This window comes from Mustela nivalis, assembly GCF_964662115.1.
Source record: "Mustela nivalis genome assembly, chromosome: Y".
NCBI classification, from domain to species: Eukaryota; Metazoa; Chordata; class Mammalia; order Carnivora; family Mustelidae; genus Mustela; species Mustela nivalis.
Window position 1 is genome coordinate 31,598,270 of NC_139041.1, and position 1,153,433 is coordinate 32,751,702.

The 1,153,433-nt window shown below is 48.0% G+C and overlaps 5 protein-coding genes, 2 long non-coding RNA genes and 1 pseudogene across 26 annotated transcripts in view; 4 read left to right on the plus strand and 4 right to left on the minus strand.

The window, feature by feature from the left end:
• LOC309856939 (uncharacterized protein) overlaps positions 1-5,038 on the plus strand; it is a gene marked incomplete at its 3' end in the record, with an annotated part of 342,932 nt that extends 337,894 nt beyond the window's left edge. The window contains exon 5 of the mRNA XM_082718744.1: positions 4,997-5,038. Within this exon, the coding sequence (XP_082574870.1) occupies positions 4,997-5,038 (42 nt within the window). The remainder of the gene's footprint in view (positions 1-4,996) is intronic.
• Positions 5,039-33,956: 28,918 nt separating this feature from the next.
• On the minus strand, positions 33,957-38,315 carry LOC309856902. The gene is made up of 2 exons (XR_014307405.1): positions 36,276-38,315; positions 33,957-35,774 (listed from the first exon to the last, which is right to left on the minus strand). It is a non-coding gene; the product is annotated as an uncharacterized lncRNA (long non-coding RNA).
• Positions 38,316-38,425: 110 nt separating this feature from the next.
• Positions 38,426-210,048, plus strand: LOC309856863 (anosmin-1-like). Its single transcript, XM_082718627.1, has 14 exons — positions 38,426-38,768; positions 71,955-72,002; positions 135,397-135,459; positions 153,234-153,456; positions 161,710-161,894; positions 163,913-164,042; positions 173,189-173,394; positions 175,933-176,077; positions 184,058-184,204; positions 202,974-203,068; positions 205,105-205,276; positions 206,223-206,443; positions 207,676-207,817; positions 208,857-210,048. The coding sequence occupies exons 1-14, from the start codon at positions 38,562-38,564 to the stop codon at positions 208,913-208,915; spliced, it is 2,043 nt and encodes a 680-aa protein (XP_082574753.1). The 5' UTR covers positions 38,426-38,561; the 3' UTR covers positions 208,916-210,048.
• Positions 184,543-617,900, minus strand: LOC309856882 (uncharacterized protein). 5 transcript variants are annotated; one of them, XR_014307377.1, is made up of 6 exons: positions 616,717-617,900; positions 360,035-360,258; positions 286,320-286,450; positions 285,409-285,520; positions 201,833-201,929; positions 184,543-185,529 (listed from the first exon to the last, which is right to left on the minus strand). XR_014307377.1 is itself a non-coding variant. In XM_082718686.1 (3 exons), exons 1-3 carry the CDS (start codon positions 616,812-616,814, stop codon positions 350,956-350,958), a joined length of 381 nt encoding a protein of 126 aa, XP_082574812.1. In that variant the 5' UTR covers positions 616,815-617,387; the 3' UTR covers positions 350,933-350,955. The 5 variants fall into 5 exon arrangements, 2 of the variants coding, with proteins under 2 accessions (XP_082574812.1, XP_082574811.1); XR_014307379.1 differs by having other exon boundaries at positions 286,198-286,450; positions 616,717-617,387; XR_014307378.1 differs by lacking the exon at positions 201,833-201,929 and having other exon boundaries at positions 616,717-617,387.
• On the plus strand, positions 523,329-524,080 carry LOC309856906 (large ribosomal subunit protein uL30 pseudogene; annotated as a pseudogene). The gene has a single exon. The product of its transcript is annotated as a large ribosomal subunit protein uL30 pseudogene (transcript).
• Positions 617,859-644,544, plus strand: LOC309856876 (patatin-like phospholipase domain-containing protein 4). Of its 5 annotated transcripts, XM_082718671.1 has the most exons (8): positions 618,287-618,318; positions 619,459-621,888; positions 622,700-622,896; positions 623,236-623,330; positions 623,497-623,632; positions 634,143-634,208; positions 643,398-643,550; positions 644,267-644,544. In XM_082718671.1, the coding sequence occupies exons 3-8, from the start codon at positions 622,885-622,887 to the stop codon at positions 644,396-644,398; spliced, it is 594 nt and encodes a 197-aa protein (XP_082574797.1). In that variant the 5' UTR covers positions 618,287-618,318; positions 619,459-621,888; positions 622,700-622,884; the 3' UTR covers positions 644,399-644,544. The 5 variants fall into 5 exon arrangements, with proteins under 5 accessions (XP_082574799.1, XP_082574795.1, XP_082574798.1 ...); XM_082718673.1 differs by lacking the exons at positions 618,287-618,318; positions 622,700-622,896 and adding an exon at positions 617,859-617,966 and having other exon boundaries at positions 619,459-619,643; XM_082718669.1 differs by lacking the exon at positions 622,700-622,896 and having other exon boundaries at positions 618,237-618,318; positions 619,459-619,643.
• LOC309856901 lies at positions 635,568-653,387 on the minus strand. The gene is made up of 3 exons (XR_014307404.1): positions 653,231-653,387; positions 647,202-647,289; positions 635,568-636,223 (listed from the first exon to the last, which is right to left on the minus strand). It is a non-coding gene; the product is annotated as an uncharacterized lncRNA (long non-coding RNA).
• Positions 653,388-705,447: 52,060 nt separating this feature from the next.
• The window catches only part of LOC309856867 (steryl-sulfatase-like), a 490,902-nt gene continuing 42,916 nt past the window's right edge, over positions 705,448-1,153,433 (minus strand). For 3 of the 11 annotated variants that reach the window (XM_082718638.1, XM_082718635.1, XM_082718639.1), the window contains exons 2-10: positions 1,130,166-1,130,309; positions 1,127,345-1,127,466; positions 1,127,134-1,127,256; positions 1,124,464-1,124,887; positions 1,117,177-1,117,313; positions 1,092,658-1,092,795; positions 1,075,435-1,075,594; positions 1,070,346-1,070,467; positions 1,057,677-1,060,194 (exon numbers count right to left, since the gene is read on the minus strand). In XM_082718638.1, the coding sequence (XP_082574764.1) occupies positions 1,059,821-1,060,194; positions 1,070,346-1,070,467; positions 1,075,435-1,075,594; positions 1,092,658-1,092,795; positions 1,117,177-1,117,313; positions 1,124,464-1,124,887; positions 1,127,134-1,127,256; positions 1,127,345-1,127,466; positions 1,130,166-1,130,309 (1,744 nt within the window). In that variant the 3' untranslated portion in view covers positions 1,057,677-1,059,820. Of the gene's footprint in view, positions 705,465-764,537; positions 764,606-811,694; positions 811,754-873,482; positions 873,598-876,282; positions 876,301-920,008; positions 920,257-925,988; positions 926,075-1,057,676; positions 1,060,195-1,070,345; positions 1,070,468-1,075,434; positions 1,075,595-1,092,657; positions 1,092,796-1,117,176; positions 1,117,314-1,124,463; positions 1,124,888-1,127,133; positions 1,127,257-1,127,344; positions 1,127,467-1,130,165; positions 1,130,310-1,152,503; positions 1,152,577-1,152,615; positions 1,152,680-1,153,433 lie in introns of those variants that run through there. The other 8 variants (XM_082718637.1, XM_082718643.1, XM_082718644.1 and 5 more) reach the window with 8 other exon arrangements.

Genomic DNA, 1,153,433 nt, shown 5'->3' on the forward strand with positions numbered 1-1,153,433 from the left:
TTTTCCTTATCTTCATCTGTATCTTCCTCCAGCGATAATGCTTAAATCATGCTTCTGAGTCCTTAATGAGAAGCGTCATCATAGTAATCGTACTTATTTTACCTTATACCAACAGTTATTTAGGTTTATACAAGTCCATTCTCTACCTTTTTAAATATCTCTTCATGATTATGCTGGAACTTTCCTTTTCAGCCCTCAAAATATCTTTTCAAAAGTATCACGGTATGTCTTGAAACAAAGACCCTGCATTAGGTAGTTTTTGGCAATTACTAAAATTAATACTCATCTCATGAAGATGATTTCTGCATTCATGTGACAGAGGAAGCTTCAAAAATAGACCTAACTGTATTTTCAAATAAGTACTGGCGAGGCCATCTGCTAACAGAGATTGAAGTTTTTTTTTTTATTTTAAAACTACAGAATAAAATACCCTTTTTAAAATTTGAGATTGTCTAGGACATTCAAGGGAGAGGAGAGTGTGTCGATATTGGTTGCATTAAAGGAACCACAGATAGTGGAGCTAGGAATTCCTGACGGAAAGATTTGATATCTGACTCAAATACTCTGCCGTTCACAAATCAGAGACCTACATCTGCATGAGGTGGGGTGAGCCTTCTGCTTTCCCCTAATGAAGAACCAGAAAGGGCTTTCAGGTGATGACTGTGAACCAGCCCCGCCCCCCGCCCCAGTCTGACAGGTGCACCAATTGTTACTTGCACGGCCTTCTTTGGTTTTGGTTCCCTGGCTCCTGAAAAGCTGCGATGCTGTTGGGGAGAAAATCGTAAGTGAGCTTACATTTAAAAGCAAGAATGTTGCTTGTCTAGATTTTGTAGAATTAAAAAAAAAATAATTTTCAGTAATTTCATAAAAAGAGAAGACTAGGTCTGTGGAAAAGGGAGCCTTTATTAGGCAAACACAGCTCTCAGAAACAAACGAAAAAGTAACAATGGGAAATAAAGAAAAGGGTAGGAAATCATTCCTGTAATCTCCACATACGAACACCCTATTTTTTATAAAAAGATTTATTTATTTAAAAGAGAGGGAGCATAGGGAGGAGGGGCAGAGGGACAGGGAGAGAGAGACCCAATCTTAAGCAGACTCCGTGCTAAGCTGGGGGCCTATCAAGGGCTCGATCTCAAGACACTGAGATCGTAACCCAAGCAGAAACCAATAGTGGGGCGTTTAACCGATTGCACCACCCGGATTCCCTACAAACACCATATATTTTATACTGAAACATCTGACTACATGGCTGAGTTCAAAATACCTGAAGATGTTGCACAGAAAAATGTTTTGCAAATCTTAGGGAAATGAATAACCGAATAGAATTTTCTGCTCACCGTCATTTCTTACGTATCTTTGTAAAACATTTTTGTCTTGTAATGTGAATAACAGATCCCTTGTTCATGTTGTCAAAGGCGCTTGACCTTTAAGAAATCTTCCCAACACTGTTGAAGTTGTGCATGGGCTTTTACTATCCTTTACCAAAGATTGGTCTTACTTTGTGCCTGAAAACACTGAAACACGGCTCCAACAGGTATGGATGTAAAACACATATAATGCATTAACACTCCTTGTATTTCCCAATAAATCTTTCCAAACCAGAATATATATATGTTTATATTTATGTATATATATATATGTTTATATTTATGTATATATAAATTTATATAAATATATATATATATTACACATATTTGTAAACAGAATTGAATTTTAAGCAAGCATGGAGGAGAAATAAAAGTACATAGAGATTTCATTACCTCCTCAAATAGCCTTACTTGGAAAGACCATCATTCTATAATAAATCCTGAAATAACTGTGAGCTGGGTGTTTCCCATGACCATCAGCAAGCCAACATTAAGGCGACAAGAAGGAAGACCCAGGTCTCCTCTGGGATTCCTATGGCCAACTTCAGTGAGAAGTACCAGCAAGGAAGCTTTTTGAAGAAGAAATGGCAATGGTCTTCCAGTTTGGTACCTTTTAGTCATCCTTGCTCAGAAACAACTCCAGATCATATATTTGTATGAAGGAAAATAGATCTAGGGGCCTCTGGGTGGCTCAGTCAGTTAACTGCCTGCCGTTGGCTCAGGTCATGGTCCCAGGGTTCTGGGATCGAGTCCCGCATCGGGCTCCTTGCTCAGAGATGAGTCTTCTTCTCCCTCTCTCCACCCGTCTCCCCTCATGCACTCTCTCTCTCTCAAATAAATAAATAAAATCTTTAAAAATATATAGATTTATTGTGTACTTTGAAAGGGAGCTGGGCATTTAACAAGTAACAACACCGATCCCTAGAATTTGTCTAGTTTTTATATCGGGCAGCATTTAGTAGAAGTTACACGAGTATCCCACACAACACAGAGACGAGCAGAGGACTGGATGTTTCTATTCTATGCAAACCCATCATTCCTTAGTGAAAACCCTAAAATACACCTGCTAACTGCCCGCTAGGCTATCGCACGCTGCACCATTGCAGCATAGCCACGTGGTTGTGATTAGTGATGCATTCGGATCCAAAGAGGAGCCCGAGTTTCTTTACTTAATGATATATAGTAAGCATGTTACATAAATTAGTGGACTTTTTTGCATGTAAACTTTTCTTGTAATAACCCCTCACAGAGTAAGAACTTGAAAAGAATGAGAATTCAGTGTCTTTGCAGCTAAAAGGATTTTAATGGTATTTCTTGACATTTTGTTGGCTTGCAAGTGGGCCACGTCACCAAATGCAATGTAGACGGGGACATTCACTTGTCATAGCATCTTTGATGAGTGAAATTCCCCCATTAGACTAAAAATAAAAACAGCTGTGCAATGTCAGGCAAGTTGCATAAACTGAAGATGTCTCGAATTTAAAAATGAAACCGTTATTGTGGAATTAAACTCCTTCAGCTTTTAAATGTCATTATAGACAATTTAATAATGCAATTTAGACTAAACGTGGCTTTTTGCAGAAAAATAAGATTTAAAAAAAAAATAGGACCCTGAGGCTTCCAACTTCAACTTAGAAAATTGATTTTGTTGTGAATCCTTCCCAATTATCGTTATGAAACAAAACGCAAATATATAGATAAAAATTCCATCAATAAGATTATTAGACTACATATTTGATTAGAACTGTTTCAAATTTAGATCATAAATTAAGTGAGATTGAGAATACATTGAAAAGCCAAGTTTGAAAATGTTAGACAGTCTCTCGTGATTTAAAATAGAAGCCATTTGTGATTCAGAGCTCTCTACTGATGCTGTAAATATTTTATAAATGATACATAGTAGCTTAGTCTCCTGAGAGCTGAGCAAAACTGTCTTAAAAATCTGGGTGAATTAAGTGTCAGTCATTCAAATACAATGTAGGACTAGAGAGAATTCGTTACAGCAGCTTAAAAAAATGATATGTGTTCGAGGCAGGAGACATCCTCCAGTCGAGTCAAGGGATCCTGCAAAATAATATGTAGTTTTCTAATAAAGACCAGAAGGATATAATCCATGATATCATGAATTCATGGGACTTTTACGATTACATTAGTCAGTCTAGGCCCCTCCATGTAACAGAAAGTCCAGGGACTTCGTTATCCTGCCCAGAGTGGCAGAGCTCGTTAGCGTTAGACTCAAAACCAGTCTATTTGTTCTGTACCTGATTGATTTTACTGCACGATCAGAAAACATACATTGTAATGTGAAAGTTTCCCAAGACTTTTTATTGATCTGCCTGCAAAAGTTATATTTGGATTCCTGAAGATACCGCTCTCATTGTTCGGTTTTTACTCTAGATGTGTTTCCTTTACCTAACTGACGCCTTACTGAGTAGTCCCAGGTACTGTGGGAACTTCCGCTAAGTAGAACTGGGTAATTTGTGTATGGGTAATTTCGCCTGTTTCTAGATAGAGAAGTTACAGGAATTCTGGAGCATATACATAGAAAAGAGTTCTTTCTCATTTTGCCCCCAAAACTGCAGCTCCTGACGTAGTCCATAAAAATAGTAGAACACAGTTTTCGGGGATTTCCCGAGGCAGCCGACGGTGAGGCTGTTCATAGTCATTTGGTTCTCCGTGGTTGACACTGAAGATCATAAAAGTAGATCTGTCTCCTGTGTGTAGCACACAATACGTGTCCCCGTGCAGATGTCCCCTTGACCCCGTCTACAGAGCCTCATGTGTATGTCCTGCAGCTGGGAGAAAATCGACCAAGAGGAGGCCACGTTCATCCTTCGCGTAGAAGAAATGTCAATGGTTGGGTTATGCCCAACTGTAATAAATCATCCCTGCATTACAAGTGTCGGTACGTCTCCATGTGCAAAGGTAAAATTAAATCCAGCCACAAAATTATGTATAGACTTTGAGCCAAAAAAGTATAAACAAAAAGAAGATTCTCCTTTTGTTTTCATGTCAAGGTGAAATTAGAGAGGTAATTCTGCTGATGGCACAAAGTGGACACATTCAAGCTGTTGGGCATTTGAGCCAGAGAAGACACCGAAGGCAGGAATTCAGGGCTACTGACGCATTGCTTCTCTTTGTAATCGTCTTGTCAAGCATTTTAGAAACGCTTATCAGCTTCATCTTTATGATCAAGATTGATTTTTACCAAAGCCTTCAGGTAGATCAAATAGATAAGACAGTTGATTTTTTTTTTTCATTCATTTTTTACCGAGGGCTGTGTCAGGCATGGAGGACATTCACAGATGAAAGTCCTGTCTCTGTTTACTGAAGTCCATTAAAACCAGGAGCACGGTATTTGATGTCTCTTAAACCATAAAAAAGTGACAGATAGTCCTTTTGAGAATTCTTTTGATGTGCTAAACACTAATGGGGTCAGCCTCTGCTAGTTAACTGGACACACCACTTGGTTCTGGACAGAAGTATCACGAGGTATAATGCACTGGCCTACAGCAGACACATTAAGAGGGAGGAGCAATAATGGGATTCCAAAATCAGTGTGATTCTAGCCTCATACAAAGCTCAGCACAGTCCTTCTTTCTTGTCTGCGTCTCTCTCACCTCCAGGCCTTTCTGGAAGCCAGTGTGGGGAGAGGGACGCCACGTTGAACCTGCGGTGAGCTGCAGGTATGACGCTCCTGATCTCTGATCTACTCTGGGTCCACTTGTTTCACTTGAATTCATCTTGCCTCGTCCTCAGAGCTGGGGAAGTTGTGATAACTGGGACCTCTTTCTGTTCCTTCGAGGTGCGGAGCCTGGGTGGCTCAGGCGGTTTAACGCCCCACTCTTGGTTTCAGCTCAGGTCATGATCTCAGGGTCGTGAGATCAAACCCTGCATCGGGCTCCGAGCTCAGCACAGAGTCTGCTTGGGGCTCCCTCTCCCTCTGCCCCTCCTACTCGTGCTCTCCCGCTCTCCCAAATAAGGAAGTTTTCAAAGTCTGCAAATATATCTCCCTCTGAGGCATCAGCCCTCCACATCCCAATGGCTTGTGTCATAAATATTTACAAATCATCTTTTTGGTAACTGAGGGAAGTTTGCCACTGATTAACCCATGTAAAGGCTCACTGGGTCACTTGCTGTCCAACCTCCTCTGCTCCTCTGTGCCCATTTCTTGTGATCTCTGTCTGTCAAATAAATAAATAAGATCTTATTAAAAAAAAAAAAAAACAGTTCAGGTTTCCAAAATCAGACCAAAGGGCAAACAAGCATTTCCTTAGTAGTTCGCTTGTCACAACTTCAAGATCCTGCGTTGTCTTCCTGTTCTGCCCATTTTGCCAAGCCTAACCCTAGATCAGCACAGTTATCTGCTTTTTCTGATCTAGCATCAGACAACAATTGCCTCTTTTCCTGCTGAAGAAAACCTAATTGACCTACCAACTGGCCTCAGGGGCTGTGCCGTTGCGGGGGGTGGTGTGTGCCATGAATTCCAGTATTATCTGGCCCTGGTACCGCTTAGAGACGGCTTCATTTCACCCTGCAGCTTCCTCCAACATGACCCAGGGTGGTGATGCCACATTCTTTACTGCTCATCTAAGCCTCCTTTCCCATTTCTGCTTCCTTGGGTGGTTGGGTGATATGTTTCCTCTGTTTGCTAGACGGAAAAGAACAGTCAAGTCAGAGCGGAGTTCAGGTGGCTGCTCCATGAGCCAGCGAGCTTCCCCCGCCTTTTCCGTCTTCCTTCTGACCTGTCAGCATCCTCCCTTTGCCCAAGTCCACAGCCTGGTCCTCAGCACCCATTCTGAGCAGTTTCGCACCCCTTGTCCTCCACCTTCAGCTGCCTTCTCTACGGGCTCCTTGACTTCAACTCGCTAAAACCTATAAAACTTGTACAGTTATCCCCTTCCCAGGAAGAAAAATGTCTTCGCATCGCCTTACACCCACTGTCTCTCCTTACCCTTTCCTTTCGTAGCCATATTTTTGTTATGTGGGAAAGCACACAGAACATAAAACTGGCCATTTGAACCGTCTGAAAGTGGCATTTCACCGTGTTAAAGTGCACGCTTTGGTGGCATTTCATCCATGCACAGTGTAGGGGGACACTCACACTGTCCCATTCCAGAACGTTGTCCACACTTGAAAGGAAACCTTGTAACCACTAGTAGTCCCTCTCTCCCCTCGCCAAGCCCTGGTAGTCATCTGCTCTCTCTCCCTGGAGTTTCTGGTTCCGGAGACACACGTGAATTCAGAGCCATGCTTCTTGCAAAGATTGCCAAGAGCTGACAGCGTCCACAGTCTCACTACCCCGTGTCCTTCTCAAGCGCATCTAACCGAACCCCCAGGCACGTAAGAACCCTGGTCTGTGCCCCGAGCAGCTCTCTCGAAGACCTCACAGGACAATCCCAGTTGCCCTCCAAGGGCCCTAGAATCCTTTCCTCCTCCGCGCTTGTGAAACATTTCAAACACATCAGGAGGGTTCATTTGGGTTCCGACTTATGTTTCTTGTTCTCAACCAAGAGTACAAGACGTCCGCACCCACTCCTAACCTGGTGTCCGGTGGTGGGGAATTCACAAGCACCATAGACCTCGTGCCAGGTTTGCAGACTAGACTTTCACTTCTCTGCCCTTCTGGTTGACTCCCGAAAAGGCCTTCTTTGGATCATTTCCGTTTTAGATTTTTATTATCAATTTTGTTTTTGTATGTTAAGCCAAAGTAAGTATTTCACATTGTATCATTGCCTCCTGGTTTATATGTTCGAGGCTGGTGAGAGGTCTTAGAAGCTTCAGGTGCATAAGTACATGGTGAATTGGCCTAGATTTTCAGTTTTTATCAAGAATTGTGAAGTTTTGAGGAGCCCGGGTGGCTCAGCGGGTAAGCCTCTGCCTTTGGCTTGAGTCATGGTCCCGGGGGCCTGCCTTTGGCTCAGGTCATGGTCCCAGGGTCCTGGGATCGAGTCCTGCGTTGGGCTCCCTGCTCAGTGAGAAGCCTGTTTCTCCCTCTCCCCATTCCCCGCTCTTGCTCTCTCTCGCCATCTCTCTCTCTCAAACAAATAAATAAAATACTAAAAAAGAAAAAGACCTAGGTCTTCAGATGTCTTAGGGCCTACTTTATCAGGCATGTTTTCAAAAATACAATTTAAAATATATTCTCTCTGCATATAGAAAGCGTTTGTGGGACTATGACCTATCTACAGAAATGGGAAAATGTTTAAGACTCATTTTTGAAAATTCTACCAGATAGTAATATGGAAAAAATGTGGGTAGGTTGAGGAGAAGATTTGTTTTTACTTTTTTTTTTTTCCTCTCCCTAAAATGAGAGGGACTGTCACTGCCGTTCTGAAAGCTTACGCTGGAAATAATTCAGAGTTATCCAGGGACACCTTTGTTCTTGCTAGAAGTTGACATTTATAGATTTGCAGAAGGTCATCTTGTCCCTCAGGCAAGAAGACAGCATAACATTAATTTCCCTATTTAATTAAATCAACTCCAAAGGAACAGTGATCCAGGACTGTTGCCTAAAAATTATTACCCAGTTTGGAAGAGTAATGGAGTAAACAAGAGAACATTATTTGTTAATGTCAGTGAAATAATGAGATTGTGATTTTTGTTCCCACAAGACATCATTACCTAATAACACAGTCAGTGCTAGGTTTCCAGCGTCAAGCTAAGAAGCTTATGCTAAGGTCAGGAGACGAGGTTAAAAACATTTCTTAATTGTAGCGTGCGGGATGCCAGAGTTGCAATTTTCTCTATCATCGGTGTTTTTGGAAACCTTCTTTGTATGGAAAATGAAGTTCAGACTTAAAAAAAAATACTCTGTGCTGTATGGAATTAGTATTTTGATTGTTCAAGGGTTTTGGACCATACTATAGTTTAAAAAGTTCTTTCTCATCATCAACTCGATTGGATTTTTTTTCCCCGTTTACTTAAGCTGTATTTTAAGCCTATGATTAATTCAGAATTGAGTCGTGATTGCCCATCACTTCTAAACGTGCAGCTTTCTCGGTCTTTCAGAAATGAAAGGGATTGGGGTTTTGAGTGTTTATTGTTTACAGGGTGTGAGAAAGAGAGAGAGAGAGAGAGAGCTTGACAGAGAGACAGACAGAGACAGGGAGACAGTGCCCATTGTTTGTGGCGATGTGTGTGAGATACTGTCTACCAGGGAAACTCATTAAGGAATCGGGATCCACGGTTTTAACTAGGGGGTTGATGACATAGACACCCCCTGTCCAGCATGAACCCAAAATCCAGACTCTCAGAAGGAGAGCAGGTGTTCACCATAAACCACATTGTTCATACCAACAATTTAGCCCAGTGAGCCATTCTTACGAGAGAATGGGGACAGTATTCCTGAACTCCCAAGTTCCCAGATGCCAACCAAAGGCCAACTCGGCAAGCAGGAGATCTGGAGGAGAGTACTCTGAGGTCCCCTAGGTTAATACTTCCTGCGTGACCTTCATGCCTCTCGTGTCGGGCGGGTGCCCATATGTACCTCTAGGTCTGTCCCCGTCGTAGTATCTAATGTTTCATTCACAGGAGCCACTTCTGTTCCCTGAGAGGACTGTACTCTTTCCTGCCTGTGCACTGCCCCTTACTCCTCCTGCCAGCGATACTGTGGACGTGGCTTATACCTTGGTCGACCAACCGAAATACCGCAGCCGCACAAACATGAGTGAGTCAGCAAAAAGGCCAGTGTTTTGAACATTGATGTTTGGAACACTGATGTTTCTGGATATGAGGGTCCTGTGTTACGTGTTCGAAACAGGTGCTTTTTTTTTTTTTTTAATAGTTATGTTTTTATACAGGTTTTACTATCCCTCCGTTTTCATAGATGATGCCATTAGGATTTCCTTCTGAAGTTTGTTTCATTTTCTTCTGCTCATTCTTTTAAAAGGATGAATTGAAACATAGTTCTGTAATAACCAAGTATTGCTAGCAAATCTAAATTTTATATATTTCTTCTGATGAAGGAGATGTGCACTTCCTGAATTGCTACCATATTCAGGGTTTTTCCACTTATAATTGACATTCAACCATTAGCTTCTTTGTGTTACAGTAACTCCTGTCTTCATGAAATACTCATCAGTTATCCTCAGTGATATATTTCCCAAAGCCTAACAGAGTGACAAGTGTTGGAAACGATGTGAAGAATTTAGAGCCCTCAAACACAGCCTGTAGGAATGTAAGACAGAGCAGCTGCTTTGGAAAACCCTTTGGCCAGTCCTCAAAATGTTAGACACAGACTTAACATGTGACTCAGCATTTCCCCTCCTAGAAACATGCCCAAGAGAACTGAAAACATTTGTTCACAAACTTGACTGTGACTATTTGAGGCATCCTGTTCCTCCTAGCCAAAAAGTGGATACAACCCAAATGTCTACCAGCTGATGAACAGGGGGATGGAATGTGGCCTGTTCATACGAGGAAATATTATTCACCCATAAAAAGGAATGAAATCTCATTTCCTGCTTAAGTATCAATGATCTTTGAAGACATTTTACTAAGTACCAAAAGCCACACATGAAGTTGCATGGTATGTGACTCTACTTGCATTACGTATCCAGAATTGGCAACTCTGTAGAGACAGAAGGTAGATTTGTGCTTGGCAGGTGCTGAGAGCATGGGAGGGATGAAGAGTGCTCCTAATGGATACCGGGTTCCTCATTGGCGTGATGATGGTATTCTGGAATTACGTAGTAGTGATGCTCGCACAATCTTGTGACCACGGTAACATCACTGAACTCTGTGCTTTCCAAGGGGGGATTTTAGGGTGTGTCAATTATAGCTTGAAAAACAGGGCAAAAATCAAATTGAATTTCCATTTGAAAATAAAGTAAAACCTGTTTGAAGTTTCTCTGTGAAGCCCTTGAAAGAACTTTACAACAGAGGGCTTGATGAAAATTTTAAAGAGAATTGAGAACTGGAAACCAGTGTCAACCCCGCTTAATTCAATGGTCATGTGATTATTTGAAGAATCATTTGATTCAGCAATTAGTGTTTCCATCGTCAGAGTCCGCAGTCACAGAGTGTACAGTTTGTGATCCCGATAAAGTAAATAGCTTTCTTCGTGTGAGTCTTCAGTCTGCTTTGAAATACCACAGATTTTCTCACAGATGCACGAATGGCAGGAGGCAAAGACATATTGAGGGCATTTGGAAATTCTCACTTTCTCCTATCACTCCACCAATAAAAGTAAAAAATGTGAATGATGATGTATGCGAAAATCTCATGTCTTTCTCCTCACACTCAGTCGAAATGCTGTTACATTTTTCACTCTTGTTAGCTTTGGTAGCTTGTGCTAAAGCCAAAAACAATTGCTCAGAAAGAGGAAATACCTCAAGCAGTGCCATCGTTAAAACTGCATTTCCAGTTACTGCTTTTCCAAGTTTGACGATGTTCTTAGACCACGAGGCTACTTCCTCGGTGTTTATGCTACTTGAGGAAATAGAATCATACTTTCGTACTTTTCCGTGTTTGTGCTTTTAAAAAAATTTTTTTTTACCTTATTTACAATTCATGCTTAAGAGCTACTTTATCTTTGGTGCTGTGCTGTTTGATCAAGTAAAATTCCAACAAACTCCTTCACCAATATCAAGAGGGCGGTTAGCATACCTTGAATGTATAAACAGAGTACTGGTAGAGTAAATTAAATGCCCAAAAATGATGAGAGGTTTCGAAAGGTCCTTTTATTTGGGGTTTCTGCTTTTGTTAATGTGTTACAAAATTAGACATGGTCCTTACATGAGAGTAAGAAGAAATACTTATTCATCTGCTTAAGGAAAATTACTAAATATCTACCATCTGTCAGACTCGGGGAATAGGAGGTTGAATGGGGCATACAAAAGGAACTCTTAATGATGAAGGCGTCTGCTAGTGGGCCAGAGGGGTCCTCTGTCTGGTCAGTGGGTGCATCCTGGTTCCCCGAAGCAGATGATCAGGGACCTCCCCTTACTTTGGTTCTACTGCTCAAAGATCCCACAGTTTCACTTGACCCCAAGAACGAAGCCATGCGTGGGTGCCAGGAGTAAGACTTGTAAAAACCTAGCGATTGTATGCTCCCCATTTATTCATTACAATCCCATAAGATTGTAAATTTGGGAATACTTCGATAGAAACCCGAATCAAAGCATAAATCAACCTACTAGCGATGGGATTCGATCATAGTTCCTTCTCCCAAGAATCCCTTTCCAGTAAAAGACAAGGTAAAAAATGTTTCTAAAATGGTAAGAAATTCTAGAAGAGAAACATCAACGATGAGGTACATGTGCCTTCTCGAGAGCCATTTCACATGGCTTTGGATTGCTTCACGTAAATAACAAGAACAGAACTTTGATCTCCTGTTCCAGGTTGCTTAGAGTTAGTTGTGCTGTTCTGGGGAGAGGGTGGGGCACATGGACCCCATTTGTCCGCCAGGTACCGCAGAGGAAGGCGTGGGTACCCAGCTCATTGGAAGGTTCCATAGGATCAGCCTTTACTGGTCATGGTCTGAGTATTTAAGGTCTGTTGTCTCTGTGGATCCTTCTAATAGCCTGCAAATTAAATATTATTAATCTCTCTACAGATGTGAAAACCGACAGAGAGCTAAATACTTTGGCCAGGGAATAAAGAGCAAGTTATTGGTAATGGTGGTCACGGTTGAGGAGCTCAGTCACTTATCAGTCACTTAAACATCTGCCTTTGGTTCAGGTCATGATCTCAGGGTCTTGGGGTCGAGCCCCAAATTGGGTATCCTGCTCAGCAGGGAGCCTGCTGCTCCCTCTCCCTGCTCTTGCTCTGTCACTTGCTGTCTCTCCCTTTTCCTCCCTCTCAAATCAATAAATAAAATCTTTATTAAAAAAAGATAGACATGGTTGATATTGAATCCCCATGACTGGTCTGTCTTCTGTCTGGACTACACTTGGTTTCATCTCTGTATAGCAAACATCTGTTCTTTCATTTAAGACCCAAGTCACAGATCTGGGCTTCTCTAGAACACATCGTCTTTGGGTTCTCAAACACCCTTGTTCTTCTCTCTCCCGTGGTTCTATCCCTCTCCCATCACTGATGATGGCTGCTTACCTAACGGTTACCCTGAGAGGAGACGTTTTGTTCATATTCATGGTTTTATTCCGGAACCTGGCATAGTCCCAGGCATCCAGGAGTTGCTCAACAAACATGTACTAAAGAAATGGTCGACAGTTAAAGGAATACGTGTTGAATAAACAGGAATTCGCAATTCCCCATTTGGAGGCAAATACTAGAATTGAGGTCACTTAGTTAAAACATTGCCTTGAAGTTTATTCGGACTCCCCGTTTCTTACGAATTAACCAGAGCCCTTTGTTTTTAGATATTCACTAGTGAATAAGGGATGTCTCTTTTAAGTTAGATCCTTTCACAATGTGGAGTGGAACAGAAATCAGACAGGGCGGACAGTTGTCGTCTGTGTGAGGCCTGAAGCTCGCCCCACGTCCGGTCTCGCTTCTCACACACGCGCGTCCACGTCCACAGTGCACGGCAGGTGAACTCTCCTTCCCTGGCCTCCAAGTGTACCCGATTCAACAGGTGACTCAGGGATTATCTTCCACCCGGGATCAAGACAAAACATGGGCCAGACAAAGATGTCTCCCAGAGAGTCTCGAGACGGGCTAGTTATACATAAACAAATAAATTACCAGAGCAAATGCTCCGACCTTTTAGAAAGAGATTTGTTATAGGGGTTGAGAGTGAAGAAAATCGATTCTTGCTGAACTGATGAATGTCTCTTCTAGAAGGTTTACGTGGCCATTAAAGCACGAAGTTGCCATTTTTCTTTCTCTGACAGCTACTTATTTCCTGCACGAACTCGTCAGGCTTTCTAAATCATATCTGTTGGTCACTTGCCAAGTGCTTGGCTGTTGGGTACATATGGAATAAATTATCCAATGAAAAACATCTCGAAAATGTCCAGCTCTTTTATCAAGTGCACCTGTAAATCTTAAAATGCCCACAAAGACGTGTCTACCTAGTGCATTGGGCGCAAGATACGAAGATCCCACATAGGACAGTGATAACTCAACTTAGGAAACTTCAGTAGTTAGGGGGGTAAGTCCCCAAACCAAGTCTTGAAGTTCTAATAGATGGTAAGCACTATTTATACACACATGGATATAACTCTTCATCTTGGGAATTGCCCAGTGATAGAAGGGGAGGGATACCCGAGAGAAAAAAGAACCCTCGGTCTTTGAAGGCACCTGTTTTCCCAGCCATGAGAAAGGCGTGCCTTTTTGAGTTGCTCAAACCTGTGTGAAGTGTTCTCCCATAGACTGCTTGTCCAGGCTGCGTGTTTGGTGAAAGCTGTGTCCTCAGGTCCAGCATAATGGCAGGATATTGAATATTAACCAAACAAATGTATTCCATTGCTAATTAGTACCTTGGCACCTCCCCCTCGGAGCATTCTTTCTTGCGTGGGTCTCTCTCTCATCAATACCCCCGCCGGGGTTATCTACATACCTCAAAGGAAGGCCTTCTTTCCCTGGGGTACACTCTCAGAGCCTCCCTTGCAGCTTCCATGGGGGAAATCGCTCCATCTTTTCTTTGCTCTCAACCTTGCATGTTGGAAACCTTCCTGACGCCCGAGTCCCACGGCTTTGCTGTGTTGGACAGCACGTGCTTCTTGTGTGTCTGTTTGTCTTCCGAGGGTCTCGCACACAGTTTTGTTCACCAAGTACCAATGAATGAGTCGGTGAATGAGCAGATCAAGTAAGATACCCTTAGCTGCCTTCTCTCATCGAAGTACATACATCCTTGTTCTCTGTCTCTTCCAAAGAAGGGCAAGTTCACTGAGAAGAGGGTAGCCAGAGTTAGCAAAATTGAACAAAGTCTTACCGTATGACCCAGCAGTCGTGCTCCTTGGTATTGACCTAAATGAACTGATAAGTTGTGTTCACACAAAAACCGGTATGCAGATGTTTAAGCAGCTGTATTTGTCATCGGCCGAGCTTGGAAGCAACCACACTGTCTTTCACTGGGTGAATGGCTGAACTGTGTTCCTTCTAGGCACTGGTTGCCGGGGATCAGGTTGGAGGGAGGAGAAGGCTGAGTCAGCAGAGCACTTTGGATTTGTAGGGCGGTGAAGCCCTTCCAAATGATCCTGTAATGGTAGGTACTTTGCTATGATATTGCCGGCACCCATAGAACACACCCATGGTGACAGAAGTAGCAGCCCATGGGGACATGCTGATAGAAAGACTGGGCCTGTGTTGGGGAACGCGTGTAAGTGTATGGGGACTCGACGCGCTTTCCACTCAAGGTTGCTGTTACCCTAAAACAATTCTAGAAAATAAAGCCTGTGGACACGAAACCGTGGGGAACCCAACTAAATGGGAATTTCAGCTACAAAACCAATACCTTCTTAGGCTAACGATGGCCCACATAGAATGCGTGGTGTGTGTGCATACAGGAGACACTTGGGTTCTGCTGCCTTTTATTTGTTTGTTTTCATTGAGAGAGAACTTGGGGCCCCCGGCTGGCGCCGTTCAAAGGGCACGCAGCTCTAGCTTTCGGGGTCGTGAGTCCAAGCCCCATATTGGGTGTAGAGATTACTTTTAAAAAAATCAAGAGAGAAGTTTTATACCATGAAATTCACCACGAGGAGGTGTACAGCTTACGGAGTTTTGTTGGACCTCACAGAAGCATGTGAACATCACCCCTTGTAATGCCACTTGGTACCCCAAAAGGAAACCCTACACCCATGAGCACTCACTCCCCATTCCTCCCTGCCGGCCCGTGGCAACCACAGTTCTGCTCTCCGACTCTGTGGATTTGGGTTGCCATTGAAGGCCCCTTGGAACTGAGGCCCGGGCGGGGAGGTGTCTCTGCTTCTATGTCCCCTCACACAAATATAAGCGGGCTCTTCCCATAGGCAAAAGGCGGCTCCGTATTCCCGGAGTTTCTGCAGAACTCACCTTCGGGACGGAAGTAACTTCGAAGACCCTTAAATCTCATGTTGATATCGTGGCACCGTCTGTCCCAAGAATCCATACATTTTCACCATGTAACACACACACTGCTGAGTCGGGGACTTGAAGGAAATCCTTGAGTCACGATACAGACAATCACGTTTTACTTACGACTTTTAGTTCTGAAAAGAGGCAGCAGGAAACTCAAAGAGTTTGCACCAAAGCTCCTTGACCTCGCATGACTCGAGAAAATGTCCTTGGGCACAATCCTGACGAAGACCCGGGTGGGGTCCCCTTTGCTCTCTCAAGAGAGCCCAGCCTCTCTGACACCTGTGTGCCCGTTCTTTCGTTTGGCAGAGCATAAAAAGCTTGGCTGCCATCAGGCACCGCACAGCCCGAGACGTTGAGAATCAGATAAGTTTTATGAGAGAAGCATATTTAGGCAGTGATGAAGCAATGTGCCTTTTATTCCAAATGTATCACATCTGGATTATACTTTGCCAAAGTATAGTAATGTTATAATTAAGAATGAATTTGATTTCTTACAGAATTCAGAACGAACAAGAGCCGTGATTAAAAACAGATGCGAGTGCCAGTTCGCTGGAAAAAAAAAAAAAAAGAGCACTTTTATTTATTTTAAAACTATCCTAAGAAAAAGGCTTGTGGCCACAGTAAAATACTCTGCAGTTAGACTCAAATATGTTTCCTTTAACTCCGTTCCTGCTCCTCAGTCTGTTCAGAGGGCTTTCCAAGCATCCCGAGTAGAGGAGAGGTTCCTATCCTGTACATGACTAAGATCTGCCCTGGCCGGCTCACTCCGCGGAACATGCGACTCTTGATCTCAGGGCTGTGGGTTTGAGCCCCATGTTGAGTTTAGAGATTACTTAAAAAATAGAATCTTAAGAAAAATGCACTCTATGGTGAAATACAGCATATGAGTGGTGTGCAAAAAAAATTCAGGAACTTCCTTTTTCTTTCAGGCAGTATCTGTGCATTTTATATATTAGAGGATGGTCACAGGAACCTCCATGAACTGGGAGCAACGGGAGGCTGTAATAGCATCAACTGTTTCAGCCGGTAACTTCCTCACAGATGCCTTGCCACAGTGCTGGGGCTGCCCACGGGAGAACCCCGACCGGCAGACACGGCAGGGACGTGCGTAAACCACTGTGACATAGCAGGAAGCACTTGTGGCCGCATCGCTGCTCTATAATCCTGACGGATCCAGGTGCCCTGAGCCGCAGGGCCTCGAAACCCCCGCACGGGGCGCTGGAGCCCATTCGCAGAAGCAGATCCGGTGAGCAGAGAAAACGACGCTGTACGGTCACACGCTCACGAAGCAGCAGCATGGTGACTTCTGCTGATGTGGTTTGCCACTCTTCCACGGACTGGCCTGTAAGGAGACAGGGGCCCACACGGATATAGCCAGGGACGGGCAGCCAAAGGAAGGTCCTCATGACAGCCGCTGTCCACGACTTTCGTCATAAAGGACAACACAGAACCAAACAGGTTAGGGGACAGACACCACGCACTGGGTGACTGCGTGTAGTCCGTTGGAGGAGAGATGACCATAAAGCGGGACTGGGAGATGTCCGACAGCAGCTCCCCACCAGGGCGATCTCCCCTGGCCCCAGAAGGAATCATAGGATGTTCCAACCAGCCATGGGTCAGGGTGTGGTCAAGTTGGCCTGTGCGGGCCACGGGGAGACATGCCAAGGGCCAGGACACCAGAGTGTCAGAGTAGGGCCTCTGTGCCTCCATAAGCCATGCTGCACAGTGCGGCTCCTCTAGTCTACCAGAAGCATTGGCAGTCCTCATTCCACAAGGAGCCTCTGAAGCCGGCGTTGGCCCAGGGGGTATCAGGTTTGCAGGGAGCTCTTCGCTTATGAAAGCTGGAGCCAGAAATCATGGAATCTTGGCTCTCTGTCCCGGCGAGCCATTCAAGCCAGGCCACGGTAACAGCCTGCACGACAGGATACAATAGTTTTTGTCTTCTGCCCCTTCCCTCTCTGTAATGTCATCCTTACCATTTCTGTACTGTGCACTGAACACCAGCACCTCAGGGAAATGGCCTTCCGCACCAAGACCTGAGTTCTGAGTACTTCTCTCTCCCTGGCAAACATCCATCCGTCGGAGTTTCCTGTCGCAAGACGCCGAGACTGAGGAGAAGGCAATGGTGAGCGAGGCGGTTTGTGGAGGTTTGGGCGGCCAGGTGTCCTGAGATCCGACCAGAGGCGCCCTCCTCTCGGGACCCCCACATGGCTGTGCGGCTGCAGCCTTTCTGTGTGACCAACCAGGGGGGGTTTCTTCATTCACAGACTCATGAGTTGCCAGAATTTATTTTATAACATGGGAAGCCTGGTGTGCATGATTTTTAGTATTTTCAGTTCATGCATTTCATCATTAAATGAGCATTTATCAGGTAGCCGTTACGTTCCAGGCATTGAGCTGGCTGATGAGGACACAGAGATAAATTTAATGTGTCTCTTTACATAATTAAAATCTCTTGATAAATCACTTTGCCATATGTGACTGCCGATCTACTGTACGTGCGATTACAGCTGTTGTCTACAGTGAGTGATTTATAGTGCGTCTCCCGTATGCTAATGAAGAAAACCTATAAAACGAGAGTGTTTCGGCGAAACCTACTGAGCTGCTAAGTTACTTGGTTTCATTATGTGGATCGTCATGAGTGTGTCACTGCCCACCGAACTGCTTCACTTTCTCTGACCTGACATCCAAGTCCTCTGCTCAGAACCAAAAGAAATAGAATTGTGTATTTCCAGGTCTACTAGGAAAACAGAAACTACTCTAGGTGTTTGAACCAGTGGGAATTTAATTCAGGAAGTGGGTAGAAGGTGTTGGAAGTACTACAGCTAATACAGGATGGTCAAGCAAAGCAGAGAATGACCTCTACGGGCCAGTGTCACTCCCAGTGGAAGGAACAAGGGACGAGGCAGTGACCTCCAGATGCACGGTGTTGGAAACACGGCAGAAGCTGCAGTCCCATTGGTGTGTCTAGAGGCTCTAGATCCTGGATGCCCCTGTAGATCCCTCCCATTGGCCAAACCCCGCTGAAAGCCTGCGGTAGGAGAACCTGGGACCAGCTTTCGGGGATTGGCCCCGGGGGGTCGTGAGGGAAGGGGGTGCCGTAGACTGAATGTGTGTGTCCACCCAGAATCCGTATGCTGAAACCTGACTCCCGACATGAGAGTACTTCGAGTTGGGGTCTTTGGGAGGTAATAGGTCATGAGTGTGGATTCCTCAGGCACGGGGAATCTTACAAAAGAGAACCCAAAGAGTTCCCCCACCCCTTCTGCCATGTGAGGACGCAGAGAGAAGACAGCCATCGATGAACCGGAAAGTGGCCCTGGCCAGACACCACATCTTTTGGTGCCTTGCTCTCGGCCTTCGAGCTTCCCGAACTGGGAGACATGAATGCTTGTGTAAGCCACCGACCCGACGGCATGTCCGTCACGGCCGCCAGAACAGACCAAGATAGGCAGGTACGAGCCGTGGAGCAAATGCACAAAGATTTCTGCCCCTGTGGAGCTCATGTTTTAGGGAGACATCATCAACAGGAAGCACTGTATATCATTTATCGTTATATTTTACATGATTATTATATTCTCCATCAGGATAATTGGATGCTGCAGTGTTTTCATCTCGAAAAGAGTGGTGGGTCCCATGGGAGGAAAAAAGTAGTGGAGAGGAGGGGGATCATGAGTCTCAGGGTGGCAGCAGTTCCCGGCTTCAGATATGTGGGGCAAGGTCGGCTTAGCGGAGGAAAGTTGCATCTGAGCCAAGATGGGACCGGCGACACGCGGGTTATGTAAAATGCTGCTACCGGCGTGTTTTAGGCACTGGAAACTGCAAGAACAAAGATGCTAAGGCTGAGTACGCTGGGGTCGCAGATCCTTTTTTTTAAGTCTGAAAGGGGAAAAGCAGGATTAGGTAAGGTCAGAAAGGGAAGGGGCACCAGGTAACATGCCCTGGACCAGTTGGGTCCAAAAAATGTCAGCGCCATCAGCCTAATGGCAGGGTACAGGAATTAAACCATCGTATTTCATCTGTAAGCGTGAAGATCCATCCAATTTCCTGTTAATGCTTACTGAATGGTTAATAAGTATTCACTACTTGTTGCATTATGCTGCGTCAACAGCGGCAAATTGGATACATAAAACCCTGCTTTCGCGGAGCTTACATTCTAATTGAGATCCAGAACAAACAAGTCAATACAACAAAGGTATAAAGAAGTTCTACAATCTCAGGCAGAGGTGAGTGTTAGGAAGAAAATGAGGTCGGGTCTAGTGAGTGAGGGGAGTGGAGAGTATGTACAGTGCTAGAGATGGAGAAATCGGAAGAACCTGGTAAGAACATTCTTAACGCGTAAATCCATTTTGTAACTTTCTTTGGGTTATGCTGAGGATAGGGAAGTGAAAATCTAGTCACATACCATGTTCTATGTATTGAGAATTTTGAGGAAATTTGCTGTTGCTTCTTGCATGACAGTCAAAATGCAAAACTCACAAAGACTAAGAGTGTCGCTTCTGCAATTTGCGGCATTATTTTCCTTGGGGGCAAAGACCGACATGGTGACATTTAAGAGGAGAAATGGAGGGTGAAGGGAAGAAGCATATAAAAATGTCTTTGGCGTGGGCAGGAGCATTTGCTGATCCATTGGGGGGGGAACAGACTTGAACTCAGCAAGATGTGCTTTGGGGCTGGAGTGGACAGAACGAGGAGAAGGCAAGGTCGAAGAGGGAGGAGGCAGATCGGAAGAGAGAGAGAATTTAATCTTCAGGGATGGGAAGCCACGGAAGGGTGGGAGCGGAGGGGCAGGGAGTGTCATCGTCTTCTTTGCACTTTAAGGGCTCACTCCGCTGGCATTGGCCAACAGTGTGAAGGTCAGGTGTGAGGGAGAAGGACCCTCTAGACAGCTACTGAACTAGTAAACAGAAAGCGGTGTCGGAGATTGATGCAAAATGATATCGTTGGAAAAATTAGGGCGATGATAAGCCCACAAGAGGCAGACCGAGTGGTTTGGGGACACTAAGAACTCTATTTGCCCTTTTAGTTTTGTTGATTGTTTCCTTCATGGTGCAGAAGCTTTTTATTTTGAAATAGTCCCAATAGTTTCTTTTGCCTCAGGAGCTATATCTAGAAAAATGTCGCTATGGCTGTGTCAGGGGAATTACTGCCTGTGCTGTCTCCTAGGGTTTTTATGGTTTCAGGTCTCACATTGAGGTCTTTCACCCGTTCTGAGTTGATTTTAGTGTGTGGTGTAAGGAAGTGGTCTACTTTCATTCTTCTGCATGTACTTGACCAGCTGTCCCAACACCATTTATTGAAGACACTGTCTTTTTCCCATTGTATATTCATTCCTCCTTGGCTGAAGATTAGTTGATCATGGAGTTGTAGGTTTATTTCTGAGTTTTCTGTTCTGTTACATTGATCTATGTGTCTGCTTTTGTGCCAATACCGTACTATCTCGACGATCACAGCTTTGTAATAGAACTTGAAGTCTAGACTTGTGATACCTCCAGCTTTGTTTATCTTTTTCAAGATTGTTGTGGCTGTTTGGGGTCTTTTGTGGTCCCATACAAATTTTAGGATTGTTTGTTCTAGTTCTGTGAAAAATGCTTTTGGTATTTTGCTAGGGATTGCATTAAATCTGTAGATTGATTTTGGTAGTGTGGACATTTTAAGAAGGTTTGTTCTTCCAATCCATGAGCATGGAATGTCATTCCTTTTTTTTTTTTTTTTGGAAGAACAAACCAATCCATGAGCATGGAATGTCATTCCTTTTTTTTTTTTTCTTGTATCATCTCGACTTTCTTTCATCCATGTTTTATAGTTTCCAGTTCTTTCAGCTCTTTGATTTAGTTTATTCCTGTTTATTTGTTTTTGTTGCACTTGGAAATGGGATTATTTTCTTAATTTCACTTTCTGCCACTTTGTTATTGGTGTGTAGGAATGCCACAGATTTCTGTACATTGATTTTGTATCCTGTGACTTTACTGAATCCATTTATCAGTTCTGGTAGTTTTTTGGTGGAATCTTTAGAATTTTCTGTCTATAGTATGTGGAAGGCAACCTTTTGAATGGGAGAAGATATTTGCAAATGACATATCTTACAGAGTGTTAGTATCCAAAATCTATAAAGAACTTATACAACTCAATACCAAAACCCCCCACAAATAATCCATTTAAAAATGGACAGAAAACACAAACAGACGTTTCTCCAAAGAGGACCCAAAGATGGCCAACAAACACATGAAAAGATGCTCAACATTATTCTTCATCAGGGAAATGCAAATCAAAACCATGATGAGATACCTGTCTGGATGGCTAAGATCAACAACACAAGAAACCAGTGTTGTTGAGCATGTGGAGAAAAGGGAACACTTGTGCTCCCTTTTCTGGGAATGCAAAGTGGTGCAGCTGCTGTGGAAGACAGTATGGAGGTTCCTCAGAACGTTAAAAATAGAACTATTCTATCATCCATCACTTGTAGGTATTTATCCAAAAAATAAAAACTCTAATTCAAAGGGAGATATGCGGGGCATCTGGGTGGCTCAGTCAGTTAAGTGGCCGACTTCAGCTCAGGTTGTTATCTCAGGGTCCTGGGATTGAACCTTGCGTCAGGCTCCTTGCTCAGTGCAGAGTCTACTTCTCCCTCTTGCTCTGCCCTTCCCCCTTTGTGCGTGTTCTCTCTCTCTCAAATAAATAAAATCTTTAAAAACAAACAGACAAACAAAAAACACAAAGGATACATGCTCCCTGTTAGGGAAGCAACTCGAGTGTCCATCAGTTGATGAATGGATAAAGAAGACGTGGTATAGGTATCCAATGGAATACTATGCAGCCATAAAAAAGAAGGAACTCTCGCCATTTGCAATGACGTGGAGCTAGAGAGTATGATGCTGAGCAGAATAAGTCCGTCAGACAAAGACAGATACCATATGATTTCACTCATACATGGAATTGAAGAAAGAAGACAAATGAGCAGGGGAAAGAGAGAGATATAAACCAAGAAGCTGACTCTTAACTAGAGAGAACAAACTGGTGGTTCTTAGAAGGGAGGTGGGTGGGTGGGTTTGGGTTAAATAGGTGATGGGGATTGAAGAGTGCACTTGGATTGAGCACTGAGTGATGTGTGGAATGGTTGAATCACTATATTGTATACCTGAACATAATATAACACTGTAATGTTAACTATACTGAAATTAAAATGAAAACCTTTCAAAAAAACATGAAACGAACGGGCAGAACCAAAAAAGAAGAAGGAGAAGAAGAAGAGGAAAGAGGAGGCCATTTGGCTTACAGTTGGTCTGTGTTTCATTCCAGAGCTTGGGGAAAGGCCCAGGGAGTGAATATGTTAAGCTTGGTGGTCCTAAGGTCTCTGTTCCAACTACTCAAGGAGTCACGTAGGGTGAAGGCAGCGTAGATAATATGCAGATGTATGGTAGTGGCTGGGTTTTGATAAAACTTTATTTACAGAAACAGGGAGCAGGCAGGATATTTGGCCCTCGGGGAATAATTTGCTGACCCCTGGTTTAGACTCTGGGATCACCTGTGAAGTCTCCTGACCTCTGCTCCACAGACGAGCTTGTGGCCATAGGCGCCGGCCATCTGCCTGGCTGGGGTCCATGCTTCTAGACATGTGAAGCTGGTCATCAACCTCTCCTCTTGACTTCTGACCTGTAGTCACTCAATCTTCTGACTAATGTGATCCTTTCAGTTCACTGGGTTAATATTGTTCTGAGCGTTTACTTTTTACTTAAAAATCTTTTACATCTGTGTAAGATTTGAATGTTAGCCTTTAACTTCACGCCCTTACGAAGAATGCCATGGCGAATTTTCCTGCCTTTCCATTTATTTCATCCTTCCAAATCCTTTTGTTTGTTTTTGGGGTCCGGAAGGATGGTCGGACGCAAAATGCATGGGCTTTGGAGTAGCTGGACCTGGGTTTGGACAATTCCACACTTAGCGCTGTGTGCCCTGGGCAAATTGCTGAATTTCTCTGAGCCTTCCTTCCTTCCTCTGTAAGACTCAGAGAAGAATAGAAGAATTTCTTTTACAGACTAATTAATACTAAACGATAATCCTAAAGTACCAAGGAATATAACAACTTAGGTCTTCCTTCTTACAAAAATGAAGTCAAATGAGAGGGTGTCTGAGCCCCATGGAAAATGCTAAGATTGGTGGCACTTCCAGTTAATACTTTATTGCTATATATTTTCATAAAGTTTCAGTGGCTTTTTAATTTAGCTGTATTTGAACATTATGCAAATAAAACAAATAAAATATTAGTATATATTCAGAGAAGATAATTAACTACTTGATTATTCTCAGGGAGTACAACATACAAAGCAGGAAAACCGCATCTTTTTTTTTTTTTTAATTATGTTACGTTAGTCACCATCCCATACATCATTGGTTTTTGATGTAGTGTTTCATGATTCATTGTTTGTATATAACACCCAGGGCTCCATGCAATACGTGTCCTCCTAAATATCCACCACCGGGCTCACCCATTACCCACCCCCAAAACCACATCTTCTAAATTTTTCATCAAATGTCATATGGGGGGTGCCTGGGCCGTGCTGTCAGCTGAGCCTCTAACTCTTGGTTTTAGCTCACTTTGTGATGTCGGTGTCATGGGATCTGACTCCTTGTTCAGCATAAAGTCTGCAGGGTCCTGGGGTCGAGCCCTACATCACACTCACTGCTCAGCGGGGAGCCTGCTTTTCCCCCTCCCTCTGTTTCTCTCTCTCTCGCTCACTGTGTCCCTCTCTGTCTTTGTGTGTTATGGATAAATAAATAAAATCTTTTAAAAAAAAAAAGTCAGCCAATTTGGGGCAACTGGGTGGCTCAGTTTGTTGGGTGTCCAACTGAATTTCAGCCTGAGTCATCACCTCAGGGTCGTGGGATTGAGTCCCACCCTGGGCACGGAGCCTGCCTGGGATTTTCTCTCTTCCTCTTCCTCTGCTCCTCCCCATCCCCTATGCCAGCCACCCCTTGCGGACTCTCAAAAAAAGAAAAAGTCATACCAATTTATGGGGATGACAGAAAAAGTGACTAGCTCTCTAAGGACAGAGTTTTTTTTTTTTTTTAATTCTAAGTATTTATTTTAGAGAGAGAGAAAATGCTGGGGAGGAGCCTAGGGGAGGGAGAGGCACCAGCAGACTCCACACTGAGTGGGGAGCCTGATGTGGGGCTAGTTCTCACGACCCGAGCCAAAACCAAGAGTTGGTTGCTCAGCTAGTTGAGACCCCCAGGTTTCCCACGACACAGACTTTTAAGACAGTGAAATAGGTATCATTTACCAAGCTCAAACCATTTTAAGCCATCTTCTCGCACGTCGTACATAGATAGAAAGACAGGTCTCGCATTTTGCAGCGATTACCATGTACATTCTAATAACCTCATAAAAAGCAGCGCGCATTTTATTTTACGCTTTCCCAGTAGGCCCCGTTGATGGGCGTACAAGTCCCACAAACCCAGCTGGCAATGATCTTCATAGTTTCACTACTTTATTTTGAACCAACCATGGATGTTTCACTGAAATTTCCCATTTGCTAGGCTAGGCATTTTGGTACAAAAAATAAAAATCAATCCGGTCAGCCAGTGTCATTGGAAAGTCTGGGATGATGGTTCTAGAAGTGCTTCTCAGATATCTTCTGGAACTCTAGTACGATTGGAAGTCCATAATGGCGACACGCTCTGCCGAGAGACAGAAAGTCCATGCGAGTTGTGACCACGTGGCCGCTGTCGTCCTACCTGATCGCAGAGTAGAGGCAAGGAGCATTCGAATGTCAAGTTCAAAAGCGTTAGTGAGGACCCTGGTCAAGTTAGAAAGCCACACTGTGAGCATTTTGAGGAGAGTGCGTCTCTTAACTTGGTTTTGTCGCTTCTGCTTTATCTCACAGAGCTACGCGTTCCCTCCTTCATCTCCAACAGGATTTCAGCATCTGAAGACAAACGTGGGCTCCTTTCTTCTGTTTTCTCCCGTCTTTGTGGAAGGTGCCAGAGGGTAGGGGAATCACGCTGGCCCAGAGAAGACAGCACACAGCAGGCAGGAGACTGCTCCCACCCTGAACGTGATCGCGGCCCTCAGTCCCTTCCGGTGAACGTTCTGGATCGTTGGTACCATGCGTTGGTTGGCTCCGGTCACGGCGGAACGTGCCAACTCCCTCAGATTCTGCACATCTCCTGGACTGCCGTTCAGGCTTTGGGCTTTAATCTCTACGGAACTTTAGGCAGACTTTGAACAAAAGTTTCTCGACTTCCAAGAGTGTATAATTCGACTGACGAGGAGAGAGACAAGGAAACCTACAGCAGGTGCCGAATCAAATCGGTGAACATGCGCCAGGCACTTGGAAACCAAAGGACATGTGCTTTGCCTCCTGCGGCCGATCTGCTATCCCCGGGATTCCCTCCGCCCCTCAGCCTTGCCGCTGGAGCAGCAAGATCGTGAGGATTGGGACCAAGGTCTCCCTGTCCCCAAGCAGAACTGAAGACCAGGGGCATCTGTCCCGCTGGGCTGGGGAGCTCTGTGCAGGGGACAGAGTCATACGGTGATGGCTCAGTTGAATGTTGGCTCCCGAGGGACCATCCTCCCTGCTCCCCGGGGTGTGCAAGTGCCCACATCTCGCCGGGCTCTTGTCTAAACCAAACGCTGGGCTCTAGACGGTGTGTGACATTCCTGACCGATCTTCCCGTTCCAGCTGGGTCAGCTGTGACTCAGTGACCAACAAGGTGGGGAGCACCCACCAAGGCTCAGCTGTTTGAATGAAAGTGAGGTTCAGGAAGGCCGCTGACGTGGCTCTGGGGTGCCGCTGCTTCCCACAGTTGTAGCTCCCCCTTTGTGGAAAATGTTATCTCCCACTTGCCTGCCTGTTGGAAGGCCTCTGGCTCAGCCGTGCCCTTGGTTCCCAGAGGTCCTCCTAAATGCCAGGGCCCGGTTCACAAGTGGCTGGCCGAGAGGAAACCCAGCGGTGTTCCCGGGGCTGCTGTATATGTTCAGTCCCAGCCAGGCAGATCGCAAAGTGCGCAGAAATCCAGGCCGTTGTCACAGCTTCGGCCAAGACTCACCACGACGAATTCTGTGTCTAGAGCATTGCCTGAAACGTGGGAAGGGGCTCAGATAGTCCCTAGATGAACGGGTGTTCCTGAGCTTGTTGCCAGAGTGTGAAGCACACCGCCGTGGGCCAGCGGAGGGTAGCGAACGAGAAACACAGAAACCTTCTGCGTGGCAGGAGACAAGGCAGGCGCATGGACAACAATGCTACGTCCATTCCTCCCTCCTGGCTGGGCTTCCAGCAACTGACCGAGGTGAGCACGTCCGTACATTCGTTGGTCGGAAGGGGGCTGAGAACGCGATGCTGCGAGGGAGGGGCTAGCCTGCGAGCTCTTGACCACCTTCCTGAGGGAGAGAGGGACGAGGGGGCTTGTATGTCTTGACAAGACGTCTCTTTGAGGCCTGTGAAAAGAGAGCGGAGTGGAGGCGGCGTGGGGTGCAGACCCCCAAGTGCGAACTAGGAGAAATGGAAGACTTCCCCGTAGTGTGAGTTACAGACGCATCTAGAACCTCCCTGAAAGACCCGGCCTCTCTCTTGCTCCCTTTTCTGGGATTACGGATACACTGCTGCTTTCACTGAACAACATGTTTGTTCCTTTGGTCTTCTTAGAACGAAAGTACTCCTTAGATCTTGGAATGTGAGAATTGGTTACATCACTGGTTTTCAAGGGGAGCATTTTTGTCCCCTGAGGGAACATTGAGCAACATCTGAAGACATTTTTGGGTCCTGCCACCACATCTACAGTGCACAGGACAGCTTCTCCCACATCTAAGGATGATCTGTCCAAAACTTCAATGGTGTCGATGTTCCAAAATTGCGCGTTTCTCACCATTTTCAACAAATCCCCATTATTTTTCTTAAACACATAGTTTGAATTCAAGGACAAGCCTTCTTCTTAATTCTCAATTGTGGTGGCATCTGAATCACATAGATGATTTTAAAAAATAGCGATTGCATCTATATTCATGCTTGCTCCCGAGGCGATGTCCATCAGTCCGTGGCTGTGAATATCATCTGTATGTGACAATCGTCAAATCTTTACCTACCCGGAGCACGAAGAGCTGACAAGCAAAATGTCCCCTAGCAGGAGGCAGCCACGGGCCCATGGACCATGTGACTGACCGGGCATTCTCATGCTGGTTCTTTAAACCACGTCGCTCTCCTGTTTTCCCAGGAAGCCGGCACCCCCTCCCTTCTGCATTTTCCCTTCTAGTCTGTCGGACAGGGACCTGTTGTTTTCCTAGGGATTCGAAACCCTTGTTCCTCACCGTCAGCATCGAAACACTGCCTTCTCTTCCTTACGATTCCCGAAAACAATAACATTCAGTGACTAAACCCTTTTCTTCTCTGACTTCACACCCAGAAAAAACAGATTGCTTTCTGACTCATTCTTTCAACAAATAATTCATTTCATATTGTTATAGAGGCCTTGGATCCTGAATTATTGCTCAATTGAACACATTGTGTCCGGCACTTATTTTTACTTCATTATATTTTTTAATTAAATTTCAGGAACGCAGGGTTGGATAAATTAGAATTCCTGGTTCATCACGTTTTCACCATTGTTCAAAATATGGCCCATTTTACATGTTGAACGAGCTATTGAATTCGTTATTGTTAATAGTGTAATGGACAGCAGCAGATCCCATTCTGGGCAAGACAAGCTATATCGTTTATCATCAGCCAGTCCTCCTGCTTTGTCTACCATGACCCTGCAGTCTAGGTCAACTATTTCCTTTACTTTTTAAAATATATTTATTGCACAGATATGCTCACTGATCAATACAGTTTTGATTCTAGTCATCCTTTCACTACCAAGCAAGGATAACCCGCCGTATGCATTCTCTTGTAGTAGAACACTTCCTGTTCTACTACAATGGTGGATCTTTAACCACATACACCTCGGTAGCTGATTTATGCTGACAACTGGATACTACGTCCTATGAGATTACCTCGGAGTTTATGCATCTGCCCTCCCCCTGATGGATGTCTGTTGGTTCTAAGGTCTTGCCAACATGAGCTGTCCTGCTATGAACACGTCTGTCTACCGTGCATACGATGATGTGCAGTAGCTTCCCTTGGGTTGCGTGGAAGTGGGATTGAGGAATCAGTGGTCGTGGGATTGGACAGTCGTGTAGACATGATGCCTGGCCCTTTTCCAGAGTCAGGGCATCGGTTTCTGCCCCTGCCAGCAATGTATAAAAGCCACTATGGGGACTCCTACTCTCCAAGTTGGAGCATAGTCAGAGTTTCCACGGTACACAAGAAAAAGGGTAGAAAAGAACATCCCTTATTTTGCCCTTATTTTACGTATTCTTTTTCTGACCACCAGTGATGCTCAACCTTTCTTCCTACATCTTCTGGAAATCTGTGTCCCGTCATCTGTCCAAGCTTAGTCACAGCTTTTCCTTATTTTTCTCTTGATCTGTTTGTGTCCTCTTTTCCTGCTGATTTGTAGGAATTCCTGCGCTAGTCTTCTTTCCAACATCTTGTCCGTTGTCTGTGCCGTTAACATAGTTTCTCCTACTCTGGAAGGAGTCTCTTTTTTCTTTCTTTAAGATGTTTCCAAAGGACAACATGTCTTAATTTTAATGTAAGTGAATCAATCAATGTTTTGTTTCGGTGGTTAGCGAATGCATTCCGCGTTTTATTTAAGAAGTCTTTCTCTAGTCCTGGGTTCATCTTTGATCTGACTCCTGGTTTGTTCTCTCTTGTTAGATGACGCTTAGAGCCCTTCCTTTCTCGCTTCCCTGGGCCTCATTCAGGTTTTCCTGGGGGAGGGTGGGACAAGTCAGTATTGCTTTCTAGAGCTTTTAGCTACACGTTGCTTTGCCTGGGACAGCACGTCATGAGGCCCAGTTCCAGCTATCTTGAGTCTGGGGGCAAATGCTGGTGCTGCTCCCCCGCACCCTGCCCTTGGCTGCCCCTTGTAGGCAGCTGTAACCCAGCTTGCTGCATTCAGTCAGCCAGACTGCGAGCTGGGGAGCAGAGAGCTGAGTGTGGTGTGAAGGATTTCCATGTGTTGCAGGTTCCCGTAATTTAGATAGTCTTAGGCTGTTAGTGAACTTCCGTATCAGACTTTCAAAAACTTCAGGATGTATGGGTGGCTCTGTCGGTGAGGCGTCTGCCTTCAGCTCAGGTCATGATCCCAGCTGGGGATGGAGCCCCGTATCGGGCTCCCTGCTCAACTGGGAGTCTGCTTCTCCCTCTCTCTGCCCCTCCCTCTGCTCTGCTCGTGCTCTCTCTCACTATAATGCTCTTTCTAGAAAAAAACAAAAACGAAAACAAAAAACCTCTCAAAAATAAAGGAACCAATTATTCCTGCACCAAATACATTGAACTGGAAAGCATTACGCTAAATGCAAAAAAGCCAGACTCAAAGCTTCGTCCCATAGGATCCCATTTATAGAACATTCTGGAAGAGACAAACATGGAAGGACAAAAATCATATCACCGGTTGATGGAGGCTGGGGTGAGGGCAGAGGTTGGCACAGGCATGAGAAAACTGTCGACAGGGACAGAAATACTTTGTATCACAACTGTATCGGCTCCATAACTGCGTTCCTTGAGAGTCGAGTGTCCCTTTAAAATTTGCGGTTTTTTATCATGTCCCACTTAATTCTATTTTATGTATATTCACCTGAAAGCTGGCTAAGGAAGAATTTAGTAAGAAAAAAATGTATAATTCCACTCCCCACAAGGTCATTTCGTGTATCAAACACCGAGTCTTAAAAAAGATGTTGAAAATCAGGTTGAGTGTTTGACCAGGTGTCAAAAACGAGTCTGGCGTCCCCACCTGCTGTGTGAGTTCTCTCTGGGTAATATTCTAGGTGGAAACGCTTATCGTGAGTGCTCTGGGGAGGCAGATGGCAGTCGCCCGGGGCGTTTTCTTCTGTCATCATTTGTATCTCACCAATACCATTCCTGTCTCATAAGCTGTCTTGATAAATCATTTTGGAAAGGGGAGTCGGCTCTCATGTTCAGAAATGGACGTCTGCTTCAGAAGTCACTTAAGCATCATTCTTATCTTACCTTTCCTTTCATGGGGTCAGACTTCTACGTTAAGTCAAGTGGGTGGTTCTCCACTGCCAGCAGTTTTGCTGTCCCTCCGCACTGGACTCAGGGGACACATGGTTCTGCCTGAAACTAGAACAGATTGTTGGGGTGGGTGGGATGCTGCCGTTGATGTCCAGGGGGTGGGAGCCGGCTAAGCTCCCCCCGGGACAGGGCAGCTCCCCACTGCAAATCACCTGCCCAAAATGTCAGTAGTGCCGAGGTGGAGAAACCCTGATATAAAGTTTATACTAAATAAAAGAGGGCGCCTGGGCGCCTCAGTTGGTTAAGTCTCTGCCTTCGGCTCAGGTCATGATCTCAGGGTCCTGGGATCGAGCCCCACATTGGGCTCTCTGCTCAGCTGGGGAGCCTGCTTCTCTTTCTGTCCCTACCCCTGCTCATGCTCAGTCTCTGTCTCTCTCTCTCAAATAAATAAATAAAATCTTTTAAAAAAAATTTTAAAAACATACAAGAGTAGCTAAAAGCCAAAACAAAACTTATAAATTCGCGGGTTAATCCTGTAAATGCTCTATCTACCTTGCCTAGTTGGAGTACTCGGTCCTTGTTGAAGGACCCAACCTAGTCCTTTTGAAATACGGTATCTGGGGAGGTGGTTTCTACTGAGACCTCTGTTTTACAAGAGGCAGGTCTCGAGATGTAAACAAGTGAAGGAGTTTGCATAGGAGACCCGTTCCTTGGAGCACCTGGGGGGCTCAGTCCCCTAAGCGTCGGACTCTTGGTTTCGGCTCAGGTCGCGATCTCTGGGTGCCGAGATTGAGCCCCGGGCGTGCTCTGCGTCGGGTTCGGCGCTCAGCGTGGAGGCTGCCTGAGATTCTCTCCCTCGACCCCTCCTACTCATTCTCTTTCTCTCTCTCTCAAATAAATAAGTGTCTCTCAAATAAATAAGGGGCGGGGTGGAAGATACATACCTTGTTTCCGCAACTCAGGTTTAGTCGTGGGTTAATTCCAAACGGATACCGTTCACCCTTTTTCGTCTTCAAACAATATCCTTCCTCAAAATCCCTCCCTAACTGAAAACATTTTGCAGACATCATGGTAATTTCGCTTGATTTTTTGGGTGGAGGGTGGATAACACCTTTGTCAGGGGCAAAGAGTCTTCGATCTTAAATTAATGATACAAGCATGCACACAGTTGCTTGAAAACAGAAAGGACTGACTTCTTTCCTTTCTCCCCGGTGCCTGTGGCCAGGAAGCCGTCATTCCCGTGGTGACGCCCCGCTGGTGTGAGGGCGGAACCCGCTCTCCCGTTGTGCCTCTCGGCGTGACTCCCGGGCCTCGCCTGTCTCAGGGGTGCAGGAGCAGGGCACCTGTGAGGTTGTTCGCAACTGCACATCTCTCCCAGCACAGTCCGCACGTGCTGCATCTCAACATGTTGAAAACAAATCTCTCCCAGCTGAATGCTGGTCGACTGCCGCCTTCCAGAGGGGTGGCTTCTAACTATTTGCAGAAGACCCAGAAAGGGTTTGAACACAAGTCCGTTCCTTCGCTTAAGGTCTTTTTGGAGCACAGACGGTGTTATCATATCACGGAGTCCTTTCTCTATGTGGTGTGATATCCAGAAGGACCGCAGGAAGAACATTCGCGCGCGGAACCCCACTCAAGCACAGGGCGGTGCCGGTCACCGTCTCTGACCGCTGCCTGTTGTCCGTCTGGGTCCCGGGGAAGCTCGGATCCCTGAGCCCCTGGCATTCCTTCTCTGGAGCCGAAAGCCAACACTGTATGTGCAAGGGAGTGTGAGCGTGTGTGGAAGTGTGTGGGGGGGGCATTCCAAAGTACAGAAGCCCCCGGAGGGAGGAGAGGGAAGGGGATGACCTTTGACTTCCCACCCGCTGAAATGCCCCAAATTCAAGGAGACGGAGGATATTCTCCAGCGGGAGCCCCTTCGCCACTGCCGGAAATCCCGCAAATGGACCCAGACGTTTTGTTTTTGTTCCTTTTCGGTCCTACAAGACTCTGTTCTCCCTCCCACTCCCCCGTGGATTCAGAAGAGGAACATGCGTTCGTGACGTGGGTGCGTTCGTGGGTCTGTTCACAGGGTCGGAGTATCCCGGTGCTTCCTTCTCGTCCTTAAATGGGTTTATCTTCATGTCTGGACTCCAGGTTCACCTTGTATAAAGTGGCCCGTTTGCCGCTCAAAAGGCTCCCCCGTCCCCCGCCGCCTCCCAGCCCTGCAGATAACGCGTCTCCTTTCTGTGCATTAGTCTCCCCTGGCGGTGGATTTCATAGGGACAGTGGCACGTTTCGGGGACCCTTAAGAAGCAAGCGATGTGTAAGCTGCAGAGGTTTCTGAACAGAAGGTTCTTCGAACAAAACTCGCACACATTTGGCCCTTGTCGTTCGGTGCTGTAGCTAATAGGATGGCCGGGCCCGGGCCGGGAGGCTCAGTCAGCCAAGCCTCTGCCTCCAGCTCGGGTTATGATCCTGGGGTCGGGCTCCCTGCTCAGCGGGGAGTCTGATTCTCCCTCTCCCTGTGACCGCCCCCCCCCGCCACTCGTGCTCTCTCAAGTAAATAAATAAAAAACTTTTTTTAAAAAGTGTTCATAAGCGAAGAAAAAATTCATTTGGAGACTGCTGCGCTCATTTCCGTAATTTAGTTCAGTGGGACCGCATTAACACAGGAAAGCCTTTTGGTGCCTAAATCGACCCCGGCGTGAATCGCAGTAGTCTTTACTGAGAACGCGGCATGACTGTCCTCGTCAGATTCATGCGTTGGAGCTGACAGTTTCGTCCCACAATCAGGTCATCACAGAGGAAGGACTCTGAGGCCGCATTTTACGGACATGGCCAGCATGTGGCACTGTTTCCTGTGAAACGCTGCCTTGGTGCCTTCTCCCAGCTCTGCAAATCTGCCCTGGTGACAGTGGCTCAAGCTACATTTCACTGGGCTCGAAACATCAAAGAAGAAACAACCCACTTAAGTCTTTAAACAGAACAGAGTTTCAGTATTTCTGAAGAGCACCTGTAGGTTTCTTTGCACGTTGAGGAACGAACAGAATAAAAGAGTGATTGTTTATTAGAACGTCCTTTTAAGAAAGCTTTAAAAAGTGTGATTTCCACAACATTTTAAATATGAATTTCACTGAAATATTCCTGATGTAGTTCACATGAGAACTGGGCCCGTCGGAAGAGGGTAATGAGGTTTTTAAAAGTTATATTATTTAAGGTTCAGTAAAAATTATATGATTTCAGTTTATTTGAATGTGCTTAGGATTCTCAAAAATTTGCTGGGGGCAAACCAGTTATGATATTGGGGTCATGTCAAGAAGTGGAAACCCACGACTTACTTTTTCTATTTTAAATAGTTTCCTGCATTTGACGATTAAGTAGTACTTATTTGATGGCTCTGTGTTTTGGGTTTCCAAAACCCAATGTTCTGGCATCAGCCACTACGCTCAGTAAGACACTCAACTCGACAGGGGCCATGAAATGTGCTAAAGCTACAAATTTCTGGCAGTAGGTGCTGGGAGGGAAGAAGCATTCACAGTTGAATATCACACTCTCTTAGAACATGAACCATGCATATTGATACGTTTTATTTTTTAGTAGCTCTTCTCGTTTTAGTAATTATTGCAGTGACGGATTAAACCTTTAGGGATGACTTCATCTACAGTAGGTGTGCACAACGGGTGCCAAATTTAATTCTAACTGAAAGATTGATTGTAGCCTTGGGGGAGGAGAGACGAAACGGCATGAAAACAAGCAATAGCTTGAAATCATGTTATGTCACCATCCTTTCTGCCTTCTGTCCAGAAAAAATTGAAATTTCATTAGACTGTTCTTCAGCGCACAAAAGTAATAGCCGTTTTCTGACGCTTCCTAATAACATCTTCGTAAATAGCCAGTCCATTAATAACATCGATACCTCTAAGGCTATAAATGGAGCAGCTGAATTTTTATAATCTCGCTGCAAAGCGTGTCGTATGCTTACCTTATCCCCTGACAGGATATCTACAGTGCACAGTGATTAAAAAAAAAAATAAGGCAGATGATTGCAAAGGAATGTGAGGGTCCTTTTCTACAAAGCACAGCGTGTTCAATGGCCCTGTTGCATAAAGTTATCACTTTCATTTGCAGAAGGATAAAACTGGCTGGCAGGGGCCGGCGCAGTAAGCGGTACCAGAGAGGTTCACCCCATTCTTGCCCGAAATTCTCTTACAAAAGATGGAAATCTGATCCGTATCCATTCAGTTGTTAACTGCATCCCATACTCCCGTTTCTCTAAGTTTTCCTCTTAAGAGCTCTTGGTCACCTCCCCTTACGTCATTGTCTCCTATACCCAAAGACTGGGGACCTCATGAATGCCATCACATTTAAGTATTGGTCTTCCCCAATTTTAGGGGGAGTTCTCAATTTGCTTTTCCAAGGCGGTGGGGGGGGGATGTATCTGAGAAAGATTATGCTTGGTTCCTTCCTAGTTTATTCTTATCAACTGCAGCTGGGAAGCTTTTGAAAAGACCAGCTGCTCCTCTGGAAGAAGGAGTGTAACACTATGTCATTGGACTGGAAGGTACTGGGGAAAGTGGAGTGATGTGATCATGGAGAAATAGTTTGGTATGTCCAATCTAGATCAACAAGTACACCGAAAAAGTACTTCAAACAACGAGAAAGCCATAAATGCTACTGAAACCCACTTTCAGTGGGCTGTTTTCTGAACCAGTTGTCTGTCAAACTTGCCCCGGTTCAGTGGCTGAGGAGCACCAAGTGTTGTTTAAAAGTTGGGATTCCCGTGCCCTACCCACGTCCGCTGAGCCAGAGCCGGTGACCGTGGAGCTCTGGAGTGCATCTTCAGCAAACTTCTCAGGGGGTTCTTACTCTGTGCTCAATGCGGCCGGGCGGTGGGGTGGCGGAGAATAGGAGGGGCAGACGGAAGGGAAGGAAAGGAAGAAGAAACTTGTATCCTAAATAAATGGTAGGGAAGACTATAGCCAGCTTCTTGGATGAGGACCTTGTTTTGTGCGTTTCTTCTAGAACCTGACCAAGATGGGCCACACAGTTGGGTCTTTGTTCACACAGATAAAAGTTAAGAGACAGACAGTTAAGACCCTTTCCCACTGTCCTTGCTGGGTGGGTGTTTTGTTCATTTAAAGTCAAAGTGAACTCAACTTCTTTACACAAATTCAGACTGTGGGGTCCAAGTCGACCGTGAGCAAAGGCTTGCCAAGCTTTCTTGCAAAAGGTACCTGGACAATTGTCCCCCATCACTTTCCCCACCATTCCTTCTGGACACTACAGTTCTCCCATGTGGTGGATCTGCGTGATCTCAGAGATCTTCATGAACGTGGCCAGTCCTGTCGAAAGTTAGCTTCTGGGAGACAACTTCTAGGGCGAACTGCAGAATAAATTCGGCACATATAAGCAGAATAAAAAAACTCAGATTTCAACTGTTATTCTGACTTTACCAAAACGTTTTCCTTTTACAAGTTACTTCAAACTAAAATTAAAATAAATTAAAAAGGCCAGCGTAGTCACGGAAAATGTCTGTGATAATTCTAAAACAAGAAAGCCATATAATTTTAACATATGCATAAGGTGGCCCTATATGTTTAACCTGAAGCTCTCTGTTCAACAGGCTAGATGTTCACGTTTGTGATTTGTTATAAAATGCATTTATTCATGGAAGTGAATATGCTATAGAACCCATAAAAAAACACAGTGATTCCTTTGAACATTCAAGAGCTGTTTTTAAAAGCTCAGCGTGTTCGTCCCTATGATTTCACTTTCTAGAATATACATTTCATGATATGACACGCAACGTTATAAATCAAAGATACTAGGAAAATGTAGACGTGCATGATACCCTCATTTTCACCAAGGGCAGGTATCTGCTTACCTTCAAAAGTTAAATGCATTGGAAGCCTCCGCCGTAGCTTTTGGAAACGCTTTCGGTAATTCGCAGTGTGAGTGACAACGTTTCGCAGTCAGTTCCTCTGTGCGGACGTCCCTCCTCTAGTCACTGCTGGGAGGCCGTCGACACCTCCCCGCCTGGAGTCACCCTGGTTAGCTCCTTTGCTCTAGTCATTGTTAAGTGTTCAACAGACTTTTAAAAGATTGATTTATTTATTAGAGAGAGAGAAACAGCGAGAGAGGGAACACAAGCAGGGGGCGTGGGAGGGGCAGAGGGAGAGGGAGAAGCAAGCTTCCTGCTGAGCAGGGAGCCCAGTGTGAGGCTCGATCCCAGGACCCCGGGATCACCACCCGAGTCAAGGGCAGACGCTTAACGACGGAACCACCCAGGCGCCCCGTGTTTAACAGACTTGAAAAAGATTTCTGTGAACAGTTCTGAGCATCTGTTCAACGACTGAGCTCACGCCTAAATTTTTTCCGTTTCCCGCTCAAGGGCAGTGTGGTGTTGCTAACCTGCGCATGGAGCTGCCCCCATAACTCAAACCTCATTCAGAATTAAAAGCAAGATGGTGCCGGAAGAACGTTGAGCCAAGTGTGATCTTTCTGGGATGGGGCTCTGTACGCCCGGGCAGGGGGCACGCCCAGGAAGCCAGTTCTTTCTACAGAACCTTTTGAGTGAGACCATTCTGGTTTTTAAAGATTCACGGAGAAACAGACTAAGCCGTGAGTTCTGTGTGGCCTCACGGACTTCACTGTGGGAAGACACATGCACAGATGATGTCCTTGAGAAAGAATCCTGGGTGCAGCAGGACGGCTGTCGCTCCTTGTCCTTATCCTTTAGCAGGAAGAGCTCAGCATCCAGAGTGGAAAATGCGCGGGAGAATGGGGGGTGGGGAGAGGCTGGAAGCTGGAAAGAGCCTAAGCTCTGTGGGAGGAGGAACCCGCCCTGAGAAGAATCTCGGGGCAGGTCGAGTGCATCTCAGCACCAGCTGTGCTCAGTCGTGGGCTCATGGTCGGGCTGGGTTTGGACTCCAGAAGGCCACTCTGTAGGAGGATGTGGGGAGGGCTGGGCAGAGGTGTTTCTGTCCATCAGGTGGTCGGGGCCCGAGCACACGTGTGCACGGGGCTTTTCGACTCACCTGCGTTACCTACGTATCCCCGTGTCCCAAGCACGTTCTTCATGATCCCAGCTCTCTCTAGGGCTGCCGCCTCCCCGCTGTCACGTCCTGGTGGAACTCAGGGAAGCACAAAAGTGGTTACAGGTGGTGCACTATAAATGCTGCCCCGGCTCTTTCCGTGGCACGGTCCCCTGTGGGGACCCAGAGCAGGTCCCTAGAGGGGAAAGGGACATGGTGGGGCTGAACCGAGAGTCGTTGGGGGTGGGGCACACAGGAGGGGAAGATTTAGGGAAAGATTTGTTTTGGGGCCTCCTTGGAGAGAGTAGTGCTTCCCAGAAAATGGGACGCCCGAGGAAGCAAGTAGCGTGCGTCTGTGTCACAAACGGGGCTTGCTCTGTACCCAGATGGGTTTCCAGGTCATAACAGGGAGAGGAGGGAGGAGGAATGAAGGAAGGAATGCGGGAGGGAGAGAGGGAACTGTCAGTCCGGTGTCCCTGCGTGCCTTCCCGCTGCTCTCCAGACCAGTCGCGCCTTTGCTCTTTCCAGGACTTGGAAATAAAAGGAAATTCAAATACGCGAGAGTGGGAGCGAAGCTTTTTGACCCGGGGCAGAAACCGGGGAGGCAGCCTGCAACTTTGAGGCGCTGCGTCCTTCCTTAGGCAGGTTGGACGTCCTTGCGGGTGCCGAGGCCCTCCGTTCCGAGGGGGCACCTCCACCCCAGGCCGGGCTCGCTCACGCCCGACGTTCTCCTGGATGGTGGTAGTGGGCGCAGGATGCGGACTACTGGGGAGCCCGGCGCGCGAGACCGACCACCCAGAGCGGGGCGCACCGGGAAGCCCCGGGCGGCGCCGCCCTGCCTCGGAGCGCGGGGGCTCGCGGCCGGGTAGCCCAGCCCACGGCCCTCCGCCCGGCCGCCCTGTCACTCACTTCCCTCGCAGCCAATGGCGCGGCGGCCTGTCACCCTCACCCCACCCCTCGAGGCAGAGCCGGGAGGAGGTTGGCGGGGAGGGCGCGGGGCTGGAGTTGAATGATTGAACTTTCCAGCGGAGTTGCGGCCGCCGCGAGGTTCCGGGCAGTGCGGCCCCGGCGCGGAGCTGGGAGCCTCGGCCAGCGCCCGGCGCCCGCGCTCCACCCCCCGCCCCCGACCCGCAGCCATGGAGCCCGGGGCGTCCGGCGCGGCCCTGACCCTCTGCCTCTGGCTGCTGGCCTGCGGGGGCTGCCTGGCCGGCGGCCCCGGCGCCGCGGCGGCCCGGCGGCTGGACGAGTCCCTGTCGGCCGTGAGCGTCCAGCGCGCGCGCTGCTCGTCCAGGTGCCTCAGCCTGCAGATCACGCGCATCTCCGCCTTCTTCCAGCACTTCCAGGTAGGGGAGCCGCCGCCCGCCCGCGGCCGACCTGCGCTGCGGGCCGTGGCCGGGGGCGCGCGCGGCGCCTGCCTCCCGGCCTCGGCGCCCAAACTTCTCGCCGGCCTCGGCCGGCAGATCCCGCTCGCCTGCGGCGTGGATCTCACCCTCGGGGCGGTCGGACCCCCACCTCCCCCTTTCCGGCCGCCTCCTTGCTCCCGAAAGGAGAGAGAAGCGTGCACTTCAGTCCCCGACTCCCCTGTTCCCCGGTGGAAAGCCCAGTGGAGAGCCTCTTGCGGATTCCGCGGGTGGGTGTGTGCATTTCCTAGTTTCCCAGGACTTCGGCGCGCGGCACTCGGGGCTGGTGGCGGGTCCCGCGAACTCCCCCGCGCTCCCGGGCCTGCGGCGCCGCCAGCCCCGGGAGCGAGGCCGGGAAGCGCGCCCAGCTGCGCCCGGCCCCGCAGGTGCCCGCGGGTGGACACCTCCGTCTCCACTGAGCGCCGCGTTCACGTTCGGCGGGCGCGGGGCTCGCAGCCCACCCGTGGAGCCGCGGAGGCGGCGAGTCGTGTGTTCCAGAGTGTGTGTGTCGGGGAGGGTGCTGGCAGGGCGGCCGTGCGCGCTCGTTCGGAGCCCGGGAGCTTCTGAGTTCGTGCGTAGTGTGCGGAGTAAGCCTGGGGACGCGGGACTTGGAGGGCCACGTTGGGATGCTCCGACGAGAGTCCCGGGGTCACTCTCTGCCCCCAGCCCTCGCGGGTCCTTCCAGCTTGAGTGTGGGAGAGCGTGTGTGTGAGTGAGTGTGGATGTTGGAGGCTCAGTGGGTGGCACGCTTGGCGCTTGTGCATTGCCAGGTCCCTTGGGGGAAGCGACAGCGCCGAGGGTCCCCACAAGTCTTGCGTGGGAACCCGGGATGCTGGGGGCGCGTTCGCGCCGCTGGCGGGTTCTGCGGGGGCGCGTCCCCTGGCCTGCCCGCGCCGACGCGAGTGCGCGCTGTCCGAGCTCGTTCGCGCTCACGCCTTATTGCTCTCGAGGGCTCTGGGTCTCCGCTTGGCCGGCTCGCTCCTGGCCTTAGCGGCTCACCTGTTCCAAGACTCGGGTTCCGTCTCGCCGCAGGGAACAGTGCGGAGGCCAGGAGGAGACCCGGGGCCCTGCCGCGGGTTTTCGGTCTTAGGAACTAAACCGGGCAGGGTAAAGGGGGCTTCCAGAGGGGTCCTGGGTATTCAGCTGGGAGAGCAGGCGGTTCTGGTGACGGCGGAGTTTGGGGCGAATGTGCGCAGGCTTCGGGGTGTTCATCCTGGCCTGCGAGCTCATGAAAGCTGGCGCCCGGGGGCGCAGGCGCTCCCAGCTGGATCTTCGGAGCCCGCAGCCACTCGCGAAGTCTGCGTGTGCGGGGGTGCGCGCTCTCGGGGAAGCGACCTGTAGTGGGTTTCAGAGAAGCTGGCGCACTCCGCGTCCCTCCTGGTTTGGGCAAAGGGAAACCCGAGTGCTCGCGTCCTGTGCTGAAATGACGCCGACATCCCGGAGAGGGTTCCTCCCTGGCCACCTGGTTTCAAATCCGCCCTGCCCTGCCCTGCCCCGCCCTGCCCCGCCCCGCCCTGCCCTGCCAGGCCCTCTCCGGGGAAGATGCTGCACTATTGTTTCATCAACAGAAAGCAAAACAGAGCGACCCGTTCCTGGAGAGAAAGAGTATCTCTGCTTGCTTTCTCTCTTTCTTTCCTTTCCTTTCCTTTCTCTCTTTCTCTCTTTCTAATTGAACTGTCCTTCGCCGTAATTTATTTGTTTTACAGTTTAAGCGGCTAAAGAAGCAGTTTAGATCAAGCCAATTCCCATGAAAGGCTTTTCTTGTGGTCTCCTGGCACGATTTCTCTTCCGAAGAAAAACCGCTGACAGAATGCACATCGCCAGACAATCCTGATTACATTTTAATTAGCTGGGGTGGAAGAAGCTGCAAATTACTGTTAGGACTTAGGAACGGCTGTTTTTGCCATCAACTGCCAAGCCACTGGTGGAGGGTTAACCCTAACCTGGTAATGCCTTTCTGATTTACCCGAGTTGCAGGGATTATGTTTTCCTAAGATTTGAAAAGGCAGCAACACACTCTCCTTAGAAACCTAAGCTTCCCTGTCCCTCCCTCTTGCTAAATAATTGGGAGATGACAGAGGAGTCGGCTGCTGCCAACGCCTTACAGGGCGCGTGGTGTTTATTAAGAGGCTGGAGAGGCAGGGGGAGACGAAGCTTGCAGACGAGCCCCTTCTCTCCGGGTCACCCCACCCCCTTGTGCACAGAAGGCCCAGCAGAAGTCTCTTTTCAGAGCAGGTGGCCATTTTCAACTTCTGTCCCACAGCCCTGGGCCTCTTTTTAAGGACGGAAGGCCAGTCTCCATCCTTGAGACCAGCCTGGCGTGGGGACGCTTAGATGTGACAGCTGCCAGGGCTTGGCTGTGGAGACCCTAACCTGTGTGATGACGGTGTGGACAGAGGCTCAGAGCTGTGGGGAGCAGTGCCCTGCAGTGCCCCACAGGCTTGCAGAGGGACGCTTCATTCTCACAGTCTGTGCCCTAGCTACACGCGTTTGCCAGCCACCGGCCCCGAGCCGTGATGCTGCTCACCTGGGGCCGTTGCTTCTGCTGTCGGGGTGGGCTTCACCTGTCTGCCCTGCGGCCCGCAGCCAGGCCCGGGCGCCCAAGCTAACCACTACTGATGCGTGGGGATGGGAACGGTGACGGGGGATTCCTGAATTCTCTGGCCCAGCCCCTGACCTGGGAGAGTTCTGGATTTCATCACGGATGGTGAACGGCTTCACGTCCCGGCTAAATGCTGGCTCCGTTCGTGGAAAGAAACCGTGCAAGTCAGCACCTCCCAGGGTGTCTGTTCCCAACCCCGGGTGCCGGGCGCTGGCCACACTGCCCCTTCAGGTTAGCCCCTGCCCCCCACACAGCATCGTTAAAATCCCACTCACCAAGGGGGTTGCGAAGGACATCCTTCTGTCTGCGAACGAACAGGAGATCTGGGCTGTGGGGTCTGGAACGGGGCATGTGAGCTTTGGAACGAGGCCGATCTTGCTGCCGTGTGGGGGGTCACTTGGGCCGATTGCCTTCCTGAGCGTCCAGCCTCTCCTGTGTCCCATGGAGGACAAGAACTGCCCGGCAAGGTGGAGGTCGTAGCCGGTGTTTGGGTTACTGGAGTGATGGTGGCCAGGGAGCTAACTCTAACTGGGAGATTAGTCAGTACCGGCCTCTGTTCTAGGAGCCCGGCAAGGCTGTGTAAGGAAGGTACTGTTTGCTTCCCAGCTCACGAGCAAACACAGGTGCTGAGAAGGCAGGTTACTCGCACAGCGAAGAGACGGTGCAGCTGGGCTCCGAACGAGGGTGCCTGTTGGGTTTTTATTCTGTTCTCTCTAAGATTGTGTTGGTTAGCAGTTAATTTCCTTCAAGAAAGACTGCCTCATTTTCGGGACTGCGTGCAAAATGAAAACGTATGTCCAGTATTTCAGATGGCAAAAGAAAGGAGTGTTGTTAAAGAATCTAAAATGTAAAATGCTCTTCCTTCTTTGGTGGCACTTGCAGTGTGTCCTGGGGTTTCAGATGTGCTGTTCAAGGCTGTTCTCAGTAAGGAAAAGTGTAACAATTCAGTGACGAGTGTGGATTTACTCTTCCTCTTTATATTATTCCGTGCCAGTGCTACGTGCCAACATCGGAGCATTTCACTTGCATGTCGGCTCCGCGGCATTTCACAGTTTCTGTTTCCTGGCCTGGAGGGGGCCTTGAGACGGCTGGACACACGCACGAGACCCAGGAAGGTGGGGAGGGGGAAGAGCGAGCCCCCTCCCCCAAGGTGCACATGGTGTGGCGTGCCCAGCCCCACGACGGGGTCCTGCGGGATGTTCCTAGACCTCACCGGAGCCTGTGGTCTCCAGGTGCTTGGATGCTTGCCCAGGAAGAACACGTGCTTGGCACCCTCTTCTGCAAGCTTCTAGACGCGTGCCTTGTGCCTTGTTCAGGGTGTCGTGTTCAGGAGGTCGAGCTAGGGATCTCGCCGTCTTCCTGTTCACAGGACAGCAAGTGGGCAGCCCCAAGTCCAGCCTTCTCCCTGGCAGATCCCTGCCCCAGGGATGGGTTTGCTCCCCGGAAGCCCTGGACTCTGGCTGCCCGCCCACTAAAGACCCGGTGCTGTTTCCGGTGTGCGATGAGGGCGGCCTCATGCGTGCCTCGGACCGTCCTTGGACCCTGGACCAGGTCCCGGCAGCGCCTGGGGCATGATAGTCATTTTAGGGCAAGGAGTGGGGAGGGAGAGGCTGGCTGGAGACCGGGGTGCCAGGGACAAGGGAGTGGGGAGCCAAGAACCTTTCCTGAGGAGGGGCAAGAGCAGTGGCAGGCAGGATCCCGCATGGTCCAAGGCTCCAAGCCTCCAGAACAAGTTCTGGTTTTCCATCAGACTGCCCATGCGACACACCCGCCCAGGATACAGTCTTGGAGATCTCTGTGTGCTGGCCACAGAGCATTAAGCCCGGTCATTGGTCCCCCGAAGCGTGGACCCCATGCCTCGGTCCTATGTCCACGAAGCGGCCCTGGTGTGGATTTTGGTACCTCAAGGGTGCAGAACCCTTGGGAGGGCTTAAGCCCACTTGCTTAAGTGGGGGGTCCCTCATAGGGTTTTCCACCGTGTCCACGCTTACGACGCCCACCACCGTTCACTTGGGAATAACCTCTACCCCTTGTGTTTTCAGCCTCGTGGGGATATTAAAGAAGAGGGAACATTGTCTGAAATGAGCTCTCTCTTTCTCTTCACTTCACTTTCTCTTTCACTTCAGAGTGACTCCCTCGTACGCTAGGTGGGATCCGCCTTAGCAGAGACCACTCTCGTCTGCCCTGGTTCTGCTCATTGTGGCAACCATGCAGGCCAATCTAGAGCCTTCCAGATAGAGTCATGGCACTAAGCATTAGGAGACCCGGAACCTGTTCTTTCGGTGCCCGTGTTGTCTCCAAGGAGGCTCAGGAGAATAGGAGGTCATGTACAACACAGACATAGCTCGCGTACAGCAGATGAGCGGGGAGCATGTCTGCTTTTTCCTAGAATTCGGCACTGCTTGGGGGAAAGAGTCGATCTTCTTGGAAGATAAGTAGCAGGTTGCAGGCAGCCTGGGCCCTGTGGGTCTAGAATTTTATTAGTGCTAAGAGATTCTTGTTTAATGGGACATTATTCAGCCTATAAAATACCACGGGGAGACACGCTTAGGTAGCCGATGAGAGAGATCAGACGCTTCCCCTACAGTCATTGGAAGTTGTTTGTTTTGGCAAGGGGAGAACTAAGCTGGTGATTAGCTCCTTCTACTAGGAGGACCAGCATCTCCTCCAAGAAAAAGCAAATAAACAATGATCGCATCAAAACCCCTTAGCAGCCACACATCAGCCCAGGCCCAGGGACTTCTGGAAGGACACTTCCGTGGTCCTGGTGAGTTTACCCAGCCCTGGTGTGTCTCTTCACCCTGCAGGGAGACTGGGTTACTTGCCACAGTGGCCGAGGGTTTGGAGAGTTCCCGAAAGAAGGGCCGTCGTCCGCTCTGGCGTTTATATTGCCTGGTCTGGGTTCCCTGGATCGCTGGCTGTCTTTCTAAGAATTTCTGAATTTAACCAAAGCTAAGCATTAGGCTATTCAGGGCAAATTTTTCTGGTTTTAATGTAGTGGTTCTCCTTGAGTGTGGTTTAAAAGTTTATCTTATTGTGACTATTACAAACATTTCCAAAACACATTAAAGGGGCTCCTGGGTGGCTCTGTTGTTAAGCCTCTGCCTTCAGTTCAGGTCACGATCCCAGGGTCCTGGGATCGAGTCCCGCATTGGGCTCCCTGCTCCGTGGGAAGCCTGCTTCTGCCTCTCCCACTCCCCCGCCTGTGTTCCCTCTCTCACTCTGTCTCTGTGAAATAAATAAATCTCTTTAAAAAAAAAAAAGGCACTTTCTGACTTGTTCATTTCTTTGTGTACCGTATCGTTGAAGAAGAAATATATATGTATATGTCGATATGTTTATATTGTGTATACTCTTATACACCCGTATGTCGATATGTTTATATTGTATATACTCTTATACACCCGTATGTGGTTACCTATGATACCCTACATGCATGTGTGTGTGTTTGAAGGCGTAACTTGGAGTTGAAAGTTACTGTCGTGCAATGATTAAGCTCTCAGGTTATGATTCCTTGGAAATGATTGCAGTGTGTAACCTGTCTGCGTTTATTGCTGGCAGTGGGTATAACACTGTAGGGGCAGGCAATGCCTGGCTGGCTCAGTGGCAGGAGCTTGTGACTCTTGGTCTTGGGGTTGTGAGTTTGAGCCCCACGTTGGATGTAGAGATGACTTAAAAAAAAAAAAAATCCTTTAAGAAATAAAACCGGAGTTGGACAAGCTGATGAAGGGGTTAGTGGGCTCTGCTTGTATTGATTCAGGCGTGAGAGGTTCCTTTGCACAACGTGGCAGTGCTTTACAGAATTCCACACAGTTTGGAGGGTGAGGGCTTGGACCACAGTCCGGTCAGCACATTGATAGGATCAGAATGCATTTTCTCGATGAAACACAGGGCCAGGAGATCGCAGATGTCCCCATCGCCGTGCCCTTGTGCAAATGACTGCATACGTCAGCCTCGGGAAGACGCGTCCGAGCTCACAGGCCTTTCGAGTTCCAGCTTCCGCTGCCTCGCACACGTCTGTTCACGGGCTCGGGACCCCGTAGTGTGCAAGCGTGTAGTCTGTCAACATATGGCATTGATTCAGGATGACCTAGTTTCTCCTCTTTTCATTAATCAAAGAGACCCCCAACTCTTTCAAGCTTCGCATCAGCAGGAGGTGGCCCGTCGGACCGAGCGGAGCGATAAAGACGTCTTCCTGACCTTTTAGTTACCTGGGGACCGTCATCTGAGAAGATGTGCAATTCCTTTTGGATTCTCTGAAATTCTGAAAACAGGTCATAGACCTCTTCCTTCTCAGGAGATGCGGTTGGTGACCTGTCCCTCCCCTCCTTAACCCCCAGCTTCTGTATCAGCGGCTGATGGCTTCCAGCGGCTCCCCCTTAGAGACGAACCTTTCTCCGATGGGCGCCATCTTGCCGGCGAAGCAGTGATGAGGCCATTGGCAAGATCTGGAGGCCACAGGAGGCCAGCCTCCTGCGGGAATAATTCTTGGGCTGTTTGTGCTCCCCCTCATGGGACAAAACCTCTGCAGGTCTCCAGCTGACATCCCTTCCCCGTTTCGCTCCTTCTCCGGCTTCCTTCTCTGTTGCACCGAGGGCTTCTCCCAAGATAGCACATACGCAGGACGCCCCTTTTCCGCCTCTGCTTCTCGGAAACCCAGTCTCGGACACCCGCCGGAAGAGTTCAGCTGATCTAAGTCAGCACCGTTGGGTCTTAGATTGGACGGCTCGGTGCTTTTAGAAATGACTCGTTCAAGCACATGCAGATGGTAGCGGGACGCAGAGAAGAAGCAGCAGCTTTCAGAACCCTCAGGTGTTTTCCCTCTATCCCGGAAAAAAAATCCCGAGATTTTATGCAAATTAAAAAAACTTTCTAGATGAAGAAGCCCTTGGAGTCTGAACATTTTCTGCTACTTGGATTTAGTTTGTGTCTCCCGATGATTTCAGTAAAAAAAGTTCAAGAGCCGCTTGAATCTGTTCCGTTCGTTTCTGTGAATACAGGTGGGTTCCTGCGCTTTCGAAGATCGACTCTAAGTAAGGTTCCTGCTCACGGGGATCGTAGAGTCCATAGGGGCTCAGCCTGGGAAGCAGCTTCAGTCCGCACGTGACTGCAAGGGGGGTTATTCGTATGAGATCTCTGGGGAAGGAGCGTAGCCCTGTCGGGAAAGCGTCCTAAGGGAGGTGACTCTCGGGCTGACCCGCAAACGCTGGCTTCCTCACGGCCAGAGCAACCAGCATAGCATGAGTCCACACAGAGTCTCGCCACAGTTTGGTCTGTGTGTCGGGGGCTCTGAGGGCTCCTCCTGGACGGGACAGAGGGGCAGTTCCTCAGCAAGCAGCCAGCATTGGGGAACTCATCCCCGGGAGCTGGAACAGAGCTCACGTCCCTTGTTGTGCAGGTCAGGGTAGGAACGTGCCCCGGCCATGGCACTTGGAGGTGTGTGCACAGATCTTCTCCCGGGTCCCCTGCCGGTCTCGGCTACGCTCCTGGCAGGTGCAGTGGTCTTCATCGGATCTTCCCAGCGCTCCCGCCCGCCCCTGAGAAGGAGCCTCACAGGAGCGTAAGAAGTTGCCTTTTCCATGGCCTCCCCATCATGCCTACGGCAGGACCCCAGCCCGACCTCGTGGGGGTGGCCCCAGAGGAAGAAACTCTCCCGAATTACGGAGCCGCAGGTTAGAACGGATTCAGCATTGCGTTGCACAGCGTCTTGGTGTTGACAGAACAGTGTCTCATGAAATATCTGTTTGACCGTCCGTAGCAGCTCTGTGAGGTCACGAGCGCTGTTTCTCTTTCAGAGATAATAAAACCGAGGTCTGCAAGTGAGGTAGCCAAGGCTTCACAGCCACATCCCATCACCCGTCGTCATCTTCCCAAATATTTACACGAAACGACCCTGTTCTCAGGTTATTAACAGTGAGAGAAGACAGAGTGGAAATACCAACTGTGATGTAATTGAGAATCATGCAGTTTTGGGGGGAAACACCCCTCCGTTTCTCGTTGGCTCGTGGAGGCACAGTTGTGCTTAATGGAAAGAGTAATGATGTGGTGGAAAAAGCCTTAAAAAATTCCTGTCCATCAACACCCATTCCGTGTGCATTTAACCATGCACATTTTTCTTCCAGCCAATATGAATGAGTCAGAGACCATCCCCTTTCAAGGATCTTGGGTTCTAGAGAACCCAGCACAAGCGAGATGGGTCTCCTGCCCTCCAAAGCATCATTTTCTGCTCGTGAGAGAGACAGACGTCGAAGCAAAAAGCTGTAGAGAGTTCTGAACTGAGGAAAGAAACGATTATAATCATCATACATGATGGTTTAGTGTGCAGTGACCATCTCCTAGACGAAGCATTGTTTTTGTCCCGCGAGTGAATTTTGTGTCTGTCCACCACCCTGCGACACGGCAGAGCACCACTGTGGTCCTTGCTCTTTGGAACTCGCTGGGCTCCTCCGTGCCGCAGGGTCTGAGGTTGCATTCCGGGAGGCCCAGGGGTCTGGGGACTTGTGCCTTTGCTCTTGTTTCCTGCTTCCGAATGGCGGCGGAACACGTTTGCGGTATTTGCAAGTGGCGACTGTCGCTGGTGTGTACTGTGGTACTTCCAGGACCTCGCGGTGCCCTCCATGCTGGCTGTCTTTGCTTTCGTCTTAGTTCCGGGAGTGTGTTTATGCTTGACGGTTCTTTCCAACCTCCCTGTAAGACACCAGATTGCACGGTGAGGACGGCTGCCCGTGAGAAGAACAGGGTGACAAATTGGCATTCTTTCCTACCCTGAGGGCTCAAATCTATCCTGAGGGGAGCCCGAGAAACCGTAGCCTATCCAGAGAGGGAACCTTTAAATTTGCATGGTATTTACCTTTTTTGTTTGAAATTGTAACGTTTTTCCCTTGAAATGATTTTTATTCTCCAACTTAATATCTGGTCAACTTGAGAAAGCGTTGTTACAATGACCTCACAAGTACATAATTTTGTTTCTCATATTGCCTTCTTTCTTTGAAAAGTAAGGTGGATAGGTTGTCACCACGTAGATTGTATCATGTAGAGTGACTCGAATCTTTATCTTGGGGAAGGGCGTTTTCCTTACGTGGTTCGCCCAGGATCTCAGGTGACCTCCAGCCAACAAAAATCCTCATTTCCCCTAATTTAGCATCTAATCGTCATGGATGGTGTTTAAAATTTCATAGTTAATGTCTACTGTGTCCCAAGAAGTGATGAGTGTACGAGTCCAGAAATAAAAATCCAAGAGTCCCTCTAATGAAAGAAAAGACATTAGTTTTGCAAAGCAATGCGTCACTTTCCAAAAATGTCATTAATCATACCGGCACGTGGGGTCAGAGGAATATTGGGAATTCACTGACTTACAAACTTCAGAGGCTTTTTTTCCTCTTATTTCTACACTTTTTTAAAATCCACTCTGATATTATAACGCATTAATAATTTGTATGTTTGAAACCCATAAAATTATTTTTGGTGCTCCTCACTCCCGGCAATGCCAGCAACGTGCTTATCTAGAAACAACCCAGATGGCTTCCGTTCTTAGCTGGGAGGTTCCTTACTGACAGCTCCTCTGAAAGAAAGGCTAAAACAGTTGAGAAACTCTAAATGCAAACAAAATTCAGGCTTTCAGGTTCAAGGTGGTTTTACCTACTCCCTGCATTCCTGCCGGAGCAGCGTCATTATTCATGCCGTGGATGTGCCTCGACTCTTGTTTAATTTTCTAGTAACACATAACTGAGAAACAGCCCTTTTTTAGACTTAAATAAATGTCTCCGCTCCTGTGTTGCATTGCCTACCCCACTGCTAGGCAGGGCACTCTTGAAATGTATACTGATACCCTTTGTGGACTGCAGAGAAAATTGAGAAAGAGACGTGCAAACGTGCAATGCCAGGAGAGATTTAAAAGAGGGCACATACCGTATGCTGATCTGTTGCCTGTGCCCCGGGCACGTTCCCCGCGTGCTGGTGTAAGAAACCAGATCTGCAGAGAAGCTTGGCATTCCAGGACCATTAGCTGGCATTGCAGCCGATGGGCAGCTTTGTACAATGTGGATACCGAGCCCCTTGATAATCACGAGGGAATAATAATAATAATAATATCCCCCACATTTGGAAATGTAGAAATGTTTCCCAACAAACCTCCACGCAAGTTTCTTTTGCATTAACTCAGATTTCCACCCGCTTTCCTCCACGGCGAGCCCTTACTGGATGGCCATTTCCCCCAGGGAGCAGTGTTTTGCACCCAGTAGGGGAACAGCCTTTTATGAAGGGAGCAGAAGTCCACGCCAGCTACACGGAGCGCCAGTGGTGTCCAGGCCCTGGGGCTGAAAACCAGCGTTGCCCAACAGACCTGCTCTGGGGGCGAGTCAGGTAAAGGGAAAGCTAGGGATTGCATCACAGCACAAACTGGGTGCTTGCTGCTTGGAGGTATATAGCCTGTTAATTAGGAGAATGCTCACTTTATACCGAAGTTACTGATGACTTTTTTTAAAAAGATCTATCTATTTGCGAGAGAGCGAGAGGGAGCACAGTGTTGGTGGGGGACGGGTTACAGGGAGACGGGGAGAATCTCGAGCCGACTCTGCACTGAGCGTGGATCCCGACCCAGGGCTCAGTCCCACGACTGGAGCAAAAACCAGCCGTCGGATGCCCGACGGCCTGTCTCATCCGGCAATCCTGATTCCTTTCTGAAAGAACGAGACAAAACTTGGAGCGGGGTGGGGGGTTGCTGTGCTGTGTATGGTCCCCGTGGTTGCTTCACGTTTCTTCAGTGGCAAGACTTGCAGAGAAATCAGCCGAGATCTTGTCCGCCATGAGGAGCGGTCCTTGTTGGAAGGTGGGCATTTTCTCTCCCATTTTGGCTTCTGTGTTTCGGGCTGTCGCAGCCCTTTGGAACAGGAACCGCGCCCTTACGGTTTTAACGCATGCACCCTGCAGTTCCTTTCTTATTTCCTGGGCCATGGGGGGCCCTCAGCAGAGGTTTGGTGAATCTGTACAGCACATCTCTGACGAGAAATGCATTTTCCTTTTCTGTTCCCCACCACCTCCCCCTCTTTTTATTTTGACACTTGGCTGTACCACTTGGAAAGCAGCACAACCAAACCCCATTTGCTGATCATTCCAGAAATGGCCTACATCTGGGAAGTTATTTTCCCCTTGGGCCAGAATCTCAAAGAAAGTGGGGAGCTTCTTTCCTGTGTTGTTGTTGTGTGCACATTTTTGTATCCGGGATTATGAGATCATGTCCTCACAGCTGCAGAGAAATTAAACAAATTCTGGACGGAATGGATTCACTTGTTAAATGTTGCGCTGACCGCAGGAAAACCTATTTGGAGGTGAGACCACCTTACAAAAGACATCCATTTGTATTTCGATCGATTATTCAAGAGCCGTGGTCTTGTGTCATATTTGGAACCTATTTTTTAGGAGGGCAAGGTTTGTATGGTTTAGTCCTATCACGTACTCTACAATTTCAGAAAAAAAATAAAGAGACTCCTTTTGAGTCTCTTCATATGGGCTCCTTTTGAGCCCATATGAAATTAGGGCTGAAAGTTTTGTTGGTTATGCACGTGGGGCTCCTGGCTGGCTCATTTGGTAAAGTGTGTGACTCTTGATCTCGGGGTTGTACGGTCTAGCCCCACGTTGGGTGTAGAGATTACGTAAAATGTTTTTATTTGCATATACATGTCTGTCGGTGTAGTACACATCCGTGCCTAGCTCAGGCTTTCTCAGGACGTGCCGAGGGGCAACATCACCCCTCCTGACCTAGGGTAGCTCTTTCTACTTCACATTTCTCTGGATCTGGATGTGTCTCTCCATCCGTGTCTGTATTTAGGTAGGCGAGTCGCAATCTGGAGACACATACATATACACACACACGTACACGTGAGTCTTTTGTTACATATTCCTGTGTCCTGGGTCGAGAAAGAAACTCGGAGCCAGAAACGGACAAGCGGATTGCATTCACCATGTTCTACGTACAACGTGGGAGTTGGAAAGGTGCTCATTTATGCCTCCACTGGAGAACTTAGAGAAGAAAAGGCACTTGTTTCTAGGAAATGCGATTCGAAGGAAAAAATGCCGCCCTTCCATTCTACGGCAGACTTTCTTCTGAAAGGACACAACTGCGTCTCTCTCTAATAATGCTCATTCCGCACTGAATTTTGCTCCAGAAACCAATATTGCTGTGTATGTTAACTACCTAAAATTTAAATTAAAAAAAAAAAAAAGTAATCATGCTCATTCTGAGGATAGGTCCTAGAAATTCTGGATGTAAACCTTTAAGAAAAGACAGGGTTTTATTTTTTTTCTTCAAATACCTGGTAATTTAAAATTTTGTTATTTTTGTTATTTTTTTTTTAATTTTGTGAGCTGGTCCTAAAGTCTGCTTCTCTTGGATCTTCTTTGCAAGTAAACTGCTCTTCCTTTTGAAGAAGTTCTGTCTTTGAACCTTCTCTGAGACCATTTCACTGCCGTTTGCTCAATTTCCTGACCTCGAACATGGGGGCAGTGAGTGGGTCGAAGTGCTTCACTGGGTCTCACTACGATGGAACTGAGTGCGAGCAGGACCTTTCAGGGCAGTGGCTTCCCAGCAGTTTCGACTGTTGCTGTTAAGATGAGTGGGGCGGGCACCTGGGGTGCCTGCGTGGCTCAGTGGGTTAAGGGTCTGCCTTCGTTGGGCTCAGATCATGATCTGAAAGTCCTGGGATGGAGCCCCACATCGGGCTCTCTGCACAGCAAAGAGCCTGCTTCCCCCCCTCCCTCTGCCTGTCTCTCTGCCTACCTGTGATCTCTGTCTCTGTCAAATAAATCCAATAAAATCTTAAAAAAAAAAAAAAAAAAAAGAGCGGGGCACCAAATGCGTGCCTGGTGCCAAAGATCTGGGGATTTGACAATAAGTAGTGTGTCCCCTTGAACCTTGGTGCTGCACGGTCTGGTCCAGGAACCAAATTTAAACAACCTGAAACCTCAACAGACCCCTCCCCAGAGGAAGCATACCGGGGGCAAACAAGCATATGAAAAGATGCGTTCCGTGCCCGAGGTCCTTGGGAGATGCCCCTGAAAAGAACGATGAGATACTGCTCCGTGCTTGCCAGCACGGTCCTGATCTGGAACACGTCGGACACCAGCCAGGCTGCCGGGGACGTGGAGCAACAGGAACTCCCGTTCACGGCCAGGAGGAACGCAAAATGGTGCAGCCGCTTTGGAAGACAGGCGGGCCGTGTGTGTTAAAAGAAGGAGACCATCCGAGACAGCAAGTCCCAAATGAGAGTCATTTGTCCTCCCGGACAGCAGACCACAGGCTCACGTACCGTTTCAACCTGCCCCAGGAATGGCGGCTTTTAGCAGTTGGGCCTGAAATTTCCTGATCTGCTCTCGCGATGGAATCTCCACGGCACAAATCCCTCCCACCCTTTTCCTTTGAGAACCTGCCATTTCGCGCCGCCCGTCAGAGCGTCTCCCTTCTTACCAGATGGTGTGCTGCCTGCGTTCACGAACTGCTTGATAAACCCAATTAGATCTTAAATTTACTCTGTCAAGTCTTATTTCTGAACATGACACGAGACATACTGTTCTCATACAATCCGCTAATTGTGCTCTTTGGTATTTACCCAAACGAATCGAGGATTCATGTTTCTAAGAAACTTGGCATGGATGTTTAGACAGCTTTCTTCATAATTACCAAAATTAGGAAGCAACCAAGATGCCTTTAGTAGGTGAATGGATCAACAAACTGGGGTCCACCCAGATAATCAGATACTCCTCAGTGCTCAGACAGGATGAGTTACCAAGCCACAGACAGACGTGAAGAAACTGAAATGCCTGTTATTAAGGGAAAGAAGCCGATCTGAAAACCCTCAATACAGTGATTCCAAATATATGACATTCTTGAAAAAGCAGAACTTGGGAGACAAGTGTTTGCCGGTTTGCGATGGGAGAAGGATGTTCGGGGCCGGGAGCCTACTACTTATGTGCTGTTGTGATGGTGGATCCTTGTCTTCGTACATCGGCTCAAACCCACAGAACACCCAACACCCAGCGTGAACCTGAGCGTCAACTACGGACCCTTGCTGAAGAGGCTGTGTCCGCGGACGCTCACCAGTAGTGACAAGTGTACCCTCTGCTCGGGGGTGTTGATGACCGCAGCGGCCGTGCAGGTGTAGGGACAGAGGACGTGGGAAGTCTCACCACCGTTCTTGTCCTTTTGGTACACACTTAAAACTATTCTAAAAATTAAAATTTATTTTAGGAAAAAGTAAATAAAATATTTTTCAGTTTTCAGTTTCAGAAACTTACCCTCTGAAATGTCTTTGACCATGCTTAGTTCTGTGGAAAGAGAATGGAATTCAGATGTCTTACATGCATTCGTCACTTAGAGATTTTCTATTCTCTTATGAGGCCGAAGAATAGATTCGGTAGGATTTTTACGTGAAATTTGAAATCCTGGATAAGTATTGTGTAAGGACAAAAGGGCATTGAATTTTAGGTCATCTAGTCTATTATGAAAACATACCTGACTTCCCAGATGCTGGGTGCTTAGAATTCTGCAGGTAACACACATTTTTCCTAGAATTGATTTTTTGGGAACGTGCAGTCTCTTCTTGGGGTTATTTCTGTTCGTCTTGTATCACATTTAATTCATCATGTTTTCTCAAGTGGTCTCTCATTAAAGCATGCTGTCTTTTGAAGTTCATATTAAAATAACCCAGAATCTTGATGAATGGGTTAGACTCTCCTATAAGTCAGGGTATAATTGACTACAAGGTGCTTGATTTTAGTTTGATTAATTATTCTGCACTTTCTAATGAATAACACATAACTTAGCACCATGAAAAACATATATCCCAAGCAAACAATGTGACAAAAATCTGACTTCAAGTCCATTTGAATGGGAAAAACATGTAGTTCTAGTATTTTTTTTCTTTTCTGTTTAGGTTTTCCCCGCTACAAATAGAAGTCAACTAAATCCTGACTCTTCTGGCCTGTAACTGTATAACAAGGTGGTAGATTTTGCTTTCGTATTAGAATAAGTACTTTTAGGACTCGATGTATTATGAAACCTGTTATTAAAATACTCTGTACCAATGCAAATGGAAAAATCATTCTCCTTTCCGAAGCACGGAATGTTTGTGCAAGTAGAAATTTTCAAACCGTTCTTGCTGTTATAGCAGGAGAATTCAGCTCCTACTCTCTGCAAACAGCTTCTCTCTGGCTGCTGTTTGTAAGTCATTAGCTCGATCACTTGAAATTAATCCTCCGCTGGTCAACTTGCCAGAAGCTCGGCGTTAATGTGCCTTGCGGGAACTGCTTATTAGGAACAACAGATCACACCTGTCAAGCCTCACATCTGTCCAGCCTCTATCGTGAAAAATACGGAGACTGGAGAGTGCCTTTAAACTCCTTTTTCTTTTTGTCCTCACTGTTACCCTGAGCAAGACATAACCTCTTCCCGGGGTTGTTTCTTACAAAGAGGCTCGTAGGCAGAGGTGAGACCGAACCAGAGCGGAGGCCACACTGGCCCGGTCTGTGCGGGGCGTCCTCGCCTTGACCAACCCGTGCAGACACAGGCTAGAGCCCATGCGTGTGCGCGCACTCATCCAGAGGTTGGCTTATTGCCGGATGTAGAACACGGTTTCAATAACTGGGATGCAGGGAGACATCCGGACGCTGGGCCCAGGACTCCGTCGACTTGGCACACGTGGAGAGAGAGGAGAAAGAACCAGTTGGAGGGATTTTTCATGGAGTCGGAGGCAGCCAAGTAAGGGAAATTGTTCTTTCATCCCTGAGGTTCTGCAGCTAGAGCAAAGGTCCTAGTCGCCCAGCAGGCCTATCATAGATGCAGCTCCTGGACCCGCCCCGGTGCTTCTGATGCTGCAGGTCTGCCGTGAGACCCCAGCACTTGCCTGTCTGACAAGCATCCGACCCATGATTCTGGTCTCGGGGCCCCACTTTGAGAACCATTGATGTCACCTTCTCTACGCCCTGGCTTTCTCTCTGGTGCCTCTCTTTGCTCGGTAAGACGTGCCCGGTTCTTGCACTCGGTCCTCCGTTCTCTGACTCTTGGACCCACATTCTTCTTCCAACCCGCCGTCCCTCATTCGGGGTCCTTCTTAAGGTCTGGCTTACGAAACAGGAGTCCGCGGTGGCTCCCACGGCAGAAACGTAACTGAGGACATAGTCGCTTTCACTGCAATTATGTGTCCAAGGAGAGGGTTGGAACCGTTGTTTTCTCTTTTGAAACCTCGGTTGTGGTTCCAGGTCGGTGGGGGAAGGAGCCCATGGGTGCCTCCTCTGACCACGTGTGTTCAGGGATGGAGGTCTAGGATGAAGACTCCTCCAGGGGAACCTTAGAGAGGACAGTTCATAAGTAGTCAAGGTCCAGTTATGGAACAAAAATAAAGCAGATCAGGTTGAGGACATGGACATAGCGTAGAAAGAACAGGCTGGGAAGAGTCTTATTCTGTTGCACAAGAACCCTCTCATCATGAATGTGTGGCTGTTCCACACTTCCTTAAGCTATTCGTTTTCACCCAGCGCTGGCCTGTTGGATCGGAAACGGGTCTATGCTACGGTGAACAAGTGCCACCTTAGGATGCAAACATGCTCTAAGAATTAAGTGCTCTCTGTAAAGACAGACAAGGGATGAGTCGTTGTCAGCAAGATGGAGAAGATGGGTCAGAGTGAGACACTGTGCTCTGCCGTATGCCTGGACGTGGCCGGCAGTCCGAAGTTAAGGAACAAACACTGACAGTGATTTTTGAAGCCAATGGGCAACATCCGTGAAGATATTAAGGCAGCGATTTCCAACTGGGTGCTGTTGGGGTGTGGTTCAAACCACATAGCATTTGCCTCAGGGCTTTATTTTTGCCGCTGTTCAGGGTTGACTTGTGTCCCCCATGGCCTAGATCTGTGAGTCGATGGCCGAACCTTCAGTACCTCCAAAAATGACCTTATGAGGAAAAGATTTGTGGAGATGGACTTAGTTAAGATGAGGTCAGACCTGAGCAGGCTGAGCCCTTGAAGCAGTATGACTGTGTCCTTACGAAAAGGGGGAATTTGGACACAGATGCTCGTAGGCGTGAGGACACAAGTAGAAGGCCACGTGAAGGTGAGACTGGCCGCCATGAGCCAAAGAAACACGGGAAGTGAAGAGAAAGACGTGGAAGGAATTGTTTCCTGGAGCTCTCAGCAGGAGCATGGACTTCTTGACACATTGTTCGAGGACCTCCAGCTTCTAGAATTGTGACAGTCACTTTCTGTGGTCTCAGCCACCGAGCTTGTGGTCCTTCCTTGTAGCAGCCCGAGGAAACTGGGTCACTATGTTTCCTTTTGAATTTTAAATAATATGAAGAATGCTGGACATTGTGGTTCATAAGGAATATATATCTGGTAATTCAGGTGACCAAACTAGATTTTTCATGTATTTGGTTTTCTTGCACTGGTTCCTGGCTCGAACTCCTTGAAATTTCCTGTGATGTTGATGTAGTGATGGAGGTGTCTTCTGCTATGTTCATGAGGGGACTTTTTTGGAAAGTCCTGAAGTAACCTAAGGGTGGGGGCAGGTCGCTAGTGGCACCAGCCTGTGAACAGAGGGTTGGGACTTCCAACTGTCCCCCTCCATCCAAAAGGGGAGAGGTGCTTCAGGTTGACTCAGTTACCCGTGGCCAACGATTTAATCCGTCATGCCTGTGTCATGAAGCACCAGAAAAACCCAGCAGAGGAGGGTCTAGAGAGCTCCCGGGCTGGTGAGCACATAGCAGTGAGGAGCCTGGAGAGGGCCTGAAAGCTCCATCCTCTTTCCCCATACCTTGCCCGAAGTATCTCTTCTATCTGGTTATTCTGACAGTACAACCTTTTATTCAAAATCAGTTGCCTAGTAAAATGTTTCTCTGAGTTCTGTGAGCTGCTCTAGAAAATCAGTCAAACCCAAGGAGGGGGTTGTTGGAAACTTGAGTCTTTGGCCTGGTGGTCAGAAGCACAGGTAGGAATCTGTATGGGGCGATTGGTGGGCTGGGTGCGGTGTGGGGCAGTCCTGGAGGCCTGAGCCCTTTGCCTGTGGAATCTGAATTGAGGTAAATTCTTCCACACCGTTTTGAGGTCTGGGAGCTGTTTGGTGGAGTGTAGGGAATCCCACAGCCCATCCTCCATTGGAACTGAGTGCAGGAACCCAAAAGAAATAGTCTTTGATGTTATTGGATTCATGTTCCCCAAAAGGGGGTTATGGCTTGTGGGTTATGAATTCAGTTTAGTGCAGCCCCGTGTTAAAGAACTATGCAATCTTTATGCTTTACGTGGATAGTGGGCCATTGGAAAGTCTTGAAACAACCAAATAATGTAGAAATTCATAAGATTGATCTTACTCATAAGCAATGGAAAACTATTTTTTTTTTCTTATTATATCAGAACTTCTTAAGGGCTCTTGGAATTCTGACTTCTCCATAGTTAATTGCATGAGCCACCCAGGACCCTAGACCTCTCGGATTCCTTCTACATTATTAATGGTCACCTTTTACGTGCAAATCATTCATATTGATGGATTCTGCCTCTTGCCAGTTTGACTACCACTTTGACTTGAAATGATCACAGATGGTCTTCATAAATATCTGTGACCGCCTTACAAAAATACTCTTCTTGTCTTTTTAGAAAAGAAGAAATGGATTTTTTTTTTTTCAAAAGCTTGCATTTTTGTGATAAGGGACCAGGTTCTGGTGACTCCAAGTTGAGGTATATTCTTTCTGTTTGAATCAGCCATGGGTTGCCCATTTTTAGCCTCTGGGGGCTCTAGTGTCTTGAGAACATTGGGCTCGAGTCTCTATTTAAACTCTCGCAATTCTCATAATGATCTAGAATGTTCTCCAGAGTCTTGTGTCGCCAGTATTGCTGACCGCTTTCACATGTGATTCAAAGCCACAACAGGGAGTAACCTCGTGTGTCCAGAGAGCCTAGGCGGGGTGGTTTTGAGGGTTCATGCCATTGCGGGATGCTTAGCTCCTCCCTTCCAAAGGGCACTCTGCACCTGCCCTTCTCCTCAGACATTGCTGAGCAGTGTTCAGAAAGGTCCCCATGTCACGTTCACGTCCAAGGTGTGGGTTGTTGGCATCATCCTCTGGGTCGTACCCCCTGAGTGTTATGGAAATGAATAATGTCTGTGTGATCTTCCTTCTTCACGCTCAGGCAGGATGAACCCCATGTTGTGTCCTCATCTGGTCTGGACCTTTTGCTAAGGCATTGTACGTTGTACATTGTGTTTGGGAGAGTGATGAGAGCGTTTTGTTAAGCACAGAAGAGGGTATCAGCAGGCGGGAAGTCTGACCTTCAATAACTCCTCACCCCTGTTGCCCCGAATGCGTTTCAACAGGAATTCAGGAACGGAAAACTCAATGAGAACAGGGTAGCATGTTACCGAGATGCTGAAACTCTTTCCCTTGGAAAGTGGCTTGTGTTATGAGACAATTACATGTCATTAACGAGTTAGATTTGTCTTGTTTTCAGCAAGAAGATGGATTACATGAACCTCCAAGGTCTTCGCTGATTTGTAATTATATGGTATCATCTGAGTCAGAATTCTGCAGTTTACAAACATCTTGAGTGGGTATTTAGAAACACATTTTGAGTCCCTTTTCTTGTCCCGGTTGCTTTTAGAGAACAGCTTGGCCGTGTTTGGATAGACTTGTGGACTCTCCCAGAGAGGAGTGACCAACACGCCCACTGATGGGAACGCCTTGCACAGAGGTGATGTTCGTCATGATGCAGAAAGTCCCAGAGAGGTCTGGAATCCTACCCGGCTTAGCTGATTACTTGCGGCAGAGGCAGAATTCTAAATGCCCTCACAACACTTGATAGGATAATAAATTGGCTTTCAGTTGCTATGAATAAGGGCAGCATTTGCACACTCCCAGGTGGAACAGGGCTGAACCCTGATGTAACTCAGAGAGCTGATGACATCATTGTTTAAGTGGCTGGCTGCATGCTTTCCTATTTTGCTAGAATTCCTCTTGACGAATTTTTCTGTTTTGTTCATGTTAAAGACAGCGTAGGATAGAAAGAAATACAGCAGCAGCAACAAGAATTAGGGAAAGAAGGGACCAAAGAAGCCTCCTAAACATTGCTAGTCATTAAAGTATACTTTGAGCGAGTTGTAAATTTGCATTCCATCCTAACCTTTCCGGGGAGCTCGAACAAAGGATGTAATTAAGAATTGTTGTGTGTTTACATTGTTTTTCCGCATTGTTCTTGCATTTTTTTTCCTGCTTTGATAATGACTTTAATTCTTCTCAGGAACTTTGGAATGGTGCTGACATGTATTTTAAGGAAAGGACTTCTCTTGTTTTCTCAGTGGTTGGGTCCACAGCCTCACAACAAAGTTGCTTTTAAATGCACAAATGAAAAATAGCCACAGATAACAAGTTGAAACAACACTACGTTATTCTTTGGTGAACACATTCATGAGAATACAGTTCTCTTAGTTTTAGGAGGTGAATTGTCATGCGTCCTTAAGCTAGCTTGGCCCACCGAGGAAGACCTTGTGGGGCGTAGTGAGATCTGTCCTTGGGCGAGAATGTTCCCGGCTCACCTGCTGTTTCCCGTGGTTCCACTTCCATCTTTGGCACTGGAAGGGCGCCCTTCTGCCTGCCACCACTTGGTTCACTCCTTCAACACCCTCACCTTTTGCAAGAGAGAATGCTTCCTGTCCCCTTGGCTTTATTGTAACTTGGATTTTTCCAAAAGTCTCTGTGTTGGAGAAAACTCTTTCCTCCTGGATGTAGTGATGGGGAGGCACAGTTGTTATTCATGGAGCACATTCTGAGCTTTTGAGATGTGAGCTCAGAACCTGGCTGGGCGATGTTCTCAGGATCAGTCCCCGAGGGGGAGTGAAGGACGCAGCGTCGGGCAGGAGTTGGGCTGGTGTGGTACCACAGCACCATCTGAAGCTGCGCCTGCCAGCTTACCCTGCCTGGGACAGGGAGCTTGGTCCTTTGTCCCACAGCATCTGCCAGACCGTCGTCCCTCCATGTGGACTTCTTCTACCTGGGGTGTGGCCTGGTTCATGATCCTCTCTTCCACTGAGTACAGTTTCCAGGTGGGGAGAGGTAGAGTTTGGCCGTGAACTGTCTGAGCTCAACACCCTCAGTAGGAACGTCCATTTCAGCCATGGACGCATGGGGACATCTGGGTGGCATGTGACAGGATTCACTACCTGTCATTACTCTTTTTTTTTTTTAAATATTTTATTTATTTATTTGATAGATCACAAGCAGGCAGAGAGGCAGGCAGAGAGAGAGGGGGAATCAGACTGCCTGCTGAGCAGAGAGCCCAATGCGGTGCTCGATCCCAGGACCCTGAGATCATGACCTGAGCTAAAGGCAGAGGCTTTAACCCACTGAGGCACCCAGGCACCCCCCCGACCATTACTCTGGTGCACCCTGTGGGGTGGAAGTGGTTCCAACTGTTGGCACTGCAGGGACCTATCATCCGCCGGAACTCTTCTCCCTCACACTTTTTAAACCGCACTTTTCCACCCTGACCATAAACACTTAACCATTTTCATGCTTTAATTCGCTCTTTACAACCACTCTGTATCGTTCATCGCTAGACCTTCACTCCGTAATCCTTCAGAGTTCTCAGTCTGTTGTCCTAGAGTTACCACAAGTGTCACAGTGTAAGCAACATGTAGGACATCTGTCCGTCCACAGATTCCGGGGTCAGATCTCGATCCAGAGAACCTCAGTGTGTAACAGATTCCGCATGTGGTTCTTTGAACCCCTAGCGTGGGAAGCACTGTGACACAGGCCCTTCCACTTTTAATTTCCTGTGGCGTGCTGTCTGCAGCCTACGATGTATCATTTTAATTTTGGCTTTTTTGGTCAATAGCTTTCCTTTTTTTTTTTTTGCCCTTTGGCTAATCTCTGACTGCAGATTTCTGACTCTGAATCCATCAAGCCCTAAAGCTGCCTACTTGGGTGTGTCATTTCAAGATGAGTCATTTCAGGGGTGGGTCCTGCTGGAGAAACTCACACAGTCTGGGGCGCATGGGTGGCCCCGTCAGTTGGGTGTCTGACCTTGGCTCAGGTCATGATCCCCGGGTCTTAGGATCAGGCGCTGCACTTGGTGGGGAGACAAGCTTGATCTGCTTGTCCTCTGCCTTGCTCTCTCTCAAATCAATAAATGAAATATTTTTTAAAAATGACCCAATCACGTGGAACGGTGTTCCTATGAATCTGCGTAGCTCACGACCTCAGGTAAACATGTGTACCGTCCACCCATCCTGCCAGTGTAGTTCTACTCGCTTCAGCTCGCACGTTCCTTCAGCAACTAACCCGGATGTTCACACTCTCGTCCAAGCCCCCTCCATGGCTCACTCCTTTTGGAAACTGACATTGGTCCTAATTTCATTGAGAAGAACAGACAGCACAATTCACGTCTCTAGAAGTTCTGTATGCACGTGCGATGTTCGAGGTTATCGAAAGTCACACTGAGTTTATCTTTTCATGGTGTGGACAGACCTCCATGTAGCACTGAGAATAATCCTTCACTGCCTATAACCACAGGCTCACTTTCTGTGACACACGGGTCCGTTTAAGAAGTCGCTGTTCGTTTCTTGAATGCAGCAGGTTGGGGAACGGAGGGGCTGCCCCGAAAGAGGGACTCTCACGACGTGTCCTTATGGGAAAGATAGGGTTTGTCGAGAGCCACCATGAATTTGTAGAAGAGATTTTCATGAATCTAAGAACCCACGGGTGCAACATTCATTTTTATGCAACCCTAAGAAATGAAAAAAAAAAATTACTGTAAAATCAGGACACAAGCTCAGTGATGGTCTTTCATACAGGAAGTATCATTTGGGGGGTGCCTGGGGGGCTCCGTCGGTGAAGCAGCTGCCTTCGGCTCAGGTCAGGATCTCAGGATCCTGGGATCAAGTCCAGCCTTGAGCTCCCTGCTCAGCAGATAGCCTGCTTCTCCCTCTTAGCTCCCCGCTGCTTGTGCTGTCAAATAAATAAATAAAATCTTTTTTTTTTTTTTTTTTGGTAAGAAACATCATTTAGTTCCACGAATATCTTGTTTTGTAATACCTTTTATTTGGTCCAGGAGTTTTGGTGATTTCTTTTGCGTTTCATTTGCATTTTGTGACTGCTTTTGTTCATACAACATTCATCACACGACACAGCGTCATCTGCTGTGTCCTATTGCTTGCTTGCATCCTGTACGGTATTGGCTAAATACGAAAGTTCAGGTTTGTGGCAGTGTTGGCCACACTTTTTCATTTCTTCATTTGCATGTCTGCATACACCACAGTTTCCCCTTTCAATGCCAAACCATTGTCTCATTATATCAATCACTTTTTTTTTTATTAAAAAATTTTTTTGAAGGTTTTATTTATTTATTAGAGACAGAAAAAGAGAGAGGAAAGGAGCAGAGGTGAGGGCAGAGGGAGAGGGAGAAGCAGACTCTCCGCTGAGCAGGGAGCCCCACGCAGGGCTAAATTCCAGGACTCTGGGATCCTGACCCGAGCCAAAGGCGGGCTGCCGATGACGGAGTCACCCAGGGGCCCCTGCACGGATCACATTTTATTTATTTTATTTTTATTTTATTTTTTTAAAGATTTATTTATTCGAGAGACAGAGAAAGAGAGAGAGCAGGAGAGGAGAGAGGTCAGCAGGAGAAGCAGACTCCCCACGGGGCAGGGAGCCCGATGCGGGACTCGATCCTGGGACTCCAGGATCATGACCTGACCCAAAGGCATCCCACTGATCACATTTTAAATGGCAGTGAAACCCGCCCTGTGTGGAAGCAACAAGGTACACACCTTCGTTTCACTGGTGAGGGCACGCACAGCGGTGACCGAGTCCTCGTGCGTGAAATGTTGGCCACGGTGACCGGTCAGCAGTCATGGTGTCACGTTCACCGCCGTCGGGGAAAGATGACGGTCCGGTTGTGTGTCTCCGTGAACCACAGTGTCTCACAGTTTTGCCCACGGCTGCTGAAAGGACGCACTCTGTGTCCCGGAAGTGGATCCCGGGCCTTCACTCTCGTTTCCAGAACTCCACGCCCCTCTCATTTCCGCCAGGCTTTTCTCCTGTGCTTCGGGTCTCATTACTGTGGATTACAGCGGGTGTAGCGGGGCTGCTCACGTGTTAGGGGGGACCCCCTCCCCCAGATCGGACAGTCCTGAGGGTTGCCGAGGAGGCTGAGCTGAAGCTCCGTAGCCCCCCGTAGCATCCGAGGCGCAGACCGTGCCGGAGGGCCGACGGACGGCCAGCGCCATGTAAGCCGGGCCGCAGCGATCCGAAACCCTGCGGATTTCCCTGTGCCTCTCGATGTCACAGACAAAATCTGCTTTTATATTCCAATCTGCTCTTCCATTTGTGTGCGGCTTGATGTCTCACGCTTATGCCCATAGACCCAACGTGCCCTTTCCCCCAGACTGTGCGGACACTTTTTCTCTTCCCTGTTCTGTCTGCTTCTCCGACTGCTCCTTCTTCTCCCTTCTTCCCAGTCTTGTCTTTGTCAACATCACTTAGACACAAATTATTCAGGTCAGGAAAGCGTCCCAGAAAGGCTTGGGGACAGACGTAGGTGTGTCTGACTACAGTACCCCCACCGGGGAAGCGGGTGTCCTTCCTACTCAATGAACCCAAAGTCTCTGCCCTGCGGGACTGGCCGCGTGAGTCCCCAAGCGTATGTTTACTGTGTAGACACGTCGAGAAGGCCACGGGCGAGTGGTTCCTGTGATCGGAAGAACTCGCACACAACCGGCGCGTGAAGTACACGTTTCAGAGTGAGGAATGGGAAGCCGTGAAAGAGACTGACATGGACAGGGACGTTTCTTTGTTGTTCAGGTTTTCTATAAGCATTTCCGTAGCTGTCGGGTCGGATTTCTAGTAGGTGTTCTTCTTCTCGCGCTTCCCCTGGTACAATGAGTCATTCACTCACTTCTAGTTACGACCCTGTGCTCCCGCTAACCCGGCTTCAGGCTAGAATTATTTCAGCACAAATCAGGGATTTTTCAGCACAAATCGGGAAATTTTCGGGGTTTTATGTGATTCTGTGGGATGGCCCACCTTTCTGGAGTTGTCTCCTGAAAATACACATTGGAATGCCAAACACGGCTTAGGGAATCTGTATCAGAAGTCCTAGCTGGCAAGAATGATTCTGGGACCAGCAGGCCCTCCTGGACGGGACTGACGTGGGAGAGCGTTGCTTGAGGCATCCTAAGAGAAGCTGCTGCTTCTGATCCTCTGTTGGGTCCCGCCCTCCTCACAGGGACCCTAAGGAGTCAAACTTCTGTCCTGATCTAATGCTCTCCCCCATGTAGAACTCATTAGAATATTCCTTGTCAAAATCCATAGTAGTATGTTAATAAAATGTAATGTTTTCCCATATGGCATAGTCTGGCACTTGCTGTGCTATAAATTTTCTTTAGATAACTTTAATTATGTGCATCTGTAAAGAGATAATTAGCATGATCATTTCTAAAATAATTTGTATTTGATTCTGAAGGCAAGCTTTTTTTGTTCCATTTTTGATATTGCGATGCTGAATCTCTTGAGCTCTATAGGGAACAAAATAATGAACCTACTTGCTCAAAGCTCCTCTCAGAGAAAATGAACGGTTTGCACACCTCAGTCTACTGAATTTCATTCTTTTCAGGTCCTTATGACCGAGTGATTAAAGTGTAAATTTCTCGTATGACTTCCGATTCCCTTTCATTCATTATTTAATTAATAATATTTCTTAATAATATTTCTTAAGCTCTAGCATGGAGCTTGCTAGAGTTTGTGTCACCGGGCATCTGGGATGTCACCAGGGATCTGGGATAGGGTGCAGGGGTCATGGACGCCTTCCCCAAAGTAGTGGCATTTTCTGTGACCTGAAGGACGCACGGGACCTGGCCTGCTGGGGGCACATGTCCTGGTTGGAAGGACAGGGCTTGCAAAGGCTTTTGTTCCCAACGAGCTGCTGGGCGCGAAGACGTGAAGCAAAGACACTGTGGCCGGGTGTGCATTCCGGCACTGGCCACGGGGAAGGGCTGGGCATCCGCGGAGACGGACATGTGGATGGCCGACGTTGCTTGAAAATTCAGTTCAGTGTAACGTTGGTGGAATCAGGATTTTCTCTGACAGAGAGTAGGGGCTGGACGGCCGTTTATTTAAGGAGGGCGCCCATATCATCCAAAAGAAGTCCTACTTACGATCAACAAATACACACACAGTTTGCTTTCTTTCCCCTCTCGACACTGTGATGTGGGTTTTGTTTTTTATAGTTTCCCATCAAAACCGAGTAGAAGGTACACTGTTCTAGAGACTCCCTGTTCCCACACATGCACAGCCCCCCCCCCCCGGGATGAACGCCCCTCACTCATGGTCCGTGGGCTGTGTCTGTGAACCTTCCGTGACACACCGTTATCCCCCGAGGTCACAGTTCATGTTAGGGTTCCCTCCTGGTGCTATACTTGACAAATGGACAAGGACATGGAGCCACTGTTCTGCCATCAGAGTGTTTTCACTGCCTTAACAATCCCTTCTGTCCTGCCCTCCTCTGCCCTGCCCCTCCCCCCGCCCTGCCTGCCTGCCAACGATCTTTCCCCCATCTCCTTAGTTTTGCCTTTTTGGGAAGCTTGCATATTTGAAATCCTACAGCACAGAGCCTTTCCAGAAGAGTTTCTTGCACTTAGGGATGTACATAGAAGCGTCCCGAGAAATATGGTGAACAAAATCCGTAGTCAAAATGATCACTGGCAAAGATTCATTTGGAAAAAAAAAAAAAATGTCCGAGCGACAGAAATGCCTCCTCATAATGTCCTTCTCCTTCACTGTCTTTTCGCTGCTGTGGAATCCGGGGGAGATTCCAAGTGTATTGACAGTAGACAAGCACATCCTGTTAATAATAAATGCAATGAAGTTTATTATTCCGTGGTTCCAAAGTAATAGGAAAATATTCTGGATGCAAATGAATTCCTAAATTTTAATCCATACCTTCATTTTCCTTTTTTGATTTTTTATTTAAGTTTTATTCAAGTAATGGGGCTTGAACTCAGCACCCTGAGATCAACAGTCAGACGGTCTTTGACCGAGCCACGCAAGTACCCATCCATGGCTTCGTTTAAAAAAACCTTACATTTATTTTTACTTTTTATTTCTAAAAAGATTTTTTTTTTTAAGGTTGTTTTTTTTTAAATTTGACAGAGATCACTAGTAGGCAGAGAGGCAGGCAGAGAGTGAGAGGGGGAAGCAGGCTCCCCGCCGAACAGAGAGCCCGATGGGGGGCTCGATCCCAGAACCCTGGGATCATGACCTGAGCTGAAGGCAGAGGCTTAACCCACTGAGCCACCCAGGTGCCCCCCAAAACTTGAATTTAATATGAGATGAGAATTGTCAACGGACAGTCAAAGCTGATGACTTGTAGCTTCACAGGGTTGGATGGTAAACATTTGGTCTATGTGGGTTTTCCGGGACGGTTTCTGTTCTCTCTTCTCTGTTTGCAAAAGCTTCTATCTAGATAGCTAGTTCTCATTGATCTTTATCCTTTCCTGTGGGTTGTCTTGGAGTAAATGAAGTGTTTTCCTTTACTCGAAGCTTTTGGAGAATTATTTTTCTTTAAGGAAGAAGGAAATCAAAAAGCTGGAAATGGAGAGACTTTGAACATGTCATGGAAGTAATGTCCGGGTGCAGCTGATTGAACTTACGTAAACTCTTTGAAAGGTGGACTGACTAGCACTCACGTTTGATCTAGTTAAACCAGTAAAATACAGGGTATAATCCTTACCCCAGCCCCCATGTCTGATCCTACCTGGAGGTACAATAATGATTCAACAGGCAATCGTCCTGTGAGTCTTTGTCTTTGCTGGCTTGAAGCCAGCAGGAGGCTTGCTTGCAAATACGGGATTTTGTTTGTGTTCTCCAGTGGCTTCATGGGCGAAGGCTATTGTAATCTGACTAAGAACTTCCCCCAGGGGCGGGATGTTGAAATGTACTGAATTCTTGTGTTTTTCCATGGCTCCTCTGCTTCCAGAACATGACAGGTGAGCAGTGGGGCTGGACGGTTCGCTGTGTGTGCACCTGGCGTTAATCGGGGGGCGGGGGGGGTTTACCAGCATCCCTGATGCCATTAGGCAGGGTTCTTAGAAGTTCTTTGTGGAGGTAAATAGAATGGCGGATGCTGATTGATAAAAGGGAAAAGCAAAGAACAGCTGCAAAACCTTGCCGTGGGGCGATTGTTTTAAGAAAAACGGGAAACCTAAAATCCAAAAAGGAAATGCAGACGGACCTATCTATGAACGTCTGTGTGTATGTGTGTGTGTGTGTGTGTGTGTGTGTGTGGTTGTGTGTGTATAGAAATTTCTGCACAGAGAGAAAACACAAATAAATCCAAAAGCCGAATGACAGTGGAAATGTTTACAACACCTGCTATACACAAATGACTTTGAAATCTAGTCGGCACCCATCGCGGCCAGCGTCGGTAAGGTTAAAGAATCCAGAATGGAAACGGTAAAATGCAGACGGTTCGCGCGAAAGGAAATACACGTGCCTGAAGGAAATCAAACCGAAAATAATACCGTTGCCCGTTCCTATTGGCAAACTGTCAAGATTGTTACCCTCCAGGAGAAAAACGTGCGCTCCCTTTCCTGAGCCTCAGGAAGAAGATTGGACTCCATGATGCATAGGAACCGGGGGTTTTGAGTACAGGGTTACCCCCTCACTCCTGAAAACAGTCATAACGGCAAAGTAATGCCAGTCATAATGGACTTTTTCTGACCTCTAACTCCGTTGCAGACATTTTGCTAAATACCTTACGAGGATTATGCGTTTAATCCTCCCGAGCGTTCTGGAACGTACCGTACCGTCGTCGGTAAGACCAACAACAACAGCAAACCCGATTACCGCCGTAATCATCTTCCTGGCTTGCTTGCTGTGGCCCCCAATATTTCTCCATAATGACAGTGTCTCATTTTATGATTAGTGGGAAATTTTGCTTAACATGAAAATGTTCTGGCCGAGGAAAAGCCCTGATGTTAATTCCCCTCGAAAAGCGTGCAGCTTGATGAAGAGGCCACAGCTGTTGGTTTGATGGGTCTCGGGGCCCTGGGTTTGCGCATGGCGGGGTAGAGGGTGCCTTTGCTGGGGTGCTGAAGGCCCTCTGTGCTCCATTCTTGGTGTTTTCTTGTCAAGCTTTGTCCATTTTATCGATAGTCAAAGGAAGCAAGAGGGAGCTAAATCAAGGTGTGTCAGATATGTCACTCTTCCTAGCTTCTATTTGTTTTTTTTTGTTTTTATCCTCTGAGATTTAGTACATACACATTTTATTTCTAGCAATCAGTCCAAATTGACTCTCATCTGCTTTCTGTCTGTGCATGCGCCTTCCTCTCCTGGTCTCTGTTCCAACCCATCAGTCTGATCTGCTGCTTCCTGAGCCCATGACACTTAGGACCATATAAGCAACCTTCCCCCCTCCCAGGATCCTGACTCTGCAGATTCCTGCAAGACCCACCGGCGGGCTCACCCCTTGTTCCTTGGAGCCGTTACTCACGGTGGTGTTCGCGCTGTGCTTGGCCATTTGCTTCATGACTCTGGCTCCTTCACTTGGCTTCTGGGAGTCCCTGTTTCTCAGCTGTGAAACAGGTCGATGAAGTTGGTGGTCACGGCGTGGGGTGTGCGAGCAACCTGAGTGTGAGAGCGCCAAGCACAGGCTCACCATGAAGATGTGGGCAATAGTGCAACCACAGTCCCGATGGAAAAGAGTCCCGGCAAAGGCATAGCCCCACCCCCCTTTAGTAATACTTCATTGGTCCTCGCTCGAGACCAGCAGCAACTGCCGTGTCTACTCTGCAGCCCCTGGGGGCCTCCTGGGGCCGGTGACAGAAGCCACCTCTATGAAAGCCAGGAGCTGGGCTGCTGTCCTGGGAGGCATTCCAGGACAGAGGGGGAAGGCGCTCCTGTCGCCGAGCTGACTTAAGTAAAAGAAAGTCTATCCCAAGCCCAGAGACCGGGGGTGGGGGGTGCATGTCTCCAGAGCAGCGCGGCAAGGACAGAGGCCGTTAGGGCACCGCGATGTCCTCCAGAGGCCTGTCCATCTGTCCAGGGCCGGGAGGATGGGGAGGGAACAGGGCAGAAGCTGGGCCATGTGTAGCTTCCCTGCACAAGGAGCAGGACCTTCTGACCACGGTCCTCAGACCGTGACCCCGAGAAAGAGGCTGTGTTGGTGCAGGCACTGGCCTTGACCCCGTCTCCAACATCCAGGTTCACTCATTTCAGCCCGCAGTCCCTTGGGAAGGGACCTCACCGCGGTCTGTCACTGGGCGCTGAGCATGGGGCACTCGGGCTGGGGTCCGGGGCGCCCCGATGGGTGTGGTCCTGGAAGGTCCCCGCAGGAGCCCGCCCCGCGCAGCGCCGGGAGGAAGGGCCGTCCCCGGCAGGACGGTGAGGCGGGCTTCTCCTAGAGGCTCACCGAGGGCGCCTTGGAGGCCGCTCTCCGCTTTTCTGTGATGCGCCTCTCTGCGTCTGACCTCTGCCTTTTGCCGTGGTCGCCCTGTGCCTGGGCAACCATGCCGCAGCCTGCCGGATCCTCCTGTGAGCTCCGAGTGTGTCACCGCGCCAGGGGCTCCCCTGATGCGTGTCCGTCTACGCGTGGTGCTTTCTCGCGCCGTTTCTACGACCCCTTCCTTCCCGGGAATTAAACCACGGCCACCATTTGTCTTGCCTTGGCCTCCACCCAGTCTGAGTATTTTTCTGATAAAGACCCTGCCAAAAATCACACTTTTCCTCCTCCCCGACTGTTTCTGTCCTTGCCCGGCTCCGGTCCGGCCAGTCCGGCCAGTGGACCTTGAGAAACAGCGAGAGATGTGGGCGCGCTGAGGGCGTGCAGAGGTCGGCGGGGGTCGGGGAGGTTGATACCAGATTAGCTGACGTTGTGGGTCTGCCTGACGGGTCTGGGGCTGCGGGGCTGCAAAGGAGAGTTACGGCCTCGTGGTAGATCTCACGGTTAAAGCTTTGACATGGGGCTGTGGCCTTCCAGCCCGGCCATCGCGGTCCAGCGGAGGAAACTTTCTGACTCTATGCAGTTGAGGTTATTCCAGTGGGAATCCCGTATTAGGACAGTGTGTTATTGGACGTGGGGTATGTTTAGGTAGATTCTTGGGAACAGAAGAGAGAAATAGGATCTTTCCATACAACGCAGGCGGACAAAACGGTAGGAAGTGTTGGTTTTTGCAGCAGTATTGGCAGAGCAGAATACTCTACCGTTCAGCCAGCTGAGAACCATGGTGCCGCGTGGCAGAATGTAGACACAAAAGGCCACCTGTTCTACAGTTCCATTTGCATGAAATTTCCAGAATCGGTCAACTCTACAGAGAAGGAGAGTAGGTCGGTAGTTGCCAGGCGCTCGAGGGAGGGAGTTGGGAGCATGACCGCTGACGGGTCCGAGTTTCATTCTGGGGTTGGTGTTTGACGATTCGATGGTGGTGGCAGTTGCACAGCCGTGTCAGTGCCCTTCTCGGTCTTCAGAATGGACTTCTTAGTACAAACCGTTGGTGTGTACACTTCGGATGATGTACGCTTTGTGTGCATGAATTATATCTCCATGAACTTGCTGTAAAAATATTTTTAAAAAGATATATTGGTTCAGTTTTCTTTTCTGTGCATGGGGAACAAAAGTAATACTACTATTCTTTGGGTAGAAGATGATGTACTCAAAATGCAAAGTTTAGAGATTCAGACAGAGGAACAGGCCAGTATATGTCCTACCCAATCCTGAACGTCAGCGAACCGGGGGCCACAGCATCCAAATTATGGCTTGATTGCTTTTACCGTCTCTACCAACCACGGCAACCTCACACATTCTGACATAGCGTATCCCAGCCAAGGGAGAAATCACGACCAAGACGTTAGTCATGGGGGATGAGAGGTTTCCCAGCAGAAATGTGGATGGTAGATAGAGTAAACCATAGTTCTGGTATTTCTTCCATGCTGAGTTATCAAGCCATGCTACGTGGTGTAGGTGTACTATTTCCTGATGCCGGCAACATCAGGCATGAGATAGTATAGTGTTCCCTTTTACAGACGGATAAACTTCAGGTATAAAGATAGCAAGTCCGTTGTCCACACTCACACATCCACCCGGTGACTTGTCAGTAACCGCTGACTCCCAGGCGCAAACTCGGAGACTGTGAATGGCTTGAGATGGAAACCCCTGACTTGTAAATTTACCAAAACTGCTTACTACTGGACCGATGCCTCGTGTTCATTTCCCTACGGGTCTGCATTTCACGGCTCAGCACGCCAGGAGAGGTGGCTTGGACCCTTTTCTTCTCAGGCAACTTGAAATCTTTCTTAGTTTCTACATCTGTGTTTCGATGAGGTCATGAGGTCAAGGATGAAACTGGAACTTACGTTACAAACACATTTTCGGTTTTGGGAAGAGAGAACGTCAGGATGGCGAAATTGCTGTTCTGTTGAGGATGATATGGAAAAACGATATTCACAGTGTACGGTTATCAGTTAGAAAATTATTTAATGAGACAATGTTTCTTTCTCTTTTTGCAGAACAACGGTTCCCTGGTTTGGTGCCGGAATCACAAGCAATGTTCTAAGGTAGGTTCCCTACCACTGCGTCAGTATTTCTAAAAACCTGTCATTTTGAGATAATTCTAGAGTCACACCAGGTTGCAGAGACGGCAGAGAGATTACACATATCCCTTATGCAGTTTCCACTGAAAGTGGCACTTCACATATTTGTAGGACAATGTCAAAAGCAGAACGTTGACATCGGTGCAATGTACGGGTATCATCATACGCAGTTCGTGACTTGTAGGCTCAATTAGCCACCGCTACAATCAAGACACACATACCAGTTTTCCCCTACGTTACCTTATTTCTCTCCCTGTAATTTTTTTTTTTTTTTAAATCCAAAAACACGTTAAGGACAAAACGTCTTCCGGTTGCCCAGAAGATTCGCTGCATTCTACACACACTTAAGCTATTTTGTATGTAGTTTTGTTGGCAGGAAGTTGCGATATTGTGATTTGTGGGACATGTGTGGTTGGTCATACAGATGACCAGAATATCTTCTTCATGTATTTGGTCTTCCTCCACCGTTCTCGGCTCACAGCTCCCCAAACCCTTGGGACTTTCTGAGCAACAAGAACACTGGGACCATCTTCTGGGCTACTTGGTCTCTTGTCCTTGGTTTCTAAAATCCCTCCGGAGTCCCAGAGGTAAACAAGTGTCTTGTTATTCCTAACAAGCCCCTCTCCACCGCAGAGGGGTTTAGTGAACGAGGGGACTTTTGGAACACAGCTAAGGAAGGGGGCCGTTGCTACGCAAACCAACCCTGAACAGAGGGTTGGGACTTTCAGGCCCACTCTCTGATTTCCAGGGACAGGAGAGAGCAGGAGGTTGATGCAATCACCAGCAGCCAATAATTTAGTCAATCATGCCTAGATAATGAAGCCTCCTTTTAAAGCGGAACCAAAAGGGAGAGGGTCTGGAGCGCTCCCGCATGTGACACGTGTGCAGATGCAGACGGGACAGGTGGGGTCCGTGGAAGCTCCCCACCAGTGCCCCGTGCCTGGCCCTGTGCGTCTCTCCTCCCTGTCTTCTCCTGAGCTGATATCCTCTCATAATCAACCCATCGAAAGTGAGCGGCTCAGTGAAGTTTTTGGTTGCGTGTTCTGCTGAGCTGCCCTAGTGGATGATTGGAAGCCAGCTAGGGGGTCAGTGGGACCCCGCCATCTGCAGCGGGTCAGGCAGAAGCGCAGGTGACATCTGGGATTTGTGATGGGCACTGAGGTGGGCGTGAGGCACGGGGGTCATGGCAGAGGGGTGGGGAGCAGCCTGTGCGACCGAGCCCTTACACCCTGAGACACGGACACTGTCACCAGGTACGCAGTGTCAGAAGTGAGTTAACGTGTAGGACTCTCAGCCGATGCTGGAGGGCTGGTGGGCATTTCTAGAAGCTGCACCCGCCCACCCACACACAAGTTGGAATTGGGTACAGAACTTCTAGAATTGCTGGTTAAAGGATTTGACTGCTTAAAAAGCCTCTTTTCCGTTTCTGAGTCACCCTGGCCGTGCACACACACTCGAAAGTTGTCATTGTATTGATTTCTGCAGTGAAATGCGTATGTTTTACCTCAGTTCCCAAACATGGCAAAATACACATGCACATCGGTATACATTTGTAGTATGTACTGTACGAATACAGTTTACCGCTGGCTGAAGATATCGGCAACTCTGGGATCCTGGTAGTGTTTGATGAGCTTTATTTCATCCGCATTCCTATTAGAGTTAAAATTCAAACAGCCCTTCATTTTATAAGTAAAATGTTAGCTGGGCAGCACATCGTACTAATTGCTTGTTTATGAAGAATATTATTATTTTGAAGGGCCTTCCAAACCCGTTTTCTCCCAGTGACTGTAGACTCATATCCCTACACCACGTGATCCGTTCCAGCGTCCGTGCACACAGGACGACGTCTAATGCACACGGATTCTATTAAAAGTAGCATTCGTAGGTGAAATGTAGAATAATGATGGAAGTAAGCTTCGGTTAGCTCTGACTTGCTCAGTTTGGGGCAGAAATGAAATGCCTGGTTTACGGTTTACTTTTTTATGTAATAACTTCAGCATGTGCTCTGGCGAGAGGTTTCCTAGGCTCTCTGACATTGTTCTTCCGCTGGCGTGTTGGGTAACTCGTGTATGTCATCAACGCAGGAAGGGGTGTGTACACAGACCGAGAGAACAGGACACGAGGCTGATGAGATTCCCCGAGTAGCGTTTCTGCCCCGATTTCTATTAGTTGAATGTTTCAGGAATTATCAGTATTATCTCTCATTTAAACGATGCCCTTTCTCCTTACTCCATTAAAAAATTCTTTTTTTTATCCCTTTAAAAGAAATTCAAATGGAAAAGTTTCTTGTGAACTGGGTCTTTAAGTATCCTAATTAAAGAACTGCCTCCCCCCAACACCACCCATCGGAACGATGGGTTGTTAAACCATATCTTCTCGTGAATGATCAAGGCAGACGCGAGAGACCGCATTTCACAAGAAAAGTAATCCATTCCCTTTGCCTAAAAGCAAGGAACGCATTAATAAGTGACAGCTCACCCCACGAGAAACTTTGGAATACAGTACAAAGCGGACATCAGTCTAAAGGGTTGGCTTCAGTCTGAATCTTTGGGACTGAATCTTACGTCCTAATCCAAGCTATTGCCTTTGGATCTTATCACCACCGGCTACGTTTGCAGCGAATTACGGTTTGCGTTTCTTTTCAGATCTGTGGAACCCATAGAGTCTTCTTGCTCTTCGTCTTTAGGGTAATGCGGGGAAGCGTGAGCATTAGGGACTCCGTTTTACAGGTGGGGACACTCGGGCACGTGCCTATTCGGTAACAGTCCTGGAGTCACCCGGCAGAGGGGTGGAGGGGTCCCAGACTTCGGAGCTCCGCCTTCTCCGTTGTGCTGCCCAGAGATCCACAGCTTGAAAACCCGTTGTGAATAAATATTGGGACAGCCGAGGAGCAGATCAAACCTGCGAGTAATCATGACGTAACTTTCTGAATATGTTTTGAAAGCTAGGGATCGTGGAATGTTTCGTAGAAGCCAGGCTCGCTCGGCATTCGTGGCAGCCATCCACGAACATGACCCCTTCCTCCGGTCCTCCTGCACCCGCCCCGCCCCCGCCCCTTGTCCAGCCTCTCTGCCTGGGCCGTCCACGAGCGTCGTGTGGAGGCTCCCAGCTGCGGCTTTTGCCCCAAACCATGCGGTCCGCACAGAGCTGCTGGAATGACCTCCTAGATGTAAAAGCTGAATCGTGCTGTCCGCCCCACCTCTGTCGCTCTCTCTCCATCTTGCTCAGACCCAAACGCCGGCCCCGTGTCTCCCCTTCTTTCTCTCTCCTACTCCATCTCCTCCTCCTTTTGGCCCTTGGAGGCTGCTCTTCTCCCCACCCAGAACTGGGTGTCTGTCCCCCTGCCCTCACGCCCGTCCCAGCACACGTGCACCTTCTCCGCCTCGCCTTCCCCGACCGCCCCCTCCCCTTCATGGCACACTTCCGTTACACCCTGACGTGCGGTTATAGAGGTCTTGTTTTCTCTCTCACACTCGGTCTCCTCGACCAGAAAGTAAGCTCTTGGCAGAAGCCGACTCTGTCTCCTTTGTTGACCGTGGTGTTCCCCACTGTCCTCGCGTACGATGCTGGGGGGCAGCTACCCAGCTGCTCAACACATATTTCTGATGAAGTCACCAACCAGTAAGACTGGTGTGTTACATTCTTCCTCCCCAGAGTACATCTTTAGTGCATTACCTTTATAAGAAAGTAACAATACAGTCCATTTTGTATCCATGTAGCTTAGCAAGATTATTTGTTACTCAGAGAATCTACACCTTTGTCCTCTACTCTGCTGTCCGTAACGAAGTCAGCACTTTTACCTTGTAGGTCATGTGGAGGAGAGACTGATTGTCCCGTGTAGGTTTACGCGGTAGTTCTCAACCTGGGGTGATTTTGCTCCCAAGAGCACAAGTAGCAATGGCTAGGGACACTCTTGGTTGTCTCAGGTGGTGGTGGAAGCCACAGGCAGCAGGTGCCTGGAGGTCGGGGATGCTGCCGGCAACCGGCAGTGCCCAGGACCCCCCCGTACAGCAAGAGTCACCTGCTCTACGTGTCCGTAGTGTCGAGGTGGAGAACCCTGGTCCGTGCATTTTGGCAGCTATAAAAGAAATGAAGAACACAGCTCTAGTCTCCCCAGTTTTACTTTCTGATGTGATAGAAAAATAAGTGTGTCATTTACTGGGCATGTGGTATGCGTGGAACGCCTTCAGGGGTTTGGCACCTGTAGAAATTCTCATTCTCCCCGTAGACTCTCTAATGTCCGGTGGGTGGCTCTGCCTTCTCACCCAGTTTCTGTTCAAACTAAAACCTGCCTCCTCACCAGCTAGAATTAGGCATCTACATTTCCCAAATCTTCTTTGCTGTTCAGTGTGGCCATTTATCTTATTTCTAGCCCACGGAATGCAGTTGGGATCATTGTGAAGGACTTTTGAGATGCCTCTGTAAAAAGGAACTGGTTTAGCTAGAAAACATCCTTGTTGGGTCTTTCTTCCCCTGTTCTGTCCTCTGCTGTGGAGGACGCAGACAGACCTCAGGGGCTCCAGCAGCTGTCTTACTCGAAGACTCAGCCTTAACGACGGAGGCAAGTGTGAGAATAACCAGTAAGAAAGGTAGAAGGTGTCTGGGTCTTTCATTGCACGGAGCCCCCATTTTCAGTCTTGGACCTCTCAAATTATGTGCATATGGAAGACAGATAACTTTCTATGTTAGGTAAAGTAGATTTTTTTTTAACTTTGTTTTTGTTGTTGTGTAAAGATGAACCGAATCTTGACTTTCTAATTGGCGTGACCATCTCTGTTTCACAGATGCTTGGGAGGGTTTCATGACCTTTGTGCGATGTCACTTGGCTACTGAGTACTAGGACGTGGCAGAGATGGAATTTGAACGAGTTCTGATGGAATCCAAAGCTTGTGGTTTCCCCATTAGACACCCTACGCATTTGAAGTATAGAAGCACGAGAATATTCTGAAAGGTCTTCTGCTCAGTGTAGCCGTTGATTCTCCTGGTGCTTTGGGTTCTTCCCGAACCATCTTAGGGTTGCTATGAAAGGTACTACTTCCGGGAAACACTGTGGCCCAACTCTAGGGAAGGAATCATGTCTTCTCCATCTCCATTGTCCGGTGCAGGGGTAGCAAGGTGCTGTCTCAAGGTGACCCTCTCTCTTGGTTCCGCTTCATTCAGGGATCACAGCAAGTGCCTGGAGAAATGGGTGCCTTAGAAATTCCTCCATGAGGGTCATTGCTCCCTTTGAGATGAACTCAGAACCCAGGAGACCGTGGTTTGCTGCCTTGCACTGCAAAATAAGCTGCAGAATTCCAATCTGAACTCAGTGTCAGTCTGGGGTGATTTGGAGCGGACTTTCTACATATAACCAAATCTGGTTATCTTTTAGAATGACTTTGAGAACTTCACTTTTAGAAATAACTAAATCGTACGATCATCTGGGACGCAAACCATAAGACACTCTTCATATTAGGGAACAAACTGAGGGTCGCTAGAGGGAAGGGGGTGGGTGGGGAAATGGGGTAAGAAGTGGGGGATGGGCTTCAAGAGGGCCCGTGATGTGATGGGCACTGAGTGTTACACGCAACTGGCGAATCACTGAATTCTACCCCAGCAACTCATAATATACTCTGTTAGCTAACTTGAATTTAAATAAAATCTAAAAAAAAAAAAAGAAAAAAAGAAGACCATCTGTTTCTAATTAAGACTGTAAACCTATGCCTTTGGCATAAAAGAAAGAGGCATTTTTGTATTCTATCTAAATGGTCTTTGTAATCAATTTTTTTTGGTCACCAATTTTTATCTTAATGTTTTCATCCAAGCAATCCTAAATACTTTTGGGGATGAGATATTACTGCGGTGCTATAAAAACCTAATAAAATATCCAAATAAAAAGTTCAGTTTAATTGTTTTAAGAACTTCTTTTAACTAATCTGTCTCTTAAATAATACATTTTTTATACCAAATACTATTTCCTGATTTTTTTCCCCCCATACACCACGATGGATGGCCATTCAGGCATCGTATTTATGTTTTTATTTTAACATTTTCTTGAAATAAATTTCATTTACTTGAGGCAAGAGAGTTTGATTATTTCAGTTTCAACAACTGCTCATTGACCGTGTCCTCCTGTGTCCTGGGCCCGTGTGATTAAGTAATACAATAGCCTCTTTGGTCTTGGCTCTTACTTTGTACCTGTCTGGCTTGCTGAGCAAATCCACTTTTTAACAACCTTCATTCCTTTTAAAAAATTGGCCCAGGATCCCTTAAGAGTCCCCAGGATGGTGTGGACGGGCCCGTAGGCCGCCGCCTTCTTACCTCGCCAGCTGGCGTATTTGTGTCTTTTTAGGATCCGTCCCTCCTTTGCTCTCTGCTGATTCCGTTTCGTTCTTCCCCAATGCCCCCTCTCCCTCCTTTCTGCCACTCAGAGTTTCCTCTGAACTCATCCATTAACTAGTTGTTATGCAAGTGAGTGCGTCTCTGCCCTCTTCTTGGGGGTCTCTCCTAGCCCATGACTCAGGACTCACCTGGGGGCAAATATTTGGCGATCAAGGACAGAACTGTTGGGGTGTTGGAGTGTTGGGACTTGGGTTCTGGGTGTTAGGACTGTGGTAGGAGTTAGCTGGGGGGCTGGGGCGGGGCGGGTGGACGGTGAGGGATGCTCACTGCGATCCCTCTTACCGGAAAGACAGGAGAATTCCGAAGCTAGGAAGACTGTAGGCATTCATTCATAGTGCCCTTGGGAATCGGACCTCAAAGCAGAGTTATATCTTGACAAAGGCAACTGCCACCCCAGGGGAGGCGGGCTCCCCGCTCCCCGGAGAGCCCAGCGCGGGGCTCGATCCCAGGATCCTGACATCATGCCCTGAGCCGAAGCCGCGTCACCGACTGAGCCCCCCAGGCGTCCCTCAGTGAGACATGGTTTTAAGCACTGTGCTATGATACTGTGATTTGTAATACATGCGTATCTGGTCTTCGTCCCCATTTCTGGCACAGAGCTCCTAAAACCCTTGACTTTCCCTAAATGGAGAGAACAGTAAGATGTCTTTTGTTCCATGAATGAGGTGACACTTGGAAACCATCCGAGAACGGAGTGTGGTTCTCCGTGCCGCCAACCACGAGGTTAGAGTTGTTGGGACCCCCCCGTTCCATCCGGGACCTCCAGGGAGGGGAGAAGGGCAGGAGTTTGGTCTTCCATGGCCGGAGATTTCACCCATCGTGCCTAGGTAATGAAGCCCCAGCAGAAACTCAAAAGGAGGGTTTAGGAAGGCTTCCAGGTTGGTGGACACATCGGGGTGCTGGGGGAGCAGACACAGAGAGGACTCGGAAGCACCACGTTCCCTGCGCATCTCCTCCGTCCGGCTCTTCCTGACTGACATCCCTTAAAACCACCTGCTGACCCAGGAAGGACCGTGTTTCTCTGAGTTCCGTGAGCCACTCTAGGAAATTCCTGGAACTCAAGGAAGGGGTGGTGGGAATCTCCGAGTGACAGCCAGTCATCGGAAGCACAGAGGACGGGCTGAGGGGGTGGGAGGAACACAGCCTTCCAGGACGGAGCCCTCCGTGATGGGATGGGGCGCCGTCTGCGGGTGGATGCGGTCGGAACAGAGCAGGAGGGCTTGCTGGCGTAGGGAAGCTCATTGTCGACACACACACGTAGTTACTGTCTCGTACCTTATGCCGGGGGTCAGCACTAAAGGCCGGATGGTAAATATTTTCATCTTTCGCAGATCCTACGATTGCTCTGGCAACCATCCACTCTGCCGTTGTAGCACGAGATCAGTGACCGATAAGACAGCCACAGATGAGTCTGGCCATGTTCCAATAAAACTTTATTTATAGGCACTGAAACTTGAATTTCATGTCATTTTCACATGTCATGAAATTTCATTTTTTTACCCCAAGTTAGCATTTACGAATGCAAAAACAGTTCTTAGCTCACCAGCTGTACAGAAAACAGGTGCCGGGCTGCATTCGGGCCTTTGCGGTAGCTCGTCCGTCTGTTCTCTGCCGCTGCGTTCACGTACGTGAAGCCAAACGGACACAAAACAATAAAATGCTTTCTTCTCCGCACACAAAGACATATCTGGATGTATTCAAACTCAAACAAAAATGGACAGTTTCTCCCATCACTTATGGATCATTGTTGGTTCGTGTGTGAGGAATTTTTGAATGAGTGCATGATAAACAATAGTAAGACAACGTCGAAGAAATCACAGCTTTTGAAAATTCAGTGTTGAAATGGGGCTATTAGAGCCGGCAGAAATGGTGAAGCACTTCAGATCGTCCGAGTGCATGTCCTCTGTCAGACCCGTCCAGGTTACCTCCATTGTTCATTGTCTTTCCGCTGTTTTCTTAGTCTGCAAATGGTAGAAAGCTGTCCATAATGCAGATGAGTCTTGTCCATGGAAATGCAAATGGGCCGTGGCCAGAGGAATGCCATTGATGCTGGCCCCGTGAATAGGCCCTTTGGCATCTATCTGTAAATCTGGTCCAGCCCGTCTTGCTGTATGGGAATGTCTTGCTGTATGGGAATGTCTTGCTGTATGGGAATATATGTTTATATTTTTTTGGATGTCTCCTTTGAACCAAATGTAACCTATGCTTGATCCTTGCAGTGTTTCATGCTGGAATCTAATCGTGGACACACGGTCATGTTGTGTTCGCACGAGAGTCATGCATTGGCTTTCTAAAAGATCTATAATTCGCTTTCATATTTATGCTCTGTGGCCTGGTACCTGGACACCTTGCTCTCGGTGACAAGCCTCCTCTCTCTGTGGGAAGCGGGTTGCTTCTCCTTATGGGTGTTGTAACTCACTCCCTTGACTTGTTTCCCATGTGGTGCTGAGGCTGTGTGTTGAAAAGGGGTAATTTAGGGCCCCGTCTCCGTGCCTTGGCATGCTGCTTTGATCTCCGTGGGAGTTCCGTTCTTCTAAGGGCTCCAACTCCAGATTCTTAGTCATGTTCCAGGTTGATTCAGAGCCAAATTTAGAGGTGAGGAATATTGGTTTTGCTTGTACGAACATCCAAACATCTGGACGGCTTCATGTGACATCTGTGAAATTTATTGGAGAAGGGTCAAACCTCTGAAACACCGCAGAATGCGGCGGTGGAAGGTTTTTGTTTTGTGTTAGATGTTTGGTGAGTCCATAGAGCCCAAGGAAAACATAGCTTAAGGAGGAAAATGAAAAGCCTGGGCCCCCATGGAAATGCACTGTGTCCCAATAGCCAAGAACAACCTCGACTCCTTTGCAACCCTAACGAGCAGTGGATGAAAAGTTTTTTTTATGTTTTACAAAGTTTAGAACATTTAAATCCTATGGTAATACTTCCTGATAATTCTGTTGTTTTCCCTGACTTTATACCACTAGCTTCAGGACAAAGTGGATGTATTTAGAATATCTCTTACGTAACCCACGGCTGTCTCTTGGGAATTACCCGCTCTTTGACCGGCGAAGCCACCACGGATAGCGATTGTCAAAGAATTACAGGTTTGGACCCCTAGGAGAGAGAGCTTCTTCTAGAAACCGCCCCAAGAGGAACGATTCATTCCCTTTATTGTGCTCCCCGTGCTGTTTCCATAAGTGAACATCATGACCTCATTTCTGGGGAAAATCAATGGGATCTCACGCTCTGAGAAGAGAGGCTCTTCTGTTCCTTTAACCAGTGGGATGCATATGAGAAGGGTTTCAGGGACCGCGGGGTCCGTGGACTTCCCAGTCTGAGTCCAGCAACCAGCCAGCCTGGGGGAGGGCTCCTCACACAGCATCCTTCTCAAGGACTGCAGTGTCGTGCGGGAACGCGCACGAGGCTGTCCTCTGTGACGTACAGGCCACGCTGGGGAGAACAGAGAGAAAGGACAGAATCTGAGGCACACAAAAGCAGAAATAACTTAGACATGGGCTCACGGAGCATCTGGAGGCAACACTTCATCTCGGAAGCTGTGAGGCAGCAGAGCGGAGCTGCGTGAGAAAGGCTGGCGGCCTCCGGCACTGTCCCTGCAACCGTCATGCAGGTGGGTCGAGGCGTTAACGGCCAAAGCAATGATGAGATCTGAGCCTGTCACCCCAGCACCCCCCATCCCAGAGTGACCCCACTCCCCCCAGGGTCTAATTGCCACCTCTTGCAGGGAAGAGGCCCAGGCTTGGAGCCTCCATCTGCTCCTCCGCCCGGGTCATTCTTATGGTAAGTGTTCCCTGTGCTCAAGCTGGGAACTTTTATCCAACATATTGGTGTGCTTGGGGGGGTGGATCTGTAGCCTGCAGGAGCTGGAACATTCCATGCTTTTTGGACCTGGAAACTAGCCTGACAGAACACGCACCTCCTGCCGGACCCACAGTCACCGTGTGTGCAAGGGAGCAGGTTCTCCTTTAGATTCAAGTCCAGCACGTGGCACGGGAACGGCCCGATGTGGTTCCGATTTTCCGTGCCCGCTTTTCATGGGGGTGAGCGATGCTTCCACCTGCCGGACAGTCCAAAGCCAAGACCCGCAGGAGGGAACAGCCCACCTCCGTGGGAGTCTTTCTTCGCACCCTTGCGCCTTGGACTGTTAGTTTCTCCTCCCGTCCCACGAAGGACGCCGCCGGCAAAGTCTCCGGTTCGGCTCCCAGTTGAAGACGAGCTCCCGAGAGCCGGCTTTGGAAGAGCGTGTGTTTGACCACGGGAAGAGCGTCTCCCCCAGGAGGCATCGCACGGTGAATGCGGTGTGACAGCTGTGCCGACCTGAGACGGGTCCATCCGGAGGCGCTCGCCACGTGGGTGAGCCCCGACGGCTTGAAGATGCTGCGGTCTGACCTGGCTGGTAGGCAGATTTGGGGGCGTCACACGTGGGATTGTCCCTTGTCGCCCAACTTCCCCCAAGAAGGGTCCTTGTCAAAGTAGCCTCGGACACTAGAGGGGTGGGGCAAGAGCACTCACGGGATGGGACCCGCCTTTGCTTAGCTCTGGGCCTCATGTGGACCCCGTCCGGTCGGCCGTCCCTGACGTGAGCATCAGGTCTCGGTGTCTTACCTATTCATGCACAGGACCTCCTCTTAGAGGACCTCCCCTTAGAAATCTCATTCGTGTCGTGCCTCCTCTGCCTTGGAAACATGACTTCCTCACTGCAAGAAATAAATCTAGGTTTTATTTTATTTCTTTTATTTATTGGTTAGTAATCACTACACCCAGCGTGGAGCTCGAACTCACGACCCTGAGAGTCCCGTGTTTTACTGACGGAGCCAGTCAGGCACCTGAAATCTAGGTGTAATTTAATTTAATTTACTTATTTGTGAAATGTAGGTTTTAATTCCAATTCTGTTTTTTTTTTTTTTTAATTTATTTGCTTAACAGAGACAGAGAGATCACAAGTAGACAGGCAGGCAGAGGGAGGGGAAGAAGCAGGCTCTGTGCTGAGCAGAGAGCCTGATGCGGGGCTCGATCCCAGGACCCTGAGATCATGACCTGAGCTGAAGGCAGAGGCTTAACCCACTGAGCCACCCAGGCGCCCCCCAACTCTGTTTTGATTAGCTGAGGGAACAAGGACACACTCTTGCTGTCTCTCTCACCTGAAAAAATACAGGCTGATTTCCTCAAACTAATTTTCCTTTCTCAAACGTTCTTGTCTTTGACCTATTTGATTCAGAAGAATTTCCATCGCCCTGTAAGCAAAGACGTGCAACTCCTTGGCTTTATTCATTTTGCAACTTGTTTAGGGCGGAGAGCGCCCTTGTAAGATTCATTGCTCAAAGGGTGTTGTTCTTTGGGTGATTTGAGGTGTGTGTGGGTGTGTGTGTGCACATGCCGACTAACCTGGACATTTGTTTTAAATTCCTTTTCAGCCTACAATTAAATTATTGTGGCTGTACTCTATGGGATGTACTACTGAGGTCCTCCTTCTATTTTCTTCTGGGTTGAAAGAGAAAATAATTTTATTTTTTTTTTTAAAGGAAGATCTTTGTCGCATGTTCCCTTTACCTCCAATGCCTGCCTACGCCGGGACTGCATTGCACGTTTACTCCAACATCTTTGTTAGGCTCTTTGATTTCCACAGCTCATAGCAGGCAGACAAAAGTTCTGCTGCTCTGAAATGACGGCCACACGTGCACACAGCCGCCGTGCTCCTGGGACTCGCCAAGGAGCAGGCTGTCACACGCTCCGCAAGCTCGTGCCGCCAGAACTCAGCAGGGAGAAACCGTCCGCAGACCAGCCTGGTGCATCCATCATTTCCAGATTTTCTGCAGTCTTGGCCTCCGTTACAGACCTGAGACTTTCTGCCGTCCCCATCTCAAGACTGTCCTGTAACCAATGGTTATTATTCAGTGCGTGTTGCTACAGGGTGATAGGTGGCATATTCTCAGAGACTGTGTCCCAGTCCCAGCCTTTGGGACCACCCTGAGAAGCCTCGGAACATGGGACGATCATCCCATGCCGTCCTTAGAAGGAGGGTTTTGAAGGCATCCATCCTGTTGGCATCATCAGTACTAAGTAGGTTTCCCCTAGAGGTTGGTAGGATTTTCTCCCCCTCCTGTGGATGCTGTGTACCTTAGCCAGTAGTGTTTTCCCCTTGCATGGGCGCTCAGAAAGCTAAAAGATCAGTAAAATGCCCTATTCCTAACACAGGTGCTGAAATGAATCTCACGTATTTTGGAAACTAGTCTTATCCTGACTCCATCTATTTGTTCATTATCTTTGTTTTTTGTCTCCCTTTCTCTTGTTCTTCCCACACACTTAAGATCTGTTTTTTGGCTATGTCCCATGGCTATGTCTCGGTGCATTGTTTCTGAATGCCTTTAACAGGGAAAAGGGCTGTTGATAAATTCATAAGCCCACGGAACAAGGAATGACTAAAAAGTTGCCGTATCGCAGCTGCGACGGGTCCGACGAGCCGGGGCCATTTCATCCACGGTGTCACGGTGAGCCGAGATGAGGGGACAAGACATCTGTGTTCCCAGCAGCAGACTTGCGACAGGGCAGTGACGATTATGCCATCATACTTGGAAAGGAGAATGGTTGCCACTTGTCGATGAGGTAAGGGCTGTAACTGGCCAAAAGAGACAAGAAAAAGCCGTGTGGAATGACCAACGCGGAGGGAGAGCGGGAGGAACGCGTTCTGATGGGAAATGACATCACTGGACCCAAGGTGGAAGCCTTTTGTTCGTGTGCACCCTTCGGAACCAAAGGGCTGCGGCCCCGTCTTCACAGATCTGAAGTCACAAATAGCAGAGGTCAAAGAATAGTCTTTAAAAGTACACAATAAAGAAAGGCCTCCTCTCAACGGGCCCCATTCAGAGCAGAGCTGCCCATGTGGGTGAGTTCATTTTCCGTTTGTGTGGAGGCAGAAAATGACTTAAAGTGTGCACTTTGTAAAGATGTCTTTCTTGCTCGCTCGCTTGCTCCTTTCCGTTGGTCGTTGTCATCATCGTAGTACTGGTTTGTGTCGATTGCTGTGAAGATCTTTCTCCATCTGCCGTAGGCTCTGGGGGTCCACACGGACAATTTTAAGCAGGGAGAAAGGCATGGAGATAAACGGGGCTTTGGCCTTCTCGTACCTGCCGTGGAAACTCCACTCGAGCGACCGTGGGACTCACGACGTGGCCTTCACGGGAGCAAGAGCTCGGTGCGCGTCTGTCCGCGCAGCTCTTCCTGTCGGGAGCCAGGCTGGGGATAAGGCAGACGTGACAGGGAGGCATGAGCTGATGGTTACAAAAATGGGATCCCATGGCCTTGCCTCATCAAACAATACGCATTTCAAGTCCTTGCAAGTGACTAATTCTGTGTCAGGTCGCAGAGAAGGAAGCCTGTGGGCAGGAGGAACCTCGGAACGCTGCTGGGGCCGGGACGGGCCTTGCACCGGGCAAGCAGAGGTCCCGTTGAGCGCTCAGCAGCCTGCGGACACAGCCCGCGTCAGCCTTCCGCAGACCTTTCTCATGTGCCTTGATAGCAGCATTGCTGAGAGTGCAAGGGAGGCCGCCCAGCGCCGCCTGGGGACACGGCCCGTCCTGGGCCCTGCTTGCTGATGAAGGTAGGGCTTTGATGCCCGTGCAGCTCCCGGTTCTCACCGCTGAAAGGTTGAACTGGGGCGGTTGCAGATCAATGAGCTGCGTTTCCCAAGAGAAAGTGCACAATGGCTCCGGGACCATTAAGCTGTGAAGATTCATGCCTTGGCGTTTGGGAGTGTGTGTTCAGCAAGTTTTCCTTGGGGTGGGGCGGGGGCCTGTGCGGTTTGGCTTTTTACATCCAACTGTATGCACATTTTCCCTTTTTGTACGGGGACATAATGCCTACACTGAGGATAGCCCTCCCCTCCTCCTAAATCCTTCCACAAAAAGATACTTATTAAGGCCGGTATTCTGAAGAACTAAATGCTTCTTTAACTTTGCTTTATCTGCTTCAGTGAGCACAGTGTACGGAGTCCGGGGAATTCACAGAACGGCCGCGAGCGGCCCTCCCTATTCTCTGGGGCTCTTTGGGCACAGAAATAATCCCTTCCTAGGATCTTTTGAGAAAGCCACTCAACGATGCACGCAAATCAACTGTAAATCGTGGCCAGCTCGAGAAGGGCTGCACAAACCAGCACCGGAAAGTGTTCTGATCGCCAGAAAGCCCCGTCGCTCCACACACAGACCTGCGTTCCAAGACCCGGGAATGCAGGGGAGGCAGATGCTCTTCCTCGCTGTGTTTTAAAGCCCCGGGACGCTGCTCTGCTGCGTCCGGATCCATCCCCACTTTTGTCCGGAGCTCTCTGTGTCTGTTTCCCTGTTTCGCTTCTTTGTCATTTTCAGACAAAAAGGCAGGGAGACCCCTTGCAACTTTTGTTTTCCAAGCGGTAATGGAGAACATGTAAGGAGGCGTGAACTCGGGCGGCCTGCGAAACTGCGTGCGCAGGGAAGGCCTTCTGGGCTGCGGCCTCACCATTTTCGGCCCCACCCGGGTGCAGTCTCTGGCCGGAGAGAATCATCCCTGTGCTGGGAGAGTCACGTGTCCACGCGTGTGTGGGCCGCTCTGCTGGGAGGCCCCGACGCAGTACCGTTCGCTGGCGTGCTCTGGGAAGGCCGTGTCTGGATCGGGAGTCCGACGTCACCAGCTTCCCTGCGTTCCCCCTGGCTTGCCGGGTCATGTCGGTGATGCATTTATAATCGCAGAAGTTCGGTATTAAGACGCTTGAAGAACAGACTAGAAGACTCTCTTTCGGACTCAGCAGACTCTAACAGCCATGGGACCACGGCGTTTGCTCTCTGGTATTGGGAAGGCAGAGTGGGAAGTCCGTGTTGGCCAGCTGCGTGTCCCTTCCGTCCCTGCGGTGTGCTGCCTGCCATTGCTTCATCTGTGCAGACGCAAACCACTGCGGGATCTCTGTGCACGGCTGAGGATCGGGTTCCGTGCTGCTCATTTCCGGCTGACGGCCCCATAGAAAGTCTTGGAGTTATGGTGTCTTCATGACAACGTGCTTCCTCTGCTGCTGGTGGGAGAGGGAGCGGCAAGCTCCAGGGGCCGGTCTGTGGGTTCCGGGCCTGACAGTGGGACTCGCTGGCTTGGTGACTAGGACTGAGTTGTTTCTGTGCCATCTGCAGGCCTCTCTCTCCCCTTGGTTGCCCGGTATTAATGAAAAACGTGAATATTCACTCCATCACGCAAGCTAAAAGCCTTCTTCTCCTTAACCTTCATGTCCGTCCTTCCGTAAAGCTTTTCACGATCATCTCTCGGACTGTTTTGCCATCCCTGCTGCCGTAACTCAAGCATGCTCTGTCCAGAAATACCCTCGTTTGAACACGCTTATCGATGGAGAGCCAGAAAAGTAAAAATCTTTATTTTATCTAAGCACGTTCCTTCTTTGATGTTCTTCCCTTCTTTAAGATTTTCCTTATTCATTAGAGAGAGAGAGAGAGAGTAGCGGAGGGGAGGGACAGAGAAGAGAGAGAAGCAGACACCTCGCTGAGCAGGGAGCCCAATGCGGGACTTGATCCCACGACTCCAGGATCATGACCTGAGCTGAAGTCAGACGCTAAACCCACCGACCACCCACGCACCCCTGATGTTCTTTCCTCCTTTACTTAGCGCCGAGTTCCGGACCTATATGATTTCTCTTCTCTCTAAGAACTTTCTCACATTTCTTGCAAGGCAGATCTTTTAGCAACAAATTCCCTCCATTTTCTCTGTCTGAGAAAGCCTTGATTTCTCCTTCTCTTTTGAAAGGTAATGTTATAGGTACGGAATTCCAGTTGGTGTTTTTTTTTGTTTTGTTTTGTTTTTTTAACCTCCATAGTTTAAATATTTCTGTCCACTGTTCTTGCTGGCACAGTTTCTGAGAAGTCGGATGTAATTCTTACCTTTGTCAATCTTTAAGTAGATTCCCCCCCCCCTTAGTATTTTCAGGATATTTTTTTATAATCCTCCATTTTCTGTACTTTGAAGGTGATATGGTAAGGTAGAGTTTTTTGACCTGCCCCTTGATCACTGAGTTCCAGGATCTGTAGTTTGGGGTCTGATACCTAGTAACAGAGCATTTCTCTCTGTTACTAGAGTTTTCTTTGTTGATGTGTTGCTCGTTTTTGTTGTAGTTGTTGTATTGCCAGCAGAATTTCTTTTTTGATTCTTTCTTGGAATATTCTATCTTTCTCCTGACATCACCCATCTTTTGGTTCTTCCATGTTGTCTACTTTTTCCAGCAGAGCCATTAGTAGGTGAATCTAGTCAGTGTAATAATTCTTACATCCCTGCCATGTCTGGTTCTCACGCTTGCTTTTCCTTTTTGGATTCTGTTTTCTGCCTTTTGGTGTGCCTTGTAATTTTTTCTTGGTAGCCAGATCTGACCCACCAGGTAAAAGAAACTGCTGGACATTGGGTTTTAGTACATGGTGGTGAGCTGTGTGCGGGGGCTTCAGTGTTCTGAAGCTCATGATGAGGTCTTGGTGTTTTGGTGAGCCCTGGCTCTGGGCTGTGAACTTGAAAAGAGTTCTCCTCCGCAAGGTGGGACAGAAAGGCTAAAGCCAGCTGCCACTGGGTGTTAACCTGTCCCAGGTCAGTGAGGCCATGGTAACCGTCCGGCAGGGGAGACTCTACTTACCTGGGTTTCCAGAACGCAGGCGCTTCCCGTAAGAACAGGCTGCTCTGGCCCATTTCAAAGCTGCTCCTTTACCTCTCTGCCTGCCAGACTCTCGGGAGGGTTTTTCTCCAGTGTTTGCTGTGCTCATTTGGCTGAGCTCCTGGAGGTACATCTCATAGTATTGTGGGGTTCCCTAATCACTGGGTCCCCCTGATGTTTTTCACTCCCAGACTTGCCACACTGAGCCTCCAGGCAATTGGGCAATCCCAGTTCAGGCTTTCCTCCACGGGCCTGGTTCCTGTGACGCTTCCTACCCTTGGTACAGCGTGACTCTGTGCGTTCACTTGCTCTGCTCTCCACTCTTGGGATCAGCGCCTCCTTCCGTGTTCCCCCTTGTGTGACGGATCTGAAAAGACTCATGTTTCACTCTGTTCAGCTTTTTACTTGCGGTTAAGATGGAGCGGTGACGTTCACGGTCCTTCAGGCAGAGCTGGAAGCTGGGTGTGTCCATTTCGTGTATGTCTGCTGTGGGTCTTTTCCTCTGCAGGTCCGATGTAGAGTCTTTCTTACATGCACCCTTCCACGACCTTCATGCTTCTTCAGTCTGAGGACCAATCCATCAGTCGGTCCTGTGGGCTAACAAGACGCTGTGGTTACATTCACACGCATTGTCATCTTGTAGGGTTTTGTTTCTGTGGGTTTGCATGAGGGACCTCGTCACTGGCATCCCCCTTGATTGTGCCTTCTGTTTCTGAGCCTACTCGACGCTCGTTAGGTCTTAATTACGGACCATCCAAGTGCCTGACCCGATGCTTGTGGAGACTTCACTAGGGTGAGGGGATAGGGTGTGGGTTGGATGAAAATTTACTAGTCGGAATCAGAATTCTGAGGTTCTGTGCTCTCAAGGAGGATCCTGTGATCAGGATGAGTCCCTCATGTCCTCTGCTTACACGAGTGCTAATTTGACATTTTTATTGCTTCTAGATGCTTTCTGAAATGCGTTGATAGCAACTTTGACTTGATCTTCACTTATGAAGTTAATATCTTCCATTCGCTTAAGATTTATCGTTTGCAGACGTCTTTGCATAAATTAATACCATTTGCTTTTCAAGACTTCTTTCTGAGAAGGGAAGGGAAAACACTAACTTTCTTCGGCTATTGTGCAAGACACGCTGTAGAGAGTAGCCTCTTGAAAGTCCCGTGGCTAATGAGATGTCAGGACAGTGAGATGGACCCCAGTATCCACAGTAACTTTGAAGGAAGGGGTGTGGGGGAGCCTGGAGGACAGGAACCTAACTTCATGTTAGTTGAAGAAAATGTGGAAAAAGAAAAATTAGATTGAAGTTATGGCAGCCCCTCCTTTTGGTAGTTTGGGTGTCAAGAGAAGAGAATAAAGAGGGAGGTCAGGGTTTTGAGAGGCTGGATGATCTGTCAAACAATAGACTTTTGCTATATTCTCTGGCACGCTTCATAGATAAATATTCCTCTTCATAATGCACTAGTTAGTACTGATACTGGTTTTCGTTGCCCCGTAGAGAATTGATGGGGGAGTCGACCTGTGTAGGCAGGGAAGACTTTTCCTCTACCCTCTTCTGTTCTTTAGCTTGGCCTCCTGGCTCACATTTATGGTAGTTTTGAGGCTGGACTTAACATGACATGGATGCTAGTTTTGAGGCACGGGTTTAAAAAAAAAAAAAAAAAAAAGGAAGACCCTTGGGATGGCTCTTAGAACTCTTGCTCCAAGCGACACTTGCCACATCTCACTTCACAGCCCACTGGCCAAGCAAGCCACAGTGCCCATAGTGACATCAATGGACCACCGTCTTCTAGAAGGGACATTTGGGATCAGCATGCAGTCTGCCTTGCTAGGAAAATCACTTAGAATGATGAAATATTAGTTTTATTCATTAGGCATTTCTCAGATCTGCACACAATGGCAGTACTAGGAAATACTTCAATTCATTTATGTTTTCAAAATCTACAATGAAAATGTACGGGTAGGAGAAGTGATTTTTAGCATCACACCTAAGCCCTCAGGTATCTAGCTATCAGGGAAAACGGTGCCCTCTTGTACTTCCATGGCGGTGAAACTTTTAGTGCTTTTAGTGCTACTCACCTGGATGAAATAGTGTAAATTTTTTAATGTGTGAAATTTCAGGCCCAATAAATGTGTGTATTTATTTAATACACACATTTGCATAATGCTCTGCTGGAAATTCTTTTTCTGCCAGTTAAAATTTTTAAATTATTTTACACGTTATTCTGCTTATTGCCTTGGCATAAGCAGGGGTGCCGCCAGGCAACGCTCTGACATGGGCTGCATCTTCTCTCCTCACCCCACTTCCTTTTCCAGTCAAGGAAGCTTATAAAGATGCAAACCTGTGAGATTTGCATTTTAAAGGAATAATCTAGGATCTGTCCTTGTTTACTTATTTGACATTTAATGACTCTTCTTGGCACGAGAGGTTACACGTTACTGGAGCCATATCATGCGACATGTTACTAAGCACATTTGCATCAAACCCCAACTTTGGGGACGCTCCTCTAGACCAGGTTTTTTCAAACTTTCAAGGGCATCACCTAGAGATCTTGTCCAACTGTAGATAAGTATTCAGCAGGTCTGGGTGCAGCTTGAGGTTTTGCATTTCCTAGGTCCTGGGTCGTGCCGATATGCTGGTCCATAGCCTACATTTTGCCTAATGAGTGTGTAACCTACTAAATGGGGAATGCAGCAGCCCGTGGGGGTAGCAGCACATCTAGAATCCTTTTCCTAATTAGTGGCAACCGTTACTACATGTGGTTGAGTGAACTTTCCATTTTACTGTGTGTTACTCTCCTTTTTATTTTTTATTTTTTTCTTCATCCTGATGGAAATTATTGTGTGGCTCCAAGCCATTAGTTAATTTTATTTCACCACAAACTAAAATCCGTTCAGACAAGCTGAGTTCCAGGAACTTTGATTGCCATTATTTTTAAAAGGAGATACTGTGCCTAAGAGACGAGTTCCTTTTATGTGGAGGGAAAGAGTGTCTCATTGTTAGCCGTCTGCTCATCGACCAGAAAAGCTGCTTTGACGTGACTACAAGGCAAATGGAACACTTTACGCCGCAGGATGTGAGCGCAGGGCAGGAGAAGGGACTGGGTTTAAGCATGAGATCCACAGCTATCCACAGGGAGGGAAGTGCTAGCCCTTGGCTCGTGTTCTTGCCCTAGCACGGCTTCTGCAGCTCTGCCCAAGCACAGACGCGGGACAGTGGTCCATTTCTACGGCTGCTCGTCTTCTGTTAGGGGGGTGCATGGTGGGTGTTGTCCTGCGGCTCCTGTTGTCTCAACGCAGAGGTTTGCACAGGTGTGAAGTGTGCACGTGCAGGTGTGGGCATGCCTCGTGCCTAGCACAGCCGCATAACCATGCTGTTCATCTGTTCTTTTTACCATGAGAAGATACACGGAAGATTAAACAGTTACTGTTTGAGGGGCGTCTGGCTGGCTCAGCTGGTAAAGCATGTGACTCTTCATCTCAGGGTCATGAGTTTGAGCCCCATATTGTGCATAGAGCTTTTCTTTTCTTTTCTGTTTTAAGATTTTATTTATTTATCTGACAGAGAGAGAGTGAGGGAGCATACGCCAGGGGAGCAGCAGAAGGAAGAAGAGAAGCAGGCTATTATGTCCTCTGCTGAGCAGAGCAGGGAGCCCGACGTGGGGCTTGATCCTGGGACCCTGGCATCATGACCTGAGCCAAAGGCAGATGCTCAACTGACTGAGCCACCCAGGTGCTCCCCACTTCTTTATTTTTTTTAAAAAAATATTTTATTTATTGGAGAGAGTGAGCGAGAGTGTGCACAGGCGGGGGGAGGGGCAGAGAGCAAGGGAGAAGCCGGCTCCCCACTAAGCAGGGAGCCCCACATGGGACTCTGTCCCAGGACCTTCGATCATGACCTGAGCCGAAGGCAGACGCGTCACCAGCTGAGCCACCCAGGCGCCCAGCACTGGGTCGTCTTTTCAAGCCAAGTTTTTATTCGGTTAATTATTATTTTGTACTCTCAGTTGTTGAACGAAAGGCCGGCGGGCCAGTGTTGTCATGCCATCTCTAGGACTCTTGAGAGGAATACGGGCTCCGTGAATCAGTGCTTTTTGAACTCTTTGTCCATTGGAAAAAGCCCTTGAACCTAACAGATGCCTGACAGTTTTTGTGTCACAATTCAAGAGAGTTGTTTGTTTTGGTCTTTTGGTCTCTGTTCACTCAGAGGGGCCTTCCCTCTCCAGATTATATGACCCGTGGAGTCCCAGTTGCTCCCGCGGTAAGTGCTGTGTTTCCGTCGGGCACTTGCATCTGCTTTGGTGTTTATGTGTCTGTCTCCTTAGACGGATGGGCGTCTCCTTGAGAGGACTGATTGAGCTCACCACCTCTTGGGCGGGGAGCTTTTTGAAAGGGGGAGGGGCAGCCTCACTCCAAGATCGGCCGCTCCATAAAGCAGGGTAGAGGCTTAGAGAAGGTGCGTTGGGAAGCCTAAACGGGTTGGTACACTCTGAAAGATGTCCTTTCAATTTGTGCAATAAGCCAGGAAGGTCATTCTGATGTTCCCCATCAGAATAGCTGAGTCCGGTTGGAACGAGTCTTGTCCAAGATTCCTGACATTGGCCAGTTGTGAGCAAAACGGCAGGACGCTGTCTCTGGAGCCCACAATCTTTCTTTGTACTTTAAATGACTGTTCCTGGCCCCAGAGTCTGTTCATAGATTCCCCGTCCAAGAAGTTGGAGGGGAAATAGACAATTTTAGTGTATTTCATCATCCTGAGTACTGTTTCTCTCCAGCGATATCTGTCCATTTCTTGAAACGTAGATCTGGAAAGTCACACATGCGTGTCTCTAGGCACTTGGGGCTCTGCCGCCGTTGGGATTTCAGAAGGACCGTTTCTTTCGTGCAGTATTGCCTTTGAACTTGGACTCATTTTGGAACTCTCTAGTCATTGACAGGATTCTCTAACCTACACAGTGATCTCATTTGGAGACTGTTGTTTTCACTCCTCAGAGGAGGGCCTCGTTTCTGAACTTACCAGAGTACTGATAAAGCCTTGGAATCCCACCGTCCGGGGCCTGGGCTTGGCCGAGCCCAGCCACAGACACGAGGGGCGACCACCGCAGGTCCGCAGGGCAGCGCGTGAGGTCAGCTCCCCGCGGCTGCCCAGAACCACCAGTCCTGCTCCCGCATGCTGTGCGTGCTCTGTGGCACGAGGCCTGCAGGCGCACGAACAGCTTGGGGTGGTTACGGCTGTTACTTTTGCCTTTGCTTCTGGACCTGCTGCGAGGACAGAGCTGTGTGTCTCATTATTCCCTCCCTGGGTGGCAGGTATGGAGAGACGACCCCTGCGGTGATTTCCTTTTTTTTTGTCGTTGTTGTTTCCTTTCATTCTTAGTTTTGTAGCTTTCGTACACATGGCCGAGTTCGGATCCCCCCACTGCTCTGAGCTGAAGGCAGCAAATACACAATGATGCGTTAATAAATCAAAAGTTTAATCATTCCGCCCATCCTCTGCCCTTGTGGGAAAAAACAACCCAGACTTCCCAACAGATTTGTCAACAGTCAGTCTGGATTTTTACAATCATCTCAGAAGCGGTAAGACCACGCAGCCCGGCCTACTGTTCACGGACCACGCTGGCTAGTTACATTAACGTACATCGGATGCTATTAGAAATTGAGCTCCTCAGTCACATAGCCCCGTGGTTTCCCACCAGAAATAATTTGGCCGCTGCCAGGTGACATTCAGGCACGTCTCGGGACGTGATGGTTGGGAATGTCTGAGAACGTGCTTGGTGGCTCCCTGTGGGATAGGAGGCGCCGGTGGGGAAGACAGTTTCTCATCGGGTCGGTTCTTTGAACGAGCGTCCGCAGACTCTCGAGCCCTGCACGGACCGTCTGCTGCCGTTTGTTCCAGACCCCGTTCTCCCGGGGTCACGGTGCTGGCGAGGTTACGACGGGTGCTCTGTGGGTGTAGGGCTCCTCACGGAGTGTCTGCACACCCTGCCACGCAGGAGCTCCCCATCTGACGGAAGCCTGAGAACCAGAGGCCGCTGGCGCACTCGGCCTGCTCACGGTGGCAGGGAACGAGTGGCTTCCAGAAGCAAGCCGGCTTCCCCGTGCCCCTGCTGCCCGAGCGCAGCCCGGGTCTCTTGGCTTCGGAGCGCGAGCCCTTTCCACCCTGTCCTGACTGCCTTCACTGGCAAAGTCGTTAAGGACTGAGGGGGTCCGTGGACAACAGGAGACCAGGCCGACCCGCAGAACCGAGAATGGTCATTCCGTCTCCACTCTCCATGCCGCTCTCGACGGGAAAGCCAGCGAGGGAGGAAATGCGATTCTTTGTCGCCCGTTGTGCAAGTCTGAGGCAGTTAAGGGTCTGTCCGAGGGGACCGCTCATGGTTCCCTGAACGCCTTCTTCCTGGAAGATCTCCTTAAAGGAGAGAAGGCCTCTCCCCGCTCCCTGCGCTGATTCACTGGGATTTATGGACAAGTGGTGCACCATTTGAGAAAGAGTTTCTAGTCATACTATTTCTCATATGTGCAAAGGCCATTTCTCCGAACTGATTTGTGCATACAAGGTAGCATGTCGCATGTGCCTCTGGGACCTTGCACTTGCAAAAGACAAGTTGTGCGTGTCATTCGGCACTTACTGTTAGGTGTTTCAACCGAAGGAATGATTTTGGAGCGGAAATCCAAGCGTATTCTGCTGAGTACTGGGGAACTCAGTACTCAACTTTAGCTGCTTTGATGTTGCAGTTAAGTTAAAAAAACAAAACACAAAAAACGGTCAAACAGGATTTTGGTTGCAACAGCAAGGGCTATCTGTTAGGATACCAAGGACAGAGTCCTCTTAACTGTTTCTGAATGGGACTGTGGAGCTAGAAAGGTTTGATGGTAGAGACGGAGGGTCAGGCTTATGGTGTTTGAGCATCCCGACCGTTGCGCTCTGCCGGAGGCGAAGAGGCCAGGCTGTTTTGGTCTCTGCCTCCAGGCACCGATTCCAGTCATCGCCACTTGCTCCGGCTCAGGCGAGTGGGTGGACCGTCTGTGCCCAGCACCCCAGAGGGAAAGATTTCTGCCGAGGTGAGGACCGTGCCTTTCTGGGCGAGGCCGCGTCTCTTGCTTTGAGACCCGCAGGCAGCATACGACCAGCTTATGTATTTATGTATCACCACATGTTTTGGCCTAAAAATGCTGCCTGTGAAAATGTGGAATCGTTATGCAACAAAATACTCGGGAGCTTCTCTTTGGAAAGGAGATTTGTGTGAGTCAGGGGTGCCAAATTCGCAGCTCTGGGGCTTGAACAGTTCCTTTCTTGACTAGGAGGTAGGGCGGTCCCTGCGCGCTAGACTCCGTTTCTGTGCTTCCTCGTGGGGCCCACGGAGGCATTGCAGATCCGTCTGGGGAGGAGTGACCCCCCACGGTTGAGAACGGGCTGAGGGAAGGACGAGGTGCTGTCCCGTGCCACGGAGGTGACAGGCCGAGGGGGCCTGGCAGGGACGTGAAGTGTGCAGACCCCGTACTTTGCCGGAGAAGATCTGGTCAGCGTTTCAGGGGCGGCTGGAGGTTTCCATGTGGGAATGGTGACTTTCCCGTGGATGAGGCCTGTGCATTTTACTGTGACCTTCAGGCTTCGACGGCTGCGCACCCCATTAGATCTATGTCTCGAGGACCTTAAGAAGTCCATGAGGCCCCGCCACCCCTCGGCGAGGAACACTTGTGAGTTTAAGGCAGGATTTTTGCTTTTACTGGAGAAACTTGTCGATTTTATAAGTCTGATTTTGCTGGATCGCAGACACGCTACCATAATTAATAAAACAGACCCAGTGGCCTTTTCCCCCCATTTCTACACAACAAAAAAAATTAACAAGAATCATTTTCTTCAGACGCAGAGATGGGTTGAGACGTTGAGGATGTGCTTTCTGAACAGATTTGTGTGTTGATTCCGGGTCTCGCTTTTCTGTCCCAGGGAAGGGAAGGGGCCTGACGGATTCTTCCCGTGTTAGAAAGAAAATCGATCCGGACCATGAGTTTCTCATTAGAAAGTGCAGAGAGGAGCCAAAAGGTCCTTCCATTTGGTTTATGGGGCTGTTCTTGGAAGCTCGCGAAGTTTCCTGCTGCGGTCTGGGGCTTGAGGACAAAGCGAGCACATGGACCGGCTGACACGCTGGGCAGAGAGCGGCAGAGATCGTGCCGTGGGTGGGAAGCCGCTCTGGTCGGGGCCGGCCTGCCTGGAGGGTGCCAAGCTCATGGTAACCCCCTCCGCTCTGCCTTCACCCCTGCCGGTCGCTTCTGCTCACCTCTGCGCGTCTGGTCCTTCCGTCTCACTGACCGTTGAGTGCTCTCAGCCTAGGACGGGAATCAAGCGTTGGTTCCGCAGCCATTCCGGGCAACGCACCTGCCGGCGAGCTCTGAAAAGTACGAGTTCGCTGAGCTTTCCTTTTTTTTTTTAAAGATTTTATTTATTTATTTCACAGACAGAGGTCCCAAGTCAGACAGACATCACCAGCAGGCAGAGAGGCAGGCAGAGAGAGAGGAGGAAGCAGGCTCCCTGCCGAGCAGAGAGTCTGATGTGGGGCTCGATCCCAGGACCCTGGGACTATGACCTGAGCCAAGGCAGAGGCTCAACGACTGAACCCCCTCAGGGTACTGTTTTTGACAGAGACTCTCGAGCTCTGACAGAGACCCCGCTTTTGCGTGGAGTCTGTAACAACGGCAAACAGAAGCGGGTCGAGCTGCCCAAGTTCGTTATTGTGAACGGTCGTGAAGCATCGTCACGCCCTCTGCAAGCCCTCGTCTTCCTGTGAAAACAACAGAACGTCGGTCCTGATGACATCCGTGAAGACAGCCAAGAGCCGGATTTGGTGTCTCCTGGCCGTTTCCCAAACACCGTGGACGAGCGGGAGCTCGCCAGCCACAGCGCTGTGGGTAGCGTTTTCCGAGTTAACGTCGAAAAGGTGAAAAGCCACGTTTTACAAGTGGGCTTTATCTGAAAAGCGGGGGACCACACCTTCCTATTTTCAAGTTAAAAGACACCTAATGTGACACCTGACGACAACGCAGCGAACGGTCGCGAGCTGTGTTCTGGGCCGCGGTCTGCCCGCGGTGCACGCGTGCCCGGTACAGCCGTCGTGCGGGTGTCCCGTGCGCTACCCCCACAGCCGGCTCGCGTCTTGTCTCCTGCTCGGTGCCCTACGCTACCAGACCTTACCGGCCCTAGAGCGCCGCAGCAGATGCCTCCCAGTCTCCCCACTGCTCGGTGAGGCCGTGTCCCCTCAGACCCATGACCTTTCCGACGACCGGCTCGACGTGACTGGGCTGCTGCACTAACAGGTCTGCAGATGCCTTCCGGGGCCACTGACATGCGGAGGGCGTCTCCGGCAGAGCTCCCGGACCGAGGACGGGAGACCAGCCCCCGGCCCCGAGCTCCTGGTTCTCCCACACGCAGCGCGGCTCGTTAGCTGTGAAAGACTCACGCGGCGAGCGGAGGCACCCCTGCCCCCGACACAGATTAGCACACTGACCTCCGGTCACTTGACAAGCGAACACTGTGGCGTGGCTCGACGTCCCACTGCTTCCAGCCAAGCCGAAATAGACGGTTCACGGGCAACGGGGCTGACAGAGGAGGGATTTCTATGCACGGATCGGGCAGGAGCAGCGGGATTTCTTCCAGGGAAAGCTCTCCGGGCGGAGGCCTTCGGGGACTGGCATTTCCCGTCTATAAAAGTAGGTTTGTAAACTCTCATCGGCATGACAGATGGGCTCAAGTTTTCATTCTCTCTAATGTCAAAGGAGCCATGGAAGTAAACAGAACTGTGTGTCGGGGCGGGGGCAGTCTACGTCTCTGACTTCTCTGGGATAGTGATTTTTGCACACAATTTAAGGAAATTGACTCCGATCATTGTATTTTTTTGGCGAATGCTGTTCTGCACGCACGTAGTAGTCCTACACAAACCATGTTGCATCACGAATACAAAATATAAACTAACCTTGCTCTTTCTTTGACAAAACATTGGTTTTTAATAAGCGTGGACAAATACTTCTTAAGGCATAAAGCACGTTATGACTTGCGATGGCTCTGGACATTTGGTTGGGTTTACATTTCTCCTCAAAACTGAGGCTTCTTCTCTCTCTCTCTCTCTCTCTCGGTTGAAATCAGCAGGAAATTACTATTCCGAAGATTAATTTAGCACCGTGTCCCTCAGCAACAACCAGAAAGGAAATGTAATTTGCACCTTTCTACAAATACCCTCTTATCTCATGTTTCACACGCCTTGACCCACTTTTCTGGAAAAACATATTTGAACGTGGAATATTTAAATAAAGCACTTTTCCTTCATGGACAGGAAAACATCTTTCCTAAAAGTAAGTCATCTAACCTTTTATGAATACCCCATGAGATGAAAAGTGGCAGTGATCGCGAGAATCTCACCGTTCCCCTCTCTCTACTGGAAGTGAGGTTTCCTGCGACGTAACAGGCACCGCGATGTCATGTAGTGAATGACAGATCGTATGGGAAGGACTTTCCCCTTCCTGTGATGAAATGAATGTGGAGATGGTAAATAACTTAGTAAATGAATGAATTCCAATATCCTATTCCTCATGTTTACTTTCCAATAATTCATTTATTCACTTATTTAAAATACTCATTTTCTACCTCTTATGTACCGTACCCTTGTTGAAGAAAGATTCTGTTTATTTATTAGAGAGAGCACAGGCAGAGGGAGGGTCAGAAGGAGAGGGAGAAGCAGACTCCCACTGTGCAGGGAGCCTGATGCAGGGCTCGATCCCAGGACCGTGAGATCATGACCTGAGCTGACGGTAGACGCTTACTCCGCTGAGCCACCCAGGTGTCCCTGTACCGTACCCTTTCTGTGCTAGTAGCATATAGGCATAGACTGTGTGTTCATGAAGCAGAATTGGTATTACAGACACAGAAGAAAAGCAAGGCCACAATTTTAAGAAGGAATAGACATTGCATCAAATATCTTGAAAAAACATAGGATACTATAATAGGAAAGTTAAGAGAATGTTTTCTGAGGATGAAATTTCTCTGAAATTTGGAAGAGTAGGGTTCATACCATGTGCAAAGGCCCTGGGGCAGGAAAAAAATTAGGTATCTGTAGAGAATTTTAAGAAGCCGTTCCTTGGTGGCTGAGACCTGGCAAAGTAGGCAGCGTCTCACCTCTGCAGGGCGTCACAGGAGCAAGCATTCTACACTCTGTAGGAAGGAGAAGACGCTGAGGCGTCCTACGCGTGGGCATGTGATAGGGTACAACTTACATTTGGGGAAGATTAATGGGGCTGAAAATGGAAACTGGGGACCCATTCACAAGAAACGTGTGTGCAGAGTCAGGCAGAATTGTGAGACTCTGGAGAAGGCAGGGTGAAGTAGATGGATTTTGGTTTAAAACCAAGCAGAATTGGCCGGGCTTGGACATGGGGTGTGAGGGGAGGCAAGCCTCCATATTCCAGGGCCGGGGATTCTTGGGAGGTCGGGAGAAGCATGGGTCAGTCAATGCGGTGGAGAGCAGTGGAGGGGCTCGGATTTTCTTGGTGTGGAGGAGTCACGCCAACATTCCCCCTTGGACGTGATAAATTTCAGTGTGAGATCATCGGGGGTAACTGGGGTCTTTATTTCACAAACACAGAGCAGGAAATAGACATTTGAGCGGTCCCCGTTTGCGTGATGTTTATGGCCACCTAATGCTTGGGTGAGGCCAGTGTCTGTCGGGAGTACCGGTCATTGCTTCCCTCCGGGGTAATTCAACAAGCATTGGCGTGTCGATGGCATTGGCGTGGCCTGGAACGTTGGCATAATGGCAGACAGAGCAGTGCCTCCAACCTCCAGAAGCAGAGGCCGGGGCCGTGGAGGCTCTGCTGCCCGCCGTGTGGCCCTAGACCCCCTTCCTCTCCTGCCTTTTGCTCCCCCAAAATGAAGACTGTGAAATTCACGCGTAAAAATCACTCTGCCGCTTCACAGAGCGTCCAGCACCCGGGGAAGTCACGATTTATGCACTTTTCCCAGCACATCTCAGGGGCCGGGTGCTGACGGATGCCTTGTCCGCTCACCGCAAGAAGGGAGCCACGAGCCCAGACGCCGGTGATGGCGGCCCGTGCCCGACACGCTTTCAGTCCCCAAGCCCAGTCGCGCCCCTGTTTAGGCAGAGGCTGAATATCCCACTTTTGGTCACATCCTGGATGCGCAGTGGCAATACCGATTTCTGCGGGACATTTTTGGATCTAGAAAGGACCTTTTTTTTTTTTTTTGGTCATCTCTTCACTCCTTTCAGTCCTTATCTATGTGATAAGCTACCTTTATGTCTCCTGCATTTTTATGAGAGATACTTCGTACTATATGCAGACTGGCATTTTCACCAGTTTTGCTGGTAAAATCATTAAATCATTAATCGTGTGTGTGCCTGGAAACAATTCTGTGTAGAATTCTGGGTTGCGTTCCCTGCGTCGTGTCCCACAGCAGCTGCGTCGGCCCTCCCACGTTGAGGGGGCGTCTGTTTCAACCTAGTATTTGTACTTTCAATAGGTTTGTTCCTGGAGGGATCATCCTTACTTCACGGCCCTAGGTATCGCGCTCTTCAGACATCTTGGATTTCTTAAATTAATAGACGTTTTGGTGTTTTTTTCCAGTACTTTCAGGTGGATAGAGAAATGAGCAGAAAATGCAGTGCACTCGTGACAGTGTCCCTGTCATTCACCTCTTGCTTTAGGGCAGCCCATATGTTATAAAGGATGACCCCGTATCAGTCCGTTATTGCTTGCTACAGTCTGTCATTTACCTTGGGCTGGGCGCTTGGGGCGTCCATGGATTTGAGCAAACACACAACGTCCTGTGCTCTGTGACAGGATCACACACCCCGTTCTCTGCCCTGAAACCCCGTCGTCCTCCACCTACTCGTCCCGCCCTCCCTGCAAACTCCTGACAACCACAGATCTTTTCATTGTCGCCAGAAAACGCTCTGGATTTTCACCCTCATTTTGCTTTTGGCGGTTAGTGGTCTGTGTCGCCACAATGAAAGAACTCGCTGTGAGACCTCTGAGGGATGCAGGCGCTGCCGAGCGCCCCCTCTGAACTTCCCACACACGGATTCACACGTCTCCAGTTACCGAGAGGCAGGTCCTGCTCCGCTGACCCCCAGGGAAGAAGCTGTCCGGAGACAAAGAAAGGCCACCGAGAAGCAAGGAGAAGCACGAGAGACACAGTGACAGGGGACTGACTTGTTACGGGTCCCAAGCCTGGATGTTTTGCCCGCCAGCTTCGTGGAGATGTCATCGACATGAACCCTGTGTCCGCTGAAGTGTCCAGTGGGACAATGTAGTACAGAGATGGTCTGTGGGGAGATGTTCCCCACAGCAGCTGACACGTGGTTCCCGTTGGTGTGTGTGGTGAGGACACTGTGGACCTGTTCCGTTCGCCCCTTCGGGTGTGCAGGACCGTAGCATTAGCCGTACGTATCCCGCGGAACCGTCAGAACTTACGTGTCTCACACCGGGAAGTATGTACCCTGGGACCACCCTTCCCCATGTCCTGCTCTTACCTTTCCCCCCAGCTGGGTCTTTTATTTTTTATTATGATTATTCAAGTAGTCTCCATGCCCAGCAGGGAGCCCAGTGCACGGCCTGAACCGAGGTCGCTGAGATCAAGACCTGAGCTGAGATTAGGACTCTGCCACTGAACCCGACGGCGCCACCCAGTCACCGCCCAGTCACCGCCCAGTCGCCGCCCACCCCCCTAACCCCAGCCACACCTTTTTGGTGCTGTGCTGCTCCTGCCTCAACCCAGAGCTCTCGGACGCCAATGTTGGAACCCAGCCAGCGGAAAGTTCCCACAAAGTTGATTCACCTTCTGTGGGTTGGTGTTGCTCTAGAAGCTGACGTCCTGCACCTTGGCGGATAATACCCGTTCTGCTGCCAGGGACATGGACTCTCTGATCGTTATGGTTCCGGTAACTCCGTAGCCCTGACGGTGCGCCTGGCGGCTGCGGGCGCTTTGCAGGGATCAACCCTCTCGGACCCCGTTACAGTCCACCGCGGAAGTTCCTCTTCTTTCCCTCGTGCCGCGCGCAGGGAATCTAGGAGGGACGGAGTCTGGACCCAGGACCCCCGTCTCCACAGGGCATGCTCTTACCTTCCACCCACCCCTGTTCTCCTGTCCCCTGTCTTCCTCTTCCTTCTTACCTCAGTCTTGTCCCACCAGCCCAGACCACACTCCGGGGACGGCCTTTAATAACTGGCTGGTCCTTTCTGGTCATTCGCAACTAAATCCCTTCACTTGCTCCCCCGCCCGCCACCTAGAAACCCCGCATTTCCCTAATGATGCTGTGTCAGCCTGACCTCATGGTGCACTGACGTGGACGAGGGTAGGGACCTCTGTGTCTCCCGCTTGCTGGGTAAGCCCCGTCCTGCGGTCTTGTCCATGCTCCAGAACTCTCATTTTCTGTTTGAAAAGTGAAGTGATTGGATGAGAAGCTCTCCTGGGTTTTTCTCTAAGGCGAAGGGTGACTGATGTTCTTCTAAGACCTGCGTGACATTAGAGAGGAGTTTCATTAGTGCGGCGCGGGGAGGCTTGACTCTCCTGTAAAGTAAATGTGAACTCATTTTTCTCCCCACTGTAGACTTGAATTTTGTTCGCTGCGTCCTAGAATTTTAAGGGTAGGTTTCAGCAACACGGACCCATAGGACAACGGGGTAGGGCTGGGTGACGGGCTGTGGACGCAGTTGATAATTTCTGCACTATTTCTGCAGTGTTTGGCCCAAGGCCATCGGTGAGGGCTGGGCTCTCTGTTCTCAAGAGTCCACTTGGCCTCGAGTAGGATGGGTTTTGTCCCAGATGGCTCCTGCTGCTGGCACTCGGCACGATTGTTTGGGGTGGGGAGAGCGAGCGTGGTTTGCTCGCATGAGGCCAGGCTGTCAGCTGTCGGGTATCCCTGGACCTCATCCCAGGGCCCATGAGGTGAACTGAGTGGGGGCGAGACTCGAATTTTCCAGCTATCAAGAAGTCCGGATACTGGGAGGAGATACAAACTTTTCACAAGTGATGTCAATCTCCCTGTCCTCGGTACACACTGCCGTTTAGCTGAGCACAAAACCGGTTTTTCCTCTTCTGCTTCTTGGACATTGGAGAATATCGAGTGTTTCCTTTGAAGGGTCTTAACCGGTCATAGATTCTATCTTTTGCATTTGGGATATAGAAATTCAGCCTTCCTAAATTCCACCGTGACCAACTGGAATGAGGCAATAAGACGCTAAGAGTTAAAACTTGAAAATTTTTTGAACTCCATTGTGTGTGTGTGTGTGTGTGTGTGTGTGTGTGTGTCTGTGTATGAGAGAGAGACAGACAGAAACAGGGAAACAATTTCCCCTTGGGTCACAGTAGCAGCTTTATTTAGTTTTTGTTGTTGTTGTTTTTGTTTTAATCAAAGCATGTTTGATGCAGGCAAACATCCCCTAATACTGGTTTGAAGCTCACTGAAAAATAACTTTCTCAGCCTTTCCTGATTTCCTTTGCGTCCGTATATTCTGCATTTTAATCTTGAAGGTTGGTTGAATGGGAGGGCGCCTGGCTGGCCCGGCTGGTGGAGCGTAGGACTCGATCTTGAGGCTGTGAGCCAGCTCCACAGCCATGCTGGCTGTGGAGATGACTTAAAATATTTTTTAGAAGTAAAATCTGTTAAATAGGAACCAATACTTGTTTAGGACATCTCAGAGTCTACCTCGAGTTTGAATTTGGGGATCTTTTTTCCGTGGTGCCTGCCTGCCTGGGTGCCCGACCTCCCTCCGATACATCCTTCCTTCATTCGTCTCTCTCTGTTTCTCTCTCTCTTTGTCACTTTTTGTGGAATGTGTTTGCGTGTGTTGGATAAAAGGAATGTCAGTGTTTTCAAGGTTAAGGATTATCATCAAAAGTCATCAGCTTTCCCAGAATCAGCGCAGTAAATTTTGCCACAGTTGCCTACCTGCTTCAATATTTTGAGGGTCCAATTAAGCGACCGCTTCATTTTCTAATACTGGTAACTCCGAGGATCGTGTTTTTTAAACATTTACATGAATGGGCTTCCCAGACCTTCAGGACCTCAGATATCCACATCCTTTTTGGGTAGGTTCAAGAAGGCATAATTCAGGAGGCGCCTGGGTGGCTCAGTGGGTTAAAGCCTCTGCCTTCGGCTCAGGTCATGGTCCCAGGGTCCTGGAATCAAGCCCTGCATCAGGCTCTCTGCACAGCAGGGAACCTGCTTCCTCCTCTCTCTCTGCCTGCCTCTCTGTCTACTTGTGATCTCTCTCTGTCAAATAAATAAATAAAATTAAAAAAAAAAAAGGCATTCAGTGTTTCAAAGTTCAATAGTTGCCCTAGTGAGTGCATAGTAGAAAAAATGCTACTTCCCTGATCAAGACAATACACACCCCTTCAGAAATATGTGTGTGTGGGGGGGCGGTGGGCTCTGTCTGTGGAGCATGCGACCCTTGATCTCGGGGTTCTGAGTTCCAGCCCAGTGGTGGGTACAGATGTCTTAAAATGATCATTAAAGAGATACGTACAGAAAGGGAACAAAAACTGCCACCCCTCGTTGAGCTAGTCCCGTGTTGACATTTGGTGGCATCTCCTTCCAGTCTTTTCCCAGGAACAGGAAACTCTTTGTTAGGAGGAAAACTTGGCAGTGGTGCTTGGGATGTACCTGGGACTGGGACTAGCTCCTGTGCAGGTGCAGCTGTGGGCGGGGCCAACCGTGGGCGGGGCCAACCGTGGGCGGGGCCAGCCCGCCGGTCCCTCCCATGTTCTTGTTCATAGTATCAGGGTGGGCTCAAGATAAGTCTGACTTATTTTGCAAAGAACCCCGGAGCCTGACCAGAGCGCGGGAAAAAGTACTTTCCATGGGCCACTGTTGCACTGGGGGAAAGCGAGCTCAACGTAGAGTGGCGCTCGCCTCAGAACCCCGCCGGGATGAGTGGGGGTTTACAGCCAAGGAGCAGGACGGGGGTCCGTGGAAGGAAAATGGCCGAGAGCAAACCTCAGCCCTGGAGGGGGACCCTGGCTACCTCCACGTGACAGGATTCTTGCTGAAGGCTGGTAGGGTGATCAGATATCTCCCGGGGTCGGGGTGGTGGGTGGGTAGGGGGCTGGAGGAACTGGACCAGTTATTGAAGGCGACCAGATGGCCAGTGCAGGTTCTGCTACACTGACCCGGCAGGATTCTTGCTAAGATGGGCTGTTGGGGACAGGCCCGGGAATGGGACCTCGTCAAGAGAGAGCGCGGTGGAGCCTGTCTAGAGTTTGGTCCAGGAGAGGGAGTTGGAGCGTCTTCAGCCCCATTCTACATCCTTCTGACTTGCGCTGGAATGTTTTGGGCCCTTCTGAAATTTCTGGCCCAGAAAGATGTCCCAGGCCCCCGTTCTTATCGCTTTGCCCCGTATCTGCAAGCGGGCATCTCTCCAAGAAGCCCCGCGAACATGCCCTTCCTCGGTTCATGTTGTCGCTGGTGTGGCAGTTACCAGAAAGGACGATGTCAGACAGCATGCCTAAAAATACTTGCCTACGTCGTCTTGGAGAATGTGTCCCCAGAGTGACAGACGTGGAGTTTTGTGCAGAGGTAGACGGTGCTGGAGAAGAACAGAAAGGGAATAAGCCTGTGAGAGCATCACAGAAGAAGGCCAGCGCCTGCTTTCCTTGGGGTGCTCTCACCTGCCGAGAATTTACCATCTGGGAGAGCTTCTCCGGACACACCAGGAGATACCTCCGGGGGCAGCAGGCTTGACGTTCAGCTTACGCTTTAAAAATTGACGCTGTAAATGAAGGTGGTTGGAGTAGGGTGACTCTGTTTACGAATGAAGCCCTATCGGAAAGGGTGATGGGCGTGTGTGTACGTGCACGCTTTGGCGCAAATGTATTCTCCGTGGCTACAGTTTCTGTATTGTTGCCTGAGAAATGACTAACAACTACTTTAAAAAAATCCCTGGAGAATGTTTGCTGGGATACTGCTCCACAAATCCCATTGTGGGGACAGAATTCTCTGGTAAGCGTGTGGGTCTCCTTCCCCAAACCAGGACTCTGTGTGATTGTTTCCCGAGGGACATGGTTCTGTATTTGGTGATCCCACATCCACGTATCTCCCCAAGGCATTGTGCTAGTTTGTGGCCATAAACTCATGCAGATATTGATAGATTTAAATGCCTTATATACATACTTACCGATTGCCAGTTGTATGGGGAAAGTCCAAGTGAAATAACCCATCACTAATGGGGGTACAAATATGTTTGAACATGGCAAGTATTTAAAAAAAAAAACACAACTCACCGTGCATTGCATCAGCAATTAGGATATTGGATTTATTTATTTTGATCTTTTTGAAAGATTTTATTTATTTATTTGAGAGAGAGAGTGAGAGACAGAACACAAGCCAGGTGGACAGGAGGGGGAGAGGCTGTTGGAGACATAGAGGGAGAGGGAAAAGCAGGCTTCCTGCTGTGTAGAGACCCCAATGTGGGGCTCATCCCAGGGCCCAGGGACCATGACCTGAGCCAAAAGCAGACACTTAACCGACTGAGTCACCCAGGTACCCCCTGGATTTATTTTTTAACATAGAAAGGAGAATCCCTCACTTGAGGATTATAGTAGGGCCTGGTGCAAAACGGGAATGAAGGCCTTTTTAAAAACTGACAACTTCAAGATGGTGCCAGCAAAGCACTACATCACAGGTGGTGCCTTCCACACCCGGGCCCCGTGTCGGCCGCAGAGACCGCACACTCACGAAGCCACCAGCTGAAACGATCGACTGGCCATTTGCAGACAAAAAAAATCCTGTGATCCCGGCTTCAGTTGCAGAGCCGGGAGTGGAGTCTTGGGCCCTGAGGGCCTCTGCCCACCCCAGAAACACAGATGCATCTGCCTTGAACATAATCAAAAGCCACGGGCACACAAGGTTCCTGTGATTCACCAAAAATGAAGGGTCGCTTAGCGCTTGTTTATGGTGTTGGCTTCATTGATTTGTCTTCGCTCAGCATGGCTTTTACGTTGCCTCCCGTCTGCTCCATTTCCGATGACTGCTTTGAACTGTCACGGAGCTTCTCCAAGAGGGTCTGCCCCTTTCCTGATGTGCGACCCCTCGGAATGGGACGGTCCTTTCTCTCCGCTGCAGGGGGCGGCCTGGAGCCCGGATGTGCCAGTCTGTGCTGCTCTCTGAGGCAGCCCTGCTGATGGGGTGGTGGCCCGTTGTGTCCAAGCCTGAGCAGTCTGCTGAGGTCGGGCGCGCTGGCCACGTGGGGGCTGTGGGGACGAGGCTTTTATTACCTTCACTGGGGCAGCGGCCACTCCTGGTTCATGCCGGCTTTTCAACTTATGGTCACGTCAAAAACCGACGTCTGTGCTTCGGAGCCAAAGTAGAATGCGAAGACAGAGTGTGGGATAATGAGGAATAATTGGTTTATCGCTTTGCCCAGCAAGGGAGGCTGCAGCAGGCACAGCCTTCCAAAAACCGCAGGCCTTCCTGGAGGAAGGGGCTGCGGTGTTTTATAGGGAAATACAGGAGCTAGCCGATGGCCGTCAGCCTCCTTCCCCGTGTTTTCAGGGTGCTGCTGGGTTCCTGAAGCTGAAGACTAAGACAGAGGGGAGAGGTTTGTGGAACAGACATAAAGGTTACTTTAAGATTTCATTTTTTATTTAAAAAACTTTAAAAAGATTTTATTTATTGTCAGAGAGTGAGAGAGAGAAAGCATACGCACAAGCAGGGGGAGCAGCAGGCAGAGGGAGAAGCAGGCTCCCCGCGGAGCAGGGAGCAGACATGGACCTCAATCCCAGGACCCCAGGATCCTATCCTGAGCCAAAGGCAGATGCTTCACCGACAGAGCCCCCCAGACATCCCTAAGATTTTATTTTTAATTAATCTCTCCATCCATTGTGGAGCTCGAACTTAACAACCCCGAGATCCAGCATTGCACGCTCTCCCGACAGAGACAGCAGGCCGCCCCCGAAAGGTTACTTTCATATCAAGCTTTGCGGGAGCGTCAGTGCGGTCGTTCTGATTTGTGCTCAACTTCGTGCTGTTGAAGTGTTTTCAGTCAGAGCCAATCCTTTATTAAAGTCAAGCCAGTAGTAGAAATCCCAAAATTCTACTGCCTGGGCTGAACTGTGCCCTCCGTGTGGTTTACAGTCTGAAGCGGTCACCGTCCGCAGCTCAGAAAGTGACTGTTTGGACTCCAGGTCACTCAAGGGATACGTAAGGTAGAATCGGGCCGTTCGGATGGGCCGTGATCCCGAGGGACGGCTGCAGTCTCCCCAGAGCCCCGTTGCCGTTGAGCTGGTTTTATGCTTCCTAAACCTTTGCATGAACGCCGACCTCGTCTGGGGAGGAGATGGAGGCCCAGGCACGGTCAGAGGGACGACCTTCGAGGGCACAGCGAGAGACTGTGTCTATGCACCGAGGACAGAGCTGAGACAGAGCACGTGTCTGTTGTTCCCGCGGTCTGGTCTGTGGCTCTTGGTCTTGGCAGCCCGAGGAAACAAGATCTATCTGGTTCCTTCCAGTTTCTCGCCAGGGTGGTCCGTCCAGTACTTTCACAGGCTCTTTTGAGATGCTTTTCATGTGTGGGAGCCTGGTGGCAGGGCCCTGGATGACGGAGCTGGCTCTTGGTTTTGGCTCCGGTCATGGTCTCGGAGCTGTGGGATCAAGCCCCGAGTCAGGTTCCACACTTGGTACAGAGTCTTCTTGACACTCCCTCTCCCTCGGTCCCTCCTGCTCATGCTCGCAAACAAATAAATCTTTATAAAAAAAATGCTTTTAACTTGCTGTACACCAAATCTCGTGTCTGCTCTGCCCACTCTGGCACATATCCCTCTCCAGGCCTTCGAAGTCCGGCGGTTTTGACAAATACAGAGTGAGGGCCGACCGTTGAAGAGCCACTGTCCTCTGCGCTGCCGTGTGTACATATGGAGTCAACACACGGTTTGTGTCCTCAGCACGACTGGAATACAGTTGTGGGTTAAGGGTGCCTGTTTTCCACGGCGTTCCGCTGCGTGCCTCTTTACCCACAAGACAACGTGGAGGAGGTCGGTATCTCCTGACGTCCTCTTAGGGCTTGTAAACATACTGAGGCCGTGAATATGCAGTTTGCTACTGGACATGTGCATAACGTTTAATTTCTAAAAATCTCCTCCAATTCCTACACTGGGTGTATTCAGTGGAGATACCGGGAAGCATCAGAAAATGTAAAATCTTGTCGGATGAATAAGAACTTTTTTTTTTAGTCCCCATCATGGCACGTCCTTACCCAAAGATCAGAAATAACTTTTGGTTGCAGGGGTAAATATCTCTTCGCATACATGGAATAAAAGTAGACCTTCAACAAGACCACAGTTTATTGGCTTTTTCGTGGAACTAACAATTCCTAGTCATCGAGCCCAGACTTATTTTGAGGAGGGAAGGGGGTTGTGTTGAATGTCATTGACTGCCCTTGGATATAAATACGGTCTGTGAATAGAGATGTACCGCAGCGGTAGGCTGTCGTCAGCGGCGGAGGGAAGTCATCCACCAAGGGAAGACAAGACACAGGGTCCAGCTCCAAGGACGAGGGGCGTGATGTGGGCAGCAGAGCAATGAGCTCTGGCTGAGGCTGCGTGGCTAGGAGACAAAGTGAGGTCAGAGACAAGGTCTGAGCTGAAGCTGACCTGGAAAGCCACGACTTTCATCCCACTCAGTGTCCGAGCCAGAGGAGTTAGCTGGAAAATGCCCCGAGGGCTACAGCCGTGTCTATTTTGGTCACCTCTGAATCCTTGGCACCTGGCACCGTGCTTGTGACCGTGCTTGTACAGCTAGAAAACAAGGACGCTGGTCTCCTATCTACAGCCACGTGTACATTTTCTACCTAGTTCTCCCGCTCACTCTTCACGAGGGCATGGAACATTTCTTGACTACCTATTGGGTGCCAAAGCCCGGTATGGACTCCAGGCATACCAAAATGAAAAAGTAGACCCATTTCAGGTCCTTGTAGAACTACATTCTAGTGTAGGCAATGCACGAAGACACAGGAACCAATTTTCTTTCTCTCTTTTTTTTTTTAATATTTTACTTATGTATTTGAGAGGGAGCAAGAGAAAGCAGAAGCAGGGGAAGCAGCAGAGGGAAAGGGAGAAGCAGGCTCAGTAGCAGGATCGTGAGCTGAGCCGCCGGCTGATGCTTAACCTACTGAGCCATCCCGGAGCCCCTCTAGAGGGTCATCTCTGAAATGCACTAGTTGCCAAGGAGGGCCAAGGGGAACAAAGGAGGCACGCGAGGGGCGAGGTGGGCTTGGGAAAGAGGTTTCTTTTTGCAAAAGGCCACCGCTCAGCATCTTGTGTATTCGCAACACGTAGCCGTGATCTGGGGGAGACAGTAAGGGTCTCCGCGGGCACTTCCTCTCCATCCCCGGAGGGTGGCATCCCGGCAGCGTGACGGTGCGTTTGCAGACGTCCACTCGGGGCTAGCCATCGGCTGAGCCGTTTCTTCTCTCTTCCACCTCAGAATCACCAAACTTAACAACCCGTACAACGCCCAGAGGAGCCCGTGAGAAAGATCAGCCTGACAGAAACAAACTAGCGTCACGTACCCCGAGTGTTCTCAGTGGGCCGAAGGCTGGCCACATCCAGCCGGGCAAAGGACAGGTTACGCCCTCCTAGACTGTGGGTCCTTCAGAATTGAGGGTGTTGAGTGTGCTTTGCTGAGATGCTACCCTTGCGTGCAACATGCCTCCCAAAGGGGCCCTGGGAATCCTGCGAACCCCTTCACCGCGAAGTCACTCTTGAGTCCGCTCCATTAGTAGAACGTGGTTTTTCTGAGCTTGGGAAGTGGATTGTCTTTGCTATTTGTGTTAGGAAGCTTTGGTTCCCCAGAGACGTCCTTGCCTTTCACGGACGTATCCTTGAGTTGTGCGGACGGAGGAAGCTCTTCTGCGGGCTAGATCGCGCAGACCAGGACTCGTGGTCTCCTTCCAGTGAGGGCCGAGGCCAGTGGGCAGCACAGTTTGATAGACGTATCATGGATTTCCCTCATTTCTTCTCATTGACTCCCAGTTCAGGTTATTTCCCTATGTTTTTATGTACACGTGTGTCATTTTCCGTCATTCCTAAACACAGAAGTCAAAGACTGACTGCGCTCAGGACCTCCCATTCTCTCGAGCTGCCGTGCAAACGGCGTGCCCTGGGAAGGAGTTTCATCCTGCGACAGGACCTCTGATCCCTGTGGTCGGTCCCGGTGATGGAAACGGCAGGGACAAAGTGGGGTTCCAGCCAACCCACGGGTTCGACAGGCGTTTGCTGGACGCAGGCACGAAAGCCAGCGGTCGGCCTCGTTGTGTGTGCACGGCTTCCCACTTGTGTCCCGTTGTGTGGCTTTGTGGAAGCTGGTGGAGAAGTCGCAATTCAGGGACTTGTTTCTTGATTTAATATCCTCTTAAATGGTTTTTAGTGCACTCGCTGGAGAATTCCGCAAAGCAGAGGCGCTTCCGTTCTAAATCCCGTGAAAACATCGGGGTTGATCCCCCTGGCTGCCCGTTGCATGAGAATATTGCTCTGAAATGAGCCTTCTCTGTGATTTTCCTCCATCTTTTCTTTCCCTCATCAACGAGGTGATAGGTCCCTTCCTCTGCCAGTCTCCGGCTACTTCTTTTGAAGGTTTTCTACCCAGTTCTTTGGGGCCTTAACATATTCTGCTTCCTTTTCATGCATGGGGCGTTAGCGAGTGCCGGGAGTCTATTTGCATTGGTTTTAAGAGGAGGGCCTGGGAAGGCCATCTGCTTGGGAGCAGGGCATGCGTTCCGTGGCCTGCAAGGTGTGGGGCCAGCAAGGTGCCCTGTCTGAGTCCCCGGACAGGCGGGGACGCGGCCCTGCTCTCTGCGGCTGGGCCGTCCCGCGCACGCGGCCCGGCCGTTCCCAGGGTCTCGGGCGCAGGGCCCCGTGTTCTCCCAGGCCCCGTTCCTTCCCAGTCTCTGTCCCGCCGGCAGACACTGTGCGCTTTCTTTCAGGTGTCAGCGTGGATCAAAGCCACCCAAAGAGCATTTGCATGAGAATCTGTAGAATGATTAATTAGCAATGGGCATTAGTAATTTTTCTTTAAGGCTTTGAAACGTCTTTCATTGATAAACTAGTTCTGTCCAGCCTGGACTCCTTTTGAGACGGGGTTCGCGCAGTTCTCCCTCCGGGACTGCAAATGGGGTCCCTCCCCCTGTCTACACCCCTCCTGCAACGCCGAGTCTGCGGCCTGCTCCAGCCTGGTTACGCAAAGGACAGCTTCCCGGTGTGTTAGGCCCCACCGCTGGCCTGCCGCGTGGCAGTGTGTCCCCCACCCCCGGGTTCTGCTCTCTGCTTGGTCATCCCTGCGCTGGTTCTGGTTCCATGCGGCTCTAAATTCTGACCAGGCTTTTCCCTCGAATGCAAGCGGTTTACACTGTCTGATTCACACTCGCCTTTCCCTGGCGACCCGACAGGCCTGTAGGGCTGTGCTCCTAAGGGGCCCCCGGAAGCCCACCCGCAGACACAACCTGGCGCGTCACGAGGCCACAAGGTCGCAGGGTCCCTGTAGCCGCCCGGAGAGCGCCTAGGGGCGACCTGGCACACCCGCAGCCTCTGGGGAACGGCGCGGCCTGCACAAGGGGCTGCAGCCTGCCCAGGCAGCGGCCGAACCCAACACTCGGCCGACCCTTTGCCAGAAACGAAGCCTGTTTGCATTGGTTTTAAGAAGCGTGTGGCTGAGGCGTGTTGAGCAGAAACGTACCTCCGTAAGGAAAGCGGCGGAAGTGAAGCTGCTGGTTCTGTCCCTGAGCATCTTGCGAGGACGTCCTTCGGGGCCTGCACTCCCTGCCCAACCGGCTCCCCGGGGAGCTCTATCCGCCTGCGGGGAGGCCGGCTGCGGGGGGAAGGTGCGGCTGCTGGGGCTCCCGGGGCGCCGTCGTCTGGCAGACCTCGGCGGGGCCGTTCTTGGCCAGGACGGGTTCTAGCTTGCGGACTTGGGCTCGTACAGCCGGAGGAGGGTGGCGTGGGACCGCCATGCTCCCTCCTCAAGGGCCTCCCTCCCGGGCAGGCTGTCCCCGAGGGCGTCGCGTGGACAGAGTCTGGGCTTGGTGTGGGCGAGAGCAGGGGGCCGGAGGGCTATGGCACAGACGGGCTGGGGGAGGCGGCGGGGCTCTGGCAGATGTGCTCTCATGGGGCCAGGAAGACCCCGGGACCGGAGGGGGCGTGCGCGGGGCTCGGCCGAGTGCGGCGGCCACGTGCTGGGCTGTGTCTTCGGTCCGGCTGTCGTGTGATGCACACGTGCTGCCCTCAGGCCACCGTGCAGGCCGCCCCGGCCGCAGCGTCCCCGGCAAGACACGGCCTCCTGCAGGCCCTCCCGACGCTTGCTCCCGGCTGCCCGGTGCTTGCGTTTTGTCTTCTCTGTGCTGGTCCCAGAGACCCGCCTGGATCTGCCTCTTCCCCTGAGAGATGCGGGGACCGTTTCGGTTTTGCACTTCACGACGTGTCTTGGAGCGACAGACGCGCCCGTTTGTGGACACTCCGGGCGCTGACGGACTTCAGGGGTCCCCCCGCGGAGCGCAGGGAGCGCAGGGAGCCCAGGGCAGGGGGGTGCTCGCCTCACGGGGGCTCGCGTCCTGAAACCTTCCTGCACCACAGCCGTCACAGCACACGTCCGCGCCGCCGTGGGGCTGCCACCTCTGCGTCACCTCTCCGCGCTGAAGATGCAACAGCAACGGTCCATGTCCCTGACCCTCTCCGCGTGGGGCCCCTGGGCGTTCCGTATGCGCACGTCCTCCACCGCAGCCTCCAGAGAAAGAACAGACACACAAGACATTAAAAAGGAAACGAGCTTATAGATGTCAAAACTGTTTACTAACGTATCTGGACTTTGCAGAGTCATTGTAATATTTTTAAAAATAATATGGTTACTGAATATAAGTAGAGGAACAAATGTCTCTGGTTCTTTCGTTTTATGAAGGGACCATCTTTGGTCAAAATATAAAGAATGTAGTTATGTATTAGTGAATTTTTATTCTTGCGCTTGGTTAGGTGTAGCATCATTGTTAAAAATGGGCCTATTTTGAAAAAAATATTGGCCTATTTTGAGTTATTCTGCTTATTTTAGATTCCAGAATTATGGCTAAATTACTTATTCTGAATGCTTATTGGGTTGTTTCTTTTTAGCGGGTAATCTGATTAAATTCATTTTATTTGTTATAAATGATCTTTTTTTATAATTATTCTGTTTTTATGTACTATCTGGTGTACGTTAGAGGCATATAAATTATGTTTCACTGTGAGGATTGATCTGAGAAGAATTTTAATTGTCCCATCTCTCAGTGTGTCACATCATTACAACCTGATGAGCTTCTCTGGGTGTCGGATGCTTTATGGGAAGTTTTGGTATTTGCTGTTCCCACTGAGACGGCTCAGCTGAGAAGAGCGGGCCCCAGTGTTTGAAATGTGATAAAGTCAAAATGTATGCATTGAAGGGGCTCATTTGGCTCAGAAGAGTTTAACCAGGACGCCTGGGTGGCTCAGTGGGTTAAGTTGCTGCCTTCGGCTCAGGTCATGATCTCAGGGTCCTGGGATCGAGCCCCGCATCGGGCTCTCTGCTCGCGGGGCGTCTGCTTCCTCCTCTCTCTCTGCCTGCTTCTCTGCCTACTTGTGATCTCTGTCTGTCAAATAAATAAATCTTAAAAAAAAAAAAAAAGAGAGAGTTTAACGAGAGAATTTCAGTCGTGAGATAATTCATTCTCTCCTCTGTCATTCATCTTCTTGGAAGCCTTGATTTTTCCTCAAGGAGGTTGAACACAGTATTTCTATTTGCCGACTGTTTAGATCTGAGAGAGAAAGTACCTCTAAAATAGCTTCTAGCTAGAGACATCCTGTTCGCTAAAGAGCTAACAGATTTGAGTTGTTTTTGCAGGAATATTGCGAAACTCCCACAGAAATAGCGTTCAAAGCCATGTTGATTTGTGGACATACTTTGGAAACCCTAAAGTATTTTCAAGTCTTATAATTCTTATTTGTTTTACTTCCTCTTTTCTCTCATCCTTTGAACCATTGTAATGAATGACTTCTGTTCTGGCCTCTCGTTTTAGCCTCATGGCCCCGTGTTAGTCTGGATTCCATTACAGAGAAACCCACATCATGGACACAAGGGCTCTGATTCAGCCTCGGCACAGCGGCCCTGAGTCTCTTCCCGGCTGGTGACGGTTTCCCACTTATTTATCATGTTCAGGGTCTTGTCCTGTTTCACTGGTTCCTAACTGGGGACGTTTGGCCATGTTTGGGGACATGCCCATTCTCGGGGGGATGGCGAGGCCACCGGTGTTCATGAGGGAGAGGCTGAGTATGCCACTAACATCTACAACACACGGGACCGTTCCTGAACAGATTTATCCCACCCCAGACGTCACTAGGGTCATGGCTGAGAACCCCCGGCTGTTTCCGCGAGGCACACAGTGCCTTTCTTACCAGCGGCCCACTCAGACCGCCTCTCGTGCTGGAACGGCTTTCTCTGTACGGCCGGTGGTGCCCCGTGGGGCTCAGGCCCTCGGCCTCGACCTCGTTAGAGTCTGCCAATGCTGTGCGAAATAGTCTCTTAAAAGTATGATGCAACCTACGAAAGATACAAAGTTTTTATGGTAGCCAAGTATAGATGGAAAATGTGTCTTGGGGCTCCCGTTTGTGTGCGTGCTGAGCAGTGGGACGTCTCTCTAAGTCGGAAAGTACTGGAGACCCCAGCAGCAGCTTTCCAACTCAGGAGGCCTACGAAACTCACGTGCACGGGTCTGGAGATGGCTTCCTTGAGTGTCCCGTGCTTATTAGTGTGGTTCCTGAACTCGCCAGCATTTCCTTTCTGCTTTATTATTAACTTCAAAAAATACAGAACCTTTTATCCATTTCGAGTCTATCTTTGTGTATGGTGTAAGAGAATGGTCGAGTTTCATTCTTCTACATATAGCTGTCCAGTTTTCCCAGCACCATTTATTGAAGAGACTGTCTTTTCTCCACTATGTATTTTTCCTGCTTTGTCGAAGATTATTTGACCATAGAGTTGAGGGTCCATATCTGGGCTCTCTACTCTGTTCCCCTGGTCTATGTGTCTGTTTTTATGCCAGTACCATGCTGTCTTGGTGATCACAGCTTTGGAGTAAACCTTGAAATCAGGCAACGTGATGCCCTAGTTTTGTTTTTCTTTTTCAACATTTCCTTAGCAATTCGGGGTCTCTTCTGATTCCATACAAATTTTAGGATTATTTGCTCCAGCTCTCTGAAAAATACCGGTGGAATTTTGATCAGAATGGCATTAAAAGTATAGATTGCTCTCGGCAGTATAGACATTTAAAAAAAAAATACAGAATCTGTGATAGACATGGTTGTTTGCTTTTCTCCCACAGGAGAAGATTGTCCTAACACTAAGTGCCTAACCACAGCCAGAGATACTCTGGTCTCTTTGGAAACAGGAAATCACAGAGAGTTTTAAAACTACCTCTTTTCCCGAATCAGAGACCGTCTCTGTGTCTCTGTATAGCCCCTCAGCCCCCGTCTTCTTGTATAAGAAGAAAAAACGTACACAGAACAGGTAGACCCGACTTTCTGGTTTTAGGCAGAGCTTGACTTTGTGTCTTCACTTCCAAGTGAAGGATGAGACGGACTATAAAATGAATGGAACAAAAGAGCTTAAGGATAACACGTTCAGAAGGCGAGTGAAGACATATATAAAAAAAAGGCAGGGACAGTAAAAGCAGGAAGTGCAGTCCCACGAATCTAGGCCTGTATCGGTCAGGCAAGGTCGCTGATTAACACAGACCTAACTGGACGCTCTGCTCGTCCCGCTCGTGCAATCTGAGGGTCCACACGGGAAGTCTTTCTTTAGGAAAGCCCACAGTCCAGATCCGAGTCCGCATCTGCGCAGCGCTTGTTTGGTTCACCTTTCGGATTCCGGGAGCACGGACATTCCTCCTGCGGCTGGACGGCCGGACACGTTGGCTCCCCTCCACTGACACGAGGTGGCCCGTCCCTCCCTATCACAGTTCTGTCCCGTTGCACTTCTGGAGCAACCTTGACTTGCACGTGGAGGAGTGTGATGTTTTCTGGTGAAAGCATTGCATTTCAAAAGTATGTGTGAGGGGCGCCTGGGTGGCTCAGTGGGTTAAGCCTCTACCTTCGGCTCAGCTCATGGTCTCAGGGTCCTGGGATCGAGCCCCGCATCAGGCTCTCTGCTCGGCGGGGAGCCTGCATCCCCCTTTTTTCTCTTCCTGTCTCTCTGCCTGCTTGCAATCTCTGCCTGTCAAATAAATAAATAAAATCTTAAAAAAAAAAAAAAGGACACATGGGAAACCCATCTAATATAACGTTAAGACCAAAAGGTACTCTACATGGTCCTGTTCTGGTCCACCTAAGTGTTACGCAGAAGCCGAACAAAGTGACAACATGACTTGGAATAGAAGGGTGCTGTTCGTTTGTGCAACGTTGGATTTAAGCTTCCCATGGTGGTGGCCGGTATCTGGGGTGGAGCTATCATTTTCACACATTGGCTCATTAGCTAAAGGTCCATGGATGCAAGTTGTATAAAGACACCTTCCCCCGCCTCCCCAGCGTAAAGACGTTGTGTGGATCACAGAGCACGTTGGGAATCCATAAATGGAAGTATCAACCCTGCATACGCAGGTCTAGCATTTATTTTAAAAAGATGGTTGGAATTATTGCATCTGTCTGTGGAAAAGAAAACAACAGGATCACAAGAAACAAGTTTAAGGAAAAGATTAGGGTGAAGGTGGCTCTTTTATTTCATTGAACACTTTGCCGACAGCCTCTTTGTTCTTCATTCCCAACGTCTGATTATTCCCTCACTTACCAATGATGAACTGTTTAGTTGGCAGCATATTGCTTTTTTATTTGGGGGGTGTGTGTGTGTGTGTGCATATCTGCGTCTGCCTCTATCCGATGATGTTTGCACTGACTTCAGATCCATAAAATGTCTTACTTCTCCTGGCTTCGTCCCCTGAAAAATTCCTTCCTCCGTGGGCATCCCATCTGTGTGAGGATCCGACTTATTTTCATGGCATTAAAATGCTTCTTCTGCAAATGGGCTGAGCTTCTGAAGTAAATATCTCATCTGGGAACAGCATCCGAGAGGGAAATATAATCCTGCTGCAATGAGGAATGGCGTTGTTGTGTCAGTTACAATTACGTTAGAAGACCCTCTCTGTTTTCCAACTGCTGATGTGGGTCATACCCAATGACCTAAGATTTTTAGGGGCCGTGTCTGTCCGTCGGTTTCCTTCTAGAGCAGAAACCGTCACGGTCGCTTACAGAAATGATCGACCTTAATCACGTGCTGTAAAGCTTTTCCTCGTGGAGACCGGTCTTAGAATGAGCCCTTTATTAAGCTTGAATAGCCATGTCTGCTAAGGCTGTGACAGGTTTCCCGTATCGGGAGGCATTAATTCCAAAATTCTCTGGTTTTATTGCAAGTGGGGGAGGGGAAGATCCAAGAAACCTATCTTTTTAGTATTTCCAATACCATTTTATTTTTTTAGATTCTTTTGGACGAAAACATCTAAGCCAAAGGTTGTGCTTTTTTTTTTTTTTCTCCTCTTTGTAAAGCAACAAGTGAACTCAGCCTGCAAGAAAGAGAAAGCTCTGTCCCTGCGGCTTCATGAAATTGATTTGTCAGGGCTCCTGTGCGGTGGCCAGTGGACTCCCTTTGGCCTGATTTCTGTCAAGCGGCAGAGGGGGAACGTGCCTCGCTTCTCTTCCTCTCCCCCTCCCGTTAGAGGACCCACCGGCTGCCCAGATGCAGGACTTAACCTCACCCTCCCCCGTGCTCACAAAGGAGGGTTTTTAGGTCCCGAGGGAAACAGCCCCTGCGTTTTATTACGCCGTGAAATTCGGAATGAAAAGCCCCATATCTCTGGCTGCTTAGCCATGCACGGCGGTGGTGCTGGCGGGGCTGGGGGGGCCTGGGGAGCGAGCGAGGAAATAGTAACCCCGGCACAAAGGCAGCCTCTCCCCCCTTCTTTGACTGTTAGGTGGTCTGTAAGACCCCTGAGGAGTAGCCGACCCGGGGCACAAGAGCACTGTGTCGCCCCCAGTACCTGGTCTTCTGGGTGGGGACCGGCCGCAGAACGTGCCAGAGACGGAGCCCCCTGGGCGCTCCCACCGCTGCTCCTGCAGCAAACAGCAACGCACCTTCCCGGGCAGAATAAACACGTGGGAGAGAGAAGAGCTCTCCGCTTCGTAGCAAGGACTGACTGGCCTCGTTGGACAAGTCTTGGCTCTCTAAAGATGTTTCGTAGCGCTGTTTCCTACAGAGGAGGCCGCTCCCATGCTTTGTCCTTGTGATAGGGTCTTTGCACGAGTCCATCACATTTCCTGTTGAGAGTTAATACCCTGGTAGGAGTCCCGATGTTTGGAATCCGCACAGAGACTGGATAGTATGTTAAGACATAGAAGACATAGAGATAGAGGTAGATAGAAGACAGGGCTACAAGCAATAGAGGTAGAAGAGATAGAAGCCCAGCACTGGGCAGCACGTGACAGTGGCCTCAGCAACAAAGCATGGATGGTTGGCAGTCAGCGATGCAGCCCGGTCGTGACCAGGGAGCGGCGTCTTGGTTGAGTCTGGCTGCTGCGCGATTGTGCGGTTGCACCGTGTCTCAGGTCACTCTCGTGAACTGAAACGTGGGCTGAACAAACCCAACGGGGAAGCGAGCCATGAAACGTGTGACAGAAATACCGTGTACTGTCTGTTCCGCGCGCCACCAGCCAGTTAGACTGGTCAACGCGGCAGCCCCGAGTGACGTGAAGCTCCTGGTTCAGATTTAGGGGATTTGTAGGTGCCGCCTGGATTTCCTGAATCGTTTTACGTGTGAGTGAGACCGTGTTTCAGCTCCCGTCCCCCCACGTGGAAGCAGGCGGTCCAGAGCAGCGCGAGCCACACGTGACTGTTGCACGACAGCTACTCGTCATTTTCCAGGGCGAGGAGTCTTCCTCAGGGAACTTCAGCATTGCATCAAGCAGACCCCTCTGGGCTGTGTTTACGAGGTGATTAAAGGATGGCCTCTACAAAGGGTCCCGGGTGTTTGGGGAAACGGAAACTCGATCCCTTGTCTCTGATAAAGGGAACATACATTTCTTGAGAAACAGTGGTTTTCTTTCCTCCTTTCTGCATTTCGACATCAGGCCTGCTATGCTGCTAGAAGCACATCCAGCCATGTCCGTAAGGATCGCAAAGTTCTCAGCTTCCATTTGCTCACAAGCTGAAGTTTACTGCGAGTAGCCCGTGTGTCATAAATCACAGACATGTCTCATCTCAGCCCGGCAGACACCTGTCGGGCGGCTCTGTGTCCCTGAAGGTTACGGCTCTATTTCCGCACCTCCAAACACCAGACCTGACAGCAGCACGATCTTCTGTCCGCATTCTGCTGCTGCTCCTTCTTTTCTGGCATGGTTCTGTTTTCTGCCTAGCACGGGTGCCCCGGGGAGCTCTGCCCGGCTCCAGCGCTGTGTCTCTCTGCTCTTCTTCCGTGGCGCTGACCTGCTGCGGTGGACGCTGTCCTTAAGTCTGTCCCTCTGCTGGACTTCAGGTCGGAGCTGACCGACTTCGATGGGCACGCGTCTTCCCCGTGCCTCGCAGAGCGCCGGGCACATCCGTGTGTATGTGGGAGAGGGACGGACGGAAGGAGCATAGCAGGGGGAGGACATTACTTTCTTTTGTTTGCTCCAACGTGAGGGGGTCCTGGGCTTACGGACGAGCACTGCTGACCCAGCACACAGTCAGAGGAGCCGTATCCATGTTCTCTGCCTTTCTGAGGGCGTCCGTGGTAGACGTCAGCGCAGCGCTGGCTCTTCGTCGCTGGTATTGGGCGGCGACAGTGAAGAAGACCAACCGCGCTAGGTCTGTCCGCAGGAAGGAACTGTCACGGGCGATGAGGCGCTTCGTAGGTGATTGGAAGTGTGTAGGGAAGGACGGGCTATGTGCCCAGGGTCCAGAGAGCACGGGTCATGCTCGCACAGAGCGGACCGTGCTGCTTGCATGGAGGCTTCTGCAGAACATCGCCCTCCGAGTCAAGGGTCCTCCCCCCAGGAAGCCTCTCTAGACATGTGACAAGCTGAAGAAGAAAAGTGACGATGACCGTAGAAACCGTGCACAGAGCAGAGGCAAGAAAATACCTTCTGCTTCATTTCTGCCTCCTAGTGCTGCGTGAGTGCGCTAATTAGCACAGCCTCATGGATTCAGATTCTCAGTGGCAAGGTCATCTGGGAAATGCAGTTTTTAACTTCCTCTCCCCGTAGAAAAGAGTAGTGGATGCTGAATGCACACCTTTGTACTTTTCTAATGCTCACTTTGTCTTCCCCAATATGGTGGCTGCTAGCCACATGTGGCTGTCTACACTGATGTGAATTAAGATGACGTGTTTGGTTGCACTGGCCACATTTCAAGCACTTGGTAGCTTTATGTGGCCGATGGCTGCCTTTTTGGACTGTGTGCACACGGAGCATTTCCACCATTGCAGCATGTTGGATAGCCCATGATTCGAGCGGCCTTCTTTTCCTAGACCTTTTGGTTCAGCAAATGCACGAGTGGGTAAAGGAGTCAAGAGAGTATGCACAGAGTTAATTAAACTGTCAAATTTGCGAATTAAGCACAGAACAACAAAATTAGACCTCTGAGGTTGGATTCCCAACTCTGTGTTTCAGGCCAAGGGAGGTTTGCGGGAAAGTAGCATGAGAAACCTGTATGAGCATCGCAGACAGTGTAGAGAAGGCCATTCGAAACCCGGTGCAAAATTTCCTGGAAAGCTACGAAGCGTGAAACAGACGTCCGCTGTGACCCGTCCTTACCGAGTTTGCACTTGGTGCTAGTTTGGGTTCGCAAGTAGCTTTAATTGTCCTCTTACTCTAATGGCATCCCCTTAGACCCAGGAAACTCAGTATCAGCCTTTTGGGGGTGAGGGCAAAACCAAAGTAAAGATCCCGAAGAGACGGTGCGCGTTCTGAGTTTGGGTGAAAGGTCACATAGGTTCTGTATAAATAGGGCTTCCCACCCATAACTGATACAAATAAACCCTCAGTGACAGTGTTTTCTTTTCAGCTTCTGCAAAGTTATGAACATTGGGACTCACTCATTAATTTCGAGCAGACCTACCGCATAACGCCGAGTTGAATGGGTTTGCTCAGGGATACGCTAATGTCTTGGAGGCGCTTTCATGTTGACAAAGCTGGGGTGATTTGATCTGGCAAGAGAGACAGGAAGCATGAAAGTCCTTCTGAGTTTCGGTCCCCTGGTCCTTTCAAGAGCGCACCATGGCTTCCTTGAGCTTGACATGTCAGACAGCCAAACCACACAGATAAGATATTAAGCCGTCAATGTTATAGACCGTTTCTATCTCAAAAGGATTAGTGTTGACACTCGTGCTAATCCACCCAGCAGAGAAGGACTTGCCTCGTTTTTAGGTTGTCTCTTAGAACCTACGACAGTCACTCACCTCTCCGACAAACAGATTCAATTTCTCGGAAATCATACGCTGACAAGCGTGTATCTACCTAAGCCATTCTTACATACTGCTGGTAGAAACCATCTAATTAACCCGCAGCCCATGGAAGCTATTGAAAAGTAGCTCTCGGAGATTTAACAAAGGAGCAAATAGAAAAATCCAATTCCTCCCGTGACATGCGCAACATTTCATGAGGCCAGTGGCCCAGGGAAGAAGGACACCAGGCCACCCAGCTTGGGAATACGATTGACATGGTTCTTCAGCACTACTAATTATAGGATTTCTTAGGAATTGAGTGTTGCTAGGAAAACGTGTAGAAAACATACATACGAAGATAAGCATCAATGCCAGACTTGCATAAGCTTTTAAACGTAGCATGAAGTGATGGAAATCCTAATCTCCATTCAACTCGAAGCATGTCACGGAGGAGTTCTTTAACCTGGGGGCTCCGTGGTGTCAAAAGCATGCTGTGCAGACTCCATTCTGGCTTTCACTCAGGAGATGGGGTCTGGCTGTTTAAGCCTGCGGGATGCCGTGACTGGTGATGCCAGGCCATGCAGAATCCGATCTAGCGAAAGCTTGAGATTCTGGGTACCCAAGAGGGTTCTCCGTAATTCAGCCTCCAAGATCCGACTCACAGCGGGGATCAGTTTCTTGAGTCACTGATTCCTGGGGGTCAGTATTGGAGAAAGGTGAGCGGTTGAGTGGATGGTCTGCCAAAGGACACAGATGCCGATGATGAAGGTATAATTTAAAAAATGTGGCCTGTGTGTGTGTTTATCCTTTCTGGGTTTGGAACGACACACAGAGATAATATTTTCTAGCTGTTGTTGAATTTTCGAGCACTCTGATTACATACAAATGCTTTACTTTTCCCAGCGGAGAGGCTGACTTGGCAGGTACATCTGCTTCTTCGATGAATACGTTTCCTACCGAGGGTCGGTCCTTACGTGTCTCCAGGAAACTGTTCGCGTTTGGGCGTCAGGTTCTTCGCTTGAGGAAAGGGCACCCACCTCTCCTTACTTCCCTGCCTTGGCCAAGCACCAGCATCCGTTTTTCCCTCGTTGGACTTGTAATAAACATGACATCTACTGATTCTGGAATTTATGTGTGAATCTCGGCAGGAAGTGCAAATACTGGTGAAAGCTAATAATTATTCAGGACGTGTCACGGAGTGGCCCACAACTGCGAAAGGAGTAGGTTTGACTCATTTCCTCTTTTCATCGTGAGGAATCTTTTGCTTTGATGTTGTAAGAAGGGTTTATTTAGGACAGAGGCGGGAGGGCCGCTTTCGAAGCGTGAACTTGCTTCCTGTGTTTTGGCGTTAGAAACCAAGACAAAGTGAGGACGACAGGGTTCATCGCACAGCCACCTGAGTGAATTCTCCAGGGTGAGTCTGCCACCCCTGTACCCCCTTACTGCAGGGTTCCCGAGGCTGTGGTGAAACCATCCTGTTGATGGTCCCTATTGGGTCTAACTTTACGGAGCCCGGAGGCTGTCTCACAGTTCTGTGAGAGGATGTACCATCCAGTCTCCACAGGTCTCAGACCTGAAGCATTTGTCTGTGAATCTGCGCCCTTATCTCGAAAAGCTCGCTGAGAGCTGCTGTAGGATTTCCCATCCTCTTTTGCTCATAGATCTATGTCCCTTGTAGCTTTTTAATGATGCCAGATGAAGAAAATTTGTGATTTTGAGATTTGGGGTAATTTTAAATGGACTTTACATATTTTTTAAATTTTTTTTCATTTCTTTTTTTAAAGATTTATTTATTGTAGCGAGAGAGGGGGTGAGCTCACGGGGAGGGGCAGAGGGAGAGAATCTTAAAGCAGACTCCCTACTGCTGGGCTTGATTTTGTGATTCATGAGATCGTGACCTGAGCCAAAACCAAGAGTCAGACACTCAACAAGCTGAGCCACTCAGGTGCCCCTACTTTATATAGTTTAAATGTTTAAGTTGATCATTAAAAATTCAGAGAAATTATGAGAAGAGTACAAAGGACTTCCATATACCATACATCTAAATCCGGGTACGGCAAACTTCCTACGAAAGACCATACATCTAAATCCGGGTACGGCAAACTTCCTACGAAAGACGAGTAAATATTTTTTGGTTTCTTGGACATAAGGTGTGTCACACCTAGTGGGACAGAAACGGGTGTGGCTGTGTTGCGATAACTTTTCTTTACCAAAACGGCGGTGTGGGCCCAGTTCGGTCCCTGGCTTCCCGTCGCTGACCCCAATCTAGATTTACCGATTGTTAACCTTTGTGCGCATGCCTTATCTGCTTTATCACATTCTCTTTGTGTCTGCGTAGCAAAAAATCGGGCATACGCTTGTCCTTAGAGGTGTTATTTTGTTTCCAGCCATTGGAGAATGAGTTGCAGGCTTCGCGTCTGTTTTATCCCTAAATGCTGTAGCATGCATCTCCTAAGTGACCACTGTGCAATTACCAAATTCAGGGAAATGAACACTGACGTAACACCTTTACCCCAGGTAGAGTCTGCATTTAAAGGCTCGCCCTTGTGCCAGTCATGCCCTTTGTAACCTTGTTTAGTCTGAGTTGCTGCGGATCTCTAGTCCCCCTTGAGTTTGGAAGCATTCCTCATTCTTTCTTGGTCTTCCACAACATTGGTATTTTTTAAGACTAGAGGCTTGTGGCTCCGGGGAAGGCTTTGTCTGCTCTTTTCTTGTGGTTCAGGGCGAGTTCTGCCTTTTGGGCGGGGATCGTGCCTTGGGGATGTTGTTGCTTCTCCCCGTCCTGGAAGATGGGATTTGGTCACGTAGTTCAAGTACTCTTTGTCTGGTTTCTCCACCGTGAAGTTGTGACTTTCCCTTTGTAATTAATAGCTTTTTTAATCTGAGAACTAACCGTGAGAATATTATTTGGAACTGCCACAGTATGCTAAAATTCCACGGCAGAAGATCAGGCGGAAAATCTGGATGTGAAGAAACGTGTGTGGTCTTCAGTGAAACAGAATTCCCGACTTCATGCTACGCGCAAGGACATGGTTTAGGTGAGGAAGAACGACCTCGAGAGAGTGGTTTTCTGGTAGCAACTATCTTGATGAATCTTGTTTTTCCACTTGACTTGTTTTCTCTTTATTTCTAAACACCTTCACTGACATTAAAAGAGCTCCTAAAGTCAGAGTTCCCTGGATTGTGAGAAACAGTTGTGATAAAAGGGGGCCCGGATTTGTAGATAAACATCATGGTGGGAAAGGAATTACCCTTTGATCAGTTCAGAGAAAGTTGACTTGTGATATGAAGTGTCTAAGGCGTAATGTTGTTGTGCGGAGTTGGCACGCCAACCCTCTGCGGTTTCGGGTCTGATGATTGTTCAACTGTACTTCCACAGGACGGCTGCCAAAAGATTTCATTATTTTGGCAAGAGACAGTGCACTTTTCGACACACAGGATTGTAACAATTTCTATACCAATTTAGAGCTGGAGAGAGTCCATGAATACTTCTAAAGGCAGTAGGGCGCACAATATATTTAGGAAATATTTTGAAAAAAATTCCACTTTCATCTAAAAACCAGATCTATGGTTTCCCAGAGAAATTGCTGCCATTAATTTAGAAAACAGAAATGGTCTTTGGAAACTTCTGTTGATGGCATTAATATTACCTGTATGAAATGTGAAGTTGGATTTTTTTTTTTTTTTTTTTTTTTTGGTGAGACCCAAAGCTTTTTCTTCATATCCAGCCAACCATAAAGACAAAAATTAAATATAAATCATTATTTGCTTTCTTATTATTCAACAGAAAATTTTTTTTGTGAAAGCCTACCTTGTGTTCTATGAAATGTGCAGTGCCCTGGTCTCTGATTTTTTTCCTTCTGATTCCATCTTCTGGACACACACAAGAATAAAGCCACCCCAACCAAACACAGCTGTTGGGCAAAAAAAAAAAAAAAAAAAGGCAGTTTTAAAACAATTATTGCAACATGCTTGAGAGACGGGAATGATAAGAAATTCTATTGTCTTCTTTGGTTCAAAGAAAAAAAGTAGTTATCAGGGAAATAGGAAAGAATGAAAGCGAATTCTTTCTCTTGGTCCTTTAGAAAGGGCAGGGCACCACACTCACCACATTCACGGAGCACCTCCTTTTGTGTAGGTACTTTAAAAGGTTGTCTTTATAAAATTTATTTCAAAACGATCCTCTGGCAAATATTATTCTTTTCTTTTATGTGGTAGAAACCTAGGGTTCGGAGAGGTTGAGATACAGCTAGAGTAGGGAAAAACCAGTCAGCAGGTGGTGGATAAGGAATGGTCGGTCCTTCAGGCTGATCCACCTCCAAGGATCTGCGGTCGGTCTCTTGTCCTGAGGGAGTCCAGGAATCACCCCCTTCTGTGTGCCCTCATCTGTCTTACCCATCGACTCAACACCTCTCACGCTCAGCCACCAGAACTCCACCCAGAAGGGCACACGCGTCTGATCGTCTTCTCACTGTATGGGGAGACTCTCGCTGGAACAGTGGTGCTTCTCCTGACCATTGTTTTATATCTCCACATCCAAATTCTTACCTCCTCTAAGTTGAACCATGAAGTTCTATGGCCTGTGCCCAATCATAGATGGAGCCATGGGTGGAAGTCCTGCTAACCAGCCGTTGCCTCTATGAAAATGTTTTAGTTCCTGAGCCTAGAGGGTGTCGGGTTGGGCTAGACGGCATCACAGATTCCTTGCCTCTCTAAAATTCTGTGTTTCCGTGCTGTAGCCTGTGCAACATTCTCTGGGACCTCGATCTGTTGATTATTTCCTGTTTCTCCTCCATCTGCAGTCAGACCCCCTCCCCCCAACCCTTCCTTCTCTTCACCAGCATGGTCCAGCATTGGTGTCTCCCCGAGTTCCAGCATCCTGTGCACAAACACAAAAAGGAGGACCAAAACCGTTTTTGCCGAGCAAAGAGATCTCCTCACTGTTGCCATTCTAGCTCTTGAACATCCCAACTCTCCAAATCCTTCTATTTTCTGTCCTTTCTCACGTGTAGCCTGGACTTTTGCTTATCAACAAACACGGCTTATTTTTTTTTAAACCTTTCTAGATGGTATAGAACTTGGAGGCATTCTTTTTGTGTAGTTCAAGGATTTAGCAGACCTGTCACCTAGCATGATGCTGTGGTAATGGAATTCTGCAAATATATATAAAAGGAACGAATGAATGAATGAATGATGTGGAGAGGAAGAGCAGAGGTTATAAAGGCTCCTCGTTTCTGCAACTTTCTCCAGAACTCCGTGTCCGCCTTACCAGTAGCTTGTCGGGCCTGCCTTCACGTACGACCACCGGAAGCTTCAAACTCGTCACGTTAGAGTCTCCGTTGCACAGCCTGCCCGACGTTAGTTTCTCCCCAACCCTCCGTCTTAGGGACCCCATGGGTTCCTGTCAGATCGAGGTTGGAGATTTCGGTGTGCTTTCTTTTTCTCATTTCCCCCTCCTTCCCGTCCTTGATAGGAGCTGTGTCCGGCATCGGATCCCGCAGGACCTGTAAGACTGTCCCCTGGACCCCGACTTCATGGGCCAGTGTCACATACAGACCAGACTGGAAGTCCCCATGACTCCCTCCTAAGATTCGATTAACTTTCTAGAGCAGCTCGCAGAACCCAGGGAAACACTCAGCATTAACTGGTGTATTAAAAGATACGGCACAGAACACAAATCAACAGGCAGGTGAAGAGATACCGAAGGCAGGATCCCCAACAAAGGAGCTTCTGTCCTCTTGGAGCTTGGGGCCCAGCTCTGTGGCACATGGAAGTGTTCTGGTTGCCCAAGCGTGAAAAATGTCTGGAAGGGATCAGAAGACCAGTCCCCTTGTGGGTTTTGCTTTCCAGGATACTTTCATATATGTATAAAGCCATCTGTGTTAAGTTATATACTTCACATATGTATAGTGTATATAACAACGTAGATTGCTTCATTAATATACCAGAACACTATATATACACTATGTATATAATGTATATAAAGTATGCATATAAAGTACTGTGTGTATACATAGTGTACTTATATATTACAACATAATTTGGACAAGTGTGTGTGTATAGTACACATATAGTAATGTACATATATTAATAAATTCATCTCTACACCCCACATGGGGCTTGAACTCAAAGATCCCAAGATCGGGAATTGGGGGTACTTCCAACTGAGCCAGCCCGGTGCTCTGGTTTTGGTGCATTTTTATGAAAACTGTACGACCTCGCGAGGATTGACTATTAGCTGATTCAGTCTCCAGCCCGTCTCCCCTCCCCACAAGTCAGGGGGTGGGGTTGCGAGTTCACATCATTAGTCCTCCCGTCAACCAGCCCGTGCCCTTTGGTGAGGGTAGGGGCGAGCCCTAAAGTCACGTTTCTTGGTAGCAAGACACCCCATGTCACCTTCACAGCTCTGAAACATTTTCAGGAGCAGTGGATGTGAAGATTACTAAATGTGTTTGAGAAATACATTTTGGTTATTTAAATGACCAAATATATGTAGTTTTTACAAATCATTCTATTGCAGCAACACTCAGGCTGTTCTAGGACCGTCAGTGGCTCGTCCCTGAATCCCGAGGGCCGTGTTTCTAGCCTCGGCCCCCTGCGTCTGCTCTCAGCTGTCCTGTACCATATCAGCCCGCATACCTCATCCAGGCCCCAGATCGGCTAAAGCTGGTCCAGTCCCCCTTCTCCTAAGTTAACTCACGAGTTCTCAGTTCTGTGCAGGCTTTTCCTGTTGTCCTGTATGGAAACGTGCATCACTACCGCAGGCTCTTGTGACATCTTCTTCTCTCGGTTGTCTGACGCCTCACCACCTTGCACTTATGCCCGTGCTTTCTCCCGTGCACATTATAGATTGCTTTAAGGCAGAATGACTGCCCGTTCCCGCCACCTTGGAGACTCGATAAATACATCGCACGTAAGAACTACTCATCTTTATTTGTTGATTTATCAGCTGTTAATTGGAACAAGTTGGAATGTGCAGAATGTTGGGTGCTTTGCTTTAATGGCTTCTATTTATTTAATGTAATGTAATTATGGGTTCTGTTTCCCAATTATTGGATGTGTGTGAAAATTTGAATTTTTAAGGAAACTCTTATGCTTCAGAATTTATGGTAATTGGTGTTTAGGTAATAGAATTTCCTTTGCTGGTAATGCGATATAAGGCAGTATACTTTCCTTTTATGGAAGTGTGTGGTTCAGTGTAAGATATGGACGCTTGTGCTCATTGTCCAGACGGTGGTTCACCAAAGCGATATCTACAGTTTCACTCTTTGTCAGTAGTTCGGCTCTGAACGGTTGCATCCCTTTGTCTGTGAGATGAAATAGTCAGTCCTGTTGGTTATGATTTCATAAGTACCTTGGAATCTGGAACACCTACCTAGGGCATTTTGGAGCTGAATCCTTTCCGAGATCATAGCGATTCAGGAATCTCAGAGATTAGCAAAGTACTTTTCAGTTTCCAAATGCCTTTCACGTGTATCACCGCATTAAGGCTTTGCAGCACGTGGCAGAAACAGAGCAACGTTCTGTATTGGGAAGAACATTCTTTTGTGTGTGCCAGAGCATGGGTCCAACTTCCAGTTCCTGAAGTCTCGACCATAGTCCCTTGCTTTGTTCAGTCAACCTCTGTACTCTGACATTTCCTCCCTCTTAAAGGTGAGAATGATGGTAGCCAACTTTACAGACCTCTGTCGATCTGGTTTTATGGGGCTCCACTGAGTAAATAATTTTCAGAGTGCTCTATTAAGCCATACAAGTTCTGGTACGGTTTGAAAAATTCAACTTTTCACGAGTTAATATGAACGACTGTTTTCTCGTATTTGAGTTAGCAAATGGAGGCTGAGTAATTATGTGATTTTCTCACAGTCGTGGGTTAGATGCATTGCAGAGATGGGGTTCACACCCAGGCGGGCTGTGTCTCCATTCTGCACCGGCTGCGTGGCCACAGCCCATGGGATGGTCCCGAGAATCTGGCCTGTCGTTGGCCTGCTTAGCATGCCTCCTGCTAAAATAGTAAAGTCAGTTACTTTTTTTGGTGGGTTTCTCTCTCTCTGTCTCTCTCTCTCTTTTTTGTTTTTCTTTTTTGTAATTTGATCAGAGCACTTACAGTTGTGATATGTAGTACATTCCAAAACAGTTGTCTCCATGTAGTATTTTTCTTACGGAAATGAGATTTGCGTCTGCCCTCTTTGGACAAAATCCTTCCCCCTTTTTTTAATCTGGAAAAACAAGATGCTCTTTCATTTTGCTTGAAGGATGAGAGACATGGTTGGGCTTTTTTACCTGCCCGGCTTTTACTGCAATCATTTTACCTGGCTATGGATCCTGCAAAGATTTACTCGTATTTCCATATCCAGGCGTTTCCTGTCAGATAGTTTTCACAGAGGGAATATTAAAAGAAAATATTGGCTGTCATTCGTAACGTTTTGTGATGTATCTTCAGACACGGATGATGACTGGTTATTGGAAAGGCGGCAGGCGTGCCAGTGAAGTAGAACTTGAAGTAGACGGCATCTCGTGACACTGGCCTTGGCGGAGAGCGGTGCTAGATTAACAAGAAGACAAGTGTGTCGTGCCTTGCTTCCGTTAGCGTCTCACAAGTGTGTCTCTTTTTGTAAGTGGTGTTTGTTTTATATAAAGTATTTGATCCCCAGCCTGGCAGGAGTAGGCTCACAAAGAATTGTGGAGCTCTCCCAGGACCGACGCTCTTTAATGCCCCGATGTCTTGGGTTGTGACAAGGCCGCTGAGCACGTGTGCAATTGGCCTGTGTCACAACCTACATTCTCAGCGACGATCCAAAGCAATGTGAACTTTGCTTAGACACCGTCAGCCACATCGCACTGAGCGGTTTCATATGGAAGGAATGTTTGTTGGATGATTCCTGAGCAAAATGATAAGGACTTCAGGCGTCAGTAGCTGAGCTTGTGTCCATGAAAAATCCCCCAGTGTTATGGAGGGGGTCCTCCCTCATTGTAGGACGTGTCTCCAAAGGAACAAAATCTCCAAGTATTCTGAGGAGTGCCAGTAATTCACTTTAAATGGTCTCGAGAAGGAATGTGGTCTAGATAGACTTATTAAGTGACCATTAGACTTTTTTGGCTCAGAGCCAAAGTCTTAAAACAAACACAGAGAAGTCTGAGGATAAGGAATCAGACATACCTTTCGACCTTTAGGAAACAAAACTAACTCTTGAAGGAATTCATAAAATATGTGAGGGAGAATGTTTGGGTTTTTTTTTTTTTTTAAGATTTTATTTATTTGAGATACAGAGCACTCACACACGCGTGCCTGTGTGCATACAGGAACAGGTGGGGGGGGCGTAGGGAGAGGGAGAAGCAGTCTCCCCGCTGAGCAGGGAGCGCCTGCAGAACTCCATCCCAGGACCCCGAAACCATGACCTGAGCCGAAGGCAGATGCTTAACTGACAGCCACTCAGGGACACCGAGAGACAAGTTTTCAAAGTGACTTCATTGCTCTTAAAAAGATGGTGTTCTTTTACAATTGTTATATTGCAAAAAACTGTGCATTTGTTTTAACATGCTTGGGAGAGGTGCACACCGGCAAGTTTGGGAGAAGCTTGTGTAGCTCTTGGAAAAGTATCATGGAAAAGCTCAACTTTTTAAAAATTAAAATAACTAAAAAATGAGTTGTTCATATGCAACATTAAAGCATATAAAATGTAAAATATTCTTACAAGAAATAGATCAGGTCTTACGTAGTGAGAAATAAAATAAAGGAACAATATTGACTCTCTTTGTTTGATTTGGAGAGGGAGAGAGAGGGTCTTAAGCAGGCTCCGTATTCAGTGTGGAGCCTGAGTTGACCTCACAACCTGGGACCATGATCTGACCTGAAATCGACAGTCACTCAAGGAGCTGAGCCACCCAGGTGGCCCTATGGACTCCCCCTCCCCCCATCAAATCTTGTAGCACTTCTTCCTGCTCCCCTAGCTTTACTGAGATATAATTCGCAACCTTGTTTCACTTAAGTTGTACCTTGATACAAGTATATATTGGGAAATGTTTACTGCAATCAGGAGGTTCTTTTCAAAGTTTAGCAAGCGTCAGAGTTTCTTGGAGAACTTGCTAACAGAGACTCCTGGGTCCCAATCCCAGAGATTCTGACTCTAGGGCTGGGGGCAGGCCATGAGCTTGCATTTCTGATCACCTGCTGGGAAAGATTCATACTGTTTGTCATCGACCGCACCGTGAGCAGCGCTGCTGTGACAGGCAGCTGACGCGTGGACAGCAGAGCGCCTTAGACCTTAAACTCTATTTTAAAACACAGGGGGAGTTGGCTACCAAGTGGAGTAAAAAAATAATGGGAAAAAAAAAAAACTTATTTATAGATCCCGAATTCTAGGGTATACTTATCTGGAATTTAACTGAGAACGTTGATCCTAATTGGAAAATTTATCAAGAATGAAATAAAAATCATATAGATCAAATAATAATGGCCTGATCGGAGCCAGCAGTAAGCCAGTGTTTAGAGAACTGACATTTAACTGTATGGGAATATTCATTTTTACTCATTAAAATATAAAATTGAGAATCAAATCTCTATTCATATTAATGTAACATTTTAATTTCAACCATGAGGACTGGCTGTGATCTCTTATTTATTACTACATGTTGTTTATAGTATATATGGTACTATATATTACATAAGCTTACTGTATTTTATGTAGTATATATAGTATATGCAGAATATGTAATGCTGTGGTGTACATATATATGTGTATATACAGAGTTCCATGGTGTATATGTAACATATACAGTATGTATATAGTATAGATATGATATGTAATCATTATATTTTATACATTATACAAGTACTATATAGAGTAATAAATTATATAAACAGCTACACATACTAGTACTATAGATCCTACTATATATAGCTGAAAAGTATATATACGTGTATATATACTTTTTTCAACAATACTCTTTGTTATTACATATATAATGCATATACATTTAATTAGATAACATACTATTATGTATACTATACATTATTATTAACTATCATTATGATTGTTAATGAATAATGGAGCCTAGTTATTGACTTTGATTTGTTACTGTATGGGATAATAACATTTTAAACACATATTCAGACTTTACTCTCTGTTCTGAAACTCATGTCAGAGAGTTTATTCTGTATATTTCAGTAGATTTAATATATTCTATATTTATTTGGTACATTTTACATTATGATGCATTTAATGTATTCTAATAGAGTAATTAAACTGGGTGTGTATTAATGCTGTGAGACCCACTGAGCTAAAGATTAGTTAACAGTGATGATGGATATGGATATTTAATACGAATTAACTTCACCCAATTCCCTGCAGACTTTATAGAGAACACTCCTACGTTGAAATTGTAAAGCACGTCCATGTTAAAGTTTCTGAAAAAACAAAATTCGTCTGTGACAACCACCTTTAGAAAACATTTTTTTTAAAGATTTTATTTTGAAGTCCTCTCTGTTCGAGTCGGGCTCGAACTCTCGGTCCCGAGATGGAGAGCTGTGCCCCACTCACCCAGCAGCCGGGCGCCCCTAGGAAACATTTCTTACCGAATGCAGAGACTCTCATTCACGTGGTTCTGCCTGGTGGTGTGTCCGAGGGTGAACGCCGTGTCCCGCGTCCCCTGCAGGCTCTTGCGGTCGCGTGGACACAGACGTGTGTTGTGTTGTGTCGTGAGGCTCTCACTCAGGTGCTCATCCCGCCCCACGCCGGGGATGCCCCGAGCAGCGGCCCTGCCCAAAGCCGCAGCAGAAGCAGGCAGGGCAGGGGCAGGGGGGCAGGTGCTTCTCCCTGGGCTGTGTCTCACCCGTGCTTTCTGTCCTTTTGCTTTTCCCCCAGTGCCTGGAGCCGTGCAGGGAGTCGTGGGACCCGCGGAAGCAGCAGTGCCAGAGCTTCTGTGAGGTAAGGGGACCCCCCGCGTGGCCCGAGGTCCCCCGGCCACCCGACAGCGCGCCACCCGGGCCAGTGGCACCGAGGGCCGCCGCCTTCTGCCGCGGGCCGGACCTCCGTGGACTGCAGGGGGGTGGCCGTGCGGGTCTTGAGACGCCACTCATGGGAAGAGGAGGAACGTCGTTGCTGCCTTAAAGCCGAGCCCCCCAGCGCTTCTGTCACTGGAAGCAACTTTAGGACATAAACACAGAGACGGGGACCGTCTTCGAGGTAGAAACTGCGCCTGTCCCCCTTCTCCCCGTCCTGGCTGTCGTCCGAGTCCCTGTCAGCGTGGTGTTGACGCTCTCGTGCTGTCTGCGAGGAGCGGGTTCTCAGCCTTGTCGGCTCACCGTCCCCCCCCGCGGGCCCATGTGCTGGGTGGGGGGCTCTACGCGGGGGCGTTTGCAGGCCCAGAATAGAGGGGGTGACTGTCCTGCACACCGGCCGCCTGGACCCCCGTGCTGCCGCGGAGGGCGGAAGCCGCTGTGGGACCCGTTTCCTCCAGGGCAAGTCTGGGGTCCGCCGGGATGCAGTCAGGAGGACATGGGCTGGCCCGTCGCCGCCCGCCGGCCACGCAGAGGAGGGAGAGCAGGACTGTCCCCTCCGGACCTGTGGAGAGCAGCGGTGGGAGAGCCCCTCCAGACACCAGGGCGGCTGTGTCCAGGCCTGGGAGAGCGAGGGGAAGGCCTGTGGCACGGCCCAGAGTGCTGCGCCTCTGAAGGGACCAGGAGGCCGGCGGGAGCCCTGCCAAGTCCCCTGTGCACAGCCCACGGGAGCCCGCCTCTCCCCGGCACGAGGAGCTCCTGGGGCCCCGCAGCCTGCGTTTCAACCCGGAGGGTGCGCAGGGCCTTGCCCGAGTGTCCGAATGCAGAGCCGGGGTGACAGGAGCTGCATCCGTGTGTAGGACGCAGGTACCCGCGGGCCGGACACCGCTCACCGTCCCCACACGCGGGGAAGAGCAAAGCACGTGGCGCGTGGGCGACAGTGCCGTGGGGATGTGTGGAGGCCTGGGCGGGGGGAGCCCGTCGCATCCGCCGGCCGCACCCTAGGCAGACGGACCCAGGCTGAAACGGTAGCGCCGGCCGCACCCCTTCCCTGCGTCCCGGCACGCTGGGACTCGACGTCCCTCGGACAGTGGCGGGGGTGCATGGCATGCCTGGGTTCTCGAAGCGAAGTGTTTGGCGCGGCTGCAGAGCTGAGTGCGGTGTGGGGGGCTTCTCAGGGTGCAGGTTCGGTGCGGGATTGTCCTAGTCTCGCTTTTACTCGGCTCTGCAGGTTCTGCTCAGCACGTGGTGGCGGGCGCTGGCAGGTGGTGCTCTGCACGCGCTTGGTGATGAGTCCGTGCTGCTGGGAGCGCGTCGGACCTGAGGGCTACCGGCGCTGCAGTCGTTGCGAGCATTTCCTAGTGGCGAACACTGGATGCCTCCAGGGCTACCGAGGACTGGCCGAGAGTCCTAGTTCTTTACCCAGTTGCTCTGCAAGGACACTCACTGCTGGGCTCAGGGTTGGGTGTGAACGCCCAGAGGGGAAGAGCCTTCCTGTGGCTTTGTCTCCAGCCCTTCTGGGTGCTGGGGGTGGGCCACTGGCCTCGGTCATGGTTTCTGTCTTCCCTCAAGGGACCTGACGCATCATCCATCCCTTCTCGCCAGAACAGTTTGGCTTCTGCAGGGGTTCCGTCCAGACTTTTCCAGGAAACATATACTGATCCCGCCTTCAATTTCATGTGTCTTTATATTAGTTATCTCTGGCTGCCTAACACATGATCCCAAGCTTTGGGGCTTAAAACAACACAAGTTCCTCCCTCCCTTCCTCCACCCCCCACCCCCCACTTTCTTTATTTTATGTCGCCATAAAATACATCATCAGTTTCTGTTGCAGTATTCCAAGATTCACTGTCTATGCAGCACACCCAGTGCTCCATGCAATCCGTGCCCTCCTCAATACCCACCACCAGGCCCTCCCATCCCCCCATCCCCGTCCCCTCCAAAACCCTCAGTTCCTCAGAGCCCATAGTCTCTCATGGTTCACCTCCCCTTCCAATTTCCCTCAACTCCCTTCTCCTCTCCATCTCCCCTTGTCCTCCATGCTATTTGTTATGCTCCACAAATAAGTGAAACCATATGATAATTGACTCTCTCTGCTTGACTTATTTCACTCAGCAGAATCTCTTCCAGTCCCATCCATGTTGCTACAAAAGTTGGGTATTAGTCCTTTCTGATGGAGGCATCATACTCCATAGTGTCTATGGACCACATCTTCCTGATCCATTCGTCCTTTGAAGGGCATCTTGGTTCTTTCCACAGTTTGGCGACCGTGGCCATTGCTGCTGTAAATATTGGGGTACAGATGGCCCTTCTTTTCATGACATCTGTATCTTTGGGGGTAAATACCCCAGGAATGCAATTGCAGGGTTATAGGGTAGCTCTATTTTTAATTTCTTGAGAAACCTCTGCACTGTTTTCCACAGTGGCTGCACCAGTGTGCATTCCCACCAACAGTGTAAGAGGGTTCCCCTTTCTCCACATCCTCTTCAACACACATTGTTTCCTGTCTTGCTAATGTTGGCCATTCTAACTGGTGTAAGGTGGTATCTCAGTGTGATTGTGATTTGAATCTCCCTGATGGCCAGTGATGATGAACATTTTTTCACATGTCTGTTAGGCATCTGTATGTCTTCATTGGAGAAGTGTCTGTTCGTGTCTTCGGCCCACTATTTGATGTGATTATCTGTTTTTTGAATGTTGAGTTTGAGGAGTTCTTTATAGATCTTGATGTCAGCCCTTGTCTATACTGTCATTTGCGAATATCTTCTCCCATTCCACGGACAAGATGTTTCTTACCTCACAGTTTCTGTGCAATGGGAGTTTGGACATGACTTCAAGGTGATCTTTGTGTCAGGGTCTCATGATGGCGTCATCAGGGTGTCTGCCGGGCTAGCTTTCTTGTCTGCGGGCTCAGCTGCTTCTGCTCATGGTCGGCCTCCAGGCTCATGGCGGTCGCTGGCAGAATGCAGCCCTTACGATTGTGGAAATGAGGTCCCATTCCCTCGGTGGCTGTTGGCTGGAGGCCACTCTCACATCTGAAGGTTGCCTGTCGTTCCTCACCACATACCCTCCCCGCCAGGCTGGTCTCAACATGGCTAGTTACTTTTTCAAGGCCAGCAAGAGCTCTCGACCCGTAGTCTGCTAAGACCAACCTTTCCATAATACAACAGTCTCCGGAGGGACCTCTCTTCCCCTTTGCCAGATTCTACTGGTTGGAAGCAAGTCACTACGGCCACCAACACGCATGCACACACACGCATGCACACACACACACGGACACACGCCAAGGGAGGTGAAGACACCAGGGGCGGTTGTGACTCAGTGGCGCTCGCTCTGAACTGTGTCTGCTACAAAGAGCCAATAAAAAGCGGTGGTTCATGCCCCGTGCGGCATTGACCAGAGCCAGAGTCGTCAGAAATAGAGCAGAACCGGTGTATCGGTGCAGGTGTTATGTGTTCTGTAACTCGCCCTCCTGGTCCTATCTTGCATTCTGTGCTCTACGCACGCCGTCCATCCGTGTGAATTAAAATAAGCTGTCATAGGATCTGGAGGAACAAGGTGGACCATGGTGTTGGCTGCATAAACACATGGTCCCTTAAGATCCGTAATGCTGGGCAGATGATGTGACATCTGAAGGACGGTGTCATGAAGGTCATCCGAAACCTCTCTCGCTAGCAGTGTCAAATGTGACAGCGCACTCCCGTGATAGCTCTTCTCTCTGAAACAGCCGTGAGGGCTGCGGAACCCAATGCAGCTGATAGAAATGGGACTCATGGACCCATGGTGACTCCTGCTCCGGCAGGAGAGGTGAGCTGGACCGGAGAGCTGGGACAAGTCGAGGCCGGTTCACAGACCTCAGCCCGCTGGTCCCACCACTCGAGCTCCTGTTCCCCGTCAGTTCCTCTCGGCCGCCTTCATCTCCGTGTCTTGTTTCCTTCCGTGTTGCGTTCCCGTCTGCATCCCACGTTGACGGAGACCGAGTCCTGCAGGACCGATTCCCGTTTCAGCGTTCGGAGGCTGATCGTTCCGAGGCAGCCCTAAGACAATCCCGTCTGCCTCTCGCTTCCCCCGTCACTGCTCGCGTGCCTACAGGATCCCTGTTTTCGCGAACCTGCCACGCTTTCCCTTCGTAAACGTTTACACCCAGAAGGACTCTACAGGTCATTCCTCTCCCAGTGGAACAGCTGAACCATTGGGTTGGACCAGTGTGTTGATTTGCAAGACACTCTGAGCTTTATTTGTCTTTGAAGGCACGGTTTGCCTCCCGTTCTTACAAGTGAAGGTGTGTAGGAACTCGGCCTCGCCGGCTCACGGGGCTTCTGTCGCAGGCCGCGTCGGGGCCTCACGGCAGCAGAGCTGAGGACCTGTGATGGGTCCGGAGGTGCACGAGGCTGAGGCTGCTTACTGCGGCGCCTGCGGAGTTTTCGACCTCCTGCCCTACGCAATGAAGCGGTCCTAATCCTGCCAGGACCCTGCCGGACCCTTCAGAACGTTGTTGCTTCCTGACCTGTACGCCCAGCACCTGTTTCTAAACAAAGCTCCATTGTTCTTGCTATTTTAGTCACGAAATCAGTTTCCCTCCGTAGGAGAGGTCTTTGGAGGCGTGGTCACGATCACTCCCCTAGAGTGGGTCTGTGGCTGCTGCACACACTGATCTCCTAGACTTCATGTCTGATGCTGTCTACAGTTCAAGCTGCTGCTGGAGTTAAGGATGTTATCCCTTAGATGAAAAAGTTGACTGTGTCAGAGTCGGAATCATGCAGGATGCCTTCTTCGGATCACATGGGAGAATTTTCCCCATGTTGGGTTTTGGAGGAGGGTGGGTCATGCTTTACTGTTTCAGTTTAGTCATTAAACATGATCTCCATCTCACTATTTTTTTTTTAAAGATTTAAAAATCATCATCAACCATTTTTCTTCCTGATCATAAAATGCACATTTCTTCACGTTTAAATGTTCCCTTCTTATAACCGCAGGCATCTAACTTATCAAGGACACTACTCTTTTCCTTTCTTGATGGTATAAAATCAAATTTTGTCTTAAAATTGCCTTTGTCGGAGTTTTAAGGGAATTTTTTTGTTGTTGTTTTGTTTTTTCCCTTTTCAAAATGTTTTCCAAGCTTCTTATATTGGATTTTCACAATGATTCTTATAAGAAGTTAAGCCTGAGTTTTACTGGGTGAACTTACGGGACAACAGGACTGACATACAAGGGGGAAATGGTGTTATCTGCCCAAGATCCCATGTTTAACGGCTTCTTCCAGAAGATCTGGAATCCAGGTGTGCCCCTCCTAAGTCTGCTCTGTGTCCCAGGACAGAGTGGAGGGGGAAGCCATACTACCCGCCCCCCCACGGGAAATGAATCTGAGCCTGGGTCTAATGTAATGTTGTTGGCCAGCCCTCTGGGCTTAAACACCCTTGAAGTACAAAGAGAGGTTTGGTTATGCAAAATTCTGGTTAATTAAGGGCACTTCAAGGAACTGAAGGAACAATAAGGCTCCTTAGGACTTTGGATGCCCAGGGCCATAGATAATTCCAGTCCTCCTGACAGCACAGGTCAGAAACTAAAGCTGTTGGGGTTTACCATGCTCCTGCGGGGGCTTTTTCTTACACTCAAAACTTATTATCCTTCCAGTGCTCCAGAACCCAGCGCACGCAGTAAATGCCTCCCTTCAGGAATGGAAGCTGCACCTTCTGGTGTCTGGGACAGCAGTCCAAGGGTTAAATGTATGGGAAGAAGTTGAATGCCGAACAAGAAAACAGTGTCATATGCCCAGGAGGGCATGTCGGCGAGGGGGTGGTAGACACAAGACTCCGCACAGGTGTGTTAGGGTGTCAGTTAGGAATTTGCGGAAGGTTTCTTCTGAAACCTCCACGTTCCGTGCTGAAATCCCGTGCGTGGCCAGGAGTGGTCGTAAGATGGGGTGCAGGTACAGGGCACCTGCACGGAGCTCATTTTCAAAAAACGGTGGCTTTTACTATTATACATAGGAAACCTTTATTTTTTAAAAATGATAAGCCTTTACCTTTTACATTTTTGTAACACATCAAAGTGTTCCTTGTATTTCTGGATTGTGATCTTTGGGTGGTGGTGGTGGCATGTGCAGACTCTGTCCTGGTTTCCCCTCAATGTAGCAGATAGTGGGCGTCATGGAATGAAACACTCCAAGCGATGCTTATGAAGTTTTATAATTATTGTGAGATTTCCTTTACCTGCATCTTGGAAAGGAAGTTATCCTCATTATGTCAAATGTTATAGCCCTGCAGAATGACAAAATCAAGCCTACTGAGTGACTTCTTAACGTTGTTCGGTAATTTATTGGCTAGACAGGACGTGTTCTCCGTGCAATGGAGGCTTTTTGCCCTCACTTTTTGAAATAGGGAGACTCCATTTTCATTAAATTTTTATATGACGCCAGGGGAATATAGAATCATAGGAGATTCAACTAGAGGACACTTGATGCGTTTTGCAAGTTGATTAAAAAAAAAAAAAAACCCAACCCTGAATATTGGAGATTATTCTGAATGATTTGAAGACATATCTGGATGGGAAAGAGGGACAGAGCAGGTAGAAAGAGTTAAGGGAATGGGCTGGAAATCGTAAGAGCATCGAATTTAAGTAAAATGAACATAAGCAAATAAATAAAATAAGTAAAATAAAAATCTCATGAAAGATGCTTGTACAACACTTAACCAGTGTCTGAACAGGGGAAACATGGAGTGAATATTAGCCATTTTTACTCTGAAGGGAAAGGCAAGGTTAACATTTTTGAATTCTGTGATAGGTCAGTGAGGTAGAGGCTGAAGAGGAGTTTTGTCCTGATGAGGTGACTAGAAGCAGGTCAGAGGGTTTCCGTGGAGGAGGAGTCAGCAACGTCTCCAACTCTTGGTTGTCAGATAGAAAGTACGGGGAGAAATGCAGACCCAATACACACAACTGTTTGTGTATGTTTAGGTTCCTTCACCAAGATCACGAGTGTGGGAGAAGGGGAGAGAAGGGGCCGTGGCCAGGGGCTCACCGTCTGAGGACATGAGTTGTGAGTACCTTTCCTTTGGGAAGACTTGACTCCATTTGTGTGCTCGGGGAAATGAGTCCTGTGAGGCATGTGAAGTCAGAGAGTGGGTCAGCGTGGGTCAGAAGCCCAGAGTTCTGGAGTGTGAAAGCAGGGATCAGTCACAGGGACACCCACTGCCCCTGCAAAAGCCTAGTCCAGCATCCAGGATGGCCCAGACCCCACTGTGCGCACAGATCACCTGGGTGTGGTTTAGACGGGCACATTCCGACTCAGTGGGTGTGGGCTGTGGGCCCCCAGAGCCTGCATTTCCCATGGACAGTGCTGAGGCCGCGGGCCCAGGGGCTGCCCTGTACAGCAAGAGCATGGATCTCTCTCTACGGTGTTGGGGCTCCCTGCCAAGCGCTCACTTACACTTGCCTGCGAATTCTGTGATGCAGTCACTCGTAAGGACTGAAAATAAACAGATGAGGATGGTGTTGAGAGGAAAAGGCCCCACGTTTCTAATCACTCAAATTGCAGAACTTTACTTGTGGGTTTGTCTCCATCCCTTCATGAAAGGTATTTGACTAGGTATAGAATTCTAGGTTGACTTTTTTTTTTTTTTAATTAGTAGTTTAAAAAATCTCTCTTCATTTTCTTGTCTTGTATGTTTTCAGAAAAATCTCTTGACATTCTCATTTTCTTGTTGTGTATAAAATGCCCTTGTATTTCCCGGTCTGCTTTGAGGATTTTCTTGCTGTATTTGGTTTTAAGCAGTAAGATGATGGAGTTGTGACTGGGTAGTCTTTCTACTTCTTGGGCTTGGGGGGGAGATGCTTCTAATTTTAATTGGGCTTATAGTTTTAATAAATTTTTTTATATATCAGCCAATATTCATTTCTTCTTTCTTCCTTTCTTTCTTTCTTTCTTTCTTTCTTTCTTTCTTTCTTTCTTTCTTTCTTTCAGAAAGACTGTGCATGAGTGGGTTGGGGGTGAGAGTCGGGGAGAGAGAGAGAGTGCATCTCAAGCAGACTCCATACCCAGCACAGAGCCCAACATGGGGGTCAATCTCATGACCCTGAGATCATGACCTGAGCTGAAATCAAGAGTTGGCTGCTTAACTGACTGAGCCAGCCAGGTGGTCCTGTATATGAGCCAATATTTTTTTCTATCCCATTCTCTGTATCCCCTCCTTCTGGGACTCTAGTTATACATGATAGACTTTGTATTATGACCTGGGTCACTGAGTGTTCTGATCGTGTTTTTTCTTCATTCCCCACCCCCTGCTTTATTTTGCTAATTTTCACCACTGTGTCTTCAAGTTCCCTTCTTTGCAGAGTGCCTGACATTCTTAAGATGCTCTTGGTCATAGTTTTCATTTCTTCGTGTTTACTTCTGGAAGTTCCGTGCAGGTCTTTCTGTGTCTTTCTCCCACATTCCTAGGCAGACAGAGCACATTTATAATGACTTTTAAAATGTCCGTTTCTGCTAACTCTGTCATCTCTATCATTTCTGGTTTTGTTTCTTTAGATTTCCTTTTTCTCTTTTACCTTTTGGACTTGCAACTGGTCTCTGAAGGGAGAGGATGTGGTCTTGTGGGACTGAGCCCATCCTTGTGGGATCTGAAGTTGTTTGCGAGTAGATGGTGTCAGAACTGAGTTGAATTGTAGGACACGCAGCTTGTGTGTGGAACCACCGTACCAGCATTGAAATTGGGGACATAGAACTTTTCAGTGTGTAAGAGGGTAAAGTGTGTATCTATTCTAAAGTATGATTCTACTTGTACCTTGAATGGGTGCGATGGTTTTGCAAGTGTTTGCAAAACTCTTTGAGATGGAAGACTTTTAGAAGCTTAAAAACATAATAAAAGAATAAATGGCTACATTTCACAAGTTCAGAATTTGTTCCCCTTTTTCTTCTTCTTCTTTTTAATTTTAATGTTGGACATGGAGCTTGAACTCATGACCCTGAGATCAGGGGTCACATGCTCTACCAACAGAGCCAGCTACATGGCCCTAGAATTCATTCCTCTTTGTGAGTAATTAGGGATATGGGGATTTTAGGCAATTAACCTGTACTGTTTCCCATTGTTTTGTTTTTTTTTTTTTGTAGGATTTATAGAACTATGTTTAAAAATTCTGATACTCATGTTAATGGCTAACACTGATTTTAACTTTATGATGTTCCACAATCTTGCTAATTTTTTGCATACTTAATACTTAGGGTAATAGTACACAATAGTCATAATTATCCCCCTTTTGTATTTGGAGATACTAAGACTTGTAAAATTAGATTTGCCTCCAAATCCTATGGCTCTTGCCTGACTGATGTATTTGCTATTCTCTTCTTCTAGAATATTCCTCTGTCCTTTACATCATATTCTGTATTCACATCATTCTAAATATTGATGACTTACCTTTTTTTTTTAAAGATTTATTTATTTATTTATTTGTTTGACAGAGAGAGAGAGAGATCACAAGTAGGCAGAGAGGAAGGCAAAGAAAGAGGGAGAAACAGGCTCCCTGCGGAGTAGAGAACCCAAGGCGGGGCTCGATCCCAGGACGCCGAGATCCCAACTTCTCTTTTTTAAGGGCTTTCTCTTTGTCTAATCCTTTTTAAGAGGGTTATTTACCGTTTTTTTAAATTGCAGGATGGTTGACACAGTGTGACATTAGTTTCGGGAGTATCCGTAGTGACTCCGGTTCTGTGCACTCTGTGCTGTGCCCCCGTCTGTCAGCACACAATAATATTAGAGTGCCACGGGCTGTCTTCCCTACGCTGCATCTCTTACCCTCGTGACTGTTCATTCCCTTGGGCTAATCCTCTGTTGGCCTCCTGTACTTTCACGACTTGCTGTGTCTGCCTTATTTTACTACACATTAAACTCCTTGACGACTTACCTGCTTGCTGCTGACCGTAGAAGCGGTAAGCAGAGCAGAGCACCATTTCCACACGTTCTTTTGCTCGCCATCCACGCCTACCTCCTAGGACGGCAGTTTGGCTTATGAATTAGTATATACATCCTGTCACAGGGTGATTGCTTCGTAGGCGCGCCTGGTCATTCCAGGTAACAACATACAGGCCGAAGGGGAGAGAAGGACATGAGAGTTTAACTGGAGGGCCCTCGCTGTCCCTGGCTCCCGAGGAGTTTTTAAATTTCTGGAATCACATATGTGCCTAGGGATCGTCCAAAGATCTTCCAGCGAGATTTCAGAGTCTTGCTCCCAGTGGAAAAACTGACCACGGATCTCTCCATACAAGGTGGCACATTTGCCTTCCAAACAAATAGAAAAGCAGGTCAACGAAGAGGAGGTTGAAATCAGTGTAAGTAAAGATGACTGTCATCTGTCATCTGTCAAAAGGGACACATCCTCATTGGAAGAGACTTGCCTAATACGCATGTTTCTGATTTTCTTCTATTTTATATTATTCATGGCTAAGGTGTATAATTTGCCCCAGAACTAAATGGATTGTAATCCCATCTAATAAATTAGTGTGTATAATTGAGTTTCCAGGCAAATCATAATTGCATTTACAAGAACAAATTTGAAACATTTGAATGGAGAATGCTTTTTTCCTATTTCATGCATACTTAGTATTTAAATTCTTTCTTTGAAAGATGCAACTGGCAGTTTTGGTTTTTTTTTTTAAACACTATGTTTTTGGGGTGCCTGGGTGGCTCAGTGCGTTAGAGCCTCTGCCTTCGGCTCAGGGCGTGATCCCAGGGTCCTGGGATCGAGCCCCACATTAGGCTCTCTGCTCTGCAGGGAGCCTGCTTCCTCTTCTCTCTCTCTGCCTGCCTCTCTGCCTACTTGCGATCTCTGTCTGTCAAATAAATAAATAAAAATCTTTTTAAAAAAACACTGTGTTTTTATTATTTTGTAGAAATGATATATGCACATTGAAAACTTCATATAAACACCGGGGAATTTTAAGACCAACCCGTGACTCCAAATTCTGCCATCCAGAAGAGCCATGCTTACCTGGGCAGAAAAGTTACCGTAGGAAACCTAAGACTGCTCTCTTTACAAATTCCTGATTAAAACGTTGGCCTTTGGCCAGCATGTGGGAACTGAGGTCTGGGGAGGGTTCTCATCATTCCCTAACCGACAAGAGGTGCTCCCTGGTCTTAAACTGTCCACTCAGGGATGTGGTTTATAATGGGCACCTGTTTCCTCCTAGGAGTCTGGATTTTGGTGACGTGCTAGGCAGCAGGTTCCTTTGTGCCCAGCCTCAGTAAAAACTGTGGACACAGAGTCTCTGCTGAACTTGTCTGGTGACAGCATCTCTCATGTGGTGTCACAAGTCTTGCAGGAGGCATCGAGCACATCCTGTGTGACGGCCCCTGTGAGAGGACTCCCGGAAGCTCGTTCCTGGTTTGCTCCGGACTTGCCTCCATGCATGTTTCCCTGTTCCTGACTGTGCTGTAGCAAATCCGAGCCCACAATATGACTATATGCTGAGTCCTGTGAGTCCCTGTTGTGAATTATCAGACCTGGGGGCGGTCTTGGGGACCTTGTTACGTTACCATTGAGCAGACCCCGTACCTGACATTTCTACGCATGCTGTCTTTTAATGATGCTTGATGCTTAATACTATTTGAGTATAGCAGAAGAAACAGAAACCCCCACATATCAGGGAGAAAGAGATCATGAAAAATATTATGAAATCAAAAGCATTATTTTAAAAATTCTATATTTGCCTGATTGTTGATGGATGCCCTCAAGTTTAGTTCAGTGTAAGTTACTTAGATGTTCCCCACACCACACCAATTTTTCTGACATTATTTCCTAATTCTTAGTTTTATTATATCGAATACTTTTCCTGGACCACAATTCCTACTTTTTTCCATTTTCATTTTATACTTACTGGGTGATAAAATGATTGAGTCTATAATGCTAATTTCTTTATACCTGGCTTCTAAATTTGATCACATCTTGGGGCACCTGGCTGGCTTAATCAGTGCGGCGTGTGACTCTGGATCTTGGGGCTGTGAGTTCAAGCCCCATGCTGGGTGTAGAGAGGACTTAAAATCTTTTTTAAAAATTCTGATCATATCTTACTTTGCTTTTAGAAAGAATCCATAGATACCATTTTTTTTGAAACCACTCACAACAAACTTTGCCCCCCATTACACATGAAGTCCAAATTGAATTGCGCAGACTTCTCCTCATATAAGTATAGGCATGAGTACTTTGGGTACTGAGTATTGTAGTAACCCATGTATTCTTGCCGCCTGCCTATCTTTAGAACAGCTGAATGTGGCACTGCATTGTTTAGCAAGAAAGGCCCATGGGTGCCTTATAGTCCCTGAGTTTATTCCAGTCTTTGAGACTGTTTCTGTCGCATATACTTTTGAATGACAGCTGATTTTTTATATATGTAAACAGATATGATTATATATATAAACTATAGATAATATGATTTTATGTGTATAAACTATATATATATATATTTTTATTTTACTTATTGTTATAGAGCTATTTCTGTATTGGCTCCAGACATTAATAAATTTTGTAAAGAGAAATTGATTTGGAGGAAACCATATTTTCTCTATCGGAATCCACCTGATGTTTCTACCTGGATGTCTGAAAAGTTCTATTTTCGTCCTTGAAGTTCAGTAACACAAGCTATATTTCAGTGTTGCTTGTTTTTCAGTATTCCTGGATAAGATTTCTGTCCTTTTGATTTACATATATATCATTTACACGTGTGTGTGTGTGTGTGTATGGGAAATACATAAAATATATACATTTATGTGTGTGTGTATATATCAATCATCCAGATGATTTCCATATATTATGTATTTAAGAACCTATCTGCAGTGCGTTCCCTCTCTTTGTGGGTATTTCAAGAGTTACAGGCTCCCGGTGCTGCTCGTAGGAATGCAAGTGGACAGCGGCTGGCTTAGCCGTCTCCCTAGTTCACCCTGAGATATGGTGTGGTCTTCAGAAAGCCATCGGTGGACATCGTGGCTCACATGCGTCCTTGTCTTGTGAGTTGGGATAAATAATAATCTCCCCAAGCTTCTGTTTCATCATTTGTAAGACGGAAGTCATAATGGTTATGGGGGTTGAGGGGCGTCCGTGAGATGAGCCAGCAGACGGCGCGCAGGAGGGATTCTCTGTGCGAGGCTGCCTTTGCTTTTTAGCTGGGGCAGGAAAACCCACTCAAGGCCCTGGCTTTCAGCAAAGGCTGTGACATTTGATGCATGATATGGTTCTGTTGGATTGAATTAAATACCGAGGGCAATGTTCTATCCATACCTGAGGCCTCATATATATATGGTTTCTAACATAGGAAGATGACTTACGAACTTGCTGTTTTTATGTTCTTCATTCCATGGTCGCGGCATGAGTTATTTCGTTGTATGGTCCTTGCATTTTATACCACACAAACAAAACAAAGTTAATAGTGTCTTTTCACTAACACGTCCGGGAACTATTAACCTACTCTTTGTTGTTAGGATTTGACTTTATGTCTGTCATTTGCCAGGCACGTTGAGATTAGCATGTTGCCCACATACGGCCCTAAGAAACACAGTTTAGTCTTTAATCAAAGAGATGCGGTGTAGGAGAGATTTATAAGAATCAACTAATATGTAACAGTCCACAAACTATGAAGTTTTCCACCTAATCCCCTCCCCGGAGTGTTTTCATTTACTTCATACTCTGCTTTATCCCACCCTTCTTTGGAAGCATGTTGACATCCACAAGATAGCGAAGACTCTAGAAAAATGCAGGATCCTGGAAGGGCAGTGATTCTTATGAGTAATTTTATAGAGGCGTTGTAGGTACCTTAATTTTACAATGAATAGTTTGCCTCAACGGCTGGATATATTTTTATAAAGAAGTAGTACAACATTTTGCATCTGCTCTCATTCACCATGGAGCTGATGGCCATCCTAGTCCTCGTGATTTGGATTACTCACCCGTTTCCTATTTTTCACATCCCTCTTGCCAGGTCTACCAATAATTAACTCGGAATATCACAAGACGTAGAAGGTGCTTACTGGTCAGAAGTGTCTTCACTGACACCGAATGACCTTTGTTCCCCAGGACTTAAACTGGCCATTAGTAGAGCAATTGACACATTGTCTTTAGATCTAGAGTATTAATACCCACACATCATTTTTCCTGACGTGCACTCATCTCGGTCCTGATTCTGTTCAACGAGAACATTCCCAGTAAGCTACGCTCGAAGGCATTGTGAGAGACCTGTGTAGGGAAACCACACATTCTCCAGTTTATAGTCAGACCACTCATGGTTTTTCAGCCTAATCCAAGATACCGATCCAAGATAACGGATAGAGAGCCTCCAGATTTGCCTTCCACTGACATAAACAGCAGAACAGGCGTGCCGGTTTCCGTGCTGACTGGGCAGCAGTGCGCTGGAAACGTGTGGATGGTCACTGCAGAGGAAGCAGGCCAGCTTTCCGTCTGTGGATCTTCAGACGTTTTGGTCAGAATCACAGAAGCATTTGGAAATGTTCGACAGTAAACGTGTAGCATGGGAAAAGAAAGGAGACAGCCATGACCCCAGTGCTGTGGAGCTCCCATTGTGGGCCGGCTCCGCAAAACAGAGCTCGGTTCTTTGTGCACCACCTCATGTAATATTCATAACACTGTCTGTGCTCTTGCAGGCTCATGGGTCAGTCTCGAAAGCTCTGGTGCGAAGATGAACTTTTTTTTCTTCCCACATTTGTTTCCATGGTTCTCGAAACAATCACACACGCACCCCCCCCCACACACACACACAAGTCCACATTTTCGAAGCCATCCCCAAAAGGAGGGCTGTTGAATAAACGTACACAACACCTCTCACATCCACCGGGACATCTGAACGGTCGCGCTCCTTACGACCCTCCTTGGGTTCATCACGATCCAGTGTTTCCCGTTTGGGTTGGCGGCTGTTTTTGTCTCTCATTCTGCCCCATTAGCTCCGTCAGGAAATTATTATTTTTTTTATAATTATTTTTATAAACATATAATGTGTGGTTACGTCAGTAAATTATTATTAAGGTGAGGAGACACGGTCTCTGCGTTCCGCCGCTCAGGGTTCAAGGGCGCGGCTTCGGCACACAGGTCGTTCGGGTAGCAGGGGCAGGCGGCCCCGCGCTTTGTTACCTGAATGGCGAGTCCGACCCTGCGTTCACATGGGACTCTGGAAGGGAGCTGATTGAATTATCCCATGGCACAGACTCAGTCCCGGTGACTTCCTAGTGAGCGAGCGGTCAGCACTTGCCAGGTTTAGTAAAATTATTTCTACTTGGAAATTTCAGCCCGTGTGGGCCAAGGAATTCTGGTAACTAAGTCCTTGCAGCGCCGGGTCCCGTGTGCCTTCTGGTGGAGCAGGAGGACTGGCAAACCGCCGCCATTCCGGCTGCAGGTCCCTCACACCCTGCTTGGACTCCCAAGTTTGGCTTGGACCTACATGGACAGATTCAAAAGCGAGCAAAGGAGAGCACATCTAGCCGCTCCCAGAAAAATGAGCTGTGCAATCGACCAAGGGAGACGAGCTTTTGTGTTACCGAAGTGATGCTTTTGTGTTACCGAAGTGTTTAAAAAATTAACTGGCTACAGATGTGTGACTGAAGTGTCCGTCCTGAAACCGTGACCTTCCTTGTAAGTTGTACCTGGGAAGTTCTTAGATCGAGACCCTCTTTTGACCGAGGGTGAATAATTTATTTGATGTCCCCGATTGCGGACGTTTAAACGTTGGGGTTGCACTTTTTCTAGGTAGCGTTTCCAGTTTTTCCACCTTGTGTTAGAGTGTGCGCTCTTCCCTCGTATTTAATGGTCACACGGAGTTGGCTCCTCAGGAACATTAAACTGACACTTTCAGAAGGACCCCGTGTCTATCAGGGAGCATCTGTGTCGGGCACGGGACGCACATGTTTCTCGCTCTGATGTAGATTTTCGTTTAATTCCGTTAAAATGCACATGGTGTAGCATTTGCCATCATAACTCATATACAGACTTTTAATTTTTATTTCTTAAGATTTAGGTACTTTAGAGAGAGAGAGAGAGAGAGCACACAGGAACAGGGGGAGGGGCAGAGGCAGAGGCAGAGGATCTTCAAGCAGACTCCCCGCTGAGCTCAGAGTCCGACCCCGGGCTCCATCCCAGGACCCTGAGACCGGGACCTGAGCCGCAAGCAAGAGCTGGACGCTTACTGTCTGAGCCCCCTAGGCACCCCCATAGGCAGATTTGGTGCAGCATCATTTGGGGGAAGGAGGCAGGAGAAGCACAGTGGAACATTTTGCGTTGGCGACGGGGTTAGCCGGGGCTCCCGACATAGGTCCTCGAGCTGAAGTTACCACGCTTGGGCTTTTCAAGGAGATTTCTGGTCACCATCAACATGCAAAATAGCAGCCTCTAATTAACCCTCTACCTTGAAGTGAGTCAGAGACCTTCCTTTGTCTCCTCCCTTAAATCAGGGAGTTGGGCTATGGGGAGGGTTTTCCTTTCCTTTTAACCCCTTGTTAACATAGGTCTCCCACTGCGTGAGACCCTCTCTGGCTGACGGTCCCCTGCCGGCCTCCCTGGGGATGACGTATCTGGCTGGAGGTCAGACTTCCCACTGGGGGCCAGGTGAGCTATCAGGGCAGGAGGAGGGGTAGGCTGAAAGTTAGGGTGATCGTGATGTCTGATGGTCAGCCACCATCCATCAGCAACAGGAGGGCCACCGTGGGAGGCCTCTGTCCCTGGGGGTGGGGCTCCTTTTAGGGACCCTCAGAAGCTCCCATGGGAATGGCAGAAAGAAGCCCTGATTGCTTCTCATGTTTGAGTGGTCACCGAATGCTGTCCTGAACCGTTTTTCCGAAGGACAAAGCTACATTTGGTCACGGGTTCTTGCCACTCCTCGCGCTTTTTCCTTATTGTGAGTCTTTCAAAAAATCGGGGAATCCTTGTCGTCCCGAGTGTGTGATTGATTCTGGGCGGCCCTGAAATGCCGTCGGCCAGATGCTCTCCAGAACCGGGCTGTGTCCCACACGTAACCCTGACCCACATAGTCCCACGGCGTCCCTGACCGGTAATTCCATCGCGATACGAGGTCCCGGGTGCAGAGTAGAAGCCGGATATTACTAAAACCGGTTCAGGGAACGGAGGCTTAGAGCAGCTTTTGACAAGACGGCAGCCGGCGTCACTGCTGTGAGAACCGCCCCGTTTCCGGAGACGCACAGCAAAGGGCTCGTGATTACCATTGACCACACGGAACGAGTGACTCCGTAGAGAATGACAGTCCGCGTGGGCGTTCCGTAGTCCCAGAGCGGCCCTCGATGGTTCCGAGATGCTTTACGAATACGACCAGCTGTGTGAGCCCTGAGCACTCCCGTGCGTGTCCCTGAGTATCTGTCCGGTGCGTACAAAGTTACCACCCGCGGGCTGGATTCCTTTCCGAGATTAGCCTAAGATATTACTTCTTTAGGGAGGAAAGAAAACAAATCGTTTATTTTGTTAGACATTCCAAGGACATTTTCACCAAATAAGAATGCTCACCTTCCTTTCTGATGTCTTGGGAATCGGGCGTCCTGTGTCTTCAATAAGAGAACTTTCTTTTACGGGGCTCCGGGCTGGCTCCGTCGGGAGAACGTGTGACTCTTGATCCTGGGGTTGCACATGCGGAGCTCCACGTTGGGTGTGGAGGTTGAGTAAAAAAAAAAATAAAATCCTTAAAAAAGAGAATTTTTCCTCTTCTGTCGTCAGCCTCTGTTCCCCAAGAAGAACTACGAATGCTTGACGAGCTGTGAGTTCCTCAAGTACGTCCTGTCGGTGAAGCAGGGGGACTGCCCGGCCCCTGAGAAGGCCAGCGGGTTCGCCGCCGCCTGCGTGGAGAGCTGTGAAGCCGACAAGGAGTGCTCCGGGGTGAAGAAATGTTGTTCGAACGGGTGTGGACACACCTGCCAGGTGCCCAAGACCCTGTACAAAGGTAAGGGGCAGAGCCCACGTGAAGGGAACGTCATTAACTCACAGGGGGCAAGCGCTGCATGCACGGGGAAAGGGCCAGAGATGGGGGTGTGTGTGCGTGGGGATGGGGGTCAGTCCAGAAAGGCACCGCTGCAAGAGAAGAGGAACGATCAGAAAATGCCCCTTGCACCACGCAGACCATCTGCCAGTGTCAGTGGATCCGCCCGATCAGCCCCGGGGAACTCCTTCCAGGGCAGAACAGGTCATTCTTCTTCAGTGGGCCATGTAGGAAGCAAACTTCAGTCCAGTACCGGTCCTTTGGTCCACGAAGAGTAAGTCAGGGAAGCGGCCCTGGGGACACGGGAGCAAATCGACGGAAATCCCTGGGAAGTAGAAGCACCCTGGAGACCTCACGCAAAGGCGTGGGCGTCGTGGTTCTGCTGCTGGCTCCGCGCAAGGCCAGCAGGGTCACTGCGCGCACTTTCCATACTGCGGTTGGTTAGTGTCTTGCGAGCCCAGATGGAGGAATCGCTCTCTTCCCAAGATGGGGACTCCGTCTACCCAACCATTGAGCAGACGTTAGAGTTGATGTTCCTAGGCAGTTTCCAGAGCACTTAACTCCGGTGCTAAGGGACACTTGCCTCTGCCGGTAACGGCGACCCCGTTCTTTTAAGCCAAGCGGCTTCTGTTGTGCTCTGGCCCGTTTTGGGTACGCTCAGAATATCCCAGGACACAACATGGTGCTGCTTTTTGGCATCTCGTATGAAGAGTCCAATAGAATTCATCACTGGGCGCCGTTCACGGCAAGTACAAAGAGGGACGTTCTCCTCCTCTCTCTGACTCACAGCAAACATACATGATGTCCACATACAGGTCGGTTATTTTAAACCGTGAAACCGCATGGGCGCAGCGAGGCCCGCGTTGAATCACGTGCTGGCTGGCGTCCGACGTCTGCTCTCATTGGCACAATGCCTCCCGTCTCCCAGAACGCGCGTCCCTGCCCTTGCCCTCAGGCGCTCCCTTAGGAATTAGTCTCGTCTCAAACCTGGGTAGTCCGTCCAGTTTTCCTGGTTTCTGCACAAGAGCTGGGGACACCTGGTTCAAGGATGATGTCTCCAGTTCAAAGGATCTGCCGCTTTCCCCTTCTTGCCGGGTGATGTTTCTTTAACGGATTTGAAGTTTCATCGTGTTCACGCCTCTCATTATAAACGACGTAAAATCACTTTTGCAAAACCGAGCCCCTTTTAAGTTTTCTAAAGTCTATTATTAGGAAGCCCTTTCTGTTATTACAGATCATTTAGTATGTTTAGCATTTACCATAAAAATAGGATGCTTTTAGAAGGATTGTTGAAAAGGCATTGGTAAAACCCTTAGTGTTGTAAAGAGGCAGTATAAATTAAAAGATGCTTTTTATTTAAAAGTGCTGAAGAGTCAGTATGAATTTCAGGTAAGTCTGGTTCATTAGGAATAAGGGAGATATTCTACAAAGGGCCTGCATCAATGATTAATTATTAAGAGACTTGCAATTTAAACCTCCACTTAGCTAAATAATGATTTTTTTTTTTTAAGCCCTGAAGCCCCTGTTCTATAGAGTAGCTCTTAACTTGGGTTCTTTGCGGAGACAGGCCGTTCTTGGAGAACTGACTAGAAGTAGAACAAACAGACCTGACATTGACCTGACGATGCCTTTTGGGTAGTGAGCCTTGCATCGTAGCACTGGTGTTTTGAAAATGCATATATATAGGTCCGCGGTGATGTCTCCCCCTTGCCCTGTGGGGCAGTCCCTGAAGGAAGGCTGGTCTCCGTGTCTGGGCGGCGTCAGACAGTGCCCCTGGCTAGGCGTGTATGAGTGAGCACGGGGCCCGCCACAGCCTGCGTGATGGTCACGGCCACGTCGCAGGTCACGAACCCCCGGCAGAGTCCCCTCACGGTCCTGCCCAGGACTCACACTGCGTGCTCACTCTCAGGAGAGGGCTGTGGCAGTGATGGCTCGTGTCTCTCAAGGAGAGGGTCCTTCGGGACCCAGGCCTTGGCCTTGCAGGGACAAACATGCTTCCCCAGCCAGCCGTTGTGCACACACGTCCCTCTGAGCAGTTTGCGGAGGACCGGCCGTCACTGTCCTAGCCCGTGCCTTCCCCTGTCACTGCCCTGAGCCACCCCTGGGAGATCTGCTAGCCCTCCTCTCTCTGCTCCTGCGAGGCCTGTGCCACCTTTTTCCTTAGGAAGGAGTGCCCTGTCCCCGGTGGGGATGACTGGGTCCCACTCCCAGGCCACGAGGGCTGAGGCTGAGGTTACAAGCCGTTGCTCGGGTGAAACGTGTGTCTCCGGCTCCCAGCTGGGCCCACTCTCCTCCTGCTTTCATTTTGAGCCTATCCAACGGTTCTATTGGACCCTAAATCATGGATTTGCTATAGTATAGGTCAATCAAAAGATGAATTTGTGTCGACTACTTTGTCCTGATAAAATCACTCACCTGTCAGTGGTTACGTAGATCAGGTCCGTCCTCACCAAGCTGGCCATGCACGCAACGCTCGTTTGGGCCCAAATAAGGATCCCAACTTTTGCAATAAATTGGTATGTGCCCACCCCCATCCTGTTTTTTCTTGTATTGCCTATTGGGTTAGTTAAAATTTTTACAGAATATAGAAACACAAGCTTCGTGTTAGACCTCCTGTGTTTGTGTATGGAAGATGGCGGACGTACCCGATCTATGTCCTTGAGCTTTTTTTAAAAAAAAGTATTTATTTATTTGAGAGAGAGAGGAGGAGGGTGGCAGGAACGGGCCGAGGGAGTGGGAGAGAGAGCTCTAAGCCGACTCCACACTGAGCACAGGGCCCCACGCAGGGCTGGATCTCACGACCCTGAGATCATGACCTGAACTGACATCACACCCAACCAACCGGGACACCCAGATGTCCCAAACTTAGCTTTTAAAAACTAGGCCTATTTAGAAAAGACGTTCCATGGAACACATCCTGTTGGAGCATTTAATTTGGTTTATGCTGCAACAATTGTCCGTACCTGATGCCCCTCAGTGAACCGTCCTCGGTGTCCGAGTTTAAAACAAAGGAATGCAGCGCAGAGTTTTCACTTCGGACTTCAAGTAAAATCATTAGCAGCTTCCTGCAAGACGTGTGAACGGCAGCCTGGGTAAAAGCCACCCGAGCTGCCAGCTCCCGGCGACGTGGGGACTCAGCGTCATTGCGGGAAGTTTAAGAGGCTGCTTCTCCGCAGGCGTAGGACAGAGAACGATGCTTGTCCGGACGCTTGTGTTCCCTTTGATGCTCCCCCGGCCTGCTGGTGGGCTGGTTCGCAGTCAACTCGCCTCCGTCCCGAAGACGACGCATTATTTTACGGCCCAGACTTCGGTTTCTCCTGACCCCAGCCAAGGCACTTGCTTAGATAGGGTAGGGCAGGAGAGAAGCTGCACCTGTTTTCCGCAGGTGAAGACCGAGAGTCATCTGTGGCTCTCTCATCTCCCTTCCTCCCTATACTGTGCGTAGACCAAAACGAATCCCCTATCAGTCGGTCGCCAAATGAACTGGAAAATCTGATCATGTTGTAGACATAATATTTGTGTGAATAACTTCATATTTGAAATATTGAAACTTTAGGTCTCTAGACATGAACTCATCCCACTACTCAGAAATCTGGTTTTTTTGTTTTTTGTTTTTTGTTTTTTTAAGCATTTTGCCTACAGTGACCCAGTACCTTATTGGGATAGGAACAGAAATCCCAGAGAACTGGTGGCCTCTAGCAGAGACTCTGACTGGTGCTTAATTACTGAGTCATTGGAACGCTGTGTCTTGCTACATTTGCATAGCATTTAGACTTAGGACAAACTTTTTTTAAAATAGATTTTATTTATCTGTTTGACACAGAGAGAGAGATCACAAGTAGGCAGAGAGGCCGACAGAGAGAGAGGAGGAAGCAGGCTCCCCGCTAAGCAGAGAGCCCGATGTAGGGCTCGATCCCAGGACCCTGAGATCATGACCTGAACCGAAGGCAGAGGCTTAACCCACTGAGTCACCCAGGTGCCCCCTGACAAACATTTTTATGGGAATAATCAGATCTCATGATTTACAACTGCTGATTCTGATCATCGACTTTTCTATCACTATATTTTTCCAGATTTTTTAAATCACCGACTTTCACCACAGTCCTTGTGATGGTGTAGACCATGCACCCATATTGCCACGTATCGCGGGATGTTATAGGATCCCATTTTTGACAGAACAGCGTGGATTTCAGATGACTCCTTTGTTCCAAAATAACTCCCAGAACAAAAAGTCTAGTCATTTCCATGAGAAAGAACGCACCCAGGAGCTGTGGGTTCTGCACATCTGGTTATGCAACTGGGGTGCTGGGTGAGCTCCCAGCTCTGTGCAGAAGGCCTGGCAGTGGGGGCTGGGGGTCCTGGGGGCTGGGGAGGCCAAGCCCCATCTGCTCACAATTACAGCCGAGCGCTGGACTTACTTCCAATCAACGCAGCCAGCTGACCCTGATGCAAAGCAGATGGACCATTTCTCAACATGCAAATCGTAAGACTGTTGCACATAATAACATGCAAATCGTAAGATTGTTGTACATAATAACTGAAGAGGTTGTTAAAGGAAGAAGTGCGAACTGACATCTCATCGTGTTCCATTAAGGCTCTCCGTAGTTGAAGATGTTCAGGATTCAACCTTTGTGGTAGCAAGGGGTTCCGAGGCTCGCTCTGCTGCTGCTGAGTTCAGGGTACTTCAGCGGCACGAGCATTTCTGGGGGCTGGATTTACACAAGGGGATTCCGCCCAGGAGAGCCAAGGAGAAGCGGGCACTGGAAATCTCAGAGAATGTGCTCGATGACTTTAGAGAACGGACCAGCCATCTTCTCTTTACTGTGCACAGAGAAACCCCGTGAATCACGAAGCGTTCTCCGAAGCCGTGCTCTCTCCAGATACGCCCTCGGTAGAAAGCGTGTCTAGGTCCCTCCTGGAAGGCAGACGCGACACAAAGCAATCGTTTTGTTGAGATTGGTTTTTCTTCCCTCGGAGCAAACTTTGGTATCTTTTATCCTTTTTTTATTTTTTTAAGGATTTTATTTATTTATTTGACAGAGAAAGAGCACACATAAGTAGGCAGAGAGGCGGGAGAGGGAGAAGCAGGTTCTCCAGTGAGCAGGGAGCCGGATGTGAGACTCGATCCCAGGACCCTGAGATCATAACCTGAGCTGAAGGCAGCTGCTTAACCGACTGAGCCACCCAGGTGCCCCGGTACCTGTTTTGCTCCATCTAAGTCTTTAGAGAGCTACGTCTGGATGAAAACTCGTCAGCATACGTTGAGATTCCCATCCTATTAGGAATTGTCAGGAATTGGTCTTTCTTTAAAAAAAAACTAGGAAAATTCTGACGATGCAAATAAAACTATTGATTCCATCTTGTAAACTTACAAATGGAGTTTTATCGTATTATTATTTAGTATTTGCTTTTTAAAAATGTAAGAGTAAGCGCGTACCTGTGCTAAGTGTTCTCCTGTCCCTAAGGCGAGTGCCCGCCCGCAGGGAGGGCGTGACCACTGGGGCAGAGATTGGGTCAGTGTTTCTGTACCCTCTTATTTCCGCAGATATGTTCTCGAGTACGGGGTGGAACGGCGGGTTAGGCTGTAGTACTTCAGCAGACATTTCCTGAGCATGTACTCTCGCAACATGTGCTGTCCTGGGCCACTGTGAGGCCTGGGAAGGAAGGAGACCTGTTCCTTGAGGGCTACGACCCCGTGCTTCCTGGGGAGGACCGATACCGTCCAAGGAGCTTCTGCTGTAAGAGGCGGCTCGACGCACATTTGAGCAGTTACAGGCTAAGGTTCCGAAGAGGGGGCAGGAGAATGCACGGTTGATTTCCACTGTGGGAGGTTTGGGGTACGTAGCTCTGAGCAGTGGCCGTCAGTCTGAACCTGGACGTGGTCACGTGTCTGTAGTCAGAAAGTAGGGGGAAAGCCATTTTGGACTGAAAACAGCTAGCATTAGCCAGAAGTACCTGGCGTTGGGTTTCTAGAAAAGGGGGTTTAAAAGCAGGTTGTGTGACACACACGTGCCATGTACCTGAGTGCAGGGATCTCCGGTGGTCGGTCATCAAGGTGGTCTGATGAGATAACGCGGGACGTGACAAGTGTTCATCCCACAGGAAACGGGGTGCACGTCCGTAGTCAGAGACGGTGCGGGAGACCGTCTGTCCCCTAGTTCAGGAAAATCATCATCACAGAAGACCGTGAAGAGGGAGCTAGAGAAAAAGATGAGCCTGTGGGAACATGGGATGTGAGGCTGCCCGGAACGGCCGTCTGCAGGCCAGCAAAGAGATGCCGGGGGTCCAGGAGCGAGTCGGAAGGTCTCTTAGCTATCCACAAGCATGGAGCGGTCGTGAAGATTTCACCAGGGGAGGGGGCATCCGCAGGACGGCCACTTCAGTCTGGATTTGCGTGGAGAAGTCCTTTCGGCAGTGCGGCCCGCGGCGTCGGTGGGCACTGGGGACAGACCTGAGAACCCCTCGCTTAGCAGAACTACTCCAGGCGTGAGAGTAAACGGGTCCTCGTGTAAGGCTGTACCCTGGGAAGAAAAGTTTATGACTCGAACTTAGAAGAACCCTCACGCCATGGCAAAAAGGGAGACCCACACCACGCCAAGCAGGGTCATCAAAGACACTGGGATCGGAATCTCTCAAGGATGCATAGAGCTGTGACAACCGCCTCTCCTCTCTACTTTTCGGAGTGGCTCTTCCTAATTCAAAATGTCGAAGGCAACGGGAAACTCGGAGAAACCCGAGACCAGGTCATGGCTCCTGGTGACTTCATTTTCCCAGACTCAGTTACTCGATGTCCCACATGCAGACCAGTAACCCTTCCCCCTCAGCACAGACTCACAGGGAAGGTTCCTTGAAGCACCAGCGTTCTAGGAAAGGACCAAGTAGAGGCACGACCCGTCAGCAAATCGAAGCAGTGCAGTGTGGCGGGGAGAGCGTCTTCTAGAAAGAATTGTGTAGACCTCACTGACCTCTGACCTGCAGCTTCCCCCACCTACATGTGTAAGGGCTTGAGAATCTCCCCCAGACAAGACTTGGCGTGATGAAGACTCAGGCAGAAATCAGAGTTGACCCTCAGTGACATCACGAACCGACGTCCGATCGTGTCTACATTTTGATTTTGCACATTGTTCAGCCTCCTTTCTGCTTACCTGGAAGGCATGGGGAAAGCAGTAGAGCGTGGTCAAAGGCCGTGTGCAAGTGAGTAGTCAGTGCGTCGGGCAGAGGTGCCGCGCATCGTCAGGAGGAACGGGTATTAGCGGCGGCTGGCGTTGCGGGTTCTGATGGCCCCGGGCTTCATGGTACCATGGCCTCTACCTAATCCATCCGCTCTCCATCCACACGCGTGTAGAACTCTGTTTTAAGTTTCCCTTTCCATAATGGCCATGATTTCGGATGCTGGTTCTTAGGGCCGTCTGTCGCCAGGCCACTGGCCTGCACCATAGGGGGAGAAGATCAGGACGATGAACTACTTTCACATGAGACCGTGAGGGACGTCTAAAGCAAGGCGGTCCCTCGTGCCACAACCAAACAGTATAAATTTTATCATTTTCCACATTTAAACCCTAAAGTCTATAGGAGTCAGTCTCTCAATCAGTTGGGGAATGAAAAAAATCCGTGCTTTGGAAATCATTCTTGTAAGGTCTGACCGCAGGAGAGCATGTAGCCTTATGATTTTTTTCCCTTGGCTGTTTGGAGATGCCGAGGAATGAACCCGGGACGATTTTTTTCCCTTAAAAGGCAAACTTTCTGAGGCAGGAGAGGTGAGCAACCCGGGGAGGCCCGTTACGATGACGTTAGATGCTCCCCGTAGACACAGCGCGTGTCGAATGGGGACAGGATCCTCAGAGCTTCCCGACTGTGCCCTCCTGTGAATTCCTAGTTAACCTCCAGTCACGTAACTGCCTAACATTGTTTATTCCAAAGAATGCTTGTAATAGAATTGCTCTCGAGATGATCGGGGAAAAAAATATTCTTGTTCCAAACTGTGACCCGACGTAGAGCCTCTTTAGAAACAGGGAAAGCTAAAAGCAAAGGAGCTGATGCGCTTGGAAGGCGGTGGGGGCTGACCTTGCCCTGGCAGGGACGAGCCACTTTTCTGGAGGGAAATTGGGGATCTGTGGTCCTGACATGAGAATGGCCCTTTCTAGAGCTTTTCTTCCTCCGCGTGACCTGCCCTGGCATCCCACGCTGATTGTTCTAATGGCCGTGCTTCTGTTTCAGGGGTCCCCCTGAAGCCCAGAAAAGAGTTGCGATTTGCAGAACTACAGTCTGGACAGCTGGAGGTCAAGTGGTCCTCGAAATTCAACATTTCCATCGAGCCCGTGATCTACGTAGTGCAAAGGAGGTGGAATTATGGAATCCATCCCAGCGAAGACGACGCCACGCAGTGGGAGACGGTGGCCCAGGTAAGTGGGACCCCCGTCCTTGACGTCACGCCCACCGCACACCCACACAGCCTTGACGCGCAGCCAGCGTTGCCTCCGCCGGAAGAGGCCGCCTGCCCAAACGACGCGGGCGTCGACGTCCTGGCCCGCGTGTCTGCAGAAGGCAGGATGCGCTCCGGAGGGAGGCGCCGGCGCAGCTGGAACTTGACTCGTGGCTTCCTTTGCTTGAAAGACGTGTGCCAGGGAGATAGTTCTGTGAGGGGCCCCACTGATTTCCTTCCAGAAGAGTATTTCCTTGAGATAAATGTAAAACCCACCTGAGGAAGAGAAATGCGCCGGCCCTGGGGCACGGTCGTGTGACACCGGATCGCCTAAGCGATTCTGGTTGTCCTACACGGAGGCCTCTCTTCCGCACAAGGACGTGAGCAGCACAGAGTGAGACAAGTGTCATGCAGGTCTGGGCAGACACGACCGGCCGCTCCTCGCCCTGTGGACTACGAGCTGCAAGAAACCGACAGGGTTTTAGAGAAAGAGCAGATTCTCCATGATACGCGGCCTCGTGCCCTCAGTGTGTGTCTCCACGTGTGTCTGCGGGCAGAGACCCTGACCGGGCGGGGGGCCGGGCTTCGTGCTGGCAGACTCCTGTTGGTCTTCTCAGGAAACACAAAATAAATTTCAGGACGCAGGTGTTGCAGGAGGACTTCGGTGCTTTACGAATAGTCGTGTCTGAGAGAGGAGACACATTGAAAATGATTTACAGACTCCAAAGGAAATGAGCAATTCGAGGTACAAAAAACAAATTAGTGGGAAAAAAAAAAGAAACCTGGTCAAATAAATTTAGTGATTGTATTTCATTAGTATTCTGTTTTAAAAAAAAAAAAAGTGTGCCTTCCAAAAACCTGAAGATGTCTGGCATACAGCCTAAAAGTCTCTGATTTACGTGGTGTGCTTCCTTAATGGTACAATCTCACTTGTAAGTTTTCCAGATTGTTTCAAGATTTATGACAGCCACTCACAATGAGATCAGCTCCTTTCTCCCTGCTGCTCTGCAGAGAGGGAGGGTCTTGAATCACGTTCATTATTTTCCTGGCTCACGTCGTCCTTTGACGTCCTCTGCCCCTTCTTTCCTACCCGCCGTGGGGCTCGTGCTGACGGCGGGTTTTTAAATTCGAGGCCAGTAAGAGTGACTGTGGAAGCCGGGGAGATAGTCCCCTTGCATTCCACGAAAGGAGGCCCCACAGAGGAGTTCACAGCCTCCGCTTTCAGATACGAGAGCAGAGGTGACGGCCCCTTTCAAGAGGTTATTACGGAGTCGGGTTTGGGAGGGTTTCCGTTCAGTCTCACTTGCCCGTGCCCATCCCCGGAGCACGGGCTGAGTCAGCCTCGCGACTCCAGCAGGAGAGGCAGCCAACGAGGCACCTTCCCCGGTGTCCGGTATTTTCCTGTCAACATTGTCTCGGACGGAGAGATCTCCGCACACGTCCCTTAGAAGACCACGACCAGGTCCTTGCACTCTTACCCATTTACTCAAACCAGGAGGAAAGGCTTGGGGTGCAACGTACTACTCCAAATGGTCAGCGTCCTTTAACGCGCGTGGGTCCTCCTCCTGACTTCCAGGACGGTCGTTAGCAAGCACGTTCAAGAGGCATTTTCTTTCCTCCTCTTGCCTACCATGCAAGGAGTAGCTCACGCATGTATCCGCTCAGAGGCGTAACTGAGACGGAACCCCTCGCGGGTTTAAAGCTATGTGAAGTCACCAGACATAAGCAGCCCAGGCACATTCATAACGTGGGCTCCAGAAATCTTTAAGTCTTTGGGGTGAGCTTCCTAGCAGTGGAGTTAAACACCTGAAATGCCCTAGAAATTCCCTGCCCACCCAGCTCTTCTCATAAGGGAGCACAATGACTGCACTTACCCCAAATGCACAGGGAGCTCAGGGCCACCTTGCGTGGGCTGAGACCATGGTGTTCTTTTAAGGCCCACCCGACTGACCCGTCTGGGTAAGACGGCTGACTGTGCTCTGCGATGTTTCTCTGCAGACCACCGACGAGCGGGTCCACCTGACCGACATTCGACCCGGACGGTGGTACCAGTTCCGAGTGGCAGCTGTCAACGTGCACGGGACCCGGGGCTTCACGGCCCCCAGCAAACACTTCCGCTCCTCCAAAGGTCAGTCTCGCCACGCAGACCCCAGGCTCACCTTCCTGCCGGACACCCCTGGGTGCAGAGCTGTGCTGTCTGTACGGTTGGTCGGCGGGTGGTTCTTCTTGAAACAGTGGTTGCCCCGAGTGTGAATTAATCTGTTAAGCTTCTTAACATCCAGAGTTTAAACCCGGGCTCCCTGTGCCATTGCTGTAATATTGTTCCGTTCTTATCTTGTCGCTGTTGGGAAAGCCTCTGCAGTCCGGCTAATACGAAAGCTGTGACCCGTCTGTCAGGTGAGTGTCGTGGGTGCGGGGGAAGGACGACCCAGGACTCGGTACGGATCGTGCCTCCCTGCGTGCTTTCTCTAGCTGTGCTTAGTGCGCTGTGCGTCCTCTCTGTGCACTACGTCTGCTGTAGCATCCCGGGTCGCGGCGTGGGGCTAGTGAGCCCCTTCCCGGACCCCCCCCCACCGTGCTCCTCCTCCGTGGAAAGTGGTTGAGGTGGATTTCAGACAAAACGCTTGTGATATTAGTGAACGATGTAAGACGTGTCTCCTCTGTCCCGTGTCTTTCGTCACGGGACGGTCGGAACTTTCTGCTCTCACCTGCCCTGTCTCTTGTCGCCTTTCTATGTCATTTTGCAACCCTTTGTCGATGACGTCGCTGGCCTCGGAAGTGGAAAGCTTGCAACAGAAGCCATTTAATATTTGGATTCTATTATTACACCTCACGTTGTACACTTTTAACTCTTTTCTAAAAAGACCTTTTAGGAAAGGAAAGGTGCATTTTTTCCCCTCCACAGACGCAAACACACGGAGCAAATCTGAAAGTGCCACCAGAGACGTCAATCCTTGTTTGAGATCGTGTGTCCAGTTGGTCTGACAACTTAGAGAGGCGAGGAAGAGAAATCACAGCAGTGGGTTCAGAGGTGAAGCTCCGTCAGAGGCCCGAGAACTCTTCGCCTTGGTTTCAGGGTTCAGATGCGATGCAGGCATGTTGTGGTCAAATAGGTTCCCATCTGTTTGGTTGCCTGGTGCCGTGTTTTCAGGTCGCGGCTGCAGAAACGGACAGCAGACAGAAGCCGCTGCTGGCCTTTGGAGACAGATGCGGAAGACTTTAAGGGGATCTGGGCAGAGCCCTGCTGACAGTTCCCAGGGTCAGTCATGCGGCTGCCAGCTGCCCCAGAGGCTTCTATTCTGAGCAAGTCACAAAGCCTTGCTGTCCCGATGCCTCCGGTATATCTGCGCACCTGAATGGTCCAGAACTAGAGCGGCACCCCTCAAGTTTAGAGGGGCTTCTGTTGAACGAGACAGCACCGTGCTGGGGAAGCCCAGCATTCGCCGTGACACTCTGTTTGATTTCCTCCCTTCCCAAACACGCCCAACACCGAGCCTTCCAGACTCTCTTCCTTGCTCTTTTTCCAAACCCAAAATGTCTGCGCAGAATTCACAGGAGAGCTCTACGCTTTTGCCCATGAAGAGACATCATGGAATTGTGGGAATGGAAGAGATCCGGGCAATGAGGACATTTCCTCCAGGATTTGTCGGAAGCAGCCTTGACCGTTGAGAAGATGGCACCACATCCTTCGTGACCTTACTCAGATCTCGTTATATGGAGAAATGGGCCTCATTAGGGAAACAGTGTTTGACAGCATTACTGAAATAGAATGATCGTGCCATTAAATTCATTCCTCTTACGTGTACAGCCCACGCTGTACGTTTCCGCTGCACGTGGACGTGTAAACTACCGCCGTCCGCTCCTAGAACCCACCAGGAGCCTTCATGCCTTCCTGGGGGAACTTGAAAGTAGAAACAAAGTTCGTTTGAGTCATCTCCTTCTCATCACTCATGTGTCATTCCCTTTGTATTAAACGAACATTTGTTGAGTGCTTATGTGTGTCAGGCACTGGTCTAGGCACAGGGGATAAGGAATGAACAAAAGGACAAAAGTGTCTGCTTTTCTGGAACACACACACACACTTGGGCCAATCGGGGGTATGAGGAAACAGTCAGCAAGATTAATGAGTAAAATACTGCTGTATGGTAGGGGAGGTAGCGACAACTCATGATAAAAAGAAAGAACAGGACACAGGAGATGTTGCGGGGGTGTATTTTGTTGTTAGTTTTAGGGAGGCTGGACGGAGGTTTTGGTGAGAAAGCGATGCTGTGGAAAGGAGGGGAAGAGTAAGCCTCATGAAAGAAGAGCCTTTCGGTTCCTGGAAGCAGTTGGTGCAAAGGTCCTGAGGCAGGAAGGAGCTTGCCGTGTTTGTTGAAGCCTTGAGCAGCGGAATGGGGGCAGGGGAGCTGGAGATGGAGCCTGAGAGGAAGGAAGGTGTTGGGTTTGTCGGGTCTTCATCGCCACTGCAGAGAGCACAGCTGTTCTGCTGTGGGAGGGACAAGGAACCGCTGAGAGATGCTGAGCAAAGAAGACGGTGTGACTGAGCGTTTAGTGGGGCCTCCCCAGCTGTTGTATGAACAGGAGAGAAGAGGCAAGACGACACGGAATCAGGGATACAGCAGAGGCCTCTGCAGCGTTCCCGGTCGAAGGTGGTGGCCATTTGGATGAAGTCAGGTGTGAGCCATGCGGGGGACACACGTGGGGGAGGGTACAGTGGACAGCACCTGAGACGTCGCCCATGGCTCGCAGGACACGCGGAGGATGCAGACGGGCTGTAGGGCTGCCTTGTTGCAAACTCCTGGAGGAGTCGCGCTGCTGACGATTGAGATGGAGATCTAGGGGGAAGAGAGAGCAGGAGAGCAAGACCCCGTGATGCAGAAGGGGCGCGATCCCCTCCAGGTCACTGTGACTGCTGTCTTGGGCTCCTCCTGCAGACGGCCTTTTCTCAGGAGCAGAGGCACTCAGCGGAGGGACGTGCGGAGAGGGTTGCAGCCGAGAAGCACGAGCGAACCAGCTCTGGAGGTGAAGGCACAAACACGACGTGCCTTCTAGCATAACCTTTCTCCAGTCACGCACGAAGACGCTTACTGAGCGGGTGGGACCATTCTAGAAGGGGGTGACCTGGGCTGCCCAGCTCAGAAGATTCTGCAAGTCATTGCACTGTCCATTTAATGTGAGAGAGTTTTACGGAATGGAAGTTAAGTCCCAATAAAGTCGCTTCGACAGTTTTCCCCCAGGAAGCTGACGAGCTTGAGTAAGTGGGGAACGACACGGTGCCGTCTCGCGAGTGGTCACCTACCCTTTACACAAGTCGTGCGGGAAGTTTTCCACCGTCGAGCAGAATTGTGCTTGTCCCACCACGCCATGACGCATCTTGGCCGGACCCGTAGCAGAACCTCTTAGGAATTCTGCACCGGCATGTCCGGTTGGCAAGGCCACGAAACCGGCCGTCTAGCACGCGGCTCACACGGAGATGTGCGGGAGTCCGGACACGGGGCGTATTTGTAGAACCAGGAATAGAACTCTGTACCAGAGGCCGTCCTGTTTCCAAAAATGGCGCATTTTCATTTCATAAAAGCCCATTGATCCCTGCCGTGCCCCAGACCTGAAACCATTCTGTGAGTCCTCTAGTGGCTTACAATGGCTTTGAGAAGGACCGATTGCTTCTCAGATAACAGCCTGTGCGACCGGTACGGGTGTTTGAGTTAGCTGGAGGGCCGGCCGTGGTGATTTAAGTCTGGGTCAGGGGAAAGGGGAAGAGATTTTTTCCATCTACAGTAAACCCTTCTCAAAATAAAAGGAAAATCAAATAGAGAAATAAATGAAGACAGGCGTGACTATAAAATGGAGATAATCAGTCATTCCTGCTGGTAGCAGAAAGCCCAAAATACAGGTTCGGATCATCCCTGTATTTACTTATTTAAATTTTCTACTACTGTTCCCCCAGGACTTAAGAAGGAAAGTCAACGTTAAGAATCAAAATTAGGAGTAAGTCCGTATCCTAATGTCTCTTTCTGGTTTTCGTCTCTTTCTTTGGAAACTGTAAGAGGTAACGCTTCCCAAAGGAGAATTACCTTCCCAGGCCACTGCTGGCTACCGAGCCGCCCGATCGGACGGTCTCCCCAAACTCTTTCCTGCTCCTGCACTGAACAAAGCGTAGGAGGCATGGGACCCGCGCACGTTTCCTGCGGCGATGGGGCTCCTCCAGACGGCGCGCGAGTGAAAGCTTTGGGTGGAGGTGGCTTATTTCGGAGGAAATCCGGGAAACCGGGTAGGTACGAGGTGAAGGAAGACGAGACAGAAGAAGAGGATGAAAAGCTGTGTTGTCCTCCTGGCTGCCGCCGTGGGCGACCACAGCTCCTTCCCGTGGGGACGCGGGAGCACACGCAGGCCGTCTCCCGGCACATCGGTCCTGCAGGGGGACCGAGCCCGCTCGGGGCCGGCGAAGGCGCAGGGAAGGGGCTGGCAGGCAGAAGTTGAGCTGTGCGTGTCCTGCAATAGGGCAGTGCAGATTTGGGACCCTGGGGGGTCGGCAGTGGGTTTAGTCCACAGCCGCAGCATTCCAGTTACAGACGGATCTAGGACAGTTTCAGTCGTGGTTTAAAATCAATATATGACCCCTACATGAAAGGAATGCCCACATGAGTGCATTCTGGTCCCCTTCCTGTGTCCCAAGTCGGTGTTTCAGCTTTCCTTGATCAGGTCGATACTAACCAGTGAAAGGATGTGTATGTATTGTGCAGTGTTGTGACTGTGACTATACATTGCTAAGTCTTCATACCTGTGCCAAAACACTCCTTACAAGTCGGCCGAATTGGGGACAAAGTGTGTCTGCCTTTCGGCGTGACTTCCATACGTCAACATACAGTGACAGAAAAAAGACTTCTAATTTTCTACGTGGTACAAAGGAAAATAGGCTTTTTTTTTTTTTTCGTAGCTCAAAGCCGCCAACATTTGTTTGGATGTTTGCGACCAGTCAGTATCCATTTAGCTTTCTGAAATCACAAACGTTAAAGGGAACCTAGAAGGAAGAATGTCAAAATCCACGTTGCGTTGTCATTGACCTAATACACCGTCTTTAGTGATGATACTCACTTCCCTCCCGGTTCAAGGTTCCTTCTCCATCTCTCGTCTCCGTTTCCTCATGGGCACAGGATCCATTCACCAGGAAAAGCAGCAGACAGCACTGTTTTCCTAGTGCAAGAGTCCCGCACGGGCTGGTGTCGCATGCATACGGTGCACAGGGTCGGTAAACCTAAAGCGATGTCCCTTGGGGTCATAAAGCTCCCTGCTGTGGCGTGGGGACTCTTGACGTCACTCCCTGTGGCTGTGTGAGCGCCCTTTCCACTGCGTTGGACTCCTGCAAACTGTCGCGTACCTGGAAACCCACCGCCCACAGTGTAGCCTCCGCAGCATTTCATACACTGATGAGCTGTGTGTCTGGATGCTACAGGGTGATTCCTGTTTTTTGAATGAGGGAAGCAAAATGATCCCAACTGCTGAGTCCAGACAGGAAAAGAAAGCGAAGTATTCAAACTAGCCCTCTAATTTAGTTGTTGAATGTGTGAGTAGTTCTACCGCTGCTTTACAAATGTATGTGTATGGGATGATTCACTCATCATCTCTGTCTTGCTGTTTGCATACTGGTTGCATAGTCCACTGAATGTTCAGGAAAGAATGAAACCTCAACCTCCCCAGAGGAAACCCAAATATTCCGTCTTCCGTGGCGAGAAGCACCCCGTGTGATCGTTAATAAAAGGAACTATTTTTGTCCCACACGAACATTGGGTGTTCACGCTCCGTGATTGATAGAGCTCACACTGGCCATTGTAGACCAGTAGGAAAAGCTCGCACGGCCTTCCCAGGCCAGTTTCTTCGGAAGCGCGTTTCCTGTCTGCGTTCTGAGATGTGCGTCCATAGATACTTGGGGAGGTCACCCAGAGGGAGTGCAGAGCGGCAGAAAGGGTATTGACATGGGCGGGACGTGCTCTGCTTCCAGCTTGAGCCGGAGGGCTTGGACAGCGTTGGTCCACGCTCTAGAACATTCAACCCTCGTGCTCAGTTTCCCCATCGGAAACAGGGGAGCGAAACTCCCAACATTTCTGCCACAAAGTACAAGCACACATTTATAGCATTCCGAGACGGTGTCTATGTCAAGTTTCAGGAGCCAGGGGTATCCCTGCTTTTGGAAGACCGGCTCAGGAATAGGCACTGTATGGCCCATCATCCAAATCTGGCGCTGCTTGCTTTTATGGATAACGTGTTCTTGGCCCACAGCTCATTTGTAGACGTCTTTTCCCTGGCTGCTTCTGAGCCACCGTTGCAAAGTCAGGCGGTTGCCACAGAGACTGTATGGTCTGCAAATCTGGAAGCTGACTTGACTCAGCCCCCGACCAAAAGACATTGTCACTCTGCACTAGACCATTACGATGGACACTTTCTGCACGGAAGGGCTTTGTGTATTTTCCTTCTGTAGGCCCTCTGGCCCGTGGTCGTGATGAAGACCTAGAGCATGGCTGGATGTGTGCAGGCTTCTTTGTAGAATCTCAACTTTCTCTCCCCACCCTCTTTTTCAGTCTCCCGACTGCCGCCACCCTTGACTTGAATGACCTTGAGAGAGTCACTCTGCGTCTCTAACCTGAAGACCTTGCCCAGTTGCTTTAAAAAAGTGCCAAGTAAATAAATTGTAGAATCCCTTAGGGATTTATTAAAATGTAGCTTCTTCACATCTAGATATATATATATATTTTTTTTTTTTTTCCACAAGCAGACTTCCAAGTAGACATGTCAAAATTTGAATGCAATGAAGACATCATGCCCACTGATAGAAAGGGTTTCGTGTGATTCAGCAAAGGGACTGTATTTTGCTTTGTGATGCAGGGAGCCATCCCACAAAGCAAGCCATGGCTTGACTATGGGAATTTTCAGACTGACCATGAAATCCCTCCAGATTAGAGAAATAGGGCAGGCAGCTGCTCTCCCGATGTCCACAGCCCATGAGCGGACGAGTGAATATTTGGTTTACGGACGACAGTCAGGCCAGTAACCAGGGTCTGCTGTTGTCTTTTGCTTTGTAACTTGAATTGCGATAGTTCGGGGGTGTCTGGGTTACAGGTGGAGTCTTACCGCAATGCGGAGGAAGGGGGATGGCCTGGGGTCTCTTATTTCAAGCCCGAAAGAGGCTCCCCTCGGATTTCGCCGTTCACTTTTCGGTCTTGCTAGGATTCACCCACTCTGGCTGGTGGGATTCCAACCTGGCAGTGGAATCTTATTCGCCTTACAAATGAATGCTGACGGTTTGGAAATGTTTTATCCACTCTTCTACGTGTTCGGCGCCCGTTTCCCAAGTGCCCACTACGTGGGCTGGGCCCTCTTCTCAACGCTGGGACTACAGAAGTGAACAAAACGGATGAAACAAGAAGTCTTCTCCTCATGGAGCTTTCGTTATCGGGAGCGGAGTCAGACAGCAAGGAAGCACATAATCAGTCCGTTGCCGGAAGGGCTGTGAGCACAAGGACGCAGAGGGGAGGGCCGAGAGGAGCTCCCACGTCCCGCAGGACCGAAGGGACGTGCAGCGGAGCGGGGTCGAGCGGCGGCCGGGAGCCGTGGAGAAGGCAGGGCGGGTGGACGGCAGGAGCGGGGCTGCTCCTCGGCCTCCTGTGTCCAGGCCGAGGGAGACCCGCGTCTTCCAGCTCGTGCAGAAGGGAGTCAGGTGCGCGCCGCCTGCTTTCCGGCCACCGGGCGCGATGCTGTCCCAGGACTGGCCTGCCGAGAGATCCCCTACTTCACAACGGCGCGAGTCTTTTACATCGAGAATAGCTTACATAAAACCTATAAGTACATATTTATATAACGACAGGAAGTACACGCATGCAGGACTCCCCGTATGCGCTCGTCCCGGTGCACGTCTTGGGCGCTCTCAGAAGGTTCCTGACCCAGACTGCATCAGAACCCCCCACCCCGGTGGAGTGCGTCCCAAAACGTGCTCGGGATAACGCACTCCCCTGAGAGAGCAACTGTGAAACGTTCTTGTTTTTAGAACACGGAGCAGTCAGCCAAACCTCTGGTCCTTCCTTACCCATCACAGAGAAAAGCAAGACATTTTTAATAATAATCCATATTTTCATCATTCGCAGACCAGGAACGACCCCGACAGGAAGAACATGCGTATTTTTCCCTCGGCCGTTTTCGTTGCTATCAAGTTAGATACGACTTCCTTGCGCTTGTGACGCAGATGGTATTATAATTCCATTTATGGGCAGTATCTCTCCGGGAGGGCGTTTTAAAAGGAGACCATCTGCATGTGATTTGCAGTGAGCGGCATCTACACGTGCTCCCTTGGTGGCGGAGCAGGAAGGAACGACCGTCTAGCTTTGGCGTATTTTGTCGTCTTCGTGTATGTATGTAAAATGCGGATTTGTAGAGTCGTTGTTCCAGACCCTCGTCTGTCTCTTGACGGCCGGGAAGGCTTCGGTTCCTGTGACGAGCCAGAAATGGTGACATGACAAAGATGGGTGTTCTCCATACGTCATCCAATTGGTCATGTAGATGTAGCAAAAACACTTTATTTTTGCTGATCTCCCTTTGGGGCTTTGGTGGAATCAAGGACCAAAAGCTCCAGGACCACTAAGATGAAAGCGGTTACTGGTGCGAGCTACATTCCTGTCTTTGTCTCCCCAAAGTTTTCCCAGATGGGTCTTCTTTGCTGACCTATTTCATGTCAACCCGCCTAAATGGAATTTCACCATGTTTTAGAAATGATCTTATTTAGCTGAGAGCGTTGTGAACAAGCTGAGAGCATTGTGAACGGGAACGGGCAGTGGAAGAGGGACCGGGAGGGAGAACTTCACGCAGACTCCGTGCCGAGCGCAGAGCCCAGCGCGGGCTGGATCTCTTGACCGTGGGACCGTGGCCTGAGCCACAACCGAGAGTCAGACGCTCGACAGACTGAGCCACACAGGTGCCCTCAATGTTACCATGTCCTATCTAGATGCATCAATTCTGGTACAACAGAAATTCAGCCGGGTAATCGTTGTATAGAAATGCCTACAAGAAGCCTTCTGGATTACAGATGTGGCCCAGAGAAGTGTATCTTAACTGTTTTGTGTCCGTGTTTTCAGGAGAGGCTTACAGAGGGGTTGTATGTGTTTGCAGCTTTTCTCCGCGGAAAGGGCAGTGCTCACCTGTTGGCCACGGTGTCCTTAGCCATCTGAGGGTACGGGTTCTGCTGTCGTCTTGGTGTTTGAGTCGCTTTGTCTTTCTCCTGCATTTCAGACCCGTCTGCACCCCCCGCCCCGGCCAACCTCCGGCTTGCGAATGCCACCATAAACGGTGACAACACCGTGACCGTGGCCGTGGTTTGGGATCTCCCCGAGGAACCGGACATCCCCGTGCACCACTACAAGGTGTTTTGGAGCTGGACAGTCAGCAGCAAATCCCTTGTCCCCACGAAAAAGAAGCGGAGGAAGACCACGGAGGGGGTAAGTGGGCGTGAGAAGGAAGAGTGGCCTCTCCTGGCGCCGTGTCCTTGAACTCGGGGCCGCGGATCGGAGGGTGGGCTCTGCTGAGCTCAGGGAAGGCACGGGTGAAGGAAAGCTTCCTGTCCCTCTCGTCTGGGCCGAGGAAGGGCAGAGAATGGAGGGCCAGCCCAGAAGTGTGGCCTTGGACATTTTTGGTGAAAACAGCCGAATTAAGCTCATTGAGCGCCTCCTATCCAGATGGTAGCTGCAACTCCATAGAGACAAGAAACAGAAGCCATGTGGTCTTGACTGTCCAGTCAAAGAAAATGATAGAACTCAAGACGTCCTTTACCTTTAGGTTTTTCTTTGAGATCCTTATAAGTCGACGAGCAGAAGTCCGCGTCTTTCCTGTCCTAGCCGATTTTCTTCTGTAAGCTACGGCGCTCAGAAAACACACGTTTGACAATATATCGCTCTCGTCGATTAAAAGAGCTTGGAAGGGTTTATTTTTCCAGAGGCCAAGAAGTAAAGTCTCCACTGAACCGTTTTCTGAAATGAGATTTCTATGAGAGTGAACATTTGGCATGAGGGAATAACTGAAATTCTTAGTGCACGGAAGGGAGTCCCTTGGTTTCCTTTATTGTTGTTAGAAAACTTACATGAACAACTTCCCCCTTATGTAAGTTAGAAAACTTACATAACCTTGAATTTATAAAGCTGATTTCTATAAAAAATACATTTGAAAGTATTTTTTAAAAAAGATAACAAGACTTTTTTTTTTTTTCCCCAGCAGTGAAGATTCCAGTTTCTATGCCATTTAGAATTATAAAACATGTGTCCAAAACTTGGCATCCTCAGGATCTAGCTGATGCCTATTTTGGTTTTATTTTTAAGAAACTTTCTGACAGTTCTGTCCTTTATTTTGAAGGACTTCTCAGTAAGAGGCCGTTGGCAGTGCATGTTTATCTCATAGGACAACTTAGGGAACTCACGTTGTGGGATCACAGGGGTGTGAAGCACAATGTGACCTGTGCAGGGCTTAAGGTGTCCACGTGCATATGCACACACGTGTGCACACGGGCACACACGCAGACACCATCAGTCAGCAAACAGCTTCATAGGTTGCTAGGAAACTTTGCCATTTATTTCTATTCTATATCAATTAGATAAATAAAATGTGAACAGCAAAGTTGACATCATTAATAGGCCAGAGTAGCCAAAACTGTAGGTCACTATCTTATCAGTGACTTTCATTTTTGGATCGAATGAAGGCAAGCTCCAGGTCCAATGGAACCCTCAATTCTCAGTGTTAAAATCTATCCAGTTTACGTTAGGATTGGAAACGGGGAAAATCCAAAAGAACACAAGGAATTATGACATTTTCCTTTTGGGGATTTGTGGATTCCCTTTACCTGAGATGCCATCACAATATCCTTGGTAAATAAGGAGAAAGGGGGATTTTTTTCAAGGTGATGTTCTTTCAAAAGTGCATTTTTGTTTTACCCTGGAGATGAGTTCAGGGAGAGAGGAGCGCATTCCGACAGGAAACCCTCTTTAGAAGAAAGTGAGAATCAGTAGTTGATGCAGATACACTGTGGGTTGGAGAGGGAGACCGTCCCCCACGAGGCCCCGAGGGGGCTTTTCTCATTGGCAGGATCAGGGGCAGAGCCCGGGCCCCGCGGAGTTCCGACCCGTCTCCCCTCGAAGGCCCGAGCCGTGGCGCGAAGCCTGTCATTTTCGGCGGGTGATACGCGCACGATCCTAGCCAGCCCACGGAAAGCCCATTCTCTCGCTGAAAAGAGATCTCACAAGACCCGAAATCATGGTCAGGATGCTAAAAGTCGACTGTGCGATTTAAACACAAGAGTTTCTAACGTGACTCTGTCTGACGGTCTGCAGCTGCACCGTCCGGCCGCCAGCGCCCTACGCGCAGAACACGGGAGCCTCTCCGCCGGGACGTGCCGGCTGCAGGGCCTGCCTCGGAGGACGCTTCCTGTCCCTCCTAAATGTCACTTTACCTCATAATTCCGAATGTCCTTACACACAGACACTTGGATGAGGGCTTCATCCTAACAACGATGATGACCAATAAGTCTTCAAGCATTTTCTTAGGATGATTTTTCTCCCTTTTGAAATCCCCTCAGAGAAGATTTAAAAGAAAAACTAAAGAAACAGGGAATGTCGGCTTATAATTTTTCCAGGTGTGCGCCAACATGAGCTCGGTCACCATGTCACAAACCTGTCTCTTTCCTCTGGGGGGTGGTGTCTAGGGAGGGAGGCGACAGAATTATTCATTCCTAAGGTATCGGAGAGGATCCAGGAATCCGAGAAGGAACCATATCCCGAAAAAGAGGTTCGGCCCTTCTGTGCAATGTGTTTGGATGCCGAGTAAAACCGCATTTTCAGACGCTCAGGGGGGAGGGACGGTGCAGCCTTAGGGAGCGAGGCCTCCGGCGGGTGCCGATGGCCGCGCTTCTCGAGGGGCCGCCGGTCCCTGGGACGGAGAGGCCGGGCTGGGCAGGCTCGTAACGGGCTTCGCGCCTCTTGTCTCCTCCGCAGTCCCGGAATTCCGTGCTCCTGGACCGCCTGCAGCCGGACTGCGGCTACACCGTGGAGCTTCAGGCCATCGCGTACTGGGGGCAGACCCGCCTGAAGGGGGCCAAGGCCTCCCTGCACTTCACGCCCGCGCGCGCCGCCGGCCACAGTAAGTGCCGCGAGCTTGTCGCCGTCGGGCGAGCACGGGAGCTGGGACTCCCCCGGAGCGGGGTAGAGAGAGGGACAGAGAGGTTTCCTGAGCCGGGAATGTTGCAGGCGGCAAAGCCACAGTGCCGAGCTAGGTGACCGCTGGGGTGACCGTGTCAGACAGGGTCACCCTGGAAGCTTCTCTTTCAGTTATGTACTGAATATGCAATGTATTGGTGTCGTGATGGAACTCTAACAAGAAAACGTAGGTCTCCTAAAAACGTGGCAGGCAGCACGACACACCATTTCCGCGGCTGCTCCCCGGCGCTCCCCCTCCCTTCTGGAGAGGCCGTTACGTATCCCAGGATCTGCGTTATTCCCCTGCACAGTTTCCTGGTTTCCGCTTTTCCTAAACGGGTATGTCGGCCCCACACGGTGCAAAGAACAAGGAGAGCCCCACGTGGCACGCGTATCGGAGCCAGAAAGTAAGTGACTTTCCTGTGTCCGGCTTTGCTCACGAGAGGGGACAGGTTAGGGCCGCAGCGCAGAAGCGCCCGGCAAGGTTTCCGAGAACCGGGGCACATGACAGGAGCGTGTGATGTCGGTTCCCCTGGGAGCAGAGCCCGGTGCTGTCCGCCTTTCATCCTGGGTCTGGCGCGGAGGGTAGCAGAGCGGGCAGGAAGCTGGTCTGAATCTCGGAAAGACGAGCCCGGCTCTGCGGAGTGAGACGCAGTCATCGCCTGCGATCCTCTTCCCCGGCCTGCGAAACATCGGATCGAACCAGCAGCTGTTTGATAGGAGGCTTTCAAAAAAGTTCAGGACACAGAGCTTCCTCGCTGCTTGAGCAACCAGGTCTTTGGAGATTAGATGTGTTTGAAACCGTCTGCGGTTTCTCTGTATGGCTCGGGGCATAACACCACTTTTACCTGGAACTTCTCATAGAAACTTTTCTATGTGTTTAGCAACTGAGGCTGGTATTTTCCAGCCCTGTCATCTCTCCGCTCCTCTCCCTGAAGCGCTTGGCTACGAATTGCATGACTGTGTCTGGTGATGGGGAGGCCGACGTGCTAGACTCTTACGTGAGGAACACAGCTGCGCTAGAGAGTGTACCGTGCACAGATCAGGAGGGCACGTCTAGTGTATCATGCATTCCTGTACATGTGCTTGTGCATGCACACACACACACACCCCACACATGCACACACATACACACGCACACACACAGAGACAGAGACACATGCATATGCATGGACACACATGTGCACGCCCATAACTGCAACACTAGATGCATTCCGAGCTTTGCCTCATGCTGACTTTGGAAGATAACCGTGCCCACAGGATCACGGGAGCCTCCATCCGTTGCACACGGAGCCGTGGGGACCCATGGACGCAGAAGCCACGAAGGTGGTGGTGGGAAAGGAGAGCCAGGAAGAGCAGGGAGGGCGCCGTGGGCCCCCGAGGCACGGGCATCAGCCCGTAGGAGTGTGGAGTGCGTGTGAGTGCCGAGACCAGAAAGAGCACCGAGCGTGCTGAGAGGTCACAGTCCTCCCGTCGGGGAGAAGGAAGGAACGGGAAGTGGGAGGCAGGGCTGTCTCTGAGTCACATCCGTCAGTCGCATGGACTCGGCCACCATCTGTGTACTGCTGAGTCCCCATGTCTGCTGGCCGGACCACAGCCTGAGTGCCTAAGCCCCGTACTCAGCTGTTAGCTCGGCACCTGCACTTGGGGGGTGGACAGACAGGTGCACAGACAGCCCACCTGCTCCTCTCCTGGGCTCACCTGTGGTTAACAGGTGCTCAGACTAATAGGTGCTCAGCACACCTGCTCCTCTCCCGGGTTCTCTGCAGTTAACAGGTGCTCAGACTAACAGGTGCTCAGCACACCTGCTCCTCTCCTGGGCTCTCCTCTGGTTAACAGGTGCTCAGACTAACAGGTACTTAGCACACCTGCTCCTCTCCTGGGCTCTCCTCTGGTTAACAGGTGCTCAGACTAACAGGTGCTCAGCACACCTGCTCCTCTCCTGGGCTCTCCTGCAGTTAACAGGTGCTCAGACTAACAGGTGCTCAGAGAGCACACCTGCATGTCCCCCGGGCTCTCCTGCTACAGATGGCTTCACCCTTCACCCTTCTGTTCACACCAGAGCCCAAGACACCTTCTTCAGGATTCTCTTTCCTTTTTCTCCAGAAATTCCATTCTTTAAAAAGCCGTTCTGTCTCTAATGTCAGATTGTCCGTGGGATCTGTGAAATTCTTTGCCATGTTTAGGCCATTCCCACCTCTTGCTTAGAATTAAAATACTGTCCTGATGTGTATTTGTCTCCGCTCTTTCTTAACTACCCGTTTTGTAGATGGCGGCCAACTCGTGCTTTAGAAATGCGCGCCGCGTAACGGGTCTCTCCCCCTTCTGCCTTCTGTCGCTCTTCGTCTTCTCCCCAGAGTTCGTCCTTCACTGCTTCCCCCTGTCCCTCCCCAGCTTCCTCCTCAGACCCAAATCCTTCAGACCTTTTGTTCGTCCTGGTGGGGACTCCATCCGTCGTGTAAAGTAAGTTTGCCTTTTAGTGTCCTGGTTGTTCCGGAAAACAACAGTCCTTCCCCGGGAGAAACCGGCGTGGGCCTGCAGACTGCCGCGACGCGCGTGCGCTCCCACAGCCGAGAACACGGAGGGAAAGACTCCGAGCTCCGCGTCCCCTCCTAGAGGGCTCTTCGGGGTGCTCCTCACCGGGCTCGCGCCTGGAGGGAGCTGCGTGGGGGGCTCTGGGGCCCCGCAGAGGCGCATCTGGGCTTCCCCACTCTGCCTGCTGCAGCCCCCACAAGCTGGCCGGGTCAGTGAGTTGCTCTTCCACTAGCTTTGTCTCCCACTCTCTCCAGGAGGGTGTAGACCTGCCTCTGTCACGCCTTCAGCCATATGGCACAGAGAGTCCGCTTCCTCGGTCCCGGAAAGACACGTGGTTCCCCGTAAGCAGGAGCACATCACGTCTCTGTTCCCCGTCCTCTGTAGTGTGAGGCAGAAACCTCCTTCCCTGTGCCTACGGCAGACTCCACCGTGGGTCGAAGCCCACCGCTTTCTGACTCGGCAAACAACATCCACCGAACTAAGCTCTCATGTAGGTCACGGAGCACAGAAGTGTCCGGGGCTGTTCCCCACGTGCACACGCACCGAACAGTGTCGCTCCGTAAGCAGGAATCCCTCTGTGACCCGCAGCCAGAGTCAGCCTTCATTGGACAGGCTGACTCTGAGCGCTAATGTCACTTTCTAGTCACCTTGTAAAATTCGATAATGTTTCCCCTGGTCAGTGAAGAGTTACCACAGTGAACCCCTCAGAGGCCACTTTATTCCGAGGATTAGCTGATGCCTCTCCATTGGCTTCCGAAAGGTGACAGAGGAGAAGGAAGATGCGAATCGTTCAGATGACCTGGCCTGACGCATGTCGTTCGGTCTCAGAGTGTCCTGTGGAAGAGACAGGCTTCATCAAGGACTGTGAGGGACATAGCTGAATGTTTGTCAGGATGTCCCATGCTCGTGTTGAAATGCAATCTCATGAAGGTTACGATAGGACTGTTCTTCCTTTTAAAAATATTTCTTGATTTGACCGAGAAAGAGAGAATGAAGCAGAGGGAGCTGCAGAGGCAGAGGGAGAAGCAGGCTCCCCGCTGACCAGGGAGACTGATGTGGGACTCGATCCCGGGGCCCTGAGATCATGACCTGAGCTGAAGGCAAACGATTTGGACTGAGCCACCCAGGTGCCCCTAGCGTATGACTTTTATAAGAATACTGTGAATTTCATCGCAGACCAACGAGAAGTAAAGAGTAATTACAACTTTTTGGTATAAGCCAGGGGAATGACATCTTATAGGAAAGAGAGTAGTAAATGCCAGCATGTCGATTACTTTGTGAGGGACCTTTTCCCGGGTCTGCGGGCCACTAGGCGTTTCAGTGACAAAAATCTCCACGGAAGCAGAAGCGGACTGCTCACGTCGTACCAGAAAAGGGCCCCTGAGGAGGAAGGAACCGACACGCGTGCCTGGAAATGCAGCTTGCTTTTTGGAGGCAGGAGGACCTTTTCCACGGTCGACAGATTGCACAGGTTTTTCCAGCTGCGTGAGACAACTGGGGTTTTCTTCTAGTTTTTCATAACAAAAATGGAGCCGAGAGGAAATACGCTGAGGCTCTTGATCTGTAAAATTAATCAGAATTTTGACATTGGGAAAAATAGCGAACTCGTTCCGTTGTCTCACTTTTGGGACTGATAGAGTATCCGTCAGACCTCCGATCTTTTCACAACACGTAGACATGATTTTAGTGCATTTGGATTTGATAGTGACAGAGCAGGACTGGCGCTCAGAACCAGGGCCACGCTCCTAGCACGGAGCCCCTGCCTCTGTCCTTTCCGAGTGGCGTGGGGCTCGGCAACCCTACGTGTCTGTGCCTCTCAGTAAAGCAACCACATTTCCATCTTGAGATACAGAAACCTGCATCCTTACGTGTAGGTAATGGAAAACAAAACTGTGTGTAGGACATAGTAAAGTACAAAGGCAAAATTCACGTAGAGATTAGCCACAGTATCGACACATTTGCTTATTCTCTGGCAAATGCCCAAAGTCACAGATTACTAAAGGGGTTTCACAAACCATAAGTTCATTTGTGAAAATCGTTAAGTCCTTAGTTACGAGTTAACAGATACTTTTGCTGTGACCAGCAGGATTCTTGATGAACGTGGTAATCAGGAAAGGGATGAGTTTTGCCCGAGAGCCCTGTAGGTTCTCTGTCTGGGCCCAGTCCGTGTGTGTGCTCCAAGCTCTCTGCGCTGCTGGTTCTCACTGGGGGGTGACCCAGCGCCTCTCACGAGGGAGCCGGTGAGGTTGTGGTTTGTATTAAACAGAATGAGTTTGGTCCTCAGCGGGCGCGGAAGCCCTTCTCCCGGACCTGACGGCATCTCCTCACCGGGCTCATCCTGACGTACAGCTTTTTATAATCAACTGGGAGGTAACGTAGTGAGGAAATGTTTCAGAGTTCGGTGAGCCACTCTAGCAAAGTAATCGAGCCCACGGAGTTGGTGGTTGAAACCTCCACTCGATAGCAGGTAGTGAGAGTCACAGGTGACAACCTAGAATGGTGACGAGTGTCTGAAGTGCGGCACAGTCCTATAGGACCGAGCCCTTATTCGGGAAGAGCTGGTGCCATCTACACCTAGGTGGTGTAGACGGTGTCAGAGGGGGACACCTCCTGATTTGGACGGTGTCTGTAGGCAATCAGATGTTGTCTTAGGGCACACGGGTTCAGAGGGGGACACCCCCCCACACGGGGACGGTGTCCATAGGGATCCGATGTCATGTGCAGGTAGATGGTGTAGATGGTGTCAGAGGGGGAAACCCCCCACCGACGTGGACGGTGTCTGTACGGGATCTGATGCTGTCTTAGGGTACACAGTGTCAGACCTGAGCTGAACTGTAGGACACCCTGCGGGGGTCTGAGCCTGGTCAGTGATGTGATAAACCCCCACTATACACACTGGATTTGGGTGCAGAAGACTAGAGCCTCACAAATGTTCTTGGGAATGCAAATATTTATTTCAACTGTCTAAAGCACAACGTGGTATGTTAGAACCTGAGTAGCGTAAGTGTCCCTTCCCTTTGAATCGTGTAGGTGATCCTGTGCGTGTACTGGTGTGAGGAGTGGTGGGCGGTCAGTGCAGGTTCCCCGCACCTTCCCCGGGCTCCTGTCTTCCCTCACGGACCTGTCGGGAAAGGTTCCTTTCGGTGGACATTACGTGCTGGGACTCAGAAAGCAGAAAGTTTGGTGGAGTTTCTAACCATGCTGCTTCCCAAACTAGGCATTGGGTAAAGGAGAGTTGTGAGGTCAGTGGGGAGTTCTGAGATCCTTATTACAAAACCCTGTAGCTAATGGCCTGGCTCCGTGAACGGAAGTGGCCCATGATGCACGGAGAGCAGGAACCTGATGGAAGACGGCACTGGGGTTACAGCTCACTGTTGCCGCGGCCGCACCTGCGTGGAACTGGACACTCTTCTTAGTGTTTTTGAACCCCATGGTTTTTGTTTTGAATATGTGCAGGCTGACGTCACTTTCTTGGGGGTCTGCGCACGGTGGCCCGTGGGCCACATCTGGCCCACCGCCTGGTTTTGTAAATAAGACGGTAGCGGCCCACGGCCACACCCCGTGTTTGCAGATCATCTGTGACTGCTTTTGAGCCATCGGGAGAGCTGAGGACTGGGGTAGGACTGCACAGGCCCCGAAGCCAAAATGTTCGCCATCCAGCCCTCAGCTCACAGCTGGTTGACCCTGCTCCGTTTCGTAGGACGACGGTAAGAATAGAGATAGTCATGCAGAGCAGACAGGTGGGGACGACGGACGGACAGAGTGTCGTACCCCACACGGACAAGGAGAGCCAGCCAGTGCATTCTGAGCGAACGGGGTCTGGAACCTAGTGACGAAGGAGCCTGACATACTGTAGGAATTAAGAATGGCACAGACCTGCGACTGCATCAAAACAGGAAAACGAAAAGAACGGGAAAAGCAGAGCCGGTTGCGCCATGAAACCGTGACGGGGAAGAAGTGGCCTGGCCTAGGGTGGTAGAAATCACACTTTGAATCACCTCATTCAGAGGAATGTTTCCTGGTGTCTTGTTTGATTAGAGACTTTCTCTGGGTGCCACTGCATGTGGGACATCTGAGCTTGGGGTCATTCTGAATCACGTTTACATCGTCGTTGCTTTGCAACAAGTACACGGTAAACGCAGTGTTACACTGACAGTGGGGAAAGTCATGTTAAGAAATAGCGGTGAATACCGTACGTGAATAGCGTACGGACCCAATCTCATCTTTCCTAAAGCATTCTACTGCAGCCGTCCGAGCCTCTTCTTGTAACTCGTTTCCACAAACACCCTTTGGCTGCTTTTCCAAAGCATAGGCACCAGCTGCTTGTGAGATGCAAACACCACCTTCTCTCCTCCCTGTGCTCCCGCCTGACTATGCCCCGCCCTGTGCGTGAGCCTTTGGGAACACCCTCTACTGTGTGTGGGATCACTCGCACGTGTGTCCACTCCCGAAGCACAAGCTTTGTATCTGCAGTCTCTGGCTCACTGCCAGACACTTGGGAAGTGGTCACTAAGTACTGACAAGAAACAAGGAGCGAATGGATGAACGGATGAATGCACCCTTCAGCTCCACTCCCCGTCTGAGGTGTCATTGCATTGCATTTGCTGACCCTTAGTATTTCATGTAAAAAGTCGATTGAACATGTAGGGCCTGTCTGGGCATTGATATATAATGCTGGTATGTCCAGGAAGAGCTCTCTGTATTGTTCTCAGGCTACGTGGGTTTTTTTTTTATTATTATTAACATAGAACATATCACTTGTTTCAGGGGTACAGGTCTGTGAATCATCAGGCTTACACACTTCACAGCACTCACCATAGCACATACCTCCCCAATGTCCATAATCCCACCACCCTCTCCTTCCCCACTCCCCCCAGCAACCCTCCATTTGTTTTGTGAGATTAACAGTCTCTTATGGTTTGTTTCCGTCTCTGGTTTTGTCTTGTTTCCTTTTTTCCTCTCTTCCCCTATGATCCTCTGTCTTGTTTCTCAAATTCCTCATATCGGTGAGATCATAGCATAATTTCTTTCTCTGACTGACTCATTTTGCTTAGCATAATACCCTCTAGTTCCATCCACGTCATTGCAAACGGCAAGATTTCATTTCTTTAGATGGCTGCATAGTATTCCATTGTGTATATATACCACATTTTCTTATCCAGTCATCTGTTGATGGACATCTAGGCTCTTTCTACAGTTTGGCTATTGAGACCACGTGGTATTTTCATAGTATTTCACTTATTTTCTTTACAACTACAAAAAAATGCATAAAAGGAGAAATACCATTCACATCTCTTTTTTAAGTCAGAGCAGCTGTCCCACCCGGCGACTGTGTACTGGTAACAGATTACTTTTGACCAGGAAATCACAGTGTTCTACTCTGTTGCAGAAGAGCAACTTGGGAAAATGGGAAAGAGCGGGACACACGTGCAGCCGCCTTTCCAACGACGACGGCCCACGCGGCTCCTGGAAATCGGAGCCCCCTTCTATCAAGACAACCAACTTCAGGTGAAGGTCTACTGGAAAAAGACCGAAGGTATGCAAATGCTCTCTGACAACTTGTTATCTGTGTAAGAGGCCCCGTGACACCAGAGGGCTAGTGAAAGATTCAGGGTTGAACCATGGTGTGAATAGTTTTTGTTTTTTGTTTTTTTAAGATTTACTTATTTTACAGAGAGAACATGAGGCAGGGGAGGGCAGAGAGAGAGAGAGAATCTCAAGCAGATTCCATGCTGAGGACAGAGCCCGGTGTGGGGGTGGATCTCACGACCTTAAGATCATGACCTGAGCTGAAACCAAGAGGCAAATGCTTCACTGACTGAGCCACCCAGGCGCCCTGCCATGGGGGTGACATTAAGGGAAACAGAAACCCAAACAGAATATTTAGATCCTTTTTATTATTATTATTTATTTATTTTAAATTCCTGCTGCTGTGAAGTCTAAGTGAGCTGCTGCTTCTCTCCCAGGAACCCATACCGTGTTTAGAAATCAGCACCGTTAGTCAGCTGGTTGCATTTTCTCATCTCAGGGATGTTAGCCTGGCTTCGCTGCTTTCCCAGAAGGCCAGTCCTGTCTCCAAGACACTCAAAACACTCATTATTCTGCTCTATAAAGTTTTGTTCTAAATGAGTTTGTTGTTTAAAAAAAGACACACAACCCAAATAATTTGGGAAATAGAGAAAGAAGTCACTTATTTCAGTCTGGTCTCCTAGAAACAGTATTTTGGCAGATGTCTTTTCAAAATTTTCCTACACTTCTGTTCTTCCTTCAGTTGTTTTATACACACACACACAGGTCCATATATGTATGTAAAAAGTACACATTTTCATATAATGTAGGAGCATTCTGCACTATCCTGTATTTCTGTTCCCTGTTTAACTCACTTCTGTGTACGGACACACCACAATATCCTAACACACCATCATCCCACTACAGCAGAACTCCCGGATGTCTTCAGAATTGCCATTTTACAATTAATACTGCAAGCCAGATTTACCCTTGGAATTAATTCTGTTTTGAGTTTGTATTTGAATAGCTGTCTTTAGGATAAATTCATTTTCTTTGGTTTTCTTTATTCGTAAGATTTTTGTGTGTATTATCGAACTAGTATTTTTGGAATTATTTGATGTTCATTTCCATGTCTACCACTCGTATGCCTTTGGAAACACAGGAAAGACCGATTGTTTCAAGAGTTCACTTTTAACAGTTCTTCCGAAGAACACTGTTACACAGAGCGTTGGTGTTGGAGGGCCACCTGGGTGGCTCAGTTGGTTGAGCGTCTGACTCTTGATCTCAGCTCAGGTCTTGGTCTCAGGGTTGTGAATTCAAGCCCCACGTTGGGATCCATGCTGATCATGGAACCTACATGAGCAAAAAAAAAGGGAATATTGGTGCTGGAGTTCTTTTTGTTCCAGAATTTTTTCTAAGCTGCTGACATCCATTCTGTAGCCAAAATAATATTACAATTAATATTAATGTCTTATTACTCTCCTACGTTAATTAAAACTAAATTCCATTTATTCAGTATTATTTATTAAAAGTTATTCATTCATGTATATCCCTATTTGTAAACATAATAAGTTTTAGGATAATTATTAAATTACAAAATTTATTTGATCTATTATGTTTACTGACTTTAGATTAGAACTGTATCAGTCGTAAAACATTAATATTGAAACTATAAATATATAATGAAATACAAATGTACGCATTGAGAATACTTCTTAAGCATACAAGAGCATGAAAACATGAACGTATAATGAAATACAACCATAAGCATTGAGAATACTTCTTAACCATACAAGAGCAACCATTGCTGTTGTGACTTGTAAACTTGAAGATCTGTCTTGCTGATATTTGAAATGTTTATCACTCAGAACCATACCGTGCACGCTGGGCCTCTCGGGTGCATGAGATCCAGGGAGCGGGAAACGACCTCATTCTGTTGGGGAAGCCGTACTTCATGCAGGGCTGGTCTGCCCTTGCTCCGTGTGGAGCTCCACCGATGGCTGTTTTTAGCCAGGGCTGGGGATTTGGTTTGCCCCGGTGGGGGCCTCTGCAGCACAGGGCTGCCGTGAACACAGGTCTTTGATGCACGTGTTCTCCCGGACGAGGGGGACCCTGGGTGATTGGAGCATGCAGAGCTTTGGAAGACCTGACACTTTCTCACAGAGGTTGCAGCTTCCATTCCCACTCTCGGGGCACGATCGTCCCCAGTGGACCCCCCTCTCTCTGCCGCGTGGAGTTTCCATCTTTTTGAGTTGAGCAGTTCTGGGACCTGTGTCTCGATGGCTCCGTACTGTCTGATTGCGTTTTTAAGCTCTTCAGCCGCGCTGTTTGTCCTGCAAGAGGCCTTTACATGTTGAGTATAGGTGTCACCTGCCGGTTCCCTGGTTTCAGCGTTTTCTCCTTGCGTGACCGATCCATCCTTCCTTCCTTCCTCAGTGCTTCTGTGTTGTAGAGGGGACCCATTCATCATTTTGTTTCTCTGGGTGAGAGACCCTGGTTGAGGATCTTTGCTTACACAGGGTCACACAGATCCTCCCCTCACGTCCTGGAACTTGGACCGCTTCCCCCTTCTCTCTGGGGCTGTCTTCCTCCTGGAACTGAGTTTACGTGTGGAGCTCACTGCTCCTTTACGCTTCCGGCCCTCCGGAGCTGCAGCAGAGCTGACCGAGCAGCCTTTGTTGAACTGCGGGCTGCTGCCCCGGCCCTACCTCCCACGTATGGGCATCTTATCTGTTCGACTTTCTCTGGAGTCATTTGGCGTTTCCCCCTCTGCAACTTTCTGGCATTGCCACGTTGTCTTAACTACTGTGAATCTGTAAATATTTTTAATCATAGTTCTGCAGTTTTTACTTCATTATCAAGTTGTCTTGACTGTTTTCGGTCCTTTGTGCTTTTATATCAGTGTTTATATTAATTTGTCAGTGCCCACAGAAACCTTGTGAGATCTCTGTTGAGATTACAGTCAACATATGGTCACGACTGAGAATTCACATCTTAAAAATCCCGACACTTGACGTATCACTTTCTTCCGTTTTTTAAAGTTTTCTCTTAACAGTGATTTATAATGTGTAATGCAGAGGCTATAATAGTTCTATTAGGATTATTCTAAGGTGTTTGTGTTTATTGTGATCCCACTCCATACATGTGTACTTTTCCTCAGTTTTGTCTCCTAACTGTGGCTGTCCTACAGACATAGACATCCTCTTTCAATGTCTTGATGGTGAATCGGACTCTCTTGTTCTATTCCCTTGCTCACTGCATTTCCTGTGATGATTCTTTCCCATTTTTCCATAAAAGCTACCGTGTAGCATGTGCATAAGGAGAATGTGATATTTTCCTGCCCAGACCTGGACCTTTCCTTCTGTCCCTTGCTGTAACGCCGGCTGTGATGTTCAGTGCGGGACGCCGTAGGAGTGATCCCTGCAGGGGTGACGTTTGTTTTTTATTTTTGATTCCTCATTTGTGTTTGTTCAAAGCGGAGATGAAGCAGAAGTGCTGCTTTCTTTTCTTCCTCTTGGTTACGTGGTTGAAGATTTACTAGTCCTTCTGATTACATGGAAACAGGTTAATGGTATTGATGGTTGAGGCAAGTCAGTTTTCTAAATATCTGTTAGGAATTATATGTAAAACACTGCATGCTTGTAAACTACTATTTGAGCCACAATAACATGGAGTTTAAGAACACGGTCTTTACACTGAGATATATTTTGTGTAAAAGCCCAGGCGAACCACTCACCAACGTGTGGTGTCGGGCAAATCACTCACCAGGCAGCACATCAGTTTCTCATCTGTAAAGAGGGAGTAACGGTGCCCATCTCACGGGGGTGGTGAGTGATGTCATGGGACCTGTGTGCGTGTGAGCATGAACACAACGTGTGCAAGTGGACATAACAGATTTTATGTCCATATACAAGTATCTGCTGCTTTTACCTTCCCCAGCTTTATGGACTAGAATTGCTCTAGAACATGGTGCATATTGGAGGTGCCCAGCGTGACGACTGGATGTACATCTCTACCATGATTGGATTTGCACAATAAGGTCATGGGGCACACTAACCCCAGGCATGATGTCTGATGTAAGATTTCAGGAGACATACTTCACCAGATGAACAACATCCCCTACTGCTTTTGCTTTTTTTAAGATTTTATTTATTTCAGAGAGAGAGTATGTGTGAGTCAGGGAGGGGCAGAGGGAGAAGCAGACTCCCAGCTGAACATGGAGCCCAGCGCGGGGCTCAGTCCGAGGACCCTGGGATCATGACGTGAGCTGAAGGCAGACGCTGAACCGACTGCGCCCCCAGATGCCCCATCCCACTGTTAGCTGCAGTGTTTTTCTCACGGATTCATGTGCAGTTTTATCACATATTCTTCTTGAAAGTAATGAGAAGGTCAAGGACTTTTTCTTCTTTATTGTATTAACATGATGATCTAAAGGGAAAGTGATAGACTGTGTCGTAGGTTTGTTGTGGGAATTAAATGGCAGTACACATACCGAGTGCTTGGGGACAGTGCCCAGCACAAAGTAATCACCCCAGAAATGTCAGGGTTCTTACGGGGTTTCCTGTAGGTGGAGCCCTGAAGGCTGGCCCGCGAGCAGAGGGGAAACAGGACGGTGAGCGCCTCTGAGCTAGGCACTTCTTGGGGCTTTAGGACCAGCTCCGTTTTCCTCCTTTGCAGACAAGGAGGTATGATGCTTTCACAAACGGTCTCGTGATTGATTTGCAACCCAAATGCGAGGAGTTCTAAGCATTCCTAAGCATTCCACCTGGCAGATGAAGTGGGATTAACCACCACTGCCCTCTGTCTGCGGCAGGAAATGGTTAATACTCCCATACAGCTCAGGACTTCGTTCTGTGGTCGGCTCGTGGGTTGAACTGGAACGCCTGCCGGGGCGGCAGTGACTTTGCCGTTGGCGTCTGCCCGGGGAGGTCGCTTTCCACGTAGGTTACACGGCCCCTTAGGGACCGAGAACAAGTCACGCCATCCCTAGAGATGTCTTTTTTTCTAATAAGCCCTTTTCCTTAAATTCTATCCATCCTATGTCCCTTCGGATGGTAATGTGAAAGCCAAATGCACGTCTAAAAGCCAGCGGGGGACACAGCAGGAGTTCCAGACTCTCGCCCATCTGTTCTCTTCCAGAAGCCCGTTGGGCAGGCACCATAGGACCTACAGTATCCCAAACCCGAGTTTCCCGAAACAGTGACGGAGCATGTGCTGTTCATAACGACTGCACACGTAGGAGACGAGACCCCTTTTAAGTCAACAGATGGTCCCACTGTTCACGAATTCTGGGTACAATATGAATGTGAGATCTTTCTCTGTCCTGGAAAAGGACCCTGTGGCTGGCTTTTCTGGACTTTTTGACTCCGTAAAATCATAACACTGTGGGCCTCTTATGCAACTTGCAAGACCCATCTCAAATGCTTTTTGAACACTACCTCGAAACCTAATGATGTACTGTACGTTGGCTAACTGATCATAATAAAAATAAAAGTGAAAAACAATATTAAAATAGGAAAAAAAATTCTGAGAATATTCTTGAATCATAACTAATTTCCACCAGTGGATCCACTGGGTTGAAAACCTTAAAAAACCTGAATGCTTGTGACAGATCAGAGTAGATGAGAATCTTGTTCACTAGTCAAGATAAAACTGTAAGTAGAAATGGGTTTCTAGATATCTGTCACATTTCCTAAAAAAGCGAAGCTGGCCAGCATGTTGGTTTTGGACTTGGAGCTAGGAACTCACAAGCACAAATCTGTTCAGTTTCCTTGAAATTTCCCAAAGGGAGAGCGTCCTTTTTTATTATTATTATTATTTATGATGACAGAGCATATTATTTCTAAGGGAAATGACTCAAACATCATGTGTTAGCCCAACAGAGTGCCTGTGTCGCTGGGGTGTAACAGTGAATGCTCTCGAAGGAAAGACGTACCCTCAAGAATGAATCTGCAGCCCTAAAAGGAATAAAAAATTGGCTACTTTTATTAATTAGCAATTTTATTATTCTTCAGACAACAGTTCCGTTTTACTGTGTGGCAACAAAATCCACACTTGATTCTCTCAGGCTCCTTGGTTTAGACTTCGTGTTTGCACTCCAGAAATGTGAAAAATTAGCTCAAAAAGAGAGAGAAAACATTCCTACTTCTACTTTGAGTAGAAATGCCTTCTGCCAAGTAGGTGTTTGAGTTTTCTCTTTTACAAAATTGTACAAAATCCGAAAGTCTGTCGGACGAAAGCATTTTTACAAACGAAGAGAGAACAAGACATTAGTTTGTGAAAGGATGTCATTCCGCTGATACTGATTGAGCACCTACTGCATACCGGGTGCTATTTCCGGTGTCGGAGATGCTGCAAAGAACGGAAATCCCTGCCCCGGGGAAGTGGCGTTTTCCGATGCGTTCCCGAGTGCTGTGCGGGGCTGCCGGTGCTGGGACTTCCCTTCTTCACTGTGGCGGCTATCCTGCGGCGCTCCCCGATGGCCTCCCTCTCTCAGAGCTCTGATTTCAACCACCCAGCACGCTTCATCATTCGACTTTTGGAATTTAGAGATGAACATTCCATTAAAAAATGTACAGCCTTATATAGCACCTGGACCATGCAGTCAGTCGGGCCTCCGACTCCTGGTTTGGACTCGGGTCATGATCTCAGGGTCCGGGGACTGAGCCCCATTGTCAGGCTCAGCTCCCACGGGGAGTGGGGAGTCCTCCTGCGATTCTCTCTTCCTCTCCCCTCTGCCCCTTTCGCTCATGCCCCCTCGTTCTCAGTTTCCCTCTCTATAATAAATCAATCCTTGAAAATATTTTTGGGCAGCCTTGCATGTACGCCGGACACTGTGAGTTAATTATCTTTGAGAAACAGATGAGATACATCTAGTTTTCGAATCACAGTTGAGGCACACCGAAAGCAGATTTCCATATTTAAAAACTTCTCAAGTGCGTTATGATTCATCTGCGGAAGGAAGAACTTCAGTTCGAGAACCACAGCAACACAGGCACTTAGCAGAGAATTTTCGTATGTATCCCCCGAGGAAACGTTTGACTTGAAGATGCTGTTTTTCATATTCTGGTCATAGATGGGGTCCTGAAGTCATCTCCTAAATACGGACTTGCAGGGTTTTCATAATTGCCCAGATGAAGCTAAGGAGGACAGGACATTTGTATAAATGAGTTACACGGATATTTGTATAGATACACGGATATTTGTATAGATACACGGATATTTGTATAAATACACGGATATTTGCAGAAAGGAGAGTTAGAACCCAACTAACACGAGGGTGGGCATTTTGTGGTCTGCATTTGGAAAAAGAATCCAGTATAATGAACATACGGTGCCCTACCCTTCCAGGGGTACAACTGAGTGATTTAACAGTTCTTTCGGGGTGCACGTATCGTCCTGAATTAGCGTTTTTGTATTTTATTTTCATTCCGGTGCCGTTAGCGGGCAGTGTCATGTTAGGCTCTGACGACAGTGCAGTGGTCCAACAATCCCGTGTACTACTCAGTGTTCACCATGAGTGTCGTGTCCGTCGCCTTCCCATATTTTACAACACCCCACTCCCTCCTCTGGGAACCACCGGTTCTCCAGAGTTGAGTCTGTGTCATGGTTTTGTCTCTTCTTCCCTTTGCTTCTTTCTCTTGACTTTTAAATCCCCCATCGCGTGAGTGAAATCATATGGTATTTTGTCTTTCTCTGACAACTCACAGAGCATCATACTCTATAGATCCATGGTTGGTGTTGCAAACGCCAGCATTTCCTTCTTTTCTGCGGCTGAATAATATTCCATTGTGTGTAGACACCACATCTTCTTTATCCGGTCATTGACGGATGGACACTTGGGCGGCTTCCAGAATTGGGCTGTTGTAAATAACGCTGCTGCAAACGTAGGGGCGCATATGGCTTTCTGAATCCGTGTCTTGGTGTTCTTTGGGTAAATACCCAGCACTGAAATGACTGGATCATGAGGTAATTCTAATTATTTGAGGAGCCTCCGTCCTGTTTTCCACAGTGGTTGCACCAGTTTGCATTCCCACCAACAGTACATGAGAGTTCCTTTTTCTCCAATCCTTGCCAACACTTGTTTCCTCTGGTTTTTATCTTAGCCATTCTGACAGGTACGAGGTGGGAGCTCACAGTTAGTTCTGATTTGTATTACCCTGATGCTGAGCCTCTTTCCATGGGTCTGTCGGCCATCTGTAGGTTTTCTTTGGAGAAATGTCTCTTTATATGTTCTGCCTATTTTTTAATTGAGCTCTTGGGGCTTGGGGTGTTCAGTTTGATAAGTTTTTAATATATTTTGGAGATTAACCCTTTATTGGATATATCATTTGTAAACATCTTCTCCCATTCAGTAGGCTGTGTTTTAGTTCCGGTGACTGATTTCCTTCGCTGTGCAGAAACCTTAATTTTGATAAAATCCCAATAATTTATTTTTGCTTTTGTTTACCTTGCCTCAGAAGTTGTATTCAGGAAAAACGCTGCTAGGGCTGAGGTCAGAGAAATTACTGCCTGTGCTCCTTGGAGGAGTTCTACGGTTTTGGGTCTTACATGTAGGTCTTTGATCCATTTTGGACTTCTATTTGTGCAGGATATAAGAAAGCGGTCCTGTTTCTTTTGTGTGTGTCCCTGTTCAGTTCTCTCAGAACCGTCTGTTGAAGACACATCTTCCCATTGTATATTCTTGCCTCCTTTGTGAAAGAGGAATGACCATCATCGTGGGTTCATTTCTGGGTTCTCCCCATTCTGTTCCTCTCATCTTTGTGTCTGTTTTTATGGCCAGAACCATACTGTGTTGATTACTATAGCTTTCAGGGGTGACTTGATATCTGAGATTGAGATACCTCCAGTTGTGCTCAAGATGGCTTTGGCCACTCAGACTCTTTTGTGGTTCCATACAAACTTTAGGATTGTTTGTTTTAGCTCTGTGAAAAATGTTCTTTTGAGCATTTTTTGGAAAACATGCTACTTTGATAGGGATTGATTTGAATGTGTATTTGCTCTGGGTACAATGGGCATTTTAATAATATGTTTAAATATTATAGGAATATTTAATATTTAAGTATTTTAGTATTTAATTTAGATACACGGGAATAGCCTTCCATCTGTTTGTGTCCTCTATGGTTTTTTCTTTGTTTCTCTCTTTCTCTGTCTCCTTCTTTCTAACATTGGGTTTGACAGTAAAATCAGGAGTCACATGCTCTACCATGCTCATCCTAGCACTCCTTCAATTTCTCTCATCAGTGTTCTATAGTTTTCCAAGTACAGGTCTTTTACTTCCTTAAGTTTATTCTTAGGTATTTTATTATTTTGGATACAATTGTTCATAGGATTGTTTTCTTAATTTCTCTGCTATGGTGGTATTGGTGTATGGAAATGCAACAGATTTTAAGATATTGGTTTCATATCCTGTGATTTTACTGAACTGATCAGTTCTATTAGTTTTGGGGGGAAATTTTAGGTTTATCTATAGTATCCTGTCATCTGCAAATAGTGAAAGTTTTACTTGTTTCTTACAGTGTGGGTGCATTTTATTTCTTTTTCTTGTCTGACTGCTGTGGCTTTGACTTCCACTATCATGTTGAGTAAAAGTGATGAGAGTGGACATCCTTGTCTTATTTCTGACCTTAGGAGAAAAGCTCTCAGTTTTCCACCAGCGAGTGTAGTGCTAGCTGTGTGTTTTTCATAGATGGCCTGTAATATGTTCAGGTATGTTCACTCTAAACCTACTTTGTTGGGGGTTTTTACTGTAAACAGATGTTGTACTTTATCAGCTGCTTTTTTTACATCTCTTGAAATGATCATATGGTTTCTGTCCTTTCTCTTGTTGATGTATCATATCACACAATATGACTGACCTGCAAATACTGAACCACCCTTGCGTCCCAGGAGTAAATCCTATACGATGATGGAGAATGACTTTGTTAAGCATTATTGTTGAATTTCATTTGTTGATATTTTGCTGAGGATTTTTACATCTGTCTTCATCAGGGATATTGGTCTGTAGTTCCTTTTTTTTTTTTTTTTTTTTGGTAGTTTCTTTATCTGGTTTTGGTATCAGGGCAGTGCTGGCATTATACAATGAATTTGGAAGGTTTCCTCCTATCTTTTGGAATAGTTTCAGAAGAATAGGTATTAACTCCTCTTCTTTAAATGTTTAGTAAAATTTGCCTGTGAAGCTGTCTGGACCTGGACTTGTGTTCGTTGGGACTTTTTTTGTTACTATTATTACTGATAACCAGTCTGTTCATATTTTCTCTTCCTTCCTGATTCAGTTTTGGGAGGTATATGTTTTGAGGAATTTATCTATTTCTTTTAAGTTGTCTAATTTGTTGGCATTTAATTTTCCATAATATTCTCTGATAATCCTCTGTAGCTGTGGATTTGGTTCCTATGACGCTCGTTTTGTATCTGACTTTGTTTGAGCCCCCCACCCCACCCCTGTCTCTCTCCTGACTCTGGCTAAAGGTGTATCAGTTCTGTTGCTACTTACAGAGAACCAGCTTCTGGTTTCATTGATCTGTTGTATTATTTTTGGTTTCTCGTTCACTTATTTCTGCTCTGATCTTTATTACTGCATTCTTAAAACAGTTTGGGTTTTGTTTGTTCTTCTTTTAGCTTCTTCAGGTGTAAGGTTGGTCAGATTTTTCTTGATTCTTGAGGTAGGCCTCTGCTGCTATAAGCTTCCCTCTTAAAACAGCTTTTAATGGATTCCAAAGATTCTGAGCCTTGTATTTCCATTTTCACATGTCTCCATGTATTTTTTTTTATTTTCTCTTCGATTTTTGGGGTGACCCAGTCATTATTCAGTAGCATGTTATGTGATGTACATGTATTTGTATTTTTTATAGACTTTTTCTTGTGGTTGATTTCTAGTTTCCGAGTGTTGTGGTTCGGATAGTTGCATAGTAGGACTTAACCTTTTTTAATTTGTTGAGACTAATATTGTGGCATAAGAAGTGATCTGTTCTGGAGACGGTCCCATGTGCACTTGAGGAGAATGTATATTCTGCTGTTGTAGGGTGGAAAGTTCTGAGTATATCAGATCTTTCTGGTCTGATGTCTCATTCAGAGCCACTGTTTCCTTGCTGATTTCCTGCGTCGGTGATCGGTCCGTTGATGCGGTGCGGCGGTCAAGTCCCCTGCTGTTGTGTTATCATAGATTACTTCCTTTTTGCTTGTTATTAACTGCTTTTATGGAGTTGTACGCTCCCACACGGGTGCGTAAGTATTTACACGTGTTAGATCTTGTCGGACTGCTCCCATTATGATTACGTAGTGTCCTTCCCGGTCTCCTGCGACGGTCTGTGTTTTAAAGTCCCGTCTGTCTGATTTCAGTGTTGTCACGAGGCTTTCCTGTCACTTCCATTTGCCTGATAAATGCTTTTCCATCCCGTCATGCTCAGTCTGCAGGTGTCTTTAGGTCTGAAATGAGTCTCTCTAGGCCGCATGGAGCTGGGTCTTGCTTTTTTATCCATTCCCTCGCCCTGTGTCTTTAGATCGGGGCATTTAGTCTATTTACGTTCAAAGTAACTTTTGACAGGTGTGTGCTTGTTGTCATTTAGTTACTTGTTTTACAGTTGTTTTTGTAGTTCTTTTTTCTTCTCTTGTCCTCTGCTCTACATAGCACGGGCAGGGACTGGTCCCCATGGTGCTGACGGGCCAGTGCGGGGCCCCGCTGCACCTGAGCGGGTGACACCTGGCGTCGGGCAGAGCTGGAGGAGCTCCCACCCCTAGGGCACGCGCTCCCAGTCATCTGGGGGTGGGTGGAGCCCCCAGGCTGCCACGGGGGCTGCGGCCAGACAGCACGTTGGCCCTCTGCCCCTCTCCCCAAGGCATCACCTTGGGGGTGGTGCTGGCACAGTGCCAGGCCCGTGGCCCCGCTCTCCGTGGGCTGGCCCAAACGGTGTGGGAGGGGGTGGGCGGCTCAGGAGCACACGAGGGCAGGACGTGTGCCGGCAGCAGGGCTCCTGAGGGCCTCCTGGCAGGGAGGCCTGCAGCCGAGGCCTGGCTCTGGGAGCCACATCTGCAGAGGAGCACTGTTGGCACAGAGTCTGTGCTGCCCACCCTCGTTTGTTCTCGGACTCATGTCCCACACATCCCTGCCAGGCCCACACATTCTGAGCTTAGGGAACAAATGTCCTTGCCGGGGACCCCCCGTGTGCTGCACGCTGCTGCTTCTCAGCTGCTGCTCTGCACGCCAGCTGTTGTGCAGTCTCTTGGCAGGGGAGGAACTCCACATCTGCGCACCGCCTCCCCACACCTCCCCCACCACCGCCCAGTTCCCCAGAGTCTCGCCCAGTGAGGGTCAAAGTTCCAGCTGTTCAGCTGCCCTGATGGAATTCTGCCCTCTGCTTTTCAGAGTGTAGACAGCCATGGGCACTGTCGTTGGCCGTGGGCAGACCTGGCACTGGTGAGGGTAGTGTATATGGCCGTGGGCGGTCTAGATGGCCGTGTGCACTGAAGATGGCCATGGGCAGGCCTCGTGCTGTGGTGGGTAGTGTAGATGGCCATGGGCACTGCAGATGGCTGTGGCGGTGTAGACTACCGTGAGCAAGTCTGGTGCTGGTGTGGGCAGTGCAGATGGCCGTGGGCAATGCAGATGGCTGTAAGCAGGCCTGGCACTGGTGCGGCCACTGTAAATGGCCATGGGCAGGCCTGGTTCTGCCATGGGTAGTGTCGATGTCTGTGGATAGTGTAGATGGCCGTGTGTAAGCTAGACTGACTGTGGGCAGTGTAGATGGCCATGAGTAGTGTACAGGGCCGAGGGCAGTGTAGATGTGCATAAGCAGGCCTGACACTGGTGTGGGTAATGTAGATGGCCGTGGGCAGGCCTGGCGAGGGCAGTGTAGATAACGTGGACAGTATAGATGGCCGTGGGTAGTGTACATGACTGTGGGCAGTGCAGATGGCCGTGGGCAGGCCTGGCGCTGGCATGGGTAGTTTGGATGACTATGGGTAGTGTAGATGGTCATGGGTAGTCTAGATGGCTGTGGGCAGGCCTGGCGCTGGCAAGGGCACCAGAGTTGACCATGGGCAGTATAGGTGGCCGTGGGCACCGTAGATGGCTTTGGGCAGGCCTGGCACAGGTAAGGGTAGTGTATATGGCCATGGGCAGTGTAGTGTATATGGCCATAGGCACGTAGATGGCCGTGGGCAGGCCTGGCACTAGTGAGGGTAGTGTAGATGGCCGTAGACAATGTCACCATCCCTAGGCCTGCCCACGGCCACCTACACTGCCCACAGTCATCTAAACTACCCACAACCATCTACACTGCCCATGCCCATCTACACGGCTCAGTCCACCACCAGGCCTGCCCATGGCCATCTACACTGCCCACAGCCATTTACACCGCCCACAGCCATCTAGAGTGCCCACGGCCATCTACACTACTCACATTACCACCAGGCCTGACCACAGCTATGTACACTACCCATGGCATTCAACACTGAAAAAACAGTAAGTACGTGGCTGTGAGCAGGCCTGGTGCTGGCGTGCGCAGTGTACGTGGCCGTGGGTAGTGTAGATAACTGTGGACAGTGTAGATTGCCATGAGCAGGCATGGCGCTGGTGTGGGTAGTGTAGACGGCCGTGAGCACTGTAGACGGCCGTGGGCAGACCTGGAGCTGGCGTGGGTAGTGTAGATGGCTATGAACAGTGTAGATGGCCATGGTAAGGCTGGGCAGTGGTGTGGGTAGTGCAGATGGCCATGGGGCATGTAGATGACCTGAGGCAGTGTAGATGGCCGTGGGCAGGCCTAACACTGGTGTGGGCAGCGTAGATGACATTAGCACTGTAGATGTCCATGGGCAGTGTAGATGTCCGTGGGTATAGATAGCCGTCGGCAGGCCTGGCGATGGTGTGGGCAATTTAGATGGCCGTGGGCAGTGTAGATGGCTTTTGGCCAGCCTGGCGCTCTTGTTTTCAGTGTTGGTGGCCATGGGCAGTGTGGATGACAGTGGGCAGGCCTGGGTAGTGTGGAAGGTTGTGGGCAGTGCAGATGGCTGCGGGCATTGTAGATGGCCGAGGTTAGTGTGGATGGCTGGGGGTAGTATGGATGGCCACGGACAGTGTAGATGCTGTGGGCAGGCCGGGTACTGGTGTGAGCAGTGTAGATGGCCGTAGATAGTTTGCTGGCTATGGGCCGTGTACATGGCCATGAGCTGGCCTGGCTGCCCACGGCCATCTACACTACCCCCACCAGCGCCAGGCCTGCCTATGGCCATCTACAGTACCCATGGTCATCTATACTGTCCTTGCCGTCACCAGGCCTGCCCACGGCCATCTACACAGCCCACAGTCATCCCCCGGCCATCTACATTATCCACAGCCATCTACACTGCCCACAGCCATCTACACTGCCCACAGCCACCAACACTGCCCACAGCCACCAACACTGCCTACAGTCATCTACACTTCCCACAGCCACCAACACTGCCCACAGTCATCTACACTGCCCACAGCCACCAACACTGCCCATGGCCATCAACACTGCCCACAGTCATCTACACTGCCCACAGCCACCAACACTGCCCACAGCCACCAACACTGCCCACAGCCACCAACACTGCCCATGGCCATCAACACTGCCCACAGTCATCTACACTGCCCACAGCCACCAACACTGCCCACAGTCATCTACAATGCCCACAGCCACCAACACTGCCCATGGCCATCAACACTGCCCACAGTCATCTACACTGCCCACAGCCACCAACACTGCCCACAGCCACCAACACTGCCCACAGTCATCTACACTGCCCACAGCCACCAACACTGCCCACAGTCATCTACACTGCCCACGGCCACCAACACTGCCCACAGTCATCTACAATGCCCACGGCCACCAACACTGCCCATGGCCATCAACACTGCCCATGGCCATCAACACTGCCCACAGTCATCTACACTGCCCACAGCCACCAACACTGCCCACAGCCACCAACACTGCCCACAGCCACCAACACTGCCCACAGTCATCTACAATGCCCACAGCCACCAACACTGCCCATGGCCATCAACACTGCCCACAGTCATCTACACTGCCCACAGCCACCAACACTGCCCACAGCCACCAACACTGCCCACAGTCATCTACACTGCCCACAGCCACCAACACTGCCCATGGCCATCAACACTGCCCACAGTCATTTACAATGCTGTTGCAATCACCAGGCCTGCCCACGGCCATCTACACTGCCCAGTCATCTACACGACCCATGGCCATCTACACTGCCCATGGCCATCCAAGCTATCCACATCCATTGACACTACCCACACCAATGCCAAGTCTGCCCACAGCCATCTATGCTATCCATGCCAGCGCCAGGTCTGCCCAAGGCCATCTACACTCTACATTCCCCCATGGCCATCTACACTACCCACACCACTGCCTGGCCTACCACGGCCATCTACACTGCCCACAGTCATCTATACTACCCACAGTTATCTACACTGCCCATGGCCATCTACACTACCCACACCACTGCCTGGCCTACCACGGCCATCTACACTGCTCACAGTCATCTATACTACCCACAGTTATCTACACTGCCCATGGCCATCTACACTACCCACACCACTGCCTGGCCTACCACGGCCATCTACACTGCCCACAGTCATCTATACTACCCACAGTTATCTACACTGCCCATGGCCATCTACACTACCCACACCACTGCCTGGCCTACCACGGCCATCTACACTGCCCACAGTCATCTATACTACCCACAGTTATCTACACTGCCCATGGCCATCTACACTACCCACACCACTGCCTGGCCTACCACGGCCATCTACACTGCCCACAGTCATCTATACAACCCACAGTTATCTACACTGCCCATGGCCATCTACACTACCCACACCACTGCCTGGCCTACCACGGCCATCTACACTGCTCACAGTCATCTATACTACCCACAGTTATCTACACTGCCCATGGCCATCTACACTACCCACACCACTGCCTGGCCTACCACGGCCATCTACACTGCTCACAGTCATCTATACTACCCACGGCCATCTACACTACCCATGCCAGGGCCAGGCCTCCCCACAGCCATCTACACTGCCCGCTGTCATATACACTGCCCACAGCCCTCTGCACTGCCCACAGCCATCTACACTGCTTAAGGCCATCTACACTAATCACAGCAGAGCCACGCTTGCTCACAGCAATCTACACTGCCCACGGCCATCTACACTACCCACACCAGCGCCAGGGCTGCCCACGGCCATTTACAGTACCCACGGCCATCTAGACTGCCCATGGCCATCGACACTATGCACACCAGTGCTAGGCCCACTCAGGACCATGTAGCTGCCTATAGCCATGTATATTACCCATGGTCATCTAAACTATCCATGGCCATCTAGACTGCCCACAGTCATCTAGACTTCCCAAGGTCATCTGGACTGCCCACGGCCATCTAGACTGCCCACGGTATCTACACTGACCATGGCCATCTACACTATATAGGCTGGTGCCAGGGCTGCCCACAACCATCTACACTGCCCACGGCAGCACCGGGCCTGCCCACGGCCATCTCCACGGCCCATGGCCATCTGCAATACCCACGGCCATCTACACTGACCAAGCAGTACCAGGCCTTCCCATGGCCAATTACACTGCCCACAGTCATCTACACTGCTTACGCCAGCGCCAGGCCTGCCCATGCTGTCTACAATGCCCACAGTCATCTACACTACCCATGCCAGTGCCAGGCCTGCCCACAGCCGTCTACACTGCCCACGGCTATGTACAGAGACCATGCCAGTGCCAGGCCTTCCAATGGCCATCTACGCTGCCCATGGTCATGTTCACTACCCATGCCAGCTCCAGGCCTGCCCCTGGCCATCTACACTGCCCTCACCAGTCCCGGTTCTGCCCACGGTCATGTACACTGCCATTACCAGGCCTGCCCACAACAATCTAGACTCCCCACGATATCTACGCTGCGCACAATCATCTATACTGCCCATGGCCATCTACACTACCCACACCAGCGCCAGGCCTGCCCACAGCCGTCTACACTGCCCACGGCTGTCTATCCTACCCATGCCAGCACCAACCTGTCCATGGCCATCTTCACTGCCCACAATCATCTACACAATCCACAGCCATCTACACTGCTTACAGCCATCGACACTACCCATGCCAGCACCAGGCCTACTCATGGACATGTACACTGCCATGGCCATCTACACTGCCCACACGGATGCCAGGCCTGCCCAGGGCCATCGACACTGCCCACGCCAGCGCCAGTCCTGCTCATGGGCATCTACACTGTCCACAGCCATGAACACTGCCCACGACCATGTACACCGCCCACGGCCATCTACACTGCCTTCCGCCATCTATACTGTCCACCACTATTTACACCGCCCATGGACATCTAAACTTCCCACGGACATCTGCACTGGCCACAGCTTTACAGACGACCCAGGACCACCCGCACTACCAGGAACGTGTATACACTGGCCCGCGCCCACCAGCAGGCCTGATCCGTGTCACCCTTGAGAGCTCGATCTCCGAGGAACACTGCAGCCACTGTCGGCACAGTTGTACGTCTTGGCTGTGCACCGGCCCCTCCCCTCTGTACTGATCCGCGTGAACCTACACACCCCCTCTAGCCTCAGGTGGACCGTACGCACCTGCCTTGTTCACTGTTTCCCTCGCCCGTCGGTGCCTAAGGTCCCGAGAGCAGCTGTTTCGGAGTGGTTGGTGCCTTCTGTGCCCCGACCAGCAGCACTGCAACGGAAGCAGAGGCAGTCACTCGCCGACCTCACGCTTGTGTAGAACGTCCCGTTCTTTCCCTCAAAAAAGCCCCGCAACCTGCTGCGTGCCTCGCACAGCATCTGGTCGGGGGTTCCCCTTGTAAGCAAACACCCAGGGCACCTGCTTGACCCCTGCTCAGCCTCTCAGACCCAAGGTCTCTTCTCATTCCAAAGTGCTCAAACCGGCTTCCCCTGGGGTCCTCCAGTGCCATTGAGCGTTTTCCCCTCAGCAAAGCCCCATCCAGCACTTGGGCACCGGGATGAGGCGCTGGTTGGTGGCAGAGGCACCCGTTCCCACCCTCGGGCCCACGGGTGGGCGACTGACCCGACACAGGCCAGACCTCCCTCCCCACACTGGGCGAGGGGCTCGTCGTGGGTTTGTCCTTTCCCTGAGCGATGGCCCAGAGTCCAGCACTGGGCAGAGAACACGCTGCTCAGCCCAGGCAGGACGGGCTTGCGGGCTCTGTGCTCTCACGGGCACCCTGAGCGGCTCAGGGTTTGGGGGACCACATGCAAGGAGTACACGGGGAGCTGCTGTCCCGGGCCGCGGGCTGCGGGAACGGTCATGCGCACTGGGGACCGCATAGCGACCCTCGGGGCTCCCGCTGCGAGGAGGTGCTGTTCAGGTGGCCCGGGTTGCACGGGCCCTCGGCTTTCCCGGAAGGGTCGGAGCCGCACCTGTGCTGACGGTTCCCCGCTGCAGGAATGAGGCCTCCTGGGCCGAGGGCCGCCCTCTCGTGTGGGGGTGCACTTGGTCCACAAACCAGGGTGAGGTCCCCCTCCGCACCTCGTGGCCATGCTGCCAGGCCTGTCCTGTACTTTCTGGCCTCTTCCCTGGGTTTCTCCTGGACTCTCCTCCCGGCGACAGTCCAGGTTCTGCAGACCGGCTCCCTGCCTTGTCCCGTGTGCGCTTTCGGACGCCTGCAGCACATGCGCGCGCCCCTCCCGCTGCGCCCCAGTCTGGGAGCCGCGGCCGATGGGGACTGTGGCTGCAGCCTGTGTTCCTCTGACCTTGCAGATCCTGGCGTCAGTCGCTACCATGTGCAGTGGCTCCCAGAGGCCTGTGCCCAGAACCGGAGCAGCGCGGCCGAGGCCTCCTCCGACATCACCCAGGTGAGAGGCGTCACGCGGCTCGCGGCTCGCGCGTGTCTGGCTCCCTGGGGTCTGGGTAGCAGCTGTGCAGAGAGATGGGTGAAGGGCGCTCCCCCCGGCCCCCAAGAGCTCGTTGTCCCCCGGTGGCTGCCGAATAGTAATGAGGGACACGGGCCACACAAAGGTGCTCTCGTGCTCCGTCCTTGCTCACAACCTCCCTGGGGACTCGAGCCCATCGGCTCAGGGCAGCTCACAGAACACAGGGTTAAAGACGCGCTTCCTCGGGACTCCGGGGACAGAGGGGACCTGGTTCCAGGTTGCTGTGCGTCTGCCTTTTGTTGGACGAAAGCTTTGCCTCCTTTTCTGGATCTTGGCGGCACGATGTAAGGGGTTACTGTCCCCGTCAACTTCTGACGACCATTCGGTGCCTTGCTTTGCCGCCACCCTGCCCAGCACCCCGTCGCTCAGTGCGCAGAGCTGTTGTCTGCGCCCCAGACGGAGCCCCGACGCTTTCCCGACTTAATTTGGAAAGAACGTCAACGCCCTGGGGACCGTCACCAGATCAGTGTTACCGCACGAGCTCTTCCAAACACGGGGGCGACGCATGAATTCGAGAGGAGCTTTGAGCACTCAGCGGAGAGTGCCAGGAGGGCGACGGCGCAGGGACCCAGCGGCGGGCGTGGGACGCAGCAGCGCGGTTCACAACACCCACAGGCAGCGCCAGCCATCGGAGGGGCTGATACCCGATCGACAAGGGGAACAGTTTTCTTCTGCATATTTTCTAAAGCAGCAAATACAGTATGTTTAGAATCCAATCGGATCACATGACTTTAAGATAAAGTGAGATAACACAAGTCAGCGGATCTGCAGAAATATAGATTTTTACCAGATTTGACTTGTCCCAAAGCACGCCCGTGGTAGGCTGCTTCCAAAGTTTGGGGCCCGGGGTAACAGAGAAAGAATGGCATCGGTCCAAGGGAAGCCTACTCGGACCGCAGGGAGGCAGGACCGAAGCAGGGTCTGTTCCTGTTCTTGTGCGCACCGGCGAGGCTTTCCCTAGTGTTCCCGGTGCGCCTTGCCGTGGTCGGGGATCTGCCTTGTTCCCTGGGTGCAGCCAAGCTTGCCTTCTCCCCTCCGCAAACCCCAAAGGGAAGACGGACCTGGACCTGGACGTGTGTCCCAGAGAAGTGGGCATCACGCTGCCGCCTGCTAGACGCTGCCGCTGGCCTCCGCCGTCTGTAAACAGCTTGTAGGCGCCTGGTTTGCAGTTAGGAGGGGGCGGCCGGGAGTCCACCTCGTGCTCTCGAGGTCTGCCTCCCACGCCCGCTGGAAGCGTTCCGAAAGAGCTGCCCAGCGCTGACCTTGGCGGGTCGGGACTGCAGCGTGTTCCCAGGGAGGGTGCGATCCCACTCCCGCAGGAAAGCATTTCTGTCCCCCACGACGCCGCAGGCCTGCGAAGCCCCCTGCTACTCTGCAGGTGCGCGGGGCCCTGAATTCCGGGGTGCGCACTGCCCCGCGATCAGGGCCAGCCCCTCCCCTCCCCCGTCGTGCGCACCCCACTCCGTGCGCACCCCGGGGCTCCTGGACTCGGGACTCCGCGAGGGGCGGAGTGGGCGGAGCCTCGGCTTGTCCCGCCCTCCCGGGGTGCGCGCCCGCCTGGCCCACGCGGCTCTCGCAGGGCCGGTCCTGCACGCCCGGACAGGGGTCGCGTCTGCGTCTTTCCCTCGAGGGCATCGGGCTCGGATCCCAGAGAAGCCCGAGTTCCCCGTTCCGTCCTGTTCCAACCACGGACACTGGTGCTTGCGGTTGCGTCAGGCCTGCTCGGAAGGCGCCGCGGTCCTGCCCAAGTCCAGGGGTGTCTTCCATGCCCGAGGTGGAGGGGGCGGTGGGCCTTCGTCCCAACGGGGACCCGGCCGCTTCTCTGCTGTGTGTAAAAGCCACATCGCGCACGCTGCGTGCAGAGGACGTCGCCCTTGTCGCTCTAGGGTTTCAGCTCCTGCCGGGCGTGTGTCCCCAAGGAGACTTCTTGCAGCATCTTCTCTTTCTCCTGCTCTTAGGACAATTACATCATTCTTCAAGATCTGTCGTTCTCCTGCAAATACAAGGTGACCGTGCAGCCCACGCGACCCGCCGGCCGCCTGAAGGCAGAGACGGTGTTCTTTACGACGCCGCCCTGCTCCGCCCTGAAGGGGAAGAGCCACAAGCCCGTTAGCTGCCCCGGAGAGCCAGGTGCGTCTCTCGCCCCCCTCAGCTGCCCCGGAGACCCGGTGCGTCTCTTTCTGTCCCTTCCCTGCCCCCCATGTTAGCTGCCCAGAGACCCAGATACACCCCGTCCCCGCCAGTACCTGCCCCGGAGAGCCAGACGCGTCTCCTGCCCCCCACTCAGCTGCCCCGGACAGCCGGCGCGTCTCCCCCCAGCTTCCAGGCGCGCTCTAGGATGCTGGCGGCACTCAGAACACTATCGCGAACCGGTTCTGCGGGCCGCACCCGCCGAAAGCTGCCGTCTTCCGGATGGCCGTCCGGTGGCCCCATTCAGGCGCTGATGTGCTCACAGCTAGACACGTCATGGTTCCGTTGTCCCAGGCCTGGGACGAGGTCCCACACTCGCGGCCCTGCCCGCTGGGAACGAAGGAAAGTTTCCCGTACCGCGGGCTTCGGCGACACCGCACTATTCCGTTTCTCTCCCGGCCCCTTGCCGCACCAGCTGCCTTTACGCCCTGTGCCCGGCCACGCACCAAACCCCGAGTCTGCGCACATCCCTCCCGGCAGCCGCACCGCTCCCTGGCGGCCCCCTGAGCTCCCCCGAGCGACGCGGCACGACGTCCCATCATCACTTCACTGTCTGCCCTTGTCGCCGTGGTCACCTCCGCTCTCGGAGCGGCAGCCGGGCCACACCACACGGCAGAATTCCCTCGTCCGCCCCCAAAGCAGGGCTCAGGAAAGACTTCCCAAAGCTCCAGCACGCAGCTGCAGGGAAAGAGCGACTCTGACTCACAGACCGTCCCCGGAGGGCAAAAAAGGTGGTTTCCAGAAGCCGTGCGTGGAGGCCCAGCTCAGCCTGCCTGTGCCTCCTTTTGGGTTCGCCGCCCGCAGGGCCCGCGGTGTGTGCAGATGGGCCCTGTTGTCCGTGTCCGTCCGGCAGCCTCACGCGGGCCCCCTCTCCCCCTCTCCCCAGGTCACGTGACGGCCAAAGTGCTCGCCAAGCCCGAAAACCTCTCTGCCTCCTTCGTCGTCCAGGACGCCAACATCACGGCCCACTTCTCCTGGAAGATGGCCAAGGCCAACCTCTACCAGCCCATGACCGGCTTCCAAGTGACCTGGGCCGAGGTCACGACCGAGAGCAGACAGAACAGCTTACCCAACAGCATCATCTCCCGCTCGCAGATCCTGCCTTCGGTAGGTGCCCGCTCTGCTCCCCGTGTCGCCGCCGGCCCCGTCCTGCCGGCCGCCCGCGGGGTCCTGCCGCCAGGCCGCCTGCCGGCCACCGAGCCTCCCTGCCGCGCCTTCCCCCGCGGGCCGGAGGAGGGTGCTGGAGGGGGTCAGGACAAGGGGCCGCCGGGAGCAGGGCCAGCCGTCCGGTCCGTGAGCCCTGAGCCTCGGCAGCCCCGGCCTGGGTCGTAGGCAAGTGACTGAACAGTCTGTGAACCCATGTCGCTGCGGTCCGAGCGGACGTGCGCTGTTTGAAGTGTTAAACGGGGGGGAAACCAGCTAGAGGAAGCCTGTTGTTTCTCCCCCTTTCCCGGTTCACATTTGGCTCGAGCCCATAAAGCGCTGGCCTGTCTTCCAGGCCACTTAATTCCTTGGCTTGGGAAAAAAAACCCATGTGTGGGCTTTCACTCCCTCCAAAAATGCCCTTAGGATATCCAACTCTGGCTCCCAAAAGAAAGAAAGAAAAAACCTTAAGTCCGGAAGGAAAAATTCCTTGGAATTAGAAAGTAGTTATTCTATGAATGTATTAGGTTTTATTGAATTTTGAGAAGAATGTGTTGGCATAAAAATAAACATTTTCAGTCATGGGCACTGTGTGTTGAGGGAAACCGTTGGCTCGTTCCCTGAAATTTGGATTATCAGGAATTCACACCACAAGACGGGCAGAAGACCACTTTCAACCATGGGAAAGTCTTACGTTAAGGAGGAAAAAATGAAATCCCAAGGGCGAGCCTGAGAACCGGCCCCTCCCCACGGCCCTTCCCGGCCAAGCGTGGGGCTGCCCAGCCCGGGGCGTGGGGGGGAGACGCGGCAGACGGCTCCACGGGCACGGGGGGCAGCAGACGCAACGGCCACCCGTGCCTGTGCTCACCCTGCCACTCTCCTCTCTGGGCACTCCCCCCTGCCGCTCTACCCTCCCCCCGCTCCCCCCTGCCCCTGTCCGTGCCTCCCCTCTGTCCCTCTCCGCACCCCCACGCCTGCCCTTGTCCCTGGGCTCACACGTGCCCTTCTCTGCACAGCCACCCCCGCCCCCTCCGAGCGCCCACCTCTGCCCTTCTCTGCGCGCTCACGCCCGCCCCTCTCCACGCACGCACCCCTGCCTGCTCTCCGCCGGGGAGGAGCCGCTCAGAGGACGCGTGTCCCCGTGCCTGTTCTGGAACGGTCTCACTGACGAGCGTCTCGTTTCGTGTGGCTCCCAGGACCATTACGTCCTCGCGGTGCCCAACCTGAGACCGTCCACGCTGTACCGACTGGAAGTGCAGGTGCTGACCGCGGGAGGCGAAGGCCCGGCCACCATCAAAACCTTCTGGACGCCCGACCTCACGCCGCCCTCCGCGCACAGTGAGTCGGGGACACGCACGGGCCACGGTCTGCAGGAGACACTAAGCTTGGCGCCGGTCCCCGGGCTCTGGGTTCTCCGGACCCGGAACCGTCTCCCACGAGTGTCTGCGGGCCGGACGCCGTCGCACGGTGCTGGCGCGGGTGTGCGGCTGCGGCTTCTGCGCTCGCTCCCGGCCCGCCGCGCTTTCCTCCTGGGGCCTGCCCTGGTCTCCACACGTCACGCTTCTTCCCTGTCACCCCGTGAGTACGTCCAGGGGAAGAACGTCTGTCACCCTCTGTGATCCGGGAATATTTTTCAAATTTAACATTTAAAATTTAAATTTTTAAATTTTAAAAAATGAAGATTTTCCAATCTGGCGGTCTAGGAAGTGAATCTGGGGAGGACGACGGTAGTACACAGGTCTGCCCGGACACACTCCGTGAGCTTGCTTCACCGTACGACCCACATGGATCCGAGTCGGCTCCGGGTTAAGGAGAAAACCGTCACCCACTGTTTCGAGACAGTGAGGCTCTTGCCGACTTTTCAATCACGTGCGTCATCGTCCCCAGCTGCACATAAAAGCGGGACCCAAAGGTCTGTGTGTTGGGAAGAGAACGGAGATGCACTCCTGCCTCTGCCTTTAGGACCGCAGAAGCACGAGTGCGTCCGTCACTGGGCACACCTGCGGGGACGCGGACCGCGCTGAGGACGGGCGAGCAGAGCGGCCCTGCCCTGTGCCGTCGGGCCGTGCTGTCCCACGGCTCCTCCTCCGACACTGGGTCTCGGACGGAAGCGGTGACGTGTTTCTGTCCTGAGGACCGGGAAGGACCGGGCTGGCTTCTGAACTGAGACGCAGGAAGCGGGCTTGTCCCGTTCCTCCCGGGATCTTACGGACATCGGGGCGGAAGGCAGGAGGGAAGGGGCGGCAGGGGCGTCCGAGTCCGAGCAGGAGAGACGCGGCTGCAGGCGGGAGCTCTCTGGGGGTCGGACGCTGTCCCCGCCAGCCCCTGCTTCCCGTAGCGCACCATGACTGACCCGTGTGTCCTGTCCCCCCTCCAGGACCCCATCTGAGAGCTCGGCATCCCCACCACCACCCGCCTTCTCCAGAAAGACACTAAACGGTTCCAACAGCGTCTGAGAATCACGGAACGAGCCGGCGGGTGGAGCTGCGCGGCGTCGACGCACGGCTGCAAGGGCCGCGGGCGCCCCGCATGACCTCCCTCTCCCGTGTGACCTTGTGCCCTGGGTCCCTCTGCCCATCTCTACGCAGGTGGAAAGGAGTGACGCACGGCCACCGGTGGGGGTGGACACCACTTCCCGGCATGGAGGAAATGGCGAGGCCCCCACGCAGGACATCCCCGCACCCCCATCGGCGCACACACCGTCGGGATCTCCACGGGACGGCCGCACAGCGAGAGCTCCCGGACCCGGAGCCGCGCATGCCCGGAACACATCCGTGTAACACACATGCAGGGCACACTCGTACCGAGCGTGACGTCCATCAATAAAACGTTTTTAAAAGTTCAATGATTGCTTTGATTTGCAAAATCACGTAAGGGGACGCCGTCTGCAAGCCCGACGTAGTCACAGCGCTTCTCCGACGATTCGAACCGCGGGACTTCCTCCCAACCTCCAGTACACAGCGGTCAGTTCCGGCCACCACCGTCCACACCCGCAGCCCAGGCCCCGTTCGCACCAGGCCAAACGAGCGGCGCGTGTGCGACCCGTGTCTCACGAGGGGCTCTGGAGCAGGCCGCGTCCAGCGAGTTCGCTGCTGTCCGTCGCCCGTGGAGCAATCAGAATCCTTTCCTGGGGATGCGTTTTCCTGCTTCCTCCTAGAACAGGACAGGCCTCCCGGATACATTTTCTTAGTTCCAATTTCCCTTCCCTCCGCGCAGAAAGGAGCTGCCGCGCTCCTTTGTTTCACCGCGTCGTGCATCTCAAGATGTACGAAAGCTCCCGCTTCAAGAGAGAATCCCAGCTGTGGAGTGTCGTGCGCTCTTTCCCCAGATTCGCCTTTCCTTCATCCCAGGAAGCGAAGCGAACGCTGGAACATTCTCGGTAACGTGGGACAGGGCCGGTCGGGGAGAGGAGAGCGCTTCACCTGCCTTTATTCTTCCGAATCCGTCCCGTGGCGCCACCTGGCTCCAAACCAGCCTTCCCAGCGCGGGTCAGCGAGCACCGGCGCAGCCTTCGACCCCGAAATGCTGAGTCTCATCCAGGCTCTCCTTGAGGGAACGTCCGCACATGCCATGTGTGTGTGTGTGTGTGTGTGTGCGTGCGTGCAAGCGTGCACAGACACACACACACACACCTTCACTGTGACAGCTCCCTGTGGTGCAGACAGACCCGGTTCTCGTAACTAGGAGGGTCCCGTGGGGTCCGGTGTCTGCCGCCGGCGCTCACTCCGGGAGGAAAGTGCAGCGTAGCCACCTCCCGGCGTCTTGCAGGAAGGGCTTCCTCCTCCCTCTGCGCATCCCCGTGGCCGGGGAGAGCTCTCGGGCCGCACTCCTGGGCTGTGCGCCTGGCACCGGGTACTTGTGGGCTTCTGGAAGCGCGCGGACGCAGGGACGGCTCGGAACTCCTCCACCCGTGAGTTCTGAAGGCAAACGTGCTAGAAAACCGAGACGGAGTGTTTTTATGATCAGAAGGATGCGAATGTTTGGGAAACGCGGTCTGTCCGCATGGACATGTGGAAACAGAGTAGAAACGGTCTGCTGTGCAGCCAAGACTTCCGGCAAGGACGCACGCGGTGTTCTGCAGCTCCGCACCAGGGACGCCCGTGGGAAAGGCCTGCCCGAAGGTGTCCGGGCTTCCCGGTGCTCCAGCACGGCTCCTGACGCAGCCGGGACGGGCCGCACGACGTGCCCCGAAGTCGCCTGCTTCCCCACGGAACGAACAGGAGCACCGCTTGTTTCCAACCGCCTGAGCAGGAACCAGCCGCACAGGGACCTTCACGGAAGCCAGGACTCAGCCAGTGCCAGGAGCCGCATCTGAATGTCCAGTTCTCAAATTTTCACCAACAAAGACATCGAATATTGGCCACAAGGTTATCTTTACCCTGAACTTGTCATGAACAAATCCAGTATTTGTGTCCCCAAATGTTTGTGCCGTTGTATCGTTCAAAACTCTGTAAGCTTGAGTTTATGAAGTTTCGTTATCTGTCTCTTGGGCAATAGACAATGAGAAAACACATTTTCAGTCTGGAAGATTCTAAAGCTTGGAGCCTCCTTTAAACTTGAAAGCCTCTCCTGTGAGCATCGGACTTTGCGATAACAAAATTTTAATTTTTCACATTATTGGGAAAAAATATTAATTAGATGATCAAGGACACAGGAGTTTATGAATTCCAGTGACCTTCAATAATATGCACGTTGGCCATGATATAATTACATTTTTTTCTTTGATTTTAAAAATTTGAGCGCCCTAACGAAAAGAATACACACTATGCGTTGTTTTCTCTAAACACTGTTCGTGGCCCGTCTCCAATACGTCTTATGAAAACGAAACGCGTCTCTCTCATAGGAGAAAAAATACATTCGGGGAGAATACTTAGTCTTAACAATTGAGCCCATTGAGAATGCCACGTGCTGAGATCCCAGGGGTTAAGTCCATACTCACCACAGTTCCTCCCTGTCTGCCTGCCGCCCGCGGTCTCTCTGGGGAAGGGACCCGCTCCCTGCCCTTCCAGCGGGGGCTCCGCACGTGCCTCTTACGGGAGCGTGTGCCCTTTCGAGTCCTTCGTGGTGTCACTGGGTCATATTAGAGACGGTGAAAGACGATTAAGCAAAGTTCAAGTGTAAAGACGCGCCCATAATGCTGGGAACCTAGATGAACCTGTAAGTGTGCAGAAAAGTCTGTGTCCAGGGCACCATGAGCCCCGTAGAGCACCGAGTGGTGGCCCTGGACTCACCCACCATGTGCCGAGAGCACCCTCCCGTGTTGCGACCATCCACCATTCACACGCTGCCCACATGCCCCTGGGGGATGAGGTCCCCCGTCCCCGCTGAGAATCCGTGCACCAGAGACGGGGTGCAATTTACTAAACTCGGGAGAACCTGCCTTGTCTGCAGGACCCAGGAGCCCAGGAGTCTGTCCCGGGAGCCAGGCTGGGAACTGGACTGCAAAGCCCTGAATTATGTCTCTGAACCACGTCCCTGAAAAACCTGATGGGTAGACCGAGTGCGCACGTGTCTGTCTGTCACCCGAGCATAGATATTTAATCCATCCTATCGGTCGGCATCTCTAACGATAATGACTTATTTATTTAATGCCCTTTCCTACGCCGTGGGCCATGGATTGACTAACGACTCATTCCCATGATTGCAAATAGTTCTGCCTCGTTACACAAACTCTCGCGCTGTCGCCAGCACACGAAGCCTAAATACGTGTTGCATGTACTTACAGTTCACTTAAAGTAATAGCTGCGTGACGACGCTGACGCTTACCTACGGTTGTGCATGGCCGGACTCCGTGTCTCCCCTGTCCTGAGTCTTGTAGCAAGTTACACCATTTACAGAGTGATTAACCGAGGTCTGTCTGTAACGGACCGCTACTTCCTTCGTTAACGATGCTGTCGCGTACGGCTGACGCAGCAGCTACCTTCTCATCCCCATGGCCTGGAGAGACCTCGTCTCTTCTATTGGTCATGTCAAGTCAATATTTATTTATCGCTGTAATAAAAAAAAAAAAAAAAGTTCGATTTTTGTGTGTGTCTGTCGTGCTATTCAGAGAGAAGTAATCTTGTAAAAAATTTTGTAAAAACGGAAAAGTATTGTACATAGTCTGCTACCCTGTGACTCATTGTTTTCACGTGAGGGTTTTCTGTACATACTGATTCAGTAATAAAGGATCCTTAAACCCGCCCAGTGGACTGGACTCATTTCTTTATGGAAAAAAAAAAAAGAAAAGAAAAGACTTTTACTTTCCACATTTGCCCTGCATTCCCAGGGAGACTCAACAAGTCGGTAGGAACGGACGGTGGGGGCGGTGCGTGCCCTCCTCGCGAACGTGCGTGCGCCCTGAGAATCACCACGGGGGCGACCTTCCATCTGATTCACCGAGGGCTGGTATTGCTGATGGCTTCCGTGGGGTTTTTAAAAAGATTGGTCTGAGAGAATGTGCCCGCTCGGGCAGGAGTCGGGGGAGGGCTAGAGGGAGACAGAATCAAGCCAAGTCCCTGCAGAGCCCGACGCGGGGCTCCATCTCACGACCCTGAGGTCACGACCCGAGCAGAAACCACCCGTCAGATGCTTAGCAGACGGAGCCCCCCAGCCCACTCCCCCCCCAGGAGTTCCTGCTTTGCCGCTGGGGCATCAGCGAGGAATGAGCCGGACGCCGCCCCAGAAACCTGAGGAGCCCCAGGGGGTGACCCCGGGGAGGTGGGACCTGCTCTCCCCTGCACAGTCCCCCACATGATTGTACATTTCCGAGAGCCACGTCTCCGGTTCCGCCGGGCACCTGGTCCCGTTCCGGGGGGCACCTGCCCGCAGAGGGAAAGCCCCTGTTGCAATGGTTCTCATCCTACAAGGCGGACACGGGACCGGCAGACGCAGCGACCGGACAACAGAAGGCGGTAAGTGGAGACCGTGAGACGCGGGGAGCCAGGGCCACGAGCCAGGGTCAGAGGGTGCGGGCGGGCCCCACGCAGGGTCACACACGTGCTCACATTTCCCCGTGGCAGCCTCATCACACCTATCCTCACCGGCACGTGGGCCTGTTTGCGCCACGTGAATCCATGCGATTCATCACATCAACAAAATAAAGTGTAAAAACCATAAGGTCATTTCAATAGATGCATAAAAAGCATTTGACAAAGTACAACCTCCACTCACTACAAAACCCCTCAACAAAGCAGGTTTAGAGAGCACGTACCTGAACATAATAAAGGCCATCTATGGAAATCCCACAGCTAACATTACACTCAATGGGAAAAACCAGAGAGCTTCTCCCCTAAGATCAGGAATAATACAAGAATGCTCACTCTTACCACCTTTCTCCAACACAGTATTAGAAGTCCTGGCCACAGCAACCAGTCAAGAGAAATAATAGCCCAACTGTGGAAGGAACCAAGATGCCCTTCAACAGATGAATGGATAAAGAAGATGTGGTCCATCTACACTATGGAATATTACTCAGCCATCAAAAAGGATGAACACCCACCATTTGCACTGATGTGGACGGGACTGGAGGAGATCATGCTGAGTGAAATAAGTCAAGCAGAGAAAGACCATTATCATATGGTTTCACTCATGTGTGGAACATTAGGAATAGTGCAGAGGACCACAGGAGAAGGGAGGAAAAACTGAATGGGAAGAAATCAGAGAAGGAGACAAACCATGAGAGACTCTGGACTCTTGGGAACCAGAATGAGGGTTCCAGAAGGGAGGGTTGGGGATGGGTCACCGGGTGATGGGTGCTCAGGAGAGCAGCTGTGGTGATGCGTACTGGGTGTTACACGCAGCTAACGAACTGTTGAACGCTACAGCAAAAACTAACGATGTACTCTATGTTGGCTCATCGAACATAATAATAAATTTATAAAAAAGAAAAAGAAATAAAAGATATCTGGATTGGTAAGAAAGAAGTAAAACTTTAAAAAATATATTCACTTATATATTTGAGAGAGAGAGACAGAGGGAGAGCCCGGTGGGAGGGGCAGATAGGAAGACAGTCTGAAGCCGACTCCCCACTGAGCACACAGCCCAGTCTGGAGCTTGACCTCAGGACCCTGAGATGATGACCTCAGCCAAAATCAACCCTAGCCCTAACCCTAACCGACGGAGCCCCCCAGGCACCCGAGGAAGAAGTCAAACGTTCCCCACCTGCAGACGACATGATGCTGTATCGAGAGAACCGTAAAGAATCCTCCAAAAAACTACTAGAACTGAGAAGAGAATTCAGTAAGATCGTAGGGTACAAAGTCAATATACAGAAATCCTTTTCAGGTCTGTGCATTAATAATGAAATAGCAGAAAGAGGAATTAAGAGAACAATCCCATTTACGAGTGCACCAAAAATATAAAACGCCGGGAATAAACTGAAGCAACAGAGAACGGTCTGTACTCTGCAAAGTATAAAACTCTGATGAAAGAAATTGAAGAGAGCCACAGACAAATGGGAAGATACTCCATGTTCATGGGTTGTAAGAACAAACACTGTGAAGCTAGCCACACTCTCCAAAGCAATCTGCAGAGTTAATGCAATCCCTACCAAAATGCCAACAGCATTTTTCAGAGTTAGAACAATCCTATGGTTTTTTACGAAACCAACAAAAGATCCTGAATAGCGAAAGCCATCTTGAAAAGGAAGAACACAACTGGAGGTATCATGATCCCAGATTTCTAGACTACAAAGCTGTAGTCACCAAAACTATGTGATACCGGCACAGAAACACACACAGAGAAGAACAGAACAGAGTGCCCAGAAATGAACCCACAACTGTATACTCATCACCTTCGACAAAGAAGGCGAGAACGTGCAATGGGAAAAGGGCCGTCTCTTCCACCAGTGGTGCTGGGAAAACTGGCCGGCAGAACAATGGGGCTTGCAGAAGAATGCTCCTGGACACGATCTTACAGATCAATGCAGAACAATGAACCTGCACCACGATCTTACGCCAGACACGAAATACACTCACGGTGGGTTAAGGATCTATATGGCAGCCCTGGAACCGTAACAATCCTAGAACAGAGCACTGGCCGTCATCTCTCTGCCATTGGCAGTCGTGACATTTTTCTAGGCAGGTCTCCCGAGGCGAAGGAAACGAAACCAAAAATAAACTACTGGGACATCAGCCAAATAAACAGCTTCTACAGAGCAAAGGAAACCACCAACAAAACTAGAAGGCCACCCACGGGATGGGAGAAAATACTCGCAAATGACATACTGGATAAAGGGTTAGGATCCAAAATATATAAATAACATATAACCAAACATTGACACCCCCCCCCAAATTCTCCACTTAAAAATGCACAGAAGACAAGAACAGACCTTTCCTCCAAGAAAACATCCAGACGGCCGACAGACACAGGCAAAGATGCTCAATGTCACTTGGCGTCAGGGAAATGCAAATCAAACCATGAAGACATACGACCTCACACTTGTCAGAGTGGCTGAAACCAACAACGGGGGAGACAGCAGGTGTCGGCGAGCGTGCAGGGAAAGGGGAGCTCGTGCACTGCTGGTGGGTTGCAACCTGGCACAGCTGCTGCAGAGAACAGTATGGAGGTTCCTCCCCAAAAACCTAAAAATGGAACTACCATCTGATGCAGCCCTTGCACTAATGGGCATGCACCAAAAGAATTCAGAAACGGTAATTGAAAAGCAGATGCGCCTGCGTGTTTAATGCAGCAGTACCGACAGCAGCCATTGATGGGAACAAGTCCTATGTCCACGGGTATGATGCACAGAGAAAGAAGATGGGGAGTCTGTATACCGTACAACATTATTCACCATAACGACAAACAAAATCACACCATTTGCAAAGACATGGGTGGATCTAGAGGGTACAGCGCTGGGGAGAGTACGTCAGAGAAAGACAAATATCATCACAAAGTTTCACACAGGTGCAGTCTGAAAAACAGAATAAATGAACACGCAAACCAACCAACCACAACCAGACTCTTGACTCTTCAGAGGGAAATGTTGATCCGGTTTTCCCCAAACACACTATCTTGTGCCCAACTCCAACACATTCATTTGTGTCCCAGTCGACCTCTCCTTAAAAAACCCACTCACACAGCCCTAACTATCAACAGGACACCCTTGTCGGTGTTTAAACCGGCACCGCCCAAAGCACCAACAGAGTCAAACACAAAGCCCCAAAGGGCAAGTCCTCCTCGGGACAGAGACAGGGAGCGAAGAGGAAGTCACGGTCCACCACGTTCAAAAGAACTCTGAGGACACCACAGCCGGGCTCCCCATCCCTTACGGACGCCATGTTCCTCTTTATCCCACCACCAGTGGAAGGAACAGAAAGATGGGCCACCAAGGGCCAGCGCTGTGGCTGCACAGCGCAAACCAGGAGTGAGCCACGGCGGCGAGCAGACAGAGAGGATCTTACTACTGCTTTCTGGAGCTTTCCAGGACGGCCCCCTTCGAGTTACGTGGTGGTGTGCCACGGTGCTCTCGACACCCCGTGCTTCCCCTAACGACCCTCAAGTGTCTTTGATCAGAACGGGGAACTCATCTGGGGGAAAGCAGACAACCCGAGGGTTCTCAGGGCCATGAGCCCTCTTGCCTCGTCTGCCGTGACCCTCTTCCCCGTCCCCTCGGTGCCTGGGAAAAAAGGAAATAGGAAGATGCCTGGGCAGGGAGTTGAGCAGCGCTCCCATGCATCGAACACTGGTGTTTTCTGGCGACATGCACAGGGACTGGGCGTGGCAGAGAGCCCAGGAACGGGAAAAAATACGCTATCTGGAACTGTGTCGAGTTCAGACATTGATTCTGGAACTGTACCGAGTTCAGACATTGGTTCTGGAACTGTACCGAGTTCAGACATTGGTTCTGGAACTGTACCGAGTTCAGACATTGGTTCTGGAACTGTGTTGAGTTCAGACATTGATTCTGGAACTGTATCGAGTTCAGACATTGATTCTGGAACTGTATCGAGTTCAGACATTGATTCTGGAACTGTGTTGAGTTCAGACATTGATTCTGGAACTGTATCCAGTTCAGACATTGGTTCTGGAACTGTACCGAGTTCAGACATTGATTCTGGAACTGTGTCGAGTTCAGACATTGATTCTGGAACTGTACCGAGTTCAGACATTGATTCTGGAACTGTATCCAGTTCAGACATTGGTTCTGGAACTGTACCGAGTTCAGACATTGATTCTGGAACTGTACCGAGTTCAGACATTGATTCTGGAACTGTACCGAGTTCAGACATTGATTCTGGAACTGTATCGAGTTCAGACATTGATTCTGGAACTGTGTTGAGTTCAGACATTGATTCTGGAACTGTATCCAGTTCAGACATTGGTTCTGGAACTGTACCGAGTTCAGACATTGATTCTGGAACTGTACCGAGTTCAGACATTGATTCTGGAACTGTACCGAGTTCAGACATTGATTCTGGAACTGTGTCGAGTTCAGACATTGATTCTGGAACTGTACCGAGTTCAGACATTGATTCTGGAACTGTATCCAGTTCAGACATTGGTTCTGGAACTGTACCGAGTTCAGACATTGATTCTGGAACTGTACCGAGTTCAGACATTGATTCTGGAACTGTACCGAGTTCAGACATTGATTCTGGAACTGTACCGAGTTCAGACATTGATTCTGGAACTGTACCGAGTTCAGACATTGGTTCTGGAACTGTACCGAGTTCAGACATTGATTCTGGAACTGTATCCAGTTCAGACATTGATTCTGGAACTGTACCGAGTTCAGACATTGATTCCGAAGCATCATTTCCCCCGATCCTCTCACTGAGGAGTATTTATTAAGGACATGGCTCTTTCCTCCAACATGAAACAAAGTTCCCGAACTTATATTTTCCATCTAAATGTTCACAAGTTAATACAGAATCTATAAAAGTGTAGTTCTATAGAAACGCTAGACTGTACTATATAAACACTATATATTATAAAATAAATGTATAGTGACTAAAAAAGAAAAATAAATAGTGGTATACAATATATATTACAGTGGGTTTCTCTACATCATTCTGTAGTTTCTGCTCTTAAGAAATAAACATATTTTTTCTAATTTCCTACTGGATATGGCTAGAATAGGGAAAAAGTTGTTATATATGACTTGTACTTTTTACCTTACTAATTTATCTTGTGAATTCTTTATTATGTTTCATTTTTTTTAGACATGTAGTGTAAGCATCTACACACTACGCATTCTGTAACTTCAGAACAATACACGTGCAATGATCATTTAATTTCTTTGGTCTTTGTGCTTTCGTGACAACTTCTAAATCAATGTTAAATATGAGGGAGGTTGGTGTGTACCTCTGCATCTTCCTTGATTCTAATACAGATAGTTCATGGCGGGGGCACCGGGGTGGCTCAGCTGGTTAAGCATCCGCCTTAGGCTCGGGTCATGATTTCCAGGGTCCTGGGGTCCAGTCCCGCAGGGGGAATCCCTGCTCAGCAAGGAATCTGCTTCTCCCTCTCCCTCTGCCCCTGCCCCCCAACTCATGCTCTCTTAAATGAATACATAAAATAAAAAAAAAGTTCATCAGTTCTTTGTCTTGATAATTGCTGGTAACCAGGCCATTTCATGATTACCTCGTTTTGCTCTAGCTCTTAGACCCTTTCCGGAGTAGCTGCTGAATTCGCCTTTCCATCACCAGCCACCATGAATATAAACAGGTGGTTTTCTCCTTCAATGGGTCAGAACAAAATATCTTCAATCATCGTGCATCGTGGAGTAAAACTATCAGCCACCTTGACCATGTTAGAATTTACTGACTAAAAAGCAATTTAGAATTTTTGCATCTCGTTATATGTGATAATCATATACAATCATTCTATATTTTGTCAATTACTCTGTACCTTAACAGGTTTCAGCACTAAAATTAAGCTAACATCATGAAAGTGGGCCGTTTTCCAGCTTTTTTCTGTAGCCTAGATAAGGTTTTCTTTCACAGAAATGATCTGTACCTTAAAGCCCAAATAAACCTCAGCTGTAAAGCCCAAGGTATATTATCACATCTGAGCCAGAGGTATTTTATTTTGTAACCTAGCATCTCCTTAAATTGGCTTTTCAACACCTTCCTTAATGATCTGCAGATTCAGTTTTCTGCCTCTTTGGAAAGCAGGGTTGGATTTTTTGCAGGAAATCAACCACTCCAGTGAGAATTCTCAATAGCAGCGCAGCAAATGTGCTCTCGCAATTCTTTTAATCCCTTTACTGTCTGTGATCACATTGTTATTTTTATCCAGAATCTCATCTTTGGTTTCCTCTCATTTTCCCTATCCATCTTTCTAGAAATACACATATACTTCTATCCATCACAATAACTACATAATATATATTCATTTATAAGTTGATTTTATGTCATTATAAATATGTATCACTATAAACATACATACAGTTGTGATCTAGATATCATACATCATTGTAAATGTATATATGGTTGTAACTATATGCAGTTAATTTCAAGGAAAGGTTTAGATAGATTTATCATGTATGCTATTTCGATCTTGATTCTTTTATTTTGCTTTTTTATAAACATTCTTCAAGTTGAGGAGGCTTCCCCCTATTTCTACCATACTGAGGTACCATACCATACCCTATTCCTACCGTACACTTACTAGGAGAAAGTGTTGGATTTTCTTGAATGGCGTCTCTGTGTCTGTGGGTATGATTATGTGATTCTTCTTTGTTAGCCTGCTGATGGGCTGGATTTCAGAGTGCGGAAACAGCACTGGACTCAGCGCTGGGGTGTGTCCAACTGGGTCACAGTATACAATTCTCTTCATGCTTTTTTGGACTTGATTTCCTAGTATGTCCTTACGGATTTTTGCATCTATGTTCATGAGAGACATTTGTCTGTAGTTTCCTTTTAATACCTTTGCCTAGTTGTGATAAGGGGGTAATGTGGGCCTCAGAATGAGTTGGGAAGTATTTCTTCCGCTTCTATCCTCTGAAAGAGATTGTAGGAAGTTGCTATAACTCCTTGATGAAATGTTTGGTAGAATTCACCAACGAACCCATCTGGGCCTGGTGTTTTCTGTTTTGGAAGGTTGTTAATTTACTTATTCAGCGTCTTTAACAGTTTTCGGCTGATTCAGATCACCTCTTTCTTCCTGTGCCAGTTTTGGCAAATTGTGTCTTTCAAAGAATTGTTCCATTTCATGTAGGTTCTCACATCTGTGAACACAGAACCATTCATAGTGTACTTTCATTAGCCTTTCAAGGTTCATGGGATCTGTAGTGATGTCCCCTTCTGACATCACTGGTTTGTATCCCATCTCTTTTTTCCTTAGCCTGGCTAGAAGCTTGCTGCTTTTATTTATATTTTTGAAGAACCAGATTTTAGTTGCAGTAATTTTCTCTACTGATTTCATTGATTTCTTCTCCAGTTTTTTTTTTTTTTTCTGCTCACATTGGATTTAATCTGCTCTTCTTTTTCTAGTTTCCTAATGTGAAACTTAGAAACTAAGATTGATTTTCAATCTTTCTTCTTTCCTAATATTTGCACCCATTGCTATATGTTTTCCTCTAAGCACTGTCTGCACTGCATCCCACATGTTTGGGAAGTTGTGTTTTCATTTTTATTGAGTTCAAAATATTCTGTAATTTCTTTGACCAACTGTGTTATTTAGACATGGGCTGTTTAATGTCCATGTGCTTTGAAATTTTCCAGGAATTTTTTTATAATTGATTTCTAGTTTAATTGTATTGTGGTCTGAGAGAATACATGGTATGGTTTGTACTTTTTTAAAAACAATTTGTAATGGTGTGTTTTATGGCCCATAATGTTGACTCTCTTGGGGAACACTGTGTGTGAGCTTAAGAAGAATGTGTGTTCTCTCTTTTTTGGACAGAGTAGCTCATAGACATCAATTATATCTAGCTGACTCAGGATGCTGAACTCCCTCTCCCCTTCTACTGGAATCAGGAGGAAATTTTCCGCCACTATCTACCATGAGAACCTAGTCATGCTCCTAAGTCACAGAAGTTTAGGATCCCCCAGTCCGCTGGGAATTTTAGCTCTCGGACTCGATTACACAGAGTTGGTTTACACTGAATCTCTATGAGTTACAGCCCAGGTTTTCCTACTGTGACACAGGTTCTTTGCATTTCTGCTCTGGTTAGACAGGACTGCGTGGGTTTGCTTGTCCGTATCTCCAATCATGGGGGCAGCTTTGTCCTCTGTCTTCCCTTCTCTTATGGATCTAAGAAGAGTTGATTTTTCTCCTTATCCAAGAAACCAGTAATCTTGCTTTTCCTTTTATTATCTTCTCTCCCAGAGAGAGAGCACGTGTGTGCACAAGCAGGGACTGGGGGAGCAGGGGGAGAGGGAGAGAGAGAGAGAATCGTAAGCAGGTTCCATGCTCAGAGCAGAGCCTGATGTGGGGCTTGATCTCAGGAACCTGAGATCATGACTTGAGCCAAAATCAAGAGTTGGATGCTTAACCAACTGAGTCACCAGGGGCTCCTTATTTTCCCTTTTTAAATTATATTTTATCTATTTTCTTATATTAAAGATGTAATTCATTTATATTCAGTCTTTTCCATTTTATTTTATTTTTGTGTTTTTCTGAAGATTTAAAAAAATTTTTTTAATTTAAATTTTTTTCAGTGTTCCAAGATTCATTGTTGATGCACCACACCTAGAGCTGCATGAAATCCGACTCCTCCTTATTACCCACCACCAGGCTCCCCCCCCACACCCCGTCCCATCCAAAACCCTCAGTTTGTTTCTCAGAGTCCACACTCTAGAACAAAGAAAGCTTAGGTGGGTGTAAATAAGTCTGTCACAGGCTTTGACATGCGGAATTAACTTTGTTACTTGCTAAACGACTGACAGCTCTGGTGTGATTTTCCCATTGGTCTGGGTATTGTTTCATACATTACTTTTTATAAATTGTTGTTCAGTTCCCACAGAAATCTATCAACCTACAAACTATTAGGTTTGGGGGCTCATTTTGTATTGTTGATATGTAACTCTGTTTATCCAAGTGTTTTGTAAAGTCTGGCTGGTTTAGACGTGATAGGGATTTCCGTTTCACAAAGTCACAGCCAGTATGTAGATAACCATACGCACACAGATGTGTTATCTAGAGATAGAAACACACAGATGTCGGTACAAGTGCACATCCCGCTATGGCTCTGGACAGGGATAGAGTGTACAGAGACATCCTAAAGTACGTGACATAGATCCAGACACACGGACATACATACAGATACAAACAGGGAGATACACAGATATCCTGCCCATATTCACTAAGCCCTCATGATTTTCAGCCACCCTGCTCTGGTCTGTTTTCCAGGGTCTCAGCTCCCAGCAACTGTGTGTCCTTGGCTGGGGCCTCCAGGCGACCGGCGCCTGCTTCGGCTGAGCACACGCGTGCCGGAAGGGCCAGGGGATTAATGCCTCCCACCAGGGGCCCCGCCCAAGGACTGCTGGGCACTGACGGCCAACAGCATCAGCCCTGTTCTCGTGGGAGGGAGAGCTCCAAAGCCCATGTTCACCACTGCCGCCCAGACACCCTCAGGGGAATTATGCTGCACTTGTCCACCCGGAGCCTGCTGGAAAAACACACCCTTTCTTGGCTGCTTCCCTCACCCTACTTCCCCTGATGGTTCTCAAGACCACATCCCACATCAATTGCTCACATTCCAATCTCTTTCTCAACAGTAGCTCCTGTAATGGGGACACACACACACACACACACACACACACAACATGGTGGGAAATAAGTTTTCTTCTTTGCTATACTCACGTCCAGGGGCAGCTAATCTTAATAGGACGAGGACAGAAGGATTTGGCGTGTTCTGGTAACAGTCTTTGGCGGGTAATACACATATTATAGAATTTAAGATCTCTCTTCTAATTCAGATTGCAACCTGTTGTCTTTACTGAAGTGATGGGACATGGACCCATGGCATGCTATAGGCAAAACGGCTTGGCCCTGTTATGCACGCAGCTGCAGATGGGGTCACTTTTTGTCTGATCATGGCTTCTCCAAGCTTCGGTCGGCAGGTCTTAGGGGTCCCCTGTTTCAAGAGGATGATGACTGAGACCTGGCTAGAAGTTGAGTTTATTTTAGTTTAGTATCTTCTCCCTGAATAACAACAGAAGCCCAAGTTGGGACAACCCAAGTTAGCATTTGAGCAACGTCTCTTTGGAGGAAAAAGCCCAGCATTAAAAGTCTGGCGTATCCCGCAGTATTGGGTATGCTTAGTCCTGGTCAACGTGCAGTTGCCAGTTTGAGAAAAAGCCTGACTAAAACAAAGCCTGTCCATATGATGTGTGCTACTGGATTACAGTCTTGCAGTCACTTCTAACTAGACGAAGCTCCAGTGGGCGGACAGCCATCCGTGGTCCATCACTCCAGCCTACGCCAACAGATGGCAACTTGAGGGGTTCCTGAATTATCATCCTTGGTATGGTTGTCAAGTAACAGTGTAGGTCCTGCTGTGATAAGCCAGAGACAGTTTACGAGAGGATGCGGACATTATCCCTCCATCTCCTCGGCAGGATCTCCTCACACAAACCCTACGTCCACTGATGCAGGACGTGATCTCGGAGATCGGATGCTTAGAAAGGAAGGAGATACGGACAGAGACGAAACCCACATGATACTCTCCGGTCTTCCTCCAACGGTCTTTGAAAGGATGACAAGAGCGTCTCTACATGAAATCATCAAAGCCCTTTCAGGCTAGTTTGGTCATCCAGTGTGGGTACACACGGTTTCCAGAAAGTTCTTCATCAAGAATGGCTTCAAGAGGTCATGAGTTTGCCTGTACGTTGACCTCTGCGCTATGACAGAGTTACTCACTGGATCTGCTCGATTCCATGAGAATTATTCAAAATTATCAATTCGCCTTACTCTTTAGGGTCATGTCGGTGTTTAAAACATTTAAAGTCTTTTGCTTATCCAACGGAAGAGTTTCCAAATCAGTTTGTCCTTACGGAGACAAAATCAACGATCTGTCTTTAAACGCTGAGTCGGCCTGAAAACGTTACATGCTTTATTTATAGAGCCGTGAGCTTTCACGTGTTTGCTGTTGTCGATGGCCCGGTTCTGGGTGATGCACTTCTTTCTTCTCTCTCTCTCTCTCTCTGCTTCGTGTTTTTGTGGTACTAGCTCCGTAACAAATGACGTAACCAGGGCTTGGCTGCGTAAGTAACCCTTGCCTTAAAGAAAGAGCTCAAACAGAACCATTACTTGGTCCAAACTGCAGGTGTTAGCACCCACCCAAGTCCCCACGTGAGGAACACGTCTTCAGCCACAGCCCTGACCAAGCGGGAGGAGAGAGAGAGAGAGAGAGAGAGAGCGAGTGAGCCCAGGCAGTTCCTTATACACAAACTCCCAAACCATCATTTGGAAATCTTGGTAAAGGGGAAAGCCACTGTGTTGGAGACACGGGAAAATGGAACAGAGTGACCAGAAGCAAATTAGTGAAATCCCGTAACTGGAGAGCCAGGAGAGGAACAAGGACGTGGCTGGTCAGAATGGCATGTAACTCCTTTTCTGCCCAGTTCTGGCCTTGTTTGGGCGCGGTGCTTCCAGGGCACCTCCAGGGGCCATCGCAGCTGAAGAGCTCTGCGGCCCGGCGGCCTCCTGCCGGACGTTCTGCAGGCTCGACCCTCTCCCGTGTAGTCTCGTTGTTGGAAGTAAACGGAGGGTCTCTCTGTGTTTAAAGCTGGGAAAACCTAGTTCCCACGCTGGTCAAGAGTAGGTAGCCTGGTCAAGTTGCTGGCGCTCTCCCTCCGTGAATGCTGATGCCAGATCATGTGTTCCTGCACACACCATTCAAGACTCTGACACAGAGAGAAGGCCCTGAGGGCTGCTGCACGGAGGTGGGTGGGGGGCGAGCTAGACGGGGGATGGGCAGGAGGGAGGGCACGTGGGATGAGCAGTGCGCGCTGTGCAAAAGCGAACCACTGGATTCTACTCCCCAAACCCATACTGCAGCCGTAGGCTAACGGACTAGATTGAAACATTGAAGACAAAGAGAAGAAACATGGAAGAACTCCCCTGCAAGCTCACACAGCCCTCCGGTTGCTCTGGAAATCTCGGCGTCTGGAATTGCCACCGTCAGCGACGTAAGCATGAGTCTCGGTTGGCGGTGCTGGGCGGGGTTCCAGTGTCCGAGCGTCTGGGCAGTCCCAGGCCCTGTCCTGTGTGCGGGGGCACAAAGACACTGCACCCGTTCCCCCAGTGTCTGTCAGACATACAGACACACAGCATAGTTCCAACGAAGACTGTCCATGCTCGGACACACATGCTCCATGCGGAGGAGCTGTGGAGAAGGACGCAGGGACCACCTCTCGGGACTCACAAGACTTAAATAAGTGACTTAAATAATGAATTAAAGAGAGAAAAAAGGGCCCAGGTTTCCTTCTGTCTTTCAGCCTAGTGCATTTACACTGGCTTCCTTAGGGTGAGTATCCGGGACCGTAAAACACACAGAAGGAGCCCAAAGTGCATTGTTATGACCAACTCTTGTATCCATGGCAGAGAGAAAAAACAAAGAAGGGAAAAGTAGGAAGAGGTTTGTTCAGAGGGACAGACAGGAGGTGAAAACAGGTGCCTTGCTGGAGCGCAGCGCCCCCGGCTCCGTGTGGCACCTGTGTCTGAACTGATTGCGTCTCTCACACGGTAGGGAGGCACCTTCAAAGACATCCCCAGATGCACTGAAGTTACACAGAGGCCAGCTTCTCATTATCTGACTTTCAGGACCATCCATGCCCCCAAACTATTCTTTCCCAACAGCACGGAAATAAAAGCTCCAAAGATTCAAACTGAACTTGACAAGGGTGCTCTTTAAAAGGTAGAATCACAACATTCGTCCTAACACCATTTAAAGCACGGAGCTAAAAGATGAATGTTTTCCATTTAAAATGAAATTTCATAACCTGCGGAAAAGTAATCCGTACATGAACGGTTCAGAAGCATAAACGGTAAAAGATAATGAGGCTCTTGTCTTTGTAACATGACTCAAAGTCAGAATATTTTAAAAAGGATCTTATGAGCCTCGGTTCTGTCACCATTCGTGTGTGGTTTCTAGGCTGATCTTAGGGAAAACCTCAGGGGGACATATTTTAAAACTTTCTAGTCTAATATTCTTTGTCACTCAAGAAAAGGGACTTTTCCCATAGTTGAACATAAAGTCTGAATTGTGCCGTGTTAAAATATAACGCTAGGTGGTTTATTTTTTCATATTACTTTCTACACACACACACACACACACACACACACACACACACGTTTCACATTTATTTAAAGCTCTCAGAGGGGCAGGTCAGGACTAATGTCAGCCCTCTCACACGGCTGGCCTCTCAACAGTGGCGGGCCAGCACACAAAGTGCGTACTTGATTTACATAATGCCCAGGTTTATAGTCAATGTCCAAAAAAAAAAAAAAAAACCCCAGACCTTGCAAGGAACATGCTTGTGTATTATTGGAAGGTATTTATGGAACTGTGCCTGAGAGGCGCCCTTTCCTGTTGCCAACTGGGGGTCAGATGGAATTACAACGGGAAGACATTCACTCCCGTCTTTCCTATATGGTCCATTGTCATTGTCCTGTCCCAAGCCCTCCCTTGTCACATTCACAGTTGCAAGCAGCCTTCTGAGATGACCACCGGGGACCCCTACGTCCTCGCCTTCATGCCCGTGTCACCCCTCCTGCTGAGCATGGGTGAGAAGGGACTCCTCACTCTGAAGGAATAGCCCTGACGGGTGTCAACACCTTGGAGATGGTTACTCTAAGAGACTGACTTCTATTTTCACGGACCCTCTCTGTCTGGCTGTCGTCAGTTGTTTCAGTGATGTAACTTGTGACGGCCCCACGGAGAAAGCCATACGCCCAGGAACAAAGGACGGCTTCCTGCCAACCACCGACAAAGCACTGAGATCTTCCGTGCAAGGGCACATGAGAAGCTGAGAAGGATCAGCTCGGCCCGATGGGCAAGGCGACCGCGGCCTCATGAGAGAGCGCCCGCCAGAGAAGCCAGCCAGGATTCCCAACCTGCAGGAACGGCGAGGCAGGCGCTGCCGCCGTCCGCCAGTACAGTTGGGGACAATCTGTTACCCAGCACCGGTGACTGACGCGTCACTGTGCCATCTCTGATAGAGAAACTTCATAATAACTCCTTCACCAGATCCACCAGGAGCGAGTAAATACAAAACGTGGTGTCCTATCCTTCCCTACGCTGCAAACTAACTAGATATTCCCCAAATACTGGTCGAAATGGCCTTAATCTCGGATGGAACACAGGTGAGTTCCCGAGGAGACGAAGATGAACATACAAGATCCGTGACAGCCGTGGGGACGTCTCCTCTATGATTCTCGGCAGAATCGGTTTTGAGCCGGAAATCAACAATGCATTTGTGGTACGATCTCGAGCGGGTGACGTGGTCTTTCTGAGTCTGTGTCTCATTAACCAAATGGAAATGATAAAGCCCATTATGGAGCATTCTCATGAGGCTAAAATCACGTGTGTGGGGGATTTGACGTTTAAAGGGACTTAATCCAACAGAAATACTTTTCATGTCCCCAATCACCAAAGAGCTCTTACTTTAATAAGGAAGGCAGAACTGGTTACAGAAAAATGTGTTTTAATCGAGGGAGAGTCAATATAAATGAGAATATAAGATAAATGTTTAATATCTACATATTAAAAACATCCTGGGGCACCTGCGTGGCTCAGTCATTTAAGCATCCGACGCTTGATTTCAGCTCGGGTCATGATCTCGGGGGCAGGAGACCAAGCCCTGCTCTAGCTCTGAGCTGGGCATGGAGTCCTTTCGTGATTCACTCCTGCCTCTTTCTCTGCTCCTCCCCCTCCTCTTAAGAATAAAAAAACCCAAACAAACAAAAAAAACCCAAACAGTAACAGCATCCTTAGTTGATTGTCTCTGAATATAGGAAATTAAAAAATGGATAAAACTATGACTTTTTCCCCGTTAGCAAGAGTTCACGAGCTAACTCTGAAGGTGAGGCCAGCCTTATCAAGCCGGTGCGGGTTTCCCGAGTCAGAAGGAGGAGGATATCGAACACCAAGGTCAACGACAAGCCCCGTGAAGACTTTACTTGAAATACGTCCACATCAATATCCACACACGCAGACCTGTCCTACTGAATGACGGACCTTACTTCACTGCCCAGCGCCCCGTCTCTGATAATACATGTCAGGTCTGCCGAGTGTAAAAGCCTTCCTTAACTGTGTCTTCAGAACCGCCTTCAGGAAATGAGGATTTGGATAAGGCATGAAACCCCCAGAAAGACGTGGAACTGCAAAGCACTTCATCTTAAGGCTCAGGTAGCAGGTGCTGAGCCGGATGCACTCAGCTGCCCTGGGCGCCTGGAGCTCCTCCCGGAAGGGGCTGCACCTAAACCCATGGCACGTACAGTGGCGAAATGGACCTTTGTCTCTGCTCGTGGTCCGGCCGCTGCCCTGTTTGTCTAAGTGAACACAGAGCTTCTCCCGAACACCGAGAGGAACCAGTAGATCTCGTGAGCAGCTCGTTCAGAGAGCAGGGCACCTGCGGGAGCGGGGTGAGCGTCCGCTTCCTCCCGGGCTCTCTGCATGGGGGAGGGAGGCGGCAGCCGCCGCCTCTGGTGTGAAGCAGAACCGTAAGGTCACTCGGATGCTGAGCCGGTCTTGTCATCCCTCGGGATGCGAACGGACCGACGTGCCCTCCGAGGAGTGCTGTTCCTTTGTGCGCTGCTGCTCCTGTGTCTGTTACCGTCCGTTCACCTCTGTCGGAATCGCGCGGCGTCACGAGGCAGCGTTCGGTCGGCCCAGGCCTCCTGCAGGCCGCGGGAGGGCCACCGAGACGAGGCAAGTGTTCATCGTTTCGGGTAGAATTCACATCACGGCAGAAGGCACGCAGCCTGGGCAGACGATCTCTAGAGGCTTTTCTCTATTCTATAAAGTGTATTGGAATTCTGACGATTTTTCTAAAATCATCATGAATATTTTTAATTAAAAATCCGTGGCCAACGGTGAAAAGATGCATTTCCCCATCTTTAGGAAGACAGGGTTCTCGGGACGAGGACGAAGACGTTCTCCTGAGTCAAATGCTTTATGGGATCAGATGACTTGGGAGGTGCTGAAATGAGCCCCTGGTTTGATCTGCGGAAACCGGAGCTGTCCTGCTTTCCCCCTCCGCAATGTCCACCTGGATTTTCTACCTTGTAGCCGGCTTTCTCTTCCAACCGTCACCATCTCGGGCCACGGGGCTGTGATGGTTCCAGCTTCCTATGTTTTCTGAAGCATTTTCAAAGGCCTCGAAAAAGGAATGCTCACTTCCTGAATCAGAGAATTCGCCCCTGAAAGATGGTTCCTGTGAGCTTAAGTGCTTACAATGCTACAGTTTGCTATGTTCCCCCCAAAACTGCCTTCATTCACGGGACAGGCCGGAGAAGCCCGTGGAAGGAAAAAGAAGCCGGTGTTTCAGGACAGCACACTTTCATGAAACATGTTATTAGCACAGTAGAATTGTTTCACATCTCCTGCTAGGTAAGCATAAGCTAAAGATTCAATGTGTAAGCACAGCTTTCCCCTTGAAAATCCTGACATATTTTCCTATGTTTGAACACACTCAAAATAATTCTCCTACGAACGAAAGCAAATTCAATTCTCACCCATCCCGCAGTGCTGCCTGGTCGTGCTGTTGGAGCTGCAGAGAGGGCTGACCTGGCCTCCCTCATTATGGTCATCCCCATCTCGCCCGGTGGGGAGGTTTGCCAAGCCTCCCAGCCACAGATACATGATATACTAAGCCATGATCCCATGATTTACGGGGAAATAGAAAGCTCTGACCTTTTCATCGACTACCAATTTGTTCTACGCTAACAACGAGATAAAATTTAACGACGTTTAGAAATTGGCATATTAGAAGAGTAATTTCATTTCGTGTAGACTGTCAAGTATGCTCCCAAGGTTAGGCCACATCTAAGTATCATACGTAAGCATAGTCACGGTTCACCATATAGCATGGGAAAGAAAAGCAATGGTCTTCCCTGGGGTCCGGCAGACTGCAACGACCGAAGGGCCTGAGCGCGATCTTTCTTTTCTCAACCACAGTGGTCCAGGTAGTCGTAGTAATTGACTGGAATTGGTACCTTTGTAACACAGACTGCACAGACCGGGCTGAGTAGAGCGAATCAATAGGGAAACTGCGTCTTTGAGAACAGAGGTGGGAGAGAGGACTGTTTAGCTGAGAATGACAGATCTAAGAGAGCAAGGGCACTCCCTTCGGAGACGTCAGGGCGGCTGTACGAAGACGAAGAAGAGGCACTGTTACCGTTCTTTAAGCCAAAACAGGGCACAGTGCAGACGATTTCAGGAAGGGCCCCTACTCATAATGTAGAGCAAACACCAACTAGAGAAATTAGCGAAGGAATGGCTGTTAAGAGAGAACAGGTGCTCTTGAGAACGTCCGAAGAAGACAGTGGAGTAGAAAGACCCTCGGTCAACCTGTCCCTCAGGTACACTGAGAAAATGCCCACATCGACATCAATAACCCAGAAAATGACCTGGAGACCGGCAGAAGAGACTCTCCGCAGTTCAACGTAGAGAAGAAGCCACATCGAAGACAGTAGGAAGGGTGGAGACGGGCTCTGGAGCCAAGCACGCCTGCAGGACTGTCCTGGAGAGGAGGACACTGCAAGCAGGGAGGAGGGAGAGGAGAGCCCTCACCCTGGGCATCCCAGGCATCTGACTGGGAAGTAAGTGCTGATAGCATTTGGCATTGAAAACTGGAGGGGCTTAGTATTGCCACTTCTTACCATCAGTGGGATGTAACACATGGGACTTTAAAACCCAGTGGGCGCAGGGCACCTGGGGCGCTCAGTCGGTTAAGCACCTGCCTACGGCTCAGCTCATGATGCCAGGGGCCTGGGATGGAGCCCGCATCAGGCTCTCTGCTCAATGCAGAGTCCACTTCTCCCTCTCCTTCTGCCCCTCCCCTGCTCATGCTCTCTATCTCTCACTCTCTCTCATATAGATAGATAAAATCTTTAAAAAAATAACAGTGGGCTCAGCTCTGGGAGAGCCAGAGAGCAAGAGGACACTGAGAGTCCCTGTCCTTAAACAGATAGTATAACACACAGCCCCCCACCCCCGAGATGCAGGACAGGGGCAGAGAATGCCTGGGGTACCCGGAAAGGAGGTTCATCTATTCATCTCAGAGCTGGAAGGACAGGGGATCTTTGGGAGACATCTCCCAGAAATCAGAGCTGGCGGGCACCACTTCCTGCTAGATACGTGGGCAGCTGCTGGAACCCGCGCGGTGTGAACACTCTCCCCCGGCTCGCTCATGGCTAGTCACAAACCACCAGCACCCTGCGGGGCACGGACCCCTCCAACATATCCTTGGGAGGAGTCCACCCCAAGTGATGCCACAAGGAAGGCCTTGGACACACAGCCCTGAGATGGGCCAGCCTCGCTCCAAAGTGCCTCTTGCCCTGGGGAGAGGGAACCATGACCACACACGGCCGTCTGACTGTGGCTGCGGCTGTGGGCTGAAGGCAGAAACCTGCTGTGACTGCCGTCTCTGCCCGCAAATGAAAGCCCCTCAGGGGACAAGCAGGGAGCGTACTCTAGAGCTGAGTGCTGAGGCAGCTCTGGCCGATGCCTGCTCTACCTCCAGGAGCTGGAAAAAGAACAGACAAAATCCCAACTCAAGCCCAAGGCAGCCCCAGGCTGTCCCACTAACAACACGGTGACCAAACCCTGCACACAACAAGCCAAGGGAGCCGCTGCAGAGGACTGGACGGAAGCACGTGACACTCAACCCAGTGGCAGGGCACATGCAACACACACAGGCATCACCGTGAGCACCAGATTCTCGTCACCAGGGGACGGTGCCCAGCAGGACTCTACAGGGTCTCCTCCTCAAGAGCAGCAGATGTAGCAGACTTTCCTAATGCACGGCACCAGACCAGAGCCACACAAAACGAGGACACACAGTGGTAAGTGCAGGACCTCAGGGGAACCCTTAACAACGAGACAGAAGACCTCAAAAAGAACAATGCCAGATGGAGAACCCAACAACTGAAATTTTTTTAAAAAATCCCTGGATGGAATAAACAGTAGGGGAAGCAGAGAAATGGCTCAGCGACCAGGAGGACAGAGTGATAAGAAGCAGTTGAGAGAAAAGTAAAAATAGTAAATGAAAACAGATTAAAAGATGTTAGTGACATCATCAACTGTAGTAAATTTGTTATAGGGATCCCAGAAGAAGAAGAAAAAGAGAGAAAAGGGGGAAAATGTATTTAAGAGAAAGAAGTATGTTAGTATGTAAATGGAAGAAGAGAAAATGTATTTAAAGAAATGACAGTGGAGAACTTTCTACATCTGGGGAAGAAAAAGAAATCAGATTCAAGAGGCACAGAGAGTCCCCAACAAAATCAATAAAATCGACACCAAGATCCACAATGACTAAAATCGCAAGAAGCAGTGATAAAGAGAGAATGTTGGAAGCACCAAGAAAAAGAAAACAGTCACATAGGAGAGAAACCCCATAAGGCTAGATGCTGTTTTTTTTTTTCAGCAAAATGTTGCAGGCCAGAAGGAATTGGCATGATATAACCAAAATGCTAAAAGAAAACCCCAAGCCAAGAATACTGTATCTGGCAAGGTTATTATTCAAAATAGAAGGAGAGATAAAGACTTTCCCAGACAAACAAAAACTAAAGGAATTCATCACCACTAAACCAGCCCTACGAGAAATATTAAAGGGGGCTTTCTGAGTGGAAAAAGACCATAGACATGAGTAAGAAAAGTAGGAAGCACAAAGGCAATAAAATTAAGTTATATAAAAATCAGCCAAAGGATTCACAAGATAAAAATGTATGATTCCATATACCGAAAATGTGGGAGGAAACGAGTAAAAATTTAGTGCTTTTAGAATGGTTTTAAACTTAAGCAAGCATCAGTTAAATGCAGACTGCTATGTGCATTAGATATTCTATGCAAACCTATTCGTAACCACAATCAAAAACCACTCACAGACATGCAAAAGAGCAAGAGAGAGAGAGAGGGAGAGAGAGATGAGCCCAAGTTTATCACAAAAGAAAGCCAGCAAACCATGAAAGAAAACAGCCAGAGAAGAAATGATCAGAGAAGAACTAGAAAAACAATGATAAAATAAGTGATAAAAGGCAGAACGTACACACCTAACAAAAATTACTTTGAATATAAATGGACTAAATGCTCTGATCAAATGACACATGGTGACCGAATGGATTAAAAAAAAGCAAGGGGGTGGGATTATGGACATTGGGGAGGGTATGTGCTTTGGTGAGTGCTGTGAAGTGTGTAAACCTGGTGATTCACAGACCTGTACCCCTGGGGATAAAAATATATGTTTATAAAAAATAAAAAGTTAAAAAAAAAAAAAAAGCAAGACCCATCTATATGCTGCGTACAAGAGACTCATTTCAGACCTAAAGACACCCGCAGATTACAAGTGAGGGGAAGGGAAAGCATTTATCAGGCAAATGGAAGTGAAATGAAAGCTGGGTAGCAGAATTGTAATGGACAAAATGGATCCAAAACAAAGACCATAACAAGAGACAGAGGAGGACACTACAAAACCATAATGGGAACAGTCCAACAAGATCTAACAATTGTAAATAGTTCTGCACCCGTGTGGGAGCGTACAACTACATAAAAAGAGTTAATAACAAACAAAAAGATAGTCATCGGTAGTAATACAATACTAGTAGGGGACTTTAACACCTCACTACATTAATGGATAGGTCACCCAGAACAGACAATCAACAAGGAACAGTGGCTTGGAATGACACTGGGCCAGACAGATAGAACAAGTATATTCAGAACACTCCATCCTAAGACAGCAGAAGACAAGATTCCTATCAGCTGCACATGGAGCATTCTCCAAGTGAATCACATATGTCACAAAACAAGTTTCAACAGATTAAAAAAGATTCAAGTCATAACATGCATCTTTTTTGACCATAACACGATGGAACTACAAATCAACCACCAGAAAAGATATGGAAAGAAAAACAATACACAGAGATTAAATAACAGGCTACTAAAAAATGAAATCCAAGAGACAAATGAAAATGAAACACAATGATCTAAAATCTTTGGGATGCAGCCAAAGCTGTTCTAAGAGGGAAATTTATAATAATATAGGCCTTTCTCAAGGAGAAAGAAAAATATGAGATAAATAACCTAGCCTTATACCTCCAGGAGCTAGAAAAAGAATGAACAGAATTCCAAGCCAGTAGAAGGAAGGAAATATTGTAGATTAGAGCAGGAATAAATGAAACCGGAAGTAAAAGCATTGTAGAACAGATCCATGAAGTTGGGATCTGGTTCTCTGAAACAATCAATGAAAGTGTTAAGTCTTTAGTCTGATACATCGAGGGAGAGAGAGAGAGGAAGAGAGGGAAAGTGAGAGAGAAAGAAAGAACTGAAATGAAATCCGAATGAGAAGAAATGACAACCAATACCACAGAAACCCAAAGGATTATCAGACAATATGATGAACAATTATAGGCCAACAAATTGGGTCAGCCTAGAAGAAATGGATAAATTCCTAGAAATCTGTAACTTCCAAAAGCTGAAACAAAGAAACTGAAAGTCTAAATAGTCCTATTACCAGCCATGAATAGAACCTGTCATTACAAAACTCTCAACAAAATTCCAGGACCAGATAGCCTCACAGGGGAATTCTGCCAAACACTTCAAGAAGAGTTAATATCTATTCCTCTCAAGCTATTCCAAAAATCAGAAGAGGGAAGAAAGATTCCAAATTCAATCTATGAGGCCAGCCTTGTCCTGATACCAAAATCAGAGAAAAACACTAGAAAAAAGAACTACAGATCACTATCTCTGATGAACATAGATGAAAAATCCTCAAACAAACAAAAAAAAATCAGCACACCAAATCCAACAATACATTTAAAAAAATCATTCACCACAATCAAGTGGGATTTATTTCTGGGTTTCAAGGGTGGTTCGATATTCACAAATCAATCACAAATCATATGGACAAGAGAAAGGATAGAAACCATAACAATTATTTCAATCGATGCAGAAAACCCGCTGACAAAGTAGCACGTGCATTCGTGATAAAAATCCACAACCAAGCGGGCGTAGAGGGAACATTACTCTACCTGATAAAGGTCAGCGATGAGAAACCCACACCTAACGTTACACTCAATGACAAAAACTAGGAGTTTTCCCCCTAAGATCAGGAACAAGAAAAAGATGTCCGCTCTCACCACTTTTAGAGACAGATAAGACAGAGAAAGAATGAAGAAAAAGAGACAGGAGGAAGGAAGAAAGGGGGAGAGAGAAACAGAGAGAAGAAGACAGACAGATGAGAGAAAGAAGAAAGGAAAAGAGTCTCCATCTCTTTTCCTTTCTTCTTTCTCTATCTGGAGAAGAAGGAAGAAAGGGGGAGAGGGAGAGAGAGGCAGACAGAGACGGATGGGAAGAAGGAAGAAATCAGGAAAGAAAAGGAAAGAAGAAGGAAGGAAAATAGAGCAAAGAAAATGTGGCAAACAGCCTGTCCTGAACTGGGTCACAGCTTTCAGTCAATTTTATACTAAGACATTTTCCGTATGCTGGAAAATACATCAAAATAAAAAGTGACACAAAGATCCACACGGATGAAAATCAGAATTAAAAATAAATCAAATCGTATGCTAAATGCACTCGGTAATAACATTTTCATAAACTCTAATTACACATCTGTGTGTAACTTGCATGCCCGCACGTTCCGACTCAACTCTGGGATGAACGGAGTTTCGCGGTGGGTCTTGTTCCCGGAAAGCAGAAACGAGGAAACGAGTGCTTACAGTCCACTTGAACGACAACACCCGTTGACAGTCTCTTTAAGCAGAATGCCTCGTAACATGGAGTGCACTGAAACTTAATGTGTTTAACCAGAACCATGCCTACTAATACTCGGGTATCTCATGCTGTTGGAGAGTACACTACTTGAGCCCACGTAATGTCTGGGAGGCTTTTTAACACCAACTGCGAAATTGGTGCAAAGCCTCAGGCCGACTGTAAAAGCTGGAAACGATCATGCTTTTTTAGATTTGAATTTAATTTTATTATTTATGTGTTTATTTATGGATGTGTTTATTTATGGATGGTGAACTATAATACAATGTGGTTGTCAGTTTCATGCCGTGGCTTTCCAATTTTATGTAAAATGTTCTCAGAAATGACATTATTAAATGAAATGTGAAAAAAAAAAGGATTCATCCAAACAGCTTCCTGTGACAGAATCCAAGTTTAGTTATACGTATACAATTCGCTCAGACTATTCATAGAGTTCAAGGCCCTCGGTGATGTACATATTTGAGGAATTTAGGCTAGAAATATTTGGTGCCAATTATCTATGTGGAAAATGGATCTTCTAGTTCCCCGGTGAATGAGAGGACTTGAGCGAGAGAATTTGCAGAATATTACAAATAGTGACCAAGTCCATTATTTGTTTTTCTGAATGGGTCTTAAGGATATTATAAGTTCGGGTCCATTCACAGACAAATGGAAAAACAAGGCACGTGGTAGTTACACACAAAGGAATATTACTCGGGCAGGAAAAAGGATGAAATCTTGCCATCTGCAGTGACGTGGATGGGTCTAGAGGGTATCGTGCTCAGTGAAATCAGTCAGTCCCAGAAACGCAAATTCGACATGGTTTCACTCACATGCGGAATTTAACATGCAAAATAAATGAAAGAAACCGGAAAGGAGACAAGTGAAAAAAACAGAGTCTTCCCGAGAAAACACACCGATGTCTACCAGAGGGGCAGTGGGGGCGTCGGGGGGAACCGGTAATGGAGATGGATGAAGGCATGAGCTTATGACGAGCCCTGAAGGATGCATAGCATGGGGGAGTCAGTACACTGAACACCTAAAACCCCTCTGATATTGTACATTAATTACACTTTTAAAGACATGGTGAGTAGTTCTGCTCATTCCTTGAGAAGAGCAGATGTCAAAGTGTCCAGCGACAAACCACTCTAGTATCTGACGCTCTGTCCGGGACGGTTTCTGCTTCTCTCCCGGACAGAAGCAGAAGGCCTGGTGCCACGCAGCCCCGACCCTTTGACAAAAACCCAGCAGGAAGCATGCGGCCAAGGGGGTTTCAGCTACAGCGCTAGGCCATGTTCTTCCTCGGTGTCTGACACGGAACCCAAGCCTCCCCACGACGGGAAGTCACATCTGGAAGAGCTCTGCACCACGGCAGCTCTCACGGAAACGGCAGCCCCCGGGACCCCGCAGGGCGAGCTATTTCACATGTGCTACCACGAAGGAGGAAATGGTGCTTCCTCCCAGCGGCACGTTACTGGGGGTCTCCCAGACGCACCTGGCGTTCCAAGCCTGCTCCCAGAAAACACGCAGCCCACTGTGGACCGTGCGTATGCAGGGGACACGGCGGCTGTTCCTGTGGGAAGGTCACCTCCGTCATGACCCGCTCCGTCCAGCCTTGGGCACGGACGGCCGCCCACGCGTCAGTCTTGCGGAAAGGAAGACACCCACGCAGTCCCATTATCTTCTCGGCGCGACCGATTCCCTGATCGCCGCCTCAAACCCACGCTCCCTTCTGCAAGCGAGGGCCAGATTTTAAAAGCGGCAGGTCAGGACCTAATTTCCTTTTCAGTTAGGAAGCTCACTTGTTCATGGAGGCCTGACCACATGCGTGCTGAGCGCTCTTCAACTAAATTCATTGTCCCCGAAATCTAAGCCACTGAGGGTCAACATTAGAACAAACTTCGGAGATGCTAAATTCCCATTGGAGCAGGGTTTTTTTTTTTTTTTTTTTTTAAGGTTTTTATTTGAGAGACAGCAAGAGAGAGAGAGAGAGTTTGAGCAGGGGGAGGGGCAGATGCAGGGGGAAGCAGACTCAGGGAGCCCGATGCAGGGAGGACAGACACATCCCTACATAACCCCGAAAATGTGGTTCCCGAAGGGACACTGGACAAGGGGGACCAGAATGTGCTTCTGCGTCCTTCCCCCACATGTGGTTTCAACGCTGCAGGCCTGGCAGCCCTTGGCGCCTGCAAACAAGACAGCTCACCTGGCGTCGTCTTACCCACGTCCCCGGAGCAGGAAGGGCTGTCTGGCCGTCTTGGGATGCGGGAGCCATAAATCTCGAGCGAGCTGCGACGGCTTGCGCGGAGATTTCATGAGCGGTGGGCGTTCTCGGGGTCTGTTTGCGCCATCAGACATCTGTGCGATAGCTCACGAGGGCGTGCGGGCCGTGTTACAAGCCACACGATACCACATTCCCCCAGGACCAGCCAGGAAAGAGACCGTGCCTCCGGTCCCCGCCGCTTCCTGTGACACTTTCGGCAAACGCGTCCACGTGAATTCACGTACGCGTGGCATTTGCTTTTTCATCTGAGCCAAATATCTGTTTTCTATCAGTTGTAACTTTAGCAAAAAAAAAAAAAAAAAAAAAGTAAAGAAAAAGAAAAAAGACAATTGCCTTTGTGGAAAAAAAGAAGGTCAATGTTTGCACTATCAGTATAAATTATATCCGTTTACCGAGCTTGGGACTATAAGAACGTCTGGAAAACCCTTCAGTTTTTTAAAAAACTGAAACGTTCCTTCAGCAGGAATTCAAAAAGATGGGGAAAAAAAAAAAGATTCATTCGATTTGGGTGATTCTCTGTGGAGATGCAGATAAGAAAATCGCGATGAAAGAAGACGGAAATCACCACCCAAACCAACAAACGAACACTGTGATTTGTGGGAGTCGCACTTCCAAAGCGTCTCAAGAGACTCATTCAGGATTTTTGGAAAAACTTCATGACAATTTCGTCTCAGACAAATCCCTTCTCTTTTTGACTCACATAGAGTGACAGAAATCCAAGTATTTCCAATAAGGGCACCTTCCCGACTCAACCCTGACAGCGAGCGGCATGTGGACAAGAAAATTATGTGTCTTGGCTGCGTGATTATTTTCTGGATAATCACGGTCCAAAAGTACCGTACTCACCTTGGTACTCTTATTTCTAACCATACGAAGGCACCTTTTCAACAAATGTTGGAAGTAGTATCTGGTGTATTTTCTTCTTCTCGGTCGTGTTTGGTCTTCTGAAGATCCTCACCCCTGCAATGAGCCATAGGGCGGAAGCTTACTGAGCACACAGGAGGACAGGAAGGTCGGAGTCACATTTGTGGCTTTGAGCGGCAAACCTGAGCTTTCCGTGCACAGCCGCAATACGGGTCCTGAGAGCAAAGCACTTCTTCCAAGAAAGTGGTGCTTGAAACACTCATTTTTTCTTAAACTCCAAATATGTCATTTAAATACTGACAGGTCCTTGGAGAAGGGCAAACCATACGGGGACGGCTTTCACCGCCTGCAGTGAGAGAAACGTCGCCCTATGAGAGCAGCATCTCCCCAAGCACTGGAAGGCAGAGTCCCGAGAGAAAGGGGCCCGTGATGAGAAGCCACAGTGGCAGGCTGCTGGCCGGGGCGCATGGCTGCCTCATATCAGGAAGCAGGTGAAACATCAAGACAGGTTTATGGGCCCTTCCCACGCCTGAACCTCTTGCAGGAGGCAATCCGTTCCTCCAAAGGGCGGATAATAACAAAGAGAGATAGAGGCATTCACCTGAGTCACAGCCACATATCCGGGGGACCTTTGGAACCCAAGGCGTGTGAGGGGCTGAGGGGCCCCGAAATATTCAGCTGAAAAGAGCAGGTGACCTCCTGGAAATGAAGACCCTTCTGAGACAAAGGAGTTCAAAAGACAGAGAAATGCACTGGCCCATTCACCTTCAGGGACAGCCAGCCTTGGGGTCCGTGCGACGCAGGGTGGGGAGCTAAGCTATAGCCACGTACAGAGACAAAAAGAACCTGTACATCCCTCCATCTCTGTGTCCGCTTTTAACTCGCTATTAGTGACATAAAGAAGAAACAAACTGACGTCTCAGAAATTAGCTTCCTTGAAGCAAAAGCAGGGATCAAGTAACACCCCACTTTTAAGGTCGCAGGTAGGATCTGAGGTCATTACGCAGCAAACACACACAGCACGCGTTCAGTAAGTCGTAGGTAATGTCACAACTGCTATCGTTATAATTCTCAGGAAAAATAAGTCTGTCATGGAGGTCATTCACTATGATCGCCGTGTCTGAATTTAATTGGATGCAAATAATTTGTGCCTGTCTTCTTCCCCGATGAGCATTTAGCAATTATTACACAAAACAAATAACAAAACATCCCAGAGCATTTCCAGGAACAACGTTAATTTCCGATAGATGATTCTGTCGTGGCAGACACAAAGGTCATGACGACACAAGACAAATCATTCCAAGTGGCCCATGATGTATCCAATGAAGAAACCCCTTCACGACAAATTTGTGTAAGAAATGGGACTCGTGCGTCTCCTGATGGAGGTCTTATCCGTGGTGCCAAGGGTTGTGTGACTGAGTGTTCCAGGGAAAGTCACCAGGGCCAGTTCTGAGATGGTGTGAGCAAAACGGATCAGACACCGTTTAGATTAGTTGCCCCAAGCGTGGCCCACGGACCAGTGTGTGAACATCACTGGGACACGGAGGGAAATGCAAGATCCCAGGTCTGCACCCAGTCCTGCTGAATCACCGCGTGCATCGTGACAGATGCCAGGTACGTTTCGGGTCCATCAAAGTTGAGAAGCGCTGGCCTGCACCGATCTCCACGTTAACACTGCAGAATTAGTGTTAGTCTAAGTAGGAGAAATTCTGAATAGCGTCTCGGAAGGAAACTTATTTTTGTGGACTACAACACGCACAGATCAGAGATAGACGAATGTAGAGCAGGACGAACAATCATAGAAACAGAGAAATGAGTACATACTTCTGAACAGTTATTATCAGGACGACGTGAAATTTATGTGCCGCCAACGTTTGTTTTTTGTTCGAAATGATGATGTTGCTTTCAGACATGGTGAGATTAAGGACACGGTTCTGAGAATAAAATGCCTGCGCTCCTTTCTCTTGTCAATCTTTACATAATTACATGCCATAGATGTCCTTTCGTCACCAAGCGTAGACGCTGTGAGTTATAACCTCTCCTGAAAAATCACAGGCACGCCTTCCAGTTTAGGATAACGAAGACAAGTTTGTATGTAAGTAATTGCAGCATCCACACATACATTCTCTTAAACAGAATGAGAGTCACTGCGTGATCGCGAACCCGACCCTCGTCCAAGAGATGAGGACTTGAATGCGTCCCCTGCGAAGGCATTAAGAAAAGACTGCAGAGAACCGCACGCCAGTGACCGCACACCCTCGTGTCTGCTTCCTGCACCTGCAGGGGAGCGTGTGTTCTGCCCTCTGTGAACCCACAGCACCCTCCCCTTTGTCTGCCACACCGTGGATGCTCTGTCGACGTTACTGAATCAAGAGGGCACGGTTCCGGCAAACGCCACGTGCTTTTCTGCCCTTCCGGTACCTTTGGTACGGGCTGTCACCACTCACGTCACATCAGCTGCTCACAAAGGTGAACGTTTCCAGAATTCAGCGCATTGTCCTTTGTTTCACTTTCATTAATGTCATGCAATGCTGGTTGAATTCCGTTGCCGCGCAGCTGGGTGTCGCACGGTCTTGCGGGAATTCTGAAGCCGTAGAGAGGCTGGCGGTGGCTACGCGCTCTGAGAGAGGACACAGCAGCCAGGCTCGGTCCCAGCCTCGATCAGCAGGGAGGCCGCCTCGGGCTCAAGCACTGGGGAACCCCTGGTCCCAGCCTGTGGCCCTGCTTCCTGCAGCCCAGGCCGCTTACAACTGGTCACTAACCACACCCTCCTTAGCACCTGCCTGCCCTTAAGCACACTGCAAAGTCAATCTGGAACGAAACCGCGCTCCCTTCTGCATTCCAAGGAAAGCATTTCTAGGAGGCAAGCACGGTGACCGGTACTGGACGTGGTACGGGTGTCTTTCATCTCGCTTTCTTCCCTGGGGAGAAATCCACAATGTCTGTGTGCCCAGGATTTGTCACGGCTTCACAGTCCACCAGCCTCCCCTGTTGGTAGTTTGATTTTTCATCCCGTGTCTTCGAAGATTTAATGTTTCATAATTTACAAATTAGCACTTGTAAATTTATCTTTTACCTTTGATAATAGGGGAGATTTTACCATGACAACGCAAGACACATAAAACCAAGACAAAGACTTTCTGTTTAGTATGGAATTCATTTGTGACTTTAAATAAATTTCACACATTACTCCTGCAATGTCAGTGCTCCCCATGAGATAAAAGCTACATAAAAAAGTAGAAGAACCAAGCAACCAGATTACACGCACCCTTTCCTCTCCGACACAAACAGGTCAACGGTCCCCCAGCCGATTCTGTGTTACTGAATGGAGACAAAATGAAGAGTCTGGTGTTTGCCTCGGATTGACCCTGTGGAACGTGACTTCCAGAAGTGAAAATTGCCATTAAAATGTGAAAGTCTTCACGGCCAATACTGGCAATACAAACCTATGACACACATTTCATCAATGCTATTTTTAAGAGTGTGTGCATAGAATGCTAGAAAAAAAAAATCAGCGGCTTCCAGCAAATTAGTTGTTTGTCCATTTAAATAAAACAAAAATAGGGGGAGGGGGGCTCAGTGGGTTAAGTGTCTGCCTTTGGCTCAGATCATGATCCCAGAGTCCTGGGATCAAGTCCTGCACCGGGCTCCTTGCTAATCAGAAAGGCTGCTTCTCCCTCTGCCTGCTGCTCCCCCTGCTTGTGTGCTCTCTCTCTCTCTGTGTCAAGTAAAAATAAAATCTTAAAAGAAAACAGGACCAGACACAGTGCGTAAGTGCACCTTTGTGAGCTTCTTACATTATTTGAAGGTTGTACACTAGTAACTGAAGGTGTTAAAGATGCATTATAATTACTTGCATCTCCATTATAAGATTTTTTTTTTATTATAGAGAGGCATATCTATAATTTAGTGGTTGAGTTCAACAGGACTCCACAAAATGAAATTTTAGTTTGTACATATAAACAAGAACTTTTACTTTATCTTATATAATACTTAAAATTCGAATCCCAATAATAAGCCCAAACCAGATTGACTATGGTAATCTCAAGATTTCTAGGGAGATGAAAGGTGTATGCTGACTTCATTCAAGAGTTTCAAATGCATGAACTGTAATTTTCTTAAATTCAGTTACCGGCCTCTCAAAAATGCCAAATTAAACATTCTGCATTATGCGCTAAGTAACTTTAGCACCGTGGTCATCACGACGCTTGCCTCCTCTTTCCCCCACAGTGTACACCCCACCCCCCGCCCACTAGGTAGCCCACCCAGCTTGGGGGTGGGCCCTGATTTCCACCGCACCCACCAATCAGGCAAATCCCGCTCTCTTTGCCTCAGCGGCTGACTGAGTGCTCCAGATAGAGGAAGACAAGAGCTCTTTTCCCCTGGCCTTGAGCTGACCCACAGAGGATACCATCCACACCAGTGCCTGTCTACATGCTGGAAATTTCTAGACACGGAGTTCATGTGCTGTGCAGGCAAGAGGTCAGGGCAGATGCCAGAATAAGGGGGATGAAGGTCGGGAAAACCAACAACAGCATGGCACACGACCAGATCCAGGGCCCTCACTTTCCCATCAGAGAAGCTGCAAACAGGTCTATGGGACATCAAAGATTTAATACTTAGGACAGTGGTGGATGGATCTTTTGTTACTTCTGGTATCCAGTCTGCCATGAATGCCTCAAAATACTTTAATGAAAATTCTGGAGAGGATATATGACTAAAACCAGGAAACAAATGATCCTAAAATTAACATTAACAAATGAAGAATCGATAGCAAAATATTGACCCTAAACTGTGCGCAAGGCTCAGCTCACAGTTCGACGGGGATTCTAAGGAAAGAAGAAAGGTCAGTCACTGGTCTTAATTCACGACCAACCAGTGGGAGATACAGAAGTTATTATCCATGAGAAGCACCGAAACAACAAGGGACATATGGGAGCCCCATTTGCTAGTGTCTACTTCAACTGAGAAAAGGACCAAGCCGAGATCCCTCTTGCATGCAACATAAGCTCCGAAGTCTTCTTCCAGGAAGTGAGCTTAACAGGGTTTGAAAGGATCGAACTTAATGGAAAATGGGAGAAGACCCAAGTGTGGAATTGTGGGGGAAAGGGGACAGAGGAAACCATGCATAAAACGTAAGTCAAAGGAAGGGAAGCCAGCCTTTTGCGTGGATAAACATATTGGAACGATTCCATGACTCCAATCACAGGCTGTTCATCAAATGGATCCCTTAGTCATTCTTTCCACACATTTTCCCTGAGATGTCATAGCCCTCACTTTGTGTCTCCCTTGGATTTCAAATGAATACAGTCAGAACTGAAATATTACAGGAAGTGACGAAATCTCCACCAAAAAACCCCACTCGCTGTTAACGGCGTATTTCCGCACATACGCTTTATAGATCACGTACTGTAGACAGACGCAGCGGTAGATGCTAAGATGAGACACAGTCCCTGCCCTCAAACAGCTTATTATCTAAAGACTAACACCCACGCACATGTGTGATTGTATCAGGAAGCAGGTTACGCCAACAGCAGTAACACAGTAGATTCAGAAAAGAGGTTACCACTCCCTGCTATGGACACGATCTAAACTATGGTGCAGTATTAGTTAGTATGAGTTAGCTACAGCGAAGCAGTTAGTATGAGTCTGCTACAGCTGCCATAACAAAATGCCATAGGCAACATTGATTTTTTCCACAGTTGTGAGGTTGGGAAGTCCAAGATGAAGGTGCCAGCGAGGTGGGTTTTACTCTGAGCTTGTCTTCTCTTGGGTTGCAGCTGGCCGCCATCTTGCTGTGTGTTCACATGGCCTCTTTGTGTGTGCTTGCTCTCTGGTGTCTGTCCTGTAAGCGCACTGAGGCTATCACAGGCCCCAACCTCACGACTCCAACTAACTCTTGTTCCTTCCCAGGGGCCTCACCTGCAAAATCCAACACCCTGCGGGGCACGGCTTCAGCATATGAAATCTGGGACAACACACATTCCATCCGTAAGAGTGATGGGTTTTGAAAGCTGAGAGAGTTGTTGAGATGAAGACGGTAGAGCGGGGGACCTCAGAAAGGAGTGAGAAAGGTCAGAAGGGGAGGGGACACACGTGCTTCCTGCACTCAGACCCTCGGATTAGAAACCCACGTCTGTGTTGTTGAAGCCAGAGGCTACAACGATCATGATGATGTTAGTTCAAGAGACTCAAGGTAAAAGGCCTGATTGAGCTGATGGCAACAGCTGGAGACGAGCAAACTCCCCAAGCAAAGCAGGGTAGGAGGCTATCACGCCAGGAGACAGAGGGACATGTCCTTGTCGTCTCGCCCAAGGAAGCCTTTCCTTTGACACAAACCCTGCAGCTGGGACGGCCACGGATGGCTCTGGTTTCCGTGCTCCTCGCTGGGGACCCGTGATGGAACCCCATGCTGGCCACGACGGGGAGGTGTCCTGAGACAGTGCTGATGGGAGTCCTGCAGTTTGCTGACGTTCAGAGGAGGCAAGGGAGCCAAATGGGAGAAAGAAAAAGACAAAGAGAAAAAGAATAGTAGGAGACACTTTCCAAGGGTCCCAAGAAAGGAAACCAGGTTGCGTCTGAATGTCTTCCTGTCGCCTGCACACGTTGGCACGGACCTGCTTCACGGTTTCAGTTTCGCCCTCCCGGGAACCTGGGAAGACAAGACAATGCAAACACAGGGGAATATTGTTTCCTGACCCTTTCTTGTTAAAGTGGAGCAATAGCGTAGTTTGGGAAAGACTGGACGTGTATGAGGCTTTCGCATTTTGCGGTTGCCGCTGAACCCCACATACTTTTTTTGGCGGGGGGAATGTCATTTGCTCTCTTTGATGATTACTGCAAAGGTCGTCAGTGTTACAAACAAGTGCATGCTTTCTTCCCACAGGTTTGCTCTGTTATGTGGCCTCGGTGGATAACTGAACAGCCCACATTTGTTCTAGTCGGGCAGAGGAAGCACTGCTGTCTGCACACATGGAAGGTTCTTTCTTCTCTTGCCGTTCGTGTGGTCGCTGACGTGAGTGCTGGATGCAGAAATGTGACTGTTCACAGTGGTGCATGTACTGCCGTGGAACTGTTTGCTGGTGACAGACGACAGTCAGACTGAAGTTATCGTCACGATGGAAAGTCTACTTCTCAGACAGAGTCATTGAAACTGCACGAGGCACTGAATAAATGTCTTCACTCAGTAGTCGTACTGGAGCTGTGAGCAGGAGGCAGATGCCCGGAGGCGCTGGTACTTTAAGTCCTGGGTTCGGGGGCACTGCTGGTAGAGAAGGCCATGGCCAGAGGAAGAGCTGCTTCTCCCGCAAACCAGCAGGCCATTTCACTGCATTCCATCCCTCGCCACAGGCAAGTAGCATGATGACTCCCGCTCGGCCCCGTCTGCCCACTTTCTGTCCCACGCGTCATGCTCTCAAGGACACAGGAGACATACCTGCCTCCCTCTGCCTCAAGCAGGGTCCTGAACTGTGCCGGCATGAGCTGGAACACAGTCCTAGCCGGGCCTAGGCCACACCATGCCCCTTGATGTAAATCACAGCGTTCTGTTTGAAAGGAAAACGTTGTCTCCGAAAAGTCCAAGGTTTCCCACTAAAGCCATCCATCAGCAGATAGCCGGCGTCACAAAGCTGTCCGCCGCAGAGGAAGACAAGACGACACGCAGGGTTGTGCCAAGGACGGACACGGTGTCGGGCTAGCCGAGGATGTGAACAAGAAGAGACCCCAGGAAAATCGGACGGACATCTCCTGATGAGATTCACACTTAGATGACGCCTCCGCACGGCTGTTGAACGGACTCCTGGGGGCGTGCTCTGGGCCAGGGCCTCGGTGACTGCTACTTCCTGCTCGGGGCAAAGTCGCATCTCGGCAGAGACAACGGCCCGTCGCCCACACCATAATGCAATGAGCTGACCCGTAGCTGTAAACAGTTAAGCCTAACGTTGCTGTTCTGGACAGGAGAACCCCTCTCACTCCCCTCTGGCACACGGCTTCAGTAAGAACTGGAACAGATCCCCAGTGGATGCACCAAGCCCGGGATCTCTGAGACACTTGCTCTTTCTGCTCCTGTTCTCACCGGAAGATCAGCCATGCTCGTGTGGGACTTCCTGAGTGTCCGTGGCCAGGCAAAGGCCGGGCTGAAGAACACCACGCAGAAGCAGCCGGAGCTCGGGGGGCGGCCCTCGGCTCTCACTAAAGACCCAGACAAGCGCCTGGAGGGTTCTGGTCAGATGCAAGGAGCGCAGACGAGCGGCACTAGAACCCTCCCGGCTGGGGCGGCCCATGGCTCAGCCAGTACTCGGACAAGGTGGCAGGACAGGAGCGTGCCTCGGTGCTTCCTGCTGCTGGAGAGGAGCCCACTGTGGGCGTCCCCCAGGGAGGGTGAGCCGAGCACAGTGAGAGGAGGAGGAGTGGAAGCGTCCCACCCGCTCCTAGAGGGAGGGGCACCGCGGATCTGCTGCGGGGCACCCCCCAGCCCGCAAGACCACAGTCTCTACGGCCCAAGTCCTTTCCAGAGGCACATGAAAGCCTTTGCCCCGAAGCAAACCAAAACAAAACCAAAAAGAAAACAAAAGCCAACGTTGATTTCCCATTAAGACAGCTCAGGATGAGGAACCCCTCTGTCTCCAACAGGCAGCAGTGTAGACAGACACCAACAGACCTCATTATCACTGGGTCTAGCTGGGGTGTCTGCCGACGGGGTTCGAGGTCTGCTGGGGGTCTGTCTGCACGGACCGAGCAAGGACTGCATGTCCCCAGCCGAGGACGGGGGGCTGGAGCCAGGTTCACGTCCACAAAACCGAGGACCGGGACCAGGAAGCTTTCTGTGTCCAGCCTGGTGGCTCTACCTTTCTGTAAAGCCGAGGCTTGGGGCCCCAGCTAGGGCAGACACAGTACCCAGTAACTCAAAAGAAGGCCTACGAACCATGTCACGGGCTTAGTAACTATTCTGGTTCCCCCAAAAGAGTAGATAAAAGTCAAATATTAACAAAGAGAAATTTTTAAAGCCAGATATAGATCAAAAATGGATTTGAAGAGATAATGGAAAACACTGAAGCTTGGAGGAAAAAAAAGAAAACATATTTTCCAAAATGAAAAAAAAAATCTTAATGGGCTAGGATAAACAGCAGACTTCAAAATCTAAAAAGAGAGTTTGTCTCTGGGAAGACCGTGAGTACGAATTTATTCCAAGTCAGCACAGACAGAGAAAGAGGACAGAAACATGAGACAAGTTAAACCGTTTGGAGAATGGATTGAGAAGCTACTACATACATTTAATTAAAGTTCCAGAAGAAGCAAACATTTTAAGAAAAAAATAGCATTACAGAACCCTAGAGAAATGAAGAAAGACAAGAGTCATCCAGTGAAACGTGCCATCCAGTACGAAGCAGGATCAGTAAAACCAGCAAACCCTAGACAATCCCAGGGAGACGGCGCCCTTCCCAGGATAGAGATGAAACGACAGTGCGTCCCAAACAAGGGGCACAATTCGGCAGGAGTGAGTAGCAACTACAGTGCCGGCAGATAGGACACATGCGAGAACAGGTCAGGACGGAAGAAAGGGGAAAATATGCAACCGACACCCCCGTCCTCTGCAGAATTGTTAGGGAATTTAGACAAAACAAGTTGCGAAGGACACGGAGGATCTAACACTCTCAGGGACGTGACCGAACTGACTGCTGTTTGTAGGACCGTCCACCAACTGCGGCACAGTGTATGTCCTTTTAGACGGACACGTGCAATGATTCCTACACGGGATATCTGCAGGGTCAAAAAACACCTCGCTTTAAAAGGACTGAATATCTACAGACATATTCAGCATTTAGAAGACCATTAGAAATAAGGAACAAAGCTATCTAGGAAATCCCAATAGATACATTAATATCAATAAATATAAATAAAAATCCAATACATGTATTTGAAAATTAAGCAGCACGTTTCTAGGACAAGAAAGATATGACAACAGCAGCCAGAAAACGGGTAAACCTCAACGATAAGGAAGACACCACGTACTGGAAAGTTGATGACTCCCAAGGCTTTTCTTAGAAACGACACTTTCAAATCGGACACACTGAGCTTCCTCTTAAGCTAGAAATAAAAGTGCAAATTAATCCCAAATTAAATTAAAAAAAAAAAGGCAACAAGAAATATCCAAGATTATAATGTACTGAACTAGAAAGAGAAGCAGTGATGACGAACGTCAGCCCAACCCCGGTACGGTACACGGGAAGAATTTCAAGAGCAACGGACAACCTGACCCAGTGTGGTGGGGGCAGCCGAGGAAGAAGCGGGGTACACCGTGACTGCTGGTGTTCCTAAAGAGATTAAAGGGGCATCTCACCACATGAAGTTAGGAGGTGCTATGAGAAACTTCATGCCCAGAAAATTAAACACTTGGACAAAGCTGACATTAAAAAACCCCTACATTCGTAGAGCACACAGACAAACGCAGAAAAAAAAAAAATCCAGAATAGGTCTGACTTTCAATTTATAACGAAAACCATCCTCTCCAAAGAAAATTTGAGGTCCAGTCACTCAGTTGATGAATTCTAGGCAACATGAAAGGAAGAATTCATAGGAAAACTAGACAAACTCCTTCAGAAAAAACCAGAAGGCACAATACGTAGGACTGAATAAAGCCTAAGCCTGATGCCAAAACCAAGTAAGACTAGTAAGAGAAGTAAAACATAATCACAACAATCCTGAACAAAATAACGTTCAGCAATCATTAGGGATAAAAGGTTAATCCGTTACGGCCAAAGGAGCTTCATTCCGTAAATGCAAGGCTGCATTTTACCACGTACGAACCAAAGAACGTGATTCTATGAGTGTCAGAGAGAAATACGGTACATGGAGAAGCAGAACGGACTTGTGACGGAATTTCAGCCCCAGTTCCGACTGCGGGAGTCTGACACTGAAAGATGAAACACTTCCCACTAAACTGCAGTTTAAAAAAAAAAAAAAAAAAAGCGTATTTATTCTCATTTTATTCTCTGTTGTACTGAAGGTCCCAGAGCAATAATACAGTGATTACTTTATCCTGGGACCATGGGGTTTGATCTGGGCGGGTCCACCGTACAGTAAAGTGCTGTTGGGCATTTTCTCTTCCTTGTGAATTTTCGTAATCGCACCTTTTTTTCCCCTAGCTTCCTTTATTCTGAGAACAGACCACGGAAGGCACACGACATACAACATATGTGATGATCGACTGTTGTTGTCGGTAAGCCTTTCGGTCAACCGTAGGCCCTTACTAGTTAACTTTGGGGGGGAATTAGACATTATAGGCAGATTTTGGACTGTGCAGGGGGTTGGCCCCCAAACCGCAGTTGTGTTCACGCGTCAACTGTAAACTGCATTATATAAAGTGATGGTATGGAAAAGGTAGCAGGATCAAAATAGACCCTAAACCTATCACAGGCCTTTCTCCTTCTAGTCTCCAGCCTGACCATATTCTCTCCTCTTTTTTTTTTTTTTCCCTATTCCCAAACAACGTATCAATTCCTTTTCCTTACAATCTTTTTAAAATTTTCCCCTTTCCAATCATATTCCATCCTTTTACCGTGTTTACCCTTATTTCTGTATATATGTAAGTCTTTTACTTTGGGGAGGCCGTTTCTTCTAAGAGACCAGAACGCAGCCAAGATCAAGGGGGTGGCTCTGTTCTATCAACCAGTCCAGTGTGCGTGCGTGTGTGTGTGTTTCCTACACATAATTTTGTGTGCAAAAACGAGTATAAAAGAATATAGAAAATATGCCATTTACATAACGAGCACCCATGGTTTACAGATGCACATGGAGGCCTAATACAAGTACAGGAGCTTGAACGAGGATAATAAAAACCAAGTAAGGATTAGTAATTACGTCTGGGATGCGAAGGACAGACGGGATACAGAGCAGTACCGGTGGTCGATGATTCTAATAGTTAAAAAAAAATCTGAACTAAATAACGCAGAGTAAGTTATGCAAAGTGCAAAACCGTTCATTAGCACATTCTCTATGTGTGTTTAAGAAAATATCTTATGGGGCCCTGGGTGACCCAGGGCAGCTGAGCCTCTGACCTGTGCTTTCGGCTCAGGTGATGATCTCAGGGTCGTGACATCGAGCCCCACGTGGGACTCTGGGCTCAGAGTGGAGTCTGCTTGGCTTTCTGCCTCCCTGTTCCTAGACCCCTCCCTACCTGATGCCGTGCTCTGTCTCTGTCTCAAATAAATAAATTTTTAAAAAATATTCTACGATCGGAAAGCATTTTGAATAAACACGAATAAAAACCTAGCCCCCCAGAAAGTGACAGAACTAAGATACATACCCAGGTTTTCCACCCAACCAGTATTACTATGATTAAAATTTTTCTTTTTTTTCTTAAGACCTAATGTTACATTTTCAACACGTCTTCCTCCTCCCTGACTTACTACAATTCCTTCCTTCTCCAACATTCCGCTTTGTGATGAACACACTCAGCTGTATGAAGCCAGGAAGGACGTCGCAGACACGATTTAACCCGACGTGTTTTCCGTATGGCTCACTCCTCTCTTGGGAGAAACGCACAGGCTCGGACCGCGCCTTACTGCCCACACAGAACACGCGAGCGCCGTGTTGGGACCTGCTAGACTCGTCATCGCCTCCAGACCCTAACTCCCCAGCATGATGAGGTGTGAGCGGAGCACAGAGAGCTTCATGGCTATGTAACTGCCAGGGTCACTGGCTGTTTCCAACGAAAGCTTTCCCAAAGCAGACCCTCGGCTTCCCAATAGGTTTAGAAAGGATCAGGCTTCACCATGGAATGGAATTCTCTTTCCGGAACTCAACACGCCGTTTAAGGAACTGATAAAAGCCTCGCCTTGTTCTTTCTTGTTTGGAAACGGCGCCCTGAGCTGTCAGGCTCCTTGCACAGCATACGGAGACAGCCGCGGAGGTGTGGGAAGAGGGCTGGCATCAAAACCTGTCCCGGAACAGCAGCTACCCCTCAGCACAGAGGAGGCGCGGTTACTTCACACCGGGACACCGAGTGAGGACGGTGGTTGATGCTGTGCTCGGAGGACACAGGTGCCTCCCACGGTCCCTCTGGAGCTGACGTACATCCGAAACAAGCCCTGTGCAGGACTCAGGTGACGGGTGTGCGCGGGGCAGGAGGCACTGTTGGATACCTTCCCAGTGATGTGAGCACACTCGTCGCCCGCACAATTCCTCCGGGGAATGACTCACGGATGCGTGGGCTCCTGGTGCATCGGGGATTCCTTGCAGGGGAAATGAATCCTACGTGCCCGTCACGAGACCACATTCAAAGGGACGTACCATTTGAAGGAATCCCAGGTGTGAGATTGGCACTCGTAGCCCTGTCCGTGACCTGAGAGGAATGTGAAGCTAGAAATGTTAATTTTCATCCATTTCCACAGCTCGGGTGGGGTGAACCCTACCTCCAAGTAGCCTGTTTCTCCAGCTCACGCCTCTCCTTCTCCTCGGTGCCACTGTTTGTCCAGTGCTCTCCCAGCTCCTCTTCGTGGACCACAGCACAAGCTTCTCTACTCTCCCCAACTGCTCCTCAGACCCCACAGGACAGGCTTCTCCACTCTCCCCAGCTGCTCCTCAGACCCCACAGCACAGGCTTCTCCATTCTCCCAGCTGCTCCTCACCCAGCTGCTCCTCAGACCCCATAAAATAAGCTTCTCCACTCTCCCCAGCTGCTCCTCAGACACCACAGCACAGGCTTCTCCATTCTCCCAGCTGCTCCTCAGACCCCATAAAATATGCTTCTCCACTCTCCCAGCTGCTCCTCAGACCCCACAGCACAGGCTTCTCCAATCTCCCCAGCTACTCCTCAGACCCCATAAAATATGCTTCTCCACTCTCCCAGCTGCTCCTCAGACCCCACAGCACAGGCTTCTCCATTCTCCCAGCTGCTCCTCGGACCCCATAAAATATGCTTCTCCACTCTCCACAGCTGCTCCTCAGACCCCACAGGACAGGCTTCTCCATTCTCCCAGCTGCTCCTCAGACCCCATAAAATATGCTTCTCCACTCTCCCCAGCTGCTCCTCAGACCCCACAGCACAGGCTTCTCCACTCTCCCAGCTGCTCCTTGGACCCCACAGCACAGGCTTCTCCACTCTCCCCAGCTGCTCCTCGGACCACACAGCACAGGCTTCTCCAATCTCCCCAGCTGCTCCTTGGACCCCACAGCACAGGCTTCTCCACTCTCCCAGCTGCTCCTCAGACCACATAAAATATGCTTCTCCACTCTCCCCAGCTGCTCCTCAGACCCCACAGGACAGGCTTCTCCATTCTCCCAGCTGCTCCTCAGACCCCATAAAATATGCTTCTCCACTCTCCCCAGCTGCTCCTCAGACCCCACAGCACAGGCTTCTCCACTCTCCCAGTTGCTCCTTGGACCCCAAAGCACAGGCTTCTCCACTCTCCCCAGCTGCTCCTCGGACCCCACAGCACAGGCTTCTCCATTCTCCCAGCTGCTCCTCGGACCCCATAAAATATGCGTCTCCACTCTCCCAGCTCCTTGGACCCCACAGCACAGGCTTCTCCAATCTCCCCAGCTGCTCCTCGGACCCCAGACCACAGGCTTCTCCACTCTCCCCAGCTGCTCCTCAGACACCACAGCACAGGCTTCTCCATTCTCCCAGCTGCTCCTCAGACCCCATAAAATATGCTTCTCCACTCTCCCAGCTGCTCCTCAGACCCCACAGCACAGGCTTCTCCAATCTCCCCAGCTACTCCTCAGACCCCATAAAATAAGCTTCTCCACTCTCCCCAGCTGCTCCTCAGACCCCACAGGACAGGCTTCTCCATTCTCCCAGCTGCTCCTCAGACCCCATAAAATAAGCTTCTCCACTCTCCCAGCTGCTCCTCAGACCCCACAGCACAGGCTTCTCCACTCTCCCAACTGCTTCTTGGACCCCACAGCACAGGCTTCTCCACTCTCCCCAGCTGCTCCTCGGACCCCACAGCACAGGCTTCTCCAATCTCCCCAGCTGCTCCTCGGACCCCACAGCACAGGCTTCTCCAATCTCCCCAGCTGCTCCTCGGACCCCATAAAATATGCTTCTCCACTCTCCCAGCTCCTTGGACCCCACAGCACAGGCTTCTCCACTCTCCTAGCTGCTCCTCGGACCCCAGACCACAGGCTTCTCCACTCTCCCCAGCTGCTCCTCGGATCCCACAGCACAGGCTTCTCCATTCTCCCAGCTGCTCCTCAGACCCCATAAAATATGCTTCTCCACTCTCCCAACTGCTCCTCAGACCCCACAGCACAGGCTTCTCCACTCTCCCAGCTGTTCCTTGGACCCCACAGCACAGGCTTCTCCACTCTCCCAGCTCCTTGGACCCCACAGCACAGGCTTCTCCACTCTCCTAGCTGCTCCTCGGACCCCATAAAATATGCTTCTCCATTCTCCCCAGCTGCTCCTCGGATCCCACAGCACAGGCTTCTCCATTCTCCCAGCTGCTCCTCAGACCCCATAAAATATGCTTCTCCACTCTCCCAACTGCTCCTCAGACCCCACAGCACAGGCTTCTCCACTCTCCCAGCTGTTCCTTGGACCCCACAGCACAGGCTTCTCCACTCTCCCCAGCTGCTCCTCGGACCCCACAGCACAGGCTTCTCCAATCTCCCCAGCTGCTCCTCGGACCCCATAAAATATGCTTCTCCATTCTCCCAGCTGCTCCTCAGACCCCACAGCACAGGCTTCTCCACTCTCCCAACTGCTTCTTGGACCCCACAGCACAGGCTTCTCCACTCTCCCCAGCTGCTCCTCGGACCCCACAGCACAGGCTTCTCCACTCTCCCCAGCTGCTCCTCGACCCCACAGCACAGGCTTCTCCAATCTCCCCAGGCTTCTCCAATCTCCCCAGCTGCTCCTCGGACCCCAGACCACAGGCTTCTCCACTTTCCCCAGCTGCTCCTCGGACCCGAGACCACAGGCTTCTCCACTTTCCCCAGCTGCTCCTCGGACCCCACAGGACAGGCTTCTCCATTCTCCCAGCTGCTCCTCGGACCCCATAGCACAGTCTTCTCCACTCTCCCCAGCTGCTCCTCGGACCCCACAGGACAGGCTTCTCCACTCTCCCAACTGCTTCTCAGACCCCACAGCACAGGCTTCTCCACTCTCCCAACTGCTCCTCAGACCCCACAGCACAGGCTTCTCTACTCTCCCAGCTGCTCCTTGGACCCCACAGCACAGGCTTCTCCACTCTCCCAGCTGCTCCTTGGACCCCACAGCACAGGCTTCTCCACTTTCCCCAGCTGCTCCTCAGACCCCACAGCACAGGCTTCTCCACTCTTCCAGCTGCTCCTCGGACCCCACAGCACAGGCTTCTCCACTCTCCCCAGCTGCTCCTCGGACCCCACAGCACAGGCTTCTCCGTGGTGCCCAACTGCTGTATCTTCTCCCCATTTGATGCCCGTCCACAAAGCTGGTTCTTTTCTGGGAATAGGTAGACATCCTCTTGATCCTCTTCATCTCTTCTCCTGTGTCCTACGTTTTTGCGCCAAACCTGCGCTGAGTGGAAATGGGGGCTTTTACGTGGACAGACAGGGAATCAAAGTCATGTCTGCTGCAGGCAGTGGTGTGACATGGGGTGAGCGGCTGAGCTCCTGTACCCTTAGGTTTCTTCACGTCCGACAGCACCGACTTCCGACACGGGGCGCCGTACGCGGAGCACGGAGTGACAGCGGCACCGTGGCGGGCTTCCGTGGCTCTCCTGCTCCGCTGTTGGCCTTCCCTCCTAACGCTTCCCGCCAGGAGGGCATCTTCTGGGCCTCCCACTTGCAAGTCAGACTCAGGAGGAGCTATGGCACGGCCGCCCCGTTCATGCGTTTGGAATTTAACACTTCCACACGTCCAAGTCTTTTGAGGACGTCACTGTCTTTAAATACACCTCGTGTTTGTGAATCACCCTGCATGTTCGGAAAGACGGAAGCAGCGGAGAGAGCTCCTGTGTGCCTCTGAGATGGCCTCATCTTCAACGACCACAGGACGTTCGCAATGACGAAGAGATGAACGTAGCCTCTGCAGTATAAGCTGCACTCCATGCCGGGGTTGGGTTTCTTCAGTTCTCCGGGGACAACTCCCTCCTCCCGTCCCAGATGCCGGGAGGGGCCCCCCGTGCGGTCATCCCCGGGTCTCCTTAGTGCCACACTGTATGGCATTTTGTGCTTCCTTGTTTCTCGCCACCCTGACCATACCGAGCTGTGCTGGTCGGGAACCTTCCAGAACGCCTGTCCCTGGGGTTTGGCTGATTTTACGAGCATCAGCCTGGGCGTACGGGTTTGGGGGATGAGCCCCATGGCAGTAAACTGTCCTCAACACACCACACCGGGCGGGCACGATCAGGGCCCAAGTCAAGCATCCTGGAGCAACGGTATTAACTCAGAAGGTGTGCCCGATGCTCTGGAAGTGCCTGGAAAGCTCCCAGACTCCACGAGCATGTGTTTACAATGCCTCTGCCCTGGACGCCTTGCTGGGCACAGCAGCCTCGGCTGTGTCCGGGTCGTGGGCCGTCGTGTGCTTCCAGCAAGCAGGAGCGAGGACGGGGCCCCGTACGCACCGAGCGCGTGGGCACACCACCAGCAAGCAAGGAATGACGCATGAGGGCAGTGGTTGGTCTGGAACATGCTCCCTGGCTCTGCTGCTGTAGGAACCGAGTGGCCAGCCTGACTCTGTTCCCTCCCGTCTGCGGTAAACAGCGGCCCGGTTCCACAGACACGGCCCCCTCGCGGGAGGCCCACGCAAGCAGTGGTCTTGGCATCTGTGCTCCGTGTGTGACCCGGCGCCGCCTGGGACCTGGGCCTACAAACCGGGGTAATTCTTCCCACGTTGCGAGGGAATTCGTCGATGTGAACTTCGGCTCGGCGGACGGGACACACGCAATGCCCGCGCTTCCGGCCTGCGAAGTCCGTCCAGCGAGTACCGCGGCGGGGGGCGGGGAGTGTCTAGGGGCAGGGGCGCTGGCGGGCGGAGCTGAGGCTTGCACGGAGCAGAAACACACACAGACGCCCCCTCTTCCTTGCCTGTGTTCCCTTTCCTGCCTCGGCCCACAAAGTGCAGCTGAGTGCCCGGTCAGCGGCTGAGCCCAGGCAGCGAGGGCCAGAGCCGGTGTGGGTTGCGGCGGCTGGGGGCTGGGGGCTGCCCGACCGCATGGGGCGGCGGGGACGGGAGGCTGCCCCCCAGCCCACAGCGCGCAGGACGCCCCTCGTCGGAGGCCCCTGAGGCCCGCGGCCGGCAGCGCGGAGGTCAGGAAACCCGGCCGCACGCCCGTGTCCTGTCTGGCCGAGCCTCCCGCCCGCACCGCTTGGAGCACGACACAGCCGGGCCCGTTTCTCCTTCCCCGAAGCCTCCTTCACGCTCCTGGACGTGGAGATGCTGCTGTCTCCCCTGCAGTCGGAGTCTACACTGCTCTCATTCCCCGTGATGTCTGTCCGGGTAGCGGCGTGCCGGCTCCGTCGGCCTGCGGGGCCCCTGCCCCTCCTGGGCACGCTGCTCTGGGGTACCCGAAACCCCCGCCCGCCCCAACCCCCGGTGCTGGTCCGTGTGAGCTCCCTCTTCTCGGGGCCTCGGCCCGTCTGGAGGAGCTGCCTCGGTGGGTCCCAGCTCGGACCCCTCCCCGCGTCTGCCCGGGCTTAGACACCAGCCAGCCACGTCCGGACACAAACCGCTTCCCCGCTCCCGTATTCTCGCCACTTTGACCCTGAAAACCACGTTTCTCCTCCGTCAGCTCCGAACCGCGGCTGTCCTTAATCACGTCGGCCCCATCGGTGGGGGGCCGTCCTGCCGCCACCGTGCGTCCCCCCTTCCCCAGTTATCTCGATCCTCTCTGGCACCCCCGATCCCGTCCAGGTGAAAGCAAACCAACCAACCCAGGAACGTCTCATTGTGGAACAGCCTGGGACTTAGAGAAAAGTGGCCAAGGTACTGCCTGTTGGGAAAGAGGCCAGGCCGCCCGCCGCCGCCGCCCTCCGAGGGCTCACGCTTCGCGTCAGCACAGTCCTCGTGCTCTCCCGGGGGACCAGGCGGGCCCAGCCCCAGCACCTCGCAGCTCAAACCCTCCCCGTCACGCGGCACCGCACCGGACACCACCAGCCCCTCCGCTCCAGCAGGCACGTGGCCATCACGTGAGCCGACTGCTCAGGACGCCTCTGCAGACAGTGCCCCCTGCCTCTGGCTCTCCGGAGACCCCCCGACTTGGGCACCCGGGAGACGGAACCATAGCTGCATCCTGAATGCCGTGGAGGGCTTGCGTCCCTGTGACGCAGACGCATCTCCTGCATGCCACTCAGGACTTTTGTCATTCTCTGGCCACTCCTCGTCTGTGTTCCAGGACTTCTTGCGTTTTGACAACAGGGGTCCTGTGTGGTGCAAAACCGAGTCCATCACAGACACTCTTGCTGAGGGAAACGAGCGGCCCATTCACGGGCTGCTCGTGTTCGTAGTCTCTACGCACAGTATCGGATTTCTCGCACCAAATCAGGACGAGTGTGGGTTTAATGAAGACAAGGCTGACGTGCTCGGGGCTGCAAAGCTGGAAGGGGCTCCCCAGGGCACAGTCTCAAACAGGCGCCCGACGCACAATATACAGGTGTGTCTTCCTTCTCCGAAAATCCATCCCAGGAGCACGAAGGCCTTGGTTTCCAGAGCAGGGGAGCGGTTCAGACACACTGATAGTGGTTTAATAAACACCAGAGGTGGTGTGGCAGGAACTCCAAAGGCACCCAGCGGACCAGGCTCGACCTCCATTCCTCCAGAAGGTCCTCTTTCCTGTCTGAGCCGGGGAGCAAGCTCCCCCTGCACGGAAACCTTGCAGACATCTGTCCGCATGTTCCCTTGGACTTCTCCTGCGGGTCCAGCCCAGACGGCTGTTTGGCACGGAATACACTCGTGAGGCTTCTCTTTGCCTCGTGTCTCGAAAGGACCCTCTCCCTGGCGAGGCCCCCCCTCCACGTGCGCGTTTTCCCTGCTGTGACTGACTCACGGGCGCGACTCTACGGCAAGACACCCCGGGAGTTGCAGCGGACACACGTTCGTTTCTCTTCCATGCACACGAGATCCCGGTCTGGAAGGTTTAGGGAGAAACACCCACAGCTGCTTCTCTTCTTGGGAACGAGACGGGAACAGCTCGCACACAGCTCATTTACTAAAAGCAAGGAACAGTCCTCAGTATCCAAACGTTTGTTCTCAAAAGACACGTCCTGCTGGCTACAAAGATAGGCGTTCTGAACTGAATTCACGATAGAGCCTTAACCCGAAGGGTGTGTGTCCGTGCCTCTGGGCCGCCTGGTGAGTTCCCCTGTGGGGTGCGCGTCCCCCCCACCGTGTTCCTCCACGGCTCACGCCCATTCCACACCATCCTGCCCTGCCGCCTTGGGACTTCCCAGGAGCAACAGTGACACTCAACAGAAATCTTGGTCCCGTGAAAGCTCCGCATCTCCCAGACCTTCACTGGTGTATTTCTTGGCAATAGCTCCACGAATCATGAAAACTACCAGAAACATTTCCAGGTTTGTTACTCAAAATCAAACAGAGAACATGTGCCGTGTTTGGAGCATGTGCCAAAGTCGGCTTTCTTTACACCGTGACCTCGATACTGGCCTCCCTGAAGGCAGAATCCAAGCGTATTTTAGTGCAACCATGGCCATTCACGCTGCACGATTCGATGACCTGTTGCATGATCTCAAAGACCAGCTGTGTTCCCTGTTCCGTCTCCTTCGACTGGCTCTTCCGGTTTCTGCCTCCTGCTTTTCCAGGCTTCCTTCCGTAGAAATCCTCTGGGCCTGTGTCATCGAATTGCACGATACGGACGTGTCCACAACAAGAAGGCAGCCCTTGCCTAAATTCACCTTGTTGGCTTGTAGGGGGGCGGGTTCCGTCCCACTCAGAACGGAAAGTCATGGTGAGTCAGCGGAGCTGTCACACGACCTCTTGTCCGAGGGACAAGGCCCGCGATCGCCACTGTCCCAATTCCATGTGGGCTCGCGGTGCCCATGCTGGTGCGAACGCCTCGTCGGAATCCATCCGTCGCCAAGAAGCTTGGGATGCAGAGGGCCCTGATTTTCCTTGTCGTTGCGATTTGTGTGTCTTTCACATCCAACGGTCTATGGACCACGACGTGGACGACTGAGGCAAAAACTCAGATCATTAAAAAAAAAAAAAAAAGACTTAATTTTTATCAGATGAGTGAGGAAATGAATGTCTGAAAACATACAGAGATTTCAGTCTTTGAAGTGGGCAGTGAGGGACGTGACGGACTATGGAAAGGTAATTTGCTCGTATTTAAAAGGTCAACATTTCCCTTTAATATTTTAAATACAGTGAAGGGGAGACAGGATATAAATATCGCAGAAACCTTGTGTATAACTTGCGTGTGAGTCACAGGGCAGCCGAACACTATTTGACCAGCGTTAATGGACATCAAAGGTCTTGAGGTAATGAATGTGACCAAGACCTACTTCCGGATTTTCAGAAATGGGGTCTGCCTCGGAGAGAACGTATTTTATTCCTTTCAGCACAAGGTTAACCCTCTGAGCCGCGGACTGACGGGCTGTCCTTAAGGCACACTCGGCCGACATCCACCAGCAAACGGGCCGCCCGGCTTCCTTCTGCCACTGGCGAACACGTCCCCACCACTGTAGGACGTGGGGCTCCCATCGAGCCTGTGAAGAATGGAGGCGGCCAGAGAGGCCGCGAGGGCGAGCACACGCTCAGCAGAGGCCGCGGGACAGTCCGTGCCCACGCCCCAGCCCGGCGGTCCTCGACACCCGACTGGGAGCCTACGTGACCCAGGGTGAAATCAAATGCTCATAAAGCCGACAAGGACAGTAAGACGTCAGCCCGTGAGTGAAGCCGCCCCTATGGGACAAGTTTCGGGAGCTTCTCAGAGCAACATTTCTCTGCCACGTCGAGAGAAGACTGCTTGGTGGCAAGTTCCCATCCTGGGTCAGTCTGGTCCGCGGCCTCCCGGGGACGCGGACGGAACCGCAGGACTCCTTCCTCGGCCGGGCCTGTCTGGCTTTCTGGCCCTCAGCCTCGTCAATGCGGTTTTCCTTAGGAACATGTTTCATTACTCGATCTCTACTGCCCAGATTCTGAAACGGACAGAACCGTCACTGCCTTTCGGGGTTCGGGTCACGTCCTAGGGGTACTCACGTCTTTGGGATTTTACAAGAATCTCAGAAGACATCTTTTTGCAAAACTCAAGGTGTTCGGCTAATAACACATATGAACATAGCTCCTTTGGTTTTTTTTTCTTTTAAGATTTTTATTTATTTATTTGAGATAGAGAGAGACACGAGATAGAGAGAGAAAACACAAGCAGGGAAGAGACGTTTCGAAAAGCAGGTTCCCCGCTGAGCAGGGAGCCCAACGCAGGGTTCGATATCAGGAACCTGGGAGCAGGACCTGAGCTAAAGGCAGGCTTCACCCACAGAGCCAGAGGAGCCCCTACAGTCATCTTTCTGAACCACGATGGGTAGTGTGCCTTGCTCTGCTATGTCTGTAGGACTTTACTCATCAATGAGGACACATAAAATTTTCCAGAAAACCATCCATTTGTGTGTGTGTGTGTGTGTGTGTGTGTGTGCGCGCGCGCGCGCAGGGATACACAGAAACCTGCCATCTGAGAGACATTTAATTTTAAAGGAGGAAACCTGCATTTCTGAGACATAACAGAAATGTAACAAGGACATAATTACACTGAACCTTGGGGCAGCAGGGCAGCCCGTGAGTCCATTTAAGAGGACAGCAGTGACTAAAACATCAGGAGTGATGCTCAAGTGATGTCAGGTTAATTAAAACAGGGCTTGACCTAATCGCCCTCCGGACCTCTAGTAGCTGCGGTGACCTAGGTCACACGGTTCCCTCGTGGCCGGGCTTGTCGATACGCCAGCCAGAGGGCTGCTGTCTTCATTTCCTAAACTAAAGCCTGTGCTTTAAAAATCAATGTCAAATTAACGGGTCCATAACCACACGGAAAGGTTAGCCTTGCGTCACCCACACCAGATTGCAGGACGAAAGCCCAGTGTCATAAGCACTGACCGATCCGTGTCACCGCTGTCCTCGCTCAGACCACGTCTCTATGCTCCAGAAGCTAATTCTCTAAATTAAGTTAAATACAAAGGATCCGTTAACCCATGACATTAAATGATCTGCCCCTTGATGCAGGATGTCATCTACTTATTCCTGGGTGACTCCTGATGTCGTGCCTATGTTGACGGTTCCCCATGCATCCTCCTAGCCAAGATGTGTGCGTTAATCGTGACCAGACACACGAAACAGCACCATACAGAGCTCCCATGCAGAAGCACGGCGGGACAGAACAGGATGTTCGCAGGTTTGGAATGCGAAGCCGTACACACCATGAGGTCCGAAAAGGGAACGGCACTTAAACAGAAACATAACTGAGTATTACTGTTTTTTTAAACTAAAGCCGTCTACGTCCTTGGTCCCCTGCCACCCAGAACACGGTCCGAGGATGTGCCCTCGGCTCGGTCAAGACGCGACGGACGGGTCCAGCGGCCTGGGGCTGAGGAGCGAGGGGACAGCTACGGGACAAGATGCGGTGCCCGTTGAGGGACATGCCAACGGGGCTCCTGCGGGTACGGGGAACGGGCCGGCAGCTGTGTTTGGCCGCCTGTGCACAGAACCCATGTCGTCATTCGGCAGGTGCCCCGCGGATAGGAGCGCATGGATGAACGGACGGCTGATTTGAGGAACACCACAAACTCCCCGGTCATCGGTCTCAGTAACCGGGGCGGTACCTTCCCTCAGGGTGGTCTCCGGCGCGGCCCTCACCTCGGCATCTCTCCGTTCTCCTTCTACCCCGGATCATCACTGCTGTTATCCCTTCCAGGCCGAGGCCCCTCCAAGGAGGACAAGAGTGAAAAAGGGCTCCTCTTACTTCTCAGACCATCTCGAGATCCTGGGGATGTCATGGGGGCCCCTCCCCTGGCCGCCTCCGAGACACCAAACCTCTAAGCACTTACACATTTCTGCACACAACGTGGTCTGCCTTCCCACAACCCTGAGACCTTTTTCCCAGTTCCACCAAATGGATTTGTAAGTCACCACACTGTGGTTCTTGATTATCTGTAAAACATTTTTTTTTTCTTATAAGATAAAACACGGTACATCCTAAGTAAAAATAAAATTACACTTAGAAAAAAATGACGGTTACTTTACATTAAAAACGAAAACCTTCTCAGAGATTCCCAGCAGGTTTCACTGAAGCTGAACGAGTCTAGTTCTGTTTGGGTTGTTTATTCTCGTAGGAAAGAGGCTAAGTTTGTGACATCTGTATTTCAACGCCCTCTCTCCCTCAAATGTTCATTCCACTCTTCTTGTTCATGGTGTTTTTGACATTTTTATTTTTATTTGGTGTACAGTGAACACCAGGGGATACAGCCTCTGCCATAAAGGGCCAGGCAGTGAACATTTTAGGATTCGTGGCCAGACTAATCTCAGTCTTTACATGCGGAAAACAGGTGCAGCTTCTCTCCTGCCCTACCCTATCTAAGCAAGTGCCTTGGCCGGGGTCAGGAGAAACAGAAGTCTGGGCCGTAAAATAATGCATCGTCTTCGAGACGGAGGAGAGTTGACTGCGAACCAGCCCACCAGCAGGCCGGGGGAGCGTCAAAGGGAGCACAAGCGTCCGGACAAGCATCGTTCTCTGTCCTACGCCTGCGGAGAAGCAGCTTCTTAAACTTCCCGCAATGACGCTGAGTCCCCACGTCGCCGGGAGCTGGCAGCTCGGGTGGCTTTTACCCAGGCTGCCGTTCACGTGTCTTGCAGGAAGCTGCTAATGATTTTATTTGAAGTCCGAAGTGAAAAACTCTGCGTTGCGTTCCTTTGTTTTAAACTTTGACACTGAGGACGGTTCACTGAGGGGCATCAGGTACGGACAATTGTTGCAGCATAGACCAAATTAAATGCTCCAACAGGATGTGTTCCATGGAACATCTTTTTAAAATAGGCCTAGTTTTTAAAAGCTAAGTTTGGGACATCTGGGTGGTCCAGTTGGTTGGGTGTGATGTCAGTTCAGGTCATAACCTCAGGGTCATGAGATCCAGCCCTACGTGTTCTCTCTCTTTCAAGTAAATAAAATATTTCTAAAATTGCGTTAACACAGGAGACACCATAAAATCCAGCTTGAAGAAAATCAGCCTACACAGGTACTGGGAAATACTGGACATGGTGGGGACACGGGCATCTTATGCACCATTCGTGGGAGTGCAAAGTGACATGGCATTCACGGAGGGCACGTCCAGACAGTACTCATTGTAAATGCGCATCCCTGGGATTGAAGGACTCCATGGCTGCTTTCCAGAGATCTCAACCACAATCACACAAGGCAAACATACAGAAATTCTTTCAACACTGTTTTGTAAAAGTATAATAATCAACTTCGTAAAATGGCAACAGGGTGGTTAAAGAAGTCTATGTTCGCATGAGGAGCTACTGAGAATGGGCAACTCGGGGATACGGCGTCCTTGCTCAGAGAAAGCAGTTTAAAAGCAAGTAGCAGAGAAAACACGTACGTCTAATGCCAGCACGGGTTTCAGTCTATGGGTAAATATGCCTCACATTACGTGTGCCAGGCTCTGCACAGTTTATTGTAGGGCACACGGATGAATGGGGGTGACAGGGGTACAGAGGCCAATTGGGCTCAACGCTCTGTAGTTCGGAGTAATTGAACGTACAAATTCCTAAGAAAATACAAACCATATGGCGTCTTCTGTATTTCTGTGAAGACCATGAAATCGTACAAACCTCCCACGTGCCCTCTTAGCCCTCTAAAACTGTGAAAAAGAGAGACCAATGTCACCGTGTCCCTGGAAAACCCAAACAACATAACGTGGCAGTAACGTTCAGGTTTCAAGCTAGAACACAAATGTCATGCTGTACGACTGTCAGTCTTAGTCTTCATGTATTCACGCACCGTAACTCAACAAAGTCCTGTTTAACTCCGTTAAACGTGAGACCGGTGCCCCTCGAAATATTCTGAAGAAACGCGATTCTGAAAGCTGGAACCAAAGGACTCGCAAATGTGCCTTCAAGTAGATTGAGCCTAGGCAGGGGTGAGTCTCCAGGGACACAGTTTCCCCGTGTTTCCTCCCCTTCCTTCGGGGCAGTAAAGAGGAGACACCCCGTTTCCCATCGCTAGTCTGATACTCGGGCTTTACGCCGTCCTCGTCCGAGGTTGAGACTCGGTCCTCCTGCGGTAGCAGCGCACTCAGCAACACGGCTCCGTCACCAACACCCAACTCCAAAGGGAGGAAAGGACAAAGCTTGCTTGAATTCATCCACTGCACAACCACACCCTTCGTAAGCTCAAGGACTGATCCGTCCGCTGGGTGAAGTGAACGGACTCCGACCAGGTTAGGGTTGGTTTCCAAGCAACTGGAGAAAAGCTTGTTAGATGGTTTCTCCCTCATCTTCTGGGTGGCTTCTGGGTTGTCTCACCGGCCTGTGGAGCACGACTCACTGATCTCCATTAAAAAGAGAGTGACAGAAACAAATGCAGTAGAAAGCTGGAGGTCGGCCTGGACTCCCGTGTGGGTTATGAATCGGGGCTGAGGGCCAACGTCCCAGCAGACTCCTGGCCACACAAAAAGTCTACAGCAGTGTTGGAAAGGCAGACGTGGTTTGAGACAGGGCCTGTTTCTACATGAAGTGGATTTAATGGTGCTGCGTGATAAAATTAATGCATATTACGTATAAGCGATTTTGAAAAGCTGGTCCGCTAGCTGTTGACGGTAATTACAAACGGCCTTCCATAGCTACTAATTTTTCTTCTGTGTATTTGTTCCGTATTGATCAGAACCCTGCTTTATAGTTTTCAGTTTCTGTTACTGTGTCCATGACAAACATTTTAATAATTGCATTACAGACTGTCTTAGGTTTTTACTTACACACTTTTCTGCTGCTAGAGATTTTTCTCCTTTGGCTAATATTTACTATTTTGACTAAGGCCTCCGCAGATTTTTTGGATGTTTGTTGATATGTGTTCATTGTGACACGATGATAGCTTTTTGTGTTTTGTATCCTTAGAATACATTTCCAAATGAGGAACTGCTGTACAAGGAGTGTGTGATCCCTGAAGACTAGACTATCGCTGAGAGCTTGCCAAGTTTCAGTTAAGATCCCCTGGACGCACTCAGACAGCGGACAGTCTGAGTTTCTCAAAAGTTTTGTGACTTGCACAAACTGAAAGCCTTGTGTTCCTCTGTCTTCCTCCCTGCCTCTCTGCCTCCGTCTCTCTCTCTCCTGCCTCCCTTCCTTCCCCTCCTCTTTCAGTAGCGAGACTGTTTCCCCAAACATTTTAAAACCCACCCTCTTGAGATGTGATTGATATAGAAAGTGGCAGAGGTTTACTGTGTGCACGTCAGTGAGTTTGGGAGTAAGCAAACATCTGTGAAAACATCCCCACGATCAAGGACAGAAGTGTGTCCATCACGTCCCCAAGTGTTCTCCCACATTCTCCATCGTCATCATCATTACGTTACCTTGGTATGGTATGAATTCTTCAGATCTATGCTTTGAGCAGATTCTGTGTTAGTGTTTGGAGCTCACCTAGACTCATAGAATCCTAGAAGTTTAGAACTGGAAAGCACCAGATTCTGCTGCTCAAGTCCCTTATTTTATTTTTTAAATTTGAATTCAGTTAGCCAGTTTATAGTACTTTAGTGTCAGATGTAGTGTTCAATAATTTATCAGTTGCATATAATACTGAACGCTCATCACATCACGTGTCCTCCTTAAAGGCCGTCACCCACTTACCCCATCCCCCACACACCAGCACTCCAGCAAGATATATGAAGAACTTATACAACTCAACATCCAAAAAACAAATAATCTAATTAAAAATTGGCAGAAGACCTGAAATGGGAATAGACATTATGTAAAGAAGACACAGTTGGCCAACAGGCACATGAAAAGATGCTTGATACCACTCATCCTCAGAGAAATGCCGATCAAAACTACAATGAGATACCACCTCCCACCTGTCAGAAACGCTAAAATCAGTAACACAAGAAACAACAGGTGTTGGCAAGGATGTGGAGGGAGAGGAACCCTTGAGCACTGTCGGTGGGAATGTGAGCTGGTGCGGCCACTCTGCAGAACAGTGTGGACGTTCCTCAAAAAATTAAAAATAGAACCATGACAGGATCCAGTACTTCCACTACTGGGTATTTTACCCCAAAATATGAAACCATGAATTTGAAAAGCTCTATGGACCCCCGTGTTTATTGCAACAGTATTTATGAAAGCCAAGATATGGAAGCAGCCCAAGAGTCTATCAGTAGTGGAATGGATAAAAAAAGAATGTAGAATACATCTACAATGGAATATTACTCAGCCATAAAAAGAACAAAGTCTTGCCCCATTTGATGACGTGCATGGATCCAGAGGATATAATGCTAAGTGAAACAAGTCCGAGAATGACAAACATCATGACTTCACTCATGTGGAACTTAAGAAACAAAACCAACCAACAAAGGGGGAAAAAATGAGAGATCTAGAAAGAAACAGGCTCGTAGCTACAGAGAAGAAACTGGTGGTTGCCACTGGAGAGTTGGTGGGGGGTGGGGCAACAGGTGATGGGATGAGGAGGACAGTTGTTCAGGATGAGCACTGAGTCAAACATGGATTGTTGGATCACTGTATTGTACACCTGAGATTAATATAAACTGTATACGTTAACTCTACGGCAATTAAAAACATATCTATATTAAAAAGTCTGTTCTGGAGCGCCTAGGTGGCTCAGTGGATTAAGGCCTCTGCCTTCAGCTCAGGTCATGATCCGGTCCTGGGATCAAGCCCCACATCGGGCTTTCTGCTCAGTGGTGACCCTGCTTCCCTCTCTCACTCTGCCTGCCTCTCTGCTTACTTGTGATCTATCTCTGTCAAATGAATTTTAAAAAAAAAGTCTCTTCTAAATAGATTGCACAACTATGTAATATACAATGCCTTTCAGAATCGCCCTCTATTCATGAGTAGCCCTGTAATTAACACTGATTGATGAAATATTAGCCATTTTGTTACTAATATCTTTTCACTTATTAATAATAGTTTTTATGAACCTTACTAGGTCATTCCATTTTTTGTAAGCAAATTTTACATAGATTATCATTTAGGAAATGATAGTATTAGAATAATGTCAGTTTTTTAAAAAGGTGTTGATTTGGGGGACCATAGAAATGTCTTAGAATATCAAAGAAATCAGAGCAGGTTTGTAGCCAAATCTAGACTTGACATATTTGTATTTATCATTCACTATGCCTCATTCATTAGGCTTGTTTCCCACAATTACGTAATTTTTTGATTTAACCGAGCCTCATCTTTGACATTGCAGAATTGAGCCACAAGTGCTTAGTTTACTTATAATATTTGAGATCTCTAGCAGTTTCAATCCTTCTGCAGAAAACCAGGGATAGGGCAGTAAAATGTGAGCAGGAGGCATTAAAAAAAGAAGAGGAAGACAAAAAGGCAAGGACACACAGGGAGAGCCGGCTCAAGATTCGGGACATTACCAAAGGCTTGAATCTCACCCTTGGAGTAAAGAGAATCATAGAAACGGTTGCCAAATGTTGAGTGTAGAGAACAGAGGAAGTCCATCAGCTAATTTTCCCACACTGGAACATAAGTACCTGGGTTTATAAATGAATGGTGCAAGGCCTGGTGTACTCTTGAACCACACCTGCACAGCAGCGTATCATCATCTTAGTGTTTTCAACTGCAACCACAATCTCCTTTTGTTAGCGCAACACAAAACCAACGATCTGTTCGGGATATAGCTAAGACATCCTTCTCCAAATGGGACGTATTTAACAGATGAAAACTGAGTTGGGTAGCCGTTATATATGGGTGTCGTGAAACCGTGTCCGTGGAGTCTGTCAGCACTCCAGTGATCTCGTAAGAGGCAGGTCATCTTCTGGGACCAGATGCTTTGGTTTCCTAATTTCCGAAATGAGCGCATCGCATCAGCAGAAGACTTCAATGGATTTCTGCGTACAGATGTTCTTCGGCACACCACCCATGCCGATTACTTGGGGTTGAGCCAGCTTTGTCTCCGTCAGTGCCTGGTGGGGTGATCTCAGCTTCACCCGGGTGATTTCTGTTCGCATAAATGAAGTGCAAGGGAAATTGAATCTGTTTGGACTCTAGATGGTTTAAGCAGGTGTACTGTTTTGGGGGATAGGCTTGGGTCTTCTTGCTGTGGATTGCACAAAGCTCAGAGGTCATGTGTCAAGAGCAAGATTGTGGATGCCTGGGAAACCTCAGCAGCTTTTGGTGGGGACGGGAGGAAAAAGACCACATTCTCTGTGAATTTATGGACTGCAAAGATATCTGCATACGCATCTGTTTTCTCTTATTGAAAACATGTGAAAGCTGTTGCTAGAAAGGAAAATTCAGCTCTCTAGTTCCTGAAAGTGAGCCACTGCAGGAAGGTCAAGGGGACCTGGGACACATCAGGCACGTACAAAGTCATCAGGAGACCGCACTGACGCTGCCCTTGGGACCACCACCAGAGGGACACCCTCAGGGAGGGTCCTGAGCTCCTGAGCGTGAACTACCACGAGAACCAACAAGTCCAAATTTGAGTGGGCGCTGTACGGGAAATACATGACGTGAGCCAGAAGGCTTCCCAGTGTTTCAGGCGTGCTCATCCAGAAAGTTCTCTCTTAACTAAACATCCCAGGATAAATCAAAGTTTACCAATCGGAGGTTACACGCTAAGTAGCAGTGATTAGTATGGCACAGTTCAGGTTGACAGGAGGACTTAGTTGGGATTTAAAACCAGTCCTGGCGTTTCCAGTATCGAGCTGTACGCACACTTTGAGACCTGCACTGCCCAAGACGGCTGGCACCTCCTGCTGATGAAGAAGAAGAATGGTTCACCTCATCCCCCTCATGGACAGGGACATGTTTTCATTTAGAAATAAATTTCACTAAAAAATAAGTATGACTTGTATGCTGAACATGACAAATATTCCCAAGGAAAAAAAAATATTAAAGAAGTTTCAGGTAAAATAAGAGCATTAAATCATGTTAATGGATTGAAAGGTTCAAAGCGTTAAATTGTCAATTTCCTAAATTACTTAAGGATTCATCACTGTTTTAATAAAAATCCCCAAATGCTTCTTATTAAAAATGACACATATCCTCTTACACTGTTGGTGGGCATGCAAGTTGGTGCAGCCACTTTGGAGAACAGTGTGGAGATTCCTCAAGAAATTAAAAATAGAGCTTCCCTATGACCCTGCCATTGCACTCCTGGATATTTACCCCAAAGATTCAGATGTCGTGAAAAGAAGGGCCATCTGTACCCCAATGTTTATAGCAACAATGGCCACGGTCGCCAAACTGTGGAAAGAACCAAGATGCCCTTCAACGGACGAATGGATAAGGAAGATGTGGTCCATATACCCTATGGAGTATTATGCCTCCGTCAGAAAGGATGAATACCCAACTTTTGTAGCAACATGGATGGGACTGGAAGAGATCATGCTGAGTGAAATCAGTCAAGCAGAGAGAGACAATGATCATATGGTTTCACTTATTTGTGGCGCATAACAAATAGCATGGAGGACAAGGGGAGATGGAGAGGAGAAGGGAGTTGAGGGAAACTGGAAGGGGAGGTGAACCATGAGAGACTATGGACTCTGAAAAACAATCTGAGGGTTTTGAAGGGGCGGGGGGTGGGAGGTTGGGGTAACAGGTGGTGGGTATTATAGAGGGCACGGATTGCATGGAGCACTGGGTGTGGTGCATAAATAATGAATTCTGTTACGCTGAAAAGAAATAAAATTTAAAAAAAAAAAGGAATGAATAAAAACAGTACCATAAGTATGTCCATAAGTGATGGACACACTTATGTCCTTGATAGTGGGGATGTTTTCACAGACGTTTGCCCAAACTCACTGACGTGCACACTTTAAACCTGTACCACTTTCTATATCAATCACATCTCAAGAGAGTGGGTTTTAAAATGTTTGGGGAAACAGTCTCGCTACTGAAAGAGGAGGGGAAGGAAGGGAGGCAGGAGAGAGAGAGACGGAGGCAGAGAGGCAGAGAGGAAGACAGAGGAACACAAGGCTTTCAGTTTGTGCAAGTCACAAAACTTTTGAGAAACTCAGACTGTCCGCTGTCTGAGTGCATCCAGGGATATTAACTGAAACTTGGCAACCTCTCAGCAATAGGAGTCTAGTCTTCAGGGATCACACACTCCTTGTACGGCAGTTCCTCATTTGGAAATGTATTCTAAGGATACGAAACACAAAAAGCTATCATTGTGTCACAATGAACACATATCAACAAACATCCAAAAAATCTGCGAAGGCCTTAGTCAAAATAGTAAATATTAGCCAAAGGAGAAAAATCTCTAGCAGCAGAAAAGTGTGTAAGTAAAAACCTAAGACAGTCTGTCATGCAATTATTAAAATGTTTGTCATGGACACGGTAACAGAAACTGAAAACTATAAAGCAGGGTTCTGATCAATACGGAACAAATACACAGAAGAAAAATTAGTAGCTATGGAAGGCCGTTTGCAATAACCGTCAACAGCTAGCGGACCAGCTTTTCAAAATCGCTTATACGTAATATGCATTAATTTTATCACGCAGCACCATTAAATCCACTTCATGTAGAAACAGGCCCTGTCTCAAACCACGTCTGCCTTTCCAACACTGCTGTAGACTTTTTGTGTGGCCAGGAGTCTGCTGGGACGCTGGCCCTCAGCCCCGATTCATAACCCACACGGGGGTCCAGGCCGACCTCCAGCTTTCTACTGCATCTGTTTCTGTCACTCTCTTTTTAATGGAGATCAGTGAGTCGTGCTCCACAGGCCGGTGAGACAACCCAGAAGCCACCCAGAAGATGAGGGAGAAACCATCTAACAAGCTTTTCTCCAGTTGCTTGGAAACCAGCCCTAACCTGGTTGGAGTCCATTCACTTCACCCAGTGGACGAATCAGTCCTTGAACTCGTGAAGGGTGTGGTTGCACTGTGGGGCAAATTCAACAGGCTTTGTCCTTTCCTCCCTTGGGTGTTGGTAATGGAGCCGTGTTGCCGAGTGCGCTGCTACCGCAGGAGGACCGAGTCTCAAACTGTAATCCGTCCCCACGGCTGGTGTCAGACGAGAACGTTGTAAAGCCCGAGTACCAGACTAGCGACGGGAAACGGGGTGTCTCCTCTTTACTGCCCCGAAGGAAGTGAAGGAAACACGGGGAAACTGTGTCCCTGAGGACTGACCCCTGCCTAGGCTCAATCTATTTTAAGGCACATTTGCAAGGACTTTGGTTCCAGCTTTCAAAATCGTGTTTCTTCAGAATATTTCGAGGGGCACCGGTCTCACGTTTTACGGAGTTAAATGCAACTCTGTTGAGTTACGGCGCGTGAATAAATGAAGACTAAGACTGACAGTCGTACAGCATGACATTTGTGTCCTAGCTTAAAATTTGAACGTTACTGCCACGTTATGTTGTTTGGGTTTTCCAGGGACACGGTGACGTTGGTCTCTCACTTCCACAGTTTTACAGGGCAGAGAGGGCACGCGGGAGGTTTGTACGATTTCGTGTGCTTTGTGGAAACACAGAAGACGCCATATGCCTTCTATTTTCTTAGGAATTCGTATGTTCAATTACTCCAAACTACAGAGCGTCGAGCCCAATTGGCCTCTGTACCCCTGTCACCCCCATTCATCTGTGTGTCCTACAATAAACTGTGCAGAGCCTGGCACACGTAATGTGGGGCATGTTTATCCACAGACTGAAACCCGTGCTGGCATTCGACGTATGTGTTTTCTCTGCTACTTGGTATTAAACCATCTTCTCTGAGCAATGATGCCGTATCCCCGTGTTGCCCGTTCTCAGTAGCTCTTCACACAGATATAGATTTCTTTACCCAGAGCTGCCGTGTCATTTTACGAAGTTGATTATTATACTTTTACAAAACAGTGTTGAAAGAATTTCTGTACGTTTGCCTTGTGTGATTGTGGTTGAGATCTCTGGAAAGCAGCCATGGAGGTCTTCAATCCCAGGCATGCGCATTTACAATGAGTACTGTCCGGACGTGCCCTCCGTGAATGCCATGTCACTTGGCACTCCTGCGAATGGTGCGTAAGATGCCCATGTCCCCACCATGTCCAGAACCTGTGTAGGCTGATTTTCTTCAAGCTGGATTTTATGGTGTCTCCTGTGTTAATGCAGTTTCAGAAATATTTTATTTATTTGAAAGAGTGAGAACCCGCACTCTCGAGGAGTGGAAATGGCAGAGAGAGAAGCAGACTCCCCACTGAGCACGGACTCAATCCCAGGGCCCCAGGATCGTGACCTGAGCTAAAGGCAGACACTTACCAAATAAACCACCAGGCGCCCTATGTTAACGTATTTTTAATTCTACTCATTTTGTTGTTGTTTAACCATATCTTCCATAAGTATTCTTTAAAGAATACTTTATTTTTATGTAATTTCTACACTCAGTCTGAGGCTTCAACCCACAACCTCGTGATCACGAGTCACACTGTCCCCTGACTGAGCCAACCAGGTTCCCCTTCAGGAACTATGCCATACGCAATTTGTAATTTTGCAAATTGTCTCTTGCATCCCCCCTTTCCTTTTTTTAGAGGGTTCATCTTTTTCCTACAGATGTATAAAATCTTCTATACAAAGGTATGTGCCAGAATGAAATTCCAAATTTGATACTCGTAATTACCATCTGCCTTGCATATCCCTTATGGTCATGTTATCATAAGAGAAGGGGAAAGGATGAATTTCTATATACTTAAAATCTACCCAATGCATGGTAATTTTAATTTATAGAATGATCAGAGAAAATCCCAAAGACACTTATCAAAATATGGTTTGCAAAGTCTCAGACAGAGACATAGTTTTAGGGACAAGTTAGTTTTCCCTACTGTCTTGTGTGGCCAACCGATAATCAACTCATCATGCTAAACAAACTCAGTAACACCAATTTGTTAACTAATGAAAAAGAAGTAGTCCAACTATTTCTAGAAAGAGAAAACTACTAGTAAGTCACGTTTTCCCACTTTCTAAACCAATATTGCTCATATTTACAAAAAATAGGTACAGTGGAGGATACATTTTTGAAAATAAATCTGGGGTTGGGGCGCCTGGGGGGCCCAGTCAGTTGAGTGTCTGACTCTTCGAGTTGGGTCACGATCTCATGGATTGTGAGATGGAGCGCCACAGTAGCCTCTGTGCCAAGAGTCTGCTTGAGATTCTCTCCCTTTCCCTCTTCCTCTGCCCCTCTCCTAGCTGGTGTGCACGCGCACGCTTTCTTTCTCTCAAATAAATACATCTTAAAAGAAAATATGATCTGATGGAGGCATAATACTCCATAGTGTATATGGACCACATCTTCCTTATCCATTCATCCGTTGAAGGGTATCTTGGTTCTTTCCACAGTTTGGCGACTGTGGCCATTGCCGCTATAAACATTGGGGTACAGATGGCCCTTCTTTTCACTACATCTGTATCTCTGGGGTAAATACCCAGAAGTGCAATGGCAGGATCATAGGGAAGCTCTATTTTTAATTTCTTGAGGAATCTCCAGACTGTTTTCCAAAGTGGCTGCACCAACTTGCATTTCCACCAACAGTGTAAGAGGGTTCCCCTTTCTCCACATCCTCTCCAACACATGTTGTTTCCTGTCTTGCTAATTTTGGCCATTCTAACTGGTGTAAGGTGATATCTCAATGTGGTTTTAATTTGAATCTCCCTGATGGCTAGTGATGATGGACATTTTTTCATGTGTCTGATAGCCATTTGTATGTCTTCATTGGAGAAGTGTCTGTCCATATCTTCTGCCCATTTTTTGATATGATTGTCTGGGTTTTGTGTGTGTTGAGTTTGAGGAGGTCTTTATAGATCCTGACCACTGAAATTAATATTTGAGTCTCAAATGCAGGCTTTCATTAGCAACACCTAACCTGGGCATGACAGTTTGCAAATGCTCTCACACTGCCGGGCCCGCACGACAGCTCAAACAACAGGCTCCCAGCCTCTCATATCAACCAACAAGCAAGATCTCTCTGTGAAGGCATTTCTTTAATGTCATCAGAAATGGCGGTCCCTGCCTTAGTTTTATCGGCTTTAAGGGGGCAACTTGCAATGTATTTTTCATGGAAAAGACAGAAAATGTATTCCTGCTGTGATTACAAAAGCCACTGCTTATAACACATGTCATGCCCGTTATTTTCCCTGCACGGCGTTTGGTTCATGCTCCCAGACATCTATCTGAACACAACAGAGAGGCACGGGGATCATCAGACAGGTCTGAGATTTACAAGGGCATCCAACATGTCTGGTGTGATTGATCCAAATTGAATGGAGTTAAATGGGGAAAAAATCTAAAAGCCTTCCCATTTTTCCAATTTATTTAAACGGAACAACAGGAAACTCCAAGCAAACAAGTTCAAAGCTGTGACGTCATGTACCACGTTAGCTCTATGCTTTGCTACAGCCACCAGCATGCAGGAAAATGATGAAACAACTCACTCTGCAGTTACAGGAACTGACTTTGAATCATCTAGATTGTTCTCCACGTACTACGGAATTTCCCTGAATAAACACATCCGAGTGGAATCAGTCATTCCTTGAAACACGGTCTCAACCACTGCAAATCACAAAGCCTACATCCTTGTGCTACGGTGTGTCAGCCATTGTCAAAAGTAGTGAAACTTGTGTGTAAGGATTTGCTTCTTTTCGGGGTATGTGGAACACTTGCTGTGATAGAAATGACCAGGGCCAAGTAAATGGTTTGATTCTTGTTACCCAGGTCAATTCATTTGCTGATGTGATGCCGTTTTCCGGCTGACCTAGAAAGACCGATTTCTGCCTAGCTGCAAACGTGTGAAAACGGACAGTGAGAATTCTTGATTGAGAGGAATGGACACTCCATCCGTCTAGCTCACACAAGGCAGAAGGTGGTATTAACAAATTTCATGGGAATCCAGAAAAAAACTGAACAGTCTGTACTCGGAAAACTTAGGTACTGAAGGAAAGAAACATGTACTCACTCATCTGTCCCTGCCAACCACACCTCAGCTCTTGGAAAGATCTGCTGTATTTTTTTCCAGATTGGGAACCTTCTCAAAGTCAACCTGCTCCTGGTGCTAGGAAGACCATACACAGTCTCACCATAGTCCAACCTTAAGTCAGAAGCCAAATTGCCGAGATGTGTTTTTCAACATGACAGAAAGATTATGACCAGTTCTTGAAGACTTCCCCCAGACCATGTATACACATACACACACACACACACACACCCAACATGGGGCTTAAACTCACAATCCCAAGTTCAAGAGTCACATGAGCCACACACTAAGCCAGCCAGGCATCCTTCTGTTGTCATGTTTTTATGGCAAGAATATTAATACAAAATAGCATGTATTGGGGGAAAACACACGTCAATCTCCTTATCCCATAAGATAATTTATGAAGGCAGAGGGTGTAAATCATTCCTCTTCTGGACCAGAAAAGAGGACTGGTTTTCAAGGGATACTATATTTTCTTCTCCAGCACAGTGATCCCAACATATGGGGAGAAACACAACACAACTGCAAGATGTTAGAAAATGGAGGCTGATTTTCTCACCATGAGGGAGACATCTCTTATATTTCAACTAAAGAGCATGTGTTTTTGAGAGACTGTGGACTCTGAGAAACAAACGGAGGGTTTTGGAGGGGAGGAGGTGGGGGGTTGGGTGAGCCTGGTGGTGGGTATTATGGAGGGCCGGAGGGCACGTATTGAGTGGAGCACTGGGTGTGGTGCATAAACAATGACTTTTAGAACACTAAAAAGAAATAAAATAGGAAAAAATAAAGAGCATGTGTTTTTTACTCTTCTGGACTCAACTTAAAAATTCTTTTCTAAGAATTCGTTGCTTCTTTTGCTCACACAAACCTTGCCTCCCCAATGACTACAGAATAGATGATTTTCTTATTCAGATACTTTCACCTGAACCATGACTATTATTACTTCTTTTTCTTGTCCTCAAAGAAATAGACATATATGTAAAGACAAGTTTTTAAAAATTCTAAGTATGCACTCATATTCCCCCATAATTTTTCCTCCCAGATAGAGACCCAGAATATGTCGTCAATGTCGATCTGTGACACTGAATCTCATTATACATTCTCCTAACGATACACTATCCATATCTTTCCATAGCATCTTTCATTTTCACGGCACTACCTCAAAGTTCGGGCACTGTTCTATGGGATGAATATAAAATAAGTTATTGAATAATACTCTATTGTGAACAATTATGGCTTTGCTTTTTTGCTGTATAAACAGCTGGATTTGTGTGTCTTACATATTTTACCTATTCTTACCTTCTAGATAGCTGTATCTTTGGGCATTTTTGCAAATATTTTTAAAACTAGCTCATTTGAAACAAATCACAATATCAAGAACTATATACACTTTCATATACTTTGTGTATATGTATATATATATATGTATATATATATATATTTATATGACAGAAATTTGACTATATTCATAAACTTAACCCAAGATTGTATAAACTTTTCCATTTTCCCCAGGTTTTTTTTTTTTTTTTAAGAAAAATCATGTTACTACTACTACTTTGTTGATTTTTTGCTAAAACAATAGGAGAAAAGTAAAATCTTACAAAATTATTTTCTGGCAGGAGGGACAGTAGTGAGTTTGTTTTTAAAAAATGTTTATTAGTTAATTTCCTTCTCTTTTTCTGGAAATTGCCTGTTCACAAATTTGCTCATTTTTGTTTGGCTGACTGTGAAGGAGTCGTTTTTGTTTGTCTGACTGTGGGGTAAATAAGAGATATCAACTTTTTGGTTTTTGACATAGGACCATTTGTTTCCAGGTAATTGTCTGATTTGATTTTTACAGCATTTATTTTGCATGTAGAATAAATAAAATATCCAGGTTTTTCTGACACTTTCATTTCTAATTGCCATGCCTAGAAATGCCTTCCTCAGCAGAATATTACCAAAGAGTCAGCCATAATTTCTTTTTGTACTGGTGCAGTTTTGTTTACCACATGTAATTTTTAAAAACCTCTAATTTGCTTTGTTGGGTGAAGTGAGATAGGAAACCAATTTTCTTGAGAATAATCCATCTTTTTGTGACAGATTTGGAGTACTAGCTTTATGAGATGCCCCTTCTATTTATCTGTTACTATATTCTTGTTTTTGTGATCTATTCTAGCTTATGTTTATTATTGCTTCAATTTTATGGTCCTGTATGCTTCAATGCCCCATAATTTCTATTTTCAGGGTGTTTCTGGCTATTCTGCTCTAGATGAATTTTAAAAGTCGACAAAAGGAAACGGGCTGGGGTTCTTTGAATTTTTATCAATTAATTTAGAGAAACCAACATTTCTACAATATTGAGGCATCTCAGTGACAGTTTATGCCTCTGAAGCACTACAATTTTCTTTAGCTTTTTGGCTTTAATAACACTTGGTGGAGTTTACTCCTGGGAGTATAATTATTTTGTTTGCTACTGTGAATACAATATTTCATACATGCTATTTTTTGACTGTCATTTGGGAATAGAAACGTTTCCATACAAGCACCTTTCATAAATGAATTCTTGAAATGTGTGGGTTTTTTTTTTTTTCCCCTAATTCCTTGTCAAACTCTTTGAAAAGGTTTTTAGTTACTAGCCCTTTTCAGGGGATTGTGTAAACATTTTGGTGATAACAGAACACTTCTCTTTATTTCCATCATGCTTAGAAAGATGACCACGTCTCACTGCCTGGCATGAGGGTGTAATATGCCCCTTGTCATCTCTCCGATTAAGAAAGTAGCAAGCTCTTCTGACTTAACTGAGGAATTTTGTTGAATGTTAACTTTTTTTTCAGAAGTCTATTTCTGGGCAGCAGCAACAGAATCTTATTGCTTTGACTTTGTCATTATGACCAATGTCATCGTGTTTACTAGCGTTAGCCTGGACGGGTTCTCTGATACCTGGAATGGAACACTGTCGTGACATGCTCTTTTTAAAAAGTATAGACTGTGCATGATTTCCGTGAATGCGTGATGAGAAGGATCTTGCTTGGAGCCAGCACAAGCACTCTGAGTTGCGAATGGGTTTGGCCTCTTCCATGAGCAAGAGGAGCGTGAGTTCGGTGGCGGGTTACTGAGCAGTGCTGGATTTACCATCCCACGAATGAATCTTAGCAAGGCACCTTTTAAAACATCACACCTAAATTCAGGTTTTTGTTATTTTATATTCTTCCTACAAATAGTTCTTTGAGCTTCAGATGCCAAGAAGCCTGTATAAGCGTCTGCGCATAGCTAAGAGCTTGAAGATCAGTTCCGATTAGCGGATGGCCGGATGACACGGACGACTCAAGACTTTCCTTGACGGATAACGGATGGCTGATAAACAAGGGAGTGGGTTGAGTAAAGATATATGTACTCTTACTTAGTTAGTAAATATATGTAAGTGTATATTCTTAACTATATCCGTGCACACATAGATTTCATAGACTATTTTTAAAGCAGTTTTAGGTTCGCAGACAAATTGAGGGAGGCAGGTTAAGAGATTCCCCGTTCTTCAGTGTCCACGTTCCCACTAGAGGGGGACACTTGTTACAACGGACGGGCAGGCACTGATACATCATAACCGCCCCGAGTCCAGAGTCTGTGTGATGGTTCCCCCGAGGGTCTCCCCTCGTGGGTTTAGATGAACGTATAATGCTGGGTATTCATCAGTCTTGTGTCGCCGAGTCATTCTCCCGCCCAAACGGTGCTCTGTGCTCTGCCTAGCCATCCCTCCCTCCTCGTGACTTATATTTTAGAAAGATCATTCTGGCTGCCGGTCAGATAATTTATTATACGAAGGGGACATTGGAAGAAGGAGACATGCTTCTATGAGGTGGTATTTTGGTTTGTTCCTTGCCTTACTATTAAAAAGATAAAATCAATATGATTTTTTAGGGGGGGTTAGATTTGACACTTCGAATACTTCCAAAGGAGGGAATTTTAAACCCTTCCTCCAAAAGAAGGCTACGTCTGTGTGAAATCTTGGGCATCACAGTATTCAAGACAGTGTTTCCAATCTCCTCTCTATTGTTCAGCTTCAGCGGACCTGCAGTAACCAGACGGTGGTGACTGTCCGTGTCCCCTCTCAGCAGGCAGACGTGCGAGCCAGAGGGAGGCCGTGCTCCCCAGATGAAACAGACGGCGGTTCCGCCGCTGGGTGTGGATGTGACGGAGAGCTATGCAGGGCCCTGACCATGCCCTTCCTTTCCCAGGTGGGGCTATTTCGTGTGCTCCTGTGCTATGTACGCACACTTCCAGCGGGATAGTCCCATACATGAAGATGCATACGCACACAGAAATGCTCATATACGTATATCCTCACACACACACACACACACACACACACAGTCAGTTCTTATTATCTGTGGCACTCATGCTCTATACATCAGCAAGCACACTGAATTTGCTAATCCTGAGCCATTGCTCCTAAGGGAAGTGCGGGGGGGGTAGGGGGAGCCCCCAGCCTCCGGTCATGTTCATCAGCATCAATACATCTCCTTGTTTTACGTGTCTTCCTGCTTCAACGTTCCTTACTGAGGGGCATGGGCGGGCTGAGTAGGTGCAGCCTGCGGCTCCTGATCTCAGGATCATGAGTTTGAACCTCATGCTGGGTATAGAGATTACTTTAAAAAAAGGGGAAAAAGGGGTAAAAAGAAACAAGACATTTAAAAACAACAGATTCCTTATGGAATGTCTCATGTTGCCTCATCCACACGGAACGCACATCGCTGAGCCCCGCATAATGCACACCTGAACCAAACTTACGTCACACCTGTTCTCCCGTGAAGGCCCATCGCGGCCGCCCTACACGCGGGAAGGCCGGGCAGCCTGGCAGCACGGCGCTCGGGTCCCTGTAAACCCCGCAGTCACCAACCAAAGACACGAAGCCGAGAACGACCTCAGACCGCACAAAGGACACCCGCTGACAGTACAAGAGCGGAAAGACAAAGACAACGCCCACGCTGGTTCCCACTGGGCTGGGAGTGTGGGTGTTTGTCGATGACAAACGTTCATGGCTCGCCGTGTCCACGCGTGACTCCAAGGGCACTGCAGGTGTCAGTCTGGGGGTCGCAACGAAACACCAGCGAGTAAGCAGACGTGCGCGCACGAGCTCCACAACAGCGAGGACACACGGAGCGTCTGTTCTGCAGCGTCCCGTGGGCTTTCCGAGGGCAGGGAGCACACAACACCGTCCTACCCTGTTCCCCGCCAACAGCCTCATGCCTTACCCCGGCTCACCCGCAGACGGACCCGTTTTCACTCAGGCGCCAATTACAGACACTGAATGCTGAAACTGAATAGAACAAAGTGATAAAAGTTGGTTTTCTCTGCTCGATTTCTGTCCTTCTCCGTGCCCTCTGGGAGGGCATCACGAATAGTACGAGACATGACTGCAAAGACAAGCACCGGCACTCTAGAAATCACGCCGTTCCGATCGGAATCTTGGCGCCGTGCGTGCCTCCTGACCCACAGGGGCTCTTGCAGTAGAAGAGAAGGATATTTCCTCTCCTGGAAAACGGGGGATCAGACACCACATCCAGCTCCCAGCGACGTGCCAGTCCGGAGCTGTCTGTACCGCAGGACTGTCTCACCGCAACTGCCGGAACCGCAGGACGGTCTCCCCGCAACTGTACCTTGTACACTCGGTGTTTCAAATGCTCCTTTTCCCGACAAGAACCACTGGGTCGAATGGCCTCCTGGACGTGAGTCGTCTCTGCTCGCAGTGGAGCCCAGTTAGGGAGACGTGACCCCACACCACCAGTTAAGACGTGTGATCGAGAGGGAGCGGCGGGGAAACCTGCCGCAAACGCAGCCATCTGCGTGGGAGGTCCGCTGGAGCGTTTTCAACACGGTTTTGTGTTATAACTCACCCCGTGAGAAGTTATACAAGGACTGTGCTGACACAACTTGAGGTTTGATAACATAACATGAAGCAAAATTGGACCTTCATCTCTGTCAACACCGAGTCCATGAAGTTTTCAACATACTCCGTCCGCGCGTCTGGCGGGCCAGCAGGGCGCCGCCGCCAACAGCCCCCACGGCTCTGCCAGCGCTGCGTCTCCCTGCCTGGGAGGGCTGTGCTAGAAACTGCTCCACAGATCCCGGGGCTCCAGCAACTGCGGCCACACGGCCCTTCCCAGAGCCAACGTTCTGGAAGCTGTGCCGACAAAGACACTGTGACTCCAAGAGCCGCGGTCACCCAACGTGCTCATGCTTCCATCCCCTCCAAACCCACATGAGGAAGCGTCTGGGGCTTCCTGCCCTGCAAACTCGAGGGCTCACAGGTTCTTAAAGAGATGATCCTAAGAGAAATGTTCACAACGAAGGAGCCAACCGGGAAGGCCAGGAGAGGTGGACGGCCCAGTGGCCGGGAGAGGCAGCGCGTGCTCCATCCCGTTACGGACGGGCTCAGAGCAGAAGGCCCGTCCACAGCTGGGGGCTGGGGGCCATCTGCGCCCTGGGACAGGCGTCCGCTGGAGGGATCACGGCAGACCCTTACGGTCCCTGCAGCGAGACACATTCCACATCTCAAGTGTGGGCAGGGCTGGGCTTCCCCATGCCGGGAGCCATAAGCAGGACTGGCCCCGGCCTCAGGCGGGGCTGAGTTTGCCCCAGGCCGGAGCTGGACAGCATGGGAAGCTGCTCAGGACCGACGACGACACAGAAGTCAACTGTGCCCCTGCTTTGGTCCCTCACAGGACTTGCCTTTGTTCCTGTTTGAGGGGACATCAACTGGCTTCCTAGAAAAGTACTCTAGATACACAGTCGCTCTAGGACTCAAAACGAATGCTCTTCGAACTAGGCGAATTCTGGCACTCACACAGTCACCTACGGCGACTCTGTTTTTGACATGATTACAGCGCATCGGGACCCAGACACAGTGTTGCTAAGAAGAAATACCAATGAGATGCTCGCCGTCCATTGCCCAGGCCGTCCACGATCACCTTAACGTTAGCTGACAGTAAACTTCCACCTGGGCGAAAATAATTACATACACTGAAAATGTCAGTCCAGAACCAAGAAAATTAGGACTTTGCTTCCTCTTCATTCTCTAGTCTTAAACAGTTCCTTGTGGCAGAGAAGGACGGGGCAGACTAACCTATCGGTCCTTTGTTTTTTACTTTCCAAATTCCACTAACTTGACCATTTATAAGGCTATATGGATCAAACACAGCATTTAAAATTTTGTTTTTAAGAATTTTAGTTTTTATCATTCAAATTTATTTTTATTTCTGAGGTAGACCCATAACTCCTTTCCCTAAAGTCCCCTAAACATCTGATACATGAACTAGTGCCGAAATCTCGAGTGCTGTACTTTGTTTTCTCAAATGCTCTATCTCGTGAATGATAGGGTTAATGAAGAAGATTTCTTTCCTGTTTTGTTTTGCTTTCTGTAAATCTCAAGGCTTAGACTCCTAATAATTTTGCCACAGAGGCATGTTTTGCTAATAAATCTCTAGATATATCTGTCTTTGTTCTTGTTAGGGGGCAAAAAAACCCCAGCTATGACACATTTCTCAGCATTTTTTCTAAAATGTGTTTGGAGAGGTCAGAGTCATATGGAATTGTGATGTTCTTGCATCATACACGTTTTCTGGTGCTATTTTAACAGGATAGATTTGAATGATATAAAATAAGATAATATTATAATAATATAAAATAATAATATAAAATGAGAGCTATTTGGGGGTTAATTGAGTTTGATTAAATAATAATTTACTTCTGTCAAATGACAAACGCACATATATAAATGACATCCCTACAAAAGAAAGCTGAATGAAATCCCCCAAATGTAAGTCAAAGATGCTGCAAATTATTAAACCACCTTAGAGTTTTTTCTTAAGTCAATGAGCAGAGAACATGTGGTATGATGGGTACTGAGATCTTAGTCCACTAGGTGACTAAGCACAGCACCACCGGGCTATATTTCCTAGGATCAAGAGTATTTGAGGCACTGCCTTAGGTGACCTTGTCTTGACATAGAAATTTTCACTTGACTCCGTCTGATCTCCACTCAACGTTACTCCCACAGAACCTGATTCATTGATTCCCAAACGCATGCCCCCCAAATTACCCCATCTTGTCACGGAATGGACACATAATTCACATTTTAAAAATCATTCGCTTAACCTTTGATTGACCAAGAGGCTATACATTCCATGATGCAGAAAATGGGACGTTTGTTTGGATTTTTGGTTTTGCTCCCTCTCTTCTCCTCAAAGCTTCCTCCTTGGTACATAGTAAGTGCTTGACCAATACTCACGGTAAAACGGCCCAGTGAATGGTGAGTGAAAGAAGACTCCCGGTGGACAACAGCGGTTCCATTTTTATGCTGAGGAAGAAACGTTAAGCAGTTTTTAAATCTCTTTCTCTAGGACTACCTTTGTATCTGTTATTTTAAGGAGCCAATAACCCTCAACAGTTTGCTTCTTGCGAATGGGGGTGCATAACAGGTTTTCTGGATGAATGCCTTCCTGGGTTCCTTATCATCTGAAACACCAAAAGGGATGGAGCCAATCTCCTTGGTCTGAGATCACCGATTTCACCCTGGCCTTGGAACTCTCCTGGTCCTTACCTTGGGGGTGATTCATGTAACACGGACCGAGGCTCACTGCCCCATCGTGTTTACATCGACTCTCCATGCTGTCTGTCTCACAGTGTGTCTACGCCTACCAGCACGGTAACGGGATAACTCAAAGGATTGGATTTTCAAAACCCCATCTCTAAGTGTTACTGCCACCTGCCCTGTCGCCTTTCATGTGTTGAAACGGTGAGCCCTACCGTTAGAGACGAGGTCCTCTGGGGGATGACTATGTCGGGGGTTGCACCCTAGTCAATGGCACTAGCACCTTTCTCAAGGAGACCCCAGAGAGCTCCCTCGTACCTTCCTCCGTGCGAGGACACCAGGAGAAGACGGCTGTCCTTGACCCGGGGAGCTGGCCTTCACCCGATTCTGAGTATGCCGGTGTCATGATGGAGGACATTTGGCCTCCAGCCTGTGGGAAAGAAATGTCTGTTGTTTATAAGCCCCCCCCAGTCTGCGGAGTTCTGTGGGAGCTGCCCTGACAGACTCAGGCAGTAGCACACTATCATCACTCAGAGCGGTCCCCGGCAGAGACAGAGGCAGACTCGGACCAATAACCTCCTGACACGCACCACATCGTGGGGCTGCGGGAGAAAACGAAAACAGAGAGAAGAGGACCCCTTCCTATCTTGGTCGTTCATCAAACTGTTGTATCCAAAAGAGTATTTCTCACTGACAGCATTCTCTAAATTTAAGGCAAAATGACTATCCAAAAACAAAAACCCGACAGAACAATAACAAATCACCAGGCAATTCTTTGCAACCACCTTCCCGAACAATAATTTAAAATGTCAAGTGGCAATGCAGCCCCAGTGTTTAAAAGCACTGGAACCACTAGCTTTCCATGCTCAACGGCCATTTCAGCCATTCTTGGGACTGCCCTGATTCAAGCCTTTGAAACTTGCCTTTACTTTTTTTGAATATTCTTGTCTCAAGGTCAGCATTTTTATGATTGCTGTTACAAAGCTCCTTTCTCTGAGTTTTAATGAAGTCCCTGGGTTTGCAACCATGAAAACCTGGCTTCTATTAATCTTCCTTCTTTCTATTCCTCGTTAACTCACACCCCGAGAGAGGCGATCACAGGCTCACCCACACTCTGGAAGACATTTCCTTGCGTCCAGTGTGAGGGATGTGGCTGAGCCATGTCCGAGAACTAAGCCTGCAGGAAGACAGCCACAGTCACAGAGAATGACCTTTGCAGATGCACTCACGTCCGTTGGACACGTCGGCCTCCTGGTCCTTCAGTGAGGTGGTGGAGACAGAGACAGAGCTGGCTTCTTACAATAACTATCTTGCCTTCTGAGAGTCATTGCTCTTCTGTTGTATCTGTTTTGCTGGTTCCCTGAAATAAAATAATAGATGACATCATATATCACCATATATAGAGATTATAAATATGTAATATTAGATATTATAAAATGTGTATGTAATAAAGTCATATAGATTTGCGTACAATCCACGTACACATTTGGTATCTAATGTTACTTATACAAGAATACAACTACTGCCCAAATCTTGTTTTTTGTATACTTGGCTCTTGATTGTAATATTTTATTTTGTTTTTAAGTTTATGCATTTTTTTTTATAGCAATGTCTATACCCAGTGTTGGCATTCACGACCCTGAGATCAACAGTGTGATGCTTTTCCAACGGAGTCAGCCAGGTGCCCCTTGATTGTACTATTTTACAGTAACAAACAAAACCCTATTCGAATGAAATCATGGTGTCCAAGGTCCCTTGGAATGCTCTGACCCTTGCCTCAGTCTAACAAGGAAATGTTTCCATGGGACGAAAACCTAAGTGTTTCGTGTTTCTGAGTGACTAAAACGATGTGGAGCATTTGATAAAAACCTACCAAATCATATATTGTTTATGATGAATATTTACTCCAACCCGCACGGTATGAGGTGGCAGAATACGCAAGAGAAGATGACGTTTGTGAGCCTGGGTTTACTTCACACGAGAGCACCGCCTACATCTCCGTGCAGGAAAAAGAAGCTCTTTTTTTTTGTTTTTTTTTAATTAAATTTATTTATGTTCAGCGTAACAGTATTCCTTGTTTTTGCACCACACCCAGTGTTCCATGCAATCCGTGCCCTCTCTAATACCCACCACCTGGTTCCCCCAACCTCCCACCCCCCGCCCCTTCAAAACCCTCAGGTTGTTTTTCAGAGTCCATAGTTTCTCATGGTTCACCTCCCCTTCCAATTTCCCCCAACTCTCTTCTCCTCTCTAACTCCCCATGTCCTCCATGATGTTAGAATAATTTTTTAATGTATCCTTAGGTTTTAGGGACAGAGCAGAGTCAAATATGACCCACACTGCATTTGCTAAGGTCACATGTTGGTGTCAAATCTTCTGTGAAAAGAGAAAAATGCAGCTTATTTCCTGAAATCACGGGGTTTCGAAGGGGACTTGTTACTCCGAGATAAGAATGAATGCTTTCTATTCCAAAGCAGATAAGGCTCAGGGATTTTCACTGTTCACAGATGAATCATGACTCTATAAACTGGGAGCGCTCCTGGAGACAATCTCAGGGGCATCTGGGTGGCTCAGTGAGTTAAGCGTCTGCCTTTGGCTCAGGTCATGATCCTGGGGTCCTGGGATCGAGCCCCGCGTCGGGCTCCCTGCTCAGCGGGGAGTCTGCTTCTCCCACCCTGTGTACTGTCTCCCCATGCTCTCTCTCTCTCTCTCTCAAATAAATAAATAAGATCTTAGGAAGAAAAGAAAATCTCACTCAATTCTTTTAATTACAGGACCTGAGACCTCCTGAAATTGGAGCCTCGTCATGGAACGCGATCCCCAGCCAACGGATGTCAAAGGGAACGCCGAGAAGCTTACAGACCACCTTAGCCAGGTGCTGGTCCTCGCTGTGCCTCTGAAATGTCCCCACGCCGCCCAGTGGCGCAGCCCTCGAGTTCACCCTCCTCCAACCAGCCTTTCCTATACTTGCTGTTGGCACAGGAATCCCAGGAACTTCAAGCCTGTTGCAAACACTAGTGACAGGCAAGCATGTGCAGCAGGTAAGGGGCATAACTTGAAGAAGGACAACGTTAGCTCCACTTGGCCTGATGTCCAATAAGGTAGGCGCTGCCCAAGCTCATTCCAGGGCTGTGGAACCGGGGACCGTCCGCAGACTCCAGCAGCGACGGGAAGCACACCCCTCCGGGCTTCCCTCACGACCCTGCCGAGGAGCTACGACAACGTCTGTGGGTGTTCTGGACCCCGACACCCAGCGAGACCGTAACACGCCGCTGAGCAGTGAGACGCCCCAGAACCGTCCCGAGTCGGGTCGAGTCGGAGTCAGGCTGCGCCCTAGTAACACATACAGCTCAGCTGGCCGCAAACGAGGAGCGGGGACCGCCCGTCCTCGGCGGACGTGCTGAGACACAGAGAGAGCTGCCGGACGTCTCCCGTGGCTTCATGTGCTTGAGGGGGCGCCCAGGGCGAACTACAGAACCTGAATAAGGAAAACCCAACACACGTATAGGACTATGACCTAGGACAAGCCCTATCTACATTAGCCATTGTGAACCACAAAGAACAAACCACGGGGGTTCTGGGGCGCTTGGTCGGTTAAGTGTTGCCTTCGGCTCAGGTCATGATCTCAGGGTCCTGGGATCGAGCCCTGCGTCGGGCTGCATGCTCAGCGGGGAGCCTGCTTCCTCCTTGCTCTCTGACCCTCCTCCCCTGCTCATTCTGTCTCCCACTCCCTCTCTGTCTCTCCCTCTTAAATAAATACACAAATTCTTTAAGAAAACCAAGAGCAAGCCATCGCTGCTGTCCTTCAGGGGCTTGCATCTAAGTAAGCACAATGAGCCTCCGGAGACCAAAGAGGTTTTCAGAAACAAGCTGGACAGGACCCAAGAACAGATTTTAGTCGGTCTATGGGGGGCTCCGGGTCACGGGACAAGGAACACAGAGTGTCTAAGCCTCGGTGTTCTGCAGACCGAACTAGACTGGATACGTGACAACAGCGGCCCCGCTGATCTTCGTTCATCTGAACAGTCACGGGAAGCCGACGGACTGTCAGGAATAGCTCGTGTCCCCTCCAAGAACACCTGTGAGAGTTCTGTCCCCAGAACTGCATCGTCCGTGAAGCCGAAAGGGGGAAGACATCCCCTCTGAGGCTCAGCCCCGTCAAATTCCTGCTCCCGGTTCTCATGTCTCATTGCCCTTAGACCTGCGTGTCTCAATGCCCATGGGGGACAGGGAGCCCCTCTGTCCCCGGAAGGCATGCCTCCCGCTACACTGGGCTCCGGGGGGGCTCTGCTTCTGGTCCCGATGGACGGGTTTCCTCTCAACACCAGAACTGGCTCCCTATTCATTCACGCTGGCCTGTTCGCTTATTGAGTATGCACAGATGCTTAAGAGAAAAAGCTCATTCCCGACACAGGATTCTACAGATACGATGCTGCGCAACACAGGCGGGGCTCCTGCCCTTCCAGGTTTTGGTGCGGCCTCTGCCGGCTTTCCAAAGAGCAAAGGTGTGGGTGCCGCGGTCTTTAACCAGTGCAAACGGCGCAGTCCAGACCCTTACCTCCACACGTCTCTCTCAAGTCCTCGCTCGTGGAAATGACGGTTGGCACTGGGACACACACAGCTGGACTAAGACTGCGAAACACCGGTCATCTTTCGTCATCACGGCTTTTCTAAGCACTTAGAGAGAAAGCATCATCCTTCTGAGAAAGACACGCACGTTCCATGGCCTTGATTCAACCACCGACTTGCGTCAGGGCGAATCTTATCTTCTGGGCCTCGCCCCCTCCAGACTAGGAAATAGTCCCAGAACTGCTTTCGGGAAAGGGCGAAGCGCTGGGGAAGTGTCCTTCTGCCCTGACGTGAGCCTGGCGCCATCGTGGTTGGGGGTCTCCTAGAGGCAAAGAGGAGGCTGCTGTTCTGCGCGGGGAGGAGTCAGCGGGGGTGGGTGCCGTGCAGGGGTGCGGCTGGTCGCGTGGGGCATGTGGCAGGAGAGGATGTGCTCCAGAGTCGGGACCAGGCTCACCAACAGTCCGTGCGCGGGGAGAAGCGCTAGCAGGTGACAGTACACCCCAAGGCTCGACCAAACGAAGTCCTGAAAGTCAGACCCCCTTTCTTTGCTTTTCACTTCTCCCCCAGCGCCCTGCAGTCTTGCGTCTCGAGTGCAAGGGTGTGGGTTTCTTCCAGAGAGCCTGAGGATGCACAAAGACTGCCACGAAGCCACCCAAGTGTCCGCTCGGGAAGGACGTGCCTGTGTGCTGTCACCTGTGGGGTTTCCAGGACCACCCGAAAAGGCCGTGGCCTCGTGTTCCGTGCACCGGCCCGTGTCCCGGGTTGCTGGCCTTTCCCCACCCTGTTTCCTTTGGACACACAGCAACCTGCGGGCATCGGTCTGCTGCAACCTCCTGGTTGGGGAAGAAATCCTGAGCAAGGTGTTTCAGGCCCAGAGCAAGGGCATTCTGACAGGTGCTTTACTGGAAGGGCCCGTTGCCCGCTGCCGCAAGGTGGTGAACAAAACAGGTCAGGCCCACGCGGACATCCAGGGATGGAGAACATCGCGGGGACTGTCTGTGTCCACACAATGACACAGTCACTGAGGACTCTTCTTGATTTGACACTGTGTTACCTAGGACGGTGGCAGCTCCTGTCATAAACCTCTTCTTCATCTTTCTGCCCCCGGAGACACCCGTCAGCCATCAAGTGAAATGCGGAAATCCCACAGCCGCTGGAAATCCCTCCTCCGCTGACCGTGTTTTGCGGAGACACTGGGCTCATCGGGCAGGAAGGGAAGGGCAGCCTACAGCTGCTGAGCACCAAGGTCAGGTACAAGTAATTGTCTCTAAGTGTGTGTGTGTGTGTGTGTGTAAGTCATTTCACAGGTCAACGAGACCCAGTGCTTGAAGTCTTAACAGGTGAGCTCTCGGGGTGCAGGAGTGCAGGAGAGACGTGTGCACACCACCTCCCCGTGCCAGGGCTCAGGCTGGGCAGGCCGAGGACCACCTTCCTAGCTGGACGGTGACTATGCCCTCCAGTCTGGCTCGCTTACAAAACAAAGACCTTTTGAATTGCAAATTTGGAGGTAGACTCCGGGCTCAGGAGAATGTTCCACCACATTATTTGCAACCTGGGATCTAAAAATATGCAGCAAAGTCTAGACCTGTTCTGTTTACTTTTTTTGCGGCTGCAGAGAAAAAAAAATTTTTTTTTCTTTTCTCTCTTTCTTGTCTTCCCCCTTAGAAGAAAGTGACGGGGCTGGCACGTTCCTCAAAGCAACTTTGCGAGAAGGCGCTTTGACAGACTGCATTAACAATGTTGACTTGTGAAAACAAAGGAGTTTTTTATAATGCCCACAAATTATATGCTTTTAAAAAAACGGAAGGTTCGGAATTCTTTAACGATACTCAAGCAGCCCAGAATGGAGGTTTGCCTAATTTTCATCTTAGCACTTCAAAAGATTTTTTTTTTTTTTAAGGATGCCACGGCTGACAAAACTCAAACAAAAAAGCATAGCACATTACGGTTTCCTATTTGCACTTATTAAAATTTAAGTCAACACATATTTATTAAGCATCACCTGTGAGCCCAAGACTGTTGCTGCGTATACTCGGCGTACACGGATGGACCCCACGGTGTGAGGTCCCACGAGGAGTCTACGTGACCCAATGACACACGTAAACTAGACGACTCGGAAAAAAAAATTTTTTTTAAGATTTTATTTCCTTATTTGAGGAATGGTTGTACAGAGAGAGTAAGAGGGGGAAGCAGACTCCCCGCTGAGCAGGGAGCCGGGTGCCGGGCTCGATCCCAGGACCCTCAGATCACGACCGGAGCCGCAGGCAGAGGTTTAACCTATTGAGGCCCGAGGCACCCCTGACTTGGGAAAGGATTGCACGATTTCAAAGAAGCGCTTGATGGTATCTGGTTGAGAGGTCACAAGTTTGCTCAGGACCAAGCTGTGATCTACCCATTTCCTCGGGCGCGGGGACCAACGAAGCCGATACAGAGAGAGACTCCAGAAGCACCATCGGCGAGAACCAAGGGCACGTCCGAGCCGCGGTGGGGCGGACGTCCCGGTTTCGTGTCTACAGCACAATTAGAGGAAGCGGCAGCGACAGAGCTGAGATCAAGGGCGGGGACGAACATGCCAGCATGCCGTGAAGAGCTGGTCAGGAGACGCTACGGTCGGAGCTGGGCTTCCGAGCAACTACAAGAACCGTGCGTGGCCCGACTGCGGTGCGACAGGACGAGCTCCACCCGGGGCAAGGTCCGACAGTTCTCTCAGGATTTAAGAACGTGAAGATGTGGGGTGCCTGGGTGGCTCAGTGGGTTAAAGCCTCTGCCTTCGGCTCAGGTCATCGTCCCAGGGTTCTGGGATCGAGCCCCACATCGGGCTCTCTGCTCAGCGGGGAGCCTGCTTCCTCCTCTCTCTTTGCCTGCTTCTCGGCCTACTTGGGATCTCTGTCTGTCAAATAAATAAATAAAATCTTAAAAAAAACCAAAAACAAAAACGGGAAGATGCTACAGACCACAGTGAACTTGAAACGGACAAAACAGTGATTTCTGATTTCTGGTTTCTGGTTCTTGTGTGCTAGAATCCCACGCACATACACATTTTCATTTTCACAGACTGTGCATTACAACAAAACGATGGAAAGGAAATACGTTCTCTTCACTTTATTGGAAAAAAGGGGGCTCGGAGGCTATTAGGGGTTGTGACGGTCGCTGAAATGAGTGGATGCGTGAAATGAAACTATCCCTTTTTGTAAAAACGATTGCCCCGATCCTAGGATATATTGGTATCTCCAAAGAAATGTTACCCCAAAGAATTAGATCGTACCTGGCCATTCACAGCCCTCATATTATCTCACATACATCTTAAAGTCATCCCTGGAAAGAAAATGGCCCTTGGGTAACGAATGTGACATCATGTGCTCAATTTGCAACGACGGGCAATTCTGACTGGAATAAATTCATAAGAGCAGTAATCGCTTTCAAACAGGTAGGCCAATATTCACGTCACATGCCTTCCCCTCACTCCTGGGCACATAAAGACATTTATGGAAGACTTCACGGCGGGTCGCAAGGCTCCCACGCGACAGTGGTTCCGATTCCACGGATTTTAACACACGTAAGGGATGATGGAGAACGCAGTCGCATCTCCGGAAACGTCCTGTTGGCCAGGAGTTTCGGGGTCTGCGGGATTTTCAGTACATTTCTATAAGGCTCTGGCCACCGAGAGACATCATCGGAGGCTATTTTTTTTTATCAAGCTTTTTGTTTTATTTCCGGTACTGTGACCACCCTGCGTCGAATCAGTCTCAGGGGTCCGCCATAGTGATGCAAGAACTCATCGTGGTCCGGGCGCTCTTAATCCCCGTCCCGGGTTCCCGCGTCTCTCCCCGCTCTGGCGTCCACCGTCTCACTCTCTGCAGGGAAGCGTCTGTTTCTCGATTTCCTCGCCCCGCCAGCCCCCCACTTCTCTTCCCACCGCTCATTGGTTTTGTTCCCTAAATGGCACATCGGAGTGAAATCGTACGGTATTTCTGTCTCATTGACTCCACACCGCGTCCCGCGCTGTAGATCCAACCGCGTGGCTGAGAATGGCCATCTCAGGATAGGTGCATAAAAATGATTTCAGATGAACAGAAACAAACAGTACTGGAGGGCTCGCCACGTGCAGGCCCGTCAGCCAAGGGGACGACAGGTCCGTAGGTGCTAGGAAGAAGAGCATCGTTTCTGGGAACGTGGGCAGATCTCAACCTGGCTCCTCGTATAAAACAGGCCATGGTCATTCTCAGGAGTTATCCTGAGAGTCGGGTGGCATAACACGCGGCAAGTCGGCGGCCCAGTGTCCTGCCTCGCTCATTAGCCCATTATGTTTGGGTGGGGGCAAGTCTTCTGTGCCCCCAGAGGGCCTGTCTCGGTGGGCACACATTTCTGGTGTCTTTCTGTGTGTCCTGATCGCTTCTTAGAAGGACGCTAGTCGTGCAGGATGCATTCTACTCTCATGGTCTTGTTTTAATTTACCCCTTTAAAGACCCTGTCCCCCCTAGGCCCGACAGCAAGCACACTCTGAAATACTAGCAATTTTAAGGGGACGCAGAGAGAAATTAGGGACTGCATAGGGACAGCAGGCTTAGGAGAGAAGCAGCTTAGGTGCTCTGTGTCACAGAGTGTGGTGAGTCCCTTCTGATAAAGGGACACTTGGTCCCAGATCTGTAGGAAGCTCGGGTTGGTCACAAAACAGTGAGGGTGGCACGTGGCTGAGCCGAGCGCGAAGCTGGTGTCCTGGACGCCTGTCGTGCATCTGGGCTTCAGCATCCATCTGTGGAAACATCACCACTACCAGGGACGGCCGCGTTCACTGGCCTCCACGTGCCCCAGGGAGGACAGAGCCCGGTGTCGCTAACTTCCTAGGACACGGAGGGAAACCAAGTCTTTCACTTGAGGCCACCATATGATTTCTTACTATCCTCTCTGTTGGTTTCGTTGTTTTAACCAAACCAATGATTGGGTCTTCCAATAACCTCGCACCGCCGTATTTTACGATATGCAGGAGGTATCTCGTAAGCGGATCCCTGCATTTCGGCTGGCCAACGCAGAAAGCACGGTGTTTCCATGGGCCAGTGTACGTCCGAGGGTAAAATGTATCTGTACTTAGCAAGACGAGACCTGCCCTACCAGGCCAGAAAGTGTTACTGCTCGGTGATGTCTACAAGAGATCTGAATTACAGTGTTGCATTACTGAAAACCCGGCCGACGTCGACTTCAGTGATTCTCTCCCCTAAAATATGGCTGATTGTCAGTACAGCTGGTTCTCTATAGAGGAGCTATATTTCTCTTGAAACAGTGTGTCCCAGGAGCTTACTGGACGGCGTACTGGTCGGCGTAACGGGTGAGACTCACCATTTCCTTTTCCTTCGAGTAGTGTGGCAGGCAATTCACCGGCACATCGCTGCGATCAGTAAGTCTCCTTTTATACTATGCTCCTGAAATTAGTGGGGCCTGCGTAAGGTGTTTCAAGCCATGAGAATAACAGAGATGTTGGAAAAGAGGCTACATCAAGGCTGGGTATCACCACCATGAAATTATGTACGGCATTACCGGATTCTCTTGTAAGCTTCTTCTCTAGCATTCTTTGGAGGAAGGAACCAGTGCTTCCATCACAGATCCAACATTTTCCCCGCACTCGCTGACACAGCGTATCAGCGACCCTGATCACATTCAAGAGACCTAGGGAGACTTTGGGTTTCATCGTGTTTGCAAGACGTCACTCGGAGAGCAAAATGCCCACTAGCATAGCCGTAGCTTTGCACTTTCAGAATCTGCAGTTGGCAAGCTTTCCGCTCAAGTTCCATCTGCACCCACCAGTCTACGTGGACAGATATCGTGCTCTATCCTCAGAGAGACTGTATGTGGAGCGCGGGCCCGTGGGGAGGCAATGCAGCGTCAGTGGGGTCCTGTGGGTTGACGCTCATCGGACGGGGCCGGCGCCACGCCAGGAAGAACAAGAGACCGCAGTCCCTCCGCGCCCGAGTCGGGACTTTCTGAGAAGCGGCCAGCGCCAGCCCGAAGGAGTGCACTCACACAGCAGACCACGGCCAACCTCCACCTCGGACCTTCCAGCACCCAGATCTGCGTGGAAGTCAGTTTGTTCTTCAGGCCAGGAGGTGTGTGCTGTTTTGTTACGGCAGCCGGAGCTCGCTCATATGCACGCACTGGTACCATTTCAAACCTGTGCGCTGTGTCCTCACAAGGGAAAGTCACGCGTTGTTATCGCATCTATCAGACACACACACATGTGTAATGTGTATAATCAACACACACACGTGCATGTGTGCACACACACCCACGGAGTCGACGTAGGCAAAAGAACAGCCTCCAGAAATGACCATGTCCTAATCCCCAGGGCCTGTCACTATGCCACCTTCTGTGGAAACCAGACGCTGCAGGTGTGACCCTGCGAAGAACCTTGAGACACGGAGAGCGTCCGGGGGCTCCTCACAACAGGGAGGCAGGAGGACAGGAATCGGACAAGGACGCGTGACAGCAGGACCGCAGGCTAGTGTCGGCTGAAGAAACAAGACCTCACTGCTGCCCCGGCCTCCGGAGGGAAGGCAGCCCTTTCTCTCTCTAATAAAATCATTAAAAAAACAAAGAAAAGGAACTTCTGGGTGCAGACGTATTGAAATAAAATGCTAAAAAGTAAACTGAATTCAGAACCACCATTAAGGCTGGAGGAGGAGCTGTGGGCAAGCGTCACCTACAAAGAATCGGGCGTCCGCCGGTTTTCAAGGGTAAGTGAAAAAAAAAAAAAAAGATGCAAACCGTCACCGCACGCTCCCAGGTCTCTGCAGAAACCAACAGCTCGAACCTTCAAAGCCGCACTCTGTGTTTCGGTAGCATCGGGAGACGCCGTGGCCACACGCAGGGACGTGTGCTAGGGCGGAAGGCACAGCAGTTGAGGCAAACCCGGATGGCCGGACCTCCGCAGGGCTGCGACCAAGGACCCAAGCGTGGCCTCCTCGGTCACACACAGAGCCTCTCTGTTGCTGCTTCGCGTGGCTGAAGAGGGAGAGACGCCCCTTCCGGATCATTCTGGAAAGCCGGCCCACCGCGAGGTCACCATTTGTCTGAGTCTTGCCCTTGGCGGAACGTTTAAAGTCAGCAGGACGCGGTGCGAGAGGAAACACGGCACTTTTAACACTCCAGGTGATCTTTCCAACCTTGAAACCCTCACGCCAGTGAGATCAAGGCCTTTGGAGGAGAAGAGAGAGCAACGGGCGCCGTCCCCTATGGCAGACGGGAAGAAGAGGGTCCTCAGAAAGCAAAGGTCAGACGTCACAGACTTTCAGCCCTGACCCTGAACTCTGCCTCTCTGTGTCCGAGACTCTGCCCGGACCCACCGTTACTCCACGCTCCTGCGGTCGTGACCTCCTCCGTGATGGCTCAGGCCTTGGGGATCCTTCAGTCGTGACAGCCCACTGCCTTGCGGTGACCAGTTCCGAGTCCGTCCCCCTCATTGGCCGGTTCGTAAACCAATGGCCTTTAGGGAACAGGGTCTGCGTCTGAATTCTGCAGGGTTTTCCCCATGTCTGTCCGTGGCACGTGTGTGTGCAGTATTTGGAATACAGCAGGACTCGACAGGGCCACTCTTTATCTGCTGTTCCTGCTCCCCGCACTGCTCACTGCCCGGGAGCCCCTCCCCAACCTTTCTCCTGGGACCTTTGTGCCCACATAAGCGGAGGCACCAAGCTTCTCCTGCATCAGAACCAGAGGTCCTGGGAGGGACCCAATCCTGGTCCTGCCGCCGTGCTGTGCTTGGACTCGGAACACACTACTCCATAGTACCCGCCTTCAGTCCAAGGCTTCGAATTTCCAGCTTTTCCCCTCACTCTGGTGCCTTCCAATTAGATCATTCCGTTAGATCCCCGAAACAAGACCCCAGCCCTCACAAAGACGGTGTTGGGGATAGCACGCTGTCCACGCAGACACTGAAAGACACCGAAGACGCACCCAACCTCCCTCCCTTCCTACGACGCGCATCTGTGAAGCGTGGTGGCCGGGGAATCCCCATCACGGGAAGCGCGACAGGCAGGCTTTGGGGAGACGGCAGGGTAACAGGGTCCCGACCTGGGAGAAGTCTTACAGTTCCTGGTTGCCGGGGGGCTGGGCCACCTGGTCACACTGTGGAGCAGAGTTGTGGGGATGCGGGGGAGGCAGCCCCAAGGGACGGGGGACCCTGCTTGGGGCACACCGGTCCACACAGCAGGAATCTTCTAGACTGAGAAGAAATATGCCAGTGACCTTGGGAGTTCAAATACAGGAATTCAGAAATAAGCGTTACAAACAGAAGCTCCTCAGAAGAGCCCTGCTTGATCCTCAGCTGGCCACTGCCAAGGGCAGGGACAGAAGCCACCACTGGTGTGCTCAGGACTTTTTTGAGGACCAAACGCTCTCCAGATTGTTGTCCGTGTTGGTGCCCAAACTTGTTGGTGCCCAAAAACTGTGGGTGCACTTTCCCATGCCGGCAACTGTTCTTGCGTGGAAACGCCCCTCCGCTTCACCTGTCACCGTGCAGGTGATCCAACGCTTCCAGCTCTAAACGTCTGAAAGGGACCATTTCTAACGTTTAACAAACACATTTCCTTTTTCCAGAATAGTCTAACATCATCATTTCTTGGCCTTTTGGCTAAGATCAACTATAGAATAGTCTAACATCACCATGCTTATCAGTTGATGATTTAATACCCTGTTAGACCTTCATAAGGTAAAGTTTCATTTACTGAACTTTATAAATGCATTTAAAAATACTGAGAAATCACAAATTTGGAAATGCATCTGATCATTCATTCCCCCCCCCCAAATTTTAATGCAGGTTTGTTTTTGTTGTTGTTGTTTTTTCTTGTTAACATAGTCTCTACACCCAACATGGGGCTTGAACCCAAACTTGAGGTCAAGAGTCGCATGTTCTAACAACTGAGTCAGCCGGGCACCACCCAATCGTTCATTTTAAAACTTGAAAGAAGTTCGACAAAGTAAGAGAGAAGATCTAATGAAAGGAGTCTCTTCAACAAATGCTGTTGGGACGACTAAACAACCACATGCAGAAGAAGGAAACTGGACCATTCTCTTACACTTTTATACACAACAATAAGGTCAGAATGGAGGAAAGATCTCTTATGAGACAGGAATCCACCAAAATCCTACAACAGAACATAGGCAGCAACCAGTTTGATATCGGCTTTTTAGCAACTTTTTACTAGCCATGTCTCCTGAGGCAAGGGAGACAAAAGCAAAAATAAACCATTGGGACTTCATCAAGATAAAAAGCTCCTGCACAGTGAAGGAAATGACCAAATCTACAAGGCAGCCTACAGAATGGGGAAGATATTTGCAAATGACGTATCTCACAAAGGGTTAGTCTCCAAAATATAAAGGACTTATACAAGTCAACACTCCAAAAAGCAAATAATCTAGATAAAAAAATGGGCAGAAGACATGAACAGGCATTTCTCCAAAGAAGACATCCAGTTACCAAACAGACACGTGAAAAGATGCTCCACATCACTCATCGTCAGGGAAATTAAAATCAAAACCACAATGAGACACCACCTCACATCTGCTAGTATGCCTAAAATTAACAGCACAGGAGATGACAAATGTTGGCGAGGCTATAGAGAAAGGGGAGCCCTCCTACACTGTTGGTGGGAACTCAAGCTGGTGTAGCCACTCTGGAAACAGTATGGGGGTTCCTCAAAAAGTTAAAAATCATCCTTTGATGCAGGAAATGCACTAGTAGGTATTTACCCAAAGGATTTAAAAATACTAATTTGAAGGGACATATGGACCCTGATATTTTTAGCAGCACTATGGACAATAGCCAAACTATGGAAAGAGCCCAAATGTCCATCGACGGATGAAGATGTGTGTGTACACACCGGAACACGTCTCAGCCATCAGAAACGATGAAATCTGCCATGGGCCACAGCAGGGATAGATAGTACAATGCTCAGCTAAAGCAGTCAGAGAAAGGTAAACATCCTACGATGTCACTCCTACGTGGAATTTAAGACACAAAACAGAGGAACACAGGGAAAAACAAGAGAGGCAGGCCATCAAATGCATTCGTAAGTCTCGAGAACACAGTGACGGTGACCAGAGGGGAAGTGGGTGGAGGGGTGTTAAGGGGTATCCTTGTTGTGACGGATGTTGGGCATTAAGGAGAGCATCTGTGATGAGCACTGGGTGTGTATGGAAGTGATGAATTACTCAATTCTACTCCTTGAAAAAAAAAAAAAAAGAAGAAACGAAAAACCCACACTTGACAGAAGTCAACATCTTTAAATGGAAATTTCCACTGTACTCCTAATTATTCACAGTATTTGTGATTATTTATTTATATTTGTATTTTCACCGAGTTTAAAATCTTTTATTAATTGTAGTTTCTCGGCAGGTGGGCTCGTACATTTCTCTGAAGTGCTGGGAAAACGAATAAGAATTCTGTATAAAACGAATGTAAAGCCATTTTAACACTTATAACAATGTAATGATAAATAGTATAACAACTACTGCAACAGCCCTGCTCACTGCTTGCGTCCTCACACTGGACACGTGAGCTGAGCCATCCTGAAGCCACAGGTGGGCATGACCTTTCTGCGGGGAAGGAATGATGTTTCTAGTGAGTCACCGAACATGCACTCGACACACTCAGGTGACACACTGAACTCGGTGGACCACTGCAGCGGGTCAGGTCTCGGCCGTCCCCTTTCAGCCCAGACTCGTGGAAAGAGCAGGTGCCTGCCTTCTTGGGGTCTCTTCGTACAAACACAGGGGAGCTGGCGTGGAAGCCCTCTAGTAGACCTCGCCCCCTCCGCATGGGAAAGCCTGCAGAGGAAAAAAAGATCGAAGATCCAAGACACCCCAGAGTGGAAGCAAAGCTTGGTGGCCAGGCTGTGAGGCGTCCCTCAACATTACTAGGTCCGGGGGTCCATTGCAACCGCTTCTCCACCCGACCCCGCTCTGATTTTCACGGTTTGACGTCAAACTTGATTAGCATCTCACCCAACAGCGGGTTTCTCCAGACACTACAAAGACAGCCGTCACCGATACTTTTGATCGGCTCACGAGCCCGATTCCGGCTTCCACTGTTGTGCAAGAAAGGCGACCGGGAGCCTCAGGATTCCACGTGCGAGCCGGCACGAACAGCAAGGGCAGCTGCTGGTGGTCTCTGTTCCGTCCAGACGCAACACGGAGGGTCTGTGTGTCTGTGTCGGCGGAGGACACCCCGGAGACATTCCTCTTCATGGTCATAATCGCATCCTGGGTATTTGAGCTCGGTCTTTAGTAACACACCGCCCTGCTCAGCCTTTCTTCAGAAGGTCTGCTGCTCCTTCTTGGGACCCTAGAGGTCACAGCCACCTGCCCCACCTGCCTGCCCTCCGTGGACAATGTTCAGGCCCGGCGTCTTCCCGCTCTCCTCCTGCATCCCTGCACACAGCTTCTCTCGCTGCACTTTTTACGGCACAAGCAACTGCAGGGAAGGATGCAGAGATCTCAAGTCCCCGTCACCACTGCCCCCACGGTAACACCTTGCAGGACTGCAGCCCGAACCCCCACCCCCCAGGGGACTGCCGACCACCCCCTCACGCATGCTTCCTGGCACCCCACGTGGCCAGCTGTGTGCTGTGTGCCGTGCAACGCCGTTTTCCGCTTCCTCCCGAAACCTGCGGCCCTCGTTCACTGACCACTCACTTGCAGTGCCTCGACATTCCCCGTTGTCAGAATCTCCCCAAACTCTCAGGGACCCGATGCTTCTCTGTCCCCAATGTGTATCCCTCTGGAGGTGGACAGGAGTATTTTCGGACCCTGGAATCCTTTTCAGTGGACCCGCAGTCATTTGCTGAGCAGCATTCCCTGAGGAGGATGCAGACACTCACCTACCCCGATTTCTCAACTGTCACTCACCGTGACCCACTCTAGCGTTTTTTTAAAACTCGGCCACGGTCGGGTTTTGGACCGCGAAACCCGCATATGCAGGTACAGCAAAGTGTTGATAACCGAGGACAAACGTTCAGAAGTTGGGGAAGGAGACTCCTCCCTATTGGTTTCAAAGCCCCAGATTGTGACCGGGACAAGCTCTATGATGGGAAAAGTTCTAAAGAGACCATTTCAGATTCGCCCCGGAGCGCGAGACGCATTCTGCGGGTGCAAAGAAACACGCACACGGGATTCCATCTGCCCTCCCGGCAGGACATGTCCCGGATGTGCCACAGCGAGCACAGACTCACACAGAAGACACACCCCCTGCGTTGGGACAGTTGTTAAGTCGTAATAAACTGCACCTAGGAGGTGGGGGTACATTTGTGGGAAGTGAGTGATGCCTTCCTCTACCGCTGACAGGTTAAGATCTCCCCGGCGACACACAGGGGCTCTGGAAAGCTCCGTCTCCCGAGAAGAGGGGAGACGCACAGGCCCAGCCGCACCCTGGGGGTCGGCACAGACTAGCCCTGCTCCCCGGGGTTGAACAGCAGACGTGGCACGGAGTGACCCACAGTAACAACACTTCTCCGCTTGTTTTTTGTTGCAGACGGCCGTGCTCACCCCCTCCCGGCCAGCCTGAGCTCGAACGGCGTCCTGACGCAGCCAGGGGATTTTGGCAGAGTCGGTCCCTTCCCACAGGTGTCCGACCCTGGGTCAGTCCAGTGCACGGAGGGCCGGAGAAGCGAGCGCCGGGGTCTGCCTGGGCGTGAGGGCCGTCAGGACGGGGGCGCTGGGACGATTCACCTGCTGCTCTCTTCATACGAAGGACTATCACAAAATACTCTATTTTCAAGAATACATACCTCGGGCACAAGATAATTATTAAAGCAAGCACAGCCACGACAGAAACCAGTGCTACGTTTTCACGGTTTCAGTGGAACCATGTGGATCAGGAGTCTAAATTTCTGAGAACGACTCCTCTGATGGAGGGGAAAAAAAAACAAAAACAAACAAACAAGGAAAGACAGAATCAAGGATAATCTTTACGGACAGCACATACACTGGATGCAAATGATCTTAACTCTGCAGGTCCTTGACTCCCGAACCCTCTACATAATGACGTCCCCCTGTGACCTCAAGATACCCGCCTCCCTCGGTGAGGCTCTCTAGAGAAATAACAGCTCGGACATCCTGTAGCACAGCGTTACAGGAGGGCAAAGACCATTCTGGATTTCCCTTCCACCCGGCCGCGACACGAGCACTCCACAAACTTCTCTGCACACACAAGGAGCAAAAAACGTCTTGCCAAAGGACCTGGATTGGCTACGCCCGTTGCGGGCAGAGCCGAGGGGTAGGTGATCCTTACGCTGAGGCTCCGGACACAGGACAGACGTGTCCTTTCTTCCGTGTATGGTGTTTGCCCTTGGGGACGGATACAATTCGTCCCTGCCTTACAGGGACATTGGTGTTCCCTATCAGACGGTGGGAACCCAGCTGCCGCGGTGCCCACCTAGGGAGCCCCATCCAAACAGAAGGCAGGGATGCTTACTTTCCCCGGCAGGCCCTCTGGAACTTGGAGAAGGTGGTCAATGAGAACTCGCCAAGCTGTGACGCGTAATTTGAGAACGTCCCTAACGGCCAGCATTTTGGTCACTGTGACCCCAGAGGCAGCCAGCAAGCAACGGACACATTTTTCTTCGGGGTGAGTCTCACGTTCTCACCTTACAGGCAGGGCGGAGCTGGCTCCCACCCCATGTTATCAAGAGGCTCGACACACTGGGACACATTCTTAGGTGTATTCTTGGCACAGGGGCCCGGAATACTTTGGCCTCCTAATCTCCGTTCCCTTTCAGCTCAGCAAACAGAGGCAGCGGCTTCAAGAGTGAGGCTCTGCCTGGCCATACGGCTCTGCAGATCACACTGCCGGGCAGATGAGAATCACAGGGTACAGATGAAGTTACATCAGGACACACATTTTTGTACACTGTAGGCCTGGCAGGCTGAGAAGGAGACAATTTGAGAACAAGAACCTGGGAAACTTTTTTTTTTCTTCTTGCCAAAATAATACTTGTTTCGGAGGCTACGTCTTCCAGTTATGTTTAGGGAAAGATTTTTATGGAGAAGGACACTCCTTTTAAATATTTCCCAGGAGACACAGAAGCATGGGTTTGTGATTTCGAGAACACCTTAGGGGATGCTGCCCCACATTTGGGGATTTTTCGGGCACGGAGCCACCGGCTTAGTTTCTTAGAGAATGGGGCCTCTCTTAGAGCAACAGAAAGAGAGCAAGTAGAAGGTGGTTTTGTTACTAAGCCAGAAAAAGGGGTGTTTTAAGGATAACTTTGACTAAGAGGTTCTTTAAATGGTTTCAGGAAATGAAAGAGGCCTGTTTGCGGAGTTGAAAGAAAACCCCTCCTCCACCTCCACAAATGTGGGGTTTTGCCCATTTCGGGAAGGTGGCCCCGGAACATGGAATCATTCCCTGGTATGAATGAAAGATGGTGTCCAGGTAGGGTAAAGAAGAACGATGAAAAGAAACACAGGGTCTGGGCAGGTTAATTTTCTGCAGATAAACTTAGCTGTTGGAAGAGGCGCCATCGTGGTCAGAGGATGCGTCTTTGCACCGGAACCCCAAGACACAGACTCCTCGTGGATACCAATGTCACGATGAGACAGGGTCCACGTGGGCTCTCCTAACCTCATCCACACTTTGGGGAACCCCAGACTGACGAACAAAGCCATTCCAAGCGGTGACTGATGCCAAGACAACTGCCTGGCCTGTAAAGGGTGTGGATGTCCCCAAGCCACGGGCATCTGGGCCCTACAGAGTGAAACATTCCAATTATTTTAGGTGCCCTACAATGGGCCTTGGTGTAGGCATTCGGTTCAGTCCTGGACAATTTTAATAGCTCCAGTTTGGGATAATTTCAGAAGGTTGTTTTTCCTTTGCTTTCCTTACCTAACAGCCTGAAGGAGGTCTTTGCTTACATTTGCTTACCTCATATTTTAGGTTAAAATCTTTATTCATACGCTGGTCCAGGGGTTTTTGTGCAGAATATTCCTGCAAAATGCTAGATAATAAATAGTTTAGGGCTGGAAGAGCAGCTACTTGGCTCTGTCCTTCTAGCACGACAACAGCTGAAACAATGCACAGAGCAATGACCATGGCCGTGTCTCAATAAAACTTTATTTAGTGAAACAAGGGGTGGGCCAGACTTGGCTCACAGACTACAGCCTATTGTTCCTTGCTGTAGAAGCAGATATTTTCCAGGTGTCCTGAGACCGGGGTCCTGAGCACCGGGATCATAGCTTCTGGTGGGAGTGGGTCAACTATGACCCGCCGGCCAAATGTTACCAGTTTACGACGAGCAGAATTAATGAGCTACGGTCCATCACAGCAATGTGCAATACCTGAGAAACTTGGTACTAAAGGGAACAATTAAGTCACTACACACTGCATCCATGGGGTACCGGTGTTTTGTTTTGTGTTTATAAAGCACAAACACACGTGATCTGTTGCGGTGTTGTCACACGTCAGTTCCCCTCGACACTGCAGGTTTGGGTCTAGCGTGACCACGGCGGCCATGACATTTGCGTGGGCATCTTTGTGCGGACCGGGATGTCACCATCTCTCAGGGAAATCAGGAGAGGACTCTGGAAGGCACGGCGGGGGAGCGCGACACGTAGCACGACTTTTTAAGAAAACGCCAAGTTGTTTTTCAAAGTGGTTGTGACAATTCTCATCCCTGCCCACCATGCGAGGGGACCCGCTGCTCTAAATGTTCACCGGGGCCTGCCGTGGTCAGTCTTTTCAATTCTAATCATTTGGGTCGGGGGGTACGGATATCTCACTGGCATTTACATGTGCTTTTTCCAATGATTAATGAGAATGAGAATTTACAGTCAACGGTCTCTGGGAGGTAAGAGCGCAATGTTGGCTATTACTCCTAAAGGAGGAGGAAGTAACATTTCGGGGTGATGGATAGAAATATGCTCACGGCACATTACGGTGGTCGTTACCAGTACATACTAATGAACTAAATAAAAAATAGATGCATCTCGTTATACATGAAATAACCTCCACGACACCAGTACCAATATATGAAAGTGAGTTGGAAAGCCCACAAAACAAAATCTAATCAGGGACAAATGTACACATAATAAAACTCTATTAAAAAACACCCAAGATAATAAAAAGCACCAAAACTCACTGCAGAGTCTGTCGCTAGGAACAGGAAAGATGATATGAGAGAAAAGGAATTTAGTTGCACAGGTGTTTGGAGGGTTCAGAGGCGTTCCTTTTATTCTTATGGCTCGTAACTTATACAGATGGAACCCATATGTTTTTTGGAGCCATGGAACACTGCATAGTAAATTGTACTTATAAAAACAAACCCTTCTTAGCATTTGGGTTAGAATCTTACAAATGGTGCAGTCCAACTCATTTTTGTAAATCCCACATCTATGTGATGCGGGACACACTGTGGTGGCCAATGGCGTTGGGGTCTTTCCCGCAGGATACGCTGGACCAGAAAATATGTTGGAAGACGCTGAGGACACACTAGTCAGTTTTCAGTGGGAGCAAGTCAGTAATTTAAAATTGAAGGGGGTCATGGCACCTGATCCATGTATTTAAAAGATCACTAGGGACACGGAGGAAATTTAAATACTATTGCTAAGTGAAAGAAACTAGTTTCAAAAGGCGACCGGCGTTCTGTGGGACTCCCCGTATAGGACGCACTGGAGAAGGCAAAACTATGGAGATGGAAAGAAAAAAAAACCAAGTCGCTGTAGGAGTTGAAGGGGAGACAGACATGAACAGAACACAGAGGGTTTTAGAGCAGTGGAAATACTGCGCAGGAATGCACGATACGACGATGCCCATATGCCATCGCACATTTATCCAAATCCACAGAACATACACCACCTCGCGTGAACCCTAGGGTCAACTATGGCCTCTGGGCGAGGACGACGTGTCAACATGGCTTCACCCTCCACAAAAAAAATGCCTGGTGACTGGTGACTGGTGTGGACCACGCGGGAAGGAGGGACGTGTGGGTGGTCGGCAGCGTGTGGGAAACCTCCGTGTCTTCTTCCAGTTTTACTAAAAGCCTGAACCTGTTCTAAAAAAAAAAAAAAAAATGGGCACCTGCGTGGTTCCGTGGGTTAAGCCTCTGCCTTCGGCTCAGGTCATGATCCCAGCGTCCTGGGATCGAGCCCCGCATCGGGCTCTCTGCTCGGCGGGGAGCCTGCTTCCTCCTCTCTCTCTCTGCCTGCCTCTCTGCCTACTTGTGATCTCTGTCTGTCAAATAAATAAATGAAATCTTTAAAAAAAAATGGTTTACAGAATCACGAGAACTGTCCAGTTGTGACTGGGCACAGCCGAATCCGAGAAGTTGTTCAGGTGTCTCCCGTGCTGTGCCCTTGAAATGGGTGGGGGACGTGAGGCCAGAGAAAGGGAGGTGGACCTCGGTCAGCACTGCAGAGTGGAAAGTGTCAGGCTGTGTGGATGCCAGAATATGACTTTAAAACCCCTCTCCTATGATCCACCTTGCCCTATCAAGCCTCTGTGCAATGTTTGACTTTGGTCCGAACCCACTGGCGGGCGGGCTAGGTCGCTGCAAGGAATTCCTAAGAGTCGCCTCTGTTTTCTATCAGTATGCGATTGCGAGTGCAGACTCGACAGCTGACAGGCAGAAATAATAACCACGTGCCAGTTTGCGGTTTCTCCCGGACATTCACCTTCTGGGTCTCCTAAACCAGGGACAGGCGACAGATGGCCGGCTAGTGAGGAGGGACTCCCTTCCCATCGCTCAAAAATAAGAACCTCGAGCTCCACCTCTAGAGGCCCTGCTAGGCTCAACGGGAAGCGGATGGTCTTAAAATGTGAACTTTGCATGTTGTAGCACCGCGTGTCGTCATAAAAAATGTCTTGTTCCAACGCTCTGGGGCCAGCACAGCGGTTTTAAAATGAGGGCTTCAACACGCATTAGTACAGGGCAGGAAGAATGACGCTCTGACACTTTCCATGCCCCCGGCCCCGGGCCCGCTGACTCCAGCTGCCGTGCCCTCCGGCCCCCGCGCCACACTGGAGTAGGCTGCGCCGTCTGGTCCCCACGGGAGGTGGACGGTTATGGAGGTCCACGCTCCGGTCGTGCCTTCTAGGTGTTTACGTGGGTCTCGGACTCGGATGCTCAGGCCCCCAACTTTCCTGCACTGCCTCTGGCCCTGGCACTGCCTCTGGCTCTGGCCAAGGGCTCCGCGTTTGGGGAATGCAGGGAGGACACGGGACGTTTCCCCAGAAGCACCACTTTCCATTCAGTAAGTCACGACCTTCAGGAAGCGAGTGTTTTCTTGCAAGGACGCTTCCGTTTCGGACTGAGGCCCACAGCCTCCAGGGGCGCCCCGAGCACGAGGGTCCCCCCGAGAGGGGAGTCAGCCCCCGCGCACAGTCGCGCTGCCGGAATCAGGGGCGGGCGGACGTCACCGAGCCCCGCGGCCGCGCTCCCAGGCGCGCGTGCTACGCTCTGTGGGTGAGGAACATGCCGCGTGAAGAGGGACGGACGTTTGCTGACTTCGCTGTGTGGAAACCACTCGGGCGCGTTCGGATCTCTTGCCCACCAGCGGCTACGGCTGGGCGGCGGGCAGGGAACGCATCGTCCACCCGCGGCGCAGACCGGACGCCGACGAAGCCCCCCGGCCCGGCAGGGGACGGTGAACACCGCGTCTGCCTGAGCACACGGAGGGTTAAGGAAACAGTGGCCAGCAAAGCAGGACGCGTGTCTGCGCTAGGCCGTCCGGGAACCTACATGGCCGTCTCCAGCTACCCTGGCATGCATTCCTCTGGCCTCTTGCTCGGTGGCCTGCACCGCCCACTCCGACAGACAGAAACAGGCTCCCGCCGCACAGCGGCCATGTACTTTGCGGCTCAGTTCCAAGACACGCCTCTCGTGGTATCACAACCTTCCCCTGTACGCTTGCACAGAGAGCTGTCCATGCCCAGGAGAGTGCCGTTTCTCTTGCCTTTAGCTCGGAACCTCTCCTCCTTTCCAAAGTGACCGACGTGAGCACCTCGGTCCCTTCCCCGAGGTCAGGTGGTTTCTCAAACATGTAACGCACTCAGGGAGTGTTGTTCTCAGTTTTCTATCCTGAACCTTCCCAATGTCCCGTGACTTCGGGAAACGTGGCAGATAGCCAAGTGCACTGTGTGCTGCCACATTCTGTGGGTTGTGTCAAATACGAGGCGGCACATACCCCCGTGACTTACAGGATCCGCACCTTACCCGTCGGTCCCTCCCTGCACTGCACAGATGCTCTCCTGTGTCTGCGACGTTCCCTTTCCCAGAACACCCTGGGAAGGATAAACACAGGATGCTTCCTTTCAACCCCGGCTTTCCCCCCGGCAACATACATCTCAGATTCACCCATGTTCTTTGGTGGCTCGACGGCTCGGTCTCTGTTTTTCAAGCTCCAAAGGACGTACCCCGGTCTCGACAGACCGACGTTGGCTCGGCATTCACATACTCAAGGGCATCTCGGTCCCTTCCACTCACTTTGGACGATGAAGACTAAAGCTGCTATGAACATTTACGGGCAGGTTTTCGTGTGCACCTGTTTTTCAAATGGGTTGCGTAAATATTTAGGGGCGTGGTTCCCAGGCTGGACAGTCATCCGATGTGTCATTTGCGCGGGCCTCGTCACGGGGCGGGCCTCACCACAGCCCCCCACGCCCAGGTTTCCCGCTTCCCTTTGTGGGCGAGTCTAGCATGAATGTGTTTGAGCTCCCTTCCTGTCCTGGCCTCCTGCCTTCTAACCAAAAAGGATGAAGAACAATGAAAATTAACTTCCCGTCGTCTGTGTGGTCCAGACTGACGCCCTCTGCACAAAACAGAGAGCTGGAAGCCGTCTCTTTCGCGCGATCAGGTTAAAGAAGCCACGACTCTCCACCCAACTTTTCTTTCCGGAGACGGGTCTTGCCACGGAAACCGCAGCCACGCAGTGTTGGGGGTGAAGTCTGGGAACACGGGACACGCTACGGGGGTTCCGCTCAAAACAGCTTTCAACAGAACATCGGCGCCCGGAAATCGTGTGTCACCCAACGCCTTACTGTGGCTGATGCGAATATCATTAAACTTCCTGACAGAGTTTTGTGCCAAGAGTGCACGGAAGTCACAATCTACGACTTTTTGAAAGATGTCCCACCATGCTAATGCTTTATTATGCACAACGGCACCGAGCTTGCGTTGCTGCATGCGTGGACTAGCAGAGGACCGTCTCCACGCGATGGTCATTCCCCCTTTCCCCAATATGGGACCAAGGCCGTCATGTTGACATGGCCGAGGGCGTGCATCTCTCTTCAGCGAGAGAAGCCAGAATCCTAGTTCCCGTCAGAGGGGCTGCAACACACCGTCCGACCCACACGGGGCGGCTGCACTGCAGAGTCCTTCCCTGACGGAGAGATGTCAGCATCTCCACAGATCGGAGGAGAGTGTCCTAAATTACCCAAAGCCCCACTAGGGGGACGTGAGAACAGAAGGGTCGAAGCCACCTCCACCGGGTGGGTCTACTTTTCAACGGACCATTCCCCCAGCCGAAACAGGTTCGAGGACGCCTTGCTCTGGTCTCTCGTCCAGCTCAAGAAGACAAGTACAGTCGACAGAGACACACGCAGACCCCCTCCAGGTGTTGGTGAATAAGGCACGTGTCCAGGACACGGCAGAAAAGCAATTTCCAGGAGGTGGTAAGACCGGTGTGGGAGAGCAAACATATATATATTCAAACTGCACGCTGCCGGTCGGAAGAAAATGTTTTTAAAGATATGTCTTAAGTAGCCAACTGAAAAGAAATTCACCTTCACGGGCCTTTTCTATGTTTTCAGGAATAACTCGCTCTCTCTTGGGACCAACAGACGTTCAGAACAGTGACATTACAAAGTCTGTCTCTGTGGTCCAACACGGACAAAGTAGGAGAGAGTTGCAAAGAGCAGCGTAATTTATTACCATATTAACGTACTGGTGGGTTTCACTTCCAGCCGGGGAATAAGGTTAAAAACCTTCGTGGCGACCTTGGTATAAAAATGACGCCAACACGTATTACCTAGGATCCGTATCATACTGATGGGAGGTAAGCTTTCGACTTGACGATGAAAATAATGTCCCCGATATGTAAAACCGAGTAGTTTTCACCTGCTGGGAAGAATATTATTAGTGCTGAAAATCCGGTATCGTGGGGAGCCTGCAAGTCTTCTCCTATCCTCAAGGATAATGAAATCCAGCAGGAGAGGGTCTTAGTCATTCACCTAGTAAGCAAATAAAGCCGGCACTTAAAATTTAGTGTCCTTGTAAAAAGGAGACTTACTTCTGGGCTTAATTCTTCCTGCCACCCCCTAAAATGTATATAACCTTTTACTGTCTCAAACAAATGAGATTTTCTTTATTACCAGTTTGATGATAAGCAAGTTGGCCGGACGTAATTTGCCACAGCAAAATGGAAAGACAGGGGTCTCCTGAATGAATAGCGTCAAGAGAATGTTCGATCAAAGGGGAGAAAAGATAAGGCAGCCTCTACTCGCCAACGAGCTCCCAGAAACTTGGAGCTATGCGGAGGCCCCTGGGTGTGAAGTCACAGACGCCACATTCGGGATGCGTCCTTGACGTGCTCGGTGCACGCACACTTGCTGGAAACCAGGACTGGTGGACACCACCGGAGGTCATGTATCACAGCCGTGTCTACTGGACCACGGACACTTTTCCGGTGGCCACCATGGAAACGGCAGCGAGAATTAAGCAAGCTGACTTCAAAGGCACCTAAGAACCAGGCATTGGTGGTTCAGTGGTAGAATTCTCGCCTGCCAAAGGCACCTAAGAACTGTCCCATGGATTTGAAGTCCAGAAGACCACGGATACATTCATTTCCACAAAGTAGACATTTAGGGGAAAAGGCTACTTTTCATTCCCCTGCCCAGCAGAAAGTATGATCTTGAGGATTCTGAGCTACAGCAGGACTTTTAGGCCATATTTACCAAAGTGCTAGCAAGTAAAATACTTCTGCGGGAGGTTGCTGCGAACAGGGGAATTAGGCGATTCTGAGGGACTTATTTCTAGACAGAAACCTACGATCTTCCTCTTGATTGTTTCTCCTGAGGAAATATTGTTGGTGCACCTGTGTGTTCACATGTCCCCAGCGTGATAAGCAGAAAAGATCAAAGGCACCCGATAGGTTGTACGAGGCACTGCTCTCTGACATTTTTAAATCAGACGCAAAACACGTAAGCGGACGGCGTTTCGAACACCGAACCTTCCCACACTGTCTCTACGCAAGGACAAGGCGGATCAGTCACTCTATTTTGCGGGGGAGGGTAGGAAAAAACCCTTTTTCAGAAGACGCGTTTTCTCTTTGCCTTTTTTGTCTGCACACAGTCACCGACGTTTAACCCGTAGAGTAGGGATCCGAGACTTTGACCCCTGATCTGGAACAGGACCGCTGTATGGGAACGAGCCATTCTGTGACACAGAACACGGCGACGGGAGCTCATCACTTCCATGGGGGGCGCAGACCCAACGCAGCCCGAGGAGGGAGAGGCGTGGACAGGAAGGTGAGCCCCGGGGAAGCAGGCGGCGTCAGCGCCACCGAGAAGATGCTACATTCTGTAAAGTACAGACCAGTCATCTTGACTTAAAACCTTGCACTTATTTCATACGAGCCCAAATTCACATTTTCCCTTGGGATGGAAAGAACTAGAATTTGTGGATGAAAAAAGCGATGGTTTTAAGGCTTGTGTGTGTGTGGGCGGTGGGGGCGGGGGGGACCATTATGTCTTCGGCTCAAGTAAGAGTGCAAATTCTCTTAGAAATATGTTTGGTCCTGCCAACTTGGAGATGTGTTGTGCCAAAGTCAAAATTCCTCTCACTTCCAACTCTAGAGAATTCTCAGGAAATTTGCACCCCATGGCTATTGTTCATTCCTTTGTCAACTCATCAAATATTTTCCTTGAAAAGCTCCTTAATGTCCAAAAATTATTCACATCGGATTTCTCACAGACAGAGGGCCATGTCTGCCAGGAATATATCAAGCTGTACACACAGAATTGGGGGTTTGGTTTCCATTTCCTACCTGCTCAGAGAGTTGGATGTTGGCCCTACACTATTTGTTTACAATTCTGCTTCTCTTCAAACCCTTTCTAGATATCTAGATGTCTGTTCTTGTTATCCACAACTTATGTAAAAAACACCAGCAAAATAGAAACAGAAGCACAATACCCAAATCAGTCCAGAAGCACAAGTCCCTGAGAAAATAAAATACGAGGAAGGAAAAACCCAAATAGATGGGCTATCTTTTAGAAGCCACCCTCAAGGATGCCCATGATGTCTCCTTTCCTTGTCTGAAGGACCTAAATGCTGAACCTTTCCATCTCGTATTTGCATGTATATAATGAGGAATCTTTTCTCAAAGCCAGGAAATTGCACCGCAGAACCCTTGTCAGCCCTCTCTAATAACTGCTTATACATTGTTTGATTCTTGCCCTACCTTGGAAGAACTCTGAAATTCCATTAAGAGGCCCCCATGATCCACAAAGAAGGAAATTAGATCCAAGAGGAACACGGCCTGGTTCTTGGGAGTCTGAGCTCCAGAAAGTTGGAACAAGACTTCAGAGCATTAGACCCACACCCCCATCAGCAAAGCCCTCTTTAGGAGAGGACTGTGGAACCAGACCTGCATTTTAACCACGGATCTGCAGTTGCGCAGTTGCGGATTCTCATTAACATCTTTAAAATACTGTTTTCTACATCTACGATAATAGGAGTAGCTAACACGTCCCCATCACGCACTACATGACATCAACTGACCCGTTAACCTCTCGTTTCAGATGCTTCTCACAACAATGCCTCACGTGGGGTACTGTCATCCTCCGCACGTTACAAATAAGAACATCGAGGCACAGAGAGGTTAAGAAACTTCCTTGTGGGGGCACCTGGATGGATCGATGGTTAAAGCCTCTGCCTTCGGCTCGGGTCATGATCCCGGGGTCCTGGGATCGAGCCTCGCATCGGGGTCTCTGCTCAGCAGGGAGCCTGCTTCCTCCTCTCTCTCTGCCTGCCTCTCTGCCTATTTGTGATCTTTGTCAAATAAATTAATAAAATCTTTAAAAAAAAAAAAAAAGAAAGAAACTTCCTTGTGGTTGCTCGGTGGATAAGAAGTGAATACAGTGTCATCCCACAGTTGATGCTGCCAGCTGGTATACCCGTGTCCCTTCCTTTTGATCCAGGACAGAGTTGTTGGAGAGTTAAAACACGGAAGGAGTTATCTGTGGGCCATTTCTTCCTTCCTTAAGAGTGAAGCCCTCGGGCTAATGGGACATACAAAGATGTCCCTCAACCCATACCATCAGGAACACTAAGTCACAGAGACACACGCAGCCCGCGTCTACGGCAGCGTTATGTTCAACAGCCCAACGACGGAAGCAGCTGTGCCCGTCGACAGACGGATGGATGAATGGGAGGGGCGTCTTTCTAGGCAATGGAGTACTACTCAGCCATGAACAAGAAAAAGGAAGGAAATCTTGGCATTTGGGATGGCACGGATGGAGCTGGAGAGGATCCTGCTGAGATCAGTACGTCGGTCGGAGGCACAGCAACACCACGTGATCTCACGCATATGTGGGATGTAAGAAACAAAACCAATGAGCAAAGGGACAAAGAGAAAGAAGCAAGAAACAGATTCCTAACTCTAGAGAACACAGGGACACGAGCCGCGGGGGAGTTGGGTGCGGGACGGGGGACACAGGTGACGGGGACCAAGGAGGCCACTTTCTGGGATGGGCCGCGGGTGTCGCAGGAAGGTGCTGAGTCGCTCTCTCTCGTACACCTGAAACGGATACAACGCCATCTGTGAAGTCGCTGCAGTTACAAATGGAAACAAAGAAACAAAGAAAAGGCACCCAGAACCAACAAGAGGTTAAGCAACGAGATGTGAGCGTTGCGATGTCACTGTGTCCGTCTGTCCACGCGCACCTGGATCGACTCTTCCGTCCGACGGCGTCGCCCACGCGGGGACGCCACGCACACGGGTCCACAAAATGGGAAAGGAAAGTCTGATCCCCTGCTACCGACAGACACCAGATATTCAGAGGGGTTTGTGAGAGTTGCCTTTTCTGGAAGGCATCAAAGCCGCAAAGCAAACCAATACACAAGCTCTTTCAATGAAAGAAAAGATAGGTCCAGGTAGGTCAAGGCCTTTCAAGCTCTCAAGGTGAAAACGTCGTCTGCTTAGCCCTACCAATACCCATGAGGAAGTTACCAGAACCCCAGTTCCCTTCCAGCATACGCTGGCTCGCTCTACACCAGAGTAAAGACAAACCAAACACACCGTTGGTAATCAACGGCGTTTACGTCCCAGGACACAGAAGGGCTCATCACCACATTTCCTTATTTGGGGACTGGCTGTACACATCGCGCTGCCCACTGAAGACTTCATATTTGCCACAAGTGGTTGGTTTGTTGGTTTGGTTTGGTTTGGTTTTTTCCCACAGAGTCAGAATTTTGACCAGGGAGAGGATGTCAGTTTTGTTCAACCCCCCGTCCCGCATCTCTCTGGCTCCCTCTTGGACCTGGAATACCGCCGCCTCACCAGGGGATCCAAGCTCCTCCCGGAGGAGAGGCTGTGACAGGACAAGGCACCTGGCCTGGGCGAGGGCTGTGTCCGTGCAAAGGCACTGCACGCCACAACACCAAGGACCTTGGCTGTCCGTCTCCAAAGCAGATTAAGGACAAAGTTCACAACCTACGGCGCTGACAGCCCCCGAGCCCGACCTGGACTGACTATGACAAGTCTGCGTTATTAAAAAGTCCACAGTGGTTTGCCCACACGGTACCTTCAGTGGCATGGACCGTGGAATTTGTCGTTCTGCAAGAGCATCTTTCCGGAGGAAGCTTAGGTGGGAAGTGCATACCCTGGCCTGGCCCCTGCTTCTTGTAGGAACTTCTGCTTGACGGTTGAGCTCCGCTGGCCTTTCCACGGGGGAGCCTGTACCCGTTTGACAGAGCTGCAGGAGGCATACAAGGGTTGTGCAGAGGAGTCGGTATTTTACTGATTTTTAAATGACACCTTTATTTAGGACTCATTGTTCGGAGCTGACACGTCACGCGAAGAAAGCTAGCGGCTCCGGTAGACCTGACGGAGGAGACACACCGGCACGTTGTCTCCGCAGCTCTGCAGCGGCTGTAGGTTTGCGGTGTGACTCGCTGAGCCGTTAAAAAAGAAAAAAAAAAAAAGTGAGTATTCCAGGAAATAATGTCAGGGAAGTTTTATAAAGAATAATATTCTAGGTCCTGAGGCTTTAAAGTATAATCCTTTAATTTTTTCCTGCTGTATTTTTCATAACTTTGATAGCTTTATTCATTTCTCCCCCCTGACGAATGCGCTCTATTCTGACAAAATGACGTGAGGGCAATTCTGGCCTGTCCGTGACGTCCTCTGCACGGCCTTCATCCTCTCGGCACCAGGAAGAACCGAGATGACATTTAATCGAATGCGACTGACTTTAAGGCAAAGCTCCGTTTGAGGACTAAACAAAGAGATTAACTCTTGATGTCGCTATGAAGTTCCTGACGGTGTTTTTCACTGTCTGGAATTCAGCCTCCGGGCAAAAACTCTGGCTGAAGTAGAAGCATTAGAAGGAGGAGGAGGAGGAGGAGGAAGAGGAGGAACAGCAGGAGGGAAGGGGAAGGGGCAGCCTGGGCTGCCACCGCAGCGTGGGGAAGTGACCGCATGGAGCCCGGCTCGGGAGAGAAGCTGTCGTCAGTCAGCGCCCTCGGCCACGTCCCGACCCCCACAGCGGACCTGGTGGCCGCCACACCACATCAGGTTCTCCCAGGGCCTCTGCTGTCCCTGAGCCCTCGGTGGAGGGACACAGTGCTCTGGGAGACATCAGTTCTCTTTGGGACCCATGTCAGTGAGGCCGGGGACCAGGGAGCCCCTCAGGGTGAGCAGATGACTAGAGGAGCACATCTGGGGACCTTTCAAGAGCATCAGTGGGAGCGGGTGTTTCTGAGAATTCTTAGAAAGTGTCTTTGAAAAACTCCATTCTGAGGCATGACTTAAAGCAAACTGAGTCTGCGCAGAAAAGGAGGGTCGGCGACACCCAGTACTACAGCAGCACAAGAACGTTTTCTGCTTTAGGAACTCTTCCAAACGACTCGAACCTGAAAGCTCCGTCTCAGACATGAACTCATCAGTCCACGGATACACGCGGAGCGGAACTTTGGCCAAACTTTCCCGGCAGGGAGCATAGCTGTTCCGGTTACCCCTGGTTGTAGAACAACACACAGTGTCCCCCAAACACTGGCTTCGCACCAGAAGAGTGTTTTTGCTCAGATGGTTGGCTGGCCAGGAGGATCTGGTCAGGTAGGCTTTTGTCCCCAGGGCTGTGGTCCTGCAGCCGCTGTCCCACCGGGGCTGGGGCCAGGCCACCCACGGGTCCGTCCCTGTCGGTGTGGGTGTAGTCGGGGATGACTCAAGCAGCAGGGCTAGCACAGCCGGGACGCCTCACCAGCTCCCTGTCCTGCTCTCGTCTCTGCCCGTGGTTTCTCCGCACAGTGACCTCTGCAGACCAGACCCCTTACACGACGACGCAGAGCTCCAGGAGCCCCTGTCCCAGAGAGCCCTGCAGCAACGCACTGACTCGTGTAACCGGGCCTCAGAAGCAAAGCGCTGAAGGTTCGGCTGCACCCCATTTCTCGACGGTGTCCCCAAAGCCCGTCCAGGCTCAGCCCGGCTAGCTCACAGGCACCATCCCTCACGCCCCACCTTCTGGACGGGAAGGGGTCAGAAGTCTGTGGACATTTGTTAAAGCAGCAGGCTCTGCTCCTCAGGGACCCACTATTTCTATTCTTCATGTCACGTTCCTTTTACGTACCGTTCTAGGTTGACTTCTCCCTTCTCAAAACCCTGCAGGGGTCCCGTCTCCTAGGGCAGCCAGTGCACATTCAAGGTCCACACTGCCGGTGTGGAAACATCAGCTGCAGAGTCGCCTTTTGATCCGAGGATCTGCGACACAGATCAACTCGCTGTCACAACACGGCGAGAGCCTCTCACGTGCGGGAGTGCAGAGAGAGAGCCAGGCTGACGGAGCAGGCCTGTGGGGCTGTCCCTCCGGAGTACGGACAGTCCAGGTGTGTGTATGCAGGACATCTGTGGAGATACGGTGCAAAGACGTGTAGCTAGATACACACCTGCACACATAGCCGTGCTTTGATATGTGTGTGTGTGTATATATGGAGACACACACATGCGTGCACAGATGCATGTGTACATACGTGCATACAAGAGACGGCACCACGTGTGCACGAGGAGGCTGCACAGTGAGGAAAAGTGACTGTCTCCCCCCGTACACGGTACCAGGCTCTAAAATAATTCATGGAACAACCTGCTTTGCTCACTCGCTCCCTTCCCTTTCCCAGTTCTGTGCAGGTCGAGGCTTGTGTTTTCGGTGAGTACAGCAACTTTCCAGGACTTGGTGCAGCTGTCCGCGTGCGGCTCCTGGAGACATGCGGCGACAGGCGTCCAGTGCTGCCTCGGTGGGCAACAGTGCTCACTCCACGGGGGCTGCCTCGGGGTGGCCCGTGCGACCGCCGGTCCCCTGCGGTTCAGGGGGGCTGCAGGCCAGCCCACCTGCCACGGACGGCTGTGAACCACCGCACCTCCAGCTGGGCCGCGGGGCAGGGTGCCCCGTTCGCTCGCACGGAAGCCGGGATGGCGGGAAGGGTGCGTCCTTGGAGGAGAGCCCCTGACTCCTGCCGAGAGCCGCCGGCGGACGGGACGTGATGGAGATCTTGAACGTGACAGAGAGCGGATGCCTTCACTACATGAGCGCAGAGCTTGATCTCTGCGCGGGCGAAGGCGTCCGTGAAATCTGGAGAACCTGGACGACTTCAACGGTCATAAACAACGGCTGACAAAGCTGTCCCTCCACCCACGAATATACACAGTTGCTTTACAGACCGTGTCTGGATCCCCCTCCCAGACCATGACATCAGCGTCCATGTGTCATCTGCATTTGCCGGCCAAACACCGTCATGTGTTGCTAAAGAGGAAATATGTCCCCGGTGGAAGGGGAGGTCACGGGGCAGATTTGTCATTGTTATTTTAATGGCAAGAAATATGCCAGCTGTCAGGAAAACAGTATTTATTGGCTGTGCCCGGGGTCACGGGATACAAGAATTCAATAGTTATCCATCCGTTACCGATGGAGACAAAACAACAGGCAATTTCAGGACGTTCCTTGGTTTCTTTCTGAATGTGACCTCACGTGTCCAGTATTCTTTCCGTTGGGAACAGCTGTCTGTACTCTACGCCCGTTCGGAAGGGACAGATAGAAATGGACGGGTCTATTCAAGCCGCAAGGACCTGACTCCCCCAAGCCAGGTGAAGAGACAAATTCTGCCATAACTCTAAGTAAGTTCTAAAAAGCGGTGTTCAGTTCCTCAAATGTCTCTACGGATTCCCATTTCACACCCCTTGCTGGTCCAGCCTACGGCTCCGCACCGTAAATCCAGCCCCTCCATGCTCCATGCTCCGCCTTGGCCGAGTCTACACCCAGCGAGAGAGGCCGGCGGCGGCTGCGACGCGCCGAGGGCTGCAGATGAGCAAACGGGCAGGTCTGTGCTCATCCGACGGTCTGAGCGGCAGGAACGTGGACGTGGGGGGCGGGAGGAGCAGCTCGGGGGGTCGGAGATGAAAGCCAGGAGCGGCATGTCGTCAGCCTGGCCCCCATCCGTCGTCCTCTGGCTAGGTCCTCCGCAAACCCCCGCACGGGAAGAGAAGCCGGAACCAGTCGCCGGAGTCCGGATGCCGATCGCCATCACTGCAGCTTCCTTCCTCCTCCGACGCGCGCCCCCTCTGCCTCGCCCCCGCTCGGTGCCAAACACGCGACGGCGGCAAAACGCTGTGGACCCGTCACAGCTCTTCTCCCTCTGCCCGCCACGTTCTAGGGGCCATAAACCTACTTCTTAAAAGGACGGCCCCTTCATGCACGAGCGATACATGTGGCTAATAATGTGTTCTTCCCACCCGGACCCCGTGTTGGAATTTAAAACTCTGGAACAGAATTTTACTGCTACATTGTTACGAGCATCTCCGCTCCTTCTCGTAAGGGACACGGAGTTAAAGGGAACGGCAGACGGAGGCAAGGAACCAGCACGTACGGAGAGCCGGTCCCACGCCCAGCTCCCCACGCACCACCTCGTGGAACCCTCACGACAAGCCTTGGAGGCGGGGATCCGTTCGCAGTGTGGCCAGCCGAGGCTCAGGGACAATGACAGCCCCTTTGCAGCTTGTGCCAAAAGGGGTAGGAGGTCCCCCTGTCATGTTAATCATCTGAAAATATATGTGAGATATAAAGCTCAAATCCTTAGGCGTGTTGCTGGGTGGCCCGTGAGTTTGAGCATCCCCAGGACTCGGCGGTGACGCGCCCGCAGCAGCAGGGAGTAACACGCTGTGCTACGCGCTCCCCCGAGAACACAGGCGGCGCCTGCCGCAGGCTCACAGAAGCTCCCTTCCCGCGCTCGTTCCCAGCATCCTTGACGCCGCGGAACTGCTGCTCACCATCCGCGTGAGAACGACAACTCTTCGGATCTGCTCTGCCAGGGAACCTCGTTTCGCCCGCAGTCCCGTGTCTCTCTGCGAACACCGCGCAGGCAACCCGAGATCCCAGTGCAAGTCTACACGCCTACGGCGTCTCCCGTCTCCGGGAAGGACTTTACAAACGGCCAGTGCTTCCAAACAAGAGCGGAGTGAAAACACAGCCGCGCCCCCGTGTCCGGTCAGGCGGCCCCGGGGAGAAACGGGCTGCACTCGGGTGGCTTCCCGGCGCAGACTTCTGGGGCCGAGTTGGCCCGACGTCAGACACGCGCTCTGGGGCCGCGCAGGGCATCTCTTGCTACGGCCTAGCCGAAGAGCAGGAGGGTCTGGACCCACACAGGCCTCTTTCCAGGAAGGCTGGGGACCAAGTCCCCAGGGAAGTGGTCCCTCGCCAGTGAAAACTCAAAGCCTCAAGAGATGAAAACCAGCCTACCTCTGGCCTTGGGTTTCTCATCCTTGAGCAGTTGCTTGAGCAGAACCCCCGCTCCCTCGGAGCACAATGTCTCCAAACGTGGTCCCCTGGGAGGGGCCTTAGGTCACCCCCAGCTGGGAACCTCTGCTTGAAGCAAACAGATTAATTCTATTCTCGGTGCCCACAGAATTACAATATAATGATCGAGCACATATGGGATCACAGCAGCTAAGGAAGGTGAGAACTTGAGAAGTTTGCTGGGATTCTGCAAGATAAGATTTTCCTACACTGGCCACACCTCACGGTCCTTTTAGACTGCTTCCGTGACTCTAAAGACAGAGCCAGGAAACAAGCTTCCCGATCGTGGCTACGAGTTCGCTCTCCTCACGGGTTTGCGGTTCAAAGTGCAGACTCGCTTTGCTGCAAAGTGTGCAAGCCTGACAATTCACAGAACTGTACCCCTGGGGCAAATAATACATTCTGGGTTAACAAAAAAATAAATTAATTAAAATAAATTAAAAAAAAAAAGTGGAGACTCGCTTATGGATGTTCTAGGGAGGAACCGACCATGAGTGAGAACCAGAGACTACGCAACGTCCACATTTCTCCGCAGCATCCTTCAGAGGAATTCCGTTTTATTTTCCAGAATTAACTGCTTTAGCAGATAGGCTCCTGTCTTCCTTGTAACGAGGGTTATTCTCTTGGCCCATATCCTCGGCTCCAAACTGGGCAGCCTGAGTTCACGTGTCTCTGTGCTACGTTCCCACCAGAAGCCTGGACCTCGATAAAGACGGATTGTGAGGACATGAGTCTTGGTCCTTGGGACACCAGAATCATATTTCCTCGCATTCACTGTCCACATAACCAGGAAAGCCTTTACACGTCCTTTGCTTGGGGAATGTCAACTCATTAAGTCTTAACTATTCCCGTGCACATCTTTCATGTTATTTTAGGAAAATGGGAAGCAGTTTGGTGTATCTTGTGTTCTATTCAAAATTTTCCAAAGCAAAAAAAAAAAAAAAAAATTTCCAAAGCAGGACACAAAAGCAACACGGAAAGGAGGTTATTTTGAATAGCTTACTTTAGATGAGGTTACGATGATCTCAAACTGTCACGTTGAAATTGCAGTTACATTCTGATCCTTGTTGGACCTGCTCCTAAAATCCGTACATTTCTTTCTAAACTTATTCCCACATCGATAAATGCAGATCGCAAGTATGTGACGGCGTGTTAAAATATTCAATTATGCTTGAGAGTCTATTTAAAATAGACTGAATCCCAGAGATGTGGGTTTTTATTAATAGGATTTGCCTCCTAGCTCGTAACCGCCGGATGCTATTTTCGGAGTGAGGATTGAAAGTTCGTGTTCAAGAGAGAGAAGGGAAAGTATCTGTCTCCAGCACAGTCATGGTATGGGCGGACAGAAACTGGGGGTTGGAGGATTTCTCTAAAGTCATGAAGTTAGAGGTGGCAGAATCTGACCATATTTAGAAAAAACAGAGAGAGAACGAGGGGAATCCAGTCACTACGCACTTGATTCGCATCCAATAGCTTACTTACCGACGAAGCATGAATATCGACACGGATGACCTTCAGGATAAGTACGCACCTTGCACTGGATTCTGTACTTCAAACCCTTTCCCCCTGAGCAGCTGACCTTGGGTGTTTGGCTGTGGAGCAGTTTCCAGCCTTTTGCGCTAAGAGGGACAAGGAAGCGTGGTCTTCTGCCCAGAAACTTTCCCACATGGCGTGTCACAAGCACACAAGCTTCAGACCGGCGTCGGCCGAGCACGCAGAATCCCCCAGGCAGATTGTGGTAGCAGCTCGGGACTCAAAGCCATTCTTGGCCACCAAGATTCCCCTCCAGCCAGACACCAGGACTGTTGGGGTAGGAGCGCACCAGGGAGCAGAGGACCCAGAAACAAAGGGCTGTTCCGACCCAAGGACAGAGCTGCGGGCTGCGGGCTGCGTGGGGGCTGGCTGTTCCCCTGCGGCCGGCCTGGCACGCCTGCCCCGGCTGTCCTAACCAACACCATCGTGCTCTTGCTGTGTTTCTGCTATGGCCAATGCTCTTTAACAGACTAACCGCTATGGTTTTAAATACTGTTCAGTCGCAACACGTAGGTGTAAGGAACCAGGTCTGCCCCGTGGCCTCCCTATGGGGGCCTCCTGCGGCCACCGACCTCCGATCGGGGTCGTGAGCTTGGCTGATGAGAGTCCTTCGGACGTGAATTAACCATCCCTGAGATACAGAGTGACTGAGTTTTTTACAGAAAATTATAGACAATAGAACATTGCTTCTTCCTGTACAACAGACACAGTCCTAAGACCCCAGTGGAAGTCCCTATTTCTATAAATGGGTCACTTAAAACTGGCAGTCAGAAATCAGAGTGCGCGGCACACGGCCTTTCCCCGTGTTCAATCCATGTCTCAGAGCGTCCCGTCCAAGCGCACCGCTGTGCCGGCTGGGGTAGCGGAGCGCTGGTAGCCACATCATAACCGCGCAGGGAAAGCTGAGGACGTGTCTGTAAAAGGCGGGATTTCCGGCCATCAAACAGGAGCCACGGCTGAGCCCAAAGATAAAAAGAAGATGGACAAAACGATTCAAGGGGAAAAGAATCTCAAAACGGCACATGTTTTGGCGGAGGCAGGAGAGCCAAAGAGATGCAGGCATCGGCAGAGTCGTCACTTTTCAAGTTCTGCCTCTTTACCTACTTTGAACTCACGCACAACGTGCTGCAACGTTCTCAGCTTTGTTTTTAGTCTGGGAATCGTTACGGACACGGTCCTTCTATCTCATGTTAATGACTGTAGACTAGTAAAGTAGAACAGAGAGGACTTCCTCAGGACACGTACGATTGGTGATGTGCGGGTACTGAGCGCATTTAAGGTCCTGTGTGAAGACGGAAACCCGAACCAACGGTTGTGCGGGGGGAAAACGGAGCAGAGGATGAGAAAACAGATTCGCATAACTTCAGTGAAAAAAAATCATTCCTGGAGGAGTTGAGACCCCACACTGGTTACAGCTCTGGGAGAAAACTTTAGTTATCGCATGAAAACATCTAAGGAAAAAAATGGTTTTTCCTCCGAAAAAGGGGCAGATGACCGTGTCCACTACGATTACAACGGACAGAGTTCTATAAACAGGCGCACCGAGGGCCATGGAGTAGATCCCTCGAAGACTGTCACACACCCCCAGTCCTCAGACTCATGAGTCCGGGCGGACCGACATCTGTCCCGTGCAGTCGAGTTAGAATGGCTTCAGTAAGCAGAAGCTGCTTGCAAATAGGAAAAAAAATTTGGTGGTGATGCAGTTTAAATGAATATGGTTTCCTAACAATGCGTCCCCACGCGGCCCCTGCCTGGGAAAGGGTGAACAGGACGTCCATGGGACACAGATGTTCCCGGCCTCAGGTGATCTGAGTCCTCTGTGGTTTCTTCCCGTTTCTAAACCATTGGCGAGCTGGGTGACCTTTCTGCCTCTGTCACGGATCCTGAGTAAACAGAGTCACCAAGAAGCACCATTAACACGGAGCCCACGTGTTTACGAATCTCTCACGCCGACTCATACCGCGGGGACCGTTCAAGCTCTGTTCCTAAGGAACATCCAATACTTCAACAGGCACCGGAGCTTGCCCTTCCCTTTACGGAGGCGCATAGAATGGCGCTGGGTCGCATCTTCACGACGTTGACCGAGAGGGATAAACCCCGGCTGTCCACACACACGTGTCCACTTCCACACAAGAGGGAGCCTTCAGAATTCAGAGAGCTCCCCACTTTATGGGACTTCAGGGTGCGACGGACGTCCAAGAGCGCTCCCTGGAAGACTGGCTCCTGGGGCGGTGCCGGGCAGGCGCCGTCCTGTCCCTGTCTTCCTTGCACACTGCAGCCTGCCGGCAACGGAACTCACGAGGAAGTGCGGCTTAAACACCAACAGTACTGTGCTCGCTTCGGCAGCACACACACTAAAACTGGAACGATAAACACGAAAGTAGCTTTGGTATTTCGTACGAAATACATTGTTTACTTTCATAAACAATGAAAGTAGCTTCCAGCAAGTACAAACATCAACACTGCCCTGACGGGGGTGTGATCGTTTCTTAGATCCGTGATTCCCAAACTGTGGTCCCTGGACGAGCATCACTGACGGACCTTTCACGGCCGCCACAATCCTGGTGCCCAGCCCGGCCTTTGGCCGCAGGGCGTGTGTGCGGGCAGTGGGGCAGGTTCGTTCAAGATGTACGGCTAGAGACAAGTGTGGGACAAAGTTTAAGAACTGCTGTTCTCCGTGCGCATCGGGATTGTAGGTCTTAAGGAAAGGACCCTCCGGGAGGCACCCGAGGGCTCACTTGGGTAAGCGGCTGACACTGGACTGAAGCTTAGCTCATGGCGCGGGTCCGGCCCTGCCCCGTGGCGGGCTCTGTGCCGAGTGTGGAGCCTGCCTGGGGTTCTCTCTCCTTCTGTCTCCCAAACCCGCTCACGGCTTCTCTCTCTCTAGGGCTGAGAAAGAAAGACCCTGCATGGCAATACAACGTTTTCCGAGACACGCAGTGAGATTTCTGCATGTTTAATTCACACCTGAGTCTCCTTTTCTGTAAAAGAGACGGCGTGTTTCTACACGTAACGCTGACGTGACTGTCCTGAGAAGAACGGACAAGATCTGCTGCGTCAGAAACCAGGGGGTGAGCCCAGGACCTGTGCCGTGCGCGACGCTGGGTCCCCGCGCTGTGGCCCCGCAGAAAGCCTGGGAGACAGAGACTCACACGCCTTGCATCGGACAGGGAAGACGTGAGCTGCCGCGGGGTTACGGATCCCGCCCAAGGACGCACGGCCAGCCCGCAGCCTTCACAGCCCAGGCCCGAAAGCCCAGGCGTTCCCCCTCTGTAGCTGCCCCATTCAGGAACAGAACGACCGTCACCTTCTTTCCGCTTTAAGGTCACGATTCTTTTGTCCCCCCCTGACCCCATCTGGAAAAGGTCGGCCCCGCTGTCCCCGTTCTGACTGAAAGCGCTGGGACCAGAAGCCCAGTGGGGCTTTCCGGCAGCACTCAAGGGTACGGTTTCGATGTGAAAAGAGGTTCCTGTAAACTAGGGCAAAGCACGCGGGGAGGTGAGGACGGGGGGTTCGTCCTCCCTCTGCGCTGCGTGGGGCAGCGCGTGTATGCCCCCTTCGGTCCCACGATGCTCTTCGCGTGCTCTGGCTGGGAAGGCGGCTTCTCTCGGAGGCGGCATCGACTCTAAGATGTCCCCTCTCCCAGCCGCCTGCCCGTACCTTAACCTCCAATGACAGCCTCATGCACTTTCTGGGAGGGAGGAAGGTTCCTCCCCCGCTGGGAAGTACTTCCCTCCCCGAGTTTAGGTTGCGTTATATTTGAAAACTGTTGTTGATCCGGGAAAAAGTGTGCGTATATGTGCACACCCTGCTCGTGCCCGATCCTTCACTGTCTAACAATTATCCTCTTGAAGATCCAGAAGGTCCAAGAGCTGCGTCTTCCCCTCCGGGGACCCAGAGACCATCCCAGGGACTTAGCCATGGAGCATGTCAGCACTTCCTGGAGCTGTCCTGTGCAGTCTCACCTCCCGCAAGCGGCAACTTGTACTCAAACTAATTCCGCTGGAACAGAACGAGAAGTCCAGTTCTGTCAGGCCGGCCACACTCCAGCGGCTCAGCAGCCGCGGGACGGCCGTGGCTCCCACGCGGCACTGCACGGGGCTCTACAGCGTGGCCGTCGCCGTAAACACCTCCGCCGGGCCGTGTGCTCCTGGACCGGTCTCGGGGGCGGGATGCCCTGCCCCTTCTGCTGTCTTCGGCACAACCCGGTAACTCAAGGCTTTGCAAAAGGGAATACATTCCACACACTGCACTTAAAGCAACGGGGACAGGTTCAAGGTGAGAGCAAGGCTGGGAACGACGCAGGGCTGCAGGGCTGCTGTGTCCACGCTGAGCTGAGGGGCGACCCGCAAAGGAGGGCTGACGTGTCTCTGTCATCTCTCTATCTCTGCCATCTCTCTCCGCCACCGTCTTGCTCTCTTATCGTTCCTCTGTCTCCTCAGTTCCTACCTCGAGGTTTCACCTGCCGTCTTTGACGTGGTCTCTTGCGCAATGTAAAGAAAACACAGGTAATCTCTGGGCTCACTACACGGGGTTAGAACGGGAATATAGCAAACACTGATGTCCCATAGTTTTGTTTTCTTTCGTTTCTTTTCCTCGGGGCAGAAGCACACAGCACGCAATCACAGGGAAGGCTTGTGGACCTTTTCAGTCACTAAAAGGAGCCCTCGATATTCCCAAGTCTCTTTTACACAACTACGCAGGGACACAGAGGGAGGAAGTGTGACGTAGCACCCCGTGCTCCGGAGGTGAACAGTGATGGCTCCAACAGAACCAAGAGAGAACAGTGGTCTGTGAGCGTTCAGCCGCACGAGGTATGTTTAGACTATGATTTCTGGAGGAGGAGTTGGGATGCAATTTTCTATTTTATACAGTTGTCAATGTTATTTCAAAACAAATATACCGGGCTCAGGCTTTTCTTGTTCACGGTCATTACCGAAAGAATGGAAGGAGGAAGAGTGACCTGTGCTGACTTCAAATTTTCTTCAATGTATCCCACTTGTTCGGAAAACCTTTAATGAGACTCACTCTTGGAATAAGACCCTCGCTCTATCTTCTTTCTTTTATTCTTATTCGAAAGAATTTAGAAGGAGACATTTCCAAAACTTTTGTTGGAGGATACAAGTTAGAGGAGATTTTACTCCCCCCAAATGTTTTCATGATCCATTAGTTATGACTAGATCCCGAACTCCTCAAAGATGAGGAATGGTCAGAATCACGTTGTGGATCTCTGTGTTAGGGTCACACAAATCAGAATCAGGTTTTGTGCCTGTTTGTTTGAGGCATAAACTGCCGCGCAGCAGACGTCCGAGGCTGGTTCCTCTCTTCCTCTTGGACCCTCCGTCCTCTCTTGGGCCGACGGAGAGCCAATCTCCCCCGTCGGCCTCGCTCTTTCCCTAGCTGGGAACATGAAGCCGCGGCAATCTCACTCACTGGTGCGCCCATACGGTTGTGGCCCGTCTCACCTTCAAGAATTCCGGTCGCACTGTGTTCCCACACATTTTAACATCCGATATTTGGAATCAGCAATCCTTTGGGTATCTCTTCAGTATTCTTTTCTATACCTAAATTTAAGAAAAATGCATTCACTCATTTTCTATCTGTATCTCTGTCTTGTTGCGGACCATCGTGTGCCCGTGTTGAGCCAAGTCTGGAAGGATTTTCCCTACACACTGCCATGGACTGGGTCTGAGATGAATTTTGGGTGCATCACTGTAACATTTTACTCCCCCAGTACTAAAAAACTCACAGAACTACATAAGTTTTATACAAACAATAGAGCTGTATGATGTGATTTATTTTACTTGACTTACCTTTTTTTAAAATGACAAATCCTATGCAGAGAACATCTTTGCATTTAAATCTTGGTCTACATTGTTGTTTAATTGCCTGAAAAGCCAGATTCCTAGGTACGGAATCCCAAGGGCACATACAGAATTCACTTAAGGTACAGGCAACGCTCTTTTCCACAAAAGTGCCTTCCTCACTGTACTCCTGTGTCCTTTGACTCGGGAGCTATTGATCTAAATCTTTCTCCTAAAGTAATAATGCTGCTTGAATCAGATGACAAAACAGGCAAAATATAACTTTCTTTCATGTTTTGGTTTTCTAAAGATGCGCTGGTGATGTGACCTTCCCCCCCTTACCTGGAAAGCCAGGTAAGGGGGCAAAGCATGCTTTTCGGTACTCCGGCCAGAGTGGGGACATGTCTCTGAACTACGGACCCCAGGTCCCCAAGGTCATTACTTTAGCACCTTCCCAAAGACTGCTTCTGCCTCAACAACATACAGAAACATGTGGAGCTCACACTGTCTTAAAACATCACCACTTAAAATATAACCATACTGGACTACCCAGTAGGTACCCAAAGTGTCCTTTTTCAGTGTTACAACATCAAAATCCTATATTCACACAGTGGGGAATCTTCTGTCTAAATCCCTGCCAAGTTCAATGTAAAGATTTGCCGTGGAACACTGAAGACTGTAATTTTACTGAAGCGACCCCTAAGGAGTAGGGAAATATCTAAATAAATAACGGATCCCTAAAAAACAAAGACCTCCAAAGCCTTTACAGTAAGTGATGTAGACGTTCATAATTACTCAGAAGAGACGGCGCTATTTTCCAATCAGCACCGGATTGCCACTAACACCCACATTTTATTGAGGCGATTGTTGTCACTGGTGGTGTTAATTTTACGGAGGCTCCATCCCGGTGTGGAGCCCAACCCAGGGCGTGAACCCATGACCTGAGATCAATCCGTGAGCTGAGATCAAGAGTCAGATACTCGCCTGCCTGAGCCCCCCAGGCGCTCCGAAACCCACATGTTACATTTAACTATTTTCACATTTCTAAGACTGTATCAAATCCACAGGACATGGAAAAGGATCATATTCAAATGACATACCGTGAGGTGACAAGTTAGTGACATAAAATGATACTCTTTCTTGCGATTTGACAGATCTGTCTGTAAATGCAGAGTTACGGAAAGCAGATGGAGACTTGTAAACCGCAAGAGCATGCTGAGGGCTGCCAGGGTGGGTAAGGGGCAAGACGGGTGCCGGTGGGTGGGAAGACCAGGCTTGCGGTTACGGAGCAAACACGGCACGGGAGCCAATGGCCCGGCATCGGGAGCACAGCCAATGGTGTCGCAAGACTGCCGTAGGCGGACAGCCGGGGGTAGACGTTCGGGGAGCACGGCGTGCGCGTACACACTTGTCAAATCACTACCGTGTACACCCGGGACTGATGTAACTTCGCGTGTCAACTATGCCCAAAATTAAAGAAATGAATGTAGCATCACAATAACCCGCTCTGCTCTTACTAAGGATTACCATGTTGCCAACGATCTCCAGTTGCATTGGCTTTTGGACATAGGGAAGCCCAAAGGGCCACAGCACAGGCACGTTTCTTTGCGTTCTCTGCTCTCCTTGAGAATGGGCACAATCCACCACCAGAAGCAATCTCACGGGAGCCATGTCCACCACCACGAAGCTTTCTGTCTCCCCGTGCGGACTTGGCGTCGGACCCTGGGACAGGCTACAAATCAGGGCAGGATTGCAAGGAAAAGTCAGGGCGCCTGGGCGGCTCCGTCAGTGATGGCTCTGACTCCTGACTTTGGCTCGGGCCATGAATTTGGGGCTGTGAGGTCTGGCCTCACGACATGTCTGGGTCTGCGATCAGCATGGAGTCGGCTTCACATTCTCTCTCCTGCGCCGTCTGCTCCTCCCCTACCCTGATGCATGTTCTCGTCAAAAATTTTTTTTAACAATTCAAAAAAGAAAAAAAAAAGTAAACAGTTTCCAATGTATGTGCCTTTTTAAAAAAACCTACAACCCTGATGAGCCCATCATGGTCACCTCCCCAGTACTATTGCGGGGCGGCACGGAGGGGGCTTGTGATCAGAGCGTCTCGGCAACATCCAACGTGATCAAAAAAGTTTTCTTTAGTTTTTTCCTCTCATCTGAGTCTTGTCGAAGCCAGTTAAGTCTCTCCAGACCGACGAGGCGGGTTGGCCGTGCACGCCAAGAGACTGGGTGGGGGTTCAAAGCGTTAGGTTGCGCGTGGAGAGCCAGAGGTCTTCCGGCAGAATTTGAACCTCACCGAACTGCCTGAGTTTCAACCACCCTGGAGGGAAAACAGGAAACCTGTACCACAGCCAGGGAGAGATTCCTGGAATTCCAAACGGACTCAGAGGATTCCTCCATTCCTTGAAGCGGTGCGGGGCCCACATGCGCCGCCTAGAAATTAGCGATTCAATGTTGTTTCTGGACCGACAGACGAATTAGGTCTAACGCTCCTACCCCACAAAAAGAAAGAATGGACTGTGGTATGAAAAGACACAAACTCAAACTGTCATTTGGCTCAAACTTTTCTTCACGTTCGGTTATTGGAGGTTATGTGAAGTCTTTCTGGAAACAGAGTCTGCTGCCGCCTGGGGTCCCCGGGAAAGTGAGAGTTTGAGCTCCTGAACGCCGCCGCCAAGCCACCCCCGGGAGCACGGTCATCAGCGCAGCCCAGAGGAAACTGCCCCCTTCAACTCCGGGTAAGGAGGTGAACAAAATAACAGACGAGGCTTAGCCCTCGCTTCTGAACAGTGGACACAGCTCCTAGGCTTTCCCTCCGTCTTCCTTTTTGCCTTCAGTACTCGGAACGTTCAGTAAGATACACTAGAACGGGACCATTGGAAAAGAACGGAACACGTGCAGGTCGGGGGTACGGAGAAGCCAGAGCCCGCATCTGCTGCTGGGAGGTAAATACCGGCGGCCGCTGCACATAGGACTTTGCCAGCTTCTTAAAGATTCCACATCCCATGTGCCCAGCAATTCAGCTCCTAAAGGTCCCCCAGAAGACACGAAGGCACGTGTCCACACAGAGACTTGCACACCAACGTTCACTGCCGCATTTTCCCAAAAGCCCAGCCGAAGGAAACAACGCAAGGAGCCCACCCACTGAAGAGCGCATAAACAGTACTGGCTGCGCCCGTCCAACACAATCGTCCAGCAGTCTGGGCCCATCCGGACACGGGAAGCATGCAGTAGGTCGGGCAGGGCAAGTTTAATGCAACAAATTCTCAGCCAGGACAGACGAGGGGCGAGCAGACATACGGACACGCTACACGGTGCTCCCGGCCTCGAGGAGAGCTCCCAAGCAAAGGCGGACGGGGAAAGGGTTTAGAACTTCTTGGAGGGAGCACGGCTCGCTGACCAGCGTGTGAACACGCATGCTGCTTTGATCAGGCCGCAGCTGGTGTGCAGCCCACTTCTCCTGGCCATGTGAGATAACTTGCCACGGCATCACGTGCCACGGAGAGCTGCTCAAAGCGATTCCGCGGCTCACGGCGGAGTCTGCACGGAGGGAGGGGCACACCATGGGCAGAGAGGCCGTCGAGAATGGACGGACAAAAGCTGTATCCAGCAGTGAAGACCAACGCAGCTGGTACTTCCTCAAATATGGATGAAATGCAAAAACACGCCGCATGAAAGAAGCCGCTCACCAAAAACCACGTATCCTGTAACCCGATTTGCATAAAGTGTCCAGGACAGGCAAACGCATAGAGACAGAGAGTGCACGAGGGTTGGCCATGGGCCGGGAGGAGGCACGACAGGGGTGACCACTAAAAGCTACCGGTTGTTTCACGGGTGATGAACATATTCCAAAATTAGACTATGATACAAAATACCAAATGGTACACTTCAAAGTGAATGTTATGGTGCGTAAACACATCTCAGGGGCGCCATTCCAGAAATAGCACCATGCGCCTGGGAAAAAGGCTTGGAGGAGACCTGCGTTAGCTATGTCATGTTGTGCTTAACCCGATCAAAGGAGTGTTGGTGGCAACATGGAAACATTCTTTAATTAGTGTTCGGAATCCTGTGTGAGCCGGTCCTGGCTAATTAGAATGGTTTCGAAAACCCTGATGACTTGATCGTTCCCCGCATGTTTATGATGTAGGCGTAGCCGGCTATAATCCTGCTTCCCCTTGTCTCTCCCTTTGTGCTGTTACCACCTTTCAACCGGGACATAGTTACAGGACACCGATCTCTAGACGCCACATGTTAGCTGACAAGAAGTCATCTTCATTCCTGGGGACTTTCTGCGTGTCAGCCACTAGCGCACACTGCACAGAGCGGACAGAAGACCTCGTTCGCTGACGTTATCAGGAGAAAAGACAGTGAAGGCGTCTGGCGCTTACAGCTCTCCGTTCATCAGCGGCGGCAGGACAGGAAGGTTCTCCTTCCCTCAGGCCACCCGAGTATCGGTCGTGGCATGTGAGCCCGGGGTCCGCATCTGGAGGGCCAAGACTTACGCACAGAGGAAGAACAGCACAGATTTGAGAAAGACTTATTAAAAAAAAAGAGAAGGAAGAAGAAAAGGCTGCTTTTATCCAAAGAAGATGATGTGAGAATATGCCCGGAAACTCAGAAAGTCCCGACACAGGCCTTCTGACTCGAGCCGAAGGCAAAGACGCTATGGCCTGACCAGGCCTCGTCACGACAGAGGCCGGCTCCCAACAGATGAGGGGCACTACGCGTGTCGACGGAGAGGGGAGAAGACACGTCAGGGAGCTGTCGTTCCGGAACCAGCAAACGGGCACTTAGTGGCGTGGAGAGGACCTGCACTTCCTTTCTTTCCAGGTGCGTGCACACACACGGCAGACCACTCTCGCGTCCTCTGGGCCCCCCAGAAACCTGCCAGTACATGCAGTCCAGGGCTCATTGGGTTACGGTCTCACCTGCTCTACAGCCAGACGTACTATGGAACAAGGACCTTCAAACCCCCCATTCTTTTGTCCAGGGAATGACTCGGGTTCGTGGGGGGAGAACTTCATGCCCGAGCAGGACAGAGAGAAACACGCTTGGGAGCAGACGGACCTCTTCCAAAGACGAATTATAAATAGAACCAGAAGAATGCCAATCTGTCATCTCCGTGGACCACAGTAATAGCATCCGAGTCACCCAACTCTGTCCGGGCCATCTGGACTTGATTCTCATCGTTCGAAATCCTGTGGGAGCTATTTTGGTTCTGCTTGGGAAAGTTTCGGTTGAGCCGCACGCAGGACGAGAACGCACTCCCGTCGCTGAAACAGAAAGGTCTCCCTTCTCGTCTCCACCCGTCCCTCTTAGTGTGAGAAAACTGGTTTTGGGGATAATGTAGAAGATGCTACACATGGATGTAGGATGCTACACATGGCACCGGCTCTCCGCGTGGAGCTCACACAAGCGACCACCACGTCCGCACACGGCACACTATCCCCTCCGCATCAGAAGACGCCCCGTTTCCCAGACCGCGGACTTTTCTGCGACTCCTTACCTCATGCGTCTTTGGATACGTTTCCTCTGCCTTCCTAAGAATGTTCTGGAAGACGACACAGGATCTATGGCGACGGACTCAGAGTGAAAGAAAACCGTGTCTCTCTCCTCTCTCTGTGGGACTCTGTTCCGTCCTGGTTCTCCAACTTTGGGGAAGCTCCCGACATAGTCACAGATGTAACAAACACATTTTCTTTTAAAACTCGCACACACGCTTTTATAACATCCACACATGACTTCGGAAGGAAAAAAAAATACCATCTACTGTCTTCCTACTCTAACACATTTTTCCTTAAAAAAGAAAAGAAACCATCTTGGTTTTGTCCCTGTGGATACATACTTCTTAACCCAGTTCGATTATAGTGTAACACAAAGTAGGAGCTGATTCATTCCTTTGTTTGTTTTAAGGAATTCCTTTGACTTGACTTGGCCTCTGGCGGAACTGGAATTTTTGCTCAAGTTGTTTTGTAAGATCCAAGGAATCCACTCATATTCCCCTAATGCCCCCTAGGAAGATCCGTGTACCTAAACATCGGGAAAGAACAGACCTTTGAAATGCGTCTTTAAGGAGGAAACAGTTTTAAGGTTCTAGGAGGCATTTCGATGTTAACACGAAAGTCTGGCGTCACGCTCGAGTTTCTGAAAATACGTTCCACGTAGAGTCGTTTCCTCACTGCACAGGAGGGTGCGGCCCTTCCACCGCAGCTTCTATCGCTCTGCAAACTGAAGAGGCGACTTTGGTCTGTAGAGACTGATGCAGGTCCCTAGCAGCATACGAGTGAATGACCAGCGGGGCACGGATCTTGTAAACTACCGTCCTTGGATGAACCGCAGCCCCGAGTTGGGCAGGTAGGTGGCCCTCGCCGCGGACCCGGAGCGCTGGTGGTCCTGCGTCTACCTGTCTTTCCCGCTGAGCGCATCGAGGGCTGGAGCCCAGACAGACATCTGTCCGCGTGGATCGTGGACGTGTGTTTGTTCGTGGCCCTGCTTTTCTCTACAGTCTCCCACAAGGCCTGCTAACCGGGCTCTGATTTTTTTGGGGGGTGGGGGGCAACTGACTCCTACTTCTTAACACACAATGTGCTCTGGGAGGCTGCAGTAGCCCTGAAGGGCCTTCGGCCACCCACAGACCCGGTGATACTAACCGCCGTGGCCAGTCCCAGGATGGGCCGGCTACCCGATGCGGGACACAGAGGCAGAACGGGTGTCAAACAGCATCTGAGACCCTGAGCTACGTGAGACCCTCATTCTTACCATGACTGGTGGATGGTTATGGCGGATGTGGGGGCCGCTCAGGGACGCTAGTATAGACCTGGCGGACTCAGCAGCCACGTGTTAGTGCCTCCTGTTTACAGCAGCACCGGAAGAGGCAGAGCAGCGAGACAGACATGTCCCGAGTGACTGGGCTGACCTGAGCCTCTTGGTCAGGTCTGCGGTGGTGAGAGAGATCACTGGGGTTTTCTCCCTCCATCCGCCTCAGTTCCCACGCGTTCAGTGTGGCTCACCGACGGTCCCGTGCGCCGAGCACGAAATACAGACTGGATGCCAGACACCATAAAACAAATGCTTCCGTACCGACTATGGGTTGAAATCATACTATCTTAGATGAACTGGGGCAGGGAGCTGTGCTGTTCAACTTACTTTCACCGGTTTCTCCTAGAAAACGTACAGTTATGTAAGCGGCCTGTCTGCGTGCCTCTCGGCATATTGGACAGCACTGGTTTAAGCCTCTTGCAATCGCTCTCTGATAGCAAACGTGAGGCCTCTTTACGAGCACCGTAACTTATCTCTGAAAAGTCAGGTGCACTAAGCAAGCCCGTCCTTCATCCTTGAAAACCACTTGGGAGTTAGCGGTGATGCGGACGGTTACTGGTGATGTGGGCAGTTAGTGGTGATGAGGACAGTTAGCAGTGATGCAGACAGCGAGTGGAGATGCGGACAGTTAGTGGTGATGCGGACAGTTAGTGGTGATGCGGACAGTTCGTGGTGATGCGGCAGCTAGCGGTGATGCGGGCAGTTAGTGGTGATGCAGACAGCGAGTGGAGATGCGGACAGTTAGTGGTGATGCGGACAGCGAGTGGAGATGCGGACAGTTAGTGGTGATGCGGGCAGTTAGCGGTGATGCGGGCAGTTAGCAGTGATGCAGACAGCGAGTGGTGATGCGGGCAGTTAGCGGTGATGCGGACAGTTAGTGGTGATGCGGACAGCGAGTGGAGATGCGGACAGTTAGTGGTGATGCGGACAGTTAGCGGTGATGCGGGCAGTTAGCGGTGATGCGGAAGCTAGCGGTGATGCGGGCAGTTAGCGGTGATGCGGGCAGTTAGCGGTGATGCGGACAGCGAGTGGAGATGCGGACAGTGAGTGGAGATGCGGACAGTTAGTGGAGATGCGGACAGTTAGCGGTGATGCAATTCTTTCCCGTCTGGTACTAAGACAGCTTCCAAGAAAGCCCCCAGCGATCCCTCCGGCTTGGTGTCCGTGTCCCTGCAGCGTCCCCTGCCTTGCCGGGTAGGGCTGGCTTGCATTAGCCACACTGTACAGATGACGGCACGCGACCGTCCAGCCTTGGGTGGAGGGCACTGTAGTCTCCCTTCCACATTCTGCTGGATCTCTCGCTTGGGAGGACGCTGGGGGCCACGCAGGTCCGATGGGGAAACCCACGCAACGAGAAACCGGGGACTAAGCCATCAGCCACAGAAGCTGAGCGCCGTCTTCCAGAGCCGTCAGAGACTACGGCCTTGACCGGCGACTCGGATTCACGGTCCCCAGACACTTCCAGCCTGAACCACATGGCCGTGTCACTTGCAAACTCTGGGTGCACAGACTACGACTGTGCACTCCTAGCAACACCGGTATATAAAAATACGTACCCACATCCACGTCACATGCGTTGACTGCTTCCTGCAAAGTGCTAGGATCATCGGCTACACAGTGACATGCACTACAGCCCATTTTTTACTAGAGTGAGACATCCCGTAAGCGATTGCCGGTTTTCAAGCACAATCCTCAAAGTCGTGGGCCCCTTTCCCAAGCCACCTACCTCCTCCTGTCCCCTGCCTCTGCGTGAAATTCCGTCACCCTAGATGTGTGACTACATACAGGCTCTAGACTTCAGAGAGGTCTGGGCTACTGAGAAGCTGTTCCAAAGAGCCAGATACCGTATCTCTGTATGCTTTCATGGGACTGGAACTGGGGACAAATTATTTTAGACTTTAATGATCTCTTAGTGGCGAGTGAGTCCACTGAGCCCCTTCCAGATGCCTGGAAATCATCATTATTTCTTCCAGGGGTCACTCGGGCTGTGGTTAAGTAGCCGTTAGGGTCTCTGCGCCTCGCACAGCAGCCTTGTTTACGTGTGGAGTGGTCTAAGTGGGCACACATGCTGGCTGACCAGGCGTCCTTGAAGCGTGCGGAAATAGACTTGAAGCCTCCCCCGGCCCCGTTAAGATGGCACCTTCATGCTGTGAGATTGGGCTCGTGGGAGTTTTTCGTGGACGTGCTTTCCCAGTTCCTGAGATGATCGAGTGCTTTAAGCACCGACCTCCAGGAAGCGATTGCATACATGAAGTTAAAACCAGTTCTGCTACTTTTATATAGGAGGGCTTCATGTTCCTTAGAGAGACACATATAAGAATCATTAATCATAGTGATGACGAGGATAGCCCAAATCCTGCTGGCCTTGCCTGGTTCCCACACCCTTCTCTCCTCCCGTTAGAGATGTTTGCGTCACCTCCGTGCCCAGCTGTCCTGGGGTCTCGCGCCCATCGAGACCTCCGACTAAGGGACTGGAGGGCCCAACCCAGCACGCAGAGGAGGTCACTCCACGGCTACAGGGGATCCCATGCTGACCCTTTCCGGGACCACCGCCTTTTACGCTAGACCAGATGACTGCCCTATCGGGTCCAAGTGCTTGTCTTGGACTATTCCTGACCCCACAGTCCTCATAATATCTGTTCAGCTTGCTCTAGTCGGTCACCAGCCACGCCCCGTGGCCCCGTGGCCCTGTGGCCCAGCCGGGGATTCCATCTGAAGATGAGAACCCCGCTTCCTGCGGACATGTTTTGCTGGTGTACACTTCTGCCTGCTTTAACTAGTAGTTCCTTCAGTTTCTTAAGGTGACCCTACGCACCTCCCATTATCTTCCAACGGGAATGGGAGACTGGACCGGATTCCCTTCCCTGGTCCTTCAATTTGTTTAATCACACTGCCGATCCCGGGCCTCCCACCCCCGCGGACGTGACGCTGACCCTGCCACACAGACTCCTGAGCAGACACGGTACAATTCTTAACGACCGTTTGAACATAATCATGGACGAAGGAGAGCAAATCATTAACGTCATCACCATAGCTAGCAAAAAAAGGCTGGCGTAGATGACTTTTGCGATTTTCTTCAAAACTCTAAATGTCTAGACTCTTCCCCAATTTTTCCACTGATCTCTTCCGCCATTATTCTGCCTGCCCTGTCTTGTTCACACTTCCCTTTCTGAGAAAACAAAGTAGGTCGCAACAGTAAATGACAGTGCTAAGTAGGCTGTATTTTGTACCAATGCAGTCCCTTCGCCGTGGTAGGTCTGCTTGCTAATTCCTTATGACAATGCTCTATTTACCTCCGTGATGCACGCGTGCTCGTCACATACTCTTAGTTAGGACTCGAGTGAAAATAACTTGGCATCCATTCCCTGTCAGGTTCGTACGAAGCTTGTCTAGTCTCGCGGCAGTCCAACTGAGAAACAAATAATTATATTGGGTTTGAGAGACAAACTAGGTACTATTTAAATACACCCTGAAGACAGCGTTTTATCTACCGTGTACTAAATAAGATTAAAATGGTCCCGGATCTTAGCAGGACATACTGGGTTGATTATAGTCCTTAGTCCCAAAGGCCTATCATTACTGATCCTTTCACGGCCACCTTTCAGGGTCGTTATTTTTCCTTTTATTAATGCAAAGAACGTCCACATCTGGTATTGTGAGCAGGCATTATTTAGGTGAAAGTTGAGGTGCACGGAGAAAGCAGCTGAAAGCCAACGTACACCATAGGGACTAACATAACACAAAGCAACGTGAAAACGAACAGAACTACTGGGGCCGAAACCCCAAACACGTGAAAATACACTCCCTAAACTTCAACACGTGGCAAAGAAGAGAGAAGCGTCCAATGAACTCAAGTGTCAAAAGCATGTGATATCAGTACCTTCGCTTCTCGAAAGTATCAGAAATCATGGAGCTTGGAAATGAAGAGCAGGTCGAGAATTAGCAGATCCACCGAGTTCTTGGCAAAGGTGATGAAAATGCACGTATGTGCTCTACGAAGCTTTTTAAAATGAAGTAGAAAGGAACGCAGTCCTCAAACGCCAAGGGAACCCGTTGAAGGCGGTGTGGGATGAAGCAGATTATCTCGGTGGAAAGGACCACCAGTGAGTGCCGGAAGACACAGAGCCCACGCCGTCAGGACTGCGACAGGAGGACGTTACGCCATCACGGTACGTGTGTGTGCACACAAGGGAGACACGCCAGCCTGGAGGAGACCACGACGCGGTGTGTTTCATCCACGAGGACGCACCCACTTGTCCTCTCTGCACACGTGTTTACCGAGCACCTGTTCTGGATGTGACACCTGAGCTACAGCACAGGAACACGACCCACTGACCAGGGGGCAGGCAACAACCAATCAGGAACCAGTTAGTTCTACTTCCCATTATGAAAAGTGCTGGCAAGAAGCAAGTCGTACGGTGGGGGTTAGCGACGGCCATGGACGGGAGTATGGTGTGCGTCCAAGGGAACACTAATTGCTTCCTGCTGACACGGGACGCATGGAATGCTCTTCCCAGACACTGACTGCAGTGCTCGGGCAGGAAGCGGCCATTCAGTGAAGTGTCCCGTGCAGACGAGGTACCGTTCGGAAAGGGGAGGCTGATGCAGTGTGATCTCTAGCAAGAGCCTAGAGAACTGGAGGTCCAGGTTCTTGAAAGCTTAGAGACCGTGAGGGAGGCTGAGATTCACCCGAGAAACTCCAGAACGTCTCAGACGACTTCTCGCCACTGCAGCGACCAGATGTGTCTTGTGTGTCTAGTGGATCTGCCTGGCGAGCGGACCATGGGTTGAGGAGTGCAGACAACAGCGGGAGACCAGTGAGGAGGGGGCACAGGAGCTGTCGTCAAATGGACAGGAGCAGGGCTCCCAGGGGGCAGGTGCACAGTCCCGGAATGAAGAGGAGGAGGCGTCCTATCACCCCAGTGAGCACGCTGAGTCATGAGGAGAGTCTGCAGCGGGGATACCGGTGGACACACGGCCTTGCGGACACACTCGCTCACTCGGTTCCCACGGCAGAGCAGCAGCATGTGAACGCAGTCCTCTGCACTCTTCACCTTGGGGTGTCGGGGTCGAGCAGAGGGCCAGACGGTGAGCTCCGTTTGTTGGCTGCCTGCTGATTCACTCCACAAGCAGTCACCTAGCCGTCGGACCCTCGTCCGTAGGTTTCCATATTGACCCCCGAGCCCCACCTGTACGTCGAAGGTGCGAGACAAATCCTCCCAGAACACGCACGCAAGCACATGCACAGGCAGGCACGCACGCACGGCTCTGTGTACGCAGGTCCACATCCTGCTCCGTGACGGCGGCGGACAGGAGCAGTGTTCTCAAGAAGCTTCCACGGGACAGACCGGGGAAGACAGTGCCACGCGCCGCACGGGGAGAGGCGAGCGGCAGAGAGCGGGGGCACGGCAAGCAGGCGGGCGGTCGGCGAGCTTTCTCGTCCCCGCCCAGCCTTACGGTGGGGCTCTGGGGGGACAGAGGAGTTCAGTAGAGAAGTGAGGGGGCAGGAGGAAAGGCCCTTCATGGGGGTCTGGAGGGGTTCATGGGCACAAGGGAGAAGCCGGTGGTGTGGTTTTCCTCATGCGGAAAAAAAGTAGCAGACGCGGACGTTAGACCCCATGGGTGGCGGGGGCGTCAGGACCTGACCCTGACACAGCACTGAGCTTCCGAGAGGGAGTGGAGCGCGGCAGAGAGCCGCGGTGAGGGGACGCGGTCTCCTGGTCTGGGGCCTGCGTAGACACCTGCGGTCCGTGCACCAGCCTCACTGAGCCTCCTGTTCACGCTGTGCTCTTTCCGCACCGCCTTCCAGGAACACGTTCCAACAGGCAGGCACGCTGGAGCGCGCATCCCGTGGGGGGCCCGGGTGGGCGAAGCACGTAGAGGTTCGTGCTGTGCGCAGACGGCCCGACGGCAGGCTGGAGAGTGCACGGGAAGGCTGCTAGGAAAGCCCCGTGTGTGTCTGCAGCGGGGGTGGGGAAGGGGGACAGGGGCCTGGACCGCTGGACAGCAGGGGTGCTGGGGGGAGGCCGGTGGGACTGAAAGACGTGGTTCCGAGCACAGACGCGGACACCATTTGGCCACACGGCCCCGTCCGGAACGAGTGTCTCCCTGTGCGTGTGACTACGACCGGCGTGGAGCATGCGTGGGGTCAATCTGTCCCTGTCGAGTTTAGCTGGCGGAGCTTGCCGTCCTAGAGCGGTTAACACAATCTGCCGGGGCGGCGGGTTAAACATCCGTAGGACGCGCACACACATGTACAGATGCAAACGTGTGTGTGTGTGTGTGTGTGTGTACAGGCACGATGCGCAGCGGCAAGAACACACACCGCTCCGACACGCTCACGCTCAGGGGATCCCACGTTTGTTCGTATGACCGTCCCACTGCGACAGTGAGCAGGTACTGTGTTCTGCACGAGCTGACCTGCTCCTTCTCGGAGGATGTCTGTCTGGGACCGCCCCATGGCGAGGGGCTCCCGGCACAGGAGGCCCCCAGACTCATGCTCCAAGGCACCATCTAGGGATGCTTCAGACTCAGGCTTACGTGCGGGGGTCGCACAGGAGAACGTGGCACGCACAGCAAACAGCCGTGCCCCTCGAGTCTGAGCGGGGCCCGGCGGGCTACAGCAGGTGTGGACAGGGGACAGGCAGCGGGACAAGGAACGCTGCCGACGTGAAGAGACGCTGACTCTGGGCAGCCCGTGGGAGGCCGACTCCGCACCTGGGCGGCAGCGCCGTCAGGAGAACAGGGATGTCGTCCTGCGGCCACCAGAGCCCAGCTCCGGCTGTCGAGAGAGAGAACACTGCAAGCCCTCTGAGACGGCCTCTCTAACAACGAAAGGACGACATCACTGTGCGACAAAGCGACAGCAAACACTATAGCCACCAAAGACACACCCTTCCGCCAGGGTCCGCCGGTGTCCTGCTGCGTGGAACCGTCACCCCCGCCCCCAATCCGTGCTTACCTGGACCCTCAGAGTCCCATCTCCAGCACAGCAGCTCCATTTTTGAGGTGTCGCACACCCCCTGGGGAACAGAGGTAAGGGTTTAACCACTAACGCGTGCACGTCGCACGCCACCAAGCCTGCGAACTACGTGCCACCAACCTACCCAACACAACAGCTGTGACTTCATGAGGAAGACAGCATGACGGGGATTTCTTATTCTGAGAAATTTCTTGCTCCCTTTTCAACCAAAGCTCAAAAACACCATTTCTCCTCCTTTCTGTGAATTCCTTTGTGATTATGCTCTGCGTCAAGCATCATCTCTATGCATGTGAGTGAGAGCATGAGGAAAATCTCCAAGTTCATCATTTCTGGAAACAACTGGATGTGGGAAATCTGAATGTTGCCAAAGCGTTTCTAAGTGAGGTCTGCATAAAGCAGAACATAGAGCTTAAAAGCTTCCTGTGTTGGGGTACTCTCTTCAACACCCCGAATCACTAGGAAGGCTAAAATGCTTTAATCAGTCAATACATATTCTCTTCATGGAGGATGCGTGGTTGTTTTGTTTTTGTTTTTGTTTTTGCTGGGGGTGCAGTGGGCTGAGAAAGATAAGGGAGTTAATATTTTTATCATTTTTTTTTAAGAAAAAAAAAAGCCATCAAACTTCCTACTCTAGTATGTTAGTGGGCTACAATGATATTATTCAAAGGGTCAAGAAAAACAGTGATGAGGTACACGAATTCTATATTAGGGCCACTCAGGAAGGGAAGACGCTTCAGACAAGATGATGCTTCTTTACCCTCTGAGATGACCAGCGACAGTAATGTGGTAGAAATCCACGGGAAGACGTGTCCCGACCCCCACATCCATCCCAAGTTTATGTAGGGAAACAACCCCACGTTCACCGGGTCCCGGGGAAGAGCAGAATTAACCTGTGCCTTTTAAAAAGTCACCCCTGGGGCACCTGGGTGGCTCAGTGGGTTAAAGCCGCTGCCTTCAGCTCAGGTCATGATCTCAAGGTCCTGGGATCGAGCCCCGCATCAGGCTCTCTGCTCAGCGGGGAGCCTGCTTCCTTTCCTCTCTCTCTGCCTGCCTCGCTGCCTACTTGTGATCTCTCTCTCTGTGTCACATAAAAAAAAAGTCACCCTTGTCATGGGTAAAGGTACGGAGACCATCGCTATAGAAACACGCGGCTCGATGTCCAGGGAAAGCAGTACAAGATTTAGTACGAGATTCCGGAGTCAAGTAACTAAGCTGTACACAAACAGAGTGTTTTGGAACTATTCAAAATGGAAACACCTCTAACCTCGTGAGCATAAACAGGCACATGGTCCGCAAACCTCTCTGCGCAAGAGGGTAAGGGGTCGTTACGCACCGTCGTGCAAATGTGTCCATTTTCAGCAGATTACTGAACCCGAGAAGGCCTGTCCTCCTGTGGGCGGCTGAACACTGGCTGTGGAAGAGAGATCCCTTGCTCTCAAATTCCAGCTCCGCACGCTTGGCGGGGCAACCTGAAGTTGGCCGTTCAACTCGGAGGCCTCAGTTTCCTTACTGGTACGGTTGGGAAAATAAAAACTGGCATTCCCCTGACAGTGTCGTTAGGATCGGGCACATACTAATACCTGATGAAAATAGTTATGTTTACAATCATTCCAAAATGCTCTGTTTCTCTCTGATTTAAAAATGAAACACATTTGGTGGTTCCTCAAAAAGCTGAAAATAGAGCGACTCTGTGACCCAGCAATCACTCTACTGGGTATTTACCCCAAAGGTACAGATGTAGTAATCCGAAGGGGCATGTGCACCCCAATGTTTATAGCAAGCATGTCCACAATAGCCAAATATGGAAAGAACCTAGATGTCCATCAGCAGATGAATGGTTAAGAAGATGTGGTATATATACACAATGGAATACTATGCAGCTATCAACAGAAATGAGATCTTCCCATCTGCAACCACGTGGATGGAACTAGAGGGTATTATGCTGAGCAAAATAAGTCAATCAGAGAAACACAATTATCATATGCTCTCCCTGATATGAGGAATTTGAGAAACAAGACAGAGGATCATAGGGAAAGGAACAGAAAAATGAAATGAGACAAAACCAGAGAGGGAGACACACCATAAGAGACTCTTAATCTCAGGAAACAAACTGAGGGTTGCTGGGGGGAGAAGGGGGTAGGTAGGGGGCAGGGGTCCTGAGATTCCTTCTTGCATCAGGATCCCTGCTTAGCAGGGAAAACGCTTCTCCCTCTGCGTGCCTCTCCCCGTGCTTTTGCCCACCCCCCGTCAAATAAATAAATCAATCTTTAAAAAAGAAAAAAACAAAACAAAACACAGGACAAAGGGACAGTTGGCTGAGTTCCTAGTTGTTCCAGACCAGGGCCAAGCACTCTACCCATATCACTGGGGTCTCACCACGGTCCAACCGCTGAACAATCATTTCGTGGTACAGACAGGTAACATAAAATTTCTCCATTTCAAAGTGTGCATCAGAAATTTAACTTGGATAGCTTCCTACATTACTTGACGCAAGGAGGTAGTGCACGTGGTCTATGCATTCCAGAGATTATTTTAATTTCATTCACGCAACTGGGTGGGTCACTACCCAGACACCATGCACGTTACGTGGCTCACATCATTCTCCCACAGAAAAGCCTTCGCAGAGCTGTAATTCATCACCATGCTTTGACTTTAACAGACAGCTGTCTTAGTCCGGGATTCCCCAAAGGAGACCCCGTGTCCAGGACACAAGAGCAGACCGTTTACTTGGAAAGGCCTCCTGGGAGGTACTGTTGAGGAAGCGAGAAGGTCAAACACAAAAGGAAGCAGAGCTACAAAACACTCTTACCCTCAGGATAGAGAGTTTCCTCCAGCTGAAGACTGTCCGGAACACTCAGAATCGTCCCACTGAGGGTTACCTAAAGCCCTGGGGGCGGCTTCAGGGGAGCTCACTCCTCTCCGCTTCCTATTCGCAACTGCCTAGGGTAGATCGGGCTCTAGTGAGCCCAGGGAGAATCCCTTCTGCACAACAGAAAAGTAACCCAAGACTGAGCAGAGTATCAGCTTCCTAGACGCCGAGCTCACAGTCAACTCCTACGACATCAAGAGCTTCAGGATACGAACGCAAGGAAGCCAACACTATGCTGTGTTTGGAAACACCACCATTGACCAGATCATCTCTGCCAAGCTTCCATGAAGTATGTGCCATATATACCGCTCAGATCCAGATTTGAGATGCATCACTGAAAACCAGCACTTTCAACTCATTCTTTCTCTCCTTGCCGTGGCTCCCAGAAACTCAGGGTTAAGGTTCCAGCGGCCCTGCAGTAACTTACAGGTCCTTGACATTTCCCCGTAATTACGATGTGGACGTCTTGCCTGCATGTTCTAGATTGTCTATGTCATCTTGGGACTTATCTATTGCCTCAACTACCCTGAGAAAAGACAGCTGGATTAGGAGTCATAAATCAAAGGGCAATAGGAAAAGAAGTAATTTACTACGTATTTTATAGGAGTCAAGAGAGTTCAGTCGAAATGGAAAATAGTTGTGTCACGTCCATACTTTGTTCAAGGCGTGACACATTATGTTTCCCTTAAACCCCATGTCTTCCTGGTGCAGATGAGGAACTCGAGGTCCAGGGGCTCAGAACTGCCCACCCTGAAGTTTACCATCTGGTGGATGGAGAGCTAAGACAGGACGACGAGTCCTTCTGGCTCTGTCTGCTTCATGCTATGACCTACAAATCACTGAAGATGGGATCAGGTGACGGCTACTAAAGGAGAGATGTAAAATCCGTACCTAATAGCTCCCTGCCTACTTTTCTTTCTCCTTTCCTTCCGGCGTTGGAATTTCTCCTAACATCACAGAGATGGCGGGGAATGAAAGCTTCAGTCTGGAGTCAACATTGCAGCTGCTCTGGAAAGGCTTCTAGAGCTCATGGATCATTGTGAGATGGTACACCACCCAGTTTCTCATACTTTGAACAGCTTTCGTAGGCTGTATATATTACTGAATATAAACATTTAGAGGCGGTGGCAAATGATTTAGAATATCCATCATTTTAATCTCATGCTATTTATATTGGAAAGCAGATTCATGATGGTGGAGTGCGTATGAATTTCAACTAACATTTGCTTGCGTTTTGGGGAATTTGGCTCCTGCCCAGGCTCGTCAAAGGGAGAAACAATCCCGAAGAAATCACTGCTTCCCACTGACCTGCACCATTTGTCCCGAATAATGCTCAGGCGAGGGGGCCGCCCTTCTCGAAACTGAACATCGCCAACTCCCACGACGTCCCAGCCCGGGCTTCACAGTGAGTATTAGCAGATTTCGATCTCATAAGCCCGTTTCGTGGAGGCTCCCAGGTCTTGATGTTCAGACGATAAAGTTCCTCCGTTTGTTGGAAATGGATGTTACTGGGTCAAGAGCTGCCTGTGAAGCATCGGTCGGTTCCAAAAGACGCTTCTGTCTCAGTTACTCAGGGTACGCAGGTTGGCAAATATTTATTCTGGACTCGAGGCGCTCGCGGCGGAGCTGGGAAAGTCTGTGTGAGAACGAGACGTGGAAAGCCGCACCAAGAGCCAGGGGTGACGTCGACTATCGGGGAAGTGAGAGATTCAAGGCATGCAGGGATCATGATGGCGTGGGCTTGAGCACCACGGCCTGCAGGACAGACCAAAGCGACACCCGTACCCACAGAAGCAGCAGGGACAGCCGCGGAGGAAGCACAGCACAGACCCCTCCTCTCACGCTGGATTCCACAGAACTCACAGAGGCAGAGGGGTTCAAATCCGTGACTCAAAGCCCCAACAGGAAGTGTGGCCTGGACACGCTCCCGCGTCCACACTGGACTGAGGTGTGGAACGTGCAGACCCGCTGCCGTGCGGTCACCCAGGGCCGCGGTTCGCCCAGCTCGGGCAGAACCCCGCGGGCCTGGGAGGGGCAGCGCCCGACCATGCGTCGGGTCCTCCATTACTTCAGAACACCCAACATGGGTTAGAGACCAGCAAAGGCGTCTCCCAGACACAAGCTCAGCGTCCAGCTTCACGGATTAGGGCAGTTGCCGCTCCCGGCTGCTGGCTGTGCCCGCGGTGGACGGCTGACCCACGGGGCTAAGCTCAGCGCTCGTCCCCGCGGGGGGAAGGGGACAAAGCTCACACCCGAGTCCACAACGTGAAGCTGCCGTCGGACAAGAACTGCCGACCCACCGTTCAGCAGAGGCCGGGGACACAGATGACGCCGCGTCCCGCTCTAGCTATAGTCGGTGTTGGCGGCATTTGGTCCTACGTCCGGAGACAGCAACCACGGGGGCCTTAACGCGATCGCGGCATCCACGGAGGAGGGACACGAGGCAATCCTATGCGTCCAGACCGCACAGCGGTGCGCGGTCGTCCTGTTCGGAGAGGGACACAGAGTCGAATTTCTACACGTTTGCGTCGAGAAACTAATGCCAATAGCTGTTAGGATGCCGGGGAGCTGCACGGAGAGGGCAGGGGTGGGCGTCACGCCGTCCACAAACCTCTTTATCAATAACTTCGATCAATCTGTGTTCCTTCCTGTCGAGGGCTTCCCAGGCACACAGTCCCTCCCCTCCAGGTGCTGCTTCCCGGACAGTACGTCTCGGGGAAACGCTGCTCAGACGTTTGGCCCGAAGGCTCCACCAGTTATGGGAGCCCCAGTGCAGGGGTGTGTGTGTGTGTGTGTGTGTGTGTGCACGGACTGGACACTCCTCTTCCAACACGAGGCTGTGAGCCCCTGGACGAGGGGTCATGGCTTCTGCCATCTCACGGCGGACTCTCCAGCACTCGGCACCGGGTCTGAGTCTGAGTGGCTTCCCTGTCCCACCTCTCTGTCCTACGGACAAGCAGCGCCGCATTCGCACGTCCCAACACAGACACGCCGTCACGGCTTACCCGTATGTGCCTCTTTAACCGGAAAACCAGAGGACGCACGGAGAGCCACAGAAAACTCTTCAGAAATACGTACTCATCACTGTCCTTTCGTGTCCCCAATTTTTATCGATACGGTTCTGCATATGTACCTCGTTATTTAGAAAACTAACCTGTTTTATTGTATTATGAAGTTTTCAAGTGGTTCCAGAGAATAGGCTTCCCATAATCCCTTCTTAAATGTTTAATTTTCCCTGTTACTACCTTAATTTTATATCAAATTTCGGATTTGTACTTTGGACAACTTTTAAATCATATTATCTACTGACTTTGTGTTACTTATTTTCCCAAGGAGACAACACTGGGTTTTATTTATCATTTGTCTGTTTCCTAATATTATTTTCATTTTACTTCTTCATTTGTTGTCTTTTCTTTTTTAAAATTCAGAAGTATTTTAGTTTAAGGGTCACAGCAAAATCAGAGGAATAACAAATTTGCATTTAAAGTGTGTGAATCTACTTTTCCAACTGCAAAATTTATGAAATCTAAATACAGATTAAGCATTTTTGATGAAAATTTACTGTTCACATTGAGCTATGTTGTGCTTTCTATATTTATACACACACACACACCAGATTTTGAAGACTTAGTACCAATAAAAGAATGTAAAACAAAACAAAAATAAAAACCAAACAAAAAAAAAATCTAAAAGTATTAGTTTTATTTTCAACTAACTTTAGTTGAATTTCTTCACCCATTCCCTTTCCTATTTGCTAACTATTGAAAGTTATGAATTTCTTCTGAGCATGTTTTAGCCACCCACAATAAAATGTGCTATTTTCTGTATATTTTGAGTTTTTATTTCCTCTTTTATTCTGCAGTTAATTAGTTTGACTTCATTGTAGTTTTCATTTTTCCGGTATTTTTAAAACTTGCCGTTTTGTACTTGATTTCTCATTTTCCTGTTTGTGAAGCTATGGTAGCACTTACTGTTTCTGCTCTCTGAAATCTTTCATTTTGTGTGTGCATGTGTGTGTGTGTATGCGTGCGTCTAGGTGCCAGGAGCTTTTGTTTTGGATATGTGGATAAATTTATCTCATGCACATTTATTGCTGTGACGCACATTAGCTATTTTTCTATATTTTATTTTTGAGTTTTTGCTCCTTAAACTTTTTTCACTACACACACACACAGACACACACACACATTTAATAGACTTTTGACAATGGTAATAAAAAGAAAGGCGTTCTGGAAGTGTTTTCAGTAAGAAAGGGGGAAAAAAGCTGCTATTGTGCCCCTCTAATAAAACAGAGCTAGAAAGTAGAACTCAAATGCATTGCAAGGAAACTTCAGAAACTATTTGGAAAGGAGGCTAATTTGCATTTTTCTTTTGTTCTTGATATTCTACTTCTTTTCAAGGCAAACATCAGGAAGGGTGAACCTCTTCTCTTATGTAAAGGAGACAGGAGTCATACTGGCTTTTGATCTTGACTATAATCCACAGATTTCAGAAGGAAATTACTTGTATGAGATAGCTTCTGAGTTTTTAGGAATAGCTTCCTGTTTAAGGGAAAACAATTTAGTTTTTTTAAAGTTGCTTATCACTCTACCCAGACGGGCATAATTGATTTCTCAAAGGAACATTCTTTCTTTCTACCCGAGACGACCTGAAATGTGCAACCTAAGAAATTCTGTACGAAAATTCACTGTCTTTGGCAGAACTGTACACTGTTTCTTCTATCATGATGGCGCATCACCTTCTTGTCTGTATCAGTTGTTTTGCCATCCAATTATTCTGCCTAAATATCTCCTTTATATTGAAATTCCCTAAACATACAACTTGTCTAGCATTACATTATGCTCCATTGAACCCACTGTGTTTAATTCATTTTTCATTATTACTTTTCCGAGGCAGGTAAAAAAGCAGAAGAAACGAAGCTGAGGGTCCTGTATTTAAGTCTGCATTTAAACCCACATTGTTCTTAGAGGCGTCCATTCTTACAGAAAACTTTCAATAAATTTCATCCTAAGACTTAAAAAAAAAAATCAGTATTTCAGAGACTCCTCTGACTTACGGATTAAAAATATTTAAAAGGGGGTGCCTGGGTGGCTCAGTGGGTTAAAGCCTCTGCCTTCGGCTCAGGTCGTGATCTCAGGGTCCTGGGATCGAGCCCCGCCTCGGGCTCTCTGCCCGCTGGGGAGCCTGCTTCCCCCTCTCTCTCTGCCTGCCGCTATTTGCTTGTGATCTGTCTGTCAAGTAAATAAATAAAATCTTTAAAAAAATATATTTAAAAGGATCTCTGGGGGGGTGGGGTTATGGACATTGGGGAGGGTATATGCTTTGGTGAGTGCTGTGAAGTGTATAAACCTGGCGATTCACAGAACTGTACCCCTGGGGATAAAAATATATGTTTATAAAAAGTAAAAAATTTAAAAAAAATTTAAAAAAAAAAAGGATCTCTGATGTTGAATATGTGTTTTAAAGCGTTTGCTAAAAGACAGGTAGCTTATATTATGAAAACAGCAACCAGTCAAAGGCTAACAATAACCCATGGCATACCCACGGCCGGTTTCCTGACTCTGTACGTTAACAGTTTCGGGCAATGGTTTCCTTGGTCTCTAACGGTTTAAGGGGAACAGACCGTGACTCTCCGTGCTACGCCTGTGGGGTGTAAGGATGACCTTGAGGCTGGTAACAGTTAAGAAACAGCACACTCAGGAGCTCTGAAAACCCAGCAGAAGCTGTCCTTTTGTAAGAGAAATTTGCATGTAACTAGAGGCATGTCCCTTTGTCGGGAGGTCTCTCTCTCTCCGCAGCAGGACCAGAAGGAGGACTCAAGCTTTCTAGAGACTGTGATGAGCGGAGAAGACAGAAATATCGTCAGACAGTAAGTCGCAAGCAGGTGGAGATATTACTTCACGGGCATCTAAAGGGAAAAAATCACTTTCCATTATGGCCATTGACCATACGCATTAGGATAACAGAGGTGAACATGAAGACGGCATAATTTATGGTGCAGGCACGGACCGTTCCCAAACCTGGTTAGCAGGCCCCCTGAAGTCACAGCGAAAATCTTCACAGCGAGGATTCACCGTGCTACGTTGCTGCCGACACACCGTTGAAATCTGTGGACATATCCCCAAATCCAGAGATGGGGAGTGATTCGCTCCATAAAGAAGGAAACAGTGTTCTGAGTGTGAATACAATGATTTTTTCCTTCGAGGCCGAGGCCCAGGGGCGGCAGTCGTGCGTATGTCGCGGGGCGCTGCCGTTACACACGACGCCGGAGCGTCCCTGGGACCCAAGGAAGAACCCAAACACCGAGACCCGCTGTGGGATGAGAAAAAGAAGCCGTGGGATGATCAGGGGAAAGTATCACATCGTAGAATTTAACAAAATCCCAAATTAAAGAATTTTTACTTTGCCACGTTTGTTAAAAACATTTCCCCCCCTTAGGGACGTTCTCAGCATCCTTGGGATTTGGCCGGAAGGATAAAAATCGCGAGGTGTTTTAAAACTTGCTGATGTTTTTATAAAAAATGGCTTCCTTTCATGAAATGTGTTTTCCTAACCAACACACTATGAATAATTCAATATCACCTCTGGGCGACGCTTCATTTAAGATATTAATTGCAAAGCAACGGGCTTCCAGAGGTCTGTGTGTGAGCTGTGGCTCTCAGAACGGGAGCACGCGGGAGAGGCGTGCTCTAACGGGGGCGAGCTTTCCGCACACACACGCTTCTCCAAGTGTGCACAGTGCTTGTGCGGGGTAAGCGAGTGACCGGAAGAGAACACGAGACTGAGCTCATGAAAAACGGACCAACCGCGGGAGTGAAACACGTTGCAGTTCCAGGATAAAACGAAACGATGGGAATCGGCAGCACGGAAATGGTGCCTTCTGCATGACGTCGGAAAATGCGTCATTTTTACCAACGTTTTAATTCCTTCGAGTGGCTACAGGTACAATCGTGCGGACTGCAGCGACACAGGATTATCAGCCCTTCTCAGAGATTCGTGTATCTCGGGAAGGAGCTCTTCAGCTGAATTTAATGATTGGTTTACACACGGCTTTGGACAGACTGAAGAAATTAATGGTCTTTAAGCTCGTCTAAAAAAAAAAATCCCTTTCCCTACACCTGCCATTATGTACGCCACTCCAAGGATCAAATACGATGAAAAATTAATATTTTTAATTAATCTACAATTCTGTCCCACTAGCTCTAAACATGTGTATATATAGAGCTATTTGTTGATTTATGATCTTGACATCCACGTTATTAGCGTCTACGTTTTCCGGCTTCCTTATGTCGCCCCCTCTTCTGTCCGACAATCCTGCAATTTAGTCAACTCCAGAATTACAGTGAGTTATCGGTCTAAATTCCCGCCGCTATGGGAATCCATACAGAGAACGACTTGTAACGGCCACTGCCACAGCTACGCACGCTGGTAAAGTCATTCCTTTCCCTTCTTGGCTGACCTCCACCCCCTACCTAAAAGAGTCCTGTGCTTTCTTGAACCCGCTGACTGGAATCCAGTCAATGTTTACACCATTTATGTTTATTTCTGTATATAATTATTCTGTATATAATTCTATAATTATATTTATACATATTACTTATATTTATAGATAATAATTCTATAATTCTATTTTCTGTGCTTCCTATGTAGGTTGATTTTATATACGGAAAAAAAATCAGTCAACATGACTAACATTAGCATTATAAAGGTCACTGTCGCATTTCTGGTACAAGTGTAATAAATTCAATAAATAGTACACTGTAGATTCATAGTATTTAAAGACTTGAACAATATATTTAATTATATTGTTTCTTTTTGTAGAATGCATTTATTACTTGTATTTTTATTTATTTTTTAAAAGATTTTATTTATTTATTTGACAGAGATCACACGTAGGCAGAGAGGCAGGCAGAGAGAGACAGAGAGGAGGAAGCCGGTTCCCCGCTGAGCAGAGAGCCCGATGCGGGCCTCGATCCCAGGACCCTGAGATCATGACCTGAGCCAAAGGTAGAGGCACCCAGGCACCCCAGCATTTCGTATTTTTAGGTTCGTAATTGTCTTTCCTTTCTCCTTCGTTTCAGTGTATTAATCATATTTTAAAATTCTTCCATGTTTCCCAATTACATACAAAAAAGCACATGGCATTTTTTTTTTTTTAAATAAACGAAACTCGCCCTTGCTGGAGACCACCGCGCTCTGCTCCAACCACCGCTTGTCAAGGGCATGAACGTCCTAGAATGTCTCACCGTGGCTCTTCCGTTTCCTTAGAGTAAGAGGCTCCTTTTCTCCCCGACTGCGTCATATTAGTGAATGCAGATCTGGAAAGGATGGACGGCAGGTGGTCTGGTCACCTATCTTTGCAACTACAATGAGCACCGGACGTCAGCGGGGTTCCCCAACGAGGACGTCACACGGCGTGTGAGGTCAAGCACGCGAGCAGCTTCGCTGGGCCATTCTGGCCCGGGGTGTCCGCTGCCGCTGCCTGTGAGCGGTCGGCCGGGACCATGGTCACCCGAAGCTCCTGTGAAGGCTCACTCACTGGGCGGCCAACAGGACGGCTCTGTCCCGCGCTGGCTGGTGGCAGACGGCTGTCCGTCGTTCCTCACCCCCACGGCTCCTCCTACCCCAGGGCTGCTTCAGGACATGACACCTGACTTCCTTCAAGATGAGGGATCCCCGAGAATCGAGAACCCGCACTGCTTTCCTATGAGCGAGACTCAGAACGCACACACCATCCCCTCTGCCTTCGGTCCTGCACGTGAGGCAAGCCATTCAGAACAGCCCCGGCTCAGAGGACAGGATCAAGCTCTGGCTTCAGTGACCTCATGAACATCATGTTAAAGCCACCTGACCCATTCCTCTGGTCCAGGTTGAAGAGGATCCTGAGTGGGTCCTGACATGACAATCTGAGCATCACACTCACCCAGAACATGGCAGGTTCCGCCCCACAGTGCTTTTGGATGAAGCTATGCCCAAGGAAAGTTGAAGTATGTAAGACATGAACAGACATTTCTGCAAAGAAGACATCCAGATGGCCAACAGACACATGAAAAAGTGCTCCATATCCCTCGGCATCAGGGAAATACAAATCAAAACCACAATGAGATATCACCTCACACCAGTCAGAATGGCTAAAATCAACAAGTCAGGAAATGACAGATGCTGGCGAGGATGCGGAGAAAGGGGAACCCTCCTACACTGTTGGTGGGAATGCAAGCTGGTGCAACCACTCTGGAAAACAGCATGGAGGTTCCTCAAAATGTTGAAAATAGAACTGCCCTATGACCCAGCAACTGCACTACTGGATATTTACCCTAAAGATACAAACGTACTGATTGAAGGGGCACGTGCACCCAAATGTTTGTAGCAGCAATGTCCACAATAGCCAAACTATGGAAAGAACCTAGATGTCCATCAACAGATGAATGGATCAAGAAGATGTGGTATATATACACAATGGAATACTATGCAGCCATCAAAAGAAATGAAATCTTGCCATTTGCGTCAACGTGGATGGAACTAGAGGGTATTGTGCTGAGCAAAATAAGTCGGTCAGAGAAAGATCATTATCATATGACCTCACTGATAGGGAGGAACTTGAGAAACAAGACAGTATCATAGCGGAAAGGAAGGAAAAAGTGAACAAGATGAAAGCAGCGAGGGAGACAAACCGTAAGAGACTCTCAATCTACAAAACAAACTGAGGGTGGTGGGGAGGAGGGATGGGATTTCAGGGTGACGGACACTGGAGAGGGCGTGTGCTATGGTGAGTGCTATGCAGTGTGTAAGCCTGATGATGCACAGACCTGTACCCCTGGGGCAAATAATACATTCTATGTTAATAAGAAAAAAACAATTCTTGTAAGTTTTGTTTTGTTTCTCAGTTTTCTTCCTGTCTGGATTTAGGATACACACGCAGTCAAGTCTCATGATTCACGGTTGTGGGGTTCCATACTCTGTCTGTGAACGCAGACTTGCAAATCCCCAAAAGTGGCTTGCACGGGGAAACATTGTGTCCGCTCTCCGTGGGCCCCTGACCACTGTATTTTCATCAGCCGGACGATACAGAGCCTTGTCTTACGCGCCTTCCTGTTGACGCACACCTCACTCGGGACGTATTGTTGGTGCAGGAATGTGGACCGCACAGCCAGCAGCACGGTGACGGCCGAGGGAGGCCGAGGGAGCACGGTCGGCCGCTCGCGCTCAGGAACGCTGCCCAGCTCATCGGCCCTGCATCCTGGGGCCGCCCCCCATGGCAGGATCACGGCAGCAGAGCGCCGAAGCGCAGGAACCCGGTGTTGCCGCAGGCAGATGGGCAGGCACCGACCACGGCACAGACGCGGCCACGGGACGGTGGACACTTGCCTCGCCTGATCTCAGCTGGGCCAAGTGTGAATCACATGATACAGACTTTTCCCACCGCGGTCATCTGCAGGGAACGAACTGGAGGGATCTGCGGTGCTGGTGCGCAGCAGCTGCACAGTGACCGCACCAGCTGCGTCTGTACCTGGTGACACGGGTCTTTGCTTCCTCCCCCAAGGGCCTACCTTCAGGTTCATCTCCCTGTCCCTGTCACATCCGTCCTTCCATCGATGAGCCCTGACCTCCACCTGGACCCCCAACAGCTGTGCCACACGCGTCACACCCCACATCGGACCTCCCTTCGCAGCCGGTCCCCGCAGCACGCACACCGCCCTCCCCTGCTCCCCAGCTGGGTCAGGAAAGGGAAGCACTTGGGTTGTCTCATGATGCCTGGCCGGCATCGCGGACGTGCACGTCATCCCAGCGCCTACCACGTCACCACACTCCGCATGCATTTGGTCACCGAGTCCTGGGAGTTAGGCCAGAACGCAGACATAAGGGAGCACTTCGGGATTTTACAGTGGAGGCCACTGTGCGTGCTCTCACCCCTGCGTGCGCAGAGTCCTCGTAGCTGCCTCTTTCCTGCCCTGCAGGTCCCGCAGGTGTCCTGCCTCTTTCTCCGGCGCATCCTCTGCACCGTTCATAAAAGAGCCGCGCGCGTCCGTGAGGAGGACTGAGCTGGACTCTGCTTCACGAGTCTGCAGCGGCTGAGGCCTGGCAAGCAAGATCCCGCGCACGGAGATGTCTGCGGCACAGCCTGTCTTTCACGGACTGGCCTTACCGAGGAACTTCTCTTGCTTGCCGCGTGCGGCCCTGTGTTCCGTGCCACACCTGCACTGAGCTACAGCCACGCACCCAGTGCTAGAAATACACCCCCAGGCCATGGAGGCACAGCTTTGCCATCTTAAATCCCAACTCCCCTGGCCAACTTTCTCTATTTCAGGCTTGGCTCAAAACCATTCCTTCTGGAACGCCTCGGTGGCTCAGTGGGTTAAAGCCTCTGCCTTCGGCTCAGGTCATGGTCTCAGGGTCCTGGGATCGAGCCCCGCATCAGGCTCTCTGCTCGGCAGGGAGCCTGCTTCCTCCTCTCTTTCTCTCTGCCTGCCTCTCTGACTACTTCTGATCTTTCAAATAAATAAATAAAAATCATTAATTAAAAAAAAATTTTTAAAAATACTTAAAAAAAAAACATTCCTTTTGGGGCGCCTGGGTGGCTCAATGGGTTAAAGTTTCTGCCTTCGGCTCAGGTCATGATCTCAGGGTCCTGGGATCGAGCCCCACGTTGGGCTCTCTGCTCAGCGGGGAGCCTGCTTCCTCCTCCCTCTCTGCCTGCTTCTCTGCCTACTTGTGATCTCTGTCTGTCAAATAAATAAAGTCTTTAAAACAAAACAAAAACAAAAAACCATTCCTTTTTCTTTTTTCTTGAGATTTTACTTATTTATTTCAGAGAGAGCTACAGAGCACAAGCAGCAGGAGCAGCACAGGGAGAGGGAGAAGCAGGGTCCCCACTGAGCAGGGAGCCCGATGCACAGCTTGATCCCAGGATGCTGGGATCATGACCTGAGGCGAAGGCAGACGCCTAACTGACTCAGCCACCCTGATGGCCCTTCAAAACCATTTCTGAAGTCAGTTTCTCTGTGAATACGGACCTGTCTGGGTCTCCTCTTCACCTTAAGCACAGCGCATGGAGTGATGATCCCTTCGGCTCTGTTTGCTTGCCTGAACCAGCCCGCGGAGGACGGCCGTCCACGCAGAAGGAGCCTTCTGTATGTCGGGCCCCTTTCCGTCTTGAGAGAGCCGAGCACACGCCTACTACTGTCTCAGAGGGTCAGAAGGGATTTAGATTCCACATTATCTGGAATTTTCTTCCCTTCACCTCGAACTCCCCTCCTATCTGGAAAACCAACAGAGAAGTCGGCCTCACTGATCACAGAAATACCTTGAATCACGGAAGGTATTTCTGCGGACGGAAGCTCACGCCGTGTGCGCTCCTCCTCCTGTACCGCAGGTCCAAGGCCTAACGCTCATCGACACGCCGTGAGCAGGATCTACCGTGGCCTCTGCAGGCCCACCGTGTCCCAGCGTGACAGAGTCCACCTGGTCCGGCCCAAATCCACGATTCACATCCGCGGCCCTGAGCCCTCGGCCGCCCTTGCTCCTACGACACGCGCTACGGGGCCTGTCCTAGGGTCGCGCCGAGGACTGAGTGGGCGGCGCAGCGACACGGCCACGCCTCACCCCGCACTTCCCAAGCACTGACGGAATGAGGACAGCATGAGCGCCACTTAGCCGAGCTTGGGAAAGATCGTGGGCTACCGAGAACCCTGGGCTCTCAGCCGATCGACGCAGACGCTGAAAGCAGTAATCGGGGAGAAGGAGCCCCGTTATCTGAAACCCATGAGGAGGGACCAGGGAAGGGAGACGAAGGGACCGGTGGCGCCACCCCACGTCTGCACGCGGAGGGCGACGGGACTGGGCTTCCTCCTGACGGGCAGCCCTCATCGGATCGACGCGAGCATCAGGCACTGGCAGCATCAGGCCCCTCAGCCGGAGGGCAGGCTCCCCGGCACCGCAGCAGGGGGACCTCTGGGACAGAGCACAGTGTCAGCTGCAACCCCATCACTCACTGCCCGGTTCTCGGCCGGGAAGGTTCGTGTTGCTGCAAAAGCTTAAACCTCGAATGCGTAACGTGTGCGCAGGAACGCGGCTAACCGAAATTCCTCGCTGAAGGACGTGACTTCACACAACTGCGTGTGTTCACGTGACAGGGGGCTGCAGAGCGACCGCTTCTGAGCACCAACACTGTGGACAGCTGCGACGCTCGTTCTTCTTGCCCGAAGCCGGCAGGCACGAAACATCTCTCCTCCTCTCCTCGCAGGACTTGGCTCCCAGTGGCAGCCCCTGCTCAGGGCTCTGGCTTCTGGGTCTGACTCCCTCTCCCTGCGCTTGCCATCAGCACCCATCCTCCTGGGGCCGCACTCTCTGACTTCTCCAGGGATCATACCCGAAGGCCTCCTTCCTCCCAGAAAACCACCACGCCGCCCTGCCTTGCGGGCACTTTTGAACAGGATAACGCACGTCTGACACAACAAGACCAACCTTGTCGTGCAGCACGGTGACGGCAGAGACGCGTCAAGGAGATCTTCCATTCTGGAAGGAAGGGAGCAGAGCCCTTGTTCCCGGGCAGCACGGTGCAAAGACGGGAACCGTGCCCAGATCGGAGGACAGAAACACAAGTGTTCTCCGTTACACAGAAATCGTGGTATCACGTCAGGGATAGGGACTACGACACGACCCCCCTCAAACTGTGTGAGTAAAACTGTACTAGCACACAGGCATCCTGAAGTTTCCTTTCATGCAGTTGGTACGTCCGCAAGCTCACCTACTAGGGCGGCGGAGACCACCCTTGGGCAGAAAGCCCCAGCTGTTGCCTCCCTGACCCTTGGCACGAACAGCCGACGGACCCCTGCCCCGGTTTTGGAACCAGCGAGGACCCCGCTGTGGCAAGAACGTGACCTTGTACGGTGGAATTTCTGACTGGACCCGAAGAGACAGAACTAGACCCAGCCCACAGCACGGAAGCGGCTCTCCGAATGACAATTATTTCCCATCCCTTACGCAGATGATTTAACAAACAGTAAATCATGGTTCTGTACCTTCGACAGTAGCTGTTGACTTCACGGAAAAGAAAACACAGAAAGAGACGTCGCTCGTCAGGGTCCTTCTGCATCAGTCAAACACTTATTTTCTCCGTCCGGTTCCCTGAACGGACGTCCGGCTGGGAATTTCCCAATTATCCCGTTGTTTACGACGTTCGACCATCAGCATAGTCAGGCACTGCATTTCCCGGTCATTTCTGCAGGGAAGCGTCCTGTCCGTGGGATCCCACATGCAGGGGAAGGTTGACTGGAGCGTCACGCTGGAGGACGCCGCTGCTGTCCCGGCGAACGGGATCCTGACAACGTCGTCGGGGCAGAGCACCCGGGAGCCTGGTCTCTGGTGTTAAACTGTAACGCACAATGTCAGGGGAGTCAGGGGACTGTGTGCTTGGGACACGGGAGCACTGAGAAGCGGAAATGACTAGTCACCAGAGGGGACACTGGAGAGAAAGTCGCACGGAACACGTGGCTGGCGTTGCTAGGACGTGGATTCTGCGCGATGGGCCAGCCACAGCGGCAGCTCCCGGACCAGCAGCTCCGGACACAGCCCCCAGCGGCACGGCTAGGGTGACACAGCCCCCCAGCGGCACGGCTAGGGTGACACAGCCCCCCAGCGGCACGGCTAGGGTGACACAGCCCCACAGCGGCACGGCTAGGGTGACACATGGGGCTCTTTGTTGCCTCCCCCGAGCGACTGTGTCTCAGCGGGGACGCCCCGAAGGTGACCTGCCACGGGCACACCGCAGTGCACATCCTGAAGCCGCCTCACGCCTGGGGCACTGCGCTGCTTCCCCACCCGGCGCATCTGCAGCCGCACCCCCCTCGTGGGCGCCGGTTCTGTCCCCCCTGCCCATGGGCAGTGACGCGCACTGGCCTGAGCTTCATCCTCACGGCCAGGGAAGGGGACACTTCTCCAGAACGGGTATTCAAACGGCCCCGGAGCCCTAGGAAGGGCTGCCAGGCCGGGGACACAGGGCTTATTCAGGATGGCTGGCAGGGAGAATGCGGACGGCTAGAGCTCCGTCTGCAAGGACACTGCGGGCCACGGCTCCTGGCGGGGACTCGGGGACTCCGTGTGAGGGACTGTCAAGCTTGGCAGCAGCCCCGCCCTAGGGGAGCCAACAGGACCTCCTGGGCCGGGTAGGCCGTGTCTGTCCGCTGGAGGCACTCCAGCAGGACGAGACAAGCGTCGTGCCACGAAGTGCTCACTGGGACTTGGGACTTGGAACAGAGACGGGGCTACGGGAGCACGGGCGGACGTGCCGGGCGGGAACATGTGTCCGAGCCCCACTTTTCCGCGTCCACACTCACCGGAGAGTGGCTGGCCGAGCCGTCGGCGATGGAGGCATCTGTCCTGGCTTCGGTTTCGCAAGCGTGGACTCTCTCCGGCGATGAAGGGGCTGGGCTGTTTACGTGTCAGGCCCCTCGGCCGGGGTGGGGACACAGGACCGCACTGTGGGCAGCGGACAGAAGGCGCCCAGCCAGGCAGAGTTTCCAAAGACTGGGGGCACAGAACGCGCTTCACGCCGGAATACCTGAAAAACAGGAAAACGGAAGAAAAAAAACCGCACACTTAGCATTTTACATGTGTTCATTTTAGGTGAAGGACCAAGACGTGTGTGTAAGCCTCCTTCAACGTTTACGCCGGAGAATGTGTCACGGCGCCGGGACTCCCGCCCTGAAAAGACGCGCTCGCGCAGGCCTGTTTGAGCGCGGCCTCTCCCATGCCCAAGCGCGGGCAGATCGGGTGTGACTGGCGAGAACTCCGGAGAGACCGCACTCAGGGCCCGCCAAGGGCTCCCTTCTGTTGCGAGCCGCACAGAGCCCGTTGCCGAGTGGACCTCACTCGCCGTCCTGGGAGGCATTGTCCACGGCCGCGCGGGGTGACAGCAGTGTGACTACTCTGTCTAGGCTCCTTTCTTTTCTCCCTTTTTTTCTTTCCACCAGAAAGAGGAGAATCACTTTTTAGTTGCAAGCAAAATGTCTTTTTCACTAAAGAAAATGTTTCCCTTCGGAGCATCTGTCACAATTATATCTCCTGAAAATGACACTTTTTGGTGGCCTTTGTCAACTTCCTGAAATAGCCGACACATACAGTTTGCTATGAAATAAGTATCTAAGAGGCGCCGGGGTGGCTCAGTCCTTAAGCATCTGCCTTGGGTCCTGGGAGCCCTGCATCGGGCTCCCTGCTCAGCGGGACGCCTGCTTCTCCCTCTCCCACTCCCCCTGCTTGTGTTCCCTTTCTCGCTATCTCTGTCAAATAAATAAAATACAATCTTTAAAAAAAAAAAAAAAAAAGAAAGAATGAATCAAGAAAAAGGAACCGATGCAAATCACCTTCCCAGGACCCCTCTTGTTCCAGAAGACCTTGTGCGGGGAGACGCAGAGGCTCCCCCGGTGAACACGGGTCACCATCACGAAAGGTCGGCATTTCGACACGCTAGAACAGCATTCTGCTTCTTCAAGAACGGAGCCCCCGGGATAACGTGTTGTGGTCGGTTTCGGCAGGAAGGAGCGTCTGAAGCAGTTCCGACGGGGTAAGCTGTTGTCGCGACTAAGACATCAAGAGATGAAGGAGACTCACCTCTTCTCCAGGACGAGGGAACGGATAATGCCACATTTGGAATTAATGCACGGAGTGTACTCCTAGTCCGTGAGGGAGAGCAAAAGGCCGGGTCCGCAGAGAACTCCTGTCTCGGAGAACCACCGTGGGGCACAGGGAACAGCTCCGCTTTAGGGAACGGGAGGTGCGGCAGGAGCCCCGCGTGAAGGCGCACTATGTGCACGGAGCTACGCCCGGGAACTCACCTCTCTGTCTTGCAGCAGGGAGATCTGAGCAGTGACCCAAACTCAACCCATTTTTTCCTCTGGAAGCTTTCCAGCCACCAACATCATCATCATCATCATAATAATAATAACACCAAGCTGCTCTCTTTCAAAAGAAACAAGCGATGCTCTGTGCAGAAGAAAGCTGACCCATGCTGCATGACCGGCAAACTCAGGAACAAGAATCGGATGCACAAACGCAACCCAACAGAACACCACACCGAAGGGTATAAAGGGAAAACAGGATCCAAGCGGCACATCTGGGACTGGACGACCCGTGGTAGGGTTTGGGGACCCCGAGGAAAGCTCTCTGCGAAGATCTCCCGGACGACGCGCCTCGCGTCTGCCGCTCGGGTGTCCTTGCTGGGACTGGAGCCTCGGGCCGCACCGACCTCTCAGAGCGGGTCTGCAGCTCCCAGAGCGCGGCGGCTTCTGGAAGAGGCCGTAACTTGGGAGGATCCTCTGTGCACAAGTTTAAAGACTGTTGTGCAAACTGCAGGTCTCTGGGGGCCCCGAGGGGCAGGACCCGTCCAGGACAGCTGTGTTCCCCGTCCCGGGAGAGCTGAGGCTGGGCACAGGCGAGGCGGCCGCCCCAGAAGACGGGCTGCAGGAGCCGAGAGGGGCCGGCTTGTTACGGAGACGCTGGCCAGAAGGGGAAGGGGTAGCACCAGGGTTCTAAGACCAACACGCCGAAGCTCGTGACCGGCTTTATGCCGCGTAGCGGCAGTTCTGCTTCTGCTTCCTGGCTCTGTCCCGCGGAATCCTAACGCACGGTGTGTGACAAACGGAGCATTTTTCCTTCCCTTGAAAAAGACGCACCTGATACGTTAAATGACTTAAATTTACTCAGTTAGGGTGTAGCTGAATTTTATTACACGGATTTAGAATTTATTACATCTAAGAAGTCAAATGCTTCCAGGTGGCGTTAAGGAAGGGTTTAAAACACTGGGTTTTAAAATTCAGAGAGAAGTCCTTCGGCCTAAATAATTAAATGAGAGTAAAAAAATATTCCCGTTAATGTAGTTAAATGCCTTCCCCCAAACCTTGCCATGAAGAACAGGCCTCGGCAAGAGGCCAGCTTTGCTGTATCGGCCAGCCCCAGTGCGGCTGAGCGCGGCAGTCGGGAAGGACACGTTCACGAGAGAAACACGTTGCTTCGTTCCTTATCATAAAGACGGCACCTCTGCGACTTCCTCCCACGCACCCACCTCTCGCCCATAAAAAAGAGAAAATTGGGAATTCAAGGGAATCTGGTGACCGCCGTGAGCGTCTGCTTGTAACGGGTTACCCCCCCTCAAGGGATAGTTTGTGGCACTAGGTAGGGAGGACAGTGTCTCTATGACGGTGACTCAAAAAACTTAGGGACCGAGGGATGACAGGTCTGCCGCGTCTTAGCTGCGTGCCTGCTGACGTGCAGAACGTGACTTCTTCTCCCGCCCCGTGCGCATGGCCACGTGTGTCGAAAGGGCTCGGGAGCCTCGCCGCTGTCGCTGAGAGTTTAGGGTCTACACGAACACGGGGAGGGCTGCCTGCTGACGAACCGGGAAATCCTGGGGGCCCCAGCGGCTCCGGATAGCGACAGCAAGGGCAGACGGCCTGGTGGGGGTTGCCCACGTCCCCTCAACTGGGTGAGATGAACAGGCCTTTCCTTAGTTACCAGGACAGTGAGAAAGGGCACCCGTGTCTGCTCTGTCCCGACGCACATACGCTCAGGTGGCGCAAACCCGCAGCGCTCCAGCGGTCAGCGCCTGCAAGGGGAGCTGAAGGAGCGTGAACGGTCAACGGGAAGCCAGCCTTGTCGGGAACAGGGCACCTGCGCAGCGCTGAGGACCACACGCGTCCCTCCAAGAACTCCCGCTGGCCACTCTGGAGCAGACCGGCACTCCCGGCTCAAACACCTGTCACAGGGGCGCGCGGATGGCTCAGTGGGTCCAGCGTCTGCCTTGGGCTCAGGTCATGACCTCAGAGTCCTGCGATCGAGCCCCGCATCGAGCTCTACACCGGGCAGTCAGCCTCCTTCTCCCTCTCCCTCTCGCCTCCCCGCACTCATGCACATGCTCGCTCTCTCTGCCAAAAAACCAAATAAAATCTTTCAAAGACAAACAAAAAAACCACCTGCCACGAAGTCAGCGCTGACCACCAGCCAACGTGAGGGAAGAGAGCCCTGAAACAGCCAGCCCGGTTGGGTGAACCTGTATCTCCACATTCCGTAAGTTCTTGTGTCCCCTGCTCTCGATCTGTAAGAGGCAAAGTGGGAAAGGAGGCGGGAAAGTCAACCATGGACACTTTCTCTTCTGCCCATCCGTGCCCTAAAGGCGGCGTGAGGAACCGAAGCTCAATATCCTTCCAAAGGCGAAAGTGGATGAGGTTTTTTCAGGCCAGCAAACGAGACCTGATGGTAAAAAATGAGACATTTTCTCAGAACCGGAAATGTCTAGAAAGCAACAGGACAGGGTCAAGGTGTGTTTAAGGGTAAGGACAAGGTCTGTAAGACGAACCGTGCTGCAGGAGATGTTAAAGGCAAACACAGCTGTTAGTACAGACGGGCTCAAGTCACTCCTTGTCTAGCAGACCCACGGGGCATTTCCTCTCTCTGGTGTCTCCATGAAGCCAACATTTCCAAACGGGGTTTTCTCGCTGTCCTTCACCTTCTGGGCAGTCAAGCTTCATGTATCAGGCAGAGTCTTTCTGTTTCTTCATTACCACTTTCCAAGAAGACGTTAGAAACATTGTTTCCTAATCAACACCCCATGAGATTTTCATACCAGGATGTATTGATCTCTGTTTGTACATTGTATCATATCTTGCTTCCTATGTGTATACAGCGAGATTTTTGGAGAACGCCTGCGGCAAATAACTCACTCACTCCCACCTTGGGTAAAATGAAGACGTGCGTCTGGACTCCGTGGTTTCCACAGGGTTGCACCGCGTTGTCTCCAGGAACACCCAGCGGGGTGAGGGCCAAGCCAAGAGCGAGTGCCATTTTATACATCACACAGAGGGCCCCATGCATACAGTCCTCTACGTGAGGACAACGGGCAGCTCCTGCGATTCCACACGACCAGCTTTGTTTTTATATGTCCGTCCAATGGGGTTTTACCCAATATGCCACTGTATACCAAAGCTTCAGGATTTAAGATGAAAGTGAAAACATCCTAGTCTCCATGAGCCAAAACGTCCTCTCCACGATCCGCGTCTGGCCCTGTGGTTAAGGAGCCCATCACGTGTACTGGAATTTTAACAGAAAGGCCAGTACGTAGTCAGGAAGACTCAAAAATGTCTGTGGGATTTCACCCGACAAGGAAAACGATTATTTTATGGAGATGGTTCTGTGTGCCCCTTGAAACAGTCCCCATGGCCGTTTGCTGAGAAGTCTGACTCCATTAATTTATGAGCGAGTCCTCCAGGGACATAAATTCATAGCTTTTTGGTTTTTTTAAAAGGAAAAGAAAAAGGAAATGAAACCTATAGTAGAGCATGTAACTTTTGGAGGCTGTTAGTTTATTCGACGCAACATCATGAGGTTCATTGAAGTTAAAATAGGACAGTACACTGGGCTTTCTTTCATGGTGAGAAAAGCTCTGTACAAGAGGTCAAGATGACATTAACGTTTAGTGCTCTGCCCACGTGGGTCGCTTGCAGCCTGATGATCCGACCAACCACATCATCCAGTCTGTGACACAGAACCAAAACGGCGGGAGACACAGATACAGCGTATGAGTCCCGCTGACGTGCTTGCCCTGCTGTGACATGCTACCACGTAAGGAAGGAAAGAGTCTCTCGTTAACAGAGGAAACGTTACGGACTGAGGGGACCGTGAGTAACGGGGCTGAAAGGCGCTTCCAACAAGGTCAGGTGACCTTGAGCTGGGTCTGGTCTTGCCCAGAAGAAAATGGAGTCAGATCCCAGATACGGGAAACCACTTGACAAACGTGTCTCAGGAGTGCTCTCGTGCTTGCGATTTCCACCTTGTTCTTGGCTTCCAAGGGTGGAGGCGATAGGAGCCTCGGCAAGAACAGTGGCGGCTGGGGGAGGTCCTGCTGGACACAAGAAATCGGTACACACGTGACTTCCCACATGACGCCAGCATGGCAGAGAGTGCCCCGGCCATGGTGGCAAGTGCCGGAAAGGCTCAGGCAGGGGACAGAGCTGTTCCTCTCTCTTCCACCGGCACGTCCGAGTTATGCACAAGAAAGAACATGCAGAGAAGAGAGGAGACACAGTGGGGCTGTGTCACGGTGCGAGGCGGCGATTCCTAGATCCTGGGGGCAAGGTTATGCGCACGTTCAGGCCACTAAACCGAGTCTTACCGCGATTTCTGTTGACAATAAGAGAATTCAGTTTTGCCTGTAATAAAGTCATTTGAAACTGTTTAGATGTGAGTTACCCAATGTCTGGTTTAATGTGCTGCTTTGTGCACAGACACATGCATATAGACACAGGTGTAAACCAACAGCTCAGAGACAGAGGAAGAGAGGGTTAACATATAGATATCTATCTATAGATAGATTTTTTTAAAAAATTATTAAGATTTTTAATTTATGTCACAGAGAGAGAAAGATCACAAGCAGGCAGAGAGGCAGGCAGAGAGAGAGGGGGAAGCAGGCTCCCCACTGAGCAGAGAGCCCGGTGCGGGGCTCGATCCCAGGACCCTGAGATCATGACCTGAGCCGAAGGCAGAGGCTTTAACCCACTGAGTCACTCAGGTGCCCCTAGATAGACAGATTTTAAAAACAACTGATTTTACGCTATTTTACTTTACTGATAGGTCTTCAAGTAAGAAGTTTTGAATTCTGTATTAACCCACAGAATTTAAATCCCAAATGCACTGAAATATCAAATGTAAAAAGACTTCAGGCAGAGTCCTATAGTTCAAACTTAGAGTTACAGAAAGAAAAAAAAAAAAAGCAACCTTCTTAGTGAAGATCGGACAACTACCAAGTGTATTTTCCAAGGAGGCCAGTATGAGACTGCATCATTATGAACACAAGGATACAGCCAATGCACGAGCTGTCTCAGTTTCTCTTGCTCGGATGAGGACGGCAGGAACGGGGATTGTGCTCTACCCTCACTTTGTGCCGGCTAGCCAACCCACAGTCCTCTTACTCTCTCTGGATGGTAATAAAACAAGCCTATGAATCAGTGCTACGCACCCACGTTAGTAGCCAACAGACGCGACCTGGGATGTATTCCGTTGGGCAGGACACATCTCAGGATGGCTGTAAATCTAATTCCTGCATGAGTAACACACTCTGTGCTGAAAAGTTCTGAGCTGTTGCCAGGCCACTGCCGATAACAGTGTATTTATTTTACACGTTCGTAGGTAAGACCTGTTCCCAGACAAACGCGTGTGAACATTTTCCAAATAGAGGCCTGATGGCAGGTGTACAGGTGAGGTGTGGAGGGAAAGTCTCCAGGGTCAGGACTTCTATCTACAAGCTCCATTACCCTCTCGACTGAGCAACTACCACTGCTCTCTCGTCTTTAAAATGATTCCCTCTTGACAAACAAAAGACAGCTTTGTTTCTTTGCCATCTCTAGCAAAGTGAAAGTAGTGATTCTTCCAAAAGGAAAATGATTTTGAGCTAAATTTCCAAGTGAAATGAATGTCTGAAGTGGTTCTTTCTTAAGAAAATAAGACACAGGAGTACAAATGAAGTTTACTGGAAATGAGAGAGATGATTGACAGAAAAGAATGGGTTCTTCCGGCATGGGAACGAGTCCCAGCAGGGTCCCTGGACATAGAGAAGCTGCCTAGTGCCCTGACGTACAGAGAGAGCCTTGCACTCTGTTGTCAAGTAAGTAACTTGCACGTAAATGCAAAATCTCGTTTCCACCAAAACTATAACAGCCTGTAGCATTTCCCACTTTTAGTGTTTGTCCACATCGACTGGGAATGAGTATTATGACCCCCAGCTGCTTATGACCTTCTACGGTGAAGATAGCTCCAGAGAACCCATCTCAAAGGTACCCCAGGGTGGCGCAATCCACGGTTTGAAGAAACGGCTTGTAGGCCGGAAGGAGCTCCAAACCTGGAGTCTCCGCCTTACGTCCCTCTCACGAGTCTTGAGGCTGGAGTTTCTGTCCAAGATGTCACAGACCGCGGCTCCCTGTCCAACCACTGTAACCAGAAGAGACAAAGCTGTAGCGATGTCTAAGACGGGACCGTAGGCTCCTTATATGGAACGGGATGTTATTCTCTTGAGGAGCTTATGGACATAACATCGCATACAGAGAGATGCCAAGCATCACCTCATTTGACTCGCATTTGGCGGACACTCCACGTCGACACTAGAGGTACCAGGCACGCAGCTCGTCGTCCCAAGAAAAAAATCAAACTGAAAAAGTCATCTCGTGTGTATCAGTTTGTGAAAGTACAAGCAGCAAAGAAATCTGCAGCACTATTGTTATGAAAATAACACAGGATTGTGTTTGGAGGAGGGAACCCAGGACAGGTGTTCATGGCTCACCTTTGCCCGTGAACAGCTTCCAGGGTAAGGTGGGGCAGACACAGGACCTTGTCCCATGACGCTTTTCTCGCCCTGTTGCTTTAAACAGCAGCTGTTTATTACATCTGGACTCAGAGTTCTGTCTCACAGAGGTTCTGCCATTGACCTTTGGCCCCTCAACCCACTCAGATCTCCCAATTACAATGCGCATGTCATCTTCCTTGAAAGACAGAGAAATTTCGTGCCTCCGGTCAGGCTGCTGTAGGAGAATGCCACAGGCCGGGAAGCTCATATGAGCAAACGGGCCCTTCTTCCACTCCGGTTCCGGACGCCGGAAGTCTGAGCTAAGGATCCCACCACGGTTGGGTTCCGGTGCGGGCCACCTTGGGTGTCCTCAACGGCGGAAGGGCAAGCGAGCCCTCTGGGGCCTCTTTTAGAAACGCACTAATCCATTCATGGGGGCTTCTCCCTTATGACCTGATCACCTCCCAAAGACTCCAGCCCCACACACCATCGTACTGGGGGCTAAGTTTTAACATATGAATTTGGTGGGGGGGGCATAAATATTTCATCTGTAACACGCGGCCTTTAACAAACTTTCATAGCTAAAAGAAGAATCGATGAGAAGTCATCGAGTTTTTTGCTCACTCGTATAAAACTGCCTTTAGTACACCAGCAGTCCTTGAAAATGACTCCGCAGAGGTGTGTGTCTCTGTCATTCTGCTCGCAGATGACAGATCACACCGCGGATTCTCTAGAGAGAGAGGGAGAGAGACAGAGCGAGAGGAGGAGGAGGAGCGGAGCAGGAGGCAGCCAGGGCGGGCATCGAAGAAGGACCCGATGGACACCAGATCGTCCCTGCTGCTCATCCCTTCTGGACTCGCACGCATGCTCCCTGGGGTCCTACCAAGCACAGGCTGAGAAGGGCCGAGGTAGAACACCTAAGAGGAACACCGTGCCCTGGGCGGGAGACGCTGTCGGGCAGAGTGTACGACCCCTTGGAGGAGCTGCAGCCCACAGTGTCGGCACAGCTCCCAGGTAAGGTCAGAGCTCGTGCGGCTGCCCACAGGAGGGCGGGGAACAGCAGGTACCGGAGTGGACAGTTCTGGGTTTCTCTCGACAGCGGCGCTCGCGAGAGGACTTCAGGCTGAAGAGCATTTCTTCACAAGCGTCGTTCGCAGAAGGAGATGCCCCGCTCCCCCTGCGGAGGGCAAAGGTCAGGGGCATTTGGGGAAGAGTTCCTGGGCTATTAGTGCTAAGCCATGGCCATCAGCACCAAGAAAAGTAGGTGAAATATATGCTCTCCTGGTCCTTAAAACAGACAAAAATGTTCAGTATTATTGATCTGCATCATAAATACATGAACTCATCAGGGATAACCTATGCCGTGTTCGGACACTGGTAACACGTTGGTCACGTCATTTTTAAGACAAGGAAAGGACGCAGAAAGATCACTGGTCGGCCTCGAAATTTAGTATTCCAACAGAAACCGAAGCGTACCATGTTCCTACTAGGCTCCACCAACAGCAGGCGGGACCGACACAAGTTCGCTGCTGCCAGAAAACAGGAAGATGACTCACATTCTCCCAAAGTTCAAGATTTATTCTCAGGAGCCCAGAATAATAAGTCAGTCACAGACAGACAAACACCGTGGGACGCCCCTCAGATGGGGAATGTGAAGAAACAAAGCACATGGACAAACTTTAACAAGATGAACCGAGAAACAGACTCTTGACGACAGAAAACCCAGGGCTGGTGGCCAGAGCGGAGCTGGGGGTGGAAATGGGGGTAGGAGGTGGTGGGGAAGAAGAAGGGCGTCTGGGATGACCACTGAGTCAACAGAGAACTGTTAAATGTCTGGGATGACCACTGAGTCAACAGAGAACTGCTAAACGTCTGGGATGACCACTGAGTCAACAGAGAACTGTTAAATGTCTGGGATGACCACTGAGTCAACACAAAACTCTTAAACGTCTGTGCTGTGTGCCTGAACCCGGCAGCATGCGCTCTGCTAATGATACTGCATTTAAAATTTAAAAAATAAAAATAAAATCTATGGGAAACAAACAAAAAATAATAAAATTAGGTTTTGGTTCTTAGTAAGGTTCTGGGGCCACACGAATCCAGGTCGTGGATACATTGGTCGAGCCATCATGAAAAATGTGTCGAAGGGACGAAAATCAGTAAAAGCCAGAGTCCTGGTACTGTGTCATCTGTATTTTCAAAAGACTGGCACAATATAAAATTAGCTTGTATATTTATATGCATTTATCATAAAATCTGAACATCTGCTCTTCAGTGAAATTCAAAAACAAATCACAGTGTTCCTGTCGGAAGCTCTTGCCTGTCAATGTGCAAGGATTTGAGGGGCAGGCAATTGTCTTGGAAGAGACGACTCAATAATTCTGCCTTGTAGCAAAAAAATGTGAAAAACGACTTCAGTTTGGGGGTTCTGGATGGTTGAAATTCATGTTCGGAGCCCATAGAACCATCATGTTCAATGTCTGTAACAAACAGGTTATAAAAAACCTTAATTATGGTTCCTTGTTCATTCAGTCCATCCATCCATGGGCTCTGGGCATTTAGACTGACGTTTCCTTAAATGGGCCGGCGGGCCCTGTGGGCACTGCTGAAGCGCCCCCGGGGACGGGCTGCCCTCAGGCACTACTTTCAGGGACAGAAGAGCATCTGTGTTCTGGTAACATCGAGGGACTCCTACAGAACACAGGCCCCAGGCACACACTTGCCTCCCGCGAAGTACCCAGTGGGGTTCTCTGTGTTTGCCTTTGTAAGAGGCTTTGCAGGCCTCTTACCGAGGTCCCCCGGTTTCCCAGGTGCGACTCAGGGCTGAACAGGACATCTGATCCATGCCAGGAGTGTCCACCTGTTGGAACACGGTTTCTCAGTTCTCCGCGGATTGGAAAACGCACGGCCACTGTCTTAGTCGGGCTTTTTTTTCCCTCCGAAGCGCTTCTTGGAATAAAGCTGTGAAGGCAGGCTGTTCCCCGGAGGTGATCACACGTGTGGGGGCAGAGCAGTGACCTAAGACAGAGAAGGACTGTGGCTGGTCACGAAGTTGGTTCACGAAGGTCCAGGACGATTTGTCCAGCACCAGAGCAGGGCTGGGCAGAGCTGGGCAGGGCTACCGTCCCCGGCACATGCACGGGCCCGGCAGGCGTCAGCAGCCGCAGAAGGGCCTGGGCTGGGGAGACGCGTGCGCGGGGGCTTGGAAGCTGGGCGCGGGCCGAGAGCCGGGGCACCCGGCGGCCCAGACGGCTGGAGACAGGACTTGCCGGAGACCCGTCGCGGGCTCCGCGGACTAACCAGTGCGCGGTCAGCATGTCCTGGATGGCCGGGCCTCTGCCGCGGCGGGACACGAGAGGAAACAGACAGCTTCATTCTGTTCCTCCCCTCCTGGCAAGTTTCTGATGTTCTGAATGAAAAATATTCTTCCTCTGTCCCGTCTTTTCCCACTGTCCAAATGTAGGACACTCAACCTTCTGTGTCCTATAGCATTTCTGCCCCATAACTAAAAGGGTAGGAGCCATGTCCCGTGTCCAACGTTCAACATGTTTTTTGAACTAACGAGTGACCTGTGCCCATTTTCTATCCCTGCTGTAACTAATTACCACACACGGAGTGGCCCCAAAGCCCCAAACATTTCACCTTCACAGTCCTGAAGGTCAGAGAAGGCCGACACAGGCCTCGTGGGCTCCAGGCGAGCTGTGGGCAGGGCCGTGCTGCTCTGGAGGCTCGAGGCGAGGGTCTGTCCCTGCGCCGCCGGCTGCCGGAGGCTGGCTGCACCCGAGCTGCACGACCCCCTCCCCCCATCATACAAGCAGCGATGTTGCACGTCCCTGACCATCTCTGCCCAAATCTCATCTCCTCTCGGACTACGGTTCCACGGCGTTCCAGACTGCCTGCCGGGAGACACGTGGAATTCACGAATCCCAGGTTTTATGCACTTCCAGAAAGTCCATGATTCTGTTCTTTGGGCAAAGGGGTGCCACGCACAGCACACGGCGGTTCCCGCTTGCGGGAAAAGGAGGCAACCACGACTCCTGGCTTCTCACGTCTCTTCCTTCATGCTGTTCTGCTGAAAGAGGACCATGACGATAATGCCTTCTTCGTAGTTTACAGCGCCTCGGAGGATTCCTTCCTGCTGCTCATTCCGATTCTGTCTGCTCCGGTGCGACACCGCTTCAGGGGCGCCGAGGGAAGAGCAGGGACACAGCAGGTCGGAGACCATTTGCTTGTAACAGGTTGTACTGAAGGGGTGCGGTTCTCATGAGTCCCGACGACCGCCTCTTAGGGAAGACGGGATCCAGGAACAGCAGTAAAGTAGGGACGCGCTCCGGGCTGTAAAGCAGTTCCCACCGTATCTCCTGACTCTGCCCCCACGTGATTCATGTGCCACTGCTCAGTTATCACTCGTGTTAGAAAGAGACCAAACACACAGATTAAACACACACGGACACACCATGAGGCGAAGGTATGACATTTAGTGTAATATTTTTCATTCTGCAAGGAGTGATAATGTCATGTTAAGAAATTAAATGAAATATGTTGCAACTGCAATATCAAATGTGAAGTAATATTCTTTTAAAACATTAGTATGCATTAGAATAAAAACATTAGATATGAAACATTTTGTAAGAGGAATTATAAATTGTGACGATAGGAAACTTAGCAATGGGTATCTTATAATCAAACATTTAATTCAAAGGGTCATTAACTGAAACTAATACTTTATGTGTATTATTTACTACCTCGATGTCACACTTCTTCAAGCTAGCTTCCCATCATAATGGATGTGAAGCTGGAGACAGAGAAGTTAAGAAGCGTACCAACGGTCACATAATAACCAACTCCCCCAGCTGTATGTATGTATATATATTTATTAAAAAGTTTTATTTATTTATTTGAGAGCAGGAGACCGCGCGCGAGAGAGAAAGAGAGCGAGCGAGCCTGAGAATGATCAAGGGGAGCTCCTTGAGGGAGGGAGAAGCAGGGAGCCTAATGCGGGATTTGATCCCAGGACTCCAGGACCATGACTTAAGCTTAAGGCCGATGCTTCACTGACTGAACCACCCAGGTGCCCCCCTCCAGCTGTATTTAAAAGGACCCGAAGAGACTGAATCAGTTCATTAAATTTTAATAGATGTTAATGATGGCAAAGGACTATGAACCATAATAAAGACTCTTTCTTTTTTAAAAACAGACCTCATTTTTTGGAGCTGTATTAAATTCACTGCACAACTCGGCAACAGGCACTCAGAGTTCTCATGTTCGTCCAGCCCCCACACCCCCACAGCCCTCTCTGTCAACACCCTCCACCTGAGTGGTGACTTGTACCATCGCCAGCTGACCGTCAATAACCTGTCACTGGCACATCAGCGTCACCCTGAGTCCCCAGGCTTCATCAGGGCTCGCTCCGGTGCTGACATCACATGCACTCCGACAGATGGGTAATGACACACATCCACCACTCGGGGACAATGAAGAACATTCTGAGGAAGATGGGCAAGTGGGAGGCTCCTAGGCACACCCCATCCCGTGGCTTTGTCTAGATGACACCCCGTCAGTGTAAATAACCCGGAGAATGACCCCAACACTGGTACCACACACCCTCTGCAGCCTATCCCAGCCAAGAGGCCACACTGAGAATGGTAGGAACGGTGGAAACATGGTCCGGAACCAAAGCAAGCAGCAGGACGCACCGCACGAGGGAGGGACTCCACAAACACAGAGAAAGGAGAGTGGGAGAGGAATGGACCCCACACCAGACACTCCAGGCTCCAGGACTCGCTGGGGAAGATGAATTCCCCAGTAACAACTGGCTTTGAAAAGCAGAGGGGGTTAACACTGCAAGGGGATTAGCACTGCTAGTTTTTACAATCAGTGGGGAGAGCTGGGGGGCCCAGGACACTGAAGCCCCATCCTTAAAGAGACAGCATACCAAGCCACCCTGCTGACACACAGCACAGAAGCAGCACTTTGAAAAATGCCTGGGGTGTCCTGGAGGGAGATTCATTCACTCACCTCAGGGTGTACGCTGGAGGAGCAGGGATCATTAGCAGACTTCTCCAAGAAAAAAAAGAACTGGTGGGTACCATCTGCAGCCTAGGTACACCAATACCAGCAGGAGCCAGCACAAACACTGTCTGCCTCACTTGCCAACAGCATGCCCCTGCGTGCTAACAGCGTGCCCCTGCACGAGGCTGTCCTGTGCACCCTCTCCATCTAGACTGTGTGCAGCAGAAATCCCTCCAGAGCCACTCCACGTCCCTCCCACAGCACACCCGAGTTCTCAAAAGCAGCACCAAAATAATGGCACTGCACAAGCAGCCACAAAAAGGGGCAGCACCACTCCAAAGTGACTCCTGCCTGGGGAGAGAGAAAGATCACTGCACGCACCAGCCAATGAAAGCTTCTCAGGGGAAAACACAGGGACAGCGCCCCACAGTCTGGTGCTACCACCGCTGTGGCAAATGCCTGACTTGACCCGACTCAAGCCCACAGCAGCCCCAGACTGGTCCACTAACAACACAGGGACCAAAACCTGCCCATAGCAGCCAACACAGCCATTGGAGATGAGACTGGACTGAAAACCAACTCAGATCAACAACAATAGCAGGGCTCACGCAAGACACCTAGGGGACACCCCTGACGTGCCCAACTCTGGTAAACAGGGCCACTACAGGAATGCTTCTTCAACAGGCTACTATTTTTCAGAGCAGGAGATGCAGCTGACTTTCCTAGTACATAGAGAAGACAAAGTTAGACAAAATGAGGACGTAAAAGGAAATATCCCAAATGAAAGAATGGGACAAAATCACAGCAAGGGAGCTAAAGGAAACAGAGATAAGTAACATGCCTGATGAAGAATTTGAAATAATGGTCATAAAGATACTCACTGGACTTAAGGGAAGAGTGGAGGATGTCGGTAGGACCCTCCACAGCAAAGTAGAAAATATAAGTAATAATCAGAGATGAAGACATCATTAAGAGAAATTAAAAATACAATAGAGGGAATGAATAGTAGGCTTGAGAAATCAGAGGAAGGAATCAGTGACCCAGAGCACAGAATAATGGAAAGCGATGAACACAGCCGGAGAACTAAATAAGAATTACAAAAATGAAAACAGACTTAGGGAACTCAGTGACACCATCAAGTCTAATAACATTTGTATTACAGGAATCCCAGAAAGAGAAAAGAGAGAAGAGTGTGCAGAGAATTTATTTAAAGAAATAACAGCTGAAAACGTCCCTAGTCTGGGGAAGGAAACAGAAATCCAGATCCAGGAGGTACAGAAAGCTCCCAACACAGTCAGCCCCTGGGAGGACCACACCAAGATGCACAGTAATTAAAATGGCAACAGGCAGTGACAAAGAGAGAATTTTAAAAGCACCAAGAGAAGAGAGTTACATATTAGGAAAACACACAAGGCTATTAGCTGATTTTTCAGAAGAAACTTGGCAGGCCAGAAGAAATTGGCATGATATATTCAAAGTGCTAAAGACAAAAAACCTACAGCCAAGAATTCTCTACCCAGCAAAGCTTTCATTCAAAACAGGAGGAGAGTTTTCCAGGCAAACATAAGTTAAAGGAATTCATCACCACAAAACCAGACTCACTAGGAATGTTAAAGGGGATTCTCTGAGTGGAAATGAAAGACCATAAGCAGAAATAAGAAAAGAAGGAATCACAAAAGCAGCTGTCTTTTAAAATATCTCTTTTAAAAAAGAGATACAAAGTATCTCTTTAAAAAAATCAGTCAAGGGATTGACAAAATAAAGGATGTAAGGTTTTACACCATATGCCTATAATGTGGGAGGGAAGAGAGTAAAAATTTAGTGACCACCAACTTAATATAGACTGCTATATAAATAAGATGCCATATACAAACCCAATGTGAGGCTACAAAGCAAGCCTCAACAAATTCAGAAAGACCAAAGTCATAGCACCAACCTTCTCCAACCACAACCCTACGCTATTAGAAATCAGCCCCAAGAAAAGAATCTGGAAAGAACACAAATCCAAGGAGTTTAGTAATACACCACTAAACACGAATGGTCAATAAAGAAATCAAAGATGAAATTAAAAAATCAAATGAAGACAAATGAAAACGAAAATACTGGCCAAAATCTGTGGGATAGAGCAAAACGGTTCTAAGAGGGAGTTTTAGAGCAATACAAGCCTACTTCAAGAAGAAAAAGTTCACATAAACAACCTAAGCTTACATCTAAAGGAGCCAGAAAAAGATGAACCAAAAAAAAACCCCCCCAAAACAAAAAAAGGGGTGCCTGGGTGGCTCAATGGGTTAAAGCCTCAGCCTTTGGATCAGGTCATGATCTCAGGATCCTGGAATCAAGTCCCGCATCAGGCTCTCTGCTCAGCAGGGAGCCTGCTTCCTCCTCTCTCTCTGCCTACTTATGATCTCTGTCTGTCAAATAAATAAATAAAATCTTAAAAAAAAAAAAAAACCCAAAACCAGTAGAAGGAAGTAAATAAAACAGAGCAAAAAGACATGAAATAGAAACTAATAAATATATAAATAAACAAACAAACAAAACAGAAAACCCAATAGAACAGATCAAAGGAACCAGGATCTGGATCTTTGACAAGAGAAACAAAATTGATAAAACTCTACAAAGCCATGAGAGAGAGAGAGAGAGAGAGAGAACTCAAATAAAATCAGAAATGAAAGAGGAGAATTAACCACCCCACCACAGAAATACACAGGATTATCAGAGAATATTATGAAAAATTACACGCCAATAAACAGGACAACCTGAAAGAAATGGGAAAAATTCCTAAAAACATATAAGCTACCAAAACGGAATCAGGAAGAAATAGAAAATTTGAACAGGACACTTAGGAGCAATAAAATTAATAACTTCCAGGGGCACGTGGGTGGCTCCGTTGGTTAAGCAGCTGCCTTCAGCTCGGGTCATGATTCCAGGGTTCTGGGATTGAGCCCTGCATTGGGCTGTCTGATCAGTGGGGAGTCTGCTTCTCCCTCTCCCTCTGCTGCTCCCCCTACTTCTGCTCTCTTGCTCATGCTCTCCCTGTCAAATAAATAAAATCTTAAAAAAAAAAAAAAGAAATTAAAAACTCCCAACAAATAAAACTCGAGGACCACATGGCTTTATAGGTAAATTCTATCAAATACTTAAGGAAGAGCTGATAATTATTCTTCTCAAACTATTCCAAAGAATAGAAGAGGAAGTAAAACTTCCAAATACATTCTATGAGGCCAGCACGACTATGAAACCCAAACCAGAACAAGGCATTACAAAAAAGGGGTCCTGCAGAAATTCCTAACAAAATACTAGCAAACTGAATGCAACACAGATTTAAAAAAAAAAAAAAATCATTCACCACAATCAAGTGGGATTTACTCTTGTCATGCAAGGGTGGTTCAATATTTGCAAATCGATGAACATAATACATCACATAAGCAAGAGAAAGGATACAAACCATACAATCATTTAAATAAATGTGCAAAAAGCATTTCACCAAGTACAACATCTGTTTGTGATAAAGACCTCAACAAAACTGGTTTAGAGAGAACACACCTCAACATATTAAAGGCCACATATGAAACAACTAACAACTAACATCATACTCAATAATTAAAAACTGGGCTTGTCCCCAAAGATCAGGAACAGGACAAGGATGTCCCACCACTTTTATTCAGCAAAGAACTTAAGTCCTAGCCACAGAAATCAGAAGAGCAATACATAAAAGACATCCAAGTTGGTACGGAAGAAGTAAAACTTTCACTATTTGCAGATTACACAATACTCCATATAGAGAGTCGTAAAGACTCCACCAAACAGGGGCGCCGGGGTGGCTCAGTGGGTTGGACGACTGCCTTCGGCTCGGGTCGTGATCCTGGAGTCCTGGGTTCGAGTCCCGCATCGGGCTCCCAGCTCCATGGGGAGTCTGCTTCTCTCTCTGACCTTCTCCTCGTTCATGCTCTCTCTCACTGTCTCTCTCTCAAGTAAATAAATAAAATCTTTAAAAAAAAAAAAAAGACTCCACCAAACAACTCTAAGAATTGATAAATGAATTCATAATGTTGTAGGATACAAAATCCATATACAGAATTTTTCCTCCATTTCTACACACCAACAATGAAGTAGCAGAAAGAGAAATGAAGAAAATATCATCATTTACAATTACACCAAAAATAAAAAGACACCTAAGCGTAAATGTAACCAAGCAGATGAAAGGCCTCTACTCTAAAAACTTTACGATACTGATGAAAGAACTTGAAGATGGCACAAATGGAAAGACATTCCGTGCTCACGGATTAAAGAACAGAGAGTAAAATGTTCATGCTACCCAAAGCAATGTCCAGATTTAACGCAATCCCTGAATAGCCAAGGCCATCTTGAAAAACAGGAACAAAACTGGAGGTATCATCATCCACAATTTCAAGATATACTACAAAGCAGTAGCGATCAGAAACAGTATGATACAAAAGCAGATGCACACATCAACAGAACAGAACGGAGTGTCCAGAAAGTAACCTGCAATTATATAGTCACTTCATAAATAACAAAGTCAGCATGGACATGTAAAAAAGTCCTTTCAACAAATGGTATTGGGGAAAATCGGACAGGTACACACAGAAGAAGGAACCTGGGCTACTTTCTCACACCATACACAAAAATCATGTGAAACCTGAAACAATAAAAATTCTACAAGAGAGCCCAGGCAGTAATTTCTCTGACATCAGCTGCTGCAACATTTTTCTAGAGACGTCTCCTGAGGCAAGGGAGACAAAACCAAAAATAAACTACGGGGACTGTATGAAAAGAAAAAGCTTCTGCACAGCAAAGGAAATGATCAGCAGAACTATAACATAACTCACAGCATAGGAGATATTTGCAAATGACATATCTGATAAACAGTATCCGAAACATCCAAAGAACTTATATTACTGAACACACAGAAAATCCCAAGTCATTCAGTTAAAAATAGGTAAAAGAGAGTGTCAGCCTGAAGATTCAGACCTGTACCCCTGGGGCAAATAATACATTATATGTTAATAAAAGTAACATATAAAAATAGGTAAAGGACCTGAACAGACATTTCTGCAAAGAAGATATCCAGGTAGCCAACACACACATGAGAAAGAGCTCAGTATCGCTCATCCTCAGGGAAATGCAAACCAAAACCTCGTGAGATATTATCTCACACCTGTTCGAAGGGCTAAAGTAAAAACAAGACGTGTTGGCCAGAATGTGCGGAAAAAGGAACCCTCGTGCCCTGTTGCTGGGAAAGCAAACCGGCGCAGCCACTGTGGAAAACAGTATTAGAGGTTCCTCCAAGAAATAAAAATAGAGCCATGCTATCATCTACCACTGCAGTGAATACTGCGTATTAATGCAAAGAATACAAAAACACTGATTTGAAAGGACACATGCAGCCCTATGTTTATAGCAGCACTGTCTATACCAGCGACCATACGGAAAGGGCCTGAGTGTGCACCAACTGTGAATGGACAGAGAAGAGGGGGCACACACACACACAGACACGCACACACGCAGTGGAATACTACTACGCAGCCGTCCAGAAGAAAGAACTCTCACCATCTGCAATGACACGGATGGGCCCAGAGAGTATCACGGTAAGTGACCGACGTCAGACAAATATAAATACCGTCTGATTTCACTCACGTGGAATTTAAGAAACAACACCCACTAGGAGGAAAGATGCCTAATAATCAACATGCATGAGAAATAAACACAAAACGGAGACGGAACACGGTCATAAACATGAAAAGGAATACACGGGAAATCAGACGCTTCGCTATAGGGAACAAACTGGTGGCACCAGCCGGGAGTGGGGTGAGGAAGGAGGGGGCGCGGGTGCCGGAGAGTAAGACGATACTTACCGTGAGGAGCTCCGAGTCACGTGGAGAGCTGCCCAAGCGCTACACTGCACACCTGACACGAACAGGACACAGCATGTTAATCATACCGGAATTTTAGAAAGTAATGAAAAACGGAAAAGAAAATACAGTATCACGCGGAACAGTACCACTGCTCGGAAACGCCTGCACTCAGCCTAGGCCCGTGTATTCCCTCCCAAATGTTCTCTCCTATAGCGCGTTGTAAAACATCTTAGACGGCCGTTCCCTCAACTGTAAAAGGAGGACTCAAACTACACCATCCCCCGGCTTCCTGTGAAGATACCGCGCATGTATTTCCAAGTGGAAAAAAATGCATCTCATCTGTAAGGTTTTCAAGAAGATGGGGGTATGTCTCCTTTCCTTTCACAGAAATTACTCGGTAAAGCTATGGACACATCTTGTTTACTCTCACAGAAATTGTTTGGTATCGGCTCCGGCTCTGTGGTCAGAGGCTCAGGCTCACTGGTCTCGGACAGGCCGAGATGGGAGCGGAGCCCAGCCACGGACAGCGTGTCCAGTCCGTCAGTCCAGCACGAGTGACGGCACCTGCTGAAGACACCAGACTCCTGCAACGTCTCAAATCATGTATCGGTGCCGACACGGACCTGACTGAAGACAGCATTAGTTACGGGAAAATCAATCGTTTTATAGCATGGAGTTAGTAACACGGCCAGAGGGAGCTGCGGCTAATGGGTTTTTCGTAGTCAACCCAACCACAATCTACCGAGTGAGCGGTATGCAAGGCAAGTGGGAAAATACGAAAACGGGAAAATGGAGACTTTAACTAAAGTACAGTCCACACACTTAAAGAACAAAGTCAAGAAATACAGATGCACTTCATTCAAGGATGTCAAGCTTCAAACAGATCGTGTTGGTTCAAGAAAAATGCTTGTAACAAGCAATTTTTTCCTTCAGTGTGCCATGGAGCACTTTGGTTTGGAAGCTGGGTGCTTCCAAATAACACGGCCAATGGCGTCCGGTTCATGCCTAGCCCCGAAGCAACTCAGTAACACTACAGGTATCATCTCAAAACGGGCCATGGAATGATCATGCGCACGAAGCCAGAAAACCTCTCCCGCTTCCTGTCCTGTGGTTGTACAGTGTCTGAATTTCCTTCCATGAACTTGTTTTGAGGCAAGTCAGTGACATTTGGAGGAGGATTAAACTCATGAGAACACGATTAATTATCCAAATCAGTATAGGGCTCCATGGTCGGTTCTATTAAGCAAAGAAAATCACTGAGGACAATGGTATTTGGAAGAATCACGGTGGTCCCCCTGGCTGATTCAACGTAGATCATTTTGGCGGGGCCATTTCGTTCTAGGTAGAGGGCATAAGTTGCTGCTTCTTCAACTTCTTTTCACCATCACTTTCCTAAGGATCCCTGCTAGGCATTCTTTTCTCTACTTGCCATTCCCAATGGAATTTTAACCCCTCCGATAGTCTGTATATTTATTTATGTATTGTAGGTACACCTGGATTTTACCTATAAAAGAGTGAGAATTTTTTTTTTTTTTTTTACCCACAAGAACAGACTCGTACCCCATCGGTGATGATATTGGTTCTGCTGAGAATGCGTGGCATGGGCGAACCACCCAACAGCCACGGAGAAAGCAGACACCACGCAGAAGTCTTCTTCAATGTCTACAGCACTTGCGTATACTTACTATGATGTGAATGACTCAACCACCGAGACAGATGGACGAGTGAGTAACCGACCTAACAGGACACAGAACAGCTTTTACACAGCTCACTCACCCCTGGGAAGGGAGAAGATAGGACTGTGTGTTGGTAGGAAGGAACATCTATCGAACTGTATACCCCAGGACTCAGTAACAGAGCATTTCTAAAGCAGATTGCGTGCTGGGCTACACTAGACGGGCAACCAAAGTCGGTGTGGTCAGAGGAGTGTATGTGATGCAAAATCGTTCTTTTCGTGCACATGACCCCGAGCGATTCCCAAGCACCAATGCTGCCTCTTTCGCCTGATGAGCTTATTAGAACTCACTTTCGAAAGATATTATTATTTCTCTATTTTATAGACCTGAGTTTTTAGAGCCGTCTTAGGTTCCTGACAAATGAGCATGAGGAACAGAGAATTCCCATACGTGCCCGCCCCAACTCACGCATAGCCAGTCCTGGTAGCAACACCCCTGCAAAACACCTTCATGATGTGCCTATAGACCTTCACGGACACATCATCGTCCCCAAAGTCCACAGGGACCCTGAGGTGCTCTCCTGCTGCTGCACACTCTGTGGGTTGGGACAAGGGTAGAACGTCATGTAGCCAACATGACAGCATCATACGGAATGGTTTCATGACCCGGGTGACCCTCTGTGTGCTGCCTGTCCATCCTTCCCTGCCCGCAGTGCTGGGCTACTACTGACCCTGTCCATCATCTCCTACACAACACAGAGCTGGAGACATACAGTATGCGGGCTTTTTACACTGCCCTTCTTCACCTATAACAGTCACTGGAGTTTTCTCCCGATGTGTTCACGGCTTGGTAGCTCATCTCCTCTTAGTGCTATATAACATTGCATTGTCTGAATGTATCAGTTCATCCATTCGGCTACCCAGGGGCATCTCGGTTCTTTCCCAGTTTTGGCAAGTATACATAAAGCAGATAATAATACCCACATACAGATTTCTGTATGGACACAGGGCAGATGCACGAACCGTGAAATCAAGCAATATTGTGCTTTGGTTGTTTTGGCAGAGTTTTGAGGCACTTACCAAAGTCATAACCCTAGTATCAAAAATATATGTAACACACACACACACACACACACACACCCCCAAACATGACACACACACACTTAGTTTTGCCATATAAATGTTTGTATTTCATTTAGTTTGTATTTCTCGCTGGAAGGAACAGATTGTCACAAAGTATATGTTTTCTCTATCTTTGGGAAATAAATGAAAGCCTGTTAAAAGTTACTAGGATTCCCCTTTCCTAGGGTGTGTCTTTAAAGTCGTACTATATTTTCAGGTCAAGAAAATTGTTAGGCAAAAATGGTCTTATTTTAAAATACCTAGTGTTTCTAGAGTCAAGACAGACTACGAAAATTCTATTAAAATGCAAATTTTCCACAATAAAATCACAGATTTTTGTTGGGGTTTAGGTTCCCTGGTAATTCAAAATGCTGTCATTTTAGAGCCCTGGTGTGTTGGTTTTTTGGATAAATATCAGACAGTGCTGTAAATATATTTCCTCTACCTTGTGAATTTCTTAATCATACCGTTTTTAGGTTACTTTATTATAAGAATGCAGCATATAATATACATATATCATTAAAAAAATGCAATAATCTGGGGCGCCTGCGTGCCTCAGTCATTAAGCATCTGCCTCCGTTCAGGTCATGATCCCAGGGTCCTGGGTTCGAGCCCCACATGGCGGGAGCCCCGCTTCTCCCTCTCCCCCTGCTTGTGTTCCTTCTCTCACCGTGTCTCTCTCAGTTAAATAAAATCTCTAAAAAAACAATGTACTAATCTACTGTTATTGTTATAGGTCAGATTCCCATCCACCGCAGGCTATTAGGAAAGCTTTCAGAGAGTCAAAAGTTATCTGTAGATTTTCAGCGGCACAGGGGATCCGAACAACAACTTCTGCATTCTTTAAGGGTCAAGTGCCACTGTCCTTGCACACAAAGAGGTCAGAAGAAACTTACCTTCTCTCATCAGGAGAATTTAAAAAGAAATCCTCTTTTACAAATGGAAACTAGCACGAGGTGAACAAATGTTCGCATATCAACTGATCCAAAAATAAAAGGGACTCTTTTTTTAAGATTTTATTTATTTCTTTGACAGTGAAAGAGGAAACACAAGCAGGGGAAGTAGGAAAAGGAGAAGCAGGCTCCCCGCTGAGCAGGGAGCCTGACCCGGGACTTGATCTCGGGACCCTGGGATCACGACCTGAGCCAAAGGCGAATGCTTCAAGGACTGCGCCACCCAGGTGCCCCAAAGATAAAACTTATTTTTTAATATTTGTGACTTTCCCTTAACCTCTTTGAAGGAGCTGTAAAACATATTATTCCATGTCCCTTTTTTGGAATGTACATAAAACAAGGGACTTCCTATCTTTGTAAGTATTTTTTACAGAATACCGTTTTATAGTAAAAGAGGAAACAGGTTAATACGGCTTCTATTTAACCTTAAAGCTCTCTGAAATTAAGTATGACTTAAAATGGAACATAAAATAATGTCTCAAAAGCACTGTGAATTTGGAATTTCATGAAGAAAACTAATACAAAATTAAATTGACTCGATCATTCCATATGGTGTCAAATAAATTGAATCCTTTTTTTCTTTTTTGTGACTCATTACCTCCTGCCTCTGCCATCACAAATGAGACTGTCAATTGCTATTTTTGGAATTATGTTAATGATCAGAATGGTATTTGCTGGTATTAAAACTTCCTCAGAAGACCACAGAATTAGGAAAAATACTATGACAGTAAAGATTTCCAGAGCAGACATCTGATGAGGAAACAGATTATAGGCGTGCACGTTCCGTTCGGAATTCCAAGTCCTCAATGCAATAACTGTCGGATGATACAAGCTTCAAGCGGGAGGCAACCTTTCCGACCCTTTCACATCCCAGAACCAGCAACAGTTTAAAAACTGATTTTTAAACTGAAAGGTACTTCCCGGAGGAAAATAAACAGTCGTGATTATCGGGAAAGGAATTCTTCTGCAGAGCATCTTCTTATCCTGCACTTTTCTGGGTTTCGTTTTCCCTCCTTTTGGGGAGTTCGCAAGTTGTTTTAACCTACGCCACGCGGCGCCTTCTGAAACCCAGCGGGAGAGACGTGTGAACGTGACGAGACAGGGAGGCAGCCCTGCTTCCGAGGGAGTTATTCACGGGCAAAGACCGGGTTCTGTGTCTTGGGTCTGACTGTGCATCCTACGAAGGAATGACAAGGGTGAGAAGGATCCACTGCCCCCTCCTACACTGGGTGGAAGATGGGGGAAACGTGTTTTTGTAGACAGAAACCTGAGGAGCCAAGGGAAACGGAAATTACTGACGAAGGCACACAGGACGGGAAACGGAGCGCGCCTGTCCCCCGTCAGGGCCCCTCCCCAGCACCTCCACCACCGCACCCTGAGTCTCTCCTTTATCCCAGATTTCCCCCTGGCATGAACTGCTGGCCAGTCCCTTCATGAAGAGTGGAAGCCCTCCAACGGCAGGGCCACGAAAAGAAGAAATCAAGTCCAGCTTCATCACCTAGGATCTGCGTAACCCGGCCCCAACCATCCCACAGCGGCTCTGAAGACGAAGGAAGCACGAGTTCTGAGAGTGCCCCAAGGACCGGCCGAACCCCACGTTCAGACAAGGGGCGTTCGTATGCAGGTTCCATGACAAGTGGCTGGCATTATCAGTGGACAAGATTGATCCATCACATGAAAACATGATTTATTGTCTCATGGTTAAAGAGACTGTCTCTTCTCACGGCCCTGCAGAGCCACGGTAAGTTTAGCATTAAGAAAGCACTGGTTCCTGAGACTGGGGTGTCTGCTTCTTGGCAAGAGCTCGTGCGTCCTACAATCTCTTCTGAACATTCCCTGAAGGCTGAGTCATTTCAGCCGTTCCCTAGGGTGTGCGAGCCAGGGCCACCGTCACTACCGCTGACCGCTGCATCAAGGGAATACGGTGTCCAGCGCTAGGAGACCTCTGAATGACCAGTCAGAGCATTCCAAAACGTGTTTCCCTGCCCCACCACCAACCAAAGAAGGCTATCCCAAGAGAAAATGGCCAAATTTCTTGTGGGTATTTCCTGATCATTTTAATTGATTTAAAAAAATTTTTTTAAAGATTTTATTTATTTGCCAGAGAGCAAGAGCACACGCAGGGGGAGCAGCAGGCAGAGGGAGAAGCAGGCTCCCACTCAGCAGGAAGCCTGAGGTGGGGGCTCGATCCTGGGACCCTGGGATCATGACCAGAGCCAAAGGCAGACGCTTCACCGACTGAGCCACCCAGGTGCCCCCTTTCGTGATCATTTTTAAATTCACCCACTTGAGGGTCCCATGAAACTATGACAATGATTTCTTTAAATTCTTAAGATGCAAACCTTAACGGAGGTGAATATTTTAGATAAGAATATTCCCTCAAAATCATCCAGAAACCCTAGGCAGAATGTTTTCACTTTCTCTTCACTCATTTTATGCTTTCATAAAGCATAATTTCATAAAGCTTAAGGCAGTAATTAATTTTTGAATAGATTATACCTGGTTATCAACAAGACAATTATACTGAAATATTCTTATTACCCAAATTTACGAGACATAGTCGTCTGACCATCCCAACAGTGGAAGTCCTAATGTTTTCAGGCAAACCTGGCACAAGAGAGCTGTAGCTAACTTCACAGCAAGATGGATTTGTCCACAAAGCGACTGTATTTGAATCTGTCCATAAAGCGATTGTGTTTGATGATATTTTGTTAACAGAAAAGGAGAAACTGGAATATTTCAATTTGAATGTTTAACCACTTAGAGTGTCTTTTTCTTCATTTGCAGAGCACAGAAAATAATAGTTCTCTCATCTGACATACTGCCTGTGAAATTCTCTGGGACTTATTTCCAACAGTCTCTGGAACAAATCTTTCCAATGACGATCAGCCCATCTTTCCCAGCAGAGGACCCCTAAGGTGGCTCTGACACCAATTCAAAAAATAAACAAAAAAGCTTTCAAGAGTGCTTGGAGCCATGATCACGTTTTTGGAATCCACGCGTCCAAAGAAAGTACTCGTTCGCAGGTGCAAGTTCTCACATACCTTGTGAACAGTCATCTCGGCAGGCGGACTGCATTCCAGAAGCCCTTGTTTGTAGACGTGAGACTGAGCGGTGCTTGGTATTCAGGGCGCACAAAGGGAAGGGTCTGAGAGGTCAAACCTTTCTGCCATTCCTCATTCTCACTCTCCTGAAACACGTCAGGCATGGGGAGGTTTAAGGACCGACCAAACCTAGGAATGCCTTCCCTCCTGGAAGGACCTTGAACTTTTGACATGGACGTGTGGCTACCAAGAGCGTTTGTGCAGACTCCGTGTGCGTGAAGGGATCAGGACTTGGAACCTGGCGGCGTCCAGATTCCTTCCCCAGGTGAGCGTCTGCTGCCGGAATGGTCCGGGCCCCGCAGGAAGGAATGTTTCACGGGGAGCGTGTCTGCACGTGACATGACCTCCACGGGAACACTGCGAAGATGCTTGTCATCCTACGCAGGGAGCAAACTTCCTCTGTTCTCCAATACGGCCATGACACAGCAAGTACGCGTCCTCTGGGAACCGGACGTCTCCTGCCCCGGCCACACTGCTGTACACGTTCTCTCTCCTTGTTGCACGTTCTCCTTCTTCCTCTGTTTTGTAGAAAAAGACACACAAATCCTCGGAGTAGCTTGCTACGGCAATTCCATCTGCCGCACGAAGGAAGGACAGGAAAACAACACCATGGCGTACGCCGCAGCAGACTTCAGACGTTGTCCCGGGAACGACCGGTAGCAGCAAAGAACTCTGAGTCGCTCAACAGACTGTTCTGATTTAAATGTCCCAATTGTAGTTATGCTCGTATTTATGGTCGTTGGAGAAATGGTTCGGTTGCATTTTTACCTGAGATTGTTCTATTTACATGAGCGGCTTTCGGACACTTTAATCCCTCCCCCCCTCACCCCACCAAGAACAAGTTCTGTGCAAAGACACACCCCAGGGATTATCTTTTTCATAACACTAGACCTGGCCTTATTTAGCCTTGTGTTTCTTTCATTGTTGCCGGGTTTTTCCGGGGAACTGACTGTTTATGGAATGCACTTTGGTGACGAACTCTTGCTTATTTCGTCCTTGGCTTTCAGAATGTCGTGAGCGTGACTCTGCGTCTGCTGCTTCTGGCACGGCCTTCCCGCTTTATGCCGGCCTCCCGCAAGCTGGCGCACACCTGTCTTTCTCACCTTTCTTCCCGTCTAGTGTTAGACGTGACTTTTGGACCCGAGGAGCAGGGCCGGGCTCAGTACGTTAGCCTCCTCCGAGTGGCCCGTCTCTGGACCGGACGCTGCCCTGTGTTCACATGAAGACCGATCACCGAGATATGTGCTTTCCTCCTCTTCATCTCATTTTATAGTTTTCTGCACGCGTGCGTTTTTGGCGAGGCACCGTTTACAAGCAGCGGAATGCACAAATCGTGTGTGTGATGGTCCGTGAACCCTCGGGGAGAAGCGCACTCCAGGAGCTGTGAGCCAGATCAAGATGCAGAGGACACGAACCTCTGGTGGCCCCACGTGCTCAGCATCCCCCTCTCTGCCGCTACCAGCAGTGTGAGCCGTGTCTCCACAAGTTTGCACAGAACGTGCTGTGGGAGTTTATCACACACCGTGTGGTCTGCGGTGGCATCCGGGTTCCCTCAGAGCGTGACTGTCGGCATTGCTTGGTTCCCCTTGGTCTCTATGCACGACGCCGCTGTAGGAAGGCAGGGCAGCTCCTCCTTCTGCGGGGAATGGCCACTCCACTCGTTTCTGTTTCGGAATCAGAGGCTTCTCTCTAGATTCTCTCTAGATTCCCGTTCTGTGGAGGACGGCATTCATTTATTTCGGGTACCCACTTAGGAGCGGAATAGCCAGACTGTTTAGTGAGCAAATACTGACAGACAGACTGTCAAGTAATTGCCCAAATTGTATCATTGTATACTCCCAGCAGCAAAACCCAAGAGGTCCACTTTCTCTGGATCTTCCCCAATACTTCATATTGTCAGGTTTGGTGTTTTTCTGTTTTGTTTTGTTTTTGATTTTTAAAAAAGGAGGCACAGCGAGAGAGGGAGCGCAAGCAGGGAGAGTGGGAGAGGGAGAAGCAGGCTTCCCGCTGAGCAGGTCCTTTTCCTCCAGCATGGGCGGACACTCTCCATCCATTGGGAGCGCCAGTACAAAAACAGGGTACTGGGGGAGGGACAGATGTGCTCTCTGTTCAACCAGAGACTTTCCCTCTCCTGCCTCTCAGGCCTCTGGGTTTGGAACCACCCATCACTCACCTCTCCTGGGCCTCCAGCTTGCACAGGTCTCATCACAGGACTCGGGCTCTAGAACCACAGGAGCCAGTCCCTCGTAACACATCTCTTTCTCTGCATTCCCAATCTCCTGTTGGCTCTGTTTCTAGGGAGAACCCTGACAAACGCATTACCTTTTCCAGTTCCCTAGTTTTCTTTTTCGCTGTGTCACGTCTGCTATATATCCTGTCCACTGAGCTTTTCTAAATTTCAGGAATCCCAGTTTAATTTAGAGGAGCTCTTTTCTTAGTATTCAAATGTTTGTTCTCAGGCCTAACAATCTCTAGTTCCATTCATACGTATGTGAACTGTTTTTCTGACTTCTCTACACATCTTCTACCCATCCGTTCTATATTTGATATCTAAAGGTTATATGATCTAGAAGAAATCTCTCTGTGAACTCCCACCTTCCTGGGCACCCAGTAATCTCAAAGTGTGAGCTCACTGCTGATCTCAATCATTAGAATTTCTGTGGGCCTAATCTGAAATACATTTTTTCAAAATTCCATAGCCACTTGTGAGAACAGGTATATTCTTTTTCCATTATTTTTGCACCATTCAATTTTGGTTCTGAAATGAAAAAATATGTAATCATATTGCAACATTATATATCACATTGCACATGATAAGTAGGGAACTACAGCCCATTATAATGTCATACTTAAGACTGTATCTATTACAAGGCACCTATTAGATAGCACCTATGTTAAATTGGAATCATTTTAAACTTTACTTTCTTTTCTTGCATTGTTTTTCCTGTATCATAGTTTCTATGATGACAGAACACCCTATCAATTTTCTTCTTCAATTCCTAGAAATAAGCACAATGCTATATCACAACAAAAAATGTATTTTAAAATGAAATGTTTGAACTTGTGATGCATTTTTTCATTCTAAAATTGTATACGTTTATGAAATATTTATCAACATTCTGATGGTCTTAGTGCTCAACTTTCCTTTACTCATTCTATTAGGATAAACTTCTCTGGTGGGTGGATTGGGGGGACTTGATAATAAAATTATCACTTGGGGTAAAAGTTAAAAGAAAAAGTTTTTTCTCTTTTCCTTTAGGCATTTATGGAGTGGTTTGAATTTGTACTTAACTGGAACAATGTATAAAGGACATCTCCTGATTTAAGCCAGGAGTTTTAACAACCAGCACCCAAGCAGACATGACAGCTCTTTGTTTTGTCAGGTCCACTTAACACAGCCCGAAGGGAGAACTACTGTGGATCACTTTGAAGTGCCCTCAACGTTTAATCTTCCAAAAATGGAATGGACACCGAACTTATTATGTAACCCCAAATATCAGAATGCCACTGCTTCTACACAATTTTTATCGTAACGCCTTCAAAAACATCTTCATTTTATCATCCTCAATGTCTGGATTATTTCTATTATCAGCAATATTTCATTCATGGCAGGGCTTAAAGTCTATTATCCAGGAAATACAAGTCTACACAATCTGTCACTCAAGAACACTTGTGGATAAGTTAGATAGAAAGTGAAAATGATAAAAACTGTGTAAGAAAATCAAATCTGGCTCTTCTCATTTGGCATCATGTTCATTTTCTTCACAACAAGGTCTGCCTTTTTAAAAGCGTAAGTACTAGCTTTCCAGTGAAAATGATACTTCGACAATATACAGTGTGGAACAAACAATGCAAATAAGCAGCTTTACAAATGTTTAAAAAAATCATTGGAATTGAATTTTGTATAAATTTATAGGCAAAAAAATAGACCTATGGAGTTTTTCATGAAGTAAAACAGTGAAAAATGACCAAAATAGAGTCTTCTTATTGATTACGATTTTCCTAAAATTTTCATCTCTCGTTGTTTAAGCGGCAAACACTGAAATGTTCCATCATTCAGTTTTAGGTTGTGATATGAGCTGTCTAACGTATTATACAAATTCTGCTGGCAAGTTCTTTCTATCTGGGTTAACTGCTCATCTACTCAATTTCTTCATGACAGTGTTGTTCTGAAAGCATCTTTTTTTTTTTTTCTTTAAGATTTTATTTATTTATTTGAGAGGGAGAGCATTAGAGAGATAGACCACGAGCAGAGGGAGGAGCAGAGGGCGAGGAGGATGCAGACTTCCTGCCGAGCAGGGAGCCCAGTGTGGGGCTCGATCCCAGGATCCTGGGATCACGACCTGAGCTGAAGGCAGATGCTTAACTCACTGAGCCACCCAAGAACACCTCCCTCTCTTTCATTTATAAGAGGGAGATTTCATAAGGTTTCCAAGGCTCATCTGCTTTTGGTTCTAATCTCATAAACTCACCTGTGCATGCTGTGCAAACATTTGGAACCATGCTCTAAATACTGGTGTCTCCTTAACACCAAGAAGGCTGGTTCATCTTGCAGGCTGGCTATTTTGAGCCAACAAAACATTAAACTCAGAACAGGAAACAGCAAAACTTATACACGGCCTTTCAAAATATTTCTTCATATTTGTGCAAATGTCCCAAGATTCTTTTATGAGAGATTACGGATTTTCCGTTTCAGCCTCCAGATCTTTCCTCCAACACATGTCTGAAATGGCTCTTATAGCTGGCAGGAGAACAAGACGATACACCAGCCAGAACTTCCATATCCCCGCCACCCTATGCACAGAGACGTGAAACTCTTTGTGGCTGCGGAGGGATTATACCACCTGCAAAACCACACAGCATGTTCTTCAGGCTCACATGTATACCTGTGCGGCAGCCCAGGTCCCTCAGGAGCACGGCTCACACATGCAGGACCCCCCCACCCTCACCTGCTGTGCCCTGACTGCGAGACCCATCTCGGGCCGGTGCAGGTCTTCCTGAGCTCACTGGTCTCCTCCTTCACTAAACCTAAAGGACATTGTCCCGACCTCATCTGGTCTTACTTTTTAACAGAACCATCCCTGTTGGGTGACATTTCCTTCTTGAAAGATTGATTACTCTTCTTCCATGTGTTGGGACGGATAATTTGGGAACAATAAGGCTGCTGTGGGCATGTATAAAATATCCTTAAACTCTCAAAATGTTGAATTGATTGAAGGCCACCAACCATACTCGTTCCCCATTTCAACTGCCTTTCATGAATTATTCAGTCATTTCTACAGAGTAAAGTGACGTTATTCTCAATCTCAGGACTTAATCTTAAATCAAGGAGAGTAATTAATCCATGGTTTCATCTAAGCATTCATTGAAAACCTATCCTTAGGACAGTATCTAGCACATAATAGCTTCTTCATAATTATGATGTCCATTTACTGATCATACTTTAAAGACGCTGTTGAAAGACCCTATTCCTGGCAATGGAGAGATGAATCAGATATGAATACTGAACTCAAAAGAGTAATGTCTAATAAAGAAATTGAAACATATATGACAAAAAGCGTTCATTCCTATACTACACACACATGTGCAAGCATGCACACACACAATTTATAAAGATAAATAGCACCTATAACATGGCAGGTCCTGTCCTAAAAACAGACATAGATCATGTGTCTATGGTCCCTACAATAAACTGGGGCAAACAACTTAATAAAACCAGGCTAACACATACGAAGTTACAACTCTGATGAATTCCCTGCCATGGCAGGTGCATGGTGCTTTGATAGCTCGCATGGGAGCTTAACAGGAGCATCCTTTTAAGAAGGGACACTGATTTGGTCTCTAGTGTCTGACTAAGAGGTAATGAGGGGTGGAGGGGAGGTGAGAACAAGAATGGATTTAGAAGACATGACATGGTACAAGAGAAGCACAAGAAAAGCATGACTGACTCATAATAAATCAGCCAGCCAGAGATACAGAATCAACAGAATGTATGTATATATATGGAGAGGCAGAGAGAGAGAGAGATTGTAAGGACATAGTTCCCCTGATTGTGGGAATCAGAAAGTCTGATCTCTAAAGCAAGGCTGGAACCAACCCCCAGACAAACACGAAAGAGTGTTGGGTCCGAATCTGGAGGGATGACTGGCATTTGAACAGAATGGTTTTGGGGTGTGAGCAGAGGAATATACTCCCACTATTCCAGGGGAGTAAATTGGGGGTACACAGGAGGCACAGAAAGCATCCAAACCAAGAGTGTGTGAGTCAGTCTTGGGAGGTGAGAATGGAAAAACATGAGGGGCCAGAATGAGGTTAAGGAGTTTGGATTAATTCTGTAGGCAGAATTAAATAAATAATATTTAAATAAATTTAAATAATTAAAATAATTTAAAAATATATATAATATATATAAATATGTAAAAAATTTTAATCTTTCAAAATAATATATATATTATTATATATAATTATATAATATATAATATAATATTATATAATTATATAATATATAATATATATTTTACATATTTATATTATATATATTTATTTTTATTTTATTTTATTTTTATTTTATTTTATCATTCATTTTATTATTATATATTTATGTTATATATTTATTTTATATAATATATGTAATATATATTATATATAATATATACATATAAATTTATAATATATAATTTTATAATATATAAATTTATATATATATAATTATATATGTATATATATATATATTTTTTTTAAATAGGAGAGTGACATTGCCAGAGAGATGAAGTTCTGTGCAGAAGATGTATTTAGATAAAAAACAGTGACTGAAGATAACTCATCAATATATGTATTATTTAAGAAATAGAAAGAAATTTATTGCACCTTATATACCTTTCCAATTTACTAGGTAACTCAACATCTCTTTCCAAAACGCAATTATTAATTTATTTCCCTCAACAATGGTGTCTCATCCTTCCATGTCCTCTCATACTTATGAGACATTTAGATTTCAGCCAATCAGTATTTCAGCATAGCTTAATTTGCATTTCCCCCATTAATAATGCAAATGAACATCTTTCCTTATTTTTGTTGGCAATCTGTCTTTCTTCTATGAAACACTTTCCATTTTTTCCTATTTTTCCTTTGACTTGTATGAATGTTCCTTATTGACGTGCAGACATTATTTAGCCATCTTGAAGAAAAATTCTTCCATTGGCAATACGTTTTGCCAATATTTCTTCTCAGCTGTGACTTTTTTTTTTCTCTTGTGGTACCATTTTCATAAACTGAATCATGCCTTATGAACAATAAAATCCACTCATCTCAAGTGCCACGTTCAGAGAAGTTTGACAGATACCTCCAACCCAGTAAACCATTTATATTTAATGTGGTAACTGAAGTAACCATTTATACTTAATGGGATAACTGATACGTTGCGGTGTAAGGGTCCCATCCTGCTACTTGTTGTCTATCTGCCTATTCCTTATGACTTCTTCCTCTTTACCCTTTTTCTTTTGGCTTGTTTCTATGATTCCATTTTCTCCTCTTTTTAGGGTATTAGCTATAACTTTTCTTTCCCTGAGGGTTACTGCCAGATTCGTACGACGGTTCATTAACTTATCATTCTCTACCTTCAATGCTATTATGCCTCTTCACATTTAGTATAAAAACCTTAAAATAGTTTACTACTTTATTCCTCATCCTAGAATTCATACTGATTTTGTGCGTTTTACTTTTACAGGGGTTAAAAACTCACAAGATATTCTTATTAACTTAGGTAATACAATCGACTGTATTATAAAGATACTTAAACAATTAAAAAAATCATACATTTACTGGCATAATTGCTATTTCCAGTGCTTTTCATTCCTTTGTTTAGATGCACGTATTATTCCGATAACCGACCTACACCATACCAGCTTGGGCCTAATACCACACTAACTGTCTGTGACTTCTCTTTGTTTCCCCCAGTTCTGTTTTTCTTGCCTCCTGATCTTTCCTTGTATCTCATTAATGTTCTTTTACTAGTTATTTTATGGGACTTAACTTACAAGTTTACCTTAACAAAGCCTGGAGTTAATGATTATCTTCACTTTTATTCTACCTGACCTGTTCTAAAATCATACGCATAATATCTTTCAAGAGCTAAAATTTAAGAAAAACCATGAGAGACTATGGACTCTGAGAAACAAACGGAGGGTTTTGGAGGTGAGGGGGGTGGGGTGGGGTTTGCATGAGCCTGGTGGTGGGTATTAAGGAGGGCACGTATTGCATGGAGCACTGGGTGTGGTGTGTAAAGAATGAATTTTGGAACACTGAAAAAAATAAATTAAAAAAAGAGAGCTAAAATTTAATAAACAAAAGAGTATAGTGGGAAGATTGACTAAAATCAGATAGTCCTGCTTTTTAAAAACACTTATTTATTTTAGAGAGACAGAGAGTACATGAGTGCAGGGGAGGGGCAGAGGGAGAGGGTGAGAAAGACGCCAACAGACTCTGCATTGAGTGTGGAGCCTGGTGTGGGGCTCAGTCTTATCACCCTGAGATCATAACCTGAGCTGAAATCAAGAATCATTTGCTCAACCAATTGTGCCCGCCAGGCACCCCAGATAGCTCTGATTTTTAATCCAAGATTCCTCTTTTCTTGACTAGAAACTTGTGTAAATAAGCTCTCTTCTTTGAGACTTGGTCTTCTGATATATAAAAGTGGGACATAATATTTAATTGCATAATTTACAGGATAGGATTAAAAGGCATACAGCAAGTGCTCATAAGTGTTACTGACTGTCCCTTTTCTACAAAATTTAATGAGGCAGATTTTAATAAGGGGATTCTATCCACCCAATTTGAAATACTCAAGGTAATACTGAAACACATTTCTAACAGCCCATGATATAATGTGAAACTGACATCATGGCTACACAGAGAAGAAAATACAAAAACAGTGCTTCAGTGAATTTAAGAATGAATGAATACACAGCATTTTAAGTACCAATAACCTACCATCCTTTAAAACGAGAGACAGGATCATGGAAATGAGTCTATTTTCAACTTGTTTGTTGGATTATCACACCCTTGCCTTTATTTCAATTGGATTCAGTTCCTTAGCCTATGAAATGCAAATACTGCATTATGATACCTTTCATATAATGTGGATTTCTAAATTTGGGGAATACTCTAATTTGAGTTGATAATTTGGAAAAGTAAACTATATATCTCATTGTTCATGAGAGAAAGCATGAACTTGTCAAACATGTCTATCCATAATATAAACCCACAGATGTAATTTTAGAAATGATGTTACTATAAAGGAATATTTTATACAAATACAATTACTCCATGTGTTTTAACTATTTTTTTTCAGTAGAAATCAGTAGCTTCCTGCTTAGGATCTGTGAGCACCCTACTTACTGCGCTCTGATGTCTTACAAAAACAGGTTTTACTGATGTATGTTACATGGCTGTGAAGTTGCCTCTTTCAAACAGAAAACTGCACACTTGGATGAATATTTGTTATTTCTCTTCAGAATGCCAGTGCAGTGAGGCCTCTTCTAGCTGACAGTGCGCCGGGCTGTGCCTTATTAATTGCTCGCCCACGTTAGGTTTACATGGTGTCGGACATTACTGATTTCCTTCCTGATGAGAGGTTGAACCCATTACCATGCTAACGCATGATGATTTCTGTAGATTAGCAACTACGAATCAAAGTAGGTTGCTACCAGTTGACTGAATGCCTCAGAATATGACACATTTTTAACATCCAAGTAAAATCACTTTATCTGGTTCTTTTTCCAAAAACGCATACTGTCTGAACACCTTATTACAGAGACTGTGCCAGTTTGCCCTCCTATGGCTGGCTCTTAACCACACCAAGTGGAATAAACTCATAATGTCCCCAAAGACATTTTTGGCCAGCACATACCTGTACGACCAGACTAAAGCTTCAGTTGAGTTTGTTGTTTTGCTGTTTTGGATTTGATGTTTTAAAACTTGTTTTATGGCATAATAATGAATAATTTTTTACCACTGAAGAATGAATGATGAATCAATAGCAGAATGCTAATTCACTGATACTCAGGTTTGTGTACAAAACGAATTCTATTTTTATAGAATTCCCATTGCTAACTTCCCCCAGATTTGAAGATATGCTCAACTTCTCTGCATTGAGGGAACCCACTTCAATTCCTTTTCTTACATATTTCAGGAAAATAATAAAATTGTGAAATCGCATTCTAATGTCAGCAAAGCTGTGCTTTCCCCTTTTCAACACTGTTAGCTTTCTGCAATACAAAGTCCTCCTCTACTGTAAAGCTGAAACTGTTTCTGGAGTTTGCTTTACAAGATGATTTTTTTTTTTTAACCCTTCAATGCTAGACCTCATCAGTTTGGCGCATTGGAGACCACGGACTACGCTTCTCTTTGATTTCTGCTCTCCTCCAGTCTCCTGCCGTCTGTCATTCTCTGTGACCGCGCTTTCTAAATCTTTCCAGCTGGTTCCTCTCTCTTCCACCCACACCTTCCCCTTAATGTTGACGCGGATTCAGGATTTATCACCAGTCATCCTCCTTCTCTCTAAATTCTTGGCAGTGTCCCCTACCTCCAGGGCTACACCTCCATCTCCAGGCCAGTGGCTTCCTCTCCTAAGTCTCAGATTTTCCTTCCAGACTCCTCTTTCCCAGCTGCCTGCTTTCTCAACTGCCTCCATCCGCATCAGGCTGTGCCCGCCATGACCATACTGCATTCTGCTGAGGAGAGAATTCCTATGCACCTGTCCACACATACTCCCCTTCCTGGAGTGTGCCTTGATTACGGGCACCACTGAACACCCTCTAGCCCTGAAGAGATGCAAGCTTGCGTTCCTCTGAGGCTCTTTTGAGGCCTAAGGAGCCAGCTGTGACTCGGTCTCCATGCTCCCATCTCGCTCCCCATCCTCCCTAACAGCACTTGTCTGGGACTCACTACCTGCTCTCTGGACTTCTCATTTATCTGTTTATTCATCCACAGGCATGAAATGAGAGCCAACAAGGGGATTTGTATCAGTGCACACTCTACATAGAGAAGAACTTTAGGGGGTAAGAGAAAAGAAGAGATAAATGCAAGTAAACACACAATTATAAACACCAGTGTCAATGCTTGGAGGAGGCATGTGTAGGGCAATGGTGGTACAAGTATGGAACCAGTGTGTATACCCAAGAACGCTAGCCAGGGAGGTAAGATTTAAGAAGAGATTTAAGGATGAGCATAGATAGGTAGAGAGGGAGACTGCGGGTCCTTGGGAAGGACCAGCAGGGCCTCTGGGTTGCACTGTCCGTTAGGTGTCTGACTTCTGGTTTTGGCTCAGGTCATGATCTCAGAGTCATGATTTCAGGCTCATAAGACTAAGCCCCACATTGGCTGTGCTCAGCATGGAGTCTGTTAAGGATTTTCTCACCCTCAGCCACTCCCTGTGCAGGTACGTTCTCTCTCTTGCTCTAAGATGAATAAAATGTGTAAAACAAAACAAACAAACAAACAAAAACCAGACCAGAACACCCAGCTATGGAGGGCAGAGTGGGATAGGTAGAACTTTATAGGTTGTCAGGGACAGGATTATAAAACTTCTTTTCTGGGGTGCCTGGGTGTCAGCCTTCAGCTCAGGTCATGATCTCGGGGTCCCAGAATCAAGCCCTGCGTTGGGGTTCCTGCTCAGCAAGAAGCCTGCTTCTCCCACCCACTTCCCCTGCCGTGTTCCTTATCTTGCTATCTCTGTGTCAAATAAGTATTTAAAATATTTTTAAAAAATTCCTTTAAAAACAAAAGTTCTTTTCCAACTATGTTAAAGAAGTAGGATTTTATCTTAAAGTCAATAAGGAACCACTGAAAGAACTGAACAAAGGGATTTATGTAAGATTTCTTTTTGCTGCTCACTCCAATAGCTGCCTGGAGTATGATTTGGTGTGGGAATAGTTGAAAGATAGAAAGACATAATTTGGAGTGTGTTACAATAATCAAAATTTAAAAACTGACAGCTGGTGCAATGCAGAGGTAGCTTGGAGAAATAAAAAGCAGACAGAATCTTGGGACTTAGAAAGAGATGAAACATCAATTTATTAAATGTAAGGAGGAAGACAGAAGGTGCAGATTTGAAGGAAATAATAAACTGGTTTTGAGAATCTGTAATTCAAGGGACTCTTGGTAAAACCACAGGAAAAGTCTAACAGTTTCTGGGTTATAAAGATGAGTACGTTAGAGGGTTTCATGACAGGACTAAATATTTGGGACTTTTCCAATCAGTGCTCTATCTATGTGCTACTGGGAACTGTGAGGTTTGGGGAGAAAGTTTCCATTACTGGAAAAATATGGAGTGCTTCTCAGTCTTAAGGGTAAAAGTACAGCTGAGAACACCACTCTGCTGAAAGCACGATTTACAGGACTTTGTAAGGAAGTACATCTTGAAAAGAAAATTGAGATGGAAGAGCCAAAGAAGTAGAAGGAGAAAAAAGCCATCACAGAAAATGGGAGTAGGGTCACCGGGAAGAGGTCAAGAAACCGGAGCCCGGGCAGCCTTCCCCTCTGACTCGGATCTGCCTGCCTCCGCATCTCCATCAGAGCCACCCCCGTCATCCGCTGCCCCAAGCCAGTCTAAACAATCCCACAGAGATCCTCTTCCTCCAGCGGAGGGCTCTGCATCGTACCCTATCGTACGAACCGTAATACGGTTCTTGCAAAGTTCGGGAATTGGCTGGGATCGAGAAACTCCTTAAGTCAATATGCAAAGCCTCTAAACACTTGGCCCCGACTGATTTGTACGTCTTGTAAAAAAGCAATCCACCTTGCCCCTTTCCTCTCCTGTGCAGGCAGGTCTGTGGGGACACTCGGACGGAACTAACAGTTTTATAAGCCACTGTGTCCAGATGCATCTGTGAGTACTTCTCTCTGCTCCACTGGAGACTGGAGTGTGGTGTTTTTGCACCTAATAAGTAGAGTAATTACTGTCAATTTTATCGTTTTAAGCAGTGAATCCCACCCGTTAGAATTGCAGAAATTTTAAAAGGCAAAGGACTTTAGAGACTCTTTAGCTCAAGAAGCTCATTTTCCAGACAAAACCAAGGCCCAAAAGTTAGACATAAGCACCAGCTCCCGATGTGGTACAAAATGGAAGTAAAAATTATTTCAACTCCTGTGATTACTGTGATTTTGGTAAAATTTGTACGGAGAAATCTCAGATAAAGTGTCATAAAGTACAATACGTACGAAAGCCTTTTGACGGAAATGTACTGAGAATTGTCTGTCGTACAGAATAGAGTGTGTTACTTAGACGTATAAAATTTATTATGATTAGCTTGCAAACCAGACCTTACAGGTTAGAAAAATATAAGCTTCTGGTTTAACTTTTGTCTAATTTTAGGGATTTGTAATTGCATTTACAAAGTGCCTGGTTTCACCCTGTATCTTAAAAACATATTTGAATTACGACTTCAGGTTCTTAAAGGACTGACAAAGGTCAGTGATATGTGTCAACATTGATAAAGAAATTAGTTCCAAACCGCACAATTTGCCTGCAAGAGAAACAGCTAGTTCTTGCAAAGTGGAAGAAAGATAGTGCTAGGCGTTAAACCACCATTGCCTTTTTAAAATATCGCTGCCTCTCGGAAAACATCACTATACTGCAAAAACCATACCCACGAGTCAGTGTGGGTCCCCGAGACATTCTGTAACTCTCACATGTGGAGGACTTCTTTCTGAGTCAGTTGTTTTATCCTGGATGCTCTTTAAAGCCATAATCCTGCATGTGGAAATGATGTAGGACTTTTTATTACACTTATGGCCAATTTGCTGATACATAGATTGTATCCAACGGTCTCCTTTCTTGAGAAGAAAGCCCTACTTTCAATTTGCATGTTTAGAAAGGTATGTGCTTGAAGTTTTAAATCCTGTGGTTTTACAACTTCAGCTAGTGAGTTCCATGGAATCTTGTGAGGGAGAAAAAGTCGTATTTTAATGTAAATGTAACTTCAGGGCCCCCGCTGTCATCTTGGGTTTTGCAAAACAGAAAATGAGTTCCTGTTTTTAATTTACCTCCGGGCAGTCTCTCGCTCACGTTCATGCTGATGGTCTCTAGAGAGAAAGGGGAGGCCTTCAAGTAGGCGGGCTGTCTGCAACCTATTAGGTCTAGAGCGGAGTGTCGACGCTCGGCTGCCTACTTACAGCAGAGAAGAAGGTAATTACCTAGTTAACAGGAAAAATAAAATTTGACCCAAATTATCAAAGCGACTGCTTTGTTTGAAAGAGGAGACCAGGCTGGTATGTATAGGACATGGAAAGACTGAGACATAAAAGTCAGGGGAGCAGATCGGGTAACAGCACCATGCGAGGACATCCCCTCCTTGCTCCCGGGACAAAGTCCCTTACAACACTCTGCCAACAAGGTCAAGGGTGGGTCAGAAACCCCCCGTGGGAGGCTAACCGTGCTCTGACCCTCGCCACACGTTGCACGTTTGATTTCAGCTGTTTCACAAGTCACTACCGGAGAAAGCGATTCTTCACGACAGGAAAACAAGTATTACTCAGGTAGGCACAGGTACGTTACTGCGAAAAGGTAGACGTGGCTTTACCATATAAGCGCAGGTAACTGGGACATAAATTATGAAATCATTCCATGGCCACGGACAGTCTCCTCCAGACGGATACTGTGTGAAGACGGTCCTTCAGTCGGCTCTCTGCTGGGCTGCCCACGGACACCCACTTAAAACCCTATGTTTTTGTCTCCAGGCGCACAGACTTCAAGAACGTGACGACTTGGGGCTGCCTGGGTGGCTCAGTGGGTTAAAGCCTCTGCCTTCACCTCAGGTCATGATCTCAGGGTCCTGGGATCGAGTCCCACATCGGGCTCTCTGCTCAGCGGGGAACCTGCTTCCTCTTCTCTCTCTCTCTCTCTCTCTCTCTGCTTGCCTGTCTGCCTACTTGTGATTTCTCTCTGTCAAATAAATAAAATCTTTGGGGGAAAAAAAAAAAAAGAACGTGACGACGTGGCCCTCTGTGTCAGTCAGGGAAGTGACCCAGACCGGCCTTTCATCGAGAACGTGCGACACTCCAAACTCCTCCCTGCGCAGCAGCTCACAGCGTCTTTGTGCCGCGCAGGTATCCCCGAGCCAGGCTGGGGACCGTCACGGTCGCCCAGTTCTCCTCTAAGCCAGGTTGGAGACTGTCATTATTGTGGAGAAGGGCTCGAAGGACACGGGGGTTTCCTGAGCTTCTTAGGTCACCCCCGGCTCCTGCCTTTAGAAGCAGCATTCCACATGCAGCTTCTGTCACAGCGAGCATTGAGCTCCTCCTAACCTCACTTTCCCTTATTTCAATTATTTTCCGAGGCCATTGTAAATGTTTCTGCAAGTTACCGCTAACTGTATGAGGGTGAGGTAAGCCTCGTAAGCCCAACTGAGTACATGGGTTCAAACCAGTAAGGAAAGGAACTGCATACACAGCGCCCTTTGGGAACCAGGAAGACCAACTTATCCATCCTTTCCTTTCCTGCTGCTCTGCCTCTGAGAGCACAGGGACACAAGAACACTGGTTACTTAAGACGCAGTGCAATGCACCTTGGAAAGGTTTCAAACACACTGACCCTGACGGTGGAAAAGCTGGGGCGGGGGGCAATGCTGGCATTCTCACTGTCAGCGGCCCTGCCCCCTGCAGGAGCCCGGCACAGCTCTGAGTGCTGGGAAAGAGATGCTATACGCCACTGGTGCGCATCCACACTGTAGCCCCAAGACCATGTCCTCCACTTCACACGACTGCATCAAGGGGGAAGGCCAAGTGTCCTTAAAAGAATTCCCCCGTTGCGGAAGTTGACGTGATAGGAAGATATTAATTGCTCCTTTAATACTACTGTTTCCAAACACACCGGCTACCGGAATAGCACAGGGAGGAACCCTTCCAGGGGTTGTCCAACGGAAATCTCTACAGTGATGGCAGTATTTTATCACCGCACTCTCCAAGGTGGAATCACATTGGGAAAGGCAGCTAGTACTCCTGAGGAACTGATTTTTAAATTTTACTTCATCTTGAATAATGCAAAGGTGGTCCCAGGTGGCTAGTGGCTAGCACAGCGGACAGCACAGGGCGACACTCTAGACGCACAAACGTGGACAGCCCAGTGTGACATCTGACTGCTTCCGGCGGCGACTCGTCCTTGCTATCTTGTCTAGTTATTTAGTAGTGAATTGGATTAATAAAATTCTCCAGTCCTGTATTCTTTTTTTTTAAATTATTCAATTCATTTCTAGAGAGAGAAGAGAGAGGGACAGAGCAGGGGCCGGGCAGAGGAAGACGGAGAACCCCAAGCACAGTCTGTACTGAGCGCGGGGCCTGACTCAGGGCTTGATCTCACCACCCTGACATCACGACCTGAACCGAAACCAGGAGTCGGGAGCTCAACTGACTGAGCCACCCCGGGCACCCCATCCAGTTCTGTATTCTCCGTGCCTGAAAGCATCGCATCTGCAAACCCAAAATGTGTGAAGCTCACGTGGTATCCTAAAACGGAAATCATGCACTGATCCCCTCAAACTCCCTTCAGGCAAGCCAGGTAATTTAAGCTCCAAGATCAAGTCCACTACACCTATGTGGTTGGTTCACACAGATTTGAAAACAGAAAGTACCTGAAGCTATTTCAAGACGGCAACCGGTGCCTGAAGACCGCGCCTCTCACTTTACAAATATAAAAATGCACACGACGACGAAAATGTCTCCCTGCTACACACCTCGGCGCAGGCTGCGTTCTGGGAGGCCACTTCCCTTCCACGTGCACGGCGCACTAATGCAGTTTGTGACAAGCTCATGTGGTCCTGGTTTCGACGACTCTGGAGGATCCCTGAGATGCGGCTGACGGCGCTCACGAGCTATATGGTGGCGTCCGGCTCCTCAGCTCTGGCTTTGACCGAAAACTGGAATTAACAGTCCTGGGGTTACTGACGACTTTCCTAAATGGGGTTAGGGTGTGGCGGCTTTTCTACAGATCCAGCCTAGAAACTGGAAAGCCATTTGACTCACATTTCACGTTTCCCCTCGCCCCACGAGTCCACACGCCCGTCAAGTCCTCCCCAGTCACTGGGGTCTGCACCGCCCCCTTCCCGGAGCCCTTGCTGTGCTTCGGTCCCAGCACGGATTGTTTACGCCTCCTCGGCACCAGCCAGCCCCTGCTCCCGCCGTCCGTAGGACCGTCGCCCAGAGTTACTGTCGCTTCCTCAAGGAACCGCCATACCGTCATCTACCCCGTTAAAAAGTGAACAAAACGAAACACACACAAACTTTACTTCCAGAATAAAATACAAAATTCCTCTTTAGCTTAATATTTACTATCCTCCAACACACTAATGATTCATTAACTCCTTCTAACAACAACTTTGCGTATAAACATAATTCGTAGAACATGGGATAATCATAATGAGAATAAATGCTAAGGAAAATAATAAGAAAATTTAAAGAAGTTTAGGGACTTTCTTAAATAGCACACAGGAAACTGAACAGTGTTGGCAAAAACCGAGCAGCCTCATGGCTGAATGTAGGAGCTCAGAAAGTCCTTTATGGAACCTGACCTTAGAATGCAGATCTCATGGATGCACAAGCAGTCTTGGAGAAGAAAAAGAGGGAGAAGATTTCAGGGGTAGGAACAGTGTTTCTGGGCAAAGGGGTTTAGCCGGAGGAAGCAGGGTGTGCTCAAGAAAGTGAAAAAAAAAAATCTATGTTGTTGTCGTCCTGAGAGAAAGACCAGAACATCGTACCCAATGAGCCTGGAGCGGTCGCTGGGAGTGAGAGCCTCCGCCAGGGTGTAGGGGCGGTGTGCGAGATGAAGGGCTTTTCCGGCAGACATGGGAGAGGGGTGGGGTATCCTCGCCCCTGCAGTGATCACGGTTTCTGCGGGACTGAGAAAGGACTGATCGGTGGTGTCCAGAGGAAGGGCCTCCCAGGAAACGCTTCATGGCAATGAGTGACACACTCGCGGACATGGGGTAGCAGGTGGGCCTGCGAGGTATTTGAAGGGTAAAACTGGCAGGACTAGCAGACGGATGCAAGGTGACCAGCAGGAAGTGGGGGGAGATAGGGAGTTTATCGAGGTCAAGTACTGGTTCACTCAGTCATGTTCATGTGCCAGCTGCCGCAGAGACACCCACGGAGAGATGTGAGGGGCACGGGAGGAAAGGAGAAAGCACAGCGCAGATGTCCACATGTGGACAGCAGCTGAAGCCTCGGGCCTGGAGGACACTGCTGGGAAGAGCGTACGGCACGGGGACGAGCTCGAGTCCCGAGCCCGGCTTTCAGAAGGTGAAAGTGGCATCTGTGGTCGGGGAGGGTGACTTCCATCTGCTCCATAGGTCTGCTTTCTGGCCACTAAGCCATTATAAAGTATGATTTTGCTTTCGATTAGCTTTGGATGGGCCCCCAAATTCCCAGTCTCCGTGGCTACTTCACCAGCTCCCCGTTTTGCTACCTCCCTGACCCTAGAGGTTGGCATTCACCTTTCAACTTTCGCTTTTAATCGCCATCACCTAATGGTTCAAGAACATCTCATCCGACCGTCTTTCTTTGCTTGTCTCGGGTTCTACCGCCATGTGCCGGAACTTATACTTTCCTGAGCACAGGCGAGGTTTCCTGATCCTTCGCTCTGTCCATGTCAGATGTCTCCTTTCCCATCTTCCTATCCTGGACACCTCCCTTCTGCTTCAAGACTCCGATGACTGCATCTTTTCTCTTAAGACTCATTGCACTCCCGTCTGAGTCAGAACGTTCCTTGTCCTCCTGTCCCACGGCCGTCTGCCCTTATTTTGTATTTACCTAATCATACGTTTTTGTGGACATGCGTGTTTCACGCACTGTGAAGCAGAGTGTACCAAGGGAACAGGGAGGTGTCTGAGCCAAAAAGTCCTTCACAGCACTCGCGTAACGTTAGGCTCAGGACTCAGCAGCTGTGCACTCATTCAGCTTTGCGGCAACTACTGGAAACCCTAGGTTCCTGAGTCCTGCCTTTGTGTCTCGGGACAAAGAGCAGAAATGACAGTGATCGAGGCGTGGTCCCTGAATGCTTTCACGCTCCTCATCTGGAAAAGGGGGACTTGGAATTATCCTGGTGGCTCCTAACTTTGCCAGTGCGCCGAAGTCTCGTGAGAGCTGGCGTGTGTTTTCTCTTAAAATATAGACTGTTAGGAATAGTGTAAGATTCCGCAAATGTGGAATTTAAGAAACAAATGAACCAAGGGGACAGAGACAAACTAAGAAACAAACCCTTAACTCTAGAGAGTGCGCGGAGGGTCACCTGGGGCGAGGTGAGGGGGCAGATGCGGGACACAGGGACGGGAAGGAGAGAGCACTTGTGATGAGCTCCGGGGGACGGACCCAGGTACTGAATCGCCACCTCGTACACCCGAAGCTAATACGACACTGTACGTCAGCTCACCGGAATTAAATAAGAAATACAGATTGTTAGGCTCCATCTTGGACTTTCTACATCAGAGCATCCAGGGTTATGTCCTGGGAAGCTGCATTTTCAAAGAGCCTCTGCAGGATCATACTATGGGGGGGGGCAGTGGTAGTTCTGCTTTGTAAGGCCTTCCTTGCACAATTTTTAAACTATCCATCTATTCATACTCTAGCCTCCTTATGTATATTTTTAAATAAGATTTTAATTATTTACTTGAGAGACAGCACGACAGCAAGAGCATGAACGCAGAGGCAGACGGGGAAGCAGACCCCCGCTGAGCAGAGAGCCCGACATGGGACTTGATCCCAGGACCCCAAGATGATGACCTGAGCCGAAGACCGATGCTTAACCCACTGAGCCACCCAGGAGCCCCATCCTCTTCTTTTTTTTTTCCAATAAATCATTTTCATCATATACTCAAGACAGACAAGGGTAGTGTTAGACAACTACTCTTGGCTATTTCTCCTTTCCTAAAGAAAAGCTGTATATTCTAGAATTTATAACCAACCAAATATTACTCAGGATTTTATATTTAACACTTTTTTTTTCTCCTCTTCCCCACAGATTTAAAAACACAGACTATCTCCTTTTAATCAGTCAAGCTACAGTATTGCATGCACGGCCTTGAAAGAAAAAGAATCCGTATGAAGATATTAAGAGAAACACGTAGGAATCATTCCAATTCCAAGTAATATTTATCATATGGAAACCATAGATTCATAATAAAGACTGATATAAACGGCTTCATTCATTTCAAAAGTGTACAAGTCTAAATTGGATCTTATTCCTGGCCATACCCTTGGTTACACTGGGTTAACATTATGAGCTAGGAAGGAAGCAATCAAGAAATATTCCTTTAGCTAAAGACTCAAAGGCACAAACATGATTTCTCCCAGGGTGCTTTGTCCATGAAAAATATATCTGAGATTTCCTTGCAGTTCCGTACGATTCGAGCAGGATCGTTCTGCTTTTAGTTACACTCTTTTAGTCCTTGTTGTGCTAGGATTTTGATGTGCTTTCTTGGGTTTCCACGGAGTCTCCAGTGAGTTGGATGAGTTTTATTTCTGGGTTCCCATGGCTGGCGATTAAGGGGATTGACAAGTGTTTGCCGAGAGGCTGCTGTGTGCCCAGGAGCTTGGCATAAGGACCGAGAAACAAGAGACAGCCTCTTTCCACGAGGAGACTCACAGATCCGTGCCCGAACCGCAGCGCAAATACTTACTGGGACCACTTGTGCTGAGGCCAGGTAGGACTACTGTGTTCTAACTGAATTATTCGGTCCAAGAGATATGGAAGGGACGGGGAGCACAGGCGAAGACATGCCGAAGACATGTCCTCATGGGCACGGCCGGCCGTCCTCCGCAGCCGCTGTGTGAAAATGCAGCAGTGCCGAGCGCTCTTACCCGAGGAAGGGCTCCCTTGTGGATGTCACCATTTGTTTTGTTTCCAAACTTAAAAAGAAAATTTCAGGGGTGGAAGAAAGTGCACAAACCTAAAATACAGGGCAGGGGAAACCCTGACTTTAACGCTACAGTAGTAACAAGCAGGCCGAGATTCGTGAACGTGACACCGTAAGCTGATACACAGATGCGTGAACAAGAAAGAGTTCTCTCTCAAGATAAGAGATTCTGAGGGCTTCCAATTTCTCCCGGGATTTCACTAGGTCTCATGTCATTATTGATTATATACTAAAAAAAAAAAAAAAAAAAAGTAGTAAGTGTTTGTGGCAGTTCACTGCAGCCCAACTGCCCGTGAGGCATTTGTTGACAATTGTCTTTGTCAATGGGCCCCCCTTTATAATGGATGTACAGTGGACACACAATGGTCTATTAGTTTCAGGCGTACGACCGAGTGGGCTGACGACGTGGTATGTGATGCTGTACGCACAAGTGTAGCTCTCCCTCACCTGCCACCCCCCACGCCATCACTGCCCTACAGACCCCGTGCTCTGTGCTGATCCTGTATCCCTGAGACGTGTTCGCGCCACGCCTGAAGTCCGTACCTGTCACCCCTTCAGCCGTTCTGCTCACCCCCCAATGCCCGCCCGTCTGGCCATCATCAGTTTGTTCCTTGCATTTATGGGTCTGTTTTTGCTTTTTGTTTGCTTGTTCATTTGGTTTGTTTTCTGGGTTCTACATATAAGTGACATCTTATAGCATTTGTGTCTCTTATTTCACTTAGCATAACACCCTGTCATTGCAAATGGAAGGGTTTCATTCCTTTCGATGGCCGAGTAATATCCCATTCTAGACATACACACCCCCTCTTCCTTGTCCGGCCATCAGAGGACGGACACGTGGGTTGCTTCCCTCTCCTGGCCACTGTAACTAATTCTGCAAGAAACACGGGGGTGCTCCTACTGCCGCGCACATCCTTTCCTACAGGTCCCCTGGAGTATCTATCGGGTCCCTTTAAAGGATTGTGATTTTTCTGCCCCTGTATCTGAGGTTTTCCAAGATAGAAATCATGCCTTAGTCATTTCTTCCTTGGTGTTTGACTCTGGGCCTTTGGTTTAACTCATCATTACTCTTACGAGGAGTCCAAACTCCTCCGGTGGCCAAAAGGCCATTTCTGGTCTGCCCGTCGTCTTCTTCCTCACTCTCACTGGTCATGAATCCTTCCCAGCTCAGCCCCTTTCTACTCCAAAAAGCCAACAATGCAGTAACTGTTCCTTTGTACGACCCCAGCCACACACATGTCACCAGGGACGCACCCCTCACTCTCCACGGCCCCATTTAGACATTACGGCTTCGGACAGTGCTCCCCATCTCTGACGGGGATACTTACTATAGCCCACAACAACACATCATGACACAGGACGCTGTGTAACGTCTCCTCACAGCGCTCAACTACACATGGAGGTCAGCGAGAAAGGTCATATCTCTTTCTCCAAAGTAACTGAAGGTTCCGTATGCATGGCCGTATTTCTCGCATATGTTTTTATTTTGAACCCTCAAGCAGAGTGAATGGGCAGAGGAGGTGTTCAGGACATGTTTCTAACTGAGGATGAGCATCTATAATATCACAAGTTTTGTATGAACTGATGGCACATCTGCTCCTTCACAGTGAACTTCCAGACTCGAATTTAAGTGCCCCTGGGACAACGACAAACCAACTTACAACTCTGACGGAACGGAACTCGTATGCACCTCGGCAGTTCTCTGCACTTACTAAGAAATATCCACAAGAAAAACTGAAAGCACGCCTTCTCAAAGTGATCAAGAGTGTCACTTCAGATTCTAAAATCTTTAATTAATAGGCAAATTATCAGGAATTTCAGGAAATGTTTGTCTTCATTCATTTGTGATCAAGATTAGGCACTGAGGGGCGCCTGGGTGGCTCAGTGGGTTAAAGCCTCTGCCTTCGGCTCGGGTCATGATCCCAGCTGGGTCCTGGGATCGAGCCCCGCATTGGGCTCTCTGCTCGGCGGGGAGCCTGCTTCCTCCTCTCTCTCTCTGCCTGCCTCTTTGCCTACTTGTAATCTCTGTTACATAAATAAATAAAATATTTATAAGAAAAGATTAGGCACTGAAATTACACCAGACTGGCATAAGCTATCTTCAACTTTTAGTTGAACAAAAAAAATTTTTTTAAATAACTTCATTTTATATAAAAATAAGTGAAAAATTATATATGCAAAACTCTGTGGAATTTTCTTTCTGTCAGTGATTGTTATAGAGCACGCTGGAATACATTAATTACTTAATCTATCTATATAACTATACCCTAGAAGCATGTGAGGAACCTGGCCAGGCTGAGCCTCGGGCTGCTAAAATGCAAATCTCTGGAAGATGTGACCTGGGCACCTGCGCTCTGAGAACGTGTAGGGCGAGTCCCGTGTGCAGCTGGGGTGAGAAGCGTGGGACTTGGTCTCACACTTCCATGTGCTCACACGTCCCCCAGGCAACTGGCTGAAATGCGGATTTCATATTGGGGTGCAGCCCGAGAATGTGCATCTTCATGAGCTCCAGGGGATGCACAGCCTCCACTGTGAGGAGCAGGGGCCAGGGGGTCCTAACGGGGGGGAGATGGTCTCATTCCGGGCACATGGAGAACGAGTGCTTCCTTTTTGGGGGGAGGGCACGTATGATTGATGACCAACCTACTTTAGGAAGGAGCTTCCAGGAGGGAGGTGTGCACTGTCAAACTGTATCACGCCACGTGAGAGGCTGGAACACAGGTGTGGTAAGCCAACTGGAAATACAGCCCCCTCGTGACTCTCACCTGCGGCGTTCAGGCCTCCGTGTCATCCCCTTCTGCTGCGTGGCCTTGACCGGTGACCGGAACAGGGCGAAGGCCACTTCTCCAACAAGGCTACCCAACACCGTGGCCTCCACCTTCCGAACACACACTCTGCCCTATGTTCTAGGACTGCAGACTTCGCTAAAGTAAGGCGCCATGTTCGAGAGGCCCACAGGGCAAGGAATGGGGGCAGCATTCAGACACCGTCTAGCAAAGAACTGACACTCGCAGCCCAACACAGGGTGAGGACGTGAAGCCTGCCGACAGTCACCTGCGCTTAGAATCAAATCTTTGGCACTCAAGCCCCGAGACGACGGCCCTCGCAGACATGAGAAACCCCAGAGCCAACGACCAGCCATTCACACGTGCGTGGGGGGTGGGGGCGGTTAAAAAATTTTAAAAAGATTTATTTGATGGGGGTGGGGGAAGTAGCGGGAGAGAGAATCTTATTTATTTATTTATTATTTATTTATTTGTCAGAGAGAGAGAGAGATATCAAGACCACAAGTAGGCAGAGAGGCAAGCAGAGAGAGAGGGGGAAGCAGGCTCCCTGCTTGGTGGGGAGCAGGGAGCCCGAGGCGGGGCTCGATTCCAGGACTCTGAGATCATGACCTGAGCCGAAAGCAGAGGCTTAACCCACTGAGCCACCCAGGCGCCCTCCGGGAGAGAGAATCTTAAGCAGATTCCCTGCTCAGTATGGAGGCCAAAGTCGGAGGCTTGAGGACCTGAGGCACCATCTCAAGATCCTGAGATCATGACCTCAGCTGAGATCGAGTCGGGCACTTAACCTACTGCGGCACCCGGGGAGCCCACTGGGTGCTGTTTTAAACACGGTGATGTTTGTGGTCATTTGGCACACAGCAACAGAGCCCAGGTACGACGGGCAACATATACGGTATGAGAGACGCATCAGGACAAAGTCTCGGGAAAGAGGCAGTGGTCTGTTCAGAAACGGAGCTTGCATTAATCTGATACACTAGGCACGCTCGTCGGCCCTACTCCTGCCGAAACGACAAAGACAAATGATGAAACAGTTCCTTTTGTGAAAAAAATACAGTAGTATTATCTTGAACTCATGACCCTGAGATCAAGACCTGAACTGCAATGTAGAGTCGGATGTTTGACGGACTGAGCCACCCAGGTACCCCCTCAGCTTAGTTTTAAAACCATAAACAGTGATGCTGTAATTGACTTGGTACTACCAGACATTCAGGTCATAAAGTGTCTTTCAAAGATTGTATTTTAAACACTTCTTATTTAAAGATATTCCCTATGACCCTGCAATTGCACTACTGGGTATTAACCCCAGAAATACAGATGGAGTGAAAAGAAGGTCCATCTGTACCCCAGTGTTTATAGCAGCAATGGCCACGGTCGCCAAAGTATGGACAGTACCAAGATGCCCTTCAACGGATGAATGGATAAGGAGGATGTGCTCCATATACACTATGGAGTATGATGCCTCCATCAGAAAGGATGAAGACCCAACTTTTGTAGCAGCATGGATGGGACTGGAAGAGATGATGCTGAGTGAAATAAGTCAAGCAGAGAGAGTCCATTATCATATGGTTTCACTTATTTGCGGAGCATAACAAATAACATGGAGGACATGGGGAGATGGAGAGGAGAAGGGAGGTGGGGGAAATTGGAAGGGGAGGTGAACCATGAGAGACTATGGACTCTGAAAAACAATCTCAGGGGTTTGAAGGGGCGGGGGGGGTGGGAGGTTGGGGGAACCAGGTGGTGGGTATTAGGGAAGGCAGGAATTGCATGGAGCACTAGGTGTGGTGCATAAACAATGAATTCTGTTATACTGAAATGAAATAAATATAAATAAATAAATAAAGATATTGTTCTCGGGGTGCCTGGGTGGCTCAATTGTTAAGCATCTGCCTTTGGCTCAGGTCATGATCCTGGGGTCCCGGGTTCGAGCCCTGCACCGGGGCAGGAAGCTTGCTTCTTCCTCTCGCACTCCCTCTGCAGTGTTCCCTCTCTCGCTGTGCCTCTCTCTGTCAAATAAATAAAATCTTTAAAAAAGAATTTAAAAACGAAGATATCGTTCCCTCTCTCACAATGCATGCCAGTAATTCTAAGAATCTGAAACATCTTTCTTGAGATCTACATCCTGCCCAATGGCTCACTCCTGAGGGTGACACTCTGAAGATATTAAGAGCAAACAAACAAACAAGGAAAATCTTAAGACCAACCTGAGAGATCCAAAACGCAAACGGGTCGGTGAATCGACAATCACCAAGAGTCAAAGTGGTTTTCAAACCGCAAAAATGGTGTCTTATGACTCATTATAATTGACTTGTGGGTGTGAAAGTGTGACTGTGCCCAAGAATTTCTAAGGCCTCGCTTTCCTACGTACACGGTAGAGCTGTCTGGTGGCGAGTGTATGAAAGCGCCCCAGTCTCCCCGTTTAGGTCTTGGCCGCCGCCACGTTTGCAGGACATAAACCAAACCTGGGCTCTGTCCAGTCTCCTGTGGTGCTGATCGTCACCAGGATGGCCACACTCCCCCACCTCTCCCATTTCCAAATACTGCCTGTCCTGTGTGTCCTGAGCTCAGCTCCTATGGGCCACTCCCACCCAGGAAAAAGCATAATCGAGCCTCATCTCTACCAAGACACATTTCACTTCACTTTAAGAAAAAAGAAATAGTCTCTGGAATTGGGAACTGGTGCATGGGACTTTGCAGGTCTAAGACATGTGGAAAAGGAAGAGGTTTCGTTTTCTTTGGGGGTAAATCATTTCTGAAACAGTATTTGGCCACTGATTAGTCATTCCACACTGCCCTCTTCATTCTCACTCCTCTGTTTTTTTTTTTTCTACCAACCAGAAGCATCCAAGCATGGATTCCAGGGCATTCCAAAGCTCTGAGCCGGCTTCTCTCTGGGCACGGAGATAGACTTCTTGGGTCCACAAGTTATCCATATTTTAGTTCTAGAAAACTAAGACGACCACTAGCTAGAGGCTACATTTAAAGTTTTAAAGTTTCCTTTGGGAAAATGTAGGCAAATAACCCTACACACATCTTTCCCTTTCCCACAAGTAAAACAGGGCCTACATTCCAAAGTGATTTTCCCTTGGGCCAAGCACAAAATGTGAAACACACAATGGGAAATGCTTCAACTTTAATATTGTGATCTTATTCCAAATCCAAACGCACAACAACTAAGAAATGTCATATGGTACTGTGCTTACAACATGTACCAAAGGCCACTTTTATGCCATCATCTTTGAATTACTTAGACATGATAAAATATGTATATTTAAATAATTTACCTCTTCAAATTCAATTACATACCTAATGCCTAAAAAAAGATTTGAGACAAGCACGATGTGATTTGAATTTAAAATGATATAATTCTATTAATTGTATCACATTCGCATATTAAAGAGAGTAGACTCTGAAACTACCTCTTAGTTTAAAAAAAAGAACTTCACTCCATTGTATACATCTGTGACATCTGTCTCCCATGTAAGAAAATTCATACTTCTCAAAAGTGTCTTTCACATTCACATGGCTTTTTAGTGTCTCAGTGCCAGGAGCCTGGGATCATGACCTGAGCCGAAGGCAGAGGCCTTAACCCACTGAGCCACCCAGGCGCCCCAAGCGTCTCAGTCTCGATACAGGTTTCCAGTGAGCTAAGTTTAAAAACATAAACAATGGTTCTGTAGCTACAGAGAGGTCTATTATTAATACCATAACTGTAATTTTTAAGACCATGAGCAGATCTGAGACACGCGAGTCGTAGAGAGGCAGCACTTCTGCAGTTATGATAAGCAGGGCTCATAAAAGCCAGACCTGCCGTGAAAGAAGGAGCCCCACAGGGAATATGTTGAAGATAAATATATGCTGATCTGTTGAAGAACTCTCAGAGATTTCATAGAAACGTGTGACCAAGGCTGAAGATTCTATGACCGTTTTCAAACACCTAGAAAATCTAAACAATTAAATGGTAAAGAGTTTTGTTTTTTTTTTTTTAAGAGATGGCAGAACATGTGGAGAGAAAGATGGGGAAGAGAATAAAAGCAAATTCGGAACCAAAAACGTGTGCTTTCCGATGTGTCTTGATGTCACTGGGGAGCCCCACTGGCTGTCTCATCAGATAACGGTCTTTGTAGCATTGGCTCCGATGTCACAAGTCACCATTACAACGTGATCTTATAGCATTAAAGTAAAAAAAAAAACAACTGGAAAGAACAAGTCCCATTAGAAATTCTATTTCCGTTCAATATGAGTCCCGTTTCGGACTCTACTCCTTTTGCTTTCCTCAATAGAGAGCCAGGCTGATTCCCCATGGGGGAATTCACTTGGGGGATTCCTCAACGGGAGCGGAAGAGACGGGAAGACACGATGCAGTCTGCCGCCCCGTCCGCACAGACAGAGACAGACGGCGGCGAAGACTACGAGTTTCCGTCCACCTCTCGGAGATAGGAGACTCTAACTGCCACACACACCCAGATAGCAGAACTTCACATTTGCAACTGTTATCCATGTCAAAAGACTGCCTTTTTTTTTTTTTTTTTTTAAATACTGCAGTCATAAAATAAGCACTTGGAATTCTCAGGTTGAGCTGGCCAGTTCTGACATCTTCCACATTTATAATTCTCTATTTTTATCACATGCCCGCGACCCAGTTCGTAGCCTCGTGGCCGATGCGGCCCGACGCTTGCGCTGGCACATGCCGACTGGCGACAGACGCCATCAGCTCTAAGCATCCTCCCAGCCCGAGAAGCCCGATCCTCTGCCGACTCACAGCACATGCGCTGAGCCCACACTTTTCCGAGAGAGCACTATTTTAGGACAGCACTTTTGCCTGATTACAGCTCTTTATCTCACCTGTGCATTTCCTTTGCCTTTGTTTCCAGAGTGAACATGTAAAAGGCAACAAATGGCACAGCTTGCGTGAAGGAGAACGCAGCACGGGTGCACACGGCTCCCGCGGGAGTCATTCCTTCAGAGGCTGTGGCGGGCGGTGCGGAGACACGGCCGGACCATGACCGTCCCTGCTCAGATGCCCGGAACCCCAAATGTACGCGTTCACAACCCATCCAGAAAGATGGAAGACATACAACTGACCACTGGGTTTTGAGATAAGTAAAAGGGACGTCATCCCAGGAGATACCCGGTCCTGTCACAGGAGTCCGTCATACGCAGGGCATTTGCTCAGCGGCAGGGGAAGCCACCGGCATCCCAGCAGGAGAAGGCGCCCGTGCATTGTGGCTGACTCTGAAGACAGAGCGGGCCACACGTGCGGACAGCTCAGAGGGGCCCTTGCCCAACATCCAGCCACAAAGCGAGGCCTTCTGTCCTACCAGGAGCTGGGACCTCCAAGCCTGGTCTTGGGCGGTACTCTGGAGACGTCTCTCCTCCAGACCCTGAAGGTCAGGGCCTACCCTTGCCTGGCCCTGTGACGTGGGCGTTCTAAGACCTTCAGTAGAGAAGGCAGCCAGATGTTGCTGCATTTCTGACCTCCGGCACTGTGAGCTAGTAAGCAGGCGTTGTTTGAAGTCCCCCAGATTTGTGGTAATGTGATACACCATGATTAAAACTAAGACCAGTGTCTTCTATTAAAACTCGGGCTCTACTGTTTGCAGAGCAAGCATCTACCTGAGCATTTATTTCTTCAGCATTTCACTTGTCATCAGAAGTCGTTTGGCCTTCATCACCTACACATTTCTCAAATGCTCCCTTTCTGACCTGCAGCCTCAACTCCATTTAGACTTCTGGAAGTCAGCCCCACCGCCAACTCCTCACCTGCAGCCTCTGCCCTGAGCTCCCTCATATCCTCCGCCACTAGAGTCACCTTCCAGAAACCCAACTGGGACCACACAACCCTGAGGACTGGAAGCTTTTCATGAATCACTACCAGACACTTTATTCCTGGTAACTCCTTCCTGAGGGGACTCGAACCCTCCCCGACCCGTCGGCTGTCCATCGCACGCTGCTTGCCCCATGCAAACGGATGCGCTTCTCTTCTTCCAGCGCGATCTAAGTTGCGCCCGCCCTCAGGGAGGCACTGGAAGCACACGCCAGGGTCGTTCTTCCCACGGCGTTCGGATGTGCGTAGCACACGCAGACCTCTCACGTAATACAAGTGTGTCTTCCACTTCCGGTTTCCACGGTGCAAGAACGTGGCCCTGGGAAGTCTAGGCCTCACGGTCTAGCGTCCTTGTAGTCCTTCTAAGCTTGTAAAAGGCAAAATCTAGATGGTACTTATCCGTGTGTCCCTCTGAGCACTTGGTTGAGCAGAGGCCCCAACATGACAAGTCTCCGGAGTACCTACGGATGTCAGGGTCTCCTCCAAATACGTCCACGATACGCATCTAAATGGAAACACGCCACATGACAGGGCATCGCATACCAATGATTGAGGTTTTTGTCGTGGTGGTGGTTCTCTGTTTGTTGAGTTTTCAAAGACAGGATCAAAGGAAAAGAGGAAAGGAAGACTGGACCGCAGGGGCATAGAGATACCACAGGCTAAGGGCGGCTGCTTCCTAGCAGTGAGATGAAAGGAAACCTAAAACACCTTGCTTTCACCAGGCACAGAGCTCACAAATTAAGTCTCCAAGGTTCTTTCACAGATTAGGCCTGTTTCTAGGAGTGACTCCAGGCTGCTGATGGGTCCCAGGTCCCGACGCCGGTGGATGCCTTCTCTGCTGTTTTGCTCAAACTTTCAAAAATGTGCGGTCCTTTGCTTTGGGCATCCTCTGTTCCTTAATTTCCAATCGGATTTAGGCAAATGGTAGGGCTCCGGTGTAAACTAAACCTGATGAGTGCAAGATGGATACAAACTCCAAAATCTAAGAGTCCTTACTCGGAAGGCATTTTTCTTTTCTCTTTTGTTTTTTAAAGATTTTTATCTATTTATTTGACACATCACAAGTAGGCAGAGAGGCAGGCAGAGAAAGAGAGAGAGGGGGAGGCAGGCTCCCCGCTGAGCAGAGAGCCCGATGCGGGACTCGAACCCAGGACCCTGAGATCATGACCTGAGCCGAAGGCAGAAGCTTAACCTACTGAGCCACCCAGGCATCCCGGAAGGCATTTTCTTTGCTTTCATCTGCAGAGAGAGAAGACTTCATTCTGCAGCCTTAGTTCATCACGCAGACTCCCAACGTCCATTCTCATCATTCCAGGAAAAAGTGAAAACAAGACAACTGAGATTTAAAATAAACCGGCTGGAAAAGCGTTTGAGATGTGCATTCATATTTAAGAAAATAAAAATATTTTCGTTAAAATTCATACAAAAAGTGTTTATGTTCTGTGCTTTCAGAACGTTCTCTTTTTATTTATGAAAGTTACTTCCAATAAAATAAGGTCAAGTTATAAATGATTAGTGTAAATGTCATATAAAATGGAAACATTTCATAGGAAAAGGTTACCATTAGTAACTGTGTCTCTTTGTGAATCAAATTTCAGAAAGGGCATATTTTATTTAAGTGTTTTAAATGTTTCCTTATACTATGTTACGAGGGCAGGACAAGAAACATCAGTGCGGAAGAAATGTTACAGAAGATCTGTCCATTCCCTTCACCTCATGGGAGAAGAAAAACAAAGTTCACAGAGTGTGGCTTTATTGTGCAAACTGTTCTGCGTGTCTCTGGTCTGAATCATCAAACCGCACTGCACGTACGGGGGTGTGGTCACGGACGCACGGTTCTGTAAGTTCCGTGATGTACAGAAACTCGTGGGATCTTCTGGTCCCACATGGTGGGTGGAGAGCAAGGAGAGGCCCCTCTTCCCTCTGAGATGCCCATGTAGGAAGAACAACAGCGCCCAGGAGGAGCAGATGGTCGGCAGGAAACGTAGAAGGTCAGCTCTGAACAACAGATACCTACAGGTTTCTGGAAGGACGCTCTGTGGACCCAGCTTCCAGAACACGTGTTGGATTATGTACGGACATTCAGACTCAGAGAACAAGCGGCAGAGGCCACAGGACAGGAGCAGGAGCTGGGTGATGACAGCTGACCAGCACAGACTTCCTAGGCAGTCTGTCTAGCTGCCTTCCTCAAGCCTGCACAGAACAAACACCCAAGGGTTCTTGTCTTCCAAAGCTGAAAGCACGCCTGGAGAAAATAAATAAGCAGGCTGAGTTCTGGTGTCCCGGGATACAGAGTATCCTTATTCTACCATTGAGGAGCTCTGTGATATGAGTCCAGCCCCGAAAAGCTCCATCCTATAAACCCTTGCAAGTCCACAATGCTCGTCTGCAGTGGATACTGGATGGGTTTCACGTTCACTGGGGGAAAGCAGTGGGAAAATGGAATGTTACAAAACCACAGGAGAAAGAACTCACAGCAACCACTTGGTACAATCAACCCCATCGCCTGAAAACCCCAAGTCATGAGTAAGAAGTGAGTTGGGGGAAAACAGAGGGGGACAAATCATGAGAGACTGTGGACTCTGAGAAACAAACTGAGGGTTTTGGAGGGGAGAGGGGTAGGCGAGCTTGGTGGTGGGTATTGTGGAGGGCACGGATTGCATGGAGCTGTAGGTGTGGTGCATCAACAATGAATCCCGGAACACTAAAAAGAAATAAAATTTTTAAAAAAGAAGTTATGTAGAAGGTAAGGTAAAAAACAAAAAGCAAAAACCCCTGTACATTAAAGATAAAACTGATCTCAAAGAAAACAGATGTTTTAGGGAGGAGAATGTGTCTCACACACACACACATACACACACACTCACACTGACCCTGCCCTCAACAGCATTCAAATCATTTTGCATCCATTAACAAAAATTAGATTTATATGAAAAGATTGGTATGAAGTCATGGGGAAGCCAGAAAGAATACTTGCAAATTAACCACGTAAGGATGGAAATAATGCACTATAAGGCTGGAAGGTCACGTAAGGAAACTCCTACAACATTGAGCTAAAAGATAAACACATACGGTATGAGACATAAACGACTTAGGTGGCATCAAGAGCTTAGATCACAGCAGCACAGCTTACACAAAAAGCAAACAAAGGGAACAAATTACTTTTAAAACTATAAAGTCAGAAACGCACGCTTTTAGGTCAACGCTGGTATGAATGAATGAGAACGCACATCCTTGTGAAATTTCCCAAGGTCAAGTAGGAGGTGAAGCTCAGAGAGAGCAGAGCGTCTAAACGGCCCAGGTCATGCACAAGCGAATGAGATTAAGACTGACTTTAGACCTTTCACACGGGAGTGCAGTTATAGAACCAAGAATAATAACTCCGGGTTCTTAGGAAAAAACGGAATGAACCCAGTCCAACTATTAATCAAGTCTGAAGAAGGAAAGCATGAACCCATTCAGGCTTCTAAAGTCTGTGTCCCGCACGGTCTCCCGGATGACACAAATGGAAGACGTGATTCAGGAAAATATAAAAAAGAGAACGTCTGCGTCTCAAGAAATGGTTGAAGTCGCCCAGGAGGGGGGCACGGAAGGGAGAGTCAGGAGGGAGCCAAGGTAGGGAAGCGGCAAGAAGCCAGCCAGGGCGCCGGCAAGCAGCGGCCAAGAGCCATCCTGGAAGCGAATATCCCAAAGGTTGCAACATTGCCGGGCCTTTCAGCAAAAACAGCAGCAATGACTAAACGAAAGTAAATGGGACGGGGTCCACCAACGTGCTCGCAGGTCGGGACACGTACGGAAGTCCGTTGACGCTTCAGGAAGCACGCGCTTGTGCCCGCAAGGCCCCGACCGCGAGACACGTCCACAAAGAGGGCCGCCGCCGGCTGGGGACGGGCCGTCGGGACGGTCGTGGGTCAGACCGGAGGGGGACCGGAGTCGAGCGCGGACTGAAGACGGAAGAGGCACCCGTCCATCCGTGTGGGACGCGAACGCCCGCCGCCTGTCACGGGGGACGCTGGGCACACCCGCGAGAAGCCCAAGCGAGCCGTGTCTTCCGAGATGTGTGCCCCATCACAAGGCCACAGCGGGAGTTAGAGCTCAGCCGAGGGCGGGCGCACTGCCCGCGGCACGCCCAGCATTTTCAGGAACCCACAAACACGCACCGATTTAATATCAGAAGGAAGAAACCACACAGTGGGCTCCAGGGAAAGGTTTTCGTTTGATTTTTCTCTCTCACGTCTGCAGATACGCACACAACTAACTGGCTGCCTTCATACATTTCTAGGGCTGCCTGCGGGGGGGGGGGGCGTCTCTCCCTACGTGAGGACCAGTGCCTCCCGGGCCCGGGGCTGCCGTGGCTGCAGATCTGGTATCTGCCCCTCCAGGATCCCCTGTCCACGGTCCATTTACAGCTGCCCTCCCGGTGGGTTTCTGCACGTTACCACTGCCGGACCTCCGGCATCGCCGGGGACACTCTTTACAACCAGCTGAAGGCGACAGAGACAAGACGCCCCTTTCGGTATTTTTTTTTCAGACACATTGTTGAACTGTTTTCGGCTCTTGAGTATTTATACATTCCGGGACTGTTACACGGCAGAGGGATGGTTTCTTAATATCCCTGAAATTTCCCATCGCTGCAGCTCCAAACCGCACACGGGCCCCTTCACGAGAAACAAAAATCAAGCAGTTGATGTGCTGCGTTCAAGCCAGTCCTGGGCATTCTGCGATCCCATGGCCACCTTTTATTAATTTCAAGCGGGGAACCTGAGACATTTTCCTCCAGACTATTCATGTGGGCCACTCCTCAGGGGAAACACTCCTCTAGAACGCATTCCGAGCGCATTCGGACATTCCACGGCAACACGCCAAGGTATCTCTGAAACGTATTGCAAGGGGACAGTTTATTTCTAGCGACGGCCCCAGCAGCTCTCGCGGGCCTCACCCCGTTTATGATCCGGGCCCTCCTCTCTGCCCCAGACGCGCCTTCAAACCAACTCTCAAAATTGAGCTCAAAAAGAACAGAGGCATTTCCCACCCGCTTCCTACGCTGTCACCGCACACTTAGAACCCAAACCAGCATTTTCACAAACACGTGTCTTGTTGGCCTTACCGTGCAACAGCACAGAGGGGAAAAAAAATCAAAATGAAGCAACAAAGTTACTTACCCGCACCCATGTGATACCTTGTCTAACGCACGTAAAGATCTGCTGGCTGTCAGCCATCGTCCCTGGAACCCTGCAATGACGCACGCCTCCTTACGTCCTCCGGCGAAGGCTGCCCCTCACCTGCGACGTCTTGCCTTTAACGCGCCACGGGCTCCATGAGTGTCACAGACATCACTAAGTCCAGCTCTAAAGTCCAGCTCTAAAGCCCATCACCTAACAGCCGTGTCAGGCCTATTTACAAACCGTAAGGTTGGGTCTCCCTAAGAACACCGTGAAGCTGAAATGAGACACACTAATTCATGTGGTTGAGGCTGAGTGGCACTATAATGGTTTTAAAAATACCTCATTCCGTTAAAAGCTCATGGAACTGTATCCCTTTTGAACTCATTTTCCAAATCAATTGCCCATCCTCTTTAATCAATAGAGTCAAACAAGCATCACAAATCAGGAAAGTTGATTTCCAAACAGAAGACCTTGTCAACACCTGGTTCAATCCCATTTTTCCCCAGTTTTAGTCTGTATGGCCTCCAAAGACTTGATTATTGTCTGGATTTTAGAACACGGTTCTCCGTGTAAAAGGACCCTTTACACGGCCGCATTTTACAGACGTTCTAGTGTATGCTGCTGATTTAACTGGGTGACTTTCCCTCTCTCTCCTCACGGGCATAGTTTCAGATTATGCAGATTTTCAAACACCTGATTAGCTCTGGGTCCCAATCTTATTAGCTTCATTAGAATACAGTGAAAGCAAGCATTCCATTGCCCCTGGAAAGATCATGGGAGTCTTTCTCGCTTATTCTTCCATTTCCTCCCTCGTTCACACTGCGATGTAGTAGTAAAAAATCATTTCGTAGAACTTAACCATCTTTCAGTGAATGACAGTAATACATGGTGGCCACGTGATCTGACCTGAGGATTTCTAGAGTCTGTGCCTCTGCAATTTACCAATCTTCATTCTATGAATCTTAGATGCCTGAGACCCGCCGTTAGGCACCGTGCAAAGGAAGACTGACGGATACGGGGATCCCAAGGTTTAGCAGCACTGTTCATAATATCCAAGTTATAAATCTTCCTTTGCAATTTTTGTGGCATTCTATTTCTTGTCACTTCGTTTCCAATTTGTATTTAATTCTATTAAAGGAGCACAGGAATATGCATCCACCCAAAAGGCACTGCTGAGGAAGAAAAATGACTGTGTTCACAAGCATCTTGAGGAAGAATTTATTTTTTTTTCTTATTGCAAGTTAACACCATACACATTTGTGTATTCTTACACAAGTAAGGAGAAGGGAGGTAGGTAATTATTCATTTGACGGCTGACTTGAGTTTTCTGCTTCGCATTTCTACAAAGTACTAAAGTCTGTATCTTTTCGAAACAAAATGACTATGAAAAGGGCACATTGCATTAGATACATTAAAATATATTAAAACAGTCTCAGTGGACCATGGAAAGGATGACAAATGACACTTTTACAAGTGAAGTCAGTGCATACTTATGTGTGACCTTACCCTCTGTATGCATCTCTAAACACATAAACATATTTTCCTCACATTCTCATGGGAAAATAAATCAAGAGAAACAAGCACAAAGAAAACCAGTTACAACGCCTACCATTTTATTTTCTGCACTTAAGGCACTATTGGACTCGCTAGCGGTTTATGTGAAAGCCATCCTCGCGCGGCTCAGAGACGCAGGCCTGGCTGTGACCGCACCGCGTGAAAACGGGAGCCCGTGTTTCCAAAGCCGGTGCATGTATAAAAGAGCGCAGAAAGTGTTCACAGAGTCGGAAAACGTCAAGGGCACAGATGATTTTCGATTCTACTCTTTTTCTGGTTTTCATCATCCTGTGTGACTTTTCATGAAAAACAGTGTTTTTTCAAAAGCGTTAGGTTAGGGAGTGCAGGACATGGACAGCACACGGAGGATGTCACGGAGGGCCATGAAGCTCACGTGTGAGACATGATCATGGGGCACACAGCATTGTACGTTTGTCCCAAACGGCTGCACGTACGTACGTACGTACCGCCCCCACGGCGGGCCCTCTGGGAAGCTGCGGGTGCTGGGTGACCGCGACGGGTCAACGTAGGCGCACCTTCGGTAAAAAGTGCGCCATTCTGGGAAAGGATGCTGATCCCGGGGAAGGCCGTGCCGCTCCCATGTGAGGGAGCAGGAGCTGCATGAGAAACCTCTGCACCTCCCTCCCAATTTGGTTATAAACCTAAAGTTGCCCTAAAAATAATAAAACATTAGAAAATCACAAGGAATGGTGGCTCTGAGTTCAAAGACAGTACAGTCCGATGCAGGACATCAGCATCATCTACTGGTCCGTTACTCCTGAAAGTGGTTCTCTACACGGAGCCCCATGGCCCTGGAAACAGTCGTGGTCTCTCTCAAAACCTCAGAATGCAGGCAGTACGGTGCCCCCCCAACCCACCCCCCAGCATTACGGGGTCTCCAGCTCTCTTCAAATGCCAGGGAGAATCCCAAATCTCTCCTCAGATGTCCCGGATTTGCCTTTGTTGTTCTGGGTTCTCAAGGCCTAGGATGCAGTATTCTATGTTCACATGTTTACAGAAACCGTTTGTGGGCTCGGATTCTCATGGCCACTAAAGTCTGATAAACATTCATGACAATATCATCTGTCAATTCATGCGATGGACAGTTTCTTTACCCGTTACTTTTTTCGTATAACACAATAACTATTTGATTCACTTAAGAAGGACAAAACCAGAGAAAATTAGAGAAATCAAAATCAGAGCAAAGTTACGATATAAACATAGGCCCAATATATAAACCACAGATGTTAAAAAGAGAGGGACCCCAGGCAGATGGTGGGAAAGGAAAGTATCATAAAACTCTGGAAAAGGATATTATAAGGCCCATGAAGAAAATATTAAACATCATGAATTGAGCACTTAGCTATTTTACCACTGGATGGAATAGGTCATATGTTAACCATCCCGACCAGATTCCTGTCGGAAACGTGTGTCTACGCTCATCTCCTAAGAAGAAAACCGCGGTTCCAAAGTTTCGGTACTTGCTAAGGTCCCACGACTGTTCAAGGACAGGACAGAACTCACTCAACGGCCTCAGCTGACCTCCCAACTCTTGGGTCTGGATTGCTGTGCTTTCATTCATTCTCGAAACAGTCGTCCCAATAACCTCCTTTCCAAATCTTTACCAAAGGAAACTGTTTTAATGAATCCAAGGTTATGTGATGAAATATGCCGGGCAGTAAAAATGGTGAAATGGCCACAACAGAGATTAGTAGACAAGGTTTGGTATCTCGACCAAAAGACACCCATTATAATCCTGAAACACATTTGGGTCTATGGAAAACCACGCTGATAAAGTGTTAAAACAGAAAGCACAGTAAAACACCTTGGGAAGAACCTAACTTCTCACAGAGAAAACCCAACTCTAAGACAACATTTAAAAACCATTTAAAAATTTCTGTGTTTTAAGCAGGTTAGAATTCTGACGCTTTTAAATTTGAATACTCTATAGCTTTTGACACTGATAAAATATTAGTGTGAGTTGGGTGTAACCTGAACTTAAAGAAATTCTTTAAAGAGTGTAATTTGTATCACAAAGCAGACCCATTGAGCCTGCAGCTTTAGAGCCAAAGGAAAAACCTAAGGGCACTGATAGAGCTGTGGCCCTTTGCAGTGGCCGAGCTGCAGAAAGCCTGAGCTGCCTTCCTCCAGAAACAGCCTGGCGTCTTGGGATGGTTGCCGCCAGCTCTGGTATATGTCCAATAGCTGCCGCCTACGGCCTAGGAAGAAAATGCAAAACAAGAAGCAAAGTCATCGGCCTGGCAGTGCACGTCAGTAATTCTGCAACAGGGAGCTGAGACAACCCGAAACAATGACATTGCAAACAGCTACGGATCCGTTAATGTTCCCGGGCCAATTGCCAGGAGGTCCTAGCAAGGTTGGCCGGGCTCTGATAGACACAGCAGGTTGAACAGGTGACCCTGAGGGCTACATTTGCATGCAAACACTGGTGTCAGAGTTTCCCTCGGACAGGACTGCCTGTGACACTCCTGAGCTCCGAGGCACACACAGAAGGGTCGGGGCTCCCCGTGCTTCATGCTGGGGACTGGTCTGTGTGGGGGGAGGCGGGGAGAGTGATGTACAGATGCTGCTGGCCGCAAGGCTGGAACCATCACAGTGCTGGAGAGACCCCTGCACCTTGCTGCCTGTCTTCCCTGTCCCCCCAACATTCCATGTCCAATAGGTCACCCACAACTCAAGGATACGGCTCTCAGTTCACCCACATAAGCCCATCCTCGGGGTTTACTGGCTCCGATGATTCCTGCTGTCCCCCTGACACATGAAAGGCAGGTCTTCAGGGGCGCCTGGGTGGCTCAGTGGGTTAAAGCCTCTGCCTTCGGCTCCGGTCATGATCCCAGGGTCCTGGGATCGAGCCCCGCATGGGAACTCTGCTCAGCGGGGAGCCTGCTTCCTCCTCTCTCTCTGCCTGCCTACTTATGATTTGTCTGTCAAATATATAAATTAAAAAAAAAAATCTTAAAAATAAAAAGGCAGGCCTTCACATTCTCGTAGGTTTATTGTCAGACCGCCGAGAATCACACGTGGGATGCGTGCTGTAAGGTGTTCGCTGTAATTATCCACGGCCCAGGTCCATCAACATAACACAATGTATTTTTCTATTCATGGGTATTGGGGCAGTCTCTAGTTCGGGGGCTGGAACCCAAAAATTCAAAGAGAAACTTCAACTTCCTGGGTGTACATCTTGCCTGATTTAACAACACAAGCACGTGATGTAGCAAATGATGCCCCGCCAAGTAATACATGATGGGATGCGGTCATGCACGATGAATTGTTTCAAACCTTCTCGGCTATCTTGAGCCCTCTACCTCTGCCATGAGTTACATATTCAAATGCTCTGAAAGCGGGGTAGAGTCAACAGCCTGTGCTGCAGTTGTGTGATGCCACAATCCCAGCTTCTACGAGAATCTCTCACTGGATGAGCTCTGCTCTTTTCTGTCTTGCTTGAGGGTTAAGGGCTCTCTTCCAGCCTGGCTCGTTTACGGTGCAAATGGTGCCGTCTACACAGCACCCGTGTCTCCCAGCGAACACCAGGAGCTTCTACAGACAGGTGAAAGCCATCCTAATATCCCGATCACACTCCCGGACACACGTGAAAGAAGGAACATCCTATATTTTGCCACAGAAGCCTAGAAGAAGAGTAATTCCGGAATCCGGGGTTTGTGCAGTGGCCTAGTTGGAAATGTCTTTCTAAGTGATCGAATTTCATCTTGTCTGAAAACTAAAATAACAGGAAATAACTCCAGAGGCCCAGAAATGAATTTATAACACGATAACTTATACAAGTTTTACATAAACACTTTGAAGAATGCAGTACGATTTTTAAGTGGCTCCAATAATACTTGAAAACCAAACAGATACTAGGGTTTTGTAGCAGCAAACTGAGGCAAAGAAGACTATGACAGCAGATATCCTTAATTTCAAGTCGGTCCCGCAATCTGCCTACTTAGGAACTCTGATCTACTGTATGTAGAATATTTGCACTGATACCACCACGTCCAAAAACGTAAAATGATCACCACGGTCAACCTCTTTAATTCAGTTTAATTATTTACTATATTCTCTTCCTCTTACCCTTCTCCAGGGTACCATCAGGAAAATCCCCATTTTTACTCTTTCTTTAAGCAAATATTCCCTGAGGACATGGTATATCCCTACCTCTGAGCTAGGAAGCTAGGAAAAGTGTGTATCACAGCGGGGACAGAGACGTATGAAGTTTTGGGATTTTTTTTTTTTTTTAAGTGAAAAAGCACCTGTAAAGATTTCACCTCTTTTCAGGTTTTCAGATGAGGACATGCTTAAGGTGTTTCTGTTTAAAGACTTTGAAATCCTTCCTATATCCCTAAAAGCCTCTAAATGAGTATCTTTATGCCACAGTTGGAAGCCCACAGCCATTGTCTTTGTAACTGAAGGGCGCGGTGACTTTCTATCTTTGCTCTAACATTCACTGCCCTTTTTTTCCATCTTCAGACTCTGCTTTCTTGGTGTGGTTTTCAGCTGACTTATCTACAAAGAATTCACTCTCAACGTCATCAATCGGTTCACTGCTTGAATGCTCTCTTGAACGTTTCCAAATATCAAGAAAATTCCACGACTGGTGTTGGATTAACACTGACCCTCTTGTTGTGGCCATAAGAACTTCAAATAATTTAATTTGAAAAAAAATTACATGAATTGACACAAAGTTCACATAATTTATCTCCTGATGTATTTGTGCCTGAAAACCGAAAGGCAAGATACTCTTTTTCAAACGACAATCATCCGTATCTTTGTAGACAGCTCTATTTTTTTTAGCCTCTCATAAGGATAGTTTTCCAGGGCTTGGAACATCCTCATTCCGGAAGGTGTTCAAACGCAGCTGGGGGCCCGCGTAACAGGATTTCATAGGAAGCACCAAACAGTGCTGTGAACTTAATCTAGAAAACGCCCAACTTCCCTTCCAATGCTCATCTATCCCGAGGTCCTGGGAGGCCATGGATCTGTGTTTTTGACCAATTTATATTTTTTAATGATTTTATTTATTTGACAGAGATCACAAGTAGGCAGAGAGGCAGGCAGAGAGAGAGGAGGAAGCAGGCTCCCTGCTGAGCAGAGAGCCCGATGCGGGACTCGATCCCAGGACCCTGAGATCACGACCTAAGCTGAAGGCAGAGGCTTTAACCACTGAGCCACTCAGGTGCCCCTTGCCTGATTTATATTTTGAATCCTCCTTGGGGAATACAAGTCTTCTTTTCTGGGGATCCGTTAAATACAGAAGGACCCAATATGTTGATGACATTTTACTGAGGCAGAACTATGAGCTGCATAATATACACCGACTCAAGCATCGTTATTTAAGGGGCTGATGATTTTCCACCGCATTGATCTTTTTTTGTAGGCTTCCTGCCCAAGGCGGGGCTTGAACTCATGATCCTAGATCAAGAAGTGCGTGCTCCAACAGCCGAGCCATCTAGGCACCCCTATTTCTGTTTGTTTTTAAATGATGGAAAATGTTGGATTTTTTTTAAAAAATTAAGTAATGTCCATGCCCTACATGGGGCTCAAACTCCTAACCCCGAAGTCAAGAGTCCCACGCTCTACTGACTGAGGCAGCCGGGCACCCCGAATCCCCGACTTTTACTTTTGCAAATGCAAAGGAGCCAGAGGCAAGCCCGTTCCGTCATTTCTTGCACTTTGTTACTGAACTATCTCCATGTGATAAGGCTTAACTTTGTTATTTCTTAAGCAGTCCGTTGTCGCTGGCCAGCACACAGGAAGAGGAGAACAGACCAGCAGTCAGCCCGCTGGCTTCAGAAGATGTTAAGAAAACGTATGGTTCCCACATGCCAGCGTTTTCTCCCAGACACAACTAAGAGGGATGTTCAAGACGAACCGATTTCAATAATCAAATATAAACGTTGGACGGATGGGGTATTTAGTACACTTACAACATGCATTGGAAACGGAGTGATGCCTACCATGTTGGTTTTGTGTTTCTCCTTCACGAAACCCCCATAAAGGTTCTAAACAAGTCTGGAAACAAAGTTTATCCATTCCGTCATCAAAAGCTGTTCCGAGTACCTATGCGGTGGGAACACTGAGGCTTTAATCAAGAGCGAGCGTGCCAGACCTTCCTTCAGGTCACTGCGTCTCGTTGGATCTACTACCCATGCCCCTCTGCCATCTGTCTGCCTCCGTACCTGTCTACCTGGTTACATGGAGGACAAGAGGGTGGCAAAGGCACAGAGGGAAGTCACTGGTCTCTGGGGAGGTCGGGGTAGGCTTCAGCACAGTACCGATAGGCAGGCTTGCCCTGCCCAAAGAAGGGAGTAGTTCACAGAGGGAACAGCATCTGCAAAGCTAGCCAGGAACAGATGCCGTGAGGTCTGCCGTCCGTATTATGTGATCTGGCTGCGACTACCGTCCCCGTAAGTACGGCTCTGTCCCTGCCATGTTACAATTGATCCTAACGCTTGGTATTTTACTGGAACAATGATTGTATTCTCTGTAGTTTTTATTTATTCTCAACCAGTAGTTTGGTTTCTTTTTTTTTTTTTCCCCCCAGAGTACTGGATTTGACCTTGTCCCCAGAATTTTAACTTCTCTGCATCCATTCGTCTTACTGTAGTGCCTTAAATATGCGGCCAGGAGGGACCCAAGGACATGGGCAACCATCTGCATGAAGCTATCTCTAAAATTGCTATCTTCCAAAATTGCCAGAAACAACACCGGTCCCGATATCTGTGAGAAGGCCTGCACACTCACAATTGTTTCCAGCAACCCAGAGCAGTTCCCCTGACATGTTTAGAGCCCCTGCGTTTTCACAGACCCTTGGTTTCAGGTTCCCTCTTGACCACACCCACAAGGTCTGACCCTCCGCAGAGACGTTACTTTGACGGATACAGCACAAACCCACACTTCTCCACACTATTTCCCTTGTTTCTGGTAACGAGCGTGACTTAAATACCAAGTTGTCTGGAGGCCCTGTATTGGAGAAGGGTTAGTTTGTAGTCTTCTGGGGACACGGGACATGCCATTCTTTGGGTGATCAACCTTGGCTCTTTGGACTTTTCTGTAGGGGATGGATTTACTCCCGGAAGATGCTTCTCGCAGGCATCTGGTTCTCCTCTGAGTTCAGCTTCAAACCCTGAAGGCTTTTTCCTTCCATCACAGTCGGCTTGGATCTCCTGCTGACCAAGGTCAACGGCACCACTGAAACCACTTCCATGCACCGTGCGGACAATGAAGGGACGAGCCAGAGCTGGAAGCTGGCCCCGGCTTTCGGTCTCTGACGATGGGGAAGGACACGCCCTGTGGGCTCTCCGGGTGGCCCGACTCACATAGCAGATTTTGAACGATTTGATTTCTCTCTACCCCTCTTCTTCCCTATGTTCCTGGTATTTAGAAAATCCAGGGAAAGAAAAGAAAGACAGTTTGTTCCTGTTCCATATTTTCATCATAGCCCGTATTCTACTGGTCTTCTCACGTCTTCGATGGCATGAGGATCTTCAGAAAGCGGTTCCTTTCCGTGGAAGATTTCCTCCACTCCATCTTGGGCCCAATTCTTCATCTATCCTGATGCCATTCTTCCCAGCTGAGGGGTAACAGGTTGAGATTCACCAACGTCTCTCCTTATAGAGATTCGAAAGAGAGAGGAAACCAGGCTTCACAGCAAGCTGGTCATAAATCCACTCCTTTGTCTGAACGCTGCTGGTGTTGGGGAGTCCCCTGGTTAGTGTCTGCTTTGTGCGTTTCCAGATTTTGGTCTTGCTAAGTCTATCCCACTTTTCCATAACCGTTTATCTGTTGTGAAGCCGGGGCTGTTTGGATCATAGTGTTTCCCTCCATGTGAGTATTTATTGCCCACTGCCTACAGATGTTGTCGCTAAACAAGTTGTTGTGTTTTCTGCTTTCCTGGATTGTCAGCTCAGTTCCGGGGCTCGATCGAAGTCAGATTGGACCCGTTTGGCGAGACCATTGCTGGCACTAAATTTTTCAACAGGATGTAAATATTTTCTGGCTTTTGCTCTCTCTCTCTCTCTCTTTTTTTTTTTTTTTTTAATATTATCAGCACAGAGTGTTCAGGGCCTATACCCATTAATTCACTGAGGGCCAAAAGTGGTGATGTTCTAATTTGATCATTTATTCATTTATTTAACTGTAGTAACTGCAATTCTCAGCGAACATTCTGTTGCTGACACAGAAAACGCGAGACGCATGTTAGATTTTCATGTAATAAACTGTCTACCTCTCCTCTCCACAACGTGACCAACCAGTTTATTTTTAAACATCTTCATGAACTCATGGATGTCGGTGTATTTGACGGGTTCCAATTCATTACCAACGTCACGCTCAGGAAAGCTCTGTTTCAGCTTTGGCCACGTCGAGTTCCATCAGGTTGGCCGCAGAGGCCTTCTGACCTAACCCTACCGGGCTCTGACAATGCTGTTCTTCAGATTTGTTCTGATGTTCTAGTCTTATCTTCTGCATCCCCTGCCCCAGGGCAAGAAGCAGCCACTTCTCCAAGGAACTCAAGCTTCACGGTATACCGAAACCAAAATCTGGCTCCTAGGAATGCCTCTGCTACTGACTCGGTCCTTGTTTCTAAGAATCTTCAACGTAGTTGTGAGAAGTATATAAGAAAGTCCGTATTTCCGATGCACATTCAGGATGACGAGGTTTTAAAATTTCTTCCCTATCACATCTTTGTTCCACACGGCAAATCTTCATGCTCAGGAACACCGGGGGACGGAATGAAAACATCTTACAAATATTCATGTACGGTATCCCCACGTCGCAAACACAACAGCACCAACACAATGGGGTCGTACCAAGACCCATGATCATTGCTAAAAACACTTCAATGATTTACACATGGTCTTGCCATTATCTCTCATTTTCAATCACGATACTGTCTCCAGGGTGTCAGAGTACAGGCAACTGTACTAATTCTCTCCGCTTTAACCTATATTATGTCTTCATCTTATAATGTGCCTATAATTAGTGGTGAACAGTATTCTTAAGGTGAGGTCTCTAGTAACTTCTACTGTTTCCCAAGACTAAAGACCGTTTAAGTAGTTTCCTAAGGAAAAAGGTATGGGAACAATGTTCCTTGAGTTCTGGAGTATTTATAAGAATCTGCGCTATTACATATGAAATATTAAACTCTGTTATAAATTCAATGCGATTTAACTACAGGAAACTACATGTATATGTCTATTTTCTAAAAGGCTACTGTATTTAACATCCTTATGTTTTCTGTTAGTTTATTATTATTATTCTTTTGACTTTCCCATCTTCAGTGTTCATTTTGATTTCCAAAATTTTAAATAATTGTGTTGGCTAATCCTTCCACACTGACGTTAATAAGAAAAATGACTGGCACCCTTCTTTCTTTTTCTGTTTTTATTTAACATATAGTACATACAGTTAACATACAGTGTAGTATAAGTTTCAGGTATACAACATAGTGATTGAACAACTCCATACAACACTCAATGCTCAGCACGACAAGGGTCCCCCTGAACCCCCATCACTGACGTAACCCATCCCCAAACCCACCTCCCGTCCAGGGACCCTCAGTCTGTTCCCTAGAGTTAAGAGTGCACTTCTTGGTTTGCCTCTCTTTCCCCCCTGCTTTGCTCATATGTTTTGTTTTTTTAATTTCAAATGTGAGTGAAATCATATGGTATTTGTCTATCTCTGACTTGTTTCATTTGGCATAATACCCTCTCGTTGCATCCACACTGTTGCAAATGGCAAGATTGCATTCTTTTTTATAACTAAGTAATATGCCATTGTGTATATAAACCCCATCTTTTATTAATTTTTTTTGTAGTTTAAGTAATCTCCTCACTCAAATTGGGGCTCAAACTCAAGATCCCAAGATTAAGAGTCACAGGCTCTTCCAAATGAGCCCAGCAGGCGCCCCATACCTCATCTTCTTTATCCGTCCCTCAATCGATGGACACTTGGTCTGCTTCCACATCTTGCTAGCGTAACAAACGCTGCTATAAACATCGGGATGCATGTATGCCCCTGATTTAAGCATTTTTCTATTTTTTGACTAGATACCTAGTAGCACGATTGCTGGGTTAAATGGTAGTCCTGTTTTATTAAAGATATTATTTATTTTTGAGAGAGAGAGAGTGCACAAGCAGGGGAAAGGGCAGAGGCTGATGGAGACGCAGACTCCCCATTGAGCAGAGAGCCCGATGCAGGACTCCATCCCAGGACCCTGAGATCATGACTTGAGCAAAGGCAGGTGCTTAATGGACTAAGACACCTGGGCACCTGACAGTTCTCTTTTTAACTTTTTTTTTAAAGGATTTATTTATTTGAAGAGAGAGTACACAGACGCATGAGTGGGGGGAGGGTCAGAGGGAGAGACCCTCTCAGCAGACTCCCCCCTGAATGCGGAGTCTGGCACAGGGCTCAATCTCAGAACCCAAGAGATGATAGTCTGAGCCAAAACCAACAGTCAGACACTCTACTGACTAAGCTACCCAAGCCACCCTAATTTTAACTTTTGAGGACCCTCCATGCTGTTTTCCAGAGTGGCTGCACCAGCTTGCGTTCCCACCAACAGTGCGCGAGGGCTCCCCGTTCTCCGCATCCTCGCCAACACATGACGTCTCAAGTGTCGCTGACTTCAGCCATCCCGACAGTTTGATGTGTCTTTCCCTGGTGATCAGTGCTGTGGAGCATCTTTTCCAGTGTCTGATGGCCATGTGGAGGTCTTCTTTGGAAAACTGTCTGTTCCTATCCTCTGTGCATTTTTTAAACCGGATTATTTGTGTTTTGGGCATTGGCTTTCGTAAGTTCTCCATCTATTTTGGATACTCACCCTTTATCGGGTTTGTCATTTGTAAAGATCTTCCGCCATTCCGTAAGATGCGTTTCAGTTTTGTTGATGGTTTTCTTCACGGTGCAGAAGCTTTTTATTTGGATGAAGTCCCAGGAATTTATTTTTGCTTTTGTTGGCCGTACCTCCGGAGACATACCTAGAAAAATGTCACTACAGCTGATGTCAGAGGAATGACATCTCTATGGCTTCAGGTATCAGATTTAGGTATTCAATCCATTTTTAGTTTGTTTTTTTTCTTTCTTATTGACTCCAATGGGATATCTCAGCATCAAAGCATATTTGGCTGAATTTACTTTTATTACTCTCATTTCTATTCTGCTTAGACTTTTAATCTGAAATAACTGTTGGGTTGTATGAAATTACTTGTGATTTACTGAAACAGGAAAGTTATTTCTTCCATTTAACTTAATAACGTCATGAATTACATTAATAGATTTCTTCATATTGAATCACTCCAGAATTCCTAAAATAGATACTAACTTCATGGTGGGGTATTACTTCCTAATAGATGGCTAGTTTAAATGCCCACTTAAAGAGTTTGCATTAATATTTATTGTAATTGAGATGACAGATATATACGCACATAACTGTCTTATTTTCTGATCTCGCTCAGATTTTAATATCCCTGTTAATCTACCTTTATAATATCTAATACACGTATGCCTTCCTTTTTATGGTCTTGGTCAGTTTTAGTACCCTGGGGATAAATTGTTCCTTTAAAGTTTAATAGCATAGAAATTTCGCTGTCTTTATATCCTGGGCTAAGATTCCCTATGTAATAAGCTTCATCTGTCACTTCCTAGGTAGAGAGAGTTGGAGCCTCTTTGGTATCTTTCCTCAATGGAGACCACGACTCTCACAGAATGTTTCCTAAAATCCCACCAAGAAAAAGGTCTTCCTCAAGCGTTCTACCATTTTCCCCTGTACATGCCCATTTTACGTTCTTAATTTTCCACTACACTTCTTCTTTCTCCCGGATTCCCTCTCTTTCTTTCCTCTGTCCTTTCTTCGCTGAGACCAGCAGACACAGTATTTTCTCTGTAGGTGTGCGGTGTGCACCTTGCCTTCAGAAATGAAACCCTATGAGTAACTGTCAAGGCTGTTTCTAGACCACACGGCCCGTTCTGAGGCAGCAAATGTAAACCTGGGCTCCGTCTGCAACCTTCTCCTGACCCTTGGCTTATCCGTCATTGCACCGAGAACCTCCCAGGAACCGACATGAGACCGTCCCTAAAGCCAACATGGTCACGTCATCATGGAATGAGACAAGGAGAAGAAGCAAGCTTCCAAACCCAACGACGAGAAGCAAGGAAGACAAACACAGAGCCCTCTGCGGGACAAAGGCTGCTGCAGGGACATGTCTGCTTTGTCATCTGATGGCTGCGTCCGGACCTGACTCTGCTCTGAGTCCCTACGCACGCGGGTCTGAAGCGGGTGCCCCGCTGCCAGCAAGCCGGCGTCACACTCGTGTCCTCTGCCAGCCACGGGCACCCCACATTCAGCCCAGCACAGGGATGGAAACTGACGCTGTCCCTCGGGTCTACCTGGTCTTGCTCTTTCTTCTGCCGCTAAATAAGTGTCTGCAAAGAGGGGATCCCTTAACATAGTCTACTCCGCTCACGTACAGGTGCTGGGCAAGCCGGACCGGTCTAAGGCAGTCCTACAGGTGGCGAGACAATCCTTCCTGAGTCCCTGGAACTAGATGCAGGACCTGTTCGCTGCTGAGAAGCTCCCAGCATGGGCCAGGTGAAGCCATACGGAGCCCAATCAAATTCCGGGACTGCAGGGAAACGTTATAGCTCCCACGCTCTTTAAATTAGGCCGAAATACTTGCCATTTAAAGGGACCTGAGTTTTGGAACAGAGGAATGCAGATAAGCCTTCAGCGTCGTCTGAACTTGTGCCTACCGCCTCTCACCAGCACTTCCTGTTCTGGTGGCACGTGTCCCGCTCCCCACGTCCGGGTCCTTCTCTCTCAAGACCGCCGGAGTGGACGGGAATAACAATCCTCACAGGTTGACGTTGTACACGCTGCCCGTGTGCTCTGAGAATCCACTGGTGCTTATTCATAAATCTCACGCACTCTCCTCCCTTCCAACTACTGTCTTGTTGTTAGTTATATTAATGTCTCCCTTCTCCTCCTTCTAGGGTTGTCTAGTTCAGTTATTGTAAGGTTCACACTTTATTTTATTGGGTTTGAAATGAAAACATCAGATAGTGTGAAGTTTCTTCTAAGAACATCTTGAACTGGGCTTCCTGTCTGTCGTGGGCTCCAGGCGGCGCCCAGTGACTCGCTCCTTTTCAGGAGTCTGGGAGCTGCTGCTCAACACTGTCACTAGCAGAAAGGATGTCACGGAAACATACTTGAATTACACGATACAAAGCAAGACAAAACAGAAAATCACATTCTATAAAACAAAATTGTACTAAAACCATAGCAATACCTAGCCAATCCTACGATTCGCTCATCGTCTTATTTTTTTCATGACGTAGCATGTCTGCTTGAGGTTATGTACGCCTCCGGCAGCAAGGTTAAACAGCGCCGGGTCCCGCAGACCTCTCCCCATTTCCGTGCACAGTGACCACACTGGTAGCCGGGAATGGGCTGCGGCGGGAGGATTTGCACCCCAGAAGGCAGACAGGGCTACAAAGCAGGACTGAAGCCAACCGCTTGGGGTATTTTCTTTCGACGTAAGAAAATGCTACAAAAAACGGTAATAATGCAGATTAACTATGAAAGGCCGTCAAATCCAAAGCCGCTACGTTGTGAACAGAATACAGACACACACACACACACGGACACACATCCACACGCACACAGCGTTACACACACAGGAAATCTCTTCCAGGACCCGAAGACCAGGAGCTACCCACGTCAGCAGACGCTTCTCCGTTATTGATGTGCAGGTTGTCACGTTCGTGCTCACGGTGTGATTTCTGTCTTCCCTGCTCGCATAAGCAGATACACAAACAATACTCGGGCCGGATACGCACATGGGGAACCCGCTGTTCAATGTTTGTCTGCGAACCACGGCCCATCTCTAACGCGTTTTGATTTATGGCCTGCCTGGTAGCAGTGTTTTGTGAGGCACCTGTCAGTACACTGTCCACGTCCTCTTCCACGCTTGCTATTTAAATCGTGCTGTTTTTCAAAGAACACACCAGTTCCGATTTTATTCATTTTTTTTTTATTAGGTTCTAAGTTTAGGTTCTCTAAGTCATAAAATGTGGTGTCTCTTATTGTTCCCTTTGATTCTGGGAGGGTTTTCTTTGTGGTCAAACGTAAAGCCAGATTTTGTAAATATTCTGTGGGCGCTGAAACGGAAGGCCGGTCCGCCGAACTGTGGCTGCGGACACGTACTTATGAGTTAAACAGACGCATACGTTACTCCTGGTAACGATTTCCCTCGGTTCTTCCACGAACTCTGCAAACTCTGTTTACGTGATCTCTGAGGTCCGAGCAGTGTGTGGAGGACCCTCCCCTCTTCCTTGTCCTTATCTCTAATGGGTTTTACCCGTGATGGCTGAGCAGAGACACAGTTCGGGGCGCCTGGGCAGCCCAGTCACTCAGGCGTCCAACCCCCCTGAGACGGCAGGCCCTGGTCGTCTCAGGGACTTGCAGCTCCGTGTTCACTCAAGCGAGTGATGGTCTGATCCCACGTACCCAGCGGAGCTGCCGGGAGGCTGTGTCGTGTGTCTCTCTCTGCATCTGAGCTTCAGTCGGCCCCAGCAGATCAGCAGCGCGGACAGGTCGGGCCTCACTGATGTCATCACCTCATTCTCCTTGTGGAATCAGGGACACTTCTTACCCCAGGGACGGCATGTCCGCTCCGCGTACCACGAGCCTTGCCACAGCAACACAACGAAGTTCGAGGGGTTGTCAGTCTTTCTGTCCAGTAGAGCTGAGCTTTCTCGGACCAGCAGAGGCTCCTCTTCTGCGACCCTCCCCAGAAAAGACAACTGTGGACAACTTTACAGCTGCTGAAAAGAATCTCATCACAGATGTCGTGCAAAGTCTCATCTCCGATGTCATGCAAAAGTCAAATGTCTGGCAAGGAGGAAATCACATCTGCTGCATTTCCACGTGTCCAGCTCCAGGTGACCTGCCTTGCTTGGGGCCTCACGGCAATACTCCACACGGCCACACTGAGCCCCGGGGCCGCGTCCAGGGTCCACACGGAGTTTCGAGGCCCGGGTCATATCCTTCAGGTCCGCTGCTCGCTCCCTGGGCAAACATCTGTCACAGCTGACACCGTTTCTGTAAAAACGTAGGAACGGGATCTAAAACCTAAGTTAAAGTCGATCCAAGCTTTTAAACACTGGAAATGGATTGTTGAAAAACTCAGAAGAAAACGCTCATACAGGAACAAGCAAATACTCCAGCGCCTTCTTTTCCCTTTTTCATTTCAGATACACGTATTGTCTATATATGTGTTATTCCATATAGATGTCCTCCCTTGTGAGACAGAGATCGTATACGTGTGAGCACGCACGGGATCCCACGAAGGTATGCTCACGTGTCTGTACTTACACCACATCTTTCCTCGTCACTGTCTCTTCTTTAGGTTCATTCCTTATTCTAGACCTTCTTCCAGACCCAGCGGCCTGGCCCTACCTGAATAGTAATAAAGCCTGTGTTTTAAGGTCCTCCCCCACGCCACGTCCTGACCCAGGACAAGCAGAGCAGGGCTCCCTATGAAGTGCGAATGCGGAAGGACAAAGCGGGAGAGTTTGGAGGCAGAGCAGGAGGTAAGCAAGACAGCCAGCTGTGGCCACTGTTTGGAAGGGGACGTGGCCCACGGGGGGACTTGCAGGCACACAGGGAGCAGAGTCGGAGGGTCCGGTGTCCGCTCAGGGTCTAGAAGAACAGGACGCGGAGACTAGGACAGCACGTGTGGGGCAGAGGTGAGGGCAGATGCGTGAGAATGGGCACAGAGTGGGGCTAGATCCCCGCCTGACGGCAACACTCGCGGGGGACAGACTACGGAGCACTTGGCCACTCAGAGAACAGGCGGACACCAGCTGGCCTCGGCCCACCTGCATGGCGCTCAGGCACAGGGGCACCTCGGAGGCCCACAGTGGCAGCCGCTCCTCATGGAGTAGGCACCACGCATCCTCATGAGGGCTGCTCTGCCCTCTGGCGCTGCCCCAGCCTGCCAAGGGCACATGCCCCTCATCAGGGCACAGGGAAGCGTGGACAGTGGATCTGGAGAAGCAAACAGAAGCTTCCTTCTCCACCCTCGCCCCGAACACCACAGCTGGACTGGGCCCAGGAGAGAGGCAGGAACAGCGCTGAGCTCATTCCCAGCGTGCCGCGTGTCACCCACGTCCTTCCAGGACCTTTCTTTACACAAAAATCACAACCCAGAGCCTAGGTGTTCTTTCTGGTACACTCGAGTAGTTCTTCCCCATTACCGTCCAGGGCTGTTTAATGATTGTGTTATCACTCAATGAACTAAGGACTCCAGGAGCGCCTGGCTGGTGCGTCCGACTCGCGAGCTCGGCTCGGGGCACGGTCCCCCCGGGGCACTGAGACGGAGCCCCACGTCCGGCTCTGCTCTGGATACGGAGCCTGCTTTGACTCCCCCACCCCAGGCTCATCCGTGCTCTTTCCCTGTCTCTGAAACCACACCACAAACAAATGAATCCATTAACCCTTGACGGGTTTTTTAAAAACACGTGACATATGACAACCCCAATATACGACTGGAACTTACACCGTACTTGCAATCTCTTTTGGTGCTGGTCCCTTTCAGGAAAATAAATTCAGTTTTGAGAAAGGAAGATACTCAGATGGTAAAATACTCAAGATTAAAAAACTAAAAAAAAAAAAAAACTATACAGACGGGAAAAAGCAGCAGCGGTTGCCCGGGATCAGGGGAAGGTCGGCAGGGATGGTTAGGTGGCGGGGGACGGTCAGAAGGGACAGCTCAGCGGCTTACAGGGGACCGCGGGCACGGAGTCGTTTCTGTATGCTACTGTGATGGTAGGTACATGACATTATCTGTTCGGTAAAATCCATACAACCGAACTCGAAAAGTGAGCCCTTCTGTAAGCTGGGGACTCTAGTGAACCAAGAGGAATGAATGTTGGTTTACGGATTTTCACAAACGGACCTCACTGTAATGTAAGAAGGTAGCCGGAGACGGCCCGGGCTGGAGGGGGCACGCAGACGAGACAGGGGAGCTCTGTACTTTCTGCTGCACTTGTCAGTAAACCTAAAACTGCTAAGAAGTAGTCTACTGCTTTTTTAAAATAAATTCCATCCACAGAATGCAGAAAATGGTATGTTTGTCTGGTAGAAAAGGTAAGCGATGCCTTCCCCAGTAGGTTGCTGGGAAAACGCCACGGGCACGGCGCGGCGCAGGGGGTCCACTACGGTTCTGCAGCAAACAATCAGAAACGTCAAAAGAGCAGTTTTGCAAAGCCCGGACGCACAGAGGGTGCCGTGTGCGGTGTGCAGAGAAGCCTCCCTGACGCGCATCTGAGACGGTTCCGCAGGGCTTCCCCCCTCCCTTGCTGTCTACGTACCCCCTCCTGCCTCCGTTCTTTTGTGCAAAGAAGGCATCATCCCATAATCCACGCTGGACGTGCAAAGAGCACATGAATTGCAAATAACGGAGACTTAATAAATTTATTAGAGGGCTTTGTTCTGCGGCAGGGGAGAAACCAGGCCACTGTGACCCCGATTTGAGGGCAGCAGAAAGCACGGGCGGCACAGTCCCCAGCGCTGCTCTGGTGGCGGGTCCCTGCCTCCAATGGGAGCGCTCACAATAGCGCGTCTGGAGAAGCACTGACTTCTCCCCCATCCCAGGGCCTGAGAACATTGCGGAGCCGGCGGACTGGTCTCTAAGGCGGGCGTGCCAGCCCCCAGCGTCCTGATTCCACACTCGGCTGCTGATAACGGAGCAGCCTGGGCTCCGGCTCCCAGGCCTTCCAACAGGCACCAAAACGCTCCTTCAAGCCCATTAACTTTGAATGTGGTCCCCACCAACAAGGCTGCCCATTGTTAACCGCGGCTGAATTCCGTGAAATGCTGGTTTTGAATGTTTTGAGTAAAAATTCTTCCCAAGCTGTGAAGAGTTGGCAAGAGCCTGATTAATGGGGCGGGAGCTGAAACCGTGCACCGTGTGGCTCAGGAATCGGGGCCGCTTGGAAAAGGAAGCAGCGCTTGAAACACAAGACGCCGGCCCAGGGAAACGCCGCCCAGCAAACCGAACCCAGGAACGGCATCCTCGGGTGAAGGAGTCCACGGATCGGCTCCAAGTGCTCTGGGGTGATTTCAAGATGAAACACTTACCCGTGCCCTCACATAAGAACCTAAAAACCAAACCAAACAAACAAACAAACAAAAAGAGAACAAAACAAGCCCCCAAATAGAGTCATCATTCTGAGATTGTGATTTTTTGGTTTTTTCCCCCACAATTAGGAGCAGGATTCCCGTTCTACCCGAGGGAAGCCGGCAGCGTATGCGTGTACAGCTCCTCAGACAGGCCTATTTCCTATAGGGATTTGAGGGGATTTGCCTCGGCCTTTTCGGAGTGGCCCCAATCTGTTCTGTCCTTTGCATTCTCGGAGACTTTCAGAATCGTTTCCATTGGTTGATTTTCAAAGCTCCCCGAAACCTCTTCTCCCCTGACCTCCGTCCCTCTGACATCACTGGAAAACACGAAGCCGCCAGCCTCGGGCTCCCGTGCCCACTCTAAGACTCCACAGAGCATTCTCTGTATCCAGGCTCCACGCTGGATCCAAGAAATCGTTCTTGATTCTAGAAAACAGGTGCCAGGACAAGACGGTTCTCGGAACTTCTGCCCATCACGTATCCTCCGTGGGTCTCTGACTCAGTTCCTCAGCCTTCCCAAGCCCCAGGAGTCAACAGCAGGTCCTGCCTCTAGGGCTTGTTTTGGTAACTGAACCCTCAGCCACGTGCGAGCTGCTCAGCTCCGAGGTACGTGCACAGAGCATTCCTCTGGAAGCTCTCGGTGAAGGTCAGGTCTAACGAGCACCACGGACGCGAACACTGTCCTAGAAAAAGTCAGAGGGGTATCGTACTCAGAGCTTCATTTCCTGCTCGTACCCATGAAGGGCCCAAACCCACACACAGGAAAAGTCAAGGCTATGCCCAGAGATATCCTTCCACTTCCTCCACCTGGCAGAGCCCGCTCATAACGTTACGATAACAACATACCACACATAGCTCGGGAACGACTTACTGCATGTCTGCTGTGGATCGTGGGTTCTTTATTTTAAAAAAATCACTCCAGAAAAATGAATGTATACATGCCATTCAACTCATTCACCCAGCCAATATTTACTGAGCCCTCCACATTACCCTGGTGACCTGCCAACGGTCCAAACCAATCAGCTTGTTCTTACTAAGAACCGGTTTGAGCGTGAAGAGCCAAAAAATGTCGACAGTATGTCAGTATGTCGAGGGGGGGGGGTCACTGCTACGAAGAACAGATCAGAGGAGGAGCCGGAGGCTGTCGGGAGTGGCAGGACCTTGTGTGGTCCTGGAGAAGACGTGTGGAGAGGAGCGAGGTGCGGGCAGGGCCTCACAGGGCACTGCCTGTCCTCTATTTCATAACGTTTGACCTGACGCATGCAGCAGTGCCGCCCCCTGATCAAAAACTAACACTGGGAAAAAGAAAATCAGATTTCCCCACTGTCACGAAATATGTTATGAAATGGACTTAAATACTACTGCTTACAAGGATGGCCCATGTAGGAGTCTGCTCCAGAGGGCACAACTGTGACCTCTCCCCAGCTCCACGGAGAAGGAAGCACGCCCCTGACGCTTCTGGTGTTCTATCCCTGAGGTCTCGTCCTGTAGAGGATACAGGGAAAGGTGAAAACGCAAAATACAGCAGGTCTGTAGGCTTCTCCTTGAGCCCAAGATGCCCTCTGCCGCAACACCGAACCGCCCACTCCGTCTGGGACCGGCTGGTCGGAGGCTGCTGTTGTCCAGATGAGAGACTGTAGCTTTGAAACCAGAGTCAGCCTTGCTTCGGCACTGACACAGATCTATGAGAAAAACGTGGCGGGAAAATCAGGCCGATTCCCATTTCTACAGGAATATGCATACTTCTATTTGCATTCCTAAACAAACATATTTAAGAAAAATTCGGTCAATAACCGCCAAGTTAGGGTCAATTCTTCTCGCCCTCCTCTTCCTCTGTGATCCTTTTTCTTCTCTCTCACCATCAAAGAAGAGACTCAGACTCCAGGCCGGATTAGAAACAGAGCTGCAGGGAGAGAGATCAGGACATGCCCACTCGGGTCGCAAGAGAGGCTGCTGCCTCCTGATTCCCTCACACCAAGGCAAAGGGGTGGGCAGACGACAGAACCCCCAAATGAACTCAGGAAACCTAGGGCAGAAAAACATATGTTCACACCCTGGGGGCCAGGAGCAAGGATCTGTAGGTCACCCAGACCTCGAGAAGCACTGGAGAAGAAACGGCAGATACAGGCAAAGACTAGGTCAGACGGTCTCCCACAGCCTCTGAGAGAAAGGTAACCATGGCCAAAATTTCACTTTCCCAAAATGATGTGGATGTCACCGAAGACCAGACAGAGCTGGGACGAGCAGTCAGATATCGCCTGTGTCAGAGGGACAGAATATCCTATTGCCTTTCAGCACGGGGCCAACCAACGGCTGGGAATCGGGGACAACAAACAGACAAGCCGATGACCAGAAGCGATGCCTCGCTCCAGTGCAAGGACTATCAACAGCCTAGGATTTCAGATGTCACTTCGCCGAAGAGGACAAAGAAAGCAGGAAATGATCTGACGATTCTAAGTGAATGAGCCTACCTAGAATTTTCCTACAGCCTAACTGTCTGCCACTTGGCAAAATGCGAACTCAAATTTAGCTTACAGCTTTATTTTTATTTAAAAAATATTAAAAAGCATTTTTATACAGCTGTGCATGTGATCTAAAGTACCTGATCGACTCAGTCTTTAAAGGACTTGGTGTCACTGTGAACAGTGGTAATGATAATATCACCAATGTTAAGAAGCCTGGAAAACCTAGAGAAATAGTTAAGTCTCGGTTTTGATTAAAAAGGAAAAAAAAACAAAAAAGAAAAAAACTAGGCTTGCACTGAGCAGGCGAGCCTTGGCGGAACAGCCGACGGAAGTCGAGGGGGTTCCCGTAACACAGCCCCCAGAAAGGTTCTCCTCCTCCTCTCTCTCCTACTTGCTCTTTAACCACAAGGTTCAAGGCTTTCTGTGCCTGGAGTTGACTCTTGTCTCTTTCCATTTCTTTTCCAATCTGTCTTTGTTTTTGTTTTTTGTTTTTCTTCCCTTCTTCCCCTATATAGAACCAGAAAGACTTGGTCTAGGGTAGCCTTCTTGCCTCTGGATCAGGGCTTGGCAAAAACAGCTCAAGGACCTATTCAGGCCCCTGCTTATTTTTGTCAATACAGTTTTATGAGAACACAGCCTTGTCTGTTTATTTGTGTATTGTCTAGGCTGCTGGCTTTCACACAACAGCAGAGCTCGGGGACTGCACCAGAAACCGTGTAATGTTCACAAAGCTGGAAATATTTACTCTGAGGCCTTTTACAGAAAAAGTCTGGCAAGCTTGGCTCTACAGGACCGTACGGAGTGACATTCTATAAAACACCTAAGCAGTACCCCCCTCGCAACGGACAAGGACATCCAAAATAAGGGACGTCTAAAAAACAGTCACAGCACCTAAATGTAACACGTTATCCTGGAACAGAGAAAGACATTCGGTAAAAAGTAAAGAAATCTGGAAAAAAGTTTGGACTTCAGGTAATAACATACCAATATATATTTTTAAAAGATTTCATTAATTTATTCGTGAGAGACAGAAAGGCAGAGGCAGAGGGAGAAGCAGAGTCCCCGCTGAGCAGGGAACCCAATGCGGGACTCGATCCCAGGATCCTGGGGTCATGACCTGAGCTGAATGCAGATGCTTAACCGACAGAGCCACCCAGGTACCCCTTAACATCCATCTTTTAACAGCATCTCTAAGGATGGGAAGATCGTGTTTTACTTAAAAATATTTTTCAAAGTCCTAGGTGACTTGGGTACATTGCATAAGGCTCAGTTCCTTCAACTGTAAGAAGAGAACGGGTTAAATCATATTATTAGGTCCCTGCCGACTGTTTCCAGGGGAGTTGAGCAGACGTCCACATCAAAAGATTCATCTTGGGGCGCCTGGGTGGCGGAGTCAGTAAAGCATCTGACTCTCAGTTTCAGTTTAGGTCAGGATCTCAAGGTCATGATCGAGCTATGTGTTGGGCTTTGCACTCAGTGCGGTCTGCTTGAGATTTTCTTTCCCTCTCCGTCTACCTCCCTCCCCCTGCCATGCTGGGTAAAAAAATAAATATATACATCTTTAAAAAAAAGTTTCAGCTTGGTTAGTCCTTCCAAGAGTAGCAGAGCGCATGCGAAATGGGCTTCCTGAAAGTCAACTCCTCCCCAGCCACAGCACGCGTCTCGGAGGTGGACGTCTCCGTGCCTGCGGACACGCTCCGTGGACACCCTGCGGTCTGGCAGTCCCTGCAGGGCTCCGAGAAATGCCTGAGGCCGGTGAAGGAATTCAGGGTGGAGGTCTTGTGCGGGGAAGCCGCGGGGGCTTTGCTCTGCTGTAAGAGCATTGAGTCAATGGCACAACATCCCAGGAGGGCGTTTCACAGACAATCAGTTCTACAAGCCACAGGGTGGGGTAATGCAAGGCCAAGGAGAAGGCCAGTGTCCACGCTGTCTCCCCGCGCCAACGGTCATTAGAGCCACCTGCCCAACACGGTCACCACTCACCTCGGGCACGGGGAAGGGTGGCACCTGTGGACCGTCCTGCCAACAGAAAATACGCTGTGACCCCGAAGAGCACGGATGCGGCCAGGAGTAAAGTGTGTCCTTGTGTTCTATGTAATGACCGCACACAGCACTCACAGCAGCGTGGACGCGCTGGGCTCCATGCACGGTCAAGTGACGTCCATTTCTCCACCGTCTTTTTACCATCTCGCTGTGGCTACCAGAAATTTTACAGTTACGGAGCTACCTCAGACTTTGGCTTCTCCTGAAATTCTATCCGTCAAGGATGACTTAGAGGAACAAGAGAAAATTTCCACGTACCGTTTCCAGCACTATCTCATGTTTTCAAAGAAAGCTTCCCAGTTTAACAGAGGAGAGTCAGCAGGAGATGAAGCATTCCTACATCAATGTCAGGGTGACACAGATAATATTTGCGGGAGAGTCTAATAATGGGGAAAAACCACAAGCAGCAAAGCCGGGGTTCACTGAAAAGGAAGACAGCACCGTCTGAAATTCCTTTTCTCTAGGCCTGTCCATCTTTACAGCTCGCTGGACAGAACACCTGTGTCTGTGCTCCCTCCTCCGAGCGAACGCCGCTGCCCCCCCCCTGAAATGAACACCGACCTTGCGCTGCAGGCTACGGGGCTCTCCTGACCACCGACCACAAGCCCAGGCTTCCCCGAAAGCTGGGCACGAGTCCCTGCAGCTGAGAGCCGGCAACGGATTGGGGGTCGGACCCCGAGAGGAACACACTAGTGTTTCAGGGGTAAAAACAGTGAGCATCACGGGGGCGGCTCGAACAGACCGTGACCCCACACACAAGTGCTGGGCGGCTTGACTGCACCTTCACCCACAGCGCCCACGGCGCCCACGGCGCCCACGGCGTGTCTGTGCTGAGACTCAGGCCCCTCTAGCATCCCCAGGAGACCCACAGCCTTCCCGGGCTCCAATGCCTGCGCTGAACGGCACAGCTCCCACGTCTGAGACGGACACAGACAGAACAAGGATCTGATCACAGATACGTGGTCTCCACGTGAAGAATGGCAGAGCCACAATCAATGCGAGATACATCGTAATCACATTATTATTGTTTTTTTTTTCTTAAAGGCATGCCTTAACTTTCTGCCTTTTCAGTCAAACTCATGATGTTGAGTTTTCAACCTGACTCCTTACTGTAGACTTACGAGTTGGCGGAGTGGGCCTTTCTACGAATTGTAAAGAAGGTGCTAATTCTTGGCTTCGATATTTATTTACCGCAGCAAATAATGAGAACAGGCTGGTCTGATGAAACAGCTGGCCCTTGCAGAAGTTATGACTGGTCTGTCTTCTGTATGTTTTTACAGTATGTTTTCACTTACATAATGGCTCCAATTATCTGCTCCGTGCCAAGGTCACACAAAGTTCATATTTTGGAAATACCTGTAGAAGGACCGATGTGAAATGACCTTTTCCCTTGGGGGGTGGGGAACTGTGGGCAGGCAGGGGCTCATTCATGCTCCTACTGCATCCTCTACCCAATGGACCAGCGCCGTAGCTGCCCCTCACTGACCGCAAGCTGCGTCCTAGCATCTGAACAGCCAGGAGAGATAAACACCTGAGAAAAGATGGTTGGAACATGAACCCTAAACACGGCAGAGAATCGGGAGCACAGCAGACCCACTCCCGAGTACGGCACCGACGTGCAGCACCAATGCACTCCCTGTCGCAGAAAGCGGCTCCGCACACCAGAGTTCCACTGTTACTCAGTGGGTCCAATGATCCACTATCTGGTTCCAACGTTTCTCAAGTCCCAATACTCTCTTTTTATTGGTAATCTGAGTAAGCAGTGTCTTCATCTGAAAATCTATTTCAAATGTGTTTTTAAAAAAATTAAATTGTGTTCCTTAATTGCGCTCCACACAGCCCCTGCCCTGTCTGGAGAAATCCCCATTGAAGGAACGACCATTGTGGCGAGAGGAAGAGTGCAGGGCCCTTCTTACAGGGTGCCAAAGTGAATGAATATGCACAAGGCCATTATTCCAAGAGTAGACAGAATGCCGCTCAGAAGTCCTTTCTCAAAGGAGACCTAGGGTAGAAAGCCTCCCTTGGTAGAATCCGTAGCATGGGGACCGTAGCATGGGGACTGCTCACAGGAAGAGGTGGCTTTGGTCCCTTCTCCCCCGTGTCCTGCGACACGTGGCCTTGTGAAGACAGTGAGCAGCTCTTCATTGTACTTGAAAGTCGCTGAGAGAGTTGCATCTCATACTTTTAGCACGACACAGAAATGGAATTAGGGGACAGGGTGGTGTTCGCTGATGCTCCGTGGTTATCCTACAGCAACATGTCAGTGCGTGCAATCAAGGGCATCGTACACCTTGACCTTCTACAACGCTCTATGTCAACTGCATCTCAACAAAGCTGGGGATACGTGTTAGTAAGTTCTCCCCACACCCAGACCTCAATTCCTCATCCCTCTGCCTGCACTGGCTCTGTCGGATCTTCTCTCCCCTACAACTCCTGGAAGACTCAGTTATCCGTCTCCAAGCAGTGCCTCGGTGCTCTGAATTACATGGTCCTCAGGACACCCCTGATCTGGCAAGCAGGGCAGGCAACTCGTGCTACCATTTCTTTTCTCATGTGCATACTGCCTCTCCGTTCCCACGCACATTGTCCTTAAGACCATGAAATGCGTTTTATCGGTACTTTATTGACTCAGCCTAGGAATCTGCAAGGAAGATGCCTGATGATCGAGCTCAACAGGAAAACAGTACAGACTGCGTATTACAAATGGATTTTTATAGGTTGCTGACACAACTGTGCCTTCCAACTCCTTTGAAACACTCCCGGATGACCACCTGAACTCTGTCTTCTAGAACCTCACAGGAATTTGTATGCCCTTCTCTCGTAGCTCCACGTCCGTTGCTTTTCACAACACTGGTTGTTTCCTGAGTCATTTATCAGGCGTCCCTATTTATGATACCTGCGGCTCTACGAAGTCACACCTACAACACACATTGTAACGCAGACAGCCGACGGGTTAACTAATACTTCAGGACTTAAAAATCACACACTGATGTCTGAAGAAGCAACTTCAACTATCCCACTGTCTGTTCCTAAATTTCTCCCTGTGGGACAGAGAAGTTCCTCGCCTTCCGGGATAGTCATCTCAGAAAAATACACGAGGCATTTTCAGGGAATGTGAAGTAAGCATTTAAATGTTTTTGTCAAGATAACTCTAAACACGAACATAATCAAAACGCTTTGAGCAAGATTTGAAAATACATCTAGAGACAGACATTTTACCTTTAAGTTCAATTTTCTCCCTAAGTAGCTGTAAGAGTAAATCTAGAACAAATAATTCTGTAAGCACACGAGTAGACCTTTTCACTTGATTTCAAGAGTCGGGAGTAAACCAATTGTGGTCTCCAGTGATGAGAGAGTAAGGGCAGTGAAATTCATCCCTGTTCTTTTTCTTTCTAGAAAAATGATCCATTTATAACAATGTGTTGATATAATCCTATATCCAGATAGAACAATTATGTTATTATCCAGGGTTGCTTAAGAAAACATTTAGGTTGTTTTGGGACACATGTTAATAGCCATATGAGCTACAAGTGGTGGAGGTATTGCATTTCCTTATGAATTAGTGACCGTTTTCTACGATTTCAGGGAAAGATGGGTAGCAGGCTCCTTAAAGAAGTAAAAATTCTTAATTCCAAGTTATTGTGGTCACCAGGCACTTTTGTAGAATCACAATAACACATTTTCATAAAACAGAAATAGTACAGGTTTTACAGTAGTAAGTGACTCAAAAATCAGTGAAAATATCCTACCTGAAGGCAACGTGTATGTGTTCAAAAGTATTCTTTCTAAAATGTCCTTAAGGAAGCACCACGTTTTAAGCATCATGCTAGCGAGTGTTTCCACACTAGATCCCCAGAGACGGCAGCCTGCTCAATCCATGTCCGACGGCACCTCTTGTCCACTCTTACTTTTTATGCAGGCTGCCCACACGACTGGGACCACACAGGCACAACCAACACTGCTTTTAGATCCATGCATTCTTATAAGGGATTTAGCAGATTCTATCACAAAAGTAACTTTATTATCACAGTCACATTTTATACGGAAAACAGTATTTTGACTACGGAAGAAAAATAAGGAGTCGGGCGGACGTGTCACTCAGGAAAGACATTCCATGAGGATCGACGTCCGCTTATCCCTGCCTTCTTGGCTGTCCCCATCCTTCCCCGTTCCTTCTCTGTGTTCTAATCTCTCTCCCCGCGCTGTGCTCAGTCTGGGACGACAGGGGACGTGAACCCACGTCCGGCCTCGGGCATGAGTCACATTTGAATAAGGACCCGTGTGGGCCAAGGTTGTCATCTCTGGGGAAGGCAACGGTGGCGGGATGTTCCACAGCACACCCGATGGGCACAACACAATGGTCTACAACAAGCAAGGACGTCGGCTCTCCTGCCCTTGAAATCGATGGGCTCAGGAATACCGCGCCACCATTCAGGCTAATGAGGGAAAGAGGCTTCCTGAGGTGATCTGAGAAACGTGTCTGTGCTCTTTCCCCACCAGCGAAGGACCAGACGGCCTTCCTCCTTTCTGGCTGTGAGAGTGAACGTCCCGAAATGTTCTGCCCACTCTGGCTCGACCACACAGGCAAGCAATGACTTGCTCTCAAAGTTTCATCAACAAACGTCAACGTGTTAAGACATGTTCCCAGGAAAAAGTATCTTTTTCTGAGAACTACAAAACACCAAGACCGAAGGAGTGGGGATTTGAAAATACTCTTGGCGAGCGTTCCCCGTCACTCTTACTATGCTGCCTGAGAAGGAGCTATCACGTAAGCAATGGAAACCCAGGGGTGAACCCAGAATCGAATCCCCTACTTGTGTCCCCATCTGCTTTTACTGGCTCGAATACCCCGCCAAGTGTAAACCCTGCAGACCAGAATTTCAGACCCCAGAGGGCTGAACTGAATTGGCCATGGGATGGGGTGTTCTTTGCTCTCTTTGCTTGTGGTGTGGAGACCTCATCATTTGTACTGATAGATTAAGAAATTTTGATAAACATTCTCATTGTTAGGTCATCTACAGCATCTTAATTTTTTATTTTTTACTTGGAAATGTGACGATGTATATTAATAACTAGTTTTCCCATTGTGTGCTAACCCAATTCCCAAGTATCTCATACCGTCATTAGACTCTTTTGGATTTCCATCCACAAACTGAGAGTTCCTCACTCTCTCCTTGCCTTTTCCTTCTTTTCTTCTTTCCCTTTCTCCTTCTTTCCCTTTTTTCCTTACTTCCCTCCATCCGTCTGCCCCTTTGTCCTTCTTGGGTGACCTTGCTGAGAACAGGAACTACTGCTTTCTTCTAGAGTAGCATTGAAACAATTTCTTCTAATTAACAGTTATTTTGTTCAACTCTGTTCTCTCTAGATGGTGGGCACGATGAAGATGCCTGAAGGTCCACACAGAATAGGACTGGGGCCCAAACTGTGTCTCCCGATCTACGAGTGACCACGTTAGCTTGAAAGAAGTGGGACCCCACCTCCAAGATCATCGGTAACAGGTCAGTCCATTTCCATGGGCACAGTCATGAAAGTCTTCACGTGGGCGGTCAGAATCCCTTGGTTTGACTGGATTTCCCTAATTCTAAAAGCCCCTCCCTGTTATTTTGTTCTTGCCTACGGTCTTCCAAGGCACGTTTTTTCCTCGCAGAGTGATGACCTTCCTGTGTGCACACACTTCCTACCTGGACTGTCCCGCCCAACACCTAAATCAATTACAGCAGCGCAAATCTCGGAGCATGAAATGACTTTCCGGAGAGCGACGTTTCTCTCAGCCAGCGGAAGAAATTCAACCTCAAAAACGAGCTGCCACCAAGGAAAGCGTGACGGTATGTGATAAACACTACACGAAAATGTTCAATTAAAATTGGTCAAGTGACTGTAACAGGTAGAAAAACAGAAACCGTGGATTGCTCAATTAGAGTAAGCCACGGACCGCCGGTCTCTCGCACCCGAAGGGTATCCTTCACACTGTGGTGACTCCAAGTTCCACAGGAAGACAGGCATGGACTGAAAATGGACTTGAGAGAATCAGAAGTGGGGACAAGAGAAACCTCCTGACCTCCACGGGACAGAATCTTACATTATTCACCACGTTTTACAAGTTTTTTTGTTTCCAGTCTATATTCTTATATAGGTAGGCTGTCTGATACGGTAGACAGGAGCTAAACAGGGGGATTACATTCATATTTAAATGCAATACAATTAAACGTGGATTATTTTTTTTTCCTTTTAAGGATTTATTTACTTATCTGAGAGAGAGAGAAAGTGCAGGAAGGAGCAGAGGAAGAAACTCTAGCACATTCCTTGCTGAGGTTGGCACCCTATGTGGTTGCTTGGTCTCATGACCCTACGCTCCTGACCTGAGCCAAACCCAGGAGTCAGACGCTTAACCAACTAAGACCCCCAGGGGACCCGAGTATGCTTACTTCGGTGAGCATGAAGGAAAGTACGTGATTCCTGAATCACTACACTGTACACCTGAAAGTCATATGACCCTATATGCCAACAACACTTCAATAAAAAATAAAGAAAAAATTTAAAAATAAAAACCATGTGATCGGTAAAAAAAAAAAAAAAATAGGGGGACGCCTGGGTGGCTCAGTTGGTTAAGCAGCTGCCTTCGGCTCAGGTCATGATCCCAGCGTCCTGGGATCGAGTCCCACATCGGGCTCCTTGCTCCGCAGGGAGCCTGCTTCTCCCTCTGACTCTTCCTTCCACTCTGTCTGCCTGTGCTCGCTCTCATTCACTCTCTCTCTGACAAATAAATAAATAAAATCTTAAAAAAAAAAAATAGGTTAAAAAATCAAGTTTCTCAACCATTGGAGCCCCACGTCTATGGTCAAAAGCCACATGTACCTAGCAGTTCTCACACTGGATGTCACAGCCAGGAACGTCTCAGTCACCACGGAAAGTGCCAGTGAACACACGGGTACACAGCTGGTCAGCGTATCTGAGGCTCATTCTCCGCACGTGTGTTTCTGCTCTGTGCGGTGGTCCTTGATCGTCTGGAAGTTGAGCAGCGATCTCTGCCCTCAGTGTGCGAACCCCACTTCTCTACCGGAGCCAAACAACGTCCTTCTTCAGCTGCAAACCATCCCGCTCTTGCCCTGAGCCCTCCATGCCCACCCCGCCCTCCGACTGAACACGAGCCCTTGCAGGTGCTTCCAAGCCGCCTGCCGCCATATCCTGAGTCTTCTGTCCTCCGCCTGCACTGGCCTGGGGGTCGTCGAGCCTAATGACACCTTTTCCCTATTTTTCTCCACTTCTAAATCCCTGAATCCTTGTCCTGGTCGAGGAACAGAAACTTGGCTTCCTACACGATCCCTCTTAGCTTTTCACTCGTCACAGGTGTTTAGCTGTTCCCTGGGAGTCGGGCAGAGTCTCCCCCATGTGGGAACCCCTGGATCACTAAATCCTTTCACGTTAGAACATGCGCCGTATTCCCCGTGCGTCTCAACGATGACCAGACATGCCTCTCGGGCCAGTTTCCTTCAGCATTTTTCCGTGCCTGACCCGTGTGAGGCATCCAAGCCATGCACTGGCAGTTAGATTTCATTTAACCACCACAGGAAGTTCTTAGAAACTTATTTTGGTCTGCACAGAGTTAAGCACACGTATTACAGCACAGATGCTGCGCCGCACTCCTCCGAAATGTTAACCTCACGTTCTCTTACAATTTGCACAGCACGATACTCCAGAGGAAGGACACAAAAGGTACCATAACAATCATCGCGGTATTGTGACTTTATAATTGGGTGGCACTCTATCCTGATGCAACGGACAGTGCGTGAGGGAGGGCTGTCCTCTCTTGAGCGTCTCGCAGCAAAGCCTAGCTTGTCGGAACGCAGACTGCACGTCCCCTCCTGTGTCTGCTCCTCTCCCGGGAAATCTCTGCACGTACACACGTGCACATGCGACAGGCACGCCTGACACACGTCTTTTGCTTTCTCTGTCCGTTATCCATGTACGTTCTCTGTGGAGCCCAGGGCCCTCACTCTGTCCCGCTTACACCGCAGTCCTTGTTTTCTACTGTCCGGACTGCCCTGCACCAGCCTCTGACTGTGCCCGTCCTGGTCTGCTCCAGCCGCCCGCGGTCTTCGATCATCTCCCCTTGCTTTCTGCTCCGATTCTCCCGCGGCGCCAAAGGCCTGCCGTGCTCTGTCTTCTGTGAGGGGAGCGGAGCCACATCACATCACATCCCCCACCCAGCCCGGGCAGAGCTCCTACTGGGGGCCTGGGGAGGAGTGGGGGCAGGGGGGGGTCGTCCTTCCCGACACATGCACCTAGGCTGTCCCTTTGCCGGGAAGACCCAACCCCTCTCAGCTGTTGCCAATGCTGGGTTTCAGAGCGAAGGTCCCCCCAGGCAGGAATCCCGGAGCAGGCACAGCGCCGCAGGATACAATTCTGGGGAGCCCGAGATAGGCACAAGACAGGCCCCGTGGGACAGGGGAGCGCAGGCACAGGAGCTCCTACTCGGCACCTGAAAACCTCAGGGTTATCGCACTTGTTCAGACTCGTCCGGGGTGCCTGCTGGTTGGATCAGGACACGTATTTAAAGAAGCTATACTAGATGGCGATGACCGTGATTGATTTGCCGGTGACCCAAAGAGCCCCGCACCTCTGATTTTCACAGGAGTGCGAGAGAAGTCCAGAAGTCGCCGTGACTCACAACTGCGATGCCCGCTGGTAAGCAAAAGACGTGTGTCAGGCGTGCCTGTTGTTCTCACTGGGCCGGTGAGATTTCTCGCCCTTCAACCGAGACACTCTTGCAAAGGAACGCAGGAATTCGTTCATCCCGAGACTTCTCTCTGGGCACACACAGAGCCTGGGAAAAGGCAGGAGCACGGTCTGCGTTTGCAAAGTCCCCATCGCCCCTGCGGAGCCGCACGACCTGGGTGAAGAGAGCGGCTCTGCAGGCCTTCACGCTTGGTTCACTGCGTAGCAAAGAAACGTGGGACACAGCCATAGAAATCGTCCGGTGACTGCTCAGCAGGGAGCCCCCGCACTCGTTTATAATGACCGGGTGCAACCACACACGGTCCGTCCCCGGCGCATGTGCCCGTTGTGCCTGCGGGGCGGGGATGCCTACGGGGGACACGAACGGGCACAGCTGCCGGCCAGGCCGCAGGGGGGCCGACGGCTCGTGGTCTACACACAAGGAACACGAGCTGAAGACCAGTTCTAGGTGACCCATCGCGTAGCAATGCTATTTGGAGAGGGGACGAGAGGAGACGCAGCCAAACGTCGGGACAGGTAAGGCTAAGGGCTGTGCTATCCATGGGTCTGGGCCGGGCTGGTGAGCTCGGCGGAGGCGGACCGGATCCGACGGATTCCGTACCCGCGCACCTCAGCCCGGCCGAGCGGACACGGAAAAGTAACTATGACGCCGTGCCTCGCTGGTATTCCTTTCGAGATTCAAACCAGTCGCACGATGTCCACTCCGTGTTTATCCCCACAGGTTTCAAAGATCACTCTCGCCCCCCATTTCCAGAGAGAACGCAAAGCCTTTCTCTGCAGACCGCACCGCTCGCTTCTGCTAGCCGAACCGTGCTGCCAGCAGTGCTCACCAGAAGCCTGGCGTACGCCCTTGGACCCCCCTCACCAACCTCTTCTCTCCAGCAAATCGCCACCTATTAACCAGGTCAGGTTTAACGGGGAACCACCTGCCAGACGCCGCCGTCACCTGACGTCTAAGGTCTAACCATCCCCTGCGGGCTAGCTCCAGTGCCTGGGCTGACCCCTCGGCCCCTCCCCTTGCTCTTCAGGAATGGCGACGACTCGCGGTTCTTCCTAGAAAGCCCTGCGGGGTCCTTCCTCCCTTCCGTCTCTGCACGTTCATGCGGGGCTGTGCCTCCCCTCGGAACACCCGATGCCTCTCCTGCCCTACCAAGTCCATCTGCGTCAACAGTCCGTCGGTTCCCCAACCACCCCAGCACCTCGCCGGTCACGAGTGACCCCTGAACAGCTCACACCACCTCGCCACCAGCCCTGCTCCCCCAGGCTTGATGAGCGCACATCACTGCGTCAGGGACACGGTTCTGTACCCCCGAACCAGACGGGCCTTCCAAGAGAACGTGTCACGTTCGTAAAGACTTAGCTTCTGTGACTATTGGTCCATATCTGACTATCCACAAGCCTGCAGGTTCCTTAAGGAGAGTCGTTTTGTTGAGGGGAAAGTTGACTTTCATCCGTACGGGAAGCACACCAAAAATGTCTGCTTAATGCGTGATTTTTCATTTTTCTTGGTTTCTGTCTCATTTACAATTTTTTCCTATGGGGCGTCGTAACTGGGACCACCACCACTTTTCCATCTGTCAGTGCTGTCTGACTCCTCCCGTGTCACCATTCCCACACCCAAAACGGAGCGTGGATTTGAGAGAGGTGGGCATCTACTGTGTTTTCACAATACAGATAGAAAAAAAAAAAAAATCCTCTCATTCAAACGACCTCTGGCCTTCCAACAACCCGGGCATTTTGCTAACGGCCACTGACTGCTGTGCCTGTTTCAGTCGTTCCTGGGAGAGAATCAAGACACTGCTCTCCGCCTCCGTCCCAACAGAGACCGGCGTGACCAGCAACAAGCCACTGTTCAACACTCGTGGACGTGTAAGAAGCAGAATACGTGGAAATTACCGTTTAAAGATTCGGGCAAGCAGGGGGCCCCTGGCTGGCTCCGCTGGTAGAGCGTGCGACGCGTGGTCTCAGGCATGAGTTCGAGCCCCTCGCCGGGTACAGAGATGAACAATAAAATACGAACGATTCCGTCAAGGATTCAGTGTTACGCACGGAAGTGGAACCTGAAGACTTTCCATGTTTGGTTTTGAACAGCGGCGACAAAAACAAGATAATGAGATAAGACAGGTCACGAACCCGTTCCTCTTTCCCAACAGTTTGCCTGCACACAGCCCGTCCCGGGGCTGGAATGCTGCCTGGTCCGTCTTCCGGCCGTTCTGTCTTGAACCGACTTTCCCACACGCTGGGCGGCACTTCCGTTATGTCCCCAACACCTGGGACAGTCACGGAAGGCACTGCTCCCATCCTCCGGGGCAGAGCGGACCATGTTCACGAGGCTGCCTGCTTCTGGTCGGTTCTAGGGTTTGTCTGCCATCACAGACACACACACGCGGCGGAGGGCAATGGCCATTAGATGCTAAAAAACAAGAACTCCATCGACCAGGCAGCACATCTCGGTATGTGGTGATTCCGGGCGGCCAGGAGCTTTTCAACCAGCGGACCCAAGCACACGCACACACGCACCACACACGCTCCTCCGATCCGGGCCGCGGACGGTAAAGCGGAAGGGCGGCCGGCACCATCACACCGTTCCTCGCCAGGTCAACTCCTGCACGTTCAACCCTCACCAGCAACTTTCAGGTAGACGATGCTACCGGCCATGTGTCTGACACACAGCACAGTCATCTGTAAGAAGAGCAGCTGTGCACGGTTTGGCAAAACTTTCCATTTAGGGTGCGACTTAACGTTAACACGGAATATTTCTGCTCCAGAAACACAGGAGCCCTTCAAGTATTAGGGAAGGGTTAACCATTACCGGGGAAAACCCTGACACCCAGTGGCCAAAGACTTTCAATGCTGCATAAATTTCTGGGTGTCCTCTGTTCTTTGTACCAAAGTCATAAATTTACCTACCGGTCAATACATCTAGGTATTTACTGAATAAAAGCCACAAAGTTGAAATAGGTGATGTGTTCATGAATGACTTTGTATTTTCACAAATGGGCATGAAAACTATCTTCTTAAACTGAAACATCGTGGACGCTAATGTGGTACGGTTTGTGGGTCGACACGTGGTACCCCCGTCAACAGGACTCGGAACAGAGTTCTTAAACACCCGTTTACGACGATCCTCCTAATCTCCATTCAAGCGTAGAACCCACTCTGTTCCGGCTCACTTTTTTTTCTGCCAATGAATGATTCACTGGGTGAACCAATAATGAAGGTAGACCTTATTCATCTACTAAGCAGCATGCTGCATAATAAATAGAGAAACTTTAAGATACGCAAATTTATTCATACATGTATTGCTTCTCTTTCCCTGGCCTGTGCTACTTCTTGCTCTTTCTTGATGACCCCATTACTTTCATAAACTTAGGAAGGTAGATCGTCGTGGTTCAGGAAAAGTTTGAATCCGATTCCAATCTTTTCTTACAGTTGAGAAGTTCCCTAGGCCCCTGAAATTCTACTCTGTTTATTTGAAATGGGGGATTCATTTTTTATGTAAAATATAGTAAAAACAATAGACTTAGGATGAGCCGTGGGTAACACAGAGAATTGCTGAAACACTGAATTGTACACCTGAAACTGACATAACACGATAGATTAACTACACTCGGATTTCAATGAAAAACTTTAAAAATACAGCTCAGTTGGTTAAGCACGTGCCTTCAGCTCAGGTCATGATCTTGGGGTCCTTGGATTGAGCCGCGTGTCGGGCTCCCTGCTCAAGGGGGAGGCTGTTCCTCCCTCTCCCTCCACGCCTCCCCTGGCTCATGCTCTCTCTCTCTCTCTTTCTCTGTCTCATTCACTCTCTCTCCTAAGTACGTCAGTAGGGTCTTTAAAAAAAAAAAAAAAACTTTAAAAACACGGTATAAATAATTCCTGCGTCCCCATGTGTTACAAGGATTACGTCACACATGGATACGTATCTACATGCCCCGTTAGCTCAGGGTCTGAGGTCTGGTTTTACCCAGTACGTATGGTGACCATTAGGACACACAGTAACCCGTACCCAGGAGACGGACTCTCCAGCAGCTAGGTAAAATTAGGGGGACTCTGGAAGAATCATTTCCCTAGTTCCCCTAATTCTCTGGAATTACTCATTTCATTCATTTCTTGTCTTTCCATTTCAGTATTATTGTCCAGGAGGCGTAGCTGAAATGGGGGCTCTCTGGGTGCCTGCACAAAGGACATTCAAACATGTCCACCGCCTTCATTCTGTAACTTATCCGGGCACGTTAATACTCAAAGTGAACCAAAGTTCCCGGAAAGAGGTCGGGTGGTCTTCGGGGTCTGAAAAAATGGTCTTTGATGACCTTGTCAGCTTTGGTTTCCGAACTATCCTTGGGGATTTTGATGGCTCAAGAGGCCAATCAACGGACACATTCCCAGAAACAATCATTTTCTTCTAGAACAGTTTTGTGGATTTGAGGTTCACGTATTTCCTTCTTCGGCTTCTGCTCGGAAAACCGAGTAGGCCGCACGGCCCCCGCCCCACCGCCCCGTGCTGTCTCCCTGTCCCGTTTCCTCGCCGCCCTACAGCACAGGGTGCTCACAGCACGGAAGACGGAGATGCTCCAGGTTTTCCAACCGTCCGAGCTGTGTCCCCGCAGACGGCATGCGGCGCAGACAGGGCCCACAGAAAACACAAGTGCGAACGACCCCTCCACGGTGCTCCAAGATGTCAGACCGCACGGATGTGAGCAATAGCGACGGCCGTCGGCTTCTCTGAAAGATGTATCCGGTGACCTCCACGCTGACCTCAAACCTCTTAATTAATAAGGCTCTTTCCAGCTGATCTGTTCAATGAGGCGAAAGACCCGGAGAGCAAAGCATTCCCTGATGCCAACGAAACTACCCCCTCAAGCCATAAGGACTGCTCTGATCTAGCCGACCCCAGGACTGACCCCAAGACTTCGATCGACCCCACCTTTCCTGCGCACCTGTTTGCACCCACCGACCTCTGTCCCACATTCTCCTCCGACAACCCTGGAGGTATTTTCCACACCCTGGACACAGTCTTCAATGTTAGTGCTCTGTCTTTCCCGGGTTGGCGTCACCAACATGAATTTCTTGTTTGAACCCCACTGTCTCGCTGCCTTGGGACTGTGTCGAGCAGCGAGTGGCTGGTTGTGGTCTGTCTGGGCCCCCCAGGGTCAGGGCTCGGGCAGTCCCGTGTCGTGGCTACACTGCTGTGTTCTGCAAAGGGCTGGTCCACACGGAACAACTCCTGAGAGGTCGCGCCTGTCACCACGCCGACCGCCCCTTCTCAACCCCGAGCTGTTTCCGGGGGTTCCGAGGTGCACTTGGAGCTCAGGAATGTGAAGCGTTTGCTAAAAAGTGAAAAGAGCTTCCACTTCCCAATTTCAGTTTACTGCGTAGGGCCACGTTCTCGTACAACCAGGTCGGGAGTGAGCCTTCCGAGCCGTCCGCTGCTTGATCACAGGCCACGCACCTCCAGTATGTACCAGGGGAAAACAAGCCTCCGCTACTGGGAGAGACGGGAAGTAGGAGAGGGAATCAAAGGGCCAGAGACGGATCAGTCGAGTGCGGACCCGCATCCCATCTTCCTAAGGAACGGAAGAAACACAGCCGCTTTGTGGCCTGCGACACTGGGATTTACAGTGGAGATTCGCATCTGATCTCGGGCCTGGTTCCTGCCCACGGCTCCCGAGACTCCTGTCGTGGTCTCTGCAATGGCAAAGAGGCGTCTTTTGTTATAGCACTTAATTGTATTCCCAATTCCTGAAATAGCTCCAGAGCCACAAAGGTGAAGTGGGTGCTTCTGCCCTTCGTCGAAAGCCTCCTTCAACCACACCTGAGGCCAAGTGCAAGTATGACTTCAGGAAAGCCCCTGCCTCGGGAGCTGGCTGCCAGGGGAACCGCCCTGCTGCGGAGCGGGGGCGAAGGGTCAGCCGCACGCGGCTCTGGGGAAGGGAGAGGGCTTGGCGATCATGGTTGGAGCCAGCATGGCCAGGAGGCTCCCAGCCCCTTCCCACATCCCTCTACTTGGCCCTCGCACCGCACTGTTCCTGGGTCGTATCCCGTTAGGATCAACCAGCGTCCGGTATGGGAAATGTTTTCCTGAGTTCTGTGAGCGGCTCCAGCAAATTAAACACAGCTGAAGCGGAGGAATCTCTGATTTACAGACCGGGGGTCGGACACGAGTGACACTAGACGTCAGGGGGTCGGACACAGGCGACAGTGTGAACGTCAGATGGGCTTGGGGAGGGTGAGAGGGTGCAGTCTTGTGGGACCGCACCCTGACCCTGTGGGATGAGACCCTATCTCCAGAGGAACTGGGCGTCACGGAGTGAGAGTGTGGGGCCCCCAGGTGCGGTCACAGAAGTGCTCGGTGCGGGGGGAACACGCATTTGGAGCACAAAGTATCCTGGAAGTAATAAACATACCCCCCCCCCAAAAAAAAACCAGAAAGAAGGGCACTCTTCCTTTACACTGAAAAAAAATCATTTTTATGATGCTTATTTCATAATTTATATAATATTAAATATGTTATTTATATCCATAATTCACTTTTCTAGTATTTTTATTTCCATCACAGTAAATATTTAGATTTTTCCCTAATGAAGGGCATCAGATCCTTTGTAGTAAATTAAAAAAAACAAAAAGTTTGTGAGATTTATAAAACAACTTGTTATTTTTGAATGTAAGAGAGATGGTCTTTCCTTGGCGTTGATTAGAATGAAGTTTGGTTATGTTTCATCCACGGCTTCCCTCTCCCTGGGTGACTCGGGCCTTTCCAGGCCAAACCGTCGCTGGTGTTCTAAGGACAAGGTGAGCCGGCAGGTGCGTGGCGGTCTGGGCATTCGGCAGAGTCGTGTGGTGTTCTACACACGTCTCTGTCACGCAGACTCTGTCTGTAACGTGAGGCTGTTACAATAATTGCACAGATTCCTTGGTGTCTCCCTGTGGGGCATTTCCTTTAGCCAATGGCTTTAGGTGTTTCACAATCTCTTACTGTTACACAAATAGACCCGATTTTGCTGCTATTCAAAGTGGTCCCATACCTCCTTCGATGCGCAACACATGCCTGTTTAACTCACATTTCTAAGGTGAAAAAACGGGTCGACACTGGTCTGTAGTAGGCTCAGGGGTTTTGAAAGTTGAACCTAGCTTTGTAGGATGCAGACAGCAACTGGCTCAATGTGTATGGAAAACGATGCACCGGCAGAAATTCCCACAAACAAAACAGCGGAGTCAACAGTCACTCCCAATCAACACGCGTTCAGCGGTGACAGATCCCGGCACATACACGCTCCTCAGTGCTTGCGTGAGTTCGTACTGACATCAGACATGCGCAACAGTTACCGGCAATAGCTTACACGAATGTAACAGTGTATCTGAAATATACAAGAGCTGAAATTTTTAAAAAAACTTTTTTGCAACATGTGAATTACTTCCTGCCTCTGCTACACTTCCTGTGGCTGGAAGCCCCAGGGTGTTTGAGCACAACTTCATCGCCTGGGATGTCACCCCCTTAAGGAACTCCTTCCCCGACAGGGGCTGCTGGGGCGTAGGACACCATGCATGTGCCCCCACAGGCTGCTGGGGCGTAGGACACCATGCACGTGCCCCCACAGGCTGCTGGGGCGTAGGACACCATGCACGTGCCCCCACAGGCTGCTGGGCGTGGGTTCCTCGCGGCACTTGTCCCACTGCCTCGTCCTGCAAGGGCTCCTGACTTTCTCCCCGGCCAATTCTGTCTTACACACTTTCTCTTTCTCAGGGCATCACACTCTGCCTCACCCCAACGAGGCCCTCCCCGTGTCTGTTACAGGAACACTGGAAAAATAACTGAACTCTCTATGGGTTATACAATCTCTAAATCAACTTTAAAATCTTAAAAAAAAAAAAACTGGCAAGAAGTAAAACGTGCATATTAAAAACATGTATAACATAATGCAATTCAGAAAAAAATATATAAAAACATGGTTAAATGATCGAAAAGTAATAGTTTTCAAATTCTGGATGCATTGGGAATGGAACTAATACCTATTTTTGTTGGTTTTTAGTGCCTGTGGAAACTTCATTAGAATTAAACATAGTTTTATAGTAATTTCATTTAAAAACAAAAGGATACAACATAAAATGAATATACTAATCTAGAGAAAAAATATGTATATGCAGCATAAATAAATATATAGATGTATTCACATATGGACATAGGCCAATCATCTATCGTGATTTTGGAGTAGTTACATGGGGTTATTTTGTTAAAGCATATTTCAATTAATGTTCCTCAAAAAAAAAAGAATTTCTTCAATCAGTGAAGTCCCTCCTTCACTGATTGATTGATGATTGAGTCATTCATTCATTCACTCAGTATCTCAGCAAATATAGTGGTTCTCAGTAAAAGACTATGTCAGTGCCATAAGCTGTCCAAAATACATTTTATTACAATCCTGGGTTCTGTAAATGCAGAGGAGTATAGGAAACAATTTTCTATTCTCAATAAATCATGGAATTGCACTTAAAAACAATCCCATTTACAACTACACCAAATGTAATAAAATACTTAGGAATAAACTGAACTGAGGGATGAAAGACTCATACTCTGAAAACCATAAAAACCTGATGAACGATATTGACTCTGACAGAAACAAATGGAAAAAGATTCCACGCCCATGGGTTGGAAGAACAAATACCGTTAAAACGTCCAGACTACCCAAAGCCATCTACACGTTCACTGCCAACAGCATTTTTCGCAGAACTAAAACAGACAATTCTAAAACCTGTAGAGTTCAAAAGAGACCTCGAATAGCGAAAGCCATCTTGAAGAAGAAAAGGGAAGACGGTACCACAATATCCCAGATTTTGAGATATAGTACAAAGCCCTAGTGATCAAAATAGTACGGTACTGGCAGAAAAACAGACACGTAGACCAACAGAGAGGAACAGAGAGCCTAGAAATAGTCCCACAGCTCTATGAACAAGTACTCTCTGACAAAGCAGGAAAGACTCTCCACTGGGAAAACAAGAGTCTGCTGAGCAAGGGGTGTTGGAAAAACTGCACGGACACGTGCCAAAGAATGAAAGTGGACCGCTTCTTTACATCACACACAAAAATGGGCTCAAAATGGATGAAAGACCTACATGGGAGACCTGTACCCATAAAAATCCTGGAGAGCACAGGCAGTAACTTCTCCGACATCAGCCATGACAACATTTTTCTAGGTATGTCTCGATATGCCTCCTGAGACGCGGGAATCAAAAGCAAAAATAAACCACCGCAACTACATCAAAACAAAAAACTTCTGCCCAGCAACATTAAAAATTAAGAAAACTAAAAGTTCGTCGACTGAGTGGAAAAGATATTTGCAGATGACATATTTGATAAAGAGGGAGTATCCAAAACACGTAAAAAATGTATATACCTCAACACCAAAAAACCAAATAACCCAATTCATAGTGGGCAGAAGACACGAGCAGACGCTTCTCTAAAGAAGATCTATAGATCGATGGCCAACAGATACATGAAAAGATCTATGAAAAGATGTTCAACATCACTCATCCACAGGGAAAAACAAATTAACAGGCATGGCCTTACACCTGTCAAAGGGCTAAAATCCCAAACAGAAGAAACAAGGAGTGTTGGTGAGAACGTGGAGAGAAAGGAACCCTCTGGCACTGTTGGTGGGGTTGCAAGCTGGTGCGGCCACTCTGGAGAACAGTACGGAAGGTCCTCAAGAGGTTGAAAATAGAGCTGCCCTACGACCCAGCAATTGCACGACTGGGTATTTATCCAGAGAATATGAAAACCCTAATGCAAAACTTACACGCACTCATATGTTTACAGCAGCAGCAGCATTTACAACAGCCAAACTATAGAGGCCGCCTAAGTGTCCATCCATCGATGAATGAAGGTGTATCGATACCTACAACGGAGTATTGCTCAGTCGTAGAAAAAGAAGGAAGTCTTGCCACTTCCGACAACATGGGCGGGTCTGGAGAAGATGAACCCTGATTTCACTCATGCGTGGAATTTAAGAAACAAAGAAAGGAATGAAGGGAGGAAAAAGGCCAAAAAGCAGACCCTGAACTCTAGAGAACAAACTGAGGGTTACCGGAAAGCAGGGGGTGGGGTAGAGGAAGGACAGTCGTCCTGCGAGCACTAGGTGAGACCCCCAACTGCTGGATCACCACACTGTCCACCCGAAGCGGATACTCTGCGTTGACTCGGTGTTAATACCGGAATAACAATGAAAATTAAAAGAAACATCTTCCATCATCTTTGATTTTAAGAAACGGAAGGGGAAACCGTTCACAGCTACCATGTCCTGCACACGTACACACACAAATATTTACAATACATCATTACAATTTAATCACGGTACATACTATCAAATCATGTTTATGGATTTAGGAAAAAGGAAATTATACATATTGAGAACACTTGCTGGTATGAACAACGTTTCCGGAAGGCACGAATGTGAGCTGTGTCCATCTGTATTTCTCTGACCGGCCACACGGCATCACAACCCACAGGGGAACGAGTGCGGACAGAGGACTGGACCAGCTTGCCATGCCTGGAGACGCGAGCGCCGTCGCAGAATCTTCTCAAAGCACAAGGTGAAACCACCGCGAGTCACTCAGATTCTGCTTCCTGGGCCTCTGCGGCAGCTGACGGGGCTTGGAAACAAGCACGCTCCCCTCGACTGAACACGACATCTGCTTCAGCAGCACGTCAAAGCCTTGTGCTAAGCAAGCGGCCGAAAGAAATGATCTACCAGGATACCCTCAGCCGTCCATCAGAAATGGCATGGATTGAAACCCAGGGCTGCGACATGAAAGTATTAGAAAACAAATCTCGTGACATTGTATCACGAATTCATCTTTGACCGATACATTCTCTGATTCCAAATTGCTGGCTTCCACGCCTCTGTGTGAGCAGGAACACGGGTGACAGGGAGCTGTTTTTGCTGACATAGCTTCCAACGTCGGATGCCTCAGGTGAGCCACGCCGTTCACTCGTTAGCTGTGCGGCGAAGGCAATGACGTGTATGATCCTCCTGTGCTGAGAGGAGACGTGAAAACTCTCGCAAGGATGATGACATATGACACATGGCCCAAAGTCAGTCATAAGATCTAAGGCAACACTGTGTTCATTATGTATTTGTGATGAACCCACATATACTATTAATTCTTTAAAGAGAATACTTACCTCCCCTAAACTAATTTTACCCTAAGTATCTCTTTTTCTGCTTACACATAAAAGCCTTACGAATCTAAATCATGCAAAATCACGTTTTCACTTTGTACTCGGGAATAAACAGACTCTGCATGAAAACCAACCTTTTAAAAAAAAAACATGTGTGGACACATGCTTCAACGCACAGAAAACAAGTCCAAACGATCTAAAATTAATGAGCAGTTTTCGAGATTTATTTTTTTACATTTAAGAAAGAGAGAATGAGCAGGGACCAGGGCAGACGGACAGGACACAGACTCCCCGCTGAGCCCAGTGCAGGGCAGGACCCCACAACCCTGAGGACCATGTCCTGACACCGTATCAAGAGTCAAACGCTCAACTGACCGAGCCAACCAGGTGCCCCAGTAAGAGAAGTTCTAAATAAGGGTGTGTGACGACAGCCCGCTGAGCAGACCCGCCCACATCTTTTAATAAAGTTTTATTGCAACACAGCCCCATCCATTCCCCGCTGCCCTGTCTGTGCGCACTTTCAGGCCAAAGCAGCGGAGCCGAGTGGCTGAGACGGAAACCCTACACCTACCAAGCCAATCCTCTGTTATTATGCGGCCCTGGACAGCAAACCTCCGACCTCTGGTTTAGAGCTGGGGGTCTCACTCCTGAACTGGACGCAGAATCCCTGGAGGTCGGTTAGGGCACAGCGTGCCAAGACCCATCAGCAGAGGCTCTGACTCAGTAGGTCTGGGATGGGGGCCTAACCGTTTGCATTTCTTTTTTTTTTTTTTTTTAAGATTTTATTTATTCATTTGAAAGAGAGAGACAGAGAGAGCACAAGCAGGGGAGAGGAAGAGGCAGAGGGAGAAGCAGGCTCCCCATTATGCTGGGAGCCTGACGTGGGGCTCGATCCCAGGACCTGAGCTGAAGGCAGACACTTAACGATCAGAGCCACCCAGGTGGCCCTAACAATCTGCATTTCTAACCAGTTCGCAAGTAATGCTGACATTGTGGGTCCCAAGACCACACCCTGAGAACCCCTACGTGAAGACAAACACAGCCTTCTCCATGGCTACATCCATTCCTGCTGTCTGAATAACGAGGCCATCACGTGTTTGAAAACAGGTTGCTAAATTAGCAGCTTCAGGCGCACCTTTCATCTTAGCATGATCCATCCCACGGGGTTCTCCTCAGCCGCTCCGCACTGTAGGAAACGACCAGCCACGTTCCTCCCTAGACCCACGGTGAACGTACACTGTCCCAGAGGCTGACTGTCTCGTCCTGGAATAGACCCAAAGTCCACAGGGGCCGATGACGGCAAGCCCCGATCGCCAGCAATGACCGCAGTCTCAGGTCCTGGGGTGTTTTTACAGACGTTCTAGAATCGCATGATGCCAAAAAAACCCCAGAGGTCAACTTGTCACTTATCTTGCTTCTAAGACCCTGGTAGACTAGAACTTCCCAACGACTCAGGGTTCTCTCTTCCGTTGGCCAGCAACACCGAAATGGAAGCAAGCAACTTCCCATGCACTTTTAAAACGCACAAATTACAGGTGCCTTTTGCTTCCCATTTTACAATAATTCAGTAAAGCCAAAGTGACCTTGAAAAATAAACCAAGTCTAGCAATAAAGTTAAGTGGCGATGCTATTTCCTGTGATTAGATTCCATTATTTGGAAAAGGATTTTCAATGTCAGTCTTACCGACATTACCTGTTACATTATCAGTAAGGAGTTAAGTTTTTAAAGACAAGATCCTGAATCAGTTACATTAGGTAACAGCTTTGCAAACTGTGACAATATCACAGGTCTTTCTTGAATGTCAGCCGCTGCACTTGCCACCACTGTGAAGGCCACAGGCAGGAAACTCAAACGGAGGGCACCCGTCTTCCTCCCGCAAGAAGGGAAGGCAGAAATGGTTCACGGCCCCACGGTTCCTGTTCCATCGGCCCGAACGTAGTTAACAAGACCACATACGAAGTGGGAACCATCCAGGGTCCGGCTCGAGGCCCCCAGGTCTACTCAGACCTGGTTACGCTGATGTGCAAAAGGCATCCGGGAGAATAGACAGAGATTAGGAAATGGGCATTACCTGACTCGCTCACGGAGGATCTGGCCCGGCTGTTCGTTCTGCGTTCGAACAGGACAAACAATACCCCAACCCAAGCTGCCAACGGAACCCGTGGCTGTCTGTGATCGTGACGCTCTGTCATTCTTCAAGTCCCAGGCACCCACCGTAGTCCCAGCTATGCCACACAGGCAGAGCTCAAACCAGCAGTCCAACGGGGCTTGGACAGAAAACACTGCCCCTGAAATTTCTGAGTTTGGGTGGAGGCACTAATCTCTGCCTTTCTCCCCAAGAATGCAACTTTAATTTTGTTTCGGTATTTTCACAGGGAGGCCAGCTCGACAGGCTTCCCCTCGATGGCTTCCTATCAGGACCATCTGCAGTCCAGGCGTCATGGAGCCCCATGTGGGGGTCCAGGCGTCACGGAGCCCCATGTGGGGGTTCTCCCGCTCGCTACTTCTGTTCCAACTGTGCACTCAGGTCTCGGGAGAATGGCGCCAGGATGGGTTTGCAGACACGTGAGCTCGCCGCCCCCAAATTCTCTGTGTACCCAACTGCCTGAATCCTCCACTCTGACGGATGGAATTACCGGCATTTTCAAACCCAGAGCTTAGAATCGGCTCGGAGGTCGTGTCCACAGAAGCTAGGTGTGGTAGGTTCTCCTTTCGCAGTGTTCAGACACGCAGGGGAAAGGCCAGCAGCTCCTTGCCAGGGAAGGGCCGAGGAGGATCTAGAATTCGCACAAGTAGCATCGCCCCAGATACCTGGTCGGAATGACCTCGCCTTCAAGCCGAAGCCTTGGGACTGACCGCTGACACTGCCTTTGTGCGGACCTGGCTTCTGGTTGCCAAACCCGATTTGCTTCATGTGCACAGATCAGAGAGGATCAAACGGGACTCTAGTAAGCTTCTGAACCCCTCAACGCAGAGAAAATGTAAAGAGACTGGGATGGACAGTGAGTCTCGAGGCATCTGACGCCAGCCGGAACCAGACGACGAGCAGCTGTCGTCCTTACGCCGGCTTTCTGGCGCACCGGTTTTAACTATAAGGGACCGAGCAAAAAGACCCCTCTGATACCATGGGGACAGGACGGAGTTCAAGAACGTACTACTGAGAGCAGCCTCATGACATGCTGACAAGACGCAGATAAGTTGAGTCTGCGGCATCAACTAGGAGTACATGTAATCTCTCTCTCCACGGACATAAATATGGGTTCCCGGTAATTCTGCGTTCTCTGAGCATTCCAGAATGCTTCGTGATCAGCATTACAGCTAAAACACATACATCCAACCAATGTGTTTTATCATTTACCCGCCTAAATAACAGATAGGGGAAAACATATAGGCAAACACGCTTATCATTTTCTAACATAAGGACAAAATGCAATTAGGGATAAACACTTTTTAAAAAGATTTTATTTATTTATTTGACAGACAGCACAAGTAGGCACAGAGAGAGGCAGAAAGAGAAGAGGAATCAGGCTCCCCGCTGAGCAGAGAGCCTGATGCAGGGCTCGATCCCAGGACCCTGAGATCACAACCTGAGCTGAAGGCAGAGGCCTTAACCCACTGAGCCACCCAGGCACCTATAGTGAGAAACATCTCAATGCCCAAAATTAACTTCCTAATTCCAAAACTGAAATTATAACTACAAAAAGTTCCACAGTATTAGTTAGAAGTCTTAAATTCTAAAGGAGTCTGAGATGAAAATGTGCATCTTTTAAAAAAAAATATGCATCTTGATGATTTGCCGATTTTATTAAAATGATGTTTTGGCTATCTCGAAAAAGTTTCACCTTATTTTTAACCTAATTAAAATTAAACAACTTGATTTACTTTCTTCTCTGTGAAAAGACATGGAGATGGTTTTGTCGGTTAAATTGGAAACAATTTTTATTAAGCAAACACAAGAATCATGTTCCCTTTGCCGACATGGGCAAAATATTTACACACGATCTCTGTTTCTCACCACGTCATTGCTACTCTGACAGATCCAACTGAGTTTTCAGATCTGCTCGGGCACTGACAGAATGTTAAGCATTTCATTGCTGTATTGACCTGCAATATTTTTTTTTCTTTCCAATAATGAAGTTCCAAAAAAAACAGCTAGCTCAGTAAATGCCATTTCTGAGCTCAAGGCTGATGGATTACATTCCGTCATTCTGGTTTGTGGGGCACTAAAACGATTAAGTGGAGAGACCTAGGGTCTGGGGATGGTTTGCTGATGACTTCCCAAGGGAGAAGTGCATGGAGACGCATTCAGGAGTCCCTAACCGCCTCACCACATAAACAAGTGCACGGACACAGGAAGACAGCACGGCAGGCGGAGGCAAGGAACGGAGACCGACACTGTGCCCGAGACCCCCCCCCCCAGAATGCGGCAGGTCCCTCTGCCTCTCCCAACCAGGGAACCAAAGGCTGCTCCTCCTGTCCTCCACCAACTGGACTTAGGTTCTCCTCACCGGAGACTCGCTCATCAGTATACCGCTAACGTACCAGGTTTAATTAACCCCTTCTACAGAGCACGGTTTCCCATCAGGATTAAACGTTATCTATAAAAACTGACCTTGGGGAGACATTAAGAAATCTCCCCCTTCCTAGACTGGTGTGATTAGAACAGAAACGAGGGGCATGTTTTGCATCAATTCCACCTCCGTGAAGACCAAGAAACTAGCAACACGGATACGCGCGGACATAAAACTCAGTAACGGTTTTTGTGATAACTCTTAAGGTTATAGAAAAACACACAGAAGTAACAAGCCAACATAATTTTGCTGTTTGAGTATTAGAGGAAAAAAATGCCCTTTGAAATTATTTCAGACACATGAAGAAATGAAGGTTTCTTTTAACTTCTTGGCTTGCTTCCTTTTGACATCGAATTGCACGTAACTGTCCCTGCAAGTGTGTGTGTGTGTGACTCCTATAAAGACAACTGAATTTAGTAATTGCAAGATACTTCTCTTTTAGTTAAATTATCCCGATGTTTGAATGTATAGCCTCGGAGCAGCACTGGAAGTAGGAGAAAGAAATCACTGTCTAAGTTAATGCGACGCTCGGGCAGCTAGAGGGACAGTGGTGCTTGGCCTGTCCCGGTGCTGGTGGCCAGACCACACGGCGATGACAGGCTTTGCCTACTGGAGACCGTCGACATCACTGTTTCTTTCTTTCTTTTTTTTTTTTTTAAAGATTTTATTTATTTATTTGACAGAGAGAGAGATCACAAGTAGGCAGAGAGGCAGGCAGAGAGAGAGGAGGAAGCAGGCTCCCCACTGAGCAGAGAGCCCCATGTGGGACTCGATCCCAGGACCCTGGGATCACGACCTGAGCCGAAGGCAGCGGCTTAACCCACTGAGCCACCCAGGCGCCCCAACACCACTGTTTCTTTTGTCCTCCCCAGAGCAAGTGATTACATGGATTCTCGATCACGCTCTGTTTCTTTCATTTTACTTCAGTCACAATCTCTATTTCAAACTTTCCTTTTTTTTTTTTTTTTAAGATTTTATTTATTTATTTAAGAGAAAGAAGAGTGCGCACAAGAGCGGGGAGGGACAGACGGAGACAGAGAAGCCTCCACGTGGGGCTCAATCCCAGGACACCCTGGATCGTGATCCGACTGGATGCTTAACTGACTGAGCCCCCCAGGCGCCCGTAAACTGTTGCACATTTGATGGGGTTGTAAACCGAACTCCGGAGATGTTCTCCGCACAGCTCTGCACTTCTGCGTGCCAGGCAAACTCCCCACGCTCCCAGCTTCTCTGTGGACGTTGGCCCCACAGCATCGCCCTCTGGCTCAGGGGACGGGCCATCCTGCCCCACTCGGGACCTCGTCCTGCACAAGGACCTCGCCAGCCCCTCCAGGACGTCAGGGTCACAGAGCATCCGCTGTCTTCTCGCCACCTTCACCAGCACCGTCGGTAAGTGGCCTCCGGGGGAGGAAGAGGCCCCGGCATCGCTAGAGGAGGTGTAGGAGCGACAGCCACGGGCTGTTGTCAAGGGCAGAATCTCCCATCCTCCAGGGCCCGTCCCTTCAAGCACTGTCCAACTGCCTGTCTTTGTCCTTCCCTGAGCTGGGGAGGCAGGATAAGTCCCTGCCCCCCGAGATGTCCCCGTCCCACTCCCCAGATCCTGTGAATCCATCACGTTACGGGGCAAAAGGCACTTTGCTAATGGGCTTATGTTAGGGGTTTCGAGAAGGGAGAGCATCCTACGTTACCCCGTCAGGGTGATGTAACCTCTAGTGTCTCTCAGTGACGGAGGAGGGGGAGCGGGTCAGAGAGAGAGAGAGAGACTGGACGGGGCAACGTGGCCAGCCCTGGAGGAGGAGGAAGGGGCCCCGGGACCAGGGATGAGTGCGGCGTTATGATACATGACATATCTGGAAGCAGGAGACGAGGAAACAGATCTGTCCTAGAGCGTCCAGAAGGAGCCCAGTCCTGCTGACCCTGGGACTCTGAGCCCTGTACCGCCTTTCAGGAATCGGGACGTCCGGAACAGTAAGATCATGTATCAGCTCGGGCTTGAGCCACTAACTAGGTAGTAAGTGTCTACACTAGCAACAGAAACCTCCCACGCCGGCCCCTATATTGCACAGTGACGGGGCGGGCCACGTACCAGAAAGGCCTCTGTGATTTTCATGAATGAATTAACGAGGCCTCAAGTTTCCACTGGACATTCAATGTCACTTAACGAGACGGTAGGCGGGATTTAAGAAGAGGCGGGGGTTCCATTCATGTCAACAGCTTCCTACAGCTTTTGCAGTCGGATCCAGAAGCGTGGATCTCACGTCCAGTCCTCGAGCGTGAGAACCGAGAACCACCTGTTTTCACTTCTTTGAGTCATTAATGACCTCTCTGTCACTGAAGAATACGCTTCTGCCACTGGTTTCTGATTCATCCAGTCTACAGAAGGATGTTCCGTTATGATACGTGACATTGGCTGACATTCTCATTTCTCTTTTGCCCTATCCCGTTCCTTTTTATCACTACGTCAGTGACGAGGCTTTCTCTATTAGTTACTGCTCTGGGAGGAACGGTGCACCCCCAACGTTCATAGCTGGGGTCCTAGCCCCCATTCCCTGAGAACGTGACCTTCCGTGACACTGGGTCATTACAGAAGTCACTGAGCTGAATGCAGCCCATTAGGGTGGGGGCCTGTCCCATAAACTGGTGTCCTTACAAGGAGGGGACACTGAGGCAGGACACGGCTGTGCACGAGGGAAGACGACAGGAAGGTGCACAGGAACAGTGCCCGACGCAGATGGAAGCAGGGAACGGACGGATGTTTCTCGAGGCCAAGTCACGCCAAAGACCCCCAGAAAAGCAGAAGCTAGGTGAGGACCGCAGAGCAGTTCCCTGTCCCGGCGCTCGGAAGGAAGCCACGGGGCCCACACCTTGATCGTGGACGTCCGGCCTCAAAACTACAAAACGGCGAAGCTCTTTCCTTTAAGCTGCCCCTGCCGGGGGGACTTCAAAGCACCCGCCGCCAAAGAACACGCTGAGCCGTCGCACCTGCAGTAACGCGTACGGCAAAGCCCACGGCCCTGCTGGGCTGCATCAGAGAAGACCAGCTCACAGCTGTCCGGGGACAGACGCGGACCTGGCCCTTCCTGTGTGCCGCACGGTCTTGTCTACGAGGCTGAACGTGGAGGGGTGCCGTGTGACGACGAGTGACACCGCGGAGACCTGCCCACCATGCGCGCCCCTCATGCGGGAAGACAGACGAAAACCCAAGGACAGACGGGGAAGCCGGGGACACCTGCCCGCTCCCACCAGCCCCCTGCACACCACACACCACAGACCCCGTCCCTGCCCCACGCCTCCGAGGACAGCGGTAAGTCACCGGCGAGGACATGCACGGCTCCCTGGACCCCGACCATGCCATCAGACCCAGCTTCTCACCCGGGGGTGATTCTGTCCCCCAGAAGCCACAGGGCAATACCCAAGGACATATGTGGTCGTCCCGGCTGCAAGAGCGCTCCTGGCCCCGCTGGGGCGGAGAGCCGGATGCTGCTAGCCACCACCCCCACGCCCCCCATGGGTGCCTCAGCCCTGCGGCAACGGTGCGGGCTCTGCAGGAGAGAATCACGGGGCTCCCGAAGTCCCAGTGCCAAGTTCGGAAATTCGGTGAGAGAAGGGGGTGCGCCCTGACCGGAGAGAAACCGTGAGAGGCTGCCGGAGCCTCCGCGTAACCCTCCTTCCCAGCAGCTCCAGGTCCGGGGAGGAGCGAGGGGCTGAGCACAAGCAGGAGGTGCGGATCCCCAACCGGGTGCCCCTGGAGACCCCAGTGTGGGGCTCTGAGTTGCGTGTCGCTGTCCTGCGCCCGATGCTTCGTCACCCCTGACAGTTCAGAGCCCGCCGCCGCACCTGCTGCTCCCCGTGTTTCTAGCATGGCTCCCGGCACAGGACACACACATCACACTTCCTAGACGAACGGACCGCGTTCCCAGCCCCCACACCGGGTCCCGAAATAAACACCCACGGCGCTTTCTACAATTAAACACGAAGTGTCTACGGCCGTTTTCTGTGACACCCACTGCCCATCTTCCGTTGGTTGAGACCCATAGCCCCTCCTCACCACCCGAATCTTCTTCATAAATCCCGGACAGGTATTGACAGGTGAGTCAAACGAGGAACCTCAGAACCCCACAGCCTTTACTGTTCATCTCCGCAAGGCCGTTCAGAAATCGGCCTTTGAATAACCGATCACACACGTCACAGATTTAGAAAGCGAGTCGTCATGCTGAATATTTTACATGCGTGACCCAGGAGGGTGCCGCGGGGTAATGGCAGTCATTAGCCCGGCTTGACAGAGGTCCTCCAGCGCAGAGAAATGAAGACACGGCGTCCTGGGGATGGGCAGAGAATTCTCACCCGGACGGCGGCCTCTGCCCTTCACACCTGAGCCCTCGCTCTACAGAAGGCCTCCGGCGTGGCACAGGGATGAGCAGAGTGATTTTTTACGAGGTCATTCATACAAGCTGTTACTCCTGTGCCAGTGAGGACAGGGGATTCTCCACTGTGGCCGGGCAAGTCAGCCCACAGCCCCACGCAGGGAATGGCAGAACGGGGACTCGGGAGTCTATGTCAGTGCAGAGAGCAAGGCTCCAACTCACGTCTTGCCTTTTCTGTCTCAGCTGCGTCCACACAGGCCTCCCTCCTCCTCCCGAGGCAGAGCAGGAACCGCCTGCTTCCCAGCGCCCTCCGCCCAGTGCGGCTCCCACAGCGTCCTTCCTCCCTGGCTTGTGCCCGCCGACGCACCAGGCTTCCAGCCCTCCCTGCGATCGTGGGCGTTCCGTCTGCCGGGAAGCTCGGTGCCGCCAGCCGCTGTGTGCCCCTCTCCTGCTGCGTCCAGCGCTCTGACTCTGCTGGGCCGTACCCTCCACCCAAAGGCTGGTCTCGAGGATGAAAGGGTGCGGAGAAGGGAGAAAGCGGTCCGCACCTGGCTCTTCTCCCCAAGTGCAACCATTAGCAGCAGGGGAAGCCACAAACGACGGGGGTTCGAAGGCAGGGGACCCCTGACCCCCGTTTCTCTGGGGAGACTGCGTTGCCGTAGACAACACCATCATGCCAAGTCAAGCCAATTAATGATGGTTACCGGATTACGGTAGATAAATAGTACATTATGCAAAAAGGGGGCTGGGGTGTCTTCGCCTGGTGTTTTTTTTTTAATTAATTTTCATACTAGTTGAAAGTGTGATCAAAGAAGATCTAGCTCTCTCCGAGCGGAACGGAACTTGACTTCTAATCTACTATCATTAAAGTAGGCTCTGTTTGATGTTTTGTTCTCATCAGTGAATCCCATCCGACTCCAAATGCTCTTGGAGCTCGGCTGACTTGAGTCACAAATCTCCTGCATTCCCCCGGCATGAGTCACGGCACCCAGAACAGTCCGCCGGCCTGTTTCTCAGTCCCTTTCACTCAAGGAAAGTACGTATGAACGCTGCTTAAGAAGTCCTTCAGTGATGATACTCGAGCTCTCAAAAACGCTTTTGAATCTCTGTCGTTCGGTCTACTGTTAAGAATCCCCTCCTTAATTTCAAGAAATATTTTCTTAACCTATCCATGGTCGAGCCAAGCTTTCAAAAACTACATGTAACTGAAAGTCAAAGAGAGTGTTTTGGTTTTTTAGAAACCACCCCAACTCGTGAAATCTAACAGACGTCAGGAGTCAGCGTTCCTGTTCGGAAAGCAACGGGAAGATGTACGAATTTCTGTTTTGACAGATTTGTCGTCCTGTCCATCACTTACAAGGAGAAATACGAGTTTTCTACGAGATCCCGAGTGTTTATGAGTAAGAACGCGACCGTCGTGTGGGAACCTAAGACACGGGCCGGATTCGTCGCATTTTCCATCCCATGGGCCCTCCTGGTCTCGCAGTCACAGGGTGCCCGGCCCCACCGCTCTGCCAGGCTTCATTGGCGGGAGTGGACTGAAATGAATTAGAAATCAAGCACCGTTCTGCTTGGAGAAAGCCAGATCTTCTCTGATCACACTGTCCATGAGTATTAAAATGAGCTTTAAAATACACTAGGCAAAGACGCCACAGTCTTCCACTTGCAACTTGCAATCAGCCAGAGAGCCAAATAATTAGGGTATTTATGCTTTTACAATGCAAAGCCAATTTCATTTTTCCAAACGAGTTATTTCCACGGAAAGCCTCCCTCTCCCCGCAGCACCGGGCTGCAAGCATTCTATGTTAATCACAGAACTAAAGAGCTAAGGACAGAATCCTACTGGTTTATACCAACTTCAAATCAGAACTGGAAAATGCGGACAATATTCTGGCAAAAATTGTTTTGCTTTAGCCTACACCCTATGTACCAGGGACCCTGTTCTTCTGCGTGTGTTTACTGTACTTATAACTTTGGGAAAAATCTATGAACTACAAACAAAAGCAAAAATAAAAAAACAACTCTCACATCACTTTGCGAGCCTCCCGTGAGGGATTCTGGACCCGACAATATAAACCTCCTCTCCCATCCCCCTCCTGGGGCCATAAACAATTTGAGAACAAACCTACTTGGTCTTTGCAGTTTTCTAAAAAGAAGGAAAGACCGAGAACATTCTGAGGTTCTGGACTCAGGTAAGGAAATGGGAAACATTAAGCACTTTTGTGGGCACTGCGGTATGCGACTGTGACCCGTGCTGCAAGGGAAGACAGGGAAGACAGGGAGGTTGGAGGCTCTGGGTGCCCATATTAGGGCGATCAGATTGCTGGAGGCTCTGCATGCCTGTATTAGGGCGATCAGGTTGCTAGAACAAAATAATATCCACGGAGTGGCTTAAACAACAGACCTCTCCCTCTCACGGGTCTGGAGGGTGTGAAGTCCAAGGTCAAGTGTTGGCAGGTTCTGTGATCTCTTTCTTTGTTTATGAAGCCACTAATCCCAGCATTAGGCTTCCGCTCCATGATCTCATCAAACCTCATTACTCCCCAAAGGCCCCTGTCCAAATGCTCTCACGGGAGGGCTTAGGGCTCCCACGCAGGAATGGGGGTGGTGGTGGGATTCCGTCCACGGCACCACGTGAGCATCCCTAGTTTCCAACAGAAATCAGGGTCTTGAGAACGAGAGAGAAGGATGCCAACGCCTGCTCACGGCCTCGGAGAATTGCAGTCGCTGTGGTCCCTCGGCTTGAAGAGAAGAGTTCCCCCGGCCACGGGGGTGGGGAACAAAGCTGCCCCTTGCAGGAGAGCATCCCACCGTGGAGAAGGCTTGGGATCAAGAGTGCGGAATGGGCATCGGCCTTGAAAGACGGGGAACATCCAGGAAGGAAAGCTACCAGGGCCTGTAACACACATTCTGACGGACAGAACAGAGTCAGGGAACCCGCTGATGGGAAGAGCATTCCTCAGGAAAGGCAAAGTTCATCTGACCTGCGGAGCACAGGCACGATGAGAGGACAGGAGACGGTAGGAACGAACACAGGCTGCGGTCAAGGGGCACACAGAGGCCAGCGAGCAGGAGGACGGAGCTCTGCACAGGCATCTTGGCCCCACGGCACGAGAGACACATGAGAAAGAAGCAGGCGCGAGCGCCGGCGGGCAGGCCCTGGGCTCCAGACTGGCGGGGAGGAAGGGGACGAAATGCAAAAGCAGATTCAAAGGCCTAAGTCGCTGAAAGAAAAAAAAAAAAAAGCCAGGATGGAATTTCTAGAACATTTAGCATTCCCGAGCATCAGGAACAGGTTTCACTACGTGGAAATCACTTACATCATGAATGCTATTCACGCATCCTTGGAGATGGTGCGTTTCCTGGAGTCCAGACGGTCACAAATGGTGGGTGTTCTGCACCGGTCACCTCTGGGTCTCACGGGAGAGCCAGGGCCTGCCTCTCAAGGTCCCGCTTCCCAACCACGGCACCAGCCCGGCAAGTCTGCGGCATCACCTGACCCAACTGGCTGTCACAATCAAGCTGTCTCCTTGGTCACCTCTTTGTCTTCCTCCTCGACCGCCCACTACTTGCAGAGACACGGCGGGCTCCTGGCCGGCAGCGTCTCTCAAGAGCACCTTGAGATTCTCAGAGAAAAGGAGCTCAAGGCATTGAAGGAATATAAACAAATACGCGTCTCCGTTCTGACATGAACCAAAACCATCTTCCAGACGCACCCAGCTGCACCAGTAAAGGTTGTGCCACAGCCTTGTTGCACCTCTCAAATGGACACCGTCCTCGTGCAAGGATTCTGCTGAGACTGAAGGTAAGATTGTAGCTTGAGGATTTGAGAAGCACCAAGCTTCTCCGGCATAATGATGTGCATTGTAGCTTCTGACGCGTTCTCAGAAACATCGCCTTGTCCTCCTGCTGCTTTGCCAAAAGACATGTCAGGTTACCCCCAGAGTCTTTGGAGGAATGTTTTTGAATCCCCTCATGCATGGTCCTTAATGTGAGCCACGTCTCATGCTTCTCATTAGTTCAAAAGAGAGAAAAAGGTTCCAAAACATTGTGAGTCGAGTTTTACTGATGCTTTTCCCCAGCATGGTCTGCTTAGGTCAAGTTCACCCTTCCCGTGTAAATACTGAGACGTGGACCAGACTAGAAGCTCCTGTTAAGAGAAGTGCCTGGGTGGCTCAGTGGGTTAAAGCCTCTGTCTTCGGCTCAGGTCATGATTCCACGGTCTTGGGATGGAGTCCCGCATCGGGCTCTCTGCTCAGCAGGGAGGCTGCTTTCCTTCCTCTCTCTGCCTGCCTCTCTGCCTACTTGTCATCTCTCTCTGTCAAATAAATAAATAAAATCTTAAAAGAGAGAGAGAGAGAGAAGTGCATGAGTGGTGGAGGTCCTGCAGGACTGGATGGTTCTGCACGGATCAGACAGTGTGAAGGGCACCGAGGTCCCCACTGAACAGAGAGGCTCCTGATACAAAACCCACTCTGATCTCGTGGACTTCACAAACAACTGTTCCAGGAAGAACTGCTTTGTCCCTGTTTGTTCTTTCCCTGTTTAATCATTTCCTCAACCTGTACAACTTTGTCTGTAGGCAGTCAGTTAGACACGCATGGGTCTGCGGGAAGAACAGAGAATCGGGATCGCGCATCCCCCTCTCTAGACGTGCACAGGGCTCTGCACACGGACGTCCTTCCGAAGAGCCGGGTCCCCACACAACTTGTGACAATGCAACCACAACGTGAGACGTTTCCCCGGTGATGCAGACGGCGTCCACGGATCCGACTGGTTCCTAACACGACATCTACGAAGCCCGAGCAGGAGGCTGAGGTTGTATCCAACTGGAAATGGCATCTCGTTTCCGTCCCGGTGGAGTCTGCTCTCCTCTTGCTGAAACGCACAATGCACAGACACCTACCCCTCTGACCCTTCCCTGCGGTAGCAGGAAATGGTTCATCAGCGCCCCGGTCCCATCACGACTCCCTCGATCTGTACCCCACAAAAACAGGAAACCTCTGTGCCACAGACAAGAAGCCAAACACGGGCCAAGGATTCACTCAGGAGACCAACAGGTGGATGGAAAACCCTGTCTGTTTTTAACATGATATTAAGTTGTAATTTTCAGACGCCATCTGAGAAAACATTTTTTTCCTTAAACCAATCCTAATATTTGAACAATGAAATGTTTATTTGGGGGCAAAAAACAAACAACCCCATAACTGGTAAAGGAGGCATTGGCTCGAGCCAGTTCTCCTTTGAGGTGACTTTGGAAAAACGCTGCAGAATAGAAACGCTTGCCACCTGCAGCTTCGCCGTTAGGTACATACGGACGGACAGAGACAAGGACTCGCGGAGGACGGGTCGGGCGTGTTCTCAAACGCACTCACCGGGAGCGCTTCCGCAGGCTCGGACGCACCGCCCCCGCCCCAGTGCCGTGGGACACACGTGCTCAAAGCGGACTTCAGAGCATTCAGCCCTCGAGGTGACACGCCCCACGCCTCCCCACTTCCCGCAGAGCGAGGCCTGACTGCCGCCTCACTGCCTCCAGAGCTGTCCCCTGCGGGACTGTGGTCGCTGCTCCAACATCCCGATCCACGGCCCGACGGCGCGCTCGCCCCCCTTCCTTCCAGAGACCCCGCCTGCCGCTTCGGCCGAGCCTCGCCTCTCCCTGGAACGCCCTTCGCTGTCCTCTGCCAACATCCACTTCTCCTGCAAGGCCGAGCGCCAACAGTCTCTCTTCCATGAAGCCTTCCCGAAATCCCTGCCCGCAGTCGGAATTAATGAGCTCTTTCACTGCGTTCAGCAGAATTCTAAATTCACTCCTCTAATAACTTGCAGAGTGGAGCTCGAGTCTGTGTCACAGGTCGGCCGCGACCTCGGACGACAGGAAGCGTTTCTTGTTTGGTCAGGGGTCTCGAGCTCTGGGGCCAGCGTCCACAGGAGCACGACGCTGACGCGCTGGTGGGAAGCCGGCACACGTGCCTGAAAGCACAGGTCCAGCAACGGGCTCCGCGATGCGACACGTTACTGCTGCTTCCCCGGACAGGAGGCTGTGCCGATGGCCTCATAGCTGAGCTCCGAGAGAAGCAGAAAGAGGGACCCTCCGGCTGAACGGTACCTAGAGGCCGAACAGCCACAGCAAACACCGGAGGCCCATGGCCCCATTGGAGGCACATACACGCACGATCTTGGGGAGGAGGGCACGGCAGACGGGCGCACACTGGGAGTGCCCTCGGGAGCAGCGCGAGCCCGCAGGGGCCTGGGAGACTGGCTGGCTAGTGAAGGGAGGTGCGCACCCTTCACCGGGGAGGGTGGGAGTGTGCCTCAGGGGAGTAAGTGTGCAGGCGGGCAGGGACGTGCGGCCCATTTCGTCGATTTGGAGATGCACCACGTAGATGCAGCTGGTCTAGCTGGGCAGGGAGCCTTTCTCGCAGCACGAGGGACCTTCCTGGTTGGGAGGCACGACTTGAGATTCTGGGTACCACAATACACAGTCTAGCAAGCTCTTGTTTCTCTTGTTCTATAGTTCTGCTCAGCAACGACACAGGTGTCTCTGTCTGGACCAATGTTTGCAGACATGGTTCAGTAAAAGTTTTAAGAGGCCCCCGGGTGGCTCAGTCGGGTACGCATCTGACTCTGGGTTTCGGTTTAGGTCACGGTCCCCACGTCGGGCTCCCCGCTCAGCCGGGAGTCCGCTTGCCTCTGCTCCCTCGTCTCTCCCCCTGCTCGCTTTCCCTCTCTCTGAAATAAGTACCTCTCTAAAAATCATCAAACGTTTGGAATTAATCAAGACCAGGGGCACCTCTGCAAAGCCTCACACCACGAGCTGCTGGCATTTCACTCCGTTTGCTTTATTCCTCAGGGCGACCGGTAACTTGGAGGCGAGCCGTCTTTCCATCCCCAAATCGCCACCCTGGCCACAGACATTTGTCTGCATTCGAGGCACTTAGAGACAAGAACGAAAACTAGGGGTTCAGTGTCCAGGAGAGGCTTGCGGACGGGGAGGAAGAGTCAAGTCAGTGCCCAGTAACGGCCGGCTCGGAGAAGCGCGGGTCCGGAGTCACATAAAACCCGAAGCAGCAGAGCTCCGCGCACGGCAGGAAAGACCCATCTGTCGCCAACGCCGAATTCTGTCTCTGCCTCATCAATAAGTTATGCCTGTCCTTTCTATGAGAATGCTTCTGACTCGAAATCATTCTTGGAGAACCTTGGGGCATGCGCTAGGTTTCACTTCCGAGACGGACATAATTCACCAGGGGGGGACAAGGGTCCATCCGGAAAAGTTCACAGGATGTTTCCACATTTGCAAGTGCAAACACGGCTTAGTGCAAAATTCCCAGGGAAACGGGGGTCCCTGGGGTGGACTTAATTCTCCCTTGTCTGTCATGCCTGTCTCGGGGGATTTCATCAAGGGTGAGGAAACGATTGGGGGAATGTTTAAAAATGTAATAGAGTCTACACACCACCGGAGTCTCCGCAGTCTCCCTTCAGAACTGGATGCCCCTGCGCCCTCCTAGTGTGCGTCCCGGCTTCGGGTGCAGGGGAGGGACGTGCGCGGGCGCTCTCGGGCCAGAATGCATAATGATAGGGAGATAAGAATCAGAACATATGAATATAAGACTGCGGTAAGATGTGAGCTGGCAGTTAGGGCTACCGTCCCGTGCGTGTGCCCGCGTCTGACGGAAAGGCATCCGCACCGGGGACATACAGAGGGCATTTAAAGTGAGCTGTTCAACGCAGGGCAGAGGCCCAGAAGCGCTCAAAGGAGACAGGGAAGTGGCCGGGAGATGAGAAGCTGCTGCAAGGTGCTGCCACGCTTGTGCTGCGTGCGAAAAGGAGCCACGGCCCTGATGATGCCGGGGATCCGCTAGCCACACACCCACAGGGCACCGCAGGAAATGGGCTTTCGCGCCGTAAAAAGGAGAGGCTGACAATGGGTTAGCACGGGACAGGAGCGTGCTGGAGTCTAGGCTGGTCCCAAGTCTGATTCCGGCCTGCGTCCAACAGGCTGGTGCGCTGGTCACTGCACACGCTCCTTGCTCAGCACTTTGGAAAATCCTGGCCAGCCCAACGGGGCAGAAAGCGGGGCTACGCTAGGATGTAAACAGTCGCACTCTTTTGCCTCAGTACGACCAGCACGTCGGCTCAGAGACAGTCAGTAACTAGAGCTACTCAAGTTAGGCAGAGGCACTGTGACATTGTTCAGCTGACGCACGACTGGTGTCAAGTTTCTGAATGTGGTGATGGGGAGAGGCCTTTCCTTGGGCCCCCGACGGGCTGCGGGACGCTGAGCCCAGAATCGCAGACAGACGGCAGGCAGGCTGCAGGCTCCTTCCCGAAGGAGCGCAGACCGTCTCTGCAGGGCCGCAGGCAGAGCCGGGGAAGGCCTCACGGAGGACGACGTGCGCGATGAGGAGGAGAAGGGCCCTCAGGAACACCTGCTGGGGTCCTGGGTCCCGGTGTCAGCCACGGTGTCAGGCCGAAACGACGGACCTGGACACCCGGCAAAGAGATTCCCGACACTGACGAACGAGGCAGGGGAAGGATTTCTGGGCTGCGACACGTCTGACAGCCGGAGCAACTCACACACTGGCCGCCTGACAAACAACGAGGTCCAAGGCTGGAAAATCGAGTGGAATCTAAAACCAAACCTGTCTGCTGCAATCACGGCCGGCCGTGAGTCTCCGTCCAAACGCAGCATGGGTTTGAGACTATGTCGTTGCCACACTGCTTTCGGTTTTCTTCCTTTGTCAAACTTGGACTTTATTTTCCACCCAGAACCTAAAACAGATCAAATTCAAATCAAACCCAATACAATGCAAGCTAAAAGCCCTTAATACACCCAGTCTGGCTTCTCCGTGCCAGCAATACACACACACACACACACACACACAATGGGTGTTTGGAAAGTATATTTCTTAAAAAGATGGATACCACGGAGAAGTGGTTTTATTATAGTCACCAAAAAATAGATGTAGAGGTAAAATACAACCTAAGTTTATATTTATTCATAATTCATAAATTATTTATTAATCATCCAAAACTGGGGAATGTACTAATTTACAGCTTTTTAAAAAAAAAAATTATTGAAACAATGTCTACACCTGACGTGGGGCTACCGTGGGGCTCAAACTCGGGACCGGCAGATCAAGAGTCGCACACTCTCCCGACTGAGCCAGACGGGCGTCCTGAGGACCTATTAGATTAACATCAACTTTTTCTCACCCGAATTTGGGAACAATTAAGAGAGACCGAAGACAGGCCACTGGAAATAAAAATACAGAACGTGGGTCTGATTAAAGTTGAACTGAAAGATACAGGTTAGAGATGCAGAAACTGGATGTCGGCGTGGTTCATCTCCCAAACTAGACGTCCAATCACCGTAGGAGGGACGCGGACCTACGACACCGTGGTGCAGACACACGCGCTACAATGTCTGCTTGTGCAGGGTAAGGAGGGACCAAAGTTTGAACAAAATATCAAAACCTTATACAAAGGCAGGACTTCCCCTGGACGGGATGGAGTGCTATTCCCACCCCTGGCCATGGACCCCAATAGTGTTCAGTTCACACCGACAGTTGCTGAAGGAACATTTGCAAAAGTGAGACACTTTTTCTGCCTTCAGTGATCATTTCTGTCGTCTTTACTCCTGCCTTCTCTCCCATATCACCGTTCCTATCCCAGAGGACCCACACGATGACGCCGGGACCTCCTGAGTCATCCAGGGTCACCTCCCATCCTGAGATCCTTAACTCCGTCACATCTGCAGTCTTCCGGCGTGGAGGAGGACCCATGCACGGACTCTGGGCATCAGGGCAGGGACATCTCTGGGGGGCCATGACTCTACCTCCTGGGAACTCCCAGCACAGCGATGGCTTCCAGGACAGTCTCTCCCTGCCTACCGCACGGATTCTCTCAGGGACGTGAGCCAGTGGTGCCAGACCGGCAGTGTTTGCTCTCTCTCCGTGACCGTGATCAGTGGGTCCCAGCACTCTGGTGTGTCTGATGTGCAAGAGAAACAAGGTCTGAAATGGAGAGACGCTAGTCTGGAGAAAGGTCTCCCAATTTTCCAGCATATATATATATATATGGAACAAATGTGCTAGACGTTTTCCTCGTTCTGACACAAGCCCAGAAACTTTAACTGCATCCCACTGAGTTCCAACACCCAGGGCCATTTGGCGAGCTGAAACGATCTTCACAGCCAAAGCCAACGTGGGCCACATGTTGCTAAGAGACTCTTAACAGCTCCAATCCAGGGTCCCAGAGATTCGCCTGCGACCCCTTCCTTAGGTGCCGGCAGTTAAGAAAACGGGTAATGCGACAGAACTGGCCACAGCCACTCCCCTCCCGCCGAGGTCCGCCTGCTGGGCACGATTTCTAACGCCGGAACCCCACACACTCAGGTGCCCTGCCTCCCACAGGCACGGAACTCGGGTGCAAGTTAAAGGCCTGGCATGGAACCATGAAACCCGGACTATAAAACACCTTATTAAGGGGAAAAAAAAAAAAAAAGGCAAATGATTGCCAATATCTGTCCCCATCATATCTGAAAGTGCTGAATATGAAGATGAAAACAGTGTATTTTTCTGGAATCAAGTCCTTTCCTCCAGCGGATGCCTTCCAAGTCCTCGAGCAGCTGCGAAGGTCTTTGTGTCCAGGGCCTGTGCGAGTCTCCGCCAACCCATCTCCACAGGTCCCAGGGCCCCGTGCTGAGTCCCACACAAGCTCACTTAGCTGGCATCTTTCTTGAGGCTGGTTTTCACCTAGAGTAACCTATTACTATGAAAACATTTTCTTCTCTATGGTTAACATGCCCAGAGCTGGCTTGGCTCACCAAAGGGAACATTTTGAAGTGTCTCAAGAAATTCAAATTTTCCAGGGGTGCCTGGGTGGCTCAGTTGGGTAAGAAATTCAGATTTTCTAGCAAAGCCATTTGGTAATTCCCAGGCCAGAAGCCTTGAGCCCAAATCACCACCCTCCTTGAAAGTTCAATAACTTCCAGTCGACATAGGTCCCAAATAACAACTGGTGACTCTTTCTCAAGGTCCCACCAAAAAAGGGCCCGAGTTTAGTATTTGGGCTGTCTCAAATGATTCCACTTCTTCCCTCCGCCCGCAAAAAGTAGGCAGACACATGGCTAAATAACACTTTCATTATAGATAAATGCTACATCAGAAGAGAAGTATTTGATGTTTATCAACAATGGGCTAAAACCAAACCCTAGAAGACTTCATTTTCTCCACTCAGCAAACAGCGGTGCTAACTGATCCCAGGGGCCCTCATATGTTATGGGATTGAGATTAGAGAGGATCAGACGAGAACATAGGATCTCACTGGGTGGGCTGCCTCGTAGGAGGGAAGAAAAAGAGCCATGTATCCCAATTCCTTCTCCCAAACTCACAGAGGATACATAATTCCTTTCCCCTATGGGAGCAGGGAGTGCGAAGCAGAGAGAGACCCGTAGTCTTGTGCTAATAGATGTTCTTCCTCGAATACATGCGAAGAGTAGAAAGGAAACTCGATTCTCGTATCACGGTGTCCTCTCTGCCTAGAAGTCCTCTACGTAGTCACAGACGGATTCTCCTTTTCACTGCTGATGCCCGCAAGGGATTAAATCCACCCCGAGGAGTCAAGATAGCAGGGAGAATTTCCAAAATCAAAAACCACAGTTCCAAATAAGCTTGTGCTCCCACTGTTACAAGACTGTGTCCAAAATAAACTAAACCATGCATAAGCTGACATCACAGAGTCAGTCAGGAACACGCAAGAAAGAGGACCAGCTACCCTGACAGCAGAGCCGGCGCGATGACCTCTGAAATCAATACTGTGGGAAATTATTCGGACCTTTAGACGAGAGGGGAAAAAAAAAAAAAACCCTCCCCATCCTAGAATTTAAAATGAAGTAAAGCAGTACCCTTTCCTCATAGTACAAATAATTATTTTGCCCTTGGAGAAAACGGAAAAGATGCATTTTTCAGTCAGAAAATATTTGCCTTTCTGGATAATGTCAGTTACCACAAAGTAATACAATGATAAATTCCTCGTATGACTCATCTTTAAAATTACTTGAAATTCACATTGGAAATCTCATGTCCATGGCTACCTTCGGTTTCAATTAAGTCAGGGAAAACGAATCTGCAGCATCACAAGGGGAGAGATTGAGCCAACCCGAAACTCAGGCAGGGCTCTTCTGGTCACACTCACTAGGAGAATAATGATCCACTTTGCCCAAAGCAATCCGAGCATCTCAGTACGGTTCATCAGGAACAGGATGCTTCTATAGCGAGGACTTCGTGGAAATGCTCCGCGATACCAAGCAAACGGTGTCTGGCCTTTATCCATCAACCAAACCACTCCTGAGAGCACGACCATTTCCCGCTGGCCATCCTGTTCCGGGTCTTTGGGGTAGCTTGTGCTGACCCTTTGAAACTCACTCGTACGCCTTCCGTTTCCTTTCTGCTCTACTTCTGGCCTCGGATCCTTTGGCCACAAACACTGGCTTGCTTCAACAAGCGTTAAAAGCGGCCCTGGAAAAAAAAAAACTTTCCAAATATAAATGGGTCCAACCACTTGCCTAAGGTCAACAACTTTTGATGGGATCAGCAAGATTTTTCCGAGTCTTTCCAACGACGGGTCCAGGATTCTACAGTAAGTGTCTTTACGATGCTTGTATTCCATAGTGTCCAGTGAGCACAGAGCATGTTATCCTGTGAGAAGTCAGGACCGCTATCCAGTACGAAACCTGGGTCAGGTACGGTGCTGGATTACAATAACCAACAAGGCCCAGGCTTATGGTTTGGGGAACGGGGCAGCCCAGAAACTCATCTAGTAGGGTACGAAGCTGAGGAGCTTGGACAAACCTTGAAAAGAGTTGGTGAATCTGTCTCCTATGATAAGCTCAAAGGTAGAGTATGTAATTTCTGCAGGACGTGAACGGAACACACAGAAGGTTCCTACGTCCGCGGTCTCTAACTGCTCTTATTAAGGCATTACAGAGATAGGAGATTAACGGGGGCCCTAACTGGCCAGTTCGCAAGCAGAGGATGTAAGGAAATACGGAGGTCAGACATGGAGCTTATTAAGAAAAAGAAAACTGTGCGTGTTCACCAGCAGGGATTACAAATGTTGCGGGAGGCCTCCCTCCGAGACCATCTGAAACCATTTGAGGCAAATAAAGACATCAGGCCTAAAGGCAATGACGTGCTTCAGGAGGTCACCCAATTTATTAGGTGACCTCATGGCAGCTAGATTAAGAGGAGAAAGTTGTGTTCAACGTTTCTTCCTTCACGGATTCCTTCTCAGAGGCCCTCTGAGGCCGACTGGAAACCTTGCTCTAGAAAAGAACTTTGGAAAAGCAACAGGCATGTGAACCTACCGGGGAGTCAACCCACTGGAAAACAACGACGGTTCTGGGGCATTTCTGTTTCGTGAAACCACAGTAAGATTTCTTGACTGCCGTATGTCTGCTCCTGGTTCTTCCTTCCGCGCGGGAGCGGTCCGTGTCAACCCTGTGACGGCACGGAACGTGTCCCATGTGAGAGGGCACGGAAGTCAGCCTGTAATTTTTTTGATTAAAATGTGAGCGATCAGGAGCCTCACACGGACGTGAAGAAGAGGACTGGGTCTCTCTCAAGACCCTGCGTTTTCCGCTGGACGCGCTCCACGCACGGACTCGGGACTGTCTTCTACAACGAAGTCCAAGTATTTCCACGAGTAGAAGTTAAGTGACGTGCATCTGTGTTCGTGCCTGGACTTTGGGTGAATTCCGCATATTTCCCTAATTTTTTCCTTTTTGTTTGTTTGTTTGTTTTTTGTTTGTTCTGTGGTTAGAGTCACTGCATCCTTTATTCCCGGTCTCTGGGCACACATGTGGTCTGCGTCTAGTTTTCCGAAGTGGGGAGCACGCAGAATCAGTGCACGAAGCTGCAGGTCCTTATGGGTGCTTATGCCGAACTCTCCCCCTTTTCTTTCTTGCTGGCTAAAAGCCGGAACACCAGAATTGCATGAAGAGTCGTGGGAGGAGGGGGAGGGTCTCCTGCTCCCTGGGGTCTTTCCTGGAGGAGCCTTCAGAGCCAGATTTACCTTTCCGCCCTGGACCCCGGAAGAGAGATCTGTCTCTGATCCCTGTGATACGCTTCCTCTCTCGGACAGCTACGGACCTTTCCCCTTAGTCCAGTCACAGTCAGGAAAGGAGCTAAGGGAACAGACAGTCCCCAAACTGAAAAACAGGATCTTTACGGAAAGACTTATTTCCACGGGTTCTCGTCGTGTTTGCCCCTTCCTGTCTGTGGGAGGAGCCCCAGAAGGCTCCAGCCATTCTTGCCATCAGCTCAAAAGGATCGCCAAGGTAAGCCTTCCGCAACCTTAGTGAAACAAAGATCCCTTTGAAGGAAAAGGGAGCTCATTCTCTTCCTGTTATTCTGTCCTATTTAAGAGACGGCCGGTCGAGAAAAAGAAGCTGTGAGCTGTCCACAGACGTGTGCTTCAACTGCCTCAAAATTTTTAGCTGGGGAAGAAAAGTTGTGCCTTCTTTGTATGCTGACCCTCAACTAACCCATTTTGGTACCTTGATTCAACATTTAGTGTGTTGAAGTTCTTGGGCCACGCAATGGGAAGAAAACAACCAGCCCGAAGGGACCCCTCCTACCGGCTCTCTAAATGTATTTCTAAAAACAGAAAAGTCCAGCACGTGGCAGCTGCCCCTCCCCAAAGCACTGCCAGGAAGGTCAGCATGGCCAAGAGAGGAGGCCTCGTCCGTATCTGAGCTGTCTGAAGGCTACAGGGAGAAGCAGCAGGCTTGAGGGATGAAGAGAGCTTTTACATGATGTGAAGAGACTTGTTTTTCCAGAGAGGGGAAATGGAGAGAGCAAAAACACTCAGTTATCCCTTGATTCATTCCCCATGTGCGCACCAAGCGCCTATGCCATGCTGGCCACTGCGGTGGAGACTGGACATACAGAGAGCTTGGCCTCCGGAGCGAGACAGAAAACAAGAACACACAAGGTACGTACGTGCTAGGAAACGAATGGCCAAGGAGGTAGAAATGGCAATGCCACGAGAAGACAGAAGGAGTGGATTTAAGGGGCGCCTGGATGGCTTAATCGGTTAAGCATCCAACTCTTGTAGTTTTTTTTTTTTTAAGGATTTTATTTATTTATTTATTTGACAGAGAGAGCGAGCGAGCAAGTGAGTCGACACAAGCAGGGGAAGCAGCAAGCAGAGGGACAGGGAGAGGCAGGCTGTCCACTGAGCAGGGAGCCCAACATGGGGGTTCCATCCCAGGACCCTGCAATCATGACGTGAGCTGAAGACAGACACTTAACCCACTGAGCCACCCGGGGGCCCCAAGCGTCTGACCCTTTATTTCAACTCAGGTCATGATCTCAAGGTTCTGAGATAGAGAGCAGCGTCAGGCTCCGTGCTGGCTGTGGAGCCTGCTTAAGATTGTCTCCCTTAAGACTTTCTTCCTCCCTTCCCCCCACCTCCTCATCCCTCTCTCTCTCTTTAAAAAAAGAGAAAAAAGAGTCGACTTAAAAAGGGTCCCCAAGTCCTCTCAGGAAAGGACATTTCCTTCGGGAAGTAAAGGATAAAAAGACAGTAGCCAATAGCCACGTGAAGGGATGGAGGGAAGCATTTCTAGGTAAGCAGGAATGCCACCTGCAAACCGTGTTAACAATCGAAGGGCCCAGTGCGTTTTGATACAAAAGGCTGCGGTGCGGTGGATGGGTGCAGGAAAAGAGAAAGGTTCTCGTGAGCTGAGAACGACAAGGAAGAAAGGGCTGCTTCACACAGAACCTTGAGGTCATCGTAAAGAAGTAGGAGACAATGAATTTGCCTGAGAGGACAGCTTCGGATATGGTAAGCTGGAGTTAGGAAGACCACAGACGTCATTCCCTGGGGCAGGTAACAAGAATGCTTACAGTGGCTCCATTTTATGGGTCCCTGGAAGCAAAGACATTTAAATACTAACCTCTTACAACATGGGACCAACGGCAGTGTTGAGCCGAGTCGCACCTGGGGAGATCGACCCCTGGCAGGTTAGAGATGCAGGAGGTCAGGAGAGCAGGAGATGGTCAAAGCTACTACCAAGCTGCAACAAAGAGATCAGCGTAGGACTAAGGAGAATGAACAGGGTGATCGTAACAAGAAACCCCAACCAGGAAGATTCTTTGGGGTTTGGTGAGAAATTAGCTAAGGGACGTCAAGGAGAAAAAAGATCAGAAATAATTCCAAGTCATTCCAACATTTCCTCTGTAAATCATTGGGAAATACATGGTGGTCTTTTTAATACTCAGAGCAACACGTAGTATTTAGAAAGAGACCACTTTATAGGAGGAGAAATCAAGATAAAGATGACTTCTGATTCTCCCATCTTAATGGAGGGTTACTGACGTAACCACAGCTTCGGTAAGACCCGTCCTGAGGACTGGGAACCTGGTCCTCGTCGGCCTGCATGGTTACCCTGGTGCTCAGTCGTTCCCTTGGACTGTTTGAAGGGGACGGAAGACCAAGGGAGTAGGCCGGTCCGGTGAGCAATCACGCTTATGTGGGTCGGCGTGAAACCACCTCGATGCATTGTGGGCGGGAACTGCAGTGCTCTAAAGAGAATGTGTATCCTTGCCGGCGGCATGAACCCACACGTGTCCTCTCTTCTAGGACCTGCAGACCATTGCTACTGGCACGGCGGCCGCTGTTATCATTTGTGGAGCAGGGGGCGGGGTGTCCGGAATGTTCTGGAAAGGATGTCCGCCGCAGCGTTCACTGCTCTGTCAGCATCCCAGCCCCTGGCGGTAGGAATCTCTAACCGCTGCGCTCTGCACAACCGAGCCCACCCGCCTCTGGCGGCCGGAACAGAGTTTCCCAGCCCCTGAGAGTCAGGTGCTTGGCCTGGGGGACGGCTGATACAACAAAAGCCGTGGGCATCTGCCCCGCGGATGTGAAACCGAAACTTCTGGTAGCGCGCCCGGACAGGTGGTTCAGCTCCAGGAGCCACACTTCTCGTGCTGAATTAAGTAAAACAGCAGGGATGGCTCCTGTGTCCCCACAAACCACGGGCCAGTGAAATGCATCTGTGCCCCCCACGGGCAATCGCCGGCCCGTGGACGTTCTCACACTCACAGGCAGCCCTGGCACCCTGCACAAGGACAGCCACGCTAAGCGACATGAGCCAGCCACAGAAGGACAGAGGCTGTGTGACTGCACCCCTGTGCGGCACCGGGCGTGACTGAACTCACGAAGACGGAAAAGGAGAGGGCGGTTGTCAGGGGCTCGTGGGAGGAGAGAGAGAGGACTTGGTGCTTCACGGGGACACGGTTTCAGCTTCGCAGGGTGGAAACGCTGTGCGGACGCATGGTGCTGGGGGTTGGTTGCTCACCGGGGGAATGTAGTTAATGCCCTTGCACGTACACCTAACAACGGGTAAGATGGCAAGTTGCAGGGTTATCGACATGTTACCACAATTAAAAGAAGGTTTATTTACACACACACACACACACCCATAACTCGCAGAACCACGAAGTCTTCAGTGAATGACGGGGTGGACAAGCTGGACCCACTGGCGCACTGGGATGTAATTCGGGGCTAAAAAGCAACGTGCACTGACGAAAAGCCTGAAGGAACCAGAACTGTGCATCACTCGGGGAAAGAAGCCAGTCTGAAAAGGCTGCGTACGGCCCAGTGGTGACTGCACGGCACGTGGGAAAGAGCGGAGCCGTGGAGACAGTGACTGATCCGCCGCGGCTGCAGGCGTCGGGGAAAGGAAGGACGAACCGGCGGAGCGCAGAGCTTCGGGACAGGGAGAACACCGTGCACGATGCTACAATGACGGAATCGTGTCACCCTGCGTGTGCGGAAACCCTCCCAACACGGAGCATCAAGGGCGAACTGCGAAGCCAATTACGGACTCCGGATGACAAGGACGTGTCACCGGAGAGCTTCCTCAGTCGCCACAAATGTCCCCGTCTGCTAGGGGCTGCTGGTCATAGAGCCGGCTGTGCACACGTGCGGGGGGTGGGGGGGGGGCATGGGAAATCTCTTGCATTTTACCCTCACGTCTGCTGTAAACCTAAAGCTGCTCTAAAAAAATTGTCTTAGCAAAAAATCAACCCTTTGATCCCCAGCGTTGGCTTAAATTAGCATCTGGTGTTGCGTAACTAGATGCCAATGGGAACTGAGGATGCCCTCCTTGATGGGCAGCGCGATGCAGCAGGAGAAGCAAACCGAATTTACCAGTTAAAAGCAAACAAACCCACCCAGAAAACCCAGATTCCTGTTAGAGTAGTGTGATGGAAGCGGCCATGTTGTTAACACTGGATGCTTGCTTAGAACGGAACCATGGGGCCGGCTCCCACGCGCAGGTGTGTGGACCTGAAGTACAAAACCACAGGACGCTGAGCTCAGCTACAGTGCCTCCTCCTTACCACCTACGTGAGCTGCAAAGTGCATCCAACAACCTGTGCTGAAATCCTTTGGTTTTCTTTGGAATTAACACATCCTCTACGGACCTGGCCCATCTCTCTTTTTTTCTCACTAGCTGGAATAGGGGAAGGACCCAGAGAATTGCAAAAACGAGGGTACTGAGACCTCACGGCGAGCCTTGTATAAAGGCACCCATCTTGATGCTGGGCATGCTTCATTCAACTTTAGATTATCATCAAAATGAAGACCAAAAAATAAGCAGAAACAATACGGTAGAAAATCAGCCAAATTACCAGAAATGTGTCTGTAGACTCTCAGACTGGATTCGAAGACAGCTGGACCAGCACAGAGCTATTTTCATTTTCTTCCTCGAATATGTTCACTCGGGTTCAGAGGCAAAGAAGTGGAAACAGAAGCTGCCACAGGATTTAAATTCAGTTGCCATTTAATCCCACTGTGAGAAAATAATAACAATTTCTCCAACATGTTTTCCTCTCCTGAAAGAAAGGATGAGGTTGTGTCTGTGATTCTTCTACCTTTTTAATACAAGAGTTTTCTGGTTGGCAATGCTATTTATTTAGTGTGATAAAAATAATAATTGCTATAAAATAATTTTTAAAAAAATGTTAGCATTATATACTAGAGCACTGCACAGATTCAAATAACTGTGAAATAAACTTAAATATATATTATGTATCACTGTTTTAAGTTTAGGCTTCTCACAGTCCGCCATGAATAGATTTCTGTACCTTCCTCGGCAGGCAGGGCTCAACACAAAGGGACAGTACCCCCATTACTGCAATCCTGAACATAATAAATCAGCTGTCCTGCTCCTATACATTTCCTGTGTGTCCCATAAAGATGACATAAACTGATACATACTCGGGATTTGCAAGTATCTTCAGGAAAGGTGAGATATTAGCATGTGTGTCTTTGCAGGCCACATGGGCAGCTATTCAACTCTGCCACTGCAGCCAGAAACGCGTACAGATAATACGTAAGTCAATGACCTTGGATATGTTCCAATAAAACTTTATTTACAAAAACAGGTACCCGACCGAGTTCCGCAAACAGGTGCCATCCGCTCATCCCTGTACGTATGAAGGACACAATATGAAAATAAAAATGTAAGAAAATGAAGAATAGTTTTGGTACTCCTGTAAGAGTTTCAGATGTCGAAACACTGCAACTTCAAGGTTTAAGGCATCAGACTTTAATTGGAAATGGTACAGATTTCTTAAATGTTTCCACATATAATGTGTATGAAATTAGCTTGATACAGTGCAAATATGTTTATTTTTCTCATTTGGATTATGCCTAAACTCTGTAAGGTGAAAGCATCTAATCTAATTTCAATTCAACAATCTAATTTCCTTACAACATCGTCCCTGAGATAAAGTGGCAGAGAGACTCAAGAATAATTTGATGTCAATGAACAGTGAATTTCCAGAGCATTTTTACTATAATAAGCAATCTTAAAGGATTAGGATGTGATAGCCTTTTTGCAAAAGAGATTTAGGGTTTTTTTTCCCCAAGAATTTTAAAGGTAAAAATTTCTTTCTTCTCCTTAACAAGAGTATTATCTACTTTGAGTTTTTCTCTTTCAAGGTTTTGCTGCACTGGGAAGTCACACATCATCTTCATCCCACTGATAAAAACATGGACTTTGTCAGTTTAGAAGAAGCATTAATGCAGAAAAAATCCTTGTACAAAAAACAGTGTTAGCATATACTAGAACACTGCTTACTGTCATAAATTGTTGTAAAAGTAGACACTGAGCTTTAGTGAATAACATGTTTACGTCACCTCAAATTAAGACTTAACTTAAAATGCAAGATTAAGTCAGCATGACAGTTGTGAAAGAAATTAAATTTTATTTATCCGTTATGTTTTTCAGTCAATGTTTTAATGAATACAATCTTACGGTCACTCTGAAAGCATCTGACTACGAACAATGATAATTATAAAGTCTTAAAAATAAGGAAACTCAAAAGGAAATAAAGTAGGACAATCCCCCTAATTCAGAAAGTACAGTAGATAAAAATGTTCCTAACTGTTGACCTTGAAGGGAAATTAAATTTGGATCCAATAATGACACTATTATTCAGAAAGCCTTTGAAAATGCAAGGGAAATCCTGACGCTGGACACGGAACACTACTGTAAATCTCCCTGATAACAGGGTTTATAGAGATTTGGGCAGCCTGGAAGATGAGGGAGGAATTAAACATTAAACATTTACACTTTAGGATCATGGAGAAATTTAAACCCATCTATTCAGTGTATTAACATACATCCTTCCCTCAGAGCTTCAGATCAGATTTAAATAATTTATTTAAATAATTTATTTTTATGAAGAATCAACAACCCAAATAAATTTTAATTTGGTTCTAGTAGATGCTGACAAGGTACAGAATGATGGGGAAAACACGAACTCCAAAAAATGAAAAAAAAAATAGTAGATGAAGTTATGAATTTGGGACCTGTTTTGCAATATCCTAAGATTTCAGATAGGACTACAATTTTCAGGTAGCACGGGTTCCAAAGATGAGTTTGAGTTTGAGATTCATGCAGAGACACAAATGATCGTCAGAAGAAATGTGAAGCAAAAATTTAAAAAAAAAAAAAATCCCTAGAAGACCTAGATGGGAAAAGCAGGATTTCTGCCTAGTTCTTTTTTGAATTACGCCTGTCACAGGCTGAGAAATGCTGAGTCCGATGTCGATCCTTCTCTAGAAGCGGAGTGTTGCCGGCACTCCTCTCCCACTTACGAGTCTGTTCCGTACGTTTGTCTGGATCCTACATTCTACCATGGAATATCTCAACTGCTACGATCAAGGTGACTTTGGCCTACCCGCATGCATTTCTCCACTGTATCTGATACTCTCTTGATTTTATCAAAGACAGCGTATACAAATTTCCAAATAAGGCAACATAAGATCATTCATTTCAAAATAAATCAATACCCCAGAATGAGCAAGGGATTCAGGTTCGGAAGATCTGGGTTAAAATACCAAACTCTGCCAGGAGCTAGCACTTAGCAACTCTGATTTGGGGAGATGCTTTCTCTCCGTGACTATTGATCTGAGCAAACTCCCTGGAAGGAGTTTTATTTCGTAAAATGAGACGAGATACGTGAGACTACTTAGCCAGAGAAATCTCTACACGGGGGACGGTGCACAAGAGGCGGTAGGATGGCAGGCAGACCAGCTTCTAAGTCTACACTTGGATCTGACCAGCCGCGTGACAGTGAGGAAGCCGCGCAAGTACAGCAGTATTGCAGAATCGTCGTTGATTTTGGAGAGAGGCTGATCTGCCCTCAAAGCTCGTGCACCACTGAACATATTTATTTTCTTTTCCCTCAATGTCCAAATCCATGAAGAGTAAATGAAGATGGTCTGTGGCATTAAATTACATAAAGTTTGTAGAGCAAAGATCCCCAGTGACTGGCGCTAAGTAACTTCTCAGGGACCGAACATTCCCGACGGATGTCCAGTATGTGAAGGTGCACCTACCAGTCTGTGTTGGTCCCCTTGGGTCTTGCACATGTCAGTCTGGCTTTGCTGATTAGTCCCCTTGGGAAGATGTCTGGCCACGCTGCTCTGAATTCACAGATTGCATTCATCCCTCAAGACTCAAATCAGATTTAGTCTTCATGGGAGAGCCTTTGCTAAGTTTCTCATCCTCAGCCAAGCTCCCCTCTCAATTCCTGTAGCAATTACTGCCTTCAACTAATAATTAACCTCTGCCTTCCCTACCAGTGCATCACTGCTCTCAGTTTTTTAAAATTCTTATTTACGTATTGATTTGTTGGGTTTCTGTGCTTTTTTATTTTTCTCTTCACCTCCACAGCTTAGAGCTCCTCATACTGTGTTCATAATGCTGGGCTCAAGGAGTAATTGTCTTGTTTGTCCTGATTTCTCCATGTGTGCACCTAAACTCAACGGTCCTCATTTGGCTCCAGGCCCACAAAAAAAGAAATTATAAAATATGTATTTTACTTATTTTTCAGCTTTTGTTTTCAAAGTGCATTTGCAAACGCTGTGTCATTTCATCCTCTACCATCCTCAAAATGAAAGGCAGGTCAAGTACAGTTAGCTCCATTTTTGTAAGGCGGGAAATTTATCATCAGGAGGCACTGATCAGACTTGACCAACCTTTCACACCAAGGTCACTGCTGCCTTTGTTATCCCTTTTCGGTTTGATTAAACTTCTTGATCCAAAAATCACATTAAAGATCGTATTTCTCATGATGAAAACTCAGGATGCATATTTAATAAAAAGAAAACCCCTTACACCAACACTCCATGCATACCTACTCCTTTGTATTTCAAAAGAAAAATAAAAACATTTCATTTGTATATTCAACACCGGTGAACACAGCTGTTTTATTTTACTTGGAAGGCTTTGTTGTGCAAGTCTGCAGACCCAGTATTATATATTCTCCAAAGGCTGAAAAGCAGGGGTGAAGCTGGCTGTCGTCATATACAACTGTGGATGACGACAAGCTGTGTCTGTGCGTGTGTGTGTTATTGCCACTGTGGACATGCAGACACCTGACAACACAGAATATTCTTCAGACACTGTATGATTCGGTTCGACCACGGCAAATTCCCTACTCAACAGCTCTTCTGGAGCCCCTCCCTTTTTGGGGGGGATCTTGCTGAATCTCATATCTAGTTACTGGCTCAATACAGGCCAAGAAGATGCTGATGTTAAAAAAAAAAAAAAAAAAAAAAAACCTAACAGCTGCAGAATTATTTCTTCGAGTAACGGCAAGACCATTTCGGTGCGAAAGGGCTACCTCAAGGCACTGCGTGTTACAGAGATGGGAGATGAAATAAAATCTACATCATTGGAATATTCCCTCGCTCTCCCCATATTGTAATACAAACTTGAAATGACGACGGGCAATGCAATTTGAATGTTCTTAAAAGTAACAAAGGCTTTTTTTTTTTTTAAACAGGGTGTGAGAGGCATGAGTTGAGGAAATGCAATCCAACTGCCTCGTTTGCATTTTACTATCTCCTGAGGTCAGAGTGCAGCAAAATCATTCTCAAAACTTGTGCAAATTAGCATTTAATATATCACCTTCCTAGTACAATGCGGCCACGCTACAACAGGAGATGTGCTCCCGTGACAGCATTAAGTCGCAACAGCCCTGATTCACCAAAAATGTCTTAAATTGCTCATTCAGAAAAGGAGAAATGATAGCTCTACTCCTTGTAAGCGATGGAAACGCTGTATCTGATCACCTTTTCACTGTCAGATTAGCCGACTTCTACTTCTGTATGAGAACAAACGCCAAGCGCTTAGGCGAAGAGATGAAATTAGGAGAGCCGGTTTTCTCGGGGTGAGCACGTGTCCCTCCACATCTCCAAATGGGGGGGCTGCGCACAGCACACTCACAGCACCCTGACTGATACGGGACGGGACAATTTAACCCAGTCTAGAGCAGCACCGTATCCAGAGTTTTAAAGTGTGACATTTTTCAGTTACAGCACAGGCAGCATTGACTCGAAATCGTGTTCACGGTTAGAACACATGGTTCAGCTACTGGGACTGGGCGAAACGGACGCTTCCCAAACCATTAATCCAGCTACATATGGATTTAGTAGTTTTTTATGGGCTATCCTGGGAATATTTCTAGGATTTATAACATTATTTATATGAGCAAATGTGCTCTGAATTCAACAAACCACTTACAAACAGACTGCTGGAAGTTTCCTAATATAATAAACACATCCTCGAGACAGTATACAATGTTGCTTATATCTGCAGGCGTGTTTTACTGTGCACCGTAACTGTTACCTTCAGTAATAACATGACTTGCATGGCCAGGAGGTATTAACGGCAGAAGAACGATCGCCTTGCCATGGCTGGAACCCTTATGAAACTGGTGAGAAGCTGCCAACGTGCTTGAGTCTTTAGGAGTAATTTATAGGAAACAAGAAAAAGGCTTACTGGGTTCTTCCCCATATGTGACAGGAATATGGCAGAGCTGGAAAATGACAACCACATGCTCTTATCTTGAAGGAGCCACCGAAGGCCTATTTCAGAGAAAGTCTAGATCAAAACACACTTTCGAACCCTGTTCCCCATGGGGCACTGAGAGAGAGATCACTGCGTTCTCGCTCAGGACCCAGCCAGGCACGGTGTGACTATCAGCAGTGGGACAGGTTAACAACAGACCACGGATGACTAGAAATTTAAACTTGCCCGCTTGGAGAAAGTGCGTTGCTCAAATCCCTAGACACCCAGAAGCCTGACTCAACACAGAGAAGACGGGCCCACCCACGGGAGAGCGTCAGCCGGATGCACAAAGAAAGTCGAGAGGTTACGCAGAAGGGACGGTGGACTGGCCTCGAGGTTACAGACGGAAACGCTGGAACGGACCGGTCCCGAGGACACGTTCAGACTCCGCCACTCCCTGGCTGTGCCTCTTACGCCACAGTTTTAAAGATTTCTTTAAATTTATTTATTTGACAGGGACAGAATGAGAGAGAGAGAGAGAGAGAGAGCACGAGAGGGGGAAAGTCAGAGAGAGAAGCAGACTCCTTGCCGAGCAGGGAGCCCAATGTGGGACTCGATCCCGGGACTTCAGATCCCTGACCTGAGCCGAAGGCAGTCGCTTAACCAGCTGAGCCACTGAGGTGCCCCTTATGCTACAATTTTAATTAAACTGAGTCTGACTTCTTTTGTTACATAAAAAGGGAATAATATTTTAAGTTTTATAAACTCGTGAGGTTAAGGGTCACGGTGTGCCAAGTACCTGATGCGCCAGAGGAACTCGCGGTACTGCACCGAGTAATGCGACTCGGTGAGAGGGACCCAGGGTCTCAGCCACCCATGCAGCAGAGCAAACTGGAGGAGGAGATGCAGCGACAGGGGCGGCCAAGAGGCACCACCCAGCTCTGGAAGCAGACAGCAGGGCCCCAAAGCATTCGGCTCTGAATGCCTGTCCCCAGCAGCAGCAGCAGCAGCACTACTGAAGGTTGCCTCTAAACTCACTCCCAAGGAACCAGATTCATCCCAAAGGTAAGGGAGCGATACAAGTGTCCTTTCATGGGGCTCCACTGCCCCTTCCTTTCCAGCTACCTTCAAGCCCTTACCATCAGCTCGGACATCTGGAAGAGGCTTACGAGGGCGGCTCACCCTCAAGGCAAGGTCGGAGACTTCCAAGTTTGGGGAGTTTAGGGTTCTGGGGAGGACAGTGATATCACAGATCACGAATCACTAGAACCAGAAAAGGCAGGTGGCATGTCACAAGAGAGGGATAAGATGGAACTTGTTTATTTCACCATTGGCACAAAACCACAAGGACTTGGTGCTCTAAAGATAGAAGGCAGTTACACTTGACACACTGGATTAACTGACCCGAGGAAAAAGGACAGCTGCAGAGTCCAGGGCCTCAGCTCCAACAACAAGGCAGACGCCCACACGCAGAGGACATGTTGTCAGTTGTGTGGAAATAAACCTACTCTGTCCTGTCTGTACCAAATGCTAACGCACTTCATACCATTAGCATGTTTAGCTCGATCTTTTCGAAACTGCTGCAACACATAAAAATCGCTTCCGTGCTTTATCAATGGCTGATTGGCCATCTGAAGTTACATGGTCAACGTAGATTCCTATGAACTAAGACAGAGAGGCTTAAAAAACTGTGGTGTTCCAAAGATTAAGTTCCTAATATATGCGTGTTCTTGAGCTGTGATTTCTGTGATCGGCCTCTCTCCTCTTCCATTTGTTGACAGCACTCTCTCAACTCGGAGCGGAGCCGGTTTGGTATCTCAGCCATGCATACAAACAATGCGACGCCCATTTGGTCACTCAGACAATCTGCTGCCATATTCTCATGTTTGCCTACGCGGTTCTCACTCCGTCTGAGAAGCAGAGGGATTTATTCCGTTTAAAGTAGGCTCCACATCCTCCTGGAGCCCAATGTGCAGCTCAGACTCGAAACTCCGAGATCAAGACCCAAGCCGGGATCAAGAGTGGGACTCTCCGCAGCCTGAGCCGCCCAGAGGCCCCAGAAGTAGACGCATTTAAGGAGCTTCAGAAAGGTGAGAATCAACCAGACGCCAAGACATCAAGAGATGTCATTCTTTTCACCATTTCCAAAAGTTGGAGTTTCCTCGCATCCATCAAACAGCTGTAGCAATTAGGCACGACGAGGCTTCATCCACATACTGTTTTGTCTAATGAGTTCCCAAACGGTGCGGCGTTCATGACTTCTAATTACCAGACCGCCCGCCGCCACACACACGGATCTACGTCACTCACTGGAGTTCGTCTACCTTCTCCCTCAAAGCGGGGACTGTAGGAGCAGCAGGACGCAGTCTAGACTTCTGTTCTTAGACGATCCTACATCCAGAAGAACAGCGACTACCTAGGAGCTACCACACGGACAACGCACGGTTTTTGTTTGCCAGTGGGTCAGGCTGAAGCTCCTTCTCTCTCCGTGAGCACATGGGGAGAGCATCAGGCAAGCTGAGGGCAGCTCCCAGAAACCAGCAAGAGGAAAGAAATGGAACGCCAACTCCTGTACCCATATTTATGTGCCTACCCACACGTGCCCAGGTCTACGGAAGGCCACACGGCCACGCATACGGCGCTCCAGCGAGCGGACGGGCCCATCTGCTCATCGCTCATGACTCAACAGCATGAAAATGCTTCCGCTCTGTACTTACTCTTGGTCCTGCCGCCGATCTTGGCCATAAAATTCGCTCTTGGCCGAAACCTGCCATCCGCTCAGGGATGGTTTAGTAATCAAAGAGAAGAAACCACGAAAAGTCCACGAAGGTGAATTTAATACCAACACACCGGAGGCCGAAGTAAATGGACCGCAGACCACGGGCTCTGCTCGGAGGCAGAGGCCGACAGTCACTCGGGCCCTGCTCCCAACAGGACCTGGGCGCCGGCCCGAATCAGCCCTGGGAGGCCACAGACCATACTACAGGTGCGCCTTGTGTGGCTCTCATGGAAGATAACTTCCAAATCACTGCGACCCGCCCGTTCGCATGGGTGACCCCCGTAGATGTTCTCTGTCTCAAGAAGTGCTGTTTGTCCGCGTCCCTGGTCTGCAGCCACAGACAACTGGGGTCAGCGGGTGGTAAGTCATCCCCACGCTGCTGCCAGGGCAGATTCTTGGCCCAGCCGCTGGGGAGCGTGGCTGCAAACGCACTTACTTACAATCACGTACGCCAGAGAGACCGGCCAGCACTGTCGGACGCTCCCCCGCTGGGAGCCAAGCACCTGCTCGCGGCTCACGTGTCGCTCTGAGCCCTGATGCCGTGAACACCGACGTCGTGCCGTGAACACCGACATCACGCCGCTCTCAGTGAGACGGCCAAGTGGCCGGTAGCTCAGGCATCTGCTCAACATTCACTGGGCGCGTTTGTGAGGCCAAGGGCTGTGCGCAGGGCAGATGATGCAACGGCGGACGAGACACCTGCTCTCAAAAGGCCTGGATTTCCGGGGAGGGCAGACAGACAGACAGACAGGTGGGGCAAGCGCAAGCAGGCGCTGCAGAGGGGCGAGGCTGGCACCTGACGTGTGAAGCTATTTGAGAGGCTCAAGGGGAGCCAGTGCGGGCTCCTGAACTGGAGATCCCAGGGCATGACCGGGCCCGAGCTCCAGAAGCTGCGGCCGGTGTCCGTCTGCGTGTGCGCGGCACGAGAACAAGCCCGGGGCTCCCGCAAGGTTACGGGGCCGTAACTGTATCTCAGGGAACGGGAATAAAGACCAGGGAGAAAAAGTCCCGAGAAAAAGCTATGGGACAACACGGGGTGATCAGTGGGAGTTCGCTGGGGTGGGGCGTGGACAGAAAGAACCAAACAAGAATGGCTCTTCCTGTCCTGGCTCTGGCACGGCTACATGACAGCCTCTGATAACCTTGGGGAAGAAAGAATACGGTCTGAATGGGGACTGCTGTTGTGGATATCATCTTAGTGGTCAACCTTCTCTAGGCCAAACACACCAAAACCCAATTTTTCAACATGTATAGAATTAATATTTAAATCATTTCAGTGAATTTGATAGTCTGACAAAACCTCCATGAAGCTGAATAATTTTTATAAATGAACTAAGATTTATAAACCTACAAAATCTCGGGTTCTCAAAAATTCCATTATCTTCAGTGAACTTGGTAAAATACTTTGATGCCTTTCATCCTAAAATTCATCAGTCAATCGTATATTATGCATTGGAATTACGAGACAAAATGTTCGACGTTTCAGTGGGCACTGTTCTCTTAAGGACTATCCAGATTCAAGTCAGGGCAAAATGAGTCTGAGTCCTACGGGTTCCTGCAACGTCCCTACAGTCTTTGTGTCCGGCTTGCCGAGGAATGGGGCACAGGCTTTATGGGGGTTATTCTAACTCAGGCGATTTACTCATCTCCCTGAGCACGGTCCGGAGTCCTCTCCGCAAGCAGGATTAAGTGTGAGCCCTGGAGCGCACGGGACTGAGACTTTCCAGATGTCACCTTTCATGCCTCCAGCCCTTGGAGAAACACCCCCTCCTGTCCCCACTCTGGGGGGGGCTCCCATCCGAGCTGCAGAATACCTCATCTGCCACTCCGATCGGAGTTCCAAGTCCCCACTCTAGTTGCTTCAGCAGGACAACTGAGCCCACGAACTGAGTGCCACGTGTTACTCTCAGTTCTTTACCGGTCCTTTCTGTCAGAGGAGCCGCTGCTCTCGGAATCACCCAAGGGATGGGCGTTTGGATCTACTTTCCAACCCACACATCAGGCAAGAGCCGAGGCCACGAACCGGTAAACCTCATTACCCGCAGGATGAATGCGGATGAATTAGAAATGCGACTCTGTGGAGGCTGTTGCCCATACCTGGCTGAAACGGGGTTTCCAGTCAATTCATACGCAGGTTATATAACCCTACACCCGAACGGTGCGGGAAGGACGAGCTTACATTTTTGGTCCGTTTTCGCATAGGTTAAGTGGACTATTTAACAACACACCCATGTGGGGAGCCGGACGGGCTCAGATGGTACCACACGTGCCTCCAGATCTCCAAGTCTTGGGTTCAAGCTCCCTCCTGGGCCGAGACGTTAAACAAACGATACACCCAACTGCTATTATAAGGAGGAGGTTACTGTATTTTTAAACACTATAGCTCAGAGCAAAAGGAAAAATCCTGTCTTTAAGCATATTCGTGTTTCCACAAAGAAGCCAAATATTTCACAAATAATCCACAAATATGTATACTTTCTAGATATATCACTTGGTACACAAATCTGGCCACATAGAAGTGCCTTTATAAACAGTATGTGATTCTCAGGCTTCTGTCTTTGATGTCTAAGGCAGAGCTGCTCCCCAGCTGAGATTAGGAACAGAAAAAGCACGGTAGATGGAGGACAGGATGGACATAGTCTGGGACATGTTGAGTTTCACAAGAATTGCACGGAACCCAGAATTATTCTTTACACCTTTGAAATATGCACTCCTTCCTTCCAGGCCAAGAGAAGAGAAAGAAGACGTACCCTACAATGACCCTATTCAACAGTCTAATGATCGATGCTTCTCCCCCACCCCTAGAAGTGAAAACCTCCCAAATTTATCAAGAGCTACACGACAAACTTCCAAAAAGTACCAGAGAAGAAAAAAACAAAAGCAAAACAAAACCAGAAACCCAACAGTTCACTTGGAAGTGAACAGGACTGACTTCAACGATTCACCTACTCTCATGTCTGTGAGCACGTACTGGGGCATCATTGCCTTCTTGAGACGCGAGGAGCCCCTCGCACTCCGCTGTGAAGAAAAGCCTGAGTGGGGGGAGGGGGATGGTGAAGGGAAAGGAAGAAGCAGGGGAGTCGAAAGCCCTCCAGGAAGGGAAACTGGCAGGCTCTGCTCTTGCCAGGGGCATCCCTGCACTGCACTGCGCAGGGCTGGAGCAGGAGAGAGGAAGGGGGGAAGAAGAGAGGAGGCAGATGAGAAGGACGGCAGGAGGGGGAGGCAGGGAGGAAGAGAAGGGGACGGGGAGAGAGGAGGAGAAGGCAGAGACCGAACAGGAAGGGGGTCCGGAAAGAGGGAGAAGGGCGGGCGGCGGACAGACCCAGAGAATGGGGCAGCTGAGGCTTCCCAGGGCGGACACCTCACCGTCACTTAGAAGGACTCGGAATGTTCAACACGTTCTCAGCAGATGCTCTCACTGTGGACTGTACACACAATCTGCGGGACACGCTGAATGCTCGGGAGGTCTCCGGAGTCCTGAGAATGACTCACAACGCAGATGAGAACATTTCCTCCCCTTTCAACACTGAAAGCCAAGACTTCGGGAGACACATGGTAAAAGACCCATGAAAGGCACTAGCCATTGTTCAGTGCTGTGCTGGAATACAGCAGTGAAACCATAATCACAGGATTCATACTGACTCCTACGTCCTGTATTTCAGAGCGGTATGTCACACACAGGAATGAGCACGCGTATGTGCTCATGCACACACATGTACACATGCACGCACACACAAACGTGCGCACACGAACACACAAACGTGCACATGCACATGCATACATGCGCGCACATGCATGTGCATGCGCATTGTGCACACATGAACATGTGCACACACATGTACACACAGGCACGCGCAAACATGTGCACATACATACACACACACGAACGCACGCACACACTTGTGCACACACGCACAGCATGCACGAACATGCACACACACATGCACATGTGCGCGCATGCACGCACACGCACACACACACAGAGGAATGACCTCTCACTCCCTCCTCCAAATGAAGGCAATAAATATGCTTCTCTGGAAAGTACGATTATGCAATTCTGGGATCATAAACATTTTTTTTTTAAGTTGAGAAATCCTTAAACACTCAAATATACTAATGCAAATTTTGAATTTCCAGAATGAATTGTAATATATGCTATTTCCCAAACTTACAAGACTTTTTTTTCCCTCAAACAGGTGCCTTCGGACTATGTTTTCCCACATGCTGAACTGTTGCTATGCTGAGCTGTCAAGTCAATTTGCTTTGTTTTTCCCTGAACAAGGACCTTCACATATACTAAAACATGCAACGCTGCTGGGGTTGCCGGATTTGGCAAATAAAAAATATAGGCTATCACAGTAAACTTAAGATTCAGATCAACATGGGGCGCCTGGGTGGCGCCCCATGGGTTAAGCCTCTGCATTAGGCTCGGGTCGTCATCCCAAGGTCCTGAGATCAAGCCCCACATCGGGCTCTCTGCTCAGCGGGGAGCCTGCTTCCCACCCCCCCACCCGCTGCTCTGCCTACTTCTGATCTCTCTCTCCATCTGTGAAATAAATAAAATTTAAAAAAATAAATTGAAAGATTCAGATCAACAGTGGCTAATTTGTTAGACGATGCATGCAGCAGGTGTTAATTAAAACACGTTTATCTGAAATTCAGATTTAACCAGGTATCCTGCACTTTCTCTGGCAAATCTGTTTAGGACTTTTCTTGAGAAGAAAAAGCTCAAAGAGTTCGGGCTCTGAGTGGGGAGAACAGCATCTTAAAGTGCCTCAAGCAGGCACAGGCAGACTAGCACACATCGACCCCATTCTGAAAACGTGAACCTTCTTAGTTGCCCCTAAATCCTCACTGCACTCTGTCCTGGGTGTATATGTTACTGTAAAACATAACTTTTGCCAGTTTTTTCCTCCTTTTAACTTACTCCCTCACGGAGCTGTACCCCCACGTGATAAGGGATTGAAGGGCTAGTACCAAACTTTGTACCTCAGAAAAGTAAAGCTGTACCTCGGCGGGACAGGAAGTAGCCGACGGAGGCCCAAAGACGCCCCTACAGGACCGTCTCCGAGGGATCGGAAGGCACTGCAGCTCAGAGCCATCACTAACGGTGTCTCCAAATTCTCTTTCCTTACAAAAGGGCTCCTCCATCATTATTTTTCTTAAGGAATGAAAAGCTGCGAACCTTGCCAAGCCTGATCTTAACAGATGCCACTCTCTCATTCCAGTGCATCCGCCACGTGTCGCATCCTGGTGATTACACTCCAGTGCTAGCATTCGTGCTGCGTCCGGCAACCCGGCACCACGGGACAGACCCCGGCCCCACGGGCTCACCCGAGTGCTCCAGCCATCCTGGGGCCACGGGGGCCGCACCTGGTGTTCTGGGAACCCGCGGTTTCCTGTTTTGTCCTTCATGCCCACTCCCCTTTCCACGGACGCCTCACACCGACGCACTGTGACTGCCTGTGGGGAACTACCGGATTCTCGGTTTCCTTTTGGGAAGAGGAACTCATTGCCAATGCTGTGGAGTTGGAGAAAATGGACCCGAAGGTTATATCTCATGAACTTCCCATGCTTGACCTGAACCATAATAACCTTCTCAAGGACAATCAAGAGCATACCAGGGCACACTTGGTTTAAATGTTTGTTGAGAATGACCATAGCGCCTCATCTTTCTTCCAGTGCACGGAGACCTGAATCCATGTGGCCTGGATACAGAATGCTGTCTTCGGTGATATTAATCTGCTTCTTTGACAGACCAGCATGTTCCCAAAAGACAAATCTTGGCTTCTCATAGTTCATTCTGCCAAATGGATGACTTGTCCCGATAGCAGGGGTTCATACAGCCCAGAAACTCAGTCCCAGATCGGCCTAGACACTGGGAATAACACTGTTTATACCCGTCAGGCTTCTTTCAAGTGCGCACGGAGGAATGCGAAGCAATCACACATCCAGAGGTGCTCACCCGTGTACGGAGGAGACCCAAAGGCACCCCGCGCTCACAGAAAAGCCCCAAGCTTGTGGGAACTGGAGGTGATGGTCCTATTCCATCCTGAGTTTCATTCATAACCAAGGGCCGTCCTCCCGGCTGTGGGGCCCTGGAACGTCACTCTAGGCCAAGTCAGCTTTGGACGATGCTTTGCCTTTTCAGTCCTCCCTACATGAAAGGTCACTCCCGTGGGGACATGCTCCACTGGTCACCAGCAAGGGCTCCTTGTGTGTGGAGGAAACTGAAGCTCCTTGAGAAAACAAAAATGGAAGAAAATTTCCCACCGACAAAGGCTGAATGGCCTAGACACACAGGAAGAGAGGGAACCATCCAATTAGGAAGATGACTGGGTCTCCATTCACTTTTTTCAACTCGCTCTAAAAATTACTAGGATGTTTTCATCAGCGGCCCTTTCAAGCTAGACAATTAGAGAGAATTCTCATCCGGAAAGCCACTTCTAAGCGAGGGTTTTGTTAGAGACTTATGACCTGAAACATAAAATATTGTTCTCCTTTCGATTCAATTATGCTCTTAAAAGTGAGCTGTGTGGGTGGAAGGAAGAACTGTTTGCTGAAGCGAACAAGAAACAGGATCGTTTCTCTATTCCTCTCTGTGCCTGACACTTTGTCTTTATTGATCTTCCTTTTATTTCCTTAAATCACTTGATAGGGAGGTGACATATAACCACACTGCAGTTATATTTTTATTTTTTAACATATTTTTATATTTTGATTTTTAAATAAATTGCTGCAAGACCTGCAGTCAATAAATAAATAAAACTGAGATGTGAATGCCCATGGTTTAGATTCTGAAAGCAAAGACATGAGCTCCTCCTAGAACAGGCACATGAAAAGAAGAATCCGTCACGATCTTCCAATCAGACGTTGTAAGTATGAGGCTGGTGTGGGGGTCACGAGCACGTCTGTTCCCAAATCCTTCATTAAGCTGCTAAGGAAGGAAGGAGTGTTTCTCCGCTCACAGAGCTGACAGCACCGGGGAAGCTGATATTTCTCCTAAAGCGGGTGTTTCTCAGTTCTTGAGGCTCAGGGAGAAGCTGCTCATACAAGTAAATGAACCGTCCCTGAGGTGTTTCTAATGATACACCCGGACACCCAGGATAGAAAAGGTGTCCTCTCCTGGCTCCCTGCCTTCTCCATTTGTTGTTCCCAAGCCTCAGTCCAAAGGGTTAGAGCTTATTCTAAAAGACAGATGATTCCTTTGCATTTGGGTTCATTTGGCCACCATCAAATAAAATTCATTTGCAAATCTGATACTTTCCATGCTTAGAAATAAAATAGATACAAGTTATGGAAATGCTGAAAACTAAAATATAGAAGGCAGTTTTGGCCTGAACATATTGTTTCCAAATTAAATCTTATGTGTAAAAAAATGAAAGATTCATTTAGCATGTATAAAAACTATATGACATGTATCTTTTACTTATAGCTTATAGCAATGAATATGCTGGCTCTGTTTCTCCGCCCATGCGTCTAATCATCGAGACAGCTAAAAGTATAACAAGACCAGCATCAGACTACATACCACTCACCCTTCCTAGTTATAAACATCTTACTTTAACATTTTTATTTGAAAGGGCCAATATTTGACTTAAGTTTATTCAGGCACTTGGTTCATTTCAGATTTAGAAATTTGGATCATAAAACACGTAGAGATGTACAAATAATTGTATCCCATCTCTGCATATAAATACAGAGGTACTAGTTCATGATCCATCATCCCTAATGCTGGGGAAAAGGTATGCCAGTAGTTCCAAGCATGAGGCCTACTGTGACAAAAATACTCAAGGAAATCTGTAAGGGAGCCCAATGAGAACGGAACTGTAACACACTGAACAGGTCATATCTCAGCAATCTCTTGCAATAATAATACTGAGTGTGGTATTAACCATCATTCCTTTTGACTGTAAGAAATCTTTGGGATGCAGCAAAGGCGGTCATGAGAGGAAAGTATACAGCACTACAAGAGCTTCTCAAGAAACAAGAAAGGTCTCAAATACACAACCGAACCCTACACCTAAAGAAGCTGGAGAAAGAACAACAAAGAAAGCCTAAACCCAGCAGGAGAAGAGGAATGATGAAGATCAGAGCAGAAATCAATGAACTAGAAACTGAAAGAACAGTAGAACAGATCAATGAGGAGCTGATTCTTTGAAAGAACTAACAACACTGATAAACCACTGGCCAGACTTATCCCAAAGAAAAGAGGAAGGACCAAGTAAATAGAATGATGAAAGAAAGGGAAGAGATCACATCCAACACAAAGAAATACAAGAATATGAACATATTATGAACAACTATATGTCTGCAAATTTGACCATCTGGACGAAATGCTGCATTCCTAGAGACGTATAAACTACCACAACTGAACCAGGAAGAAATAGAAAACCTGAACAGACCCATAAGCAGCAAGAAAATTGGAGCAGTCATCCAAAATCTCCCAAAAAAAGAGCTCTGGGACAGTTTCCCAGAGGAATTCTATGAAACCTTTAAAAAAGAATTAATACCTATTCTCCTGAAACTGTTCCAAAAAACAGAAATGGAAGGAAAACTTACAAACTCGTCTTATGAGGCCTGCATTATCTTGATCTCCAAACCAGACAAACACCCCATCAAAAAGGGGAGTTAACAGACCACTATCCCTGATGAACATGGGCGTAAAAATTCTCGCCAAAATACTAACCAATAGGATCCAACAGTACATTAAAAGGGTTGTTCACCACAATCAAATGGGATTTATACCCAAGCTACAAGGTTGGTTCAACATCGTAAATCAATGTCATTCACTGTAGTAACCAAAAAAAAGGGACAAAAACCATAGGATACTCTCAATAGATGCAGAAAAAGCATTTGACAAAGTACAGCATCCTTTCTTGATCAAAACTCTTCACAGGGGGCACCTGCGTGGCTCAGTGGGTTAAGCCTCTGCCTTCAGCTCAGGTCATGATCTCAGGGTCCTGGGATCAAGCCCCGCATCAGGCTCTCCATTCAGCAGGGAGCCTGCTTCCCCCCTCTCTCTGCCTAGGTCTCTGCCTGCTTGTGATCTCTGTCAAATAAATACATAAAAATATTTTAAAAAATAAAAATAAAATAAAATAAAATTCTTCACAGTGTCAGGTCAGAGGGCACATTCCTCAATATCACCAAAGCCATCTGTGAAAAACCCATAGCGAATATCATTCTCAATGGAGAAAGTAACTGAGAGCTTTTCCCCTAAGGTCAGGAACACGGCAGGGATGTCCACTATCATCACTGCTATTGAACGCAATACTAAAAGTCCTAGCCTCAGCGATCAGATAATAAAAAGAAATAAAAGGCATCCAAATCAGCAAAGAAGTGGTCAAATTCTCACTCTTTGCAGATGATATGATACTTTATGTGGAAAATCCAAAAGACTCCACTCCAAAACTGCTAGAACTTGTACAGGAATTCAGTAAAGTGTCAGGATATAAAATCAGGGCACAGAAATCAGTTGCATTTCTACAGACCAACAGCAAGACAGAAGAAAGAAATTAAGGAGTCACTTTTAGAAAGGGCAATATAGATATCCGAACCCCCAAAATACAAAGTACACGCATGTGTACATACATACAGAAAGAAACATACAAAATAACTCTGTAGGAAGGGAAATGGGATACTTTTTCTTACACTAGAAGTGCCAGCGTGACAATGAGGAAGGAGGCCATGTGAAAGGCGGTCCCCGAATCCAGCAATGCGCTCATTATGACGACTGTCATGGACCTAGGATCTCGGTGCAGCTGACCTGGCCATCCCCGCGGAGGTCTGTACTTCTGGTTTCTTTGGCACAGCAGGTAACGACTAATTGCATGCTATTGGATTACTGAACTTTTATAACGGCATTCATCAAGGAGAAAACAATATAAACTTTATATCCTATTTCAGGTATAGAAATGTAACTATGAGACTGTTTTCATACAGTATCAATCTTTCCCAAAGCTTTATTCAATGACTGATTCACCACCATATACAAAGGCACTGGCTAAGAGACGCGGTAGACACGGGCTAAGAAGAAAGAAGGTACTCACGTCCCCAGGTTACTGTACCTCTTAGTGGGTCATAATTGACTGCACGGATTTTTCTTTCATTCAGAAACAGAATTAATTCTTCATGGACCCTTCTCTTCTCAGCGCCTCCATAGCGTACACCTCTAAGACCCCATCAAAAAGTGCTCTCTCTCCAAGAGCAAGTTGGCCACAATAAGAAGTAGCTTGTCATCTCCAGAGGAGAATCTAAAGGTAACATAAGCCCCCCTCCCAACACCCTTTAATAAGACGCAATGAGCTATAAGGATACTGACCCCAAAGCAGAACAGCTCAAACACTGCTGGTGACTGCAAAGGGCCGGTCAGTCCCGCTGTGTATTCAAGCCTGTGCTGAGACCCCTGGCAGCGTTAGATTTGCCTCTCCTGGGAGGCCCCGGGGTCAGAGCAGCGAGCAATGGTGCGAAATGCTCAATGACCTCGTGGCTCTTTTGACCCAGGGACCCACCTACGTGATGCCGCTTAGGGATTCCTGAAAGCGCTCCAGAACCCCAATTTCTCAGCATCACCCAGTCTCAGTGGGTCACACTGAATTCAGTGGGTCACACACTGAATTTATGTAGTGAGGAGCCAAACTAAAGCATAACTTGCCCATCTAAGACAGGATACACGAATCATTATCCGATGAGGAGTTTACCATAAAGCGATTTTCTACGGCAGGTACCTCCCACTGAAACGGGTCACTTGCTAAAGCCTTAGTAACATCAGACAGGGCATTTCATTATGGAGGAAAGTGATCAGGGATATGTTGCACTTTGCGGGGAATGAACTTTAACTACCGGATCAAGAGAAAATCAATGTTTTATTGAGCAGCTACTATGGGGCCAGGCATTCTGTTCAATACTGGGCAGATGACACAGTGTGTGTGTGTAAGGACACACACGCTGCAGTGTTTTGCCATCTGCAAGGCAGACAGACACACACCATGGGGTAAGGCGCGGTGCAGATTACAATGATGCGATCAGTCAGTCAAAGGTGCGCTCAGAAACGCTGCACAGCTGGATGAATGTCACCGACGTGGGAATGTGCCCTCTGTGCCTGGAAACTGGATAGATTTCCATGGGGTTCTGAGCTGTTGGGGGCGGTGTGAATGAGGGAAAAGGGAGGCTCCGTGTCAAGCTGAAATCTGCAATCTACTCCCCCGGTTGGGGAGGCGAGTGAAAGACTTGGTTCTGCAAACTCTTTGGGCTTTATTTGGGATGGATCCGCACGAGGAAAGAAGGGAGGCAGAGACAACGGCCAGAAAGCTAACGGGACCGCTCTGGAGACAAGCTCTAACTGTGAGCAGGGGGGTGAAAAGTAGAAGCAGACACGATCAGCTTTGGAAGAGACCCAGTAAGCAGGACTTTTTGCTGCCGCAAGGCATAAGGAACGGCAGACAGGAGAGCCGACACCACTGGGCTGCTCAAAAGGAGCAAATGTCAAAAACAACCAGCTCAAACCCGAAAGTGAGGAAGGAGGCACTGAGCAGCCGTTTGAGTCCCAGAGACCATAGGGAGAGAGATGAAGAGGCAGGTTCAAGTGGACACGGGCCGCCCAAAGGGAGTGGTGGTGGGACATCCTGTCCTTTGAACTCGCGGGAGAGGGAGCTTTGATCCGGCCACGCACCGGCCGCCGGGGGGCCGCTGCTGTATGTCTGACATTTCCGCAAACGGGGAAGGTACGGAAAACCGCCTCTCGTTGACACCCCGGTTAAATAAAACGTGTGAAGATTTTATTTGCTTGTAACCGAGAATGGTTTTAGACAAAGCTCATGATACATCGGAACCACAGGCAGGAGTGAGGGAGTGTTATGTCTGAATCTGAGGCCACGCATTGGCCAGACACGCTAAGTATGACGTCTCCGAATAAATCACCCACCGCGGGCCACGATGGAAATCCGCCATCCAGTGCGACCATAAGTGAGGCTGACTTGGTCGACAGCGTAGCTCGCTTCATCTCCCTATGCCCTTTTATGATTCAACTTTAAATCATCTTTGTTTGCTTCACCTACACTTATAACTTACCTCATGAAATACCATTTGGGCTGATGTAGCCATTGGGTCATTGTTTATCCAGTATTTTGTCCTTTTTTCCTGCAATCCTAAATAAATTGTCCCTCCTGATGCAAGCTACTGCTGTTCATTTTTTATTTGTAACATTTATTTATACGTATTCCTTCCACGCTACGCTGTGAAAACATGAATATATCTTTGCCCGTTCAAACTTAGCTATAAATAAATACTAGGCTCATTGCTGAAACCAAAGCTATTTCACCAGTCATAAAAAACGTAACACAAACTGGCAGTCTGTCTGACTCTCTGCATTTACACTGTCTTAGAGAAATACATTTAAAGAGAGAAAGATGAGTGTCGCACTGTGACGGGTCAATATGCAGGCGCTAAGGGATGGGAGTCCCAGTTGCTCACCAGGACCTTTTTATTTCACCTCTTGGAGGCAGGTTTATAGTCTGGACGGTCTGAAGGCTGTTCTGGGTCTGGCCGGGCTGTCCTGGACTGATCTGGGCTCGGGAGGGCACGTCCCTTGCCGGCCTCCCTGCCCTCCTGAGGACCACCTCAGCTCCGGGTGCCGCCCACCCCATCACCCCGTTATTCTGGGTTCACGGTGTCCCTCTCCCTTTGCTCTTTTTTATATACCAAAAGTTTCTATTCTCTCCTGAAAGATTCTCTCTTTCAAACCAAGTCTCTAATGACTGGGAGTTATGGAAAGAATAAAGCCGTTTGTTCGTTCAAGTTCGCAGGGACTAAAAACGTGCTCAGGACAGACGCAGACTCAGATGCGGGGAAGAGGAGAACGAACGGCACAGAGGAAACCAGCTGTCATGGAGCGCACACTCCGGCGTGGACAGGCCCAACGACCCGACAAGACAGACGTGGTAGGGCAGGCGGTAAGGGCCGCTGCCAGGTTACCGAGAGGAACGTGTTGTAGTTTTTGCATATGTTTAATAAAGTGTAGCTGCTAATACAAAGAACGGCATAACTTTAACAGAGAAAAGAAGGATTCTGAGAGTCAGGATAAAGGAGGAAGCCAGGCAGGTGTCTGGAGGGAAAGTGTTCCTCGGGAGGGGAGCCGGCAGGAACCAGGAAGGCAGGAACCCACGGAGGAGAGCGCGGCTGGCTCTGCCTCCTAAGGGCAGCCACAGACGTGGGAGAGGCAGCAGGGCTGGATCCCAGCGTGGGCGGCGCATTCCCGGGATCCCAGCGTGGGCGGCGCATTCCCGGGATCCCAGCGTGGGCGGCGCATTCCCGGGATCCCAGCGTGGGCGGCGCATTCCCGGGATCCCAGCGTGGGCGGCGCATTCCCGGGATCCCAGCGTGGGCGGCGCATTCCCGGGATCCCAGCGTGGGCGGCGCATTCCCGGGATCCCAGCGTGGACGGCGCATTCCCGGGATCCCAGCGTGGACGGCGCATTCCCGGGATCCCAGCGTGGGCGGCGCACGTCCGGGATCCCAGCGTGGGCGGCGCATTCCCGGGATCCCAGCGTGGACGGCGCATTCCCGGGATCCCAGCGTGGGCGGCGCATTCCCGGGATCCCAGCGTGGGCGGCGCATTCCCGGGATCCCAGCGTGGGCGGCGCATTCCCGGGATCCCAGCGTGGGCGGCGCATTCCCGGGATCCCAGCGTGGGCGGCGCATTCCCGGGATCCCAGCGTGGGCGGCGCATTCCCGGGATCCCAGCGTGGACGGCACAGGTCCGGGATCCCAGCGTGGGCGGCGCATTCCCGGGATCCCAGCGTGGGCGGCGCATTCCCGGGATCCCAGCGTGGGCGACGCATTCCCGGGATCCCAGCGTGGGCGGCGCACGTCCGGGATCCCAGCGTGGGCGGCGCATTCCCGGGATCCCAGCGTGGACGGCGCATTCCCGGGATCCCAGCGTGGGCGGCGCATTCCCGGGATCCCAGCGTGGGCGGCGCATTCCCGGGATCCCAGCGTGGGCGGCGCATTCCCGGGATCCCAGCGTGGGCGGCGCATTCCCGGGATCCCAGCGTGGGCGGCGCATTCCCGGGATCCCAGCGTGGGCGGCGCATTCCCGGGATCCCAGCGTGGACGGCACAGGTCCGGGATCCCAGCGTGGGCAGCGCATTCCCGGGATCCCAGCGTGGGCGGCGCATTCCCGGGATCCCAGCGTGGACGGCACAGGTCCGGGATCCCAGCGTGGGCGGCGCATTCCCGGGATCCCAGCGTGGGCGGCGCATTCCCGGGATCCCAGCGTGGGCGGCGCATTCCCGGGATCCCAGCGTGGGCGGCGCATTCCCGGGATCCCAGCGTGGGCGGCGCACGTCCGAGATCCCAGCGTGGGCGGCACAGGTCCGGGATCCCAGCGTGGGCGGCGCATTCCCGGGATCCCAGCGTGGGCGGCGCACGTCCGAGATCCCAGCGTGGGCGGCACAGGTCCGGGATCCCAGCGTGGGCGGCGCATTCCCGGGATCCCAGCGTGGGCGGCGCATTCCCGGGATCCCAGCGCGGGCGGCGCATTCCCGGGATCCCAGCGCGGGCGGCGCATTTTGTGCTGGCTGGGAAGGGGAAGCCCACGGGGCTCCATCAGGAGCGCTTCCCTGTGCCGGTGCCGCTGGAACAGGTACGTCTCAGGACTGGCACCGGAACACAGTCACTGAGGCCGCACAGTCCCCAGGCTCCGCCTGGAGACCCTGGGAGAGAATCACCTTCAAGTTCACGCTGCCTCCTGGGACAACACTCGCCCACGCGGACGTGCGGCGCAGGCCCCGCCGTCTCTCTCGCTGCCGGCCGGGGTCCCTCTCAGCGACGCGGCCCTCCACGGCCCTGGTGCCCGAGTGCCTCCGCGCAGCCCGAAGCTCCCCAGGTCTTACATCTCTTCAGTCCCGGCCACGTCCTGCCTCCTCACGTCTGCCTTTTGCTTCTCTTCTCCGCGACACACAACTCTGCCTTGACGTGCCTGCGGGGTCGGGGCGTGCTGGGGCGCCGATCCCCATCCGGAGGCCGGCGGACCCGGAGCCTGGACTCCAGCTGCCAGCCTCCCTTCGCGCGAACCTCGTGGGGCGCAAGAACGGGAGTGACGAGGGACCCCCGAGGCAGAAGGGCCGGGAGCGGCCTGCAGCCGGCCGCGCCTCCCAACCCGACGGCCCCGCTCGTGAGCTTCCTCCGCGGCGACGGAAAGGCCCTGACACGGAGACGCGAGAAGCGGCCAGGCCCGGAGAGCCGGCGACCCGACCGAGCCCTTCCAGACCGCTGCAGCGGACGCGCCGCTGGACACGGGTGCGGGTGACCGCTGGGACCCGGCAGTTCTTCGGTCGACGCCCGGCCAGGCCACAGCACCAGGGGCTGCGGATGAGGCGTCCGTGCCTGTGGCCGAGAGGGCGAGAGGAAACCGCGCGCCGGCAAAGGTCTCGGGTCTTTCCACCGCCCGTGAGAACAGTGCGAGAGTCAAACACGCGAGGCGGGAGTTTTCACCTGATCCCCACCGTGACCCTGAGGAGCAAGGCCGGACGTTTGCCGGGACCGTTCCGGGGTGCTGAGCTGGAGGAGTCGCCCCCGGTGTGATGTGACGCGGGGTGCAGAACCCGCAGAGACCCCCGCGGGCCCGGAACCGTGCTCCCGCGTCTTCCACGATGTTCCCCGCGTGCGTGAGCGCCCACAGGCCACAGGGAAACTGAGGACCCGGAGGCCGTTTCCTTTGCTCGTTTAAACCAACACAAAAAGGAAAAGAAGGGACACGGTGGTATCCAGAATATTCGCCGGAATCCGGAAGAAATGATTTCTAGTCGCTGTGAGTTCACTGACTGACCCCGCGACCTTGGGGAGGCAGGGCACGGCGCCGAACCCCTCACACGTGTATTTAGGATACCGACACATGACTTTATCCAGCCCTTGGATGGCTGTCCTCTCGCAGTCATGGTCACCCTGTGCACAACGCAGTCCCGCAGACACGTCCCCGGGCCCTCCGCACTGGGACGCACCTCCAGAGAGCGCCAGGGACCCTGCTGCACCTCCCAGTCTCGTTCGGCGACCGACGGTGAAGGATCTGCCTCATCGATGGCCGATGGCCTTCCGGCAGAGCACGCGCGCCCTCCTTTCCTGACGGAAGAAGTAGCTGGGTCCCACACGATCCGTTCCCCGAGTTCAACTCCAACCGACTCCCACACAGACAGCTCACTGACCCGTTTTACTGCCTTAACCTCTGTCCCAGGACCGCGGTTCCACAGGGACCACCGCCTAAACTGATTAAGGCACCCCACATGATCTACTGTTTTTCTGTTGAATTTCACAAACCCAACCTACCACGCTCAGACCTGAGGGCAAATCTGGGAAGAAGAGGACTCTGATTTTATAATTTTCTGCTAAAAGGGTGAAACTAACAATTTTCCAGATTTTACTGATTCTTTCTGGGAAAACCAAACATATTTCAATCACCTGTTCTATTCAGTAGGAAATTCATCCAAATTCCCCATCTTATTAGCTACTGTCTTACCAGTCCTTGCTCAAACAGAGAACATGAAAAATCAAGGCACAAGACGACAGGAAAAAATGTGCAAGTTCTTCGAAATCCGTATGACAAGAAGGAGTAAAAGTACAGCCTTACTGGGCTCCAAAGACTTTTCACCGTATGTTGCATATAAGTACAACTCTGTTTTCATTATTTTATTTTTTTTGCATGGGTGCTGTTAGAGGAATAGCAATGGAAAATAATTAGCTCCGGTTAAAAAATTCACATGACAAAACTCTGTATTAAAATGTTTCCGTCTTGGGGCACCTGGGTGGCTCAGTCTTTAAGCATCTGTCTTTGGCTCAGGTCATGGTCCCAGGGTCCTGGGATCGAGCCCCGCATCAGGCTTCCTGCTCGGTGGGAAGCCTCTCCCACAACCCCTGCTTGTGTTCCCTCTCTCACTGTGTCTCTGTCAAATAAACAAATAAAAATCTTTAAAAATAAATAAATAAATAAATTAGTTCTCTCTTTTCAGCACTGGTATTTAAGAGGCTGATACTTTGTCTTTTTTATTTCTGTTCCTGGCATGCATATCCCTAGACTGTCTGTATACTTTGTATCTAAGATTATATACATACACATAATAGATACACATGAGCTATAAACACCTGACATATATACATCAACTATGCATCTGTGATGGTATATACATAGTTCTATATACACAATATACCCATCTGTATATGTAAATATGTAACCATCTGAACTAAATCATAAATTGACATGATAATGCTTAAGCCACCATTATGAGTATCAGAACAGAATCAAAATACTGAACAGTTATGAGGCGCTGGTTCGTAGGCTCAGTGAGCCTTTCATCTAGAGTTATTCAATGAGCATCTTTTTTTTTTTACAATTAAATAAAAATTTATAGAGAGAGAGAACATGAGCGGGCAGTGGGGGGAGGCAGAGGAAGAGGGAGAAGCAGATTCCTCGCCGAGCAGAAGCCCGACATGGGGCTCCATCCCAGACTCTGGGATCATGACCTGTGCCGAAGGCGGACGCTATGCCTACTAAGCCCGCCCAGACGCCCCTCCCTGAGCATCTATTAAACACCCGTCTTACAGTGAAGCAACAAGCGATGAAGGGATAGAAGAATCAAGGTTCCTTCTGCTTTAGTTTAAATCATGTGTTAACGAAATCATGGTCCTCCTCCAAGAGCTGAGGCAAACAATTATAGGAAAGGGCTGGACGGGCTTCCGCAACATTTTGTGAAAGCGGATCCGCTGCTACATGGGAAGAGCAAAGTCCCTCTCTGATAAAGCAACTGGAGCCTTGTTCACCCAATTCCTCTCTACTCAAAACCGCCTTCCCTGACAATCTGTGTCATGCACACAACATGCTCCCGGGGTCCCACGGGAATCCTCTGTCCTCGGGCTTCCTTCTTCTCCCGCTCCCGCACCGCGCTGTCACACACCTGACTGATTCGTCTTGTCCTTTTCACCTCGTTGCTTGTTCCTTGAAGCAAATCTGCCGAGAGCGTCTACCAGTCCCACCTCTAAGGTTTATCCTTCATGCTGATACCGTCACATACACAACCCACTTTTCCCCGTAGGTCTAGAAACGACTAGTAAAAACATCTCCCTGCAACACTGTGCATCAGTGTGAGTGTCCCCACAAGCCTGGACGTCAATGAAACTGTTAGACATTCTCTGTCCCCACAGTCTGGATACAGAAACGTGACGAGTGTGCGACTGACACCCACCACCATGGGACCCTACCTCCTCCTCCTCCTTTTACTGTTACTTTTCTCTTTTGTCGTTTTTGCATATCTTTAATAAAGATATTTAATAAAAATATCTTTAAAATGCTAATACTAAGAACGGCGTGACTTGAACGTACACAATCTGATGAGTGTGCTTCGTGCAGAACAACATACATGTTTACTCGTGAAACCATCACCCAGCACGGAAGCTCTCTGCTGTCAAGGAGATGACGACGTCCTCTGAAGAGCAGGTCCTGCTCGCTGGAGAGCAGGCATGTTAGCAACGGAAGAATTCCAGAAAGCTCCAGCCTCTGCAGGCTGAAATGAACAGTCCTGGTCCTGGAGAAGACTCTTCTGAGACTGCAGGATGCAGGGACAGCTTACTTCTGCCTCCCTGAACAGGATACACCAACGAAGCAAAGACATCACTTGCCTTCAGCGCTGGAATCAGAGGACCCAGAGCTGTCGGCAGTGGACTCCTCTACGACTCGTCTGAGCTCCTAAAATAGTTCATTCTGACCAGTGGCATCTCTGCACACCCTGCCTCCTCATGGTGACTGGCCCATGCATTTCCATCTGGGACAGTGGCCCTCAACCACTGTGGCGTCCAACCTCATTTAAGACAGTGACATCTAGGGACACCATGTATTAGAAGCCTCAAGCCTGGACATGAATCAGAAAGGGTCTACACTCAGGCATTAGTCTCAGACAAAGAACAAAACCTGAACTTATCCTGCACAAGCAGGTCAGTTGGCCACCGGCTCTCTTACCCTATTCTAATCTCAGACCTCTACTTGTCACAAACAGAAAGTGACAAAACAAGGTTTCTGGTGAGTGTCACTGAGGCAGCTGGAAAACACCGCCTTGAGTCAGAGGCCACGGCCGTCCGGCAGGCTGCAGCCGGAAGGCGTCTCCTGGGGGAACGCGCGTTCAAAGGGAATGCACAGTCAGCCATGTAGGCTGTCCTTCTCATCAAGGTGAAGCACGGCCTCTCTCTGGTTGACCTTTTCACTCCACGCGCACTCTGTCTGGGCTACACTGCTGTGTGTTGACCACGTCGACCTGTGTCCCTCACAAAACAGCCCTCGCCTACTCTCCAAAGTCACACATTCCCCGGACTCTGAAGAGAGGATTCCGATATTCTAGAGACAGACCCTGAAAGGGAACGTGCAGTTGGCTTCGAAGTCATCAACAGGGAAGGGCAGGACGTATGGATGGGAAAACACTGGCCATGAGTCCCCGCGTTTCAAAGCTGAGGGACTGGTGATTTCCTGTAGCTCTTTACTTCCTCCTTAACTTTTGTGTTTAAAATTTTCATTGTAAAAACTGAAAAACATGCGTTTGACCAGCCCAGTGTATCTCCCATACTCAAACTCACCCAAGTCCTCCTGTCTCGGGTTCTCCTATTTGAACGTGGCTTCAATGGTGGTTTCCAATTCTCCTCTCAAGCTCGCGAATCTTTTTAGTTTAAATTCAATTAATCAACATATAATGTACTATGTGTTGCAGGGGTACAAATCTGAGACTCAGTGGTCATATCCAGTGCTCATGATAACACATACCCTCCTCGACGTCCATCACCCAGCTACCCCATTCTCCTACCTCCTCCCCTCCGGCAAGACAAAACCAGAGAAGGAGAGAAACCCTAAGTGACTCTTCATCTGAGGAAACAAACGGAAGGTCGCTCAAGCTCTTTATTTCACATTTGCATAGGAAATAAATTCACATTTCACATTCGCGTACCGGTGCTCTACCATGGGTTAGTGACTGTTCTAAGTCCTGGTCTGGAATGAGTAACTCGACGTGACCCCTCCCCTCACACGTGGAGTTGAGCCCATGCTCACGAACTCACAGGTGCACACGCCAGCAGGCACGTGTGACCAAGAGCCACGGACGCCTGGCTCTCAGTGCTGAAGCCGACAGGTCTGCCGTAACTGGGGGTTCCAGGTAAGTGCTGTAACTGTCTCATGAGGAAATAGACAAGCAATTAAATCAATCAGGAAGAGATTCAGAAGCAAGAATCGAAGAAATCAAATAGCCTTGTATGTGAAATGCCAACTCCCACTGAAAAAAGTCTGTCATTGCTATGCACCAATAATGAACAGCAGAAAGAGCAATTGAGAAAAAAATCGCATTGATAACTGCACCCAAAATAAGATACCTAGGAGTAAACCTCTTCGAAGATGTGACTTACACCCTGAAAACTGTAAAACACTGATGAAAGAACCCGGGGAAGATACAAGCACTGGACAGATGTTCTATGCTCATGGACTGGAGGAACCAATATTGTTAAAAAGCCCATGCCGCCCAAAGAAATCTATACATTGAATGCAATCCCCATCAAAATACCATCAGCTTATTTCACAGAGCTGGGACACACAATCTTAAAATTTGTAAGGAAGCATAAAAGACCCCGAGTAGACAAAGCAATCTTAAAAAAGAAAAGCAAAGTGGGAAGCTTCACAAATCTGGATTTTAAGCTTTATTACCCAGCTATCGTGACCGCAACAGTACGGCACTGGCACAAAACGGACACACAGGCCAGTGGAGCAAATAGAAACCCCGGAAATAAGCCCGCAACTCTACGGTCAATTAATCTTTGACGAAGCAGCAAAGAATATCCAGTGGGAAAAGATAGTCTCTTCAATAAGTGGTGTTCGGAAAACTGGGCAGCCGCATGCAGAAAAATGAAAGTGGACCACTTTTTTTACGCCACACACAAATGGACTGAAGGCCCAAATGTGAAAAGCAGAATCGTAAAAATCCTAGAGGAGAAGACAAGCCGTAACATCTTTGACATTGGCCATAGCAGCTTTTCCTAGAGATGTCTCCTGAGGCAAAGGATACGAAATGAAAACTAAACTCCTGGGACGACATCAAAACAAAAAGCTTCTGCACAACGAGAGAAACCTATGGAATGGGAGAAGACATCGGCAAAGGACGTATCTGATGAAGGGTTCGTGTCCTATATAAAGGCCTTATAAAACACGCAAAACCCAAAATGGATAAGTAAAAAATGGGCAGAAGACATGAATACACATTTCTCCAAAGATGACAGATGGCGGACACATGAAAAGATGCTCCACGTCACTCATCATCAGGGAAAACACAACTCCAAACCACAATGAGATTCCACCCCACACCTGTCCGGATGACTAAGATCCAAAACACAAGAAACAGCAAATGTAGGTGAGGATGTGAAGAAAAAAGAGCATTCTTGCACTGTGGGTGGGAAGGCAAACCGGTACCACCACTGTGGAAAACAGCAAAGAGGTTCTTCAGCAGGTTAAAAATAGAAATACTACCCTACAGCTCTTGTTCCCGCTGGAACCAGGAAGGGTGCAGAAGAGAAGAAAAAGAAGGTTCCTGCTGGGCCAGAAACCCTTAAAAACAAGCGAAGGAACTTCGCAGAGCCGAAGACCAAGCGTCTGAGGAAGAAGTTTGCTCAAAAGATGCTTCGAAAGGCAAGGAGGAAGCTTCTCTATGAAAAAGCTAAGCATCACCACAAGGAATATAGACAGAGATACAGAACTGAGATCCGAACGGCGAGGATGGCAAGAAAAGCCGGCAACTTCTACGCACCTGTGGAACCCAAGTTGGCATTTCTCATCAGGATCAGAGGGATGGATGGTGTGAGGCCAAAGGCTCGGAAGGTGTTGCTTCTTTGCCTTTGTCAAATCGTCAATGGCACCTTTGTTAAGCTCAACAAGGCTTCAGCTAACATGTTAAGGATTATACAGCATGGGGGCACCCAAACCTGAAGTCAAAGAACAAACTTATCTACAAGCGTGGTTATGGCAAAATCAACAAGACGCGAATTGCCCTGACAGATAACACACGGACTGCCCGATCTCTTGGTAAATACGGCATCATCTGCGTGGAGGATCTGATTCACGAAATGTAGACTGTTGGAAAACGTTTCAAAGAGGCAAACGACTTTTGATGGCCCTTCCAATTACCTGCTCCACGAGGAGGAATGAAGAAAAAGACCACTCATTTTGTGGAAGGTGGAGAGGCTGGCAACAGAGAAGACCAGATCAACAGGCACAAGAATGTAGTTTGTTTTGCAGACTACGTATCGACAGTGACGATCCTACGTAATGAAAAGATGATTATGGGAACCAAAGAATGACCCAGGAAATAATGTCATCGTCACATGACAATATGCAGTATCTCAAAACAGAGCGAATTTAAAAGGTGTTTCTTCTGCTTTAATTTTTCATTGTACTAACTTTGTTCAAGTTTCACTCCTTCCTTTTTCACTATTCAAGGCTTACCGCTGTGAGTAGCTGGAGGAGAGATGTTCTCTACAGGAATAATACTGCCTTCCTCTCCCTGACAATCGTGAGGGAATACGATGGTTGCACAGTGATGGAAAGTTCTATTCCCAGATGCCTCACTATTCTCTGCTCACACCCGAATCGCAGTGCACCACGGCCTACAAAGGACATCCAACAGAGACCGACACCGCTGCAACCCTTGGAAGCCACTGGAGTCAAGAAGGACTCTCAGGACCTCGTGCTCGTGATCGATAACGCCATGAAATTTCTGAGGCTTCCGTTCCTTCAGAGACAAAAATCACAGATAAGATTTAACTGGCTGTGATCTGATGATATTATATGACCTGGGAATGAGAACATGGGTGTTTCTGCAGATTTAAAAAAAAAAAAAAAAAGTCTAATTTTCCAAACACAGTGAAAACATTTCTGCTTGGAATGCAGCGGTGCTCTTCTCTAAATAGTGACATCCTGTTCTGAAAGTCTACGTTTAATTCGTTGAAGGCGTGCTTTATTGTTTCTAAAAAAAGAAAAGAGGGTATAAAAATATTTAAATAATGTCCATACCTACGTCATCCAGAATTAACAACAGAGGTCACTTTTGGTCTGGCTCAGGCATTTAAAGAGAGCACGAAACATTGCACATTAGGATGAAGTCACCCGTGACCACATTTTATCGCATCCCTTCTCCTCTAGCTCCTTGTAACTAGCACCAAGAATCTGATGCATACGGGTGCCCGGGTGAAGCATCGGACTTCAGCTCGGGTCATGATCTCAGAGTCCTGGGATAGAGCTCTGCACCGAGCCCCCCGTGCTCAGTGGGGAGTCTGCTTCCCCTCCTCCTTCTCGCCCTCCCGAGTTGACATCCCTCTCAAATAAATTAATAAATAAAGTCTTAAAGGGGAAAAAAAAAAAAAGAATGTGACGCATAGGCAGACTCTTCTTCTAAGGGAAGTTCTAGGGACACCTGGGTAGCTCAGTCGCTTAACCATCTGTTCTTGACTCAGGCCATGATCCCGGAGTCCTGGGATCGAGTCTGACATTGGGCTCCCTGCTTAGCAGGGAGTGTTTCTCCCTCTGCCTGCTGTTCATGCTCTCTGACAAATAAATAAATAAAATCTATTAAAAAAAAAAAATAATAAGGTGGGGCTCCTGGGCGGCTCAGTGGGTTAAGCCTCTGCCTTTGCTGGCTCAGGATATGAGCTGAGCGTCCTGGGATCGAGCCCCGCTTCGGGCTCTCTGCTCAGCGGGGAGCCTGCTTCCCCCTCTCTCTCCCCCTGCCTCTCTGTCTACATGTGATCTCTGTCTGTCAAATAAATAAATAAAATCTTTTTTTTTAAAGGGAGAATTTCCTCCTGAGTACAGTGCTCTGTAAAGATACAGTGTATCTTTAGTGACCGTGAATGGTACAGAGTTAATCTTCTCCTACAACTTGGTTTTTATTATGCTGTTGACTGATACCTTTTCAAATGTATAGTGAATTAACTTTTAAATGTTAAACTTATTGTATCCCACGTGACAGGTCTATTCCACAGTTACCTTCATCTATCGGTACATGTTTGAGTTTTCCCTCCCCAAAAATGAAAAACCAAGCAGTGAACTTCCCCATACAAATCTTTTTGAGTTCACTTACTCTAATTTTTGTCCAAAAAGTGTACCGATGTGTCTGTATTTCATTTTTACATGTGTGTATCAAACTATTGTTTGCCGCTTATTTACCTTTGACACTTTATTTATTTTTACCTTTGGCATTAAAAAACAAAAGAAAAGGTTTAGTTATTTTGTTATAATCTACCTGGTCTACTCAGAATCAGGACTGGGGTCTTCTCTCATGCATTTTTAGGTACAATCTTACCACACATAACCACTTTAAGAATACACCTGTTCATTTTCCATGGTTTTTTTTTTTTAAGATTTTATTTATTTATTTGACAGACAGAGTTCACAAGCAGGCAGAGAGGCAGGCAGAGAGAGAGGAGGAAGCAGGCTCCCCGCTGAGCAGAGAGCCCGATGCGGGACTTGATCCCAGGACCCTGAGATCATGATCTGAAACAAAGGCAGAGGCTTTAACTCAATGAGCCACCCAATTGCCCCATTTTCCATGTTTTTGTGTCATTAAATTTTTATCTATCCTTCAAACAAAATGTTAGAAAAACAGGTTAACAATGTTTACGAATTCCTCGATCACCATTAGGAACTGACACATACAGAACTGGGTTAGAACGCGATGTTCCCACTGGGGAGAAAGAAGGGGTTTCGAGGGCCCCAGTGTCATCAATCCGTGTCTCTGCTGACTCCTCCAACGCTCTGTGCAAAAGTCTCAGCCACCCGGTGTGGAGCCGTTTGTACCGGCAGACGCGATCCCCACCGTGCCATCGTCACAGACTGACGCCACGTCTTCTAATGTAACAGTGACCATCACCAACATGAAAACCAGAGCAGCGGTCACCATCACGGCAACACACCGCATCATCTCTCGGAGGCTAAACAGCATGAGAGCATTTACAAACATCGCCTCACTGAGTGTCCCCCACGGCGGGCCGACGAACCGTTCCCTTCACTTCACGGGGGAGGGAAAGGAGACCCCGAGGGCTTGCACGTGTCGCCCCTAGTCCCTCAACCGGCCAGGGACTCGGGGGACAGCGAGCCTCAGCCCTGAGCTGTTACTTCCTCCCCGTGTGTACCCAGATGTCTGTCTCAGAAACAGCAAGTGCAAAATGCAAAAAAAAAAAAAAAAAAAGATGGAAGAGACACTGATCAATTCACGTCCATGCCACATTTGTACTCTGGCAAATTTCCCACGACCAAATAAGGCTGTGACTCGAATTTAGAGCTTAATAGGAAAAAACGATCTCCCCAGACATGTAGGCTGTTTTGAAAAATGTCATCCACCCATCCACTTCCTGGCTTGAAGTCCGCAAACAGAAAGATAATCATGTGATACTTCTCTAAGCTTGAGGGTGATAAAAAAATTTCGGTGCCCCACATTAACGTTCAAGACAACTTGCTTTTGTACAGAGAAGCAAAGTCGGGACGCCTGGGTGGCTCAGTTGGTTGAGCAGCTGCCATCGGCTCACGTCATGGTCCCAGCGTCCTGGGATCGAGTCCAACATCGGGCTCCTTGCTCAGCAGGGAGCCTGCTTCTCCCTTGGCCTCTGCTGCCACTCTGTCTGCCTGTGCTCGCTCTCTCCCCCCTTCTCTCTGATAAATAAATAAAATCTTAAAGAAAAAAAAAGAAGCAAAGTCATCTTAGGGTTGGTAAACCCGATGCCAGTGGACTAGAGGAAAGCGGTCCGGGTGGGGGGTTTTGCACATGTCCCAGACACACAGGACCAGCATTTACAGTAGTCTGGATGCCGGGCGGTGCTCTAAAGCAGGTCTCTAAAAGGAACACAAGTTTTTCTGTCTGTACATCCGATCCTTCCATCAAGCAGATACAGTTTACCAACAGATTTCTCAGTTTGCAGGTATAAAACCACTTTTATGAAATATATCTGCCCCCCAGGAAACCACTCGTGCCCTATTCCGTGCTTTCCAGATACTGGGAAACTTAGGAAGAATCTCGCCACGAGCAACTTATTCAGGACACAGGGGCTCATCCAGTGGGAATGAATTGCTTACGTCACCAACACATGCATTCAGCAAACCGAATCTGCTGGGTCACACGTTCCGGGTGATTATAAAAGTGTGTGTGTTTGCCGGGGGGTGCTTGAGAGGGCAGACTTTGGGCTTCCTTGAGATCAGCACAACGTCTTCACACATCTGTCTTCTTACACTGCAGGAGAAAGGAAGGGAGTCTCGTCTGGGACAGGGAGCATCGTGTCACCCAGCACGCCTACCTCCTTGGTGTGGCTTCTTCCTAAGTGACAGAGGAGTTGCTCTCTGGCTGTGCACGGAGGTCCACAACAAGGGTTACAATAAAAACACATCCCCCAGAAAAATCCCAAACAGATACACAAACCACCAAAAAACAGTGCCTTGAGATTTCAGGTATTAAAAACAAACAAGCTGACCTCAGACAGGAAAGGCCAGGAAACTCCCCGAGTGGCCAGAGAAGCACCAAGAGGATATTCTGTTGAAAGAAGCCTTCGGCTCTGAAATGTTCCAAGGCATCAGCAGCAAAGGTAAATTCTCCTGGCGGGAGGTGCCCTCCACACAAGCCTCATAAATCCCACAGAAGTAGTTTCATGTGAAAAAAGAAGCATAACAAAAAATCATAAAACATATGATTTCCACCCACCATGTGTGATCCTTACTGGAATCAAACAGGAGGATTTAACCCCAAAAGACATCAGACATGGAGACGATCAAAGCAGATGATGAAATAAGTATACATTCAATATATTTTTTTTTAAAAATAGAACGAGTCAACAAATATATAAGGAACAAGATAAAAATGGCCAGGCAGACTTTTGAGGAAAATACCAAGTAGAGCTTTAAAAATGGAAGAAAAACCAAAAAAAGATGGTTGACATTTCAAACATCAATGGCAGGATTACAAACAGACTGAGAGTGTGGATGAGAAGGCAGATACATTGTAACACAAATGGACAGAAGTAAACCACCAGGGCTGCCAGGGGTAAAGAAGAATGGAAAACCAGATACAATGTTTCAATTTCGCTGACTGAAGGACAAGGTCCGAGGTATATTCAATGGAACACAAGCACATTTTTTTTTCCTGGAGTTTGATGAAAGACACAAATTTTCTGAATCAGAAAGATTCAGAAACAGTCAATCCCAAGCAGGATAATTCAAGAAAAGTGCACGCCGGTCTAATGGAGAGGGTCACAGAGAAGGACAGAGAAAACGTGAACGTAAAAGGCGTAGAGATTAGGAAAATGACTGCTCAAGGCTCTCGTGGCAAGAACTGAAAGCCGTTAAGCAAACACGGTCTGTCTGGGAAATGAGTCAACACAGTAGAAGGACGGTAATAACGGAGAGGGGGAACTCCGAAGAGAGCGGACCACGTAATAAAACAGCTCAACGCTCGATCTTTTCACAAGAAAGGTAAGAACGGGGCGCCGGGGGGGCTCCGTCGGTGGAGCACCCGCCTGCGGCTCAGGTCACGGTCTCAGGGATTGAGCGGGGCATCGGGCTCCTTGCACAGTGGGGAGTTTGCTCATGCTCTCTCGCGTAGCCTTTCTCTTAAATCAATGAAGTCTTTAAAAAAAGAAAGAAAGGAAGACCGTGTCTCTCACGCTTCACAACACAACGCCGCGCGGGAGCAGACCCCGCCGGCCCACCCGGCTCCCCGGGGGCGATGCAGGCGCCGCACCCGCTCTGACGCCCGACCGAGAGGCCGATCGCCAAATGTAACTATTGACATTTCAACTCCTTAAAAAGAAAATCCAAAACTCAGTCCCCCAGCTTGGGCGGCCACACTTCCAGTAGGGTACAGACACGGTGTCTAGTAAAAGACATTCCGGTGAAGACGCGCCAGGCGAGGTGCCGCCAAGGTCGAACTGGCGAGAAGAGTGGGTGAAAGGGGAAGCCGGAGCACCACGAGGGTCTGCCAGGGGCTACGCGAGCTCTGCGGCAGAGACCCACGACACCAACATCTTCGGCTATACTCCGGGCCAACGAGTATCTCGAGAACTCAACTCTGCCGTCGGGTGGCGAACACGGCCACGGACATGTCCTCAAGCGGCCACGGACATGTCCTCAAGCGGCCACGGCCGTCTTCCCACAAAACCTGGTTCACAACACAGGTGGTGTTGGCCCAGCTTTGGCCCAGCTTTGGCCCAGACGCGCGCGCCTGCCCCCTGCAGGTCCAGCGGAGGGGCAAGAGAGAAAGACAGAGGTTTCGCATTCCCTCAGAGGCTTTTCCAGGAACAGGTGAAAATCACCGCACTGCCATGGGTCACTGTTTACAGTCCCGTGGTGCTTTCTGGAACACAACACATTCACCCAAGACAATGCCAGACCAGACCCATCTTTTCTTTCTCTCCTGCCGTCCCGTGAAGGCAGTGCCGCACCTGTGCCGCAGTAAGGCCGCCTCCGCTCCCTGTGCTCTCGCTGGCCCGTGCTGGGCTTTGCACACCGCACTGAGAACGCAGGATGACCGCACAGATCAAACCGGCCTGAGTGACAAGCTACGTGGGACTGTCGCATCCTTTTTACACCTGACCCCAGAGGCTGACGGGCTGTGATAGGACTCGGGCTCCGACAAGGCCGGCTGGCAATGTGGCAGAGGCTCGTTAACCAGAAGCAGGCGACCTCCCTCCAGTGCCTTGTCACAGGCTTCCGCGGCCCTCTCGGCCCTCTGTCTGCCTTTGCTCTTTGCTCGCCAGTGGAATAAAAGGCATCTTCCCTCTTGCCTTCGCTCAGAGCCGGGGCATAGAGACGGACAAAGCTCCCACCTCCCGAAGGCAGCCTCGAAGAGAAACCCCGGGGCCTCTGGAGACAGGAACGCGTAAGGTTCTGTGGCTCCCTTGGACACCTTTACGCATGGCAGGGGTGTCAGGCAGGTGAGGAAAAGCACAGCTCCCTGCTCCACACACATGAAACGCAGCTCAAACAGAACACAAACAAAGCTGCCATTTCCTGAGAAAAACCCTCTGAAACCACAGTGATTTCATTCATGTCTACAGGTGGGTTTAGGCCCTGCCTCTTCTTAGGAAAACAGTGTGAGGCCGTCTTTTCACCTCGCTCTTGCCTCTTGCTGCTCCCCAGTTTGGTTTCCCGACTGCCTGGGTGGACAAAGAAACACATTCATGTGAAGAAAACCCGGGGAAAACAAGGTCGAAGTCTGGACCGACTCTGGATTCACACATTCGGGAAAGGCGTCCGTAATTCTTTGATAACGGGGCAGTATTTAGGAACCTGTCCTCTGAGTCAAGTTCATACTCATCACGGCACGCTGAACCCCTACGTGGCCGTCCAGCCGACGTTCACATGTGGCTGTGTCCCTGTCGCAGACGGTGTGTGCGTCTTCCCGACATACTGCATATTCAGAAAAGCCCCAGAAATGCCACGCATACATGCGCAGATCAACAGACAGCGATGAAACTAATGAGCATCTCTCGAATTTTGCTGAGTCCCAAAGCCTCTGCATCTTGTCGGCTCTTCCGCTGTTCACAGATGCAGCGAGTAACGCTCAGAGAAGCTAAAGTCAGATCACACGACTAGAAAAGGAACCGGGAAACATACACATGTCAACATACGACACGTACCATAGATGTGTGTGTTATTACAGACAACTTTTTGGGCAAAGATCCCACTCCTCATAAAGTCGATGTCAGACTCTCAAAATTCAAGGTTATTCAAGGTTATTCAGGAATGGAAAGGATCTTTACGTGGACTATAGAGAAAGAGCCTTGGTCCACAATTTTAATAGGCTGTAGAATGACATTTTAGATTTATTTAGGATAACTAACTTCCGTCGGCAGTATGTGGGGATTATCAGGCTTTTAACGTCACATGTCCTAAAGAATGAAGGTCCAGAGCTCATCAGAAACTAAATATACATCGTCAAGCTTTGGAACCTGTTTCCTACCATGGAAAGAAAAAAGCGGACTTGTTTCTGAAACGTACATTAAGCGCCACATGATTACTCTCCTTTCTACCTTCCCCAGTGATGCTGGACTTGCTGGGACACGTCCGTTTTATGTGACCCAGAAGGACCACGTCTGCACCCAGAGAGCATCAGTCTCTGGGGACCGGGAGGAAAGGGCAGCAGTAAGTGCAGAGAGTTGCCCACTGCCAGGCAGCGGCTTCCTGCAGCAGTGAGAGCCGACAAGCGATCCAGAGGTCCCTGCACACATCTCCCCGCACGCACGGCTGCTGGGCAGGACCACACAGGCGCTGAAGCTGACCCATGAGAGCAAGGCACGCAGACCACACAAACTCCGACGAGAGAGAGGGGCTGGTCTTTATTCTGGCCGTACTCGGGGACTCAGAACCACTGCTGAGACCCTGAAAAGTCTGGGAGAGGAGCCAAAGAACACGCCTCTCTTGGCACACAAAGGTGAGCGCCTGAGACATCATCAGGAAGAGCCACCTCCGCCACGGACAGTGGGGCAGGCGGTGGGGCCTCAGGGCGAGGCGCAGAAGCAGGGCAAGCAAGGATGGGCGAGAACAGACGGATGTCTGGAAGGCGCCACGAGGCTCCTCCCGATCCGGGAGTAACCTCCTTGAAATTGGTCGGGAACACGACACGGCAAGCTCCCCGCTGCCCAGAACTGCCAACCAGACACTTCATATCCCTTCCATGCACATGTGCACATGACGGCTTGCCTGGAGCCTGTTCCAAAGTCACGGCGTGCTTGTGCTGTGCGGACACACAGACGCACGCATACACTCTTGACACAAGTGTCCATCTCACTGTGCGCACACCCAAGACCTACTTCAGAGTCCTAGGCCTAACCGCTGAGATGGCTAAGAGAAAGTCCACGCCAGGCGGGTCCGGCAGACAGCTGCTGCTGGGGTGTGTACGAGCACGGGCAGCTACACAGAGGTGCCCGTCAGGCTCCCCTTCCCTTTGAATGATCAAAGCTCACGTCAACGTCTCGTGACCCAGGGACAGGATCGTTTTTCTCTCCGTGTCTGTCGGTGAGCTCACCGTGTCGCTTGCGCTTCTTCTGGATTTATAGAAACCTGCCTTCCTAGTGGGCCAGTGTCTTTTATAAGAGGACAGGATCAAATAACACAATCTTTGGGGGCAGAAGGGGTCGTGGATAAATATAAACTGTGGATGAATTCAACGTTTCGAGATCGATCCAACTTGCGTGTTGACGTTTGTTTCCAAATCAAAACTGTTTCCCAGCCCCAGGGAACCCGTGCTCACAGCTTGCGAAGCCTGCTCAAAGGGGGCAGGACTGAGATTCTGGAAGGTTCTGTGTCCAGCCAGTTGTACACGGGTGATTAGAGGGAACTGAAAAGGTTTCGGACTTGTGTCCGTGGATCACCTCGCTCAACGGAGATCAAGGCTACGTTTGGACCAGACTTCTCAATACCATTCCTTCTCCTCACCCCAGAAAGCCGGTGGAGATACAGGATGCGTCAAATCCCTGGCATCCTATAATCTGAGCGACAGAAGTGCTTTTGTGGATTGTCATTTCAAGCTTATCCTTTCTAAGGATCTTACTTGAGAGACAGAGCATGCGTGTGGGAGCAGGGGAGGGACAGAGGCAGCGGCAGAAGCAGATGCCCCCCTGAGCGGGAAGCCCGATGCGGGGCTCCCTCCCAGGACTTGGGATCATGACATGAGCCGAAGGCAGACGCTTCACTGACTGAGCCACCAGGCGCCCCTTAAGCTTATTTTCTATATGGACGAGAAGGCTGTAGAGCCCAGATAAATGTGTTTCATATTCCTTTAAGGGTAAAGCAAAAGCTGAGGGATGAGTCTCAATGTGTCTGATTCTTTTTCTGCTAAATTCTGGAGCCTCTTTAGCTCACACTGGCTCCGTTTCGGCTCTGCTCATGTTTTTAAGAACAGTTTTAGTCCAGGGGCGCCTGGGTGGCTCAGTGGGTTAAGCCTCTGCCTTCAGCTCAGGTCATGATCCCGGAATCCTGGGATCGAGTCCCGCATCGGGCTCTCTGCTCAGCAGGGGAACTGCTTCCCTCTCTCTCTATCTCTCTCTCTGTCTGCCTCTCTGCTTACTTGTGATCTCTGTCAAATAAATAAATAAAATCTTTAAAAAAAAAAAAAAAAAAAACAGTTTTAGTCCAGACTTGTGGACACCTTATACGCCCCCCTAGGCTTGACGCAACTCGGCAGTAAGGTTTACGGGTTCCTCATCTGCAACACACACATGCTCTCTGCACAGTCAGCATGAAGATTGCCTTGGGAGCAAAAATAAGCCCAAGGTGGGAAGTGACCTCCATGTGATGAGACAAGTAAGTGATTCATTCTTTTCCACTTCGCCGGTGTTGTTGAGGCATGAGATACGTACTCAGGAGCTACAAATACCTGCGAGCATGAACTTAGCTCATGTTTGGGTCCACCTTCCCCGTTTACAAAGCTTCTGGGAACGATGAAGGGCTGGCTTTGCTCTCTGCGTCACACAAACACACCCTACTGCACAGGCTTCTGCTCCACAAGCCCTCACAGCTCGCCTCTTCCTGCATCAGCTCCACAGTATTAGTCTCGACTGAGCACTGTACGTTTCAGTAGCAAGACGAGCTGCACTGTCATCCTCGCACATGCCGTTGGGGGGGAAGGGCAAAGAGTGTTGCAAGCTTGGAGTGATTTTGCCTCCCGTCAACGTCAACATACATTCCCAAATCCCACACATTTTTTAAATGATGCCATCTCCCTAGCCCACGCCGGTATCCCTGCTGAGGACCCAGTTCTACGCACAGGGAATGCCATGAAAGTCGCCAGCAGTGGGATTCTCCCCCTTAAAGGACTGGCTGAGGTCAGCACGCAGGACCCCGGGCACACGGTTGGAAAACACAGCCCCAGGCTCTTTCTCTACAAGCCTACACAGACTGTTTCTGGTGTGTCTTCTCCTATGGGCACAACACCCGCACTTCAGGGGAGAAGCCACAGCTCACTGCTTCTTCAGGCCGTGATGCAACCTTTCTGTGTTTGCTCTGCACGTCCTGCCTCTGTCCACAGCTCTGCTCTCCGAATGCCCGGGCTCAGATTCCTACATCATGCACTGACACCGACTCCCTGATGTTAGGAGTCGCCTCCTGTGCGGAGCTCCCGTGGCCTGTCCCCGCCCGTCATGCTGAAGCTCCTGGTGCCCACGGAGCGCTCACAGCGACCACTCCCACACCGCGGCTCCCTCTCCTGGTGCATGTCCTACCCCTCACCGCGGGCCTCGGACTGTCCCCACAGGGTGTTGGCACCCCGTTCCTTCGTGCGGACCGTGTCCAAGCTGTGTCCTGCTGTTCCCTCCAGCTCTCCGTATTCACCCCCTCTCTTCCTCCCTTCCAACCCCCAGGCCCTTGAATCCCCCCCAGGCTGCGTCTGCGCCCCGTCCGCCCACAGAAAGGCCTCCAGAGCGCGCTTCCTGTCCTCCCACAAGAAACCCACGCCCTGCCAGCCTGTCGAGTCTTTGACTAATTTCCCCACATCTCCTTGGCGTTCCTTCCGGTCCAGTTCGCAGTTTTTCGCTCTTACAACACATCCTTCATCTTCATTACGGGGAGGCTGCTTTGTCTGTCATCAACACTCTCCCGTGATCTTCACTCTAGAGCGAGTTTCTACCATGTTCGTCCTCCCGAACACCTGCCCTTGAAAGCCTCCCTGCGTCCAGACACGACCTACGTACTGCACAGCCCCATGCGACGTTCTCCTGTCACAGGGCAGTCAGCTTGGGTTACGGACGGCCCCCTAACTGCATCCTGGGGTACTCCCCACCAAAGTACTTGCTCAATGTGCAGCCCCGTCCGTCTTTCTTGTCGGACCCGCGATGCTGAGGACGGTAGTGCACGGTGAAAATGCTCACCACTCCAGACCCCTCACAAGCAGAGGCAGCCGGGAGGGGCTGGGGGCAGAGGCCAGACCCCAGGGCCGTGCTTTTGTCCTCGAGTCTCTCTTTCCACCAACACCTTAGCCCTAGGCTTGGAAGTCCGGGAGCCGTCATGCAGGAAGGCCGCAGGGTCTAAGTCCCTGAGCCATCCGTGTGCACATGGTCCCGGGCTGCCGGCGCACCAGGCTGTCGCTGGGTGAGAAGAAACGACTAGAGCCCGGCGCCTTCTCAGCTGCCACTACGGCCGGCATGCCGCGTGTCCTGGCGCTGGAAGACAGGTGTGCGTCGCCACTGATGGACGAAGCTGTGCTTCTGACACACCGTAGCCTCCGCCAGACGGACATGTCCCAGCCAGACGTGGAAAGCAGGTGAATGCGTGCCACGTTCCTGGGCTCAACAGGGTCTTCCTGAGGATCAGCCTCAATGTCGTCCCTCAGCGCAGAGCTTCGGGTTCAAACCATGTCAGTTCTCCAGCATCTAGGAGTTCAGAATCCGATGAGTTCCGTCATCAGTGACAGCCCTCAAATGACGCGTCTCTCTCAGACCGACCACAGACATGGCAAACGTCGGCCCCAGGATGGGAGCGCACGGCCAGACTCGCCGTTACGTGTCATCACCAGACACGGAGGCTTCGGCATTCTGGGTATTTCTGTCGGAGGGAGAACCTTCGTCATTCCGTCCACCTTGCCCTGAGACCTCCCCCCGCGCACACGGCCTGTGCCATCGCTGGCTCGAGCCGTGCACAGGGACCCAGGCCCACGCGCCATCAGCCTGGACGCGCCACAAGCGCTTTCCTCTCCTCCACGCGGCTTCCGAAGGGGAAGGAGGGTGCGAGAGATCGGTGGTCGGGAGGAAGGACCCCCGGCAAGGCAGGAGAGGACAGGAGGGCCTGGGGCTCGCTGCGCTGACGGTCCACGGCCGCCCCTCGGCAGGCCGGCAGCTCGGGGGGCAACAGAGGGAGCGCGTTGGGGGTAAGAAACATCCCTGCGGGGCTGCGAGCCCCTGACGTGTAGTCCTCCCATCTTCCTTCCCGGGACCCATCAAATTTCAAAGACAGTTTCTTTCCTAGCTTCCCTTGCAAACGGATGTGGTGTGTGCCTAAGTTCTGGTCAAAGTTCTACTTCTGGAGAGAAGCTTTACAGAATGAGGAGTGAGGTATCCTACTTGCTGTGATGGCTACGCTCCAGCAGCCACCTTACCCTATGAGGCACAGTGGGGTGCAGAGCTGCAAGAAGCCTGCGTCTCTGTGAGGCCACATATTATCGTGTATGGCTTCCTCCAAACTCTATGTGAGTGAAGATGACATTTATTTTTTTCTAGCTATGACTACTCTGTCTGTTACATACCACAGTGTGGCACAGAAACCTTGAGAATGGACATGGGTCCACCGAGGATGTTTCCTGGAAAAATCCGTCCCTGTTCTTACACACAAGCCCCATGTTCAGGCTCAGATGTATCCTTCCTCTTGGTGCTCACAGCCTAAAGATCACTGGACCCCATGCTTTTTCGGTGTTGGGCCTACAAATCTTCTGTGGGATTCTCTAAGGTCCTATACTTTGTCTCTGCGTCCCTGGGGATTTACTTCCAAGAAGGGGTGTGGTGAGGTTGCCCAGTAAATTACAGGGCTCCCGGTTCCGCATTTCAAATAAACAGCGAAAGAAAAAATGTTGGTAGGTCCCATGGGCTTGCAGCTTTCATCAGCTGCAAAAACACAGCAGTTGCTAGAACCCAAGTGCAGCTGGAAGCAGGAAAACTATAAAAATAAGAGCAGGAAGTCAACAAACACGGCATCTGTGGGCTCCTGAACGTAAAGGCAAACAGTCCAGTGCAGCCTGATCTGCCGGCAGGGCGACGTCTGCGCTACAGGAGTCAACACACCAAAGGTTCATGGCGGGGACGCTGGGTCGTTGGGCGCGAGAATGAAAGTCTCCAGGTTCTGCTGCAGGGCAGACGGATGGGAAATCTGTTTTATGGGTTTTTTTCCTACAGAAATGAATGAATAGGAATTAAAAATGCACATGTATTAAAAGGCTTCCGTTTTCGATAAAATTCATGCCTATGGGACGTTTCAGTCATTCTCCTGTGATGATAAGCCAGGACGGTCCGAGACACTTGCTTTGTGTTTGCGTTTTTTAAACTGCATCTTCCAACGAGCTCAAGTAGGAGGACGCTTTCTGGGGCGACTCACTTGCTTACAAGAAAGAGAAAGAAGACATGGTACTTGTATTTACGTGTTCCCATTACTGCACCACGGGGAGATTTTTCGAGAAGTCATTTTAAAGACGTGAAGCCACTGTGTCTGGATGAGAATCCAGTCCCCCGCCTGTGGGCCCTGCAACATCAAGGTCTGTGCGCCGAGGCTCAGAAAGGGGAGGGCGACGTGAGGGGGCTCCGGCCCCCGTCGCGTGAACCGCAGAGTCCTACACGACGTGAGGGGGCTCCGGCCCCCGTCGCGTGAACCGCAGAGTCCTACACGACGTGAGGGGGCTCCGGCCCCCGTCGCGTGAACCGCAGAGTCCTACACGACGTGAGGGGGCTCCGGCCCCCGTCGCGTGAACCGCAGAGTCCTCCATGACGTGAGGGGGCTCCAGCCCGTCGCGTGAACCGCAGAGTCCTACACGACGTGAGGGGGCTCCGGCCCCCGTCGCGTGAACCGCAGAGTCCTACACGACGTGAGGGGGCTCCGGCCCCCGTCGCGTGAACCGCAGAGTCCTCCATGACGTGAGGGGGCTCCAGCCCGTCGCGTGAACCGCGGTCCTACACAGATTTCCCACGCTGTGTGCGTCAGTCCGCCGTCCTGAAGAATGGAAGGTACTTCATGCTTTTGCAGGCAGTGCTAGGTGTCTCGTGTTACCCATGCGCTTCCGCAGCGACCGACCGAACTCGCAGACCCTGCCCCATTCGGCTCAGAAGCCCCGGACCGTATCGCTATGCTTCACCTGTGCAGCCCGTGGCACAACAGTCCTTCCACGAACGTCTTCCTTCAGGATCCCAAACTCCCATAATTTCGCTGAATTATTGCCTCCCTGTCGTATTCCAAACCGAGTAAGACCTCAGCGTACGTGCATGTGCTGTCGCCGGTGCAAGCAAAGCTCCAGGAAGTAAAGGCAGCCGCGCCACGGAGGACGGTCCGAAAGGGGGACTTGGGTGGTCAGCAACAGGAATCACAACAGTCCCCCAGGAAGGGCCGCGGGCACAACACGGGCAAGGTTCAAGTCGATGGCTTCTTGACTGCTCTTCTTTGAACCTAATGAACACACTTTGTCCTCACCCAAAACCAAAACCAATTTTCAAGAGGAGACATCCGTGTCCTTTAGCTGATGCCACAGCAAAGGAGGGGACCCACAGAGGACACTGGGTCTCTTGGGATGACCGAGCACAGCTCCCACCACAGCCCACAGCAATGGCGCTGAGCTCGCCCCTGGAAACGTTTTCCGGCACACTCTCTCTCGCCGTGTTCATAAAAATGAACAGTGATGCTTTTCAAGATCTTAAACTTCAGAAACACCTTTTACGGAGTGTGACTGTGCCGGCTCGTGCGACGGGGGCTGCTCTCGGTCACACACACCTGGGGCCGCCGGTGCCACAGCCGCACTCGCGGACCCGACGCTTCACGCGCGCACCGCGGACGGCCCCGTGTGAAAAACCCACATCCTTTTATCCTGTTGTTTCGCCCCAAATCCCTAGTTCAGCCCAGTGTCGTGAGTCAGCAGGCTGCCTGCCGACGCCTCCGACAAGCTCCGGCCGTGTGCAGACGACCACGACCCGCGGTGAAGCAAGGCGGAGGCCCAGGCGCTGCCCTGCAGGATGGTGACAGCAGCCCTTCTGTCCCCAACCAGCTCCGCTCCTGGGCCCGGCGCGGTCGTGTGTGTTTGGCCGCGGGCAAGGACACGGAAGCGTGACTCTCGAGCGTGCGCTGAACCCACCTGCTCCCGCATCTGCAGAGGAAGGACTCGGGACAGGAACATTCAGTGCAGGACGGCGTCAGACCGTGGGGTTCACACGTCCTCGGTGAACGTCCTGCCATGCGGCCCCCACTGTCCCAGGGAGCCGGGCGCGCGTGCTGACGGGGCAGTGGTAGGGACAGCAGGACGGGCTGCCCACCAGCAGCGGGAGGGGGAGGACATACCCTTCCGCTCTGCTCCCCCGCCACGTCTGCCTCCAGCTACAAACGCGTGTGTGTCTGCGGCTCCGGAGGGAGGGATCCGCGGGCCGGGACGCCGCAGGCTTCAGAGGGGCCCGCAGGGGCGCAGACACAAGCGCGTGCGGCTTCACCTGCTGGGTCACACCCGTTTTCAGAGAAGCTGTTGACCTGCACGTACCATCCTCTCTTCGGGGTCCCGACCTCCGGATCTCTTACGATTGCTCCAAGCACCCCAGGCTCAGTGCTCCAGGGATGGTCATTTACGCTAATCCCAGGACGTGTCCGAGAACATCAGTTATGAAGAAGGGACACCGAAACAGAAGGCAGGCGAGAAGGGAAGAAAACACACAAACACACGCACACACACACACAAACAAGGAAGGGCAGGAAAGAGGAAGAAAAGTTTTCAAATATGTGAGAGGTGTCACATGTGCTCCCATACTTTGAGGGGAATAAGAAAATGTGCTCAAAACTTAAAAGCAGGGGCGCCTGGGTGGCTCAGTGGGTTAAGCCGCTGCCTTCAGCTCAGGTCATGATCTCAGGGTCCTGGGATTGAGCCCCACATCGGGCTCTCTGCTCAGTGGGGAGCCTGCTTACTCCTCTCCCACTGCCTGCTTGTGATCTCTCTCTCTGTCAAATAAATAAATAAAATCTTTAAAACAAAGAACAAAAACTTAAAAGCAAAGAAGAAAGAGAATGGGCTCACCATCCACAATCTAGAAATCCCATTTTCACTTCCTTAGCACATTAAAAATTTCCAGATTTAAAAAAAAAAAAATGTGCAAGCACAAGACTCACACCTCCAACTCACAGAACTTTCCAGAAATTTAAGAACCTATTCGCCCCCTAACACCAAAGAACATGGCAGAAATGTCTCTGGGATCCAGAGAAGATATGAGTCCTGGCCCTCACGACATCTGGAAACAGATCTGAACAAGGCCCCCCAAGGGCGAGGGCGCTCACAACCTTGCTGAGGTCTGCGATTTTTTTTTTCCCCTCAGATGAGCTGGGCTGAAATGGTTTCATTAGCAGTTTTTAGCTTCCACATGTTAGGAAATAATTGGGGTTCAGAGTCATCATTTTATGCTTATGCAAAACTCTGTCCCTGAGCAGTACCGTCCTCAAACTCATGGCTCTAGAAGCGTGCTGACTTCTGACAGGTACTGACCTGCCTGCGCAAGGACGGCGGACAGGCAGCTTTATTTTTAATGCAGGGGAACAAATATTATATCAGTGTTAAGAGAAACCCAGAAATAGGAGGCACCTTGGTGGCTCAGATGGTTAGTGCCTGCCTTCGACTCAAGTCATGATCCCAGTCTCCTGGGATCCAGCCTGGCATCAGGATCCCCGCTAGGCGGGGTGCCTGACTCCCCCTCTCCTTTTAACGCTCACCGTGCGGGTGCTGTCTCGCTCTCTCTGTCAAGTAAATAAATAAAATCTTGAAGGAGGAGGAGGAGGAAGAAGAAACGCAGAAGTAGCAATAAGAAGGAAACAGAAGTCAACCCCCAATCCTGTAACATCGTCACATTGTTATTATAGTTTTGATTCGATGTTTCCTAAGCATTATTTTACTCACAGATGATTATTTTAAAATAGTGGTAAAATAAATAGCATCCCGCAACTATAATTAAAAAAAACAAATCCAGAAATATTAGATATGAGGGAGTAGTATATAAAACTACTTTAAAAAGTCGCTTCACCGTGAGTTCATTATAAATCAAGAGTGTAATTACTGTCTCAAAAGCTAATGCAATCCCGAGTTCATTAGCAGAACTGGGAACACAAGGAAACATGATACAGAGCAGCTCCCACCTCCCCCCCTTGCCACGCAGCCCCACGGGTGCTGTTCCCGGACCTGAGCAAATGGACGCGGGCCGCAAGCTGGACAGACGTTCCCGAGGGTGAATCTAATGGTGACAGGACCGCGAGCCCCACGCTGGACAGAGGGCAGGGGAGCGGGGCCCAGACCTGGAGCTTGCGGGACAGAAGCAAGCCTCCAAGACCACTAGTGGCTTCGTCTGGGGAACTCAAAGCTGTTCAGCATTGCCAGGAAGGGCAGCACAAGGCAGAGGCATTCCAGAGACTTCTTTTGTTTTGAAAGGAGCAGGGACGTGGAATCTCTACAGAGATGCCAGTGGTCATCTCAGAAGGTAGTGACTTCATCATTCTGTAGTGAAGGTCTGCAGAGGGTTTTCAGTAATACCATCTACGAACCCAGTAGACGGTTGCATCGAAACAGTAAGTCCTTTGCAAACAAAACATTCTCTGATCTTTAGTCCTGCGGGATCCAAATTCCGCACAATTAAACCTAAACTTTGAAGGAGGCTGCTCTGCTCCCCTGTTCTGCGCAGCCCCCCACTTCAGTCTGTACAAGACACTGATCACGGCGGCATGGACCCCACGGGGGTCCAGGCCTCCCCCAGTGATGAAGCGGACCCTGCCTCCACAGCTCTCTGCAGGTGCAGACACGGCAGTGGCCGACTGCTGTCACCTAGAGACATCTCCCCCGCCCCCTCCCCCCAACTCCCACGCACAGGAACCACATGCCGCATTTAGGAACCACATGCCGCATTTAAGCAGCTGATGAGAAAGCGAGGTAGTGGAGGACAATAGGATTTTGTTTCACAGTCTGGCAAAATACAAGAGTGTTTCCCAAGTCAATGAAGGGGAAAGCTTTTGGCGATTCCAGTATTTTCTGATTTTTATTTAAGACCCACTCTTGTATTCTACTTGGCTCTGCCTTAATCTACTGAAGCCAAAAACAATTAGAACACAAAGAAGGTCTTGAAAATATTTCAGCTTAATTCAGAGAGTTAAAGGTAAGGGGACGTTACAGACTCCGAAGCCAAGCTATGAGTAAGCAGTGAAACACAAATCATAAAATGACTCCCTTGCAATTTCCTACTGCAACAACGGCCATAAAAATTCCAAGGTTCATGACCAAATGCAATACTCAACACCTAAGTAAAAGCCACCCTATTAAACACATCATAATTTTTATTTTCACAATGTTGAGGTCAGCCTTGCAAGTCTAGAATATTCCAAGATTCATTGATCTGAAAAATACCTAATGGGACGTTCATGCAATCTGAAAAACTTCTGTATTTTCCCAGTGAGCATTCCTTGATGATCTTCCTACCTGACGGCCCTGGAGAGCAGGAAGCCACATGGCCACTGCTCGGGACAGCCGGGCAGCCGTCCAAGAAATGGTGGAGGACGAGGTCAGAATCTAGTAAGCGGACAGCAGCACTGTGGCCTTGGCGGGGGCTGTTCTTTATGCCCCCAGGATTCCAGGATGACAGTCGGAGACATTAACAGAGTGTCTCTCTGGGGCACAGACTGCTTTGGCCAACACCTACATTTGCACACCCAAATCATCCACTGACTTCTAAGCACTTGTCTTCGAGACTTGATTTAATAATGCGCCTTCTCCCAGCCATGCTTGGAGTCTCCCCTCCTTTGTGCCGGCTTCGTATCTGAAATCTTTTAGAGTAGGTTTAAAATTTTTTTTAATTTCCTTTATTTTACTGGAGTACAGTAACAATGTTTGATTAGTTCCAAGGACAACGTACTGGTTCTACCGTCTCCTACCTTCCTCTGTGCTCACCACGCTGACGGTCGTCACCCTCTGTCACCACACGCTACCTCCGTATTATTGATTACTTTCCATATTCTCTAGTTTTCATTCCCATGACTTGGCTTTACGATGGAACCAACAATCATTCGGAGCAAAGAAAGGCTGGTAGATATAGAAACTTAATGGAAATGTGCATTCAGTTTTCCATATAAAAATCCATAAACTATTTTCTAGGAATGACGCTGAGAGCAGTCACAGGTGAGCTCCCAAAGTCATGATGTGAACAAGTTCACCAGCTCGCCGCAGGCACTCCCTGCCCATACCCATGAGAACTGGGAAATACTCGTAACCACCACTCTGAGCTCTGACGGGGCTGGACAAGAAATTTTTACAAATCCGTGAAAACTTTACTCCGGAAACCTAATTTTCTCAAAATGTACTGACATCCTGAATGAACGTGTTTGGGACACACAGAGAGGCGTGCGTGTCTTCTCAACGCTAATACAGACATACGCTTTTAGTCTTAAAAAGGTAATTTTCAGTGAACGTGCGCGCCTGCAGAATTCACGAGGTGCCCATGCCACGGACTCCGATCCTTTCACGGACGCCGTGTCGCCCTCCCAGCACTCAGGTATCGCTGCCACCCCCATCACTGCTGTGCAGCCGCCGGCTCCTCTCCCCGAACGCTCACCGTCTGCGTCCCACGCTTCCCCTGTCCAGCCAGCGGCCGGGCCATCCGTCTCCATGTGACGGAAAGCAAGATTCCGTCGCAGCAGAGAGAGCCAGACCAGCCTCTGCCCCGTGCCCAAGACCTCATTTTCTCCCCTCACGTGCCTGGCTTGCGATCAAACCTCAGGCCTGGTCCGTATGTGGGTCTCCGGCTTGGCAGCTGCGGACTGTTAACACATCATCCAACTGTTGCTCGGGCCCCCCGCTTCTCCAGGCCAGATGCCTCTGGGTGCTCTGCCGAGTACTGAAAGCGTTGGGGGGGCACAAAAAGGCTCGCTGTATGCCTTTTCCAGCTACCATCGCTGGGCAGGTCCACGCGGAAGCGAGCGAGCGGATGAACCCTTGCAGTCCTCGGATTTGAAGAAGACGCCGGGAACGCCTGTTTGTGGGATGGTGCGGTGGGTCTGAACCCGCTCCGGGCCTTTCTACTTGGAGAATGTACACAAGTCCTGGCGCTCTGTTGTAATCGTACGTGCTCTTCAGCGGAACACTTTAACTCATTAAACATAGATAAGTCAAAGACAGACGGACGATGGATCAATCTATCAACGACCTGACCGGGTATAGTTCGGGCTTTGCCACTGGCCAGCAAGTTCTTTTTTTAGTTCACGCTCTTCATTTGCTGTTGGGACTTGACATATGATTCTGCATTTTACTTGCAAATTACTTTTAACTCACTTAACTTTTTTAAAGACTTTATTCATTTGGGAGACAGAGAGAGAATGAGAGCACAAGCAAAGCTGGAGAAAGAGGCAAAGGAAGAGGGAGAACCAGACTCTGCTAAGCAGGACTCGAGGATCATGACCTGAGCCAAAGGCAGATGCTTCACCAACTGAGCCACCCAGGCGCCCCAAACTTACTTATTTAATGACAAAAAAATTATTAGCTTGAGTTTAACTCAACATTAGTGAGGTCGTTAAAAATTTACTTTCTCCAAGCCTAGCGGTCAGACACTCATCCAACCATACTAAACATGTTTCAAAATTTTAACTGAGCAAAGAAAAAGCTTTCTGAAGCAAAAATCTAACAAATGTCTGGGCAGCAATAAACACGTTCTAGACTCCAGGTTACAAGTCACTGACCTTTGGAACAACTGTAGAATACTTCCAATATTAGAAAGAAGGTCTCTGCAGTTTTAGTCAGACTTTCAGCTTTGTGATGATGAAGTTCAGAATAAACATAGATTTATCTTTAATTAACCAAAGAGGTAAAAGATTCATATTCTGAGAACTATAAAACATCGGTGAAATAAAATGAAGATGATACAAAGAAATGGAAAAACGGAAAGACACCACATGCTCACAGAATGGAAGAACAAACATTCTTAATGTGTCCATATTACTCAGAGCAACCTATACATGCCAAGCAATCCCCAAGAAAACACCATCACCATTTTTCACAAAACTAAAACAAACAATCCTAAAATGTGTATGGAATCACAAAAGACCCCGAAAGTAGCCAAAGCAATCTTGAAAAAGGAAAACACAATTACAAGTATCACAGTTCCAGACTTCAAGTGATATTACAAACCTACAGTAATCAAAACAGTATGGCACTGACCCAAAAACAGACAGATAGATCAATGGAACAGAATAGAAAGCTCCGAGACAAAGCCACAACTCTATGGTCAATTAATCTTCCCCAAAGCAAGAAGGAAGATCCAGTTGGAAAAGAACAATATCTTCAACAAATGGTGTTGGGGTAACTAGACAGTCACACACAGAAGAATGAAGCTGGGCCACTTTCTTACACTACACACAGAAATAAACTCAAAATGGATTACGGAACTAAATGCAAGATCTGGAACATAAAAATCCTACAAGAGAGCACAGGCAGACATTTCTCTGACATTAGCTGCAGAAACATCTTTCTAGATATGTCTTCAGAGCAAACATAACTACTGGGCCTCCACCAAAATAAAAGGTTTCTTCACAACAAAGAGAAAAACCAACAAAACTGAAAGATGACCTACTAAATGGAAGAAGATATTTGCCGAGGACATATCCAATGAAGGGTTAGTATTCAAAATATATAAAGAACTGATACAACTGAACACCAAAAAATAAATAATCCAATCAAAAATGGGCACAAGACATGAGCAGGTATTTCTCCAAAGAAGACAGACAGACGGTCAACAGACACATGAAAATACACTCACTATCACCTACCATCAGGGAAACGCAAATCAGACCTACAATGAGATGTCCCCTCACACCTGTCAGAATGGCTTAAATGAACAACACAAGAAACAGCAAGTGCTGGCAAGGATGTGGAGAAAGGGGAACCCTCGTGCACTGTTGGGGGGAATGCAAACCGGTACAGCCACTCTGGAGAACAGCGCGGAGGGTCCTCAGAGAGTGAAAAACGGAACTATGCTACGATCCAGGGATCGCACTGCTGGGTATTTGCACAAAGAAGAGGAAACCATTAACAAAGGGGCATATATACACCTCTACGTTTACTGCACCATTATCGGCAATACCCACACTACATAAACAGCTGAAATATTCACCAACTGAGGAATCGATAAAGAAGATGTGGTGTATGTACATGTGCACGTGTATATACAGATCTACGCACACACGTACACATACACACAACAGAATGTGACGCAGCCGTAAGAAAAACAGGAAATCCTGCCATGGACAACAACGTGGATGGAAATGGTGGGTATGAAACCAAGTGAAATAAGTCAGAACAAGACAAATACCATAGGATCACACTCAGAGTGGAACTTAAGAAACCAAACCAAGTGGGGAGAAAGAGACAAGCTACGGAAGAGATTCTAACACAGAGAACAAAGCGGCGGTGGCCAGCGGGGAGGCGTGGGTGAAGTAGACGCAGGAGACAGAGCTTATCCTGATGGGCGCTGAGTACAGAAGGGCTGGGTCACTGTACTGTGCGCCTGACACGAACATAGCACTGCGTCCGCTACACTAGAATCAAAACTTCTTTAAAAAAGGCTTTATTTATGGATTAGAAAGAGTGAGCAAGTGAGGGCACATACGAGCAGGGGAGAGGCAGAAGCAGAGTCCGCACTGAGCAGGGGGCCCCGTGCCGAGCTCGACCCAGGACCCGGATCATGACCTGAACCGCAGGCAGATGCTTCACCCGCTGAGCCACCCAGGCGTCCCCAAAATTTCTTTACAAAGGGAAAAATTGACGACGTGGTAGGTGATCTACGGAACCTGCTCGACAGAGGACGAGTGCTGTGCGTCGGGCGGACCAGGAGCCATGCCTGCAAGGTCAGCCGTGACGGCTCCAGTGGCGTTAAGAGAAACCATTCTGAGGAGGGCCAGAACGGCGGGAGAGCGTGACCCAACCCAGTCTACCTCGCCTGGCGGCAGAGGAGAGCATCTAGAAGCTAGGCCACAGCAAGAATATCACCTGTGCGCTCTTCCAATACTGCCCTAATACCCCAGCACACTCCCTGGTACCTTACTCATCCCCACGGATAAGGCTTGGTGATACCACCCCAGCTCCGACACGGCAAGTGTGCGAGTCCTGCACAATCCGTGTATCCCCCAGATGCCAGACTTATCCGAAGACAGGTCCTGCTGTGCCCCACACTGAGTAATTCCCTAAATGAAGATCATTACCTTCCCCCATAGGACAGCCTTCTCCCTCTTCTCCTAACCATTCTGATGAGAGTCTCAAACATCTGTCTCCCTTTTCCTGAAACCTCCCTGCCACTGGCAAACACGCTCCCACAGGCTTTCCTGAACACACACCATCATCGGGCTCCCACGCTCCTGTAGTGTCAGCTCCCGATCAGGAAAATCTTGCTGGACGGTGCCAGCCGTGTCCTAAGTCCCCTGTCTCTCTCTGCACACGACATGCTCTTTCCTTGCTGCCTGACATGTCCGTACCCAGTGGAAATGGTGCCTGCTGGGACAGAGTTCAAATACCTCCGCTGGGAATCTTCTCTAATCACCGTCTCTTAAGCACCATGGAGAAGGGACCTCTCCATTCTTTGCAGCCCCCGGAGGTCAGAGGCCCCATGTGCCACACCTGCATGTACCGACAGCCTCCTACAGCGTCAGACCCTTAGCAGCTCTCGAGAGAGGTCTCCATGGATAACGGTCCGAAAACGCAGAATCATTGTTGACCGAGATGAGGAGGTGCACATGGGCTCTTCCATAAACAAATCCTTTAGGAAGAGTTAAGTAAATACGCTGCACTTCAAATACAAAGTCAACTAAACAGAACGACCCAAAATACATAAACGGTGTTCCCAAGAAAGTTTGCAGTCTTATCTGAATAATTCATCCAGCACGACAGACCAGCAACTTCACACTGTGAACCCTGGGAGCTGTAGATACACAACCACTTCTGATTTACTAAGAACAACTGTTCCACAGCCAAGGGATATTTTTAAGTATTTTCATTATTGCAAACAAGAACAAGATTTACAGACCCGATTAAAAACTGCATCGCCTTTTAATCACTTTACAAAAACCGTCTGAATTAAAGCCTCATCCTGAGCAGTTAAATTTAAAACCCTAGACACTTACAAGAGAAAATGATCTGACACAATATTCAAATTCCCTCCCCCAGATCGCTTTTCCAAAAATAAGACAAATGTGCACCAAGGAAGCTCAGAGAATTTCCAGTCGGCACAATCTTGTTAGCAACAAAAGTTTTGGGATTTAACTCTGTCTTAAAACACGGTCTAAGATACGTCATGCCTAACCCGTCTGCGCCATAAATAAAAACAACTATTATTAACACAACAGAAAACTGCAGTGTTCCTGGCTTCTAAGTACAAACTGGCGTAAAAACAATAGTTCAACTCACGTAAAAACAATAGTTCCCACCTGTGCCCCGTGAGTCAGGCAACATTCCGGGACACAGCGGATGAGCTGTAGGGAAAGTGCTCGGCATGTGGTGCGGAGAACAGGAGTTCAAGGGCCAACCCGGTCGCTGTCCGACTGTGTGACTTCACCTGTCTGCACTGTATTTTATTCATGTTTAAAACTGTAACGCACTGGGGCTGTTTGGAGAATCAGAGGAGATGCCACGGCACAGTTAATAAAATGTAAAACTACGTGGGGCACCTGGGTGGCTCAGCGGGTTAAAGCCTCTGCCTTTGGCTCAGGTCATGATCTCAGGGTCCTGGGATCAAGCCCCGCATCAGGCTCTCTGCTCAGTGGGGAGCCTGCTTCCGCCTCTCTCTGCCTGCCTGTCTACTTGCGATCTCTGTCTGTCAAATAAATAAATAAAATCTTTAAAAAAAAAAAAAAAGTAAACTATGCACAGAGACACAAGGCATCCGGTACGTGCGCTTCCAGCTCTGCGCGGCCCGCCGCGGCATCCCGACCTCCCACGACGAACCAGAAGGCACCCCCGAGAGCTGCGGACGTGCTCCGCACCAAAGGACGGGCATCTGATACTGACTGGGGTTCTAAACGTCCGAAGGGAAAAATTCTAGATGCCTCGACATCTTCCAGACCATGTCATGGCAACAAGAACAGGAGACAAAGTAGCTGAAGCTTAGAGTCTAGGTGAGGTTCCCCAACCTGGGAACAGATTAGAAATTATTTCTTGGTGCACTGCGGGAACCCAGAAAACAGGAAACAGCCATTTCTTAATGTGCTGCTCTATAAATCAGCACAAACCCGCCGGTTTCAACAGCCGTGCTAGGATATAAATGTGAATCTATGTCTAACCAACTTTTGTTTCCTTCAATTCAGGTGTCTCTGTTTATCTTGCATATTCTTGAGTTCCTGTAGTCAGCAACAATGATACAAATATTTTGGAAAACAGCCCAACCCACACTGTGGGTAAAACATAAAACACTGCCCCGAAGCATACAATGTCTCTGCAATTAAGCAGAAACAATAAAGAGATAACGTCCCTTCAGGTAACAAAAGAAGTGCTGAACTGCGTTTCTGGAGTTGCGCACCTATAAGCAAAGCACCTGTGTGACTTGTAAAGACAGCATCAAGGGATTTAGAAAAGCATTTTTAAAAAGGAAGAGAAAACAGTCCTAGGACACGTACCAGCAGCATCACACACATCGCCAACACGTCCCTAAACCACACGCAGGGAGTGTACCGCCGTACGCAGCAGCCAGGTCCGCCACTTCGGGGGATAAGCATTAGGCTTGGGCCTTCAGCTTCCTGCGCAGAGACCCAAAATCGGTTCTGAACTTGAGCGTACTTCCTCCAGTAGCATCCGGGGTGAACGGTAAGTGTCCGAGCAGAGACCCTGAGCCAGGAGCCTGGGAAGGTCGGATGAAGTCCGGACAGGACAATCTTGGAGCACAGTACGTAGTCAATGCAGAAAATCAGCTTTGGAAAGGCTTCCGGAGACTCAGAAACCACGACAACGTGTGAGATGATCTCACGGCAGTACCTGCTGTCCGCTCCTGCCCCGCTCACCTGCGGGCATGCACCGCGCTCTGCCAGGAGGAAGCGCGCGGGGGCCAGTTGGGCCCGGACCCCCACGATGGGGGACCCACGTGCCCTGCGGAGCCCCTGACCGACTGGAATTGGCGCGGCAGGGAAAATGCGTCTAGAGGCAAAGCAATGATGACAAAGTGACATTATCCAGTGACTCTACTGTGTGCACGTGTGTGTCTGCCGACCCGCCCTCTGAGAGCCGCTCCCGCAGACAGCCCTGCCCACCCCGCACGGAGTCGCGTCGGGGTCTGTGGATCCCACGAGCCCCTCCAGCTTGCACGGGCCGCGGCGCGTGGGGCGGGCAGGGGGAGGCATGGGCACGGGGAAGCCGGCGGGCGCTCCGGGACGACGTGGTGAGTGAGGACGGCCGAGACGGATCCCTTCGGCCACAGAAGCGCTTCTGGGGGAGGCAGAGGAACGGGGCGCGCGGCTGTCAGGTGTCCGCTGCCGTGGCCTCAGCAAGGGACGAGGCCGTGACCTGGTTCCGTACGGCCGCGCCGAGGGACAGACGCCGCGGTCCGGCCGGCGGGATGCAGGCGTGCGCAGCGGGAAGCAGCCGGGCGCCGTGGGGCAAGCGGGGCCAGGCGGGGCCAGGCGGGCCAGCGCGGCGCGTGCATTGTCCCCCCCGCGCGGCGGAGCGAGGAAGGCACACGGGCGTGAAGGGACCCGCTCCGCTGGCTCGGTGGGGCCGGGCACCGGGCCACGTCGAGCAGCCGAGGACAGAGCCGAGGCGCTGCCTGACGAAGAGGTGGTGCGGGAAAGCAGGGATGCGGGCACCGTGATTCGGGGAGCGACAGCATCGCGTCAGCGGTGACACACATGTCCTGACCCGCTCCTCAAAACACGGACCCGGTGCCCGTGGGGATAAACGGGGCAGTGTTACAGGGGCCAGCCCGGACTCCCGGGCTGCCGGCGGCGGAGCCTGCGGGTGTGGGGGGGTCGGCGGGGTCTGGACGACGGACGAGGCACGTGCGAGCCAGGGGCTGCCGGTCCGATGAGGAGCAGAACCCGGCCGCGGCCCGCACAGGACCTCCTGCAGGGGCCTGACCACGTCCAGCCAGCAGGTCAACCCCCGCGGACGGCTGTAAGGAGGACACAGTCCCGTCCGCGGCAGTCCTGGAGCACCACGACCCCAGCACAGTCACGGGGACACGCAGGACGGAGTGCACATAACCTCACACAGAACCCCCCAAACCGGCCGGTCCCGCGAGGCAGAGCGCGGCCGAGGGGCCACTGCGGAGGGAAGGACTCAGAGGAACAGGCACGCGCGAGGCTCCGGTGACTGGACAGAAGCTTCTCGCCGTGACAGCAGGACGAGCGCCGCTGGGAAAGAGGGACGTGGGGTGCCGCTGTCACTGCAGAAAGGGACCGAGCCACGCATCACTACCTGGATCCAAGCCGCGGACAGAAGGCAAAGTGGCCACGCAACCATGCAACGATGCTGTAGTCTACGATGACTGCAAAGTAAAAATTAACAAGTATTACATCTGCAATAAAATTCTCTGCAAAGGCACATTGAAAGTGGCCCTGGTTGGCTCACTTGGAAGGGCATGTGACCCTCGACCTCTGGTCGTGCGTTCGAGCCCCACATCCCGTACAGAGAGGACTAAAAAATCAATAAATAAACTTACAAAATGAATCAGAAAACCTTGACTTCTGCAGAATAGAAAGCCTTACGATTCAGAAACACTGGATGTGTTAACACTATGAATAAGGATATATTGTCTTACTCAGTACCATTCTTTTAATTTTTAAAAAGCCAAGCCTAGATCGCTACACGGCGAATGTAATTATCTTTAAAATTAGTTTTCACAGCTCGGCTGTTTCACTCGATGAGGCAGATTTTCTATTTTTATTTCATCATGCCGGATGTATTCTGATTCCCCATCACCTACGTCCCCCTCCCCACACGTGCCCTCTGGGCACCGACCCTGCGATCTCCATTGTTAGGAGCCTGTTTCGTGGTTTCTCTCTCCTTTTTCCCCTTTGTTCATCTGCTTGTGTTTCTTGAATTCCACATCAGGAAAATCATACAGTACTGTCTTTCTCCGACGGAATTATTTTGCTTAGCATCGTTCTCTCCAGCTTCAGCCATGTCACGGCAAACGGCCAGATTTCTTTCATTTTTATGACTGAGTAATATTCCATTCTACACGCGCGTGCGTGCGCACACAGACACACACACACACCCCTGCTGCTTTATCCAGTCATCAACGGATGCACACTTCAGCTGCTTCCATTAACTTGGCTACTGTAAATAACGCTGCTGCAAACATCGGGGCCGTGTATCCCTTCAAATTAGCGTTTTTGTATTCTTTGGGTAAATGCCCAGTACTGAAATTACTGATGGCAACAGAGTTCTATTTTTAACTTTCTGAGGAACCTCCGGACTGTTCTCCACACTGGGGTGGGCGCTAATGGCTTAAGGGGCAGAAGGGTCTCCCATTGAGCAGGGAACCAACCCGAGGCTCCATCGCAGGACCCTGAGATCACAAGCAGAGCCGAAGGCAGACGCCCAGCCACTTAACCACTGAGCCACCCGGGCACCCCCATAAGTGTATTCTTAACCCCCTTTGCCCATTCCACATCCAATGAGTTTTTTCTCATTTCTTCTTTCTTCTCTTTTTCTTGCCCTTCCTACCCCCTTCAACGGACCAGCCTTGTTTACGTGTGTTCTCCTCACCTTTTTGAGGCTAGATATCCTTCCTAATAAATGTCTGGCAAATTCTGTTCACGTCTTATCATCACTGTCCTTATTATTATTTAAAATCAACTTATAATAATAGAATTTAGCTCACAGGTTCCTTCTAATCTCTCCAAGCCACTTAAAAGCCCTCAGTAGGATCATGCTTGAGAACATAGTTGGTGATTTTTAAAAATAAGAATTTTTAAATTGGAGTTACAGCAAACTCTTCCTGCATTACATTAGAGCTCGAGTGATCAGAGTATACATAAATTTTACCAGAGAATGAACTTATTTTAAAGAAACACACCAAAGCTCAAAGTTAAAATGTTTCATGTTTTCCAGGTAAATTTTAGTGATTTTGTTATAAGGAACAGTTCTAAGTTGTCTGAATACCAAGAACCCAAAGGACCCCAGGAGAACTATTCCTCTTACAGCATCGAGACGACGCTTCCAAGTCAGTGCTGCGATCACCGTTCCACCTCTGTCATACCGACTCGAAAAATACTGCTTAAAATCTAAGAAATGGCCTTTTTTTTTTAGTCTGTTCATGTGTTCTGCCCATTTTTTAAAAAATATTTTATTTATTTACTTGACAGAGATCACAAGCAGGCAGAGAGGCAGGCAGAGAGAGAGAGGGAAGCAGACTCCCTGCCCAGCAGAGAGCCCAATGTGGTGCTCGATCCCAGGTCCCTGAGATCATGACCTGAGCCGAAGGCAGAGGCTTTAACCCACTGAGCCACCCAGGCACCCCTCTTCTGCCCATTGTTAACCGGATTATTTCTTTTTGGAGGAAGCTGAGATGTATAGGTTCTTCATATATTTTGGATACTAATCTTTTATTGGATAGATCATTTGCAAATATCTCTTTCCATTCTGTGGGTTGCCTTTTAGTTTTACTGGTTCTTTCCTTCGCTGTGCAGAGAAGCTTCTTATTTATATGAAATCCCAACAGTCTATTTTTGCTTTTATTTCCCTTGCCTCAGGAGACATTATCTAGGAAAATGCCGTTATAACTGATGTCAGAGAGATTACTGTCTGTGCTTTCTTCTAGGATTTGTATGGTTTCGGGTCCCACGTTAAGGCCTTTAATCCATTTTGAGTCTATGTCTGTATGCGCTGAAAGAAAACGGGTCCAAGTTCATTCCTCCGTATGTGCCTGTCTAGTTTTCCCAACACTGTTGAAGAGACTGCCTTTTCCCGTTGTTTATTCATTCCTCCTAAGCTGATATTTTAAACTGACGTGTGTATATGAAACATACGCTATTCAAATCCAGATAGTTTGATGTCGATGATTGCTGCACACCTTGCTTTGACCACAAAATCCCGAGGCATGTGAACTCTGAGTGCTGACCCGGTTGGGATACAAACAGGCCCGAGAGTGTCTTTGCAGCAACAGTGGCCAAGATTCTTCAGGGAGCACGGAAAGCCACGCGGCCATGACCAGTCATACTTAGCTTCTCTGTGTTGTTCTGCTACAACAGGCCAAGTCTCCCATGCTACAGGATGAGTGACCAGCCTTGGGAGGAGCAGGACGTTAACCCAGCTCCAAAGTTTTCCACCAGGGCTGATTTTGTTCCCCAGGGGACATGTGGCAATGTCTGGAGACATGTTGGGTCGTCACAGCAGGGCACTGGATGCTACCGGCATCAGCGGGGTGGAGGCCTGGCAGGCGGCTCAGCATCTTAGGACGCACGGGACAGCTCCACAGCGGAGTTACCCAGCTCTGAACGTCAGTCACGCAGAAACGAAGAGCCACTGACCCACCTTCTGATGCAAACCACGCCCTCAGAAAGGACGGACCTTCATACGGTTGGGTTCGACCACAATACTCCCACAGTGACTGCACCAGAAGTAGATTTAAAGGGACTCGAGAGGGTGAGGAAATGATTTTATAAAATCAGAATAATGCGGAAGTATTCTGAAAGGATATTATTGGGGTAATATTTTCAAAAATCACATTTTTATCGTAATTAAAAATCCATTTTCTTGGGCGCCTACAGTAGTTAGCAATGTGATGTGGGGCTCTGGGTGCAAAAGAGGCCAGAGCCCCATAGTCTGCCATGTGGCTACAGGGTGACGCAGATTTGCACACACGGGGGAATACAAGTTTTCCAGTTGTGGAAGTTCCACAACTTGCATGACGTGCGAAGAGCAGCTAGTCCGGGTGTGGAGGCGGAAAGAAACGGAAAACAAGACGCAGTACGATTAGGCCAAAGACACTGACGGGCACTTTCCAAAGAGCGACAGACGTGGCCATTGTGACAGCAAAGCACGAGGACAAGGGCGTGCTTCCCTCCCATGGGCAGGTCCGTGAGGCTTTCCGGTGCATCACCCTTCCTCAGCGGTGGGTACCGTCCCAAGGGGTCTGACGGTGTTTAAGAAAAGCAGATGTGCCGCAAATTCTGATTCAGGTTAGGACAATAACTAAGATAAATTATTTATTTGTCAACAAACAATGTTATTACAATGCATTCACTTTCCCACTCGGAGTAGATACTAGCTCTGTTTACTTGATGCAAAATAATGAATTATGCCGCCTTTATTTGATTTCTATGCCGCCTTTATTTGATTTCTATCTTAAATTGTGTATGAAATAATGAGCTGTGAATGCCTAGCTGCCTTTAAAATGCATTTGTTTCTTGTAATACTATCATTTCTACATTAAATGTCATAACCCGCACATCAGAATTCACGTCTCTAACTTAGAAATCTTGTTCCCCTGAAACAAATTAGATCTCAGATGTGCAGCTGAATGATGTATTATTGTATTTGAGACCACGGAGAACCACAGGGGTTAAACCCGGCCAAGGATCTTAGGGGAAACCCAACCTTGGACTACAGACAGTGGCACATAAAAATTCCCAGCCCGAAAACACGACGCACGTACAAGGCCAAGAGACGCAAGACTGGCTGAGAAAACGGCAGGAGAAATGCACTGGTGCAGAGGAGAATCGTCCAGGGACACGGCCTTGAGCGACCTGCACCTCCGGGGCAGCTGGCTGGCTTGGGTGGCAGAGCGTGTGACTCCTGACCTCAGGGTCGTGAGCTGGAGTCCCGTGTTAGGTGCAGATGACTTAAAAAAAAAAAAAAAAAAAAGACTGCACATCTGGGATTCCCATGCGCGGGAAAGAACTTGCAAGATACGTGCAGAAGGTGAATGGCCGAGGGAAGAGGCCAGAGGACTCTAGGTCCGCAGTACTGGACGTCTCCGAGTGCTGGAGACAGTGCCACGGCAGTGTGACGTGGCTCCTGCTTCCACTTATCCAGACACAGAAACAAGGCTGAGAAAGAGACACATCCAAGTCACAGACCGTCAGAGAAGGCAGCCAGGCTAAAGACGCGATCCGTGCCCTTTCCAGCTTCCCACTGAGATCCTTCTGAGAAAAAGAGAGCCTCGCATGACCAGGACAAGCTGCGCGGCCACTCTGCTCCGGACACAGGCGACTTCTTCACCTTCTCTCACCTTCACTCCCAAGCAGGAGGAGGGAGACGAGGAAGCAGTTTCAACGCAAGGTTTGTCGCTGTCATGGGTAAACTCATAATCTCGCCTATTTTAAAAAGATATACTCTACATATGTCTGTGTGCAGTTTTTAAATGGAGTAGAAAAATATGTTTAATACAAATAACCATAAACGTTACACTCTGTGTTAGATAGAAGACATATATTCCATTCATACAGCATAAGTTTCCATCTTACGTGGTAGCGTCCTACCGGGCTAAAGCAACCGTTCATCCCCGTGAAGGATCGGGTCAGCCTCTGTGGATGTGATCACAAAGTCCACGTCTGGTTCGTCACACTGCAGTATGCATTATTAACCTGTGGCATTGAGACCGTGACAAGACTCGTGCAGTAGACTACCAGGCTGCCTCAGAGGCTGACGGCCAGCCACACGTGTCTCTGTTTAATGGAAATGTTTCCTTCTTCATGGTGTCTCCACGTGAAGACATGATATCTACGTCATGAAGGTCACCAACGACTCACTGCCCCCATCGCTTAGGAAGTGGTGTGTAAAAACAGGAATTAACTAACTTAGTCCAATGGTGTTTTCTGCTTTGAGACTGGAATGCGGGAACGCTAGCCGGCCAGTCTTAATTCAGTTGTGGGTAGGCCTGTATATGAGTCTTAAATCAAAGCATCCTGCTGACCCACTCTGTGACCTGTAGTTCACAGCGTCAACTCCACTTACTCAGCCACGAAGAAAGAATCCCGAGAAGGTGACGAGCATGTAGCAAGAACTATAAACTGTAACAAAAAATTACCGGGAAGATCTATGCTTGAAAATATCCAGGCAATTTTGTTTTTCAAGATTTCATTTTTCTATATAATCTCTACACCCAACATGGGGCTCCAACTCCCAACCCTGACGTCAAGAGTGACATGCTCTACTGGACTGAGCCAGCCAGGGACCAAATACTGATGAAATTTTTACCAAAAATATATGTAACATAGGACCGCCATCATCATATAATAAGGGAATTATAAAGATTTGATAACTGGAATAATGTATTTCTGTCAATTCACTTGAACAGTTCCAATATCAATATCATTAATAGGACCGATTGAGGAATAACCCTGTTATTAACAATCAAAATTGTTCATTAAATTTTGAGAAAATAACGGCCGTGTTTAGAGGGACAGGATGCGGTTGTGGGCGGGATGTCTGTGTGCCCCCAGATCCCGAGGTGGAAGCTCGAGCCCCCAGCCTGCGGGATGTGGGAGGCAGAGCCTTGGGGAAAGAATTACTGTCGATGAGGCCGTGCGTGTGGGCCCCCATGGTGGGATGAGTATCCTTCTAAGAACAGACACCAGAGGTCTATTAAATTCAATACAGCATTTTTTAAAAACTGGAAATGATCAGTGTGTGAGAGAGATCAGGGAAATAATCCCATTTATCATGTATTATCAGGACTTCCGTTACTATAGTGTTCCTGAGCTGGACCTGGTAACGTGTGTCAAAACATCACTTCACGGGGGGGCGGTGGCTCCTAACCCAGGCCTGCTGTAGTCCGGGGAGAAACAAAGAGCAATAACGGTGGTTCGATATTCACAAACCAATCCACATGACACATCCCATCAATAAGAGAAAGGGTCAGAACTATATGATCATTTCAACAGATGCAGAAAAAAGCACTCGATAAAGTCCAACATCCATTCATGATAAAAACCCTCAAAAAAGTAGGTGTAGAGGGGACATATCTCAACATAATGAAAGTGATCTATGAAAAACCCACAGCTAATATAATCCTAAATGGGGAAAAACTGAGAACATTTCCTCCATGGTCAGAAATAAGACAGGGACCTGCACTCTGGCCGCTGCTGTTCCACACAGTGCGGGAGGGCGTGGCCCCAGCGATCAGACAACGCAAGGAAATAAAAGGGATCCAAATCGGCAAGAGAGAAATCAAACGTTTACTGTTTGCAGACAACATGATAGTCTATGTAGAAAACCCAAAAGTCTTCACCTCAAAAGTTGCTAGAACTGATACGGGAATTCTGTAAAGTTGCGGGATACAAAATCCGTGCAGAGAAACCTGTTGTATTTCCATACATCAATAATGAAGCAGCAGAAGACACATTAAGAAAACAATCCTAGGGGCGCCTGGGTGGCTCAGTGGGTTAAAGCCTCTGCCTTTGGCTCGAGTCATGATCTCAGGGTCCTGGGATCGAGCCCCGCATCGGGCTCTCTGCTCTGCGGGGAGCCTGCTTCCTCCTCTCTCTCTCTCTGCCTGCCTCTCTGCCTGCTTGTGATCTTTGTAAAATAAATGAATAAAATTTTTAAAAAAGAAAACAATCCCATTTACAACTGCACCCAAAACAGTACAACGCCTAGGAAGCATCCTAACCAACGACGTGAAAGACTTGTCTCCTAAAAACTATAAAACTGATGAAAGAAACCAAAGGATTGCGTAGACGTTTCATGCTCACAGATTGAAAGAAAAAAGTATTGATAAATGTCTATGCTACCCGGAAGAAATCTATGCATTTAATGCAATCCTTATCAAAATACCACCATCATTTTCCACAGAACTGAAATAAACACTTCAAAAATTTGTACAGAACTGCTGAAGACCCCAAATAGCCCAAGCGACCTTGAACAACAAAGCTGGAGGCATCACAACTCTGGACTTGAAACCACGTTACAAAGCTGCAATAAGACGGCACGGTACTGGCACAGAAACAGACACTTAGATCAACGGACTAGACATGAAAAGCCAGAAGTGAACCCATGATTATACGGTTAATCAATCTTCAACCAAGCAGGAAGCCATGTCCAATGGGAAAAAGTCTCTTCAACAAATGGTGGTGGGAAAACTGGACAGCCACGTGCAGAAGAATGACCCTGGACCACTTCCTTCCACCACACACAAAGGTAGACTCGAAGTGGACTAGGACCTAAATGTGAGATCCGAAACCATAAAAATCCTAGAAGGGAGCATATACAGTCATTTCTCTCACGTCAGCTGTAGCATCTTTTTTCCAGATATGTCTCCTGCGGCAAGGGAAACAGAAACAAAAAGAAGCCACTGGAACTACGCATAAAACTCTTCTGCGCCTGGGGCGCCTGGGTGGCTCAGGCAGTCAGGCATCTGTGTTCCACGCGAGTCCTGATCTCAGGGTCCTGGGATTGAGCTCCGTGCTGGGCTCCCTGGTTAGTGGGGAGTCTGCTTCTCCCTCTGCCCCTCGCCCTGCTTCTGTGCACGTGCTCTCTCTCCCTCTCTCTCTCTCTCTCAAATAAAATATTTAAAAAATCATCTGGACAGTGAAGGAATCCATCAACAAAACTAAAAGGAAACCTACAAAATGGGAGAAGATACGTGCAAATGACATACCTAGTAAAGGGTTAGTATCCAAAATATATGAAGACCTTATATAAGCCAGCACCCCAAAAAACAAATAATCCAATTAAAAAATGGGCAGGAGACAGGAAGAGCCATTTTTCCAAAGAAGACATCCAGATGACCAACAGACACACAGAAAGATGTTCATCATCTCTTTACCATCAGAGAAATGCAAAATCCAAACGACTCACCTGTCAGAAGGGCTAACATCAACAACACTAGGAACAGCAAGTGCCGGCGAGGATGGGGAGGAAGAGGAACCCTCGTGCACTGTCGATGGGAATGTGAGCTGACGCAGCCACTGTGCAAGACAGTGTGGAGGTTCCTTGAGAATTCAATACGGAGCCAGCCTCCGGCCCAGCAGTCACACTACGGGGTTATTGACCGAAAGAATCCAAGGGCACTAATTCAAAGGGGTACCCGTCCCTCCGTGTTTACTGCAGCCTTCTTCACGACAGCCGCGATACGGAAGCAGCCCGAGTGTGCACCGACTAATAACGCATAAATAAGATGTGGGTTTTTTTTTTTTTTAAGATTTTATATTTATTTGAGATAGAGCGAAAATGAAAGAAAGAGAGGGTGAGTTGGGGGAGGGGGGAGAAGCAGGCTCCCCACGGAGCAGGGAGCCCAATGCGGGGCTCAATCCTAGGGGCCTGGGATCAAGACCTGAACCGAGGGCAGACGCTTCTCTGACTGAGCCCCCCAGGCGCCCCGGAGGTGGTATTTAATCCACACAGCGGAGCAGTCTTCAGTTGCGCAAGAGAATGAAATCTTGCCATTGGCAATAACACGCACGGAGTCAAAGAGTGTGAGGCTAAGTGAAGTCCGTCAGTCGGAGACAGACAGACACCGCATGATCTCACTCATATGTGGAATTTAAGAAACAAAACAAATGAGCAAAACGAAAGAGGGAGAGACAAACCCAGACCCAGACCCTGAACCACAGCAAACAAACAATGGTGACCAGAGGGGAAGTGGGTGGGGCTTGGCCGAATTAGGGGACGGGGGTTAGGAGAACCCGTACCTCGAGGAACACGGGGTAAACACAGAGTTATCGCATGCCTGTGTTGCTCACCCAACATGACACTGTATGCTAACTACAGTGGCATTAAAACAGACACTGAAACGTGCAGTAAAGAGGAGCCGGGCAACCGGCTAGCCATTGTGGTAAATGACAAAGATTTAGAGTTTGGCATCAAATCAAACTAACTTTAATCTCACTTTACAGAATTCAATGAAAAGTATGAAACTTCAAGAAAAAAAAATATGAGTATGTGATCTCGAGGCCAACGACTTTCATGTATTCATTTGCTGTTTGAAGATTTTATGTTTTTAAGTCCTCTCTACACCCAATGTGGAGCTCGAACTCAGGACCTCTGGATCAAGAGTCACCCGATCTTCTGACTGAGCCAACCAGGCACTCCCAGGTGAATGCATTTTAAACGTCTCAATCTATTTTTCTATTATAATTATATGCACAAGTAGACACACACACATTCATGAATTGTAAAAATATAAAAACACATCAGAAGCATTTTAGAAGCGTACAAAGGTGCTCTCCGTCTTTCAAACATCAGCACCTTCTGCAACATGACCAATCTTATCTCATACAACGTGAACAAACTGAGGGCTTTGGAAGGCAGAGGGTGGGGGTTGGGGGAGCCTGGTGGCGGGTATTACGCAGGATTGCATGGAGCACCGGGTGGGGTGCACGAACAATGAATTCTGGGACACAAAAAATCACATAAAATGTTTAAAAATTCCATTATCAAATTTTTGAGCCAACTGTCTTTACCTAGGTCAGTGCTTATACGTGTTCCCTCAAAGTCTTCTTTGTTCCATAGGACACAGCTTGGTCACTAACAGGTGACTTCTCCTCGGGGGTAGAAAACCCCCCTTTAGACATTTAAATTCATGGTCAACATCCTGCAAACAGCCCATCTCAGAGGGACTGCGGTCCTCGGCTTTCCCAGAATCTGCCTGACCTTAATAACCATGGGCCCCTCTCCAATACTCAGAGGTGGACTTTTTTAAGCCTAAAATGTCAGTGCTGCCTCGAGACCGTCACGAAAGGGATTTGCCTTTCCCCCGTCCTAGACTTCCTCCCAAATCCCGAATCCGCTACAGCACTGGTTTCCTCTTGACCACGCATGCCCCCCTGTACTGTAAGACTCCATCGGGCCCTTTTAACCTCTCCCCAGATGAACTCTACAGGCAGCGCCGTCTGTCTGCATCGGGTATCACGACCATTACAGAAAACAAAGGCCCCTGCCATATACAGCAGAAATAAAGGAAATATCATTTCTAATAAGTCATCTTTTTAAATATGGAGATGATTGGGCAGCAGGATAGCAGAGGGCCGAGTAAGGCTGCACACACCTGCTCCTGTGTGTTTGTTTTTGTCTTGTTTTGTTTCAGATTTGATGGATATATTTGACAGAGAGAGCCAGCACAGGCAGGGGGAGCGGCAGCAGAGAGAGACGGAGACGCAGACTCCCCAGTGAGCAGGGAGCCCGATGCAGGACTGAATCCCTGGACCCCGGCATCATGACCTGAGCCGAAGGCAGAGGCTTCACCGACGGAGCCACCCAGATGTCCCTGCTAGCTCTCATTTATAAACAACCTCGGACAGAAGAAAGAAAACATAGTTCACCTGGTAATAATGATACTTTTGGAAAATTATGGAATTCTGAAAACAGGGAAGTGTGTGTGTGTAGTTGTAAATGTGACATAAATACAGAAATGTCTCGTGAGCCCTAATGCAGGAGTCTTACCCACAACTCAGCGAGGAGCACTGTCAAAAGTAGTGCGATTTTCTCAAGCCGTGAACGGCTCTTTCTGATATTCTCAATGAAACGCAGTAAAATATCTCTTCGACCTACCTGCCGGTTGTAATCCTAGAATCCTCAGTGCATATGAACACCACAGGGGCACCCGCCGGCTGAGTCACCAGAGCGTGCAACTCTCGGGCTCAGGCTTGTGGGCTCGAACTCCACACTGGGTATAGAGATTACTGAAAAATAAAATCTTAAGGGGAAAAAAAAAAACAACCAAGAAGAGAATGCCTTGGGTTTCTATGTACCATACGGTGGTTTTTAGCTTCCGAGAATCATACACAACTTTCTCCCAGGGTCACTGAAAAAAAGGTGTGTGACGCGGGTGCCTTGACGCAGGTGCCTCTGCCTTGAGCAGAACGCTAGCACGCGGGACAGCATCTGTGGGATCACGTCTGTACCTGTGACAACAGAAACAGGCCCTCCTCCGAATCCCAAAACACCCTGGGAAGGAGGAATGCCATCCCACTGAAAACCACCACGTCTCCATCCATTCCCAGTTCATGCTCTTTGCGTCGCCTTGGGATACTATTGCAGAAGTTTGCTATTTTCTGTAAAGATTTTATTTATTTATTTGGCAGATCACAAGCAGGCAGAGAGGCAGGCGGGGGCGGGGGGCAGTCTCCCCGCTGAGCAAAGCGCCCAATGTGGGGCTGGATCCCAAGACCCTGAGATCTTGACTTGAGCCAAAGGCAGAGGCTTTCACTGGCTGAGCCACCCAGGCGCCCCCAGAAGTTTGCTATTTCTTATGTGTCTGTTTCTTTGTACCACTTGAAACACAGTTCGCTCATATTCTCAGCTTTCCCCTGCTCCGTTCGTCCTTCCTCTACCCCTGTGTTTACCTTTGTGCAGGTTAATATCTGCAGGTGGAACATTCTCAGTAACACACACACTGACACTTCTTAAGCAAGGGAAATGGATGTTTATTAGCCAAGTTAAAGAGAAGTGCGTTGTAAGGATTTTCATACAAAGAATTAAAGGACATTGCACTGAGGAGAACTTAAGAACAAAATATAAAACGTTAAGCTCATATATTTTTTATTTGTTTTCATGTGAAATGAGGGACACCTGGGTGACTCAGCTGGTTAAGCGTCTGCCTTCCGCTCAGGTCATGACCCCGGGGTTCTGCTCTCTTTCGCTGTCTCTCCCTCGCTCTCTCAAATAAATAAATGAAATCTTTAAATAAAAATAATAATAATGGGAAATGATAGCAGTCACCAAGTTGTTTTTAGAAAATCATAAATGCCTTAATGCATGAATCAATACATCTAGATATCAGAATTGCCAGAACGTGCCGTCGTATTAGAAAAGTCAAACTTAACTTCAAGCAATAGCTGCGTGTGACCTATTGGCATAGAGCACTTGGCTATTAGTGTGAATGAAGTCCATTTCACTCCTCCAAGAAACAGGCTGCTGTTCCCTTAGCGGCTTGGGTGACAGTGTTGCCAGGGCTGGACACAGCGTAATTCAACCCCGATGGCACCGGTGCCATATCAGATAGCTGCAACCTTGGGCCTCAAATGCCCCAGGACAGTGCCGGCTGTGTCTTAAGGCTGCGGCCACGTATGCCCTTTCAGGGCGGAAAGAATTCATCCGTGCCCTCAATGATGTGGTGCTGACAAGACTTCTCAACTGCTCTCAGACGATGAATGAGTCCTAACAGAAGGCTTGGAATGCAGACCAACTCCTCAAGAGTTCAAACTTTATTAGAAATACGTATCTGCACGATGACAGACGCTGCCCCTGCTGCCCTACCCCGAGTTGTGGCTCTACCAGGAGCTTTACAATAAGCAAATTCATCTCAGTTGCGCTCCTTTCAGTAAATATCTCGTGGGCACTCTCCATGCATAAGGCACTACAAAAAGCCTCCGGAAATAGAGAAATGCACGTAAAAGGTCACCTACACTGTTGTTCACGGGAAGACAGTCTGATTATTACCCATCTGAGCGTTTTCATTCCTCAGGCTGCAAGAAATGAGAGTCCCTTTGAATGTCAGCAAATGGTGCCTAAGAAACACCACAAGGAATGTCTTCTATTCATGGCCCCAGCCGGCTTTGATGGGCACCCTTCCCTGGGCATATCATAATACAGCTGGAAAAAAAGAAGGCACTGACAGGGCTGTAAAACAAAAAAAGTTTTTCAAGTGCACAGAGGAGGCAACTTCACCAAGAGATTAAAAAGGGGAAAGAGGTGAAGAAAAGCCTTTCCTCTGGATCTCTGGAATCATGTTTTATTGCCCAGTGAAAAGCAAGTCGGCTACATCGGCTGCAAGTGTCAGAACACCTAGTTCAAGCCTATGGCTGTCCATACCCCATCTGCAACCCAGCAGTGCTGCCTTTAGCTAAACTGAGGGGCAGCAGTCACCTAAGTGGAAACAATGAACTTACTGAGCTGATATCAGAGATGGGTTCGTGCCCACGGGGAGCACCAGGGTGTCAGAGATCACCTGGTCCAACCGTCCCAGCACTACTGCTTTCCCCACAGTGACAGAAGAGGGCTTCACATCACCTCCTCTCTCTCCTGCATCTCCCCCACACACGGCCGTGCCTCTCAGGTGGTCCGAGGGCGAGGGGCTAAGGAACGGCACCTCACCAGGGAAAGACTGTGGACACCATAGCTGTAGCTGAGGGCGCTTTGCAACCCCAGGACCATAAAGAGGCCACGACGCGGAGATCCGGAACGGGCGGTCCATGCAATCCAAGGAGAGGCCGGGAGAGCCCGCGGTCGGAGGCATCCGGGAGACAAGAGGGGCTCCAAGTGTCACAGCCGAGAGGAGGTGGGGTAGCAGACGATCGTCGCGGAAGAAGGGGCTAAAAGCAGGTCACCAAGTTTGCGCTGTGAACAAAAATGACTAACTATGGTCCTGTCCCTCCAGGTCATAAAAGGAAATCTTCCAGGACTGGAAATGGTATTTGCTGGCTCTCCGAACAGAGCTCATAAAATCTACAGGACTGCCAGCCTGGCTGCGACGGGAGTTTCTTCCGTCAGACCCTAAGAGCTGAGGCTGAGCTGCTGTGCGCAGGACAGGATCTGACAGCTGGTTTGGAGCCAACCGCATTAGAAATGTCAAATACTCATAAAATGAAACCCTTCTGATCTCCCCACCTCGCTGCGCTCTCGACGAGGTATGTCTCTCACAGTCTCGGTTGTGATGAGCTTGCCACGGCGGAGGCCTTGCCCGTATCACGGGAGAAACCCGCAGCAGTGCAAATGAACGTGCAACCGCCAGCACAAGCCCCTCCTGCCGGGGGTCGCTCAGAACCCGTCCCTCCGTCTTCCGAGTCCACTGGCGCGGCCGACACTCGCGTCCCACATGTGGGTTTCAGGCCGTCACCCCGGGGTGAGTGTCGTGATGGAAATCAATGGCCGAATCATCTCTTTCCCCCCTTATCCAAGGCATCCTGTGGAATCCCATTATTGAAAAGATTTTGTTCCTGCCAGTAGGACGTGTTGTCCTTTGGTCATAAACCTAATTCACAGCCAACAGCAGCCTGCACTGTACCGGTATCTACCAACTTTCCACGCCAGCTTCGGAGGACAAGATCGGCCTGAGGACGGAAGTTTGGCAAAAGGGGGACTCAGAATAAAATGGTATTCCTTGTTCCCTCTAAGCTCCTTCCGTTTCTGCTTCCATGAGTCTGCTATCTACTCGAGGTTTTTCTCCAGTTTTATCTTCAGGTTTCCCTTTTTTCAAACCCTTAACCCTCTGCCAAGAGTCGCCATGTCCAAGGAACAGTGACGGGGCTATTCTGACTTCTTGGCTAAGTCTTTCATTCCTGAACCATTTTAACACTCACACAACCCCAGATACTTCTTTTTGAAGGAAATTTAGAACTCATTAGGTGACAACTAACTTGAAAAGCATTTCCCAAATGTTTTTGTCCTCTCCTGAGCAAACAACTGAGTTACCTTGTGAGCCAAGCAAATGTCTCCAACATAAATGCTGGCTTTGCCAGGAAATAGGAGTCAAGGTATTTGAAAAGCTGCCGTGAAACGAACACTTGCATCACGGGCCAGGAGGGCCTCCCAAACGCCAGAGCTTTCCGCCCTCGGCACCTGCGCTGGCCCAGGCTTCCTTCCCAACCTACCTGAGGGCGGGCTCGGGACACCCTGGCTGAACCACTCATTCCCCAACACCTTTTTCTCTTGAAATTTTTACTTAAAATCCAATACATCTAATCATGTAAATGTTGAAAATTCTACGCAAGTAGAAATCTCAATGGTAATCTATGCTTATGGCCACAATTTCGGATGGGTTGGGTTCTTCAACCTACATGAGAATCCTATAATGTGCTCCAGCGGCTCTCGAGCAGGCGGAGCTCCGTGCACCCTTCGGTCCCCCAGAAGCAATGTCCAGACCGCGTATCTCGTGGGTGGAGGCCAGGGTTGCTGCCGGACCTCCTCCAACGCGCAGGACAGCCCCTGACCGTGACCCCGCCAAACGGTAACGGTGCGCAAGCCGAGAACGGTGGCTCCCTTGGACCTGTATCTTCTCACGAGAAAAGTGACGAACTGCCTTAGGAGCAGATTCTCTAAATTTAAGTGTCACTGCTTGTGAGAATCCGTACGTAAATATGACCGAAACGGATCTGGGTTAGAAAATTGTTTTCTGGAAACTAAGACTGCTTCTATCATTGTCCCAAGTGTGGCTTCCTGTTTTCCTAAAGAAACACTTGGGAAGTTCTTACTCTGAATGCACCCCCAGTTGATGAATTTTGCAGAAAACAGGTTGAAGAGGTATGTGAAATTTAACTGGAAACATTCCACGTTGGTTCCGTCTCTCTTAAAACGCCACGCGGATTTCAAAAGTAAAGGTGACGTTTACGTGACAATCGTAACTCCGCACTCTGCAGTCTGGACAGCAGAGGCGTATCTGTCGGTATCAAAAGAGGAACTGTTATTTGCCATCTCTAAAAACTCAGACGAAATTCTTTCCTTCTAGACCCTGATCACGGCTGCTTCCTGAGCGGGCACCAAGTATAGGTCTCAGCTCATTTAAAATGCGAGGGTTATACCCGAGGGGCACCTTAACAAAGCTGTCACCGCGGAGGGGCTGCTCCGTGGTCGGGACTGGGCATGGGCCATTTACAGCTGCTGGGACCTGGCCCTTGGGAACCCCTGGGGTCCTTACAGCCTCTGTTGTTCTGGGCAGCAGAGTCTGCATGGGCCCCCACCGAGGAGACAGGAACGAAGCCTGTTGGTCCCATTTGGCCCGCTGTGTCACCCAGAGAGAGCAGCTGTGTCACCCAGAGAGAGCAGCTGGGCCCCGTGCAAACTTCTGCTCCCTGCAGTTTATGTATCCATTATGTATCCATTACCATCCTGCCGCTTACTATCCAGAGACCGTGCCTGGACAAGGCCTTCCCGGACGATGTCACTAGCTCTGATCTGCTCTGCTCCTCTATATGGCTTTCTCTGCTCCCTGTCCTGGAGGAAAATAATCTCGTAAGAGCCTTCATTCCTGAGCTCCCATTTCCTCCCGGCGCAACACGGGCTCCCTCCCCCCACATGCTCGATGTGGTTCAGGCTCAGTCTGCACTGAAGTGCCCCGTGGTGGCTCTTACTTCGAACTCTTCCGTTTCTCGGTGAAAGCCATTTTGTGGTTCTACAAGGAAGTGGTCAAGAAAGGGGATGGGGGGCGCCCGGGTGGCTCAGCGGGTTAAAGCCTCTGCCTTCGGCTCAGGTCATGATCGAGCCCCGCATCGGGCTCTCTGCACAGCGGGGAGCCTGCTTCCTCCTCTCTCTCCGCCTGCCTCTCTGCCTACCTGTGATCTCTGTCTGTCAAATAAATAAATAAAATAAAATAAAATAAAAAGGGGATGGGTCTCCTGGGTGGCTCAGTCGGTTAAGCACCTGCCTTCAGTCTCTGGTCATGATCTTGGGATCCAGTCCCAAGTCGAGTCGTGTATCGGGCTCCCTGCTCAGTGGGGTCTCTGCTTTTCCCCTTCCCTTAGCCCTTCTCCTCTGCACTCTCTTTCCCTCTCATAAATAAGTAAAATCTTGGGGCACCTGGGTGGCTCAGTGGGTTAAGCCTCTGCCTCCTTCTCAGGTCATGATCTCAGGGTCCTGGGATCGAGTCCCGCATCGGGCTCTCTGCTCAGCGGGGAGCCTGCTTCCTCCTCTCTCTCTGCCTCTCTCTCTGCCTACTGGTGATCTCTGTCTGTCAAATAAATATATAAAATCTTTTAAAGAATACGTAAAATCTTAAAAATTAAAAAATAAAAAATAAAGAAAGGAACTAGATCTAGCATGTACTTTGAAGGCAAGCTGGGCATTTAACAAGAAGCAATACACACTCCCAGAATGTCTCTAGATTTCTTATTCGGCAGCATTTAAAAGCAACTGTGTAAGCATCCCACATGACACGGAGACGAGAGAATGTTTCTGTTCTACGCAAAGCGGTCATTTCTTAGAAAAATCCCTAAAATACACCTGCTAACTGCCCGCTAGGCTATCGCAGTCTGCACTGCCGCAGCATAGCCACGTGGTTGTGATTAGTGATGCATTCGGATCCGAAGAGGAGCCTGACCTTTACGTAATGAAATAGAGTCCGCATGTCCCGTCAATGAGGGGATCTCTTGCTTGTAAACGTTTCCCAATTGAGCAAAGAGTGTGCTTCTCCCTCTCCCTTTGCCTCTCCTTCTCCTTCTGTCAACTAAACAAATAAAATCTTAAAGAAACAAAACAATAAAACAGAGCTACCATTGCCAGAGGAATTCTAAAGGGATTTCCTCAGAAGTTTCGCTCCGGCGCCAACAGGAGCTGCAGGAAGAACTCCCCAGCAGCGAGCTTGCCCAGCACGGAGGGCCCTCGGCTCCACAGCAAGGGCAAGTCCTCCCCTGTGCCCCCTGCACGTGTTCTGGAGCCCACTGTGCACAGAGCGCACCGGCACATCAGTGTCTGCACAGTCGCTTCTCAGTACGGAGTTTCATTCCAGAACGCAAGCTGTTGTTACCCTCACGACAGTTTTCCGCTGTGTTTGTAAATATGGATTTTTTAAAGATTCTCCTTAAATTATTATAGAGAGAGTTACCTGGTAGGGAAAAAAATGAACCTCTTTAACACTGCAGGCAAGATTTGCTACTCGGAAGAGCACAGGCCGAGCAGGTAGACAAGCACCCAACTCCGGCCCGGAACAGACGCCATCCTCGTGATCCCTAAGCTGCCCAAGACTCAACCAGGCTGAGACAGAGGCCTCCCCCAGCCTTAACAGACACGGGAGTCCTGCCACTTCTGAAGACACGGATGGACATTAAGACCACGACGCTGAGTGAAATAAGCCAGAAAGAGACAAACAGCCCAGTCTCGCTTTTACGTGGACTCTAAGAAAAAATCAAAGTCAAACTCCTCGAAAGAGACTGCAGGAAGGTGGCTGGTGAGGGGCTGTGAGCGGGGGAAAGGGGATGCCTGGGTGCAAACAGTACAGGTTTACAGGGTGAAGGAGACCTGAGCTGACCTACGGCACGGGCACGACGTTCGGTGACGCCGAGCTGCGTGACTGAAATGCCCTAGCACCGGGGAACCGAGATGGCCTCAGACACGCACAAGAAGGTAAAAACGGGAGGCTCTGGCTGTGTTAGTCCATGGGACCCTCTCACGACGGATAGGTGCCTCCAATCATCCAGCGCCAGACTGTCTCACTGTTCATCAGTGACGCCTCCCACGTGCTGGGGGCGGCAATGCGGAAACCACGTTAGCAGCGCCCCCGGGGGGACAGGTCTCCACGAGGCTCAGGAGGGCCTGGTCTGTAAGACATTCGGAGTCCGTATCATCAGATTAAGTTTCAGAACAGGGTCAGGAGAAGAAGTAACACGCAAAGAGAGCCTTCGACCGCGGAGCACTCGAGTGAAGCTTCTAGTTACTCCCGGGCCATGTGCAAACACAAGTCAGCCTCCCAGGGGCAGCACGGGTGCTCAGGAGGCTCAAGGGGGTGAAGCAGGGCTGGGGGCAGTTTAGGTGGGTCTTGGGTGGACACAGTGGTAACAGCGCATGGAAACACAGAGCCACCAGCTGCGTGATTCCTGGGCTGCTCTGCTGCGCGTGTGCCTGTGCGTGACCCACGCTTGCACAGACAGAAGGAGCGAGATACTGAGGAAGGGCTGAGAAGAGTCAAGAAAGTGAAGGTCCCCCCCCCCACCCCAGTCCTTGAAGCCTCAGGATTCTGAGAGCTCTTTCCCCAGAGTGGCTGCGGTGGGCCAGCAAGCTCCGATTTGCATTTGAATGCCAACCCTGGAGACGGTCTTCTTTCTCAGCGCCAGTGGAAACTCAAGTTGGCAGCAGTACTGCAGCTCTGGTCTTTCCAGAGGGACAGACTCCAAAGGTTTCAGGCACAGGACCTCAGTTCCCAGATCCTGTAAGGGAGGAACGCAGGAACCGTGTGCCAAGGCGGTTCCTCTCTCAGCTGATCCCAAGGAAGGCCGTAAGGCTTGTCAACAGAGCGCTGGTGTCGTTCTGTCCAAACCACCGGTGACTGCCCTGTGTCTTCGGGCCCCAGTCCCCAGTTCTTTGCCTAAAGACAGGCAATTCAGTTGCGTTCAGGATGACTCAACCAACCCGCAGGCTTCCCGGCTTCGTAAAACTCGGGAGGGGGAGGAGGAGGCTGCTACAATGAGCTGCAGCAAGCTACGACATCATTTCACTATTTGGGTACTGAGAACAAAAATGTGCTGAAGATGAGAATCTGACATGCAGAGAAGTTCAAACTCTATCTACGTCCATTTTTAAATAAAAGACCAGGTTCAGGAGCTAGCCAATACTGCCGCAAACACGGCTGCTGTCACGGGACGGAAAACATTCTGCAGACCTTAGGTCAGACGCCCAACAGCAGAGGTGTGAGGGGAGGGCAGGGTAAAACCAAGCACCACGGACAGGTCTTTTTTCCTTGTGGGACAGCGCCCCCTGCAGGAACAACGAGCGGCGTCCCTTCCACAGGAAAGGCTTTTCCCCTAACCTCTCAGGGTCTGGAATTAGGTTTCCTTACTTCGGAGAGCTGCAGGTGAGAAGTCTCCCCAGGGAACCTCAGATGGAAGGGCTACTATGTTGCACTGATTCCGCTCACAGCAACATGCGCCAATAAACTGGCTTTCTTTTTTGGAACACAATGTTAAACACGTTACAAAAATGTGCAGAAAAGGAAGCTGTCTGTCCACCATCTATAACAGATACACCCAGAATGCGATGAAAACAAAACAAAACGCAACACAAACTGCAGTTCACCATGGGGAAATGAATCCCACAGTCAGGGAGTTAAAATCTAGCAAAGTACATTTCTGCAGAGAGGTTCTTGCCTTACAATGACCCGTAATCCAGGAACGAGGCCTCCACTGTCCTTACTTCAGATAGGACACCATCTCGTGTACTCTGGGTCACTGGACTTAAGTTCTCAGAATTCATGTACGTGGATCAAACTAATTGTCGTCAAGTTCTCAGAATGTAGCCAAGTGGTGAAAACAAATGGAAAAACGGCAAAGTAGATAATCGTCCAGAATCTTCTTTAAAGAAATGCTGTTCAGAGAACACGGGTGCCGCAGGTTGGGTCATCTGGGACTCGATACGGAGACGGGCCCTGCACGGGGGCCTTGGAAAGACGATTGGGTGGAAGGAGCCGTTCGCTGGACTCCAGCGCCACCTGGCCAAGGTCCAGCCAAGCCCACCGGAGGTGAGGCCGCAGACGCCTCCAAGCACCGTCCCTCCTGCAAGCAGCCTTTGCATGCTGGTCCCCCTAGTTCGGGCGGTGCAGCTACAGCAGCCGTGAAGGGGCTGCCTCCCGCCCACACACTCCTCCGTTGTCCTCATCTCTGATCAGGGATCCCACGTCTTCCAGGGCGACCCCGCCTCTCCTCCAGGGGGAATTAAGTACAGAAAGGTCAAGAGCGCCCACAGCAGCCTCCAGTGCGACAGCTCATTGCACGCGGCAGGGACAGGAGCCCTCGTGCCTGCGGGGTCTGCGGCCGGACACCCAGCTTCTCCACACGCATGGCCGCGGCACCCCGCTGTGCTGAAAGCAGACCCTTTGGGTGATGCACCTCTTCCTCCCTGGCCCCGTCACCTCACTGTGTGCCTATCTCTTCCGATGAAGGTCAAAAATGATGACCCCTCCTTTTCGTGCCTAATGCAAGCAGGGCGTGGAATGGGCCCCGGCTGCAGAAGTAGCACACAGCTTCAGGGGATTCTTTCGGTCCCCTGGCAGAGGTGTCCTGCCCTGGGGACGGGCCGCTCTGACCTGGCCAAGTTGAGAGCGGCACACACAGAAAGTGCACAGTCCCCCCGTGGATCAGTGGGGGCGATGCGGAGTGGGGACCTGCCTCGTCTCCCCCCTTGCGTTCAGAACCCAGATTCTCTTCGGAGACTGGGTGTACATTCAGCCTGTGAGGGAAGGTGCGTTCTACGCACCAGAACACAGCACCCCAGCCTCGCAGGCACCCTGCCTGCTCGCTTTCCAGTCATCAGCTCCTCCTTCCCCCCTGAGTCTCGTCCAGTTGCTGCCTGAAATGTGGCCAGTGTTTAGCAGCTTCTCCCAGAGCTCTTCCCTTTTGGTTCACAGAATCAGGACCGCGGCAAGGAGCCTGCACTTGCGCGCCGCCCAACACCAGGGGGCGCGCTGTGTACACGATGCCTCGGAGCCGTGGTTCCTGGCACTGCGGCGCCTGCGGGACCCAGATACCCCTACAGTAAGGAAAGCTCATCTCTAAGTCCACAGGCTCAGAGACCCCCTTTTATACTGAGAGACTGCTGTTACACATGAATGTTATCAGTGAGTTTTACTGGAACACTGTCATCTATTATTTGGCTCCTGGAAATGCTACACAATTTATGTATTATTTGTGTGTAACGGAAGAACCACTATCACCTTTTATGATCATTGTCTCTAGGGCCGTCCTAACAAATCAATAAGCCATTGTGTGTGTGTGTGAGTGTGTGTGTGTGTGTGTGCATTCTGAATTTTTATTTATTCTATATTTTTTTAAAAAATTGTTTTAAAGGTCTGTTCTGTGGGAGTGACAAGCATATTTTTTTAAATAGAAGCAATGGGAAACTGCCTGTGTTTCCGTGGTACAGGTTTCCTTTGCTATTGACTTTTCTATCTGTGCTTCGTAAGGGTCAGAAAAAGTTTTGAACGGACACCCAAGTGCCTCAGTGGATTCAGCGTCTGCCTTAGGCTCAGGTCATGATGTCGGGGTCCTGGGATCGAGCCCCGCATCAGGCTCCCTGCTCAGTGGAAAGCCTGTGTCTCCCTCTACCTCTGCCTGCCGCTGGCCCTGCTTGTGTGCGCTCTCTCTCACTTTCCCTGCTTGTGCTCTCGCTCTGACAAATAAATAAATAAAATCTTAAAAAGAAAAAAGACCTTTTGAGAAACTTGAAATACTAAGATGCTTCCCCTGAAAAAAAAAAATGTAATTATGGAGATGCACACATACAGATGTCAGGTGGTCATGACCTCCCTAGAGATTCTGCAAGTTTGAGAATCTGCAAGAGTAAAAGAGAATATGCACTGGGTTGGGGTTCAAAGGAGTTGGTGAGGATGACGCTGGTTCCACCATTCACTGCTGGCCTGGAGCTCCGGGGGGGGGGGGGGGTGCAGTATTCTACAGTCACATCTGACGCAACCATCAGCGGGGTGGGGGAAACTTCTGCCCAGAGCTCCGTACTTACTTTTTCAAAAAATGAGATTAATGTTTTTCACCTTATACTTATTGCTGTGATTTTCTACAAATAGCTTCTTTGTCCTAAACTTTTCTATGTTTACTGACCAAACTGATTCTCAAACGCTACACCTTTCTCATAAAATAAAGTGTTTGCCTTTAGGGTTTCCCTCCCGTATGTGGTTATAAAATCGAATAATATCCACGGTGTATTCAGGCACCTGTGTGTCTGACGGAGCATGCTTTGATGGGTTATTTCAGGGGGTATGCAGCGCACAGTCCAAAGGCTAGGGCTGCAGGCAAAACTCCCAGATCTCCACAGTTAGTGAATCTTTGTTGGGATCGAGATGCTGAGTGATATTTGATGACATGATGATGTTTCCAATCTGGTAGCAGCTCGGCTACGTCATTTCAATGAACAAACGGATCGGTTCGTATTCCTTCCACTTGTACTACACTCACAGTATCCCAGTGACTAAGCTATGAGGGTGTCCTGAAGTGTGAGACACACACCGGCCGGCAAACAGTTTGGGAGACGCTCGTTCCGGAGACGCCCCCCACACAGGAACGCTCAGGGACAACGTGTGGCACAGGGATCTAGGAACTGTGCTAGGGGTGAGCTGGAGGATCAGAATGCGGACACACACACACAGCCACCTGAAGCAAGCTGCAACCAGAAGTTCGAGCTGGCAGGAAACAGAGGAGCTGGATGCAGCTAGACCACTCCTGGCACCGAGAACCAGACAAGGGGTGCAAAGAGAACAGAAAGCTGCGGCGAAGGGAGAGATTCGCGGGCAACTGGTTTCCTATTTTCTAATAAATAATATGGCCCTAAAGTTATGGCAGAAAGAAAACAAACGAGCAGCTGTATCGTTCTGCAGAGAAGTGATGTAGATCACAGCCATGCGTCTTCCTCACAGCATCACTGACCGCGCTCTAAGTCTGAGCCCTTTCTGGACCTTTATTCTCCAACTTCTATTGAAATAACTTACCATTACACGTCGGCTTCTTCGATGGCTGGAACCAGGATTCATGAAATAGCATTTGGAAGGGCTTAGAGATCTCTGCACAAGTAGATACAGTATTTTAAAAACAGGGAAGAGAGAGAGAGAGAGAATGCTTCCCAGTAACGTCCCAGGGTATTGGGAACGCGGCTCTCAACAAAACCGCTTCAGTAGTTGCCGACGGCTCGCCACTGACCAGTCTGCCGACACTTGCTTACAGAGCGGGTTAATCCGGACACGAGTCCCAAAGCTCCATTTCACTTGACTGCAGCAAGGATGTTGGAGTCTAGACTCTGCATCCCTAAGGTATCATGCCTTGAGTTCTTCTTTGTTGTCCTGAGGTTTCGGTCGTAATAAGAAAGGTGATCCATGTCGTACAGGACAGCTCCAAGTTCCAGAGGACTCTGACAGTCCGTGACGGGTGACTGTCAACCACGGCCGGCAGCCGGAGTCACAAGCAGACAGCAGACCACGTGTTCATTTCAGTTCTCTCGGGCACCAGAACCTTGAACAGGCACGGTGGACAGTGTCCTGTGCGGGCAAATCGGGAGGTGGGCTACAGGGCTGGGATTTTTGCTAAGGTCTTAAGCAAAAGGGCTTAACTTAAGAGAAGAGATTAAGAAGACCTTAGAAGGGGACAGGGGCATCTATGAAGTGTATGCCACAGTTTTAGATCCTTATTATCCCAAGTCGCTATAATGGGACTATTTGTCACATCATCCACTGACCATCCATGCTCCCTTTGTTTGGAAGAACATTTCCCAAAGGTCCTCGTGATCAGTCATCTCGATATAGCTTCTAAGCAGTGAGTGCTGCGTCCACAGCAGTCCCCAGAGCCAGAGGGCAGTGTGGCGCACTCCTTCTGGGTGACACACACACGTTTTCCGGGCTCCCGGCTTCCCTGTCTCTAGAACAGCTTCAGAGAAGCACAAACGTGCTACCTACGGGGAAGGCGCCCAGGAACGATTTCAGTCGCCACAGCACGCGAGTTGCCAAGAGGGAGTGAAAAACAACACGCATTTCCTTTTTCCTTCCTATACGCGACAAGCGAGCCCGGCATGTTTTCTTTAAAAACACGTATTTCTATTTAAAAGGCAGGATCATGGATCCTGTCTTCTTACCTATAAAATACTGCTTCCAATCCCGGTTTGGGGGAGGAATAGATTATTTAATAATGTGCATTCAATGGAGTCTCATGCCCTAAAATTAAAATAAATCATCACTTAGAAAATGGTATCTCAAAGACAAGATAAAGGCCATAGGGTTTTTTTAATTTTTAGGTAGGCTCGATGCCCATTGTGGGACCTGAGCTCATGACCCCGAGATTAAGAGTCACACACCCGACTCACTGAGCCGGCCAGGCACTCCCACAGCAGCACCGTTCTGAAGTCTCCATAAATCCTTCTGCAAAACAGAGCAACTGAAAATAAAATGGACCCTCTACTAGTTTCCTATTGCTGCCATGCTGACCGACAAATTTAGTGGCTTAAAATGACACGCATTTGGGCGCCTGGGTCGCTCTGTCATTGAGCCTTTGGCTCAGGTCATGATCCAAGGTCCTGGGATCGAGTCCCGCGTTGGGCTCCCTGCTCAGCAGAAGCCTGCTTCCCTCTCCGGCCAGTCCCACTGCCTGTGTTCCCTCTCTCACTGTGCCTCTGTCAAATAAATCATTAAAATCTTAAAAAATAAAAAGGTTTACCTCACAGCTCTGGGAATCAGAAATCCAAAAAGATCTTAGGGCTCTAAAATGAAAGACCGTTGTAGTGCTTTCTGGAGGCAGTCTTGGGGATGATTTTGTTTGTTTCTTTAAAGCCTGGTAAATTGTGGGTATCTGGCCGGCTCAGAGGATGGAGTGCACCTCCCGATCTCTAGGTCATGAGCTTGAGGCGCATGCTGGGTGTAGAGATTACTAAAAAATCTTAAGGAAGAAAGGGAGGAAGGAAGGACGGACGGACGGACGGACGGACAGAAAGAAGGGAGGGAGAGAAGAAGTCTGATAATTTGGTTAAAGTATGTATCTCGGTTTTACCGAGGTTACTTTTCCCAGCTATAGAGTGTGTCTTTTCAACGTGCAGATTCAAATCCTCTCTCATGTAAAGGAAATATGCTTGAATTAGAATTATTAGTATTGTGTCGTGTTTCATCCCTTCAGGATTATATAGAGAGTATCCAATGGCTTCAATGTGTCGCCTCTTAAAGACAAACTACTTGGCAAGAGAGTGGAATAAACTAAAAAGCATTTAAATCATCTACTAAAAGAAAAATGGATTACGGTGACGATAGCAACTCCAATTAGCCAAATAAGGTTAAAATCCAAGCAGCCCATCTTATCTGAGATGACCTGGCGGCCGCCCTGGGTCCGGCACAAGGGTCAGATGTGTCACGGCGATACGCAGACACAGGAAACACTTGGCATCCCCCCCGCACATCACATGCAAGATCTCACGCGCACCGTGAGCCTGAAGAACCATTACTGGAGGGTGTCCTCAACACATTTTACCATGACTCTTGACACAAGACTGTGATCAGGGCAGGAGCTCCCGTCCGTCAGACCAGCCAACCCAGCGTGCCTTGTGCCGGATGTTCAGGGCTACGCAGACCCTGCCTCTCGGTCTTCAGCGGGCTAAGCAGGTGGCGGTGAGATGCCGTCTCTCTGTTTCTTTCTCGGTCACCCGTCACGTAAAGACTTCTGCGTGCTGGCCCCCAAGTAACCACCTTGAGAGAGGGAACGCGGCCAAGTGGGGACGGACGGTCCTCTTCCCAAAGAAGGAGGTGGGATGCTCCCGAGCTGTCGATGGCCAACGGCGGCGGCAGGAGGGGTGGCTGCGATTCGGAGAAATGGAGGGAACTTTGTGCTCCCCCAAATCTCCTTCTAGCTTTCTTTCTTGACATTTCTCCTTTTTTATTTCCTTTTGCCTTTCTCCCCCGATCCTGGACTCACAGCTCGTCCTCAAGTTCCCCGCCGGGGGCTCAGTCCCACGGGAGAGCTCAGCCGCGCCCGGGCAGGCTTTCACTACAGGGCCTGTAGGGGAGTGTCGCCCCGGAAGGCCGATGAGACACTTTCTCCCTCTCGGGAGACGGCTTCTTCATGTAGAAAGAGGGGAAGCTCTGGGCGAACAAGGGGCAGGCGGCGTCTCCCACACACGTGCTTGGAGAGACGGGACTGTTGGCAGCAGCCCTGATCCCCTGCCCTTCCTTACCGTCGGCGCCGTGCTCGAGAGCCCGTCAGGTCAGCAGTCTGCACAAGGCTCTCCTACAGCTGATCGGCAACACAGTCCTACGTGGGATCCAAGTAAACCCGTCCGCACTGTCCGCTCCCACCATTGCCCTGTGGAAGCCACTGCGCACCTGCTCGTAAACTTCAACGACCTGCTGAGCGGCGCGGGACCAGCCACGGTGCCCCACAGCGTCCCCGTGAGAGGGTCGGTATGGACACTCTCACGGACCACCTGTGCAGTTGCAGGAAATCGTGTTTCCGCCGTGACACGGGAGTTGACGTTCTGGGCCCTCCGGTCCCGGGGCACTGCAGTGTGGGCGTGCTTCACCCCTTCTTTCCTCGCCAAGAGCCTTCCTGCTCTTCTCCCTCTGTGGCATCGGTGCGCCTTCCGCGATGCCGCTTCCCCGACTTCTTCCCCCTCAACAGTCTGCATCGGAAGTTCTCAGAGAGACCACACAGACAGGGACGTCCCAGGGCCAGTGCCTCGAGGCGGGAGCACTACGGCCCTGAGGACCGAGCGCACAAGGCAGAGCGGAGTCCGTCCTCGGGCCGCTGCCCGCTTCCCAGACTCCTGCTTCCCAGCCGTGAAAGGATGCGCGGGGGTGCGCTGCAGGGACAGGAGGGAGCGCGGGGGCACTGCAGGGACAGGAGGGAGCGCGGGGGCACTGCACGGACAGGAGGGAGCGCGGGGGCGCGCTGCACGGACAGGAGGGAAAGGCCTTCGAGGCAGAAGTCCTGCCGGATCCTGCACGGCTAGAAAGTGCCTCAGGAAAAGGAAAGGACAGACCCGTCCTATCCGCTGGCTTTAGTCTGCGTCGAGCTGCAAGTGTGAGATTTTCCTTCCAACAAGGCTCTTGCTCACCCCAACTCCCACAGCGTCTCCAGAAGAGCTCAGTGTTTTCTGCCTGTCGTGTGGCGCCCAGCAGGCCATCCTGCCACAACTGTGCAGGGAGCTGTCCGCGAACTCTGCCGGGCCGCCACAGAAGCCTGGGCGAGGGAGAAGGTGGCTTCCGTGCTGCCACGTCCCTTGCTCGGTCTGCAAGATGTTTTCATCCCATCGTATGAGACACACGCGGCGCTGGAAACGTCCGTTCCGCTAGTGCATGCGGACGCTCCTCAGTCAAACACAGGCCGGTGACCTGTTCCTGTTCACGTCTGTGTCGCGCTTCAATGTCTGCAAACTGAGCTGAACATATGCTCCAGGCATGCACCATCCCCACGAATCTCTAAGGAGACCCGGGGTACAGCCTCCTCGTGAGCTACTTCTCAGGAACCGCGTCTGACGCCGTGCAGGAATACAGACACAGCGGAGCAGACGCGACCACCGGCTGCCGTCAAGAGGGGAGGCGCGACGGGCCAGCACCCCTTCCAGCCAGGAGAGGAGCGCGCCCAGGATTTGTTCAAGACGGAACGTTTTTACAGGGAGGAACATGGGCAAGAAAGTGACCTGCAAAAGAACACTCACTCTCCGCAGGGGAAGGGCAGGGAGTCTCAGCAGGTGGGTGACCGCAATTGCCTTCGGGGATGAAGAGAGGTGACCCACCACCTCGTGGATGCTTATCAGAAAATCCCTCGCTGACCAGTGAAGACTTCCATGTCTGCGGGCGGTTCAAACTGCAATTACGTTCAGCATGAAGCCCCAGTTTGGAGACGTGGCCTGAGGGAAGCCATTCTGGGCACATAGCTTTTTTTTTTTTTTTTTTTTAACAATAGCTACTTTCCAAGTATTTGCAGTATTTCTTCTGCATTAAAGAAAGAAAAAAAAGGGGGGTCAGAATCAGCAGCAACAGCAGCATAAGTCACCCGGTGCTGCGCGCGACGGCCTGCACATGTTCCCGTCATCCGGCTGCTGTCTCCCTAACACCAGCCCGCACAGCAAGCACCCGGCTGACGCTAACGGAAAGGGACCGACGTGCGTGCGTAGCCGTGTTCCTGGCAGAAAGAGCACCTCGCCAAGGCTGGGAAAGCACCAGAATACCCCCGGTTCTCTGAATGCTGAACAAAGCCGGCACACCATGCTGACAATCATGATGTTCGAAGGCCCTTTCAAGAGGACGCAGACGAGAAGACCACAGTCGGACCAGACCGAGTACCTCATCAGTCACACTGACTGTCATCAAACCTAGAGCAGACCCACCCCTGCGGGTTCTACCTGAATCCATTTCTGACTCTTGAAAGCGAGGGATGAAATCTTGGACATGTAGAACTCACTGGAGTCGGTTGTGCGCTCTGAGGCCTACGGGGACCAGCCAGCTGGCCATACCCCAGTGACACTCAGACATCAACGTACTCCCCAAATGAGCCACACTGAGGCCAACTGCTCCGGGAGCTTCAACGGTCACCAGTGCTCTGTCCATCCCAATACCGGCAGGTCATAAGCTGAAGGACTCCCAGCCAGAATGCGGTATTAGAACATCTGTGTTCATCATCCACATCTCCTGGGATCTGCAAACCCCACCCCGTCCCCCCACCAGGGCCTCTGTACTCGTTTCTAGGCTTCTACAACAGAACCCTGCTGACCGGGGCTTCAACTGCAGACGCTGATTCCCGCACTATTCTGGAAGTCTGAGATTACAGCATAAACAGAGCTGGGCTGTCTCCTTAGCACACGCATGCCAGCTTCCCCCGTGACCTCACGTGGTGGCCCTTCTCTGTGTGTCTGTGACCTCATCCTCTCTTATTCTAAGGGCACCGGTCAGACGAGAGCCCAGCTGGTGACTTGGTGTTACTGTCATCACCTCTTTCCAGGCCATGTCCCCCAGGACAGACCGTTCCTGAGGTCCCGGGGTCCGAACTCCAGCTATGAATTTGGGGGAGGTGGAGGACACACAATTCAGCCCCTAACAGTGTCCCAGAAAAAAAAAAAATTTTTTTTCAATAAACCATAATCCTTAGCTGTGACATGCAGCCGATTTATTTTCCATGTGCTGTAATGAAGGGAACCAACAACGCTCGTCCCCAGGATTCAGCAATATTCCTACACTGCACTCACATCCATCACGGAACGCAACCCTGAAGCCCACATCGGCTTCGTCCGTCCTTCCATTCACGGCAGATTTGCACTGCGTTTAAGAAAAACCACCAAATTTCCGATACACATTTTCCAAAGTGCCCAAACAGCAATACGAAATCCTGTCTGAAAGGCGATGGCTTGGGACGATGAAATTTAGGCAGGTGCTGCCTTTCAACACACTCTACCATGGAAGTTCATAAAGCTCCCGGTACAGACCGTGCTCTTGACCAACCACCTCACCCCCCACGTGGTGAGTGTCCGCTCCCTTCAGGAACGAGAGAGAAAGAGAAAGAAAGGGGAAAGTGTCGGTTTATACAGCAACAAAGAACAACCAAATGTGAAGATCCGTAGAAAAGTTAGAAAAACAAAGAGTAAGATAAATATTAACTTTGTGAAGGTTCGTTAGGAGAGAACGCAAATCTCCTTACCACGTACCACCCAAAGTTCTTGCTCAGGAATCTAGGAGCATTAATGACCATGAAGATTAGACAAATAATTATAAAATAATTTGAACCACAGGCTTAAAGGAAAACATGTGAGTTTGGGTCTTCAGTTCCTTTTCATTGTATGAAAGATGCATATAAAACACCATAGAGTCTTTCTTTTTAAGATTTTCTTTATTTATTTACTTGAGGTAGAACGGGGGGAGAGGGACAAGCCAACCCCATGCTGAGCACAGCCCACCCTGAGCTCCATCTCAAGACCCCAGACCATGACCTGAGCCCAAATCAAGAGTCATGGGATTGACAAAATGAGCCCGTCAGGAACCCCATAACGCACCACAGCATCTGACTCAACGACAACATCAGGCACCCGTGCTTCTTACAGCAGTGAGGCTAGAGTCCGAGCGACAAAGGGGGTTAAGACAGTGGACAGTCTTCTCAAAGGACTCCCCGTTTTGAGAGGAAATAAATACATATGTTGACAGTACGACAGTTCAGGGCGGAAAATGCATGAACTATATTCCTGCTGCTGGAGGTCAACTCCTGTGGAGACCGTTTCCTCTTCTTCGTGCCACAGATGCCCCCTACTGTCCACCCCAGTGCCTCTGCTTGGAGGTCACTGGGCCCCTTGCCACCAGGACTGACTCACTTTCTGGGACGCCCCCCAGCCCCTGTAGGGAGTCCTGACGATGCACGGGGTTCCCCGCTGCACACAGGGGCAGGCTCCCCGAGCGAGGCCCCGCGGTCATGTCACCGACCATCTGCACCCCGCTGGGCATCCCTGACCGCGTGCTAGCACCGCACCCTTTCTAAAGCCGCTGGGCCGCAGATTTTCAAGCTGCAAGCAGGGAAAACGCCCCGCGTGCCTGGCTTTCCTTCCCCACAATCTCCCTGCTGGCCTTTCCCACTGCAGGCAACTCCAAACGACCCCGGAGATCTGCTAATGAGCCGCGTACACGTCTTTTTCCCTTCTTGCTGCCCCTCCACCCCGGACCCACGTAGAGTGTTGGGGGGGGGGGGGGAGTTTGCCTTTACGTCCGAGGTCTGCAGGCCACAGCCCCAGGGAGATGAAATGGAGCCTCTGTCCTGGGTGTGTACGGCCCGACAGGTAAGAATTTGGAATTGTGGACATTGACTTTAATGGGTGAAAAAAGTCAAAAGAAGATTTAGTGACACGTGAAAGTGATTTCCACTCAGATGGAGGGGCTCACATGACCTGTTTGGGGCTCAGCCGCGCTCCCCGGGTGAAGCACAGCGGACGGGCCTTTTGGACTGCGAGGCTGGGCCCGCGGAGGCGCGAGTGGCCAATGTTGACTCTCCGAGCGCTACAACATCCAGTCTGCGGCTCCCAGCGAACACTTCGCCTGGCTCTCTCTGTTCTAGGACTGAAGCGACACTTGACATTCAGGCCACCGCGTCCCTTTTCATATGTAAAGGCGGCTGTAAATCCCCCTGCTCCCTGATAAAGCCTGACTTTCAGGACCGGTTCTCCAAAAGCAGGGGCTTGGGGGGGGGGGGCGGTGAACAATGACCTCATTATTTCTGCTTCCCTTTCCTGCTTTAGAAACCCTTATCGGCATTTCAGATAATGGATGATTCCGGCTCACTGGGGGAAAAAGCAATGCCCAAGGGCAAGCAAGAGCACCGGAGTATTTTTCAGAAAATACCACCTTCGGCAGAAATACCAACGACAGAGGAGGAGGGTGGGGAGCAGAGGCGCAGCCCAGAGACAGGAAGGGACATGAGGAACGAGAGCCGATTGGGGACTGAGGGGCGGGAAGGAGACCTTCGGGGCTGAGCAGGACGCGGGTGAGCAGAGATGGGAGCGCAGGGGACAGGAAACACGGGGAGCAAAAGCCTCGAAACGGGGGTGCCCAGGCAGGTACTCTCTGGGCCCGCTGTGAGGAGACGGCAGGACATGGAAGTGGGGGAGACACAGGGACCCGCTAAAGGTAAATGATCCCAGTCAGGCAGGCTCTGGAGCCGCCGAACCCGCGCTGCCAAGAATCAAAGTCGTTTCTGTCGACGTGTGGCTAACGGCACTCGGGCTGGCGGACCAGCCGCCCCCGTGCTCCAGCCTCATTTCCGACAGGCGCCACGTGAGGGACAGCAACCACAGAGCAAAGCCACCTGAATTACACTCTGTCTCGTGAAAGCAAAGCAGCAAGTAAGAAGAGGAATGACCACAGACTCAGGAAAGGAGAAATCTGGGCATCTTACACCGTGTCTTGTTCTTTCACTTTCCCCACAGTTTATGTGTCACGGTCCCCCCCACCAGGTGCTGTGTGACACGTCGTGTCTGTAACGGTCTGGTTTGTCTTGGTAAACCTCCACGAGAACTCAGTCTGAAATGTGCATTGCCTAATCAGAAATGTCACCAGAACTAATAACTCCTTAAAGTAGCCGCCCCCGTCATGTGACCAAATAAGACAGGAAACCTTCGTGAGTCGAGTTTACCTTAATGGATACAACTCTTGAGCCACAATAACACATGAACGGATACAATGTGCCTCCGCAGAATTCCTTGATAGAAACGCAAAATCCTGGGGCACCTGGTGGCTCAGCCGGTTAAGCGGCTGACTCTTGACTTCGGCTCAGGCCGTGATCTCAGGGTCCTGGCTTGGAGCCTCGTGGTAAGCTCTGTGCTTGGCCCGGATCTCTCTCCCCAGCTCTCCCGCTGCCCCTCCCTAAGCTCTAATAAATAAATAAATCTAAAAACCAACCAACCAAACAACAGACAATGCACACTCTTGGGAAACATTCAGAGTGTCATAACAGAAAAAGGATTTAAAGAAATATTTTTTCTTATTAAATATTTAACTAGAAGATTTGATTTTTTTTTTTTTTTTAAGTTTTTTTTGTTTGGGGTTCCTGGGTGGCTCATTTGGTTAAGCGACTGCCTTCAGCTCAGATCACGGTCCCGGGGTCTTGGGATCAAGTCCCGCATTGGGCTCCTAGCTCCATGGGAAGTCTGTTTCTCCCTCTGACTTTCTCTCTCTCTCTCTCTCTCTCAAATAAATAAATAAAATCTTTTAAAAAAAGAGAGATTTTATTTGTTTGTCAGAGAAAGAGAACACGCATGCAGAGTGAGCAGAAGCAGGGGATGCAGCAGACAGAGACAGAGGGAGAAGCAGGCTCCTCGACCAGCGGAGAGCCTGATTGTGGCTCCATCCCAGGACCCTGGGATCATGACCTGAGCTGAAGGCAGACGCTCAACTCACAGAGCCACCCAGGTTCCAGGCAAATACCCAAGATCTGATATTTCTAACCGAACACGGATTACAATCCGAATAAGTCACAGAAAGTAAGTAGTGTCTGACAGAGGAACGGGTATCGCACTGGGTCAAGGGAACGGCATTGTATGGAGGGGAAGAACGGGGAGTCTAGTCCCGTTCCTGACCTGACCTGATGGAAACCTGACCTGCTCAGGTTTCACCGGATGGGGATCAGGACGTGCACCTCCATTAACTGAACATTTCCAGCAGCAGGAATTCCAGAAGTACAGACAGGCCCCTCTGGGCGTCCCCTGCTCTCCCGGGAGAGGTGCCCTCCCCATCCTCAGAGAAAGGAGGGTCCCCACCTCTGAACAGAAGGAGACACAAGGGCATCTGAACACCCCGGGTCTTGCAGAAGATCCCCCGGGAGACCTCAATGGTCCACAGCCTCGCACTCTGCATCAACTCTAGCACAGACGCGTTCACGCGCAATCTGTCTTCTGGTCGTCATCTCCTCACCACGGCCTCCACGCCACGCCAACTTCTACTCGACTTGCGTACTTTCCCCCGCTAATGTGTCTTCTGTTACCTGGTCCTAGTCCACAACTTAAAAGGGCAGAGGAACAAAAGATGTTTCCTCCCCTCCGTGGTACATTGTTGAGTAAGGAGTGTGAACAGGAGGACCCCTCAAATCTTCGCCTTTCAGAGCCGGTGACCTTATTCCAGCGGATTCTTTTTTTTTTTTTTTTTAATGTCTGGAGCTCCCAGTGTGGAGCTCGAACTCATCACCCTGAGATCAAGACCTGAGGTGAGATCAAGAGTTAGACGCTTCACTGACTGAGCCAGCGAGGCGCCCCGGCCTCTGATTCTTAAATACCTAATCCAACTTCTTGAGCGGTGACCGCGGGTGAAGCACGCTTGCGAGGCCAGCTGGCTGCCGGGAGGTCACGGTAGGAGGATCGGAAAGGGCAGTCCCAGCCCGGCAGAGCCTGCGTCCTTGTCACCGGGCAACAATCCCTGGGAGGGCAAAATGCTGACACTTCTCTAAGCAACGTCCCAGGCTCCTGGTCTCACGTAAGTGAACTGTGCCCTCTAAAGGCTTCCTTCAGCTTTCCTCTCCGTGAGTCCGTACTGGCTAACTCACCACATCCCCAGGACTTGTGTTTTAAGGAAGAGAGTCACACAAAGCCATGCAGAAAGCATCACGGAGACATTTATGTCTCCTATTTTTCTGCCCATGAACCGTCTCTGCTTAAGCAACCACGAGAGCCGCCCCCGGTGATGTCCATCGAAACCGACGGGCAGCACGCGCCCCGCCTACGGGTGTCCGTCCCGCCACCTGTGTCACAAAGCTCTGGAATCAGACTCGGCGGGAGGCTTCCCAAGGCCGTCGTGACATTGTTTTACTAATTTGCACACGATTTCATTCTACTCCATCGGACCTGGCATCTTTCTTGGTGATCACCAGGCAAAATCTCCAAATCACATGTTGCCAGGACTAGCCTGACAAGTAATTCCGGTCACGGGCAGATAACCCACTTTGCTTGTATACAGATCTAGCCATGTGTTCCGTCCGGGCAGCGCGTTAAGGTTGATGGCATCATTCAATTTATACTTTCTGCCCTTTTCGGAAATGAAGAACAGCCCGTTGAACTCTGCCTCCGCTCCTTTTAGCTTGTTATCATGCACCCAGGAATGACAGTTCTAATTTGCTGTGAATTCCAAAATCAAAGGATTATGGATCCAGAAATAGCACAAGGCAGAGGAAGCACAGAAGACACAGCTTCTGAACCCGAGTGTGTCCTTCTTCAAGACCTCTTCGTGCCATTTACGAATTACCAAGTAGAAACGGCTCAAGTAAATACACGTAGGGTTGAGATCCCGTAAGCACTTCTCTCTCATCACCGTGCCCTCACGGCATGCGCTGGGCGTCGCTCCATTACTTACTCCCCTGTTTCTGCCCCCAAACTAACAATAGTTGCCACCTGTAGGCTGCGAGCAAGACCAGGAGACGACGTGCAGTGAGAGGGAGCGTAAAGCAGCTCGAGAGCTGGCGGAGGTCAGGGCTAGGCCTGCCGACGGCTGGCCGTGGAGACATGGAAATGTTCAGTGCGTCTCCCCAGCTGCCGCGTGAGCCCCCACATATCAGTGTGTCTCCCCAGCTGCCGCGTGAGCCCGGCACGTACCAGAGCTGTTCCTAAGGCAGTTGATGCTTGCCTTCTTTTAATTTTTAAAACTTTATTTTCTGTTTATTTTTATAGTAAGCTCCACACCAACATGGGGCTGAAATTCTTGACCTGGGGAACTAGAGTTGCACGTTCTACCCATGAAGCCAGCCAGGCACCCCCATAATGGTATTTCTGAAACTGTCTGGGGCACACGTTGGCCACCAGATCGCCACGCAGCGAGCTACCCTTCACCTAACGAACCACGTGCGGTTCTTAGAGTGGACGACCGTCCTCTGCGGCTTCAGTCCGGCTGCTAGGAGGCAAGCCACCGCGTGTTCTAAGCTTACTGCCCTCTTGGATCTTCACACACACACATGCATGCACGCACACACACACGTGCACCGTTTTGCACTCGTCCCCTTGGCCGAAGCTTGGACCGGTGACCTCTACCACGTGACTCTCTTCCTGGCGAAGGACAGGGAGAGGCGCCCACGAGTAGGGAGAAGGACCCCGTATGACACGTCTGCCGTCCGCCTGACCCCATAAGGCATTTGATTCGTGTTCTCTCTCGTTAGCTGCCCTTTACAGTTCAACCCTCAGGAGAAACAAAAACAAAACACATAAATTCTGCATAATTAGATGGGATTCCTGAGTGACCCCGCCTTTCTCCTCTGAAACTGGCAGGTCGGCCTTGTTCCAGCAAATGGACTACAGCTGTGACGTGCAGGAGACACACTTTCTGGCCGATGGACACGTCTGGCCACCGGCCACGTAACAGATGTGAACACAAACCAAGAACGGGTGTTTGCCAGTGACTTCCTGGAGGGCAAACGTGACGGCCCTGAGTTTAATCCCGGCACCCGAGGCTTCAGGAAAGTTGTGCCAAAACCCGACTCAAGCGGGGAATCGCGGAGTCGGACAGAAACTCGAAGGAGTCCCTCCCAGGAAGAGCCAGTTCAGAGGTGGCGCGGGATGTCCCGCAAGGCTTCCGACAGCGCCGGAGACAAAGTCTGTGTTCGCAGCGTGAGGCTACAGTAGACCCAGCCTTCCCTCGGGGCTTCAGATTCTCCCACCACGACCCTGAGCATCCCATGGCCACGCCACGCGTTCTTCTTATCCATGCTTTCCCGAAAACCCTTTGAGAATCCCGACTGGTTCAGGAACAACATTCTCATCCAGACGGTCCTGCTAATTCATTCTTCCTTGAAGTATTTTGGTCAAAGATGCCACGTCGGTTTACGGTTGTCCAGCAACCTGGCGCTTCGCACGGCAGCTAACGTCCGCGGACGTATTTGTCAGTACAAACCATCATCAAGTGACTGACACTTTTTATGCAAGAACGGGGACGTGCCGCGGAATGGCGGAGCCGGGCTGCCAAGGACACAAGCAGTCACGGCAGGACTCCCGTCTCCTCCCCAGAGCCTCTCGTAAAATACAGACGGCGGTGGTCAGACGAGGAGCAACACACGTTCATACTCTCTTGGGTCTTCCAAGAACCCACAAAGAACAAAAATAAAAAAGACACATCATTCAGGACAATTTCATGGAGAAGTCAAAAGCCTTAACTGCAAAGGGCTTTTATGCGGAGGGAAATTATTACCTGGCATGGCAGGCGATGCAACCTCAGCGACACCCCCTGTGCTGTGGGGCAGAAGAAAACCTACTGCGTTCCGCCCGTCACCTGCAGACTGACTTGCTCATCTCCAGAAGAGGGGCTCCCCGGCTCACCCCACAAACAGCTGTTTTATCTTGTACCGAATGTTAACTCCAAAAGCCATCCCGTGTCCACCAGGGTGGTGGGCTCACCTGCAACACGTCTGCATATCAGACATTCCCGCCAGGTTGTTGAACGCTGCCTCCCTCCACTAGGAGAATGACATCGGGGGCTCCATCATCCACCCCAGGACTGGGTCTGAAAGGTCTTAGTCCTTGCCTCGCAGCCGACCCCACCGTGCCCCCTCCTGCGGGGCGGTCCAGCAGAAACGCATCTCCTTGTTGCAACTGTCCGCGCGGTCTGAGACTCTCTGTCCTGTCCGTGCTATCCCCAGGCAGGTGTCCAAATCAATCAGCCCATACGAGAGAAATCACGGTGGGTGAAGAGCGCAACGGTCTATTTTAGCAAGCGTCACCAGAAACCAGGTTGTCATTCTGAGCCCCACCAAAACCCCTATTACATATTTTCTACATATCTGCACAGCGTTAAGTACCCCTGCGATGCTGCGTAGCTTTTATCTTTCCAAAATGGAACGCTTCCCTAAATATCATTTTCTGAATTTTAAAAGAGGTGGCAAATAGGCAATGATTTTTGAGGAAATCGCTCACAAAGTTGGGATAGAACAAGCCAACTGAATACTAATTTGACTACAATGCCTTTTTATTCAAGGACAAATTCGATCATTTAAAAAAAAAAAAAGAGTTCTAATCTCCGTTATCCATTAAACCTATGAAAGCCTTAAACATTATTGCCTTGCTATCAAATGGCATATATAGCAGGAAAAAGAAATTGTCGTTCGTTTTACTACTCAAGGAGTTAGAATTACTATTCCAGGAGTACTTAATTCCTTATGAATAAAGTTCTAAAAGAAAAAACGTATATATATTGCTACTTAAAGCAAGGACTATATACTTTAATGACATCTCTAAATTTGCACTGAACTCGGAGGCTCACGACATTCCTCCCCACACATTAGCTGTCTGCGAGGCTCTTGGAGACACCAATGGAGAACCTGCTCTTGGCACGAATGCTTCACAGACGGTCGACTGGGCGGAAGGTCCTGCCGGGGGGACCGTGCAGACAACGAAGAGTTAACTGGTCCACCAAGAACCCAAAATCTTCTAAGAACAATCTTGGGCCCTTTCATACAGCATTTGCTTAAAAAAAACTTTTTTTTTTTTAATTTGACCGAGAGAGGGAGGAAGCATAACCCAGGGGGAGAAGCAGCAGCAGACTACTGGCCGAGCAGGGAGCCCGATGCAGGAGTCGATCCTGGGACCTCAGGATCATGACCTGAGCCAGAGGCAGAGGCTTAACGACTGAGCCCTGCCCCAGGACACCCCATTCAGCACTTTCAGTGATAGAATTTCTCTTGTGGAAAATACACGAGACCCAATTATCTCTGTCGTTGTAAAAACGGTCTCGTAATTTTCAGGCTCATAAAAGGTCTATCTGAATTCACTATGACACAGGATGGCTGGTTCACCTATATTCTAAGGCGGAAAGTACAAAGTTTTGATGTACCGATTTTGTACTTGATTATTTCTGTCATCGGTCTCCCGTTTTCCCATCCTTATGATCTACTGGGTCTTCAGAAACCTGGGCTGGTTTCTTGTTCGGCTAAAATAAAGACACACGGTGCAAGAGGGAGAAAGTTGGGGGGGCTGTCAGGAGACCGTGTGCTGCATGAAGAGGTTACCTTGGAGCCCTGTGTCAATTCTACGGCCTGGGTCTACACACAAAGGATTCAATTGGAGGCGCTTCTTTTCAGTTTCATTCTAGTGCTGTGCTTGGTACCGGGAGACTCTACGTGTCCTAAGGGAAGGGAACCTGCTGCCCCTGGTCAGAGGCCCCTGCACACCCGTGCCGAACAGGACCCAGGGACTTCCCTTGTACTACCCCTCCTGCCAGCCGCCCGTTCCTTGCGAGTGTGCGTTCTGGAGCGTCAGGCGGAACGCACCTGCACTGATCTACACACACGGGTCTGCTCCTCTGGCCATCCTCTGGCTCGCTCCCATAAAAGCTTCCGGCGGGGGCACCTGGGTGGCACCGCTGCTCAACTGTCTCCCTTCAGCTTAGGTAACGAGTCTGGGGTCAGGTCCCTGCTCAGAGGGGAGTCGGCTTCTCCCTCTTCCACGGCTTCCCCCCACCCCCTGCCTGTGGTCTTTCTAGCTTTCTCTCCCTCTCTCTCAAATAAAATCGATCAATCAATCACTGCAAGCTTTCCGGGAGCCTGACTTTCCTGGACTGGAGCAGAACAGCAACTTCCACTGGAGAACTGCAGTCCCCACGACAGACTTCTGAACCCTGCACTAAGAACCTCAAACCCAAGAAAGATGACCCAAGATTCACAAAAACTGAGATTTCACGCATGCATCAGGTCATTACCTTGCCAGCTGCCCTGCCCTTCTTCGACCACAGCGAAGATGCAGAAACGCCCAGGGGTCCCCATAGGAACAGAAGAAAGTTCGGCTCCAGGCTGCTCTCCGTGGAGCCACTGCATCCACATGAGCTCGGTTCCCCAGCCAGGCCCGGTACGTTCCCAGGTCTCCCCCTTTCACCTGGACACCAAACCCCGAGATCCGTAACCGCCTCTCGCCAAATTCACGAAAATAACGTCAGGTTCTAGGAGTTTTGGTCACTGGCACTCCGAGTCACCTCTCCCAGAACCTGTCCCTCTTCACCCACCAGCTCACCTCAATTAACAGCAAAACAAAACTTCGGTGTGAATCTTGCCACTTATGTGTATGCTACTTATTTTCTTACTTATAATCTGCATCCTGAAATGTTTTTTTTTTTTCAGTGAATACACATTTTTTGGACGACAAGATAGTTTAGACGTGGCTGAGCTCCTGGCCCATTGACCACTGAGCTTTCCCACTGATTTCTGCTTTCCAGCTCAGTTCCTTATCGTACAAAGGGCACGAGCCCAAAGGCCCGGTTGGCTGGTTTTGACAATGACCCCTGGAGACTCCATGAGCACTTCTCTCCATCTCTCAGATGGACTCGATTTCTACTTTCTCTTGCCTGAACCTTTACGGATTTCCCTCATCCTCCACGGCCGTCTTCTATCACCGACGGTGCCAAGAAGTCCTTATTACCCACGGCCCCACCTCCCAGGATTTCCTCTGCCCTCGCCTACAACTAACTGGAAATCTGTGTGAGGACAGGACTTCTCTGGCCTTCCGCCCTTCAGGTCCTCCTCAGCTCTAGCACACTTACTGTCAACTTCATTAGTTAAGCTGCAGGGTAAGGATGCATTACTATTACACTCAAAGTTCCTATGCATGCATGTGTACATATACGTGTATATATATGTAGAGTACATGCACGTAGCATTAATATGACACACACCGTACGGATATATACTATACATGACATACATGCACACACACTATCACAGATACACTCACACATAGGTAGAACAGATCCATGTTCTATGTCTACACAGGCATGTATATATAGTTCATACATGTAGTGTGTATATACTTACCGATATGCATGTGTAGCACATGTCTGTTAAACCTGTGTGTATATGATAGTGTGTGTATATGTCTATATAGAGAGTCTACATTTATTAGTAGCATGTGCACATGTATATATACTGTCACACAGAGGTAAAACAGACATGTAATACCTGTGTGCAGAGGTATATGTATGTATATATAGAACATACAAGTACTATACATATGAGATACACATGCTAATAGTATAGATTATATATGACATATATATACACACAATCACATACACACACAGGTATAACAGACGTATTACATGTGTATAGAGGTCTGTGGATGTGTATATATAGAACATACACATAGTATACATATGAGATACACATGCTTTTAATAATATAGACTATATATGATATATATACACGCACAGTCACATACACACACACAGGTATAACAGACATGTATTACATGTGTATAGAGGTCTGTGTGTGTACATATAGAATATACACATGGTATATATATGATACACATGCTACTAATAATATAGACTATATATGACATATATACACACACATTATCACACACACATAGGCAAAAGAGACGTGTATTACATTTGTATAGAGGTATGTGTATGTATACACAGAACATACACAGTGTATATATGAGATATACGTGCTAATATAGACTATATAGGACATATACACACTCGCTATTACATATATACAGGTATAACACACATGTATTACATGTGTACAGAGATATGTATATGTTTATAGAGCATATGCATAGTATACATATATGGTTCACATGCTACTGATATAGACTATATATGACATATATATACATACACTATCATATACACACACAGGTATAACAGATACGTATTGCCTGCGTATGGAAGTATGCATATGTATATATAGAACATATATGTAGTATATATGTATGTGATGCATATGCTACTAATAAGACTATATATACATATATACACACACACTGTCACATATACACACGGGTATAATAGACATGTAGTACAGAGGTAGATATATGTATATTTAGAACACACACATAGTATATATGTAAAACATGCTAATAATAAATATATACTATTTATATGGCATATATACACACACAGATGTAAAAATATGTTATATGTGTGTATACACGCATGCCTGTGTAAATATAATGCATACTACTTCTATGTAGTTTGTACATGATGCATATACTACCAACAAATATATACTTTACATATGACTGATATACTATCCCGTACAGCGTATATGTATTATGTGTGTGTATATATACACATAAAGTGTGTGTGCCGTATGTGTGTGTGATGTGTATATATGTACACACATAAACCCATGTGGGTATGTCCCACCTCCTTGTTAAGGAGCAATAATTTTTCAAAGGGATGGACTTACCTAGCACTGTAAGAAAAGGATTAGACAGCCACTGGAAACGAGAGGGAAAGAAAAGGTCATCGGTGAACCAATAAAGTTTACAACCCGAACCCTTTGCAGGCACCTATCAATATGTCCCATGCTCCTGTCCGCTAAACGAAGGGCTTTATTCTCCAAACATCTACAAAAGGTCATCAAGTTTATTTTTGAAACAAATGTTAAGAAAGACCTAAAGACAGGAAATGAACTCTTGAGGACACGTGCGCTATGAAATGAACAAGAAAATCTTAAGAACAAAAATGAAAACTAGATGATTGTTTTTCCGAGGTCTAAGGAAACAGTTGGGGAAAATCCTGGACAGCAGTGCTGAGGGGTCAAGTACTGTTTGCCGTGGGGGACACTGCACAGAATCCCCATACGGATGCCCGCGCGCTCAGAACGAGCCCCTAAGGACTGTGCTCAGGGCAAGTGCACCGTGGCTGCTGACGTGTCCCCGTGAGAACGGGACGCACGTGGAAATGCACGCAGCATACCTGCCGCCCAGAAATTACGCAAAGAGGGGAAGCAAAGTGCAGGGAAAAGAAAGTGGGCCATGTGGCCGAGCAACGTCCTCACAGAACAGAACGGAGCATTAGTGACAAAGCCACAGCGAGGTCAAAAAGAAACAAGACTCCCCAGAAAACAGCTTCTTCGTGTACAGAAGTCATGATCCTGAAGGAAATTAAGTAGACGTACTTTATTTAGTTGGAAGAATGTTTCATAGGAACACGTCAGTGACAAGCATATTAGAAAGGCGGCCACGCACATTCGTGCGCCGCTGTCGACACGCGACACTGCCCCCGTGAAGAATGTTTAATGATCCGCATTAAGTACTAAGTTTTCCAAGCGCAACAGAACGAGGCAGCAGGACACGTGACGCGGACCCAGTAATCCAGATCAGCGCCTGGGGTGCCGCTGGGTCACATACAGGTACCCACGCCATGTACAGGTCTCGGGGGCAGACGTCCATCCAAGAAAACTGTTCTGGGGTTCCCATTTTGACCAGCAGCCCAGATGTGCTCTCCGAGTCCCACCTTATCGGTGTATCCAGGGCACACATGAGTCTCGCACAGGCCTCGCTGCAACAGGTGCAGGGCGGTCTCCCGAGTACAGGCCTCCCTGTGGGTGAAGCGCATCACGTCTGCCCAAGGGCCGTCAACAGGGTCAGGTGAGCCGTACTGCGAAGGCAGCAGCGACGCTTGCTGAGCGGCAGAGCATCCCACAAGGGTTCTCTTTGGTTTCTCCTTTCTAGAGAGAAAAGAATTCAAACAAACATTCCTAGCGTTCCCTACGGTAAGGAACATCTTCATGAGCCGTCGGGCCGGCACCTGCTATGCAGGTGAGCACAGCTCGCCAGAAGGCAGCCCTCGAAAAAGAAAGGGAGGGGCAGGAGACGGAGCGGAAGAAGAGGAAAGACACAGAAAACAAGAGAGTAGGAATGAACAGCTTACGTTTGTATGCTGGAAGATTCTTGGGCTTCTATACTACCTCCCGTTTATAAACCATCTTCAGATTCTCTCTTGTAATATCATGACATAAAACACCGTACTTTACAAATAAGGGATACTCGCTGGTCACCACACGGTGGAAGGCAAAACGGAGACGGCACGGTCAGGTCCAGGACGGCGAGCGTCCGCAGCCGGGGCTCTCAGGAACTCCGGAGACCAGACAGACCCCTTCGCAGCATTCCGAAATACCTGCTTTTTCCAAAAACCATATAACCCCGCTGGAACAAAACTCCACGGACGCACACTGAAAGGAAATCACCAGCTCTCTCGTTATACTTTGGGTGAAAGTCACGAACTCACTTTCGCCATTTCTGCAAGCTCGTAAAAATGGGGAGTTTTTTTTTACAATAAGTAATGCAGCTTTTGAGATAAAAAATTATCGCCATGGATGTATGTGCTTATGGTTCATGAAAGAAAGTCACGTCTTCTCCATCCGAAGACGGATGGAGCTCCAGGCTGAATGAGTGAGCGTCTTAGAAGTCAGTGTGCAGCGGGAAGGCCCGTTGGCAAAGCATTTCCCGGTAGGGAGGTACGAGACGCAGTGCGCGGTATTAGGGTACAAAGAGGAACAGGAGAGAAGTCCAAAATCTGTCCATAAATAAACACTGATATAAACACGTTCGTGCACCTAAACAGGGATGACCCAGTGGACTGACGCTGTCACGGAAGATCAAGAGGGCAAGAAGGAGGGGCACCTGGCTGGCTCCGTTACAGAGCACACGCCTCTCAGCCTCAGAGTCATGAGTTCCAGCCCCACGCTGGGCACGGAGCCTACTTTAAAAAAAAAAAAAAAAAGAAAGTGAGAAGAAAGCATCATTTCTTCCTTAACGGGGGAGGGCACACGTGAAGGCGCCTGCCCAAAGAACGCAGACTTTGGTAGATGCAAAAGAGCCGTCTGCAGATTCCGGACGAACGCGGCAACGGAGGGAGGAAGGCACGCGCAGTGAGCAGAGCGTGTGCAAGGGCAGAGAAGCACAAGAACACAAGCGATTCTTGAAAAGGGAGACTCTAAGTTCAGGGACCCCTGGCACAAGCACGGTCATGGGGAGTCCAGAAACGAAGCTGTTCCTGTAAGGGCCCACCAAGAGCTACCCCATTCTCATTATCATTATGATCTTGCGTTTCTTTTGCTGAATTTTACATTTGTCTTTATTTCTACCTTGTCATTTGAAGATCGGAAGTCAACATGTATTTTCAGTGTTTAAAATTTTTTTAAATGTTTATTTATTCAGGTCACGTCTACATCCCCTGCGGGGCCTGAACGCCTGAGGCTGACATGGAGAAGAGCAAGGCTATCCGGTGTAAGCCAGCCACGTGCCCCGGGTCAGCACCGAAAGAGAGAGAGAGAGGAAGAGGAGAGATGGAGAAAGAGGAATTTGAGAGGTAGGAGGAGAGAGAAAGAGAATGGGGGTGGGGGCAAGGAAAAGGGAGCCGGAGGGAGCTTGCGAGGAGGGGAAGGAGACACAGACAGACGTAAGTCAGGCTCCAGAAGCCGAGTCCGGGACGGCCGCAGCTCGGAGGACACGCTGCGCACAAGACGCCCACAGGCTCCTGCAGGGGGATGTGCCGTTTGGCTGGTAGAGCGGAGGGGGCGGAGAAGAGCAAGAGAGGGCCGTTCCCCCACACCGCGGCCTGGCGACATCACAGTCACAGCCAGCCAGGGCTGCAGAGCTGTGCACGCGCAGGGAACGGGCACTGGGTAACTGGAGCACATACTCCGGCCTCACGGTCAAGTCTCAGCACTGCAGATCGGGGAGACAGAGACGTACAGAGACCGGCGTCCAGAGAATCCTGCCGGGTGCTGACGGAGCTCACGGTGAAACAGAGAGACTCCCCGCAGAAAGCGACCTCGACTCCAAGGCTGGGGCGACCTAACAGAGCTTGTCTGGGACGTTACAGGAAGGTTACACGGCAAGTGCCTCTCAAGCGGCACTTGGTAAACTGTTCCTAAAATTATGAAAATGCCAAACGTTCAGACGGAAAGAAGGAAATGTGGTTTGCAATGCTTTCCGGAGTACAAGTTCACACGACAGATGCCCGTCTGGGCCCACCACCCGAGCCGGTAATGGACCCTTGCCAGCACGCACAAACAGCGGCTCATACTGTTTAAAGCAACACGAGGAGAAGGCAACGGATGCCACCAGCGTGCAGGAAGCACACTGCAGGGTTTAGTATACAGACACGGATGCATAAAATAACCCAAGCAAGGGCCTAAGCAGAAGTTCTGCAAAGACACCAGGTCCTGAACCCAGAGAGAGAACACAGGGTCTTTTAAATTCTACACCAACCAGCAAGCTAAACTGCATTCGAACTGAATAAACTGAGGTTCCAATCTCTTAACTGATCGGATTACACCAAAATTGGATCACTCGTTTTTAATGTTCTAAACAAGATGTATTTCAGAGACAGAGCGCACAAGCAAGTGGAGAAGCAGGAGACAGAAAAGGAAAGACGTAGATCCCGACTCAGCACAGAGCCGACGACGCGGGGCTCCATCTCACGGCCCTGAGACCACGACCTGAGCTGAAATCAAGAGTCGGAAGCACCGACGACGGAGCCCCACAGGTGCTGGACGAGTTGCTGTTCTTGTTAAGTCTTTATTTCTTGGAGCAGTTTTAGCCTCAGGCTCACCATGGAACTGAGAGGAAGATCCAGGGATGTCCCGGACAGCTGTTCCCCCACAAAGGCACCGCCTCTCCTACTAGCAACGTGAGCATGGCACAAACTGATGACCCTATAGTGACACACCATACTCGTCCAAAGTCCACCGTTTTCTTATTATTCACTATTGGTGCTGCAGGTCTGCGGGTTTTGCACAAACATCTACTGCCATGTACCCACCACTACAGTATCATACGGTATCATACAGTATCATACGCCCTGAACATACAGCCTCTGTACCTCCGTGAGCCCCAGCGCCAGGCAGCCACAGATCTGTTCACTGTCTCTGGGGTTTTGCCTTTCCCAAACAGGTCACAGAACTGGAACCCTACAGTAGGGAGCATCTTGACGTCCACTTTTCTCCCTTAGTAATCACGGACTGCAAGTTCCCTGTCTTTCCACGGCCCGAGAGCTCACTCCTTTCTGAGTAAGATCCGTGTGTGGACGGGCCACGGCTCGTTTACTCAGCACCTCCTGAAGGGCGTCTGGGCGGCCTCCGGGCTTCGGCGGCTATCAGTGAAGCTCCCACGCACGTCTGCGCGCAGGTTTCCATGCGGACGCACGTTCCCAGCTCCTCTGGGTAAACAAAGACCAAGGAGCACACAGCTGGGTCGCGTGGGCAGACGGTGCTCAGCTCCGTGAGAAGCCCACGCGCCGTCTCCCAGCGCAGCCACACCGTCTCGCTCCCCCAGCCTCCGTGCGTGCGTGCGAGGGTCCCAGCTGCTCCTTCTCCACCCCTGGGTTTGCTGTTGTCGCTGTTTCGGACGGCCCCGCTTCTCACCATTGCGTGGGGCCACCTGGTCGTGGTTCTAATCCGCGTTTCCCGGAGGACGGAGGTGCAGCGCGTCCTTCCGGGGGCTCGCTGCCGTCTGTTCTCGGCCAGTTTCAACGGACGGAGAGTCCTCGCGGCGTCACGGGAGAGGCTGGGCCGACGAGCAACATCAGCCGCTGCGCCTGCGGTCCCAGAATTCTGGCCTCCCTGCAGCTCTGAGTCGGACGGGCTTCAGAGCAGGGGCCCTTCTGCCCGGAGAAAGGCATCAAGAAAGTCAGACAGCAGCTCCGCGGCGGAGACGTCCACCTGCGGGGAGCGCGGGAGCACGCCCTGAAGAGGCTGCGACGGGACACTGTCCTGACGGTCCCGACCAGGACAGACCAAGAGCCCGGCCGAGTCAGCGCCCGCTCACCCGAATGTGATCCAGCTCTCTCCGGAATTCTGGCCTGAGCAGAGCACCCGCGTCTATGAAATCCAAGAGAACATTCGCGATTATTTGAGAAAACAGTTATCTAGGAGCAAGAAACCCCATCTCTCCTAGAACCTTATCAAAAGGCTGAAGAAACCAATCCTCAGGTCTTCCTTCACGACAGACCCTACTGAACCATTTAAGAAAGGGATTCCAGTAAGTCCTCCATCGCAGGAAGCTGGGCGCGCCGGTAACACCACGAGAGCACCTCTAAAGGCGACAGTCCTCAACATCAGCTTCATCTACTGATTTCCTCATCGCTGTGAAACGCAGACCCGGTCGTGTCGTGGAGAATACACTGCAGATCCTGCTGAGAAAAGCTTTCCTCCTGGGAAGTCTAACTCCACCACGAAAATGGGACTTTTTTCAAAATCACCTCACAAATGTTTCATTGGGGGCACCTGAGTGGCTCAGGCCGTTGGGTGTCTGACTCTTGAGTCCGGCTGGAGTCAGGATCTCTGGGTCACGGTGGGACGGGGCCCTCTGTCTGGCTCCGCTGGTATCGGCTACACCCTCCACACCCCTCCCCTCCCCGCCCTGCCCCCATTCGTGCCTAGGCGAGGTCTTTCTCGCTCTTAAAATACAAAAAGAAACTGAGGGTTGCAGGTAGGGAGAGGGTGGCTGGGTGATGGGACACTGGGGAGGGCATGTGCTGTGAATTGTGTAAGCCTGACAATTTACGGACCTGTGCCCCTGGGACTAATGATACATTATACGCTAATAACAGAAGTGAAAAAAAAAATTAAATGTTTGTTTTCTAAACTAGAAGTAGACAATGGCAGAGCCCTCCACTTCTAAAACACATCATTTTCTGTAGATTAAATACTATGAAATATAGAAAAGGAACAAAAAAAAAGAAACAGTGGAACAGTATACAGAGAAAATACATTAGACAATTAGACTTAACTATTTCACTAATGCAGCTCATGGGTGATATATTCTTGTTAAAAAATCACACTACTGGGGCACCTGGGTGGTTCAATGGGTTAAAGCCTCTGCCTTCAGCTCAGGACATGATCCCAGAGTTCTGAGATCAAGCCGCACATCAGGCTCTCTGCTCAGCGGGGAGCCTGCCCCCCCCCCCCCGCTCTGCCTGCCTCTCTGTCAAATAAATTAAAAAAAAAAAAAAAAATCACACTGCTCTAAGGGGCCCCTGCTGGCTCAGTTGGTGGGGCATGGCACTCTTAATCTTGGAGTCGTGAGGTCAAGCCTCACGTCTGGCATAGAGCTTACTTAAAAAAACATTAGAAAAAAATAGTACTGGTGTATATTACATTTTATTTTATTTTAAAGATTTCTATTTATCTAACAAAGAGAGAGAGAGATCACAAGTAGGCAGAGAGAGAGGGAAGCAGGCTCCCTGCCGAGCAGAGAGCCCGATGCGGGGCTTGATCCCAGAACCCCAGGATCATGACCTGAGCCAAAGGCAGAGGTGGGCCACCCAGGCGCCCCGTGGTGTACATTCCATTTTAAAGTCATGACTGTTTTTCAAAAAGCAGAGAAATTATTCCCGTCACATGAAACAGTTACCTGCCACTGGCAAACTGAGAGGTGGATTTTCTGCAAGATTTCCTTCAAAGGATGGCGGACAGCCGTAGATATCAGCTCCCCTTCTGTAAGCCGAAAGGCAAAGGAAATATCTTGGAAGAAACACCAGGTGGCTCAGTCACGTGTCTAACGTCAGAGAAACTTTTCTCTACAAACTGCTTCCGGAGAGCAGCGCAGCCCCCAACCCCGAGTGGTTACACACATTGCTGACGGCCCAGGGCCCAGAGCGCTTGGCACGGGTCGGGTGGAGTTCCCACGTGGCCGGCTGCTTCCCAGGTCACATGCTGGTTTGAGATCCAAAAGGAAGACTCCCCACTCATCTTGCCCACAGGTAAAAACGCAGAGCCAAAGACCCCAGTGACGTACAGATGATATTAAGATGAAAGGGATAGACTCATCCTCGGAGAAACATCCCCAAAGCGGCCTGTAAGCATCACAGACGGTGATGCACAGAGGCTGGGGGATTCTAGAACATCCCCAGTCCCGGGACGACTGCGTACCTTCACCAGCCTGCGCTTTACGCCAACAGAGACATGGCTCTGGCTTGTGATTAGTAAGCAAGGCCGCCGTCTGGGGGCCGCCTGGCGCTTTATGGATGGACACAACTGAACTCGGCCAGGGGGTTTACACTCCTCTGAACACACACGGGGAGATCGGGAAGGACCTGGTATTACAGACAGCACCTTCCTGCTCAGGGGCCAAGTCCATCTCTCACTCCCCTTCCTCTTCATCATGTAGGTCATGCGGTGCTTCAGGAACGGATACCTCCATGGACTGAGGGCTGGAGGAACGTCTCACGGGCTCGGGAAGGGGCAGAGTTCTTACGCTCTGCAGCTGACCATGGAACTGCCTCTTTGGAAAGAGCTGTGGCAGTGGAGCCCTTCTTAGCAGGTGACAGTAGCATTAGCCACTAACTGTCACTGTGTATACAGCTGTCATTTTCATGCAGATCTACGACTACTTAAACTCTCTGCATTGGGTCATCCTTGGTTGAGCTCACCCATCGCTCCAGAAAGCCTATCCATGAAGCTCTGGCCGTTTCCACACTGACAGAGACTCCCCACGGATCGGATTAAGTCAAAATGCACTTTGATGAGCGCAACTGTTTCTGCGTTCACGGGAGGGTCATTAAAACATATTGATCAATTTGAGCAAAACTGGCTTTTGATAAGCTCTTCCAACCTCCCTCATTCCCTCAAGCTCCAAGAGTAAGGTGCTCGGTTGTCTCGGAATCCTGAATGAGCTTAAGTGCTCTCTTCGTAGGAAATGCCTGGTCTCCAGGATGCATCACTGTATACTTTCATGTCAGCCCAAATATCATAGCTCCCTGACTACATGTTCTCTCCAAGAACGCACTTTTTTTTTAAAAAAAGATTTTGGTTATTTGAGAGAGAGAGAGAGAGAGCATGAGAGGGAAGGTCAGTGGGAAAAGCAGACTCCCCGTGGAGCTGGGAGCCCAATGCAGGACTCGATCCCAGGACTCCAGGATCACGACCTAAGCCCAAGGCAGTGGCTTAACCCACTGAGCCACCCAGGCGCCCCAGGATGCGCTTCTTGATTGGATACTCAAGCTCCTCTGCATTTTGTGGTAAGTTATTAATTCACTCAAAGTTTTTAAAATATCCAGTCTGGGTTGATGTCTTTGCTAAGTGCTGGGAATGCAAAGCTAAGTAGGACATGGTTTCTGCTCTAGACCAGAGAAGGGCTTGCAAAATAGTAATTATAGTACACTGCGGCTCGAATCCTGAGAAAGGATGTGTGCACCGTGCCCTAAGCATGCAGAGGACGGACACCCAGCATGTCTTGGAAGAATCAGAAAGACACTTGGATTAAACAACTCCTTTAACCATCCTCTTTCCTGAGAAAATGTCTGCGGAAACTTGCTGACCTTTCTTTCTTAAATTAGGTAGTTATGAGAACGAAATCTCACCATTTGCAACAGTGTGAATGGAGCTGGAGAGATTATTCTAAGCCAACTAAATCAGTTAGAGACAAACGCCATATGAATTCACTCACAGGTGGAATTTAAGAAAGAAGGGAACACGGGGGAAAAGAGGCTCACCAAGGGACAGACTCGAGCGTGGAGAGGAGGGGAGATGGAAGGTGGGGAACCAGGTGATGGGGTGAAGAGGACACTGATCCTGACGAGCACGGAGTCATGCAGAGAACAGCTGAATCACTGTATTCTACACCTGAATCTAACATGACACCTACGTTCCCTACACTGGAATTAAAAAAATTCAACCCACCTCTGACTCTCCTCCATGATCATTCGCCGACGAAGCTGTGGACACCGCCGTCTCGCAGGCTGCACTGCACAGAATCTTCACGGCGTCCTACAGGCCCCGGATTCCACAGGCAGATCGAGTCATTAATGCCGGGTGACAGGAACTTCTACTATTTGGTTTCACTCTGATGGACTTCAACCGAGATGTGTTATTTCCCGAGACTTGGGCCTCCGACTGGGCCACCCTGCAACAATGTGTCCGATGATGAGACGGTACTATTACTGTTGCTATCACAAGATGCCCACAGGCCCGGACTGGTATGTGTACTGAATGCAGACGTCCGTGTGCCCTTGAAAAGCCAGGCTATCGGCTGGAAAGTATTATAGCTATTCTGACCTTGATGTCCAAACCAAGTCTGACATTGGCTGACAAAGACACAGCTAAGAAGACCGCATCAGAGCCCGCGGAGAAACGACAGGTCAGATCTTTTGGTCAGAGTCAAATTTTGTTTGGTTCCAGGTTTCATAAACATGGTCATTAGGCATGTCATATCCAGCAGGGCCGTGTGGAATGTTCAGAAAACTGGTACTGGGACAGTTAATAAAACCACTGATTTGTTTTCTCACTTCAATTTTTGAAATAACAAAGGGCAGTATTCACAAGAAAGTGGTTTCAGAAATCATAAAGGATGATCAGTTGTTTTCTACATAAATGAATCTGGTGGGACAGGAGACCTTAGTACTGCAAAATTTTGTTGGCTTACATGGAAACAGAGCCTATTGCTACTTTAAACAGTTCTTATCATAAAGAAAAATCAAGAAATGCTCTCAGCTTGAGAATCTGAAGAAACGTAACTCTAAAGCAATCCCATATTCAATTCCTTTGAGGAGGAAAACAGCCTCCTCACGCCTCGGTTCCTCATCAGTAGGGGACATGATTTATATAATATATATAATTTACCATCTCAAAGACACTGGAGAGTGAAAGGGGTGGCTACCAGGTGGGACAGTGGGCAACAGGCACCAAGGGGGCTGTCCCTTGTAAACATACGGTTGCCCCACACATCAGAAGGAAGCTTGTTGCTCAAGCCAGCCATGTCCAGTACAAATACGGATGCAAGCACGTATACTTAGATGCCTAAGCCCTACAGCAGGCGAATTAAATCCAGTTTCCGAAAGTGAACAGAATCTTGGGCAACAGTCATTTTAAAACCTCCCCCCAAGGACAGAAATATGCAGCAGGGCTGAGGGCCTATGAACCAGAGGACCTCCAGCTCCTAAGATCTGGGATCATTCCTGAGAATGAATCTACGGCGCTCGCTGCTGTCAACGCTTTAGAACCACGTGCTACTCTCATTTCTAGAATGCGGAACGGTTAAAACCAGCAAGGTAAGAACCAGCCTTTACTGATGAAGGGTTTGCAGTTTACAAAACATGCTCTCGACACCACCTTCTCCTTCTCTCCCATATGACCCCGCGACCAAGTCAGATGGTGATGAGGATTACAGACTTTCTGTGCATGGGGAAATCCAGGCATGAAAGATCCGCTGTGATCAGATTAAACAACCAGCACTGGGGATAACGGAGCCCGCAACCCGATTCGAAGGGTAGACCACAGGAGCCGGTGGCAGGGATCGGTCTGACAGGTCTGAACTCCACTTCCCTCACTTACACGCTTGACGAGCTGCGACAAGTTACTGCACTGCTCTGTACGCTGCCTCCAACATGCGAATCGTACTGATCCGTTCCTTGCCGTGTCGCTGGAAGCAGCTCACGAGCGTTTACACAGCAGTCCCTAGTCCTGGGGCCAGTCTACACGAACATTACTAATCCCGCTACCCGATTCCTCCTCCCACTCCCTCCGCTCCTTTCACTACTGTAATTACTCCCACTGCCAGCACCAACCACCACCCCCGCTACGGGCAGAGTAAACGGCCCTTCCGAGAGACGGGATTCCTGACCATCTCTACCCTCTTCCCACAGACTCTGCCAAAACACCAGCGTGACACATGAATGACCTTCAAAGAGGACACTATGAAATCAGACAGCCCAGAAGCATACCAACACTGAACGTGGTCATCATTGTCAGACACGGGACAATCAGACCACGGGCAGGTGCTAAGCTGGGTTTAGACACATCGGTGACCAGCAGCCTTGGAGCTGTGCTGCTCCAATCCAGTCGACCTTGCAGAAGGAGCTCAGAGACCACCCGTGCAAGGAAGGCACTGGGCCGGCCGTCTCCAAACGCAGCCCCTGCAGACGTGCTGCCGCGTGGGAAGGGAGGGCCCACTCTTCTCGGGGAAGCTGCAGCCGAGGCTCGCGCTCGGTCATCGGAATGAGCTCGGCCATGGCTGCCCCAGGACTGCCGCTCTGTGGCAAGCTTCTGGTCAGCCTGTCCTCTCCGCTCAGTCCTCCCCCAACTCCCCCATCTCGCGACGCGTACCCAGGTACACCGAGCCCAGAGCACCCCCAAACATTCCAAACAAACACCCCTGCCAAGCGCCACAGGGTCGTGCCCCACACAACTGAGAAACACCGTAAAAGGTAAATTCTGAGGAATTGCTTTGTTCCAAAATTCTACTCCTTGATGATCTTCTAAGAGCTTATTTATTGGGAAAGTTCTATGAAGTTATAAAATACGCTTGACTTGTCTATCTTCCTAACAGAGTGCCTACAGTGAGAAGCTGAAGGGAAAAAAAGTGATTATGGATCGTGTTCTAGTCATGTCATCTTTGTTTTGCAAATTAAATTTGTTATGCCACATTAGCTCAAAGATACGAACATTTTAATAATTCCAGATCCATAAATTGCAAGAAAAATGAATTCGATTTTAAAATGTATTCAGTTCCAAGGAACTGAGTTCCTTGAGGATATATTTTTCATCTGAAGACAGAAAAGGTATTCTAATGACCCATTTCCATTTTCTCCACTTAATTTCATTCCTCGTTTTCGTAGTTCATGCCTTTCTACAGATTTAAAACATTGAAAATAACCAAAACCTTTATGGCAGATGGTAAACTGAAGTATTACTTTGATCTAGTAATCTCAATGTTTCTAATTTTATCACGGATAAAAACGGTAACAATAGACTATTACCACAACACAGTATTCTCTTCTCTTTGCTATATCGACGGATTTGGCTTCAAAAACATTTAAAAGAATTTTTAAAGTGTATTTATTTAAGCCATCTCTGCACCCAATGTGGGTCTCAAACTCATGACCCCAAGGTCAAGAGTTGCATGTTCTTCCAACTAAGACCACCAGGTGCTCCCCAAAACATTCAAAATTTCAAGTATAAACTTTATCATGTATATACTGACAACTATTGTACAGACTAGGTATATACTGAGAACTATCGCACAGACACCTGGATGTGGTGAGTTACATGCTCTTAACGTTAATATTTTCGAGTTGAGGATAACGACAGTACAACAGTTACACAGTTCTGGGTCACAAACAGTATCTACGCTCCTTACACGTATTACTTCTCAGAGCATCATACGCGTTCTGCAACTGAGATGTAATCATCACCCATAACGTCAAGATCAGGAACTGGGGAACAGAGAGGTCAAGTAACCTTCCAAGGTCACACAGTCACAAGGGGCAGAGCCTGGCTTGGAACTAGTCAGCACAAAGCAGGAAAAACACAGGCCGACTTACCTCAAGCTGCGTCAATTAGACTTTTAGACTGTGAGTGTATGTACATAGGTCAACGTATCCATGCATGTGCCAACTGGGTGATTTTAAGTCAAACGAGTCTGATGTAAACCAATGTATCCCAAGTTTAGAATCCAAGTAGTACTCACCCCAAGAGGCAGAGGCCAGTTCCGCATGCCTTGGCCACCTGAACTCTCTCGTTCGGATGACTCGGGCACTCTTGGAAGTGAGATAACGGATTAGGGAGCCGTCCGAGGCTTGGACCTATCTGGGGTTAGACCTCAACAAGGATTTCGCAACTGCACAACCATCATTATGTCAGTCAATCATCAGGAAGCATTCGCAGGGTACCTACTGCACGCCGTTCCCTCTTCCAAATCCTGGGGCTTTTCCAAGGTCAATGTGACGCTAACCGTCTCCCGAAGTAGCAGGCATTCTTGGCTTTAACTATAGCCATCATGATTCATGCACTTTTTTTTACATATACATCTACATATTTCATATATTTTTATGAAAAATGTATTTTCCCCAACAAAAAATGTAATGAGAAGTGTGCCGTCGTTTTGCGAATCTCTTTAACGCCTGGGGTAAGGGAAGACAACTGGAGCCCATGTCTGCTTCTGCGTTCATCTCTTTGGGACACTGTTTTCTCTGTCAGCACCCCACCCACCACTGGAATTCCGCCTTCCCTTCACGGCTTGAACTCCTGTCTCACAAGGGCTGGCTGTCACCGCTCTCCCTCACGACACGGCAGCCTACGTGTCTCATCCATTATTCCATCCACAGGGCCTGTGAAAATGCCAACACACAGCACCCGGCGTTGCTGAATCAATACATTCACGACCGACAGTCCCAGACTGCGGAGACGACGCGTAACCTCTTAGGCAGCCGTGTTCACCAAAACACGTCCTGCAAAGGACGAGCTCTAACAGATGGGCTTTTAAAAACCTGCTCCATTAACACCGTACACATCCTTGTCTTCAGCATTTAAACTTCTAGCCGAAGGCCCATGGTGTATCAGAATTTATAAATTCATAAAGACCTAAACTTGAAACAGCTTGGTTATTAAAATCGGTGGGGAGAGGTCACTGAGGTGGAAACAAAGCCTAGTAGGTAACCAAACACGAATATCGAATCTAATCTTTGTTCTGGTCTCACTCACAAGCGGGCATTAACATGTGTGAAAACGATACTCACCGGTCCACGTTACAGATAGGATGTCTGGAAGCCAACAAGCGAAAAGGAATCTTACATATATTTAATAGTATCAGCCCATTTACTAGATAATCAAGTTATTGTCAGTTATCTGGTTATCGCATATTTATGGCCTTTGGCATAATGCTTTGTATTAAAATTTGAGATAGAAAATTTGAGATAGAAAGTAAATTATACACTACACTTACCTAGACAGGTGTGTGATACATAACCACATATGGAAATATTACAGGCCTAGTCATTATTTCTCTAAATCTATATTGGTATTCTCCAGATCTTCTACGAGGAATGTGTGCTTCCTTGGAAACAAGAATAAGATTTTATTTCTTTAAAAAGCTAAACTCTAACAGAAATAAAAACAAGACACTTGTTTTGTGAAATAATTATCCCCATTTGAGTGCATTCCTGTGTCCACACACAAAGCATTATGGCTTATTTTCACGACCTAGATGTTATCTTCGCATTAGCTTTAATTACTAAAGCTAATGAATAAGTATACAAGCTAATACAGAAATCACCTTATGCCTGGCTTTTTATTTCTTTAAAGACTTACTTGAGAGAGAGTGCGCACATGTGTGCAGAGAAGCTGGGGGGGTTGGGGGGGCAAGAGAAAGGGACAGAGAGACACCTGAAGCAGACTCCCCACCGAACACCCAGACCGACGCAGCTCTCGATCCCACGACCCTGAGATCACGACCTGAGCTGAAACTGGACTGCATAACGGACCGAGCCATCCAGGAGCTCCACCTTATGCTTCTTTTTTAAATTTAACCTTCTTCAGTTAAAAAAAAAAAAAAATGAATTCATAATGTGGACTTAATATTAACTTGTGCCTTAACTGGCACCGCAATGAGCATTATAAATACAATGAAGCATTAAAAAAAGTCTAAACAAGTATCTCTAACCATCCGACGTAATTCCTTATCAGGAGAGAATCTAGTTCGTCTACGATTGAAATCAGTAAGCGCCGTGCAGAGTACAGGCGAGGAAAGCCAGGGAGGACGAGGACCCAAGGGACCGCCATTCACCTAACTTATCTGCTTTCCAGTGTTCACGCATCTACTCTTACATGGACCTTTCACTCCTGATGACCCCAAGCCACAAGCCCTTCGGAAGCAGCAAGTAGATGACAGCAGGAGTGCACCCTTTCTGACTGCTGCGGAGGTGACGTGGGGCAGGGCGCCATACAGGAAGGTCCGTTTCCGACAGGACGGAGGCCACATGCAATGGAGACCTCCCTGGAGCTTCTTCCCGGCATTGGGCGTTGACATACTTCTGTTGTGAGTGAAGGGTCCCACTCTATGGGACCTCCCAGGAGGGGGCAGCCGGGAAAGAGTCACAGAACACAACACGCAGTCCGCAGCCTATTTTCCCACACGGGTCGGCTCCACGTGGAATCCGTTTCTGTGGGACGATGCGCGTCATCTTGGAGAATACACAGCCTCTTTTGTGGAAGTCACTCATTAACGAAGGGCAAGCATCTCTGAGAATCTGCTGTGCGTAACTGCGACTATCATTTTCACGGAGTTCCTTGAACAAAATCAAGAACCAGAAGTGTCCTCAACTCTTTGAGGGCAGACAATGGATAACCATGGGGAAATGGAAAGTCAAAGAGAGCAGTAACAGCCTTTCCACAGACTATATACGAGGCCCGGCCTTCGCGGGGGTGCTGGGCAGAGTCGGGGCAGCGTGCCACTCTTGGTTTTGGGTTTGTGAGAATGAGTCCCACCCTGGCGGCAGACATCACTTTAAAGAAAACCCAGCCTTGGGGCGCCTGGGTGGCTCAGTGGGTTAAAGCCTCTGCTTTCAGCTCAGGGCACGATCCCAGGGTCCTGGGATCGAGCCCCGCATCGGGCTCTCTGCTCAGCGGGGAGCCTGCTTCCCCCACTCTCTCTGCCTGCCTCTCTGCCTACTTGTGATCTCAGTCTGTCAAATAAATAAAATTTAAAATAAACAAAACAAAAAACCCAGCCTTTATTTATTAGGTTCCGGCGACACAAAGAGTACAGTTCTGAGCTTTGATGAACCTGGGTTTCTTTCCTTTGCGCCCCATTGCCCAGATCATCTGGGAACACTGTCTTAGCATGTCGGTGAGGACACTTTCTTAACGTCATCCTGAGCAGCTACTGTCAAGACTGAGGTGACACATGTATGACTAACAAAGACCCTGATACACGCTCCACGCTCAGTAACTGTAAACTGTTTATTAGTAGCTATTACTATTTTTTTTTAAAGATTTTGTTTATTTATTTGAGAGAAAGACCTTGAGAGGAAGAAGGGGCAGGCAAAGAAGCAGACTTTCCGCTGAGCAGGGAGCCCGATGTGGGACTCGATCCCAGGATCCTGGGATCGTGACCCATGCTAAAGGCAGATGCTTAACCGACTGAGCCCCGCAGGTGCCTCTACATGGCTTTTTAAGTGAGACGTGAAGCTATGGCTAGTCCAAGGCCTATACAATGTACGAAAAGCCAACTTTCTCAATATGGCACTGCAGAACTATGTTAACAGTGGGATCGCGCACCCCAAGGCGAAGAGAGAGAGCGAGCAGAACATACTGGAAAGAAAGCCTGGTGCTTATAACGACAGCCTCAGTGCAGCTAGCAGCCGTCCACGAGAAATCCACAAACGCAAAGGTACGTTAGGCGGGCCCACACCTGGAGGCAGGCTTCCCGAGGCAAGGGATGTGGTTGGAATGACTTTGAACTTGCCAGCTTCTCTCTCCAGAGAACGAATTCTATGTTTTCATTATTTTAAATATATGTGCCTAGAGGGATCTAGGACGGTTCATTAGAACTCGGGAACTGTTTTCCTCTCGGGCAAAACCACACCAGGCCGTCTAATTCAACAAACGCTACCACGCTGTACGGTCACAGGTCATTAGTTCCTACTCCGCAGCCTGCGTCCTGGAAGTTCAAGCCATCACAGATCTTGAAATTACGGCAGTCTGTTACACGTCAGGCTGCGTCCTTTCGAAACGCAGACTTCTGATCCATCGTCACTGTTCATTCTGTAGTGTTCCACATAGGGAGCACATCTGTGTAGCTGGGGATGGCATTTTTACCTTAGAAATTCAGTGAGGAGACTGTAACGAAAGCTCTTGAGGGGCGCCGGGGTGGTTCAGCCAGTGAAGTGTCTGCCTTCAGCCCGGGTCATGCTCCCAGGGTCCTGGGACTGAGCCCCACTTCAGGGTCCCTGCTCAGCGCGAAGCCTGCTTCCTCCTCTCCCCCTGCCTCTCCCCGCACCGCTCATGTGTGTGCGTGCACTCTAATAAAAGAATCTTAGGGGGAAAAAAAGAGATTGTTTTCAAGAGTTTGCATCAATTACATACTTCTTTACAGTTCTAAAAGAAAATAAGAGATATCGTAATGGACACTTACTAAATGGTGACCACAATTTTTTTCAAAACGGTTTAAAATTAGAGATGAAAAGATATTTGGGAACACGTTCTATTCGGTGAAATATTTTTGGTAGAACGGCATTGCCATTACGGTCACTGTGTCAAAAACAAACGTTTGCCAGCATCCGTTTTTTGACCCTAGGTCTAAGGTAAGATGCTTACCACAGCTTCAAGTGTACCACACCTTCGTACAGGAAATGTATCACAGTGAAACATTTCCATCCATTTACACGAACTTGATGACAACATACCAAGTGTCGCAGGTAATTCAAAAACAAAGGACAAACAACACTTTTGCTAATAGAATGCTAAACAACATTTATGCCAACTAATACTTCCTAGACATACTGTAATGAACAGAACTGACATTGCAACCAACTTTTTTTTTTTTTTTAAAGATTTTATTTATTTATTTGACAGACAGAGATCACAAGTAGGCAGACAGGCAGGCAGAGAGAGAGGAGGAAGCAGGCTCCCTGCTGAGCAGAGAGCCCGATGCGGGGCTCGATCCCAGGACCCTGGGATCATGACCTGAGCTGAAGGCAGAGGTTCTAACCCACTGAGCCACCCAGGCGCACCGCCACTAACTTCTCAAGGCATCAAACGCCACAACAGTGTTCTTTCTTTAGGGGAATACTCATCAGATGATTATGTATTGTACAGTTTTATAGAGCGAAGGAGTAAATACATTTTTTCTATTTCATAGAGAGATTATACCTGCATTTTTCCTTGGGTTTAATTCAACAAATACTTACTATACATACTATATACATACAATACATACGACACAATACATACTATAGCAGATACATTGTTTTATTTATTAAAAGATTTTATTTTTTTACTTGACAGAAAGAGAGAGAGCGCACACGCATGCACAGAGGGAGAGGGAGAAGCAGATTCCCTGCTGAGCAGGAAGCCTGACATGGGACTCGATCCCAGGACTCCAGGATCACGATCTGAGCCAAAGGCAGACGATTCACTGACTGAGCCACCCAGGCATCCCAATAAATGACTCATTCAGGGATAGTCCTATGATAAAAACAGGAGTCTTGGTTCCTAAATCTGGGAGGTAGACAGTGACAGGTGAAGAGGACATGGAGCCAGTGACCTCTTGGAGATGCCCTACTTGCAAAACGAAACTAAATGAAACCCAAGTGCTTGATCCAGCCATACCTGCAGTTCACCCGTCGTCTAACTTTGAGATTATTTCAACTAGCAGTTCACTTCCTGCTTAATCCAGTTAGATATCTGAAACATGCCAACTGAAGATGCCCCCACACTTAATGAATATTTACGAGCCTTGAGTTCTCTACCAGAACCTGGCAAAAACCAAGAAGTACAAGACAGTCCCTGCTCCAAATGAACCGAGCACAGAGTGTGGAGGCAACACAAGTCTGCCAAAATAGAAAGTCGTAGATGCTATGGCAATGCCTCATGCACCAACAGAGAGGAAGGGAAGGCAAACACCGACAGACGGCGGCTGAACACCACCAAAAGGAGACAATGAGGCAGCAGAGCCGGCTCTCAGCCTTGAAGAGTAAGTAGGACCGAACCGAAAAGAAAAATGTGCAAGGACATTCCAGTAAGAAAACCCAGTGAACAGAAGGCAAGAAGTTTATCTTTAGAAATTTTTTTTCCCTAATGCCTAGTCCAAGTCCTTGTCATGTATTAGACACCAAACACAGTTTACAGCATGAGCAAAGGCATAAAGATAAGTGATTGGATAAACAGTTTCTTGGGACTTAAGACCTTGGTCAGTGACAGGATGGCCTTTTACGACATTGCTCCTACAGGAAATTAGCCTCTTTTTACAATAACCTACTCTCCGCCGCAGCTTCCAGGAAAAGTCATCATCAAAATGAGTTATTGCTGAGATGGATAAGCGCAGAAAGGCGAGCTTTCATTAATTTCTGGGTTGCTTGTATTTTTTTCTTTCCTAGCTATGAGCGAGTTCTCTAAATGCTTTAAGTAAATAAACAAATTCATAGGTCGTAAGGACTAAGGACTTGTGCCATTTTTCAGTAAAATCATATATCTCTAAATATGAATGAACAGTGATGACAAATTCTGACCAGAGAAAGAACCGGTCCAAGGTTCCGAAGCCTGTGGTGGCACAAGTCAGCACAGAAGAAGAGCTCAAGTCTGTATTAATTCACGGCCGAAACCGCGCAGGAGAGCCGAGGCTCTGCACAGGGCGTGCTTGGGGCTGAGGGGGACCTGGGCGGACCGTCTGTGCATCTGTGTGTGCATGTGGGAAAATTGTTCTAACTCCACATTTTCACCTATTGCGTGTATTTTTTCCTTTCGTCCTCGTTGCAAAAGTGACACAAGACAACGCGAGTGAAGGACTGGCAGGTCGAGGAAGGTCAACGGTGAAGTCGTTGTTAATAACGAGATCCCAGTAAACAGAAGCAGGTGCTCAGGAAACGAAAGCGTTTTGCAAATAGGAAACAGACTAAAATCTTTATTTTGTCTCCTAAAAATGAGGTGATTAGGTAATTGGATGTTTTAGCAATTAGGGTGTTTCTCTGGATAAAAGCAGCAGCGATGCTTAAATACAGTCCTCCACATTAAAAGAGAGTATTTTGGTAAATTTAATAAAGCTGAAGGCACCAAAACTGACATTCTGTTTGCCACTCAACAATTTAGCTTACCTGACATCTACATTATCTCCCTAATGATCTCTTCTACTCTAAGAACACCACGTAAGGATAGAAAGAGAGACAATTTCCATCTACCTGTACAAACCGTGGACCACGAGTGTGGTCAGGTCACGGAGTACAGCCGTTGGGCAACACAGCAAACGGAGCAGAGGACACAGATTTTCCTCTATTGTGCTTTCTGAGATATTTAGGATGCTCTAATGCACTCGGTAGCCCAACCCCACCACGTGCGTATCAAAGACCTACACCCCTTTCCCATAAAATATATGAAGAACGCCCATTTTAAAAGATGCTCTATCTTATGCTTGTGTACATCATCACCCACAAGTGCCGTAACTCTTTCCTATAGGGCAGCGGAAACGCTCCGAACACCTTCACCGTCTCCGCTGTCCAGTGCAAACGCGTAGCACGTTGGGAATGTGTTAAAACAGAATGAAGCTTAAACAGTTAGAAATACAACGAGCTTATAAATCAACGTCAAATTTTAAAGATGTCTGTTGCATAGAAACGACTTGGTATTCGATTTCTCTGTCATGTAAAGACCTACAGGTGACTCTATACTCCTAGATGCGTCCAACCAGAAATGAACCACACTTTAGAATGTCTACTTGGAAATGTTTTCAGATCTCACGCAAGTCCTTTGTTATGCGTGCATATACACGTATGTCACGGAAAAAAATACATAAAACACATACTTCGTGCATCTCTTGAAAAAATATCTTCCCATTTAGGAAGGATTCACTTAAGGGTCGCTTGGGTGGCTCAGTTGGTTAAGCATCTGCCTTCTGCTCAGGTCAAGATCCTGACATCCCAGGATCTGGCCCCAAGACAGGCTCCTGCTCTGTAGGAAGTCAGCTTCTCCCCCACCTTCTGCCCCTCCCGTGTGTGTGTGTGTGTGTGTGTGTGTGTGAGAGAGAGAGAGAGAGAGAGAGACTCTTAGTGTTCCTTTGAATAACCGGTTCTTCCAGCAAACTGGTCGAGAAAATGGTCAGATGCAGTGGGAGAAGTGCATCCCTCAGTGAGAACTGTCTTGCAAGATTTCTTACCTTCAGAAAGCAAACAGAAAGGGGTGGGAACCAATGGGGAGTAACTCTGGGACACGCATAGCTGTAGCCTCAGGCTCAAGAAATGCGCTCACACCTTACCCCTGCTTCTCTGTTTCCAGCCCTAACTCCCCCTCGGCTGCTTTCACTTGGGGGCTGGCCACCTCTGGGTGGCCACATTCACTGGTGACTGTGTGTCCCTCTTTAGGGACAGCCACACCTACGAAGGGACACAGCCTGTCTCCCTATGTTTAGCGGGGAAGTTCTCCTCCATGACTGCCAACTCACCTCTCCCTGAATTCCACGGTGCTTTTAAAACAAGGGAATGCTTCAAGTAGGCACAAAGTGCAGGCCAACACGAACTGTTACTGCCCCTGCTCCCCCGAAAAGGGCACTGCTGTGCGCTCCAACAGTGTGGCCGCATCCTCCTGAAATCAGGATCAGCGTCCAAGATTCGAGGAGGCGGTGACAGAGTGAGGACTCCCGGAAAAGGAGGGAGGACACGGGTGTTGCAGGGGCAATGAATGCCCACCCCCCCGGTACTAGTTGGTGTTAAGGGGGTAACATGGGAAAAAAAACACTAAGAGCAGAGCAGATTGTTAGAAGAGATTAGACTCAGAAACACTGAGACGACGGTCCTGTCCTGGGGTCAGAGTGTGGCAAATACCCCTTCTTCTGTCCCCTTGTCCCTCTCTGTGGAACACACGATAAAATCTTACGCGACGCCGCCGGGCACAGGGAAAGGAGAGTCAGGTTCCAACAGTCTGTTTTCTCTCCAGGTGTCTCTCCGAGTTAAGAGTTTGCTACTCCCCCAGCTCAGCGCTCCCATCCAGAGCACCTGCGTGCCCAGGCCCCGCACAGGATCCGGTCTCTGTAACGATCCATCAACCGACTCCCTGCCCGCTCGCGTCTGCATCTCTGATGAGGAACCACTAAATTCCCCCCAACTTTGTAAGCCCCGGACCAGCAGCCTAAGAAACGTGAGATAAATGGTTAAATCAATAAACCAGTTCGAAACTAAACTACTAAAGAACACGGAGAAGCAAAAACCAGCAAATTTTAAAAAGAAAAAAAAGAGGTCTTAAGGGCAATTAAATTACTCTATGTTCAGAACAGGAATTTAGTTAAATCTAACACACAAAATGTATTTATTGACGACACCCTTAATGTTATGGCTGGCCCTTAAATTGCAAAAACAAAACGTGATGCATTGGAAATCCTTCCTTACCTTGGGGAGCTGAGCGTGTTAACGAGCTGCACCTGGGTGGGGGGAGGAGACTTAATTTTTAAGAGAAAGTTTAACACGGTAAGAATGAACTTTTGGAACTTTGGGAACCCTTGTCCCGGGACACTCAGAGGTAGTGGAATGTGACTCACCGGCAGGTGTGCTCCCAGCGGGAGATGTCCCCTCCCCTTTCCGCCAAGGCTCTCGCAGTCCCATGTTCATCGAAGCTGCCCAGTGACAGCTGTTTCATCTCGGGAATCCGCCTGGTGGCAGCGTCCAGCTGCAAGGGCTATGTCCCCGCCAGCGTCTGGCCGGGCGGGCTCTGTCTCTCCCTAAACTTCTGATGTCCCCGCATCTCCGTGAGCCCCAGCAGGCCACCCGCGAGACAGGGGCCTTCCCAGACTTGACAAGCATGGCCAGCCCCGGGGGTGGGGGGCTCTGCTGACACGCAGATTCTGCACCCGGAGCTCGGCTAGGAGACCTCCGATTGGTCCTTTCTGGGAAGTGTCCTGGAGGGTGGTCTCAGGCGAGGACCACCTTGTGCCCCCGAGTGCCAGAACCAAGCGCTTGTCCTTCTGCATTTCCCCCAAGGACAGCTTGCCCTGCCTGGGCCTCGATTCTCGGGGCGGTCAAGAACTCGCCCAGGAGCTGAGCCGTGCTGAGGCATGACGGGGTCGCCAGCATCAAGGGGGTCAGCGCAGGACACAAGGTCTCCCTGAGTCCTCGCGTGCAGGTGCGCCCGGGCATCCCAAACAGGGGACAGAAAAAGCCCGTGGTGCAGGCTGGGCGGGGGCCTGCCCTCCTCCGGCTCTCGGCAGGCAGGCCCCGGGGGCACGGCTGTTTCTGCTCCGCGGCCGCAGAGGAAGCCCGTCCTGCAGCCGGGGGCCCCGGGCATCCTCCAAGCAGGACTCTGCGGCTCCTCCGGGCGCGCCGATTCGGACCGGACAGGGCAGCCGGCCGACGGGGCAGGTCGGCGGGCCGGGCCACCGCGTCCCGCTGTCCCGAGTCTACCCCGAGCTCGAGGACCGAGCAGCAGCAACGATGCCCGCCTCCCACGGGGCACACATGTCCCCCGGGAAACTCCGAGAGGTCAGCCAGGCTGCCCGGGGTCCCCCAGCCTCAGGGGTCCAGGGCGGACGCCGCCCGAAGCCCACGTGCGCGCTTTCCCGACACGCTCAGGTAAAAACCAGCCCGAGGCGCCGAACACGCCGGGACGCCGACTGCCCACGACCTGGCACGTGGACGCCGCCCTCGCGGCCGGCTGGACCGCCCCCAGAGTGAGGAAAACAAGGGGAGAACCACTTCCGGGGCACCGACGCCAGCAGGGACAAGCGCTTCCGGGGCGCCGCCAACGAGGGCCGTTCGGGGCGAGCAACCTCGCAAGTGACGGGCCCGCCCGCAGGTGCCGTTAAGACGCGCGGGCGCACGAAAGCGCATCGCCGCGTATCCCACACAGCAGGGCGCGAGATGACACCGGTGCCCATTACCCGCGCCCCGGACACCGGGGTCAAGCGTCCGAATGTGCGGCGCCATCTTGAGCCCGGTGGCTTAAATACGGTGGGCGTCGGCTTGATGACGTCGCAGTCCCGCGCCGCTAGGCCCGCCCCCGACCCTGTTCCGCGAGACCTTCCTGGGCAGGCCCTCCGCGAGCGTAGGGCCGCTCTGATTGGCGGAGCCTTGTTGAGTGACGGCGCGGCTCCGCCTTCCGGGTTGGGGGGGGCCTTTCAACATGGAGGTGCCTCAGAGATGCATTGGTAGGGCGGAGCGCTGGGCGGGCTCTGGTCCGCAGAGGTCTCTCCCGGAGGTGGGCGGGCCGGAGCCGTTCTGCGGCCCCCGGGTTGGTGCGGCGGTGACCCCCGGCCCCCCCACCAGGTCCCCAGGCCCCCAGAGGGATGCGGAGCCTGCGCGTGCTGCCGCCTGGACGCTGAGCGCCCCCACTCCAGTCCACTCTGCCCAAACGAAACCCAAACCGGGGCTCGGCTACTCCCGAGCCCAACCAACGTCTTAAGGCCCCCGGACTCGAGGCCCGGGCTGAGCGCCCCGGCGTGGGGGAGGGGTGGGGGCGAGACCCCGGGGGGAGGGGGCAGGTGAGCCGCTCTGCGACTGCGCGATGGCTTGCACCTGTGCCCCTCGGGCCCACGGAGCCTCCGGGAAAACACTTGCATCGTTTAACTGATCACGAGTGGGCGCCTGCCGCGAATAACCTGCCTCGGAGCCTTCCAGTGCCCTTGCCGGCCGTGACCTCTGTCTGTCTCGAGAACCGGGGCATCATTGTTGTGTGTTCCTTTGGGTTGGGGTTTGGAGGTCCTTCACTATCCACACGGGTGCTTGCAACGCGAGCGTGGGGCCAGGGAGGCAGGAGCTTCTGAGATGCGGTGATGCACTCGCCGCGAGCTCGCGTGTTTGCAACTCGACTCGCTACTTTGTTTGCAACTCGCTACTGTGTAGCAATCCACCTTCCCAACAGTAGCCGTCCCCCAAGAAGTTCAAAAAACCTCATCAACAACAAAAACACCAGAGGCCTGCCACATGGAACCTAGTGATCGGTTTCTCGCCAGGTGCATCAAATAGCAGATTTGCACAGTCTATGTGATGAGGACATAGGGCACTGCCCTTTTTAAAAATTAATACAGCTGTATTGGGACAAGATGAGAGGGTTTAAAAAAAAAAGTTTCCTTGAACATGTTGATATTGAATGAGATTTTCACGGACGGTACTGTGTGGAGCACAGAACATTTGTATTAAAACAAAATCTTGGAAGGATGAGGCATGAGACAACACAGCATGTGCAATATACTGTACGGACTGACAGCCTTTTCTGTTTGTTTGTTTTTGTTTGGGGGATTTTTAATTTTTAATTTTAATTTTAATTTTTTTTTTTTTTTTTTTTGCAGCTAGAATGAAGCACATCAACTTGTCCTTTGCAGCATGCGGATTCCTGGGCATTTACCACTTGGGGGCAGCATCTGCACTTTGTAGACACGGCCAGAAGCTCCTGAAGGCTGTCAAGGCCTTTGCAGGGGCTTCTGCGGGATCCTTGGTGGCTACCGTGCTGCTGACCGCACCAGAAAAAATCGAGGTAATGAACTTGTAACCGGGCTGCATTTCTCACCAGCAAACTAACACCCCGACACTGACATGAAGGCTACCCCCACCAAGTGAGCTGCAGAGAAATAATCCTTTGCCTGGCTAACACAAAAGGTTAAGAGTTTTCTTTCAAAAATTAATCATTATGCACCTGTCTCTTGGATTTGGGAAAGATTATTTCCGAAATGAGACAAGGAAATAAAATGCCTCCCCCCCACTCCCCCGCCCACCTTGGGTGTCTATTTAGTCTTAAGGTCCCAGCTCTCTGTTTCGTTCAAGCAAAGGATATGTCTTCTTTATCTCATCATGAGAACAACCAGCCCTGTTTTCAAGACCCGGAACACAGGGCCAATATGCTTTGTTCCCTCCCGTTTACAAACAGGTGTCTAAAGGAAAATGTAGACCAAGAATTTCTATTCATCAGAATGATGGAGAGATTTTATTTTTCATTCTCCCGGTTAAAAACCTGTGAATTCTAAGCAGTCTCTCCAGAAGTAATGAAAATTAACCTTCATTAGGTATTCCACTGAATGCCATCTATGTTGTAAAAATGCTTTCTGCTTCTCGACAGCAATCCTGCATTTGCTGACTGGGAAAACTGTCTTCTTCTAGAGGTGCCGAAAATCCTATTCACTCGTGACTTACACACTCTAGTGGCTTTGAACAACAACTCAATAACGAACACGTGTGTGCCCGAGCATAAATTTAAGTCCCATTTAAAATGTCAAAACTACAAAACTTGAAACCTTCAGACTCTTGTTCTCATCACCTAAGATGAGCTGCTTACGTAGGAAACACTGGATTTGAAGCCAGTCCTACAAGAACCCACTTAGGTTTTCTTCCTGTCTCTGCACGTTGCATTCTGGGAAACCAGAGAACGGATGCAGTGCCATACAGATCGCACAGAACGAGAACCTGAAAGCAGTGAAGGTAGACGTAAGGTGTGAACACAACCCCCCCACCCCCAAGCTAGCAGGACCATAGGAGCTGGATTTGCAGGCTAGTTCCTTTCCAGAACTCTTGAGGCCAGGGACACCGAAGGGGTTGTGTTCTCCTCAGTGCCATCTTTCCTTGACGTGGGGCAAATCCTCAGCTTTGCAATTGAACAGATTTGGTTTTCAATCTTCAGATTTAGAACTGTATTAAGTGTGATTAACAAGTAACGTGACTCAGAAATACTGCCACGATATAGCCACTTAACTGACAATCTGTGGTGTTCAGACACAAATGGTTCCTTTGGATCTGAGACTTGATATCATATTCAAGCCAGATTACCTGTTCTTGTATCTTTTTTCAGTGAATCCAAGACCCTGCTGTACTGTCTAGCTGTGTGGGTGAGATTGGGTGGGCTCTTGGGTGCGTAAAGGAGCAGGACGTACGGGGTGCTCACACTGGAAGGTATGAAATGATTCTGCGTCTTTACCTGCACGATCCTCATTTCTCCTTTGTCAAAATAAATTTTCAGCCCATTGACTTAAGTTTATTTTATTTCTTTTGTTGTTAGCATCTGAAATACACCATTGCTTTGAGTTTTTTTAGCAAACTGTTTTCTACTTACTCACATCCGTGTTAGCTCAGCTCTTGCGGATGGTTCCTCGAGCTTTGCGGTGTTGTGACAAATACGTGAGTAATTAATCTAGCTCTGAGTTTATGCATGTATAATTAAGAGGAGCACCTGATGCCGGATGTATTTTGGGAGGCAGGCAAATTTAGACGTCCGTATGGAACAGCTCAGTGCTGCCGGCCTTTTCTCAGCCCATAATCTGCAAGGCACGGTGTGAGATATACAGCAGAGAGCACAAAGATGAGTAAGTCCGTTGCTTAATCAGGTTCCAGTGCGGTCAGGGGATTGTGTGTGTGCGTGTGCGTGTGTGTGTAAGTAAAATTAATACAAGAAAGTACATTAAGTGGGCAGTCTGGTCTGGTAGAAGGAGCGCACATCTTGGGGGCAGCGTCCCGACAGCAGCCCTGTGTCCACTCACGACCAGAAACCACCACCTCACAAACACAAATCCGGCTGTCTTACTCCCCCTCCCTTCCCCTGCCACCCACAGGGCTCTGTTTGGACTTAGGACAGGATCCAGACTTCTTGGGCTGCCTCCCGGGAGCCCCCGCGACTTGGTTCTCCACTGGCTCGCTGACTTTCAGGCCAGTGGCCCTTGCTGGCTCGTGCTCCCAGCTGCCCCTGCCAGTCTTCCTCTTCTGCCCCCATCTCCCATCCCGCTCCTCCTCACATGGTAGGTCTTAGCCTGGCTGTCTCCCTGGAGGGAAGCCTTGGCTGACGCCCACTGTGTAGTATCTCTCTTGCTCATTACACTGAATGACCACAAACTCCGTGGCTTAAAACAACACACAATTATCGTCTTAGATTTCTGGAGGTCATAGTTCTGGAATGGTCTCCCTGGGCTAAAACCAAATTCTCAGCCAGGCAGTGCTCCCCCCTGGGGGCTCCGGAGGAGAATCTGTTTCCTTGCCCTTTACGGTTTCTGCGGGCAGCCTGCATGCCTACGCGCGTGGCCCTTCCTTCCGTCTTTAAGCCTGAAGCACAGCGTCTTCCCATCTCCGTCTCTGGCGGTGACACTCGAGCCTCCCTCTTTCACTTACAGGGGTCCTTGCGATGACACCGGACTCGCCTGGATAAGCCAGAATAACCTCCCGTCTCAAAATCTTTCACTCACTTCTGCAACATCCCTTTGGTCCTGTAAGGAAACCGTCACAGGATCCAGAGACTAGAATGTAGCCATCGTTGGAGGAGGGGCTTGATTTAGGTTATTGCACTTTCAAGGCCCCCTCATCGTGTTCTTGGATCTACACACAAGGCAGTCCTCGGTCTCATGGGGGCAGGACCTCTTGGTACTTCATTGTACCCGAGCCCCAGTGCCGAGGGCGCAGTACAGGTTGTGTTGTGCGGGAGTTAATAAAGGAAAGAGAGGCCTGATTCAGACCCTGATTCTGGACGAGTTTTGATGAGCTGTTGGGAAAGATGTTTAATCTTCCCAAGCCCTGGTCTTCTGACTTGTCAAGTGGGGTATTATATCCACCTCCCAGGGTTACAGAGCTTCCAGAATCTGCATCAGGGAGTCCCAGCACAGTACGTGTCCACCCTCCTCACCACTCGGAGGCTCCCAATACCCAAGACGGATCATCGTCACGACTCCTCTCTTGGTCACCGCTATCGTCCTTAGTAATCAGAACCGCTGCCATCAGACTGTGTCAGAGGTCACAGAATTGCCATGGGAGAGGGGGTCCGTTGTGCTGAAGACACGTGCTAAATGAGAATCAGAACTGAGCCGTCAAGAATTTCCCAGATGTGGGCAAAGCCCTTAGAGATGATTTAAAAAGAAAGGGGGGGGGACTGGATTTGGGAGCCGCATAGCTTGCCGGGGGACTAAGCATAGTGGGGTGAGGACGGGTCGGGTGGGGACTCACGCAGCTGTGAAGGAAAGGGACGCCGAGGGCTGAGTGTTGGTTTTAGAAGATGTGGGGTCCAGGCGCCTTGTGGGATGGCCAGAGAATTCTGGAAAAAGAAGGAATTTTCTCTTTCTCTACAAATCAGAGGTTCCCGTATTTGTTTTCTTCCTCAGGAATGTAATGAATTCACCTACGAGTTTGCCGAAGAAACCCGAAGGCAGTCTTTTGGGGCGGTGACACCCGGCTACGATTTCATGGCCCGACTGAGGTACATACATGAATAGAGACCATTTCCCTCAAAGCGCGTGCGGACAGACGGCTGAGGACACTCTGTGTAAACTGCGGCACGCTCGGGGCAGCGTTCTCCCTTCTAAAATATTTACAAGGCGTTCAATAATTCAAGGTGAGTAACGCAGGCACTTTTTCTGCTTTAGAAGCGGAATGGAGCGGATTCTCCCTTCCAACGCTCATGAGCTGGCCCACAGCCGCCTGCACGTATCCATCACCAACACCAAAACCAGAGAAAATTACCTGGTGTCCAGCTTTCGCTCCAGGGAGGACCTCATTAAGGTAACACAGCCGCATCTCAGGGCTGAGGGATTCAGCAAGGACTTAATTCCTTCCCCCAGGCCATGGGCATCACCGTGTTCTTTAGAAGGAAGGTCTCCTATCACGCCTGCGACACGATGAGGGCTCGATCAGTGAAGGGGGTGGTGAGTGGCTTAACTGGCGTCCCTCAGAGGCCACCTCGGAGGCCCCGGAGACGTCCCGTACTGGGTCCCTGCTTTCCCTGTGATTGCTGTTCACCCACGAGCCCCTGGGAAGCGGGTCGCCCGTGCGGCCGGGGAGCACAGTGGTACTCAGTGCCTTGCATGACGTCGCTGGGATCTCCCCGTTCCTGGAAGACTTCGTTCCTGTGCGGTCTTACTCAGTCCTGCGCAGGCCGTCTGTACATCAGGGAGGGCAGCTGTGATTCCTGCCCTTTGACTGCTTTCTTCTTTTAAAGAGAGGATACGGGTGGAGAGATTTTACGTGACGGTATGACCAGGGTCATACCGACCGGCTGTGGGGGGCATTCTGGACCCTGGGTCTCTTGACGTCCCCATCTGACGTTCCGTTTCACCTTCCCAATCCGTTTTCTTGCTTTTTCTACCCGGACACATTGGAAAGTTGCTCGGTTGCGAATTTATCATCTCTGGGAAATACTTTGGCTACAGGTGCAAATAACACTGTGCTTGCTAAGGTAATACATCAAATATTTGTAAATTGGAAAGAGTGCACTTTTCTTACAAAAGCCGGGCCGTTTTTTCTCTGTTTTCCCTTTGGTGGGAGTCACGGCCGGCTTCACACCATGTGAAGAATGCGTGTTTGGACACAGCGGTGGGCGATGGATTGAGGGTAAGTGGGGAAACTTCTGCCCGAATTACGTGATAAACGCATTGATTTTTACTGTCGAGTCTAACGGTTGGAGTTCCACCGTGTGAATGATATAACCTGAAATGCTGAACTGACAAGTCAAATTACTTTGTGACTTCAGAGATTAGAATATTTTTACTCGGTGTGCTGACTACGCCACTCTTGCACTTACAAATGAACAGTCTCTCCATCGCAGAAAATAGGCACTTTGCTGGAATCCGGTGCAGACGTGCAAGCTGTAACCCTCCTGACTTACCGTCACCGTTCATGTGCTGTGTCGTTTACTGCCTTACATACTCAGTCTTTCCTCGCATGAGTGTAAGCTCCCAGCGGGCAGCGGTTGCTCTGTTTTGTCCATTGTGACAGCCCTCGTGCCTGACAATGGGAATGGGTAGGTAGATGAATGAGCTAGCATCTGTGACAGTGGCCTCCCTGGGAACAAACGAAGGGGTGCCTGGGTGGCTTGGCGGATAAAGCGTCCAACTCTTTTTTTTTTTTTTTTAAGATTTTATTTTTTTAATCTGAGAGAGACAGCAGAGAGCATGAGCAGAGACAGGGAGAAGCAGGCTCCCCACTGAGCAGGGAGCCCGATGCAGGGCTTGATCCCAGGACCCTGAGACCATGACCTGAGCCAAAGGCAGTCCCTTAACCAACTCAGCCATCCAGGAGCCTGTAGCATCCAACTCTTGATCATGGCTGTGAGTTCAGGCCCCGCACTGAGATCCACAATGGAGGTGCAACCTACTTAAAAAAAGAGAAGAAAGAAAAAGAAGGAAGCATCCGGATCCTACAGGTTGAGGGATCTTTACAAAATGACTGAGCTGGTCAGTGGCCCGGCTGCGACCACCGACCAGCTGTCCAGCGTTCTGCTCGGTGACATCCCATGCGGGATCTACTAGCCCCCTCTCACTTCCTCTCATATGGCAATGTGCTTGGCTGAATCGTGGCCTCCAGAGATGTCCACTCCGTAATCTCCGGCACCTGTGGACATACCACCTCCCACAGCAAAAAGCATTTTGTAGACATGATCGAGATAAAGATCCTGAAATGGTGAGATGACCCTGGATTATCCGGGGGGGTCCAAATAAATCCGTAACTCCTTGGAAATGGAGATCATACCTGGATGCCAAGTACGTTTGCGGTTCCCAGCTCTCAGGCTGGTAGAGCACAGAGGTAGTGGGTGCTGTGAGCCATCCCCTCTGACGGCCAGCAAAGCAAAGGGGACTTAAGTGCCCCAGCAGGAAGCACTGTCCCCTACAGCCTCCCGGAGGGAATGCAGGCCTGCCGATACCTGGGTTGTAGCTGCACGAGACATTCTGATCTCGAGACTATGTAGTAAGAGATTTTGTGTTTGTTATTTTGAGCCTCTAAGTTTGTAGTAATTTGTTACAGCAGCAATAGCAAACTACTGCAGTAAGTAAACATGATTTTTTTTTTCAATTTCCTTTGTTTTGGATAATAACTATTCAGAGAATTGGTGTAATTACTTGAGTTCACTGAACGGAAGAGAAACGGTTGACACAAATGTGTAATATCTTGTAAGGAGAATAATTGAATAATTAACATTTATCCTAGGTTATACAAGCAGCATTTTAAACATTGAGCAGAATGCGCTAACCTTTTTCAGAACTAGAAATTGGAAGGATGGATGGATCCTTGACGGCAGGCCGTGGCTAGGACATGTCGGAGACCCGTCCCAGGAATACGAAGAAGCAGTTAGTTCCACAGTAAGACCGGGTGGGGACTGAGAGGAGAAGGCATAGAGAGGAAAGAGAGCAGACTCCCTCGTGGCGGGGACATCGTGAGCTTCTGTGCTCTGAGCAGCGAGGAGGCCAGTGGCGGATGGCCAGTGAGGAGCCACGCGGCAGGCCGGCCGTGCTGACCGCCTCGGGCAGTGGGGAGGGTCCGGAGCAAGGCGCCTGCCGGCCCTTCCGCTCCCTCCCTCCGGGGGAGACGGAGGCCCCGGAGCCAAGCGGGGAAGCAGCACCACGGTGCACACTTCAGTCTCTTGGCAGCTTTGCACACCTGGCCCTCCGCACACAGCCTTGGGTGTCCTTCCCAGTGTTCGGAGATGCTGGAGGTGAGAGAGACAAACGCCGACACAGGCCGAGAGACGGAGACGAAAACCAGAGGGTAGTGGACGTCAGGTGTCCGCTGGCCGCTGGCGAAGGAGCCGGGAGTACTGAGTACTACGGATTCCGACCAGCAAGTTGCATTTTATTCCCGTTTTATCATTAACTCGTTTATTCCCTTTCTAACTAGTGTTTTTATTTTTTTCTTAACGCTGGGCTCTTCATTACCCACCAGGTGACGGCCACCTTTAATTCCAAACGGGGTGTCTCTATATGTTAAAGCGTGTGTGCACATGTATATATGTGTACGTGTGTCCAGCCCTTTGTGTGTGCACGTGTGCACGTGGGTGGTCTCCTGCACTACTGCGTGTTTTACGTGCGTCTCTCAGTACCGCATCCAGGTCTGTCACTTCCTGACGGTGCTCTCCAGCGCGAATGATGTTCAAGCCGCGGTTTTCCCAGCTGTGAGATGGACGCAATAACCCCACCTGTGTTACCAGGGAGAACAATGAATAAAGCAAGCAGAAGCGCGTTTCTGGCTGTTGGTCACAGCCCGTATTCAGCAAATAGTAAACAGGTCAGGTACTAAGCCACACGCGTGACTGGTCGGCATGCCGGTGTGAGCCGGTCATGAGATGTCAAGTGTTCCAGCCGGCTCTCTGCGGAGCGGGAGTCAGCCTTTCCTGCCCAAGTGGTTCTCCTGCCCCTACCTTATCCTCTGTGCTCATGACTAGTGGGCTGACCTACCTGTACAATATCTCGGGAAATGGATCATTACCTGGTTTTACCACCTTTTGGCATAGGATTTTGCATCCTTTGACCACTGGCTTCCTTTTATAAATGTGCTCTTCTGTGAGGACTCCCACTTACATTGTATCAACTTTGCTTATTTTTGCATAAAAGGTCAGTCTTTCCTCTGATATCTGCAATGATCGCTGAATATTCTCTTAGAACTTGTGTTGACCAATTATGTGGTCCAAAGATCTTTCTGCCTTGGGAGGACATGGTGAGAAGCACGCTATCTGCAGGCATGAAATGTGCTGGCACTGTGACCTTGGACGTCCTAGCGTCTAGCAACATGAAGAATCAGTCCCTGTTGTTTGGAAGCCACGCGTCTGTGTTTTGCAGCAGCATCCCAGAGGGACTAAGACAGAAAAGCGGCACTGAGACGTGGGGGCGCTGTGAAGCACTGAGACATGGGGGGCGCTGTGAAGCGGGTAGCGGACAGAGGCCGGGAGAGGCGCGTGCTGGAAAGAGCCCACGACACCGTGAGGGGACCTTGAGAGGCACGTGTGCAGAGGACTTGCACAAGAGAGACTTGAGCTGCAGAGACAGCCTTGTCTTCTCAGGGACTCCCGAAGGGCCCATGAGCGGAATGGCGGTAGGACTGGGGGTCATGAGGTCTCCGACAGAAACAAGGACGTGGTCCTGGACACTGGACTAAAGGCCTTCCCTCCTGTGGGGGATCCGTGAAGGCTTCCAGTGTTTTCTGGAGGATGGAATCTGCGAGAGATAAAAATGGGTATGTGACGAGGCTGCCGTCTAAGCAGAGTGTTGAAGATGCTGCCTGGCGTCTCTTGCCTGCTTGTGTGAAATGCAAGAAGCGAGAAAGGCCTTCGAGGTGGAATCTCTTATCAAAATCAAGGTCGCGCTGAAAGACTTGGCCCATTCTCAGCCTGTCCTTCCTGAACAGGGACTGCGTCTTCAGAACGGAGCTGGAAGGGGCGGCCCACGGCCACGTGATGAGGAGGCGGCCGGCCACCCAGCGAGAAGCCACAGCGACTGTCCAAGACGATGGAAGTGTGACCCATGAGCCACTGCGGACGTCCTCAGGGATGGCCCTCTCCGGAGAAGCCCAGAGTACAAGGACGACTGGAGACACACGCTCTCCACTCACCGGACAACCCTCCTCCGCTCGGAGCCATGGGCGTGGAGACCCCAGACACGAGGAAAGCTCTGGGGAGCTCCTGGCAGGACACTCAGAGGTGGGGCACCTCCCCCGCCCAGCAGAGCATCCGGGGCAGGACCCGCCGCCACGGGCCTCCGGGGCCGCACGGCACACCAAGGAGGATGGTCGTCCAGACTGAAGGTCGAAGGGCATTTGCCCCCTTGCACTTCGGACCTGCTCTGAACGTGTCCCCTCCTTCTGCCTCCCTAGTTCTCCCTTTTGGAAGGGGAATGTCTATCCTGTGCCTCCTCACCGCTGAGTTTAGAAGCACAGAACACCGGGATCTCACAGGCTCACAGCGGGAGAGCAGGTCGCCTCCGCATGGAGGGTACCGCGGGGCTCGCCGGGGTTGACTGAGATGACATTTCAGCGAGACTTGGAACTAGTTGCTGCTAGAACAAATGAAGACCTTTTGGGGGCTGTTGGGGGGGATTGAATGGATTTTGCACAAAAGGGGGACATGACTTCGGGGGAGCCAGGAGTGGAATGCTATGTTTTGAATGTTTCTATCACCAAAGTGTGGGTTGAACCTAACCCCCACGAGATGGTATTAGCAGGTCGGGCCTTTGGGAGATGACGAGATTACGAGGACAGAACGTGCATGAACGGGAAGAGCATCCTTACCTTATAAAGAGATCCCAGAGAGCATTCTTGCCCCTTCGGTCACAAGAGGACACAGTGAGAAGATGGGAAGTGGGCTCTCACCAGACACCAGACCTGCTGAGGCTGGGTTCTTGGGCTCTACCGTCCCCAGAACTGTGGTGTTGTTTGTAAGTCCCGCAGTTTATAGTATTTTGTTAGAGCAGCCTGGATAAGACTGAGACCGTCAGGACTGGTAGCGGAGGTGTTTCCGCCCCATTCTCTCCCACTGCAAGGCAGGCATGTGGTCTTCACATATTATTTTGTCCAGAATTTACTTCTGTCAAGTCCGCCCCTGCTCCCCTGTTGTGACTGAGCCAAGAAAGGAAGAATCATGTGATCTGGCTACCACACAAGGAGGAGATGAACCCCCCACCCCGGAGAATCCCTTTATATACTTAGACCGGAGCCCCCAAGAGGCCCCCCTCCTGCAAAGGCCTCACTTTCTGTTCTCCTCAACCAGAGAGACTCATTTTGGTTGCCGCACTTTTTTCGGGGGAGGGGAGTGAGTTGAGGGGCGGATGAAAATAGTGTTCCCTTGGAGGATGAAGTCCACTGATCATTTATGGCTGTGGGTCGGTTGTTTTCGACAGATGAGTACCAAATCGAGGCCCCATTTTGCAAAGGCAGTGGTGCTTTGGTGATGGAAGAGCTTAGCCCTTGTGTTGCGTGGAGTGTGATTGGATCATTGGTACAACGTCTTCGTTCCTTGGTCTCTTGGGGATCGTTGCCAGAACTTCTCCATCCCTTGGTCTCTTGGGGACCGTTGCCAGAACTTCTCCATCCCTTGGTCTCTTGGGGACCGTTGCCAGAACTTCTCCATCCCTTGGTCTCTTGGGGACCGTTGCCAGAACTTCTCCATCCCTTGGTCTCTTGGGGACCGTTGCCAGAACTTCTCCATCCCTTGGTCTCTTGGGGACCGTTGCCAGAACTTCTCCATCCCTTGGTCTCTTGGGGATCGTTGGCACAACTTCTCGGTCCCTTGGTTTCTTTGTAAGTTGGAATCCACGCTGTGCCATCTATCCCACAGTCTGAGGCAGAGATCACGTCCATGGAAGTGCTTCCTCAGGTCCTTTGAGTACCTACCAGCTCAGGGACCCTGGCTCTTCTGACTCTTTTCCTGTGTGCCATGGGTCTGTGTCAAGTCCTTTCCTTGCGAGCCCCTTTACACATTATCGCCTGATGTCTGCGCTATTTGTCTTCGCAAGGAAAGATGCGATCAGGAAATCCAAGCACATTTTAATATTAGCCTTCAGCCGAGTGTGATTAGGGAGGTAAATCCTTTGTTTATAAGAAACTCGTAAGTCACTTGCACAGCTGAGCAGAAATTATGTTGAAATTATCCGTGCCGTGGAGCGCTGGTGCCGGCCACTTGTCTGAATTAGGATCAGTCACTGAGTTCTTCAGGTTTCAAGCTGATGGACATGAGTGGTCTGAGCTGGTCTTTTCACCCAAGTGAAAGCTCACCGATCTGTATTCCCAGAAAGGCTTTTCCCCCGTGTCCCCCTTAAGAAGAACAACTCTGTCTCCGTTGCTAGGATGTTCTAGATTTCTGCGCACATAGCGAGAATGCTCTGATAGCAAGCTCTTCTCCCACGGAGCCTTCTGAAGGTGAAGTAAGGCCTGAATTTAAGATGGTCCTTTTCTTGAGAAGACCGGGGAAGATAAATTTGAATCCGTCTTTGCATTTCAACTACGCCAGCAGGTTCTGAATAAACAGCCAGATCCTCATTAAACTCCACCGCAAACTTCAGGCATAAACGGAACTTGTGGGGAATTTATTCTCCGAGGAAGCCAGGCCACATAATTTTCTAAACACCCCTTTTCTATAAAATGTGAAATGAAAAGAGCTCGTCAGAACGTGGATTGCATATGCACTTGGCAACGTTGACACAGTTGCCGCAGGAAGTGACTGACTTATCTTCATCATTGTGTATTTAGTAAGAAGGAGACAAAGCAAATCCACGCATCGCTTAAGGCGCGGGGCCCTGGGATGGGCCGTGAATGGCCAGACTCCAGTTTCTGCCTCAGGGTTGTTAGCTATGGCACCCCTGATATTGGGGTCCTCTGCTTCTCTGTGGTGGGTGTCCTGTGCACTACAGCATGTGTAGAAGGATCTGTGGGTTCTCCCCACTGGACGCCAGTAGTACCTACCACCCTCCCAACACACACACACACACACACACACACACACACACACGTGACATACAGTACTGTCTCCAGACATCGCTAAATGAAGACACTCCCTCCCTTTGCTAAGAACCTCTGCTCTCCAGGGCCTGAGACTGAGAAAACTCTCCCTGGAAAAACAACGCGGTAAGACACAGCAGAAGGACACGTGTACGCCTCCCGCCTAAGAATATGAGCGCTTGTCTCTTTCCTTAGCAAATCCTCTTTGCTTGCCATAAAATGGCCAGAAGCGGACCGCACAGGAATAAGAAAAGCCACTTTGTTCCTAACTGTGGAAGCTAATTTTCCCACCAAACATAGTTTGACCCACAAACCAGCAGCGTATGTAAAGGCAAGTGATGAATGGCAGAGTAAATACATTGATTTAGAGGAGCGGCAGGCATCTTCCCATTGGGTGAGCTCTTCCTATCAGCGAGGACGGGAACTGTTCTTATCTGTAGGAAAGTAATTGAATAGTATTTTTCAACCAAATGCCGCAAAAGTGTTCCAAGCATTAACTTCTGAACTTCACGTTATACTCTGACACGGGGTTGGGGAGGAAGTACACAAAATTCTGATTCTAATGGTAGTGATTGTTTTTTTTTTTTTTTTGCAGGGCAGATATAATTATGCAGCATAATGAAATAAATCACTATGCTTACAGAGCGCCTTCGGTTCTTTAAAGAGCGTTAAGTAGTGCCCTTTCCCAGTACGCGTGCGATCCACAAACTGTGTCCATTATTGCCACAGTGCGATGGGGCGTTTTGCCAAATAACGTCATTAAGTGGCCACAGTGTGCCTGCAAAACATACCGAGGGTCTGTAATTGTTTTTTGAAAGGAGTAGCCGATGGCTGGCAGAGCCAGATTTAGTCAGGGCGAACGCAGGGCCCGCACGCTGAATGGCCTTTCTCTGAAAAGCACCCAACTGCTGATGCTTTGGAACTCAGGAGGTTGGCCTCTGTCCTGTTGTCCCCCGCGGGCTTGGGAGGCACTGTCCCGCCAAGGCAGAGCGCGCGCCCCCTCCTGCTTTGCTGCTTTGCACGCTGGGCCACTCGTGCCGAGAGGAATGCCTCACGACGGGCCTGTCGACACTCACTCTTCTCTGCAGGCCGGGCACCCATCTCACGCGAGGTTGCCCTGGTGCTTTGGTTTGATGCCCTGCGTTCCACATCCCGCAGTCCTTGATACCTGGCTTTTCTTTCTGCACTAACTAGGTAGCTCTTCCGGCACCCAGCAGCAGCCTGGGACCACGGAGGTGCGTGACCCGTGTCATTCCCTCCCCCCATTCCTGCCGGAGTCCTTCCGTTGTGCTAGGGTACGAGTGAATTTGCGACCACACAAATCTGACGCCCTACATGCTTGTGGGCCCCGTGGCAGGAGCCCGGTGCTGTGAGGCCCTCTCTGTCTGTCCTCGACGTGCCCCCAACCACACGGGAGAAGCCTCATTTCTCCTGCGGGTCAGACTGGCGGGGAAGCAGCAGAGGGGGAGGGAGATGACAACGGCCATCTGTCGAGGACCCACCCTGGGAAGGGCTGACTGACGGTGCAGGAGACACACAGCCTTTCCCTTCGGCAGCTTTGGGCGGCGAGGAGCCAGCAGGAGCTGTTGCATAGCTAGGGAATCCTGGGCCAGCTTGCAGGACAGGATGGAGGCCCGAGTGGGCTTCAGCTGTGGCAGGTGACAACCCAGAGGGCATTTCCCATAGAAAGCGCATGTTGCGGGCAACCAGATCTTTTGTTTACTCACAGTTCAGAATAAATTGACCTTTGGGAGTTAACCTCAGAAAACATACCTACAATACCGTTTCTTTGGAGGAAATGGCCTCTGAGTTCTCAACAATTCTACATACTTGATTTACACATCAGTTTTGGGGCCATAACCCATTTCTGAATACTATATGCCCCGCCCCCAAATCTCAGGAAATCCTTCACAGGGAACAGCCGTACCATCGTCGCTTACTAGCTGGAAGATTATAGCTTAAATGTTCGGTGTCTTCTGTCTAGCAAACAGAACAGGAGAGATCTGGAAACTATACTGGAAAATACGTACATGTCAAAGGTTCCCAATGCCCAGCTTCTTCCGTTGGAAGAAATGGTAATATTTTCAAGGGCAACCTTTTTTGATTTTCCCAAAGGAAGATAAAAGATAATTGGGTCCGTACCTGCCACTGCCTCATTACGTCTGCAGACCGTGTTGTTAGCCCACGAAATGTCTCGCTCCCCTTAACAACATCCTGTGACAAATTAGAACACCCCCACGCCGCAGGCTGGTCTCTGCTGTGAAAACCAGAGCGGTCCGCTCCTCGGAAAAATACGAGTGCCCCTGACTTTCTTGGTTTTGTTTTTTTTTTTTTTTTAAGTAAACTCTGCTACTAGTGTGGGCCCCAAACTCATGAGCCCAAGACAAAGACTCAGGCTGTACGGACTGAGCCAGCCGGGACCACACGGGTGCAATGTTAGAATGATTTTTAGTCTGAGCTCACGCGCTCTGACTAGCTCATGAGGACTTACTCAAGAACGGAGCCTTACCCGGAGTTTACTGTGGGAGGGACTCCGTTGTCTGTTATTCAAATCCCGATCTTCCTCGCGTGAAGCCCGCGGAGCCGCAGAACATTGAACTGTCCGTGTCCCTCCAAGGTCGTCTCCGATACGGAACGTGCCGTCTTCCAGTTCAGTGTCCTGTGTGCCCTGGAGATACACGGAACTCACGTCATGTCTTCCCCGGATGATGTTCTGTTTTTTTTAAATTCCACATTTTAGAGTCAATCTATCAAATCTGTTGGATGCATGCGAATGCCAACATTTATGAGGTGTTTCTTTATTTTGTTCACGTAGGTGCTGTTGGCCAGTAGCTTCGTGCCCATTTACGCGGGACTGAAACCGGTGGAGTACAGAGGACAGGTGACGGTCGCTCGTAACCGGTGAATTACCCGTGACTCCTGCAGTCCCAGGTTTCCTTCAGGGGATCCGATGTTATCATGATTCTGGTAGTTCCAGATCAGCTTATATGATTTTTTTTCATAATACTTTTGTTTGCAACAGGAAAAAAAAAAATCAAGTACAGGGGCCTTGGGACCTTAGAGTCGGGATGTCGAGATTCAGAATGATCAGGGACCTTCTCTTTTCATTTGATTAAAAGCTTCATTCCTTGTTCTAAAAAAAGACGGAAAGACTTAAAAAAAAAAAAAAAATTAAGTCCCATTCAGCGCTCCTTCTGTTAGCAGAACTGCGCTGTCAGGTGGGAAGAAGCATCAGGGCCCCCCATATCCTACCCACCTGACCAAAGCTGGAGCCCTGTCCCCTCGGTCCGCCACACAGGAGCCCCACACTGGGGAGCAACCCCCTCCCCTGCCAGGCCTGTCACTTACCCAGGCGCTTGTCAGACGGTCTGCGCTGCAGGGGGCTGCCCTTGACGGCTGTAGCGGGTCTGTGGAGGGGAGGGGAGCGGTGAGCACCCACCGGCTCACCCCCCACAATCTGCTCCTGGTCAGCACTATGGGGAGGGGGTTTCTTTTCATTGTTTAGAAAGATTTCAGTTATTTATTTGAGAGAGAAGGACAGAAGGAGAGAGAGAGAGAGCGCGCGCATGAACAGGAGTCAGGGGAACGGGCAGAGGGAGAAGCAGAGTCCCTGCAGAGCAGGGGCTAGATGTGATGCGGGGCTCCTCCCCAGGTCCCTGGGATCATGACCCAAGCCCAAGGCAGCCACGCCCCCGACTGAGCCCCCAGGCACCTCAAGGGAAGGTATTTTAGCAGCTCCTTTACGGTCCTACCCGCCCCGCTCCTGCACAGGGACCCACTCCTATAATCAGACATGCTATCATGTAACACGGCCAGAGATACAATTTTTTTTTTAATATTTATTTATTTATTTGACAGAAAGAGAGAGAGAGAGAGATCACAAGTAGGCAGAGAGGCAGGCAGAGAGAGAGGAAGGGAAGCAGGCTCCCCTTGAGCAGAGAGCCCGACGTGGGACTCGATCCCAGGACCCCGAGATCATGACCTGAGCTGAAGGCAGCGGCTTAACCCACTGAGCCACCCAGGTGCCCCCAGAGATACAATTTTATAATGAAATACACTAGCTCCTTACAATGAAATACACTAACTACAAGTGCCAGAGATACATGTTTGTAATCAAACACAGTATCATTTTAACACTTATAAGGGTTAAGTGTTTATGGTCACATACACCATCTCTTTGACACATACCAGAAATAATTTATAATTATATTATAATTGATAATTATTTTATAATTATTTTATAATCAAATGCACTATCAACTTAGCACATAACAGAGATCTGTATTTCTAATCAAATACAGCATCCATTTAACACATACCAAAGATACATATTGTAGAGTCAAATACAGTATCTTTCCTAAGATTTTATTTATTTTTGAGAAAGAGAGAGCCTGCATGAGCAAGGGAAGAAAGAGGAGGAAGCTGACTCCACACTGAGCAGAGAGCCCAATGCGGGGCTCCATCCCAGGACCCTGAGATCATGACCTGAGCCGAAGGCAGAAGCTTAACCCACTGAGACCCCGGGGTGCCCTCAAATACATTTACCAATTTAACACCCAAGATCAGGCACATACTTGTGGGAGAATAAAGGCCACGCATTTTATTGGTTTCATGATGTATGTAATATGTCCTTAGTCTCTAGTGGGTACGTGAAAAACGCTTGCTGTCCGTCATTCATTCATTCGTCCGTTCACGCACCCACTCTGAGGGCCCGGCACGGTGGCCGCACAGAAGGAAGCACGTGTCCGGATCTCTCACCTCGCGTGACTGGGAACCTGTGTGGGTTCTGATCTCGCGAGTCCTCGTGGTTTTCTTTCTTGGAGCTCTCCTGGGCTTTCCAGTCCTTTGCTCCCTGCTCAGTGGTGGGCCCCAGTGGCTCTGCCCCAGGACGGCTGTCTAAAGGGCCGGGGAAGGAGAGCGAGGGACAGAGACATGAAGTAACTGGGAAGGCCGTGGAGGTACTAAGAGGCAGAGGCTAAGTGTGACCGTTACTGTGACTCGAACTCTGTTGATTAGCAGTATGCATACGGTCCGTACAGAAGGCTCAAGCCCTCTCTGCGACTGCTTAGAAACAAAAGATACATTTTTTTTAAGAGCAACATAAAATGATTTAAACTTCAGCGCATGAAAGCAGGAGATCCAGTTCCCAAGGAGCGTGGGCTACGTTGTCATCTAAAATTTTGTTTGGAAGGTATTGGACGTTACATAATTAGTTGACTTAAAGTAAGTTAGCCTTTTTTTCTTGCTATAAGAGTAAAAATTCATATTTACTTTTAGCTGTAAATTTTGAACACAGATACCATCAAAATCAACTCTATCTTAGGAACGTTAATTTTATAATGATCTGAAATATCATCGTTTTACTTCAGAGCTTCAATTTATAATAACAGTGACAGAAATGGCTCCCGGGGAAACCATGGTAAGGTGTTTTCCAGATTATGCATTATGAAAGGGGGGTGCAGGAGTCCAATCAGGAGAGCTGCCAGTGTGATGAAGGACTCAGAGGTGGTGACTGGGCAGGGAGGATGTCAATACAGCACGTGACGATAACCAGGTGGGAACTTCAGAAAGGGAGGATGGAGTCGAGGGGACCGCACAGCCGAGTCCCAGACATTGTCCCTGAGACCATGCTCAATACTTGCCCGTTGAAGTACTGGTAAGAGTATCACGAAGCAGGTGCAGGTGGGAGAGGCTTCTATTTTTCTGCACCATCAACTTTTCTTTCCTTCCTTACAACGGAGTCACAGCTCTTTGCTGGACCTGGAGGACTGTGCTTAAAAGGCCACATTTCCTGTCTTCCCTTATCACCAGCTGTGGCTATACATCTAAGTGCAGGCCAGACAGATAAGCTGAATTACAGAGGGACCTAACTCTGTTTACTTCCTGCTGCCTGGAACCTTGATGCAATGACTGGAACCACTGCAGCTGTTGTGGATCATGAGGTCGGAGAAATCACCGCCTGGAGATGGCCACAGAGTGAGCTAGAAAGGCCCTAAATGATTTGGGGAGGCCACCTGTAGCACACCACCGTGCATTTTCTCTTTCCCAGAGAAGGAAGTAAAACTTGTGCTGTGACTGGTTGTTGTCAGCGGCACCAGAAAGGATTACTCCCTGGTATCTAAAGATGAGGATATGCAGATGCAGAGATGTTCGGTTACTTCCCCGAGGCCACCTAGCTACTAAGGGGGCAGCCTTCCCAGGAGGATCCCCAACCACTGTGTCTCTGCCGTCCGTGCCTCTTGCCCCAGTTGGCGTAGTGTGCCCCACCATCTCCCTCGGCTTATCTCCCTCCATCTTCCTGCTTCTTCGGTTTGTGAGCTCACGACGAGCAGTGGTTAAAAGGGTCAGCTGTTCTCAGCTGCGTTTCCCCTTACGTGACTGAGCGCTTGGACTTGGCTGTGGAAGCCCAGCCGCAGCTCTGCAGCAGGGGATGCGGCCTCCAGGCCGGGAAAAGGATGGAGACCAGTGCGGAGGCCCCTGACCTTGGGCAGGAGGACAAGGTCTTCCTGATGACCCGCATCTGTGCATAGTAGACACATGATAACTACTTAATTTTGATGCCTTCTGACAGCGTTCGGTTTTCCTTGGTGGTTTACTGATGTCCACCAAGAGGAAAGGGCATGAAGCCAAGGACGGACAGTGCCCTCAGAGGTCTCGTCCATTGACGCAGACCCCAAACAACAGGGCAGCCTCGCTCTGTGCTCATCTTGGACTCTCCATCAGCCTGACAGCCTCCCACGGTGTTAGAGGGTTTCTAGGCCAAGTTATTTTCCAGAACTGTTCCATTTTCAAGGAAATGGGACGTGTGCTTTAAACACAGTGTCCTGCTGTGGGTGTGAGCTCTTCCTAGGATTTAAATTACAGAAAAATTTCCATCAGGCTGAAAACATCTCTCGAGTTCCAGGTTTTAAAGTTTTTGTGGAACTCGGGTCTTGAATGGGGTGTTTGCTGAGGTGGTTTCTCGGAAGCAAGGGAGGTTGTGCCCACAGTGAGGGCAGAGGGAACGGACGACTTCACTGGGGCCGTTGTCGAGGCTTGGGACACAGAGCAGTGCCCGTGTGGCAGAGACCAAGAAGGCCACATGCAGACTCTGCTCCTGCCGGCCCCAAGCAACGCACAGACCTCCTTGTTCTTCATCTGGGAGAAACGACGTGTTGAACATCGTGGATTTCATTAATATATATTTGTGGACCGAATGTTCATATTTTAAAAATCAATTATTAATCACTTAAGAGTGTCATACTTTTGTTAACACTGAGGATTTGCTTGACTAACAGTCTATTTCCTTCCGAACCTGTCCACCAGCTGTTGGAAGTGGAATGACCTCTATTTTCTTTAACCTAATTTTTTAAAAAAATAACTCCTCATAGGAACGCCTGGGTGGCTCAGTCGGTTAAGCATCTGTCTTTGGCTCAGGCCATGATCCCAGCATCCTGGGATCGAGCCCCAGTTCAGGGTCCCTACTCCGCAGGGAGTCTGATTCTCGCTCTGCTTGCCCCTCTCCTAGTTTGACAGCGCTCTCGCTCTCTCTCTAAAATAAATAAACAAAATCGTAAAAAACAACAACAAAAAAAGTTCTTGTAGCTTTTCCTGGCTTCATCTTTTAAGAGCATTTTCAAAACCTTATTTATGGTAGGGAGTCATTTACAGCTGAATACACGGAGAATGCACACACACTGAAGGTCAGACTTGTGTTTTTTACTAATGACGTTTCTATCCGTACGTATGGCCTCCGGACATGCATGCTGTCAGGCCACGTCTTCACAGGTTCTTGCCATCAGTTTGGAACACAAGTGAGCATTTTCAAGAGGAGCTCTGGACTAGCAAGTTGTTTTGTTTCTAAGAGATGGCACTGTGACTGGCAAGTGACTAAAATGTCAGAATAACAGAATAAGAGCCTCCCTAGAGCTGAGAGATGCACATCTCAAGAAAAGCTTCAGAATTCTGGGGGGTCTTGTTGTTTGTTCGTTGTCTGAAATAGAATTCAGGGAATATTTTGACTTATATGAAGAAAATTTAACATTGACTTCTTCTGGTCGATTGAGCATTTTTCATGGGCTACGGATTATTAACTCTTTCATGATTGACATTTGTGGGAAGGAGAGCTGTGGCATAGTCTACGTCACTGTGTATTTGTATAAAATCGTTACCACAGACCTTAGGCTTCTATTTCTTTATGATTAGACATTTCCCACGGGGAGGTGGCTCAGTCCCCTCAAAGGCTTGGTCACCAGCCACCAGGCAGGATGGAAATCTGCGCATCAATTCTCACCTTCATCGGAAAGAGAAGACCTTATTTTTTCAGCAACATTCTGAAATTTTTTGCATGGTCCTTTTGAAAAAACACATCATTAGTCTTCCAGGGAATATTTTTGATGTAACACTCCGTGTTTTCTCAAAATTGAATGTCCCCATCTTTTAACTAAAAAATGAAAAGCTCCAAAATTAACACAATGTACCAGTAATCTTTAGTAAAAATAGTAGCAGGGTTGTTCCACCTCTTCCGAAATTTCGTATTTATCTTCAGCCGTCTCCCTTTTCTTGAGGAAAGTTCGTCGGTCTCGCCTTCCCACTTGTGTTTCTTCACTTCAGATGGGAGATTCGGACCCACGTCGCGGAGACCAGGCCTCTCCTCGTCTCTCTGCCTCTCCTCACGGCCTCCATTCTGAGACGCAAGGACCGAGCATGTTCTCGTGGACATAACGATTCTTCCTCTGTACCACACAAGATCAGACAGGCCTGCAAATGCAGAGTGATTCGTCAGGACTTCGTTGCTGCCCCTTCCGGAAACGGTTCTGATCTCCGGGGCTGTGTGATCCTGTGCGAGAAGGCAGCGTGCACGTGAGGGGACCCGCCGCCCACCTCCCGCGTGCCTACTCCGCAGGACGGCGGTGCACAGAATTTCCAGAAGGTGCCCGCGAGGAGATACGCGCGGCACGGTGGGGCAGGCCGGCTCTGCTGACCCGGGCGCTCAGCTTTGCTGTTGCCGTGGGAAAGCAGTAACAGCAAAACGTGAACTACAGGGCGCGTCTGTATGCCAATAAAACTTTACTTACAAAAGCACGCTAGCAGCAACCGAGCGTGAAGAACCCTGCAAGCCTCCGTCTCCTCTCCTGTAAGACGGGAAAACTGAGGATACGAGCATGACCTACCCATCTGCCGGCATTCTCCAAGATAAACCAAGTCATACAGGGGGTTGGTTTCCTAAACCGTGAGGCCCTGTGCGATGGCACTTCCAGGAATTCTAGCTTTCAACTTCGCGTTCATTCTCCTGACAAAGAATTCTGAACTCACTTGCTGAAGACAGTTCAGCCCTGCATCCCGTGTTGCTCACGAACATCCGTATCTCATCCGTGTCCACATCAGATGTGCTGAGGTCCTTGCAGAATGAATTCACAAGGCCCTTAGAAGAGAGATGCCTTCCTTAGCTTTTCCCCCTTTAGATATGGACCAAGAATTGTCTGAGTTTATGAATCTCGGGGCATGTTCCTCATCTGTTCCCGAGCACATCCGTGTGTCAGGCAAACTTGGGCACGTCCTGCCACGTCATAACCTGCCCTGTGTGGATGGGACAGTTACCACTGTGCCTTTAGAAGTGGTACCAAGCCATCACGGGAAGCACCAGCACAGTTTGCTTCTCTCCCCAAAGAAGATTCCAGAATCACAGAAGCTCATGGCGGTAGTTACCACCTTGCGGAATGCTTCCCACAAGGGGGGTAAGGATGAAGGGACTTGCAGAAACCTGTGGCAAACTGCCCATGAATTCACGGACAGCAGCGTGTAAGTGCAGGCTTGTAAGCCAGAGCACGGTAAATATAGAAGATCCCCACTTTTAATTTGGGGGTGAGGAACGTTTCCTGCTGTAACCGTTGTTTCTAGAGATGCTGCTAGAATCCGCATGCCTGCAGGAATGCGTGGTTTTGGGAACAATACAGCTCCTGAGAGTGTAAATCAGGAACCCAGTCCAGAGTTCTTGGAGAACCTGAGCTGGTACCGAGGACGGTTCTAGCGGAGCTGGTAATACTGCAAATCTAATCAAGACATTGGATAAGCTATAGGTTTTCCACCATCATTTATCCAATCAGAATAAGCTAACGAGAATGAGGAAAATTCGGAGAACTAATTTTCAGTTCCCGGAGACAGCAGTCATTAGCCCTGTGGTAAATGAGAGCATTCTGCACCCTGATGAGCCTCCCTTCCCTTAAGTTGAGCGTGCCAGATGAGCTCATGTGACACACCGTACATATTTCTAATTTCGCTTGATGAAAACTACCCAGACTTTTCGATCACTGGTGATATAGTCTATTGAGAATACGAACGATGATTTTGGAAGGTTGTTTTTTTTTTTTTTCCCCTCCCCCTCTCTAGCAATGAACAAATGCCAGAAATCCGTATCCATGCCCAAAGCAATCAGAAAAACAAACGGAGGCTTTGGGACCAGGAGGCACGGAAGCAGAATTTGGGGGGCTCCTCACTGCAAATCTCCCTTATTTTGAACTGTGTTTTTAAGCATATGTAGAAACAAACACATGGGAACACGGGTGTGTTGAACACACACACACACACGAATGTGTCTATATGAGACATAGAACGTAATTACATGGTGATGTCTGTTATGTTCTTTTAGAAAAAACGACAATATGCAAGTTACGCAGGTTGGTGTATTATCATCCACTCTACTTCTGTTTTTTCCGACACCAAAATGCACGCCCCTCAAATTTTCAACCGCGGGGGTAGTTAGTGTCTGGATGAAGCCATTGTGAATTGTACAGGGACTGATCATTCACCAGCTTTACCGATAAAAAGGAGTAAGACATACAGACATACACACACACACACACACACACACACACACAGATACATTAGAACAAAACGAATGTATGTCTTAACCAAGTTCAGGGCATTTTGTATTAACTCGTTTCTCTCTCCTAGCACTGCCTTTGTGCTGAACAGAACAGCTTGGGTTTTCCTACGTCGCATTCCAAATGTTCAGGGGAAAACAGCGTAGCAGAATTCTCCACTCAAGGTTCTGTTCAAAGGGGTTTTCAACCGTGATCAGACTGTGTTTTTTCCCTGTCAACTGAAGGTTATTTCCATCACAGATACAACCTGGAGAATTTGTACTTCTGTTGTGTGTGTCTGCGTGTCTGTTGTTAGACCCGAAGATGTCAGTGCTGTCCGTTCACTTGCTTTGAAATGGGTAGCATAAGGATTTCTGTTTCTGTGTCCTTTTTCCTTACCTGCTCTGCCTATCTGTCCCCTTTGGATCGGGGTCTGAAAACACAGAACCTCTTCGGAGTTCAATAGCGTTTGTTGTTTCGTTTTGTTTTGTTTTGTTATAAATGTCATACTTCCCATTGTTTCTGGCTTTGAAACCTCCTGTCTTGAAGACGGGTGCCACTTTAGAAATAGAAGGATTTCTGGTTGCTCAGCTGGCCTTTAAGTTTGCGACAGGAAATGCCAGTTTCTACTGCCTGTAATAAACCCAAGAATGTCCTGTGGTGGTGGATGGTCTACGCAGTACCAGCTGTGAAGGTGGCTTTCCACTTTGACTTAATGATGCATCCCAAGCTTCTTCCATGGCTTCTTGTGTTATGCACTGTTATAAACATTTAGGTACTCCTTATGGACAATAATCCAGCTAAAGCTTTTAAATAACTAGAGAAGGGGTGCCTAGGGGGCTCAGTCTGCCTTCGGCTCAAGTCCTGATCCCTGAGTCCTGGGATCAAGTCCCACATCAGGCTCCCTGGCCACGGGGGAGTCGGCCTCACCCACTGCCCCTGCTTCCATCTTTCTGTCTCTCATGAATAAATAAAATGTTTTACAAAATTAATAAGCAGCTGGAGAGGCTTCCCGATTCTGTGAGGTCCTCATTATATAGGTAAATGGTATGTGTGCACGGAGTCGTACAGAAATCAGCCATCTGATGGGTGATGATTGGTGGTGATTTAAGAGCATTTCCAGGGCACGGATTCGATGAGAAGGAAATTTCCCTGTTGGAAAGTCTGTGCTCCTCTTCGTAGGCGCCGTGACGTTGGCGGGCGCTGACGAGGGGTCTTTGTTTCCACAGACGTGGGTGGATGGAGGCCTCACAAACAGCCTGCCCATCCTTCCCGTCGGCCGGACGGTGACCATCTCACCCTTCAGCGGACGCCTGGACATCTCCCCGCAGGACAAAGGGCAGCTGGACCTCTACGTGAATCTCGCCAATCAGGACGTCACGGTGAGCCCGAGACACCATTACATTTGCAGATAATCACCTAAAAACTGCCACACGCTTCCGAAACGTTGGAAACTCATTGATAATTTTATATGCCAATGGCATCTTCTCGGCCATAGTTTCTTACTAGTCGACAACACAGGTCATGTCACCCATGCCCATGGGCCCGGGGAACCTACGCACTGTGAGTGCACAGGCCTTTCACTCTGTATTATCTGTTTGGAGAAAGCTCTGTTTTTCTTCTCTTCCTCAGGACACAGAACATGCGGCAGGTTTTCAGTGCAATTTTAAATCAGCTCATTTGTTTAAAAATGATTGTTAAGTGTGGCAAAATATGGAACAAAAGCTTTGGAGCTCAACTGAATAACTTAGGTAAAATATGGGCTCCCTCCCCTCCACTCCCAGTGGTTGTGGACAGGAGGCGATGTGACGGGTAGGGGACATGGGTGGCTGTCTCCTCTGGGGGTGCTGCTGGCATCCGGTACATAGGGGTGAGCGCTGTGAGTCAGCACGCAGCCTCCACAACAGCCAAGTGTCTGGCCCCAAACATCCTCACTGCCGGGGCTGAGAAACCCGCAGCTCATCTAGGGCTAAAGTTAGACCTTTAAAGTTCCATTTTCTCCAACTGATTTTCTAAAGCCACGATTTGTATCTACGGTAAGAAACCGTCAGTGCCGTTAACCTGTGCTGTCTTCTACCTTCAATCTGTTCTCTTCTAGCTGTCCGTGGCAAACCTGGTGAGGCTTAACCAAGCCCTCTTCCCACCATGCAAGAGGAAAATGGAATCCCTGTATCAACTTGGCTTTGATGACGCCATTAGGTTTCTCCTCAAAGAAAATTGGTTTGAATAGAATGCATACGAGTTTATAATGCAGAGAAGACTGCATACTCGTCTGTTTGTTTTTTTTTAAATTTTTGTCCACATCGTTGTTGATGGAGGTTTCTAATGAAATCATTAAAAAAACAAAACAAAACAAAAAAAACAAAAAAGCACAAACCTATTGGGATTCTCTGTTACTAGTTTTTGTAATATTTCTGATTATTTCTTCTGTGCAAGGAAATGAGAGGTATTTTATTAGGCAGGACGGACGCGGGTCCGGAGGAGTCCTTTCCAGGGAGAGGCAGGTCCTTTGGAAAATTTAGAGGGTAAGCAATTTGGGTGAACCATGGGATGTTGAAACTGGAGGTCGCCGTTCTTCCTACAGACAATGTGACGTGGCAGCCCGGAAGCCCAGCAGATTCGGACACTGGGGGGGTTTGCCTTACTTTTCAGCAGACACGCATTCCTGCCCACCGTAGTCTTTTTATACCGCAGCCCACCCCCGGCATCCCCGCTAAGATGATTATCAGGCTGCTTTCAGGGTTCCCTCTTGTAAACCCTCAGCTCTCCGTAATACCTCTGTCTCTTTACCCATATCTCTATCTCTGTCTCTTACAGCTGAAGTCTTGCTTCCTCTCTCGGTCTCCAGCCAGGCCACATACCATCAGATGTTGACCCATCACTCTCGGTAGTGGGTAAATCTACTCTAGGAACCGAGAAGATACACTTCTACATATGAAGAACCAGGTCCACCCGGTCGCCCAGTAAAGAAGAATTCAATCGAAAATAACCACTCATCCATTATTTTAAGTCATGTTACACTGATTTAGCTTTTCCACTTCCTAAGTAGCAATCCTATCACTTTTGAGGACTTGGATGTGGGTTTATACTAATTCCTGGACACTGTCTCAAGTCTTAAATCTGTGTTGGTGGGGCTTTGCCAAGCATAAACTCTTAATTACTAAGAGGCAGTTAGAAACAAACCGGTTTCATTGCCTGCATTTAATTGTTATGCATTTCTCTTTTAACATTTGAAACCATCCTTTAAATCAGTTTTATGGCTCCTAAAAGCTCCAAATACACAATTTTTAGCACATAACCACCACCGATCGCCTCTTTCCTTACAAGTTATGCAGAGACTCGGGCCTCGGTAGTGACCGTCCTTGGGGTGTCTATTTCCTGCTCCTCTAGAAAACAGGTAGCTGAATCATAACACGTCGCTTCAGACGTGACATGAACATCTTCAGTTTAGTTCCACATCTGTCTGTCCGCTACATTTCCCCCCTTTTTATCATTTTTATGTGACTCTCCTATTTGGAGGATATTTCAACCCATTTTTATGGACGCCCCCGTGAGCACAAACAAATGTTAGCCTGTTAGACATCGAAGTGAAATCACGCACTGCTTATGTCTCTGACCGTCCTGGTGGACACTACTCCCCCGGAACACCATGGTTAGCTCGCGGACAGGTACGTGCAGGGCAGCCATGTTCTGCCGTGAGGGAATCGTAGCAGCATCCTGCAATGCTGCTTTCTGCGAGCCAGGGTTCCTGGACCGAGTTCTCCGGTGGGGCAGGTCCCAACGTGGGCTCTGTGCCGCTCACAGCGCGTCCTCACGCGTCTGGACTGACAGAAACCAGGCACTCCGAACAGACCCAGATCCTGATAGGTTTCCTGGGTAATTCTTGTGATTGTCAGCCTGATACGTCCCTGGTCCCCGGTTGGGGCAGTTTCCTAATGCTTTCAAATCTGTCATTTAAAATTTCATTAGTTTTTCTATTCTTCTCTTCAGGAACCCTCTTTACTGTGTAACTAGGGTCACCCCCTGTTTCCATGGGCAATTAGGGAAACTGGATTTGGTTTTGAAGTTAAATAATGCTCTAAAGGAACAAGCAGTGTATTAAAACAAACAAACAAAAATACAACCTCCGTTCCGTTCTGCTTTCACAATATCGGGGGTATTGTGTGCACCACCAGCAGCTCGCAGAGAACAGCCGTTCAGCTCTGGGCATCGAACGAGGAGTCTGCACAGACCAGGGCCCTTCTCTGCGGCCGGTTTCAGTTTTTCTGCTCTTCACTTTTTCCCCGATAGTTAACACACATACACAGACTCCCTTTCCCTTTTGATATTTGTAAATATGAGTCCCAGAAAGTTTTTGGATCCAGTTTATTAATTTTATAGCAGAGGAACCAATCATTAAGGAGGTTCACGGTTTGGAGGTTTTTCTTGCCTAAGCTGTGTCTGCACTCTGGCAAAGTAAAACTGAAAGTTCCCGTCCATTATCCACATAACCCAAAGCAGGACTGGAAAAGCGGTCTGTGCGGGCCACCAGAAGTGGACCCGTTTTTAAACAACAACAGTAATAATTACGAAGGATCAGTAGCAATTACGGATAATCACTAGTCATTATTATTAATCACGATTATTATTATTATTTGCAGATCGACCGTTCAGTTGGGCTGAATTCACCATGTAATCACTGAGCTCTGCCCTCTGTTTTGCCTCTGGCGACACAACCGAAACCTTGGCTTGCTCCGCGCTAATACGCGTCACGACACACTCCTGACACCTGTCCCTTCAGTGTAATTCCTCAGGCACGGGCCTGCGTTACGGAGAGGCAAACAGAGGGCTCAGTCTTTTCGGCACCGTAGACAGGATTTCCGAAGGGACATTCCTGCCCTCCTTACCTAACTGCGCATCCAGCGTCTTCTACAACTAAAGCCACCACGAATGTGGACGAGCGTCCTTACACGTGCCTCTGTACGCGGGCACGCAGGGACCGGAAGCGCAGGGCGTGTGCCTCTCAACAGGGCAGACAGCAAGCATGCACTTACTGAGTTCTTTCGCTTGCTTCCTGTGAAGTTTCCATTTCTCCGCCGTGTTTACAAGTGTCCGTCGAGCTGTACACCGTCCAGTTCACTTCTGTGGTTAGACCCAAGAAAGAGGGAATCGGTGTACTAGCCACATGTGGAAAGCCACAAAGTTGCAGCCAGTGCAGGAACATAGCCCTCCCCTGATGGGTCCCTCAGCTTTGCCGTACGATTCTGCAGCTGTGCCCCCTTCCCTGCCACCAACCTCCCCACCCCCAGCTCAAGGGCTGTGGTCGGTAGGCTGAGAAGCCTCATGCATTTAGACATGACCCCATCCTGAAGAGTGGAGGTCAGATGACATGTTCTATGTCCGAAGACCGGGACTGAGCCATACAACGGTTCTGTAGGACGTACGTGTGGGCTCCTGCCTTTGTGCCGCTCATGTGATCAACGAAGAACTCGAGATGCAAGAAATGGAGGGGGGGCACGGTTGCTGCCTTTCCTTTGGTCACAAAGTAAATAGAGACCACAGAGACATACTGGTGTCCACTGCTAGCCAAGATCAGAGCTCTGCCTTCTCCCCCAACCTGTCACTCACCTGGGCGGGGGACCACAGTGCTAGTAGAGAGGCAGAGGGATAACACCTGTTCCAATGCAGAAGTGGCTTGACGAAGGGGCATATTTGCGCAGAGAGAGAATGCACCCCGGGTTTACTCACATGGGGGAGACAATCGCAATGGGCCCCCTTCCCGTAGCTCCGAGCAAGGCTGTGCAGCTGGGAGACGAAGGCGCGCGGACCAGCCTGAAGCAGATGTAGCCGGTGGCGGTTTCAAATCCAAGGCAGTTAGCAGAGCTGATCCCTCCTGAAGAGGGAGCGGAAGCAAGCGCTTGCCTTGGCCGTTCCTGATCAGTGTTGTCGTCCGTGTCGAGCTGTGCTAGTCCTTTGGGCGGCGAGAACAAAACCACACATGAGTAGCATACAGATGACAGGAATGTACTCCTCACGCTTCTGGAGGCTGAAGTCGGAGATGAAGGCGTCCAGCTTCGTAGACGAAGTCCAGCCAAGTTCTCCCTGTGTCATTACAAGGCATAAGGGATGAGGGAGCACCTTGGGGTCTCCTTGATCTGGACCGTGTCTCTTCAGTTTCCTTCCATTAGGGCCCCGTTACGCAGTTTTCCTTTGACTTCACAGCACTGGGAGTATCAGTGGGAGGTTGGAAGGTGATGGGTGCGTTTCTCCATGCGTCCCCTGGGATGGCCATCACTAGGACCACAAACTGGCTGGCTTAAAACAACAGACACTTATTCTTTCACAGACTCAGGAGGCCAGAATCCAAAAACCAAGGGGTGGGCTAGGTTGGTTGCTCCTGGAGGCTTGAAGAAAACTCTGCGCCATGACTCTCTCCCAACCTCTGGGGGCCGCTGGCCGTCATGGGCATTTCCTAGCTATAGCAGCATCGTTCCAACATCTGCTTCCCTTCCCCTGGGTCTCTTCCCTGAGCACGTGTCTGTGTCTGTTTACGATCTCATAAGCATGCCCGTCTGTGCATCCAGAGACCACCCTACCTCCAGGATGACCTCATCTTGACCTTCTTAATGAATTGTATCTGCAAAGACCTATTTCCAAGTGAGGTCACATTCTGGGGTTCTGGATGGACAGGACTTTGGGGAGTCACTGTTCGTCCCGTGAATGATTTTAAAGGATTTCCTTCAGTTTAGGTTTATCTCGCGTATCCTCATGATTGGCAAGGAAATCCCAGATGCAATGCTGCCGCTTTCTCATGGCATCTTCACAGTTGGGATGAGACTTGACCTTGGTGAAAGGGATGTTCACCAGGCTTTTCCCCCATAAACTTATTCTATCCCCCTTTATAATCAACACATATCTGTGTGTGGAGAAGCGTTTTCAAAAGCATATACATATCTCCTGCTTCGTCAATCGGTCAGTTGATCTCCGTGTGGACTCGTGGTTTCCTGTTTTATTCAATGCATTATAATCAGCTACTGTCATGATTTATTCTGATGCCCAGAGTGACTGTTTGCTCAGTGGGAACCTAGTTTGGCCGACTCCCCTGTCACCATCCCATGTCAGATCCTCCTCATCCGTTGAGTAATTCCTTGCTTTCTGGAACAAGATTCTCTAGGCTTGTCTTCTACTTCCTCTCCCTCTGCTCTGGAATCTGTCATTTCTGCAACTGTTTGAATTCCTTATGCCAGTAAATGACATTTCTATTTATGGTGGAAAAACAGAGCAAAGACATTTTCCTTTGGAGATGGGTCCAGGACACCAAAATCCTCCCCAGTTAAGGAATGAAGGACTCCATGCCTCGAAAAACAAGACGATCAACTGAAAAGTACTGCAGGAAGGATTCATTACAAAGTCGACAGAAATATATGAAAATGGTGCTTTTCTTCTACCAGAACTTAAGAGATGGAACAGTGCATTGACAATAACAAAACAATGCCCATCATCTCGAAAAATGTGCAAGGGTGGCTCAGTCGGTGAAGCCTGATTTTGGTCTCAGGTCGTGATCTCTTGGAGACATGGAGCCCAGCTGCCCCTCTGCCCCTCCCCCTCTGCCCTATGGCTCTTCCTCTCAAATAAATAAATTTTTAAACAAATTTTTTAAATGGGAAAGAAACACAATCACTACAGATTTACCTACTTATGGGATCATTACAATATAATGTTTTGCAATAGGAACCTCAAATTCCGGGTGGTATCTAGTCTCTTCCTACTAAGGGACAAATGTTGCACATTTCTTTCACACCCACAATGTTTATGTTTTCGAAATGTGACAAATGCATGTGAAAGTTCAGCTGGCGAAAGGAACACTCCACGACGGCCAAGAAAGGTTAAGTAATTTTGTGACCTTAAGCTTCTTCATTTTTTTCTTTAATATCTTTTGTCCACTTTTCCAAGGAGGCATTAGAGATGTTTTTTTTTTTTATTTAAGGAAAGCCAAATAAAGGTCATTTTCAGGGCAGTTAATTGTTGAAAGCTATTGTTGCATGGGAAGGAAACCCAATTCAAGAGACCTTAATTCAAAGAGAAATATAAGAAAGAGGCGCGCCTGGGTGGCGCGATGGGTTAAAGCCTCTGCCTTCGGCTCAGTTCATGATCCCAGGGTCCTGGAATCAAGCCCTGCATTGAGCTCTCTGTCCCATGTGGAGCCTGATTCCTTCTCTCTCTCTGCCTGCCTCTCTGTCTACCTGTGATCTCTGTCTGTCAAGTAAAGAAATAAAATCTTTAAAAAAAGAAATAAAGAAAAAAAGAAAGAAAGAAAGAAAGAAAGAAAGAAAGAAAGAAAGAAAGAAAGGAAGGAAGGAAGAAAGAGAAAGAAATATAAGAACAATAGTTGCTATGCTATATAGGGCACGGACTGGTACCTTTGGCTGTACAATCCAGGGTATATCAGGCACATCTGTGTGTAGTTGCTCAAATCACTTCAACAGGTATGATCTAGCTTTAGAACAGGTTTTCTCCAGATGGTGAATAAGGTGGCTGCTCTCTGAGAAAAACCCATTATTTTACCATGTAAGTGGTCATAGGACATAGGCAGGGATTCCTTTTTCGATAGGTCTAAGATAAAGTCCAAGAGAACATTCTCACTGGGCTCCAGTGGGTCATGCATCATCGCTGTGGACTTCGAGTTGGATATTCTGAAAGTTCAGTCCTGGAGCCCAAAGGGAAGGGAGAAATATGGAAATATTTTAATCACTGGCTTTCAATAAAATGGATGTTTGCACAGTAATATTAGTAAAAGAAACTCTTCTTCCAAGGGAGCCAGAGTTGTATAGTTTAATTGCCTAAGTGGTGCCCTGTGTTGAGTTCAGCAGAGAAGACCTGTAAGATATGGATGGCACAGTCGTTGAACGTGACACCCCAGGACTGTCGATCCAGTGAGAACCAGTGTTGTGGACGGATGGCCTCAAGAAACCAATATTGACTTGGACAGTTAAAGTAGTTGAAAGTAGATGAGAGTCTAGTCTTTAGTTCTCAAAGGACAGCTTCCAAAGACATGAATAAAGCTTGGAGTGATGTTCCTTCAGGTTCCTGGATTTCAAACTGTGGTTCTTCAACCAAGACTGGGGCATCATTTGGGAACTTGTTAGAAATGCAGAAGCTCAGGCTTCAGGCTCAACCTCATAAATAGAATCTGCATTTTAAACTATATGACTAAGTGATTCATTGAATTTTGAGAAACACTGGTCAGATGGTAGTTTCCATAGTAATGGGAAGAAGAGACTGTTCTGGGGTGGGGGGGGCAGTAATGGCAGACAGCATAGACAATATTGCTATATTTTATAGACAGATTTTTCCCCAGGATGTTTGATATTAAAGGGATGGAGAGAAGACCGTTAACATGGAAGCTAGATGTATGGATAGATACTACTTTTGGTTGGGGACACTTGGGAGACAGGGAAGGAAGAGGAAGACACATTTGTCACCAGGTGAGGGAATCCAGTGCCCGGGGGAAAGGCAGAGAGCAGAGAGGGGACCCAGCAGAAGGTGGTAGAAACCAGCTCAAAAGCACTAGTGGAAAACAGAGGAGGAACTCTCAGAAAAGCAGAACCTTCAGGAGACTCGCTGGCTATGCAAAACATTTCTGAGCGGTCCGGAAGAACAAACAGGGTGTTGGCTTTCATCTCAGAACAAAAGGCAGACCATTCAAGTTTAGAACAGCTATGAAGGAAACGTGGGTCTGCCCAGCCAGCTTGGATCATTTATTCTACAATTCAGGAAACCACTCTGTGGCTTCCATGGCTTTCTAGCACGATTAAGTAGCAGACACTTGGAAACAGAGACTAAGGATCCCGATGGTGGGAAAGTGGCAAAAAGTAGAATTTTATGGGGTGAAGGCTCCTAGGGTGGCAACAGAGAAAACCTCTACTGGCAGAGCTAATGTTGATTTTAGTGAGTAGGATAACGGGTTAGAAGAAGTAAGGTACTCCTGTCTGGGAGAGAAACAGGGGGAATACTACAATTACAAGTTATTTTCCTTTGGATGCCAAATTCCATAAAACCTTCTGTACCTCGGACCGTAGTGTTGGCGAGCAAGGCTTTAAGCTCATTAGAGAAAATCATTTTACCTTTGACATTCACAGAAAACAAACATCCAAATCCCATTACCATTTGAGGAGTCTGTTAATATGGGCTGGGAGGTTCTGTAGTAACTTATTTTAATGGCAGGTAATGCTATTGGCCTCGCTCCCTCCAATGGTAGAACGACCTTAGCAGTTCACTTAATAATTTTGAGTTTAAGAGTTTGCATAAGTTTATGTGTTATCATTTTTCTATACCCAAACTTTGCAAAAATCTGTCTTCGAGTTCTATTACATGACTTCTAAGATTTGAAAGGTGTCAATGCCAAATGTTCGCAAGTGAATTCACTCTTTGGCTACCCTACTGTGATCAAAGTTTTGTTCCTTGTCTCTTGTGCTCAACTATCACCCCTCCCCTGTTCTTCTCAGAATCAGCCAGGAACTTCATCTTCCATGCCATGAAAATCAAGTGCCTCCAGTGGGAATCCCACTAGCTTCTCAAAACCAATCCAGCACATCTGGCACTCACTCCCACCTTCCCTTCCTTCCTCCGTGCTCACATGAAGAGAAAGTCTCTCCTCTCTTATGAGAGGATTTGTGCATTGACCTTGTAACCCTTCACCTCTTTTCAAAGAGCCCTGTGCCAGCATCTTCTTCTGCATACATCTTGGGGGTGGGGAGGAGCACATCACAAAACTTTGCAAGCTCCCACTTTTCCCACTCCTTCCCAATGGTCAGTGTGAGCCTTGACATGTAGTCTATCAGACATGGTGCCCAAGACCTAGCCATGGCCCAGATGCCCATCACCTGACCTCCAGATCCATCCATCCAAGTGCCTACTGAATGCCTCCACTGGGTGGTCTCAGAAATGCCTTCAAACTTAACAAGGCTTTCACGGAACTCCCAGTCTCACCCCTCCTGTCCTGCAGTCATGAGTGGCCCTCTGTTATGCTCTTCATTCTCAAGTGGTTTCCACAGGGTTAACAATAGACAGTCTTCCATTTTACCTGTTATCCTTTGACTTTGAGTTCTTTCCTCTTATGCTTTGAACTGCTGAGTTCTATCACATCCTTCCTCTTCAATGGTGGACACCTCTATTAAGAATTAATTCCATGGGCACCCGGCTGGCTCGGTCGCTACAGCATGAAACTCTTGATCTTGGAGTCAGGAGTATGAGCCCTATGTGGGGCATAGGGATTATTTGGGAAAAAAAAAAAAAGAGAGAGAGAGAGAGAGAAATAATTAATTCTATGAATATCCAACAAATATTTCCATGGAGTGGTCTTCTCTGCTTCCCATTACTTGATTTAAATATTCTAAAATCACATATATTCAAATAGTGATCATAACTCATATTTTTAGGAGCTTCTTTATCATATTCCAGATGGAAGTCTTTCCTTAGTTTTACCTCTCCTTTCCAGCAGTTATTTCTAGAACTTAAATTCAATCTCCATTTCTACTAGCTAAGAACAAGGTAGGATACCGATGCATCTGCCCTTTTAACTGTTGCTAGATTCCTCATATCTATGTGCGTGAAGAATACCACTATTTTTACTTCGATACCCAATTTATTTCTGTGGCATTCTTCGAAAGACCCATATTTTATTTATGGAACCAATAAAGCAAAAAGTTATTATACAAAAAGATTAGGTTTCTATAAGTATTTTTTTTTAATTTTTTTTTTTATTTATTTATCAGAGAGAGGGGGGGGAGAGAGTGAGCACAGGCAGACAGAATGGCAGGCAGAGGCAGAGGGAGAAGCAGGCTCCCTGCTGAGCAAGGAGCCCGATGTGGGACTCGATCCCAGGACGCTGGGATCATGACCTGAGCCGAAGGCAGCTGCTTAACCAACTGAGCCACCCAGGCGTCCCAAATATTAGGTTTCTATAGACATTTCAACATTGACGACACAACTAATGACATTTTCTAATCATTTAATTCAAATCACAGTCTGATGTGTCTTTCTTAAATGCTTTAAGAGCAGACACAGTAAGTGCACGTAATATTGAATATGTTGAAAATCGGACTGATTCACTCAGGATAATAAGATCAAAAGTACTAATAAGTTAAATATAATGTGCATTTCTTTATTATCTATATGTTTATTCACTTATTCATTATTAGAATTGTGTTTCTTGCATTTCATCGATTTTAGCAACTGTATATACATTGACTATTTCCATATTTCTAATCCTAAAGATAAAGAGTATTCAGATGGTTGCACATGGCTGCCCATGGTTCAACGATCTGGTGTATCCGCTGGACTAGGTCATGGAAATTTCTGTGCGTTCCCAGTCGATTTTCCTTCTGTCGATTCCTCAACCGGAGGGGTCCTACTTTTAATCTTATCTTTAGTCCTTTACAGAAGGAATTACCCAAGTCATTGCTTCCAACAGTTGGTTGATTTTATTGGGGATTTTGGCCCTGACGGCACTTGATCTGAACATCTCATGTTCTTAGTACAGGTCATCATATTCATGATGCATAAACATCATAAACATATTCATACCGTGTATGAATATACACGGTATACACATGAAGGGCCGTTCTCAACCACCGCTGGTGCTGAAATGGACTTGGTCATCAAAGGCAGCGAATCTGACCGTTGAGGTCAATGTTGTCTTGGAAGTGACAATGATTCTTGCTTACCTGCATTTAGTCCTGGGTACTGACTTCTCTTAGCATTATTTCTATGACATGAACCTTCTCCGTGTTTGGTCCCTTCGACATTCCCATGCTTATTATGGTGATCCCTTGTGCATTACCAGCACAACACATGCCCTGAACTTTTCAAGCTCACGTCCTGTGAATTCTGTCCACATGCGATTGTCCAAATCTGGGGAAGGTGATAGAAAAGAAAAACTATGAAGTTGCTTTTGATAGCCATCTGCCTTGCTCAAGAAATAGTATCTAAACACCCTCACAGACTATCACCAGCTGCGACTTTAGAACCAGATTGGTCCCTTGGAAATAAAAACAGGTGTTTTACATACTATAAATATAGTCAGACAGATGGAATGGTTAGAATCAAGAAAAATACTCCTTACCTACTTATTTTAGTTGCCATTATCTTAGTCTTACTGAATAATCCACAACTATCAGGAGAATGCTATTTATGGGAGAAAACAGCCAAGAAAAAGGGAAACAAACTTTTGTTTACAGCAAATAACAAAATACAGAAAATCCGATACAAGGCAGAACCCATGCAAAGCAGTGACATACTATTCATAGTTGCTAACATTTATATTATCCTTAGTCGTGGGCTTGCTAATGTATTTTGATTCTGACGCATATCTGTAAAAGACCTATCTTCGTACTTTTTTTTTTTTTTAAGATTTTATTTATTTTACTTGAGAGAGAGAGGGTGTGTGCCACAAGTAGCGGGAGGGCACAGGAAGAGGGAGAGAGAGAATCTCAGCCAGATTCCATACTGACCGGGAAGCCTGACCACATCCACCTTGAAGTCATGACCTGAGTGGAAACCAAGAGTTGCACGCTTGACTGACGGAGCCACCCAGGCACCCCGTCTTCATACCCCTGAAGAGTACTCTCTTATTTAAAGCTGTTTGTGTTTAGCTGAATTTTCTTATTCTTTCAACTTTCATGACACGAGAGAATCTGCAACAATATTCCCAGAAGGTTATATTCCTGAAATTTTGTAGGGGAAAAAATTCACTTGGGTTTACAGATGCTTTCGACGTGCCCTTGTGGTTATTTTGAAGAGGGAGGTCTGTGATGGACAAGATGTGACATGTTAGCTTTGGGGTGTGGGGTCTACCTCATCAATATGACTCAGAAGACTTCTTTATCTGACAGAGAGAGAGAATGCAAGCAGGGGGAGGTGCAGAGGGAGGCAGAGAGACAACAAAGGAAGGGGAGGAACACAGGGATAGCAAGACAATCCCAAGCAGACTCCCCGCCCAACAGAGAGCCTGTCTTAGTGCTCGATCCTAAGACCCCGAGACCACAAGCCTAAACCAACTGTCGGACTCCCAACTGATTGAGCCACTCAGGTGCCCCCATATATATCTTTAAATAGAATATACAGAAAGAATTCTTGGGCTATCAAGCCATAAGTGGTCAATAAACTGCACCCAAACACCCAGCTACCTCCTACTGCACAAATTCTGAGTGTTTTTGTTTGCTTTTTTTTTTTTCAATCAGTAAAAATGACTTTATTTGAGCAAACTTTAAAAAAAATTTTTTAATTTATTTTCAGCACAACAGTATTCATTGTTTTCGCACCACACCCAGTGCTCCATGCAATCCGTGCCCTCTATAATACCCACCACCTGGTTCCCCCAACCTCCCACCCTCCGCCCCTTCAAACCCCTCAGATTGTTTCTCAGAGTCCATAGTCTCTCATGGTTCACCTCCCCTTCCAATTTCCCTCTGAGTGTTTGTCAAAAGTTTGCAAATGGTGGCTAATCTTACTTTGAAAGCTGTCTATCTGTATTTATTTTAAGGTTGTGTGTGTTTGAATTCAAAATGAGAACGTTCTCTACATCTAAAAAAAAAAAAAAGTCTTCAATTCATTCCTCATATCCCTATATTAGGAATATTACCTGTTATATTTTTGGTATATATTTGTTTTTTGTGTGACACACACACACACACACACACACACACACACAGAAATGCATTTTTTGAGATAAAGAATAGATTCGGTTCATAGTTTATACACAGTATATATTCTTCCGCAACTTTGTTTTTTTCAATATCCAGTAGCATATCACAGAAATCATTCCCCTGAATTCACTCATTACTTTTAAATTGCCTTGTCTCAGGACCCTGAAAGTCAACTAACCATTTCCTACGTGTGGTCACTTAGCTTTCAATCTTTATGCATGAAACGTTGCACAACATACATATTTATACCAGGAAAAACTCCTACAGGTACAATTGCTACAGGGAACACAGTTAACATTCCAAAAGCTCCTGGGCCAACTGACCTCCAAAAAAGGTTGTAACGAAATAAGGTTTCTCTATAGATTTTGGAACCTTTTTCACCCCACCATCACAATGGATAGTATCAGTCTTCTCAAAGGTCACTGACCCCGTAGACAAAAATAAACAAATGGGAAGTAGGCCTTTGTTTTAACCTAGAGATCATACTACTCTTCATTTGGGTTGATTTTATCCCAGTAAAGATCAAGTTTGTGCATATTCAGAAAATCATGCCTTGTGCTATTTTCACTATTTGAATTCCTTGTTAATATGTTCCTTTGCCTCTTAGCACTGGTGGACACGATGGTGTATCTCCAGGGAGGGGTAAAGCTCTTCTCCGTGGTTTCGAGGGGAGGGGTCATGGGGGGAAACTTGCAGCATCTCTTTCTTATTCCTTCATTTACATCTATCCAAGAGACAAGTGTCCCTGAAAGTCATCTGCAGGCAGATTGTCTCATTGCCCAGTGCTTCTCCAGGAACCTTTCTCGGCCTTGAAACAAGGCTTTCCCTCAACTCCTACTTCCCAATTCAAGCATGAAGGCCACGTCTGGTTTTCTTTTCGTTCATGAGAGACGCCAAGAAGCCCATGAGTTGTAACCCATCTACCTTGGTAAGTCTGTTTAGAATTTTCTCTGCCAGCCCTGATGTGTCCAAAGCTGGACTCTACAGTTTGCACAGGAGGAGATGTTGCAGAGTGAGAAGTTTCCTCAGACATCATTCTCCACTACACATGACGTGGAACGGTTTGAAGAGACGGGTCTTTCCGCAGATCTGCACCGGAGTTCTGTCTGAGCTCGGGTAATTAGGAGAACAGGAGATACATATGGACGAATATCCATGCTCCTCCGACTTTGTGAGCCAAATACTTGCTGGGCTTGTACGTGATTAATGGGATTTGTGAAATTCTACTTTATTGAATTTCTTTGCTTATACCAAATGGTGTGCAGCTGGAGAGAAGTCTGCACATTTCTTCACAGATTGTGTCTAAATAAACTAACATTCTAAGACCAATGTGATGTTTGAATTAATATTTCTAATTGAGTTCGGATTTCTAAAACAGAGAGTAAGGAATAATTTTTCTATGACAAGGAAAAAAGGATCATCTGAAATGTCCCAAGTTTTTATAAAATTTGAAGATAAACATTGGGTAAGCTCATTAAATTTTCACGAAAGTGACTATTTCTTATGGAGTACCTCACAGAAAGGTTGCTGTGCCTTCTGCCTAGTCCTAAAAAGTAATTCCAAATGAGAGCAAGGTCTGTATGTCAGATTAACACACATAAACACGATCGATACATGCTTAAGTGTTAATCAACATTAGAATCAACCTCACAATTTGATATTTGCTTAGGGTCCTTCTAAAATTAACCACTCCCAGAAAATCTGATGAACGGAATTAGGAAGCAATGCTACAGTCAGGAAGCCAATAAATGCCCTTCTGTCCTCATTTAAATCTCACTGGAGAGGTAGGTAGGATCTGAAGAGGAAGAAACGCCAAGAAGAGACCTGCGTGCGGCATTCCGTTAAGCACTCGCTCATTCACCGTTCACTGCGGAAAGACAACACAGCAACGTATCTCCAGGAACGACATCAAACCAACTACGTGCCTTTCGGAGGCATGATTGAAGACCTTCTGTGAAAATGGTTACAGGGACCACACTGACAAGTAAGTATCACGGAAGTTCCAGATAAGTACAATTTTCCATTAAAACAAACCCACGTCTTGCCTTTGAAGCATGTGAATGACACAAACGTCGGAGTTAGGGGACTTCTCCGATGGGTTACCGGCGGCCGTCTCGTGCTCATGAAATCTGTTTCAAGATTTTCCTTCCCCGTAGCTTGAAGTTAATGCTTAAAAGTGAGCATCGTTTTTGGTGAATGAAGTTTGATGGGAGGGATATAATTTTTTTTTGTTTTCTGGAACCAGATGTTCCTTATGTCTCAGAGTTGATGACATGCAAATGTTAAGCATTGTGTGCGAGTTCCCATGACCACCCCAGAAGAACAGAGTTCTGTGGGTGCTTTAAGTGGATAGCAACCAAATGTAGACTTTTTATTTTTTTAACTTTCAGCTGGCAATTTCAATTTTTTTGAAAATTTCGGCCAATTGGCTTAGCTCTGACCGTGCGGATTCTGGGCTGAAACACACCTTCTGGGTTCCTCTTATTTGCGTCTGAGAATCCTTCTTTCTAACAGAGAGGAAGACTGTTCTAACACCTGGATTTACTTTCCCTAAGCTTAGGGTCCCTCCCCGAGGCCTACTGTAAAAAGCGCACCTCTGTTTGGGCTTCTCTTTCATCGCTAACTGCCCTTTCTGTGATTCTTCAGCATCTGGTTTGGTGGCCTCTTAATGAGGTGGGTGACTAGTTTCCCCTGCTAAGGGTGACATTCATTTGGATCACAATTCTCATTGCTACAAAGACATACGTGCATTAATCCTATATACTAGAATGATTAAAAAGAAAAAAAACCCTAAGATTAAGGATGGATTACTCTATGTCATATATGCAGCGTGCACTATATGGAGGGAGGAAAACGGGGTACGCAAATGGTGACACACAGCTCCAGGACCCACCAGGACCACGACATTGACAGCAGTCCTCACGTGTTGACATGTAGAGTAGACTGGAAGACTTGTTTTAAAGAGTGATTTATTGTTAGAGAAAGAGAGTAGGAGCATGGGGGCGGGGAGGGGGGTGGAGGGGCAAGAGAGAGACTCTTGCAAGCAGACTCCTGGCTACGTGAGGAGCCGATGCAGGGCTCAGTCCCACAACCCTGAGTTCATGAGCTCAGCCAAAACCAAGGGTCAGAGGCTTACCCAACTGAGCTACATGAGCGCCCCTGAAAGATTTTTTTTTTTACGTTTTTATTGAAGTAATCCCTACACCCAACTTAGAGCTCAAACTCACTACCACAAGATCAAGAGTTCCAGGCTCCTCCAACCGAGCCAGCCGAGAACAACGGGAAGGTTTTGAGTTAAGGCCCGGGAAATGAGACTGGGGAAGGCGTCCGTGCCTTGGGAGGGGTGGTTAACGGAAGCCTTCGTGGAGTGGCACGGCTGGGGAAGACGGGGAAGATCGCTCTGGGAGAACAAAGAGCATGTACACAGATCCCTGGAAGCAGGGGCCATGCTCACGTGACCTTCGTCCATCAGAAGTGTCTCCAGACGCAGGACGGCAAATGGTGGGAGATGACAGTGCAGCCCTTTCTGGAGAGAGAGCTGTGCTGGCCCACATGAACCCTGTGCACGGAGAGCTTCAGCGGTCCGAGACACGGAGGATCTCTGTGAAAGCAGGAAGGCAGCCTCACCTCAGTTCATGAACAGAAACCACAAGTCCCTAAGCGAGAACCAGGAAAGATTGAAGTAAGCAGAATGAAAGAGAATTACAATTCCGGGAGGGCAGGACAGGGGTCGGGATTAAAGGAATGACAGAGAAAACAGCAATCATGGCGTTTCCTCTTCCATTAATGCTACTCGGGTCCCTTAGATGTCTCCACTCTGACTCAAAATAATTCTTCTAACTCTGGATGAAATGACCTTTTAATGACGCTCTCTCTCTTTTTTAAGCATCCACAAATTTGTCATTATTATTTCATACATTTTGGGGAATGGATATTTTAGGAATACTCTTTCTGCTCAAGTGAGTTATTATATACTCTTTAGAAATTTATCGTAAATATTAGTGGCCCTAATTATGAATTCATGAGGATCAAGCTTTCAAAGACTTGTTGCAAGAGCTGAGGAGCTGCAAAGACTACAGAATTGCACACCGCTGGTCCCTGGGAGGAGCCAAAAGCCAGAGAGATCAGGGGGACGCTGGACCTTTCCAGACTCTCTGGCTCCAAGAGGAGTGACTCATGGCTCACACTTGGGCATGGAGTTCGGTGGAGCCCTTGCTCTGCCCAGGGGGCAGCTGTCCACGGGCTGGAGTGCCACACGATGTGCTCCCACCTTCAAGCGAGAGCCTCCCTTCAGTGCAAACCAGAATGAAACAACCCCAGCCTCGGCGCCACAGAGAACGCAGCCTTGGCCCTGAGGAGAGGACAAGAGGAAGAAAATGGTGAACAACATGACCTTGCAGAAGTACGGTCTAGACCAGAGGGGGCTGCTCTGGCACAAACTCAGTGCAGGAACTGGAGACATGGTGTTTAAAAATAGCCCGGCTGGGAGCTCTGGGACCCGGGTCGGTATCTGGGTTTGCTGCCTTGGCAGCTGTAGAGCTTTGGGGGTGGGGAGATTCCAAAGGCCTGGTGGCAGGTGCTCGGGAAGAGAAGACAAGACCCAACGCCGTGCTAGAGATGGAGGGAAAGGAGCAGGGTGTATCCGATTCTTCCACATCCAGTCTCAGGCCCACAACTCACAGGCAAGGGAATGGAAGGGTCCTGGGACAAAGCATTCTGGGAGGAAGTGAAACTAGTAAGGAAAGGGACCGGTACCTCCTGTTAAAGTTCTGGGGTGGGGAGATCTCTCAGTGGAGCCAGCAGCAGCTGGGCCACGGGCTCCAGCACCCAAGGAGATCAGGGGAATGAGGGAGGTTTAAAAGTGGGCGCTGAAGAGAAGAGGCAGAGCTCATCGATAACAGCAAGGGGAAGCTCTCAGCCGGGCTGTTGAGCAGCGAAATACGGAGGCAGAAAGTTTTGTCCTGAGGGGACATGTTGGGAAGAGCCATTCACAAAATGCACCTGAATATCTTAATAGTCCAAGAAGGCCAAGAACTCACATTTGTGGAAAGCTTCCCTACCTGTGCCCTCCGACTGGAAATCACTCTTACAAAGGGGCATTCCGTGAGAGCTGGAGCTCACCGGGCGTTCTCTGTTCCGGGAACCGGCGCACTGAAGGCCACAGGCAGGGGAAGCCTGGCCTATTCCAGGGGATTCTGTCTGAAGAGTTCCCAGAAGGACTGTCTACACTCCCAACATTATCAAACCCACAGAAGATAGCAAGACACGAGTTAGATAGAATATCCACAGGTTGGACATTCAACTGTGCAATCTATCCTTGTAATTGCAGCACGAGACCCATGAAAGACCTAAGACTTTTCCAAAACTCTGCATATGTTCTTTCCTTCTTCCTCTCTCTCCTTACATCTTTTCCTTCTTTGCATTTTTCCTGTCTCTTTCCTCTTCTCTCTCCATCCCTTGTCGTCCCTTCACTTCCTCCCTCCCTTCCAATATGGCACAACCGTGGTACCCTTGAGTCCCCAGCGTCAGCAGAAGACCCATGTCTCTGACGCCCACCGGGAGAGGGAAGGGAGACAGTGGCCTAGCGTGTGGGGGCTGGAGAGGGTGCCCAGTGGCCACCGTGGATCCATGCATTTCTGACTCGATGGCCCCACTACAAGCTCAGTTGGTGAAGTCCTCAGAGGAAATAAGCATACCCCCCATCTCCCGAGATCCGTGAGTCTGGAAACACCCACTCATCAGCCCTGACAACCCTCCAAGGCGACAGGACCGTCAGCCCTCAGGTCTACCGGCAGGTGTAACTCTGGCCCCCGAGAGGACTGAACACCTACCCTAGTGCCTACACCCCAGTGATGGGCAGCTTCCCCTTATCTGTTCTTCAAAATCCCCAACAACAGCTACCTACCTTGTATGGCTTCCCCAGGTTGCTTGCTGCTTCCAGATCGGCCAGGCCTGTTGCCCACAGTTTCATGAATAAACAATAGATTTTGCATACTGCGGACATTTTGGCTTCTGGCTTTTGAGTCTGGTGTCTTTGGAGGTGCAGACAGAGCCTAGCACTCACCTCTGCACAGCCTGTGTGGTCCCTGGAATGACAGCACATCCTTCATCTGCTTCCATCCCTGACTCTCCAGCGTTGCTGGGTAACCTGTCTGTCATGAAGCTGCTCTAGTGGCTTCCATTCCTCTTGAAGTCTATGAGCTTGGCCGCCATCAGTTCCTTCCTCAAAGTCTGAACAAGCTGCCTGACCCCAGAACATCCCGCTGGAAACTAATCAAAGCCAAGCAACCAGTTAAATGATATGAATGCCCTTTTCCGTTTCAATCAACAAGGTGTCCTCACCTTTTGTGGTTTTTCCACTTATCAATTACAAAGCAATCACAATATCTAATATATTTGTTATTTATCTCTCTACAACCTTGCACACAATGCCTATCCGTTGAGTTTCTAACCCAATTAACAGAGAGGAGAATGGGAAAGAGCAGAAGATTTATATTACTTGTAAAATTCACTAATCCAAGGTCAGTAAAATTCCATTTAACACAAAGCTTAAGAACTCAAATAGAGTTAAATATATTATTAATGAAATCACATCTTCTTTTATCCACTCAATAAAGCATGAGCAGATTTATTTTTATTATATTTCATTTATTCAAGAAGTATTTATTAAAACGCGGGGCTCTGAGTATGCTAAGGAAGAATGGACAAGATCCCTGTTCTCACAGAGCTTACATTTTCTGCGATGTGAGGGTAGGAAGACCTCAGATGATAAAAAAAAATATGTCCTTTGAAGCAGAGGACACCACCGCAGGGAAGGATCCAGACACAAATGTTGGCAAGCCTGAGGTCCAGACACAGTGCTCTCACTGATACACATACGTGCCTTGGAATTCCAATAGTTTTTTTAAGATTAAAAATTACTATTTGTTTCTAAGAAGAAAAGGCACATACCTTTCAGCACTTTTTTTTAAAAGTATATACAATAATCCAATTTCCTATCTCAAAATGCCTTCTTAAGGAAAGAATGGAACTTGCACAACCTTGCGGCACTGACCAGCACCATCATCTGGCGGAGATCAACCCATGCTAAGACACTGCATTTTTTAGGAAAAATATGAATCTGAGGGAGAAATCTGATGATTCCTTGTGCCTTTGAAAGCGGGAGAACGTTTTGGAAGATTCCAGGCTAATAATGAGATAATCATCAGAGCAGGCAGATCAAGAGAAATGTTGCTTTCTTGACAGTCCTGCCAAACATAAATTCCAGATTCGTTACGCTCTAGAAAATAGAACTGAAAATACAAAATCTCAAGGATCTGATGGCAATGGAATTGAATCCACTTTTATTCCATTGCCGATGGAATCAGCGCTGTGGACAAAGTCACCGTCCTTCAGAGGCTCTCTTGAAGGCCAGCCTATGATGAACCTCCCTGTTCTCTGTCCCTTGCCCCACCTTCCCCGGTCTGACGACCTGCAGCAGCTCCATTACCTCATCTTTGTCTTCCCAAAGGGCCTTCTCTCTTGGAATTGTTGTTGTTGTTTTGTGTTTTGTTTGTTTTTAAGAGTCTCAACTAGAGTATGTCTCAAGAAAGCAACTAATTTCAGTGCTGTGTATTCATAACATTTTTATGTTCCCCTCTACCCTTTTGATATCTTTTTCTTAAAGATTTTATTTATTTATTTCACAGAGAGAGATCACAAGTAGGCAGAGAGGCAGGCAGAGAGAGAGGAAGGGAAGCAGGCTCTCCGCTGAGCAGAGAGCCCGATGCAGGGCTCGAACCCAAGACCCTGGGATCATGACCTGAGCTGAAGGCAGGGGCTTTAACCCACTGAGCCACCCAGGTGCTCCCCTTTTGATATCTTTAAAGACATTTAAGTGTTTGAGGAATCCATTATGTATTATAACCAAATTATCATCTTGCCTTGCTTCATTTCCTCTTTTAAACCTAGATTCCTAAAATGGCTCTTCTTTTTTTATCCACTTAACCCCATCCTCTCTGGCTTTCCCGGACAGAGAGCAATGTTTCAACGGTGTATCCACGTACTCCCTCACGGCCCGGGGATATGAGTTGCCTGGAGAACCGTCCCTGTTCTGTGGCAGAAATACGGGAGAAGACAGACACGGGAGCCTGGACTTGGTGCACAGACAATACACAATTCTCCTCTACTCTCAGTTTCTTGCAAGTCCCTTCATCTCCTCAACCAGAATGGGTCCAACAAATGAATACGGGACTCATTCTGACATTGTTATGAAAATTATAGACATGGGGGACGATGGCAGCTCAACACATATTTGTTACTTCTCTAAAAATAAGGTAGATAGCCGTCTCTTCAAAGCAAGAAGACCTACCAGACCAGACCTGGTTTCCTTTTTCCCTGATCCCAAAAATGCTTTGCAGATGTTTTCAATGGAAAATGCCACCTGGACATCTGAGGGCCAAAATGCTAACCAACTTCTCCTCTACTACAGAAATCAGATAATTATCTCAAGGTAAGAAGGGCAGGGGATTAATGGAACTGGAAACGAGGTTTAAAATTCCTTAAATACAAGAGGATTTGTAACAGAGGGGGTTTTTGTGGGTTTGCAAAACTCTGAAGCCTTTGTTTGTTTTTAAAATTTAAAAAAATAAGTAAGAATAAAGAGATGCATGAGTACGCAGGAGGTACAAGGGACCGTCACAAAGAGAAAGCACACTTACGCTCTTGTACAAAAGGAATCATTTTCAAATACCACTTTGGGAGGAATAAGAAACTGCCCATAAACTAGTTAGAATCACTCAGGATAAATATACAGAACATTTCTAGGACTCAAAGTGAGAGTAATCATTACTTAGGTAGAAAGATTCTTACAAAAGCCAGAGAACCTAAAAGTACTTTTTTCCCCTTAAAAATAAAATAAAAACAATTCTTCCATGGCACAAGTGGAGACATGACATTATCTGTGCATTTCCTTGCATTGTATTGAGGTGGGAATTAGCAGTAAGTGGTGAGGAAAAATACCTGGAGAATCTCCTAGATTTTCACTTTCCAGGTGTAGCTCACACAGCTACACTGTTGTGTGTCAGAGCCATGAGCTGAAGCAGAAATGGAGGGAAAACCAGGACTCAAATCAGCTGAACACAACATGCTTTGGAAGCTCAGCAGCACAGTCAACACACAGACGTTTCCTGTAACGTAAAATGGAAAACATCGATAGATTTGTGGTGGTCACTGGTCAAAATTTTAGATCTCAACAGCAATCTTCCAGGATATAATCAAGGCAGCATGCTGACAGGAACAAAACATGGACATTTTTAGTATTTCAAAATTATATAAATAGTTTGGACAGGAATGGATGTTTCAAAACAACAAAACTAGTTATGTGCATATGTACACAGAAAGGGGAGCTATACAGAGCTCCCCATAAAATAATAAAATTATTGATTAAATGATGAAATTCAATATGGCTGTAGGACGTCATCGCCAAGAAGGCTTTCTGCTAACTTCAGGCGTGTGCCTCACTAACTGACTAACTGAAAGGAAATAATAAAATAAAAATCTCATTGAGCTCTTCTCCTTCTGTTTCAATCTAGCAATGGCATGGATGAAAGCCAAGCATGACATGACAATAAAGAATGGGCAGGCCTCACGCTGTTTCCAACAAAGCTCTAAATCCTTGAGATTGCAAAATTGCAATAGCATCCCCATTTACACAATGGACTCTCTGAGCTCCGCACGGGGGGTGTGAAGGAAGTTATGATACAGCGGCATTATACACATGGTGATCCCCCGCCTGGTGGACCATGTTTGACTTGGCCAACCAACCATCACTGTGCTGCTCTGCGGCCAGAAGGGTTATCATTCTAGACAACCAAGAGGAGTTTTTGCTTTGAGGCAAATACCTGAATACCAAGGGACTCAATCTAGCAAGTGCAAATTAATAAATGATCGAAACACCGTAAATTCACCGATCTTTGTAGAGCTCTGGATTTTGCAAATCCACAACGAGCTCCACAGATGTCAGCAAGGCTATAGTCCTATCTGGAGGCTCCAGGGCAGAACACGGTTTCCTGTCTTTTACAACGTAGGAAGGTTGATCACATTCTTTGGGTTGGGGACCCTCGCCTCTTCAAAGCCAACCCTGACCCACTGAGTTCCCCCACTCCAATGTCACCTCCCTCAAACACTGACTCTGCTTCCCACTTACACATTGATTACGATTATGCGCGCCCACCTGGACCAAGTTCAGGATAATCCTTCTATCTTAAGGTCTACTCATTAGCGGGCTTCATTGTGTTTGCAGCTTGAATTCTCCTTTGACTTTCCAGGTGATGTGGTCACCCTTTGGGGAAGAACCAGACAGACATCTTTGTGGGAAGGGGCATTACTCTGCTCGGCGGAGCAATCATCTACTTCCTGTTGTGTCACACATCTGAAACTGAAGCACATAGAGCCAATGAGATTGAGATTTTAGGCATAAAATTTAGATTATACTTTGAAAACCACATCATTCCGTTTTAAAGCTATGCTCTTGTTGTGTATATGTATATCTAATTCTGATACATATGTCCAACGATAATGTTGTTAAATGGAATCTTCTCTATGCCTATTGCAGGAACACCCAAAATGTGAAAACATCGAAATCTCATGCATTGATTTTGAAACCTCTAAGCCTATAACTATTAACACTTAATAATTTGCCAAGTGAAATCCATAAATACAAGACAAGGCATGTCATGGCACAAAGTCTCTAAGATGAAGTCCATGGCATGGTAACATGGAAACCATAATTTGAAGTAAGCTCTACACCCAAGGTGGGGCTTGAAGTCATGACCCCAAGATCAAGAGTTGCATGTTCTACCCAACGAGCCAGCTAGGCACTCCCCGCCGAAAACCATAATTTGATGAGACACTTGGAAACACACTGAATAAAAATTAACTACCAATGTCTCAACCACATAAATACATCCAGTGATGTGTTCCACTATTTAGTTCTCTCTCTTTCTTATTTTAAAAAATATAGGCTGGACTGTCACACCCACTTCCTTTCAGAATCAGCACATATCGAATGATGACTTCATTTAGTGCTTCGGTGGTTGTGCTTCTTTAAATCAGCCTAGGAAAGGTTATTGAGAAGTACTTTTCCCTATTTCTCATAATCTGAAGTTGATTTTAAGTAATTCTGTTCATCTTTTTTTAGAAATGTATATAGAAAATTAATGTTCCAAGTCCTTAACCAATGGATCTGCACACACACACACAAAAAAGTTCTTTTTTTTTTTTAAAGGCAACTTTAAAACTGAACAAAGTTTGATTCGATGAAATATGTCAAGGACAAAATTTGAAAGCACTCATCAATTAATATAAAATGTCAATGGAGCTATTATCCTCATGAATATTTATGAGGTGAGGACAAAGCTTCCAAATATATTTGAAATGTGTTTTATACATTACAAAATGTGTTTTAAAACGCAAAAATGCTAAATTGTTTGGGGGAAACTTTGACAAACTTTCCCAGTCGTTGACCGAAGAAGTGGATAGAAATAAATTAATGAAAATGTAGAGAATATGCACAGTCTGATCAATAATGTTGGCTAATAGATATAAATGAAACCTTGAGTCCTAGAAAGAGAATGCTCTTTCGGTTTTGATTCACCAGAAGGATCATATGTTAGGTAATAAAGAAAATGATATTAGCTTGAAGAAAAACAGTTCTGAAAATATTGTTTGGAACACACACAATTTGCCAACAATATGGTAGTAACGATATTCTTCTCACCTGAACAGCAGCAGCAAAGCCTGGAACTAGACAGCCTCCTTCACCCCAAAAAAAGAATTTAAACTCTCTCAGAGAGAACACCAATTACCCTTCAAAATTTGCCCCCTCCACATCTCTCTATCATAGTAACTTCAGGTGTTTTCTTCAAAACATGTGAATTATCTTAAAAAAAAAAAAAGTTTCTGGGCATCTGGGTGGCTCAGTTGGTTAAGCATCTGCCTTTTGGCTCAGGTCACGATCCCAGGGTCCTGAGATAGAGCCTAGCGTTGGGCTCCCATCTCACTGGGGAGTCTGCTTCTCCCTCTCCCTCTGCCCGCTCCTCCTGCTCGCTCTCTCTCTCAAATAAATAAATAAAATCTTAAGATAAAAGAGCTTCTATTTTTTAGAACAATTCTAGGTTCACAGTAAAGCTGAGCAGAGATCAGACTGTTCAAACACCCCCTGCCGCCATTGGTGCACTATCACGATTAACATCTCACACAAGGTGTTAAAATCCACAAATGAACATCGACCCACCTTGGGTACCCACAGTACCCAAGAGACTGTGCTTGACATCAGGGTATAAGCAGTGTATGAGAGGTACTGTTTTCCCACATCCTTACCAGCAATTAGTGCTGTAAACATTTTGCATTTTTACCATGCCAACATTTGTGTACTGGATTGTTATTCAAATTTGCAATTCCCTAGTAACATATGTTGTGGAGCTTCTCTTTATCCATGAATTTGCCATTGGTATATCTTTATGCTAAGATGTCTACTTATTTTGCCTATTTTTAAACTGAGTGGTTTATTTTCTTACTGTTGAGTGTTAAGACTTCTTTGAGACTGTTGAGTGTGAAGACTACGTTTGGATAACAACAGTCCCTCGACAGATGTGTCTTCTGCAAATATTTCTTGTAACCTGTGGCCTGTCATCTCTTTGCTGCGATGGTGTCTTTTGTGGAGCAGACCTTTTTCATTTTAATGCAATGTTGGCCATCAGTTCTTTCTTTCAGGGATTGCTGTTGTAATTAAATGTCATTGCCAAAACCCAGATCATCTAGATTTTCGGCTGTATTATCCTCTAGATGTTTATGGCTTTGCATTTTACATCTATGATGGAGTTGAGTTAATTTTTTTAAAGGGCGTAAGGACTGGGATGCCATCTGTCTCAGATGGTAGAGCATATAACGCTTGATCTGGGATTTGTGAATTTGAGCCCCATGTTAAGTGTGGAAATTACTTAAAAAGAAAATCTTAAAAAAAAAAACACAAAAGGGTATAAGGTCTTTATTCTAGATATTTAAAAAAAAAACATTACTTGGGACGCCTGGGTGGCTCAGTTGGTTGGACGACTGCCTTCAGCTCAGATCATGATCCTGGAGTCCCGGGATCGAGTCCCGCATTGGGCTTCCAGCTCCACGGGGAGTCTGCTTCTCTCTCTGACCTTCTCCTCTCTCGTGTTCTCTCTCACTGTCTCTCTCTCAAATAAATAAAAATAAAATCTTAAAAAAAAATTACTTAGTTATTTTAGAAAGGGACTGCAGGTAAGGGCAGAAGGAGAGGGAGAACCTCAAGCAAACTCCCAGCTAAGCACAGAGCTCAACTTGGGGCTCAATATCATGACCATGAGATCATGACTGAGCGAAAACCAAGAGTCAGACACTTAACAGAAAGTAAAGGGCAAAGTTAAGTGTCACCTCGGCAGCCCTGTGGGATTTTTAACTCATGTCTACACCCCACATGGGGCTCAAACTCACAACCCTGAGATCAAGAGTCTTTAGCTCTCCAACTGAGTTCACTGAACATCTCTAGGGTTAATTCTTTGCACGCAGAGGGCCGGTTGTTCCAGGGCCATTTGGTGAAAAGATGATCTCTTCTCCATTGTATTTCCTTTGTTCCGTTGTCAAAGATCACTTGACTCTGTGTGGGTCTATTTCTCAGCTGCCTGATCTGTTCCATTCGCCCGTTTCTCTCTTCGTCTGCTCACGCCGTACTGTTCTAAGGATGAATAACCTTTTTATTCACGAGCTTACTGGCTTATATATTGATATATTGGCCCTTCCCTCAGTTTTCTTGGTCTTACTCAACAATGCCATCAATAATTAAATGTTTTGAAATACATACATTGGACAAGTTGGGTTAAAGAAGACAAAATGTCAACTCCATTCATTCATTCATCTCATTTAGAAGCATAAGGTGACAGGGACACAATGGAGAGGCATGTCAGTGGCCACTGGTGGTGCGGGTGACCAGAACTAGCAGAATACTGAAATGTACGGGCATTGGTCAAAGGTGTACTTAGAGGCAAGTTCATACTCATAAAAGTTTCTCACAGAGAGCTAACGAGCAAAACCAACTGCACATTCATGAGTCATTCAACTTAATTAGTTACAAAAGGGAAAAGGAAAGGGAACAACCCTTAAAACACCACAGCAAACCAAATATAGATGAACATGGCAACTAATGAGTTCAGAAAAATGTGCCTCTACAATTGAAAAAAAAAAATAATGGGCAAACAAACAGAAAGAGAACAGTTGAAGGAAAAAACCTTTTCTTTTTTCTGCTTTTGACTGATTACAAGGCAAAAATAAACAAGGAAAATGAATAATTAATAAGATTGAACTAACTGCTACATATCAAACAATATGGCCCCAGGTCTATTTACTAAATAGCCAATTTTTTGCAATTTAACTCATCTAATGTCACAGTAGTAAAAACGAGTTCTTTGAAGGCAATTGATAACTATGGAACATACCCAATTTATGAAATTTCCTGAAATCAGTTTTCAGGAAATTCATCTTACGTACAGTAAATGAACTTGCATTCACTTTTGAATGCAAATTTGATTTTTGAATTCATTTTTCCTGTTAATTCCTTCTCAGTGACGGTTGTTGATCTGACCCACAGCATACAAACAGGGATTTTAGTGACCATTGTCTTAAATCTAGCACGGAAACACACGCACAGAAGAAAAGTCATCCCTGGGGTCCCCGGCTGGCTCAGTCTACAGAGCGTATGACTCTTGATTTGGGAGTTGTTCATTTGAGCTCCAGGTTGGGTGCACAGATTACTTAAAAATAAAAAATTTTAAAAAAATAAAAAATCATGACCCTCAGGGCCTCATTCTCTCAAAGAATCTGTGTTGAAAAGGGCGATAGGGACTCACTTTTCGTGCATATAGTGTTTAACCCCACTGTCGTCCAATGAAGTCATATTAAACCAACCCAATTTTTCATCTCTGAAAATGCCGTATTATACAGTGGGGAAGCATTGTGTGTCCCTGTCAACGATTGCATTTTCCGGAGGGTTATTTACCTAAAACCTCTCCGGTCCTTTTATCTCACGGTCGTGCTTCTGGAAAATGTACACACAGTCAGATCACCATACAAGATGGGAATTGGGAGATTCAGAAATAATTTGTTTACAATCATAAAACAAACCTTGAAACCAGCGAACGTGGACCAAGAGATGCTTATACAACAGGCATTGACCTGGTGCATTTTTAATGCACGTTTTTCTGCTCACATTTTAATGCTCACATTAATGCCGGGGGCAGGTGTGACGGTCTCTGACTCCCCCAGAAGGTTCTGGAGGAGGAAGGCTCGCACGGTGGCCCAGAAATGTGCTTGTAGGTACAAAGTGAGAAGCTGGGAACATTTGCATTCCGGGCTCCACGACTGCATTTCCGACTTTGTGACTGTCAAACTGGGAAGAAGCCACAAACAGAGCACGGGATTAGGACGATACTCAGGGACCAGATGAAGTCGACGTAGGCAGCGGGCATCTGTTCACAAAAGCACACGACACACCTTTGCAGACAGCCATCCAATGTCTCAGGGGCTTTCTATCCGAGGGCTGTTCCTCCCTCCCCTTTCCTACGTGGGCAGTCGAATTGCTCCACGAGAAGTATGTGTGTCTAATATATGTATGTATATACACACACACATACAATTTCATAAAAAGAAAACAGGGAATACTAATAAGCCCCCAGAAAATTAGTCTTTGATTTAATTAGGAAAAGAGACAAAACTCTGTAAAAGATGACGAAAAAGCAGGAGTCAAGAAAAAAAAGAAATGGCAGATGAAGGAAATGAACAAACCTGCACATGAGAAACAGAATATGTAAGAGACACAGAAAATAAATTAAGGATGCGTAAGGCAATGCCTTGTGCGAGTCTGTGCAGAGACACCAGAAAATTGCGTAGAAATTGGGAATAATCCTTGGAAAATATAAATTACCCAAATTAAATCAAGCCCTCGAGAGGAACATGGAAATCTGTGTAAATCAATAAAACAAATGAAAAAGCAAAAAAGAAAAACAAATATCAGGAAATGAGAGTCAAGATGCTGGGGTCACTGGGGCACTTGGGTGGCTCAGTGGGTTAAGCTTCTGCCTTTGGCTCACGTCATGATCTCAGGGTCCCAGGATCAAGCCCCGAATTGGGGTCTGTGCTTGGTGGGGAGTTGGCTTCCCCCCATCTGTCTCTGCCTGACTGTCTGCTCATGATCTCTGTCAAATAAATAGATAAAGCCTTAAAAAAAAAAAAGATTCTGGGGTATCATAGATTTACTGATAAGTCTATTCAAGTGGAAACAACAAAATATCGTTTGCCCACACACACACAGAGGATGGGACTGCACTGTTATTATCGCACGCTCTGATGGTTCTGAAGCCAATAGGTCAAGAGTACGGGGCCGGGGAAGCATAGGACACATCAGCACATTCCGCTCTCAAAAACGTTCTTTGAAATCCTGTGCAGAAATCGAAAATGTAGGAGAGCTCCGAATGTACCTGCTGTCGTTAGCGAGAGGGAGAGAGCAGGGGAGGGAAGCAGGAGGGTCCGCGGAGCTCAGCTCCCGTTCCCGTCGCTTGGCAAAACCCCCGTCCTCCTGAAACGCACCTCATGGCGCATTCGACACCTGCACTGGTGCCATAGTCGAGAGCTGGAGAAAAACATCCAACCTAGCAGAACGGGCTCCTCAAGCACAGGACGGCCACGGACCTCTGGGGGCTTTCCTGAGTTCATCCACGTACCTCCAGACCCAGAACATGCTCAGGAAGATGGATTTCCTACTAGAACCCCGGGGTGCGGGTGGTCTCAAAGAATGCTGTGTTTGTATTCTCACGGAATTCGTCTTGTGCGCAGCCTAGGCAACCGTCCCAGTTGGATCCAGTGTGCAAATCTGGAAACAAGTGGCTTAGAAATCAATGGCTGATCGGGGCACCTGGGTGGCACAGGGGGGTTAAGCATCCGATTCTTGATTTCAGCTCAGAGCATGAGCTGAAATCACGTGCTGGGCATGAAGCCTACTTGAGACATTCTCTCCCTCTCCCCACCTCCCACAATGCATGGTCCTTCTCTTTCTCTCTGTCAAGTCAATAAATAAAATCTTTAAAGAAGAAAAAACCCCACAAGGGACCCTGTGGCTTCTAACTCATTAAGTGCAGGACTCGAGGTCGTGGCGATGCCGCTGGTCCGCAGACCACACTCTCAACGGCGGGGTTCTAATAGGATCCTACATCTCCCAGCTCAATGTCGGCATGCGTCCGATGTGCGGGACCTTCTCCCCATTCTTGCTCGTGGTTCATGACCTTCCTCTTTTACTGAAAAAGTATGAAGCCATCAGCAGAGAGATTCCACTGGCTCTGCGTCCGAGTCTACCCACCGACCCACCGTCACGCCCACAATCCAGCCGTCCCTCCGTGAGCTCCGTCCACGGCGGTGCCCCTCCACTGGCCGGTCAGCGTGGATGTCTCTGAGCCTTCCGCAGCCCTCCTGACCTTCTCTGTCATTATGAGGTGCTCGCACGGGACTAGACCCCTCCAACCAGCAGCGGCGATCACTCTGCCATCAAACCTCACGCCCACCAAATGAAACAGAAAAAACAGTCTTCTTGGAAGATTGGGAATGTCCCCAATTCCTTTTCCAGGAACTGCCCAGTTCTCTCCTGAGGGTAAAACACCCTGGAAAGAACCTGGTTGATGATGACGTCTTTGGATCTCTATCACACATTTCTCGAGGTCACCAGTGACCTCCACGTGGCACGCTAGGCCAAGCCCATTCCTCAGCCACGTGAACTTACTACACCATATAAAAAATTCAATTTCCAGTTAGTGTACAGAGTTATCATGTGTTCAGGTACACAATAGAGGGACTCAACGCATCCAACCATCTCCCCGCCTGCTTCCACCATCCAACCACCCGGACTCAGTGTGTCATTGGACACAGTCTTCATGGTCTCCACCTTGGAAACCTTTCCTCATGTGCACACCCCGCTGTCCAGTTCCGTCCTTCCATAGCGGTTTGTTTCCAACCTCCTTGGTCGGTTCTTCTTGGGTACACAACTCTCCTGGTCTTCACAGGTTTCGAGCTGCTGGTCTCCAGGAACTCCCACCAAGATCTCATGAATCAAAATGGCGTAAAGTTGACCTCTCCGCCATGTCCCCGCCCAAAGGCACGAGGAATGCCCACGATCCCTCACTAGGATTTTCCTCCTATACCCGCTTGGCTTCCTTCCACATGACCTTCCAGGCTGTCGGAGACAGGACCTCCTGCAGCACCTGATGAAGTGGGCAGTCATATTTTTCACCAAGTCTTTTTCGATATTTTTTAAAGACTTATTGACTTTTTTGAGACAGAGCGCGAGCACCGGGGAGGAACAAGATCGACTCTCCGCGGAGTGTGTATTTCGATGTGGGGCTCGATCTCCTGACCCTGAGGTAATGCCGAGAGCTGAAGTCAAGAGTTGGACACGTACCTGAGCCACCAGGTGCCCCGCCATTTCTCAATGATTTTAATGTATATTGAGAAAGCAAAAAGCATTATTGGCACAATCAAGTATCTTTTTAAAATGGGGCGGGGGTGCCTGGTGGCTCAGTCCGTTAAGCATCTGACTCTTGATCTCAGCTCAGGTCTTGTCTTGAGTTCAAACCCCACACTGGGCTCCGAGCAGGGCACGGAGCCTGCTTTTAAAATAAATAAATAAATAAATAAATAAATAAAAGTTGGGGCTGGGGTGTGGAGACATATGTTTTGCCAGATCTCGAGGCAAAATCTTTTAGACTCGTGCCTTCCAAACGTTAACGTGCACATGAAACACGGGGGAGCCTGTCAAAATGCAAAATCTGATTCAGAAGGTCTGGGGGCAGGACTCAGGGTTTGCATTTCTCAGAGGCTCCCAGGGGACAGGCAGAGGGCAGGCAGCAGGTCTGCGGGCCACGAGGTGAATGACAGCTCTTCGAAGACATTTTGGCCTTTAGAAATACTGAAACGTATAAAATGGTGGGAAGAAGAGAACTCCTTTTGTGTTCTTCCCGGTCCTCATGGACACAGGCAACTTGGTGGTCCGTCTGTGTTCTCTTCACCATCAGAGACGGCATTTCTCTTCCCTACATTGACTCAATAATAATAATAATAATAATAATTACTCGTATACAAGCAGGTACAAGATGCTGACTATGTAAAAATAAATGGAAACCCAGCATGCAGGGTCAGCGAGGCATCCGTTTGCATAAATGTGAAGAAAAAAGGACAGACAGAAGGTCACAATCCAGCTTCAGTTGCTCAAGGGGGGACACACACCGACCTCCACGTCCACGTGTCGACTTGGTTTAGCAAATAGTAAATGCTCGGCGTTCCCTTCCGCACATTACAGATCAAAAGAAGACTAACAATAGCTCCCAATCAGCTCCGAGAGCTTGCCCGTAATTTCTCTGCAACGTTCAGAGACGATTTCTACCACGGCTGCCTCATCTGCATAATGTGTAATTATACGGCAAAGACAGATAAATAGTCGCACATCAATGAGGTCTCACAAAAAGGACTTCGGGAAGCTCAGTCTGAGCGAACACGGGCGCGTCCTGCGGCATGTGGTTTCATTTCCATGACAGAACCGAGCGTCCTCTGCTGATAGACACAATTGCTTCCACTATGACAACCGTCTTATGAAAACGCCATTATGTTTTCGTATAAAAGGGGATGCTTTGAGAATTGGAAAGGGACTAATTCATTTCGGTGTCCATAAAAACAGCCTGTGAACGATGGTTGGTGTCATTGTAGGTTTGCGTTTCTAGGTTTCGGGCAGAGTTTGCGCGTAGGAGAGAAAGAATGATCGCTGTTCCCTTACACCACGAGAAGGCTAGACATTTGTCCGTTGACTTCTTCACCCTGTAACCAAGCGATCAAGAGGAATTCCCCACCTTGGAGAATCTCAGTTCAGACAGGAAACCATGTATGTGGTTGAGGGTTAAGAGAACAGAGCCCTGTAGGCAGAGGAGGGACAACAGACGGACCAGACGCATATGAATGCAGTGTTGGCTTTAGAAAGTCCTAAAGAATTAAAAGCTTAAGAAATGCATTCTGAGATTTTCATTCTCTCAGAGTGAGTAAAAGAAGTTAGTGGTAGGTGACCCAGGATGCGGAAAAAGCTGGGAGACAGCTTCAAACATCGCCCACAGTGGGAGACACTGCGTGGGATAAGATAGAACAGACGAAAAGTGAGAAGGGTGTTAGCTAGAATGAAGGGACCCAGCGCGGCCCGATGGCACCACCACGGAGAAGGGACAAAATTGGTAAAGATGATGCAAATTAAACTATTACGTTGACACAGGACAAAACACGCATTTCCTGAGCGGTAATAGAAAAAAAATCAGATTTGAGTCTGCTTCACAAAGAGTCAGTGACGAGTCTGCTTCGCCGTCAGACGGCCCCAAAGTGATGACCCTGATCAGTCGGCTCCTGCATACGTGTGCGGTATGCACGCTTGGGACAGAAAACTCGGGAGCTGGAAACCGAGGGTGTTGGTGGAAAGCAGGGCTACGTCAGCCTTTTTAGTTCGTAAAAGTGTTTAATTTAAAGATGTATTAAAGGCACGTATGTGCGTGTGTATATAAAGCAAAATTACTTGACTCGTGCTATAATTAAAACCTGTAGCCCTTTATCTCACTCTTCCCCGTCTCTGGAACTCGAGAGCTAGGCATTTTTAACTATTTTAGCTATTTCTTTGAGAATTAACTTCCTTTTTTTTTTTTTTTTAAAGCAAAGATGTGCTCTTTTTATTTCTTAGTTTTAGAGATTATCCACCTGTTACTTATGGATTTCTGTCCCTTACATTTCTACTCCAACACGTCTACTCCATAACCCCATGTAACAATCACAATTTTTGGCTAAATCAGAAGACTTATGAGTTTATATTATTAAGGCTCTATACCTATTATTCAGAGTCAAGCCATACAATACACCGTGAAACAGCTTCCTTTCTTCTTCACAAATATGGCGGAACTAAGTGAAGATTCGATATAAAATGTTAAAATGTGACATGTGTATGTTTATAGGCAACAGTGAAGAAAATTAAAATCAGCGTAGAGATCAGCTACACTGGGTTACTCCACGAGATCCTCAGATCCTACCCAGGATCAAACTGTCCTAATAATTCAACACTGGAAAACAAGGTCTGGGGTCGTCCACACTGTTCTAGTTCTGTCTTTTTTCATGAGGACACTCTCTGGTCCTTGCTTAACGTTCCAAGTCACTAAGCACTGCTGGTGGGAACAGTCTGTATAAAGAACATGGTCTCCAAAACGTCTCCTGTTGTGACGTAGATCCTGTAGTAGTTTCTGGGGAGAATAAATCCAGAAATCCACAAAGAATGCTATGTATTCTAAATCCACAAAGAATACTAAATGCACAAAGAATAAATCCACAAAGAATACTAAATCCACAAAGAATCCTATGTACGCCAGCTATGTTTGGCTGAAGCAGATCACAGATACGGACTCCCCACCACGAGACAGCATGGGGCCCTTCCCGCTAGGAGACAGCATTGCACAGACTGACCAGAGCTGACACCTGTCTTTCTTCTCCTCCATGTCCAGAGCCAAAGGAAAGAATGGATTGCCACACTGCCCCGGGGCCCTGTCTTTTCCAAGGGTGTTAAGATGTTGGCATTCAGGTTCTTTCTAAACTCTTTACTGTACCATTATGTTGAAATTCTCAAACATCACGAAATACAGGGAGTGAGGCACGATTTGCTTGTTTGGCTAACTTCGGGACGTCCGGTGAGCCAAGGTGGGGATTCTAGGACGTGCACAAGAAACGCGTAATGGAAGTGGATTTCGGACTTCTTAGTAAGGAACGGGCACTTGCTTCATACAGAAATGGCTTTAAGAAACGGGAGCTGTTTGTGGACCCATCTGACTCCTTTGTTCATCACTACTGTGGAAAGGTCTAGAAATAGGATCCAAAATACTCTCAAGTCTCTTCATCCGCACATCAGTGTTGGGATAATCTCTGACTTGGGGAAAGCTTTGGTCGCCGTGATCGCTTCCACCATTTTCACTGTTTCTTATCTGCAAAAAGTGTCTTCCCTAAGCAGTCCCCACGGCTCAGGGGTTGGTTGTACCTACACAGAGCTGCTTTTTGCTGAAAGCAGATAAAACCCTCTGCCACGGTCTCGTGCACGGAGAACTTGTACTCGCGTCAACGGTTTCTCTTCCCGCAGTGAAACAGAATGTGGAGGCAGTGAATCACCAGACTTCTGACCCAGGAAAAGTTGTAGAAATCAATAGGGCTCTCTAAATAATATATGAAACTGGGTACTCAATACGTTTCCCACGGAGGTCTGGGAGGAGCGGGACTCTGGGGTAGCTGAGGCGAGATTAATGAGGCTGTACGTGTCCTGTTCTGCGGGCTGATAACTCCGGATGTGCCAGGAAGTCGCTGACGGAGATCCGTAGACGCTGCCTGTACGTCTGACGTATGCTGAGACCATACTCAATAGAAATTAATTAAATGCCGCAAAATCTAGGATTCAATACGTCTCTGGGGGAAATGAGGAAACTCACTAACAAAGAAACAGGAAGAGAAAGGAAGCCGATTCTAAACAACACGGTAAGAAACAGCGCAGGCGAAGCTGTGAACACAGTTCACTAGAGGCATGGTAAATGGACTTGATACCACTTATATTTTATAAATCTCACTGTCTTCTGTCGCTCAGTCAGGATTGGGGGCTTGCTTCTGTAAGGCACAATCCATGGATCCTCAAATCACGTGGGTTGGTCAAGGGATCCTCCAAGGCTGGTGGCAGAGGAGCCTCGGAAGGGGGACGTTGCTGGAGGGCGGGAATTAAGCAAAGAGAACGAAAGAGTATTTGGTAAGGGGTGGAGAACAGAGTGCAGGCCTTTCCTGCCTTGGGGATGCCAGGCATAGGGGAGAAACAGGTGCCTTTCTGAAAACCATTGCGGGGATGGGTATCTCCATTGAGGGACACGTGATTTTACTCAGAACGCCACCCAAGTCAAGGACAGGTGTAAGTCAAGCTTCCTGGAGAAAGTCACATCAGGGATGAACCAGGAATTTGCAAGGGACTCGAATAAAGTAGGGTAGAGAGAGAGAGAGAAGGAAAAAAAGAAAGTTCCATTTTGGGGAAGGTGATTGGAAACACGAGACAAGTGCCAATCCAGACAGGAGGCAAGGGACGTGGGAAGGAAGACAGATCAGATGACCAAAGGGGAGAAGACGTTGAAAGAGCCTCACCTCTTAGGGTGAAGACCAACATTAACCGAGTATGACCCTTGGGTTCTCCACGAACTGGGTGTTCCCGCATTCTCGGCAGCATCTCACCAGCCACACCCCGTCTCACGCGGGTACCCAAAGCTTCCGCCACACAACCATTCATGTCTCTGTTCCAAGAGCTTAGCGGCTCGTTGGTCATGGGCCAAGACGGAGAGAAGTCAGTGGAATTCTCAAGTGGCACTAGAAGATGGTGAATTGGTACAACCATTTTGAAAGATCGTGGGTCTAACCCTCTAAGCACTTTACAGATTCTGTTGATGGTATTCGCCGTGTCCTCCAGAGAATGGAATGACAGCTTAGAGACATAAAACATCAAGTCCCCTGTCAGAGCTTGGTTCCGAGCTCACATTTGCCAGACTCCGAAGTTCCCGTTACGTCTCCTGCCCTCCCTCCCACTGAAGCCAAGATATAAATACAAATCACACAGCGTTAGGGTTCTCGAGTTTCGTTTTCGTAAAAATGGGACCTTAAGGACTCGAGACCGGGACTCACAGCTCTTTTAGGAATAGCTATTTTATATCAAATGTTTATAACATGTCATTGTTTCTGTCCCTCTAAGAAATGACATACTTAGAGAGAAATAAATCCTGCCGTGGTGTTCTGTTCCCTTCGCAGTCACGTTTTAGGTTTCCAAATTTGGTGCAAAGTATATGTTTCTGTCCACCACCACCACCCCCCCCGCAAAATTCAAGTGAGAACTCAGCCCTAATGGGATGGTGTTTGGAAGGACAGGTCACTGGCAGGTGACGAGGTGATGAGGGTCATCATGAGTGGGGTTCCTGACCTTACAAAGGGAACCCAGAGAGGAGTCATGGAGACTACAAACCAGGAAGTCAGGTATCACCAGTCCCCTGCTCACACTTTAATCTGGGACTTCCAGCCAAAGAACCATGAAAAATAAAAGCCTGTTGTGTATAAGACACTCTGCCTTCATTTGGATGAAGACTGTGGGTTTGGGTTTGTGGTGGATTTGGACAGAAACAGGAAGAAGCGTAGACCAACCTTCGGGTCCGTGCATGCTCCAAATGGACCTTATTTTCCATCTACTCCAAAATCCATTCGGGCCAAGAAAAGCACAAATGCCAGTGGATGAACCCACATTGGCTCATTCCCCTAGTATTAAGCCTGTAGGAGATTTCTACCTCTGTAGGAGTTATTTCTTCATCTGTGTCCATCACTGAGCCCCAGCTGAACGACACACAAGAGATGATACAAACACAAGAGGAAACTGATAAAAAGCAGTTGCAAAAGACAGAAGAGAAGGAATTTTGCTAAAAGTGGGCAGTTTGTGCCATTAGAATCTGGTTAAACAGGGAACAAGAAATGCCAAGTGAAACCACGATCAGATCTGCACATTAGCTGGGCCAAGGAATGAACCATGCCATACACGGCATACAGCTCAGATTCAATACGTTGTAGACTAGGGGCACCGGGGAGGCTCGGTCGTTAAGCATCTACCTTTGCCTCAGGTCATGGTCCCAGGGTCCTGGGATCGAGCCCCATATTGGGCTCCCTGCTCAGCGGGAAGCCTGCTTCTCCCTCTCCCAGTCCTCCTGTTTGTGTTCCCTCTCTATGTCTCTCTCTGTCAAATAAATAAATGAAATATTTTTAAAAAAATACACTGTAGAGTAGGAAGCAGTTTCACTAAAGAAACAAAGTCACAAAATTTATGTAACCACAGACGGCCAGCTCTAAGGATCTTCATTTTGGTAAGCAGAGGAAAGTCCAACAGAATGGCACTATTTAGTTCAACTTTTTTTTTTTTTTTAAGATTTTATTTATTTATTTGACAGAGAGAGAGCACAAGCAAGGGGAGTGGGAGAGGGAGAAGCAGGCTTCCCGCTGAGCAGGGAGCCCGACGCAGGGCTCCCTCCCAGGACTCGGGGATCATGACCTGAGCCGAAGGCAGAAGCTCCCCCCACGGAGCCACCCAGGTGTCCCTTAAGTTCAACTTTTTTACTACCATCTGAAACTCTTTCTTAAACCCAGCATATTATTCCTCAAACTTGTTTTCCTAACGGTCACTCCTCTCACTGAATAAACCTATTTGTCACCTTTAAGAAACTGGAAAATAATATCTTTACGTAGGGACTCAATACTGAAGTGCGGATTCACAACCATAACACCCCGATAAAACAACTACAGGACAGCAGCTCCGAGTTCAGTGGTCCCGAAACCTTACAGTCGGTCAGGCGACGTGGATATCTCAGCGTATACGAACTGCGTGTGATAAGTTAAAAGCAGAAATGCACATTAGTCATCATTGTAACATTCCAGACTGCTGGTCAATCTACCTTAAAGATGTTCACGGTCAGCCTAATGATATACGTATGTGGATTCCAAATCCCTGTGAGCCTTAACAGAGACGTTGATCCTTTCATGCACACGAAGGCAGAATGCGAGGATGAACTCTTAGATGAAATATTTAATTTATTCCTAAAATACAGAATACTGTTTGCTGTGACTAGGACAACTGCGGTAGAAGATTGCAGTTAAAAGAATGAGGTATCCCAAACAACGACACATACAATACAAAACAGAATGATACGTCCTTTGCAATTCCTAGATAATTTTGAGGTTGATGCATTTCTTTGTCATTAGAATACTCTTATGAGCTAATACGGATACATTCTGTCGTATGGACTGTATTCTGGAAGGAATTACTTATCAATATAGCTGATATGAAAAGCATTCAACTAGACGTTAAAAAAAACCCAGCATATGCGTGTAATTTGGAAAAAGGAACTCTGGGAAACCGTCTGATAGGATCCACACAGTTGAAGACACATTTACCATGTGACCCAACGTTGCCACTCCCGGATAAATACCAGCATTAACAGGTACGTGTGTTCACTGACACAGGCAACAACGGTTATACCGCTGCTCGGCACTATTTCTTTTTCTTAATTTCTCTTTTTTATGGCTTTTTAAAAAAAGATTTTTATTTATTTATTAGGGAGAGGGTGCATGCAGGAGAGAGAGAGCAGGAGTAGGCAGAGAGCACAGAAGCAGAGGGAGCCTGACCAGGGCTTCGATCTCAGGACTCTGGGTCCGTGACCGGACCTGAAGGCAGACGCTTAACAGACAGAGCCCCCCCAGGTGCCCCACTCGGCAGTATTTTGAAGCTACAGAATTTAGAAAATAAAAGGCCACCTGACCTGCTTCACTTTGGAGACAGCAAGGATGACTTAGAAATTGGATACAGTCACCGCGTGGCAGAAATATGGCCTCATTATTACATGTGATTTAAGACAAGTGAGTTCGTATCCTGGATAATAGGATACTTAATCTGACCTGCTAATAGTCATCGAATGCTGGGTGCAAAAGTAGATTTATTGAGGGCCCATGTGAATATGGCTCTACGTACTCGATGCATATTAACTCCTTTACTGCTTGCTAAAGACAACTTTATGAGATATTTTTTGTGCCTTGTGCCTGAGAAGCTGAAAACCATCCGCCAGTGGAGGAACACCATGCTTGGGGGGTGGGAGACAGGGCCGAGCCCGGGGAGTGAGATAAAGGCAAGTCACGGAAGGCATTTTAGGCTGAGCTACAAGAGGTATAAGAGGTAGAAGCAGGCTCCTTGCTGTACAGGGAGCCTGAGGCAGGACTCACTCCCAGGACCTGGGATCATGACCTGAGCCAAAAGCAGCCGCTTCACCGACTAAGCCACCCAGGCGCCCCTCAGATATTTTATTATTAAATAATCTCTATATGCCATGAGAGGCTCAGACTTACAACCACAAGATCAAGAGTGACAAGCTATCCTGCCTGAGCCAGCCAGGCGCCCCTGCACTATAATTTTAAAATGGACCAGACAGCCTTATTGATGTGGTCTATTAGTGGGTGTGGCGGGACAGAAAGACGGGAATCCGATGCGTACGTCTGAGTCGCCTGCTGTTTACTGGGCTGGGGAAGCTGGGGGAGAGAGTATCTGTTTGTGCAATACAGAAGCAACAGCTTTATGCTGGGGGTATTTACTTACAGCGGCTTATAGGCACCCAAGGGTCGACAACAAGTCGGTAGCTGCACTTGGGATTTTAGGGATGAGGTCAGAGCTGCAGACAAGAACTGGGGGGGTCTTCTTGATACACAGGGCATATATGACTGTGGGAATAGATAACATTGCCTGGGGAGACCCAGCAGCTGGAAAAAAACATGGAAGTCCAGGATGGGGCCTTGGGAGAACCCACCATTTACAAGGAGGACAGAAGTGATATAGGAAGGCCGAGAAAAACTGACCAGGGGCGTGCTAGCATCACAGAGAAAGAAATGCATTTACAACAGAAATGAATGGGAAAAGAAGGATTAAAACTGAGGGACAAGAGCCAAGTAATTTTAAATAGTTTTCACCAAGGTTCCCGGATTTAACGTGAGAGCAATCAAAATAAGAACATTAAAATATAGGCCAAATTCCAATAGACTTGTGTGTACCACGAGAAGTCAGGAACACCTGATAGCTTGTCCCAGGAGAGCTCGAAGTTACGAAATGAGTATCTTTGCTTTCTGGAGCTGACGGACATAGACCAACAGCAACATCTTATCTTAAATCTGACAACCAGCACCTCTAACCCTTCCGCCATAGGTTGCTGACAGACGATGGTCACTGTTTACGTGACACGCGGATGTTTCGTTCACCGCGGGTTCCCAGGTGAGCGTCTCACACGAATGACATAGGGCAACTCGGCCATTGGTCAGCACAGGGAGGGCAGGACGGGGCCTGCTTGGCTCTTAGGCCTTGGCGGAAGTCAATCTAGATCATCCAATTTCCTGCTGCATGGCCACGTTGGAACCAGCATGCTGTGTTTCTCAGCACTAGTTGTGTAACAGAGGAGCTCCTGGGATGTGCCTTTCAGCTACAGGAGGAACAATCTGTATTTCCTTTGTACACGTCCAAAGGGAAGATTGTGCCTCTCCCTCCTCAACCGCTCAAAAAGAGCTTCTAGGGGAGACCAGGGTAGCAGAACATCATGGAGAATCATCACCATTGGAGAGCCAGGCTTGCTTGCTTCTGATACAACCGACTTCCTGGGCTCAGCTGAGGGAGGCTGGTGTCCTTCCACGGCTAAGTGACGTGGTCTGACTTGCATGCCTCCACGCCAATTAGGGGCAACTTGCTGGGGGGGCAGCATTGACACTGGGCCCATTGGCTTGCCTAAGAGGAAGCCTCAGATCCCTGATCTCGATTTTGAGATGCATGCCTTATCCTGCCCTCCGTGACCAAGAGCAAGGGCTGCCCCTCACGTCGTACCCAGAAGTCTTCAGGGCTGCATCTCTCCAAAACCCCGCACACCATCGCCAGGTCCCATCTAGGACAGAGCTCCTTCTTCCTAGGCAGACGTGCATCCATATAGGTCACGCTTCTCACACAACCTGCACATTCCTCACGCTCATATACGTTTGATTTTTACAAAATAACAAGTTGGGATACTATTTAATTTTATTTTATAACTGCTCAAAGGCAAAGAAGAAAGGAAAGGTAAGGTATAAGGTCTTTACCTGAGATAGGGATGTGTTCCTCTCTCTCCAGATTCTGAATATGTTTCCTTCCATCCTCTCCTGGCCACGCACCCCCTCTTCTCTCTCTGTTAAGTGTGATCTCTGGGAAGTGCATAAGGGAGCGTAAAGAGGTGGACACATAGGTCACGTAGATACATATGCTTCTATCTTTCAAAATTTAATTCTATTGAGTGTTATGGGCTGCATTTCTGAATTAATTTGCTATGTTTGAACTTCACCCATGAACCCAACACATTGGAAACATAATTCGTATCAGCTGCATAATAATTTCATATTACACCAGTGCCATGATGGGCTTACCTCTTTTATCCTGGACACTCAGATCTCTTTCATTGTCCAACATGGTGCTGAAGACCCTTCTGCGGTTGACGGTGCTCCCACGTGCTGGTTAGCCAGAGCCCCGGACGTGTGCATGTGGAAGGGACATTCGTCACTTCATGACTACCTGCCAAAAGACAGAAAACCAGAAGCTAGTAACATGATTATTGTCGACATGTCCAAGACTGAATAATGAATCACACCTCATCAGATAAATTATGCAGCTTAAGTCCAAATATGGGTTCAACCAGGCTTGCATGATCTTTGCACAGTAATATCGACTCTAAAAAATAAAAACGAGTTTGAAGAACGTTGACCTTCTCAAGCCAGCAATCAGGATTATGGTCTACGATGAAGAGGGTCATTTAGTGCGTGAGCAACTGGCAGGGTTTGTCGACAACAGGGAAGATGAGGTGTCCAGAGACTGGGAGTTCTGATGGCTCCAAGCGATTTCTGAGTCATCTATGAAGGATGGAGGAACATCTATCCCTTCCAACTCATTAGGCAAGCTTATCCTTTAACAATCAACTTCCACCATCCCAAATGGTTTGGGAGATCAAATCTGCACTTACAATGTTTTTACTTTTGTCCCGTTTTTTTTTTTTTTTAATAATATATATGGTATATTGGGTCATTGACTTATGTGATAGTGAATTACAGAGATGTCTCCCTTTTGATGAACCATCTAGATAATACAGACCGCGGCGGGATGCCCAAAGATGCCTTGAACCGTTAGCCTGCCTCGTCTTAGAACTGTCTACACCGTAACTGAGAAAAATATTTCTAGACTCCTCAAGAAAATTGAGACTCTCAGGAAAATGAGGCATACACAGCGTCCAGGAAAGATAAGCCTGTTCATTCATCTGAATTCTGGATCTGCTGACAACCGTATGGTCAGGAGTCAACTCCTCAATGAAGACCAAGTACAGACTAAAAACATAAAGATGAATCAGGATGCAATCGATCGGAAAACTTGGGAATGCGGTGCTCCTATGCACCCAAATTCAGTTGCTTGAGAAACTCGGGTTGAGAATTTAGGTCGACATTTGTTGAGAGATACGCTCAAGAGAGACACATGGGTCTAATATTATCCTTGGCTCGTAAAAGAAAACACACACATTTATTTGTAGAAACCCTATTTCTTCCTTCTCTTACACTCGCTGTCACATCCGCCAAACGAAAATTCAGGAAATGTCTTCTTGTGTGGGCTTTGATGACTGACCGTGGAGGAGATGAATAATAATTCATTCTCCAAATTGCCCAAAAGATGAACTCAAATGGGAATCTCTGTCATATATTCTCTAGAGAAAGCAGGCATAAAACATGCTACATGTATATAGCTATATATATATTTATATATTATAGTCTCTCAATTAGCACATTCTGGAAGGTCCAGAAAGTCTGTGTCTGAAACACCCCAACAGACCTAGTTGACTCAGAAAGACGTCTCACCGGCTTAGGTCAAGCATCACCAATCTCAAGGAAGGGACTCTGCCTTTTTCTTTTTTTTCTTTTTTTTCCACTCTCCAGCCATTTCCATGCAGAAGATTTCCTTGGCAGCAACAGACCTTGATCTCACCTCTGTCATCAAAGCTTTCTGTCTCTGGTCTTTGGTGAAGCAGTTTCCCACGGAGAAAGAATGACGGAGTGGGTTATGAACGCCTCCTTCTATTTTTACATCCCCCACGGAGAGGCTCCCTGTGCAGAGGTAATGGGTGATTCATTCCTGACAACTGCATACGACAGCAGGAGGCCCTTCTGGTCTTCCTCCCAGGCCGCCCTTGCCCGATCTCATATTCTCTGACAGAGCTACAGGCTTCATGTTGCCTTTGCCCCAAAACGTCCCTTCCCTGAAGGCAACACACAGTGAGGGCATTCTTCTGCTCAGCATCATTTCGGGGAGAAAAAAAAAAGTTTTGCATTTTTCAGCAGCACAACAATACATCCTCATCCCTTTTTGATACATGATAAAAGATCCAAGTAGAAATGAGGCATTCCCCATGGACCATTTTGGGTTGGACACGGGAGCCCACACAGCATTACCTTCGAGAACAATGCTACGGAGACGTCCTTAGCCCATTTTCCTCGCTATAACAGACCAAACTCGACAAACGTCAGCAAACGGCCTTCTGGGAAGAACCGATTAGGAAAAGAAAAAAATAAATAAACAAAAAATAAAAAAGCAAAATGGCGACAGCTGCATGCCCCCAAGAGCCCAGAGGAGGCACCAGGAGATCGTTTTACAGTAGTTGAAGGCGCACATCAGGATGCTATAAAATGTGGACCCGGGAATCACAAGTTAGAAATAGACGTGAGCCCCTTCGGGAAGTGAGACGAAAAACGGGATTAAGATGGTGCTGAGCAAAAAGGAGGGGGGGGTGCGATTGACAGTCTACAAGCCGCCGTTCGGAAGTGTAGTGGGAACGATCGTCTTTACAGTCAGGAGAGAGAGAGCAGGGAGCGGTGAAGGTCAGGGTAGAGGGTGCACGTCCGCATCTGCCAGGTCCCGGCAATCAGACTGTGCTTGACAAAAGAATCAAAGAAGAGAAAAACCACCTTATTTTGTCCCGCCCATAACATGATTGGTCATGAACTTCCAGTTCCCATCATCCACTAAATCATGTTTAAATATTTAAACGAGAGATGTTTCGCCAAGCGTGCTCTGAAGCATCCCCAGGCCACGCTTTACACAGCTCCCTGCCTCGTCCTCCTCAAGAATGCTGCCTGAGGCTTAGGGCACGGCTGGTCCGACCTTCTGTGGGGCGGTCGTGCCTCCCATGGGATTGGGTCACCTTGATGCTGGCAGCGGGGTGACGCTGGGGCTTTATAAGGTGTTCCGCGAGGACGACTGTATTTCATACTTCTACGGGAAGAGCATTTCCGGGCACAACCTAACATCCTACAGCCCGCGCCAGACCACGTGTTCCAGATCTTCTCCATTCCGTAAATGCGTTAGGAGTGAGAGAGCCTGTGCCACCCGGCTTTGCCCTTCCAACCACTCCAACCCACTTCTCACTCAGCAGTGGGACGATCCTATCCACCGGCTCCCTTCAGAGCGCTGCTCCGGACCCTCCAATGGCTCTGTGTTCCGATGTGGACAAGACCCACCGTCTCCTACGGCGCTCAGCTCCACGACCCCCCATGTCTCGGCCTCTGTGACCCTCCCTCTCTTAGGTCTTTCCTTTCCTTGTGCTCACTGTGGTGACCACACCGTGGACCGCTCCCTAACCTGCCAAGCTGGGTCTCAGCACCCCGGACAGCGCTCGGTCTTCCTCCCCAAGGTTCAGATACACACGCCCGCACGCTTCGTGCGTGGTAAACTCCGAGCATTCCCTTCTCCAGCTCGGGGCTCCCATCCAGCAGCGGACGTGGCCGCGACCGGCCCCCCGTGACGTCCTGAAGCTGCTCTGTTGTTACGGCACGGCCACTGGGCCTGCCTCCTCTGTGAGGTCAGCGGTTCCAGTGATACCTCTGCTGTGGCCCAGCAAGGGCAAGTGCCCAAGACGGTACTACTGAACGGCTGTACTAAAGGATCATTCCTGATGGTGGTCAGAGTACCTCCTGCTTCCTCTATGATGTTGGTAGCAGGACACTGTCCCTGGTAGGCAGGACATAGTGCTCACGGCGCACAAAGGACAGTGTCTACAAGACACTGTGTGTAGGAGCCAAAAACTCCTCTGTATTACCGATTGGAAAGACCTCGGCGTCCCCAAAGACAATGCCCATTTTTCAGGTCCACCGTACTAATACGGTATCAACAACAGTTTTAATGGTAGACGTACACCTTGGAGGAAGGTCACGGGTGTTAACTCACCTAGTTCTCATAGCATTAAGTGGCTTACGTATTTCTGTCACTAGCCTTCTGCAGGTGCGACTGTCGAAGAATGTGAGTTCATTTCCAATGTCCCACATGAACCTGTGAGGTCTGGAAGCAGGTTCTGAGTTTGCCGAGGACGTTTGGGGATGTGGCCGTCATCGTCCCACAGCTCGTGAAGACCAGAGAAAACCCTGGACATGGTTAGAACTTTCTGGGGTCACGTCCCTCAGCCTTTCAGTTTTTCTTGTCAGGAAATGAGCCTGGACCAGCCGCGGAGAACAGTGAAGGTGTTTAAAGGAGTAGAGGTACGTGAAGACATTTTAAACCCTCGGCGTGCCCAGTGGGTAGATAGATGGTCTTCGGGGCATGGCCATCTGGGGCAGAGCATCTCAGGGTCAGGTCACATCCTGGCATCTTTTCAGTTGCTGTGACTGAACACAGCGCCTTTGTTTAGTGTTTTAAATGTTCATGCTGAAACACAGCCTTTTTGTATCCTCTCGAATCCCTTGACATGCAGCTCTGGTTCTACTGGAGGGCTCCTCGTGCTCTCCCCACTGCAACTCGGGCGGTCCTTGCGCACGCCGGCCTGAGATGCTCACTTTCCCATCTGTACAACTGCCTTCTATTGAAGTACAATTAATTTTTATGACGTTTTCCATTGCGGGGATGGTCTTAGCAGAATGACACATGTCTCAAGTTTACAGCATCTCCATCAGGTTTTCCAACCTCCCTGCTTCGAGCTGCCCGCTCTCTGTGTCCCTGATGCCTTCATAAAGTTCCAGTGCCTCGGGGACATATTTCTGGGCAACATTTAGAATTTTCTCTTATTCCGTGGTCATGCAGACAGTGGTAGGTGCCTTATTGGGGTAGCAACGGCAAAACGAAACAACATAAGGCAAGGGTTTATAACATTTGCAATTTAACCAAACCCATTCTTGCCTAAATTTGGAGACGTGCATCACTTTTTCTTGTAGAGTTTTTTTATTTTAGAATAAGAGAACATGCACAGGGCCGACGGAGGGACAGAGGGGTCAAGAAAGGGAACGATTCTCAAGCAGACTCTACACTGAGCACAGAGCCCAACGCAGGGCTCGATCTCACACCCCTGAGATCGTGACCTGAGTCCAAACCACAAACTGACGTTTCACCAACAGGCGTCCCTAGAAACACACAACTTCCAAACTAGAAGAGAAAGCGAGAGAGTGGGTCAATTTGGAACAGGGACGGCTGTTCAGCTGGAAGCTAGAAGGGCTTTGTTGGGCTTCCGCTCCCCGGGACATAGATACGAAGTCATCTAGAGCTTGTCGTTTCTTTATGTACACGGGGAGCAAGGTTCTTGTCCAGAAGCACGTTTCAAAGCATCACAGAGCCCAAGACCTGATACCAAAGGCTTTGTCCAACCCCAGCCTTTCTCAGAAGGGACCACTCTATTTCATACGTGTTTTTGATAAGCTTCAAATCAGTGTCATCAACTCCTCCCAGTGTGGACTATCGAGAGGAAAGACTCGGAAGTAGCAAGACACCTGGAGGAAACCCAGGCAATACAAACGACACTCTAGCCCCTCCAGCCGCCCATCTCCCTTCTCTCTGTGCACACAACAAAGCTTTCAAGAAGAAACGGCCACGCCTTGGTCCATAATTGCCCTCCCTAGCCGACGAGTATCACAGGGAAGAAAGGCACACAAGCTGGATGGTGTATGCCCAGCTTCTGGAAGGGGCTAGACTGCTGCCCCAGTTTGGTGGGTTTATGTACGTGGGTTTACGTAGGGGTTGAGGCCGTCACAGGATCCTTCCATGGACAAGTCTGCCCTTAGCCGTTGACACGACTGGTGGTCATGCTAAAAGGATCAGGCCGAGGGTTTTTAATGCTTTGGTCACAAACCACCCCCTCGCCCCTTGGCCCAGGCACCCAGCGCCTCCCGCGTTGGAAATCGACCCCATCAAAAACCTCCCTCTTTGTCTTCCCCATCCTTTCCCTACAACACACGTCAGAATTCCTCGTCTCCATCCAATTTGAATTCTTGAATATCCGAAGCCGCTTCTTGATCTCAAATGCAATGAATCCGTAATAAAAGCAGATTTCAGTAATTCACTCCCCGAATTCCTCTGGAGGCAAAGGCGGATAATAAACATCATGTTGGGGCGGGCGTATTACGGGTCCTTCTCTACTCGAGGGTATCACATTTTATTTGATTTATGAGCCGCGGATTGTACAAACCGATAGATAGTTAATAGAAATTAATTCTCTTGTTTGTAAAATGTTGTTCTATTAAATTTCACGGGGTTGAAAAAACTGAAAAGTAAGGCACAGGAGTATGAGACCTTCTCCAGTGGAATGTTTGCTGTATAGAAAGGGAACTGATGTCTAAAATAATGGGAAAGTAAATTCTGTGATTGCCGTGTGCTGAGTGAGATACTTATGTCTAGAGAATAAATGAATTTCACCCTTTAGAGCTCATGCAACTACGGGTCAGAGTTTGCTGCTGGAGTGTGGGTTTTATAAAATCATATAGGATTTTAAGAATTCTGTATATACATATATATGTGTACATATAGGTGTTTGCATGTACATGTGTGTCTGGTTTATAAGTATGTACACTTACACATCTACGAGCAGGTGCATGCAAAACATTAATATACTCTCTACAGAGTGCTTTTATATACATTTAGAGGACATACATTTAAATATGCTTTTATTACAATTTGGTAAATATTCAATATAGGTATATTCAATATAGTGATTTTCACCCTATGCAGTGAAATGGATTAATAAAATTTGGGCAGATACCCTGTTTCACGTCACAGGACAAATGTTTTAATAATAAGCAAATTGCTTTAATAATAAGCAATCAGAGGGGGCGCCTGGGTGGCGACTGCCTTCAGCTCGGGTCATGATCTCAGGGTCCTGGGATCGAGCACCGTATCGGGCTCTCTGCTCCACGGGGAGCCTGCTTCCTCCTCTCTCTCTGCCTGCCTCTCTGCCTGCTTGTGATCTCTGTCTGTCAAATAAATAAATAAAATCTTAACCGTAACCCTAACCTTTATCCAAGGCAACAAGTATATTAAACACTTAATATACACGTTGCAATGGAAAGCTATGCTTGAAATATGAGTAGGTATGATGGTCATCAATAGTAAAAAAAAAAAAAAATACACACATAGATATAAATTTCTGCAACAAGTTCCCGAACATCTCGCTCGTGGTCAGCCGGCCGCCGCGCCGAAGCCACCACTTGAGTTATGAACAGGTTTTGAGGATTGTGACGAACAGTTTTTGGATCTCAGCCACGGTTTCGTGCTCGAACACGGTGCTCAACGGTAGGAGAGGGCGGGCTGATTGCGTAAGGAAACCCAGATCGAAACCTTTTCTGCCTGACGCCAGCAGGGACTACAGAAAATACTCTTCATTTTATTTTTAAAAGGGTGTTGGACTCAAACAGTGAAACAAACGTTTTTGGAGATCACCCGGAGCGGTGGCAAAAGCAGACTGAGATTGTGGATTTCTCTTCTTGACCCGTTTATTTCCACGGAGATACCGGCAACGGTCTTGGCACAGAGTCGGATCTCGGTCCCCTCTGCCGTGTCTCTGAGCCCCGAAGCCTCCGGTCAAGGACCCCCGTTGCGGCTGGTTTTGCCTCTGCTCTGCCGTGACTCTGGGGAGGGCAGAGGCTGCCTGCCCAGGAGCAGACCTTAAACGTGGCTGGAACTTCTGGCTGTACACTCTCCCCTTCACACGGCCGAGTCCCCCCTCTCCGAACGGCAAGCACGTGGCAGTGGGTAGGAAGGCCGAGAATGTTCTCCTGTGAAGAGACAAGGTCCAGTGGGACTCCCGACCACAAAGATATGTCCGTTGTCCCTATAAGCAAACGACCTTAGACCAGACACGTGGACTTTCTCAAGGGTTACGGTGCAAGATGATCCCACCATGTCCTTGCCCACGATGAATCTGGAACCGTCATGTTCCAGGACCTCTGGAACCTGCCTTTTCCACGAGGTGTCCCCGCGGTTCTGACGCAGAGGACCCGCGCACGCCACCCGGAACACAGCCTTGTCTGGCCGCGGGTGAAGCCCCGTGTCTCCCGCCACTCAGAGACGCCGCGGTGCTTGACGAAGGTCTCCCATCACGCTGCGTGCATAGACAGAGAACGTGTCCAGAAGCGCACCGTGTAGAGAGAACGATTGTTTCCATTTTTACTTCTCTAGCCACACAGAGCATTATTCTGGTTTTGCTTTCTTCACCGTCTCCTAGAACTGGCCCCTGCCCATTCCTACCCCGTACCAGGGAACTGTATTTTCTTTCTGGCATTTTATTCCATGTACAGCCATACCCTTGGGAAATGCATGTTTCCTTGATAATCTTCTGCCTCTCCCCCCAGGAGAATGTGAGTCCTCCAGTATTCCTAGATTCTGGGGCAGTCTGTGAGGCCGCACGAGGGTTCACTGCCGAGGGAAGAAGAGAAGGGAGGACGGGTGGCTAGGGAGGGTATTATTTGTAAAGGGATTGGTTTTTCCTTATCTGGGTTTTCTCATGTGACCGATCGCGTGAAGCACGTTCACATCTACAAAGTCGAGCTCTGCTCCCCTGTTAGAGCCTCCATTCCGACGTTCTAGTTCGACAAAGAGAAAAACATTTGTTACCTGAGCTACGGCATGTTTTCTTAACTCCGAGGGCGGATTTTGTTCCACGTCCTGTGATTCCTTTGAGTTCATAAACGTGTTGCGGTGGATAAGGGTTGAGGTCCTTGATATGTATGAAAAAAAATATGTATATATCCCTTCAAAATACCGGAGGCCATGACCTTAACTGGTTTGTAAGTTTTCTGAGCTGAGCTTCCTATTCCCTGTGGAGTCACAGTTCCCAGATTAATACACGCGTATATGGGATCAATCAATAAATTTCTTTTCTTGAAGATTTGATTTATTTGAGAGAGAGAATGAGCAGGCAGAGACGCAGAAGGAGACGCAGGCTCCTTGGTGAGCAGAGAGCCCAGCCCGACTTGGGGCTCAATCCCAGGACCCCGAGATCATGACCTGAGCTGAAGGCAGGCTGAGCCACCCAGGCGCCCGCAATTAATACATGTCTTCCCCATTAGCTTCTTTCAAGGCTCAGATGTCGCCATCTCCGTAGGCCCATATACGACACTCTCCTCGGCTGGGTCTTTCCGAGCTTCCACTGAACATCAGAACCGGGGACTCGTGCGGGGGTTTTCATGCCGGACATCCGCATCGCTCTCAATCCCCACAAGCTCCGTGGACCTAGTGACACCAGTTGATCCTCACTAAGCCGCGGTGACGGTCGGCCCAGGAGCCGTCAACACCGAATGAGCGAACACGGAACCATGCCCAGGGGTCAAAATATCCAGCTACGTTTCTCGGAGCCTTTGGTCACCGCATGTCTACCCACCCATCCATACGTAACCTTGTTTGAAGTGTGTTTCTCTTAAAGACAGCACATTCCAACCGATCCTTTGGTCACTTATGTGGGACGCAAAGCCAACGCCTCACATCTATGAGATGCAGACGTCCCTCATGATTTTCCCTGTAAGACCCATCACCGGTTTCTTACTCTTATGCACACCAGACAGCACGTGAGCGCAAACTCGGGGCACAGAAATGATGAAAACGGGACACCGAGCTGTCTGGTTTGCAGCCTATGGGTCTCCCTGGCTCTGCTCTGGTCCGGCTGCCACAGGACAGTGGACGAGCTTTGTCAACAGCACAGAAGAATAATTATTAGAGTCTTCTGCTTAATACCACAGAGCGGCTTCCCACGGCCGTCAGAACGACACAGCTCTAGCACTTTCCGACGGCCTGCGACACCCCGCCGCGGCTTGCCCCGTCCTACAGGGCCGCAGTTGTAGCTTCGCCCTTTCTCCAAAAAATATTCCTTGCACTGCTTTGTCTCGCTCCTTGCTTTCGGTCTTTCTCAACGGGGCCCTCCGCCGGCTCCGTTGTCCCCTCCCTGGTCCCTGGAGTGCCGGCAAAGCCAGCCACCTTTCGGCACAGGCCCACACGTAAATGCCGTTCCATCAGAGAATTCCCAGACTCCCTGCTAAGGTCCCAGCTCACCTGCGCGGCTCCCCCGGGCTGTGCCGTCTTCACGTCTCCCTCGAGAGTGGCCTCGCTCCCGTGCAGGTGGGCTACCCGTCTACACCTCCACGGATACAAGCTCCCTGGTCACGTGATCTGGCTCCTCGCTGAGGACGTGGACAGGGCAACGTTCTGGCCCACAGTGGTTCTCCACGCACAAGTGAAGCCTGAATAGCTTGCAGACCACTCCTGTGTCCTGCCGTACGGCACTAATTGATGTCTCCATCCCAATTTTCCCTCTCACAAGGGAGGCCCGCGGCCAGCAGGAAGGAGCTGACTTCGGCTTTCCGGCAAGGCTGTTGACATGTTCTCTCCTCTCCGTCTGCGCCAGGCAGGGCGACAGAGATACAGGTAGGAACGCGGCCAGCATTTCCATAGCCGTTGACCATTCTTCCCTAAAAACCCCTTGATGACGTGGCCCCACGTCTGGCGCGTGTGTGTGTGTCACTTTTGTGTTGCTCTCCGACAAGGCTCCGATGCTCAGAGCTTGACATCGACGGCAACCGTTTCTTTTTTATTTGTCACCAATCTGCAGTTGCAGCTGGTCGCAGGGGGTCCCGCTTGTCCCTGTTCCATGCGGGGACAGCTGGCTTGCCAGAGGATAGCTGGAGGCTGTCATCAGCACGGGGACTCTCCCCGGTAGGGGGAGGACAGGCCGGACCTCCGCGGGACTGCTGGCAGCCACGCACGTGTTCCCTGTCCGCGCGGCCGCCTGGCTTCCCTAGGGCACGGCGGTGGGTCCCCACGTGAGTGCCACGAATCCTAGGGAGAAGCTGAGCTACTGGGGTACCTAGGCGTTAGAGACAGGAAGGAATATCCCGTCTGCCCTAGTGACATCACAGACCTTCTCAGGGACGCTCTGCCTCGACAGATAACCAGACAGCTTCTTGCAGCGGGAGAACGAACGTGGTAGAACACTGTTGCTTCTACATCTTTGTGTGTTTCTCTGTAGTGTTTGTGGTTCGTGCGTGTGTGTCCTTCATGCAAGCAGCAGAGGCTAAGACAAAAATAAATAAATAAATAACAGAATTGGGGCACCTAGGTGGCTCCGTCGGTGAAAGCGTCTGCCTTCAGCTTCGGTCAGGATCTCAGGGTCCTGGGACCGAGTCCCGCATTGGGTTCCCTGGTTAATGGGGAGCCTGCGTCTGCCTCTGCCTCTGCCTTTCTGCCTGCTCGTGCTTGCTCTCCAAGTAAAATATTAACAACAAAAACAAAACCCAGAATCTGGCCTCCCTTGAGCGGTGGGTGTTTCAGAGCAGAATAAGGGGAAAATGTAGGACTCTGCAGAACTTGACCTCCGAATGGAGCAGAGCGTGACCGTAATAAACGGGCCCCATGTCTGGGTTCTAGAAGATGATCGGAGAACAGGGGGCCTCGTGAGCACTGCGTCCCGACTACTTTGACGGTCAAATCTGTGCTCACGAGCCAGAACCGTACCAGTACCCGGAACCCCCTTCTGCCCTTCCGCTGCTGGCTCCCCGAGAGGAAGAGCTTGAAAAAGGATTTGGAGATATTGAGCTATTTGTCACAATGTCTCCCCTCACGTGGTTCCTGGTGCAGTAGGGGAGGACAGGGGTAAACTCCAATTCTTGCGGCCTCTCTCAAAAGGAAGGTACAATTTTGTAAAACTCACGGGGAGATTAAGTACCTCAACGAGCTCCTTCCCAGAGGCTCAGCCAGGGCCGTGAAGTAGCAAAGCCTTCCTCTAAATTTAAACAACCCAGCCAGCGTTGAAATTTCCAGGAAGTTTTCAAAACATTCCCTCCTGGATATAGAAATAGCCACGTAGAGCATGTGCCTACGTGCTAATCTACAATAATCAAATTCAACCAATACACACGGATACATCCATAAATACATAAAATGGACAAGCTCCAAACAATTGCTAGATTGCATGAACATCTATTTCCATAGAATTTTCGTCTTGGGGGGAATGCCTCCCATCAACACAGAAGCATGGCCACGGCCGTTCAGGTGGACAGATATTCGGCTGAACGTGTGCCTGTGTTTTGGCCGTTCTGCTTTGATAAACTGTTGCCAAACTTCCAAATGAGCCACCACCTCACTCACTAATGGAATATTTTAACTTTCTTTCCTCTGTAGAGCTGCTGCGTCGTTCTATTCTGCATTCTGTGCATTGCTTGTCATGCATTGAAACTGCTGCAGCAGCTGTTTATTTGGAAAGGTTCCACGATGGCCATAATCATCTCCAACTAATTGCACATCAAATATTTATTTCTTGCACATTAAATTAATGAAGCGGTTTCAACAAGAGGAAAAATTGGATCGGGTTGGCAAACGGTGCCTATAAATTCACGAAAGGTTCCCAGTTCTTTTTTTTTTTTTTTTTTGGCAGGACTTCCTTAATACAGATTAACAATTTTTAAATGGAAAATTTTTCCATTATCGACTTGTGACTTTTAAAACAGGCACGCTTTCTTTATTAAAGTACTTTTCTCCATTGTTCTTGATATAGTATTGCTTTCAGAAACAGAAAAAAAAGAACCCCACAAGTTTGGTTTTATGGATTCTCAAATAATTTATTTGTTATCTTCTTAGCCTTGAATGTAACATTTTTTTTCTGCCTAATACGACTTTTGATACTGTAAATGTTTTCAGTAGGAGGACTTTTATTTTTTATTTTATTTTTTTCAGCTTTATTGAGGTCTAGCTGACACACGGAAAATGGTACTTTTTAAATGTGTGCTCTCGGATGAGATTGGACATACACACACATCCATGGATCAGAGTAACACAGTGGGGACAATGGATCTCTCCGACACTTCTTCAAATGTCCTTGTGTTCCCTGTCTTGGTTTTTTGTTGGTTCTGTGGAAAGAACACCTTGCACGGTATTTACTGTCTTAACAGAAATTCAAGTTTGCCCTTACAACATACTGTGAACTGCAGGCCTTATGTTGTACAGCTGGTCTCTAGACCTTAATCATCTTTTATACCTGAAATTTTATACCCACTAAAGCAAAACTCTGCATTTCCCCCTCCACCCAGCTCCTGGCAACCGCCATTGTATTCTCCGCTCCTATGCGTCCGATTATGTAAGTAGAATCGTGCAGTGTTCTGGACAATTTAAGGAGGCTCATGTACTTTTTTTTGTCCTGGCATCGTTCTTCTGCAACTGGCTTGCTTCTCCTGCAAAGACATTTCCCCGATGAACACATACAAATAGTCCAAACCGGTGTGGGAGAAGACGTTCAATACCAAAAATAATCATCATGGAAATGCAGATTAGAAGTACAGTGACATATCACCTCACACCCGTTAGCTTGGCAACAGCACCACAAGAGGCACACAAGGTAACAACCGTTGGGGAGGATGAGGAGACAATTGCGACCTCTGGAGACGGCACGGGGAATGCCGGGGAGGCAAAATGGTGGCGCGCTATGGAAACAGTACCGGAGAGTCTCAAAAAGTTAAAAATAGAGCTACCGTAGTGCCCAGCTAACCCATGTGGAGGTACATATCGAAAATAATGGAAATTGGGATCTTAAAGAAATATTTACACCCTTTATATTGATCGCCGCACTACTCAGAGTAGCCAAGACAAGGAAACAACCCAAGTGTCCGTCAAGAGATAAATGGAGAAAGAAAACATATGCGTACAAGAGGTTATGATTCAGCCCTAGAAGGAAAGAAGCAGAAGGACCTGCAGGAGAGTGTGCTAAGTCAACTGATGAACTTAAATCATTGCCCATTAAAATTAGCAATTGGCTGAAAACTGTTATGTACCTTCAAGGGATGTCTTTCTTTGGATGCAATGTCTGAAGGGTTCCTGATACCATTGCCTTGTCGACCCATGGCTGGTGCAGAGAAGATGACAGATCATTCTGCGGAAGAGTTTCGGGAGAAGAACTGCTCCAAACGGTTCTGTGGACCCCTAAGGATAATTATAAGAATCCTCATGTACATGAACTTACAGCTTGACAATAGCACGATTGTGCAGAGTTGCTACCAAAGTTACTGTACACAGTGCTCGGCAGAGAACACAACTACAACCAAAATGTTCCAGGGGCAGGTTTTCCTAAACTAGTCACTGACTGTGAGGTTGTATGACTCATTCGTTGTCCCCTTTTGCATAGATTTTTGGGGAGGGTTCTTGGCCTCCCTAACTTGTGAATAAAACGTGGTTTGCGTGTGTTTGCAGTGAGGGCCTCCTAAAGCCAGCTGAGAAGTTCTCACGTGGCTGTTTCCTTCAGTCACCAACCAGACCACCAACTGGCCCCTGTGAATATGGAGCCTGACAAGTCCCACGATCTGCCATCTCCAAGCTGGAGATGCAGGAACATTGGTGGTTAGTTCCAGCCTGAGTCTGAAGACCAGAGAGCCAGGGAGCTGGCGGAGTCAAGTGCCAGGCCAAGGACGGGAGAAGACCAACAGTCAGCCCACACGGTCAGGCAGAAAGAGTGCTTTCTCCTTTCCTCCAGATTTTTGTTCTGCTCATGCCATCAACAGATTGGAGGATGCCCGGCCACCCTGGGGAAGGCCGTCTGCGTTCCTCAGTCAACCAATTCCAACTCATCTGGAAACACCTTCACAGACACACCCAGAAATAATATCTAACCAAGTATCTGGGCACCCTGTGGCCCAATCAAGTTGATACATAAAATGAACCATCACACATCTTCAGCACTTTCATCACACGCTCTGTGCTAGAAACCCATGCCCTCCTCCTCGAGTTTCATTAGCATCTCTAGCTTCTTCTAGACACCAAAGCCAACTTCCAGATCCTTCTTCTGTCTCATGCCAACCCAAAAGGTCTCCAGGCATTCCCAAGTATCTGCTGAGGGGACAGTCACCCTCCACCTGAGCACCACGGACCTAGCTCAATCCCACTCCATGGGGACATGCTTTTAGAGTCTTCTACCATTTCCCGTGAGTTCCCTGAAGGGAGTGAAGTGGTCTTCAAACAGTCAATCATTATCAAAATGAGCAACACACCCACACGTGAAGATTATTCCTTGAACGAAAGAACGATATAAACTTCTTTTGTTTCCTCTCACACAATGCCCTGGTCTTTTGGGGGGAAGTTAGATATCATCAGATATCATCTAGATGAGTGACGACCAAATTTGTATGCACCTTAGAATCATCCCGTGATTTTTACAAACTCCAAAGGCCATGTGACACACCAGAAGATAAAATCAGAATCTAGGAGTGGGGCACGCAGACATCACTGGATTTCCACATTCCCATGGTTATTTCCAAAGTGTAAATACATTGGGAAACCCCTGGTCTTGATTTTTTCTACTTTAGAAGAGTAATTGTAATTGTCATCCCATTTTTTAAAAATTGTCTTCCTGAATCTAGTATTTACAAAATATCCACGTCATCGTGGAGACATACCATCACATGCATGCTTCTCTATGTGTTGGGGCTAAAAATATCTAACCCATACGTTTCTCAGAAGCCTGAAAGGAGGTGACAGAGGAACTGCAAGACACAGCGAATGGCTTCTAGAAGTTGCATAGACAAGGGTAGTCACCACATAAGTATTTTCTCCCATTTAATCTTTTTCGAACATCACATGGAGTTCATCACTGCAGTGACAACCACATTATTAATAATTGCCCAGTAACCTAAACAAATAACTCGATTACTGGCTCATCATCGGGAACAATTTTATATTCATCATCGTAATCGGTATCTTGGTATTCTCGAATATATTTTCAAGTAATTTTTCTCTTTTTCAGGAAAGTTACATATATGGCATATACCATGATTCACAGCATTCTTCAGAATAGCTTTCTTCTTCTTCTTTTTTTTTAAGGTTTTATTTATTTATTTGAGAGAGAGAGAGAGAGAGCGCAGAAGCAGGAAGAGGCAGATGGAGAAGAAGGCATCCCACCGAGCAGAGAGACCGATGGTGTGCAGGGCTCCATCCCAGGACCGTGAGATCATGACCTGAGCTGAAGGCAGACGCTTCACCGACTGAGCCCCCAGGCGCCCCTGAGAATATCATTCTCTTCCCTTCCCAGGTGAGGAGAATCTTAGGTTGAATGCATGTCTCAGAAATACGAACCCCTTGACATTGTGTAAATGTCCCTTGCTCTTTTAGCACCTGGTTTAGCGGATCAGCTTGAGACAAGCCCAGTGTTGCTCACGTCCTGTGTCCCCTGCTTTGTCTGCTAGGTTACCTCGGATGCTATGGCACCGTTACTGAAATCACGATGGCACGGCATGTCTTGGTTCAGTTCCATTTCAATTAACTTTGCCTGAAACCCTGGTGAACCCATTCAAACCGGAATGCTGTTGGCTCCTCACGAAGGCGAGGTTTTCTTTTGTCCCAAACCCTGACGATTATTTCTGCTCCGTGGGCTTTCGAGTCACCATCAAGAACACTAATTATGGGTTGATGCGTTTCTTTGTCATTTGTAATTTAAATCTCTTTCCATTTAAATCTATTTTCCCTACTTTTCCACCATCTGGAAAAGTGTCCCACGTGTGTACGTGCCAGGAAATTGATTTTTCTGTGTGTGTCTCTTCCATTCTTTAATAATGTCAAGGAAAATTTAAATTTGGTCATTGAGTTTTGGGTTTCTGGATTTTTTTGTTGTTGTGTTGTGGTTTGATCAGGTCTCTTCTTGTCCTGTTCTCTTTTTATACTCCATGAATGCTTTTGTGTCTTTGCAATCTGGAAGAATAAAATCACTCCAAATATTCTAATTATAAACGAATCCCAATTCCTTAGGAAGCTGGGTATGTATCAGGAAGCTCTCGAACATCTCCAGATGAAAATTCTGTTTGAAACCCTCACGCTTTTCCAAGGTAAGGGGCAGGTAAACCTGGAGAATTCTGTATCTCACCCGTGTTTCTCTGAAAAGCAGTTCCTCGCTGTGAACCCTTTCCACGTCTATAGATAACCCATACGGAATTAGAAAAACATTTTGAAGGACTATATTTATCTCAGCCTTGAAATAGGTTTGATTCTTAGACGAGATTAGTCCATGCTGAGAGACAGAAGGCAGAGGGTTGAGTTCGAACAGGATCTTACCCAGGCAAAGCGCCCAGAAACCCCGTACCTCTCAGAACCTGTGTGTTTCTTCCGAAAGCTAAGCATTCCATCGATATTTGCCACTGGATCAATATTCCCAAGGTAGCACTTCTTCCGCACGTTCACAAGGTGCGCAATAGGGAATGATTAGACGTGAGGCTTGCTTGAGGGGGAGGGTGGTGACTCCCGGGGGAATAATAAGATTTTGCTCATCACTCCAAGAGACGGCACTGTAATTACTTCAAAAGTGTTAAAGGACCACGCCAGTCCCACCGTGAAAGAGATGAACCAGGCAGGACAGAGACTAAAGGCAGGAAGTCAACAGAATGACACTCTTTCAGGGAAACTGAGAGCAGCTCCCATTTTGTGACCTCTCTAGACTTGACACCCATTACGATGCTGAACTGTCGAAATGTTTTTCCGTGGCACTGGGGAGGGAGGAAGCGTTCAGAGCCCCAGTTTGGGAAGACAGATGTGACGATGACCGTCAAGAAACACACATCGCAAGTGGCCTCCCCGTTTTTCCATCCGCAAATGGGGTGACAGGAATGCCTATGGAGGGACACGCGTGTCAGTGAAGTGCCTGTCTTTGGCTCAGGTCATGACCCCAGGGTCCTGGGATGGAGCCCCATGTCGGGTTCCCCGCTGAGCAGGGAGCCTCCTTCTCTCTCTCTCCCTCTGCCCCTCCCCCTGCTCATGCTCTCTCCCTCTCCGACACATAAAATCTTTATAAAGGAAAGAAAGACGGACGCCTAAGGAATGTGGTTGTCAGGCATCTGCAAACATCTAAAGCGGTCAGAAAGGAACATTCCAACTGCAACGATTCAGAAATTTTAGCTTGGGGATAAAGCGACACACGCAACCTTGTACACCAAGCACACAAGAAAACCTTAAAGTGCTCTGGGATCTTGAAAATAATGTCTGTTCCATGGCCCCAGTCTTTCCCTCTGGGGCTTAGAAACTCCCAGAAAGGTTTGAGTTCTGCTTGACGCACCGACAACAACATAAGAGAGTGAACTGTGTGTCCGCTAAACAGGATCCACATTCCTGAGCGCTCAGCAAACCTCATCAGGTGGTCTGAAATCTGGAGACCATAGGGTTTCACAAGGGCAGTAAGCTGGACCCCCTGTTACCCACCTCCAACAGGAAAGACAGTCTCTTCTTGCTTTCTTTCAAGAAATTAGCAGGCCGCTGCCCGTCACCCCCACTGAGGCATGTGGGCCACAAATGCTAATAATGAGGCCATCGTGATGGCACATGGTCATGGATATAAGTACAAGATCGCCTCATCGGGACAGGCTAGAAAGCAGGCAGTGAAACTGGGCACTTTCTTTTCAAGTTGCCCTGCTTTAGGGCATAGGACGTGAACACACCCACATGCTATTCCTCTTGCACTTCTGTTAAGACTTTGAACCCAAACAAGCCACTAAGGCTAACATGAGACACTGTGAACACAGCCAGGGACAAAAGCTCCAGTTCAGCTAAGCAGGAGTAGGTCTGCACATTCAGGCTTCATGCGTTCTGCCTTTGGATTTATCCCTGCTCCAGAGGTAGAATTGCCATGCTGGAGGATGTTCCTTTAAAGGAAAGCTTTTGGGGTAAAGGGGTGAGACACGACTAATTGCCTACCGGTGGGCAATTCCCAACGTTGAGCATTTGGTGCTTACGGGAGCGGGAGAGCTTTGCAATGTCATAGTAAAGTGTGTTTCCGCTTGGTTTAAAAACAGCTAGGTTTCCCAACTCCCTTGTGCCGTCAGACAGAGCCAAGGGCCACCACCGTATGGTCTGCAAACCTAGTTCTTGTTCTAGAGCATCCCGGAGCTGGTGGCTATGACTTCCATTGGACCTGTTGCAGAAGACTTGATCAAGAGGGCCATGTCCCCACGGGAAAGCCATCCACCAAGAAAAGGCACTCCTGACTCGATCTGACCTCTCAAAGCCTGACATGCTGCTTAGGTCTTGATGTATGTATGTCCACGGCTGACGCTTGAACGTTCACCCTGAAACATGGACACTGACACATCATTTGGACCAAGGAAGACGCTGAGCTCCGACGTCGAGTGGATTGCCAAGGTTTACAGCTGGGACCACAAGAAAACCAAGAATGTCTGATACGGACACGGAGGCTGCTGTGGTTAGACACGGTGCTGGCCACAGCTGGCGGGGAAGAATAAGGGCGTGAGAGCCTCAGGAGCCTGGGGACCAGCTCAGGTGTTTGCTCTGCTGGGCATGTGATACGCTTTCCCGCAGGTGTGCTTTCTACAGGGCGATGGACCCTCCAGGACTGGAAGGGGTGGGGATTAAAATTCTCACCTCTTCTCACGACCTTGAGCTGGTGGGAATGTCAGCCTCTCGTTGGTCCCGGAAATGAGCCCCGCCACGGACTGCCAAGCACGATGGAGACACAGCGGGCAACGCCCTTCTTCACAGGTGTCTGAATAAGCCACGGAATGATTCATGGTTTTGCTCCTTCATAATGAATTGCGGGGACTGTATACGGGGCCCCAACGGAAGGGACAGAAGGGCAGCAGCATTTCCGTGAAGGGCTAGGGGAGATAAGTGGGTTAGTGACTGTCCATGTCACTCCTCCAAGGTATAGCACTCTGGATTAAGCCCAGGTTCATCGGCATTTCTTCAGCTCCAAGAGCAAATGCGTCTGGACTGACAGGTCATTTTGGGGGATTGCCAGGGAACGGACATCCTCACTGTTGGGCTGACGCTTTTCTGTAGAAACCGCCACTCCTGTGCATTTGGTTCCATGTCTGTCTTTCTCAATCGCACGTCGCACAGCTTCCCTGGTTCCAAACCATCCAAGCGTCCGCCCCAAGGACTCACTTTGACGGAGCGATATTTTGTGCAAGGGTATGTGTGCTATTGCTCTGTCCAAGTGCTGAGGACAGCACAGGGGAACCTGCATGTCTGAAAGGCAGGGTTCATGCACAATCATATTACATGGCTCATTTTCCCTCAAGAGTCATGATCATATGTCACCAGACTGTTCAGCTAGAGGAGCCCCAGGAGGAAACCCTCAACATGCAAGGTCGGCATTGATTTCCCTAAGACATGCCCGTGTGTGTGTGTGCGCGCGTGCGCGTCTGTGTGTGTGTGTCTTTTTTTTTTTTTTTTAAAGATTTTATTTATTTATTTGACAGAGAGAAATCACAAGTAGATGGAGAGGCAGGCAGAGAGAGAGAGAGGGAAGCAGGCTCCCTGCTAAGCAGAGAGCCCGATGCGGGACTCGATTCCAGGACCCTGAGATCATGACCTGAGCCGAAGGCAGCGGCTTAACCCACTGAGCCACCCAGGTGCCCTGTGTGTGTGTGTCTTAATGATATCCATCGTTGCAATCTCTGATGACTACACTCATTCCATGACTGTCCCTATATTTGCAAAGAGGTTAAGCAGGTGAATAAGGAGAGAACCTGCTTCAGAACCTCCTCACTGGAGAACTGAACCAACTTCATCCTTTTTGAGACTTTCCCAATAGTCAGAACATGTGTCATATATTCTTTGAAAAAAAAAAAAAAAACAAAGAATGTATTTAAAAACTTTATTTCTGGGGCACTTGGGTGGCTCAGTGGGTTAAGCCTCTGCCTTCTGCTCAGGTCATGATCTCACGGTCCTGGGATTGAGCCCCGCATCGGGCTCTCTGCTCAGGGGGAGCCTGCTTCCCTCTCTCTCTCTGCCTGCCTCTCTGCCTGCTTGTGATCTCTCTCTCTGTCAAATAAATAAATAAAATCTTTAAACAAAATTTATTCCCGTAGTAGAGTACACAGAGCAATTTTTAGCCTAAAGCTGGGATCCTCAGTCAAAGATCCTCTGGATGAGGAACCAGAAAAGAGGAAGCCGCACCTGGGTGAATGCCGTTACACTGTGCGGAGCGGAACGGTGGCCTCTCGGACCCATGCACAGGTGTACTGCCTGACGTCAGCCTGGGTTTAGACGAGGTCATGAGGCTGGGGCCCTCCTGACGGGCCGAGGACCCTTACCCGGTTCCCGTGCTGCTGCTGGGAGAGGGACACTGGAACAGGAGGTCACGGACAGAAGCCGCTCCCAGACATACCGGTGTGCATGAAAAAACAAAATATCCAGATCAACAAAGCCTTTTGAAACCTTTTGAATATAAAAAGAAGGGCTTTGCTGTGTTTTTCTCTGTGTCTCACTTGACCGCATGTTCAAGGCCCCCTGCGAGCTAGATTCCCCGGGTCTCCAAACATCAGGGAGCTCTAAAAATATAAAAAATAAAAAATAATAAAAGGACCCAAAAGATTTCCCTCCTAGGAAGGGAAAGATTTTTATTATTGTAGGTAAATCCCCCTTTTATTCTGGTTGCATCGATAATTACTTTGGAAGGGGGAAACAGCAGTGAGTATTGGATGATAAATTTTTCCTACAACATCTTGTGGTTAATTACTCAACGTCTTCGTCAGAGTGAAATAAACAGACACAGGGACAAAGGTTACTGAAATATTAACGGAGAAGGTGGGCAAAGTCCCAAAAGGACAGAGAGTGGAAATATTGAGCCCCGATATTCCTGTTCCAGGAATTCTAGTTCAAGGACGCATCAGGGACTTTCCCTGATTTCCCCTAACCTGTCCCTGCTCCGGACCAAGAGTCCAGCAACGCTGGTCCCTCACTGTTTGGGTGTTTCTGTTCCCCTGAAAAATTATTTCTTCATTTGGGAGTTTAATGATCACTCTGGTTTTTACTTTTGATGTTTTATCCCTCAGTTCTACATGTTAGAAGGCAAGAAATCAAAGGTCAAAATTTGAGCTTAAAGTGTGTGCTTAAAATTTCATCCACCAAAAACATTTAAAAAATTCATCTACAATCAGAGGTGCAAGATGCCTGGGTGGCTCAGTGGGTTAAACGTCTGCCCTTGGCTCAGGTCATGATCTCAGGGTCTTGGGATCGAGTCCCGCATCAGGCTCCTTGCTCAGCGGGGAGCCTGCTTCCCCTTCTCCCTCTGCAACTCCTCTGACTTTGAGCTCTCTCTAACAAATAAATAAAATCTCTAAAAAGCATAATAAAACCAGAGGTGCTACACAGTCAACTGTGTGTCCCCCAAATTCGTATGTTCCCGTCCAGATGCCCAGCATGGTCTTAAATGGAGATGGACCCACGGCATCTAAGTAGGTTTAGCTGAGGTCATGAGGACCGGGCCTTCTGGGAGGGATGAGGACCCTTAGAGAATTGGAGGGGACCTCACAGCTGTTACCCTCCACGAGGGGTGGACACAGCGAGAAGGCTGCAGTCTACAAGCCAGGAAGGGCGCCCACCCCAGACCTCAGCCGCCATCGCCGAATGTTTGTGTCCCCACAGAAGTCGTAGATGACATTCTCACTCCCGGCGCACCTGGCTGGCTCAGTGGGTAAATCCTGCCGACACTTGATCCCGGGGTCATGAGTCTGGGCCCCAACACTGGGTGTGGAGCTTACTTAAAAACAAACAGATTATAAAAACTTAATAAAATCTCCTAACTTCCAATGTGATGTTACATAGAGGAGCTGACGCAGTCATGGGGCTTCACCGCTACAAAACAGACATGTTTGTCTGTTTGTCCTCCTGCGGCTTGAGGACACAGCAAGAAAACTAGAAATCCAGGAACCAGGACTTCATCGCTGGACAGACACTGAATCTGCCCAGCTCCTTGATCTCGGACTTCCCGGCTTCTAGAACGGTGAAGAATGTATTCCTGCCAGTTCAGGACTCACCCCGGCTTCGGAGTTTTGTGGAAGCAACAGACACGGACTCAGATCCCACGATGCTGATCTCCCGCTCTCTTTGAGTTCCAGCCTCTGGAACCGGGAGAACAGACATTTCCATCGTTTCAGTCTCTGGGATCTGCTTATGGTAGCCCCAGTCCCCCGGGGTGGGAAGCCCAGGAGACAGGACCTCGGTACCTAACAGTCTGCCGAAATGCACCAGAGTCAGGCAGGATGGGCGGGCCCCGTGGGTTCCCACGTGTGCACCTACCGGCAGGTAACCTACCCGGACTATTCCGGATCCTGCCTATTGTGATAGGACTAGAATCCCAAGTCTCATGTAGAACCATCCCTTGGCCTCTTAACCGTCATGTTGCCAGAGTCTGGTGTCTTCAAACGGAGGACAAGAAAAGGAACAATGAATACAGAAGACCATTTCCTAATACAGGTTCCCACCTTCGAAGCTTCTGGCAGGAGACGGGCTAGAGATAAATCAACGATGTAGACAGAAAACAGATGGATAGGTAGCCCCCAAATACAGCACGAGTTCATTATTAGCAAGTCATTGCACCCTCCTCGAAAAATGAAAAGCTTCTGAAGGGCACAGGGAAACCTCTCATTAATTACACACCCAATAAAGGAGCCCTGTGGAAAAAATAAATAAATAAAGCTGCTGCAAATCCAGGGTATAAAACACGGCTCCATTGACATCGCCGACGAGACTCCTCTCTTCCAGATGAGACAATATCACCCATTTAAATCTGAAGCTATTTCTGTACCTCATCTGGGTCGGTACGAAATTGCAGGCAGACGTGTGATGGAGGACAGGACGCCTACCCTTGTGGATTAATTTAAGGGACTCACTTGAAAAATAGCCTTACCTTCCTCTAAATTAAGAAATATTTACTCTCGCTCTGCAGATGTCGAAGGAGAAAAGAAATGATAGGGCCCTTGGTTTCAAGAGAAACGTCTCTTTACAGTGTTATAAATGGTGCCTTGCAAATTAAACTTCTACAAGCAAAAGTTGCCCGCGACTCTGGGGAAACAGACACTGGGAATACGACGCTTTTCTTACCCAATTTCAGGGTTTTGGCATAAACGTAGCGTTAAAAATAGCTCAGTATGACTCAGGTAACAAGTGAAAAATAGGAAATTAGGGGTAAACCAGTCAGCTGATGTAGAAAAATGTAACGACTCGAGTTGCCGTAAAGAATAAAACTCCCGACTTTGCCACAGCAAGCTCTCTTTCTGCATTCTATTTATATCGTGTAGTGGCCCTAAATAGAATGTTTAGATAAGCCCAAGTTTTAAGCAGACATTTTTTTTGATATTTCACTAGAGGGATAAAAATGACTTCACAAAGGTAACAGTTTCATTAAGCAGCAAATGTTCCGTCAACATTTAAAAAAAAAAAAAAAGCAGCCAACACACACCAATGAACAACATCAACATACTTTTAATTCAGATACCTATACGTGGGCACGTCCTCTACTTCAGACTGGGTCAGCAAAGGATAGTGGTACACTGGGGGTGAATGCTGTGGGTTTTCCAGTAGAAAACTCAGTGTAAAGAAGGGAGCCGCTGCTTCTATCAGAATTGTCGGAAAATCTGCCCTCAAGAAGCTTATAGAAATCAGGAACTACAAACAACTCTCTCAGGCCGAAAGAAATGCACAATGAAAGAAAGAAAGAAAGAAAGAAAGAAAGAAAGAAAGAAAGAAAGAAAGAAAAGCCATGGCAGTGCTCAGTCAGGACAGATCAATTCCAACAAGTAGGCTGGGGCATGAAGTGGGGAACAAAGCAGCCAACAATATGGGGGGGATGACGTTGCACAGAAGCCTTAAAAGATTTGCAAATGTCAAGCGAATAGTCTGAAATAACAGTAAAAATTAAGTCAATTCTTAGGTTACATGCATTGATTCTAACCGAGGATTGGAGCCAGCCTTCTTGACACTAATTATTTCAGTGATCTTATCTTGTGAACGCTTAGCCTGACGGCGGCATTATCACGGGACACGGGACGGGGAGGGGCCTGGGGGAGAGGGAGTCTGTGGGAGGAACCTGCACCAGACCCAGGAACTCAGGGGAGGATCTTAGGGGCAGAACAGAGGACAACACATGGTGCAGCATCCTGGACCCAGGATCAGGAGCCAAGAGGACCGCTGGGGAAGGAGCACAAGACAGGACAGAGGCGGCCTGGGTGGCTCAGTGGGTTAAACCTCTGCCTTCAGCTCAGGTCATGATCCTGGGATGGAGCATTGCTTCAGGCTCTCTGCTCAGCGGGGAGCCTGCTTCCTCCTCTCTCTCTCTGCTTCTCTACCTACTTGTGATCTCTGTCTGTCAAGTAAATAAATAAAATCTTTAAAAAAAAAAAAAAAGAGAGAGAGAGAGATGAGCACATGCCGAATGCAAGGCAGCTAGTTCCTTGTTTTGCTTGGTGCTTGGCCATGTCCTCCTTTCTCCTCAACAGTGTGTTCTCCAACCCACTCCCTGCCCTCCTTCTCCGTCGCTGGGCATCCAGTGGGATCAGCAGAACCAAGACCGGGGAGCTCAGAAGGGCTCTGGGAATGAAGCTTGGAGCCGGGGCCCGCGGGGAGCTCTGTGCACCGGGAGGAAACTGCCGAGAGGGAGACCTGCGGCTCTGGGTGCCGCCAGCGTGACTCCGGAGAAACCCAACGCCGACTCAAAGCATCCTTTGGAAAATGAGTTTCGAAACCGCAAGCACAGAATGCATTTTCCCACGTAGGATACAGTCAATAATACATAGCAAACAGAGCCGTGGGCACGGTCCGCGACGCGACGGCTTCCCCGGCCTTTCTTCAACCCGAGAGTGTCAACTCTCTGTGATTAAAAGAATCAAAGGAGAAACAAAAAACGTATTCTCTCCATTCCTTAAAATTCCCTGAGATGCTTGGGCACCGTGTAAATGGGAAAGAAAACGCTCTCAGGATGAAAATTAAAAATGAATGACTTTTTAGATTTGAAGCATAAAAGCCAAGAGGAAAAAAAAAAATGATGTTGCATTTCAACCCTCCCTCAACGAGACGTAGAGGCCAAAGCTTTTTCTCTGAAACCACACGGGATTTTAAAATAAATCTAGCCGTATATTTTTTGAAATGCACTTCGGCACGCGATTTTCCTTGCACGAGGAGAGCGGGTAGGGGAGGAGGGTGGAGAAGAGCACATGGGCTCCTTATTGAAGACGGGAAAAGAAATGCCCATTTCCTGCAGAGAGAGGGCATCGCAGATCAGCTACAAAGCCCAGGGGGTAAGTAGGTGGCAATGGAAACTTACCAACCCGTTGCTACACTTTACAAACTAAAGGGAAACAATGTATCTGAATGATTGGAACAGCCCCCCTGCGGAAAGGGAGCATCGGCGTTTGTAGCTTGCACACATCCCAACAGTTCTACAAGAGGTGGGGAGTCAGGTCCGTCATTTGGAGCTAGTTTAACAGTGACGAGCACTAGCCGGCTGGTGATTGCTGAGGAAAGGGTCTTCTGTCAAGTGTCTTAACCTCGAAGCATGATTACTAATGCCGACCCGTTACGGGGACCGCACGTCGCACAACACAGAAGCCATCACTACCCTGCACGGCTGGACCTAAATAGCAGCCTTGCCTTGCCACGCGTCCCCTACTACGAGGGCTGCCGAATGGAGACCCAAAGGATAAAAGGCATCATCTGGGTGAGGATCCTGGGGGTTCGATCGCTGAAGCGACTGAGTCTTGGTTTCAGCTCAAGTCAGGATCTCGGGGTCCCGAGATAGAGCCCCGCATTCGGCTCACGTGGGGTGTGTAGCCTGCTGAAGAGTCTTTCTCCGTCTTCCCCCAAACCTGCCACATCCCCAAGAAATACATAAGATAAATTACTGGAGGAAAGTGTATTCACTTGTATTTTTTACAAGTTTCCCTCTTACTGGCATAAAATAAAAAAACCTAATTAAAAAAAATAAAAAGTTTCTCTCGTCCGTCACTGCCTATAGCAACCTTAGGAAACTCGGATGTCCGTAAAGTCCACAAAGTCTTCCCTAATGTCTGCTTCTCTGGTTCAGGACATGCCCTGGGTCCTCTCACCCATTCCTACCCACTGCTACCTCCCAAGAAGCCACCCGGAAGGCTCCGATCACCTGATTCGGTGCCGAGTCCTAAGCTGGAAGCTCTCCACTGGGACAGCCCACTAGAATAGCTTTCAACAATTCCAGTGTCTCCCCAGACCAACTAAATCAGAATCCGGCAATAGCGTATTTTAAGTTCCCCTACTGGTTGGACGGGGTGGCCAAGACCTCTCGTCTCTGAAACGGCCCCTGGGCTATGACATTGGCGCACATGCCAATGAGACCCAGGGATGCCTCCACCGGGAAATCGCTATTGTGACACCACACGATGTCTCCGTAGCTGCAAAATATAGGTCCCAGAGAGCAGAAGGGAGCCACGAGACAGTCCAGGCCTCCTCTCTGGCGTTCCTCTAGTGATTGCTCCGTCAATCTGTAAGTTCTACACGGACACGGGACCGGCTTTTCTTCACCCAAGAAAAGCCATTCGTGGATTCATGAGGTGAGATTCCTTTTGCTTTCTGTGCATGAGATCATGGAGATACCAACGTCTGAAGCTGGAAAGACCCTCAGACACGAGCTCTAACAAAATGATAGAATTCCACCAGAAAAGAGTGCTTGGTCACCTGCGGCCAACAAAACTCGGGTCCAACATCTGGAAGACGGGGATGATGCAGTTATTGCCCTCACCATGCGGGCGACAAGTCATTTTCAAAGAACACAGGGACACGGCCGGTGCAGAGAACACGGGCAACAAGCAAACCCAACCCGGCGTACCCTTCTCAAGAGCCAGCCTTCCTGCCGACACCGTGCAGAGAACGTGCGCAAAGGGTTGTACGGGGAAGAAACGCACACAGACCACAGACCTTGGCACGGGGCAGCTGCGACCAGCATGGCGTCCTCTTGAGCAGCGAAGCGATTCTATGTGGCAACACGGGAAAGACGTCAAGACGTGTGTCATACCGACGTGACCCAGGGACACGGGAACTAAGGACCGTCCAGGCAATATGCAGAATGAAGAAGTAAGAACAACTTAACTTGAGTCTTTTTTTTTTTTTTTAAGGTCCTATTTTTTTTTTAAAAAGATTTTATTTATCTATTTATTTGCCAGAGAGACAGAGGGAGAGCATAAGTAGGCAGAAAGGCAGGCAGAGGCCGAGAGAGAAGCAGGCTCCCTTCCGAACAAGGAACTCGATGTGGGACTCGATCCCAGGACCCTGGGATCGTGACCTGAGCTGAAGGCAGAGGCCCAACCAAAGCAGCCCCCCAGCCAGCCCCCCATGCTCTATTTCCGCCCCTCCTCGTCCCTGACATGTGCTGGTATTTTTACCGTCTACATTGTTTTGCAATTTCCAGCATATCACATAGTTGGAATCCTAGAGTAAGTAGTGTTTGAAGAGCACCTGCTTGTCCTCTGTAATACACGTTTAAGGTTCTGCTGTGAATTTGTAAGCATAATGCATGATTCGGGGGCACCTGGTGGCTCAGAGGGTTAACCATCCGCTTTCAGCTCAGGCTACGATCTCAGGGTCCCGAGATCGAGTCCTGTGACGGGCTCCCTGTTCAGCGGGGAGTCTGCGTCTCCTTCTCCCTCTCCCACTCCCTCTGCTTGTAGACACACACACTCTCTCTCTCTGCCCAATAAATAAATACGCATCTTTAAAATAGTAAATAAAATTTAAGTATTATCTCTTATCTTAGCTGGCAATTTTTAAGGAGGAGAATGAGTCAGTGGCAGTGGGACTGCTTTATTAATGTGACTATTTTTGCTTAAATACTACGTCGGAAAAGGTGCCCCATACTATAGACCCTCAGACGCTTACATCAGCATCTCACAGTGCTACTGTGTCATCCTGGAAAGGTCCTTGCACGTCAGACAGTGCAGGGAGCTGTAGGAAGAGGCCATCGGACGCAAGGCTGATTCCACACACCAGATGAACGGGCACTTACTAATTAAGACATTCCCCTCCAAAGATAACATCTCATTGTTGCTGGTCTAATTGAGAATTCATGAGCTCTAGACATCGCCCGGCAAAATGTTAGCATTGCGAAAGCAAAGCTCTCTTTCCTACATCGTACAAAGGTTTCAAGTAGTAAACCGGTACAGACCATCAAATTGTAATATCATTTAGAACGACTGTATCCATGAATGTAAAGGAGTGAGGTTTACAGAGCTTCTATATTGATGGACAATTTATCCCCGTGACATTTTCAAAATAGGATCTACATTTGACTCACCGGATCTGACTCTTGCTTTAATTGTAAACCAATCACTCGTACGTACCGTTGTCAAAGGTAAAAATCACGAAATATACATACTTGTTAAGGGTAGAAACGTTACCTTTATTTTTACATTAAAATGGAAAAGGTCTAATTTTAAGGGCTCATGAATCTATATAAAATCAGAACCATTACCTGGCCTGTCCGTTGCTATGGCTACCTGCTCATGTGATCTGTAGATCAGACATAATTCAGCTATCTGCAGAGCAATATCATTGCAAAGACATCAGAGAAAACTTAAGCAGCACAGGGAACCAAGAGAAATAATTTCCAAAGTATATTTTAAGAAAAAAGGGGCACTCTAGGAAACAACATTTCATACTTTATTTTGTAATACATTGTCCACTTTTATCATTAAATACTCATACATCTTTTTATTTATTTTTTATTTTTCATTTAAAAAAAATTATTTATTTATTTGGCACAGAGAGAGAGATCACAAGTAGGCAGAGAGGCAGGCAGAGAGAGGGGAAGCAGGCCTCTTCCTGAGCAGAGAGTGCAATGCAGGGCTCAATTCCAGAACCCTGAGATCATGACCTGAGCTGAAGGCAGAGGCTTAACCCACTGAGCCACCCAGGTGCCCCCACACATCTTCTTTTTGTAATACACATTCTTTGTCTCCTGGGGATCTATTTCTTCCATTAATACTTGAAAGTGCACACACTAACTGCACAGGAAAAGGGTAATGATTTCCTTAGCTATGGAATAGCGTGTGAAAATAACACAAGACACTTGTAGAGATTAAAATTGTTGTTTTTGCTTTCAGATCATACATTGTAAGAGCCATATTTCTGTAAAGAGATTCATCTGGCACCAAACGTCTATGGATTTTTATGGAGTGACCTTTGATAAAATAATAGAGCTATGTTACCTCTGTAAACATTAACTTTCTGACTTAACAGCTGGGTTTGTAATCCAAAGCCACCGATGAAATTTATAATAGACATTAGTAATAAAACAAAGATTAAGAATTGCTCTAGTAAATGAGGCAAGTCGCTTAGCATTCCTGCCCAGCAGGGTGGTCAAGAGGTACCAGACGGACAGACATAAAAGCAAAATTTGCATATGAAGTACGTAAGTAATTAACAGCACTGGACGTGATGGTGACCTGAGTCCTTTAGAGCCAAAGCAAGCATTCCCCTCTGGGGATCACAGGAAACCATGCATCTTGACTGGTACAAAAAAGCGATGTATGCATAGTAAATTTTCGGAGGGATGGCACACTGCCCGAGTCTGTGGACGCAATTAAAAGAATGTAGAATTACCAGGGCACCTGGTTGTATTTGTCAGAAGAGCATGAGAGGCGGGATCTCCGAGTTGGGAAACTCAAGTCCCACACTGGGTGCAGAGATGACTTCAATAAATAAACTAAAAAAAAAAAAAAAAAAGGTAGAATGACTGATGAAATTTTGAGAAGAAGACAAAGAGATCAAGAGGGAAAAAGATATATTTGATGGTGAAGATGGACAATTGTGGGGCTGCCTGGGTGGCTCAGTGTGTTAAAGCCTCTGCCTTGGTTCAGGTCATGATCCCAGAGTCCTGGGATCGAGCCCCACATCGGGATCTCTGCTCTTCAGGGAGCCTGCTTTCTCCTCCCTCTCTCTGCCTGCCTCTCTGCCTGCTTGTGATCTCTCTTTGTCAAATAAATAAATAAAATCTTTAAAAAAAGAAGAAGAAGAACAATCCTGAAAGAAAGAGAAGAGCACGTGAAAATCAAAGAACCAACTCTGAGAACGAGTCCAACCACAAGCCCAGACAGGAGTCATCAAACCACAGGCAGCTGGAAAGAAAGGGGTGGAAACAAGAGTTCTATCCATGAGCTCTCCCTGATACTCCTCTGCCACCTCACGTGGATGGATAGAGTCAGGGATTTCTGGAGAAAAATCGACAGGATGGGTGGATCATAGACAAACAGAGGAGAGATCTACTGATGGACCGATTGACTAATACGTGCTAGGCCAAAAGATGACAGGTAGAAGGTAGAAAGACAGACACACGTATGGGTTCTCGAGGTCTATCTAGACCCAGACCACCGTACTCACATATATTGAGACTGGCCTGCAGGCTTGTATGATCTCGAGAGCCGAAATTAGTAGGGCAGGCCAGGAGGACAGAAACTTGGGATTTCTACATGATAGTCTTGAAATTGAATCTCATACTCCAGGGACCCGCCCTTTTTGGCATTTATGGTCTACGAGGGAGGGGAAGAAGATCCACCCATATCATCCAGGCTGATCTCCTTGTAGACAGTTGATAGCAGAAACTGCTCACGGCTGCAAAACGTCCACACCAACATGGACACTACAGTCTCAGCAAGCTTCTGGGCACCAGCATACTGACACATGAAAGTCCGTCATAACACGGAGCGATCCCAACCTCAGTGAGGTACATTCCTGCCTCTCGCACTTAAGAGAACAGAGCCCTCTGTGTTGAGCCTTCTCAGTAGGAGCCCACTGGATAAACGTGCGTTCCTTTTGGTCTGTTGGCACACTGCTAATCCCGGATTCTTCAGAGCTGCAGCTGAGGGTAACAAAGTTCGTTGTGTTTACCAGGAAATACGTCAATGAGAGGCAAGTGCAGAGACCTAGGACCACACTTAGACCCAAGTGCTACATTCATGGGCTTTACGGCCAGAGGTTTGGTCCAGAAGATCAAAGATCTCTGCACACGTTCACCCACTTGTTGATTATCGTTGTGAGTGGCAGACAAGGGTAAGGGAACAGCATGGCAGATGCGGGCTTCTGAGAGTCTGATAACAGCCTGGTCCCCGATCAGCTGGTGGCCTGCAGAAAACTGGCTACTCTCTCTAAACCTTGGCTTCCTCACCATGTTGCCCCTTGTGGTAGAGGTCATAACACTGAGCTGGGCCTTTGTGATGATGACATGGCGTGATGTGCATAAATGAGATAGAACAGGGTGCACCCAGGGGATACCAGCTATGATCACTGCCCCTACCTCAGTCATCCCTGACCCAGAACATGGCAAGGGAAGGGGTGTCTACGTCTGTAGGAGGTGAGGTGTCTACTGAAGATGAGGCAGCCACGTGTGCCTCTTTGGAAAACTCACCCTGATCTGACAGTAAGTTGACGAGGTAAGGCTGACGTTCAACTCTCTTATTAAAAAAAAATTCGATCCTGTGATCACACAAGTACTATAGCTATGCCTTTCTGCTTCACATCCAAACACGAACAGCGATGTCAACGACTTGCCTTCCCCACCCCACCCTACCCCGCAGTCCTCAACCCACATCAGCCCAGCATCCGTCCTCCGTACGTTTCTGAGATGAATCTCGGATACCGGACACCTTCTCAGTCATTCTTCCTCTCTCCTAACAAGCTCACGTATATCTCCTAAATCTTCGGTTGTGGCGACAGCCCCTTTACAGCACCGCAGACGAGGGCCCCGGATGCACCAACAACAATGCTGGTTCTTCACCTTCTGCAACTAATGGAACATAGGCACTGCCTTATTAATATTTCATGTGACCTTAAAAAATCGGTTTTGCGTGGGCTCTGGGAGATAAGATGGATGACTGCACATGGTCCACACTGACACCCTACTAGCATTCTGCAGCCCGGGATGATGGGCTGTATGAGGCTTCCTGGGTTTTTATCTGTGTTCATCTCCAGGTTCCTCACTACCTACCCCCAGCCCCCGGCATTTATGCTTCTCATCTGTGAAGCAGCAGAAAGGGAGGCAGTAACTTGCTGACCCCCTTTTCCTGTCTACAGGGCTGTGCTCATTTTGTCTTGATTTGATGTGAACAGGATAAAATGAGGTCAAGGTAAATATTCCACAAGGCCAGCAACATGGTTGCTTCTGGGGATGAAATCTGAGGGGGTCAGAGGAAAAAGATACAGAATGCAGGCTCACTTTTTTTCCCTATGTGCCCCTCAGTACCTTACTTAGTAGCATATGAGTGCAAACCTGTTGTCGTTTGTGACCTAAGTGAATTAGCGTAAATGAACCTACAGAAATGAATTTAGCTGCAGGATGCTAAGCCCATAAACTTTCATTTAAAAAATTAAACAGTCCAGACTAAACGTTTTCTGTAGATCATTTTTTTTTTTTTTTTAGAAAGAGAGAGAGATCACAAGCAGGCAGAGAGGCAGGCAGAGAGGGGAGGAAGCAGGCCCCCTGCTGAGCAGAGAGCCCAATGTGGGGCTCGATCCCAGGACCCTGACATCATGACCTGCGCCAAAGGCAGAGGCTGAACCCACTGAGCTACCCAGGTGCCCCGCAGATCTTCTTATACTTTCATTTTCCCCGTTATATATTATAGATCACCACTGTCTGGTACGGTTCTTCCCACATGGGGAATCTATACGTGAATGCAGAGACTCAGTATGTCTTCTGGTTTCTACTTTGTTAGCCGTCTGTCATCTGAGGGACGCCTTAGGGATAAGTCACTGGCGAATGGAAATAACGATGGCAAGCTTATGGTTTTCAGGAGTTCCTCAAGTTTCACCTATCTTTCCATCCTGCATGAAGACCATCAACGTAGGCTCTCTTTCAACCTGGCTGAGACCCAGAAGCTCCTAATGCTATGGGACCCGGTGGCATCACTGCGTCAAAGAGAACCTAGGAAGCCTCCATCGGTCTCTCTTGGTTTTAAAGGCTCTCCGTTTCCTCTTCTTTGCATCAAATACAGAGGAGAGTATGTACAATGGACAGGTCATCAGAGATCCTCTGCCCGTCTTCCTATCGGTCCAAAACACTGACCATTCTCTTATGGATTGGTTGATCACAACAACGCTGGAAGGACTTGGTTCCTATCGGAGACTACACATACATCAACAGATACTGAATGAGTGCATGGCATGGCAGTACTTTGGACTAAGGCACTTCACTGCTACAGAATGACCGATAAAACTTGGACGAATGTGGCCCATTCACCTTGAGAACGGCTTTGCATCCAACATAACGTACCATCATCTAGACAGATGAGAAGACATGGGCCATCGTCACATCCTCGCCTCTCACTCCCCGTACCGCCGCGCCTTGAAACCACACACATCGATTGACAAGATCGCTGCCACATTTTTGTCATTGACCTCTTCTGCCTTTTTTTTTTAAGTGTTTATTTATTTGAGAGAGAAATCAAAATTAGGCAGAGATGCAGGCAGAGAGAGAGGAGGAAGCAGGCTCCCCGCAGAGCAGAGAGCCTGATGCGGGACTCAATCCCAGGACCTGAGATCATGACCTGAGCCGCAGGCAGAGGCTTTAACCCACTGAGCCACCCAGTCGCCCCCTCTTCTGCCTTTTGATTGCAAATTATTTTCTCATCCTTTCCTGTCCTTTATGTAAACACATATCTTTTTTTAAATCTAAAGAAAGATTATTTTTGCCTTATCACGACATCAACCTAGATTCCATAGGAAAACCTGCGGTTAATAAGAATATTTAAAGGAAATGCCTTAGGCTCTGAAGGACATGTTAAAAAAATTATTTATATTTTTAAAAGACTTTATTTATTTATTGAGAAAAAGCATGAGCAGGAGAGGGGTGCAGGGGGGAAATATGGGGCAGAGAGACCAGCAGATTCCCTGCTAAGCAGGGAGCCCGGTCTGACACTGGCATCATGACCTGAGCGGAAGGCAGATGCTTAACCAACTGAACCATGCAGACACCCCATGGAAAATATTTTAAACACTACTCGAATAAGTAGGTGACTTTACAAGTTGACTACATTGAAAGGAAATGTTCATTTGGATAGGGGAATTCGGGTATCTTTATGTAAAGCTTAAAACGGAACCACTATAAACCAGCCATAAACAACAGCTCTAATAAAATGCAAAAATGACATATGGGTATTTGATTACCCCCCCACACCTTGCATTATTTGCCTGTGCTAAGGGGCATGTAACATTAATTTAACGTCCCAATCTAACATCTTAGTCTCTTGGCTTAATTTCACTTTTCTTGCCGAAATACAAAAATTCACATCTCAATTGCAGAAGGCGTCCTATTTTCTCCGCGGCCTAAATTAATAAATACGTCAAGGGAAGGAAACTAGCACCGACCCCTTCCACAGCAGGACAACTCCTTGAGTCAACACAAGCGTACTGTTGACCCTCAAGTCAGTTTCCCACAGCGTGTACTGTTTGGGAAGCTAATTTGCTCCTATCTGCAGGGGAGGAGATGGTGCATTGACCAAAACCATTGTCTGGGAGACAAGGGACAAGGCTTTCTGACCTAATACCGCCACCGAGACACCTTTCCTCAACGGTCCCTGACCATGCAAGCAGAGAAAATGCTCTAATGAGGACTTGCACTATCCTCCCATTTCAGGATTCGGGGCTAGAATGCTCCTATCAATGTGAGAGGCAGGAGGCCCCATCACTAGAAATCTAGGCAGGCATTTTCCACCAGGGTTTGTAGGATTCTGGAGCTCCTTATCATCTATCCTCGTGGCTATGCTGCATGGGCCACAAGGCAAGGATGCATCATAACTATGAGGCCAGAGCTTGTACTCTTAACCCGTCCCTGGGTCATATTTTTGAAGGAGATAAAGAGAAGACACTGAATACTGAGAGTCTTCACTCAATTCCGCTGTAAAAGAACCAGTCCAAGAATCAAACAGAATTTTCTTGGCAGGTCCTCTGACCTTTGTGAGGGTAAAATCCCATCAAAGGTAAGTGTTGTTTCTCCCCTTGCAACTGATGAGACAAAGCAAACCTCCAGCAGTCAAGGAACTTGACTAGGACCTTTGCTTCTCTTCAAGTACGGCTCAGCTCTTCAGGTTGTACAATTCTCTACCAAGTGGGGCGTGGAGGGGTCTTTCTTGTGGACTCACACCTCCTACAGTCACTTTGTTCTCAACACCAAGATTCTCAGAGACTTCCATGTCACCACAGATAGGCAGATACTCCAACGCCCAATGGAGGGAACGTGTCTGGAGTGCGTGCAAGTGTATCTAAGTCCTCGTCCTCACGATTGACTCCAAGCCAACTGACTCCAAGCCGATTGGCTCCAATCGTCCACGATTGACTCCAAGCCAATTGACTCCAAGCCGATTGACTCCAATCGTCCACGATTGATTCCTGGCCTGCAGGGCCACAACCTGGTCCCCACCTCCATTCCAGACATGCATCTTCGGGAATGAAGCCTGATATCTTATGCGACTCTCTTTGCCATCAATGCCCATCTTCAACTTATTATATAAGACACATGACGCTATTTGTATCTTGTGCCAGAGAACCACAGTCTGTTTTCTTTTTAAAGTTCTCCTCAGGCCACCTGCAGGAAGGCTGGGACATTCACCCCATCAGCATTCATCTTGGAAAGCTAGACTCCGTTCCAGTCTGCTGGAACCTCTTGCATGAGTTGGTATCCTTCCAATGAGTTGATGGGAGACGTGTTCAGAAATGTTCAAGCAGAGCTTTTATCAGACAGCTAACGGTAAACATGAAACTCTCCACAGGGAGTGAGAAATAAAAAGAAATGTTTACAGAATAACACAGTTCCTGTTTCTGATCCCAACTCCAACCGATACAGAGATAAAACGTACTTTGGTCAGTGATGTTTGCAAGCCTCTAGCCCCTGGATGCCTTTGCTCTGACTCTCCAGGAAGGTATAACCTTTCTTTTCTGAGGTGAACTGAATGTGGCACCGCTTCCTGTGTCTATCCAAGGCGTGCTGCCCTCCTCTCTGCAGCCCCAAGACAACCTCCGCCCGGCATCACTGGGGGACCCCTGTTTATCCCTCCATGAGGTCCTGGTGGGTCAAAGACACTTCACAATGGACTGCAAGGTTCTCCTCCTGGGTTTCAGGCCATCTTGTACTTGTTTTCCAGTATGTCTTTGACTCTTTCCTATTGGACCTTGTGACCTGGTAGTGATTCCAGTTGGAAGGAAAAGCTATTTAAACCCTGATTCAATTCACTAATTTATTTATGATCCTTCTAAGCTTCAGATCCCATAAAAACAATTGAACTTGCCTCAGGTACTTGCATGTGACGAATTGCGACTCATATCAGGACTAAAGACCCGGAAAGCCAAGACGTTCCCTACTGGTGTGTTGGTCCATTCATGGACAGTCTTCAGGCTCATCGTCAAGAAACCTGTTCATTTGCTTAATCTAGCTCATCTCTTCTTATCTTGCCTCTGACGGTTTGCTAGGGAATGAGATTTTAAGTGACATGCTAGACTACAGAGACCTAAACCAAGTAAAACAGCCCAAATAAATAAATAATAAATAAATAATAGCTCTGGGAGATTCTAATAAAAATGTGTCCTTCTCTTGTGACTCAGTAGATTTGTGAGCTGGGCGAAGAGAATAGCATTCAAATAGTATGAAAAAGTAAAAAAAAAATAAAAAGGATGGTTTGGGAGAAGATTACTGAATAAAAGATTCCATCATATTGAATGGGGCAGAATTCAGAAAATAAAAACATTCCATTAATTGGATTCTTCTTAATATTTGTGGAGAGACACAAAGAATGGAACGGACTCTCTCTCTGTCTCCTTTTTTTAATTAGAGAGGGGCAGGTAGGGACAGCAGACCTTGAGAGAACCTTAAGTAGGATCCACACCCAACACAGAGCCCCATGTGAGGCGTGATGTCACAACCCTGAGACCACAACTAGAGCCAAAGTCAAGAGTCAGATGCTTAACAGACTGAGCCACCCAGGTGTCCCTGGAATTCCTTTTTAGTAAGTTTTTGTGCACGGACTGTACTTCCATAAATAAGACACTGTGGTGCCCACCAAGGGAGTCCCACGTTCAACAGACTTGCAAACACGCACATGCGGGCGAAAAGCAGACACTAAGGAAACGGTCACTGGAATGTGCCCACGGGATTTAATCCTGGGCATCACAGGAACACGGGCCGCCGTTTCAGCGCTCTGCTCTCTTCCGTCCCCAACGAGAAAATGAAGAGTGTGCCTCACGAATCTCAAATTACGTCTGCCGCCATTTTGTGCTCTTCTCAGACTTTCCATTTCACTGGTGGCAGATATCACTGTGTGTACGTAAAAAACACACCAGAAGTTGAGGGGAAGGGACTGACAGTTTCTTAGGACCCATTTGTTCAGTCATTGTAGGGAAGGATAAAAAGTATGCATAAGGCCATAACAAAGTAAATGCAGAGTTAAGTTCTTGTTGGTTAATTCCAACGGATTTTTTATTAAAGATTTTATTTATTTATTTGACAGAGAGAGAGAGAGCGATCACAAGTAGGCAGAGAGGCAGGCACAGAGAGAGGGGAAGCAGGCTCCTGCTGAGCAGAGAGCCCGATGTGGGGCCCGATCCCAGATCCCGAGATCATGACCTGAGCCAAAGGCAGAGGCTTACCCTACTGAGCCCCCGAACACATTAGTACCTCTTGACCTAATACCCTCCAAATCTACAATTGTGCTTCAGGACCTCTGGGGCAGTGTCCTAGACTCACATATACAGAGGAGAAATCACGTTGCAGTACTCTGTAGCAAGTGTGATTTTTACGGCAGAGGGAACATGAGTAACAGAGTAGCCTGTGCAGAGTTCCAGGGATTTACTTAGCCATGGTCCATGACAGGCCAAAAGGGACCAAAAGAAATGGCCAAGTAAATTGGAAGAACGTGTTAGTTGATAGGATTTGACTTGGGCAAAAACAGTGGGAGAGTAGAGAGAAGCTGCCTGGACGGGAATGACCAGGTGGGCTTCCGAGGTGTGTTACATGGCGGACCGCTGATGAGCGAGAGGCCTGATGATGCCCCTTCGTTGGGAAGCACTGGCTTCAGCACATGCTTTTTCTGTTAACAGTCACGGGAGATCCTTACTGAATGTTATTCAGCTATAAGAAGGAAGGAAATTCTGATAAATGGTACAACACGGAAGAACCTTGAGGGCACTAGGCTATGTGACATAAACCAGTCACCACAGGACAGATAACTCATATCATCGCCATGAATTTGGCTTCCTCGCTATGGTGAACATCTATGCAGCAAACAGTACATGTTCGAAAGAAAGGTTTCATGTTCATCGAGTAAATTCTCCGGTGCATAAAGTTGACAAACCAAGTAATTCAGATGAAAAGTAAATGCGCTGGAGCTTGAAATATTGGTTCAAAGTAAGAAAACCCTCCTTTGCTGTCTATAGGACCCACCCATACATACTGCGTTATTTTGTATTTGGATAGAGTACATGGTAAAATCAAGATGGCCTTAGGGAATGCTTGGATCACATGGAGGTTGAATAAACAATTCTGCAAACACATTCTACAAATGAAGGAACCGCTGGATTTTACAGTCCCGAGAATCTTCATGCAAAAGAAACAAACATGAGCCCTTCTTGTTCAACAACATTGTTCTTGATTCATCTATTTTTTATGAATGTCATTTTGTCAAATTATTCAAGTGGAAGTTTCATACTGTTCTCCAAACTCCCCTGTAGGAGTCCCTGAAAAAGGGCTGATTATTATAAAAGGGAATTCAGACTCGAGGTCTAGGGAATCTCTGTGGAAACCAGGGGGAAAGTCCCCCGGGTCTGTTGTGAACACACCATAAAATATCTAGATTAGGAAATTGGAATGAACAAGTTCTCAGTGAAGATGAGCTGTGAATGGGTATTTTGCACCTGACCCAAAAAATCAGTATTCTCATTCTAATGGGAAACAGTATGTTACCTCTCCTGAACCTCCAGGGTATTGGCTGAGAATCATTCCTTGGAAAGCTACTTAATACCGGCGCCCTTGTCATTTCTGATCTATCTTTTGCCTCCCGCACTAGTATTATACAGTTTGAAGAGCATTATATAACATCCACTGACAGTTGTGAAGAATTGCACATTTTTTAAACGCTTCCAATGAAAACCTCGTATGTTAAAATGATGCCAGAAAGTGATTTTACCCGAATATTCGTAATGCATCACACAAGTTGGTTTTTTTGTTTGTTTGTTTGTTTGGTTGTTTTTAAATTTTAGGCATAGGATCAGGCTAGCTGTGATTCTACATCAGGGAGATCAATCCGGTTAGTGAATATTTAATTTTGTAACCGTATTTTCACCTGCATTTCTGCAAAATACAGACACCCATCTATCGTTTTATCGATACTAAATTATATTACACAAACAGCACTCTTATTACATTGGTTGCTACAGAATGGTGACTCACGTGTTCAAATATATATTTCTATGCAGATCATTTTCTGTGCCATCTTAATACTGGGAAATAGGCGAGTGTCTAAGAAGATCTACATATGTAGCTGGTGTGAACAGTCTCCTCACAGACTGTAAGACCCAGCTCTTCGTAAAAGTAGGATGGACAGTGTCAGCAACAAGTCAGACGACTTCCTTGAGTTCAAGGATCCGGTGGGGATGAAAGCAGTTTGCAGAGAACCTGGGTTTCTAAACCATCAGGCCAGTTTCCAATACTGTGTAGTGTTTCTGATTGAAAATGGCAGCAACGGAGAGGTCATAAATTCATCGTCATTGGAATATAAACTTCAGGGTGTACTGTCCATGTAGAGAGATGTCCTTATCCTATGAAATCGGCAGTAAGAAAAAAAAAACCTATGGGAACCAAGAACACATTCCGTTTGCATCCCAATAAGTTAAATGGCCAAATGGAGTGAGTGATGGGCAGAAATTTGGAAGAAAGGAAAGGAGCTGTAGAAATCCTAACCTAGACAGTTGTGTTGTCTGATTCGCCCTATTTCCATTAAATGGAATAACCCATTACCACATAAACCCAAGGCACTCAGGATGGAATCAATCCCTGCGAAAAACCTAAGGGCCACATTTGATCATTAATAGATTAAACCAACCTTATTTTCTATCCTTCCATCAGCTGTTGGGAAACAAGCTAAAATTTTATAGAGTTGACCATTTTTGAATCAGAAATTCACATTTTACTGTCTTTTTACAGCAGAAATAGCATATGACATGTAAAGTACAAGAAGCCAAGCAAGGACTAGTTGATGTGGCCCTTTATCACGGACTTTCTTCTACACCAATGGCCGTTAGCTAGCTGGGATGTTAATCTATTGTCTTAACATCACAGGGGATGAAGGTTGTACTGATTCAAGGGCCTAAAGCACCCCGAATTCCAGAAACATGTCTGACCGACCGTTTTGTCTGATAATTGAGATCTCTCCTCCTGTACGGCTAGGATAATCCAATGAACTTTGGAGCTCAACCATTTGTTAGAAATATCCTAAAGCAAAGAACCTGCTAAGGAAACACAGGGCTCACTTCATTCATAGGAGGTAAGAAACACTGACCTTTGAAAGTGCAAAGAAATCGAGATCAAGAGGCAAGAATTAAAGTCCGAAACAGAGAAGATCTGAGTCAGGGCATCCAGTGCGAGTCTTGCTATCCCCCAGATAGAAATGGACAGAGGTAGAATAACCCCCAAGTCAAACACATAATCTGGAAGCCCCAAAGACTCATGAGGCCCAGGGCCATGCTGCTCAGGTTTAATATTCAAGGGTCCAAGATCTCAAATGTCCAGAGACCTCCCAGTTGATTCACAGGTAGATGGCGCATAGATCATACTACGAGAAACAAAGAGGAAGAGGCATGACGACAAAGGTCTAGCTCAAAAGTTTTAAGAATTGACTTCAGGTTGGACCAATCCTCTGGAGAGCATAAACAAAGTCCTATACCCCGAACACTCCGCTAGATAAATAATTCAGAGTATCTTCAACCAAAGGTCAAGCATCAGTCTTTTTATCCCCAACTCTATTGAGGTATTACTGACAAATAAAAAGAGTATCTATTTAAGAAACACAAAACGTTTTGACGTATGTCTACACTGAAATGTTTACCGCAATCATCCTAATAAGCATATCCATCACCATGATCACAGAGTTATTTATTTATTTTTTTTGCTTTGATGAGAACAATTAAGGAATATCCTTAGCAAACAAAGTGTACAAGTGTACAATAAGAGCTTGCTAACTACACTCACCAAGCTGGACACGAGATCCCCAAGACGTACTCTCGTCCTACAGACATCTAGATATTTTGCATGTGTATCACCGGAACATACTGTTTAACTGTGTCCTGTGATTCAGTAAGTCTGGGTCCGACCCAGGAGCCTGCATTTCCAACAGGCTCAGAAACACGGATGCTGCTAGACCACACCTGGACATAGCAAGGCTGTAGGTAACTTCAAACATCTGTCTGCACTGGGCATTAAGTCCACATTACGATACACCCCTGGGGGTCCCACTGACACTTCCACAAACAAGAGTTTTCTCTATCATTTCAAAGATGAAAAGATAGGACACAAGAACCTACAAAAATGTGGAAAAATCAAGAAATGTATACAATATATTGAATATGTCTTGTACACATAAAACATGCATATATTTAATATACATTGTATATAATAATATTTAGATTATTAAATATTATTATATACAATGTATATTAAATAAATACAAATTAAAACCGCAATGAGATATCACCTCACACCAGTCAGAATGGCTAAAATCAACAAGTCAGGAAATGACAGATGCTGGCGAGGATGCGGAGAAAGGGGAACCCTCCTACAGTGTTGGTGGGAATGCAAGCTGGTGCAGCCACTCTGGAAAACAGCATGAAGGTTCCTCAAAAAGTTGAAAATAGAACTACCCTATGACCCAGCAATTGTACTACTGGGTATTTACCCTAAAGATACAAACATAGTGATCCAAAGGGGCACGTGCACCCGAATGTTTATAGCAGCAATGTCCACAATAGCCAAACTATGGAAAGAACCTAGATGTCCATCAACAGATGAATGGATCAAGAAGATGTGGTATATATACACAATGGAATACTATGCAGCCATCAAAAGAAATGAAATCTTGCCATTTGCGACAACATGGATGGAACTAGAGCGTATCATGCTTAGCGAAATAAGTCAAGCAGAGAAAGACAACTGTCATATGATCTCCCTGATATGAGGAAGTGGTGATGCAACATGGGGGCTTAAGTGGGTAGGAGAAGAATCAATGAAACAAGATGGGATTGGGAGGGAGACAAACCATAAGTGACTCTTAATCTCACAAAACGAACTGAGGGTTGCTGGGGGGAGGGGGGTTGGGAGAAGGTGGTGGGATTATGGACATTGGGGAGGGTATGTGCTTTGTGAGTGCTTTGAAGTGTGTAAACCTGGTGATTCACAGACCTGTACCCCTGGGGATAAAAATATATGTTTATAAAAAATAATTAAAAAGAAAAAAAAATTTTTTTAAGTATCTATAGGAATATTTTTTATCTATAGGAGTATTTTATACAAATATTCTTCACACATGTAAAATCCATATTATATATATTTAGATTAAAATAAATAAAAATTTAAAAAATAAAAATAAGAAAGAGATAAAAATCAGAAATACATGGGAATCGATGAACTTCTCATGCACAACATTTATTCATTTGTATGAGTAAATAAATGAGTCATTGGGTTTGAGGTTTTTCTAAACCATCTTTTAATTCAAAAGCCACGAGGAAATAAATTCGTCCTATTTTAAGATCTGATTCGGAATGCCTAATTTGAGCCCAGCGAGGCCCTTCTCCTCAATGCCAGTCACTGCTGTGAAACACCAACCCCTTTGCACTCTGGAAAGGTCTCAACACTATGTTAACGTTTCTCCTCTTCAGGAGACTCTTAGGGAAGAGGGAGGGAGTGACTGGTAATTTTTCGTAGCTGCGTCAGAGCATTTTGTTTTCCATCCCAGGCTTTGAATGTACGTGTTCTCAAAAGGCTGCAGAACATCCCAGGAGGTGGGTGAAGCTCCAGGAGAAGCCAATTTCGGGGACCCAGGTCTGCCGGGCGGAGGGCGGGAGTCAGAAACAGCAGGGCCGTCCTGCACCCTTTGCTCCCACATCGAGGAACAAGGCCAACATGGTTAAGAAAGAAAACCACTGACCCAAACGGGGCATTGCGCAGGCAAAGGCCCCCAGTCAGGAAACGGAGACTTGATGCCCACTGTGTCGGCATCCACAGGGCCCCCGGCGCGGAATCCTGAACCGCTGAACACGGGAACCCTCCTCGTCAATGTGAAGAACTTCCCCGTTAAGCCCGTCTCGTTCCCCCTGGGAGGGTGACCTTGCCTACCCCATGGGTTCTTTGGCACAGCTGGCCTTTCCTCCTGTTCCCGCTCGACCTCGACGAACCTGTCACTGTGTCTGTCTGTGCAGAGCTGCCCTCCACTTGCTGGACGGGATGCGGCCCGAGTTACAGCACCCGTGAGATCCCGGGCACTGACTCAGGGGCATGGCTGTTGTGTGACAACGGACTCCTATATTGTAGCTCTCGAAGGCCTTCCTGCCGTCCCCCATGAGCACCCACAGCAGCTCTGTCGTGGAGACAGATTGAACTATTTCAAGCCCATATCACACTCCTTCTCTTTCATAACGAAACTCGGGACCAGCAGGCCGACGTGGGAGCACAGAGTCCGGGGCGGTGTGCATTTTCCTATGGGCCGGCGCTGTGTATCTGCAGCTGTAGAAATGGGGAGAAACACCCACAAAGCAGGCAAAGCCAGCTTCTGCGGAAACAGGGAACACTCCCAGTTTTGCGCCTGTTACGGAGTGTCTGTGTGTTGGGAAGTAGAGACGCCGACGAGAAATGAGAAGGACATCCAGGAGGTGTGGCATTCTCTCACTTTAAATTAATAAAAGCTGGAAGGGAAGACACCAGGGAATAATAATCTTATGTGATAAACCATTCGAGGCTCTACAGATATTTGAAGATGTAAGCAGAGGCAGATCTAGGTGGTGCATAATGCTTAGAAAGTGCGGGGGATTTATGACAAAAGGTAGAAAAATATTAGACCTTGGAGGACCCCCAAGCAAGGATGCTGACGTATATCCTTCATGAGCCTCGGGAGAAGAGTAAGAAGTAAAAAGAGAGGGTTACGATTGTGCACAAATTAAGTGAACCTCCCACCCCACTGGGTTTTTTCATATGGTCCTTGTGAGAGGTCAACAAAACAATGTGTAGTGACTTCCACGTCATAACTGGTGAATGAATTCAACTTAAAAAACAATGACCAATGCAATATTTGTAGACCACTACGTCAACTCCTACCTCTGCAAATTAGTGACCGAAGGGCTGTATTTCAGACACTGTCCTGCCACTTTAGGAATTTAATTGTAGGGAACCAGGTTGCCCTAGGTAAGCAAAGGACACTTCCTTGTGAACAGGTACATAGTATATGTGAACAAGAAATGACAGAGTTAAAACAAATATTTTCTAAGCATCGAACACACATATACCATGCAAAGATTTGTGACTGGTAGAACTATTATGTAAAAGTTTATTGGGTTTAATGGCCCAAATGAATAAAGTAGTTGGATTACTAACCCAAATTTTTAGATAAATATCCATGAGTCTGTGATAATATAAATGAAATAATTGATATTAGACCTTGGAGGTAAGTAAACCAACAAAACTCATGCATAAGAATTAAAAATAATTTACATTGTGCTCCAACCGTAAGAAGGTAGAGAGTAATTTCCTCCTTCTTCAGAGTGACTTCCTTCTAAAAAATCCAAAGTGTAGGGATAAAGAAAAGAGAAAAAAAGAGAAAAGTTTAGAGTGGAGGAACATGACAAATGATAACTCAGACAGGTGATCAGGGGTCAACACCTGCAACGTTAAATCATATATGCAACTGTGATATGATGTGATAAAAAGAACACTCCACTCCCTAAGGTCAGCCTCCCTAAAACCCATAACCCCAGTGCAATCATGAGAAAAACGTCAGTCAAATTCAAATTGATACACTTTTGACAAAATAGTGGCCAGCACTCCTGCAAGCTGTCAAGGCCATCAACAGGAAGGAAAGCCTGAAAACCGGTCATCCCCAAAAGGAGTCTAAGAAGACATGACGACTAAACACAACGTAGGATTTGGATGGGATATTACAGGATATTATGGGATATCCCGGGATAACATAATATATATAATATATATAATACATATAATATCCCGGGATATCCCATAATATCGTGGGATAAAATGGGAATTGGGATGTGGCTTAGAGGGGAACTCTGGTATTCTATTTGTCTTTTTTCCTGAAAATTTAAAAGTATTACAAAATCTAAAAGTTAATTTATTACGAAAGCAAGGTACCTGGGAACTAGGCGCCAAAATTCCATCCTACAAAATTAATGGTTACAGCGGGGGTAAATGTCAGTGTAAAATCGAGGGACTAGGCTCCCACACACTTATTTAGTGTAGCTCATAGACTCTGTGTGGTCGACCATCAAGCACCGTAGGCCACCAGATATAATTAAACAACATGGCTTAGGAAGGCGTCGTGACAAAAATGCTCATGCTACCTCTAAAGCCTGTAAAATTACCCACAATTAGGAAACGCAGGCGAGAGTGCAAGTTGACACACACGAAAACAACCAGACAAATCCAAAAAGCACTCTAGCTAACTGGTCTGTTTCTCCAACGCCAACTCAGAATCATTGAAGAATGACGAGGTTGGGGCAATGAACGTAGCCTTCAAGAAGCAACTTTGATTCAATCCTGGTGGAGGCAACTGGGGAAATTGAAATATGGCTTGAGGATCTTCAGGAAACGACTTCACTGTTAGGTATGCAAATAGTATTGTGATTTTCGTGGGAGATACTTTCATTTTTTTTTTTAAGATTTTATTTATTTATTTATTTGACAGACAGAGATCACAAGTAGTTGGAGAGGCAGGCAGAGAGAGAGGAGGAAGCAGGCTCCCCGCTGAGCAGAGAGCCCGATGCGGGGCTTGATCCCAGGACCCTAGGATCATGACCTGAGCCGAAAGCAGAGGCTTTAACCCACTGAGCCACCCAGGCGCCCCTACTTTCATTTTTTTTAATGATATTTTGTTTTGTTGTTTTGAAGATTTTACTTGTAGGTAACCTGGACCCAATGGGGGGATTGAAATCACAACACTGAGATCAAGAGACACACACACAACTGACTGAGCCAACCAGATGTCCCTAAAAGCTATTCTTGGAATAAAATGCAACGATATCTACAATTTACTTCGAAAAAGTAATTTAAAAGTCAAATACAATATGTCACAAGGGCTGACATTAGTGAAATCTAGATGATTCACACGTGGATGTATGAGTCAGCAATTGCTGTGTAACAAAATTCCCAACCCTGAGTGATTTAAGAGAATAATTGTTTCTTCTCTCTCATACGTGTATGGGTCATCTGGTGGGCACTGGGTCTGAGCTGTACTTTCCTGGGCAGGACTCTTCCATTTCACACAGTCTTTGGAGGGACTAATAATCTGGGCCACATTCATATTGTGGCTGTGGCAAAAGTTGAAACGTGCACTCCTCATCACAAGAAACACTCTACAAGCCTCCTTTGCACCCCACTGATCAAGACAAGTTACATGACCAAGCACAACAATGGGATGGGAAAACATACTTTGCCGCTAGTGGAAAAAACTCCAAAGTCATAGGACAAGAAGCACACACATAGGGAGGAACGGTGTTGACAAGGAACAATGCATGTGGCTTTCTTATTCAGCAGTGAGGTTTATGATACGGGATCCTCATTCATTCTGTGTGTTTAGAAATTTTCACACAGAGATCTTCCTAAGAAGATCTCAATAACGTTCCTTTTGTACTTACTACCCTCTCTGATTCTTTCCTAATTCTGCTTAACACGTAGTACATGTGGCGTACACATGTATGGAATGAATATACGCGTCCAACTGATCACACTTCTGCATGATGGACAAGTGCGTATCTTCCATTTTTTTCCATCCCTCAAGATTCCAGAAAGGCTGGTCAATCATGTTCACTTATGAAGATATAATATCAATTTTCCAGACTACCATTTATGATCTTCCTCCCAAACTACAAACCCATTTTGTCAGTTATCATTCATATTAACTTAGTCTATTAATGGTACAATCTCAAAGGAGTGAAGTGAATGAAAATTTCTTTTTTGTTGTTGTTTTCTTTCTTTCTTTTTTTGTTTTCTGTTTTGTTTTGGATTTCTGTGATCCAAATTACAATAACCATGGGTGACATCAGCATCAAGGTACATTTCTCTATTGAACGCTTTTCGATGCCCCCACAAAGCTATCCATTCAAAGGGTGTTTCATTTCTGAATAGCCTTTGATTTACACAAGTTCAGTCTTCAAAAGGGGCAGTGGTATGGCTGCTAAAGACGGGTGGTGTCCAGAGCCATCCGTCACCCCTCAGCTGTCATACCCAACACTGGGTTGCTTGGCATTCCTTGTGCAATGGAAATCTAACCAAGGGAAGATTTTAATTCAGCAGTGAACACTGACACTGGCCGATATCGACACCATGTTCAAGAAATCTTGCACTTGTAATAAATTGAGGGCAATGGGAATCGGACAAAATCAACATGGCTATTTATCAACCCAATAAATAGGGTTTTGCTGCATGCAAAAACCCATGTGGGTAAGAAAAAGGAAATGAAGATCCCATTCTTGAGAAGAAGAACCTTATAGCTTTGATATTCCTTGCTTTTCCAGTATCTTTCACATCTGTGACCTTTTCATTACCTTTCCCTATTTCCTATTTTCTTGGATTTCCCACAAACATCGTTTTTTTCTTCTTCTGTCCTTCCTCCTTCTCATTTGAGAGAAGCTCCAAATGCTTAAATCGCTGCCACTATACACTAACATTTGCTTCCTTATGGAGTTCTAAAAGAACAGGGCAAGGATGTGAATCAGCAGTTGCTATTAAATTGAGAAATAAAGGCATTTACAAACAAAATTTTAAATAGTTAGAATGAAAACCTCCCCAATTATATCTTGTTTATGCTTAAAACTATATTCATTTTGTATATTATGAAGAGTATTATAAAAAACAAGTATTGTAGTAATCTCCCCAATCTTTTAGTTAAGTCACAAACAAAAATGTTAATTGGATTTATGTGTGAATTTTTATTTTTTTTACATTCTTATTATGGAATTGGCAATCTGTGGTATTTCCTCTCAGTTGTATGCTGTTAGGACTCTCAGCAATTAAGAAAAAAGAAGTATTCTGAGAACAGACTAAAAGAAATGGAAAAATTTTTTCTGAAATAGAAAATTGTTTTGTCTAACCAAAAGAAGATAGCTTACTTAGTCCCCATAAGCCAAACTATGATCAGAGGAGTAAATGGGCCCTAGAGAAGAATATGTGGTAGTCAAAACATGAAGAATTTAGAAATGACAAGGAATCAATAAACTTCAGCCTGTGGAGGAAGAAGAGACATCGAGATGTGAATCATAACAACATTGAACGACCCTTTGACAAAATAGTTTGCAAAACGTGTTGAGCATGGATAGCTGCATGCAAAAACCCATGTGGGTAAGAAAAAGGGAATGAAGATCCCATTCTTGAGAAGAACCACCTTATAGCTTTGATATTCCTTGCTTTTCCAGAATCTTTCACATCTGTGACCTTTTCATAGCTGGAAGAGGCCTGGAAAGGGAAGGGAAAATCACTAGCTCTGTCTCAACCATGAATGTATCCCAGGGAAGCTATTGTACTGGAGAAAGTTAAGAGCAAATCACTGAGAACCTACGTCCAGTCTCCATTTCAATATAGTAGACCGGAAAGACCTAGGGCTTTGCCAATTTGCTGGAATTGGTTTGAACCCAAGTGTTAGCCACATGGCATGGCTAATGTTTGGTCTTTAGTAAGTCCATCTCTAAGCCCAAAGCCTTCCTCTAGAATGCAGACATTGTAACACATGGATTCTTACAGGAATTAAATGAAACAATGAGGACTCATGGCCGTGCCCATCTTTGAGACAGTCATGTACAACATAAGACAGAAAGTGTTTGCTCAAAGGTGGGCAAACTATGACGTATGTGCCAAATCAATCACATTCCCTGCAAATTTACAAATAAGACTTTATTAGAACGTGACCACACCCACTCTTTTATGTTTTGAGGCTGGATGACCTACAGAGGCACGGAAGATATTTTAAATTTTTGAGGGAAACACAGAAACACTTGACTTCTTTCAGATGGCAGCAAACAATTTGCTGGCAGGTGTTCTGATCAGCAACATTAAATCATGCTACTTTCCTGCAAAGCTGAGTCTGGGGCTGTGTGAGAAATCTACATGGAACAGGTTGGGTAAGTTCAAGCTGATTCCAAAGTTGGTGAAGTTTTACAGCGACTCACAGGCATAACCATTTCTAAACAGATGCGGTCATTTAAGAAGAAAGTAAAAATGTGCTTTTTTAACACTTTCATATATATACTTCTTTTGGTGTTGAGTACAATGTTAGTATATACATTCTTTATGTATGTAGGTGAGTAAGCAATCTCTACATCCAACATGGGGCTTGAATTCAAGACCCCAAGATCAAGAGTCATATGCTCTACTGGCTGCGCCAGCCAGGTGCTCCTGATACGTTCTTCTTAAGTTGAGTGGGTCCAAACTGTTTGGTCCTTTTTATTACTTGGAAGTATCCCAAAGTAATTACTGAGACACTACAGGTCCATGGCCTCAGGAAGGATGCACATCTCTGACTCAGACTGGGCTGACACAAGGAAGGTGTAACCTTGGGGTGATCTTGACAGCCTCTCTGAACTTGACTTAGTCCTGCTTGTTTTCCCAGTGCCAAAGAAGACTGTTGCCTTGATGTACATCTAGATTTTAAAAAGCTGCCTTTCTGCAAAACCTTGACCAAGCCTTGACTTTTAGAAATGACACCAGTGAGTATACTCCCTGCCAGTGAGCAAGAATGATCCTACACAGACTACATCCCCTTCCATCACTGCCTTCTTCCTCCAAGAATCTGCAAACCCAAACATTGCCCAGGGTCAAGTGATGATGAAACTGACCTGATTCCATTCTAACGCCCAAGCCACCCCCAACCCACCAGAAGCTGCCTCTCTGCATTGCCTTTTGACTTCCTATTGGCTACTGGTAGCCCTCACTGTGACTTATCCACTAGGAGAAGCTAGAGATTTGAAACATGCTTGTTTCTTCTTTGAAGGCCATAGCTGCTAGTTAGAAACTTGGAGCTGTTGGCTGGGAAATCATCTTCAGTGTATAAAATGAAGGGTTAGCCTACCACATAAATGCATTAGAGACAATGTGCACTTATCTTCCTTTTTTCCAAGCTAATGGATTCTACACTGCTCTAGTCCTCTGTTGACTATCATCTGAACTTCTTCATTTCTAATTTTCAATACTGTTATTATTAGGCCAGTCTGAAGACCCCTTATAGATGATACCTGACAAACACCCCTATACTAATTATTTTCACTTTGCACTGGCAAGATAATAAAGGCTATTTTCATTCAGAACGCATTTTGTGGTTCAGTGGCTCTGGCCTATTTACAGTTTGTGACTTTCCTATTTGAAAGATGAGAATAATACTAATAATTTAACTGACAAAAAAAAATCCCACGCTGATACGGATTTCTCTATTTTTCTATTCCTGTGAAGAGGATCCTTTATCTCGAGTCTAGATAATACTAAAAATAAAATCTTACCCAAGGCTAAGTCTGTTTTAGAAAATAAATCCATGTAGGGATCAGGTGGGAAGGTGACATTTCCTTCATCTGAAGGTAACAGCAGAGACTTTGTTAAATGCTGAACCATTCGCAACCGTGCGTTTGTAGCAGACTGATCCTCAAGTCTCTGGGTTGGGATCCAAAGGCAAGTCCAGTTCATGCCGTCCATACTGTGACTTTGATGCTCACTCAACTCCCAAGACAAAATTCTGGCAGACTGCCAAACGCCATCTTGCGGAAGAAATGAGTTTCCTTGAATTCTGGATATACTCTAGCTTGGATCTTATAATCCAAGGCTCAAAACCAGGCCTTCTATTCCTCAGCCCAGATGACCCCCAGGGTACGCTTATTCTCCCACTTGGTTCCTCACACGTTGCTGGGCTTATGTCCATCGTTGGTAACCTTTCCAGGGTCCACACTCCTTTCTCCAAGAACATGACCTCTTTCTAGGACGCACCTAATCACATTCCCTAGAGAGAGTATAAATCTCCTGGATTATGACAAGGTGATCGAGAACCTTACCAGTTGGGAAGCTGTCTTGGCTTGCGATCCTTTACCACGTGACCCTCAGTGCCCTCACACAGCTGTTGGGTCACCTTCTGTCTTTTCAGTTGGACATCCTTGAAGGTCCCAGTTCAGCATCATCCATTTCACATTGCCCTATAGCCCTGGTCTAGTCTTCAAATGAATGCCTGAAGAACCAAGAAGGGTCTAGTATTTTCTGGAAGCTCTCCATCATTCTGCAATTAAAAACCACCCAACTCTAACATGGGATGTGTCCCAGCCTCCCAGCCAATGTCTGGACATCATCTAGGCAAAAATGGCCATTTCTTAACTCTCAGAATTGTGTCCTAAAGTTGAGTGGGGTCTACATTCTCATCTCTGCCCTTTAATCCACTGGACTCTAGGTTACAGGGAAAGACTTTCGTGATCAGTGTATAATGGGCAATCAGCAGAGTCATCATTTCAATGTCCATTTCTCGGCTGGCAGAAGATTCCCATTTGGTAAGCCCACTGGAGGGTGATCTTTTTGAACTGTTCCATAGTGTGAACCTAATCAAAAATCCATATAATTTTGTGAAACGTAACGAGGAGCTTTCTATGTTGTCCCTTTCTCACCTGTTGGAGTACCCAATTTACATATTCCTTAAGGTCAAGGTGGAAAGGTAGGGGTCACTGTCACCCCACTCCCCAAGAAGCCTACAATTAAAACATTGAGCATGCCTTGGCTTTCCTACACAGCTTGCATTTAGGCAAGCACAGCTTGAGGTTCCTTTATAAGAGCAAAAGTAATAGGTTTTAGTGAAAAAGATAAGCTTTCTCCATTCACTTGTTATTTTGGATTTGTATTCTAACAAAATAGGAACGTACACAGTTGATTAAGTTAAACTGATAAGAATGTTGTAGTAATTGCCTCAAAATGAATGTACATAAGTTAAAAAAGGAAGAGTGTATCCCCAACTAAATAGGATGTTAAGTGTGGGCTCCTTGGTCTTGAATAAATCAGATATTTATCTGCCAACCACAAAGTTAAAAAAAAAAAGTCATTTACACTTTTCTCTCCATGCCTGGAGCAGGTTGCCCATATTACATATCATTTACTTGTAGGACAGCATGCAGATGTATTAGCCCTTAGTGTTTTATATGGGAGTTAAATGTATAACTCACAATTAAACATTATAAAGAACATATGGTTATCTGACACGTTATTTATCTAGAGAAGGGCTTTTCATAAGTCAGTGGCAGGCTCCCCCACCAACAACATTTGGCTGAAGGGGAGGAGGTTACAGGCCTAATGGGAAGACCCAGGTACACTGATAATCGCACAACACATAAGGAAGCCCTCTCTACCGCCAACGAAAATAATTAGCCAGGCTCAAAGGCCCAGAGTGCAACATTTGAGAGACCACGGTCTAAATACACGTAAGTATTTTCTGGTATTAATTTGCTATGAACCAAGCATGACACTTGGACTCTTGACTTCAATGGCCTCACTCACTTCTCACAACTGTCCTAAGAGTTTGTACTTACAGAGATGAGAAAATGGCGATGCATAAACTCAGGAACTTATTAATCTTAACTAGAAGAGGCTCAGTCATGATACAAAGCAAGATTGATCTGGTTCCCACACCACACAGAACCATCACACAAGATTCCTTTGGGAGACACGACTTAGCGAAAAGTTAGCAAAACAACATTGGAGGAGGTAGTTTGAGCCTCGTAATCTGGATCATGCCTAATAAATACAAAAGTCAGCCCGCAAGACCATTTTTCTTACTCAAATCCACGTCTCCTTACATCAAATACCGTTTTGTTTCACCAAAATATCATTGATAAGTCAAGTCACTGTGGTCAGTAGAACAATGGCCTTGAAGACGTGCATATCCTAATTGCAAAAACCAGGAGTCTGTTACACTACCTGGCAGAGGGAAATGAAGGTTGCACATCTAGATGGGCCAAATGGAATCACTCGGCACAAAACCCATTTCCTTTGCTAGGATACCTACACTATGCATGCTGTCATGCTGACAGAGTCTACCTCTTACCATAGAAAACAAAAGAACTTGTGGTTCCCTCCTCCACCTCTCAGACAGGGTTTGATTATGTGGTCATGAGGATGTTGAGTTTGTCTCCAGTGACCCAAAATCAGGAATGTCAGAGAAAATTCCTGCTCGCCAAGGAAGTGGCGACCACAAGATGCAGGTTCTGGGGCCAGTGGACCATGTGTCCATGCTTCTTGGATGGAGGCAAAGCTGTGTCATCAATGCCCTGTGCTAAAGACAATGGTGTCCTCCTCAGACCCTGTCAGTACCCCATCTGCAGGACCTACCTCCCAAGGATTCCCATTATTCCCACCCACATTCTTACTACGTTTCTCCACTTTTCCTGGTGATCATGCAAGATGTTAAGTGTCTCTTCAATATACTCTTTTACCACCCACCAGCCTGCATTCCTTGGTGCTCCTGCTACAAACGCCAAGTCAGCAGACTTGGAGACAACATGCAGAAAGTGAGCTCATACAGGACACCAGTCGCCTGGCCAGAGGCACCACGACACAGGTGGAATCTGGGCAGACATGTGTGAGCCGTAGGAATGGAGAAACAGAGACAGCCACACAGAGAAAAGGGAAGCAGAAATGAAGACAAAAGGGAAGGGAAAATGTCATGAGCTCTTTAACCCGGGCCGGGGTCATGAACTAAAGTGCTTGGTCTGCTATTCCTGAGAGCTTACAGGTTTGTCCTCCCCATAAGTTGTATTGTGATTTCTGTCTTCAAATATATATATATATCAGCCACACACATATATGTCATACACACACAACTCTACATATGACACAGATCTACTGTATACACATATAGATGATATGTGTGTATATATATATATAATATGGACATATAAACTCACATAATAGGTGTATTTGTAAAGACATGTGGCATACACGTATCTTATCCATGTGCATAGGCCCTATACATATGGTCTAAACATACATGCTGTACCTCACATTTACACCTGTGTCATGTAATATATATCATAGAGTAAAATACTGGCCAACGATGACCCATCACATGCCCACAAGTGAGCCTTGATGAACACTCGTACTATGTTCTGACACTGAACGAATTCCTGTGGGGCATGCCATATGGGTCTCCTTTTCTCAAGGCGCCATGACTCGCCCATGGCAGAAACCCAAAGTTAGAAAGAAAGCGGAAGAAGATACCTAAAATCTAACGGAGGAGCAATGGGTAACAGGTTCATGGTCCAAGGGGCAAAACCAGACATGGTAATTACCTACAGTAGGAAACACAATGTTGGGGAGATCAGGGGCAGGAAGAGGTTTGAACCTTCATGGATTTCCAAAGAAGACACAGACTTGAATGCCATTTGGACCCATGGAGAAGAACCTGGTATTTTCCTAAGGAACACATAGCACGAGCTACTGCGTGTTCATAAAAAAACAAGTGAACCTAACAAGTAGTCACCTTGGAAGTGGAAATCAGTGGGATGCTTTTTAACCCATGGTGCCAAGGACTGAAAATATACATTAAGATTCTCTTAATGTAAGAGGCCTTTCAAGAAATTTGGAACAGAGAAGTTACAGATTGTAAAATTCAACTCCATTAATAAATGATGGGAAGGTTGTATTGATCGAGGGAAGCATCTGGATTCAATAATGGGAATACATCAATAAACTCACTTTTATTCTTCAGATTTCGCTCAAGTGGACGCTTCCAATTACAAGCCAAGATTTTCTAGAAGGGAACGTTGGTGAATTCTACACCTTGGCAAATGCAGGAAATTAGAAAGTACTGATCTTCTAGAAGGGAACTGAAAGTAATTTCTACTTTCATTATCTTGCCACTGAATTGCCTAATGCGGTATTTTACCCAATCTTGGCATTATTGACATTTTGTCAGTGGGATGGCCCTCATGGTCAGTCAGGCTGTGCTGTGTCTTGTGTGAATGTTTGGTCTGATCCCTGGACACTATCCACCAGATACCAGAAGCGCCCTTCTCCAGTCACACAGCCACAAATGTCTCCCTACATTAACAGATGTCCTCTGCAGAGAACAGAGCCTATCTTACTAGCTTAAGATGAATGCTTCTCAGTCCTTAAAGAGATTTTCACAGGTTACCCCAGGTTAGCTCTCTTTCCTTCCAATGGAAGTGTCTATCAACCTTATTTTTAGGAAGCCCTGCTACGTCCTCAAACAACGCACATAACTATGGGAAATAAGTACATTATAGTAAGCAGGCCAGGTATGAAGTTAGGAAATCATTTGGTTCCCATAATCTTCACCATCTTAGAATATTGTCTCAGCCCGATTTTCTCAATGCTCTTAGACTGAAGAAGGACGGGACCCATCAAGGATGGGATCTTCCTGTTCTGGGCTAGTTCTGATAACAAGACATGCCCGCAGTTAGGATGACTGGGGGTACAGGTGCTCACAGGGCTGAAAAACCAACCTTCTCAATGGAGGGAGCGGTTGGGTCTCAGCTTTGTGAAAGGGGACAGCACAGTATGGCTATTGTCAACGCACAGGGCAATTCCTGGAAAGGCTAGCCATCAATCTCCGTTGGAGCCTACACGTTTTGGGTATCAGATCATGGGATCTCCTAATCAATGGTGTCTGAGGCTTTGTTCTCCTCCTTTGTTGTCCGTTCTCATTCTCCAGACCTTAGCCTGTGACTGCAGACTTTTCTTCCCCCCCCGAATCCTGAAAGAGCAATCTGATGCCAGCTTCCTGCTGACACCCAGTGGGATCTCTAGGAGGAGCAAGGGGAGGGCTCTCCCTGACCCACAGTCTAACGGGCCCCAGTGAAATTTAGCTGGCACCCTCCCGTGTCCAAATCACCAGACTGTGACTTTTACATGCCCCTTACATTCTGCTGTCTCAGAAGGACTTCCACGCATTTGAAAAGAAGAATCTGTCTACACCGGCTGCATGCTCATGCAAAAGAAGTGACAATTACACCCACACTGTTTTTCGGAGGCAGGTGTTTCAAAAGACCATTCTGGACGAGAGACGTGTTTTTGGTACCTGTTTTCCCAGCATTTTCTTGAATCTACAATTTATTGGGTAATCTAAAGTTTTAGGATTTGAAAAACAGCCGTGGTAATCTTTTCATTTTCTGTAGGCTTTCTTATTGTGAACTGCATCAAAAATAAATACGTTTTATGGCCCCAAACTTCAAATAGGTTTAAAAAGTCATTGAGAGATGTACTCCCGTGACGTGTGGGGTCGAATCTTGATGAAGAGCGGACTCCGTCTATCGCTTCGGGATAACCCACTGCTTTACGATGTCGGACTACGGTTCCTGAATGAGAATGAGGACAAATGTCACGAGCCGTGATCAGAAGGAGAAAAGCTCGGGCACTGCTATAAGACGCCACACGGGGAGACGGAGCACTTGGATGTGTTTGAGGACGACAGCAATATGGTTCAACCCAGTGACTCAGCAAACAGAGGAGACACAAAAGTAAGAAGAACACCGCCAGCCAGCAATGTCACACGCAGAAACTTTCATTCACTCTTCTAGAACGCATGTCAGGAATCCCTGTGTCTTGTTTTCTCTTCCAGGCCACCGAGAATTGGCTTAGGATGCTACAGAAGAGGTGAAATGTTTAAAACTGATCCTTGTGACCTGTGTGGGAGGGCTGTGTGGTCCTTGGCTTATATGGAAAACCATACAGAGCATTTGTTTTTTTGTTGTTGTTGTTAAAAAAGACTGTATTTATTGGACATACACGGAGAGAAAGTGAGAGTGCAGGAGGAGATGCAAACGAAGAAGGAGAAGCAGACTCCTCACTGAGCAGAAAGCCCAACATGGGGCTTGATCCCAGGACCCTGAGAGCATGACCTGAGCCAAAGACAGACACTCAATGGACAGAGCCACCCAGGCGCCCCCAGAGTATTTGCTGATCGCCCACTGGCTGTCTATCTATCTGTGGGATTCTTGCAATGACAATACTATAACCTGAGAAATGTTTTCCGAGGAGTAAACCTTATTCAGATGAACTTTCAGTATTTTGTTATTTTTATCTATGAATAATATGAAATCATCCCCCTTCTCAAAATGATACGTAGGAAAGTCCTCTAAGAGATCGTATTCTAAAAAAATTAAAAAAAAAGGGGGGGGGGTAAAATTTACAAACTTAATTGTGAAATGATCAGTCTACAAATTCGTGGGCTATAAGGTCATTTCAGCTAGATGATGACCACATTTCAAGGGCACATTCTCTGTGCAAACACAGTGCCCCAAGGACAAGACTTCCAATAAACAAGTACAGCAATGGGTTCAGAAGGATGTTTTGTTCCGTATTCTGAAATTCTATAAGAAGGAAAGGAACAGAGAGAGACTTTAGGAACCACGGCTGTGGCTACCTTAGGTAAAACAGGGAAAATACGATAGACTCGGATATATCCACAGTGATACTGATTACATTTTTACATCACAATATATGAGGAGAGGTGTGGCTTCTCCCTTAGATCGAAAAAGGATTAAACGATCAACAACCAGGAAATTGGACAAAATGTACGAAACAATGACCTTCAGATATTGCACAACGGCCAGGACAGAAACATGACGGTGGACAGAAGAAAATGTTAGGTGACTCTGAGACTTGCGATAACGATGTGCCCGGAGGACCACTTTAGGCGATAAATGCACAAGGGGACAATGTAGCTGCGAAGACACAGACAAAATTCAGAGAAGCTGTCTTAGCAACAACCTGCAGGGCAGAGTTCCAGAAAGCACTGATGTTCTCCAACTCCTGGCAGAGGGGCACCTGGCTGGCTCAGTGGGCAAAGCAAAAGACACCTGATTTGGGGGTTGTGAGTTTAAGTCCCATGATGAGAACAGCGCTTACTTAAAACTTTTTTTTTTTTAAAGGATTTTGTTCATTTACTTGTGAGAGAGAAAAAGAGAGAGAGTTAGCACAGAGAGAGAGAGAGAGAGAGAAGCAGACTCCATGCTGAGCAGAGAGCCCTATGTGGGACTTGATCCCAGGACCCCAAGATCATGACCTGAGCTGAAGGCAGATGCTTAACCAACTGAGTCACCCAGATGCCCCAAGAAAGTTTTAAAATAATAATAATAATAATAATAATAATAATAAAATAAAACTCCTACCAGAGATGTATCTCATAGAAAATAGTTAGAGAAGAATCTTAGACACAAATCACACTTATTGGTATTGGGGAACATAAAAAGCATGGAGGTTTATTTTTAAAAATGATGTAGCTGACCAAGATTGTAAGTGACCCAACAACGTTGTGTCGACTGTTCCAGGTGTAAATTCCTGGGTGGGCACATCCAAAAGGCTAATATAAAGTCATGGTTCTGTGGTTGATTGGGCCAGAATATGAGATGGCTGCTTTGAAAGCAAACCGTACCACTCAGTCTTCCCTTAAACCCAGTAACAAACAGTTTCCCCAAACCCACCAAGAGTTTCAGGTGTCAAATTAAGGAGAGCAAATAATTATGCACGTCTATTACAATAACCTTTCTACTGAGAGAGCCAGAGGCTTTCTTTTTTGTTGTAAATTAAATGCATTAATTATCATCAAAGCACTATTTTCTTAGAACATTCTTTTCTTATTATTAAATTTAAGATATTAACATAGTAAATCAGGGTTATAATACAAAATCCATCTAATGTTTTCAAACAGGGTTCCTTTGCATAATGACGGTGCATTTAGGGGAGACTGTAACATAAACTATTCTTCTGCAAAATGTCACTGAATTTGTCGCTTGCTTTTCAATGAAAATCTCACATTCAGCTACCTTAAATTATTTAAAAGCCTTTATAAATACAGGAATAAATGAGAAGACGGTCTTCATCATAGAGTTATCTTAAACCTGCTATTCTGCATTCTCAAATCTAGCCCTTCAAAGTCCAAATAATGGCTTAAAAGAGAGACACAAGTACTTTTTTTACATTGGTGTTTCTCCCCTTTTGTTAGGGGTGGTGCCTACATTCTTCCTAAAAAAAAATTAGGCATTTCAAACTTCATTTTCTGTAATCCCACCCAAATTACATATAATTTTCACACCCCATCTGTGCTTTGTACGCCTTGATTTTTTATATGCTTAGATACTCTGAGTATCTCTGTACTTGATACATACTAAGAGTAGGGTTTTATCCCCCCGACAAGAATTTGTTGTCCTCTCAGATGAGAGATCTCCCGCTGAGAACGTTAGGTCTAGAGCAGCACGGTCCAATATAACTCGCTGTAATGAAGTAATCTTTTGTAAGAGAGAGCAACCGGTAGTTTCATGTGAGTGAATTAACTGTAATTAATTTAAATGGGAAGAAGTGGCTGATGGCTACCATATTGGATACCAAAGCTGTAGACAGATAAGAAGAAAATAGTTAAAATCCCAAGGAGTCACTTATGACATGATTCTAGAAGCCACAGTACTCAATCAGGGGGGGATGTTCCTTTATTCCAGACCCAGCCTTGGGGACAGCGAGGACACTTGGTTTGTCACAAGTTGGGAGCAGGTGCTAAGGTGTTCTGCCACCAAAGTCAGCAGAAGCCATGGGTGCTGGCGAACAGATGATCATACCTCTCCCTGCCCCACCAGGAATTACTGACCCCCTGCATGAACAGGGTCAGGTTGAGAAATTATGGTACATGTAGACGAGTTGAAATAAAAGCAAGAAATTTCATCCTCTCCAAATACCTCCCTCCTGGCATTTGGGAGAACCACATGACCAACAGCCTTACATCCTGCTGTGATTTCTAAAACACCAAAAAGCGGCTGTCCCCAACATCTATAGCTCTACCTCAAAGCTGCCTCTTGGGATTTCTGTCAGGCAAGAATACAAACAGCACTTCAGGTAAAATGTTGACTTGCCCTTTCCCTTAGAGTGTAGACAACAGACCGTAAAACGCACGCTTCTGAAAACCTCCCCATGTGCGCCCACGCAACTGAGATGCACCGATCCCGTTACTCAGCCTGGGGAGATGACAGGCCACAGTCATCTACTTGGCTTGCTTTAGGATTAAAAATATCACAAATGTGGTTCTATGCCCATGTGGAGAACGGGCTCGGAAGACGTCAGCTCTTGGTAAGCCATCTGGGGCTGCGCAAGTAATGTCTACATCGTCTCGTGAGACGTTGGGTGTCGTAAACCATGTGGGGAAATGTGACGGGACGTGCTGACAAATATTTGTGTACATGTTCCAGGCCAACGGCAGTTCTACAGGAGTAAGGCAAAGAGCTGTAGATTTCTTGGAGCAGCTACATCAAATCGTTCTAGCAAAGAGGGAAGCCTGTAGAACCATTCCATAATTTGGTTAGTCTCTCCATGTCTATCTTGTTTTTGTTGTATGAGTTGGGGTAAGGGGTACCACTGTGAACAACACAGGCACACATTTCAGGAAAAGCACGCCAGAGAAGAAATGCCACAGAGCAAAGGAAAGCAATGCTCCAGAAGTCTGGGGATCTGACAGCAGAGTCTTACGCACATACGCTGGACCGACACGTTCATATGGAGAATGGGTGCCACCTCGTGCCCCCAGGACTCTCAGAAACAACACTGGCACTGAATCGCAGTGGCCTGGAGACTACAATGACTACAGATATAAATTAAATCAGAAACAGGTGGCTCAGCATTTCCAAAGGGAGCACACTTTCACCGGTCAGCAAGGATCACTGGGTTAGGGTTCCCAGCTCAACACCATGATGCCCACAAATACTGTCGATCAGATCACGGTTCCCACTCAACAGACCAGTGGAAAAGCTCTAGAAAACCAGTTTATAGGAGCATCTGGGTGGCTGAGTGGGTTAAAGCCTCTGCCTTTGGCTGAGGTCATGATCTCAGGGTCCTGGGATCCAGTCCTGCATCAGGCTCTCTGCTCAGCGGGGGGTCTGCTTACTTCCCCCCAACTCTGCCTGTCTCTCTGCCTACTTGTGATCTCTGTTAAATAAATAAATAGAATCTTAAAAAAAAAAAGAATGAAAAGTAAGCCAACTTATGAAGAAAGTTAAGGGCATTGACCCTAAAAATCTTGACTCCTTGGGTTGAAATTCTAATTCGCCCATTTCCTTCCTCTGAATTCCTTACGTCTACATATTTCAGTTTCCTCTTTGGTAAAACGAACATCAAGTTCCACCGGCCTTACAGAGTGAGTATAAGGTTTGCACGCCTTGGGGCACCTGGGTGGCCCCGTCCAGTACATTGGGACTCTTGATCTCAACTCAGGTCTTCATCTCAGGGTTGTGAGATCAAGCTCGTACATTGGGCACCCCAATGCAGGGCATGGAGCCTCCCTAAAAGAAAATTAATTAATAAAATAAAATAATGAAATGAAATGAAAGATAAAATAGAATAAAGGATGGCACGCCTTAAAACAAAACAAAACAGAAGAATGTAAAAGTGTTACCCACGATGCAAAAGCTACATAATTAGTGACTTAGACTTTTTCACAGGAGCACCGTATGTTATAGGAGGCACGTGAGTGTGGCCCTACAGATACACCCGCAGAAGCTTTCACTCCCTTACAGCAGCAAGCCCCTGTTGGATCTAACATCTCCACTCAGGTCTTCAAAGGCCTAACAAGTGCTAATTTGCATACTTGGTGTCACGTTCATGAACCCTGAGGAAATGTGCAATACTTAAAGCGGGTTTTCAGACCTGACGTCCACAAGCAGGTTAGCTGTCTGAGTACACGCCATGGTGACGCTGATGACATTCATGAATAAGTAGACACAGCAAGCTCCCTTGGGGATCATGACCCACGTGGGATATGACCGACATCGGTCTGAATTCCATTTCAGATGGGAATACGATGAACCAAAGCGTTTCAGAGAACACACATCAGAACCGTGTTTAACATGGAAAGAAGGGGTCCTGGGTGGCTCAATCTGTTGGGCAGACGACCTTCCGCTCAGGTCACAGTCCCAGAGTCCTGGGATCAAGCCCCAGTTGGGTTCCCTGGTCAGCGAGGAGCCTGCTTCTCCCTCTCCCCACCCATGCTCTCTCTCATTATCTCTGTTGCTGTCTCTGTCTCTCCCTCAAATAAATAAACAAAATCTTAAAAAAAAAAAAAGAAAGAAAGAAAATGGAAAGAAAATTCATTCCTGTCCCGGCACCTTTTATAAAACACTGATATCTTAAATTGAATTGTATCTACTTGCGCATATCAACTGATTTTCCATGACAGTATGTATTGTTTACTCTCTAACAGTTTCCGTATCTCGAGAGAGAGATTTTTGCTACGAAAAGAGAAGCAAAATAACCATCACGATATCCATCATCAGAGTACGCTGACAGAATAACAATGAATCTAAGAGAAAATGCGTTGTAGCGGAGGTCCTGAGCTGGTGGTCGGATAAATATTCACAGCCCTTAGATGTGTTCATTTGCAGAGCACGAGGTTTGCAAGGAAAAAAAAAAAAAAAGAAGCACTTGCAAACATTAAAAAAAAAAAAAAAAATCGCACTAACAGCCTAAATTTACTATAGCTGCTTTTGAAAAGTCATTCATTTAGTAATTTTATTTTTAAAAAGAACTTTATTTTTTTAAAAAGATTCTCTTTATCTGACAGATCACAAGTAGGCTGAGAGGCAGGCAGAGAGAGGAGGGGAGAAGCAGGCTCCCTGCTAAGCAGAGAGCCCAATGCGGGGCTCGATCCCAGGACCCTGGGACCATGACCTGAACTGGAGGCAGAGTCTTTAACCCACTGAGCCACCCAGGTGCCCCTTGGAAGGTCATTTAAAGATGTGGCACTACCTGGATGTCTGTTTCCTCAGGTCAGAGGTTGGAGCTGATGGTTACCTTCTCCCTCTTTTCTTTTCTCTTCTTTTCTTTTAAGATATTAATTACTTGTCAGAGAGAGCACAAGCAGGGAGAGGGAGGAGCAGGTTCCCGGCCAAGCAAGAAGCCTGATGTGGAGCTCGATCCCAGGACCCTGACATCATGATCCGAGCTGAATGCAGACGCGTCACCAATGGTGACCCCAGACATCTCAGGAGTGTACAGTTTCTGGTTCACCAAAACCTCCCTCAGTTCTGCCATCTGGAGTCACACCTACTGGCATTAGAGATTCAATCTCTTGCATTGGGGTGTGTCCACCACGCTACTGAGGGTTTCACATTCATTATTACCTTCAACACATGTCCTATAAAGGAAAGGCATTCTCATTCGTTCATCCATTTAGAGGGTGGAGGGCAGGGGCAGAGGCAGAGAGGGAATCTGAAGCAGGTTCCATGCATAGCGTGTTGTCCAGTGAGGAGACTAATCTCACGACCAGACCCTGAGATCATGACCTAAGCTGAAACCAAGAGTTGGACGCTTAACTGACTCCATCACCCAGGTGCCCCTGAATGCCTTTTAAATAAACATTTTATAAATGAGATGACTCAGGTGCGGGTGGCTCATTCAGAGAAGCATCTGCCTTCAGCTCAGGTCAGGATCTCAGGTTCCTAAGATCACGTCCCATACTGGCACTCCTTGCTCAGCTTCTCCCTCTCCCTCTGCCTGCCCACTGCTCATGTTCTCACTCTTACTGTCAAATAAATAAATAAATTCTTTAAAAAACAATGAGAGGACTGCAGCTTAACAATATGGGACAATACTCACTCAACATCCCCCAATGTAGCCTAGGCGTGATTTGAACACAGGTCTGCAACTGCGCAAAAGAAACTCTTAGCCTCTAGGTGGCTTGGCCTTCCTTGCAAAATACTCACTAAGCCCCAGTGGGTTCAGCTGCATTTGTGACTCAGTATCCCCTATATTTCCTTCCCCAGAGACGAATCTGATTATACTTCACACTAGCATCCACACGCTCTCTTCCTACATAGCCCTTAGCCACGCAAAATGTAGAAATAAATTTTAAATTTTAATGAGAAATAATCGACACATCCATGTGGCATCCGTCGAAGCCATGTGTGCAGGATAAGGGTTTGATTTACATGTATGGTGACATCATGACTAATGTAGGATCAGCTAACATGATACCCTCTTTATCCGTTTCTAAAATATTTTTTATATTCACGCACCCTTTTCTGTTTTCATTACAGGGAATGCATTTTGCCTGAGTAGAAATGTTCCGTAGAATAATTTTATATTTTAAATATCTGTCACTCTTGATAGCAATTCCAACTCATTCTCTGCCAACTCATTCTTCTGAGTTTTATCTTCATCAGCAAAAACTTAGGAATTGGGACCTTTGCGTGATCGAGGCCAGGCGAGTTCTAAACATTATGGCTTTGAAAAATAAAGACACTACCAGCAACCATCCCTTGGGGAATAAAGTTTCCAGGAGGAATCTGTTTTTATAAAAAAGAGCTATATCTTCACCCACAATCTGAGATGGTAAGACCTACATGCATGTCCATCTAGCAAATGTTAATGTAGCAGGCGTCTCGGATGAGTACACAGTTCCATGCACCCACAAGCAAACACTTCATGACTTTAGAGCTTTGGAACATTATCCCGCCCACCCTTGGAGGTGGCCCCTGTCCGCAGCTCTGAAAGTGAGCTTTCTTTGTATCTTCATTTTCTGCCGGTGTTCAAAGCAGCAGGTGTCCTTTTATTCCTTACAATGGATCCAATTACAAATTCATGACAACAGGTGCAAAAAGGTGCTGTCTCATGGTGACATTTTTAAACTGAAGATTATTATTTCCAATGCAAATGGAAAAAAAATATCTACCTAAATTTCTGCAAACAGAAGTCATTGTGTGACAGGTGATTGGACATCCCGAAATAGATGGGACAATGTCCTGAGCACCGGAGGGAACCAGTTAGTTTCTCTAGTCTTCGCCATGGCTGTAAAGGTGAATCTCTTTTGTTTTTTTTTCCAAGGGAATTGGGTGGACAGGGCAATGGTAAGAGAGTGGTTGGGGCAGTGGTACTAGAATGGATGGGGCCATGGTACTAGAGAAGTTTTTCTCTTACTTCTCCCCAGGTGGTCAACCATGTTCTCCTACGAGAGAACGGGGGACTTGCTGAAGCTGCTAAAGGACTGTAAGAAATCTCAGAGACTGACATGCTACTGTACCCGCTCAGGGTCTTCATCCATGACCCCAGTCTCACTCCTTCTTTCCCAAGTCAGTGAGGAAGAAAGCTCTGGGACAGAATCCTTACACGTTCTGCACTAGAACCATCAACATAATACATTCACCAAGAACGTTCAGGTCCCGCCATGTGCTGGCCACCGTTCTGGGTCTGTGGATGCAAGAGGGGAACAACACAGACATGATCCTGGACCTCGTCACGTGGGATGCAGAGACACAAAACATAACTGGACAAAGAAAAACAAATTATGTCAAGGCAGCCTGGGCCGAGCACTAAAACCACAATGATGATGAAGCAGGAAGGGAGAGAAGCAGTGCGAGAGGAATATCAAGACCACAGCCACCTCCTGACCATTATTCATGCCTAACCTGTCCCTCTGCCCTCGGCATACAACCGTGTCCAGAAGGCTTATCTGTTTTCATTGTACTTGTAGTTTTCTTCTCGATACCAATGTAGCAACGGCTGAAAACCATCTAGCATACCTCATTCCTTAGGTAGGCTCTCAAGAGCTGCTCGATCTCCACTGTAAATATTTTTCGGCTGACACCAGGCTGTTCCTTCTTTTGGTTATGGGGTTTCAGTCCACGTGCCTGGAATGGTCTTTCCTTTGCCAAGGGAAGGCCTCATGCATTGATACTTGTGAAAGCTTTCCTTGAGGGAACATCTTCTGGGGACCCGTAAAACCATGCGTACATCCCTATCGCTTCCTGTAAACACCTCAGCAAATACAGGAGATCGAGATGTAACCAAGAAATTTAATGTCATTCGTGCCACCTCTGAGGGTTCGTCAACAGTGGTGATCAGGGTAACACCATCCCCTCCTGGATAACAGAGCTCTGCTACATGGTCGCCCACTCTCTCCATAAGAATCCTGGGCTGAATTATTTTTTCTTTGAGAGGCAGGGCACTGAAACATGTATTAGGGTAATTTTTTAAACTAATTTATTTATTTGCAAGAGATAAAGACCAGGGGGAGAGATAGAGGGTAAGGGAGAAAGAAACCCAAGCAGAACCCCCTCCCGATGAGTGTGAGGTCAGGTCCCCGAGATCAGACCTGAGCTGAAACCAAGAGTCAGATGCTAAACTGACTATGCCACCCAGGCACCTGCAGGATACTTGGGATTTCAAGAAGCAGACATCAATCTTTACTACCTGAAGCCCTAAATGAGAATTTGAATAAGGATTAAGTTTCTCACTGACTGACTAAAATAGTTGGAAAAACAACACGAAGCCCAGAGACAAGGACAACTGCAGATCCTTCCCTGAAGATGGCACATCTTCCAGGGAGCAGCCACAGACACATCCCAGGGACCAGACGTGCCTGCCTCTGCCTCTCAACCCCCAATTTCAGTCTCTTCATTAATCTGATGAATGTCCAACCCGAACTGGCCCAAGACGACAACCAACAGAGCAAGCACTCAGATAATTTGGGCTTGACCAGGTGGGCCAACCTCTCTGAAGCACCGTCTCCAGAGACAGGGAAGGAAGCTGGACAAGGATGTCTTCATAGGGAGCTCACCCTCTTCTTCTGAAACATCACCGCATGGGTCTAGCACAACCTATGGGAGCAGCAGTGAACACGGGCTTGAGGGAAAGCAAAGAAGTCCAATTGGAGACATGTCCCCAGAAGCTTGACTCGGTAACTGTCAGCAAGCAAGTGAAGGGTTACTCTGGAGAGAACTCTGGCCGAGTCTTCTTAATCTCCACAGAGCACAAGTACATGGATTTAAGTGCTAACAAGGGAAGGTTAGGTATGAGATGAAAGAGATCGTCTTGACAATCAAAGTTATTAAGCATTAACCAAAGATTCTTGGTCATAAAAGGCATTAGAAGAGATCCAATTTTTCATTTTCAAAATCACTTATCATTTCTTTTATGTAAAATTGATCGTTAGAAGAAGGCATTAGGATAGAAAACGAATTAGCAGGAGAAACAAACAATTGTTACCGTAACACCTGAGACCTGGGAATGAGGCAATCTCCTGACAACCAAAAAATGATAAATAATAGATAAGATTAGCTTTAGGTCAACCATCTCCTGGTCAAATACGCTAAAAAGATAATGAAGGTCTCTACAGGTTAATCACTTTATGCTTTGAGTGTTGTGTCATGGGATTTCCCCTGGAGAAGAATGTTGTTTTAATGACACGTCCTGGATATTTAGTCACAGAAATTAGAGCACCCATGCAAGGTGTAGAGAATAGGAAATGTGCGAAATTCATTTTTTCCCCGAAGATTTTATTTATTTATTTGACAGACAGAGATCACAAGCAGGCAGAGAGGCAGGCAGAGAGAGAGAGGAGGAAGTAGGCTTCCCGATGAGCAGAGAGCCCAATGCGGGGCTCGATCCCAGGACCCTGAGATCATGACCTGAGCTGAAGGCAGCGGCTTCAACCCACTGAGCCACCCAGGCATCCCAAATGTGGGAAATTCTTAATGGAAAAGGGCAAAGTTCCAGTTAAATGTTGGTAAGGACATGTACAACACATCAGTATAAATCCCAATTTTTCCTTGTATGGTCATCCAACATCTGTTCACAACAGTACTCGGTATCCATAATTAGATTTTTTTTTTCCACTCACAAACATTTACACTCATTACCTGTTAACTTCACCCTAGTAAGTAAAAGTTCAGTTTCCAGTCTCGAAGCAGGAATCGTCTTGGGATACTGAGTCCTTTTCCCAAATGTGTTTATTTAGATCACAAGGGAGGAAATCGGGCAGGTGAGACAGTATTGGGAATTGTTGAAAGAAATCCATCAGTTTCCACACTGTGTCCTTGACATGTAAGTCTGCAAACAGCAATGCCTCCCTTAAATACTCCTCTCCAACAACGCAAAAAATGCACGTTCCCTACGTCGATTGTTTGGTTCTTATTACTTTACTTGTGTTGCTCTTAGCAACACGGGGGGGAAGCTCTTTTCTGTTTAATCACTAAGACCAAGTAAAAGAAACTGTATGTGCAACACAGTAATCGGGGATTAGTAAAAAGATACAAAGTGGAATGAAAGACACAGGCACACATACACACACAGACAATGCCTTCTTTCATTCAAAAATATCTATGCATTAACTCTAGTGTACTAGAGGCTTTACAAGTTAAAACTAGAGGCAAAGAGACAATTAAGATATCATGTAAGATTTTTCTTAATTAAGGAAAGTTCAGTGTGATGTTAAAACCCAGACTTTGTAGCACAGTGTCCTGATTCGTATGCGCCATCCCTTTCCTGATGGCTTCGACAGCTGCAAGCAAGGTGTTCCCTAATTACCCACACCCAGAAAATGGGTTTTTACCAGTCTACATCTCGGGTGAAGTCATAGTCACACAGGTCTCCTGCCCTGCCCTGCAGGAAATTGACTCTGAGCCGCAGACTGTCCCTTGGGCTCCCCAATGTGCAAGGCATTAAATTTTTTTTAACATTACTATTGCTATTGACTTTTAAAATATTTTTTACATCTCATTTTATTAAGACCTTTAGCTAAAGCTGCAAGGGAAATCCTGAATGTTGGCTGAAGAGATCCCTCAGTTCAAGGTTAGAACAACAGGCAGCCTCCTTCCCTCGGTGCTGGCAGCTGAATCGTAGATGCCCAGAGCTGCCGGACCATTTTCCCCCAAAGCCTGCCAAGAGCTGAATTGGTTCAGGGAGGCAGAACCACAGAGGATTTGAGTGTTTTCTTGATGAACTAAATAAGCACAGGCAACGTTTCGGAACTGCAGTCCAACATCGTATCTTTGAAGCCAGATAGAAAGTCATCCATCTCTCTTCCTTGGCCCACAGAATCCGAACATGATACAATTAATGTTTCAACCAGAAATGTGCAGCGTACTATTACACCAAAAGACACCCACAACCAGAGAGTAGATAACAGGACGGCTGATCGACAGAGCAAAGCAGTGGGTACTGCGTGTGTGTATTTTGGGGGGGGGGTGTGTTAAACGATACTGCAGAAGCTTAAATCGAATCTCATAAAATTCAGGACCAAAATTCTACTTATTGTGTCAAATTGGGTGTCCACTCCCCAGCTGAGTGGACGACAACCTGAGGTTAACAAGTGAGTATCTATTTAGCGAACAGGGGCCCAATCCTCCAAGTCACTGTAGAACAGGTCTCAGCGTTGTCCAATGAAGGGGCCAAGAAACCAGGACTTTTTTTCCCTAAGATAGAGCACATGCCTAGGAGCAAGGGGGTGAGATAGGGCAGAGGCAGAGGGAGAGAGAACCTTAAGCAGGCTCCATGCCAATCACACATCACACAAAGCCGAAAACATGGTTGGATCTCACGACCCTGAAAACATGACCTGAGCTGGAATTAAGAGGCAGATGTTTAACCGACACAGACACCCAGGTGCCCCAAAGCTGGCACATTTCATCACAACTCCAGCCCTAGCGGGTTGAGGGTCACCGGCAAAGTAGCTGCCCAGTGCTATCAGCGTGCTCCTTCCTGGGGTCAGAGAACCCCTGCTAGGTGGCCTTTGGGGACGGTGTGAAGATGGGCTGGGTCATCCCAGCGAGTTAAACTCCACATTCATGTCCCATCATACAGCGGGAGCTCCACAAGGATCACCAGGAGGTCTGGTGTTTTCAATCTCCTACTCCCAAAACCTAGTCAAGCCTTTTTCCAAAAACTGTCCGCACGCCGTCCACATTCAAACGGTATCCTGCCCAACCAGCATGTTCGTGGACACAGGACGCCTCCTGGAGCCTCTTCTTGATTGGGCCCGTGTTCTCTAAAGGGAGAGCCTATCCACAGGCTGTCACGTACAACATTCCTCCCCCAGCGCAAACCACTTTACATGCAACGGTGTGACTTAATTCCGTTGCATGCTTCGGTGGGGAACATCCTTACCAATGGGTGAGTCTGTGTCGGACGTCTGCGTGGGATCTGGGGCCGCACGGGCGACCGATTGAACCGTGTATTCCATTCGGCTGCATTCATTCCACGTGAGATTGTGATGTTTCATGGACATGTGAGTCTGCGTGCAGCGGGGAACAGCTTCACGGCACACAGGGAGGAGACAGGAGTGAGAAGTACTTTCATTTAGGGCTCCGTGCACGTCTATATATGCCACCGGATGCCCACGGGAGGTCCACTTAAAAAACGTACTTACAACACCTGCTATAGAATAAAATGTCATTAACTCCAAGTAGATGGGGGTAATTTTTTTAAAAAGAATATCGGAACCCTTTTGTCACAGAAAAAAACCAAAGAGTTCCGTTACACCTTTCCTGCCCCTTAGTAAGTAACTTTGGTTAGAAAAATGGCAATGTGTGGAAACTGTCCCAAAGGTCCAGAACAAAGTCGACACCCCTCTGGCACCCCCTCCTACATGTAGAGACAAAACAAACAGAGAAGCCCATTACAGCAATGCCTGAGTGTTCGCTCTCCAGCTTCAGAAGACATCTAGACGCGGAACGCAGGCGCCATCCGATAGTTTATCCCCTGGGCACGGACATGGAGAAGTAAGCTGATTGCTGTTTTAATTTTTAGTACGACCAAAAGTTCATCCAGATCGCGGAGAGTGTCCAAGCACAAAATAACTGTCTCCGGCTACGTCTGCGGGTTCTGCCGAAAGACTGACTTTTCAGGCGCACGTAAGAGACAGACTGAGCTAAATGCATTTACCATCATTCTACTCACACTCCCGTTTTTTCTTAGCGTGTACATTACTGCGTGGGACCTCTCTGGGCCACGTTAATAATGGCCCGTTCCCGAGATCCAGAGAAGAATTCCCATTTTAGCCCTGCAAAAGGAACGCAGCAAAACTCAACCGCAGCAACTCCAAACTTGAGAGGTTCATCAATATTTATGCGGTTCGATTACAGTCATTTGCGGATGAGGCAATCAGCGTTTGAAGCTCTCTCGTGTGAGTTAATTTTCACGTTTCAATGTATGCAGGAGTCTTGTTTGGGTGTTTAATTGTCTCGTACCTGGGTATAAATGCCAGAGCTACAGTCCCGCTGAAAAATACATATTGAAATAATTAACTTGCATTTATTTCATCTCAGAGTCACACGTTAAGTGGTAAGTTAATTCAAAGTGTGTGCAGTTACCCTATTTCATAATTTGGGTACGTATGGCAAAATGGAACTTTAAAAGGCATTTTGCTTAAGGAAGGCGGAACCTATCATTTGGAGAGTTTCAGAAACCTTGACGATGACAGCCAAGTGTTCACTGCAGTGTCTGAAAAGGGCAGGTCTAGATTGCTGTTGATTTACACAATTGTAGCCTAACACTCCGCTGTACTCAGGAGCTAACCCAACGCTTTTCAAAGATGGGATCCAGATAAATGAAGAACGCGTTTCCATGTTAATTACTAATGTGTAAGAGAACAGCAAAAACATTTGTTTCCTTAGAGCCAGGCACAAAATCTAGCATACAATTGGTCATCGATTCCTGCTCATTAGGTAGATAAGTGGGGCTGGTGGGCAATCTTTCAATCATGAATTTGATGTGCAGAGGCAATGATCTGCAGAACTTGTCCTAGCCTTCCCCACCAGGACTTGGGGTGACAATACCCACAGGCAAAGAGTTCCGACAGGAGCCTGACTGTGTTATTCCACCATATATGATGAGACATGAGAACATTCTGTTGAAACTGTCATCAGGAAGTCTTTGGTGGTGTTTGAGAAGGATCCCCCGGCAGGGCTAGCAGGAGACAGCACATTTCTTGCCATGACAGAGTGAAGGTTATGTGAATGGACCTGATCACACTGAGTCTGCCGGAAATCAACGTTTATCACAAGACTGTGGGAAATTTCCAGAAAAACAGGCCAGAGAAATGTATTCACAGAAAGGTCATACATTTCTTTTTAAAAGGCAGGATGAGCTTATCATTAAGTAAACCTAAATGATTTCTTTGATTTATGGAAAATAAGAAAAAACCATCATCGAAACAAATTGCCAAGCTGCCCTTCGGTGTTACTGCGTACTAGTTCAGGGATTTTTAATCAGAATAAAGGGTCTGTCTGTGTTATGTCATATAACATTCTTTTGCAAACGTGTTCTTGAAAAATACTATAAATACTAAATATATATATAAATATATATAATATATAAAAATACTATAAATACTAAAAATATATACAAATATATAATATATAAAAATACTATAAATACTAAAAATATATATAAATATATATAATATATAAAAATACTATAAATACTAAAAATACTCCCAGGTACTGTCCCTCAAGGAGACAAAAGAAAGCGTCCTATCAAGCTAAATCCATGGGACAATGACAGTGTGTCTCTGGGATGTGTCCAGATGCATGAGGAACTCAGGAGCGCTGAGTGCAGGACTATGAGGTCCTCCCTTCTAGGTAGGGAGTGGGGAAGACACAGAATGGGCACCCTTACCAGTTACCCCCTGGATAGGATCGTCTCTTCGAGAGAAGTAAAAAGATACAGTCCACGACAGGCATTTCATCAACTTCAGTCCCGGCTGTGACGCAGAATGGGACTGGGAAATGGACCCACTGTCCACGGCGTGTTACCGTACACCCCACAAGCTAAGGCGGGGGACTGCACGTTTCCATCATCAGGGAACAAATGAAAAGAAGCTCATGATCTCATGGCGTGTGAAAATGACACGAAAGGCAAAGGTTAGTGTTCCTACATCAAGTTTTATTGAAAGAGCTTTGCCTGCTTGGTCACGTGTTCTCTGTGGCTAATCCCGCTTTACAACAACCACAAGTGGCAAAGGGGAACCCCAGGTTCGCAAAGCTGAAAGAATCTGTTTTCTATTCCCAAACACAAAACACCGGCTGGTGTCTGGTCTAGCACTCTTGAATACATGAAGATTAGATTACCTGCTCTGTGTCACGTCCAACGCTTCCCTCGTCAACACCTGGGGCCACTCATTGCCTTTATGGAACAGGTGCATGCCAGAAAAGGCATGTCATTTGTATGAACACTGCATCGACATGATACTATAGCTAATTTATACAAGACACTCTGTTCTTGAGATGTTGTGGTTCTACCCACTGATATTTATCAATGTCATGCAAGATATTAGATAAATCAATTAATATGTGTGGCGTGATCTCAATGCGTCCACTGACCGACTCCATGTCCATATTATGAACTGTCACGTGGAAACGTTATATCTCATAACTCAGTCGCCAATTATCAAATACGTCCTGATAATTATCAATGACACCGTAATTCCTAAGGATGAATTGCCAAATTGCTTTTTTTATCTATTCAACAGGATCTTTGTAAAAACAGGCTAAATTTTAGTCTTCACAAAGACTGGAATGAACTTATAATATTATACACCTAACTTATTATTGATTACAAGTATACATAGGATATATTTTTTTAAGATATTATTTATTTATTTGACAGACAGGATCACAAACAGGCAGAGAGGAGGAAGGAGGCTCCCTGCCTAGCAGAGAGCCCGATGCAGGGCTCGATCCCAGGACCCTGAGATCATGACCTGAGCCAAAGGCAGAGGCTTTAACCCACTGAGCCACCCAGGCGCCCTGATATTTTCTTTTTAAAGATGTTTTCTTATTCACTTGACAGAGAGAGAGAGAGAGGGAGACCAAAGGGCATGAGTAGGGGGAGGATCAGAAGGAGGAGAAGCAGACTCTTGCTAAGAAGGAACCTGGGATCGTGACCTGAGCAGAAGGCAGTCACTTAACCAACGGAGCCACCAGGCAGCCAAGGTAGGATGTTTCTTAAGAAAAAAGAAAAAAAGTCATGTCTCCCTAGAGCAAATTTATTAAACATTTAATTCAACACTCATTCATGGTACTGACCGTCCGTGACATAGGAAAAGTAAACACCTTACCTAATGAAGTATTACAAACGTCGAGTTCATAACAAGGGTAAGACAGAATCATTTCTATTGTATTCTGCATGGGAGATATATAGATATAGAATGTAGATATAGAATAGAATAGATACAGAATAGAATGTATTATAGACTAAAATAATGCTTTATTTTGGCATTAGCCAAAAAGGATAAGGATAAGACAGAAAAATGAAGGCCACGGCTTGTGGATGAAATAATCGCCTTGTGGAAAACCCAAAATAATGCACGGGCCAAGTACTGAACAGAGGCGAGAACCGTTCAAGTTGGGCTACCATACGATCAATATACAAGTTATATGATATTTAATGAGACGAGAAATTACTTAGAATGAATATATATATTTTTTAATTATGGTTAATCATAAGATCTATGGCACTTAGGGGCACCTGGGTGGCTCAGTTGGTTAAGCGTCTGCCTTCGGCTCAGGTCCTGATCCCAGGATCCCCATAGTGAGCCCTTAGTCAGGCTCCCTCCTCAACGGGGAGTCTGCTTCTCCCTCTGCCTACAGCTCTCACTGTCTGTGCTCTCGCTCTCTCTCTCTGTGTCAAATAAATAAATAAAACCTTAAAAATAAAAATCTATGAAACCTAGTAAAGTTAAACCTGGAAGACGTTTATAGAAAAACATGGTAAGGTAGCCTTAATACATTCGATAGTCGATTATAATTGTTGGTTCAAACATGGACAGGTCACCATCGGAAAAGAAAGGATGAGCTAGTCCAGAAATATACAAATCCATGTGTGGAAACACAACATAATATAGAGGCAGCACCACAGATTGTGCACAGAGGGACTCATCACTCAGTGTGATGGGATCATTGGTGATTAATAGAAAAGAAAATAAAGAACATGGACTTAGCCCCTCACATCTAAAATAAACTTCATTACTGACAGATGAGGAACGTGAAAAGGAAACCTGTAAGAAACTTTTATAAGAAAATATATGGTAATGTTTCTCTGGGAAAGGAAAATATTTCTTGGACCTAATCCATCAGGAAATCCCCCAATATTCTAAGAGGCGGGCTGTTCTGCCGGGAGCATTTATTGGGTTACCTTCGGATTTAAAAAGCACATCTGTGCATATGATTGAAACAACCTCACTGACTACATAAAATCGTGTTCCATTAAGAGCAAATGCCTGCCTCCTTCGTCCAAAGTTTCCAAGTTTCCCACAGACAAGTTCTAGCTTAGTGAGATGTTGCGGAGCAATTTTGTAAATTGAGTTGGTGAACTTGACCCGGAGTTCCTCCGAAGAATTGGGTTTTGATGAATGAACAATCAGATTAAGGTATCTGCATCATCCTCTGTTCATCTACAATTATTCAAACTTAAAATTGCCCAAGGCCCTTATGACCCCTCCTCTTGAAATGGGCCATGGTCAACCAGAATGTTTCCCTGGCACACATCTGGGAAAATACAAAGCTTCTGTTTGTGACGACGGTATGGAGGACGGCACAGAGTCCCTTCGCGATTCAACCATGAGGGGAATAAAAAACAGCTCTGAAATCATCGTCTGTTTAACCTACCTACTTGCAGCAGTCTTTGAAGAGATTATTTTAGTCTACAAGCCATGCATTTTTAAAAACACACCCTAGGAAAGAAATCTGGGCGTGCGCACCACGGATGTACACAGATAAATGACTGTGTTCCTAGAGTTTTCTAATTGGGATGCTGTAAACTAGCCAGACCTCTCCCAAGACCAACAGGAGCAAGATGCTTCATTCTGGTAAACTCTCCAGCAAAAATATGTTTTTAATAATACAGCCCTAAGTGTTCACTCTGATAGTCAGCACTGCAGTGCGTCTGTCACAAAGATTGCCTGGGAACCACAGTGCCCGGAGCCAACTGAAGGGATAGAGGCGTATGAGGTAAACTTAGCAAGGCAGCCCTTCCAACTCACTCCCAGCCTACAGAGAACTCTTCGTGTATGCGTCCAAAGGCTCGCCCTTCTTCTGCCCCCAGAAACGGAGAATATGATTAAACTCTGAATTCTCTCCAAACTGTGCACGAAAATGACCTACATGCCAAGGTTACTTTGTAGGCTTTACTGAAAAGGTGATTTCTTGATCCATAGTTTACAACGTGGCACGGTATCAGAGAATGAGATTAGAAACCTACATCCCACTCTCTCTACTACACGGGAAAATGTTCTCGTTCTGTACTCAGAACTGCAAAGGAAGTGTATGACTTCTTGATTGGTCGAAAGGTAGATCGAATCCCTCCCACCTGATTAATGGAGCTGATCACACTTTTCCAACCATCCAACCAGAGCTTGATGGTGTCTTCCATTCTATCTCTTGTATGGCTTGGACTTTTGGGTAAAGCCTCAGTCTTCATCCCCACTGCCCCAAGTTTTGCTTCTCAGCACAATGACATCCATGTCGTTAGGCAAACTATCAAGACGTCATGGTGCTCAAGAGAAGGAAAGCTTAGAGCCACATGGGTTCCCTGAATATTCACTCGTCTCTGCAGCAAAAGCAACCTGTGTGGTCTGGCTCTTGGACTCGGTTATGTATCAGGGGAGTCTATCCTGTTGGGAGCATGTGCCATAGGTCTCTGGTTTACAAGATGTACAAGAAAGACTTCCCTCCCTCTCGCCAGCCTCTGGTGACCCTCTAACCCTCTCAGCACCTCCTCTCTCTTCATTACACTTCCATAAAATTCATTCCCTACACGTCACACAAAAGCTCACATGAGTCACAGGCCACGCCCCAACCTACAGAGAAAGGTCCTTCAGATGACGTGTCTATAACCACGTGAGACTACGAGCCATTGTGAGAATCGGCTTTCTCTGATGGCTTGGTCATGGCCCCAGCAGATACCATGGAGACAAGATCTAGTACACTAGAGCATTCTCATAGGATCTCAATGTTTACACAGCTCCATCCTAAAACAGTTGAGGGAAACGAGGATCCTGGTTTCTAATCACTTCACACTCTTGCTTACAGTCTACCAGGAAAAAGGGGTAGGCTTCCTGGTTCATTTCCCATGTGTACGTCATATCCTCATTCAAGATGGCGCCATGAAGCCAACTCAGCCTTAAGAACTGCTAGAGCCAAAATGTTAGTGACCCTCCAAAATTCACCTCCCACATTCGTTCCCCAGTGGGATGGTATTTGGAAGCAGGGCCATTGGCAGGTGATTAGGTCACAAGGATCGTGCCCTCAGAATGGGTTCAGTGCCGGAGGTCTCCCTCACCCCTTCTGCAATGGGAGGCAACGGCGAGACGTTGACCATCTCTGGACCAGGAAACACGCTCTTACAAGACACCGAGTCTGCCAATGCCCTGATCGCGGAGTTCCAGACTCCAAAAAATGAGAAATGGATTCTTACGTATGAACCCTCAAGTCCATAGTATCCATTACAGCAGCGCAAAAGAACAAAGACGGGGGCAGAAATTCTCACATCACCACGGAAGAAGCCCGATTTGGCCAGACGTTGCTGTTGAAATGGATTATTCAAGTGACCTGAGAACCAGATCAATGAAAACAAAAACACTGTCCTAGTTCGTCACACTTCCTTTAGCAAGAACGCAAACCATGTCACCCAGTCGAAGAACACTCCCTGAGTTTCAAGCCAATTTCATCTCCTGTCTTCTCCACGCTTTTATTTACTGTTTAACAACTATTTAACAACACCACACCATAGCAACACGGACCCACTGGGGCGGTCACGTGATACTCCACACCGTTCCTTGAACCTGCACAGGAACCCTTTCCCGTGACGACACTCAAAGAGGCGTTCAGTATAGGGTTCGTTGAGCTCAGCGTAGTTCATGGAGGACCAGGCTTAGCCCATTTTCAGGTCCCTGGGAGTCTTATTGTTGGACCCGTTGGAGCATCTCAATTCAGGGGCTGCAGGGCAGGGATGTTGAGTCTAGACGCACAGAAGGGTCATGAACCGAATCACAGACTATCCACGTAAGCCCAATATTGCGAGGTCCTCAGAACAAAAACTAAAGAAAAAGTTGCCCGATAGGAAGTACGGGATCCTTGACAAGGCTGTGACACAGAGGGCCCCCACAGTGAGGTCTGTGGTTCAGGCCACATGACTCGTCCACAGAACAGCTTCTGGTCAGTAGAAAGGCTTCAATCCACCAGAGGCAAGAGGATGCTGCGCCCAGCCCTCTCGCTCTGATTTTAACTAAGGCTCTGGATCCCCCTTCTCGTTGGGTGAATGCAGGGTCCCAGAGTGGCGGCATGCGTGCCAATCTGTTAGGGCAACTAAGGGGACAGCTGACCATCTCGAGGGCCGATTCCTCGCAGACGACCTGAGAACAGTCACACCAACTCAGCACAGTCTGTAGGGTTAGGGATGAGCTCATCACGAATCCCATCCTGGACAAGAGGCCTCTCCTCTTTAGGGACAAAGAGGCACAGGAAAGGATTCATTTCTTTTTCTATCTTTCCACACTACAGGTCTATGATTTCATAGCATATACCAGCAGTGGTGCAGGAACCCAACTGGGTCAAATCAGGAAGTGGAAGCATGTAGGTAAATTCACTCAGTATGTTTTTTATTATTTATTTGACAGGGGAAGAGAGAGAGACACAAGGAGGGGGAGTGGTAGCAGAGGGAGGGAGAGAAGCAGACACGAACTGAGCAGGGAGCCCGATGCGAGCCTCTACCCCAGGACCCTGAGACCATGGCAGAGACCCTGAGACCCTGAGCCGAAAGCAGATGCTTAAGTCACTGGGCCGCCCAGGTGCCCCTGCTTAATACATTAAACAAATATATAGTGGGTTAATTTCCAGCTCTGTCCATGACTAGCTCATGGACACGTGACAATTTATTCAAGCTCTCAGAGTCCCCCCTCCGTCAGCTCCATAAAGGAAGGGTTTCAAGGTTTTGTGGAAATGCAAAAATTACACGTGTAAAGAAAAAAATTTTAGGTATAGATATGCACAAAGACATGTGTGCCTATATGATTGCAAATACACACACACACACACACCACATACACACACGGTGCATGCATCTTTGCAAACATACAAACTTGTAAGCTCACAGATGCGTCCAAACATAGACAAATGATTTCATGTCCATGGGTTTTGTCAAAATCTCAGGAAGTAAGACTCTCTGATCTCTGTTCATCACAGAAAGTAGCCTTCTGTTGCCCATTATTATGGTGAATGTCACTTGTGAGTTTTTGTTTAAAAAACATTTTCCGAGGGCAGCTGGCTGGCTCAGTTGAAAAACCATGGGACTGTTCATCTCGGGGTCAAGAGTTTGAGCCCCATGTAGGGGAGGGGAGGGAAGAAGAGTGTAAAAAAGCAAAGGAAAGACGTCCCATATGAAGTCACTGGACATTGACCATTGCCATAAGCTCCTATCACACCAGATTACACAGTTGTCTAATTATTTCAATCCTAAAGGCTTGTATTGCATTTTCTAGGTCAGGTTCACAGTTTTCTATAAATTTTAGGCCTTCTGCATGTACAGCGTGACACGTACCTTCTATGACAGGTCTACCCACCTCTGAACAACACTTTCTCTGTCACTGCTATATTCCAAGCAAGAGTCCCATCCCATCAATGAAGACCCAGGGATGCCCGTCTCTGTGGTGATACACTTAGCTCATTATTCATACCCTGTGAATTCAGGGTATAAATGCAGGCCATACCCACACCTGAAATTATACTTGTGGATTCATCACTCTATCCTCTGTGTGTGTGTGTGTGTCTGTGCATGAGCACACGCGTGAATAAGATTTCAGCTACACCATATTTGTCACCTGCGTTTTTCCTTGCCTTTGGAACTTGACTCACTGTTTAGGGGAAAAAAAAAAAAAAAAAAAGAACAGAGAAGAATCTCTAGACTTCCTACTGTTCCTGTGTTTCAATTATTCTGCTTTTAAGAGCACATTAAGACCACCTGTAACGGCCCACATGGTAAGAGTGTTATGGTACAGTTCACGTCAATGTTTGTCTCTCCAGGACGGGGCACTAAAGAAATACGAGGGAAGAGACAGTGAGGTCCTAATGAACATCGTGCCACACAAAGAGACCATTTCCCAGACTAATGGCCCCGTTCAGGGACATAAATGCCAAGGCAAGGCAGGGAGCCTTCAGCTGATTACAACTTTCTAATTCCGTGAGCTTTCTTCTGTAGCAGACATTGATTTACACAGCAAAACTCAGTGCATGGGATACAGAGAGATGGTTTGCTCCCTTCCTGGCAGAGCCATTTTTCTCTTTGTCTTAGTCCCCGGTTTTCATCCATTGCTCTTATTGAAAAAGTCTTTAAGAACATGTTCTACATCTCCATCGATGAAACATTTGAACATGGAGTTAAATTTTGCTTTATACTGGTTTGTTTTTCACAATCTTTGAGGAGAAAGGTCACGATGACGTTGCTTTTCAACGTTTCAACTTGGAGCAGGAGCAATGACTTCAGCTGCGGACCTGGTACTAAAGCAGAGTAGGGGCCCCCTCTCCAGACTGACCCAATGTCATCCTCAAATCTAACAAGATTCCCAGGGGATCCATATGGGTCTTAAAGTTTGGGAAGCACAAAAGTGAGGCAAGGCGAGGCATCTCCTTTTGCAAAGTCAGTCCAATGCTTTTCAAATTTGATCACATGTTTAAAATTACATAAAGAGATTTAATAAGAGATTTTGATATAGTTGTTCTATGGAAGCACTCGCACTTTTAAAATGTACGCTTCCTTCGGGCTAATGTGCTACTGCCAAGATTAAAGAACCGTTTTAATTAATATTGAGAAGTAAATTTTTTAAAAATCCCTGGGCTTTGCAAAAAAATGCAATATAAATGTTGATTTGTATGTACATATATACCCACACACACTCATAGGCAATTTTTCTTTTTTAACTGAACCAAACAGCTGATCATAGATGATTAGAATTAAGAAAAGAAAGTAACATAGGAGCACCTGGCTAGCTCAGTCACTAGAGCATGACTCTATCCTGGGGTTGTGAGTTTGAGCCCCATGTTGGCTGTAGAGATTATTTACAAATAAAATCTTTTTTAAAATCCTTAAAAAATACAAGCAGCGTGAAACAACATGAATCACGTGGATGTGAAAGTATCTGCAACGAGAACCCAGACACTACGGGACGAAGTGGAGCTTGTAAATACAGAGAAGGTTTATCCGGAAGTGCCCTACAAGCATCTCGTTCTGAGTATTTACAGAGGCTGACACCTGCACACACCAAGACCTGAAGGAGTGGAGACGATTCCCTACCTGCAAGTCAACAGGACCCCCGCCTCAGTTTCATGAGTGTTGGCAGAAGACTAGAGATCCCGGGTCAGAGAAGAAGGAAACGTTATTACTCACAGCACAGCAGGAACAAGAACACGACCCTATGTTCATCAGTTCTGCCTGCCCCGAGGTCCTTCAGGGTGAAGCAGATGTGCTGAGATGGAAGCCTACAGGGGCTGTGGGTTAAGTTACAGGAGAGGAATTCTAAGCTTGAGGAACTTGAATGCTTTATTACAGGAAGTAGACGCCGAACACCAGTGTGGTGCCACCATCTTCCCAGGAACACATTTCGAGGGGACCTCAACACACAGCAGTCTAACTTACTGAAAACTCGGTTATGCAGATGTACTTTCGAATGAGGGCTCCTTAAAAAATGATTTTGTGTTTGGGTGTGTCCAATCAAGCCAACATTTTAAACAGGAATTCAAGTATCTGTGAGCATGCTTCTATCACTTTCATTAAATCATCTTTATAAACTGAGGTTCATTAAGTATGCCTTGACATTTAACATATTAATAAATACAGGTCAAATGTGAATGCATATGCACCGTGGTAAAACACTGAAACTGAAAATCTGTAAAAAGGAGATGATGACTTTATTGTTATCTTCGCACACAGGAATTTGCTGCTGACGTATGACGGAAGCAACAGACAACGGGTATCCATTAAGTGATAATAATTTGCCAGGCAGTGCGCAAAGCTTTGTGTGTCAATGTCCCCTATAACTTACACAAAACCTTGGCACCCATTGTGTTATAGGCATAACTATTTCATGCATCAGGATGCAGACGTTTAGAAAGCCAGCCTAGTTCAAAAAGTCGCATGAGTGGCAGCAAGGCTCTAAACACAGGACCAACCAAGTCATTCACATCTGCATTTTTGCTAATGAAAACACAAATAAAAAACAGCTTAACCAGGGACCCTAAAAACACCTGATTCTACAGACAAAGTAATGGTTTCATATTTCCCACACCTGGGTATACTCGAAACCATTATATTGTATTTCTGTTTACAGGGAATTGAAAACTATTTAAAAGAAGAAAACACCTAAATTTGTGTCGCCCAAGCTTTATGTAAAAATGACACAGTATTTATGGTCTCCTGGATGCGAGAAACACAGGCATATTTTCATCTGTTGTCTCACTTTATGAAAACAAAGAAAAATGTGCACGATCTCGATTTTTAAACAATTAAGCTTATTCTTTGCACTTCACTCCCATTTCCTCCTTACGCAGGCACACATTTTACAGCTGCAGTTCTTGCCATGAATAAAATTTGGGTTTTGTCTTTGTCATTTAAGAACACAAATATTTTGAGTGTTCTTATATAAACACAGAGATTATCATTTTAATGGCTGTCAGTTAGGTCTACCCGTTTACGAAAACGTTTCACACTCACCTATCCGCTAACATAGAATTGTTTTAATTCCCCTTTTCATTCTTTTGGATTATTTCTAAACATATGTTTATATGTATATAAAAGCATGCATAACTATGGGGTATTTACCCTAAAGATACAAATGTAGTGATCTGAAGGGGCACGGGCACCGGAATGTTTATAGCATCAATTCCAGGAAAGCCAAACTATGGAAAGAGCCTAGATGCCCATCAACAGATGAATGGATAAAGAAGATGTGGTCTATATAGACAATGGAATACTATGCAGCCATCAAAAGAAATGAAATCTTACCATTTGCGATGACGTGGATGGAACTAGACGGTATTAATGCTGAGCAGAATAAGTCCATTGGAGAAAGACAATTATCATATGATCTCCCTAATATGAGGAAGTTGAGAGGCAACATGGGGGGTTGGGAGGTAGGGAAGGGAAAAATGAAACAAGATGGGATTGGGAGGGAGACAAACCATAAGAGACTCTTAATGTCACAAAACTAACTGAGGGTTGCTGGGGGCAGGAGGAGTAGAGAGAGGGTGGCTGGGTGATGGACAGTGGGGAGGGTATGTGCTATGGTGAGTGCTGTGAAGTGTGTAAGCCTGATGATTCACAGACCTGCACCCCTGGGGCTAATAACACAGTCTATGCTAATAGAAATAATTAATAAAAAAGCATACACACACACAGTTAACATGTTTTCACATATATTAGCCACACATATGTACGTAAAAGCAATATTAAACAGTGACGTAGGTATTCATTTCTAGCCACTTAAAAGGCTTTTATTAAATGGCCTTTCAGAAGCTTTGAAGCAACACCGTGTAGTGACAGAACTTTCTTTATAAACGTAGTGGCACAGATTCCCATTCCTTTCTATCCCCACACTCCAAATTTATTAACCTAAAATGGAACATCATTTTTTTCTTCTTTTTTGGTCTCAGTGTAACTGGCTGCAAAGAGCAAAGCCCGCCTAAGCTAACTCGAGATCTGCTGAGACACTGTTCCACCACAGCCGGAGGCAAAGGAAAATCTATAAGGCAGGGCTCGGAAGCAAAGAGAGGAAGAGAGAGCAGGATGAGAGTAGAAGGAGCTCCTTCATCATCCGTCAGCTCTGTGCACCGCCTGCCCTGTCTTCCAGGAAGACCTAACACAATCTCTCTGAGTCTCTCACGGGAACAAACTCTCCAGAGAGAATTCGATGGGCTCTCTACCTTCCGACGGCTCCTGCCCCGACATCCAACACCACAGCACACGTCTCCCCCTCACCCCCCGCAAACTGCTGACACAAGCAGGACTCGGAAGTGACAGAATTCTCAGAGAGGACGTTTCCTCGAAGGAGATGCATCGAGATGCGCTTGGGGGTCCAGGTAAAAGGCAGATCCTGCTACTCCGCATTTCTAACAATCTCCCAAGTGATGCTCCTGATTAGGGGACCAGACCTTGAGCCACAAAGGAAAAGACCACCCGTTCTCCAACTTGGCTGCACAGTAGAATCACCACGAGTGGTTTAACATACTAATTTAAAAATAAAATATATATATTTTTATTAACATAGAGTGTATCATTTGCCTTAGGGGTATAGGTCTGGGACTCATCAGACTTACACACTTCACAGCACTCCCCATACTAACTTAAACATCCGGAAGCTGAGAATGACATAGCTTCCCTACAAGGACAATTCTGTTCCCTAGTGGACCACGGGCAGTATCAGGGGACATTTTTTTGTTATTACAACGTAGAAAAGGGAGGCTAGGTTACACGCGTGAAAAATCTCGAGGTTAGAGATGAAAGCATTATCCAGCCCCAACGTGAGTGCCTGCAAAGTTGAGGGACCCTTGGGGCGCTTTACTCCAAATCACGCCTAGTACACCCGCTGTTTACTGGTACAAAATTAATATCAAAATACGGCATTGATGGATAATTGGCTAATATATGTGGAAACATGTTAACTGAGCAAATTGACTTTTTCTGTGACAAAGACTAGAAGAAGCCAGTGGTGTATTTAGTTCTCTTTTCAAATACAACAGGACAAGAGAGGAGAAGTCTGCCTGTTTTGGCAAATTCCGGAGGACTTGCCTTTGAAACTTTCGTTTCATTGAAATCATGAATCCGACAAGGCAGATTTTGGAGAAAGATCCATCGTGCCGTGATGCTTTTAAATCTCAAATTCCACAGGAAGGGCTTCCGTGTGTTTTAACATGTTATTCTTTGCATTGTGCAGTGCAGCTAAGTGCTTTATAAACAGGGTGTTTTATGACCTCCTTGAAAAGTAAACGACCCCGCCTCGGCAGGATGAAAGTGGAAGCTGCCTTGTACCACTGAATCAAAGAGATAAACTTAGCACTCTGTAGAAAGTTGCAGGGGATGCTTCTTGAGAACCACTCAGGAAGGGCTTTTTTATGAATTTTATTTCATGCAGTAGCTTATCTTGTATTTTCTGTATTTCCTTTGGAGTGCTGAAAAAATTCTTCACAGAAGGAAAAAAAAAACCTGTCAGTTGGCATTTTTACTGAAGCACAGAAACCAGATATACGAATCGAACAAATGAAAAGAAAGCACATTTGTCACCCAGGAGTCCAGAAGCAAAAAAAAAAAAAAAAATCAAAACACTGGAAGACAGGAATTATCAGGAAGTTTTATATAACATTCCAGTAAATGACATTAATGGAAGCATTTTCGGTGCCGATGCCAACAGTTAACTCATAGCCCTCCCTAAGTTAAAAAAAAAAAAAAAATTAGAACAATGACAATCAACTTTTTCTTTGACCATCAACTTTTGATGACTGTGTGTATACATATAGGTGTGTGTGTACATATATGTATATATACATATAGGTGTGTATACATACAAAATGTCTATGACACGTATTCACACACACACACACACACACACACACACAGAACTTGCAGGATGGACTTAAAACGCAGAGGATCACGCGTCAGATTTTTTTTACATAAATATACTTTTAAGTTTAGGTTGAGTTTCCTCTATACACATGAAAATGCATCCTTTTTATTTTGCCACCTTATTATAAGATAAAGAGATGGAAAAGGAAAAAGAAAAAGAGTAGTTCAAGAGTAGACAGTATCACGAACAGATTGACTATTGTTCCCAATTGTTGAATTGATCAACCAATAGCCATTCCTGATTGCTAAATACTCAGAAGTCTGGGCCATTACAGAGACTCAGACTCCAAAAGAGCATATTTAAATACTTCTAAAATAGTCTACATATGAAACGGATTTCATACGACCCCTGTTTTTTTTTTCAGCCTAAAAATTAAATTATAGTTACTCCCAGTCTGTCTTAAAAATCTTCCCAGGACATCACAAGGGAGCCTCTGAATTTCTGCAAGAACCTCTCTGTGTATTTCCTCCAAGCAAGAGCTGCCCCAGTTGCCCAGACCCAATCAAAGAAAAGTTCACCCAATCCCAACCAAAGGAGTATCGTGGTGGTGGATTGGTGTGCACGGTCCACTTTTGAAGTCAGGCCACTTTGTAGAAAGACCATGCACGATTTGGCTGGAGAAGCACTTTCTGGTTTGCGGCATTGGACCAACGTCCCAAAGGAATTTGTCAGTTGTATCATCTTTGGTCCTACTGATGTGGCTGGAGAGGTTGCCTACAGAGCTGGCTTCCCTGACGAGACTCGTGCTCACGCCATCACCATGGCTTACAGCTCTGCCCATCAAACCCAAGACTATGCGTGTTGGTTTGATAACTTCTGCACAGGGTGGTGGGGTCATGACTGTGAATTTCTGGAGGCTGTATTTGTCATTCAAGGAAAATAAGGAACATGATGCTTGATCTTCATGAGGCCAAGATTTTGGGTCAGCAAGCACCCTTAGTCTCTAGCTTCAGACTAAATTTCCTATCATTAGAGCTCCCTGCAGTGGCCAAGTTCTCTACCAGTGAGAAAATGGGTCACTGTGCAGATGGACTGACCACCGGCTTTGCTCTTTCCCAGATGGACTGGGATGAGTACACCTTGCCCTTACACAGCTTGGCCAAAAAGGCATAGGACTCCTCTCTGATGCTCCACTCTTCATAGTACCAGGAAAAGATACAGATCACAAAGATGATGGCATTTCTCCTTCCTCTCTGAAGCAGATGGCCAAACTCAAAACTGCATTCATCGAGCACTATGGCACACGAACAGCTGCAAATTCTTCTCTCCTGACTGATGGTGGATCAACAATGCTCCTTACGGCAAAAGAAAAAGTTCTGGCCATGCACTGTCCTCTGAAGGCACATGGGAGAGATCTTGTGTATGTTTCTCAGGATCTAAAAGATCAAATTTCACTTAGACCCATGTATTCAAAAGTTCTGGAAAAGGCAGTATTAACAATGAATGATACTGATGTTTTGGAACCTTATGAAGCCTCATGACGTCTTCTGAAGCCTCATGACCTCTCATGATGTCTCATGAAGCTTCTCAAGTCAGACAGTGGCTCGTTTTAAAACTGTGGATTCTGATTAGTTTGCACATAACTACGTGGGAAGAAACACCAAAGTTGGATCACCTCCTTTGGAGGAGATTTCATATGTAGACTATTTTAGAAGTATTTAACAATGGAGGTGGACCCTGGGACACCAATCTGGAGCTAATGGTTGCCAGGTGGCCAAGGCGGCTGCCAAGATCATGGAAGGAAGGAGGCCAGTAAGGCTTAGTGGCTTCCTGGGCAGCTGCAGGGCTGGGCTATGGTATATTGGGGCAAGCTAATCCAAGATAAGAGAAAAAAAGGTGACATGGGACACTCACTTTGGGCAGTGCCAAGTGAAATCTGGAGCTCCTAGCTCCACCTAGGAAAACACAAATTGTGACCTTCTGTGAAATACTTTGGAATGAAGCCTTACAGGTGTTCTGAGCTTTCCAGTAATCCTGACTTACCATTACTGCCTTTGGAGGGATTTTGTAGTGACCAGAATCTCACACCCTTAAACACCGACGTTTAAGCAACTATTTTTGGTCTCTAGTGGCTAACTGAGTGGTTGCAATTGGGGCAAGAGGTTAGCTGAGATTTGGAATCGTCTTTGCAGCATTTCCAAATTTCATCCCTTCCTATTTGGGACCTAAGGAGAAGTGTTTTCTATAACATACAAAGTGATGTGTCTAAAGAAGCTTACTTATGGAAAGAGAATTCAGTTTCCTGTGGCTGAAAACTTGCAACGGATGTTTGCATATAGAAGTATCCTGTTAATCTTAATGAGGTGAAAAAATATTAAAGAAAAAAAAGAAATAAAATTCTACACCATGTTTCATTTCATTTTGTATTAAAAAGAGAGTTGAGGGTCTCAGCTAACGTCCCCAAATCTGTGTTGGAGATTTGTGAGGAACTAATATTTATGGAGTAGACAATGTGATTTTATTTATTTTTTTTTTACATTTCTTGCATATTTCATCTTTACAGAAACACGCTTTAGTTAAGATGGAATTGGTAGAGAGAGAAAGTGAACATGAATCTTCTTTGCAGGAGGATACAAGGCCAGTATTGGAATTGGAGTCTGAACCCAAAGTCACGGGTCCTGGACCATCTCCTGCTCTCTCATGTCACTGGGGATATCCCTCCAACTTTTCCAGGACGTGCCTGCCCAGACTCATTCGGATGCCATGTTGAGTGGAAACCTAACTTTCAGCCAACGTACTGCTGGTGCAGACAGATTAGATAAGAGGTAACAGCCAGTATGGATGGCGGAGGTCACGGACACAACCGGATGGGTCAAACCACAGCCAGTTCCCAAGACGACTCTGGTACCTCATCCCTACATTTGGATTTGTGATTCTCCTCGGCGATCTGGCTACCTTCTCTCTGCCGTTAAGCCTTGTAGTGGGGACTTTTCAAATAATCTGGAGCTAACTGGGATGTCCTACCACGTTTGGGGATGGCCTGACACCCTAACGTCATTTGAGTGCTGTGTGTACGTTTAGGTACTCCACCAGCATCGAACAAGCTTGTAAGGATTGGTGGATGCCTTGAGTGAGTCAGACCCAGAATCATAACCTCATGAGGTTCGGTAAAGCAGGGAGAGATTTTTGGAGGAAACTAAGGAGCCCTAGACATGGACTGGCTCCTGGGCTTTGGCCAACGGCCCAATAATGCCAAGCAGTGATCCTTCCCACTCCCCAACCCTGTCCCCCATGCCCGCCATGCTCTCCAAGACTTCTCAGCATAATCATGGGATAAGGCATTCTATAAATGGGTCATGGAAAATTCTATAAATTTAATCACTCCATACATGATTACACGTGGAATTTTTTGATGTGAACAATACAGATGCTACTCATAGGCACATATTGTAGACCTCTGTGACTTTAGAGGTTAATTCCTATTCATTTCTACCTAATTATTTATTGCTTCATTTTATAATACATGTTTAAGTCACATTAATAAAATGAATATATGTGGGTGCATGTATATTCTGGACATTGTCTATTTTGGCCATAATGATCTTAAAAGGATCTTTTTAAATAAAACTGTTCATTTCCCATAGGTTTCAAAGGACGTTCAAGCTTTGATGCATCAACCATTATCTGTGTAGGACTAAATAGGTGTCCTTTATTGAAATGCCAGACATAAGCCTTTTAAACTTTGAATTTCCCAGCTCTGTAGAGTTGGCTCCCATGCATTAGAGCGAAGATATGCTCTCTTGAGGGTCATCTGCTTAAAGAAGAGCACAGGATGTTGGGCTAAATTAGGTGTACGAGGAGACATTAGCCTGTGGGCTCACTTCCACGCACGCAGGTGCATCCTTGTGGTTGCAGAGCTCTGAATACTGGTTTGCAGGTGGAGTCCATGCAGGGAGGACGCGTGGCAGGGGAGGGCAGGAGGGAGCATGCTGGCGGTGGGGTTCTTCTGAGGGCGTGGCTATGCTCATGGTCTGGTTCCCCAGTGCATGGAGACTGACTCGGGGGAAATCACAGACACCAAGAGCAGACTGGTTAGAGAAGAGGTAACATCCAATATGGATGAACACGCGGTAGGTGAGATCAGCTGACAGGAGCCCACGCCTTGTCAGCCTTATGAAGAAGCGATGGCTGCAGTTAGCCACAAGCAATGCCCTAGAGGTACAAGGAGCATTCGGGAAGGGAAGCCAAGCGGCGAGACCCGAGCTACGATGCCTAGCCATGCCCTCCGTGTGGACACAAGCATTATGTGGGCACAAAACGTTTTTCTCCAGGAAGAAGCTGAAACGCTGACCTGGACAGACAGACGACTGGCACAGAAGTGGGATAATGAACAAAGAAGAGGGACACTTGACCGGAGCTATTTCGCTGAGGGGACTATCTGCAATGTGTCTGAGGCCCCCAACAGGCTTCACCGCCTTGCACAGATGTCCTACCGTCAGATGCAACGGTGCTGGGCTTGTCAGAATCAACCAGCGTTCTCTTTCCCTCATGACTACACCTGTGTGCTCCCCAAATTACATTTGTGCAGAATGTGTGTTTGCCACCAAGACACCCAGACGTGTCCCAGAAAGAAATACTCAAAGACTTTGCAGGATTCAGGAGCATCTCAGGTATCTGCTGGTCACTCTATACTCAAATTCTTCTTTCGTCAAGAGTTGAGGAATAAGTCAAAATCGATGTCTTCCCTAAAGGACTGGTTCCTATTGTGCGTACACCGAAAGAATGTGGAGAACTTCTGCGGATGTGATTAAAAAACCCAAGTATCTGACTCTGTGAGATTATTTATTTTTATGGATATTTTTTAAATGTATGGGGAAACGCTGCTCGGCTCTAAGTGATTTTAGCCCTCCTCAAGTTAAGGTTTGACTTAATACATTCTTCTCGCCAACACCATATGCATTAATCATCGCAGCCACCAGAAACCGGGCTGTCGGTGGGAGGGAGTGAGCGCCAGAAATTAAGTAGGTGTTTGTTCAAAACATGAAATTGTAAGATTTAAGTTAAATTGAGAGCACAGCAAGAAAATGGTTTCCCTGACTGTGACAGAAATGAACATCTCACACCATCATCCGCTAATAATGTACCATAGTAAAATGTTATTACAACGAAGCATTGCTTTGACAAGCCACCTGTTGAAGTTTTCAAAAGAGAAACAGAAAAAAATCACATCAAGTTATTTTTCCCTGCTTACCCCCATAGGCATAATAAAAATCTCAAAAATAGTTTGAAATACCATGGCTATGAAATATGCTAATGGTAGCAATAGGGAAAAAAAATATCTGTATTCTAAAACTTTATCTCAACTTTTATTAGCACTTGGGGAAGGAAAGGGAGAGGAAAAAAAAGATACGGTGAATTTCTCAAATGCAAACCTCTCTTTTCACTCTGCAAATACTCATTGCTTTCAACGTTGGCATCAATATTCTAAAATTTAGACCCGGCAATGATGGTCTCTACGTGACGACACAAATTAGCTAAGTATAGTATATTTGATTGACAGGATCTTCCTTTTCTTTTTTTTTTTTAACATGCCTTTGAAAATATTTTAGATAAAAAGGGTGGCTTTTAAAAATCCTTTGTCCTCCAAACAGAGTCTAGAATGTTAAAATCGCATATAAGACGAACGAGAGGAACATTCTATAAATCCCTTCTGTGCGTTTCTAGAGCTTCTCACGACCAAATATCTTCTAAGGTTCTTGATGAAAGATCAGAGCCATTCGCCGGACCGCGTACGCCTCAATCATTATTAAATAATGCTGATAATCGGACACAGTATCATACTTGAAAGCCCAGGTTCATCTTTGAGGCAGCTGACCTCCTGACTTACCACAAGAGGATGTGGTTTGGGGCACCGCCAGCTTCAAGTGTCAGAACTCCTTACTTCAAGGTTTCTAGGGAAGAACACAGCTCAGCGTACCGTGTGTGCATTTCAAAGAAACAAAGCAATTGGACCACATAAACCCTAAGCTCGCGGTTAGCCCTCCCAGGATTTCAGTGGGTTTCTGACACGCCTTAACCCGCTCTTAGAAGAGAGCTCCGGGAGAATAAAGAAAATCGCTGGCAATCTAATCAATGAAAAGGCTGAATTTAAATCCGACGCATTTCCAGAAGACAGTGGTTCCTCTTTCAAAAATCACGCAAATGCAAGCCTCCCAGAGAATGAGAAGTTTTCTTTCATACTTTAAGATGAACTGCCTATGTAAAATCAAAAACAAGGAAATAAAGCAAAAGCCAACACCGAGAACAGTAACACTCATTATACAGAGCATGCATAGGTTTTATGTAAACTTCTCTGAATGCATAAGGCTGTCTGTTTAATAAGGTTGCATACTTTCAGTTCTAACGGATAGGTTTCTATTAAATCGTCTACATTTAGGCTTCCCAAGCAGGCACAGCATAAGGTGAATGGTTCAGATACTCATCTCTGAGTCCAGAGAGTAAATGAACATGTTTTCATTCCCGATGCAACAATGACTCAGCTTAATTGAACTTGATCAAATAACCAGATCCACCGTTATTTAAAATATTATGGGAAAAGTATGATGGGAAAAGTAAGGTCTACATATTAGGCAAAAGGTAACCTCTACAGTTCTATCAGAATCTTTTTATAGGATTTGACTTGAATATCATATAATTTTAGGACTTTTGACCACCCTCTCCAATCCTAACTGAACTTGCTGGAATTAATGCAGAAGGAGAAGAGCTCTTTGTTCACCTCCCTGAAGTGTGCAATTACCCTCTGGCTCCCTCTGAATTTCCTTCCCATCCCACTGATGCCTGAATATTGGCAGAAAAAGAATCAGACATGAACTCATAACCAAGACTCGGAGATGCAGGGACACAGGTGTGGTGTGGCTTTACCAGAGGGCTATGGCTTATTCATGAAGAAGCTCTTGGACTGTCATTCTCCCCTAAGATCTGCTGAAAGCAAGAGGGTCACCCATAGTACTAACAAAACTCAATAACTGATTATTGACATCTCATTTTTAAGTTGGGCAAAAATGGAAGCACCAAGAGGAAAAATTCTCAAAATCTGTCTCATCCTTCCAGGAGAGAACAAAATTTTCATTAACTGCATTATTAATTAGACAGGATCTACGAAAATTGGCTCTGTAATGAATGTGTCCTGAAATAGGGGTCTATAAACACAGAATAATAATTATTCTGTGATAGGGATGTTAAATTGTCTTGTGTGCATGAATGTCTAAAGACTGTCATCACAAACTGTGTGTCTGAGAATGAGAAAATCCAGGCAAAATGAAGTCAAGGAGAAACCACCTTTCCAACTACGAGGAATTTGTACCTGATTTCACATATTTCAGAGGCAAGTTCTATGGTTTTCATATTTTGATCTCCTTTTCGAAATATCATATTTCCATTTAAAACACCAATGAGATGAAGTTAAAAGTATTTCAAATTTCTATCATACTTTTATTTTTTCAACAGACACAATCCAAAGTGTCTAAAGTCAATCTTTTGTGGGCGCATTCTTTTCATGACTTGATTACAAGACCAAAGACCTGTAAATTCATTTATTTTTATTTTTTAAAGGTATTCTTTATTTATTTGAGAGAGACAGAGATAACAACAGAGGCATGAGCAGGGGAGAAGGCAGGAGAGTGAAGGGGGAAGGGAGAGGGGCTCCCTACTGAACAGGAAATCCTACATGCGGCTGGATCCCAGGACTCTGGGATCATGACCCAAGCCCAAGGCAACGCTTAAGTGACTGAGCCCCCCAGGCACCCCCTGTCATACGATTTATTATTTATTTATTTTTGTAATACAACTCAAAAAACATACTCTTTTGCAGTAGAAAATATTAGAGATAAAAACAATTATTTTTTTAAAAAACACTTTATGGCAGTATTTATGATAATTGGCATAAAATGAATATCCTCTGTCTTTGTACTTGAGAAGGAACATAAAGTTCTAAATAGCCCTAAGTATGTTCCTGTTACACATGGAAAAGAGAGAAAAGGAAGTGCTATTTTAGGACTAAATGCCTAAAAGGAAGGGTCAGCCCATGTCCAGTGGCTTTCCATGTTGGCTGTTCACAACTTCTGCTTTTCATAAAAAACAAGATGGTGGAAAGGTGGTTGGGGTAAAAGTGAGCTGTGTCTCTGTAGGTTCTGTATCCATACTGGATAAAGAACACACACATGAACTCTGGAACCATAACTGAAACCTGCCCGGCACATTTGTAGTCAACGACACTCCATAAGTGTCTCTACTAGTGTCTCTACCCTCTACTAGTATCTGGTAGCCTAAGTGGAGAATGTTCTAGAATATTTCATACTACTTCGCTAATCACTGTCATTTCTCCTACTCCTAAATCTTAATGATCTTTCTTCACTATCTTTCCAAGTCCGAATCGGGACTTGGTCGCTGTGTTATACGGTGGTGGCCTTAACGTGCACGAGAAACGTTGACGTTAATGATGTTCACCTATTAAATTGATCTGTCAGGGCTCAGTGAAGCCGTGAAATGACTCCAGTGATTTGGACTCTCTCCATCCCTGAAATATTTTAATGCCATAAAAGATGCTTAATTCCAACTTGTAATAGGTATTCTGCGTTTTAAATTCCATCTTTCTGGAGCAGGTAATAGAATAATCCTTTCTGTTTACTAAAGAGTCTAGGATGCAGTGTTCCATAAAACAAACCGCTTGTTCAGCGGCATTATACACTCTTCCATCTGAATTATCCTTGCGTATCATTATGAACTGTGCAGACTTGTTGCTTATGCAATTAGAGAGTCGCAAGTGTACAAATTGGAGGATCTAAAATGCCGTGATGACACCCATCTAAAAGAGAGGTGTAGGGGTGCCTGGGTGGCTGGCTCAGTGTGTTAAAGCCTCTGCCTTCCGCTTAGGTCATGATCTCAAGGTCCTGGGGTTGAGCCCTGCATTGGACTCTCTGCTAGACAGGGAGCCGGTTTCCTCCTCTCTCTCTCTCTCTCTCTGCCTGCCTCTCTGCTTACTTGTGAACTCTGACAAATAAATAAAATCTTTTTAAAAAATGAAATAAAACAAAACAGAGGTGTAAATAACTTGTCATTTCAAAAAGACTTAGCCAAGGAACACACTTCATTACTAGGAATCATTTGTGAAAAAAGAAAAAAAACCCTCAGATTTTCCTGACGTTTCCTTAGACCATGACAACGATCGAAAAAGTTTCTTTTCATTTATTCTGCCTAATATTCTTTCCGTCAGTTTGTCACAGAAAACAATTAGCTACAGAGAAGCAAAAATTACCAAAAAACTTCTGAGAACTAATGAATCACTGACATGTTATTGTGAAAGACTAATTATAATTTTTTGTTATGACTCACACAATTACAATTTTAGAATATGTGACTTTTATATTATAATTTATACATTATAACCTATTATAATTTTTTGTTATGACTCACACAATTATAATTTTAGAATATGTGACTTTTAAACATCTAATTCATTACTTGCTATCTAGTTATAATTACCAGTATTAGAAATGCATTAGTCAAATTATTACAGATAGTTAAAGAACTAAATAACATAGAATACGTATGTAAAAGAAGTAGCTGAGTATTTAAATGTCCCCTTGTCTTCTATTAAAACCTTTGAATTAGCAGTATGTCTATGTAGACTTCTCTAAATGTTTATCCCAAACTGTTCAGGTATTCCTAAACCCTCAACATTATTGAGCATTCTGAGCTCTAAGAACCATTCTCTAACCCATCACACATTCAGAGACATTCATCTGAGGCTCCATCAGCCAAAGGACTTCTCATTCTGACTTAATAATAGCACCATCTTCTCTGTTACTACTGTAACTTGCAATCAGAAGCAACCTCAGGAAGTCACTCCTTAACCATGAGCAAGCACTGATCCATTTTGCTTCATTTTGTACTTGGTGATTGCGAGAACACACGGAAAACATATAGGAAGCCTGTACGCCGTGGAAAATACTGCTAATATTCTATCCAAGTTTTTGTTCCCAACACTACTGGGCCACCCGCACACATTGTCATATTCACTTGTTCATCTGCTCCCCAAATAAATGGTCCTGTTTCTATGAAAGAAGTCCACAGGCTATTGTACACATAGCACCCAGGGAGATCTTTGAACTAGCTTATCCGTACCTACTGGAGTCCTCGACTAGCTTATCCACAGCCAGAATGTAGCCAGTCTGTAGACTAGTTGACTCATATCTAGTGACATCTATAGACTAGATGGCCCATTCTTAATGGACCTAAAGATTAGCTTATCCATAATCCAGTTCAGTCTGTAGAATAGCTTACCCAAACCCAATGGTGTCTGCAGACTCGTTTGCTTGTATGGAGTGAAGACTAAAGATTAGCTTACTCACTCTCAATACACAACACAGACCACCTTGCCGACAATTCAGTTAAGCCTACAGACCATCTTAATACACAGCAAAGTCGACAGACTACCTTATGCATATCCAGTGGAGTCTGTAGACCACCTTATCCACACCCAAGGAAGTCTAGACATTACCTTTCCCAAACCCAGTGTAGTCTATAGACTAGTTTCTTCATACCTAGTAAAGTCCATAGAAGAGTTTACCAATACTCATTGACTCTGTAGACTAGCTTATCCATATCCAGGTAAGACTACAGATTAGCTTTCCCATACCCAGTGTAGTCTATAGACTAGTTTACTCATACCTAGTGAAGTCCATAGAATAGTTTACCAATCAATACTCATTGACTCTGTAGACTAGCTTATCCATATCCAGGGAAGTTTACAGATTAGCTTTCCCATACCCATTGTAGTCTATAGACTAGTTTACTCATACCTAGTGAAGTCCATAGAATAGTTTACCAATAAATACTCATTGACTCTGTAGACTAGCTTATCCATATGCAGTGGAATCTACGGACTAGTTCACTTAAACCTAGTAAAGCCTTAGCCTTAAAGCCTAGTAAAGCCTATTCATACCCAGTGGAATCTGTAGACTAGCTACTGATAGCCACTAAATTCTACAGACTAGCTGACCCATACCTAATGGAGCCTGTCAACTAGCTCATTCATGCCCCGTGAAGTCTGTAGACGTTCTTACTCATACTTAGATTAGCATATGAAGTAGCAGACTCATGTCCTCTGGAGACTATAAACTAATTCACCCATACCCAAATACTTGTCTATCAAATAATCATGGCTCTTCGGTATCTAGTTATGTAAGGAAATCTTCTCAGGTCACACACATTGTTATTAAAGGAAACAAGTTGCATTTCCTTTTAGATTAAAATGACACATCTTTAGCAGCAACACTGTTCTTCTAAAAGTCATTTGGGTGTTTCACGGTGTCCGACACATCTAAATAGAAACACCTGGGCCCCTCTTGAGGGACCTAGCTGACATTTTTGCGAACATCTCCGTTTTTCAATACACAGTGAAATCCGCCAATGCGCCTCCTTCGATTTACCAAAAACTCTGTTGGGACTAAATGTATTGCTCAATATTAGTGACTGTTTCACAGGGGTTCCTAATATAATTATATCTTGCTTTCTCTGCATGGTTTCCAGTGTCTTTTTATATTTATTCAACCATCAGACCCAAAAAGAGTATATTGCTTTCATTGTGTTGCTTTTGTTTACTAATGACCAGGTATTCATGGAGTGTCGACCATGTCAGGAATGACAATAGCACTGACAATAATGAAGTCAGCAAGTGACCTATGATCTGTGCCTGCCAAGACTTTATTAATATCTAGGAAAATCCTGAATTAATAATAAAGTAACAATAACAACCTCAAGAATAACAGTAACCATACTCACTGAACATATCTTAAGGGGCAGACAACACGAAAGGCAATGAAATTACTATCACGAGGAAACACTTATATTTTGGAAAACCCAATTTACGTCATAATATAAATGAGACAGTAGCATATTTAGATTATAACACCTAGCATATTTTAATGTCTATTGTTATCTCTGCCTCCTACGAAGTTATGCCTCTGAGGTCTGGACCTGCCCTCTGGAAACCAACAGCCTACAGTCATTTCTTCCAACTTGTGACTTCAACATCAAGATGCTGTCTTTTTGAAGGATGCCTGGTGGCTCAAGTCACTTCAGCATCTGACTCTTGGTTTCAGTTCATGTCTATGTCCACCTGTTCCAGTGCCCCCTAAATACCACTCCGTGTCCAACCTCACCTGATGCATGGAAGTATCCCAGACATTCCCTCATTTAATTGCCTTTAAATTGTGGGGGCAAGGAGGGCACTGAAAACCTCAAAAGGGGTGGACGGAACGTGAGTAAGTGGGGAGATTCATATCTATAAAGGGCTGATGGCCTGGTCATTGACACTCTATGAAGCTTATGCTGCAATGAACACACCTACTACCTTCTTCTTCGACAAACATTTTCAAAGCCCAAACCCAGACTTCCCTTTCACACTAAAATCTTTCCTTTAGGGTGAGCACAACCATAGCAACAAAACAACAAAACAGAGGAGCCAGCTATGGACAAAATGTAATTTGTGGGCAGGAAAGTGGTCCCAGGTGCTTCTCTCTCATCTATCTGCACTAAGCAATCAGCACAATCTGGAAATAAAGCGTGGGGTTCCTTAGGGAAACACTAGTATGGGGTGTGAGAATTCCCATTAAACCACTGCATCGACTCATAGTTTTAATGCTTGTATATATTTGTAGAAAAGATCAGTCATTTGGCTGACTGAACTTAAAAAAAAAAAAAAAAAGGTGAAATTTCAATGTAGTGGGTGGGCAGCAATTAGGAAGTGCCAAAATCACGACATGTTGAGAGCAAAGACGTAATGACTCAAGTAAGTGCTTAATTAATACGTGGCAAAAAGGAGGTCTTTTCTAGGAAAGAAAATGTGATGATGAGTAAGTTTTCTGGTGTTTAACGTTGAAAGGTAGTGATTTGGGACCTCCTGCTCTGTATTTTTAAGATCTGTTTGTAAATCTGAGTTAAAGCAATCATTTGAAGGGGGAATTCCTGCATTATCTGGCAGGCTCCCCGTCATTCCTCCATGATAAGACTTACGGATCTGCCAGGCGCGGATTCATCGCTCTGCTCTCTTTATTCCATCTTTAGAAATCAACTCTACAGAGAATCGACAGGGAAATTCATGTGTTTGGCACATGCATTGCAAGATTCTGCTCGTTTCGCGGCCTCTTGCAAGGCACAGGTGGTAGAGATGATACATTTGCTGTTCTTTTCTTAATATGGCTTAGGTCCAGAGTCACAGAAGTGGGTCGCTAGCAATTTCCTTTATCTGCTGAAAGGGTTCCCTTTACTCCTTTAAGTACAGGAGTACTTAAAGGTACTCCTGGGCTGAGTACGGCCAAGTCCAGAACCATGTAAGCACATACACATGTACAGAGCTGGATCACTGAGCTGACGGATGGTGGTCGACCACCCCAGGAATGTCTGGCATGACCCAGGGTATATGAGTCCAGGGAAAGATGTCATTTTTCAAGGAGCCCAAGAGATTCACTTCAATCCAGGATGCAGAAGCAATGTTACATCCTCAAGGGGCAATTACCTACGTAGCTTTCCAACAGCCTTCAAGCTACCATCAGACCTCATTGCACCCAACCCCCTTCTGGACTGATAATCGACCAGGACTCTGGGTGTCACTAGGCAGCTAACAGTCAATTCTCATGCACCCGATTAAAATTGGTATCAGGAAATCAAATATGTCTCTATCACAGTGATTCATGGACTGCACTTATAGGAAGCACTGTGAGATCATTTATAAATTTCCCTTCCTTGGGGCACCTGGGTGGCTCGGTGGGTTCAGCCTCTGCCTTCAGCTCAAGTCATGATCTCAGGGACCTGGAATCAGCCCCACATCGGGTTCCCTACTCAGTAGAGAATCTGCTTCCCCCTCTCTCTCTGTCTGCCTCTCTGCCTACTTGTGATCTCTGTCTGTCAAATAAATAAAGAAAAATTAAACAAAAAATTTCCCTTCCTTAAGTCAGAGCACCCATAAACGTAAAACCAAAGCAGATTTCAGAGCTGGGCTTTCCTTTGGGTGGGGTGGGTTGGGGTGGGTAGAGACACCAGAAAATACACTTCTGTTTTTATTCAAGACACTGTTGATTTTATTTCATCAGCATATTTCCAACCTACTAATATAGGGTCTTCTAATATAATTTTTTTTTTTAAAGATTTTATTTATTTGACAGACAGATATCACAAGTAGGCAGACAGGTAGGCAGAGAGAGAGAGGAGGAAGCAGGCTCCCTGCCGAGCAGAGAGCCCGATGTGGGGCTCGATCCCAGGACCCTGAGATCATGACCTGAGTCGAAGGCAGAGGCTTAACCCACTGAGCCACCCAGGTGCCCCTCTTCTAATATAATTTTATGATAGACACCTGCTTACAGTTAACTCTCACCTTTCAGTAGAACAAGGATTAAATTCCAAGGGTACAAACGAGAGATTTGATATTTTAATGGAATGTTGTTTCTGGAATCTCAGAATTCACAGTTTAGCTTCCTCTATCAGAGACTCTGAAGTAACACCTGTTTTCTTTAAAAAAACAAAAACAAAACTAGTTTCCATGAAGGAATTCTGAATTTAGTTTGTGGTTCTCCTTTAAACGTCAAGGAAGATGAGGAGACAATACACCAAAACATATATGCTCTGAAAAAGAGAGATTCCTATTTTTTCTTCTTCTCAACTGTCTGTAAGTGTCAGCTTTTCTCCTAGCGTATAATTATTTTTATCATTGCAATTGTTCTTTAAAAGATACCAAAACTCGGTAATTTCAAAGTTCTGAAATTCTCTGTGTAGCTCCAAAATGCATTAATGATACGGGAGCATCAGCAATGCTGTCTGGAATGTTGTGATTCGTATGATTAATCATCCTAACTGGAGGCTACTCTGGGTCATCTCTTTCCACCACCTTTTCCCATCTTGTTTCAAACAAGACACCTAAATCCTTGTTCTGCTTCCTCGAATCCCTTGGGCAAGAGTCTGTTAGGACAAATAGGAAAAATACAATCATCTGCACCATTTTCAAAAAGAGACAGCTCTCCGAGTCCCTAACACTGTGATTCCTGACTTCTCTGCAGAGCTTATTAGAATTCTACACTAATTGGATTCTCCATAAAGTGCTGTTCCCACATTTTCAGGCCTATATGAGCAGCAAACAGCCTTCATAATAATAAGGATAATTTATTAAACACGTAAATGTTTTCCAGGTGTTCTGCTAAGCATTCTAAATGTACCTCCAGATTTAATTCTCTAAGCAACACTCTTACGGAAGTAATATTAATAACTTCGTGTTTTTAGGAGAAAGCTGACGCTCAGAGATCTGTGAAGCCTTTACCTGCATCCCCCCACATGAAAAACTACCAAGCAGGCATCTGAACACAGGCCTCCTTTGTTCCAAGGTTAGGCAGCCCAACTAATATTGGAGACCACAACCAAAGTCTAATAGATTTCCTTGTCCTTCCGGAAACAATGTAACTGCCAAAACCATAGATTCCATGATGGTTTTGATTATTCACCCAATTTTTTTTAGGAGTACTTGGAGGGTATTTTTTTTTTTTTTAAGATTTTCTTGCTCTATAGGTTGACTTTATCCAGAAGGCACCAGGATGACTTCATACCTCAAAAGTGATAACCTGGCAACCCACTTTTCGTCTTGGTGTTAATCTTAGCTGTTCATCTCATGTGGTCTGAAACACAACTGAACTCTGTCTCTCCCGTAGGGACATCATGATTACAATTATTAACATGTTAATATAAGATGGGGTGGGGGATGTTCTATAATTAACGTAGAATAACTTAAGTCGATTAACCAGACAATGCTTGGATTGCATGACAACACGCCAGGGGAAGAAGAGCTTTTTTGATTCTCTTCTCTAATCTGTTCTAGTGCGGTGGTTTCAATGTGTTGTCAACGGAACAAGGGCAAACGTGAGAAAAGATCAGGTACCAAGAACCACCATAATGTCACACAGTACACATCCCTCTTCTCAGTGGCGCAAAGTAAAATACAGTCATTTCATTCCTGAGGCTGTCAGTTGGACACTTAGACTGGGTTCAGGTGGGCAGTTTTGGGGCTGTCCATTGACGTCACTCCCGTAGCCTGCAGTGGCCTAGCTATCGGCTGAGATAGTGGCCCCAACCAGCTCTGTCGATCTCTGGAGTGCTCTCAGGGTGTGGCAGATGAGCAGGAGAGCACAGGGATATTTTCAACCTCTGTCACGGCACAGTGTTGACATCCGCTGGCAAAACCAAGTAACAGAGGTGAACTCAAGAACAGAGGTGAACTCACCCAGTTCAACTCAACAGAGGTGAACCAATGCTGACAGTAGCTACAGAGTCACGTCATGAAGAGCGTGTCTACAGGATAGGGCAAGGAATGAGAGCATGAGGCCAATCTTTATACCGCAAGGAACACTGAAATTTGATGGAAAATTCCAAGTAGAAAGGAGAGCTCAACGATGGTATTGTAGACACTACAGATGTGTTTATGAAAAATGGTTTTCATTGTGTCATTCAATAAGTGTTATTTGCTGCACGGGGTGCACCTGACATCAAATTCATCCCAGCAGTTGCCTGATGAGACCATGATGCCTAAAACCAGAACTAAGTACCTATGATGAAGTTACACTTTGACATTTCAAACAACCAACGGAGCCTTTTATGTTTGAACCAACCAATGGACAACAACCAACAGACCAACACTTTCACATTTGAACCAACTAGCCAACAACAACAAACACATGGCATTTACTAAGCCAAAATACTCTCTTTCTGCTTCGAGTAACATAAATACAAACTCTCAAATGAATAATTGCATGCACTGCTGAAAGCTATAATTTCATGAGAGAAATCTGGATTTCCATTGGATGTTGGACAAATCTGGAAGCACATCGTATCCCGAGAGCGGTGGAACTAAGGAGCTAGACCATGAGCTTGACTGCCCTCAAGAACAATCTCATTAAAGGCATCGTTGGACACAACGCAAAGTTGAATTTGGATTATAACTGCAAACGGAAAGCACAATTGGAGTTAGAGACGGGTTGTGAAAGGTGGTTGATGGGCCATGTGAATCTGATGTGTTCTTTAGATTTTCTAAGTTGGAAAATTGGTCAACGTAGGTCTCCAGAAATAGTCACCGTGTTCACACTAGACTAATTCCTTTTGTCTATTCATTAATGACCTTTTTTCAGAATAAGAAAGAAAAAATAATTTTGATATTCTCTTCAACACAGTTGCTACATATAAACTGCTCACAAGACAAGTCCCTCTTGAAATTTGGCATCAAGAAAACATGTGTTTTTAAATTTTAAAAAAAGTTACATAAATAAAATAAATAAAAATTAAAAATATATAATAAAAATAATAAATAAATAAAATTTAAAAATTAAAAAAAAAAGAAAATGTGTTTATCTGGCCAATCTATTGATGATGAAAGAAATTTCTAACTTACCTTCCTCTGCAAAGAACAGGGCAATTAGGATATAAGTGCGATTTCTACATTAGCCGAGGTCTGAATTCAGTGTTACTATCTTTCACCAGCCTTTGTATAGATATATTTTGCGATGAATTTTCTGATTATATTTACTGCCTCAGTTACCTCTTGCTACATAGTGACCTACTCAAGATTTCAGTGACCTACTCAACAGATGACTCATGTTGATCACTGGTGGTATCTCTGGGATCAGTCAACGTTCTGGGGCCTCGTTGCAAAGTTGTCTGAGCCTCTGCCTATCTGACCTGACTTCTTCCAGGAGGCTAGCACGGTCCTGTTTACAGCAACAGTATCCAAAAAGAACAGAAGTACAAGCCTATCAGAATTCTAGGAGTTCAGGTTTGAAAAATTAATCTTCTGTTTCATGCTATTGATGAAAAGAAACCATGAAGCCAGTCGGAATTCGTGGGGTTGGGAAATGGACTCCATCATTTGAGATCGGCACAAAATCTGTGACCATCTTTAATCTACCCCAGCTATGGACAGTGTAAAGTCTACGTGATTCACCACTACATTCAATCATCACTGCAAATCCATACATTTTTGTTCTTGTAATAAAATGATAGATTTCCACTTAAGGAAATGAAAACCCAAACTCAGACAGTAGCACTTCAAATATAAATAAAAGTAATTCATGGACATTTCAAATGAATACAGCATTCATCAATTAAGGAAACATCAGGGATTTCACAGTATAAATGAATTATAGTGTCAGTGAAACAGAATTTAATTGCAATATATTGACACAGAGTATGACATCCTCTGAAAATACTTAAAACAGCAAATTGAATTACAGCCTTCCGATGATTGAAAACAAGGTTTTATCTTGTTTTCCCTTATACCTTATCTTTTCCATTAATGCCAGACAGATTTATAAATAAATAATAAGGAGATATATGTGTGTAGACGGGCACGTTAGATGAAGCCTAGCATTATGTAAGAAAATATTCAACATCAAACAAAGAGCTACTCCAAAGCCATCATTTCTTTTTTTGTTTGTGTTTCACAGTAGCTCTCTGCCTACAAAGAGACAAGTCTGGATGCCAATTGACGAAAAGGGAAAATTAATAAATTTAGTCCCTGGAATTGAACGAGAAGAGACATAGATATTGATGGAATTGTTTCTTACAATTCCTAAGTATGCTTTTCCAGAATTGTCTGAATTTGAGGTCTGCCGGATAAATAAGACCTTGCCTACTTTCCCAGCCTGAACTTCTTCACAATCATCTCAAAGATAAGTAAGAGGATTATCCCAAAGGAAGCATTTGAAAGTAGGTATTTCTGCCTCCATCTCTCTTTACCCTTACCCCCCATTCTACACGCGTACAGATAGAATCGTAGCCTTTCATCCGCAGTGATTCCCAGCACAAGGAAGGCACAGGCATTAGAGCTATCTTGACAGCAGGGCTTGGATGCAAAAAGGAGCAAACGAAATGGCATTTTCAATTGGTTTTGATGGAAGACAGAGCTCAGCCGTGAGCATTCAGTTCAAGTACTTGGGATCTTTCATGTAGAACCAAAAGACAGGAGAGGTTGTGCTATGAGGGTAATTACAGGGCCACCACTGTAAAGCAATCTTCGTAATCTCACTACAATTTCCTGCCACCCTTTGGGAGCCGACACACCAAAAAATAGCTATTACGGAGTCGACCTCCTCTGTCCTTTTGTAGGAGGTGTGTTACCTCACCCTGAACTTGGGGCAGCCATTACTGTCCTGAAATAGCTCACGGAATGTGACAGCTGAGAGTCAGAACGTAACCCCTGCAGAGGCTGACGAGGAAATACAGCTCCTATCGGAGGATCAACAGTCGGCACGCTCTTCCTCCCACAGGACCGGGACAGACACCTATTCCGTGGGAAACGTCTCATCATGGTAGTATAAGACCTCACTTGAGAAATATTTATGAGTCAGCCATTGTGTTAGGGACCAAGGGGGTGGCACAATTGTGAAGTACAGCCTGTCCCGGCAGGGAAATAGCTATTATCTAGAGGTACCGCAGACTGGACAGCTCAGACAGAAGAAATGTATCCTCATTTAACCTAGTGAATACATGTCTGGAATCCAGGCATGATCAGGGCTGATTCCTCCTGAGGTCTCTCTCCTTGGTCCGTAGATGGCCATCTTCTCCCTGTGTCCTTACCTCGTCTTATAAAGACACAGAAACACTAGAATAGGGCTTACATGAATAATATCATTCTGCATAAATCATCTCTTTAAAAACCCAATCCCTAAATACAGCCATGCTCTCAAATACTAGGAATCAGGGTACAGCATACGGACCTTCTGAGACATGACTGAGCCCATCCTAGAAGTTTAGTCCTATCACATCATCTCAGTCTCATCCCCTACTGCTATCACTTTATTGGTTGCAACAGCCTTGTTATCCAACGCCCACACAAAGAGCTGGGTAACTTCCAGGTATAATCCAAGTTCTTCTGACACTGCGTCAAGAGGGGAAAGAGAGAAGCCCTCAGGTGTGCCTTCACTGGCCGGCCATGATGATTCTGTTGTCTGCTGGTCTTCCCCTTGACGGGGTGCATATAATTATTCAGTTCATGAGGCCGGACTGGTACCATCAAGCCCCAATCCAGGCAAATCTCTACAGAGCATCATGGAACCATATTTTCTGGTTGATCCCCAGCAGGTAGCATCATACCACATAGTTTGAGGTGGCTTTTTATTCCTCAGTGCTAGACCATGACCATGGACATGGAGGACTCCAGTGCCCACCCCTCTCATCAAATCCCTGTGCTTGGGACCTGCAGCATATGCAGAATCCATAATGTCTCCTACTCAGTCCCAAAGAACTCAGAAGGCCAGACAGGGGTCTCGTAGTGTTGCACAGAAATCTCCTACTACATTTCACAGCAAGTTCAAAATCTGAAAGTAATCTAGCTAGTGTTTGTTAAGCTTTGTTTTTATGGGACTAAGTCACAAGTGTGCATGGATAAAGTACTGAATCTCATAACTGAAACTTAAGTATTTAATTACACCCATTTGTATTTTTAAAACCTTAATTCCTCTCGAGCATTATCTTGAGTAGGTTCTTTCCATTTGGCATTTGGAAAATGACCCTAATTTCAGCCCAGTTGCTTTTCTCAAATCTGAGACGGTGGTAAGGATCCAGTAGCGCCCGTGCAGAACACACATCCTACTCTCGGCATTGATGGATTTCACCGTAGAACCTCTGGGGTTAGCCAACTGGAAACAAACCTGTGTAATCAACTATTTTCCAGAGTGCTTTCTTTTCAATCGTCCACAACAAGGCAACATGGTATTATGGAAATGACCTTGGCATTGGACCCTGGAGCTGGGAGACTTTATTCCCAAGACGGGGCTTCTCTGATCCTCTCAACAACTGTGCAACAGGGGTAGTGATAATTAATGCAAATTATTCAGGATTTACTACATGCTAGGCACCACGTGAAGATGTTGACCTACACTTAATTTTTACAATATTTAATCCTCACAAGCACCGTCAGAAGCGAATGTAATAAATATCATTATTCTATAAATAAGGAAGCTGGGACACAAGGAGTTCATGCATACACCCAAGAAAAAAGAGGCAGGACTGAGAACTGAATGTAAGTTTGCCTCACGCCTACATTCTGATCTGTAGGACCAGGAGATCCAGACGGTGTCTATAATGTCCTTCACATACGAAAGCACTCAAGAAAAGTGGATGCAATCATTACAAACCAACAGGACACTTAGGACAATCCAGATACACCATGACTAAGGGATTTTCTGGGACTATCGGTCTGGGATTAAGAAAAAGAAATGAACAGAACTTTGCAAAACGTGTCCCGAGTGAATTTTGCAAAATGCCTGTTATTATTTTTACTAAAAGCTTAAAAGACAAGTGCTTAAGGAACGGTTCAAAATTTGGCCCAGGGTTTGATATCTCTATTACTCATGCACCGTTTATTTTTCTGAGAGGGATTCCATTTGAAAACACAACAGGAAGAAGCATTCTTCAAATTCTAGAATGTAGATATTCTCCTAGAAATAGAAATGTTTTCGCCAACAAATGGATGGCGTGGGAAAAGGGCAAAGGGAGGTCAAATAAAAGGTAAGAAGACAGAAGACATACTTCAGTGATCTATCACACTCTACGCTGTCAGTTTGGGATACAGATAAAACGAAGAAAGATTCCTCTCCTACATAATTTTTTTATTCCTCAGTAAAATCATTCCCCTTCCAGAAAATCAGAATTTCATCTTGAAAGCTTCCCAACACATTTAAGCTATCCATCTTCCCTTAAACGACGTACCTGAAGCCAAGGGAAAAAAAGCACACTGCCTGTAAAATCCAGTCCGTTTTTTTTTTTTTTAAATTGCATAACCAGAACCTAATCAGCCCATAATGACACACTCAAAATGAAGTCATTCAGTAAAATAGTTGATGGCGCTCTTCAGAAGTGTCAATGTCGTGACCTAACAGGAAAAACTCAAAGTTATTCTAGATTAAAAAAAAAAAAAAGAAATAAAAAAAAAAACACTAAAGGAAAAGAGCAACTGAAGGATAATATTAGACATTATTTTTTTAAAGATTTTATTTATTTGACAGAGAGAGATCACAAGGAGAAAGAGAGGCAGGCAGAGAGAGAGAGAGAGAGGAAGAAGCAGGCTCCCTGCTGAGCAGAGATTCCAATGCGGTGCTCGATCCCAGGACCTTGAGACCATGACTTGAGCCGAAGGCAGAGGCTTTAACCCACTGAGCCACCCAGGCACCCTTCGGACATTATTCTTAGAGTTGGCAGCGTCTGTCTAGGTCTCTAGATAGAGAATAGTACTGGATCAGGGTTACGTTCCTGATTTTCATCCTATGCATTACATAAGGTTATGCCAGAGAATGCTGTATTTTACTATTTACTATTCCTAAGGCCTTTATCTGTGCAAAGTCTTGAATTTGTTGCAGGGAAGCATAGTCAAATACCTGAATAAGATTCATGTGTCTATATTATGTATGAAAACTATTTCCCTTCCCATCTCGACGTCTTTACCCAAAATCCTACCATCAGAATTTGCATATATGCTCCTTGATTTTCATTCCAGTAAATATTTTTTGAAGGGAGCCAGGGTTCCACCTTCCCTCAGAGCAGCCTGCTTTATATTAAGGATAAGCTAGCAGCCATCTCAGAACACAGCCATACAGTAATAGGGTACCCTAGGAAGTGCCGTTTTTCAGGAGCGGGCAAACCATCTTCTGGGACAAGGCAGCAGAGGGAAGGCAGCCAGAGTGAGCTCATAAAGCAGTGCCTCAAAGCGAGGGTTTCAGCCCGTGCACATTAGCATTTCCCCGGGCACTGATTATGCCGGCAGATTCCTGGGTCCCATTCCAGACCGACTGCATCAGAGTCTCCAGGGACTGGGCTGAGAAACGCACACTTTAAATACACAGCCCAGGTGCTTCTGATCCTTCAGTATTGAACAAGTACTTACTGGTATCCTCTGTGCCAGCTGCCATTCAAGGACCTGATTTGAAAGTATATTCCACAGCACATAGGATACAAAATGGTAGCGACCCTTTGGAAGACCACTGGGCTGTTGCCTACCAAACTAAAGCATGCTCCTACCGTAACACACGAATCCCACCTCTTGGTACAAACCCAAAGGAAATGAAAACTTAAATCCCCACAAAAACCTGCACGTGGATGTGTATAGCAGTTTTATTCATCATTACCAAAATTTGGAAGCAACCACGATATCCTTCAGTGGGTGAATGGGTAAATAGGAAGCAATAAATTCAGATAATGAGGTATTTTTAGTTCTAAGAGGAAACAAGGCACCAAACCATGAAAAGACATGGAGGAACCTTAAACGCATACAACTCTGAAAAAGAAACCCATCTGCAAAGGTGACACACTGTCTCATTCCAACCACAGGACATTCTGGAAAAAGAAAACCTATGGAGACTGCGTACACATCAATGGCTCTCAGGAGGCTTGCAGGCAAGACAGACATAAATCGTTGGGGCACAGAGAATTTTTAGAACAGTGAATTTATCCTGTACGATACTGTAATGGTAGATACAAGTCATTAGACATTTGTCCAAATTCACGGAATACTCAACATCATGAATGAACCCAATATAAACTATGGACATTGGTGATGAAGAAAAAGAGAGTGCATTCCTTGAGGCAGTTACCAAATTTTAAAAAAGCAAAAAGCCAACTGTCTTGGACTCGTGGAGCTTTAAGTGGCATTAAAGCTTGAGAACAAATGTCCCAAGGAATGCCTGGGAATGCAACTGGTCACAATTTGATGATGGAGCAAGAGAAACATCTTCCAGGAAGACGGGATGCTAGGACCTGCAAAACTTAGGGAGATGCCCACAGTGAGAATCAAGGTTTGCTTTTTCAATGATCTTTTTTGTTTTACAACAAACTCAGATTTACAGGAATGCTGGAAAGAGACTGGAGAAAGTTCTAGCACATGTGTTTCCCCCATTTCTGCTAATGTTAGCATCTTACATCACCATGATACATGTATCACAACGAAAAACACTGCCATTGCATATCCGTGGTAATTAATGAGTTGGATTTCACTCATGATATTTTTCTGTTCCAGGATCCTGCACTAAATTAAGTTTGCATGTCACTTCAATTTCCTGTGGCCTCTTAGAGTTTGTCAAATGCCCCTCCTCTTTGACAGAAATTGTGTAGCATATGAGTTTGTATGGTTTTCTTCTCCACATGACGAGACAGGGGTTAAAGACCACAGAGGTGAAGGACCTTTCTGCTCACATCACATCACTGAGTACAAGCCAGCATCCTAACTTCTCCCCAGTAATAACCTTGATCTTTACTATGAACTTGAGTTGGTCACCCAGTCAAGGTAATGTGTGAGCTGTCGTCTTCGATGTCAAGGTGACTAGAAGGTTTCTAGGAACTTTAACTTGGGGGAAGAGTCAGCTTGAATGGTCCATGGGGCATCCAGATGCAATCAGTGGAAATTCAGGTCTTTTGGAGCACAGATCTTGGACAGAGAGTCCCAAGTAACTCCCCAAGCGCCATGCAGAATAGAAAAATGGCATCAGTAACCTGATCACTCCCTGGACAGACCTCATCAGCTCACGTTCACTCCACATTTCTCATGGTGCCATTTTTCTTCACCTTGACGACAAAGTGGCTCATCACTCCAACGGCGCTCAAGATGGAGAGTGTTCCCTCCCAACATCAACACGTTTATCCAAAATGAAAAATGGAATCACACTTTTTGATAGAAAATCAATCCAATTTGGCTTTTTGATCAGACCTGGAGGACTGGTTTTACAGGTTTCAGTAAATAATGTACTTTTTTTTTTTTTTCAACAGAAGCTAAATATGCTGTTCCAATATTTCTAAAGAAAGAGGTTGTAGGGGTGCCTGGGTGGCTCAGTGGGTTAAAGCCTCTGCCTTCAGTTCAGGTCATCCCAGGGTCCTGGGATCGAGCCCCACATCGGGCTCTTTGCTTACTGGGGATCCTGCTTCCTCCTCTCTCTCTCTGCCTGCTTCTCTTCCTATTTGTGATCTCTGTCAAATAAATAAATAAAATCTTAAAAAAAAAAAAGAGGTTGTAGACATAGATACACAACAGCTATATGCAAATATAGCTGATAATAAAATCCTTTGCCAGCATTTAGCACATGAAAATGTTTAGATACCAACATTAAAGGAGGTGGGAAAATAGACTGTTGAAAATGACTCTCACAAAATGGCACTAGAAGAAAAGTTTTGAAAAAGCATGTTTCTGTTCAGTTTACCATTCAGGACTAACAGTGGAACTGGTAAGACTGTTCTATAGATAAGTAATGGTGTGTAAAGACATGAAGATGGGGTGGGGGGGTTGAGGGCTGGTGATAAATTGGAAGAAAATTGGTGTGAATTGAGAGCAAATCATGGGGAGCCATCTGGTAGTAATAACAGCTTACTTTCCTGCATGTAATGACACTATTTTTATCAGCTCTTCAGACAAGTAGTAAGGAAAAGATAATGGAATCTCTATTCCAAATTTTGGGGGGATTTACAAGCAAAGAAAGTGTCATGGCAGAAGTCTGCTTGGATTTACATAGAAACCTGTCTTGAATTTTGACACCTAGATTCTAAGGGCTACACGAATTACACTTTACATTTCCACCACCGAAGCACAGCCATGTGTCTGCATATGGAGCCCTTGGAAGTGAAAATTGGTCTATAGAGATAAGACTGAACAGGAGAAAACAGCAGCTTAGTCTTCCTGAGGGTTGAAAGCAGGACAGTGGAAAAATCCCCTAAGTGAATGCATGGTTCACACAATTCTAGAGGGGCAGATTTGAGTGTGGTTATAGGTAGGGAGCATATAGAGGTGGTGATCAGGAAAGCAGGGGACATCGTTTAATCTTAAGAACAATATATAAAACATTATATATTAAAAAAAAAAAGCAACGATAAAGAGCGGAAGTTAAAGTACTAAGCCAAAAATAACAGGAGATTTGATGGCTGAGTTCCCTGGTGAGAAGTATGGGTAAAAAGAAAATGCTCTGTAAGTTCAAACCAAGGTGAAATGCAAGTGAGATACCATATGCATCTAAATGGTTAGTCCATAAGAGAAAGGGGCTGGAGAAAATGATTATGGAATTAGAGACTGACAGGGAAAGATGGCTGGTGATCCTAACGCATAATAATCAATGTTGAGGATAAGTAAGCCACAGGAGATCAGCACAACATGGGGGCATGACCAGAGCTACAAAGAAAAGACTGGGTAGTTATTTCTGGGACAAGAAAAGCCAGGGCCTCCTACTTTGCCCCATAAAGCACCCCTCACAATTTCTGAAAGATCCCAGAGAAAGAAAACACTGTAAAATGCCAGATGAGAGAAGAGAATGAACACAACCCCAGCAGAACAACTTCTTTTCAAATGTTCAAACATTAACTTAGAGTATAATACTTTCATTGGGAAAAAAAATATTTTCATTGAGTTTACCAAAATAAAGTGAAATGATCATCGCCACACTGGAAAGACAGTTCCTAAATGCACTTTTGCCATTACAGAATATAATATAAATAGTATTGATAAAACTTGTTTCATACTTTAAAAATATATCATCCAGCGTGATACATTCTAATAATCCACAATTACCATGTACACATGCTCTAAGATCAAAATAAATCGACTTTTTGAGTTTATGATTGTGATGTGAATTATATCGGTTTCAAGGAAGACTCTTGATTTTAGTAATGTTTTGTGAATAATAAAATAAAGCTCTGAAGATGTCAAATGGAAAAGATATTGACTTATATCCAAGGGGGAGTTATGAATGAATGGAAAGGGCCAGTATTTCATATATAAGTAAATAGCTCCTTCTCAAAGACATGGTCATGCACAGAATTAAATTCAAACTGCTTTCTGGGGTGTTGTATGGATACTGGGGACAGTAATGGGTATTTCCTGAAAGGTCAATGTATTTTTCAACATTATGCATTTTCTAGCAGTTATATATATTATGGGGATAATTGTTTCAATATTGATAAACAAACAAAATGGCATGGATAATAAAGAACATAGCTCCTGACTCACAGTTTTATCTCTTGTTCATATTTATGCATAAGAAAGAACAGAAGAAAAGAGGAGGAAAATGATGGAAAAATCAATCAATAGAAGAGAACCCATACGAGAGAAAAAGACATTAAAATAGTGACTACAGCTGTATTCCACATGTTTAAAAAGTAAGTTGGAAGTTGGTTACATTGATGATTAAAAATGACCCAACATGGAAAAAAAGTTGAATTCTTGATGAAAGAAAAGAATGAGAGATGAAAAGGATAATGTCTGAGGTAGTACACCAGCGCAGGTTAACAGCAGATTAGACACTGCAAAAGAAAAGATTAGTGAAGCTGAGGTATAACAATAGAAACTATACAGAAAGAAACACAAAAAGAACAAAAGAATTGGAAAAAGTCAATATGCTTCAGTAAAAATTATACTTAGAACTTTGAATTTGGATCTTTCCCCAGGCCAATAACATGTGGGACAATCCTGTCTTATGATCCTGGCAGGGGGGTCCTCCAATGTCAGTCGCCATATGATCATGAGGGTCTACAACTGATACACTGACAAGTATTCGGTCCCTAGATAGTCACTCTATTTGTCACAGTCAGTATAGTATTCAATAAATTCAATGAGCCATTCAACAGGTCATTCTAACATGGGCTTTGTGTGGGACCATTCCATCCAACCGTAGGCTGATATAAGTGTTCAGAGCACATTCAAGGTAGGCTGGCCTAAACGATGGTGTTCAGTAGGTTAGAAGTATTAAATGCATTTTCGATTTAGAATATTCTCAGTTCATGATGAGTTTTATCAGGACACAGTCCACGATTAGTCAAGGAGGATCTGTGTTATCTTGAAGATTGATTTATTTTAGAAAGAGAAAGAGAGAACGTGAGTGCATGAAAATGGGGAGGAGCAGAAGCAGAGGGAGGGAGAGAATCTCCAGCAGACCCCCTGCTGAGTGGGGAGGCCAATGCAGCTCAAACCCATGGCCCTGAGATCATGACTCCGGTAGACATCAAGATTTGGTCACTCAACAGATTAAGCCAACCAGATGCCCCCCAAAAGATCCGTATTTAATAAATTATAATTTGTGCACAATTTTTAGGTTCCAAAAATATTAAGCCCTCATTCGCCCATCATTATTTTTCTGTGTTTTGATTCCTATGGATCTATTGGTAATTCATCACCATAATCTTACTACCGGAGTCAAGAAGAAGCCTTGATAAATGAGTGGTTTGATCAATCATGAAAATATAACAGTTACAGAATTTCCTGAAGTAGTTTTCACAACAAAAAAATGTGACTATTAAACATTAAGAATATGTTTTTATTACCCTTATAAATGAGTACCTTAAAGTGAGGAATGAAATTTAATGTCATATCCATTTATTCTCACAATCCAATCTATTGCTATATTATGTTCTGGAATTTACTGTCAAAAGAAGTCTGATTAGTTTCTTCTTCTGTACCATTTTCTGTTGACATTTTTATCCTGCCAAAGAGCTTATATCATAGGATTATTTTCTTTAATGCACATATTAAAAATGAAAATCACTGGAATACATTGATACCTTTCATTTTGCCCACCTACCTATGAAAACTAAAGGTCTCCTACTCAGTCACCTTTGGTTCTATTATTCCCTATTGCATCTCTATTTTTTTTCCAATCACGTTGAGTTTCTGGATACTGTGTATAACACATCTCTCTCTCACCAACTGCACTTCTTTGTTTTTTGATAATCTTAGTTATAGGGTAACTTCAAGATTTCACCTTCCAATTCAGCCCTTCTACACATCCAACATACATGTCCCTGTTCTAATTGTAATTTTAAATATTCAGAAACCAATTTCCATTTAATCTCTCATGTTCTTGATCTATGGTTGCCATCTTCCCACAATTGCTCTTGTTTCGTAATCTCTCAAATCCTAATGACAATGCCCTTGAGAATATTTCTTGTGGATATTAAAATGCCTGCACAGTCACTATTATGTTTGTGCACCACTACTGAAGGCAACTTACGCTTCATCTTTTTTTTTTCTATTTGGGGTGTTGACATGCAATGGCACACATGATTTGCCAACCTGGTTAAGTAGTTTGGTTTCCATATGAAAGGGGGCAAGTATTAAGTCAGGTTTTCTACAGTCATTTTTCTCTATGACCCAAAGCATGCTGCCTGGAGAGCAAGGAGGGATTGGTATAGACTGAGATGCCCGTTCTGATGAACAACAACATTTTTGTTTGTGGTGTTTGTAGTAGTAGTTGGAGGGAATGGGAAGCGTCCCACGTAATGGACACCACCACTTTCCAAAGACCCAGAGCGGCAAGGCCCCATCTCAAAATCTTTGCCAGTCTCTTAATATGATACACTAGGCATGCACCTTAGAGCAAAAGTCATGTTCTCCAGAGTCTGTCACTTTGCTCCCCCCACAAAATGCCATCAGATAAACATTTTCTCTTCACCTGTGTTATACTCTCAAACTCCACTGGATTACAACCAATATCTTTTGTACTATGCAGCATAAGACTGTCTGGAGAGTGAAGCTTCCCTTCCGAAGCCAACTGCAGCTGGACGGAAATTTCATTCTTCATTATCCTATTTTTTCTACGTGAGATGGACCAATCACTACTTTCCAGTAGTGCTTTCTTATGTTGGCCACTTTCATTGGATTTGGAAAAGGAAAAGTTAAATTTTGTTGCTTACATGATCCCGAGCTGAAAATCTCTCTCTTTTTTTGTCATTTTTTAATCTTGAGCTAATCAGGTCCAGTTCCTTTGATTATCTTCCTGTAATTTATCACTTTAATCTTCTTTAGTAATCTTCCCTAAAGCCTCTCCAATGGCATTAGTACTCTTCTTTAGAGGATAGCATGAACTGGACAGTGTTCTATAAATACGAAAGAATATTATTACCCAGGGATGCCACTGTACCTCCAACCAACAATATCATTGTTCTACTACTTGTATTATGTAGTGCGTACAGTACAGAGAATGTCCAAGGGATGCTGCCATTGCAGAAGGATAGTGATGTGTCCTCCAACTCTGTTGGCTGTTCCACCCAGGTCACGACACGAATCCTACCATTAGGTATAGCCATGTGATCTGGTGAGGTTCTGAACAACAGCATGAGGTCAGAAAGGATGAGGAGCATTTCTAGAGCCAGGCTTAGAACATTGATCTTTCCATTTTCAGTTTAGAAAGGTTTTGTAGAAAGTGTACGGCCTGCTGCTTTAATTAATCACACTAACTACTAAAATATAAGTGATGTTCAAAACGTTGAGTTCTGCTATTTACCTCTCAGATCTTGTAGGTCTCTCCTGGTTCTTGTGACCTTGGTGATCTCTTGGCTCATCAATATTTTGTTCTACTTCCATCACAGCAACACCTAAGGGATTCTATGTGAATATGAAGCCAAACGAGTATCTCCCAGTGTTTGCTTCTTTGTGGCTAGATGAAGAAGTGAATTATCTACCATGGGGTACATGTTCACCAATGGATGACAGAAGACAGAAACTCAACAAATAAATTCCTCCGCATGTTTTCCCTACAGTGCAACCTTTCCTTGGCTTCTCTGTTTCTGCCTCACTGTAGACTACTCACCAGGCTGAGCGAGGACACCTGTTTCAAGTCTTCTTATTACCTCTAAGAAGATGCAAGATGTTATCTGCACAGACTCATGATTTATTGAGAGCAGAAGCTAGTGCATTAGCACATGATGCGGCAATGCCCTCATCTTTAGTTCCCTCACCTTCCCTGCTCTGGGATGCACCTTCAAAATAAAACATCGAAACATTATCCTTTCTTCTGGCTCTGTTTTCCAGTGAAGAAAATACACTATTTTCCAAAGAATTTGCCGGGTTTTGTTAATTAAGGGAAAGGAACAAGGAATTCGCAGAGAAGTCACACGGAGAATTACATTGATTTCACCATAGAATTCCTAATAGCTGTGAACCCTAGTGCACTGCACTAGCAAGATACCCATTTCCAACCGGGACGTTCATTTCCATCATATGCTGAAACTACACAGAAATGTCAGCGATAGTAGGGGTAGGACCACTACATAAACATGACAGCAGTAGATCCTTTGAAACACTTCTAATTCAATCCCAATACCACTAATGTAAGTGCTTCTATACTAGATAAAAACAATTCTAGGGATGCCATAACAAAATGCCACTAACTAAATGGTTTATGCAACAGAAATCTACGTTCTCAAGGATGAGATGAAAATTCAGAAATGAAGGTGTTGATAGGGTTGTTTTTTCCTGAGGCCTGTATCCTCAGATAAGCAGATGCCATCTTTCCCCTTGATATGATATGATTGATGATATGAAGATACGGTCTTTATATCATCTTCCCTCTGTGCCTTTCTGAGCTGTAACCTCATCTTCCTAAAAACACACCAGTCCTCTTGGATTAAGGCCTAACTCAACGTACCTCATTTTATCTGTAATTACCTTGATAAAGATCCTGTCTCCAAATACAGTGATGCACTGAGGTTCCGGGGGTTAGGACTTCTCCCTATGAATTTGGGGGGATGCAATTCAAACCTAGCTCTAATAGTGGCTAGGTTTGTGTAAACTTTGGCCCTACAGACCAGAATTGAAGAAACAAGAATAAAAGCGAAAAATGTGATACCTATGGGTGTTGGATAGGGATAATTGGTTTAACACAATTAAACTACTCACAACTAACAAAAGAACAAAAGAAAAGTGATTGGAAAGAATTGGTTATGGTCCATGCAATTTAAGGAATAACCAAAAATTCAGGGCTGAAATGAAAAACAGATAGGGTAGCCCAAGAAATAATAATTTCTCTCTCGTGTCCATACTGCTGCTCAGGTGAATGCCAATCCAGTCTCATCATTTAATTTAAACAGGATTTGGTGTCCTAATGGAGCATATGACCAGCCTAGCCTCCACGCTTGCTCAATCCTTGATAAGGGATGGGAAGGCCATTTACATTCAGAGCCCCAGAAGAACTCCATATGCAATAGCATGTGCAATTCTCCCCCCTCCACACGGACACTACCCTCTCCCCCAAAAGCAAATAAGGAGGAAAGAAAGAAAGAAAAGAAAATCATATCTCCCTATCTTGGCTGGCATTGTTCCCACCAAGTGGCTAACTGCCAGGATTCACGTTGTAGACACAAATCCAATCTACAAAGCTGGGAAGAACCTACCTCCTTCTGCCATCTCCCCCTTGCATCTGTATTTTATCCACCATTAGATTTGGCATCACATATCATTATTTCTTTGGCCATAAGCTGTGAGAATGGGAAGGACTCAGCTGATTCAGCAGGAAGTGCAGCCGTCCGTGTGAGAGAGAGGCCCAAAGGCATGTCCTCTGCCATTAATTTTGTAGTTTTTCAATTACTGCTCCTTGCTTTCACAATGCTAAAATTGTGACATATTTTTGTTACAGATCTTTCAAGAACTCTTTGCTGCTCTTCTCACTGTTATATCCTCCTAGTTGCTCTTTTAAAGAGCCCTTATCTTTTACAGTAGGAAAACAATAGAATAGTGGCTTTCAAAAAAACCCTTCTAAAGAAATCTGCCACCTGGAGGCATAAAGTGTGCTGTCATTTCTTGATTTTGCTTCTTCGGGAAGAAGCATCTAAGTAAGAAGGGACTTTTTTTTTCCACCCCAATATTAAAACCTAGTGTCGTACTTCACATATCAGAGGACACGGTGAATAGATCCCATTTTACATAAATAGCCTATCAGGTGTAACCCAATAGATGACCTAGTATTGTTAAAACACTGGTGACCTCGCCTCATGGTTCTGCCTACTGGTGGAAGTCACTCCTGATCGCCATATCCAATTCTCTTTGACATGTTCCACCTTCATCCAACCAGAAAGAGCTGAGATGTCCGTTTGGCAAGAAAATCACACTTAACCCCTGTACCATCCCATGTTAGCCTAGGATGTAGGTCTACAACAGGAGTCATCAAAGACAGTCTATAAAAGGTGAGAAACTAAATATTTTTGGCTTAGTGGGTAATAGGACCTCTGAACTATGGAACCCTGGTGGTGTCATAACAAAGCAGTCATAGATGATTTATAAATGAATGGGAGAATCTGTATTTCATTAACATTTTTTTTTAGCTACACAAGGAAAGGATCAAATTTGGCCTGCTAAGTTGTGGTTTGTTGACCCATGTCCTACAATTCTACTTCCACAAAAACAGCAATTTAAAAGTAATTCCTATATTTTTAAAATCTTATTATCTATCTTTTATGTATCTACACACTTCTCCAAATACACTCGTCTTGGTAACAATCCAGTAAGTCCCCAAATCTCACTGGTGCAACCAACAAGCATCTAATTCTTCCTTATGGAAAGCTGAGGCAATACTTCAAGCCCTCCCAGAAGCTACCTGGCCCCGCTGCTTGGATCATGTCCCCTCTGTACATGTACACACCTATAAGTCATCTGGAAGCTCGTCACAAATTATAGGGTGGCAAGAAAGTGATTCTAAATGGAGAGAGAGAACGACAGACAGAAGACAGATGCATCTGGTCAACATGTTATCAGCTAACAACTCACAGGGCGAGGCATAACTTGACAAAGATAAAGAAGTAGAATTTGCACCTTTGTTAAGGAATGCAGGAAGCATACCCATTGCTAATTGAAATATGTCCTCAGTCTAGGCCTGCCTAATTTCAACGTCTTCACCCTTCTCATTGTACTATACTGCTTATCCTGCCTACTGGTGGAAGTCACTCCTGATCACCATTCCATGAACATGGAACAGTGTCTTTCCCGAGAGTTAACTTCCCTAAGACTTCATCCTTCTCTGCTAACCCCTTGCTATGCCAAGTGTGCTGCCTGGTCCAAGAAGTTTAGAACTACGGGGACCTTTCCAGAAATACAGACTCTTAGGGTCTACTCTAGATCAACTGAATCATAGTTGCGTTTTACAAAACCAGGTGATGTGCAAGCACACTGAACAATGGAAACCATGCTATAATCCACTCCATGGAGAGCAGACTTTCACCTGTGGAGAAATTATCTAGCCTGTAAAACATCATCTAAAATAATCCTGATTATTGCACCATTTCCTGAATCTACCAGGAACAGATCCTTCAAGAACACACCGCAGAAGCCCAGTGAACCTAGAGAGAAAAGCTGGCATCCATCCAAAGGGACCAACAGCCAACAAGAACAAAATTGGGGAGAAGAATCAGAACAGATGCTTCATGATGGAGAAGTGCTGGGACAGAAAAATGGGAAACTCAATAAAAATTCAAGAAGTATTTTAAGGGGTTTCTACTCAATTACAAGATGCTCCAATTCTAGCAATGTGGTAGACTACATATTTTGAAGTAGGAATGCCAGGATAAAATACTTGAATGCATCCTCTAAAATGCACATGAGTTTATACAAAAGATTGATTCTGAAAAGCAAAATAAAATAAAATAGAAGGAAAAGAAAATCAAGAGAAGTAAACTAGTACTAATCCTTGTCCCTGCCATTATGATATATGTGCATCCCAGCCAGGAAGAGCCTCGATTTTAGTGTTTGCACAAGTAATGGAGAAAATGTCTTAGGTTCTGACAAGACAAGGATAAGGCCAGACACTTGAAATGCATCCATCCTGCGAAAAGGTGAACGAATGAGTGAAAACAACAAAAACTCAGAATCAAGGGAAAATAAAATTTTATGTTTTTGAGATAGGCCTGGATGCATCTGAGGTGGGGGGTGCCATCCCTAAAAATCCCTATAGGTTTCTGGTGTGAATTCACACCAATTGTACAGCTAAAAAAATTCAAGCTCAGAAATATGATTTGATGTGGGTTTAGGTTGTTAATACATTGAGGACCCTGCCGAGTGTAAACACAAATCTTCCATTAAGAGGCTGATTGAGGGGCCCTTGGGTGGCTCAGTGGGTTAAAGTCTCTGCCTTCAGGGTCCTGGGATCGAGCTCTGTACTGGGCTCTCTGCTCAGCAAGGACCCTGCTTCCCCCTTTTTCTTTCTCTGCCTGCCTATCTGCCTACTTGCGATCTCTGTCTGTCAAATAAATAAATAAAATCTTTAAAAAAAAAAAAAGAGGCTGATTGAAATCACAATCCACAAAGACTTATCCTATGCAAAATTCCAGCAAACACTAGTCAGTGAGAAGCCACAGACCAAGCAGGGACCAGGGGAATGTGCAAGAGTTGAGAAAATGAGCAAATGACAGAATCGGACACTCTAGATACTTTAGATATTGGAACAACCCAACACAAAGTAATAAACAGTAAACAATATCATTAAACAAAAAGAAGTGTTTCTGCTCATGAGTAAGGAGAAAGTAGTATTAAATTAGGGGAATAAAAAAAACTAAAAGAGTTGGAAGAAGCTTCAAAATTATATAAATGTGAATATATGTTAGAAACTGGAAGCAATATCCTAAATAAGATATGGTTTACAACATGCAAGAAACAGATATAAGAACTGTAACACATTGACTCATGTAATCCTTTCAACAGGCTTATGGGGTGGAAAGTAATTGATTGCCCTGAAGTCACACAGCTAATATGCATCAGAACTAGGACATGAAATCCAGCTGTCTGCACCATCGCAGGACGTCTTGACCTCCCAACCAATGCAAATTACAATCTGTGGGTGGCCATATTCAAGGAGCAGAGGACACAGACATAAAAATTAAACTATCAACATGGAAGAGAGATACGATAGTATGGGAAGGAATGCAGACAATGAAATGAGGACAAAACTGCATGGGAAACTCTACTACCAGGAAACGGAGGTCCCGGAAGAGCGGACAGAGAATCAGGACCCTCAGGTTGAGAACAGGCATTTCCCACAGAGGATGAAATGCACCACAGTTTATCAGATTCAGTAATGACAAACAAAACTCACGTAGGAAAAAAGACAAGGAATCCACACGTGGAGATAGTAATGAAAATGGCAGATGCCCCAAACACCAATGTCAAAGAGGAGATTGAACGGCTCCTGTGTATACACATACACACACACACATACACACACACACTTACTAGCCAATGAGGTGTTTCCTGCACACGGACAGTCAACTTCTCCATAGGATCAAAGGCAGTCAGAGCAGAGTCAAAACCACTCGTCTCATCACCAGAAAATAATGACAACCCGTAACTGCACTCCCAACAGAACAATCTTCTCAAGGACAAGGTAGGAATAGATTTTAGATCACAGAAACTGTGACAATTTACCATCAAGACAGGCCCACTAAAGAAATCCCTAAAGCAAGTAGTTAGGGAAGAGGGGGAAAAAAAAATGCTCCCAGAAGGAGGATCTCAAGTACAAAAAGGACTGAGGGGCAAGAAAAAAAAAAAAGAATGGTATCGAACTCGAGGAAATCTTTTTAAATGTATCTGAAAGTGTAAAAAGGGCCACGAATCACCAAAATGCTCTCCGAGAAGGGTGGGTATGGACTAGCAGGTACGATCTCCAACCTGAAGTAGACAAGGCAGTGCGCAGCATAATTCCTTAATGGTACAACCTAAAGAAAACAGAGCAAAGCTGAAAGCGATCTGTCTTAGTTTGTGCAGGCCGCTATAACAAATTCCACGGGGGGAGGGACTTCAACACCAAGCATTTGTTTCTCAGAGCTCTGGAGGCTGACGCCCAGCATCTAGGTGGCAGGAAGGGCAAGTTCTGGTGAGAGACGTCGTTTTGGGTGGTAGGTGACTGTCTTTAGGATGGTTAGGTGAAACCTCCCAAATTCCCCATTTCTAAACACCACCATCACATTGGAGAGTCGCACATTAGCTCATGAACCTTGAAGGTGGTAGGACACACATGCATTAAATCCGTACCACCAAACAAATGACCATTCCAAGAATTAATTGTAGTTTGACATATTCATGGTAGGAAATCCTATGGATGGAATAGTTCATTGTAACGTTTTTTATTAGTGTAATTTTTTTCCTTATAAAGAAATATTTATTTCAGACAAATTCTTATAGGACTTGATATCTTAAGATAGTGAAATGGACTCATATGAATTCAGACCATTCATCTTTCATTTCAGACGAGATCGGGCGTGTTCAGGGTGGTATGGCCATAGACTCATATTTCATTTCAAAGGAGAGCCATTTCACGTCACTACCAAGTTCTAGACAAGTCATGGATAATAAGAACGAGACTTTGATACATATCGAAACCAACATTTTCATTTGGAAATAACAGAATCTCAATGGGTTGAACAAAGTGCTTTTCCAAGGGGTCCGCCATGTACCATGAAAACACATGAAATAATCAGAAAGTTCCCCAATAGTATTGAACAGCAGCTATAAATCACATTCTGCAACGTAGCAGGATGGATCCATTTTGATCTTTCCATATGTCACCAACAACCCTGGGATGTACAAAGATCCTTATAATACATAATACCAGTGAGAACATAGCCTCAAGGATAGAGGGAAGTGAAAACTCTCAAACCCTCAGATGCAAGTGTGCACCACTGAAGGATGGCCAACGTTAATTTGGCATCACCAAGAATCTGGAAGGTGCATATACCTACAACACAGTAACCCATTCCTATGCACTCCCCAGCCCCAACCAGGACTGAGAAGGGCATTCGGCTGCAGGCCTGGCCAACTCCTAAATCCACGCTTTTAAGGACGTCCCACTTAACTGCAGATCCGAAGGCCAGGAAATTCCTTCACAAACCATCTTTGTCACATCTCAGACTTCAGGCATGGAGACCAAACCCTTCCTCTCGTTTTACCACTTAACTTCATTCCAGCACCAGGTTACTGCTACTCTAGGGACTATGGATACCCCTGCCAAGCAGGCCTACAGGAGAGTTACCCCATCTGCAATCCACCCTTCCATAAATATTGCATTTTTTGCAAATTGGGAGGTCACTTGGTGTTCAGAACTGAATGAAGAGATCTGTCAGTGTTCCTTCATGGGTGTAATATGGGACCTGGATATTCCATGTTTGTGATTACTACATAATCCAGTTTTATAATTATTAGACTTTTGGGACCATCTTAGCAATGCCTGTGACTGCCAGATCAAAATACTACATGTGACTGGAAATACGTTGCAGATGAAACAGTAGACATGACACCGTACCTTAGCTGTCCATTGCTATCCCTCGATGTGGCAGGACTTGAAGAGCTCAACTTCTGGGAAGAGGATCCTTCTCTTCTGGGCAGGACAGGCAACAATATAGACATGTGGTTCCCCCAAGCAGCCCTTTAAAAAGAATGTTTAGCTCCTCTTTGGTTGGTAACTCCCAGACATTTTGGGTCCTCCAACGTTTATTAAATGATTATGGTGATGAATCAAACAGTACACAGCTTTACGTAGTGACAGATACTGGAGAATGGCCCATGGTTAGATAGTCTCATCATTGGTGTGCTACCACAGAGCTCTTCAGAGCCATTAGTACCATCCGGCATTGATACACCACCGTGAGACAGTTCATGGTGCATTCACAGGGGTATGATTTCCGGTCACTCTCGCCTCTCTTTAGATGTCAACTGGAACTTTTGTTGAACATTTCCATGAACCAGAAGCTACAATGATATCAGGTCCAGACTCAACCCTAAAAGGACATCGGAAATACGTCCATCCTATGACCCACATTCCAGACAGTCGTCCTACAACATCATCCCTTGAAGGAAAGTCCTGTTTTCCAAGTCCATCTTCCAACTTAGGGTTTCATCAGGGAGGTCTGAGATGATGATTTCTTATTAACTGTACGTCATAATTCAATGGCGTACATCAGTCCCATCCACATGGCCATATCGGGAGAAAGAAATAAAGCTTTAACTCCCTGGGTGACCATTTATACGCAAGGTGAACTTGAACAAATTACGTATTTTCAGTGGAACTTGGAGTCCTCGACCAAGAGACGTCCCCATAGCTTTTCTCTGGGATATAGGGAAGACATTCCTTATCTCAGACACCAACTCAAAGAGTGTGTGGGGATTCAGTGCTGGACATGTTCCCCAACCTGCAGAAGGAGTTACGCTCTCTAGCACAGCATAGGACAGTGGGCAAGATATTGGCAAAAGCCAGCTAGTTCGAGAGAAAGGGTGCATATGCTTTCCCATAGGTATGGTAAAACACTTTGTAAACTATAACGGACAATGCCAGTTAGAGTTCCTATCCAGGCATTTAGTCAGGTGCTTTCTTTGCAGAGTACCCCAGGATCTGCTGTGCACAGGCTCACATGTGCACGTGGAGAGGACATGCATTATTAGGATGACCACAGGACAGTATGGACGGCGCAGCTCTGTGTAGGTACATTTACAGTTTCCCGCCAAAGACCTATTTTAATGGTAAGGGGCAATGAACCCAATAAATGGGTACTATGGGCTCTATGATAGGACCATGATTCTTTAATTTCTTTCCCCCGAATGCATACATGGGCAGAGTGTGACTCCCTACTCACTACTTAGGAGGCGGTGTGGAGCAAACTCAACGCCAAGGCTCTTCAAATTCATTGGGAATATCACTGTGAGGTGAGTACGTTCGAGGTCTTGAGAGCGACTCCTCTTTTCCCCCATCAAATTCCATCTATAGCAATAAGATATTTTAGATAATATGATGTCAGAGATCAATCAAAGGTCTTTAAAAGTCAAAATGCCTTGTGTTCATTAGGAAAATATACATGCACCGGCAAACCCACATCTTAGATAATTTCCAAAAGGAAGAATGATTCATTACAAGAATTGCTTTAATGTCTTAGTAAATGTGGATATTTATGGGTGAATTATAGATTTAGTAAAAACAAACAAACAAAAAAACTACGATCCAGACACAATGCCTCACATTGAATATAGTTTAAAAAGCCTGATAATGTCAGATTTTAATCTCCCCTTCATCTTAGATATCATTTAACCTAGGAAAAGAGGGAGACGCTGGATATATTCTGACACATTTTAATTAACTTGAAAACCTGTTTAATCAGCTCAAAACCTTGACAGTAAAGTTCAAGCCCTAATTACTGGCTTCCTTGGAAGAGATCCAAAGCAAGTTGAGAAGACTTTTAGAACATTCCTCGGAAATTCTTAACTGTGGAGTGGGGGTAAAATTCAAATTTCATATTCAGTTGAGTAAAAATTAGCATACCACCATGAAAAAACCTTAGAACAGGATAGGACGTGATAATAATTTATGTTATTTTCTAAAATAACGTTTTTGTTACTGTGTATTTCCTTCATGTTTATAATGAAAACACGTGGAAATTTCCAGTATGTTACACGTTCCCTCTGCATTCGCTCGGAAGCCTGCCCAGAACCCCCTGTTTCCTGCTGTAAATTCCAACAGCCACTAAGCACAACTTGACTGAGCACTTGAAATGTGCAGCATCTGGACCAAGACATGCTTTTGTGCAAAATGCACACCCACCCCGAAGACTTAATATAAAAAATGTACACGATAGACCTCACTAATGTTATACTGATTACATGATCAAATAGTAGTTCAGGTACACTGAGTTAAGAGTGGTGTATTATTAAAACAAACATTTTCCAGGGACACTTGGGTGGCTCAGTTCAGTTAAGCATCTGCCTTAGGCTCAGGGCATGATTTGGGGGTTTAGGATTGAGCCCCAGGAAGGGATCCCTACTCTGCAGGGAGTCTGCTTCTCCCTCTGCCTCTGCCCCTTTCTTTCTCTCTTCCCCTCCCTGTGCTTATGCTCTCTTTCTCTCTCTAAATACAACCTTCCCTGCCCTGTCTCAATTTCCCATTCACCTAACCTTAGATTTCAAGCAACCCCCTTCCTCTGAACACGAATCACCATGTGCACTCATGGAGGAACCCAAACTAAAGCAAACGATACGTCCTAATACCTCCCCCTCACAACTGACATAGGAAATCCTGTTTTACCTTTCTGGTCATGCTCAGTAGGTGCAGACCTATTCTTCTCAAAATTATTTATATATTTGCATAAAGACATATCACACAAAAGTCAAAAGTAAAATTTCCAATGGGTGTATTTATTGTACTTTCAATAAAATTGCCAAAAAAAATTGCATTGTTGGAAGCCTTTCAAGACAAGTACGTGCTACAGTGCCCAGAATCAAAAATTTTCAGGTAGAAACTAGCAATCTTGCTCTCCAGAAAGAATTATAGATTTCAAAAATGCCCTGAAGACTTCAATAACATACCCTCAATGACATGATTCCCACGGTGATTAGATAATGAAATCTGGTTCGAAAGACATGTGTGGAATCGTTGGAGACGTGACTCAAAAAGGTATTTTGAAATAAACAGAGTGTGAAGGCTTCCATGTTATTATTTAGCCTTTTGTGTTACTTGCTACACATTTTTAAAGGGATGACACCATATATATGTGAAGTACGTTCACAGTTGCGCAACAGGTCTCTAGAACTTTCTCACCTTGCAAAATGGAACTCTACTGCCATTGGACATGTCCCCCTCCCCTAGCAACCACAACTCGACTTTCTGAGTTGACGGATAGGACTAATTTAGATACCTCATATAGCGGATTCATGTAGCATGTGTCTCTTTTGATTGGCTTAATTCACTTTGAATAATGTCTTCAAGGTCCATGCATTTGGAAGCATGAAATAAGATTTCTTTCTTCTTATTAAGACTGAAGAACATTCTATTCATCCACTGACGAGTACTTGGAATTCTTCCACATCTTGGATATTATGAACAATGCTGTAATGCACACGGATACTCAAATGCCTTGTTGACATCCTGCTTCAAATTCTTCTAGATATAAATATTTAGAAGTGGATTTCTGGGTCATGTGATGATTCTATTTTTTTTTTTTTAATTTTTGAGATATCCCCAAAACAGACTCACCAAAAAAATCTATACCATTCTCTAGGCCCACTAAACAGTGCAAAGGACTCACATGTCTCTACACCTTCACCAACACTTGAAGGGTTTTTCGGTGAGTCTGTTTTAATACTCAACACCATAATGACATGCAATGATATTTCATTGGAGTTATGGTTTGCATTTGTCTAATCAGTACTCATGTGGAGCATCCTTTCATATGATTATTGGATACTTGTATATCTTCTTTGCCGAAATGGGTATTCAAGTTTTTGATCATTTTTTTTTTTTTCTCAATTACGTTCTTGGTGTGGTTTTGTTTGTTTGAAGTAGGACCTATGTCCAGGGTGGAGCCCAACAAGGGCTTGAACTCAACCCCGAGATCAAAACGGGGCCTCCGAAGCCACCAGGCGAGCTGGCCCCACTTAGATGGGAAGCAACAGAAAATAGAGCTGAGATCAAGAGTTGGACACTTGATCAACTGAGCCATCCAAGTGCTCCTTGGGCTTTTTCTGTAATGTTGAGTTGTAGGAGCCCTATATATTCTGCCCATTAACCCTTTATCAAATGTATAATTTACAAATATTTCCCCCATTTTGTAGGTTGCCTTTTCATTTTGTTGTTTCCTTTGCTCTGTGGATTTCAAGTTTGATGTAGTCTCACTTAGTCTGTTTTTACTTTTAATTCCTCTGCTTCTGATGCCGTAGCTAAGAAATCATTGCCAAATGCAATGGAATAAAGCTTGTCCCTACATTTTCTTCTAAGAATTTTATACTTTTAAGTCTTGGGTTTACATTTTTAATCCAGTTTGAGTCAACTTCTGCATATGGTTTAAGGTACAGTTTCAACCTCAATCTTTTCCATAGGGATATTCAGTTTTTGCAACACACTTTGTTAAAAAAAGACTTATCCATTTCCCTATTGTGTGGTCTTGGCACTCTTGTTGAAAATGACCTGACCATATGCAACAGGTTATTTCTGGATTCTCAATTCTGTTCCGTTGGACACTGTTTGGATTACAGGAGCTTTGTAATACGTCTTGAAATTAGGAAGTGTGAGGCTTCGGGATTTGTTCTTCATCAAGAATGTTTTCGCTATTTGAGGTCCCTTGTGAGTCCATATTAATTTTATGTTTTATTGTCCTACTCCTGTCTTCTTTCTTTCTTCCTTTCTTACTTCCTTTCTTTCTTCCTATCTTTCTTTCTTTCTTTCAAGAGAGTGGGAGAGAGAGAGATCAATCATGTGCGTGCTGGGAGCGGAATGGACAGCGAGGGAAAGACAGAATCATAAGAGGCTCCACACCAAGCACAGAGCTGGGCACGGGGCTTGATCTCACAACTCTGAGGTCATGACCTGAACTGAAACCCAAAGTCAGATGCTTCACTCGCTGAGCCCTCCAGGCACCCCTGTCGTCCTGGAACTGTGATAGGAATTGCATTGAATCTGTAGAGTGTTTTGTGTTGTGTGAACATTTTAACAATACTGTCTTCTACTCCATGAGCACAGGATGACTTTGCATTTATTTCTGTCTTCTTTAATTTCTTTCAACAATGTTTTCCAGTTGGACGTGAACAAGCGTTCATCTCTCTGGTTTATTCCTAAGTATTTTACTCTTTTTAATGCTGCTTTAAATGGGACTGTTTTCCTAATTTCCTTTCCAGAGAGTTCGCTGTCAGCGTACAGAAAGCAAGTAATTTTTGTGCCTGGATTTGTGCCTGCATCTTGTAGCTTTGCTGAATTCAGTTATTAGTTCTAACACTTTTTGCATGGAACTCTTAGGGTTTTCTACATACAAGATCAACATTTGCAATTTTTTTTACCCTTCATTGTTGCGTTAATGCCATTGTCCATGCCAAGAGACATGATTTCTGCAATGCATAGCCCTACAAAGACATCTGCATAATTGATTCATTACTTTTTAAAAAATCAAGCAAAAGGCTGAATGCAATAAGCACAATTCCAAGCTGTTGGGATGGCTGAGCCTTTCGAGCCTCTCAGTGGGACGTTTCAATCACGAAGTAAAGCAGGGAGAACCGCTCCCGCCTGTGTGCCTGGCTGGTTCCCCACCTGTTGGCAATGATGGGCTTTTATTCACATCCCAGGATCAGAAACATAAAATGTATTCAGAAAGCACCACGGGGACAAGAGAAGGCAAAAGCACTCCAGAATTTTTGGCAGTCTCATCTATTCTACAAGTAAGTTGTTAAAATGAGCCAATTTTCCCCCAGTGCTGGCTACTTACAGCTTGACTGTTTCTCTCACAATGGTGGGGTTTTAACCTAAAGCGTGGATGGAATGCACAAACCTGTGTGAGCACATCTTCCGGAAACACCACCGAACAAGCATCAGGACCATGACAGTGAAATTCTGAGCTGCTAATTTTAACACTTATTACCTGTCAGTCACTACAGTAGACTAGGAGGTTAGAGCAAGGATCATATTCCCAGCCTAGGAAGAAATGTCACTGTGAAAAATTTAAAGAGCATTATTCTAAAGTCACAGGGAGTCAAGTTCAGAATCGCCCATTGCATTGAACATGAAAGACACTGGAGAAGGACAGACGGGGTATGGGAAGGCAGGAGAGGACCATGGTTGCCTACATGTTGGTCATCTTTGCCCATTGGGATAGAATTTGGAAAGAGTGGACTAGAGGCATATGAGTTAAGGAAACCTCAAAGATTCCAGTTGGAGGAAGCACCTTTCTCTTTTTATTAGGGAAAGGCAAGACCGCATCCCAACCTCACCTAGTTGCCTCCCAACGGACCCCTCGCCTTGCGGGCTGTCATGTGACCAAGGGCCAGAGGAAGGCACGGAAGCAAAAGCGTTGAGCCTCAGTATGAAAACCTCCCACGCTCATTCAACTTCTACTAACTTGAAGCCCCAAGCCCAGAAAGCTTGGAACGCTGGCGGGGAAGATGGTGCTTCCATAAGACACAGGGACCCTGGGTCCCCAGTCCTGCATGGGGGGAAGTAGCCTGCCACTCAGACACACATTCTGTGACCTTTCAGCATTCGGTACATATGTGCACCTGCGTTTTGCCAGCTCATGGAGTAATTAACTGTGTAAGGTCCAATACGATATTCAACATGTCTCATGCTATTGACTCCCCAGAAACGATCGTATTAGTACAACTAGAAAGAAGGAAATAAAGCACTGAAAAATAAAAATGTTTTGTGTGCGATAATCAGTATTGCCTTGATCATCATCGCATTCGAAGTTGAAATTAGATAATTCTCCGCTGTGTATCACCTGGCATTTTAATACTGTATTTCACTGATTCTAAGGAACAGACTTAAAGTTGGCGTGTGTCTTAAAATTGATGGACTGTGCTAAAGTGACCTTTTAAAACAATTTCTTGGTGGCATAGAGAGGCTCACTTTTAATCAGTACCATCTTAGATTTGAGGATGTGGCATGTCGAGTGCTAGATGCTGGGATTAGAACTACCACAGAGTTTTTCCTCCTGAGGATTAGGACACCCTTCCCTGAGCCTTCTGACTTACATTATCCAAGGAAAGCTAGGATATTATGTGGTCTTGGAAGTTATCAACCAGCCTTGACTATAGGCTACATCTCATGGCAGTCGATTGTCTGAACATGACATCACAATAGAACCTCCCAAATTCCCCAAGCCAAGTGCACCACCTGAGGCTCAAAGCTTTTACAGAACAGTGTATGTAAAGGTTTGATTCTGTCCTTAGCTGTAACAGTACGGACATATGGAAATATAGAGAGGAATTACAGTCAGCTCCAAAAACACCAATGAAATCATGTTTAGACAATGACCAATTTCTATAAATCTTGGTCAATGCATTTTGTATGTCTCACTGATCTAGAGCATCATAAAAAAATACACAACAATTCAACAGATGGTTGATCTCTGCATTAAACATGACATCTAGAAGCTAAAATAAACATTTGGAAATACGAATGGGGCCTCGGTGTCTACTCTCCCAGGACACATGATGAAGATAATATTTGTAAAAATATACATGAAGTTCTTTCCTTCCATGGTTCATTCAGAGAACTCTCAACGCACTACAGAATCGGGAGAAAAATCAGAAAACAGGTCTCCTTATTCAGACAGGCCTGTTCTCTCTCTTGCAAATAGTTCGCTCTAAGACCCAATGCTGACATGAAACACAGTCCAGCAGACCATGTCCCCAGGTCTCCAAATCGTCTCCACGCCCATTTTCACACATTTCATGAGCTGAGAATTTTTATTTTTTTTATTTTTAAATGTCTGAAAAAGTTTTAAGAGAAAAATAATTCGTGGAACTCCCGACGGGAGAGGCTGGGTTATTAGGAGACCTCAAGGTGACTCCTAAAATGTTAAAATTTGAGTCTTAAGCCTAAAGAAAATAGATATCCTACATATGTATCAAGAACATTATGTCCATTTGAGGAAACACAAAGAAAAAGATTCCTAAGTCAGAGGAGCCACGGGAAGTTTAGTTAAACAACACTGAACGTGGAGACATTAGTTTTCAGGAGGCAAAGCTCTGAAGACGTGTTAGCGGGAACCCCAAACTACAAACGGAAAGAGAAGACCAAGGCAGGTCTACACTAGTTTTCTAAAGTGGACACTTGCTTAATCACAGAAGCCGTGCTGCGTGTGTGTGTCTGTGTTTGTTTATAATTGACCTAATGACTCGTGCTTGACCTACATCCCAGTCCTCGAGGGCATCACGACCAGGAAGACCACGTCAGCCCCTTCACTCCCCACTGGGGAATAGACATTCTAGGGTTTTGCAACGGAACAGAAAGAACCCTTCCACGGCCCACGTATCACCGTCATCAATTCATGAATAGCCAACTATCCGCCGTCAACGGCACGGTCCACGTGGACATTTTCAGCTCTTTATTTTACTATCATTGCACAATGACTCCGTAGAGAGGACCCTAACTTGGTAACATTCGGTTTCCTAGAAACAAACGTGCCCTCCTTGGGCACTGCCCTGGTCTTTCATGGTGGAAGAAGACGTGACAGGAGGGGGAGTGTGGCTTTTCCCTGGGCCAGTCAAAACACATTCCCAAAAGGCTGGTATCTAGCCTTCGTAATAGGGGGTGACGTCCAAGACCGAACATTCACCAAGCTCCTCACTGCCCACGCATGTCTCCTAATGGTTCAGCGGGGTGAGCAGCTCCAGAGGGCCTGGGCTTCCAAACACTTGCAAGGTGAGGGAGGATTGTGAAATACAACGGCATCAGATGAAATCTCCCAAGGCAAACGTCATACTGATCAATCAAGACCATGCATTTAGCCGTCATTAAACTGATTTGCATCGAGATCTGTGATCACGGGCTATGCACAACACAATCCATCCTCTGTATGTTTATCTCATCCGTGACCACGTGCGGCTCAATGCACACACGGGGGTTTTCTGATTGTGGTGTAACCAGTGCTGATGGCCTTCTCGGGTGTGATCTCCATCACCACGGCCTCACGGACAGCCTGTCACAAGCAGTTTTCCCCTTCATCCTTCCTGCACTTCCCATTGCCCGAAGGCCCGCTACTCTGCTCTGACTTCATGCCGAGCCCAAGCGCATTCCATTGCGGGTGACCTGAACACAAGAATACGGATTGCATTTCCCATACGACAGGCAACGCTTCGGTACTAAAGAAATCACTCTGGCTTCTACTGCTCTGAGTCATTTGACGGGAACATAGATATGAGAGAGATGTTCTGATTTTTATTTTAAACTGTGCAGTGACTAACACAATTCCTATTGAAATATCCTATTCCTATGGGAATAACTAGTAGGTTGGAGACACTGAGTCCATTATCTAACAAGGACAAAGACATCTCCAGGATGCAAGCAGCAGGAACTGACTGTCCCAGTGTCTCGTTTGAGGGCCGTTCCTGGGGTGAATCCGCTGAGGCCCTTTTCCTGCTCCATTTAACACCCAAATTCCCCAAAGACACGATCCAACTGGTCTAATTTACAGGACATGCTCACCCCTTCAGGATGCCAATGCAACCCTCTCCACCCGCAAAAACTCCAGGATCGTATCATCGGGGGTAGGATAGGTAAACAGACACGGGATCCCACCCAAAAACTCATCTGCAATCCCTGGTCTCAGGGGCACCTGGCTGGCTCTGTCTGTACAGCATGCAACTCTTGATCTGGGGGTTGTACATTCAAGACCCTCAGTGGGTGTAGAGATTATGTTAAAATAAAATTAAATTAGTTTGAATTACATTAAGTTAAATTTCTTGTCTCTTATTATCCAGAAAACAAAAACAAAAACAAAAACAAACCTGTCTTCATACACACATTTTCAAAATCTTCCCCTACGTTGCATGTTGAATTTCAAGTACCAAAAAAGCCTTCTTCATTCCTCTTAGGGAGGAGACAACTTGGAGCCCTGTCTCGTGGATGTCACGCAGATGGCCCTACCCTCTCTGGGTGTGTTTGGGCTGACCTCCATCCGCAGAGGAAGTCATGGGGACATTGAACTAGGACAGGCAGCGTGGTCTGCCACGTCAGAGGGAAGGACAAGGAAGTAAGGCGTTGACTTCACAAGCGTCACTAGAGAGGACAGAACGAGACGGGAGATACAGCAGGTGAGGCCTGCAGGTGACACGCCGTGTTCCTCTCTTGTCTCCTTCACCACCCGGTCGAGACTCTCGATACCGTAGGGGGAGCGCTGGGATTCCCAGGGCTTCTTTCCTTGGTGGAACAGGCTACGTATGAAAGCAATGAGACCCTGTAAGCCCACGGCCGGCAAACAAGAAGCCGTAGCTTCGCAAGAGTGCTGCGGAAAAGGTGTCCAGCTGAAAAGTCACTTCGACACGCAGCAGTCTCAATCATGCACGTTCAGAGGCAACTTCCAGGAAAACAGACATGTTCTGAATGTCTCATTAGAGACCCTCATGAGCAGAGAGACAAGAAGGACAAACAGCCAGAGCGTAATAAATACAAGCCCCCAGTAGTTTGAAGACTAATCAGACTATTAAGTTACGAAGGTAGGGGGACGTGGATGTAGAACTACCTTGAGCGTTTGCATAACGCTAGGAATTCTTACTGAAAACTGTGCTATTCCCTTTCACCTGTATGGTAAGACACATTGCGTTTCCCTGGTGATGGGTTGCGTGTGCTCTAGGGCGGAAATGTTACTTTGCACAAACATTCTTCAAATTCTCTCCCGAGCCCATTTTTTCATCTTTTTAAGGATCATTGTAGAATGCTAAGGCTACATGTACATGACACTTTAAACGGTTCCATATTGGGACGCCCGAATGGCTCAGTCATTAAGTGTCTGCCTTCGGCTCAGGTCATGATCTCAGGGTCCTGGGATCGAGCCCCACGTCAGGGTCCCTGCTCAGTGGGGAGCCTGCTTCTCCCTCTCCCATTCCCCCTGCTTGTGTTCCCTCTCTCGCTGTATCTCCTCTCTCTGTCAAATCAATAAATACAATCTTCTAAAAATAAATAAATAAATAAAATGATCCGTAGCGGGACTTCATCCCAAAGAGTCATTTGTGGAAGGAAAAATCACGTCTTTTTAGATGGTAAGTCTATTGCCAGGGCTAGTGAAGTAACCAAGGCCAAATACAAGGCCTGTGCTAGGTCTGACTGTGGGGATTATCTCTGCTGGAGCTCTTCCACAAAGATGGGGAAGATGAGTTAAACTAATGAAAAGCGTATCATAAAGGAAACCATAAGCCTATAGATTTATATGTGATGATTGCCAACAGTAACAGAGGAAGAGTATCATAGGACAAAACCAATTACCGATTTATTATGATAGAGATGTGCTGAGCAGGAAAAACGAGAGTTTGTGCTCTGCAAGGCTCATCAACCCGCAAACATTACTGCTTCATGGACGCCCAGTTTGGTTGACCTGATGTAACCTACCACGCTCTCTTGGGAGACCGACCTTTCTTCATTTTTGATATACCACGACCAAATTCTTTATTTTCAAGCAATGTGTACAGTTTACTGATTTACTAGTAAACAGGCTCATCCGTCTGGGGACAGCATTCCGCTTATAAATAAACCATTAAGGGTGCCTGGGTGGCTCAGTGGGTTAAGCCGCTGCCTTCGGCTCAGGTCATGATCTCAGAGTCCTGGGATCGAGTCCCACATCGGGCTCTCTGCTCAGCAGGGAGCCTGCTTCCCTCTCTCTCTGCCTCTGCCTGCCTCTCTGTCTACTGTGATCTCTCCCTGTCAAATAAATAAATAAAATCTTTAAAATAAATAAATAAATAAATAAATAAATAAATAAACCATTAAAAAAACACATAAAATTAATAAAAAGGAATGGCTAGGGATATTTGGACACAAAATTAAGGTCATAAATTAAGGCAAATCTTCCGTCGGACGTGCGTTTTTATGACCCAGACTGTGTTTTATTACAGAGAACTAATGTGACCATTTGTCATAAGTGAAATAATTCTCCACGTGATATCCCTACCACATAGAAGTTGGACATTTCTTTATCTTTAGCAGTATTCTGTGCTTAAAGGCATAAATCCCTGTTTAAATACGGCCTCAGAGCTCAATGTGTAATCTCTAGTGGGTTATGTCATACGGTCTTACACGTGCAACATGAAATGCCTTAATAGTCAATCCCCAGGTTTTACCAGACTTTCCTAACGTGCAAGAAACCAACCGCGTTAACCTTTTCAGAACACCATGTACTTAGAGATGGGGAGAAATTGATTTCAAGACAGTTCTGACGTCTTCCTCTATTCCTGTTACAGAGGAACCCGCCTGATATGATCCGCGGTTGATGACGGAGGACATTTGCAAATGACAATAATTGATCTGGGTCCCTCCTCGAAGACCTTTACTTGCACATGTGTCTTTTCTACAAAGAAATGTTTCTATTACAGGTCGTTCTGTGTTTCTCATGCTTGGCACTCCTAGCCTCGGGACTGGTTCATTTTCGGTTGTAGGTCAATATCCTGTGAATTATAGGATGTTGATGTTAGCCACCTTCCTGGCCACTACCCCTTGGTAGTGTCCGTTAAGGTCTTTCCCACCCAATCACGTAAACGAAAAACATGGGCAGACATTACCAGGCATCTCCTGGGTGAAAAGCCCTCAAATCGACACCCAGTGCCACGACTGAAGATGAACACAGGTCCAGAGCTCAGTGGGCCTGTGCAGAGAGAAAAAGAAAGAGGGCCTCACTCTCCCCTAGAGTTCCTTTCAAGCCAACACAAACCCCGTTTCCTGGGACAGTTTACAGTTATTTCGGTTTTTAAGAGTCTGCGTTTCTATACCACCACGGGGTTTTAAGCATTTCAACGCAATTCTGGAACCTTCATGTCTTCCTAGGCCCGTGATGTTCCTCTGTCTTACCAACGAAGGACTCAAGTGAAGCCAGTCTAGGCATGTTTCTCCGAGCAGTATACGCGCCCATGCCCTGGGATACAGGTAACCCGCACATTGTGTTTTCGCCGATCTGCGGTGCAGACAGACAGTGGGCATTTCTAACTAGCTCCCAGGCAACTCAGATGGTGCCGTTGCCAGGACAGAACGTGGAGGAGAAGACAATAAGCCCTGCCCAAAGTCCCAGCGCTAGACACCCCTGCAGCCATAACCGACAGCTGCGTCTGTTTCTCAAACAGGATACGGTGTCATCGTACCCGTGGGTGTCGGTGTGCACACCAGGTGGGTGGCTTTGCCTCTTCTCTGAACCGCCCCGGTCTGTAGCACTGTGCCCCCAATCCTAACACAACAGTGCTCAGCCGTGGTGACCGTGAAGGCACGCACTCCGTCTAAATGAGTTCACACGACCTGGACAACATTCGGATCCCTCTCCTGTTTGTACACTCAGCTCCTAGGCACAGAGTGCATCACCCTCCGGCGGCCCAGCACGGACCACAGCCTCGATTCAAAGATGAAGGGGATACAATCTTTCGCTCCCCACGTCTGGCTTTCACTGAGAAGGTCCACGCACGAATGCATCGTTACGTAACAGCATGCCAGGCTTAATCCTGAAGACGGAGCAGGGAAATTATTGGGGCCAAGATCGGAACCGACCACCCATCGCCACATCCATGAGAAAGCGGACCCCGGTCACAGCCCTCGGTTCTGTGGCTGAGGCAGTCTGGGGTCACGGCTTGAGACTGGCGTGTTGTATTGTGAACCTGGCTTCCTGGCTCTGCCCAACAAGCTGGCAAGGATAGCGTAGGTTTATTCTTGAAAATAAGTGACAAACCATAGAAGCAATGGTAAGTCTCTTTAGAGAGGATCCTATGAAATTATCTGTCCATCCCATTAAGGGCTATACTCATCCCATTAAGAGTTCTCCAACATGGATGTATCCAGGCAATGATGAGCGCCATACTGAAAAATTCAGAAAAATGGTCCCTAACGATCTCCGCGGTGGAAAATGCTGCCTATGCACCATGCGGGAGGTCAACATGACCCTCTCTATGTTACGGAACACGATCCGTTCATAAAATCAGGAGTTGACCTCCAACCGTCCCAAGAGGATTTCAGACTTAAAGAATGAATCACAGCAACATCTATCTGATCCTGAATTATTTGCAACGTCACTCCGAACTTTTCTCGCCTGTACCTTGAGCATCATTCGTTCTGCGGATACACGCCTGTTCCGCGTCATGAATGAGCTCCGATGCCGCGGATCGCTGGGGGAATGATGCCAGGATAATGCAGAAGTTGCGCTGGTTCATATAAATTTTACTCCAGAGATTAATGTTTTATACCAGGGAGCCTCAGCCACAGAATACAAAGTACATGGACATGGCAGAAAGCAATCAGCCACACGGGTAAACAGAGAGATGGAAACAGGCAGCCAGATACCCCCTCCATCGAGGACAGGCTGATCAACTTACTTTCCCAGACTGTAGTCTTCCAAATCCTTCCCTACGTCCTCGCCCCGCCCGTCAAGATTTCATTATCTAGGGGAGGTTAAGCCTCTGTTGTCCCTTCAGGTCCTGCTCTCAGGATCCTGGGATCCAGCCTGGCATTTGGCTCTGGGCTCAGCAGGGAGCCTGCTTCTCCCTCTCCATCTGTTCTCTTTCTCTCTCAAATAAATAAATAAAAATCATTTTTAAAAGATATCATAATTTAATTTTCAATAATATCCTACACTCATCTTTGCAAACACTTAAAATTAGTACTTCCAAAACAAGAAAAGAAAACAAAATAAAATAAAATGAGTACTTCCAATGTGTTTCATTTCCTAGTAGTTTTGATACCATTGTACTGACTTTTGTTGTTATTCAGGATACAAAGTACCGAAGGCTTTGAGAAAGAAGTTCCTGATTTATTTTCAACAGGAAAGACCTACGGATCCACTTACCCAAGAACTCAACACTGCCACAGGATGCAAACAGCAAGAGGTTCTTTATTGCAGCGCGGGCGCCCGCGGGTGGTCAGCAGCTCCTGCTAGCTGAGCACCCCAGGCTGGGGTGGTGCAGGATTTTTATAGACTGGTACAAACAAGTTTTGGGTGGGGCGGAGCTGATTGGATGACAATTTGAACATTTGAAAAAGGCATACTTGGTGTTGGCGGATTGGCTTTGGAGGACCCCCGCGCGCGAAGAGAAAGGCGGGAAGGGGGAGTGATGAGAGGGAGTTGGACCTTATTACTCAGCAGAGAAGCATCCTGCCTACGTGACCATGCGGCCCCCTGCCTAAGTGACCATACGGGCCCCCTGGCTACGTGACCATGCGGCCCCCTGCCTATGTGACCTTGCGGCCCCCTGCCTACTTGACCATGCCTCGGCTATCAGCAGAAGGTATCTTGTTCAAACAGGAGACAAGTGTCACACCCTAAAAGCCAAGCGGTTACAGAAAGGCAAAAGGGCGGTTAAATTGGTCAACAACTGGGGGAAGGGTCTTTTATTGCAAGGGGAGGAGGGGTATTCTTGCACAAGCGGTTACAAGAAGACAAAAGAGCAGTTAATTAGTTAACAACTGGGGGAAGGGTCTTTCAAGCCCAGCTCTTTTTTGGGACAATTTATTTGTCTGATTACCACAGTGATCTTTTGGGGTGGGTATGGACGAGGTAACAGCAAACAACACAAAAACACCCAGCAAATAAAATACATAACCTTTGTATTTGCCTTGAAAGTATCCATTTGCTCCAATACCTTTACGTTTCCTGACATGAAAATAACAGAATCCACGTTTCCCTGTATTTGTCCCCGGAACCACACGTCTCTGGCTACCTGTCCTTTCACGACCAGAATTCGTAACGTAGGAGTCTTTAACACACATGTCCTTCCCACTACTGTCCATCCACTGCTCTCACCCTACCTCACTCTGGTTGCATCTCAACCCATACTTTTTTTTTTTTTAAGATTTTATTTATTTATTTGACAGAGAAAGATCACAAGTACACGGAAAGAGAGGGAGAGGGAAGCAGGCTCCCTGCTGAGCAAAGAGCCCGATGCGGGACTCGATCCCAGGACCCTGAGATCATGACCTGAGCCAAAGGCAGCGGCTTAGCCCACTGAGCCACCCAGGCACCCTCAACCCATACTCTTAAACCCCTTCCAGCATGGGCCACGGATGACAGTTTTGTAACCCAGCCGTCAAAAGCCCAGACACAGCCCACATGCCCTTCCGTAGGAGGGTGGATACAGAGACACAAGTACTGGAGACACAAGTACTGGAGAGACAAGTACTGGAGAAGTGACCCACGGGTTCATGCAAGGGGTACGTTGGAGATGTCTGCAGGGACATCTAGAGGAGGGGGTGGGGAAGCGGCAGGAGCGCTCATGGAACTGTCCTTTGTCTTGATGGAATGGTGTTGCCCAACTGTAGACCCCCATCAATGTCCCAAAACCGACCACGTTGACCATTTAAAAGGGTTAACTTGACCCGATGCAAGTTACAGCATAATGAACCAAATTAAAAAAGAGTGACCTGTTTTGGTCCCGCGTCTACGGTGAAGTTCTCTGCTGCGTTGTGCGGCTCTGTCTTCCCACTCCTCCCGCACGTGTCAGTGTTTCTCAGTTTCCTGCCTGGTCCTCCGTTCCCTCCACCTCCTCCCACGAAGCTTCCCAATTCCTCCCCAAGGATGCAGCTTTGCGGCATTCTGTTCTGACCGTCCTGGCGTTCTGCTCTTACCAGCTTCTGCAAGCAACACCCAGATGAAGGGCCAACTTCCCCAGAAGCTCCCTTGTACCTGGGAGCCATGCCTGAACTTACGCCCACAGGTCGCGTTCCTGCCCATCACGCGGGCTCTGCAAGGTGACCCTTCCCTGCTCTCCAGCTGGACCGAAAGCATCGCTGTTCCACACAGACTGAGGGAAGACCACGGCTTCATCACTGACTCCTCTTCCTCACCACCCCACCCCCCATCAGATGAGCAAAAAGTGGGAAGGTGGCACCGGCCACCTCCAATCCACGTGTACGGACACGGCCTGGGCTCTTCTCCCTGCCTGGGATTCCCGTCGGCCACCGAGTCCTTTGGAAGCAACGGACAGAGTCCCTTCTGCATGTCAGCGCTCAGCACTTAATTGCGAGAGACTCTCAGCCTCGATGACAGAAGCGAAACTCCCAACACGTTCTCAAGGCTGGAGATGCTCATGGGTATGTGGAGTTTAAAAAAAGAAATCATTTATTATATATTAAGTGCAGACACTGAGTCTACAAAGACGCATTCTCTAGGCTCAATCTCCAGGTCCCATCCTCCTCCTTGAGAAAACAGTAAATAAATTTAGTAATAATAAGTAAATACATTTAATAAAAAGGCTCCTCGCATCCAACCGCGAGGACACCGCCGGCGACACCTGTGCTTCTGAAACACGCGGCTTGGTAAAGAGGGAGCGCGTGTGATCTGGGAGCGGTTCGTTTGTCTCTCTCTTTGATTGTCCCCGAAGCAAGGCTGTAATTTTGCTCTCTTTCTCAAGTTGAAAATCAATGCTGAACATAAGTGACTCTTCTATGGTGACACCCAAAAAAAAAAAAAAGACTGTTTACAGCGAGAAATAAAATGCTCAGAGAGACGCCGTCGATACGACCCAGATGTATTTTTTCAGCCTGGCAGAGGCATATGTGACAAATAAAATCGCGAGATGTTTAAAGCTTACAACGCAATGCTTGGCTGCCATATACTTTTCGAAAGGATTCCCCTGTATCTATCACAAATGGATTTATGCTCTGTGTGCACGAGAACACGGAGGACCGACTCTGGTATGGAACTTCAGTAACGCAAACGTTCCGTCCACTGCCATCACCACGCTAACCATTATATCCTCGGACCCCAGTCCCCATCACCCTGCTGCCCCACCACCTCACCCCAGCCCCGGGCAACCGTCATTCTACTGTCAGTGCTTACGAGTTTAACATTTTTTTTTTTTAAAGATTTTATTTATTTATTTGACAGGCAGAGATCACAAGTAGGCAGAGAGGCAGACAGAGAGAGAGAGAGAGGAGGAAGCAGGCTCCCTGCAGAGCAGAGAGCCTGATGCAGGGCTCGATCCCAGGACCTGAGATCATGACCTGAGCCAAAGGTAGAGGATCATTACCTGAGCCAAAGGTAGAGGCCTTAACCCACTCAGCCACCCAGGTGCCTCGAGTTTAACATTTTTTTTTTCAATTTATTTTTTTAAAGATTGCACACAGAAGTGGTATCATACCATCTTTGTCTTTCTCTGTCCGGCTTGCTACCTACAGTCTCACACCCTTGGTCTGCAACTATGTGCCTGCATAGGACACAACGTCCTCATCCAGAGTTAAAGCTGGGTCACAGTTGCTCATTTCTCTCTCTCTCTCACGTCCTTGACCGATTCACCGATTCATAATCATGTAGAAAAGGGGAAAAAAAAAATCACTGATGAGGCAGGGACATTCTTTGCTAAAACGACCGAACTCGATTCTCACGGAAAGCAGACCAGGGCGATCACACTGCCCCTGGGGCATGACGGGGACACGGAAGGGCAATGAGATACGGCGAACAACAAGGGATCCCGGCCAAACGAAATGATTTATGCCAATGCTGGGCTCCCGGAGGCCATGCCCTAGCACGACACCCTGTGGGACTCAAAGGGGTCCGATCACAGTTTGCTGAAGGGCAGGATCCGTGTCCAGATTTCCTACGCTGGCAAAAGCAAATGTCTGAAGTGCGCGTTATACAATCACCATACTAACAAGCATGCCTGTAGTGTTATTACAGCCCATGAGACATTCTACGCGCTTCACAAATATTCCTGAAATCCTCATTAGAACCACAAAAGAGGTCCTTGGATAATCCCATCTTAGAGCTGCAGAAACAGACTAACCTAGATGCCATGTGGCTCGCCTAGGATCATACATGTAATACGTGCAGAACGGTCACCGAAAACCAGGCAACCGGCTTCCGTACTTCACACGTTAAAAAAAAAAACAAAAAAAGAAAAAAAAAAGACTATTATGTTTTTAAGATAGAGCATGGTCGAGGGAGTGAGGAAGGAGAGACAAGAGGCAGGGATAAAAGACAGACTCTACTCGGACCACGGACCTGACACACGGGACTCCATTCCCATGAACCCAAGATCATGACCTGAGCCGAAATCGAGAGTCGGACGCTTAACTGATGTAGCCACCCAGGGTCCCCCTACTTTACACTCTTACTCATGGTAATATGTTACGAATCAGATCTACATAAAGGACATCAACGAAGAAAATTTAATCGTTGAGGCCAGGAATCCTGTAACTGCATCGAAAAGCCAGGGGGATCATGGTTTCTTCCATGCAATCTTAAAAAAGGAAGAGTATTAATTACAGAAACGACTCTGTAGAGGAGTTTCCTTCAACACGACAGCAACATTCACAAGAAGATATTTCCGTGGGACTACGGATTCAGCGGGACAGACGGAGAGGGCCACACGCGCGGGCCCCATCTTTTGCCCGTCCGAGTCTCGGAGGCGGGGAAGGCGTTTTGTGTGAAAATGGAGGAGTACATGCACGCGGAACATGTTCAAAACACGGAAACCGTACTTCAGGGAAACTCAGTCCATTTTTCAACAAAGCACACATCAAATATAGCGAGTTCTGCTTGCAAAAAAGCCTTTCCATCTGACAGACCTGGCAGAGCATACACCGTATCAGGCTGTTTCTCAGAAAATCACAAACCGTATCCTCATCATCTTTCTCTTTTCTGTGTACCAGACAAAACAGGGGATGCAGTAGATCCGAATCCATTAAATAGTTACCATCTGGCCCCACACAGCCCAACGAGAGAGAGAGAGAACACTTGTGCCGCTTCTGACCCAAAGTCCTTTCTCATTCCCTCTACCCATCTAACAGACCTATGGCAGACCACAGATAATTAACCACAAGAAGTTAATTCTGCTCCCTCGGCGCCCACAAAATCGAACGCCGAGTATGAAATGATCGTGCGTGGATGAGTCCACGTTCTGGAAATGAATGCATTCGAACGCAAATCTCTGCCATGCCTTTACGGTGGTCATTTCTTTATAACATTAAGAATGTTTCTCTTAGAACCGTCTCCTCCAAAGTTGGATCCAGTCAGAACAGGAAGGTCCTACGAATGGACAATTCTGCTACAATTACTCCTTCGATGTGACAGTGACTCCTCCTGGTCCCTGATGCTACAAAATATCATCATCCTCACCATCATCATCATCTCCGCTGAATGGAGGGGGTCCCCCAATGGGACAGTCTCTAGGACAAGGAACCCATGAGAGACCTTGGCAAGGTCCTCGTCTATGTTTTGAGGGAACCCAGCACAGGGAGCTGACCATCAACCTCACCATCGCACTGAGAACAAGGGGTGATCGTGGGGGCACGTGTCTATATGATTCACCTTCTCTTTGTTGGGCCAGCTGGGTGAAGGCACGGAGTCCCCGTTTTAAGAAGGACTGCTTTACGACGGGCCTGTGCACCTGGAGGTTTGAATGCATGACTCTTCAGGGGCCCCTGGTGCCTCAGTTGGTTAAGCCTCTGCCTTTGTTTCACTCAGGGGTTCCAGTCATGATCCTGGGGTGTTGGGTCTGAACCTGCTTAAGGAGCAGGCTGCTTCTCAATGTCCTATGCTTTTCCCCCTGCTTGTGCGTGCGCTCTCCCTCACTCTCTCAAATAAATGAATAGCCTTCAAAGTTCAGTAAATCTCTCAAATAAATAAACCAATTATAAGATGGAACCAATGAGACTAGATTTCAGTAAAACTATGTGTGGTCCTTTGATTCGGTGTTAATATAGGTTATCTGGTTCTTTGCTTTCCGGAATGCATTTCGCTGGCCACAGGGAAAGTTCTGTGATGCTGAAAAGTTCTAGCACATTGGGAAGCAGCTACTGCAGAAGCTTGGTTTGCTTCCAACTATTTTTTTTTTTTTTTGAGATTTCATTTATATATTAGACAGAGAGACAGCGGGAGAGGGAGAAGCAGGCTTCCCGATGTAGGGCTCGATCCCACGACCCTGGGATCATGACCCCAGCTGAGGGCAGACACTTAACAACGGAGCCACCCAGATGCTCCTGGCAGGTTGGTTTGGGGCCCACGACAGAATGCATGCACTCCAGTTGTCACCAATGTCCTCGACACACTTGGTAGACATGGCACCTGGGACCACACTGGTCAGCATCCTTCCAGAACAATCCCTTTACCAACCCCAGTCCCTAGGACAGGTACACACACGGCGTCAGGCAAAGAGCACTGGCGTCTTCGGCAGATCCCAGCATTGTCAGGTTTAGACGTAGCATTGAAGACATGTGGTTTACGATTTCCCCGGCAGATTCCAAGTGATCCCTTGGGCACCAGGCAATCCCCAACAGGCTCGGGCTGTCCTGGTAGATCCAAGCAATTCTTATGGGTACCCAGGTATGCTAGAGGGTCTCAGTTGTCCTGGGGAGGTTCCAGTCCATCCCGGTGCTATCAGGGAAATCCCAGGGAGTTCCAGTGGTCCTGCTACGTTCCAAACTGTCCCCCATGGGTAGTGGTTACCCTTGAAGGGTTCTCATTGTCCAGGTAAGTGAGAAACAAATCCCATAAGTAAATACTAGTTTCTATCAAACTGCTCATGTTGTCCTGGTAGGTTCCGTGGGATCTGCCTGGCCAGCAGTTTACTCATCTTCCCCAGCTCCTTTACGTGCTTCCTGGCTAAAGACTTCTCAGTCTCCCAACTGCCCTCTTGGGAGTTTATACCATCCTGGCATTCCTCCCACTTACGTAAGGTCGAATAGAAAATCCCCATTCAACTGTGTTTTCTTCAATTTTTTCTTTCTTTCTTTCTTTCTTTCTTTCTTTCTTTCTTTCTTTCAATTTTCTCTTAAACATCCACTTGTAATACTTTTTCTTTTTTCATTTCATTCCTCTTCACTTGTTGTAGGTCATTTTCTTTCCATTGTCTCCTTAACCACAATGAGAACTAGGAAGACATGACTTTCACCTCTCCTGACTGCTGCTTTTCAATAACAAAGAGGCCTCCTTTTTGTAATCTGAGAGGACGCCTCTGACCAGAAGGTAGGATCTATGCTACACTCACATGTTTGAAATCCAAACGTTTTCATCCATCCTCCACCAAACAACCTGACCAGCGCCCTGGAAATCCCAGGCTCCTCTCTGACTTGACCCAACACCAAAGAAACAAAATCCCTCCTTGGTCCATATTGCACATGGCCCCTCACATTCAGCAATCGAACCATTATACGGAAAAAAAAAAAAAAAAAAACCACCCCAAAAAACAAAAAACAAAAAGCAAAAAACAAAAGCCTCCAATCCTCCTGCTTCTAAGCAAAGAGACGTTAATCATCTGGATGAGGTGTGGGTACAGCTTGAAGCACCTTAAAAGTCTTGGGCCGACCGACCTCATAAAATCACCCGGCTGCTAACTAGAAGCTTTATTTAGCAAAATGTCAGTACCCACATCATGGGTCTTGTTATGCCCAGGTTTTCGTGTCGGAGAGACCAGCAAGGAGCCAACACCGATGTAATCACACGAGGGTTTATTTGACAAGCTTAAGCTTGGGCCCAAGTACACCCGACATAGCAGAGTAGGGACTTGGACCCCGAACCAGATTACAGTCAGAGTTTTTACAGGCAGAGTAGGGGTGGACTCGGCGGTGGGTGAGGACAAAGGGGATTAGGAATGGCGTTAGTCTCTAAGGAATTTTGGAAGCAGGGTCTCCAGGACCTTGAGGGGCTAGCTATTGCTGGGAGAAAGGTTATTTATTACCAGTAGTAAAAATCTTCCTGTGAGACCCTTTAGATGTGTATCAGTGGGGCGTATGCTTGGGAATGATTCTCGACACTATCTTGGAAGTTTAGAGATAAAGTTTCCTAAAGAAATTGTTAAACTAGACTTAGAGGATCCTGGTCAGACCTGTCGGGGTAGGGGGTCGGTCAGGCTAGGATTGTCCTTACCAAAACCTCAAGGTGAGGGCAGTTGAGTCCTCAGGGGAAAGAAAGCCACTCGGTCTGTTTCAAGGGCTTGTCAGTAGGTGAGGAATTTTAATGAGTTTCTTCTGCCTCTGTTTCCCACATCAGTTCTGTGTCCTCACTGTCTGCTGTTGGCAAAAGTGCCCACCAACCCCTGGAGGGCTTATCATTTGAGGTCATTAAGTATCCACACCATCCTCATGGACCACAGAAAGGAACATTATTAACCCAAACAGTAATGACAACAGCCAACACGGGATCTCCTTAGCATCGAGATAACTAGGACGTAACGTCATTAATCTCTCTATCAGACTGCATGACGTGGTTTTTCTTATACACAGCTGACACAGGACAGAGCCCAACTATGAGCCCAGACCTATTTGTCTCTGACTTCCTTACTCCAAAACTCTGGCGGGATACAACTTCCAACCCAGAGAGTCTTGTCCTAAATGACCTTTGATTAGGTCCTAAATGCCTTAAACTCCTCCCAAGGTTCTAGAAGATGCCTGGAGGCTGATAGCAATAGACCAGGACCTACACAGCAGTTGATATGCCCTTTGGAAATGTTGTTCTAACTGATGAAGTTCTAGAACCTAGGTGAGGTTCGTCGGCCTGAGGTCCGGAGCCGATGACCATGAAAGAATTCTTGAGACATCTTTGGTGCAAAATGGTGGTTTATTAAAGCACAGGGACAGGACCCATGGGCAGAAAGAGCTGCTGCCCCTGGGATGTGAAGAGTGGCTGGTCATATACACAGGAGTTGGGTAGGTGAGAACAAAGGGGGTGATGTTAGTCTCTAAGGAATTATGGAAGCAAGGTCTCCAGGACCTTGAGGGGCTAGCTATTGTTGGGAGAAAGGTTACTTATTACTAGTAGTAAAAATCTTCTCGTGAGACCCTTTAGATGTATATCAATGGGCCATATGCTTGGGAATGATTCTCAACACTATCTTGGAGATCTAGAGATGAAGTTTCACATTTCTCCTATCAAGTGTCCTTGTTAGTGAGATTTGGGTTTAGATGAAATTTAACTTTATTTAGGGCTTGAGGAACTGAGTTATTTGCCTCTGGAAATTGTGCTATTGTTAAGATAGCTTCTTTGTTGTAGATCTCTAGGACATTGGTAAACCAAGGGAGACTCCTGTCTTGCAGGCTTGTGATCTCTGCAAGTTAACTATTTGTTTATCGTTTATGGCAGTCAGGGGTGCCTGAGGAATGTGACACATATTACTGAGGGGAGCAGGTGGAGAGGGGGTGCAAGGTGCCAGCTTCTGTTTTGTCCTCAGCCAGCCTCCTGCTTCCTCATCATAACTGATGAAGTTCTAGAACCTAGGTGAGGTTCGGTGGGCCGAGGTCCGGAGCCGATGACCAAGAAAGAATTCTTGAGACATCTTTGGTGCAAAATGGTGGTTTATTAGAGCACGGGGACAGGACCCGTGTGCAGGCAGAGATGCAGCTGCCCAGGGCCTGTGAGGAGTGGCTGGTTATATACACAGGAGTTGGGTAAGGTGAGGACAAAGGGGTGTTCAGAAGGGCTATGGGGGTAAAGAAGACTGTCAGGATATTGAAGGCCGGGTTAGATCAAGCCAAGGCCACTTTCCCTCTAATGAAGCATTAACATAAAGACAATTGGGAGTCTCCTGGTGGAATGTTACATTCCTGCTATCAAGTGTCCTTGTGAGTGAGATTTAGGTTTAGAAGAAATTTAACTTTATTTACTTTTTACCTCCAGCTCCTTTGGTTTTTTTGTGGAGGGGAGGGTGACATTAGGGCTTGAGGAACTGAGTTCTGTGTCCTTGGAAATTGGGCTATTGATAAGGTAACTTCTTTGTTGTAAATCTCAAGGACATTTGCAAACCAAGGGAGACTCCTGTCTTACAGGACTGTGATCCCAGCAAGATAACCATTTGTTCTTCTTTTAGGGCAGTCAGGGGTACCTGAGGAATGTCACACACATTACCTAGGGGAGGGGGTGGAGAGGGGGTGCAAGGTGCCAGCTTCTGTTTTGTCCTCAGCCAGCCCCCTGCTCCCTCATCATAAACATGCACCCTGGCCTACACCTGTTGCTGCATTCTAAAATTTCCAACATCCAATGACTACACCCCCCCCCCCAATGTCCTTCCTGCTCCAACTCTTTAGTTTCAAAGCTTAGCAGAGTGAGACCAATGGGAAAATTCAGAATGTCAGCAAAAGCAACAGAGGGGTAGGAGTGCACCTTGCAACTGAATGTAAAGCCTGAAAGGTCAACCAAAAGAGAGCAAAAGCTTACGAAAAATACAGAGTCCTTCAAAAGCAAAGACACAGCTTCAGGAGTATTCTCCACTCCCCCAAGGAGCTGTTGTTTTCTCTTTTCTAAGTGCTGTGCTCAACCAGAGGAGGGCCTTCAAAGGTCCACATAGCGCTCACCGTAATCACAGAACAAACTCAACCCTTCTGTCTGTGTTTGCTCAGCGTTCAGCAGGACAACACAGCCTTTCTTCACCACCGAGCTTCGAGACATCCATTCCTGATTGTTTCGGTTCTAGCCATTTCTGTCCAAATCTGGTCCCCTCCTGGGCCACCCTTCCAGGACTGCCCCCCAAATGGGTAAAACCAGAAAGCAGAGTTTGTATTCTGTACTGTGTCATCCTGGGAAGATGGTGGTACACCTGAAAATAACTGTTTCCTTATGTCTGCAGGGTACCCGAATAAGCTGCCCCACATAGAAGCCTCTTGGGCTCTGGGATTATTTGGAGCTAAGGACAATCGAGACCCTGGAAACACAAGAGAAGCTTTTACCTCCAACAGCCTCAGCCGACCCAGTCAATTTCCCCTTTTCTAATGGAAATTGATACCTATAAAGGAAATTTCCATTTGTAAAGATGTTTCCAAACCAGGTGGAGACCTAGTCCCCAGGCAATTATTTTCTCCCCGAAAGAGACTCTATTTGACTATTTGCCAGATACAGCTTCTCCCCCTTCCCCAAACTGCCTCCCCCACCAAAGCCCAAACCTCTTTGGCTTTTTTTTTTTTTTTTTAGCCTTAAAACGGTGTAACACCTCAATTATCTCAAGGCCTCCTTCCCTCACCTTTGTCTTTGTGAATGCAAATGAGTGAAAAAGGCTCCCCACCTTGTTACTCTGTCATTTAGGTGATTGATTCAGGGCTCTAGCCTTTGAATTTAGCAGGGAGAAGGAAAAAAAAAAAGTTTGTTTTTCTCCCCTATATGTTCAAGAGAATCCTTTAAGGGGAGAGAGAAAAAAAGCAGTGTGTGTGTGTGTGTGTGTGTGTGTGTGTGATGTGTGCATAGATGTGGCCATGACTGTGCCTGCATATACACAGGCGTGTGGGGACATGTGTGCACCACAAAGCCGTGCCCAAACTGGCCATGACTCAGATGGTCCTTTTCTGTGCTTGGACCTTGCCTCTGATGACAGAGATCTTCCGTGGGAAGGAACCATCTGCGTGGAGGCATGATTCTGGTCAAGTTGCCTGGACTGGGGCATTTGCATTAACTGAGAAGGAGCTGAGGCCTTTGGAGTCTTCTCAGAAGGGGAGAGAGGAGTAGACAGGATACTTCCCCAACAGGACATAGCAGAACATGTGTTTTTGCACAACGAGAAGAGATGCAGGAAGTATCAAATTATAAGAGACTCATGAGTGAACTGCTTCTATACCAAAAAATGCATAATGCCTGAGCGATCACGTCATTGGTGTGGAATCTGAATGCATAAACCTTGCCTTCTTCTCTTTCTAAAAAACAAAAACAAAACAAAACAAGCAGGCGCGTATGCAAGCATCACACAATTAGGGGATGAAAATACAAATTCAAAATGGACCCAAACCTTTCAAAGAGGAAACACAGAGATGTTGTTGCACTGGGCCAGAGGGGAGACAATGTAGCAGGAACGGATACAAGGTAGCCAGTTGCTTAAAGCGTCATGCAGACAGCCATGGTAGCAAATACAAGAGGCAGGTTTTCCTGCTCTGTTTTAGCACTTAAACTTAAGTACTCCAAAAGTACTTAAAAGGGACTGTTTGGTACTTCAAATACTGACACTTCATTATATTCAAAACACTGGCTCATATTTCCTCCTCCAAGTCTTTTTCATGTAGTGTCTTCCTTGGGCTTGGGGGACCAAGCGCTCCCCTTCCAGACCCGCTGCCCTGCTCAGGGATGCCCCCAACAAAGCAGCACCTCTAACAAGCGCTAACTCCAAGCCCCACTGACAGGCGCATTCCGAGAGCACTAGAATGTGGGTCTCACGACCTATTTGCTTGAATTAACCAGACCCTGGTTAAGAATTGCCTCGAAGTACTTTCTGAATTCACTGGAATTAGTAATGCTTTATCACTAAGATCTCACTGTGATAAGTTTACCCAGTTAATGTCCTTCCATTGCAAGAGAAAGACCAGAAGACCCTTGGCTATCTTGGCGGGGGTGGGGGGTGGGGGGGGCGTGTGCATGTGTGCGAGAGAGACGACACAGAGAGCAAGTTGGGGTCCCTCCCATCAAGCAGGGGGTCTACGTCAAGCTATGACGCAAGCTGGTAAGGTTAGTGCAGCTCGGAGGTATTGCCAAGACCAGCCACAGCTGACGTTCCAGAACCCAGAACCAGCAGAGGATGCCGGCAATAGCCCAAGACTGATTAAATCCTTTAAAATTTAGCGAGGATAGTCTTTTTTTTTTTTTTTTAAAGATTTGATTTTTACATAATCTCTACACCCAATGTGGGGCTCGGACTCAGAACCCCAGATCAAGAGTCCCCTGATCGACTGACGAATGCAGCCAGACGTCCCAAAGGGGAAGGATTTTTGCAGCAAACTGTCTCTTCACGTATGACTCCCTACGTCTGGTCATCTTGAAAAGGCAGCTGCCCCCGTAAGTCTGTATGCATGTAGAGACCAGTCCCCACCCTCCCACGCCACAAAACAAGCGCCAGCGCCAAATGTCCCAAGTGCCCAAGCTCCAAGCAACGTCCTGAACCTATAAGCGAGAATCACCAATACTAACTGTGCCCAAGAAGCAGGACAGCGGCACTTGAGAAAGACACAGTCGTGGTTCCCCTGAAATGTCAGCTCCGCGTCCACGAGCCCGGCTCAGGGACTGAACACGGGGATCAAAGTCCATCCACCAGTTACACCAGTAAGTCCACTGATGAACCGCGAGTCCCGAGACACGGAGCCACAGGCAAGCTTCACGGCCGACAGAAGCCCCTGTAGAAAAAGACCCGGTGGGCAACACTCACAGCCACGGATTCAAGGGAAGGTGCCCCGGCCCCCGAGGGGTTAAGCTGGCTGCGCCCACCACCACGCGTTAGACACAATTTATCTCAAGAAAGGACAGGGACTGCGACATTTATTTTAATGACATCGAGCTTTCCGCAAACGGAGGAGCCTGAGTGAAATGATTTCGGAACGGCTTTCCGGCGTGAATCCACTCCAGCCCATATCTGCAAAGCTTAGTTCCTGTGGCTTGAGAGGAAACAAAACCAAATATCTTGGGGTGTTGGTGGAAAAGCACAGAATTCTTACTGGCTCGCTCCCTCCAGAAGACAGAGGAGGGCCCCGTGGGTGTCTGGATGTTGGTTGGTTTGGCTGATGGACGGCTTGGCTTTACTTCAAAAAGGTCAGGAGCCTGCTTCTTGAAGACTTCAAAATGATGGAGGTGTAGACCCGCACACGGTGAGCTCCGCACGCCCCACCGGCAGCACCGTTGTCCGTCAAGGGCCTGAATCACCTCACAGCTAAGCCCGAGAAGACCGATTTAGCAGATTCATAGGACGCCTTGAAAGACCCCTCCCCCAAGAAAAAGCCCCCTCCCCTAGAAGATAGATAGGATAACTAACCGCTTGTTTGCTTTTCTGTGAACCGCTGGCTTTTAGGCGTAGATTAGGTTATTAATTGCGTGATTAATCGCTCTCTTGCCCTTCTGTAACTGCTTGGCTTATAGAAATAATGGAGACGCCATGATGGCATTCCTCCCTTCCCCCTTCTTGTTCCCCTCTCCCGCCTCTCCCTTCGCGCGCGCAGGCCCTCATAACCAATCAGCTTGTTCCCCCTTCGCGCCGCTCTCTTCGCGCGCGCGGGTCCCCAAAGCCAATCAGCAAACTCCACATATGCCTTTTTCAAAAGTTCAAACTGTCCACCAATCAGTTGCGCCCCACCCAAAACTTGTTTGTACCTTCCTATAAAAGACCCCGCTTCACTCCGGTCGGTGTGCTCGGTTAGCTGAGGCTGCCGAACACCCGCCGGTACCTGCGCGACAATAAACCTCTTGCTGATTGCATCCAGTGGCAGTGTTGGATTCTTGGGTAAGGGGATCCGCGGGTCTTTCATTTGGAGGTCCCACCGAGATCATCGGACTCCTGCCCACGGATCCAACTGACTCCCACCGGGAGGTAAGCTGGCCAGCATTCTTGTCTCCTGTCTCATGTTCTCGTTTGTATCCAGTCTCGTGTTCTCGTTTGTAGGCCTCTGTTTTGCCTATGCTTCGGTAGTATAGGACTGTACGACAGCGCGCGTTGTTGCTCTGTATTCTGTAGGCAGCTTGAGAAGGAGTTGACGAACTCGGACTTCTCCCCTGCCACCCTGGGGGACGCCCCAGGGATCTGTCCGCCGCAGAGGAGCCTTTTGGTTCCCCTGGGCTGGTTCTGTCCGCCACAGAGGAGCCTTTTGGTTCCCCTGGGCTGGTTCTGTCCGCCGCAGAGGAGCCTTTTGGTTCCCCTGGGCTGGTTCTGTCCGCCGCAGAGGAGCCTTTTGGTTCCCCTGGGCTGGTTCTGTCCGCCATAGAGGAGCCTCGTGGTTCCCCTGGGCTGGTTCTGTCCGCCATAGGGAGACCTCGTGGTTCCCCTGGGCTGGTTGAATTTGTCTCAGCGTCCTTCTTGTTAATTGTTTTGTGTGTCTTACTTATTGTCCTTGGTGTTTTTTGTTTTTTGTTTTTTGACTCTAAAATGGGGCAAACTCTCACAACCCCATTGAGCCTCACTCTAGATCACTGGAAAGACGTTCGGATCCGAGCCAACAACTTATCCATGGAGATCAAAAGGAGCAAATGGCATACTCTCTGCACTTCTGAATGGCCCACCTTCAAGGTCGGATGGCCTGCAGAAGGAACCTTTAACATCAAGGTTATCTTGCAGGTCAAGGAGCTAATCTTCAATCAAGGACCTCAAGGTCATCCAGACCAAGTACCTTACATCGTAATGTGGGAGAGCCTAGTCAAAGAGCCCCCTGCGTGGGTCTCTCCTTTTGTCCCTCCTAGCTCTCCCTCTGCCCTTCCCCCTCCCTCAAACCCTACCTCCCACCCAGTCCCCTCCGCTCCACCGGCGCCGGACCCCTCACCAACTCCTACCGACCCCTCGAAACCCCCCACCTCTTCCAATCTATATCCCGTAGTCCCTACTGACCCTCCCGCTTCTAACAACGCCTCCTCTCTGCGACGCCCCAGGCAGTCACAGGTCCTCCCTCATGAGGAATCCCCTTTGATAGACCTCCTAACCGAGGACCCCCCACCTTATCATCCTCTTAGACCGACACCGAATCCTGTGGGGAAATCAGATCATCTTGGAAGAAATGACCCTTCACCATCTCCAATCGCAGGCAGAGTTAGGAGCCGACAAAGACCAGAACAGGAGGAAACCTCCAGGCTCTTACCCTTGCGTCAAGGGAGGGAACCAGGGAGCCTCCAATACTGGCCTTTCTCCGCATCTGATTTATATAACTGGAAGTCTCATAACCCTTCCTTTTCACAGGACCCCGTGGCCCTAACCGCCTTAATTGAATCCATTTTAGTTACACATCAGCCTACCTGGGACGATTGCCAGCAGCTCTTGCAGGCTCTCCTCACCACAGAGGAGAGACAAAAGGTCTTTCTAGAGGCCAGAAAGAGTGTCCTAGGAGACGACGGAAGGCCCACACAACTTCCTAATGTGATAGATGCAACTTTCCCTCTGACCCGCCCTGACTGGGACTTCAACACGGCTGCAGGTAGGACCCACCTACGTCTTTACCGCCAGTTACTCGTAGCAGGCCTCCATAATGCGGGGCGCCGCCCCACTAATTTGGCCCAGGTAAGACAGGTGACTCAAGGTAAGGAGGAATCTCCAACCGCCTTCCTAGAAAGGCTTAAGGAAGCCTACCGCAGATATACGCCTTTCGACCCAGACAGTGATGAACAGAGAGGAAATGTCTCCATGACATTCATTTGGCAGTCTGCTCCAGATATTAGAAATAAGCTACAGCGTTTGGAGAATCTACAAGATTGTTCTTTGCAAGATTTATTAAAAGAGGCAGGAAAGATTTTTAATAAAAGAGAAACTCAGGAGGAGAAAGAGGAACGACTTAGGAAGTTGCAGGAGGAAAAAGAGGAAAAGCTAAGGAAGGAAGCTGAGGAGAGGGAAGAAAAGCGAGAACGTAAACGAAACAAGGAACTTAGTAAAATCCTGGCCGCCGTAGTGCAAGGCAGTCAGAGCTTAGAGATAGGGAAGTCAGATAGGGAAGGAGACATGAGGAGGCCCCGAATAGACCGAAACCAATGCGCCTACTGTAAAGAGAGAGGACATTGGGCCAAGGAATGCCCGAAGAAATTTCACTACCCTAAGGGAAACGCTAAGCAAGTTACAAGACTTATGGCTTTAGATGAAGACTAGGGGCGTCAGGGTCAGGAGCCCCCCCCTGAACCCCGGGTAACCCTAACCGTTGGGGGGCAACCAATCACTTTCCTAGTAGATACAGGGGCTCAACACTCTGTTTTGACTAAGAACCCGGGGCCACTCAGCAACCGGATGGCCTGGGTTCAAGGAGCCACCGGAGGAAAGCAATATCGCTGGACTACGGACAGGAAAGTACACCTGGCCTCAGGTAAAGTTTCTCATTCATTTCTTCATGTTCCCGATTGCCCCTATCCACTTCTGGGTAGAGACTTATTAACCAAACTCAAAGCCCAGATCCATTTTGAACCACAGGGGGCCACCGTAACCGGCCCTAATGGGACTCCTCTACATGTCCTTACCTTACAATTGGAGGAGGAATATAGATTACATGAGAAGCCCTCTCAACCTCAGAGGGACATAGAGTCCTGGCTCACATCTTACCCGGATGCCTGGGCAGAAACAGGAGGAATGGGACTGGCTATCCAGCAGCCCCCCATTCACATACAGTTAAAGGCAACCGCCGTTCCTGTCAATGTTAAACAGTATCCCATGTCCAATGAGGCCTATCAGGGCATCAAGCCACACATACGGTGGTTACTAGACCAGGGCATTTTGGCCCCATGCCGGTCTCCTTGGAATACCCCTCTGTTGCCTGTCAAGAAACCCGGCACCAATGATTACCGGCCAGTTCAAGACCTCAGGGAGATCAATAAGAGGGTAGAAGACATCCACCCTACGGTGCCCAACCCTTACAACTTACTTAGCACCCTGCCTCCAACCCATTCCTGGTATACCGTCTTGGACCTCAAGGATGCTTTTTTCTGTTTAAGACTGAGTCCGCAGAGCCAGCCTCTCTTCGCCTTTGAATGGAGGGACCCAGACTTAGGAATATCAGGTCAGCTGACCTGGACTCGGTTACCGCAAGGGTTCAAGAACAGCCCAACGCTGTTCGATGAGGCTCTTCACCAGGACTTGGCTGACTTTCGGGTAAGGCACCCCTCCCTGATCCTGCTTCAATACGTCGATGACATCCTACTGGCGGCCACCAATGAAGAAGACTGCCGGACAGGTACTGGGGATCTCTTAACGACCCTAGGCCAATTGGGATATAGGGCATCAGCCAAGAAGGCCCAGATTTGTCAGGTTAGAGTCACCTACCTGGGCTATGAACTATATGATGGCCAACGGTGGCTAACGGCTGCAAGGAAAGAAACTATTTCTAACATTCCTGCACCTCAAAACCACAGGCAATTGTGGGAGTTCCTAGGAACAGCGGGCTTTTGCAGACTATGGATCCCGGGATTCGCAGAGATAGCGGCCCCTCTATATCCATTAACTAAACAGGATACTCCTTTTGTATGGACTGAGCAACAGCAACAGGCGTTTGAGCATATCAAACAAGCGCTTCTTAAATCTCCGGCATTAGGCCTGCCAGATATAACGAAGCCCTTTGACCTCTTTGTTGATGAAAAGCAAGGCTTCGCTAAAGGGGTCTTGACCCAGAGACTCGGGCCTTGGAGACGCCCCATCGCCTACCTCTCTAAGAAATTAGACCCCGTGGCAGCTGGCTGGCCACCGTGCCTAAAGATGATAGCAGCAATTGCAGTCCTTATCAAAGATGCCACCAAACTGACACTTGGACAGCCCTTAACCATACTAGCTCCACATACAGTGGAATCCTTAATCCGACAACCACCAGACCGCTGGCTGTCAAATGCCCGCCTGAGTCATTATCAGTCCCTCCTCCTGGACACTGACAGGATCCAGTTCGGACCTGTAGTGACTCTTAACCCTGCAACCTTACTGCCCATCCCTGGAGAAGCACCGCCATTACATGACTGTCACCAGATCCTTGCTGAAACGCAAGGGACACGACCTGACCTGACTGATCAGCCCATGAAGGACGCAGATCTGACCTGGTATACTGATGGCAGTAGCTACCTACAAGATGGAAAACGACGGGCAGGGGCGGCCATCACGACCGACTCTCAGCTCGTATGGGCAAGCGCGCTACCAGAAGGTACCTCGGCACAACGGGCAGAGCTGATAGCCCTGACCCAGGCCCTCCAACTGGCAGAAGGTAAGAGTCTTAATGTCTATACAGACAGCAGGTATGCTTTTGCCACTGCCCATGTCCATGGAGAAATCTACCGGAGGAGGGGACTGCTAACCTCGGATGGCAAAGAAATCAAGAATAAAGCCGAGATATTGGCCTTATTAAAAGCCTTATTCCTTCCCAAAAGACTGAGCATAATACACTGTCCTGGCCACCAGAAAGGGGAGACCCCCGAGGCAAGGGGAAACCGCCTGGCTGACACGATGGCTAAACAGGCAGCCTTGGGGCCCCAATTGCTGACTGTCACTATACTAACCGAGACAGAAGACATAGATAATGCCATCATTTGGAATTATGAGGAAGCCGACTTGGACTATGTACAAAAACTGGGAGCTGATTACAATCCAGCCCTCAATCGATGGGAATACAAAGGGAAAGCTATAATGCCCATAAAAATGGCAAAGGAGCTAATAAATTACCTCCATCGGCTAACTCACCTGAGTGCAAGCAAAATGAAGGCCCTAATGGACAAGGCCAACTTAGAAAGCTATTTCCCCAAACAGAATTTTCTTCTCCATCAAGCAGCTGCTAATTGTAAAGTCTGTGCTCAAGTCAATCCTGGAAAGACTGTTATTGGACCAGGTGTCCGGGTACGCGGACAGCGACCCGGCACACATTGGGAAGTTGACTTTACCGAAATTAAACCTGGCATGTATGGATATAGGTATCTCTTAGTTTTTCTAGACACCTTTTCAGGATGGGCGGAAGCCTTTCCTACCAAAAAGGAGACAGCTAACATGGTTGCCAAGAAACTATTAGAAGAAATCTTCCCAAGGTATGGTATGCCTGAGGTGCTAGGGTCTGACAACGGGCCTGCCTTTGTCTCCCAGGTAAGTCAGTCGGTGGCCAAGTTACTGGGGATCGATTGGAAACTACATTGTGCTTACAGGCCCCAAAGTTCAGGGCAGGTAGAGAGAATGAATAGAACCATTAAGGAGGTTTTAACTAAATTACTGCTTGAAACTGGCTCTAAAGATTGGGTATCGCTCCTACCTCTAGCACTCTATCGGGCCAGGAACACCCCAGGACCTCATGGCCTAACTCCCTTTGAGATTCTCTATGGTGCTCCACCCCCCGCTGTCACATTCTTTGCCCCCGATATCTCTGCTCATGCCCCTTCCCCCTCTATACAGGCCCATCTGCAAGCTCTGCAGCTGGTGCAGCAGGAAATCTGGAAACCCCTGGCAGCCGCCTACAAGGAGAAACTCGACGTCCCTTTGCGGCCACATTCCTACAAAATAGGGGACACCGTCTGGGTTCGCAGACACCGGGCCACAAACCTTGAACCCCGTTGGAAGGGACCCCACACAGTGCTCCTGACGACACCCACAGCACTCAAGGTCGACGGGATTGCAGCCTGGATCCATGCCTCTCATGTGAAGGCCGCGCACCCAGAAGAACAGACCGAACCCCTACAGGACTCAGAATGGATCATCCGACGATCCTCAAATCCGCTAAAGATAAGACTCATGCGCCGCTAATCCTTCTCCTTGTTTACACTTTCCTTCCCTTTGGGGGTTCCAGTCCACATTTCCCCAAACAATTAACTTGGCAAGTCATTAATAGTGTGGGCCTAGTAGTTTGGAATATAACACACACAGCTACTCCCTATACCTGGTGGCCTAACTTGTATCCTGACGTCTGTAAGTTAGCCATGGGAGCCCCAGCCAACTGGGACATAGAAAATTACTTTAACCTACAGAAGCCCCCTTCACAACCCTCCCCCCCGGGGCGACTCGGGTTAGATCCCTGGGGAGGCTGTGGGGACTGGAGTCAGCGAAGTATGTTAAGAACACTTACCTTCTATGTATGCCCTGGGTCTCACCGACCCAGAGAATGGACCTCATGTAGTGGGGCAGCCCATTTCTATTGTCGCAATTGGGGCTGCGAAACCACTGGTGACATTTATTGGAAACCCACCTCAGACTGGGACTACATAACCGTGACGGCGAATTATTCTCACGCCAGGAGCAGTCCCAAATGGACACAGAACCCAGCCTGTAAAGAACACTGGTGTCACCCACTCAGAATAGCCTTTACCGAGTCGGGAAAAAGACAACTTAACTGGGCGAGGGGATATACTTGGGGCCTCAGATTCTATAAAGAAGGCTATGACGACGGTCTAACGTTCACCATAAAACTTTTTATAGAAAATCCCCAAACTTACCCCATAGGGCCAAATTTTGTTCTGCCAGACCAAAAACCCCCTAAACCCCGGCACCCTCCAGCTCCGTCAGGTCCCGCCCGACAACTTCCCATACGCCCCCATTCAACTCCCGCCTCGAAGCATGGAATGGGAACTTCTAAAGGGACTTCCACACCCTCCTCTTCCCCCGCTGTTAGCCCAAGCCAAAAACCTCTAAAAATAGAGACTCCGCTTGTCGGAACTGGGGACCGGCTTTTTAACTTAATTTTAGGAACATATACGGCCCTCAATTATTCTAATCCTGAATTTACTGAAGACTGTTGGCTCTGTCTGGTTTCAAGCCCCCCCTACTATGAGGGGATAGCCATTGTCGCTAATTATACCAACCATACAGTTCCCCCGATCGCTTGCAACTCCCAGGAACATAGACTCACCCTTTCTGAAGTATCTGGCCAGGGACTATGTTTAGGCCCCGTGCCCGCTTCCCATCAGGCTCTATGTAACACCACCATCCGGAATACCCCTCCTGGTGATTATTATCTAACAGCTCCCAACGGGACATATTGGGCTTGTAGCACCGGCTTGACCCCTTGTGTTGCGGCCCGAACTTTAGATGCCGCTGCAGACTATTGCATATTAGTTCAACTTTGGCCCAAGGTAACTTACCATAGGTCGGGATTTGTCTTTGACTTCTTCGAGCAAAAGCAAAGGTCTCGATACCGGAGGGAGCCCATAACTCTGACTATAGCCCTGCTATTGGGCATCGGGGGAATAACAGCAGGTATTGGGACAGGAGCTTCCGCTTTAGTCCAAGGAAATCAGCTCATGCAGTTACAAGTTGCTATGAACGCTGACCTTGAGGCCATAGAGAAATCAATCTCAGCCCTAGAAAAATCCTTGACTTCCTTGTCGGAAGTTGTACTACAGAACAGGAGAGGGCTAGACCTCTTATTTTTAAAAGAAGGAGGATTATGTGCAGCTTTAAAAGAAGAGTGCTGTTTTTATGCCGACCATACCGGGGTGGTCAGAGAAACAATGGACAAGCTAAGAGAAAGATTAGCCCAAAGAAAAAGAGATTCTGAATCCCAACAAGGCTGGTTTGAAGGTTGGTTCAACCGTTCACCTTGGCTCACAACCTTATTATCCACCCTCATGGGGCCCCTTATCATCTTATTACTAATTCTGTCAGTTGGCCCTTGCATTATAAATAGGCTTGTCCAATTCACTAAAGACCGCTTGTCCGTAATTCAGGCAATGGTACTAACACAACAATATCAACTTTTAAAACGATCAGAGTCCCGGACAAGCTTAGAGCAGGAACAAGACGAATGGATATAAGATTCTATCCATGATAAAGAAAAAGGGGGGAATGAAAGACCCCTCCCCCAAGAAAAAGCCCCCTCCCCTAGAAGATAGATAGGATAACTAACCGCTTGTTTGCTTTTCTGTGAACCGCTGGCTTTTAGGCGTAGATTAGGTTATTAATTGCGTGATTAATCGCTCTCTTGCCCTTCTGTAACTGCTTGGCTTATAGAAATAATGGAGACGCCATGATGGCATTCCTCCCTTCCCCCTTCTTGTTCCCCTCTCCCGCCTCTCCCTTCGCGCGCGCAGGCCCTCATAACCAATCAGCTTGTTCCCCCTTCGCGCCGCTCTCTTCGCGCGCGCGGGTCCCCAAAGCCAATCAGCAAACTCCACATATGCCTTTTTCAAAAGTTCAAACTGTCCACCAATCAGTTGCGCCCCACCCAAAACTTGTTTGTACCTTCCTATAAAAGACCCCGCTTCACTCCGGTCGGTGTGCTCGGTTAGCTGAGGCTGCCGAACACCCGCCGGTACCTGCGCGACAATAAACCTCTTGCTGATTGCATCCAGTGGCAGTGTTGGATTCTTGGGTAAGGGGATCCGCGGGTCTTTCAGGCTTCCGCAGCAGCCGCTGTCTCCACACTGAATTGTGTTTCTCCCTAGAAAAAAACAAACACTTACAAAGAAAGAGGGGAAGGTGACGAGGAAGCATACAGGAACATGTTTTTAGCATTTGAACTGACCTTGGGTGGCACTGCAGACACAGACCGGACCTGCCCTCCGAGCAGAGCCCCACGCCCAGACCCTGCGACTGCCATGCTGGCCTCAGGGTCTCTACTTAAGAAACAGATCTTCTTCTCATCCTGTCCTGCCACGCTATGTCTTGTTCTGTCTGACGTTTGTTTTCTTTCTTTCTTTTTTTTTTTTTTAAGATTTTATTCATCTATTTGAGATCACAAGTAGGCAAAGAGGCAAGCAGAGAGAGAGAGAGGAGGAAGCAGGCTCCCCACCAAGCAGAGAGCCCAATGTGGGGCTCGATCCCAGGACCCTGGGATCATGACCTGAGCCGAAGGCAGAGTCTTTAACCCACTGAGCCACCCAGGCGGCCCTGGCATTTGTTTTCTGTACCAAAAAACAGAGATAGGGAGATAAAAAAAGACAGAGGACAGATGGCCAGATGGATAAAAAGCAGGCAGAAAAACAACATCATTGCTTGGTGGTACCGGAAAGGAAGCATCAACTGTTTTCCAAGCGACAGGTCAAGGAAGATCCCTTTCTTATTTAGAACAAGATCTGAGAAAAAGGCATTTCCAGGGCTCCATACAGTGTCAGGGATCAAGGGACAAAGCACACATACCTCTGAATGGCACACAACTACTGACAAAGAAATGTGACCAGCCCATTCTCCTGGACACTGGGGTTCAAGAGGTTCTCCCTGTCTTGAGCTGCTGCACCCCCTCGCCCCCTCCAAAATCCGACGGAGGGTTTCCCATGAGAATGACGTGGGAAACAGAGGCAGAAGAAAAGTTATTAAATTTCCTTACTACCTAGAGGCCCCTCAAATGGAAACTCCACTGCCTCCTCCTTAACAGTCCGCTAAGGGCAAAAGGCAGTCCTAGCCTGCCCCACCCCCACCCCAACCAGGATCCTGCAAGTCTACGTTAACATATAAAAACTCCTTTGGAAATTTCCTTCATCTTTAAACCCTCCAATATACGTGCTGGCCATCAGCCCCAAGCACACGGCCCACCGATAGACATCTGAAGGGTCTCATGACTCGGGTTTTATTAGACGGTAACAAATGGACCTTCTCCCAACAACAGCTACCCCCTCAAGGTCCTAGAAATCTTGTTTCCAAAATTCCTTAGACACGGAGGCGATCCCTAACCCCGTTCCAAATTGCACATAGAGAACGGGCCACTCCTCATGACTCCACTGCCCCAGCATCTCGTCCTGCCCACGGGTCCTGTCCCCGCACTTTAATAAACCACCATTTTGCACCAAACACGTTTCAAGAATTCTTTGTCGGTCATTGGCTCCGGACTCCACCGCACTGAACCTCGCTTATGTTCTAAAACTTCATGAAGACTACCTAGAGGGAGGGGATAAGGAGAACCCAACTGATCATTTCAGGCGCGCCGTAAGCGGACCCTGTTCCGCGAGGTGTCCCCTTCACACAGGTGGACATCCCAGCTGTCCTCAGTGAAGTCCCAAGGCCGGCCAGACAGCCGACGCTATAGCAGCCCATCACCCGCTGTTCGTAAGACCATCCTTCCCACACCGACATGACGAGCGCAGACTCTCATCTTCATAACCAGCCCATAACGGTTATACCACAAACGCTTATTAAATCCACCAGTGAACGAATGCTTGCGGGCACGACAGCAGAAGCCCGCACTGACATTCTGCCCCCATACGCTAGTCACTAAGCTCTCCAACCTTGTATGGAGAGAAACCAGTTAGGGTTAGGAGACTAGCAAGCCCTGTGGTTCAGAACATCTCAACGACATTAGCTATGGCATCGCAGTAATAGTTCAAGAACACAATTATGGATGAAATCGTAACATAATCGGAAGCATGATGACACGCATGGGTCTTGAAGGTATTATACAAAGTGAGACAAGTCAGGCACAGGACGCCAAAGATACCAACTCTTACGTGTGGCGTTTGAAACCAAACAAAACCAATAAACACCAAGAAGAGCGCAACAACATAAAACAATGAAATCCAATACACAGATGTGTCGGAGACGGAAAGTAGGGGTAGCTATCGTCGGTGAAAGGGGTCAAAAGGCAGACTATCCATTAGAAAATAAGTACTGAGGCTATCATAGGCACCACAGTGATGACTGTTAGTGACACTGCATTGTTTATTTTGAAAGTTGCTAAGGGAATAAATCTTAAAAATTATAATTGCAACTGAAAATGAATAAAACACTTAAGAAAGAAATTGGTAGTCTTCGGCTCAGGTCATGATCCCAGGGTCCTGGGATCGAGCCCCACATCGGGCTCTCTGCTGAGCAGGGAGCCTGCTTCCCTTTCTCTCTGCCTGCCTCTTTGCCTACTTGTGATCTCTCTGTCAAATAAATAAATAAAATCTCAAAAAAAAAAAAAAAAGAAATTGGCGGTGACACGAAGAAATAGAAGGACATTGCTCAGAAACGGAAAGAACACTGTTAAAATGCCCATACTACTCAGAGCAATCAGCACATTTAATGCAATTCCTAAAAAACGTCCACCAGTATTTTTCACAAAGCTGTAATGAACAATTCCAAATTTTGTATGGGACCACAAATGGCCCAAATTGCGAAAGCAACGTTAAAAAAGAAAAGCAAAGCTGAGGCTTTGTTCGGGACGTCAGGTTACATTAAAAAGCTGTAGACATCAAGATAATACGGTCCTGGCAGAACAGACAGATGCACGGACCCAAGTACAGAGCCCAGAAATGAAACCACCATAATATGGTCAATTAATCTTTGACAAGGCAGGAAAAGAATATCTGATGCTTACCGCTTTGGAAAACAGTACGGGGGTTCCTCAAAAAGTTGAAAACAGAACGACCCTATGACCCAGCAGTCGCACTACTGGGTTTTTACCCTAAAGATACAAACGTAGTGATCCGAAGGGGCACGTGCACCCGAATGTTCATAGCAGCAATGTCCACAATAGCCAAACTATGGAAAGAAGCTAGATGTCCATCAACAGATGAATGGATCAAGAAGATGTGGTATATATACACAATGGAATACTATGCAGCCATCAAAAGAAATGAAATCTTGCCATTTGCGACAACATGGATGGAACTAGAGCGTATCATGCTGAGTGAAATAAGTCATTCAGAGAAAGACAATTACCATATGATCTCCCTGATATGAGGAATTTGAGAGGCAGGGTGGAGGGCTTGGGGGGTAGAGAAGGAAAAAATGAAACAAGATGGGATCGGGAGGGAGACAAACCATAAGAGACTCTTAATCTCACAACTGAGGGTTGCCGACCGGAGGGGTTAGGGAGAGGGTGGTGGGGTTATGGACACTGGGGAGGGTATGTGCTATGTTGAGTGCTGTGAAGTGTGTAAACCTGGTGATTCACAGACCTGTACCCCTAGGGATAAAAATACATTATACGTTTATAAATTTTTTTTTTAATTTTTAAAAAGAAATAAAGAATATTCAATGATTAAAAGATCATCTCAAAAAACGGTGTTGGGAAAACTGGACAGCAACATGCAGAAGAATGAACTTAAGACCACTTTTTAACACTATACGCAAAAACAAACTCAAAAGGGATACAAGACCGAAACGTGAGAAACCACAAGGAAACGTGAGCATCTTAGAAGAGAACACAGGTAATAACCTCTGTGACATCGGACATAGCAATTTATTTCCAGATTTGTTTCCTAAGGCAAGGGAAATGAAAGCGAAAATCATCTTCTGGGAGTACATCAAAACGAAAAGCTTCTGCACAGCTAAAGGAGCCATCACCGCAAGTACAAGGCAGCCTATCGAATGGGAGAAGGGAATCGAAAATGCCATACCTGGGCGCCTGGGTGGCTCAGTGGGTCTAGCCTCTGCCTTCAGCTCAGGTCATGATCCCAGGGTCCTGGGATCGAGCCCCACATCGGGTTCTCTGCTCGGCAGGGAGCCTGCTTCCTCCTCTCTCTCTGCCTGCCTCTCTGCCTAAGTGTGATCTCTCTCTGTCAAATAAATGAATAAAATCTTTTACTAAATGCAACATTGGATGAGGGGTTAATATCCAAACTATATAAGGAACTGATACAAAAAACAAATACCGCAATCAAAAAATGGGGTCAGAAGACATAAACAGACATTTTTTTCCGAAGAAAACCTACAAATGGCCAACAGACATGTGAAAAACAGGTCAATATCACATAGCATCACTCGCCATCAGGGAAATACAAATCAAAAACACAATCCAGTGTCTCCTCCTACCTGTCAGAATGGCTACAATCCGTGACCCAAGAAACAGCAGGTCCTGGCAGGGGCAGAAGGGGGACCCTCTTACGCCGCTAGTGGGCATGCAAACTGGTGTGGCCACTCCGGGAGAACAGTATGGAGGGAACTCAAGAAGTTTACAGTAGAAGTACACTAGGATTCTGCAGTCGCACGACTGGGTATTTACGCCCCAAATACATAAACAGGAATGCAAAGGGATACACGCACCCTGATGTTCCCTGCAGCATTGTGTACAAAGCGAAGATACGGAAGCAGCCACGTGTCCAGGGACTGATGAATGCATAAACATGCGAGACAGATAGATACAGGCGCAGATCTAGATACAGAGGAATATTATTCAGACATAAAAAAGAATGAAATCTTGCCATCTTCAAGGACATGGTATGAGGCTAGAGATTATAATGCCAAGTGAAATAAGTCCGTCAGAGAAATACATGATTTCACGCATATGTAGAATGTGATTAAAAAAAAAAAAAAAACAAGCCAAAGGAGAGAGAGAGGCGAACCAAGAAACAGACCCTTTCCTCTAGGAACAAACTGATGGTTACCAGGGGCGAGCGGGTGGAGGTTGAGGTTAGTAGGTGATGGGTTCGGGAGGGCACTTGTTGGGGTGAGCCCTGGGGGATGTCGGAAAGTGTGCAATCTCTCACTATACCGCGCCCTTGAAGCTAACATAACACTGCATGCTCCCTCTCTAGAATTAAAAGGAAAACTTAAAAGAAGGTATAATCCCAAGAAAAAGAATGGTACCTATCTATAGCGATGGACGTGACCTAGACTTAACGCTCTGATCCTTTTGCAATATAGACACACATCGAATCACTGTCGTACGCCTCAAAGTAACGTACTACTTTACGTCGTACCGATATAATATAATACTTTATAATACTTTATGACAATATATTCAAAGAAAAATATAAACAGAAGCATTTTTAAGCTCGAGACTCTGATACTTTTTCTCATGTGTGCAACTCATGAAATAGCTTCCATATGGAAAAAAAAAATTATTACAGCAAGATGTTAAGAACAAAACCAACGGACCTCCAGAAGCCATATGCAAATCAAAATAATACACAGCCTTCAGCAAACAGCCTGCTGAGTGCCATCTAACAAATGAGGGTATGAACCTGATGATGTCGTAATCATCAAATACAATGTAACACTGAGACATCAAATACAATGTAACACAGAAACATCAAATACAATGTAACACAGAGAGTAGCGCGGCAAGGAGCCCCTGGCATCTACTCCCATGCCTAGGCAGGTATGATAAGAGAACACAAGGCACGTATCACAGACGCCCACTCTCACATCCCAAGGACTAGGTTTTATACAGATTGGCAGTTTAAAATGCAGACGGTGCGCTGGGGACACCTTCATCTGTCCAAGCGACGAGGAGGCTCAGGGAAGAAACCCAGCTCCACTACCACCAGCTAAGGGGTCCGGTTTGGAAGGAAGCCAGGTAGGGGAGAGCAAGCCTGGCGTAAAGCCAGCAAACATGACTCTGTGTTCAGAATTCGAGACAAGTGTAGAGAACCACATGGCCGGAACTAGTTCTTAATTGCTCCACTATTCAATATTTTGCTCCTAGATACACTCATGTATTCATTCTTTCTACCCAGCATCATTGATCATCACGTAGAGCAGCTCTTCCTACATGCTACAGTGCACAGGAATCATGCAAACGTCTCGGGACAGAATGCAGGTGTAGTTCCCGAGGACAGAGTGGGCCGGGAGATTCTGCCCTAGGAACGGCCTTCCTGGGCATGCTGATGCTGCCTGTCTGTGGACACCCCATCCAGGGCACAAGGGATACCCAGAAATTCCTCTCGTCCATGCAAAAGAAAAAAAAAAAAAAAGATGAGGTTTTCCTCAAGTGTGTTTTTACCCTCCACCTTGGCTGGGACACGAAGGAAAAAAAAAAAGTATGCACTTTGTATTCTGTCCTAATGTTACATTACATTATATGTATATACACACACCCCTGTGTTTAGAGAGGAACATTACCCATTAATCGTACTGGTTTAGAATGTGTTAGGAGCGTATCCTCAGACACTCACGGTTCCCAACAGTCTACTCTCTGTATATCACCACTGTGCGTTTATCCAGGAAATGTGGGGGTTGTGTGCGTGTGTTTTCCTAATTCAAGATGGTACAAAGTAGTGAAACGGTCTGGATACAGACTCCCCTGGCTCCCACGGTCTCGTCCGCAACACACCCAGAAAATCCACCTGGTCACTAGCTGTCCTGCCGCATTCTCCACGGACACCTGGAGAGCTGGTCACTCCATCTCCACTCAGGACTTGTAGCCCTCTCCGGCTGCCTCAGCTGGTCCTGGGAACTCTGGGTGAGCATCGGATCTGCAGCTGGCACCTTTGCCAGGAGGTCTAACCTTGTCTCTACAAGTGTGTTGGAGGTGAGCATACTCTTCAACACAGTGAGACCCATTATAGCCCAAGACATTAAGTTCAGCCTCCTTCCTCCACAATCCCCTTCAGGAGCATGTGTAGACACCGTGTGCTCTGAGAGAGTAAAAACTTTCCCTTTACACTTTTAGGTTCAGTGACTGGAGCATGCAAATTAAACTACCAATTAAACAGATGAACAGAAGTAAAGGTGAGAACCCCATAGGGTAAAGGTATGTAGAAGTACATGCCTATAGATTCCGTTGCTGATAAGTATTTTACATGCAAGGGGTGGGATTCGAAAAAAGAAATTAAAACCTCCAAGAGCTAGTTAGACCCAGAAGTCTATATAACAATTTCACAAAGGAGGGATTAATTGTTGAGAGGAGACTAGACAACTAAGGAAGGAGAATCTGGGCTTCTAGGGGTGGCAAACTATGGAAAAGAAATACATGATGGAAATTAATGCTAGAAAAGGATTTGGTTAGTAAGGTTCGTTATGCAGACACAAGTTGGTACCCTCTGCCAGGAGTTAACAGTCCACTCTAGTGATGCAGAGATGTTTTCTCCTTGATATCAGAGAAAGCGACCGTTTTCCAAAGAAACTCTGTTACCTTTGCAAACAGTAACATATGCCCTGTTTTGAGGCAGAAAGCGGATAGATTCATTCCATGGCTGACATCTAATTCCTTTTAGCTCCAAATAATCCTTATGCCAAAGCGGCCCATTCTGAGTGCCTTCCTTTGCTATGTCAGAACATTACAAACTTTTTTTCGTTACCCTTCTTTAGTAAGAAACACTCCTCCTTCACCCCAAACATCTTTCTTTGCTTATTTGGTGCGTGTGTGACTCCCAACCTCGTCCATCTCTTACGAAAGTATCAGGGACCCCTGAGCGGCTAAGGCACCCCATGACCCCATGGCCATCCACAAGACTATTTCTAACAACTTCTATTTCAAAAAGTAGCAGTGGGGGGGGGGGTGCCTGGCTGGCTTGGCGGGTAGGAGCATGCAACTCTCAATCTCAGGGCTGTGAGTTCAAGCCCTACGTTCAGTATAAGGATGGTCTAAAAATTAAAAAAAATAAAAATAAAAATAAAAATAAATAGCTGTGTACAAGATTTTACGAGGAGAGGCTGTCTCTCCCTCCACATCATGGCCGTGGGGAACACAAGGGCGTCCCGAGGCACAAGCACAGTCCGAGGCAGGTGACAGGTGTCTACTGGTTGGGCAGCACACAGATGGGGTACACAGGTCCAAGGCTGACTGCTCAGCACTTCAGGTTAAGTTACCCCACTCCTACCGCTGACAAAGTGTAGTGGGGTCTGTTCCCATGTGCGGTCCAGAATTAGGGAAATTATAGCACTCAAGGAGGCAGGATTCATGCCTGGGGAGTCTGCTGTGGCCCACAAGGGACTCAACAGGAGACTGGGGTGGAGAAGGAAACATGCAAACCCCAGGACTCGCCAGAATTCTCCCCTTTCATATGCACACAGCACACTCCCTGGGCATTCAACCTCCTTTCTCCTAGCTGACCACCTTTTCCTGGAAGAAAAGAAAAGCCTCTGATGATCTCCCTTCTTACCTTCACTCACTACTGCTGGGGGTGGGACATGGGGAGATGGGAACCCAGACTATTACAGAATAATACAAAACAAACACTTTGGGCTGTAGAGCTAATCAGACTCATTTCCTAGCTTCCCCTACTTGGTGAGAAAGGCATGACGTACCCCCGCTCAATGCCACCAATCTTTGGAACCTCCAAATTTGGGGCCATGATTTTCAGATGCTTCCGATCCGACTCATTCCGCAGACACTAGAGGAACGGAGGCAAAGACTGCCGTGCCGTGCGCGGGACAGGGCCGTTCTGTGAAGGACAGAGCTCCAGAAGAAATGCTCTCGACCTGATGTAATTGAATTCAGGTTTGCTTTACCACCCAGATTAGCCTGTAGGCCAGGCAGGACGGCACGATGCTGTTGAGCCACTCACGACTGAAAATAATCTTGGTCTTCAGGGATGAGGGATGTGTTCAGACTCTTGCATGCATACGGCTGCCCAGGACGGAAACCGCGAATCCGCTCCTGGAACCAAAGCTGCCCGGTTCCCCTGAGCCCCCTTTCCAAGCCGCACTGCCGCAGACAACGGACAATCGCAGGTCTTGGTGTTCTGAAGAAATACACATCCGCTTCCATCACAACCTACAAACGGGATGATCCCAACAATGGCAAAATATGACAAAAGAGATAAAAGCCAATAAACACTTCCATGACCCTTGAAAACAGAACGCAAAGGCAAAAACTTGGATTCCTGCAGAAATTCCGTTACCTTTTTTTTTTTTTTTTTCCTTTTAACAGGAATGCAAACTCAAGCTTGAGGGGGTTAAGGCAGAGGGAGAGAGAAAGACAGAATCTCAAACAGGCTCCCTAAGCAGCAGAAAGCCCAAAGCAGGGCTCGAACTCATGACCCACAGATCACGACCAGAGCTGAAATCAAGAGTTGCCAGGTGACTAACGGAGACATCCTGGTGGTGTGCCCTCTACTTGATCATTTTTAAATTTTAGCAGCATTGTTTCCCTCTTTGATGTAATGCACAGGACAGTCAACACATTCTTTTTGAGCTCGATATAAAATAAACCATTATGGCTTTGACTATGAGAGCCGAAGTATGTTACCCTGAATGTCAGATCATTTCTTTATTTTTTTCTTAAACATTTTATTTTTTTGAGAGAGAGAAAAGAGAGGGAGAAGCAGACCCCCACCGAGCAGGGAGCCCAAGGTGGGGCTCGATCCCAGGACTGCGGGATCATGACCTGAGCCGAAGACAGATGCTCAACCCACTGAGCCCCCCAGGAGACCCTCCAAGAATTCCTCTAAATCATTTAAATAATTCACAGTCAACAAATGGACGAGCAAAACAATGAAAACTCATAATCACAAGATACGAAAACCTGTTGAAATGACTGTGTCATACACTTGTAACGAATGTCACCCTAGTATCAACTAGGCTTCCAAAACGATATTTAATTACACAACTCAACTTAAAAAAACATAAAGGTAAAACTTTAAATGTTCAGTAACATCAGAATCTTGGAACACTGCATCAAAAACTAACGATGGATTGTATGGAGACGAACATAACCCAATAAAGATTTTTTAAAAAGTTGTTACAAGAGAGTCTATGCAACACATCTTGATATAAGTGACAATAAATGACTTTTCCCTAAATATTAAATCTGAGTCAGCGCAAATGCTGATCTGTGCATCGGTGCCTGCGGACGCGCAGTGGACCTCCTCCAATGGGTTCAAACCAACGATATTTCAGATGACATAGTCAATAGCTTTTTCTATTTCCAGATTCCCATGTTATTTAATACCCCAAGCAATTTTAATCACTCTGATGATAAAGTTGAGTAGTTAGGACACATGAAAATGACCATAGACTACTACTTGTAGACACAGGTCATGTCATACATGCATATAACTATATACATACAGACACATCCGTGTGCGTGTATACCAACACAAGGATAAACACCACCGACTTCGCCGTATAATCAGCTCCAAAGCACAGGGTCGACGGGAACGTCAAAACCACCGCCTGGAGTCCCTTTCCCCATTGCGTTCCCACACAACAGGGACCGTGTTGGTCGAAACCCTACCCACGGGCCGCCATATGCAAACATCTTCCCGGTGAGGTTCTGAGAACCCTGCTTAGTACAGCTCCGCCTCCGGTGTGTCAGGTCTGCGCAGCGGCTGTCGCCCCCAGCACCTCCACACCCGCTCTGCGGTGCTCTGTGGAGATGTCATTCTCAGAGGCGAGCGCGCGCCAAGTCACCGACCAGCGTTATCTAGAATCACTCCAAGGACCCTCGCCCGAAGCATTCAAGGTTGTTCCGGACACATTCTCAGAGGCAAACCAGCCATCACGGATGCTCTACAGGTGAAGGTGAAGAAATATCTCTGCTCTCTTCCAGAGCTCCGACGGGGGTCTGCACGGCCAGCCACCGCCTGGGGCCACGACCCACCATCGCGGCACCAGAGCTCCCTCCGAGCTCCTTTGAACTCAGCGCCGCTCCTGCATCCCTGCACTGTCTGTGCCTGCCTCCCCCAGCCACCGCGGCAGAGCGTGAGGCTGCCTCGCCAGCAATCCCTGAAATATTTACTATCGGGTCCTTTGCAGAGAGAGCTGGCTGGACCTTGGTCTGGAATCTTGATGAGGGCTGGAGAGAACTCTTCTTCTGTGTTCAAGGCGTTCCTCGTCTCCGGGGCTATCAGCCACGGGCTCCTGTAGGACACCCGACACGGCGTCTCCGTCCATCCCAACTGCCTCGTGACAAGATAACGGCCTAATGATAAGTGACGATATATGAATCACGGGCTGAAATAACCACAACGAAAGGAAATTAGGAAGACACACGCGGGGACAGAGCACGAGCCGAGAGCTGGCCTCAAGACACATTCTCCAGCGGACGCAGTAGTGCTGCTGCGGAGAGGAAAGGAGACCTGAACAGTGACGCGCTGTTTCCCCCAGAATCACCTCCCGCTCCCCCGGCGGCACCACCGTAGGTGTCCACGACCTCATTCCACTTCACGGTGGCCCTTTCCTTTTGCAAAAACTGTTGGGGCTCAGAGCTTCTGAGGGAAAAAGATCCCTGTTTGGGTGATCGCACACCGCCCCCTACCCGCCGCCCAGGGAGACCCACGTATGGAGTCCGGTGTGGGCACGGAGAACTCGGGGACACTGGCAGGGCAGAGCCTGAATTCTTCTCTGACATGAAGTCGCCACGCGGAGCGCTAGCAAGGACACCGAATGCTAAAAGCCGGCCGCGCTCAGAACAGCACAGGGACGCCCCGTGTCCCGGCGGCTGAAGCTCGAGGCCAGAGTTGGAAACGGTTTCGGTGCCCAGGGCTGCTCTTCCGAAAAGCTGTTTTTCTTCCCCACCCCGGGGCCGTTTATTGGCTCTTTTGTTTGGTCTCTGGTGACGTAAGGGTCCGGGAAGCCTTGCTGTTGCAAAACGTAATAACTCTTGCCGTGAAGACAGACTGGTTTTAATGACAATCACCTGATGTATCAATTACTAAGAAATTGCTACCGGGCGATGAAAGGTCTGTACACGGAAATCCTGATACAACGGCGCCTCGGAGGGAGGGACAGACACCCCCGGGAGACCCTGATAATAAAAATGTCAAACCTAGCGCTAAGTTGGGACCAGACAAATACCCTTTGGGGGGTCCTTTCATAGCCAAGCCCATCAGGCCTCATGGAGACCATGAGCAAAGCCTTTCCCCATTTTCTTTTCCCGACAGGACGATGGAAGCGTCTGTCATCATCAAGGCCCAGCGAGAGGTGTTCTACGGGAACGCTACACTGGCTGCTGTTTTTCTGCAAAGCAAAGTCTATATACCACAACAAGAAGGAGAAAGAGAGGAAAAGACAACTGAAACCCCAAAACCAAAAGCAGAAGGAAAGTTAGGACCATGAGGAAGGAAGCACCGGGTGGTTTCTGGGTGACATTGGTTTAAGCTCAAGGCTCTTCCCGGGTTTGGGGCAAAAATCTGCTTTTTCAGGCTTTCGTGTCTCCTCTGTGCCCCTCGGGGAAGGAGGGTGTCGCTCCGGGCCAGCAGAGCCCAGGACCCTGAGCGCGAGGGACCAAGGCTGTGGCGACACGCGGCGACGCGTGCGGCGAGAACACTCCCTCCGTGCTCTCTCTCAGCACGCGAACCACCCTTGTCGCAGGCACTTGCACGAGAGAACCGAAGTCTCCACCCCGGCTTCTGGTGTTGGGGTAAAACACAAGTTTTGCCTTGTTTGGGTTCTGGACCATGTAGCCTCCCTGACTTCGGTTAAAAAAAAAAAAAAAATAGGTTACTCTCTATGCTCTGTGCACCGAACTAGATCCCCCGTGTTTGGTGTTTTATTTTGGTTTTCTTGTTTGTTTATTTTGTTTTTTGTTTTTGTTTTTGTTTCAATCTTCACACCTGCAAACCTCCGCGTGTGTTTCTCCCCCAAAACACGCACCAAGAAAAGGGTTCACAGTCAAGGAGGTTAGAAAATGCAAGGCCTCCCGTCCACAGTCTGGATTTGCCCCCCTCCCCCGGTCAACCTCCAGCCATTCTGGCTGAGTCTCCCCACTGAATTAAAGGACAGTCACATTCATAATATCAGAACTCCTTTGTGTTCACATTCTCAAATAAAAGAAGACTGGCCTCCTTCACGACGCCCATAGGTATCTGTGCAAATTGTACCTTTTTTTTTTTTTGCAAATGCATCCAGTGTAAGGTTGCCTGCTTTAGGCCAGGTCTGAGTTCTGCGCTGGTTAGTAGCTGAACCCCACCGAGACCCAGACTTGCTTACAGAGCTGAGGACCTGAAGGCTTTGCTTTCCAGTTTTCGGAGACGCTCCCCTGTCCGATGCACTCGTTACCTAACAAACCTTCTCAAACTCAACGCAGCATTTCCGTTTCACGCCGCCATCTGGCTGCTGTAGCTTCGTCCACTCCCTTCCCAAACGCTGCGCTCCCAGGCATGAACTTATTTCCTAACAATCGCATTTATCTAGCACGGCAGCCTGTTAAAAAGAAACAATTCGTTCAGCACAGAGGATGAAGGGCAGGGAGTTGTAAGGTCTCAGGGTTATTCCTGGCTTTGCCACTGGCCGGCTCTGGGAGCTTGAGAAACCTCCCTGGCCTCTCAGGGCTGCAAAATTGTTCCTTTGTATTCGATGGGAGCACAGGGAGGGTCTCACCGGCTAACAAGCGAGTGCGAGATCGGTGTCCACCATCAGCACCGGAGGACAGTGATGCCGTGTCACCAACGTTCACATGAGCTGAGAAGCGAAAGCAAAGCTGGACGCAGTCGCCCTACAGTCCGTGCTGCTAAGGAATGTTGCGACAAAACCGTGTTTAGCAGAGTCGGTGAGTTTGACAGACACGTCTCGAGGGGACTCCCTCCACCAGGTGAGCCTTGAACAGGCCAACAGCCGGCAAGAAGGAAGGAAAATCTCCCTGCTCCCCTGTCTACCCTGAAGGGCTGAGCAGAGACGGACCTCCAGAGTGTTGCAAACCCAGCACTGAACCTTCTGCCACGGGGGAAGGTTCGCGAAACACAGGCAGACCACGTCTCCCCCTCCGATGGTTATAGTACAGAAGCAGTCAAATGAACCCAAGTTGGCCCCCAAACCAACCCAGCTTCACCTGCCCTCTCGAGGGTAAACACAGTAAACCACACCGTGAATAACCATTTAAAAAATGCATTTTCAGACCCCGTAAACCGAGTGCACAAAACACAACTGTAACTGTTTTCTGTGTCCCCGAGCATTGTCAGGAAGAACTTTCCTTGTGTTCCTTATCCAGTGATGGGACGGGGAGTCTGTGGGGTCATATGCCTCTGTTTCCCTTGACCCCTCCAGGTTCACTCTTAAAATTAGAAACCCAGCCTTATTTCACATGGTTGGTTAAATGAAATTCGGCAAAGCGCTGTACTGGCATAGAAGGGGAGAAAAGCGTCATATTTTATAAAGATAGATTTTGTGGCTTGAGTAACGGACTCACTTCAGCCTTAAGAATACATGACGGTACACATGGTAATTTATTAAGTAAATATTCGTCAAGGAAAGGCAGGAAAGAATGAAAGAAAACATGAAAGAGAGATGAAGTCATTTCCAATGACTATAGTATGATGTAAAATGTAGTGTTTGTGTACAGCACATTCAAAGAATTCATAAGCAGTGCTTTAAAAAAATGCACGTGAGTGATAATCATGGAAAACGTTATGCTTGCAATCCGAAATAATGTTTAATTATTTTTTTAAGATTTTATTGATTTATTTGACAGACAGACATCACAAGTAGGCAGAGAGGCAGGCAGAGAGAGAGGAGGAAGCAGGCTGAGACATTGAGCGGGGCTCGATCCCAGGACCCTGAGATCATGACCTGAACTGAACGCAGAGGCTTTAACCCACTGAGCCACCCAGGCGCCCCCTAAATGATGTTTTAAAATGATCTCTAACTCATTAATTGTCCCGAGCTGCATCTGAGAAGGACAGAAAACATTCTTTTATCCACACATTTAAAAAATAACATTTCACTCGATTTCTCAAAGTTTAAAAAAACCCCTTTCCTTGCTAAGATTTGAAAATCAAGCAGGGAAAAAAGAAGTAGAAGAAGAGCCTTGTCCTGTTCTTCAGGACTCACACGAAGACGGGTTCTGCTTCACATGTTAACTTGGTACCTGTTCTGCGTATAATCAACAGAAGTTCTACGTTTGAATTAATCTAGGCGCTCCCCAAGCGCGGACCTCACTGGGAATGACCCTTTTAACCTTGATTCAGCATCTCTTCTTCCAAGGCAAGTGGATTAATACGGCTAGACGAGTTTTGCAGCACCGTTTCTTGCAATTTCTAATAAGTCTGTGGGCCAGAATGTGCTGCCTTTTATAATCTATCAAGTGCTGAATGTTTCGCCAACCACGGGCTGTTTCTCAGGATTTTCTGCATTTTTTGATTATGAAAATCGTTGCTGTGTGTGGGACCTGGAGGCTAGTTTTCTTTCTCAGGTTGTCGAAGAAGAGCTAGTTCAGCTGACTTCAAAAGGAACAATGTTTCCATCGTCACTGGCCATTTCACTTAAGACTTTGTGAAAAAGATTGGAAGATTTTACATAGAGACACAGATAGATAGCTATATGGCTATAATTAGTTACTATATAGATACATATTAGTTTTCATATACGCTATTACATACATTATATAATGTAAACATAATCTGTATCGACAGACGGTTATAACACATTATTACATATCGATACACATTATATATATGTCATATACATCTATATATAATTGTTCAGTATATATATATGTACAAAGTCAACGTTAAGGGGGAAAATATGGAAAATTACATTTGCGAATAAAACATTTCCTACAGATTGGGTAAGCCATGGAGAGTGTAAAAGTTTTTTACAAAATACAAACCTCATTAGCAGAAATTGCTAAGATACCATATGAAATCATGCAAGGACACAATCTCGCTGGGATGTGTTTAGACAGTTATGTTGTTTTAATTAAAATCTACCTTGGAAGGGCTTCAAAGCGAGACATTATGCATTTTGTCACTGATAACGTTTCCAAATGTGTGTATGTGCATATATATATAGATAGATAGATAGATATGTATATACATATATATGCTCACTTTTTTTTAAATAAAGATTTTATTTATTTATTGAACAGAGAGAGAGACAGTGAGAGGGAACACAAGCAGGGAGACTGTTAGACAGAGAAGCAGGTTTCCTGCCGAGCAGACAGCCCAATGCGGGGCTCGATTTCAGGACCCTGAGATCATGACCTGAGCCAAAGGCAGAGGCTTAATGACTGAACCATCCAGGCATCCTATATCCCCATGTTTAATAATAACTCTATATAACTGTGCATGTGGGGATTGGGGGTGGGGGGGGATAAGTATGTTTATACACAGTTAGACATAGCATTAACACTGTCTTTAATTTTGGTAGAAAAAGCTATTTATTTTTTTAGTTTTTCTTTTTTAATAGTCTCTACACCCAGCGTACAGGTCGAACTTAGGACCCCAAGATCTCGAGTCGCATGCCACACCGACTAAACCAGCCAGGTGCTCCAAGTATAGAATATGATTTAAAACTGGATCATGAAAAAAGAAAAAGTGGATGGTGCTTTCTGTCTAACTGGAGAACATCACTGGAGAATTTGTAAAAGGGAGATGAATTTGGCCAGACTTCTCTTCCTCATACTCCGCATCTATGTACAAAATTTTGTGTCTTATAATTGCACCAGAAACTCTCCCGGAAACAGACTTTGCACATGACTAGTTCCATGAAAATAAAGCTTTCTATTGACATTTCGTTCCTAATTAGACCCAGAACAGAACAGATTTTCCTTTGTCCTTGGTGAGAACGAGGAGATGAAAGTGGCACAGATTCCTCGAAAGTGAAATAATCAAAAAGAAAAGCGAAATGCCTGGTGGTTCAACACGTGCCCAGGAACACACCTTCAAGGTCGGAGAAAAGATTGCAAAATACCTGCAGTGTTGGATTTCAGCAAAGGTGGACATTTGATGCAGGGACCCCAAGCTACTCAGCCAACTGGGGTAATGACTTCATAAAAATGTCCTTTCATTAAAACAGAAAATATTCTTTATAGGGGCAAAATGTGGTTCCTTACTGCCTTTTTATTTTAATGACATCAAGGACATTTCCATTTGATTCCAGAATCAAAGCAAAATAATGGAGGAAGGAGCAGATCACAGAGGACAGATCAGTAGGAAGATAATGACGGCCAATCCCACTTCTTCTTCGAAACCCGGGTGTTTTCTCATGGACGCCTTCGGAGACCGCTGTCGGAGCAGAACTTGGGAAGGAAACTGTCCATCAGGTCTGGAAGTTAGAAGTCAATTGTGGGAAATTTAGTGGAGTTAAACAAATAATGTGAGGTTCTCAAACGGACGGTTGGAAAGAAGCTGAAGTCAAAAATGGAAAAGAAGAAGGAGAAGGAGAAGAAGAAAAATCCATGCAATTAAAATCTTGTAAATATGATCTCCAAGAATGCAGTTTTTCATGTCTGTGCCTCACTGCGAGACCCCTCACACCTAGAACCCGGTCTCAGGTACAGAACAGGGATGAAGGAATTCACACTAACATGCCTGTGTTTCCATAACCAGGTAATATTCCCGGGAAGAGCCTGAAAGTCAAATATCACATCAAATCCACAGAACAGAGGTAGAGAGACTGCCAAGACCTTTAAGACGCTAATTCTCATGGCTTGTTTGGGAAAAAGATTGTATTTATTTATTCGAGAGAGAGAGCACAAGCAGGGGGAGAGGCAGAGGGAGAAGCAGACTCCCCGCTGAGCAAGGAGCCCGATGCAGGACTCGATCCCAAGACCCTGACAACAGGACCTGAGCCAAAGGCAAACGCTTAACCCATCGAGCCACCCAGGTACCCCAGCTGCTAATTTTTTTTTTTTTAAAGAATTGATCTGACAAAGGACAGAATAAGACGAACTTCAATAACTGAGTGATCCCACGTCTTTTACCTCAAGTCACAGAAAAAGGAGAAATGGCTTCAATCGGCAAGAAATGACAGCTGTCCTGACGTTTTCTGACGCCAATCGCTGCTGTCCTGAACTCCTTCCACAGACGCCGTGGAGCCCGTGGTCAGTGGATACTATATTCCAGAGACCCCGGGCACGACTTCACTCTCCCAGTTGAGGCCCTGATCTCCCGTCAGCTGAAGTGTGTGTTTTGGCGCACATGACGGAAGCCAACACCAGCTGCTGACACAGGAGCTCCCCACGGCTGGGCGCCCCATGAACGGCTGAAACCACCTGCACTGCCCGCCTTTGCCTGCTACAGAGGAGATGGGAAGTAAGCCAGGTCTGCACACAGAGGCAAACGTGTTGGAAGAAACGTCTCCCTCTGTGCCACCACATAGCCTTCTGGAAGGAAGACAGATTCACAAGCAAGGCAGACATCACCGCATGCAGACGGATGCCGCGATCACCCAGGCCCACGAAAGCAGATTCTGTAACGACGCACCCCTGATGGGCTTCCAAGACCAAGGGCCAAACACAATCTCGAGAAAATACGCAGTGTGGTCAAAGAGGGTTACCAGCATTTTGGCTGTTGGTTTTTCTTTTCTTTCTTTCTTTTTTTTTTTTTTTTTTTTTTTTAAGATTTTATTCATTCATTTGACAGAGAGCGATCACAAGCAGACAGAGAGGCAGGCAGAGAGAGGAGAAAGCAGGCTCCCCACTGAGCAAAGAGCCCCATGCGGGGCTCGATCCCAGGACCCTGAGATCCTGACCTGAGCCGAAGGCAGCGGCTTAACCCTCTGAGCCACCCAGACGCCCCTGGCTGTTGGTTTTTCATATAGCATGTCCGGTACTCAAGTCTGGATTCACTTTGTACGTTCATTGTTTCAACAGATACAGACTAGAGATACAATGTTGCGCAAACTCGGCTTAGACGCCGCCCTCAGGAAGCTTACAGTCTACGCTGGAGATCTGTTAACTTAATGAAAAAGAGAGGAATTTAATTTAAAAAAAGAGAGAAGGTAGCAAGACACCCAGAAAGAATGAGAGGGGGGGAGAGAAGGAAGGAAGGGGAGAGAGAAGAGAGGGAGAGAGAGGAAGGGGGGGAAGGGAGGCACGACAGAGCAGCCGTAGAAGGTAAATGTGATCGTAGCTGAGAACGGGAAGTGCATCAGGCTCGGGGGAAACCCTCTCGCCATCGCCGCCGGTGCCACAGGGAGGGGGAACCCCCCCTTCAGAGTCAGGGCTGCACTGTGAGCTGAGCAGGGACATGCGGGGGCAAGCAGAGGGGTTGACAACGAGAAACAGAGGTCTAAAGACAAGAGTTGGGCGGGCGCGGATTATCTGTGTGCCTGAGTATCTTCTTCGCAGGGGCCGCTGTGCTACGAGGTGGCACGTTGAGGTCAGAGGCAGGCAGGTAACAGACACAGGACAACCAGACGCGTCCGCCCCTGGACCGGGTCCCGCCACGCTTGTCGGCTCAGCCGCCCCTTTCTTCCTCTGCTCCCTCACTAACTTTCCGAGACGAGCCGGGTCTAAGAGAACAAGAGCTTCGACTTTTGAGAGAGGGGGAAGGTAGGGTAAATCCTAAGACCTCGAGTATGCAAAACGACTGCTCTTGGAAATTGTAAAAAAATGAGATTAAAAATTAATGGGCCCCTGATTGTTGCAGGCAATGGAAACCTTCCTAATTGCTTTAGGGTTTATTAGAGGGCACGGAAATTAGACAACTCCTGAACTCATGTTTCTTGACGGCCCTCCCCAGGAAAACAAAAACAAAACAAAACAGAACAAAACTAAGAATTCACAGAACCAGATCAGAGCTTTTTAGCACTACTCATTTTTTTTCCCCTCTTTCTAGATCAACATGACATTAATATGAATTGTTTACAAGGTTCAGCTAGAAAACATTTTGGGGTTTTCTGTTGTTGTTGTTGCTGCCTTTCAGTCATGAAATATGGAAAAGGAAAAACATGATAAACTCAAAAAACAACGTTGCTGCCCTAACGGACAGAGTTCTGAAGAACACAGAGACAGCTGCCCACCCCAAACTACTATATTGGAAGTTATTTATGGACCCCTTGGATTCTCCTGGCATATGCCTGCCTCTGTGCCCTGAGACACTTCCTCCCCACAGACACCCAGGCACCCACTGTCTACAGTGGCTCCGGGCTTCAGAGCTGGGACAAGGGCTGGCCCCAGTGGGGCTGCCATCTTGTCCACTCTAGTGGGAGCTACGGCACTTGGACTCCATCAACGTACCTCATCTCCCTCTCTCACATGTGAAATCATGAAGTTCCAGACTTCTGGGTGTGGGTATTCCCAGTGGTTGGCTGGAAGGCCTCCCCGTACAAGGCTGTTCATACCCAGTAGAGCAGATCGCATAGTCAACAATAACTCTACCTCCCTTTCTGCCCCAGTGGACTTTTCCAGAAGATCTGTCTTCCGCCTTAGACACGTCCAAACCACCATCGCATCGTGCCATGTTTCATTGTCTTGCTGGGACCAGATCTGGAATGCGTGGTCTTTTACTGGATGTCCTTGGGCTTGCATCTCATAGTAAAACATCATTGCTTAAGGTCCCCTAAGGCATGTCCTACATTCTGGGGAACCCAGGCACAGACAGTAGGGACTTCCTCATGCCGGCAAGCAGACTCCTATGGACGGGATTCAAAATCCACATCCTCCGACCTCCCTGAAGCAGTAGGGACGGTACTGGTGTTGGTTAAGTGCTGAGGACATGTCTCACAGCAGTGATCTCACAATTACCAAGGCTTCCCTCTGTGGAACACTGAAACCAGCCGCAGGAGGAAGACAACACTTTGGAGATCCAGAGACCACTGCCACTGCCCTGAACTGGAACGAGGACACAACACATGTGCGGCGTATAGAGGGGGGTGGTTGCTTTCAGTAACATGGGAAGCCTTGGAAGAAAAAAGGGACACGTGGCTAACAGTCCATTTCATGGATTCTGTGCAGGCTAGGAGACCCCATAGGTAGCTCTATGAAGGGCAGGTCTACTGAAAATCAAGACCAGAATGGAGAGTAATGGTGCAGAGGAGACCCGATGTCCGGATGTGGAGTCGTGACGGGCCCGGTGTGTGAAAACAGGCCTCGGGAGGGGACGAGCAGTCCCTGAGACTTCTGGAAGGCTGACAGAAGGATCTCCAACACTACCTCCCATGGAACACTCCTGATGGCCTCACTCCACTGCTTCCTTTGCAATGACCTCACCCAGAGCAGGCGCCCCTCCTCAAGACGCACCCTCATCATTCTTTGTGCCCCCAAGAGTTGGGATTTTCAAGGTTCAACCTGCATTAGAATCACCCAAAAGCCTCAAGCATGGACCGCCGAGCCCCACACTCATGGGTCTCAGGAGGGTCCCAGGAACGCATCCTTCCGCGACGTTCCCAGCCCACATGGTTCTGGCTGGTCCCCGACCACTGCCGTGGTCCTCTCCTCAGATCTCATCACAGACGAGCCAGGCAACAGGAGCCCCAGCTCTGCGGAAACGAACAGCCTGTACGCCCGAGGACAGACACCACCGGCCTCACTCACCCCAGCGACAGGGCTGCGTGTGACGGTGCAGCCGAAGACAGGCTGGGGGAAACAGCCCACACCACTAGACAAGGCACATCCCTGGCATGGTGGCATTCACCTGTGACACGCGCTTTGAGTTTCTGAAAACTCATCCAGAGCAGAGAGAATGACACGTGCAACAGCAGACCCAGAAATGGCCTCTGGACATAAGAGGGAGCTGGCGGACCTCAGTGTAGAGCTAAGAGGAGGTTCGAGGGTAAGAGGGGTCGGGATGCTAAAATGAACGGCTCCCATAAAACAAGAGCCGCCCCCCGCCCCCGCACCTGAGGTCCTGAGGCTGTCCCCTGGGAGGGTTCAGAGGGCTCCCGCGTCACTGAAGCAATAGAACGTGCAGGGGAGGAGCGATCAGTGTAGCACGCTTTGAAGCGACTCAGCCGGTGTGTTCCCTGGGCCAAGGCTGAGAAGAGATGACACAGCCAAACAAGTAGATTCCCTTACATTGATGGCCTTGATTGGATTTTTGGAATGACACCCGCCCATCACCAGCAAGGTGCATTTTCATAGGCATCAACCCAGAGCAAAAAAATCAGAATTCCTGATGCCCAGGAATCTTTGGATGACTCCCTGCGTGTGCAATTCTAAGCCAAAGGCATCTTGTTGGTTATGTGCAAAGAAAGACGCTTGCAATGCCTCCCTCCATAGCATCACTTCCCTCTTTGCAGAGGAGGCAGAAATCAGGGAGGCAGTCGCAAGAGCAGAAAACAAGTATAGAACTGCAAATAGTCCAGTGTGAGCAGACACTAAAAATATACACTCTACCTCACGTGCATGAGATTTCCATGTAAAAATAATTACACGCATATTATTATATGCAAATACATGCCCGTACAGACCTCCTGAAAGTCCCATCACTGTAAACATCATTTAAATAGAACTCAGTTCAGAGACACCTGGGTGGCGTAGTCGGTTAAGCATCTGCCTTCAGCTTGGGCTGTGATCCCAGGGTCCTGGGATTGAGCTCTGCGTCGGGATCCCACTCAGTGGGGAGTCTGCTTTTCCTCCCCCTCTGCCGCGGACTCCACTTGTGCTCTCTCTCTCTCTCTGAAATAAGTAAATAAAATCTTTAAAAAAAAGGTCTTTGGAAGAAGAGACACATCCAGGTGGGGACTATCTCTATATGCCTTCTGCACTGTGACAGTCCCCTCTGTTTCCAAGGAAAACCCTGTGCTGCATTTTCCAACTGTGTGAATTCTCTTCCTTGGTTTATGGTCATTGTACACCACACAGAGCCCAACTGGGGTTTTCTTTTTTATTAAAAAAATAAACAAAGCCAGCGATGAGACATCGCGTCTGCCGACTTTTTAATTATATTTTGATGGCTTTTCAGGAATAACACCTTTCGGCGGTCATACATCAAAAGCAAACGAAATTAAACCCACACCTGAGGGCCCACCAAATCACAGACATCTTTACAGAAAACAACACAAAATTAATTTGAAAAATGTTGATTTTTGAAGACTTTTTTTCCTCCCCTCACTATTAAATGTGTCTTCTAGACATCAAAAGGCGATCCCTTTTATTAGTGTTACTTTCCGAGATTGCTAACCAGGCCGCAGTATTTGTCAGGCTTGCAGGCGTCTGTAGAAATGTTCTTCTGCCCCTGGGAGCTGGTGTCTCAGTATTTCTCCCGCAGCTTGGCTTCCTCTCTCCTGCACAATGGGCCTGTCTGGGTGACCTGTTGGCCCGTGCATGGTGACTTCCAAGGGTGATGAGCATCACAATCCACAAAGGGGTAGGTCTAACCCCTGAGGGCTAGCTGTAGGCGGTTTGAAGGACCTTCTCAAAGTCACGTTAGTTAAAACACCATCAGTGCTACCAAAATCTCCAAGAACCCTCCTTGCGCCAAGATTCAGCATCTCTGTTTGCCCTAGGAAGCACGCTGGGCTCCACATAGAGTTTTTGTCTGCTCCTCACTCCTGAACAACTACTCCCAACAACTTCCAAATTTTGCCTAAGATCCTGGCACCTCAACGAGACAACAGTTGAGTGGAAACATGTACCTTGCTGGATCAGAGCCTGGAAAATATTAGAATCTCATGCCTTTAAGTCATTAAACCTTCGGTTATAGTTTTGTAGTATTTTTAATTATTGGAACTCTATTAATTTTATTCAAGAAGTATTTACTGGATTCCCCCATTTACTGGTGCTGGGAAGCCACCCATCCTCTCTTTCTTTCTTTTCCAACAAGCATTCATTGAACCCTTCTTGGCGCCGGGAGACAGTTTGAGGCTCCAGAAGTGAATGAAACAAATGTCATTAAAACCACCCGAAATGAATTTATAGAAGTTCCCATAAATGATGAATAGCAAGAGATGCCTGCCCCCCCACCAGATGCATGAAACAGATAATGACCATGGTGGTAACCGAATAAAAAGCAATAGTTTCTTAAGCATAGGACGATTATGGCAACAAAAACACTGGTTATTAAGCTCAGGATCGCAGCAGCATGCAGTACCGTGATGTTTTACGTGTGTTGTACTCCATCAACAACAAAGTATCCGGAGATTGGCCCCACCAGTGCCCTTCAGACACTGTTTCGTCGTAACAGGCCTAACGTTACCCTATCAGTAAAGAAGACTAAAACGGGGAAGCAATGCAATTTAGCAACACAGATTAACCTCAAAAACGTGTTGCCATGTGAAAAAAGCCAGACAGAGGCTCTTATGTCAGGTATCATCCCGTGGACGTTAAAAGCCCAGAACAAGTGAGGCACCTGCGTGGTGCAGTCGGTTAAGCATCCGACTCTGGGTTTCAGCTCAGGTTGGGATTTCAGGGTCATGAGATCAAGCCCCAGACCGGGCTTCACGCTGAGGACAGAGTCTGCTGAAGTCTCTTCCCTCTTTCCCTCCTGCCCCATGCTCTCTCTTTCTCTCTCAATTAAGTAAATAAATCCTTTAAAAAAAAGCCCTAAAAAAAACAGAATAGGTGACTGTCTAGACATAGAAAGCAGGTTGGTGGTGACTGGAATCTAGGGGTTGCAGCAGGGATCAAATATGCGTGGACACAAGTGATCTTTCCTCGGGTGATGGGAATTGTCTCCAGCTAGATTGTGGGGATAGTCACACAACTGCATAAATTATTTAAAAAAATTAAACATGTGAGTTCTATGGTATATAAGTTACACCTCAATAAAGCTGTTAAAAAAAAGCGGGGGGTGGGGTAGAAATGGCCCTAGACTGGGAACAATGAAATAGCTCATCGTTAAGGACCATTAATCTACTTCTCCCCATAGTTTCATATTTATCCCGTTGCCTGGTTAGAAAACCTACAGCTTTTCTGCTTTGCTCTCACACGGATGCCTTGCTCAGAGCAATTCTGAGACCAGGGGTTGGAGGGGCCTTCCCACTCCAAGCAAGTCTGCGACACCAACTGGACACCCTACAAGTCAACTCAATTCTGGAACCTCCAATTATTCTCCAGGCTACAAGCTCCCCTATATTACACAAATTTCTATGGTGGCTTCATCACAACCCACCCTAATTCCATGCCAGTCCTTTTCCCCTTCCTGGACGTTGGGGTTTCACATGGACATTTCCAAACTTCTAACTGGGGCTTGGTCTTTGTAGTGGCCAGCCCCCAACCATGAGCCCATCAAGTCATCTCACTAAAACACAAGATGTTCTTATCACCCGGGGGCTTATAAAGGATTTAGGAGATCTGTTCGGAACTGTAGGCAGAGACCAGTATCTGCTTTTCCATTAGCTCCCATTCCTCTATTCGGAAACTGCAAACACTCTGCATGGCTTATGCAACCTGCTTTTTCAGGTGAAATCAAGCCGCCCTTCAGACACAGGCATCCGTCACTCCTGAACGCTCGCATGGCCATCTGAACTCTAATTGCCCGTGGTTTCATCCAAGCCCAGGGCACAAGGTGCTGTTGTCTCGAATTTCTCTCGCACATCAAGTCAGTGAGCCTGCGCTGGAGTACGGACAGAGAAGCAGCATTTATCAAGCCCCTCATGTGCGAGACAAACACCGCCGTCTTGCAGAAATCCTTTATCACTCCTCATACAACCCCGGAGAATGGACCTCATCAACTCCCTTTTCAAACGCAGGCTCTGTGGATTGGAGAAGTGAAATGATCTGGTCCAAGGTCATGAAGATAATGGAGGGCAGGGCCAGAACGATGAACCCAGCGCTCCCCACATCCCGGAACTCTCCTGCTCATTAATGCTGCCTAATGAGTTAGGGCTCTGAGTTGGGGTTCCTGAAGGTGCTGGGACAGCAGTGAAGCTTTGAACCCACAGAGCACTCAGGGATGGGACAAAGCTAAATGAGTGCATGGGTGGGAACAGCACTGCGTCGCTAATGCTATTAGAACACGGCCATGCAAACTCCCCAAAGAGCTGTAACACTGAACTGTCTTTAAATAAAATATATCTTCAATTTCATTTTATCACAACGATGAATTGACACCAAACACACGTCCATTATTGTGTATTGTTTTTTTCGAAATTCCACTTAAATCTTGCTCTAAAAATAACATTTCCCTTGCTCAAGGGCATGCAGGACAAGCCCAGAGAGTCAACAGCATACTAGCGTGAACAGAGGACAGCAAGAACCTGGGGAAAGAGACTTGCTCGAAGGAGAAAAAGCACAAGACACAGTTTTGTTAAAACATTGAAACGATGCTGGAGGGTGTTAATAGAAATGTCGTGAGGAGAGTGACATCGGGGCCATGTTCATGACAAGAATTCCTCGGACGGCACTTGATTTCAAGGGCAGTAAGGGGTTCTGTGGCAAATTAGTCATAAAAAGCGTGTGATTTACATCATTAGTGATGCTCAATTGTAGTAGCATCACAGTTGCAAGAACGCGCGCACACACACACACACACACACACACACACACACACCTTGTGGGAGTCCACTGGCACTAAAAGTTGTACTAAAGTCCAACACTTTTATAAACCGGGGAGACACACACTTGGACATGTGTTACAGATATGGTCATGCTTTTGAGCGGTAACCATCGCTGGGTCCAGTGCAGAATCACATAAGGGACCTTGCAGCCACTCCTACCCACCTCCAGAAAACCGTGCACAAGATGAAACAAAGAAATTTTTTAAATTGCTCTTACAAAGGCAGAACATAGTCAACGGCTTCGGTTCCAAGTTACCTTTTGCTAGGAAACACTGGTTTGACTCTCTTTAGGGACCCCTAACCCCAAGCCTAACGCAACGTGTCCTGGCCTGATGGCTGAAGGAGCGGTCTCAATAGCATTTCTAAAAGGAAGACGTAGAAATAACGTTCCCCCACCTATTAATTTCCTCCAGTCATGGCGACATCAATTATCTACTGATTGATTGGAAAATTTTCCGGTTCCTATAGCTTCCATCCCAGCCTTCGACGTTCATGAGAGCCATCAAAGGGTTTATCAGAGAAAATGGACTTTCCCAGTTAATAAGCATCTTTTTCTTTGTGTCTTAATCCTTACACAAAGGGACACTCATAAAACCACACATCAATATCCTGAGGGCTCACATCGGAGTTTTTAATGAGAGGAACCCATGGTGAGGAGCCAGGCTTCTCCTACAATCAAGGATGAGCTGATCCTATGTACTTCTGGGTCCAGCCTTTGGCCAAAGAGGTAATTTGGTCTACACTATCCATCCAAAGCCAATGTTCGGGCTACAATCAACAATAAAAAAAACCACAAAAGTGATGACATAAGTCATAACTCTTGACTCGCAAGACTATCCTAACTCTTGGACGTTGTGGTTCGGAAACCCAAACCATATACGGTCTGAGGAAGGAGTCTGCAGGCTAGTTGGGCTCAGGCATGGAAAAAGCAGCAAGTTCTGTCACAGATTTTATCAGTTACGGAGGAGTGTGGGAGCATGAGGACTGGGACGTCCTTCACGTTAGAACTATCTGGGGGTGATGCCGAGGTTCAGAAGCAATTGGAAACCACTTCTGTACCTGTTTCTCCTTAAGCACAGTGCGTCGGCATGTGAAGGCACAGGCTGTCTGCAAACAGAACAAGGCCCCTTCTTTCCCACGTCCCGTGGATGTTTGCATAATATTTAAGCATTAATTATGTAATGTTTGTTAAGTGTTTGGAGCTCCCAGGGAAAAGGCACTATATTAACAGCATTATTATTAGCGTTTTTCTCGGTTAAATTTCCATTACAAAATGCATCGGGAAATGACGAGCGGCCATCTGTCGCACAGCTTCAGTGCTTACATTCTACAGAATTTAGTTTATTGCTGAATGAAGGTACTTGGTCTGCGGTATATAAAAATCATTCTCAAAAATGAGCCGAGCAGCTGTTGGGTTCGATACTAATTTTAACACCTTGGTAACAGCTATTATTTTTAATAATGTGAAAAACAAATCACGGTTTCCATTTACTTGCTTTTCATAATGATCGCATAAGCACACATTGTATCCCATTCCCGTTACAAGTGGTTTTGTGGGTAACGAGCAAAACCAGCGCCTCCCATTTGACTTTCTGATGGATAACCAGGTGTGTAGTCACGTCAGTTCTTGCCCTCGGCCACGACACTGCCTTGACGATGATCATCAAGCCCACGTTAGTCCTTACCTGTCCCTTCATCAACACTGATTATTACCCAGCTTTCGAACATTGCCAGCGTGTCAGGTCCAAACAGCATTTTTATTTTTCTCATTTCCTCCGTCTTGACTAGAACAGACTACTTTCCCTGGGTGCCAGCCACAGGTGCTTCCCTTTTCCTGAATTTCTTGGTCAGATCCTTGCCCGGTTTTGGAAATGTGGTGCAAAATCGTCTGAATGACGACTGGATTTGGAAAGGAAAGCATCGTGAGTGAGCACAGTGTTATTGGGACGTTTCATCGGAGGTGTTGCAAAAGATCTTTATGGGTGGGTTCTTACAAATGCAATGATAATGCTCTATCAGGATCTTTGAACATAGCCTTTAAACGTGCAGAGCTGAATTTCACCATAACTGTTTCCCTACCCATAGCAGTAGACAGAGAGCGAGCATTTGACCCTAACTCCGAATGGAGAGGCATGAGAAGTGCCCACAAGGATTGCGTCGGGCTCCACGTTACAGAAATCTCTGCAGGGTAATTTACAGAGTTATGGGCAGATTGATCTCGGGAAACACTGTAGGCATTGTGGGAACAACATAAGAAATGTCCATATTACTCAAGGTTCTTTGTGGGTTTCGTTCCTCCTAGTTGTTCTGTGCTCGGTCAGCCGACAGCTGCTGGCTGAGCCTCTGGCTGGCATACCAGATCTCCAAGGAGGAAGAAAAGGTAAAGAAAAAAAGGGAGTAGAAGCTATCTGTTTCACTGGCCACTCCCATGTCCCGCGGACACTCTTATCTGCAGGGAAGCTTGCTGCATTGAATTGTTTTCCCAGACTGTGGTCCAGAGTTAGAAACGGAGGAGGGAAACTGGACAGAACAGTGGAGTCCCTTACAATACAATGTCATACTGGAAAACACAGCCACCTCCACACCAGAGGAGGCTCTGAATTGATACAAGAAACCCCAGACTGAATACATCCTAAGAAAGTGCCTGCATTCAAAACTGGGATAAACTCGGCAAGTCTTTGGTGCCTGACTTCTTTAAGAAACCGGATTATTCCAAAGAAAATACAAGCCAAACTCCGGAATTATCTTCCAAAGTACAAACTCCAAGCAAAGAGAGACTTGGGAATTTATGATCATAATGCACAGATTGGACAGACAGACGATGGAAAACCTTCTACTGTACGATGACCTTAAACGTGTTATCAAATGCATGCTATTCTTTAAAAAAAATCTTTCAGAACTCCAGCAAGCATACAAAGCAATCAAATTCACAAAAACTCATCAGGAGAAGTTCTGTATATAATCAATCTGTCAACGAGCGACGAAACCATGAAACTCTTCGCTGGTCTCGAAACAGTAATCATGGTGATTAAGTATAACTACAGTATAACCAAGATTCATAACTAAACCTACAAAAAAGAAAATAATGTAACAATGTTTAAGAATGTAAAATACTACATTGTAACTGATAAAGTTACAGTAGTCTTGATGTTAAAAAAACAGAAATCAATTCATTTTTACCCCAATCTCGAGAGAGAGGTGAAATGATGCTAAAAGCTAAAAACTGTGCTAATTATTACTAATGGGCAGAGGGCAGTGAGACTGTTTTAGAACTATATCTCCAACTCTGTTTTCATTGGTACCATTTTCAAACATTCGTGGGGAAAAAAAAAGACAACACTTGAGCAATGAAGTAAAAAGCAGGAAATAAAAGGTGAAGAAAGAACAAAAATCCAGGATTAAAAAAAAACATGGCAGAGCACCAAAATCAATGCTTAATGAAATGACACTTATGGTGGTAATGAAGACTCGATGGTCCACATTCTTTAGGCACGTGGTCCTCGAACATTTTCACCATCTTCCCCCTCCCCCTGCCTACGAGATGCGCAGATCCTCACGGATAACATAGATCAAGACAAATGTGAGTTTCAGACTAGGGATCCTGGGGTATAGTCATACAACGTTGCATCAGTCAGTCCTTAAGAAGAAGGACGTCCCGTCATTTGCAATGACACGGCTGAACCACACAGACACGATAGAGAAAGAAACAAGGCAGACACAAAAGGACGAAAGCAGCATAATTCCACTTACATGAAGCATCTGCGATAGCTAAACTCGTAGAATAGGAACAGGAGGGTGGCTGCCAGGAGCAGAGAGAAGGTAGAAATGGAGAGTTCTTCCTCCATGGGCACACACACAGTCAGTGGTGCAAGAGGAGTGAATAAATCCTAGGGATCTCCTGCACAACACGGGGCCTAGAGTGAAGAGTTCAGTCTTGTGCACTTACACTTTGGTGAAGAGGGAAAAGCCCCTGTTAAGTGCTCTTAGGACAATGAACAAAACCAAACCAGAAACACAACAAGGAAATGCAAGGAGACATTCGTAGGGGAAGGAAAGGTCTATTCCCTTGACCGTGCGGACAGGATCATGACGTGCGCTGTTTCAGACATTTCTTGATAAAATAAAATGCAGGAAGAATGGATAATAAAGTTGTTCAAAGCTAAGCTTGCAGTGGGATTGAGAAGGATCACATCCGTACCATCGCATACTGTTGGAAGAACTCCCCAGATACAGTGCTGAGCATGACTTAGATGATTTTTTTCTTCAAAACTCATATAAATAAGTAAAAATACGGCTTGAACCTGGGGTTCCAGCGCCAACCCTTGCTGCCTGTATGACCTAGACAAACTTATTTAACCTCTAACCCTTCGTTCCGTTTCTACAAAACAGGAATAATACTATTTTCTCGTCCACGGAGATGTTTTAAGATTTTCTGTTAATCCAGGTAAAGCCTTTGGGATCACTCTGGGCATATATTAATGGTTCTTTAAATATTCCCATTTGTACTTATTCCAAAAGAAAATATCAAGGAGTCAATGGCATCTCAAGGTCAACTGTCCAACCAGAGGTAGAAAACAAGAAGATCTAAGTGGATCTTAGATCTACATAGAAGATTGAAGAGATCTTAGATCTACTTAGAAGGTTGAAGAGATCTTAGATCTACTTAGAAGATTGAAGAGATCTTAGATCTACTTAGAAGGTTGAAGAGATCTTAGATATACTTAGAAGATTGAAGAGATCTTAGATCTACTTAGAAGGTTGAAGAGATCTTAGATATACATAGAAGATTGAAGAGATCTTAGATCTACTTAGAAGGTTGAAGAGATCTTAGATCTACTTAGAAGATCTAAGAGATCTTAGAACCAGAGATCTAAGTAGACCTCTAGAGATCTACTAGATCTAAGTAGACCAGCTGGTGTCTTTCTGTCTAAGGAGGACACCTGAAACCAAGGACAGGAGTCACAACGATAGATACATACTGATTTTACAACACAGACTTCGCTTTCACAGAATATTTAACCTGTAATACAATTTAAAGAAATAAACCAGAATTGGAACCAGAATCAGATTCTCTATGGATTCTTCCAACTCTTGACTAGCTTTTTCATGTTTGCCATATTAACCCGCAACCCCACCAAGTCAGGGGAATGTGGGATCCTTCCCAGTCTCCTGCTCTGGGAACTCCACCTTGCCTTCCCATCTCCCAAAGCTTTGTATTTCAAGTTGCGATGCTTTCGCACTTCTGGCCTTCGTCTCTCTCTGCTTCACAAATGTAGCCTCTGACACGGGGCACGGGAGAGATGTGGTGCTTGCTTCCACGTCCCTCCGTGCGTCTGCCAGCACCAACCTTTAGCACTCATCACCCTTCCTGTGTGGACGTTCCTCCAAACGTGGAGTTTTCTACTCATTCAAAACACAGGCTGCATGCAAAAAAGGGCAAAAATCAAAGTAGGACAATGAAAGGGTTACGGGGACCGTCACCTAGTCACCCCATCGATTTCTTCCTCGTTGACACCAGCTCAAACAGCACGCTCTTCGAGTTCGCTTTCAGTTAAAGCCTGCTCGATGATGTTCTAGTCTATGCTTTATGAGCAAAGTTCCCCCCCATCCTAGCTCTGGCTCATAAAAACCTCCCGTGAATTTCCTCCAGGGTTCCCTCCCCCTTTCTGCTGAGCGGGATAGCGTGATGACCCTTTAGGAAACTCCTGGACGCTGTGAGTTGAAGATGGACCCCCCTGCATGAGTGCTAGGAACACAGGACTCCCTCCTGCCTAAGCCTCCTCACCCAGTCGCTGGACTTCTAGCAAGAAGGCAATGCCATTGCACGACAGTCTCATTCACGGGTCTTACTGGTTACGAATCCAGAAGGTATGGGCTACCGGGGAGGGCTGTACAAATGAACAAAGGTTCTTCTCTTCCACTCGGTGTATTTTATATAATGCCAGCTGATGTCAAGAACATGCATGGAGAGTTTCAGATCTCTTCCTTAGGAAAGCAAAGTCTGCCCTTGTAGGAAGCCTCAGACTGTACTGGCCCTCGGATCCACGCACAGCAGAGCCGTGCTTCCATGTTTAAAAGGCCTTCCCACATTTTCAGCCAATATATCTATAGGAACTTAGTAAAACACCGCCGAAATATTAATTGCCCTGAGAAAGCTCCCCACAAAGTTTATAGGGAACATGAATAAATGTTTAAGTGCTGCTGTTTGACAACATTCTCGCCAACGGTGTGTGAGCACAGGTGAAGGGCGTCACCTCTGAGCCTGACTCCCAAAACTTTTCCATAAATATCCCCCATATTCTCTTCCCTTCTGCTGCCTAAGATAGCGATGCCCCTGTTCCTCTTAGGGAAACCACGGACACCATGAATTAAATAATAATAGTGATGATGATGATGATGATAGTTAGAATTTAAAGAAAACCCACGGCAGAAAGAATAGTAATGCACGCTGTTCAGGTCACTGCATTTCAATAAAGTCATAGCACAGTAGGGAAAGGTCCAGAAAAGGGAACACGGGATGATTGAAAGTCCAGACAGCATGAAAGGATTAGCAGGATTCCGTCGGCAAACACCGAGGCTGACAGGGGATAGCACTGAAGTTTATAAACTCATAAAAGAGAGACCTGGGATGAACACGGACTTGTTCACCAAATCCCAGGTTACCACGATGCCCTTTCCCTTATAACTGCGAAGAGGGCAATTTCAGGCAAACAGAAAAGAGACGTTAACACACACCGGAGCAGATAACAACGGCTCGATGTGCAGGAATCATAACCTAGAAAACCAGAGGCTGGCGGCAAATACAGAGGAGGAAAAAAAAAAAAGGAAACCTGCAAATAAGTACCAGAAAAATTCACACATGACAGTTCTATTATGGGAGCTAAAACGATGCCTGAAAAATTAAAGACGCTGAAAGTGATTGACCTAAAATGAATGACTTACAACCGGAATAGTTGTGGGTTTTGAGCCTTTACAAGAAGCCATCGCACCCACATCTTTGCTGGCTCGGTAGCTTTGCAAACCGCCCCCGCACTGCTTCTCCGGGTGGGCTGCAGAGTACTGTGGCTGCGAGATTCATTGCGTATCAACCCAAGTGCTGTTTTTATGGAACTGCCCATGGAGAGAAGCCCATCGTAGATCCTGAGTGACAGGGAGAAGCCTTCGTAAACCACTAAATTTAGACAGGAAGGAACCATACATGGAAATTCTTAAATGACCTCACTATTCAAATCTCCTCCGGGCATGAAATAGACCCACTAGTTGTGAGCAGTTTCTGGGAAGGTGGGGGGGGGGGTAAGGACACATTCTGCTACTGTAGCACGGATATAAATCACAAGAGAGGCGCTAAGGAACTTCTTGGATGCTTGCAGATTAAACACAGTAACTTTTAAAATCAAATTCCCTACAAGTCTTGCTTTCTAGAGGATTGCTGTCCAAAGCAAGTAACGTGCCTTCTGGTTATTGCAAGACCAACACTTTCAGCTTTTCTAGGAACTCTTTCAATTGGAAAAGGGCACTTAGTCTTTGGAAACAATCCCGTTTCCAAATAGCAGAGACTGTACTCGACTGATTAAAAATTAATACATGTTATGCCTGAATGTTCGGAAACACGATTTCTCAAAAGAGCAGTGAACTTCTAGAAATCAGCTCTAAGTATTCCTTACCACATCCTGGTAGGACTCGTAAAAATGGCCTTTGGCACAACTGGAAATTCAAAGACGTGTCTTGAATTAAATGTGAGAGCCTGGATCAGGACTGAATTTCTGTTTAATCAACGAACAGATGTCTATTAAATATTTAGTGTTATGGTTTACATGGTCAAGGAAGGACACTCAATGCAAAATTTAAAAAAAAAAAAACTTAAAAAAAAATGAAGGCCAACAAACACAGCTGGGAATTCAATGTGCTAGAAGTTACTTTTGGGGCATTTCTGTATTTCTGCATGGCATGTCCAATTCACGGTGCACATATCGCAAGTGGGGACACTCCGACAGCAGATATCTGCTACCTTCTTACACCAACGGACATCTTTTCATGCAACTATGTAATCAGCTACACTTCAGGACGTCCTGTTGAAACTGTAGCAAACCCCTGCTGACATGCTTTGCATCTGTTCATAACAACGGCTAAGGGACATTAACTCTCATGGTCAAACATTGTGTGTATACATAGGAATATAATTTTTGACCTTTAAATCTGAAGAAATAAATACGTACTTTTCCAATAAAATGTTTTGTACTTGTCCAAAGGGGATCCCTTTACACCATTATCATTAACCCTAAAACGAAGCGTGCCTTCATTTTGCTCCCGGACCCGATCCCTTTTTCCACGTCCCCAAACTTGTCCTATGTCAATGCATGGTCACTTCCTGCCCCCGCCTTCCTTCCTTTAGGCCACGTTCTGGCCTCTCTCCCCGCAATCTCCCCTCGCACCACAACGCCTATAGAGATCTCCCCTTCCTTAAGGTCCTGTCCTGGAGATGAAGGGCACAGGACCTACAGAGGGAAGAGCTGATGTAAAAAAAAAAAAAAAAAACCTTCATGAAAAGCCTCAGCGGATTCAGTGGAGACACCTCTGGGACAGGACTGACCCCTCAAGATGACCCACCCATGAAATGAGGTGGTGAATCAATGCTTCGACCCAGGCCAAGACCGTTAACTGAATGAAGGCTGCCCATGGCGTGAGGCAAGGCCACGGGACAGGAGGTCTCTTTAGCTGAGGGTAATTCAGAAGACACACTCAAGAGATGTCTGTTGACAGAACACTAGGAAGATGAAGGAACAGGTGTCTTTGCCCTGGAGAAGTCTCCGTGGAGGATATGACCCCTTCGACCATGCTCACCTGGTCGAAGGAACTGGGTCCTATTGCTGGGACATACACAGAGATCGTGAACATGCCATGTGGACCTTACAGAAACGTACAATTCCGTTGGAGAAATCAGACATACAAGCATCTCTGAGGACTAGGTATTGAGTCTCTTCCTAACACTTGGATTTTGGCTACTTTAAAATCTCTTACAATTGGATAGAAATAAAGCAATGCACTCCTAATTTCAAAGGAGGGGTTCCTGCACAGTGATCTTGGGGCCAAATCTTGTCACTCCTTGTTTTAAGGAATAAAACATCATTGAAAGACATCTTGCCCGTTCCCGTATGCATTTCCCATGGCTGTTTTCAATGCTGCACATTAAAACACGTTCGTTGCAACAAAGGCCGTATGGTTTAGGTAGCCTAAATCATTTACTGTCTGTTGCTTTGCAGGGAAAGGTTGCCAGCACTCACTCGGGGGCACTAAGACTCTCAAGGACTTAGGTGAAGAGAGATCTAGGTCTATCTTATTATTACTAATTATCTAAAAAGTAACCTTGCAGGAAGGCTGCTTTTTCTCTAAGATGGTATATAAACATTGTGACGAAACACCCAAGAGTGACTTTCACCGTGCCTTCTCTACCCCCACGTCATCGTAAGGGAGAACTCCTCCCAAATATTTCACAGTAGTCACCTAACAGCATCGGCAGGACCATGTTGGGGCTCCGTGCCGTTTAGAAATAATGCTGCCGTACTCCGTCACAATTGTAAGACAGATGTCTGTTTTGATCTTTTTGAGGGGAAAGCAGTCATTTACAGAAAGTATTTGGCCCTTATTGTGACAGACGATAAAACATTTGTAGTTAAGGCCAAAAGTGTTTTCCCATGAAAACACGGGAAGAGTCTCTAGGTCTCTGATGATGAACAACGGACGTGGCGTGTTGGATATACCGAATGGAGGAGTCCAAAATGAGCACGTGAACGGAGCGGTCTCTCGAATCTTATCACTCACCACCTTCCCTTCCCCTAACCCGTACCCACACTTACTTGCATGATTCACTCGCAGTTTTTTCCATGTTTTATTATATAGTCATTTCTGTATTTCTCTCATTTCTCCTACAGGACTACAAATCGAAAAGGAAGTACGTTTCCCGCCAGACGTCACATTGTCTACCATGTTTAGTTTAGTCTCATCCCTATGGTACAATCAGTGTCTGAACGTTAGGGGGATTGATCATTCCTTACAATTCAGCTGACTGTCGGGATGATGACCTCCCGCCGCCCCACTTGGTTTCCATTAGTCATCACACGTGTAAGCTTTCCGACGTGCAAATACCACGGACAAAGTTTAAGGAAAAAGGAAAATAATTTGTGGGACAGAGACTGGGGAACTCCAGAAGGGCAGTAAAGGCAGAACCATCCTCATCAGTAAAGATAACACTGCAGGCTGTTCTAAAGGACCCAAAAGGTCAGGAAGGCTCCCAAAGGCACTGACATCACATGACTTCCTTCCAACAAACACTTACGGGCCACTCTTCTCAGAAAGGGATTCTCCTACAGTGTCTACCGGTACAGCAGTAGCACCTGATGGCACACGGAGTCCCTTTTGTCCCTGACCACAGGGATCAAAGAGATGTAGATCCCACAGAACTGACCGAACGGGGAAAGGGACCTGAGCAAGCAGCGTACAAAGCTTCAGCTAGACACCTTTCAGGGTCTTCTATACACAGATGAGGGTCTTGTAGCCCGTAATTATTACAAAGGGTTAGGCAATCAATTAGAAAAAAAATAGCATAGGAGTCATTTTACCCAATAGCTAAAAACTCGATTTTTAAAAAAATAAGTTATGCAGACTTCTAAGAGAAGGAACAATGAGGTCATCTTGAAAACCAGCCTCTCAGGAGGCAAGCTCCGTGACTGCCCGGGGAAGGACAAAGGGCAAACCAGCAGGCAAGCGTTAGACCCCAGAAGAGCAGCGTGAGCGCCCGGGGCTGAAACAGCCCCCTCCCCAGGTCACAGGCTCTGGACACAACGGCACGTGATTCCAAGGTCATCCGCAAAGGGAAATGACACGAGCAACACAATGTCTTGCAGACATTTTAGGGGTGTCTGGGACCCTACCGTAGGGACACCTGGTTATTCCCACTACTCAGAGAAGACGATGATACACAACAACCCAGCACCCTTGTGTATGCAAGTTCAAAGGACCTCACTGGACCGTATGTACCAACAGCGTTTCCCAGAGGTGCCACCAGACACATCTCCCACAAGCCCAGGCTGAAGGCACAGCGGCAGAATCGGTCATTTGCATTCTACCCGTGCCTCCAAAGCCACTTGTCGAAATGACGCTTGAGCATTTTCGTTTAGATCTTTTGAATGATCATTCCTGGCTTTATTGCGTATTTCATTTGGGTCCCCGCCAAATGCACGTTTTGGCGTGGTTATACGCTATGATAGAGTGACGTTCCGTTTAAAAATCATTACCTTAATCATCTCTGCTATTTGATTGAGCGTGAAGGATGGCTGATTTAGTTTTCTTGTTTGTTGTAAGAATTTTACTCAGGGTAAAATTAGTTTTATTTCAAATTGAAACTGTGCATTATGAAGCAGAAGTTTAGCACGCAGGTGTGGAGTTTCTTTCCTACAATGGGTGTTACAGCAAATTTGACCGTGTAACTCTGTCTGAGCTGAACCAGGTATTAAAGTTTTGTGTTTGGGGACGCCTGGGTGGCTCAGCTGGTTAAGGGTCTGCCTCCGGTTCAGATCATGGTCTCAGGGTCTTTGGATCGAGCCCCCCCATCGGGCCCCTTGCTCAGCGGGGCGTCTGCTTCTCCCCTCTCTTGCTCACCCAGCCTCTGCACTCTCTCTCTCTCAAATAAAATCTTTAAAAAAAAATTTTGTGTTGTTTCAAATGAAAGAGCAGAAGAACTAAATTTATAGGGTATCCTCTGATACTCGACCATCTGTAGTTAGAATACGCCACCCGTACCATATCACACAACGAAGTCACAGAGGCCAACCTCTTGCCTTTATTCAAGTTAGCCCAATAGTCGCATTTTGAAATGTTTTCTAATTTCTTTTTTTTTTTAAGATTTTATTTATTTATTTGACAGATAGAGATCACAAGTAGGCAGAGAGGCAGGCAGAGAAAGAGGAGGAAGCAGCCTCCCCGCTGAGCAGAGAGCCCGATGCGGGGCTTGATCCCAGGACCCTGGGATCATGACCTGAGCCAAAGGCAGAGGCTTTAACCCACTGAACCACCCAGGCGCCCCAGTTTTCTAATTTCTTAAAAATACTTCCTCTCAAGCAACAAACTTAAAAACAGATTAAACTGAGACACCAAAACTTAAAACTTCAGTCCATCCATGGACACCATCAACAGATTGAAAAGGGTACCTATGGAATGAAAGAAGACATTTGCAAATCATCCCTCTGACAAGGGGCTGATACCAGCAGATAAAAAAAACTCATACAACTTGACAGCAATGAGAGAACGAAATAAATTTAAAAAATTAAAAAACAAGGAAAGAATTTAAATATCTATCTCTCCAAAGATGCCAACAATCATACGAGAAGATACTCAGCGTTAGGAATCATGAAGGAAATGCAAATCAAAACCATGGTGATATGATCACTTCATAACCATTAGGATGGCTACTGTCAAGGCAATTAACAAAAATAACAAGTCTTCGCAGGGAGGTGGAAAAATTGGGACCCTTGCACCATGTTAGTGGAGATGGAAAATGGTGTAGTCACTCTGGGAAACAATACGGAAAATTCCAAAAAAAATTAAAAATAGCCTCACCAGAATGATCCTGCAATGTCCCTTCTGGATACAACAACAAGCAGTGTCTTGAAAAGATCCGTGCATGCCTAGGTTTATAGCGGTGTTCTTCATGAGAGTTGAGATGCATGTCACAACACAAAATATGAACACCATCCTGCCTAACCTGGCACACCTTCTCTAGGACGTGAGCCCGGGAAGAGCTTACTGGCATGCTTTCAGGGTCCCAAAGGTGGGATGGACCAAGGATCCTGGATCTGGGAGAAGAGCCCAACAAAAGCCATTCAATGTGTAATTGGAAAAACATGGAACGGGGAAGTATCCAGGTCAGGTATCACAGCGGGGTGAGGGAAAGCAAATGGACAAATAGGGAGACTGTCTGCTCTCCTCCCCTTGCCTCCCAACAGCTCCTACGGGGCCCCAAATGGGTGGCAGCCAACAGGCGCCCAACCGACAAAGGAGAAAGGTATTTGCCCAGCGGCAGCACCGACATCGCAATGGTGGCTTTGGAAGGAGAGACAAGGGCTCCACACCCAGACCAGACACCCTCTTAAATCCCTTTATGGGGCTTCTCCAGTATGCATGATAGGCCCAGCATCCCGTAAGGACGTAATTGCTTGCCGGCCGAATGCAGAAGTGCCCAACTTTGGTTTATGATTGAAATCCAAAGGACAACCACCGGTGTTGCGAAGGAGCGACCTACTCCCTAGGTTACGCTACAGTGGGTCACGTGGGCTGTGCCTCCTGACACTGATTCACGACAAAAAAGCAGACCTTTGGGGATGCCTGGGTGGCTCAGTCGGCCAAGTGTCTCTGTCGCCTCAGGTCATGCTCCCAGGGTCCTGGAATAGAGTCCCACATCGGGCTCCCTGCTCAGTGGAGAGTCTGCCTCTCCCTCTCTGTCTACCTGCTGCTCTCCTGCTAGTGGTCTCTCTGACAAATAAATAAAATCTTAAAAAAAAAAAAAAGTGGGCCTTTGAGAAGAGCCAAACGGGGAACAAAACAGAGAGAATGATGGAACAAAACAGGGGAATGATGGAGAGCTTCCATAGAAGGACTGCTTTGCCCACCAGTTATTGGCAGAGGAATCATCTTCCCTTCTCATCCATGGACCCATCCCTGGATGTTGAACGACAGCCACTTCTCCGGTCCACGAAGACCTCGCGACCGCAGCCTCTAAAGGAAGAAGCGTAAGTGGCTCTCGTCCCCTGAGGAGTCTTCTTACCTTTGTTCAACAGCTGCTCATTCACTGAGTCATTCAAAAAGGCTCCATAGCTCTCACTTCTTAGTACTGTTCTAGACACTCACCCTCTCATGAAGAGATGACCAGATCACTAATTCCTGTCCTTACAGAACTTAAAACAGCTTTTTAAAATTACCACGATCGGAGTATCACTCCTACAAGACTCTCCAATACCCATCTAGTGTTATGTGATATCGCCTACTTCTGACAGATGTTGGCTGCTATGGACGTTGAAGATTGCTTGTGTTCAGAGTCAAGCCTATAAGAGAGCTCCAAGAGTACGCATTCCAGCTGAACAGCCATTGAACAGAAGTCTGTGCTGTGCACTGTTCATTCAAGGCACCTCCTTTTTGGAAACGCTTCTTTGTAAGACGGCCTGGAATCCTGGGATGGCTACACTGTTGCCAGTTTGGCTACACAATGGTGCCTAACGGGTCAAACATTAGCCTGGATGTTGCCAAGAAGGTGTGTCAACCTCTCCCATCTGCTGAATTACCCTCTTTACCATGGTGGGCCTTACCCAATCAGTTGAAGGCAGTAACTATGAAAATAGGGTTCCTGGAGGGGGAAAGATTTGCTGCCTCTGACTGGAATGTAGAAATCCTTCCTGACCTCCCGGCCTGCAGGTGTGCCCTATGGACTCAGATCCCAAACTACAACATTAACTCCCTGCCTGAATTTCCAGCGTGAAGGCCTGCCATTCTAAAGACAGAATTCAGACCCAAATCGCTATGTCATCTTTCCCAGAGTTTCCAGCCTTCCAGACAACCCCAGGGCATAGACTTACCCGGCACAACTGCACGAACCAATTCCTTAAAATAAATCTGTCTTCCAGACATGGATATTTGTAGGCAAAGAGAATCATATGTGCATACCCCGTTGTTTTAGGGGACCCTAACCCGATACGGTTCTTAAGCAAAAAAGCGGACACTGTCCTTGGCGGCAAAGAATAGTAGCTTCATGGCCTTAGCCATACTCTATCCAGGAGAGATAATACTCCTTTTCTCCCTAATCAATAGTCTTCCTTTGCAAGGACTGTGCCAAGAACTTGCGTCTCCGTGCTGCTTTAATCGGGCGGATTCGGTGGAACTCAAATCGTCCCAGTCTCCCTCTTTCCGTCCCTACCGCTGAATGGGGCACATCGAGGCGGCATTGTGCCTCGTGATCTGGATGCATAATTCATTCTGGAACTAGCGATCTTGCGGCCGCGACTGGCTATGCCCAAGCCCAAAGAAGAGTAAACACACATCGGAGGACTCCCGGGCCGACTTCACAAATCTTTTCCCAAGCAAGACTCATAAATAAACATAAGCGGTCGACAAAGCGTGGCCAGCCCGCAGGGCAGCGTTCCGGGAAAAGAGCTTCGTTGTGCGGTAGAGGCGACCGTGAGTGGAAGAATGCCTCTGGGTCACCTCATGAAACATGAAATCATTATAAGGTGGGACCTATGAATTCCTTTCACCGACCCTTACTTCCACGATACATTAAACAGCTTTGCTTAAAACAATACTATCTATTCTCTTATTTAGGGGAATTGGTTTTGGTTCCCCAGGTGGATAATCATAAAAAACACGCCTATAAAAAGTGGTACCGCACGGCACTCGGGTGTTTCAAAACAGACTAACGTGGGGCAAAATCTTTGCATGTTTCTCTCTCGGGGTATGTTTCTACTCATAACGGTGGACAGTTTCCAAGCTGTTCATGGAGACCATTTTTAAAAAATATTCCACCTGCCCCGTACGTTCTCTCATTGCCCTTGGAATCGTCATTCGCAGACCCTCCAAACTCCTCACTGCCCTCGCAAAGCATTGTTCAGCTTTCCCAGTATTTCCTGCAATTTCTGTTATTACCCCGGACACCACAAAAGAATGACGGTGAGGTGGGCGTCTTGGACACAGCCTGTGGATAAACATAATTCCAATCATGCAGAGCTTTTCCTTGCCAATCATGACGTCCCGAGGAAGAGAAAGTATTTTGTGCAGACACCCTGCTGCAGAGAATGGTGAGGAGTTTCGTGAAGGAAGATTTTCTAGCTCATTTTAAACGGTTTTGCACGGTGAGATTTGCAAGGCTGCATTACAGAGCTCCACGAGAAAGGGAAAGATTCCCAGAATATCGCAGACCTTATTTCTGTCCGTAGATAGGTTAATGTGAGCTTTTATGAAAATAGGCAACTCCCCTTGAACACAGTCCTTTCGACGGCTGTTTAGAGAGAGGGAAAAAAAAAAATCATCCCTTCATAGCAAGTTCAAATCACAGGATATCCAGTGAATCTACTTATCCGCCTGTTCTATGGGAAATAACCTTCACAAAGATTTTATTCTGCAAAGTCTTTTATTTTTCACGTACGAAAAAGCCGAAGATAAATTGCAAAGGATGTCAATTAAGAGCATCTTTGTAATGAGCTGAGAAGTTCGTTCTCATTTTCTGGTTCCCTCACTCCGCCTCCCACCGTCTCTCTCTCTCTTTCTCTCTCTCAATCCCTCCATTATTTCTTTTCTGCTCAGATGAAAGATTTGCCCAAGACAACAGAATGTGAAAGATCCAACGGGCACCCCCTTCAGCCTCTTTTCCTCTTTGCTGTACCGTATGTTCCCACACAAAACCAATTCTGCGAGGTTGGAGTGTTCCTTGCTTCCTTTCTTTTGTACTTTCAGGACGGCATATTGTTATTTTAATTTACCTTTTCTTTGGACACTAATCAGGCCCATTCTTTCCCACAAAGCTCTGCACCCTCTCCCCACGTTAGCCTGGGTGATTTTTCTTCTACCTCAGCTTCTGTTTTGGATACAAATCTTCAGTCACTTGTCCTGGGGGTAAATGTATCACTGTGGCTGCAAGTCTGTTACTGGATGTGGTTACACAGTAGCGGATACAGGTGGTTTCCTGTGGATGTGGTCACATTTACTCCCCATAAGGAAGACGAAATCTTTGCCTTCCTGTCCCAGACTATCAATGAGCATTTGACGTCGTTGAGAGTAGGAGAAGGTGAAGGGGCTCGATAATTTATTCTGCAAGCCCACTCGGCTCTCCTGTTCTCACATTCTGTCTCACGTACAGCCCTCACAAGCCTTGTTTCGTCAAATCCCGAGCCCTAATAACCCTCAACAAGCGCCTAAGGAAAAGGGTCTTCATCCTTACGCACCTGCTACAACTGCTCCTTTCTGCGTGTGGCATGTTTGCCGTTTCTGAGATTGATTCAGACGTATTTCTCCACTCTCTCATTTTCATTCTGTTACCGTCACGGAGTGGAGAGAGAACATACAAATGTGTGTGATCCATTCACCCCCTTTTTAATGAGAAGAGCACCGCCGTGCTCCCAGCTCAGGAGAGCCCTTCTGCTGGAGGGGTGCCCGTCTTCTTCCCTTTGCACGGACAGGTGAGGGGGAACAGTCCAGGCTTCCCAGCAGAATGCAAGAGCCCGTCTTGGCTATTTGGACTGGTTATCGAGTACAAATGTGCATAAAACATGCCGTAGCCAAGTAGCGCCTGGCCCGACGGGAGGTCTGAAGATTACACTGTGTTGTCCGTTTCCACGAGCGTCCTTACCTGCTGCTCTGTTTCTACTAATTCCATAGACCCACCGTTGTCCAACACTGCATTTAGTCTATGCCATCACTGCAGACTCCATCCCGTATCACGGGGTCCATTTACAAGTGTGTGAGACAGAACAACTAACCTTATAATCAGCTTCAGTGAATTTATAAAACCGGATTCCTCGATACTACCCAAACCGTGCAGCCTGTGAACTCTGTATTGGTGCTTAGCAAATAACAATTTAACTAACCTCCTGCGTGGATCTCCATACGCCTCGAGTTTTTTTTTAAATCACGGCTTCACCGTGTATGTGATATTTTCATCGTGTTTGTCCAGCCCTGCAATGGGGAAGTTTATCAAAGAAACTGGTGGTCCAATGTTCACAACTGAAGCACGGTCCTGTGCCTGACCAACCCGCTGAGATCTACTTCCACAGAGCAGGGAGCCTGACGCACAACTCGATCCCAGGACCCTGGGATCATGATCTGAGCTAAAGTCAGCTGCCCAACCGACCGAGCCACCCAGGCACCCCAAGGAAAAGCCAACATTAAAAGTGAACAGTTTAAATGGCTCTGGGAGCCCTTCCCTTGCACCCTGAAAGCTCTGCATTCTCAGAAACAATGGAGAGGCTCTGCACACTTCTCCAATATCTGCTGTTCGACCCAGATGGTTCTGGAGGAACGGAGCCCCGCCGGGGCCCTGGCGATATCCTGGTATAAACGGGTGAAAGCCGGGACTTCAGGTTGAAGGATGGAGGAAAGAAGACAGAGGCACGGGGACAAGGAAGGGTGACCCCATCCAGAAAACGGTGATAATTTGTAGGCTAAGTGACTGTGTCAGCTAAGCTGTTTCACGAAGGCGACACAAGTATAAAATGATTACTGAAGGTCTCCAAATTCTCTCAGCTTCTCCTTTCAGCCGCCCTCATTTTACTGAAATCTCAGCTTGCTCCTGCCTGTATCCCAACCATGCCTTTCACTGCTGCTCATCAATGAGTACCTAATCTCAGCCGTCACTCTCACGTCGGCCTCCTTCGGGGCCGTTTCATTAATTATGGACAAGACGCCCGGCCAGACAGAAATGGGAATGAAAGCGGCCAAATTGAATCTAGTGAATCCGGTTACTTGATAATGATGTGTATGCATGTTTGGAGATGGAAAGTGTTTGAAGACCCTTGATTAAAATCACATTTGAGATTACCTGGAGACTCCACTCACCCTCATTCCTCTTGTTCATGATTAGCCTAAATAACAGAGCTGCGTTTGTGCTAAAAAACAAATTGTATTTGCCGTCATGTGCATTCCGTTGATTTCACCATGCTATGACCCGAGGAATGTGAAACTACATGAGAATTCATCTGCTACTCTGTGCACCTTTCTAATTTTTCACAAACGTCTTACGGCATGAATGACAGACTTTCCCCTATCACCCTTCAGTTGGCAAGACTTTGGGGATATAAAGCTGCTTGCTATACATGCCATTTTTGTGTCTGTTTTAGTAAGATTAGTGTTTCCAAGTTGGTAGAAAGCAACTGGAAAATGACATTTAAAAAACTATCATCATCATTTAGTCTCGGATCATCCACAAAAATCACTTAGATATGAATTAATTAAAAAAAAAAAAGTTGTCCATAATGTCTACACTAAGAATCACCAATCATTGCTGAGAGAAAGACAAAGACAAAGACAAAGACATCAATTAACAGGGATACTGACCACTTTCACAGACTGTAAGATTCCATTATTGGTGACATGTCATTTCTCCCCAGAATGGTCCATAAACTCAACGTTATTCCAAGTATAAGCCACAAGGAGGTTTTTTTCTTTTTTTCTTTTTTAAGGAATTACCAAGCTGATTTCAAGATTTATATGAAAATGCAAAGGACTTACCTCTTTGAAACCGTCCTAAAAAAGAGAACAGGTCTCCTAGCCTTTGCACATGTGTGGGTCAGGTGTTTCTAAAAGCCTGACCGAGGTCCTCAAAAGACAGTTCTCCAAAAAAGGTTGCCCTGGGAGCTTTGAGCAAAGAAGCATGGGAAATTGGGGGACAGGGACTCAGCACTCACGGGCCCTTTCCTTAGTTGGGAAACCCAGCAGCAGGTTTCAAACAGGGTTATCAAGAGTTTAATATAGGACGACATCTGACGGAGGGCCCACCCGTGAGACAATGAGGTGGGAAGAAATCCTGAATAAAGGTTGGATTTATGAGTCTGGACTTCAGGGTGTGGGGGGGTGATATGACTTGGGAGTCACTATCATTGAGGTGACATAGAAATCTGACATCAGGTATAGATGTGAAAGAAAATGTCTGCGGAATGAACACTGGGGCACCTTCCAAATACAGAACAGGGAGACAAGAGGATACACTTGAGATTAAAGACAACGGGCACAGACGTAGGAAGAAAATCAGCAAAGTGTGCCTTCTCCAATTATGTAAAGGAGCATTTTATCAAGTAAAAGGATTGCTCAGTTGATTCAAATAATGTTAATACATCAGATAAAATGAAGATTAAAGATTGCCAGATTAAAAGAAAGGTGAGGTTTACTAAGAGGAAGATAACTGGTGATCCTGAGAAGGTTAGTCTTGTCGGGTGGGTGGTAGGAAAAATTACAGTAGAGTGAACCCTAAAGTGAACAGAAATTAAAAATAAACCATATACCCCTTAAGTAATGCCAAACAAGTCGGTATTGAAAAATAATAAAGTATATAAATGTTCATGCTTAAGATTTTAATTACATGGACTTTCTAGTGAACATGAAAAATATTAACTGGCATATTAAGCTAATTGGAATACATTTTTAATCTTGGAGGGAAAAAGTTGAAGAGTGAAGTTATTTTTCCTCAAGATACATTCCCCCTGAATCTTCAGGTAAGAGAGAAGGTGTCCTCAGAGGGAAACCCACCTCCAGGAACAAGTTCTTGGATATGAGGGCCAAGAAGAGAAAAGAACTAATACAGCTTCCTATTGGGATATGTCAGTAGGAGGGGTCTTGGCTGGTGGGCAGAAGTCTTTACTTTGACGTCCCTCGAAGAGCTAATGTGGGTAAAAGAAGACAAGAAATATACCAAGATACCAAAGGGCAGAGAACTACAGGAGAAAATCAGTCAGGATCAACATGGAACCCACAGGATGTCTGAGAGTTGAACTGAAGGGTTAGCAGAAAGAACGCAGAGACGGAAGAGGTGGCTGATGGCTCGAAACCCTTCCGTCTGAATCCTGACACCACCACCTTTCTGTCCCTGTTCCTGTGTGTCACGCTTGTCACCTCCTGTCCTCCTGGAGGTTACGTTCTTTAAGGGTCCATGAATAAAGGTTGCATTTATGAGTCTGGACTTCGGGCAGTGGGGTGGGGGGGGGGATAATTTGGGAGTCAATATCCAAATTCCAATATCGTTGGAATATTCCAATATTCCTGAACTATTCCAATATTCCAAGTTCCAATATTGGGAACGCAGTAAACTGGGAAAAGGAAAACATGAAATAGAGGCATCGCCCAGTCGGGAGACAAATTATCCTATCTCAGTAGGCTTGGCCCATGAGCGTGTACCATTTTGTTTCAGAGCGTGGTTCGGAATAGAAGTAGCTGTTGTGTAGAGATGCCTGGCCTCCTCCAATGCTGTCCCTGGTCCTCCACGCCACCGTGATGGACATGGTCAGTCAGGGGTGAGTCTGTACCTGTCCGCTCTGATTTATAAGGTACAAGGCAGGTGTGAATTGTCCTTGTCAGCCTATATGGATTCCTTTGCTCCTCGAATGGGATATTGGGATCCATGTGTCCCTTACAAAGGAGGTTTCCATTCAAAGAGTTAAACCGACTACTGTATGCAAATGAATTTCAGCTTTGTATACCACTCTGGGCTGCTGCTAAGGGCTCTTTTCTCTTGACACAGCAATCATTTAAGGGACCTGCAGTTTTATGTCAGTTTGTAGAAGACTAAAATATCTAATTGGTTTTTTTTTTTATTAAAAAGGGAATCAATAATAGTAAGCCATGGTGTCAAGCATTAGAAACAGATTAATTGCAGGTGGTCCTTGCTGAGGGTGAATTAACAACCCCAGTGAGCGAGGTCCTAGCAATTAATAAAATAACCAGCCGTAAGATTTACATTAGTGTTCAAAGGTCAACCCATTACAATGAAGGAGTGTATTCATTAGGAAAAGAAAACTCCAGGGAAATCCTCTAACCGCCCCCGATCTTACATGATTGTATTAGCTCTTACATTGGCAAAAAAAAAAAAAAAAAAAAAAAAAACCTATAAAGGAAAAGATACGATGTAGCAGCAGAAATGGATATGAACTGCTCTTCACAAACAGGAGTAAACTGCATTATAGCTCCGCTCTCGAACCGGCTGGCAGGAAACGGAATGAGAGCTCAGGGAAGCCAACACCGGGCGTCGCTTTCGATCATACAGAAGTAACCGACTGACTCGCATCAGTATGAACCAAAGACGGCAGTGGGAGATTTCTTCTTTTCTTTTCTACAAAATCGACATGTTTGACTCAAACGCTTCCTTCTCGAGATACTGATAAAATGTGCAAAGTTGGGATGGTTAAGATTCCCAATGTGGAAATTAAGAAGGAAAGACTGTATTCATAGGAAAACCTCAACGTAAAAGAATGATCCTAAAATATATAAAGTATTAAGTGCATATTTATTCTATAGCTTAAAGGTGACAGAGCACAGCTTGATGATTTTTCCTATACAAACATGTCCCTGTAAGCCAAATCTAAGATTAAGAGAGAGAACTTTTCCTACCCCACCTGAAAGCTCCCTTAATTTCCTTTCCAACCAACATTTCCTCTTGGTTGATTTTGATTCCTCTTGATTATTTTGATTTCTATCCAACAGTGCGCATTATAAAATCAAAACAGGGGCGCCTGGGTGGCTCAGTGGGTTAAGCCGCTGCCTTCGGCTCAGGTCATGATCTCAGGGTCCTGGGATGGAGTCCCGCATCGGGCTCTCTGCTCAGCAGGGAGCCTGCTTCCCTCTCTCTCTCTCTCTCTCTCTGCCTGCCTTGCTGTCTACTTGTGATCTCTCTCTCTGTCAAATAAATAAATAAAATCTTTGAAAAAAACAAAAACAAAAAAAGAACAATTAAAAAAAAACAAAAAACACAGTGTACATGTTCTCAAAACGTTCCCAGCAACAGAATCCTACAACATGTATTCTTTTGTGTCTAACATCTTTTATTCTATGTCTGTGACATCGACCCATATTCTTACATGAACCATTCATTCACTTTTTATTGTGAGATAACGCTCCACTTGAAGAATATAGTGTGATTATATTATCTTAATGATCACGGCTGGATTCTAGCCAGTCTGGGCCAAGGATGAACAGAGTTCCTGTAAATATTCTTATCTGTGTCTTTTGCAGGGTGGGTCGGGGTGGGGATAGGAACTTATTTCTCACAGTGACATACCAAGGGGTAGAATTCTATCTCTTATTTCTATCTTAACTTTATCCATTCTGGTAGGTTAAGATATTACACTTTTGATGCATAGTGACATATATTACAAACACTGAAACTGTTTCCATATTGTTCAAAATGAAGAAATCTTATAAAATCGTAATTAAATTACTCTAACGTTGGGCGTCTGGGTGGCTCAGTCAATTGAGCATCTGCCTTTGGCTCAGGTCATAATCCCGGGGACCTGTTACCGAGTCCTACATCAGATTCTCTGCTCAATGAGGAGTCTGCTTCTCCCTCTCCCTCTGCCCACCCCCAGCTCATGCACTCACCCTCTCTCAAATAAAGAAAGAAAGAAACAATAAATACTCTACCTTTGATATTACAGATAACAGAAGATCTCTTACATTAGTGGCCCTTTTAAAATGTCAAGAAATAGAATTTGCTCATTGTATGTGGCTTTCATTAACTTAGTAGGACTAGGTCCTGGTTACATTTTCTAACTCCCCACACCACACAAGTATTTAGCATATATATTATAGAGAGAGAAGATATATGTATTCTATATATATTCTATATATATATACAGAATGTGTGTGTGTGTGTGTATATATATGTGTGTGTGTCTATATATATATACATACATAGATAGATATCTATGTATAGATATCAATATCTATCTATCAATCTATATAGATATAGCTATCGATATATAGATATAGCTATAGATATATTTATCTATCTAATATATCTATAGATAAATATATCTATAGGTATATTTATCTATTATCAATATCTATCTATCAATCTATATAGATAAAGCTATCGATATATAGATATAGCTATAGATATATTTATATTTATATTTATAGATACATTTATCTATAGCTATATCTATATATCGATAGCTATATCTATATAGATATTGATATCTATAGATATAGATATTGATCGATATAGATATCTATCTATAGATAGAGATAGGTATCTGTATCTATCTCTATCTATCTCTATTTTTTTAAACCAAGACGTTACACTTGGTTCCTTTCTGTTCTGCATGCTCTCCCTGAAGGACTGCACCCATGCTCTCAGACTGAGAACTCACCAGCATACACAGAACTCCCAAAACAAACCTAAGGTTTCATGAAGGAGTGAAAAATGGAAACCTAGTGCTTTCAATACCTTTGGTGTGATCCCACACTGGGCACCAAAGAACAGAACACGGAGCTGATATAAATTTGACTTATAGATCCCAAAGCTAGTGTAGCTAAAATAAGCCAGATTTTTTTTTTTTAAGGCAGTATAATCCCCTGGGGGAGCTCTTTAAAAACAAAAGAATATGAATTCAAAGAGTTTCTATTTAAATCCCTAAAATATATATTTACAGATTACTTACAAGGATAAGACAAAGCTTAATGTAGCCATCTCATATGATCTGTCTAATATGATATTCATTCTTAATTCATTCCACAAATATTGGCTGAAAACCTGCTAGCATACACAGCAGTTAGCACATCTTGGTGTCCAGTTACTGTTTATCCAGTAGGAAGATAGAAATTAAGTAACCAAATAAATATTTGACACACTCACTGAATAATACCTTTAGGTCAATTGGCGATATACCAGAAACGTAAAATCATGAATACATACCCCAAATCATTCACTCATTTTAAGATTTTAAACTAAACATTTCAACAGGCCGTTTGAACAATCCGTCGCCCATCAAGAACGTCAAACCTCACACCGTCTGGGAAAAGGAACCCTTCTATTCCTCGATCAACCAATACGAGCCACATTTCACATAAAAAATTGACCCAGGCTGGTTAAGATACACATTACAGATTAGTTCACTGCAGTGTGACTTCTGAAAGTGTCACTTTCTTGAAATACGTGAGTGACGGACGTAATTCTGACGCCATGCCACGCAGCAGAGCATTTACAAGAAACCCTACCATAGATTCACAACGATACAAGTCTTCCTACAGAAACTACCGAGTTATGGAAGAAAGATCACTTAAGGAAGGTTGCCTGAATCGTGAATTGCCCTTGGCCCGTTCAAGGACCTCAGGCCCTCTCTACAGCCACTTCAGATACCTTTCCGGACATTTGCAATTTGCATGAATGACCGTGTTGTCTTCTGTAACCCGAATTCGCTGTATCTCTCTAAGCTACGTTGCCTGGCACGCTCCACGTGAGAAATAATGAAAAAAGACAGGAAGGCTCCCCATGAGGAGTAGTACAGTTTGTCGTGGTTTTTAAATGCACTTCAAACCTTTGCTTACGTTGGAAATTTAAGGAGGGAGACTGTGTTTAAATGAACCGTGGTCCTCACAAGTCGTAAGCATAAAGCTTACATATCAACCAAATACTAATGAGTTCACCGTTGGGCATTCCTCTCCATAAGGTGACCTCCGAGTTAAGGCAGGAGGGAAGGGAGGCTGAGGCCACAAGCTGACCCACGGAAAGCCATTTTGACATTAGGCATCCCCGTAACCTAAAAGTCAGCAGGTCCTAAAAACAATCACAAGATCAGACTCAGGGCATACAAGACCCCACACCCTCCAGTGTATAGGACACATACTCTGGATGCTGAAAATTGCTCCCAAGAGTAATTCCACAACCCTGAGACACTGGGAAACTAACCACCCGTAGGACACATGAAACCCAATGCTGAAAAACAGGCATCTCCCTATATGGTTAGCTAATTCGAGAAAAAAAGTATAAACCCTTCAACAGAAGCAAGGAAGGGGGTAGGTCCTCTCTGTCACCTGGATGGAGAGAACAGTCCTCTGTCTATGAGGTAGCTCCTTTCTTTTCCTTGGATACTAAATCACTGTCCCTTTCTCTCAATGGCTTGCTGTTGAATTCTTTCTCACACAAAGCCAAGAACCTTCTTGCCCCGTGGCCTGAGACCCTCCCTCGTAGGGTCTAGGTCTCTGGTACCCAAGGTAGGAACTGTTCCCAAGCAGAATGCTTCCATATCAAACAAATACCAAACAGAAGAATGGTAGGGAGTTCTTCTCCATAAGTGGCCTCCAAGTCAGCAACAGGTGTTCACGAAAACCTGTAAATGTCTGGAAGCACATGATTCCTTTTATGGAAGAATGGGCCCAAGAAAGGATTCACTGATAGAACTGCCACGGGTAACTAGCCTACCTTATACCCCCCGTTTCGTAGTTATAAAAAGCAGATAAGATCAATTTGTTGGACTAAAGAAGAAAGCATCGCAAGCGTCCTGAGATGGCCTACTTCTAGGAAGCAGCATGCTTCGGTTTCCCTATCTGAAGGTATCTTAAGAGCAGCTAGACTAGAGTCCAAGGGACAGATCTCGGTCCCTGTCTAGGGAACTTCATGTTGGCTAGAACACAGTCACAGTCATGAACTTTCAGATTGTCCATAGCGTCTCTGGCTGCTTTTGAACGCTACCCCAGCAGAGAAGGGTGTTTGCAACAGAAATGGTCTGACCCATGAAACATTCACTGCCAGGCCTTTTAAGAAGCAGTTTGCAGGGACACCTGGGTGGCTCAGTCAGTGAAGTGTCTGCCTTCCGCTCAGGTCATGTTCTCAGGGTCCTGGGATCGACCCCCACATCGGGCTCCCTGCTCAGTGGGGTATCTGCTTCTCCCTCTCCCACTCCCCCTGCTTGTGTTCCCTCTCTCTCTCTGTCAAATAAATAAACAAAATATTTTTTAAAAAAAGAAGCAGTTTGCATACCTGAATTAGACCCCCCTGTAGTAATGGCAAGCCTTAGATCCACGTCAACTCCAGGACCACTCCAGAGCGAGCAAAAAGCTTCCCCCACAACAGACACAAATGCACACACACACACACACACACACACACACAAATACCCTCATAACATTTCTCCTAAGGAGATCCGGCTGTAACAGCAATGTTTTACACAACAGCTGGCGTGTGCTGGTGCTTTTCAGAGCTCTCAGAATGACATACCGAGGCCTTTATTGAAATATATATATGGATATAGAATACATATGTTAAGAGTGTATTAACAGAATTTTTTGAATATGCAACATTAATCATATAGAATATAGGATAACATAGAATACCTTGTAAATATAAAAATACTGTGTGTATATATCCATAGAATACATACAGGACATAAATATATAGCATATACATAGCACATATACATATCTACAGGATATAGATCTATACAACACACCTGTAGATAAATATAATATATATATACTATATGTAGCATACTACTGTGTATGCTATATACCTATACAATATATATACATAATATAAATTATACTATGTTGTATACTATATACATATACTATGTATACTAACATGCTACACTCTATATACTATACTATGTTGTACACTATATACATATACTACATGTACTATATATACTACACTTGATATGCTATACCAAGTTGTATACTATATATACTATATATAGTACAGTCAATATACTATACTATGTTATACACTATATACATATACTATATATACTATACTCGATATACTAGACTATGTTGTACCCTATATACATATACTATATATATACAATTGATATACTATACTGTTGTACACTATATACATATACTATACATACTACACTTGGTGTACTATATGGTACAACTATACTATGTTGTACACTATATACATATACTACATGTACTATATATATACACTATATAGTATATTGTACTATACTACACTATATAAACTGCCCTCTATATACTATACCATATATACTATACTGTATATGCTATATGTACTGTTTCCTACACTACTACATAGTACATATATTCTACTATCTGTATATAGATATATATAGTATATTTATCCATAGGATATATATACACAGTATATATATATATATGGATGGATATATACACTATATACAGATATGTAACAATAGAAAATATTAATATAAAGTACTGCATTTACATATCATACATATATGTATATATATGACATGCATATACTCACTATATATATCTCCACATATATATATGCATATATATATATACAGAAAGAGAGAACAGGTGCTGGGCACACCATGTCCCAAAGCCCAGATCCAGCTAGCTGCCTGATTCTGTGCAGCCGGCATGCTAGGAATGGTTCTTACATTCTTAAATAGTTCTCCCAGAATACCAAGACTATATTACAACATGTGGAGAGTATGTGAGATTCCAGCATTAGGGTCCACAAATATCGTTTTCCTGTAGCACGGCCACGTGTTCTGGCTACACATTGCCCGTGTTGACTTTGGCACCGGAATGGCAGAGCTGGCCGTCCACAGCACAGACCGGCCAGCAACATCGAAACATTTACTGTCTAGCCCTTGCCAAGGAAGCCCACCGACCCCTAACAGAGAAGCTCTTGTGTCTCTCCTGCAGTTTGTGAAGCTGTGCGCTTCTCACGGCCCCGAAGGAGGAGGCTCTCGTTACACAGAGAAACATTAACACAGAGACTTCGACTGCTGTCCTTATGGAAGTGTACCTTCTTACACTAGAAAGCGCTCACCAAACGCTATTATATTCTCAAACGCCCATGTGTCTTGGACCCTGCCTCTCGTGAGTTTCCACGCCCACCCCATATCCCCAACAGAATAATCCTTCTTCACACAAACCAGCCCTATCATAAAAGAACCTTATCTGGTAATACCACGCCCATGAAAGTTGGGTCAGAGTTTAGGTTGGCTGGCTTACTAAAAGTACACAGAAGCACAAAACAAAGATAATTAATGAAATGTTCTTTGTTCCTAAACCGAATGCCTGAATTCTACCATTCCATTCCAGTCTCAGTCTGCAAGAATAACCCATGCTAATCAGATGCTTTACTACCAGCCTGTGACCTGGGGGCATTGGGGAAGGATTTAAACCCATTTTCACGATGTATGTGTAAGTAGAGAGGGTATTTCCAGAAGGAACCAGAGGAAACAGAACCAGAACACATGTGTGTGCATATATATGTGTGTGTACATATGTGTATGTATTATATACATATATAACTATATATGTATATATCATATGTGTGTATATATGTATACATATTATATGCATACCATATATACATATAATATATACATATAATATATACATATACATACACACACATATGCACATACTTATTATAGGGAATATATTATATTAAATGGAGGTAATACATATTATGTCACACTATATATGGTTTAATAGATATATTCAATATAATACTTATTATAGGAAATCAGCTCACAAGATGACGGAGACTGGCCAATGTAAACTCTGCACAGCCAATTTCCCACATCATATACAAAGGCCTGAAGCTCGCTGACCATCCTAGTTTAAACCAGATGATTCTCTCTCACAGGAGGGAAGGTCAGCCTTTTGATCTAGTAGGCCTTCGACTGATTAGATGAGGCCCTCCACAATAGGGAAGGTCTTCTGCTCTACTCAGAAAATCCATTTAAATGTTAATGTCATGCACAAGCACCCTTGCAGAAACACCCAGAATAGCATTTGACCAAATATGTAGGCACCTGATGGTCCCTTCAAATGGACAAAAGGGATTAGCCATCACAGGAACGCTGATGGACGAATCATTTATACTTTCAGCATCCAAGAGTAGGAAAGTTGCACAACAGATTCTCTCTAAACTCAGAAACTCGGAGGTGCTAATTAGCAACCACAGTGGGCTTCACTGGATGGCTTGGAGGTTTTCCTAGCTTCCGACACAGAAAGTGGGTTACAGCGTTGGGCCTACTGAACTGTGTCAGAAGTCAACACCAAGGAACAGGAAGCAGTATTTGTTATTATTGGTTAAACTCACCACACAAATAAGCCTATTACACCTTGAATGCCTTTCATTCCTGGCCTAAGGTTAAGAAAAATTTCAATTTGCATTTTATTTAGGTAACGAACCAGCAAAAATCTCCAAGAAAGGTATTATGGGATGCTGAGACATTGGCCAAACGATAACTTCTGATACTCATCTTACCATTTTTCTACGTGTTTTCTTCCTGAACATTCTAGTATTTCACATTTTGCTCTGAGTTCTTCATCATCATCATTATTAATTTTTGCCCACTGTCCTATTTCTTATTCGTGCTTCCTAAGACTTCCCAGCAGCACCCGACTCAGCTAATCCAAGCAAAACTCCCACGTCCAGTTATTTTTCTGACACCTCTGAACCCCCAACAACACCTACCAGGTCAAAAGGAATGTGGGCTTAGGGATTATGGAGATTTAAATTCTGAAAAACTGTCTCCCACACAAAGCCAAGTAAGGAAATGTTTCTTCCCTGGGCAACAAGAAAACAGAAGCTTATTTTGAAAATGAAAGGAAGGAACTCAACCAATAGTAAATAAACACTTTGGGGGATAAAAAAGAAAAGAAAAGGCAAGGAAGGGAACATAAGGGGAAGAACATAATGGGGTGTGAAGAGAAGCTAAGTCCATACAGGTATGAGCTCCTTGGAGAGCTCCGAGGCTCTGTCCAGGATCATTCTTTTAACAGTCCTGCAGAGAGATGAGGGCTGTCCCTACTGTCCCTGATGACAAAACCTGCCGCCAAGAGAAGGCGTAACCTACCGCAGGTCACAGAGCTCCTAACACGCCCATAACCCCGACTCTCAGATCAGTCCCTTATCCCAACTACTGAGATAATTATTGTAAAGTCTCCCTCGGAACCATCTCAATCGTAATGATATTTCACACGGGGAACACCAAGGAAGCTCACAATATCATTCCCTTTTCCCCCCCAACAGATTATAATTTGCACAAACAAGGAAAACTTTTAGAGAACCATTCTAAGCTGCATATAATTATGCGCGAAGCTATCACCTACCTCCGGAAAGGCTGCCGACAGTTCTTACTTTGGTGATCACACCCTCAAAGATAATCAGTAGGACTCAGAAGGTGGCTGAGCCAGGAGGTGGGAAGTTGTCCGAAACCCAGAACTGATTTTCCCCACTAGATTGCTGGGATGCAGAGAGATGGTCATTAAAATCCTAGCACAAGGTTAATGAAAAGGGAATATGAGAAGGTGAGGAGTGTGTCAGGTTTGTTTTTTGTTGTTGTTGCTGTTTTTGTTTTTTGTTTTTTTTTTATTCTCAGCAATTTGCTCCTGCCTTCTCTTTGCAGAATCACCGGAAACACTCATTAACGGAGCTGGGGGTGGGGATATGCTGCCGTGATTCCTCTGCTTTGTTAATTCATTGGTGATTATTAGCTAAGGGGTGACAGGCACAAAATAATACAAATTAACGTCTGACAGTATGAGCACGGAAACCTGGACAAAGAGAATGTCACTGTGTATCTCTTTTCTCCACATAGTAGGGTTGCCCTTTAGAAAACAGCCCCTTAATTAACTGTGATTTTTCTTTTTAAGCCAGCACAGATACTTGAAACAAGAGACAGATGGCGCTTAAACACAACTATCTAGAAGCCTGTAACAATGAATTTAGAATCTCCTATTTAGGAGAGAAAAGAATGAGAAACACACAATATTGCTGAAAACCTAATTCTAACCATGACCCCTGGGTGCCAATATTAACCCCCCTTCCTTCCCTCTGTAGCTCTCTCTGCCCCTCCGCAAGGGACAGCTAAAGTTCAAATATTCGTGATGCTCCATAAATCCTTTTAGCATAAAATATACTAAAAACTCCTATCTTAGCATGGAAAAAAAAAAATCCCAGCCATTGCTGCAAAGGACTGCTTACCTTTAAAGCAACCCTTGTATTTCTTTTTGTTTCTTTCTAAAATACTTTAAACTTTTTCCCGCAGGAAATATCAAACACAGAAAAAAAAATTAATGCGATGGTATAATGAAATCTCAGTAATCTACCAACCTACCAAAAACTATCAATATTCTGCCGTCCTGGGCCATTCAATCTCTCTACCCATTCACAACTCCCATGTGGTTACTCTTTTTACAGACCTTTCCTGAGATAAAATATGCACACATCAAAATACACCAAAATGATTTAGACTATTTGGATGACTGGATATACCCTGTAATCCAAAATGCTAACACCATACAGATCATTTTCATCTCTTCAGAGAGTTCTTGTCTCTTCTTACCCAACTCTCCAGCAAACCCTGTTCTGCCATTTTTTGCCCCATTGCTTGGCCTGCCTAGTTTTGCTTACTGCAGCACCTCCTAGAAATGGAACCACACAGTATGGATTCTTGAGTCTCAGGTGACTTTCATTCATCATCCAATCTGGGACCTTCATCTATACTCTTGTTTGGATCAATAGCGTCATCCTTTCGATTGCTAAGCAACAAGGCATGGCATGAGTCTACAGAAAACGATCTGCCTCCTCTGGGCACAAGGAACTGTTTATGCATTCTCCTGTTGTGCGTTCTGGTTATTGCCAGGTTGGGGCATTTGTACATAAAGCTGATACCATCAGTCTTGCACAGTTAACTTTTCATGCATAAACACCAAAAGTTGGAACTTCTGAGTCAAAGGGTAGATGCATATTTCATTTTCCAAGAACCAGCCCACATGTCTCCAAAGTTCTTGGACAGAAGAGATTCATTCTCTCCTATGCAATTTCTACTGTCACTTTTTTTTTTTTTTTAAATTTTAGCCATTCTATTTGCTAGGCAACTGGTGTCTCATTGCACTTATATTTACTTTTTAAAGATTTTATTTATTTATTTATTTATTTATTTGAGATAGACAAAGACAGAGACTGCACCACCAAGCCAGTGAGCGTGGAGAAGGGCAGAGAGAGAGGGAGAGAGAGAAAATCTCAAGCAGATTCCTTGATGATCATGGACCCCAACACTGGGCTCGATCTCACGACCCCAAGATCATCCCTCGAACTGAAATCAAGAGTCAGACACTTCTCTGACGAACTCCTCCCCCGCCACCACGTGCCCCCTTTGCACTTTGAATTTGGATTTCTCAGATAACTAATGAAGTCCAACACATTTTCTTGTGCTTGCCAGCGGTTTGTGTATCTGCTTAAAATAAAACGTCTCATTTCAGACGGTTATACTAAAAGTTCCCCAAAATAATACAATTTCCTTTTTGGACTCACCCCACAGTCTCTGTTGCTAACATTTTATATAACCAAGGCACGATTATTAACTAAGAGAAATGAACATCGATACAATGTCGTCAAGTAGATCTTATTTGTTTAAAAGAATTGTAACAAGTAAAACTATATAGTTCAAAACAAAAATTATATAAAAAGCCGTATAATGAATAGTCTCCTGCCTCCTTAGAAATCTCCTCCATTTCTGGCTATCCCCCCTTCCAGAGCCTTTTAATTCTTCTATATTCACATATATGAAAAGAAATTATTCTTCCCCTTCCTTGAAGAAAAAGGAGCAACATTCCATATAAACTCCCCTGTCCCTTACTTTCTCGACTTACCACCTTTCTGGTGAGGGGACATATCACTGCATAAAGCAATTCTCATTCACTTTCCAACCACATGGTAGGTCACCGTCAAGATGCCCTCTCGTTTATGTAACTACATGCATTTTTAAAGATACCTCCATCCTCATATTTGTCAGAGAGATCGTTTATGATGGTGTTGTCAGACCTGCCCTCGGTTTCAGAATTTCTGAGCTGGGGATCGTAACCGAGTGAGTTCTGATGTGGAAAGTTCGTCCTGTTGACCCTGTGGAGCTTTGCTCATCCTGAACTCTGATACAGGAACCCACGAGGTAAAAAGGTCAGCTCCTTCGCAGGAGACTGCAAAACATGAATTCCACGGGCAAGGGGAGAAGGGCCTTGCTCGAGTCTACAGAAAACAGAACGCCTCACAGCTGATCCCCACTCCTCTGATAGACTTCCTAACACAGACAAGCTCCAGCATTTGAAGGTTGTAAGACACCAGAGAGGCCCTTTGACAGACGTACCTGGCTTCAAGGATGCAGAAAGTCCCTTCCAACCACCCCCGCCCCCCAAGGGTAGGTCTCATGAGGTAACACAGACACAGGCAGAGAAATGGGAACCACTGGCTCAAATCCAGAATCCAAGCCAGCAGGGCATCTGAAGACACATATGGGGTTGAATCTCAGATGGTTTCTGCCTGGCTCTTCTCCAACATGTCCTTCCCCCAAAGCCCAGCAAAACCTCTAGACCTGTCCTCATTCTGCTAAAGCATGACATGGAGAGAATTCCTCACCCTCCCCTGCTCTCCACCCTCTCATCATTCTGTGAGGCTCACGGACTTCACGGAGTTTGGGGAACAAGTCACTTTTCCTGCTGAAATTTCTACAGTGACTCCCCACTGCCTCAAAGAGAAAACTCCGAGTCTTCTTTACAGAAAGATACATGGCAGGACTCTGTTTAGAAACTCTGTTTAGAAACTCCGTTTACATGTATAAAACAATGTATCGGGGCACCTGGGTGGCTCAGTGGGGTAAGCCTCTGCCTTTGGCTCAGATCATGATCTCAGGGTCCTGGGATGGAGCCCCGCATCAGGCTCTCTGCTCAGTGGGGAGCCTGCTTCCTCCTCTCTCTCTGCCTGCCTCTCTGCCTACTTGTGATCTCTGTCTGTCAAATAAATAAATAAAATCTTTTAAAAAATGTTTAACAAAATAAAACAATGTATCATTTCAGAACACAGACCCAGGAATAAGGGCAATAAACAGTTGAGGACAGTGCACATATCTGCAGGAAGAGGAGAAAAGTATGATCAGGGAGGGGAGCACAGTAGGCTTCACTTAACATACAACATTAAATAAAAGAGAAGGATCTCCCCTCGTCTGGTCTCCAGACATAAAACCCTTATGCCAGCCTACGCTTGGTTACTCAGCTCTCACGCATGGAGTAGACTTGGCTGATCCTATCTCCTACAAATGCCAGTATTCACACAATCCTAAGATGTTACAGATGGCCTTTCTGGAACTGACAATGCCACAAAGTACAATGACTCCAGCGGCATAAAAGTTTTTGTTAGTAAAAGAAAGCGGGCGCCAAGCTTGACGTTCAAATTCTATCAAGAGCCGGAGGATTGGAACTATTTTTAATTTAAGCCTGATGTGGTGAGTTTAGGCATGGGAATAAACACAATTCACAAGTCGGTGGGAAATAAGACTTACAATACACGGTTTCACAGAGCAGTCAGGAGAGAAGTTACATTCCTGCTGTTTTTCCATTTATGTAATCATTGGACTGCGGGCTTTCTTAACCGCACCGCCCCCCACCAAACCCCACTCCTTGAATTGAAACAAAAGAAAACATTTTTCCGTCTAGATGGATTAAACCTACATCTCACTTTTTGCAATTGTGCAAATGACTGGAACGATTTGATGATCATGTGTTTGGGGGAGGCTGGAATTTAACCTGTTTACTAAGAGAACGCCATGGGTCTGATAAATCCTTTACCTGTGGCTATGTTGTTGGTATACTGAAGGAACTCAAAGACTACACGTTCCTGATTGTCATCTTTTCACTATTTACTCTAAAATTACAAAGAGAAGGAAGGAGCTCGGAAGGCAGAGAGTGAAAAGGGAAAGAAAGCAACAGAGCTCTTGTATGATTTTTGACGCTGTCCATGGTACTTATAAAATCTTTGACGCTGTCCGTGGTACTTTAAAATGTCTTGACGCTGTCCGTGGTATTTATAAATTTTTGACACTGTCCATGGTATTTATACAATTTTTGACGCCGTCCATGGAATTTATACAATTTTTGACGCCGTCCATGGTATTTATAAACTCAAGATGGCATCCAGCAAAAGACGGCACATTCAGACAAGGTCATTAAGATTTACTCAAGAACTCCTCACAGACATGCGGGAACTTGACTTATGTAAAATCAGGAAACAGCCCCCTTGTCCAGCTGGTGAACTCTCCCAGAGAAACAGCAGAGAGGAGCACCAGTGACTTCACGTTCACCTCTTTGAATGTCCTGCCAAGAATCCAATATTCCCCAATAGTCCAACTGATAATAAGTAAGGACTAAAGGATGGGTTCATGCAGTCCACTCCCACCGACCAGAGCCCAGAGGCTGGAGGGGAATGGACAGAAGGAAATTGAAAGTGGAGAATGTTCAACACAATATGCAAACATCACTGGAGTCTGGCAAGACTGGGTCATTGTCACAGGACTCTGGGATGCTCACATCAAGTCACGCTTCACTATTTTTAACTGAGACTGTCCCCAAGGAGACCATGCTTTCAAAGGGCAGGGAGCCCGCTAAGATGAGTTTATTTGCTGGTTCACTATTTTCTTCTTCCACATTGGAAAACTGAAAGCATTGTGCCTCATTTCCTTATAGCCCTGGCACTGTCAGGCCATAACCTGCATATCACAGAAGTTCAAAATATAGGTACTCAGTGAACTAGACTGAATTCAGCAACAGCCATGGGAGACAATGAGACACCAGGACAGACCCCCATTAACAGATGGCACTCTGTGCTAATTGCATCTCCACGGCACACACATTTGCTCCCAGGAACTCAGTCCGTAAACTGGAGGTACAGAACGTGCAGCTGCCATCAAAAGCAACGTCTTTTCCCAGTTCATGGGAGAAAGGCATGCCTAAGTCAATGGTTAAAAATTGTCAGTTTAAAGTTTTTCTTCCAAAATCTTTTCTCAAGTCTCAGGAATCTGCTACTGGATGTCTGCTCATAAAAGACAAGCCACTCTAACTGAAGCAAATAACCAGTCTCAGGAAAAATTCAGAACCACCCTATTAAAGATAATTGTGTCTGTGGCTGAGGTTTGACACTGCATAGAGAACATGGTCATATTTTCTGATGATAAAATTTCTCTTAAATACCTTTTCATGGGATTAAAATATCAACATCCCATAATGTCGTGCAAAGACCATGTGCATTTCAGTCTCTCAATTAGGTGGAAAGAGTTTAGAATCACTCTCTTGAGCATGTCAGGGTATCCCTTTGATCTTCATGGAAAGCTCCCATCTGGCATATAAATTGAGAATAAGACGCCCAGAAGCACGTTATTGAGGAGACATGTTCCATCTTTCCTGAATTTTACTCAGGCTAGATTTCTGCCAGCTTCACTTCTTGCTTCTTCCAATTTGCATTGCAAAAATAGAGGTCTTTCAGTATGAAAATATTTCATTTTATTAAATATGCATTTTCAAACTACATACACCTATGACCCTCTCCCTCATTCTGCACTCTTGTAATTTGGTCCATCTCTCTGCACCTACACACAGACACCCCCCCCCCCACCATGTTTCCCCTGTGGAAATGTGTGCCCTATTCTTGTGGACTTATTGCTGACCAAGATCTGAGACCAGATAGAGTCCCATCCTTAGAAATAACAAGGCGGCAGACTAATAGAGTTAAAAGGAATTCCTGCCAACCGAACTACCATGTATAAGCCAAATAAAAACTAGGATAAACCAGTGGGATTGTTCTATCCCTTCACTTGACAAATATTTATTGAGTCCCCACACATGTCCATAGTATTGAATATACAACAGTGAGCAAAAGCACACGAAACCCTTGCCTTCAAGGAGCCGACTTCTGGTAAGGGAAGACTGCCAATAAACATAATGAACACACAGGTTATATAGTCTATGAGAATGTGATAAAAGCTCCAGAAGAAAATAAAGCAGGACAAAGAGGCAGGGTTTGCCCTCAAGATGAATGTACTAAGGTTTTACTATACTTTCCTTACTTGTTATTTTTTATTACACCCCCTTTGTGTTTTCTTTTAGTCTTATAGATAACAACCTTTACAACAAAGCACTCTATGCAGAAAGCAGGTGTGGTGTTTTTTCACGGCACGGCATCGGAGGCAGTCCTACTGCACATCCATCTGGATAGTGGCCAGCATGCGGGAGCAGCCAAAAACGGAGGGTGAGATTTTTGCTGCACTATTTTCTGCATGTTTGAACGGTTGCATATTTTTTACGTATTAAATTAAAAACTAAACAAAGAGAGCAGGACTCATGGTGGCTCCTTGGCTTAGAAGCCCATTGGAACTGAGAAATATTCCTAGGATTATAAGTCAACATCAGCTCTGTCCCACAGAACGTTTTTCTGAAATGATGGGAGCCTAGTAACTACACAAAGGTATGAGCATTTGAAAAATGGCTTCGTGCAGTGATGGGACTCACATTTAAATTAATTTAAATGGAATTACCCACATGTGGCTGGCATTTATCAAAGACCCTAAGCCCACATACACCAGCTATCTTAAACATGTGACAGCGTGTCTGTGATGCTCAATGTCCTTCTTAGTTCTTCTCAGTATTTCATAAAGAATCTGCAAACAAACCAACATCATTTCAACCCAGTGCCCTTGAGTTCCATTCAGGTTCATTAAGGAGTGTGTACCAACCAACTTGTAAATGCCAAAGATGGTGTTTAGCGTTGCAGACCTACCAGTGATGGGTTCTTGACCTGGTGTGTTTCTGAGACACCTTAGACCACAGGCTCAGATTCCTACTCTTCCACACCCTACTGCATTGCATGGCATCAACAAACACCCCTCTCTCATTGTCCCTTCTCCACATCCACAAATTCAGGTCAGTTTTACCCAGGGAGAAGACCACGAAACCCAGGTCACCAATCGTGGGTCATAAGATCCCCACCCCAGAAAGTCTTTAAAAACAGTTGCTCTCCTTATTCAATCAATAGATCTATGTCATACCAGAGGGAGAATGAAGACATTCTTACGAAGCATCTGGTTAATAAAAATTCTCCACCAATGAGAAACTAATTTTAAGAAAAACAACTGTATGTTTAGTCCCACCGCCAAGAGGATGGACAGGTAATTTATACCCTCACTTCTAACTAATAGATGAAAGTGGGACGCTGTGACAGACTGACGTGGAAAACGTCATCGTTTGGTTCACACTCAATCCCACAGAGGAACTCTGAAAACAGGGGAGAGGACATCAGCAGGACTGGGGGGGGGGCAGCTGGAGTCTTTCTACTTGCACAGCATCGTTCTTTGGGTAAGCCCTGCCTTCAGAGTCCTGGGACTCATGCTGCCTTCAGAAGCCCGAGTCTCAAGTTAACGAAAACGGAATCTGATAGAGCATGTGCATTTCACCAAGCACATGCACTACAGTTGCAGAGGAACTAAGGTTCAGTTTGACGCTTGAATAACATAGGGGGCTAAGGGCACCAATCCTGCCCCCAGCTGACAATCCATGTTTAACTTCTGCCTCCCTCACACCTCAACTACTAATAGTCTACTGTTGACCAGAAGAAGCCTTCCTGATAACATCAGCAGCTGACTGATGCATAGGATTTAAATTGTCTGTACTATACTATATTACTCATATATTCTGTATATGTACTCATATATGTCTGTACTATACTATATTACTCATATACTCATATATTACTATACTATATTCTCACAATAAAGTAAGCTAGAGAAAAGAAAAGGTGCCTAAGAAAATCATAAGGAAGAGAAACTAAATTCACAGCTCTGAACAGTATTTATCAGAAACCATCTGCATGTAAGCGGAACTGCCCAGTTCAAACCCATATTGTTTACAGGTCAGCTCTAATTTGAATAAAGTCCCACAGAAGCGCTTTTTGAGGGAAAAAAAAATGCAATGTAACAAAAACAACTACCAAAGGGAACTGGAGATCTAAGTCGTCTGCTTTTGCACTACGCTTCTTAACCCGAAACAGGACTGAAAAGGCCATGAGGTCTCATGATTGGTTCTGTTTTACGTCCAGGACTATAAAAAGCAAAGTTTCAACATCTGAGATCATTGTCACTGGATGGAGCTCTAGATCCGTGCCTCCCTCTGCTCACTGTTCTCTTTTAACCAGACTCAAGACAATTCTGAAAGCCAGAAGAATCGTTGCTCTGGAGAACGTGATCCAAGGTAAGCATGGCAGCCAGAAAATACCAAATGGGAGACAAATTGACTCTGGAAATGAAAACTCGTGCAAATACACCATAGAAGGTAGCCCAGAGTACTGAGGGAAAGGAACCCAACTGGGTATGCTTACACGATCATGCATAATTTAATTTAATTTAGCATGACCACATTTTAATTTAATGGGACAGGACTAAACTTGGGACTGAACCACTTAAATGTAGGCAACTCAGAACCATGTCAACACATTAGGCAAATGCTTAAGCCGAATATCCCTGACTTTTTTTTTTTTTTTAATTTTAATGGCTATATAAACATTAAGTTTACAGTTCAAAGAATTACATTCAGAAAATGTATTCTGTTCCCCAGACTGCTTCCCTTACAGAGCCTACCTCCAGCCGTATCTGAAAAAGGCTACCAAGCATTGCCTCATGAGATCACAAACTGTTTAAATTTACTGGTGTTTCGGTATTTCTGAAGAATTTAAGAGTACCGAGCAGGGAGCAGGCAATAAACATTTTCTCGAAAAATAACCCAACAACATTTAATGTTCTTGCCTGCTGTGGACAGAGCCCAGAAATAGAATTATATTAGGCACTCCACTGTGACCTGATTTCAAGGAGGGAATGGGTGTGCCAAAATTCTTTTTTAAGACATGACACCACTGTGAGGTGCCTCCTTAAAGAGAATCAAAATAGTTTATCCTTGCAAAGATCTTCCAAAGGGGATCCTTCCCAGGTTTGGAGCATGATGTTTGATTTGAGAACCAGTCAACCTTCCTCCTTCTTTCCCTGCTTACCTTCGCTCACTGATTTTGTAACCTGACTTTTCATCCCATAAAAATCGCGGCTTTCTTGTGAACACACGGAAGGGAGAGGAAAAAGGCAAGATGAAGATCCGTGTGCTTGGAACAAAACCGCTTACAACCATAACGGATCTCATCCGATTCAACCCGAAACACATTCAAGAAATGTGATGTCCCAGTACAACTTCTCATGACATTTTGGTGGCGTGAAAAGGTCTGAAATGGACGATCCTTTCTCATCCTTCATGAATCCAGTACACCACAACGGGGTCAGCTTCTACCTCTGTATGTGTTGAGAAAGTCTAGAATCCCAGAAAACAACTGTAATGCATTTTCTCAGGTGGATGACGGATGACTGCATCCCTGCTTCCCTGGATGAGACCTCAGCTGAAAAACCTTGGTGAAGCTCACACACAATCTGACATTTGATTACGAGAATCCAAACACAAGGGTAGAGCTCAGGGGTAGACCTGTAGACTGCAAAAGCCCAGCCAGATGGTCTGTCACAAAGGTGTAAAGGAGAAAATGAGGGAAGAAGAAATACTGGTCATCGTGGTAGTAAATCATCATGAACTCACGTATTCTCAGTTGGTTCGTCTCGTGCCTGTTTTCATACCATTAACAAGCTTGGACACTCCTGAGTAACCTTCTACAAAACTGTCCATGCAGAAGTAGAGAAAGATATGAGTCATGACAAGGGAACACGTGAATCTCATTGAGACTAAGCAGGAGCGTGTGATGCCTTCAACAGACACTCCGTTCAGCTCCGAAGTGAATTTCCAATGGGCAAATCATTCCTGAATGTTCATGGTCTCCACCCTTCATGGGGAGTTTTAAGGCCAATGACTCTTTTCTCATAGACTTGAATTCATGTCTTTAAATTCCAGAAACAGGAGGTGACTTATTAAAATACAGCCTGGGGGCACCTGGGTGGCACCGTGGGTTAGGTGTCTGACTCTTGGTTTCAACTCAGGTCATGATCTCAAGGTCATGGGATCGAGTCCCTCTTCAGGCTGCAGGCTCAACATAGGGTCCACTTGAGGTTGTTCCTCACTCTCCCTCTAACCCTTCCATGTAAGTTCTGTCTCTCCCTCTTTCTTTCTTTAAAATAAATATATATATATATATATATATATATATCTTAAAAATTAATGAAACAAAATACAGCCTTTTTTAGACACAACCAAGGACCCATGGAACCTACTTTGTAAGACAGTGATTTCTGAACTCTGTCTTGAAGGTCGATACAATACAAGGGGCTGGCAAGTGGAGAGGAGAGATGAACATGTGGGCACCTTGCCTACCAGACAACCATGGCCCAATTCCTTTTCTCTGTAGGCTTCATTGTAAAGAGATTTCTGTGTAGAGTAAGTACTAGAGGAAACGTTGCAAAGTAGGTGTATCCTCTTAATTGTCTCCTGAACAAGGAGTCTCCTTCTGGGAATTTCACAAGAGTTCAGGAAAACGAATTTGCTTTCAAGTTGCGTCTTGCCGTCCCATCTCACTCAGTAATGTGGGATCATTTTATGAATGTACAAAAGTGGGATCATAGGATTGTTGATAAGAAGGAGAGCTGGTTTCCAGTGGTCTCGGTCTGGCTGAAGCAAGGTCGACCCCATGTTTCTTCGCAATAGGTCATGAACACCAAATGAAATACACATTTTGGTTTTTTGAAATTTTTTTAGGTAATCTCTATAATGACCTTGGGGCTTGAACTCACAACTCTGAGATCAAGAATGGCACACTCTACTCATTGAGTCAGCCAGGCTCCCCACAAGACTCATGTTTAAAAAGGCTTACCAACTGTAAGGTACTGTGTGACTGACGAGATTTAAATAAATCCCAAAGAGTAGGCAATGAATGATTCTTCTCCCCTGAGAGCGAATGATAATTGCGTTTCTGCTTTCTTCCACATTTTCATAGTTTTGCATAAGGTATAAAAATATCGATTCAAAGTACGCAACATCAGAGTGATTTTATCAGAATCACTTTTAACATGAGTAGCAACATTCTCACGAGGACCCTGCGTGTATTTCCATGAAACATAGGACTGGTGGTGTTTCGTCAACCCCTCCATCTTGACTGTAATCTCTCTGGACAAAGCATTTGGCTATTCCTCTGTGCCTCTGCCCAGACACCCCCATGCTCCCAGCTCAGAGGAAACCATCCCCATCAAGTCCTGGTAGCAGTGTCTCATAGGGACCCAACTCATCTGGGTATCCCCTCCATGCATTGATGTTTTCACTTACCACATGGGAGCACCACTCCGGGAAGCCAACGTCATACCCTGATAAAAACCCAAAACCAAAAAAACCTTTTCAAATCAAAAGAAAATGTAGAAGGAAGGAAGCCTTAAGTAGCTAAAGAGGGCATCAAAATTCCACGATCTTCATGTACACCTGACTTGCAAATCCTCGGTAGTGTGTTTCTTACTGGCTTCTTCGTTTCTTTTTGTGTGACTCTCATTTCCTTCAAGGAGCTATTTCCTCTAGGTCTTTGGAAAGCAAAGCTGGGATCTTGGTTGGTTGGTGATTCCATATAAGGCCAACGGGCAGGATAAGGATCAAAGTATATTGACCAAACTCTTACTTTGTTGATGAGAGAGGCAAGTAATGCAAGTAGGAAATAGTAAATGTCCCTTTAACTGTAAAGGTTTTAGGGGCATCTGGGTGGCTCAGCTGGTGGACCATCCAAGCCTTGATTTCGGCTCAGGTCAGGATCACGGGGTTGTAGGATCGAGCCCCACATCAGGCTCTGTGCTCAGCGGGGAATCTGCTTGTCCCTTTCCCTCTGCTTCTCTCTCGCTCTCTGCCTCTCGAAAATACATACATAAAATATTTTTAAAAACTAAAAAGTAAAAATGAAGGTTTTAGAAAGTATCTCCTTAGATGCTGAAATAATAATTTTGTTCATGTTAAAAAAACAAAATCCCCATCCCGTTCAGTGAACTACTCATTATGAATACATACGGGGTAAAAAGCAACCAGTGTCTCATACACACACACCTCTGTCTGTGAACTCTGCATTCTGCAGGTAGGTAATGCAAAGAGAGAATCGCGGAGTAGAAAGTGTCTTCCTCTGTAGTACTGGCATATACTCTGGGCCTTGGAGGAGCATCTCATGCGGTCTGTAGGGCACTAGGCAGTACATGCAGCCAGGCTCAACCCTATAAGGTACTTCCAACCACGAAACGGTTTGACTCCTATAACCGAGTCCAAGAGCCCAAAGGGCAAAGTTAACATACAAGAAGTAAGACTCAGTTTATTAACATCATCATAAGCATTCAGTAGACTTTCCTTTTTCTAGCATTGCTACCGTACACATCGTTCTAGCTCCAGTTGGAGAAGACGCTTACTTTCCGGTAACGCAATCGACTTGAGGAAATGGAAGCACAAAGAATGTCGTGGGAGAGCCACATAGCTTAGACTCTAGAAGGGACCTAAACGTAGACCCCTAGATGTATTTCCAACAGAAAACTCCCAGAACAACAACAAAGAAGCAGCCAGATGTAGGAGGAACTCCATGGTGTCATCAGGAAATAGCTTTCAGCAGCCACCACGGTGGTCCATGAAAACCAAGTCTGCACCTCACTCGTGGAAGAGGCTACAAGTGGGTTTCCCTTGTATCATTTGCTTAGCAACATCTACTGACACGGAGTCGGAATTTGCAACGGGGATGCGAAAACATGAAGAGACGATGCTTCCAGGGCTGTAAGCAACCATGAGTGCTACGTGTGTTAATACTACAGACTAACAACCCACCTCTCACGGCCACTAACTTGCTGGTGGTAGATTTAAAGCCAAACAATGGCTGTGTTTTCCCTTTGGGGACCTCCAAAGAGAAGCGACTGGCCGGGATAATCACGACGGACGATCCCCATTTTGTATGTTTCTGGGATAAAGTTGGGGAATTGAGCTTTTGGTATCTGCCCTTGAGAGAAAAACGGCCAAATTGATAGCTAAAATCTTAATTGCTACTCGGGCAATTAAGCTATCCTCAGAAACTCAAACGACTTTACGAGACAGAGAGGAATTAGAGATGTTTGCGTTGCTCACATAAATACACTAAATGGGGGTGACCACAGCCAACCTACGGCAGAGAGGGAGACAAAGGAATGAGCAGAAAATTGAGAACGGAGGAAAAGCAGAGGCAGCTTCTTTCATGAACAACAATAGAGAGCTAATTTTTTTTTTTTAAGAGAACAATTTGTTTGGATTATATAAGCTACTTTTTTTCCCCCGACATAAAAGAAGCAACTTCCTTGTGTCCGTAAACAGATAAAGCACGCATTTGCTAGACATAAGTTATGAAACCTGGCACCTTCTCGATTTACTCTACGATATACCGTGGCTCCGTGGGGTTTAGGATGTTTGTTTCTTCAGTGTTTCTCGGGGAAAGGGGGAACCGACCTCAGTCTCCAGCGCCAGTCATGCCCCTACACCGAGCACTTAGTGTCCATGGGCAGGACGTGGAAGGAAGTGGTAGGCGCCCGGTTTGTGACCATGAAGGTTCTGAAGCAAGACCTCTTCCTCTCCGTTCTGCAAACCAGAGTACCTCTGGGCTGAATCTTTGTCTTTGCTGTGCTAGCGGGGGAGTGGAGCTACAACCTGTGCTCGGTTAGGGTCCCAGCAGTATCCACGACCTCTGACCACGAGAGGCAAGTCACACACACGCTGCCCCTCCCCCTGCAACTTGGAGCGACCAGAAAGGTCTCCAGGGATCACCAAACGTCCCCCGAGAGGACAACACTGCTCTCCTGCACTTCAGGATCTGCTCTCTAGACGTCCCCTCAAAGAGAAAACACTTCATTTTGGTTCCTCTCTTATATGGGAAAACAGAGAAGAAGGACTAGGTTTTATTTGTTTTGTTTTGGATTTCAACACCGTTGCAACGTGTAAACTCATCCCTCGGGAACTTTCCCTTCAAGCTGATGAAGATAAGAGTCAGAGGAGTCAGTTGGCTTTTCTGGCAGAAAGAGGATGAGGACATTCCTATTTTCACTACCCCATTCACCTTGACACGACTTCTGTGCCATCGACAGAGCGGGCAAGCAGCCACACCGTCTTACCATCTGCTTGCATCTCATTCACACCATTTCCGTCTGTGAAAATTATCTCCCACATTCAACAAATGTCTAATTTCATTTTTATGCCTTTTTTTTTTTTTGAAGGAAGATTGGACTCGCTACAAAAATCAGAAGACATATCCACCGTAGAAGATGAGGTGCTATTTTTTTTTCCCCCAAAATGACTGGGTCAGATTTCTCAACAGGCAACCAAATTTTAAAGGGTGTTGTGAACAAACAAAATTTGTGAACAACCAAATTTTGAAGGTTGCTGTGAAGGTGGTTGTGAAATATGAGGCATTAGGAGGTGTAAATCACTAATGTGTTTAAGTTTTAAATAAACGGTTGTGCCAACACTCGACGCCTTTGGTTCAGTAAGGACACGTCTTCCTTCGAGGTCTTGGCAGGAAATGGCGATCTGACAAAAGACACAGCTATGGGCCGGCCCCTGCAAAACAGCCATCGGGAACGATATGTCTTGTTTGGGCCGCATCCAGAGGGCAGGTGGGACTGGCCAGAGTTTATCAGGAAACCTTGTTTTTCCTTTTTCAAAGACTTCAGTCATAGCTCTCCTAAAAGAATTACTCCACACAATGCATGAGGCCCTGGGGAATTCCAGCAGCAAATAACTAACTCATTGTCCCGTCGGTATTAGGAGAACATTTGCAAGCTGTTTGGAAACCAAGTCGTTGTCCTCTGAAATCATTTTTTTAAGACTAGCTTCCACTTGTCATTCAATATGATGGGAGATATCTTTTATTGGAAGTATTGGCAGTGGGTTGCAGGACAGATCAACTTCATGCACTGCTAGGATGAAACAAGACAAATTTGGGAAGGGGGCAAGAGTCTCCTGGGCTCTAAGTCTTACAGGGGTACATGCAAAGCCAGCACTCCTAGGGGTTCTGAGAGCCTCACTCTGCTTCTTATCATTCTTTGCATGAACAAACACACCCATTTCTTTGCTCCCACTGACCAAGACTCAAGTGTGTTTGGCCATGTTCACCATACTGTGCCTTTCCCAAAGGACTGGACCATGAGACCAGTGGAAGGAGGTGACCATGAGAGCCCACCGTGACCCAACATTGTCATTCTTGCTACGTTCCAGAGCTTTCCTACTTTGACTGGATTTCATTCCATTTTTCCCCCCCTGGAATACTCCAGCAGCTAGCAAAGTAACGAGTGATAAATTATAGGTCTGTGTAGGGCTTTTATCCTAACATACACAGACAAATCCAGTGTGATTATGTTAAACTAGATTTTCTCAAGTCAGGACTGGAAGATCTTCCCTGATATTCTCATCTGCACTGGAGACAGTTCTTCTCAAGACACACCCCCTCGAACCCAGGAGAACGTTATTCTTTGCACCAGAATCCTGGGCTTGGCCTACATATCCAAGAACAATTAAACAAAACACCCACCGTCCCTTCATGTTGTTGCAAATTATTTCACGGACACTCATGGCTGAATTGTTTACATTTCCTTGCATGGATACAGTCTAATGTGAAGATGTAAGAAAGCAAACACACACACATACACACACACACACACACACCTGGTGTTCTCCAAGAGAGAAGGTGAGTTCTCTCTTGGATGTAATATCCTAGGGAGGATACAAGTGGGTTCAGTGGTCTTCTCCAAGTTATGGCCCCAGGATGGGACACCAGCTCCTCAGCCCTCTGAGAAGGGGACGTGAAGTATTCCAAGCAAAGAGATTAAGATACAAAGACAATATCAGGAAGCGTAGAACGAGCATTAGAAACACAGAGAACGTCTATACAACGATCACACGCATAACGGGTACCCGTAGACCCCCACAACTAAATTCCCTCCACTGCCCAATCACTGCTGGCTCAACCTGGTATCTCCAGCTGAATGTGCTCATGGTTTCAAAAGTATTTATTGAGTAGCAATCAGATATCGAGATCTGTGGGAAACCCAGGGTGATCACAGACAGACAGTGCAGAGTCTGTGGGGTCCGTCCCTTGTCTTTGCTTTCCTTATTTTACCGGGAAGCCAAAAGAAGCTCTATCTAAACCCCGTAGGTCTTCGACGGCCATACCACCCTGAACACACCAGATCTCGTCTAAACCCATAGGTCAGATTTCATTTGAAACGGTCAGCCTAGCATTTAAGGCAGTCAAACTCTCCATCACCTTCCCTGCTCTGGACCCTTCTACGTTCGAACCTATTCGGAGCTACCGTTTCGGTTCCTCAGGTCCCTGACTTTTTCCACCTCCCACAACACCTTTCGGTCATCATCACAGGCATGGATCCAAGCACGTTCCTCCAGCTGCTGAGGAGGGACGAGGTGGCTACAGACATTGTAGCTAAAGAACATCTAAAAATGGATCGAATAAAAATAAATATGGGGTCCCCTAGCCAAAGGAACAAAGGTATTCTCGGTAAATGGGTCCCTCCCCTACCTTGAACCTTCAACCTTCAATGACAACCTAGACCTTCAGAACATTCTTCTGCAATCTCAATCATGTGCTCACTTTTTTAAAAAAGATTTATTTTATTTATTTGAGAGAGAGAGAGAGTATGTGTGATTGAAGGGGGGAGGGTAGAGGGAGCGAACCCCAAACAGACTCCATATCGAGCATGGAGCCTAATGTCAGGCTCAGTCCCACACCCCGAAGATCATGACATGAGTCGAAATCAAGAGGTGGACGTCTAACCAATGAAGCCACCCAAAGCCCTCCATCCATTCACTTTTACTGACCACACACACTGCGCAATACAGCACGCTATTCACCAGGACCATCAGGGCTGATGTCTTCAGTGCTTGCTGGAAAAAATCTGTTCCCGTGGGATGGAAAACGCAGACCTCATCTGTTTACTTTGATCCGTCTAGAGAAGAAGTTTGGCCGTTTTTGTTCTCTCTGAGTCTTTAGAGACGGCTTCAGAACTTCGGTGCTAAAATGGGTTTTGTTTGTTTGTTTTTTAAAGATTGCTATTCATTGCACTGGATGAACACTGCCGTTATGATAAGGAAATGCCCAAGGTAAGGCAGGGTCTTTGTGGCCTCTTGATGGCTCTCCTAGGGGTAGTTATAATCACGGAGGAGGATGCAAAAAAAGAAGGAGCAGGAAAGAAAGAGAAGGGGAGGGCGTGACATTTAGCGATTCCCACCGTCAGCCAGGCATTGTGCTAGGAAGGAATTTGGGACATCCCCGACGGTACAGAGAGTCCCTCCCTTTGAAGACCATGGCCCATTCTCCTCTTGAATCCAGTACCTTCAATTGATCCACGTGGATGGAAAACAGACACCCAAGGGTATCCGTCCATCACATTATTTAAGAAATTTGAAATATCTCCGAAGGATGGGTCACTCAAAATACTACCTCCAATCCAACTGAGATTGTCGTGGTGGATAAACCTATGAATGCCTCTTTTTTAGGCATTATACTGGAAAATCGTGTGCATATTCTAAGATCATAAGCAATAACTTAGTTGTGCCATTTCTCTGCTTGCAGAGAGGTTGGTAACAACTCTACCATGTAGGGTCTACTTATAATGAGCTAGGATTTTTACATTTCTCAGGTCTCTTGTCCTTAGAACAACTCCCTAGTATGGCTGGTACTATTTTCACCATTTTACAGATAAGAAGACTTAACCCAGAGACATGTTCAATAAATTAGTCAGCTGGAGAATGACAGACAGGACCAATCCCCTCCATGAATCATTAAAGCAACACGTGCACATCAGTAGAACTAGGTCTGCGAGTTAGGCACTGGCATGCTGTCCAATTCCTTTGGCTAACCAGGGGTTAGGCCATCAACGAGAAGCAATGAAAAAAATACAACAAGTCGATCTATGTACCCGACATTCCTTAGGCCTGTGGCTGTATCAGAAGCCAAGACGAACAAGAAAGAAAATCAGCATTCAAAGAGTCTTCAAATTCCTAACAAGCAAAAACCGTAACATTCCATAAAGGTCTGCGGAGAGAATCAAATTCTAGTTGCAAATCAGTCATTGCTTCTCCCCACCCAACAGGAGAAGTCTTTCAGAAACTGCATGAAATCTTGTCCCTAATTATTAGAATTCTTTTTAAAAACACATCTGTGCTTTTAGGTTGATATTCTTTAAAAAAAAAAAAAAAAGATTCATTTCTTTATTTGAGACAGACAGAGAGCATGTGCACACACAGGAGGACAAGAGGGAGATGGAGAGAAAAATCTCAGACTCTGCCCGGAGCAGGGAGCCCGATGTGGCGCTCCATCCCACGACCCTGAGATCACGACCTGAGCTCAAACCTAGAGTTGGACGTTGAAGATGGAGCCACTCATACACCCCTAAATAGGTATTCTTTTGGTGTCAATGTACAGATTCCAGGGTTCTATGAATGTCCTCAGAAGTACTGCTTTCTTGTTTATGTACATCAGGACTGCTCTTGCCAGCACCATACAATTTAGCTCGTTACTCATATTTAATGGGGAGAATAGGTCTATATTCCAGCTCGAGAGAGATGTACAGATGCTAGCATGCAGAGCCCACACCTCCCCTTTCCCTCTCCATTACAGGGTAAATTATAGGTACCCTGATAACATGGGTGGGTGAGTTCTGGGCTGGTATGGAGGTATAGAAAGAGATAATTATCTTGAAAAGGGGCTGAAGAACAGTAGCAACAGACTTGAATAGTGCTTCAGAAACAGACACCAAGCAATGGACAATGGTTTCTGTTGTCGCCATTGGATTTTGCGACTCAACCCAAAGCAAGATTCTGTGATCAGAAAAGACCTCATTTAAGTGCATTAAAGGGTGCTGGCTGCCGTCCCCAAGGGTATAAGTTTACGCATGTGCTCTGCACCTCCTAGTTCTACAGACCTATGAGAACCACCAAGTTGACTGGTCTTTGACTGTCCCTCAAATCCATCCCGTCCTGGTCTTTGTCTGTCCCTCAAATCCATCCCCTCCTGGTCTTTGTCTCTCAAATCCATCCGAGCCTGTCCTCAGTTAGAAAGTCTGATGTAAGTCCAATTCCCACATAAGAGCCTCTAGGAACTTCTAAGTTCTAGGATAGACACAGAAATTCGTAACACTGCTGCCTCGCCTGGGTCTGGAATTTCCTGCCCAGGGTCTTTGCTCATGCAATTTCCTCTGCTGGAGGAACTGCCCAACCAACCTATCCCAATAGACTATCTTCTCCCAGAGAACTGGCTTTCTCCTCACTTTTGTAATCTTGGTCTTTACATCCATTGGACCTGGCACAAGTTAAGTGCACGTACTGCAGCTCTGAGCAAACACACAAACACATACAGAAGGCAAGTGACGGTGTATATATTTTTCCTACTATGCTTATTTGTATCACGCAGTATAAGTGCCTGGCCCATCAGACTGTTACATATATGTATGTGGAAGGAACAGTAGCTTTAATTACCATAATCATTTTATTATCAGAGTCAAGGCTTGGCAAACTCTCACCAAATGAGTTTGACTTGGGTATTCTCTAAAGAGCTTGAGTGGCTTCTATCATTCCACAGTCCAAAAAAAAAAAAAAAAAAAAAAAAAATTAGAGTTTAAATCAAAATCTGTGACATTAAAATTTAAAGAATTTTTTTTTTCTCTTTACAAGGATCTGCCTGGAGTAGGCACTTGAAGTACTACTCATGAAAGTGGGCTTTATGCCCGGACGTCTGCGGAGGACGTATAGTACACACCCAGATGGGAGAACTTTCGTCTGAGAATAATCCTGTTGACGAGGCAGACTCTAGTCGTCTTACAAACTATTTGAACATCTCATAATTGACAAAATTAGGGCAACAAACACTTAACAGAGCTCTTGAGTTGCCCCGTGTGTTCTCAATGTTTTTGTCAATGTTGCCAATGTTAACATTTCACAAGTTGTCGGCCCCAAAGCTGACCAAGATCATGAGGGTCATTAAGTCCTAGATTTCACGTTTTCTCTCCATGTATGTACAAATGGATCTCCGCCGCTCTTACTAGGATTAGTAAAAGTCACTCCTCTTACATGAGCATGTCTTATTTTTATCATCTACAGGGTATAATCCCGATATATTTTCATATATGTAGACCTTGATTCTACCATTAGTTTTCAAGCACTTTGTGCATTAGAAGAATTAGACACATTCGTAGCCAACTTACCCTGATTTGAAAATAAACTGTTAGCAAAGTGTTTACAGCAATATTAGGGTAGGATCTTTCAACATTTCCACTTACTTTCAAACTGAGAAACCCAGGGGGCACCCTGCTGGCTCAGTCACTGGTGTGTACCACTCTTAATCTTGGAACTGTGAGTTCGAGCCCTAGGTCGGGAGAAGACATTTGTTAGAAATGAAATCTTTGAAAACAAACACTGAGAAACCCAGGATATAAAATTAAAAACCATGTTAATTAAAAACCATCAACAACATTTCTGCTCTGTGTCATCCTGGTTAATGAATACATCGTTCTCGTAGGAACTATTGAATTGGGAGGAATTTTTTTTTTTTTTAAATCCACTGTGTGTGAAAATTCTACAGATTTTTAACAGAAGGTAAAAGTGCATTTTTCTTTTTCTTGGCAGCTGAAAGGAATATAAAACAACAGATTGACTTTCTGGGCATGAGTCTCAGGATGAGAAAAATAGAGAGTCACATATTATAGATGAGAAGGAAAAAAAACCACACAAAATCTCATGAATCATGTGTAATATCCAAATTCTAAGCTATCGAGACTTCCTCGCCGGAAAATATACAGTAAGGGAAGTTGCACATTTGATTTTCAGGAGTCTCTTCCCCTCTTCCAGCTTAGTAAACACATTATGTGGAATATCCCACGGCTTCTACCAGGTTTAATAATGTATTCCGCCATTTTTTAGTTGATTAAAAATGACCACGATTCTAAGCTGATCTGGAAAATGAGCTCTGGCCTGGAAATGATGTCCTCTTCCCCTGATCGATGACTGGGACGTGCATTCCCCTTTCGACACACCCTACAAGACTTTGCCATGATGGAAATTATGAGCAGAGAGAAAACAGACACGTATGCTGGTGGTGGTTCTTGCTTCCAGAAATTTTTGTCACATTTACTGCTCAGTTCGGGTTCGCCGGTCTGTCTCTGCCCACGGAGAGCTCCTGCTTCCTTTCACTGTAATTTTTCCTTTCACTTTGATCTCTCGAGCAGTTGGCTGTTCGAAATGTCCCACCTGGCAACCTATCGGGGACAAAGTACGCTAATGTCTTCATCTGCACCCACATGAAATTTCCTCTGCACCAGGAGTAGGGCTGCCGGCGATCACAGGCTTCCTTCAGTCTCGCCACATGGCTTTCCAAAGTGTCCCATGAGAGGAACCCCTAAGAGCTCGCCGCTGAGAGGGCACAGACTTCTCATCAGCAGATCACACGCCACGGAGCCTCTCCAGCCCATTAGGGGCTCTGCTCTGACGTCACCTACACGCATTCACCTTCACACCGACTCCTCAGTCATTGAGGATGGCTGCTTGGTAGGCTTGAAAAAATGGGCTCTTTGGGATGACCCAGCTAGGGCACATAGTGGTGGGACAGTCCAGCCACTAACTCCATCTTCATCTCCTGCCTGTGTCTATGCACAGAGGATCATTCCGTTGAAACCCACCCATGCCGGCACTGCGTGGAAGACAGCATGACTCGCTTGTTCTTCTGGCTTTGCCAAAGTATGTGCAAGGCTGGGTCATCTGGTGTCCCAAGCTAAATATACAAGCTAAACATACTGCCACCCAGCAAATGTCCTGCTTCCTGGACCAAGCTTCTGGGCACCTAAAATCATGGGTGGGAAGTGAGGAAACCTTGAAGAACTGAGAATTTTAGGAAGAACAGAACCTCCATCCCATTTCCCAAACTGTTGTGGACTCAACCAAGGACGGGTGAGTAATTCACCGTATGCAGATGAAAGACACAAAGTGAAAAAAAAAAAAAAAAAAAAAGACACAAAGTGCCCTGGGTTCTACGCTTACTGTCTACCATCTGCTTGGTTCCTACAGTGTCAAAGAACAGAAGACACAGTTGTGTAGAGTATGCGTAAAAGATTCGTGCCCCAATGTCCTTTTGTCATCTTCTCTTGTTTTTTTCATTTTCTGTATTCTTACACTGGAAGAATACTTCCTTATCTTTAAACTTCTCTAACCTGTACCCTATGTAAATATTTTGGACTATTAATCTCCCTTGGGTCAACAGGATTATTCTCATTTTAGCAGTATTTCATGGATGTTCATACCTAACACATTGGTTGAGTCCTATTTTCTCATTTTCACGTAACCTTTCTTCCCTAAAGTATTAATATTTGGAATTACATTTTAGGGGTGCCTGGGTGGCACAGCCGGCTAAGCATGTGACTCTTGCTTTCTGGCTCAGGTCATGATCTTGGGGTTGTGAGACCAAGTATCAAGTCCATTTCCACGTTCAGTGCAAAGTCAGGTTGAGATTTCTCTCTTCATCTCCCCTCCCCCAATTCGTACTCACGCTCTCAAATCAACACGATAAATCTTTTTATTTATTTTTTTAAAGAATTTAATTTTTTAAAGATTTTTTTTATTTATCAGAGAGAGAGAAAGAGAGTATAAGCCAGGGGAGTGGCAAAGAAAGGGAGAAGCAGGTGCCCACTGAGACGAGAGCTCAACTAGGACATCAATCCCAGGACCTGCGGACCATGATCTGAGCCCTTCGGCAGGCGCCCAACCCACTGAGCCACCCAGGGGCCCCAAGTTAAATTTTTAAAAAGAATTACATTTTAATTGTGAACAATGTGGGATTCCAGTTGTATTTTAACTTGATTTCAAATTTAATTTCTTCATGTTCAGAGAGGGGGACGGCATACGCTTATTGTACTGAGACACGTCATGGCGCGGGGATACATTCATCATGTTTCTTATTTGAATACTCTGTGTACTCTCCTATCAATGGGGAAAAGTTTTATTATGTATCTATTTTACCACCTGTTAATTGTGCTGTTTAAATTATCGATATATTTTGCTTTAATCTCCCTTGCTCTACTTTTTTCAATTTTTTTTTTTGCTTTTTTCTTGTTCTTTTAGTTACTATGGCACTTTGATCTTCTTGTATTTAGTTTTTTAAAGTCTTCTTTATTTGAGAGAAAAAGAAAGGAAATGAGTAATGGGGAGGGGCAAAAGGACAGAGAGAAGCAGGTTTCCCACTGAACAGGAAGGCTGATGTGGGGCTCGAGCCCAGGACCTGGAGATCATGACCCAAGCCGAAGGCAGACAGCTCACTGACTAAGCCATCTGGGGGCCCCAATTTTCTTGTTTTTAGTAAAATTGTTCGTTGCATACAAGTTTAGACTTTTTTAAAAAGATTTTACTCATTAATTTGACAGACAGAAATCACAAATAGGCAGAGAGGCAGGCAGAGAGAGAGGGAAGCAGGCTCCCTGCTGAACAGAGAGCCCGATGCGGGGCTCAATCCCAGGCCCCTGGGATCTTGACCTGAGCTGAAGGCAGAGGCTTTAACCCACTGAGCCACCCAGGTGCCCCAAGTTAAGACTTTTGAGTATTTTCTTAGTTGAATATCTTGTTTTGTATTATTCAGTGTCCTTTGTCTCTGTTAATCATATTTGCCTTATAAACTTTTCTCTAACAATGATAATGACCATCTAGAACGTTTCCATTATTCAAGCTTTACACTCTAAACCTCAATCGGCATCATAGGCACAGACACATACACACACAAATAAAACACATAGTACCTTCTAAAGTTCATTCCAATAATCTACATTTTTTGTAATAGTTTAGTTATATGTTATATATATAATATATATATATATATATATCATATATATAGTTTACATATATAGATTATATATAGCTTCTATAATATATATAGTAAGTATATTTTATATATATATATAGATAGATAGTTTATACAGATAGTTTAGTTATATGTTATAGTTAGTTTAGTTATATGTATACTTCCATGATAGTAAAACCCAACCATAATGTAATCAGGTAAAAACCGTGAGTCTACGGGTTCAATGTCAGACAGAACTGAGGCAAGTGTGAGAGGCCTGTCCTCCAGACTTTAACAAAAGAATTGAAACCATACGCCTCCTGAGTGTGGTTTGTACACACTGGGTAGTGATTACCCCAGATTAAAGATCACTGGTCAACGTCTTGGGTCAAATGACTGGCTGTGGTGTTAGCATTTATTCTAGGGCTGGTGGCATTGTTTGGTGCCTAAATGATGAGTTCAAAGCGCAACGACGGGGCCGGGAGAATATTGGAACCTATTCATGCTGACCTATTATTTTATCGTCCCCACATATCCCTCATAAAAACGCCCGTTATAAAATATATTTATTTTTATGTTTTCATACATTGTAATAAAATATTTATGTTTTGATACATTGTAATAAAAATACAGTAACTCGGAAAAAGGGGCTACACAAGTAACTACTGTTTCAGAAATTAGGAATAAAAGTCACTTTTCCGTTTATCCACAAATGTGGTCGTAAAGAAGGATACTGATACGATCAACATTTTCAGAAAAACCTCTTGTGTTGAGGATAAGATTCTTGGCCCAGATGAAATATAAATACTCTTTCAAGGAAGAAAACATAATAATGTACATTTTTCAGTTGTTGAAGTGTTTACTTATATACTTTAAAAAGGATAATCGTTGTCAGCCTCTGATACCGAGATGTAATTGAAAACATTTGTAAGAGCAATAAAAGATTTTTACGTTAATATGTCAACTTTACACACAACTGAAAGCTATGTCATTTTCTGATGCTGTAATGAAAGAGTCCACATTCTAACTCAAAATGTGTGTCAGTTTCTAATGAAAAAGTGTCAGACTCCTATTAGTTACAAACACTCCCGTTTAAATAGTAAATAAGATATCCTGAAACAATCTATGACCGGGTTGAAAAACGTGCCATGACCAAGAAGGATTCAACCAAAACATGCAAGGATCCAAAACATCTGTGTAGATATGCACCATCATGTCGGAGGTGTTTGCTCATGCACAGAGAAAGGAATAAGACAATTAGAGGCGTAAGGATTGGGGAGGTGAGGGAAGAAATCGAAGTTGTTTTGCAAATGGTAGAGAACCAATGATCCCAGTAACTTAATCTATAGAATAATCCAGTCGAAGAAGTAACATACAGAAGTAATCAATGTATCCCAAATTTGATGTAGGAAAAAACTCTATGCAAATAAAAAAAAACCCAAGAAAGATAATATACTTAAGAATAACTTTAAAAGGGACGCCTGGGTATCTCAGTGGGTTGAGCTTCTCTGCCTTTGGCTCAGGTCATGATCTCAGGGTCCTGGGATCGAGCCCCGCATCGGGCTCTCTGCTCAGCGGGGAGCCTGCTTCCTCCTCTCTCTCTGCCTGCTTCTCTGCCTGCTTGTGATTTCTCTCTCTGTCATATAAATAAATAAAATCTTTAAAAAAAAAACACAAATAACCTTAAAAAAGAGATGTGCAGAAAGAAATCCATAAATGAAAGACTTTACAGATCTCTGAAAAGTAAACTGAAGAAATGGACAAACATACATGAACAGGAAGATTCAAAATCATACAGTTGTGCCCTTCGGTGACTTAATTTCCAGAATTACCATGATCTCCACGCTCTGACTTAATTTCTATAATTCCTGTAATCTGCATAGAGAAACGATCACAAACGACTGTCCGGACTTAGATCAAAGGACGTGGAAGTTCGCGCGGGACCAAAGAAGAGGGCAAGGACGGATTTTGGGGGTGTTTTATGTTGTTTTTACACATGGAGCAGTTTCTGACAGGAGTGCACGCCGACACAGGGAGTCACGCAGACCCGCACTGAGCGTGAGGCCTGATGCGGGGCTGGATGCCCCCATCACACGCGGGATCCTGGCCTCACCCAAAACCGGGAGTGCGAGGCTTAATCCGCTGCGCCCTGTGGTGCCCCTATTTGGTGAGACATCCTGGCCCGGTGCGCAGGGGAAGGCGTCTGCACGACGGTCCCCTGAGAGTCTTGTGTCCTTCCTACCCAAGGGCAACCTCATATGAATGCGGCACCCGAGCACAGGCAGCTGCCATGCACCTGCAGGAGCCGCTCCTTCCTCAGCTGATGGAGAAGCAGCCCCGAAACCCGAGGGTCCGCACGAGCCGAGCACACGTACAGTGGACAGCGTTGTGCACTGTGCAAGCTGGGGGACACTCAGCGTCTGCATCAGTCTCACCTTGCGAGGGCCTTCCTGGGGTTCTCGATGGCACAGACTGCAGTAGATGAGTGTGTGCGTGTGTGCGTGCGTGTGTGTGCGTGTGCACGTGTGCCTACCCAGGGATGAATGCACGCGCTCAGTCCCCCAGGAAACAGGCCTTTAGCACCTGCAACCCAAACAGTTAGAGGCCATCTTCCTCTGGCCAGGAAAAGCAGTCGATGTCAGAGTCGGTCCAGGAAAATTAGTGGATGGAAGAGTCAATCCAGGACACACAGTGGATGGAAGAGTCAATCCAGGACACAGAGTGGATGACCGAGTCAATCCAGGACACACAGTAGATGACCGAGTCAATTCAGGACACACAGTGGATGACCGAGTCAACCCAGGACACACAGTAGATGACCAAGTCAATTCAGGACACACAGTGGATGACCGAGTCAACCCAGGACATACAGTGGATGAGAAAGTCAATCCTTTACACCCGCTACATGGAAGGGCCAGCCCAGGACACACAGTGAATCATCGCAGAAAACACAGTAAAGGCCATGGTGACCAAAGCGAATATAGCGGATGACAGAGTCATGCCACAACCACAATCCAGAACACACAGTGGATGACCGAGTCAAACCAGGACAAACAGTGGATGACCGAGTCAAACCAGGACACAGAGTGGATGACACAGTCAATCTGGTACACCCAGTACGTGCAAGGGCCTGCCCAGGACCACATCGAGTCATCCCGGAACACACTGTAAAGGACACGGTGACCGAAGCGTATATAGCGGATGAGAGAGTCATGCCACAACCCACAATGCATAACCAAGTCATTCCTGGAAAACCAGTCAATGACAGAGTCACTCCAGGAAAAACAGTCGATGATCCAACCATTCCAGGGAAAACAGTGGATGACCTACTCATTGTAGGAAAACTAGTCAAGGACAGAGTCCATCCAGGAAAAATAGTCGATGACCTATTCACTCTAGGAAAACCAGTCGATGACTGATTTATTCTAGGAAAAACAATCAATGACAGAGTCATTCAAGGAAAAGCAGTGGATTGACAGAGTCATTCCGAAAAAACAATTGATCACTGTTTCAATGTAGGAAGAGCAGCCTATGATGAAGCCACTCCAGGACTGATAACCAAGTCATTTTAGGAAACACAGTGGACGACCAACGCCTTCCGGGAGTTCATTTAGGAAAACCAGGGGATGACTGACTCATTCAGGAAAATTAATCAATGACCGAGTCATTTCAGGAAAAACAATCAATGACCGAGTCATTCCCGCATAAAGCGTCGGAGACGTCACAGAGCGAACAGGAGAGTCTGCGTCGGAGCGGGAAAGAGCCGATGACTCGGCTGATGTAAAGAGTTGGATAAAATGACTGAAAGGGCCAAGAAAAGGAAATCTAGACTGTGAGCAAATCGCCCCAAAGAAACCACACGATGACGTCACAGCAGACAGAGAGTTCTTGCCGGAAACTGGAACGGGATGACCAGGTTATTCTACGGACAACAGTCAGGGACTATGGCAGGGAAAGGGCGCGTGAAGGAGTCGCTCCAGGGGAACAGCCAAGGACACAACCGGTCAAGGAATCAGGGACTCCAGAAAAGAGCCAAAGACCTCCAGGAAAAAGATAGATGACCGAGTCGTTCTAGGATAAACAGCAGATGACTGAGCCATTCTAGGCCAATCAGTGATGACTGAGTCACTCCAGGGAAATGAATCGATGACCGAGTCATTCCAGGGACATCAGTTGATGACTGAGTCATTCCACGGAAGTCAGTCGATGACTGCGTGATTCCAGGAAAACTAGTCAATGACTGAAGCACTCCAGGGAAACGAGTCAATGACCGAGTCATTCCAGGACAATCAGTCGATGACTGAGTGATTCCAGGAAAACTAGTCAGTAACCAAAGCACTCCAGGGAAATCAGTCGATGACCGAGTCTTTCCAGGGAAACGAGTCGATGACTGAGTCATTCCAGGGCAATCAGTCGATGACTGAGTGATTCCAGGAAAACTAGTCAATGACCAAAGAACTCCAGGGAAATCAGTCGATGACCCAGTCTTTCCAGGGAAACGAGTCAATGACCGAGTCATTCCAGGGCAATCAGTCGATGACTGAGTGATTCCAGGAAAACTAGTCAATGACCAAAGCACTCCAGGGAAATCAGTCGATGACCGAGTCTTTCCAGGGAAACGAGTCGATGACTGAGTCATTCCAGGGCAATCAGTCGATGACTGAGTGATTCCAAGAAAACTAGTCAATGACCAAAGGACTCCAGGGAAATCATTCGATGACCAAGTCTTTCAGGGAAATGAGTCGATGACCGAGTCATTCCAGGACAATGAGTCGATGACTCAGTCACTCCAAGGGAAATGAGTCGAGGACCGAGTTGTTCCAGGAAAATCAGTCAATGACCAACTCACTCCAGGGCAATCAGTCGATGACGGAGGTATTCCAGGGAAATGAGTCAATGAACGAGTCACTCCAGGGAAAAGAGTGGATGGCCCATTTATTTTAGGAAAAACAGCTGAGAACCAAATCAGCCCAGGGGAAAAGGCCGATGACCCAGTTATTTCTGGGGAAACCGTCAGTGACAGCAACAGTCCAGGGACAAGATCGGAAAGGGCGGGCGGTGACTCTCTGCCCAGAGAACCCAGCCTGTGGGCAGAACGCTGCCAGAGGCGACTGATGGAGACACGGCAGTGAGCGACCCCGGAGTCTGGGAAGCCAGTGAATGAATGAGTCCGTAAGTCATGGGGAAGAGCCACCCGCCCACTGCAGGGAAAGCAGTTTATGACCCAAAGCCAGCCCAGGGGACACCATCCAAGACTGACTCAGGCAGGGAAAAGAGTCGATGACCGATCATCCAGGGCACACAGTCGATGACCGAGTTCAGGAGAGCGTGGATGACGTCGTCACCCGGGGAGACGGCAGATCAACGAGGATGAGCTGCTCCAGGGGAAGGAGCGGAAGAGAACTCAAGGGAAAAGAGTCGACGACCGAGCTCGCTCGCGGAATCAGTAGTCAGCTGACGACTACGCGGGCACAGGAGACAGGGCGCATCACTGAGTCGGTCGGGAGAACTAGAGCATGACGTCATTGCTTTCCCTGGGGCAGACGGCTGATGACGAGTGCGTCCAGCAAATACCAGGGAGGTCCAGTTATTTCAGAGGGAAAAGCTGATGACGGAACCAGCGCAGGGGACACAGTCGATGACCGAGCAGCGCAGACAACCTAGTTGATGACAGAGCGGGTGCAGCAGACCTATGTATGACCGAGCAGGCGGAGAGGACCTAGTCGATGACCGATCTCGCGCAGGACAGGTAGTCGATGCCCGAGAAGGCGCAGTGGATCTAGTCGATTACCAATCACGCGCAGGACATCTAGTCGATGACCGAGCAGGCACAGGACAGATAGTCGATGCCTGACCAGGCGCAGTGTATCTAGTCGATAACCGATCACGTGCAGGACATGTAGTCGATGACCGAGCAGGCGCAAAACACAGAGTCGATGATCGAGCAGGCCCCGAGGATCTAGTCGATGACCGATCACGCGCAGGACATCGAGTCGATGACCGAGTCGGCGCAGTACACAAAGTCGATGACCGACCAGGTGGAGGAGACGTAGTCAATGACCGAGCAAGCACAGCGTACAGGGTCGTGGACTGAATCAGAGGAGGAGAAATAGTCGATGCCCGAGTCCCTGCAGACAACAGAGCTGGTCACATCCATTCTGCCGAATGACCCCGTAACACGAAAATCCTCTCCGATCGGCGGAAAACCGGCGCGTCCTTCCCCGAAGCACGCGAGGAGCGCGCGCCGAGCTCCGTCCACCTGCACGACCAGCGGCCGCGACATTCCCGGGAACAGAGCGGACGACCCGGCTTCAGGCGGAGGGACCGCGTCCGTCCAGGCAGACCGGGTTCCCAGCGGAGAGACCGTCGGCCCCGGACCGCGGGCGCGGCTCGGGCATCGCGAGCGAACAGCGCGACGACAGCGCCGTAGCGCGTCCGTCCGTCAGCTCAGGGCAGGCGGGAGCCGGGGCGGCGCCAGGACGCACAGCTGAGCGCCGAGAGCCGACGGCTACGCCAGGAAGAGCAGTGGATCACCGAGTCCATCGAGCTGGGCCAGGGAAAACTATCGATCCCCGATGACTCGATTCCCCGCGGTCCAGGAAAACCAGTGGATCGCCGAGTCACGGCCGAGGAAACACCTGCTCCGCTGGGCTGACCGCTGTGGAGCCCAAACCGCACAAGCGGCGGCGAAGAGCCGGCGGCGGAGGCTCCCGACTCTTCCCAGCATCTGCTCCCGCCGTGGCCGGACATTGACGCCCGCCGGAGCCAAGTCAGCACCGAGTCGCCGTTCCCGCGGCAGAGAACGGCGGCTGCGAGACGGGACCGCGCAGGGACACAGCCGAGTGTCCGCGGGGACGTCCCCGGGGGTAGAGACCGAGCGGACGGGACCGAGCAGGGGCACAGCCGACTGTCCGCGGGGACGACCCTGGGGGTAGAGACCGAGCGGACGGGACCGAGCAGGTGCACAGCCGAGTGTCCGCGGGACATGCCCGGCGGTAGAGACCGAGCGGACGGGACCGAGCAGGTGCACAGCCGAGTGTCCGTGAGGACGTCCCCGGGGGTAGAAGCGAGCGGACGGGACCGCGCAGGGACACAGCCGAGTGTCCGCGGGGACGTCCCCGGGGGTAGAGACCGAGCGGACGGGACCGAGCAGGTGCACAGCCGAGTGTCCGTGAGGACGTCCCCGGGGGTAGAGACCAAGCGGACGGGACCGCGCAGGGACACAGCCGAGTGTCCGTGAGGACGTCCCCGGGGGTAGAGACCGAGCGGACGGGACCGAGCAGGTGCACAGCCGAGTGTCCGTGAGGACGTCCCCGAGGGTAGAGACCGAGCGGACGGGACCGAGCAGGTGCACAGCCGAGTGTCCGCGAGGACGTCCCCGGGGGTAGAGACCGAGCGGACGGGACCGCGCAGGTGCACAGCCGAGTGTCCGCGGGGACGTCCCCGGGGGTAGAGACCGAGCGGACGGGACCGAGCAGGTGCACAGCCGAGTGTCCGCGAGGACGTCCCCGGGGGTAGAGACCGAGCGGACGGGACCGCGCAGGGACACAGCCGAGTGTCCGCGGGGACGTCCCCGGGGGTAGAGACCGAGCGGACGGGACCGCGCAGGGACACAGCCGAGTGTCTGCGGGGACGTCCCCGGGGGTAGAGACCGAGCGGACGCGATCGCGCAGGTGCACAGCCGAGTGTCCGTGAGGACGTCCCCGGGGGTAGAGACCGAGCGGACGGGACCGAGCAGGTGCACAGCCGAGTGTCCGTGAGGACGTCCCCGGGGGTAGAGACCGAGCGGACGGGACCGAGCAGGTGCACAGCCGAGTGTCCGTGAGGACGTCCCCGGGGGTAGAGACCGAGCGGACGGGACCGAGCAGGTGCACAGCCGAGTGTCCGTGAGGACGTCCCCGGGAGTAGAACCGAGCGGACGGGACCGCGCAGGGACACAGCCGAGTGTCCGCGGGGACGTCCCCGGGGGTAGAGACCGAGCGGACGGGACCGAGCAGGTGCACAGCCGAGTGTCCGTGAGGACGTCCCCGGGGGTAGAGACCGAGCGGACGGGACCGCGCAGGTGCACAGCCGAGTGTCCGCGGGGACGTCCCCGGGGGTAGAGACCGAGCGGACGGGACCGAGCAGGTGCACAGCCGAGTGTCCGCGAGGACGTCCCCGGGGGTAGAGACCGAGCGGACGGGACCGCGCAGGGACACAGCCGAGTGTCCGCGGGGACGTCCCCGGGGGTAGAGACCGAGCGGACGGGACCGCGCAGGGACACAGCCGAGTGTCTGCGGGGACGTCCCCGGGGGTAGAGACCGAGCGGACGGGACCGCGCAGGTGCACAGCCGAGTGTCCGTGAGGACGTCCCCGGGGGTAGAGACCGAGCGGACGGGACCGAGCAGGTGCACAGCCGAGTGTCCGTGAGGACGTCCCCGGGGGTAGAGACCGAGCGGACGAGACCGCGCAGGTGCACAGCCGAGTGTCTGCGGGGACGTCCCCGGGGGTAGAGACCGAGCGGACGGGACCGAGCAGGTGCACAGCCGAGTGTCCGTGAGGACGTCCCCGGGGGTAGAGACCGAGCGGACGAGACCGCGCAGGTGCACAGCCGAGTGTCTGCGGGGACGTCCCCGGGGGTAGAGACCGAGCGGACGGGACCGAGCAGGTGCACAGCCGAGTGTCCGCGGGGACGTCCCCGGGGGTAGAGACCGAGCGGACGGGACCGAGCAGGTGCACAGCCGAGTGTCCGCGGGGACGTCCCCGGGGGTAGAGACCGAGAGACGGGACCGAGCAGGTGCACAGCCGAGTGTCCGCGGGGACGACCCCGGGGGTAGAACCGAGCGGACGCGATCGCGCAGGTGCACAGCCGAGTGTCTGCGGCGACGTCGTCCAGAGGTAGAGACCGAGAGACGGGACCGAGCAGGTGCACAGCCGAGTGTCCGCGGGGACGACCCCGGGGGTAGAGACCGAGCGGACGCGATCGCGCAGGTGCACAGCCGAGTGTCCGCGGCGACGTCGTCCAGAGGTAGAGACCGATGGGCAGGGACCCCGCAATGTACAACCACGCGTGACGCAGTGTCCCAAAGACACAGTGATTCTCCCTTTACCTAACTCTGTCCCCTAGTCTTTCCCTAGACCCTGACTCAGCTCTCAGGAGCTCCCACACTGCATTCCCCGTCCCATGCAGGACTCTAGGGAAAATCCTACAAAGCTCCGCTGATCCCCCTTGGAGCTCACCCTCTGCGACCTCCAGACCCCAGGTCAGCCGCAAGCACAGCTCTTCAGATTCCTCCTCCGCCCAGATGTGCCAAGCACCTTGACCCCCAGCGGGAGCCAACCCAGTGCTTCCTCTTCTCCTGCCCCCGACAGGACACTCCTGCTGCCTCGTCCTCAAACCCTGAAACCCAGCCTTGCCTCAGCTTCGGCTGCAAGAGGCAGGGTCCTTCGCCATGAACCCGACAAGAGCCAAGTGTCCTGGGTCCCTTGGCTGTGTTCATCTCTGTTTGATCGGCGCCCCAGATGCGCTAACATCCACTGCTTTGAAAGGAACGTGACCATTAGAATCGGATCCTCTTCCCGATGGAATTCTGCACCTAGAACGTCTGCTCTGCCCCAAATACCCGGTACACGCATCTATGCAACCAGCCACTCCGTGTTCTTTGTCTGCACAGAGCTCAACCCCTTGGGGGATAGTCTGGAAACGTCATGCGAGAGGCACACATCCCATGGCCCACACCGTTTCAGACAGCACGACACGCTGAGTGGGCTTTTCACTAAGATTTTTGTGTATCAGCTGACCCCGAAGTCCGTCTGTCCTTCTTCTGAACTGTGTACACCTGCGATTTTACAAAAATAACGGGTCCCCTTTTCATAAATAATTAACAACTTATTGGCTCTGGAACGCAGGCATGACGCTTGGTACATGTTTCCTCTCGTCGAATGCACCACTAGATACATTTACACATTTACAGCCCCAAAATGACTTAAAAATAATGCAAATGTATGCGCACGGGTAACAGAAAGTCTGGTAATGAGGTGAACTCCAGGATACACTTGTCTGCTCAGTTTTCCTCTAACAGTATATATGTTTCATTAATTACTAAACTCTTGTGCAATTTGCTTATAAATATGACTGAAGGTAGGGTTTTTTTTTTTTTTTAACATATTCCAAATAGAGAGCCACTGATGACAGAATCAGTTACCAAATAAATTAATTTTGTGTTTTCCCTACGGAGCTGCACTGTTGGCTTGATGCCATATATATTTATTCTTTATTATTCATTACATACTTAATATTGGCTGGCATATATAAATTCAGATACTCCTACATCTGTTGGTAGTATCTTGTTTAATAAATTCATCTACTTTTTCAGCTGTGCTAGTGTTTAAACATTATCTAGTTTGATGATTAAAAATGTTACATTGTATCTGCTTTAATAGTTAAGATATGATCTACTTTAACAGGAACTTTATGGAAAGTTTTGGCTTCTGGTAAGGTACACACAGACATCACTGTACAAACACTGTCCTTTCTCACAAAAGATTATTATGATGAATATTTAATCCCTTTCCTCAACTCCTCCCACTCGTTAGGATTTTACTGGGATGCCTTCAATTTGCATGTTTGTGCCTTTTATAAAATTAAATATTCAAATGCAGGACAAGGGACTATCTCTATAAATGCTCGGGCTTGATATGTTGTCCTTGGGATTTCACAGATTCCTGCATACACGTTCTCAATCTTTCTTACTCAATTTATTTCTATGAAGTGATCATTATCAGCATTATTAGGAGCTGGTAATTTTCTGCATTGTTTTCGGTGAAATTATGACTCCTGCAGAGAAGCAAAAATATTGATTTGTGGATTAACCTGTATTGATGTTGTTTTCGCTTAAGATGGACTTAATTTCATTTTGCCTTTACTTCTCCTCCAGTAGACTGAAGAGCAAATTAATTCTGTCTCATATTTTCATATGAAAAGAAATTTTATCAGCGACGCCTGGGTGGCTCAGTGGGTTAAGCGTCTGCCTGTGGCTCAGGTCAGGATCCCAGGTTCCTGCTTGTGCTCTGTGACAAATAAATAAACAATATCTTTGTAAAAAAAAATAATAATAAAAGGATTTTTTTATCATCGACTTTCGTGTTTCCTTATCTAAAGTAAACAAAAAGAGTTTAGTAAGAGGGATTAAAACTGAGGTCACCATCTTGTACCCAAATGGAACAGACATCTTCCAGAGTCACGATCAGACTTGATTGTTGTTGTGGGTCAATAATATTTATCATTTATAAGCAGTTTCTCTATCTGTTTCAGTTAGATTTTCTTTGCCTTTTTCTTTAAGTTCCTCACGCCCAGCACGAAGTAGGGCTTGAACTCACCACCTCAAAACCTGAGCGGTGATCAAGAGTGAGATGCCTACTCGACCGAGCCACCCAGGCGCCCCTGGATTTTTTTGTTGGTAAGGGCTGCTGTACTTATCAAATGTCTACGTGACATCCACAGGCATAGTAATCCCATAGATAGGACTCGCGTCCCACTTTTATGGTCATAATTATATTGATATAATTCCTGAAGTTGAAACTTTGTTCATTTATGAAATTGTACTTGATCGTATCATTCTTTGTAGCTGTACGTCTCTAATACCTGCCAACATTTTAGGCAGAGGTTCCACCTGTATTCATAAAGAAAAGTACTCTATGTCCTTTTAAATTTTATCATCGCATCTTTTCATTCCTGCGATTCTACTCGTGTATAAAATGAATTGACCATTGACATATTTTCTATTGGAAGATGGCCTATATGCAACCCCAAAAAAGCTACTGGTGATTCCCTATTTGCCTAAAAGCCGGGCATGAATTTGCAAAGGTGCCTCTCCTCACCCCCCTTCCCCCGGAAGGAGAAACGTTAAGTCTCTTTGAGGACTTCAGACCCCACAAGCCTGAAGAAGGCACCAGGGGCATCTACAGGACAAATGCCGCTGGCCAGCCTTTTCCCCGACCCGGTGACGCCCTACCCGGTTTCCCTTTGCCATTTCTCCCCAGTACCCTGTTCCTTGGAGACGCTGTAGAGCTGAAACTCTAAGGCACCCGGGGGAACTCATTTTCCCTGACGATCTCCCGTGTGTCTGTGTGTGTGTGCGAGCAGGAGGTGTGCATGTTAATACACTTTTTTGTTTTCCCCTTGTTAATCTGCCTTTTGTAACCAGGTGTGAGCCAAGACATCCGAGCGGTAGGCAGAGAGACAATTCCGTTCCTCCCCTACACTGCGGTCTCCGGTATTTTAAACGGGAGCTTCTCAAACTCGAGCTTGCGTGAAGGACCACCTGGAAAGCTGCTTACATGACAGATTCCTCTGGGCCTCCTCCCTGCAGCAAATGTACTCGGTTCAGGGAGACCGATGGGGGGTTCTGACGATTTCGGTTTCTAACAAGCTGCCAGGTGGGGGGCCCATCCCCACTCTTAGAAATGCCATAAATGATGCTGGAATTCTTAACTAAGTACATAGAAACCAGCCATTAAGGCATCTACTAAATGAAGTATGTTAGTAGTGTATTTTTTTTTTAAAGATTTTGTTTGTTTATTGGAGAGGGAGAGAGAGCACAAGCAGGGGAAGCAGCAGAGGGAGGGGGAGAAGCAGGCGCTCCATGGAGCAGGGAGCCCGACGCGGGGCTCCATCCCAGGACCCTGGGATCATGACCTGAGCCAAAGGCAGACGCTTCACTGACTGAACGACCCAGATTGTTTCTGTTTTTGTTTTGTTCTGTTTTGTTTTTAAAGCTTAAAGTTTCCTACATTCTCCATGTCAATTCTGAAAGGTTACGTTTTCTCAGGAATCAAGCACTTTCCCTGAATTATCCAGTAAGTGGCACATCATATTCTCCTATAACTCCTCCCTCAGACGGGTCACCTTTTCTTGAATCAAGGCCCATCTCTGCATCTCCGTAACTTTCCAAATAGTTTAGAAGGTCTGCGCTACTTTGGACAGTTCAAAGAAAATCTGGGGAGGTTCATTTGGTTTCATCTTGACGTTTCCAATGATGAAAGGCTGTTATTTTCCCATCAATTAAATCACTTCTTACTAGAGACATTATTATTATCTGGATATATACCAAATCCAGCAGCTGGGGAAAGAGATTTCTCACAGTTAACGCGTAAAAAGGGAATCCGTTATTGCCACAAAGCATGTTTTCTGTCCCAAGAACCACAGGCTGCGTACGAGTAGATTATGTAGACACCAGCTATGGCGTGAATTCTATGCTACGAAGGTCCAGTGTGGAATCCCCACATGTAGATACTACGACAGAACGCTAGGAATCCTGCACGCCCGAGCCAGCAAACTGGTCTTTGCATCACCTCCATGGGCTGAGCTCAGCACCTGCAAATATCTGCAGAGGGTCACACCGTGGTGGCCCAGGAGAGACATCTGCTCAGACTCTGAAACTCACCAGCGAACCCTACAACGGTGGATTTTCCAGCCTTTGTAGGACACCTCCCCATGAGGAATGGTCTTCCATTCAATGCCTCCAGGTTAAAACTAGATACAGTTGTTTTTGTGGCTCTTACCAGCAACCCCCACTCTGGGCTGTGGAACAATGTACTCTTCTACGGGGAAATGTGTCAAGGGGCTATGTCGATGGTTCCCAGGAGGAGGTCTCCATAAACACATAATGCCTCTCGCGAGGCGCATTTTGAGAAGACTCTGGCGTATTCACATCCATCCACCGCACCCAGGTTCCCATCTACCTGCAAATGTATTTCCTGAACAGTCTGCAAAAAGCGACCCGGCCGTAACGGCATTGCTTGCTTCCAACGGGTGATGGTCCAAATGGTAGGGATGATCCAAATGGTAGGGAACGTATGGGTTCAGGGAGTGCTGGATGATTCCCACCCTGCAGCTTTAAAGATTGACAAAATATGCCTCCAGTGTCCACTCCGAGACCCAAGATGTCTGCAGCTTTTGTGTCTGTCTCTACAGAGATGTCGCCGAGATGGCTTTTGGTTCAATGCCAACTGTTGTCTTTTTATTGATTGATTTATTTTAATTACGAGCCGGGGCACCTGGGTGGCTCAGTCTGTTGAGGGCCTGACTCTTGGTTCTGGCAAACGTCATGATCTCAAGGTCATGGGATCAAGTCCCGCGTCAGGCTCTGTGCTCAGACGGTGGCCTCCTTGAGAATTTCTCTTTCTCCCTCTGTCCCTCTTCCCCTACCTCCCTTCCCTCTCTAAAATAGATAAATCCTTTAAAAAAATTACAACGCCAACTTGACCCACCTGCGTCCCCCCTTCAGATCTAAGATCCCCCAAATCACAACTGAAATGATGTCACTTGCGCTATTGTGTTTGGTTACCAAATATCTTAAGGTGTGATGACCCCCAATTTTTACCTCTTATATTGTTTCTACTATTAACTGCCATTGTTACAACTATTGCAACAATATTGTTTCTATTAACTTCTGTTGTTACTGTTTCTACTATGAACTACTATTCTCCTATTAACTGCTCTCTGTGTAGGACCCTTTATCGTCATTTCCAGAAGACCACGTTATTTATGATCAACACTTTATAGGACACTCCCAACTGGGCATGACTCTGTCCAGCTCTCTGATCGTACACTTGAAATTCTTGAAAAAAGGACAAAACCATATAATATATGTCTTTTTTTCACAGTCGTGCTGTAGCTCAACATTTTTTAAATCAAACTGAATATTGGTGGATTTTTTTTTTTTTGGATGTGTTTATGTTTTTCAAAGATCCATCATTATAAACCTTTCCTCTGGGCACCTGGGTGGCTCAGTGGGTTAAGCCTCAGGTCATGATCTCAGGGTCCTGGGATCGAGTCCCGTATCGGGCTCTCTGCTCAGCGGGGATCCTGCTTCCTCCTCTCTCTCTCTGTCTGCCTCTCTGCCTACTTGTGCTCTCTGTCTGTCAAATAAATAAATAACATCTTTAAAAAACAAAAAAACCTTTCCTCTGGAATTCTATGTAAATCCTGTTACCAACTTCTCACCATATCACCGTTCACCATTATTTCATAGCCTTTCTCTAGATGATGAAACAGATTGTCTGTACAAGGTCCCTCCTCAGCTTTTACAGTTGAGCATTAACGACAAATGACATAGGAATTATGAAGAAATTACGTCTTTGAAACTGTATCCCGTGTTTTCTTTCACGGAAATGGCAGTTTTTAACAAGCTGTTCCTGTTGAGGCGCAACTAGGTTGGTAAATAAGAACATTTGTGTTTCACGCCTGACCGAATGAACGGAGCAAAGACCAAAACAAAACAAAAAAATAAATAGAGAGAGAGAGAATAGAAAATCGAAGCATGTTATATTCTGAGCCCATCCAGGCCACAGGACTGCAAGCCCACAGAACACATAGGAGGTCACACAAAAGACTCATTTCTCCCGTTGAAACACATGACTTAGCGACCAAGCCCCACACCTGAGCAGGGAGTGATCAGTCACGTACAGGTTCCCCAAAGACAACCATGCCTACATCCACCAGTCAATCGAAAAACCCAAACAAGTAGAAAACACATTGTTGCTTCCTTTGAAGCAGGAGCGAGGACCACGGCCCCGAAATAGAATTCTCAGTCCATAGGGTCAAACCCCGTCCCAGCGGATTTTCATAAAAATCTATGCTTCAGGAATACCTCCCAGAGACAATTCTCCAACTAATGTTCTGAGCCTTTCTTCACTCTTAGAGACCGCTGAGGATTCCGAGAGAGTGAATCCCTTTATTGGTTTCCACCGTGGAAATTAAAACGGAGACAGTTCCAGAATATTTACTAGGTGATGCTATGTGAGAACATCAATAACAGATTTGTAGGAAATCAGTATATTTTGCAAAATGTAGAAGGGTGTCATTATTTGTATACTCTTGAATATCTCTTTAATGCCTGGCTTTGTAAGGGACCGGATTCTACTCTCTGCTGGAAAAACAAAGCAAAAAACAAAAACAAAAACAAAAAAACAAAAACCCACTCTTGTCTATCTATATGGTTGGAAAACAGGAGTATTTTAATAGCTTCTTCAGATAACTATGGACATTCTTCTTTGATGTTACATCCACATTCTATAAGGACTAGTTTCTTAACAATTAACTGAAGTTTGGAATCTATACTCAGTATCCATAAAAGTTTCATACGCTGTTATAGTGAAATCCGTGGGTATACCCTGCATTTCAAAAGGATATTTTGGCCATGCATGATTCCGTAACACGATGCATTATTCATGTACAAAATAATGCTTCTGTATGTTTTGCAGATCCTCTAAATACTTGGACATTGTACTACTAAAAAGTACTAAAAACCTCAGTTGTTAAAATCGCGACTGGCATCCTCAGAACGGCCTTCAAGCCGCGGGGAGCTGTCAAAGATCACTGTCACTTGTTGTTTTCGGAGTGACCGTTTCCTTGTCATCGCTTTCAAAAACCACGTCCTTCAAATTATGCAGTCTGAAGTGCACCTAGCAATCACTCTTTCGATTGGAAATGACATCCCACAAGAAAAGCGACCCACTGAACACGAGACCCAAAGACCGAGACAAGCGCTTTCCCCCACAAACCCGTGACATTGTTAGCAGCGTACACACATTCCCCGTCTGGTCACAGTGAATACTGATAAGACTTATTATACCCCCGTGTTGAGACTTGATGGCATCCAGACTGTCCCCTTGCTTCGGGAAGGGCATTCTTAAGTGAAACAGGGTTGTCATACACAAGCAACGTACAGCGGGGAAGAATGAAGCGACAATTCACACCATTTCGGATCACGGCATTGACTTGCGCCCAGGTACGAGGGCTCTGCAGGTCAGACTTCAAGAAACCACAGTTTCGTTTCTTAAGGGTCAGTGGTTCCCACCAATATTTTTTTAGTCTATATAAGAAAGCAAGTTTTTTTTTTCTTTTAAATTATTATCATATAATCATTCTTGATTGGACACATTTTGTAAAGGTCCACGACTGAGGTGTGCAAAGCGATCTTGAGCAATCCCTGGTCTCGTCCCGTGTACGAAACATCTGTATCTGCAAAACGTGGAACAAACCCTTCAGGCCAGGAAGAATCTTGGAAAAAGAAAACCGAGTTGCAAACCTGTGGCAACGCATCATTGTCTTCCAATCCCCAGAGTGAACGGTGCTAAGCTCTCACGAATCGTTGAGTCATGAATTGTAACAAAATGATTCATCTAGAGGAGGTACGAGGTAGAAAAATGGCTTGCCTGCAGAAACCGAATTAAGTTGGGCTCAGGAAAAGCAGAGAATGAAGAGAGGCAGGGCTCATGGTAATCCGTCACGAGATGTCTGCGGAGAGCAGGGTGGTGCCCGGAGGACTCTTAGAACAGAGTTCTTACAGGAGTCCAAAAGGCAACGCAGAAGAGGTTCGGAAAAGAGAAAAATGCAAAGCTAATCACTTGCATCATCACCTTTTCGTGAGAGAACAGGTCAGAGCAGCCAATGAACGGCTTGGACAGCGCGGATTTTTGCTAGTGGCAAATGTCTTCAAAAGCACATTTCGTACCTCCCCATCCCAACAGGCACGAAACCACACGTGCTTTGGGGGGGTCCCTTCTGCTAACCGAGTTATGGTCGCATTCTCTACCTCTAGAACCCACTCGGGAAAAAAGATCTCCTCAGAACAGCGACAGGTCCTCCCTTCCAAAGAAACACAGTCCTTCGAGAATCTTAAATGCCCACCACATGTCCCTAATCTGATGTTCTATCAAGGGATGCTTAGACCCTCCAGACTTTATCCGTGATGTCAAGCTAAGAATCCCTACATTGGGGCTATCAGACCGATGGTTATTCCAAAGTTCCATGTCCCTAGAACGTTTTCCGAGCGTCGTTCCTGGAAAATCATTTTTAACTGATGACGCTGGAATTCTGCAGCCTTCCCTGAGCGCGTAAGGATGTTCCTTGTAACTCCTCCCACGACAACACGTATCCTTTGGCTTCTGGAACTTGCAACTTGGAAGACTCCATGTTCTTAATGCGGACTATTTCCAGCAGAAGTAGCAGCCAAAGCAAGTCTCAAGTCCGTCAGCACCTCATTTCCCCTGCCAGTCTTCAGCTCATACTTATGCAAATGGAACCCGTGCCTTTTGCTAGAACGCATCATTCACACCCTAAGGGCTAGGGGTCGACAACTGTTTATCGAAAAACTGCCACGCATCCAGGGCTCTGCCTGGCCCTCCCAATCCACGGCATGGCACGCTATCAAGGAACGCACAATGGAAATGAAAAGTCAAGGCTCCCGTTGGAAGGGATTAGTGAAAAGAAAAAGACTCGGTGTCCTCAAGTCCTGAGCCAGAGACTTGATTGGAATATCCGAGTTCAGGGGAACGGGATGTTCGAGGAAGTCCCGTCACATATCAGTCTGATACCCTTATGTAGGGATTCTTCGCTTGATATCATGGATAAATTCTGGAGGGTCCAAGGGTCCCTTGAACAGAAATTGGCTCTGGGGTATATCGCTGGGGACAGAGTTATACAACTGGTTAATTTTTCCAAGTCTGGTCCTTTTGGGGGAGATAGTGTATCAACCCTGACCATCTACATGGGCCACACTGTCTGGGGTCTACACATTATTAAGGGCATTTGGCATTTCTTCCAAAGCAAGCGCTCTGATAAGGGCAACAGGAGATTCAAGACGAAAAACACAGTCGATCCCCTATAACACAATGACAAGGCACTGACTTCCCGCTGAGGAGTTGCATCACAGATATCGCCTCTTCTCTGCACCTTGTTCAGTGCCCATCCAGACTGAACAAGGGATAAGGCAAAGTCATACGCCTGACTGGACACGTTACTGCCTCCACCTCTTCCACCAAACAATAGACCCAACGTCCAGAGGGTGGGCTACACCCTAGGTCAGTGACATTATCCAGCAGTTCCTGGGTGTCTTCTACTAGCTAAGAGACACGGTCGATATGTGGATGTGTGCATGGGAGCTTAGGGGAGACAGATGCACAAGAAGATGGAAGAACGAAGACCCTATGGTTGACGCCCACACAGAGTTAGCGAGCCAGCAGAGAGCTGCGGAGACCACCCCTCGTGAAACAGCCCTGTGAGGCCACCATGGACCCTTGTTGAGAATACTGGAGAAGTTCAGATACCGGGCCCAGAAGTGCCGACCCTCCGACTGACACGCTGAGAGTGAGAATTTCACGACAAAGAAGTGCACGCTGAGAGCCACAACGCCTTCCTGCACTGCAGAAACGACCCCATCAAGTGGAAATCAATACGGAAGACGGTGTTGACACTCGACGGTGATCCAACACTTAACGGACCCTTGGAGACGTTTCAGCGCTCATGAACGTGAGCTATGCTCCAGGCGGTGCTTTCCTCTTGAATGACCCGTGTAATGTGGGGAGTAGGCTACGTCAGTAAATCACAGAAAAGAGGCAAAACACGACACAGGGGAACAAAGAGAATTTAAGATACGTACGGCGTTAAACTGACAGCGGCCAAAAAACCCAACATATGAACTAAATGAGTGATTTCACGTAAAAGGCAAATTAAGCCATAGTCCGCTAACAGACAAATCTTGGAATGCGTGATTCAAACAGCGAGGATATGAGCATTGTCTTCTGTCACAATTGTCCTCTCCAAAGTTGCATTTTCTTCTGAGCTATGGTATGGAAAAGTGTTCCCATTTTTCTGGGTTTCTTGGTGGAAATGCCTTCAGGACGACATAACCCTGGTCAACGTGTAATCCCCTCTGGAGAGACACTGACTAATGATTTTGTAGCTTCCGTGTTACAGCTGACTTGGACTTCTCCCACCGTGTGCTTAATTAATGACAATTTTCATAGGACGATCACTCCAGTGAACAGAACATGAAAATGTCCATGGTCCCAAAAGGACTGGAAAAGTGTCCTGGCCAGAGGTTCTCGATCCTGCCACCCTGGAAAGACCAAAGGGCTGAGTTAGTAGAAAATGCCTTTGTTCCAGGAAGTAAGTGGGGTTCATGAATTTTTTATCATTGAATAACTAAAAACCAGCACTTTTTTTTTCCCCCCTCTCTCTCACAAAGTCACGTATGGAATCATCTAACCCCGTTGAAATAAATTCCCTTTGCATTTGGGTTTTCACGCTCATGACTTTCTAGGTTCTCAGGAAGGCCTGTCTTGCTCTCCAGCAGTTGAGTGAGCCCTAGCAAGAGCCCCCACCAACAGACTCAACGTTCTCATCTCCTGTCTTGGGTTTTACCATCAGGTATCCTGATGGACAGCCCCGGTATGCAATTCCCTTATGAGTGTCCTGTGCCTTAAGGCCCTTCTCCATGGCTTTCTCGAACACACGATATATGCACCTCACGGACCGCATGAGCCCAACGAGCCTTGTCGCTCCCGGGGACGGACGTTGTGTCTTCCCGTCTCTCCTCATTTCAGCACCATGGGACTAGACAGCTCCACAACCCACCAACATCCCTACGCAGCTCCATGGTCTCCCGGCTCTGAAGACCTCTGGGGTTCCTGCTGGGAAGTTAACACCCCGGGGGTCACCCTCCACCCAACAGGATGTGAGAATCAGTAGCTAAAATGCCCTCAACTTCAAATCCTCATTTCCCAACAAATTTCACTGAAAATGTCCCAACGAGCTTTCATGAGAGGTTGAGCAGGGCCCTTCTGCTTCTCCTGTGAAATGCTAAGACGGTTTAAGTTACATGGGTATGGACCTCATGTCCTACTGGGATTTCTTTTTATGAAGAAACACACGGTGAGTGTGTCTCAGAGGTACCTTTTCGGTAAGCAGTGTTTCAAAGTCAATAGCCAAAGGTTTGGGGTTTCTATCCAGAGACAGGTTGAATGGGAAAGCCAGCTCCACCGTAATTTTGTCTGAAAAAGTAGGTGAAACAGAAATGGCAATTGCCATCAAACACAGAAGACTGCTTTCGTGCCATTTCTCTGTTTTATGTTCAAACGCATTTATTTTCAGAAACATTGTCTGTCTCTTCCTTTCCGAGGGATCAAACTCGCAACTTATCCTCGAGTCTCTTTGCTTAAATGGCCTCAGAATTAAGCTGTACAATGCCTTGCTTCTTCAAAGCACCCACGTCCTGCTCCCGCGAAATTCCTGGAGAGACCACAGGGCGTCTCTTAGAACAGACAACACCAAAGAGGCTTCACAGTTCCTGCATCTACCTTTCCTCTTCTCACGGACGCCCGTAGCTAGGAAAACCATATTATACAGAGCAAGCCTTCAGAGGTCTGTGCCTAGGATCACAGAATGCAGCAGGATAAAAACCCAGATCAAATAACCCCACACAAAGAGCTCCTACGGTTAAGTACCCGTTGTCTTCCATCAGCTGCACTTAGATGTAGCCCGCGACTCAGAACACGTCCGTTCTGCCGTACCCACGTTCCCTGACTCTCATCCTTTCTCCAAAACCGTCGGATAAATTGCCTTCCAATGGCTCGAATCTCCTCGGCCATCACAGATCCCTCTTAGGGTGGGTCTCTGCACAAAATCAACTCTTCAAACGACCGACCACCCATGTCCTGCTCCTCCCTCCCACTCCCAGTGTTGGGCACCCGCGTTTACACTCTGCCTCGCTGACTCAAGTTTCAGACCTGGGGAGAGGAAAAACAGCAGCACTGGGCTTACTGGGAAATTAGCTCTCAACTATTAATAAAAAGCCAACAAACAACAACAACAACAAAGCCAACAATGTCACTCTTGTATTCTCTGGTTAGTCTTGACTTTCATGAAGGAGAAAGACACGCCTACGAGCAAAACAGAAATCAACGTGTGACCTACAAGGATGGGGGTACGGTCAGCGTGCACCAGGGTGCCTGGCTGTCTTAGAAGCCATCTCATGCTGGTGGAGATCAACAAAGACCCCCCACCCTTCCCTCAAACGCAAGCAGACAGAGGCTGCTATAGACAGGGAGACAGCCAGCATCACTAAGGCCTGACACACACTCCAAGGCAGGCTTCAGCTGTGCCATGAGTACAGACGATTGGCCTGGGGAGCTGCAAACACACGAGTGACCTAGGACTCAGCTTGGGAGCAGGTGTCACTTTCTCTAGCTGGTCCTGAATGGGAAGAGAGGCAGACCCTTCTAGCAAGACTGCCGAAAAGGGTGCACTTTGGACTGTAGATGTGATTGCTGAAGAGATGACAGACAGATCTGAGTACTATGGCCACATAGGGTCTGTGCACCATCCATTTGGACATCCAGTCTCTCCAGTTCATCTTCAAAGCACCACCACTTAAAAAAAAAAAAAATGTCCAGTTCTCATGAGTCACGAAACACGTACTTACATGAACAAAACAGAATGTAAAGAAACTACAAGTTCCAAATCATCTGTGAACCCAAGCCCACAGAATTTCATTAACAATCATAATAACTGTAAGTTACTGATGTGATTTCTCAAGGCTTGTAGGCACTGGAAGAGATCCCAACAGTCCTGGGGGCTCACTCATTAATTTTCTAAAGAAGGAAACTGAAGACCAGGACAGCAGATTCATTTGTCCGAGGCCACGCAACCGATCAACACCGTGGTCTGGACCAAGCGTTCCATGCTCAGTGCACAAATCACAATATCATCTGATATTGCAGAGGGGCGCCCCCTCTGCAATTAAGCTTTACTTTAAATTTGAAATCCTTGGGTGTCTGGGTGGCTCAGTCGGTTAAGCATCTACCGTCAGCTCAGACTGTGATCCCAGGGTCCTGGGACTGAGCCCTGCGTCAGGCTCCCTGCTCCGCGGGGAGACTGACTCTCGCTCTCTCCCAGCTCATGCTTCTCTCTCTGTCAAATAAATAAATAAAAATATTTTTTTTTAACTCATTAAAATAAATAAATAAATTTGGAAGCCACACGGGAAGTTTGTTGAACCTGGAGTCCTGGCCGTACATAAAGATTCGATCCGGCCCTGTGTTCACGTCTCGTAAGCACTTTCACTCCTGAAATAAAATGGCAATGCCCAACTCTTCATTAATCGTTAGAACAGACCACTCCACACATGCACAGGGAGTAGGACGTACTCTATGATCAATAACCACACATCGTGACAAGCATTTCAAATGTGTCTCCAAAGCCCCCACCTTCAGTTAACGGACAATGTCAAAAAGCAGAATATGCATTAGGTATAGCTCATAATTTGCAAAGAAGAAGGTGAGCCTGCCTTACAAACGAAGGGAACAGCATCTTCAGATAACTGTCTCCCTGAGAGGGGATACTGTGATCTTTGTTTGAAGCATTACTGCTGGGCTACAGTGTCCTCTTCCCCTTCCTCGGATTTCGTGAGCATTTGGAAAGAAGTGAAATCTGTTTCGAGAGAGGGACTCTTGCAAACAATGATCAGAGTGGAAATGCATGCAAATTCACTGTTTCACCTTAATTATCTCAGTAGTGCTTGTCAGCAGCCACTTCCAAGGTTTTGCTGATTAGCCAACGATCCCAAATAATTATTATTTCATCTACAAGTACAATGACTCTGAGCCCTGGCTTCCAGCCCAGCAAACGCACTGCCTTCTACCCCTCTGTCTGCTCTTCTGGAACGCTGCCATATCATACAGCCCAAATTAGCAGCGACCCTACCTCCCTTTAAAATCAATCTCCATGCACTCGTTCCTCTGCGACATCGCGAGCCAGGATCTCTCAGAGCGCCCCTGGTCATGAAGGTACTGAAAAGCGGCAATGGGTTCCGTAACGTGGCGAGAAAAACCTTCCGTGCTCTCGCTTGATGTCCACCACTCAACCAACAAACCTTTTCCAAAATATAAAATGTTTCTGATTCAAGCATGGGTTCACTTTCAAAATTCACGTCTGCCAAAATTCTCGAAAACAAGCAACACAGAGTTTCAAGAAAATAATTTCAACTGGGTTACAAGCTAGCAGTGGGAGGGCACCCAGGACCGGTGTTGTGTTTTGTTAGCTCGATGGACTACAGCTAACATTTTGCACTCGAGAGGCACAGCTGACCTCCTAGCAGAAATAACGTGGCATATAACTAAAAACTCGGACACTAATACCAACTAAATGTGCTCAAAGTGCATCCTTGTAGCAGAGGATGGGAGGCCAGCCATCAGAGAAAAATCTGTTTTTAATTAAAGTCTTTGTTTCAGTTGCACAGCAAAAAGACAGAGCTCCTGGGAGGGATTGATTTTCACGTTTATGGAATGACAAAGGAATGAAGGTTGCATGAGTGTCTATGAGGAACATGGAAAAGAGGTTGAGAAAGACCAGCTAAATGAGTGTTTCACCAAAAAGGAGAGGTATTCGCATGGGTAATGTAAGTCGGCAACATTTGGTCAAATTTAGAAATCCTTTCATAAACGTTCAAGGGTGTGTGGGGTCCATACTCACAATTAACATTCGCTAAACCACATCTCCCGAACAAGGGGCGTGTCATGTAAATGACCACAGATGATGCACAGAAGGTCTTGAATCAATGGCTGCCCTTGCCTGCCCTCACCAGCAAACGTCTCCTGCCTCGTGAGCATCCATTGTTTCATTCGTAAAATATGTGTGGTTCAGATTCACTGGGCATGGTGGCCAGAAGGATTCAGTAACAGTTTTGGTCAAGCCTCTCCAACACAGCAGGCTTGCCAACAACAGCAACAAAAAAATGAAAACCATGGTGACTTCATGAGTCTGGACATCTAGCCTAGGACTATGTTGTAGGTCCTCTGCTTGAATGAGTACATGGTTGATGGAAACCATCACCATGAAAACCACTGGTGACTTCATGAATCTGGACATCTAGCCTAGGACTATGTTGTAGGTCCTCTGCTTGAATGAGTACATGGTTGATGGAAACCATCACCATGAAAACCACTGGTGACTTCATGAATCTGGACATCTAGCCTAGGACTACGTTGTAGGTCCTCTGCTTGAATGAGTACATGGTTGATGGAAACCATCACCATGAAAACCACTGGTGACTTCATGAATCTGGACATCTAGCCTAGGACTATGTTGTAGGTCCTCTGCTTGAATGAGTACATGGTTGATGGAAACCATCACCATGAAAACCACTGGTGACTTCATGAATCTGGACATCTAGCCTAGGACTATGTTGTAGGTCCTCTGCTTGAATGAGTACATGGTTGATGGAAACCATCACCATGAAAACCATGGTGACTTCATGAATCTGGACATCTAGCCTAGGACTATGTTGTAGGTCCTCTGCTTGAATGAGTACATGGTTGATGAAAGTACACTTTGAGTCCTTGCTTGCCTCTTCCCATTAAAATGCTCAACCATTTCTCTTGAGAATGCATGGGAAGCACTGTTTTAATACATGACCCATAGATCTCCCTCATTTAATACTCTGCACCTACTTGTTCCATTGTTATGGAACTTACATGTTGATTGATTAACAGGAAAGTACAGGAACTGTTTCATTTTCTCCCATGCAACTCTACTTCCTGAAAACTGGACACTCATCAGTATTTGTACAAGGATTTCCACGGAAGGATTTCCTGAGACAGGAAGTTTCAAATGAACACAGGGTAAGAGTCCTCAAGTCACTCAGCAGCTTGATTTGCAGCAGGAGACTTTCAGAAATCTCCTTTAAACAGTAAGGTTTAAAAATACGACATAACGTAAAATTCCAAAAAGCTTAAATAAGACCATGGACCAAGAATTGGACTGTGTACCTGGATAATAGGGAATTACTGATTTCAAATGTTAAAACAAGATTTTAAATAACTTATGGAGCCGCTTAGAACAGCAAAACCAGTCCCGTATAACTGCTACCAGATTCACCCTGAAACACATCCTCAACGTGGTATGTGACTCCCCTGGGGCTAGCCAAGGAAACATTTTTCTATCAGCCAAGTTCTCCTCAATTCAGAGTTGAAGGGGAAAAAGAAAATCACTTGGAATGTCGAATGCCTTAATTTTACAGAGGAGGAGAGACGCTGAAGACATCGTCCCTTGCCTGAGGTTCTAATGAGAAATGGAAGACTCTACGTGAGAATCCAAATTGTACGAGAAATCCAGGTTCACTTACGACTTGTGTGTCTTTTAATAAACTATGAGTAGGTAGAGGAGGCACCGTAATTAAAACCACTAGACAAGAGAATAGGCTTTGGAACCTCTTCTCCACCAAGTTTCGGTGCAAACCTTTGCTCCCCACCATATGGCATCCAATACTTTAGTATTACTGTTCTGTGGGCTCCGAACACCAAATTATGTTACTATTTCCGAGCCACGTAGATTGGTTCTATTGTTTGCTAGATGAGGCATACCAAACTAATTCAATAAAAGTCCTAATTTGGGTGAAATGCCTTTTCTGTTAGCACTAACCATTGGCAAAACCAACTTTTGGTTGTTGAAAACCACTGCTGAGTAAATCATCACGTGTTGACGTCCTAGGTTAGATTAATTATACCTCAACAGGGATAGGACAGTTAATAAAATATTTCTCTTATTGAAATAGTCCCTCTTCTAAGAAACCACCATAGCTTCAATATATTCTATAGTTTGTTATTTTCAGTGAAATGCTCTAAGTGGCCATTTACATAAAATGAGATGCGGTTTTCAAGCACTTCTACAAAGATGATTTTGCTTCTAGCTTCACGCCACCTCATAAATGTACCAGGAAAACCACCTTCTCCTGCAAATGCCTGCCCTTTTATCGACTGCAAAGCTTCCTTCAAAAACGAGGAAATCCAACTGCAAGAAATAGCTCCACATGACAAAGCCCTGTTCTTTGTTAAGAGCGAGGAAGGGGGTACAAACTTGCAAATGAAGTGATGTTTCCTGCGCCTTCATTAGTGGAAACAGAATCTGCCTGAACATAACACTTGGGCTTCCTGATGGAGACAAGGTCGATCGGCTGCTAATAACAATGACGCATACCCCGTGTGCATAGTTGGGCGGGTAAAATAGAAAAGCGCGGGGGAAAAGAGGAGGTGGGAAAAAAAAAAGAGAAAAAGTAGCGACAGAGACAGATACGTGAAATCGTTGAAAGCGTCATCCTGGTCAAAGATGGTCATGGTAGGTCAAAGAATCTCTTTTGAAACAGAATTCAAAATGGACCAGAGGGAGGTCAAACGTCGAAAGACAAAGACAGCATTGAGCAGCATGGCCATCTTCCAACGCGGTCAAACGTGTTTCGGGGCCACCAAAGATAAACATGTTTGACCAAACAGGAAATGTAGAAATCACAAAACATTCTCTGTAAATCCGGCATTAAAAAAAAAAAAAATGAGCTCTGATCATCTCGTATAGGATAAACATTTATAAAGGGAATTTGAAGAAGCTATAGACCAACTGTGTGGCCAGTCTGGACATCAACTAATTACATGGGGACGGGATTTCTAATCCAATACGGTGACTGAAGCCACACATTAGCCTACCTCCCTCCCTCCCCGGGATGCTACAGTTATAAAAGACTAATGCCAACTTCACAACTTCATGGTAGGGTCAGAAAGAAGACAGGGTACCTCCAGAGCATTCTGAGATGGAAATGAGACAGTACGAGCATAAAAAGGATAAGGGAAGCTTCGACAATGATGTAAGTATGTGACCTGTAGACCGTGTGCTGTGTGGTCTTCCAGATAGCCGCTCACCCCAGTGTGTTTATGGGTCAGCCGCAGACTCTCTTCCAAGCCAAAGGCCTCACGCTTGCTTTCTAATCAGGGAGAGATTTTCACGGAACAGTCCTTCGTAGAGCGGTGGATGCAAAGACATAGAGAAAAGAAAGACAAAAAGCAAGGAAACCTGAGATGATTCTTGGAGGCAGACCATGAAATGAAAGGAACATGTGCCAAGGAATGAAAAGCTCAGATCTTCATTTTGCAGGATCAAGGCATCCTCTGTTTTGAGTTCACAGAGATCCCAAGAGTGCCTATGTGAACCCCACATATATTCTCAGAAAATCCCATCGGGGAACAGGACCTGTCACCTCCACGTCGGTGAAAAAAGTCTGTTAGGAACAGAGCCATCCAGTTGGGAAGCATTCACTCCCAGGACCTCCACCAGTGCACACAGTCTTGTATCCACTACTACAAACAGCAACAAGGACAACCAGGTGGCAGAAAAACAAACATGAAGTCACCACCAGGATGTCAAAGAACACGTAAAAATATACGAAGCAGGTAGAACTCAAGAAAGAAAATCCTCTTGAAATCTAATTAGTATCTTAAGGGACCCTCGAGAGGGTACACTATGTTACCAAAAGGGGCAGGGAATGATCGTTAGTAGAAATAACGTCCGTGGAAAATCTCAGAACAGAACGAAGAGGGCTGAAGAATAAATTTATGATCCACACGGAAAAGTTGAGCAAAGCTTTCAGGACGTAGAGCAAAAAATACAGAGAGACAGCAAGGAAATGGAAGAGGTTTAGAGGGAGGAACAAGGAGCTACAAGTATAAACTCAGACTATTTTCAGAACGTGGGAACCCAGAGCAGGGAGAGGCAATACATTAAATTACGAAATAATTTAATCAGTCGTAGGAGAAATGGCTGCACCTCCAGACGGAGCAACATGAAGGCAGCCTAATGAGACAACAGCCACACTGCGTTCTGGTGAAAGCCCAGAACCAAAGGACGACAAACAAAAATTCTAAAAACGTCAAGAGAAGGAGGCGGGTGACGTTCTTTCTAAAAAACACAGGTCTCAGGAAGCCTGGGTGGCTGCATCGGTGAAGCATCTGCCTTCGGCTCAGGTCATGATCCCAGCGTCCAGGGATCGAGCCCCGCATCAGGCTCCCTGCTCAGTGGGGAGCCTGCTTCCCCCTCTGCCTCTGCCCCTCTCCACCCATTTATGCTCTCTCTCTCTCTCCTCTGAAACAAATAAATAAAATCTTAAAAAAACAAAAAACACACGTCTTATCACATCCTTAGGGACTTGAAGGAATAAAGCTAGGACTTCAAAGTTCTGAAGGAAAACATGTTTCCACTAGGGATTTTTTGTTTATTTTTCATTTTTTTTTTTAAAGTATGCTTTATGCCCCAAGTGCAGCTTGAACTCACGACCCCGAGATCAAGAGTCCCATGTGCCCCCGACTGAGCCCGCCAGGCGTCCGGGCACCGGGATTTTACATCCCAACCGCTGGAGAGCACGAGAGCGTCTCTCAGTAATCAAGGTCTCGTAACGTCTGTGGCACACATGCTTCTTCTTTCAAAAAATAAATTCTTAGGATATGTTCTGCCCAAAAATTTGAGGGGAGAGATAAAACATTCACAGGACTATGCAAGGGATATTCAATGAAGTCCTTTAGCGCAATAAAAATGGGTGATTTGCAGCTGTATTCACCACGCACGTGTCTCCGAACCACCGCGCGGAGTGCAGGTCGCCGGGCACAGACCCGCTGAGAGCTCATCGCACAGGAGACCGTTTAACAGGAAGGGAAGAAAACAGGCAGAATGGAGCGACTCAGACATGAGTGGGCTCAGCGCCGTGTTTCGGGGGCCCACGGTCACTCCAAGCGAGCACCGACGGGCCTTCTGGGCAAGCAACGTTCTGCTTCCTCATCTTGGCGGCGGTGACCCTCGTCGGTTCGCGGCGTGAAAATCCACGAAGCCGGACACATCCTGCCTCGGCATCTCTCTGCGTCCTCCACTCCAAGAGCGACTCCACTTCCACTACGAGTAAATAAGATGATTGCCTCTCGTGTCCCACAACATCTCTGAGGCTGTCAGGGTTCACGACGCTCGTTTCTCAGGGAGGAAACAAGGCAGCGGACCGTGAAGGGAAAGACGGGCCCGGCCCGCGGAAGCGGCTTCTCTCCTCACTAATCTATGGGTTGAGAGCCCGCTCGGGGATGGCGAAAGGCTAACGGAAAATATGCCAACAGGTCACTAACAGCATAAGACGCTACGTTATGGGGACATCCCTCTGGTCCATTAGCCCCACAGAAACCTCCCTTGAAATCGAAAATAAGCACGTTTCAGGCAAACAAAGGGATGAGCTTTCAAGAACTGAAAGTATCAGATCACGTCTTTACACGAGTGACCAGCACGGGGCGGAGACGTTGAACCCAGACTGTGTGAAACAGGGCGGGGCGGCATGAGGGCCATGGGTTGGGTTACGCCAAGAGAAACAGCAGAAAGCCCGACTTCATCCTGTCCGTCTTCACCTCTGTTAGCACAGGTACCCACCCATCTCCCACGAGCCCTGGAGGGACCCTCAGCACAGGTGTCCCCCCAAACCCCCCACCCACGACAATGCTGCTAGGATCTGGACCTGGCCAACCCCCGTGTCTCACGCATCACACACACATCTGTCCCGGGGGGACATGGTACCTCAGCAGGTGTGCTCAGCGTCCCTCAGAGTTTTGTGTAATCCTCCGACTGATGAAGAAAAGCAGACGATAGCGCCCCAAAATAGCCCTCTTTGGCATAAGGAATTTTTTGAGCTGATTATTTTGAGCAACAGCAGATGCAGGAGAAGCTCCAAAAACACAGGAGAAGTTCCTTTGGGGAAAGGAAAATTCGCATTTATAAAGGCGTCTCCGTGCGTAAAGGTGTGTTCAACTCAGCACCAAGGGAAGAAAAGAATCTTTCCAGTGGAAAAGACACCACCTCCAATCTGCATGAAGACATCTAATCGCTGTTTATCATCCTCTTCCGTTTCCCCACCATAACACCCCCAAACACACGCACACCCCTCTTCCTTTCACCATTAGCTGAAGATGGTTATGCGGGTGACATAGGCCACCTGAGGGAGTGACTCGCTTTCCCTGGGTCCCCCCTGCGTATAGGAGAAACGTTGGTTACAATGTTTCTGTTTTTTTCTCTTGTTCACCTTACTCTGGGGTCTCAGCCAAGAACTCAAGAGGGCAGAAGGAAATTTTTTCTCCACCCCTGCAGTAGGAGTCCGTTCCTCTTTGATTGGAATCACTAAATCTCCAAGAGCCTTACTTGGAGTGGCCCACTCTTTCCAAAGACATCGAATCGCCATCTCTCCAGGGGCACAGACTGACCAATAGCCCACAGATGCCGGGCACAGAAGGTACATCAGCACCTATCGGAGGAACGGAGGCTGAGTGCTCAGGCCCTGGGATCACACCTACCCTGTTCTAGGCAAACAAGAGAGGAAAAAGAAGATCGGATGCAGATTCTGAAGCACAAGCAGAAATTAACACACAAAAGCAAAGCTGTTGTCGTGCGTGTCTACACGCGTGGCCGGGAACCTCGGGTCAGGGCAGAGCGGCGCGCACAGAAACAGTAATTTATGATGACCATCTCCCTCTGTGAATGAGACCATCCTCCACAAACACAGAGCGATATTAGGTCTGGGATGGATTTCGACCTCCATGTGCAGAATGTACGGTGTCCTGCGCATCTACAAAGTTCGGCTCGGGTCGGCGGGGCTCCACAAATGTAGGCTGAAGGAATGAGCCCTCTAAGACTCTCTGTATATTCTGCGGGTCCCATCACGTAATTCCTAACCTCTACTTACAAGCCCCTACAATAGTCTGAGTTGTAGGGTCCCAGAGTACGCACCCCACGATATACCTGTTTGTCACAGAGGCTGTTTTCAGCCACAGCCAGGCAGAACCCGCAGACTCAGGGACACCTCTGTACCCATTACCACCCTCTAACCACCTCAAAGGAGGGCACATAAATTTCCCCTTTTATAAAAGGAAATTTCCATTTGTAAAGATGTCTTTCACCAAAAGGAGAATCAGCCCTGGAGACAATTTATAACTACCTGAGACACTTACCTGCTTAACAAGACCGCACTGTTTACCCTAGATGTCCCCGCTCCCCTTCCCGTAAGTTGCCTCCCCCACGAGAAGCCCCCATCTCTTTCTCCCTCAACCTTAAGATGGGGAATAAGCCACAAACATCTGGCTGCCACCTCGGGCTGCATTTTCCTTGGTGACCTTCCGTGGGCACGCATGCAATTAAAAACAGATTTTTGCTTGTTCATCTGCACCATGGACAGAAACTGTGTGTCCTTAAGGAGTCTGCTGGGCGTTGGCTCTTGTGCAGACCACTGGGAAGTCATTACCGCTGTGAATGGGGACTAGTGTTCAAGGGGACCCACCGCAGATATTCACCGTCTCTCCTTTCATTAGGAAAGTCCACGTGCAAAGACCAGTGGATTATTTGCAGGATGACATGGTCAGGCTCCCTCTTTTCTGGACTGTGATGTTCCAGGGGCCAGAAGCTCCCTCCTTCTCCCCAAGAAGGACCAGCAGAGCTATGGCCATCCCTGGAAGCTGGCACCCAGAGCAAGGGGTGATGCCACTTCCCCAGATTCCCTACAGAGACAGAAACAGGAGGAGCCGGGGTCCCGCGCCAGAACACAAATCCCACAGAGCCCCACAGCCAGCCCACCACCCCCTTCCCAGGATGCCACGTCAGGACCACACAAAGGCTGCTCGTCCCCCTACCACAGTATGGTCTACTCGGACCTGTGCCAGGGTACGGTCCACCCAGGGTGACCCTGGGCTGTAGGCAGGGAGGCACACCCCGCAGAACAAGCAGATTGCTACAACACAGTCAGGACAGAGAAGGAAGCTGACCCTCATTAAGACTCTTACGTACAGGACACGTCTAGTGTGTAAACTGTGTGTTGGTGCCTATGTCTATGTACACACGAGGCCTGACACTTCATCTGTATCCAGGGAACACTCAGTAACTCTTCTCTTTGCCGTCAAACCCAAATCTAGATACAGCCCAAAACAAGGAAAAATGAATTTCCCTAACAGTCCATTCTTTGGACAGCTAGTAACAAATGTACAGTCCTAGGTACATAAATAGGAATCCATCTAGACCTGGGCTTACCTCAAATCGTTGACAAAAATTGGAAAATGTGTTGCTTTTGGTCACACGAGATAGATACACCCAAATCACACATGTGTATGTACGCCCATATGCAGAGACACACAAAGCACTGTCTAACAGGGCACCTGGCTGGCTCGGTCAGTGGAGCATGTGACCTTTGATCCCAAGGCTGTGAGTTCAAGTCCCATGTTGGATGTAGAAATTACTTAAAAATTTAAAACATCTTTCAAAACAGGAAAAAAAAAAAAAGATGGGGCAGCTTGGTGGACAGTTAAGCGTCTACCTTCAGCTCAGGTCATGATCCCAAGGTCCTGGGATCGAGTCCTGCTTGGGGCTCCCTGCTCAGTGGGGGCCTGCTTGTCCCTCTTCTTCATGCTCTCTCTCTCTGCCTCTCACTCTCTAGCTCAAATAAATAAATAAAATTTTAAAAAATAGAACCTATTATATAATGTATATATGACATCACCCTACAGTAAAAAGCATTGTTGCATATACACAATGTCCTACAACAATTATACAATGTATAACATCGAGTATTTATATACTGTATAACATTGTTTATTTATACAATGTATAACATTGCATGTTTATACAATGTAACATTGTGTGTTTATACAATGTATGACATTGTGCATAGCATCATAATTTAGTACATAAATGTATTGCATGACATATATTATGTATATAATAAATACATATATGTGCATATGCATATATACATATTATAATGTATGCATATATCAATGTATTACAACATTGTAACACCCATATATGACAGACTATTATACATTTCAATTTATATTTCGATATATGTTTGCATTTCAGCGTGAAGTTAGACTTGTTCCGCTATCTTCCTCCACGAGTTAGGTCTGACAACTTCTGAAAGCAGCTGAAAGAGGTTTACCTTCCATTATTCTCTGTACACAGAACCGGTATCTTGTTCGCAGCGCTATGCTAATGGGAGTCACGGAAACGAAGAGGAAAGTCTAATAAAAATGTCTTCTTTTTACTTTATGTTTGGTGGTTCTGCACTGCAGAAAACTTTAAATCCTCTCTGAAGCTTAAGAAATGTTCTGCGGTGGCCTACGCTGACCTCCTTCCCCCGCAGACTTCCTACCCCCTGGCGCTCTGCTTTCTGGATCTGAACAAGAAGAGTTGATATTCTGCACCAAAAAAAGAAAAAAAAAAAAAAAAGATAGGCAATTCATTCGTCTTCCTTGTTCTAAGGACATTCAATGAATCTCTGGACAATTTTAAAAGATTCATACATCCTCGAGGAAGAACTTCTCCTGACAAAATGAAGAAGAGATTTCTTTGGTAAGTGAGGAGAGAAGAAAACAGAAGTGCCACTAAAATCATAAGATTATGTAAATTATGCGGATATCTGCTAAAAGTCAGGCAGAGTGAATTAACAGTGTGGATTACTGCACAGTGAATTTCTAAGGTCTAAGCATTCCTTTTCCTTCGGGTCTCCTAGTTTCCTAGCAGATCTCAGAACCTTCCTTCAGTGGGACGCACGGTTTTGCGTCTCTCACGGGGAGGACAACAGAAGAGGAGCAGACGTTTTCAGTTCCATATTCTCCCTGGATCTCCTGTATAATTCCTTCCTTCACACTCAAACATACTTGAAATAATCGCATATGCTCATGGGGTTGCTTATCAACGAAACTCAACCCCCCCCCCCCCACAGGAGGAACTGGCTTGGGTTGCCTTGAGCCAGTCTGACCTTCAGACCAACCAGTGATCTCCATGTTGGAGCCCCACGCCTGTCTCCCCAGCAATCCCTCTGTAGAATCGGATCCTGGCTGCACTCACGCGTCCTCTGCAAAATGAAAACTGACAGCCCGCGGGCACGAACCACACGTCGGCTCTGTTCTGTCTGCCGTACAACGGATGTCGCATGCTTCAACATCCCCATAACACACAGGACCATTTTCCTCGTTTTACTTCCGAAAACACTGGAGAGCAGAGACACAGAGCTGCCGTCAATCGGGCCACACTGCGACCGAAATCTGTGGCCAGGACCCTGACTCCTATGAAGTTTCCACGCCTTCATCCCAGAGGCTAGGAATACGCCAGAAGGCACTTGGCAGACATACAATTAAGGTTTCTGATTAGCTGACCCCAAAATGGGGAGATGATCACCGTAGGCATCCTGGTAGGAATCCAGGAAGTTTCCATGTTAATCACATAAGCCCTTGAAAGCAGAGACAGAGAGGAAATCAGAGAAATTCAAAGTATAAGAAGGATTTGGTAATGGCATTGCCGGCTTTCGAAAGGAAGGGGGCACAGGGCAAGTAGTGTGGGTGGCCTTCAGAAGCGGACAGTGACCCCTGGCTGAAAGCCAGCAAAGACCCAGGGACCTTAGATCCACTGTCACCTTCACACCAATAATCTGAGTGGGATTAGGAGCCAATCCCCTCCCCCAGAGCCTGCAGGAAGGACCCAGCCCCATTAACACCTTGAGTTCCAATCTGTGAGACCCTAAGCAGACCTTCCAGCCAAGCCCACCCAGACGCCTGCCCTCCAGAAATCTGAGCTAATACAAAGAAGTCGTTTGGTGCTGCTGGGTCTGTGGTAATTAGGTTGTGGAAGTAAGAGCAATCGAACACACAATTTTAAACAAACCAGAAGCAGAATGGTTGCAGTCGAGGCGCAGCTTCTCTGCCCCGACCTTGAAACCCGAGACGCATTGAACTGGCCAGGATCCCAGTACTCAGCTCTCACCTGCCCGTCTTTGCTGCAAACTCCCAGCCCTGCTGGGACTCACCTCCTCACGCCCAAGCCCCTCCCTTCTCCAAACATTCTGCCTTTCCGAAGGCCAACCCCTCCGGTTAGATGTTTGCAGAGCAGAAGGAAACATGGACATTTCTGACTCGAGCTGCTATCTATCCGGTTTCCCTCCATCGAGGCGAAGATTAAAACCCCGCACTCAATCATCTTGTCTCCTTGGCCTCTTTGTCCTTGATGTCACCAAAACTGATATATTCCACTATGAATTTTTATGCTGGTTTTCGAATTGAATCACAACCGAGTAATTCCCTTGTCTGAGCATCTTTATTCCGTCTGTTTCTTCCACACTTTTGTGAACAAAATAGAAACACGGGAGATAAACACATAAAAAATGCAGACAGGGGGACAGATGTATGTGGACCTTACATGATAAGCATTCTCCTTCAACGTCTACTAAATTTTGCTCCTCACCAGGACCCCCAGGGCTCCTCATAAACCGGTCCCTGCTAACGTCCACCACATCTTTCTTGCCTTCCTCCCCTTCATCCACCGTTTTCTAGACAGACGACCGGCTTTCCAGCGGACCAGTCGACTACAGCAGCGTCCCATAACAGCTGAATTAATTCACTTACCTAGGAGGGGCCCTGCTGGGAGTTCCTCCTTACCTCTCCCCTACAGATTCTACTGGCCTTAGGAGGTTCTTTTATTTTCATCATAGGGTCAAAGAGGACATGGCCAATTGTAGAGTCATTACAATATGAAAACTACTGGGGCCAACACCATAGCCACAAGCATTTGGGCCACAGGCATACAGCCAGGAGATGAATGAACAAAACCTAGTCTTGGACCTCCTGGCTGAAGACCTCCGTTGCAGGAGAGGGTCTTCCTCTTCAACATATTACCAACCTTGAGGCCCCCTCTGAGGACCCAGACGACTGCCTCTTTGTTCGTCTTCAGGTTGACCCAATGCCGTCGGCGGAATACGAAATCTACTCCGTCACTCATTTCAGTGCTGGACACCCAATGCCCACGAGGGCTGCTTGGGAAACAACTAGCTCAGGAACTCTTCCTGATAAAAGTAAAACTAAATGTAATGCCCGATCGTGGGTTGCTCCGAGACATAGACATAACCCCAGGGACATAGACAAAATATGAATACAGAAGTAGATGAGCTAATAGCATTGCATGAAGGTCAAATTTCTTGACTGTGACCACCGTACCTACGTCGGTAAGAGGACGTCTTTGTGCTTCATAAGAAACATACAATGAAAGATTTAGGGGTAAAGGAGCCTGTAACTTGCTCTCAAAGCGTCAGGAGAGAAGAGACAGATAAAACGGAGGCAGACGCCTACAACGGATGATTTTACATGAAATGTACACAGTATTCTGTGTACTAGTTTCCCAAATTCTCTGTAAGTTTAAAATAATGTTAAAATTAAAATATTCCAGCGCATTCGATGTTGACACGTATAAGCATTTGCTAGCTCAGAAAAATGACTCCCAAAGAACGCGACTTAAAATCTGGTAATAAGCGTATGCACCCAACATATAAAGAGTAGAGGTGACATCTTTGAAAGAAGGTATGACCTATGGATCCAATGATGAATACCACAAACCCATATATATATATATATGAGGTTGCAAGAGTGCAGTAAAATCAATTTTATTTTCATTGCATTTGTTTTCATCTCCAGTTGCCACTTTTTTGAGACTCTGTCCCCAATGTATCTTCAATTAATTCAACATACAGAATGCATCTGTGGTATGTTTACGGTCATTTATGACCCCAGTAATCTCTTAATGGTGTCACCATCTAAAGGAAAAGAATGAGAAGACACCAAAAAAGTCTCCCCTGGTTTGCTTCATTGTTTCCTCCTTTTACATGGACACGGACCTCAAAAATACGCGTCTGAAGAGGACATGCACTTACATAAAAATAACATGATGGAACACAGCATGGATTCTGTGGAATTAAAAATTCTGAAATAGGTCTTCTCAATTTTCACAAACGCTTCCCATTTCCACGTCCACGTCTTCCACTAAATGGAGAGGCGGAGAACACATATGTCACAGTCGCTGAGAACCACTTTGGAATAAACACCTTCCACAGTTCGAAGATGACGCTTTCAGCTTCTCTTCTAACCCCCAGCCCAGTGAGTCCCCAGCCACGGATCACGTTTTGGGGATTATCTCGGAGTCTGGCCTGTTCTTGCTCTTTACTCCTACACCATGGAGCTGTGGATTAAGAATTATTTAAAAATTCAAAATCCATTGTCTTTGCTTTTGTCAGTTGATCTTACCAAAGCTTCCTGATAATGTCCCACGTGCCCGAGAGTTCAGTAAGCTGCGTCCCAACTCACCAGTGAAGAGCTCAAATACTGCTAGAAGCCCTTCCTTTGCCAGGGTACTTTCTAATTTTCTATGCCCTCAGGATGCACATTCAGCGGGATGTTGCCTCTGTATGAACAGGGCAATCAAAGTGTCTCAGAGGTTGGTCAGAAAGGCTTTTACACTCTTGCCTCAATTCCACAACTGCTAGAGAATAAGTAAACCTAAATGGTTTTGTCGTGCCAAGACGCTACAGCAGCTGGGAGAAATGGGAAAGAATTTTCATCGTACCAAACTCCAAGCAAAAAAATTCCCACCGTTTAAACACTGACTGGAGACCTATAAAGTCCCAATAGGGACTTTACTATTTACCTCTACTTAAAAATATTTTAGATATCAGATTCATAGGTTTAAATCTCCCTTGGAAAAGATTTACTGTCATAAATTAAGAGAATTCCTAGCTTTTTGTAGACTAAGTTTTGTTTGCCTTTATCTCGTGCTCCTGTTTTACAGAGTTCCACCTGCATTATGAAATACATCAGATCTTAACCAAGAGATGACTAGGTTGAGGTGCCTCCGTCATTAAGAGTGGCATTGCTAGCCGAGACAGAAAACTCACATAATGAACTTTGTCTTCAAGCTCCATAACTCACACAATGAAGTGAGCCTGTGTCCTGCCAACAGATCAGAACTGGGATAAACACTGTGGCCAGAATGGGCCCAATGAGATCCCTCCTTCTACGGGTAGGAGCTCAGATTTTTTTTTTTTTTAAATATGTCGTTGATTAAACAACAGTTTCTTGAAATAGGAGAGATCAGCCTGGGAGCTTACTAGAGGAAGACAAACCACAACAAAACAAGAATCTAGCAGGTGGGCTTTTCAAAGACGCATCTGCAGGAGAAGACAAAGTCATGCCCATGAAACAGGTGGAAAATGAGTGTGTCCTAAAGATTTTATTCTACTCTTGCAATAGGGAGCCAAAAAGACGATGTTAGTTTGTGGAAAGGCCAAGTCAACAAAACACCCAAATTGCATATGGCGGCAAACTGGCTTTTTTTTTTTTTTTTTTTCCTGCTGGTCAGACAAGAGTCTACCTGAGTGCACAAGTGTGCAGACCCATCCGTTAGCTACAACACAAAGACACAAAGTACCTAAAAGACAATGAACGGTGCCGGGAACAGACAGCCCAGAAGAGTGGGCTCTAGGATATGCCAAGATTTCTATGGCAGAGCACCTGGTGTCTTTCTACCTCTTCCCACTCCCAACCCCACCACGCCCCTACACCACAAAGGACCAGTTCCAATCTGGTCTCTTATTTCAGGATCCATGCGGCCTGCTAGGAGAGCAGAAAGCCATATTTAATTCCCTCCACCAAGATGTCATGGTAACATCTTCCAGACTCCCAACAACCTTTATCTGTCATTCTTAATAGTACTTATCGCACACTAATTTGAATTACTGTGAGTCCTATGTCTGTTTTGCAACCCCATGATCTATGCCAGAGCCCCTCACAGGGGCTTTGCACAACAGACATAATTCAATGAAATGTTGTGAGATGCAGGCATGGACATTGCTCATTCCGGTTTAAGGTCCTCTGCCCCTTCCCACGGAAGAATCCCGGATTCTGTAAGGCATGTCTGGGTGACTTTTATAGCCATGACACCTGCAAGAGTCACCTTTGCCTATCTGCTCTGGCCAAGAACCATTCCAACCACCAAGAGTGCACACACACACACATGTACAGTCTCCCTCTCTCTCTTTTTCCTCTCTCTCCTCAGAACTTCCTCCCCAACATCCTAAATCCTGGGCCCATTAAACATGTGGGCATTGGGAGGTCTCACCCTCTCAACTCATCTAACCACTAAAGGGTACAATGATGTCAGCTGAACACATGCAGACATGTTCTCCTCTATCAGGAACTTGTACCTGAGATTTAGAAACATTGTCCCTTTGAACCCAAATCATGCAAAATCAGCATGGGATGAAACCGCCACGTTCCTGGCTGTGTGCAGAATCCGTAAAAGCAAGAGAAGAGAGGTCATTTTCCCCAAAAAGGTGAAGCTTGACTCTTATACAGATGAAAAATGAACACATTAAAGATTTTATTCTGCTCATTAATCATCAAGAACCCCAGACACATGTTAGAGCTGGTTCAAAAGGGGGGAAAAGCAACACAGTCCTACGGAGCAAAGGGACTGAACTGTAAATCAAGGCAAAACCTATTTCGAGGGGTGTGGGGGTTGGTCAGTTCCAATTCTGTCTTGAGCAAAAAAGAAGTCCAACGCAGCTCCAAGACCACAAACAGGTTGAGAGTCAGCCATCTGGAGGGGCACATGAGAGCCAACGCCAAGTTTTTCAACGAATTACGACTCTTTCTTACAAGACCACGCAGAAGAGGGAGAGAACCAACGCCTGTTTTCCAAGATCTCTGCTGTGCACACCTTTATTCCTCAAGAATACAATGAAATAAAACCCACCCACCCAGGGGGTTCTAAAGGAGGTTCTTCTAACCTTGTAATAAATTCCGTTTGCTTATCTCATTCAGCGCCTACAAGGTTTTCTGCGGTTTGCAAACAAAAGTGCCTCCGATAAGATATTCAGATCATCAGGACAAAAAATTTAAAAAAGGTCAAAACTTGCTGATCATGAAACTCTCCAAAGCCCTGACTTCTTTCCTTTTCCAGGACAGGGTTTCCAGAATTGTTTTGGCTAAAGTGAGACCAGTGAATCATGCAAAGACGGCCATGGTCTTAGGTAAGGAAGGGGTCCCAGCACCAGAATCAAGACGGACGACTTCTATCTTTTCTTGGCTCTAACCCCCGCCGTAGGGGGTGGCCTGTGGGAAGACCTCACTGCTTTACGGGGTTTCCTTCCTAGGACACGGGCTGCACCTTGATGTTTTCTGTCCCCTTCAGGGTCCGTGACAGATTTCTCCTCCTAAGTTCACCTGGGGTGAATGTGCACTTACATACCAGCTCTCATAGCTGCTCGGGTTCCCAGAAAGTACCCCCCATGTGGATTAATGACACCCAATAAATCCCAGTGACGCTACTATTTGGATGCATCTTTCCAAAAAAACTCATTCAGATTAAATAAAAAAAAAAAAAAAAAAAAAGGCATCCTGTTTTATTTTTTAAGCAGGCCTCACACCTAGCATGGAGCCCAGCACATGGCTCTATCTCACAACCCCGAGATCATGACCGGAGCTGAAACCAAGCGTCAGACACTTAGCCACCCGGGCGCCCCCAAAAGAGCATTACTTAAATATGTTTTGACCCCACCACGTATGTAGAGCACGACAGAAGTCCTGGTAAAATTCCATTTCTCCCCCTCCTGCCTAGAAAACGTCTTCTTTTTAACATAGATGTCAAAATTTGAACATCTATTAATTCCATTTTGCTTTATAGTGCTTTGAGGTTTTCTTTTTTTTTTTTTTAAACTTCATACCAATAATTCAATTCTTTGCGTTCAAAGAATGATTTAGCTGGATTTATTCTTTTCTCCTACACATGCCTGATTAAAAGCGAATGACTAACATAGAGGAAATAGCTTTTGTTAGGAAAATGATAAATGCTTAAGTCATCCTAATTTGTGTATCCTCTCATAATAATTAGGACCTCAATAGAGGATAATGACTACAAATACCTCTACTTTTCTGTATTAAAAATTTCGCTGTGGCGATTCATGGACCTGTACCCCTTGGGGCTAATAAAACATTATATATTAATAAAATTTAAAAAACATTTTTTGCTCAGTGTCCTAAGCTCAGAAGTCAGTTTTCTGACAAATAAATTGTTGTATGGATTTTTTTTTAAGATTTTATTTATTTATTTGACAGACAGAGACCACAATTAGGCAGAGAGTCAGGCAGAGAGAGAGGAAGGGAAGCAGGCTCCCCGCCAAGCAGAGAGCCTGATGTGGGGCTCGATCCCAGGACCCTGGGATCATGACCTGAGCAGAAGGCAGTGGCTTTAACCCACTGAGCCACCCAGGTGCCCCTGTATCTTAAATCATTCACCTTTCCTTAGCTATGGACCCTTCTTTTCAAATAAGACCTAACAAAAAACTGAATTTCACAATGATAAAAGCAATCTACAAGATCAGCAGAAATCATTAGAATATGAGGAAAAAAAAGTCCAGCTGTAGCAAAGGAAGAAAATATATATATATATATATATATATTTTTTTTTTTTTTAATTTTATTTATTTGTCAGAGAGAGCAAGCGAGAGCGAGCACAGGCAGACAGAGTGGAGAGCAGAGTCAGACGGAGAAGCAGGCTCCCTGCGGAGCAAGGAGCCCGATGTGGGACTCGATCCCAGGACGCTGGGATCATGACCTGAGCTGAAGGCAGCTGCTTAACCAACTGAGCCACCCAGGCGTCCCTTTTTTTTTTTTTTTAATTTTTATCTTTCTTAAAAAGAAAAAAGAGTTGAGTTTTTTAAAAAGTAGTTACCTCATACATCTGCAGAAAAAAAATGTCTTTGTTTCAACAGGTAGATTGACAAACATGAAAATATTTAGAGCTACCCAATATCAGTAAATAATGTCAGCAAATGTAGAGAAATACATTATCAAAATCTTAAATATGCGTGTCTTATCTACTCCCCAATCCCACCTGAGAAATTTATCCCGGGACCATCACCAGGGAAATGTGCAAACACATCTACACAAATACTTTTCCCATTTTTGTTTAAAAAAAGTTTAGAAACACTCTAAGTATTTATTCATCCGTACGGTTGGTGAAACGGATCATAGTACAGTGAACGCAACAAAATACCAGGGACGTCCTTCACAGGACCCTAGACAGAGACAGATAATAGACAGACACAATCCCTTTAATCTAGCCTTACAGAAGAGAAGCGAATTCTAATTTTGTATTTCTTAGAGCAGCCCGTGATCACGGCAAAAGCCGGGAGTGACGTTTTGTCCACTGATAATTATCACGAGGGTTTGGAGCTATGAACTATCTACCACTTCTGGAAACTCTAGGGGAGCCAGATTCCTAGGGGTCCCTGGAATTACAAGCATCTGATAACTTATCACTGTTCAGTGATGGGACTCTCCGTTCAGTCAGCGGGTCAGTCTGAGGTACATGAAATGACCAGGTACCATCCGCATCCCTGACTTTGTCTGGCTTGGATCCAGCCCAGGGAACCCGTCCTCAGTGAGCCCAAGCATCACGCCCAAGGAGAGCTGCGAAGAAATGATTCTCCTGTCCCAAGACTATCTGTGCAGTTAGGTCTCTTTCATTCGGTGGGTCTATAACCTCAGGGCTGGGACTCGAGGCAGGTTACAGAAATCGTAGGATGCACAAGCCTGGGCATTTTTCTGCACCGTGCGTTGGAAGTATCTTCTGCAATCCTCCCTTTCAAGTGATTTTTTCCCCTGTCTTTTCTGTCAGTGAACAGATGGACAGGAACAGGAGTTTCCCCTATAATATCAAATAGCGTGTGCTCAACATTTGTGAAACTTGCTGTCTGGGAAACTGGATCAAAGTTTGGAGTCGAACCAGATACATGGTCACAGAGCAAAACAGGGCTTGTCTCCTAAATTCATACCCACCACAAACGTATTATGGACAACAACTTCAAATCAAGAGAATATTAATTAAAGGTTGGAGAGGTCTTCATTCCCCAAATCCTTCTCTTCCACAACTCCTCACTTAAAAGAAGTCCACGCAAGAAGAGAATACCCAAATCAAAACTTACTTAGTTTTACTGTCACATAAAATTCTCTTGAGTGACCTTGATGAAATCATCTGGTGAAACTAATCAACACGGAGCCCATTCCTCCGGTAAAACGTTCCGGCGGATTTGCCAGCATGCGGACCTCCTTGGGGCAAACTACCCAGCCTCTAAGTTCGGTGACGATAGACACACGTATGTAAACATGTAACGTGAAGACCGTAGCTCGTGAGATGTTCCACAAAACGTAGACCTTCCAAACGGCAATCATTTTCCCGCACTGGGAGTTGGAAACCCAGACGTACTGATCTATTCATACGGTCTAAAGTATGCATACGGCATTTCATGCAGTTCCTTATTTTAACAGACTGTTGATTCACGGAACGAGGATAAGCCTTGTACTTCTTGGATAGAAAAGGAGGAAACGCATCACGATCCTTCAAAAAATGCCCCGGCAAATACGTAAGCTTTGTTCCAATACTCCGACAGCATCAGTCAATAGAACAAAACCAAAAACTTTCTAGTAGAGGCTAAGGAAGACCAGTGGGGCTCCTCACAGACGCCCCTAGACTTGAAGATGGCCAAGCCTTCCCCCAGAACCAAGGTACTCGAGAACCTCCAGAAGGAGACAGAAAGTGAGCAAGACGACACTGGTTCCCAGACTCCTTCAGACACAGGAAATCTGCCCAGGGGGTCAGGTGGTTCTCCAAGGGGGCGGGGGGAGGACCCATGAACCAAGGCAGGTCATGGGGAGAAACGTGGAGGGGGGTACAGAATTATCAGCCCCGACACGGAGGCATTGAGCAAGTTATCTCCACAGCCTTGCTCTAAGGGTTCAACTCTGGAGTAGGTTAGGTAGAACCCAAAACGCTATGAAGTACATTATTGGCAGATCAGTGAATTAAAGGCAACCTGTATAAATGCCATCAAAATTTGAAAAAAAAAAAAAAATACGTGTAGTGTTTAGCGATGAACCAAAGGTTTTAAAAGAATTTCCCCCCAAATCACTTTTTTTTTTAATTGAAAGATTTTTGCATTTGAGAAAGAAAATCCAATATGTCAGATACCAGATGTCTCGAGAAATAGGTCATTTCGGGTCCACATACCCTGGAAGCTGGAATTACTTGCAAATATATCAACAAGCGGCTTTGGTTGCCATTTGATTACTGAATCAAGCTGATTTGGTGTTTACCAAACTATCCAAATCGATTAGTTCCATGAACACAAGTTCCCTTCCTTTCCCCGATTATGGGCCCCATCTCTGGATGTATTATTCTATCTAATCTATCCTGAATAACCTCCCACCATCTCCCAGACCTCGTGCCTCGGGGGGACAAAAAAGTGACAGAAACTTGCCTCTTCTCCCCTGTGCACTTGACCTAGCCTTTAACCTACCCCTGAATCCCACTGGATATAGAAAGTCAGTCACTTTCCTATAAATACAACACAATGGGCTACGGGTTTTCTGAAAACACCGCGTTCATAGGAAATACCTCTTCATTTTTTTTTTTTTCCTGTTTCGCGTGAAATCAATAATTAGCAAATTCCAGCACTGTGTGTGCTGAGACAGATAACACACACCTCAGGAATCCTACACAGAAGCCTGAAATCGTGCGATGTAGTTAAGCTGTTGGCCCGCAGATCGCACTTTTTGACTTTGAAAAGTCTTTTCAGCGGGTTTATTTCTTCATGCTCCAGGTGGGGGAGATGCGACCTTGCTCGCATGTGGAGAGGGATAATAGGCCATGAAAAGATCCGAGGGCTGTGGGACCCCCCCAGGGACCACCCAGGGGTCTCGAGACCCACCATGGCTTGGTGGGCTCCCTTTGCAAGACAAGGGGATTTGCACTCTGAGCTAGGGGACTGCTTGATCCCGATGAACAGTGGCTGCTGGCGACTTAGATCCTCTCCAAGATGGCCTTGCTCCCTATCGGAAATTACCGTGCACAGAGGACGGGCTTTCTGGATGTCCTTTGAAGAGGATATTTATATCAACGTCTTACTGTCGGATAAACCCCTCCCGAGCCCACAGTCCACTCCCCCAGTGTTATTAAAAACCATGGCCTCTCCGGCCATCAAGGCAGGGTCCAGCACGACAAAATGACATGATGCTGCCGTTCGGGGCACACGTCTGTCTTTCACTCTGCACCGTGAACTCTGGAGGGTAGAGAGTGGGCTTCATTCATGTCTATGTTCCCAAATTCAAACACAGCTCACGGAACGCAGCAGGTGTCTAGTTAATGCACGAAGACGGCAAGGGCAGAGCAGAGCAGAGGATGGAAGCCATACGACAAGAGAAGCGCACGCACAGTCTTCCTACTAACCATTCCCATTATTCATATGCAGCCACAATTATGATCCCGACCCACAGTGCACTTTATTGGAGCCTCTCCTGCCAGAGAACAAGCTCCTCTCTCTTGGCAATTTGGACATTTTCTAAAGCCCTATAACGTTCTCAAGCCCTCCACGATTTTGCAAAGCCCTATAACTTCTCAGCTTTTATTTCTCGGCTCTTCATTCTTCCATTAGTCCACATCTGATTCCATTCAATTTGCTGGTTCACTCTTGCCATCGGAGTTATTCTTCAGCCGTGCTAGAAACTGAAGCCGACGGACCTCCCGCAAACCCAAACCCCTCCAGCCAGCACCGTGGCGGCGGTATGCCGCACCCACACGCGATGGTAGCATGGCCACGGCCAGCCCCCGGTTCCCCCGGGGAGGCGAACGGATAGGTGTCTCGGGTTTGCGGTGCACGGCAGCCCGGAGCAGCAGGGAGGAACAAGAACAGGCTTCCCGTCTCGGTGTACAACACGGTCACAGGACCCCAATGCTGCTTTGCTCTGTCCCCAGGGCATGTCCTGTTCTGGCCGCAAGCTCCTTCTGTATTTCACTCACTGAGCGCCAGGGAGACAAAATACCCAATAAACCTGAACATCCCTTACTTCAGTCTTCAAAACCTCCACTGTCTTCCCTCGGGGCAGATCAGACCATCCAGATCCTGTCTCCTAAATTTGACCCCTGTGTCCTTGACCTCGAAACAACTTCTGGATATGAATCACGCAGAACGGTGCTGCTCTCCGACAGCCCACCTGAACAGGGTGAGGGCTTCGGTTGGGCACCTTCTCTACCTGGAGCACATCTGTTCACCAGGAGTCTCGTAGCCCAACCCAACAGACTGACGCTGGTAGCACTTGGGCGGGTTGACCAGATGTTCGGAGAAATGCCTGCTCCTCGGCAGCTGTCTAATGCTCTCTCACGAGCTGTTTCCACTCTCAAGCACACCTGTCTCTTGGGAAGATTCGTCACAAACACCCAGACACTCCTGGTCCGCCAGGCCTCGGGGCCCCACCTCCCTGCCCAACCCTCCTCGGCTGCACTTCTCAGAGTCCCGGAGTTCCATGAAACGCCTCCACACCATGATATACATTCGGAGGGTCAGACAAACCCAGAGCCTCTGCAAACCCTCTGCTTCTCCCCCGGGGGCCATCTGGGCACGACACAATATTCAACAGCATCCCTAGGGGCCCCCTGGATGGTCAACAATACACCATACTCCCCTCCTGTTGCAACCAAAAATGTCTTGCCGAACAGCATCCCCCCGAAAAGCTCTCCTGAACATTCACAAAAGTAAAGGCTCTGAAAAGTCCTGCAGTACAAAAAAAAAAAAAAAAATCTGATCGACAGCATTTTCCAATATACTTAGCCATTTGCTGAGGGGACTCCCCATTTTATCCCACCAGAGTCAGCCTTGAACAGAAGGAAATTCTGGGATGACTCTTCCAGAAAATATTCTTATTAACCCCGTCTTAAGCACAGGAGGCAAACACACGTGACCTAATTTAGGCACTTGTGAACTTGGGCCCCACCATTCAAATGTCTATTTAAAACCTCCCCTTACTCACTTACAAATGAAGACCCACCATTTGGATTGGAGATGGTCGCGAAGATCATTTAATTACTCTGTGATTTACTCTGTGCGGCGTTTTCCTGCCCACACGCCCAGCCAACCCCTCCAACACCAGCCGGGTGCCCCGCCGTTCAGCAAGAGTCAGATTCCGAGGGTACGTGCTCGGTCCTACAAGACTGCCCTCCCCCGCTCCCACACACAAACACACGCTCAGACTCCAGACCACAATTCGAGTCCGCACTCTCCCCTGTACTTCTGAGCGAAGGTCCCAAGAGAAATCCGTGACTTACTAGATCTCCGGCTTATCACGAAAGGATGTCACTCAGGAACAGCCCCGCTGGGACAGACGCGGAGGACCAGAGGGTGGCGGAGGACCAGAGGGTGGCGGAGGACCAGGGGGTGGCGGAAAGGGCACGGCGCTTTCCTGGACTCACTCTCCGGGCACTCCTGTCTCCCCAAATCTCCGTGTGCTCACCAATCCAAACTCTCTGACCCAGGCCTTACGGAGGGTTTGCTACCCCAGCGGGAATGATTAACTCATTGGCCAGAGGCGAGGGACCCAACCTCCAGCCCCTCCCCCGTCCTCAGAAGGGACCCGGAAAGTTCTATCCTTTTGGTCCCGGCTGTTTCTCAGGCAAGCACCCCCCTTCCTCGGGGGCATTCCAAATGTCTCCTCATTATCATCACAAAAGGCACCTCCGAGTCTCTCCTTTCAGGAAATGCCAAGGGTTTTAGGAGCTCTGGGCCAGAAGGGCCAGAAGTCAAAGACCAAATACATATATTTCTTATTATAAATCACACATCACATCACGTTTAGGGAGGATATGTCAAATTATCCCAACGCTGAAAAATGCTCATTAAATGTGGATCTGTGTCCAAGACCCAAACCTACCATTCTCCTGCCCGGGGAGAAAAGAATTCTCTGAGACCCGTTGGCAAGTCTGTAGCTTTGCCAACAGAAATTTGTTTCCTTGTGTGTGAAACTAATAGGACAGGGCATGCTAACTGTACTGAAATTCAGGTTAAAAACCCTGAAAAAGTTGTGTTTTCTTTTATAGAACATACACTTGCATGTTTATTGTTAAAGCGCAGAAAATACAGACAGATACAAAGAATAAAACAAAATTCTTCTATCATTTTAGTAGTCAGAGGTAAACTGCTGTTTATAGTTGGCTGTGTTTCCTGTCTGTCTGTCTCAGCATATAATTTGGAAACTGTTGGGCACGTGGGTGGCTCCGTGGGTTAAAGCCTCTGCCTTCGGCTCAGGTCATGATCTGAGGGTCCTGGACTGGGGAGCCTGCTTCCTCCTTTCTCTTTCTCTGCCTGCCTCTCTGCCTGCTTGTGATCTCTGTCTGTCCAATAAATAAATAAATAAAAATCGTAAAAAAATAATAATAATTTGGAGACCGTTAAACAAAAGATCAGACTTTAGAACGTGTTGTTTTTCTCAAGATCCATTGTTTGGAGTTTTGAGCTCCCCCGGGGATGTTGAAACAAAACGCTGAGGAAGGAGAGGGGTGCGGGGTATCTAAGAAATTCCCATCCCCTAATGCAGGGGTCAGCAAACTCCTTCTAAAAAAGACCAGACTGTAAGTATTTTACACTTTGTGGGCCACACGGTCTCTGTTGTCCCTCCACATCTCTACTCTTGCAGCACTAAGGATGACCACGGCTCTGTTCCAAGAACACTTTATTGACAGAAGCAGGCGCTGGGCAGGATGAGGCCTGTCCTACGGGGTCAATGCTGACAAGGAACGAAGAAGCAACAGAACTTCGAAAAAGATGAAACAGCACCTGTATCTAACTGCTGGAAGAGATCCTGTTCTAGGATAAGAACACACAACCACAACGACAAAAAACAACGCCAGGTGCAACTCCACACAAGTTCGGACGACGTAATCGTTTGTGAAAACCTGTTATGGGGGCAAGAGGAGAGCACCTCTGAGTTCCTTTCCAACGGAAGGTCGGTCACTGCTCTTGCACCACGTGTCATCCATCGCATGTTGTTTTATTCTCAGGCAACCTGTTCCTTGATTCCACGATCCCTGCTCCGATGCAGCATTCTCTGGCTGTTTCCCAAGTGATAACCCTTTCTGCCACTCCAGAAAGCTCCTCGATAATTTCCCCCCAATTAAGTCCCCTCTGTCTATTTGGATCAACCCATTTCCCTCCCGCAGACTCCAGCTTCGATCAGCCCCGCACGGCTGACGGAATCCGTTTGCAAAAGGGCACTCTGCGATCAGGCAATTTTCTTCAGGGACGATTGCTGAGAAAACCGTCCACAGGAACCGTGTTTTCCAGGCAAGAAATATGGGAGATGGAGACGGGGTTTCTTTCCCTCTTTCTTTCCTTTCTCCTGTTTTTTTCCCCCCATGACGTCTTCACCTGGCCATAGACTGAATTACCGCAAACTCTACAGGCAGATTTTCGATTGAATAAATACCGAAGGTCTCCTCTCGGCCATGTTGTTGGGATTTGGATGTGTTCCCAGCACACCCTTCTGCCAGGTACCTGTGCCCAGCACTTACTCTGGGGAGTGTTTTCCTCCAGCACCTGCCTCAGGGGACCGACTGCGTTTAGGCTAATGGAACAGAGAGGGGCTCTCTCACTTTTCATCTCTATCATATCCACCCCACAGCCCAAACTAGCCAGCACTTGCATAGGGGGTACACAGGAAGGCCCAGCTCCCAGACCTTCCTGCAAAACAAAGACAAAACCTGTGAGGCACTGTTGACGGCTCGGGGTCCTCCAGGAATCCGGCTGAGGCTGGGATTTTGCAGAAATCACCCTCTTTGGGGACTTCTCTTCTTTCCTGCCCTGTGTTCTCACTGCTTGGCTGGCCTTCCCTCTGTGGACCCCAAGAATCCAGCGCAGGGTCTGCTGTGGGGGAATCTGACCAGCATCTCGGGCTATCGTGGGCACCATGACCGTTACCAGGAACGTTTCTTCCCCTCTGACTACTACAGGCCCATGCTCACCGAGCCAGGTACCATAACCTTGCACAAGTGTCTCGAGGCAACACACGGAACTTGTGCAGTAAGAGAATTAAGAAAACATGCTTGCATGAAAAAACTAGGTCTGCAGTCTTTTTTTTTTTTTTTTTTAAGATTTTATTTATTTATTTGACAGAGAGAAATCACAAGTAGATGGAGAGGCAGGCAGAGAGAGAGAGAGGGAAGCAGGCTCTCCGCTGAGCAGAGAGCCCGATGCGGGACTCGATCCCAGGACCCTGAGATCATGACCTGAGCTGAAGGCAGCAGCTTAACCCACTGAGCCACGCAGGCGCCCTAGGTCTGCAGTCTTTTGCATTCTCTCTGATCCCCCCCAAACGGGCTAGGCTATCTCAAGTTTGGGGTGACGTAGGTCTCCCACAAGGCATCCCAAGAATGGTGTGACACCCAGAGTAACAAAAGGGTTCCTTGAGCACAGGACATTTCTTTCCGATTCCACGCAGGGATTGAGATAGCAAATAAGAACAGGGTGTCCACGGATTAATACGGCCACCTCTGCTCTCAGATCAATACAGTCTGAACCAGCTCCAGAATACAATTTTTATCTATTTACCCGGCGTCGATCCGACGCTGCTAAATTGATTCAGAACGATACAGAATAATTTATGAAACAACATGTCGGCGTCCGCAACAGCCACGAGAAGGCAAGGCCCACCGTTCGGGTCAGAACCACCACGGCCACTCAGAACGAACCTGGGAAACGGGGCCTATTTTGACACGGTCATTTCTGCTGGAAGGAGAGAAAAGGACTTGAGACAGGTGCCAGCCGGGCTTCCGCATAAACGTCCTAAACCCTTCAAGAGGGTGGGGATTTGCCTGTGGGATTAGCTAGAAGCTCTCCTTTCTCCCAGCTCACTGGTGTGGAGCCCTAATTGCCTGCATAATGGCAAGTGTCGGGTAGCAAAAGGCTTGCCTTGTGTAAGACTTGGTTTCACATCTATACGGGCCCCTGTTGAGGCTGTTAATGATGCTTTGTGGAGTTACAGCGATGATCTTAATTTTTATTAGCGATTAAGCGGGAGGCTGTTATGTACGTTTTATTTTCCCTCCTTCAACTCTGAGGACACATCTTGCATACTAATTATCCGAGTGGATGGGTATTAAACACTTCAGAAGCCAGATGGTTGTGATGGAGTGCTACTTGGAACGGAAATGTATTCCGCTGTACCTGAGTGTGGGGGAAAAAAAACACTTTAAAACTTCGACAAGAAAATAGATTAAAAGGCGGTTATGACTTTGAGTAGTAAAAGTTTTCTTAACTGATCCAAAGAATACAAATCAAGAAGGTCATGACTGATATGTTGATCAGCTCAAAATTATACAATAAATTCTGTAGCCTTAACTTTAAGGACCAATAAACAAAACACATAAAACACAGCTGATTTTTTTTGTGTGCATAAAAACTGATGAAAGTTTTATATCTATAATATATAATTAGGATGCATATTACATAAATATATATGACGTGTTTTAGGATGCATATTATATAAATATATATAAGATTTTTGTACTGATAATACATACATATATCCACATATTTGTAAGCTTCAATAAAAAACAAAAACCAGGGGCGCCTGGGTGGCTCAGTGGGTTAAGCCACTGCCTTCGGCTCAGGTCATGATCTCAGAGTCCTGGGATCGAGTCCCGCATCGGGCTCTCTGCTCAGCGGAGAGCCTGCTTCCCTCTCTCTCTCTCTCTGGCTGCCTCTCCGTCTACTTGTGATTTCTCTCTGTCAAATTAATAAATAAAATCTTTAAAAAAACAAAAACAAAAACCAAAGAAGAAAAAATGGGCAAAGAATATAAACAGGAAATTCTCAGAAAAGGGTATTTCAATAGCTAATAAATAAACGAAAAGATATTTGAGCGCACCACTAACCACAGTAATGTAACTATGACACCAATGAGGTGTTATTTCACAAGATCAACCAGTATTAAAAAGTCTGCCAAAGCCAATTGTTAGAAGTTGGTTCAAACTCTACATGGTAAAACAATACAAAGACGCACCTGCCCTTAGGGCCAGCAATTCCATTCCTAATCACATATTTTAAAAAACCACTCCTATCTGTGTCCAAAACAACACACATGGACAGCTTCCTGGAGGCATTTCCTAGAACAGCAGAAAACTGGAAACAACTAAACTTTCCATCAATAGAGAAGCAGAGTCCTATGTTGGATATTCAAGCAATGAAAAGAATTGTCTAGCAGATCAAATAAATCAACCAAAGGCGCGCCAACATCCAAAAATCTCTAACACAAATGGGGGAGCACAGATCACAAGTACTAGAAGGATGTACATAATATGATCCCATTTGTGTAAAGGTTTAAACCCTGCAAAACAAGTCAACATATTATTTCTGAAGAGATGTCACCCACAGCAACGTTTTAAAGACAAGTAACAAAAAATATATGTCACATTGAGGATCCAGACTTTTTGGGTGGGGGAGGAGGCAGGATGGGAATGAATGGGGAAAGTGTACAAAGAATTTGTCAACTCTGTCCGTAAACTTCTATTTTGAAAGATGATAGACATTCACGGATGAATGGATGGATGGATGGATGCATGTGTGCATAGATGGATGGATGGATGGACGGATGGATGGATGGGTGGACGGATGGATGGATGGATGGATGGATGTGTGGATGGATGGATGGATGGATAGATGGTGGATGGATGGATAGATGTGTGTGTGGATGGACGGATGGATGATGAATGATGGATGATGGGTGGATGGGTGGATGGATGGATACGTGGTGAATGGATGGATGGATGGACGATGGATGTAGCGATCAATGGATTCTGGATGGATGGATGGATGTGTGTGTGGATGGACGGATGGATGATGAATGATGGATGATGGGTGAATGGGTGGATGGATGGATACATGGTGAATGGATCGATGGATGGTGGATGGATGGATGGATGTGTGAATGGATGGATGGATGGATGGATGGATGGACGGATGAACGGATGGATGTGTGGATGGACAGAGAGATGTATGGATGATTGGATGGATGTGTGGACAGATGGATAGATGAATGGATTGATACACAGATAGATGACAGAGAACTGACATAAGGTTACCAATAATTCTCTGAGATAAGCTATCCAACATACAGCAGTCATTATGTATAACTTCATGTCAGACATGACTTATTTAGTGGAAATAAGAAAGCTACATTATTTTCTCAAGGCAAATGATATGTATCTAAACTAACTATGTCATGGACGGGCAATGACTGTCCACCAGCCCCACATTTTACGCCACTTCTGTCCAGTTAAATGTGTTCTAAGTAGATAAACATTCACTATAGGTCCCTTTAAGGTGGACATGACTAGAAATTTGACTCTGATGCTAAAATAAAACTAAAATCCCAGTGAAACCAAAGGCAGCATTTTCTTCTGAATCCTTGCGAGCTGTGAGTCGTACTATTGGTGTGGATGTGAGAGCCTCACATAAGGGTTTCACTTAGAACTCGAGTTCTGGGACTTATTTTCATACACACGATATGGAGTGTGGAGAGTATCGTTTGAAGTTTTGTTTTCTGTTTGGAGTCACAAGGTCATTTCAAGGAACAGAAGTCCTATCAGGTTTCTATTAAAGTAGATACAACTTGAAGAACATACATAAAAAGAAGTATGCAGAACAGCGGTTCTCAAAAGAAGAAGCAATTAACTTCCTGCTCTGTAAGAAAGTCTTTGCAAATTATTTCCAGGAATTGTAATAGGAAGGTCAGTTAAGTCTCAGGTATTAAGAGAATTCAAATCCTGTAATGTTTAATTTCTATGAATCTCATCAGCAGTCTTGGAATTATTCATCTGATAGTAAATACCCCTGAGTTACAACAAGTTGATTATTTTTGAACCCACACTTGCCTGATTTTAAACAGTTCCAAAAACTTTCTCCAACCAAAACAGCACAGAGCTGCAGATTATAGTTTATGCATAATCACCGCCGAATCTATTAAAGGAATTGTGTTTCCATCCTGAGCTATGGGCCTATGTATGACCCTCTATGTATGCATAATTCGAGTGTCATGTCCTATTTAGATGACCGACATTCTGACTGACACACACAATGATTTATGTCACTCCTCAAGGCTGATACCATTTACTCTTAATTCTAAGGCTTATTGAACTTTCAAGATGGGACTCATGCAGAATAGATGGACGAAAATGAAAACAAAGAACACAGCCTCCAAGTCACGGTTTGGCGGACGATATTACATGGAAGATAAAAGAACATTCCAGATGTGACATCAGTGAGAGCTTTGTGTCTGGCCCCAGCATCAATAATCATTTCGTTGGATACCATTTATCACATGAGCACTGGAACAGTAGGAACAGAACACCCATATACCTAGTCCCCATGCACAATACAGGTCATATGCGTACACAGCTATATTGTTTTGTGGACCAAGACCTCACCGTTGTTCTGCTTCTAGTGTGCTCACTGGAAGATTCTCAGGAAAGGTCATAAATCCAGAGCACCTCTTTGAAGGTCAAGAAGACCAATTCATAGCATCCCTCTGTCCCATTGAAGCTCTAAAGGAATTAGGAAAAAAAGGTTCATGGAGACAAATCTGGCCACATTATTATGTGGACAGATGGACAGTCCCATGGGCTGCTGACTCCCAGAAGAAAGGGACAATGATGCAGCTGGTGGAAGCGTGCCTCTGACAACTCAGACAAGGCATTCCATGTCCCTTGGGGACGGGGTGGGGGTAGGGAGTGAGGGAAAGGCAGGAGACATTGCAAGATCTACAGTCACCATTGCAAGGACACACCAGACATCAAGACGTATCCCTTCCTTCCTCAAAATAGGAGGAAGAAAATGATTTCTGTGAGAACTTGAAATCCATGGTACTCGACATGACATCTGTCACACAGATATTTGTTCCCAGACCCACCATGCTCCTGTGCATGAATGTACCCCTATGTTCATACTCACTGAAATATGTGAGTCTCCTTGGCACATGACATAGCAAGGATTTCTGTATGCCCACTGTGCATGCATAGAGCAATAACAATTTACAGCCAGGGCGCCTGGGTGGCTCATTGGGTTAAAGCCTCTGCCTTCGGCTCAGGTCATGATCTCAGGGTCCTGGGATCGAGCCCCATATCGGGCTCTCTGCTCAGCGGGGAGGTGGGTTCCCCCCTCCTCTGCCTGCCTATCCGCCTACTTGTGATCTCTCCCTCTCTGTCAAAAAAACAAATAAAATCTTAAAAAAAAAAAAAAACAATTTACAGCCAATTACACAGAAGTCATGACAGGCAAACAAGATTTCAGTGTAGGTTTTACCCATGAAATGAAGCCTTGACAAAGTTGGGTAGGAACCTTACGCTACTCAACATCGTACCAGAACCACAATGAATTTAGAGCTACCCATCATGTTCTGATGATGGAAGCAAGGGAGGGAAAGAGGAAGAAAGGAGAGAACAAGGAAGGAAACAGAATAACATAAAACCTTGACCATACACCTAATTAACAAGGCCAACACAGGCGAAATAGACTTCTCCAACAGTTTTTGGTCTTACCATCCAAGGCCAACGGTTAACAGAGAAGCTGTGTAAGAAACACAGAGAAAGAACTTATTCCAAGCCAGATATATTTGAAGAGTCACTGAATGGAAAATAAAAATATGAAAGTACGATTTAAAACAGCGATATTACTCATTGAAGAGGTAATGTTCTGAGCTATCGGATTAATCACCACTATTACTGGAACACAGAGAGAGAATCAGTGGGCTATAAAGATATCTTTGTCTATAAAGAATGTGGCTGCTAAATTTTTGCAAAACATTAAATTAAAAATAACTTATGTGTATCTCTACGTATTTGCAATGTAATTTGAAAGTCAGTGGGTTCTATAAATTTTAATTTGTTAGAGACGCATAGCCCTCTACGTGAAAAATTTTATGAAATCTTTTCTGTTTACCTCCAGTTATACAAGTAAGAAAAAAGGATTTTCTTTTCATTATATACATCGGTAAATTTAAATCCAAGCAAACTTCCTCTGAGAAGAAAATTCTGGTTATTAATTTTTTTCAGTTTTATAAATATATTTCTGTTGCTTAGAATACAACTAGCTCTCTGCATTTAAAGCCCTAGTATTAATGAAAAAAGAAGAAATAATAGCGGGAAAAATCCATTAACTCCATGGTATACTATTACCTAATTGACTAGGAAACTTAGGAACATTAGTTAAAGTACATTTTTTTAATCTGAGAAGCTCCATTTCTAACTGTCCAGCCAACTGGATGTAGCAACAACCCCATCCAGTACAGAAACTAGAAAATAACAGATAAAATGTAAACTTCATTTATTTTTTTTTCTTAAGCAGATCTGGTGCTGGTGACTGACAATCAGGTAGTATGAAAGACAAGTCCCTGAGGTGAGCTAGCAAGGATGTGTGCGAGCGCTGAAGCTGTCCTTCCAGTCACTGGCCACCACGAGCCTGTCCCTGAGGAGTCTATGTGTTGAAGACACAGTCTAAAGCTTTGGTCGGCAAAATGAAAGAAAGCCCTGTTTGAAACTCTCGCATGGATGGGAAGATTTAAGGTTACCAAGCTTTGTCCTGTTCCCAAACGGGTATATCAATTTAATTGAATCCTGGTCAAAACAAAAACAAAAACAAAATCAAGCAGACTTTCATTGAAAGTGAGAAGCTGGTTCTAAAATTTATATAGAAATTCAAAGGACCAGAGCACCTGGGTCGGTCAGTCAGTTAAACATCTGCCTTTAGGGTCCTGGGATCGAGCCCCACATTAGGGTCCCTGCTCGGCAGAAAGCCGGCTTCTCCCTCTCTCTCTGCCTGCTGCTTTGCCTACTTGTGCTCTCTATCAAATAAATAAATAAAATTAAAAAAAAAAAGAAAATAAAGAAATTCAAAGGACCTAGCACAGCCAAGACATTCTTGAAGAAAAGCAAAGTTGGAAGACATATACTACTACCTCTGAGGACTCAGAATTGTGGAAATAAACAAAGATATCTCTCCGTCTAAATGAGACCTCTTTGAAAGATTTTATTTATTTATTTGACAGAGAGAGAGAGATCAGAAGTAGGCAGAGGCAGGCAGAGACAGAGAGAGAGAGAGGAGAAAGCAGGCTCCCTGCCAGGCAGAGAGCCTGAGTGGGGCTCGATCCCACAACCCTGAGATCATGACCTGAGCTGAAGGCAGAAGGTTTAACCCAATGAGCCAGCCAGGTGCCCCAAGAACTCTTTTAAATAAGTCAAGAGTCTTCAGTCAGTGAGGATGCTGGAGACATGCTAGGTAGAAGCAAGACATCTTAGGGGACTGGTTTGGGGGGCATGGTGGTCTTTCTCCGGTTGGTTCTGAGTTGTAAGGAAGGGGAAACATTAGGGCAACTGGTAGAATAGTAATAGTGACCAGGTCCTGAGCATTCCAGGCCACCTGGTGCAGGGACAGGGGTTAGGGTTGTGGGCTGGTCCAAGTTCTATTTTCGTATTTGATCTGGACATTGTCCATGTGATCTACGGTCTCTCAATATTAACCAAGTCATTAACACGGTATGGTCATGACTCAAGAACAGAGCTGAACAGAGAGTCCTAAAGAGACCTACACTTGATGCATCTCTTTCTGTTAAATGAACCATCCTTTCTCTTTTTCTTTTATTTTATTTTTAAGATTTTATTTATCTATCTGACAGAGAGAGAGTAGCAGAGGGAGAGGGAGAAGCACACTCCCTAGTGAGCACACAGCCGGTGTGGGGCCCGAGCCCAGGACCCCAGGATCATGACCTGAGCCCAAGGCAGAAGTTTAACAGACTGAGTCACCCAGTCGTCCCCCCACACTTGATTTGGGGCAAAACTGGGAAGTTTAGGGCAACACTGTGCAGTTCAAGTGGGGGAAATATGATCTTACATGGAGTGGAATCAACTGGAGATCCTCACGGGAAAAGCCCTGACTCATATTAAACTTTAAACACCTACATATTCATATTATAAGAATAAAAACACAGTGAACAACTTCCAACTACACAGACAAAATGGGAAAGAGGATCCGAATTTGGTATCCCAAAATACACCACTTCGGCAGAACGATCATTTTGAGCTACCGGCAACCGAGAATCGACAAATTAGGGAAGAGTTACCTGCCTCCTAGGGTCTGGCTAAGAGCAGGGTGTACGTAGACATTCAGACACCTGTCCACCCAGGAGAGTAGCATTTCTCTTTCTTCCTTTTTTTAAATAAAGATTTCATTTATTTATTTGACAAAGGGAGACACAGCAAGGGAGGAAACAGAAGCAGGAGGAGTGGGAGAGAGAGAAGCAGGCTCCTGGCTGAGCAGAGAGCCCGATGTGGGGCTCGATCCCAGAACCCTGGGATCATGACCTGAGCCAAAGGCAGACACTTAACAAGTGAGCCACCCAGGCGCCCCAAGAGTAACGTTTCTTATCAGCACCGAGGGGAGTGGACACCACAGTGATTTTGCACAAATGAACTTTAGTAAAATACCTTGCCCTAGTAGCCCCCACCCATTTCCTAGCCCCTTTCACACAATGTACCAGCCCTTGAAGCCCAAAGAATATATAATCTTTGTTTAAAAGGTATATAATCCTCTGAGCAAAATCATTTGTGCTTTCTTACCCTTCTGTGCCCACAGAAATTAATAAACACTGTGCCTTTTCTCCTGTTCACCTTTCTTTCGTTATTTTAACTCTCACATGGCCAATGCTCACTTCAACGCACACGTACGCTCATTCTCGCACGCCCACATAATGAGCCTGAGAAGCAGGCGGGAGGAGAAATTTCTCGTCCCCAACAAATGAAGTCAGGAAAGAAAATTAAACCTGGGGCCCCGTGTGAGAGTAGTTCAGGTTTGCATTTTCTTTCCTGTGCATCAATGAATGCAAAATTCATGGTCTAAAAAAAAAAAAAAAAAAAAAGTCTAAGGAACCCACATTAATGAGCTGAATCTAATTATTAGCGGTGCAAAATAACAATGGAACTTGCTAATGGGATCCGTTGGCCTGGCTTCTTAAAGGCAGGCAATCAAAGAAGGTTAATGTGTGAATAACATCCTAGTTTGCACGACGGTCAACTGTTCTTTCAAATAATAACCTCACAATGAGTTTGCTCCTCACCAAATTTACTCGACATAAGCATCAGGATTCGGGGGAGAGAGGACAAGTGCTGAAGCGTAGATCCACCAGTTCAAAGGTTGAAAGTCTTTGAATAATGTGATAATTACTGCGGTGTCCCCATACCTCACCCACTCCCGGCAGCCTCAAAACCTCCTGCAGCATGCCTAGACAGGGCGGGCCCCACCAGCCCCTGTCAAGCGTGGTCTCACAGAAGAAACGGGGCCATGGATGGTTTCAGCTAAGTAGCGTCTTAGGGCCCCAAGCAGGCAAGGCCCCTGGAAGGGTGCATAATGCAAGGGCATATTAAGAAATTAATCTTTTTAAGACAGGAGAAGTCTTGAGATGATGGCTGATTGTGTCTTTTCCTGGAGGCAAACACGGGTGGACCTCCCAGGCATCTTCTTGCCTTTAACATCTGGGAGAGTCAGATCTTCCATCCACCCAAACCCATGAACGCAATAGAAAGGCGCACACACACGTACGTTCGTGCACACTGCGTTGAGCCTCTGAGAGCAGATCACCACGGTTCCCCAAGAGCACATTCAGCCGGAGGGACCCTGCCAGCTCTCACAGCCGTGTAAAGAATTCTAGGAGCGTCCTTGCTGTCATACTCAGGAAAGCTGAGTGAGAAACAATCCAGGCCTGACAGAAATGCAATCATTGTTTCAAATGAAACACTTAAGAGCACTTAACTTTTCCGTAGGAAAGTTAAGTGCTCTTCTATTTGCATTTAAAACTGGCATTGCACGGGGCGCCTGGGTGGCTCAGTGGGTTAAGCCGCTGCCTTCGGCTCAGGTCATGATCTCAGAGTCCTGGGATCGAGCCCCGCATCGGGCTCTCTGCTCAGCAGGGAGCCTGCTTCCTCCTCTCTCTGCCTGCCTCTCTGCCTACTTGTGATCTCTCTCTGTCAAATAAATAAATAAAATCTTTAAAAAAAAAAAAAAAAAAAAAAAAAAAAAAACTGGCATTGCACGACAGAAAGATGTATGGTAACACCCAAGCTAATAATTTTTAAAAATTTAATTTTCATTTACTTAGAATAGCATTAAAGAGCAAATGCAAAACACCACCGGAAGGCAAGAGACAGAGAGTATGGAAGTAAGGAAACAGCTTTACACCTTGTTCCCTTGACGGCATGCTTTTCCTACTCGTTGAATATGGGACCTCACATTTCCAGTTTCTCCTGGACTCTACAAATTATGCAGCCGACACTGTGTGGATCCGTACTCTTTAAATATCCCACCTACATTTCTAGAAGAACCTAGATGTTATAAAGAAAATTCTGCCCTTATCTTCCTGGGAAGCATCTATTTTTTTAAGTCATTTCTATACCCAGCTTGGGGTTCAGAAGATCATGTGCTCTATGATAAGGTCAGCCACATGGCTTCTCACTGCCAGCTTTTTTTTTTTTTTTTTTCAATTTATGCTTACATTATGGGATAGTTCAGAATCAGTCTCTTGAACAAGTAGCCTTAAAGGATGAATGGACCATTCTGCTTTGAGGGAGTCAGTCTTATACAAAAGTACAGATTTGCTTGAACCTGAGTTGTCTCGACATGCCTTCCCACCTAGAAAACTAGCATGGTTACTTGATAGAGTCTTGGCCAGTTACTGAGGTTGAGTTTGCTCTAAGTCAGCAGTTTTCGACTCTGGCTGCACATTAAAATGACCTGGGTACCATCTATAAAAACAAAACAAAAACAAAAACAAAAACCAGTCCCAAGGCTTCACTGCAGAAAAGGCGCCCCAAACTCCACAGGAGTCCAGAATATAAAGTCAAGATCGGCCGCCGGAATCTAGGACAGTGCTTTGTGACTGTGTCTGTGCACAAAAATACAGGAGCACCTTGGTGAAACTCTAGACGCCGGAACGAATTAACTCAGTCCTAAAGGGTAGAAATTGTGCATGTTTCAAAAGCACTCCCAGGTGATTCTTATGACCAGGATCATTTAGAAGGCACTGCTCTGCGTCACCCAGGTGGCTCACTCAGTTAAGCATCTGCCTTCAGCTCAGGTCGTGATCTTGGGGTCCTGGGATCGAGTCCAGCATTGAGCTCCCTGCTCACCCTGGTTGTGCTCACCCTCTCTCTCTCTCTCTCTCTCTCTGTCAAATAAATAAATAAATAAATAAATAAATAAGATCTTTATAACAATAAATAAATAAAATGAAAGTACTGCTTTCAGAGATGAGAGGTAGGGGGAAAAAAGAGAAAAGTGATCGACAATGAAGCTGTCAGGGATAAAAGGCTTTGAGAATGAATCATGGTGTCTTCTAAATGTACTAACCCTCCTGCTATCCACATCTGTGCAACAAATAACTCTATGCTCAGGGGCTTCAACCAGAAGTTATTATCTTATGTTACTGTGGGTCAGGAGTCCAGGAGTGGTTTGACTGGTCTTCTACGGCAGGGCCCCTCACAAGGCTTCACCTGAGGTGTTGGCCAGGGCAGTGGTCTCATCTGAAGTTCAGGTGATGAAGGCTCCACTTCTAAGTTCATACGGCTGTTGGCAGAATTCGGTCCTCATGAACAACAGGACTAAGGGCGTCAGTTTCCTGTTGGCTGAACACAGCCCTTAGCTCTCTGCCCTCTGGGCATCTGCAATATGGCAGCCTCCCTCCTCAAAGCCAGCAAAGAAGAGAGACTCCAAGAGATACAGAAGTTACAACCTCATGTTACATCATCACAAAAGTGGCACCACATCTCCTCTGCTGTGTTGTTGGTTAGAAGCAAGATTCAGGTCCTTTCCATACACAAGACAAGCCAACTTCATGAGGGTGTGGGTTCCAGGAGTTCAGAACATTAGGAGGCAGCGTGGACTCTAATAAAAGGCTGAACAGAGCACGCGCTAAGAGCATACATGCAATTTAGCAGGAGAACCCCTAGTTCGTGTGCCTGGCATCCCATCATAGCATCCTATAACCTTGACAAACCATTAGCTTCCTTCACTGGTCCTCAGTTTTACAGATCTCATCAATGGGGTTATAAATGATACATACTTTAGAGTGCTGTTGACGTGGTCACCAGAATTACTACATGTAATGGGGCAGAAAAATGGGTAGCACCTATTAACAGTTCCACAGATAAGAAGTTAGTATTGTATTTCCATAAGACACTTGGTTATGTCACAGTCAAGGCTCATTCTCTCTTTTGTCCCGTATTAGTGAACAAGAAAACATGTGATCTTGTCCAGTGGTACAGCAAGGAAAAGCCTGTCTGACCCTCTTAAATGTGTACTCATAAAGGCTTGGTGGAAAACAAACAGCGTTTGCTTCTTACATCTTTGCTATGGTGGCTGAAGATGGATCTATAAATGCTTCAATGTGTCCTCATAAATGCTCGGTGCAAATTGAATAGCATTGTGCTTCCTCACGCCTTTCTACTGGAGTTCATGATGTCCTCATTCACACGTTCACTGAGCATGGACTGTGTAAGACACTGCTTCATCATGAGCAGATACCCCCACTGCCCAAAGCAATGTAGCATGCCCACATAACTATACTCGAAGGGAGACTGTAATCAATTGCACAAGAAAGTGACAAGCGAAACATTACGGCAGTTCATAGGGGAGAGAACCACTTTAGACCCCCAACCCCATGTAGATGGCATCCGAGGAAAGAGCAGTAAATAGAATATATCAGTTTTGGAAAGTCTAGAAGAAGCAAGTTATTCAAATATTGATGGGTGAGTACATTTTTGGCTCAAAGGAGTGGAGCTCTCGTTGTTCTGCTGAATATATTGGCCTCCTCCATGGTAGGCTCAGGGCTAAGATTTAGCATCTGCTTGAGTCCTTCCACAGTGGTGGGTTAGACCCCCTTCCACTCACAGTTTGGTTTAGAGGTCAAGATCCGTAACAGCACAAGCATCAAATATATCCGAAAAGATTTACTACTCACATAATGAAGCTTTCTGGGGGAGAATAGGGCAGGCTCTCCAACTGCTCCAAAATCGCTCTAAAGAGCACGAAAAGACACAGCTAAGCTTTTATGGTGGTTAGGGCATGGAGATGGTCTGAGGGTTCCTGAGCACAGGATGGGGCTTGCACGGCTTAAACCTCCCACCCTGGCCAAAGGAGGGTACGCCTAGGCATTCTTATCATTGTGTTTGCATGTAGGACAGCAAGGGAGGAGCTGATCTGCATGAAAGCTGTCAGCAGACAAACATCAAAAATGGAGGCAGACCCTTTAGTATAGTATCTTACTTATGCACGTTAAGTAACCAGATCATTAGAATTCATGTATTTGCCTAGGATAATGAGCCAAAACCAAGAATTCCAGAAAGAGCAAGAATCCAGGCTTTACTTCCCTACCTGGGCTCCAGCTTAAGCTTGTGCCTGCTTCCCATGCAGAACAGATCGTGAGAATAACAAAGGGTCTTTCCCTGCACGTGACCTCCGGAAGGGTCGGGTGCACCACACATCCCCTCCTGACCACATCAGAGGAGAAGATGCATGGACAGACCAAAAGTCTGGGGAAGAGGTCTCAGCTGTTACAAGCCATAAATCATCATTCCCTCTTTTTTGTTGTTCTACCCAGAGATTGAACACAAAGTTTTGACACAAGGATTTCTCCAAAAAATGGCATTTTTTATGCCTCAAATTAAACACAAGTATTCTTTGCACGGATTCTTTTTTTTTTTTTTTAATATGGCATTTTTATGTTGGGGTTATGAATTCCACATCTCTGGAGGAGACAGCTTAAGGATCTTTATTATGACAGTATTATTATTTAGGAACCAGTGATCTGAATCATCCCCTCCTCTTCAGAGAGCTAGATTTCTTAGCAGACTGTGAAGAAGAACACAAGTTTTCAGACATAAGGGTCCTCCACTGAAGAGTGTGTCTCTCAGAAGAAGTAAATACAGGTCAAGAAGGACGGCCAAGGACTTAGCTATCTGGGGTGCCTCTTGCCACCAGTTAGGCACGCTTTTGAACACGACAGATGAGAGAGTTTCAATTCCCATTCTTCAGAATCCACTTCTCCGTCTCAGCAGCCAAACCCAATTAGCCAACATAAGTGACAGAGGCATCACATAGCAGATAGTCTCTCATGTAATTAAATTTCCTTTTAAAGTTTGCAAATGACCCTCTGAATAAACCTGAAAGGAAAAAAGTAGCAGGCAAAAGTTGTTTTATCTGATTTTTTTCTTCTTCTCTAGGAGACACGCACTGATGTATGTGGGGCCCTAGGCCAGGCCTGGGAAATACGCGGACAAATAACCAGAAGCATAAAGAAGCGAGTTCTCGGACTAGATCCGGGATAAAAGTCAACTCATTCTTCCATACTGAGTTCAAAGGACACTTCCTTTGTCAAGACTTCTTTGGTATTTTCCTATTCAGTTTATTGCGCATGACTGTCTGAGTAGTTTCCTGTGTAAGGTAATCATAAATAGTGCTATGGAAAAAAAAAAAAATCGTTCTTTTCCATGTGGGTGGGGAAGAAACGTGTGGCTTTCTAAGACCGGACCTGTTGAGCCACATGGTGGGCGCACATCCTTGCTTTGGCACATGCTGTGGGGTCCATAGACCGACCAGGGTACACGCCCAAAAGAGTTCCAGTCGCTCCCCCTCTTTACCCCCACTTGATATCGTCCATGTTTTCCATTCTCGCAACTTCTGGAGGTTGTCCTGTGGCACTCTTCTATGCATTCAATTGCCATTCTCCTGATTGATTATCAAAACTGGGAAACTTTCCATATGCATCTTGCTTATTTACGTGGTGGTGTTTCCAAGTGCCTCCTCAGCCCATCTCTTTATGTTTTCCGCAAATCCGGTGCTGACTGAAAGATGTTCTTTATTTATGCAGTATATTACTCTTTTCTCTCTATATGTCACAACTACCTTCTCCAAGGCCCTACGTGACATTTTCACTCTGTGACTGTGGTGTTTCGACGAACACGTCAGTTATCGGTATCTTTAGTTTGGATTGTGGTGGGACTTAAATTTCCCCAGGGGACTATACCTCCCGCCCTGAGCTCCAAAGCCCACACTTTAGTCCCAGCATTTCCTGAATGTATGCAGTACAGCTCCCCGCAAGCTGCGTCTTCCCTAGTTGTACGTGTGCTTAAACTGTCACACCCAGACAATAATCTTAACCACAACAGGACTGTCCTCTTCATCACAGTAGGAGCGCAATAACACTTGGTTTCTATTTCTTACAAATGTCAAGATTTTTTTAAAAAGTCAGCAGGCAGCTTACAACATTTGAAATCATAATTTCATATCCGATGAACACCCTCTCGATAAGGTTAGAGGGAGTTTCTTCTCAACAAATTAATCCCCAGTTTACCTGTATTAGTCATTAGACTTCCACGTCGAGCTACATTCCGTTTGTTTTGAGTCTGACATGCATTAGTCATTAGACTTCCATGTCAAGCTATATTCCTTTTTTTTTTTTTTGAGTCTGACATCCATCTGGGTTTGCCTCCGGGAACGCTTAATCAGGGATACGTTCTCTCTTAAAAAGCTAGATCAAAGTAGCTTGTTTGCCTCATGTTGGACAATCAGGATGCTTGAAAGACTGGCGTGCAGGGAAAGTGCTTGGCAAGTGTGGCAGTTCGCAGAGAAAACAACAGTGCAGAGCGCGGAAATCTGGGCTGAGAGCATCTCGTGTTGGATAAACACGGGGCTGAGATCAAGGATCTGGGAGGCAAAACCTGATGGAGAGTCCCGTAAAGACAAGATAACCCTGAGGAGAGGGAAGACAGGTTGATTATGAGTATGCCCGCCGCCTCCCCAGACCAGCTGTCCAACAGGAATGATCACTCCGGGTTTCAAGAGTTGACAAGTGAGTGAAGACGGAGTGGCTGGGTTCAGAGGATAATACACTCCGGCAGCCGGCGGGAGGTAGACAGAGAGACAACTGAGGGAGCCCCAAGGTGTTCGTGATGAAAGGAGGGGATAATAAGGTGGTTTCATAAACATCTAATACCCTCCAACTTCTGATCTTGGCGTAAGCCCTCCACAGCAGCTGCTGCCCTGTCCTGCCCGGATCAGTGTTCACACGCAAAACCGACTCTGGAGCTGAAAATGCCAAGATCCGGGCTGAAGTCAGCTGTGTTCCCAGGAACGCTCCTATCGACGCCGCATTAACACAAGCTTCGCCAGCAGCGAGACAGACCACGAGAATTACGTGTATTTACAAGGCTTCAAAGAGACAACGACGAAGAAGAAAGGTTGCACAGACGGCCGCCTCCTTAGTGGTGTCGCTAAGAGATTTGTTTTATCGAAGTAACTTCTGGGAACCTCTCCTCGTGTTGCTAAATAAGAAGTAAGTTCCTCGTTTTCATTGGATCTCTGAATCGAGACAGGCAGCCTTGGCGGATGCAAGAAATGACCTGGGCATCCTGGCCAAACACAGATTTTGAACCAGCATGTGTGCATATAGTCCAAAGTCTCACCTGGCCGCTTGCTTCCTCTGCTTCTGCTGCGTCGGATGGGCGCCCCTGCCCCTCTCTGTGACTTTGAACAGGTCAAGGGATCCGATGGAGCCCGATCCCATAATCCAGAATCATCTATTTCAGGATCCACGACTTTGCTCAGATCTGCAAAGTCCCTTTTTGCCAGGAGCGCATGCCCTTCGCAGTTTCCGGAGATCGGGTCGTGGAAATCTCGGGGAGGCGATTACCCTGCCCATCCTCGGGCCCGACGCGATCGTCGTGGGATCACCTCGGAGTGTGGATCCTCATTGCTCTAGGGGGCAGGACTGAGTTAGGTCTCCGGATTTATCTTTTTTTTTTTTTTTTTCTTTCTTTAAGATTTTATTTATTGATTGGAGACAGAAAGAGAGAGCGTGAACACGGCGAGGGGCGGAGGGAGAAGCAGATGCCCCGTAGGGAGCATGACGTGGGCCTCGATCCTGGGACTCGGGGACCAGGAGCAGAACGGGAGGCAGATGCTCAACCAACTAGGCTGATGTCAACTAGGTTGACTTCTGGTTTTATCTTGGAAAGACAGCTACAGCCAGACACCTACAAACACACACACACACACACACACACACACACACACACACACACACAGTGTCCTTCCCAAACGCTTTCATCTGCTCTGTCTACCATAACCAAGTACCACACACACTAACGACCTTAACCAACAGGATTTCATTATCTGACACACGTTTCTCTCCATCACTATGTGAACATCTACAGGCAAATATCCTTCTCTCAGGAGGACACCACACGCAGGACCTTGTATGCCATCGGTTACCTCTGTATAGACCCCTGTCTGCAAATTCTGAGGTCTTGCGGGCTGGACCTTCCATGCACAGATTTGGGGGGCACGTGATTCAGCCATAACACACAGGAAGGGCCTGGTCACCGGTCCCGCCTCCAGCCCTCCTTTCTGACTGCTTCTGAGCCACTCTGGGCGCTGATGGAACTGTCTGTGCACCTCTGTTCCCTCTCTCACCTGTACTCCGGGATCTCAGCTCTTGCAAATGGCCAGCCCCCTCCTGCGGCGGGCACAGGGAGGCACTTAGAGAGAACAGCCTGTCTGCACAATGCACAAAAATAGACCGAGAAGGAATTCTTCGTAATAGCTTCGCAAAAGACTGAAAATGGTTTCGATTATATGGTAGTGCATACGTTATTTGTACTTGAGTTATTCTCTGATGCCAGATTATAGTACAAGCAAAGCAATTAGCTTGAAAGGGCTCAGGAGAAAGCCCAGGAGCAGAGGTGAGGAGAGAGAATTCACTCTCCAGTATCCAAACGCGTACCCCAGCGGCGACGGTCCACAGTCTGCCTCTCTATCCAGAACAGGCAGATCTGCACAATGACATCGTGAACTTCCGATTCATCTCTCACCAGGCTGGCTTTGTGGCCCAGCGCTGACCAGGAAAGGGCTCCAAGCGGGTTCCTGCGGGCAGATCCAAACTGGCCTGATTCCACATACATGGACACCCCGGTCCGTTCAGCGAGGCCCGCTGTGTGTTGAAACAGAGCTTCTAGGGTCAGGGTCTCGCCTGTGGGCAAGGACTCCAGCCAGCACTGGGAGCTCTTCTGCCCGCAAGCTTGCTACTTCAGAAGACAGCCCTGCCCCGCTGTCCAAACCAGAAACGGCCGAAGTCACTTCAGACCCAGCCACGGTCAGCAAAATACCCTTAACCGCCGCATGTCCCACACCACGCTGGTGTTCTCTCTTTATGAAGGCTAAATGAAGACTGGCTGGCGGGATGCTGAAAAGAGAGACCGTCTCGTGAAACGCACAAAGAAAAAAGGTGCGTTAAAGGCCATGGTATTTTGAGCAAACTCAGCAAGACGGACGAGGAAGGTCATTGGAAAGAACTTGGTGTCAAAGGGAGGCGTAGGTTCTGCCCATATTGGCTAAGTAAAGCTCTTGACAGCAGCATCGAGGCACAGGCAAGGCTCCATGGTTGACAAAGACGATGGCTTCAGGGCCTCCTGGTGCCTCTGTTTGCAGGGACCCCACCTACCCTGTGCCAGGACCCTCCCGTGACTTGGAGCAGGTGGCCCCCGCCATCACGCACTGGAACATCAAAGCAACCTGCTACCAAGTACCACCTTTAGTCTTGTGCACAGCCTCAGGATCCACGTCCTGTCCCTCCTCTGACTTCGCATCTTGTTCATCTCGCTAAGTTCAGGGCTCCACAGAGCAGTGCCCAAGTCAACAGAGACATTCTTCTAAGTACCAACAAGGAAGAGAACTTCCACGATCATTGCAGCACCTTCTCCTAAGACCCAGTTCCCGGCAGTGAGGACACAGGAGGGTCCAGGTTCCTGGACACCAGCCACAACCCCGGTTAGACCTCAGATCTCTGAAGACCAGCCCTTTCCACCAGGGAGACGCCTCATTGCCCCGGAATCAGCAGACCATTCGTTAGAGCGGCGGCTTCTAATCTCACTCGAACATCACCCTAATTGCAGCAGGTAGCAGGAGGGGTCCTAGGAAAGGCAAGAGAGCGGAGAAGAAAAAAGCTTGCGGGACATGGAAACGGGGCATCTGGGAACCCCTAGGGCTGTTGAGGACACAGACAATGGGGAACACAATCAGGGGAGGGAGATAGAAAAGAGAAAAATCTGCCGGCATCATAAACTTTGTCTTCTGTAAGCTCATGAACTTACTCCTCTGCCCGATGCTGTGCAATCACTTAATGTTCATCAATGAAACTTTTGCATCAGCGAAACTTCTTTTTTTCTAATTCTGACACAAATGACTCAAGCATTTCCAGCCATTATTTCTATTCAAAGACGTTGATGACTTCTCTTTATACAAAATCAGATTCCTCGAACAAGGAAGCCAGGTAGGTTGTTCACGATGAATAATTCTGACTCACAGCACACCCCCCCTTTGTCTCCTGTTCCCTTTTAATTATTATTATTTTAATTCCATTCCATCGGTACAGCATTTTACTGCAAAACAAGGGTTGTTAATAGACTTTGTTATCACCAAACGAGGACTTATGCAGAAATGGATGGCGAAATCTGCCGCCTACTCCCACGGAGCAGCAAAAAAAAAAAACATCGTGGCAACGCTTACTCTGTTCGTCTTTGGATGTTTGTGGAAAAGGGTTTTGTCCCCCCCCAAACGATACAGCCTGGGTGGGATTCTATTCTGCTTGCCGCCAGGTTTCGCCAGCCGAGTTTCTTACAGTTGAAAAGAGAAGTGCACCACATTTATAAGTGTATCTATAAATATAAAAGTGGAAGGTTTCTCTCTTCCCCTAGGGATAAAAGGAAGACTAGGAGGAAACGCTCTGCATAAATTCGTATTTTCTCCTAGGAGCCGCTCCTCCCTCTTTCTGTCAAGCCTACCTTCTAATTGTTCCCCATGGCCATGATGTTAATTTTCCCCGGGTCCTCGACCACCTAACACTGAAATGACGGCCGAGTTTCCTATTATTATAATTGAACATGTCGAAATAGCTCCACTCCACAAGGAGGACTTCTCTGTCTGTGGACTCTGGGTAGGCACTTCGGAGTGCCATTTCTTATTAATCGCTAGTGATATTAGGAGTGTTTGTGAATGCTCAAGATGTTTTTTCTACCGTTCTCGACCGCCCAGGCCAAACCAGGAACCGTGTGCCACCCCAAGGACCTCCAAGCTACCCACTCGGGGTCTCTGACTTAATCAAGTTTGTCAGAGCTGCGGAGAACGCTGGCCAGGGTCCAGGCACTTCAGAACTCATGATAACAACCTCCCAGGAAGAAGATGTTTCCAGATCGGCGTTCTAGTGGGTTGTGATCTGCAGGACCAGCTAGAGCTTTCGCAGTGGTCACTTATCCCCTCTGAATGTCATGTAAATGCTGAATGCAAACTCGTCGTGGACAGCAAGCAGAAGTGAGTACAGCCTGCTGTCACTACTTAACCCCCCTCCCCAGAGACTTTCAGCGGGAATAAGCCAGGTTCCAGGACCGTACCCAACCACTCTGAAGTCTCTCTGGGGTAGAACACAAAGCTGGATGCCTTACCCACTCCTCAACCCCAGTGCAATGAGCGGAGAGGTTCTGCTCATCCTTGGCGCTCACAGACTGGCCAAGGGAGGCTTTGCCATCTTATGGAGCCCACCATGTCCCTAGGAGCTGTTAAGCTTTCGAGCAGCAGGGGACAGAGCCCCGGAGAGGCAAGTCAAGGCAGCTGCCTCAACCCAGAACTCAACCCAGTGACACCCATCACTGCTAGTGCCGCCCCACCGTGCAGAGCCTGCAACACAGGGACCTTCCTCCAAGTGCCCAGCCTTAGAGGAGGACCAGACGGAGAAGCGTGCGGGGTGTACCACAAGGGCAAGGAGGACTGACCATGCTTAAACCACGGCGCAAAGCAAAACCCAACTCCCCGGCAGCTCTGCAGGCCATTTTCTGGAAGAACATGCATGCGTCTGTCTGAATTACTTCAGTGCACTCGCCGTGCACTGTGATTATGAACACACAGAAGTGCCATGACCGAATATGGTCTGTGTTAGACCCTTGTACATATTAATAATTGTAGAATGGCATATTTGTGTCTGAAATAGATGTTATTAAGTGCACGACTCTAACCATGTCTGTGTTTGGACCGGGGGGTGGGGGACATCAGGCTCTGGTGTGACAAAAGAGAATTTATAGGAAGTTGAGACGAATCATGTCCACTTCCAATCTCTTGGAAGCGCTGGGGATTCCCCGATATTTATCTTATGAAAAGCCCATTGGACGGTCCCAGGAAAGTGAGAAGAGAGAGGAGAAGACTCTAGGAACATGCTGATATCTTAGTCCCCTACACTTTCTCATCTCCAGCTTTGGTTCCCTCTCTTTGCCCAGTATTTGCCCTTCACGACTGACCTGGAGAGCTCATGCAATCTGCTTTGTTTCGCATGGAAAACCCCATCCCCTCAGGATGCTTGCCCTGCCCAGTCATGTGCTGACTGGCTACTAGGGCGGCTGGAAATTATCCTTATGGGATACACACATAGACAAGATCCCTCCAGGGGAAAATGGAGCCCCCCCGGACACAGATGACAGGGTCCGTTTCCAAAGAATAAATGGCCTTGACCATCTTTGCTCAATGTCATACAGTCATCTTTCCAAAGGGCAGCACCAAATGTTTCCAGAACTTTTCAAATGATAAGAGCAATTATATTCCTTTCCTGACACCATTCATCTTAGCACAAAGAAAAACAAAAAAACAGAAAATCAGCAAAGCATTTTTTTTTTTTTTACACTAGCAAAGGATGTTAAGCAAGGTTTGGTTTCATGACACGCTCAATGTTAGTATGTTGAGGTGAAAATGTTCATATTCACACACAGCCACTTTGCATGTACTGGGACAATGTAATCAGACAATGGCAGCTCAATCAGCTAAATTAATCCTACCGGTACTTCAAATCCTTTCGTCCAAAAGGCCAACATCTTCTGCTCATGCAGAAGATGCCTTCTGGTGCCCGGTGTCCAAGGCGGTGTTCTGGGGTAATGAATTACAAATTTACAATGGGCAGCACAAATATCCCCACATGTATAAATTCACAGCCTCATTATGCAGGTTTTCAGTGTATGTAACGGCAGGGGGCTATGAGGGCCCCATAGGTGGCTGTGCAGATACGACAGGGAAACAATAAAAAAATGCATTGAAGGAAAAAGTAAGCTACTACATTCCCTTCAATGGTCCGTGTTCAGGAAGGAGTAAGGACTGATGGAAATGGGGACAATGCTCTTATTAGATCTTCTAGCCTCTGCCTCCCTGAGCTTGTAGACTAGTCTTCACACGTGGCTCATGGTGCATTTAAATGTTTATGTTTACTTCATTCATGTACAATATAGATTCATCCATTATACAATAAATAGGTCTGCAGGGCTGGCAGGTGCTAAGCTTGGTTCCAGCTATCGGGACGAGAAGACAAAGTCCTGCCCTCACGTACTCGTATCTTCAATCTCCCGGCCAAGGAAACAGACCATCGACGCATGTGGGATTGGCACTTTACACAGACGGCCGTCACCTACGGCCGCTTCCTGTATTTCAGGAAAGCGTTGCCCAGAAGGGAATTTCTGAGAAGAAAACTGGACTGAAGACAGAGCCCCCCTACCTTCCCATCCCCACAGAGGCAACCGGGAATATGATGGGTGTGCGTGAAGATGGCGCGGGCGGGGAGGAACTACTGCGGGTTGTCTGGAAACACGGCGGTTTTCACAGCCCCTCCACTCTTCCTACCCTCTCCCTGACCTTCTGTCTCGGCAGTGTTTTATTAAACCGTGCAGAAAACCCCCTTTATCACAAATCGTATACCTCTGGTGTATGAGTATTCTGTTGCTGCTGTAACAAACCAGACCCAAGTCAGCAGTGGAAGACGGCATCTCACAGCTGAGGGGTTCACAAGTGCGGCTGGGCTCAGCGGGTTCTTCTGCTCCCAGTCTCACAGGCCAGAATCAACACGCAGGCCACTCGAAGCTTTCAGCAGAGACTCTGAGAAAGACTCACTTCTAGGTGCATTGTGGCAGCTGGCTTTCCCGTTGCATGGGATTTGAGCACTGCGGTCTCACCTTCCTGCATTACGTCCTTCTCAGGTTTCAGCTCCCCAGGACTCCCCCTTCTGACACATCTTTTCCTCTCCAAGTCTGCAAAATTCCCAGCTTTTATTGGTTCATGTTATGCTACACCCACCCTGATAAACCAGCATTATCTCCCCACATATGGTCAGCAGATGAGTAACCTTAATTATATCAGTAGGTCTTCTGCCATGTAACGTAACTATGGGAGCTCTGCCAGTGGTCAGAAGTCACGGGGGCCAGAATTCTACCCAACACACCCACTGAACATCTCCATGCGAGCATCTTCGTTGTTCTGCAAGCACAACATGTCCCGAACTCTTCTGTCCTCTGATTTTCCAAGTATCTATAATGGCACCACTTTTCACCATTTTTGCCCCTTTCTGGATTTCTCTCTCTGCATATAAATTTCTCAGGATTACCACTGTAACATGGTGTGACAGCATGCATGTCAACCCTTTTCTTGTCCCAGCAAATACAGAAAATGAGCACATCTTCATGCCACACTGGTATCAATAAACATGGCGGCCGAGAACGCCAGCCATTCCTGGCTCCATTTACCCATTCCAAGTTGGAGTGATCAGTTTCTCAGTGATCGGTTTCTCTTATAGGACAACGTCCTCGTGCTCTGCAGACCACCATCATGACCATGACCTTGGAGCTTGTCGGAAATGAAGAGATTCACGCCCATCCCTGATTGAATCCAAATCCAACATAATCCCCAATTGATATCAAGCCAGAGCTAAAGAAAGGCGCCTTATGCCTGAGGTCTGGGAATTATCTTCCTCACCTTTAGACTGTTGGAAGGAAGTTTTTCAGGCCAAAAATATAATGAACAACATGTAGAGGCCTCCTCACTCTTTGTGGGTTTTGACATCTTATCTCTTACGTCCTTGAGATGTGCACATCCTTGCCATTCCTGACTCTTTCAATCTTATCCTGAATTCTCCCTCCCTGATTTACTGTCCATCAAAAAGACCACCTAAAAATGATCCTTCCTGAAGGTTCTTCCAACACCACCGATAGCGTACCTAATCTTGCTGGATAATCATGTACGTCTGGAGAGCTTCTCACGCATGCTCTTCTCCTAGATATGCTTTGTGAGGTCTGAGTATATGTCTACCTTATAGGAACAGCCAGTGCATAAATCATGCTAAATGATGCATCTCTCTGCGGTCTTGTTTTCTTTTGTTTCCATAATTCATATTGTTATCAGTGTTCATACACGTGTTCACAGATGGATTATTGCCTGGTTAAAATAAGTATCTGTTATTGCTATTTGTTATTAAATGTTCAAGGTGCAATGGAGTTTGATTTCTTCTTCATGTTTGTAAGGCAGGGAAGAGACCGAATTTTAATCTCGGCAATATATCTTCCAGTCTGTTACATCTGTAGGAGAACATGAATCTTAGACTTAAGTTGTTTATGGTGATAAACAGTATATCACTCAACAGGTACCATGTTCCTTCTACATTTAAAAATATGGAATTTAATTGCAAGTGTCTACAATTATTTTTATAGATTGTTTCCTGGCAGTATCCTTTAGATGATCAGGATTTTCAGATGATTCACACTTTTTCAACTTCTAGAAATTAGAATGATTTCAAACCTTAAATTCCTTAAATGATGTAATTCCTTTTTTTTTTTTTTTTTTTTTTAGTGAATGTGGTAGGCATAGAGCCCAACACAGGTCTTGAACTCATGACCCCGAGATAAAGCCCTGAGCTGAGATCAAGAGTAGGACAGTTAACTGACTGACCCACCCTGACCCCTCAGCGATACACATTCTTACAACTATTAACAAATGTCACTTTTCATGTAAGACGCATACTGCAATTCTACTGTTGAAACGTAGAATTATCAAGTAATTTCCAAATATAGAAGGCAACTATGAAAGGACAAAAATGAATAAATAAATGGACCGATTTCATTGTTATTCTAGGCCTTCCAAGCAACCCTATGCCACATGGTTGGGAACTATTATAGTTCAGTCAACATTATACATTTTATTGAGATTATGATAATAAAAAAATAAGGAAGACACAGAGCCATCTTAAGATCTTACAGCATAATTGCCAAACACACTCATGAAAAGAGGAAATACTCCCTTAGCACATGGGAGAGAAATTATAGTCGACAAGGATGGCCAAGACATGATTGCCTTTGTACCTTAAAGTGTAGCTAGATTTTGAATAAATGAAGGGCAGAGGGAATTTGGGAAAAAAACTCAGTAATGGGAACACGTGTGGTTATGCAGAAGAGAGCCATATACTCCCAAGTCCTAATTATGCGAGACATGGCACGTACTGAGGTGGTTTTAAGTCTAGAGAAACAAAATGGCGGCGATGATAGGCAGAGGGAATGAGGGGAAGATGGAATATTTCCCCTTCTGCTGTATTCATTCTTTAATATCTTGGAATTCCTGCGGGAAAATCATGGAAAATTCAAATTCTGAACTTCCAGTGACGGGAGAAGTTTGGTAGGGAACCAAGGATGTGTTGTGTCAATTTCCAAGTTTTGTTGCAAGAGGGAAACATCCTCTTGGATCCTTCGGAGATGTTCCCACGATGCCGATGGCCTGCAAATGTAGCACGCTCACTATTTCTTGTATTCTGCAAACTGAGGCCATTGGCCCATTTTCAGATTGTGCAGTGGCTATGACGACATACAGTTTACAACTGGCCCTCGCGAGGTACAAAACAGAACGATCTTTGTACTCATTGAGTTTAGGGATGATTTACTTCCTGGCCCACTGAATGAGTTTTATACTTGACGTTGCTAAGGCTTCTTGCCTCTTCACTTCTTTTTATGGGTTCTCTTGGCATCTGCCAAACAATGGTGGGGTGGTAGATTTTGCATATGTCTGCTTCTTTCACTAGATGGTAGCCTTCCTCAATTCCGCATCATTCATTGCTTTTATATGGCAGGTGTATGTTGCTTAGAAAGGAGGTGGGAGGAATCGCCCCCCCCCCCAAAATGCAAAGGACGAGGGAATATAACGTTGTCCAAGCAGAAAGAGATCAAAGGCTCATGGAGTCAAGAAATACCATAAAACAAATATTTCCAACCTTATCCCACACGTGGTTTCCATGTTCTCACCATGAAACATGTTGGGAAGCAGTGAACACAGCATCTACACATGGTGTCTCTGTACACAGCATCTATGAACTTTGGTTTTCAAGGTGGGTTCCGTGTGTACCTTGACGGCCACACTGATGTGGACATTTTCCAGGTTGGGCAGCTTCCTTCACTACATTTGAAGTCCGTGAGTCCTGCTCGGTGGCTTACCCATGGGATATTACGCTTTTGACATTAAACTTTGGAACTAGAATAAATTGCTGCTTACAAACTGGGACAGAAACTATGAAGACACAGAACTAGACACCTCTCTGAAATGCTGGAAGAGTTCTTCGTAAAAGAACTACTGCACGCTGGCAGAAGAACCCGCTAACCAAATCTGTTGCCATGTCCCCCTTAGCTAGTGACATGTATTTCCATATGCATTGTTCATCGTTCCCTTGAGCCTATAATTCAAAGTTCTAAAACCTGAGGAACTGGACACCTTCCCCCACACCACTGATAGGAAGCTCAAGTTTGCAGAGAGTAACTCTTAATGCCTCTTGTCACAAAGTCGATATTTTCAGATAGTTCGCGAAGGCTCTGCAAAGACGCGTGGAACTTCACTCTAAGCCAGTGTTGAGGAGAATCTTTACACTTGAGTAGGAACCCAGGCGCCGTCAGAAAGACTTCACCAAAACGGTAAACTTTATCACACGGTGGCTGGCAGAACTCGTTTTCTCTCCTATCAACCTAACACTTTACGTCTTGGTTTATGTCATTTTATTTAATGAAAACACACGCACACCTGGGTTTTCTCAAGATCCTCCTTGTAAAATTTTTACTAGGACTGCTGGAGGAGAGGCTACGGATGGTCGCCATGCCCTGTGTTCATCAGAATGGCACTGACACCTCTGTTTTCCTTAGTTTTTATTGCTTCTCTAATCTGTCTCTCTGTCCCTCCATCTATTCTTTTCTTCCTTACATTCACTGGAATGAAACTGGCTCCTCCAAGAAGCCCCCCTGGGAGTAAATCTCTAGTCCCTGGCAGGCTACAAAGCTTCAATAAATCGTAAACATTATGATTAAGAAAGAGCACGTATTTGCTGTGTGAACACGCCAGTTCCATGTTCTCTAAGGGAATGAGCTCTCATCCAAGCTTCATATTTTATAACTAAAAACTCAATATCCACTTTCAGAGTGAAAGGCCATCATATCCCACTTAGCCGAGTGGGGCCAGAATTCTCTTCCCACAATGGACCCAAAGAGACTGAAGCTTCAGAAACGGTTTTCTCTTATCGCACACTGTTGACAACGTTTTATTCTGGACAACGTTCTTGGTGGGTTGTTCTGAAGCTACTGTATCAAAGTCACTCTATCTCTGAGTTCCACAAATGAACACAACAGATGCTTCTGCTCCTTCTTTGTAACCCACAGCCCAACACGCTTCCCTAAAATGGTAACCAGAGCTTTCCACCAACGTTCCGTGACTCGCCGTGGCCACCCGCCTTGGAGAGCGAGGCATGACAGTAGGGACATGAACAAAGGGTGTGCTTGAGTTTCACTCCCCAGGTCCATGGGCAGAGAAGCATGCTCCACTCCCTTGTCCTAGGATACTTTTACTAGGGCATTGCTGCATAATTATCTCTACTCAGCTTCCAATATCTCCTGCCTTTGTCTGGCAACGAGTCTCCCTCCCATTTATTCTTTGAAGTTGAGAATAATTAAAAAGCCATTAGACTTCTCTCTTTGCAATGACACTACATAAATTACATCTCGGCGGTGTTGAAAAGCTGTGACGTGACCTAACCCTTCCCAAGTGTCACCTGATCTACAATTCAAATTTCATTTGTGTGAACAGGTCTCCTTCAAGTGTTGTTAATTTGAAACTCAAGGATTTAGATGTAAATAATGAAAATATATTACTTATTATTAATGTGACAGCTTCTCGATCGTCTTCCGTCTGGGGAAGCGTGTTCATCGGTAAAGAATGGTATTTTCTAAAGGACCTACCACAGTAGGGAAATCTCTGCTGGTATTTTTAAGGTAGATTGGGTGAGTCCCATGCATTTTCGGCAGAAGGAAGATTCTTAATCCTTATACTCTCTGTCAATGTTTATGCAGACAAAGATGATTTTCTATTGGTTTTCAAATAGAAAGAGCTCAGTTCTGAATGAAAAGAACTGGGGGGTGATTATGGTCGCAGCCTGCAAAGACATTCAAGAGAGACCAAGACAGTATTCCCATAAACATGCGCTCACCCACCCCCCCGCCCCCCAGATGTATAGCACGCAACACTTAGGAAGTTTCCGGGCTGAACAAGAGATTGCTTTTGCACGACTAAATCACATTGGCTTCTGCATACAACATACAACATACAACATGCATACCACAGCCCCACCAAGAGAAACTGCAACACAAGCTCAAGTATGTGGCAGCGACCATAAACTCCAGAAAGCATGGGGACACGTGAGACGCCGGAAATCAGCCCAGGAGAGCGTACGAGCCACTGCTCCCCCAAAAGTCTGGGGGGGGTGTCTTTAAAGATGAGGAGGAATAAGCACACGGGAAAAGAAGTAAGTACAGGGGAAAATGTCTATTCTTGGGAGGGCAGCAAGTGAAAACGGACATAGGTAGGCAGCTGTACAGAAAGTCTATCACAAGCCACCGACAAGAAGATTGCCAGAGGCCTCGGCACCATGTTAAAGAACCTGGAGTTGGATCTCAGTGGAAATCAGGAATGACTCCTGCTGGATTTTAAACAGGCCCATGAAAAGATCGAGGTTCTACAGAGATCCTTTGACGCTAGCACAGAGTACCGGCCCAAGGCAGCAACAGAGAACGTCAAGAGAGAAACCTGGTTGTAATGCATGAAGCCCAACTCAGACCCTGGCAAAGATGACGGACTAAACGGGGAGATGAAACAGATTTTTATAGGGGATTCTGTCAACGGTGGTGTCTGAGAAAGGAACACAGGCATGAGTCAGGGTGACTGTGGGGTTCGGACTTGCATATTTGGGGTGGGGGCTGGGGAAGGAATATTCTGCATCAACACTGAAACATGAGGGGGGAGAGCAAATTAATTTTATATAGAAAATTATCTACGCATAGTATAAGGAATGAGTTCACAGAAAAAGAAATTGTAAGGGAAGAGCAGATTAGCTATGAAAGTTACATAAAAGATTCAGGAGTTCAAAAACATTTGTATCTATCTCCAAAGTCACTAACTACTGATAGGCCCACCACACCCCACATCTATTTTAAAAATACCGTTTCTCGGGGTGCCTGGGTGGCTCAGTGGGTTAAGGCCGCTGCCTTCGGCTCAGGTCATGATCTCGGGGTCCTGGGATCGAGTCCCGCATCGGGCTCTCTGCTCGGCAGGGAGCCTGCTTCCTCCTCTCTCTCTGCCTGCCTCTCTGCCTACTTGTGATCTCTCTCTGTCAAATAAATAAAATAAAATCTTAAAAAAATATATACTGTTTCTTGGTTATACCGTGAGTTCGGTGCAGCTCACGTAGCCATCTATAATCTGTACAACTGAAGTGAGGACCCCTAACTGGGAACACCTCTGTTCCGTGGCAGAGTCAACGAGGAATTGAGAGAAAGTTCCGGAGATGCATTAAAAGAGAACGGAGAGCGTAAAAGTCACATGCAAACATGCGACGCCGTAGTTTTACAGCATTTGGACTGTTGGTGAAGTCCAACAGTAGACTTCACTGTAGACAGTAGACTTCGGTGTAGACCAAACCTGAGCCCTCCCCAGTGCACACAAGGCCGTGAGAAAGAGAAACGCAGGGGCCCTTCTCCGAAATCACTAAGAATTTCAAGACAGGGATATAAATAGAACCTCAAATTCGGAGCAATGGCAAAAGAGAAAAAAAAAAGCGCGTGGTCTCCGACTGATAAGAGGAGCCTCCTTGAGATTTGGGCACGGAAACTGGCAAGTTAACGAGAGGAGACCTCTGAAGGGTTTTAAAGACAACCGTATCACGACCTCATTTATTTTTTCCAAGCCAAAATCCTTCTTTAATTTTCGAAGGCAGATACTCCTTAGGCACCGACAGGCTTTGCTGAATTTTCCTGCCGACCACACTGGCTTCTACTTCCGTGTTGGCACACGTGGGCTGGGTGTATGACTTGGTTCTTCAAGAGTCAACCCCATTATTCCTCTTTAACATCTTAACCCAGCTCTTCGGAACAGCAGGTCGGAGAGCCATCCACAGAGACTTGCCAAGCTGACAAATGTCTGTTGTTAGCAATCAAGTGGGACGCGGGAAGAATAATTTTTCGATGCAAAGGATACTTGAGTTGCATAAGACCATAAACTACGAACACTCACACTATATTATTATATATAAATTTATACATGGATTACAAATTTCAGGAAATAGTAAAAGTCAGAAGACAAATTATTAGTATGGGCAGAAAAACAGGGGTATGGAAATACTGGTAACAATCCCCCTAACAGGATATGAAAAAAGGAATGCTAATGAAACACGAGGTACTCTTGCTTCTTCTCCAGGTCAAACATAAAAATTCTCCCAACTTCTTTCAGTGCTCCAGGATCGAGCTGTAGTTCAGTCATGGGTAACTTTCAAAGTGAACGGTGCTCACTCTCCTGAAATTAAGGGCCCGAGAAATCTAATCCTGTTCCGCCATGAAATCAGTTTCACAAACATTATAAAGCCCTGTCCCTAGATCATAAACTCGCCCATTTCCGGTAACCTTCTCAAAGATGAGGGCGTTTTGTATCTGAAATTTTGCTGTGTGTTTAACCAAAAGGACAACCTTCTCGCTGAATCTGCCACACTGACTCAGAACACTAAAATCAAAAATAGGATTTTGGGAAAATGGAATTTTATTTCCAGGTATGTTTCTTTGCAGCATCATTACTTTCTCTCTCTCTCTCTCTTTTTTCTTTTTTTTTTTTGACAGTATCATTTCTAGACTTGACTTAGTGAATAGCTTCTTCTGGGTGTCCTTAGTGAAATGATGTTTAAAAATATTTGTCTTCTTCAATGGCAGGAAAAGCAGCAGATAGAGGACTCTGTCCTAAGACACTACTTCCTGCTCATTTTTTCTACAAATATAAAACGATGTTTAAAAAGAAAACCATTTTTTAAAAGTTATTTATTTCAGAGAGACAGAAAGACATAGAAAGAGAAAGCACGAGCAGGGGGTAGGGGCAGAGGGAGAGGGAGAAGCAGGCTCCCCACTGAGCAGGGAGCCCAAAGTGGGACTCGATCCCAGGACCTCGGGATCATGACCTGAGCCAAGGGCAGACGCTTCACTGACTGAGTCTCCCAGATGCCCCCAACGAAAATCTATTCATTAAAAACATGTATCTGTTTAATAACATTCAAACTTTTTAAAAAACCCTCTTGGACACCAGCCTTTAAAATGGAAAGGCATGTTTTTTTACAGACAGGTCACATAATGGACCAAAAGGATACGGTAACTGGGGAGTTCTGCTGGCTCAGTGAGTGGGGCTTGTGTCTTGATCTCAGGGATGGGAGTCCCATGTTGGGAGTAAATATTACTAAGGAAGGAAGGAAGAAGGGAATGAATTTGAAAGGTAAAAGTTAACTATGGAACGGGTCCTTCCCTCATGTCTTCCAAGGTAGACCCTGAGCACTGACGTCAGTAACCGGACGTAGTTACGGACGCCTGGTAAGAATCGCTGGATTCATGTACAGCCACACGATGGATTAAGACGCTTCCCTTCTTCATGCCAGAGATGTCTTTGCGACCTCGCCAAGCCTCTGAGCATCATCCAGTAGGATGGGCTGCCTACTGCAGGCTGATTATGCCTCAGCCCGATGTCCCTGTTCTTCGTGTGCTCGGAGCTCACGACGACAAAGCTGAGCTGGTGAGCGTCCTGTGGGTCCTCTGGCGCAGGGCTTGTCCATCAGGAACGGGGTCACGATGTTCTATTTGCATCAGCTCTCTGTGTCCCTTCCTGTAAGACGAGTTTGTGGTGCTGAAAATCAAAATATTTCTCTTCTTGTGACCACGATACACTGATCGGTATGAAATGATCCCATTGGGGAACACTGTGGCCATTTCTGAAAAAGTTAAACATGACCTAGCCGGCCTGCTCCTGGATATTTACGCAGAAGGAATGAAAGGACATGTCCACACAAAGACAGGTAGAAGAATGTTCATAGCAGCTTGGTGCGAAGAATCCCAAAGGAGAAAACAGCCCGAAAGGCCATCAACAGGTGAATGAATAAATGCATTTTGGTATTTTGATAACCGAAACAATAATATACAAAGACGTTGCAGCAAACAGATGGACGAATTTAAATCTTTTAAAAACCAAATAAACAGGGGCGCTTGGGTGGCTCAGTGGGTTAAAACCTCTGCCTTCAGCTCAGGTCATGATCCCAGGGTCCTGGGATCGAGGCCCGCATCGGGCTCTCTGCTCAGCGGGGAGCCTGCTTCTCCCTCTCCCTCTCTCTGTCTGCCTCTCCGCCTACTTGTAATCTCTGTCTGTGCAATAAATAAATAGAATCTTATAAAATAAAATAAAATAAAATGTTTCAATTAACACATTTAATCAACATATGTATGTTGCACTAAAAATTAAAAAGTATGAGTTCTCTGCAAGCATACAGAAAAGGTCCATGTAAATCACTGTTCTGTTGCACCAGAAAAGAAGTCTCAGTGTGTTTCCAAAGTCTGAAAACACATATTATGCAGTTAACTGTGACATCCGCAGGTATTGGGAAATGTTTTTGAAAGGCTGCATTATCCACCAGTAAATGCAGAAAGCATAATGGAAATTGAAAAATGTTTTTAAATAAATGATCTGAAAATCACGTATCAAATCTTTCGGGTGCACCTAGAGCAGTGTTCCTGGAAACCGTGTGCATTAGCCAAGAAGACAGACCGAACATTCACAAAATCATCACCACCCTAAAATGTTAAAAATTGGTCAATAATCAGGAAGCAGGCAGAAAGACGGAAACCTAAAAGAGAAGAACTGAATTTAATTAAATAGAAAGTAAATATGGGATCGGGCACATGGATGAGAATGAAAATTGGTTCTTCAAAAGGTCCAATAAAAGGATCAAATTAGCAAGTCTGATCATTCAACGGGCAAGGAGAGACAGAAGTAGAAATAACCAATATTGCAAAAGAAAATGGGGGTACCTTAAGATCGTACGTCACTAAAGAGATGAGGAAAAACATTCAGGCCATAAATCCCCCAAAAAAGATGTCATTGAAAAACCAAGAGAATAAATAAGAAAGCCTCCAGTCATATATGCCTTAAGAAAATTAAATTCCTAGTCAACTACTCCCAGAACGAAAGTGCCAGGCTCGCCCAGCTTCATCAGTGATGATTATGAAGCTCTCAAAGAACAAGTAATTCAAATTTTATTCAGACTCTTAAGGAGAACAGAGAAGGGAAGGTTCAATAAATCATTTTACGGTGCTCACATAATCTTCACTCCAACAAAGCGGCATGAGAAAGAATACGTAGGGGCCCATCTTCCTCAACAGATCCAACAAAAGAAAAAAAAAAGGGAGGGAGAGAGAGAAAGACAGACGGAAAGAAAATTTTAGCCCACGCCGCCAGCCGCGTGTCACAAATGGTGACGCGTCATAACCAACGGGGCTCTACCCTGGGCCTCGAGGTGCTGGTGTAAAATCGAAGCATTGTTCTGCAAACCGCCCCCCCACCCCCAGGGACTACGGTTTTGTTGCCAGCATTTGCATTTCAACAGGAAATTAATAACTTTATGGGACTACTTGGGTCAAACGATGTGAAGTGAAAGAGATCGTTTTGTGGAGAAGGACCCAGTTCTTTGGGATGCAATGTTGAATGTGGGTCATGTGTGAACGGATTGGGGTTAAGTATTGCCTGATTCCTATGTTACCCTTAGACACAAATTTTTAATGAAAACTACGGGGGATGCCTGGGTGGCTCAGTGGGTTAAGCCTCTGCCTTCAGCTCAGGTCGTGATCTCAGGGTCCTGGGATCGAGCCCCGCATTGGGCTCCCTGCTCAGTGGAGAGTCTGCTTCTCCCTCTCCTTCTGCTGCTTTCCCCACTCATGTTCTTCCTTGCTTTCTCAAATACATAAAATCTTTTTTTTTTTTTTTTTAAACCATGCAGATGTATCTTTTTTTCATGTTGTTACTTAAACACTGTTAACGATAAACATTACTGGGGGCCTGTCTTATAATTTGTGCACTTGGGTGACGTGGATAATTTGACTGGACCAACAATGCATCCCAGATTTCAGGGAAATGAGACATGAGACTTGACCACCTTCACGCTCGGCGCCGAAGCACTGTGCAGTCTTCTGGGCATTGACGGTGAAGGAGATCTATTTCCTTTACCTCCTGGTTTATCCTTTCTTGGGTTTGGTGTTCTTGGGACTACTTGAATCCAATGATGTGAAATAAAAGATACAGTCATGTTGAGAAGGACCCAATGCTTTGGAGCGCAAGGTTGAGTTAGGGAGCAAGGTCTTCTCTGCGATGCTAGGGACGCTGGTTCTCGCATCCGCCCCGTGCTGCCTACAGATGGTCTCCGTCAACACGCGTTCAAGTGGCACCAGGAATGCCGTCTGGGCAGCCGTGTCTTTGGCGTTCTGCCCTCCTCTCTGTGCTTCCCGCATCACTTAGGTTTGACCAACAGTCTTCTCACGGTGCAGTCACCTCCTTCATCCCATGGAGGAAATGTCTTCCTGAGGGTCTCAGGGGTAACCCCTGAGACGTCCATGTCCCATCACACGTCTGCTATCTGTTCGTCAGATAACAAATAACAGGGAATCCCTTAAACATCTCACAACGGTTCCCAGCACAGTGTTGTTGCCTCTGCCAGGAAGAATTCTGGCCCTTCTCTGTCTACCTAACGCAACACACCCCTACAGCAACAAGCTCCCATTTCCTACAACATCTCGACTTGCATTTCATCTGTTGGTTTTCTCATCAGACCCTCTCCCGGCTGTAAGCTCGTTGAGGGACAGCACAGATGTCATTTGTCTTAGCATCTCCAGACTTTAGCCCAGACCCAGTACTTAGTATGTATCTTTGCTAGACACGATAATGTGTCTACTCAGGGGGATATGCCAACGGCTGGGGGGCAGGGTCAGGGGGAGCCCGTCAAGCAACAGGTCAGGAAGAAAAACAACAAATACTGTTAACGGAGAATAAAACGTGGTCATAATCCCACGGCCATCTTTCTGTGTGTAGAGAGAAGATGACTTTATTTCTATAAATTTTTTAATCTGAGTACAGCTGACATAGGAGCCACCAATCGACACAGCAGCCACCAATCTCTAGAGCTCCCTTGAAGAGAAATGGGGTAAAAAGTGAGACTAGGTGAAATTCCCAACTGAATCAATATTATCAACATTATCGCTCTAGGCACTAACAGTCTGTTGTTGGTAAAACTGACACAGAAGCATATTTGAAAAGAACATTCTCACATCCCGGCTGCCCCTGGGCTTGGAAGGTCGTGAAGGCGCGCAGGTTGTTTCCACCAACAGCAGATGGGACGAACCCTGTATGAGCACGGGGGCAGCCCAGGCGCTTTCCTCTACATGTCGTGACCACGACGTTGGAAGCCACAGGAGACCAGTCCAAGGATGAATTTCTGCTTCGTAGCCGGAATCAGGCCATGCTGGCCAGACCCACGGAGTTGAAAAGGAGGAAGACTGTCAGGGGGGTCTCGGACACTGAGAAGAAGGGCTCCATTCCCGTCCGTGCCTTCTTGATCAACGCCAAGTCTCGTGAACGAGCCAAGTCCCTCATCTCGTTGTTCTTAAGTGCTTCCCTCCGGGATTTAGTGAGTTAGGAGACAGACATCTGCAGCGCGTAGACTTCCACGATGACCCCTGCTTCCTACTAGTCAAGGAGAAACCCAACTCCCTGTTGCCTGGTTGCATGGCGAAGAACTGGACTGACTTCTGGATGGGAGCACAGCCTAAGTCATCTCCATCATTGTAGACTTGTAAGAGATCCCAAGCGTCAGGGCCCGGCAAAGCCACACACGGACTCCTGACCCACAAAAACCCTGTGACATGATAAATGTGTGTTGTTTTCAGCTACTAGGTTTCTCTAAAAATCTAGGCTCACAGGGGGCACCTGGCTGGCTCGGTCCGCTAGTTACGCGTCGGCTTTCAGCTCAGGTCACGATCTCAGGGTCCAGGGATCAAGTCCCGAGTATCAGACTCCCTGTTCAGTGTGGAGTCCGCTTCTGCCCCCTGCTTGGGCTCTCTCTCTCTCAAATAAATAAACACCTCCACAAAACCAAAATAAAATAAAAGTGTAGGCAGACAAATCCAGTGTATTTCTAGAAACCTACTAGCATTCTGCCCCCAAAGATCTTTAAACTCCTAAAAATGAAAGTAGAAATCATAATGTGGTTCCAGAAAAGGGTTTACATACAAGTCAGGATCACAGTCCCTACTGCCTCAACATCTTGGACAACGGACCGTAGTTTTCAGGATTTACGATGAATAATACACAGAATTGGAACTGCAACAGAATTGTCATAAAGCCCTTCTATTTCAAAAGTTATAGACTTGCCTTGTGTATCGGGGCAGGGGCGGGGGGGTGGGGGAGGGAATTACTTTTACTCTGACTTTATAGGAAGTAACGAAATCGTCTCCAAGTCCCGAGAGCTGTGCTTGTATGAGGATCCCGTCTGTCTTCCCACAGTGATCATTCCCTAGCCTAATTTTGAAATCTGCCACGTCGTTAACGAATATTCCATAAAGATCTAACAGCCAAAGTGACTGGCTGTCATTTTTTTTTTCTCCGTCTGGATGAGAACATGCACGATAAAATGGAAATTCTGCTTGACTATCGCTTGGTAATTGGTTACTGTTCCTTTTTGTTTATTTGTATGGTTTTTATTTCTTCGAGCTTTTTTTTGGTTTTTGTTTTTGTTTTGTGTTTGGTTGGTTTGGTTGTTGTTTTGTTTGTTTGTTTTTTCATTTATACTCAATCCCAACATTTCTTGGCCGTGGATGTCATTGTCACTCTCTTATAAACAGTAAAGTTAGGAGGAGACGTTCTCAAAGTCACACCACTGGGGGGGAACGGTCATGCACGTCCAAGTGTACTCAAAAAATCCCCATTGAAAATCCAGAAACATTAGATATCATTCATCTACTTGCCTTGTTTTCAGGACAGTTCCTATGTTTTGTATTATCCTGCCAGTTTTTAAATTTTTTTTTTTTTTTAACTAAACTGTATCCCCAACGTGGGATTCGAACTCACGACTCTGAAATCAAGAGTTACATGTTCTACTGACTGAGCCAGCCAGGGGTCCCTTACTCTGTCATGTTTTTCTCAACTAAAATCTGCGTTCTCCAATTTTAGTACCAGCAACTCAGTAGTATTTTCTAATTATTCAAGGTGACCTCACCGATGCATCCTATCCAATGCCTGTCCGTAATCACAAGACCATGGTTTGGTTTTGCTAAACCAATGGCCCATTCGTTTTAATTTTAATTGATTAATATTAATTGGCTTTATTAATAATTAATCAAGAAAAGATAGAGCAATTCCTGGTTTCTAAATCTTACCCTGACTTATAAAGTCTGAAATAATCAGCCAAAAGTGAGATTCAGTTCGAAAAAAACTGGAGGTCTCCCAATCCCTGATTTCAAGACCGACGACGAAGCTGTACTAATCAAAACACTATAGAAACGCCATAAATAATAGACACAAAGACCAATGAGACAGAGCACAGAGTCCAGAAATAAACCCATGTTTTCATGGCCAACTAATCTATGACAAGGAAGGCAAGAATATGCAATGCGCAAACACAGTGTCTTCAGCACACGGTTTTGGGGAAACCCGTAAAGCTGCACGAAAATGAATGAAACTGGTCCACTTTCTTACACCACACACAAAAAGAAACCCCAAATAGATCAAAGAGCGAAGCGTGAGGCCCGCGACCATAAAACTCCTCGAAAAAAAAACCAGACGCACTGATCTCTTTGACATCGGCTGTAGCAACATTCTTCGAGATGTGTCTCCGGAGGCGAGAGAAACAAAAGGAAAATGATCCTATTGGGACTTCATCAAGATAAAGAGCTCTCGCACGGGGAGGGAGACTGTCAACAGAACGCAAAGACAGCCCATCAAATGGGAGAACAAACCTGCAGAGGACATATCCGATAAGGGACTACTATCTAAAAATATATAAATAACTTCTTTTTTCTTTTTTTTTTTTAAAGATTATATTTATTTATTTATTTGACAGACAGAGATCACAAGGAGGCAGAGAGGCAGGCAGAGAGAGAGGAGGAAGCAGGGTCCCCGCTGAGCAGAGAGCCCAATGCGGGGCTCGATCCCAGCACCCTGGGATCATGACCTGAGCCGAAGGCAGAGGCTTTAACCCCCTGAACCACGCAGGTGCCCTATCTTGTTTTTTTCTTTTTAAAGATTTTATTTATTTGAGAGAGAATGAGAGAGCATCAGCACAAGGAGAAGAGGGAGAGGGAAAAAGGGAACCCCACACAGGGCTGCATCCCAGGACCCTGGGAATGGCCTGAGCTTACAACCGAACCCCCTGGTGCCCCCAAACGTATAAAGAACGTATACAGCGGAAGCACACGGCTGACGTATAGGGCACGCAACTCTTGATCTCACATCGCGTGTAGACATTTCTCAAAAACGAACAGAAAGAACCTACATAATTCAAGACCCAACACACAATACAATTGAAAATGAGCAAAAGGCATGAAACAGACTCTTAACGACAGAGGACGAACTGATGGTCACCAGAGCAGGGTCAGGGGGTTGGATGAAGGGATGGGGGGCGGTGAAGGAAGGCCCTTGCCATGAGCCCGGGGCGTGGTATCCTCGTGTTGAATCCCTGTCTTGTACACCTGCATCTAATATAATCCTGTGCGTGATTATACTAGAATTTTTAAAAAAATAAATAACTTTTAAAAAGTGGTGACAAAGGTGTTTAAAAAGAGTGATGAAAATTTTAAAAGGCAACATTCATTGAAGGTGGTATTATCATCTATTAAATGGAAACTTTTAAAACGTCAGAATGGTAAAATACTATTTCTAAAATACCCTGCGGTATTTCCTCTGTGAAAACGGTCCTGGCCCTCTGCCAGTGATCAGAAAGTTACCGGCAGCCCCATAGCCACCTTTCAAAAGGCTGTACCCTTTCCATTAAAACATGGGGTCCTTTAAACAAATATTTTAAGTTTTTGATTTTTTATTAACATATATTATTAGCCCCAGGGGTACAGGTCTGTGAATCGCCAGGTTTCCACACTTCACAGCACTCACCATGGCCCATACCCTCCCCAATATCCATCACCCAGACAGCCTCTCCCTAACCCCCTCCCCCCGGCCACCCTCCGTTTGTTTTGTGAGATTAAGAGTCTCTTATGGTAACAAATATTTTTTCTAAGTAGGTTCCACACCTAGCCCACAGCCCAACGTAGCGCTTGGACTCCCAACCCTGAGATCGAGACCAGACATGAGATCAAGTGTTAGACATTTAACCTACACCGCGACCCAGGCACCCCCAACGTTTTAATAGTCCGGTACTTACAAGGTTACTGTGCAGTGGACAGACATAGCATGTGACTGCGGATGACATGAAGGCAGGTAACCCTGAGAGGCCAATCACAGGTCCCTAAACATCACCCAGAAAAATCCTGAAATCTGGCCGCTAGCTCAGAGCGCGTCTGCCAGCTCTGTTTTCTGAAATGCCGCACTGCGCGACGGTTGCCTCCCAATCGGTAACCAGAGGCACGGCAGCAGACTGAACTCTGTCCCCCCAAAAACTCACACATTGAAGCCGTAACCCCCAATATGATGGCATCTGCAAAGGCGGTGGGGGGTTGGGCTTTGGGGGTCATGAGTGTCAGAGGTGGTCACAAAAGGGGGTGCCCATGAAGGGATCAATGCCCCCATGAGAAGAGACCCCAACATCTCGTTTCCCACTTTCCCTCCGTCTCAACCGTGTGAAGTCACGTGAGGAGACGGCTGTGCACAAGTCAGACCAGTGTCCTCATACCTCTGCATACGCAACTACTTCCCTCTGTACTAACTGATGTAATATGCTCTCCCCAGACCCTACAGTATTTTGTAAATATTACCTCCCCCCGCCCTGCCCCCTGGACCAAAACCGAGCTTGGTTTATCATATAAAAGCAAACAAACCCAAAGTCAGTAGAAATGGGCTGAGCTCCAAGTTTCCACCGAATACACAATCTTCAATCTGTTTTTCACTACTATGGGGGGAAAATCCACACGATCTGCCTGTGAAAGTTCACGGGTGTCTGTGTTTCTAGGTGAAATCCTCAGGCCACTGTGAACCTGAATCAAATACAAACTTCTGATGTTCTCCCTGATAGTACTAGTGCTGTCATTATAGATGTTCACCTAGTATCGGCTCGTGTGGTTTCTAACATCTCAGTTAATGATGTCTTAACTCTCAAAGGGTTCGTCAACCTAAAACACACATGGCACATAACTCCATTTTTGAAGTCTGGATAATTTTAGAAATCATTACAAGACCACTAGAGTCTTGAGCACTTTTTCCATAGTGCATTTGATCAAATGCCTGATACAACGTTCACGGACTAACCATTTGTGTCTCTTTGTGCGGAGGAACGGAGATGGGGAGCCCTTATCGAGCTATACCTGAAGTCTACCAGATGTATTAGCAGTGACTAGTTATTAATCTTATAACCCTTTCTAATTAACAGAATAAACTGCAAAATGAGGACAAATTGAATGTATCCAAGGGTAAAATACATACAATGCGAAATGCATGCTTATGCACGGGAAAAAAAAAAATCTATGGATACTTCACCACAGACAAGAGCTAGTCTGTGCTTATTTATAGACAACACGCCAAGATGCAAAGTCACTCCTTTGTTACTTGCTTCTCTGTGTCTGCTTTCATGATGCCCCTGAAATTGCTGGGGATAAGTACCATATACATCAACATTATTGTTATTTATTTTCTATCGCACCCCTTTCAAGGATCCCAGAGCTGCAGAAGACACAGCAGGACACAGAGAAATAACAAACAAATTTGTTACAGCAAAACACCTCCAGGGAAAATCGTAAAGACTTGAAAAGAAGTGAGAGGCAGGAATCACAGAAATGAACTGGATTAAATACAAGGCCAACAGCAGTGGATATTTACGTCCAAAGCATAACTCCATGATAGCAAAGGGGGGCGTGTGTTTTCTTTTTCTTTTTCTTTTTTTTTTTTTTTTTGCCCCCCTAAAAGCAATGCTTAAGGAACAATTTATTAAGCCAAAACGCAGTAGAGAACTTTTGTTGACACTGGCATTATTGACATTTTAAACCAATTATCTCTTTGCTGTGGGGGGGCTGTCCTGTCCATTGCCTAATATTTCCCATAGGCTCTGGATTTCCTTCTGGTTTTCTTCTCAGTGTGGCAGAGGCCATGGGAGTGAAGTGGTTTCACAGATACAATTGAAGTATACCTCACTGATTCACTTTGGGGTCATCCAAGGGGATATTATCTTGGGTGGGCCTGACCTAATCAGGGGAAGCGTGTTAAAAGAAGACCTCCAGACAAAGCTGCAAAAACCCCCTCCTCCAGCCACTCTTGCTGGCTTTGAAGGAACATGTTGCCATGAATGCCCTAATCACAAGGAAAGAATTTCCCTCAACATGCTAAGGGAGCTCAAAATCAGATTCTCCTTCCACCGAGCCTCCAAATGAGAACGTAGGTCAGCAGACATCTTGACCACAGCCTTCTGGGCAGAGGACTCAGTGAAGTTTCCAGATTCCCAACACATGGAATGTGGGAGATAATTGATGGGTGTCAACTGAAGCTGCTAAGTTGGTGGCTATTTGTTACACAGCAACAGATAACTGATACACTACCCACTACCACAGACCCTTTACAAACACCTTCTCTTTAGACATCAGACTCCCCAAAGTCAACCCTCGCTGGACTAGTTATAGGACAAGGCATTCACGTGTACTCAAGCCCAGAGGCTAAAACTCACACTGGAATGACAGATAGCTTCATTAAGCATGGAAACGTCCATGCTACGTCAATGACAACAGAAAGTGTGCAGACCCTGCTGTTCTTCTAAAGCACTGGCTAAGACCGTCAACCTAGAACAGTATGGGGGCCTTGGTTACCAAGTCTTTGTTCATAATTTCCCTCTTGGAGGGAAGGCGAGAACCATCAATAGCATGGATTTGGGTGCAATTTATCCATAAGCATCATGAAGAGCTAACCAAGCAGCTGGTCACCCACACAGACTTCATGCCTCCAAAATCTTCTGCATTCACCATTTTGTATTTTAAAAGATTTTATTTATTTACTTATTTATTTGACAGAGAGAGAGAGCACAAGCAGGGGAAGGAGCAGGAAGAGGGAGAGGGAGAAGCAGGCTCTCCACAGAGCAAGGAGCTGGGGATGTGAGGCTCGACCCCAGGACACTGGGATCATGACCTGAGCTAAAAGCAGAACGCTTAACCCACTGAGCCACCCAGGTCCTCCACATTTAACAGTTTCTGATAAACTCTCCTATAAAACTAAAGGTGAATGTTTAATATAGAAACCAGTATTTTTAAATACAACTGAAGACCATGAAAGCTAAAAATCCCTAAAGCATTTCTCATTCCCGAAGCAGCCTTAGTAAACACTGAAAAGATCATGTAAACCGCTGTGAGACGTCGCAAGCCTGGACAGCATGGCCAGGGTTCCCAAATCCTACTTGCGTCTGCCAATTCAGTTCCTGCAGTCAGAAGAGATTTGCCCCAGGGCTGCCCCTGGATTTGGAATGCCCCCAACTTTCAGGACATGCATAGACTGGTAGAGAGCCCTGGGTTTAGATCAGGGCAAATTCGGGATAAAATAGCACGTTCTACAGATGCCCTGGGAAACCCACTGCTTCAGAGGCACTCCAAGGGTTAGAGCTTTCAATTTGAGTTCCCTTTATCTGGTCCAACTTTATCCAGACCAACCTGAGCCATTTCAGAGGGCAGGCCTGGACTGAGTTCTGATTCGAATGATTGAAATTCAGAAAGCAACACCTCTCTCACCCCATGCCCCACCCTAAAATAACGGGTCCAATAATTTTGGCACGCCCACGGAGGTCTAGCAGCGAGGGTTATTATGAAATATTAAGAAGAGAACTTTTATCTTAACCAGAAGGACTAGAACCAGTTATAGTCCTACATGATGGACAGAGAGACTTTGATTGAAAGGGTCTTTGAAAACCAGGGAACTCATGTAGCAGAATTTCCCTACAGTTTCCAGGAGAGATGAAAGAACCCCTTTCCTTATTCCATATGTGTAAAATTTTAAAAGGACAATTTCCAGAGGTTTACAAAACCAAAGTACCAAATCAAAATAATAATAATAATAATAATTATAATCATCATCAATTTCCTAGGTCAATGTGCGCAGACGGAGAAATTACCAGCACAAATTGCAATTGTGGGTAAAATTAAGTGTGACAAATCTATGCAAATAAAAAAGGGATAAATGCTAAAAGCACTCACACATACACACACAGCACCAGGCCTGGTGTGGCAGTGAGGAGACCTCAGCACCGGCACCAGACAGCATCCACAGGACAACTGACATCTCCCCTCCACGCTGGGAGACTACTCCCCACCATACGTCAAAACTCTTGGTTCAACTATGAGCATCATGGCAAGCACTGTGCCCAGAGGCAGTCACATACCCACAGACACACCAGTTCAATCTTCATACTGGAACATGGCATTCCAAGGCTTTATTTTTTGCTGCATTTTCCTACAACACGGTATTTCGTCACAGGGACTTTGTGGGCACACTCTCGCCATTGAGATCGTGCCACCCACAGCAAGGTCTTCTCCAACACAAGCACTCAGTGAGGCCTAGAGTCACTCTTGCCTTGGGTACCACAGCATCAACCATCTGGGACCCTCTGGAGGGGTTTGCCACACCCTGAAGGAGCAAGTCTTCTTGACACCTTCCCTTTCAAGTTGGAGCTCTGACAGACATTTGAAGGTCTTGCATTTTTTCCTACTGCAATTGTTTGCTAGAGTTCAAATGTTTGTTTCCTCCCAAGTTCCTATGTTGTAATTCTGACCACTGATGGGAAGGTATCTGGAAGTGGGGCCACTGGAAGGTGATCATGTCATGAGGGTGGAGACCCGATGAATGGCGATTAATGTCCTTATAAATGAGATCTCAAAAGAGCTCCACACCCCTTCTACCAAGGGTCAACATGATAAGACAGCCTCCTACGAATCAGGCGAGAATTCTCATCAGACAACATGCCTATGTCTATCGGTGCTTGATTCTGGACCCTTGCACTGCTAGCTTTGAGAACAAGGACTTCCAGCCTCGAGAACTTGGACTTGAAGCTTCAAGAACTTGGACTTCCAGCCTTGAGATCTTGGACTTCCAGCCTCGAGACCTTGGACTTCCAGCCTTGAGATCTTGGACTTCTAGTCTCAAGAACTTGGACTTCCAGCCTTGAGATCTTGGACTTCTAGTCTCAAGAACTTGGAATTCCAGCCTCGAGAACTTGGACTTCCAGCCTTGAGATCTTGGTCTTCCAGCCTCAAGAACTTGGACTTCGAGTCTCAAGAACTTGGACTTCCAGCCTCGAGAACTTGGACTTCTAGCCTCAACAACTTGGACTTGCAGCCTCATGATCTTAGAATTCCAGCCTCGAGAACTTGGACTTCTAGCCTCAACAACTTGGACTTGCAGCCTCACGATCTTAGAATTCCAGCCTCAAGAACTGTGAGAAATCAATGTCTGTTGTTTATAAGCCTCCCAGACTCTGGCATTTTGTGACAGCAGCCCAAATGGACTAAGACATTCTATAATAAAATATACATTTTTGTATGACTATCCGGAAGTTCTTCTAACAATGCTGGGCTTGGGTCTTCAAATCTGGTCATCTAAATCTAACCGGGAGAATCTCTGAACAACTGAAAACCAGGCAAATGAGTTACAACAGGTGGAGACTTAAACTGATGTTTTCTAGATAGGTACTTGTTTCCCACCTCAACTGTCTTTGTAGACAATTACAATAAGCAGAAAAACAGAACGTTTAGCATTCATTCCTAATCACATAGCCATGCACATTTCTCTGTGGGTTTGGAAAATTGGAAAGCTTTTTTTGTTTGTTTTGTTTTTTTTAATTTTATTTATTTGAGAGAGACGGACAGAGATAGCGATAGACATTGGAAAAGAGAACAGCAGTGGGGAGGGAGGGGGAAGCGAACTCCCTGCTGAGCAGGAAGCCCAAGGAAGGGCTCGATCCCAGGACCCCGTGATCATCCTGAGTCAAAGGCAGGTGCTTAACTGACTGAGCCACCCAGGCATCCTGGGAAACTGGAATTCTCTTAGATCAGAACTCACTCCTCCCTGCTGCGCTTTAAGGTGACTGAGAGATAGGACTATCTGAATGTCAGGGTTGGATGGATGCCCCATGATCATGGAGGCTGGACTGGATTGGTGTGCCCATAGTTTGTATCCTAACAGAGGTCCTGTTGCAAATCAAGAACCAACTCAAATACATCCCTGTGTCTATATGGGTTCACACAGCGTTGAAGGCTGGGGTTAAAAATGTTCACCCCTTCCAGGAAATTTGCAGTGCAGTTGGATTTCTCTAGTTTCGTAGAAATCCAAAGAATCTGGATCCAAAGAATGGTGGGTTTTAAGGAGGGGACGTATTGCAGGGAGCACTGGGTGTGGTGCATAAACAATGAATCTTGCTACACTGAAAAAAAACAAGATAAAAATAAGATATTTAAAAAAAAAAAGAGTCTGTGATGTTTTCCAGAGTTGACCAAAGAACCTAACTGTGTAGATGTCATTAAACAACAAATTGCAGTACATACTCCCCACATTCTGATAAATCCTTGAAGGTTGTATGTGTGATGGTAGGTTTTTAATCCCACTTGGAGAATGTCATAATTATCGGTGATGATCTAAGCATCATTTTTCATCATGGACATGGGAGAAAGACAAGAAAACAGATGCTGTCCTATGTGTGCACGTCTTTCCTATTTTGGGGCAAACAATTCACGACTTGCTCTGGGACAATAGGAAAGAAGAGATGAGCCTAGGGCAGAGGTTAACCGAATCGATGTAAATAACTATGCATTTTAGGCCATGTCCTCCCAAATATTTTGAAGGCTCATTGAAATGATTTTCTGACACACACACACACTTCTGGAAAAAAAAAAAATAATGTGCCCATCTGTGTTCCTGGAATCAAGATGACAAATAGCACATCTTTCTTGGAATATGTGAGCTGATGGCTTTGCCCTTCTGGGAGAAAAGAAGCAGTAGTCCCACTTTGTCCAGGCCCCATAGCAACAGGACGCAAATGATCAAGCGTGGATTCACTTCCAAGGGTCGGCCTGCTGTGTGCCACCAGAAACACAGCTCACACCGGTGGCCGTGTCAATCAGGACACGGTGTTGAATGCGGAAGAGCTCCTGAGGTTGTTGCTCTAGGCCAAGCAAGGACACGACGGTGAGAAAGGCTGGTGGATCCCAGAACATATTAGCTCACTGTATCTGTAACCATCAAGTGCGTCAAACCGCACATATGGAGTATCTCACTGCTCTTGAAGCCCTAAGTCTGAAATACTGTGAAAGGGACAAAATTAGGTGCACACAGGAGAGCAGGTTTTCTAGCAGCTCCAGGAGAGAATGCGTTTCCTAGGTCTCTCCAACTGCTAGAGGCTGTCCACCTTCCTCGGTGGAGAGTCACGTCACTCTGACCTCAGCTCCTGTGGGCATAGCTCCTTCTCTGACTCCAACCCCTCGTCTCCCTCTTGTAAAGATGCCTGTGATTACACGGACCCCACCTGCATAATCCAAGACAACCCTCCCCCACCCAACTGGAGGTTCTTAACTGAATCCCAGCTGCAAAATTTCCCCCTTGCCATGCAAGCTCCCATATTCTCGGGCTCCAGGGCTTAGGGCATAGATATCTTTGGGGTCGGGAGAGGGGGTCATTATTCTATCTAGCGTACTCATCATTCTAATGGCAATGTTCAAAGATTGCCTCAAATGGATTCTGGGGGGATGCCTCTTGTGTGTGCATACAGAGTGTGACTTCTCCCCAAAACTCGATCTTGTGCCTCTAGGTTTTCTTTTGGGGGTTCCCAGACAATTGTTATCTGCACTGAAATCCGCTGGCTTTTCCGTTTTGTGACTCTTGGCTTCTTGACCCCATGAGTTGATCAAATAAAGATGTCCTCTCTCCCACTAACCCTTTCTGGCTATGGACTTGCAAGTTCTATTTTTGTGGGAGAACCCCCTTTTCACATACGACATCTGTCTCCAACTTCTGACATTTATAAGCAAGGCAGACTCCCCATATCAGGAATGAGAGCCACATCCCTATTTCAGTCAGCTGTTTACCCCATAACCCAGCAACACCTTCTTACACAGGAGGTGCTCATTCATTCCCTTACTCAACCCATAGGTACTAAGTCCTAGGATGCACCAGGCACTCTTTTAGGTACTCAGAAATCAGCAAATAAGTAAGTGGATTCATTGCTTAGTAGTCTTATAAAACTGATTACTGTGGGGTGCCTGGGTGACTCGGTCAGTTACACATCTAACTCTTGATCTTGGCTCAGATCTTGATCTCAGAGCCATGAGTTCAAGCCACACAACTGGGTTCCATGCTGGATGTGAAGCTCACTTAAAAAAAAAAAAATTGATAGGGGCACCTGGGTGGCTCAGTCTGTTAAGTGCCTGACTTCAGCTCAGGTCATGATCTCGGGGGTCCCGGGATGGAGTCCTGTGTTGGGCTCCCCCATTCCTGGTCACTCTTTCTCCCTCAACCAAATAAATAAAAATCTTTAAAATAATTCTGAAAAATGGGCTCCTCGCATAGAGCCTTCTTGGCTTCATTTGGAAGACTGTCTCTAGAAACTAGTTTGAAAAATGTTCTGACGTGACAAATATGGAAAACAACAATTTACACCATTAGGAGAACTTGACATGGTCTGCGTAAATTGCTGCGCGCAGAGCCCCTCATTGGGAACGCCAAATTTCACTGTCATGTCATCAGGGTTGTGTCAGAAGAGTGATCTTCCGAGAGCCATGCCCACTTCTCCTACCAGCAAGCCGTAACTTCCATCGTGGCATGGAATGTGCAGAATTTGTTTATTTTTGTGATACTCTGAGATAACAGCAGAGCAAGACCAATATGCCTTCTGCGTACAAAGGGTGTGTGTGTGTGTGTGTCTTCTTAGTACAGACTGTGTGTGTGCTCTGGCATATTTCTTCTCCACTGTAAGAAACATATTTTTTCTCTTAGTGGCACTTGTATTCATTTCGTTTCTCCAGCTTTTAGGCAGTTGAAGTCCCACTGAGAATTGCATTCATGTTTGAATGGCCTATCCAAAACCTTCGGGAAGATGTGAGCAAACAAATCCCTGGTTGGCTTGCAGCACATTTACTGTACTTGTAAAGGGTGTTGTTTTGTACCAGACGCTTAGGAGAGGTCCTTGAAAAAAAAAAAAAAATCACTTCTCTATTTTAAACAGAAAATGAATTTTACATTGATTAGAACACAGACCTTTAATAAGTATCTCTAATAGACTTCATCGACTCTGCACGCCCGAGATAATAGAAGGCTTAAATGCAAAGAAATTATACTCGAGACACATAAAATATAGAGAAATGGATTCCTTGATCTATTATTCCAACCACGATTTCATTCCCTTTTCTTCCGCCTTCTTGTTTCATCATCTCACGATTTTGTGTTAGCAAAAGGCACAACCCCTATTCACAACAAGCAATCCCTCTCCTCCTAGACTTTAATCAACGCGCTCACACAGACGTTCTGTGGGTTTTCTCAATAGAGTGCATTCTTTTTTTTTTCTTTTTTTCTTTTTTTTTAAGGCTTTATTGGTTTATTTGAGACAGAGAGGGAGAGCGAGAGGGAAAAGCAGAGTCTCCACTCAGCAGGGAGATCAGATATGGGACACTGGGATTATGACCTAAGCTGAAGTTAGACCGAGTCACCCAGGCATCCCAACACACTGCTTTCTTATTTCATTTCAGAAAGGCTCTGAACTCCCAACATGGAAACAAGCCCGTAAGGCTTGAGAAACACAATGACAATGTACTTTCTCACTCTGCTCCTCCCTGTCCCTACCACCCCCGTCTCTCCGTCGACACTGGAAAATGTAGATTTCTACGGGCTGGAGGTTAAAAATCCGTGACCCAAAGTCAAAAGCTCTTGTTTTTCACGAGTTGTCTTTACACACGGATGGGTGGGGGTTTGAGATTATCCAAGATGGAAGAGGACTGTGAGGACATTAGGAAAAAGGTACAGAGGGCCCCTGTAAGACCGGAATGCTTTCTTGTACCATCTCACTGGATGTCCCACCTCTGGAGGCTATCGGCAGAGAGAAGGAGTCCCTTGGACACCTACGAGCCTCGCCACTCCCTATGCCATACCAGACTCATGTTCAAGAAAAATCCAGCTCAACGAAAGATCACTTAACTGATTGGGTTTGAGATCAACTATCACTCTTGCTAGGAAAGGCCTTTGAATCCCTTCCTGCTGGGTTCACCATATAATAGAAATAATTCTCTGCCACCGTCATCCTGAGAACAAGGTCTCAGAGGGAGAAGACAGGTGCTCCCTCACATGAGGGAGCTCAACTCACCCTTGCTTGGGAAGCAGAATGAATCCTGTATCTCGGATCTGAAGGGACATGCTGGGTACGTCCCAAACATCTGCTCGTCTTGGGGCTTGCCTGCCCAGGACTGATGGATTGGGGAGCTGTGATATCAATCTCCGCCCCACCGTAGCCTAGCCTAGAATCCTCAAAAGGATTGTGGATGATGATGGGTGTAGGCTGCTCTTCTGTTTCTGCCTCGGTGTTCATTCTCAGCAACGTGCCTACTACTTTGACTCTCCTGGCCATGGTGACAGCCGCCCAGACTCATAACATGTGTGGAACCAGAGCTCTTACATCCCAAATCCCACCTTAAGAAACGCTAGCATGAGCTGGTGCAAGGCATCCAGCGAAGAGAGGCAGGGTACAGAGGATGGTAAGGTGAATTAGAATAATGCCTCTTTCCAGCCCAGAAAGTGATTTAGAAAATGTCTCTCCTGAAAGACGGAGATACGGACAGAGGGCATCAATACAGCATGCCTGGGTCTGCAACTGAGATTTTTACAAGGACGTGTGGGATTAATTTTTCTTGAGAAGGAGTAAAGAGAAGACACGGAGATCACTCCTCAGGTTGGTCTGGTTCGAGAACGGAAGGAAGCCGTGTACAAAGCAAGAAATGGGATGATAGGAGAAAGAAACACAGAATGAGCAGCAAGCACGGAAGACGAGTTCCTTAGTGAAGGATGTTTCAGAAATGATTCGTGATACACATCCTGCTTGAATTTTTCACATTTTCAAAAATAAAAAGGCCCAAGGAAAAGCCAGTAAAGAAATCTGCTTAGAAGAAACATCATTCCCCAGATGGATGGGACGCTGGACCTTTTCTTTCTGAAGAAAGGGTTCAGAAAAGCTCCCTCCAACCACAGTCCTGAACGCTTGTGTCCCGTGCGCGGAAGAACACATGCACCGTTTTGCTTAACCCAGCAAAGAGAGTTCGATCTGGAAATCTCTGGGTAAGGTGGCCGGGTACTTGACAAGCCAGGAGGGGAAGCACGGGTGATGGCCGCGGATGTGGCTTGCACCCAGGGGCTGGGCACAAAGTGAAGAGAGGATAGCAGGCCACCTATGAGCGTGGAAGAAGGGGCCTCAGGTCCTGTGTTGGGACCTTCACGGGATGACCCTGCCTCGCTCGTGTCTGAACCTCTGGCGGTCCCACGACGTGGGTCTAGAAGGTCCACGAAGATGACATTGGCCAACGGCTTCTGCTTCTTCCGGCTCTGCTGCATCTCTCCAGCACCCCTGAGGTGCGGACTCCACCAGGAAGCCAAGCGGTAAAGGCCAAAGGGTAGAACCTCAGAGCATGTGCACTGCTTGTATTTCACGGTTTTTGCCCCGTAAGGACGCGCGTTTCACTCGGTTCACACCATGACTCTGAGTACCGCCAACATCAGAAGGTCCCGGAGTCCGCCGAGCTAGGGCTCTGCCACGGGGCGTTACCAGCGGGGCCGGCAGTCCTTCCTGGGCTTCTGGGGGAAGCGGGGAAACCTCCAGGTACGCCGAACAACGTACAAACCAAATGATCAAGTCTTCTTCTAGGCGAAGCAGGGATTTGATGTCAGGACCATGTTGGAGGAAAAGCTTTTCCAGAAATGTCCACACATGTAAAGTTCTTCCGTACGCGCCAGTCATCTTGCCCCTTTGGCCGGTCTATGCCCTATTCCCCTTCGGGAACTCTCCAGCTTTGAACAGAGACCACAGAGAGGGGAGAGCCCTCTGTGCTCATCGAGAGGCAGCCTGTGAATCAATGGGACTCTCCAGGGACCTTCTCCAAGCCCCACGTGGGAGCGAGGGCCCCTTCCTGAGCCACGGTGACTGGGTCGGTGGGCGCCCATCCTAGGGTCTTGGCGGTTCTGGGGGTGTAGGGGCGCTCTACAAGACGGCGATGTCCTGTCCTCTACGTCCCCACACCCGTGTGCCTCCCCTGCTCCTGGGGTCTCCTTCTGAAGGGACCCACTGTGCCGTTTCCCCGGGAATCCGCCCGGAGGACCAGAGTCTGCCCCGAGCTGTAAAGACCCTCGTGCATTGTCTTTGAGGAAGAACGTGTCCACGCCCGTCTTCCCATTCCACTCACCCTCCGCAATCACTCGCCCCTTTAGAATATTAGCGTTGAAAATTGCTCCTTATCCTAAATATAAATATGCAAAACTGCCTTATTTCAATAACTAGCTGGAGGCAGGGAATCCGTGATTGCATGGAAAATACACATATATTAATGCATAAAGCTAATAGTCTACTTAGAGCATTAAACCCAAATAGCTTTCCTTCCCCGCCGCTCCCGAAGCCGTGCCCACCGCACCCGGGGAAACGGCACAGTGGGTCCCATCCGAAGGAGGCCCCCGTGCCTAGAACAAAGCCGCCTCGTTCCGCCTTGGGTGGCACGGCACCTGTGTTTCAAACTTTACACGCACCCACGTCGCCACGGTCTGAAAATCACGCTTAACAAAAGAGCTTTCCACGTTCAAAAAGCGTTTTGTGATAGCCCAAGCGCAAAAGGCGTGGAAAGAAATGCTGGCATTTTGCTGCCCACAGTCCATGGACAGTTGCACAGGTTAACAAGTAAAGACGGTTCTCAGCAGACGACAGGGGGAGTTGAGGGGGAGATGAGAGCACAGCTCTTTCATCCGGAGGCCTGACCCTGGGCTATGCCCACTGCAGGGAGTTGAGTGGGGCAGGAAGCAAGGGATGAAAGGAGAAAGAACACCCTCCTGCCCCTCTCCCCACTCCCAGAAGCTTTGGAAGCCCCCTGGGAACCAGCGTGAGCCCGGTTTTGAGATGTGTGGAAGAGGTTTCCGACCTGGTTGGGAGTCTCCTTCCGAATATTCTTTTAAATATTTTATGTATTTATTAGACAGACAGAGATCACAAGTAGGCAGAGAGGCAGGCAGAGAGAGAGGAGGAAGCAGGCTCCCCCTGCCGAGCAGAGAGCCCGATGCGGGACTCGATCCCAGGACCCTGAGATCATGACCTGAGCCAAAGGCAGAGGCTTAACCCGAGGAGCCACCCAGGCGCCCCTGATTCTGGATATTGACCTAAAACATAAAAGCAGAATTCATGGTGCTGCCCAGAATCACGGGTTGAGCATCTGAGATATCTCTCCTGCCCCCAGCACCAGCGCACGTGGAAGTGTTGACCAGAAGATGAGGCCACAAAAAAGCCGCTGACAGTGACTCCCCATCCCACCGCCGGGGGAAATGCAGTGGGAAGTAAACCCACACGTTTTGCTCCTGGCCCCGAGGGTCTGGTTACTGAAGCAAGCATTCCTGTAGCTTCTGACGGTTCCTTTGTGATAGACCCAATGGGACTGACTCCAGAGCCAGAACAAAGAATTGCAACGCCAACCCAGTGCTCTAGTAAGGATTCTCTCCTCTGCCTGCCCTGTTCCTGGGAGTTTCCCACAAGCTGATCTCGAGGCAAATTCCTGTGCCAACCTTATACGAATGCTCAGTCCCCACAGCCTTAAGTCCGGCGGTACCCACGTCGGATGGTTCAGAGGCTGCAGAGACAGGGGCTTGCTGCTGACCCCTGGCAGCCAAGAAGTCTGACCTATTCGGGGACAGTCTGGTCCTCCCAGGATGCCTGGATGTGTCTGGAGGGTTGGCCCTGAGCACCCCGCCTGTGCCTCTGTGGCCACCCGTACCAGGATTACCTTAGAAAGCCATGGCCTTCCTCTCCATCAACCGCGTGTGTATCCACACACGACACGACCCATGTTCAGAACCACGTATATGGTAGACAACAATGATGATATTTCATGCCATTAAGATACAACAACCAAGATGCACACGACATTCTCAGAATTAATTAAGCAACGGGACTTCTTTCGGCAGCACACGTGTTGGCTTCACTACGGTTCCCCAGCACAGACGCGGCATCTGACCCTATCCCAGGGAAAGTGTCCCCACGTCTGCACGGGAAACTCAGAAGACGTGACTAATACGCAGCACTTGGGGAACCTAGGGGCTACTGTGAAAGTCATTGCCAATTACAAATTTCGCAATGATTCCAAGACACAGCCTTGCCTGCGAATACATCTTTTATGCCCAGTAAGTACTCGAAACGTCCTGAGCCTGTGGACAGCTCTGTCCGCATCTGTGCCGGATACCAAGGCCATAAAATTCTAATCGAACACGTGTGTGCATTTCAGATATATTTACTTAGCACCTCTGGAATAATTACTTGACGCAATAGCGGTATTTTGCCCATTCGTTGGAAGGACTGGATTTTTCACCGCCTTGGCTACTTTTGTGACACGCGTGAAATGACCCCCTCTCTTCTCATTCACAACGGAGATCCAGGAGGCTACCCTACCCTACTTCTGAGAAATTTGAGGACTGAGCCTATGAAAAACACACCGTCATTAAGAGCCACATCAAAGCGGACCTCTGGAAGGAGAGAAAATATACGCAGGCTCATGAGTATGAAAAAGAGCTCAATCATTCCATTAAAATTAGGTTTCTGCGTTTCACTCTTTGACACATATGTACCCCAATTAATTTCAATTAGGAAAAGCAAGCGTCAATGGCGGTGCAGACATAAAGTCACCAGGCAGCCTGTCTGAGATCATTAGATGCGACACTCATGCGTAACTCTTAGCAGAACTACCAGACTCTGAATCACTCCTTCCCACCATCAGTGGTACCGGGGAAAAGTCATGTTGAAACAATCTTTAAACGACGGACCCATAAAGGATTTTAATCAGTCTTGACATGCACATTTTTTTATTTTTTTGGTTGAGAAAATTAATAATGCATCAGAATTCCAGAAACCAACGAACGCTGTCTTCCTGCCATGTCTTGTATCTCGTCGCGAGTGCGGTGCACGAAGGAAGGGCTGATGTTTCGGAGGCCGACCTAGGCAAGGAAGAGTCAAGACACACTCCCAACAGGTCACCCGACCGTGGCCCACGTCTCTTGGGGCTGGAGATCTGTCGTGGATGGTACAGAGGAACCCATGACAGCAGCCGCGGAAGCAGGGGGGTCTCTGTTTTCCCGAGAGTCCCACGCCCGTCCGCCACAGAAAGTCGGCAAAATGAAACCAGACACGCAGAACCATTTCCCAGGAAAGCTTTTTGCAAGCGCATGAAGCCCACGTAACGGAGGGAAACGCAGGGCATGGGAGCCCACGAGGTTCAGATACAGGCAGGAGTGGCAGAGAGACGGGGTCCCTTAGCATCATTAGTGGTGAGAGAAAATCCCTTGCGAACGTGTCTTCCAGGACATGAGTTATGGGGGGGGCGTATTTCTGAATATTTTTTAAAAATCCCATTTCTCAGAGAGCAGAGGACTGGAAAAATCATGATGTGAGCATGGACGATGGGCCTTAGGAAAGCACATCACACTCGTTGCGCATGTTAGGATTCCCGACTGACACGGAGATTGAACAGCACCCGACTTTACTCCCATTTCGCAGAAAACAGAGCCGAGACTACCCTTCCCCCAACGCCGCCGTGCTCAGAAGAAGACAACCAGGTCCCGCCTTTATGACGAAAAGACACTGTGGGTTGCATGTGGGGAGTCCAGCATGCGGTGGAAACACGGGGGACAGCACGCGGTCCTTCATCACGAGCTTATACGGACCTCCTCCCCGTGGCACGCCAGGCAGCAAACCTTACAATGCGAATACCACGGGGGCAAGAACATGGAGAGTCACGACTACATTTCAAGATCGCTCCCTCGTGCAAGCTACACCGATCAAAGGCCAATTAAAAATCGCTTGCTTTTAGGCGTATCGTGTTGTCCAATCAATATTCATTTCAACTCGTATTTCTCTCTCTCTCTCGAGCTTGGCTTTATGGGTAACGGCTGGTGCTGTCTTCGGTGTGGGTTTCTGGGAGCTCTTCAAGGTGCGCTTTAAGCCGCACAAGAATGAAAAGCTCGTTTCAGTGTGTTTCTCTTTCGAAACCGCTCTTTTGTTATCACAAAAACAAGGACAGCTGCGTTCTCCGCGGGGTTGATAAGCTGAACTGTATCTTCATTTTCTTTATCATATGATGAGACGGTGTCCATTTCTCTTTCTTTATTGAACAATGATCTCTGTAGCTCCAACGGTAGTGTAAGAAACGAGCCAAGGCAAAGTATCTGCAGAGACTGACTGAATCCAGCCGGACAGACATGTGCAAACCCAAGTAAATGAGGGAACAGTCCACCCACGAGTGACGGTACAGGTCAACGAGTAACAGCTCCAAGGGAATGCACAACAATTAAATGAATGAACGACCACTAAAACCAGAACCCAGGAGGCTCAAAGACCTGGCTAGGCCTACAGTCGAAACAGCCAGTAAGGAGCTTCTTCTCGGTTGAGAAGCTCTGCTTTGTTTTGGTGACCAGCAACGCGACGGCAGAAGAGGCAATGCCCAGCGGGGGCTGAGCCACAGACTGCACGACAGAGCAAGCCCGAGCTCTCCGTAAAGCTGATCATGACTTCCCTGACCTCCCACAGCCTCACCCAAGGATACCGCCTGCTACATTCCAGGTGAGCAGCTTTCAGAGTGTGAACGTTGGTCCCCTGGGAGTCTGGGAGACATTTTTACAGGATCCCTGGGAACACGTCCGTCTTCCCAATAATACAGGAATGCCGTGGGCTGTTTGCATCGTGCAAACCGTTGCACTCAGGGAGCAAAAGCAGGGGTACATGAAGTTGCGGTCACCTATCGAGGCAGTGGTCCCAAAGAGTACTAACATCACCGCCACCATGCTCTTGAGGACAAGAATGCCACTGTCACTTAAGAATGTTGTGAACCACGCTGTCACGATAGTCCTCTTCTCAAATACCTCTTGAATACATATCTTTTTAAGATTCTGCATGCGAGGGAGCCTGGGTGGCCCTGTCCGTTAAGCACCTTCCTTCCGCTCGGGTCATGATCCCAGGGTCCTGGGATAGAGTCCCCACTTGGGCTCCCTGCTCGGCGGGAAGCCTGCTTCTCCCTCTCCCTCTGCTGCTCACACATTCTCTCTCTCTCTCTGTGTCAAATAAATCAATAAAATCTTTTAAAAAGATATCCTGCATGGCAACATGGGGGCTATACACATAGCGTTGTTCTCCTGCATGAGGGCATCTGACGGTTGTCTCCACGGGAGAGGAAGAAGAAATGCTACGGTGTGCGTTCATCACGTGACTCCGCCGCGGCCACTTTGACGCGATAGGACGGCTGGCAGACGTTTTCTCAAAAATGAACAAAGCACGTCTGTCACTGGATGGTGAACAGCTGACAAGTCTTTGCTGCCAATCACCACAGTCAAGATTTCAGGAAAAAATCAGTATTTTAGAAATCTTGTCTCTGCCGCCGTACACTGGATGGCCTCCCCACACTCCTCAATTCGTTCCTAAAAAAACCTGTTTTTGGTTTTTTTTTAAATAAACTCGCTAATATATGTGAGGTTTCCATGTTGGATATGAGATGTGTGAGTATTTGGAAGGCCCGTATAACTAAGCCAACTGCTATTTTGTGAAAAAACTAATGCATAATGTCACACAATTGGGCATGCATAAAATGTGTACTTTAAGTGCAAGATAAAACGATGAGTTTTAATGTTATAGAGAAGAAAATGCATACGGACAGAGGTCCACAGGACACTGGTTAACCTCCAAGAAGCTACTGGTGTTGAGTTCTGCTGTCGTAATAGAGAAAGATATCCACAGCTATTAATGATCCTGTTTTTTCCAACCACATTACTGTGGGAAGCCAGATTTCCTGAGGACACACCAACCGACACAACACATTTCAACAAAGTGCGTTAGCAGCGATAACAGTCCGGCTGTCCGTTGGTAAAATCGGGACATTAAAAAAGATGGGCAAAAGTGCCCCAAAAATGTAATGCTACAGAGTTCCCCATTTTATCTTATTTTAGAAAATATATTTTATAATTATATATAGAATTATTAGATTAGAAAATATATTTTATAATTATATATAGAAGTATTAGATTTATATAGAATTATTTTATAAAATTACTTATTTTATTAAAAAAAATCTCTTTTTTAAGAGTTTATTTATTTATATGACTAAAACAGAGAGAGAGCACAAGCAGGGCTCCATCCCAGGACGCTGAGATCATGACCTGGGCTGAAGGAAGACGTTTTCCCGACTGAGCCACCCAGGCGCCCTGAAAATGTAGTTATCTTTCTAAATATTTTATGCTCCCACGGAATAGTTTGTGATTGTTACTTTTACATGAATGTGTAACTATTTTTAAGTATCTTTGTTTTCACTTGTCGTGGAGCACACAGCCAGAGCGGTCGCCCATATACATCTCCCTGTGGGGTCCTCAATAACATTTAACACCGAGATAGGGTTCTGAGACCAGAACATTCGAGGAGGGTTGTCCTAGACCCATCCTGCTTCCAACACACAACGTGGTGCTCTGTGCAGCTGCCCCATGCTTGCTAGTGGGCAGGCATGGTCGTTAACTGCTAGACACCCTATTGATTTCAAGACTAGGAACTCTGGTCTTAGTCTTCCATTGATCATCTCTCCCTCTGCCAAGTCAGTTTCCTCCAAGTGCCCATCACCAAGCTCTACCAACACCCACTCTGGTTCTGTCCTACCAGTGCACCTGCTTTTCAGCCCACTGAGGGACATCCTATGGTCCAGCATTCCTGTCTCTGGAAAGACGAATGGAGTAAGCATACCCCTCACTGACGCTCAATAATCCCGCCTCTGGAAAATCCATGCCCTCATGTTACCACCTACCCTGGTATGGATGCTGACCTAGAAACCCACTTTGAGCCAACAACTGGGACATCACTTCTGTCATCAGCTTACAGAAGATTAGAGCTTCACCGTGCTTCGGGTCTCTCTTGCCTTCTTGGCTGGAGCTGTTCTAAGAAGCAACATACCAGGTGGAACTGCCCACGTGGGAAGGGACAGAGACAGGTCTCCAGCGCACAGCTGGCAAGGTACGGACTCTGCCAGCGACCACATGTGCTTATAAAGGAACCCTTCCCCAGTCGGACCTTCGGATGAGACCTCAGCCCGGGATGACACATGCACGGCAGTCACGTGAGGCAGCCAGAGCTGTGGACCTACTTCAGGTCTGCCTTCATGTCTGATCCACAGTGAGTGTGAGATCATGAACCTGTGTTGTTCTAAGCCCTGAGTGTGTATTACCTGCTTACACAGCAACACACAATGGATAGAACAAGTGCGGGGCACAGGGCGCCTGGGTGGCTCAGTCAGTTAAACCGTCTGCTTTCAGCTCAGGTTAAGATTCCAGGGATCATGTCCCACATCAGGGTTCCTGCTCAATGGGCACCCTGCTTCTCTGTCCCCTGCTCGCCTTGCTTGGGCTCTTTCTCTCTCTGCCAAATAAATAAATAGAATCTTTAAAAAAGAGCCCAAAATAAAGCCAATTGTGGGGCATAGTCCTCTTTCCACGCAATCCAGAGTGTACCTTGACGTAAGCAGCCCTAAGGAAGATTTACCTATCATACGTTCACCTTTGTAAATTTGTTTAATTAAAAACATTTTTATAGATTTATTTGAGAGAGAAAGAGAAAACACAGTGGAGGAAGGGGAGAGGGAGAGGGAAAGAGCATTTCGAGGAGAATCCCCGCTGAGCAGAGAGCCCAACGTGGGGCTCAACCTCACGACCCTGAGATGGAGACCTGAGCCGAGGTCAAGAGTCCGATGCGTAACCGACTCAGGCGCCCCAACATTTGCCTTCATATCCGCCGATGCCTTCAACTGGCTCATGATCTGGGGGTCACCGGGTCTCGCACATGTCAACCATTTCATCAATACTCAGCAAACAATTATAAACACACTCATTTTCTTTCACAAACGCACCTCCGTGTGTTGGATGCCCCACAGGATATCAAGGTGACGGTGGTGCATTTTCTGAGCTCACGCAATGTATAACGGCACACTGGTAAGTTCGTGCAACCAAATATGACATAAAGGAAAATAATGCACTAACGGGACATTCACAAGCACAGCACGAGGGTACTATCCTGAGAAGTCTGAGAGATTGGACGTCTGAAGGACTCGACGCACGTGCTGGTTGTCTGAAGACGGAGGGCCAACAGGGCAGGCTACAGAGGTGGCCACGAGGAGCCGAGAAGGGTCGCCGGCTCGGTCAGCAGGAAGAAAGGGAATGCACGTTTGAGCCTGCATAAAACTGAATCCTGTGAAGCATCTGCGCGCGTCTCTGAGCATTCTGCGTCTCCCCGACAGTCTCCAGCGTCACTCAACATGTCCGGCCACTCACCGCCTTCTGAGACCAAGAGCAGGCAAGTCAGCCGACCACCCTCCCCCAAACAACTTCTGACCCACCTACCTGCCAGAGGATGCCTGTGGGATGTCTTCCGCTGCTAAGTCGGTGATGTTTTTCCTACGGCAGCAAGAGAACCCCAAGGCGGACATCCAAGGGCAGAACAGAGAAAAGTCACTGCAAGGCGTACGGGCTGCTCACACGAGCCCGGAGATAGCGCCACGAGTGGCAAGAGGAAACGGTGAGGCATGTGACGAACCTCGAACATGGTACCATCAAGACAAGAGCCAACACGGACAGGAAGGTCAGCTTAGGGACGGAGCGTCGAGGCAGACAGGCGCGGCATTTCCCTGCAGAGCAGACGACAACGGACCCGGAGCCACAGCAGGGAAGACGATGAACCAGAGATGATCTGGGTGAGAGACGACAAGACCTCAAAGCCAGAGAGTGGCCCAACACGGAGGCGAAAGTTCAACACAAGCTTCTCGAGGGGAATCCACAGAACTCAATGAAATCAAACCAACATTTGCCAAGGAGGAAAAGGTGACTTCAGTACGTCCAGGTGACCTGAGTGTGAAGCTGGGAATGCGGTTACGCCACAGAAGGAGTGGGGCTACCTATGCGGGTTTTTTTTTAAGCATTCCCGGGAAAAGGGGAGGTTCGTCCACTCCGTGTGGGGGTGAACTGAATTCCAAGCGTATGGGGAGGACTTCCTAACACAGACTGCAGCTTTGACGGGGTCCGACGTCCCTTCTGAGAGGAAGGAAGACAGGCAGGAGGGAGTCTACGTGGAGAGGAACGAGAGCGCCCAGAAAATCCATCCCCCGCACAGCACGGCAGCAGGGGCTTGGAATCAAGGAAAAACAAGCTTTGGGATGGCCACAAAGAGTGGGATACACTGTCAGTGTACAGGGGAGGTGTCCTGGAGACAGGGCTGAGGGCAGGGTAATCCGTCAGGAAGCAGGAGCGGCTAGAAGTTACCAGAAACAACCCTAAGTGTTTCGGGATCCTAGAGACGTGGCGGGGACCAGACGCAACACTGCAGATGAATGTCCCACAGGACGCTGAGCTCTGCGGTCCAGAGTGGGGGCATGGGGCACGGGGCCAGAGACGTGGAGCTGGGACCACAGGTCAGCAGCCGCTGCTCCCGGGGAGGGGACAGAACCCGCAGAGAGGACGCCAAGTGCACCTGAGGACGGTCAACGGTATCTGGGGCGCCGAGCGGTCCTGGGGAACCAGGGGCAGCCCACGGTCTGCGGAGTGTGAACGCGCCAGCATGAGTGTGTCTGTGTGTCCATCACGCATGCCAAAGCCGCCCGCGGTGACAGCGGTCTGCACACCTGCCCCGCAGGGGAGGGAGCCCGTGCCTGGGCACCCAGCCGGCCACCGAGGGCTTCGAGGGGCAAGACTGGTGGCTCCCTTGTTCTTGGTCTGCACCTGCGTGAGACAACAGAGGGAAAGCGTGCCCCGGGCGGGGAGCTGGACGTCTGGAGAAGCCTCGCGCAACAATCCTGGTGCGGATTCTGTCCCCGGGACCACCCGACGGACGGTTCAGCTGCAGTCCGCAGAGTCAGGCGACACACCTGCTTCCCCGACTTGTCACCCACGCCTCTCCTGATGCCGTGCTGGGCGTCCACGTGTGGCTCCCTTCCGTCTTTTTCTTTTTCTTGATCACCACGCACCAGCGGTCACTGGCCGGCTCGCCGGGAAGCCCAGGCTCAGCATCTACGCGCGTCTCCAAGCGATGACCCTCCACGGTCTGCCCCAGGGCAAGGCAGGCTCCGCCATCACACGAGAACCGAGCAACACATGAAATGTACCCTGTACCAAACCCGCATGTCCTGCGGCGCTGGTGCGGCTCCGTCGCTGGATCTCAGACTCTGGGTCTCAGCTCCCGTCATGATCTCGGGGTCGGAAGACGGGGACGGCGCTTAGCGGGGAGTCGGCTGGACCGTCTCTCCCCAGCTCCCTCTGCCCTTCCCCCTCCCCTAATGTGCCGGCTCTCTAAATACGTAAATCTTTAAAAAGTAAAATAAAACCCATATTTCTTTCTGCTTCACGTGCAAAGGAACACGTTCCCATGAGCGGCTTGGCCTGGCATCTAATGCAGACGCCAAGGATGTGCGGGACACTTGGGTCGCACGGCAACCCTGACCCATCCCCACATGCACGCCCGTGGCAAAGGGCTGCCCTCTCCAGGTCTCAGCGCCCACATCTGCAAAACGGGGACAACATACCTCACCCGTGTTTTTGCAGAAAGAACACAGTCGACGTGCATAAAGGTTTTAAAATATTGCCTGGAGTCCAGGCAGGAGTGTAAATATTGCAATAACCATTACCTAATTTTGATTTAAGGGCCGGGGCTGCGCTTTTACAGAATTATTAGGTATTCTCTTGAGAGAGCTCTGGTTCAGAAGGCACTGAATATTATTGTAAAAATTCAGACCAAGCTCAGGAAACACAGAGAAATGCCACCAAGGATAGCCAGCTCTCTGGGGATCTGAACAGAGAGCCACATTTTTGCAAAAAGCACGTTTTTTTGCATTTGTTACCGATCCAGATTCCTGGTGAGGAATCTGTCCCCACGGCTGTCCTCGCCCGCAGCGACGACACAAGATCATCTATTTCTTACCGGCCCACAGATGTGCTCTGCTCCCCGCGGCTTGTGTGAATGTCTGGGGGACCGCGAGCTGAGCCGAGAAGGGGGAACCTAGTTTAGAGGTAGGCACGGCCTCGGAGCAGGTGCTCTGGGCAGAGTTCGCTGCAGAGACCGTGCGAGGTAGGCTCATCCCCTTAAACACACCGAGCACGGGCTGCCAGGCCGGGGCGGTTACAGCCCCGTCACTCTCTGTACCCCGCCGTGTTGGCCTGTGCAGCGCTTCCTGCGGCACCTCCGAGTCCATAAGGAGAACGGGGCCGCGGCCATCTTTCCTCCGAGATACAGAGCTCGGCATAGATGTCCTCCCTGAAGACAGCAGCCGCTCTACTGCATCTGTGACGACTCGAATTGATTTACAATCCTAACGTGATTCGAATCTGCCTGCGGCGGGACGTTCCAGGCTCCTGCAAACAGGCAGTGTGGAGGGAACTGGATGGGAGAGAGGCAGCGGGGGTGGTAGGACACAGAGGGCTCTGTACAGAGCAGCCCTGTACAGGGGTCATTTCCTCCTTCGTCCTTGGGGGGGACGTGAGCGTCTTGTGAAAATGACGCTCTGCCCACAGGAACGAGATTCCAAGCCCCAAAGCACAACTCGCTGCTGAGCCAGGAGGAAGCATGTGTGCGTTTCAGAGAAAGCGGCACAGAGTCCGGTGTGCACATCCCTTCCGTCGCACACCTGGAGGTTCTCGTCTAGACCAAGGCATGGACACAGACTTGCCACAAGGACTCAACCTGGAACCTTTATGTCCATCGGTTCTTGGCAACCTGAGCCAGGTGGGCTCGGAAGGTGCCAAGGACGCAGAGCAGACGCACCTGCGTGTCTCAGAGACACCTCAGTCCCTCCCGTAAAGCCTCGCAAGGCTGCCTCTTCACACACCGCTCTCTTGCAGCCCTCATCGTGAACACAGATGCAAGCAGACTCACACACGGACACAGGTACACACGCACACACGAGGGCAGACCCCCCCCACAGGCATGCACACACACACACACACACACACGCACGCACAAGCACGTTAATGGCTTTGCAATCGGTAGAATGTCGGGCCCCACGTCCCCCTTCCGTCCCCAGCTCCTGTGCCACCTTCTGCCTCCCACCCCCGCGCGGCTTTCCCGACTCACTGAAAACTACCTCCCTCGGGGAAGCTCCTCTTCCTCACTCAGAAGCTGAGAAAAACGCGCCCTCCCTCATGGATACGGCATGAGAATAAAATGGCTTGATGTAGGCAAGACGGATGACACGCGGGCTGTGCGTCATCCCGAAGGGCGGTTGGGGCAGCTGTTGGCATCCAAACCTATTCTGCACGTATCTCACAATTACAGAAACATCGGAGCACTAGGCTCTCTGCAAAAGACTACATTTCCCAGACTCCTCTGTGGCTCGGCCTGGTCACATGACTCTGTTCTAGCCAATGAGAGCTAAGAGCCAGACACTTCCCAACTTCTATTAGAAAGTCCTAGACAGAACAGGCATGCCTCCCCTTTTCTGCTTTTCCCCTGTAATATCACATGGCAGTGAATTGTCTCGGAAAGCAGCACCCCGGGGGCGACAAAAGAACAAGATGGAAGAACCATGAATCCCCCCTGACCAAGTTTGAACAAAAAGGCAGCCAAATACTAGTGCACATTTTATGGGGCAGAGAAATAAAGCTCAGGATTGTGTAAATCACATTTAATTCGGGTCTCTACTACGAGTGCCAAGCCTTTGATTTTAATTACCATCTGCGGTCATCAAAGTCCTTGATCCCGACCCGACGCACAGCAATCGTGACTCCGGTGAGTGGTAAAAAACCCAAAGTTCATTGTGGGTACCCGTCTCTCTTCTCTGAGCCCACGCTGTCCCGGCCCCCTCTCTTCCTGCTCCCTGACAGCAGGCCCCAGGGGCTCAGGCTGCCCTCACTCTGTCCTGGAACTCAACAGCTCCCCATCTGCTCTGCCTGCTTCCTCCAGAGTGGGCAAGGGAAGCCAGGGGGACCTTGGGTCCTTCAAAAGATCAGCCACACTAAGAGAGGGGTTATCCGTTCCTCCCGGGGTGTTTCTTCGTATCTCTTGTCTATCTTACTCTTTCCACACAGCCCTCAGCAATCTGCTTGTCCCCAGAGCTGCCCGCTGTGGCCCAGGAACCCCTGTCCCCATAACTGTGAACCATGGTCTCTGCGGTAATCTCTGGGAAAGAAGAGACAGCCCATCGAGGGCTTCACCAACGCCTGTATGAGATGGGGAAGGAGAGCTTGCACCCGTTCTCTACAAGCCTCAGTTCCACGCTGATACAACATGCCACACTCCTTCTTCTCACCGAAGCCCTCCTTTAGACCCTGGACTTAGTTATGGGGAGGGATCCCCAGCTACCTTCTATGCATATGCATTTTCCCAATCTCACTCTTCTATTTTGTTCATTCACAGATTTGTTTTCTGTTGACCAGGCATTATTTATTACATAGCCTGACTGATGACTTCCAAGCTCCACGCTGAGCTTGGCACTGGGGATCGGCACTGACCGTAACAGGAAGTCCTTGATCACGTGGAGCTGGCACTCCAGCTAGGGACAAGAGGGGTGGCAAGCCACCACCACCAACCAGGTGCTGACCCATCCTATGAAGGCAAAGAAGCCCCAGTGAAGAGGAAATGCAACTGAGTCAGGGCAGGGTTCTCTGATCAGGCCACATGTGAGCCCAGACCTGAAGACACAGAGCCAGGGACCTGGTTCCACCAAGGACACACCCTTGGAGGGGCTGCGGGAGTGCTAAGGCAGCTCTGATTTCCCAGCAGTGTTGCCTATGCTGGAAAGAGCAGACGGGTTTTCTTCCAGGACCTGTCCCTTTTATCACAGATGCTGACAGTGGGCAGCAACGTTCCTACTGGAAGATCCACTGCTGTGTGCCTCCTTCCTAGCTGCCCTGCCCCTTGTCATGTAGCCTCCAAGACACAATCTACAGCTGACTGCCACATCCTGAGAGCTAGTATCTTCTAATACAGTATCAGTGTATGGGGCATTACTCACTGTAAGAGAGAATGCTTCCTACTCCTGACGTTGATTTCTGACGTACAGATGTTCTGGATTTGTTGTCTTTGTAGTCCTGGCAGTAACTTCCATTCCCTCAAAACTTTGCTATTGAACTAAGACCAAGCTACTGAACTAAGACCAAGCTACTGAACTAAGACCAAGCTACTGAACTAAGACCAAGCTTACTGTGACAAAACGAGGACCCTGTAGGACACTAATGTAACTGTCTATGGAAATTCCAGTGGAACCTCTGGAACAACATGGCAGTGCTCCGTCATGAGGCAGAAGATTTAGGTACTTTTGGTTTTGGTCTATTGGTAAAATCATAATGCAAGATAACATTTTCTACAGAGAATGCACAGACAGACACTCTGGCAATCTGTAGACTACAATTGGGAATCCTTGTTCCAGAGTTCACATAAGATCTTTACAACCGTCCGGAGTCCCCCAACTAGGGCATATCCTTTCTTTTGCTACAGCTTGTATGTCTGGTCAACCACCAACTCCCATCTACTTCACCTTCGAAAAAACTCTTGAAGGTGTCCATTGTCTACATCCTACAATGGTACACCCATGGCCAAGCCACCGTCATCTCTTGTCTAGATGACAGATGAGGTCATACACATAGTGAGGCCTTAGCCCCCAACAAATTCCTCTGTTCTTCCATGCTAACAATGATCTTTCAGATGTGATCAGTCCTCTCCCCTGCTTCAACTCCTCCAGTGGGGTCCTTGACATTTTTAGAATACAGGCCAAGATCTCCGAGGAGACCTTCCACACAGGGTCCCTGCCTTTCCCCAGCCCCAACTCTGCTCTGTGTTTCGACAATGCTCATGAACTTGGCGTTTGCCGTGATGGTTAATTTTATTCTGTGTCACCCTGACTGGGCTAGGGGGTGCCAAGATATCAAGCAAATCCTGTTCTGGTGTGTCTAGGAGGGTGTTCCTGGATGAGATTAGCATCTGACTCTGTAGACTGAGCCAAGCAGATTGTTCTCAATCTGAATGTTCCTAATCCACTGAGTGGCTAAAGAGAGCAAAATGGCAGAGAAGGACTTCACCTGCTGTTGTCGGTTTAACCACGGAGGAACCTAGGCAGGAAGTGTGGGAGGGAGAGTCATTCTCTGAATAACCGTTGAGCTTGGAAGAGGTTCTCAAGCCCCAGGTGAGGACTGCAGTGAATCCCAGCTGACATCCTGATTTCAGCATGGTGAGAACCCAGCTTGGTTGAACTGGACTGTGCCTCATGGAATTATGGGACATTACATGGGTATTATTTTATGCTGCTAGCTTTGCAGTATGCATTACACAGGAATGAAAAGTATCTAACATAGATGTCTCTTCAACATCTATTGGAGGGAAAGACTTCCATACCACATGCTTTGGCCACAAAAATGTGGACAGAAATGGCATTTATAGGCACAGATCTGAAGAGCAGCAGGTGTCTCTTCTTGCCTATTGGGGGGCTTCTGTCCTCTGCTCCTGGGTCCTGAATGCAATACACACAACAGAGCCACACCAGATATGCTGTAGACCAACAAGCATAAGAATAAATGCTTATTTCCATGCCACTGAGTAGAAGTTGCTTGTTACACAGCATCATTGTGGAAGTAGCTAACTAACACATGACACTTTCCAAGCCACAGCCTGGGTCACAGCAAAGAACTTCTCTGAAGGTTTGCAACGATGGTTTTCCACTACACGGACTTCTACGGAATGAGACCCTAGAGCTGAAGACCAGAGATCATTACCAAACAGACCCCAAACCAAGACACGGACAAGAGAGCGAAAATAATCCCATGCAACTACAGGCATGTTCTAAACCAGCCTCGCTGAATGCTCCATTGTCAAATCATGCAAATGTGTATTTACGCAAACTAAGTGCATCATAAATGCCCAAGAAATTTTACTTTTTTAAGTCACCAAACGGTACAGTTAACGCATTTACAATCTATACAAACTTGAGTCCTTCTGTGATTTTTCTCGCAGTTTAGGGACTCACTTAATTCTGGACCTGACGCCAGCCCACTAGCTCAGATGGATTTCACCTTGCGCTCGGAAAAATCTACATCTTCTTCAGAACATCAGGCCTTAGGAAAACTGTTTCATGTCTTTAATCCCCCAAATGTGAGAGCAGCTCACACAATAAGAAAATAATTAACCAATCCATTTGATTGATGGGGTACTGCAAACACAAACACATTGCTGAACACTGAGTTTTAAGGCTTTAATTCTACGACTAAAGTTTAATTCTCATTGCCAAACCCTAAGTGTGTGATCTCTCAAATAACGGAAAGTTGTACTATGGTTGCATGTAGGTACTTTCCTAATCATTAGGAATAATTTTAATTAGTCCAGGGCCCTATTCCTCTTATTATATTCAAACATGCATCACAACTGTCTTAGGTCTGTGTTATCCGCAAAAATAATAATAATTAAAAAAAAAGATTTTATTTATTTGACAGAGATCACAAGTAGGCAGAGAGGCAGGCAGAGAGAGGGGAAGGGAAGCAGGCTCCCACGGAGCAAAGACCCCGATGTGGGCCTCGATCCCAGGACCCTGAGACCATGACCTGAGCCGAAGGCAGAGGCTTTAACCCACTGAGCCAACCAGGTGCCCCAATAATAATAATTTTTTGGTTTTTTTGTGTGTGTGTGTGTGTGTGGCTCTGGTACTTTTATTCTTAGAGGTAGCCAAGTTTGCATTTTGATTTTTTTTTTTTTATTGCTAAAAATGTAACTTTCCACGTACACCAAAATATCCCTGGGGATTTGGAACCCAGATCATGTTTGGAATCTGCTGTTGTAGGATTATGTCATGCGATGTTCAGTTTATTTCAAAGGAGCCTCGAGGAAAACAAGAAATTGTCCTCTAATGGGGTAAGGGGAGCCAGATGACACACAATCAGTCATTTAGGGGAGATGTTTAGGTTAATGAGAGATTAAGTAAATGTGCTGGACACATAAATTCAGATCGCTAGGATTCCCACGGAAATCGTCATTGTTGGAGCCGTTTTTATTGGGTGATCTGGATGACGCTGAGTACAGCTGAGCTGGGATGGGTCTCCCAAGTGACCTGCCCCTTCTGGGTACCCCAGATAGGGAGACAGTCAGAAAACATGTGCTCCTTTGAAAGATCATGTTAGCACCCTGACCCGTTAAGAATTTTTCCAATGCAGGGTGCCTGGGTGGCTCAGTGGGTTAAACCTCTGCCTTCGGCTCAGGTCATGATCTCAGGGTCCTGGGATCAAGCTCCACATCGGGCTCTCTGCTCAGCAAGGAGCCTGCTTCCCCCTCTCTCTGCCTGCCTCTCTGCCTAGTTGATCTCTCTCTATATATCAAATAAGTAAATAAAATCTTTGGGGCGCTTGGGTGGCTCAGGGGGTTAAAGCCTCTGCCTTTGGCTCAGGTTATGGTGTCAGGGTCCTGGGATCGAGCCCTGAGTTGGGCTCTCTGCTCAGCAGGGAGCCTGCTTCTCCCTCACTCTTTGCCTGCCTTTCTGCCTACTTGTGATCTCTCCCTCTGTCAGATGAATAAATTAAGTTAAATTATAAAAAAAAAAAAAATTTCCAATGCGGACATCACTAGATCATCTGGAGATGGGCTATGAAAACAGATACACTCTGGAGACAAAATATTTTCATAGCGGTCGGTGCTACAAAACATTACAATGTTTCTGTTCTGCTCATGGAGGACAACGCTCAATTTTAAAATACGGCAACACAGTTGTGTTTGAAGACGGACACGGCGGGGATCGTTTTTGAAGCTTGGGGACGAGGTCACGGAGGGTTCCAAGTTACCCTCTCCACTTCTGTGTGTGCTTGACATCTCCCACCGTACGTTGTTTCGTTTTGTTTCTAATGAGGCTTAGCCACTGCAATGGGCTCTTTCCATGCCGCCTCCCCATTTGGAACAGCAGAGATGAGAGCGGGTTTTAAAATTTAAATTTTCATCAGTGCCTCGCTCACGAAACGGACGACATCACTGTACTCTAAGCTTTTCTTCCAAATTGGTGAGGCTTCCACGGGTGGATGGAAAGCACGTTGCTTGCAGCGGAAACACAATGCAATCCCATGCAAATTATACATAGATGGTCTTTCTTAATACCACACGTAATAGAGAAATGCAGACTGCACAGGGCCTGCCTGGGAAGGTCCCCTCATATTTTAGCATTTGATGAAGATGTGTTGCTTTTGTAACACCTCCGGTACTGGGAGCGAAAACGAACCACGGAGCAGTCAGAGAACGGAGTTTCACGCTGGAAAGAGCTCTCTCTTTCTCTGCCAACATCAAACAAAATCTAGAGCAGCGTGATTAACTCTCTCCATTGGCAAGTCCCTACTTCATGGCGGAGGAAAATACTCATCCACCAAGTAGGAAAGGGTTTAAACTACTATTTCAGGATCCATTTGTTCCTTAGAAACTGCAATTAAAACAGTGGGAAGGAGATATCAGAATGGGTCTTACCAGGGTGTTGCTGAAAACATTTTCTAATTGGGGAACGGTCTCTTCGGAGGATAATTAAAATGTGTTCTATGCAATAATCGTGTTTCATCACCACGGCGCCTCACACTTCGGCGACCGCCGTCTTCACCATCCTGAATTACTCATATGGCAGAGACGGAACTGTTTTATGTTTGAAATCCTCAAAATGAGGGATTGGGGGTACGATTCACTGGCTGGGTCGCATCTTTTTCCTTCCGTGGTGTGCTGCTGTCTGTGCTCATGTCACGAAAAGGAGAAAGGAAGAGGTCATTCATCCGAAGTACGGAAGAGCCAGAACAGGACGGGGTTCGCCCCTTCCCAGCCACAGAACATCTCAAAATGGGTGGGTGATGTTCATTATCTACGGTATCCGCAGAGTGAGCATTTACGTAGCTGCCCGCGCTGTGGTAAAAACAGTTTTGTCACTGCCATTAATTTCTAGAAAGGGCACCATGCCACCTAGCTGTTAGGGACACCGATCACGGCCAGATCTCATCAGAAGATAATCCAAGAACGCTGTCATCTCCTAGAATGAATGCCCGCCTCCGTCGAGAGGGATTTCTTGTATTTCAAGAAAACTTGTGCGAAGCAGAGACGCCAAGAGACCATCTTTCTGCAGAGAAATATGACTTTTGGAAGCGCGGTAAGTGATGAGCTGACACCCGAGGCCAGCGTGGTTTTGACACTCAAGACAGTGAGGGGTGAAGCTCCTGAGTTCTGGCTTTTCTGCCTGCCGCGCAGCTAAATAGTGCTTTGGACAGAAGCATTCATCAAGCCCTTTCCCATGCATTATCGGAGATCACGGCAGACGGGAGTCGTACTGGGTAATTGCCACGCCACGACCGACGGCCCGTTGGACCCCCAACCTCTGGTTTATCATCTTGAAGGAGAACGTGGCCACAAACAGAAGTGGGGGTGACGCAGCTTCTGTCCCGCACACCGGTCCCTGTGCAGCCTCACCCCCGCTTCTGCCACTGTCAATACACAGTTCATATCCTCGTTGTGGAATATCCTCATCCTCGTAGAGTATAAAAACTCTCCATGAGAAGAACCATTTATAGTCCTGGAGGGCCTTTCACACTGCCTTGTTGGGACAGAAATTACACAATGTGGTTTACAATATTTCCCTAATGCAAGACGCCCTTTAAATTGCTGTGGAAGATAATGATGTTGTATATATATATATATATATATATATATAAATATATATATATATTTTTTTTTTAGCACCAGAATTCACCAAGCATTACTGGGGTGGAAAAAAAGGGAGGAGGGGCAAACTTAATTCAAAAGATAAAAGGTCGAAAGATGGTTTACTTGCTTTGAAAAGCTAACAGCAGGATGCAAATAAACAGTAGCGGTCTCATTATCCTTTTTTGCTTAAAATACATGGTCCCCAAATTTTAACATACAATTAAAGAGAACTGAGCTTGCAGAACGGGTACCACGTCTCCGTGTGATGTAAGATGTGCGAAGGGATATTTACCTCCCTAATTCCCACTCTGGAAAGGTTAGCAGATGGGTCTATTTCTTTTCTTTTCTTTTTTTTTTTTTTTTTTAAGATTTTATGTATTTATTTATTTGACAGCAAGAGATCACAAGTAGGCAGACAGGCAGGCAGAGAGAGAGAGAGAGAGAGAGAGAGGAGGGTAAGCAGGCTCCCTGAGCAGAGAGCCTGATGCGGGGCTCGATCCCAGGACCGTGGGATCATGACCTGAGCCGAAGGCTGAGGCTTAACCCACTGAGCCACCGAGGCACCCCTCTTTTTTTTTTATTTTTTTAAAAAAAGACTTTATTTTTTTATTTGACAGACAAAGATCCCAAGTAGGCAGAGAGGCAGGCAGAGAGAGAGAAGAGGAAGCAGGCTCCCCGCCAAGCAGAGAGCTCGACGTGGGACTCGATCCCAGGACCCTGGGATTATGACCCGAGCCGAAGGCAGACACCTAACTGACTGAACCACCCAGGTGTCCCAGATGTGTCTATTTCTGAAGATACAGTCAACCTAAACACTCACTTCTGTTTGCTTCTTTGTTTCGTTTTACACTGGCCCAAAGCCATCCTCACCATTCTCCTCCTCCCACTACGTAAAACATTTTTCTAGAAGCCTGATTAAGCCTCAGTTACTCCAGTGTCCCAAATGCCATGGGATTGCTTCCCACAAATACCTATGAAGTATTTTGCCCCATTTCGTGACTATTCCTTTGCAGGAACGGGGTGATAAGGGAAGCCTCCAAGATGAGTGGAATGTGCTCGTTCTGTTGTGACAACACGCAGATCTCACTCACTCCAGCCACCAAGGAGTATCTCGTGGTCACCCTGTGTGGTCACCAAGGGTTATCTGAGGCTCTCTGTGGTGTCACCTGCTCTCTGACATCGCCAGGGGGAGGAGCCTCTACCTGGGATGTTGAGAATGTACGGGGGCATTTTCATACTGAGAACTGATGCACTGACCCTAGAGGAACAGACTATAGGCCTGGACTCTGGAGCCAGGTGGACATCTGTGCCCAGTCCAAGGATGAGATGTACATAATGGTAAACACACAAACACAAAACCAAGCGCCCTTATCTTCGAACGCAGCACATCAAGGATTCATTTGAACTGTATTTTCGTGATTGGCACGCTTGGCGTTTTCTTTCAATCTGGAAAAATGTCAAATCCAGATGTGAGCTCATGGATTCAACACATGGCTTTAACTCACACACAGTCCTTTGGGGGTTTCTTGCCAGGCAAACCAGTGAAAGGAGTGCGGTCATTGACGCTAGACAACGTCACAACCTAACCGATACCGCGTATGGTGGTATAGGTTGTGCACTGAACAAATTTAAGAAGCGGTGTTCCCACAGCAGTGCATTAATGTGGCCCCTGGAGTTGGGTGGTGCACAGCACAGGCGGTCATATGTGGATATCCTGAAAATGTATCTGTTCACTTGTTTTTCAAGATTTTATTTTTTGGGGTGCCTGGGTAGGTCAGTTGTTTGAGCATCTGACTCTTACCTCAGCTCAGGTCTTGATCTCAAGGTTGTGAGTTCGAGTCCCGCCTTGAGGTCCATGGTGGGCATGGAGCCTCCTTAGAAAACAAACAACAAACGATTAAGGATTTTAAGTAACCTCTACAGCCAACATGGGGCTCAGACTTATCAATCTGAGATCAAGGGTCCCTGCTCTCTACAGACTGAGCCAGCCAGGTGCCCTACTTTACTTGTTTTCTTAACCAAGAGATCACTCCATAAATCTAAGCCTAAAGCAACTTATTTATCACTTCCCTCCTCTGTGGCAAAACCATCATAACATCTATCGGACAGATGCATAGTGAAGATTAAGTCGATCAACGTACAGAGGCACTCGGGAGTCAGGCAGCTCCTGGGACCAGCTCCTGCCTCGCCTGCAGGGCTATGCAAGGTGCTCCAGAAACTCGCTTGATCTCCGCTCCAGATGCAACGGCTGGTAACGGGTCCCTGAGACAAGCGCTAACAGATGGCCGGTCTGATGTGTCTGTCTCTCAGCAGTTCCCGACCCAGCCCATTGGCCTTGTCTGATGAAACGCCATACGCATCTGCTCCTGAATTATATGAAACCCTGACTTCTCCCAACCTCCTCCCACGGTGCTTGCTGCCTTCGACCTGTGAGGGTACGACTCTCAGATCTCGCCGTACAACGTCCTGGTGCACGACAGTAACGGAACCCGTTCCACTCGGACTTGTAAAGAAAAGCAAAAGCAGCACGGATCGCATGGAGTAATTGTAAATATTAACCGGGAGTTACATGGTATCATTTCAAAGCCTGCGGAAACAAGGTGGCTTGAAGACATTATGTTTGCCTTTTGATCTTTTTCTAAGGCTAAAATCTGATTTAAAAAAAAAAAAAAAAAGAAAGAATTAAAGCACGCAGTCACCAGACAGCTTAATGTATGCACAGGAAGGATGCGTTTAAGAATTTCAAACGCCATAAAATCTACAGGGATTTTAAAGAATATCTCATTTTTTAAAAAAGATTTTTAGGTATTTATTTAACGGAAAAAGAGCATGAGCTGGGGGAGGGGGAGAGGAAGAAGCAGACCCCCGCTGAGCAGGGAGCTCCATGCGGGGCTCCATCCCAGAACCCTGGGATCATGACCTGAGCCAAAGGCAGATGCTTAAGTGACGGAGCTACCCAGGTGCCCCGACGGACTGTGATTCCTTTGGATACACACCCAGAAGGGGTATTGCTGGATTGTATGGTAATCCTATTTTTAATTTTTTGGAGGGCCCGCCATCCTGTTCTCCAAAGTGGCTGTACCATTTTGCATGTCCCCAAAGCACGAAGGTTCTCTACATCTTTTTCAATCCTTATGGCTTTTTCTTTTTTAATAATGTTTCCTGCCCCTCGATGTTAACGTGGAAGGGAATCTGCGTAAAGGCAACAACGCAGATGAACCTTAAGGACGCGAGGTGACGGGAATCACGTCAGCGACAAGAGGACAAACACTTCAGCCTTTCCTTGACGGGAGGGACCTATAAGCGTCCGCCTTAGAGAAGCAGCAGTAGCAGCAGCAGCAGACTGGTGGAGGGGATATGAGGAAAAACAAAGATGAGGGGGGGCTGCAAATCAATGGCTAGAACGATGGGTCCTGGAGGTCTGCTGCGCAGGCTGGTGTCTTCAGTTAACAGCGGCGCTGCACACTTAAAAACCAAACAGGCTGGATCCCAGCTTCAGTGCTGGGACAACAATCAAATTAAAATTAAAAAACAATAGAAAAGAACACAGTCACCCGAGAAGTAATGCACGGAGCGGCTACGAAAAGCAGCACCCGTGAGTCAGACACATCATTTGCCGTCCAAAGAGCCATCACAACACGTCGGGCTGATGGAGTGCGGCCAATCGACTCGGCGAACCAAGGTTCCTAGTCAACCTGCTGGGATACCGTCAACTTCCGAATCTCGGCGGCTTCCGAGAGAAAAGACTGGATCTTGGTCAGCTCAGGGTCCGTCGGTAACCAGGCAGCTCTCCCTGGCTGCCCTGGGTGGTGACAAGGCTCAGGGGTCCAGGCTCCTGTAACCGCACCGCGGCACCGTCCTTCCTCAGGTCTTCGAGGACTCCTTACCCGGCACTGTGTTCAGTGCCCTCAAGGAAAGAGGTTGTGCACGGAACCTTCCGGCCAGGCCTGAGCGTCTCAGAGTCCCAACCTGACGAAAAGGGTTGATGGAAATACGTCCCTGCCTCGTACCCACCGACTCAAAACGGTGCCGTCACAGGAGGACGTTTCTGTCTCAGAGGTAATGACAGAGACAGGAACACGGCCTGACTTGGTAAATACGGCATTGTACGTACTTAACCTCAGACGCTGCCTTCAATTTAAGACAGCACACCTTTTCATAGTCAACTCAAACTGCGTAGTTGTAAAAATGCAGCCGCTGGGGATTTTGCGTTTAGGAAAACACCACCGTAGACGATAGGGTTTGTGACCTGAGAGTCTCACGTGATCCGTGAGGCCAATTTTCCAACCCAGGCTTTGGTACGAACGTTGAAGGGTCGAATACCGCATACCGCATACCGGGTAAAGCCGACCGGGCATCGCACAGTCCGCCTCTAAATGTAGTTGACTATGAGCTCAACGGGGCTTCCCTGCAAACCGTTCAGAACATACGGCCCTCACGAGTCGTGGAACCTCAGTAGGGCAAACATCTAAGGGTCTCCAAGATGCTATTTTCTTCGTAGGAAACGGATACGCCGCTAGGAGAATGACGTCTCCTTTCTGCGAACACGTGTATTACGTTCGAGGTGTTGGAAACTACCCAAAGAAGGAAGGCTGGCATCTCCTTAATTGAACTGAATTTCCTTAATTCCTTAAATACTGGCACGTTAGGACGATCGTTTTATTGGGAGCGCAGTAAACCCAGCTCCAACGGTATTCAGCCATGTTTGCTGGAGCTGGCGTTAGCAGCACGGAAGTTTGTGGTGCCGGGACCCCAAGGATCCCCCAAGGATAGCCAGGACCCTAGAGTCCCCCACTCGGGCGCCCTGGAGGTGGCCTGGAAGGAGCCAGCATTGACATCACAGGGCACATTCTTGGAGGGCTAAGAAGCGCATCATGAGGCTTGAAGCCAGTGGGGAGCGTCTACAAGTCCCCACACATCGCCCACACTGGCCTCTCCCGCAGGACCCGTGCTGGCATTTGTGCAGAAGTGCTGAGTCACAGGGGAGCCCACCAGAGCCCCCTGTGCCCGCAATGCTTGCCCAGCCTTCTTCCCGCTGCCGTGCTTTATCCTGACGCGGCTCCGGTGTTCCGAGGGCAGCCCGTCCCGGTACCCAACCACACAGATCAACGTTCTCCATTCTGCCCTTTCGATTCCGCAGACTTCCCCGCTGCCCATGTCTCATGAGCACAAGAGGTGTGTCCCCCACGTGTGGGCCCACTCAAGACTCTGACATGCCCGCGGAGGGAAAACACAGTAAATCCATTTTAAGATAGTGACGTGCTGTGTGCAGACCTAAAATACATGGAAACACACCCAGATTCCTTTCTTACGACTGTGTCGGCACACAAGTGCGTGAGATCGTCAATCCTCGAGGTCCATCCTCTTCCTTCTGATTTTAAAAGGAATTAGGGAACTTTCCACGTGCCCCGAAGAGGCCCGAGGCAGTGCGCCCGCCTGATCAGAGGGGAGGGGCTGGTCTGTTTCTTGCCCGGCTCTGCACTGTGTCCCCCTCCCTGCGGCTTGGGGATCAGGACTGCTCCAACGGAACTGTGCCCCGTCGCGCCACACAGCGAACCCCCCCCTCCAGACTCGCTGCATCGAGTCACGCGAGAAGGCACAGCACATGTCATTGTCAAGGAAAATTTTATTTTCAGTTCGCATGGACCCTGCCACGAGGTTCTGCCACAGAAACCTTAAGCAGGTGTGTCATTACAGAGAGCGTCTCCCGGACACGGACCGCGTCCTTTCCCTGCACCTTCTCCCCCGCTCTCCGCCATACGTCCTCCAGGGCAATGCGACGTGTTTCCTTTCTTGGAAGCTGACCGCCGCCGGCGCCTGGGACTCAGCTTTTGAGGCAGGGTTTTAGGCCTTGGGAAAAGAGACCCGTCCGTACGTCCCTGTTTGCTTGGTACGTTAGATCTATGACATGCGACAGATAGAGAGGCTTTCTTTTATTTCATTTATTTATTTATTTTTAAAAGATTTTATTTATTTGACACAGAGAGACACAGCGAGAGAGGGAACACAAGCAGGGCCAGTGGGAGAGGGAGAAGCAGGCTTCCCGCTGAGCAGAGAGCCCGATGCGGGGCTCCATCCCAGGACTCTGGGATCAGGACCTGAGCCGAAGGCAGAGGCTTTAACCCACTAAGCCACCCAGGTACCCTGATAGGTTTTCTTTTAAAAGAATTTGTTTAAAGTTCCAAAACCCTGTAAGGTTGGGACATACAGCTCAAGCGGTCATACCCATGAGGTGCGTTGAAAACAAGCAGCTCACACAACCTCGTAAAAACAACACAGACTAGGTCATAAAAGAGGTTTGCTAGGCGTCTGCTGAAAATAGAATTCCAATTTCCTGCCGTGCATCCCAAGCCAAACTTTCACAGGGCAAGTGGGCTGAAACCTCGGAATTACGCTTATCATGGACACACCGGATTTTCCAATACCCTGCTCCGTAACGGTCGTCTACGTTATTTTGAGGCAATTTTTTTTTTCCTAGATTTTTATTTATTTGTTGGAGAGAAAGACACAGCACAGAAACAGGGAGTGCGGCGGGCCGCGGGAGAAGCAGGCTCTCCGTTGAGCAGGGTCCCCGTCGTGAGGCTTGAACCCAGGACCCCGCGATCACGATGTGAGCTGAAGGCAGACGCCGAGCCCACGGAGCCGCCCGGGCCTCCCTGAAGCCAATACTTTAAAGCTGATTTTATTTCTAGAGGTATATGTGTCCTTCATTGGCTGGTCACATTGTACAGACGGGACAAGTCTTCACCTACGTACGTAGTCACAGAATCGATAAAACTGCGTCTTCTCACTCAATGCTGAACACACAGCCCCACCCCCGGAAATGCTGTCGAGAAGGCCACTTGCCTTGAGGGTGCTCAACTTTAAATACACACCATCAGCGTAAAACACAAGTCCGCAACGGTGGTTTTAAATAGTTTTGGCATAGTAACACCAGCCAAGCAAGGGAACAGAATCCCGGCAATTTCTGGAGTTCGAAATCCCCACGAAAAGCAAGACACCTGTTTGCCCGACATGTTTCAACCCTTCCCGGGGAGGGGAGGCTAACAACATCCCTTGTGGACTGTAAGAGAAAGCAAAGCAAAGTGCGAAATGTGGAATCCCGGACCTCAAGAGGGACTGCGGGAATACTGTCGGATCTTGGGAGTTCTCCTGGGGTGGGGGACACGTAGACAGACATATGGCCCGTGGTCAGTGTGCCTGAGAGCACAGGCAGTGTCCACACGGCCACGGGGGCGGCGGTCCAGGTTTCCGGCTGTCTGCCGTCTTCCGGAATGGAGCAAACACGTGCACTACAGAGAGGAACAGGACAGGTATGGCTCCTCTCCACGGACCGGAAAGGGCCGCGTGATCCTGTTGGAGGAGGTCTGGTGTCTGATCGAGGGCCAGGAGCGTCTAATACTTAGGGGCGTACTCTCCTCCGTGGGGGTTGGCGGTGCAGACGCAGGCCTTTCCGCCCTCGGAGCCGTGCCCACCCACCCCGCCCCTGGCCAGCCGCTGCCCTGTCCTGCACTGCTGATGTTGGAAGAAGCAGGATTAGAACAAAACGGGACATGTCACTGGAGACAGAAGCCACACGTGTTTCTTACATCACACCAGCGTCAAACAAAGGTTCTGAGACGAGCTCCTGCGGTCTTAGCACATTCTGCAAGAACTAAAGCTATCCTGATATTGTGCGTGGGTCACGAAGTGCTTACGAGTCCGCCCGGCCCAGCAGTCCACTTCCCAGGCCAGTAATTCCACACCGCACCGGGAGGGCTTCCTCGTGCGACCGTGTCCCCGAGGGAGCCTTTCTCTGACACAGTCCATTCGCCAAAGAAACAGTAAAACCCAGATATAACACTATAAGGGATGCCACGGATATCCGCTCAGGACAGACTGTTCGGAGATTCTGGTTCCCGAAGGATTTCACCAAAAAAAAAAAAGCGTGCTGCGTGAAGAAAGTGCATCTGGGAGCCTCTGTCCCTTCTCCCTACATAGCGTGAAACATCTAGTTTTATGGTTTAAGTATCTCTGACTTCCGGAAGAAAGACATAAACTATGTGCCTGTAGGTCCATCGATCCGAGAGAGTTTCGACTATGTGCTCTACATAACACTGATGGCCACGGCCTTCCAAACCAACCTGCCATGCACGGCATCTATTACTGGTGAAGAAGGCCCCTTAGTCATTCTAAGTTCCATGTGTTAAGATTTTGTTGCGGCTTTTTTCAATGCGATGCCCCCTTATAGCAGCGGGCCAAGGGAAGCACGCCCCTCACAGCATCGAGGGATCATGGCCCCTTATGCCAAGGGTCCTGCATTTGCAGAGGCATCGATGTGATTCCCTCGGCTCCTTCCTACATGCCTAACCTTCCCACGCTTACAGGACTCAGAATTTGGCCACGAAGCCCCAGCTGTGGCATGTTTCCCTGCAGGTACCGTAGACTTTGATGCCCCCCCTGGGGTCACCAGGGAGCTCTCGACGGAGCCGTGGGACGGTGAGATGGAGAGAGGTTCCCGGTGTGAGGCCGACAGGGCCGGCTCTCCGCTGGGCCACCCCCGTGTGCGTGCACAAGGCAGGAGGCGGGACAGGCGCCGGGCCACTGTCGCGTCCCCTTGACGGGCACCTAGAGGCTCGCCCTCCGGGCCGCCGTCTCCCGGTCACACTGGCAAGACAGCCCGGAGGCCGAGCAGCACATCTGCAGCCACGGCTTCCACATGACGTTGCCCAGGGACAGCTGGTTGGGGACCTCCTGCAGGGTCTCGGCGTGGCGCGTGGCGGCCCGCCGCATGGCGTCCACGATCTCCTGGAAGCGGGGCTCCGTGGCCGGCGACAGCGGGTTTCTCTCCCGGGGGTCCTTGGACAGGTCGAAGAGCAGCGGCGGGTGGTGCGGGGTCACAAAGTGGCCGTGGCAGAAACACACGTGTGTGGAGAAGCAGCCGTTGGTGCCCTCGGGGCTGAACTTGGGCGTGAAGAAGAAGGCCTTCCAGACGGACGTGCCTGCGGTGCACAAGGACACAGGTTGGCGCGGGCCGGTAGGCATCCTGAGCGTCCCCGTAGAGGGGAAGGAAGCCGGCGGGGGGCTGGGGGGCTTCCTCCCGGAAAGCAAAGGCTCAGTCAGCAGAGCGACAGACGGACGGACGGATAGAGGGCTCGTCCCGACCGCTGCGAAGAAGAGCCACAGCTCGGAGAAACCGCGCAGGAGCATGCAGTTAGCCGTAAGCACCAAGGACGGGGCAGGGGTAGCAGCGGCAGAACGACAGCTTCTACGAGGCACACTCACACGCGCTCCCCAAGGCGACTTCTTCTCATGGAGAAGACCCTTCTCTCTCTTTGCCCTCCTGCCTGTCTCTCCCTCCTCCTCCTCTTCCCCGACCCCCAAGGCCCCAGGCGATGCTGTGCAGGCAAGAGAAGACAAAGCCTCTGCGGTGTTTGCACGGGGAGCTCAGCCGGCGTCGGCGTTTGGGGGGTCGCAGACTTTACAGCGTGGAGCTGCACAGCAGACTCTCGACCGACACACACGCGCACACGGACCAACAGACTTAATAAGCTCGCAGCTCCACCTCCGCCTGCTCCCCGACCCTCTCCACCTGCGGCCTCTGCTTCTGTGATAAACGGACAGGAGCTTCCGGAACAGGGAGACTCGCGGCTGACGTGCACGAGAGACATGAGAAGCACACGCACATGCAGACAGACACACGCACACGCAGACAGACACACGCACAGGCTCGGACTCACACTCAGTCTTACTCCTTCTCTGCCCTGACAAAGCCTGAAAGCAGCCAGTCCAGGACGCAGGGGGCCTCCGAGTGAGGACAGGGACGGACGGACGGACGGCCAATGGGGACTGGCACTGCGTGTGCAGAGCTCCGTACTTTCCTAAAAACCGCAGAACTGGAATTTCAGGGCAACTTGTTTTTTAGGAAAGCTGCTAAAAATGCCAAATGAGGAGCATTCACTGACCCCACAGTAGGATGATTATATTGTTTAAAAATTAAGTTTTATTTTATTTATATTTTTTAAAAGCCCGATGTGGGGTTTGAACTCACAAGCCTCACTGAATTTCAGGCCGAACAGAAATCGGGAGTTGGATACTTAGCCGACGGAGCCACCCAGGCGTCCCTAAAAATTTAGCTCTTTGACAACCAAGTCCGTGTTCCCTTATATCTCCCCAATACTCAATCTCCTTTTTAAAGAACAACCTGCCTCGCCGACAATGGTTAGGAAACCACGGATTCCCAGTTGACTCCAGGATGTTAGGCGTTTCGGAGGACCTGAGGGCTCAGCAAACAGCTTCTGACAGGGCTCTGCCAACAGCTTCCTGCGTGTGGAGAACGTGGCCACAGCGACAGCCTGCGCAGCCCCTGACCCGTGCGAGCCGGTGCCCAACGAGAACGCGCCCCTCTGCAACTTCCCCGCAGGGCTTTTCCGAACTCCCCCAAAGTCGTTCCCACGGTGCGGCACCCCCGACGCACCTGCTAGCGCATTTGCGTACTCTGCATATTTTAGGGGGCCCGCTCGGCAGACAGCCATTGCCGGCGGGAAATAAACCGAGGGGTCCACTTCACACACGGCTGTGGGTGTCTGCTTTGTCCCCCAGCAAACCTTGCTCTCGCATAGACTCAGGCAAGGGCATGTGAGCCGCACCGTGGTTCCGGGGGACAACTGGGACTCGCGGGAAGCCCAGGGCACGCTGTGTGCCTCGGCCATGCATGAACACGTTACGGGGAATCCGTCTCCGGGTGCCGGCAGGCTCGGCCTCGGGGACGCTGGGACAGGCTGACGTCACACCTGCACCACCTCCCAGCGCGCCACCACCGCACACCAGCCTGCAGACACAGTGCCTCGAGCACGGCTACCCTCTCCAGCAGACTGTTAAAATCCACGTGGCTTTCCGTGACCTTCTCTCTGTGAACTCCTGTTTTCCCCCGTGTCCCCCTAAGTACGACCGACTTCCCTTAGAACTTTTTCCGGTGACAGACGCCACCGCCACGGAGGGCCCATCTGTGGTCGGGGACGCTCACAGATTCCCATCACGGACAGCCTCCGCCCCAGCTTGCCGGCGCATGAGCCACAGCCCTGACGGAAAGGCCGGGCAGGGAAATCCGGACATCCGCACCCGGGAGCAGCGGCAGAACCGCTACGCAGCTCGGACAAGGGCAGAACGGAGCACCCGTGTTTCTGACTCTTGGCCGGCTTGGTATGCTCTGTGGGCTATGCACCTTTTTGTTGTCCAATGTGAATTTTAAACATTTTTGCAAAAAACATGGCCTATTCTCTCTGCTGCTTCCTGGACCATTTTGGATTTGCTCCACTCAGAGCAATAGAAATACACTTTAAGGCCTGTAGGCTCACAGCACGTGAACCTCGTTCCCACTCCTCCTTCCCCGGGAACCTGGGAATCCACATTTTCAGAGCTCCCGTTTCCAAGGAAACCGCGACATCCCAGGCATGTGATAAAGCAGGTAGGCTCTGGTGTCCTCTTACATTGCCAATAGCTGTATTTTGTCCTATCTCCCCAAATTATGTTGATAATGTATTCCTTCCTACATTTCTCCGTAGACTAGGAAAATATTGGGATTTTTAAGAAACAATACGTCTTTTCTACTGTTAGAATTCCACCCTACTCTGAAGAAAGACTGTTCTCCCGCCGCTGCAACAGATCAATACGTGGACCCCAACGGGATGCCCAACTCATTTAGAACAGAGCGGCAAGGACCCACTGTTCCATGTTACAGCCAGAACGGAGGGGAACCAAGAGGCACCTCGCTCAGCGTCATGCAGAAGATACTCTGTTGTGCACAATGGACGCCAATGCACATTCCAACGTGCGTGTCCCTGACATTAGGGTCCCTGTTGGTCCTCAGCAGCGACCCGCCCCCTGGGGAGGCTGGCCCTGATCTGGGTTCAGACGCGGCTCCCTGGGAAGCGCACTCTCCGCTTCCACACAGTGTGGAGGGTAACAGTCCCTGCCCTGTGATACCGCCTTGAGAGTGGAAACCCCTCGATACAGAGTCAGGTGCCCAGTAAAGGCCACTGAGCGTCGTGTGGGAACATCAAGCTTCCGTCTAAGCAAGAGACCCAGTGGACTCCCTCTGCTCTTATATCCCGTCCCTGTCACACGTCTTAAGACACGCCTGCCTGCTACAATTGCCTAACGGGTAGAGACCATTCGATGGCAGTGGCTTGGGGACACTGGCTTTTATCACTCAGACCCAGACATCCCGTGCTGAACGCCGTCGAGGATTTCATTCTGGTGTGGTTTCCTGCTACACGGTCACCTTCAAGTCCTTTAAGAACCGCTTCAGAGGGGCACCTGGGTGGCTCAGTGGGTTAAGCCTCTGCCTTCGGCTCAGGTCATGATCCCCGGGTCCTGGGATCGAGCCCCCTCGGGGAGCCTGCTTCTTCCTCTCTCTCTCTCCCTGCCTGCCTCTCTGGCTACTCGTGATCTCTCTCTGTCAAATAAAGAAAAATAAAATCTTAAAAAAAAAAAAAAAAAGAACCACTTCAGAAACACTCTGTTTTCACACCACGGGGGGACTCACGCCCATGGGACCCCAGGCGAGACCCCCCAGGAATGTGCACGCCATCTACATATGTCTGCAAACCCACCCCCCACCCCCAGCCTACGGTGACCCCCCTGCTTCCGGGATACACCTCCAGCAGCACGCTGTCTGCTCCCCTGTCCTGTGCCAGCCACCCTACACCGGTACATCACCGGTGAGCCTGCTTCCGGGCTGGGACCCCGCGTGACAACAGTAGCTCGAACGAGGACGCAGCTCAGGGCTCGAGCGAAGAGCATCTGCTCCAAACGCAGGCAGGATTTCCAACAACTCCAGCGCCCCTGACGGAGGCCTGATTGTCAGAACACACAAGACTCCCTCTGACTAGCCGTCCGCTGTGGAAGCCACATGTCCGTGGGAGCAGAAGCGTGAACCCCAGCACAAAGTGGGTGCCCGCGGCACGCTAAGTGCCTTGCCTGCTGCTCTTTGCCTCCGTCTGTGGAACGCCCCCAGCGTTCCTGGCTGAGCCACCATGCCCACTCCGCGGGCCTGCCCGAAGCGCAGCGGACGTGGTCGGTGCGTCTGTCCTGCTCAGCAGCGCTCACGACACATCCGCGGTCTGTGGATTCCCTCCATATGTCTCGCCACGTCCTTCGCTCTCGGAACGGGCAGCGACATCTCCCGCATATCTGGTCTGCCCGGCACCTCGCACCTTGCACGGCCCTCAGCAGAGTAAGCCAACAAACAACACCATGACGGGGGCAGGACGGAACGGGGGAAGAAGCCGGCTGCCCTCGTGAGAGCCGGCGTGGGCACACGGGAAGCCCGGTGCATTCTGCTGCCTCCCCCAGGAGCATCCCGCTAACGGCAAATACGGGAACGAGGATGTCAGACACTTTGGAGTCTCTTGACATTGAACAACGGGCACTCCGGACGGACAGGCATGGCCAACACAAGCCACCTGTGCCTTCGGGAAAGCCTGCATCAGAGGCTCACGGTCGCGGGTAAAGACGTTCCCATTCACGTGGGGACCGACTCAAAACACGTCTGTTGTGAGGATCCAACTTTGCCATCGACTCGGCTCCCGGAGGCCGACGCCGTGGCTTGCTCACCTGTGTCTCCCCAGCTGTAAAGGAGAGGAACCCCGGTGGGAGACACCAGTACCTGTCCTCCGAGCCTTGCACAGCCAGCAGGTCTTACGTGGGCACACGGATACCCAGGAAGGCTCCACCGCCAGACGTCCTTTGAAAACGGGTGTGGACAGGTGAGCCCCTTCTGGCCTGTGGCGTGTACTTGGGACAGTTTGCGTATCCTCCTTGGGAGAAAACTGACCCGCACTCTTCCCCTCTCATTGTTCCCACTCATTCTCGAACCTGCTGCCCCTCGGTGGACACCACCGCCACCCCCTGCCCACGGGACCCTGCTGCACTTTCCGGATGGTGGAGCGGAGCCTGGAGCGTGCGACCCAAGACTGCCTCGACCATGCTCCAGGACGCGTCACTCATAAGATGGACAAAGGAGTGGCCCCCCGCGACGGACGCTACTGTTCCTTTGTGTTTTCCAGCTACAGATGAACCTGGCATAAACGTCCTCAAAACCTCTGTAAACCATAAGGAGTAGAAGACGTATCAGAGGCAAAGCACGCAGGAGTGTGTCTGATAGACAGATGCGAAGATGTACAGTTCGCAAGTCTATTTTCAAAACACAGACCACGGCCCCAGGAGGAAAAGGCGACCAGTTTCACGAATGAACAATGACTGGAGAACAGAGCCTGTTACCGCCTACAACAAACACAGGTTTCCATCAAAGATGCAGAGTCCACAAAGACCCAAAGACTTGAGAAATAGGACATGTCGTGCTTGGCTCTACACGGTCTCCGTGGCAGATGGCAGGTCCCAGACCCCACGGCAACACACCGGGAGGCGGCCCTAACGTCAGCAGGCATCCTAGGAGCACGGCGATAGGCCCCGGGTCGAGGTCACACAGAGGAGACGCGCAAACCAGTGTAGACCATCAGTGAAACGGTCGAACCCAGTGGGCAGGCTGTAAAGGGCAGAACACAGGACGTCGGATAAGATGAGGACACGCCGCATTCCCCGCTTGGATCGAAGAAGGTGTTGGCACCTTCAACACACTGTCCTTCCTGCTATGTAAGAAAGAAAATTTAATTTTGATGTGGTCTGTCTCTATAAAAGGGAAATTGGTGTTGTGAGCATTCCTGTTTTAAAGATTTTGTTTTATTTTAAATATTTATTTATTCGACAGAGAGACACTGAGAGAGGAAACACAAGCAGGGAGAGAAGTAGAGAGAAGCAGGCTTCCGGCCAAGCAGGAGCCCGATGCGGGGCTCCATCCCAGGATCCTGACTCAGATCAAGACCTGAGCCAAAGGCAGATGCCTAACGACTGAGCTACCCAGGCGCCCGCACGATTTTATTTTCAAGAAAATCCCTATACCCGACATGGGGCTGGACCTCACAACGCTGTTGGTCCACAGTCGTGGGCTCTCCTCGCGGAGCCAGCCAGACCTATCGTCACAAATTCACCAAAGTCACGGCTGACCCTTTCTTCATCCGTGCTACTCATGAAATCTTAGGTCAGGCTTACGAAATCTTTAGTCGAAGAGAAGATGCCTTTTTTAAAGCCTTTATTTTCAAGTCCTAGCTACACCCTACGCGGGGCTTGAACTCACGACCCTGAGATCAAGAGTCGCCCGTGCCACCGACTGAGCCGGCCAGACGCCCCTGGATGCCTCCTTTAAAAACGGTCTAGTAGCGCTAACAGAAAAGGGCACAAAGTGCCATATGAAAATATACGTTGACTGGATTCCATGGAGGAACACAAAAAGTCCATTTATGACTTTTTTTTTCTCATTAAAAGAAATGAACAGCCAGGAAGTGCAGCCCGTTCCTGGGAGTCTGAGCGCTAATGAGAGAAAATAAATGAAATTCAAGTCTGGTCCTTTCTGGGCAGCCCTCTCCATCCTCATACGTCAGAGGCTGCCCCCGGATGCCGCCGTGTTGTGGGGCACCATCGGGCCCGTGCGGCCACGGCGGACCGCACGCGTGCTGTCCCCTCCAGAAGCCCGAGGCTCACGCACATCCCTCCAGGTACAGCCGTCTATCCCTTGGCCACATGAGTCCCGGCAGAGGGCAAGAGCTAGCCTGCTCAAGGTCACCTGAAGGACGGGCACATCCGTAGCAGGTCCTAGCAGCAAAAATGCCACAGCCCCTGTCCTAACAGCCTCGACCGTCCGGGTCCTAACCCTTGAGATGCGATGTCCGGCCATCGGACGGGGAAGGGCTTCCAGCGGGATGAGTAACAGAGACGCAAGCCAACCACAGCCCCGGGGAACCATGAAGCCATGAAGGCATAAGCAGCCACTAGTGCATATTTTCTCTTTTCTTGGGTGCAATTTAGAGCAAAACGAACTTGTTAAATGTGGAAAACTGAGATGGTCCACAAAGCAAGCACTTTTCTTTCCTTAACTGCCGTTGTGCTGTTTGGATTTTAAACCTTGCTTATGTCCTACAGAGGCATGGGAACCAGAGAGGAGTTAACGAAATCTGCACATTCCTTACCCAAATCCTAATAATAAACAAGATTACATCATTAAAGAAGAATAAACCTTCCTCATCCCCTATTTTGGAAAGAAGGCACCTTTTAAGAGGTTGGGTAAGAACACATTTCTTGAGAAGGAATTCTATCATTCTACAGTGTTTCTGTTCTGATGTTTTTACAGATGCTTCTTTAAAAAAAAATCACAGAAAAAAAGGTCTTGAAAACATAGCCAGAATTGTGAGGCCCTCTGGGCTCAGCATCGGGATAACCACATCCCGTGCGTTTCTGCATGTCGGGCTGGGCTGCAGGCTCTTCCCCGTTCACGTGAGCATTTATTTCATACGCTGCGTTCACAAGCTTGAAATTCGGGAACAGAATCCCAGAGCTCACTAGGTGCCTCCTTTCTAAGATCAATTTGATCCATAAAACCAAGCTGTCATGATACCGAATTTTTAACAGCACGGATGCGTACGCCCAAACCTGAAGCCAAGACTTTTAACGCACGTCCAACAGTCCGTTTTCACTCCGACGGCCCCATTGTAATGCACGAACCCTTGGGCTTTTTTTCAGTAACGCACTGGTGAGTTCTTCCCCACCGTAATGGGAGAAATGATACGAGCGCATGATTAAATTATGTCACTCAACTGGCTGAGACAACTAAATTATAAGGTTATGATCATGATGGAATTATTAAATTATCGAGAAGACACTGGATCTAGCCCTTAGAAGGGATCCGTGTTTCAAACGGGGGGAAACGGGAGGGCGGCTCAGAGTGTTTGGAAAATAAGTACTTCATGCGTCTCGAACACCCTGGCCTCGAACTAATCAGGACAAATGGGAACGGGACCTTTACGACACGCGCACGGTCGGGGCCAATTCCCCGCAAGTGGTGACCTGCCGGTGAGCCAGTCCTCTCTGAGAGCGGCACAAAGCCTGGGTTGGCTGCGTCCGCCGAGTTTCATGGGGCCAACACGCCCGATGTGGACGGACTCGAAGTCGGCGCCGGTTGAACGGCACGCGGCAAACATTCCCGACCGAGTGGGGGCTGGCTCCCACCACCGACTCAACCCCGATCGTAAATCTCATGGCTCAGGCCTTGTGCAACCGCCGAAGGCACGGTATCTGGTCAGTTTTGTTCACGGACGGGCACGCGTCCTAGCACAGAGGGCACCCCCTCGTAGGTGCTCAAAAGCATTTGGAGAACAAAGAAATCGGCGACGTGCTGCGTAGACAGCCCCACAGCCAGGGACCGTGGTGATTGTGGACAAGCACCGTGGCCACGTTTCAGATACAACGTCCGGCGTCCAGACCCCTTTGCGGCAGGGACGCCTCCCTCCCCAGAACACCGCCCCGTCTCCTTTCCTGCAGCAGACGTTCGAGGGTCACACAACGGAAGGAAATGTCCCTGGGGCGTGTCTGAGAAGCACATTTCATCCCAGCTGCCCGTCGGGAGCTGGGTCTCATTCTCATGCACTTCTACTTTCTGTCTGTCTCTGTCTGTCTGTCTGTCTGTCTTACACAGCAAGCATGTCTGTAGCCCTTGAACCTATATATTCCTTCCGGCTCCTCCGACCGCGGGCGATGGCGGTGGGGGGTGGGGGTTGCCGGCTTTAGGGAAATGCAGTTCTGGGAGGTTCGGGACAGGTTCGAGACCACATTTCTTTCCCCAGCCAGGAGTCCCCGAAACCTCCTTCTGTGCTGCAAGACTCTTTATAAACACGACTGGGAAGCAGGACCCGCGTCCCAGGCCCTCGACGGCCACGCTGACCGTTTCGGTCCATCTGAACTAGAGAGCGCATCCCCACGGACGTCCGGAACGACACACACACTGGCGAGATCAGTGATCAGAACGCTCCTGGCCTGGAACCCTGAACTCATGCTTCTGTCCTAGTTGTCCGCTGGGCAACAGGGCACGGCAGCCACCCGGGTTTCAGGCAGAACCTCGTCAGCCTGTTCGGGTACCCGTGGCGAAGGCGACGGCTGAAATTTTTTTTTTTACCCGAGCGGCGAGGCTGGTCTTGAAACCAGCCCGCGGCAGAAGGGTGGGGTGCGCGGCGGGGACTGGGGGTGTGGAAGAGCAGCACGAACGTTACCCCGAGTTCAACGGGGAGCCAAGAAGGGGAGTCCTTCTCCACGTCTGAAGAGGAATCGGAGATACCCTCCTCGACAGTGACCTGCCACACGGGCAGCGCTGGCAGAAACCATTTTCCACATGTGCCTACGACTCGTGGGGATCTGAGCAGCACTGCGATTCTAAGTTTAAAGACCCAGGAAAGAAAACAAAACAAAACAAAACAAAACCAAAACCCTATCCCTACAGCGAGGTCGACCGCCCGGCTGCCTCTGCTCCTTCATGCCCGTGACCGACACAACTCCCAAAGTGGGGGCAGAAACCCGGACTCCGTGCCGATTCGGACCAACCACACGGCACAAAGGACACCCAGTGGGGGACGTACGGGGACACAGAGGCATCTGCACTGAGCGTGCAACGTCTGAATCCGGCTCCTGCCCCTGGCACGGCCGAGGCTTCGGGGAAAGGGCCGTGCACACATCTACAGGCCATTCCGCGGGACAGCGTGAAGCTCCAGGGGGGCACAAAGCGCTAGACGGCGGGCACGGGCTGTGTTGCAGCAGGCATTGGGAGGCGGGCGCTGCGAAGCTGCTGAGCTTTCCCCGAAATGCAAGAGAAGGGGAGTCCTTCTGAGCAGACAACGGACACACACACAAGGCACGTGCCCCCGAGAGCAGAGGTGCCGGTTTCGCTGCACGTCAGCCCGAGAAGGACTGCGACCTGCGGGCTCGAAGCCGGGCGGGCAGCCAGCCAGCGGGCCATGAAGGACTGGGCCCTCCTCGGCCTGGGAGGAAGAGCCGCTCATTTGTCACCACCAGGGTCCACGGACATTGTGCCTGCAGAGTGGCGGGACCAGAAGGAACAAGAGAAGGCAGGAGGAGAAGCTCAAGGCCAAGCACCGTGACCCACAGAGGCGTCCCCTGGCCTCTCCAGGGCCAAGAGCTCTCGCCATCTCCTCTCCCTGCACGGCACCGACGGCGGACCTCTCAGAAGCCCGGAAAGGCGTGTTGTACTCACTGTTCCGAGGGCGCCAGCGCACGGCGTTTAAGTAGAAGTTGCAGTAGTGGAAGAGAAACTCGTGATCCGAGTGTTGGGTCTTCCCCTGAAGCAGCGGCATCAGGTCCCGTCCGTCGATGATCCTGCCAGACACACCAGGGAAGCATCAGCTGGGAAACAGCCCCACGGTTCTTGGGCTCCATCATCCCAACCCTTGAGTGCTCCTTCCCATACCCGAGAGCGTGCGTCAGTCTCCCCGATAGCACAAAGAGCACCCACGGACCCGTCTCAGGCGCCATATGCAACCCCACGGGGCCAATTCCCGGTCTCGTCAAAACTCCTTTAATCCTGCACCGTGAGCTGGGACCATGGACATCCCGGGGCAATGAGTTGACGTAACGTCAACTAGAAAGCGTACACGATTTACCCGAGGTCATGGGATTGGGACCGGCCTTGAGGGTGGCCGGCCACTAGACCAACGCAAGTCATGGACAGCACCAGGCCCCGTCATCGAACGGGGCACAGAGAGTGATTTGGAAAGATGTAGATTCCCCTGACGGTTCTCTTCCTCTGATTAAAAACATGCCATGGCCTGTCACCCCGATTGTGAGGAATTTGGAAACTAGAAGGCAGACTGGGCTGTATACCATTGGCGTTCGCGTCGCGGGAGGTTTAAATATCCTGGAGTCCCCAAAACCCCCGTCCTAGAATTCCAGCCCCGTTGGGTAGCACGTCTCTGGCCCCAACCCTCGTTGTTAATCACAAGCTCCGCAGCAGCCCACGGATGGAAAAGATTCTATTATCGCGAGTTAAAAATAAGAACAAAAGGCCCCCTTGGCCCCCTTCCCAAGCCCACACTCCCATTCACCATGAGAGGGGGAGACAAAAGAAGCAAAGCAGAGACACGCTTTTATTGAGAACCGGCTTGCTCTCTGGAACGTGCTTCCTGTCCCCAAAACGGCAGTCACGGTGCTTTGGTCCTTTCGAATCCCTTTCGGGAAAGAGCCCGTCCGTACGAATATGGAAGTCTGAATACTTGCCCGAGAGTGAGCCAGTGTACGTGTCCGAAGGAGAGAACCCCGGGAAATGAAAAATGACCCCAAGGAGGGAACAGAGGACTGCACCCCCCGCCCCCTCCTGGGACCACCACCTCCCTGGAAAGAGCCTTTCCAGGACCAGTCAGGACAGACTCTCTTTTTCATCTCCTGGACACGGTCTCTACCTCCATGTCCTAGACCTACAGCTCATTTTTTTTTTTTTTTAATATCCTACACCGAACGTGCTCCTCCCTAGGAGCGGGCCACAAATCACACGGCCACGGAAAGCCACCGTGGACGAGAGCGACAGAAATATGGCCTGTCAAAACGGGGCTCGTTTCTGCCACTAAAAAATGGGACACTGCACATGCTCAACTTTTAAGGGGCGCCTGGGCCGTCGGAACCCTGGGGATGGTTTTAAACCGCGTGTGCGAGTCACAGTGAGCCGTGGCTGTGACCCAGAGACAGCCCACGACCGCTGACACTATCTGTATGGAAATGGTCCCACGACGTCTCAACCCGGGGGACCGTGGCCGAGGCTCTGTCGACGTGACACAAAGCATCGCTGTGTCTTCTCCACAGTCCCCTCCACCGGCCTCGCCTGCCGACACGTTCAAGTTCTCAGAGCACGCGGGCACACAGGGCCCCTCTAGGAAACGACACGGATGCCTCCACAGCGTCCGCCGGGTTCTGTGACATGCCTGTTCCTCGGACAGGCTGTTTCATGCGGAGCGAGAGGTAGGAACGTTGCCCCGTGGGCTCCTGTGCCACGTCGACGGTCTCGAGGTCAAGCATCCGTGTCCAAGCACCGTGCATTTCAGAACCTCCGGTCGGCTTCGGTACCATGGGGACGACCTTCCCGTCACAGCAAAGAGTGCATTTTGGGGACGTTCCTCGGGCTCCAATAAATGTCATTTCCTCCTGGCTTCTGTCTTAGCTCTGAGCCAGGGAACCGTCTGCCCAGATGTCCTCGCCTGTACCCGGCCGGCTCTCGGATTTGCGGACCATACGACAAAGGAAAGCTTTGTAGGTCGGGCGACGGAAATCAGACAACATGGGGGCACTGGCAAAGAGGTTAATTTGGGTCACCAAGTTCATGAGTGACCGGCGCGATTCTGAAAACAAAGTGATTTCTTCCATGTAGAAAGTCATAGCGAAGAAAACACTTTTAGGGGAAGGTAGGTGCATTTGTCCCAAACGAAGGGAAACCCCAAGTAACCAGAAGGCTGAAACATCAAACACGTTTCCCTTTGCAATCCTGCAACTCGCTAAGTCAAATATCACGCAAGGTTGTTCGTACGTGACGGTGCGCACAGGACGAGTCCCAGCTTTTACTCCCCAAAATGCAGGGGGACTAGTTTTATTTGCCAGACTCCGACCACCTACCCTTTTGTATTTCCTAGCAACTGGGCAGCGACATTAAACAGGAGAATCAAGTCACTCCCCTGTCTTCATCCCACCAAAGTGGTACCAAGCGTTCAAGCACTGATTTCTTAACTTGGAAAAAAAAAAAAAATTACATTTTAATTTTATTTTCTTTCCGGAAGAGAAGACATAAGTGTTCCACCTTCTGTTAAAGGGGATTCTCAAGCCCTGCTTGAAAATGACGACGTGAATGCATTTTAATGACATTTTCCGTAAAAGAGCAGCGGGGAACCTGAGACCAGCATCTGGGAACGCCCAGCACTGCTAACGTGTTGGCTGAATTATTCTTTGTTGTGGGAAGCCGTCTTGAGCCTTGTAGGATGCTTGGGGCCATCCCTGGCCTCTGGAGACCAGTGACACTGAGTCAAGACCATCAAAAATATCTCCAAGGCCCGGTCCACGGGTGCTGGGAGACAGAGCCACCCTGGGTAAGAATCGCCACGTAGGATGTTCCCCGTCTCCCGGACAGGCACAGGGCGATGTTTTCTGGACCTGGCTGGTGACACGATTTAAATCAGGTACCGGGGGACTGATTCTATGTCCACGGAGGATGTGGAGGCCGAGTTCCGTGCCCTGCTCTGCGCCGTCTCCAGGATGACGTGGCGTTCTCTGGGGCCCGTCAGCTCCCTCCAGAGCCAGCATTGCTGCCCCGAGCTGGGTCTACATGGGTCACTGAGATCTACAAGAACCATCTTCGCTCCTGCGAACATGGGTTCTTAGCAAGGTCACGGCTCCTGCGGGAACTCCTTTGGGCGTGCCGAAGACAGAGGCCGCCTCCGTCTTCACTGGGCGCACTGAAGGGAAACAGAGTGACCTCCATGACCGTCCAACGGTCGTGGGAAGGACGCGTGAGACAAGGTTCCCCTCAGCGGATTCTCCGCTTTGCCCCTGACCCTTCCCTGCCCCTCTCTTTCCGCGAAGAGCAGAGAAACCCATTTACAGAGACTGGGAAGGCAGAGGCACTGCTCATTTTAAGCCTATGAACGCTCAGAGGGAAAGGTCAGCCATGAAATGACCTGAACACTGTGTGTGCTGCTTAAGGCCAGAGGAAGTTTTGCTCCAAGTGTAGGAACAAGAGCAGGTGAGACACGGCGCGGGATGTCCGGCTTCACACCGAGCAGCGTTTTAGGACTTCTTGCAGCCCCGTTTTCCGTCTGTCCTGGAGACAGCGAAGACGTAGGCTGACCAGACTACAGTGCCGCCCCCAGCTCTCTCCCGTCAGGACTCTAGGATTGCGGATGAGCTCTGACTGTGGGAGAAGACAGAAATGCAGCCACATACTCCTTCGCCCTCAGTGTGTGCTGGAACCCCACGAGGTTCACCTGCTACCGTGCTCTCATGCTGTCAGTCCTCCCACGGAGCCTGCAGGGTCGGCGTCCTTAGGGAAGCCACGTTCCGGACGAGGAACACAGGTCCATTATGTGAAACACGGACCTAGCGCAGAAGCCGAGATCGGAACCCAAGCACGGTCCCTGCTCTCAGGCACGGCACCAGATGCTCCTCGACTGTGGCCCAGAGACCCACAGGGACCCCCAAGACCCTCTGAAGGGCCCCACGAGGCCAGCACTGTTTTCCCGAGAAGACCAGAGTCTCTCTGCCTGAGCTACGGCCCGCGCAGGAGCGCACAGCACCGTCTCTCTACACTCACGGCAGGAGGGGACATCATCGCGGTCCGCAGGTGGGGGCTCCTGTGTGTTCACAATGTTTTCAGGTGTGAAGGCTCCTACGGGAAGTGTTGCCAGACAGAATCCACATAAGCAAAAAGTATTTGGGTTCGTCAGTCACGGAAGATATAGGCGGGCAATGAGACCACAATGTTGGTGCAGGGCTGAGCTGTCCAATGCTGCCTCGGCTCTGGCGTGTGTGTGTGTGTGTGCGCGCGCGTGCGTGTGTGTGTGTGTGCACATGTGTGTGTGTACACACTTGTGGGACGAGATACTCCGAAGCAATAGAATAAACGACAGAACAAGTTTAGAAGCGATGGGTCAGGAGCAAGCCTGCGCAGGCACTGAGCTCAGGCGGGGCTGCCCTGGCCTCTCTGGTTTCCCGTTTCCTCTCTGTTCGCGGGCGGCTGGCCTGAATCGAGCTCTGCCGCCCGCCTGTATGACATCCGCAAGGCCTGCCACCGAACTAACGAAGACAATTAATCAGTGTGCCTCACTGACAACTCTTCAGACTGGCAGTAACACTTAAGAAGAAACCGCCGGCCGTGTCCTAGGAAGTTGTATTTAAATGTAAGGGAAAGACGTTTCATTGAGAACTTGCTAACGGAAGACACGCTGGGAGCGAGGGCCGTTAACGGGGAACAGGCTGCCTTCCTCACTGACGCAGGAAGCAGCAGCGGAGAGCGCCCCCAAGCAGAGGTCGGGGAGCCCGGCATGGTGGGTCAAAGAGGCGGCTGCCCGGCGGCCCCGTGACGGCCAGAGGAGCCGGGATCGGTGGGACGTTGAAAGCACAAGGCTCACGGACCACATATGCACGCCACACCTCACCGCCGCATTCCTCCTGGGATAACAGGACAGAGGGTGTTTCCGCATCAGCGGCTCCACCGCTCCGTCCCCGAACTGGACGTGGACGACGAGTCCGGCCGTGGACGGTCACGGCGTCACGCACACAAACCCACCCTAAGTGCGTGTGAGCCACAGTACCTGTCCTCGGGCAGCGGCGATCCGGCGAGCTTGGCCACCGTAGGAAACACGTCCATGTTGCTCGTCGGCTCGTCGATGTGCAGCCCAGCCTGGATCTGCCCCGGCCAGCGCAGAATGCCGGGGACGCGGATACCGCCTTCCCAGTTGTTGGCTTTTCCCCCTGGAAGACCAAACACAGAGGCAGCAGGGAGACGCGTGTCTTTTCAAAGCCTGGTTGAAGGCTCCTTCCAGTACGCTCTCCCATGTCCACCATGGAGGGGGAAATCTGGAAGAACAAACTGCTCTAAGGACATGGAGTCACTGAAAATTCTGCGAGCAGGACGGCACGCACGGTGGTGGGAAAAAATACGACGTGTTCCCTACGGTGCACGGCATACGCCAGCTGTGCCCGGTGGCCACGGGCTACGGCTGCCACCTGGGAAACTCAACTCCCAAAGCAAGAAAGGACTCCAGGCGATGACTACAGAGTCCCCAAGTTAAAATTCCATTTCTACGTTGTGCTAGTGGTCATGGGCAAAGCAATGGCACCCCAAAATGTCCATGTCTTCATCCTTAAAACCTGGGGATGTGGTGCCTTCCCTAGCCAAAGGGCTTAGGATCCTGGATTATTTGAGTGGGACCAGTGTGATGCTATCTCAGGGGTCCTGGTACAGGAGGAAGGGAGGCAGGTGCACAGCGTAGCTGACATGGGTTCCCTAACCCCAGGATAATCTGAGTATGACCCTGGGTTATCTGAGTGGGTCCAGTGTGATCACAGGGTCCTTGTAAGGGACGGAGGGAGGCAGGAGAGTGAGAACCAAGGCAGCGAGGCTGGCTGAGGCTTTTTGGCTGGGCCTGAAGATCGAAAAAGTTTCCCCCACCAAGGAATCCAGATGCCTCTAGACTCTGGAAAAGGCCCGGAAACAAAGTCTCCCCGAGAGCCTTCCCAAAGGCACACAGCTGTGCCAACACCTTCATTTTCACACGGGCGCACCCATTTTGGACCCCTGGACTCCAGAACTATAAGATACTCACTCTGTGTTGTTTTGAGGGACCAAAGCTCCGGGCAGCCACAGGAAAGGAAAACTGCAGCTCTGCGGTTCCCTGGTCCGCACCCCACACCCCCAACACAGTCGGCCGAGTATTTTGTGGGATTATCCCCATCGCCAAGGGCAGTGCCCAGACATCAGAAGAGCCCCTGAGATGGCCGTTTCCATCAATGCTTGTCCTTTACAAGCAGGACAGCTTACTGTTTCCTTGAGGAAACGAGCTGTGTCCATTCGAGGTCACTTGACTATAAGCAGGCAGAGCACGGCAGGGGACAGGGGACCGGACGGCACGGCACACTAGGCTCCGCGGGGAGGGGCTCTGAAGAGAAGATGCTCTCCAAGGCCTGCAGAGAACGCGCCTGGAGGGACATGGGCAGCGGCTTGCTGGCAAGGAGCTCAGAGAGCCCAAGGGCCGGATCCCCTCAGACCATGCAGGAAGCACAGACACAGATGTAAAAGCAGATGCCTGGTTTCCCCCAAAGTCGTTCCCCACAGCTTTGAAACACGCTGAGCACAGCTGAGCAGCCCAGGTCTAATAACCACTGGATGTCAGGCTGGACAGAAAGGGAGAGAACAGACGTTCAGCTGCTTGAAAATACCTTCTCGGGCTTTAGACGAAGAATGAGATCAAGAGGGAAATGAAGAAAGTGGAAGGAGAAGGCAGATGTGTGGCCGGGAGAGAAGGCAGGAAAACGATGCGTGGTTAAGGAAGGCTGCAAATGCCCCTGAAACGTAAAAAATGGATTGCCACAGACAGAGGTTCAAGGGGTCCTGAAGCAAAGCTTCCCTTTGTCATGCTGCCTTTCGATGACCACGACCCTGAATTCTGACCATTGCAGAATGAACTGTAGCCCGCGACGGAAGCCTGAACTCCTCGTACAAGATCTTTAAACGTCAGACACGGCATGTTTTTCTATGTACAGACGTCAGGGAAAATTCACACAAGAAATTCATATTATAATCTGCAGTTCCTATGACGGCCTCCACGAGAAGTCAAGAGCATCGCACTCCACCTTTTCAACAGGATCGTAAGGTAATTATCTGACAAATACCGTCACGCTCGCATCACGGGTATCCTATCAAAGAATAGGGAAGTTCAACGACTTTGCACTCATTTAGCCAAGCTGTCCATAGCGGAGTGACCTACGAGAGGAATCCCAACCTGTGACTTAGTCTGATGATCCGTCTGTGAGATCGAGCACACAGAACTTTCACCTGCTTATTCGTCTACCAGATCAGGCTCACGGCATCCCACCTGCTTATCCCTCTGCTTGATCACACGCACAAGGTGCACCTGTTTACGCTTCTACCAGAGCGAGATGATGGGATTTTCACCTGCTTGTCCAAACTCAGAGAATTTAAACTTGCTTATCCCTCTACCAGATCAGACTCACAGACTTTCATCTACGTGTCCTCCTACTGGGTCAAGCTCACGGGATTTAAACTTGCTTATCCCTCCACTAGATCATGCTCACAGGATTTAAATTTCCTTATCCCTCTACTAGATCAGGCTCATAGACTTTCACCTATGTGTCCTCCTACTAGGTCAAGCTCACAGGATTTAAACTTGCTTATCCCTCTCCTAGATTAAGCTCACAGACTTTCATCTACCTGTCCTCCTACTGGGCCAAGCTCACAGGATTTAAACTTGCTTATCCCTCTCCTAGATCAAGCTCACAGACTTTCATCTACGTGTCCTCCTACTGGGCCAAGCTCACAGGATTTAAACTTGCTTATCCCTCTCCTAGATCAAGGTCACAGACTTTCATCTATGTGTCCTCCTATAGGGGTCAAGCTCACAGGATCTAAACTTGCTTATCCCTCTCCTAGATCAAGGTCACAGACTTTCATCTATGTGTCTTCCTACTGGGTCAAGCTCACAGGATTGAAACTTGCTTATTCATCTAGTAGATCAAGAGCAAAGACTACCATCTGTTTATTCTTTGAGATCAATCAAAGATTATGCACATGCAATCTTTCTACTAGATGAACCGGATGGTATTTTCACTTGCTTGTCCTACTGGATCAAACTCATAGATTTTTCATATTTATCCTTCTGTATGATTTAACTCATAGGAGATGCACATGCTTTCCTTTTACCAGATGAACCTCATGAAATTTTCACCCATTATTCTACTAGATTAAGCTCATGGAATTAAAAAAAAAAAATCTATTCTACGAGGTCAAACTCATAGACTTAACTCTGAGTCTTCTTCAAGTTCAAACTCATAGAATATTTGCTGACTATCCTTCTAGATTCATCTCATAGAATTTTTGTTCATCCACCTGTGGGATCAAGTTCAGAATATTTTCATGTGTTTATGCTTCTATGAGATGAATATGTTCTTGTGTATCTTTCTAGATGCACACGACTGTCCATCTAGATGTACCTCATAGAATTTTCAGATGGGTATTATTCTGCAGGATCAAGCTGATAAAGCACGCCACTGACTATCCTTCTACTAGATCAAGTTCATGGAACCTCACTCTAAATTTATGAACAACAAAGGAAGTTTGCTATATAACATAAAGATGTTTATATTTATTATCCCACTGGTTAACATAAAATAAATCGGAAGGTAGACCCAAATACCACAATCATGAAAAAGAATCCTTTAAGAATGTATCATCTGGGTAGAAGGTGGTGTTGCAGATGGGATCCTGAAATGAAAGAGTGAATTCGTGGACAACGTGTAGCTCAGTTAAAGGCGATGTTCCAAGGTTAGTCTCTGGATAAGTAATCGTGGTTATGCAGAGAGTGAACACTGCAGGAAGCTGGGTGCAGGGGAAGCCGTAGCTACCTTTCATATCTCTGTGATTCTGTGAACCTGTACGGATTCCAAAGTACAAGCTATCCTAAACAGAGATGGTATTGTGTTCCCCCAGTTGACTAAGTACTTGGCATCCTCCACATGCCCTCAGGGAAAACGATATGAATTACTTCACAGGGCTTTATACGCAGTGTTTGTTTCATTTTTTAAAAGATTTTATTTATTTATTTGAGAGCGAGAGCAAGTGGTGGACAGGGGCACAGGGAAAGGGACAAGCAGACTCGGGGCTCAGCCGGGACTCGAATGCGGGTCTTGATTCCAAGACCTGAGCCAAAGTCATTGACTTTACTGTCTGAGCCACCCGGGTGCCCCATATGTACTGTTGCTAATGGCTCACGTTTAACTGATCACGTACTATGGGATATGTAGCAGGATATGCATTTCATTCACTAAATCCTTACATCCACCTCCCAAGGGCCCTACTATGTCTTCCCATCTATAGAAGCAAAGTTGGATGGCCTATGATATGCGTCTCATCTCATTAAATCATTACACCTACCCCGCAGGGTGGTGCTACCGTCACTGACCAATTTCTAGATGGGGGCTACCCATCCCTGCTCCTGAGGGGGCTGAGCAGAGTTACGGACTGAAGGTCACTGATCCGGTGAGTCAGGGCACACATACAAATCCAGCTTGGTGCCACGCTGGGGTCTGTGCATTTGCACGATTCCTCAATCCCCCTCACCTCTGCTGCAGGAGACAGTCGGCGCTGGCTCGCCTGTGTACCGCTGGAAGAGGACCACAGGTGGGCTGGATTTACATGTGCGGAAAGACAACTCTAAACCAAAGGCTTAAGAAACAACAGGGACACTGAGCACCTTCTTTTACCTTCTCAGCAGTCAACAGATGCATCTTCCATAAGGAAAAAGGCAGTGACCGAGGACAATCTCCCGGGGCTCCCCGGGTGACAGTAAATGGACAGCAGCGACAAATCCACACGTGAGCGGGACTGAGATGGGCCAAACTTCCCCTTCTTGGCTAGAGCTCCCCTGTCTTAGACTAGGACTGCCATGAACACGGGGCACAGACATCTCTTCAGGATTCTGACTTCATTCCCTTTGGACACGTACCCGGAACTGGGACTGTGGGACCAAACGGAAGTTCTGTTTTGTTGTTGTTGTTTTTTGTTTTTTTACCAGACACAGAACGATGAACACTGCTAATCGGGAGCAGAGAGTAGACTGGTGGCTGCCACCGGCAGGGGGCCGGGAAACTGCGGGGGGTGGGGATACTGGTCAAAGGATACAAAGTTTCAGTTATGCAAGATGAATCAGTTCTGGGACCTAATGTGTAACAAGATGACTGCAGTTAAACACGCTACACTGTGTCATTGTATACATGACAGGAGTTGAGAACATATGTCTCAAGTGTTCTCAGCACAACAACAAAAGAAGAGACAAAAATGGTAACTTGTGAAGTGTTCGTTAAATTAACTACCGTGACTGTGGCGATCATTTCACAATGCATACATACACTCCAACATCAAATCGTGTATCTTAAATGTGTACAATTTTTATTACTTATACTTTAGAAAAGCTGAAAAAACCAGCAATGGAAATACTTGCTTTTCCTTCATAAATGAGACTCAGTCTTACCATAGTTTTTGCATCTCTGTTACCATTTCTACAAAGGCCTTTCCTCTTCTCTAGGCATGCGTATACACACACACACACACACACACACACACACAAAACGCAGACACTGCCATAGAAATCCACAGGCTCATTGAAGGCACGTATCTATCAGGACTCAAACATCAGGGATCTGTTCTGCTCTAGGAGCTTTGCTGAGATCTTAGACCTCCAGGTGATGGCATCAACGTCTCTGAGACATAGAACTGCTTTGTCAACAAAACAACACTCCACCAAAGACCTCGAGAGATCACACCCTGACAGACATTCAAGATGCCCTAGAGAGTTCCAAGCCACAAACAGCTCCCCGACAGCATGTGGGTGCAGGGAAGGGGCTTACCTGTGCTCAGGTATGATGCTCAAAGCACCCTTGTGGAAGGCATGAGACTTCCTTGGCAGCCCGTGGGGTAAACCCCCCAAACCCAGCACCCCCCCCCCCCGAGCCCATGCATGTACAGGATGCCAGGACCAGGGACCCTGTCATCCCCAACTATTTTTCGGAAGACACACCCTCCTAGTCCGGATGAGCTATTACACTGTCGGGAAAATACGGACCCCTAAGTCTCACATCGTACACTTCCGAATTTATATTCAGAAACCAGAGACATAGATCAATAAACAGAATCTCGCCCAACTTTCGAAAGCTGTAAAAGGAGTGTTTTTTTACAAGAATGGTAAAAGAAGAAAATACTTAAAAATTTTTTAGCAGATGATAAACACATCCGTGCGCACTCTCTCCAGGGAACAACATGTTTGATAAAGTACGATCACACATTTCCAGGCATGTGTTCATGAGCAAATATCCTTACTCGTCAGATGGTGGAACTCGGAGACGCATTCCTCCTGCCGTGTTCCCCGAGAAGGGCCGTGTGCCAGAGGCACCCAGCGGGCTTCAAAAGGACAGCACACACTGCTCCCTTCCCGGGAACTGCTCACAGACGCTCCAGCGCCGAGCGCCGTGATTTATGAAGCAATGAGTTACAACGACCAGGAGTCATGATGGAGTGCCCTGGGTTCCAGGAACAATTCAAGCTCCTGGCAGATGTTAACTCATTCCCTCCCCACTGCCCTCGGCCACACAGGTCCCCCATCTCACAGCTGGCAAATCTCTGCCCAAGGTGATGGGGCAAGTAAGCAACAGCACCAGCTCCAGCTCCAGAATCGGGGCTCCCAAACCCTAGCTTTTCCTGATTCTCAGAATCCCACAGGGAACGCAACGCTGTACAGACACGGATCTCACTCCCCGGAAACGCCACGTTCTCAAGGACAGCTCACAGATCCTTCTGACCGGGAGTCAACAGCGCATGGGGGGCTCCCCCAGAATGCCGGCCCTGACTCAACAGAGGCTTGATTTGGGCTGTGAGGGAGAACTAGGCACAGGAAAGTTGGAAGCAGCTGATAGGACAAAAATAGACCAACCTGGTAAGAAATCTGGATTTTTTTTTCCCCTGAAAATGGGTGAGCAGAGAAAAGGAGCAAAGTCTAAATTTAAAATCTGACCAAGGAATTGTCAAATAATTGTCAAAGTGACCCGTCTCACATCTAGATGGCGCTTTGCCATGATGGGAAGTCACCGAGGTAGGAAGGCTGAGCCCATCAGTCTCTCCAGGCAAGTGCAGAGAAAATTCTACATTTCCTATGAGACTTGTGAGGAACAGCTGCTTCCGAACCAGGCTTCGATTTCTGTCCTTTCTAATGCCGCCACCTGTCAGGTCAAATCACTTCCAGTGGCGAGAGCATATGCCACTCATTCTTGTGCTGGATCTGGGCATACAGCTTTAGGCAATGCTCTTGTGGCCATTTTTCTCCTGCTGGGCATCTCCCTGTCTGCACAACACGGCTTCTCTGGATGGATGTGAGCCTCAGGGATGTGTAGGAAGGGTGCCGTCTGCATTCAACGCTTTCTCACCCAAGAGGCTAGACTTTACTCTCTCCTTCATTAATCCAACCCAGTCGCGAGAGATGATAGGATAAGGATCTGCATTCTATCAACCTATGCTGAGGGCAAAATAAAGACCGAACAGTGTCCGGATGTCTGTGCTCCAAGGAGGGGCAAAACACTGGAAAACACCCTTAAAATGAACTGACACACTTTGAAGAGGAACTCCTTCAGGAACATGACATCCATCTGCTAAATCATCTGCGTAGGTGTTGGTCAACATCTCTCAAGTGCTGTGTAACTCGTTTCCCAACACTCATCTCTGGTGTCCTAGCTTGAGGCATCACATCAAGGAATGAGTGTGGCTGTGTTTCAATAAAACTTTATTCACAAAATCAGGCTTCACGCTCCATTTGTGGAACCCTAACGTCACAGCTGGCTAAGCCCTGAATTTAGGTTGTGCGGTCCAGTGAGTGCATCAACCAACCTTATTCCGCCATGGTAAATCCTACAGTATTGAGAGGAAATGTCAAAGAGGCTTCTATGAACAATGCGTTTCGTCACTCACTCAACTCAACACCTTCTTTGTTTCTCCCGCGAGAAGAAAACTAAAGCACATACCTTGGCTGAAAATGTAAAGTGAACCACATCACACCTTGGTTCAGCTAAGTCTCACGTTAGTGCCCCAGGAAACAGCTCAACCTGTCTAGCCTTCTAGAAAGTTCTATGTCTGGATGTCTGCTTTCCCGGATGTCTCCCAAACCCCAAATGATGCTACACATCCTTGAAAGCCCGGACAACATGATGCCCCTTCTACTGAATTAAGCCTCCTACAACCACCACTGCAGGTGACATTTTCCTACTGTCCACCTCCTTGTGGTATTTCCAGTTGTTTGTTGATGGGATGCCTGACAACCATGATGATCAATTTGGTGCACCTCTCATCATCCCAGCAGGACCACAATCTTGAAAACAAACTGTCTAACTCAGTCCTTACTCAATAGACCTCCACAGCATCATCCTTTCCAAATTTTAGTGGCCAATCTATATCTTGAATGAATGAAATAATGGATGAATCACTTGTTTGTCCGTTGATATTGCTAGGACTTTTCACTTCTCTCATCAACTGCATTCCAAACGTTCTCTCCTCCAGAGTTTTACTACACTCAGAAGAGAACCTCACACCACGTGTCATCCAGGAAAAGGAGCTCATTACCACGAAATTTCTCAACTCCACCCGCCCAGACCTTGGTTTTTATACCATGACATATCTTTCCCAGCACTTTGCCGCCGTGCAGCCTTAGCCTTCTTCTGCACTGACCGTGCTAGACCACATCACTTCCATCTGCTCCGGCTCAAAAGTGAGTAAATCCAACACGCATCATCCAGCCATGAATCGCACCACCTGATATGGGTTCTGTAACCATGGGCCCAAGCTGCCGTATTTTACTTCATGGTATCTACAGCCATAAGTTCTGCCAAATGAAAGCAGCTCATGAAATCCTTCTATCATGGGACTAAGATGCTAAGCATTCTGCAGGTCTCTTCCCTGCTCAGGGAGACCGTCCCAATCATGCCACATCATGGCACTGCAATGTTCAGGGTGCTTGCTAACCTTGTCCTGTCTACGTTTCTGATGACCGGCTCTGATCATGCAGTGCACCGTTGCCCGTCATATCCTTGCCCAAACTCCACGTCTCACATAAACTCTGACACGAGGTGACGCCTCCTCAGGAAGACGCCAGGCATCAATGAAAAATGGATCTGTTTTCCATAAATCTCAATCCTCTTGGGAAGTTGACCTTCTCAGGGATGCCTTGTGTTAGCTCTCTATGAAAGTTCACCCCGGATCATCACACAGGCTCCAGCCTTTCCCAGGACCAAGTCCTGCTTACAACAGCCTGCCTCCAGGCACAGACAAATTTCCCAAAAGAATGTGAGGACTTTTCCCCCTCACCCCCCCTTTCCATCCATCTGGCTTCGGCCCCCCACCTCTCCACTAAAAATATACTTGTGAGCACCATGTGGTAATGAATGCAATGGACACGTGTCCCCATCTTACTGGCCTTTGTAGCGCCGTACACCATTCATGCTGTTCCCTGAATCTCATCGTCTCCTCGTTCTCTTCTTAGGTCCCAAATCACTCTGTCAACATTGCCTTTACGGTATCGTCATTGTCCACCTCACCCTTTAGGGAAGAGTTCCTCAGGGCATGCTCCTTGACTCTCCTCTTGCACCAAACAATCTCATACACCGCCCCACCTGCCAACCCACTATGGGTCTCTGCCCATGAGTCTTAATTCATCAAGAGATCCTCCATCCGTCTACACAACCACTCAAGCCGAAAACACAGGACACATCATGGATGTCTTGCCTTCTCTCCAATCAACCACCATCAGCCCTGGAGTTACCAAGGTCTTCCAGATCCGTCTTCATGTACTTCATTCACTTAATGAAGTATGTGTCCTTCAAACCCAAGCTCAAGTGTTTTTTTCTCCACTTATGCACTCAGTAAGAAGTAACTTCTGAAACCATGAGGCACTGTTGTAGTTCCTGCAGCTATAGAAGTGCGTAAATGACACTTATGTTGTCACAGATACTGTGCCTTTGTGGATGACAGGAACCCCTTGCACGCACTGAGCGCATCTGCCAGCACTTTACATAGGCACTGAGTTGTTAATCCTCACCAAATTTCTTCATGATCGTCCTCTAACAACAGTCCTATTCCTCCAGGTCTAAAGAGGAGGGACCGACACTCAGTCATTCCTCAGTTTACCCTTACTCGCACACCTCTACCCTGTCCTTATACTGGATTCGGGTGATGTGATATTCTTCTCATGCAATTTTTACTACCCGAATGGCAATGGTTATTTCTAACACGTTCCTACTGGACATGTGACTTGGATGTGGGGGACCTCAGGGGCCACATCACCCGACACTCCCGGTTTACTCTTCCACCTCTAGCAACACGTTGCTGCTCTTGGGCTAACCATAAGCATCTCCCTCCCATCTAGAGCAAATTCCTCACTTTTCCTCTCCTTGCCGACACTTCAACGCACCAGCCTGCAGAAGGTCATCTCCCCCTGGGAGGGTCTCAGAAGTCCAGGTTAAGCTGACTACCTCTAACTGCTGGTTCCTGAGAGTTCCCTTCACAGTCTATTACTCTGAAACTATCTCTGTAGATGTGCATCTCAACATTAGCACATGAGCTACAAGAGCTCAGGGAGCCCATCTCCTTGGCCTTCACGCCCTAGACGCGAGCCCCCTGCCTGGCGTACGGTACGGAGTCAATAAATGAGTGCTGGTTACCGGAATGGAACGGAACGAGCGCATTCAGAAAGGAAGACCGCGGGCGATCCTCTTTCAGAGGTGAAAAGGCTGCGGATGCCTCCCGGCACAATAAACACCCACACCAGCAAGACGGGGGCCGCTTTGCCTACTCTGGGGAAGCTGATGAAAATATCTGTCGGAATCTGAAGTCAGAACCTGCACGTTACATAACCACCGTCTAATAAACTCCCAGACCCTGTTGCTGTTGACTTTTGTTGTTGTTGTTCTCCAACAAAAGCAGCAACGGTTCTCTGAAGGTTGTGTTGCTGCATGAGGACACGGCACGCCGAATTCAGGGAGTGTAAGAAGCAGCTCATAAGCGGTACAGGCAGGAGCCCAACTGGTTGTTGGAATCCGCACTGAAGGTCAAGGAGACAGGCCAGGGGTGTCAGGGCCTCAGACATCGGCGTCCGGGAATTCGGAAAATCTTTTCCTACATGTGCGGAAAGTCTACGTTTGTGAACAGCTCAGGAAAATAGAATTTCCAGCACCCCCACGCTTCCGCAGAGGCCGTCCATAGAGTTAATTTATCCGTTCCATTGACATTTATTCCTTGCCTTTAGGCAGAGTAAAAGGGAGGCGGGGGAGAGCCTCCTTCAGGGTGACCTTGACTGAGAGAGGAATGGAAATGAAGCCAGAGCTTGTCTAAACTGTTCTTTTCCTGACACTACAGGGAGCTCTCTGCTCTGAAAAAGAGGCTGAAAACTCTAAACTTGACTGTAAGAAAATCTTAGGGAAGTTATTCTGGTTCCTGGGAAAGGAGGGTATTTTAGGAGAAAGGCGGGGAGATACTCAGGTCTGGTACCAGCAGTCGAAGGAAGAGAGATCTGGGGCATCTCCACTCTTCGTTCAGCAAGTGTCTACGGAACACCTACCAGGTGGCTATTGCAGCAAAGACACAGACACGTGAATAAGGCACCCCAGATCTCCGCTCCCGTGGGATCTACCTTATAAGGAGGGAGACAGATCACGAGCACATAAATCATAAACAGACAGCATACCAGACACGCAATCAAGTATACTAAGGAGGTGTGCTGGGTTTTGGCTGAGGGACCCAGAGGGGTCTCACAGAGGCATCATGGGGACGAATGACCCAATCCGTGTAAAGACCAAGAGATGAGCCTCCCGCAGAAGGAACTGCCAGTGGAAAGGCCCTAAGGTGGAAACAAGCTTAAAATCTTGGGGGACCCCAGAAAAAAACCAGAAAGTCCCGAGGAAGATAAAGCAGCTCTGGGTCGTGTCGGTCCTGTGTATCATCAAGATGCAGACTTCACACTTTGCTCTGAGCGTGGGGATAGAGTGTTTTAAGAAAGGAGGAAAAGCCTCAACAAACAGAGAAGGCAGAGATTGGAGTGATGTGTCCACAGGCAAAGGAAAGCCAAAGCCTGCCAGAGACCACCAGAAGGCAAGGAGAGATTCTCCAATAAAGCCTTCAGAAGGAGCATGGTCCCGCTGACCCCTGATTTAGGACTTCTGGCGTCCGGAAGTGAGAGAGAGAGAGTAACTCGCTGCTTGGAAGCCATCCACTTTGTGGCCGCCCTAGGAGACGCAACACAGTACAGTGACCGTGCACGCGTACTAAAGTTCAGCCAGTGCCGGGGGGAGAGGGAATCGACAACAAAGAAGCACCCGGCAGACCATCTGGGCCAATGACCAGGCGGTGCTGCTGGCCTGGAGGAGGCTGTAATGGTTGGCAGTGAGACAACGGGGTCGATGGCAGGTATGCTTAGAAGATTAAGTTTATAGGACAAGCTGTTGGAGTATGAGGTACAGAGAAGGTCACAGAAAGAGGCTTTGGGAGTTCCAAGAACCCAGGGGGTTGGATCACTGAATGAAGACAGGTCCAAATCAATGAGATAGGTTAGCCCATGAGACACGTGGTCTTGGGGAAGGAGATCTCTAGAGCAGAGTTGCTCGTGAGGATGTGTCTACATCCTGTCCCACGTCACCCATATCCCACGTCATGCGGGCAGCCAGATGGAGGAGTCCGGGGTTCCCAGCCAGGGTCAAGGCTGGCTGTGGGGGTCACCAGCAAAGTTCAAGGCTGGCTGTGGGGGTCACCAGCACTCCAAATGGCACTTGAGGTCATGCCTTTGGATGCGATCATAGAGTGTGAGTGTTTAAGTAAGGAAGTGAGGGGACTCAGGAAAGAGCCCCAGAGGTCTCCACCTTGGAGAGGCAGGTCAGTGGAGGAGGAAAAGCGACTCCTGGGTTCCAAGACTTTGCTTACGCCTATCACTACAAGAAGGGCTCTGTGGGCTTCAGATGTTGACTTAGACACCAGGTGACGTAGCCTGGGGCCAGCTGCTCCCTCCACAAGAGAACCCCTGTTTATGGGACGATTGTCTTGAGCCCTGGTCCCGGTGAGGGTGCAGAAGCAAGACAGCCTTGTGAGGATTACTTCACCACAGACCCAACCCTTTCCCAGGGTGCAGGTTCACAAACGGGAGAGCCATGACCTCTGTGTCCCAGAGACAGTACAAATTCGCACAGAGATCGTAAATCCTCTGTTCCTTCAAAGCCCTGATTCCTAATCCCCACTCTCAAATGAGCAGTGTGCACATTTTTAATATTTCAACAGCCCTGCTGGAATCCTTACATTTAACTGCTATACGTTGGTCACAGGCCAATGTAAACGTTCTGGCATTTTTGTTGATCACTTATTTATCTTGCTCTTGGCAAAAATCCTAACAGCTCAGTATGGGAACCCTGTCAGATTAAGCAGAAACACTAACGGAGCCCACGCTTCCTGAAATCTCAGGAGGGAAGCGGATTGTGACTAGGTGAATATGGCTAGGTGTATACGGCCGACCCAATCATTGAGAACATGTGGACCGTCAGAGGAAAATGGATTTAGGAGGCTCTCAGAAGTCCGTGTATCGGGAGCTGTTAGGATGAAGACGCTTCCAAGACTGCTACGATTTCACTAGCGTCGTATTCAAAACCCACACTGGACCCTACTTCTATCGTTCAATTTCCTTTGACATCACAGCCTTTGACCAACTCGGTTTACCCTTCTCTAAATTCAGTCAGGAGATTCATGCTGGCTGCAGACACATTTCCTAAATGTTTAAATTTTTTAAAAAACATGAGAGAAAGCATTAATGGTGTCACAATTCCCTCACCCGTATCATATTATTTTTTCTTTAACATGAAGACGACCGCAGGGATCTCCTGTCCCTATGATTAAAAAGAAGACGGGGTTGAATTCTAGAGAAGGATGATTTAAGTGTATCCATTCTATCCAATTCACCCGCAGACTTCGTCAGGGACGTAGATGTGTCTGGATAAAATGGTAGAAGCACTTGCCCACACACTAACGATCTTCCTGAGAGGTCTGGATTAAGACTAAGAATCATTAACCGCTCAGAAAAAAAGATGCTCTTTTGACCAGCGAGTTTCAACAGCGTGAGTCCTCTGTGTCCAAGGGTGCTGGGGTTTCCAGCTCTACAAAACGAGACGTGACATCGACCAGAGTCTCCGGATCGTCTCCGACCGCTGGAAGGAAACCACAGCTTCCTTTCGGGGCAGCATATTTTAACAATGTTGCGCTGTGAGCTTGACTCCAACTCAATGTGACAAAGGGATAATGCTTAGCCACAGAGATATTAATACAGTGTCACGTACTAGAGGTATTTCCAGCACTCAAGTAAAATAGCGAAACACTGCTCACACGCCCAATAGGGTTCTTCCAAAAAAAGAAAATCGGGCAGAGGCTCCTGACGTGCTGTTCGGGCTCTGCGATGACCTTGGTTTGGGACCGTCCTTCCGGACCCTTGACATTCTCTTTCTGACCGACCCCACTGATGCCTTCAAGAGAGTCAAGCATCGTAGTCAAATGCTAATTGGATTTTCCTTCTCATGTATACCGCATTCCGAGATCCATCCACCGCTGGCCCTCTGGTCATCTTTGTGAATGGAGGCTCTAAGCCCTCATGTATGTGACTTTCTGAAATCACGGATTACTTTGTATCCAAAGTATTGGACACAAAGTATTGTATCCACGCATTCCTGTGTCTCACTGGCAGCTGTTAACCTACTTTGGAATGTCCTTTGGGGGAAGAGTGAATGAAAGGCTGGACGTGAGCACGAGGCACAACCTGTAAGTCCACCTTGAGAGACGCTGTCGTCACTAAATAAGGTACAAACAACTCTGTCCACAGAGGCCACGACCTCACCCACATCCGGCCATACACCTAATCTTAACATATAGGAATCCACGTTTCCACTTCTCCCTACACTAAAATGACACGATGGAAGGCGGGGGCCGGAGGGGGGTTGGCCGAAAGCTCGGCTACTGGGGCCGGTCAATCCTGGGCTGATGAAACAGAGTGGTCCGTCCACCTGACCTACGTCCAACAGCATTTGGGGGCCGGGCCCTGGTGAGCCAACAGGGGCAGGCAAAGGAGAGGCGTGCACATCCTCTGAGGGTCAACCTGACCAGCACTCAGCAGGGATCCTTCTGTCTGGGGTTCCAGGGAACTGAACGTGGAAACAGGGTCCCTGCCACCAAGGCCTCAGAAGAGGATGGCAGACACACGCAGAGAGGGGTAAACAGAAGTGCAAGGTGTGCACGTTTGGGACAGATGACACACTTCCCCTCCCCGCCTCTCTGCCTCGCTGTCTGTGATACAGCCGTGTCCAGCTTCTTTGCACACCCAGGACCAGAGTGCGTGAACGCTGGCAGAGCTAAAAGCAGAACAAGACAGGAGGCACGCTCTTGTGGCTAACTCCCTCCAGCCTTGCCAACTTGGCAAACATTTCCAGGGTCCCGGGGCCTCCTGATGCTCTCCTGGCCGGACACACCACTATTTCTTGTGCCTAAATACTGACGCCCTTCCTAAATTCCGTGGTCTAGGCTTCCCGCTACACACCCAGCCAACCACGAGCAAACCCTGAGTTCCTTCAGGGCACAGACCAGGTTTTATATTTATTGATGCCTCAAGCCCAGGGCCCGATGCACAGCCACATCAATATTTCCGAACCAATTAATGGACCCAAGCATCCTACTTATTATCCTTTTATATCTTTGGACATCAACTCAGATTCCCAGCATCCCTGGGAATCTTTGATACACCCATATAAGAGACTGTTTCACCTTACATTAGGGCACTCTTAGTCACCTGCTTTCCCGTGTCGTCTGATGGAGGTGGTCCCCACCCGCTGGGACATGATGGTTCACCACGGTCACCTCCACTCAACCTGTCCTACCGACCAAAAATCCACACCCACCACAGATTCAGGGGAGTGTCCTAACCCTTAGCACGGATATGCCCCTTTGGGCCTCTCCTCTAAGTCTGTGAAAAGAGTCACATTTTATCTAAATGAGACAGGTATGTCTTGACTTCACCAAGACACGTGTGCATGCTACCAGCCATCTGGAGGTCAGCAGCTGGGTTGGGTCTACTTTGGATTAGCTCATATTCCCAGTGAGTAGTGTGACTGGTCACGGTGGTGGCTTATCTGAGGCTGTGTCAGGAATGAGGCATGAGGCCAAAACACCCCTGCACACCCAGGTGGGGAGAATCATCATCCCCCAAAGAGGGGCACATTCTCATTCCCCAGAACCAGTGCCGATGCGACCGTCCACAACAAAAGGGAGCCTTGGGAGGTGATGAGCGTCCTGAGATGGGAAAATCAGTTGCACGATCTGGATGGGACAAAGAGAAACACAGCGGTCCTTCAGGAACCATATGTCACAGTGAGTGAGTGAAGGAGATGGCCTTATGGAATCAGAGGTCAGAGAGAGAGGAAGGGAGGTCTGGAGCTTTTTGCATTGTTGGCTTTAAATGCAAGAAGCGGTCATTAGCCAAAGAACACAGGTGGCCTCCGGAAGCTGGAGGAGACAAGACAACAGATGCTTCCCCAGAGCCTGCAGAAAGACACAGCCCTGCTGTCACCCTGATTTTAGACCAGTGAGACCCATCTCAGACTTTGGACCTCCATAATAGTAACTTTAAGAAACTGTGTTAAGCCGGAAGTCTGTGTTATTTTGTTATAGCAGCAACAGGGAACTAATACACGAGCTTATTGTTTTAACCAGCTATCCAGTAGAGAGGCTGCATTTACTGTAAGAGAAAATGCCCTCATTCTAATGTCTCAGCTGAGAACTTGTGCTTTTTTTTTTTTAAATTTTATTTATTTATTTGACAGAGAGTGAGAGCACAAGCAGGCAGAGCAGCAGGCAGAGGGAGAGGGAGAAGCAGGCACCTTGCCAAGCAAGGAGCCCGACATGGGGTTTGATCCTAGGACCCTGGGATCATGACCTGAGCCGAAGACAGTTGCCTAAACAACTGAGCCACCCAGGCACCCCGAGAAATTGTGCTTTTAACCTCTGTGGGGACCATAATGGAAACGGGACCTGGTCACTTTCCTGTTCAGTGCCTGCAATGCAGTAAAGTCCGTATATCGGAAAGGAGCCGACAATGTCAAAGCTCAAAGGTCCAAGCAAAGGCGCCCAACCTGTGAGCTGGGAAGCCAGAGCTGGCCGACATTGGCGCTTCCCGCCTTCACAGATTCCTCACCTTTATAGATGCCGTTACTGCCTCCGTGGACTTCTCCCTTGGTGCTCACCTCCTCCACGTGGGCTCCTTGGTCCGACGTGAAGTAGACGAGCGTGTTATTAGCCAGTTTCAACTCCTCCAGGACATCCAAGATCTGCCCTAAAGGAGAGAAATGTTCCATTTTTACACAGTTCCATTTTTACACAAGAAAAGGAGATCACTTGCTGTCATCCGCTCCTCTGAAGATGGGAAGGGGATTCTCCCGTACGCGGCAGCGGTCCCACACTCATCCCCATGGGGGACACCATGCAATCAGAAGGCCCACCTGCGGCAGGGTTCTCAGAAGGTCTCGTCACTGCACCAGTGTCACCTATAACCATCATGTGAAACTCTAGGCACCATGCAGTGGTTCTGTACAGACACACGAGAAAGCATTCTGGAAGCACCAGGCCCTGAGGTCATGCCCTGCTGAGAGGAAGGTGTGACGGTCCTCAGGACATAAAGAAATGTACCAATTGCTCGTAGTCTGTGCAGAACACCAAACCATCAATGTTCTTCTATTTTTTAATGATTTACTTATTTATTTTTGAGAGACAGTGAGAGAAAGTGGGGGTCGGGGAACGGGGAAGAGGGAGGGAGAGAATCCCAAATGGACTCCACGGGAAGCACAGAGCTTGATGCTGGGCCCCATCTCACCCCTGAGATCACGACCTGAGCCGAAACCAAGAGTCAGACACTTGACCAATTCTGCCACCCAAGTGCCCCAACGTTCTTATATGAACAAAGATGTCTATAAATATTGTATGATGAACGCCCTCTTTTGATAACTACAGTAGATACTCAGAGATACAGTAGAACTATCCATTCCGAGTACCAGTGTTCCTTACACCTTCCTTTTTCTTGTCCTCATCGTCCTCCCCACACCTGAGATCATACCCACACCTGAGATCATACACTACCGCACCCCCACAGCAACGCTTCAACAGAACCACAGTTCTGACCAAAGCAGTAAGAGCAACAGGGACCACCTACTCTTTGCTCTTTGCTCTCGAACCCCTTTATGACACACTCTCTTATTCAGAACACCTGAAACCCTAGGAGTAAATGCTATAGGCTCCCCTTCTCCGACAGGAACTACAGGGTTCTGTAAGGACTGTGACCTGCTGAAGCTCACACTAAGTTAGGACGTTGAAAAGCCCAGATAAGGGTTAAAACTGCCTCCAAAGGCCAGACCCACAAACCTTACATACTTAAGCGGATGGGCTCGATGCAATTCTACAAGAGGGGAAGGTAGAGATGCCTACTGAAATTATCCTGGACAAAATGCTAGGACAGCTGCTTCTCTTCAAATTCATACAGGACAAAGGGAAGGAAGGCTGGGGTACAGACTAAACAAGGCTAGGCATGACTTCACGGCTGTTCCATGCACATGAGGGATGCGTGCAAGTTTACTGTACTTTTCTGCCTACTCCTGTTTATGTCTACATTTTCCATGAGAAAGAAACAGAAGCTGCTTGGAGACAGAAGGGGCTGAAATACGGCCTGTCCGATTAGGACGCTGTGGTCGGCAGTCACATCAGCAGTAAAAGACGGTCAAAGTAGAGGAACCCCATCTGTGATCTCCACAGAGAGCCGTACACTCCAGCTTAACTTCGTAAGTTAACGCATGCACTTGGACTCTGACTGCGGTATTACGGTCTGACTCCACTTCTGATGTTTGACTGGGAAGAGCTCGTAAGCCTGGCCAGTCCTTATTCGACGCGCGCCCAGGGAGCTAAGAAGAAAGCTTGGGTGCTGTCCCCGGCAGTGCTGTGGGGACATTCAAGCTATGGCAGCCCCTGCTGAAATGCTCCGCCCGACCCGGACCTCTTCCCACCGTGAAAGGTCAATCATTCTCTTTTCTCATCCCTCTCAAGCTATTTTCAGACCAGCCGGGGCACAACCTTGCTCCCCTCCAAGAAAGCCTCATCATGGGCGTAATTAACCTTTTTAATTTTTTTTTTTCATCGCCTCTTGCTGTTAGTGTGGCATCCTTAGTCGAGATCTGGGAACCAAATTGAGGGCAGGGGACCTGTCTCATGGCTTCAGGATCAGCAGAGCCATTGAAATTTTATAAGGACGGCAGAAATCCCTTGCACCAGGAATAACTGAATATGAGCACATGCGACCCGGCACACAGGTCGTGCCCCAGTGGGCACAGGCCCTCTGCTTTGGGGCTGCCCCTTCACCTCGGTGGTCCAGAAATGGAGGGCCGAGGCTGCAGAGTCAGCTTTCCATGGAGGAGGCACAGATGGTTCCCAAAGCCAACGCAGAACCCGAGAAATCTGTTACAAAACAAATTTTTTGCTATTTGACGGCAAATGCTACAAGTTATGGTATGTTCAGTCTTCAAATTTTTAGCTCCTAGAATAAACATCCCGGAAGCCACACCATATACATAAATGTCACACTCGGAACCAAGGAATCAGATGCATGAGGGCTGTTTTGGATTTGTGTCCCAGGGTAAATCAGGATCAGGCAGACACTGACTGTGGTGTTAGTACAGCAAAGCAAATCACCTACATGCTTGGGGACATCGGACGCGAACACTAATTTCTGCTGAATTATCATTCTATGTCATTATATCGTTCCGAATATGGTAATTCGTTCAATGAGTTGACGCACGAAGAAGAATATAACCCCGCTGAACACTTTGAAGGGAAAATGCCCCTTTGGACTCATACAGCAATTTCAGAGTCAAAGAACATGGACTGGGGCACCTGGGTGGCTCAGTGGGTTAAATCCTCTGCCTTCGGCTCGGGTCATGATCTCAGGGTGCTGGGATCGAGCCCCGCATCGGGATCTCTGCTCAGCCACAAGTCTGCTTCCTCCTCTCTCTCTCTGCCTGCCTGTCTGCCTACTTGTGATCTCTCTCTGTCTGTCAAATAAATAAATAAATCTTAAAAAAAAAAAAAAAAAAGAACACGGACTTATCCGTTAGCAGACGACTGAAGATTTTACTTCCTTGTGTTGTCATTATTAGTTTGCAAAAGCTGTGCCACTGTGCACCTCCATTTCGAACAGAGTTCACCTTCCATAGATTGAGAAGGAACTTAGCATGATTTTTTTCAAAAAAACTGTGCCATCTGGGATGATCTGTATGGACACAAAGCCTGCACACACCTATTTGACAGCAGTTTTATGTATTACTATGAAAATCTTGAAAACAACCAAGATGTCCTTTAGTAGCAGTCTCGATGAAGCATAGTCTACCAGACAATGGCATGTTATGCTGCTCAAAAAAAAAACCGAGGCATCTGGCAACAGAACGACACCCATGGGACGCCTGGGTGGCTCAGTGGGTTAAAGCCTCTGCCTTCAGCTCGGGTCATGATCCCAGCGTCCTGGGATCAAGTCCCACATCGGGTTCCTTGCTCAGCAGGGAGCCTGCTTCTCCGCCTGCCTCTGCCTGCCTCTCTGTCTGCCTGTGCTCGCTCTCTCTCCCTCTCTCTCTCTGATAAATACAAAAAAGAAAAAAAAAATTAAAAAAAAAAAAAAAAGACAAGACACCCATGATGATGGGTACATGTCATTACTCCGCAGCCCAAACCCACAGAATGCAGGACTCCAACAGTGAATCCTTCTAGAAAGTCTGACGTCTAGTCAACAATAAGCATCTGCGTCGGCTGGAGGGCACCCCATGCACCCGACCAATTCACGATATTCTAAGGGGACCCGTGCAAAAGAAAGGGAGAAAAGGAAAACAGGACCTACGACTCAAGGTTCCTGCAAACTGAAAACTGCTGAAAAAAACTGCCAGCTACGTTCTGAAAAAGTGCCTTTTCAGATGCAACGTCTCCATCCAAGACTCCTCATCCACGTACCCAACACGCGTCAGGAAGCACCTGGGCAGCACAGGCTGCGTGCGGAGGGCGGGGGCCTGGGCGACTGGTCCAGGCCCTCAGAGCCTCCGGGAGACCGGTGTTCTTGGTTCGAGCTCGCTGCAACGCCGGTTTTCCATGTCCCCGGCAGGCCCTTTCCATCTCCAGATGAACCTACAGTTGTACTTGCGACCGAGACTCCTTCTATGAAATACATATTATATCTTTCCGCATGCCAACATTCCTACCCCCCCGGGATTTCTTCCAAACCCCAGTATTCCCAATAACCATAATAAGATATTCACTCTGTCCCCGTCAATTTTTCTCATCCGTTGCCTACAGTGATGACTTCATTTTTTTCATCAAAAGTGCCCTGCTACAGCTGGGCTCGGATGAATACAAGAGAATCTAGCTGAGCCCATCACGCATCGGCAAACAAAGGACTAGTTGGCCAAATGTGTGCAGAAACTGTCAGCTTTCTGATTTCCTTTGAGTTCTCTCTTCCCCAAAAGATGCACTCTGGATCCCATGCAGTTTAGGTCTTAGGTCAGAATCTCATTTGTAAAACCCCAAGCCCATGAACTGTTTAAGTTTTCATAAGATTGATCCCGTAACGGTCTAACATATTTCTCTTCTAAAAACGCTGAACGGAAATCTCCCGTGAGAACAAATGCTGGTGTATTATTCTTGCTTTCAGAGCACCGTGCCGCAAGTCAGAGGTCCACAAATATTATTTTTCAGCAAGGTTCTCAAGGTATAATAATACCAATTCATACGGGATGATAGTTTCAAATGACCGACGGTGGGCTGTAGGATAGCTGATAAATGAAATGTGTTGTTTCCAAACCTTTCTCACATGGTTCCCTGCACGAAACACATACAGAAAATAAGCCATTTCGGGAACACTTGGCTAGTTAACTGGGGACAACAAGACCCAGCTTACCAAAAAGCAAGAACTTCAGACCCGGGTTTTGTAAGTAAACCAGAAGGACACAATTTGGAAAATGTACAGATGTGGCTCCTTCCTTCTCCGGGTGTGAATGTGGCTTCCAGAAGAAGCCTAATTTCGACAGAATTTCAAACAAATTCCATTTGTTCATTCCACAAACAAGTGTTAAACTGCTGTCGAGAATGAGACAGTGACCCTCCACGCAGGACAGAGAAGGCTTCCCCAGGCACACGCCAGTTCTACATCCTGCCCAAGAGAGAGGCTTCCACATGGAGCTAAGGGTTCAGGCTCTGCCTCCTGGCTCGTGTAAGAGAGACCTCGCTGGACTCGTCCGTCCCCGGCGGGCTCAGTGGGGTTTTTAACTTCTAAGTCAGAGAGGACGATGTCCAATAGTGAAAGTGTTGCCAGGAGACAGAAAAGAGGGGAATTTCAAACCACACAGACCAAGACTGGTCACGCTATGATTGATCAAGTCACCCTGGTTCTTACAATGGAGTCAGAAAACAGGCTCGCCTCCTTGAAGACTTGTGATTTCAGCTGTTCTGTCTTTGTCTTTTCTCCTACAAGGCAGGTCGGTCCAGACAAAATATTGGACCAAAATACTGTGAAATAACCATTTACCTCTTCGGAAGCACCGTTCTTATTAAGGGGGAAAAAACATGTTTCAAGCAGCAGACAACAAGAATAATTAAGAAAATTTCCACCAACTCAACATGACCCCCAGGGAACAAAAGAAGGGCCCCTAAAACTATTTTAGGAAGTGTTTTATCTGATCAACAGGTTAATGGTGGGACTGAACTGATCCCGGGGGGGGGGTTAGAAGCTGAAGATTAATAAATGAGAGTCGCTAACGACAGTCTGTCAGGGTGGCCCAGACCCTCTGTGGGGCATGTGCCGTGCTTGGTGTTGTTCTAGAAAGCTAGCTTTAACCTGTGTCCTCACGCTCTCCCAAACCTATTACCGACCGGCACAGAGAAATCCGACTGTCAGTGGCCCTAGAAAGGCAATTCTTTGTTAGCTTACGTGGGATTAGAAGCAGAGCCCACGTCCCATATATCAGGACACAACTGCCAACGCGCAAAGACATTTACTCTCTTTCCAGTGGGAAGCAGCGCCCGCTGAACACAGGTAAACTTGACTTAGTACTTCCAGAACAAATGGTCAAGATTTCCAAAATTTGGTTCTGATCTTCTCTGTGACGTGGAGCTCAAGAGATCTCGCAGATGGGACGTTGGAAAGCCTATGAGTTATCTATAGCATAAAACCAAGGCCAAACGCTCACACATTAAAAAAAAAAAAAAATAAAGTATCTGAGCAAAAATGAAATCCCAGAGATGGGATTCTTTATCTCCCCTCTTACGTCCCCAGAGATATGGGTACGATGGGCTGGCTTTTGTGCTGTGAGGGCAGAGCTGACGTCCTTTGGTAAGACTTCTCCTCTGTCATCTGAGGGTATTTTTAGGGAGAAGCAAGCAAAATATCGTAAAAAGCACCCAACGCCGCATCTTGTTTGATTTCCGCTCCATCAGACTCACCATGCCCACGAACATGGGGATCCCCCGTCAGTCATGTCGAGGACTTTCACATTTCCCACGGGGACATGAAAAGTTCCCTCCAAACACATTGAGGAGACATCGCTCATCACTTTGCAAAGAGCTGCGGGGAGGTAAGCCAACGCGACACCAAGGCATCCAACAAGGCTGCTCTAGGCATTCATGTAGGTATTTTGCTTTTCCTTCTTCTGGGGGATGAAGACTAACAAGGCAGACCTTGTATTTAGAACACACGTTCCCCAGCATATTCCCATCACACACTGGCGTTCTCCCAATTTTAACGAGCCGACTGACCGCCCTGGGGACCACGCTAACGGGAAGAGTGATTCAGTCCATCTGGGGCCTGCAGAACTTCTGAAACGCTCCTACATGACATCTGTCCGTCTGCAAAGGACATACTTTCCGAAGAAAGCGCACGTGTGATTAAATGTTTAAGAAACGCTGATGTGTAATAAAAGGAGATGGTTGACATTTAGGGATTTCATCATGAGATTTGGATACAGTATCCATTTCACACCTAACTTTACACTCAGGAAGGAAACATAGTAACGTAGACTTGGGATTTTTAGGGGAGTTACCAAAGGGGAAAAGCCCAGGATTCCAACATGGCTCTCCTACAGATGACCCTCAGCTCCCTTTTTGCTGGAACGTCTCCCTCCGGTCAGTTCCTGTGTGAGCTCCGCTTTTCCGGGAAATGCGTCCTTATTTCGCGCGGTACCTGGTTGTTATGATAATGTTGTGATTTCCTCCATTAAGCCTGTCTGTGCCCTCATCACAGCCGTAATGTGTGATTTATCCCCCGCACCTGCGCTCGCCATCTGGGCTGTTTCGCGGCTCGACTCTGCTCTCTTCTTGGGTTAACAGTAACCTCTGGTTTTTTTTTCTGCCACGCCCCCGCCCCCAACCCCGGGGCATTGCATTTGCTGAAAATAATCTGAATTATTATTCAGCTCATTCTCACCCCCTGTGAGCTCACCGGGGTTCTCCTGCGTCCACGAGGCAAAGGCACGCGGAAGAATAGTGTCCCCGCAGCTGTTTAGGGCAATCACACACAGGTGTGGGAGGAAGCCCAAAGCTGGCGTGCCTGTGACTCAGAGGAAGCCACTCCGAGTTTGAGCTTTTGGTCAATGCTTCCCTAGCGTCCTAAACATCACAGTGGCACGGCGGACCCGGGCAGCAGGGTCTCTCAGCACTGGTGCAGAACTGCCTGCAAAAGCAGTGCTCCGAGGGACCAAATGCCCTTCCCACGCGTGAACCCGCCAGGCCGTTGTACTTCCTGCATGTCCCTGTCTGCTAGACACTAAGGTTTGGGGACGCTGGGGGCAGCGCTCTGCCCTTCTGAACGGCCACCGGCCGAACCTGCCCTGGGGGTTCTCCAGACATTGCCTCCTGGCATGCAGGGTCCAATCAACATTCCTGATGCTCAAGGACACCACCCACACTCACTGTTACTTTACAAGCGGGGGTTTATGTTGCTGTTCGTTTTGTTTGTTTGTTTATTGGCATTGGGTTCTACCATCTCCAAAGCCACAGGCACACAGTCAGAAATTCCGTTCCACCGGCACGTAACTCCCATTCCAGGCCTGCCGGGCACGCGGGCTCACACTGCACCGAGCTCCCCTCCTGGTGTTCCCCCCTCATCGAAGTGACCTTTGCGTCTCCTTCTGAGTGCTCAGGCTCCCGGGGAGAGTTCCGCCGTTCCTGCCGAGGCTCTGGGCACACGGGCTCTTCCGGAAGGCATGAGGTCCAGCGCGGGCCATCTCCAACGGAAGCTACAGTAGCCATCGCGATATTCAGAGACGGTGTGAATTCAAGTTCGCTTTTCCATCCGACGTTTTTCTCATCCACGAACTGTTTCCAAGAGCTGGCGATCTCCCCGTCAAGCCCATGTGTCACCTCCGAGTTTGGGAGACAGTGCACGGAAGCTGCGCCCCGGGAAACTGCGGGTCACAGTGATGTCGAGGCATCGTGTGTACACTCCAGGCAAAGAGGTCTCCCACATGTGGGAAATAACAAGAAGAAAAAAAGGACATTTGTTGACTACCTGAGCATACGGGGCACTGTGGACTGTGCTCTGAAGACACGACCTCAGAGAGCTGATTGATGCCGTGAATTCAAGCGGGCAGAAGGCAGCTTGCGGGGGGAGGCATCTTGTCTGATCTCTGGACAGGCCCTCGCTGGGTCCTGACTTAAAAGCAACAGGTCTCAGATCTCCCCCTGACCTCTAATTCTGACCTCACCTTTCAAGTAAACACAGCGGTACGCAGTGCAATGTTACCCAAACACTGCTCTAACTCACCATCCCGGGCCCTCGTGCCTCTTCTCCTTCCACGCCTAGAAACAGTAACGAGCAAATTCAACATGCTAAAAGGGTTAACTGAAGGGGCAGGAAACATTACCCCAAACACTGCTGTCCTGCACGACCCACACGGACGTCTTACTGTTTTCTGGATCGGGAGTCCAGTTTTGAACGCAGATGTCTTTACGGTATACAGGGCAAACGTGAAAACATGGGGCTCGGCGGAGTGTTAGAACCCAGGAGCTGGAAATGCACCCTACAAAAGCCTGCACACGGGCTTGCGTAGACAGTGCACAGCTGGACAGAAGCCGTCTCCCGCCCCAGCTAACGCAACAGTCCAGATTCCCCTCCGGCTCCGAGGAGGAGGGGCGGCGAGTCGGCGGGCCGGCAGGGCGATTACCCACAGGTTACGTCCCCTCTCAAAACCTCCCTTTCTCACCTATAAAGGACACATGAGAAGAACGCCTCCCCGTAAACTGATGAACCCACATGCAACACTTCAGTGAGTTACCGGAGTGTCACCAAACGATTCCACAGGCCAGCAGCCGTTGGTCAACCAACGTTCCTCCTCCATGCACGGGGGGGGGGGGGATGGCGGCTCACGTCCATATTATCAAACGCGCCCACATGTTTTACTAATCCCGTTCGAATTAGTTGGGACTTGATTTCCTGGATAATTTATGATGTTGCTCGGTTTATGGAAAGGATGTATCCAACAGCATTAGAATCGATTCATTTTAATTCGAGATGTAAATTCAAGGTAAAATAATATCCGTCCAAGCCTGGGAACGTAAAATTAAGCTTCGGGCTTTGTAAAAACGGTAACGTTCCTAGAGAGTTGATGAAATCCAGAGGTTAATGATTTATGAGCTAAATTAATTTAGAGAACCAGAATCAATAGTCCAGACAATGCATTTCCAACTAAATATTACAGCGGAATGTTTGCGGGGATCGCCAGACGTGCCTTGGTCCTGCCCGGGTGACCTCCCTGTGTTTCTCCGTCTCCTACTCTGTAGTTTTTAACACCCCTGGGCTAAGGTTGCAAAAACCGCTTTTTGCACACAATGGAGTACTTTGCTACACATGCAGCATTACTGGAAACCCACACAGGAACGAGAGAGAAAGGAAGATGTGCACCATGCACGTTTCTTTTACTCTTGCTGCCCTGTCACTGGGTTTTTCTGATACTGTGATTTATGTGCAGCTTCCCAGATGTGCTTACATGCAGCACACCCACCACCAAGAATCGGTTAATGGAGAAAAGCATGTCCTGGTGAAGCTGAGGGTGAATCTGGAAGAACAAAGCAATGAAAATGAACGCAGGTGAGGGCAGAGTCTGGGACCAACGGCGGCGATGACGTAGCATGTCTGATGCGTGAGCAAATGGGTCAGACGGTCGTGGAGGAACAGACAGAAACGAACTTTAACAGCTCCACTCGTATGTCCCTGGTGGCCCAATGTGTCTTTGTCTTTAACCACACACTACTCCGCATTTGGCTCTCTGGTAGGAATTCTATCCTTTATCTCCTCAGAACGTGCTGAGTGCAAAGCCTGATAAACATGTTTGAGGAACTCACATCCCGTGGGCACGAGGAGCTCCACGTTCAGATGCCAGGAGGTCACCCGTGTGCACAGATGCCACATCCTGCTGAGCAGACAGGGACAGACAGCCAACGAGATTTGCAGAGCTGACCTCTAGAGACCCAATGAGATTTGCAGAACTGACTTCCAGAAAGCCAATGGGATCTGCAGAGCTGACCTCCACAGGCCCAGTAAGATTTGCAGAGCTGACCTCCAGAGGGCCCATGAGATCTGCAGAGCTGACAGTCACATACGCAGATGTCATCCTTCCCCCTAAAATAAAAGCAAGCTCTGGGACCTCTCCCATGGCTGCTCTCAGAGCAGAAAAAAAACCAACAACAAATAGCAGGCCAGTAGCATTTCATACAGTGAACCTGGGAAGAGATGGCCCTGGCCTACGGTGTGCATTTCCAGGGCCACCTAGATCCAGGTACCAGCAAGGTAAGAAGAGCCCTCCTCCACATAAAATAGATAGTTTCCGTGGGAGAATAAGGAAACGGCCTTTCTGAGGCTAGCCGCCGTGGCACGGGCTTGGACTCCAACGCGAGGTCCAGAAAAATGAAGCAGAGGTCACCTGTGGAGGCACATCAGCTGGGGCATCTCTTGACTCCTGGTGAGACAGGCCGGGAGGAACCCGGCAGGATATTAAAGCTCCTGCAAACAGAGGCAGGGGACCGCATACTGTCTGGAGAGGATCCTGCCCGTCCTCGCCAACACTGTGGCTGCCCTGTGTCCTTCACACTATTCTGGTCAAAGATTCCCTTTGTCCTTCCTCTGCCTTGTGGACGGCAACCGTCCTGGGCCAACGGCACCTGAGCAGCACCTGCTCCGTTTTGCTGGAGCTGGGTTTGTGCGGAAGCAGCCCCCAGCTGGGATGCCCGCCCAGAGAGACCCCCGTGCATAAAACGACAAAGCATTTCGGAGACGGAGGGCAACCACCCTACGTGCGAATACCGTTAATTCCTTCCACGTCAAAATAAATCACAATGTGCTTTGACTTCTCAGCCTCCACTCTGCTTAGCTGCAAGATAGCAGAAAACAAAACCTAAATGTCAAGCTGTGTCAACAAGGCGAAATGGGTTTTTTTCCTCAAAGTCAGTCCTCGAGGCTTCAGAGATGGTCACAGAAACTTACTGACTGTAGGTTGTGTTCTGCCTAAAGTACGGCATGTTTACTTGCTAAAATTGAGACGCATAAATGCATTTATACGATGCTGTTACTGGAGAGACGTGGCAACACACAGCAGTGCCGACAAAAGTATCTGATAGGCAATTCCACCTGCCAATGATTCAAGTTAAAATCCTTAAAATGTTGTCGTATTTGTTCTCTCCCGAGTCTTGTCTTACTTCGGAATGAAACGACGTTATGACAACAGCGCTCCTTCGATACGCGCTTCCGTTAACCGGAGACGTGCACAGGTGCAGAAGCGACGCTTCGCCACGGCAACGGGCTCAAGGTGTTCCGCAGCTGAATGTCACTGAGGACTCGTTCTGTGACGTCAGGGACTGGTAAACGTCAGAAGCCAATGGACACGCCGCCTACAGTTGGAGACGTGAGAAGAAGGACATCGGGTGTGCAATTCGCAAGCACCCACGGGAAGTCCAGAAAGGACAGATCTCTGTCCCCATTGGAACTCTCTGCAGCGATGGCGTTGGCGGTGCCCCGTGGAAAAGATCTATTTTGGATCGAGAAGGAGTCATTTATGGAAACGTGCTACTTTTCTCCTCACTGCTTGGGAGCAAATAAAACAATGTACACACTGTCATAAGGAAACTGTCCTCCCCAAATGCCTTGTTCCTAAGGAAACAAGATCCTGAGCCATCACCGTCTCCAGCCCGGAGCTCCGGTGCCGTGTTGAGAGAGGCGGGTCCGGCGGCTGAGCCCAGCAGTCAGCTCAGAAGGCAGACGGTGAGCAACCACCAGGCTCTGAGCAAACCTGAATTCCCGTTGCTCAGGGCTCCTTGGAGATGTCACTCGTACAGACTGTAGGCACACAGTCAGGCGCAGTGATCTCGGAGGACAGAGACATGGAAAGGTGGCGGTCACCGCTGTCTCACGGGCAGATGGGTCGCAAGACTCCATCCCATGAAACCGTGTCCTGGGACATCTATGGCCACGTGCCTTCTGCCTCCAGCAAATGAGCATTATTAGAAAGTTTACTTAGAGAAATGGCACGAGCGAGGCACAGAAAGACAGGAGGGAGTCGATGGGCGCTGTGTGTGCAGCCGCCATCATCACCATCATAGCAAACCGTGCAGAGGTCTTCATACATCCCGGGACCGCTTCAAGACATCCAGCAACACAGGCAATGGTATAACCCCATTTTACAGACGAGGAAAGAGAGGCACAGTGAGAATGATAATCTGCCCCAGCTTCCAGCCAGGGGCTCCCGGGGTTGCAGCAGAACCTCAAGCTTCAGGCCCCAAATCTCCACCCTGTTTTGGCTGCCAAAACATGCACAAGTCACACGTCACGAGGCCATGCGTCCTGCTCAATACCATCAAGGACACAAACGCATGGTCTTGGGTCTGAATTCTACCCTTGCCCCTTCTCGGCTGAGAGAGCCTGCGGGGCACACCACATCCCTCCCACGTGCCTTCCTATCCATATCGGCCAAATGGGACAACAAGGGTCCGTCCTCAGGAGACCAAATGAAGATGAGTATGAAGGCCTGATGCCCAGAGACGGAAGGTGGTCCTGAGTGAGGACCAGGATGTTTATCATCAGGAGGATCAGAGTCGTTACGGCAGGGGGCAGCTGGCAGCGGTGTGGCTATGGGACATTCGGAATGACGGAGGAAACCGGAAGAGCCAGAGGGAGACGTGAACCCATGACCCTGAGCCACCCACTTAACACAACATCCAGGAACAGTCCACATCCCTAACGGCCTTTGGCCAGTCGCCTTACTAGGTGGAAGCAAGAACAGAGCTCGCGAATTGTTCGATTTTCATTAAATCAAATGTTCGTGAACATGCTAGAAATGTCTTCTAATGATCCTTCATTATTCTCTTCCCCGTGCTGAAGGCAAACATTAATGTGGCTTTAACACCGGCCACTGAATATCCTGGAAACGAGACAGACACATGCTAGTTTCTGCCTCCTCCCTCTCCCTAACTCTCTTTGAAAGTCAAACAACTAAATAGATGAACTACAAGTAGAGCCCATCCAGGGGGCAGCCGCGCAGAGTCCCGGGAGCACACCTGGAGCTCTGGGACGCGAGTGGGATCACCAGTGAGGTCAGGATACCCCAGGCTTCCCTTGCAGCCTGGGAAGACGGTACGCAGCACAGCAGCAATGTCCTGTTGGAGGCATTTGGGGACAACCGCATCTCGATGTGATCCAAAGGGTCTGTGTCCCAGCCAGGAACAGCAAGAACACCTGCGGCGGACCGGTGCTGGGGGGAGGGGTCAACAGACCCCCCTGCGTGCCCTCATGTACTTTAGCACCAAAGCCACTGGTGATGACCCAGGGAGGAACCGTCAGCACCGCCCACTCACAGAGCAGACCTTCCCTCATGAACCAACTGGTGCTGCTCACCTTGGGACGTGACCGCTGGTCGACACCGACCAGGCTGAGAGCGGCCTTGGGGGCCTCATTAGTGTCAACTCTGCACACACCTTGCAGGAAGAGCCTGACCCGATGCCTGCTGCCCAGAGGCAAAGTGCAGCACTGGGACAGCAAAATCCATCTTCCTCAACAACCACGCTAGCCAGGAGCGCGGACCACCTGGGACCAACAGCTAGAACAACGAGCAAATGGTCACACACCTGTTCCTTTCCATACTTTACATACCTCACTGTAAAGCATGAGACCGAACACATATTTGAAGGAAACACAAGGGAAAAGATACATAACTTTGTAGGCAGAAAAAGCCTTTTTAAAACCCATCGGCAATCCCCAAAGTCACAAAGGAGAGGCACTCAAATCTGACCACAGAAATTCACCAGAAAAAGAGCCTACAAATAAAATGAAAAGACAAAAAAAGCAGGAAAAAAAATTGTAACATACAACAAGGAAACTATTAATGTCCTTCCTATGTAAAGAGCCCGTAGAAATCAATAACAAAAATGACAGACAACACAATAAAAAGCACTGAAGGGATATGAGAATGGAATTCTTAGAAGGAAAAACATAACGGCATGAAAATGTATAGTTTCAACTAAAGGTGTAACTGGAAGGGACACTGAAATGGTGAAATAGCAGTTTTCGCCTGAGAAATAGAAAAGTATACATCTTTTCCAAATCATAATATCTAGAGCTGTTGATATTATGAGAAGATTAGTATTCACACACATCACCAATGTGTGTACCCCTATAAAGGTTTAAAAAAGACAACAGGTTTCAGACAGTACCTACTAAAATTCAATTTTCTAACACCCTTTGATTCAACACTTTTAATTCTGGGAAACCTGTCTTTCAGGAACGTCCCACAAATTCACAGAGATAAACAGAAGAGAATCGTCACCATGGTGCTACCTGAAACAGAAAAACAACAACTTGGTAGCAACTCCACGGTCCCAAAAACCTGTGTGGAGAGTTTGTATAAAACACTCTTAATAATAGGACCATGTCTTAATTTATTATATAATATGGGCAACACAGAAGGAGTAGACTCTGTGTCTGAGATGGTCTGTGAAGCTGCCCATCACGGGGAAGGCATGTCTGTAACACCACTTGGGTCTGTGTTCTTTGGTTTTGCTCGTGTCCGATTACTTTGGCAATTAGAAAAACAACCACAATGAGGACAACATTCAATCTAGACTAAAAATACTGATGGCAAAGCCATGTTGCAAAACTGAGATGCGGATGGACAGGTACCTCCAAGCTGTCCTCCTGAGCTCTGTGCACCCAGGACTCAGCTGTTGGCTTGTCCTGCCGCAGGGCAGCCCCTACATGGACAGAAAACTGTCCCCACACAGAAGCACAGAGGGAAGCAAGATTCCACGTCGGTCGGGGCCATCCCGTGCTGGCTGTGGCCTGCAAACCAGCACTCATAAGGGAGTCCTCAAACACATCTCAGAAAGTGACAATCACAGAAACTCCTGGCCCGGATTATTTTATTTTCATGTACACAAAATTCATTAATTTTTTTTTTTTTCTTCACATCTGGAAGGTGTACGAACTTAAATAAAATTATATACTAGGAACAACATCCCATGTATGACACGGAGGAAGTTCTGTATTTTAAAAATATACATTAAGTGTTCTGACCTACCTCCACGGCACATTTCCTGAATTTTTTTGCACACGCCCCGAAGCTTAGTGCAAACCTTTGCAAATCAAGCATGTGATTTCTTTATACTATCTCTTGATTAAATCAGTTTGGCGACCGTGGAGAAAAAAATTATACCTAGGTAGGTCTGTATTAGACGTCCCTTTACAATGTATGCATTGTCTCACTTCCTAGATGTCTTCCTCAAGGTTTTGCAACCTCATTAGGTATCCTGCATTCAGGTAAACAGTGCTCTCTGGGAGTGATTTCATTTCTCTCCTGGCTAGACCTGCTGGAGTAAAAAATCTGTCCACTGGGCAGGGGTATTGTAATACAGGTTCTGGGAAGAGACTGTCAGTCGGCAGGCTCTAGGTCATCATTATCTTGGTAAGAAGGGCTTACGGCGACAGGACTGGAAGCGGTCTTTTATCTGATTCAGAGCTGAGGTACCACGCTAAGGCTATACACAAGATTTGATAGTCTGGGGTAAGCTAGTAGAGTTCCTTGTTTTGTTGCCTTTTCTTAAATTTTAATCAATCTCCACTTTGGGGAATTAGCATCCCACAGAAGTTACTGAATTAAACAGATTTAACAAACTCTGCCAAAAAAGTGTGCTATTTAAGATGCACCTGAAGAGACACATGAGGTCAGAGGACTCCATGTACACACATACACACACACACACACACACACACACGCACACGTACACACGCCCCCAAGCAAATTAAAGTCTGCTGAAAAATTCCAAAAGGGAATTTTCAACGACGAGAAGCACCAGTGTGAAAATAAAATCCAATTTGTTGCTTGAGTTGAGTTTTAATAATTGTGTCAGAGAAGCCTTGGGATTCAGAAAAAGCCGATACGGGCTGAATCGTTAAAATAGACCTTGTAAGTAAACTGAGCGCTACGGTTAGCAGCGGCAACTTGGAGAAGACTGGACGGCCTTGGCTCTTCACCAGGGCGCCCTGGGATTAGGGGCGTAAGAAAATGTGCTGACTCTGCCGCATAAATGACAACAGGCTTTTTATTTGTTCAATTTTTTAAAAAGCCAAGAGAAATGTCTGCTTTCTTGAAGACCCCATATAACACGGCACACGTCATTTTAACAGGTTTCCTGTGTCATTCATCATATTACTGAAGGTTTTTTGGGGGGGAGGGGAGGTGATTATTGTCATCATTATTATTATTTCAGAAATTGTAATGCTCAATGCTACCAAGTGTGTAGTGATCGGACGCACGATGTTGACATAAACAACTCCCTTTCTTGGTATTTATCTTTTAATCCATTCCTTTGTACACATTCCTTTCACATTTCAGGGATTTTCTCTGTAGTAGCTGCTACATGTGCTTTTAAACTGACTTGTTACCAGTATTTTGATTTATCTTTTTGACGTCCAGAAATTTAAATTTTATGTGAGTCCATCAGTATTGTCGTTTGCTGTTTATTTCTTTGCTTTTAAACTTAAAAAGAGCTGGCTTAAGCATATCCTGGATAAGTAAAGCCCAACAGTAATGATGTCCCTGCATTCTTTCACGGGTCAATTTTCCAAACTCAATCTGCATGGGCAGTTCAGTTAGATGAGTGGGGGACAGCGGCACAGCACAAAACCAGATTAACAGCAGGTCAGGTGTCATATGCCCCCTCCATGAGCTTGGGTAAGTCACTCTAGTTGCCAAAACTACAGCTCCCTGAGAAACTGCCTTCTTTGTCTGGACCTTTGTTATTTTCATCACCATCCTCATCTTCATCATTCTTCATTCGCCATCATTTTCTTCACCACAACCATTATCTCCATCACCATCACCCTCTTCATTATCATCATCACCTTCAGCACCATCACTACTACCATCACACCATCAGTGTCGTCACTATCATCATCACCATCATCATCATCACCACCATCATCACCACCATCATCATCATCATCACCATCCCCATCATCTTCTTCACCATCATCATTACCATCATCAGTCCCATCAGCAGCAGCACCATCACCACCACCATCATCATCACCATCATCAACATCATCACCATCACCATCACCACCACCATCATCACCATCACCACCACCATCATCATCACCATCATCACCATCATCACCATCATCACCATCACCATCACCACCACCATCATCATCACCACCACCATCATCACCATCACCATCACCATCATCACCATCACCATCACCACCACCATCACCACCACCATCACCATCATCACCATCATCACCATCATTAACATCATAGCCATCATCATCATCACCATCATCACTTACCATCACTACCATCATCATCACCATCATTAACATCATAGCCATCATCATCATCACCATCATCACTACCATCACCACCATCATCATCACCATCATTAACATCATAACCATCATCATCATCACCATCATCATCACCATCACCATCACCATCATCTTCACTATCATCATTACCATCTCCACCACCATCAGCAGCAGCACCATCACCATCACCATGACCATCATCACCATCACCATCATCTTTTACAAAATCACCATCATCACCATCACCATCACCATCATCACTGACCATAGCTGACCATATGGTGATGGTAGTGATGGTGGTGATGGTGATGGTGATGATGGTGATGATGATGGTGGTGGTGATGGTGATGTGTGATGATGGTGATGATGGAACATCACCATCATCTTCATGATCGCCATCATCACCATCACCTCCTCTTCTTCAAAATCATCTTCTTCATCCTCATCACCATCACCATCCTCCTCTTCAAAATCACCTTTATCATCATCATCATCATCATCACTATCATTATCATCACCATCAGTACCATCATCACTGTCACCACCCTCCTCTTCAAAATCATCACCTTCATCACCATTAACCACCACCATCATCACAACTATCATCCTCATCTTTTTCATTATCATCACCTTCATCATCACCATCACCTTCTTCACTATCAACATCACCAGTATCACCAACATCACTGTCATCTTCTTCACCACCATCACCACCACCAACATCATTATCATCTCCATCACCATCATAACCATCATTATCATCACCACTATCATCATCCCCATCCCCATCACCTTCACCTCCACCACCAGCACCACCACTACCACCACCACCACCACCATCATCATCATACCCTCTGTCTCTTTTCAGTGCATGCAATACACTCACTACAGGGCCAGTACCACCAAGGTAATCATAATGTCTCCCAAAGTGTAACCATCCTATGGCAATTAACATTATCACCTATTCTTAGCCGTCTGTCTTGAAAGGCCAACTTTACATTTACAAGAGATTCTCTTTCTGGGCTTAGTGTTCTTCTCCATCATTCTGTCTAGTCTGGGGCCAGGGCATCCTGGCTTCATTTATTTATTTTTACTTAAACTCTACACAGCACCCTTTTAAACACAATGTGAGTGAAGAACACTCAAGAACTCACAACACATCCAACCTTGGTTGCAGAAGACTGGAGGACATACTTGTTCCACATGAGAAGCTTTAGAGTTTTGCTACAAAAGGCTTTAATGTTCTGCTTCCCACTACATCAGAGTAGGAACGGTCCTGAGCACAGTCCACTGCAATGTGCAACACAGCTACAAGATGACAATGAGTCACACGTTCTCAGCATTTCACTCTTAATACCGCCTCCGTGCCATGGAGCTGACAGATGGGGCTGTGCTGTACAGAGCCGGAAGCCAGCATGCTTTAGTGTGCACAGACCACCTCCCTCCCTCCCAGAAACCTACAGAAAACCTGGAACTTTGGCCAGTGACCAACCCTTGAAATAATTTTCAGGTCTCCACTGAGCATTTGATAAAACTGGAAGCTGAGTTAATGAATGTTGGTCCATAATGGCTCTACTTGCTCCCTCTGAAGCACACCATTACTCATCCAGTGTCTTGTGCAGACATCAACCTCCACTCTGAAAGTGAATGGACCTAATCAGCTATTCCAGTCACAGGGGAGCGGAGCCTGGTGTCTTTTATGCGTGTGTACTCACAAAGAAGTAGCCAGCTGGATGCCCCGGCTCTCCTGTTCCTTGCTGTGCTTGACACAAGAAGCTTGACTTCTTGTCTTTTATCCAAACCCCTAAAAGCATCCCCCACACCTGTGCATACGTGAAATGGTTCCACCTCTGCCATGTAAACACTTTGACCTCCTTCCAGGTTTCCAACGCATCATGTTTGGAGGTGCAACCCATCACCTCCCAAGCCACTAGCCCCCCATTCTCCTCATTGCCCTGCCATGGCCTGACACGTGGGTCATTCCCTAATGCCCCAAACTCCAAGGCTGAATTGTCTTTTGTGATACTCTCTGGCAGCATTTCAGTCAACAGTCTATTCAATGATCCATCTGCTGCCTCAATGCCGGACTGAAAATTACCCAGTTGCCCATTCTGAGCCAACACCTAACTCCTGGTCTCCCTCCAAGCAGAACACAGACCAGACAGAGTCCAGTAAGTTATCCCCCTAATCACGTCTCTCTGTGCTGCTTGAAGAAACCACCCCCACTGACCCTGAGCTCTTCAAATATTGAGCGCTCGGGTACATCCTACGACTCTAACATTCCTAGTAGCTAAACCTATTTGAGTCTTTTCACCTCTTCCTAGCTGGAGTTGACTGTCTTTTGAAGCATTCTTTACCCCTGAGTTCTGATAACCCCATTCCTATTCTTCTTGGTCTTCTACACTTCTTGTTTTTCCTTTGGGAATTATTTCTGTTTTGCCCTTCCTTTGAATGGTTGACCCGGCCTTCCATTTTCAGAATGCATCAGAAGCAAACACATTATTTACACGCTTTAGAGGGAGTCCCCGTTTATCAAGAAAAGGAGCGTTTAAACACTCAAGACAGAAAACTGATGTATTGAATCCCAAAGGAAATATCCAGCATGGTGGCCCAGATTACATTCCTCAGAGAACCAAAGAATCACAAAAAGAATGTTACCATTGCCTTTTTAGACCCTGTGATGCTAGCTGACGAGAAGCAGAAACATGGAAGTTCATCTCTCAACTTTTACCTTGGATTTAAACAGAAGGAAACCTTGAGTCATGACTTACTCAAGTGTTTTCTGTATCTTTTCAAAGCATGCCTATCCACTCCCACAGGTGGACCTTCATGCACACAGGTAAAAGCCACGCTTTCCTAGCAATCTTAGCACCTTGGACAGGACCTTGCAAGTATCAGGCACCTGACTCCCCTGATTTCACCCTTAAATATGATTTTCTGGGGCCCCTGCTATGCTCCTGGTCTGCAGCATTCCAGAAGCAAATGTCTTCTACATGAACCCAACCAGAGCACTTAGGCCCAGGCACATGGACCTACTAAGTGAGGGATTATCCACGGGGTCTCACAACGGTCCTAGAAAGAGTCCATGTTTAAAGTGAGACTCCATTAGACTCTTGCCCAATAAGCCAAACCTTGGTTAGAATTACGCCATAGGTTTGAGGGGCTCTGACCAACACCCAAGTCTCCCCATGCTTGTGTTCCTTGAGGTTCTTGGGACTATCCTGACCTGCTAAATGAGACCTTCCAATTTATTCTCCATTCCTCAAGATGGATTTGATGTGTGGCCACAGATACCACGTGCTATGTGCTTAACTCTACGTCGGGCATGGAAAAGAGGAGCTCGCGCTGTCCCATAACACCTAGCTTGTCTTGCATGAACACATCTGCTCTTTTTTCCTTCTGGTTGGCTGTGTGTTCCTTCCCTGCACCCAGAGAAGGTGGCCCTGTCCAGCCCCACGGAGGGAAAGGCAGGGAGAAAGGGACGATCAGAGCATCAGACACAGCCACCAGTGGGTACCACATCACAGATACTGAGCAACGGAGAACTCGCTCCTCAAGACTTCTCCATGCCAACAGCAAGGCTGGTGGTGCTTCTGCTGAAGAAAAAAGCTTATGGTTTTGGTTTGAAAGAAAGAAAGGGAAAAAAAAAAAAAAAAGCCATGTCAGCCACAAGATCCCATCCCTTGAAGCATCAGGGACTTTTTCTTAGTTGAAAGGACCGACCTGAAGCCTGAGATTTATATCAGCGTTCACCTCATTGTGCCTGAGCTGCATCTCCCTTTGTAGGATCCAGGACAGGCTAGTGGAATCCTAAGGAAGTGCTGATTGATGATGCCTTCCCGTGGCTCTACGAACAGCACGGGGCTCTGAATGAATGGTCAATGCATGCAGATTCCGCCCCACAGACCAGAGGTGTCGTCTGGAACGGTACGAGGCACACAGAAGAAACCAGCGGCGGCAACCGCCTCCGGCCCTCCGCCTGCTCCCTCTGCCCCGCTCGACTTTAAAGATCCCCAGAAAGAATCACTCCACTTCCTGGGGGACGGAGAACAGCTAGGACGGCACACCCTCAAGATACCGGGTGCCCATTTGAACACACCGATCTGGCTTATTCCTCCCCGAAGCTCTACATCTTCAGAATTACTTGGGATTGAAAATTACCTGTGAAGGTCTCCCAGGTGCCCCCAGGATACCAGTGTGGGGGTATCCTGCCAGAATGACCCGGGGGGCTGTGCGTCCTGGCCCCGTATGCCCGTCCATCCCTTCCCCAAACTCTGGAGCAGCACATCGGCAGGTTTGCCAGGACACACCTTCAGCCCTTTCCACACGGCGTTATTTTTGGATCTCCTGGAAGAATGCTAAATCCTCCACGGTTCCTAACTTCCCTTACGTCAAGGACCATATCCGTATTACTCACCGCCTCCGAAAAAGAAAATGAGGCTCCCATATTCAACAAACGTGCGTAATGCAAGAGTGAGCTCCTTCCCTCTGACTGACGGCTGGCCATCCGGCACTGACGAGGTGGCCTTTCCCATCACAGGGAAGCGGTGGGACCGGGTGCAACCACCTTCACGCTCTGGGGAAACACCTGCATTCAGGTTCCTGCTCATCGCGTCTACTGATTCTGTAAGATGTACACCTGAGGCAGGCAGGTGCGTCAGCCTTCACCCACCTCACCTGCCTCACCTTCAGAATGGGGACAATGAGCACAAAGACTCCCACACTGACGGCCCATGGCACAGAGGACGGCACGTGTGCAGACTCCCCGCGCCGGCAGTCTCTGAGATTATGAACGAAGGCTCACCGCCCGTCGGTTCCTTAGAGGGATTTCTAGATCCAGGATGTGAGTCTACCATGTGGGGTCTGTGCAGGACCCCTTCTGTGGTCCTCGCTGCAGATCTGCCCCCTCACCATAGCTATCCAAGACAGTGGCGTCCCTCGGCTAAGAATAAGGCAATGACACAAGGACGTGGCGTGGGAATGACCACGGAGGAAGCACAACTAAGTAGTGAACGTTTCCGTCATGGCGATATCTTTCCAGGTTCAGGGAACCCTGCACTGGAGAATGCTGGGTTCTACAGAATGAGGTCGCGTCCAACAATTTTGAAAGAAAATGCTCCAAAAGGAAGAGATATGCCCTCTGCTGCTACCCACTGCCCTCTCACAAGCCTCCCTTGCAGGAGGCATCGTTGTCAAGCAAATATCCCCGTTTCATTTTATTATGTAATTTTTCAGAACGCCGCAGCCCCCTCAGCCTCCTAAGGAAAGGCTTTTCTTGGAAGGAAGGGATGTTCCTTGAAACACTCTGATGTTCTGGTAAAACAGCAGAAATGTCCTGACGCATGGACGTCACTGCTTTGCTTTTCTGGCAAAAAGAAAAGCACAGAATCATCTACAGATGGGACATCGGGGTCTCACGCACCCTCAAAGACTCAAAAACGTGAACTGTTTCCTTCTAGAGGGGACTGAAGGGGGCAAACACTGAGCGCCAGACTTGCTCAGGAGTCAGGGGACACATCTCCGGCAAGATAATGAAACAAAAACTCATCAGTCCGCTGGATGGCACCAGCACGAGCCCGCGCGTTACCCCACCAACGCGGTCATCCAGGAAACACAACAGTCATCCAGGAGGTGAAACGTTTTACCGAGTCACACCGCGAAGGTGTGGAACACGTTAAGGGATTCACAGGCGACACTGAAAGAAGCAGAAGAGAGTCAAGCTCATCCTGGCGTCCGGGACATACATGAAAATCTGCACAGGCATGGGGCGCGGAGGTGGCCCTTCCCGGGACATGAGGGAGAAGGAGGAGGACTCAGAGACCCCGTGAGCACACGCCACGGAAGTACAGGCATCTGTCCTGTCAGTCTCAAAAAGGGGAATGTTGTGCTTTCGTGAGCCCCAGCATTCATCACAGGGACCCCCTCTCTGTTCTTCTACAGAATCCCAGACCCTCAGAGAAGAAAGAAGCCAAGGGCTTGCCTTATGTGAACTCTTCAACGAGAGACGACAGAATGGAAGCCTAAGTACTTAAGACTCTCTCGGATTCACGGACGCTGTGCGTGGACAGTTAGAGGGAGCACGAGGCTCCTGTCCTCCTCCCAACGCTCCTTTTGAGACTGAACAAAACGGAACAAACCAAAACTTGTTCTTCTCATCGTCCCCATAAGCAACCAGCATCACGTTCCATTTGTAGCTCAAAACCAACCGACCAAAAAAAAAAAAAAAAAAAATGCTCCTTGGCAATGGTCACCTTATTTCCAAATCATGTAGATGAAAGAGTGAAAAACTATCAATTTGGTGCACAAAGAAAAACAGGAAGAATGAGAGAAGGAAAAAAAGAGGAAAGGAAAACAAATACATGGAAATCATAAGCAACCTGTGGGCTGGTGACATTTGGACAACGGTGTCCCCTGTTTTCCACAGGGATTGCGCAGCATCCACACAAGGGACAGTGTCACCGGCAACGGCAGGTGCTGAGTGACGGGTTCAGACCACCGGCTTCCCAACCCTTTGCTTCCCCTTCACGCTGCAGAACACACCCGACATCGCCCGGGTCTACCAGAGAAAAGCCAAGACGGCGGGGACAGGGTGATCTCACAGACATGGAGAGGACACTTAAAAAAAAAAAAAAAAAAGGCGTCTTCCCAGCCTTTTTCAAACTGTCCAAAAACCCATCTGCTGTCTTTACAGGCATGGGGTTGCGGAGGTGGCCCTTCCCAGGACGTGAGGGAGAAGGAGAATGACTCAGAGACCCCGTGAGCACGCGCCACGGAAGCCAAACACGCACATACCTACGCTCCAGTCCATTTCCTCCACCGCGTCGCCGTAAGCGCCGTGTTTGCTTTTGCCGGCAAAGTCCTTGGAGGAGAAGAGGGCCGTGTGCACGTGCAGGTACGACACGACCAGGAGGAACGGCGTCCCGGCGTGCCTGCGAGAGGAGAGAGAGCCAGAACGCCGTGAGCATGTGGGCCTCCGTTCCCGCCGCCACCAACCTCGCAGGACGTGAGGCCGTCTGAAACGTCAGACAGCACCCCACGGTGACGTCCAACACGGCGCGTGTCCGCTGGAGAACGGACGTGTGCGCGGTGTGTCTATGAAGAGAAGAGTCACGGTCGCCCTGTCCGGGCCAGCAGGCTCACCCGCTATGTTCTCAACACGTCCCCCAAGGATACAGCTCTGGAAGGAATGTTGTGGGAACGACCTTGAATTCTATTCTTCCTTTTCTATACAGCGATGAGTAGGAACTCGAGGGCCTTCAAAAGCCTATTCCCTTTGGAATATGAACACACGCACAGACACACACACACAAGCTACTGCCTGGAATACTCCCATTTCTAGACTTCTTACGGCAACACCTGTCCCCCATCTACCGCCAAGTCAACTGTTCCGCCATACTGCCCACCTTCTACGACCGAACTAGTCTCCTCGAATAAAGGCCCCACCGTCCACACTGACATTTTGGAAGTCACCAGGAACATTCTTAGAACGCGTCCCAAGCGATAAAGAGTGTCAAGTTACTGCAAAAGCCTTTCCTCGGTGTATCAAAACAGCCTGTGTTCTAACGGGTGAGAACACGCAGCTGGGGGAGAGCTGTAAGTTGCTGTCAACCGGGGCGGGGGGCGGGGGGCACCTTGTGACAACAGTCACGAGCCTGGGGAGTGTGGGAAGGTCTCAGGGTTTTTACCCGGGTCTGCTGAGAAGGGGTCGGGGAGTCCCAGCACCTGCTCTCTGCCTGGCGCCGATCTCTGACCAACGCACTTTGAGGAGGCCCTTCGGTTTCATGGAAGCGGTTCCGAGTTCACCTTTGTCCTGGAAAGCACCAGAAACGCCTTTCCGTCTCAGCGGGGCTGTTGTCCGAGTGCCCTTCCGACGGCTGCCGGGCACCGACGGAGTGAAGGACCGACTCGACATGTGGAGGAACCCCCTTTCTACGGGGCCGTCCGCGAGCACACCGCTTGGGTTCGTCCCGTCCCCATAATGCCTTACGGGGCCGTCCGCAGACCAGCTGCTCATCACCCTTTACACGGAAGGCGGCTCCTCGCACGGAGGTTCCCGTTGGCTTTTGAAATAGATCATCAGCCCGAAACCCAAACTCTGAGCGAGCCGGGTCCCTGCTGGCTCAGGACCAACCTGGGCACGTTACTGGGAACCATCTCTAAAATAAATATATAAATCTTTAAAAAATAAAATGAAAGTCCATGCAGTTGGAAAGACTTTCAGAAAAACCCCACGAATACACAGGCTTTGCTACATCTGGGGTCGCGGAAGGCAAGTCCTTGGTGTGACGAACTGAACACCAGGATTTCAACTGTTGCCGTTTCAACAGCAACAATTGCAACTTTCTCCCTGACACGCTTTGGTCCTTTAATTCTTTAGCGTTGCACATGTCCCTGCCGCAGCCACAGAAACATGGAGAGACGTTTTTATTTCAAAAATTAAAAAAGACAAGAAAAGTAGGGAATCCACTCTTTCCTCCCCCCCCCAAAAAAGATGCAATGGACACTGTGTCCTAAAAGCCAATTCGTCTAAGAGTTTAAAAGGCGGCTTGATTTCGGGCTTTGCTCACATCCTTGCCGCGTGTGCACACTGGCTTCAGCAGCTGGACAGGGCTTCACACGGGGCTCTCTGTGCAAGGATTCCGCGGACGCAGCCTCGTTGTGACTGTGAGGTCTCTCATTAGATCAAGACCTTTTTGGCCAGTGAGGATGCCAGACTCTGACCCCGTCCATCACCACCTGTGAGGCCCCTCTCCAACCCCAGTGTGATCCGAATAAAAATACCTAAAGCCACCCACACGCCCCCACCACGCAACAGGTGCAGGAAAGATGCTTTGCTCGTTCTGGCTGTAAATTCCCTGCATGTACTGATTCATCGTCCGAACCCAGAGACGGCAAGATACTGAGCCTATGCGGCAAATTAGGTAGACGGATGGACAGACGGATAGTTTCCCTGCAGTTTAGGTGGCAGGCCTCAAAAACAACTAAAATTGTTGTAATAGGAAATGGGATTCTGAGAGAGGAGATGCATTTTCCAAGGTGGCTTTGGAAAACCAATCATGTGTCTTGGCCATCGCCAGAAGAGCGTCTTAAAAGGTTCAGAGAGCCTCCTTAGACCCTCGAAGGGGAGAGGAAGAAGAGAGTGTATTCACCCCGTAGGAGCAAATCTGTCCTGCTAGGAATAAGTGTTCCGACTCAGACAATACCAGACAGATTCTGGACGTTCATGCTAAGCCTGGGGACAGGGACAGGAACTGATGACCCTGGGAGCAGAGTCGGCCGGGGTATAGGCTGAGGTGCAGACAGAGCAGCCATTCAATCATCCAGCAGGGTTCTGAGCGCTAAAAAAACAAGCTAATATCGAGACCACTGGGAAGTTCCCCCCACAGGGCTCCTCTCACGAACCAGCATTTCTGCTTTCTCTGGCAAAGTCTGCAGAGCGGGAAGTCGGCGGCCCCAGCCCGCATTCCTGTAGGGCAGCCGCTCACCACCAGGAAGGAGCTGAGTCACATCCCATTCCCGGGGGCTCCAGGACCGATACCACCCATCCCTCATTCCCTGGACCTGCCGTGGACCTGTGAACTCGACAGGCAGGGCTCATGCCTCCTGATTTCCAGTTTGGACCATGATCCCAGGGCATAAAAGGGATCTGTGTGTTTGATAGAGAACGGGGTGGTGGGGGGGGGACAGTGCCTTATCGAAGCCCCACTCCGTCAGGGATGACACGGATCGCGGAATCACGAAAAGCAAGCCTCCCTCCACAACTGAAGATGGCTTCCAGAACGCTCTACCTGGGACGGGGGCCCCTTTGACGAGCCAGAGGTCCCCTTCACTCTGGAACCTGTGTCCCAATGACCTGGGCACAGCAGAGGCCCATCCTAGGGCATCTAGCCTTACGCAGCAAGACCGTTCTTGAATTACCTAACCTTTCCGCGGGCGAGCGTGTGCGTGTGTGTGTCTCCCTGTGTGCGACCCTGAATTCTGCTCTGATGCATGACCGCAGCCGTGAATTAAAGATCGATACCCCCGCTACTCCCGTGTGGCTTCAACGCTTACTGAAACTCATCAAGTCATCCTGCGATCTCTTTCTTTGCAACATGCTCTGCGCCAAATCCCAGCCATTCAGTATGGCCACGTCCACCACGGTGTGGCTGCAGGTGTCAAAGGCCTGGCTGTCAAAGGCTACCCTGTAAGTGCATGTCAGGCTTCCGACTGTGCCCACTATCGACGGCAGCAGAACCGGATAAAAGGTCAGGTCTCCTAATGGCCCATTTATCAGCGGTCCCACGTTTTAGGGCTTTTTGAGGACACCAGCCGCACTTGCAGGAGGAAGTCTCAGTCTCCTATACAGCTCCAGAGCACAGGACACGGCACACGGAGCTCTTCCCCACCACCCTCCTGTGAGGACGTCGTCTTTCCATGACCACGTGACGTCCCCCAGTGCACCATGCTTTCCATCACTTCCACAGCGCGCTCACCTCTCTTGTGGGACCAGTCAGGGGTCAGGGTGTGTTAACGTGGCAGAAACGTGATCTCACCGCTCTGGGAAGGCAGAGATTAAAAACAGACGTCCAGCTCTTTTCCAGACGGTGGGTTTGTCCTCAGATGCCCCATCCTGAGCATAACCGGGAATGACTACCGTTTATCTCACTTCTGATGACAGCCTCTTAGAATACCCACGCGCTGGCAGAGAACACGCCGTATACATACAAGATACACCCAGAGTTTGTTCAGTACGCCTTGAACGTGGAGGCCTGGGCATCCGAACACCTGCGGTAAAGGTCATAGGAATTTACGAACGCAGTGACCGGAGACCGTAAACCGTACAAATCTCAAGGGTGTGCGTAGGACGCCATCCTCCTTGGAAACACCCTCTTCAGCCTACACATGGGTGGCTCGCAGAGAAAGAGAGCAGCTTCTTTCAATGTAAATGTTCTTTCCAGCCACCAAGCATTGTTTTCGATGTATTTAGGGAAGAAAGGGTCCGACATCACCAGCTCTGCGCACCGAGAGTGACCAAAGTTCACCTGCTCTGTCCAAGACGACAAGCAACATAGGTCTCCTTCTCCCCACTGGCATCAACCTTTTTAAATGTGGCCTTGGCGTACACGAAGGGAAAACTACTTGGTGAATCAAATGAACTCACTGAGTTCACCTGTTCCTAGGCAGCTTGTGAATTCTTTTCAGAGTCAGCAAAGTCTCCATCTCCATGGCAATGACGGGACGGACATCAGAGCTCCCGTAAGAATCCCCGGGATGCGTTCTACTTCGGGGGCACGAGACCCCGAGTCTTCTGTTTCCATCTATATCATTCCCTGATCTGCTTCCTCCTCCTCTTGTAAAGAGGAGGTGGAGCTGGCAGAGTCCGAAGCAGGTCAAAGAGATCCACATGGCCCAGTCCGACAGAGAGGACGGCCTTCGTAGGCAATGTGCTGTGCTATCTGGATCTGATCTCTGCTATCACCCACACGGCTCTGGCCCTCCGCTCCGAAGTGTGGAGACTCAAAGTCCTCCACAAGAAGCCGTCTCTTTCTCCCAGGCCACGGGGATGTTCTGCAGCAAGAAGGAGATGGGGATTGTGGAATGTGTCCCGGGTGACGTGCGTATCCCCAGGGCCTGGTGGGTCACAGACAAGCGCTCCGTGAAGGTCATTCATACTTGAACGTGCCCCAAGCTACGCCGCTGTGCGCACGGTGCCCCCACGCTGTCTGTGAGTTACAGAGCCCGGAAGCAACCGACAGCCCAGGGGACCAGCCAGATGGCTGCAGGGTCCTTCACTCAGGACACAGACAGCGCGCTGGGCATCCCTAAGAAACCCACAGCTCTATTCTGCTTGACAGAGCGACATGGACTTCTTGCTAATTAAATTGCATTAAGGATGACCTGTCTTTTGCACGACTCTGTGGCTTTTAACATATGGTGTGGAGACCTAATTATCTGGCTTCCCAACAGAAGCATGTCCCCAGGATGCATTTCATCCCTAAGACTAAATTCCTAATTTAGGAATTAGGGGCACCATGGAGTGCGCCGTTGTACAGACGTGTGCACTTCAATCGGGGGGCACGTTGGTAGCAACCCTGGCAAGGGGAGGCCTCCTCTGAGAGCATGGTAGGGGCTCTGCCTCCCGCCCCTGCTGTCCAACGGTCCACAGCTCCAGGGAGCATCGGCACGGTAAACCCGTCCAGAGATAAGGCTTACGGGACGAACGTAAATTTGAGAAATAAGCGTGTAAATCATCCTCTGTGCTACTTCCGACGTATGAGTTGGACGGGAAGTGGGCCGCCCCCGTCTCTTCTGTGAATGCCCTGAAGGAAGCACTCTGCACCGTGAAGTTCTGAACTCAGACGCGTACGCACAGACGCCACAAACACTGCGTCTGTTTTCGGTCATTTTCCTTCTGCTCCTACGTCTGAACCCCTTTCCCGCGTGAACATGGTAAATAAAGACCTTACGTATCCCAGGATATGCCGGGCAGTGAGGCGTGCTTAGAAATGCGTCTTCCCATCCTCAGAATCATATTCTTTTTTTTTTTTTTTTGCAAATACGGCTATGTTTCTCTGGTGCCATAGGAAGTGGATTCTCAAGGTGCCTGGCTATGCCACGGGCCGAGTCAGGTATCGCACGTCGCACACAGCGGGACAAGGATGGTTTCATCCAGACGCTTTCAATCTTGGCATCCTCACGCTGCTGGGTTTCGAGCTTTGACGGACACAAGTGCAACCCCGTGGGGCGCCGTCCTACCTGGGAATGGCCGTTCGTTGGCTCCTAAAACCCGGCGAGTTAACCCACGAGCTGACAGCCTTGTCATCCACGGGGACCGTGCCCCACTGTTGAGCGACGACACTAATTTACTGTCACCGCCAGAGGGTTTTTAAAAGTGAACACTCAGCCCAGGAAGAGGGAAAGTTTCAGAAGCGACCCCCGTACTAGGAAGAAATGAGGAGAACCTTGTTTCTAGGAACACTCTGCGTACGCCAGACCCGATGACGGTATCAACTGTGGACCTCATACACTTCTAAGACTTGCCTCTGATCACAAGCCAGCGTCTCCTTGGAGAAAAAGCAACAGGCATGATGACGGCTGTGGCTTTGGTGGCAAAACCCCCACGGCGCCCAAGCTACTTCTCCGAGCGTCCTAGGAGACACGGGGTTCAGACGCGCGCAGGGAGCGTGCGGCCTTGCCCGATCGCTCCACAGTAGGAAGGGCAGGACGTGAGACTGGTGATCTGCAGGCTGTCACCGCCTCTAGGTTGTGCTAACACAAAGCCTAGGCAGTCCCTACTCCGGCTGTGTGGGCCAACGGTTACTCAGGCTCTCGAAGGCACCGCTAACTCAGCAGTACCTCCACGTGCCCGTGATGACCAGAGAGGCCAGGAGCGTGACCGCTAGCCTAAAATCTTCCTCCTTCTGTCCGGAACAGCATCACGTCCTTCCTCCTGCCCTTTAGCTGGGACCCGCGCAGGGGACCCGAGCCACACACGCTCTCAGCATGTACGTGCCAAGTGGCCACACACACCAGCGTTCCAAACAGAACACAAGAGTCTGGTCTGCCTTCAATAGCAGGGGCTCCTGACATAGTGTCTCCTTGGGATGGACACCGCCCTGCTCCGTGGAGGGTTACTCCCTTAGCCGATGGCAACCCTCAACACTGTGCACTCAGCGGGTCGTCACACACCCAAACCAGATCCCTGGCCCCGGCCAGGCCGCTCACACGGCTGTGCTGCTCAGAAATTTGCACAGACCCTTTCAGACTTCCCTACATCATTTCTGTCTCAAGGACAACACGGATCTTTACACAATGCCCACTCCAAGAGTGACGGGCGTGGATCGGCTAGGAGACATTTCTGGCATGGTTTCAGAAGCAGAGGACGCGAGGGACTCGTGGCAGAGCCACTTGGATGAGAGCCCACGGCATCGCGCTTCCTTGCACGGGCCATTCCACGGGGCGCACCCCTCCCTCTGAGAGCCTGGCTGCCACCTCTACAGCATGCACAGGGAAGCCACCCCGGAGTCTCCAGCCGCCGCGGAGATCACCAAGCACCGCGCGGCAACAGGCAGCATCCGGAGAAAAGGCGATACCCACCGTCGCATGAACTGGGCCGCGTCGGCCGTCAGCCTCTGCGTGAGGTTGTCGTAGGACAAGGGCTGCTGGGTGATCTCGCGGTTCCTCATCAGGAAGCAGTTCAGGGGCCGGAAGTAATGCAGGAAGCACACCAGAAGGCCGAGGATCAGGGCAGCGAGGCAGAGGAGGAAGACAAAGACCCCGACGGGCACGTGCACCAGCCCCAGGAACCTGAGCACCGCCAGGGTGAGGAGAGTGACGGCGATAATCTGCAGGGGGATGAACACCACCACCCGGATTCCCCCGGTGAAGACGCTGCCTTGCCCCGGCTTGCAGTCTCGCAGGTTGGTCACGGGGATCCCATGGAAATAGTCAAAGCCGTGGCTCAAGGGATGGTGACAAAAATCTGTCTTGTTGTGACAGTTTGTCCCAAGGTGCCACTTGCCTGAGAAGACAAATGCATGATACGTTCAGACCCGGCAAACACCCCCACGTGAGTGTCAGCTTCGGCTTCCCACACGAGGGAGCGCGGGGTCGCTCTGTACACGGACTAGCCCAGCTCCTGTTCTGTAGAACCCCACAGTGCTTCTGTTCCTTCTCCACGCACAACACGGCATTGACTCACTCAGCCAGAAAACAACTACCAGTTCTGTGCTGAACATAACAAAATAAAACAAAAGACCAACACCTGACATAGTGAATGGGCAGGTGACAAAAATACATAGAAAAACACAAGTGTTTTTTAAAGACCTTTCCTTAAAATTAAAGTTGCAGAACCAACTTGGATTTGTCCCTTGAATGTTAAAAGGGGAAATGAATACTTTCCCAAAACACTACCCCTGAAGCATAACGGAGTCACACTCGTAACTCAGAAATTATTTTAAACATCTATGTGCAATTCTTATTAAATGTTGATTATAGCACTAGATTAGTGAGTGCCTCACAAAAGAAAAACATGATGGTTTTATGACAAGAGGAGAGGAAAGAGCACGGTCATGTTGCTGCTTTGAGAGATTTAAGGATTCGTCTGATGTCCCATGTGGACCTATGTTTATCAAGTAAAAAGGGAGAATAGATCGTTCGTATCCGTTTAATAAAGCCAATGAGAATGTCAACTGAAACAAAGTCTGGTAGTTTTAGTATTAATATATAAAATAAAATGTTCAATAGCACTGTGCGTGTATGTAGTTTTGTATGTATGAGGCATGGCATGCATAATTATCTATTAATCAATCTATTATCTATCATCTCTCTCATCTCTGTGACTCATCTATCCTTCTAACCATTTATCCAACTACCCATCACCCATCCATCCATCCATCTACCATCCAACCATCCACCCATCACCTCTCCAGGTATCCATCACCCATCCATCCACTCATTATTCATCCATTCAGTATCCATCCATCCAACCATCCATCAACCATCCATTCACCCAACATCCATCCAACCACTCATCAGGATCCATCATCCATTCATCATGTATCTATCCATCATGCATGCATCCATCCATATGTTTAACCATCATCCATCCATCCATCCATCATCCATCCATCCATCCATCCAATCATCATCCATCCATCCATAGTCCATCCATCCATTATCCATCCGTCCAACCATCATCCAACCATCATCCAACCATCCATCCATCATCCATCCCTTCATCCATCCATCCATCATCCATCCATCTATCCAACCATCCGTTCATCCATCCATCCATCTATCCAACCATCCATCTATCCATCCATCCATCCAACCATCCATCCATCCATCCATCTAACCATCCATCCATCCATCTATCCAACCATCCATCTATCCATCCATCCATCCATCCATCCAACCATCCATCCATCCATCCATCCATCCATCCATCCACAGTCCATCCATCCATTATCCATCCGTCCAACCATCATCCAACCATCATCCAACCATCCATCCATCATCCATTCATTCATCCATCCATCCATCCATCCATCCACCCAACCATCCATCCAACCATCCATCCATCCATCTATCCAACGATCCATCCATCCATCTATCCAACCATCCATCTATCCATCCATCCATCCATCCATCCATCCAACCATCCATCCATCCATCCATCCATCCATCCAACCATCCATCCAACCATCATCCATCATTCATCCATCATCCACTCACCATGTATCCATCCATCCATCCATCCATCCACCCATCATCCATCCATCCAACCATCCATCCATCTCTCTATCCATCATCCATTCATTCATTCATCATCCATGCACCCATTCATCTGTTTAACTATCATCCACCCCTCCATCCCTCCATCCATTTATTATCCAACCATCCATCTATCCATCCATCCATCCACCCATGATCCATCCATCATCTATTTCATCTACTGATCTATCCATTCCTCCCTCTATCACTGATGTTATCTATTTATCCATACATCCACCAGTCCACCCATATACCCATCTATCATTATCTATCGTCTATGTAACCATCCATACACACACACACACACACACACAACTTTACTTTCAAATAGGACAGGTGTGCTGTATTTGGATTTAGAATTGAAATCATTTCTCTCCTATGTGAAGTTGTGCAAACTGTAATCACTGGTGTCATCCTTCCGAAGGCAGTGATCATGCCCTCTCTCACTCACCCTGCCCAGACTCTCGACTCCCCCTCCTCAGCCACCCATACCTATCAGAGCTGTCGAATAGCCTTGATTCTTGAGAAGCTTGGCAAAGGTAATCTCACTGGTGGGAAGTCCTCCAGAAGAGGCGGAGAAGATAAACACCCCCATGAGGGACTCAGACGCCATTCCTGAAGCAGGAGAAACGATCCATTGAAGGAGGAGGTCAGGGATGCCCCCAGGAGGACCACAGCCATGGCTACAGAGCCTGGGGGTTACCTGATCGGATGGGGTACCGGCCTGTCATGAAGGCTGCCCTGCTTGGTGTGCACAGGGGTGAAGCTGCCAGGTGGTGGGTGAGCTTCACCCCTCCTTCAGCCAACCGATCAATATTGGGCGTCCTAAAACAGAAGACTCATGTCATTCATGACGACCTTGAAACATACGGTTTGCACTGTGCTTTTTATCACGGGTCACCTCCCAATCATCCAGGGAAGCTCGCAGAAGGAAGGGTGACACAGCACAAGTCATCCCGGTGCCTCTGCTCTGGGAATGGACTGGCTGATCCTGTCCCGGTGACATTCCACTCTTGCTAGGCATTCAGGAATGAACCTCTTTCCGTTCTGCGGCTGTGCTGAGCTCTCAGCCCACATCCTCCACTGGGAATGTGGCCGCTGCCTCTCTGCCAACCTGGCTACCTTCCATCCTTTAGCTCCTGGCAGAGACGGGATTCTCGTGGGCCTCCTACGGCCAACCTTGTCCCATGAGGGGGCCCGGTCCATATGTAGGACACAGACCCTGTCCCAGCAGCTCCTCATTATAAAGGGACAGCACGGCGAACTGCTCCCTTAGACACAGAAGCACAGAGGCAGGAGTACACATCCTGTTCATCATGGCCCACAGCCGTCTGCTCCGGGGCCCACACAGACTAGCCCTTGCTGATACAAGGTGAAGGTCATCTCCCTGCACTGCTCACGTCCACCTGCTCTCTCATCCATGAATTCAGCATATGCATTTAACAGCCCAACCCCCCCCCCCCCCCGCTCCTGCCTTCCGTCACGAGATTTAGAAGGCACAGAAGACCGAATCTGTGTATCTGACTTCAACCTTCTCATGCCTAGACTGGCCCACAGAAATATCTGACTACGTTGGGGGTCTGAGCTGATTCCATATAAAACAAAAAATAAAATTCGTAAGGAACTGGAATCTGTTATGGAACAAGACAGGTGCATAAGTTCTTCACTGTGATTGTATATGCTTTTTTTTTTTTTCTTTTGAGATCTGGTAGAAATGGAACATTAAAACTTGACTGTAATTTTTGGATTAAAACACCTGCGTCGGAAAGGTCACGTATTTTCTCAGTGATATTCGGGAATCCGTATGATCCTAAAAATCATAGGATATTTATCTTTCTCGGACTGATTTCACTTAGCATAATACTCTCTGGTCCTGGTGATGTCATTGTATATGGAAAAGATTTCATTCTTTTTGATGGCTGAGTAATATTCCAAGGTGGAATTTAAGAAATAAAACAGACGCGCGTCGGGGAAGGGAAGGCAAAACAAAATAAGATGAAATCAGAGAGCGGATCAACCATGAGAGACACTTAATTCTAGGAAAAACAAACTGCAGGCTGTTGGAGGGGAGGCGGGTGGCGGTGGAGTAACTAGGTGATGGGCATTACGGAGCTTACGTGATACAATGAGTATTCTATTGTGTGCAACTGATGAGTTGCTACATTCTACCCTTGAAAGTATTAATATCCTAAATGTTAATTAATTTTAAATAACAATACAATAAAAAATAAAGTGAAAAAATCATAAACAAAATTTAAGAAATGACAAAGACTCTGCTCAGAAAAAAACAAATTAGTAGCAACGGAGGTATAAGAAAGCGTCCAAACGTAAGACCTACACGTTTTACAACGCGAGGCCCCAGGTGGGGAGGAAAACGTAAGCAGTCCGTTGGATTCTGTCCTCGTCCGTGTGTTTCAAGCTCTAACCAATGGTGCAAGTGAAGGCACGTTTCAAACACAACAAGCAGCCGCTGACGCAAAGCTTCAGCACGGAACCGACCCACATCTGCAGGCCGTGTCATCCTCAAAAGGACAACGGATGCCCGCTTTCTGTTTGATCTGACACAATGCTACGTAACAGTCTTCCGAGAACCCTCGCCAGGTTGAAAACAAGATGAGCCAGCGTGAGACCACCCGCGTCCGCGGGACTCTCCGGTGCATCCGTCCCCTGGCATCATGCGATTCTGATGATGATTCACAGATCTTACAAGAAAATTCTAGGAAAAGCTAATGATCTCCATTTCCCCGACCTTGTGTCATTCCGTTCGTACTGATTGTTGGTAACATGAGGCTCAGAAGCCGTTCAGGTCACATCTCTCCATGATTATAAAGAGAAAATGCAAGTGTTGATGCCACTATCCTATGAGACAAGGACCGACTTTTGTTTTTAAATCAAGGGGCCCTTCCACGTCGTCTGACGTCAATGCGGTGTGACGTAGGGTGCTGAGACACAGAAAGCCCCCCTCTGTCCCTAAGTCCTGTGCCCGTTGTGATTCTCCCCTACCATAATGACCCCGGCTGCTTGAGAAGTTGTGCAGTCTTCCAACCTGGTGTGTGTCCCTGGGCCACCTGTTCCAGGCCAGGGTGGCTGGTAATTGTAAAAACAAGACTTGGAGCTGGAGAGCAGGGACGGGGGCCACGGGGGTGCCCACTGCAGTGAAGCGAGTACCCAACCGAGAGACTTACGTAAAACATCTAAAGCAACGGGAAGAACTGAAGGCGGATGGGTGAAAAGCCACCCAGCATGGCTGAGTGAGAAAGAGTCCTTGTGAAGGTCTTTTTAGCTTTCTGGGCTTACCTTGTGCAAAGAGCCCAAGTCCCACCCGTCTTCCTACCACCACTGTCAGTGCGTAGCTATGTAAAGTCACCCGTGAACGTTGCCACCGGTATGGATCTAAGTGTCTTGTCTTCAAGACCCGTGTGGGCGTTCTGCGCTCTGTGTGTGTGTGTGAGCTCACATCCCTCGTGGCCGCGGCCAGCGAGGACGGCCCGCTGTCCACGCAGCAACCCCGCCAGCCAGCGCACCTGAGCGTCTTGTTGCCATAGCAACCGGGATCTCCGATGCCAAGGTCGTCGGCCATCAGCAGGACGAAGTTGGGCCTCGAGGCCGCGTGGCTGTGGGCCTCCCACAGGAGCAGCAGCAGCAGCGGCACAGGGACCCTCATGTTTCTGCAAAGGGCAAGAAGACAGAGGGAAGTGAAAGACGCCTGTGTGTGGCCCACCATCTCCTTTCCTGGGACCTTCCTCTCACCCGTCCGCCCCGGACAGCATGTGCCCCAAAGACATGCTGACACATCTCCTTGTTTCCAAAACAAGCACTTCTTTCTCCAAGGACAGCAATGACCTCTCATTTCCCCAAGGACAGGCAAGCAATGACCCCTCATTGTTCCAAGGACGGGCAAGCAATGACCCCTCATTTCTACCCGACGCCAAAACATACACTCTCTTTGGAAAAATGCAAACGCAATCACGGGTCAGGTCTCTCCAGCAGGCCAGCTCCATGCTTAGGTAAAAGCTCTCTATTTGAGCCACGAACTGAGAGGTGCTCCCAAATCAGTTCTTTTGTAAAATGACACTTTTTTTTCTCTTTTTTTTAAGGAAACCGGGGTAAGTAGTTGCAAACTCAAGGCACGGCTGTGAGAGCTGCTGGGTCGTCAGGCGGAGCAAACGCCCCCAACGTAGGGAACCCACATGGTCATCACAACGCACACTCGCGTGCCGTGACGCCCACATCCTAACCCTTGCTAACAGCGAGCACGTGACCTTCCCGGGGAAGGGGACTCTGCGGATGGGAGATCTTGCGACAGGGAGGTGAGCCGAGACGGTCCAGCTGGGCCCAACGCGCTCCTGAATGTCCTCACAGACGGGAGGCAGTGGGGCATCCGGCAGCCACAGGAGCAAAGGGAGGGGGAAGGTGGCGTGATGGGGACCCAGGAGCCCAGGCGTGTGGGGGCTTCTAGAAGCCGCTGAAGACGAGGAAGCCGATTGCCCTTGCCAGAGTCCAGCAGGGCCCGGCGGACGCGCTCATTTCAACCCCAGAAGCCTCCCTGCAGACTTCGTGCCTCCAGAACATTGGGATGCGTGAATCACTGGGGTTTAAGGCCTCCGGAGCGGTCCCTGTTGGTTACGGTATCGAGGGAAACCCGCTCCCTGCGAACACGCGGCCGGCGTACTGTGTGCTGCGTGTGCCCTCAGCGCTCCGTCCTACAGCACGGAGCCGTCCCCGCCCCGGGGTAGAGACCCTGCTCGGATCCCAGGCCTCCTGCGGGTCTAATCCCTCTGCGGGGCAGGACGCAGGAAGCGCATCCAAGGCCTGCGTGTGTGTGGGCAGGGTGAACGGTCAGGACCCCGCAGCCTCCTGCCCCGGCCTGTGTCCTGTGGAGCACCCGCATCTCCTGCAGGGGGACAAGTGTCTCTGGCTGGCCGCACTCCGGGCCTGCGGTGAAGGGAGGAGCCGGCTGCCCTCCCTCCGCGACACGGACGTGGATGCTCCCCCCTCGTCCCGACCCCTCGTTTCCCTGGGCCCCAGCCAGGTCTGGCACCCAGAGCTCAGAGTCTCCTGAGGCCCTTTCTCCGTGACCCCGGGGCCCTGCCCGCTCGGCAGCCTTCGGACAGACACCGAGAAATCCAGTGTCTTCCGCGCACAGGTGCAAACAGTCCTCTGGTCTCCACTGTCCTTCCTGCGCCACCTTCAGAACCACCTGGAGCTTCTGTTCTCCGGGTCTCGGGACGCTAAACCCGCTCTTCCTGCTGGCTTGTCGGTCCATGGGCAGGGAGGTCTCCCCTCCTGTCTTCTGCTGACCTGGTCCTGCTCTGCCCTCTTCTTGGACAGCAGGTGGGGGTCAGGGTCCTTGTTCAACCTTCCAGCGGGACCCAGAAGCCTGTCCTCCTCGGCATCAGAGTCTCTGCTCTGTGGGAGAACGTCAGCTTCCCGTGCATCCGCGGTCTCCCTCCGCACTCTGTCCCCGTCCGTCTCGGGGGTTCTCAGCCCCAAGCCGGTGCTCCCATCCACTCTGAGCCAGAGTGAGGACGCAAGTTGGTGGGGATGCTCTTTACCCGGCTCCCTGGCTGGGGCGGAGCTCGGGGCCCTGCCCTGTGGGGACCCAACACCACAGTCTGCAGTCGTATCCCACTGCCGTGTTGCCTGCACGCCCTCCTCTCAGAACATACCCTCGGACGCCAAGCGGTCTCGGCAACCGAGCAAATGTGGTCAGACCATCTCTGAGCAAAGGTGCAAAAACCGCTGACCTCTAGTGTGTACAGAAGCCGGGAAAGATGCTCTCATCCCCAACCATGCCGTGGGCCCCACGGGGGCAGCGGCTGGGGCAACGGGGACCCAGGGAAGCTGCGTGAGACAAAGTGCGGACGTTCTTTCTCTGCTGCATTAACATGCCTCGCTCCTACTCCCCCGAACAGGCGATTAACAAGCACGGGGCAGTGCGTGTCAGACGGCTGGAAGGTTGTACGGATAAGAGGAGGATTCAAAGACAAGCATCCGTCTGTCACCAGGAGAACCGCCACACAGAACAGCTTGAGGATGACCCCACTAGGGATGCCCATGGGATGTGGACAGTGGGCACGGCCGGGGTCCCTGCGTGGACTGGACGCCTTGCAAATCCCTAACTGATACCGGCAGCACCTAAAGGAGCAGGTCCCTAATAAGCACACAAGGGGGGACAGTTCCCGCCCCGACAAGGCGACAGCCACAGCCCTGAGGTCACGGCTTCACCTCTGTCTTTCACGCATCACTTCATACCCAGAGTAAAGACATATAACTTTCAACTTGGAAACCACAGCCTGGCGAGTGGGCGCAGGCCCTGTACGCACTTTGGCTGGTCCTGTACCTAGTGACCTGCATGGACAAGTCCTGGAAGGAGGTGCTCATCCCCCGATTGATTTACCTGTACGGCATGACTGCGACTGGTTTATCTAGTAAATCAACGAGGACTGGTTCTTAGCTGACCGCTGATACGCACACGGCTGGCCAGCCTGGGCAGGACTGAGGCCGGAGATGGGAGGAGTCCTTGCTCTGGGGCCTGCTGCTCACCAGAAAATGCTCACCTGCTCCCCGCCAGCACAACGGCCACCAGGGAGAGCCGCCGAGTTCCCGTCTGCGTCCTGCACCTGCTGCCGAGTTCCCGTCTGCGTCCTGCACCTGCTGCCGAGTTCCCGTCTGCGTCCTGCACCTGCCGCCGCCCTCTCTGCTCACCCGCGCAAGCAGGCCGCGTCTACAGGAGGATGTGGCAACGGCCACCCACCTGAGTCACCGCGAACTCCTCCTCTGCACCCACGGGCCTATCTTCAACGCTCACCGATGACGCCCGACGGCCGGGCCGGGCCCCCACCGCTCACAGCAGCTTTCGAGTCCCGCGCACGTGCGCAGCAGTCCTGTGAAGGCCTTCAAAGAGAAGGTGGGGCCCTGACCGGGCTTCACCTGCCTCCTGTGGGTCTCTGCGGTGTGTGCAGGGCACCAGCTTCCCTGCGCACCGGGGGAGACCCGTCTCCCAACGCTCATGTTCCAGCTGCCTCTAGGAACCCAAAGGACAGGGTCCTCGGCCCCCTGACACGCTGGTGGCCGGGAACGACACCGTCTTCTCTGTCTTCTCTGTCCATACCTACTTCCACTGCCCCCCTTGCTGCATCTCTCTCCTCCACCAAGCATCCTCCCTTCTGGAAAAATCAAACTCTGCTCTCCAGCCCTCCCTTCCTCTAAAGACAAGCAACGCATGGACTTGTGGCTCTGATCGAAGCCATTGGGTTATCCCTAACGCTGCTCTCCATTCTCTCCTTGGTGGCTTTTCCTTCCTGCTTGTCAGGAAGCAGCGTGTGGAGAATTACGAGTCAGGGGTCTTGTCCCACTCAGGCCACCAGCCCCGAGGTCTTGGGCACAAAGCACAAGCTGCCTGTGCCTCGGGCTCACGCACCGTCCCCTGCGATCCTGTCTCTGCCACGGGGAGTCAGCCCCCATGGTGGAAATAAAGGGTTTCCAGACAACCACCATCTCGGAGACCCCCACACTCCTGTGTTCTCTGCACTGTTTGCAACGGCCAAGGCTCAGGAACGAGCCCCGCATCGGCCAACAGATGCATGAAGAAGACGTGGTCTCTGTATGGATGGTGGAATATTACTCAGTCGTGAAAAGAAGGAAAGGCTGCCATCTGCGAGAACCGTGATGAACCAGGAAGATTCTAGGCCAGACGCAGACAGACAAACGCCGTATGAAAACAAATGGGCAACCTTGAAAAAGGGAAAGAACTGAACGGTTCGCTAGGGGGCAGAGACACTGGGGAAGCTGGTCCAAGGGGACACGTGTTCGGTTAAATGATGACCATGTCCTATGGACCCGGTGGACAGCACGGTGACTACAGTTAATGATTCTGGGCTCTACACCTGCTACGCCCTTTGACAGTAGATGGTAAACATTCTCACCACACACCACAAAATGCTGACTACTACGTGAGTCCAGGAGTATGTTAACTAACTGATTTGTGGTCATCATTTCACAATCTATATAGATATGAAATCATCACGTTTCCGTTACAGATGTACACAATTTCATTTGTCCCTTACACCTCAATAAAGCTGGGGGGTGGGGGAGGAAGTGCATCTCCCCGCCTCCCTACAAGGAGAAGAAAAAGTCTCCGAAATGATCCAGTGGGAGACAGCCCCTGAATGGAGGATGAGAAAGTCACTGACAGTTCGACCAAATCCATTCCAGTTCAACCCACTTATGGGGCAAAAACTGGATAACGTATGTGACGGCCTCCAGAAGGTTTCAGGGTTGCACGTGTCACAGAATGACCCCATTCTGGAGGGAATCCACAGGATCACAGCACCCACCCCAGTAAGCACTGGAGTGACAAACGTGGTTTTGGCAGGTGATGTGACATTTCAGTCCTGGCCCCCTGACCGGTGGCGAAGAAACCCGGGGCCGTGATTCAGCCTCTCTGTTGGTACTTTCTTGTGTAAAACGGGGATAATCCTAACAATACCCTGTGCATACAATGGAGAAGATAAAAGTATACACTGAGCGCTATAAACGCCTACGGGGCTCATCACTACAGGCCAGCAGCTGTCAGTGGTAGTCATCACGGTGCTGCTATTACAACTCTGTGTAGACCATAATAAGGACAGCAATAGACTTTCAGGCAAACTGTGGCAGCCGACTACCTGGCCCCGGTGACCGCCTTTGGGTATCCTCATCTTTATAATCCTGTCCCCTCGGATGTGGCAGAAACTCACAACCTGGTTCTGAATGTGGAAAACGGATAGAACCTGACATTGTAGTTACATCACGACCTCCATCTGGCCAGCAGCCTCCTGCTCTGGCTGGATTTCAAAGAAGTGAGACTCTATGTTGGAGAGATTCCCCCTCCCCCACGACGAGGAACTGAGGGAGGCCTGCAGCCAACAGGAAGCAAAGACATGAGACCCCCATGGTGACCATCTTCAAGGAACAGAATCCCGCCCAAAACACCGGAGTGAGCTTGGGAACGGAACCTTCGGATGAGACCACTGCCCTGGACGGCACCTGGATCCCAATGCACCAGCTACATTGTATCAGATTTGACCCACAGACACTCTGAAATAATAAACACATGTTGCTTTGAGCTGCTGACTTTTACACTCACGTGTTCCACAGAAGCAGAAACTAATACAAAGGCCAAGAGCTTTGGATGGGAAATTCCACTGCATTAATGAGGACCTGCAAAGACTCTCCATGGCAGGGGCTCAAAGGCCATGCTGAACTTATTTTAAGAACAGGCTTCATTAGCAATGAGCAGTCAGAATTTATGTAAGTAATTTAAAGACACACGGCTCCGCTCACCAACCATGTGAAGAATGAATTTCTGTTTTACGACCCGAAGTTGAAAATACCGGGAATGAAAAATGGACTTACGGCAGCCCAGAGGGATACGGTTGACAGAGATTAAATGAAGCAAAATCCAGGCTCCATGAAAGTCTTAAAGTTCTACCCCAAATCCAGCTCTTTCAAAACTGACTTTGGCCCACCCGGCTTTTACTGGACATAAAAATCAAAGTTCATTTTTTTTTTTTTCCCAAATCAACGTTGTATTGTTGCATTTTTGCTTTTATTCTGAAGGTACAGAGGGAAAACCGAGCAGCCACTATGCAGAGAACCACTCAGGTGATGGGTTTCCCTGCACATTCTTGTTCTCGTGCTGCCCCCCGGAATGTCTGAACGCACAACGTTCCTGCAGCCGCATGCCATTGCTTTGGTCTGTGCTTCCTCCATGCAAGACCCTCACTGTCAGATGGAGAGAGCCTCCAGGAAGAGTGGGGGCCAGAAACGGACCACAGCACTGTCAGCCCACCCAGGACACGACGGGCAGACACCGCAGAATTTAATCTGGGGGTGACGTGCATGCCCCTTCATTCTGCCACTCTGTGACGGATGGACATGGCAGAGTTGGGACGGAATGCCGGGCCACGATGCCACAGAGGTGCTGCTACCCAGACCAGCTGGGGGCATGTGGGAGGGAACAACGGGATTGATCGGAGATGCAGTTTATACACGCAGGTACTTAACCGGATAGAAGGCGTCAGAGGGAGAGAGAGCAGTCAATGAGACGTCAGCCTTGCTCTCCGGAAAGACATGGTGGCCATTCGCTTTGCGAGAACAATGAAGACATAAAATGTCTGGGGCTCACGACAACATCTGCCTCACGCTGAGACGTTACCACAATGAGCATCCATGACTGGAACAATCCATTCCAGGTTTCTGTGCATTGTCCTGAGAGGCTTAGTTCAGGTGTAGACCTTTTCTGTTTCTTAAATTAGAATTAGGATCAAATTAGGATCAAAGCCCTTTAATAACTATTAGTATCTACAGAGTATTAATTTGTGAATCACAGAATGGCTGGGTTTGGCTACCTCGATGGGACATTCTGTCATTGACCGTACCTCCAAAATGTGCCCGCCGTAGATACAGCTAGACCTCGGGTGACAAAGATCACCTACCCCAGTGAAAAATGCTAGAAAATGTCAGTCTGTTAACAGACATTCAGAATCTCTCTGCATAGAAACTACTACTGTCTGAAGGAACCAGAACTTATTTTTTCCCCCAAAGCATGGGCATTTATAAAGATGTTTCAAACTATTAAAACACTGTTAGTTGATAAAAGTACTTAAAATAGAAATGAAAATGCTCTACTCCAAAACACGAGTATGGCACATTAACTTCTGAAAAACAGCATAATTTCCCTCCTTCGAAAATTAAATTATTTTTCTGAACAATCCTAATTTGGCAAAAAAGCATGAAAACACTTTCGGGAGGAAGTAGGTATTCCTGAAACAGAGCTATTATGAGGGAGAGAGAGACAAAAGAACATTTTAGTAACTGGAGATGTAATTACATTAAATTTGTTCATTAAGGAAAAATTAACACGATGCTTCCATAACAGAAGCTTCACCATGGCAACAAAAATGTTCCTGATGTCTTTGCTCAATGGAGAAAAAGGCAGATTGAAAATAGAGAAAACCCTACATTACACGCCATATTTTTTTAGAACAAAGGCAATTTTATTCCACTTAAACCATATGTAATAAATTTCTTGACTAATGAAATTGGTTAACAAAGGGTTCTCTAAACAGATGTCCTGTTTTCAAACCATAAAAACCGTCTGACATCAGGACAGCAAAAACCTATCTGAATATGTGTTAAAACAGGTAGGTGTTTCTATAGATTTAAATGGCTCTTTACATTGTGATTTTTCTAATGCAACGTCATGTGCCAAGTGTCCTTTAACAAAAAGCAAGAAATTGCTTGCAATTCTTTTAAAATAAATATTCACGTTTTACTTATTCAACAAACCGTTGTTTTTACGGACTCTGCCGCAGGAGATGGCGCTCGGGTCTCTGCACATGTCCACACACTCAACTACACATGCTACAACTAAGCTCATTATAGTAGTGTCATAGCATTAATGATGAAAGCTAAGTACCTTGTTACAGAGACCACCCCCCACGTCCAGCAACCAGAGTCCACGCTCCACATCCAACTAGTGGAGACCACCCTCCACGTCCAGCAACCGGAGACCGCCCTCTATGTCCAGCAACTTGAGACCACCCTCCACGTCCAGCAACCGGAGACCGCCCTCTATGTCCAGCAACTTGAGACCACCCTCCACGTCCAGCAACCAGCATGGCAGGCTCTGGGACGTCTCCTATGGTACAGACATGGAGAGTCAACCTGACTGGTGGTACCACCAGCTCAAGGATGTGTGGCAAGTGACTGATGGAATGAACGGCTGCTAGTCCAGTACTCGTGGACCCCAAATCCGTTCACAGAGCACTGTGACAAGAGGGGCCCAGCCATATGGTACCCCCAAGCATCACGTTGTGGCTGCAAAGAGCATTCTATTTTACTTTATACATGGTTGCGTTGAGTATTTTATGACCGATTACGCAAAGGAGAATGTGTGGTAAAGGACAGAGAAAATCCCCAGGCTGCAGGAAATGACCCTCCCAAATTCCCATGAGGGTGCCTCATATATATATACACACTTATGTAGGTGTGCATTGTGTATGTGTGTGTGTATTTGCAGATGTATATCTGTGCATTGCAAGTGTGTTTATATGTGTATACGTGTGTATACGTACATGTGTGTATATGCATGTATATATGTATACGTGTGCATGTGTATGCACATGGATATATGTGTATATACATTGGTATGGACTCTTCAGGTTGAAGGTTGTTTTTGATAAAAATAAAACGACTCTTAAGAAACTCAACCCTTGGATGCAAAATAATGATGTTTACTCTTACCATTTCCACAGAGGGGGTTCGGCACGAGCCTTCCCCAAATGGGCCACGTGGGCACGTGTTTTGTTATGAGCTGAAGACGTTCAAAGCCCAAAAGATTCAGGAAGAGCCTTGTACCTCCCCCTTCCCTGCCTGGGAGAACTTAGACAGAGGGGCTGGTCCCTGTCGTCCGAGAGAAGCACAGAGTCTGGGCTGACTGGGGGAGGCTCAGGGAGGCTTGGCCAGGCCCTATGTGTTCGGATCTCTCTCTGTGACCCTCACCAACACCTGCTCTTCCTGCAAATTCCCTTCCTCTTCTGAGAAGCCCCAGACCGTGACCCCTTTCTCCTGAGCTCAGGATAGTACATACGCTTCAATGGCCTATCTTGGAGCCCCGCACATATGCATAAAATTAAATTTTTCTCTGTTTATCGGTCTTACGCCAATGTCATTAATAGAATGGCCAAAAGAACCTACGAAGGGAAGAAGGGAAAATGTTCCTGCTCCTACATCCCCGTCGGAAATGCACAAAAACAAGTACCAGTTTGGAATTAAAATGAAAGACTTAGGAAAAGTTTTTTTAAAAAGAAATAATAATTATCTGCTAAAACATATGGAATATTCCAGAATTCCGTTCCCATGTCCTCGTGATCTTGTGGAACAGTATGTGAGCCCAGATTGTTGGGTCAGCCACCTTAATCAGCCAGCGGATCCTTGCCAGTGTCTCTGATCTATCGGAGATACGGAGGTCTCTGTCACGGGATGCACGGGATGTCCTCTGAACTCAAAAGGACCCACAATCAGGTGTCTGTGTAGCTCTCTCAGTGCTCACCCACGGGAGCTTCTGTGATATAGGATTACGGATAAATCCTTTACACGGTAAGGTCCGAAAGAGCCCACGCAGTCCTCCAACAAAAGCAGTAACAATCCTTGCAGCAGACAGGCAGGGATGCGTTGGGAGAAGCAAAAATCCCAGCGGGATTCGATAAAGTAGGAAGGCACCAGCCTGGGAAGACGGCTGTGTATATGGTTCCTTTCCCACAGTCAGAGATGGAGGCGATTTTTACAAGGGAAAAAGAAACAAGAGCAAACCTGTGGGCTGATCACAAACTGCTTTAGGCTGCATTTCCAACAGCAAGGAGGTGTGTGGATCCTTAAACCGCAAGCATTACATTTAATGCTGATGACAAGTATGTCATGCAAATTCATTAACACACTGCACTTGCTAGCAAGAAACTCGTTCAGGGCCGTCCTGGTCCCTTGCAGCAAAAGGGCAGAGCTGTGGTTCACATGTGGGTACGTAAGGATGCATGCTGGTGATCTCAGAGGGGTCACCTCCCCTAGAAGACTTACCTATTTAGAATAACTCACTCTGAGTGCAAGAAGGCGCACAGTCCAACGGAAACAGGACATAAAATCCCCTACTATGAGTAGTAAACTCTCCATGAGATAAAGTCTAGCTTGAGACCTCCTGCTCTCCAAAGGATTGATAACCTCATGCCCTTCTCCCCCGAAACCTTCCAATAACTCAGCCATCCTGTGAGCTCCCCTTGACCACAGCCCACACGGCACTTCTTCGCTGGCGTGGTCCTGACAGGTTCTGACGGGTCCCAGGATGGGCGGACAGAGACAGGAACGCACAGAGACCATTGGCTGCGTAGATCTGCGTGGGGGAGGCCCCAGAGGGAAGCGGAGATTAAAGGGAAGGGCGAGGGTTTGGATTCCATCCCAGCCTGGGTCTTACCCTTGGACACACGCCTCCCACCCATGTTGGGCCGGGAGGGGCTGCTCCAGCCCTGAAACAAAAAGAGAAGGGGGGCGCCTGGGTGGCTCCGTGGGTTAAAGCCTCTGCCTTCGGCTCAGGTCATCATCCTGGGGTCCTGGGATCGAGCCCCGCATCGGGCTCTCTGCTCAGCGGGGAGGCTGCTTCCTCCTCTCTCTCTGCCTGCCTCTCTGCCTACTTGTGATCTCTATCAGATAAATAAATCTTTAAAAAAAAAAAAAAAGAAGGAAGGAAGCGGGAAACAGAGCGAACGAGGAAGGGAGGGAGGGAAAGGGGAGCAAAGCAAGGAAGCCGGCATTAACTGAGTCCACCAGCAGGCCAGCCTGCTCCCTGAACCCCACCAGCAGCTACCTCGGGGCCTCCTGGGAATCTCAGCAAGTGACGGCAGCTCAGGACAGAAGACAACACTGCGGATATAAGACAGAGACAGAGGGCTGTTTGCACGGAGCACTGCGTCCTATAGAGGGATGAGGTTCAAAGGGTAGAGCCCAGAAAGACTGGGGAGTGTCAGGCAGGACCTCAAGATGGCCAGCAATAATCCCGCTACCTTGGTGTGCATGCTCTGTCTAATCCCACCCCCCTGAGGGGAGGACAGGACCTCTGAATACGATGGAGGTCTTTCCTGTAACGCAATGACTCTGTTGACTTTCAGTTCATTCAAAGGGGATGTGACCTTGGGTGGGCCTGACCCAATCATGGGACGGCTTCCTCAGGGAAGCCAGAAGTGCTCAGCTGGCCTGGAAGAAGTAATCCAGAGCTCTGATAGGAGCTGCCTATGGAGGCCAGCTCCCTCTGGAATCACCGGAGGCGAAGGTGGCCCAGGGTCTACAGGCAGCAAGGTAAAAGGGACCTCACACCCCAACAGCAAGGAGCTGAATCCTGCCACCAGCCCCGAAGGTGGACAAGGATCCTGAGCCTCAGGGGAGAAGGGCGTCTGGCTGACACCTGGATGCGGTCGCCTGGGCAGAGGCTCAATGGATCTATCCCAGGCATGGACTCGTGACCCGCAGAGACTGGGAGATAATACAAGAGTGCGGTCTGCAGCTACTGCTTATCACCAAACAGAGCCACAAATACAGTGCGTATCAACGTTAACGCACACGCGCTCCTATGCAAATGACGCAGATCTCGGACTAGGGATATTTGGGTGATAAATGCATAGACGTGACCCACTTAGGCAAGAAAGAATTCTGTGCCCTTTGTGCTTGCATCCAATTCTTTTTCTGCAGTCTGTCTCCAAATACGGACAGACCATCGTGCAACTCTGCTGGTGTACTCGTCCCCAAAAACCCACCGTACGTGGAAAACACCGGAAACTGAAAAACCCACTGCAGGCACGTATCGTACGGAGCCTCCCCGCGCAGCCGAGCCTGCCGTCGGCGCATTCCGACCTTCCGTGAGCCCGCGGCTGGGCAGGATCTTCTAACACGGCCTTTTTCTAGAATACAGGGTTGACTGTGTCCTCTCCCGAACGCGAAAAGTGACAAACAGATGGCCGTCTGGGGCCGGAATGCCTGTCAGTGTGCCGGTTCTCGGCCCCCCCGTGACGGCGGGACTGGCTGGGAGCTGCCTCTGCCGGGCGTCGCCTCGCAGCCCAGGGCTGCCTGCCTCTCCTCTGGGAAAGGATCCAAAGTCGCACTCCCGACTGCTTTTGCAGACTCGTAACACGAAAAGTGGAAAGGACCCAAGTCAAGCCGTCACAAGTAGGGGACCATCTGCACGGAGCCACCATGCTACAGACACCCGCCCGGCCGCGGGCACGCGATCAAGGCCCAGGATACGCGTCCGCGTGGACCAGCCTCAGAGCAGGAGGAACAAAGGGAAGTAGGGCGGGCACAAAAACCAGCCCCCCCAGAGACAGACAGGTCCTAACCCTCAGAACCAGTGATTATCTCATTTTAGAAAGCAAAAGGGACTCTGCCGTGGTGTTTCAGTTAAAGACCCTGAGATGGGCAAAGAATCTGGGCTTATGCCGCGCACAGCACAGAAACGGATCCTGTCCTAGACGCTCCCGGAGGGACTGGCCGTGTGGACACCCTGGTGCCAGCCTGCTGACCCCCACTTCTGACCACCGAAGGGTTGGGTCATCATTAGCTTCCGCCGTCTGCCGTCTGACCAGCTTTGCCGCGCTTTCTGAGACTGGCCCTAGAAAGTTAACCCGGAAGACAAGGGAAGAGTCCTCGGAAGCAGCCAAGGGAGGGAGGCTGCGAGGAAAGAAAGCTAGGACGGGAGGCAGGACACAGAGGGCGACAGCGAGAATTTTCATCATTCCGGAATTTCTAGGACTAGAAGTCCAGGAAGCAGTCGAAAACAACAGTCCCTTACCCAAGACGCCTCCCTGCTCTCCTGTTTTGTATCGATCTCTGAATCTCTAATTGTTTTCAAACACAATTTAAAAGCTGGAAACTATACAACAGAAGGCATAGTAGGTCATCAATTCTACACAGGATCCCGAAGAAATTCGGGAACGACACGCATTCGCACCCAATCACCGTGCTTCGAATGGGTGATGCGATGTTAACGTTGAGTCCTGAGCCATGCAGGGAAATCAATCATCTCCTAAAAACATGTTTACTTTACGGGAGGGGACAGGTATGATTTTTAATCAAATCTGTAAGCTCTCAAAATGGATTACAGGAAAAGGATATCAATTCGCTCGGCAAACGTAAACGCATACATTATTTTCTCTGATAGCCACGGGTCCGTGCGATCTGACAAATAAGAAGTCAGGTCCCAACACAATTTTTCAGCATAACTGGGGTTAGCACGTCCTTCCATTTACGATACAGAAGTGGATAATGTTCCCCTTAGGATATAGGATATTTTATCCAACACGGAGGCACCCATCCTTTTCTTTGATGCTTATTAGTATTAGGGTTATAGAAAAGCTTTAATTCCTGAGAGCTGGGACAAGATCTTCCTTTGAGAGAGGGAGAGAGTGTGGAGGTGTGGAAGGGGCAGAGGGAGAGGGAGAGAGACAGTCTAAAGCAGTCTCCATGCTCAGCACGGAGCCCGATGCGGGGCTGGCCGTGGGGCTTGATCTCACAACCCTGAGATCACAATCGTTTTATCAAAGCACGAGGATGAAACCTTTGAAATGTCCATCATGTAGGTCACATATGCATATCAACTGTGTCATATGGCCCGAACAGACACTGTACATGAAAATAAGCAATACGTGAAGTTGGGAGCCAACGTCAGCTTCAACGGGTCACCTGGGTGGCTCTCAGGAAACTTCCCAGCCATCCTGAGGTCCAGTCCCTTACTGGCTGCTACAGAAACTGCTCCTCTACAGATAGGGCACCAGCAGCAGAGAGTTTTAAGGGTAAAATGACACATGCATCACCAACAATATCCTCTACACAACACTTAAAACTGCACTAAGGAAACGTTAGCATCTCCCAAGTCAGTCGGGCAAAGGCAGACGGAAAGAAGACCCAGGCAGCGATTTTGGAGCATGGCAAGCAGACCCTAGAGGGTCTCTGAGTAAAGAATCAGGAGGGCTGGAAAGCCAAGGGCCCTGGGCAGCGCCCGTGATACCGGAATGGGGTGGGCCACAATGTCCCACAGGGCCAGGGACCTCCTCCTGCCAGTCCTGGTTCCGGAATACTGGGCTTTCCGGGACAACGGCTTTGGAGAGCTGCAGGTCCCGGATGCCAAGGCCAGCTCTCAGACAAGCAAGAGCTCCGTAAACGTCCCCATGAGCACAGAGCTTCCCCCTGGCTTTGCAAAATGCAGGACCTTCCTGTTCTCTACAAACACAGGCAAAGGACCAGAAGACCGTTGCGAGGGGTCTCCAACATGAGGGTCAGAGACAAAAGGAAGAAAGAAAAAAAAAAATCTTAAAATCATCAACCAACCCATCCATCAATCAATAAGTAGACAAATAAAAGATGCCTTGGGAAAAAAAAAAAAGCCCATTTTAGAGAACATAACACAAGTTTTGGAAATACAGCACAGGACAGAGGAAATCAATCAGCCGGGAAGAGGAAATGGAGGGTCTCTCGAAGGGAGACAGAACAAAACATCAAGGTGATTGATAACAGGGGAGAAGCCAGGAAAGCTGGGACTCCGAAAGAGAGGTCCAACCAGCGGAGAGAAGAGAGAGGCACCCCATGCGCAGATAAATTCCCAAAGCAGTCACACAAGACACAGTGACAGATGTTAAAGGAAGTGAGGGTCCACGTTGAACGGATGAGCACGGGTCCAAATGCACGACTGAAAACAGACCCGGAGGAAAAGCCGGTTATCATGGAGCCTTAGGACACGGAGGGCCAAGGAAAGGTCGTACTTGCATGCAAACGGCAATGTGGAACAGCCACAGAGAGACTCCCAGCGGCTTTGGTGTTTCCACAGCCACGCCGAATCGTGTCAGATAACAACAGTCCCCAAATTCCAAGGGAAAATGATTTCCAAGCTGACGTCGCACAACCAGCACAGGGGACCCAGGAACAGAGCCCGTGCACACACCCAGCACTGACCGCTGGCCTCTGCTTCCAAAAAACCTACCCCTTGGCGTGGGGACAGAGCGTTCCCGCCCTGTTGCCTGCCTTTCTGGGTGTTACACACTCTTCAGGGACATCCCCAAACACGAAGTGTAGAGAAATGTCACATTTGTCTTGGGGGGGAAACAGCAAAACCTGATTAATAAGAATTGCTATAATTAAATCCCCGTTCTCTCTCTCTTTGACCGTGAGCTCGGGAGGCTGGTGTTGTGGCAGCAATCACGCTTTAGTCTCAACGTTGACTCCCCCGGACGGAAGCCACGTCCCAGAGCACACGGAATTCACCTGTCTTCACTGGGCTGGGCTGCAGAATCCCAAACTTGCTCAAGGCAGGGCAAGGTTTTATGGGAACATGACCCCAGACAGGGTCTTTCTGTTTTCTCTTCCCATGAGGTCTGAGCACCCGACATGTCCGAACCCAATCCTGTTCATCGGCAACAAGAGGCCCCGGGAACCGTCCTCGAGAAGAACCCAGAGTGGAACACACCATGGGCAGCCGCAGAGTGGTTCAAAGGAAGCAGGTCATTATTATAAGCTAAGAAGAAAGCAGAAGGGAAGGGAAGAAATTAATCATGGGAGGGAAAACAGGAACCAGACACGTCCTCCAATTAGAAACAAACAGAAACGTCACAAAATACCCAGTCCTGTTAGGAATCGAAAATTAAAATGAACACACAAGGAAAATGCTGCTTGTGACCTACTGATGGGGTTAATACTACGTTGTGCGAACACCGTCTCTTGCAAAGGGGGGCAGGTCATGGGGACGCGTGCTCATCGACTGTGCAAATCAAAGTCAGACAGACTTTCGGGAGCACGACTGACAATCAGGTATGTCACGAGTTTCACAGTCTCTGAACCGGCGTTTAAGTTTCCAGGAGTTCATCTCAGGAAGATGCGGAGGGACACACACACGTGACTTACCAACACATGCTTACCAACAGTAGAAATCCGCAAAGCTGAAGACATTGCGGAAACGTAAGTCAATTACATCATAAAATATTATGCAGCCCATAAATTCTTATTTTTTTTTAAAGATTTTATTTATTTATTTGAGAGAGAGAGAGAGATCACAAGTAGACAGAGAGGCAGACAGACAGAGAGAGGAGAAAGCAGGCTTCCCATTGAGCAGAGAGCCCGATGCGGGACTCGATCCCAGGACCCCGAGATCATGACCCGAGCTGAAGGCAGAGGCTTTAACATGGATGTGTATGTTAGAGCTGTACCTGTGTGTAGAGATACATGCATGTAATTGGAAAGAAGGAATACAGAACTTCATTTAAAACCAGTTTTGAGGGGTGCCTGGGTGGCTCAGTGGGTTAAAGCCTCTTTCGGCTCAGGTCATGGTCGCGGGGTCCTGGGATGGAGCCCTGCCTTGGGCTCTCTGCTTGGTGGGGAGCCTGCTTCCCTTCCTCTCGCTCTGCCTGCCTCTCTGCCTGTTTGTGATCTCTGTCTGTCAAATAAATAAATAAAATCTTAAAACAACCACAACAAGAACACCACTTTTCAGGCGTGGGTCAGCCAGAAGTTTTTTTTTGTTTGTTTGTTTTAACATGGTTTTCAAATAAAATTCTTGCTTTTATCAAATACTCTACTTATTTTTATAGCCAGAAAAAGGCTTCCAGAGTACAACTTAATCATACTTCCTTTGCGCCAAAGGATCCAATGTCACAATTAAATTTACAGAACTCCTCCAATATGATGATTTACACTCATGGGAATAAAAAGACAATGAACCCGGGCTTCCCGTTGGCCTGAAGAGAACCTAATTGAGACGACTTCAGCGTGATGAGCTCTGATTTTTAAATCATGATATTCCGTCAAATGCTATGCAGCTGCTCTCTGTCATGTAATCATAAACAAAAAAAGAGAAAGATTTTCTTTTCAGAGAAATCCTTTTAAGTGCTTATTCTCTTAAGACAAGCACATGGTAAATGCTTAATAAATGCTCATCGCGAGAGAATTGAATTAACGCCGATTTCTCATCTCCGGAGTTCTTCCCTCGTGGAAGAAACCTGAGGACAACGGCGCAACGTCCCCTGAAGCTGCGGATCTCAAACCATCCGACGAAAGCCTCGACCCGGGATCTCGGCCGCCTTCCCCAGACATGAACACGCTTCCTTTGCCGCAATTCTTTCAGTATGTTTAACTGGAGAAGCAGAAAACCCCCACCAAAGCGTGTGAGGACAAGAGGGAGAGCGTTCAAAGGCACAGACAGTGTTTCAGACTGCAGTGGGGGCACCGTGGACGCGAACGGGGGGCGTTAGGAAGGAGACTGTCATGACTGTGCGGGTCCCTCCTTGCCCGCAGCACCACGAGCCCAGAGTCTGGGGACGGCTCCTGTTCATGTCCCAAATCTCTGTTCTCGTATTACATGGTGGGTGGGTCCAGGCTCTGCAGCCTCAACAGCAGGATGGGAAGCATCTCAATCAGTGTGTCCCAAGATCAGGGTGACAAGCCTCCGGGGAGGCCCCCTCCCGCAGCGGGATCCCCCCCAAACACACAGAGAAGCCACGGAAGACCAGCCACTTGCGGGGAGACTGCCACCCAGAAGAGGGCACTGAAGAGTGGCACGGACGAAGGGGACGGGACATCGTCCCGCAGCACGGGTGGAACGCAGGCTGGGTGCAAAGTGACGCCCTCACCAGTACGAGAAGGGGCTGACGCCTACCGACTGCGGTTAGCGCAGTGACCTCCTGCACCTTTGCTCTGCCCCGAAGCATCCCTGGATGGGTGCAAGAGAGAGAGGCTAAGAAAACAAAATCAGTTTGGGTTCTCACGCTGGGAATGTTCTTAAAAGAGCATCTGTGCTGCTGAGTCTGAGAGTTTCACCGTCTGACAGGCTGTGTGTGATGGGTTGGAAAACCCACTAGGACTTATGTGCTTGGGGCAGACCCATGAAGGCTCCTACCACCAGACTCGGCACTCGCGAAACGCGCCGACCGTGGCACTCCGCATGTACCTTCACTGCTGGAGACTCGTTCCCATCCCTCCATAAAAAACAAACCAGACTGACCCCCTCTCCTGCGTCTCCCCATCTTTTTTTTCCCTCTTATCCCATCAAGTTCCACGCGGAACCCAACAACCATCCAAACAGAGGAGGAAAAAGAATGGAGCTCATTTCACTGCCTTTCTAGGCTATGGCCTGTCACCGGAAATGAGAGTGTGAAGGTGTCCATCCCATCGATGAGGCAGGGAAAGCTGAAACGTGCCTTTGTCCCCGTCACATACACCACAAGACGATTCGAGATACAAGAGTCTAGAGTTCTGGGGCGCCTGGGTGGCTCAGTGGCTTAAGCCTCTGCCTTCGGCTCAGGTCATGATTCCAGGGTTCTGGGATCGAGCCCCACATCGGGCTCTCTGCTCAGCAGGGAGCCTGCTTCCCTCTCTCTCTCTCTGCCTGCCTCTCTGCATACTCGTGATCTCTGTCTGGCAAATAAATAAATAAAATCTTAAAAAAAAAAAAAGTCTAGAGTTCCCATATGCAACCTCAACATTTCCTGCAAGTCTGACAAAGAGTTCTCCCAAGGGAATGACCTCATACCTCCTGCACACTTTTCAACGCCATGAAAGAACACAGACCACAAAAAATGTCCCTTAAATACTATGGTCAGATGATTCACAAGAAAACAAGACTATGGGGATTAATTCAGTTTTTGACATTCCTTAGGAAGATGACCTAGAATCATCTTTCAAATAAACTAAAGATTAGTATTACGGGTAGGGGGAAATAGAAGTTCAGAAAGTTCTCTGATAGTTGAAACGTGAACTAAATCTGAGTAGAAAATCACAAGCGCTTGTAGCTATTGTATGACGTTCAGCCTTTTTAAAAAAGATTATTTATTTGACAGAGAGAGAGAGAGAGAGAGATCACAAGTAGACAGAGAGGCAGGCAGAGAGAGAGGGGGAAGCAGGCTCCCTGCGGAGCAGAGAGACCAATGTGGGGCTCGATCCCAGGACCCTGAGATCATGACCTGAGCCGAAGGCAGAGGCTTTAACTATTGAGCCACCCAGGAGTCCCGATGTTCAGCATTATTAAATGCACTTAAAACAGACCTCTCTGCACTGCCCTAGTAACGTCTCCAATAGCTATGGACATAGTGAGGCCATTTCCCGCTTTTTGCACACAGAAATGTTCTTTGGAGGTAAAGGTGTTCTGGAGTCCATGTTTTTTTCTTTGTCCCTCAGAAGAACGAGTCTCACGCTTCTTTTTCAAAGCCAAGAACGCCCATGAGTCATCACGGAAACGACCTCTAAGCCACTATTGTGAATACACAGGAACCGAGCTCTTGATCTCCCCCTTCCCGAGTGTGAGACCTTGAAATACACAAACGAGACAGATAACTGAAGTCTCCTGGCTCCCCAACCACCAGTGGGTCATGTGTGTGCCTTCGGCTCAGGTCAGGATCCCAGGGTCGTGGGATGGAGTCCCCACGTCGGGCTCCCTGCTCCCCGGGAAGCCTGCTTCTCCCTCTTCCTCTACCCCATCCCCCCGGCTCGTGCCCTCTCTGTCACTCAAATAAATAAGTAAAAATGTTTAAAAACATGTAAAAACAATGTAGAGTTCAAAGACAGAATGCACCTCTTAGGTTACAGAAGAAGGATACCAGGAAAACGTGATATTCGATGGTCAATTTCCATCCTGTAGTCAATCTCAGCGTTGATTTTAATAAAATAGAGACAGAGGGTCGCACAGGGGCCGAGCCCAGACTTAATAAAGAGTCGGAAACTGTCTCCACAGTACAGTTGCAACAGCATTATGCTAACCGCTCCTCATCAAGCGATTACTGCTTTAAAATTAGAAGACTGTGCCCATGTTATAAAACCGATCTGACCACAGGCAGCTCACGCGTGTCTTCCGACGCTTCCTCCGGAGAGATGACAATGAACGTTACGGATTTCTTCCTGACCCCCAGCCCGTCTCCTATTTCATACCCGGAACCACAGGCGAGTTGACGGTCTTTGCACAGAACTCACTCTTAGAATGAGACGCTTAAAAGAAGCTTTTGAAAGGGAAAAAGAATCCTAATCCACATAACACCGCACACGGGGTGCAGACAGAGGGGCTGCCTTTGTGCCTTTCCAGTGTTGTCAGCTACAGGATTACCTCGGCAGGAAATTCAGGGACCCGACTTTAAAGTGTTGGTTCTGTGCACAAAGAAACAAGAAGAGCACACGCCTCCTCCGGGACCGAGATGCACTGGCTCCTGGGAGGAACCCCCATGGGTTAAGGAGAGATCACCGCTAACAAGTGCCCACCCCGTCCTATTGGGCAAAGCCACAGCTCGGGGCACCCCACAGTTAAAGACCATTCTCTACACTGGGGTACGTGACAGGCCAAATTCTATCAGAAACCTTATCTCCCCCCCTCTTTTTTGCAAGTAACCTTATTTGACTAAAAGTCGAAGGAACCAAATTTACCACTACTATGACCATCGGAAACATCCTTTCCCACTCATGCGTTCAACGCTTACAGACTCCACAGCTACAAGGTTCTCTGCGTTGCTGGGACATTGCAGGGAATACTGTGTTTCCGGCCCCCAGAGCGTGCAACGGGTCTGCAGACAGAGGTGACTCCAAGCATCAGGATGGGACCCATGATCCCCTCTGAGACGGGATTAACATCCCACACGGGGCAGGAATGTCTGCAGGGGGAAGGGCGCCTCACCCAGCCGGAGGCCTCAAGCCAGGAGAATTTGGCTGGTGGTGGAGCCCTGGGGGGGGGGGGCAGTGCCTGCTAAGTGGGAGAGCTTTATCATGCAATGTGTCTGCTAGGGCCAGAGCTGGTAGGACACCCACAGTGGAGCCCCTCCCGGCCCTGGTTGCAGAATCCCATTTCCATTCTAGTGGGGAGCCACCGGAGAGCCCCAGCACGGCCAGAGGGAGCACCGGGCCGAGGCTGGAGGAAATGCGTCTGGCTTCCCGCGGACGACACAGTCCAGTAGGAGGCAAGTGTGTCGCACACCTGTCACCGGAGGACAGCTCAGCCCAAGGCATGGTTGGCCGTGCCAGTATGGACGGAGGGACACATGGATGGACAGACAAGGGACACCTGGAAAGCAATGCTGGTGGCGGCTGATCTTGTGCATGAGAGAGCTCTGTGCTCTGAAGGCCCCGTCCTCCAGCGTAAGGCATGTGTCCCTGCTCTTGCTGTCCGTCCCCGTGTCTGGACGGCCATGCCGCTCACCGAACTGTGGCGAAGACCCAGCTGCGACCACGGACAGACGCACGTCTTGATGTCAGTCATCAAACCTCCATCACCCCCCGGGGTCCTCAGTCCCAAAACAGTCCCAAAACAGGGCAGGCAGGCAAACCGGGAGCTGCCGCTGCGCTCACTCACAGCATCTTTCGCTCCTAACAAAGTCCAACAGACACAAAACTCAGAGCTGCTGCGCTAGAAGACGGCGGGGTCAACGTGAGCCCCTGTCCCCGGGCGCGAGGAGGCTTCCCATGGAGCTCCCTCACGCTTCCGACGGGAACAGTGTGCCAAGCACGACCTAGGGGGCCCAGCGTCCTCCACGTGTCCCGTCGAACAGATGTCAAGCTCGCAAACGAAGCGTTGGACGCCAGTGTGTGTGCAGATGCCTTCTTCAACGGAACGCTTTATTCCTTAGGTATCGAGACACGCGTTGACAGAAACGGACAACGAAATTGCTGCTCCAGATTCTGAAGCCAGGGGCTGCTGGTCAGAGGTAAGCAAGGTGGGCTCTGATATTTCTGCTCCGAAGCCAGCACACACAGGCCCAGGCCCCCGGAGCCCGGCCTGCCTCGGCAAACCACGCATCGGCAAAGGCGGAATGGCCGGTCCAAGCCACACCACCCTTCCTCCGCGACCTGACTGTGCTCCCACGATGGCACCCTGCCTGGCCCGAGTGGTGCCGCGCACCCCGTCAGGGATGGACAGTGACTCACGAAACACTGCGTACCACACAGAGAGGCCACACGGAAGGCATGATGGCCTCCACGGTTTTCTGTGAACATCACCCAACAGAGACACAGGGTTCACCATCTTCAGAGTTCCAGGGACGAGGTTTTGCCAAGCACCGCCCACAAGCACACAGCATGAGGACCCGTCCATCACAGATGGGACCAGGATACGCTCAGCGTCGTGGCAGACTTGGCATCCCCGAGGCACACGACACGTGCCTCTTGAACCCGGGTCCTGCACAAAATTCCGACCACCACCACCGATGGGACCCAAACAGCTCCCCAGACAACAGGACAGGGACGCTGCACATGTATTTTCCCCAAGACTTATCTTTGCAAAACTTCCAAACTCACTGAATAATTAAAAAGAAAAACAAACTCACGTATCCTCCTCCACATAGGCTGACGGACGGCTCGCACTTTGCACTGCGTGCTCGCCTGCTGTCTCTCCCCAGGTACGCACACGCATATGCACACACGCACGTCCACGCATACCTTTTCTCTGCATCCGAAGAGAGGATGGAAAATGGACTTGTGCTTGTGCGTCATGACGTTTCGCCAGGGATATGTCTGCAGAAACCATCGCCGTCACCCTCTGAAGAGCTTGGCGTGGGTCTCCCAGAACGAGGACATTTCCTCCATAAGCACGAGGCCGTCACACCGGCCCTGCACGCGAACGCCGAATCGGCACACTCAGCTTCGACACGGTCTCCACGTAACCGTCTCTCCTGGTCCCCCCACCACCACCCCCATCTGGGACCCTCTCCACATTCAGGCAAACCTTTCCCAACCCAGAACAGTCCCTGACCTTCCGCTGTGTCCCACGACACTGACTATTTTGGAAGAATCCAGGTCAACTATCTGTGACAATGTGCTACATTTTGGGTCTGTGCGTTCCCTTCCTCGTGATCAGATCCCAGGGCAAGGTTCCTGGGAGGGACGTTCCGCAGCTGATGTCCTGTTCCTGCTGCCTCTGATCGGGACGCTTGGGACACCACGGCGCCCTCCCGTTGACGATCAGTCAGTCAACGGAACCATCTCTGTTTGATTGATTGATTTGTTACATTGATTGGTTGCTTTTGATTACTATTTAGAAGGATTGATTCATTTTCTTTCACGCTGTATCTGATCATGAATCTTGCTTTCTTGGAGACACACAACACGCTGACCATAATTTCCCTGGTTGGCACGATCTTGACCCCGAAATGTGTGTATTCTCGTGGGTACTTGCTACCAGAAAAACATCCCTACTGAGCATTGACCGTCCCCTTGAAAGCACCTTTTCACTGTCACCAAAGGATGAAAAAATTACT

Coding starts and splice junctions, on each gene's coding strand:
- LOC309856863 (XM_082718627.1), top strand. CDS start 38,562: ATGGAGCCCGGGGCGTCCGGCGCGGCCCTGACCCTCTGCCTCTGGCTG. Junction 153,457..161,709: donor GCCCAAGACCCTGTACAAAG/GTAAGGGGCAGA, acceptor CTTCTGTTTCAG/GGGTCCCCCTGAAGCCCAGA. Junction 173,395..175,932: donor GGAGGAAGACCACGGAGGGG/GTAAGTGGGCGT, acceptor TCTCCTCCGCAG/TCCCGGAATTCCGTGCTCCT.
- LOC309856882 (XM_082718685.1), bottom strand. CDS start 616,814: ATGAAACAGCTGTCACTGGGCAGCTTCGATGAACATGGGACTGCGAGA. Junction 599,583..616,716: donor CGCTGGGAGCACACCTGCCG/GTGAGTCACATT, acceptor TGGATTTCATAG/ACGCGGGTGCTCTGCTCAGG.
- LOC309856876 (XM_082718669.1), top strand. CDS start 618,294: ATGGAGGTGCCTCAGAGATGCATTG. Junction 618,319..619,458: donor GGTGCCTCAGAGATGCATTG/GTAGGGCGGAGC, acceptor TTTTTTTTGCAG/CTAGAATGAAGCACATCAAC. Junction 643,551..644,266: donor TCGCCAATCAGGACGTCACG/GTGAGCCCGAGA, acceptor GTTCTCTTCTAG/CTGTCCGTGGCAAACCTGGT.